The following is an 871,716-nucleotide window of genomic DNA, read 5'->3' on the forward strand; positions in this document are numbered from 1 at the left end:
GTTCGGTTGTTTAAAACCTTATGAATTAGTGACACTATGGACAATGAATCACAACTGCTTTTTACCGAAGACAATACCGATATATGTACAAATCCGGATATGGGTTCAAATTCGGCATATATATTAAAGCCCACAGGTAAAAAACGTAAATGTTAACACGCACACTTACGCGCACACACATGCACAGACACCCACGTATAAGGCACACACACATTTTCCGTCAAGGACCTTCTATTTGTTTCAGCTGCGAATGTAAAATGATATGAAAGATGAACTATATATATAATTACTATAGGGCATATTACGCAAAGCTCAGCGCAGATGGCGCTACTTCAATATTGTTGCAGATTTACGACCAAAAAAACCTTCGCAATCGTGGTGCTACTTTAAAGGAAAAAGGAAGGATTTAGTGGATTATTGAATAGGCTTTCAGAACACAAAGTGTTAAATACAAGACGAATTTGCTAAATGATTCAAGTCCATTGTACAACACCCATTATATTATAACAACCTTTATTATAATTATTGAACACTATTGATATTACATTGCACTATTGGGATTGGGATATGTATATTATTTTCGAGCACCACTTCTTCAACATAATCAATTAACCACTTCCACCCAAAAACTATTCAAGTCAAAAATATAAACACAAAAAACCGTCTATAGGGTTAACTTTATATACGACGACACATATTTGATTTTTAACTTCACGTTTAGATCTTTGTCGCCTTTAAGTACACTTCGAAGACTTCAGTTTTAGACCATGAGAAAACTGAAGGGCGGTTAACTGGTCCTGAAAATAATAACACTATTTTAGGTTATGTTTTGCATTATTTGGTCAACTGTGGTCATAAACTGATATAAACTTGATTTTGACTGAATAACTTACCTGTAACTTACTGTCAATATTTTAATAAGTGAAACACTCTGTACACTTCACTACACGTGTGAAGTGTTCACAGCTTTTTTCGACCGTTATCTGGCTCGAAAATTGTATAACGTGAGGCGTATCCCATAGTTTTCAAAGTTTTTTATCTTATGGAAAACGATTTTCCCAATATTTCGGCACCCGAATGCTATTGCTAATTGGTGTATATTTTCACAAATGAATGCTTACATAATGAAAGGATTAATAAGGTACTTAAAATAAACGTTTTAAACGACATAGCAAATGGCGGCAAAGTTTTGTGTACCTGACATACAATGGTGTACTCTGGCGGGATAACTGTGCTGTAATACTCCCTTCCCTATTGCCTTTATGAGCAAGCAATAAAGTATCGTAATATCTTCGATTATCGATAGGGCAAAACTATCGATACTATTGATAGTATCAATACTATCGACACGGATCATATGGATAGTATCGATACTATCGATCTTAAGCAAGTATTACTTTTTTTATCTATCGATACAATCTATAGTATCGGTACTATCGATAGTATCGTCAAAGATCGATAGTTTCGATAGGACTATCGATAGTATGACTGATTTTAGAGGATACGATAGTATCACGGTCACTATACTATCGATAGACTATCACTATCACAATCACTACTACCTGGGTAGGTACAATAGAATAAACTAATTTTACATTAGTGCTGGCTTTTTAATATTAGCTTAACTCTATCCACTACGTAAGTAGGTAGGTGCCTACCTACCTACAACAAATTGAATTTACGCAAAGCAAAATGTCACTATGCAGGAGTTTGTACAAGGCCGGCAGCTTGATAGCGATACACTTTCACCCTTCGGGGTCGTCGGTCCCGCGAGCGCGACTCGCGGCCGCGATCAATGTTATTCCACATACCGGTTTCGCCACAGTGGCCACAGCCTCGACTAGTAAGAGGAAAATGGTAATTAATAATGCTTTCGTGTTTACTTCGTAAGAACTAATGTGTAAAATTTGTTGGGATAATGTAATCTAAGTAATGATTTTATTGTTTACAGGCTGATAAACTAACCCAAGAAGAGAGAGATACCTTACTTCAACCACTCCTTCAATCAGGCTGGAAAGTCCAGGCAAATCGTGATGCTATTGAGAAAGAATTCAAGTTTAAGGACTTCAATGAAGCTTTTGGCTTCATGAGCAGAGTGGCATTGCTGGCTGAGAAAATGGATCACCATCCAGAATGGTTTAATGTTTACAATAAGCTACAGGTGGGTGAAACAATTACCTATGTGGCTAAACAAAACAATGTAAGGCATAGGTACTGAATAATATATGCCTTACATAGATACATGATGTTAGTCTGATAAGAATATATCAAGTATTATCTTTTATATTGAAATTTAAATGTATTAGGTAGTATGGTAGGCCATCAGGCATCCAATATATTTTTGGATTCAGTGGCCATAAAAATTTAGATGGTAGATCTGTTAAAATATACATTATACCATAATTTTTTTTGAGCTTTTCATATCATATTTTTTTAGTATACTACTTTACTATATTTAAAAAATAGTAGGATACTATATTATATAGCAGGGTTGGCAACTCTAGCTGGTATCAGTGCCACACAGTTGTGCCCGGGTTGACCAAACTATTCTCAACCTTGACATTGGCAAAATCATAGTTTTGGTGAATTATGGAGCCAAAACACAAGAGAAGAACAAGAGTTGGGATGACAAGAGTAATTTTTGGATTTAAGAATTATTAATAATCATGATTCACTGTGATTGTGATATTCTTGATGTTGAATATAATACTTGCATCATTCTCATTAGTTCCACTGACAAATAGTTCCATCGAACAAGGGAGATTTTTTTCTCAGTATTTCCATTGACACTTCATCTTCAGACTGTCTCAAATATATAACTTGGACTGGACTGGCTCTAATTATGGAATTAACTTTCAGGTAACACTTTCATCTCATGATGTGAATGGGCTGAGTAAGCGTGATATTAGAATGGCCAAATTTATGGACACGGCGTCTAAGTAGTTCCAGGCACAAGCTGAACAAAGCATGATGACAATATTGTTTGGAACTGGTTTTATTCAAGCGATGCTACTAAATGTATATTTTGTTGTTATGTATTAGGGTTTAATATATGTATACATATTTTGTGTCTATTTGATATTTTGTTCAGATTAATACACAATGTTAAAGCCGCAAGTATGTTTTTAAACTTAGCATCCAATGTCAAGTCTTCCTTTGCCAAATGACAATGGCCAAAAAACATTCATTGTGAACTAAAGAATATTTGGCAAATTAATTGAATGGAATAGTGGTTTAGATGACATAAACTGTTAGCTTTAGGAGTGATGAGTCAACAACACCCTGTTATTCTATAAACAGGAAAATTGCCACGAAAATCCGTGTAGTAGTTTTTTAGTTTATCGCGAAAACGGACAGATGCGGCAGAATAATATGGAATGGAAAAATAAACACAGGTGTAAGGATAAGGATAATTTACAGCCTTACGTAATGAGTACTTTTCATGTTTAAATAATACTTGATATGAGTGATTTATATGTGTTACTCTTTCACGCAAAATCTTTTGGGCGGATTGTTATGGGTAGAATATAACCTGAAATATCACATAGGCTTATATATTTTTTATCCCGAAATTCCCACGGGAGCGAAGCCCCAAGGCCTAGCTGGTAATATTACGAAGAGAAAAAAAAAAGTATTTTTACTCGAAAAACTAGATTATCTACTGGGTCGATTTTTGATGATAGACGAAACCTTCAGGTGTAACATACCTAGGCTAGGTACTTTTTTATTATGGTTTTATCCGGGCGAAGCTGTGATTGCACGCTAGTGTCAAATATTGAAAAATGTACTTTAGCATAAAGTACCTACCTATGCTTTAACGTTTTTGTGAATAATTAGATGTTGCCCGGGGCTTCGCTCCCGTGGGAATTTGGAAATAAAATATAGCCTATAGCAATCTTGGATAATGAACCTTTCTAATGGTGAAACAATTTTTTAAATCGGTTCGGTAGTTTCGGAGATTAAACGCCTAAAACATACAATCTCACAAACACTTACCTCTTTATAAAAATAGGTATATGAATAATAACAGGGTATCTAGAACCTTACAATAATGTTTCTGGAGTGCTATTTTTTTATTTTGAGATATATTTACAAAATCACATCATCTTTAATGATGGCTCAAATATACGAAATTTACAGTTACCATGTCTATTCCACTAGTCCATCCAATAGAGTTGGAAAAATCATTCGACTCATAACGCTAACTTGTAAAAGTAACTTTGCACACGGTGGCAAAGGCGGCCATTAGTCCTTTAAAAACCGCAAGTGAAGAATCTTCTGGCATTGAATAACACATTTACAAAACATAGTTAGGTACACCATGTAGGTACGTACACATCTAAAATAGGTAGGTAGGTACATATCATAAAACACATATCTTTTCGACATCGCTTTATAATTTTAAGTTTTCATTCTTTAGGGCTAGGGAGGACATTTCAATTTTTTCTTAATTCAGCCAGAATAGGTTAAAACATACATAAAACATAGGCCTGAGAGTGAAGGAAATTTTTTGAACATTTTAAATAATATTTCTTATTTTTCGAACGTAACACGGGCAAGTCCTTTTGTCGTTGAAGGGTTCTGTTTCAAAAGTAGCGGCGCCGGGATAAGCTCGTTCTATGACTCTCTTCAGTTCCAACGAGTGTTCCAGGCCTTTGGTTTCACATACGAGTTTAACCTGAAATAAATTGATGCGAGATCGGGGGTTTTAATAACTACTTATATTGGTTGGAAAATTTCGATTATTCCGAACCTGACCCGAAATCCTGACCACACCGGGTCAGGATTTCGTGGTTTAAGTTAGGAATATGAAAAAATAATTAAGTTTTTATTTCGAACGTAACCCTAGTCCTAACCTGACCCGACGTGTCGTTCCTATCATAACCCGAATTGCGAAGTAGGTAGGTTTCCCTCTCCCCTTTCTAATAAAAAGAACTTATGTGTCAAATCAGAGTTTAATATTTAAAACACCTAATTAAAATATCACAAAATAAATATATTTCATAAACAAACATGAACCTTAAAAATTGTAAAATAAAACTGTCGAATGTAAAACTACTTTAACTTTTGAAAATATTTTTTTCTTATTACCGCAACTTTATTTATTCTGTTGTCACTTGTGTGTGATGCGCTGTTGTCATATAAAAACTGTGCAATTTAAATTTATATAAACGGTTGGTTAACCAATTGACATCCTTTAATGTGCATTGTTGGTTACATATTTCCGTCTATGATGCGCGATGATAAATAACTAGTACTTGGTTTTATTTTGCAGACTATGTCTAATGTAACAGGATGTTCGTATAATATTTGTGATTTAAATTTTATAAATCGAAATGGTGGTACTTTATTGTTACGAGCTGGTTACCAGTACACAAAGAAAAGAATAAACAAAGAAACAGTTGTATGGAGATGCGTTAACTATCACAAAAATATTAAATGCAGTTAACTGTATCCAATCTTTTTTTTGACAGACCCGATAGTATCAGAGTTAATGATAAAATAATAATGTCAAATTTATTTTACAGCAAAACAACGATAATCAAAGAGACAATACATAAATGCTATGAAAATATGCAAGCAGCTATGAATGCTATGCAATTAATTTTTCCTGAAGTCCAGATTAAGGGCTGTCAGATCCATATGGCAAAGGCTGTGAAGAAACGAGCTAAAGAATTAAAATTAGATAAAAGTAAGCTACAATACCGAACAGTAGCTTTGTGCACTGCTTTACCTCTTTTGCCCCGAAATTTAATTATTGAAGGTTGGAATTACATTTTGGATATTATGAACTCTGATGAAAAATTAAACTCATTCTCTGCTTATATGTTTAAGCAGTGGTTAAAAGATGAGAAGTTTATTGACGTCTGGTGTGTTAGCGAGGAAAGACACAGGACCACAAATTATCTTGAAGGGTGGCATAATCGGATTAATAAAAAAATCCGAGGAAACTGCAATTTAATGACAGTTTTAATTGCTCTCAAATGTGATTCTGATTTAAACATTGTGAAAAAAAAATAAATGAAAAAAGGAGCGAAAATTCAATTAACCGAGATTTATGGATTTTGTACGTTGTTGGTCAAGTCAAAAATGGAACGATTACTGTAGGTCACTCCTTAGAAATGTAATTTTATATTCGACAAAAAAATCTTTACTCGTGAAATAATTTTATTATTATTGTTTATTAATAATGTTGATTCTGTAATATTTTAATTACTAAATTATTAATGAGGGAAAAGAAATACCGCAGAAATGGTAAGGTGAGGGACAGTTTAGAAATATAAAATTTACATTCGACACTATTTTTTTTATATTTTGTAAATGTATCATTAATGATGTGACAAAAATTTTTATAAGTATAAGATTATTCAATAATTATGTTGATTCTGTGATATTTTAATTAGTTGTTTCATATATTAAACTCTGATTTGACATATAAGTTCTTTTTATTAGAAAGGGGAGAGGGAAACCTACCTACTTCGCAATTCGGGTTATGATAGGAACGACACGTCGGGTCAGGTTAGGACTAGGGTTACGTTCGAAATAAAAACTAATTATTTTTTCATATTCCAAACCTAACCCACGACCGGGTCAGGATTTCGGGTCAGGTTCAGAATAATCGGAAAATGTGGGACCAAGAAAGTGGTGGGTAAATAAGATTCTATAACATTCGTTGTTTACTTGAAAACTTACTTCAATAGTGTATGTTTCGTCGTCAACCCACGAGTTGTCTCGGAATTGGCGCACCACGCTGTAGCCGCCCGCGGCAATGAGCTTCAGAAGTTGAGCGTTGGAAAATGGCGTGTTCTTAATGCTCACCTGATGAAAATATACCATTCACAGTGTGTGTATCACAATGTATGTATGTATGTACACTTTGAGCACACTCTCGGTTGTATTGATAACTGTGTCGCCCGGGGTTTGAAACGAAACATTTTGTTGATACGACAGCAATTTTGAGAACACTAGACGCTCGGACATCGATTCCCTTTGGAGTCTTATATTGTCTAATAATAGTCCCTTGACAGTTAATATGCAGGTGAAAACAACCTTCTACGAAACGTAACTAATATTAGAGTGATCATGCTAGAGTGGAAACGGCACACTGCAAGCAAACATATAATTAAACCAGCTTAGAGTTTTAGGTTTCCACTGCTACAGTAACACTCCGTGGTTCAGAAGCAATATTCAGAAGTTATAACATGATCTGATCATACTGCCTGAATGTTCTCGGGAAGCTTAAGCAGTAAATACGTATCTACTTATTTAGTTATTATTGTATTATACTAGTCCACTAACAGTGAACTTCACCAGTCTGTAATCAGCCGCCAGTCCGCGGTCGATGCAGCGGTTCAAAGTAAGAGAATCCACATTCCCACCGCTGAGAATGCTCACCACACTGAAAAAATTACAAAGAATTTACGCATTTAGAACGTGGGTAATTAGCCAGCAAAACGCTAATATTGATTGTCTATCGCTTATATAGTAAGTGTATCGCATTCTCACATTCAGAGTGTGAAGTTATTTTTCTTGAGGTAGGTATGTCGTAACTGAAACTCAATTTACGCATAAATGTTATCTCCATTTAGAGTCACTTTCATCCGATGTCAAATTAGAACTAGAACCAATTCGTGATAACATTTGTTATAGTTGTATGGATTTGAAGATTACCGCAGATCCGAGCCCGGGTTCCTCAAAGTTAATAAAATTTTACATTGTGTTCTTAAGAAGCACCTACCTAAAGCCTACCAAAGTAAGTTCGACTTGTGCTATGGGATACTAACTCAACGATACTATATTGTTAATACACATATAGATAAACATCAAGACCCGGGCTAATCAGACCAGGGATCGAACCCGGGACCTCGTAGTTTCCACGTACTGTTTAGTCTTTAGTTCGGGAACAATATTTCCTAGGATCGCAGCCAGAGGACATGCCCCCGCCCCTTCTACTATGAGCTTCTCCTTTTCGATCAAGTGCAGCATCGCCCGAGCTATCCAATCTTCTTTAACGAGCAACTAGAACATCATTTAAAAAAAATGTAAGCTGTCAATAGTGGTCACAGTGTTTTAAGTCTCTACAATCCCTTATCACCCAGGTTAATACATTTTTTGTATAAAGACAATCAACTTGTCTTACTGTTTTGAGTTGAAGTTAATTAATGTTGAAGAGTTTTCATGTCTTTATTGTTTGAATCATCTGAGCACTAAATTATGAATTAGACCCTGGTAAACATCAATATTCACTTAGTTGTTTCAATAGATAAAACAGTTATTGTTTGCAATGAAGTTGCGATGTTAACTAAAGATGCTTTTTATAATGGTGGACCAACCGCATACCATTTTATCCACCAATGGAATTGCATTGTGTAGGGAGTTGGCACCGGTGGAATGAACAGCTATGGCGTCAGCCATTGTTTGCTGCGTGTTCACAACCACAGACGATTGGACCTTCAGCGATTCGAACAATGGGGCCATTGCTTCCGTTTGGACTCCCTGAAACAGTTGACTCGTCTCTCTATCTTGTCTGACTGGGAGCACTTTTAGTTACTTAAAAAATATACCTTAATATTTTTTAAGATTTGGCTGTGCCTGGTACCAGTGCTGTCCTTCAATCATCGATAAATATTAAACTAGGCTTTTATTTTAGGCTTTATTATTGATAAGCTGCGCCCCGTGGCTTCGCTCCCGTGGGATTTTCGGGATAAAAAGTATGTCTCAGTAGGTAAGTATGTGTTACTCCATGTTATTTTCTACCCGTGTACCAAATTTCATTACATAATTCGGCCCAGTAGGTAATGCGTAAGAGGTAACAAACTTACTTTCGCATTTATAATATTAGTTGGGATTGGGATAAATGTCAAATGTTTTCTTTAAAAGTCAGTGGTCTAACAAATAGGTACACCTATCTTAAGTCTATAAATTGTTATTAGAAAAAGTTACATAAATCAGACAATGTGGCTTCAAAAACTTGATGACGGTCGCGACAGCCGCCACTAGGCCTCCTTGTCCGACTGGTATAATCACCGCGTCCACGTAAGGCACCTGCTCCAAAATTTCCAATCCGATGGTGCCATAGCCCGCCAAGATGTGAGGATGGTCTCGACTGAAATGCAGAGACTTGCTACTAAAATATACGACTCTAATGTTTTTATCAATTCTTCTGGTCTTATCCCATTGTTTGGAGATAACTATTACTGCTATCGAGAATCATCAGTCTAATTTTCGTAAAAATATTAGGTTTCAGACTTACTTCTTCTCTTCTCCCTAAGATATTCATATATTTATTGAAGAATGATATAATATATGATAGATATAATGTTCTATTCGAAGAAATGAAAATTAAAGTCTACCTGTTAATATAAGTCAGTCCTTTATCTCTTGCTATGGCCCGGGCATATCTCTGCGAGTCCATGAGAGTGGCTCCTTGCAGGATCACTTTGGCTCCTAGAGCGTGGCATCGCTGTTGCTTCATGATGGCAACGTACGGCGGCATTACCACGTACAGAGGCACGTTCATCTTAGACGCATAATAAGAAAAGCTGATCGCTTCATTCCCCAAAGACGCTATGACCACCCCAATCTTTTTTTTGTCCGCTGGAAGGAGCAGTAAGGCATTCAACATTCCTCTTTCTTTAAAGCTGAAAAAATTTAAAATGAAAGTACAACAACATTATTTCAGTATGCAATACTGTACGCATGTTATACTGATACTATTATTACCTGCCAGTCTTTTGCAATAATTCTTCTTTGTAATACAAATGTATGACAAATTGTTCTTGCCAATGTGATGCCTGAAAAATAAAGGATTTTGATGAAATTCGCATGGGTCTCCCATTTATTCAAATTAATTACTTCTATGAATACTACTAGTACTTTTATTTATTTAATCCAACTTAACTTACCTACTATTACAGAAAGCATTATCTAATATGACATGCATTTTACTTATGTATAGGTATAAGGTTAAATGGTCTGTGTGTATATCATAGATTATTTAAGGACTTTATTTGCATGAGAACATATCCATACCCCTGATAAATGGGATATGGCACCGACAGTTGGTATTTAATGAAGATGTTTTTTATTACTGACCACACACGGGGTGTAGTTTACGTGTTCCCTTATCCTATCAGCGGCGCTCGTTACATCCTCCATTTTGATGAGCCTAGGACGATCAGGATCGCAGAACTCGTCGTAATCTTCCTGTATCGTAACGGGAATAAAAAATATGTTATCCTAATCAAAATAAATATAAATAAATCTTACAAGATAAATAAATAGGCAAGTAATAAATTTAAATAGATACCTAGGTGTTTTTTATATCTAAATGATATTACTTACGTTTTTTCGAGACATTTTGGAATTTGTAGGCTTGAAAGCACTTTAATGATTAGTTTCACACAACTGACTTCATCGTTTGGATATGGCTCTATAGTTAGGTTATATTTATACAATGTCGAATTTAATTGTTGAAAATTTATTGGATGGCGTTATTTATTGTTACAATGTCTGTATGAATGATGTTTGTCAGGCAAAGTTTCCACGGTTACTTCTTTGTTTAGATTTACTTGTTTTTAAATGAACCATGAACAAAGTTTTACTGTCATAAAACCTTATTTCTTCTAGTTATTTTTCTTCGTTTTCTGAACTTTAGAATAGTACTTTTGTATAGCAAGGACATGCTGGGTATGCGTTGTAGAGAAACTGCTCATCCAGGAATTCACACATGTTGGGAAATAATTTTTCCATAATTCGTCTAAGCGAAGCAGCTTGTGTGGCGTCACGAGCCTCGCAAACTAATGTGAGCTAAAAATAGAATAAATAGGGTTTTAGTTATACCACGTTAATACATTATATCTCGACGGACCACTTGTTTTATTCTTTTTCGATATTTTGTCCTCAAGACTTCTTTAATTCTTTTTCTTGTGTTTAGGCTCCATTGTTCACCAAAACGATGAGTTCGCCAATGTCTAGGTTATCAATAGCACGGTATAGTATGAAGGAATTAAAAATAATATATATATATATATATATAGATAGAGGCACAATAGGAAGATGATTGTGATTGTCAAAGAAACTATGTGAAAGAACTTCAGCTGAGTGCCAAGGTATTTTTAATAGTAGAAGTTAGTTGTGGGTAACCGCCATGAAACACAGGTGTGTGAAGTTTATTAATTTCATTGCTCGGAGAGATAGAAATTGTACATACGATATCATAGAAATCACAGTCATCCGACCAAGAGTGTTCAAGGCTGGATTCACGAATATGGCAACCGACACTTGCTATCACGTTAAAGATTTTCGATTTCTCTCGTATTCGGGGAGCCTTTAAAGTTACCTGAAAGATATGTATTCTTTGTTACTAAACATTATTAGCTTCATGATTCTAGGTTGAAAGACCTGTACTAGATCTCCATTCCTTTTTCAAATAACAAAATAGCTAAAGTCGGCAACATCTTTTCGTCGGAACAGCGCTGCGGTTGATTTATAGCTTATAGTTAAAGTTTGATTTTTCATAGCTAAACCGTAAATCCAAACATTTTGAACTTGGTACTCGAAACGTTAGCCTAACCTAACAAACAAACGGCTTGGTAGAGGTACAACTGTTATAACATATAGGTTCATATAGTGCCCATGAGCATTGGACTAAATGCCTAATTCCCGAATTCCATCTCTTACTTCACCAAGTAGGCAGTTTTTAATATTTTAGCGGAATTATAAAATAACGACATAGCTTGATGCTTACAACGATTTTTATCAAGCGTCCATCTACTGCCTTTGCCCGGTCTACCACGCGCGGTAGGACACCGAGATCCAGATTGCCTCCAGTGATAACGCATACCACACTGCAATCAATAATGTTATTACCAGTTTAATTATTTTTGTAAGAAACTAGGTAATATCATAAAGGCGCTGTCTAATAATTCAGTCTAACATAAGCAGAAATATTATCTAAAAATTTACTACTTTACTCTTTCTCAAGAATTAATGTTGTAAAGGATACAATACTTCTTTTCCGCCAATTCGGGCGTAGTTTTCGGCAGCGTCATCAAACCGCTCAGGCCCGTAACGCCGGCGCCCTCGACCACCATCATCTCGTGCTCCAACAGATGTGTGACGGCCTTCGCGATACAGTCGTCATCTACCAAGATCTAATAAACCACATGTTTTTTACTATTTGTACTTTTAGTATTGATATTCATAGTATTTTCATTTTCTTCAATGATATAATACAAAGTAGCTTTTCGCTGTGTGTCTGTCACTATGTAGGTTACTATGCTTAGATCTTTAAAACGCAACGGATTTTGATGCGGGTTTTTTAAAATAGATGTGAGTGTGATTCCAGAACAAAGTTTAGGTCTATAATTTATTATAGGTTTTCTAAAGATGGGTAAATGGGAATCGTTAGATTTAGAAAATATGGCAGTACATATGCGTCATGGTAAAGAGTAAATTACAAAATTGATTCCGATGTAATTTAGATAATGTTAATTCCATTAATGTTTTACCACTTTATCCACTAACGACTGTGCAGTATAAAAAGCATTATATCCAGCGATAGGGACTTCTAAGGATTTTGCTAATCCGCGTGTTACAGCAGTTGCGTAAGGGATTTCATTTTCCAATGCCTTAAAAAAGCAGCAGCTTTTATCTGGTTCCACGCCCTGAAAGATATAGAGACATCAATTTTGTTGAATATTATTGCATACATAATATAAATGAGGTATGAGAAAACAGTTATACAGAGTAACTTACATATACTAGGATTTGAGGCTTTTTCTTCTTGACAGCTGTGGCTATTCCTGCAAGTAGACCTCCACCTCCCACGGGGACTATGATGGCGTCAGTTTCTGGTTGTTGTTTCAATATTTCTAGACCGATTGTGCCTGCGCCAGCAATACTGTTTGGGTGATCGTAGCTGGGGGGGAAAGAAAAAATATATTCTGTCATTTAATTAGTGAAAGTTTCAATCCTGTATAGTCAGCCGCGTCTAAGTTAGCCTGCGCGGACCTCTATGCCGTGGTAATATTTGAATTTTTTATTGGTTGATGTGATGTCGATTGTACACATACACGAGCAAACAGAATAGTACATATCCAACGCAGAGAACAAATTTTCTTTGATCCAACAGGATTGCGGTAGCGTAGAATGTGACTCAAGGCTTTTGGGGCTTGTAATAAATATGAAGATAAATTAGGTAGTGTTTTAATTAAATATAACTTACCTATTCAAGTAAACGGATCCACTTTCAGAAATTATATAAAATGCGTGTCGTTTAGCTTCCGCTAAATTTCTCCCGTACAAAATGACGACTGCCTCATATTCGTGACATTTATCCACCACACTGAAACTTGTTTCGACTGGCATTACCACTGTCACTGGGATTTTAAGTCTGTTTCCATGATATGCTAATGCCTGTGTCAGATAAAATAATCGAATAACATAAAAACCATAATGACCTGTCGATATATCGACTTGTTGCTTGATGCTGACTGTCTTTCGTAATATTACAAATTAACATTACAACACCTGGTAATTTCGGGATTTGGGTTAGACCATGTGATATTCAAAACGAACCTAGATGATGCAATTAAGTTTTCGGAGCAAAAAAAGGCTTTTTCAAGTGTGGCTGTATAAAATCAGAATTGGGTCCCGGTTAAAAACAAAAATGCAAAGAATACAAAAATTACCATAGCCCAGTTTCCCATGGACGCAGTAATGACTCCATATTGTTTTTGCTCTTCAGTCAAATTCAACAAACAATAAAGAGCCCCACGTTCTAGGAAACTGAAAGATGAAAAATATTGGTGTTTTATTAGGTATATTTCACATGATATTATATCGATCAGATTTACATATCAAGAGGAGAAAAAATACCTGCCGGTCTTATGGGTGGTCTCGAGTTTGTAACTCAGTTCCATGTGGAATTCAGCACAGCGCCGCGACTTCTGTAACGATCATTATTAAAGCTAAATAAAATAGCTTGATGTGACCAAAAATGATATAATTGAAAAAAAGCTTTGGTCGGCACGAAAACAAGTGTGCTGCCGCTTAACCACTGTGTAAGCTATGTACGTACAACGTACATTCGGGGCTAGAGAGTAAAACTGACTTATCACATGTGGTAGTAAGTTAGTTAGGTTAGGTTTAATTGACCCCGACTGTACACGTGTCTGATGGACCATATATTGGCGTTATACATATACGTTCCATCAAAACATTTTATAAGTCTCTAAACCAAGTTTAGCCATCAATATAAGTAATTAATTGTGTACGATAACTGCGATCACGAACCAGGAGCTGTGTAGTAGGTATATCATTCTTGATGGCTGCGGCCGCTGCGACTACGTCTTCGTAATAAATATTTTTTGGATTTTTTTCATCTGAATAGCTATCGTATTCTGGATTGTAAACTTCTGGTTTCTGTAATAAAATGTGTAACGCTTCATATTACAAGAACACAAGTAACTTTATGATTTAAAAACAAACATTCAGATGTGCTGGAAAATATTGTTTCTAATTAGTAAAGACAATTGTAAAGTACCTAATTTAGTTATGTAGTAATACCTAAGTGCTAATAAAAAAAATTTTTTTTTTATTATAGTGGATGCCACGACCTGAGCTAGATATAGTGCTATGTATATTGTGCATCAAAAGTAATAGCATAAATATATACATGTATTTTTAAAGATAGGTAGGCCTTACATACTAACACTAAGGTAATGCTATCCAAATTCTATCATGAATAATAAATAAGAGACTATTATGATAGTGATCGTACCGGGCACCAAGAATTAACTTTAGCAACATAACGCTTCGTGAGCACAGCTGGGGATTCCCCTAAAGGCGTCTTGTTGACTGGATCTTCGGTAGGAACGGCGACTTCCTTTGGCTTCATCATGATTAATGCTTATCTTGTCTTCTATTGCACGTTGTGGCAGGATATTGGACGGGTTTGATTTCGTTATGCCATATTTATGTGTATGTCATTTTTAGGCAGATAGTTAACTGGTTTGTTGTTTTGTCCTGTTGATTTAGGTTTGTATTTGTAGAAGTTGGAGACTTTTGAAACTTATGACTATTTCAGTTGATCCATGTCAGTGTCACTCAAGCAGAAAATTGAAAGCAGTAGACAAGAATTTTTGTTACAAGTTAGTGCAAAAATATTTTCTTTTATCTTTAATATAACGTTATATCTTCTACGAATATAGTATATGTATACTTAAATTTAATAATTTTGTAGTAAAAAGAAAATAGTTATTACCCGAATAAGGCAAGTAGCGGATTTACCCTACTCAAATTAAATGATTGACAAATTCAGTCTCATTCAAAACAACAAACTTAATTTTTACGAGTTCGTTGATGTCTTTTCTATAGTTACTATTGAAATAAAGGATTCCAACATTTCTTACGAGTAGGTATATCTAAAAGCCACTATCACAAAATCCAATATTTTTTTGTTATTAGAACGTAAAATAAAAATAATATTATGACAGTAAATTAACAATTTATTAAGAGACATGAGCACTTCGAGATGTTACAGTTGGCAACCGTTTTATTTTTGCATGCAGACAGGATTGGGGGCGAGGCACGGGCCGCGGCGCGCGCTCGCGTTCTTGTCCGCGTTGTCGCGCATGTCTTGGAAGAAATACTCTTTGTAATGCTTCTTTATCAGTTCTATCAACTCTTTGGCGTGGTCCCATCCTCTGGTCTCGACTATCACTTTCATCTGTGAAAGAACTCATCATGAAAAAAGTAAACGCTGCATGGTGGCAGACAGAGTAAATTTTACTGGCAGTTGTCAGATTTTCGATCTCACATGACCTTTTTCTCTCAGCTCTCTCGTCTCCACGTATTTTGCATTTGCCAGTTGCAAAGCCCATCGTAAGCGTAATAATAATTGAAGATTCGGCTGACTTTCAACCGGGCGCCTGCCTGTCATCAACCTTCCTTGGGTATTCTATTGTTGTGTCTAAGGCTATGTGTCTCTTAAATGATTCGTACGACATCCATGGGAGTATATGGTATGTCTTGGGCGGAACCAACCACGAGCTACGATGTCAACATTTCCTCGTATCACTATATTTTAATGACTGCAGTCGCTTAATTGTGTAGTAATTTATCGCAAGCGAGTAATTTTTGTCGACTTTGAAGACTGTGTTTGGTGATAATGACAGACTGAACCAACTTGAAGCTTCTATCACAGACAACGTCAATTACCTCGACACTGAAGACGTCTCCCTTGACCCAGGCGCGCTCGGGCACGCAGTCGCGCATCATGACGCCGATGCCGGCGAGGTGCGTGCACAGATCCGCCATGCCGCCCGGCTTGTCGCTCACAGTCACCTTGAACTTCACCAGCCGGCCCTCTGCCGCCATGCCGCGCTCCAGCGCTCGCGCCAATATTGTCGTTTCTATGTTACCCCCAGAAAGGATACACACCACTCTGGAATTTAAAAAAACAATATCCATTGCATAGAAACAAGACACATTGTCAACATCGCTCTTATCGGTGGATGTCTTTTAATTTGTTTCACTACCTGATATGACAAGAAGATGACCTTTCTCTGTCTTATGAGACAGAGCCGCCAGAGGTCAAACATAAATTACATTCTCAGCTGCAATTAGAGTTGAAAGTTTCTATGAAAAAAATTACAAGAAACTGTGCCACGCGTGGTGGCAAATAGCAAATTTTCTGTTCAAACTAGCTGTTGGTTTTCCTGGGTCCCTTCTTTCTGTTTGTAAGGGAAGGTCCCTTCAATATATGATGCTCTATCCCTATGTACGATATTTTATTCTTATTCAAAATCGAAATGTCATCAGAACTCATCATGCATGTTCACTATATCTGAGTGCAAATATATCTTACTTTTTGCCTTTAAGATTGGGAAACAGCCCAGCCATAATAGCTGCTATAGTAACTGCCCCCGCGCCTTCCACCACCAACCTCTCTTCTTCAACAATGTGCATTATAGCCCGCGCTACCCAGTCCTCTTTCACCACGACCTAGAAATAAAAAAAAATCGCTTTATTCTGAAATAATCTGATTTTGAGAGAAACTGAATATGTACGTATTTAGACAAAAATGACGGAGTCAGACGTTTATCATATAGCATCTATAGATAGATAGCGCGCGAGTTGAATACAGTCAGGGTCTAAGGTATCTGTATATCTAATTCCATTTGCCAAGATCAATAAAAATAAAAAAAATACCCGGGGGATTGGGAATTGAAATTCCATTATATTCAAATGTTTCAAACATTTTTTTGCGTGGGCAAGAGTTATACACACGTGCACTATGGCGTGCACACATAAAAACAATTCTACTAGCTAATTAAAAGGAAAATAAAAAAATACCATTTTATCTACTAAGCCTTTGACGCTGTGGAAAGTGTTGACGCCGACCATATTAATAGCCAAACTGTCAGCAATAGTAGAGTCGATGTTTATTCGAACTCGTTCGTTCTTTCTGAGCGATTCCACCATGCTGCACGTTCTATCTGTCTCGACGCCCTAAAAATTAAACAATTTAAAATAAAATATTGCGTATTTTACCCGACCGAATCTACTGTTTACGTTTTATTGAATAAGTGAGTACTGAGAGTTAGTATCGTATCAAAAAATAAGCTATCCCGATGTCCTATATGAAATTAAAAATTCGACTTCTTTTTCAATTTCCTTATATTCCTAAGGTTTTAAGTTACAGCTTTATCCATCAGTTTTGTCAGGTGACACGTCCATCAGATGTCACTAGATCGCTCAGTAGTTTTCCTTCCCCTCACCGTGTGTATATTCAATGAGTCGGTATCGCGTTTTTTTTACCGCTATTGTGGTATTACGATAAATCCATACGTATATTTCGGTGTCAGGCTTGAGATGCTTGGCGGAGATGGCGACGCCGCAGAGCAGACTGCCGCCGCCGCACGGCACGATGATGGCGTCCACATTAGGCACCTGCTCGATGATCTCGATGCCGGCAGTGCCCTGCCCTTCTATCACGTTCGGGTGGTCGTAGCTGTGGGATATAGTTGTAGACACGTAAGCATTAAACTATAAATACAGGTGAAAGATGTGTCAGACTATAATCAATTCGCAGGTCGTTCATGGATGTGAGAGATTAGCGAAGAAAATGGCTGATCTGATGATTGTAAAGTGTTTGACGTTTAATTTTAGTGGTTAAATGGAATCACATACTCAAATTGCCCTTGGTTTATACCAAGGATTAGCATTGGTTTAGAACAAGGGGTAGCATTGGTAAACCAAGGGCAATTTGAGTAAGTGATTCCATTTAACCCAACAAACCTTCACACAGAAATTTCTTAAATAAAAAAGGTTTGTTAGGGTTCATTCATGAAATCACAAGTTAATAAAATTAAATAAAAAATTACCCATTAATAAACGTCATCCGTTTATCCTTCTTGATAGTCATGGCGTGTAGATTAGCATCAGCGTAATTGCTACCATGGAGGATGACCTTGGCGCCGAGCTTCTCGCAGCGCGTCATCTTGCTGAGCGGCGTGTGGGTGGGTGCGACCACACAGCATGGGATGCTGAGCTGTGAAGCATGGTAGCTCATGGCGATGCCGTGATTGCCCGTCGTGGCTGTCACCACGCCGTATCGCTTCTGGTCATCAGACAGCATGGACAGGGCGTTGCGCACGCCGCGCTCTTTGAAGCTGTAAAATTCCATCGATTCCATGTGTTTTTCTGTTCATTATTAGTTCAAAAATACATTTTTCCTGAATCGCTTGAGTTACTACTTTATCCTTGTACTAACTTGTAATTATCTAGATAATTACCGCAACAGACAGTGGGTCTAATAATTGACTCTTGGGGTACGCCAAAATATGTATCTAGATGCTTTCATTTAATCTATTCAAATGTTTGTTTTTTAATTATTATGTAATATTTAATGATTGAATCATAAAAGTGTTCACTAGCTTTGTAATTAATTAAAAACTATGGATGTTTGTGTCTTTCTAACTCAAAACATATGATATCAATATCATTTATTTGCATTCGTACTGGTAGATTGATGTCTGCACTATGAGATACCTTTTAACCCGAATTTTCACATAAAGCTTTCTAGGGAAAACAATTGTAGGATCATTTGCTCTGTACCTACATTCGTTTGACTTGGTCGTGGAAACAAGAATACATTTTGTTTATAGTACGATTATTGACTCCTGTACATATATCATTGGATTTGCTTATCGTTGTATCAATACTATTGAATCAAGCTTACCATCCCGTAAAATGCATGAATTCTTGTTTAAGATACACCTCCATTCCCAGCGACTCCGACATGTTTGCTTTCTGAAATAAAATAAAATATTATATTTTTCATTTGTTAACTGGTTTAATAAATACGACATAATAATAAGGGCAAAGGGGAGCCGTGCATGAGTAATAATATGATTGTCACATACCGTACAAGGTGTGCGGACGACCGCCCCCACAATGCGACGTGACGCCGACAAGATGTCATCGTACTTTATTTTCTTCGGGTTGGTTGGATCGCAATATTCGTCAAAATCTATTTCCTGTATATTTAAAAAATATATAACAAAATGACGATAGTATGTATCTACGATATCTTTCTTCATTTAGGTACAATACTTCGACCATTGGTAACTCAAGTTTTATTTCAAATTCAAAAATGTCATTTTTTATACAAACTTTTATTATTGTCAGAAATATATTTTTACATCCTAAACATATTTACAAATAATAAACAAATACATTAGGACAAATCACAAAATTTCAGTTCGATCGATTGAAAACAACATAAAAGCTAAAAAGTGTTTATCTAATATATACAGTTCGACGCAACTTTTTCGTCTTTCAAAACAACCAAGATTACCTACTTCCCATATGCGTAAAGGTATCACTCGTAATTGGATGAGTATTTCTCTCTCATCCTCATGTGTCCGGGCCTGGTTAAAATCATACAAAACAATCTTACAATTTTGACATTTCGGCTGTGATTTTACGACCAGCCGCCTGAAGCCATCCCTTTTTGGGAATGTTATTGTTCCCTATCAGCTACCATTGCAACGGGAATCAACTCATGATTCGTGACTAAATTCTCCTTGAGTTGAGTGTGTTACTTACCTCCATTATTGTCTTTTTATATTTTTTTTATTAAACTGAGAATTTCATGATGTGCTCATTTCTTGCTTACACCAGTTTTGGCTGTTTTTATATATCACTCATTTTCAATAGGTACCTAGTACATTTTATTCAGGAAATTTTGAAGGCGAAACAAAGAATGTGCAACAAGAAGTACGAAATATTGACACTAATTGACATATTGTTTACTTTATTTCTGTTTCTAAAGAGTATTAATTATCATATCAAGCAAGTTAAGAACTATTTTCTAGGCATATAATTTAGATTAATAATTGAAGTTTCTAGTTATACCAAGGATTTTGAAGGACCCGCGCAGGTATACATAATGCTAAACCAACGGTAGCATTCTCGATTATGTTCTGTATCAGCTGATCTCCTTATCTTTACAGAAGTACCTACATATTATGCACAGATATAAGAACATTATATACAAATGTTCTTATATCTGTGTATGAAACGAAGTCTTCTGCCGCGACTATGGAATTAGTAGGTACTCCGTACAACGCGACTGTCTGCCTGTGCCAAAAAGCTCTCTAAAGCTCGATTATTCTCATTAATATTTTTCTCGTTGTTGAGATTCGTAACCATCTATGGTGATCGATTAGTCATCCTTTTTTCTTGAACGACACTTTGTGGTTGAGAAAGTTTCAGATACCAGAGAAAGTCATGGAATTAGTAGGTACTCCGACTTATATCCATGGAGAAAGTAAACAAAAATTTAATGTCAAAAGATTTATTTGCATAGTAAAATTTTTAGGGTATTAGAAATTAAAATTAACGACTTTTTTGATCATTATAAGCTTAAGCTTATCGAAGGTTTTAAGTAATTAATATTAATTTTCTGGTTGTCACGACGATGAAAGAACTTTCACTGCGAGAGTGCGTTGGTTAAATCCGTAAATATTCACCAAGTCGCGATCTGATGACGCTCATAATTGCGACTTCCAGTCATTAATGATTCGATTCAGAAAAAGTGATAATAACTCATAGGTATAAACTATTCAATAAGGTTAGAAATGTCTTTGTGGCTGACATGCTGTACTGCCCCCACATAAAATGGGATAAGGGTAGGCGGAAGATGAAGAATGTCTTTAATGAGATTAATAGGTCAAAAACACTCGCGAATCTTGCTCATTTGTAATGTTAAATAGGATTGTTACAACAGTTCGTAATAGACATAACCATTTATTTTCAACTTTTAGAGGATACTGGGTCATCAAAGCCTCCATTCAAATTGAAACAGTCTGAAGTGTCGGTGCGGCACATTTTGTAATCGTACCGAGCGAAATAATAATTCTTGTAATTTTTGCGAATTAAGGCTCGTAGCTCTTCAAGATGCTCGGGCCCTCGCGTCTCGCATACTACTTTTACCTGTAACAGATACTATTTTATAATATCAACTGCAGCTGTTTTTCATCTAATTTGATGAATTAAAATTGAATTGTATTGTTAATCTCTCGTATTAGGTTATCTGTAATGATATATTTAAGTTATTGATTAAATAAACAATTACATTTGCCAATCTCCTTCATTTATATTCTTCCTCTATTGTCCTATTCCTAAAACCCTTTACTTCTATATAAGTATTTGATCCCTTTGTGATGTGGTTGTCTTTCATCGTCAAGCTATTCATACCATAATGTTGCCAATTTCTTACTTCTTGTAACATACTCATTCCATATTTTTTAAATATTGGCGAGTAAAATTATAATAACAAATTTCAGGAAACTGGAAATGGTGGTCAAAGCATCCATCAACAAACGTATCTTCTAAAATGAGATATCTTACTTCAACACTAAAAATGTCTCCAAAGACCCAGGCGCGCTCCTGCATGATGTCCTTGATGGAGACGCCTATGGAGGCAATGTTGCGGCACAGCTCGGCGATGCCGCCGGGCCGGTCGCTCACGGTCACCTTGAACTTGACCAGCCGCTGCTCGGCCGCAAGGCCGCGCTCCAAGCACCGGCCCAGGATGGTCGTGTCAATATTGCCGCCGGACAGAATACACACCACTCTGGAAAGGAAACAAAAGCTGTTTGGAGAGTTCAATAGTGAAGACTGCATTCAAGATGAGATTAAAAGAACGAGTAATATTTTAGACATGATAAAAGCTGAATCGAAAGTTAAAACGTTTTCAAATTAAATTCAATAATATTATTATCTTGCCAGTTGGCTTGAATCACAACTCTTTATGGCAATTTGTCGTAAGTGAAATTTTGTTGTTATGCTAACTTCTTTTTTTTGAGTTCAGGCACAAGCCCCGCTATGATGGCTGCAAGACCGACCGCGCCACCCCCCTCCACCACGTATTTCTCTTGTTCTACCAGCCGCAAGATGGCGCGTGCTAGCCATTCCTCGTTCACTGTAATCTGCAAATAAATAATTTGATATTCAAAAAGCCGCCGCTGTTTGAATATGAGCCTCCATCACCGGTATATTCTTATAGAAAAAGTTGTCATCACTCGATCTACATAGAGAAAATATTTGTGATGTTAAGACGTAAACGCGGTAGAAGTTTCGTGTAAGAGATAATTAAGTATAACGATGACTTACTTACGTAATCATAATATGTTTTTTAGCTGGCTATTATTATGTATTACTGATAGTAAAGTTGATATAGTTATTTGGCTATGACAATCTGCGGGGTACAAAGGTTATAGAATATTAAAGAATAAGTAAGTATATATACTTACTTACCAGTTTATCAGTGATGGGTTTCGCGGTGAGGAAGGCGTTATACCCCACAGTGGGGACCGCCAGACCGTCAGCCAGGGTAGACCGGATTTCAACGCTCACTGGTTCGTTGTGTTTCATTGCTTGCTCCATACTTGGAAACTTTTCAGTCTCCACGCCCTGATGAAAAAGTAAGTTTTGAATTGATTTGTTTTCATTATTGCTAATACTTAGGTGACTTGAATAAAATCTTACGTCAGTGTTAGCAATGACACAACACACTTGAAAAGAAAGAAAAAGAGGTTATGATCACAACGTGTGATCACATAAAATTTTTACCTTACCAAACATAACAAATAATGGATTGTTAAACTATTTTACTTTAACCGATTAAGCTGAGCATTCTGTGTGTAAGTCGTTCACAGTGTCATTAGACAAACAACACATTGTCAAAGTTAAATAATGACTTCAACAATGTATGTAGCAATTAGCTAACAGACTGTAGGCGTGCAGACTGCATGATAAATACTGATAATTTCCGCATAATTCTCACATTTATCTCGTGACTTTTGACTTCGATTAACGATATATTTATTAGTTATTACATGTTCGAGTGAAACTAAATCATGTTTGTTTATCAGTTGAGCTTTTTGTCTGCACGCTAAAAGTCACTATGAGTAAATATAAACAAGTACCTAATTTGGGCTATGCGGTTACTAGATTTTAAAAGTTATAATTTCACATGATGATATTTACCTAAGTTTGCTCTTGAATATAAATATCTATATCTATCTATCGAACAAGGTCGGCGTCGTCGAGGAACTAAGTGATAAAAAGCTTTAACAAGTGAGAATAACAACAGCATTCCCAAGGAAGAGACATCGCACGGTATTGAATCCACAGCAGAATCTTCACAATTTCTATAAGGTTTATTTTTAGGCGGTCTCTAAGCTTTCACCGAAAATGTAACAGATGAGCGTTAGGTACTAACATAGATGAGGACGTTGGGCTTGAGATGCTTGATGGCTGTGGCGACTCCAGCGAGCAGGCCGCCGCCCCCCACTGGAACCAGGACAGCATCTACATCAGGCACTTGTTCTATGATCTCTAGACCCACAGTGCCTTGCCCCGCCATTATGTGCGGGTGGTCGTAGCTGTATGTAAATAAAGCATTGTGCAAATGTTTCTTAAAAGGATTTGATACTACTATCGATTTATATAACCAGTTCCGACTTAGTAACTGCAATTTTAGGCTGTTTTTCTATAAGGCATATCAGTCTCATCAAAACAAACCTTCAGTACAATGGAGGCACATAAACCTGACCTACATTAGTAGTAGTTAGGTTTATCTATTTCCGATTTTAGATATTTTTAACTACCTAGGCACTCTCCTTGCAGTCGCTTTATGATTGAATTTTCAGAATCTTAAACGTTGTTTGCAATGTTGTACCCGTTAATGTAGGTAAGTCCCCTCTCCTTGGCCAGTGTCATGGCGTGGTACTTGGCTTCCTTCATGTCATTCCCGTGCACGATGACGTTGGCGCCGTAAGACTGGCATTTCTGAATCTTCATAATAGGCGCTACGTTTGGCATCACCTGTAATATCAATAAATTCTGTATCATCAAGATTTTTTGCAGTTCGGAATCTTAAACTAACATTGACTTTGGTTTGGTACAAAAGGTTTCTTGGCAGAGATTGCCAAGAAACCTTTTGTACTAAACAAATCATTCCAAAGGTAAAAGGTACTTACTGAATAGGTATTCAGTAAGTAGACCTTAGGCATTGTTTCACGTCATATGCAAAATTACATATTATTTTTCAAAGGTACAAACTGCTTACTAACATTTCGGAACGACCACTGCAGATAAAAAATGCAGGGCTGACGAAAATTAAGAAACTGGTAACTACCTACCACAGTGGCGGGTATCTTCAGCAGGTTGGCGTGGTAGCTGAGGCCTTGCGAGTGGTTGCCCAGCGACGCGGAGATCACGCCAGTCTGTTTGGCTTCGGAAGACAGCAGCAGCAGCGCGTTGCGGGCGCCGCGTTCTTTGAAACTTAAAGTAATCAGTTTAAACGAGTACGTATTCATGTAGGTTCGTTAAATATACATACATTCTTTTTCTTAAAAGCTCTTACCATACTCTTGTATGGTATTTTGGGTAGCTATGTAAGTCATGGATTTACTAGCAGAAGCTAAAGAATGTAGCATTATCTTATTTTTGATGACAAGAAATGACCCGGTTTTACGTAGTCAACTTTATTCTTCTACGTACTTTTACGTGTTGTCTTTGCTAAATACTGGCAAAACATAGCTTCTGGTAATAACAGTTACATTCATCAAAGCTAAAGTACATAAGTTACTAGTCAGGTAACTACTCATTGTATTTTTATAGAATGTAGCTCACCTTCCAGTGTGTTGAAGGAAGTCATTTTTGAGGTAAATATCCATGTCGTAAATTGCAGACATGTGTGATTTCTGAAACCCAATTAATAAAATACCCAAATAATTCAGCTCTATCAATTCAGGAAATATAACAATCATAATTATCCTCTAGTAGGTCATCATTTCCTAAATAATAACACGAACGAACAGATTCGGTGAAATATCCTATTATAGGATTTAGGTGACCAGCATGATCGAAAGGTGCCGCCAAGAAATAAAGCTAGAAAAATTTGTCCAAAAAAACTTTCTATAAATAAGAAATGGGGTCATTTTTTATGGTAATAGGGTGGAATAGGTACTTACCCACTGCGTACTTATTTACCCGCTAACACTTAGTATTTTTTAATGAAGTACCAGTATTTTTACTTACTTAGGTACTTATTACATTACAATTTTACGTGTAGCGTGTTTAAAGAAATTTAAAACTTTTATATACCTATTATAAAAGTTTTAAATTTCTTTGCTACTTAAATTAAATCATTTGGATCATACGTATTTTACTAGTTTTCTTATAAAAAAATAAAAACAAAATATACTATGGATGGATAAGAAGAAAAATATGTATTTCCAGCATCCCGTCTCGACTTCGCTCGGTTAAAAAAAATATACATCTAAACCTCGCTAAGGAATCACACTATGTATTGATGAAAATCCGTGCAGTACCTAGTTTTTGAGTTTATCGCAAACAGACAGCCATACGCAGCAGAGGACTTTATTTTATAATATGTAAGGCTACGCTTACCACGCAAGGAGTTTTCACGATCCCATTTTGGATCCTATAAGCAGCCGCCGACACGTCCTCGAATGAAATTTTTTGCGGGTTCTCCTTGTCACACATTGGATCAAATTCGATAGTCTGAATCACCATTGTTGACTAGTTTAATTACAAAACTGACAAAAGCTACGTCGTCGATCTCCCGTGAAGTCCAGTATTAGAATGTCGGCTAGTATGCTTATTATCTTAATTTAATAAAGAACAAAGGTTGAAGTTGAATAGGAATACTTATGCTATAATATGATAACACTTGATAAATGATTAACCCTCACGGCTCGCGTGCCATTTAATGAAAACACTCGTATCTAGCTCAAGGAACAGACAGTGTTGGTCTCAAAAGTCTCCAAAACATTGATTCGGGGCTTAAAATGGGTCAGCCGCGAGTGCAAGAAAAGCAACATTTACGTAGATTTCATCATCATCATCCTGCCTAGCATTCAATTAGTAAGTTTTATTTGTATTCAAAATACCATAATATCTTGGTTCTTTCAAACAAAACATGTTATTTCATGTTTTAAACATGTGAAAAATTCTATTTGATTTTTAAGGAAGGTGGCCTAGCAAATTCTGCGTAGATATGTATACCTATTTTTTCAAGATCTCTTTCTTGGTAGAACTAAAAACTTAAAAAATTCTCGCTTTAGTTGACTTGAAAATATTTATGGCGAGCATTTTGCACATATAGCTAACTGCAATCAATTAGTTATATTAAATGTGTCTCGTGGAGATTTATTAAACTGTAAAAATATTCCGGCAGAAATTGAAAAATCGGGTGTTGGCCAAATAATTCTAGTTCTCTTCCCATATATTAAAAATTATTCTAACAACAAGTATATCCATACATTGAATACATGTTTATATAACCTCACTTGGGACTTAAAAAAGATTTATATTTTAGATTTTAATAAATATATTAATAATTGCTTTTACAACAATGGTACTGTGTACCTGCCCCCTAGACATAAGTCGACTATTGCTAAACTTTTAGCATACAATATTTATAGACCCGTTATATCAAATATAACGAAGTCACCAGATATTAATACTAGTACTAATAATTTAGTTTTAAACTAGGTAATAAGACAGAGGTGAAACCTTCTTTTATAAACTTTGTTCATCAAAATATACAGGGTTTCATCAGCAAATATAATGAAATTTGTTTATTTTTGGAACATAGAGAGGTTGATATACATTTTTTTAAGGTGAAATTAAATTAGCTTTTCCAAATAAATATATAGTAGGAAGTACATTCCTAAGACAAAGTTCTGAACACGGAGGGTCCTTAATTTAGATTAATAGAAATTATAAGCATAAAGAAAGGAAAGACATAGTACGGTTGTCAGTTGAATGCAAAATAGAACTTTCCTGTGTAGAGTTGGATAAATATATTATTATTTGTGCTTACAAACCTCCCACAGCCTGTTATGAAACTCTTCTAGATGTTTTAGAGGAAGCCCACAGGCGAGTTACTTCCAGCAATAAGCACATAGTTTTATGTGGTGATTTTAATATAGACATTTTGATTTCATGTTCTGAAAGTAATGGCTTTAAAAATTTGCTCGATTCATTTAATTTAAAGCACACATTCTTTGAACCCACTAGGATAACCTCGACCTCAGCCAAATGTATAGATAATATTTTCTGTGATTGTACTGTTTCTGAAGAAAAGCTGTTCGCCTGTTTGGGGTCTGACCACCTGGGCCAACAAGTGTCACTTATTCGTAACGAAGAGTCTATCCTTATCCCCGCTCCTGTAATCCGTAGGCCGTTAACTAAGTACCGCAAAATACGTTTTCGCGAAACCATAAATAAGAAATTGCCTGAATTAGATTTAACTAAAAATATTTTAAAAAGATTTTTAATACAGTGGAAACAGAATTCAAAAAAACTTTTCCTCTTAAGACCTTTAATAATAAAGTAAAATTTAATTTTGCGATTGAGCTACAAATGGTATTTATATTAGCAGAAACAAGTTGTATGAACTTTATGGTCAAACAGTATAAATTTAATGCGGAATTTATATCATATGTTAAACGTTACTCTAAAACTTTTAAAAAGGTATGTTCAACAGCAAAATCTTTATATTTAACTTATAAAATAAAATTTCTAATGACAAAATCAAAACAGCTTGGTCAGTCATTAATAAAGAAACCGGCAAGATTAACCCACGCGACAACAATATTTCTTTAAAAATTGGTGATAAAACCATTACTTCAAATGACGAAGTGGCCAACGAGGTAGAATTCAATAACTTCTTTGCCCAGGAAAGGGAGCCCGTAATATTTTTAGAAATATTCTAAAAATATTACGGGCTCCCTTTCCTCTTGTCCCAGTGCTACGGATGATTTATTAAAAAGAAATGCCTCAGATCCTAAATCTACCTTCCGATTTAGACATATTTCTCCTGAAGAATTATTATCTGCTTACAAAGTACTCAACATGAAAAATACCGAGTATCTGTGGGGTATATCTGTCTCAGTGCTATCACTATTATTGATCTGATTGCTCCCCACTTAACTATTATATTCAATAATTGCATCTCAGATGGAGTTTTCCTTGACCTCATGAAAATCAGCAAAATTATACCTATTTTCAAACAGGGCGCTAAAAACGATCCCACTAATTACAGACCCATTTCTATACTACCTGCATAAAGTAAAATTTTTGAAAAGCTAATTTTAACTCAATTAGTTTCTTATTTTAACATAAACAAAATATTACACAATAGTCAATTCGGTTTCACTAAAGGTCGTTCCACTACTGATGCAGCAGCCACTCTAGTTGGAATTATCAATGATGCTTGGGAAGCCGGACAGGATGTTATAGGTGTATTTTGTGACCTTTCAAAAGCTTTTGACTGTGTCGACCACAACATACTGAAAAATAAGCTTAAATTCTATGGTGTCACTAGAGCGGCCCTTGATGTACTATCTTCTTACTTAGACAATAGAACTCAGAAAGTAGAAATTAATAGAGCAGCCAGTAACAGCGCTCCTGTGCACATGGGCGTGCCTCAAGGCTCCATTATTGGTTTATATAAATGATCTTCCTTGTCTTGCCCAACAATTGTGTGATGTAATTTTATTTGCTGACGACACGTCAGTACTGTTTAAAGTTGATAGAAAAAGTCGAAATTATAACAATGTAAGCAACATTATGTCACTTGTGCTTGAATGGTTTACAACTATTATTAGTCCTGGCTTTAAACACAGACAAGACCAAGTGTATTAAGTTCTCTCTTTCAAACGCACCCCAACTTGATATTCCTTTAATAGTTAATGGTAAAGTATTAGAATGGGTACACAGTGCCAAGTTCTTGGGCCAAGTGCCATTACTGTGGATAGTAATTTTAAGTGGGATAAATTATTGAAATCACGGCCAAAAAACTTAGTTCGGCAGCTTTTGCAGTGAGAAGGATCAGACAGTGTACAAACATCGAAACAGCTAAGAAACAGAAAAAGTGCCTGTGAAGGAAGGTGATTTGATTTTTGATTTTTTTTGATTAACAAAAAATGTATATATGGCGTGAGGAGATTGTCGTCACGTGGTGTACCTTAGTAGGTACTCTGATGGATGTATTATCTAAGAATGCAAAATGGATGCTCTGGCTGTCAAAATCATGTCATATCATCAATTTTAAAAATCGAACGGTGAAGTTCAATTTCGTTCTTTAAAAAAAATTAAAGTTCTTTACTTGGTTCTTTTTAATGACAAATGGCGGGAATAGAAAACTTTTACTTTAAAATGTTTTATTCTTGTAATGCCGTTTTTTTTCTACTTACCTCACAATCGAGATGTAAAGCAGAGTAGTAAGCTCGGCTGTAAGCATCAATCGCACCTCGAACTATAGAACGAACGAACCTCGAACCTAAATATCTCGGGCTGTAGTTTATGCCTAACAGCCCTTTGCGCTTTGATCAAGAACTGCCCCAACATAGGAATACCTACTATATGTGTTAGAACATGCAACTTAATCCAATATCACACAGTACTCTTTGATTATTAATAAAGAAAAAATAACTTCAAAACTACCTTAAGGTTCGAGCCTCTGAGATTTAAAAGTGAAAGTAAGGCTCCGTCTATTTTAGTTTTATTAACATGACTATCAAATACATATCACAGATTCAAATATCACAACAATAAATACTCGATCGACGACATAATCGCGAGAAATAATTTACCATACATATTCTAGCCATAACGGAATGATATTTCAACTTTTGGAGGTGTTTTGTACATCAGGTATTGGGAAGGTGCACTGGTGGCGGCCCAATTTCTTGTCTTCGTCGTACTCTGCGAAAACATACTCCTTGAAGTGCTGGCATATCAGGTCTCTTAGTTCTTGAATATGCTCCGCGCCTCTTGTTTCGCACACCACTTTCGCCTGGAACAAGCAAAATTTTTATATCATTGTTCCCATTGTTCCCATAATTTTTAGCAGCTTTAACAAATCGAATTGTTATCTGTTAAAAATTATCGGAACAATGGGAACTCTTAAAATATCAAAAAATAAGCAGATCGTTAGATAAAGTTGTTATGGCGTAGGGTCGATTTAATTTCATTCTTTTTGGAAACTTCTTGAACGATTTGATATGCAACATAGAAATGTAGGAAACATACTTCAACACTAAAGATATCTCCAAAGATCCAAGCGCGTTCCTGCAAGATGTCTTTGATGGATACGCCAATGGAGGCGATGATCCTGCACAGCTCGGCGAGGCCGCCGGGCCGGTCGCTGATGGTCACCTTGAACTTCACGAAGCGGTGCTCGGCCGCCAGCCCGCGGTCCAGCACTCGCCCCAGCAGTGAGGTGTCGATGTTGCCTCCTGTCAGGATGCAAACCACTCTGAAAACAATAGGAATTTTAAAACTAATTAATTTCACAAACTAGCAGGATTCCCGCTAAAGACAAAGACAAAGACTTTGCAAAATAGTCAAAATAAAATATTATTTCTTACTATTTTTAAAATTAGAAAAAAGAATATGTAATAATAATAGTTCGAATGCGAGATTCTCCTAACAGGTTTTTACTAAGTATTTATGAATGCTGCAGCAAATTAATATAAAAATTCGACCAAAGATCTTAGACTCATAATTCGGCACACTGTTCTGGCAAATGAATGAAATTGTGCAGTACTGTACTGACTTCTTGTCGGCGAGTTCGGGCACGAGCCCCGCCATGATGGCCGCCACGCCGACCGCACCGCCCCCCTCCACCACGAACTTCTGCTGCTCCACCAGCCGCAAAATGGCGCGAGCCAGCCAATCCTCCTTCACTGTAATCTGAAAATCTTAAAATTAAACACATCGTCTACAAAATAATCGGGAGCATAACGGAAATTCAATATCGCGAGTGAAATGGTGTCGGAACTGTACGTCACAACAAGTTACGACTACTAATCGACGTCCCACCGTGCTTACTAACAAATCTACTATCTACTAAACTAGACAATGTGCCTATCCTTAACAGCTTAATAGCCAGGGTTCAGCCCGGGCTAGCCATTGGATGGACAGCCTAATTGGAGATATAATGAGCCTTCGCTCGCTTATGGTAAATGCTAAATTAATAATTAATTTAAATTTGTTCAATTGTTCAGGCCTAGATTTCATTTGTGCAGCACACGGCACCATCAAACGCGTGACTATGACATTTATTATCACGGTTAAACAAATTCTTACTACTTTGTCGGTGACAGGCCTCGCAGTGAAGTAGGCGTTGTAGCCGACCGTCGCGACGGCCAGGCCGTCCGCCAGCGTCGACGTGATGGTGATGGGCGTCGGCTCGTTGTACTTGACGGCTTCTTGCATGCTTGCACATTTATTGGTTTCTACGCCCTGATCAAATCAATGGTATTTTGTTATTTATACTTGACGGGCCCTGCCTGGTAGTGGGGCGGATGTGCGAGAGGGATACACGATACGAGGTAAAAATAGGGGGAGAAATCAATGGAAAACAGGAAGTGCCTATCTCAACCTATTAAGCTTCAAATAACGGTAAGGATTTAATAATAAATTGCCATGATCTGAAGGGTGTTGCAAAATAATTATGCAATGAATGATCCACTCTCAAAAAAAATAATTTTACTGTTATTTTAATGTTTTATGTAAGTATACTTATTGTTTAATATGTTGATCGGTCGTTTCACATTTTAAATTTATGGATTGGATTGTTTGTTCCCCAGTCAATAGATCAACGGTTTCGCATCATAGGTTTACAATCACAAAGGCACTTACATACACGAGGACATGAGGCTTGACATGTTTGATAGCAACCGCGACGCCTGCCAGGAGCCCTGCACCCCCCACCGGCACCAGCACTGCGTCCAAGTCCGGCACCTGTTCTATGATCTCGAGGCCCACAGTGCCCTGCCCTGCTATTATGTGAGGGTGGTCGTAGCTGCAACGCCATTTATAAAGGTCGTCAAATATTTCGTAGTTGATTTATGACTATAGAAGATAAGATAATAATTATATTGTGTACCTTTGCCCGTATGCTCTTAATTTCTGTCTACAGGGCAGAGAAAATTTTAATGTAAGGCATCCATTAATATTTAGTCCGCCTTTTGTTGTGTAAAAGTTAATAGATAATATACCTGAATGTGTACTATTGCTTGATATTAAGTGCTTCATACTGACCCGTTCACATAAGTAATTCCCTTTTCCTTAGCTATCTCCATCGCACGATACTTCGCTTCCCTCATATTAAGTCCATGCACGATTACTTCTGCGCCGTATCCTTGACACTTTTGGATTTTCATAATCGGCGCTACAGTAGGCATAACCTAAATGTTAAGGAGAAGTTAAGTAACATTAGGAAGTGGCGAGGGCAAAAAATATGTGCTTGATGCTTAGTTCTGCTTCTTTCAAAATCATCAATAAATATATGTATTATGTCTAGCTGCGCCTCAAAGCGTCGGAATTTCGGGATAAAAATGCCCTATGTATGTACCCTACGCGTATCTTTCTTCGATATCATTCAATGGATTTAGCGCGATTGAATCTGTGTGGCAGCTTCCTAAATCAGTCTAATCGCATCAGTCTAATGGGTAGAGAATTTAGTTTAACTATATATATATATATATATATATAATATACTTAATAATATACTTAATGCCACACGACTAAATAAATAAAGCGTGATTGAGTTACAAACATACAAACACACAAACTCACTTCCAAACTTTCTTTCTTAGTTCAAACTAATATTAGTGGGATTAGAGCCATACCACAGTGACAGGCACGTTCAGCAAGTTGCCGTGGAAACTGATGCCCTGGGAGTGGTTGCCAAGCGATGCTGATATAACACCAGCTTTCTTGGCCTCGGGCGTAAGTTGCAGTAGTGTGTTACGAGCCCCACGTTCTTTGAAACTTGAATAACGACATTATTAGTTTCGTAATCTACTTACTTAATTTTTTTGTGTCCAAATTTTGCATTAAGTACCTACCCAACCTCAATCAAATTAATGTTTGTAGTTATAAATTATTTATTTTATTAGGTAGGTACTTAGGTACCTAATCGATCATATTCGTATTTATCGACAAAATTTACGTATACTAAGTATGAAACATTTTTATGCTTAGTACAATAGATTAAATGTTCCTATACATATGTCAATGGCGATACGAAATGAAAATGAAATATTTTTAAATGTGTACATTATTGTTTCAGTCCCGAAAATCCCGGTAATGGCAAATAATAAACTGGGGATTTTAGGGATTGAAAAAATATTATTACTTATCTGTGAATAAAGACCCTAAATCATTCATCATTGTTACAAACATTACATAGGTACCTGCTTTATATATTAGGTGGAGGCCGTGGAATAGACATTATCAACAAATCTCACCTTCCCGTTAGTTGCAAGAATTCGCATTTGAAATAGATATCCATACCAAAGCAGTCAGACATAAGATGCGACTTCTGAAATATAATATTTAAATATATTAACTGAACTATATACAGGTAGGTACCTCTGCATTATTTCTATTATATCTATATTATCGGATAAGGCGTTCTATTACCCTCAATAAGCAGACAGACCGACAAAAATCAAAAACAAACTTTTTTAGTTATGAGGTTATGCACGGGGGTCATGCAATGCAATTTAAATTTGTGTATAGTTTAAAAAAAGGCAGTTATGTCAAACTATACACAAAAGACACTTTAATTTTATTCATGTGCATAAATACGAGTAGGAATTCAATTAGAACATAACTAAAACATACTTCACAAGGAGTTTTTATAATTCCATCTTGGATCCTGAACGCTGCACCCGAAATATCTTCAAAACTAACTTTTACAGGTTTTAACTTGTCGCACGCTGGGTCATATTCAATCGCCTGTAAACAAAGGAGTTAAAGGTCTTTTATTTGTATATTTTATATAGTAAATTTTAATTATGCAGCATGATTGATGTCTCTAGCGTAGATATTGTAATTTTTTAGAAGACAGAAGTAAATTGTAGGTATAATCTGGTAATAAAATAACTCGATAAAGTATCGTTCGTATCGTACGTAGGCACTTAGGAGCTGTGTTAAGAACATATAAACATACGAATGCAAACAATGGATAGGTAGCTGAAATAAAATGTAATGAACGGAAATAAAATTTTATACCTACCTATTCTTACATTATAATTTTTTTTTTGTTGAAAAAAATATGACAAAATCTAGTTCATGATTTGTACGAACTTTTCAAATACGAGAAGAAACATGAGAGAGTGCTAATATATTTGGTCCCAGGTAGCGTTATTTGTGCCTATGGAAATAAAATAAGAAAATTTGATCTCTCATGAGAAATCGTGGATCTCTCGTGGATCGGGTCGGGAGGTTCCCTCTATTGTGGTTGAGCTTCGCGATGGCTGACTCACGCGTCAACTCGTGAACGGGTGCTGCCGGGGGAACTGGTCAGCTCGATCTTTTATTAAAAGTTTTTTTTTTTGTTTGGTTAATTATACGTATATGTATAAGTATATATATATATATATATTTTCCTTTCATCAGCACTTGATCACAATCATAATATGTTTCAGTATACCTTTTGACCATGTACTTTATTATGTACTTAATGTTATATTGCTGATAAAAAATTATACATGAATTTATATACAAAAAATGGCAAGCCCTTCTGGCATAATAGGGACCAACACTGTTTGAATGAGTTTCTTTCGGCATTTCTTCTCAGCAGTGGTCGTTCCGAAATGCTAGTAGTTTGTAGCTTTGGTAAACATCATTTAATTTAGATTATGACGTGAAAAAGTGCCTGTGAAGGCCTAATTTCTGAATAAATGATTTGATTTTGATTTTGATTTTGAAAATTTTATCTCATTTGACCAAGTTAGCTCAATGTAAGTATTTATACTATGTTTGTACAATGACTAGTACTGGTCACAGGTGGATGGTTAAATTTTCCCTTTCAGGATATTCTTTAGCATTGTTTCAGGATGGGATGGTATAGTCTGTCAAGAGGAGAAAAATAAGGGCGCTGGCTCTCGCTGTCCTGTTGGCTGGCTCTGGCATCAAGATTGGGTGTTTATCAACCAATCTTGAGTATTTGGTATTGCAGTTTGCAAATGGCAAAAAAATGTAGCTCGTTTAAAATCAGTTCTCATGCAACGTTGGCAACATTGGTAAATTCAACGCTAATGACGTTGACGGCCGGTTGACATAACGGAGTTGATTGAAGCTTTTTTTTTTCTTTTCTTCTTGAATGACGTTTTTCTTTGCTTGCGTTGCGCCTTCTTATTTGTTTGTTGTGATGAGATGATGATGATTTTGTGGTTATCTCAATAGGCTTCGTTAATATTTGATAATATCAGCCACATACAAATTGTAGTTCTTGGCGTACTTGTGTGCTTTTTTGAACTAACAGCTAATAAAGATCTGAAGCTTGTAGTGACTTTTCGAAGACACTGTTCAAGAAAATAAGGAACTAAAATGCCTTACGCCAACCAACCATCAGTGCATATTACCGAATTAACTGATGATAACGTGAAATTCGTAGTTGAAGATACAGAATTAAGTGTCGCCAATAGTATGCGCCGTGTGTTTATCGCTGAGACACCAACTATGGCTATTGACTGGGTGCAACTTGAAGCAAATTCCACCGTGCTGAGTGATGAATTTTTAGCACATCGAATAGGTCTCATACCGCTCATATCGGATGATGTTGTCGACAAAATAAGGTATTCGAGAGATTGTATGTGTGCAGATTTTTGCTCAGACTGTAGTGTTGAATTTACATTGGACGTGAAATGTACTGGTGAACAAACCAGGCATGTTACTACAGCAGATTTAAAATCTAGTGACCCAAGAGTAGTCCCTGTCACTTCGAGACACAGAGATGAAGATCAGGCTGATTACGGGGAAGCGGACGAAATTCTTATTATCAAATTACGTAAAGGACAAGAGTTAAAATTACGAGCATATGCTAAGAAAGGGTTTGGCAAAGAGCATGCAAAGTGGAATCCGACAGCTGGTGTATCGTTTGAGTATGATCCTGATAATTCTATGAGACACACCTTGTATCCTAAACCTGATGAGTGGCCTAAGAGTGAGCATACAGAACTTGATGACGACCAGTATGAAGCCACATTTAACTGGGAAGCAAAACCTAATAAATTTTTCTACAATGTGGAGTCAGCCGGAGCCTTGAAACCAGAGAACATAGTGCTTATGGGGATAGTGGTCTTGAAAAACAAACTCTTGAATCTGCAAGTGCAGTTAGCACAAGAAGCGCAGAATGATGCATTAGCAATAAATTGATTTTGTACCTTGTAAACAAATAAATTCTAAATACAAATAATAATTATTCTTTGTAATAATTTACCTCATCAAAGTGTTTAGGAGGAGCATCTTTATTGTCCATTATTTACATACATACTCTGTAAAATAAAATATAAAAATAAATTTATCTAAATTAAACGATATACATAATCACTTCATTTCTAAAAGTGACATGAATGTCATACAACATTATAGTTTCTTTTATATTTAAAAATTTTTCAGACAATGTGTGAAATCCATTGAAATAAACTCTTTTTTTTTTCTATGCACACTAATTTTTTGTTGGTACTAGAATCATGCTAAAATACATACAATGCATAAATACAACAAAAATCTTGCAAAAGCAACAAACTCAACTCTGTACAACTATCCTTTGTTCTTTTTTGTTGATCTATGATTATTCTACTATCACTGACTGAACATCAGACTTGTTATGTCATCAATAAATTAAAATAATATTTCTACAACAAAAACAACTGTTTTCTAAATTAAAAGTAAATGTAGTTAACAAATATGGTAAAATTTTACAGCTACTTAAATTTTGACTAGTTCTAGTTTTAAATATATTAAACTATTTATTTTTATGTTCTAGGATAGCTTCAATAATTTTTCTGATGATACCCTGCATCTTTTAACTTTTAATGAAATTAAACACGCAGCTGAAAGGATAGAAGGGGGCATAATACACACGCCATTATGTGTATGTACTTATATTACTAACTAGCGTCCCATCTTGGCTTTGTTTAAAACCACAATAAAAAGTAGCCTATGTTACTCCTGAACGTTTCGTCTATCTCTTTACTAAATGTCATCAAAATCGGTCTAGTAGTTTTTGAGTTTGTTCATTACTAGAAGCCAGTCCCGAATTCACTCTTGTAAAAACATGATAAATTATACACCTAAACCTTCATCCGGAATCACATTATATATTGGTGAAAACCGCATGAAAATCCGTGCAGTGGTTTTTGAGTTTATCGCGAACATACAGAGTGTTTTATAATATATGTATAAGGACGAACGAAAAACAAATATAAGTATATATTTTTTCTTTATAATATTAGTATGGACTAGCCCCGCCATTTCGTTCGCGTTGATACAGACTCCAGCGTATTATAAAATAGGATCCACATCACTACAATAGTATGTTATAATAGTGCAATAAGTGTCCCACATCATAGAGGTATTTCATCTTCGATTTTTATATTATATATCTATTATAACCAGATTATACATATTCTTTACAATTCTCTGACCTTGTATACGAAGATTTAAAGTTCGTTGGAAAGAGCCATTATTAAGGCCTTGGAATATTCATAAAAACAAAAAATATTTTAGTATTAACTCATTTCCAGGAAGCTAAACTTAGTAAACATATGGATTACAATATCTATTTGAAATGTGAAAACCTTCAATATACAGGAAGGTGAGTTTATTCTCAAACTATTGATTCAATATGACACGTAGCTGGGTGAATTTACGACTGTTTGAACGTGGTGTGCAGCGTTTCATTAGTGTCGCATTTTTTTAAATAAAGAATATTTTTTTAAAATTTAACATTTATAAAATTATCATTGTATCAGTACTTTACTTATTTATAAGATAGGATAATTAAATTGATTACTGTGTATGGTACAATTTTATAAGCACTAATGATAGCCCACGGCGGCGCGGCATTCAAAACGCTCGTGAAATTCACCCAGCTACGCTACGCTTAGGTACGAGACCTGACATCACACCGACTCAGAATGATTTTGAAATAGCTGAGTTCAACACTTCAGCCACCAAAATAGTGTGTTTCAAATAAATTCCTAGTTGTTGTCAGTTGACTAAGACGGGTTTCTTTACCTTTTGTAAAATATAAACAGTTAAATTTTTGTATGCAGTTGCGCTGAGCGTGGTATCCGCAACGCCTTTATAGCGAACGCCGACATAGCAAAGATGGGGGTAGTCGTACCTTCCAACGGGAATCTCGCCTACGCTGCCGCTTATCATGGCGGTATCCTGGGAATTCCGGTAATTCTCATCTTTTTTACAAGGTGTAGATCCCATCTAACAACCCCATACAAATGCATCGTATGTAGAGCGACTCCGCACGGATGTGCGTTATTTGGACCTTTCCTAGGGAAATCTCCTTTCATATAACATTGTGGAAGGTTTCTTCCTTCTCACGCTCCGGCTCTCTATCAGGATGGTTTAGATAATTTTTCTATGAAGTACCTATCCCTTAGCACATTACCATTGAAATCGACGCAGGTGACGGTTGTGCTGCCGGATCGGACGCCGCCTGCGCAGGCGCAACGCTACTCTGAGCTGGGCGCAGACGTCATGTTGTGCGGGGACCACATCGACGATGCCATCGGCTTTGCCAAGAAGATTTCGCAGGATACCAAACAACTATTAATACTGTATGTCTTTTTGGTTTAGTAGGTATTATAAACGTAGGTAAATAGATATGCAAGCTATTCATTGCAAAGTCGCCTTTATTTATTACCACCACCTAATAAAGACCCGGCAGGCAACTTTACATGCGTGGTCGACTGTAGGTACTAACTGCTTCTTCCTTATTTAAGACCCAAGCTATTATCATTGTTTTTATTAAGTGGAATATATGAATGTCCAACGACATTATCACTTCACGAACACCGTTTCATTGGTAAATACCTGAAATAATCGATAGAGATACCAGCCCTGTATAGTGTCACCATCACAATGGATTCTTTGAATTCATATGAATCCCCGCTGCTGGGGTCTGGCCTTCTTAATGGATACTTCGAGTGTGGGCCATGACCCAGGCGGGCCCAATTATCTCAATCACTTAATAAATCTCTATTTACAGTCCTGATGATCCGCTACTGATGGCTGGACTGGGCACGGTGGGTTTAGAGATCATCACACAGCTCCCAGAGACTGACGCCGTCATAGTCCCGGCGGCGTCGGGCGCTTTGCTTGCAGCCATCTTAGTGGCTTGTAAAAAACTCAAATGCTCTTGCTTGGTCTATGTGAGTATCTATAGATCCGGATGTCTCTGTTAAACTCAATATTATATTATCTCTACTGCTTAAAAATCAGGACCAAACTACTATGGACACGTATTGTGTAATATTGCGCAGAATTTAATTTTTCAATTACTTATCAGTGGTGGAGAACCTTAACCAGGAACTGATTAAGTAAAAAATTGGGTCATGCATCCCTTTCAATCTCGGCATCTTTAGCGTTAGTCAAGTTTTAGGCGCATACTAGTGGTCCTTTTTGTAAAAAGACTAATTAATTTTCATCAGCATTCTCTAGACTTGTGAAAGCTCACAATCAATCAACTTACAGGGTGCAGAATGCGCTAAGGTGCCGAAGATGATGAAGGCTTTGCAAGCCGGGCGCCCCGTGACCGTGCCCGTGCAGCCGAACCTAGCAGACGGCCTCAACTTCTCCACGGTGGGCTCCAACGCCTTCGCCACCATCAGGGGCCGTCTAGACAGAATGGTATGTTTCTCATCTTGCAGTTTCGTGATGTGCCGAGTTAATTTATTATCCTTGCTGCTAAATTGTACCTAAGTAGGTACTTCGGTACACTCAACAGCAAGTCAAGTTACCCATTGAGAAGTTGAAGATATATTCAGGAACTCTCCGATTTTTATAACACAAAAGGTATTACTTATATTTATAGGTAGATAAACATCTGACTATGCTCATGGAACACAGAATGCTGAATTGTCATCGTGATGTTAAAAATTATTATTTTAAATTTTGGTATTTCTTTCCCTAGTTGGTGGTAGATGAATCGTACATAGCTCGTGCGATAATCAACGTGCTGGAGCGAGAGCGACTGGTGGCGGACGGCGCTGGTGTGTGCTCCATCGCGGCCGTCATGCAAGGGCTGGTGCCAGAGTTGAGAGGAAAACGGTACCTAATTAAGTATCAATCATCAAATGATAATAGCTTCAAATTTAATCCAATAGATACGCATGAACACATTATTCGTAGGTACTTATAGTTTGTGTTCATGTGAATCTATTCGATACAAATTACAAAACTTGGTCCTCGAACGTGTTGAGCTGGCATTATATGACCGGGCAGTAAAATGAATACCGTGACGCTTTAAACTTCTTGTAGTGTCGTGTGCGTAATCAGCGGCGGCAACATAGACTGCGGTCGCCTGTCGAGGACCATCCAGCGTGGGCTGGGCGCCAGCGGGCGGCTGCTGCGCTTCGCGGTCGCGGTGCCCGACCACCGGCACGGCTTGGAGAACATCGCCAAAGTCATCTCCGACCAGAACGCGGTGCTCAAGAGCTTGGTCACCGAGCAGATGTGGGTGCACACCGATGTTGGAACTACTTGGGTTTGTAATGTTATTCATAGAATTGAATTCCTTCCATGGAAACAGTAGGTTCAACAATCTCTTTTTATCATCCCAGACGACCAACAGGCATTTTTATCCCAGGCTGACAGGCACCCTGTCCTCTTCTCCAATTACAAAAATATAATAAAATCCCAGTTAAATAGATGATAGAAATCGAGAACTTACTTTTCACATCTTTATATTAAGCCATTGTATTTATATGCACAATATAATTTTTTTTTAGGCTAATGCTGTAGTAGAAATGTCCAGTGAAGAACATATTTCAGCCTTCAAAGACCATCTGCGAAGTGTGTACCCCAATGTGAGATTCACAGTTAATGATCTTGAAGATAGGCATAAAATCAATGGACGATAGTTATAATTCTCTATCTCTATATGTTATTGTTTCTATAAGATCTTAATATAAAATTATTTTCATGTGATGTGTGAAAAAAAATAATAAAAAACAGATTTAAGACTTTTTTTTATTTTTTAAACTTATCCATTAATTTACGCAACGGGGTCGTCACCCTTTGTCGCCCTCGTGTAGATCACTTGTCCATGATGTTGAACTACCTGTTTGATTAAACCTGCAAACAATTCAACACTTACTATATTTTAAATAAGATACACAAGATAGAAAAAAGGAATATTATAAAAAGTCAGACTCAATATATCAGTTTTGAACTGTCACTGTTCATCCAGTCTAAAAAATCATCATATTATAAGTAGAATTTATAAAAATAAAATGCTGATACCTCTCAAAAGGATATAAAGAATCGATTAATTGATTGAACTGATTAAAATTCTGATATGGTTTAAATAAAGAGTACCAAATCTGCATTCCAAAGAATAAAAATATCCCATACTAGATGTTGCCTGGGGCTTCGCTCCTATGGGAATTTTGAGATAAAATGTAGCCTATAGCAATTTTGGATAATTTACCTTTCTAATGGTGAAATAATTTTTGAAATTTGTTAGGTCGTTTCAGAGATTACTCGCCTCAAACATACAAACTCACTTATCTCTTTATAATAATATCCCATATACCTAAAAAGGCAAAGACTAAAAGCAAACTCCTTAACTAATGATGGAAGCTGGTCCAAGTACTATTTATGAAAATAGGACAAATTATTAGTTAACATACCTAAATGGAGGCAGCTCCACCAACAAGAACTTCAAAAATGTGTGTCGATGAAAATATTATAGATAGGTAACTGCTAACAATAAGTATAAAATAATGAACTGATAATATTACCTTTTTCTCTGAGCTCGATGAGTGCTCGCCTCGCTAGGGATCCTCTGACCTTCAATCTCTCAGATACTACGGCAGGAGTGATCAGCTTGTACTGGGGTACTTCCTTGTACAGTTTCTCATATGTGGGCTTATCAAACAACACTTGGTTGTTCAACTTGTCCCTGACTTTTCCTTTGGACCACTTCTGCAAACACAAATATTCGTATAAGAGAAATATGAAATTATAATGACCGAAAATATAACTGAAATTATACTGACATCAGCCTCAATATATCAGATTTTGCTCTCACAAATTGAATCAAGCGATAAAAGTTTCTAATCATATGTCAAAGCGTATAATTATTTTTGTTATGATTATAAATCTTTATATTGCTATTCTTAATCAGCATGATCTCGTCAATAACACGAGATGTTCATATAACCTAACTTTTTACAATCACAACAAAGTTACCTTCTTCTTGGCTTTGCCACCACCTGATCCTTCCTTCTTCTTCTGGGTTTTTTGTGGCTGCTTGGCCGAAGCCTTCGCGTCCTTCTTGGGCGGCTAAAATCACAAAAGAAGCACATTTAATACGCACTAAGACTCCACGAGGCACATTACACTGATCACTTGTTTGGACTATACACATGTGTATTATTAAACAAAATTGATATTTGAATTATTCATAAAATTGACTTTTGATATAAATTAATTTGTTTTTAAGCTAAAACACAATATTTTTTAAATAAAAATTATCAAACTATTGCACTACTCACCATGTTGAAACCGGAAAGAAATTTAGCTGTTTCTCTATGGTTTGATTTGTCTTTTTTCATTCATTTCATTCGTTCACATCATTTCGGTCTATTGGTAGGCTTGGCGGAGCTACATTTACACGTGTGTCTGTGAAACGTAGCAAAAGTGTAAATGCTCTATTATTTTGTCAGCATGGATACCTACTCCGTACAACTGTATGTACAGTCAACAGCACATAAACCAACCCAAATACATTGCAAATTCGCCGTTATTATCACGTCATAGAGGTTCATGAAGGGTAACATAAAGTACTGTTGACTGTACATGATATGTACGTACATATATTTCATAGATATGAAAACGTTTTGAAATCTGTGATATAGTTCGATAGTTATCGAAACACTATCGTTATATAGTTAACTATCCGAGAGCGCGTTGGTTGGTTTATGAATATTTTTGAGTAAATTTTATGCGCTGTATGAGTTTGAGCATCGCGCGCCCATCTAAATCTTTGGTTTAGAGCATGGAATTAGTAGGAAGTACTTACTAAATTCATGATTTAGAGCTGCTACTATGTAGTAGGAAGTACTTACTAAATTCATGATTTATAGATCCTGCTACTATGAAGAAGGCGAGCGCATAGATTTAGTAAGTACTTCGCGGAGTACCTGCTAATTCCATGGGCGAGCGTAAAGTCGTTCGATCCCAACACTGTCTTAACTCTCCGTTTCATTGTGCGGGACGATAATGTATTTTCATTACTTTTTAGCGTAAGATTACTATAATCAAAAATTTGTGATTTGATTTTTGAATAAATGTATTTTTTAAATCTACAGGAATTTTTTTTGGCTCATAGCTGGCTACATTTTAACACACACATGACACACAAAGAGAACGCGTGTAATAAGAAGCTATTTCAAGAGCACTTGGCTGCATTCAGACAGAAAAGAAAACCTTTGTGTAAATAACACAAATATAACACAAATAACACAATGTATGTCTGAATTTCTTAAAAATAAAAATAAAAAACATATGTACACATTTAAAATAAATAATAACGACTTCAATAGATTATATTGTATTTGTAGAAACTCCTAAAATTAACATTTAGACTAGATACATTGACAAGTCATTTAAAAACATTTGTTCATATAGTTTTGATTTATTAATTTTACTGTTTGCACAAAGAACGAGTTTACATTTGTGATTGTAATGATTCATAATAAGCCAACTCTTCGTCGGTAACGGAAGGCTTGAACGAGTCGATGCCTGCGCACAAATCAGATACTCCAATAATCACCGAGTCGGCGCTTAGATCACTTTCTTTTAAATGCCCTGTAAATTAAATACGATGTTATTTATTACAATGCTGTCGTGTATGTAATTACGGTTCAGCCGTGAGGCTCTCGTTCCGCGATGCTCATGGCCGCGGCGCTTTTGAATTTTAAACTTTGTCCGTTACGGTCTGGCCCGCGTGAATTTTCTCGATTTTCCGGGTTGAAAAGTACCCATGTACCACTTCTCCGTACTTCAAACTACATAATATAATTAAATAAAAAAAATCAAGGTCGGTTGAGTAGATAAAGTGAGAAGAGATAACAAACAAACTTACCTTCCGCATTTAACATTATGATTAGGATAATGGAGGTAAACGCAGAAATGAGTGTTACCAGCGTGCAATTTGTGTACGAGAGAGCGCACGGCGGCGGCGCGCGCGGCGCCCACCACCTGCAGCAGGTCGGCGCCCGAGCAGCGCTCCGGCAGCGCGCGCGCCGTCGCGCGCAGCTCCACTTCCGGCTGCAACTTGTAGCTGCCAGGGAGATTTCAAAATAAAAAAATGCCACTTGAGCGAATCCTTACTTTTAAATTTCCATTGATGAGATGAAAAAAGCACGGCCTGTTCAGCCATTTAGCTGAACAGAAATCACGTCACACACTAAAGTCAGTCAGTCGATGTATTAATAGGTGCTTTTGTTTTTTAAATTGTACAAAAAAGAAACGCATACACCAAGGAAAATGACAATATATACAATAATAATAAGATTTACGATCTCATAATTTTGGTCGATATTAGGTGATTAGTGTTGGTGACTAAACAAATGTGCTTACTTTCGACAGAGCGCCTTCAAGACGGAAGTTTTCTCTTCCAATCCGGTGTACGGCCCCACGTAAATGAGTTTGTCCAGCCGACCCGGCCGCAGCAGTGACTGCTCCAGTAAGTCAGGTCGGTTGGTCGCGCCCATTATAAATACGAACGACGTGTCCTCTTCTGAAATAACATTACAATACAATTCAAACAGATGAGTTATACTTATTATGTTTTTGACGACATGTACTTACCAGCTGAGGTGTTGACAGCATCAAGCTCGGCCAGCAGCTGGCTGACGACGCGGTCGCTGGCGCCGCCCGAGTCCCCGGCGGAGCCCCGGCCCGGCGCCAGCGCGTCCAGCTCGTCCAGGAACACTATGCACGGCGACGACGACCGCGCTGACTCGAACACTGGAATGTCACGTGACGGTGCTACTTTACCTTTTTTGTGACTTTGTAATTCACTTTCTTACAGGTATCGGACTCCAAACACTCTCGTGTGTGTGTCGTCGATTGCTAACACCAAGTCCAAAGTTTATTTTACAAGTTTATTCAAAGTCGTCTAAAGGCATCTGGTGTCATGACTGTTATGACTAACAACCGCGTAATCGCATAAACACTAGTGAACTTTAACTGTCAACCAGTCTGCAGGTTTGCTCACGATCGAAAACAAGTCTATGAACATATGTGAGTCAAATTGATATAAAAAAATATGTATGAAGGGACTTACGATTGCAAACGCGAACCGAGTGACCTAACATACCCTACCCTACCATTGATAAAAGTTTATGTCAAAAGAGAGAATAATAATAGAGTATATTTAGGTAATCTAAATATGCGTATGTAAAACTAGGTATTTAAATAAAAAAATCTGTTAACATACAAAAAACGTTCATAATAATTAAGGGACTACATACAATACATACCCTTTCTAACATTTTCTTCCGACTGCCCAATATACATGTTGAGTAACTCCGGGCCCTTCACACTGAGGAAACTGACATTTAACTCGGTACTGACAGCTTTGGCTACCAATGTTTTGCCGCATCCTGGAGGTCCGTATAGTAATATGCCTGCAAATTAAAAACTTAAAGTTTATTTACAATTCTTTCCATTAATTTTGGCGCATATACATTTCAGGTGAGCCATGTGACTAGCGTTCTCGAAATTCTCGAACGGTAACAGTCAGTAAATATTCTCGGATATTTCAGATCGAATACGTTGATGAAAATTTCTCTTGGAAATCTGCGGGTATTCTAAATTAAGCCGAGAACATAGAATTTCTCAGTAGTAGTGACACATTGCTACTTGTGACTATTTTATTTGAACATTTACCTGATCTTTTGAGACTGGAGTTTTTGAACAGATGTGGATATTTGATAGGGAATTCTATAGTTTTCAAAAGTTCTCTCTTCAGTTTTTCAAGACCTCCAATATCTTCCCAGTATACTTTTGGGATTTTAGGCGCGTCCAGATGTTGACTTTGCAGCCTGCGAATAGAATCTAAAGAAAACAATACATTAATCAAAAATGTTTATATAAAAACATAAGTAATTTTTTTATGCTACATTTTCTTGCAATTTAGGGTAGTTACTTTCTAAAGACTTTTAATAGTACATTAATTATATTCATACATCTCTTTCATCACAGTTATAATTTTTGAATTTTAGCGTTCTTAAAAAACTGCGTCCCTGGTATTTTAAACATCCATAAGTCCCGATAATCATTTGTCATCATGTGGGCCGTTTGACAGTAGTATAAAAAAAATACCTAAGGCGGAGTTAAAATCCTCTTCTTGAACAACATGGAGCTCCGTATCGGGCGGCAATTGGTTATAAACATTGTGTTGCTTTAGATACGACTCTCTCATAGCGAAATGCATGAGAGTGTCCAGGTCTCCATACAAAAAAGTTTCAGTCTTCGCTGCTATCCTTTGTAGAACATCTTTTGAATGTTTACTTAATATCTCTTCAGAATCTAAGTTAATTGTCGCATTTTTCTCCCCATTTATATTTAATTGCATTACAGATGCAAACCACTGCAATGATTCATATCTCTGTTGGAAGTTAGGCCGTGGAATATGGAATTTATCAAGGAATATCCTAAGAATATTTGGTTTGAGATCGACCCGTTCAGTGATTGCTATGAATATTATGGGGTGTTTAGTGTAGTTTTGGTAAAGGTCTGTCAAAGTGTTCACGAAGTATTCCATCACTCTGCAATCTTCATTGTTTTCGGGATCAACTGCAAATACCTATAAAAGTCAATAAAACTATTTTGTATAAGGCAAATGAAAATCGATATATTCTAATTTTTGGCCGTACATTAACGGAAAACTCATGAAAAATCTTTGTGCCCTGCAAGTTTAAATATAGTTAATAAGCCCTTAAGATTTTAAATGAATCAGACTCCATAAACAAATTATTTCCAAATTGGTAGCTCAGCAGATTAGCATAATTGAACGAAAAATAATTTTCTCAATTATTATCACAAAAGAAAACATCCGCTTCTAACGACGCCAGAGATAGACTGAGTTATTACAAAGCTAGCACATTCCTTTTATAGCCCCAATCAACACATAGCCTGGGTGACAACAGGTGACTTTTATGAGTTTGTAATACGAGCTGTTTTACCAACAATATGGTAATATTATAGTTTTGTAATCTGAAAATTATTTTTTTTAAATTTTACCTCAAAATTATCCAGCACCACAATGACTGGCGCGGCGGCTTTGGCTTTCTGTATTGTAGAACTGATTTTACTTTCTGTCTGTTTGGCCGTTGAGCTCTGTAGCGCATTACAGTCTATTTGTAAACAGTTCATTCCTAAAATGATAAATAAAGCGAATTTTTTTTCGGCAAAAATCAAAAGCCATTTATATGGTTCTATATTAGAAGTAACATAGAAGATGGAAGATGTTATATAGTCTTAAAATCAAACATTGATGCTTGTGGTTTGTACAAGACATTATTTTTTTTTCTTCTTTTCTAGTCAAATAGCAGACAAATTACATAAATTTAGACTTAGATGGTTCCTTATTTTAATACGACGACCTCGACGGCGCAGTGGTAAAGTGCTTGCCTCTGAAACGAGAGGTGTTCCCTGGGTTCGATCCCCAGTCGGATCATGATGGAAAAATGATCCTTTTCTGATTGGCCTGGGTCTTGGATATTTATCTATAGATATAATATGTATTTGTTATAAAATATAGTATCATTGAGTTAGTATCCCATAACACAAGTTTCGAACTTACTTTGGGTCTAGATCGATCTGTGTGATTTGTCCTAATATATTTATTTTAATACTAATAGTCATTTCTAGGTGTTCAATAAAAAAATTACCATTATACTTGGCCAAGGTTTTCACAAGCAAATGTCTGCCAGATCCAGTTGACCCAGTCAGGAGCAGCATTGGTATGATGGGGTTTGATAAAACTGATGATAGTTCCTCTGTAATATAAGCAATTTTGTATTTAAGACATTGTAGTTGCCATGGGTTCATTGTATGATGCTGAGGGAAAGCACCAGTAAATGCATGTGTACTGTTATAAATGTGAAAATGCGTATTTCTGTCTATTACACTTTCATGGCTAAATTAATGGCCAATTTTGATGAATTGAATTTTTGACAAGGTTTCAGTGCACTTTGTGTGACTATGTCAGCCTCATGGGGGATCTCTAATATAAACTTATCTAGCTTTCACAATGCTTGTCCACAAGATATAGGCAATAACCTTAGGTTAAACATATCCTTTTGCAGGTGGAGCTGCTAATATTATGCTATAAGTTTATAGTTAACTAGCTGCGCTCCAGGTCTATGGGCTAAAACCTATTAGTTATCCTAATCATAAAAAACTTACCAATATCACCAGTAAGAAATGGTCTGATAGTATCTTGAATCTGCTGAAACTTATCTCTCAGTCCATGTGGACAGGCTTTAAGGCTGAACAAACAATGACTTTGTGGTTGCAGTTTCACATACTCATCTTTAGGTTTCAAGGAATGTAGGTTTTCTCCTAAAGTCAACTGTGTAATACCTTTCACAATAAAATATGCTTGAAAAATGTCTATATTCTTATCAGAATCATCATCAAGCTTTTTACACTTAAAGAATAATTTTCCTGTGGACTCCACTAAGTCTAAATATTTATGGTGGTATTTCGCTGTGATTTTGGGTGAAAGATCTATGCTAAAGATATCATGCACTGTTACTAGTTTTGGTACTTCAAAATAGTTGTTTAAAACTTCTTTGATAAAGTCATTTTCTAAGTCAAAATCATTCACAATGAGGTTTACTTCTGCTGTGGCAGCAATTTTTGGTGCTTTTTCAAGTGATGGGACAGTGTGAAATGTAACTGTGATATTTTCACACTTGTTTAATTCAAATGTAGAAAGTATGTTATGGTATTCACTCTCAATGGTGATAGCTACATTTTCAGTGACTAATTTTGAACCAAACACAGGTACTATTCTAATACTATCAAGGCTGCTGGCTGCACTGTCTGACCATAATTTTTTATGAATTTCAGATGTCACAAAATGAAGGCTGGGCTTGAGTATGTTTTCTTTTGTAGGTGTCTTATTTTTATGTTTCTTCTTACAAACAGAGCTTAATTTTATAGCCAGCCAAACTACTCCATTGTCCATGTAAAACAAGTTTTGGCTGCACAACTGAATGTATTGTTCTTTAGATATTACAATGACTTTATGCATAATAACATCGAGGTTATTTTCTACATTGTCTTCCAATAGTGTCCTTTGAATATGTACAGGTACAGTCTTCAATTCGAAGGTATCCATGACGTTGGTAGCTAATAACCTCTTTCGTCTATTAATTCTATACTTTATTGCAAGGAAAACTAGAAATAAATAAGAGTTGAACTTTGGATAGACGAGTTTCAAACAAAATTTTAACACCCATAGTTTTAGACGAATATTGTCATTCATAGTAAACTACAATACGGAAAATGTTATTGATACGAATAATTAGTTTATTTAACATATATCTGAACTCAAATGGAATTATTTTAATACAATCTATGTTTTGAATTGAATTTCTTGTATTGATAATTATATACGAGCAAAGTTTATCGTAATAAATGTCATTCTGACGTTTGACAGAAGTGTTTCTTTTTCAAGGGAGAAAGAGCCCCGCGCGTGGGGTGCATTGTCAATGTTTTCTTTTTTTATGATCTATGGGATGGTTTATCGTAGCCTGGATCTAGAAAACCCTTCATGCTAGCTTATCTGATAGATGAAAACGTCAGCTCGCCAACTTTTTTACCAACTAATAAAATGATTTTAAGTTGGGCTTCCTTCAATAACTTGCGGATGCTTTTAATGGCTTGCATGCCAGTAGTGATTTTCTACCTGATATGGTTAGTGAATACTTCTGAAGAAATCAGAAGCGAGGAAGGGGCTCTACTGGACCTCGTCTGTTGGCCCGACGGCAATGCAATCCCAGTTATCATCGCGTGCGGGTCTGTCATTGCTGTGGTTATTGAGGCATGTTGATTTCTTAAAAAATACATGTACATACGCTGCAATAATGGGTCTAGTTTTTTACGACATAAGATGGCAAACGAGCAAGCAGCTCATATGATTCAATGAATTAGTGTTAGTGATGACCTGAGGAAGTGATCACCGTTGTTCAAGGTCATGTGTAACACCAGAAACGTGGTCAACATGATCTCGGCTTTTCAATAAGTCCTATATTAGATTATCGAATTTTAATTCAATTTAATTTGATTGATTTATTAATGTTCTCCAATGTCGTAGCGGAATACCGCCACAGGAAGTTTTTTCACATTTTTGTCCCACGTGACAGGAAATTTATATTACTCAATTTTAATTTATCCATTTACATATGTACCTACGTAAAAAGTTGTAGATAATTTACATTTCAATAAAATATAACTTTTATATATCTGATTTTCTTTGCAGCTGTATGGTTTGTACCAGTTGTTTAGAGCTGGTTTACCGAAAATGGAATACGATGTCACCAACGGTCTTTACTATTACATGTGGGCGCTGATTATCATGATAATAGTGTTTTTCGCCATCATGTTTTATTCAGGGCTACAGTCAACCATTATACGAGGTATATACTAATATAAAGACGTCTTTATCGGTAGATACCTTGTAGATACCGTCGTACAATAAGTTATTTATGTCTGAGATTACTATCACTAAAATGTTTTTCCTCTTGCTATTGTGTACCCAAGTGGTAGTTAGGTTCCCGTAACGCGCGCACAACTAGAAAAAAAATTTCGCCTCTACCTCGTCTTAGCCTCCGCTCTCTCAGCGCACCATCTTCTCCCACGGCGGCGCAGTACTTCCTTCCTTTCTGATTCAAGTTGCCTAAAGGCATCAGATATGACTTACGACTAATTACCGCGTCACCACTAGTGAATGCATGATAGGTAGCCGCTTACCCCTTGTTTGTACAACTACATGCTGTTGCTAAAATGTTACAAGTATTCTTGTAGAAACTTTTTTCTGTAACCGAATTTTCCTTTCCACCACGTCCGATTGGCGCCTGGGACTCCTCGACAATCATTACGTTTCTTCTGTCTCCTCTTTGCAGTTAGTAATTTTTGTATCCTGTCGGAACATTTCAGAAGAAAATAATATTAAGTAGAACTCAATCAGATTTGTTCATAAAGTGAGTCATGGTCACGGACCATGTTGCAGATGTGAACATAAAATCAACAAAAAGAAAAAAAATATTTTCGTCTTCTTATTTCGTACCCTTTAACAGCTAAAATAAAAGGCGGTATCACCAAAGCCATGCTCCGCTACTCCACCCACCTGCCCTCGAAGGTGGCCATAGACCGTCTGCAGACCAGGTTCCACTGCTGCGGCCGCGTCAACTTCCTCGAGTGGTTTTATATACCATGGTACACCACTGGCGAAACTATCAAACCGGAGTCGATGTTAGTTCCTCGCTTTTCATGACAAAGTCCGTTTTTTCTTATGAGTCTTAACATGTAAATTTTTCACAGGAAGAACTTAGATGAATTTTGTTAAAAATAAATAATATTTTAGTTCACCTAAACATTGCAAACAGATACTAAAAATTAATCATGAAAGTAATTTCCTGAAAAGTCGATTTGAGACCTACCTACTTAATTTTCGAATTTATAACAAAGTCCATAATATCTACTTACCCTACTTAAAGTTAGTTTTTTGCCTGACTTTTAGCAAATAGGTAGAATAACGAACAGTTGTGATCGGAAATCTTTTTCTTGCATATAGTTTTTCTTTTATGAACGTATATCTCTTCTTACAGAAAGAATCGCAAATTCGTAGCTGACAGTGTCCCTTACAGTTGTTGCTCCAAAGACGTCATGTGGCCGTGTATCCATCATCGAGTGACCAGAATTGGCACCATTTACAAATACAATCCAACCGTATGTACGCACTTAATGCCATTGTCATTTAAATTTGAAAATGGATATACATATACCGGTAGATAAAAAATCTCATATTATATACTTTGGGGCGCATGGTGAATTTGAATTTAAACATTTACAGAAACAATTGACGATCTGGCAAGATGGATGTGAAGAGAAACTTATCAGCGAAATGATGACAGTGTCCTGGCGATTCAACGCTGTGATGGCTTTGATAATTATAGCTATGGTAAAATGTCGTTCTTTATGTATTAGTTAAACGATGACACATAAAGAACGATTGATGATTATATTTTTTCAGAGAAAATTTAAGGATAATTTATAAATAAAATTAATATACAAAAAATTAAAAAGAATTTTCGTAGGTACGTGAAACGTTTTATAAATTTTTGATTCAGATTGATAACGTTAAAAAAATAGTCTGAAAACCCTGCCATTCACGCCGCCTACACTTAAAAAAATTAAAAGTCGCGACGAATTTACAAAAGTCCTTTTTTCCTTCCTAGATATTGCAAGTAATAGCCGTGCGGTACCTTCACACAGCTTATCGCAGCGGCCTCCACGTCGGCAACCGGATCATCTGCAACGCGTACCTGTTCCGCTCGGAGACCAACACAGTGTCCCCCGCCGCCCCGCGCCGCAAAATATTCCGCAAGCGGCGGCTGCGGGAGGCCCGCACACTACACTGGGTCACAGCTACCTACCGCCCGCGGAGAGGAGGGACTTCTTCCCCCTCGGATATGAACAGTTCAGACGATTTACTCAAGCCTATATACGAATAAAGTTACTAATTTCTACGGAATCTGGTATCAAATCCCACTAACGACCCTGCCGCAAGGTGTTCTGCAAGCGGCAGCTGCGCGGGACCCGCACGCTCTGGGTCACCGCAATCTACCGGCCACCGACGGTAGGGACTTCTTCCCCCTTGGACATGAACAGTTCAAACGATTTAATCATGTATGAATTGTTGTTTTCCATGGAATCTGATGTTCAATGTAATTCCCACTGATCTCCCCCCCGCAAGGTGATCCGCAAACAGCGGCTGCGTGTACGCTACCTACCGCCTGCGGAGGGAATCGGGACAGAGTGCTTATTAGCTAGATAAAAATTAATTATCATTTCTTAGGTCTTGAGCACTCCTCATGAATCTTTCCCATAACATGTGATGTCATCGGGCCATCTATGCGTGCCACGGTCTGACAACTAGGAATGGCGATATGGATATTTTTCGGGATAAAAAATACCCTATGTGTCATTCCAGGTTATATGATGTACCCGTGTACCAAATTTCATAATGTGTCCAGAAGATTTTGCGTGAAAGTGTAACGCATATACACATAGATCCTCACAATCTTTCGCATATATATTATTAGTAGGATAGGAATATCTTACAATGGTTTTGTGAAGAACCAATGTTTCTATCATTTCAATATCATTTAATTATGTTGTCATTGAAAACACATTAACTACATAATAATAATCTATTTACTTTTCATAAGGATACCGATAACAAAATAAAAACATGTTTTGAATTGTGATAAATTTATATTTGAAGCACCCATCAGTCTATTATAAACAGATTCACTTTCCTTTATTTTTTTTTTGTTATAATTTATATAACATCATTCATGGTAGAAGAATAGACTAAGCTAACTATACATTCTTGGACATGTCTATATTGAAATAACACAAATAAGAAAACAATAGGAGTAATAATGAAACTTAAATGACACATACATACTTAATACTCATTACCAATCTAATCTATCTAATACTCATAATATATTTGTCTTATTGTTTGAAATCATATACCTGGTCGTTATTATTACTTCTTCTCATCCATGAGCTTATGGATCTTTGTATCACTGAGCTCTTTCAAGCGGTGGAGATTGTCCCACCACAGCTTGAGCCTGTGGCGACGGATCAGGTTGAACCAGGGCGTTGTAGGGCCTTCTAATGTGGGCAAGAAGCTGTTGGCAAAAATATTTCCTATTTCAGTATTTGATGATTTATGGAATCTCTCTCGTTTTAGCGTGATCCCAGTCGCATTAACGGCAGTAATTTATATATATATTAATAGTATTATAGTATTTATATATATATTAGTAGTATTAGTATATATTAATTTTATTAATATTATTATTATTTGTATTTTTATATTTCACTCAAAATTAATTTTGAGGAGTTTTATTGGATACGCGAGCTCGTAGCCAAACGTAACCAATTGAAAAGAAGAAAGAAATTAAGAGTCTGAAGAAAGAAATTTGCGAACTATACGACAAGTGTTTAGTATAACTGCTTTTTGTAGTAGGGTGAAAGTTAATGGATGTATATCTAATATATTGAGACTAGTGTGTAAGGATGTGGGTATGACACCAGTGGACGAAATTATTATAGGGATAGTTTTAACGATTCCTGCACGCCATTGTGTTTTAATTTCTATTGCTAAATCAGTATATTTGGTCAACTTATCTGTATACGTGGAGCTGAGGTTGTGGGTGTTAGGAACGGCTATATCAATCAGATAAACTGTTTTATTTCGTTTGTCGTGTAATGTTATGTCTGGTCTATTATGATGAATAGTTTTATCTGTTATTATAGTTCTATCCCAATACAATTTATAGTTAGGGGAATCCAAAACAGTTTGAGGTGAATATTTGTAATACGCAGTTTTATCCTTTATTAAATCGTATTTACTTGCGAGATACTGGTGAATAATGGCCGCAACCTGGTCGTGTCGGTGTTTATAATCCGTTTGTGTTATTGATCTACATGCTCCTGTTATGTGTTGGATGGTTTCCGGACTACTGTGGCAATGACGGCAGTTATCATTTTGGGTGTCTTTAATTATGTGCTTCCTATAGTTTTTAGTATCTATGATTTGGTCTTGTATAGCCAACATAAAACCCTCCGTCTCTGGGAACAACTCTCCTCGCTTGAGCCAGGCGTTTGACGCAGCCTTGTCAACATTAGGGTTCATCAAATCGAGGCGATGTCGGCCATGCAGAGATTTTTGGGTCCAAGTATCTATTTTCTGTTGTGTTGTGGTGATTATTTCCTTCTTTTGTGGAGACGAGTCTTTCAAATTAAGGGGTGTCAGTCTGTTGTCAGCTTGTATAATTGACGTTATTAAAGGTGATGTTTGTGTATTGTGATAAAAGAACGACCGTAGAGCTGTTATTTGTTTATTATGAAGGTTTTGTATGTCAATAATCCCTCTCCCACCTTCATATTTGGGTAGTGTTAATCTTTGGATACAAGATCTTGGGTGATGTTTCCGGTATTTAGTTAAAAGGGTGTTAATATTCCGTTGTAGGTTCTTCAAATCACTTTGAGACCAGTTAATGATACCAAAGGAGTACGTTAGTATGGGGATAGCAAATGTGTTTATAGCTTTTATTGTATTACGGGCATTTAAATGGGTATTGAAAATTTTATGGAGTCTAGACTGAAAATCACTCGTTAACTTAAATTTGGTTTCTTTTTGGTGAATTTGTTGTGTTTGTTGGTAGCCAAGATATTTGTATCCTACGGTTTGGTCAACTGGGTCTATTTGTTCTTTATTTTGTAGTATGTAAGTATTGTGTTCTATTTTTCCTTTGTATACTGATTGAATTTTGCATTTATCAATTCCAAATTCCATTCGGATATCTGATGAGAATGTTTCTGTTATATGTGCTAAAGTATGTATATCGTCTAATGAACTGGCAAATAGCTTAATGTCGTCCATGTACATTAAATGAGACAAGGTATGATTGACGTTACTGGATTTTATCTCAAAACCTTTATTACTATCCTTAAGGAGGTTGGAGAGTGGGTTTAAGGCCAGGCAGAACCAAAGTGGACTTAGTGCGTCACCTTGAAATATTCCTCTACGTATATTGATAGGTTCAGTCTCAATGGTTATGTTATTATTAGTAAGTACTAGTTTCGTATTCCAGTGTTGCATTATGGATTTCAAAAAGTTGATAACGATAGGATGTATTTTGTAATGTTTAAGAATATAAACTAGCCATGTGTGAGGTACCGTGTCATATGCCTTTTTATAGTCAATAAACATAGAGTAAATACTTCGTTTTCTGGTTAATGCTTGTTTAGTTGCAACGGCATCTATAATTAACTGTTCTTTGCAGCCTCGGCTACCTCTACAACATCCCTTCTGCTCTTCTGAAAGAATATTATTATTTCGGATGTGTGTATAAATGATTTCATTAATACATGATGTAATTATTTTATAAAGGGTCTGTAAACAAGTTATTGGACGATATTTTGCTGGGTTTGTTGGGTCTGTTGCATCTTTAGGTAGCATGTAGGTAATACCTTGGGTCAAATATAATGGTATAGAATCTGGTGATTGTATAAATTGGTTAATATGTGTTAGTAAGAATGGATGTATGAAAGTAAGTTTTTTATACCAGTAGTTATGTATTTTATCGGTTCCAGTAGCTTTCCAATTGTGTGTTTTAGAAATAACCAATTTCAAGGTCTCAATAGGGATATTTTCAAATTCCATGTCTTGTGAAGTTATAGTGTGTTCCTTGTCTTTTTCTATCCAACTATTGTCCTTATGTTCGACCGGATTTGCCCAGATTTTTGACCAAAATGAGTGAAGTGCTTCTGGTTGGGGGGTCTCCTTGGTCACACTGGTTTGTGGTTGTGAAAGTAACCTGTAGAAGCTCTTTTCGTTTGTTGTGAATTGTTTATTCTGTTGTTTTCTTATTGTTGTCTGCCTGTACCTTCGTAGTCGACTAGCTGCTGTATTAATTTTTTGCTTAATGGTATCTAAGAAGTGGGATAATTCTGTGTTCTGATTTTCGTGTTGTGAATGTATAAGATGATCTCGTTTTATTTTTTCTATGTGTTTTTGAAGTTCCCAGCCACGGTTTCCGTTAATATATTCTGTCAATCTTCCTGCTTTAACCCTGAGATCTTTAATTTTTCCTTCTAATCGTTTTTCCCATTTCGGTTTATTATGCTCTAATTTTCGTTTAAATGATGTGTCACTTATTTTTGAACCATTAAGTTTTGCTGAAGTATATGCTGCTGAATAAATAGCAGTCTGCAGTGTTAGAAAATCCGATTCAGTAGTTATATATTTGGGAAGTATATTATTGTTTAGTATTGATACTATAGCTGCAAATTTTTTTGAGGGTCTCTGTTTAGGAATTTGTGGTCGATCTAAGGGATCAGTTTCTATATACTTGTCAAATACAGTTTTAAAAGTTTCATCTAGCAGAGCTTCGGATTCTGATGGCATGTAATAGTTTATTTCTAATGTGTTATGTAACTGGTTTTCTTGTGTAGAGTTTATTAAATGTTCTCTTTGCTCATCATGGGTTGAGATAGAAGTGTTATGAAATAAAGATGGTAGTGTATTAGTCAAGACATTATCATTTGTGTGGAAAGTTGTATGTGAGTTGTGTAGTACAACATCGCGAGCTACTTTATCTCTAATTTCTTGTAATTTCTCATCACTTAAAAGTTTGTTCTTCACTATTACTCTTCGTTGGTCAGCTATTCTTTGTTCCGACACGTGACTAATTTCTGGGTGCTTTGCTATAACTGTTCGGTGTAAACATTGCCTATAACCCGTGATATTTGTTTCGAGCTCAGTTATTGTATAATACGTAGTCATGATGGTTTCATTTACTTCATCTGGCCATCTCATTCGTTGGCTTTCAGTTTGTGATGTAGTTGGTGGCGGGTGTGAGGTGCTGGGTTGTGTATTTGTTAAGTATTGTTCGACTTCGTGGCGTATTTCATTAATTCTCTCATCCGATAATAGCTTTGTACGCGTTATTGCTCTACGTTGATCTCCAACACGCTGTCTACTAACTTGAAACTCTGGAAATTGTTGGCTAAATTTTTCGTATAATGCTGGTAAGTAGTTGCGTTTATTGGTAGTTTCCAAAGAAGTAATAGTTAGATAAGTACGCATTATGAATTCATTCATATCATTGGTCCATTTTTTGCGTATTCGAGGACCAGCTGTGGCGGGTGCAGGTGAATTGGCCAGAGTAGCCTCCCGCACAACATCCCAGCTGGGTTGAAGAGATGACATAGAATTAAGTGAAGTTGGCGAAGGAAGTTCTCTACTCAAATAAGTTGGTGGCGAAGAAGGAAGAGATGGAAAAAGAGATGAAGGTGATGAAGGAGACGATTGTGGATGAGTATCGGCTGTAGTCAATTGTTCGAGGGGAGCCCGCCTGCTCAGCCCCCCGTCGCCAATGGTTCGCATACTGTGGCACTCAGCATCGGCTCCAAGTGCGCCCCGGCGACCCCCGGGCAGCGGCCGCAAATTATACTTCTTCTTATTACTGTTCTCCATATTTATAAATGGGTAAAGGTGGATAGTAGGAGAGGAAAGTTGGGTTCGTTGGTTAGGAAATGGCATTGGCTTTGATGACATAAGCTTAAAAGTTCTTCCATAACATGTACGGGTGTACTGTGCACCTATTGGGTTCTGATGATAAAGCCCCCTAGTCCTTATCATTTCCTGTAAGCCCCCCCACCACGACAAGGTGAACCCTCGGGGGGGATATTATTATTATTATTGACTTATCAAAAAATGTATGACTGATAATAGATTATGCCTAAAGATGAAACATGAAGTAATTTATACTTATCAAAAATGATTAAATTTAATAGATAAAATTTATTCATGTTAATAATGTCACTTTACACTGACAAAGGTTCTCTAACATCGACAAATGTGGCCCTTCTCCCATTGCAGCGCCCGTCAGGGTCCTTAATTGCTACTAATTTTATAATGAAGACCTGTATTTGACATTAAGGAAGCAATAAACAATTTGAATTTGAATTTGAATTTGAATAATAACATGCTTCGGTTTCGGTATTGTAATTTTGTAGAAATTCCGATTTAACGATCGGCTGCCTGATGTTCACCTCTAGTTTATTATATGTGGTCCTATTCTAGGGCGCGAACCACACGCTGATAGATTATTTACGGATTGCAGTGAAATCTCGAATTGACTCGAGGGAAAAAAAAAAATTCGCATTTGCGACCTTGCTTTGCTTTATTACCATAATTAGTGAAATTATGTCAGCGTTTAACGGAAATAATACCATATAAAAAAGTTGAAACTCACGCATTGAATTCATTCTTAGGCACGAAGCAGTATTCTGATATCTCTTCTGAGTTGGGTTTGATTTTGACTTCACCCTGGAAGAATAAGATGTGGTCGATCTCGTGCTCCCCCCACACGCCGTCGCCGGGGTCGTGGTAGTGGACGCGGGTCAGAAATGTGAACTGCTCAGGGTCCATCTGAAAACAGACAGGCACCTTTAAAATTGTCGAAATATAATGTGCATACTATGTGTACTACCGCTAGCTGGCGGTCAAGTCATGTCTGATGTCTGGCAACTTGAATAAAATCCTATAACCAGTGTTTGTGTCGACTCAGTGAATCAGATTTGTAAAGACTCTTTTTTCTCAATTTTGAATTGATGTCTTGGTGAGATTTAATTTATAGGGTTCAAATAACTTACATCATTCACTGGTATTCCTAATTCAATGTTGAGTCGACGTCGAGCTGCCGTGATGACATCCTCTTGTTTGTCATCAATGTACAGGGGGTGACTGCAGACCGCATTTGAATAGTAGTCTGGATATGTTACCTGGGAAAAAGAAGTCATCTATGTGTGTGTAGTCCTGCTCTATAGGGCTATACCATATCCTCTTGTGTATCTCGTAGGAAGCGATTAAGGGACACATAGCCTTGGCGGCTAATAGGCAACAATAGCATTCCCAAGACGTCAGGCAGGAGTCTGGTTGTAAAATCATAGCAAAATTTTCAGAATTTAAGGTTTGTTCTTAACGCTGACCCCGGGGTTAGCAACTTCATTCAAGATGGTTAAATATCCAAATGCTTTTACCCCCCCAAACCCAAACTTATAAAATATATCTAATGTCAATCTATATACCTTTGTACTGGATCGTCTCTGTAAAAGCATATCTCCTCGTTTGTTAAACAGAAAAACACTGAAGGCACGATGTAGCAATACATTGCCATCGGGGTCTACTCTGTGACAATCCCTCTTGGTGGCAGTCCCAAGAAAGTTGTCCTTCTCATCCACCAGGAGACATATGTCTTTGTCAAATGCTTCGGCCTGTACAAAAAAATGCACGCATGATAATCTATAGACTAAGTTAGCCTATACCTGGATAAAATTTAATTATTATGAGATCTAATCTTATCTATTATTAATCTGACACAATATGATAGATCTATAACACCTAGCTACTAAAATACATTCTGCTTTCTTTTCATATGCATAGGTATACTGGAATATTAGACATTTTATATTACATTATTTTAAAATAATAGCCAAATTAAATGCAGGGTAGAAGTCAGGCTTTTCTTAGTTCTTAAGTTATAGGAAAATAAATAATAAGTTAAAGAATTGTATACATATCATAAATAAATTGAAATAAAATTAAAGAATTTTTAAGTAATAAAAAGTTATACACATACCTGTGCAGGATCTAACCCATCTCGGTCTTTCACTGGAGCAGTCACAGGTTTAGCAGGCTCACTTGCAAAACATCTTGCTTCCAGCCTCACTGTGCCCCATAAAGATCTTAGTCTCCGCACCAACATCTTTACACAACAAGAACAGATAACAGAATGAACAATAGTGTTACATTGAAACTAAAATTAGGAATGTGTTAGTGAATTATCACAACAGATAATTTAGCCACCAGTTCATAGTTCAGTTATTCTGTTGTTGTGTTACAAGAAAATCATAGTATTATTTTTTAATAAGCTTATAGTGTCCCACTACTGGGAAGAAGCCAAAAATATTAAATTACAATTTTATCAATAATATCAATAATTTCCTTTTCTAATTAGCAGGTTTAATTTCCTTTAAACCTTTAGTTTTTTGGGAAAATGAAAGGTTCTTCTGAAAGGAAAACTTCTGTTTTACATTGATGGTACACATATACATGGGGACAAAAAGTAGCAGAGATGAAAGTATTATTGCATATTAGCCCACTGGCAGTATAGTAGTACAAGTAGTAAAAACAGTACACTACTGATTCAACAATAATGTGAAAAGATAGGTGCATGATGGTGGTGCATCTACTGCAAGTGAGTTTACGATTATAACTTGATTAGTTTTGATACATCGTTAAGAACAAGTACAACATTGGTCAGTGTCGGAAAGGGTGCGCAATGTAAGGTGTAAAGCTAGGTGGTTACTTTTGAAAAATGTAATACACGCGGATACAAAATAACTACAACACTGAAATTATTTTTTATTAATGTAGATTAAAAAAATTGTTATTGCAATTTTACTTACGTTATTTTCTTGCTCGGTTGTAAAATATTTTCTATGTGTTTGTTTTTATAGCTTTATTCTATAGGTATAATAAAAATTAATCGCAATTGCAACGCAGCGCAGACAGATTACTACCTATTTTGTTCCCTTTTTTTCAGGTTGCTTCATGTCAGTGTCACTGTCAGTTTTACTTTGATGTTTTGATCTCGAGGCGCGAGGACACCAAGCCAAGACAATTAGACGCCACAGCCATCTATCTACACAGCATAAAACAAAGTCGTATCCACGTCGTATTCCGCTGTCTGTTCCCATGGTTAAATCTTTAAAATTACGCAACGGATTTTGATGCGGGTTATTAAATAGATTTAACAGAGTGATTCAAGAGATATGATTATTTATTTAGAATGGTTATTTGAACGGAAACCAGTATCAAGTGCTGGAAAAGTTAAAAAAATAAAAAGCCATTGAAAAAAAATGTCGATTCTTTTATCAGTGGTCGATAAAAAGTATATATACCTATTTATTTTTCTTATGAAAGTCCTCTACCGGGTTTGTCTGTTTTTTCGCAATAAACTCAAAAACTACTATACGGATTTTCATGCGGTTTTGACCAATATATAGTGTGGTTTCTGAAGGTTTAGGTGTATAATTTATAAATCAGTCACTTACTATAACGGAAATGGAAACTACGGACAGAAATATTGAAAGTGTTATTTAGCTCTACCTATGTACCTACCTAAGTAATACTTAAAAATAATTAGGCTTCAGCCTGCTGGTAAATCCGATACAGGTTCAAATAGAAATGTTGCCAAGGGCTAAACTTCTGAATATAGTTATAGGTATTATATTCCTAAGTTAGTTAAGGACACAGATCATTTACTAAATGGTTTGTGGTTGCGGACCTATCAATTGTTTTATGAAATGGTTTAGTAGAAATTAAAACCTTAACATTTTCCGCTTACTTTTTTCTTAGCAAGTAACTACCTACTGTAGATTAGGTAGTAGGCTCGTAGTAGGTAACTAATATTCTTGAAATGTTGCATACATGTAGTTTGAAGCGTGGAGAAGGACATACCTATACCTTTACATACCTATACCTTTACCGGTACCTTTTCCTCCTTACCTAGGTATACTTTTCATCCTGGAAAAAAGCTGGTTTTCAATTAAATATCTATAACATTATACGTTTTTGGAAGACATGTGTATTCTTGTCTTAGACGGTTAACCCCGTCGTTAATCTATTTTTATTTGTCTTAGAAATTACCTTACGCAGGAAGCGTGCTTCTTAAAATAACTTCAGACTTCTAATACTGCTTTGCGTTGCATTTATAAACCAATGTCGACTGAAACTAACGCTTTCTGTTTCTACAATGAAACTAAAGACTGAATATGTATACCTCTATATAAAATGATGTCAAAAGTGTGTTGATTGAGTGTAAAAAGTGTTGTAGTTAAATTTACAACATGTCCAAAAACGTTAAATTGGGTATAAGAGTGAGACCGTTTAGTGAGAGGTAAGGCCTTGTAGCAAAACTATATTTCAAACTTTTAAAACCTACTTGAAAATAAGGGAGGATCCCTTATTTTCAAGTAGGTATACCTGTAATAAATAGGACTATAATAAATTGTTGAATGAGCTGCTATTCACACCATCATAGAGAGACAATTAGTAACATGACATGCAGCTGACTCACACCTGACTGCATCATTTAAACTACGTATAATAAAATTTTATCTTGCAGAGAGCTAAAGTCTGAGAAGGACCGAATACCCGTCGTATGTGTTCTAGACGATACTACCGTGACTATAACTAATATTAAAGTAAGTATAAATACATGTTCAAATAAGCATAAATATATTGTTCGGAAAGGTTTTCGAAATTATAATAATTTCATGTAGAAACTTATAATTTAGCATATAGAGCTATCAAAATTGTTTTGCTGTTAGTTTCAGCATGTTTGATCGCTAATTTGTCCTTGTTACGATGAAGTGATGAAATAAAATAAAATTTATTTGCTAAAGGTTAATGTATCTGGTGCGGGCGACAGTCGCGAGCGGGTGCGGCGGTACTATGCAGACTACACTTTTGACAGTGCGTGCTCCCCTGCGCATCCGGCCTTCGCATCGCAAGAGAAGGTTGTTGCTCAAGGAAATATAGTCCTGTTCAAGTCTTTTACTACTAGGTACTAATAATTTATTAGGAATGCTCTCTCATGGTACATAGCCTTTGCAGCGGATATGAGGGTTGACGTCAGGCAGGCGGCCGGTTGTATGATAAACAAATGAAGGTTTATTTTTGCACGGCCTCGCAGCCCCTAATGAAACCGGCAACACGAAAGAGAAAGAGAGGAGTCAAATTTCGAGTTAAGGATTTTCGCTGTCTCGTTCTCAGGTATTCGAAGCGATTGGCCGGGAGGTGACGCTCAGCATGAGATCAGGTTGTTCTGCTTGCGTGCTGGCGTACGGGCAGAGCGCGACCGGCAAGACCCACACCATGATGGGCTCAGACGGCGACCCGGGGCTTATCCCCCGGCTGTGCGCAGCCCTAGCTGTCTGGCAACCGCTAGACCTTACTGTGAGGTAGGCACGTATACGGTTGCCCCTAATTACACTAATAATTTATTAATTTTCGCCAGATCGTAGAGGTAATTGAACCACGACAGTTCCGCTATTTTTTACCTCCAGTATCGCGAAAGAAGTTACCTAAATAGATTCTTGCATCAAAACCGAACCATAAGCTAATGTTATTGTTGTCAATACAAGTATCGAAGAGAAAGTTGTAATCGGAACTGAAACAAAGTTATTAGCGCGATTGGGGGCTGGTCGTTGTTTTCATACCTTGACTACAAACTTTTTAATCCTTGATCGACAGTTTTGGATTTTCGGAAGGCGTGTTGTTGTTTGATTCCGTGCCCTTTAAACATTGACCCATTTTAAATACGAGTAACTAACTAGATATTGTATTTCTACAGCCTTGAGCTGATTCGCTTTGTATTTTATAAGTACGTCCTTCCTTGCTTCGGAACGGTAATACTAAACATAGAAAAAACCAATAGGCGACGGAAAAAGCAGATCTACTCGTAACTTCGTTCACAAATTGATTCCTGAAAATCATAGATTATCTTGAGTCTTGACACAAAATTGAATACTACTTAGTTGGAATAAAACGACATTTAGTTCCGTGTGAAGGAGCTATAGCTTCGCAGAATGCACGCGATGCCGGAACCTTAAGGTGCTGACTGTTTTGTTTTTCATAATGTAGTTCAAACCAGAAGCATGCAGTTTACAAAAACAACTGCTGAGGTTGAATTCGGGGTGAATGTACCGGAACCGTATGTTATAATTGACCATTCACAAATACTAGGTACAATTTACAGTAGTGAACTTCATACTTCGAGGAAGTGAGAAAAAAATATATAATAAAAAATATAAACAAATGACTGAATCCAACACATGGCATTCGATGTTGTTTTAGATTACATTGGCATATAAATAAGGACCACCGCTATGAGCCCAAGGCCACAACGACACGCAACCCCGACACCCTTCCGCCATCATGAGTTATCTGGAACTAATATCTCCGAGGTGTGTGCAATATTCCCAGTTGGAAATATCGCGTGTCTAATGACGTCGATTACAAAATAGAATAGATTCACGGAAGCTAAGTAGGTTTATAAAATGTGACACGTTGCTGTTTATGCGTTGAATTTTGTCAAATAATATAAGTGATACCTAGAAATCGGTCAAGTGCGAGTTGGACTCGCGCGCGTAAGTACCTATAAAGCGAGAGATTGACGATTTTAGGTACCTACGCTTTCACTTCGATAAATTGTCAAATTTAAAACAAACCTTTTGTGTTGAATCGAACCGAATCTATGAACAATTAAAGTTTATACGAGTACCTGCATTTATGGCATCAATACGTACCTATAGTACCTACTTTTACTTATGTAGAACAAATGGCTTATCGCATCCTGCCTGTGCCTATTACTTAGCTATTTTTAATGTGAACGCTGTTATAATGTCATATCCTACTCCCGCTAGTCACTATCACTTCTAGACACTTCTATCTGGAGGCCATGGCCGCATATGTGTTTGGTAGTATAACAAAACACATTCTAAACTTAGTTTGAACCAATCTTCATGAAAATTTTCACAGAGAAATGCACGCGAGCGAAGCCGCGTGTAAGTCTAGACGGTAAAGTCGTGGACAGGAATTAATTGCTTAGGTACTTTCCGTATGTTGCACCTTTTCCTTGTCGTATACCTAATATGATTTTTTGGCATTGAGTAAATTCCATTTAAGTATGTTTTATTTTGTTATTTTCGCGGAAGAATCTCTGCGCAATCTTACTTAACTGTATGACCGGATTTAAACAGTGGACCATATCAGCTCAAAATAACCAGTTTACAATTTCACTTGACCTTCGCAGACCGGGTTTTGTAGAAACAGTTATCAATTTTGCAATTTATTTGACCTGCTGTCTGTTTTGTGCAAGCCGATTTTTCTAACATTAGTTTATTACTATTCTTACATTCACGTTATGGTCAGTGGGTGTGTCAAAACGTCTATAAAATAATGTATAAGTAATGTTTATTTAGATGCAAAATTATAATTTGTACGTTACTACATTGTGTCCGCGGACGCAATGTCAAATCATGTCACTATGTATGTGCGATTCAAAACCTTTACGTATCGAAATTTCATGCGGACTGAAGAAAGTTTAGACATAATAAAAAATACGCGTGTGTTACAGACTAGAGTTCTGTTTCGTTTGAAGTGAACTTCGCATGTAAACTATCCATGCCATGCCGTGAGATAAGTCTACTGTTGCAAATCACGATATATATTTTGTAAAGTTATATGAAACAAACAAAACAAAATTATCCAGAAACACTATGAGCGTGTATGTATATCGTTGTGTCTATGAGACGTAGGGGTGGTAGGTGCCTCCAAGGGTGTCGGGGGCTAGTTAGCGGTTAGTACGGCTTCATCGCTCCACATTCCCCGTCGTGAGTTCGCCCCCGACACCCTCGACCACTTCGGTTGGCACCCTCGTCGCGTTCGACCAGAAAATATAACAAGTAAGTTTAATTGTCTCCATTTTCCCGATCCAATACCAGAGCCTTTGCTCAGCAGTGGGTCCAAAGTAGATATGTATTTCAAATATAATTATACAGTATCACAAAAATCCGGAGGAATAAACAAATTTGTGTGATATGTGAATTGAACGTAGAAGTTGTAAATGTTTTTAAGCGAGAGATAACTAAGCCATAAAGCACAACTAATGACTGCATGTTGCAAACTTAAAGAGCATAAGTAATTCATTTTAATTCATAACTACAATAAGTACAAATCTATAAGACAAAATAATTCGTAAGTTCTCCCTCTTATCTTCGCATGTTCCCGATTGCATTTGGGGCTGTTATGCCGTTTTAGGATTTATTTTTGAACCGAGGCCGAGTTTGAGGCATCATGTCTAATTATAATAATGAGACATTCGTCATTAATATAAAAGTAACAGCCAAAAAGAAAAAAATAAGATATAATTTTGGACAACAATAGCATTCCCAAGGAGAGCTCACGTCAGGCAGGCGGCTGATCGTAAAATCACACCCAAATATTCAAAATATTAAGGATTTTTTACCCTGGCCCGGGCTTCGCGGCTTCTCAACCCCGAAAGAAACTGGGAACATGCAGAGATGAGAGAGTCTACGAAAAACACAGCCACAGTGAAGATGTCTAATTGCCTATTTATTTCAGTTACATTAGTTACGGTTTTCCTTTAACTATTTTGTAAAATTAAATTTCATGTATTTAGTCAATAACTTTTTAAACCCTAAAAATCGACTAAGGTGTTATTTTTATAAACAAAACATAGAGCATTCACCCTGTTCATTTTTATTTGCACCTGTATGCGGGTGTCTACAATCCATGTTGAAATGATTTTCGCCACGCTATCTGTAATAGCTTTTGTTATTCGCTGAATTTACCAAAATTGCCAACTAAACTTTCATCGTAACTTCAAATTGAATATTTATCTAATGAAAGAAAGCGAATAGAAAACTATAAAATAAACTATTTTTGTCTGACACTATTACGTGTCTTAAATTTACTAAATACACAACTAAGTAAATACTTAGTTGTGTATGCGACTACTTGCCGTTAAATGGCGGTATTAATGAGTCATGTTAGGTGTCTTTGCGAGACGCATTGGAATTTACATAGGTACTTATAAACATGAGCAGGAACGATCTGAAAGATTGAATGTTTCCATTATATAGGGTAAGTGTACCAGTGAATTAACACACCCCAGTGAATGAACAAAACACAATTTTTTATCCAAAATAAGAAAACAATCAATTTCTATCGTAAACAAGAATTTTAATTTCGTTGGGAACATTACTTCGAACATGACATGGTGTCGAGGTAAAGTTAAGGTGTGCTACTAAAAATATTTTGTATGGGCAAGAATTTAGGCGTCAGGTAAGACACTGCCTTTCTTATCGTAGTTTTGCCATCATATTTTAAGAGTATACATATTTTTTTTCAGATAAAGGTAATATATGACTTAATGCTTATATTTCCAGACAATTTTTATCATTTTTCTGAGAATTATTTGAATAAAACACGTGTTCATGCACTAGTTCAATAAATTGCCAAAACCCTAGTGAATGAACATGCGGTTCATTCACCGGAACGTTGACTATTCAAAGATTTATTGATAACCCAACTTACGCTTATGGTACAAAAGTTCAATTTTATAAATTACGTTCCAAAAACGATTTCTAATCTTTTGGCTAGTGTTGGAACATAGGTGATCTTTCATTAGTTTTTAAAATCCAGAGATTGGATTAAGGAAAACTGAGGTGTTCAATTACTGGTGTTTCAACTTTTATTGAACCAATAAATGAACGGTATCAAATTTTACTTTCAAATCCAAGTAATTAAGTACCTAGATATTAACTATCAATAATGGACTGATGGCCCGTTATGCTGAGTCAACATAGTTACATACTGTTTTTATAAAAAAGTTTTCTATCTTTTTAGACACACACAATGGATCCCATCAAAAGTCTTATACTAGATTTCGGTACACCCAAGAGACACTGGACAAAGCACTTAATGCTATACTCAGAGGTGAATTTAGTATAAATAAGGCGAACAAAATGTATAACATATCAAAGTCAACTCTACACAACAAAATCAACAATAAAGTACCATGGCAACGAAAAATGAGCCCAATGTCGGAACTAACATTCGAAGAAGACCGAGAACACTTTAATTATGTTGTCATGTGAGTTAAAAGTTTAAGACTCAAATATATTTTTGGTCTATTTTTAATATTAAAACTAATTAGCTTAAGCTTAAGTTTGTTGTATTAATTACTGTCAAATGTTTTTAAAACATTTATGTTTTTGATTATTTTATAAATACAATATTTGTGTTCATTTACTGAGTTTTATTGCTTTCAGTTAATTGAAAATGGCGTTCTTTCACTGGTGATTCAGGGTATTTTCAGCTATTTTATCAAATATTTTGATAATTGTTCTAAATACAATTTTGAAGACTCGTTTTCATAAATCTTAAATAGTTAGAGGTCACCATTGTAGACGTCAGGATGTAAGAATATTGAAATAGTATTATTTATCAAATTACAAAGTTGAGAATTTCATTAAGGTTTCATTCACTGGTACGCTTACCCTATTCAATTATTGCAACACTATTGTGATCAATTGCTTAATTGATATAAGTAGGTACCTATTTTGAACTATTGACTTGTGTATCTCATTAACAAACGTTATGTGTTTATAATTATATATTATCTCCGTTAAAACACGAATGATAAACCAGTTTTAATAAAAAATAAAGAATGTAGGTCATAAGCCAATATTTAGTAGGTTTATAAATAGGTAAGTAATTTTAAATTCTTCATTTGTAACTAACGGTAGGTAGATACTCGTACATAAACTAATAAGCAATGTCGTACAATACTTAATATATCTTTGAAGAGTTACTTGCGAATATAATATAATCAAATATGAATTAGCGTATACAAATACTTTTGTGATACAAGAAAATATATTTATTAAAAATTTATGCATTCAAGAACTTATAAAACTTGTATACTTTTATATTTTAAGACGACAATTCTCGCCTTATATTTTACATATCCTCCTATACTTAGATAGGTACATACTTAGTTCACAAGGGAATCAAAACCATTTCGTTGATCTAGAATTATGAAATTTGGGTAAGGGCTCAAAAAAATCAGAAACACAAGGGAAAATTTCCGAAAGCCGTAAATATATAAAGGAACGTAACAAAAATGTTTTACGGAACCTTTATGGACAAGTCTGACGCGTACTTGACCGGGTTTTATATAGTCAATTAACATGTGATTAATTTTTTATACTGCTTATTAATTTTCTGAACTCATAATTGTTTTGAGAGGGTAATGTCACGGGAATGACGTCAGTCAGTTCTAGTAATCATATGGCAAAATATGAACAAGTTCATTCTAGTTATAAGAGGTGAAAGATTAATACAATAAAGTAATTTAAAATATAGAGGTAATTGTAGGTACATGTGGTTGGCTTGCGTAACCGAATAATAAAATATATAAAAAATATTACGATACTATTACTATTAATGTCGAAACTAAGTAAATTAAGTATTTTGGATAGAATATGGATGATATCAGAAAAGAAAGAGGTATTAAAAATTTGGCTTTGGCTCGCTATTGTCATTATCTTTACATATTATGGGTAACAACTACATGGACTCAGATTCCTAGCTAGATCAAGTCGACTGTGCGAATGAATAAATAGCAGCCGTCATGCCACGTTCTTCAGTTTGCTGCCATAAATGTTGCGAACATTTAATACACATTTCACATATTTTATTAAAAATCCATTGTTTACAATTTTTTCGCCAGCTTGCTTTAGTTATAAACAAGAATCTGTTGGATAAATCCAAGATTCGTCAAACAGGAATGTTTCATTATGAAAACGTGTAACCCTTCCCCTCGCAAAAATTGCTTGAAAGATTTGAATAGAAAAGAATGTCAACGCCCAGTACCCTGGGTATTTTTTTTCTTTTTTTGATCTATGGTCTGTCTGTTCGCGATAAACTCTAAAACTACTGCACGGATTTTCATGCGGTTTTCATCAATAGATATAGTGTCATGTCCTGATTTTTTAGATGTATACTTTAATATGGTTTTACTCGAGCGAAGCCGGGACGGGCCGCTAGTAATTTATATATACCTACTTACTTCGTAACTTCTTTGCGAATAGATACAGCCTAAAAATATGTAAATGTTGTAATTAAAATTTAGTACCTTGGCGCTATGGCACAGCATAATAAAGAGTACCTAGGTACCTACTTAGTATAGGACAAACAAAACATCGTATTGAATATTATGTAGGTACAATATAATATCATGGGCACAGATTGTAGATAAAGTAAACGATTATGGAGAAAGATAGGTACTATTCACATTTTACTTTTTTCACTTCACATTTAACCCCGGAAATTGCAAGGAAGCCAGTTCTATTCCACTTTCATAGTGTCAGCTGTTTGCTCGTTTGTTACTGCTCACGGAAGGCGGTTCATTAAAATCTTATTAGCATAGAGATCGTGACAAAGGGTTATTAAATAAACTACTTTATTTAGTTTTCAAGTTGAAGGTTGCCAGCGCAGACATTTGGGATAAATAATGTAAAGCTACAAGTTTCCGAATAAATAAATCTAAATATCTTTAAAATTGAAATAGTTATCCGCGGGTTTGTCCGGGAAAAAAGTAGCATCTATTTTCACCATGGTAATGTAATAATTCAAACATATATTTAGAAATTTGAATTTGAATACGAATTTAGATGATTTTCAAGGTTCAAGAACCTTTGATAATTTTTCTACCGAAAAGAGTGTTGTCCATTCATTAAAAGTTTCTTCATGTTATTCAGCGATATTCATGCAAGCCAGTCAAAGCTACTTAAGTATTATTAAAATTGAAGTAACTATAGATTGTGCAATTACACGTATGCTATTTAAAGAGTAATCAAGTAAATTCCACGTTTCGAATGCGTAAACGCAGCTTGCAAAATCGAAAGAAGCTTGGTTGCGTCACTAGTCCACTAGGCTATGCATATTGGGCCCATCGTTCGATGCCAAGGACAAAATGTGCTCTACGTAATACATACTTTAATTGTGAACGATTGTAGAGGTCAAGTCGAATTGGAGGATTAAAAATCAGTAGTATAAAGTGTAGGTCAGCGTAGTTCATCACATTTGCGACAGGTACATTGTACCTATCAATGGCTTCTGATTTATAGAATTCTTAGAATTAAATCAATAATAATGTCTATCATTGTTTTATGGTACGAATTGATTATTTATATGTCTATTTCTAAAACAAAAGAGATGTATGTAAAAGTAAGTAAAATATATTCATATGACGTTCTTAGATGATTTCCTTAGGTGCTCGGGCGTGGCCAGCATATTATAGACTTTTTTGCATAATTATTATCTACCATTAATTTATTGAGTGTAAACTCAAATAGGTGAAATAATCTGAACAACACGCATAAGCCTACGCATTCCCACGGAGTGAAAAACAGATATAAAAATCAAAATAAAGATTTTAAGCTTCACGGCCAGTTTAATTGCAGTTTCCTAGAGATCTACAACGAGCGCGTGCACGACCTGCTGGGCGAGGTGGTGCAGACCTGTCATTCGTTGCCGCGGCGCCGGGGCAACGCGCGGAAGGACCTGCGCGTGCGCGAGCACCCGGACAGGGGGCCCTACGTGCAGAGTGAGTGTTCTGTAACCTATCCTGCTTCCTACAAATAGGAAGAAAGATGGAACGGAGAAACATTCAGTACCTATGTACGTACATACATGACAACGAAGCTCTGGCCGTTGCGAACAAAGCATATTCCTTATATCCTCTCATATCACCGCTGGTAGATTACGTGAGAGGATAGTGTTCGTCTAAAGGGAAATTAAATTTCCAGATCTTCGTCGAGTGTCAGTCAATGACGTCACTGCGTTATTAACCTTGGTCAACGAGGGTACTCGTCGCCGGCGCACGGCAGCGACCAGGAGGAACTCTACTTCCTCCAGGTCTCACGCGTTGCTGGAACTTAGCACCCCCACCGCTACTTTACATCTCGCTGATCTTGCTGGGAGGTAAGGAACATATTATTATTACGCCAAAGGTTAGTTTCCCAAAGGGATACTAGGGATATCCATTTGTCACGATCCTGAAAAATATCACTCGCTTCCTCTAGTACTCATCACCGTTCAATTTATGTAGCGTGCCTTGGATGTATTGAGTTATTTCACGGGAAAATTTGATATTAGCCAATTGGTTATCGGAACTTGATCCAGCGTGCCACTGGCAACTAAGTAGATCCAGTGCAATGCCCCAGTCCCCCAGTGGACCTAGTAGCTGAATCACATCAGCCTTGGGTGCCAAGTAGACTTTTAGACACTGCCTATAAAATGAGTCTTGTCCTAAAACGCGTGGTTAGTATGAAACAATTACTATTTTAAAAGTTCAATATATATATATTTTTTAAATTTATTATTCAATAAATAATCGCACTACTAATGTAGGTTGGTACATTGATTTTATGGAAGGTCACAGGTTTGTAATGCGTGAGCACATACGATACATAGTTACTTCTTCTATTCTTAGAAGCCATTGTAATGCCCACAACATTCCATTGCCTGTCCTTCTACACCGTTCAACTATGTACTGTACAATGCATGTGAACAATATAAAAGTCAATAGTAACTTTGATCTCGGTCAAGACAAATTTTTGCAATAAATTTTCGTTATACCTAATCGATGTTTTTAAAAACATATCAAGGAAATAGGAAAATGCCTGCATATAGGTGCACCTACAAGGTGAAAATTGCATTTTACAATATTACTAGCGGCCCGTCCCGGCTTCGCTTGGGTAAAAACATATTATATTATACCCCTAAACCTTCCTCAGGAATCACACTATATATATAATTGTGAAAACCTGAAAAATGGTGAATAGATTTTGAGTTTATCGCGAACAGAAATAAAGACGCGGCACAGGACTTTGTTTTATAATATGTAAGGATTAGTAAGTAGTTTACTTGTCCGACAAAAATATTTTTTTCGATTTATATATTTTTTCGAATAATACAATATGGGTATCAAATTAAAGGGTTCAACGCAAGGATTATTAAGCAGGTGATTTAATTTTTATTTTTGCTCGTTTACAGTGAGAAAGCCAGTTGGGAGGGCTGCGGCGGAGGGCGGCAGAAGGAGGGCGCCAACATCAACAAGTCGCTGGTGGCGTTAAGTAATGTCATATCTGCTTTGGGTAAGTTTTACCTGGTTACAAAATAACATTATAGCCCTGTTATTCATAGAAAGATGATTAAGCAAAGTATATGTTTTATCACAATTGCACTTTACAAAATTTGGCATTGCCAAACGAGACAAAATATACTTTAGCCTAAAGTATGCTTTAACTTTTATGAATAACGGGGTCAATATTATATTTTTTCTTTTTCGTTGATATTTTGAATTAAATATTGAATATCTAAACTAAATATCTGTGAATTATTTTTTTTACATTTCGTTATTTTATTATTTAGTCGTAAAGTTAGAAATTTGTTAGAAAAAAGTTACAGATTTGACTTGTATGCATTCAAATCTCTATTACATTGGTTTGACATCATGTAACGCAGCTATAAACTATGAGAAGTTAAAATTTATTTTGCATCTTTTTATAATGTAAAGTGGAATTGATTATCTAATTTACTCACTTAGATTAAAGCTATCAAAATTAGCAAATATATAAAAATATATATAATATATTTTAAGTATGATAAATAATCTACAAGATATCTTACTCATGGAAAATTATGAGATTAAATGGTGTGTACAATTTAAGAAATCCCGTAGCAATATGTGGAACTATCATTAAAAGATCAGAATAGTTGTTGTTGTTGTTAGCGACAGTAGCGCTTTTCGTGGCGCGGACTCAGAACATTCACAAATAGATATTTTCAATTAGCGTTTCAATGTCGGTCAGACATTCGTAGAAGGGTCAGGTATAGCAAGTAATAAGTAGTAAGGTCAGGTCATTAACAAGTCTTTTGGATAAAAAAATAAAATTTTTGCCGGGACTAGACGTGGGTAACTCGAGTCGTTTCATCAAAGTGATGCACTGATCCGAATCTCAATCGTTCACTCCGAGTGGATCATTGGATCAATGAGCTCACCACAAATTACTGAAGCTATGTTCTGTGATGCGCTCACTGATACGAATCAATGAATGAAACAATTCGTAATGTTTGTAACAGTTCGTAATGATTCGGGCAACATCGAGTCGTGTCGCGGTACATAGAAAAAATAATAAAAAATAAATGAACAATGTACATAAATAATCCGAAAATCACTGTAAATAAAACAGATTTTTAAATATGCCAGTTAGTAAAACTACAATAACTGTCAGTCCTAAGCCTTAACAAAGTATGAAGGAAATCTCCTTCATACTTTGTTAAGGCTTAGGAATTACGAATTGATTTTAGGTGATTTTTTTCTAACTTCTAGCAAATATAAAAATCTATTTATTCGATTTTTTAAAACAATATTGTAGACAACTTAAACTTAAAACAATATTGTATTAAAGCGTTAAGTAATTTTCGTTTCATTTGTAACGCGACTAAATCTTGCTCTCTGCTCTTGAATCTGTCTGAGATCCGATGATCCAATTGATCCAAATGATGCATTAATTGATTCGAATCTTTGCACTGATACACATTCGAATTATCCAATCTTTAAAATGATACGTTTTTCTCAGCGCTAGCCGGGACGCGGCGTAAACATCTCTGGTAAAAGGTTTCTGTTACACAGCTTTCTCAAATAAAAGAAATACGAAAAGAGAGAGAGAGAAGTCTCTCTCTCTCTTTTCGTATTTCTATTTTTATAATGTGATTTGGTCAACTTGGAAAACATTTGTCAAGTGGAGATTAGAAACTGCGAAATTGTGGGGCATCTTTCCTCGACAATGGATAACCCATAACTAGACGAAAATGATTAAGTTTGTGTTTTTGTAAAGAAACTAATCGAACGAAATAAGAACATAAGTTTCTACATTCTTCCTACTTTCACGTGTTTATATTTCGTTTATATTTCTAGTTATGTGGATGGAATATAGAAAATTAAATGAAATATATTTATTGATATAACAGTGAGCGCAGGCAGTGGGCGAGGAAGGTTCATTCCGTACCGCGACTCTGCTCTCACTTGGCTGCTGAAGGACTGCTTCACCGGAGGCGGAAATACTTTTATTATTGCCAGTAAGAGCATTGTATTTAAGTGTACTTATAAATAATCGGTTGCTTTTAAAAAAAAAAGTTCTTACTCTTATTTGCAGTTCATACGAAGTTACGTAGATACATACATATTCACCTTGCGTCTTCACATAATTGAAAAATCACTACAATGAAAGAGAAATTACTGTCTTAATATTTTATGTTCAATGTTGAATGTGTTCAGTGTTACCAACTTTTATTCATCAGCTGTATCCCCGAGTGTTGCCTGCTACGGGGAGTCAGCGTCGACCCTCCGTTGGGCCGAGCGCGCGCGCCAGCTGCCCCCGCCCAGGGTCACCCACCCCAGCGCTGCTAGCACGAGCAAGGCTGTCCTGCAAGCTCAGTTCAATCAACTACTCGCTGAGCTTACCAGGAACTTCATTCGATACGTATGTTTAATAAATAACTTACCTATCATAGGTATTCATTAAAATAATTTAAACTTTACTTCATTTTTTACAGATACCAGAAACTGGTAAAATTTTGTACGACGACGATCACTGGAAACTATTTAAAATAAAAGAAAACTATCAAACAAATGTTGAAAAAGAAACTGCAAAGATAGGTAACATTATGGAACTATTGCATCCGAAAACTGACGTTCAGTCGGAATCTACCGCTTCGTCAGTCGCAAGTGGAAGTTCGGATGTCATAAATACAATGGATAAAAACACTGAAATAGCAAATGAAATAAGAAAAGAAGTCGACAAATTATTTGTACCAGAACTAGAAAGAGCCAATAGTGGGAGTGATCTTAAAGTGATTGCGCCATTGAGACACAAAAGACGACAGTATAAATCACAAGAAGTACTCCCGATCAATGAAAGGCAACCAGCAAATAGAAGTCGAAGTTTCACTAGCGCACTTCCAAGTCAAAGTGAGGAACAGCTAAATTTGAAAAGTGCAAACACTTTGAAAACGCCACGTATTCCTGTTCTTTATGATAGTCAAAGGGCAGAAATAGTAGCATCAGTCACAGAGAGATTATATTCTAAACTGAAGAAAAAAGAAGAAGCTGCAGTAGCAAAAATGGAATCCGTAGTTGATAAAAAAATTATGGAACCTCTCAGTGAATTAAGAATATGCACTAATGCTCGGCAACGCCTTATTGAACTAAGTCATAGAGCAGTAAGAAATAAACGAAGAATAGGAATACCAGCTCATACACAGACAAGAAAATTTGTTACTCGAGTAAGAGATCAAGGAATAGATGCACAAACAGATTTGGATGCTTATGTATATCGCAATAGGCATTTTTATGCTTTACAACGAGATGCTGCTACTGAAACAGTATTGATGACTCCACGATGTAAGGAAATAGCAGTCGGGTCTAACATAGGTTGTTTAAATTTTAGTGATAAATCTACAATTACAGATACTCCGAAAATACTTAAAAATTCATTTGTCATGACAGATTTGACATCTAAATGTGATCGTGCAACTCAAACATTTGTTGTTCCACCGCCCAGACGGAAAAAACGTATTTCTAGTATTTCAAAATACTTGAAAACTATGGAAAAGAAAAGTTGTTTTGAAGAAAATAATACCGTTCCAGTTATTAACATTAACATTTCTCAACCTTGTTCTACCGATCGTGAGTCGCACAGCTCTGATGAAAACATAGAATTACCCACTGCAAGTACTATAGATATACCTAAAGCAACGATGACACCAGATCTGCTGACCAATCATAGTGGTATTGATTCAAGTGATGTGATGGCAGACGAATGTGTGTGTGCGGGTTTGCCCAGCCAAACAGTTGATGAATTCACGGAAAATATAAAAATTCGATATAACACCGACACACCGTCAACAACAAAAACGAATGAAGATTTTCCAGATTCTGAAGATTATAGTTTGCCAAGAGTTACTGTAAACGTACCAAGAAAATTTGATCGCGATGAAATAAAAGACATGATTTTAGGTAGAAACGACAGCACATATCCCTACAATATAGTACTTTCGCCTCCAAGAGAAAGAGAATCGTATAAGAGAACAGTTAAATTTAAGGATGATGAAACTCTCAATACGGCGTCAGTAGCATCTCAAACGAATTGGTGGGATAATAAGAATGGTTGTAAGTGTAGCTTAAGCTCTGACAATATCTCCAACTCTGATAAAGAATATAAAGATGTAGAAATAGAATCCACGAATGATTCTTCTGAATCCTGTAAAACGGAATCGGACTCATTTATATGGAAAAATGTTAAAAGCGTAAGTGAAGAAAGTAAGAGTTTCAATTCATCACAAACATACACACCAGTATATAAACGTAATTGTAATTCTAAATATAAGGCCGCAAAAATTAAATTTTATAAAGAGTTCCTAGGTCTGGATACCAACGAGGAAGATAAATTACAATCAGATAAAAGTATGTTCAGTTCTAGTGACAGTATAGAATCAGATGTTTATCGTTATAAGTTTCTCCAAAGAAGAAAATACTTCGAAAATACGTTGAAATTTGATAAGCCAGATAATGATTTTGATAAACTCGAAAGGGAAATTTTAGACACCTGTGATGATTTGGAAATATCTGCAAATCAATATGATAATTACTTATCAAATCTAAAGAAGAATTTTAGGAGAACCAGGGAAGAAACACAGACAAGGACACCTACGGAATACTTGCAACATTTGGTTCAACTACGCCGGGAAGTTGTTAAAGCAGATTACGATAAATAAATAATAACTAAAAATATATATTGAACTAAGTAGTTTTTTTTTTAATATGTAAAAATTTATAACGTTTTATGTAATAATAAATAATTTATAACATTAAAAATATTTTTTATCTATTCGATTACGACCTATGAAAAACTAATTGTTTAGAGATAAATTAAAACAAACATTTAGGTATCATTATTATTTAGGACACTTAGGCTCAGTAGGAAGCTATATTCTTTCGAATGACGGCGCAACCAGGAAGTCATCCTATAAGAAAATAAATTTCTTCTTTACGATATGGAATCTATATGAAATCATTATAATGTACTTCCAGAAAACTTTAAATATGTACGTACTAGATGACTGAATCATACTTATCGATTAAACATCAATGTTGCGGAAATTAATTTCGCACAACACAATAACACTATAATTAAAGTTAATACAAGGGAGGGGTCACATCAAATCGATTTAAGTGTTTTCATTCATAAGCCGGCTGACCTTAGTCAGCTTTAACATTTTGAAATGTTGGATCCAGTATGCATGCAGTGAGTAGCCTTCATGTCTCAGTTGCTGGTGTAGTCGCAACCATTGCGAGAGCGCACGCACACTTCCAAAATAATGGAATCCATATCGTAAATTAATTAAACCGAGTATAATAAAATAAAAACGAAAACAAAACGTAAGTGTCAGTGAAGTGAATAATTACCAAAATGGCGGTGTTTCTAATATTATTTACTGTTGCACTTATATGCATTTACATATGGTTTCAATACAAATTCACGTATTGGACAAGGAAGGGCCTGAGCGGTCCCAAACCCGCATTCCCATGGGGCAATATAGGCGACGTAATCAAAGGAAAGATTCAGTTTTTCCAGCCGTACTGCGACATATACTTTAAGTTCAAACATTTGCCATACGTCGGGATGTACTCTTTCCATCGGCCAATATTGTGTGTTAACGACTTGGAAATAGCTAAACATATTCTGATTAAAGATTTTGAACACTTCCAAGGCCGGGGAACGTACTCGGGAGGGGTGGGCGATCCTCTAGCAGAGAATCTGTTCAACATATTTGGAAAACCGTGGAAAAGATTGCGTCTGAAAATGTCGCCTACATTTTCTTCACGGAAGCTGAAGACTATGTTCCCTTTCGTGGAAAGTATCGCGAATGAGGCGAGGAACTACGCGGACATGTTGCACTCGAACGGTGAAGCGATAAATTTCACGGAGTTCTACGGCAGATACGCTATGGAAATAATCGCTAACATCGGTTTCGGGGTGGAATGCAACGGGATAAACAATCCAGAATCAGAGTTTTTCAATCGAGGCCGTGAGTACTTTGAAACCCGGTCCTGGTATTGGTGAGTATTATTTCTAATAGTCTTTTTTTTGTCCTATTTTCTCGTTACTCGTATTCGACACGGCTTAGTCATCATAAATTGAATAAAACACACAACACGTTCTTCGCAATATCAATACAGTGTTTGCCATTATCTACTCCATTTTATAGTTAGCTGACAAGCCATTAGATACCATGAGTGACCTAGATGTTTCCTCACGATATTTACCTTCACTAGCTAGTTACATGCCATGAAAACAACCACGCATAACTAAGTTCCCTAAAATCCATCTTGGAGGGACCATTGATGGATCTTTTTGCAACGTACTGTACAGGTGCATCGTAAGATTGAACCTGGGGCCATTCCAACCCTGGGCTTCGGGGAGTCCTAGCCTCGAATCTGACGATCTAATCGGTGACAGATACGTGTTCAATTGATACTGGGTGTTCAACAGGACTTTAATCCGTTCGTTCGCGTTCATCGCTCCGGACGCGTTCGATAAGTTGCGTATAAAGCGGATCAGCCCACGGGTAGCCAATTTCTTCTACGGGCTGGTGAAACAGACGGTCGCCTACCGTGAGGAACATGGTTATAAGAGAAACGATTTCTTGCAGACTCTCATTGAATTGAGGAATGGACAGTTTGTTGATGAAAAGGGTAAGACCATTGAACTATACAACAACACACCAACAAGCAAGTAAACAACTCACCAACCTAAACAAATTCATAGAAAAAAATCGGAGTTATTTCCTCCACATAAAGTTCCATGTATGGTAGCTTGATACGATTACCGTTGACTATACATTATATCTTGATGTGTAAGACAAATAATTTATTTGATAAAAATGCTTTTATTTTAACAAATAAATAAAATAATTTATATTAAATTAAACTACTTTCCTTATGTTATTCTTTAATCTATAAATTTAAAATTGAAGGAATACTTATAATTTCTATTTCCATAAACTATATCAGTCAAGTCGTTTCAGGTAACATAAAGCATATCGAGGACTTTCCGTTCTCAATGCAAGACGTGGCCGCTAACACTATGGTGTACATGATAGCTGGCTACGAAACCTCCGCCACCACAGGCCAGTTCGCTGCGTACCAACTTGCCCAGAACCCACACATCCAGGGCAGAGTGAGAGAGGAAATCAACAATGTCTTGGACAAATACAACGGAGAGTGCACGTATGAGGCCCAAAATGAAATGCACTACTTTAACATGGTGCTAGATGGTAGGTTGTAATGTTTAGTTTATATATTACCTAGTATAAAAATATAGATAAGGTCAAAAAATTTCCTATTCTACTATGAAAACTGCAAAAACAGCTTTAGTTTTTTAACGAAGTATTTGAGTAATGTATGCTAGCTGTAATGTAATGTATATTTTATAAGAGAAAAGATTGTATTTTTGTTTGTGACGAATAGATAAACCCAAAAACTACTAGACCGATTCTGATCAAATTTTTACACAAAGATAGAGCGTGATTGTTTTGTACGGCAGACCGTTTATTTTTTAGTCGCAGGCGTAACGCTAGTACGAGTAAGTACATATTTTGCGCTCCTTCAGATACTCTTTGGAATTACATTAATAATTGACTTCATTTAGTAATATTTCAAATTATGATACATATTCATATAATACTATTATGCCGTAGGTCACGGTCAAAGTTGTAAAACAAATCTGAGAGCCTGGTCAGAAATTCTAACAATATGAAATGTCAGGTGTTTGACCTTGCAACCCACTCGACGAAAGATAAACATAAAAAAAGATAATATTTTAGGTTTTGATAAATGAAATGAATAAATAAATAATTTAAATAGCTACTAGTTTCTCTTACTTATTTATTACTATTTAGGAAGACTTACAGCTAAGTACACATACCTACGTATAGAAATGGCAGTAAAAAGGCAGAGCCAATTAAAACTCTCCACAGGTAAAAACGTCAGGTAAAAGTCGACATAGTGACACAACGGTTAAGTTACTACTTACGGTTAAGTATATTCTCAGGCTCACATAAATGATAGAATCAAACACAAAAACTGTTATTTTTCTCCAGAAACGATGAGAATGTACCCGTCAATGCGCGCCTTATTCCGGCGATGCAACAAGGAGTACACTATTCCCAATACGAATATAGTCATAGAGAAGGGCACATTGGTGTTCGTGCCGGTACAGGCGATCCACATGGACCCGGACTTGTTTCCGGAACCGGAGAAGTTCGACCCGGAACGGTTTACTCCAGAGAAGAAGGCGAAACTGCACCCTTGTCAGTGGATGCCTTTTGGTGAAGGACCTCGGAAGTGTTTAGGTGTGTTATCTCGTAAATAACATAAAATATTAATAATATAATAGCTATTAACATTTAACTAAGTCAATTACGATCGATTATCATTAGAACTTTAATTTCTTTGTCAAGAGTTCAGTTGGCTGCATTACAGTGAGAAAGGGTCATTGCAGAAAAATGATAATAGAAATATTTTTCTTCGCGTTACAATTTTTAAAGATTTAATTACAAAAAATGTACTCTTTCAGGTGTGAAACAAGGTTACATCCAGTCGAAGATGGCATTAGTGAAAATTCTGCAAAAATATGAGCTATATCTAGACAAACGGACATCTGTGCCTGTGAAAGTAAAGCCTTCTTGCCTGGTCTGCTCGGCGGAAGGCGGGGTATGGTTGCGGCTGAGGGAGATCAACAACAACACGCAGAGCAAGCCTCCGCAGTGACTGTCACAAGTGATGGTAGCATGGCTGCTCTGCCGGTTCAAAGTCGGGAATTTTCTAAATTGATATATTCAAGCGGAATGCATAAAAAGGAAAGTCTTACTTTAATTACACCTTTTTTCTGACTACAAAACTAAAATGGGCAGAAAAGTAGATGTTGACTTAAAAAAAACATTGTTCCCGGTTTTGAAGTCCTTTTTTAACCATATCACGATGGGGTGTCTACGAATTAGACTTGATGTCCGATAGGAATCAAGATGACGACGGTGGTGTGGCCTTGTGATGCTAGGGATATTGGTGTGAATGACGAAATACGATTATTTTGTAACAAATACATATGTACTGTAATTTTTTAATTTATGCAAATAGACTAAATAATAATTTTAACCAAGGTTATTTTATTGCAATTTATAACTGTATTTCCTAAGTAAACCTACCTACGTTAATTTAAATAATATGTCAGAGGAGGCGATAATAAAGTCTCTGTGAATAATTAATATTATTTTTAGATTAAATTTTGATTATGCTATGCTTCCAATTATGGAGATATAAGGTAAATCCTCCTTCAAACAAATAAGGAAATAAAAGACTCATTATTTTTAGCTCTAAATGTACAACGTAGATTTATGTGCATTCAAAATATCAAAAGACTACAGTCATTCCCGTAGGATATACAAAAAATAAGGATATACCTACAAATTTCTATGAATAATTAGTTCGTTCCTAATCTTGTTTTTCTTTTTTACGTGTTTGAGATTTCTTATTTGCTTTTTCGTCGGAATTATCTGAAGACGAATCAGCGTCGCTTGCGCCATCTTTCGGCTCTGTGATCTGAACTTTTTGGGTAGTAGACTTCTTTTCCACAAGTTTTTTACGCCTCTGTTCAGTCTGGATAGATACGTGTTTCAAATTAGATTTTTTTCGATACTGGCTTGTCCCGGCCCCTAAATTTTGGTTTTTATATTTCCTAGATAATTTTCCCCTCATTGATTCTGTTATATTTACATTTGACGTGGAACATTTTGTACCTTCATATTGAGGAATATTTCCACTTTCACTTGTATTTTCATTAGAACTTTCTATTTTATCCTCGCTATATTCTGACATTTTCTTTACGAAATTGTGATTACTCAATGACTCGATTTTTGAGTGTCCGTACTGACGTACTACTTCCAGGATAAGGCTCGGTGGAGATTCCGTAGCGGAGCTCGGCGTAGATGATCTCGGCAGACTGATATTTTCAACAAGATCAAAAACCATTTTGACAATAAAATAGTGCTCTTTCTTAACTGACAGAAGTACCCGCTGTTTTTCCAATCGGAATTTCTCTTCTGGTACCAACGACACGTCAGAAGTTGCTTGATTAACTGATCCTTTTTCATCATAATACAACATAAACATCAAATTGGTAGCATCAGCATCTCTTTTGTCAGTAGCCATATCCGTATCCTTAAACTGGACTTTATTGGTAGCTGTTGATACCAGTGAGGTTAGTGATATGTCAGAAGTGTAGATCCAACGATCTGGAGAAACTGTACGGACATGTGTTTCTTTTTGTTCCTTAAAGGGTTGACAAAATTTATGTATTGAATGGGTAAAGATAAACTTCGTTAAATTTTTTATTATATGTGTACCTATTAATGAAAGATACTCTCAAGATGCAAGTTGAAGTGAGCGACGATTACAGCATGCTGAGGACTGATGCCGAAACTGATGATTAGTATTTTCATTTCTATGAAACTGTCGACGCTGACAACGACTTGTCGCTAGCTACATGGAAATAAATTTGGTGGTGTGGTGGTTACGTGTCGCGAACTCATGTAGCCCCTACACGCCAATGTAATTAGTGTATTTTAATTACCAAATACTGGGACCAACGGTTTAACGTGTCTTTCAAAGCAAAAAAATGTCTTTATGGTTATCCATGCTATGACCGATTATTGCGATAGTTGCTTAACAGCCACATGGCTTAACAGCAAAATATAAATAAGATAAATACCAGCATTTTGTCAGCGTCTCCAATGAGGTCGACGTTGACTCTGACGAGCTGGAAGTCGACGACCATGATGACTCTGACCAAGGCCAGTATAGCGGACAGAAGCCAGCAGCTGGTATGCAACCAAGCGGACAGTATGGTGAGCCGCGTAGCTTGGTATACGCCTCTGATGCGGCGCTCATATACCAAGGTAGCAACGTTCACAGTGTAAGAACAACTATCAAAAAACAACAACTGTTAAACCTCGTTCGCGCACTCGGGCGGTTGAAAATCAGCTGTTACGCCTAGTTAGTAACGTTTAGTTGAGCTGTAATTTATCTATCATCAACAGCCATTTAAATATTCCCACTGCTGGGTCACAGGCCTTCAATACATGTTTGGTCATCCATTCAATGGCCGACCATTTTGGGAGTGTCTTAACCACCACTATCACAGGCCGAGCGCGCTAACGCTCATCAATCTACTTATACATTCTAATGCTTGTTTTAGTTTGTTCATTTGTTTGCTTCGTACGTGGCTGCAAATTTAGGTAACGAAGAGTTTCAGGTAAAACCACTGACTGACATCTGGAAAGTAATATTCCTTGGAGAATGTATATTTGTAGTAGCGCTGAAAGAGGATTTACGAAAATTGCTACGGTAACAACGACAAATCGAAATACGGAATATTTATGCGCTGAACCACAAGTTGGAGGTAAAATTAACGTTATATTAATAGAGGATAAATACGTAGGGCTGCCGGTGATCTCACTGAGCTTCAGACAGAGTTCCTCCAGACCGTTGTGAGTGAGTGACGACGAGTAGATGCAGACCCCGCCCATCGCCAGAGAGAATACGAACACTGGAGGCAAAATGCGCCAGGGCCGCTGCAAACTGAAAATATAAAAATGGGTGCTTATTTTTAAAAAGAACATTTATATTTATATACATAATAAAACTGTGAGCTATGTTTATCTTGGAGATAATTTTAATTTGAGTCTAAGATATTGAAATCTTAAAGTTTAAAATAATAAAATTCAAAGTAAGATACGAATTTAAATAAAATACATTTAATTTTAATTCACTTTCTGCTTTCGTAATAATTGCTTGCTATGGATTTCGTAATTTCCCTTGACTATATTTAGATCGCTCTTGTATGTGTGTATATCCATCAAACTTATATATTATGCATGCAATTGCAAAATATTTGGCATTGTGAGTTTATTCACATTTAACTTGCGTTTTAATAACGCTGTTACTAGTTGGAAGTATCAAGGATCCTTTGTATTAATTAGTCACTACCAACACTACTGTGTTTTATTTTTAAGATACCCTTAAAATCTAACAGATTTATGCGCTTTGTTTCTTCTAGCTCATATTTGATAAGTAATATTTTAAGATTTTTTCAATATTTAAATTGGATTTCACAAAAAATAAGTTTCACATAAAGGTATTTAATCATTAGCTGCTTTATTCTATTGCACTGTTGAGTTAATTTTTAGTTGTCATTATGCAAAGGCATTTCGAGAAGTTGGCGTTTCAGGAAGTAGGCATTCTGAGCAATAGTTATTTCGAGCAGTTGGTATTTCGAGAAGTTGGCAATATGATAAGTTGTCGATTCGCGAGCGGTTGGCATTTTAGGAAGTTGCCATTATGAGCGGCTACGTTCATTTCATATGCCTCATTTAAAATCAATTCATTAGCTTAAAGTTTCATAGAAACTTTCTCAAGTTCGTATAAAACTTAATTTTTTTAATTACCCCCTTAGGGGTAGATTTCCAACATAAAAATTATCCTTGTTCGTGTTCCGTAACGGTCTTCATTTTCCAGTGAATTTCATAATCGGAGAATCTGTTTCGAAGATTACATTGAACAAACAGATAAAGCGAAACAACAATTTGGTGAGCTTATGGAAGCGTGTTAATAATACTATGATATGAAAAATGCAGTTATTTTGAAATTATTATCGAAATACATTTAAAATTTATTTATTGGTATATGTGGATGGGAATCCATCCATGGTTTAATTAGTTAATTTGTTATTTTCTCATCTGCAGACCATCTTTCTTTTGCTTCATTTTTGATGTTTAGAATACATCAAAATCTATATTATGATCTCGAATCAATATCCGAGATCATACATAGGTTAAATCATAATATAAGCGAAGCTGCAGGTAGCAATTAGTGTAAAAAAGTGATACCCTGATAAAGTACGGCTGCCAGTGGAGCACATGAGGAACATGGTGGTCCACACGAGGCCGAAGATGCCCGACACAAGAGGAACGTAGGTTGGCAAGTAACACGCACTTTTTTCTACCCATTGCGTACTAAGGAAGTCCACGGGCACTGCGAAAAGGTGTAAATGTAGTTAGATGCACTCGACCAGAATATAATTCTGTAGTCATAAGCCCTCTATTGGGCTACAGAATTAGAATTCTGATGGATTCAGTAATTCCTTCAGTTAGTCCCTACTACTTTGTATTGGCAATCAAAAGATTTGAGTCTTATGAGAACCTTGTTGCGCTCTAAAAAGTTGTGTGACGGTACGCGAGGCAGAGGCAAATGGAGCTGGGAAGCTGTAAAAAAATGGCTGCGCTCCATTCAGAATGGCGCATTACATTATTGCTGTGCACTTCTTCTGCTGGGTCCTTCTCTATATTTGGTCTGTGGTTAAGTAATTACTAATCCCTCATCTGAGTATTGTACCCGATTGCCTCATGCATCGCTAAGCATCGGAGCCCAGGTTGGGTAGAAAAGTATGTTGCTCAGTATTGTCTGTATGTATACCCTGAACATCACAAAATCCCTATAGGAGCATGATAACAGAAAAAGAAGGCATACTATCACTAGCATTAGCTCCCACAGGGACGAATTCATAGATGACGTTATGCCGTAGAGAGGTAAGGCTCTGGAGCTTCGGGAATAAAACGCATTTCTCGTCGAACATGTACATCAGCATGTGGAAACAAAACGTGCAGAAGCAACCGAATATAAAGGCCAGGAAGAATAGGAGAATGTGTGCGCCTGAAACATTTACATATCAAAACTTCACATGCACAGCATATCATATGCACAATCCTACTCTCTTATTCATAAAAAATTAAAGTAGGTATATACGTATTATCACTATCGCACTTGACATTGGCAGAACGTGACAAACGTAATTTAACTTAAAGTAGGTAGGTATTCTTTAATTTTTTTACGAATAAGAGAAACAAAAAATTGCAAATGCATGCAAAGTTGCTTTATGGCTTACTGTCAGGTTAATAAAAAATATCCGCTTATTAGAGCCATGGCCCATTGCTCAGTAGTGCTCCGTTATTATTTTCTATAGGTATTGATACTGACGTGCGTTGACGTACGTCAAAACTTCATACAATTTCTGTGTAAGTGTGTTGTCCGTCGTCGGACGTCAAAATGACGGAGCGCGACTGAGCGCCATGGCGCTTAGGCCCGGAACAGTTCTGTTATTTTTTGTATCTCGTTCTTTCAATGTCAGATACTGAAAAGACTACGAATACATAGCTATTTCAGTCTCGATTAGAACATTTATTCATATGGCGAATAGAGTTGAGGGTCTGTCATGCAGTTAAATAAATACACACAGTATGAATTATTTAAAGTTAAGTACAAAAAAAGGATTATTTTACTTTCATCACTTATTTTAACAGCATAAGCTTATACACCAATTTAACAAGTACTTCATGAACAGCGAGACTCGAAACGATAATGTCATGGTTTAATAAATAAAAAATATTTATTAAGTGACGATTCCCGTTAAAAGTAGAAATAAGATTTGCCTAGACTGTGGATGTTGTGGCCCACTGCTGGGCAAAAGCCTTCCCCTTCTTCTTCCCGTCAATAGGAATTTGCCGATATCGCCTCGCCATCACTTTTTTAGAAACAAGATAAATTAGATAAATAAAATTATATGGTTCAATGGGTTGACACGCTAATTACACGTGTTCTTACATATGCGATGCCATCATACAAAATCATGACACCAAATATGACTAGGTCAATAATTGCATCTCCGTGACTTTCATTTTGTGACGGTTCAAGGTTTGTGTGACGAGCCAGGGAGACGGTCAGTGTCAATAGCTACTTCACTCGAGATCGATAGTAAAGATAACAAAGATTTAAACTAATTTGGACCAGTAAAATTTACGTTAGCTTAAAGTATTGTAACTTTACTTTTTAAATTTTGGTTTGTGACATTATTATTTTGTGGTGGTACAGCGGATAAGCAATGATCGGTCACACGATGGGACAAAAAAATTATTAATATAAAAAAATATTAATATAGGTAATACATTTTTTATCTTGAGCTCTTTCGTGCGTCCGATAGTCGTTGGTCTCGGCTGTATATTTACAGTCGTTAAAGCCTCCAATTCATATTAATGATTTATGTCGTATTCATGTGGGCCTAACATGAATACGACATAAATCATTAACGAAATCCAGAAGTTGATGATAATCAATCCATCGACACCTTTACATGTTAGTATTTATCCTTATGGTTATTTTAGCAAATGTGAAAAATATGTTATTTCTATTAGCAAAACATTCTTTCCATTGTCATTATGGCGTCCGATCCCAATCATTTGTTAGTGAGGTATCGTTTCATATAAACGCGAACGAGGATAGACATAGGTACTAAGCAGGGCGAAAAATATTTTAGCAAAATCGTTCTGGCTGTAATGGTCTAATGATTCAATTGTCACAAACTCTATACTCCTATAAGGCCCAATCCAATCACTCAAAAAACGTGTCTATCGCAATGTATACCGGAGACTAAATAGCAAAATACCAGTTGTAAAATCTCAGCCGAATCTTCAGAATTTTACGGTTGGTTTTTACATCTTGTTTTTTTTGTAGAAACCCAAGCTTCGCATCATAGCCCCGATCGGATCCAGGCACACGCGAAGACATTCATATCCTATAGGTGTGCATAAGTCTAGTTCCCATAGTTTTCCTACCTTTCCAGGCGCCATTTATCTCATGTTCTCTCCTTTCGATTAATCTGTATTCTTCTAACAGAGGGATCCTGTTATTAGTCATTCTTAATTATAAATTAAACAGAACGCAACATTTTGGTTATTCATTGGTGCTGTTATTTGTCAACACATACGATATTGTCAAGATTCGACATATGTTCGACAATGAAGAAAACCAAGAGCGATATCCGTAAGGATTTTCTATTTCGATGAAAAATGTGAAAAAAGAGGTTTTCTTTCAATTGAAAAAGTGCTAAGGCCATGGAACTAGTAGGTACGTCTAAGAGACATTTCATCCGATGTCAGCTCACCCTGAGGTTCATCCTGATTTCTTCATTCATTTGTGGACCCGCGCGCCCTTTCTATGGGAACCATTATATAAGAATTTAAAAATAAATTATTGATATTGGATGAGCAAGTTACAGAGCAAGTTACAATAGGTAGAGTAAAAAATATTGAATTGGACATATAGTCGTATATGTATCATATATCTGTGGCAACATCTACCACGCCACATGCACAACGGCGCAAAATATTACAATAACATTCTGGCTATAAAAATATTTATTTAAGGAAACACAACTGCTAACAAACTGTAATAATATAACTACAAAAGTTATTACACAGAGTAAAACATTCACTATTGATCTGCAATATTTTCTATCAAAATATGTACTGTAACTCGAGATAATAGCAGGCATCGTTTAACTGGACGCCTCCAATGAAGATAATCTTTAGGGTTGGGATATCGAGAGGCAAGTATCAATATCGATAAAGGTTAATAACGCAGCTTATCTCTGATAATAAATTCCTAAAGCATAACATCAAGTTATGCTTATAGTATGGTCCTTCTAAATCTATGGTTTGCCATATGCCATGCGAAAAAATGGAACTGACAAGGTCTAATTTGGCAAGAATTCTTCTTCTTCTTGTCATATGGCTCCATTGTACGAATCCAAACTAATAACAATGTCTGACATAAGATTCTTGAGAATTACAAACATAGGAGTAATGCACTGTTGTGTTGGCCACAGCTTCGTCCGCGTAAATTTTCCATGGTATCAGTTATTTTTTCCGGTATAAAAGGTACCCTATGTCCTTCTCCATACTTCAAACTCCATATATCAAGACGATTGATTGAGCAGATAAAGCGTGAAGAGGTAACAAACAAACTTACTTTCGTATCCTTACATATCATAAAACAAATCCTCTGCCGCGTCTGTTTCTCTATTATTGCAGTAGTTTTTGAGTTTGGAATAAACTCAAAAACGAGTTTATCACAAACGCATAAACTACTACACGGATTTTCATGCGGTTTTCACCAGTGGAAAGTGTGATTTCCGAGGAAGGTTTAGATGTATAATTTATTATAATTGTACCCGAGCGAAGTCGGGACTGAACGCTAGTTTATAATATTAGTTAGGATTAGGATTAGTTACCCCAATTTGAAGATTGGGGTAACTAATTAAAGATTGGGGTTTTATGAATAAAAGTTAAACATAGCGATTATATTGGCAAGTTTTAGATTATGTTTTTGCCGAAACTGAAACATTGGCTCCAATAATATTTGAATATATGAAATAGCTGAATATTCGGTCGACAATACTTTCATTCTCTACTTTTCATCAAAATCCATTTCCGGGAGTTTAAGAACTTTTCCCCACGTTTAAGACACTATTTTACATTCTATATGTTAGTCGGTAGCATAATAGCTCCCAAGCGGAAGAACTGATTTACTTTTTCTTTAGCAAACGTTTGTGGCAAACCACTAGATTATAGCGAATTTGAAAGAAAACATCTTATTTTAGACGTCAACTAAGTATTGTATCGATAAAATTACAGGTATGGTTGGACATCCTTATCCTATTTGGCGCGGGGTGATACAGTACATATACAGGCGCATCAAATTGACCGGCATACTTCGAATAATGTTTGGGAAAGGTGTAGTGTTTGTTGTTGTGATATTCACAATAAAAGATGCATTTTGTCATATTGATTACTTTGATTTGAATTCGATAAATGCCGTTTGGACTGTGGAGAACAAAAATGGGAGTAAGTTTGTCCTTTATTATAATTTTGTAAAGTTATTTATTTATAATAGTTTATTTGATCAAACACAGTTCTCAGATAAATAAGAATAGAGTACGTTCCACTACGATCCCCAACACCCGGAACTGATGAGTGCAGCACTCACTGTTCCAAAACAGTGAGTCCTGAACTGATCTATGACTTATTCAGGGGACTATTTTGTAAGCACAGCCGGGTTGTATTTCTACTTACTTATAACTTTTTATTATAGGCATTATACAGATTTGTACGTTAAAAATATTATAATACCAGAATATAGCTGAGCGTGTCACCTTTTCGGAATCAACGTTGGCGGACGTATTAAGGTCTCATAAAATAATATTTTAAATGCAAACTAAGTTCAAAAGTGTAAAAAATTAAGTGTTCAGATATGGCCGAATAAAGTTTTTCTTTCTTTCTATCAGGTGAGAAAATCAAGGCCACAGTGCCGGGAGGAATTTACTCGGATCTACAAAACGCGGGGGTGATTGGGGATATCTTGAGCGGTTTCAACGACGTTCTCACGCGGTGGGTTGCCCACGAAACTTGGACTTACACAGGCAAATTTAATGGTAAGTAAAGAAACATTCACCTATTCGCAGCAGTATCATGTCCGTGACACTGCAGGGAAAATCCTGGAGAAACTCCTTCGCTGGCACAATGATTTACGTACGACGACGTGCCTGTACTACCGGCACGTCGTCGTACGTAAATCAAATTACTTAAGGAAATCTCTGCCTATGCCGCTCCCATCTAGTCCTGGCAGAAGCAAATCAAAGAAGTTCGGGCTTGATGTCGTCAAGTATGCGTACAATGGTCTTACAACTAAGAACGCCGGAAACTGTGAAAGAGAAAAAGTAGGATAACGGACCGGACGGAAGGGACTCTTTTTGGCAGTATAAGGAACCGGGAAAATGCTCATATTACAAAGAAATAACCTTACATTCATTCATTCATGTTCGTTCATTAAAATAAATATATTTTTATTAGCTAGTGTTCCACTGCTAGGCAAAGGCCTCCCTTCCTCCCTTCGAGTGATTTATAAAGGAAAGGAAGGAACTTTAATATACATTCTGGTCTTTATTTATAATATTCACATCTTCAAATTACATAAAAATACGGATCTAATACGGTCTAGGGAAGTTTCACTGTGAAAAATCCATATATAAATACATACATACATACATACATATGTTATATATAATAATATAAATATTGACTTTTCAACTGATAACGAGAAATTCAAGTTAATTAAAATAATTTACTTAGTGAGCGAAGAGTACATGAGAGCAACAACGGCGCATCTGGTATTCCACGGGCTGGACACAATCGCGTCGGTGGAGCTCAATGACGTCACGGTCGGAACCACCAACAACATGTTTGTAAGGTACCTGTTCGACGTGAAACAGCATCTGAAGGTGAGAATATTTCCAATGCGGATATCCTTACGGGGAATTGGGTGCAATGGTCTTAATATGAGAGGAATGATCATCCGTCTGGTGTCTACCTACATTGTTTGTTTGTGGCAAATTCACTTTCAAAATTCAAGTTGCAATACGTGAAAAATTGTCGTTGCCAAAGTCATTATAAACCATTTTTTGCGGCGCGTGGATTCGATGTGCATCATATGTTTATAAATTCCATACATAGTAAGTTAATTTTTCACACCTACATCATATAACGGCAAACCCATTTTGGTTACAACATAAATATTTATAAAAGCATAACGAAGTAAATACATTTTGTAAGTGTATTTTTTAGAAATATATTTTTTTAACTTGCTCAGCCTCTATATTTTCTAGAAGAAAATATTCGATACAAACGGTTTTAATAAATAGGTACCTATTAGTGTCTAGACAGGCAATTTGTTTCTATTTAAAAACGCGGTTTCTCCTATTATTATTACTATATGTATATTTTATGAAGGGCTGATGTTGCATTAAGTACCTATCATGAAATAAATATATTTGAATGTCCTACCAGACAGGGGAGAATGTGCTGAAAGTGTCCTTCACATCGCCCATAGAAGCAGCTCAAGATTTGTCCGAGAACCATTTCACAGCTCCGAGTTGTGTCCCGGAGAATTACAATGGAGAATGTCATGCTAACCAGCTGAGGAAGATGCAGGCTTCCTTCTCATGGGACTGGGGACCGGCGTTTCCCTCTGTTGGTATCTGGTGAGTGAAATATTAATATTAGCTTGTTGTTCACGACGGAAAGTTCAAAACATGCAATACCAAACGCGAGACAATTTGTACGAATAATTTCAATATTTTTAGGAAACCAGTAGTGCTTGAGTTTTACAATAGTGCCATAATAAGATCCGTTACAACACGGACAGAGAATAGGGATCAGAAGTGGCATCTTAACGTAAAGGTTTACTTAGAATCTAGTAGGAGTTCCAAACAGATTGAAGGGCGCCTCTTTGCGTCGATGCTAGTGGAAGGTAAACAAATGATATCAGTTGGAAAAGACGTAGCCGTCCAGAGTAAGGAAGATGGAACTGCTGAAGTAGACATGGAAATGAGTATAAGCGAGGTAAATGTTTATATAGGTTGGTACTTAACTTTTTATGTAATGTTGTCTTCTGCTTCACTCGCCCGGCATAAAGTAAACTAATCTGCTTTTCACAAAAACTTTCACCTCCCCATTGGAACTTTTTGCGAATCGTAATAAAAACAACTTAGTCTATTTTTGATCTCCGATTTTAACTAATCAACATTTCAAACTTATTAATGTATATATAGATTTCAATATTGGCAGACTGTTGTTTCTTAGTTTTTAGTTATGGAATATTTTAATTTTTTTTAGAACTCTATCCGGCGATGGTGGCCTAATGGTTATGGCGACCAGCGATTGTATAGATTGTCCGTTATTTTCACTAGCACTAAGGATCGATTCGAGTTATCAAAAAAACAATTAAAGGTTGGATTCCGAACTATTGAAGTGATTCAAGAGGATGCTTCTAGGATTCTTGGTGAGAAATACAAGTGAAAGTGAGAGCTTTCTAGTTAGCTTATAGGTTACATTTGAGGTATAGTTAAATCGTATCGTATGGTTTAATTTTATTTATTTTTTACGAAGCTGAATTTATTGAAAAAGTCCATAAAGATCGTTTACTAAACTGGTTTAAGTACATATGATTTACGAACTACTTACCTACCTATATGTGTTTTGTTTACTTACCCTTAAGGATATGTAAAATAGGTAACACGACGTCTGGCAAAGGCTTGACCTTCTACTTCAAGATTAATGGGTACCCTCTGTTTATGAAGGGGTCTAACTGGATTCCCGCTCACATCCTGCCGGAACGTGGAGATGACAAGTCAACAGGTAAGTTTATATAACAAGTACAGTCAATATTACATCAAACTTCCCAAATTGATAGAAATCCACAAAGAGTGACATACTCGTACGCTGAAACTTCCAAAAATAAAAGCTTATTTTCATATTACATCGGATTACCGGAAGACTTCCTTATACTTTTTCTTCTCATCTTGTATCATCGTTTTGTTCTAATTTTCTTTTGTTTTTGTAGAGATTCATAAATAAGTATTTGGATTCCGATAAATGTTTGATTTTGTAAGTTATTTAAATTTATAACGGATGTATTTAATAATCTAATACAGCACTGTTTGTCGTAACTTTCCAGTGGACGGGCTACTAACAGCGGCACGGGACGCACACATGAACATGCTCCGAGTGTGGGGAGGTGGAGTCTACGAATCGGACTACTTTTATAATAAATGCGATGAGCTGGGTATTCTAATTTGGCAGGATTTCCTCTTCGCATGCTCTATGTATCCTGCTTATCCGGAGTTTTTAGAGTAAGCAAATTGTTTTAAATAAAAAAATATACACTGCGGTAGAATGTGATAGTATGACTTCAGAACAACTTTTTTTTCCAGTAATGTAAAAACAGAGATCGAACAAAACGTACTTCGCCTTCAGAGTCACCCTTCCATTGCAATATGGGCCGGGAACAACGAGAATGAAGTGGCGCTGAGAGGAAACTGGTATGAAACTCAACCCCAGTTCGAGAAATACAAAAATGAGTACATCAAACTATATGTCGATACTATAAAACCAATTGTGGCTGCGTTGGACGACAGGGAGTACTTAGTCTCAAGTCCATCGAACGGCGTGGAATCAGAACAGGAGGGATACATCGCGGAGAATCCTTACGACCCTTATTTCGGAGACACGCACTACTATAACTACGTGGCCAACAACTGGGACATGAACATCTATCCCCGAACGAGATTCGCATCAGAATATGGATTTCAGTCGCTGCCATCTATAGCCACGATGAGAACCGCGACCACAAATCCTGAGGATTTCAAACTAGATAGTAGATATTTGAACCATCGGCAGCACAGTCCGGACGGGTACATCTTCATTCATGACCAAATGCATAAAAATTTGAAACTCAAAGAGGCCAACGATACGAAGTATTTTGAGAAATTTGTTTTTTACAGTCAGGTATGCACGCACAGAGTTATAAACCGATTCAGATGTTTTTTTTTGTATTTAAAACATATTACACCTTTCGAAAACATTAGGAACATCTTTACAAGATTTAAGTGATGATGAAGTTCTGATAAAAATGTGATCATAGTATTCTATAATTATGATAGGGTTATATTATTATTAACGATAGATACGAAATAGTAAAGTTTCGTTTCAGATCACACAAGCTATAGCTATGAAAGCGGAGACAGAGTTCTACAGGCAGGAGCAGGCGCACTGGTACACCATGGGAGCGTTGTATTGGCAGCTGAATGATGTTTGGCAAGCGCCCTCCTGGTCTGGAATTGGTATGAGTATATACTAAAATATCACCATTACTACTTTTGTTATTTTCTGTTTGGTCTGAAGGTTTGACTGCCAGAGCCGTATCAAGTCCACCTCTTGTTGACTTTTTGAAATTGCGCAATAAAGCTTGTTTGTTTGTATTAACTTTATTGCAGAAGACAGAAGATAAATAAAAATTAATACAATAAAGATACATACGTACAGCAGCGGGATTACTTATCCCATGCCATGGGATCTCTTACGCATTTATTATTAATAATACGCGTAATAATTTTCAGCCACGTGTCTATTGATAATTTGAGGCGTTAATAGGGCCAAAGCCAAATGCTATTGTGAAAGAGTATTCAAAAATACATAATGTTTTCAGAATATGGTGGAAAATGGAAGATGCTGCACTATTATGCTAAATGGTTTTTCGCTCCCGTCTTGGTGTCTCCGCGGCTCTTGTTGAGCGGGGACGTGGATGTCTACCTCATCAACGACAGATTCGTGCCCATAGTCGAAGCGCAGATCATTGTGGACTATTTCAACTATAGTAGCCTGGTGCCTGTTTTCACACAGACGTTCCCAGCAAACGTAGGAGCGTTGTCGTCTAAAAAGCAAGATTTTGGACTATCGACATGGGTAGCGGGCGATGAAACCTTCTTGAGGTTTAGTCTGAGAGCTGAGGGTGTGCCGTCGTCACCGTACAACTATTTGTTCCCGAAACCACTGAAATCTGTTGTAGGACTGAAGAAACCATACATACTGGTATGTACAACTTTTTACTCATCATTAAAACAGATCTTAGCCATGCAGTAATCAAAGGTCACTTATGTTACGATCCAAGTTTGAGCGCCAACTACAGACATGGTTTTCCCCAGTGAGTAGAGTGGGCTGATCACTCCCTACTACTAGTGTTAAGGCGGCCTAAGAGCTCAAACAGATTCAAAATATATGTATTAGATAAAATAACAAATTCCTTCCTTTTTCACAGATCAGCGTACAGATGCGAAAACATGAAAATAAGAAATACCCAGGCAAGACTATCTACCCCGTGGACATAAAGGTCAATACAGTGGTACTGTTCCTTTGGTTGGAAACAAACGCAAGGTTTAGTGCACACCACAGAGGTTATTTTGAAGAAAATGGCCTCATAGTGACGAAACCCTACTATAGGGTAAACTATATTAGCGATGACATATTGAAACCTAAACAAATTGAGGACGCCATTACCTACCAATATTATTTACACTAGTTTCTAAGTTTTCTTGTAAGCAAAATATGCTCTATTATGATAAGTTACCTATACGAAATAAGAATCACTTTTCTTTTATTCATAAGTTTGCATACGTGTCGTACGAGAGCAACAATGTTTTGTTCAGGTACCGCGTCGGTGTAGTGTGTGTATGTGTAGTGTGTAACACATGGTACATGACCGCCCATTGTGCTCTTGTACTACGGCGTACAGTCTGCCTAAAACGAGTAGAAAATGAGGATGCTGTATCTTCTTGGCTGTCGAAACTGAGTGTTTATCAAGCTATGTTGACCATTCTATTTGGTAAAGCAATGACAAAAATTTAGTTCGGTAAAATTACGTTTTCTTTTTTTATAGTCAGACTCACGGAATAATAAAGTCAGACTGTACTTTACGGGATGCTTAGGATCCATGTGCGAACGACCTTACGTTTTTACTTTCGAGGATATCGATTTTTGTTTACAAAACATTTTGCCATATGTACTTTTCTTACTAACGCTTGTTATCATTATTTTGGCATCTTCGAGTGTTTTTACTTTTATATAAGTCGTGATAAAGTCACGATAAGTTACTATATAGATATTAACACGGATCCTTCTTAACGTGCATCTAAAAATAGGTGAACACGTATTGTTGATTAAAAGCATGTGCATCTTTAGGGTTCGGTATCTTAATAACAACAGAACCCTAGTATTAGCAACGTTAAGGGGCGTGTTCTGAAATAAAATACATTGATAGCAAACGAATACATTTATTTTCAGTTTATAATGCGAAAATGCGTGCGGTATTACCAACTAATAAAATAACATGCAGCAATGTATATAAAAATAATCTTTGGACGATTCTCTCGAACTGGTAAGGACTTTGTTGAATTTAAATAATAATACAATATTCTTATGTTCCTATTTGTGAGAGTCACTTCACTGTTTGAAAAATTAAAAGTTTTTTGAACAGTTTTTACAGCTCCATAGAATTAGTATAAAAAATTGCGCCACGTTCAAATAATCTTCAATTAAAACCTGACAAAGTTTAAAGTAATAATAGCAGCAAGTACATATTCAAACACACGTAATGCTTACATATATATTTCGTCAATATTTTATCATCATTTTATACTATATTAATGACTGAGGATTTTATAATTTTAATTTCACATATGCACACAGACGTGTTTATTATTATAATAAATTTAAAAGAGAGCAATTTCTGTTTTTAGGAATATTCGTTTAATCGACTTATTTACTAATTAGATACAAATGTAATGTTGATTTTACAAATCTTATAAAAATCGTAAAAATTCTTATCAGTTTTAAAACCACGGAACACAGAAAACATGGAAATATGAAGTAGGCGTGTCACGCGTGTCAATGTTTGCGATTAATCGCCGGCAAGGACTTCGGAACGCCGCCGAAGTCGTATCCACCCTTAAACTTAGTCAAACGATTGCCTCGAGCTGTCCTTTGTTTTTATTAGTTTCACTGCAAATATGACCTTGTGTGCTATGGCAGAGTAAACTCTGTGTACAGTGAAGGTGTTTTTTAGCTTAGTAGTCTGTTTGATTTGGGCTATTTTGGATTGAAGATATGCGACATGTTTGATGTGTGCATTTGGCGACACCTGTACTGTGAATAAGTTGGTCTTTAACACTTCCATGGATTTCTGCATTCCGTGATTAAATCAATATGCATTTAAGTGTTTAGTCCCATCGAATATTATTCTTTGAATATATTAATTATGATAAATAATAATACAAAAAGGCGCACTCTATTTTTATTATTAATGAGATTGTTTTAGATAATGTATTAAGTAGTTAAATTTGTTAAAAATAGTCAACTTAATAACTTATTATTGAATATTACTAATAAATACATACATTTACTCAAGTATTGTGAAGCGTAGTTATTTATGACCTGAACTCCCCTCGCACCCTATACAGCAGCCATTCATATAACAAACAGATAGTAAACCTTTTTCACGTTTTCTTGATTATCAATTTAGTTTTAAGTTGTATGATACATTTTGTATGCATATCTATAATAATGTGCAATAAATTATTTTTATATTAATAAATAAAGCACCATCAAATTATATCACTACGACTCGACCTTAATCGCTTTTATTTGGCAACCAGTCGTTTCCTCTAACAAGTTCTAAATTAAATAACAATACATTCGTGTCTATAAAGAATAAATACATAGATATAAGCTCACACGTCCGAGCCAAGAAAGCAACAATGCGTATAATGGAAAATCGAAAGTGGACACATTCATCAGATTCCTTTATAGTTGATAAATTATAGGCAGTTTTATTTAAGTAATAATAACCTTATTAGGTTCCAAGGCATGGGATATATCCTATATGCCTAATATGCAGTGCATCAGTGACATTTGAGAAGTATGCTGCCGTCAGATGGATAAAAGACGCAACTATTAAAAAAAGATTTTTCACTTTTCGCAGTATAGAAGTTCAAGCATTATATGCAATGCCCATACATCGCAGGGCGGCTATTTCCCCCTTCAATTCAATACTGCAATCACTTAACTTCGTCAAATATTTAGCCAGTAGTATAAGTATTTGTTGCACTCTGTATACATTAAATTGATCACAGATCTTATTATACGATGTATGATGTCTATTAACAATTTAATTGTCAAAAGATTCCTACTGATATATTTATATTCTATTTAGATTTAAACATATAAAATGGGTATGTTTCAGGTACAAGTTAATAATAAGATATTTAATCAATTCGATGTAACGTTAAAACATGGTGAAATGATGATCTTTGTATGTAAGAATTCGATAAATTATTCTTTATTGTAATATAAATGACAATGTATTCCATTTATGTTACTTAATTCGCCCGCTGCGTGACTTGGAGCACCGATGAATTCACTATAGTCTCATTCAAAGTATAAAAATGTTAGGTCTGGAGACCCCTAATAATTTCATTTATTTTCATACAAGTATACTTAAGTATCATATACATGCGGGTAAAGCTAAAAGCGGGTCACATTTTGAGAAAGTGATTCCAAATTGTAATTATATTTAGACATTTTTCCCGAGTAAATATACATACATAAATGACTACACTTTCACCGCGAACGACATTAATCAGATAAACATTTTCGTGCCTATATCAACCAAAAACCACTATTTGTAAACTATTTTCATTTAAGTGTTGCACATTTCTAAGCTTCGCGCTAAAGGAAAAGGAAGCAAAAGGAAAAGCCAAGAAGGGCATTCATAAACGTAATAAAATACAAGGCGAAGGTCGTGTCGTATAGGGAGGTAAAATATGTGGCAAGGGACAGAGTAAATTTAAAATACTACATCGACAAGAACCTTGTTCTTATTGATTGATTAATTGATGTTTCAACAACAATATACATTCATTAATTGACAACTGATATAAAGTGTCGCGGTGAAAGGGTATACACTCAGCACAACATACATTGCTTTGTTACATTTAGGCAGTCGATGAGTGTTGCTAGTTAATACCATTAATGAATGATGAATCAATCAGTTCCTTACATAATAGTATAATTGACTAAGATGAGTGTTGTATGTTAGCATTAGTCGTCCATGCAAACCCGTCAGAAATAAACACCCAGCCTGTAAACAAATATTTAAAATGTATTAATCTATGTATGTACGTGGATAAATAAATCAATTATGCGCATTATTTATAAATATATAAAGAATAAATAGTAGATATAAAAGTATAGAATCTATTTAGAACAATATAAAAGAAGCCTATAAGGATTTTACCCGAATATTTTTGGACATGCATTGGATATAATCGTGGCAAGCGACTATCATCTGGACCGATTGTAACAGATGTTTTTTCTATTATTTAGTATGCGGAGGGACTGTTCAGAAGAAGCGACTCTGGTTGCCTTGCGAAGGGTTTCTATCAAAAAAGTTTACCCCAAATTTGAGGACATGCAAATAAACATCAGGAAAGGTCAACTAAAGTTAATAGATAAGTATGTCTAATATAATAATAGAACTTCAAAAATATAAATTTGTTGTTTTAACTTTGAAGCCATGTTGTTTGTTGTTTTTACTTTAGGGGATTAACGCATAAAATATAATGCCTCACTCAATTCCATGGAATCATGTGTGGAATGCGTAACGAGCGAGAAAGTGTTACGTGTCACTTGCTACTTAATACAAGATCTTTTCGATATTGAAACTTTAGCTAACCTTCACTGCGAGAGTGCGAATTATTAAAAAAATATGTTAGTAAAAAAAGAAATAACTAGTTGACTAGCGTAGTAGGGTTAAATGCAATAAAAATCTATCTAGTAATCTCACGCAATCAGCCAGGGGTGCACAACGTGGTACAAAAATATAAACAAAGCAAAATAGTAAAAACATCTAATTTACATAATATACCAGAATTGACCAAAGATGTAAATAAATTATGAAATATAACACAGATGAATAATTACTTTCCTATATTGGCTTGTAATGAATATATTTACTAAAAATTAAGGTAAATATTTATTTTCAATTTATGTGCGCATACATAAATATGTAATTCACCCACACGATGTAGTTATTATTTCTTAAAAAGCCTTAAACTTTCTTATTTGATATAACAGACCATTTTTGCGTCTTAGCTATAATCAGACATTAAAACATTTTGTATATTATTATTTGTGGAAAATGCTGTTTCAGATTGCTTGATTTGTTTACATCTTTCGCCTTGATAAAGAAACGAAAAGAATACTACAGAATATCTAGTTATAATATACACACCTTTTTATATAAAGCATCCCAATAATGACCTAAATCAACAAAATCCAAATTATCAGTGTTGAAATTATTTTGACAAACGAAATCCACTCTTAGGTATTATTTACAAACGTTGATATTCAAATGAGGCATTGGACGTATTTTAAATAATTTAAAGCATAAACAATTATTTATTTGTTGCTTGCTTGCCAATTGCAAAAGTTACTGTTTTCGACGTCTTGGAGGCAACATTCTTACCTATTACAACGTTATACAAGCTACGTTTATATTTTGTCATTGGATAATAACAATAAAAATTGACCAAAAAAAAAACAGAATAAAAGTCTTTACAAAGTCCAATACTTCATACGCTTATGTAAAACAGATTTGTAGCATCGTTGATTTACCTGGCCCTTGAGTGGAGGGCGGCGCGTTCTTCGGAGGGCGTGTCCCTGAGGAAGGTGGAGGAGAGGTTGAGCACCACCATGAGGCAGCACAGCAGCAGCGGCCCCAGGATCGCGCCCTCGGGCCCCAGGTAGAAGATGCCGCCCGCTATGGCCAGTCCTGTCACATACGGGTGCCCGCCGCTGGAAAATTGTACAGAATTATTTCACAATTGCTACAATGTCATATACAGACATACAGATACACAGTCTAATTTATAACACCCCTCTTTCCGTTTGGTTAAAAATGAGTAGATGCTGAACAGACAACAACAAACGAGATTTTCCAAATTGTGAGAATGAGAGAATGAGAATAAATACAATATGTACACTGGACTTTTTGAATATCGAATGTTTCAAAAAACGTTTAAAAAGAGAACTTACTCTTTGATCTCCGCGTAGACGGCGGCGTCGAGGAACGCGATTGGCGCGGCCTGAGCGATGGGCAGGAGTAGCGCCATCATTGGCCGGCCTTGCAGCCACACGTCAAGCGCGGCCGGCAGACCCGCCAGATACGGGCCGAGGAAGGGCGCCGCGCCCAACACTGCTGCCAGGACTGGAATTTCGAAACATTGGCTGTGCTAAGACGAAACCATTGAACGCAATGAAGAGAATGTGATAGTTTGATAATAGTAAATATCATTCATATATCACCAACCTCGTATTATATACAAATTAAGCCTCGATTTTATATGGCAATAATATACTTAGAATGTCTGTTGGGTCAGTTTTCTTGTGTATGCACTGCTGGTTTTTCATTGCGGTAAATAAAAGCACTCATACTAACTACGCAATGTTCACGCATTCGCTTCTGCAGGGGCCGAGTTTGGCGACAGTTGTGGAGCTAGCATAACACAGTTTCAATAAAGGACAGAATGTAGATTCTGTAAAGCGGGTAGCCGCTTGTAATTATTGTGAAAGTGTAAGAATATATAGTTCAATATACGTTTGCAATCGTTATTGAACGTTACGAGTAAATGTTACAGACACACTACCACGTCTTTTTATCTTACGGGGTAGTCAGTAGCAAAACTATAGGTTCACGTTCAACTAGATAAATAATGAAGTCTTTTACAACAAAAAGTATAGTTTTAAAGTTAACTTATGTGTAAAGTTATGCTCATGGCTGATTTCAGAGCTGATAGCCTTTCGACAAGCAGATTAAATAAGTATATTAAAGCAAATAAAGTCCGAATAAGGAATGTTCTCAAAATGTTTTATCAACAACTTCTTTCAGTAAGTCTCGACTGTAAGATTGTGATTGGGAATGTGTATGTGTGATTAAATACTGGATTTTAGTAAAAATATTTATTTATTTAATTATTAATAGTAAACATCTCATCAGGTCTTCGTCTTATCAGTACTGTGCAATGGTGACCGCAATTGTGCGTAAACATATTTATAGAAGTCTAAAGCTTTTTGTCTGTCATTGATAAATATACTTTTGCACTGTTCACCGACGCATTTATTCCTGTGTTCTGAATCTTCCTTTGGTTTAATCTCATTTTCTTTATTACTGCCGGTACTACGTAAAGTTTCAACAAAGTCCCTAGAAGAATCGAATACGATTTTAACTGTTGTTCGATTGGTCATGTTTAAGTTACTTTCTTTTAGTATATCATCCTTATCTATCGCGGTCATAGCTGCACTTGCATCACCATTTTGCGAATTGGCAGCTCTTATGAGGTAGAAAGTGGGGGTTGGTAATGTTACGTCCTCATCTGTGGTAACTTCATTGTTAGATAGCCTATCATTATATAGTAAGCACATAACTTGAGAGTCTAAATTCAGATCACACATTCGACTTTCGAGTAGTAATCTCACCACGTCCACTGGAAGTGAACAGGGTACATTGAGACATGTGTTGTTCGATGTCGCATCTAGAATTAAATTATTCAATTCTTTGTTGGTACTGGCAGTCTGCAAAAATGCGATGTTACGACATTTGCAATCTATTCTGTTTTCTTTTATAACCACCGAGCCTCCGAAAGATTTGCAACTGCTGTATTCAAATATGATAGAATATGGATCGAACGCATTAATTATATTTCCAGTAAACACAAATTGCCTTTTCGTTGTTCTTTTTCTTATACATTTAACATTTGTCAGTGCGTTACTTTTGAATGTATTTATTGTATTGTAGCTCATATCTATACTGACTGACTTTAAAGTTAGACCGTTCACAGCTTTGAATATATTTCCTACTATACGTATATCATCAGCTGTTATATTTAGCACATTATTCATAACATCATCAAAATCGTTGTTTATTATGGAAACGGATTTGCTGCGTACTGTAATCGCTCTAGAACCAATGTTTTCAATTTTGCTATTACGTATGGAAAACAACGATTCATCATTATCCATAAAAGTTTCTATTGCGTTATTCTCTATGGCAGATACGGTTACATTTTCAAATTCAATGACTTTTATTCCGGTTACGTTGTGAATGGCTTTGGTCTTGATCGTATTTATTTTGCTATTGAAGATTCGTAATTTTTTCAGGGTTGTCGATCCCAGACATTTCAGTTCAGTGTTCGTCACAGGAGATTTGAACGAGTTCCTCGGGAGGGACACTATTTCTCGAACATTTTCTATAGTAACCTCAGGCGGCGTTTGTAGCAACGAACTTGTTGATAAAGAAATAAATTCTAATCTGTCACAGTCCTTTATTTTAAACCTTTCTAATTGAGAAGCTCTTTGCAACAAGGGGCAGTCCAACACCACCCGAAGGTCTCTGCAATTTTGCACGATAACGCTTTTTATGTGGTCCGTGTAGTAATCCTTGATGTGTATTATAAAATCCTAAAACAATTGAAATATGTAAAGTAACAGTCAAATATGGACGGAATACGACAATCAAAACAAAAACAAAATACTCACATTAGTGGTTGCGCGATGACAATTATAAATTATCTCATTAGGAACACTGTTTATACAAGTCCACTCTGGCGTTTGGCAGTTTGTGAAATTGATTCTTATACTAAGAACTGATCCCAACATCACAACAAGACACGGTACTAATCGGTGCATTGTGCAGTCACTGAATATTTTTTCTATAATCAACACAATAACGCGAGCGTAAAAACCTGATGTCAGACGCGAATGGCCATCATCCGGAGATAATTCCAGCTAAGCATATGACGTAAAATATCAGCTATTATCTGCTCGTCTGAAATTAATAGTTCAATAACCCGGCTCGGCTTTATCCAATGTCAAGTTATGGGACATTAATAAGTAATTACTTTTAATAATATACATTAATTTGAGAACATGTTTTTGGAGCGATCAAGACTATTTACATCAACCTATATAGAATAACAAAAGCATAGATTCTACTTGCAGTACCCTCGTCACGTCAGGTGTCTCAAAAAAGAAATCAGTATTCCGATGACATTATGTATATAAATCACACGGAACCCTAAAAATGTGATAGAAAATATGATATATTATGAACTCCTGTTTGAAATCGAATGTTTACTTATCAGCAAACGGTAAAAGAGCAAACGGTATAAGATTTATTGTTATTACGTAAAGGATTGCAAAGGCCGGAAAACAAAGCTCTCGTGTATTTTTTTTCTACCATTTTAATGGAGTACAAGTGACAAGTTTAAAAAAGCCTGAAAAACATATGTGCATCCATAGTAACATTATAAATGCGAAACTCTGTCTAGTGTCCTGGCTGTCACGCAATAAGAAAAGAAAATAGTTTATAAAAATCATACTTACCTATCATAAGATTCTTTACATTGTAGCAAAGTTTAAATGTAATAAAACCTTATCATTCAGTGTGATAAAATGTATTTGCGAGAGAAATGACAATATTCAGATTTTATTGTTTACTATGAAGTTGATAATTCAATTTCAATAATCTACGTTTCTGTAGAAAAACACGTCATTCATAACAGTTGTATGTTGTTATGTTGTGCGTAAAAATATCTTGTGACAGATATCTGGTAGTGCAGTGTAAACAAAATGCAATTTTTAAGGACAAAAAATTATAAATATTCCAATGTATGTACTTCTGTCTCGTTCAATAACTCGCGCTTAACCAAGATAACAGTATTTTTCACTTTATCTGCTCTCCGGTGCATTTATAAATTTGGTAAACAATAACGTCATTAAGTATATTCAATAATATAAATGTGTATTTAGATTTAATCGATTTTTGTGTGATTTATTTTTTTATTTGTAAGTTCAAATAAATATTAAAAAATAAGTGTAAAACTTATTTTGTTATGTTGAAATTTTGTTGGGAGTTACTAGAAAATATTTTAACAAACTAGCTTTTGCCCGTGGTTTCACCCGCATGAATTTCTCACGCTAAAATTTATTTTTCCGAGATTAACTCTGTCATTATCCGCATTTCAAACTACATATATGGTAAATTTCAAGAAGATTGGTTGAGTAGATAAAACGTGAAGAGATAACACACAAACCTACTTTCGCATTTATAATACTATTAGTAGGGATTAGGAAAAATGTAGAATATTATAAAACTGAACATGTTTACGCAAAATGTTACGAAGTGTTACTTTTTTTTAAAAGTAACACTTCCTAACATTTTGCGTAAAATAAAAAAAAAAACAAATATTATTGCATATGCAAACAATTAAGTAGTGGAGAAAACAAAACAAAACTTTGACATACCAGAGGGCAGGTAGACAACTTTCGCGCCAAACAGATTGTGAACCAGCCACGTCCATAGTCCGTAGAACAACGCCATCTTGAATGAGGCTCTGAAAACCTGAAAACATTATATTTTAATTGAAAACTATAATTCTTTCTAATAAAATCCCTTATTTAGTGTAGCATAATTAGTCCAGATAATTATTTTTTATCCTAAAGAATTTGGAATATATAAAAAATATGGCGCTTGTTGCACGTATATCACTGTCCACTGTCTGTCCCTATGTATGCAACGGATTGATACGAGTTTTAATAGATAGAGTGATTCAAGAGGAAGGTTTACTTTAGGTTTAAGGTTTAGTTTAGTGTACAATATAATATGGTTTTAACCGAGCGAAGTTGGGACGGGCAGGGAGTGTGCACTAAAAGTCTACAATAAAATAAATTGCACGACTGAATAACGCTAACTTTAAGACAAAATGGCGTACTTTGCGTTTTACTGCACACGTCAAAGTTGACGATGCAACTCACCCTTACGTATTATACTTAAAAAAAAAACTAAAATATTATTAGAAACTTGAAATATTCTTATGAGTGTTTCCGTACTTTTGCGCAATACAGAATCTTATATTGTATTGTACCTGGTTAATGGCGACAGAGAGAGCTATACCGAGCCTCGGACCGAAGTTGGGCTGCACCTGAGTGATCACTTCCACCGGCTTGTACAGCGCGTTGCTGGACGCCAGGAGGTAGAACAACGTCGTGAAGAACACCACCTACGATATTAATTACGTTGTAAGTGCCTGTATGACCAACAAATATAAAAGATTGGTTATGAAAATTAATAACTAAGAAAAAAAAAAGTTTATGTAGTACTTTTATAGTTAAAAAAAAAGACCCGGTGAGGGAGTTGTGGTTTTCGAATAAATTGAACTAGGAAATTACATGAATTTTGATCGTCAGGTCAGGTATCATTCTGTGTTTAGAATGGTTTCGTGAAGCATCATATTTTTTGATAAAATACAAAGGTCACAAGCTCTTGAAATCATAATGGTGATTCCAATAATCAATTTTGAAAACTACATTAATAACACTCGTTGACTATTGAGGTGTTGCATTAGTTATATAAAACTATAGATCACTAGTTCAAAGCGAATGTTAGTCCCTATCATGCCAGAAGTAAGTTCATATTGTATAACAAAGTACATGGTCAAAAATATAACCTCCTCTTTTTTTGTAAGTCGGTTAAAAATAAAACTAACCAAGTTGATGAACATGTTGATGATGGCGCCACCTCCGCACAGCAACAAAGACGTGAACGCGCCCACGGAGCCAGCCAATAGGGACACGTTGCTGGCCAGCGGCGCCCACATGCTGGTCGCGATGGCGCTCAGTGTGCCCAGGTTTGCCTTCACCCACGCCACCAATCCGGAGTAATCGAACAAACCTAGCAAAAAATGTCTTAAATTTGATGTAACGGAAGTAACATTATAGGAAACGAATGCTCAAACAATACACATCATTTTTGTGGATTCACCAACAAAATGTAAATTTGGCAATATTCTGGGGTATTTTGAGTAGATGGATTTGCATAATATATCTGTATATATTAATACTAATATATATTAATGCTAATAGCATTAATTAATACAATATATATATTATATCGAAATGAAAAATAATTGAGTCATATATAAACAACTGAGTTGGTATAATTTTAGTCTACTTTAATAGTATACGTTACACTAGATGGCTTTGAATAAATCGGGAATGATTACCCGTACATCCAAACATTAGATCCATTGAAATTAGTTGCCAAATCTCGGGGAGTAATGTGTGATAATAGATAAAACAATATTCATTTTTGTTTATTTTATTCGTTTGGAAGTTAGCGAAAATATAATGACTTAAAGCCCACCTGGAGTATTGGAGACATCATTGACGAAACTCTCCCAGGAGTCTTGTATGGCGGCGCCGTCGACCTGAGGACCCACGGGCGACGCGAAATGCCCAGAAACCCAGCTCTGGTACACGCGGTCCCATATCTCCAGAATCTGTTGTTCTACGCGCGCGATTTTCTCTGGATCGCCTTCTTTTAGTATACTTCTAACCTGTATATAGAAATATATCATACTTAACACATAAAATTTAAAAATATATACTTATTTATAAAAATTGGTTTATGAAATACCCCTCCTATAACTTTGACCGCGTCTGTTTTTGATTAAAGGTCCTGTAGTTTTTATGTTATAAATCAAAAATATTTTTAAAAGAGTAAATCTTTAATTTATTGAGTAACAGAATATTAAACTATAATGAAAAGTATTTTTGTTTTCATGAAATAACTACTCGTAAAACGTGTTTACGTACTTTGGTAAAAATTAAACAAAAATTAAGCTAAACGGGGAAAATTTAGCAAGCAATAATAAAATAATATGAAGCATTTAGGAAATAAGCATCAAGCAAGCCTAAACTGTTGTACGGGAAAGTAACTAATTATAGACACAATCTTTGAACAATACTATTTTAATAAGACTTTAGGACGTAACAGCCTGGAATGACACCGAATTATTTCATATAATGAGAAACATTTATTCCAATATTTTTTCAATAGCAATGTCAAGGACAATTTTGACAAGAGTTTTTTTTATGTTTAAATAATAGGATACAGTGCAAGTGTATATTGAAACATATAAATATTTTATTTATTACGCAAACGTATTATAACAAAATAAATGTATATAGTAACCTTGGAAGTGAGAACAATGACATCTTTTTATCTCTACTCTGTGTTGTTTTATGTTAATTTGCCACTAAATCACTTACATATTTATGTATCTGTCATGTAGCAGCAGTTAAGGAAAAAATGAACACAATAACACTTACGTAATAATAACAATAATTATCTTATTGCAACTTGTACATTGACTACGATATCCAACACAACATTACAATTATACAATAGCGAAGTGAAAAAGTTCTTGTAAATGTCTAATTTCTGATAAAATGCTTTGACTTTGGCGATTAGAACTCCTTATATCAAAGAGGTGTTTTTATTGTTAATTTTAATCATATTGGCCAAAAGTTTCACGTGTATCCAATATAAACTAAGTTGTACATTTAAGTGAACGTGAAGCCGAAATCGTTAACCACAGAATAAAAAATAAGATATTGAGAGAAAAAATATACCACCTGACCATTTTTCACAATATCAGGTATTGTTGATATTTGGCTAATAGTAAATAGAAGATTGACTTCTTTATGTATTATATAAGAAAGAGTGTTTCATAATTTCGCCCTTTTCGGAATATCTTTTATGCGCTAAAATATTGTCCCAGATATTAAGGTTAGCTCCAGACAAAGTTAAACATTTGTTGAATACATTATTTTCCCATTTTAAAATGGATACTGGGTTCGTACACGGGCTTCTTCTTGCCGAGTGTGTTTGCTGAGTAGAATTTGCAATAATAAACAAAACTCACTGCTGTAGAGATTCCCTCCCTCCCGTAGGTGTAGGCGTTGTCGATGAGCGAGTCGAGTTTCTCCTCCCAGCCCTCGGGCAGATACGCGTGAAGTTCACTGTTCTGCACGAACGTGCTGTTGAGAAGGCTGCCGCTTAGCTGCACCACTACTATCGCCTCTGAGTATATCTACAATCAATCATCAACCAATATATACAAAATCCTGCCGTTCAGACAACACATAGCCATGTACTGAATGTAGTATGTTAAAGGTAGGTAGGTTTCTTGGAAAGTGTAGCACTAAGAGAAGATGTCCCGAAATTCTCTATTTTTTACGATTATATTCCTACTGCAAAATAAATATCCTTAATTTTCGCAATGATTCGAAATAAGAATTCTATCATTATTTATAGGAAATAGTCCTAACCGTTTGTGATAATGAATGATATCATACGCATCTACACTCAGTGATATTTGGACATACATTACTTAGTTTTAATACTAGCTTTGTACGCCCAAGGGAAACCAAAGCAATGTGCATTGATCGATAGGCCACGATAATGGCTGATGATTAGAGGAGACAATACTTGTCTCATCTTCTGATTTCTCGTGTTTCCAATTACATTCAGAGCTGAGGCGCCGCGAAGCTCGTCTTCAGTGTAAAAAGAAACCTTAAAATTCCGACTTAAATTCGTCTGTGATTAAATAATGCTACAACCTTCAGTCGCCTCGTACGATATCCGCAACAAGACAAAGACGCATCAAATGGAGGGCCACCTATTCTAGTACTTGACATTTCTAGTACTTGACATCAACAAGCCATTACCTTACCTGTATACAGATGAATATGATGGCAACAGTCAGGAACAGAATAAGGCCAATGATGACAAAGCAGCTGGACACAGTGTCCACCGACCCGTAGCACATCTCCCGCAGGCTGTTGTTGCAGATTGACATCATTTTGCCGACGCCGCGTATATGCGCCGGGACCAATGCAGACTCTCTGTAATTGATTTAAAAAACTAAAAAAGACAAATGTCAAAGCATTTATCCGCAAAATAAAGACTTTCACAGGCACTTTTTCACGTCAAATTAATTGACGTGAATATGAAAATTAAAAACTTCTAGGTATTTTTCTTTACTCTTGGTTTTTAACTATTCATATCTGAGCCAAATTATTACTCTTGTGGCCCTAAATCATGATTAGGCCAATATCTTGGCCTTATATAATAGATTTTATAAATCATTAACGTTATAATATTTTAAATACAAAAAACTAACTTTGAAATAGTAAGAACTGTAAGTGACTTAACTAATACATTATTTATATAATTACCTGTGATTCCACCAGTTATTTATTTTCCCCATAACATTGTTATATTGATTTTCAAAAAACAGCCACACTCCAAAATACTCCAGCAGTCTCTTCAAAACATGTATGGCCAGGAAGAACAACAGAACAGGCAACAACCATATGTGTTTGAAAACCAACATACAGAAACATCCAAAGAACAGTAACTTAAAATATAAAGCAGTTTCTTCGTCGCTGTTGAAATTATTCTTCATGTAATTCTCATCTAAGGATCTCTGCTTGAATGCTGCAATTAACCTATTTTCATATGCCGATTTCATTTTGCCAATAGGCAAATCGGATAATGTTTTTGTTTTGTATAACTTTTTTACATTATGTCGTGGTGAACTTTGTATAGGTTCCACAGTCGACCAGCTTCCTCTCTGGACTGTATCCGGGGTAACTGGAGATGGAGTGTCCTTTTCTGGAGTGGATTCCTGGTCACTGGCACTTGGTTGACTAGATTCTTTGGGCTTATCCTCAATAAGTTTTGGTGTTTCTTCGTTATGTCCATTTGTAAATACTTCATGAATAGCAGTTATCATTGAGGCTTCTGGATCTAAAATCACAAAACCAAAATGACTGCAAATTTGTTGCTATTATTGTTGTAAACTTTTCATGTACTTGATATGCAGTTTTCTTTTGTAATATGTGTATTGCATTAGTAATTATTATTAGTAATCCTCAATATAGATTCTATATTATCAATGTTAATAATGTGTGTTTAAATAAATAGATACATCTATTAAATAAAAATATGTAGTTACATGTCATGACATTAAATAAGCTATTATTTTGAGTATTTTTTTAAACGAATAAATTAGATTGAGTTATTCAAAATCACTGTACCATGAATAAGTAATTTCTTATGTACATCCAAGACCTCCAAAGCAAAGCCTGTGACACACATAGCCTGCAGTATCACAAAGACATAGACCTGGCAGGAGCCACAAAGACTGGCAATGAAACTTGTGATAACCAGCCATAGTAACTGGGAAGTTGTCCTGAACATCACGGCCCGTTGTGGTGTCCATAGTGTGGACACACTTATGAGGTATGCTAGGACAATTGTTAAAGTCTGGAAGAGAATATTTTTATTGTATAGCAAAGCTCAAAGTTATACATTTATGATTAAGTGTTATTTAAACATGTATTTCTTAAATTGATAGTTGTTTGTAACAATAAAATACTTACTTTTTGTACTTTCAAATTATGAACAATGCTACTTGTATTGCTCTAAATCTGATGATTTGAAATATCTACCAGTTACTAATGTATCTTGTTACAGACACAAAATTATAACAAACAATAAACCAAGATAAGGTGAGGCACTTACAATATAAGAACTACATAATGTTATGAGCATTGTGGTGGAGAATCCAATGAAACTGGTTAGTTGCCAGAAGATGCAGGAGAAGCTCCTCGGCACAGAGTTGTAGAGCCATGGCAGTACAAAGATTGATAGCAGCAGGCCTATTACAGTCTGGAAACAATATACTTTATTATATTGGTGTATTGACAGTTTATAATATAAACTGTCAATACACCAATATTAAATGCCTTTACTGTAGTTTATACCTAGGTACTATTTAAATTTAATGTTTTTGTGAACTTTTTAATTTTATTATAATCCTAACTACTATTATAAATGCAAAAGTAAGTTTGTTTATGTGTTTGTTTGTTACCTCTTCCTGCTTTATCTACAAATACAATCTTATTGAAATTTTGCAACATAAAGTTTGAAATATAGAGAAGAACACAGGGTACATTTCGTCCTGGAAAACTAACTGTTCCCGTGGGAAATTCAAGCGGGCGAAGCCGCGGGCAATAGCTAGTATTTCATATAAATGAACCTATATTTAAAAAAATATAGAGACACTTACTTTATAATGTTCCTTGAATTGATAACCAACAGTGTCAGACGCCCGGTTAACCACATTCACAGGTATAATCATTAATCCAAATATCACAGATGTGTTTGTTTTCTCCAGATCTTCAAACCATGTCTTTAATTTTTGAGACAGTTTATACTTGAAAGGGTGTAGGATAGACCCCACCAATAAAGCCCAAAATAAAGGCTTGAAGAAAGGTTCTAGTATAAGAAAGAGTACATAAACTGCTACACAACATATTGCTAGAATAAATAAAGCAAAAGCATTATAAAATCCATGTTTCATAGGTTTCTCATTGCCTTCTGATAGGCCACCGATAATGTTAAAAATATTCTCGAACGGTGATTGTTGCATTTCTTATAACACTAATGAACTTTCACGAAGTACATGTAAAGAAATTAATGAGTCAAAATAATTATGAGATCATAGTTTCTATTTATTTGGACCGTCTTGTCTTGTCCTTGTAATTCCTTTCGTGCGTGCGTACGTTTTCACTAACTGACAGTGACACAAATTATGTGACAAATATTTTTTTTTGTTATTCCCTCGTTTTATTGAGGAGGCAAAGGGTACTAGCCTAAGCCAAGTCTTTTGTTAAATAATTAGTTAATCGGTCTATTACTGCTACTAGATCGTATATTGACAGAAAAAGCATGACACGTTCGTGATCAAATTTGGCGGTTGGTGGTGAACTTTTGTGTCAGGCGACTTAGCTGTAGTAATGTAAACTTAGTCAGTCTATAATTTATAGACTGACTAAGTTTACATTCTTAATTAAGTATTTGTTTGTATTAATTATAAATAAATATATTAGGACAAATCACACTGAGCTAGCCCCAAAGTAAGTTCGAGACTTGTGTTATGGGATATTAACTCAACGATACTATATTTTATAATAACCAAGACCCGGGCCAATCAGAAAAAGTTCATTTTCCATCATGACCCGACCGGGGTTCAAACCCGGGACCTCTCGGTTCAGAGGCAAGCACTTTACTGTACCACCGAGGCCATCAAACACAAATACATGTTATATAATAAGAATACAAGATATCCCGTTACCTATTCAAATAAAATATTTGTCACTATCGCACAGACATTTACAGAAAGAGACACATATTTAAGTTTAAAGTGTGTTGTAACTGTTTTATGAAGAGCAGGGATGGAAGATAAATAAAATAATAGAAATATGATTTTATTATTGTTCTATGTTGCCTACGAACGTTAGATTTCTCTAAAATTTTCTTCCTTAAAGAAAAAATATTTTTTTCTCTCTTTTTATCCCATTAACTTTTATTTTATAATCGTAAGATTATAATAGCTGCAAATAAAATTACTTAGGCTGGTTCATTCAACTGTGTATTACACAGATATTAGAATTATAACATGTACCTAATGTTCTAACTCGATTGAAAGTAAACTTTGATTGACTTTAATCTGATTAATGTTAAACTGAATATGATTAATATTAATTGTAATCTATTCTTTGCAATCTTCTTACTAGGTACTTCATAGGTATCTTCTACTTATGTATCTTATACTTATGTAAAATTTAAGCAGTGCGATTAGAGGTAAAAATTCAAGGCAGCACGTTCCAATGACTCGCAACTTGGGAAAACTCTTAAAGACCTTACGAGATATTTTTTCATCAACGCAGTGACGGAGCAAATCACAGCCTATCCATGGTCGTAAGTATTGCTTTTTTCGCCTACGCTTCAGAATGTTACAATGTAAACATCGACAAAAAGCCTACACTACGCCTGCCCGTTATATATATTTTTTTCTAATATTAGCATACCAACCAAAATACAGAAGCACAGATAGAAGTTTGGTATACGAATTATATAGTAGAATACATTTATTATATTTAAAAAGATGCCTTATCTTAACTAAAATTTAGTTTTGGAATATTTTTTAAATAATACACCATACTGTATTGTATATACTCTAAAACTAATGTATGGTCCATTCATCATCAAAAACATATTATTACTCGTACATGTTATACATCATTTACCGAAATGCGGAAAGCAAGCATTAGTATTTACTTAGGTACCAATTTATATGTGACATGGCATCTCAATTACTAAATATTATGTAGGACAATGATATAGTCTTATATTCTACCGGCTGCTGGGCGCGGCTTCACTCGGGTAAAATCATAATAAATATTACACCAAATTTTTTCTCAGGAGTCCAACTAACCACAGGTGAATCTACAAGAATCCGTTCGGCAGTTTTTGAGCTTATAGCGTTTATATAGACAGACCGACGCGATAGTGAGACCACTTTTTTATTATTATAAGGAATTAAAGATCCTAATTTTTCAAACTAGATACTCCCAGGTTGTGCCAAGAATTTAGTATGAGTGGAAGCGTAGTATATGGCCACGTGGGTTCGTTCGGGTCCCCTGGAGTCTCGATAAAGATGAAATACGGGACGGGTTACTCAGATTATAGTAATAAATATTGGCGAAAATATGCTTCATATCATAATGGCAACTCGGGCGGTGTCAAACCCTGGGGAACGCTTCAATTATATTTTCTCATTTGAAACTGTAAAATATTACTAGGTACATCTACATACGAAACCAACTTGAAAATATGAATCTCATAGAGGTGTGGGATCCTCCCTTGGCTGTCATAGGACGCGATAAAAAAGCCTTGACAGCTGCAAAAATCAAAATCAAAATCAAATCATTTATTCAGAAATTAGGCCTTCACAGGCACTTTTTAACGTCATATTCTAAATTAAATGATGTTTACCAAAGCTACAAACTACTAGCATTTCGGAACGACTACTGCTGAGAAGAAATGCCGAAAGAAACTCATTCAAACAGTGTTGCCAGAAGGACTTACCATTTTTTAAATATAAATTTCTGTATAATTTTTTATCAGTAATATAACAATGTAAGTACACAATAAAGTACATGGTGAAAAGGTATACTGAAACATATTATGATTGTGATCAAGTGCTGATGAAAGGAATATATGTATATATATATGTATTAACCAAACAAAAAAAAAACTTTTAATAATAAAGTAACTATTGTTTACGTTCACCCTGGGTTATGGGCCGACTACAACAGCTGCCGATACTTTCACATTGATCTATATATACTTACCTAGTAACTACATTTCTAAGTATTAGTTATGATGTAAGCACTTAAATTTCTTGGTGTCATGACTGACGTATCAATGTTAAGTTGAAAAATATAGATTTCTCGAATTTAACTAAAGTAGTTTGTAATGGCAAAGTTCATAGCAACTGTGACATCACATTGTGTCAGGAATGCGAACTAATTAGAAAAGATAAAAAAGTACAATTGAAATAATGTCTCTGGTCGAGGCAATCCCACATTCGTATGAGGACATCCCCTGGGATTTCCCCTACTAAATGAGATCTTCAATTATTTATCGTGAAGTACTTAGGGATGAAACATAAAACGTTGTCAGACTTATAGGCTCAAAAATTAATCGGAAATGTAGTGAGTGTGTTAACTTTATAATTGATCGCCATGGCTCTAGGTTAGTATCTACTTACCCGGGATGACAGACTTACTATCGTATACTCAGAAAGAGGCTTTGAGTAAAAATCTTTTGTAGGTAGGTTCCTTCGTAGATACCTTCCCAGACTCTAGCTTAATTCTAGCAGCAGGGGATTTGCATAATAATATCTAGACCAATACTAAGAGTCTGAATCGTCTGGGATATACCACATAGGTACTCAAGTCAAAAGTACATCAAATGACCAGTAGTACGTAGGCATAGTACTACGCGTAGGTACTATTGCGTCACACGGACACGCGACAAAGTCCCGTTATTATTGGTGAATCACTATGATTCAATTGACCAGGATAAAAGCGTGTGAATTTAGTTTCGAGCCACATAACGACTGTTAGCCCTCGAAGAGACAACGTGCGTTCTTTACAACATGGCTGTGTACTTCTGCCTGTTCGTTATGTGCTTGATGCACGTTATGAGCATTGAAAGTTACGTTTTGAAGCCACTGACCTTCGCGATACCTCCTGAAGGACTCACCTTTGAGATCAAGATCAAACCGGAAATAAACCACGCAAATTTAATAAAGGCAATTTCTGTGAAGGACCTGGGCCCAAAATATGGGCTGCCGCATAAAACTCTGGACCCGCATCCGAAGATTGAACCCACGATTGAAGACCGAAATGGTTTCAGAGCCGGCACGTGCCCTATCGGTTACATAAAACGAGGTGGATTTTGTTTCCCTGATACCGATTATTAGGCAATCAAATATTCTAGGATTTTTTAATTGAGCTTTAACTATTTATTTATTAATTTAGTATTTGTGTGTGAAAATTGTAGAAATTCAAACAACTACCGATTCGATGCATATCGATGCATCGATATAGAATAGAAACGATAAAAATGTAACAAAAATAAAAGAGATTTTATTCTATATCGATGTAATTATATGACAAATCTCATTGATTTGTATATACTTTTTGTAATTATTGTTTGAAAATTGTGAGATTGTATTTATGTTTACTATTAATTGATGTTACGAGTAGTACTCGTATTAATCGTTTTCTATAAATTGTTGGGTATAATTTAGGTATGTTGAAAATGGAGAATAATAGTTCATTTTCTTTTGTTTATGCCACCAAACGTGTCGAAACACGTTTGGTGGCATTTTATAATACGAATATTATAAATAAAAATATCTTTGTGATGTAACTGTTGTTATTAATTTTGAAGAGATCCTCTAGAAATAAATAGGTAAATCAATATTAATTCATATTAGAACTAAATTATCATTATCATATATATTAGAATAAATCTATCCGATCCGAAGCAAAAATGATGTACTCTCATTTTCATAAAAAACGTTTCTAAAAATGAGAGCGGTTTAAAACTGAATGTTATATTCAGATGTTTAATTTTACGCTTTGGCTGTTATTCATAAAAAAGATAGAGCATACTTTAGACTAAAGTATATATGTTTTGTTTCTATCGCACTTACAAAATTTGGCATTGACAGAACGACTTATAATTTTATCAATCAGTTCTCAATTATTTAATTTGCATTTGACGCCTAAATTTGATACATTTAATTAAATAGGATTTAAGTAAGTAGTAGGTACTTACTCAAGTATATTTGGTGCGTCGACGATCATGTGAAGTGGAGACGAAAAAGTCGGAAAGTGAACCCTGAGCTCCGACGCTCAACGGCTACGGAAGTAACCGGGAGAACGTTCAGATGGTATAGAGATTTGTATTCTATATGTTGAGGGAGATTTGGAGTAAAATAACCGGTGTATTTGAATGTGTATTTAGACTGGGCGCAGCCAGCCGTTCACTCAAGTGTTACATTAAGTACCCACATATTATTTATAAAAAATCATATGAGGTTCAATATTATACGTTTGCTAAGCTACAGAAGAATCGTTATTAGAAGAAGAACATAGACTTTGACAGCCTATGATATTAAGTTAGAGTTTTGTAGTGCTATGATGTTGCCAATCTGAGAATGATAATTCCACATTTTGCCGCGGGATTTCATTTGTGGCGTGGACTGTACAGCTGGTAATATTGGTCTATGTAGATAGCAAGTAAGAATTATAATTATCCTCTTAGGTTTTGCCGTTAGTCAGATATATTAATTTAAACCACATAAATTATTAAAATATGTAAATGTATTACGTAGTTATGAGCGGGTAATAAAAAACAGAATGAATAAAAATAAACTGACAATGTATAGCAAATTCGCGGTTGTTCCCATACCACATCATCAGGTTTTCAGTGCAGTACAACTTGAAATGAAGTAAACTGTACATTTTAAATATAAGTAATAGGTATAATATTACCTGAGCATATTGCTTTGGTAAGTCCGGAACTTTAGTCATTCATATCTCATCAATCTTGAATCTTGAGTCATCAAAAGATCATTTTGACCTTTCGGGGAACTGTACGACATGTACAATGTATTAAATTAATTCTTAATTTTATTTCATTATGATATCTGTCTAATTAGATGGAGATTCTATTGAGTATGTTTACTTTGTCATGGTACTTATTAGGTACTCGCGTGTAGCGGTAAAGATTTTAATTTATTGATACACAGAACAGAACTCCGATAGCCACCCACGTGGTAATTTAAGTTTTTCCATGTTGAGTCGTGAATCACCAAACTGCTTTATAAACGAGGTTTTTTTCAAAGACAGCTTCATTGATTCATCTCCTGTGTGTTGAAAACTTCGAAATGGCTCAATTTATTTATTTTTCCTTAGCAATGTGTGTTGTGTGTATAGTTAGCATTGAAAGTTTTTTAGTGAAGCCTTCAGCGACGGAAGGAGTGTCAATGAACGAGAAGCCATCAAGAAATTATCAAAAACGTAGTGCCGATAATAGATTTGACGAGAAGAATTATCTTCATCGTCACCACTATCATCCTCCGCCAGCCACTCAAAAACCTTCGCCGAAATCTGTCGATGTGCCCGATATCGAGGATAGATTTCTTATAAGAAGTGCTAAGTGCCCAACTGGATATGTGAAAAGTGGATCGTTTTGCTTTCCTGATTATGAATAAATTAACTGGCAATCATGGGAATTGAAGATGATCATCTAGATTTAGTGTCTCGGTTCTGGCAAGAAAGGATTTAGTAGCTGGTGCCGTAGAATTTCCGGATTTGACATCTTATCTTTGCAACCGGTGTGAAGCCGCGAAGCCCGGGGTCAGCTTGTAAAATTTTGAAGATTCGGATGTGATTATATAACGTCAACCCCCACGAATGCTAAATAGTTGCTAATCAGCTGCCCAAGTTTTGTGTCCCTTAGTCGCCTCGTACGACATCCACGGGAGGATATGAAGTGGTCCTATTCTAGGACGGGACCAAACTCCATCTAGGGCAGAACCACACGCCATTATCGGATTTGTCATCGTAACAGTATTAAGTAAATAACTAATCGTGAAGAATATCTTGATGGAACGTTAAGTCTAAGCTTGTTTTTTTTTGAATACATACATATTTTTAGGTGTTGTTGTCATTAAATGGAATTAAAAACTTGTTTGATCTTTTACTACTTCTGTACGACTTCACAGCGTATATCAGTGAGAAATATCTATGAGAAATATCAGCGTATATGTACCCTAGAAATATTCTTAATCTGTCATACCTACAGGAACTGTCTTATCAATAACAAAAACAAAATATGTTATGCTAAAACTTGCATCAGATTTTATAAGTGGCCTAGAGGCATCTCTGTCTGTGTCCAGTTTGACAAGAAGGCGAATTACAAATTTGATAACAAGTTAATCATGGGTTTCCTTCCTGTTCATAATGTGTATATGTAAATAGTTATATCCTACAGAAAACAAGCCGAAAGGCGCTTACCCACCTAAAGATGTAATTTTACTTCCACGTGGTGTTACGAAGATAACTATATAAATCTTTAGGTACATTTAATAAAACTGTAAGCGGGCTATGTCTGTACATAGCTGTACACAGAAGATTCAACATCAATATGGGTTGTTCTTTATGGGACTAACAGAAGCAAAAACATTTTCTTTTAATTTTTGTCTGTCAGTATGTTTGTTCGTCACATTGCATCGCGCAAAAACTGCTATATGGAATTTAATGCGATTATCACTTCATAATATAAAATGTAAAAGTATAATAAAGACTTAGCTGTCGGTCTGTTACATTTTCACATCTAAACTAATGAAGGGATTTTGATGAAATTTGCTGTGCATATAGTTAATGATCCAAGTACAAACAAAAGCTACTTTTTTAATTTTTTATCCCGAAAGAAACCCGATAAAATTATACCGGACATAAATATACCTATCGGGAAACAGCTAGTGGGTACTACTTATATTCCAATTGGTTCTTGTATTTATTTATACCCACAAATAATTAAAAAATATATCTCTTTCGGATGAATATAAATTACAATCAAATATGACAGCTCTTCATTATATCAGCAGGTACTGCAGGTAAGAAAAATATAGAATTTCAAAGTAATTTAATAAATATAAGTTTACACTTCATTCACACATAAAAATTGTTGAAGAAACATTTTAAAAAACATATCCTTTGGCTCAGATATGAACCGTATGAATGTAATATAATATATATTGAATACTAATAATTAATTTATGAAATCTTTTAAAAATCCCCAAACCCACGTATTTGGAGTGAGAAAGTTTTAAAAGGTATAGGACAGTACAAATATATATATGTTTGTAAAGAACAATATTTATCGTGTATTAGTCATAATTTTATTATAAATACTTTTTTAAATTAATTTAAGTATAACTTACATAACACAGTGTGTTGACTAATTTAACAGTTTAACTTTTAGATCTTTCAATGTCAGTAGGCGTCGAACGTCACTATTCAACGTCAGTAGGCATTTCATTAAATATTTTATCACTTTACGAAACTGCTATAGGTAAAAAGAACAATTCGGTATATTGCTGCCACCGAACCAAAGGAACTGAGATATCACTTTCTATCTAATTTAATACTTCAGTAATCAGGAAAGCAAAAACTCCCAGCTCTTGTATATCCGCTAGGACACTGTCCACTCCTCACAAGTAAACGATCTTCAATGTCGGGCAAGTCTGTACTCTTCTTCGACGGTGTCTGTGTCGCTGTCTGATGAAGAGCATCACCCTTCACTCTCACTTCCATTCGATATTTACTATCCATACTCCGCTTATGTACTTCCGGTTTGATATTGACCTCAAAATTGAGCTCTCCTTCCGGCGCTGAAAAATATATTGGCTTCGCTCCAAAACTCTCAATAACTAAATGCAATAAGCACAGCGTTAAAAAATACACGAACCGAGCCATTTTGATGAATGCAGACGAAATAATGAGCTTGTGTTTACGAACAACCTGTTTATAAGGTAGGTTGATGATTCATAACGTGGTATCCGTCTGTCCCACACCTACGTACGCAGCTTGTGGGAAAAACTACTTTACAATTTCAACGCTACATCGGTGTCATAAGCACATAAATGATTTGACATGATGATGAAATAGTATGTATAAATACAATATAGGTTACTTTGCTACATAGGGATAGATTATCATTTAAGATAAATACCCAGTTAATAAAAGTAAAAAAGTAAACTATTAATAGAAATTAAAAAAAAGGTTTCATCCAAAAAAAAAGCCTTTTCCACTTAACCTACGACCACGCATTGCAACGATAGAGATAATGATAATGACAACTTACACTGAAAGCTTTTAAATAAGTGCATCGTAATAATAAATTGAGACGTCTGAGTGGCACGGAAAATATCATTGAAGCATGAGCACTTTTTTATTGCGTAACTTTTCCATCTACGATTACAGCCAGTTGGCAAAATGAATTCGTAATAATATCGAAAACGAAACAATATCGATACTTAGACTTTGAGTTTAAAATACGTTTATGCAGGATGTGTCAGTATAGCTAATGCGTCACCTTATTTTTATTTTCATCACTTTTGCAACGTAAAACAACATTATAAAAGTGTTCAAGATTAAGAAACACAAAAATTTAATTTTTCAGGTTCTCTAATCGTCGCCTTTTTTTTACTCCAGTAAAGGGGAATTTCTCAAGACAATTCTCGAGCAGAAACCGTAGTTATAATCATCATTAGTTTCTTTCATGAAGATGTACATAAAAGTGATGCTTTTTCTTTTGAATTAATTTGTTGCTAACAAGAATGTTTTGTTCCGTTTATTAGATAGACGAAATTTAGTTCTCTTAATTAAATATTTGCAAATGGCTATGATTGCTAAGCTTAAGTAGTACACAAAAGTGGGTTCCATTGGTAGTAAATGATTTGTGTTCATGAACCCAATTTATCGAATCTACAAATAAAACATCATAGTCTGAAATACAATAACCGAGGATAGTATTCCTGACGTGTTTCGTGTGATCAAGTGGAGGCGAAAGGGCTCAATAGAGCCATTTGATATGGCTTTATTTATGTCCATAGTGACCTATTTCTCTGACGTTTGCGGATGCAATAAATTAAAAGCTCAACATTTAACACGGAACGAAATTTATTTGTAGAAATTATTATAAAGCAAAGTAAGCTTTAAGCGTTTTCTTTTTTATATTTAAAAATCCACAGGTACATGAAAAAATGAACTTTTAGAATTGATCTACTATATTATTTATTATTTGTCACAAAATTCGAATCTCATATTGCTCAAATTATAAGAGTTAAGTGTGTTTGTGTGTAAATAAACGTTAAACGAGATCAATAAATTTAATTTAACACTTACCTGGATCTGACTGAGAGGATAAAAAAAACTGAACGTATAATATTCACCATCCAAGAAAGACGGATTTTCGCAAAATTCCAGGGTAATTTCGTTAGTTCTAGACAATGTCACGATAGGGACAAGTGTCGGCCATGCATAATTCATCTCGCTAACTGCAAAAGCCACGGAACAGGGTCACTACATTCCATTTTCAATGTCAAAATATATAAAAAATATCTAGTATATCATTATAATGGAGAAGATTTTCTCGTAGAGTTTATACAGAGTGCTGCTCTTCAATTTATTTCATACAACTCGATGTGACTCGATTTTTTCGATATCCCATAAAACTATAGAAAACTATAGACTGTCTGAGAAATTTCTGCGCAAGCAAACAGCAGGGCAAATCTAGTCTAATATTACAATAAAATACAAATTCACGGTACAATATTTTACGGGAATGTGTTATACGAGAAAGAATTAAAAAAAAAATGATTTCATTAACATCACTTATTTGTATATCATATACATACGTGTGTATTTATATTGTATCAAAATACCTTTGTATGTACCTAAATCTATATATATATAAAACTCTTGCGTTTTTTGACTGACTGACAGACAACGCACAGCCGTAGAAAGCTGAAATTTGGTGTGTAGGTTCCTAGGACAGTGTAGGACAGAGCACTAAGAAGGGTTTTCCTGAAATTCTCACGGGAAACGGATTTTTATTCACATATGAAGTTGTGGACAAAAGCTAGTTGTCCTATAAAAAGTGACTAAGTACTAGTATAATAATATTATGTATGTAATATTTGTTTGTTATATAAATATATAAACCAATAGGTACATACTAGGAACTGTGTACTTAAAAATAATTATTAAGTTTGTAGCTCCCCCATAAAAAAAATTGAAAAATATTCCGGCGTGACAACCCTTCGTGGAATGTCTCTTGTAGTATATTTCAATTGTTTTAAATAAGACGTCACCGGAAAAGTAAAGACACTGGAAATCTGGATTGTTTCCGTGTCAGGTATATGAATAATTAATGAAGTACTTTTTCTCATTTTCATGTTTCATTGAAAGCTGTAGCAACTGACGAGACGACGACGAATACTTACTGCTCATTAAAATACGAATTTTAGACATTTTAGATTCTTCTAGATCTTTGTCCGAAATTCTAATTCATTCAATAAAAAAAGTGAACGACGATATTGATCGTTCAATTACATTCTATGAATAAGTTCTAAAGTCTAGACATGAACGATTTAATTAATTAGGTAACCTGACCTAAGTTCTGAGAGAAAATTGTGTTGTTTGTCCGTCCATATCTTTTCGTACATGTTCGAAAATTTTCAATTCTTTATTCACATATACTTTTCTCATGGACTCTTGAGTGGTGAAATATTTTTATAATCCATGGATGACCATGGATTATAAAAATATTTCTAAAACCTATGTCAACAAATTCTATGCACATAAGTATGTACGTATACTAACAAGAAAAAAAAGAATATAACTCTATCATCAAAAAATTCTACAAAGAATGGCAAGAGAATACAAAGAATAGAAATGCGTGGAGGAAGTTAGGGGAGGCTTTTGCCCAGCAGTGGGACTTAAACAGCTAATAAAAAAATACTCTATCATGTAAATTAGGTTTTAAATATTTTCATTGACCTTATTATCTTATCGCTATTTTAGCGATAAGTCCGCCTTTGTGCCTTTTTTATATCTATGTCGATTTTTCTTTTTTATGCTTTTCTCGAGGAAAGTGTGTTTTTGAAACACAATAGAACACGATTGGTATTAAGACAGTTCCGTGTCCGTTTGGTCACCACGTGTAATGATATTTTTATCCAGTTGTCACTGGCGACTCACTATTTTTCACAGTGTATGTGTTGTTCTCTGTATGCCGCGGCCCTGGCACTGTGACAAACATTCTAAACGGCATTAATCGGGACAACTAAATACCTTCTCAAATTCATGTTGTTTGTCTGTAATACGTAGGTATGCCTACTCAATGTTATTTAACTAGATTTATAAACGCATTAAAGAAAGGAGGCAAACGGACTTGTCAATTTATCTTTCTCCTTTATTTTTAAGAGCTTTTGTTTTTTATGTGATTGTTATTAAATAAATAATATTTTAAACAAATGTTAAATATATATATATATTTTCTTATAAAGATTTTGATGAAATTATAAAAAATAAAACTCCAATAACTTATTCACCACTTTGTCATCGAAAATAAACAGGCTTCGAAAGTTGTCTCATTGTTACGTCAAACGTGAGGACATTTTATTAACTTGTAGATGAAACATTCACAGAAATGTTCGGAACATTCGCCCTTCGTCGGGACGTCTTTCCATTAGGAGGCTTTTAAAAAGATAAACAAAAGCGGCCCGGCGTCCTTGGGCTCGCTGCATCGCGTGTGTTGGGGTCCCGTGGAGGTACACATTTGTCAATTGATTCCCGATATAATGAAGGGTACATTGGTACATTAGAGAGAGTTGTCAGAGGTGGTCTCCCATTTCGGTATAGATTTCGGGATGGGATGGGTATGGGGGTCGTGTGGAGGGGTGAGGGGTGTATCGAACGCTGCGTGCGCAGGCACGTTGCGTGTTGTCATCTCGCCCGCTCTCGGCCGCGGCGCGTCTCGCATCTCGACCTACACAGCCTACGAAAGATGCGTGCTATTTCATTATGCCACGCGTTTGTGTGGCCCTTGTTTATATTGCTTGATGCTACTTTAAATTGATTAATTCCTACAACGACACCTTCGCTTGGACACGATACCGATTTCACCTGCCTCCTAATCCACTTTTAGACACACTGTTAATCGATACTGAAAAGGTGATTGGCTCATTAATATTTAAGTAGTTTTTTTTATAAACAAATTAATGGATAAACAATGTAACTTCCATATTATAATAAATAATGACTATGAAGGAAAAAATATTAAGTACTAGTTTTTGAGAAACTGTAATATTAGAAATATAGTTTTATAACTAACAATGAAATAAATGTAGAGTAGCGTTTAATTAATTTTTAAGAGATTTTTATAAAGGTGACTTTGATCAGAATAGTTTATTAGGTAAATGAAAATATATTAGAATTCAATAGTCTTTATTAGAGGCCCTAACAACAAACAAAATAAGCGCGTTTGTGAAAGCGCCCTAAAGAGAGTTTTCCACAACTCACTAACACCGATTCGGCGTTCGTAGCACGCAACTTTTCACGCACACATGCGAACGTAGCAAAATAAGCGCCTGAAACTAGAAGCGACCTCCCGAAACCGAGTAGTATCCCGCTCTCTCGCAGCATCCCGTCCTATTTCAACAGGTTTCGCCTTTCAGCAGTTGCAGTGTAGAAAGCGTGGCTCTAGTAACTGGGCACAAACAGTGCGGGGAACACACGTCTCATCGGGAAACTGAAAACAGTTTCACTGACATTTCGGAATCACCTGACATTCACCGCTGTCCGTTGCATCGTTTGGACATCGCCATCTCGTAGTGAAATGGGCCGACTCGGATACATATAACTATTTATAAATTCTCAATCTGAAACGTGTGTTCAGTGGAGTGGTTGCTGAGCTCGGCCCCTCGCGTCCCGCGGTTCCGGACGTGTCAAAATTCACGTGTTAACATGAAAACCGCCAATTTTCTAACTGTGCCAAAAACATTCAAATAAACTTTAAGTTTACTTTAAGTGAGTTTTGTGATGTAACGGTGAATTGAAATGGAATTCGTAGTGTTAATTTCGAGAGACAAGAAAAGTTAACGTCATGTAAATTATCCAATGTTTACCTCTACAGTGTTGTGAATGACGATTAGTTTTAATAAATTAGATAAAAGTTGAAAGTGACAGAGCTATGTAGGTGACGTATGATTAGAAAGGGCGACCTTTCATAGACTAGTTGGTTGTGATAAATTAAAGAAATACCTGCCGGTTCACGCTTGATTCTCTCCTCTGCTGGCTACCTGTCAAAGACTTATCAATAATCTGGTTGTATAATTCTCGTGAGTTGTGATTAACTCAAATAAAAATAAGATTATTTATGTATCACTCAGTGATGTAGCTTAGGTACTTATGTGAATATTATCATCTACATGTTTTGGTGTTTGCTAAAAATGTCGATAAAAAGGTTGTTGTGTTCCTCTCGGAACTAACTTTGGCTATATTTCCCTCGAGGTTGTGAATACTACAATAAAGAACTGAAAGCAAAAACTTGGAGGCCCCATTATCATTCAGATGGGAATATGCCATATAATGGAGGTTGTTTACATATAAAGTGATACAGTGAAATATTTGGACAAATTTTGATGTGCTTGGAAGAAAAATAAGAAGAGGTTTCATTATCAAGGTAAGTTGTATTGTCTTTAATTAATTAATGTACATAATTATTATGACAAATTGCTCTTTTTGTTTCAAATCATCAAATTATTATGGTAATTTATTCAAATCCCACAGAAACCTGTGTCCCTTTGTGTTTATGTTCTGAATCAGCGATCTTTAAACAGCCCTCAAAATATTTGAAGGGGACTTCAACGTGTCAATCTTTATTTCTGTTTCTTCGTCATTGCTTTTACGATATTCTTGCAAGTTTCAATTCTGTGTGAGGAGTTTTCAGCTGTTTATTATTTCATACGACATAAATAAAGGGGGGGGGGGGTTTTGATGTTTTGTATTCGTATGGATTTAGAGACTACAGACTACGCTGCACGCAATCCATCGGAGATTTTCGCGTCGCAAACTCTTTATGCAAGATCAACAGCCAACAGCAGAAAAATAAATGCACATAGAAACTGGGTTGAAAGTGACATAAGTTTGAAAATTTGCAATGCAACGGCTTGTTATGTCAGCTCGAAGCCAGCGCGGGCGGCTGTTTGAACAGTTCCTATAAACAACGCTTATGAATATGTATGGCCGTGGTATTTGGCTGCCATACCCAGAAATCATTTATTGCCTATGTTAATCGTATTTGGATGCCGTGTCTTTGTGAACGGGGTTATTGCTTTTTAACTATCAATGGTTTCAATTGAAATTAGAATTGATTCATTTTATGTTTCTGCGGAAGCAAATGTACAAATAACAAACAAATCGTCATAAAGATTGTTTGTAATTTTGAAGTAAAGCAATAACAGAAATTAATGTTTTGTAGAAAGTATATTTTGGGGGCCTTTGCAATACTTAGCGATGTCTAATGGCCCGTGCACAGTGCACACCAAATGGGAATGCAGCACGATTGTATGGAATTTTAACGCATGTATGCACTCGAGCATCCAAGGGATAAGACGTACTGTAGGTATATGTACCGTACTGTACTCGTAACTTTACAAGTAATTCGTACTTACCTGTACCTATACCATATCTTTAGAAGATTGTTAATGGTAGGTATTCGAATTTAATAAAGTACCTATTGCACGTTATTGCGTCCACATATTCTCTTTTTTGAAACGATACATACACGACAGGGGATAAAGAGAGCATGTGGCCGTTAGAATGTGCTAAAGAATGTGCTGAGTTTGTATGTTTCGTGGTAGGTCTTCAGAATGTAACCACATTCTTCCCATATACCAAAGTTTATCGAAATCCGTTCATTAGATTTAGCGTGATTGACAAACGTCCTCACACACATCCAAATTTACGCCTTTATTATTAGTGTGATTATCATTTATATATGTTAATACAACTACTTAGTAATTTATTCCATTTTTAGTTTTAGTGCCTAGTGAAATGTTTAAATTATGATCACTGCTAATATATTATGTCTCTTAATTATACATAAATAAACTTATGGAGATTTTAATAGCCATAATATTAATAAAAAAACATAACATTTTAACTCCAGTAACAATTGTTAATGAATGATTGTCTTTTTTTTCAACCACTTTTTGTAGTACAGAGACCATGAATTTACATATCACAAAAAATATTTTGTGACACGACAAAGATAAGCTGATAAGCTGTTTTACAAATAGATATTTGCCTTGGTTTTTATTTTAATAAATTACATCTTCATATTAGTCGTACTTATATAAGTAAGGACGTGTTTTGATGTGTATAGTTAGGACGTGTGCTACTCTCTCTCTCTCATCTGATCGTGTTCCCGGTCGCATCCTCAGCTGTTGAGCGTCAGAGTCCAGTGTCCGCTTTCCTACTTTTTCATCTCCAATTTGTACGGTCGTCGTCATCCTAAGATCAATATCACGTTTGTTACCCTATAGTGCAAAGATTACGTAATGTATTGTAATAAAATTTCCTACATGGGTATAATATAACTTAGAATAGCATGTTTGTATGTATGTTAGCTGTTTGTCCCATTGCTGGGCAAAAGCCTCCACTAACTTCCTCCACGCGTTCCTATCCTTGGTCTCTTGCCATTCTTTGTCGAATTTTTTGATGTCATCCGACCATGTCGTCCTAGAATAGAATATAGTATACTTTTTGAAACAGAGTTTCCCACGAGAGTGAAGAACCGTGGTGCACTTAATTGTGTTATAGAGCGGATCATACGATTCATTCCAAAAAACATGGTACAAGATACAATATTTTTATTATTTGTCAAATAATAAATATAACACTTAACCTGTTTAGGTGCATGGAATAGGTACAAACCTACGCACTTCGTGTGACGTCCATAACACGATTAAGTAAAGAAAAATTGAAATAATAATAAAACAATAGAATTGCAGCAATCAATCGGCGAGTGTTGTGCCCCCGCCAAATCCCGCCTTCGTGTATTGTGTGGCTGCCAAGGAGAATTCTATCGCTATGACTATGATACAGCTGACCTTCTCTGTCTCCCAGACTCGGACATTTCTGCGACTCCAGCTGAAAATACGTCTATTGTATTGTTGGAACTATTTTCATACCACAAAAATTTGTAAACTGAAGTGCCGACATCAAATGTAAATGAAAACGTAGTTTTACAACATTATTGGCTCGCTCGTGATTTGTTCACGTTGTCAGTGCTTATATACTAATTACTTATTAAGGGTTTTTTTTATAAAAATGATCAGGGATATATTTGCATACTATTAAATAGAATACGTTAGACGGGTGTTTGTCAAAATCACTTTTTAGACTCGCATAGTTGAAAAAATAGGATATTTTTCCGAACTTATTTTCTGAGAATTCCATCAACTTGGACCGCTATTAACTAGGACCATAGTCCCAGTCACTGGACTCTCCCAGGTAATTGTTTTTTTATACTCTTTTCATGGTATTTTTGATTAGAAGAAATATAATTTATCTGGGTATGTACCGATGGAGTTACAGAGTACCTACCTATTTTAAATAACTCTTAATTTATTAATTCTCTCTCAAATGAGCGTTTTTTCGTTTCAACTTCGCACGGTCGTCGTTTATCCCTAGTTATCAGGCCATCGGTACGCATATCATCATTGACAAAGAATGAAAAAAAAAACAATTCCATCGGTACCTAAATGACTTGAAAAGAGTCATTGTATTAGTCGGAATAATGACAACGAATATTCGAGAGCGCAAAATTTGTCGTTACTTTTATCTTTACGGAAGTAAGTAATTAGAAAACAAATTAATGATGTTTTAATCACTTTTTAATATTTTCATCTTAAATCCCCATCGCGCTCATTCCCGTAATGCACCTCGGGAAAAATTGTAATTTTGGCGGGAAAAGGACACTTAGCGTAATTACAATGGTGATATTGACAAACTTAATTTCAAAAATTAGGTATAGTTGTTTATTGTTCATCTACATCGGTTTGTACCGTCGGGTTGTACCTAACGTATTCATTTATGAACTCAAAAACTATTTTGCTAATTTTCTACTTATTAAAAAAACATTCAATGTATTTTTTCTTTCATGATCTAACAGCATTTCTATGAACTCACTATAGGTACCGAAGTTTGCGGACACTGTACTCACTGAAAAAAGCTATCATGCCACTTTTAGGATATAAGACTGAAGTGCTGTGACATTTTGAGAAATCACTAAAAGTCACAAAAAAAATGTTATAAAACTCAAAAGTCTAGTTAAATACGTAAATGGAAAGTAATTTTTTTATTTTGCCATAACTATATCAAATTATACAACTATGGGGGACTGATACCTATCAGTCCCCCATAGTTGTTAATCCCCCATAGTTTTGTTTAAAAGTCCCTCAATTTCAATGAGTACCTACTCATTGAAATTGAGTGACTTTTAAACCAAGTTGTGCCAAGAATTTGGTAATTAAATACACAAGAAATTATTTTCACTAAAAACCTTCAACGCGCGAGTAAAGGAATACAAAGAACTTCATTTTTGTACAGTCAAGGTTGGTGTGACGGAAAAAATTCAAATTTAGAACGAAAATAGAACGGCGACTGATTCGTCATCGTGCAACTGTTGTGCAGTAGTTTTGTCGCACGCGCGCATTTTGAGTCGCGGCACATGTGTGATCTAATTAGCGAAATTGGGTTGGGAAATCTTCCCGGAAACAATAGTTCTGCAGGTGCATCATATACCTGTTTTGTTTATATAAATTAAATTGATCTAATAATTTAGTTAAACTTGTATAATTTAATACTTGGCATTGTCTACATGTTTGCTATTTATCAGAACACTCTAACTTTTTATATGTAATTTAAAAATGCAATACTTTTTATCTTTAACAAAGTTATATAAAAATGTTAAAATTATCATTACCATCAGTGGTAAAATTATTTGATAACAAACCATTGTATAATGCGTGGGGTATGGGTACAGAAAATATATTTGCTCCTGCCTTTTATAATTCAGCAATATCAAATTTTGCCTTTATCTGAAATGTGCATGGTGAATGAGAAATTATACACATAATTGGCTTTTACTTTAGTTTGAACATGAATGTTAGCCATATTTTAACCCTATTCCAACAAGCCGCATTGTCAAAGAATGGGAACTCGTTCAGAATCCGAATAAAGAGATGGAATTGTGTTTTTGTCAGAAAAGCCAGTAAATGCGTAAGTTGGTTGCAAACGACGTGTCGCGGCAGCAGACGACGGGTTGCGGTAGGAGACGACGTTTCCCGACGAAACCATTGGCTTCTATACATTTCTAAAACCGACGATCTCTATTATAGAAGAAATACATACCAATACCAATAGATATTTAGTAGAAATACATACCAATTAGATTTGGCGACGTCACATCCCACCATCACCACATATCGCTTGCTTCCAACCTGTATCTTTTCGCCCCGGTAGGCACAAGCACACATTAATTTTATAGCACGGCTTCATGTTAGGTGGTAATTGGAACGATTTACTTGCAAAATGCTTTGAGATCACTCTTTAACTCGTAGTAATGCGCAAGGAATGTAATAATACAATAACACATTATTATTTGAAGAGGCGTTTAACCATAGATAAAATAATAATATATAATTTGATCTATGCGTTTAACAATTATGGGGAAATAAATAACCTTATCTACGTATGCAAATAAAAATATGAATCCTTAAAACACTACTATCATTTTTTGGGCAGTCATGTAAAAAAAAAAATTAAAAAATATGACGCGTGACTGGACGCATTGCAGCCTGAATGAAATTTAGTGACGGCACTTTCATTACAAAACGAAAACGCTTGCGCCTAACTAGATTCACGCTCGTAAAGCTAGTTTATGTCTCACAGTCAAAAATTTAATGAGTCCGCGACTTTTATTGTCATTTTTACTATTTTCCTTCATGATTTATCACCAAACGTTCCTGTAAGATGACATTTTTAAAGACAAAAATTTTGTACGTGCATTATTACTTCTTTGTTAAATAAATACATTAACTATTATTATTATTCTTCTTTAAAAAATCTCTATACTCATTAAGTTTCCCAACTTTTTTTATACCTAACAAACAGGCAAACAGGCGTGGAACTATAACATTCCAAATAGGAGAATCACTAAAAAATCTCCTACTAAACCCTGAAACGAATAAAACCAAAACTGTAAAATATGGCCTGAGTGTAACCTAGCGTGTCAGAGGTAACCGAACATGACACAGCTTGTTTTGCCAGGGCCTGACTCCGTTTTTCCCCATTGTAAAATGAAACAGGCCCGGCTAAGGCAGTAATTTATATCTGACCGAGTTCGACTCAGTTTGACATGTCCTGATTTATGACTACCGGCGAAGTCCTGCGCTGCGTAGACAGGAAGATATTTCTGCGGATTGCGTATTATTCCGCAAGTTTTGTGACGAATAAGGAATACGTAATAAGTCTAAAGTGTTGTTTCGGCAGTATTAAAAGGTAACAACAATATTAGTTATCAGAATTTCACGCCTATTGGATAGGCTTCCTCTAAAATTTAAAACCTGAAAGCGAATCTTCCTTGTTAAGTATAGTTATAGATTGTACATTGGGCTACAACTTTGCAATAGTTTCAAACTAAAAATATATAACACTTTAAAAGTTTACGCGACCCGTAATTTTGTAAATCAATCTGAAAAATCTTTCCACCTAAACTGAGCTTTAGGTAAGTACAAAAATACAACAATGAACTGAAGAGATTTTAAGGGAGATCCCTGTTGGCCCACTTTCCCTCCTTTTTCCTCGTCGCTTAATGATACCATGCTTGGAAAGTTGGAAATATTAAAATGAGCGAGCACTTGTTTCGTTCGTAAAGCGGCCATTGCTCAGGGCTTCACGCCTCCACTCTGTCTTTTTGAGATTCCATATTTAAATCGGGAAAGCGGAATGGTGCTTCGTGCTTCTGTCCCGGATGAAAAACAGCACCTAATTTATTGACGATTGTTACTTTCCATAAAGCTTAATTTTCACGAAAGTAGTGGACATCGAAATAGTTTCGTTCATCAAATATTTTACAGGAAAACGTTACAGTTTTTTATTCCGCCATAGAGCGTTGGAGCCCAAGGTCGGCTTGCCTACTTTTTCTCCTTCTTTCAAGGGCTTAGACATCTTGAGTTGTCAGATCATATCTCCTTGATGATCTCAAGCCATTACGAAAATAAACAATGGTACATAATAAAATATAAAATTTCTCTAAAATTCCTATTCTTTCAAAGTTCGCTTCCTATTCGACTAAACATGAAGAAGAAAATTTTACCTATCCCAATTAGTGAAGTCATCAATTAACAAGTCTGACAATTGTAATTTACATGATTCAGCATTCCGTTCCGTGTTTTTTACAAGTGACGTCGTTGAGGAAAAAATCCGTTTTCCTCTGAAGACAGAAAATGAGTAATGTCCTGGCTGCAGATCGATGTGACGTCAATGATTTATTCTCCAACCGCAGATTGGAAAAGAGAGGATTTTAACTCGGAAATCCGAATGCACCTGGTGAAATTCGATTCCTTTTGTATGGATAAGTTCTTTTTAAAATTTCATTAGTCACTTGTAACAAACAGAACCTACTGCGACTCGGAGCTGTCTTCTCGTTGGAATTTTGGATAAAAAGTACCCTGAGTTTAATTTTAAATAGGCCATTTTAGATTATATTTTGTCCGTGTATTCAATTTCATCACAATCCGGGTAGTAGTATTTTGTGATAGAGTATCAAACATCCTCACATCCCCGCTCACTTAGGTTAAGCATTTATAATGTTAGTAGGACAAAGTATTTTATGTGGTCTTAGGACGTGTTATGTGTACGTTGCTTATGATAATGAATGCAAGTTTAGTTCTCATCATTACGCTCATGAATTATTTAATGTGGTGGATTTATTTGCCATTATTATGCTATATAGGTTCAAGCTTCAAGCCCATTTAAGAATTAACAGAAAAGTTTTATTCGGAAGTTCTAAGGCCGGTATGTACATATTTCTTTTGGATAAAATTAATTTCAAGGAGGGAACTCTAATAGACTGTTGAGACTTAGTCTAAAGTTAATTAATAAACCTGTCGTCGTATATTAATGAATTGCTTCAGAATTAAATGAATTTATGTATGGAATAATAAATAAATAGTACTAACTACGCCTTGAGGCTTATCTTGCGTGGGAATTTCGGGATAAAAGTACCTTTTGTTTTATTCAAAGTTATATTCTACCCTTGTACCAAATTTCATAACAATCCGTGCAGTAGATTTCTCATGAAAGAGTAATCAACCTACATCCTCACAAACGTTCGTATTTATTGGTAGGATTTCGTAACTTACTAAGGGATATATTTTTTCAAATTAAACAAATTTATCTATTTTCTTCAACTTGTTCAATTTATTCAGAAATTTAAATGACTGGAAAAATACATTCTAAATCTTTTAACTGATCGAATGTAAAGGTGGACTCTTCAACGAAGACAGGACTTTAGCGTGCTACTTTATAGTTTACTCTACTTGTTCACCCCAAATGTAACAGTGTAAATCATCATTGTTTTTTTGTAAGTGTTCATATTCTCAACATATGCGACTTCTCGGCACCAGAAGGTCTATCACGAAATATCAAACACGTAGGAAGATATTAACGTCCATATGCTGTATTTTTTCCCATATCCTGTACGCATTGTGTAAAAAAGGAGAGACAGCGTGAACGCAATGACGTTCTATGTGTTTTATGTTTCATGGTAGCCTCCAGTAATTAATAGAAGTTTATTTAATTAAAGCACACCAATTTGTTCAATTTTATGTTTTTTTATTATAAGACTAGTCAGTTATTTTTTGGTGTTTGTGGTAAACCAAATAAACGAATTATATATCTATCTAATCTTTTTGTGCTATTAATTAAAAAAAAATAATAATGCGATTACGGTTTTTTTTCTTTTCATCTTGTCAAGATTCTTATAGCTAGCCAGTGACTAGAAGTATTTAAAAATCGAATAAAACAGTTAAATTTTCAATAGACAGTTGACATGAATGAGATAAATATGCAAGCCGGGCCCGACCCGACCTACATCTCGCGGGGCTGGCACCCTCATCACTACGCTGGAATATGCAGATCGCCATTATCGAAATTAAATCGGTGGTAATCCTAACCATAGATAAAAATGTGCTTGGTGTATGTTATGTTGCTTATTATAAAAATTAAATTTATTAAATTTTACTAATACATGTTCGTGTAGGGTACCTCTCCAAACCACCTCATTTATGAATTGATCACTTCGCTAGCTCTAAACTAAGTGACCCAGCATGGCTTCACACGAGGACTATGAACACTAGGAAATATATGTCTATATAACCAGTGAAAACTACATCAAACTCTGCTGCATGGTTTAAAAGGAGGCTTAGAAACAGACAGACGCAGAAGACGACTTGTTGACTCAATGAACCAAAACTGATTTATGTAACATTATGTTGAGTTTTCATAGCGACTCTTTTCTGACTCAGTAGGGTTTTAAACTAATTTAGGACCCAGTCACATTACAATAATAAAGCTAATTATTTAAGCTTCAGAACTTGTTTGTCGTAGTTTAATGTTAATGATAAAAAAAATCTTGAAAAGCTAACCCACAATCGAACTGTGGGTATATAACACAGTCAAACGTTATCACGTCACATGTAAAGTAAATAATTTAAAACCTAGAATTACACAAACGATTTTTGTTCATAACTTTGTATTTATGTGAAGAGTTGGTTATTGGTCTAATGATTAATGTCTTGGCTTTGTAGACACAGACGCTCCCACCTCGATGATAAATGCAGTGTTACACACTACTAGTCGCACGCTGCTAAATTGTAGTTAAATTTGTTTTCATTTCTGAGCAGACACTTATGTTTATATCATTATGTAGGTACGTTTGTAAGCCCTAAGTCTGTGGGAATGCCCATGCTCATGTTTATGTGTCTAAATACACCAGGAAATTACTTTAAGTTACCCTTGTAAGTAAGTCATTGTACGTTGATGATGCAAGTTGCTCCGTTGGTTTTACCTGCGTCACATTATGCATTACAAATGAAAGAGGTTAAGGAAATCTTTTATTAATGTCATGAGGCGTCGACAATGGAGTAAAATGTGATAAAATGATTTAGGCGAAAATGTTTACTACAAAACATATTATATTGCGAATTGGTTGCTCAATTCCACACCTCTATAAAGTTACAAATATATATATACAAAAAAAAAAGTAAATGTTCATACATTTATAGCACATACACAACCCAGACATTTGTTGTTGAAAGTTGGAGCTTAAACACAACTTCGGACGAGTGTACAAAGTACAAATAAATAACGCCGCTCCAGATCTCGGAGACATATCAAATAAACAAAAAGTTCTACAATTTCCCGTCCTGTCTGAGTAACATTACATAACGTGATAAAAATCTATTTGTTCGCGAGATGATGGCAGTAAAAACGGCCATTTGAACACCATCGAAACACCAAAGTATCAAAATGCGGTTTTAGCATTGAACTCGTTAACAATTTTGTATCATAAAAACGTAAAAGCGCAATATTTATGGCGCTTACAAAAATATGATTATTACAACAATGCGCACTTTCGGTGCCGGCTCCGCGCAGTTTTATAACAGAGCGGCCTTATTATGGCATTTCCATTTACTGTATAATTATTATTTTTATCAATGTACTTAGTAATCAGATTTAAATGTGATATGATTACCTAAGCTTAAAAATATGAGCATAAAAGGTTAGAAACCGATTCTACCTAAGTAACATCTTGAAAATCGACAAACCACATATAGTAAAAAAAATAATTTACGTTAACAAAGTAATAAAACTTGGAAGGATCTACCACAATATCTGCATGGTAAACAAAGTAAACGCTGAATCATTGCACGTTTCTCTTTGCTTTCCATTGTAGTTGCCCTAGACTTGTGCCCAGGGCGATAACGCGATCCGCTCTCGGTAGACCCGGGGCATTACATTCCCCGTTTTGCCAATCATCGATGGGGATGATTTATAAACGGGATAGCACGCCGCATTAGCTAAACCACAACACGTACGCACACTGGATTTAGTAAAAAGAGATTGGCGCCATTATTGTGGAGAAGATTTATTAGTTGGCGTGCGGACATGGACAGCAGCGCTCATATTGGACCATTTTTTTGCACGAGACTGTCAATATACACTTGTAGTATTTCTTTTTTAATGTCGCTAAATAACTGGATGGTAATTGTTGTAGATGTATACAAACATGCTAACCTAACGTTCATAAAAAAAACGAGATTGAATTTTATATGTTGAAACGTGTATCCTCCCATTTATGTCGTACGAGAGCACTAAGGGACACAGACTAGTTGATAGGCAACAATAGCATTCCCAAGGAAGGCAGGCGTTAGGCAAGCGGCTGGTTCCAAAATCACAGCCAAATCTCAAAGATGAGTCAAAAATTTATTTTAGACTGTAGATCGAATATCTCTGTTGCAACCCTACTCTAGAGCTCTAGCTCTTCTGTCGTCGGGTCACTCGTGCGTGCATCTTCGATGTAATGCCGGTTACCTTTTATTACTCATATTATGTAAATATAATAAGCTTGTTGGGTCTTGGGTGAGGAAAATGTTATTCCAAAGTCATAGAGAAAAGTTCCGCCCTCAGGCAGCCCTTTGTCCCTTGTGCTCTTTTTGTATTTTCAAGGGTTTGGAAAATGGCATCGGTATTTTATTTGGTTTTAATTTGTTCATAGAAACAATTTTAAATAATGGATTGCAATTTTAAAATCAAATGTTTTTCGGTCACTGGGCCCCAAATAATGTGCAAGCGTGCGAATCCTATAGCTAGACCTCCCTTCGTAAAATTATTGCACGGCCGCCGCCGAAAATGGGTCAATTGGGCCCTACGTGTGAGCGAGAAGGCGATGAGCGATAAAGATGGAAGTTTTAATTCGTTCAGGTGACGTCACGGGGGTTAGCTTCGTTCTTTTTGTTATGTTAGGATTTGAAAAGGTGCTGATCGTTCGTCTAGTCGGCATGACGCGTGTAATATAGAAAAACGTGAAAATAGTATTTTCTTTAGAAACGATATTATTTGATTTAAAAAGAAGGTTTTGAAGATTAAAATGTAATAGTTACTTATAATTGTTAGACAGAATACATATAAGGAATATGTGTGATTTCATATCTCTCCCTTTTTCTCTCGTATTTGCGTGTTCTTGCATTTGAGAACGCGATGTAGCGAAACATTGAACACAACACACGCAATGCCGCATATTATTCGCTTCATATTTAGAAGTATTTCAGCCATTGCGTAAATTTTATCACATAAGTATTACCTAATAAAAAATTTCATACTAAGAACAATGCGTGGGCACAATTCAGTGTAAGTGTCATATTTGACGTTTCATATCTGGTATTTTTTCAAACGTCTAGCACGAGTTTTTGAAGGAAATGAGCGAGATGAAACGGAAGTCGTCTCACTTTGATCATGGTTTGTTTATTTTGTTATAATCAACAGAAGGCGAAGCGTTGATGAAGTCTTTGTTACTCTTGATAGTAATTCATTGCTAGTATCTATAGTATACTATGTAACGTTATTTTTTGGGATGATTGTAAGTTTGATAAATATGAAGGTAAATAGCATTTTTATGTATTAGCTGCATGTCACATAATGATCATGAAACATGACCGTTAGTCATTGGGAATGCGACTATAAAAAAGAACCGTTTGTATTGTTTTTGGAAACAATTTAGTATAGTACTCAGTGATATAGAACTTCGGGTTTGTTTTTCATTCATTATTTCTGTTGAAATAATTGTTATCTGAATCCGTTTCATGTGTTTGTACAACCGAGGGCAGATAAACTTGACCCCTCTGTCATAGTAAGTTGGATAGGTTGGGGATTGGATGGAATATACATCCGTCAACTTAGTTATAGTATACTTAAAAGACCCATATTTGTGACTTTTTTAGAGAAAAGGCAGCGGTGAAGTTTATTGCACCGCTTCTTCATCACCTGCACTTTGGAACTCGGCATTAGCCTAAGTTCTAAGTAAATTTATGACGTCATTATGTTATGTATTTCGTCCTAAGCTGAATAAAGAATTTTCCACATTCTCCGAAGACATTTCATTTATCCAACTTAGAGCCCTCCCGACTGACAAATTTTTGAATACGTTTCTAAAACTTTTATCTTTCCAATAGTTTGTAATATTGAACAAAAGTTTGGAACAAATTAGTAATGAGTTCGATTCTGTTTACTATTGTTGGCGTTCTGACTCTATATTCAAATAATATTGAGCAGATTAATGGTAATAATAATCCTAACTAATATAATAAATGCGAAAGTAAGTTTGTTTGTTACCTCTTCACGCACTATCTACTTGACCAATCCTCTTCTTGAAATTTTGCATACATGTAGTTTGAAGTATGGAAAAGGACATAGGGGACCTTTCATTCCGGAAAATTAACGTGGGCGAAGCCGCGGGCAATAATGGTTGAATATATTTGTAAGATATTGATAAACTTGTCATGTTGATTTAAGTATCAAATATTAAATATGTATTTCCCTTAACCAAGTAGCACGGCTACGACTTAGCTACAAATGCTACGACGTAGCACTCGGAGCTACGAGTTTCTCTTGAAAATTATTGTCAACATCAATAATTTCATAATTATATATAATATATGGAGAATTTTATACAAATTTTATACTGATATTATAAAGAGGAAATATTTGTATTTAGGTTTGTAATGCATAAATTAAAAAAAATTGACCCATTTTGATGAAATTGGGCTCAAAGTAGAATATAGGTATCTGCAGTAGTAATAGACGGTACCTACCGCCTACTGGTCTCGACGTTGACTGATAAAAGGTATTTTATATAATATTATTTATCGTATAAAATGTAGTCGAAGTCGCGGGCGCCGCTAGCAGATTTAGAAGGTTTGATGTCGACTAAAAACACACTGATTAAGGTTTTTAAAAATGTATCAATGAATGTAACCTTTATTTCAAAAAAAAAGTTTTTTTTTCTTTTTAAAACAAAATGTTTCTAAAAAAAAATCTACTATTTTTATCAATGAAAAAATCAATCTGAATGCTATTATCAAGAATTTTAAAAATAGAAATAACAATAAACGATTCCCTTTTATTGTATCTAAATCATCAATCAATTTAACCAATTATATAAACTGTAACTACAGCCTATACAGAGATCCATATCAATTAAATGATACTAGAAAGGTAGAAATTAAAACTCATCAAATATAACCAAGCTGGAATTAGTTTTGCCAACCTAAATAGAAAGAATTTGCCGAAATTAATTAAAGTTAATAAAACTCGCCTGTTTAAGTTAGTGGTAATAGGAGTTAAAGAGCCCTGGGATAATTCTCTAGCCAACCTGAACATAAAATATAGAGATTACGTAAGAATATCTGACTGACCACGAAATTTGTTTCCTATTAAAAAAAGTTAACATTTCTACTACGTTATTATGTATTTGTTTGTTTTCTTCGTCAAAGCGGGGGTCAATTTTCAAGACTACCTACCTGCATAAATAGAGTGACTCCTCCAGTTGCTTAGTTTTATCGACTCCCAACGAGGAAACGCTTGAACGATTTGCACTCTGACATGTTTTTTTTTATCAATCGTTCAATGAAACAATATCTATAAAGACGATAAAAGCTTGCATAAACATGTTAATTTTATAAAGAAAACTTAGTAATGGTTTACTATTCTTTCTTTTATTCCATACTCTTTTTTATCTAATTTTCTCTTGATGTTTATTTTCAACGGAAACAAGGTGGTCTACGAAAACTACTATACATAAAACATGTATATACATAAAACATGCATCGTTTGTTCTGTATTTCTATAATTTTGTGCTACTGCTATTTAGTTAATACACAAGATTACACTAGAGGGCGTGCGGTCGAGTTGACCGTTTGACTCGACTTCTAACCTTTATAACGAAAGTGCATTTTCACTTGTCTAACGTTGTTTGTCTCACCGGACCCGCTAGAGACCTCTACTTGTGGATGACAAGATCTAAGGGTAGCTAAGCTTTGATAGCTTTTCTTTACCCGTGGTCTGTCACAAATACTCTGCATATAATATTCATAAAATCAATAGTTATTTCCTCGATTATATGTTGATAAAACATATTGCCACAAAGTTCCTAGATGAATATTATCCTATATACTCGAAGGTGAGTAGTAAAATTTGATCTAGTACGCGAGATTAATTGCTGGTACGTAGACGTGTTATGGGCGATTTTATGAGATCATAGCAATAACAGTTTTATGACTTTATTGCTGGAATTAATGGCAATAAACGGCTGATCGATTGAGCGGCGGATGCTGACAATCATATTTAATAATTAACTTCGATCGGACTTTGAAAAAATATATTAATAAAAACTTACTTTTGAATTTTACACCTTTCTTTTCAATTTATAAATATGTACATAGGTAGTCACTAATAATCTAAAAACCTAAAAATCTAAAATTTATAATATATTATATTAAGTATTCAATTCTTAGGTACTAACATTGACTTTATAAAATGAAACGTGAAATTTGGAGAGCAATAACCATAACTACATCTCACAGCGACCACAGTGATTGCAAGGTCGCTGAAACGTCAGCTTCAATAAATAAAAAATAGTTAGTTATTTGATCAAGGCGCGAAAGTTTAAAAGCCCTATTAGCAACAACCATACCAGAATCAGAACATGGCTACGCTCCGATGCAACAAACTTATAAGAAATAAATAAATCCGAAAGATGGTAAGAACGTGTTTGCTTGCTAAGTAATATAGAAAAATATAAAAATCCGTAAGTTGTTCGCAGTATATATAGAAATTGTCATGAGATCGGGGGACAGACTGGTAACTCACCGAAGAATATATTAAAACTTTGCCTGAGCTGAACTTCAATTTCCTTCAACGAAATGATGGAAAAAAGAATGATGGAATACACTTTCGAGAATTCAATATCTTTAAAAATAAAACGGATATCTAAAAAGTCACTTATCTATAAATCAAGATTTTTACTTCTAAATTAATACAAATATGGTAGAAAATCTATAACCATAGTGGTAAAAAATACGAGTAGATTAACTATCTAGTAAAAAAGAATAATATAAATTTTTATTCATATTGTTTGAACAAAATAAGTTGCTTTTTGCAACTCAAAAATGTGTTTGTTAAAATATTTGACGGATATGTGCTCGCTCATTCAAAACTTTCAATCATAGAAAGTGACTGAGGTCTCCACGGTTCGTCGCGGGAAGCCGCAGGGAAAGATTGAGGTTATTTCAGAAGTAATAAACGAAAGAAACTGAAAATTAATTAAGTTGTAACGTTTTGTTTGAAAATACAAATATGCTTTACTGCGACATTTTTGTGCAGAGATTTTAAAAACATTAGCCGAGGCGAGAATTCTATTTAAGAAAATAATTAACCTTTATTCCCGCTGTCAAACGCAAGCAGTGTTTGCTATTTCTTCTTTTTTTATTATTTTGACCTCACTCACTGACCTTACTTTGGAGATGGCGTTTTGTTATTGCACCGGTTTTTCAGATGAATTTTATTACCGAAGGCGGGAAAATGTTTTTAAACATTTCATTTGAAAAATAAATTTTTTTAATTAACTCCATCAAATCGTGCTTTTAAGTAAATTAATATGGCGATATTATTTTTAGAACTTAGGTACTTTAAAAAATAGTGTAATGTCTAAGGCCATGTCGTGGTTTGGGTACTATGGTAGCAGTGATTTGTTTATGTGCATCCCCAGATTATAATTAAATAGCATCAAAATAGTAAATCCTTAAGGATATATAATAATGTTCTTGCTAAGTAAGTAGGTAGTCAGTGTAAATGATTACATGATAATATGTGGAGGTAATCCCCGGCGTATAATATAAATGTAGATGAGACTATACATATTAATAAATAATGACTAATTAAGCCGCTTATAAGTCATTATATCGAATATAATTGTAAGCTAAAGGAAAGGTAGTGTGTTTCCCCGAGTCTACAGGAAGATTCTTGGAAAATCTTTAATGTTCCGATTATATCCCGGAAAAATGTTGAAAACTTTCTATATTTATGATCGCAAATGAAAAAAAATTGAAATATTCTTTTATTTCTACATAATTATATGAGTTTTGGTTTTTGAGTATAAAACGTAAGTTGGTCAAATCTTGTTTTATAACAATATGTTGCCTAGCATTTTGTGCCCATTGATTCTTATGAGTGGTACCTATAGTACCTATTTAAATTCGAGATTTTTTCACAATAAATACATGTTGAGTTCTAAGTAAGATTTAAGAGAAACAGTTAAAAAAATATTTACCGATTACCGCCTGCATAAAACAAATCTGGTGTGTCTAATACTGAAAGTAATTATTACGGGACAACAATGCTTTGATAGCTCCAAAACGAGGCCAATCCACGTATCTGTCTCTTTCTCGCAAACCGGCAGTACAGGTTGTCTCTTTCGCACGAGCCGCAATCACTCTCCGACTGCTGCCCCAATGATATTTGTGTTCGATTATAATTAAACGCATGTCCTCGTTGTTCGAAATGTCGAGCTGTATTTAATTAAAGACCGTCGCATAATAATAGATTGGTCCCTTTTTGTCTTGGAACTGTAAAAGACGAAATGAAAACTCGAGACGGCAGTTTAGTGTCCCGTGTACCCCATTGTCTCATCTTTTTCAATATTCTTTTCACAGCTCTTTTTAAACAAGGGAATATTGCTAGTTCATAAAATTTTATTCCATTCGTTTTGTTTAATTATTGTTATCAAAGCTTGGATATTTTTGTTGGTAAACTAAGTATAGTGCCATGTTATGACATTTTCATAAATAAATAAATGATTTTTAAAGAAGTGCCAAAAAATAAATCCAAAAATAATTTCGACTTTATAGTCTAATAAAATTTTTGTTTTTAATCGAAATTGTTATTTAAAATATATAATTACTACCACTAGGTACTGCGTAGGTAAAGTGAGCAAAAATAATTCATTACAAAAAAAAACTCCAAAAAAGTTTTCTATAAAGTTTTCTTAAACATAAATCATTCGAAGGAAATTCTGATTGTCCTACGTTTATGTTTTGCTAACTTTTTCCTTTGTCGTGAATTTAATTGCCGTAATTAAAACCTTACGTTTGTAAAGAGAACTGAAAAATAATACAGTGTTCTTTATTTGAATTTAAAACAAGGAAAATATTTTCGATAATTAATCAATGTGAGTGAGAAATAATGATCGATTATATTATACTAGTTAACTGTTGCCCGTGGGTACGCCCACGGCAAAAAAAATATACTTTAACCAACTAACTAACGAAAACAAAATTGGGCAAATAAACTGCATTAGACACAGGCATTAGGTATCAATTATACCAAAATCGGGAGATTTAGCCACTAAATTTTTTTTTATATTTGTCTCAAATTGGACACAAACTTTGTTTCATAAGATTATTAAAATATTACACCTATATACATATAATAACAATGTAAATATCATACAAAAATGGTCACTAATGAACGCCTTCAAACGAGGGTTAGGTTTTGGGGTCTCCTTAAATAACAATGATATCAATATAAGAGCCGACACTTTAAATTTTAGTATATATTATAATAACCACAGACTTATCTTGTAATAACGGCTCAGACTTATGTAACAACCCAACGAAACCTACTTTGTAAAGTGGTTTATTAAAATTACTTGTTAACCTTGCCGTATACTGGACTCTTCAATAAAACATAATTTCTGTAACGGCCAGGTACGGTCGACTTCCCTGTGAAGTTATGTCGAGAATTTCCCGAGTTTTCGGGTAATTTTCAGCCAGCGAAGCAGGGCAACCCGCAGATTAATTGAAACAATGTTCGTGTTCGTGTATAGGCGCGTGTGAAAGGTTATTTATGAAATTCATTAGAGCCCCGTAACACGCCTTGTGGAACAGCCGCGCGTAAGGACTGCCTCATTATTCTTCCTTATGCGAAATTAATTTTCTTTTCATCGCTATCATTGAATAGTTATTGAGTCATGATGGCGACGTCTAGTCTTTATACGGCTTTGGTTACGGAACATTTTAATGTACAAAACTTATTTGTACTAAGTACATATATAGAACTATTCAAATCGTTATTTTGTATAAATTTAATGTATGACTTTTTTGTAGGTAGATTTTTAGCAATTTTTATTTATTATATTTTATAAAGTTTTTCTACATAATAATTTATAGACAACATTTTGATGTTCAAGCTTAATTATGAGAAATATTTTTAAACTAAGTTTACTTAGTTCATCAAAAACATTCTGTAAAAAACACCAAGTCTCGCAGCTCAGTTCAGATCGCAGAGATCCATGTCGTACCAAGTCGGTTAATTTATTTAGTCCCTACTTAAGAGACCTTCTGTCTTAACTTGTTACCTTAGTTATTATCATATCAATATTAAAAATCTTTTACGTTTTAAATAAATAGAACGACTTGGCCATCGCATGATTAGATTATTATGTAAAATCTATGATTTTGAGGTCCAATAAGGAATGTTCTAATGTCAGTCAGTCCATCACCTTCCGAGAATAGCTTTTGTAGTCATATTCGAGGAAATCCCTTGAACTGATTTCATTATGCTGATAATTTATATTCTTATAGATTTTAACAAATATAAATGGCACAGGATCTCTCTCAAGTGAGCGTGTTCTCGATTATATTACAGCAACGTCGGTGTCCAGGGTTTACTTTTCTAATGTTTCTTCTCCACTACACAAAAATGATATTCAGATTAGTCTTACTTAGATCCATGAAAAATATTCTTCGTAAATATTCTAGTTTTCCTAAAATATAGGAACAAATACGGCAGTAAAATGTACGGTAGCCACATACAGTACCTACTCGACCTAATTTTATCCCCACAGTGAGCACTAAATATTGTGCCCCAAGAGACGTTTCGGAAATTACATTTCCAACGAAGCGTTCAAATTTCAAATATATTCACATTGTCCTAGATATATAGGCGTTCAATATATGTATATATAAATGGTAGTAAAATGTATTATTGAATTTTCTCAAACGGAATTATTATATTTGTGTGATAAAACAGAAATAAATAAAAATAATTATTTTTATTTATTTCTGTTCAAATGCTTTCTCCTGTTTATACTTTTCAGAAGTAACAATTTTAAAACCTGATATTAAATATACCAATCTCAACAGCCTATATAAAGTACTAAGTATACATGTATCGTAGCTCTAGACAAAAAAAACGAGCATAACATATATAAAATTATTCAAATCATTATTTTGTATAATAACATTGTAATTTGTTTATATTAATAAAAATAATATCGATACTTCTTTATCCATCAATTTTGGTTCTGTGTCGTAATCCAGACATTCCTACAGCGGCGGCTCTTCGCAAAAATGTAATAATTAGAAAAAGCTGCAATAAAACACTGCCACTTGACTTTTAAAATAATGTAATATGATCTCAGTGATTATGTTTAAACTTAAATTCCTCAAAGCAAGCATTTTTAATAAACCTCTACTTTATTCCTGTAAGTTCATTCCAGCGGAATGTAAAACTAAAAGCATTCTTGTGTACTTATAGGTAAGTGCTTACCTTGAAAATATTTTCATTGAAGTTGGAGGACTTCTTTGTCAGACTTGGTATTCTGTCGCAAAGTCATATTTTTCTTCTTTTTCCCTTAGCTTTTTCCGCATTCGTAGCTTGTTAAATTTTATCAAAGTCCAATCATTTATTCAGAAATGAGATCTTTACTATATATACTTCACGTCAAATATTTCCATTATCTTCTATTTTCGTTTTGAAATTATTTTATATATTCGTCAAATTATTAATATTTCTCCGGAAACTAGGCACTATCATTTTGAAATGACCACTTCTGTGAAGAAATGCCGCACTGTGCAGAGTTGGGCAGGAATGATGATTATGAAAAGACATAAAATGCTTATGCCTGCTATAAGTCTGGCATAGTATTTTATTAGCTAAGTAATATCTCAACGTGAAAATGAATCTATTTGACCTCTTCTCTAATCATCAATTTGAGTTGAATATTCGCACATAGATATTTAGATGGATTTGTATGTGCAGGTGCGTATGAACTGGAAAATAAAACTATAAAAAATTATATATATATATGCACTCTAGTTATTTTTATACGAATTTACTGGAAATGGACTGGGATTTTGTAAACATTTCAAGTAAATTCATAAAAGCAATATGAAACCGACAAGAGTGCACCTTAGTAGTATTTGTCTAAGTTATCCATATAAATATAAATACAGTAATGAAATTCTATTTAACGTTCACGACCTTGTTATAGATTTATACATTAGGTTATAAAACTAAGAACGAAAACAGAGGCAGGCGCCTGCGGTGTTTTCGTCTTAACCATTCGCTATTTCTAATGGTACATTCGATGGTGACATTGAATTCTATTCGCATAGAAGAGACATATATACATATAAAAAAAAATTAAATATATGAAGCACCAATTGCTAATATCTTCCTATGCTTTATTATAAAGAAAGATACGTTTTTAAACTATATGTAATGTATTGAAAATATGATAAACCCATGAACGCCTGGCTCATGCAAACCAAGAATTGATTTCTATCAACAACTTCAGGATAGGTATTTTTATTCTATATAATAAAGGGTCTTTTTGATGTTTGTATAATATTTGATTCTTATTATGATCGTTTAATTTTAGGTAAATCTACACTAATATGGAAAAGGAAAAATCTTTGCAATGCAATTACGTCACGGATTTCCCAAATATTTTCACCAATAGAAAACTACAATGTCCCCGAGACTATCGAAAATTGCATGCAATATCGAAAATTTTAAGAACAAAATGTACAGTCCTACGCAAGTTCGCTCCATGTGTTTGAGTTCCATAAAAAGATTATCCATTTTCATCATGTCCAATTTGTCTTTTCTAGTAGAATACATCTTTGCAATAGAAACTAACCACTGTAGTTGGAACAAACAACATGGGTCTTGGCGAAAACAACACTATTTGTCAAGAGGCATAGATATCGGCAACTCTTCCATTCGGGAAACTCCCGCAATAAAAGCCACAAGGGCGTAGAGATTTTATATACTAACATAGTCTCTAAGTATAGTAATTATGTATGGCCACCGCTATTTGTCATCAAAACAAATTAGTACATTTGTATTGACGATAAAATAGTGGTCTTCTTCATAGTCGTATTGCTCATGGCTGAGGTTCGTGGTAATTACGTGGAATGAAACACACACAACAACTTTCTTGGCATTATTAATGGAGTGGTTTGCCATTGCCTTCTCCTTTTCACACACAAATTAATAAGAATCAACCAGTGTGCCGGTTTCCTCACGATGTTTTACTTCACCGGAGGTGGTAGATTTTTTCTTTCAGAATAATTTTAAAAATATTTTACACAGCTATGCCATTGAATTCGTGATATTTAAATTATAACTTTAGATTCGATGGAATTCAGAACGATATGAACTTTAGTAGAACGATATATTAGCTCTTCAGATTGTAAGCCCTCATTTGATTTTGGATACCTAAATTTTATTTAATCTATACTAATATTATATAAATTTTATTGTTTAATTATAGAACTATTTATTTAGCTTATAGTACTATTTATTCTTCATTAAATGTATTGTTACAACACATAGTCGTAACAAATGTTAGAAGGCGAAACCCATCATATCATAACTAGTAGAGTTAAGGTGACAAAGTAGCAAAAATTCATCACCTTGTACTCATCGCTTTCTGTGACAATGTCTAGACCTCGTCTAGACTTAGATATAAATTGTCATTAATTTATCTTCCTATATAAATAGGTATCAATGTAATACGAGTCTGATGCGATGCCAAAATAGAAGCTATAGATAAAATTATCTATCTCCACTTATATAGAAAAAATTGAGTTACACTGGCCGGGGATCGAACCTAAGACTCCCCGGTTAAGACTCAAAGATAGGACTGAAGTAAAAAAGTTCCCCCATTGAACTTGGAGCAAACAGTCAAACATTAAAGCTGGCCATTCCACGTCGCGCAAACTTGCACGTTTCAAAGGTTCCATTATCATAATCCTAACAAGAGGAAAGAACAAAAACCCAGCGATGCTTATAATAAAAACAATGGCGGCTCCTCCCACGCGTGGTGAATGTTTTAGTGGCTAGAACCCTTGCTTTCGCACGCGCCAAACATTTTTACTTCACTTTTTTGCCGAGGTTATTCCTCTTTAAAAATGACCAAGCAAACTTCAAACACGTAGGGCCGGGTCCCACAAGTGCCCGCGCCGACCGAATAAACAATGTTTTTTCTATATAAAAGCTACAATACAATCCTCAATGTGAATTAGTTACTTTTGTACGATTGTTTACAATATTATTTTTGGAATCTTTTCTGTGTAATATGTTTATGGAATGTATGTATATGTGGATGGAAAAATCCAGTCTAATTACCTAGGAATTTAACTATGTTTTTACCGTTTGTCCTATCACTTTTAAAATAATCATTCACAAATATTTTTATCAGCATATAACATTTGAAGTAATTCCGTAGTAGTAGTATGCCGGTAGTATCAACACGCACATAAAACTGAAACACAAGAAAATTTTATTGCACATGATTCTATGAATATCTATTACCATCAAATGCATGATTCACAGAAATTGGCATTGGCACTAAACCTAATATTATAACGCGTTTTCGGCTCGTTTAATTAATAAATTATTAGCACTATGGTGCACAGCATTAACTGATGCATCTAAATCAAGGCTAACAAATTGAAGGCAATTAACGCATGCGGCATTTTCTAGTCAATGTGCCGCGGCTAAAATACACACGACCGTAGGGTTGACAAAACATGATGTAGAAAAAGTTATACTTAAATAAATATAAAGCATAGATATAAATTAGATATATACAAATTAAATAATCAGTAAAATGTTGGTTATGTTTACTCGAAAATCTGAACATAGCATGTGCAACCGTACACACGCTATGTGTCATTTAATTTGTATATATCAGAAAATCGAATTTACTTCTATATACTTAGTATATGTATATTTTATTAAATCTTAGTTGAAAAGTGCTCTAAATAAATGTACCTAAAGTTGATATGCGTGATCTATCGGTTTAAATATTGTTTCAAGTGTCATTTTATATAAACACATTAATTTCCTTATCTTCGGAATAAAATTGGGGAATTAATTTGCCATAATAGGTGGGTCGTAAGTTATGAAACAAGTCTCCGTGGCGGACACAGATTTATCTGTATCTCTTCGATTTGCTTATTTGTGGTACAGACCTACTCGCGGAATTTGATACATTAATTTCGGAAAGTTTGTCGTGCCCCAGTTGTAAATGAGCGGTGCGATTCTGGCGGCGGTGTTTTGACTGCTATCGCAATTTTACACGGAGTTATTTATTGCTAGCTTTATGTGACGTCATTTTGCCGAATACCACTTCATATCTTCCCGCGGATGTTATACGAGGCAACTAAGAGACACACAGGGGTGGCAACAATAGCAATCCTAAAGAAAGTTGAGGTTATGCAAGCCGTCGGTTGTAAAATCATAGCCGAAATGTCGTCGTCGTCATCGGCGTCTTACGCATTATTAGTATATAAGTATGGATTTTAAGAAGATTTATTGAGTAAGCTTATATATCCATTGCATAATGTGGTCACAGTGTAGACTAATAGAAATAATTTAGTGGCCACTGTTTTTTTTATTTATTCAACTGTAATCTAAAAGTAATCGCCTTAAAATAATAATACTTTTAGTGGTATTTGGGCCTTGAAACTTAAGAAATTAAACATACCATTCACAAACTGTCGACTTACGATATCAAACTTTCCTAGTTAAAACTGTTGTTGTAGAAATGAAAACTAAAGGTAAGTATATATGTATAAGGTAAGTATATAAGGTTGTGATCACAATTATAGAAGACCACATTCTGTGATTGTGAGCTCAACCTTTGGATGAAATTTGGATGTGTGTCACGCGCTGAACGTGACGTTACTTCGATTAGGGCTGCCAGCAGCAGATATCGGAACCGCGCCTTGAGGCCGCGGCCTGTGATAAACAGTTTAGTTTAATAATAGTTATATATTTAAATGTATACACAAGCGTCGAATGTAAAGTATCTATAACATAATTAAAATATTTGAGACGAAAATTTTGTGCGAAAACAAAACGTCTGACCACAATATCTACTAAATTAATAACGAGTACTTAAATGAATATTGATTGATATTAACTTGAGAAGATATACATATGGCCATCACTAAAAAAGAAATGGCTCTTAGCTTTTAAATGGGAAGAAGGAAGTGATATGCTGATAATGTTTTGTTTTTAATTTATCTCGTTTGAGCGTGTTGTCTCGGTTTTGCAGGCATGGAAAATCGGGTCTCTGCGGTCCCGAACTTAAAAAAGGAACCTTTATATAAATCTTAATTTTTTTTATGACCGGCCGCCAGCGGGACACGAGAAAACCTTTTTGAGATCTTTTCATGAATTATTATTAATTTATTAGGATCTTTTCTAGTTTTTTTAATCTTTAAAACTACTACTAGCCCGAGACAAAAAACAGAATATAAAAGGCTCTATATACTATTTACAAAGTAGATTGGCCATACGCCGTGTGTTAAGGCTACGTTATACCAAACTTAACATACTCGGCACGGTTCAATCTCGCTCTTAAGGGGATTGCTCATAGCTCCCGATTCGTTCTGGCATCTGTCCAGAATTGGAGACACTATCTGAAACTGTACACAATAGCCGCCCACCGGCGTGGTGCAAACACAGAAAGTAACAGAAAAAAAGACATGTACACGTACATTGTTGATACTCTTTAGTATTTATACTAATTACGACGTTTAACGGCTAAAAAGAAGAAAACGCTCAGATGAGTAAGTATGAAATATTTGTTTACATTTTTACATAAACCTATAAAACATTTTCATAAACGAATTGAAATCTTTGTTTTAATTTGGTTAAAGCTAACGTGAAAAAATACAATACCTATTATTATTAGTGATGTAGCGGCGCGGGCCGAGTCGGACTAAGTGTTGAAAAAAGTCTTTTAGGTACTAGACTAAAACTGTATTCTACTTTTCCGCCGATAAGTGATTCGTATTAACTTTACTATGTTTATAGCTTTAAAGAAAACAATGTTGTGAATGTACTTTATAAAAAGAGGGTTTATTTCTGTACAGTCGCTGTGTCGTCACGGTAAATATATGAGTCCGAGTGTCAGTAGTCGCGTAACGGTCAGTGTTATGCCAACATGTAATTACAACTTAATAATTCACTTTTAAATTATAAGTCCACCTACAATCGATTTATACGGTTATATCGGAGGTACTATAAGCGTTTTGTGGTGTTTATATGTATTTTTACATTTATTGTCGATGGAATCTGTAGCCTTTATTTATATCAATACCGGCTTTAAAATAAGTTTACATTATTTGTATGTTAAAATTTAATCTATTAATGAAATATAGCAACGAACTTTTAATCTTTACTAATAAATACCTAAGAGTGCCTAAGGTAATTGTGGTGGGTGGGCACCAGTCAACTTTGACTTTAAATTTTACCTGTGCAGAAAAACGCAAAGTACGCCATTTTGTTTATGCAGTTACAGATTGCCAATGTGTTTCATATCATGGCATAGAATCAGGTAAGTATTTCTTGTTTCCATTTAGATGGGAATATATTTTTGATGTGTGACAACGACCATGTATTTAACTGAAACTATGGCACGCCGTACAAAGTTTTATAAATATATTATTTTCATCAGTTTCAATTTGCCTGTGTTATTTAATTTCGAAATTACCACTTTATTTTTTTTACGGTTATAAAACCATTGCGTTATCGTAAGGGAACGTGTCGTGCACATACAAGCTGAGCCTACAAATTTAAGTTCGCAAAGCCGACTTCCAATTAAACTTGGATCCAGAACAAACTTAAGTAATACTAAAGTCAGGAAATAATTACCAATACGGGTAAACCGTATTGGTTGGGTGGAGCCTTCCCCATTATCACTATCACCGCCATTGACGGAGGTTATGAGATGAGATAGACGACATGAGATTCTTGGTCCAGAATAAATTCTTACTACACAATAATTACTTTTACCGTTGTTGTGTAAATATATCCTCTCAAACTAACGGTGGTGGACTGGAACGTGCAATATAAATAAATAATATAATCATTATTAAAAGAGGACACGTTCACGTAAAACAATTTGATTTTAAATTTTTTTATACTTTCTTTCATAACTTTTTCAATGCTTTTGTGATCAATGATTGTAAAATAAATTAACGTACTTTGTTAACTTGATTATGAACAATATAGCTAGAAAAAAAATTGTAATCAGTTCATACACGTAACTCCAATTGCAATGCAAGCAGCACTGCACCCCATCTATATTTTCCCTAGTCTATGACCAGCACTTTGGTTCCGTGATGCTGGCAGCGCGTCTGAATAGAAATGGCCCGAAAGGGGTTGCTCCAGGCTGCAGCGTAGCTAGACTACTGTAGGACCTGGTGCAAAACAAATTTAGGGTCCCACTTCAACTAAATTATTTTAGTTTTAACAGGAAGATGGAGGTATGTAATTAGTAAACCAGAACTAATGTTCTGGTACAAAAAAAAAGATCGTAGCTGCAAAAATATCTTGTGTTTTTTTAATACAAACTTTCACTAGGTAGGTTCCATTGCAGTTCCTAAGTAAACCCAAATTTGAAAGAAAACCAGCCTATGTTTGACCTCAAATCTTTAGCTATGGGAGTCCGTATGTGCATCTTATCTGAGCGTTTTCTCGGTATCCGTAAAGCATCGGAACTTCTGCACTTTTCTACTATTTCTTCTGTAGAAAAGAGAAAAAAAGTTTTTTTTACACTACTGGCAAACACGTAATCATTTTAAGATTACAAGTGGTCACAGCAGCTTACACGCCTACAACACCAGGGGTCACACCGCACACTAAACATGTGTATATGATTTTATTTACATATATGATTCATCAATATATATCTATTTGATACTTTTAGTAATTAATGATGAGTGACAAAAATATGACACAAAGATGAGAGAGCCCCTTAAGCTGGGGTCCCGGTGCACTGCACAGACTGTAAGCAAACTGTAGCTCGGGGTAGGTCCGGGCATGCTTGTCACGCTCCAGCCCTACCAAAATAAACGGGATTGGCCTACATTTGTGTAAGTAATCGTTTGTTTTATTATTTCTCTCCAACGAGCCCTTATCTTTCTGCGTGCGTTCGTGTATTGGTTTCGTTTGTATATAAATAAGTTACTTAATCACATTATTTGTAAGTCTAATTTATAAAAGTATTGATAAAATATTAGTCTTTTAAAAGTTAAGTGAGGTAACTTTAGCAGAGTAACAAGAAGGAAATTTATCTTGTTTAAGAATGCAGATTTCTGCAGGTATTCATTTGATGCATAACGTTTTATGAAATATTCCGTTGCTTTATGTGTATATCTGGCACTATTGGCAAAGAGTTTGCCTAATTGACTCGAACTTGACGAACATTGCTGATGTTTCCATGCAGTCAGAAATGTACGCTGATTCGCGCCTAAGTTTTCTGAAGTTCACCGAAAGTGTGTTGTCATTTCGCAAATGTTTCGCAAAATTTTGCCTGAAATAAAGCGTACCTATCATAAAATCCCGACTGTTTTAGGATTAACCTCAGACTTCCTTCGCAAATATCTATTTGAAGAAATGAAAAATCAGTCGCGTCTCAGATGATAAACAAAAATATGTTTTGTGTTATTACACATGTTATTTATAAACAATTGTTTATGAAAAACAAGGTTATTGTAGGTGATTGTTATTTAGACATAGGTATAACTTAACGTGCCGATGAATATAATAAAAAATGGTTTTATATGTATTGAGTTGATTCACACACAGAAAAAATCGTGTAAAAATTGAACATGTACACATCCGCTGATAACATTTGAGAGTATTTATACTAAACTAACGAATGCTCGATATGCTCATATGGATCTGAACAATGGATTCATTGAGAATTATCCTCATTCTATGCCGGTAGGCCAGTGCCTGGCTATGACCATAATATGGAGATAAAATGATCATTCGTTTGTTTGGTGTAAATGCAGTTTTAAAGATCGGCTGGGCTTTTTTAGTATTATATTATTCAGCATAGATGTAGCAGTAATAGGCATTAGCAGCGAATAAGTATGCTGTGGATTTGAGTAGGTTTATATACTGTGTTGACTGTACTATAGAGTAAAACTACCTTCAATCATAAACTTAATTTAGCATTTAACGGCTATTGGATTAGGTATTTAGCCGCAGTAAATTTCCTGGACGTTGGGATTTAACAGCTCGAAGCGTAAAACTGAAGTGGCATTTATGTGACGTAGCGAGGTTATAGTGCCTGAATGGCACTAATTAGCAGTTATGCGGTTTGCACCAACATCACAAAATAATACGATTATAGAAAAGGGATTTCACACAAATCCAAAACGGTGCTCGAAATAGGCACATTTAAAATTAAACAAATTATTTAAATAAGATTATCCCGTACGTAGTTCTGTCTTACCCCGACTGTTCTAACAGTCGGGGTAAGACAGAACTAACGCCCCGCCTAACTAACTATCATTCAGACAATACTTCTAGAAATAAAATGCGTTCAAAGATTTTTTGTGCTTTTTGTGTTTTATTATACATTACAAAAAACGAAGAGGAATGGAACCGAAAACATTGTAATGAAACGTGTTTGACCAAATACGTAAATTACCTTTATTTATTCTTATTATTTTGACTGCTTGTTCCCAATGCGGTTGCATTTGGGCGTGACCTAAGCTTATTAGAGAATTAACATGACATACATATAACATCATATGTCAATCAATCAATCCCTATTAGCTGTTTGAAGTGATGGCACTACTGCTTTGTTGACAATATGCGATATTTGTTTTATAAAACAACAAAAGCTTTTAACTACATGTATTTTATTCTAATGCAAATTCTGTTTTCAATGTGCTAAGTTAGAGAATTGTGCAATTCTCAGTAATTTTTATTTCAACTATTTATTTTTTAATCCTTCTTATAAATTTTGCATTTGCTTTTCCAGCCTTTCTCTCCTGGAAAATACTAATGAAAATCTTTTACTTTCCAGTTGATTGTAGGTAAGTAAACAATCAACTGGAAAGGAATAAGGATTTTCATCAGACCAATATTTTTTAGTTTAAACAAAACTCGATTCAATTTCGGAAGTTTATTTCTGTTACTAAAATATTACTGGTGACGTACAAGTTCTAGTAAAGACAGAACCTGGAGCACATGTCACGGTTAACCCGTTAATTTAAGTTGGACAGTCGGTCGGTCTGCTGGCCACTGCGCACACGCCACATAATCAGTGACACATCCGCTATTTTCGTCTTGCGTTTCGAATGCGATCGCATAAAATTTTATTTTCAGTGCGTACTCGGGACGGAGAGTAAAGTAATGCCGTATCGCACAGAATGTTCTCTTCTCTTACGGGCTGGCTCAGTGACCCCAAAAAGAGAGCGAGCGTCAAAGTTGTCTAATTGGGTGCAATGGATCGCAAATTGACAGTTAGCAATTGTTGTAGATAAATCAATAAAAGAAATATGTTTGAATTAGAAGTATTTATTGAATGACATGAACATTTCATTGTCACTATATTTAACGTATTTCGGCCTACAATTGATGTAAGTTTATATTTATGAAATAAATTTAAACCGATTGAATGGTGCGTATAGTTTGTGGCGCCAAGTTTATTTATCATAGAATTGTCATACACAAAATAGAAATAAATATTGTGTCATGAATAGTCATTCAAATTTAATTTAAAATTGAATTGTACTCAAATGACCCCTTGTGGGGCCAACGGTTATACCTAACTTCAATTCAAAGTACCGCTTTCTACTCGGGTTTATTCGGAGATGACGCGGCCAAGATTTGGAATCCTAGATACGCTTCCATTTGTTCCATCTATCCAGATGACGTACGATCTATCCGACATTTCCTTGAAATTATGTTTAGACAATGCCGACTACTTTGTTTTGTTATGATACGTGGAAGACAAGCGTCTGGCCTCTTGGTTGGCAATAAATTTGATGGTACCATTTCGTCTTGTTGTAATATCTGTTTTATTTCCTCACTACAACTTAGTGGAGGGCGTAAATATCTTTTGCAGATAGCCGTCATTTCTAATGTTTGGCCTAACAAATACCAAAAATATCTGAAATGGTAAATATATTGTTCGTACATTGAATCAAATTTCCACACGACTGATACATTAGTATCAGTATATGGCTTATAGTAGTGAATGAGAGCGATGCCATCATCAATCTCTTTGATTAAAGTATGAAGTAAAACCACTCTCAAATAAATGTCCGATTTTATTAATGCAAATTTTCTTAATTTTCAGGTAAAACATAATTGAGAGAGCAGATTTTCCTCGTCAGTGAGCTCGGGTTTGTATACGAAAGTAAAAAATATTAAGAAGTAAATTTTCCGGAGGCATCGGCCGACAGATATAATAAGACCTCGAGCACACGAAATCTTTTTTATGTGCGTTAAAATAGCATTGTGAAAGTTAAAACTTTTATTCAGACCTTCACTGGAAGATTTTAATTAGACCTTCACTGGAAGATTTTCTTGTCTAATTTTAAATTATGTAATAATTCTCCTTGGTGCCAACATAGTAGTAGTATTAGTACATTTCGGAATGATAATTGCTAAAGAAATGTCATTTGAATAGAACGTATCTGTTCGCCCTTTATGATGTGACGTTTTAGAATTTTGATTATTGATTTGATATGTGGAGACTTTTAATTGGGTCTCTGTTTCCTACTCTTATTTATATGTTTTTGTTACTTAGCTGTAAGCCTTCCTAAATAGTAATAAATAAACAAATTGGTATGGTTTGGACTGTAGGTTAAATGTCGAAAGCGTTATAAAAGTGCCAATGTCAAGCGTTTACAAAACGTTCGTGCGAATGAGCCATGGTAATTTTTCACTAATTTTTTAATGTAATGTTGTAATTTATATACTGCGAACGGTAGGGTCATTATTTGAACATCGTAGATTTTACTAATAAGATAATATACAGCAGATAAGAGAATATACAGCAATTATATAGTGCAATATTATAAGACTTGGAAATAAAGTATTTCATTTCAGTGTTTATGTGACAAAATTCTAAATCTGTACGAATAAAATCCACATTGGGGTGCAGACTAAGCTATGGAGAAAACAGGAAAATACCCACAAAATGGGGCAATCGGAGTGTAGGAATTGCGAATCGACTCACGCTCAGCTGAGTGGAAAGACAAGGATGTATTTAAATTAATTTTGGCGAATACTGACACGAGCAAGAGTGAGACGGCGATAGCCCGTTCGGGGTGCTGTCAAACGAACATTACAGTTCATTGTACGAACATTACAGTGTATTGTATTTGCCAACAAATGTTGCCATTGATAATTATTAATTAGAAAAAGTCTTATTGATAAATAAATTATACATAAAAAGAGTTTCAGAAAGAGTTAGCTCCTGTAAAACTTTTTGGTAGCTTCTATTAAGTAAATGAATAGAAGTGCTTCTTAATTAATATTAGTTGAAGTACCAATATAAAGATTAGAATTTGCAATTAAATTATAAAATTGAAACTTTTCTTGTTACAAAATTTTGCGAGCACTGACTTAGAGTAAATAATTTGAAAAAATGAATTGCGTTCATAAGGAATACATAAAGTAATTTTTTCGGGAAATTAATATATAATTTAATATAAATGTAATTAGGTACTTGCTATTTAACAACAACCGACGCTAATTTCATATATGCTACTTCCATCTTCAGGCGTCCAACCTTATCTCACGTTATGTGTGGTCGGTACCGCATGTCGTCTCCTCCACCTCTCCTTATATGCTGTTAATCGATCAGTTACTTCCTTTTTAGTCAAATCCTGCCTAACGAACTCCATCCGTAATTTTAAAAAAATAAAAAAAATAAAAAATAAGGGATTCATAAAAGAAAGAAACAATAGAAAAATATTTAATTTGATATTTTCTCCGTAGTCGGTTTTAATTCCTCGTTAAAACGAGGAAAATCCTGTTACCACGGGAATAATATCTAGCAAAACCTTTCCCTTGTGATCTAAATGCATCATTTGTTAAACTAGTTTACTTATTATTTTTTTAGTTTGTTATTACGAGTATGTGCAACATAGTTATTTCAAACAAACAAGTTTGAATAAGATTACCAACAAAGAACAATAAGGATAAGGCATAATTTTCTCCCTCATCTCTCTCTTATCTTAGCATGTTTCCATGCGTTTGCGGCTATGATGCCTGAAGCTCGTGTTTCCAATGAAAATTTGGAGATTTGTAATTTTCCTATCGGCTGCCTGCCTAACGTCAAATCTCTTTCGGGAAATTGTTGTTACGTATCAGCTATTAAAAGCCTAAAGTACTCACGACATCTACGTTACGGATATGGAGTGGTCCTATTCTAGGGCGGAACCACAAGCCGTTAAGTTTAATTTAGAAAGATGATCAAAGATTTTTCTATAGTACAAAACACGTAATAATGTAAGCGAAACAATATAAAAATATTTGCAAATTTGCCCAATTAATGAACGTCTTCATTCTATTTCATCGGTAAATAATAATAACAATTATGCTAATCAAGTCGAGTGGATAAATAAACTCGTTGCGAGCGAAAAACGATGTATGTCGTTCAGTACATCGATTTGAATAGATCCTACCGCTGCGTCTAGAGCACCCATCATTTTTTTAGGGAATCAGATCGAGGAATTATTATATGTTCCTCTTACTGCATTTCGACGTAAAAAGTATTTATTAATGAAATAGGATCCATTATTTGTTAATACTTAGCACAAGGTGTTCTAGGAATAACGTTTTTAATTATCCAAACATTTGGAAAATATTAACCGTTACGCGGTGCTCTAAACGGAATCGTGGAAACCGCTATTCTGATTGGTGTGCAGAACGAATTCCCTGCTAAATACGCGTGTTTCAGAAATGCTATCGTAAATTATCTAATAATATTCTCAGATTTTAAAATAGATGTTATTTATGAAGCGCCATCTGTCCTTAATTTTAGAACAACATTTTTTTAATATAGTCTCCGGATGTGATGAATTGGGTATTTTATTTTTTGTGAATGATGCTGTAGTGAAAAACTGAACAGGTGTGACGTAGTAAAATATGTGTTCACTAATATTTTAGTGATTATGTATAATCGGTACATTCGTTTATTGAGTACATAAAAAAACTATAATTCAGTGAAAGTAAATTTTTTCAGTCAAATGATTTAACTTACTTTGAAATTTAACTTCGATTCTTTTTTGGAAGACAAATTAACGTAAGCAATGCGACGGGCAAAAGCTAGTAAAAAATAAAACTGAATTATATGCTTTTTCTCAGAATATAATTATGTTCCAAAAATATTTTCATATATATTCAAGATCACGCCAACACTGAGTGAATTAGTTTGTTCATCTATAAAGTCAATCTTTATAGAATGGCATAAAACCAGAGGATTTATTATTAACTGATGATACTGAAAACTGTTTCTTTATACCAACAAGTAAGATATAAACATTTATTCATAGACAAATGCGATGAACGGAACGCGCTGTCGCGTCAGTATATTTACTAAACATTGGGATGTTCCAAGCCACATCTGCTAAGGCTAGGGTTAACATCATTTCGTATGTGAACGGGACAATCCTTTGCCGAATTACGACGTAAGGACCTCATCCCGTTTTAGGCACATGGGACTGATCCCATAGACCAACTGAAGAACGGCAGATTGTGATGTGAATCTAGAAAGAAAACGCACGTTCGAGGTTGTACCTGCAGGCGTAGTCGTCTCGTTAGCATATTGTAATAAGTACATATGCGTGTACTACGAGAGCACAACAAGTATGTACACAATGTACAGTCGATCGCATGTCAACTTATCTGCATGAATACCTATTTATTCCGCGTTAATAGAAGCGTATTGAAATTGAATTTGGGTAGGTTGATGTGTTGTTTCCTCTACATGGAATCACATGTGATAAACAGGGTGTTAGCGGTTACTCACGACAAAAATGTTGAGCCCAATTTAAAGTTTAAAAAGATTTTAAACTCAAATTATGGTAACCCTAGCTATAGCACAATGTTCGGACTTTCATAATCCTGTATATTTGGCTGTGATTTCTATATATAATATTGTTACGAGTGCACCGTCTCTGTGGACAATTTGCATGTAAATGCAGAATTGTCCATAAAATTCTAGGTTCTTCGGTTGCATAATATATACAAAACTAGATGTGTATGGGTGTGTGTGACTTACTTCGTTATACGGAAACCTAGAAAGAGCTTCTTCTTTTCTAGTCGATATAGCAATTTATATAATGTGTAACAGTATGTGGCCCCTTTTACTCTTTTATATATATTTAACTTGTAATCAATTAAAAAAGTTAAATAATGACGTAATGTTTTTATATCTGTTATAGTGACTGATCTTCTTTATTAAAAATTAGGTCATTGCACGAATATAAGAAGTTATGTTCTTATATCTGTGGGACAATGACATGTGTCATAGACTTCTGACTCATTGGACTAAGAAATTTAATTCCAGGAATATTATGTTAACGATAGGTATATTGTTTTACATAGAATTATAGGCAACGTGAATCATTTGGTAATAAAAATATAGTTATATTTTGTATGTACATGAATACATTGCTATTATTGTTGTATTGCAGTATGTGTATTGCTAAATAAATAAATATACAAGGACAAATCACACAGATTGAGCTAGCCCCAAAGTAAGTTCGAGACTTGTGTTATGGGATACTAACTTAACGATACTATATTTTACATCAAATATCAAATATCAAATACATATATAGATAAACATCCGACACCCGGGCTAATCAGAAAAAGATAGAAGATTTTTCATCATGACCCGACCGGGGATCGGACCCGGGACCTCTCGGTTCAGAGGCAAGCACTTACCACTTCGCCACCAAGGTCGATGCGAAATAAGTATATAGCTTAAAAATTTCGCATCCAACGGCATGCGAAACATCTGTAACGACAGATGAGAATGAGAAATGAAAAGGTGCGGCGCATTTGAGGAGGTTTTTTATTTGTAATTTTTATTTTATTTTAATTTTGATTTATTGTATTGTATAATTGTTTCCAAATATGGAATGGATGTCTTTTATGGAAAAACTTGAATACCTACTCATATTTTAATTTTTAATAACAAATTCTCAGTTCACAAAACCATAAATAAAAGGGGGCGATAAAATGGCGCTTTCAGATTTACTCCTTACCTCCTCAACTATATCATTCGGCCTCATCTGTATTGTATCTCGCAATCCATCGATGCTATCGCGGCGTTTTACCACCGTTCGTCTGCTTAGATCCTTAGAAGTCTCAGATTTTATCAAATGCTTAGCTTCGATTTAGGATGAATAGCCGACCTATTCTACTGCTGAAGAAAGATAAAAGATAAACAAGTCGACGCTCGAATAAAAATACTTCTGTTACTTTACTTTCATATTACAGAACTGCCTGCCTAAAAAGGATTATTATGTAGGTCTCATGATTTTATGTATGTTTTTGTTTTTTGTAAAAATAGGAATACCTATATGTACTTATAGATGTATGTAGCCAAATCTCACTATCATAGACTAGAAGTCAGTACCAAAAGGACAAAAAGTAAACTAAGTGTAGATAGTTATAAAGTACTTTAAAGTTTCGTTATGTAGTTGAGTGAATTCTCACATCTCGTGAGCTTCGTAAGTGTCCACACACTAATCAAGTAGGTCTACTTGAAGAACATATTTTGTAATAAATAACACCCATTGTTCTCATTTTTATCAAACAATAATACATATTGTATTGTATATACATATGTATATATAAATATAGAAATAAATAAAACTACGCAATGTTTACTAACATTGCGTAGTTTTACTACTTAATATGAGTTAAACAAGTCTAGGTACTTTGACTTTAACCTACGCGCCGCTGAAGTTTAGACAAAATGGCGTATTTTGCGTTTTTCTGCGCATGTAAAAGTTACCGTCAGAATTGACTGGTGCAACGGATATTTATGACTTGTATATGACACAGATCTTGATGTTTAGATTTGACGATGTTAACACAATGTGCTCGGGACGACCACGTTTTGACAACGTTCATCAAACGTTAACGAGCTCGTTACGATGATCAATAAAGTTATTTAGAGTGGAGTGTGAGCGTTTACGAGCCCATACGAATGGGTTGGATGGAACAAACAACCTATTTGGGAGGGCAGGATAGTCAACATTGTGATTAAAATTACATTATTGATATTTAACGTCTCTTCTCTCACTCTCTTGTTTGTGAGAATGACAGAAGGGCGACAAGAAGCAGGGAAAGTGTACGTTAGGATCTTGAAGTGTTGTAAAAGGGAGAACAGTTAGATCATTATTATTATCATTATACTAATAAGCTACTGTAAATAATCCATAACAATAAGCAAAATAAACGACCTTAGAATTGGTAAAGAATTTCTAAGTACCTAATTTTCAAAACTGAAGCTAAATTACATTGAAGATTGTTTTCTTTTCAACATCGATCGATTATATTGACAGCTGTGTCGGTTGGTTTGAAGTCTGTTTCACAGTGGACGTGGCATTGCAAGATGATGTTTCAATTCTCGTTTGTTCATTTTCTTTTTTTAAAACAGAACATATTCCTAATCCACACCATCTTGTTGGTTTCTTTGTTAACTTAAAGGAGATTTATTTGTTATTCTGAGTTGATATTTTAGATGTCACTTGGTTTATTGTCTGAGACTATGAATACAAATGTTGAATCTTGCTCATGCTTCTTTAATTATGATTAATTTTGAGTGGTTGAAATGTCAAATTCTGAAAAATATGACTCACTAGCTGCGCCCCTAGGCTTCGCACCGCGGAAATTTCAGGAATTACCATAAGGTAATTCCTAATAATAGGAATATCACATATAGGGAATAACACACAAGTGTTATTCCCCTAATTCCCCTATAGGTTATATATTCGACCCGTGTACCAAATTTCAAAACAATCCATCCAGTATATTTTGCATGAAAGAGTAACAACTTTCGCATTTATAATAGTAGGATAGGCTGATAGTCTAAATATTATCAGAATAAAGAAGAAGAATGACGAGTTATCTTTTTAAATTAGAAATGGAGTAGAGATTTCGATAATAATTGCTAAATTTAATGCTGCCTACACAAGTATTATGTGTTTTTAGATCCACATAATGACAAAAATGGTCGACAAAAATGGATAGAGTAATAATAGAAGTGTTTTTAAAGTAATTAAAAAAAACAGTTATGCAGTTAATAAGCGAAATTATATTTACAATATGAAACTTAAAAACTGTAGTCTTCGCTGAACGTAGGCGGTGTTGTTTTGAAAGTCTTACATTGTTGCAAGTTGAATGTCCTACACAATAGCTTTGTTTTTCGGCCTCCAATCTCAAATAAAAATTCGGCTGAATCCGCGACGAAAAACTAGTTTCAACGCGATGAGTTAGTGCGAGACAGATGCGTGTTTGTCGCATACCAATGACGAATCAGCAAGAATAGACTGCCCAGTTTTAATGATACGTGCATGTAGTTTTATGTGAAAAATTTGTAACGCTCGTTTTGACGTCCATCGGCAGACAGCGCAGAAATTGTATGAAATTTCGACCTACATAAACGCATGTCAGTCTCAAATCCTATACAAATAATGGACCTATGACGTTATGCGTCGTCACAACTAAGCACGACTGAGCAAGCGGGAATGGTTCTTATTATGTCAGAAAACAAAATTTTAGCAACAAAATCTGCTAGTAACTTCTCTTGGTACATCGAACACAATATCGATAAACTTGAAAATTTTGTGTTATAAACGTAAATCTTTTACAGCAGAAATTTATCTGAAAATACGCTCAGGCTAAAGTAATAGAGAGTCGTAAATAATTCCCAGACATAAAGACCGACAGGCCCTGCACTCCAATCCTCAACAGATTCCACTATAGAACCCTTTATCCAATCAGAAACGTTACGGATCACTGGGCTTGCGTCCCTGACGGCGAGTAAAAATCAAATTGAGCCTCCTGCAACGTGCCTCAATTTATAAACCAACTGTACTGTTCAACATTTTTATTAAGAGACTCTTTATAAATACGCCGTTTTCACATTTTGAACTGCGTTAAATTGTCCAAGTCTTGTCGTCGTTGAAAGCAATTATAGTAAGATTTATTTGACCCACAGCCCTTCATTGACAAAGTATGTAGCACTTGATTATTTTGATGCAAGACTGTTTTTTTTTCTTTCGTCATGTAAATAGTAAATATTTTGAATGCAAACTTTATAGTATTAAAGAAACATCTACCAATTGCACTGCACTTTTAAATTACTTAACATCATATTGACACGAGAATTTTTTTTGAAGAAACGACTTTCCATTCTTCCTTTTGTACAAAGATGTACAGGAACAAGCTATGAGTTTCGACAGTTCAGCGGTTCTTCCAAGGGGCCTCTATAATGAATCCTGCTTTCTAGAAAACTTCGTTGACGTTTCTCTCAGACCCAAAGTTGCCTTGGTTTCTAACTAGCATTGCCTCAGGGCACTTTCCTGTTTGTTCTTCTTCATTTTGCTTAACTTAGATCATTGTGTGGAGAAAGTTTCACGACGTTGTTTCGTATAGGTAAATATACTCGTCTTTTCAATCGGTATTTTTTGTCTAATATATTTTTATACTTAGTTGTATATGAAACCATCGTTAAAGATAAGCTTATAATAAATTATTAAAATATTAATTAGTTAAAAATTAGAATCACAGACTTATATATTATTAGAATATGTATTGGAGGGAAGTTTTACCTATGTGGTGTAATATTTATACTCTTTGTTTGCCATTAATTTGATCTGTATTGAATAGGAAGCCTTTTAACCGTATTCATTTATAGTTGGCGGGATAAAAGCAGGGTTTATCTGCCCCGGGCAAAGTTCAACATTTATTTCGGATTAGCTTTGACCCCGGGAGCCGCCCGACAATTTCGTTATAGGCTCAGTAGATTTGTTTGCAGTTTAAATATTTATAAAATATGACTATGCGCAGTTCTATATTTTTATATGTGATTTGGGATTGGATTTATAAACATCTGCCATTTCGATACTTCTTACCTTTTAGACCAGTAGATAATAATTAGGTTATTGATAGATAGTTTAGTTATTTAGGACGTAACTTTGGCATTATTTATTTCAAATTGACTTAAGGAATTATTATTATGTGTAGGTTCTATATTATTATTGTAACTATGTCCACTGATATATACTATGTACACAGTAAGGGTGGATTGCTCCGTCAACTTTGACATTAACTGACACACAGAAAAACGCAAAGTACGCCATTTTATCTAAACGTCAGCGGCGCGCCAACGTCTGATTTGACGGTGCAACTCAACCTAAGTATTTGTTTTCATAACATATTTTGTTTTAATGGCTATGTCGCTAAAGAGGCAGGTACAAAGCAAATTATTCCTACGTCACTATGACAAATTAAATGATGCGTAAACCCGGGCCCGTGTAGGCGGGTCGTTTGGAAATCTGAACTTTTCCGGATCATCCTGGACTCTGCCCAATCCAGGTGGCCTATGTGCTTATCCATCGCAGATCTACCTAGTAGTTATAACTCGCAAAATATTCAGAAAATATATCTCCGCGTTTTCCACGTCAGACACAACCACACCACGTCAGACCACGCAACAGCTTTTCATCTAAGCATATTTCCATTATTTCCTCCGCCGTTAAGCATCGGAGCCCAGGGTGAAAACATATTCCCTCTGTTTCATCTCCACTTCGCTTCCTTGGTTATCTGATCATGAGCACGCATATCATCCTCGAAGATATCAAGCCAACACTACTTAGGTTGCCCCCTATCTTGAAAATATCTTTTTTTACAGCTAAACTAACTAACATACCATATGTTGATAATAACAATAAATCATTTTATAATAATGGATGGATGCTAACTTTAAGGTTTGCACACGGACCAAAGTTCGTGAAAAACCTTCATAATGAGAACGAAGTGGTTTTAATTCAATTCAATATGTGGTATCCGGACTTACAAATGGAGTTAATTAATTCAAATTAAACATTACAGTGAAAATAATTTGTGCAAATCTAAAAGTAATTAATCTATGGTATAACCAACGTTTTTGTTTTCACTCATTTTTGCGTACTTTGGTGATAAAAAATCAATTTTAAAAACAATTAACCCTTCATTAGTACTTAAATGCTGGGTAACTTCACACATAATAAAGAAAAATCAAATCAATTGTTTTTTAATCATTCAGCTACAAAAATCTCTTATCTACGAGCAGTTTGAAAATGACTATCTTTTATTATGCTTGAATTAACTATTTATTGTTGACGTAATAAAATGTTGAGTATTAAGGACAATCTATTTCTTCCCTCCTACCTTTTGTGATTTAGCTACATAGCTTTTGTTAACTTCAAAATAAAATTTTGTTTAGGTATAATGGAGCAATAATTTCTGTAGTTTTAAACTTTCACGTTTCCGTATTAAGAAAAAAAGGCACGTGCGCGTTTAGAACTTCAAGAACTTCAACCATTTCTCTTCGGTGCATCCCGAAATAAACTTCAGTTGAAAAATTGTTTTTTTTTAAGTTAACCTTTTGTATAGTTTAAAGGAATGAGATTACAAAGGGTGTCGGGATTCAAAGGGGTGTTTAATGTTCAGGTGGACATCATAAAAACAAAGTTAAATTTTGCAACAATGTACTCTTTAAAACTGTACTGTACATTGTTACGTAATAAAGATTCATCACTTTATCGTAAATACTAAAATACTAGAAAACTTCCTAATGTAAAAAAGTTATTAGGATTCTAAATAAGTTACGAAATGTTAGTTTTAAGTTGTAATATTATGATAATTACAACCAATTGTGTACATTACAAGAAGTTAAAATATCCCTGTAAGCTCTGAACAAGCTTTTACGTTTATTTGATAGTGGGAAGATTTTAATGTGCGGAAAATAAGATAAGTAAACTCAAATAGTACCGACAGTCAAAGCTTATTCAGGGTAAAGCTTAGACTATGCAAAGCTCAACAGTTGTCAAAGCAAGCACGAAACAGTGAATATCGAGTCAGCTTTTCTCAAAGTTCGCTACATCATGCTCATATTTAGGACATTTGAATAGGTTGGAGTACCTACCCATGCTTGTATTTTTATGCCTAATGAACTTACTTTGATTTTAGTCGTATAAAATAAGTGACAAATATTTCTTTTAGTATTTTAAAAATAAGTTTAGTCAAAGTTGGACTCGCGCACCGAGTGTTTCATAAAATTGTCTTTCAGTTTTTCTAAACAAAAAGAAAAACTGAAAGACAATTTTATGAATTCAGTTTTAAGATTCTTCTTGTCAAATTTCTTAATAGACTAGGTCGAATGGGAAGTACCCTATATGTAAGCCCCTGTGAAATAAGTGACATTATATTTCTTCAATAATAAAGAATAAAGTTAACGAAAAACTATTAGCATATATACAAACTTTAGCAATAGTATGAATTTTGTTAATTATATTATGATCATCACAGTTCATAATTACAAATAAAGATAAAATCTTATTGTTATCAGATCAACAATTAAACAAATATATATATATATATATATATAATTCATGTAATATCATCATCAATAATGTCATCATCAACGGATCTCAAGATTAGTCACGTCAAAAGAATTGTTATTATTTTTTTAAATTTAGTATTACCGAGAAACAACATTTGTCTACACGAAAACTTAATTTATGTGATTTTGTTTCCTTAAATTCAAATACTTAGCAAACAAGTTTAGTAAAGTATGCGTGCTTCCTTGAGAATTTGCCTTCGACTGTCCCATCTCGACTCCGACGGACCGTCATCGGGACAGGGAATGCTTTAACGGTTGAGAGTCGACTCCATCCGAAGTCGAGGACCATTTGATAAACATTACTTCCTCAGTAATCCATGGATTATTCCGTAATACCGTTTATTTAGACAACTGGGTTAGATTTGGACTTGGTTCAGCTTGTTTCAAGTCGCGTTGATTACACGTCAGTTTATATTGTTTACTTTCGGCGTCCGCGGTAAGAATTTTGAGAAAAAATAATATGTGTATGTGCAGTGTGGTTTTTTAAGTCATATTCTATATGAGCACAATAAATATTGTATAGTTGATTTAAGAATTAATTTCCATTCCAATTTGGAGCGTCATAATGTTAGGGTCCCCAATTACTCAGGCCGTCAGTTACACAAAACAACAGCAGTGCTGTCGTTAATCATTATTAGTTGCTCAGTTCCCGATGTGTTGTTGGGTTATTCTGTAGTTGGACCGCAAACATTCCCTTCTCTGTTCCGCGCCATTGTACTGATTTTCTGTAACTGTGTAAATTATAGATATTCTATATTCTTAGTTGCATTCATGTCTGTAAATGCTTAAAGTACGCGGGGTCCATGTCAAGGTTTTTCTACCCTTAGTAGTCTACCCATTATAGGGCTAGAACCAAATGTGTTATCGGAAGTAAACTATAGGATAAGGAATATAATTTTTACTCATGACCATGTAATTTAAGAATGAAGGACTTAAATAATAATAATAATAAAAAAAACTTATTATTGTTATTACTTTTTAATAAATTATTTTTTATTTTATTAAAAGTATTTGTACAACTCGGTTTACTTTAGGGAAAATTGCGATTCAGTACAGCTTGAAGCTTTCTTCTTCTCATCAAAGTAACTCTCATTTTTATTCACTAAAAAATATATTAAAAAATATTATAGTATATAGATTACCAATTTTTGAAATTTCTTCGGTTGGCTGTACAGGATAACGTTTTACATTAAATCTCCAGTTATTCCATGCCAAATTCTATAACTTTTTTGTTAAAGCTTTTGCTATGGTGATCCATAATATTATACCGCACAAAATCAGGCAAGAGATTCCCTAAAAATATTGTCGGTAAATTAAAAAATTAATTACACAGGTGACTTAATTACTCATTCAAGCGATAAAATTGCTTATCGAGTATAAAATTAATGATCATTAAAATGTTTAATTAGAGCCCGCCGTCACACCAGAAAGTTGTAATTAATAAATTGATTCGTTCAAAAAGGCTATTTGTTTTTGATTGGTCAGTCGGCAACAAGCACTATTTATTTTATAATAATAAATCAAATCACATATAAGATTTTAAAAAATAAAATTATTACTATGATACTACAACTATTATTATATTATACATAAAATTATTGATGTATATATTTATAAGCAGACCGCGTGTGAGACATAATTTTTACACTTCTAATATTATAAAATTCCGAATGAAAATGCTACTCATGAATATGGCATAATATAATAGGCATTTTCTTTATTACAATACATTCGACGCCTATGAGATATGATATGAGTACATTTTACGGCCCGCCCCGGCGTCGCTTGGTTAAATTATAATATACACCTAAACCCTCCTCTAGAATCACACTATCTATTGGTGAAACCCCCATGCAAATCCGTGCAGCAGTTTTTGAGTTTATTGCGAACATACAGACGCACAGACGCGGCATAGGACTTTGTTTTACAATGTATATATATAGATAAGGATATGCGATTACTTTGTCTCATTTATAAAATACTAGCTTTTAGCAATAGCTCCGGTTATTATAACTTATTTTTGATCTCGATTAACTGTTTATTCCACATTTCATCAAAATTGTCCCAGTGGTTTAGCAATGAAAACGAGATAGACAGGCGTTTGCATTTATAATATTATTGTATGGATATTTACATAATGCATATGTCTCTGTTGATTTTCACATGAATTTTTTTACGCGGGTTAAGTCACTGCCAGCATTGGAATATGATTTAATTGTAGGTAAATCATAAGTAACAAAATAAGTCTTAAGATATTGTGTAGACCGTATCGTAGACATTTGTAAACATTCGTAGAACCTCGTAGACATTAGTAAGTCCTCGTAGACATGTAACAATAAGAACATAAGTAAAGCGATAGCAAAAAATGAATTGAAGAAATTTCTTTATTTTTAACTAAGTTAGAAATGACCTTTTAACTTTTTTACTTTTTTTGCTATTTGGATAGTGGGTTAATTGGTGTTAAGATCAATATAAATAAAATTTCGAAATGAAATATATAAATGTTGATAACTATTAGTCAGTATGTCGATACATCGCTTACGAATCCATTAAACAGATTATATTCTTGGCTCGGCGAGTTGCGACGTCGTGTCGCACAAAAACACGTAATTTTGGGAATGCGCGACTGGTGACGTAGGCGCTCATGTGTGCCAAAAAAGCTATGTCATTATTACCCCACCTATTTCAGAATGTAGCCAAATGCTTTTAGATGAATTTAGAGTAAAATCTATTTTATTTAGACTAAAAAATATATAACGCTAATTGATTCATAAATGCTACTAAATGATACTATAAATAAAGAGATATTAGATTTGTTTTTCAATTCCTATAACTATTAGTCTTTTCTTCCTGATAAAGACTTTATTTTTGAGGGAACGAATCAACTCAAAAGTCATTGAACCGATTGTTAAGATCTATATCTTTCACCAAAAACGGTCAAGATATTTTTTAGTTTATTCATTATAAACAAACCACCTCTGAAAGCGAGCAAAGAAATTTAGTACGATATGATGTCAGTTGCTTGTATTATAAAAATGTTTTCGCATATATTTATAAGTTGGCATGTGTATATGTTGACAAAAAACTGTTATTATTAGCAATATTCGTCAGCTTTTCTTTAAATAACGTCAACTATGTCACTAACGATCGGATTCATTTCGAAATAAGGTACTGTGAAATATGTTATTCAACAATATTACAGTTCAAATAAAGTTTTTAACAATACTAGAGAATTTCGCAAAAACCCAGTGAGCCCTTCACCTCCAGACATCACGTTCGGCAGGGGTGAGGGGTGGAAAGGAGGGAGGGGCGTTGCAGCCCCCCTCCCTGCTGTACATAACGTCTCACAATAGAATTCTCTTGACAAGAAGACAGCTAAATATAACAATTCGTAATTATTAATAAAGTTATTGTGACTTGTAGCTCGAATTAAATATTTTCTGTATAATTTGAAAACATGACGCACTTTTTACTGGTAGATGAATGAAAGTGACGTGTGGTTGCACCCTAGAATAGGACCATAAGGATATATAAACCTTGGAAGCTTCTCGCCAGCACTGGCATTATTTTTATATAAAATATTGTTTATTTAGGTATATAAGAACTTGTTTGAACTTTCTAGATTTGGAGTGTCTTTGTTTTGGTATTTCTTGTTAATAAAAACTGTATGAGAAAATATAGAGCCAGTTTGACCACTAACAAACAAGCAAGACAAAACGCTCTTAATACAAAGAAAACACGCTTTACAATTTATAAAAAAGCATTTTCCATGATTGTTCTTATTGCAATTTTGCAGGGCACGCTATTCTTTTAAGGACGAAGAGAGAATTACTCGTCGCGTAGTACAGAAGCGGCATTGTCGTAAAACAGAGTTTTATTGTGAAATAAACAGGCCTCCAACAGACGCCCATTGACGCCGGCTCTCGACCTTACGCCTCGTAATGAGAACTTTTATGTTGGTACCTATATGAATAGGGCTGCAAATTGCTTCCAACGCACTTGTTTCAGCCGTAAAACGGCGAATTTATTCATATATTTTTTCTATCAATCAATTTGATCGGATTTTACAAATCGCTTTATTTTTCGATTCTCTATCTGTATAGCTTTGACTAAATGGAAATTGTTATAACAGTAGGCAGTACGCGGTCGTACATTTCCGTTTCGATTGTACTGATGAAAAATTTAAAGTCCCGTTGTAAAAAACATTAAATACATCTTGCTGCATCTTGCTGCTATCTATGCTTCTATGTTAGGGAAATTTAAAATTTGATGATTTTAATTGTAGTTTGTGAATTAATTTTTTTTCATTAACTACACCTTTGAATGTGTAAAATTATTGCGCAGCCCTATACGCCCGTGTTTCCACACATTATACTGAACAATGCTGCGGTGCGCCAGAAAATTGGGAAACAATATTGACGTAAAGAACACACATAACTGAAGGTAGCTGGTCATCTCGTTTCTCATATATTTTCATGTAAGTTAATTGTGTTTCACATCGATATATATATATATATATATTATAATCAGCACTCGGATCACAATCATAACCTGTTTTGATATACCTTTTGACTATGTACATTATGTACTTTTATATATTATTAGAAAGAAAAGAAAAAAAAAAATTTTTGTAAGAAACAATAATGGTAAGCCGATCTGGCATGATAGGGGCCAACACTGTTCAAATGAGTTTCTTTCGGCATTTCTTCTCAGCAGTGGTCGTTCCGAAATGCCAGTAGTTTCTAGCTTGTGAGAAATAACTATAAATTTAAAGATTGACGAGAAAAAGTGCCTGTGAAGGTCTAATTTCTGAATAAATGATTTGAATTTGAATTTGGTAACTTGTTACCGTGCTGATTACGAGTTTGCTATTTTACATATAATAAAATATTATATAGTTATACATGTTTAGTTGGAAATTGCTATGAAAGGAAATAGAGTCGATGTCTGACTTTGTTTTTTGTACTTACTTTTATATTTGCACGAAAAGTTGCTAAGTACTATTTTTAAAAAAGGTATGATAGGTATTATTTAAGTGATATATACTTAAATAATACCTATCATCTATTTATCTAATCAAATATTTAAGTATATCATAATTATGACAATCAATTAGCAGATGCCAATTTCTGCAGTAAGAGCATATTCATAGATGAATACACACGCAAACTTTTACCAGTATATTCTAAAACCTTAATATCTTTTTTGTCTACATGGCCAGTACTTACTGACAAAACGTTTCGATAGAAGCTAACGCTCTCAAGCCTAGGATGAAATGAACGAGGGTGTAGAATGGGGTCCTTTTTACAAATTACGAAGCTTTGTGCTAGAGAGTGCCATTGTCAGCCAATATGTCCTGTAATTCAATTTTATTAATGGTTTTGTTATGCTCCGAACCAATGTCACTTGAAGGTGTTTACTGTTAAAAAGGGAAAACAGATACAATATCCATGCGATTAAAAAAGAACATAACAAATAGGTAGGACAGTGAGAAGCAGAGTGAAAAGACGTTCCAAAGTAGTAGTAGTTGTTAATTTTGATAAATAAAATAATTGTACAGGTACAACACAATGTGGCAAGAAAATTATAAAAACATTAATTAATACACATGTTTTTGTGACTTGATATATGTGAAAATGTAATGTGAATCAATAGAATAGTTAATTGTCATAAGCATGGTATATTGATGCATATTTTTCAAGATGTTGGGTATATTCTAAACTCTCATTTGGGAACAGATCCATTGGACAACAGGAAACGGCGAGCCCTCTGAGAACATACTGTATTGATATTAATTATTTTGCATTTCCAGTTTTCGTCACATATTTCTATAGTGAAATATTTAATAATTGCTTATGTCTTTATCGATTATTTGTCTGTCTATATTCAATGTTTGTCTCTGATTCTCTTTCAGTATTATTGTCCGATATGACAAGTGCTTCAATACATTGTTTTACTGAACTCCGACGACTGAAGGAGTTATAAGTTTAATGTGTCTATCTGTGTGTCTTTCCGTGGTACCGCAGCAACCAACCTAGTTTTTTTTTTTTTTCATTTGGAAGAGAATTTCATCGAGAGTATAGGTATTTGCAAAATATATGTTCAGCCGTTTAGAAACCGTCATTCTTTTTTATCAGATGAGAGGATGCAAACAACTTCAGAGTCGCGGGTTTCTTAAATTTTTAGTTAATTGTATTATATATTAGTTATTCCATTACTTTTTATAAATTGACTGTGCTTAATGATACGAGCATTAGGACAATTAAATTACAGTAGACACGTGCGAAATATTAGCGAACTTACGAACACTGAACAAGATCAATGTTCATGTTTCAGGCAGTTTATTACTTTTTTATTTCATCCCAACATATTCGTTTTGATATCACGGAACGATTAGGTTTTTAGAGTTTTAAATGTAATTTTTATTAAAATAAACAACAGTAAAAAGCAAAACACCGTGTCAAAGTGTCAAAATACCTCAGAAAAATGTACTTCATAAGTCGGGCTGTTATATTTTAAAAATGATAACGACGTAAAGACTGTTCTCTGAGAACGCGCCATCATTTTTATCACTTTGCTTGGAACTTTAATAAACCGAGGACACAGCTGCTCACAGATATTTTGGAAGGAAGATGTGTCCCTTCATTGTCACTAGTACTAGTAAAGGTTTTACCTATTTTCATTACATATAATGGAATTTTGTAATAATTTGTGACCATTAGTTACATTTTAATACAATGAAAAAGTCACAGTCAAAAGTTATTCATATAATTTTAAATGTTCTTAGAAACGGTTCCTAAAAATAGAAGAATGTACCAACATACCTACTTAATAATTCATTTAAAATTATTTAATACAATTAACATTGTATATTTATAATGACAGATTTTTAAATTCAGAACAACCAATTGTGTCTCATATAAACAATAATCAGCTGATGAAGGGATCTATTTTATAACATATAAATATCTACCTAACTTAAGAATTAGAGATTATATTTAAAATTTAAGGGCTGTTTGCGTGTGATAAATTATGTTGTTTAAAATAACAATATTCAGTTTTTAACTATTCAAATATTTTATATAAAAAAAGTCGCGTTTGTCTCTCTGATTTTTGTACTACAGTTTTCACCAATAGAAAGTTGTGATTCCTGACGAAGGTTTAAGTTAATTTATTATGATTTTACTCGAGCGAAGCCGGAACGGAAGCTAGTCTTCGATTAAAAGTCTCTAGAGCTTTACAAATCCAATATAACATACATCTTTATGCCTTACTTGTAGATTTGGCCAAAAGGAGCAAAAAGTGCTGCATCTTCCCTTTTTCATCTACGCGCAGGTGAGGTATTACGTTTTATATTGAAGGCGGTTTTTTAATTTAGTGACGCATCATAAGACGCCTGCATTTTGTACCATGATAAATGCTTGGTATTACAATGTGAGTAGACTTATAATTACATGTTTTGAGAAGCAACCTTATTGTGTTTCTTTTGGCTTTACTTCTCACCAGTGGTCGTTCCGAAATGCTAGTAGTTATATTTTGTAACTATTTATTTATTTAATCAATTATAATAAAATCGTTCATCGATTTTGAAAAACATATACAAGCATTATATATATATATATATATATATATATATATATATATTTAAGCACGAAACAACGATTTTTAGGCAAAAAAAAATGTAATGAAAAATTAAAAATAATAGAGTGATAAAAACTCAAAATTCATGTCAAAATCCACTTTCAGGAATTGTGGTTACTACATTACTAAAGTGACTTAATTCTGCACTTACGTCCTAGCCCGCGCCGGAAAAATAATTATTCTACCCGTTAAGATAATATAATCCTCATTTTACCCAAGGTAAAGCGCCGGCCACAATAGTTATTACCATAGCTAACAGTTGGCAACAGTAAATGGCGCTTAAATTAGATTATGGAGTTTCGTGCTAACACTGCTCTCGTATGGAACAATTCTGGTACTAATTGATAGAGACACTTTTCTGCTCGTTTACGAGTTTATTTAGCGGAAATTCTGCACGGCCATTGTGGTCCCCCAGCTCCGATCCCTCAGCTATAACCTAGAATTTGCCACTTAGGTATTCTCTTCTCCTGTTTTACCGCTTTTATTTATTCTCACACGTGCACATATTGTGCTTCGGAATGTCCGTCTGATTCAATTTTATTAATGGACTTGGACGTTTGCCCCAGTGACTGTGAACGCGACTATTCTATTTGTCGCGAGACGTATCTTATTGCTCCGCACGTTTACTGATTCTGTACTTTATCTCCTCGAGTTAAGGCGTGTTTTTGTACATCCGCAAAAGTAATTTCTAATATGTTCTGTAAGGCGAAACTGTGCTCCGTACCAGAGACTGCATTGAGTCAGAGCATATACAAGATGTCAACAAGGCCGACCCGCTTTCAGAGCATTTACGATATTACTTTCAGACTAATTTACTTTACGATTGACGTTAATGACCGCCTTCGACGTATTGTGACGTTGAATGGACGAGCGTTTTTCTGGGATGTGAACATTATAGTTTTATATGTTGTGGTAATTAATTAAGTGATTTACGTAGTCGTTTGTTCCAGGATGAGGTGGTAACGGCTCCGGAGCGGCAACGCCCATGTTGTGATGGCTGCAGTTAATTCGGTAAGCTTACTGACGTGTTTATCGTAAAACGAATACAAACCATTCACGAAATTATTTTATGCGAAACGAAACAGGTACTCCATAAATTTGGCGGGAACATTAATAGGGTATGATTCAATGTTATTACTGGAAGCTACAGTCTCATTAGCAGGATTCAATCTTTCGTGAAAATCGTGCTCATTATGTAGTCCGCTAATTGGCGTCGTTGTGCTTAGTCTTGGGCCGAGGATGGCTGTGTGTCACGCCAGTCTCTAGTCTCGCTAATCCGCTAATGTTTGCGATGGCGGGAGGAATGTTGCTAATTGACGATTAGGAACGTAAAATAATTTGAATTCAACTTCTGTAAACCATTTTATTACTCAGTAGTTTCTATGTAAAGAAGTAATTAGAAGTATAAACATTTTGTCTACATCAACTACTATATTATACAATTTGTTGCAATCAAGTTTTATATGCCTATATGTTTAAAGTACCTATTCATGTAAAATATCCACATAAGTAAGAAAGTGGTAAAAAGCTAAAACCATTTGTGTTCTATTTTTATGTGAAAGGTAGCATACAAACATCAAAGTACAAAAAACATTGACCCCGACAAGTGGTCACGCCGCCTACCTTATCGTCGTCGTTTATAAAAACAAACTATTTGAGAATTCAAAATCTATACGAGATAGAATTCAATCTAAAAACGAAATAGCGGGACAAAGTTACGTGAAACTGAAACATTTAGGGTAGAGAACGCTGCCAAAACAGCAATAAAATAAACTCAACAGATCAACGCCGGTGCTCTTATCGAATCAGCTTTTTTTATAACTCCGATTTCCGAACTACAGGCTCTGTTTTATCTACTGCACGATATTTTTTTTGCTCTGCCATAAGGCCCGTTTAGAGCTTAACAGCCTCCCATTGAGGTACGTAACAGCCAGTTGGCTCATCACTGCTCACTCGCAGGTATAACGCGGCTAGGGTAAGAAGACCCCTGCAGGATTTTCCATCGCTCAGTTTTTTGCTAGTAATTGAAGAGCTTGGGGTGTCATGGAAAGCTGGCAGGTATATAATGGCGCGACGTAGCGTTGGCCGCCCCGCTATGGACGGCATCCAAATCACATCGTATTTGAATAGCTACTGCATTCAGGCAATAGTCGGTTAATGACTTTTATCGAGCAATTCATGAAAGTGATTTAACAGATCATCTTGAATTCCTATTCAAGATGACTCCGTCTTCAGGCCCTTTATGGATAATGCCTTTGACCTTTAAGTTGCACGATCGGGTTTAAGCATTTTGTGGGATTTTTGAGTGACTAGAAATCCTATTCATTATTTTTATTGCCTTGTTCCTTTATCTATTTCACTAGTTTGCGTACCAATCTGATATTTTTCTAAGATAGTTTTTATTGTTTACTACTTCCTTCTGGTAAAGAGAAACCTTCTACCTGAATAGAAAAATTCCTTACCGATGCCATAGTAACGTAAAAACCGGTACAAATAATATTATGTTATTTATTTATAGCAACCGTTAGTAAAATCAGCTTTGAATAGCCAAGCTTGCAATGTAATGTACACACAGACTGATTTATAGATGAAGATACACTGACGATGGATGTCCAGAGTAAACGGGTCGCATCGGCTTGACTGACGTTAATGATCATATCGTCCCAAATTAAAACGTAAGCAAATCGAGACACTTGTGACGTGACGTTTAACCTATTTAAATTTGATGAACTATGAAGTATTACTTTTTATAGAATACTCGATAAAATACGAGAAAGTAAATGAGCGTAATCTACACTAACAAAAAAAACTTTCAAGATTTGATTTTTGAAGGACATAAAGAACGACAATAATGGTGGGAGAGGCGAAATTAAATAAAAGCTTCCAAAATATAGCCATAATCGGGATAAATTACCTATTGATCTAACAAAAACCAAGCCCAAATTGAGTAATTACAATGTCCTAATATAATGTTGTATGGTCAGACGCTGCGCCGTGCCGACGCCATATGTAAAATCTTTCTGCAGTGGTCTCTTCTGCCCCTATGGGCCATCTTTGGTTCATTATTAGCACAAAATGTTCGATGTTCGTTCGAAGATTCATGAATATAGAATATCTAATGAAATGTTTATAAAATAAATGAGTAAAATCAAATCACGTTTAGAAGTTTTGTTTAACAATATGAATGATGGAATGTTTGGAAACAAAAAAAAAACACATTTTGCTTGTAATATTTCAACTTTAAATTAACGTTTACTAACAATCTCACACCGAGATTTTGTTTTAAAGGTGGGTTGCACCGTCACCTGTGACGTCAACTTTAAAGTACGCAGAAAAGCGCAACGTACTTACGACACTTTGTATAAACGTCAGCGGCACGCTGATTAAAATCAACATAACATTTGTCGGTGCAACTCAGCCTAGGTGATATATAAGACAACTAATGTTATAACGAAAATGAATTAAATTAGCGGTTCAATACATACAATGCGTAGGTACATAGTAAACCGTGTGCTCTTCCATCTCACATCCTCTCACTCAGTGACCTCAAAATCACGAACGTGCTAGTTGGATTTCTTAAAATTCATCAACTTCTTACACATTTGTTTTATGTATTTTATGAAAATAAACTTATATTTAAAAATTTGTAGTAAAAGAAAATACTAAACATACCCAAATTGGTTCTCAGATTTCATGTGTGTTGAATAGGGAAAAAACTATGTCCGGTGATAATTATTTTACCTCAGATGTTAAACTATTGAGGAGAGGGCAAGGGCATTATTATAAGAATATTTTTTATTCGAAAATTCCTCGGGCAAATTATTAGTGAACGCCATTTCTCGCCATTAGTTGGTCATAGTCACGAAGACGATGAAACGTCCGGACAGACGCGACCGTTCGCTACAACAATATCCCGGAACGAGGGCGTTATACGCGATGACGTCATTCCGCGCCTTAACGCGCCGAAAATTGCCAGTAAACGCTTTATTAAGTTGCTGCGACACGATAACTTTTCATTTAAAATATACATGTCTGGTATTGAATGCGATATTGTGTCTGTTTGTACATTTTTGTCTAAACGTCAGCTGCGCGCCGGTTAATCAACGTCAAATTTGGCGGTACAACTCACTCATTAGAGTGAATACAAATAAATGTACTCAAAGCACTTAAAATACAATCATAAAAACATAAATTTACTGATAATAATAACATACTTAAAAGTACCTATTTATGGTTATATGTTTATGTATATTATAAGTTATAATTAACTTTTACTTTTAGGTTAATTTAGTTGATATATAATTGTTTTTTTCATGATAAATAAAGTGATTTAGTAAAAGGTGAATATCAGAATGGATCACGACATTCCCGATATTTATGAACCTTTAAAAGGTTCATAAATATCATACAAACCATAAGTGCCATAAACTAAATAAATATATCCCACTAATATTATAAAGGCGAAAGTTTATGATTATTTTTGTTACTTCTTCACGCTCAAACGGCTGGGCCAATTTTTATGATATTTGGCATTGATGCTGTGGTAGTTAGCTAATACCTTGGAATAACATACATTTTATCCTGAAAGTACACGATTCCGGTGGGGTTAAAAGTCTGATAGTCAATGTTGCTTTATAAAGTAGATGGCATAATATAAATGTAAGATTTTTTTAATAATCGCAGGTAACACCGCAAGGTGTAGTAATATAAATAATAATGTAGGTAATATATTAAAAACAAATACCAATAAGTATCACATTGAATAAGTAAACAGAACTACCGATGAGCTAAATATAACCTATTCCTCATTCGAGTTCAGAATCACGCGATCCCAGCCCGTATATGAACGGCTCGGGTTCCGCCAAGTGGACAAAAGTAAACCGACGAGGAAATGAATGAGAGGGATTCTAATATTCTAGTGCTGTTACAGAGAAGCCTTTTGTAACGGGGTAATAAAGGCCATTTTAGGGCTCGAGTGGACCCGCCGGAAATTTAATCTGACTGAGGACCCTTTGTTACTGGGAATTTTGTCCTAAGATAAATGCCCATAAGTATACGTAAGAATATTTCAATTTAATTAAAAAACGCAGGGCCGATGTTTGTTCGGTTGTTCCACAAAGGACCTCCAAGTCGTAATAAATCATTATGGGCTTTTAAATGGAATTCAGGTGTTGGAATTTAATTTATTTGCACTGTAGGTTTCTTTTTTATAACAAGATGTCATAGTGATTTTTATTAATTTTGAAATAAGGTGTGTTGCACCTGTTAACTTTGATGTTGAGTTTAAACTACCTGCCGCCAAAGTTTAGACAGAATGGTAGTTTTTCCATGTAGATTTAAGTTAACGTCAAAGTTGAGTGACTGGTTCAACAACTCTTACTTTGATGGTGCATGCAAGCAAACTTTACTGAAAATAGTTTTATTGATAAATAAAACTAGTTAATCTCTCTTCTTACATTGGTAATTCATGTAGATAATGCATGTTAAACCAGGCCTTTAAATTGTAATAATTCAAAAATATAGTCTAATTAATACGAGTATTAGTAATAATTATTTTGTGACAGTTTACAAAAGTAACAAATATGTAACACCTAAACACCATTTTAATAAATCTCGTATCGTGTCCATAATAAAAACAATAAAATCTTTGAAAATTTCATAAAATAAAGTTACTTTAATATCATTTAGACTTTGCCACATACTTCCAAGATATAAACGTACAAAATGTGTCTTTTACCCGACTATTCTGTCGATCAAATTGATCACGCAACGCTCGGAATTCTGCACTTAGGGTTCTTTATGGCAATCATGAGCATTTAACGATAAAGTGCGCTTCTTTTATCCCGAAGCATGTCGTGACGAAGGCCCCACAACATGATAATGAACCCAACTATCCTCTGGAGAGAAATAGGCCCGCCATTTTACGTAACTATCGATTTCGGCGGGCGAATGGACGCGGTCTTTTGTTTTGGCTGAATTATAGATAACGTATTGAAAGATATTTACTTAAAAATAATGATTTGTTTTTTGTCTCATAGTTTCTATTTTGATGGCGTGATTAGTTAGCAAGAACATTCATTAATGCAAGTATTGTAAAAATGCATTACTTGGAAAAATATAAAAACCATAAAGACAAGAATATTAATTTCGCCATGCTCATTGGCACTAGATAAAAATAATACAAATTATGCAAGTAACAATAATTTTTTTTTCATATTAGTATCACGTTCAGAAACGTTAGCGTCCGTTAAGCATTGGCACTATTGTACTATCGTGTAGTTAGTTAGATCAATGTCCAAAGCGAAGTAGCTTCCATCCCTTTGGTCACAGTATTATACCTTACTTCATATGATTTGGCAACCCTATCTGCGGCCCTTTCCACCCTTTTAGCAGCGGGCGCTGCCGACGACCCTACGACCCGGCCCGAGACGTGTTGCCAAACTTTAATCGAGATTATCCCATTTCAAAACCATTTCAAATTCATACCCATACGTCAATCGAGACAAACTAAAATGTATAGATGATCGCTAGTTATAGGTCCAGGATATTTCATTAGAGGCCGACGCACATACATTACATATTTTTTGATTGATCAATCCGATTAAGTAGTATGTTATTACCTTACTTAACTTTTTCTGATATTGTTTTAAATATTATAGAAATATCATTTTTAAGTTCCATTTATTCATTCATACAAATTGTTTTATGAAAGGTTTTATAATTATATTATAGGTAATTATATATAGGTTTTATAGATAGAAATGTAGTATATATTATTTCTTTTGTGTTATTAATAAAACTAGGGTCGGATTTTATATAAAATATACGTAGTACCTATAGGCGAACTTAGCTAAAGGAAGGCAAACGTAATAAATGTATTTTATTCGTTCTTAAAATAACCAAATTTTAGCGCCAAAGTGGGAATCTTATACCGCAATTATTTTTATTTCGGTCACTCAACTCATCCAATTTAGCGGAATGACCACAAAAGCGGCGTTAACTCGTAAAGCTAACAAAACGCAGCACTATTTGAAGTAAAGAGACCGGAATAAAGCTGAAACAAAACGCATTTGGAAGCAAGAAAACCGGTATAAACTGGCTCCGGGCGGTTTATAGCAAATTGGAGTCATATCGAGTTGACACAGAGCCTGCGAGTCGTTCCCAGGATGACTGGCATAGCCTGGACACCTTGGAACTATGCCAAAAATGTCGCCCGCCACTTCGGTAGCCGGATACGAGTATTGGAAACCTAGAATATGGCATATAAATCAAGTTCGTGAAAATTGGGTTCTTGTAATGGAATCAATCTCTTTATTGTATTCACAAAAGTATTGAGTATTGATTTGCAACTTTCTGCTCTATACGATAAATTTGTTTATAAATTGCATCCATGTATATCATCTACAATATGTTATTATTTTGGCGAAAACTTTCATTTTAAATACTTTTAATTAAAATGAATTTGAATGATAACTTTATATTGAAGTCTTTTGAAAATCACATCAGTTTGAAACAGACTTTATTTCTATTCTCTTGTTGTACACAAGTTTATACACACCTTATTATTCAGACTACGGGGCCCGCTTAAATTTATCCACTATCGAGTTAGACCTATCGAGTTTAGTATCAATAGTTTGAATATATTTAATTTCCGACAATTTAATAATCAGCTCCACGCTATATAGTCTGTAACCTTGCTTGGTTCTTTATAGCGCGATATTAGCAGCGAATTAGCAATAAATTTGGGTTGCTTCTGTTGACTATTTATACCTAATGAACAATACGGACATAAACAGTAATTGATTGATGATGTGATTTTTTTTCCAATTTATTTTTGGTCATACTCCGTCGGTACATCCTTAATAACACCGCTAAACCGCGGAGTCGATTTTAATGTAATGTGGAATAGATTAGTTGATGACTCGAAGTCAAATATAGGCTAACGCGAGCGAAGCTACATTCAACAACTAGTTATTCATATATAGATATTTATAGGCACATAATATCTATATATAATGATTGCATACTAATGGGATCCCTCAGAATCCAAGCCTTCTAGTAGGAACACGAAATAATTTCATACACAGCCGCCATACATCAGTACTTATGCAAATGAGTTCCGCATATTTTTTTAACGTTAGTCCGCTCCGTTCCACCGTAATGAGTGAGATTAAACTTTTTAGTCTGTCATTGGATTTTACCGTAGAATGAAACGATAAAAAAATCCTGACTGAAACCATTTCGCTAATGGGAGCCTGTGCTTGGATCCTGTCATTACGACTTGGCTGGTATTCCACTTTTTATCAACCTAATGAGCCGTCTCAAAAGCCTGAAGTATCAATGACATAATATATTTCTAATAACCTAAAAATGTTGATATTGTTACTGTGTGTTACATAAATAAATCCTACTAATATTATTTGTGAGAATGTACATATGTGTGTGTATATGTGTGTTACTCTTTCACGCAAAATCTACTGGTATAAGCTGGACACATAGGATACTGTTTATCACGAAATTCCCACGGGAGCGAAGCCCCGGGGCGAAGTTAGTAATAAATAAATGGACAACACTTAAGGGCCAATAACAAAATTAACTTAATTCTATGTTTAATTTTTTTTGAGTAATTGACATCACCAATTACTAAAATTTACTTGTGTGCAATATTGACGATGAAAGACTAAACTCTTAAACAAAGAGCAGTTATTTTTCGAAATTGTAATTTTTTTTTATATTAATTCTTTTTAGAAATGAATCAATTCGGAACACCTTTATTCGGAGTGTCTTTTGTCCTGAGCTTCTTTTCTTTAAGCCACACTCTTCGCTAACTTCAGACACATCTTGTTAGTTCAAGATTTGTTGCTAACACTCTGTTGCAGCGTGTATCACTTAGTTCACGACTGTATCGACACTTCTTAGACGCGGTGTGAAACGGCAAAAGTAAATAAACATATTTATCAACACGCTCTCGGGGTGTTGGGAGTAGGGTTGCCATAATGACAACAAAAATATAAAATGAACGCTGTTTGTGTTGCTAACTCTCTATATTTTTTATAAACTGAAAACCAAACTGAAATTAAATCTTTAAAATAATTTTAAATATTTTACAAAAAGTATGTAATTTTTAAAAAAGAAAGAATAACAAGAAAGATAATACCACAGAAAAACGCAAAGTGCGGCATTTTATCTAAACAACAACGGCACGCAGGTTAAAGTTGAAGCCAATGTTGACTGGTGCAACCCACTCTCAATTGTACTGAACATAGAAAATTTTTCACAAACATTCCTGAAACATGGCAACCCTAGCGTGTTGTACGAGTAGTTTACACAACTGAGCATTGGTTATTTTGAGTTACGTCTTGCACAAGATCTTGAGAAAATCCGAAACTTATGGATGTATTGAATGAGCGATGGAGACGAGTTTGACGTTGTGGTTCGTCTGTAACTTTCTTAGCCGAGAACTGAAGGATCGTTGATGGTATCTTCAGGCAGTTTCGCCGACGATAGAGTTTCTGGCTAAAGGAAATGCAATATTGAATTCTGATATGTAAAGTAAGAATTGTAAGTTACCCAAGTAAACAATTTTGCTTTAGAATTTTGGCTCTTTATAATAGTGATAATCACGAACGATCACGATTGTTAATGTCGAGAACAGTAAAACAATTTAAGATATAGGTACCTAAGTTCATAAAATAATACGGCTACGAGATTACATACACTCGTAGCTTTTCGTAGCACATCGTAGCATTTCGTAGCTTCTACGATAAGTTGATGTAATTACATATCCATTATAAAAAAGCGTCAGTATTGTGCGATGATTTAATAATTAGACCATATTATGACATTTCATAAGCGTCTATTTAAAAAGAAAATTAAAATTGAGAAAGTTATTTGAGGACAATTAAAAGGCTTTCATTTTCAATTTGTGTTTCCTTAGTAACCTTTCTGAAGGAATTAAGGAATTTAAACGTTTATTGCCTTTAATTTATTACAAATTTATAATTGGCATTAATTAGAAAACAAAATCTTAGTGAATGTACTGAAAATAAGGCTGTTCGCGCTTGTTGCGCTTCTTATAATATACAAAGTATTTATGTATATACGTTACAAACACTTGAAGATACAGCGCTCATACGTTTTAGTCCGGTTTTTTTTCTTGGTTTTAATATTCCAATTTGATTTAACTTTCTGATTCTGCCGAGTAACTGCTCTTTTGCGATAGCTTCACTTCAAACAGTCGCTTTGCATGTGATCGAAAATCTGGTATACTTTCACTCAAACTTTATTTTTTTTTGATTACATAAAATCATATACCACATAATATGTTTTTTTTGCAAATGTCGTTATTCAGATCACTATTTTTTAAGGACAACTTTTTATTTTTAGACGTTTACCCTGTTGAACTAATCAGTGTGATTACACAAATTTAATTCACAGTATTTAATCAAATTCAAAGCTTCGGTTTAGTTAAAAAACGCCACATATGCCACGATTGATTATTATTGTACTTGGGTAAAAAAGATAACTGAAACTTTAGCACCCTCTTTCTACTCTGATCGTGTTCCTGTTTACATTTAACGTTAAAATTTTGAACATTCAGCTGTGATTTTACGACCGGCCGGCTCAGGCAGCGACCGTCATTTTGGGAATATTTCTATAAATCTCTCAGCTGTCTAAGCATTTTATTTCAGCTGCCTAACACGACAACCACGAAGGATACGAATTAGTCCAATACTAATTAGTCCAATACTAATGCAGAAATCATACGCCACAAATGAGACAGTAACCGAATTAATTACCATACAATACAATACAACATTCAAGTCAAGAAGCACACAAAGCATGCAGCAGGATGCCTTGTGTTTGTGCACAAAAGGATCTGAAGCATGACGCGTTGATCACAAGACAGATTCATTAGCGACTGAGCGGTCAGATTACCTCTAATTACTGCTTTGGACGTTGTGGTCTATGTACTTACCTATCTATACCTTGATTGTCACGGATAACGATGACAGAGATGTTAACTCATATATAATGATGTATATCAATTTCTATGCTTATCGACGGGACATCTTGTTACTCTTTTCCGACCAATAAAGTATCATTCTACTAGTAGAATACAAAAACTTTTTGTGTAAGTAGTAATTTAGTATGCTTGATACAGCTATAGTTTTACTAAATCCTTTCGAGTAATGCCAATTTTAAAATATGCACAGTAAATATAAAGTCGTGTCGACATACCTTTATTTAGAAATTACATATGTCAAAGAAAACCAAATTTGTTTTTTCTATGTAATTTTGTTGATCCGTTTAGATCAAACAATCTCTAATATTATAAATGCGAAAGTAAATTTATTTGTTTGTTTGTTACCTCTTCACGCTCTTTACTCAACCAATCATCTTGAAGTTTTGCACACATATAGTTTGGAGTATGGAGAAGGACATAGATCTCATCTTTCATCCCGGAAAAATAAATGTTCCCGTAGGAACAGTTCATTTCAAAGTTGAGGTAAGCAGTTATTTGTAAGATAATCACTTTAAAGAAAAATAATAGTTAAGGTATCGGAAAACGCAAAAGCTGTGTTTTATAGGATACGGTAAAATATATCAATGCAGAAACTACTTGATTAAAAATATTGTAACATCAAGCCGTTCCACTAACGGAAACGAAGTTTCTAAACATTAAGTCATTATCTCTATGCATTTTATGATGATGTTTTTCAGTAATTGAACCCTTATGCCTCGAAATGTGCCGAGATTTCCCGTGGGATAGTGACGATTCACATCCCGCAGTGCGCGTGTCACCTCTGTGTCGACATTATCAGTTATTTCTATTTATAATTAAATTGTGTTTTATATCTTGTGTTTATGCCGCTTTAATTTTGTTAAGTTATGTTTTAAAATCAGACCCCTACTGCATCATGAAGGATCTGGTCTTACATATAAGAAGAAAAATATTTTGAAATCAAACAGAATTAAAAGTAATACTACTAATAACATACACGTTCGTATATTAGGTAATAATTATGTTTGATTACATATATTAGATATAGTGTGCTATTTTTATTATATAAATTTGAACTTTACGTAAGACATTCTCTTAGTCAAACATTCTATTAATTAAGAAACAGTATCTACATATACCTAAACCGTCACTGCCATATCACAAGTAGATAATAAACCCCCATTAAAGTTCAACTTCCACCTACACTAGACCATGATTGAAAATAATAATTTAGCTTCATAAAGAATTTAATTAGCTTTCATCCCGGAATCATGTGAAATGAGATACCTACTTATCAACAAACTCCGTAATTAAATTGAGAGCAGGTGGATGCTACACAGAATGAGTCAAAATTAATCTACAGCTATTTGACGGCGCCGTGTCCTCGGATACGCTGAATTTCAAGTTTAATTAAATGAGTCTAAATACTAAAGACGTTCATTATTTTTTATAGAACTTTGATATAAAATGTTGAAGTTATAGATTTATACTGTCTACGCACGAATACGAACTGTATTTTTACGTACAAAGGTACGTTAAGTTACGTATAAACGTAAAAAGACATCGATTCCAGAAATTAATTAACACAACACAAATAAATGTCACATAAATAAAAATAACAATATTTATAGAGAAAGTATCTAATAATAAGAGATATTGTGTATCCAATTAAGTTATTTACAAGCGAGCTTTTTGACTAAATTTATATTAGTAACGTTGTACGAATCTGCTAATTTACAAGATTACGCATTATTTATTTCATAGTTTTCCGAATCTTGTATTTGTAAGCGCTGCTGCCTGAAAATAAATGCAATTATATATTTTTGTAATGCTGCAAATCCATATGGAAATCAGATTTATGTGTTAGATATCTAGGTACTATTCTTTGGAATAAAATTTAAAATGTGCGCAAAGAGGCGAGTGCGCTACTTCTGGCCTCCAAGCGAGCATTTCCCCAACTTTTTCGGAGCATTGCCAACTTGCTAAGTTAATATTTATGTACCGTCACTTTGGCTGAAACTGTAATAACGCTGCCATGTACACGACTTCTCGGAAAGTGATTTGTTTGTGCATAATATCAACACCGAAATCAGCGGTTTTATAGTTCACTCCTTGATCCCGGTTAATATGACATACAGAGTCATAGGCTGACATTTGAGATAAATTAAAATCATATCTACAATAATGGCTATGATTTATATTTTGAGACATTTATTTAATAAATAGGTTTTTTAAACAAAAACCAGTGATAACCATTTGAACAATTTTAATGCCGGCTCTCATAATCATCACGATCAAGTCTGCTATGATGACATAATAATAATGAGAATTATTTTGCCAAGTTAGTTTTAGGTCCATAACCCTTCTTATGCCTGAATATATACTAGAAAGAAAAAGAGTTCTTTAAACGCACATGGCGCAAGGCGCAAGGTAAGGAGGTTCGAAGGTTGGCACACACCCAAGACGGGCCGAACCACTACCTAACTCCCAATATGTTATTCTCCCAATATCTCCCAGTTTTACGGCCCATACTGGTTCTAACACGAAAAGCGGCCTGGGCAAAATTTCTACGGCACCCTCAATATTATAAGCGGCCTAACGCGATCGCATTTTGTTCGACCTAAGAAAGCTCATTCGCATAGAATAACACTAACCGGCTACGGCTACTCTTGTGGTATTCAGTCATCTGTTATTTTAGGTAAACAGCGTATTGTGCGACGTAAAATTATATAATATAATTTCATTCGCAAAGCTGTGACGCCCCTTTGTATCTATGACTCTGGACGACCACCCAACCACGACATACCTCAACTCCGGCATCGTTTATGGCCAAGGGCAAAACTTTGCTTGTTATCGAGAAATATCACAACACATAGTCCTTTATCGATAAAGTTTGGAGGACTGCACTCGCTGGTGTTGAATCATTGACCCATTCTTAGATTCAAAACTTTGTGAGTGCGGTGAACGAGGGACGTTATTGATTCATACGATATGATATTGCTTTCTTATTCTTTCATGTTCATATTTTTCGCGTATACATATTGTACAGTCATATTGCTAGAATTGTAATAATTAGTTTAAAATAGCTATTGCCCGCGGCTGCTTCTCATTATCATCTAATTTAAAAACGAGGTTCTTATCGGTGGAGTTCCTCCCGTTGCTCTTTTGGTCATTCTGGACCCCTTCTTCCTAAGATCTATTTATCCTTTCAATATATCTGAATAAGGCATCGTGTCAAAATATCGATTATATATATTTGACGACCTCAATGGCGCACTGGTAAAGTGCTTGCTTCTGAACCGAAAGGTCCCGGGATTCCTGATTGGCCCGGGTCTTGGATGTTTATCTATATATGTATTTGTTAAAATATAGTATCGTTGAGCTAGTATCCCATAACACAAATCTCGAACTTACTTTGGGGCTAGCTCAATCTGTGGTATTTATCCTAATATATTTAATTATTTATATGTCCTGACACTTCAAACAGTAGTATGGTTTTAGATTTTCATTATTATCATTTACTGTACATACACTAATATTCTTTGTCTTCTGTCCTCTGTCTTATTTTATGAAATAGTTAATTTATTATGTGGCATATAAATTACATGCGATGATTTAGCCTTGAAGTCTCAAATAAATAGTTAAAAGGGTAGCAACATTGATAATGTAATAATTTTTCCCATTAGTAGAAACAGCGTGAAATGCAACGAAGTTGGATTAATTAAAACTGCCATTAATATCCGAGCGAAGTTAGCAGCAGGGCACTGTACAACATGAAGTTTCTTCAGAATCCTGGCAGTCACTTAAAAAGGGATCCTGTTTAATTACAAGATTTGTCAAATAATAAATAAAGGAGTTTATTCTGTCCGCCGCCGTTGGAAATTCGACGAGATTTAAAACGTACAGTCGGTTTTATAAAGGGGTTTGAGTAAAGTTCGCGTCCTTCATTATATACCTACTTATAGAAATTACAATGAACTATTATTTAATTTGATTGAATTATTAAAATTAAAACTATGCCATGATTGTAGGATAAATAGTAAAACTAAAACTAAGTCGAGATATAATAAGTATTTATTTTACGATTGAAACGAAAGTAAATAATTTAAAAAAACATATATTTGAAAGTTTATCTGTAACTCGTTCACAGCTAAACCGCTCCACCGAATTTGATAAAACTCGCATCTTTATCTATATGGATAAAGATGCGAGTTCAAAGTTTTTTTCAATTTCTATCTCCAGAGATCATAAATGGGGGGTGAAAGTATCACAAACTCACCTTAAACATTTTACCGCAAACAGCTTATAATTAAACTGTATTTACATAACTCATACGAGGTATTTGTTCATATTTCCAAGTCCTATTTCAAACAGAACACTAAAATGAAATAAGGAAAAGGTTGAATTAAAATTGTCACCGAATGTACACAGATACGAACAGATTTCTACTCTCCCTTTCCACTTTTATTCGACTTTCCCTTTAAAGTGTGGACTTTCGAAAAACAAAGGGTGATTTGTTTTCCATCCCTTTTTATTTTTTTTCAATCGTCGGAAAGAATCGGAAAGAGACGGTAGCTTTGTTTAAATTAAATTATTATACAGATTGAATATTATATTTTTTATCTACATACATACATACGTTAATCTAACATGTAACAGATGGACCGGTATTTATTATATATATTTTAATTAGAAAACTCACCTATTACCTTTGCTAATAGCAATACAACTACTATTGTATCTGGCCGTAATACGTCTATAACTGCGTGAATAGTTTAATAATGTTTTATTAAACTCATAAACTAACTAACCTTCTGAAATATTACTCCAACGGATTACAATTACAACTTTGGCACGACATTAACTCATATAGCTTCCGGTTTATGGGAAATGTGGAAACAAGGGGATACGTTTTCACATTACGCCGGTAACATGACCCAGCATACGGAATGAAGTAAAACCGACAAACCGAATAGGCGCGGAGTGAGCGCGTTAAGTGAAATTTTACGCCAACTCGTAAAAATTTCGCCGCTCCACGCCTTCGAACCGTTCAGAATGCGTGTCAGCTTTGGCCGTTGGCTCCACGAGGGCTGCTTCTGATATAATTATGGATTTTACGGGCAAATAAATAACCAACTGCAGCAAATCAATTCCACAATTTGATGTATTTTTTTGTTTGAGAAATAATTAATTCTCATGTTAGTTGGTTATCAAATTGTGAACTTTAATAATTCAATTATTTTTGTGCCCTAAATCCAAGCAGAAAGTCACCAAATTCAGATTAATGAGAAAAGGCGCCACAATTAGAGCGTGCATAGTATCCACGTCAAAAATAGAGAGTACAGAAGAAAACTTTAATGATATTTATAATTTATAACAATGTTAACATTTCCCACAAGAGCCACAATTCGAAAGGAAATTAATATTCAAATCTTGAAGAAATACCATGTAAATCTTTCCTCTGCTCAAGTAGTAGCAAAAGCGGCGTTGCGCCGCAAATACCCACGTCGTTGATTATGGTCGTATTCTTTATGACGGTCGTGTTCATTATTTCTAATGAATGAAACATACAAGATCTTTCTTTACAATATTAATGGAATGATTTGCCATTGCCTTCTCAACTGGAGTGCAGGTTTCCCCATAATATATTCCTTCATGAATCGATCGGTCATCACGGTCGATGAAAAAACTACTGTGCTTGAGCATTCGATTCGAATTTAATGGGTTTTGTGTCACGTGAGTGAATACCCGTTGGATTCGAACCTGAGACCTTTTGGTTCTCAGCCAGCCGCAATCGCAAACCTAAAAGTGAAAATTCTGCGTTCTCCACAGTCTACGTCGTCGTGCTGATTGCGAACGCCTCGTCAGCTCTTCATTACAGACATCAATCAGACGGCTCCACCACGGTGTCACGCTGAATGCCTAATGAATCTGCGGCCACGTTTTACTTAGTGTATTATTAGTGAATCCAATTTGCCATGTGTTAAACTTACAAGCATGCAAGCAGCGTTAAAATAGACTGGGGTATTTCAACTTAAACATGCTTTAGACATAAATATTACTAAGAATTATTTTTTGTTGAATTCAGCATTTATTAATCAAGCATTTATTGAATAGGGAATTAAATAATATTTCTATTCATTTGCAATTATTGCAGAATAACCAAACCAATAATATCGATAAACATTGCGCGTTGTGAAAAACGAATTATTCAAATTCATTAATCAACTTTTTTTTCTCGTTACAAAATTCATTGAAGTGAGCTACTTCAGTGAATTTTGTTGATAATAAAAACCTCTTCACGGGCTACTTTAAATAATAATATTCAACTAAAAATAATAAGAAAAGAAACCATACAGTACAAAGCAATTTTTCGTGCGCACCAGACCCACCTTCTGACTAAACTGAGCCTTGACATTGTTTCAATATTAATGTAACTAGTGCAGATATTGGAAATTGCCTCACGCTCAAACCGAATTCAAAAGGCAGCATATTAAAAACGAAAATATGCAGGTTAAAATATTCAAATTGAAACACAGGGAATTTCCTTGCACGAGATGCGAAACGACGTACGTTTTGCGCAAGCCGCGAAAAGAAGAGCTGAACTCGACTAGTGCTCTGCTATGCTGTGCTAACTGACTCGAACTACCAATAGAATTTGGTTTGTAAACTCTTTATTGCATGAAGAAAACACATACAGAGAAAGCAGTAAAATAAAAAAGAGACGCGTACAAAGGCGGTTATCCCAGAAAGGGATTTCTTCCAAGTCAACCAAGTATTTGAAAGGAAAAAAAATTACGCACAAAATAAGGTAGCACAAGGTGTACATATGTCAAAAATTAAGAAATTCTGTAAGTTTCTTTCGACCCAGCTTCAGCTTCAGGTTGCTCGAAACCTAGCTACAGTTAGCACAGTATAGCGTAGCTTCTGTCGAGTCCAGCACGAACAATGGTAAGGAATCGTGAAGCGGATAGATCAAATACCGCACATGCAATATTTTCTCAGAGGGAAATGGATGGATGTGGAAACGCCGGCGTATGGAGGGCCAACACACGGTTCTTGGATGGTCATGAGCAAATAAACTGCTATGAAGCTTCGGCTTAAAGAAATCTTATTCTTTAAAGAACACAACTTACATGAGAAATTTATTTATAAAGCTATATATTTTATGTAGTAATTTAACTTGAACTATCCAATCTAAAATATTTCAAAATTCAAACTTGTGTATTTTTCAATAATGATGTAGAATGTATTTTTTAGTTCAAGTACCCAAGATAAATTACATTGGCATTTAAACCACATAATATTATTATATCTGTGATTTAAACTGTACAGATTTCGATACAAATTAAAAAAAAACTTTATTTTTAAAGTTATATGTATAGTTATGTATTAAGAGGCGGTTTTATCACAAAAAATTAAAAATATAAATTAATATACACATACTTGTAGATCGTTAGCATGACTTTAGCATTAATTGGGTAGTCTAATGAAACACAAGTCAGGTAGTCATACCGAACACGACTATCGTAACAGTATCGCACCTTTATTTTACCTTGATTTATTTAATAAAACATAATAGGTATTCATTAAAAGTAATATCTTTGTCTTTACTCTTGTCCCGTGTGGTACAAAGCCACAGTTCCGTAGAAACCGGACAATGATGGATTAATGGCCGTAGGGGCGCCCCTACTGGCTACAATTTAAACTCTCGAAGAAGCAAAACTTTGAAACGAACTGCTGTCTACCTGAGCGTAATGTTCTGAGTGCAGGTTTACGGCGAATGGAATGGTACCATAAAAATTGTCTAGTTTTATGACCTAATCATTGCAACTTCTTATACTAGTTGCTATTTATTTTGTGGTTATAACACAATTTCGCAAAGTAAAGACATTTTATTGCACCAATGGCTTAAAGCAATGAGACAATTGGATAGATGTTAGTAGGTACAATAGGTGGCCTTATCTCTAGTGCTATCTCTTCCTTTTATCAATTTATGTGGTAAGGAAGTTGATAAAAATAATATGTAATGAGAATTATGTACTATTTCTTAGAGTTTACATGTACAACCTCAGACCTTTGCTATTCATCAGGCTAGATTGAGGTCAACTCAAATCATTAATAAAAAAGGAAGAAGAATAAAAAACACATGGCTCTCAACCTATCGTCGATTGACTGTAAGAGATCTCTACATATGATAAGTCTGCCGTTGTACATATATCTTGTATTAATTTTAATTTATGTTTTATTTTCGTGCAAGAAAGTTATAAAACGAACAAAAATAACAGTCAATTGCAAATCAAGCTACCATCTGATACGTTTCAGTAATGCGCGGCCAATTTTGCAATATTGGGCAGGTAGATGACGGTACGGACTATACATAGCTATTCGTATTTCTTTGTGTCCAAGTCAGGAATTAATTTACGAAAATGTAAACAATTGCTTTTAAAATAAAGCTTTACATAAAAACAACATTTAACCTCCAAATTCCAGTCATTGGGCGCGAAAAATATTATAATTTTTTTTTGCAAATGACGCGAAAATTTCCAGACTTTTCCTTGAATAATTAATGTCCTGTATTTATTGGAAATTCCCTTTGAAAAGTTTGATACAAAATTTTCCTTGGCGTAAAATCGCACGAGAATATTACATTTAAGGTCAAAATTACGTTATTTACTTTGGTCTTTTTGACTTCTATTTTATTTCGAAGCTTTCCGAAGTACTGTCCTAATAAAATTTGTTTTCTTCTTCTTATAGATAAGCCAATTTCCGGATCATCATTAGAAATAACGGTAAAGTAATTGAGTTATATATATTTTTTAAATTGAACAGTCGTTGATCTGCTGCAAGTAACCGATAAAAATATTTACTTTCCTTTTTTTCGGCAAATTATTAAATGTTCTCTCATTATGAACTCTAGTAGTGGTATTTTGGAATAAATTATTTATATTGTATTAGTTTTCCTATAAATATATATATCTAACAATTCCCGCCACAAAGAGCAGCACATAATATGTTACATAGAAAAGTTTCAAAAATTTTACCGATGCAAAAGCGTGACTGCGAATAACCATATTCCGTCACAAAATAAGCAGTCCAATCTAAGCCGAACTTAACAGAAAATAAAAAGAAACTGCCAAAATAAAAATACATAACAACCTACAGAGTAGTTCATTACATACCTTCAGTTAGAACATTCACAGTTCTATGGTACCAATATTCTAGTATGCATAAAAAATACAAAACTAAAGCAACAGAAAGACAAAAGGTCAACTATAAATCAAATATAACCAACACGTTCTCGCGTTAACGTTGTCGCTACAATTAATGTGCACCCGACTGTACCTATGTTACCTTATTAATCAACGCAAGGATTACAAAAGCCACAGAGCTAACAAAGGGAATTAAAAATGGGGTTGTAAAAACTGTACACATAAAACATCTCGACCTATTTCCGTCCGCAGCAGAAATTCGCTTTGAGAAATAATTTCCAATAGCGACCGCCCGATAGTACGGGATTTTTAAAGTACAGAAGTAACGTTTAGAGGTATTTGACATTGTAATGTAATTAATTATCTACATTTTTATTTGTTTTTCCTTCTAAGAATATTGTTTTATGTTTTTTAAGTTCTCAGTATGTTTTTATTCTATTAAATATCTAAGTAAAAAATTTAATACATTTATTTTTGTTTGTTTATAACAAAATATTGTTGGTTTGTTATTGAATTTATGAGTCTTTTATGGCATCTCATCTGAGCGTATTCCACGGCTGTGATATTTCAAAACTTGGGGTCAGATTAAAATTATTATAATTTTTAAAATTCAAATTTATTATGTACCTAACTAGCTATTGCCCGCGGCTTTGGTCCCGCGTGAATTTGAAATAAACATTATTTTCATACAAACTTTCACCCCCCACTATAGTCATTAAGGCTTAATTTTTAAGAAAAAAAGCCTATGAGGGTCTTTAACTAAATGCATACCAATTTTAATTAAAATTTTTCTGTCTGTATCACGGCTAAATAGCTATTTAGCCGTGATACAGACAGAAAAATTTTTGTATTTATAATATTATTTATTATTTAGTGTCTCCTACACTAACTACTTCTACTATACACTATATTATTTAAGCCTGGAGTGTACAAACGGGAGAATACTTACGTATTAATTATTTGCAAGTTATTCTTGTGTGTCCTCATATATTGAATGTCTCAAATGCACGGCCAACCCTCCGCTTAAATGGTAGTTACATATTTTGACGTCTTTGTTGTGGATTAAAAACCAGTGGCTTTCTTTCCATTGACTCTATTACTAGCTGTACAATGGTGTTGTGTCATGTTGATCAAGGATCCTAAATATACCTATATATTTTATTGTAGTAAATATGTATAATCTAGGACACTACATATTTTTTTACATTTCTTTGACCTTGTCAACTACTCTATTCAAATGTTGTATTAATAATAGCAATTAGCGGGGCCTCGGATAAATCCTCCAATTAACTGCTATACGAGTATCAGATTCAAACTGAAAGCAGCATAATTTCTCGAGCTGTCGAAAACAGGAATAATAAGTACCTAATTCCTTATAGGTGGGTATGTACGGGGATATTCCATCATGGTCTGAATGGGGCAGCTTGTCAGCGGAGCGTGAAGGGTCGCTTTCAATCCCGCAGGACCTTAAAACCAGCGATCACTCTCATTTACCTATCTTCGGCTTCGAAATTGAAAAGCATTGAAGCCACTTACTCGAGTGGAAATAGATAGCGTTGTGATATTCGATTCATACAGAACTGTTGGCGTTAAACACTTGAAATTAAATAATTTCACAGTGGTTAATGAAGCAGGAGGTCCAGTGGTTAAGATGCCATGTGAAAGTTCCCGGGTTTACATATTAAAATATGCAAAATAGATGGAGTCCTATTTTGCATATTTTAATATGTGATGAAATTAAGTTAATTAAGGAAACAGATGGAATTAGATATAGGAAGGTGTTAGATTTGAAGAATGTATGGCCAAAATAAATTTTATATAAAAGATTTGATGTATATCATTCTGGTGTAAAAATACATCCGGTATTTTCCATAGAAGTATAGCTAATCTTTTTTTTGTCTTGCTACACATAATGTTCGTACACTTTAAGCAGCTTAGGTATATCTTGCCTTGCGCGTTAGAGGTTTCCTTCACATCCCCAGTTTTCTCCACAAAATATATTCCTAATTGCTTTCAATTGCATTATATCTCTCTCCGTGTTTCTTAGAAAGCTTAGGGAGACTTGGCGAGACACATTCATGCAAGCTTAGAGCACGTAGTACCTACATGTACGTACATGGTACCTAGTCTAAATAGAATTCCCTAGAGCACGGATGCAATAATAGCTCTAATTTCACCTGCACACAAAGCTATTAATTCCACTTAATATCATTAAATTGATACCTTATTACCAGTCTGTTTGAGTGAACATTGAAAATTGGAAATGCCGTAATTAAATTGTATAATGTAATATAAGAACTGAGAGCTTTGTGATACTTATTATATCAATCGCAAAAGTAACAAATAAAAAGTAATAAAAACACGTAATTCTGTTCTGAAAACATGTATGCAATCATAGTTCTTGACAGTCGCTATATAATGTTATATATTGTAATTATAGTGACTGTCAAGAACTATGATGTGTATGTGGAAGTAACCTCTCGCATTTGTATGTGGAGGTACCTTTTATAATGCGATTCAGTTTAGTTTACCATTACATATCTACATTTTATTTGCATTAAAAGCGCGTTGCTCAGTTGCGCTGCAACATCCTCAACCATGTTGACATCCGTGGACGGGTCAACGTAGAATAACGTAGGTAGAAATTGTACGAAGTTTCAACGTACGTCAACTTATGTTAGTGTCAAACCCTAGAAAACAACGGAGAGCGACGGAGCTACAACGTGGTGCGTCGTCGCAACGGAGCGCGACTGAGCAATGGGAACGCGACCTTAATATTGATTAATAGCGTACGCCGAAAGTACGTCCGGTGTTTACCGAAGTGAAACATTTCTTGATGTGAAATTTTAATGTGAACCGCTTTTAATTGAAAAATAAAATATATTTTCTTCCAACTTACCCTATATTACTTGCACGTTGGGCAACATTCCAAAACGCCATACCATCAAATAGAATATATACGTGTAGAAAACCGATTTCTCAAGTTACTTGTAAGTATCCTTCCCTTTTAAATGTAGCGGAACAAGTATGTCGGACCAGCAAACAAATATAATAGGTCACAGAAACGATACTTCTTTAATATTACGAATATTTTTATATTATTAAATTGAAATAAATAGTTTTAATTGAATACTTTCAAAATATAACTAACAGTTACAACAATTTGACTAATTAGTTATTTAAATTTAAATTTTATAATGAATCCATGTTTAACGGCCGAAATATTTTAATACTTGCGTTAATGTGTGTTGTCTGTAAGATAAAAATGTATGCGTATTTTAAAACGAAGTTTTAGTACTTGAAAAATACTATAAGTACCATTTAAAATTTGATGTGAAAAATTGTGCTTGGTAAGTAATTTCTGAATAAATGTGTGGACTTAAAACTTTAAAAATTATGTTTTTTCTGTACATTCGCTACTTTACAACTCAGTGAACACTTGAAGTGTAACTGTAGCGGCAGTAAATGCTACTTCAAACATTTTTCAAATACTTTATTTTTATAGTATAAGCTTCTTTGCAAGGCTTGCTTACATTTCTTACTTTAAAACTATAAATTGTTTTCTTAATAATACACTTATGCTGCAAAAACATCAAATGGGTCATAAATTTGCGGAGTATAATTATATAACTTGTTATTTAAGATTTAATTTCAAATTGCCACAAAAAAATATAAAAAATGTAAAATTCTTGAAAATTACTACTAATATGACTTCCAATAAAAACTTTTACATTATCCGACTCGTGTGTTCCTGGTTACATTCAGAGCTGTGATGTCCCAAAGCCCTTGCGATATTTTACTACAACTATCCCAATTCTATTTTAATAGAAAGAAAAAATTGTTCCCGAGGGTATTTAAGCGGGCGAAGCCGCGGGCAAACAGCTAGTAATCAATAAATTTTGAAGATTTTTCCTACGGCCGCCTATCTGACTAACGTCAGGGTTAACCCACTTTGTGAATAAATTGAAACCCGATTTTTTTTTAAACTGAGGCATCATTTTTTGTTTAATTGCCAATGTTTTGTCACGTCCTGGCTTCGTAAACAAACCACAAGCCAATATTTGGCCAACATTTGAACGGCGTATTTGTAAAAGTGATTTCAATGAGGCGACATCGCGACACTGTACACAACAGTTTGTAAACAGCTGAATTTGCTTCAGTTCAGCGCATACTGTTTGCACTAAGGCTTTGCAAACGCTAACTTTGCCAGTATATTGTATAAAGACGTAGGAGCCACTAATGCGGTGTAAAGTTAATTGAATGTACAACGCTACATACAGTATTGGCAGTTTGGCGCTAACATAAAATCCTATGTACTTAATATGTACAATAGTAGTGTAGTAAAATGCCTTAATGTTGTTGCCTAAGTGAGACAATTATAATCTTATCAAATTGCGTAGGTATGTGCTTCTTTACCTAAAATAATAGCTTTCAGGAAGACGCTGGACGCAAGATACTATCAATCAGTGTTTGTGAAAAATCTTTGTGACACATAAGTAGGTCTATATCTTATCAATGGACTTTGAGGCTTATATGATGATGATTAATTCTGGTAATATTATCCCACACAGCATAATGATAAAAGATACATTTAGAGTCAATCTCTAACTCTTCATATGCTTAAAATTTCCGTGCACAATAGTTTGGCATACGGAATAAACAAATCATGAAATAAAAATATAGATTACTCTGTTTCATTCATATTTGACTTGCAACATTGCAGACAACAAACATAGCCGTTTAAAATGTCCATCCGAATTTCCAAATAATAAAAAACACTGACCGTATTTGCTGACTGTAATATTTCTGCAGTTAGTCAATATTGAGCTGGATGCATATGGATGTTTGTCAGACTGCTTTGGAAACAGTTTCATTACATTATTTGGAAAACTGGTTCATTCCAGTTATTTCCAGCGAACCCTTTGAAGTGTTTTAATCTATCAATTCATTCATCTAGCAATTTATGTATAATGATCGATGCCAAAAGTGTATTAGGAAAAACATAATTATGCAAAACAAAGGGATACCGTCTTACTGCTGATTAAAAGACTTTTGATATTTAATAATAAATAGATCAATAATTGTTCATTTGAACTAGTTCATCCACTCTGAATCATACAAGCTAAGGTAATTTAATGACTTATATAGAAAATAAAATGAAAATACAATTTGAAAAAGGAACATTATAATAAAAATTACAATACATTAAAAACGATCATACAACAAATATCAAGCCATCCTTTCAAAACATAAACAAAACATGCTTTCTAAAAAAACAGTGGATCGAGACGGCTCGTAATCGATCTTGCAAAGAGGACTGTAATCGCCAAGCAACGCCACCCCAAGCCCCAACGAGATTAAATGCTACAAAAACATACAATTTTCTCTCGCTAGGTGTTTAGACTTCTTTGAAAAAGTGAAAAGAATTGAAACAACAGTGCTAGTAATGCTATTTATCTTGCGCGTGGTTTGTGTAACTCTATTGTGTTCTACAATTCATGGCAATTATTGTCTTGCAAAACTAAAAACAGTTTTGTTCTCAACATTGTTATAGATTAGTTCTATTCACGTATCAACTTAAGCAATAATACTTATTACAAATGGACAATACTCGACGGCCCACATTTCGCACTAAGCTTGAATCATGAATCCAGAAACAGGTACAACACATCCAGGACAGAAAACAAATATTGTGATCGCAAGTAAAAATACGTATTTTCCCGCGCTTGAAATTTGTCCGAGGACTTCCTGGTAGCGGTTGAGGACTATATTTTATTTTAAGCCTCATCAAAAATCTGTACCGAAATATCTCTACTAAACCGACAGCCATCATAATCTTATTAACATCTTTAAAACAAAGTTCAAACCGTTGCTTTGTTAAGGCCCGCCGATGATTTTGAACGCTTACCTTTTGTTCATTACACGAGAACACCCTGTTTACCGCGATAACTTGCAACATTATCAAGGTATGCCCGTGACGCGTTTATCTGACCCGTCTATTGTTTTGCCTCACTGTTATTGTACGAGGTTTTGTTTATACAGCTATTGTGAAACTGGCCTGATAAAAATACTGCAAGTCTTAAAATATACATATTAATCACCAACGGAAATATATAAATAAATGCCGAATGACTACAAACAATGTTACCCTTTGACGATTTCGGGGTATTAACCGAAAAGCTGGGATATAAGCATTGCATATTGTAGCTGATGTTTCACTTTATATGTTGGCACTGTTGTGTCATATTTCGCTTTGAATGCGTGAAATGCCGATGTATCTCTCAGTCAATAGCTAGTGCAACACGTCCATTTTCCAAAGGGTTCAGAGCATAGATAAAAGAAAAATATATGGTTCAGAGTTTCAATTGACAAATACTTAATTTATAAAATGTGGATTCAAATATGAATTTTATTTCAAACAGTAACAAAGTTCTTTTTAGTTTAACATATTTTACCATATTGAGAGAATTTAATTATTTAACAGAATAATAGGTACACTATTATTTCAACCAGCCTATCTAAAGGAATTATTTATACAATTCAATTAGATTATAAATTTTCTCCAAATGGAACGTCGTGGGTACTTTTCAGGTAAATTGTAGAAAGCCACTTAACAATAAAGCCAGTCAAGTTAAATAGAATTTCAAGCATTGATCGCTAGGTATTACTAAAATGTAATAAAATGACAGTAAAAGAAAAGCACACTATATTATTTCTGATAAATTACTGTCGGAATGAGACTTGCTAAATCTTATTTTCCATTACTGGGTCCCGTAAGCCTCCTTTTCGTCGCATCAATATAAAAAAATAATGAGAGAACAGAAGATAATCTTACTTATATGGAATAGCAAACCAACCGTTATTAAAGTTACTAATAAAAAAGTTAAATCGTACTTTAAGCTATAATATGTTTTATTACTATCACACTTTATAATATTAGACATTGACCGAAAGATACAATACATACTTTAACTTGAAGTATGCTTTAACTTTTTTGTGGATAACAATGTAATAAAATAACTAACTTGTATAGAAATATGTAAAGGTACGTTATATTAGGAAAAACATGACTTTGGGATATTAGTATTTCTATTTATTATAATTTTACTTAGTAAACAAGTCTTTATCACAATGATACAATAAACTGTCAAACTGTGACACATAAATCACACTTATTTTCTTGTTATTTACGTCGAATGATCACACAATATTTGGAAACGGTAAAGATACTTTAATTAGACCCTTCAGAACGACGAAATTGTTTTAATTTAATAAAAATATATATACATTTTGTATTTAAGCATAGATAAAAAGACCGAGAAATAAATTAAAACTTGTGCAAGTTGTATATATTTAACCAAACACGTTATAAATATCTAGAAAATTGAATTTGAAGTGGTAATTCTACACTGACATTGTTTTAACATAAAAATGACAGGAGGATATTAAAGTTCCTGTTGCTATAACGGCCAATACCCAACGCTGGTGATTTATTTGCCAGTCAATATCGGGTCATAAATAATGCAGGTGAATCAAAAATCTAACTAAAAAGCATTCGGAGAAAATTAAAGCTTAAAACGGTGAGTAGAATGATGGATTTCGCGTAATTTTGTGATTCGTGAGAATATTCTGATCGTGCAAAAATATTAAAGTGGTTGATGGTTCACAGACGTCGTAAGAAAAATATATTTTGTATTTCACTCCAATATTGTCGTCATCATTTATATTTTTAACAGTTGTTTTACAATACACAAATATTCTCAAGAAATGTGAATTGCTTTGGCCAAAATTCTACTTTTCATAAAACTTCTTAAAAATTATCTGTGATTCTGTGATTCTATCTTCCTCAACAATCACACAATCTATGAAAACACCCCGAACCAAATTGTTGCCGAGTTTTAAAGATCTTAATATAGCTTATAGATACATTCAATAATAATGATAAATATTTTTTGTTAACAGAAAACTCGTTGAACTTTATAAACAGTATCATAGCAGCAAAAATAAACATACACTTAAATACGACCAATATAACATTAAAATTAACCGCTTAAGTTACACGATTTATATTTCGTAGCAGAAGCTTATTTAGAATAGTATTTGTTAGATCATAAGTATTATCAACTAGACATTCGTTTAACTGCTCATTATAGATTCGTGATAGGGGAATCAATAATAATATCATATCATAATATTATAATAATATCATGAACATGAAAAGGTTTTATTCTCATATTTATTGTATGAAAACAATACACATTTCGTTCCACTCAGATGGCTTATAGATTATCGTACGTCTGCTTCATCAGCTGACAAAACATAGCGCCGCTTGATTAGACTCCATTCACTCCGGATCTCATTCAATCATTCAATCAAGTCGTTCGTTCGTTATTCGTATGTGGAGGTATTTCATGTTCTACGTACTATTTTAACGTATCAAAGCTGAAGTATTTCTAAAGCGGCTTACTCTATTGCGAGTATGTTCGGTGTAATTATTCAATTGGCATAGTCATGTCAGATGCTCGTAAGCGATTTGCATAAAATCTGATACCAGTATTAGCAATAACACTTCGAAAAAAGAAGATTAGTATAATAAATAACACATTGACATTGATTAGGACATATCTAAAAGTATTCCGAATAAAGTACAGTTCTGTACTGAACTGTCATGAGATACCTACTGACTGGCCTTTTAATGCCTACATGTTAGAGTAAAGGCGTCAAAAGCTAGGTAGTTTTTGACCAATATAAATCGACTAGTGTGTTAAAATGTATAAACATAAAAATTGTTATGGTTAAATGAATCTATATTGCATAGATTGACAATTAAAGTCGTGTTCCTAAATTTTAAAAATGTTTTATTGCATATTCATTTATTTTACATGTATAATCGCGTTATTCATACTCACCAGTTGTTTCGAACACAATTTCGGAGTTTTCTTCAGGACGACCTCCGTGGCGCAGTGGTAAGGTTCTAGCCACTGAACCGAGAGATCCCGGGTTCGATCCCCGGTCGGGTCATGATGGAAAATGATCTTTTTCTGATTAGCCCGGGTCTTGGATGTTTATCTATATATGTATTTGTTATAAAATATAGTATCATTTAGTTAGTATCCCATAACACGAGTCTCGAACTTACTTTGGGGCTAGCTCAATCTGTGTGATTTGTCCTAATATATTTATTTATTTATTATTAATTACTTCTAAGGTACATATATATATCTAGGTAACTTGAAGTTGTAGTCTAGTCTTCACTTTGATACAGAAAAGTTTAAGGCACAAATAAACAATTAAATTAGAGAATATGCTATTGATTTCATCGACATTTATATCTATAAATACGTTGCGATAAATAAGAGAACCTCGGCAAGAGACATATTTCATTGTTAGTGAATTGAAAAGGAAATATTGCTAAGAAGTGCTTACGTGCGCGTCTTATTGCCGCGTCGTCGCATGGAAGAAAACAAACGACAAATATTAAATCTGCTGATATTCTTTTTTTCAGTACCTATTTATTTACAGTCTTTGAAGAAAGCGAAGAAAAAGAATTTTGAAGTAAGTACTACATTTTTACCATTGTAATATAAATTGAATGGTGAAGATTGGTTGATAAACACCTAACACCCTCATTTAATTTCTTCAGTTTCTTAACCAATTGTTCAAATCTTTTCAATTTAAATTAGTTTTATTTATTTTGATCTGGATAATTTAAAAAACAACAATATAATTTGATTATTTTAGGAAGATTCACATATATAACAACAAAATAGCAACAACAAATAAGTATTTAAAAATAGAATGCATTGGTATATCACCCATTGTAGATCACATCAACATGTAAAAAAAAGTATCCGTTTCAAGCGCGCTGAAAACGCCCAAAGCGTATTGAATTTTTTTCCATTACTTACGTGTGATGAAAATGTATCGAATGTACGTTATTTTAACGGGGCTGACGAAAATAGACAATGAATAAAATATATTGTATCCATAGAAGATTACATGACATTTTCCAAGTTACAATCCGACATGATTCCGCGAAGTTGTTTGGGTACTCGAAATGTTTTCAAAATATACAGATATATTATATATCCACTTCCCGCTCAACAACCCACAATTATTTAATAACCACTTATTCGCAATATATTCCCCTTCCATTTATATTTCTGTAGTTTTCCTTAGCAACGTATCTACAACATTTTTGTCGAGCACAACATTTTTAAAAGCTTTTTTTCCTTTTTCATTGATCTATAAGTCCAACCTACACAGAAGTATATCGGTTGTACCTAATATTAGTAATTCGAGTTACTGCTGAGTCACAGACTATTAGTATACTAGGTTTCTATAATATACTTGCTATATCCACACTGTCGCCGAACTCAGACACATGCCGCCGCAAATGAGTGAACAATGCGTATTTAGTATGAATACCTTTATTTACCGCAATGAAAAATCAGCAATGTATACCGAATCCTGCCAAAGTTTGGCAAACTGTTCGACGACAGTGTGACGCCGGCATTAAACTATAATACTTATCTATAAGTTTGCGAGTGTTATATTCTTCATTAATATGTGTCATTATCTATTGCAGTTGTCTCCATAATACCGTAATAATATTTATGATTTTAAAAGTTTACACATATAAATAAATAGTTATCTGTTATATGTATAATAGCTAAATGGACAATTATATAACGTGGCTCTTCGAATATTTGCAGGAAATTGCCGACATACTCCAGTTTCTAATTCGTTAATTTATTTCAAAGCCATGTCTAAATTTGACCATTTCTATATCTCAATTCTCAAATAAGCTCAATTTATATTAAGTTATTTTAGTATTATCGATTGCATATCTAAAATTGTTAAACTCAAGATGGAAAATACGGATATTTCTTTACAATCGTATTGAAAACGTCAATACAAATATTTAGTTCTTCGTATTTTGTATCGAGAGCCGAATCCAAAAAGAACTAGCTAAATCTTAAATTCTATTCCAAAACGAAAAGAGTTTTCATAAAGTGATTGAACGATCCATTTATAGATTGCTAATACCCACAACATATAGAAAATACTTCAAAGTAAACGCTGGAGAACTAAGTTCACCTGTTTATAAACGTCAAACGAAAGCTTTCAATGTAAAATGCACGAGGGCCTCCATCAAAGGTTACTTTGCTTAAAGAGATTTAGCTCCAGTTTGTTTAAATCGGCGATTTGTTGCAATAAGCAGCGGTGGAGGGGCGACCACAAAATAATGAACGTACAGAAAAATGAACATTACGCCAATATAAAACTATCGTATTTAATTAAACAGTTTAGTAAATAATTAGTAAATAATTTAAGTACTTAAATAATACAAATAAATCATGTATTGTTGGATCTTAAGATACATGCAACATGATTAAATTAAACATATTAAATAAATTTTGAATTACGAGTACAGCCACCTAGCCGTCTAGAATATAATTGGGGTTCTCTACAAACTCTTCACAGAATAAAACTTTTATTTATTATAATTTTTAGTTCATAATATTTTTTACCAATATTTGCGCATATTTGAAGTGTTGTCAGTTAAATTCCTTAATTTACGAAGTGGGTTGGTGCAAAATGATGTAATATTTATGAGGAAGTCGTTCAGCCTTCAGGAGTAGGGCTGGGGTAGGCGCTATGCAGAATCACGCTCTACAAAATTATGTCATTTATTTTTTTAACTCCACCTTAAACCCGTCACGGTGTGATAATAGAAAAGTGGGAATTACTATTTGATTGAGGATTGAACGCGCTCAAACATTTTCAGAATCGATTATCATTATTAATCAAGTTTACCGCCACTGATGAGGCGATAAAAATGGCAAAATTTACCGTTGGAATGGCATCGACGCGCTAAAAAGAAGAAAAATCTGTATTGTTGAAAAGTTTGTATGTGTTATTTTTTCGGGTTGTTTTTGTGACGTGACCATGGAAGGTATGGAACAATACAAATTTTTAATTAAATAAAGAATTAAATGTATATTTAGGTACCTGTATGTTTACTACGTTATAATCAATTGTACAGAAAAATCTTTTAAACACAATCCCTCTCCAACTCTGTCATTCCTCTGTCCATTATAATTCTTCTCCTCAAAAACAGTTTTCCTTCAGTTTTCACTGTTGGATAAGAAAATACTTGAGGCTAGGTCATATTACGTAGCAAAATTTTTATATATTTTTAGAAAATCCCAAAAATAAATGCTTTTAAATGTCGGCTTCATTAGATAACAAGTAATTTTCGAACAATTCCGAGCACGTAGCGTGGGGTTGTTGAAGTCGTAACAGGCATTAGTCACGCAGAAGTTAGACAATGAGTCGCATGTGTGTTTATCTGCGAGATTTTGCGACGTACCTCCACAACTACGTGCCTCGTGCCAGATGCCGCTGCAAGACAATGCATCACTGTGTTACTTGGAACATAAAGTATGCTTATTTCATATTTACATTCCCACTAACAAATTTCAGCGGAACCACGACATTACTCTCTCTCTCTTTCTCTTTTCTCGCTTGTTTCGGATCGAATCCTTGTCTGTGACTCCCCGAAACTCGGGTCACAAGTAATAATTTACGACTGATCTTTAGGAAGCAATAACTGCAGTTGATATAGACAATATCAGCTGTCGCCTCGCAAGACATCCGCGGGAGGATATAAAAATAGGGCGGGATCGAACCACACCTACAAGCCTTTTAAAAGGCAGCACATTCTTATAAAGGGCAGAATTAAGTTTAAAAATTACGCTCTGATAGACACTAAATAATGTTTGATAAACTTTTCCGAGTACGCTGAAACACTGCTACTACATAAATACACAAGTACGACTAACTTTTCCAATACTGAAAGCCGTGTGAAACTTCTATCACAAAGTATGGTAGTAAGAAATAGCCCTTTGGCTAATAAAATATAACTAAGTTGGTTTCCGTTTATGATTTTGTGGCATTCCTAAGTCTTCCTCTATTTTCTTTAGTAACATTCTCATTTATTAAGTTATAATATTATTAAATTTATAAACAGGTCTTCAGTAAACGGAAACTATAATTGACTTTTCCGCCCTAGCAAACAGAGTTAACGTGTGATCACAAATTCAAATTCAAATCATTTATTCAGAAATTAGACCTGCACTGAAATTAAATAGTTATTTCTGAATATTAAAATGTTATTTCTCACAAGCTACGAACTACTGGCATTTCGGAACGACCACTGCTGAGAAGAAATGCCGAAAGAAATTCATTTGAACAGTGTTGGTCCCTATCATGCCAGATGGGCTTACCATTATTGTTTTTTACACACACGTGTTTCACTGTAACAAAATTATACAATAAATTAATTAAAATCAAACGAATGGTCGTTTGATTTTAATTAATTTATGAATAATCAAAAAGGTGTTTCAAGTTGAAATAATTTAAAAAATACATCACACGCCACAAAATTTTTATACCTATCAAATAGTTCTATAAGCTACTGCATCTTCGTAACACATAAAACGTTTTGGAATTATATTTGGTAAACATTGTTGGTTCACATTAAAATAAAACATGTGTGTGAAGTTTGTAGCTATCGTAAAAGAGCCGGGTTCGATTGGGCAAACTTTGTAGCATGTAACGAGGGTCGTAAAACTAACATGTTACTGACGATTGTCACAAAATAATTATTAAATGAATTCGGTCGAATCACTATTACTTTTTTATAGTGCCAAGCATGCAAACAGCATGCGGATTTTTTGTCTATCTGTCTGTCTGCATGTTTGTTCGGGCGTTAGGCAAAAAGTACTAGATGGAATTTGATGCTGTTTTTACAATAGCAGAAGGTCTAACTCAAAATCTGTTATAGATTTTGTCGCGATATGTTGCTTAGATCCCGAGATATCGATAATAATAAGTTATAAGCGGAGGCACGAAATAAACGCGGACGAAGCTGCGGACAAAAGCTAGTTAAAAACAAAGACAAAATAATGTTAAAAGCGTGTGTTTGAGTACATTATTGTCCTTGATAAAATGACACACGTACACGTAGCAGCCGAAAAATTGTATTATTATGTAAAACAAAAATATTATAACAGTTCTGTAGTTTATTTATTTTGTGAAATAGAGCGAAACTGTATCCACCTAAAACGCGTTTCGGAATCTAACACCTGCAACTGGTTTCATACAAAGTATTTCTTGGCACAATGAACGAATTACTGGTGTCCCCAAAAAGTGAGTTGATTGGCGCTAAACTTAGGCAAGCATTATATGATTTTGATATATTTGCTAGTTACATTCATATAATACATAAAATGTAATAAAATAAATATCCAAATCCATCCAGTGCCAGGATTTAATGTAATAAAATTTGCTAAATTGAATATTGCAATATGTGAATACGTGTTTTCTTTCAATGATTCATATTGTAGACATTATATGACATTTGGGACAAAATTAAACGCACCTAAGACCTTAATTGTGAGGGAAGACTTAACATCCCCGTTAATAATTACAGACTCCACAACTTGTGTTATATGTTGGCAATTTATATGTTGCTCTAAGTACTATGTAGCAGACTTAATTGTATGCCTCCTCGCATGTTCAATTAAATATGATGAATACGGTCTATCTATATCTATACATATAATAAAACAGTAGAAAAAAATCCCGTACATTGAATAAATTTACATAAAAATAAAATTAGGCGATAGATTAACAGCAAGAGAGTAAGAATTTGAAAAAAAATCTGTCTGTTTGTATTTTGTTGCATACATGCTTTTTATTGTGTAAATTCTATGGGTACAATTGTTCTGCATCCAACGTTTATTACAAACGAAGCATAAAAATCAGTTAAATAGCTAAATATTTAGCTTTTGTTTATTACGGAGCCTCTGACATGACAACACTGTCATTACCAACTCAGTTGTGTATTCAGTCTTGAATTCATGACGCAGAACGTCAAATTCGCAAAAGGTCGTGGTGAAAAATTTGTTTGCTTTCGCATAATGTCATTTTTTACAAGGGAAATCTACCAAATATACTAATATAATACTGAAACTATAGTATAGTTAACTTTATAGTAATAATAACGTTATTACTTCTGTACGCGATTCTGTAAATCAAGTAGGAGTTAGGCCCAACTCGAAACATTACTTGTTTAGTGTTACATTTCTTTCGGAATTTTCATAATTATCATAGTGCGAAAGTGATGATTTAGTATAATGATATTATGCGAAAGCTTTTTTATGATGACATTTTGCGAATGCTACGTTCTGCGTCAAGACCAAGCATTATGTTATTCTTTCATTCTTCATACATATGTGCGGATATCCTTAGCCATTTTCCCTTCCGCTGTAATATGCGTGCATGTTTGTAGCGCATATTTTCCTCTCGGTATATTTTATGTCTCCCTACAATAATATACTTTTTGTTGAATAAGATGTACATAAAGCGCATTTTAGTCCGATCAAATTTCAAACAAAAGTTTATAAATGTTCATGATTAGCCATTTCATATTTAACTTTGGTGTTCTAAATATAATGTGTGACTGAATTATGTAAATAAATTATTTTGGTATTTTTCAGTATTCTATGTAAAACACATGACTTCTTAAAAAATACATATCCATATAATACATATCACATACTGTAAAAACTGTCAAACATAATTTCAATCGCAAATAGTGTTTGAAATAAGAAATATCACCTCGAATAAACGTGCAATAACTCAAAAAATAACGTTCCATAGATAAAATCAAGTGAGCAATATCGCCGTCGGATGTTGCCACACTGGCATAACTCAAGGTGCCCCAGTTTCAGATTTATTTACTCAAAGAGTCACGCGCACATGGCCATAAAGTGCAGAATTCAATTCCCCCCAAAATTGCCACCGTATCTTGGATACGGGATATGAAAACTCCGGGCTATAAGACCACGTGAACCTGATTATGCGTGCGGTCAAATGGCTAATATCTAAAGTAATGTTTTTAGCATCCATCAGAAATAAAATGAAAGTTTCCAAAAAAGCAATTTTTAACCTACATTACAGAAATATTATGTTTATTTACGTTTACCTTACGTTTTACGTTTACGTTACGTTATAATTACTTGGCGTATGCAAAAACATTTGTTTTTTCAGTCTAAATTGACCACACGGTCTAAATTGACCACACGGTCTAAATTGACCACACGGTCTAAATTGACCACACGGTCTAAATTGAATAAACCGAAACTCCTAGCGTTTTTGCTCTCCTTCGATCGAGTTTCGAAACTTGGTCAAGTTGCTTCGGTCATGATTAAATTTCCTGAATTATGGTCAGTGAAGTTGAGCGCTTTCGACCAACTCTCGCCCGTCTTTATTATTTATCGAGCCGATATGAAACATGCATTAATCATGTTCAAGCAAACAAGTTTAAAAGAAAAATAATAAACCGTATGTTTTTAAGGATGCCGTTTTTGAAGTTTTCGGATGAATATGAAAGTTGTTTCTGAAGCACGCCTGCCCTTTCCTGAAGGATAATATGCACATATCCATAATAAAAATAAAGGAATGTATTGACAGGAAATACTTTGAAATAACATCTCTCGTTTTCAAAATATATGTATATAATCTATAGGATTATTTATTATTACAGCTCTGATATTTTCTGTTTCTTCTTTTAATAAAATAAACTTTGCAATAAAACACTAGATGGCGCTGTGTATATAAATGCGCTATGGATATTTTATTTCAACTATCCCAATCCTATTAAATACGAAAAAAGAACTATTCCCGAGGGTATTTATGCAGGCGAAGCCGCGGTTAAACAGCTAGTACTTAGTTAATACATGATCTCTAAATTCGACCCTGCACATAGCTAAGATAATTCCCTTTTCTTCCGAAATCGGTAACGAATCACTCCATCGGGAGGCCTGATTGACAGATGGCCTGTCTCAGTAATTGAGACAAATGCGAGTCAGCATGTCTGCCCCAATAAATCTCCTTTAGATTTTTCCTTTAGATTGACGACCTCGGTGGCGCAGTGGTAAAGTTCTTGCCACTGAACCGAGGGGTCCCGGGTTCGATCCCCGGTCGGGTCGTGATGGAAAGTGATCTTTTTCTGATTGGCCCGGGTCTTGGATGTTTATCTGTATATGTATATGTTATAAAATATAGTATCGTTGGGTTAGTGTCCCATAACACAAGTCTCGAACTTACTTTGGGGCTAGCTCAATCTGTGTGATTTGTCCCAATATATTTATTTTATTTATTTTATTTTTAGATTTTTTAATACATATTTGGCGCCTTATAATACGTAAATTTCCATAGTTAACCAACTGGGGTATAAGTTTGTATTATGTATATAAATATATTTTCGTTTCCTGAAAACAAGCTTAAAGAAAAAGTACATGAAAATAACAAAGTTTTTGCAAAGATATTCCATGAGAGAGACAGAATTCACAAAAGGATATAAAGAGATCCTCAGTCAAATAAAGTCTCGATTCAGACTGAATATCAGGAAATCGAAATACAGCAAACGTTGTCACTTATTTTGAGGGAAAGCCTTTTCTAAAAAGACTATGTTCGAATAGTTTGTAGATCTTCGTGATCATTTGGTGTACTTTGCGTATTAATACACAAGAGTCGTCGACTTAGCTGTTAATCATAAAAAAGTTAAAGCATACCTGCTAATATATTTTGTCACTGTCGCACTTTATAATATTTGCCATTGAAAGAAAGAGACAAACCATACTTATGCAGTATGTTTTAAATTTTGTAATGAATAACAGGCCTAATAGGACCGGTAAATAGATTGCTATTACTGACTGCATCCCGAAACTTTGCACCAGTGGGAACTATAAAAATAAAAGTATTTTACGAGATATACACAGTCGAGGTGTTACAGCTGCGAATGCAACAGTAAGAGAGAAAGAGAGAGAGAGCAACATAAGTCACTACATCCTCACAAACTTTTTTATTATAATTAAGATTAATTGAATGGTACTTTTATTAACATGAATTCAGCGCTATAAACTGAAATTAGTTTTGTTGAAAATTTCCTTTATAACCAAAACCAATACTCCGAAACAGCGTAGGCTTGGGGCGCTAATCAACAACTAAAGTGCAAACTCATTGAAACTACTCGCATTACTCAGTCATACAACTTCGTATCTCGACTCTCGGCAGTAATTGTTCCTAGTTATTAGGCTGTATACACAGTCATTGCTTAAAGCATTTTGACTATGACACTAATAAACTGAAACTGTGTCCACCATTAAAATGACACCGCTTTACCTTAACGACAGCAACTATATGTTGACCCCTCTAGTTTGATGTTTATCATGTCGGACTGTAGACATCAGAGGTCCCGGGTTCACTCTTCTGACCGGGGGGTCAGGTCATGATGGAAAATCATATTTTACATATTGAACTTTGCCTTATATGTTGTTTATACCTACATGTCTATACCTATGTATATGTTAAGAGATAGTGAACCATATCTTGTGTTATGGATCACTATTAAAACGACAATGTCTCCAACCCGGGTATATGAATTATTTTTATCTTATTTATATTAATTGTATTAAATTTATTCGTCGTTTCGTCGGAACGCCAGCCTTAAAAAAATTTTACTCAAGTAAAATTGATATTTTATTTTATTTCAGGTATGTATACTGTGCTGAACTCTGAATCAAGATGGTCCAAGTAAGACTTTGATTAAATTGACGGAGTACCAGTTGAATATTATGATAGAGTATTATGAGAACGTATTATGAGTGTAAATTACGTCTTATATAATTCTTGACTTGATAATATATATATAATATATATATAATGTAATAGTCTCGACAAATGACTTACGAGGTCATATATTCCGTAATTAATTGAATACTAAAATGACGTTTTGAAAAGTGGCAATATGCGAAAGAGACTAAAATTTTCTGTGACGACATTTTGCGATAATGACTTTCTGCGACAAGACCAATTCGACATCTAAGATGACGTCGGGAGATGTATGGGTAGCGATTGGCACGACCCGGAACCGGATGTGCCGCATGCACCCACCAAGACATAACGTAAAAAATATTGGTCTCTCATAGTCAATGCTAGTAGTCAGCTATGAACGTTGTGTTTACACTTGAAAGTAGACAATAAACTTATATAAAATAAGCACAAAGCATATATATGTCAATTGTATTTTATAGTACTTACTTAGGCTGGACGTCGCGACTAGTCGAATAGAATGTGCATTGTTTTAAATATAACAGCAATTACTTAATAAGACATTTGAAATGTCTTAAAGTATTGAAGTAGCTAGTGGAAATCTTAGAAACAATAAATCCCATCTTATTTGCTGATGGTACTTCACGAAGTTAGTGCAACTCTCAAATGAAACTGCGCTGCAACTTGGTGCATTTAGCGCATTATAGCTCGGCCAATTATTGCCAAGTTTGTAGTTCTCGACAGATATTCTCTGTATTTTAATTCTATCTCGAATTATATGAATCTTTAAGCATTAATCGGTCTATCTTTTAAAGTCAACCCCACATCAGCTAATGTACCTAGTATCTTCCATCAAACACAGACAAACTTCATGTCATCATTTTTTTTTTACTTTATGCGCAAACCATATCTTGCAATATAAATAGCGATTATAGACTGATTATTTCAGACCATTTGAGCAATTAAAAAAACAAACACAGGTTTAATTCGCATTCAACAGCAATACATAAATCTATCACGTCTGCCACACTCCGAAGTTTGAATAAAAATGAACCGTTATAATTTTGAGATACCGCTATTTTACAATCGGCTGCCTACCTGACGTTAACCCTATTTGGAAAAGCTATTATTGCCTATATCACTTTTTTTATCCCTACATACGCTTTACCCGCCATAGACTGACGTCTGACCAATAAAGCACGGAATTTAGCTTTAATAAAAAAATTATGTTGAAACGAAGCTGTTACGAAGTTGCAAATTAATTTAGGCCGGTTTTGGCAACTCAATTTTCGGTATATTTTATCCGCCAAAATTTACTGAATATCAATTATCTGGTACTCGACATGTTGCGAGCTGGCTAGGATGTCGTTCGCATCAATCTAACGACATTTTCGTGTGTGTTATTTAATATTCATAACACACGCACATATTCGCGTTTTTCAGTCGCGGATTTCATTCTCGCTTTTGTCCACGATTGTGAATGTGACATAATTACAAAAAACACCCAGTGTTGCGTTTTTATTGTTTTGTGTATTTAAAAAAAACATTTATGTTTGGTTTTATTTTGGAATTCGGAATCGCGCGTGGAGGCATTCGGTGCTTTTTGTTGACATCCAGATGTATACAAAAAATAATTGTAATTAAAAAATAACATTTTAATAACAAAACACACAGATTTCAATAACATGTTCGTGATTTAACAGCAATACAAAAATAATGTTTTTTTTTTATAATAAGCATAAGTATTTGTCCTATTTCAATTCAATAATCATTTTATAATTTCGCAATTCATGGTATACTTAACTGTAATATTATTATTTTCCGTGCCAGCAAAAAGACAACAAAACTTAAGTGCTTGACTAATCCGTAGATTAGTGTCAGCGTTGACACAAGTTTAAACTCAGGCGCAGTTAGGCTGAGATTCCTTTTATCCAGACTAAACGCTCCGACGTGAGTACTGAGTAATTTAGTGTCTGCTCCAACTTGCCCCACTTCCCAACTCGCGTAAACCGGCGTCCTAGATGAACGATGGAATCTACACAACGCGATGCTCTGCGATACTCATCTTTTTCTTCGCTTGTCAACTGGGATGGATTAATTAGTATCTAAAACGACGACACCACACTTATTTATCTATGGTATCATACGGATCTTTTAGTGTACAGGATAAGGCGCAAAACACGACAATAAATGTGTCGTGGTCACATTATATTTATATAATTAGCAGGCCATGGTTTAGGGAGAGAGGCTTGATTGGCATGCGGTGTTAGAGCTGTAGTTTAGTGGATGTAGATAACGGTGGCAACTGGCTACAAATAAATTAAAAAATACATAAAACAAAAAATTAACAACACGACGCGTCGCATCGCGCTGCCTTACCGTGTTTGTCGCCCATTTAAGACAGAGTTAGCCCACTTGCTAACTCCCGCACTTAGAGCAAACGGCCTCCCAGCGATGCCTACACTTGGTCGGAGTTTAGCACTTTGGACATAGCCTAACAGAGTTAAACTGAGCCGCTAGGAAAACTCAATTTACTTAGTTTTGTTCTAGGACACAAGCTTATAGTGATTGCGTAGCGCTGTTGTGACAATTGTGGCATATAATCTGGGACTTTTTATTTTAATATCTTTCAAGACTACTACTTCTTTTTATTTATACGGATACTTCCTAGTCTAGCCATAAATATTGTAAAAAAGAAAAAAAAATCTATTGCAAATAAATTTATTGCTTTAACAATGTATTAGTTTAATACATAAATATAAGACAATTTAAAATATAAAAAGGTTATTCGAAGTGGTTTCCATTGGCTGCAATATAGTCTTAAACGTTGAGGCCAGTTATCAATAGAAGCACGCACTCTTTCCATGGGAAAATTCTTCACTAGCAATCGTATGGATCGTTTTAGGGACTTAGGGAAATTATCATGGTGTTTAGAGCAAGCCATACTCTCTAAAACTGACCATAAATCATAATCCAGTTAAGATCGAGACTAGACGACGGCCACTCTTCAGCTCTGATGAAGATGGAAACGTTCGATTCCAACCAAGACTGCGTGAACCGAGCTTTGTGACCCGGTGCCGAGTCTTGCTGGAAGTCGCCAATTTATAAGTACTCATTTTAAAAAATGAGAAATTCATTAAAGGTGGTCATAATTAAACGAAGCCACAAAACCCGCCGAATTTGCTATAGGCTACAACATGGAATTCTTCATAAAGAGAGTAAATAAAGATGTTTTCAATATGTTAATTACTTTCCACGCCTGGTATATATGTAATGTTAATTTGTTCAGCGGCTTACGTGTCTCAGTGTCACGGGGTGGTGTGTCTCGGAAATAATACGGCGGAGAAGCGGGGCCGTGCTCCGCCCGGATATGAGACGCGAGAGCTATTGAGATTTTGATGAACTGCTCCCACAGGTAATTTATTTTACGACACTATAAAGTGGTGAGGATGGAGAAAACTAGCTGATTATTCCACGTGTACTTTTTAAAAAATACGATGAAAATACTATGAAAGCGTGACGGATAGATAATCAGACATAAAGATATTTACCTATTTAATCAGATATTAAGTTATAATATTCCCATAATTCGTATTTTTTTTACCATTGAGCCAAGCATGTTTTCTCTCTTTCTGTCAATGTCAAATATGATAAATTGCGATAATTACGAAAATACGTACTTTATATATGAATAACAAGGATTGTACGAAAATAAAGGAAATATAGATATGTAAAAAAAAATTTAATTCTGAATATATTCAGAATCGAAATATTTTTTAATATTCGTTTTATTATATTTTTACAACTGGCGTAACGAATCCGACAATCTCCTCACGAGCACCATCTACAGAAGTGTTTATATCAACTCGAAACTTCGCATATTGGATCTTGATATATCTACCCAAGGTACCGTATCTTACTATTCTTACCACTTGGATTGTATGTAACACTATATATATGTACTTCTATATTCTGATAACTTTGTGTTTAGATTGAAGTGACACGGCGTTGCTATACAATGATCACTTACTTTGTAATACATGCAACATAATATTGTATATCAAGTCAAGTATTTTATCTTACTACTTATTTCAAGTACCTATAAAACTGGAGTTTAAGTTTATAGGAGTACGGGGTTGGGGGGTATTAGGTTTTTTATCTAGCTCCTTATAAATAAGATTACTATTTAAAAGGCCATGCCTAGGTATTGTCGTACAAAAATAAAATATATTTTATTCGATTTTATTTTAATCATGATTACAAATATCAAGAAAGAAAAATAGGTCAAAAACGTTACATAAATTTGGAACACACAGACACATCAAACATAATTCTTGTGTTTGTACGCGTCTCTTTTTTATGCCTTTCTTTGTACGTGTTTGTATATGTTCATAGAATTACAAGAAATGAACCCTAAGACGACACGCACATGTTTTCTTTATGCAATAAAGAATTTAAAATTATACAGTTTTTCATCAAAAACAACTATATTTGCGTTGGGAATTAAACAATTTTAGTCATTTCCACTTCAAATTTAATTTTAAAATATTTCAGTAAGCAGGTAGACATTCTTCGCCCACAGAAACCATAGCTATTCTAATTTTGACATATTTTCTATATTAAAATCCTTTTACAGAGTACAAGGGAAAATAACTGGCAAGCTTTTATTGGCTGCTCGAGCGATAGATAGCTGCATGGCTTCGTTTTAATCTCGTTGTGTATAAAGGAATTCATTATTTGAGGAAAATGTATATTTAAAAATCTAATAAAATGTTGACATACCTATAGGATGAATTGCACGAGCCAACATTGAAGGTGACTAGCTAGACTTTACAACGAATTTTAAAAACAACAAAACAGATCTATATAATCAAATAGTTTTGCACAAGTTCAATATGTTGTATGTTGGTGACTGGGCCTACGTCCACAATTAAAATTTCGTACAGAAACCAATACAAAATACAAAAGGAACGATCTTATGGATCCATAATAATTAATCAATCATGAATTAAAACAAATAATTAAAACATGTATCCAACATGTAGAAATAAGTTAAAAAAAATATATTTTCCACATGCTTTATCATAGATATAAGTATACTTAATCAGGCTAGGTATAGTTATACATTTCCTTCAAACGTTAAATGATTAAAAATTATCTATCATGAATCGGGCCTGCGTAGTACACGCAATCAGGATGACTATACTTACGGCCGCGTTTGGAAGTAATCTTTTGAAAATAGGATATTTTGCTCGCCGGTGAATCAACAATGATCCGACCCAACTTTCGATATTACCGAAATACCGACCCCAAACAAAGTTGTACGGCAATGAGTTACCAAACAATACACATCCGTTAGAAATTATTAATTACTGACTATTAATTGTTAACTAAAACCATTTTCACTGTTTCTTTACAGGCTTCCATTTTGTTAGGGAATTTTGTTAGGGAATTCATTTTGATTTTAAATACAGAAGTATATCATAGAAATACGATCTGATGTTATTAATAAATTAAATTTAAATTTACATTTTTATTGGTCAATTGAGTTTATTTTGGCATATCCTCATTTTATTAAATAATTGACATAAAAAATTGTTATAATAATGAGTTTCAAAATGAAAAGCAAGCACGCGTTTATCTTGAAATGAGGTTTTGTGGTTATTTCTTATTCAAGTTATTACTTTAACTTTTATATCGTTAGTTAATCATAATCTTATGCTATATTCTCTAAAAAACTTGTTAGATGAACTTCACTTTAAGATATTCAATAATGTTGAGTTCAATAGTGAACACTATTGAACTCAAAATTATTATAAGATATTTTGTTGGTACTTCAAGTTACAACTTATTAATGCCAAACGAATCCTTTATCTCAAAATTCCCACAGGAGTGTGGCTAGGAGTCTTAGTAATTAATGACCTTGTTTACTACGGAATCCTAAAAAATAAGTGAATTTCCGTGTTCCTTCGGTCTGTCACTTAAAAAATGACCTGTGCTCGCGCAATAGGTGAATAGGCACGGAATTCCAAAGTTGCGTCCCGATGCACTTAATTATTCATAAGGTTTTCCTGTAATCCCTCTCTTTCGGAAGTTTTCACGCGGCCTGTCACGGCTCTAAGTGACAAATTATAGCCGAAAATCGAACTAATTTTTCACGAAAACGGGATTATGACAGCTATGCTTTCGTTGAACTTTACAACTTTCCTGTAAGTGCGTAGGCGAAAAAAGCTCTTATTTATGAAGTGAAATTAATATTATAAAGAATTCCACTAGGATTAGACTGAACTCGATTTGATCGCATTGAAATCTTGTTGATAACTTTGGAACTTCCAGAAAATTCAAATAACAATCTCATTAAAACACATCAAAGATAAAAATTTAATACGTCACATCGAGATTCATATAACTTACTAACATTCTTTTTGGCACGAGACGACATCGTAATACTCGTAATACTAACTGACGAATTTGCCAAATATAGTCGAGAGCCAAATATAACGACTTTAAATCATCTTATGAGACCAACACTAGTATTTTTGACAAAGGCGTAACAAAAACCGTGACATATAAAACGTTACAAATAAAGTATCAACATATTGTAAATAAAAAACAGATCGCAAAATAAAATGGGGCTTTGTGTTTTGGGAGGGGGATTTCGTTTGACATGGCTCTGAGACGGGCGGGCTTATCGTCATATTGGCGCAGGTAGATACCACATGTACAATGACATGGCGATCCATCCTCTCGCTTTGTGTATTTACATATTTTTTTAATGTTAAAGATATTTTTCATACGCGACGTCACAAAAGGGTTAATCGATAGAAATTGAAAAGAAACCGCCCAGATTTTGGTTACATTCGACAATATGGGTCACTGAATCTTTTGGGTTAGGCTTTATTATATCATTTGGTTATTTTATTGCTAAAGATATTTTTGTTGATATTCATTCAATTATACAATGGCATATGCCAATCAACTTTCAGAGGCCCCGCGTAACGTATAACATTATTACACTCCTTGCCGATAATAACTCGATATGGTTTAAGGGATAAATACATAGTAAGATGGAATGCGAATTGAAATGCGATATTTGTTCAACTACATTATAACTGGGTTCCCTACTTGGTTTGTAGTCTGATAATTTGTAGTAGTCCGATTCATCGAACTAACACAATAAGATCGCGTTGGCAAAGCATTGTTAGAACAAAGCATTCTACCCGTATAACCTACTTTATTATGTATAATTGCCACACATTCGCGGAATGAACGAACGGTTTTAAGCGAATAGACAAGATCTCGAAACGATACCATCGTTTAATGACAAAGTCGTAAAATGTCAAGATTAGAAAACGTCAAGTTCAGTTGTGAAATTCATCAGGCGCATTAGAATCGACTCGGGACAATATCCGCGCAGTTATCGATACAAATAAGTTGTTTGAGGCACCAATCTCCGGCGGAAGTCTGTCTGCAAGCGCCTATAGCTCTATGCCTTAGAATTTGCAATAACCATGCTGATAGAATTGTCGTTTGTTGTCTTTTTAAATATAAAAAAAATATCTGATATTGCCAGAAATTTATTGATCTTACGCTCAATAATAATGGTGGGTTGCACTGTAAACTTAGACGTGCGTAGAAAAACGCAACGTACGCCATTTTGTCTAAACATCAGCGGCCCGGCGCTCTGGTTAAAATTACCGTCAAATTACAATTATTGTTGCACAGATGTGTCAAATTGAAAATTCTAATTTGATATCTATCAAACAGCATACGTATGGTAATCACTTAATTCATTTGCGAATTCGATTCAGTAGAATGTGTCTGAACGAGCTCTGAGAGCTTCAAAGATCAATGTGACAATTATAACGTTTTTTACACTTCTAATATATTTAAGATTCCAAATTTCGTGGTTTATGATAGGTATAACCATACACTCCGATCCGTTTGCCCTACTGTATGAAGAATAATAAACAGAGTTTGTGGATATATATCGCGTTCACTGAAGGTTGACGTGGGTAATAATAACGCGCTTGTGTGTTTATTTACTGTTTATGTTTGCGATATCAATAAACATGCAAAGAGGATTGAGATCAACTACTGGAAGTCATTAGTTGTAGTCTAACATCAGAAATGTAATGATGACAATCTTGAAGTCTGTACCTACTTCAGTATCCTTTGAAAATATATTGCATATGAGTAAAACGAATAGCGTATGAAACTTGTTGCAAGTTCACTAAATAAATCATAATCCTAACTAATATTATAAATTTAAAAGTAAGTTTGTTTGTTTGTTACCTCTTCACGCTCTATCTGCACAACCGATCTTCTTGCAATTTTGCATATATTTAATTTGAAGTATGAAGAAGGACCTTTCATCACGGAAAAATGTCTGTTGCTGTGAGAAATTTACGCGAAGCCGCGAGCAAAAGCTAGTACTATATAAACAGATAAGTACTATAATAATGTACAAAGAGATACTGGCTAAATTTCTATAACACGTAAAACTTTAAATAATCCGAACACCGTATTCTTTTAATGTTTTTCAGGTTAGAAATGCCGTGTCAGCGATTCTTTGTTGTGAGATTTACCGTTCTATAGTAAAGGACGTTGTCATGTTTACGCCCAAGTTGGTTGGACCCCTTCCAGCCCGTCACACGGTCGCCTGGATAAAAATCATTTGGAATCCAGCCACTGGTTGTAAAATATTAAAAATATAACGGGCAAAGGAATTTTGATCGTCGTGATATTATCCAATTAATTCTACTTTGATGTCTGTTGATTTCAGTAATAGCGTCTCTTTCGTAAAAATAGTTGCGTTCATAAGTTTCGATAAGTTTTAACGGTCAAATGAAATTGTAAAAATTTATCTATATTACTAATGAATCAAAGGGGTTGAATATAGAATTATATTTACAAGAACATTGTGTTCCATTAGTATGTATCCACCGGGTGAAAATAAAGTATGAGAACTCAAAATAATGAGAGTTCAGAATAGATTTTATATACAAAATATGTAAAAAGTACACTGTAATATTTTACATAAAACTGAAATAGTACCTAATAGAGAGAGACAAGTAGAAGAGGAAGAAGAAGACCTTCGCCCAGCAGTGGAAATCTACAGGCTAGAAAAAATGTATTTTAATAAAAACAATAGATGCGCCCAGAAAATTTAGGATACAATAATAGCCATATACACTTTAGCACTTCTCAATCCCAATAGTGAAGCTACATCCCATAAAAAAAAACAATATATCTTTAGGCAAAAAGTGACGGATGAAATATACTGTTAGATATATTTTTAAATAATTAAATATAAAAATTGTAGAATTTTAATTCAAATTTATTGTTCCCTTAAAATTTGTAACGGTTTTCTTTTTTTAAATGTTTAAACAATAAGCAATAAGGTAAGGTTAATTGATTTTTACTTCGAAGTTTTTAGCGTTCGACGCAAACTCCGTACGCTTATTGGTGTTTTAATTGAACATTTTAATATAATGAAAGCAGTCTATTACGTCGTAGCAGCCGTCAGCAGTTCCTAACTGGTTCTTTGCCTCCTTTTAGCAGAACCATAACTCCAGAAAAACTTCATCTGCATCTTATAAAAAGTTTTTATCTTAGGGTGCGAGCAATATTTTTCTTCTTGACGACCTCGGTGGCGCAGTGGTAAAGTGCTTGCCTCTAAACCTAGAGGGTTCGATCCCCGATCGGGTCATGATGGAAAATGATTTTTTCTGATTGGCCCGGGTCTTGGATGTTTATCTATGTATTGTATTTGTTATAAAATATAGTATCGTTGAGTTAGTATCCCATAACACAAGTCTCGAACTTACTTTGGGGCTAGCTCAATCTGTGTGATTTGTCCTAATATATTTATTATTATTATTTTGAAGTTTGGCTTGTTTATAGGTATATCGTCTAATAAATTACGTTTTCATTGAAGACATAAGTATATTTACTTTTAAATATCGAACACAGAGTATTAAACTCATAAGGCCCGCTGTCGGCGTCAAATAAATTTGCAAAAAATATACTTTTCATTTTTTTTCAATTACTATGTATTGTTGAAGCAAATCAGCTACTCTTCTGTAAGTACAGTTTTTAATTTATTTTCAAAGCTTCCAAGGTTTTAATTTGCGTCTCTTATAAAAGTATGATTCAGTCAGATTCCAGTCAGAGGTAACAGTTTACAGTAATAAAAATTCAATTATTTAAATAAACATGGCATGCAATTTAGCAATTTATATATAAGTAAATTACCATTAAAATATGTTTTCTAGTATTAACCATATTCTACTTGTTAGTCACAAAAACAAAAGCTCATCTGCAATTTAAAAGAAAGTAAGTACCGCATTTCTAATGGGCAGAATTTGGAGTGTCTTCGGGCACTTTTTTGCATTTAAACCTAAGAGCACATAAACCAGACAGTTTAAATCTGCGCCGGCCGTAGCTCGCTTTAATCGTGCAATTTATAATGAGTAATATGGTCCGTTATTTCCCTCCCTCTAGTCTACAGCGCTATCATGAAAGATCGGGTCTGACTGACAGATGTCATTGTATAGTCCAACAGCTCAGAGCCTGGTTTCATCGTCCTACATTCCGTATCTCCTCCTACATTGCGTTGACGGCGAATGCGGAAATTGTATGGATTTTCTTATGTGTCGAGGCACATTAATGTTAAAATAAAAAAAGAGCCGCCAAATGCCCGTAAAGGACCACGACGAAATAGACAAAAAGAATTATTCGTAACTAAATACAAAAAATGGCAGCTTTTTTGGTATATCTTGATTAGTAACCAATTGTTAACAGAATTCGATAACCCATTTTCTAAACTAGTTACGATTTGCCATTTAGAAACAACAGTTTTATTATAAAATATCTTAATCTTTTATAATAAAACTGTCTTTTCTAGATCTACATCTAAATTTTCAAAAATAATGTTAATTTCATAAATGAAGATTTAGAGAAAAAAATACATTGCTATAGTTTATTAAAATAAATAATGCAATACATATTACATTCTATTTAGTGCCACAACCCGAGACCAATGTCAAAATATAACTTTAAACTTTTTCACGAGATATTAGATTTTTTTACAATCGCCAGCAGAGGGACTGCAGCTTAATCACATTTTGGCTGAAAGTTAATCATTTCAAATTATAATGGTGCCGTCCTGCTCTCGCCGTGATGGATATTTAGCCCCAGAACACTGATGAATGATTACGTTGTCATAATCGAACAGTTTACTCGTACTTCATACAATGAAGTGTATCCCTATCTATACCTATCATATCATATTTTATGCTATATGAATATGTTATATAATGAATGTATTATGGTAGATAATATAGTGTACTACAATATAAAAGACACGCAATTTTCTTTAATTTTATCCATACGTTTATTTTTCAACCTCTACGAATATCATATAAGCACATGTAGCTAAGAAATAGCAAAATCCAAATTCAAACTATCTTAACTAATATTATGAATGTTAAAGTAAGTTTGCTTGTTATCTCTTCACGCGTTTTTATTCAACCAATCTTCTTCAAGTTTCTCATATATAAGTGTACCTATATAGTTAAGAGTACGGAGAAGAAGCTAGTTATAAATCCGGGAAAAAGTACATTTCCCTCGGGAAATTCATGCGGACGAAGCTGAAGCTAATATAAAATAAATGACGAAAATTATATAATATTTGTTTATTACACGCGTAATAACACATGTAGCTTGTTATCACTGATAACTATTGTCTTATTAAAAAAGACCATTTAATTAATATACCTTTAGTTAGTTTTAGCTTAAATAAATTCAACCACACTATGCTTAATTTATTCGCATATTTTTGCTTCGAAATCACTCGCAATTTTATACGATGAAGCGTAGATATTAAATAACGTAGTTTTAATAAAAAATATAAAGGCTATTTGCTTTGTATGCGAATGATTTAATTGAATTCTTCGTAGGTATAATTACATTACATTGTTGGAAGATAGAGGAGGTTTTTGCCCAGCAGTGGGACCTCAGAGACACAAGAAAGACATAAGTACAATAGTTCAGTTCAGATTTCTTGCATATTGCATAATCACAACTCATAACAATCACATATAAACCGATTAACAAATACCTATTTATAATGTTCCTCACTTATTTTCTTAAGAAATAGACATGTAAAAACTGATTTAACGACGAGAAATCTGAATAACTTTGCAAAAACGAAAAATTAAAAACCTAAAAGGCTTTACCTGTAAGTACGAGAGTACAAAAGAGTTTCGAGCAAAAACTTTTCTTCTTATCTTTTCAGTTTGAGAAATAAACAAGTTCTTTTTATTTCTTTCTCATAGATCCGCGTTCAGACTTTAGAAAATATGGACTTGTTCGCGTTGGTGATTTTATTTTGCGCTCACTGAAATTTATTGCGCTTTAAATTCAGACCGTATTTAGAAAACCCAGTGTATTTAAAATTATTGGATTGCATTGACCAATAAACCCTATTTCTTTTAAATTCAGTTAAGATTGTTTTTTAGAGCGCTTTGATTTTTCTTATAAGTACTATCATGAAAAATATTTCGATTATTGATAAGATTTTTCACTGAACCCTTCAATTGAGTTCCATAGGGCACATTTTAGTTTGCCGCGTCTATTGTGCAGATTGAATAATTAATTGTGCAGATTGAATAAGTAATACCTTAGTTATGAGTAGCAACTAAACTTCGAGTTGAAGAATTTATAGCAAATATTTTTACAATGTGTAAAAACAATGTACTTAAAACATGTTTGTCCATATAACAAAAGTCCACTTTCATTGCACATTTGTAGCTGCGTTAATACAGTTAAATTAAAATTTCACATTGTGGTTCTCTGGGCACGCGGTCGGAGAAAGACACAATGCGAGAATAAATCGGACATTATCGTACGTATTCCGTCAGGAGAGCCGTTAGATTCAATTCTGGCCAGATTTATGCCGACTGCTCCTACTCGGAACTACGCATACCTCTTATCTTTAATGCGACACCTTTTTTATGACCCGGAAGCAGGTCACTGGGCAAATGGAGTTATTTTAAATAAGTATATTTTATTACTTACACACGAAATAGTTAAATAATGTAGGGTGTTTACAGCCCATAGGACCACTTCATATCCTCTCATGGATTTCAAACGAGGCGATTAAGGGAGAAATAGACTTGGCAGCTGATAAGCAAAAATAGCATTCCCAAGGAGGATTGACGTCAGGCGGAATATTAAAAAATTTTAGGTTTATATTTTCTACTGACCCAAGTATGTGAGGCAGCAAGTTTCGGATGCGATCGCTGAAATCAGTATTCACTGATATACTCGAAGTGAAGTGTAGTCACTTCAGCTATTTTTCCATCTGTCATGTTCGTCTGCCTCACGACCTTTACAAGCACCTAATCATTATGAAATCATATAGTCTATATAACTTTCATCGTATCGTAATTCAATTTAGACATTAATCTTTCCTATTGAAATAATAGGAAAAGGAGTTCGTTGTGCGTGATAAATACTAAAATTTAAAACTAATATGACATCAAAACTACCTACAATACTACAACAATGACGCCTAAGTAATAATTATAATCTGTGACAATGACAAAATACCTACATGTAGGTATAGAATATAACCTGTGGCGTGATTCACCCAGACATTGTTTGCGACAGTTATGGCGTCGCGACCGAGAGTTATTGTGTTCCAGACTCAAATTTACTGTCATTTAACGTCCCCCATTTTTATATTTCCGACAATTTTCCTCATCTTTCTTAAAAATTTATAGGAAAACACGTTCCGTTTTTAATTTTGAAAATGCTTCAATGCCTTTATCTTTCGTCACTGTTATTGAAGAACTATTTGTTTGTTGACTTTACGAAAACTATTATTTTTTCGAACTTTCCTTATTTACCTTTTTAGTATTTATCATTATCTGGTCATCTTTAACCTGGTAATTGTCTTTTTATGCTTGCTTATATAATTGTGGATATGGACATCGGTTTGTTTTTAATTCTAGCCATAATCATAATATTTTTTTTCATTCATATCCAATTTGAAAAAAAATATATAGCAATTTTACACAATTCAAATTTAGAACATTTATTTTATTGTAAAATTGGAGAGATCTTATTTCAAATAATACTAACATTATTTGTATGCCTCCAATTGTCTACTTTATGAAGTTCAAAGACTACATAGCGGTTGCGTGTTAGAATATATAATTTAAGGTACACTGAAAATAATACTAAAGCTAGTTTTTTCTTAACAAAATCAACGTCAAATTTGATGACACAACTCACCCTTAACATGCAAACATAAATCAAATACTTTTGTTACAATCCTCCACCAATCGCTCCACCATTTTACAACCATTCGCTTGCAAATTTCACGATTGATTTCTCAAACAAAACGTTATATTAAAATCCTGTGAAACGTGACTGGACATTAGGTAGTGAAATGAAGCATCAAATCCACAAAAATTAGACAAGCGAACAATTTAACTCGAATTCCGTTCGTACGGGTCATTAAACCCAATAAATTTAAACCATTACCCGTGTCCGAACTGTGGCGCAATAAAGAGTTGTCCTAGCTAAGGTACAAATGCGACAATATCAAACGTATGTCTGTATTTAGATATGTCAGCTGAGATGGGTTTACGCTCAGTATTTTACCAGTTTCTTTTCAAATAGTCTGACCCATCTACTATTTAGGTTTGCGCCTGACTGTTTAGGAATAAATGGGAAAAATACTTGAAATAAACGTCGTCGAAAATATTACGGCGACGTCTGCGTGTCGTCGCCATAATATTTACCAGCCCGCTTTATTGTATTGTATCTTCTAATTAACAAGTAACGAATGAATTCAAGTGATTTAACGTGGCACATAGTAATACAGACTAACCTTTTGTCGTGAAAAAGCCACACATGTATAGTGTCGCATAGCGTTGTGCAGCGCTATGTTACTCAGTGAGGACGTTAGGAATAGGAAGTTAGGACGACCGTGTCGTTTTGGAAATTCGTTACGTTTTTTAGCGAAGACATGAATGAAATTAATTTTGTATAATTGGGGTACTATAAAGCCCGGAAGGACAGGCATTCATTAAGTAAATGCTCACGTTAATCGTGTGGACAAAAATGGTGTCGCAGAATAACCAGGTATTAGGGCTATGTATTCATATTTATTCGTTTTACATGCTTAATTTAACCGCCCGTTTAAAGAACGGACAGAAGAAGAAGAACTTATTCTTGGGTAAAACTTTTGCAATAACTTACCAGTCAGTAAGCCTAGGGCCGGACTCGACAGGAGCTGTGTTAAGCTGTGCTAACTAAAACTAAGTTTGGAATAACCACTATAATTTCGATTGACTAAAGTTACGAAATTCTATTGGTTTAAGTCGCGCAGTGCCAGTATTTTTTTACAAACAGTAAAGTATTTTTTTGTATTTTTTTTGAAACTGTAGTGCAGTAGCTTAAGTAGATATAAGATTAGGTTTTAGTTAGCACAGCATATAAGAGCACTGGTTGGGTTCGGCCCTAAAAAATAAAAATACTACCTACTGTATACTTACCCAGAGTCGAGCCAGCTCAATAATAAATATCTGCGACTGTCTAGCCTAGTCTAATTTTGGTAAGTTCTCTGGCTTAATATAATACAAAATCAATACTGTAACTCCCAATTAATACGCAGCAAAGCCGAAAATGTTTAGAGTACAGAAGATTATATAGACAGTTCTGTATTTCGTAAATCGACTATTAGTTCGTTGGTACTTGTTAATTTAGTAGTCAATTATATTTCTAAAGAGTTATCATTTGCTAAAACCAAATTATTCAAACAGTTTAAGTATATCGTTATATAAAAGAGAGATTTCTTTAAAATTGAGAACTAGATAAACACACGTGGATTACTCACTAGATAGATTGGAAAATTTTAAAACCAAAGAATAAACATTACTTGATTAATTAAAAAATAATTGAGAATTATTGTTGTGTATATTTTGAACTGCAACATGTCGCAGGCAAATTTTGAACATTTGTTTTATTATAGTCTGCAGTGTACATTACTGGATGTAATATCTTCTATAGACTCTTTATTTTTGTAGAAAAGCTGCTTCGGTCTGAGTTGATAATACAGGGGCGCCTTTCTTATATATTGGAAAATTCGCTTTCACATAATGGACGTAACTTATTCATAAATATTGACGTGGAAGGGTAGCTTTGCTGTAGCCTTTATTTTTACAGCGAGCAAAAAGTATGAACATTTTAAAAATCATTTATTGCTTAATGTAGCTATCATCTATATATGAAATCGAGAGTAAGGAGTTTAAATTAATACTACACAAAGTTAAGACACAGTCCCAGTGACCCGCCACAGTCTAAATTGCTTAGCATGAATATCTATAACACCAATATCACAATGTTGGTATGCTTAATTTTTTTTTAATGCAGCTATGTTCTGGACTTAATCTAGTGACTATGTTACTCAAAAACAAGAGTGCATAAAATTTTCTCGTTACAAAAAAAAGTTAAAATTAGCTAACAAAAAAGTTCCGGCTATATGGGACTAGCGACTCTAACGTTGTGCGTCACTCGAAAATGATGCGTAATCGAAACGTTAGGGTCGCAAATTACGCATGTATAAATTCATTAAATGTAGATTAGAAACATTATTAAGAGCTATTTATCTAAATAGCCTTAATATTTTTTCTCATCTACACCAATGTTATATGTATTCAAACTTACTGCTACTAATATGCTGTATTTACATTATAAGATTCGCAAGGGATCAAACTTTTTAAATATTCCTTTCAGAATCGTTAATTAACGTATGGTTTTATAATATTTCAACGTATTCCGACGAAGACCGTAATATTTCCATCATAAATATGAAAAACAAGCCTCATAATTACACATGCATACGTTTTATTTTCACCGTATTTCTGCATGATATCAAAATACGAAATAATTAAATGCGTTTTGTGGAAAATATAACATTTTCAGCCATTTGTACGAATGCGAGTTTCACTATTAAAATATACGAATATTTTAGTGAGGAATTCAATACGCACGGATATTGAAAATCGTCATAATAATTCAATTATCAATGCAGAGTATTAACAGTTACATATACTCGCAAATAAATACAAAATCGATGCTGTAAGCTCCAATTACTTCAATGTTGGGTTTCCTGAAACTGTACGAGGATTTTATCGGAATTCGGTTCAAATGCACATAATGGAATATTAATATTCCACGAAAATATTTTTAATTTTAAAATGTGCCCATAATACAAACGGCATTTCCATACTATGAAATTCTCTGGGTCCAAGTCTGAACCAGATACGAAAAGGAACGTTTTTCCTTTACTCACTCAGATATTCTAGGACCTAGCTACCTGACAAGAATTAAACATACATAGGCATAAATAGCATATAAACTATAACTATACATATTACTATTAATAACAGCATAATTGGTTCCTGGTAATCGTTACGAAATTACGTAAAAAATTTGTTGGAATGATTGAATTTTTTTTGAAATCAAACTCTTCAAAAATCAATCACGAAAGAATTCTTTTTATTTTGTTTAGAATTCTTTTAATTTGTTTATTTACAATCTGAATCAATTTTGGTCTTTTTACCTTGATGAGCTTAATTGTTATTTATTTTTGTACTATTAAAATTTTTGCATGAATTTTGTCCCGAAAAGTTGTTATTAAAAAGCTTTTTGTATCTCGGTAATAACTTTATAGAGAGGAGATTTTCGGTATTTTAAACTGGGATTTTAAAATATATTTATAAATTGTTTGAACGAAACTGAGAAGTCTGCCTTCTCAATTTTGTTCCAACAATTTATAAATCTTCTTATCACGATTTATATATATTATTGTCTTTTTCATATTATACTGGACATAGCCATATTTTACTGGACGTACTCTGTTCAATGGAAATGAGGACAATAGGTTAATGTAATGTAATGCGTGTAACTACGTCATCCATAGTAGAAAATTGTAAATGATCGGTATTTATTTTAATTTTTGAAATCTTATTTGAGTAAATAGTACTTTTTTTATTCTTTAGAAAAAATGAATTATCAATATGTATTTAAAAATATTGTCACATTAGTATGTTCAAAAAAAATTAAAAATCACGTGCCACGTCCTTGGAGAGGTCAGGAAAACTCACAATAAAAATTGTGGGGAAAAGATATATTTTATCGATACCTATTTGACTTGGGGAATTGAAGCGTCAAAAATGGGGTGAGACGTGACCACAAGCCACTGAGGTACAGATGTAACACCTTTTAGAACTTATATAGCACGTTATAAAGTGCGATTTGTCACTTCATAACATGGTATTTACGTTCCAATACTGGCTGGAAAAAGTCTCCTCTAAGCACCGGACTCGACAGAAGCTGTGCTATGCCGAGCTAACTGAAGCTAAGTTTCTATCAAAAATTACGAAATTAGTTTAGTTTAGGTCAAGAAGTGCATCCACCCACTTCTTCCATGCCTCCCTGTATTTGATTATTTATTATTTGATTTAACTGTGTATGTACACAGTGAAACAAGAAAGAAACAAATAGTAAATAGGAATGTAGTGGTCTTTCCGAAATGTAGTTTGTAGCTTTGGTAAACATCATTTAATTTAGAATATGACGTGAAAAAGTGCCTGTGAAGGTGCCTAATTTCTGAATAAATGATTTGATTTTGATTTAAGCATAAAAGTGTTGCTTATTTCAAATCAAATTTCTTACCAGCAGAATCTTGAGGAAAGAGTTAGAAAGAAAGGTAGACAAGCGTGTTACAGACTATATACTATTTAAAAATATATATTTAGTTTTACATACATAAATTATAATAATGGGAGAAGATGCCATATCCTCCAGGGGATGCCTTATGAGACGACTAAGGGACACATAGGCTGCTGGCCACATGACAGGTAACAATGACATTCGCAAGGAGGGTTGACGTCAGGCAGGCGACCGGTCATAAAATCACGCATTGTTCCAGGTTATTCGTGGCTGAGAGTGATAGAGAGAGAGCATTATTTCTACGCAGTCTATATTTTGCGACGGAACCCTGTCACGCACAGCAAAACTAACAGGCCGCATTCAATTTTTACTGCCCATAAAAAATATCTGCGTATATTTTATGTCCTGCTTGGAATACCAAGAGATCTATTTTTTCTCACCTTTTTATAAAAGATTTCGCTTGTATTCAATCTAACATAAATAACCTGAAATTCTATCTAGCAATCAATTTTGCTAACGAAAATTGCATAAAAATAGATAAATTCTAAAATCAATAGTAATACTGAGATAAATATTGTACAAAAGTACTAGACTGTTACGATATTCGTTTATTAAATTTGTTATTTGATAGGCTTCTATATTACAATATATTTTTTAAATTGGATTCGTAAAACGACAAAATATTGGTTGGATTATATTCCTTATCAGATATTGTTTTCTGGAACTCACAGGTTCCAGAACATACAGACTTCTATAATAACAGGCTTCATTGGATAAAGATAAATCTAATAATATTTCATTGTTTATAAAGAAGTCTTCGGCGTAGTTGTAATACAATAAAACATAGTTCTGGACGCGAAACTCCAATCAAAAAACAATCATAACTAACCAAACATAACTAAATCGCTACCACAAACGTATGAAGAATCTGATAGAGCGTACAGTCAGCTCCAAATGAAAGTATACTAAAAATAATCTGGACGGACCGCTATGCTTTAGCATTAGCGGATAATTTTCAACAAAAAGTAGGTGATGCTGTTGACGGTACAAGGACGGAAAAACTAATACAAAACATTTCAGGTGAAACAGCAACAATGCGGAAGTAATCACTCACGCGATCCTTTAATATGATGCCCCAACACGTAATATGAACAAATGGGGGCTGCTGTAATTATTGCCGCAACATAGAGGAAGGAAATATCTCAGCGGAATTCGTGACATTCTCTGACACGTCACAAATATTATGGTAAGATAATATAGCTTCAAAAATCTACAAAATGTTGTTGACTACAAATTTTCATTTCAATCGATTGAAAGTTAAACTACAAGGATGAAACTATCACACTAGCCACTAAACCACTCATTAATCGAAGACGTAAATTTAGTACCAGTGTCTTTAATGTGGTAGATAATTTTTAAATCGAAATCCACCGACGAAATATAATGATAAAACTTAAGTATAATTAAATATTGGCTGCGATTCTATCCTATTCTTATTTGACGTGGACCTTTGAGCTTTCCAGTTAATTTCTTTTCGCATCGACAAAATGCCATCAATAAATACACAGCCGAATATGAGCAAACGAGTTCGGCAATCATCGCCACGTGACACGGGTGAGATTAGCAACCGCTCTTGACCTGATTCCCCGAGATAATTACTTTCTTTGACGAACGACTTCCCCTTACCCTTTTGTTGACTTGTTCCTATGATTTCTGTATTATGTTACCTTTTCCATATAATCTATTTAGAGGTTTTAGGAAAAATATAAATTTTATCTTACAAATTAAAGTGCTAAAGTTTAAATGTGTGATTACTAGCACAAATATTCGTTTGGATGCTTGATAATTATTGACCTATGCTAAATATTTGGAAGATTATATTAGACAGATTATATAGATAGATATCTATAGTATTAGGATGTAGTAGTAGGATAATTTTTTATATAAAGATTTGTATAAAGATGAACCATTGGTTGAATACCAATTTTACACCTTCATAGGAATAAATCTCAAGTAAATTTTCTTCGGCAATCTACAATGTAAAATATACAGATGGAAATGATTTGTTCTTCGTTTTCATGCCAGCAACACACTGTCGCTGACCTCAGACAGATTCCGACATGAATGGATGAACATTGCGTAGTTTGTATTAAAGGTTTTATTTACTGCAATGAAAACCACCTATGTATGCCGAATCTACCATGTTCGGCAAACTGTTTCATAATAATGTATAACCAGCTTTAAATTATGTCGATACTATTTGGTTTAAGCTTCAATTTATGCAGTAAATGTGGCGATAATATTTTAAAAGGTGGTTTGGTTCAAATAACTTTCAACTATTTATTTACTAAATACGTTTTATAAGTTAAATTTTAATATTCTATTTTAACAATTCTATTTTATTTATTTTCTTTACAACGATTGCCTTCTCTTCGATGTACAGAACACTACCATTTCTTGAAGATAATTTGTGTAGTGAATATTCTAATTTACACCGTTACACTGAGGACTTAGGATTGATCGCTTAGTCGTCGATCGATGCTCTACATCTCCACGCAGAGTAACGAAGCCGCAACACCATGTCAAACAAGCCTGGTATCTATCGGCAAACATAGTACAAGCCTATCTGCATACTGCCGAGTTTGTTCAACAATTGTACAAGCTTCGATCATAGTCTGTGCCTCAAAAGGCCCCAACATACTCGAGTACTGTTTAATATTGAGACACGAATACCTAAGTATATTGTCTTCTCTCTCATCCTAGCATTTTCCCAGATTCCTCCACCATTGGGTATCGGAGCTCGGGGTCCGCCTTTTTACTTTTTTCTCCATTGCGCACGGTCTTCAGCATCAGTTGTCAGATGATTGGTAGTCACGGATTTTGTCATATCTTTTTGTAATAATGCATAAAATAGTTGTTTTATAATGACTAGGTATATTCTTCTTATTAAGCGCAAAAATCTGAGCTTAAACTTGATTGAACCCATTCCAACAACTTTTTCCTTTTTTGATTTATTTCTTATATAATTTTGTTTAAGTATCTAGTTAAGTGCAGGTAGTAAACTTTACTTTGCAACGTTCACCATTCAGTCACAATCTCACCAGAGCAAATGCTCGTGCTTATAATTACATCGTCCTCGATTGTTATATGCGCAATTTATAAAAAATGTCCCCATTTATATGCAGTCTATGCCTACATCACATCTTATATTAATGGTTTATACGTTTTAACCCAAGTTAACCATAACAAAGGATCACATGGCACGTTACCCCCCAGTTAGGGCAGTCACTATAACCTAGCAATTACACGCTTGTCTCCTTGCCTTGTGAAGCTAGCTCAAACCCTTTCTCTAAATTGCGTGCAGTCTGAAATCAAATTGATATGTTATTTATGGTCAGTTATATTAATACTTACCATATATATATCGTAATTATTAAACTAACACATGGCACAAAGTGAAGTCACTCTTCAATACGCAAACATTAATTCCTACAAAAATATTGATCAGTTCTGAAGCATGACGTGAAGAATGAACAACCACACTATGTAATTGTGTATTGTTATTTCATACAATATTTACGGAAAAACCACAAGTTAGCATTTAAGATTATGGTACCTTTAAAATGATTAGGTATTCAATCCTAGATTGTGCTGACAAAGAATAGACAAGATTTCAATAAATCTAAACAAAAACCCCCTAGATAGCTAGATAACCAACAAAGAAACACATTGACTTGCAAGACATCAATCAATAGATATTTCTTCCTATGCAACACCGATAAATCCCAAAAATCTACTACCAAGCGGAAACGGGAAATAACAAGGCAATGTAAAATATCTACTCGGGCGCTATTACGTGATTATTTGGCGGCGTATGGGGGATAATTGTGGAACGGACCAGGTCGCCCCGGGACGCAGTAATAGCACGACCATTGGCTTTATCACCATTAATTCACGCCTATTATGCCAATGTACACGGAGATTTGCGGCGGCCATTTATCAGGAAATATATCGATTCATACGTTACATATATCATTTACAAATATCTCCCTCTCGCTCGTCTTGGTTAAGTGATGTTAGGTTACATTTAGAGTGGTGACACCCCAAATCCATTGGGTTCGCGTAAAAATTTACCTGTGTTTTCTACAGGCTCTATTTCGGCGAGTGTGCTCAGTCTATATATAATGTCTGAACATTGCATGATCTGATTGGCACTGCACCTTTTGGCTATCAATCTAGATTGGAGTCAAAAGTATTATAAAACAAAGTCTTCTGCCGCGTCTGTAATAAACTCAAGGCAATAAACTCAAAATCTACTGCACAGATTTTCATGCGTTTTTCACCAATATATGGTGTCATTCCTGAGGAAAGTTTAGGTGAGTAGAGGAAAGTATAGTTTATTCTGATTTTAACCGAGACGGGCAGTTAGATATTAATAAGATATTTTTTATAAACTATTGCCCGAGTATAGGTCTTTAATATAAGTAGGTAAATAAGTTTCAATCTCCCGAACAATCCGCTTAAAATATCTAATAAAGGAATTTAATTTACGTCGTTAAGACAAAGGATTAAAAATCATCTATTTTATAAATATTCTCTAAAAATATCTTTTGGAAGATAAAAAAAGCAGTGTTCATTAATCAACCGGCGACGCTCGACATTTTGAAGCTTTTAATAATTCACCTTGTGCTTATAATCGGTAGTCATTAGTCGAATTAAGCTCTATTGATTGGGACTTATCGTCTAATCATATTACAATATTAATCGAATAGATGTTGCTTGAGATTCTGTTATATGATATATAGGTAGTAAAGTACTTACAATAGAAATCGAAATTATAATGATATCATATAACAACGTTTTTATTTTCCTGAGATATTAATGGATTCAGCGCGTAACAAAAAAATCATGTCCAGCATGGACATAAGACATTAACCGTTATAGATCCCTCGTCAGGAAAGGATCCTTAATGCATCATCTCGTCATACATATCATAATAATGCATTGATATCCAAACTTGTATACAAAATTTCAGCACAATCTGTTAAACATATCTGCTCATCTGGTCATACATATCAAAATTGAGTTGCAAGATTTCACCCGAATTAACATAGTTACGTACTCATACAATGCAAGTTTAATAAATGCTAGTGAAATTGCCAGTTGAGGTTGTCCTGATTGAGAAAAAAAATATTTATTCATATTTATGAAGAATTAACAAAACTTTGTGGAAAATAAGTCTAAGAAAAAAGACGAAACAAACGAAACGGAACGAATAAAACGAAAATCTATAAGAAGTTCGTTTATAAGCAAGTATGCCAATTAAGTATACAAAAAAGGGTAGGTTGCAACAGTCAACTTTGACTTTAACTTGTTGTTGTTACTACAAATTATATGAACGACTTTCCTGTAGTGTTTATTCCTTATTTCCATGCAATAATATTCATATTGCTTCCTAGCATTATAAACAGCATTATATACCCGAATATATACCTAGTAACGTAATATACTGACGTTGAATAATCGAGTGCTGTCAATCTTCGGTGAATTGTTGTATTCGCTTCGACATTCCACGAATATTATTTAGATCGCATTATACGTTTATTGCGAGATATATCTGTGTCAGCAGCTTTTCTTAAACAGTTTATTAGTAAATAATTAATTAAAAGGACATACGAATTGAATACGAGTAATTGACAATCAATGTTGTGTATTGTTTGTTGGCCATTTTAACATACATAATATATGATAATTAAATAGTATAAATTTGTTTGCAGTGATGAATAATATAAAACTATTCCAATGCTAGATTTAAATGGAAATGCAGAAGTTATCGTGAAGTTAGTTCCTCCGCGCTGGTGCACGGGAATTAGGAATGTTAGGATAGCTTTGATAAACTTTAATTGCTGGACGCCGTGCTTTATGGATTCGCTTGATTTATGTTTCAATTATGTTGCCGACTCGCCAGAGCTTGGTTTAACTGCTTTGAGACTTTAGTTCGTGTTCCCTAAGTTCGTTCTGCTGGCTTTTTTGGATTCCGTGCGTCAAAAGGAATAAGCGGAACCCCTATTTATTACAACATCTACACGAATATATCTTGTCTTTATTGCATAATTCATAGAAGAAACAAGGTGTAACATACAATAGTATAAAAATCAGCGCAAAAAAACTTATCGCTAAAGCAATTTCCAGTCAACTTATACTATGATATTTTGATCGATATTTTGACGCTTTCACAGCTAAACACACCGATTTTGATGATTTCATGAACTTGGAAAATATATAGATATAGACAAGGGCAACAGCGGACAGAGCTGCGGGCAGCATCAACAAGTCGAGGTCTTTCACTAAAATATCATCAATTTTTACGTCTTAGTGATCATATAACACATTTCAATGAACATATATTAGAACTTGCAATGTCAAAACTGTTCCTTCTATGTAATTTTAAATATCCGATTCCCGTGTCACTATATCCACGATCGAACGTAGTATTACACAAGGATTACCTACACCATTTTATTACCGCATAGTGCTTTGTAGATTATTCCATTAGCGCCATAGTGCTCGCTGCAGTATTAATTCATACTATCATCAGCTCAGGCCGCAGGTATAAATGGGAGAAGATATTCGATATTAGTATCATTAAGAGGTAGGGAATATGCATGAAATATGATAATATGTTTGTTCAAATTGCATATTCACATGTAAAACAAAATGGTTTTGATTCCTAGACACAAATGAAAATTAATAATTGTTTTTTTCTTTTTTTAAATAATTTGTTTTTATTAGTTTAATGAAATCATTTACACTATACATTTATACTATACAATAGACGTAATTTATTTTCGTTTAGTTGTAGTATAATTAAAAAAATATGATATAAAGATTAATGAAATCATTATTTTGCTTTATTACAAATAATAATAATAAGAAATCAATAAAACTTTTCTTTCTTTTTGTCTATAAATTGATTCTATTGCCATTTTATCAACTTTTCATATTGTAAGCTGATTTTTTATGATCTGGTATTTAGTTAAGAATGATACAAATGCTCACTTTTGCGTTTATAATAATCAAATCAAATAAATCATTTATTCAGAAATTAGACCTTCACAGGCACTTTTTCTCGTCAATTTTTTTATTTATAGTTATTTCTCACAAGCTACAAATCAATTAATAATCAATTAAGTATAGTTATTTCTCACAAGCTACAAATCAATTAATAATCAATTAATCAATTAAGTATGTATAAGAGCTATCATTTGTTTAATAAATTGACCCTTCACCGGCCACGATCACAAACGAGCTAAAATCACAAGCGATTATAGTTAACTACCAATCAATCAAACAATGTATGTTATTATAACTACAATAAGTCGTTATCAGACTATAGGTTGTGGTGTTACCGGTGTTTCAGGGCTGGACCGGCTTTAGGAAATCTGTCACTATTTCACAAGTAAATTATAAACGTTTTTTAAACACAGGACCTTGACAAGGCAATTGCACTAACTATATAATTTGTCTGGTATTTTGACTACATATAAAAAGAAGGATACCATGGGATACGTTAATAAAAAATTGGAGCGCTAATTTAGCCATTATCTAGCTCTTTCAATATCACAATTCAACATCCCGTATGTTGTTAGAGGTTATTTATATTTATTTACAACTAGTTTTTACCCGCTGCTTCGCCCGCTTGCAATAGCTGAGCAGACATGATTTTCATGCAGACTTTCACACCTTATTATAGTAATTTGAAAGTTGATATTTGAAAAAGAAAGTTGCCTACGTTTGAATTGGGCTTTTTAACTACATGCAAGAAGTTTCATCAAAATCGGTCCAGCTGTTTGGCCGTGAAAGCCGAACAGACAGACGAATAGACAGACTTTCGCATTTATAATATTAGTATAGATTTCGCATTTATACAATTTATGAATGATTTATTTATTTATCGGTCCCATGACCCCAATATGATTAATACGGCCCTGTTCACACAAACTATTGGTGCGCCAACTTTCTCATATTCCATTAACGTGGTACAGTTTAATCGTATTATAATCTACGCGCTCGTTACACGCCGCGAACAATGCCGACCGATAATTACTCACCAGCAACAATTTATTTGCGCTCGACGGTACTGTAGGGCCAGAAGAGTTACTGTACAAGATTGAACAGGTTGACCGACGACGCTGAGATACGCCTATTTTCATTCAACCTTCATTCATTCCTGTTCTTATGTACTCCTTGTTACATACCGCAATTATCTCATTATTCGCAAAGAATATTTTTATTTGAAAGCCCAGCAAGCTTATAAAAACCTTTAACCTACATTTACCGACTTGATGGCAGCTTCTGATGAAGCCATCGAAGTGGCTCCGTTCTGGGAAAAAATATTTAGTATCCATTATAGCGGTTGTAGATTTGCCATCGACAGACAAGAAGAAGACCACTTCTCTCTCTCTCTCTCTCATCTGATTGCAAAACAGTGAGAACGCTTTTTGTGTTACTTTTTCAGCCATGGAGTCATGTGTGGACGTCTTGTGTCATAGAAGTCAGAACTTAGGGTCCACTTTGTTTTTCATCCAATTAGCAAGGCCTTCAGGAGCATTTGCACAAACGCATTTTTTTGGCACATTTTGGAACAGAAGACCTCACTTCTTAATAACCTGTAAAAGAAAAGTAAAAAAGTTCACCAAGGTCTGTGGAACATGGCTATATGGGCTTAAATCTCTTTGCATATGTATAAACAAAACCAAAAAAAAGAAAGGTCCGTGGGAAACTTTGTTTGGAGTTTATGACGAAAAAATAATACAGGCATTTTTAAAATAAATAAATAGAAACTAGATATAAATCCTAATTTTGCACTCACTTTATTTTGTTTCAACCCATGTGACGTAATGGCGCCCGAGCACAAGTGTTTTACATTATGAATGATAGTTTGTGTTGATTAATGTTTCAAGTTACAGATAAGATTTTCGGGATAAACAGCCATTAGTATATGAATAAGCGACGTTCGTCGTTCTATTCTAAATATAAATAATATAATTTTAAGTGCAATCATTATATTTTGTAAATACTACTATTATAAATGTGAAAGTGTATGTGTGTATATTTGTTACGTGATAGAGTCACGCAACATCGACTGGACAGACATTTGATAGGTGCGTAATTTTTTGACTGTGGTCGTGGCCGTACCAGGCATTTAACCTGATCACATTCACCACCATACATCCAGCGCCGTCATCACCATGACACATAAGTCACACAACTCTTTCTTATATCGCTCAAACACTGGCAACAATACATTGTTATACAAAAGGTTAAGTCTTATGATGGATTTATAGACCTAACAACTACTTCGTCATCGTCTACCTTGTAAGGAATAAAAACGTTATAATGTATCTGTATAAACAAAAAGTATTATCTTTCAGCGAACCATTAGGAGAAGATCTAGAGCGGGAACCTTACACGACAATATCTATCTATATATATAAAACTCTTCAAATTCAAATTCAAATTCAAATCATTTATTCAGAAATTAGACCTTCACAGGCACTTTTTCTCGTCAATCTTTAAATTTATAGTTATTTCTCACAAGCTAGAAACTACTGTTTAGTGAGTGACTACCTATAATGTAATTTATAGTTATTTCTCACAAGCTAGAAACTTCCGTTAGTGAGTGACTACCTGACTGACTGACAGACAACGTACAGCCCAAACTACTGGGCGTAGGAAGCTGAAATTTGGCATGTAGGTTCCCTGGGGAGTGGAGGTGAGCTCTAAGAGAAATGGAACTTAATAGTAAACATACTCTTCATCATTTTTCTTCAAGAATGACCGAGATTTTACTATGAAATTCACGCGGGCGATGCCGTGGGCAAAAGCTAGTCTCATTATATAACAAAACTTGTCCTTTTCCAGGTGCAGACGTCGCGGCTGCCGCTGCCGACGTTCTCACCGCGTGCCGTGCTGATGTACAGCGCGGCGGTGGGGGGCGAGGGCGCGGTTGCTCTGCAGCTCCGCGAGGCAGCTCCGGGCGAGGTCGATGACCGCCTCGCCATCGCCTGCCACGAGCCCGAACTGTTGGCCGACCTGCTGCACGCCGCCGCCGACATTGGTCAGTACCACCGTCTCTCACACACATAATCATCGCTTTTGTTCTCATTGATTAGACGTCCACACATAAATAATTATATACATCAACTAAGTACTGTGGTACTACCTACCTCGCCCATAATAACTACTAAACCTCAAATGGGCAGATTGATGAAATGAAGTGAATTAAACACAAATTTAATACCACGGTGCTTTTGTGTACTTACCTACCTAGTTGACAAACATATGTTAATACGTATATAAAATAATCCTTATTTTCAGACGTGAATATAACCAATATAACGTGTAGTTTACGAGTTTTGTCTTTATATTCTTGCAAAATATGCAATGAACAATGTAGATGCAATAATATTTTGCGGCATAGATATCTTTTTTATTCGCACTAGAGGAGGAAGAATCATGAGTTCGAGTATCTGGCAAGCTAGCGCGTATTTTGAATTTCAAATATCGAATTTTGCATTGGAAACTAGCTTCGACATTGGTTGACTGGACATGGTGTTGCCATTTACTGCAGGTACTGCTCTTTTATGCAATTGCTTGTCTCCGGAAAAATAGGTGATAACTGTTTTCGTATAAAAAAAATCTGTCACTTGTACATTTCTCATAGTAAGTACATTCGTACGTTATTTAGATATAAGTCGTACATGATTTCATTTTCACGATTAAAATAGATTCATCAAGAGGCTTTTATCTCATTTTTTCTCGAGCCCAGCAGCAGAGCTCCTCTTCTATAAAAGAACAGAGAATTTTCTCTAATGACGACTAAATTTATCGCAGTTTACAAAAGTTTTGTACACGTTTCAAACACACACAGCAGGTACAAAATTGTGGGAACTTCTCGAGAACGTAATAAGTCCCGACATTAACTTTATTAGACACACAATTAAACAAAATGCCGAGTCCCGGGATAACGGAACTTCTTTTGTTCCTCGGAAAAGTCAACGTTTCTCCAGAGATTATGAATATTAAAAATAAATTCACAAAGGCATTGCTATGAACAAAAAATACTCATTTTAATTTTAACACAATACTTTAATACGCTTTCTAATAATGAACTTCCATCATACAATGTTATTTTACCTCGAATGAAAAGAGGAGTATTCAGAATTAACTTGAGTAATTTTCTATGTTATATTACATGATAAAGTATTTCTAACTTGGTACCTAATTTATTTCAATCAACTTATCAGCCGTTGCCAGCCTTTGATCAAATAGTTTTAGACACCATTTGGACCTTTTAGACAACTGGAACAAAGCTGTGAACAAAAATATATTTATTAATAAAATAAGGTAGCGATAACTATACGTGGCATCATCATCAATATCTATCTAATAACATTGAAGAATCGAAACAAACGTGACAGTCTTATGTCGCAACATCAACGATATTCGACGACGACGAAAAATATTTATATTCGTTCATAATTTACGCGATAAACATGAAAACGTCGTATCTTTCACAAAAGTAATTTCGAATTCAAATTACACATTTTCACAAGTTCAAAGAGTCTTCAGTTAACCTGTAGGACTGTTCATTTGCCCCTAAGGGAGCGGACGCTGCACGACGTCAACTTGTCAAAATTCGCTTGGAAATTCCCCAATTATGTTTAAAAATGCAAACTCATGCAAACGAGCCGTGAGCCCCCTAATTGAATTAGATCTCCTTAAGCGAGCGATGAAAATTCCACTTCTATTATTGGCCGCGTAATTGAAAAGATCCATCTGTTGTGCATTTCAATAACCAAGTTCTGATTCGATTTGTGAATGAGGAAATAATTTATTGACAAGTTATTAATGGGTGATGATTTGAATTGCACTTCGTAATCGAAAAATGATCTACTATTTTATAAAAAAAAACTATTTATATAAAAGTACTTAAACTATTCTTAAATAAATATGATCACTTATCAAAGTACATTGCTTACTTAACATTTCTTATTTATTAACATGTTTGCTATAGATTGATTTTGCAAAAGTATATAAAAAATGCTTGTATATATTTACAAATAATATTCTTTTATATATCATGATACCTATAATATTATTTCATAAGCATAAGTACAAAATTACGAACATTAAACGAAATAATGAAATAAAAAGAAAACTGTTAAAAATACAAGATAGTGAATACTCCAGCCGTAGATACCATTATGTAATATGGAAAGCCTATCATATACGGTATGAAGAGAAAAAACTCCGCAAGGCTCACAATATGCCGTAAAGACATCTAAAATATACCTAAACCGGCGTCGTAGATGAGCGACAGATCGCTGCACGATGCTAGACGACGCTGTACTTATGCGAGATCACGGTGACAATTCGTGACAACTTAGTTTTATTTTCTAACTAGCTTGTAAGATATAATAATACAATTTCATATCAAGCATTCCATATGACGTGTCGTACTGCGTTTATCACTCAGATAGGACGCTGGCCAAACGTTGACATTTCGACTGCTCGCCTCGAGACATCTATAAATAAATGTTGTTTCGACCCCCGCCGCAACTCATGTTGGTAAATATTCCAAAATTCCATTAGACAACCCTTCGAGAGTATTTAATTAACATATGCTAAACAAGTTCATTATCCCTTTTTGTTTGTGCAAACTTTTCTGCTGTATAGTAACCTCGCATATATGGGCATTTTTTGCGCACATCAATGTACAATATAATCAATTGAATAGTAATAGAGTAATAGATTGTTATTTCTCGACTATACTCCAATAGCACGGTAACAATAATTCTGCAACAGAACACTAAAGCTATATACTAAATAAATGGTCTGTGAATTAAAAATTTTTAGGAAGTCTATGACGGGCGGAACTTTTAATCAGTCGCTGTCTAAGCCAATAGCTTCTATTGTTCATTTGAAGTCGATCCAACATCAAAGAGGCGTCAAAAGAATTGATTGATCTTACCCATCAGTGGGATCTATCTTAAACGTTTGGAATAAAAATTAAAAAACAATAAAATTCTGATGAATCATTTTAGACATCATCGCGCTTAATTACTTGTTATAATAATAATATAAAAAATAAACATACAAAAAATATTTTCTCTCAATTGACGAAAACCCTCTGACAGCCACAAATCTTTGCACGTCACATTAGCGCGGAAAACACCGTAATTTGTAACGAACAATGCACCAAAGCCATTATGATAAATCACGAGAATTCTCCCACGGAACGAGATTACGATGTAAACAAATATTTTTTCTACGAGGCAACAATAAAATGGCAGAGACAGCAATACAAACAAGTGCTAGTTTTGCATATTTTATTCAGAGCATATCAGAGAAACAGGCACTTAGAGAGATGAATTGTCACTCCGGCGGATTGTTTCCGTGGCGGCAACTCTGTGCGCGCAGTGGGGTGCCAGCGGTGTAATGTGCAATAAAATTTTAACTTTGAGATTTAAACAGTGTTTCGTGACCCACAATTGTTGCAAAATCACTAGTGTGTTTAGTTTAGTACTAATGGCGTCAATACTTAATTTTTTTTAAAGTAAATAGTAAACCTAATTATTATTATTACGTGCAAAAATTATAATTTATACCTAAAGTTGATGAAGACTATTCTTTAAATATTTAAATACACTGATAAAATAATTTTGAAAAAAATGATTAAAGTTGTTGGTTACGTTGTTCAAAACTAAACCAAATGAGTGTAATCGTAAAATAGATCTCCCCAGACGCATAAACTCTAACAAGAAGCCATGTGCTATTCAAGATTATTAAATTCCAAACTAAATCAAACAAAACATCAAATTATTGAAATGTGAAAAACGGATATTGGCAGCGGCATTGTGAGGAAAACAATCAAAGAATCTTTTAAGTAAATTAACTTTGTACGGATTCCTGGACGGACTCCAAGTTGGCAACTCCTGGCTGGAGCACAGCCTCCGTATTATCACGTGGCGGTTTCGCTGAGAAAATGCCAACTTTTATTTCAGGCCGCGCTACTATTCAACTTTATTGTCTGATATATTTATGACTTTATGAGAGCGAAATGGGGCCGAGCATTCAGACTTTTGAATAGTTTTCTTATTCTTCTGCACCATGTAACGTATAAATACTACACACCAAATATTACTTATTTGTATACTAATGTTACTCATATTTTTTTACATTTAAGTACTTATACAATTTATCTCCAAATAACAATCCAAAAACAACGCCTAAAAAATTCTTCTTTGTACTTCTTCCGTTGTCAAATCTAATGCTTTTCAATCTCGTTATTTAATTAGAGAAATGCCAATCCATAGATACTAATTTCAGTTACCTAATAGCACTTAGATCAGATTGAGTATTGCCTGTTATCTATACATGTGACATCTCTTTGATAGCGTCTCTCACTCAATAGCACAGAACATTATTGACGTCATCGTCAATCCGAATCTCGATAAATCACGGACTAATGCATTCGAGGACATTAATCTCTTGCCTTATTTATAGTATTTGTAGCTCCGGCTCCCGTGCTAACATGTATTGGTAATTTATTGTGTAATATGTTACGACGTTACTTCAAGATACGAGCCTTTTCAATACTTTTGTGAGCAGTTCCATAAAAAATCTATTATTGTATTGAGTGAAAAGCTTGACCAAAAATTTTTTGCATATTTCATAAATATTAAAATGTATTATTAATAAAGTTATTATTAAATTCTGATTTAACTTATCTCCGAACACTTTTCCTGTAAATAAATAAAACGCTATATAACTTCCTTACACATTCAAACTATTCCATTTATGATTTATATACACAACATATCACCTACTTCATCATCATCAATAGTTATTTTATGTCTCGACTGCTTGGGCACAAAAAAAACAAAATTTACTACTTAGTAAAATATGTCTCAAGTTAACCGAGTAAAATTTGTACGTAATAATGTGACGTCCCACGAGAAAAGATATCCCATGCAGGGCTAATGTTTGCGACGTTTTATACGCATAACTACATAGTATAAAACCAAGTCGCTTCACACTGTCTGTCTGTCTGTCTATATATTATGCTTAGATCTCTTAAACTACGCAATGGATTTTGATGCCAGATTTTTTAAATACATAGACTGATTCGAGGGTTGAGGTGTTTAATTCATTATGGATTTATGCGAGCGAAGCCGGTTGGGAATACTAGTCTGTAATAGAAATTAGTAAATGAAACGTTAAGCGACTTCCCTCCAAAAAGTACTCTTTCTCGTGGAACGTCACAAATACGTACCGGCTCTAACATAATGTGATTAAAACATCAGTATTAAATTGAGTTGCGCTGCAAATACCCGTCGTTCGCAGAACCCAGTATTAATACCAATTAAACTACGCGTAACTGGATTTAGTAACTGGCTGGGTTAGCTCCCAATAACATTTACATGAAAATTTATTTAAGATACGTGTTACAAAGTTATTTACAAATCCATATCTTGTATCTGGATTTATAAGGAGGGTTTGTGAGAAACATTACCTATGTTTCATTCCACTTTATTTCCAGAATTAACTGTAGTCAAAAAGCCGACTAGTGGTAGTGTTTTATTCCAGTAAATTTAAAACTATTTAGCTATCATCACAAGTATATATTTTTTACCTAAAGGTAACAATAGCGTAGTTGCTATCGAGTCAAATCAAATACTTTGTTACATATAAATCAAATACTTATGTACATATGTCAAAAACAAAAAAAATATGAGACTATATATATAAGCCTCATATTTTTTAACGGTAGGCACAAGTGACGTCGACGTTGGAGTGAAAAAGCGTTTTAATTATTCTTTTATAGTAACAAAAAATAATAACTGTTACGACAAATAAAATTGATCAATTAAAATGACATTTGATTATCGTGTTTCATTATATGAATGTATTTAAGGTATATATTTTATTTTATAGACAGGTAACCGCACCCTTTGTAAGAAAAGAGACAAAAATGTTATGTGCTATGTGGTCCCATAGAGCACAGTTCCCAATTGACATTCTCGGAAGCATTTTGACCATCAAACATTTCTTAGATGAAGGAATGATTTTTAAATTTTTATATTTATTGTAAAATCAATATAGTAATATCGTGTTTCTTATTTCTTTTCGACTGTATTGCTAACTGGCGTCAGATTTTATTCAAATTTCCCAAATTACACAACTACCGCGTCTAGAGACAAGTAATAGCATACACAATGGTGAAAGAAAACATCGTGAGGAAACTTGCACACCGGTTGACTTGCGTATTGCTATACGATTATTAAATATGATATAATTAATTAATGTTAAAGGGCTCGCCCACACACGCCATTGAGGGCTTCCACCCGGCAACCCCGGTTTACCCCAAACTTTTCAATGTAATTCAAAGAACTGATTGTGTCTGCTCCATTTACGTTTACCAATAGTCATTTAATTTCTCCTACGCATTGTTATGAAAAAAGTAAAACATATTGTCTATCTTTGTCATAGTAAAACCTTTATCTATATAAATTTAATACGTGATAGATTTGTTTATTTGGAAAAACATCTGCATTTCTTTCCTTTTCATTTATTCATTTATTCAGTTGAAAAAGAAATTATATATAATTATTTTTTGATATATATATATATATATATATATATATGATTATGTTAAATGAAAATATTTATTATTGTACAACAATAAAACCGACATAAAAGTATATTTTAGTTATGATAACTATATTGTTACACCTATCTTCTATGTTGGTGTGGGAGCGAGAGAAAAACATAGAATGTGGAAGCTACTTCCCTTCCCGTATAGATTGTAAAAGTTGGGCTATAGGGTGATGGGAGAAACCTTCATTACAAAAAATCTCACACCATGGTGAGTTGCCCATGATTTAATCTCAATTCATACAGCTAAGGTTCGCGAGTAATCGAGTTTCGCAACTTAGGGCTCTGTCTACCCCGTATATATGTTATATATATACGTAAATGCGTTAACTGTAACAAAAATAAATTACAAACATCAAAAAATATTTGGCGGAACCATAATTAAAAACACGTTTACTTTTATTCGAAAGGAAATTTTAAATAAGCTATAGGATTAACAAATGTGAATTCACAATTGGACCCACATAAATTCCCTGAGGGTTGTTTCTATTAAATTTTACGACAAACACGCTCCCTCATATAACTTTGTTAATAAAGGTTTACAATACATAAGCTACGAGCTGAAGGCTACTCAAATGAAACTTTGCAGACAAACAATATAATAATACTCTCGATAGACCTATCGAGAGTATTAGTTATTTTTAATTACTATAACCTTTAGATTTACATTTCTTTTATAGATTTCATATGAGTAAAAATTAAATTTACTGAAATTATGAGGAAAAGCAGGTATAAGCCCTACGTCTGTGTCCGGACTTCAAACTACATGTATCTAAAAATTCAAGAAGATTGGATAAGTAGATAAAGCGAGGTAACACGTATTATGTAACGAAATACCGTCAGTGCTATTGGCGTAGCAGCTACGGCGTAGCACAGTCGTAGCCCGTTCGTAGACGTCCAGCAACATTGTCGTTCACGGTTCCTTTCATTTAAATCGAGAACTTAAATTTTACATTCGAAGCCAACTATTTTAGTACTTATACCGAGTTCTAAAAATTACTGGAATTCCAATTATAAATAACACGTTTATTTTTTTTTAATCTTAAACAATAATTGTTTAAAAATTTTAAAGTTTAAATATTCATGTAAACATAAAAGTACTATCGTGCTTCGTTTGACGTCCCTACTACCTCGTTGTACCAGTGTGTTTGTTCGAGATAGCAGATGTCGCGTGTCAGCCCGCGGCACACCCGGGGAAGGGGGGAGCAAGCGTCAGTTTGCGGGAGAATACACTTCTTGGAAAATAACTAATTTCAGAGAACAGATCATAAAATACTAGTTTTTATTGAAAATAAAATACGTGATTAAATTGTATTTTAAAATTATGCCCTTACCACAAAGATATATATTGCTACATTTCTGAGCGATTAATTTGAAATAAATAGTATCCTTGTACTCATTCTGTAATCTTTATTATATGTTTTATTTTATATAAATAAATTAATAAACCGTGAATGATGCTTGACTTTCCTGACTATAAATATAAATAGATGAATTCAACAAATATAAACTTAAGATATTGCTACGTTATTTATATTTTTTTAAATTCAATAAGTTCTAACATTTCGTCGTAAACATCTGTTATTTTATTCAAAATAGGAGTATGCATATTACTTATAAATGAAAATCGGAATGAAATTCTGGCAGTACAAATAGGCAATAGGCAGAATCAAACAACATATCAAATGGCACGAGTCGTCGACGCCGGCGCCCGAGGCCTCTTCAAAGCCATGTCAAGCATAGACATAGAGCATGTATATGACACAAATAATGTATGTATAGACTACTATAGACTGACAAGGATATCTGAGTCGGTGATCAGAATCTAAACTTTCAAAAGTCATTCTGAAATGTGAGAATAACAAACTCATTTGAAAAAAAAATAGACGGCACCGATAAAATTTATCTTTTTAAAATAACACCAGCTTACAATTTATTTTGGATAAGAATAATTTAAGAGTCGTACGTAACCGTGACCAATCAATGAGGCAAGACTAGCATAACTTATTTTGTGTATATATTTTTCATTTTGAAATAGTGGCCAGAATGAGTGAGAATGAAGTGTAATTGCTTCTGGCAGTATAAAAGTTTATTACAATGTTCTTTATTTAAGTTTTATTCATAAAAATTTAGCACTCAATAGTATCAGTCATAGTATTTTTTGTCAAACTACCAACCCTTCGACGTAAATTCTGACAGTATTTTCAATATGTACCTACTTTTTATTTTTATTTTTTAACACAGTGTTTTGTTTTCCGATGCGTTCTGATCAATTCCACGAACGGGCTGTTAAACACTGATATTTGATATTTATTAATTTAACAATAATTCCGTACCACGTTAATAATATAATTACAAATGCAACATTTTTTTTTACTTTATATACAAACTGATAATAGACACAAATCTCTCTCCTTACCGCTAAGCAGATTCAACCGACGCAAGATTAGTTATCATGACAACACAAACGTCGCATCGGTACCTACTGGCCCTGTTAGCAATAACTTTCAATATCCTAATCTCATCTCAACTCTTTGAACGCTTGATCTCATTGAGAGAAGTGCTCAACTCGGTTCAAAAGAGCAGCTTGTTTCTTTATTGAAGGGGGAAATTTCCTGCAATTTTCTCACCGTTACTGTACTGCCAGCATCTAACTTTACATAGACTTTTATGCCACGGTAATATGGGTCGATTTACAATCTGATGTGTAGTTGACTGTACGGAAATAAAATGAAACCTGGTCTTCATATAAAATGGCTCGTGTGGCGGTTAAATAGAGTGCTTGGGAAAAGTTTAGCGAAGGCTGCACTTAGAAAGCGCGTTGCAACTGACGGACTCGCTTCGTGTTTACTTTCCAGTATATTTTCTAGTACACGCTGCATCAAATTTTTAAGAACTTTCTTAGCCTTTTGATTAATCTATAGTCAAAATTTAGATTGTAGACATTCATTTTCTGTCCGGGTAGCTTCAGTTAAAATACCCGCCTTTGATCTAATAGTCTTAGGTTCGAATTTTACACGTGCAATTAAATTTGTGTATCAATTCACCACCACTTATTTCCGGTGAAGGAAAACATCGTGATTTAAACTGGCACAGTGGTTGATTATTTATTCATTCAACACTTGATATTTCCAAAGTGGACATACATTATTCATAAAATAAATATTCAAAATAAAATCACGTTTGTTTCAGATAATTGAAATTTTCATTACATTGCTTCAAACAAACTTTGTATTTTCACTATTTATTGTAAAAGAACAACAAGTATCCCGTCATACATTCTAAGAATTTTTAATGAAGAAAATTATATTTACGAGGGCCCCAATCAAATCAATTGTACTCGTATATTCATATTTAAACATGAGGCTACAATAGTTTAGTTACATTTTTGAACTTAATTTCTTAGGAACAAAGGTTCGAAAATATGTCTAGACTTTTGTACGGTCACAATTCGAAAAAATATCATAAACACAAAAATCCACTCACGAAAAAGACCATCCGAGACGTTCAGAACGCAGAAAAAGTATCGCTAATTAAATATACAGACATTTTATTTGACGAAAACATAACAGAGAGCACTCGTTCGTGAACGACCTACTTTCCTACTATATTTGGAACAAAGAACTTGGGCGGCTTCTCGGGATAATAATTTTAAGAAAACTGCGAGAGAGTTTTTCATAAAATAACGAAGCGCGTGTTCGGACGGCGGGAAACGCGGCCATAAAGTTGCAAATGAAGTAATATCGCACAAGGCTTGACTTACGACACTAGACGATTGTTGACGAGACAGCCGGCAGACTTCACTTGACAGCCAGTTATATTTTTTTTCGTTTTTGTTGATCTATGAGTCAGTAGAGCAGTTGGTTTAGCATGAGTTATGTGAGGATCGTATCAACAAAGTCAAAATTTTTATGGAAAATTAAACGCAATTATGCAGAAGTAAATTTGAGCCCAGTTTTTTAGTACTTACGGCCTCAACATGGAACAATATGTACGTACGAAGTACATATATTTTCATGAGCGTCGATCATCCGCAATTTTTGACAATGATAATGATTTCTTTATTTCAAATCAATAATCCCTGATTATTATATTCCACAGAATTCTTACATTTCACAAATTATGCCAACATTGAAACAGCCGAACTGAGAATGAAAAAGAAAACATTTGAGTGAAATAAAATAATTACCTATAATTAATTTAACGTTTCAATTAGAAAAACAAATTTACAAGCTTATGTCAAAATAAAACCGGCCGTTTCCGTTTTATTTTCACGTGTCATCACATCTTACACTAGTTTTACGCCGAGACCTCGCGAACACAATACATTTTTGATGAGTTTTTACAAAATTATGAATATTTCAAAAACGACTGAACCGAATTTATTGCCCCACAAATTTAAAAATTCTATTGACACATCCTACATACCTTTTAAAATTCATTGAAATCAGACTGAAGGTTCGAAAGTTATCGCGTTACAAACATGTATACATACATATAAATAAAAATATTTTTATACAAGTTGATTTGTAAACCTCGCTCGTTCGGTCCTTGAAAATGAAGCAATGTACGTGAATTATCCGCACCATATCACATTGCCGATATTACTATCAGTGAATCTCGGTCGACAGTGCGCCTAGCGTACACAAACCCCGAAACTTGCCGAGGACTGCCGCGCCACCACAATAGCAGGTCTTCAATTTGCACTCACTATTTACTTAACTCCATTTAATTAAGTTGTACAAACTGCTGGCGTCTGCGACTGCAGTAATTAATATTGACCATTCCAAAGTATCGCGGCCAGATTTCAACTATCGAGTTTCGTTGTTTGAGATTGAACTATTTAATTGACAAAGGAATGTCAATTTGTTTTAATAATTACGAGATATTGTGTTAGGTGTTCGATTTATTTAAAGTATTTTATTACACTCTTGAATAAAATTCACAATTGAATCTATCAACACTCTCACAATTGAATCTGTCTCTAGAATCTTGAATTTCGCTATCTCTCTAAAATAAATCTTTTCAGTGTTTTGCAGCTGATGCACTTTATATTTTTAGTGTGTAATATTTAGTTGGTGTTCTCTTGCCATTTCTTGTCGAATCTTTTTAAGTCATTCAACCAATTCGTTACGGGCCTTCCTATTTTCCTTCCGTCGATTGGGATCCATGTAGTCAATCTGTATGTCCATCACTTCGTGGAAGAAGTTGGAAAAAGTTAACTATATACGAAAGGGCACTCTAAAAATTTGTTTAAATAGGTTCTAACTTATGTTTCATCATATAAGCTCAAACATGTCATTGACTAATCATAAAATGGTCGAGAAGAAAACATCGTTACTATGTTATACAGATAGAAATTTTATTTTCCACAATCATAAACCATACGCGTACTAATCAGTGTTCTAAATATTCACACCAGTTTCCGTCACAAACACATATAAGACCAAAATCCAAAATCGCAAATGGAATCCAGTGTGTTCAATTAACCAAATCCCGTTGATCGGCGACGAAGATCACGGAAGAGCTACTCAAATCTTACATAATTAGAGTGGGGGAGGGAAATTGCTCAAATGCCATAAATAATTTATAGGGATCCGAAGCTGCACAAGTTTTGAGAGCTCTTTGCTATTTCTACGGAGACTTTCGTGGGCCGCTTCGAAGCAATTACAGCACTTTATTTTGAATTGCACGCTCGTCTTCTGAGCCCTTTGTTGGAACTATGTATTAGTTTGCTATTGGCATTTAGAAATGAAGCAAAATTTATTTAACATTTGAAATTGTATGAGAATTGTGCGACTATTATATTTAATATTTCTTAATTTTTAAAGCGTTAGTTAACAGATAGTGTAACTTTTCCATGTGACGTTAAGATGTGAAATAGTTGAATGGATCCGTAAGAATTAGGTTGTTTTTTTGTTTTTATTTTAAAAATAGTTACAAACCAATGATCCGCCATCCGGCTGGAGTGATAAAGTGCTTAATAGACATATTCAGTTTTATTCGTAATCATAGGTTTTGTAACTAGATAAAACACATATAATCTATTCAGGTACATAATCTATGATCCTCCAATCAGAAATCCTGATTTCTGCCTATTTTCATCGAAAAATATATATTTAAAGAAATCCTTTTTCAAATCATACCATTTTTGTTATTTTTTGTTTTTTATTTTCATTTCGTTTTAGACGGTGAACATGGCGGGTTTACAGCATTGCTAGGGGCAGCTTCCCCCGACTTAGCCCTGGCTTCTGATGCCTCTGACAGCCTCCCCATGCCAGACACTGATACCGGTAAGCTGTGTGATTTTCACCGCCCCCAGATTACCGACAAATTAACAAAAGCCATGCGCTCAATAATAAGCTACTGTAGCGCCTCATGTTATATTATTTGATTGAAAGCAAAAACAATAATCATTTATTGTTATTTTTTATTTTAAATATAGCACGTTGTGTTAAAAATGAACATTAGACACCAATGAGAGAGAATAAATCAAGATTTTTCTTCTTTTTAGTGTGTTGACTCTTTGGGTTTTTTTTTTGTTCCTTAACATTATAGTAACCAAGTACTAACAATAACTATACTAAAATTGCGTATTTAATTCGAACTTTGTTGATAATTTGGAGGACTTACTACCTGATTTTACTATTATTAACAGGCATTTTGGCAACATATTATTTTGGCTACTCGTAACAATGACTCGATGTCAATATCACATTAAAATTTCCAGGTCATGAATAAAGAGCGCTCACGAACAACTATTTCATTTAGTTAATAAGCAGCAATACTTGCACATACCTAAATAGTTGTCGTCAAAGCAAGACATTCACGAAACTTTATGCGAACTCGTGAACATACATACGAGTCTGTTCCGTCTCCGAGGACCGAACTCTAAAGTGCACAGTCAACTGCAGATCAAATCCTATATAGACCTATAGTCCACGGTAATAAAGGCATAGGTACTGTTTACTGTGCCACATTCATCTGTACCTTTGACTTGTTTGGTTAGGAACCATATGAAATTAACCAAAGGATCACTTATATAAATGAACGTCGCTTTTATAAAATATATGTGTATCAAAACGTAGCTCTTCGTTTTGCATTCCTATTTATTTACGAATGGTGTGTTTGTATATGAAATGTGAACTTCAAAGGATAATTTTATGTTACAAGGTAAAATAAAATAATTCTTATCCTGTAAATAAAGAAGTGCACTGTATTAGTGTATATATATTTTTAAGGAGGTTTAAAAGTCTCTTTTGACCTAATGCGTTCCAATATTGTACTATAGATGTTTTGGATTGAAGTGAAGGCGGTTTTAAATTATCTCACTTTTTGAATTGAGCATTTATTTAATCATAAGGTACAATACTAATAAACTTTAATGACAATTAAAAATACTAAATGATGTTATAAATAACATTGATCCGTTATTGAAATACCAACATTTTATTTTTGTTCAAATACTGAAATGAAACGTATATGTTCTTGGAAAGTTTTGACATACCTAAATGTGTTTCGCGAAATTGCCTACAGGGATGGCCTGATGTCGCAGGTGAACGACAAACACATCACAAGATGCGATTCTGTGTGTGTATTCATGATAAAGGAGAAACCAAGCCAATATGGATGAATTTGAAATTGACGCTACACGCTGCAATAATTATAATTTCAGATTGCTAGTCAATCATCTAGAAGACTCTACAGTTTATAGCCATTGGCATATTCTAATTTTTTTTTCACTCCCAGACTAGCATGGAGAGACGATATCGATAAAATGCCCTAACAATGTCAGTAGCCTTTTATTCGGCCATTCGGAGGAGACTTGCTCAACTGATGCCAAATATATAGGGAACGTGTCAAAATCCCCCGACCCACATTAAGATTCATAACAATGTTGCGACGGAAAGATACCAAACTTTCTCGTAACTTAAAATCTCGGGTACTTTGTAGTTTCGTGCCAATATTCAAGTTTTTGTGAGGAAGCCTCTCAACTGTTACGTATATTATTAATATTTATGTCTAGACAACCTTTGTGCGATATTGTCTGAATTTAATTTCGTCGAAGAGAAGTTTCGTAATTTTGATATAATATGTATTACGAAAGTTGAGTTATGTGGGAACTAATAAACAATCAAGAACTGTGTCGTTACAATTGTGATACATAGTTTCTCGTAACAAACATTAACATAAAACATGAGCTTAGTTTACTATACCTAAGTAAATACATATTTTTGAAATCAATATATGGTAATAATGGTGTAATAATGGTAATTAATTGTAATATATAATACAAAACCTTATCATGACTACATTCCTTTTTTATATTCGCTTAGAACCATCTTGCTATCTGTTTGGTATAATTGTTAATGCCATATGTATACTTTGTACATAATTTTTGTAATTTCGTGCAATAACATAAATAAAACCTTTGAAATTTCGTAGGTATATGGTATAAATTATTCTAATTTCTGCACGGCTAAAAGTTTGTATATGTGTATCCTAAAAGTCATATCAACATCATAGATATTATTACTTCATGATGTTTCCAATTTCATTTTTGTAAAAGAAAACATACAGTCACTCCCAGGAACATTACTATTTCTATTATTGAATTTGAGAATCTTTTTACCATAAACAAAACTAGAAATAAAAGGCTGTGAAGTTGTTATTGAAGCGCCGGCGAAGCCTTCCAGCGCTATTCTTCTCGTTGCTATGTAGGTATCTGTGTATAAAGAATTTATGTTTTAAATAAAATTTCCCCGGCACTACAAACACTCCTGACTTATTTACAATTGACTTTTAAGTTATTTATATAGATATTTTCGTTAGTTTCGTATCTGGGAACTTGACAATAAATGCTTTATTAACTTTGACAAAGATTACGCCTGTGCTTGACGTCAGGCAGACGTCGCCGGAATTCTAGGCAACACAGATAATAAATACCCAATTCAAAATAACTTATAACCGACCAGACTTCATATGTAAATACAAAATTTTCGCTTCTCGTCACGAGTGACTTTTCTATATTTTGTTTTAAAAATAAAACAATATGTGAGCACAAGACCGCGGGCGCGGTTAGTAATAGCAGACGTGAATAACATAATGGCTGCCCTGAATTCAGCGGACGAACAATGCTGCACGTCATTAAGGTAAACTGATCTACGATCTAAAGTTACTGGCTCTGTTGTTGATAGTTCGCATGTGTATGCTAATACTAGCTGTTGTCTGCAGCTACATATATCAAGGAAATAATATTGATCTCAAAATATCTTAAAAAATTAATGAACTAATTTATTTCTAGTTTTCTTTGTTTTTGTGGCAGAGTAATATACATTTTCAAACATGCATCCTCTATTTTTAGCCTTCTAGGTACTCAGGTATTGAGTTTTATTTCAAATTCGTAAATATATCACCAACAAATTCCAGTCCTCGAATTACTTTAACCAAAAATTGCATCAATCTGATTTTATTTTATTAGCACACAAAACAGTTTTACAAAATAATGTGACATATATATATATATATATATATAAACATGTTATTAGATAAATTGTGTATACAAAATAAATAAAATATTGCATGAAACAAATTATAATATTTGGCAACTCAGCGGAACACAAAATCAAAACATAATTACATCAGCTAAACGAGTTACAGACAGAGGAGAACGTACATTCAGTGTTTTCCTCTTTCAGAAAGCTAATTTGCATCTGAATGGAGCTCGTTTTATTTCTATTTACATATGGTATAAACGGAGACATGAAGCTGGATGCACAAACAAAATGTACGTCAAACTGCATTAGCGAATGAGAAAACAGGCAACCTCGTTATGTCGACGACGTCATTTTACATGTAATTGTACATTTACGAATCTACAAGTATACGGAGTTTTCTTCCCGGCTTAAGTTAACTTTTCGTCGTAGTGGAATAAGTTTGTACAGAAAATGGTGTCATTACAAGTCAAGTCTCAAATATAAAGGATGGGATTGTATAACAAATAGTTTCCAATAGAAGACAACAGTTGCCAACACATGCAATTTAATGATTCTGGATATTGATATTAAAAACTGTACATCTACTCAGGTAGAAAAACAATAATTGCTATCTATCTTCACTATTCACTTAAAATATTGTAGAAAATAGAGTTCCATACAAGCTAAATGGCTGTTTATGTAATTTGTTGATAATAATGTTTGGCTGTCAAACTCACTCTATTATTTTTCTACTCCAAATAATTTCGAACAAGAATTAAGTTTTCAACAAGAATTAGATCTTTCATTTCTTTTCTTTTGAAAAGAACCTCAACCTCCATCAATCAGCTTCACCATGACAGATTAAGCTCCAACCATTAAATTATGGACCCGTGTCTTGAGAGACGTACATTCATTTAATATTATATAACGATGGGTTCGATGGCGAGGATATATTTAGTTTTATTTATTTCCCAACACCAAAATGGCAATATCCAATATTTGTGAAATGATAATACAAACACAAATTACAACTATCCGATATTCACTTGTCTAAACTAATTATACCTAGTTATATCGAGAAGAAATTCAAAAGTAAAACAAAAAGTGTTAGAACAAATACGGAACAGGTTGCAAATTAGTAATTTTTCAATAATCTGACAAGAAAGACTTGCTATCAGGCTAGACAGATATAAATATACATTTAGAAAATGCCAAGTAAATACATTTATAAGTAGGTACATAGTTTTATCGAATCATTCTTGCTTTGTTCTGTTATGACTATATCAAATATCGTGTCATTCTTTACGACGACGTTATAAAAAATTTCGTAAAATAAATTCTAAAGCGCAAAGAAGACCTATAAACCTGCGAGAAACACTTAAAGGCTATATATCAAGTAAAACTTTCATTCACTCGATAAAATTCGAGAACGTTCTCGCGTTAAAAGAGTGTATATACGTATTCTCTATTTAAGTTTTTTGTCTTTAAGGGTATTTTCGGAGTTTGGATGTGTAATAAGGGACAGCTTTAGGAAACGCCCCGAGAGCTTCTGAGGTTTTATTGAAGACTCCGTCGGAAGTTCAGTAGGTAGCGTCGTGAAGATTGTGCTAAAATCTACACCAATGGGCGTATTATTTCCATAAATTTCCATAGTAAAACATGATCTGTGCATTTACAGAATATGCCCATAAAATTTCAGTTCAGAAAGTGGCAAACATGACATGTGAGATTTGGATAAGTACAGACAGAGACAGGTTATAGAACATTTATCAGAAAACAAATTACTGTATTTAATTGAACATTCTTAATACACCTCTTATTTTGATTATTTAAAAGTCAACTTACTTATTATTACATTTACTTAACTACATAATAATATTATATCTTTATTATATTGAAAACATTAGAAATGTGCGCAGTAACATACGTGACCCTTTTATAGAACATAAGCCCACTACGCATCCGAGTTCCTTGTTTACATTCCACGTGTAGAACTGAACTAAGTATTTGTTTAACTTTCCTAATACTTATTACAAGATATTATGCGTGGCTTCTCATTACATAAGTATCATGGAAAACGTCATTTTTATAGACAAATCGTCGTTGAAAAATTAGCAATAATATATATTGCCTGTCCTACTGCATTTGATCAACATCTATTCAAAATACTTTTAGTGTGTTATATAAGATTGATTTGTGGTCTATTCGTTGGCTAAACAAATGATTAATCTACCATATTAGAATAGGTTGCACCAGTCAACTTTGATGTTGACTTTAATCTGTGCAGAAGTACACAAGGTACGCCATCTTGTCAAAACGTCAGCGGCGCGCAGCTCAAAGTGGACGTCGAAGTGGACTTGTGCAATTCACCCATATTGTTTACTTCAATCATATCGTTTATTATCCACCGCATTTTCCGTCGTTACCATAAGAAAGGGATGTATTTCAGTCCAGGTAGGTCGGTGATTTGGCGAGAGATCGCCTGGTTCATTTGTATTCATGCCGACACGCTGCCAAGCTTGTAGGTCCGCTGGCACGCAATCGCCGAGGTCCCTGGTGGAAACCTTGATTTTCTAGGTTGGACGATTTATTTTTTATATAAAATAAAGTTAAATTATATTCTTCTTATTCTTGTCGAGTCGGAATAAATGTTCAGTTATGATAAATTAATATATGTATATATATACATATTAAAAGATATTTTATTTCCCACACGTGATATGGTTACATTTTTATAGCCTTGACGGCAACTAGCATGGGGGATGTGTATGTAAGTATACATATAAGTGGTAGAAACCTTGATTTTCTTGATTTGTTTATTTTTACTTAAATAAAAGTTATTTTATGTAGGTATATTTTTTGAAAATTGAAGACAACAAACATGAGGGTTGTCTGATGATGAATAAACCTACTAGCAACCTCATAATTTTTGATACCTACGTTGCAAACTCGTATTCAAAACCGTTATCCGGTACCGTGCTAGGCAGTTTGCAGCTCTTTTTTGTAAATAACTTATTTAACTATACATATCTATATCAACGTGTCTTCAACTTTAGTTTCAAGTATATTTTAGTGACTTATTAATTATACCTGCCTGTAGCATTAAGAGGCCGGTCATCACGCTTCGTCTCCCGGTAGTTCAACATATAACGCATGCGACGTTATCAAAGAGCTGGCTCCGACCAATCAGCTCAGCGTTCCATTCTCTCAATGTGTTACATAGTGCTACATTGACATTTGTTACCCTAGACACCGTGTCTCCGCTCATCTGATATTTTAGTGCAGTTATTTCGACGATGAAAGGATGTAGCTATCGGTTAGAAGTTTGGTGTGAAATTTCGCTTTTGAAATAAGTTGTCTGTTGAAATAACATTGATACATTTTATGCTTAACTTAATCATCACGTACGGTACCTACTTTTGCATATAATAGTCTACCATCTAGCGAATTAATCATAGTATCAAACTCTTGTTTTATTCTTATCTAACAAATTCAAATAATTAAAACTCATTAAAAATCATACAATTTGCCATGCCTCATTGCTCAGTTGAGCTCACTCATTTTAAAGTTGGTCAGTTGACAGACAGCGCAGAACAACGCACAAATTGTATGAAATTTTGACGTACATCAGTGTTAAAACCTATAGTGAACAACGCATCTACAACGTACGACTGAGCAATGGAGCATGGCGCTTATAGGTACTTTTTTCAACACAAGTATCCGACCAAACATCGAATGAAACTGGCACACATTAATTCGAGCCCAATTAATTTGTCAGTGTGTTATTAGTTAGTGCATTCAGCTAGATAGCGCAGTGGCGTTATCTAGCTGAATGCATATCAGTGGTGCCTTGTGTACGTTGCACCATTAAATCAGCTCCAGGAAGCTCAGGTCTTGTCTTGTACCGTTCGCAAGTTAACTCCCAAACAACGCTATAAATTCGCTTGACGCGCGTGACTTATGTGTTCGTGCCTCACACGTGCTCTAAATTAACTTGCTCCTCAATCTGGATAAAATATTTCCAAGGAATGATAACTAAAACATACCAATAATAGTGTCCGACCGCAATTAGAATCGACTTCTTATGAAGATTGTATCGATAGTCGATTGATCGATATCGATTTCAGGTTTTTCTTCCGGACACTTACCTTTATACGACTACGAAAAATTTGCTGTATATAGTGATGAGAAAAAGTACAAGTATAAAAATGAAAACTAAACTAGTCACAGAAGGGTGCAAAAAGGCAACGGATTTCAAATGATCAATCTGGTAGTGGCGTCGTGGGCCGGGTCGTGAGGTTCCCTCTATTATGGTTGAGCTACGCGATGGCTAACCCATGCGTCAACTCGTGAACGGGTGCTGCCAAAGGGAACTGGTCATCTCGTTTCTCATATATTTTTATGTAAGTTAATTGTGTTTCACATCGATATATATATATATATTATAATCAGCACTCGGATCACAATCATAACCTGTTTTGATATACCTTTTGAAAAAAACATTGTAAGAAACAATAATGGTAAGCTGATAAGATCTGGCATGATAGGGACCAACACTGTTCAAATGAGTTTCTTTCGGCATTTCTTCTCAGCAGTGGTCGTTCCGAAATGCCAATAGTTTGTAGCGTATTGTGAGAAATAACTATAAATATAAAAAAATACGAGAAAAAGTGCCTGTGAAGGTCTAATTTCTGAATAAATGATTTGAATTTGATTTGATATATGCAAACATAGAATGGGTACATTAATAAATTAAACAAAACAACGATTGAAAAGGAGTTCAATTAACCTACCAAAATAATAGGTACATAAACAAGAGTGCGCTAGTGACATTTCCTATTTTTATTATTCTGGATAAAAACATAATTACACATACTTTCTGCACTATGTGTCCCACTCACTTTATTATTCCTTAAACTCTAAACTGCGTTTCCTTTATTGCTACAACTGCTACACAAATTTCGCTACGCCGTAGACAGTGCTACGGCGACGTAGCTTCACTGAAAGTAAAATATGCACAGGTGTGTGCAGATTTTATCATCACACGTGAAAGTATATACTATTAGTAAACATAGTTATTTCTTTAATTTATTTCCTTTTTTTAATATTACCACCAAATAGCATTAAAAAATTACAGTTACTTATTGTATTATTGAGTTTACGTTGGGACATGTTTAAAACTCAATCAAATATTATTTATTCCGTAGGCAGGTCTATTTTGATATCACTTAACCTTTACGAATTATAGTCTAAGGTAGAACACCCACGTAACCTAAATCCATTTAACCCAAAAGCAGGGACGTAGTACGACCAACTTATTTAACTCGTATTCTATCAAAATATTCATGATATTTTGTCGGTATAAAATCGACATAATTGTTGATGCAATTACAATAAAATAACTAGGGATTGATGAATTCAATTTAAAATATTTTTATTCCATTTGAGTAAAAAATTTGGGAAATTGACTCTAGTGGATTTAAATAGATACTTACTTTGTTATGAAAATATTTAAACTGAATTTGGAAACTTCGTTTTGTTGTTTATTAATAAATATATTTACATGTAAGTGTTATCCAAATCTGCATTTAGAATGTTAAATAAAAAATATTTTCGACGACGATCGACGAGAAATCATTATTTTATTTAATCATTATCAACATTTTATCTTGAAGATATTAATGGAGTATTAACTAAAAAACCATTATTTATACATACACACACGCTTTTCCCCAATAATACTTAAAAACATCAGACCGTAATGAAAAAAAAGAAAATATAACAAACAAATGGTCAACTTTGTCGTTTGCAAATCTAATAGACTACGCTACCTTAAAATTCTTTATTTTCAAGAGAAATATGCTTGTAGGATCAGTTAAACGTCTAGATTTCTAGACACAAATCCTCAGTTTTATCATGTCATATATTGTCATCTGGTTACCGTAGCTACACGCGTCTCATGTCGCGCATTATTAATTAATATTGTCTACATGCTTACAAATTTAATCGTGCCTACTATTGTAATTACACTGAAACTTCTTCTGTAACAAATGAGCCTTTTTAAGTGTCGCCTGAGGAGCGTTTAATACATTCAAAATCTGAGCAAGTATTTCAAGCAAGATGTTAAACAATTTCAAGAGATATTTTACTCAAAAATTCTATCTACATGCGTATTGTGTCGACAAATGACAGGCTTTTTCTGGTGGTACTGTTTGCCTCCGGCAGTTTTAACGTTCGATGTGAACATTTTAACAATGACGATTGCAATCAATGATGATTGGAATTATGTAAGATTGGCGTGATAAACGTATTTCAATTACATGGAACGCTATTGAGGAAAATATTACACTGAAATTTTGACGTACTTATAAAACAAAGTCACCATCGACGTCGGATCTATTTGTTTCTGTTCTTTCTTTTTTTTAACTATATAAGAGATTTCTTTGATGCACTGTTATTTGTCCAATTTATTACCGAAGGTTTATAAATATATTTAAAAAACTGCGCGAAGCCGGGTTTAAGTAAAGTATAAACTAACATAACTATGCCACGGCTAACCTCCTTCCCTAATAGCCATGGAAATATGGCTCAACAAAAAACACATAAGATTATTAATGTAAATAATTAATTATTAATATAAAATTATTAACAAATATTCAATACACAATATTAAATATACAAAATAAAATCGTTCTGAAAAAATATATATTTGCGGCAACAAAGATCGTTCTGAAATGCGTCTTTCGCACTCGGCGCCCGCGGCTCGCCGGGTCACGAATATGAATAATTTTCCAATCTCAGCGTTTATTCACTTCTTTGTCTGCCATTCCGTTGCGAGACAATTTTATGACGAATCGTAAACGCCTTATTTGATGCTGCGTTTTTTTTCCTAACCCGTCATATCGTCATTCCGGATTGGCAAGTGCTGTCTCGTGAATACGTATTCTTTATTCCTCTCCCAGACAGTGTTGATCTGTTATTGTACTCACAAAGAAAGCTATAAAAGAAATGTTGTATATTAAAATATGAATAATTGCATGCTCTAAACAATAAACATTATATTATACTTGCACGGATGGCTTGCACAGTCAACTTTAACGCAAAATACACCATTTTGTCAAAACGTCAGCGTCGCGTCTGTTAAAATGAACATAACAATGGACGCTTATATTAGAGAATTTTTTTGTACCTTAACTTTATATTGCCAAAACATTACTTGTCACATGATTGTATGACAAATTATTTAGTAGGTACCTACGTAGTATAATAATGTTATTCTATCACGGTCAACCATAACTGCAAAAATGCGTAATATTCAGAAAAATATATTTTTATGACTGTAAGTTTTACTTTACGACATAAAGGGTTATGTGCAATAATACCTACTTAGATATAAATCATAATGGCTGCCGAGTTTGTCATAGATTGCCCGCTGATGCTCTCGGGGCTCTCATTAACTCATCCAAGTTTAACAACCTCATAAAATAACTCAAAAGGAAACTCTGAGGGTAAACTGTCGGAATAATGTAGGATGCGGGTCAACAAAGTTTCCTTTTATTAAACATCATTTTGATTGGGTTACATGTAACATTACTTGGCAAGTTTTTCAGTGGGCGACATCGTCATGTTTTTGTGACAAATCACTTTAAATTGATAAAGATTAATTAATCTTTATTCATTTAAAGTGATTTGGATTATAGATATACTTTTCAAATATCTTGAACGAGACAAAAGTCACCCTAAAAAAGTATGGTTATTGAGTAACATTTCAATAATATACTGCCAGTGAAATACATTCTATTTCATTTCATTTGTTTAGAGATTATCGGCTGAACAGATAACGTAGCAAAAAAATTTTACAGAAACCCATTAACAATCTACTTTTTAAAGATAATGCCGTCATTACCAAATTATTTTCTGCAAAATACAAAAATATATTTTAACAAAACAAACAATCGTCACAAACACTGTCCGAGCCACATGAACAACCATCTAATTAAACCGAGTAGTCTCGAGCACTCAAACATCATTCTTACAATGTTACCTTATATATCAAGATCCACTGAAAAGCGTCCACTTTGTTGCCTTCCTCCTCAAAAAGATCGGCCATCATTTTTCTCCGCCGCCATTAACACAGAATAAGTACTTACATTCAGAAGGTCTCTCGGCGAAAGGGTGTCCGAAAGCGGAAACTTTCACATCGGTTGCTGATTTAAACCCGCTTTATATGTCTAAGGACTGGCAGCGATACAGAGTTGAAACTCGCTACTGTAATGCGTATTTTTGAGAATAAATCAACACGATAGACATTATCTACGACGATTTATGCAAAAACGGTTCAGTTGTCGGCATTTTATATACATTCTTATTATACTGACTCTAGATTGATTATACCAAATCTAGTCATAATTCTATACCCGACTATTGAATAATTTTAGTGTGGAACACCACATATTCGTGTCTATCAGTAGTCGAGTCGGCAACCCCACTAAGAAATACCCCTCAAGGAGTAGACCGCTCGTACCTAAACTTTGAGCAGCTCACTGCCATTAGTAGCAATCGCTCAAGCCGCTCAGCGAGATGGATATGCGGTCCGCACAAACATAAACATACTAATGGCGTCCATCGAGTGACAAAGAACATCACATAACGGGCCAAAGCCTCGGAATCAATACAGATCACAGATTTGAGTATTAAACCAACCGGAGATGCCAAAAGCACGCGTAAGATGTAAGACGACAAAAATACAAGACTAAATGTCATACTGGTAACGATTGTGTAATAAATAATGTTTTCGAACAACGCATTATGCGGTTAAGATTGCGTCCATGAACATTACATCGCCACGCATTGAATATGACATACTAAAAGTCCGAAATTTTATTTTGTGGCTTACGAATTTGCGCTCGCAGCCTCTCCGGTTGGTTTAATACCCAAAGATTCGGAGCTGTCCCTTGTTTGATTTGCCCGCTGCGGATTCGGATCCGGCCCCCGTCATTGTCCGATAGCTATCGTCTTCCAGTGAGGTGGACGTCCATGATTAAAGCCCTTGGGTCCCTTTGAGCGGCAGACGTGTCTCCAATACAAATTAACATCAACTCTTTATAAATGTACAGTAGATTATTATATTTTTTACATCATTAAAAGGAAGATCATTAAAGACTTGACTTGTAAATTATTTAGGTATGTCTAGAAATTGATAAGCACTTTATTAATATTTACTTGTTACATTACATTTTAGTCTCACCGTTAGGAATACGTATAGACTGTTAAATATTATCCGAATGTTACATGTCGGCATAACTTCTTAATAATATTTTCTACGCAAAATCTTAATCCCGAATCGACAACTACGCAAATTAATATATAGGCAAAAGAAGGCGCATCCGTTTGAGCTTAAAGATGTAACAAACGAGATGTACAAACTTGCCCCTTTATAATATTAGTGGGATTATTAGGTACTGTCTAAAGTTAAAACATTTATTCAGAAGTTAGACCTTCACAGGCACCTTTTCAAGTAATATTTTCAATCATATAGACCATTTCGGAACGCCCACTGCTGAGATCAAATACTGAAAACAACTCAATGGAATAGTGTTAATCCCTATTATGCCAGAAGGGCTTACCATAAGTTTTTTTATACATAAAAACATTAGAACCGTGTCGTAATAAGAGCATAAAACGAAATAAACTCAACTGCGGAATAACTGAGATTCCGAATTCTCACAAAATTGATCCTTTACCCAAACAATCTTTACTTTCGCTTAATTCAACAGTTTTTCCCTTCACAAAAAGGAGGTATAAATTGTGAACTTCGCCTCTCGTACATTTCGAGCTTGTTTGTGCTTCGTCCGCGTTAAATTAATATCGAACGGACGAAAATAAGGGTTGTGCTTCATTCGTCCTACAAAGACTCGACCCATTTCTTTCTTCATCTCAAACTAGTATTGCTTATACAAATTACTAATATTTAATTAATTAAATCCAATTTTAGAATTAAATTTATCTATTGATCTCCAAGGAAATATAAATAATTTCTCAAAAGTACCTATAGATAGCAAAACTACTGTTTTCGATAATATAGAATGAAAATGGAATTCAAAACGAAAATTGTTCTCTATGTTTAAATAAGTAATATAAATAAGTTGAGTATGAAATAGTTTGTGAGTTGGATGAAAAGTCGTAGGATGAATACGGAACAACCCGAAATTGATTGAAATTATGGCCAATATCAGCGATATCGGCAACTGTCAGAATAATTATTATTTTGCAAGGATTGCCTTTGAGGCTATTTGCATAAAGTTGAACGTGTATTGTTATGTCCCGCGTCACATTTCATAGTGATACACAATTTAACATGATAAGAATTAACATTTGAGTAAGTATTAGCTAATAACGTGACACTTATTAAATTATTATTATTATTATTACTTACATAATATTTTATTAACAAACCTAAATAAGAATTAGAGGAAATTATTTATTAACGGTATAGAATGATATATATGTTCTTGAGAGACATGAATAGGCTATTTTTATCCCGATGTCTCCTTATATCTGTAATGTTCATTATTAATATAAGATTTATTATATTTTTATACAAATATTTTCTTTTTGAAAACTTAGTCAAAAAGTCCGCCCCGTGACACAACTGGTGCAAATGTGCCCATAACGCTGGCGGCATTCCCTCGCTGTATTGCGAGAGAAATTCGTTGCAACAAGTACGACTTGGCGCGGGGGTCAGCACCATTATTACTTATTACCCCCGCACCCCATATTATTTCCGAAACATATCTAACCATGAATCAATTTAGGGTTCACGGTGTTATTGCCTTTATTTATTTAAACATTGTTTCACAAAAAATTGAAAAAGTATGATAAGCTAAAAGCATTATCTAACAGTCAACCATTGGGTAATTAATTTATTGATAGTATTAAATTTTAACAAATTAATGATGTCGGTTGTTGCAGAGTGCACATCGTCGTCACCTAGCGGCGTGCTGAGCGGCATCACGACGGTGTCGGTGGCGGTCACGGGCATTGATCCGCGGCCGCCGCTCGCAGCCAAGAAGGTGCGACCCAAACCTGCCTCACCGAACCGACAGGGCCCGCAACAGTGTCAAGTGAGTCCTTTACAATACAATACAATAATTAAAATGGACATCATTACAGGTGTGTATACAAAATGTATCATAGATCAATATCATGTAGGCATATTAAAACTAAATCGATAAACAAGAAAATGTGCAAAAGGCGGCCTATTCACTGTAATCAATTTCTTCCAGGCAAACTTCTGACATGAACAAAAAATCTTGGAGAGAAAAAATGGTATAGTGCGGCTAAAAATAGTAATGTAAAACAACACGGTCATTGTCCATGACCGATGCACGGTCATAGCAGGCGTTTTGAGTAGTAAAATTGCGACAGAGTCTATTATACAAATTTTCCGGCGATTTTGATCTTCGTAAATCTGATATTAAGATTTGACGGTACGGTACAGTAACCTGATATCATATTATTTATTGAGGGTGCATAACTATGCACAACTTTTAGCAGTGCGATGGCTGCTAATAAGTAATGAATTATCATTATCGTCACAGTTTTGTCCTTCTTTATGGACACGGGCCATGTAGCGGGCCCAATGCGGATTGGCGGGTAACGAGGCTAAACTAAGACACGTCACAGCGTTCACAGTTCCGGTTAGTTTCCGGTTCATAACAACCAATGGACCGTGACGATTGCCTCTATTTGTCTTCAGTGTTACAAAGGGAGCCGTCTTATAGTGCCTACATATATAGATGCGTGGCACCCACACATAGATAATTTTACCCTTTACCGAAATTGGTTTGTGAAAATGATAAAGCATTTTAGGTAGAATACATTTTGAAGACCTATTTTTGGGACTTAATCTGATATTCGTCCATGTCTGTGTTTTGATCCCATCAAATATTAAATTTAAAGCAATTTCTGTTCTGTGCCTATGTCCGTGACAATTATACCTACTAACCTTTTTAGTTATCTCATAGCATTCTCTTAGTTACATTATAAAAATTTTAAATTTACAATTAAATCTTTCCAATACGAATCAGATTTTCAGCGCATATCTACCTTGATTGTTGATCTTCTAATAAAAATATTTTTTCACAGTATATTTTTTTACAGTATAAATATTCATTTATTCCAACACACTACGGTTTCTTTTTAACTATGTATGTTATAAACCAAATTCTACAGTAGTTCAATTTATAACATGTTTATAGCATTGAGAACATATAGGTGCTAGTTACATTCATTTACATAAAAACCAATAACAAACAATCATTACGAACTGAAATTCCACGAGTGCTAGAATCATCATGTTACTGTGATCAAATTAACTAAACGTTTACGAGGCATGTTAAACAGGCTCTAATTTACAGATTAATGCAATATAATATTCCAATATGAATGTGGTGTTTGAAATGAATGTTATTCTGAATGAATATTAGATTCTATCGTTGAAAATTTAGTCATAACTTTGTATCAATTTCTTCCTATTGTATAAACTAAATTAACGATTTTGTAAACTTTTATTCTTTGGAGAACATACTTGTAAATATAATACACTTCGATACTATGACACGATGTTGCAGTAAAAAATGTGACCGACATACAATTTGCCATCACAACTTCATACCTACGGAATATTTAAACGCACACGTACTTTATTATTGAAGAAGGAGAAGTGTTAGTTCTCAGAGGAACATTTGCAGTTAATTCTGTAAATATTCACCGTCGAGCGCTTCCCTAAACGCCCTAATTGCCATTTACTTACCCCTCGTTGACTAATTACTAAACTACTTCTCCATTTACACAAATAAATTAGTAGAAGAAAATTATACGTGTGCGGTGTTGACGGAATATATCACTTTCGCAAAATGTTATCACCTGCTCATAGTTTTCTAACCATATGATTTATTCCCTTAAATAAGTATTTTACAAAAATTTCATTTTTCAAACAAGCTTTTACTGTCGTGCATGTGCTTCCATACTTTTAGCTTGGATGCTAATGGATATGTATATTCTATCCGCTGAAGATATGCTGCTTCAAAAGCTTCGATATTCAGCCCTAATAAACGTAGTTACATTGGCAGCTAAATATACCTAAAGCTTGATATAAAAAAAAATACGATGAATACGAAAGTCTGTCTGTCTGTTCCGCTTTCACGGCTGTTTTGATGAAATTTTATATGCATATAGTTAAAAAACACAACTACTTTTTTTTCAAAAATTAACCCCTAATAACTAATATAATGGGCTATGAAAATCATGTCTGTTCCGCTTTCGCTCAGAAATACAAAAGATAGTTATTGTATAGAAATTTTAATTAATTATCTACATATACATATATACATACACAAAAAAAATGTAATTTTACAAAAGAGGCGTTCTCAAGACAGTATAACAATAATGCGTTGTACACACAAGGGCAATAAAACTACATCGAATAGGAATACGGGGAGTCGTAAAACCGAGGAGAAAAGTTAATACAAATACTAAAAGGCTTGGAGTGTTTCATTTCCGATCTTTTTGGTGTTGAGTCACGCGACCACGCGACGGCCGATCGCTAATAAATTGCCTATCCGATGTTGCCTACTCGCTTTTTTGTTTTTTTGGCAAAGGCCCAATTCACAGTGGCGCTTTGAATTTTTTTACCACGAGATTATTGTTTCCGCAATCAAGGTTATATTTTTTTATGCACTGATGATATTGTGTTGCTTTCAATAGTAGTCATTACGGTTGCAGATTGTTTCTCACAGATCATACGTATTTTGTATTTTTTAACATTTATTTAACTTTTCTGTCGCAAGTTTGACTATTCATTGCCGAACTAGCAAGTTCAAAAGATAATCTTATTCTTAGCCTATTCATCTTAATACATACGTAATATATGCATCATTTTAGGTTTAAATAAGTTTTATTTACAGATACCGGATACCAGGAACCACAATCATGTAGTATTTTGCAATCAAGTTACACAAACAAAACTGAATCACTGATCGCAGCCGAGCAAATACGCGAAACCGAACTACTCTGTAAATAAAATTTTAAAATCAATAATCCTCTGCGTTCATACCACTAATATTTATCTACAATTTCATGGCGAGGGCTCTTTGTGAAATATTTGTTGCATGTAAAAGCGAAAATATATTGTGGCGTAACTACCAGAGGACTGCACCCCGGTTCCTAAACCCAGTTAGCCCTCAAGAAACTGATCGGCGGCAGCATTTTTAAATACAATAATTGCCTCGAATTGAGTATTTCGAGGCAATTATTTTTATATACTTCAAACAATAATTATGACTAGTTCTTTTTTGCAACAAAATATATAAATAGCTACTGAATAATAAGTGCTTGCTGTTTCGGTCTTAAATCTTATCAAAATCAGTCCAGCAATTTTCTTTTCAATGCGAAGTTAACAGACGTTCCGCGTTTTTGTTGGAAATATGGATGAATGAAATAGAAAAAAATACTGGAAAGTTTTAATCGGAGTCGGAATCAATTTCACAGTAGTCCAACGCAGGTTTTAGCAATCAAAACTTTGTATACTTATCTAGTTATTCTTTACGGATTGTTTGGTGAATATGCCACAAATTTTTAGAGTATTTTTTCAGAATAAAATTGTTTGTTAGTCGTAATACTTTATTTATGTTACTATGTTTTGGTTCAGGGAAATTACTTTGTGAATACAAATGCATCTAACTACGAAGTGCTAAAGATTATGTACAGTCGACCGTTATGAAAGGCCTCCTTGCTTTTGAGGCAAAGCTTCTACTGCCACGTTACCTTTTTTGCTGGTGGACTTTTGCACCAACAACTTTATATATATATATATATATATAATTCTTCTCATCAGTGATAGTCCCAAAATGTTAGTTATTTGTGGCTTTGAGAATAATGTGAAAAAATACTTTATGATTATGGTTCAAATTTCAAACAATCACAATATTTCAAAAGAGAGAAAATAAAACAATAGATATCTATTATTAACAGAATGGTTAAATACCTACTCTGTTACGGTAAGGGATGAGATCGGAACTGTGTTTGTAGGTCAGCCTAATATCAACAAAGGGGAGAAGGGACGGAAGGGGTAACACCCCACACTATACCAAATACATTCGCCTTTCTTTGTGCCCTCATAAATGTGCTAAATGTGGATTTTATGACACGTTACAGGACGCTTGTTTGTTATAAGGTGTCCTCCGGTGGTTTGTGAAAAGATAATTTTATTTTTAGGTTATTGCGTATGAACGACATGCTATATATTATTAATTTTACCTTCAAATTTTTAACGAAAATATTGAAATTATGCCAAATTGTAATTGTGGGTGTTTCATTTAACCCTTGTAAATAATTATACCGTTTTAGGTAAGTACTTAATCACTCATCAGAGTTTTTTCAAATGTATAACATTATATTACGTAATTTTAAAAAATCTAAGAATGAAAATATAATTTAGGATTTCGTGCCGTGTAATTTTTTTTTTTGCGTTTCGTCTCATAAAATTCTTAGGTACTGTTGTGAAGTTTTAGCCAATATGATTAAAAGTGGCTTTAAATGAGAGTTGGTTGCTCTCGGCCCCTAAACTATTATCTTATTAAACCAAAATACAATATAAAAATTATTCTATTTTTATTAAGTTTATCTGTATTTAGTCACCCACGCAGTGTCCGAAACCTATTCCTAGGATTCGGCATCGAGATCGGAGATATCGCTAATTGGGAACAGCCAATAGCTAATGACGGATTTAGATACATTTTCCACCCTTGGGGTATTACATTTTCGCCGCCCCTATATTACTCACGTCTAACATTCGAAACGCAAGCCTAATTTACAATCATTATAATAATATAACACGAGATAATATTACTTAAGCAAATAACATTTGTTTTTTAAAGATAATTAAACATTATGATTTGCAACCTTTATTATAAGACCTTTCGCGTGCTAATAAATTATTTAAATTAACCACTAGGTTCCTTGTATAATCTTGGGCTTGGACGCAAATGAATGAATGGGGTCGTTGTATAAATACCTAAATTAATTCTTTGACAAATATTATTCATATTTTTGAAAAAAAAACTTTTTTTTTCCTCCCCCTAAGATCTGCCGCCATGTGTTCCTGCCTCAGCTATCAAATCCACCACAGATAATAGCCCCGATGGTCCTTCCCAATTAAAGCTTATTGATGTCGTCGTGGATCTTCGACCCTCGTCTCGTTTTAACCCCATCTCTTGCCTGCTAATAATTAATCAAGCAATTACTAAGATCCAACCCACCATCTACTAAATTTTCGATAATATTCCTTAGGATACTGGTCATATTTGACATGATTACAACTTGAATTTTATGTTATGTTAATATTTTAACGATTCGATTAAGAATCGCAGTGTCTATCGTGGCTTTGGGAGGTTAGGAGGGCCAACGCTTGTTCAAGGCTGTTTTTTTTTAAATTACCGCGTTGATTGCACTTTCACTGCAAATCACGGAGGTAGTGGGTATTCCATGGATGCTGCAAATCGACGTACAACTGTCATTAATATGTCTTCCGTCAACTGTTTACGTAAGATCCTGATAATTCAGAATGAATGAATAAATTATTGGAAATCCAAAAGCAAATATAAAGGGGAACAATAATATGTAAGGTACCTAAGTAAAATTAAGTAGAAAATCAATAATAAACTTGATTGACCTAAAAAAATATTTTCGTCCAAATTTAAATTCTCCACGTTCTATTTTTAAACCTTTAAAATGGCCTTTTTGATTAGTTGACAATATAGCAGTCGTGACATTGAGCACGTCATTCGCGTCTGTCCAAAGCGTGTCTAAATTAATTACATCTGAAATAATATCCATTACGACGCCAATCTCTTAAAATTTCACTCTCAGTGATATCCCCAGCTTCATTGGAACAAATTATGACAGATTCTTATTTCATTTAACGATCCGTGACTGGAAAACTGAAAGGCCGAAACGCGCTGCGAATGTCTGATGTTATTTAGCTTCTTACGACTTTATTGTTTACGATGTGCTCTTGTCTGAGTCCGCTGTCACAAAATGGCTACAAAGTAGAAGAGGAAACTTTCGTATATGTCAATGGTCTACATTTTATTTATATTTTTGTGATGCCTATGAAGGCTGATATCTGAATAAATACAGAAGTAGTTGTTTAATGTTACCTTAATTATTTGTACCTGTCAAGAAATTAGCTATTTTGAGTTTCGAGTTTCGTTAATATGTCACGCGTTCCGTATGGGAATTTCGTAATAACTTCTAAATTATATGCGACTGACCCGGCTGCGATTATGCGATATTTCGGGTGAGTGAACACGAACTCTTTGTTTACAGAGACATAAGTACTTACCTATCTGTATATTTGTTTCATTTATACTCTGTGCCAGGGGACATAGGAATAAAAAATAATATCAAAAGAGTTTCATTCCTCTCTCGCACTTAGAACTTTGCAAACATTTTGCATAAATTAAACACGCAAATATTTCGAATACAACAATTGATAAACATATAAATACACACAAAGGTAACAGAGCCGTCATTTAAAGTGCGTAAACCGGAATAGATGTAAATGATTTAGTACTAATGAGATTATGATTTTCGCAATTAAATAGCTGAAATTCGAAATTCGAACGAATTCGCAATTTCGATTCAACTTCGTTTCAATGAACATTCATTGAATGGATATAGGCACAATTCAAGTTTAATTATATACGATTTGTTTACGCAACACGCGTCATTGGGTTTGTTAATATAACTTCGTGTCAAATAATGCATACATCAAAGTTTATTACATCAAAAAGCAAGTTTATCATTCTTACTGCTTCTCTTCGTTCTCCTTTTGTCCCTGATTTACTTTAAGCAAATAAATAATTTGAATTTAAGTTCATTCGTGATCATAATCGTACTTTCGTACTTAATTTGCAGCAGACATATTTACTACCGATTGTCAGAACTAGGTAAATATCATTATTTCATATTGTGTTATAGAAAAATATACCTCTACATAGTTTTTTTTTCTCAAGAAAAAAGCACCTGACTTTTTTTTTTCAAAATGACTTGTCACAACCTTATTTATATGCTTATGCTACTATACTTATGCTACTATACATCCGAAAAAAATATCATATCGCATAGAGACTACTTTGCATAGAACGACAATTTTGCTGTTTTGTGAGTTAATTTCTTGCGAGAATAAAGATTTTTTTTAACCCAAAATGAGTCTTTTTCAGAATAGATTTTCTTTAGTAGAGTGAACAGATTTATTACAGTGACACGAACTTTAGCCTTATCTAACCAATAGCCGTGCTCTCCAGTTAACCCGTTCACCAATCGTCTACGAGACAACTCGAAGTCAGATGGACTTGCGGTCGGAGCCGGCTTGGGTGCCTGCCAGGCCCCGATAAGCTGCATGACTTATAATACATACGTGAAACTGTAGATTATACTGGAGCCAGTACTTCCAAGAACTTTTTGATGATAAGTACATACATTGCTATCTCTTTCATTGGCAGCTCGACCTCTCTGTTTTATGTATTGCGATACACAAGTATAACTTGTAGTCACTTCGTCAGTTATATTATTTAGAGCGCAAGAAGAAAAGTTTCGGCTACAGCAGAAAAGGATAGCAATACATAAACTTTGGATCAAAAGTTTTTGAAAGTACTGGCTCCAGTATAATCTACCTAGGATATTTTGATTCATTATATTTGTCATGTAATGTCATCTATCTGTACTTTCAATGCGAACATATTCCGCTTCGTTATTTGTCTCAATTTGCTTTCTTCATTGAGATGGAGTCGCTTGGGTGGTTGACGAGTGAGTCCATTATGTTGAATTTTCACCTACAAGCACTTATGTAGGTATCAGTGGCGTAACTACACCCTTGGGAGCCGTTGAAAACTCCTGTCGGGGAAAAATGCTAGGGGCCCCCAATTTTACAACCTATCTAATTTTCCTGCCATTTACAGTGTCAGATAGAGTAACATGACTGTATTTCTTAGGGAGTAGACAGAGTTAACAAGCTTATAATAATGATACTGAAAAAAAAACTTTATGAGAAGGAAAAGCGACCTTTATGGTTTTCTTTAGCTGTAGGTACCTGCAGTGTCTATGACTGACAAATAAGTTTGGCACAGGGACATATAGCGGGGTATCCGATTTGCCAAGCTTTAGTTACGCCACTGGTATATATGTGCCTAATTTATAATTAAGTTTATTTATGAACATTTTGCTCGTATAATATTGATGTTATATTTCTTAAACTGTTTTATATACTTTTCACTTGACCAACTGTCAACAAGAATATAATTACCTATTTTTGTACCTAAATTATTCAAGAAAAATTTTCGAAGGCACGTTCTAGAATAAAAATAGATCAAATCGCTTTGAAAAATATGCTAATAAATTTATCCCAAACTGTTTTCGAAGATAGCGACGGTTACCTAACAAGAAAGATAAAAGTCGTAACATTTAAAGCGGGGAGCTAAGGTTCGAAAGTTAAGTGGTTGCCATGGTTGGAGAAGTGCCAAACCGCCAGGTAATCCCAGTGGGCTGCGGTAGCCAGCAGCTAATGCAGCTCTTAATAACATCTGAGATATATTGGTCTATATCTTCCGAAGATTTTCGAAGTAACTGTACCTATCTAATCTAGTCGTATTCCTCAAGGCTGAGAGTCGTGGTCGTCACGTGGAATGTAACACACACAACGACTTGCACACAAAATGCCTATGCTTCAATCTTAATGATAACTTCTGTAACAACTCTACTAATATATTATGTCATAACCATGTCATAACAATACCCAAGATTTCCCATTATACGAGTATATCATATTTAATACAGAGTTAACAATGTTGTGCAAAACAACAACATATTTTCCTATAAACCGAATGTTGTTTTTCCATCTGCAAATGGGGCAAACAGAAGGGCTAAAAATAATAATAAGGCTGTTCACACACTGCGCTGCGCGGCTTCGTGGCACCGTCTATACCTACTGCCGCCGCCACAAACTGCGGATGTGTTAGTAAACAAAACAGATGTATTAGTGATGTTGTACGATCGATTTACGCACTTAAATAATCATAATTGGAGGAGAATAAATGGAAGTTTATTTTTAAGAGAGCCTGATAAATGAATCGTTTACAAACCTTGTTAGCTTATTTCATAACCTAATGACTACACTACAGCATCCAGCTTCCTAGAAACATTTCATTTTCATTCAGTAATCTAAAAATATTAATATTACATACTAAAATTCCTTTATGTTTGCTACATGGAAGAAAATTTTAGGGAAAAGTAAAGTAGTAGTGGTACTGGAAGTATTATATGATCTGTGGCGAAAGTCGGGCGGTTTACATAGAGGCCCGTGCGATACGTGAAGTCCGCGACGCACGGCCGTGCGCCGTCGTGTAAGAATCGCCTAAAGCTGTATTGAAAGCAAATAGACCGTCGTCACTAGTCGAGCGGGAATTTGGTTGTGGCTTGACACGGGGGAGATCACGTGGCATATCAATTCCGATGAATGATGATGATATGAGAAATATTCGACCAATACTTAATCTACGTAGACGTCTATCAAGAATGTAACAAAAATATTCAGACAAATCATGCGGAATTGTTTTTTAGGATTTACCAAAATAAATAACAAAATTGTTCCGTTGTAATTACTGTTTTCTTGAACAAACTATACAGTTTTCCATATAGTAATCAGTATATACTTACCTGTACATATCAATAACGATAACAAGAGCAGGTACTGAGTGTCTATAGATATTATAAAAATAGCAAAAACATATTTTACAAGCACATGTATTATCTCATACTTATCAAAACATTTCAAGTACACAAAGCTTGTAAGCCGGTAAAGCGGGAATCGTGATTTTGCCTATAAATAATAGTACCTAATAGTAACCTTATAATTGATTATTCTTTCAGTCGTGTAAAGTCATATGAAATTACTTTGCACGAAGTCTTCTACGCCGCCGCTACGTAGTCAGAGTTGTGTAGCAGAATGGCAATCAAATTTTTTACCAAAACCATCCATCCTATTTGTCGCTATTTTCAATATACGAATAAGTTTTGCACACCACTACTTTGATAATGTTTAAAAATATAAATCCAATGTTATTGACAAGCGGACAGGTAAACAGCCGGAACTTTATCTACGGAACCCTAAAATCGACACGGATCGAGAAGGACACTCAAAGTAAACTGTGAGAGTGGAGTTTTATTGTAAAGCTTAACACGGATCTCGCTTATCCCGCAAGAGGAGTCGAACACACGGACGTGGGCAGACTATAGGCCTAACTGTAATCCCACCCTCCCCCGGGACACAGTTGTTTTCTTAAAAAGGTAAACTTGATCCAATCCTCGAGGTGTTGGATTTTCTTGACAAATTCACATTATATTTCCCCGATTGTCCGTGAAGCCGTAAAAGAAAAAGGTCAGTTTTATTACGCGGGGAAAGAAACGCGCGTCGGTTAGTTAAACATAGAGAATTGACGGGTCGCTATAAAAATTATGCCTTCCTTCCAAAGTACGTTCGTAAAAAACGAATTTGTCGGTGCAACAAATACGTGAAATTAGCTTTTATGAGAAGCCCTTTTTCTAACAATTTTATACATATAAATCCACATATAGACGATTTACCAGTCAATTAATTAAAAAGTTAACTTTTGTGAAACATTGTTTATACGAAATAACTCACGATAGAATTAACTAACGATGAATTGGATACAATATACAGATCGAGATTGTTTTAATTTACGCTGATCATAAATGTCGCAAAGTCTGGGCGTCGCTCGAAGAATTCAGCAGTCGCGAACCACTCGGGTGTCCCAACAATAACGGTGCTAAATAATGAACTCCTTTCAGTTCCACCGAAGATAAATATCTGGGAAACGAAAAGACAAAAGCTATAGCAGCAATGACAAATGGCAGGGCACCCGTTTTGAAAAGCATGCGGAACAAAAAGCGCCGCCTCCCCCGCTGAGGCAAAAAATGAACTGCGAAAATAATGTTGTTGAACATAATGTCTGTGATGTAAACACGTGGGCTTATTTAAGTTGGGTATTAATTTTCCATTTGATTACCTCGATTTTCTAGAATTATTTTTTCATATTTGTGAACTCAATCACTTACGACTCTGTCAAATCTGTCGAAAATCAAATAATAATTTATTTTTTTACGTACTATTGCCTATTTGATAGCCAATATAATTTCTTCGCTGGATTTTTTTTATTCCATAATATTATTCACAGCTGTCTTCTATGAGTAAACATCTTCATTACATAATTTGAAACAAAGAGGAAGGTTTATATTTATATAACATGCATAATATTGCACCCGTGGGAAGCCGGGGCTTGTCGCTAGTATTTAAATATGCAATTATCTTGTTATTTCCATTTAATAATAGAAGTTAAATATACTGAGTATCTACATCGATAAAAAATAACACTTTTCATCGTTACATTTTCGAACTGTTTCACAGAATTCTAAGCCACTTTCCCGAAGCAACATTTATCGATAGCACTCGCATTGATAACCCGGCGACAAAACGACAAAAACAGGACACAAATCTACGGGAAACAACAATGGACCGCCTCGTCAGAGGTTTTTCAAATAGAAACATAAAAGGAAATTCCTACGTACGAATTCCCCGGATTATTTGGCGACGACTGACCGGTAACTATTCTTTTTGTTAGTCGTACAACCAGAGATGTTGTTATGTTAGATGACCGCTTGCGTTTTTCGCAAACTTTACCGTTCTATTTTAGCTGTCGATCTCAAATACACTCTGTATTATTTTGTAAGAAATAAAACGGTACTTTTTCTAAAATAAATTCATAATAACATAGAAAAAGACAACATGATGATAAACCTAGCTATGGCTAACTAGTAGCAACTAGATATTATAACACCTGGTTGCAGACGGGAGTAATTAAAGTTTTTTGCCTAGCAGTGGGACGCTACAAAAAATGTCAGAGACTTATACGTTATCAACTCTGTTCTTCTTATATAAGAGCTAAAGGTCTTAATATTATGATGTAGAAGCGACTCTTGAGTCGTATTTAAATGTGAATAATTTAATTCGTAACACAGCGAATCTAAAGCCACCCATGTTCGACACAGTACCAAGATACGTGACCACCTTACCTGCCCCAGTACAAAGCCTGCGCTCGTTGAATGAATTACTCTTAATCATCACGATTGAGCGATCTCATTCGCATTCCGCTGGCAACACCCAGTGTTACCAGCCTCGGCATCATAAATTGTAACATTTTGCCGCTCACTCCATTGAGTCATCGTTGTATCTTTCTATTGTTGGTGAAGATCGCGTGATGATTCAATGTAATTTTTACTTCTTTCAATTGTTGAAAAAGCAATAAATTTTTCTATACTTCTTTTATTCACTCAACCATCAATTAGGTTAGTAAATCATAAGAAACGGTGTTATTATATCAATTACAACTACATGCAAAAGCAAACCAACCATTTAGTATGCATTCGCCACCCTCCAAAATACAACCAAATAAAAATACACGGCCTATTTTCATGTCCGTCCTAAAATAGACAAATTAGATTTGTTTTGCATCCGCTTTCCGATTGAAAACAAAGTTGTAACAAAAATGGGAGGGCGATATCAATACCCCTTAATTGGTGAGGAGGGCGAATAGAGAGATAGGAGCCGGGACGTCATCCAATTAGTGCCGGATAACTTGGAACTATGGAAACGTGAGCCGCACGGTGATGCCGAAGATCGATAGAGATATAGAAGAGCCTATCGCGGGTTACAAGGCATCCTGATTTAGCGACAACGCGGAATGGCAGCGTGACGCCATGCATCAATAGCAAACGTGTCTGTCTGTATTTTGTGTATGTCTCATGTTGTCGCCGTGACGGTAGGACTACGGGTAAAATCTCACTCGCGTCGTGCAACGTTCCTCCACTCAAGTAAGACGTCGAATACAACAAAGAACAGACGAGCATGTGTCGAGCCGAGACGATATGTTATTGATACCATAGACAAACAGGCTTGGGTAAACAGACTCCGGTGTGGCTTGCGTCGCCCATATGTCGCGCATCGATATATTATTTCGATATAACTTTATGTTTTTATATCTTATCAATATTTATAAATTGGAAAGTTCCGATGGATGTTACTATTCGTAATTCGTATGGTTTAATTATGATGTAATTACATTTGCTGGTAAATCATAAACACAATTAACAAATGAGTTTAGTAGTAGTTAGAGTAACCTTTTATATTACTTTAATATATTAAAGTAAAATTATGGTTAATGGTTGACACAGGTACGTGTATTTATGTACCTACATAGCGTATTTAAAATAAAAAAATATTGATTTTAAAAAAGTCACTTCAATTATCACATCGAACAAAATTAGTTAAAAGTTATTATGTCACGTATAGTAAAACCATAGAAAAATTAATAATGTATGAATTCAACATAATATAATTGAAGATAATCTGTATGTAGATATTAAATATAAAAGAAATAAATTTCTTTTTTTCTATAAATACATGATCAATCTGAAATCTGAAAATAGATTTCAATTACCAAATTTAGTCCGCATTGAAATATTCCAGAAACACTTGATGGTGTCAATATTTTTTGAGCTGTATTCTCTAAAAATATTTTGGGGTGGTAACGAAACCGAAATTTATGAAGAAAGGCTCATCTCACTTTCGATTCGATTCACGAAAGCAAAGCCGGCTGATCGGGGGAGAGACAAAATCAAAACCAAACACTGAGAGATTACGCGAAGAGCGCCGTGGCCTATTTTCCTTTAACACAAAGTAAAAAGTTGGTTTTCTAAGTATTCATATGACAACTAGCGAGTTGTAGGGTAGCTGCCCGTCCCGGCTTCGTTCAGGGCAAAAACACAATAAAATTATACACCTCAGGAATCAGACCACTTTTGAAATATTTATTTTTAGTACAGACAGACAGACAGACAGAAGTAGCAGAGTACTTTGTTTTATAGTTATGATTATTTTATAAGGCGAGACAGATTAAATTAGACAGATTTTATTTATAACTTTTCAGATTTGAGCAATATACTTACAATTATGGACTGAGCAGTAATTTGATTTACCGCATATATATTTGCTGAGGAGTAGGGTTTCGCAGCTTCACGACCCCCAACGCCACCGGGAACATGCAAAAATGTGAGAGAGATTTTGATGATTAGTAATTTTAAAAAACTTGTTTTAATTTAAAATATCGCTACGAGCTTCTTAATTTTCTGTTTATTTTGTATGATTTCACCTAAATTTCATTTTATAATTTCCAAGGGTAATGACGGGGTCCTACTATTTAACTTTACTCTTTATTTCACCGTTATTTTTCGTCCCAACTCACGTCAAGCTTAATATTTCCAAGAGATGTCATCGAACAATTTTGATACGTGCGCGTTGCTAACTCCCGCGGCTTACCTCTAGGTGTTGCCGCCACAACCTGATCCTTCGATCACAAACTAAATAGAAAACATAAATGGATATAATAAACTTCAATATGATATATAGATACACTACGTTTTGCAGGTAATATTATATATCATCCAGAACAAAAAATAACGAACAAATAATAAACTGACAATGAACTAACACTCGAACTCAACACTCCATTAGACATTTTATAAATATTCTTAACCAGTTTTTCCTAGAATAAATAGGGTTTTAAATTGTTTTATGTTTTAGCCACACTAAAATAGTATCTAACTAGTTAAACCCTGCTATAAAATAGTGTTAATTATTTCAAGTGTTCTTGATAAAAGTCTTATTTTTAGTTATGTACTATCACAGCTATATTCTATCACATCACAGGTAATTTTTAATAGGAACAAATTCAAACAGATTGATGTCGTAATTTATACCTGCTGGTGTAGTACTTTAAAGTGTTACTGTTACCGTTTACGGAGGTCGACATAATATATTGAAGTATGTTTCTGCTCTCATATTATTTTGCTCGCCAATCCTTCTGTCGATGACGGCCCGTATTTTCCATTGATGGAGCCGCGCTGAAAAAATGGGTTTATCGGCTTAGGACGAGTTCTACAGTGACAGCATTGTATTTACGATATCGATAAGCTCGAATAAAATGTCGAAAAAACATCGTTTTTCGTGTATAAATATTTGTAGAATAGAAAATTTGCTAAAACTCTTTCTTATTTTATGTGTTCCTAATTTCATTCGGAGCGGAGAAAAAGATTGAAGATTTTGCTGTGATTTTACCATGGACTTTACAACTTACCGCCTGACTGATATCAGCCCTCTTTGGGTATATGCTATTGTTGTCTATTAGCTGCCAAAACTATATGTCTCTTAGTCGCAACATCCACGTAGTACAACACCACGGGAAGATATGCCACCATGCCCTGGAATACCAAGGCAGAACCTCGCGATTTAAATAAGGTAGAATTGGTACTGACAAACTGAAATTACGATACAGATCGTATTGTTTTGTCAGTAAAAGAACTAAAATATCACAAATTTCACAAACGGATGAATCAGCAGTGCCGTATAATTTAAATCTCCAATAACCATTTGCAACAGCAGCGACATTACCAAAAGTACTTTAACAAATTAAAATGAAATAAAAATTATGGCAGGTCATAATATAAAAATGGCGGAATGAATGGAGGGCCGTAATGAAGGGTCGTACTCAGAGCGGGCCGGATTTTTACATGTACGCGATTTGGGTCACGGCCTCAGAAACAGGCCGCGCCGACCCTGTCTCGCGGCGGATTAAAATATGGAAAATGGAAACAATTGTGACATTTCAATTGAAGAAGAATTGTTTGCAAGGAAAAGTGAAATTTCTTCTGAATTATGTTAATTCTTTTTGTGAGATAAAATTTGTTTTTACGTGCAATGAAGCAATATAACCGGTGAGCGTGGATACTCCAAAACCCTATACATTTTTATTGGAAGTTTTGAAAGTTTACATTTGGCCCAATATGAAAGCTAGGTTAACTAACGAGTTATACTTGTGTGATTTGTTTTGGTTTTAATATTGATTCTCGTCATTATACCTATAGCTAACGTGAGTGGTGACACTATTTTTTTAACCTTTTTTTTGTAATACGAAACAGAACTGATTTTCACCCTCATTTATTTGAGGGTTGATATTTAACCTTTGTGGGCTCTATTTATACGCATACTAAATTTCTTCAAAATCGGTCCAGGGGTCAGCCGTGACTGTTCCCAATTCATATGCTTTTATTCACATTAAATATTAATTTCTCAAAAAGCTACAAACTACAGGTATTTCGGAACAAACACTGCTGAGAAGAATCAGCATCAAAACTTATTACTGTTTCAATGTCAGCGAATATTGTTGGATTAGCTGGAGAGTCTCAATGTTTACGATTCTGCGCTGATTATCTATACATATCTTAAATATAATGTAAGTTTAATAAATTAAATATACCTATTATCAGATGCCTATAGGTGACTTTTAAATAAAATCTGAAATAAAGTGATAGCAATAACACACTCGATATAAAAGAGTTTAAAATTTGAACCATTTGTATTTGGTCTATGTAAATACGAAAAAGTATAACTATTTTGGCATTTATTTAAAACGTAATATTCCTTCCAAACTTCATATCAATTAAAGATATAAAATGAACAACGAATTGTCATATTTTCAATATTATTTAAATATGACCTGTAAAAATCGTTACTTATTATTTTTAAGGTAAAATTCTATGATTTTACTTACCTCAACATGTACAGTATGCGAGATTCTGTTATCGATTTCCCTAAAATAAAACCCTTTTTTAAAATCAATTATAACTATTTGACGACGCAACAAATATCGACCAATTACATACATGATATAAATTAACAACGTCTTGGCAAAGATATGAAAGCATGCCACCATTTATCACTGAAATAAAAACCCAGCGATACATTTAAACTCTCAACACTCGTTAAAGTACAATTTAGAGACTTCAATAAGTCGTAAAAACACCATTAATTCTCCTCAATTTATGGCAATCCCGATTCGTATTGGAAGTTGCGATAGTTACAAGGCCCTATCACTGTTATTTCTCAGTTTATTTCCCAATAAAACCATATTCGTTGTCATAAACATAGATCCGCCCCGGAGATATCCGAACGCCCCCGAAGAGGAACACATTACATTATTTTTTACCCGGCGTCCTAAATGATCGACAAAGAAGTAGACAGCGCGTCGCAACGTCTATATGACATTGAGTACATGTCTAACATTGGCCTATGTTAACCCCGTAATCACTCGTACAGCGTAGCATTGCAACGGGCGGTATTCCGTCGCTCACCTAAGACGCCATGTTTGATGTCTTTTGTGAGTATCAGAGTTCCGAATCCATTCAACAGCGAGTGCTTGTAAGTATCCTTCTTCTATTGGGAATATCCAAATGTACTTATCCTCGGAGTTATATTCACAATTTGTAAATATTGCAAGCCTTTTGGGCATTTCACAATTTTCCAATTTGAAATACCTACTTTAATTTACTTAATTTTAGATTCCACTCCAAATCTGAATTTAGGATGTGTTCTTTTTCAATATTTGCTGTTCTGGTTTCTGTAATGTAGACCGAGGTTGATGTTATCATTTTAATATCTCCACTGGGGTTTATTATGGATGGATGGAAGTATGGGTACATACATACACCAGACGGGCCTAAAGCGCATTGGATTTTAACGTATGTATCTTCCGACGGAGTTTTATAAACGATGCATATTTTAAATATCAATTATGAAAACTATATTCTATCTACGTATGTATGTCAGCATTTTATGATGTATAAAATGTTTTATGCTCCATTGTTGACCAAATCAAAACCCGCTAAAATATTTTGATAAATCGCCTCGTTTGTAGCCATTTAATCTAGATTGTTCACAAATTTACAATATCCTGAAGATGACGGCGTAATAATAACCGTTGCTAACAGACAACACAATATTGTATTGCCTCGAAGGAACCCCCGGCCTGAGTTAACATGGCTTAGTGCGGGTCTGCATTTCACTTCCCACCATCGAATCGATTCGAAGTTGCGTCTCAATGGTGCAATTTGATTGGTTCGCTGCGTCTCACTTAGAATCGACTCGATAGTGACATGTAATAGCAAACCCGCACTAAGCCCTATAGCACAATGTTGTAGTTACACGATTGTGCATGGTTTATATATCATCGCACTGGGAATATGTTACAGTTGTACATCGTACACTCTTCACAATAATATAATACTTATAAAAAGGTATGTCTACAAGTATCACTACTATCTGATTATTTAATATAGTAGTAAATGATAATTAGTAAAATCATTACATGAGGTATGTATAATGAAACGACCAATTGCCTATAGTTTCCTATTTCTGTGTCTGTTACAAAAAACGTGGGTTTGATTTTTTTAGAATTTGATTTATTTGGAATCTTATGTGATGAAAGTATATTTAAACTAATCTTTCTATGTAAAAATATGATTTTTTTAAAATAATTTAAATAGAAACATAATTGTCGTAATACCTATTTTCATTTATTCATAGGACATTAGATGCATTAATACATAAAACTATATTTCGACATTGAATATTTAAAAAAAAAAATAAATTAAGAAGACATTATTCAAACGAAGTTTCTTCTTGTATGTACTTAGTCTTAAAACGTGCAGCTACATCCACTTTGCTCATAAAGACTATATTTATGCACAAGGGAGTAGTTCACTAAAGAGTTTCATTACATTCGAAGTCAGAATATAGCAAAAACTCGGGTTGTTAGGCGATTGGGACCGCAACCAGTCGCCCAAGCACTAATTCGGTATAGAGATCCCAATCAATAAAAAACTTTTTAGAATCAGTTTTAGGGATCACAAAAAACCGTAGTCAATTTATTTATTATCTTATCCTCACGTTCCCAATCCAAACAACGTATTCGTTCATTCGGACGTCTCGAACCATTGCGTTCCCAATCTTATTCAGATACATAGTGTCGCTTGGGCGACTGGGACCGCGGTCCGAATGTCTAACGGTCTCAATCGCCTAACGACCCAAAAACTCACGGGACTAACATTAAATATTCAAACAGAATTAGATTACAACAAAGCGAGGGTCGACAGACTCGCAGTGTTGTTCTTTCATGTCAACTGTAGTTGATCTAACAGGACTACTTTGAACTCATCTGGATGCCGGTTGAGAAGATCTATTGTAAGACATTGAATAAGTAATCCATAAAAATAAGTTTTCCGTTTAACGCCATTACTTCATCTTATAGTGTGTCAGTTCTATTTAACAATTTATCTAACTTAATTTGAAACGAATAACTTTTTTTTTTAAGTTTTTAAGAGATTATATTATTTTTTTACAATTTTTTTTTGTGTTGGTTTTCATTAGCATTTAGCATGTTAAAATATTGTAGGTTCTATTAATAACAGGTCACATTGGAGCATTATTATAATATGAAACCTTTGTATAATATACTAGCGAACCGTTCCGGCTTCGCTCATGTAAAAACACAAATTATACGCCTGAACCTTCCTCAGGAATCACACTATAAAATGGTGAAAACAACGTATAATCCGAGTAGTAATTTTTGAGTTTATTGCGAACAGACAGACGCGTCCACAGCTACTTTGTTGTATTATATGTATGTAAAAATAAATATATATTCCAGTGTCTTACGAAATCCTGTCTTTGGTCCAGGTATGCAACAAGATCTTCGGCAACGCGTCGGCCCTGGCGAAGCACAAGCTAACACACAGTGACGAACGCAAATATGTCTGCATCACGTGCGCCAAAGCCTTCAAGAGACAGGACCACCTGTGAGTATACACACTAAACATTATATGTTTAAGTAGATTCCACCGACCGTGTACAATCAACAGCACACACATGGTACAAAATACCTATATACATACGAAGTGGTAAGATACGGTGTTTTGTATAGATGCTTTATGAATTTTTTTTAGTTTTATTAACACTTCGAAAAAAGCTGCTTGTAAACCAGGTATTCGTTTTAATATGGGATGATGACCTACTTTTTAGTAGTACCACTTCGTATGTATTTACACCCAATTCATAGTCGCACCAATAACTGCCATTAATGCCGGTGTCAGGATAAAGTAATCGTAGATATAGATAGGTATTTTATAAAATTGTTGCAATATTACCTATGATAATAATAATAAGCGCAAACAAGCTAAAGAAGCAAGAGCCCAATTCTAGATTACTGTTAACAAGTGTTAGATAATACTGACATTTTTTTTCTCTACGCACTAACTCTGTGACACTGATTTGTAAAGCCTGTGTACAATTAACAGTAAATCCAGTCAGACCAGAGTGACCTCCGTGTCCATAAGATAGTGCCTAAATTTCCATAAATTTCGGACGCTTAATACTCTGTTGTGTCTGACTCTATTGAAAACATCGAGAATTTTGTTTGCATGAATGATTTTGTTTGGACTTTTCATGTTTCATACGCCGCAATTTTTGTTTCATTTTATGCAGTTCGGATTTATTGGACTCTAGTGCACTCTATTACACGTCTGTTTGTTTCTTTTTTTTCTGTTTTTTGAGTGTTTGAGTTGAGCTAACGTGCAAATCTAAGTACGTTTATAAGCTCATTGTAGGCCGGGCTGCCTAAGTAGTTACGAATTCAATAATTTATTATTTGAAAACATAGGAATCTACGGGTCTATATGTTTAATTTAATCATAAAATTCGTCCCAAAATTTTTTACAACTTTCATTTTTCGTTAACGAATTTCTTAGTTCTATTAATGAATAAGCACTAATTAGGTTTAAATTAACATTTTAGAATATTCCAAAATTATCAAGCTCCTTTACTAAATGGTAAAAATAATTTGATAAATGGTGACAAAAGCCTATTTTATTATTTTGGTAAAAATGTAAACACGACATCTAAGATGTTTTCTTTTCTGTTTAAGAAAGAATAGCAATGGACATTTTTAAACGAACCTGAGCGGACAAATTAAAATTTATAATTTTACACCGTTTTACCCGGAATATTATTAATGTTTGCCACCCGACACATGTCCGGCATGTGTCCGGCCGGCAAGGTGTACTTTGATCGCCAACTAACACCACATGCATATTAATGGAACAAGCCGCTTTAATGCCTGCATTGACTTACACTGGTCACGTTAATCTACTGACCCAATTCAATCCCTAATGTCCGGTCAGGGTTGTGAATTATTAGGACTTTAATAATATAATCACTCAAGAAATATTTTGACTGCATAAAGAAAATCGCTTGGTGCGATTTTCTTTATGCAGTCAAAATAAAATAAAAAAGAACTTGAACGCAGCAAAATAACAAAGAAATATAATTTTATTGTGTCTAGCCCATAGACAATAATGAATGACGTTCTTAATTCAAAAGATTTCTTTCATTCCCCGAAAAATAACGATTTGCTATTTGGAGTTTTTTTTTTATTTTTGAGTAAAACATCTGTTAAAAAAACTCCCGCCATATTTCTATTTTTAATTTTCTCTGTTAGTTTTTAGGTATTTTTATTATATATTGGCTATTCTTGGCGCGTTTATTAGGTACCGAATAATAATTGAAACAAGACGATCAATTAGCTAGTATAATGATTGGGGTTTCACAGAAAAGAGTATCTCTTTCTCAAAAAGTCGACAACGCATCGGTGATCCCTGACTCGTAACGCGTTGCTGATTTCAATGGGCTGTGGTGTTTACTTACCATTAGACATTCAGCGTGCTCGTTTGCCCACGACGCTATAAAAATATAAATAATATCACTAAACAATTTCCTTATTCCTATTTTGTCAGCAACGGCCACATGCTAACCCATCGGAACAAAAAGCCGTACGAGTGCAAAGCGGACGGGTGCGGCAAGTCCTACTGCGACGCCAGGTCGCTGCGGCGACACACCGAAAACCATCACCAACCGCCCGCTGAGCCAAGTTCGTATTTTATATATTTATTATTTGAAACAAATATTTATTAATCCGGTTAGAACTAGAAATATTTTTATTCGTAGCATAAACGTAGGTAGATTTACATAGGGATGAAAATGTTCAATACAATTTCAATGGTTACTTCTCCCGTCGAACATTCTTGACGACGAGATGAACTCCTAATTGCATCAAACAAATGTTTTTAACTATTAAAACCAAAATTTATATAAGATAACATGAGGTCAATGAAAGACAAAAGACGATCAAATTAACGATAAATAATGGGCGTGATTATGATAAAATGAAGTTATTAAGTAAGTACTATGAAAAAAATCAAACAATTAACAAACATTTTTATTTCAATACTTAGATATATATTTATATGCCTATAATACATTTTCCATTGCTAATCAGTACATATAATATCACAAATAAAATGTAATTGCACATTCAGGTACAAGCAGCACATCGACCACCACTTCGACGGGCACAGCTGACCGGGATTCGAACCCGCACCGGGTGTCGTCGCCCACCTCACCCGCTAACCACCGCGCCAACCCACCGCACTCCGAGGTAACTTACTTTGACCTACTTTGCCGGAGAGCAGGGGCAGAGCTGCTGCTGTATCAGTAGTATCAATTATATGGGGCCCCCGAGCTCCTAATTTATTTTTTTAAGATGTTGACGGAAAATCAGTGTTTGTTCCTTAAACAATTCTACCACTGAACTCATCTCCAATTTGTATCACGGCACATAATTCCAATTCACGGAAATAAATTCTTTTTTATTATTCTTTGTTACAAGAGTTATACTCTTTCTTGCATGTTCCAACCTACATTTTTGTATCTTTTTTGAAATCCAACAACGATCCTTACATATTATAAAACTAAGTCCTCTGCTCTCAAAACGGATTTTCATGCGGTTTTCTAGTATTGCAGTGGATAATGGAAGAAAATAGTGAGACTCACCCATTTGGTCGGTAATACGCCACCGTCAGAGAGAAATCTAAATATATTGTTTTGAACTTACTCGCGTGCCGGCTTGCCGTGGTCTGGGTTCTAAACTAAACTTGTAAGTCCAGGCTTTGGTAATTATATATTTGGGTGTGACTCGACTAATGGTTTTATGTAATCACTGGTTGCTGCGGCTAGCTAGCTTTATTAGTAACTAGCTTTTACCCGCGGCATCGCTCGCGTGAGTTTCCCCCCGGAAACATTTATTAGTCGAGGACGAAAAGAAAATATCAAACAAATAAGGGCGTTGTATGTTGTTTCTATACTGAAGTTTAAAAATAGCATAAGTGACTTTCCGCCCTCGCCCTTCTTCAAACGTGAAATCAAATAAATAATTCGCGTCGTTAAAGTAACTTGACTGACAATGCCGACCATAGGTTTATATTTGTCTAGATACCATATGCTGTGGGACCGTGCATACCAGAATTCACAAGCCTCGCTCAATTTCGACAGGCAGGCAGTTACATGCCGTAGGCGTGCTAAATAGAAGACAGTAACGCCAAATTGTTCCCAACATGCAGTGATCAATTGTCAAAATTCTACAAGATTTGTGAGGGGCTTATTATAAACTATACTAGTCGTTAGTTTAGTTAGTTTACAACGTCTGTAAATCGTCATTTTACTGAGAGACATATGTCAGCTAAATACAATAAAAAGGAATATTAATATATTTCCATATCATCAGAATCTGGAGTATAAAAGTAAGCGACACATTTTGTATAAATGAATTCAGTTATGATGCGGTATCTAGACAGATATTAATCAGTGACTCCGAACAAACATCAGCAAAGTGCCTAATTATAATCGTGCGTGGGACCAAATTATGTTTATGTACATTACAAGGCACTGCTAATCTTCGGAAAGTTTTATTAATTTCTCTGAACTCGTAACAGTGGGGATTATGCTACTTATGCGAATGTTTTCCTTGTTATAAAAACTGTCGTTTAGATGGCGGCTTCGCTTGCATTCTTATTTTTCCGGTTGCTTGTTTGTTTGAGGCAACAGTATAATTAACATAAAAGAAACAAGAAACCAATATGATTAATAGAACAAAATCTTCCACACTAGAACTTGATTTCTCATTTATAAATCTTCATTCAAAAGTAGGTCGTTATAGATTTGCTATATTAGTATAGATGATAGATACGAATCAGATTATGAAAAAAAAAACAAGTCTTAATTCAAATTATTTTTATTATTATTTAAAACAAACTTTTTTAAGTTGATTTTTGTGTGGAGTTATAGTAGAACCGCCTAAATGAGTCCTCGCCCGCGGAGTACAAGGGGCGCGGGGGTACGACGACAAAGGGGACCGAGAGAGGTGCGGGCGGCGGGCGCATTCTTGTAAAAACTCAGTTCGCTCGCTACGCGGTTAGCGATCACACGTGTTGACAGTTGCGGACGCCTTGTGAAAGTTATACATGAGATTACATTCTCAAGATGAGTCGAAATGTTTTCGGACATAGAATTAATAGTCAGTGCAAACAAATGGCGTTTAACGTATATGAATATTTTAGAAAAAAGAAACTCGACCCAAATTCTGATGAATATAAACAAGATATACCTTTAAATAAAACTGTAGCAGAAGTTACTGGATTATCAGAAAAGACTGTATCTAGAATTGTACAACAAGGGAAAGCATTAAATGACAACGAGAGATTTAAATCACCAAGAAAACCAAAACAGGTTCGTAGAAAAAGAGTGGAAATAGACGATTTCACAAAAGGAGTGGTAAGAAGAAAAGTCACTCAGTTTTACACAATTTTCAAAAAAATACCTACTCTGAAAACTTTGAACGCTGTACTTAGAGAAGAGAATATATTACACTGCGGCAGGGAATATTTAAGGCTATTATTACATGATCTAGGTTTTAAATTTAAGAAATGCGGATCTAAAAGGAAACTCCTTATCGAACAGCCAAATATCACATCGTGGAGGTGGAAATACCTAAATACTATTAAAAAATATCGTAGAGAAAGAAGACATATTTTATACCTTGACGAAACTTATGTAAACGCGTCTCATAACGTTTCAAAATGTTGGCAATCAAAGGATGAACTTGGCGTTCTATCTCATATTGGTAAAGGGGACCGTTTGATCATCGTACATTGTGGAGGTCAAATTGGATTTGTAGACGGAGCCCTTGTGATATTCAAATCCAAATGTAAAACAGGTGATTATCACGATTCTATGAATTTCGCAAATTTCAGTAAATGGATAAATGAAAAGCTCATGCCTAATATACCGCAAAATTCTGTCATAGTAATGGACAACGCAGCTTATCATTCGGTTCGAGAAGAGAAAAAGCCAACTATGGCTTCTACCAAGCCAACTATGCAAGAATGGCTACGACGACATAACGTGCCTTTTGATGAAAAACTTAGAAAAGATGACTTATATAAATTAATTAAAAGCCATTTCACAGAAGATATTTACAAAATTGACGAGGTATTGAAAAGAAACGGACACGAAGTATTGCGTTTGCCTCCATATCACCCAGACCTGAACCCCATTGAGTTGGTCTGGGGTGATATCAAAGGACAATTAGCACAAAAAAGTATCGACTCTAATTTGGACCAGAAAAAAGAAATATTAGAGAGATTATTTGCTGAATATCCCAAAGAGAAATGGGAGAATTGTGTTAAACACGTGATTAAAATCGAAGACGAATATTGCAAACATGATGGAGCACTAGATGAAGTTGTTGATTTTATTATTAATGTGCAAGACGATTCTGATGATTCTGATGATGGCTGTTTCGAAAGTGAAGAATCAAGTTCCAGTGATACTGATATTATGGACATAAGTGATTGATTTATAATTTTGATAAATTTTGCATAAATAAATATTACATACATAACTTTATTACCTTTTTTTTACCTACATATCATACCTATATATCATAAAATCACATTTTTATCGAATTGTTTTGTATGAAAAATAAAAATTTGAAAATAACAATAATCGAAAAATGCTTATGCTATTTAATTCATGTACGTGGTCTCGTTGATACCATGGAGATATGGGATAACAAAAGGAACACGTTGTATAGTTTACAGTTGTTTCATTCAAATTTTGTATAGCCATTATTAATTTTTTAATAAAAATCTTCACCTGTTTGCCGCTAACCACTATGACTTCACATATCTCAAGAAATGTCCAGTAACATTTCGCCTCTTGTATTACACGCTACGCTCGACCGCCGCCCGCACCTCTTTCGTTCCCCTTCGTCGTCGTACCCCCGCGCCCCTTGTACTCCGCGGGCGAGGACTCATTTAGGCGGTTCTACTATAGTTGGAGAGCTGGAGAGTGACTGGGCTACATTTACAGGTGCAGAAATATAAATAATTGTACGTATATTGTACACTCCTTCATGGTGTTTATATTCTAAGGGCGCGCATTCATAAATAAATAGCTCTAAGCCCTTCCCCGCACATGACAACAATTAGTTCAGCGGCTACAATAAGCGCCGGCCCGAGCTTTTAAGCTCGACAATTATTATTAAAACTTATCTCCGTGAATATGTAAATTTCAAGCGACTATATGTACAGTTTTTTTTTATAAAAAGTTATAATTGGTGACACAACTTGGATAAGGAAGGACATTTTTATAAGCGACTAGCAGCCCGTCCCAGTTTTGCTTGGGTAAAACCATAATAAAAAAAAGTAACCTTTCGTAACAAAATTTAATTAAAATCGGCAGTACATTTTGAATTTGTTTATTACAAACAAACATAATACAAATATTTTCTCTTTATAATATAAGTATGAATGAAACTTGAGTATATACCTGAATATTTAATTTTAATTTACAATTGTATATTGTACATTAAAATTTAATATTAATTTGTGTGTAAAATTCAGTTCTCATATTTGTATAAAACAGGCAACATAACACAAAAATTTAAACAATACTGCATAGAGTTCTTTTATTAAAAATATAACAACATACAAAATAAAAAGCACAGTCGACAGCACATCAAACTATCCAAATTCATTGCAAACTAGCCGCTATTACCGCACCGTACAGGTTCATGCAGGGTAACTTGATGTGCTGTTGACTGCTCCTTCATATTGAGTCTAGGCTGACAATTTAACTGAGAGTAATATTTCACTGGTCCACCGACTAGTCACTAATTAATCCCTCTTTTTATCACTCTTAAGTACATCTGGTTCGGCTCCAGCCGAGTATGTGATATTTAGCTGCGACCACCCTTATTAATTAACCAATTACCCGAAATCCTCTTTTCATTTCGCGCCGCCATTAAAAGCTCCGCAAAAAAGTTCGGTACGGTACAAAACAATGTACAGAAAGAGACAGATAAAGTAATAAATACAGTGGAATTTAAGTTTTGTAGTAATAATTAAAGATCCACTTTAGTAAAAGTTATTGTAGTAAAATTAACTCTCTGTTGATGGTTTCAAATATGAATACAAAAAGTAACTGATTTTAAAGTTAATTTTAAATCATTATATAGTATACGCGGTGCTCCTTACTTTAGTTTAATGAAACGTATGGGATTTTTTTTTCTGCAGCACACTCAGGCTTATTGGTTAATTATAAAATTTATTTAATTTTAATATAGTGTTACCATGTATATTTATGAGTATTTATGTGTTTAAGTTACTCAAATAAAGCATTATTCTATTCTATTTAGAAATTCCCACAATATTTTGTTAAAACACGCGGTATGACAAAACGCTGACTTTTATTGACGAAGCTTTATTTCTGCAATGTCGATGCTCTGTGAAAAGCGGCGTGTTTATCTCAATTCGTTTTACTCAATCCCCGCAAACGCTGCTCAGACAAATCAACAGCGGCTGTTTTTGGGAGTTTTAATACGGAATTCGTTTTAAGTTTTATTTTGTTTCGACTTGCCATTAACGAATTTAAGTATTTCTGTTGTTTCACGTTTTACGGCGCTGAATGGACTTTTCGGACTCGCACCCTCGTAAATTGGATCTTTTTTAAATATAGCGAAGTCCAGCTGATAGAGCCTGGTTAATTATTTGATTACTTGTCGCCTGTAAATTCTATTAGTTAAACATTTTATTTTATTCTCTAACAAGAATGACCGTCAATGAATGTCAATGACCATTAGTATCACTTCAAAGTGTAAATGATAGTCGCTCACGGCCTTATTTATTCTTTGTAGCACATTTAAATCAGGCTAAAGGATTTTGATGCAATTTTTATCTTTGGATGGGTCTTCATTGGGTAAGGTTTATGTAAATATATAAACATCGCCCTTCCCGTGATTTTGACTCACCTCCATATTTGTTAATTAATAACTTATTGAATTAATTCATTTTGTCCACACAGTCAAGCAACTCTGGTTCCGAAAAGTCGCATGGCACAAGCACGAGCGCCAGCGGGAGCGAGAGCAGCCCGCCGAGCACGCCGCCCGCGCCCCCCACGCCTCTCACCCCCCCAACGAGGGCCAAGCCCAAATCCAGCCACAGCAGACCAAAGTCCTCTACGGTAAGATTATTATGTACCCTGTGTCCTTCTCGGTGCTTTAAACTACATGTATGCAAAATTTCAAGAAGACTGGTTTAGTAGATAGAGCGTGAAAAGGTAACAAACAAACTTACATTTATATATTAGTAATATAAAAACTTTAAACTAAATTTAAGCATACGTGACTGTAACAATAGATTTTGTTTCTACAACTTGAATAAATATTAATTTAAAATACGTGTTCATGTTAATTAAAGTTCTGCCTATTTAAATAAAAATCTATGCATTTTGAATACACTTAAACATGACGTAAAATGAGTAAGGGTTAAGGCTATACACCTTCGCATATACTACCCTTATATATAACTCTCAACATACTGCTAACTAATCAAAGCATAGCTCAAATTTAATTTAATTGTACCCGCGACATATCTCACATGTCATGTTCTTGCTACATTTGTACACGTCTCGTGTCGTAGCGTGTCGTAGCGGTTACAACTGCGCTACGTAATATCGTAGCTCGTAGCACCTCGTAGTACTCGGAAGCGAGCGGTACTTCAATTGTTCACTGAACTAATATGAAACTATGTGGGTGCAATAATTACGACCTTATGTATTTAATTAGTTTTGTCGTACGTAGTTCAGTGACAGTCCGCTTATTTCTCTGCGAAATGGCCAGTGATCGAATAATAATGAAATTTATTAAAACCTATGTACACCTAATGAAAGCAATAAAGAACTATGAACTATCGATATCTAACTTTGTTTCAAAAATATATATTTTGCGTAATATTAAATTATTAACAAAGTGACAAGAGAATTTGGTAAGAGAAAAAATCTTAGTAATCTTGGAACCACTACTTCCATGCCCTATTGAAAGACCATTTGGTCTTTAAATAGGGCACGGAAGTACACACAGATGACATAACAGTTCTTAAGATGAAACAATGGTGTATAAGATACAATGTGTTCCAATCTATCAAGAAATATATATACATAACCTTATAAAAAATACTATTTTTTTAATAATAATATCAAAATTGCAATTATACTTTCAACTTTACATTTTCCATTACCGCAGCAGAACGGACTGGCGTTTTATAATGCGTTAATTGCAAAGCAATGCATAATGAACATAGTGTAGATTGCACTTGCAATAGGCTTGGTTTACACTGCTATACAACCGCTGTTGTTTCTCAAACTCAATTTGAGTATAAATTTCATATAGAAAAGAGTATTGAACATTGAATGAACCTCATTCGTTAAAGTAATAAAATAAAACAATACTTAGTTTAAGTATATAAAAATACATAGATACAGTATAAATCCCCACTAAAAATTAGTCCGTCGCATCGCCATTCGCCATCATTGAATATCCCTTTGATAGATTAATCCTAAAAATTCAATTTTGTTCCGAACCCACACACAGCAAATAAAGAAACTAATCCACAGCTGTTCCATTATAAATCCGGCTTTATGTGAAACTGTTTTAATTTTAGATCAGCTCTTTACAGTTAAATGAACCCGACATTAATTTGGTTTACGCGGCGTCCTCACTAACGGTTGTTCTCATTGAAACGAAGCGACGCGATGCGACGCGACACGAACATATCAAATGATGGGCATATTATTACAGTGTCCTATATACGAGTAGTATTTACGGGATAACGGGATACAGTCATGTATATGACTGTATCCCGTTATCTCTCGCTTCGCGTCTCTTTATCACAATGAGAACGTGGCGTAATTAACGCAGCACTGTATGATGCGATGCGAATGCAACGTCAAGCGTATGAAAGATTACGTCAAAACTACTAGTTTTCTCTGTCTGCGGACTCCGGCAACCATAAATAAAAACGTAAACACATACTGCGTTTGATATTGTTCCTAAGTGGTTCCCCACCTAGAATATATAGCTACTCCCGTGTATGCCGTAAGCAGCATTTAAAGGATAAACAGAGAGGCAACCATAGGATTCCAAAAAAGATTAAAGTCACACAGTCGATGATGATAGAATCAGAGCCGAATCTGCAGCATTTTAAGGAAAGTTTTTCAGGCGATCCCTGTGTTTAGAAGCGTCATAGCCGAGAAAATAAATAAAAACGCTGGGATGAGAGGAACAGTTTAATACTATCGCACCGCACTGTCTTGTCGCATTTGTAGCTCAGTTAGGACGCAGAGCAACGCAACGCGAGAGTTCACTCCGTAAATACAGAAATGCAATTTTCTACACAAACAAAATTATTCTTTATTTGCAGTGCCGTTCTCTTAATGGAACTTGGCAGACGTATGTATTAATTGAGTTAATGTATAATGAATATCAAAGGAGTCGACTGTATATGGGACTAGTCTCGTATGCTTGTTAGAAAGGATCTTTGTGTTATATAATACATTGGGGTAAATAATTGTATGTACTTAATATATATACTTATACTTAGTATACTTATAAATTACATTGTTAAAAGGGAAAGTAAAAATAAAATCTAGTTACTGACACAATTCAAAAGATTAAGCTGTAATTTTTTAAAATTTATAATTGTTACTTGTGTAGAAATTTCATAGATAAATTAGTTTAGTGATATGATAAAACAAAGCTATCTAGCTAAGGACCTCATAATGTTTCTAATTCAAATTGCAGAATAATGTTCTACGCAAAAGCCTTGCAAAGAAACGGTTAATAGTTTAATTAATGTTAGAGTAACGACAAAGCAAATAGTACAAATTAATCTACAAACCAAATAGTAAATAAATGTAACTTTACATAAACAATGAAATGACAACCTAATTAATATGTCTGAATCAACCGGGATTGAACAGCGAACTTTCATAAATCCTAACTCGCGCAATCATTTGCGGAATTCGTCGATTCAGATCCAATAATGAAGAGGTACAAAGCGGGTTTCAGATCAAAGGCATGCCGCTGTCAATATGTTGGGGACGCAACAAAACTCGTAATTATATCGTGTTTGGTCCCTGTATTATACTGCAGGTGACGGCGAGAGATGGGGCGGCCACGGGTGGAATATGAAAGAATACCGAGATTGCAATGTCGTTATGGATCGCGCGCTAATAAGTCACTAATATGTCGTATCTTAGGGCCCCCACGACCTGTAGTATATTTAGGTAGACGTATCGGTGAAGGCCGAAAACGTGATGACAAAAAATTGTCGTATCAACAATAACTTAAAAAAATTGGAAAAATCTGAACTTTTACAAAATATAAGACATAACCTAAAATTAAATCTTTGTAAAACTATTTAATCATTATAGTTATAGATCAGAGCATAAATAAAATTGTATCTGAACTAATTCAGTACCAAACACAACATGCCCTGAGCCACAATTAATAGTAGTGAATTTATTATTAACACTTACACCAACACATTTTTATCAACATTTTTGTGGAACAGCTTTTGTTTAAATTCCATGGTTTTAATTATTAACGGCTTAACCGCGGCTCTACGGTCTGTCTGCATTCTATTTAATCTATGCCATAACGCTTTTAATAAAGCATACCAAATATTTTTGTCTATTTTACATGGACCTCTACCGGTTTATTAGTTCTATACATTGTTTTTGAACATTCCGGGGTCTCGTTGAGTGGTCGGACGTGAATGGACTCGATGGCCTTTATGTTATATCAATACCATCCGTGGTTCGCACATTTTTGAACTGTGTCTGTGATTCCGTGTTTTGGTTTCTGATTAATTAGTACTCGCAGGTTTATTTGGGCGTAAAATTTATTTTTTTGCTCGCAATGTTTTTCTTGTATTTGTTCAATGCATTATCACCTTACTAATATACCAACTTCTCTTCACCTACGACATTGAAACATACCTCTTCATTCTTGATATGTTTATTAATAAACGCTTTCAGTTTTTATTACATTGCTCAATAGAAAATCAGCTTAAATGTATACAAAATGAGTCCAAAGCTACACCGTTCGCAATCAATTGTTAAAATTTCAATTTACATAACTACACACTATAGAAGTCGTTACAGAATATGCCCTACTTTCGAACTCTCATAAAATTGAACTACTAATAGCTACTTAGTATTCCCCGTTTGCTATTGAATTGTAAGGCACAATGGGATCGGATCAGGCCTGGACTAGAGCCCTCGATTCGCGATCTACGGCGAGACAGGTGGACCGTCGGCTCCCACGATGCTGACCACGCTAGCCAGTTTCGCAACAAACCACGTATTATAATATGCTAACGACAACTTGCTGTCGTTTTAACTTCTCACTGACAAAATTTAAAACGGTTATTTAAAGGCTTCATTTTTGATGTGCATTGTAATGATGTGCAGTGTAAGGATATAACTATAATGTTGTATTTAACTTTTTGTTTGAAGTCTATTTTATGAAGGAGTCATAATAAACATTATACGTTTTATTACATATAAAATCGCAATCGTTAGATCATAAGATTTCCTTAAAAACGGAATATCTAAAAGCTCCGTCCATGTTACTGCGCATAAAAAAGGTTTGGGCCTCTCATAAAAGTGAGTGATCGTTCAAGCGACACTCCGCTGAAGTAGCTCGTGGTACCGGCCGCGTCTGAATTATTAATCTGTACAAAGGTAGATGAATGGCCGATTTAATTCACCGGGCGATTCGCACTGGACACAATCCGCGATGTATCGGCATTAACATGAGAATCGAGAATCGCCACCCCAGTTCTCACGCTCGCGTCACATTGTTTCGCGCTATCTCGCACTAGAATTAATAATTCTGCCAGTTTAAAATAATAATAGTCGATTCTCTAGCCAGTGGAATATTTTATATGTTCTCAAATTAATATTTTCGCGTCATATTGCGCTGCAACCGTTAAATTCGGTATGCTTTTGTTTCATTTCGGGATTCAGTGTAATAGCTCAGTGTTTCAATAATAAAATACATTTTTACATTTCAATGATTTTAATTACATATAAATATTGCATGGATTTGATGCAATGCAAAATGATATTTTTGAAACAAATTTAGTTAATTTTGGGACTTGAGTTAGTGTAAAAAGACAAGTGATATCTGTACGTTCACTATAGGTACTTCTATAGCTTTACGTTGACTAAATTAATCACTTGCAATAATATTTGTTTATGAATTATTTTATATTAAAAGTAGAACTTAATTTCCACTCTATTCCAGTATTGGCGGCTACATGACTCGTTAGGTAAAATAAAATGCATATAGGTGTTTTATATAACCAAAGACAGTAATTAAATGTCACTTTAAGTGATCAGTTTTATGAATTACGAGATTCAGTATTTTTTCGGTCTCATTAAATTATATCAGAAATGCTTTTTGGCTCCAAATCCGTGGCGTAACAAAATTTTATATGGAGCTTGTTTGATAGGAAAGTATCCTATTAAACAAGCTCCATATAAAATTTTGTTTTTGGCATTAGATAAAAGAAACTCATTTCACTAATTGGAAAGTAACTAAGTAGTTTTTCATCTCATTATTATTTTCAGAACTTACATAGCTATTAAGTAGAATTTTGTTAGCAAAATACAACATTCTGAACTAGACTTTACTCATGTACGTTGAAATCACGAGCTACAGCAATAAAATAAGTGTTCCAAAGCAATTTCTCCTACAATTCTCGATACATATTTAATTTTAGTACAGCCACGTAGAGATTGGCGTAGACCAATCTCGTAACTCGGCGTCCTCACTGAGCAACGCAACGCTGTACGATGTAATGCTAATCGTAAAATATTAACAGTTAATTTCATCAACTTTTTTCTGCATTCGGAGAAAATCACATTCAAAAAAGGTCAAAGAAACGCATCGATTGATCAAACTTTTTTTAATCTTCGAAAGAAAGGAAAAATATTTAGATATACATTTAAAAATAACACATTACAAATTGTAATATATAACAGGTAATTTGCACCAAAATGGACTTCGCTCAGTATTTTGTCAACCTTCTAATTTTCCGCAAATGTCAAAATAAAGAATAAAATAAGAGCCACATACACCTACTCACCTTTTTTGTCTAATGTTAAAATTAGACAAAAAAGGTGAGTAGGTGTATGTGGCTCTTCCTATCTAACGTACATACGCAACGCAATATGGCATACATTACAAGTTAATCAGATTTTGTCGCGTCGCGCCGCGTCCCCTTGCCATGTCGCATTTGCGGTTTAGTTAGGACGCCGGGTGAGGGCAAGGTCTGCAGTCCGCTGCGACCGCAAATTGCATTTGGCGCTCCGCGTCTCTCCCGGCGACTTCACACTTCATTCTGTTAGGTTGGCAACACAATTGGGTATCCAGCAATTTTATAGGTCAAAGTACCTATATACATTTACCAGTTTTATTGAGACACAAATACAAGAAAATTTTATGTCTAGATATTACGATATCTAGACATAAAATTTAAAGTAAAGTAAATTGGTACTTAAATATTATTTTGTATGTTGTTATTTCTTCACCCAGTAGACAGTAAATGTAACACCAAATATAAAATGTTATGTCTGCAACAGGTCAGTAGGGTTTGCTGATCTTTAGTGATCCCTCTATCATGTATACATATTTAAACGGTTGTTTTTCATTAATTTCAGACCAAGAAATCGGCTGCTCGAGATCAATTGGCGGTGAGTTATTAAACGATACCAAACTACACTATATTTTTTATTAATTACAAGAGCCATAACTACCATACGACATATATTTTATATTTACAATTACAATACAAATTTGCAAACAAAACACAGTATATATTTTAATCCCGTCCGTAAACCACGAATGGTTTTTCAGGAATTCCTGCGCGCTCCGTTGTATTTATTTTACTACTTTTTACTGGCGATGTTTGTATTATCTTTGTTTAGGTCAATTGTTGCGAGCTGAATTAGAACGACTTCCTCTTACTCTACGGAGTTGAGATTTTCTTGTTCAATTGCGATCACAATAGAGTTTTATTGTGAGCATGGTCTAATTCTATGTCCAGGTTTCAGTCTACAGGCATTTTTTTGCGGTCAAAGCTTGGATACTTGAATGAAGTGTTCTTTAGCATATTGCTAATTCAAACAAGAAACAGCTTTGCGATTTCGTAAAACTCAAATGTCACATCAAAGTGTAGCGCTAGTGTTCGAGTGAGTTTTACAGAATGCAAATTAGCCATATCCGCGCGGATTCCGACGTGAGGTTTTTGACGTCTCTTACAGAGTCGAAACACAGTTTATTTGTTATAAATAATGTGTATTATTTAAAATAAAAATATAAAGGTTATTCTGAAAGAGTAGTCCAAGATAGAGTAGTTAAAGAGGGCGTGAAAAGATTTATAATGGGCCGGCAACGCAGTCTACCTATTTATTGCAGGCTTCTATGGAAGCCATAGGCTGAGATGACAACTTCCTATAAGGTGGGCCGTATGCTTGTTTACTTGCTTATAACGTATAAATAAAAACGGTTTAGCCTTCTTACTTAATATTTAATTTTTACGAATAATCTCCCAGTGCCTCTCTTACCCTAACCCTAGGACCGTGTATCGAATTGTATTACTTTCTGACTCTACTAGCCAAATTCAATTCTTTTCAGCTGTCACTGAACCAGTGAATATTTCATACCATACTTCACCCTCGGGGAAAGAAATAAGTCAAACTTCCTGATGTAATCTTCGATGCTGAAAACGGAAAATATGGAGACAACATTATCAGGAAAACTTAGGGAGTTTGAATTCAATATAAACGCATCATAAGATCTCCAAGTAACTTCCTGACAAGCCCCCCGCCGCGACTAATATACTTCGACTTATAAACCTGCGAGAGGGAACCCGTAAAACGGCTGTTATGTTAAACTCGCCTTTAATTTTACCTCCGGTTTTATCATAAATATCGAAATTCAGTATCGATCAAATAACCGCACGGTTTGTTTTTATTTTTACTCTTTTTTTTGTTTTATACGAGTCTATAAAGTCCGAACGGCCGCTGGTATACGACCAACAAAAATATAAAAGTAATGCGCGTCCAATTTGAGTATCGGACGTCGGGTAATGGTATCTATGATGCGCTTTTTATGGGTGTACTGTGGAGAATATCAATATCTTCAATGAACGAGTTATCTTACATAACTCGGCTACTACTTTATTATATGAAATAATAGTTTCTCATCATTTGTGGAGGTATGATATGATTGTTGTAATTGTAACCCGTCGGCCGCGGCACGTTCCGGCGTCTCCGTCGTACGCAACTCTGTCCATTAATAATGTAGGGTGACAACGACACAGGTGCGCTCGCTCGCTCGCGATAAACGCCCCGCTGCATAATTGAAGACGTGTGCCTACATAGCGCTTACGTGACTCCTTCTATCTTCTAAGTGCGTGAAATCAACTTGAATCGGTTTAGTACGATGGATCATTTTCTGATCATGTGAATATTTTAGATACTTTTCTTTAAATAATCATAAGTCCTAAGGACAGGTACGCTATTTGAGACAAAACTAGTCTATACTGTTCATTCTTCCCAAATTTCATTAAAATTTGCTAGGTAAAATACATAGCAAATTTTAATGAAACTTGGCTTTCAAACCAACAAAAGTAAGACGAATTTAAATAGTTGAATGTATTATTGTTACTATAGATACGTATTTGTTTACTATAAATGCTAATGACGACCGTGCGAAGTGGAAACGAATAACTAGGAAAGCGGTCCTTGGGCTTTGTTGCTCATTGACTGAAAAAGAAACCGGAATAACGCTCAAATACAAGCAGTACAAATTGAGCCGAGATACAATAAAGATACGAAATTACTTTCTTTCGACATTGTTTTATAAACAAATACATTTTCAATTAAAAGCAAATTGGCTAAAACGGGAGACGCGAAAAGAAGAAGGCAACTGGAAAAAGAACAATTAAAATCTTAATTAAAACGTGCACCGTTAGAGGCGGTCACCCTATTTTCGAGGACTTGACCTTTGTGTTGCGTCACCTGTGACCTCGAGCTGCCACGTGGCGACTCTCCCCGCACTTTGGCAGGGGTTATTAGTTGTCACTTGTGAGAATTGTACTTAGAAACTTTCTAGTTTACATCACTGTGTGAAATCCTAAATTAATAACGTGCTGTGGCTACAAGGTGTCGCAATGTACGATATGTCACGTATATAGTGCGCCTTGATTATTTTATTTTTATTTTTTCATGTAATTTCATATATTCCTCGCTTACATGTACAGTTGGTATAAAATTATACACATTAGTCGGTATAAAATGTTTCTATAAATAGTGTAAGTACATGTACCCGGATTGGGTATCGCTAGTTTTGTCAGAAAAATCAAATCAAAAGAATATGCATGCATGTATAACATTTTGTCACTGGTTGAAAAAGAAATGAAAATAAAAAAATATAGAAATAAATATTGTGAAAATGATTCTAAATTCAGTTCAATTTAGAATCATTTTCATGAGCAATTGCTTAAAATATATGACAAAGATATGATTATAATTCAAAATTATGTCAACGTATAGAATCATATACTTCGGTCTAAAAATATTGTTAAATCTATGTCAATGGAGAACTTTTAAAAAGTTGGATTTTTATGTAACTAGCTATTATAATTTATCGCACAAAAATTTCTTTATATAAAAAAGTTTTTTATAGTTTCTGGCGTGAATACAATTTTAAGAAACAAAATAGTGATGTTAATTTGAAAAATACGTTTACGAGTTGACAAAAGTTCATTTTCATTAAGAATTACTTGAAATGTACTGAACATATTTAAACTATACCTATAACTGTTAGAATAAATAAATTTACATTACAAACATACATAACTATGACGCCTGAAAACATCAACATCTTTTTTTGAGCAGTCGTGCAAAAACAATTCCGTTTTATGATATTTGATAATAAAAAATAAAGTTTACCTCTATACTTTCCATCCATTTCATGGGGTAAGCTATGTAGGTATATTAACGAATTCGTACATTCATGGGGCTTTTATGAAAACTGACACCTGACGTACTGTTTCGATGTTTGACGGTACATTTTACATTAATATTTCTTTTTTAAGAGTGGCTTTGGCTTTCGAAATTTATCATACTAGGAGCATAGAAAAGAGTAAGTTTTACTATTAAATAATGTTATTTTATTCTTATTTCTTTCTCACTTATGAAATAAAGAGATCTACTGCAAGGACCATTGTTAACATGAATCGTAAATAACAATAGTTTCTTGAGATGATTTTTAAGACTTTAAATAAAACTCCACTACTAAAATAGATGGGAACGGTCAACAATCAAATTTATAGAAGCATTTGCATATACCATAAAACTGTGGCTATAAGAAATTTAAATTCACATAAGAGCGATCAGAATAGAGTATGCAAATTAGAATGGTCCTTTATTATTGGGGTTATCTCACGATTCGCAAGGATTGGAGGGGTCATCTTCTACACTGCATCATTTTCATTTTGATAGCCAGGACATAAACATTGCACCTTGAATACATATTAAAAACTTTAATGCAATAAAAATATATTATTTTTGTAGTTTTTACTGTTAAAAGTGCTTTTGATTATTAGTCTGTACTGTAAAAGGAAAAGACGTGATGTTTGATGTGTCAATTCATTAATTAATATAAAATATCTTGTTGAACCTGTAACAAAATGGACAATTGGATTACACAACTGTTTCATACTCCCACGTTTACTAAACCTAAGGTAAGTTCACTTATTTTCTTAAAGAAAATATTTTATTTATTATTACTTATTTTCATGCTTTTTCGTGAATTAATTTTGTATTTTTGTGAAAGTGTTAATTTTAAACTGTAGTAAACGCGTAATTTTAGTTTGAAGTGCCATAAAAGTAATTCTCTAAAAAAATACAGCACTAGCATTTATATGAAAACGGTTCTTTCCAAACTTTTATTAAGTATTGTTAAAAATAGGCAGGAAGTGTTGAGATTCTTTGCCAAGTACAAAGTTTTTAAGTAAAAGCGTGTCTCATCTTTATTCATTGTGCAACGTATTTTAATTTTTTTTGGGACCGTAAGTTGTATCAGATTATTATCTAATTAGAATCTATTACGAAAAATGAAATGAAGTAGGTACTACAAATTATTGCTTCATTTTGCCAATACTCAAATACATTTATGTTTCACCACGCTCCCATACCGTTGAAGTTAATAACCATAAAATTTAATACCAAAATCCGTTACGTTCAAAACAATTGGAACACGTGATAAAACCGAATCAGACAAAACCCTGTTTGACCAGTTTCATTTGGCTTCAATCGGCAATAATGAACAACGGCCATTAAGCCGTGTGCAACCATTTATTATGAGCATTGGCTTCCACAGAGCAAAAAAGCAGTACACTCGAGCTAACTGCTTGCTACATACATGACGTATGGCAAAAACACTGCCACCCAGGCCGCGAACATCTGCGCGCACCGCGCATTAAACTAACGAGCAGCCCTAATGGCGCCGTTAGGGCTGCCACCGACGAAAAAACCTCCAAATCAAATAAATTACATCCCGACCCAGTTTTAACATGTGTCGTATTAGTCAACTGACGGGCTTATCTGTGACTATTAATGAAGACAATATTCTCCATTGTTTTTGGAGCGCTTTTCTCGTGACTGCATCACACGCAGCTGAATTTTCAGTTACAATATTTATTTCTTTATTATCAAGTCTTTCAATAGGGAGTATTACTGTACATTTATCCCGCCAGAGTACAGCACTGTATTTTAGGAACACAAAAGCTTTGCCGCCTTTTGCTAATGTCGATTAAAACGTTTATTAGAGTACTTTATTAATCCTTTCATTATGTAAGCATTCGTTTGTGAAAATATACAACAATCAAAATATACAAAATCGTTTTTCATAAGATAAATAACTTCGAAATCTATGGGATACGCCTCACGCTGTAAAATTTTCGAGGCAGTAAGCGGTCGAAAAAAGCTCGAAACACTTTACACGTATAGACTTATTACATAATGTACTTCATACAGGTAATATCTTCAGTCAAAATCAAGTTTATATCAATTTATGACCACAGTTGACCAAATAATGCAGAATATAACCTAAAATTGTGTTATTATTTTCAGGATAATCCACTTAATTCTTTCCTTTTTCCTTTTAACTCGCACCACGATTGCGTAGAAGGTATTTTTCGTTAATCTGCAACAATATTGATAATTGGCGCTTTTTTCTTCCATTGGCAATGTTTGTGTACCTTAGTTGTACCAGTAGCGCCATCTGCGCTGAGTTTTTCGTAATATAGGGCACATTAAATCTGTAATTTTATCTGTGATTTAGAAGTTCGTAAATACCGTGTTCATAATTGTTATGAACCTAAAAAGTAATTTGGCTTAGGTACTCGTTCAAACATATTTATTCCTTATGAAATAATATATAACTCTGATAATAGCTACAGAGTTAATCGAATGACATATTGTACGTTATTTACTTGCTAACAAGACCAAGCCACAGCAGCAAATCAATACGAACAATCAACATAGATAAACTTATAAAGCAATTGATATCCAATCGCAACTATTTATAGATACTTATATTCTATCAAAAAGCAATGAATGTTCATAAGTAGGTACTTAGAAGTTAAACCCCTACAACCTGCCCCCTAGCCACCCCATTGGTCCGCAAAAATTTTGTTTATCGTGTGTCCCCTAGGAGCTCTCATAAATCCGAGATGAAAATAGACTATGTTTTACTCTTGGGTAAATAAAATACCTTCTTTTGAAACTTTTTCTACTTACTGAAATTGACAAGTAAACTTAATACCTATTGGTAAATTATGTTTGCATTTCTTATTATCGGAAAGTAGTGTATTTTTGGTGTGGGAAATGCGAAATCCCTTCCACGACCACTTCCTTCTGATCAAGGGTGAAAAGGAAATTTTTATTTAAAGATCTGCTATATGGTTATTATAATAAAAACACGAAACACGAAAGAAATTATAATAATTGTTGTGATTTTCCAAACAGCCAGTGTGAATTTAAAAAGTCTTAGCAAAACTGCCTGTACTGATGACTCGCTTGTTCAATATTTATTGCTAGCTGAACCGAAGCCCGAGACTTCGTTCCCGTGGCCGAACAATTTTTGATACGACGTCAAAATTATTAGAGCGGTTAAAACATTTTTTATATACTATATTAGGGGTCTTTCCTTCGGGCGCCAATTTCTCTATGATCTTCGATGTTTTAAATATTTAAAAACACAATGTTATAGAAATAAACTATAAAGAAGATGCTCATCAGACTGAAAAATGTTTGTTAAGGCATAATTTCTAAATTTCCTTTAATTTAGCTGGACCATCATGGGTCTACATCAGGTGTTCCAGTTTTCAAATTAATTTATACCCTAGGTATATGTGGCCCAGGCTTAATAGCTATATAACAAAAAGTTTCATTCAAATCCGTCCAGTAGTTCCGAAGATTAGCGGTACAAACAGACAGATTTTTTACAGACTAGAGTCTGCATATATTTGTTTTTATGTAAATACATATATTCAATGTACAGATTTTCATCTGTTTTATTATATGTATTGATTGGTGATTAGTAAGATAATCTGTACCGAAATTAAAAATCGCGGTCTTTATACATAAACTACTATTTTTTATTTTCCTTATATTCGAAATGAAAAGTAGTTTTTGACACGGGATAAAGTGCCTAATGTTTTCCAACGCGTATAGTTGGTCGTGCCCAGTTCGTATGAGAATTGATTCTTTCAAGCCCCGTCTCATCTATTACTTTTCAGTCAATTTCTTGTTCTTCTATATTTTTATTAATCAAATTATTTTTAGTAGACTATAAAGTGAATATGCAACTCCGGTAGCAAGTCATTACTTTGCCCAAACATGAGTCGTAAAACGACGAATGTCGACGACACGGGTGACATTAAAAACCTCCGCGCTGCGACATAAACAGGGTTTAGGAATAAATTCATACATTAAACATGGCTTTTACCGAGAATTTTAATAATTTACACGCCAAATTTATGTCACTTTTAAGAAAATTATATGAGTTTTTAATATCTCCGCTACCGTCTAGCCTGGATAAGATTACTATATATATTATAGAGGTAGACTCGACCGAACCGTGCAGTTAATAAAATTATCCTATTATTTGTACAAAAAGTAAACATTTTGAGTTTGTCTAGCTCGGCACAATTTACGGCAGCGTGGTCGCCGCGGTGCGACGGAAATCCGCAACTAATTAAAATTCTACGTGAATGAATAACTGCACTGCGCCGCAGTTGCGCCCGTGGGAATATTTCACAAATAAAATTTACACCGCTTAGAGTTTTTACTTCAGAAACTTTGCAACGAAGCGCGACAACTTTTCAGATAGATAGCGAAATGTTGCTAACTGCGTTCCCAAAACTCCATATTGACCTACTAAAATTATTTCCCTTTAAAGCAGCCCAGATTAGCAGAAGTCCATCAGAAACCATTAATTAACTTGAATATTAACGAGCGGCTGAAATCGAATATTGGCTTAAATTGCAAAGTCTGAAGTTGTGAAAACTTTGTTGATTTCACGTTTCCTATAAAGTTAAACCCCAAACAGCAAACAACTACAACAACAACAGCGACGACCGCCGTGGCCTAACGGTCATCATGTCGGACTGCTACACTGGAAGTCCCGGGTTCGAATCCCGGTCAGGTCAACATAAAAAATGATATTTTTCAGATTGACCTGGGACTTGAATGTTTATCTATATGTATATGTTATAGAATATTGTATCGTTGAGTTAGTATCATATAACACAAGTTTCGAACTTACTTTGGGGCTAACTCAATCTGTGTCATTTGTATATACCTTACACAAAACTACCTAAAGATTAATAACCAGCACCCTTGTTTATTCTAATGTGTGTCCAAAGTCAAAAATTTTATTAGTGATGTGGGACAACGTATGCAGGCGCGTGGTTTTGACTACGTGTTGGTTATTGGTTCAAAGGATGTAGATTACCGTTCAGTGAAAGAACGCAGCAAGCGTAATGGGCTTGTTCGGGATGGTTTTAATCTTTTTATTTTCCAATTAAAGTAATTCCTTCTTTCCAGGCCCATCAAGCAACTCAAAAGTCAGCCAGTGGGAGCGGCGGAAGCTCAGCGGCGAGCGGCGCGGCTACCTTAGCGGCAAGGCTCAACGAGGCCAAGCCAGTGGAGTGCAACCTTTGCCATCGCAAGTTCAAGAACATCCCGGCACTTAACGGACACATGCGGTTACATGGCGGTTATTTTAAAAAGGTAACGGTTACATTTGACCACTATTTGATTTTTATTTTATATGTTTACCAAAACTGTAACATAAATAAATGTCCATATCGCAGATATCTCATAATATAATAAATAACATTTAAATATAACATAAATAAGTAGATTTTTTGAATTAGTACTTATTAATTGAATCTTTATACATTGAACTAAACTTTATAAAAGGAAAATGATTGAATATTTATTTTGATATTAGTCTAGGAACGAAATAGAAATTTCCTTTATGTGAACTTGTTCTCAGAAACGGCACGTGCAAAAGTTAACAACTGGAGCAAAGAAGCGCGAAGTTTTGTTTCCCTTTTAAATCTGAAACATTCGCGAAAGGCATTAATTAAATTGCCCGTATTTCAGGACTCGGATAACAAGAAACTGGATAAGAAGGAGTCGACTGGCCCGCCATTGCAGACTGCCTCCGTGTCAGTCAGAGCTCTTATCGAAGAGAAGATCATCAGCCGACGAGGAGCCACGGCCACAGCGTCTACTAGTTGTAAATAGATAACTACATACCTATCATAAATATGTTTGCTACAAATTTATTTTGTGGTTCGCACGCATATATGTGCTGCAAATTTATTTATTTCCATATTAAGCAAAAATAAATTTCGAAAATTCCGTGTGATTATAAATTCCATTTTCGCAGACATCCTATCCAATCAATCAGAGTAAAACTGCCAAACAATAACTCCCACACGATACTTTATTTTTTAATTATTACATCGTTTTATTGGATTGCTACTTACAATATAACAGTCCGATTTTTTTATTTAGAGGTCTATCCTTTTAAGTCGACATTGAGCTTAGAAGCGTCACAGCTCAGATAAAAGTATTAAAAAAATCTTATGGAAACACTAAGTGTTGCCACGTCAGACGAAGGACTATTGCAGACGATTTCACTATTTTATCTCTAAGTTCACTATTTTATCTCTAAAAAGTAACTATTCTAGTCGTGATGATCTTCAGACACGATAATAACTTTACTTTGCAAAAGACAATCTACTTTGTTATATAGGTTTAAATAAATCCTATATTATAAAATTCTACGTATTCAGGTACAATCACGGAAGCAGCCAGTTCCCGAAGCGGTTTCGTCGCGCCAGCTCCGCCGCCATTGTCCAGCTTGCGCACTTCATCATCACCGGTGTCATCCTCAGCCACGTCACAGTTCGTGTCGCCCCGTGCACCACCAGTTGTCACCATCGCCACTAACGTCACTTCCAATATGACTGTAGCTCATAGGGACTCTACGCTTATTGAGTTGTTGAAGAAGGGGAACACGAAGGTTAGTTTATTTTGAAATCTTGAAAATGTATGGGTTTCCGATGAAGTATAATAAAAATATTACAATATGTTTTTTAGATAACACAAAATCGTTTATAAACAAACAATTATATTTCAAACGCCCTTTCTCGTTATCACAGGTTGTCAAACGCTCAGCATCAGATCCTGGACAATCATCACCGCAACAAGATTTTACTTTTCGCCCCGAACTGTTTGGAGTCTCATTCAACTCCGACGACGGTTACTTCTCGCCAGCTCTGAATGATGACACCTTCCAGTTCACGACAACGCCAGAACATCTAGAAGACCTGGCTTCTTTGGAAGACTATGCTACAGTAGCGGCATCTATACGAGAGCGATCACCAGTGACATTTCCATCTAGTCGACGACTTGCGGCTGTCCTTAACTCTCCTTTGCCGGAATCCTTAGCAGACTTTGGGGCTTGTCATGGAGGATCTCCAGTTCCGTCGCCAGGGATGGGCTACACCGCAAGTTCACCAGGGCTGTCGTACACGACGGGAGATTCACCAGGATTGGCATACGCTGCTTCGCCTGGTGGAAGCTATTCAACGCAACCTGAGCCTTCCCCGGGCCTGGGCTATCCCACTCCACCAGCCTCTCACGACGCTCACTCACCAGCGCACACAGTACCGAGAGCGTCGTCTCCGTTGTCTGCAGCGTTCTTTACTGCCACTATGTCTAGTCAAGAAGAGGTAATTGCTGATACAAATATTTGCACTCTTTTATACAACTAACAGGTAACCATATTCCTCAAAAAATACAACGACTTTATAATAAATCGCAGGTGGAAGAAGCTTTAGAAGAAGTTCTGCCTGAAGAATGCCGGTCACTAGATGCCTATACCTTAGAGCCTTCGCCGACGCCCAGACGGATAATGCTGAACTCAGAAGACCCATTGCTGTCGAGTAGTCCACGAGACTTCTCACACCAAAGGCCTGCTCGTCGACATCGCATGATGAGCTCTATGAATCAGTGGCAACACGATGCAGGTTCCCTTCAGGTATACTACCACTATATTTGAAATTGTATTTTATTTAATATAGCGTTGAATATCCGACGTTAACGCGTAACACGTCACCAATTGTATTCAATAGAATTAGTATGATAATATCACAATTTAATTTAATAAGATTAGTAGTTCGACAACCTTGCTAACAAGGGTAAACAGCCGCCAACGTTGACAATGCAGTCAGGGTTGTCGCAAAATTTGAAAGACGTGACGTATGTATATTTTCAATAAGTTCTGGCCCTTTATTTATCTCCCAATGCTTCATAAGGAGCATTGAAAATGGCCGTCCCTCCCCGCACCTCTCACACCCCCACGATTATCCTACGTTAAGGCATTAGAAATTCGAATAAATAGGTTGTTTGGCTATGATAATATTAATGAACGACATTGTAGGTGTGCGTAGAGGGTCGAGACACCGTGCCCGCGGTGTTCCTGAGCCCGAGCAGCGTGCCCGCGTCGCCGCGCCGCAAGCGCCGCGCGTCCCCCGCGGGCCCCTACCGCTCGCGCATGCGCCGACACAACACCCACTACACGCCGCAGCCTATCCTGCCTCCGGACAGAGAGGGGTCCGGGCTGCTAGCTGAACTCATTGCTGGTAAGGAAACTAACTTCTGTGATAGTAAGATCTTTATTTATGTTTTTCTATGAATTTTACTGACTTGAAGGAGTCTAATGTCGATAAAAGTAGACATACAAAAGTAAGAAGTTTTGTTTCACACCGCAGCAGATCTTATTTCAGACCACCGCTTTGCTATATATATGTTTGGTCTAATGGTTGACTGGTAGAGAATGCTTTATGGCATTTCACAAATTTTTTATAATGTTGTACAATAAAATGTCTAAAAAAAGACAAAAAACATTTGCACAATGTTAACTCTTGCAAATTATCTGATCATTATCATCATCATCAACAGTCATTTAGTCGTCCCCACTGTTGGGGCACAGCATGGGCATAGACTAAAAAAATCCTAGCATCTTCTCACCAATGCATATCTACAATATTTTTAAACAAAAGTCCTAATTCCAGGCCTACCATCATCAGAAACAGACGTGCTATCTCAAGAGCCGCGACACCCGCAGATCAACATTGGCCGCGACCACCAAGCAGAGATACCAGAGCTGTATAATGATCGCATCGACCTCCATCGAGCGCCCGAACAGTTGCTCTGGGATCCTGGCATCAACGACTGCTTAGATGATAACGAAGGTCAGTCAAATGTCCAATACGTAGTCCTCGGCAATGTTCTTGGTCAGTTGTCTTCAAGATAGATCTGAGATACCACTAGCAACATAATGGAAATGTTCAATTCAATCCGAATTCAATACAAAATGATGTGAATTATTTCACATATGTACAACTAATATTTTAAAAGTTGTGTATTCTAGATTTAACCAAACGATTGTAAAAGTGAGTGACTTTGTTTTGTTCGTGTTACATTGTCATTATCACAGTATTTTTTCATTGGTGTTTCAAACAATAGAAGGGCCTTCGAATAGTCACCAAAATCAAAATTAAGTCTTCTACCCTTATGAAAAGAGTGTTCCCACGCAGTGCGCATGTTCATGGAGCTGGCGATGTGCGCGGCGATGCCGGTGGGCGGGCACACGCGCGAGTTCGCGCTGCAGACGCTGGGCGAGTGCGGCGGCGACGTGCGCGCGGCCACGCTGCGGCTCATGGCGCGCGCCGCCGCGCCCGCGCTGCGCGAGCCGCGCTGGACGCCCGACGAGCTCGAGGCCTTCCTCGCCGGCCTCGCGCACTACGACAAGGACTTTTACAGGATCGCGCAGCTGGTGAGACACATTACCTACGCCTTGATCAAGTCAGACTTAGACATATAAAACACCAGCCGAATTTTAGCCGCTTTGAATACTCGTAATTTTTCAAAAAATTACGAGTATTTGTTGTCTCTACTAATTGCCGCAACAGGTGAGTATGTAAACTTAAAAATTTATTTGTCATTCCATTAGGTATATTTTTTATGGAATTTGATTTGTTCCATGTTTGTACATATACACACACGGTAAGCTCTGTATATGGATAGGATACATAGGATCTTATATGGATCGGATGTACGTTGTATACACGCAGCTGTTGGATAAACTATGTTGAGACTTAGAAGTACTTTTTAAAATCTACATATGTATTTTTCTGTTATCGCAGGTACGGACAAAGGACTCGAAGCAGTGCGTGCAATTTTACTACTTCTGGAAGAAGGTGACCAAAGACTACAAGACACTGTACCTCCGGAGCTGGATATCGGAGCAATCATCACAAGTAAGCAACGCAAATATCGGCCTACAGCACTTTGTCTTCAAACTCACTGAAGCGTGAAAACTTAGGGTATAAATAAACCACGTCACTTGTATCCAGGGTTCAGTCCAGGCGCTAAACTCCGCAACTTCGTCGACGATCAATACTTCGTGCTCGCCGTCGTCTTTCGACAGCGAGGAGTTTCCATGCAAGATTTGCGGGAAGTAAGTCCGACACTTGCCGAAGTTTACCGAATGGAGCCGAGTAATGTGCCTGCTTGAATTATGTCGACGCGCAAACGCAATATAAAGGGAAACACACTCCTTCGATAAATAGCTTCTGTGTTCTCTCGCCTCACACTTACGGTTTAGCAATTTTTTTTCTAGGTACTAGGTCTTTACGTTTTTTTAGCATTCATTTATGATTTACAGATGTAATCAATACTTCTCTTCTACACGAAATTGTATTTTGAACTTATTCACAGGTGTTATAAAAAATATATATTGAGTTAAGTAATACTTTCATATAAAATTTACTTGGTAAACCGTAAATGTGTAAAATTGGGTTAAAAGGGTTGTTCGCGTTAAGAATATAGTGACTTCTCGGTGAAGCAATATTTTTTCCATTTCATAATAACAAAATATTTTGAAAAATAATTACTTAGTACTTTCAAAACATTTTATAATAAGGTCTTAGAATAATTATAAAAGAATAAATAGAATACGGTAATAAATAGTTCTTTATTTTCATTTTACGATGTCTCTGATTTTTAACGCGAACCTAAAATCGGTTAATCGCCTAAATTGCCTTTCGTGCATGCTACGAAATAAAATGTAAATTAAGGTTATACATATTCTATATTTCACAACCGCTCAAAAACTAATGTTTATCGATGAGAATATGTTTAGTATTCATTATATAACAACGGTGGCCCAACAAATCTTTAGTTATAAACTAACATTTAAAAAGTGTTCAATGTATACTGAGGGTTACTCCCAAAATTAAGATAACAGTGCTACGATGCTATAATTGCTACGAAGCTACGAAAGTGTTGTTTTCTATGAAAGATCTACGAACTGCTACGAAATAGCTTACTCTTTGGAAATAGCGTTCTACTATATTTGAACCAAAACAATACTAAAATTTTGAGAGTACCCTTCTTGATTGTTGGGTCGACGCAGATTTTCGATGACGATTGCATGTCAACTTAATGTTTGCGTAATTTCATGTTTTAATAACTGTTTAATACATAAAATGTAATGTTATTTGACATGATACCGTCGATGCAAATATAAAAATTATATATTTAGCGAACACAAGGTCTACAAGTAAAGAATAAAATGAGCCTAATTTTCATCGAATAGATTTAAAGTAAATATTTATCGAAAGAAATAAGTCCGTGCGTCTAGTATCATGTTGAATAAATTCTAATTATTTAACATCGATCAGTGTAAATAGCAATATAACGTATTTTTATTATATAACGTTTAAGACCGTGAATTTATGTCCATTGAATAGGGAAATTAATGGTATATCTATATTTTATTTATAGTACTTATTAGGATATAATCAAGAAAGGTTTTGTGTATTAATGCTGTATGTATATAAGTTTTGTAGTACTAACGCTTGACGCTTTGCTTCGCAGCGATTCTGCTTATCTTTTCGCTTTACTTTTCTTCTGTTGCAGTTTTTAATAGTGCCCCTGTTATGTTTCAGAGTATTTAACAAAGTAAAAAGTCGTAGCGCGCACATGAAGTCGCACCGGCCACTCGACGCCGAGACCAAACGGCCTAAACTCGAAAAGCCTTATGAAAAGGTCGAGAGACCGGATGAGAGGCCCCACGCGACGGCCGAATACCAAACTAGACCCACGTAACTGTACCGACTCCTTGCGCACTCATGCGACCCTCTCTTGACACTCTCATACCTCCCGCATTCCCCCTCCCCTCCCTTTGTCTAATTTTGTCGCCACTTTAAGCAGCTTTGTCACAGCGATTTAAAAAAAAATTATGCATACATTAAGCGCAAATTGTTGACTGTTGAAGTTGAAGTACTACTACTGTACTACTGCACTGGATCTTAGATGCTCTTTCGTGATTGTCTTGTTTCTTATAGCCGAATAACTTTGTCCGGATGATCCTATCCGATTTATACCAAACGAAACTTTAATGGTTTTTCTCTTTAATCTTTTCCTATAATTCCATCAAGTTTATTACCTAGATTAGTACAGAAACCTATACACAAATAATCAGAAAAGTGGTTTCTTTTGTGATCAAATGCAAAAATGCGAATCAAAGCAAACGAGATAATTTAACCCTTCCCTGCGCCCACGCACCCCTCACCTCAGACATGAGTGTCTCGCTCGGACTCGGAGAAATGCTGAATCACGCCAAGCATTTACTATGATTACAAAATAGATTATAGATACAAAGTGATCTGAGAAGAGAGCAACGTAGTGACTAGTAGCTAGAGAAAGAATAGCTTTGGGTATATTAAACGGATTGCCTAATAAATAATACTATTTCGAAATTCTCGTAATGCTAAGCTTGAAGAGAGCGCATAAAGATATTTTGTATAACGATTGATATAGATAGGTAGTTCTTCGTAAAGTTTTTATATGACAGACTTCTTAATGTGACTTGCAAGTGTGATGTTGTAAATAATAAACAGTAGATCATTGTTAACGCTACGGTTCATGATGGGCGAGCACTTTCGTTCTATGTAATACGAGTATATAGTTACGTATGATAAGTCGTGTAGTAACTACACTACCTCGTTTATATATATGTTGAGTTTTGCGAGCCCAGCTCACTTTATAGCGTCAGATCTTCGCGGTGCGAGTCTATCTGGCGCTTTACATTTGCTTGTTTGCTCATTGTCATGTTATTTATTTTGTATTACTTTTACCTTTTGTTCTTTTTTTTCTAATCTTATTAGAAAAATCAATGCGCAAATTCTTTCAGGCGTATTTATTGTAGTTATATTAGTTAATATGAATTCAATTCAGGATCCGAATCTACTAGTCACATATCGACGTTATTTCTGCACAAATTTAAATAAATTTTCTAAATATTATTCGTTGTGTTTGAACTTCTATGAAATTAGGGTCAAGTCATCAAGAAATAATATATACATCAAAAACGGTATACAAAAGACAAGCATTAATTTTCCGTCCAAAAATACCGTTCAAATAGAAAGCGAGACCTACTACTCAATTTTAGTAAATCTTAACCACAAAGTGCTCACAATTTGACCTTATACTTTCAAAGAAGTCGACTAACAAATACAATGAAGGGGATATTTTTTTACACAAATATTAAAATGCTCAAATATTCTATATTTTATGTTGGTTATATTATTACGTAGTTTCTTGTTGATTGTTCTGAATACGCTATAATTTGAAACTTAAATGTAGTTAATTTTTTATGATGTAAGTACATTTTTTCTATATATTTAAATGTGAACTAAATGTGTACCTTCGTGTTGTGATATATGTACTGTTTATTGATTCAGCAAGCTGTCTATGATTTGATGTTAAAGTTGTAGGGCAATATATTTACATAGTTGCTCAAAATCTACAAAATGTACACTGCCTGATACGGCCGATAAGATTCACCGTGAACGTTGTTCAAAGTATTGCTCTCCCTTTCTATCACGTTCGACTGTCGAATAGATTAAAAAGGGGGATGAAATGACATCTTTCAACAGCGTTAACCTGATGAAGCACTGTGTATTCCACTGCACCCAAAATTTATCTCTTGTGACAAAATTTCGTGGTTGTGATGTTTATTGAACGACTCATTTATTGTCTTCCGAAGTACTTAATTACTTCAATTTCTTTTGGGGCAGTATTCCTTAAAAAAGACATGTTAATACAATTTATCATTTAGTGTTATTAACTATCCCTTTAGACTAACATATAGTAAAGCGTGTGACGCTTTTAATATTATAATTGTGACTCGATCAAATTGTGTTACCAAAGAATGAACTGTTAAAAATGCCCTAATATATTAAGAATTATTTGGAGTTTGTAGAGCCGACCGAATGTCCTTGATATGTCACGGCATTAAATATGTTGAATTATATAGCCTTCTAAACTCATTTTATTCTACGTTATACTAAACTTAGTTCATTTTCCTTCCACGAGTACCTGAAGACTTCCCGAACGACACACAGCCTTCTGTGTCCTAACGAGTGACTAGATTTACCTAAAATATAGGGATAAAATAAAAATTACGCCATTTAACTATATGACTAACTTGTGTGATTATTTGGTTGTGTTCTATCTTAACACTAGACAATTTCTAACGGTAAATTGATTAATTTAACTTCGAAATCGCCAAAACGAATGCCAAAATGTAATTAAGAAATCGAAATTTAGGTAGACAAGTATAGCACCGTTAGAAATACTTCGTTTCTTTAGATTAACTATGTGGAGACTTACAAAAGCAGTAAAAAGTAAGAAAATATTTTAATTTTATCTGGAAACTGGCCCTAAAATACCACGTTTGAAGTCTACCACAAGACTAGATGCATCGAATTAAAAAAAAGCTTAATTCATTTGTTAGTCAGAACATTAAAACTTATTTTCGTAAAATAGTTATACTTAACGACTTACTATTTGTAAATATTGAATATTTTTCAAATTAACTTTATTCGCCGGAGATAGTTCTATTCTATGCCATAACAATTACAATTTATTAAAGACAAAATCCCTCCAGAGATAATTTATAACAATACTCTTAGCTATTAAGACTGAAAGGTACTCACTAAAATCTTTAACTAATATTATTTCACAAATGTTAGATCCTATACTTCGTTATTTATTTATGGTTTATTATTGTTAGTAGATAATCATGGTGTCACTAACCCATTCCATGTGCCAAAACGTCATACTAGTCAGGGTATAACTTTACAAATTATGCCCTAATTAATTTATGTACCAAATATAAGCGAGGTCGGTGCGAGACCGTGGCCCTCGAGCCCTTAGATTTCATTAGGAAATACCGCTGTATCTTATAGAAATTATCCACACAAATATTAAGTATTAAATTATAAGATCGAAGTTAAACAACCTAATTTCAACTTAAATATAGAAGTGCCTTACAATTTAATTTTTATACATTTATATTCATTTGTTTTCGTCATAATCACATCTTATCAGTAAGCACTGGAAATTGCATTTATTTGTGATTCACTGTATGCCAGTACGGAGTCGACGTCATTCGTGGATCAGTTTATTTCTTTATTCTCTAAAACTCGTTTCATAGACGTGAGTTTGAAGAACATCACCAGACTACTGGAAACGACAGTTATTTATAAGGTAATAACGTAAAAATATGAAAGTCTACCGAATCTAATTATTTATCAATCATATATAAAATAAACAGCTTTTACAATCTGATACAACAATAACTACAAGTCAATTGAACGGAGTCTCTAATAAGAAGTATTACTCAGGATACAGCGACATCTACAGTTATACCACTTTATGTTAGCTTAGTCATCCGATGTTCTTGGTTCCCTGGTCCCATTGCGGCACATAGTGTAAGTACTTCTGTATTTGTGTCAACATTTAAAAAAATATGAAATGTAACTATAGTATATTTTGTAAGTCTAAATGGATATTATATTCTTCTAATTTTGTATCGAGTAAAGAGTGTCAGGCGCCGCAGCCGCCCACTTCGATGTATTATTACGTACCTAATACGTATTGAATCTGTATTATATCTATTATAGACGGTAAATAACGAGTGCCAACGCACCAAATTGATATTACACTCTGTGTTGTGATTTTGAACGTCTGTACATTACAAAAATCTTTGAAATACTATGGAATTTGTAGACACATTTTTAGATTAGCACAATTCTTCGCGTAGACACGTTAGGTCAAAGTTAAGCATGTAGATTAAACATTGATTAGATTAAATTGGAAGTGTAAGTGTATGTATGGATATATTCATTGTTATATTCGATCAATGTGATTGGTAATGAACAACGACTAACTTCGGAGTCCTGTCCCTCCCTCTCTGGACGACTATTCACAACTTCGCATATCCTTGAAACAATAAGTAATAAAATAAAACTCTATTATATATATTGATAAATTTATTAGGGTAACTAATTTTTTAAGACAATGACTATTACGTGATCTTTTAGATTGTCTTTATTAATAAATATATGGTGAAGGTTTTGTCAATTCGTTTTTATTTTTTACCCATTCCTTTTCCCCAGTCATCACTGAAATAATCTTGAAAAAGTTATGGTAATTGGAATAAGTTTCTTTTAACAACAACAAAACATTGGCTAGTTGCATTAGAAATTCGAATCTACTACAGGTGCTTCATTAACACTTAAATGAAACAAAGTATGTTTTCTCCATCTGTTTATTAAGAACATTGTGATCACAATGAACAACTTATCTACAGATCGATAAAACTCTGTTACTAATACGAAAACAAAGTGTGCTGGAAACCACAACATAAAATACGAAATAGTTCAAACATTCACCAAATAATACACGTTCAATAAATTAAAATTTAAAACTTCAATTTCATTGGGTTGGTTAACTACCTAGTTACAATTCATTCGTTTATAAAACAGTTTTATTGGCAAATTACAAGAACATTTATTTCGGATTAAGAGCAAATAGATCAAATTTTTCTTTTGGTCTAGTTTTTACACTTTACAGACTTTAAACTTATTAAATATTACGTTGGCTTATTTCAAGAACTCATTAATGAATTTCTAGAACTCAAAATGAGAACTTGCAATAAGCTGCGATTTTTCTACTATGAACTATGAAGGCAATCTTATACATACAGTAGATATGATATCAGTTAACCAACCTTTTAAAAACACCAAATAATAAGACATTCTTTGATGAAATTTACGCTCCGCTGCGCTGCTCTGTGACTATGTTCCACTTTTAATGAAAGAGTAGCAATAATAATAACAATATGTTAAATTACAACATTATGTTTTCAATCTACTGATGGATTCAGATCCAAATATTTAATTATAATTGTTTCTTTGCTCCATGTTGTTACGCGAACAGCGGACCTATCATATCAATGACGACATCTGTCAAGTATCAAACTTTGGTACTCTATCAATACATATAACAAAGACTCACAAAAATATGATTGCATTTATTTGACAACGACTATGTATACACCCTATTAATGGCATCAATATTGAATTGGCTAAAATAAGTGAAACTAAACTTTGTAAGTACTTACTAAAATGAAGCGAGGTATTATTATATCATTCTTAACAAAATGTCTCCGTTTTCAAATCTAATATGACTATTTTTATGTTTACAATGAAGAAAAAATTACAGCACCGTGAGATATTATTATTTGTGACACTCATCAACCCGCCGACACTGCAAACTAAAAATAAAAGGCTATATTGTCCAGCATATACTATTTGTCAAACGGAGACACGGCAAATATTTATAATTAAAAACACAGTGACATAATAGGGTGATAACGAGACAAATAATGCTAAATATTTAATTATATTTTATAACATACAAATGGACGTAGCAATTACTTTTTTTTTCGATATTTACTATGAAATCATGAACTGTGCGACGTGATGTGTTGTAGGTTACAGGAATAATGTTTTTAAAAATTAAATTATTAAATGATTTGTATGTTTAAAATAAACACAGACTGCACCTATTATTGAAAGTATTGATCTTAAAATAATGAGTAATTAACGAAATGAGATATGAATATTTCCAAAATTCATGCCAAAATAAAATCAAAACATACGACACATTTCTGTGAGAAAAAATAAAACTTAAAAAAATTACGTCTTATCGATAATAATTATTGAAAACGTGCATTTGCATTTTATTAAAACAAAAGTGAAAATCTTAAAGGATATTAAAATGGGTACTGAACAAAAAACTGTATTAATCAACTGTAAAAAAAGACGCTTGTCCTTCTTCATCAACTAGTTAGGTAGTCAAATATATCTGAAAATCTCAGTAAGGTGAGAGTCGACTGCCCACAAAATAACGTTCAATAAAAGTGAGCTTCAAAGCGCTCACTGTGCACATACTTTATATTGACACTACGGGAATTGTAAGCAAGCAACCCGCCACTTTGTCAATCTAATGTATATCTACAGTCAACGCAATAAATCTTAAATTTCAATGAACATAATTTTGCCTGGTTTCGGCATTCGGCTACAACCTAACAGTTGGATTACAATTTAACAAACGTTTAGTAGTTACGGCCGACTAATAATTACAAATTAGTCCTACAATACAACACTCGCCCATCCACAGATGTAACACCTCGACCAAATTCAACTAAACCGCCTACAAACTTTAAGAAACTTCTACCTAATGGACTAAATACGGATTGGTGTCAGTCATTTGTATTATAAATCAGTGGTAAGGATGCAACGATTGCTAGACACACATTCACACATTAACTTTCCATATAAAGATCTCTGTATAATTTGTTGAAGATTAAAACCAGGGGTAGCATAGCAAGAGTTGTTTCGAGAACGAAATCATGTCAAATTATTTTACATATCAATATTTATTTTAATGAAAAATGAACAGCGCCTCTATCTTACGTGTTTTCATATGTATACATTTCAACGATTACGTTCTCGCAAATATTCGTGCTGGGATAATAGTTATAAGTTAATATCTGCAAAATATTTCAAATATCGGTCTAATTAACAATAGAATGAACTGTATTTAAATTTTGGCTACACAACCTTTTTTAATACAGAGAAACCTATGCATCTCAATACACGGCTGTGTTATGCTATAATGAGTCGTTTTTTTTATTTATGAAATAACAAAATTACAACTTGCATTTTTTTACTTTTTTTTTTACATTTATGTGATCATACACAAATAATTGCAATGTTACAAACGTAGGCAGACTTTATAATTTCGAAACGGAAAATTAATTTAACCCTTTAAAAGCTAGTTTAATGATAACAATGACTGATTTTTGATTTTTTCATTTTTATTTTCAGCAAATTACGTTTTTTGACCCAAACGTACACAGAAACACAGGGTACCTTCTCGCCGTTGAATTAATTTAAAACTCTGATTAAATTACTCATTATTACATAACACAGCCTATCCAACAAAAATTTAAATAATATCCACGCTACGCAAAAGAGTCACGGCAATATGTGGAACTATCAATAACCAATCCGTAAGTTGTTATTGTCAGCGACAGTGACTGGAGTATTTTTTTGTGGCGCGACGCAATATTACTTAGATTTCCGTGGCCTACCGAGACATTCTGTATCTCAATCAATGTACGTATATATTGGTGCAACTCGCATATTTACCACTGATATGGAACGTCGAATGTCGCGGGTCACTCCAGCCGACCCACTTTCTTTCCCTTCACGATCGTTGGCTTGTTTTTAAGTAGGCCTTTTCTTCTTTTTGATGTCTAAAAATAAATAAATGACAGGTAAACGTTTTATTTCATTCAAATTGTAAAGGTTGATTTGAACCAAGCGAGCGAATCCTCATTTTGTTTAGACAACAACAGTGGGGATAGAATGAGCATCGCTCGCTTGTGTAAATGCACCTTCATGTATATATGTTGTTGGTAATAAAGTTTCTACAACAAAAAGTACTAACAAAAAAAATATTATTGAAATGCAGTTAATAGGTTGTTACGATTCCATCCTAAAAAAAAGATTCACTGCACTGCAATGTAAAATTACATTCTAAATTATATATGTATATAAAATTGTATTACTAAGATGATATTAGAACATTATGATATATAAAGTGAGTAATTATATGCAACTAAATGAACACACTGTTAAGAGCACTGTGAAATCTATACATAGCCGATATGGAGTGAGGCCTGTACACAACGCCAACCTAGCCAGCTAATAGACAACAATAGCATTCCCAAGGAGGGTTGAAGTCAGGCAGGCGACCAATTATAAAATCACATCACCATCATCTCTAGAGTCCTTTAAGGAGCCCAGAGTCTGTCCTTCTTTTTCTGCTTGGGACCAATGCCGTGTAGATTCATTTGGTACAGTATAATAAGTCCGATTTGACTGAGAGAGAATAAGACTTGAATTTGAATCCAATTTCCCGCGCGTTTACAGACCCCACAATGACTCATGCACTATGTATCTACAAACAAATACACACATAATAATAACACTACCTAGATAATTAGCGTCACAATGTTACTATACCATTGGTCCCGCTCCTAACGCAGGCTGCAATAGATTCGAACATTAAACTTCACAAATAAAATCTTGTCATTGCCGTAATAATATATTTATATGAACACTAAATTAGAATACCAACTGCTTATTACAAAATTATTGTACCTTCACGTTTTAATTAGTTAGTAATTAATACGTAGAACGAGAAAACTGAAAGAGAAACAATGATTAGAAACACGAGGAGATATGGGACAGAGCGCTAACATATGTTAACATTTATGGACATGTTGTTTTTTTGGTTTTATGTTTATAAGTTTAAAATGTTTAAAATTTATAAAATGTTTTAGGTTATTTACTTTAGATAGACTGTAAATTATGACGATATAAATTAGTAGATTAAACATCAAGATAGTAAAGCTAAGCATTTTAGAAGAAGCGTAACGTACATCACTTCTTTATTCGTGACGGGGTAGACCGAGCCAACAGTAGCGAAACTCGAAGGCTTTTCGCTGTTTGGCGGGTTTATTAGCGTAATAGGGATTAAATAAAGACAGGTTGCTAGCCAAACGCCTTAAAGATAAATCTCATTTTTTTTGCCCTTTCCCTTGATTTATTTTTACAATCTGCGCGAGAGGATAAGCAGCTGGTGCATTTTATGTGTTTCTACTTCGCTCCCAGACCAGTATGAAGACAAGAGACGAAACGTTAGTGTATTAGTTAGATCGGCGGTGTAATGTCGCTTTACTGGCGAGGTATGTACGTGCTTTTCATTTGATTGATTGTGAGGAAATTGACAACAATATTATAAATAAGCATTCTAATATTCGTTGATGTAGATACGATCTGTTTATATTACTGATTACTTATACACTGTTCAATGAAGATTTTACTTTTATGCTCTATAGCATTTTGTACGAGATTTTAATTTAAGCTCGTTAGCAAAAGAGAAAGTCCTAGACGACAATTTCACTTTATGCTCTAGACTTCTTCTTCAAAACTTGATCCTCATCATTTAGTGACTTTTAAAAGGGATTTTTTTATTCATTTGAAACAAATTTAATGCTCTATAAAACGACAATAATCTATAGAAGCGATTAACTTTTGCACGCAATCACGCAAAATCAACTGGACTAATTTCGATAAAATTTGGTACACAGAAGGAACGTATACTTGTACCATAGACAAATTATTTTGAATTCAGAAATTTCTACAAGAGCGAAGCCACCGGACGTAGCTATTAATATTTTATTTATAAATTGATAATTCATACCTTCTTGGATAGGGCATTAGAAGTTTGAATCGTTCTCTTTGCTAACGGCAATCGAGGACGATTGAACTCGTCTGGTTTCTTAACTCTGAAAAAAATAACAATCTATGTATATAAAGTTATATATCCAAAACGTCATTATAGTCTGCTTCCATTTACACATATGTATGTTATTTTTTTCTGACTCGTGAAGGCGTTTTTTCCTGTTATTTCTGAACCTAGAGGAACACTTTCCTACTTTCATTCAAAACGTTTTATCTCCAATTCGCATTCATTCATTCTCGATTTTTAGATCATTGGCATGCATTTCATCATGCCTTGACGACATCAAGCCAGCATTTCTTGGGTTTGCCCCTTCGGTCAAGCCCAGACGGAAGTGGCAGAGCCAGATGAAGAATTCGCGAATGCGCGAGTTCCTCGCAGCTCGACCGCCACACATTTCACGGAGCATTATCATCTCAGTGATACGCAACTCCTATAAGTGATTTGATGACTCGTGTACTGTGACATCATCAATTAATTTAAGAACTTTGTTCTTGTTGTTGGAGCACTTTCAATCTCAATCTGTCCTCAGCCATCGATTTCACCTCCCTATATGACACGACCTCCGCCTTCTCTTTTATTTCATCTAGGAACGCCCTTGGCTTTCCTTTTCCTCTTCTTGCTTCGATGTTTAAAGTCGTCGTGTCGTATAAGGCGTGCCTATACCGTGTGTACCTGTATATCCTGACGAGCCAGTGCTCGGAGGTGTAGGCCTCCTCGAGGTACGTGAGCTGGAAGCCTCGCAGGCCGGGCAGCGCGGCGCGCGTGCGGTCGTAGCCGGCCGGGCTGCCGCCGCTGTCGTACCTGCGCGACATCACCGCCGCTACATTACGTCTTGCCGGTCACAAAGCCGGGCTGTTGTGCCTCGTTGTTTTTACATAGGATAATGTCGATGTGCGAAAATGATTCCAAAGATTAAATAATGAATGTTGTACCAAACTTATGTTCGTCGACGTTTAATCTCGTTCTGTTGGCTATTTGTGAAATATTCACATAATTGATTAAATGTAAATCACCAATAATAATTTAATATCTATGTTACTTACCTATAATATGATAACTTGTACATAAGACAATTTAACATAGTCTTCGAGGCTTCATTGTCCACTCTGTATTCTCCGCGCTCAGTGAAATAATCAGCTTCCTACAATGAAACAATAAAACTATAAGATTTCTAAATTTAAAAAAAATATCTACATTCCCACTAAATATATGTAGTTTTTTATATTTTCATAACAATAAAAAACAAGAATAACACGCAACGGCCCACACTAAGCTTGTATCGTGACTTTTTATTATTTTGTTTGTATACATATTTAGAATGGTCTTTGTTGGACCTATACTCACATGGATATCCTTAGGGTGTTCTCCCTCAGCAATGCGGACCATCCAGATAAACTTGTTGATGTCATCTCCAGAGTAGCCTATAGCGCCCCCGAATATAACCAGCACGTAGTCCACGTCTAAAGCCGTCATGATCTCGTACGCGGCGCTCTCGTTGCTCGCCATCGCTTTGCCCACTAGCGCTATGTGAGAGTTGTTCCATGTGTTGTTGTCCACTAGTGTGGTCCGGTTGCCCATGCCTGCTATCTGTTCAATTAACATTGTTTAGTTTAATATTTTCAGACTGGCTCATTCGTGCCTCTTTAAAGAAAAAATATAAAATCATTAGCTTTTGCCAGCGGTTACTCCTGTGTGAATTTCTCAAAGGAAGGGTTTCAAAAAGATTGGTTGAATAGATAAAACTTTGAGACATAACAAATAAACATACTTCCTTACATATTAATAATATTAGTTAGAATGGGATAGTTGGCCATGGTTAAAACGTTAAACAACTATTAACAAATAAAATTTGATTGAGAATAAAAATGGCCCTCACCAAATGATAATATTTTACATAAGACAAAATACAAGTGTATACAAGTAAACTAAATTTTGTATTATTATTTTAAATTAATACCGTAAACGTAGTCGTACCTGGTAACCGTAGTCCCACCAGGACATGACGCGCGCGTCCTCTGCGGTGTTCTGCGACAGCCAGCCGTACGCTTCTCTGAAGTCGTCCAATATACGACGCGAACTGCAAACAAATACTCATTTATCTAGCTACGCCCTGGGCCTTCGCTCAAGTGGGAAATCCCGGATAAAAAAAATAAATAAATAAATGTCAGATATTGATATAAAAGTACTTTATATCAAAAATATTTTAATAGTGCTGGCTCCAGTATTCACTATGCTTTTGGTTTCTGCTATCTGATTTTATGTTAAGTTAAAAAATTACAAAAATTATAACCACCAAATTTACACGGTTCATGCCTAGTTTTCAACACAATAAAGTGGCACTCACCCATCGTTGCCATAGCTAGCGAGGACGATACTAGGACTGGAGTACGCATTAGACGTGGCCCACGTGCAGTGAACTGAGAACAGCATCAGCAGGATCATGAATGCGATCAGCATGCCAGAACGCACGTTCATGCCTAGTCCTGTGTCTGCGGCCGCCGGCGTCTCGTGAGTGCGCTTCTTTAACTTGCCGGCCTGGGAAATGAGAAGAAAATCTTAGATATTTAAGATTAAGAGGAAAACAACATCACCCCAATAATCGTATGTTTATTTATATTGTTACGTTCAAATAATGGAAATTTAAAAAAATAAACATTCCTACTATATTCATGGAATCCTCTGATAACATAACATAAAATATTTCAGATATAAAATTGAAGGTATAAGACGTTAATATGGAAAAGTTGGAACATGAATTAACGCGGAAATAATAATATTTTCTAAACAAGCATACCAGGTACTTTTTCTGACTGACACTAGGTTAGGTGAAAATAAATTCTTTCTAAAATAAATAAAGCTATATCTTCCCAGCAGTGGCAGTTTTGAAATGCTATTAGTTTATAATGTTGAGGAACATTATATAATTTAAAATTTTAAGTGAACAACTTCGACTTTGGGATAAGAGACAAGATAAGAATAGGACTCATTCCATACACACACTGAACACACGTCATACTAACACATTACAAGATAGCACGTATATCACAATAGAACAAAAAGATAGACAAGCAATACTTGCCTTGTCATACAAGTTCTTGGACTCATCATTCTCAACCTGCTGAGTGGGCAGCTCATCCTCTCGCAGCACCAGGTCCAGCATGATGGAGAAGGCGACGCCGGCCAACACGCACACTACCGGCGTCAGCGTCAGCATCAGCCGGACCATCACTCCGGCGAAATATACCGCGCTGAGTGCGTATAGCGCCACTGGTGGAATGGATTTGATTTTAAAATCAATGTTAATCATCCAAGCTGTGATTGCGACATAGTATCCCTTGGTCGTCGTGGATGGCGTAGGAGACGACCAAGGGAAACCTTGGTCGAATATGTAGTAACCATTTAGTAATATTACTAAATAGTACTACATATTCTCTCGTGGATGGCGTAGGAGATAACCAAGGGACACATTGCCTTGGCAAGATGGGTAATAATAGCATTCCCAAGGAAGGCAAATGTCAGACATAAGCGACCAGTTGTACAATCACAGCAGAATCTTTAAGATTTTAAGATTCATTAGACTTGCTGTTGATTGAATGCTCGCAATTTAATGATTTGTATATTAATTTTAATACAGATTTTTTAAATAAATTATTTTTATTACAGCCATTTCACTACCTACCGAATTGTTTATGTGTGTATTCACGTGTAAAGACTTGAATTTGACACGTAGAAAACTCGATAAGAAAGAACGAAGACTGAGGGCAAATTGTGGGCTTAAAATTCACATCTCACGATTTAACTCAATTCCCAATGAGACGCAACTAACCATAGCGGTGTGGTTGTTGCCTCGTCACAATACCGTACTGTGATTAACTGCGTGTCACTGCGAATACCACACTTCGCCCTCTGAAATGAAAACTAGTAAATCCTACCAAAAACACGTTCATCGTTGATATTCTTGATGCAGTACCACAACCCCACCGGGAAGGTGCACACCAACACGTGCAGGTCGAAGAAGAAAGACGACCACGTGGTCGGCTGGTGCTCCGACACCGACGCTATGATGGGAATGTGGATCTTAGCGTATGCCGTGTCCCACAGCGAGTAGAAACTGGAAACATATATTAATAAATAAATAATAATTATGATGAAATTCGTATATAATTGAGATTTTGGAGTTCAAACTGCAGTATATAGATAACGTGTGGAACACCAACCGTCCGCTCCACGGAGCAATGACTCCCATATAGGTGAGCAGCACCACAGCTAGGAAGACCAGAGCCGCCGCGGCCAGTCCGCCGAAGATGAGGAGTTGCTTCCACTGGCCCTTGGGGTTCAGACTGTGCAGGTATTTGAGCGCGCCAATCGCCATCAACAGTGCAAATACACCTGAAAAATCACAAGTTATTTCAAAAATGTTATTGTTTTTCAATGAATTTACACTTGTTTTCTCGTTGATTAAATCACAGGTAACGACTTCAAGTGTGTTGAAAATCGTCTAAAACAAACATGTACATTCATCATTGAGTGGTTGTTCATACAACATAATGTACTATTATTTACTAATAATTTACTAACAAGAAATAATATTATATGATACAATTTCGCGCCAGGTATATTATTAACAGTTACATGAAGTGTTTGTCACACTAATCATTGAGTTGATGTTGGAATGTCAACTTTCCTAAAAGATTAGATTGAAAGATAAGATTGAAATGGTAATTCCATTTTACATGGATAATAAGTATTTTATAAACCAATACCTGCATACTGTGCCTGCATACTTTGCGTACACATATCACAGTTTTAAATGTGCAAGAAATTACATTATGGTTATTAAATCATGTTTATAAAATTTTTATCTGTTGTTTTGTTATCAGTATTCCAAAAATAAAACATCTATTCATTTTTATGCCAATTTAATGCAACTTAACATTGGTATATGTACCAATATATGTATATTTTTGAACTGCAGCTTACTGCAATGAAAGTTGTGAGAATATTTTAATATAAACCCTATCTTCCTCTAACTATTATCTAATACAGGAATTAGAAAGAAATAAATTTCATATAATTTTGTACAACTGACAGCTCATCAACTAACTTCATATACAAATTTATTGCAAAATGGACATAGAGCAACAACTATTCTCACACACATTCAAACTTTCATATTTATAATTTAGTACGATAAAAAACAACACACGTCATTCTGGGTCCATTATGCAAAAATGTAGGTGATAGAATCCGCATGATTACAAACTTTGTTACATAACAAGCCAGTTCTGAGATTTGTTTACAATCAAAGAGAAACATGATAGCGAGGTAAATAGCTATTTCGATTGAGACTGGTTGATAAGCTAGAAACTAATTGCATTCAAAATTTCAATGGATTTCACTCACAAACTTTATCAGAGACCTTGGTTTTATACACTTCATTATTGTTGGTACACTTTATTACAATTTTTATGGTTCCATCTAAGACAAGATTACTTGTCATGGAGCTTCAACAACTAATTTGATAGGTAATATGATTAAAATTAAATTGGGAAATAGACATAAAGATTTTCTTATACAAATTTTGATTAATGTCAATTATTATATAAACAATAATATGATTTGGTTCAGACAAGAGTTGTTCCTAACTCGCGCTGAAGAGAAGATGAAGTCAAGTAGAAGTATAGTCGGTTATAATAAAAAACCTGTGATCGTACCTGATGCGGCCATATGCTCGCTGGTCCTGATTGGCTGGAAGCCAACAAACGGGATCTGCATGGACAGCAGCAGTCCCACAATGTAGAAGACGCTGTAGCTCACAAAGAGCCTCTGGGAAAAGCGTCCCATTACCAGCAGGGCGAAGACATGAAGGGGTATCAGGTTGATGATGAAAACGTAGCCGCCCCATGCTGACACCTACAAAGAATTATAAAAAGTACTTATCATTTAACATAGTGTTATTTAAAAAAAAAAAAAAGTTTGTCTCTAAAATTCTTGATAGTGACTAGAATTTTAGTATTTTGAATTTAATTTAAAAAATTTAAATGGACATGAACCTGTGAATGTCCTGTCTATGAGATTCAGTTTCAAATATTTTTCCATTTATTCAATTAGGGATGGCTAACATTATTATTAGCCTGCCGTTACAATAATATATGCACATAGCTGTTGCTGTTGGGTCAACTATCCGATAATGTATCGGATGATTATAAGAAATAAATATGCTTCCTAGAATAATATTCAGCTATGTATTGAAAGTGCAGACAAGATCAATGCCTTAGTATACCTAGATTGTATTGTATAGAGGCCAGTTTAAATTAACTATCACAAATGACCACCAATTGAAACTAGGAAAGACTAACTAGTTTAAATTGGTTTCTGGTTAAGAAATACATTTTATGGAAACATTGACTGTCAACTGTTCTGTTCTGTATACAATAACAAAAATTGTTTTGTATTGTTACATTCCATGCATAGAGCAAATTGGATTCATATAAGGATGTTTATCTATAAAATATATATGTATATGTACACATATGAGCAGTTCTTTTTATACATGAGATATTCACATAGGAGCAGTTCTTTTTATTGGGTTGATATTATTTAATTAATAACTTCTGTCTGAACAGAAGTCTCAAATGTACTTTGGGGCTAACTCAATCTTATTTATATCGAAAAACTTACTCAAATATTGCTAAGACAAAAACTATAATCATAGTCCTTAGCAACAAGTAATTTCAGATCATGAAATGAAAAGCTATAATAATCTCAGTCTGAATACTTAATTTCATAAAAACTGTCACAACTCTATTTAAAATTGTGTGGAAATGGTACTTAGGTATATATTTTACATCTGTACAAATACATACATATGAAGGAAATTAGCATATTCAAACCATAATTTTAATATTTATTCACTGTAAAAGCCAATCATTTTGATCAATGAAACATTTTCAAATAGCAAAAGAGACCATAATCTTATCTCAAATAATAATATAAAAGTACCTGAAGGTACTGAAGTAGAATATTACACAAAATAGGTATAAAAATCACACAAAATAGGTATATTTGATAAGCCACATGTAGCAATAAAATTTGTTACCAAGGCAAGTTGAACTTAGTTTAAAATGAGTTTTTAGGAATACAACATTACCTATCCTTTTTGTTGATTTTGCAATTTTTAACACAGATTTGTGATATTTGACATTGAATGTCTACCCAGTAAAACATAAAAAGGCAATAAAAATATGTTGTAACCTTGAATTAATAGATACAGGTATACTCCAGAACCTTGTACTATTATAATTAGAAGAATAACTCACCATGTAAAAGTATGACAGGGCAGTGCATATTGACCAAAACACCGACCCAGTCTTAACACTCTTTAACCACAGGTAATAAGTGAATTGCAGGGCAAAGATGGCTATACCCTCATTGTCATAACTGCCTGCAACTGATCTACTGCTGTAGCCGGGGATTATTGCTATGAAGCAAGCGGCAAAAAGACCAGCACCCCTAGACCAGAGCTCAGATGTCAATAGGTATGTTGCTATGGCTGTAAGACCACTGAAAAGAAATAATAATTTTATACTTCAAATGATTCCATCCATTTACAAATGACTACACTGTACAACTTAGGCATATTATGATAATATTTTTAACGTTATTTACCTGAACACAGGAGCAAGGAATACACAAACATCTCTTATATGAACAGGTATATTCAAAGTGTGCAGTATCCAATGAATTGTTCCTGAAGTGATCATAAGGCCAGGGTACACAGTACCACCGACGATACGACCCAGCGGATACCACGCTCGCTCGTCGAACCAATTCAAGAAATTGTAAAACCCATGCTCTACCATGTAAGCCGTAGAACGATAGTTGAACCTGAAACACGTATACATTTAACACATACAACCTCTTTTCCAGTTTGAAGGTTATACTGTTCAGAACACTGCACAGCCACTTACCATGGATCAAATTCGTGAATTATACTTTCAAATCGAATTACTGCAAAGAGCCGGGACGCGAAACCGGCCAACCAAGCCAACGACAATACAGTAACTGTAATAAGAGTACTGAAGCCGGCCGTATTATTAAATATTCCTTTATTAGAGCCATTTGTCGGCTTCGCTACAGCAGTAGCCGGCATTGTGTTTTTCACAAACACTTACAGTAAATCTAATAAATCACAGCAATTTTATTTTCATACATTAGTTTCAGCAAGCAATTCGATTTCAGAAAAATTGACTTTACGACGACTGACGGACACGTCTCTCTTTAAAAAATATTGCCAGTATAAAATATAAATAGTGTATACCCTACAACTCTAATCTAAATGGATCGATTGTAATTCTCTTTATTAATATGTTATTTACTACTATGAGAGACCTGAAGCAAAATTGACTACCTATTATGTACTATCTTTTTCGTAATGGGAATTGATGATCAGGATTTGTACTATCCTAAAATCTAAAAAAATTCTAAAGTATCTAAAATGGAGGAAGCCCTCGACCGAAGAAAATATGACTAATGGAAAGCCTTTATTTTTATATTGTCACTTTGGCATTGACGGACGTTTGTTGACGTAGTCTGACATTTTGTTTATGGAGTTCTCTTTGAGTTCCAGTTTCTTGTAAAGCTTTTGTGCCCCGAAAGAACTGGATATATTTTTTTAGAAATGAAATAAACCAAATATAACATTAAGATAAAATTGTCCTTTTTCAGTATAAGTAGTGGTATAAATAATTAAAATGTCTAATTACCAAGAAATCGTCAATTTAAATGTAGGGGGTACAAGGTAAGTTTTCCCATTTACCATTACTATCGTATAAAGTATCACGAAATTCTATTATTTTTCCTACATTTTCAAATGCAATGAATCACGATATTACTATGATGTTTACAAGTTTTTTACACTTGCCGATTCGTTTGTTTTGTATAGTGTCAATGAAAAACCAAAACAAATACATGTTTACATTATGTGTATGAGTATATCTTAGTAATAGTTTCTATTTATGTAGTAGCCGTATCAATATTTTCAGGTTCGCAACTTCATGGCACACTTTGACATGGGTACCAGATACATTTTTCACAGCATTGCTGAGTGGTCGGATACCAACAGTTAGGGATGAGACTGGTGCCATATTTATAGACCGAGATCCAAATCTGTTTGGCCTCATCCTGAACTTTTTACGGATGCATGACATAGACTTAAATAATGTGAACATTAGAGCTTTAAGACATGAGTGTGACTATTTTGGCATCACACCACTGAGCAGGAGACTGGCACTATGTGATGAAATGAACCATTCCTCTTGTGGTGATGTGCTCTTCTATGGATATTTACCACCACCACAATGTAAGATTTTTAAATATGTACTTTTTTATATTTTTTTAGATTAGATCAGAGTGCTGTCTTGCCTGTAATGATTTTATTTTACAAATCACCCATTTTTCTATTTCTCAGGGCCCACCTTTAAGTTGCATATTTATCTCTTATGTTATATATTGGTGAATAATATGATGATACTAAAGTCTAATTTGTTTGTTGTTTGCACTTGTTTATATTGTATTTGCATACTAATTTATTTACTTTATATTTCAGTAAATTTGCCTATCCAAAGTACTAGTAACAGTAGAAATGCCAACAGCTGTTCAAGAAAAAACTCCACAGCCTCCAACTCGGATGGCTCCACAAACAGGACACACTCAAGGAACTCGTCACTTGATCTCAGAACTATTGGGAGGATCCCATCTCAGGATCAGTTAAGGTAAACACTTTAAAAAACCATAAATTAAATTGAAATGAAATATACCAGAAATTAAATATAAATGAAAATTAAAGAATTTAAATTTAAGACTGAAGAAACTAAAAATATGTCAGATTTATTATGAGCAAGCTTTTGCCTGCGGCTCTGTCCATGTATATTTTCCACTAGAAAAGTTATTTATTTGAGATGAATGGTACCGCCTATATCCTTCTCTGTACTCAACCACATGTATTTGAAATTATAAGAAGATTGGCTGAGTACATAAAGCCTGATGAGAATACAAAAAAAATTGTAATATTAGTTATAATTACAATAGTAATAAAATATGGAACAAATAATTAGGATGGCAAAATCAATTTTCAGTAAAAAATCTTTATGTTTTGCATAGTTTTCATAAATGTAATATGGTCTAATAATGATAATGTATTGTTGTAGTCGATGTGGAAGAGGTCATTCCAGGGCAGCTTCCCTAGGCAACAACACAGACTGTTACAAGGGAATACGACCCCCGGAAGGTAAGCATCATATCAGCAACATTTCCTTACAAGTCGTATGCGGCGTGTTGTGCCGCCCTAATAGCCTCAAATACTGATAGGCAACAATAGTATTCTCCTAGAGGATTGACTTCCTGCAGACAGCTGAATAATCTAAATTCTGAAATTTCACTGCAACATCTCAGCCCCGATTATGACTAGCAACATGCGAGCATGAAGGGCTACAGAGTAAGCTGAAACTATAATATGTGGCTAAAGATAATAATTGCTTGTTTTCAGTAAATGCCTGGACGGACAGTATGAAGGTTCAAATAATAAAAGCGCATCACAACTGGATAGCAGTTGCTTACACATATTTTGTCGTTGGATATAGGTGAGTAAACTCTACACTTTGTACGCACTTTCACACAGAATGGAAATGCCAAGTCTAAATGAGAACCTTGTACTGAGACTTTAAAATACATGAATCAGTGTCACGAAGTACATACAATCTTTGATTTCGCCCTAATCATCACCAAGCCTAGCGGACTCCCAGCCCATACTCCAATCCACTCAATCAGGGTAACAAAAACATCTCGCACAACTAATGACAAAATATTCACAGATTAACCGACTCGTGCGGCTGGTACCAAATGTTCCAATCTCCGGTGCAAGACTCGGCCATAGAGCGAATAGCGTTGAACGCAAAGACCGGAAGCAGCGCCAACTCCAGCGGGAACACTTCAACCGGAACTGACGTCATGCTGGGCATCGCCAGCGGGCCGCTGTTGCGGCTGTGGGCGTTCTCTACCCACATTGAGCCAGTACGGATGAACCTGATTGGTAAGGAAAATCATAACACCTCTCATCGAATTTTAAACGTCTTTATTACCATGCAATAGATATTTAAAAAATGTCATTCTCTTTTTCTACAATCATTTGCTTGAATAGTATGTTTGATGCTATTTATGTTTACAATGATTTAATTATTTAGTGTAAAAGACAAAACATACCTTATCAGAATATAACAAATACAGCAAAGGTTTAATTAATTAAACTGATAGGAATATTTGCTCACGATGCTATCATTCTACTTATCAATACTTGTAAATATGAAAGTGGTTTTGTCTTGGTGATAAATATAATATCTATGTATAGTTGTAAGACATCATCACAAAAAATCTAACCTACTTTTTCACGAAACCTCTAATATGTTTTGGTACTTGTGTCTGATGCTTGATGAGGAGTCTTGTTCCCGCCCTACACTATTGTAGGGCGGGAACAACACTCAACGGATGGTCCTATGACCATAGTATAACCTCTAGTGGATATCGACGGATGCGATACGACTAAGCATTATAAAGCAGACAGATGATATGAAAGGCAACCACAACAATTTTGAACACCTTTAGAATTGCTGTGACGTCAAGCAGTTGGGCGATAATAAAATCGGAGACGAATCGTTTTTTTTTTTCATCTTGCGAAAGTTTTTATACGTGGACCTCGGATTTCTGCCACAACCACAACCCCTCTAGCAATTCTTAATATTCACAACCAGTTGCCTAATAAGAACTAACACGACCCAAATGTAACAGGGGACATAGGAGGGAGAGGGACACTGTATATTAATTTTAATCAGTAAGAAATCTTCTTCCTAGCATGTCTATGGCAAATCTACAATACTCTATTGGGTGCTAAATATATTCTTGCCAGAACCGAGCCACTTTGATGGCTTCATCAGAAGCTGCCATCATGTCAGCCCAAGTACAAATGTTTGGGCACTTGGGACAGGTGAGAAGATTGATAAATGGTGTATCAATAACTTTATATTCCAGGCACATTCAACCTTGGCATGCGAGTGGAACACCTTCTGTTCGTGGGCCCGCAGCTGGTCGCGCTGAGCGGCGCCGGCAGCCGCAGCAAGGCGGGCGTCTGGCACACCAGCACTCAACATTGGCAGACCCAGGATGTGGCCCACTTGACTACCTATGACACTGCGGGATCGTTCTTGTTGTTGGGAACGGCTACGGGCACTATTAATTACATTGGTGAGTGAACTTTATGGACAAGCCCTGTGTTATAAGTACATATCTTAAGCCAACACACAACATCGGCAGGCCCAGGATCTGGCCCACTTGACTACCTATGATATGATAAGAGTTGAGAATGACTACAGGCATATTAATTACATTGGTGAGTGAATGTGCACTTTATGTAATTTGGAACAAGGTCCAATGTTGAGCTATACCAAGTTATCTTATATTTGTTGACAGACATGCAGAAGTTTCCTCTCCGCATGAAGGACAATGACCTTTTGGTAACGCAGCTGTACAAGGATCCCAACCAAGAGCCCATCACTGCTATATCTGTGTATCTTACACCTAAAACTAGTGAGTATTATTTTACATAAGCTTCCCGTGTCAACATATCAAAATACTTTGCAAATTCGCCCTTTTTACCGTTGCATAGAGTTCCATGCACAGCAACTTGACTAGCGTCAGACTGTACATAATAAGTATTAATTTAAAAAAAAACAATAACACACTTGCGTTTCTATATGTTACATAGCCAATTACAGAAGAAGAGAGGGACCAAGAAACAGACAGGGAATGAAGGAGTGCTGGATATGTCTCATGTAGATTATAATTAGATGGTGAGAAGTGAAATGCGGTTTGCATTTCATTTCTCACCATCGTAGCTATTTTAGTGAGATGCAGCGAACACACACAGCGGTGTGGTTGATTCGCTGCATCTCAAATTCTAATCGAATGGATAGTGAAAAGTGACATGCAGTTTGCATTTCCAATGTCACCATCGACTCGATTCGCACTCCGCCCTCAGATCTGTGCGGCAACTGGATCGAGATCGCGTACGGCACGCGCTACGGCTCCGTGCGCGTCATCGTGCAGCACCCGGAGACCGTGGGCCACGGCCCGCAGCTCTTCCAGACTTTTACCGTGCATCAAAACCCTATCACAAAGGTAATGCTCTTTTTTATTCTCTATCTCTCTCTCTCCATCAAGGATTACGCGATCTCGCTCTATCTTGTCCGGATAATTTTGTCCGTCAATTAATTTGTCAGTCTGTGTAATTTGTTAATAAATGTTTACCCTTTTATTCATAAAAAACTTATAGAATACTTTCAGCTAATATATATTTTGAAACTGTCGCAGTTTACAGTATTGGACATTGCCAGAACGAGACAAAACATGCTTAGGCTTAAAGGAGAGTAATTTATTAATTTCTCGGCAGGTGTCTCTATCGGAGAACTACCTGGTGTCTGTGTGCAGCGAGTACAACCACGTGCGCTCGTGGCAGGTGACGCGCTTCCGCGGCATGATCTCCACGCAGCCCGGCACCACGCCGCACGCCGCCTTCAAGGTGCTCGCGCTCGAGGCGCCCACTGCGCAGGCGCACAACGACTGCGGTACACAGCACCCTCTTTCTCTCTCTCTCTCTCACTAGCTAGTGTCGCCAGAGACGACTGCGGTACACTTCGGCATTCCTAGTTGTCAGTACCTTTGGCACGCATATCGTCCTTGACGACGTTGCGGTACTATACTGCACTAATTAGCGTGTTGTGTTTGTTGCACTAACTAGCGACCTGCCCCGGCTTTGCACAGGATCATTTATGTATAATTTAAATAAACCTTCGGGCATAAATTGTCTAAATAACAATGAAAAGTTAAAATCCGTTGCGTGATTTGAAATAAGAAAGCTTAAATACAAAGAGACTCGAAGGGCAACTTTGTTTATGGTGTTTGCCTGTTTCGGACGTACAACAATACAAAAATAATGCACATGTTTCTCGTATTTAATAGTAAATAGGAACACTAGAATCAAAATTATTGTCGAAAATTGCTAGTGCCAGTCTTATCTCTTTCCATAAAAAAGAAAACAATAAAATTATCTCCATTAAAAAAAATGTTATTTTTAAAATTCCAGGTCCATATGGAGAGCAAGATGAGGAGCAGATATTCATACAAAAAATCGTTCCCGATACTGACACGCTGTATGTGAGATTAGCGTCGAACGGCAAAAGGTAAGTTTTTTTATTTAAAGCAGCCTATAGACGCCTACAATTCGAGGCGTGTCACACATCGACGTGCAACCACCGCTTTTTGGAGGCAAATATAGGTAAAAATTAGTTACCCAGAACAACTTTGTACCATCTATCTAGTTGCAAGTAGCCGCATACTAATGAACATTTGTAAAACAACAAATAAATGGTACACCATATGCAGGTTGTCTCACCTTTTCTATGTTTATGAAAACTATAAGTACCTTAGTACATTAGTCAGTTTGGTACATAATCTAATGTGGCACGAGTTGAAATAGATTTTTAAAATATTTGATTTGTTGCCGTTTTTATTTGAAGTTACCGCTTTTCCACAGAGTATGCACGATCAGATCTGTCGACGGCTCAGCGGTGTCATGTTTCGTGGTGGCAGAGTGCGAAGGGGCGTTGCGACCTAGAAGATTGTTGCTCTGTGGTCACCGCTCGGGCGCCACGCAGATGTGGGACCTCACCGCGCCCATTGACAAGGCAGCCAAGCCGGGACACATCTCTGCTGCCGGTTAGTTTATCTCTGTCTCTCTCTCATCCTTATATGTTTTTGGTATATTTTCTGTCTGTTTAGGGTTCCCTTTGATAATGGAAGATTCGGCTGTGATTCGGACCGACTAAACCGAAATGTGAAAAATATAAGAAATTACCTATTCTTGTTTATATCTTGTAATAAATATAGCGTGAAAATGGTATTTTGTCATTTACTTAAATATTTAATTTCACTTATAACTTTGTAAACAAATAAAAGCTTTGGCCTTTCATTAAGCAAGAAAATTATGATATAATAATAAAGTAACAACGTTCTTGAATACTTTGGAAAATTATTTGAATCCTATTTCAGTTTTTATTCTCAAAACAATTCAGCTGATAAGTTTTTTTTTTCAACAGAAAGCGAAGAAGACGAAACAGACGGCGGGCCAAGCCCAGACGAACTCGTGCGCCTCCTCTCCGCTTGTGACCTGGACGCGGCCCCCGCCCCTGCGCCCTACGACCCGCCGCGCCCCCTACAGGCCCCATGAACACTGTGCGGCGCGCTGCACGCGATTTACACCTTTATGTTCAACGGGTAGAGCTCTCATTACCTTACGTCATTTGTTCTCCATCGCTCCCCGCTACACGCGACTCGCGCCTTGATGTTGAAATGGTAAGGCTCAAATTACCTATGACTGTTGTCCAGCGCGCCCCGCACCACATTGCACGCGTTTTACACGAATAGGTAATTTGAGTAGTTGTCTAGTGTGCCCCGCGGCACGCTGCATGCGAATCTCACCTTTATGTTTTAACGAGTAGGGCTCTATATACCACTTTATAAAGCAGCGTGTTTCACTGTACACATCGCGATATTTATACGATGCGTGAACGATTTCCAACTTTGTACCCTTGGGGCAGCGTTTAAATTTGCTATGACAAAAAAGGGTATGAAACATTGCGCTACAAGACAAAGGCCCTAGAAAGACACTATTTTCTAACACTTCTAGTAAATATGGAATGGTGAATATTGCCGCGTTATCTGATCTCTTGCCCTTACTCATATATACTAATAACTTTGTCGCACAAAATCCCATTACACGATCGATGTAGCTTTTCATCACAGCATTTCGGCAGGCTGAAGAAAGGTAATAAAAATAAATGGAAAAATTACATATCAGATGTTGACCTAATTACTTACCACATAATAAAATAGACAGCACGCATATATATAACTATAAATTTTGCTTAATTTTAAATCGGTGATCTAATTCCCTAACCGGACCCAAAGAAGCAAGAGCGATAAATTAACGTTTAGATGTTTGTAGGTAGACAAAATTATTGTTGGAAATTAATTTATTCTTGTCATTTTTGCAGTGGACTATTTATAATGTATTTATGACGTTGTAAAAGAAAATGTTTATGGAGGGCAGTCGCTTACGACGTAATCTCAGCACCTATAATAAAAATCTACCCCCGTAAGGACCTTTTCTCATTGAACGTCACAAATGGTGACAGAATCAATTTAGATAGACTTCCCAAAATATTATTCTTTTCAGTATGTACTCGTAACTAAAATTTAGTTTTTCTTTAGTTCCTATCAAATGTCAATCGTTATGGTTATAAGTTCAGTGTATATTTTGATAAATTTGCGGTTGGCAGTATAATTTAAGACGTCGTGTGTACAACGTATATGATGTGTATGTCATAATTTTAAATAATTAATTTAAAAGATCTTGAATGTTGAACAGTTTTTAAACTGTAGCTCTTTTTGTTATATTATTTTTATAAGTTTAAGGTAAGATTCGTCATTACTACTACGCACTCGATGCATTTTCTGTGCAAACAACAGAAATAATGTGTATCTGTGGGGCTAGTACGAGTTTTTGTAATAACGTAATCGTATCGAAATAGACACAATTTATATGGAAAATTAATAGCATTTTCAAGTTGTTGAACAACTTGACAATGTGTATGGGGAATTTAATAGCTCATTTTGTGTACGATAGAGATGCTATTAATTTTCCAAAAGTTCACGCAAATATTTGTGCTAGCACCAAAGAGCCCTTCGCTTGCTTTAGAATCCGATTACTACGTTTGCTGTCGCGAGTGCTTCGCCAGATATTTTTGTAACTATGGCGCATAAAGACTGATTTCATTAATAGGCTCAATGATTTTTAATGAAATTCTCATGAAATCATTTATTTTTGAAAATATTTATTACTATGTATGTTGGAAGGTATTGTAAATACGACTGAGAGTGCAGTGACGTAGATGTTAAACTATTTGAAATTATGTAACTCGTTGTTGTTGTTGTTGTAGTAGTAAAATGCGGTGTGTTATTTTTATTGAATACACTTTCAAATAAAAATTTAATTTTCAACATAAATGTGCTTTAATATAAAGAAATGTGTAAAATAGAGTTTTACTTACCACAATTTTAAAAATCAAGTTATAATTTTCATTTTAGATTTTATTAGTAGGTACATAGAATATCGTTGACTGCAAATCACGCTTCGGCGTGACCGCGAACAAATATCTCATACAAAAATAATCTTAAATATCGATATTTCGTTTAGGCGAGCCGCAGTCAATTTTTTTAATAGATTATATACATATATTATAACCTATTACACTTGGTACTCATAGCCAGAATTAAGGATAAATAATTTAAATTACTTATCAAGCAGCACTAAGTTTTTTTTAATGAAATCAACACACTTTCCGTCTTATGTTCTGATTTCTAGGTGGTTGTATGTTTCTCAATTGTTTCGGTAGAAAGTAATTATAGTGGTTATATTTTCCAATAAATTATAAAACTGAATATTGAATAAATTATTTACATAATTCAGTGTTGTTTAATTTAAGCCAGGTTTCCCGAATATTAATTTTATACATTTTTTTTCACTAAAATTCAATAATTTTAGTGAAAAAAAATGTATAAAAAATAAAAGTAGAAGAAAAACGAACTGAAAACTATTAGAAAAGGGAAAATGATAGCTCACTTTACATAAGTGTCGTGTCATATAAAGTACTGAAAAAGCAATAGAAAGAAGAACTCCGGCGACAAGAGCTAATCCTGATAATGGTCAGTAAGGGCAAAACCATAAACAAGATCATTTGCGTTTTAAAAGTTTATTTTTGAAGTCTTATGTGTATTGGCCATAAAACATACCAGTTTTTAAAGATTAGATCTTAACATAACTGCTGTCGGACTGATCATGCATAAAATAATTTAGTAATACAAACTTATTTCAAAGTTAACTAGGAAATTTCACATAATAATATATGAGCAAAATACCCAACATATGTAGTGTTACCGCTACATTGTCGATACCATAATAATAATCGATGTCAATATCGATATTACAGACGACTATGTGGTAACACTAATATGGGGTCTGATTGGTAAAAAATATTTCACCGATTAACAAATAATCCAAACCCAATAAAAATTTCAGCATATACAAATTTATACAAACATAGCAGTATTACAAATTTATACAAACATATCGATTTAAAAAGCGCTTATACTATTCAACATCATGGTTCGCAAAATTATATCTAACAAAAATAAATCATTTAATAACAAAACAACACATCAACTGACTAGGCAATCTTTAAAATGTATCCTACTGTACCCTGACGTTTCTTACACACTGGATGGCACGTGAGAACTTGAAATTATATTTAATTCTCACTGGGTCTAGAATATTCTCTCTGATCTGATATCATTACTGTGAAATAGTTCACTAGTGTGAATGCGATGACTACTTGCCACTAGAGTCGCTAGGTAGTCGTAAAAGCCATGTGAGATGCCTTTTGGCGACTTGAGTAAAATCTGACACTAGTGTTAGCACAACACACTCAAAAAGAAACAAGACTGTGAAAAACTTAATTTATTCCCATGCTCTTTAATAATAGAAAGTAATTTGATCATGATGAAGTAATTTAATTTGTCCGAAGTTATTTAAGTAAATAAAACAGAGTAATCAGATTAGTAAATGTTGTAACTACATTAGTTTTAGTATAAAATTTATCATAATATGAACATACCAAGATTACAAATAAATGTAATTTAATTATTTTGTAATCTAATTACATTGTAATTAGTTTAGTGTCCATATCTGGAATTGTCCGCCGATTATTTTTAGTTTTTCATAATATACATATACTACTACCAGGCAAAAATATAAATCGATTTAAGTTTTTGTTTGATGTTCTACTATTCCTTTGTTCTTCTTAGTTTTAGGTCTAATAATTCTTAAATTTTAATCAGATAAGAAAAAAATATTGTATCGTTGAATCTTACTTTACTAACATATCTGACTAGATACTGGTTATGTGATGCCGGCTACACACTATCGTCAAACTCAGACACATGCCGACACGAATGTATACACATTGTGTAACTTGTATGAGAGCTTTTATTGACCACATGGAAAATCCTATGTCCGTTGAAAATATGGCAAACTGTTTCGATAGTGTATAGCCAGCATGAAATGTCGCATATTGTGCACATGCTGATCCTGACCATCGTTACATTCTCAAATTACTTCCCATGAGACACTTCGATTATTCTACCTAAAACATAATTATGGCACAAATGAAACAAGAAAATTCCTTAGTAATTAACAATACAAAATTTAATAAAAACCATGATAAAAAATTTCCCGTTTGTCCCTTAAAGTACGCGCCACAAAAAAGTGTCGCATCAGCATGTGAAATCAATAACAGACCGGCCACGTCATGGAGTAAACTTAGTATATAGTATATACTAGGCATTAGTACTACTAGATAATATTAAGTCAGTCTGAGAGCTAAGTTGTTGTTGTCAACGTGACTTATTTTGTGGCGCAGATTTACTAATTAAAAAAAGATCAATAATAAATAAGGGAGAACTAAAATACTAATGCAAATAAATATTATGGATTTGTTCAGAATAAAAATTGTTCGGTAGCAAATGTACAGAAATGGACCTGTTCTAAAGGAAAACATAGTTCTTTTCGTTTCTTGCCAAGATAACTACATATTTTCCATTTAGACATTACAATTATGACGTTTGATAAATATAATCGTATTAAACACATATACGTTATATAATTGTAATGTTTACAATTTTTTAACAGTCTATCACTACGATTTTCGATGTAGTATAACGCTATTTTCACAATTTGTTGTGCAAATTAGTAGATTCAGGATCAGTCAATATCCATATTACAAACATAATAATATGATTACAAGAATACTGTAGCAGAAGTTACATATAATCTATATATCATTACATTTTATTTCCTATTGCATAAAATACTGTTGGGTGCATTTTTATATTTAAAAAAAAATACACAACTAATATATTTGAGCATTCGATTATTATACTGATAAAGTTTTACTAGTCAATAAAATCACAAATCGAATTTAGGAAATAGTTTTGAGAGGAAGACTTTTTCCAAATTTCATGTGTATCATTTACCACCAGCTTCTTTATATAATTTAATTTTAAAACACTTGTACATTTAAGTAGTAGGATTTAGAGATGTCTATTAACGAAATATTTTGTACTCAAATTCTTAGACCCTGTAGAAATATCCGGGAAACAAAAACCTAACGCTAGCAACACAGTTTATAGCATGTTACAACATTTATTTAGTTTATATATGCACAAAGAGAAATAGATAACTGTGATATATGTGATAATACAATTACATATAGTCCATTAAAATATACCTACGCATTAAAAGGTTCGAATAGGGCTAACAATGCGCCGTCCTAAGATATTTCCGAAAAAAAAAAAAAAATAACAAAAACGGTCGGAAATTTTCGAGAACTTATCGAATAAAAGTTAGTTTTCACTGCAAAATGTAAAGATTAAAAAATCTGACGATGAAAAACAAATATTTTCCAAGTTGCCGAGTACAGAGAATTTCACGGTGACACGTCACAAGTTAGGGCTAACATCGATACTCGCACATAATATCGATACCTACAAAATCTAGCCTCTCTTACACGAACATAACTTCACTCCAAGTACTTACTATAAATTTAATTTACGAAACTAAATAATACATTAACATTAATGGTAACACAAGTCTTGAATTAATACCACCATACTACCAAATATAACTGTGAGCGTACTAAAACCATTCCATGGTTCAATGTAGCGCAAAAATTCATTAATATTTTGACTTCAATTTAAAAAAAATAAAGTAGGAAGTTGCCGACAACCTTTACCAAATAACAAAATCAATAGCATAAAAACAAAAGTGAGAAGAGGTGAAAACTTTATAATAGCATTTTTTTTTTATTTAGGCATAAATTTTGTTTTTATCCGGCAACTACCCTGAAACATGTGTTAATTTAAATGACGCGATATATTCTGTTGTCGTAAATATCAGGGTTTGTTATGGGTACGAGCATAATGCTCCACAACCCAAGTCCTAGCAAGAAACAGAACACGATAAGCACGCGTTGGAGAGGCGGGAAGTATATCACGGCGCTAAAGTTAGGGAAACCCATGTGATTGCAAAAGATGTGGGCCACCAGTGATGCAGCAAAGTGTCCTGCAACAGTTAATTTTAATAGAAAAAATCATAGTAAAAGTTTTATATACGGAATATAAAAATGCAATATGCTTTTTTTTTGCTAATATTTTTCCCGTGCATGAAAAATAGGGAAAGTGTAGGGTAACAAAATATTTCTTAAATTAGAAAATATTTAACAAAATAACTCACCAGTCCTCAAGAATATATAAGCAGAGTAAGCACCAAAGAGACTAGTATATGTGAACTGGAATACTGAAAATAATATCAACAAGGGAAATAAGGCACTATTCTAATTTCAGAGTTAATGATAAGAAATATATAAAAAATAAACCTTACATGAGACCATAAGTGCAGTCCTGATAGCAAGACCACCTCTTATTTGTTCAAGCATATGATGAAAGTGAGCTGTAACAAGAATTTATTTATTTTATAGGGCATATAATTAACCTAACATAAAGCAAGAATGGGCAGACGATATAATGAAAGTCACAGGTTGTACTGAGGCACAGGACAGAGTAGGTTGGCATACACGAAGAGCGGCCTATGCTCAGCAGTGGGCACAAAGAGGCTGAAATTATGATAATGATGATGATGAAAGCAAGGACAAAACACAGTATAAACTATAGGTTCATTAGTTATCCAATAACAGGGCCATACTTCTTTGATCCAACTTTATGTTAACTCTTGGAATACAGAATATCATGAACTGTTTGACGACCTCGGTGGCGCAGTGGTAAGATTCTTGCCACTGAACCGAGAGGTCCCGGGTTCGATCCCCGGTCGGGTCATGATGGAAAATAATCTTTTTCTGATTGCCCCGGGTCTTGGATGTTTATCTATATATGTATTTATTATAAAATATAGTATCGTTGAGTTAGTATCCCATAACACAAGTCTCGAACTTACTTTGTGTACTCAATCTGTGTAATTTGTCCTAATATATTTATTTTATTTATTTATTCGTTTTTTTTTTCTAGTGATTGTCCTGGCTTCACACCAAATTTTTTTTATTTATAAATAAAGTTTCAGGAATAAATAACAGTGACAACTGCATCAAAATCCATTGTGTGGTTTAGAAGAAGCTTAGAAACAGATATGGAGGGCAATTTTGTTTTATACTGTGTAGTGAATATTACAGATTTTGTTGTCATACCTATACCAAACAGTAGAGGTCCAGAGAAGACAGCCGTCAAAGGGTCTAAGCATTGCAGCAGCAGTGGCATCATGCAAGCTCGGAACACCCATTCTTCACTAAGGGGAGCCATAATGTGGTTCCTAACCCATACCAGGTCTTGCCAGTTGGATATCCAGTAAACAGGCTCTGGAAAAAAATTGGAATTAATTTCATTATGTCAAACATTTAAATGGAATTATTTCTAGAGTTTCTCTATATATTCTTCTTCTTGGGGTGTTGATGCTATTGAAATTAGAACACCAAACATGATAACGAAATAATTGAATTTAATTGTAAATAAAAATCTAATGCTGGTATGACTACCATCCCAAGCACTAGGTAGAAATCCAACTACCCAACTTGTAACTAATATAAATGTGAAAGTGTATTTCTCCTTCTTTCATGTCAAAACGAAGCATTGGAATGAGCCGATTATCACATGGACATAGCTGGAGAGTGACAAAGGCTATCTTGGAAGCAGCGGGCATCAGCTAATATTTAAATAAAATAATAATATTAATCATACAATGACTTACCAGCATATAATTTCAATAGCCCAGATAAGTACTGCATGGATAGAGGACCCATAAATAATACTACAGTTAAAAATAAGGGAAAAATTGTGGCCATTATTAAACCAGATAATCGAAGGCCCATCTGTTCAAAAAATGTGCCTTTGTTCAAATTTTCCTCTGTTAGGAATAATCGAGTTATAAATGGAGCAAATAGCATCATGCATGAGACACTAAAAAATCTTCTTTTAATAGTCGTGGGATGGTCTCTGTAATAAACAAGAATATTTTATAAGATAAAGTCATAATAGTAAATATGATCAAATAGACTAAATTATAATAAAAATTACCATGTACCTATTTTTTGGAGATTTCCAAACATACAGACTTGCAACATATGAACATGTTAAAAAGACACAAGCGAAGACAGAAACCATACATGAATTTTCATCAATAAAATCTTCGGACAACATGCTGACACATAAATAGGTAATTTTAAATTTTCACTTTACGAAAGATTCACTTTTTAAAAGAAAACAAAATAGCCGAAATTGCACTTGAAAAACCTAGAAATGACAGGACGGACAACATGACAGATGACAGTCATTTACATACCTACATCATGAATGTAGACCAATGACCACAGAATACATTTTTATCCAATGACCAAAGAAAAACATGGACTGAACTAAATACCTACCAACAAGAAAAACGTGCATGTACCTAAACTGCAATCGCCGACTAGAATGGCTGCCACTGGGATAGGGATGCGACTACAAAGTTCCTCTTGGGTAAAGGTCCTTCTAAATTAGAAGGACAGGTAAAGTTTACAGACCTAGTTTTTAAATCATTTTACCCTATCTTATACTACTAAACTAAAATTTTATATATTTGTGATCGCGTTTTCGATAACGGTGCTAAGGATTTCGTTGAAATTTGAAATATAGGTAAATACGAAGATAAAATGTCAATTTGGCTAGGTCCCATGTCTGGCATAACTAGTTTTTGCTAAGTACTATTTACCAAATTACACTGTATAATATTGCTCATGCCTGTACACCCGAAGTCTGTGGACTGATTATTGGAATTGGATCGATCAGTGCCCTTCAGGTTCAATATAATAACGCGTTTAGGGTACTGTTGAGGCTGCCACGATTCGACATTGCAGTACATCTGTGTGTTTCACGCTATGCTTTCAAACAGACATTACATGACATATTACTTTGCTGTTTTTGTCTGTTCATAGTAATCTTACAGCAGATCCGATTTTCCTGAAATCAGAACCGGTTTGTTTCCTGAAATTAAAAAAAAACTTATTTTAAAATTAAAGGCCTGTTCTGCTTGTTCCATTTATTACTTTCTTTGTCTAAAATGAAGCTTACCCTGGGCACTGAAGACTAGTAGCTCAAGATGCAAACGGAACATTACGCTCGGATTATTGCGATGAGGGTATTTAGGATGAAAATAAAATAACAGTTTATTTTATATATTTTTATTTATTATAATAACAGATGGGTATTTTTTTTCAGAATGTAAACAAATGACGGCATGAAATTTATGAAAATATCGTATGTACCACAAAAATATGATCAAATATTAACACTTAGAAATAAATTTATGTTTTTGTTTAGTTTTACTTTTGAATTGGAATAATTTCAATCGCTTTTCAAAGAAACAACTAACTATGAAGCGTCGAGGTCGATTTTTGTTTTCACGTCACTATAGAACACTTAGGCATATTGCTCTAGGTTTTTCTCACACTACCATGTAATTTCAAGTGGATTTTCGCGTAGATAATTATGTCGCAAATCTCAATTGACTCTAAAAAAACAACCTGTTGACAGCTAAAGTACCACAAAACTCGTCCCACACAGGGCGGCACATACTAATCTTTGTACGATGGACTTAGACGATTCATCATACATTGCTGATCTTTCATTGCGGTAAATAAAAGTACTCATACCAACTATGTCACGTTCAGCGTCCGTCTGAGTTATTATGAGTGCTTTTATTTACCAAATGAAAAACCAGAATTGAATACCGAACCCGCCAGTTTGGAAAACTCACGCAAAATGAATGAACTTTTCAATACTTTCATTCGATCCATAAAATTGGAAAAAAAATAAAAAAGTTTTCCTAGGTGGCGTCATGATCGCGGCGGCCATGTTGGAATCAGCCATATTTTTCTGAAGAGTCGCCCATTGCTCTTGGTTCTGTGAATATTTTGTTGTAATTTAATCCAATTATGATTTTTATGAGTTAACAGTTACAATTTTAGAGTCAGTGAATAGTGGTATAATTGTAGAACGTAAAAATTAAGTTCCTGCAAATACTAATGTGGTATAATCTCTGCTTCCCGTTTCGTTTTCCCAATCTAATCTAAACAGAAAATGGCCGACGGTGTTGGTGCGGGTGTCTCCTTTGTTTAGGGCTGAATTCTAGTGAAAATAAGTGTATAAAGAAATAATGCCTAGTGCCTCGTTTTCCTCTTCGCGTTCTTACGTGCGTAGATCGCGAAGAAAAGGCGGACATCGGATACCACTACCTTCTAGGACACAATCGAGTAAGTAATCCGGGTCGCCGAATGTCGTTCCAATATTTTACCAATGGCTCGATAACGACATTTCCATAAAAGTACAACGTTTGGTTTGCATGTGGATTAGTCGAATCTTTATTGTTCAGTTCATATATTTGTAAAACATGAAAGCTGCGCGAGTACAAAGTATTTTTATTACGAACGAGAAATTCATCGACCAGTTTGTGCAATTTGTCATTATAATGATCATTGTTTCTTGTACGCATGTTATTGGCATGAAAATCTTCACGTTTCCTCATATCCTACAGTAAATGATGTTATCGAGTAGCGCATTTCAGTGACATTTTGCGCATTATGGGTATTGATTTGCTAGATGAAAAGTTATTTTACATACCTAGCATGACGAAACAGCTGTTCTAAAACATGCTTCGATCCTATTGTGTTCTCCGAAATTTCGAAATGTTGTTCAGTTAATTGAAAGTTATTATATAGTTAATTTGAACAAAAACATTTATGTTTAGTAAATATAATCATAAAATGGCTAAGGAAATACTGAATGCTTAGGTTGCAATAACAAAATTTATTGAGCAGGTAATTTGACACAAAAAAGATGAGCTTTTGTTAACTTACATGTAGGGTCATATTTATTAACAATTAAATCAAACAATTTTAATAAGAAATCAGTGTATCACCATAATACTACTTATTATACTACTACACTACAACTACTACACAACAAAACAAAATTTTCAGAATTCATGACTTGACTAATGTTGCTTTGGAATAATTTGCCACAAATGTGTCCAATTGCCCAGAGCTAAAAAAAATCAAACTTTGTAAGTCAACTTGATCAAACGATACTATAATATGATGAGGATACAAACATATACAACAAAAATATGATTATATGGAACTTTTGATGTGCTAGTCCTCACACATGTTCAGTTTTTATATTTTTATCCCATATTTTTGCAATCAGAATGTGTAATTTTTTATGTTCACTTATTTATTTGCTTGAAACTTTATTTACCAAATACAGTAATGGTACAAAAGGCAGACTTCATGCTAATTTAATAACATAGCTCTCATCTGTCTGGTTTTAGGGTAAAGAGATAATAACATTTAGAACTTTTCATAAACTTCATTAATAACAAACATTGTGTTGCATATCTCATTTGTTTTGTTTGTTAATAAAAGTATACCAATAACTGACAGATTTTTATCTGTTAACTTTAATATATCTTTGTTTTTTGTTGATTTAGTGAAATTGTGTCAACTGTAAAGATCTACTGACCGCACATGATGTTCAAACAGGTCATGTCTTTTGGCATCTAATCAAAATTATAATTATCTATGTCCTATTTTATGTAGAATTAGTTAAATTTATTATTATTACCTATTTCTTATTTGAAGCCATTAATTGTCCAATATCTGGGCAAAGGGTTTGAAGCCAAACTTTTTCTAAAAGATCCATGTTGTGGTAAAAATTTCCAATTCTTAGATTAATAAAGTTATTCTTAATTACTTTTCTTTAAGCAATTTTCAATGGGTAGGTACAAATAAACAAAAAAATTGCTATTGATGTATAAGACCTTGGGGAAGGTCATTACTTGTTGTTGTCATGAATTTATTTTTTTGAATCATGTTTACAGAGTTCAGATTTGTTTTTATTTTTTACTTATTTAATAAAACATCAAAGATAGATAGATTTAGATAGAAAGTTCTCAAATGTATGAAATACCTACTCATGATCATAGATAGAAAGTAAAGTAGATTTTCTGTTATAGTTTAGTAATATAAAATCACTTCTATTTAAATTTGCCATTTTCCTGTTCTTATTGTTTGTCATAATTATACAACATGAATAAGGACATATCATTAATTGTCTGTAGTAGTAGATGTAATGTATTTATTTACATAAAGTTATAAAATATCAGAAATCATGAATAAATTTCAGGTGAACCATGTGAATCAGTTCCTTGCCCGAACAACGTGACAGGGAGCGTCACAGTGGCAGCCCCGTTTGTGTGCGCCGGGCCCAGCGGCAGTGGGGGTGGGGGGTCGCCACCCGTGCCCGCCGCCGCAGCCGCCACCACGGCCGGCCACCACAGCCCCTACGATTTGCGCAGGAAGTCACCGCCGGCTTACCACGAGCCCGGGCCTTCTGGCGCTTGCTCCCTGCCTGCCAGAAAGAGGCCCAGAACGTGAGTATCTACTTATAATACTACTACTGTCATTTCTAATTAAGTTACATAATAATCTCTAATAAAGTAATTTTAAGCAAATGTGTAATTAACTAATACTAGTCGCCGATGACTTCGCCTTTGTTTTTTCTTGATTTTACTGATTACCTTTAACAATAAAGCTTTGGTTTTAAAAACATTTTGCTTGTTTTAAAAACTGGTAATTTGACAACAAATGTTGGGCATATAATTTGTTGCAACTCAAGTAGACTTAGAAGTATAATAGCAAATTGATGTGAATTTGTATGGTGTGGGAAAAATCTAATGAATTATGAGACACTACAACTTCAAACTTCCATTTTCTGCAATGTGCCAACAAATAGGAATAATTATTTGACTTTTGTATGTTTTATTAGTTAACATTGATATGTACCTGTATACAGAGTTGATGCTGTAGAATGTGTAAAACTTTCACTTTCTATCTAAATTGGTACTTACTCCTTTAATTAGGTACCTACATAACAAAAATCTTAAGCAATTTTATATGGCGCCCAAATATCATTAAATATTTTTACAACCAAATAGGCTTTCTATTTAAAAAAATAAAGTAAATGCTGTTGGCATATGGCAAAGATGATATTTCATTTATGAAATCCTTTGTTCAAAGTGCTGCAGAGGAATTCAGTGTGCACAGGCCTTTATTGGAAAGAAAGATAAATTATTTGTACCATTTAAATCTTCGGTAAAAACATTAGTTATAATTAGGCATTAAAATATAAGCGCAAAGGCGGAGTTATAGCTAAATCAATTTCTTCCAGCCGACCTTTGGAGAAAAGAGAGAAGTGAACCAAAAGGGAAGAACTGAGTCATAGAGTAACTAATGTTCTCTTTATCTTTTGAACAGATCACTGGCCCAGGGCGTGGACGTTTGCAATGTGTCGCAGTACCTCCAGTATGAACTTCCGGACGAGGTGTTGCTCTGCATCTTGTCACATCTCACCGAGCGGGACCTGTGCCGCGTCGCGCAGGTCTGCAAGAGGTTCAACACGATCGCCAATGACACAGAACTATGGTGAGGATGAACCAAAATCCTTCTATAACTGTGTAATAATACTACTACTAACACAGCTTAGATGGATAATGATAACAAATCTGCGTCATCGAATGGGGGCGTGTAATAGCACTACCGGCATCTACGATGTTAGGACTAGTGTTGAAAGTCAACTAAGTCACCTAAAGGCATAACTAATTTAAGACTCCCACCATCTAGGGCAGCATTTTTATCACCTACTTATTTACTAACAGTTTCATCAAAGTCCTATATTCACATTATGGTGCTTCATTCTTTCAAAGGTATGAGCCCTTATTGCTGCGTGACATGCACGGCTCAACAGCAACAAAATCAGCATTGCGCCATGATTCGTCATTATTTGGCTCGATGCGGTCTAGTAATCATAGGCAATTTTATCAATGAAATATTGAATCAATATTCAATTAAAATCTATCGTGAATCAAGGACTAACTAAGAAGGACAGAAATGATAAGATTCTCAAAAATATTTTGCTATTGGTAAACAGGTATTTCTTAAATGACGTTGAAAATATTATATAAGTAATTATATTTATTCAATGTCATTAATTTTTTTTCTAGATATAAATGTTGCGAAGCTGATTCATATTCAAATATTGAATTTTAATGAACTCAGTATTGAATAAATTATATTATTATGAATACATACAACAAGTAGTATTTTCCACTAGTAATTACTAGTGTTTTTAACAGAAGAATGATGAATAATTACCCCGCCTAATCTAATTAGGACTAATAGGCTGATATTGCATTTTTAATTGCATTATCAAACTGGTGATCATAAAGCTGTTTATAGATTACATCAACAGTCAGACATCACTGTTATTTCTGAATTGGTTTTTCATATTATTTATCGTGTTGCCCGCAGCTCCGCCCGCAGTTGCCTATGTTGTCAGACCTTGGTAAAGACCTCAGGTCAAAATTTTCTTAAGTCGCCTAAAGTCATCTGACCTGACTTTTACGACTACCTATCACCGTCTAGTGACAAGCAGCCCCATGCACAATAGTAAACTAAATAGTCAACCGGTGTGCAGGTTTCTTCACGGGAAACTAGTGGTGGCGATGTGGCACAACTAGTTTAAATAGATATAGTTAATTCTACCAATGTTCTTGATATTTTGCACACGTAGTTTGGAGTACGGAAAATGATATAGGGTACCTTTGATCCGAAATTCACGCGGGTGAAGCCGCGGGCAATAGCTATTAAACTATCTATTCAATATTACATCAAAATCAGCCCAGCCGTGAAAGTGGGATTATCGTCAAAAAATTATCTCAACGAAAACTTGCTTCACAGCTTACTTTTAAAACCAACATATTGTCCAAAATAACAGGAAAAGCCTTTACCAATCGGTGTTCGAGTACGACACGCCGCTGATGCACCCGGCGCCGTGCCAGTTCGAGTTCGTGCCGGCCGACGAGTGCGACGCCGACAACCCGTGGAAGGAGAGCTTCCGGCAGCTCTACTACGGCATCCACGTGCGCCCCAACCACCGCCCCAAGAAGGATTCGCGCATCAAGCATTTCAATACCATTCGGGTAATTTATCTTGTTTTAAAATTGTTTGGAGATGCGTGTCTCGCTGTTTGCCGCAGATGTCATGTTAAAAGTTTGTTTGTAATTACTTTATTTTACGAAAATAAGTACATAGATTAAAATCAATACAAGAGACAAGCTCTAACTTAAAATTAGCTTTAAATTAACTTATTATATTTTACTGAAATAAATGTGTGAAATTTGGCCTTTGGAATTACGAAATCAAATCGATTATTTTAATGAAGGTGAAGGGAAATCTATATCTTGCCTCTACAAAATAAGGATCAGGTATCTGACATATCCGATAATCGTTTTTATTTCTGTTATAAATAAAAATTGACAAATTTCAAACTAGTCAGTCAGTTTTAATTAAACAAGTTGAATAACACATACAATTCCAACACCGAAATTATCTATTTTTCCTATCCATGAATGTATATCCGGATAATAATTGTTCAGACAATGTTTCGAATCATCGCGATCGCGGGATTAAACCGAGAATATCTCGTCAGGCGGCATTGGAGTACGTAGAGGAGCGCGGCGGCGCCAGCAGCTCCCCGACGCGCAGCAGCAGCAGCAGCAGCAGCAGCAGCGCAGCGGGCGCGTGCGGCGCGCACTCGGGCGGAGCGTGCAGCGGCGCGTGCACGTGTCGCCGCACGCCCGCGCCGCAGCCCGCGCTCGTGTTCGTGCATCAGGGGCTCTACCAGGAGGAGTGTCTCGCGGTCGACACTGACGTCCAGCTCATTGGTTTGTGCTACATTCTATACTTGAACTAAGTCAACTTCAAAAGCGCAGGTGAAGAAGAAGCAGCGCGACCAACTTCATAATCAGCCTTTTCTCCAAAGACGTCAATTAACAAATGTCTCAGTGCTGTCTCTAAATTGATTCATATCATTGAAGACCATTTTTTGCTATGAGTCTTAACATGTAAATAATCTATACAGTACTTATTGTTTAATTGAAGTGAAAACATTATTATGCACGAAAGTAATGTTCTAAAATTTCAATTTTAATTTATATTGCTGTAAAGTCATAAAAAGTTGTGGGGTAAGATTGTTTAAATGTTAGACTTGTAAGAAACATGAATTTTACATACATACAGATTTAAAATGAAAAATGTTACACAATAAATAATCAGGTATTTCTTGCTAGGGAAATAAAAAGGAATATGGAATAACTGCTAAAGACGAGCTCTGTCTCAGACTAATAGTTATCGTATTTTTACTGTACAAGGAAACTAAGATTCATTTCATTTCACAAAAACACTATGCACGATCTAGTCATTAGTTGAAATCTATTCTTCTATTCATATTTCATCACAATCATGCTATATTTAAATAAGATTTTTACAAAAATATCGTTTTTGGTCACGAGAGATTGTATTCAATGTGTGACACGAACAAACATACTCCCTTTATTGCAAGTAAAATAAAAGCTAAAATACTTGACAGGTTGTGCCCCAGGCAACGTGGCGGAATGCGTGATCCTAGAACGCGAAGCAGAATCCACGCTAACGTTCGCGGAGGGGGCGAACAGAGCGTACGCGGGCCACATGACGCTCAAGTTCTCTCCCGACGCGACCAGCACCATGCAGCACCACAAGCATTACTGTCTGGAGGTCTCCGACAACTGTTCTCCCACCGTCGATCATTGTATCATCCGGAGCGCCAGTGTCGGTCAGTGATAGTTTAGTTGTCTTTCTCACACAACGTCATTGAAGATCTCCGTGGCGTAGTAGTGGTAAGGTCACTACCCCTTGCATCTGGTGGTCCTGAGTTTAAATCCTAGCGCCTGATATTCATCTTCGGTTCTGGATGAGTTTTGCCCGTTATGTGTTTGTGTCCATCAGACTGATCGCACCAGAATTTTTCATTTAATTATTCGTTTCAAGTAAAATACGTTACTTGCCGACGACACTCAACACGAAAAGTGGGCGGAAATGGTTTTCACCCTTTGGCTTCGTTCACGCCATGTGTCAGTTTAGGTTTTGAAACAAATATGAAATGCACATAATAAATGTAGTATTGTGTACATAGTGGGTGCGGCGGTGTGCGTGAGCGGCGCAGGCGCCAACCCAGTGATCAAGCACTGCGACATCAGCGACTGCGAGAACGTCGGCCTCTACGTCACGGACTACGCGCAGGGCGCTTACCAGGTCACTACATTATATTTACAACTAGCTGTTGCATTCGGCTTTGCCTGCGGATTTTTTCGGGATATAAAAGTAATCTCCTTTTCCGTATCGATTGGTTGAGTAGATAAAGCGTGAAAAGATTTTACACATAAGAAGGCAATGCCGCATATGGTCAAACATATCTGTAATGTTAATTAATCACTAGGACAACGAGATCTCACGCAACGCATTGGCGGGCATTTGGGTGAAGAACTTCGCCAACCCGATCATGCGCCGCAACCACATACACCACGGCAGGGATGTTGGCATATTCACATTTGAAAATGGATTGGTGAGTACCTAACACTGGTAACATTTAAAGTCAGGTGACTGACATCTGACATGATTTTTACGACTACCTGAATGAGTGTGTATCTAATGTTAAATAACTATATATTTAAATTACTTTACATACCCTTGACCTTTACTCTGCAGTGCGAGACGTTATCTTTGAGTTAACAAAAAAAAAGTACTAAAAAAATTATTTTGTTTGTAATGAAATTTAACGAACTGGTCAAGTGCGTGTCAAGCCACGCGCATGTTTAAGATATAGGGATGTAAGAGTTCTTCGGAACCTTAATGAGGGAAATAACTTTTAAAGAGACTTTATTGACAACTTACATTGTACATATGTAGGTACATAGCATCATCCTCATCAATAGTAAAATCTAGTACGCCAAAACATTTTTCAAAACCACATTATTTAAAAAATTTAAAATTGTTTCAGGGTTATTTTGAAGCGAACGACATACACAACAACAGAATCGCCGGTTTCGAAGTGAAAGCCGGCGCGAACCCCACCGTCGTCCACTGCGAGATTCACCACGGCCAGACCGGCGGCATTTACGTGCACGAATCTGGCCTGGGACAATTCATAGACAATAAGATACATTCGAACAACTTCGCCGGCGTGTGGATCACGTCCAACAGCAACCCAACCATTCGCAGGAACGAGATCTACAATGGGCATCAAGGAGGGGTTTATATTTTTGGCGAAGGCCGCGGTCTCATAGAGCACAATAATATTTATGGAAATGCTTTAGCCGGTATACAGGTAAGTTTATTTTTTAATCCCCGTATAACTGGAAAATGAAGTGGATTTCAAGTTTGGTTTTATGGTGACAATTTTATCCATTCACTTATGATACAGACAGCACTGGTGAACGAATGATCCATGCCATGATGTTTGCAGGATAGTGTTTTTGATTAAAGCTTATTTATATACTTCAGGGGAATACTATGAAACTACCTACTAATAATGGACTTGACAGCTGATGCACAAATAAAATTCCCAAAGTGTCCAGAATCATTAAAAATTCATTTCTTACGCTAACCCCGGGTTTCGCTTCCTCGTAGTTCCGAAAGTAACTAGAAACGTGCGAGCTTGGCGGAGAGATGTATAATAAATGAATTCTTTCGTTTCAGATACGTACAAACAGCGACCCGATAGTGCGGCACAACAAGATCCACCACGGGCAGCACGGCGGCATCTACGTGCACGAGAAGGGCCAGGGACTCATCGAGGAGAACGAGGTGTACGCCAACACCCTCGCCGGCGTCTGGATCACCACCGGCTCCACGCCCGTGCTGCGCCGCAACAGGATCCACTCGGGGAAGCAGGTCTGTTGGATTTACATTTCAATAAAAAAGAGGGAAAGTTCTTTTTGTTGTATGCTTATAGATTTTGTCTTGTAGCAGTGGTGGTGTTATGGTTGAAACGCCCGCCTGTGGATCCAAATGTCCCAGATTCGAATGCTACTTGTGCCACATAAGTTTGTATACCAATCTGATCCAACACCAACAACGTGCGAAATGGAGAAGGCAATGGGAAACCACTCCAGTAATAGTGCCAAAAAGTTGTCTGTGTTTCATTGCACGTAATGACGACGACCCTCAGCCATGAGGAATACGACTAAGAAGTACAAAGATAACAGTGCGAATATAAAACTTCAAAATTGGAAACTGAATAAAAAAATTACGTTCGCAGGTCGGCGTGTATTTCTACGATAACGGCCACGGCAAGCTAGAAGACAACGACATCTTCAACCACCTGTACTCTGGCGTCCAGATCAGGACCGGCAGCAACCCCGTGATCCGCGGCAACAAGATCTGGGGAGGGCAGAACGGAGGCGTGCTGGTCTACAACGGAGGGCTAGGCCTTCTAGAGCAAAACGAGATCTTTGATAACGCCATGGCCGGTGTATGGATTAAGACTGATTCTAACCCAACGCTCAAAAGAAATAAAATTTTTGATGGGCGCGATGGGGGCATTTGTATTTTCAATGGAGGAAAGGTAAGGGATTGTGGATGCGGTTTGATGTTTCCAGAATTATTGAATAGAAGTTGTTTTATTAAGTTATCATTAGAAACTGCAGAGTTAGACACAGAGTACATATTTGAGCAGTCAAATGCCTATGTATCTTTTCTGTCGGAAAATGCTGCGCATTTGTAGATGATGTTGCTAGTAAAAATCTAAATTTGTTTTAAAATATTTTAAAACGTATTGTGGGGCGTACATTATAAATACACAAATATATAGGGACAAATCGAGTTAGTCTCAAAGTAAGTTCGAACGTTGAGTTGTGGGATACTAACTCTGTTGAGTTTAGTATACATAGTGTTGTCTATTTGAGAGTTGAAGAATGTCGTTGTTGTCCAGGGGGTGCTGGAGGAGAACGACATATTCCGCAACGCGCAGGCGGGCGTGCTGATCTCGACGCAGAGCCACCCGCTGCTGCGCCGCAACCGCATCTTCGACGGGCTGGCGGCCGGCGTCGAGATCACCAACAACGCCACCGCCACGCTCGAGCACAACCAGATATTCAACAACAGATTCGGAGGTCAGTTTACATGTTCCGGGGACAACGAGCTGGCCGCAAACCCCAGTCAACCGTTTGGGAAGAAACTGCGCAAATACTAGGCGTAAATCTATCTATGGGGACAACAGAGGGGTGCAGGTGGTTTTGCTAGGCGTTGAAGGTAAACAGCCTCTCAAGAAGGATTGACCTCAGGCAGCCGAAATATCACAGCGAATCCAAAATTATTATATGGTTTATATATTTTCACAGCATTAATTAGCTCTGATTTCAACCGAACACACGAAAATGATATAGAAAGAAAGAGAAGCAAAACGGCCTTATTTTTCTATTAAATTCGTTCCCCTTCGTTAGACTCAATTATCTCTGCGACAAGTAGAACAAGTAGACCTCGTCTTCGTCTTTCACTATGAATGGAACTCAAACAAAAATATATTATGAAACAAACAATACAATTTGCAGGTCTGTGCCTGGCGTCGGGCGTGTCGCCGCTGGTGCGCGGCAACAAGATCTTCAGCAACCAGGACGCCGTGGAGAAGGCGGTCGGCGGCGGACAGTGCTTGTACAAGATCTCATCCTACACCTCCTTCCCCATGCACGACTTCTATAGGTCAGACATTGTTTATAGCCATAGCCACAGCCACAGCGCGTGATCATCAACGCCCATTTAAACGTCCCCACTTCTGGATTTATTTATTTATTAATAGACAGGCAGCTTCAGCAGCTGATGTGTCTATATCAAGCAGCGTTAAAAGTTTCTAGATATTTCACTATAAAAATGTATATATTTATATATTTATTGATATGATATGATGAATAAGGAGTATGGACGATGACCCACCGCGCAGGCCCATTGCGGATTGGCGGATTTTAAGCTACAAATACACTAGGCAACATTTGACGCGCAACTTATCACTCTATCTCACGCATTACCATTGACTCGAGTGAAATAGCACATAGTTGATTTCACTCATGCAAACTGTAATGAAAAGTAAAGAACGGTATGTTGCGCGTCATGTTCCATAGTGTATCCGTGACTTTAACGACTGCAAATACAGCCTGCCTTCCAAAGCCAAGTGGAACTCAAGATAATACATTTTAATCACCCATTGGTTGGTTCTTTCTTACAAATCTTGCTATATACACAATCGACTGCTAAGCTACATAATTGTGGAGTAGAGGAGTGCTTAGCACTCACTCTTAACTCCCTTAGAACATGGTTAATAAATGATTTTACTATTCCTTGTTTCAGGTGCCAGACTTGTAATACTACAGACCGGAATGCCATCTGCGTCAACTGCATCAAAACGTGCCATTCAGGACATGATGTAGAATTCATTCGCCATGATAGGTATGCTACTTATTTTTTGAGTACTGGCATTTTTCTTTTGATATATTCAAACGAAATCTGAAAGTTTTATTAGGTAAACAATCTTACTGTGTCTTTATGATTTTATAAGAAAATAAATTTAGAACTTAGCAGGATTGCATCAAAGAATGTATAAACAATGTACATTGCCTTGTAAAGATAAATGGAAGGATAACTCTTTCCGTTTAGCTCTCTCGTAAGATAAACCGGGCTTTACAGTTTATCAAGAAAGTGAAGAAAATAAATGAGGGCGCTGTCTCACAGTTGATGCATTATATCGGCTGATCTACCACTTGCAACAGAGCTAATCTCTCACCTGAGCATTTCCTCGGTTGCTTCCTCAGCCGTGATGCGTCGTGGCACCAGCTAATGAGCGCCATGTTTGCAGATTCTTCTGCGACTGCGGCGCGGGCACGCTGTCGAACCAGTGCCAGCTGCAGGGCGAGCCCACGCAGGACACCGACACTCTATACGACTCCGCCGCGCCCATGGAGTCACACACCCTCATGGTCAACTGAGCTGTTGGGGCCCCGCCCTAACCTACACGAGATACGGTCGCTTCTTACCATTACTAATGTGTCAGGATTCCCGCCCGGCTCTCTTTCAGCCATATAGCCTGCCTTTAATGAGTAGAAAATGGATTTTTGACGAACTAAAAATTTTCGTTATTCCAATATCATATTGGACAGTCCTCTTTTTTTTCTATTCTTTTTAGCCAGACTATAGCTTACGCTCGCTCGCTCAATTCATTCCCAAAATATATAACCACTAACGTTTAAACTTCGAGAATGAATTGGGAAAATATTTTGCGTAAGTCATCTCTGGTGTTAGGCTAAAAACTACGTAATGTGACCGTCCCCAGACGTGTTTTGTCCGTCTCAAGCACTATTTTTCCTTTATCTCTTTCGCACCTAAGATTTGTGTCTGAGAAGAACAGAATCCATCCGGGAACTAACACGTAATACAAATACAAGGCTTAGATGTAAACCCGCTAAGATAAATCGTAACAACGGACTGGAAATGACTTTGGATAGTATACTAAAAATTGCTTTTTGTACGGAAATTGCAATGGGCGTCATTTCAAGCTATAGTCGAGTTGTCATGATGCATCCATAAATGTCGTAGCATACATTATTGTAAGCCGCGCGTGCTAACAATATTGTGTGGTTGCATCGTACGAGTAAACCGCAAAATGAGCGGCGCCATATTTTTTAGAAAGTTACACTAAATAGGAAAATTATTTATGTTACAAGTTCAAACTTAACACGTCTATTGGATGTCCTTTTGAGTATAATCCTGCAAAAGCTAAATTATAATTTAATATTTTAATAGATAAGAAAATATTGGTTTCGTAATTTTCGCTCACAGTTGCTGTCTATTGTGTGACAAAAAGAAAATATAGAAGCAGTATATCATCAAGACTAGATCATTGTAAAAAATCGGTTTATAGTCTAATGAAGAAGCCTAACATCTACTTCCAGAATAAAATTACATGGGTATTTTGTATTTATTATGTATATTTAGTTATCTTCGTTTATTTTACTTTCTATATTTGTATTCAGAAATTCTGTTATATAATGACAAATCCTCTATATATAATTTACTTTCCCACCTATAGTTTTTCTTTTGCATATCATCTATTTTTTTTATAATTCGCGAAATTGTGAAGTGATTTAATCATATTATAAATTAAAATGGTATCAGTTGATGTAACAAACGCGTTGATGTCGTTTTGATCTGTAAATATTTTTAGAAGTAACAGTATTACTGCCAGCTTACTCAATTTGTTGGCAATATTCGATCGAGGACTCGAAAATGTAGGTACTGTAAGAAGTAACCGTATTCTCGGTCGATAGAATCGCCCAAACGTTTCCTCGAATCTCCTCGGTGACAGTCTGCGGCGCCACAATCGTTAGTTCGTCCGCGGCCGAATTTCCGCTCCGATATTTTTATTACCTAAAACTTCGCTCGTCCGAAGTCACTACACTTCTCCGGTCAGAATAATCGTACGATCGTCTCCTGATATGTATTTTTCATCTTTGTAACTTTATACAGCTGAAGATCTATTTCGGACACTTCACTAATCTGTAAATGTAGATCTTTTTTTATCATCGGTACTTAATAATTATATATTTCGTCGAGTAGTATCATGCATTCCCAAAATTATAATCGTACTATTATATCGAGAGATCACATTGATATTTAGAATAATGTTATTCGTTTTGTAAGGTGTAGGAGCGTATATATAGAGTAGTTTCATAATCGTGGAGAAAGAATTTGTTTTGATTCCTTTAAACGAATTATACATTTTTTAGTTATAACTAGTTGGAGATCCTGCGGCCGACGCGGTCAGGATGGCTTGTAAAATAATCGCTTATCATTATTTTAACATTTTGACGACAAGATACATTTTATTTGGGGCATTTATTCCTTTAGCTCTCCTGACAATATAGTTGATTGTTCAGTTTTAGTTAATAAAGATATAGTCGTGCTGGCGCACGGAGCGGCCTCGCCTAACTCAAGGCGCTCCTTCGCTTTGTAAATATTTAATGTCACACAATAATCGAAATGTAGCAATTAATGTATTTGTATCATTATATTTTTATTATTGATCACAACATGTATGTTTAATTATGAAATTACGTACGATATGCTCAGGAACGGGCCGCGTTGTGAGCGAGCCAGTAGGTAGATAGTCCGATGTCGGAAGCCGAATGCGCCCGACACTGTATATTAAGATGCAAAAAGAACGAATGTGCGTATTTAATTGGAAAAGATCTTAGGTACAATTGATATTTTATTATATTGTTAATTTAAATTTGGTATCGATATCGATTGAGAAGCAATGTTAGGAACTGGAAGCGGCCCGCGTGCTGATAGTGATAAGGTTAGACCTAAGCTATAATGAAAATCTAAATTACTCAGTAATCACTATTGCAAGTTTCGAATTGTTAAATTGTCTCTCCATAGCACGGTATGTTCTGAATCTGCTTTTTATAATCCTCAATCTGTGATCATCGCTAAATGTGTAAGTGAAAGTATTTAAGTTGAACCCAACGTACAGAATTATTATACTTTATTGTACCAACAAAATTAATGTGGCCGACGCTTTATATATTGATTGAGAAAATTGTTATTTATTGAATTGTCAGTATGTTTAATTTATGGAATTTAAATCTGGATATTTTGTTTATCATGAAATACCACTGTAAAAGCCGTGATATACATCATATAATATTATACATTTGATTTTTATTTATGCACCTAAATATACCTTTGCGGGAAACATATTGAATTTTATTTTTAATAACGACAAACACAGGAATACATGGGATACACTAACAGATATTATAAAAAGATTATATTGAAGGATACACTAAACCACCGCCACGCGCTTTACGGAAATCCTTGTATGGTCTACCCAGACATCTAGAGGTACATATTGAATGTCTGTGGGTCTACCCCTACTCTAAGCTAAAATATGGTTTTATCAATTTCAAATATAAAGTGCGATAGTGACAAGACATATTTTAACTTTTAGCTTAGAGTATGTTTTAACTTTTTATGTAAAATTTAATAATCTCAAAAAGAGTTTTAAACGGTGCCAAGAGTGGTAAAACCATGTTTAGGCTGAGTGAGGTGAGGCCATGGAGTTAGTAGTAATTACCTACTAATTCCAAGGGTGAGGCCAAACCACAGATATAAGAACATTGCATTTCTTATATTTGTGGGGCCAAACCTATCCCCACCAGAGGGGCCATTCTAAATCTATGATCCCCTTATTCTATTGTAACTTGAACACCCTTTCGTACGTCTTGACAGTTGATAAACAGCGAGTTGACGCGAGGTGGAGTCCGTTTGAAGCAGAAACGAAAAAACTAAGAAAGCGGACTCTGGGCTCCGACGCTAAACTGCTGATCCGGGAAAACGCTCAGATAAAAGAGCGGAGATTTGCGGCGATCTTAAAATTACAGAAATGTTTACTTTACAGCAGAGCTACCCATACCTACCTATCTCAATATTCTAAGCACGATAGCTCAGGGTCTTTTGCAAACAAACTTTTTAGGTCATAGCATTAGAAATATACAAGGGTGCTTATTAAGTAATTAAGATATATTTATTGATGCAATCAGTGCGTTATAAAAATTAAATATTATGTACAAATGGCCACTGGATTTCGATAATCACATTGTAATAAAATAAAATTGAGCAACATTATATTAATCAGCATTTTGTTACTCCTAAACACTAATTAACTTGATTAGTGCGTAATTTTTGTCGCGGTGACCGCCTTCTTGGAGATATGTGAATCGCTTTCATTGGTGCGTTGGCCTTTCTATTATCTCCGTTTACAAGTGGAGTCCGTAAACTTCTCGGTGTGCCAAAATGTTTCTTCATGGCGGGTGTTTGTGATGTTCTGACCGCAGTTGCCTGAGGAGATACAACTTTTCTAGACGGTGGAGTTCCTTTCCTAAACATATGCCACGTATCAATTACATCTTTCCCTTGCGTGGCATTAGGCCGATATCCTCTTGAAGGAACGATCGGTGCGACATCTAAGTTTCTACTTACTCTATCGGGAATATTCGGTGCGATGTTTTCTGTATTCCCATTCATCTGGATTTTAGGTCTTACGTGGGCTACAAGCTTCTGCGGCTTTTGCTGTTGACCGTTAACTCTCGGCCGCCTCGCAAACCCGCTGTGTAGCACGCGGTCGTTTCCTTCAGATGATTTATCTGAACTGGATTCGAAGAGCTTCGCTTTCGCTAGCACTGCGCCTGCGTTCTGCCGTCGTAATTTATTAACGGATGGCCTCCCACTTTGACTACTATTTTCCAGTTCGCCCGTTTTATCCATAAAGAAAGCGGCGGCGCTGCGCCATTTTTGTTGGGACTGTGGACTTTGTTTACAAAGCTTATTTGAGTCATTACCGAAACTGCTAAGAGACCTTTTAAGACTAGAGTTAGTTGACTTTGAACTTGAATTCAATGTGTTATTCATTGAATTATCCGATATCGTGTTGCCCAAACCACTGCTAATGTTCACATTCAAAGATCTCCTGGGTTGGAGTTTTCCAATAGTTTTATCCAAGTTGAAGTCAGATGCAAGAGATACTCTTTTGCGCAGACTATATTTTTGACTGCCGGTTTCGGAGACATTCAAGGAATTTTCTGAGCCTTCCCATTCATTAACGACCGGTGGTTTAACTTTTGCTGAATCAGATTTTGTCGTGGTTGTTCGGTCTCTTCTCCTTAATCCTACGTATGGGTAAAATCTGTCTGAAGTTTGACTAGTATGTGATTGTGAGGACGCATTCCACGATTTATGTCTTACGATTTTGGTGATGTTTTCTTTGGATCGTCGCCTTATTGAGCCTATTTTTCTCGCACTAGGTGATCTAATAATTTTAGCTTCTTCATTTGGCCTAATTTTCAATTCTTTGCTGAGACGCCGCGCTAGATGGTCGGAGTTAGGGCAATTTAACATGGCTACTTCCTCCAAAGTTTGTTCATAGACATCTTGGACTTGCTGCAGGGGTTGAACTCTAGGAATAACATCAGTGAATTCTCTGGATAGCCTGTTTTCGATCGCCGACACTCTGCTTTTGATTTCTTCGTATTCTTGTTTAGAGATCCTGACATAATCTTTATCCACTTGCTTCATATCCGGAGACAAGTCGATTGTGTCGTGGGCGCTAAACAGATGTTCTGAAGACGTCAGCATGTCTTCGCTGCTGACGCTAGTTTCAGAGTTCTTCTGTGAACCAAATTCTGAGTTGACGACCGGCGTGCTTCTCGCATCCATCATGCTTAGTCTTAACCTCTTTCGTTCAGTGACACCCCTGAAAAGAAAAATAGTATTTTTGATATCAAAATAATAAACCTTCCTCATAAAGTTAAAACATTTTACAAAATTGATATTAAACTTACATTTTCATAGGTGTGAAAGAGAGCTCCTTCTGAGGCAAATTCTGTTTTATTTCTTTCCTGTAATAAACAAACTCAATTTTTGAAATGATACTAAATCAACAATAAGCAAAAAAATATGCCGTATTGACGCGAGAAGTGTTGATCGTGCGATATTGCGCCATAAAAAGTACAAAGTATGCCATTGTGTGTGGTAAAGTGGTATAGGAGCCTTCTGACATGAAAGGCACATGAGAACTGCATTTTATACGTAGGTATTACCTACTAACAAATCTATTTGACATTTTAAATTTAGTTTTTATTTGCACTAGCCGCCCAGCCCAGCTTCGCTCGGGTAAAACCACAATAAATACACGAATCACACACACACGTCTATGACAAGTTTATTTGTTGTACAAATAAACCCCCCCCCCCTCCCGACTTTCAATATTCATTTCGCTACAACTTTTGAAAGGCTGGACCGATTTTGATCAAACATATCTAAGAACTTACCTCATTTTAGCAGAAAATCCCTCATATGTGTCAAACTTGCGTTTTGCCGCCGACTTGCTCAGGATCGGAGTTTTTGTGCTTTCTCGAACTGTGGCGGGCGTATTCACACTACCAGACACCATTTTGCGGAGGCCACTTAACACACCTGAAAAATCAAATGGAAGGCATGTAGCCCACAAGAAACCATCTGAGAGAAACAAATCTTTCTCTCATCCGAGTGTTTCATCGCAACTCAAGGTGCACTGGGAGAGAAATAAATATCCCTAAGCTTTATTTTACTTTTATTTTTTTCAATGTGAATATACATTGATGGTCAATTTTTGTTGTTAAGTAATCTCTCAAAATGATAATTCTATGTTTCAGGTGATCTGAACAAGTGGAAGGAAAGGCATCTGCATAAACACTGGACCTAGATGGAAGCTATTGTCACAGACGCAGAGTCTATAGGGTTATTGAGCGGTGTGTCGCGGCGCCACTGACACTATAGACGCTCGCTTCGCTGTTATGCGAATACTTACGATTGAGAGAGCCACTTCGCCGTTTCTTCCGTCTCGCCCGATATACATCGGAATCATCGTCCAGCTGGGTCATAAGGTCTTCTGTCAACAATCCTATATGATGCGAGTTTTCGATGAATATCTGTAATAAACAGTACATCAATTATCTGATTGGAGGAGTGAATTGTATCTTGGTAACAAACTTAATTATAATTTTACCCAAGCAAAGCCAGGGCGAGATATTAGTGTATTTATTTAAAAAAAAAACATGTCCTAGCTAAAAAAAGACTTCTGGTAGCTACCCTTGCCAAATTTTATTAACTACACAACTAAAGTCATGCTGTACCTTGACAAGTGCAACATGGTGCTCCAGTCGTTGTGCAGACGCAGCCGCTGGCAGCGGCATGATGCTCGGAGCCATCACAATCGCCAGGTTGGAGGAGTCCATCAGATTATCTTTGTGACGGGAAGCAATGTAGTTTAGGAGCTAAAATATAAGTCACATTTTATTAAGCAATGATAGAATGATAGTAGTAAACATTTCTTTTCCGCAAATCTTCCATAATACTAAAAAAGACTGGAGAGTAAATAGATATGGGATTGGTGGAGCTGACATCATGCGCCATTTATATGCCATTTATGTAGTAATTCTCGATTTCTGTCTTAAATAATGTTTGAAGCTCTAATTAACTATGCAACACATAAAATATATTGGTTATTTATTAAGTGGCAAAGCTACCTAGTAGCTATTATATTATGTATAATACCTATAATATTATGTAGGGGACTTTTGTTTTGGTAACACACTGCAAGTGGACTCACTCTCTGGTGGACATTCATAAATGTTCATGAAGACACATATTTATGTCTAATTGGTATTCAGTGGTTCTCACCTCCATGATATAATGTAGCAGATGAACATGTAATACTGGTAGAAGAAGTAAAGTGTCCAGGACAGGTTTCAGGGCATCCTCTCCAGCTGTGAGCCGACATCTTAATAGCAGATCCTGGACCTCTGCACTGATGAGGGGCTCGGGCAAGCCCCGTAAGTACAATTTCAAGACACTCGCTACATCTATAGGATGATGGCCTTCTGAGACACAGCCTCCTGCATCTAGTAATCTCTAAAACATAATAATTTAACAAAATAGTATCTTGAAAAGTATCTACTTGGATAAAGATGTTTCAAAAACATAATGGGAGACAATGATATTTAATCATATTTACCTTGATATCCTTCTGACGATTCTGTGAACCAGCCTTTCGAAATAAACCCTCGACATGAGCATTAGCCCTTAGTACTGAAGACATCTCGGTTACAACTATTGGAATGCTCAGTGTACTTCCACAACAAATAACACTACATGATGGGACTTTGATGAGAGGTGCACCAAACAGGGTTTTGTGATCCTACAAATAATATTTAGTTGCTATTTAGAACAAAGACACAAATTATACAAAATAATAAAAGGTCCAAAGAGAATGAATCACCATCACATACTTTCACATTTTTAGATATAATCTTCTTTAAACGATGCTTTAATCCAGCTTTTTTCAATTCGCCAACTATTATAGACTGCAATTTACCATGATTGATACCATCTGATATCAACATTTTACTTATTTATGTAATTTTGTAAATAAAATAAATTCAACTCAATTCTCAACTTTTTGACATTCATTACTTGCCTTGCTCGGTTTTCAAATAATTTCGGACGTTATTACGCCACGTTCCATTTAGAAAATATTCTTTCTATGAACCAAAGATCCACGACAAAATACATTCCGTTTCTGTGAACTTTGCACCAGAAACTATTCAAAACTATCAAAATCTCTGTTTCTGAACGTTAGATAAACCAATTACTTTGACGTTTTGTTGACGTTGACATATTTGGATTTGTTTGGTTGATTGATATGGACCCAAGAGAATTTATTGTGTGGACCTCCTTGACTTAAAGTTTTAAATTTATTTAGGTTTTTAACTAGGAAAAAAATATTTAATATACCTGCGTACCTACTTATGTTCACTATCAATTAATTTCGAAACATTTAGTTAAATTTGTACAGGTGTACGATCATAAAGATGATCGAACTCTCAGCTAAACTGACTACGGGTACAGTGTACCTGGCAGGGGAAGCTCTTGAATGTTGTATTACTTTCTGCCACACCACGCAGCCAGAACATAGAAATTCACAAAGTCACAGGTAACTTACTAGTCCAGATTATATTAGAAATAGAAGTGAATTTATTCATAGCATCCAAGGAGAATACAACCAGGTTGTATTCTGTTTGTTACAGATTAGTCACATTTATACAGATATCAGTTTCAATATTATAATGATAGTATTTCTTTAATAAATTTGCAATTTTCAGTGATATTCTTGAGAGTTTAGCATGGGTTTCCGCACAGATCCATTGCTTTTACTCCACATCAGGTAGCTCAGGGGATAAAACTCCAACCATTGGGAAAACAACTGCTTTAGAAGTGACATCTTGTGATATTGGAGATGTTGTGTTTCACACAAAGCCTAAGATCCTTTTCTGTGACTTGACAATCCCTCTCGGAGAAACCAAAACCTGTAAGTTAAAATGGATAATTTTGCAAATCAATATAAATATCACTATATTGTAATATGAGTTCCATTAGTATCTCACACACTAGAAGAAAAATTGAGTATATGTTAAATGATATACATGGGAAATATACAGTATACTAATCAGAAGTAACAGTAGATTAGACTAATAATTTATAGTATAGTCTTTTTTTTCAGTTTGGTACAGAGAATCCCTACCTATTGAAGCCCCACCATCCTACAGAGGGACAACAGTAAAATATTCATACAAAATAACCATTGCCACACAGAAAGTGGGATCTCACATCAAAATGGTGAGAATACCATTCAGAGTCCTGCCCATCAGCCCTATAATAAATATGCAGGATCTTGCTGCGCTGTGTGGTAATGAAACTACTGAGGAGTTGCAACCAACTAATCCATTTTCAGAAGAAAGGAAAGTCGAAACTGCTTTGACTATGGCTTTGCAAGTTTTACAGGTAAGTTACTGAAATATTATTTTTTTCATATTTATCATTTAAAATTCTAAAGTTAAAACATTTTTAGAATCTCACAGCAAGGAGAAGCCCAAACTCTTACATGATCACCAACACTAGAGGAAAAGTTGGACGCTTTTGCTTGTTCAAATCTGCTTACAAATTGGGAGAAGATATTGTGGGTACCTTTGATTTTTCTGTTGGGACTGTCACATGTATGCAGGTATGTTATGATACTTTTATATAATGAATAGAACATCATAATGACATACTAGATTTCACTAAAATAACAATAATTAGTTATGTTTTATTTCTTTCTTCTGTATTTCTTACTCTATGCCCAAAAAGATTTACATGCTGTTTTATTTTTTTACCTAATTTCTTTTGTTATAGGTGTCAGTATCTTTACAACCAGAAGAGGTGGTAAAATCAAAGAGCCCATCTAGAAATGTCAACAAAGAAACTAGTAGTAGAACTATGACTGTGGCCAGGTATCATGAGGTCACCCTTGGCCTGACTCACTCCCAGCTAATATTGCCAATACCACTACACATTACTCCAGCCTTTGAAGTGGATGATGGTGAGTAAATTATTGTTTGAAAACATACTTAGTGATAAACAGTTACAGATATATGTGATGTTCCAATGCTTAATGAGTTTTAGTTGCAATGGTTTGTGGTTGCATATCACTTATTGCTTGGTTGATATGGAGACTATCTATGAGTGTAATATAAACTTTTACTTTGCAGTGTCTCTAAGGTGGAGACTCCACTTTGAATTTGTTACAACCAATGAAAAGCTGCTGCCAAACCCTGAAGACAATGATTGGAAAGCACCACTGAGTGTGCCCATTGAGACAATGGTCTGGAATCTCCCTGTCAAAATCTACTCAACACTACCAAAGCAAATTCAACCTCATTCTGTTGGGAATGATGCATACACCATGTATATTAAGTAATCACTAAATCAGTTATAACAGTTTTTTCTGTGCCTAGATGGAACTATTGTTTTCATCCCACCCAATGTACAAAGGTACTATAAACTAAGTATATGACCATGTTAATGTTCATTGAACATTAAAATATTTCAACATTTTAAATTTATTATTATCCATCATCATAGTGTATGGTAAGCCTTGGTTCAACCAGTCATATGTGTCAGATGTCCACCAGGAAAGTGTCTTATGAGGCACTTGTTTGGAGTGTGAATGATATTCCATGATAGGTTAAAAGTGATTTCATGTGCAAGTATATTTTGTATCATTCCATGTAAATAATATAGAAGATTTTATATGTACAATATTTATTAAAATTACTAAAATAAATTCCATCTTTCAATCATCTTCCAACTCTTTGTCCCAGTCCTTCATCTTGGCACCCATCATGAAGTCATCCCTGCAAAAATTGTATTTGTTTTTGAAATCCTCAAAATGAAATAAAGTGAATAATAATGAACACACAGCTGTAACCCCTTTAGTAATGATACAATGGCAGTGCTAATTGTCACACTACATATGAACAATGAAAAACTTTTAGCAATCAACATTGACATTTTGAAGAAAATCTATTTTTTAATTTTGCACAGACAAGTTTAAATCATAAAAGCTGAAATGAGCCAATCTCTGGAACTACCAATTGGAAGTTGAAAAAACCTTATACCTCAAAGCACTCCACTTAGGTGCATCATGTTCATCTTTCACCTCATCCTTCAATGACTTGGTGTGTTCATCCACTACTATGGACTTTGTCTGACCCATCAATGTATCCAAAAAGGCACGCTTATCAAACTTTTTCAATATCTTCTCTTTCTTTGCCTCAGACAAATCTGTCCTGTTCATATCTTTCTCCAGAGATTTCTGTTGATTCCTTACAGCATTAAATAACTGCACCACACCTTTTGTTGCTATTTTTGTTAAAAGTCTTTCTCTGTCCTTCTCTAATATGTTTGGCTTTACTCTTATGGATGGTTTTTCAATTTTCTGGAATAATGTTATTTTATGAAACATGAGAAATCAAGTTTAATTCCTCTGCATAATAATAGTTAAATTTGAGTAGGAGATACTTACAGGTTTCTTGACAGGGGGCTCTGAAGTGGATTCTTCTTTCTTAATTTCGCTTTGTGATTTCTCCTCCTTTTCCTCACCAATCACCTCAAAAGCCGGTTTCTCGTCCTTCTTTTTGATAACTTCTGAATGTTTTTTGGCCCTTGATAAAACTAAAGTTTTCTTGTTTTTTGGTTTAGTTGAACCCAAAATCTTCGCTACGGAGTCCGCCCAACCTTCGTTAGTTACTAACATACTGTCTTCCTCTGGTGGCTCGTCGATGGATTCATTGTCCTCATTGTCCGCCTCAGCTTCATCCAAGATCGGTTCTTGTACAATTTCTTCGTCACTTTGAGACTCAGATTCCTCCTCACTTGTTGAATCCGAAGATACTGGTAAAAATAGGAAAATAATTTAAAAACTTGCTGAGTTTCACTATGACTCACTTTACTCGAAATAGTATTTTGAAGTCACTTACCAGACACTTTTAAAGTAGGTTTGCTCATTGTTTCTACTACAACCATATTACTGATGGAAATAGTTTGTTTAATTGAAATACCTACGACAAGCTTCTGCGCCAGCCAACCCCACGTGCGTGTTTACTGTTTACAATTTCAGTCCAATTTTGACAATATATATTGACAGTGACAAGTGCTAATATTATTGTATTGCCAGTACAAATAATGCAAATTCTACCTATATTGATACTGAAAAATAATGTAGTAAAATGGAACGTTTCTTTTTATTACAAATAAAAATACAGCTGATCGACGACGGAGGAAGAAGTTTTGTTTCATTCGTGTCAGAAAATGGTGGTTTTGATCTAAATATGGCGAATGCTGCAAACCCTTTACCATATCTTAACAAAAGAGAATATGGGTTAATTTCTGATTTCAAGTCTCATTTATTTAACAAGCGACTTAATGCCGCTAAAAACTTATATCGCCGTGATTTAGTATGCCATTATGGGTGTGTAAATGCTATTGAATTTTCCAGCAATGGCGAATTGCTCGTATCAGGTAACTTTAATTAAAATTTCTTGCATTCAAATTTATTATAGATATTTCGATAGGTACACGATTAAATCCTGGCATTATCTTACAATAAGGCAATAGCGCTTTAAAAATCATTCTAGCAGTATTTCATGAACTATTCTTTGTTAAAATCAACCCTACATACAGTACAAACTTGGATGTTGTTGAGTTGATAACAACAGCGGCAATCAATATTTATTTACATTAAATATTGTATATCTGTTATAATTAAATGGAACCAGTCATGCATTCATCTTATATTTTGAATTAAATATTTATATTCTATAATTTGTATTTAAACAAAGAACAGCAACAACTAGTATTATATTTTCTTCTGAGGATTTCATTTTAGGATAATAAATTTCATGTTTCAACTAATTTGACCTTTTTTATGAAATTATTTTTTTGTTATATAATGTATAACACATAAAAGTTATACATTATATAACAAAAAATATTTTTTATTTATTCTACTTTATTAGGTATATTTCATGGTTTAGGTGGAGATGACCGGAGGGTTATGCTGTGGCAGTTTGGGCAAGCAATGCTCAACTGCAACAAGCCGGAGCCCATGAAGGCAGTGCACCAGTCCAACATCTTCTGTCTTGGCATCACAAGTGACAGCCAGAGGATATACTCTGGAGGAAATGATGATATTGTAAATAGTGAAATCTCACACTTAAAATGCATGCCTGAGGTTTAGTCAACAAACATATCAACCTACCTGAAATCATTGCAAATCAACCCTACCATCATTGCATAAAGTTATTTCACAGCAATTGACTGTATGTTGGGAAAAATACATTAAATCTTATGTGAATTTATATTTATATAATTAGTAGCAGCCCGTCTCTGCTTCGCTTGGTAAAATCTTAATAAATTTTACATCTAAACTTGTCTCAGGAATGACACTACCTATTAAAAAAACTTAAATCAAAATAAGCTTGTAGTTTTTAAGAATATTATTAATAATTGAGAATCAGACTTGTTGATTTGTAACCAGGTTATTGTGCACGACTTGGAGAGCAAATGTCCACTGGAGGTGCTACAGCACCAGCGGGCCGTGTGCAGCCTCAGCATCGACCCCATGAACGAGCGGGTGGTTGCCACGGCCGGCAATGATGGCAGACTGCTGCTGTTCGACACCAGGCAGTCTGTACATGGTGAGTAGAGTTTATATTATACACACCCTATTAATTTTAAAAGGAGATAGCACAATAAAACCCAACCCATGCTAAGTGGAGGAGAAAAATTAGGAAAGAATATACAAGGAAAAATGTCAGATGAGAAAGAACGACTAATCTCAAGCTTAAACAAAATTCTGAGTTAGGTCATGGCAGACAAATAACAATGTGGCTTGGCTGTGGATTTGATTAAAGTTGCATTTCCTGTGAAAAGAATCCCTGGTAATATCGCGCAGCCGGAAGGCATTCCACGGCGTGATGTTCCACCCGCAGCAAGTCGGCATCCTGGTGTCCGCCAACGCCCGCGATGGCGTCGCGTTGTGGGACCTCCGCTCGCCCAAGCAGTAAGTTTTAAAGCTTTTATTTAATTTACCCTGTTAGTATGTTAGTCAAATTTTACATGTTTAATTTGGCCTGTTTCCCAGTGACTTCAAATCAAATCCTATCAAAATCCTATTTCTAAATCCTATGCATAAGTATTGTCTAAAATTTAAACCCTTTCAAAGTAAAATATGGTCAAATTAAAGTTTCAGTATGTATAATACACTATGGACAAACTGTAGTACAATCACAAGTTAGTCTAGATATACATTTGAAAAATACTCAAGACTTTACATAAAAATAAATATGGAATTAGTTGAAACTTTATGAATGTATATTGCATTCTCTTAGCAACAGTCAGTACATAAATATTCCATTAATAGCTGGTCACAGAATTGTTATTGATACACATTAACATATCGATAATCCACACCACATGTCGCCACATTTGTTATACAATCCATGATTCATGACGATCAAAATAGACTGCATGTGGATTTTTTTAAATCCGTAAATAGATAAAACTTGTTTTATTTCCTATACCATAAGGTTGATTTTAAGTTACTCATGTTTCTGTAATTAAAAAACTATTAAGATCATAAATAAAAACACATACAAAAATACCGTGCATACCTGTTGAACATCACATCTATAAATAACAAACATCTATAATGTATATGAAGTGTTCACTTGAGCGTTTCTGAAGGCCTACCACGAAATGGCTCCCATACAAACTCTCAACTTGCCACTTCACTTGAATTGCTAACACTGGTGTCAGATTTTATTTAAGTTGCCTAAAGGCATCTGACACAACTTACTTGCCACTTACAGCCTGATCCTTAAAACAAGTAAAAATTGTACAATTTATTTACCAGCCCGGTACTTCGTTACGTGGGTAACAACGGGTCCGTACAGAATAGTATGAGCGTGCGCTTCAATGCGGCCGGGACGCACATCCTAGCGCTGCGCAGGCGCCTGGCTCCCGTACTATACGCTATACAGTCCCCGGAGCCCGTAGCGGAGTTCTACCATCAGGTATGAGTCTAGTTGATTGTATAATTATTTTACGACTTTGTTTGGAATGATATGAGCGCTTTCAACTCAGCCGGTATGCATGTACTAGCGCTGCGCAGGCGCCTGGCTCCCATACTATACGATATACACCACCCGGAACGTGTAGCGGAGTTACCTATACCCAAATAAATAGATTTTAATAGACTACACTACTTGTATATAATCTTTAACAGGACTATTACAACTCCTGCACGATGAAAAGCTGCTGCTTCGCTGGGGAAGGAGACCAGTACGTGTTGTCCGGCTCGGACGACTTTAACCTCTACATGTGGAAGATTCCAGCTGGCGGGGCCACTGGCTATGGTAATATTCATAACTATCACTACATTATAGCGGTGATGGTCCAGTAGTTAAGACCTTCCGCCTGTGATCTACAAGTCCCAGGTTCAAATACTACTCGTGCCACTACATGAGTTTGTACACCAATCTGACTCATGTATAGTTGTTTTCATCGACCACTTGCATCTGGTGAAGGGAAACATTGTGAAGAAACCTGCACACTGGTGGATAGTTTAGATCGCTAGTGTGTAAGCGACTAACTACCTGCCGCTAGATGGCGGTGGTTAGTCGTTAAAATCATGTCAGATGCCGGCGACTTGAATAAAATCTGACACCAGTGTTAGCAATAACACACTCGATGTAATATGTACATAATATAAAATTGTATGCTATGATCATTAAAACTACGCAACGGATTTTTATGCGGGTTTTTTTAATAGATGTGTAATTCATGTGGAAGGTTAAAGGTGTGTAATTTCTGATGGTTTTGCCCGTGCGTTACCCGGGAAGGGCCGTTAGTTAAAAAAAAAGTGTATTAACTTGCGTAGAATTCAAACATTCGTGGAATGAATCTTTGGAATTATGGTCGGGAAGGATTCATTGGTTCTATATTCATTATTTTTCTTCTTTAATGTGTTGTTTAGGCACTTAAACTGTGAACATAATCATAATACGTCATTTTATTGAAATATACGAGTACACTCTAAAAATCCATATATTATCACTTTACAAGTTATGTACTTTATATATTTTTTTGTGTTTTTTTACTTAAGTAATTTTCACACTACAACATTTAAAAAAAAATAATGTTTTAATGCAATTTTTGATGTTTTAGTATGGCATTTGAAGTGGCATTATTTTTGTTATAGATATAGAGCCTCACATCGTATTGTATGGCCACCGGTCGATCGTGAACCAAGTCCGCTACAACCCCCACTACTGCCTCATCGCGTCGTCCGGAGTCGAGAAAATTATCAAGGTATATTTTAAAAAATATATTCTTCCTCTAATTTGGGTCAATACAGGCGGGTTCACACTAATGCTACATTAAAACTTACGTAATCATTTTAGTGTATAAAAAGAAATGGAAATTAATACATTCGAAATGTTTACTATAACAAAAGTTAAAAGAAATATTTTAGCAACAAATGATTCTGGGGCAGATCAATGGATTAATTATACTCTTAAATGGTCCACCTGCTGTTTTTTTTTGGCAATGCGAATGCAAAATAATTAATCTGATATTGGATTAAGACATTTAATGATGAATAAATTCGGTTTATCCTCTGTAGGTGTGGTCAGCGATAGAATTCCCAGAGATGCGAGGAGCTTTACTAGAGGAGGCGCACTGCGACAACCCGCGGGAGATCTACAGCCACGAGGAGTATGTCTCTCTGGTGCACCACAGCGGGCAGGTGAGTTGACACGCTCGCTGGGAAATATCGCGCCTGGCGTGTTGTGCGACACGCATGGTTTATTCTCTATACTATTATTATATAGAGGTAAGCGTTATGTTTGAGGCGGGTAATCTCCGAAACAACCGAACCGATTTCAAAAATTCTTTCACCATTTGAAATGTACAATACCCAAGATTGCTATTCTTATTTATGTTTTGTTCAAAACATCGTGAACAAAATGTAACCGGCCAGCATTATATCCGCAGTACATATCGCACAACTACGCGGAACAGTCCACGAGCGAAGATCCTCGCATGATGGCGTTCTTCGACTCCCTCGTCCAGCGCGAGTTGGAATGCTTGGCAGAAGAAACTGACTCGTTGGACGGGTCTAGTTCTGTGGCCACCGTACACGACAACGACACGGAATCTTCAGACAGCGACCAGATTGTAGCAGATTTCCTGCAGTTACCGCCAAAACGAGGTAATAAATAGACTATTAAATTTTTACGTCTGCCGCCATATAACGAATACAATCACGTCAAAAATTAACGAGTACAATAAGGTAGTTACTACAGATATCAGTGAGAAAAAGTGTTTTTAAATACCTATACCAAACACAATCACACAATAAATAATATTGAGAAATCAGTGACATTTAATTATCGTGATTTATTATGTGAAAGCATTAAAATTATATTTAAACTTAATTATGTCATAACTTTATTTAAAACTGTGCGAACAAAAATTTTTTGTCATAAATGTATCTTTTTAACACACTTGAAATTTTACGGCTCTGGTATATTCGATGTCGTATGATACATACACGTGCATTGAACATTTGACTTTATGATCGCGCTCCGCTGACGCGTCGCTAGAAAGTCCTCGTATGTAATTTTCATTTCATATTCGCACACTTGTATCATAATGGTTCTATTATAATTTGTAATCCACTGTTACTTGGTTTTCATTTTTAGTTTTAAAATCTTTATTTTCAACAATTTTTAACAATTTTTATTTTCAGCAAATCCAAATGGCAGTCGCAATCAAAGGTGTTCAAATAGGCTCGCAAGACTTGTGGCGTCACGGTTTTCGAAAAACTTACGTTCACAGAAGCGTGGCTCTCTAAGGTAAGTGCTAAAAAAGTATTTATTACATTATCAAACATCGTGTTTACAAACATGTTTGTGAGGACTGTTTATATATATTTATTTACGTAAATACGTAGATTATTCTATGGTACCCCCCTCCCCTCACTTCACTATACGTCCCTGTTCGTTGTGTTACTCCAAAAATGTTGATCGGTTATCTCAGGATGGTAGTTTTTTTAATCAGCCAGCAGGCCAGCCAGCAGGGGCCCATTCTCTAGTGAATTGACTTTTTTTGTCTATAAATCAGACTCTACTCTACATAATACACTACTCTACATTCTTCTCTCTTTCATTTGGACGTTTTCCCGTTTGCTTCCATAGCTGTCGAGCAACATCTATTGAGTTAATCTATTTCAGGCGAAGCAAACAGTCTCGTAGCGCTCTAAGCAAATCGAGCGGGAAGTCTGCGGGCACGTCCAGCGCCAAGGGCAAGCTGGCGGGCGCGCGGCGCAGCCGGGGGCGCGGCCGGCCGCCCGCGCGCGCCCCCGCCCGCGCCCCCGCCCGCGCCCCCGTCCGCGCCCCCGCCAGCGCCCGCGCCCCCGCCCGCGCCCGCGCGCTCCCCGCCCGCTCCGCGCCCTCCAGCGAGCGCACAGACTCGGATGAACCTGAGCATTGCTTGTATCGGAACGCTGGCAGGGTGAGTGTGTGTTGAGTGTTGTCTTTAGGAATACCACATACGGGCGAAAAGTTGGGCAAAATTAGAAAAACAAAAACAGTATGTCGATGACCGATTTCAAAAATTCTTTCACAAATATGTAGTGTGGAATGTCTGGCCGTGGGCTGTTATCACGGTTTTTCTTTCCGTGGTAACTAAATTTGCAAAGTGAGTTAGGGAGCGTTCAAGTATTACGTGACGCAATTTTTTAAGATTTTTGACGCCCCTCCTCCCCTTGTAACGCACCATAACTTTTAACTGTAACCCTTTCTAATCCCCCTCCCACTCACTAAACGTTACGTAACACTCAAGTGACCATTTTTAGTCAGCATGAGAGCCTTTATAGGCCAAGAACAGGCCATGATACAAACCTGAGGGAGATTTTGAGGACATTACAGTATGAACATTATAAACTCACTTTAATAACACGACTACAGCAATGTGCTTCTGCATAAACAAATGAATACTGATAACGAAAACAACATTAAATGTTGTACAATACAATATAGGGATGCCCACTCTCTCTTACTTACTTTTTCAAATTCTATTACTTCTTAGATTCTATGATTTACAATTGTAGTATATCAATTTATGTTTCTATTTCAGATATCATTACGCAGACGTATGAATTTGTCAAGATCAGCAAAGAGGAAAAGCAAAGTCACTAGTTATAGGAAAATTATGAATATGAATTTACGAAGCAATGGTAAGCGAATTTGTATTAGATCATTCCATTAAATTGTAAATTGTTTTTATAATATAAATGAGGTTTCGTTTCATATTATTTTCAGGGGCAGCGGCACAAGACAGTGATAACAACAACTTTTCAAACTTTGATAATTTCGATGAAAATCTAGCTCTTCCTAGCACAAGCACTGGTCGGTACAATTTGTTTATTTTTAATGTTTCAAATATATTATTGAATGCCTTAGTAAAGTGTGAATGAACTCTTATTGTGCATTAGCAAGCACAATGAATGCATTTTGACTCCAAAAATCGACTATAACTACGATCTACGACGACTATGACTAACGATCGATTGACTAGTTGGAAAGTAGCCAATTGACGGCCTTCTTATTGTCAAATTAAACTTATTTTAAGATGTTTAAAGTTAATTTTATGTGTGTTTTTATTTCAATTTGCTTGTGTGTGGTTTTAGGTTATAGGGGTCAAAGTTCCGCAGCTCTATTCCGGATAGCAGAGGTGGATTCAGACGACGACCAGTCAGTGGGCAGCCGGCCCATCTCCCCTCGCAACCAGAACGGGAACCACAGCATCCCTTCCAACCTCATCAGCATAATCCCCACCCCCATCAACGGGTCTAGAGACTCCCTGGGCGATTCCCTTCGCGTTGAACCCCCACAGTCTGGAAGCAACAACTCTTCGCCTCCACCTGAAAATCGTCTGAGGATGAACCTAAGGAGAGTGCGACGGAATGGACGATTAAGTTTTCACAGATCCGATGATTCGAGTGAATCCCCCCCTCCCAAAGACACTGCAGAACGAGTCAGCACGTCACTTACTGAAAGGTTGTCCCTAAAAGTTGGTTACAACAGGACTGTCGCTCGACTCATGAATGAGACAAATGAAAGCGAATTAGAAAGCAGTTGTAGCACAGAGAGTAGTGTTTGGGCAGCTTCTGGGAGCATCGGGCTTGGCACTCCGGACAGCGGAGTGGGGACCGTAGTAGGAAGCAGCACGAGGCATTCGCAGCCTCCCGCGGACGAAGTCTCCGACGACCCCGATTATCAGGCGCTCAAGTTCCGACAACGAGTGAAGAAAGCACGCCGGAACTACAGAAACCATATGGACTCAGACTCGAATTGAATATAGACTTAAAATGTGTTCCGTATTATCCTAGTTGATCTACTGTAAGTGGTGACTATCCAACGACTGCATCTTCTATTGTTATAATTATAAAGTTGTTAAGGATTTTTCTAGTGTAGACACATGTGATTATGGGCCTCTGAATATATTACAAATTTTGCCCCTAATAACAGTTAATAGCAGGTTTACATGTCTATCTAAATCATAAAGATTTTGAATCTCATCTCTGCTAGAACTTTGATTGCTATAGTCTGTATATAAGTACGAAACCTAAAATAAATACTTATATTCAGAAGTGTAGTATATATAGAATTCACATCAAGGCACCAAGGAAAAGGATATTTGTCTGATATTTATCATAGAATTTATATGGAAGCCTATCATGGCCGGCTATATCTGTCATCTGATAGACAACTAGCTAAGACAGTCAGTCATACAAGTCCGATTGGTGAAAATTCTACAAAGTTTTTTATTTTCTATAGTTTATTATTATGAAAACATTATGTGATCTATTGATTATATATTATCAAGTAACTTTATTAGTTTTAAGATACATCATAAATGCTGATGTCCTCTGTAAAGGTTGTATAAATAAATGCTGCTGTAATAAATACACTGACAAAATATATTTTAACAGCTTTTATTTACCGGTGCCGTGTAACCGAAAGGTGAAACAAAACCTTTCGGTTAGACGGCACCGGTTATATGGTTCTACTTTTTTGAGTGAAAATTGATTGATCAAATCATAACATTGTCGCTTCAAATCTTTGATTCTATTATGATTATAAGTATATAATCATAATAGAATCAAATACCTAGTAAGGTATTGTCCTATCAATACGTATGTGCCTACATTAGCAGAATTCAATAAACGTGATATTTTTAAAGGATAAATGTTAGAATACTTTTTATTGAAATGAACTGAATGTTAGATTAATACAAATATGCCACCATATGCAGGTAGTCTTAATACCATATACAGTAGTATACTTAATACAATTTTAAAAATAGGTGTAATATGACTACAATGCAGCCCTATAGCAACGTAGTCTCTCTGTCCTACAGACAGCACAGCACTCAAGGAATGTAACTTTGGATATATAAATCAAGCTGAAAAAAAACTAATGTCAAGATGTAATGTCATTGTCAAACGAACTTTATATGTATGAACTTTTTATAGGTTACCTTAAAATAGATTAGATTTAGTAGATTTTAGATTCTGATTAGAGTGAAAGATATAATGGATGGAATAACAGTTTATAATAATTTTTTGAGTGTCCACTTGCCCCAGTTGTTATTATCAAACGTTCCTGAACATTTCTGGCATACACTGTGTAAGAAAGTTGAACATAATATATTTGATTCCGGTTCAACGTTCCAACTATTGGAAATAGATTATGAAGACTCTGAAATTATGCCTTACGATCCTTTATGGAGTGTGGTGCCTACAAGAGATATCGAACGTTCAGATCCCAACCATATATACTTAGTAGATCATGCTTGGACATTCCAAGCAAATAGTGTCAAAACCAATCTAAGAAATATACCCAGTCTTCTGGAAAGGATGTGTGCTATGATGAAAGTGACTGGAGAAACAACAGAGGAAAAGATTGAAAGAGTATCACATAGTGTATGGAGGTATGCACACACATATGCTCTTGGTGGCAGTGATTTTTCTGCAGAAGACAGAGTACCAGTATGGTATGTGTTAGATGAGTTGGGCTCAGGTATTTTGCATTCAGATAATCCAAATTTCAGAGCTGTGCCTTTTATGCATATTCCATCACAAATGACATATACTATATTGTTCCCCATACAGGATGTTGAGGAAGGTGAATCTATAACAAGAAATTATGTTGAAGGAAATTACTCAGACCCTCTACAAAGAGAAGCTATGCTAATTCCTTGGAAGTGCTATGAGAATTTTGATGATGACTACACTCAAGAGGAGCCCAATTCAGGTTATTTTCTTGAGGGTCATGTTGTTGAAGATTTACCCGATTTAGAAATATTATGTACAAATGAAACTTCTACACCTGATAAGTTGAAAGTGTTTTCACATTATGAGTTTATCAATGAGCATCTTACAGCACCCGAGTTTGAGATAGTACAGAATGAAAATGATGCTGATATAGTCTGGTTTACAGATCATTTCAAATCATTCAAAGAATTCAGTACTAGTAGCCCAAATAAATTTGTAAATCAATTCCCATTTGAATATGTTATTACTATTAAAGATTTGCTAGCAATCGTTTCTAGAAGGTGTGCTAAGAAATGTGATAAACTTGGTGTATTGGAAACTAGTCCTGCGTGGTTACCCACTACATTCAATATGAAGACCGAACTCTCAAAATTTGTGGCTTATTACATGCAGAGAAAAAATGCTGGCTTGGACAACTATTGGATCTGTAAACCATACAATCTTGCAAGAGGTTTAGATACATATATCACTGATGACTTGTATTTTATGTGTCGTCTACCCCAGAGTGGACCTAAAATTGCACAGAAGTATATTGAGAAACCAGTATTGTTTGAGCGACCCGACATTGGGCTGGTGAAGTTTGATATTCGATATGTGATTTTATTGACATCAGTAAATCCTACTGAAGTTTACATTTACAATAATTTCTTTTTGAGATTTTCAAATAAACCATTTGCATTAAATAATTTTGAAGATTATGAGCAGCATTTTACGGTTATGAATTACACAGAGAGTGCGTTGTACAGAATGTTATGTGCTGAATTTAAGGAGTCATGGGCTCAACAAAACACAAATTATAGTTGGGATGATGTAGAAAAGTCTATATTTCAAATGATTTCAGAGGTATTTACAGCTGCCACTAGTGTAGAACCCCCATGTGGTATTGGAAAAAGTCCTCAATCCAGAGCTTTATATGCTGCAGATATAATGTTGAAGTGGCAGAAAGTAGATGATGACATGCAAATTCAACCTCAGTTGTTGGAAATAAATTGGATGCCAGACTGTCGCCGAGCATGTGAATATTACCCCAACTTTTATAATGATATTTTTTCTGTCATGTTCCTAAATAAAGATGTGGACACCTGTACAAAGATTTTGTAAGAGCAGAGACTAATCTTAACTAGTCATATAAATGCGAAAGTTTGTTACCTCTTCACACATTATCTATTTGGACAGATTGTTATGAAATTCGGTAAATGGGTAGAAAATAACCTGGAATAACAATTAGGGTACTTTTTATCCCGAAATTCCCATGCGAGCGAAGCCCCGGGGCGCAGCTACTCTGCTTTATATTTAAGTATTCCAGATTGTACTGGCCAGTATTATCCAGATTGTAGTCACAAATTATTTTAGTGCTAGTGTTTTACATTTAAGTATTCAAGTCTGCATTCACAAGTATTTACTCAAACTTTTTTACTTTTACATTATTGTTGATGAATATATGGAAATGTGTTCTTAAGACTGGTATTTTATTTTAATTATATATAAATCACATTGTACATAATTCAAAGAATAATTATTGTAATATTTAGTTATATTTACCTATCAGGTTTATATCACTTAACAGATTGCTTGATTTTATAAATATGCAAGAAACAAAACATTCACTAATTCTTCTGTACTATCATATGATCATCATCTCGGATGTAACCAAATGGGTTCTCTTTGGACACATCTCTGCTACTAAGTAACAGCAGGATCAGCACGACAGCAATCACAACAAACAGTAGGATCCAGTAACGCCTGTAGATGCCGCCTGCTCGCCTCACTCGTGAAGATGGCAGTGTGTTCCTGAAAAAAATATTGTAAATACATATAACTAAAATTCACAGATTTGCACTTGAAATTGAGTAAGACAAGAAGATTTTTTAGATGTAAGAATGAGAACTACTCTTTCTGACCTCAGTTCCCTAATTTATTACCATAATTTTAATGAGTATTCAAGAACAACACTTCAACTTACTTCCACCATCTACTAATCCAGGCAAATGTTGACTTCTGTTTATATTTATTCTCATCGTGATCAAAGTTGCTTGATGCCTTGAATTGATCCAGAGGCTTAAATGATTTTCTTGGGGCTTGACCTCCTACAAATTTATAAGAAAATTATGTACATCATTATTGGGATCTTCATAAAAACATTATGGTAAACAGCTTTTAAAATAAGCTTTATAGACTAGGAAGTTAATTTATCTTAAACTAGTATCTAGTTCTCACTCTCTAATAAGACACAGGTTTTATTATGGTCTTACTTTACTTTCTACTACTTTCCTCAAGAATTAGGCCATGTATCAGATGATGAGATTTTTAAAGATATCTAATTAGAGCTCTTAGAGAGTTTTAAATGCATAGTTAATTTGCATAATATCTTAGGATAGTCATTTGCATGTAGAACAAGTTCAAGCCCAAAGCTGTTTTATCAACTTTATGGAAGAGGTTCTTTTAAATATACCTTGTAAACTGTCACTCCTCTTAACAGATGTACTGTCGTACACATCTGGCATCTGGACAATGGAATGTGGTGTGCCATTAGCTGCTCTACTACTGGACTCATCATCGCTGGCCCCAACCGGGGTGCCACGCTGGCTATCTACAGAACTTGAGTAGTATTGTTTATCTGTGGGTGATGTGCTTCGTCTCCCTGCTGCTCCCTTTAAGTCTTGGTCTTCTGACAACTAAAATTATACCATATTGTTTTAGAATTATTATAAATGGAATGTTTCATGCATATGTGTTTTGGACATTTTAGAGGTTACAATGATTTGTTCAGGATAGACATGATAAACGGCAAGATCCCAGCATTGTTCTATTTGATGTTGTTGTTTATATTAACATTATGTGCTAACAAAAAATATAAATAAAAGCTGACCAATGGTAGGCCAAGTCCAGCTCGGGCCCAATTCACTCCAGCAAGTTTCTCTCGGAGCACATCAGCCACGGGAGAGACTAGGTTTGGCGGAGGAAACACCGGTGTCGTACAGGATGGGCACTGGTAGCCGGCGGGAGCAGTGGTTTGCGGCAGGGCGCGGTACCGGGACTCCGCACATGACCAATGGAACACATCTGACAAAATTATATTTGAATTATAAACTACCCGATTAACGAGCGATAAAAGAGAATTTTATATTACTTACGATAACAAGTTAAACGTATGCATTCGCCTTCACTTAAATTTTTTGTGCATATTTCACATATGGGATTGTAATCACTATCTCGCAGCCACTGCAAGTACGATTGAACGATACACTGGAAAAATAAATAATTTGTTTGTAATAAGCGATTTGTTCGAGTAAATAGTTTTTTATTCATTATTTGTCAAGAAATGAAATTACTTTTGGGTGGTTCGTCACCATACAATATTCGCAAACATTCACACCATGTTCAAAACAAAACTGATTTGTCACTCTTCTTTTTGGGCACTTGCATAGACCCATCTTGCCTTTGTTGCAGCAGGTTATTATCAATAGTAGATATTGCAGAAAAATCCATAAATTAATATAAACGCAGAAAAATATTAAAACACGGAACGGAAAAGCAAACAAGAACAGAATTAAACGTCAGCCACGTTTATTGACGTTGTCAAAATTAGTTTTTTTTTTGTTATTGTATAGCGTTCCGTTCTATTATTCATTTCGTCAACGTGCAAAGAAACCTAACTGGTTTCTTCTTCTCTGTGTATGAAATTTGGTATATATTCATAACTGCTACCTACTATTTATCTAGTAAAAACAGTCAGATTTCTGATTTCGGGAGAAGAAAAAAATTTTTTACTTATCTATATTATTTTGCTTCTATCATTAAAGTTACAATACAACCTACCTATCACTGTCATTATCATGTCCTTTCTTGTCAATGAAACGTGAAATCGTCGTAACATTCACTTTACAAACACAAAATAGAATAAAAGCTAGAGGCAGAAAGACATTCTGCCTCAGCTTCTAATAATGGCCTTAAAATTATTATATCTGAAAAATCTTGTTGCTAAACCAGTCAATGTTTTGCTAAAGCAATCTTCTTTACAGACAAACACTTCTAACCTAAAAGTCTTCAGTACAACACCTATAGCCTATGTAAATTTCTTCAACAAATGTAAGTTCACGAATATAAAATTTTATATAAATAGGTAGATCTGCATTATTTATTATACTTTGTCTTCTTAAGAGTGCCAACTATTTGTACTTAATTTTATTCAGTGCCTGCGGAAAAGTTATGGAAGTCCGTAACTTCTGTCAGTAATGCTGGTGCAAAGAAAGGTCGTGGTAAGGGTGCCGGGCGAATCCGGATTCGTGACTTGAATCGCGGCCAAATGATCGGAGTCGGCAGAGTCAATATGCTCTGGCCTGGTCTCTCTGCGCCCGTTATACGAGGCAGAGAATTACTTAAGCAACAGAGGTTGCCCGATGACCCCGAGAGGTATGAAATTAATATTCTTGTAGTTGTATAGGCGAGTGTCGTGGCCATTATGTGGAATGTAACACACACAACTTACTTTGCTATATTAGTTGATTGATGGGACTCTCCAATGAAACATGCTGGATTTAATTGCATTCAGTGATGTAAGCTTATGCCATTGTCTCTGCATACAGTAAGTTTGTCAATTTTGAATCTACTACATTTAATTTTTCTCATTTTAGAATGGAAAAACTAACAAAATTGAGAGACTCAATGACAAAATTCCGTCGTTTAAAGTTAAGCCCTATCGAAAGAGGTTGGTCTGGAAGTCGAATGCCAGGGCGCAGTATTGGACCTCCTGACCCCATTGGGGAAGGTACATTTTTATTTTATAATAATAATATAATTTCTTTATTCAGACCATTAGTCCATTTTTGTTAGTAACAATGAAACTTTAACCTATTATTAGTAAATACAAACACAGAAAAAATTAAAATACACAAAACACCCATCATTTATGTAATCATTTAATATATAATATGAAAAAGGAAAACGAGGTAGGTACTTACTACAATGACTATATTATACTTTCATTTATTGCAGATGAATTTGTTGGTTTTGACACCAAAGTGTTGCAACTAAGGTCACTGTTGCTTATGAAAGGAAGTCTTGGAAGAACTAGGAATTTCCAGGCTATGGTAAATATTTTATACTATTACTGTTCTAATTAAAAAAGAACATCTAGATTACACTCAGCTCTATTGGGCAGGGAAGTGAGCTTCCCAGTGGGCAGCATGAGTTATGTAAATAGGTTACTCGCGCTGTCACTGCTCATGTCACTGCCACTGCCTGGCACACACAGGAGTGGAGTAGTGAAAATATTTTTAGAACTGAAGAATATGAAGGCTGAGTGTAAATACTCGCGTCATTATTGCCGCAGAAGTATTTAGGAAAATATTTCCTGCAGCAGCAGGAGAAGTGACAGTGGGCTGAGGGTAAATGTAATGATTCTTTATATTGAAAACAAAAACTATAATTGAAATCCTTATGAGATTAATAATAACTTTATACTTGTAAAAATACATTTTTGTAAGTTAAATTTCTTATAAATTTCAGGTTGTCACTGGCAATGGCCAAGGACTAGCTGGCTTTGGTCTAGGGACTGCCAAGGAAGCACCAGCTGCCTTGAGGAAAGCCAAGAATAGGGCTGGACAGAAGTTGATGAATTTTGAAATTTACAATGGGCATTCTAGTAAGATTATTTATTAATCATTAGTTGAAGCAGAGAGAACTGTAGTAGTATAACTATTACTGTAGGAAATAGCCTATTGGCATTTACTAAAATTATTTGATTAGATATGGTTGTAGACTTTTTTCGAGAATTTATTCATCAGATAAAAACTTTATGAGATTTCATAATTTTCATTAAATTTCCAGTTTTCCATGACTTCTACACAGCATTTGGAAAAACAAAAATATTTGTTAAGAAGAAGAATGAAGGATATGGTTTGGTTTGCCACAGAGCTATTAGGGAGATCTGCAAGGCCATTGGTATCAAAGACATTTGGGCCAAAGTAGAGGGCTCCAAGAATTTGCAGCATATTGTCAAGGCTTTCTTTATTGGCTTACTGCAACAGGTATGTTTTAATATAATATCTTTAGTTACACTCAATCACTTGCTGCATTTATAGATTTATTTAGGTATTTATAGGTTTCGCAAGCAAAACTTTATGTAATGTTATCAATTTCCTGGGGGAAATTGACTATATCCATACAATGTGATGAGGTAATAAACTCACTTCCACATTTATAAATTAAGTTGGGAGACTCTGTAGTGTGGTATGTACCTTTATTGGCAATGTTGATGAAATGGTTATGCCACTTCTTTCCCCTAATTTACAAACTAGGTGCAGGTTTCCTCATCTTTCCTTCTTGGGAAGCAAGTGCTATATGTTAGTGGCAAGTGATATATGAGAAATAAAAATCGGTTTTATTACAGAGAAACCATCAACAATTAGCTGAAGAGAAGAAATTGCACCTAGTGGAGTACAGAGCTGAAAATTCGTATTACCCCAAAGTGGTGGCCAGCCCTAGCGTGGTCCGCACTAAAGAGGAGATCCCGAAAGACGAAACATTAGATTTCACACACTATGTCATGAACGATAGAGTTATATTGAAGAGGAAAAAGTTCCCAAGGTTCTATGAGACTATGCCTCATTACAAGATTTATTTAAAGAAGTATGAGAAATACAGAAATCATGAGAGGATTCGTCTAAACCTGAAAGTGGAATATGGAGAGGTGAAGAGCTTCTTGACGGACCGGTACCCGAAGGAAGAAAATAAGGAGACATAGATGTGTAACCAATATTTGTATAGACTAGTTTTAATGTTAATAAACACGTTAAATTATTTAATTTGTTTAATTTAGACTTCATAGAGAAGTAAACCTGAAAGAAAAGAAACAAATTTTGGTTTTATAATGATTTATTTATTGATTTCAAAATATCAAAAGAGTAATTTATTTTCTTAGCATCTTCAGCTAAAACCAAAGTAATTGAAATAAATTCTACCTAGTCTAATAAAAACGGATTTAAGATAATACAGAATAAAAATTAAAATACAATTGTGTAATTGGAAATAAAAAATAAGACATCATATTGAAATTACTGCCGTTTCATCGATATTTTTGTATAGTAAAATAGGCGATTTTAAAAAAAATAATTTTACATTCGTGTCATGGCACCCAATAGTCATTCCAACGTTAATAAAATATTTACAACAATATTACAGCCTAACAAGCCACTAAATGCTCTAAAATGCTAGGACTGCTATTTAAAACAAGCACCAGTCTCTTTAATAGACGAATATCTTCCATCCTACTCCTGTTACGTCACTGTCGCTGTATTCATTTACTAATTGTTAAAAAATCTAATATCATGAACCGATTTTTCGATATTCATTTGGCTTAGTTGTCGCAATGTCAACAATTTTCTATGTTTAACTAGTTATGTGATATTGACAATACGAAAATTTAAAAATACTTTATTTATCTGTAAATAATAGCGACAGCAACGTAGCCAAAAATATATTCACTATAGTAAAAATATTCTATAGCAAAAAGAATTATATTTAAAGTTATTATTACGTCCAATACAGCGTTACAAACGATAATTTTCAAGATTAGAAATGTCGACCATTATCGACCTACAAAAGAATTACGAATCAACAGAGACTTTGTGTAAAGTATCTATTAAACAATCTGATCTAACGTGCTATATATGACTACAACAACTATCAAGTTGAACCAATAATGGTACATAATGCCAATGTCGTGGCGAAATAGCGATATGATTTAGCTGCCCTCTAAGAGTGCTTTAAACCATACGAATAAGATGAATAAAATAAAAAAAGCAAACTATATTTGAAATAGTTGAATATGAGGCAGAATCTTGATGCTGTATTTATTGATCTAAAATGAATATAGATTGGGATCCAAGGCCTTGAGGATTAAGTATCAAATGAGATTCCGCGCCACGAAGAAGACGCGGCGCTGCAGTCGCTTACAACAAAACTGTTGCCGACACGTTATGATAGTTCACATATCTTCTTTTATGGCGTTAAATAGTACTCTCGGCCACTCGAAAATAAAATAAAATCGACCCCGGCCATATTCAGTCACACACTGTAGAACTGATATGACCTAACAATTGTCGTAATGGAATGACAGTTATTACCAATTCATAGTTCTTTAGGGCCTGTTTCACCACTTTCTGATTTCATAATATTGTAATCTGACAGATAAAACTAAACAGCTATATAAATTTGCATGATAAATTGGCCAATTAGCCCTATCCAACACTTCTGAAACACATTTTAACGTTATTTGATATGTTACATATAGTGAAATAACTATGAAACCTTAAACTATGAAATGGTAAAAATTGTTATTCAACAATCTTGAACCACTAACTACCCATCAAAAAACAAATCATTGGTAATATCTATTTACCGAATCTATAATATAATTCACACTATTCTTTTGTACGTTAAAATAAAAATAATAAATATAACCGTAGACCAAAGAGCATTATCATGGCGTATAAACAAAAAAATGACATCAAGCCTGTCGTAAATTAGAGCCTTGTGACATTTCCATCAGCTTAACATCTTTGTTCAGCAAACCTAAACCAATGACAAGGCCTACCTGAACTATGGTACTGAGCAATACAGAAGACTTAGTGGACATTTTCAGTTCGTACTCTGATCATATTTACTTACATCTGGCAACAGGACGCAGACAACTAATCCAGAGATGGGTTTACGCCCTGTACTTTCCAGTTTATATCCAATAAGTTCGGCGCAAGCCCATCTAGATAGTAAAAAACCAGTTCATTGCTCGTGAGCAAAGATTTATTCACTCAGCTTAATACCTTTTTGAGTTGCTGCAGCACACTCCTGCTTATTTGTTAGTTAAGTTTATTTTAACTTTAATAGTGTTTTCATATTTATATGTACTAGATGAGTTTGCGCCGAACTTTTTGGGAAGAAACTGGGAGTAAAACCATTTATGAACCCCAATCACATTCCAACGTTATCACATCACGTAAAATTGTATTGGTACTTGCAAACACGATCGCCGTCGAATTGAAAGGTCGCGCTATGAACACAGAACTAAAATTAACAACCATCACCGCGGAAACAGATGAGCGATAGAGATCACGATATAAATTCGTTCATAGTAGTGCTTTTATGAATTTTAAAAGTGAATTATATTTTAAAAGCACTATTATGTTAAACAAATGGAGTGGCACAGCCTACTATTTGCGAATTTCTCGCTTATAACTACGGAGCCGGTTAACGTGTTAATCCGTAGTAGATTCTGGAACAAAAATGATATTATATTTATTGATTTATAGATGTACAAATGTCAAATAAATTTTATATTTGGCATTGAAATTGATAAATTCGACATTTTTGATTGTGAAATTCTTACGAGTTTACGCTTAGATACTATTTCGATTTTATGGTTTCTCAATTGAAATTTGTATCTATTCGCTTTCTCTCTCATATCTCTTTCTATTAAAATAATAAAACTATAGCTAATAGTATAAAATGCGAATGTGGTCGCGCACACCGCCAGATGATCAGTTACCTGTGTGATGCGAGTGCTGGCGCCACTTGTCCCGATGCAGCTGGCGCGCGGCGGGCGCGAGGTGCGCGCGCACGCCGCCCAGCAGGTCGGCGGCGCCGGCGGCGGCCAGCGCTAGCGGCGCCACCGCGCAGCCGGGCAGGTGCCGCAGCACGCCCACGCCGCTATCGTTGCGCGCCGCTAGCGCCATCGTCGCGGCAGTCTCCGCGAAGCCCTGCATGCGGAGACAGAGGACGCTATAGACTAAGCCTTATACCTCATTTCGGTTGTATAAGAAAGAGATGTGAGTTTTAGAAATACGTGAGTCACGAGACAGATAGTACGAGATTAGCCAGATTGGACTGAGATGTATGGGAATCTTCATATTCATTTCGTTATAATCGGTCACCTATTATGTTTTATTGGCCTTTGCTTGCAAGATTCAGTCTTTGATTTTTAAATTTCAAATAGTAGATTATGCGACTAAGCATTGCGGTGTTGTCAATTTAAAAAAGTCTTAAATCATATACCCATAACGACAATGACTTATAATCGCAAAGGAACACGACCGCACCGCACGATGCCAGAACTAAGACTGAGTCTTTACAACGCTCGCACTTTCGTTTTATAGCCAACCCATAGGTGGGGTGACAACAGGAGCCATTTTGGCAACGAGTGCTATTTTGTAATACTAGCTATTTTACCGACAATACGGTAGCTGAATTGACAATAAAGTATAAGTATATAGTTATTTTTATTATATTTTTTTTTCTACTGTTTTATTATATGTATTGATGTATTCATATTATTTATTGCCAACCAAGTGTTTTTAATTACTAATGTATATAGGGAAAAATCACACAAATACATTCAAATAGCGAGTTGACTAACCTCGCTAACAGTTCGGTACGCAGTAGCCACGCCTTCTCGTATGTCAGAGGGGTGTCGCGCGGGGGAGTGGAGTCTCCTGCGGCGACGCTCGCGACGTCCGTACGCCGCTTGCAGTTGTAACGTGGGACTAGGAGTCAGCATGTCGAATGCTGTTTCTGCAGTCGTCTGTAAAAGTTGTTATAGTCAGTCATATATTGAATAGCGCAGACAGAACACTTGAAAAAAAAATTGACATATCTTTCGTTTCGCTCATACAAGAATTATGTAGTAGAAAAACAAGAGAAGACAGGACAGAGTGCTAATCGTGTGTCTGGTTTTAGAACGCTCAATCGACGCTTAAGTTGAGTGGCTACGCTAGTTCGTCGTCTTTAGTTTTATTTTATGCTAAATTGTTTTATCTATTTTAATTGTTTATACGATGAAACTCCTTAACTGCACCTCACGGCATGATTTTTTTGTCACATAGTATTATGTATCACTCTTCTGCAGGCCTGGGAGCGTCAATTTATTTATTTATTTATAAAAACTTTATTGTTCCAAGTAAAAACATACTTATAAACAAATGGCGAACTTAATGCTATAAGCATTCTCTCCCAGCTAACCATTAGGAGAAACAGAGAAAAGTTGTGCGGCGCAAAAATATCTTAAACACAAATAAGTACTACCACATACTAAAATACAATAATAACTACATATATAAAATATAAATAGCAAAGCATATATACATAAGACTACATATATATCAATATATGAATACATACAAACCAAAATTATTAAAAAAGCGTCTAGAATCTATGGCAGCCACATCTTTTTTGTGAAGACAGATGCACCCACCTGTATCAGTTGCAGCAGCCGCGTGGTGATGTCGAGCGCCGCCACCGCGGTCCGCGCGGTGAAGGACGCAGCTCCTCGCCGCAAGCCGTGCACCAAGCGGCCGTCGCGACGCCACTGTTCCACCGGCAGCCACACCAGATCGCGGATGCCGGTCACTGGAAGTTATTACGCTACGTCAGTAAAGTCTTAGATAAAAATAAACTCTTTATTGAAACTATCCTTCCTCCGGTTCCATAGAGGACCTGAATCAGGCCTGTCACTTTGGGCAATTACTGTGGTTGCTACGTACTAGTCTAAATTAATATAATTAATAATAAATAAATTTGTCTGCCGTTTAGACTCTAAAAGAAGAAATCTATTGCACCATTTGATTTATAACTTTGTATACACATCGACCGTCATTCGTATTCACAAAGGAGCACGACACCAGAAATAGGACTAAGTCATAACAAAACTCCTACGTCCATTTCATAACCAACACACAAATGGGACAGCTCACATTATTTATGATTCACTTTACTGACGAGTACTATTTTGTACAACGAGCTGTTTTACCGACAATCCGGTGGCTAAAATGGCAATAAAGTTAATACATCTGAAAATTTCTGTAATCCTTATTGGACCAAAGAAAAATACAGAAAAGAAATATCAAACACGATACTATCAATGTACATAAGCCATTTTTTTAGGGCTGGAATCATGGCGATGTGGATTATGATGAGTCTGTCAACAAGTACGTGTAAGGTTTGGAAACAAACGGGTTTGTGCCCGACTTTTTGGGAAGAAACTCTGCAAATACTGGGCGTAAACACATGTTTGCTTGGAAATGTCAAAATATGCTCTTTACAGTTTACACTAACGCTAGAGCTAGGCACAGTGACAAAACTATTAAATACCTAATAACATATTTTTAACACGAACACTTACAACAAAAAAATGTAAATATGTAGTAAATAATATAATAAAATTGTAAATAAATAATATAATAAAATTGTAAATAAATAATATAATAAAATTGTAAATAAATAATATAATAAAATTGTAAATAAATAATATAATAAAATTGTAAATAAATAATATAATAAAATTGTAAATAAATAATATAATAAAATTGTAAATAAATAATATAATAAAATTGTAAATAAATAATATAATAAAATTGTAAATAAATAATATAATAAAATTGTAAATAAATAATATAATAAAATTGTAAATAAATAATATAATAAACTTACAGAGTTGCAGCAGAGAATGCATGGGGCCAATTCCGCTGAGCAAGCCGGGCAGTTGGTGCGCTTTGATGTCGGTCAGCCACTCCTGCAAGGCCCATTGGACCAGCTTCTCCAGGCCCAATAGACCCAGTCTGTAATAAAATACATTACAAAATATCTTTATTGCCCATAAAAACCACGACTTTATGGCTATGGAAGTCACGTTGTAGGCTGAGTCTTATGTGAATTCACCTTAACACTGAGCCTTCACGACACTGTGAGGAAAATCCCAACCTTCACACCATTATTTTTTAATTTCGAGTGTGATAGGGAGTCATGTCACATTATAACTAGCAAGTTACAATAGTATTAAAACAACAGTGCAAAATATATAGTTCACTCTGTCTACAGCGGTAGAATATTTCTGCGCCATTTTGCTATTACGCAGACAAACCATAGACAAGCCAGATTCCAACTATCGACGTGGGGCGCGTTGTACCTGTAGTCCAGCCGCTTGAGCGTGAGCTCCGAGCAGTTGAGCTGGCCCAGGCCCATGAGCAGGCCGGCCACGGGCCCCGCGGAGAGGTCCACGCGCTTGCCCACGTAGTCCAGCCGGACTGGCACCTCGGGGGAGAACACCACTCGCCTGAAAATAACATTGACACTAAAAAACGTTGTTTTTTACAAACAACAGTTAGGAACACGCAACGAATTTTGTTTATCTTGTATACCTCTTCATGGTCTATCTACTCAATCTGTCTTCCTGAAATTTTACATAAATCTATATCTGTACATGTACATTATACATAGGGTATAGAAAAAAATGTAGGGCAAAATCTAGTAAATAAATCTATAAATGTGTGAGAGAGAAAAAGTGAGTGAAATCACCTGAAATAAATGGGGGAGTCGTCAATGGGTTCCTCGACGGGCAGCTTGGCGACCGGTTTCTCCTGACTCAGCCCCAGCCTCTGGAAGTCCTCCTCCAGCTGGATCAGATTCTCTGACACCAGTCTCTCGGCCTCGTAAGTCTCCATTAATGGCTCTTCGTTGCGGATCACTAGGAAGAAAAAAAAAACAACTTGTGTTACAACAATGGACTAAAGTCTGACATAAAAATGCAACTCATTTTAAATTCTCATTTAACACATTCGAAGTTAAACTTGGGTCGAATATTGTTGAACATTATTAAATTGTATAAAAAGTGATATACTGTGGTGATACATGATTTAAGCCTTTTAACTCACGTCTACTATATCTTTTTATATTATTAATACCCCCCTTCCCTCTTTTATAAATTCTATCTGCAAATTACTGAAACAACATTGAAGAATTTATAGAGCTGTCATTACCTTTATCATTTTTTTAAATGAAAAAGACGTAGATGATGCTATCATTTACCTTCATCATTGCTTTGATACTATTCTTTGATATTTCGAGTAATGGAATTCTTGTTTCATCACAAAATCAGGCTGGTGTTGAATTTGTATATCATTCGCCTATCTATAAACATTTCTTACCAGTTTCATTGAGAGACAGACAATCAGCGTCCCCCAGGGAAGTGGGGGTTGGCGGGGGGTCCTTCAGATGGCTGGCGATGCTCATCACAGGTGGGCGGTGGGTGGGGGTCGTCTGGCGGGAATTGCTAGACTCCGTTGACAACCCGCCGATGCTTTTTGTGTCCTCGTCTGAAACACATAACGCTTTATTCATTTTGAGGCCATGGAACTATTGCTCCGAAGTCTTTCGCTGTTTTGACGTCCGTCGATAGACAATGCAGATATTGTTGCGTATAGCAATGGAACCGGGTCCTTAGGCAGGCTATTTACACACCTGCCACAGGATTCTGTCTAGAATCTAAAGAAAGAGTTGCACGTATTTGTAAAAGCAAGGCCGTCCTGCTTCTCTTTATTTTGTATACCTGTATCTCTTTCTATTGTCCATTAAATCGGAGATTATGTTCTTTGTCTCAGTTGCTTAAAAAAAAACCTTACCTACAATCGAAGCATTTGTATCTCGGATATAAAATAAATGAATATATACGGATAATTAATTTAAACTGAGTTAACCAATCTTAACAATTTTAGAGTGTCGTATTAGAATTCTAATTCCACAAACTTGTCAAGAAAACCAAGGTAAAGGAAAACGCAATGTTTTCGTAAATAACAATGACAGCCTGAATAGAAAAAGAATTAAAAGATGAACTTACCGCCACCCTCATCACTGCTGAGCTTGGAGAAGTAGCCGACGAGGAAAGCCAAGGTGTCCTGGTCCAGGTTAAACCACAGCGGAAGTAGGGACACCTTCAGACAGCACTCCTGCGCAGATAACGCTGGAGAGGGCCGCAGATGTACCGCTTTCACTATCAGCTATAAATAAAACTTTAACTTAGTTGCGTTGGTTTAAAGCTTTTGTAGGCGACGAAGTCAATTCCTCGAACAAAATATCTCATGTCTCACGTTTTACCTTTTCTCATTTCTGAAAATTATGTCCGTGCAGTATATCACTGGTTCCCTTGTCGGGAGCCTACCCTGTGCATTATCAGGTCACGCTTATCAAAATAATGCATTGTCATGGAAACTGTAGGGACATGGAAATTTCTCCTAGGTTGTCCTAGTGAATTTTGTATGCCCCTTAATCAGTTTAGCGCAAGTATGTGTGATTATAGACAAACATAGCTATAGGTGAAAAAACAATAGCTTGTGTGGAGGGTAACCCAGTCGGTAAAAAAATACATTTATTTTATCTTACGTTTAATTATAACTATCATACACCGTAGAAATATTGTATGTATGTTAAATTTTTATCACTCGACAAAGAGTGTTGTCAACGCCATAAACAATAAGGGTGAACTTACACTAGTCAAATATAATAAGTTGTCTACAACTTATAAAAATAAATGAACAATGTTTACCATATGAGCGTTGGTTCTCTCAGGTTCGTCCTTCAGTTTGTACTGGCTGAGCAGCTTGTTGATGTCGCTGCACTTGAGCCGGTCCAGCACCTCGATCTTGCTGACGGCCAGCGTCTGCCGCGACGCGTGGACGCCGCCCGGCGGGTAGATCTCGTATTGGAACTTCACCTGATTCATTATATTTTATTGTTATATGTACGTACTCGTATTGTATGCAAAAGTGTGTCTTTTGTTTCATATATACAACATACAAGTCAATACATAAACTATAAATAAAAATAATCTTCCAACGCGACATATTAGAGACTTACACGCTGAGCAAAAAATTTCATATCTCTTGTTGCCGCCATAAGGTGCGTTATAATGTCTCTTATTTCTTAGAAGTTTTATTTTCCAACAAGTCAAAAACCACAACAATTTGTAAGAGAAAATCGTCCAACTTTAAATCCTTCATGATAGATAATTCTCTTTTCAAAACTTTCCGCATCTGATATTAATGATTGGCGGCTGATCTGGTCCCGGACCAGGTTATACCTTGGACAGTAGTCTATACTGCGATTATGTCTAACAGCTACATATATATTACCTTAGTGAGACACAGTTTGACGCAAGTGTAGTGGTCCCTCTGCGGCCCGCCGCGGGATTTGGTCGGTGTTTTTGTCGCAGCGCGCTGCTGCGGCCGGACGCGGTCCGATGCTGCGGACCAGCTTACACCTTCGTATGGAGAGTAGTCTTTACTGCGGCTGCGTTAAGAAAATAAACAGTTTATTTTGATAAGTGTTTGAGAAAACGGAAATGATCATTTTGACACGTTTCGCCCGCGGTAGCCTATGTTTGAACTCGTCTATGAAATGTGGATATACTAGCTGTTGCCCGCGGATAATCCCTCGACAAAAAGTAGCCTATCTATCCTATATATATGTAAAAGAATCCTTCGTTTCGACGTGAAAGAAGACATACAAACTTTCACATATACAATATTAGTATGGATGTGAACAAAGAATACGCATCACGAAAGGAGTCCTACTGATATGGCGCAGCAGTTCCTGACAACAAAGTGGCCAATCTGTTATGGAATAATTCCATATAGGGACTATCGTGGCGTAAAAACTAGAGTGTGACAGAACACTCAGAAATGCTAATGGTCTGACAACTAGGGTTGCTGGCGACCGCAAAGTGGAGACGGAAAAGTAGGAAAGCGGATTCTAGGCTCCGACGCTCAACAAGAAGAGAGCGAGAGAAAGAGAGAGAGAGACTCACACTAATTTGACAGCTTCGTGCTTCCTACCGTCCGACTCAATGGTGACAGTCTTCTTAGGGGCGGTTTCGTTCGCGGGACGGAAGTCGTTACCGCCGTACATGTTCCATGTTACACTCATCTCGCATAATGTGTACCTGTTGAAAATATCGAACAATTTATTCATTTCGTCAGAAATAGGTATTCGTAGAACATAGTATAGTAAAACGGCGTTTTATGCTGCGCCATTTAATTTACAAGATTTACCAGGATATTAGAAAAATGAAACCTTTAGTTTTTTTGTGATCCATTATTTTTTTCTGGTATTAAAATTGTATGCTGTTGATTCTCGTTTAAAATATAAATAAGAGTATAAAAAAAAACTTGAGCGCGTCAGTTCTCGCATTGGTTACAGTGAAGTGATTGTTGAAGATGCAAACGGGGTATTGACCCAGTCAGTAGATAGTAGTGTCATTGACCTCCTGTCATGTATACCTGAACAAAGGTGCTGGGAAGCTCTTGGGGGCCTTGAGTACGTCAGTCCTCGCAGTGGGCACCGTGAAGTGGTTGTCGAACATGTATACGGGGCCCTGGCCCAGCCAGTGGACAGTGGGCTCATCGAGGTCATTGTCCTGGCCCGCGAGGCTAGTTTCTACGATGCAATAGTCGTCGTCTATATTGCCGCTGTCGCTGCTTGAACTTGATTGCTGTAGAGGGATGACAATAGTATCAAAATGTCTAATCATCGTTAACAATCCCTATAACTACGGTATATATTTACAGGACATGGGACGAACCTTTTTTTCTTTGATGTTGGTGATATTTCAATGACCTTGCAAATCCTTGCAAAAGCTCGTGACAAAGGGGGGGGGGGGGAGGGGGGGCGAACGTAATTAAATCTGTTATCGGTTCGGTCGCTTTGGTTTTATTTCGGAACGAACACTGCCGACAAGTATTGCCGAAAGAAAGAGTAGGTAGATTACATTCCCTACCTTTAGGCAGGGTCGCGGCTTTCACCCATAGTCAAGACAAGTTAATAAAATATATTTTTTCTTACCTTTTTCCGTCTAGGCTTCTTCGGCGTGACTTTAGGCGTAGACGTGAGATCACCCAAATCCTTCATCACTTGCACACTAGCAGGGGTTTCCTCAGCCGCTATACTGAACTCTTCGTACTCTAGCGATTTCGTATCTATGGCCTCGTCGTCTAGGATGTCTATGACCGGCTTCTGCTTCATGTTCGACTCGTCAGGGAAGAAGAATATTTCTACGCCTTCCTTTTCGCTTGAGCTGTTCAGGTCTTCTTCCTCGACTAAAATAATATTCGGTCAAAAAAAATATATGCAGAAATAATGTGTTAAAAATTATAAAACTTTGGGTCACTGATCATTTAAAAATCTTTACAGTTGCTAATTTTATGTTTAAATCCAACAAGTACATAAGTTAAGTGTAAAGAAAAGTAGGATAACGTGATGTTTTAATTCATATTTGATGTGTAGTACTTACGTGTGGTGTTGGGGCTTTCCTTCATAGCTTCAGCCATGAGGTCGTTGACTTGCTGAATTTCATTAGGCGACAGTTCTCTTATTTCTTCTACAAGTCTGTCGTCAAGTCCTGCAATTCATACAAAATAATAGAAGCTTGTATGGAGTCTCAACACCAGTATGTAGATAGCCACAATCGTATTATCCTAGAGATTAGCTTTTGCCCGCGGCCTCGCCCGCATAAATTTCGTAAACAGTCATTTTTCACGGATGAAAGGTAGCCTATGTCCTTCTCCACACATCAAACTACATGTATACAAAATTTCAAGAAGTTGAGTAGATAGAGCGCGAAGAGGTAACAAACAAACATAGTATAATATTAGTTAGGATTAGGATATATCACCACAACTCACCGACGAGAGGCTCAGTGTGTTCGGAACAAATGCTGGTGTGTCTGCCGCACGCCTCGTACGGCGGCTGCGTGTCGCCGTCCATAGCGCAATACGTCAGCAGTCTGCACAGGGCGTGGGCGGAGTCCCAGCACGTGTATATGGTGACCATGTTGTTTGAGGCGCTCAGGTCTACTTGCGGTTGCTCGCTAGACTGTAGCGAAAATAATAAACTTCTTAAGAATCTGTCGTTAACATCTTTTTATATCTTATAGTGGGTAAACGAGCATGCGGATTGTCTGATGACGAGGGTTGCCTGATGGTAAGCAAACACAACAGCCCGTGAAACTGATAAGAGTCACCTAACACCGCAGCTCATGGACAACGGCAATCCGATAAGGGTCACCGATGCGTTGCAGACTTTTTGAGGACCAACAGCAATACATGCATTATTGATACAAAAATATAAAATATTCGACCATTTATAGGTACTCATAGATTAGAATATAAGCAATATTATAACAATAACAAAAGTAAGCACTAATCATTGCGGAGCAAGTTAGTGTTCCGCCAGTCTCAGGTCACAAAACGCGCGAAAGAAATGAACAAATCCGTGGTGGGTTATTTATCTCTTTCGCGCATAAGATGTGAGAGTTTATTCAATACAAACTAAAATCGAAATGGATAGATTATAATAAAAACAAAATCTTGTAACACTCACTGGATTAGTCTTATCGTCCATTCGAATAGACAGCTCGAACAACCCAACATCGATTACGCATACGTAATCCTTATTCAAATCGGGGATTTTATCATCATCTAATGGCACTGGACTATTAGGTTTAGTGCCAGTTATGTGTCTTAAGTACAAAGTGCATTCTTGAGCCAGGAATCGGAGGCAGGATGTGTTGGTTTCTGCTATCAAGTTGCTTGACATTGTGAAGTTGCCGAGAGTTAGCACGGTTCGGATTGGCAAGTAGAGTGGTCTGGAAACAAAAATTTAAAATGTTTACGAAGACACAGCATATTTTTTAACTAGCTAGTGTATTATGATAGTGGTATGACGGCCCATCCTATCATACACCATATTTCCCCCGGGGTATATTCCCTATCCAAATTCATTGCAAACTCGCCGCAAATACCACGCCATAGAAGTCCATGCAGGCTAACTTGTTGTGCTGTTGACTGTACACAGATTAGCAAACAATAGCATGCCCATAGAAGGTTGACGTAAGGTTATTTTTTTATGCAGACCACGGTCTTCGCGGCTTCACATCCCCAAGTGTACAGTAAACGTGATTTTTTTAAATCAAACCTCTAGTGGATGAAATGGTAGGTGTAATTTTATATGAAAAACAATTAACATATTTTTTGCTGTGGACGGTAATAGCTAGTAATGATAGTATGTTAGTAATATGTATGTAAGTGTAGTATGATAATAATAGTGACCTGTAGTCCAGCGCGCAGTCCCACACGTGGACATGAAGCTGGGACAGCACGGTGGAGGGGCAGTAGCCGGGCACGGGGTAGTCCAGCACGTCTATCACGTCCATTATTTGAGTGAGCCACGCGATTCCCTTCTCTCCTCTATGGCGTAGCGTCGCTTGCTCTATGCCCAGAGCTATGCATATTGTCTGTGAAGTGATTTGTTTGTTTGAAATAACTTTATTGCATAAAAACGCAAAGACACAAGATATGGAAAAGGCACTATCTACGGCGGACTTATCCCATGGAGGGACGTCTTACAGTCTACCATTATGTATTAGCGGAGGATGGGAAAATATCTTCAATTTCAACTGAAATAGGAAAGAAAGGTAAATTACACTTCTCTTTCCATAACAGAATTATCAAATCATTAGATTTCCTATACTTTTTCACCTCATGTCCCTTTGATTTCAAGGTGGCTTTTATGTGCAGTGAACACGTAATATTCTCAAACTTAGAGTCTGTCTAAAAAGAGTAGAGAACGGTTTAACAAACAAAATTTCTTCGCCAACGCCTATTGAAATTTACAAATAGTAGATAAAGACCCAATGTTGCCAGCTAAGAAGATACAATGCTCCCATTTATTCTGCTCTTTACAGACAGACATTCAAATAACACCTTATTAAAACAGGATATTACCTTTAAATTGGGCGTTTCAGAATCAGGTTCGACTCTAAGCGCCATGGAAAACATATCCTTTCTCTTCGGGTTCTCTTTTATGAGAACACCCTTTCCTGACGGATATATAGTGGCTTTCAGATGTGAAGGGAGTTCGCTGCCGTAAAGTCTTAGATCTGGCTTCTCTGATGGTATCGTCAGTAGAGCTGAAATTGAGTAATTAATTATTCTGAAGTCTGTTTGATCGAGCTAAACTATCGGATCGATATTACAAATATTAATGTACAGAGTATAAGTATGTGAAAAATATCAATCAAAATGTGGTCCGGTAGTCTATTAGTCCCAAAGGACTTTTAGGAGTTAAACGATTTACATGATAGTCTTAATTGTATTAATTTCTTTATGTGTTATGTTATGACAGTAACCTGTTTTGCGCACACCTTAATAAATAAATAAATAGGTTACAGTTTAAATAAATCAGTTCGTACCAAAATGCCAATAATTCAAAATTTGAGATAAAAAAAGTGCCTGACCTACAGTCTAATTTCTGAACAAATGCTTTGACTTTGTAAATGATAATGTTTACTCACGTTCATGATAGAGAGTGACAGCGTGAGATCTGAGACACATTTGCGCAGCCTTCGGTCTGCCGTTCAGGCCGCTCACTTGGCACAAGTGCAGCTTCTGTGCCTCGAGCACCATCTCGCCCATCTGGCCGGGCACCACGCGTTTGTTGCTATCCTGCAGTTTACAACCGAGCTTAAAACGTTACGTTATTGGCACAAGTGATTTTGTTGGAAAATTTATAGATTTATTTTGACATCTTTTTGATGTTACACGATGTTGCGAGATGGTAAGGTTTTTTTAAAACTTGTTTGCAAAATATTGTTAGTTCGTTCGCATAATCCAATTGTCATTTGATATTTAGGGTAGTCAAAAATAACTTGTTTATCAATGCGAACTTCGGGCGCAAAATAGATAAAGCAAGAGGTTGAGAGTTTAAAAAGAGAAATAGTGCAAATGAAATACGCGAAACCATTTTTACTCGAGATTCTGCAATCTGTAGCCCGCTTAGCAATTATTTATTTTTTATTTTCTTTTTGGAAAGCTTACAGCTTATAGCTTATTATGTAGAAAACAAAAGATGCCGCCATTTAAATTGTCGATTATCGGTTTTTTAAAAATCAAACACTCACCCGAACAGGCGCGTAAATCGACAGCAACCCCTTAGCGACCTTGAGTGTGAAACAGAAGTTGTGAGTATCAGACTTCTCGTGCACGATCTTAGGGCCAAACCCTCGCCTCTTGTTGTCGTACGTAGAGTAGTACAGGTTCTCCTCTTCAGAGGTAGAACTTTCGGTTTCTGAATCTGAAAAAAAGTTTTAAAAAATTTACAAGACTGCGCAATAAAGGATTATATTATTTATTATTATTGTGTTATTGCTAACACTGGTATTACATTTTATTCAAGTCACCTCAAAGCATCTGACAACTTATACGATAACCTACCCCTATTTTAAAAGAGAAAATTATCTGGTTTCGCAGATATTTGTGAAAGAAAAGGTAACACGTTGCGTTGACAGCGGCGTCACACGTATTGCGCGTTTTACGTATTTCTTTAGTGACAGCGGTATATCCGCGAATAAATATCCCCTACAAAATTTAAACTATTAGTGGCATACCAAAGTATCAACCTAAAAATGCAACAATATTCAGATAGGACTTGTCAAGCATACAATTGTTATATAACGTTGTATACGCACCGTATCCGCTAGTTTTACACTCTCCAAACGAAGGGTAAATGGACGCGCACATGATGGGACTAATTTCAAACGGGTCCAGTATTTGCGGCTCCCACAGCAACAGGTCAGAGTTGATGCGGTTGTACAGGATCTCGTAGATTTGTTTTGACCTGGTAAATATTTATCAGTGTAATGGAATCATTAAAAAGTTAAAAGTAAGGGGTATTTGTAATATATTTTCACAGAAATAATATGGCGAACAGCCACGATTTAATAATAATAAGATTACTAATAAAATTCTCTAATTTAATAATTTTTTGACTACACATCGCAATACATAAATGGTATTCTAAAAAAGTAGAAAATCTAGTGTACTTTTGGGTGGTTCTCATTTTGACAAAGACAATAATTCATTTTACTATCAGACTTTAAAATTACTAATCTGTACTGTGCTAATGTAAATTTTATGAATGATTGATTTTAGAAATAATTCCTTCCTCAAGAAAATTGACTGGTCATAAAGACAGCGCGACCGCAGCGGTCGTAACGCTCAGAGAACCGCCCTGTAAAAATTGTATTTTTCTTCAATAAAGTAAACATGGAAATAAAACTTACTCGAGCTGCAGACTTAGAACTGGCAAATTCAATTCTAGATGTATGGCGGAGTTTTCTATGGCACTGTTTGTGAATTCAGCCATCTCTTCTTCCGTACCGGGAACTATTAATTCTTCTTCACGTCCTGAAATAAAGCACAAATAAAGAGTCAGATCACATGTCTGACGAAATATTGCTAAGATCACAATATTGGTTGTTACTTAAAATAAGATCTATCTAACCACGGCAAGGTTTCGTGCTTTGGTCCGTAATGAACTTTAATCACAAACTTGTTAAGTCTACCAACAACTATCTAACAAATTGCAATTATTTCTCAATAACTGTCTAATAACACAGATAACTACTACACGAAGAACAACAACGAAGTGTCTCGGTGACCGCATAAGCATTTAGTGAAAGAAGAACGAAGTAACACAACCATAATCACAAAATAACATGACCGTACCGCACGGAGCCAGAGCTAAGACTGAGTCATTTACACCCTTGCCCGTTCGCTTTATAGCCAACATGCAGGTGGGGTAACAACAGGTGACACTTATGAATCACTGCCGTCGAGCACCATTGTGTACTATGAAACTACCAACCTACTAAACAAATGACACGGTTCAGTTAAAAATGACCAGTTAACGCTCTGATATATATATTATTTAAACTTATGTTAAGACAGCTTACGTAAGTTTCTATCGTCGTTTCTTTTTAGCACTACTCGTGGTCTTAGCCCTCCGCTAGGAGGCGCTAGTATAATTAAAGATCGTGTTTGTTTAAGTTTCATTTAGGTATATAGTGCATAGTAGTTGAAGACACAAATTATAATCTATATCAGAGTCTTCTTTGTTGAATTTTTCAGATTACGGCCAATTGCATGTTAAATATTTAAATTATTATTACCTTGTGTATTATTATCACTCTCGTGTTTAGTGATGCTCTGATGTGCCATCTTCTTTCCACTGAACGGACTGGGCGTCGAACTGTGTAGGTTGTTCATTATGTACATAGAGGTCGTCATAGGATTCACGGTCGCAGGTTCGAAGCTTGACTCGTCTTCGAAGATCGATTTGTTAGTCTTCTTAGGTTGGAATGTTAGGGAGATCCTGGGGATAGAACGGGTCAGATTTGATGTCAGGCAGGCGGCCGGTCGTAAAATCACAGCAATTTTAAGTTTATTTTAAGTGTAAGTACTATAAAGAGTCGATCTATCTACAAAGCTGTAGAAAATATACCATATTCTTTATTGATCCAAAAATTAAAGTACAGAAAAAAAATGCACAGAGGCAAACATTAAAGAAGAACTTACGTAGGTATGGGCGAACAATTTGTGCCAGCCAGAACGTTGCTCTCTGCGGGATCGATCATCCCTGTGTGAGCAATGTGTGTAGGCGGAATGATGTCATTTTCCTGTCAAAAAAGAAGAAATAATAGGCTAGAATCTCATCTCAGGGATTCACATACACGCCTACAACATGGCACAATCGTGTGGCACAACCGCCCTAGATTCCCATAGATATCGTACGACTAAAGGATCAGGCAGTTAATAGGCAACAAGATGCTGTTCCCAAAAGGGTTCAAATCAGTTAGGCGGCCGATCGAATCTTTAAAATGTTATAGTTCATTTTTACGTTAATCTCGGGCTTCGCGGCGTCAAAACTCGGAATGCAATTGGAATTGTGCGAGAAGTGTGAATGCAAAATTGTGTGAGAGAGAGGTTAGTTATGAGAGGGCCAACATTGTTTAAATGAGTATCTTTCCATATTTCTTCTCAGTAGTGATCGTTCCGAAATGGCAGAAGTTTAAGGCTTTTTGAGAAATACTACACAATTTAGAAATTTACGTGAAAAAATGCTTAATAGTTGAAGTTTAATTTCTGAAAATCTCTTTAACTTACAGTCCAATAAGTTCTCAATTATGTCAGATACGATACTCACATGATAGTAGGCGTGTATAGCGGTGGCGTTGAGCGTGGCGGTGCGCGGGGCGGGGCGCGAAGTGGCCGCCTGAACAGACCCTATGTTCAGGTTGTGAAATCTGAACAACAAGTAGTCAGGCCTCACTCGCCTCTGAGAGTGGTTTACGCTTGGACGTAAGTCCGCTATTGGGAATCTGAAAATGTACGTTATTTTCAAAATGGCTGATTTCTTTTTCTTCAACAACTTTCTCATGTTAAAAATGAATCGTATTTGTCCCTGAAGTGGTGGTCCCTGACATGGCGACCCTGCCTGTTTATTCAGATCATTTGTTCATGTCAAGTATATAATTGTATTAATTCTATTTACTACATATAATAATCGGTAGTTTCACTCAATTATTCACCTATTTACATGGCGACCCTGCCTGTGCCTTGTGGCCAGAAGCCCGAAGGACATTGTTTATGAAAGCAATGTAAAAACGTACAAACGATGGCAGACCCTTACCTAAGAATTGCGTCGAGGTTGCTACATTGCACTTTGAGACTGAAGTGACTGAGCGGGGGCGTGGGCGCCGCGGCGGGGGCCGCGGGGGACCCGCCAAACAACGTGCTGGACATGCGTTCTATTAGCGTTAGATCTATGTCCACCACGCAGGGGGTGCATTTCACACTGTTGACAGAAAGAGACAGAAAGAGACTGATATCAGATTTTATTTAAATCGCCTAAAGGCATCTAACATGGCTTTTCTACTGCTTACCGAGATATGGTAGCAAGTAGTCGCAAATGCACGTGGAACACTTAGGGCCTATTTCATATCGAATTTCCCACCAAAGCGTAGCCCCGTAGCGCAGCTAGTTTTTTATAATTTTGTGGTTACTTCTTACAATGTATAGAATAAATAAAAGAGCTACTTACACTACTTCTGTTGTCGGACAGTCCAGTTTTTTCTCACCGGATATCCGTCTATATTTAGAAGTTTGCTTGAAGGTAACTTTCACATTTGGATGATTAACAGCAGCCGACCTATCTGACTTCGTGTCGTCGTCATTATCTGTCAACAACAGTTTAAGTGAGTCCTCACAAGTCATTTACTGTTGTATCAATGGCCATACGCAATGACCCAAAAAGTGTGCCTAATACGTGTAACCATAGACATAATATAGAAAAGGATCCGGTGTATCGACTTGTGCGCCGCTATAATGAAACTTCAGACGTCAGTGCACAGACATGTGTGCACCATTCATTGTAGCTGATTACCCCACCCGTCTGCCTTAGCACCACGCATCGTCATATAACTTTTGTTTGGACCAGCAACATTTCACGCAAGATCTGAATATATATTTTTCATCCACACAGTGGCCAACCGTTCCGAAAATTCTTAATCACCACTATCGTGGGCGAACCACATAGCTTCAGTGCCATGACATACATTGTCATGACAAGCATGACCTGCTGGTGTACACATGGTCGGCTCCTAACGACGGAACTCCTCAACAGTTTACTGAGTATACTGCGCGGATTGTCACGCGTTGAATACAACAATACCTGAATAAGTTTGTGAGAAAAATGGTTTTTTTGGAAACTTGTGTTATATAGCTACTATCGTACTTACCGGTGTCAAACCGTATGATATCAAATGACTGTGGCCCTTCGTCGTCTATCGGCGGGGTGTACAGAGTCTCTCGTACTAGAAATTTTCTTATTGAAGCCTCGCATAATGTTTGGTTGCCGTGGGCGGTGGTTTTATCACTGCCATCTAGTGTCACTTCTGATGATAATAGCCTGCAAATAAACTTGTCTTTTGCAGTGCGTCAAATAAAAGTGGAAAATAAAAAGCTGTTCTCGCTTGGCTTCATTGACTTTACACTTGAGTTGGTTAATCAAGATTGGTTGACACAAATCTTGATTATTTGATTTCATTTCATCATTCCATTGCAATGATGAATGAATACTACAAATAATAAATATTGTTCATCAAAAGTCCGTTTTCAATAGTTTTCGGACATACCTCAAGCACGTTTTTAAATAATTTGTATACAATATCATAAGAAACAACTGGAAAATCTGTGACTTCATATTCATAATTTCTTAGCTAGTCTGCGAAAGAAATTATTCGTTTTCGCCCCACCAGATTGCGCTAGTAGAGCCAGACAACTGTCATTCGTACATAGTACAACACTGTTATTTGAATTATTTACGTCCTACGCCTAAGTAAGCGCCCAATCTAGTATCTAGTGCCCAAATCATAGATCGAGAAAACTATAGACTAGGGCTGAGCGTGGCCACATGAGATAGAACTATCTTATGCAAATATTAAGCCTATCGGTATCAATTACATAGTGTCAACCATGTAATTAGTACCGGTAGGCTTAATATTCCCGCTTCTACTCATGTATTTCTAGCCCGTTCTTGTATGAGCGAAATGGAAGACATTTGACGATGTCTATGGTTTACTATGTACTCACCTCAAATGGTCCAAGTTGACAGTTCTGTCTAACAACCTGTTGGGCGCAGCAAAGTCCTTGCTGTCGTCCACTACGAACGAAGGTTGAATGTTATCAAAGAATTCTTTTGAAACTTCGTGCAGGTTATTGGCCGACGACGGCGATATGCAGTCGGAGCCCATTGGTGTAGTCGTTAAGATGTCCTGGTCAGATATATAAAATATTTAAAGCCATTAATACACATTTGACGTGCAACATATCGCTCTTTCTCAATCATTTCCATTGACACGTGTGAAATAGTACAACGTCGATCTCAGTCATGTCAATTGATATGAAATGTTCCCTATTGTTCCTTTCTCATCTCTGCATCTCCTAGGTTGCGTTCAGAGTGTAAAGCCGCAAAGCCCGGGGTCAGCGCAAAAAAATTGCGCACACCTTAACATTTTGAAGATTTGGCTGTGATTTTACAACCGGCCGCGTGCCTGACGTCAACTCTCCTAGGGATTGCTATTGTTGCCTATCAGCCTAGGCTGTGCTTGTGCCTCGTACGACATCCAAAGGAGCATATTGCGAATATTCTAGGGCCATACGCCACCGAAATTTTTATCTAACAAATGTCGCTATTGTAGTTGTGGCTTAAAATATTTCTGACAACAACTGTGGTGGCACTGAATTAACTTATTAACACAGTACTATGTAGATTACAATAAAATATTAAATAGCATTAGTTGGTACTGTTCTACGGCATGTGCCCAAAGTTTCCGAATATCAAAAAGAAACTGTAAACAGTCTTTGTTTACAGTTTCTTTTTATTAAAGATAATAACTAACCTTGTGTAGAAGGACACAAGATACTGACGAAACCCTCAGGCTGATGTGGGATACTTCTGCAGTTGGGTCGCCATCTATATGCGGCACTGGAAATACATATAAAGGTATAAATATAAAGGTCAACAACCGCGCCGACTTTCATAACATTCATTCACATTACGCCTTCGTTACATATCTGAACGAACCTTGACAGTAAGAAAGAGAAAGACATTGCGTTGTATTTGCCTTGCGCTTGTTTCATTTTACTAATTTATGAAATAATTGCTTGCAAAAATAGTTCCGCTCGGAGAAGAACAATTAGGAATAACTTGGTTTCAGATAACCAGGTTATAATACCGGTTTCGAACCCATTGACGGTCATAATGTAATACAGATCGCTAATATAAATTTCCTACAACATCTAAATTAGCACTGATATTATTTTTTATTTCATTTCTCCCCTCATTATAGGTCAAAGATTTACTTATATTTTATCTATTTTTTTATAGGATTTAGAACTTCAAAGAAACTTTTTCACGTCAACTTTTAAAATATATAGTACCTATTTCTCAATAAGCTACAAACTGCTGCCATAAAATAAAAAAGTACGTTAATTAGGTTACTTACCTTTCTTATTTCTTTTGATCCTAGGCTGAGCTGTAGGCGTATTCATACTGGAGGTCATACTAGCGCTCATAGAGCTGACAGATGAAGAGAAACTCTCTGCCATGTCTCCGTGTGATGTCATCGGGAGAAAACGAACGCTTTCCGAGTCGCTTTCCTCTGTGGGAAAATGTTGATTTTTAGAATCAACTTCGTGGTATTTTTTATTAAAAAAAGTTTTGTGCACAAGACACTTTTTTAAATAAAATGATATAATTACATTAATGAAACTGCCAAAATATAATTAAATAGGCACATTGCAAATAATAAATATATCATAATTTCTCTCTCTCTCTCTCTCTTTCTTTCTTTAATAATTTCTATAGGTCATTAATTTATCAAGTAAATAATTAAAAATCTTCATAATGAAAGATGCAGTTTTCATATTTGTTTAGTAGTAAATTCTACGCGCCGGCAAAATTTAGATTTGTAATTCAAATCTTTCATTAGAAAAGTTTTCAGTTATTTCAGTCTCTGAAGATAAATCCTTACCAAGGCTAGGCCCTGACCAGCCCGTCAGGCCGCTAGGACGTGTGCTTTGTTTCTCCAGGTTGCCCAAAAGTTGGGCCTCGATCAGCTGAAAGTCTGCTCGCTTCATTGGCTTGCATTGGACGTTTACTGAGCTTGGACGGAGCGGTATGTTGCTGTGAAAAAAAAAAACAGAATTCGAAAATGTTGCCATATAAAAAGTTTTAAATAACTATACTATAACTGAAATATAATAAATACTAATACTTATTCGCAAACTCGTGCGGGCGTAAAAATTTAGATTAATTTTCCCCATAGTACATAATCCTAAAATAATGAATTGTTTGGAAGTTTACTTTGCAAAAAGACTCATAAATTACCTATTTCTTAGTTAATTACAAAAACATGTTATCGTTGAAGATAAACAATGCAACTTGTGAGGAAATTACTGTCTCTTGGGACAAAAATAATGTCTCAAGACTGTTATTCTCGTACACAACACAAGTTAATGACCTCTCACTGGGGCATTTTTGGAATGAAGATCAGTTTGTTTTGAATGGCAGACACAGTTGTATTGGAAGTGTGTATGAATTCTCTCTTCGTACGATTATAGATTACCTTTCATAAACAATTTTATTTCAGACTTTAAGTGATATAAAAGAAACCAAAATTATCCAAGTTTCAGTTGTGAATAAATAGTGCGAGTAATGTACTTTTTCGTAGCTAGTTATAAAAAACAGTTATGTAAAATAGTCCTATTTGATAACTAGTTATGAAACAGTGAAAGAAATTTCGTTTTTTGTAGCTAGTTATAAAAATAGTTATGAAAATAGACCAAAGGAAATTATCTCACCTTCTATCCTCCAAGTCTGGTTGATTGACCGCATCAACCAACTCAACCAGGGTGTGCAATTGCCGCGGTGTGATGAACACAATTAGCGAACCCATCAGCATTCTGACCTCCACCTTCGGACCTTCCACCTCTTCTGTCCTTTTCACTCTTAACGCCAGTTCTTGCATCCCTGTCAGTTTCGCAAACAGTATTGGCTCAGGCTGACTCGCCTTTTCTTCAGGGCTAGTCTCACGTATTTCCGTATGAACCTTCGTCTCCGCTATCACTTCTTTGATAGAATCTGACTCGATGGTCGATATAACACTTCTTGTTTCGTAAAAAACATCCGATAGTGTGCTTTGGTAGTTAATATCTGTTGTGTCTATTTGGGACCCTTCGGATTTATCTGCTTGGGATGACATGGATTTTTCCATGATAAGACTTCGGGCCATAGTGCGAAGTTTTGAAGGGAACTCGTCTGTGTATAGGGTGACGCCTTCGAATTTGATTTTTTTATTAGTATATGTCGCTACGATGTACGTTTTTGTTTTTTCAGGATCTGTGACGTCAGGGGTCGGTTCTTCGCCCGCTTCGTCGAAGTAGTCGATACTAGAGAAATTAAATAATATATTTATTTATCTTGCATCTCCTTCACGATCCACAAGGAAAGCCAGTGCCCCAACATTAAATGGTTGGCGTTGAGATATTTCATACAATTATTAATATGAAAAAGCCCTAGACTTTAAGGCCGTTTTTTACATTTGCTTATGTTTAAATATGTCTATTCATAATTAACATTAGCATTTTAATGTCTAAATAATGAATAAAATAATGAAATCGTGTCAAGAGATACGGCGAAGGTCAGATCAGACTACAAATCGGGCGGGCAAAGGTTAATGTTTCGCCATTGGCAAGGAAGTGCTCAGAACGTAGTATCTAATTATATCTAATCCACTTGTTAACTTTGACTGTCAGTCACGTACTTTCTTCAGTTCAAATGCTGAACAAGTAAAAATAATTGTGACTATAAAATAATATTATAGTTTTTTAATGAATAATCTATATTTACATTAATTGTCATAGAGAGGAAAGTTTTATATTTTAGTATGTTTCTAATTAGAAATGCTAATTGTATCCTAGTGTGTTTCTAATTTAAAAGAAGGTTCACGACAGGAATTTTTATGCAAAATTTGATCAAAACAGGTGCAGCTTTTTTGAGTTTGTTAATTAATAATAAAAGATGGCTGTCGTAAACCTTATTTTTCTCCTGAGTCGAATTAGAAAATTTGCAAGTTTGTTGTTTGAACCATGTTTCTTGCAATAGAGAGAAATAATAGGAATGTAATGTACTAATAATAGGGTACTTACTTGTCTATATGAATGTCTAAAGCGATGCCTTTATCGCCATTCTTAGGAACATGTTCTATTCTTATTCTTGTATTGACGAATTTTACTTTCACTCTACTGAGTACTGAAATACAAAATTATATCATTTTATTCTACATTTATCACAACATGACTCTCTTTTTTTACACTAAAGAAATGGTAACATATTAAAAATAAATCATTTATGGCAAAAGTAATCTACCAAAATATCACATGGAGGCAACATTCCCTGAATGCTGGATGATGATATAAATATATAGTTTTTTATAGACAAGTGGCCAAACGAGCATGAAGATTGCTTGATTTTAAGTAAACAATGTTTCTATTTTATAGCTTTTAAAAATCAGGTGGCCGCAAATCTAGCCCAAAAAATGATTCAAACGCAAGGAATGTCTTAAAACGAAACTCCTTAAACGTTACATCGTCAGTTGCTCACATAAATATATGAAATGTTATTGCTAATCACTATGCAGGAAATGAGACAGAGTAATTAATTATTTATGAGCATAAAATACAATGAGCAATAATATACCCAGTCCTATTTAATATTTCTACATTAACAATATTGACACATGGAATAAGTAATAATAAATAAATGATATTTTATTATTATTTATTTTTAAGTAACTTTAATATTTATCCAAATACATAAATAAGTTCAAATTTCTCTGATGCCCACAACACCAGCCAACTTTTTTTAAAAACGATTATAATGATTGGCATTTTTTTCTGAACATTTAGAAACAGTATTTTGTGGCTGTGATTAATTATTTTAGTTGACTTGACATGAAAAAGAGTGCCTGTGATGATCTAATTTATTTAAAAAAAGCTTTGATTTTCACTTTTACTATCAGTTTAGTTACTTACTTGAGTCAATGGCATGGGCAAACATCTCAATCCCCTCAACTGGGTTTGTGTCTTGGGGTCCGTCCTCCTCCCTCAGACATTCTGCAGCTAGCTGCATAGACGAGGACATTGATGACCACATTGACTCCAGCATTGAGGAGGCTACACACAAATAAGTTTATAAGTTAGTCCAACTCTGTTAATATATAGTCTACTATATACCATAGATAATATAGTCTTATCCAGCTCTTGCAGATTTCAAAAAGAATACCAGGATTACCCAAGATTTCACTAAGACAAAATTACATGTCATGAGAAAGATTACAATGAAATAATGTACAAAAGATTAATGGATTAGGAAAATCATCCTCATCTGAGCTTTATAACATATATGATACAGTATTAGGTCTCTTTCCCATATGGGGTGACAGAGAACCAAGAGTAGCGAAAGGCAAAGGCCACATTTAGCGGCTTATTGGTAGAATTTATATCCTAAAATAATGACCTATTTGTAGCCCACTAAAACAAAAGATCATAAAAATTGTCTCTCAAAATGCAGTAGTGAAGGAGTGTGGCATATATAATTATATTCATAATGAACTGCCATAACTGTTTAGTCTTCGAGTATATTCTCATTCATTTGCATAGAATGTTTGCTTGTTTCATTAATTAATCCCTTACAGAATTACTATATTCTGTACTGTACTGTATACTACAATATTTGTGTTATGCTTGTAACTGAGACTGTGATATTAAAATAATGTAGACAACATTTATAACAAAATACATGTACATATTTGAAAAGTGTTTTGAAAGTGATTCCACACATACATAAGCATTTTTGAATAGTTTGTTGACTCAATATATCAAAGATAGCTCCTTAACTATCAATGAGTGTGAAATGAAAGGCAATAAATATATCACTTCAGTAATGTTAAGTAATTAGATAATGACCATGACACAGAGATTAAAATTGTGCTTCTATTGTGCAGTTGTTACTAAAAATATAATTTACTAGATGTTGCCCAGGACTTCGCTTCTGTGGGAATTTTGAGATAAAATATAGCCTATAGCAATCTTGGATAATGTACCTTTCTAATGATGAAATAATTTTTGAAATCGGTTCGGTAGTTTCGGAGATTAACCGCCTCAAACATATTATCTCACAAAGACACAAACTTACAAACGCTTACCTCTTTATAATAATAATATAGATTATTTTACATTGGTAAATCTTTTAAATAACAAGATGAACAAATTTAGGGCAGGAGTGGGATTATTTCAATTACATAGGTAGGTACATAATTACCTGGTTCTGCCCTGACTTTGGGCTGGACAGTCAACGAGAGTCCCCGCACTTCCACTATTGAGTCGTCTTTGAGTAGGGTGCTCCATGGTATGGTAACTGTTATCTCTCGCATATGACCATCCACTATTTCTAGAGGCCAGTTTTGAGAATCACCCAATTCATTGAGAGCCTGGTTATAATAAAAAAACAATAAGTACTTAATGTAAATAATTATTCATAACTAGCTAAAAAATAAACAGCAAATATCCATCTCTGATATTTCACTAATAAGTAAATACACAATAAAAATTAAAATACACTTATCGTTCATAATAGTGTAGACTATTTTGGAATTCACGAAACGATTTTCTTTGTCTAAGTTCGCACGTGTTATTATTTTTATATTGCGCATATCGTTTTGGCAAAGAAGTGCGAAATACACAGCAGACAAAAATTAGTTTATTACGCAGAAGGGATTATAATTAATTTTAATCTGGATAAACTAAAGGAAAGACGATTTTAAAGGAAGTAAACTCACCTCGCAGTCAAGGCTAACATCGCAGACGGTGCCAGTTCCATTGTATAAATCGACACTCAGCTGATCCAAAGTCAGCTTTTGCTCCAGAAAATTACCAAGGTAGCGCTGTAGAAGATATCTGCAAGCCCTCTTCTTGATGCTCTCAGACCATGGCAGATACCACAACATTTTCATAACTTTATCAAGATCATTACACTGAGAATTTTTACTTTTGTGCGTAATGACTATTGTGATTGTGATTGCGTGCGATTGACTTGTGAACGTAAATAAACATGACGTTTCGTTTCGTTCTACGTAACTTGTAAACAATTGACACCTAACTTCATAATGTATTGTCATGGCAAGAAAGCAAATTGCCAGAATATACAAAAACATATGAACGGTTTGTAGATACAGTAAGGTAAATATAATATTAATAATAAATAATACATACATCACCTGATATCTGCATTTCTAGCACGGAATAATAAACTCAATCTATATTTATTTTTCCGTGATTTATAAAGTAGTTTTTAATAAGTACCGATAATATCGATGACCGAGGCAACATTAATCAGTAGTGGCGCCCTCATTTTTACGCTTGCTTTGCTTTGCTGATATTAAAATTTAATCATAATCTCTACCCGAGACACCTAGCCTATGTTTGACTATCTTTTCCAAATTTCATCAAAATCGGCCCAGCAGTTAAAACGTGAAAGCGTGACAGGCAGATTTTAGCATTTGTAATATTAAGTAATATGTTGTGTAAAATATAACAAGATCCCAGGGCAGTAGGGTGAAGTGTGAGCGAATGTGTAGCAAACAGTATGAAAATAATACTATTTTGTTTCGCAGAGTGGCAGAGTGGTACTTACAATAGTGATTTTACCATGGAATTAGTAGGTACTACGCACAACGGAGTAACTAACTACTAATTCCATGGGTTTATAAACTATTGTAAGTATGAATATATTTATGTTTATTGTATAGATTATATTTCAATAATATTTGAAAATAGGTGTAACTATGCCAATTACTTTCACCGCTGACATTGCTACGAATTTTTTTTTGTCTGGGAAATGATAATGACTGATAAACTAGGTACCTAAATAAAAGGGGTGGCTAATTAATATTAAAATACAACAATACTTTACTGCACAAATTTAATAATTTAAATACCTAGGTATTATATTATTAGTATAAATTACATTTCCTATAAATAAATAACCTAAGTAGCTTCTTTCACCAACATGTAGTAGTAAAGTCGCAGCCATCAGATAAAATCAGCCATTTATTTGGAAGACATGATTTAACCAAATAGTTGCGACATCATTATATACTTCAATCACGGTTTATGAAACTTATGGAATTTGTAGATACTCCGTAGTACTACCAATTCCATAATGTAGCGTTCCTAATTTTATTTCTACTGAAGTGAACAAAGTCAAGAATAGCCGCGACATATTGTAGCAAAGATTTTGGCTTAACCAAAATCTTTGTATTGTAGTATTCTCATCAAATGATTGTCAGCGACTGTAACGCAGCATTTGTCAGCACTTCTTACGATGCCACCAAATTTAACTGTCGAGAAAGTTTAATGAGGGTGCTATCTGATGTTGGTCTTGCTCTGGCAACACTGGGTGTTAATCAACCAATCTTGACCATTCTATTTTATTTAGCACTATTTCTACATTTTATAGCAATGGCAATAAAATGTAGAAGTAGTTCGTTAAAAATCAGTTTTCTAATTTCTTCACTTTCTTGAGAAACTGTATCTTACCTTACCTAATGTAACATTCTATGAAACTATGTATTATCAATTTCATCTTTTTCGTTTTCTTCTTCATCGTCTTCAGCTTCTTCACTGTCACTGTTACCCATTTTATCAACAAAAGGCGGTGATTCTACTATGTTCTCCAAGTTTTCCTGATTGTTCAATGGCTTCATGGTGTTACACATGTAAATATTGACTGTGTAAATAACAAATCCAGCTCTGATAGGCAGTATGATAAATGCAGAAAAATCTTGAAAACCGACGCCTCTCTCGGATCGTCCACTAACGTCTGTATTATTTATAATAAGAATAACTTCTACTTTAGACACTAGAATAAGGGCTGAAAAAAACAACGTTGAACAAAATTGGGGAAGGTTCTGAGTAAGTATAGCGGCACGTTTAAACGTCTATCTAGTATCAAATGCCGGCTATACGTTACGTTATTACGAAACAATTCAGCGAACTTTGGCGTATTCGGCATACATTGTTGGTTTTTCATTGCGGTGAATAAAAGCTCTCACACTAATTACGTAATGTTCATTCATTCACTACGGCATATGTGAGATATGCCGATGTGAATGAATGAACTCGGACATGTCTGAGTTCGGCGATAGTGTGAGCCGGCATTAATTTGGTTTAAACCTTATGATTTCAATATAATAGAATAGGGACTTGTGTAAGTAGATGTAAACTTGTATAATATGTAATGGGCACCTACTTATATACTTACTGCCTTTCGTAATATAAAGTAATTAAAAATCCTATAGGTACTCACGGTTTTCGCTTTTGTAGTAAATGTCGAAAATACGATTCATTCTAACATTTGCCCATATTTTGCTTTCTGTAAATATTTTTGAATCTGAAAGAAGAAATATTGAGAAATTACGGCTTCGGGAAATTTCGGGAGTCCTTGCGCATCGTTTTATAAGTATTCTTAAAATCATCTCAGACAAAGCTAAAAAAAAATATGTACTTATGCCAATTTCTGAGTATGGTTTGAAAACATCACAGACCATTCGCGGTACCTATCTGAAAAATAGACTACGTACCTACCTAAGAATTACAATTGCTATTCAAAGTTTTGTGGATACAATAATGTACATACCAACACAATTTCCAAGAGTCAATCTGAGTTTATAAAACATGCTCCCTGTCTCCAACACAGATCTTGAAAATTTATACAATTCCGCGTCTCCTAATACAGCTAGTGCTGTGATTGCAACGACCAGGCAAACCACCTGCATCTGCATTATGTTGTGGGCCTTCTGATGTCAGCCACAAAATATAGGAAACAGAAATACTACGTGGTTCAGTTGAGACACAAGATTTTATAAATAATTTAACAACGATTATCATCAATAGATTGGGTGTAATTTTGATTTCAAAAGCACGTTTTTATCAACAATCCGGAACGTCTACGTCCAGCTTAGTATGGTTGAAATAACAATGACATATTTGATATCATAATAAAACGACCAAAAGGAAGCTGCCCTATTCAATGAACTGACGATGGTGCGCTTGACATTAGAGATCTCCCTTCAATGCCCCAGGGTAGAAACCACAGTCAGAACGACACCATGTTGTTGAATAATCACAGGCAGAGCATGGATCCGAATGACAAAAACTAGTACGCGACTTACTTATTCGCGTTCGGAGATGAAGAGTGAGGAATACGACGCATGGAGGAAGGTTTATGTACCCATTGCGGCGTACGTCTTTATAATTTGTAGTAATGAATGTACCAATAGGTAGGAATTTGTAAACATAAGGCAGGTGAATAGCTGTTCAAGTAATTTCTGGTAGTACCGTCTATTGTGTGACAATAGTTTCTCCTTCAATATTTGTACATTCATGGAACACATATGAAAGGGATTATTGATCAATGAGTACCTAAAATAACGCACGCCATTGTCCATACCTACGTCAGTGATTACTGACGTATGGAAAATGGCGTGCATTATTTACACCACAGATATAAGAACACTTCAATGTAATGTTCTTGTATATGTGGTACATATCTACATTAAATGTTCACTTATCCTTTAAACAAATTTTATATCTTTTTTTTATTTTATTTGAAAAGGGATTTATCCATAAATAAAGATTAAGCACTTTTGTAACAAAATTTATTGGTGACTTGGTACATGCAGATCAGTCTTAACAATAGCTTTTCTACACCGGCTTTCAAAGTGCTTTGTGTTCAGTAGGGCTCCATCAACTTTACTTTCAGGTTCTCTTTCTCTATTCCGACGAACGGTCGCTGGATCATCATGTCCATTGCTGACTTAAGCTTTGTCAGGCAACCTTCAGCGGCGACTAAATACAAAAGGATCGACAGTATCATATTATCATCATCAATCAATTTAAGAACCAGGTTCTTGTCGATGGAGTATTTTCCATTCGTTACCCATTTTTTTTTCTTTATGGGTACATGTTTACTTTATTCTCACTCGTCTTACGTTGACTGATTACTAGGGAAATTTAAGAATTTTTGAACCTCTACTTCAAGGGATATTTTAGTCAACTTGAACTTCTGTTTTTGTCAGTGCTAATACGGAATATGTTACGCTTTAAGCAACATTTATTGTAACACGATTTGACGTAGTTTTTAAATCCATGATGCCACCAGGCGTAAATAAATGGATTCAGCAAACTGTTCAAAAGAGCCAAAGCCCACAGTGGCTTTATCACGTATTGGCAATTTATTATACAATATTGTTTTGTGTAGTATATGTCACATATATATCCAAAGTAGACTATGCTTACCATGAAAGGGACCCATGTAATAATAAAACTGCCTGTAGTTAAAATCACAACAGTAACTGCTCTGCACTTTTTGTTTTCTTTACATTTGCTATGGATTTTTTTCACGTGTATAAAACTGGAAACTGATTTGTTCAAAGTCATAATACTCGATACATCTGAAAGCCTTGGTTCAATTGAATATTGATCATTGGACTCACCATTTTGTGGTTGATCGGGTGTACCAGGATTAGGTTCCGGATCTACTTCATTCTTATTGGAATCAACATGTATTATATGGCCCGATTCCAATGTTTGTACATCAAGTACAGTGAAACGAATTCCATTAACAGATTTTTCGTTTTGTGAATAAACGCTATTACCATCATTCTGAGTTGAATCGTTTGAACAGTTTTTGTCTTTAATAGACACATTCTGAGCAATTTTTTTCGCTTTTTGTATTTTATTATTGGCATTTACCGCTTTCACTAATATAATCATGTAGAGTGTTGTCACAAATGCAATGTTTATGAAACATATTATAGTCAAACATAGCATTACTTCGCTGGGGAAAATGTCGATGAAATAGCATCTTGAGACGTTGTTTATGTTCATCCATCCAGGTATAGTAAATAGTATACCTGAAAAAGATAAAATTAAATTTGTAAAATTCTTCCGATTGGTCAAAATTTGAAAGAGACATGAATATTGGTAGTTACTCCATTAAATTATTTTTCCAAATTCTAATGTTATGTATTTATATACCTGAAAAAAAGACAGGATTTCTTTCAATCGGAAAAAGAACGATTCTCTTCTGTTCACATAAATATTTTGAGTCAAGGCTCGGACAAATTTTACTTTGAAAATTCGTCTTTGAAAAAGGCCCTCACCAGTAATCCAAATGCAAGCCATGGAGATCCTGACCCTCTTGGTGCTGACCCAGGTCTTGTAGTAGAGGCCGTGCAGCAGGTACACGTAGCGGTCGGCGGCGATGAACGTGATGCTGAGGATGGAGACCACCGCTGGACACATGCGCATGCCTGGAAATTAAATGCGAAACTGCTTCTTATTCGTAAAAAGTTAAAGCTTACTTTTAACGCTAAAGTAGGTATGCTTTGTCTCGTTCTGTCAATGTCAAATTTGTCAATGTTTGAACTTTTGAATAAGAGCATATCTTATTACTATTATTATATTACTAAAAGAGCACCTTGTATGATCATGCACAGTGTGTGTATGCTGATGTAGTCGGAATTTTCCACGAGCCTGGCTCCTGTGGTTATGGACCTGTCGACCAGCGAGGAGAATAACATGGCCACGCCCAGGATGGTGTCAGCCAGGGAGATGTTGCCAAGCAGCATGTATGTGCTTTTGGGCTGCACAGCTGGAAAAAATATTTATTTATTTTATTTTCGGGGTCTTACAGCGATTTTTAGGATGAAGTAAACATATATTTTAATATATAAAACTAAATATGACTCCGCCTGTTGTTAATGTCAAACGATTGAAGAAAAACATGACATAAATGCTAAAGTTTGAGAGGATGTATGCGTGTATATTGGTTACTCTTTCACGCAAAATCTACTGGACGGATTGTTATGAAATTTGGTACACGGGAAGGACCTGGAACCTGGCGCCCCTGGACCTTTGGTATCTGGAATAACACATAGGGATTTTTTTATCCCGAAATTCCACTGGGAAGTAAGCCCCGGGGCGCAGCTAGTAGGTAATAAAATCACTTGAGCTATTATTTACTTATAGGTATCTCTGATTATTAATAATATCTACTTATTTATTCATGAAACGTAAAATTGGAGGCGTGGATGTGATAGTTGTTAAGCGAGTCCGTGACGTATTTTATTCGGAAGCTGGAGGGCTTGTTTTGTTTAATATTATTTCGTCGTTGTATTTATGACGTCCATATACTTATTTACATTGAACGTCTTTGAGGAAAATATTGAGATTTTTTTTATTCTTCTTCGCCGATTATATGCTCTCCCAATATTCTTGTATTTGGAGCAAGAAAAGCCCAGGCTCAAAAATATATTCTAACTAATATTATGTAGATGTATGTAAGTATGTTCGTTACTCTTTCACGTAAAATCTAAACGGGAGCGAAGCCTCGGGGCGCAGCTAGGTAATCACAAGTCTGTGAAAGTAAAGCTTAAAATTTTGAAGACTGCGCTGTTTTTACAAACAGCCGCCAGACTGACGTCGACCTTCCTTGAGAATGCCATTGCTCAATCTGCTAAGGCTCCTCATCCACAAGGATTTTATACTCATCTACGCTGCGCCTTCCCGTATCATGGTGTTGTCTATATCGTGTGAAGCAAATTTCCAGTTAGGTATAGATATGAACTCTTTATTGTGTCGTTAACAGAAGAATCATAAGTTAATTAGAACTAGATATTGAAACATTACGCCGCCGGGAAAAATTTGCACGTTTTACGCCGAGAAGTAAATTTTACTTATTAATTTTAGTTGTGTATAAATTGGAACGTTATATTCAATTATGTAACAACTAAATTAAATTAAAAATTAAAACTAGATTATAAATTACAAATCCTGTTAATTCAAATTAATTGTTTTATCTAAGTATTACGACGTAACTAGGTAATATGTTAAAAACAATTCTACTTGATACAAAAGACATCAACGCGTTAGTCTTATTGCTAATTAAAAAAATAATGAGAATAAACTGTGCGTAGACGTTTGTATTTTCATTAAAATAGTGTTTGAGAACGAAATCTGCAAGTGTGTGCGATTGCTAACACTGGTGTCATTTTGATCGCAGTGTGCAGGTTTCAAACAAGTGGTGGTCGATGAAAAGATTTGTATACAAACTCATGTGGCACGAGTAAGATTCGAGACCACCACCGTGTCTTACCTAAAAATTTATCTCACTTCTGAAACTTACTAAATGTACCTTACATTTAGTAAATTTCAGAAGTGTCAGTATCATACCTTTTTATGTCACTAGCAATCGGAAAAAACCAGCGCTGTCAAGTTTTAGTAATACATAGTAGGTTGATCTTATTTACATTTGATTGTCAATTATTCCAAAACGTTTTTGTACGACGAATAAAAAAGATATATCGAGGCAAAAAGTCACCAGTGATAGATCTATTACAGGCTATCTATTCTGCTAACGATGTCAATGGTGTGTCAGTGGTTTTTCATTAATAACCTTTACCGCGTTTATTTAAGAACTATAATTGAAAAATACCGCACTCAGTATAGTAATGGATCAAACATATTTCTTTTTATAGTCTGCATTGAGTCAATGTATTGATAATAATTAATATTCATTAGAAAACGGTGTTGATTTTTGATATTTTCTTATTTTATTTTTGGTAGATTATGACTAAACAAAGAGTACCTACATTGTGTATAGTAGAGTATGTTTATAGTTGTGCGTAGATATTTTTACATGCACTATAGTTTTAATATACATACATAAACAAATAAAGATCACATATCTTGAATGTTATATGTTTTGTTTTTTTTTTTTATTTTATATGATAAATCTAAATATACTTATTGCAATTAAAATAGAGTAAAATTTCACTTGTCCACATTGCTTGGAATGTCATTTTATGTATAAGATTAGCCAAGAAAACCTTGTCAAAAGTATTTGTTAAAAATAAAACTATGTTCTGATATTTTCTGCAAGTCATGTTTGTTATGGTTATTGTAACCGCAAATCTGTTAAACCGTAACCGTTATTATACTTCCTGAATGATGAATTTGATGTTTTATATCTATAAATTGTTTAAACATTACGAAATAATGTGAGAATGGTGTCGTATGAATAATTTATGTGGATAATACTAATTGATTTAGGTAAAGAATAGAAAAAAATGTAAGACTGTTTGTTAACACAACATATAATATTTTATTATTTAGCATATATTCTTTAATATTTAAAAAAAAATCACTATGTACTTAGTTAGAATTAGACTTAGAAAGAAAAAGATTACAAACAAAACAATATGCTGAAAGTAATTTTATTTATTATTATAAGTCTTAAACTTTAGTTAGGTACGACGTCCGTGACAACAAGACAACAATACGTTCAGAGTTGTAGGAGTAGGTACTTGGTGATATTGTAATATAAATAGATAACAGGAAAGTGGTCTACGAACCTGACGCCATTATTTTCCTATGAAATGATCCCATCATCTTGGCAAATTTACATAAGGTGCCCACCTGTGCGAAATGCTAATTTTCCGCGCTCTCAATAAACACGCTTGAAGTATTTTGGTCTACGCTAGATAGATTAATGTGATCAATTTTTTATTAGATCTTGGAGTAAATTATATTTATAGCTCTTACTGTATTAAGTATTTATACACAGGTTTTATTATTAGATATTATTATATTGCGTTGTTTATATGATTTATACAACAAGCTTTATCACTGCAGTGTTATCTAATTGCTGAAATACGAATTATGAAATATTCTACCTTACATAAATAAAACCCATATCCTATCTTAAATGAAAAAAAAATACGATTAAAAAAAATAATAACATTTTTTATTTATAAATTGCACAACATACCTTTTTTCAAAATCAATCCACTGGTCACAACAACACTCAAATTGCTCACAATAATCAACAGTCCAACAATTTGACTAAAATATTTGTAAAGTTCCACCATGTTTTCGTTTTCTTCTATAATCACGTCCACTGATACATGCTCGTCTAAATTGAGGACCGTCATTTTGTTATACTATGTGGTAACGTTTTCTTTCATAACAAACGCGTGGACCCGTGCCATGTAGATATGGTCCATCAAGTAACTACAGAGATGTCAGGCGGGCTTGCCGAACTATACGACCGGTTTGCTTTTTGTCAGACGAATTATAAATATTTGCGGCCTAGATCTGCTTGGAGCAACCGAGTGATATTATTTGTCTATTGTTGGATAATTAATGTAGTTATAACCGCCGGAATTACAGGTTTGCAGTGCAGACGCACATTAAATGTAAACTACTTAAATATAGAATAACATTATCTTTTTTTATGTTTAAGAATAATTTAGGTTGTTGTGATATCACATCTTGGCTTTGCAGATATATTTATAGTACATCCTTCGGATTGAGTTCTTGAAACCAGAATGCCTCCAAGCGTAAATTAAGGGATCGAATAAGCTGTTGCTGACTCCGAGCAAGTACAGAGGTCCTAAAGTCAGCATTTCCAGAGGAACACAATCATAGCCATGTACCATTATATCACACTTGACATAGATTATGATAGCCACGTAATACGGCGCCCAGGTGCCGACGAAACAAAAGGTTACAAGCAAAACCGTCTTCACAGCTTTCAACTTGCTTGGAGAATTTATCACCTTCGACTGAGCGTAGTATCGCGAGATGTTTGAGAAGTTCTGCTTCAATTTATTCTGACTTCTCCTCTCCTTTATATTCGTCTTACTCAGTTCGTGCATTTCTATCTGTTCTCCTTCAGTCACCGTTTCTGTTGAGACGGTTATCGTAACCGTGGTCCTAGATACCTTGTTACAGTCAACTTCAAACGCCCGGTTGACATAAGCAACATTACTTTCTTTAAATTCTCGTATCTTGTCAACCGTTTTCACAGCTCTGTGTAAAATGCAAATGTACAGTATGCATACTATGATTATGATAGATAGTACTACGATGGAGACGATGATGAGCAAGGATGGAGGAAAGACGGCGATGTACCAACATCGATAATCTGTGAACGATTCTCCAGTCCATCCCATGGCTGGCAATAATGCTATGAATATGCCTGAAAGTAAGAACAAAAATACATATTTAATAATAATTAAGTTCAACTTAACGTCTATTTCAATTTCGGTGAGTAGGCTTTCGTTTCACAAGTCGTTATAAACATTATCGACTATATGTGAAACCTTATTTATCTGCATGTAAATTGGAGTGTTCTTTTTTGCAGCAGCAAATACAAAATACGGACAAGAGATAGGAATTTAACATAATGTTAATAATACACAGCTTATTTACTTACTACATCTTTAATAATAACAAGTAGAACAAATATAATATTAGCACAAACAAAACCACTTGGGTAAGTACTCAATTAACTACATAAAACATAAATAAGTAGAACATTTATAAATTCACACAGATTGTCATGTTAAGGTTAATTTGTCTACAGAAAATACTTCGGCCGATGACATGCCATATCAACTTCTTTAAAAACATCGTTGGAAATACTTCTTACACTGAATTCTTATTGAGTTTTTAAAGCCCTTATGCCACCAAGCGTATATCATCGGATTTAATAAACTGTTTATAAATGCAAGTATTACCAACGGACCGTTTAACAATGAGTACAGATCTAGGCAGTTCGGTTGAGTAAGTTTTTCTTCGCACAACACGAACAAAATCACAACAACAAAGAACGGAGTCCATGTAAATATGAAACTACCTGAAGTAAGTGTCACTATTGTTATAGCTCTCAATTTGTTAGGCTCAGTTCTGTTGCGTTTATTATTCTTACGTTGTTTACCGACATTACTGATAGTAACGCTACTTCTAAAGGTATAATCTAAATTTTGATCAGAACCACTTGAAACTACAGATGTAATACTGAATTCTGATTTATTAAGATGGTCCCGTGATTGGTCAGCCATCGTTTTGTCTGTAAAGTGATATTGAAATCTGTTTGTATTAGCCGTGGTGAGATCATCAGTGCTCTTGGCTTTAGCGGTATTTTCTTGTTTTGTGTAAGAAATTCCGTGACCATAATTTACATTATAGGAAGCGCTTCTTTGCAGTTTATTGGCTTGGCTATTTGTCTTATATTTTACGGAGGCAGCATTGGCTATGACGTTGCTTCTGCCACGATATATTCTTAATCTAGGTTTTTCCAAACTATTTATGCCTTTAGATGGGATTTTTTCGGATGATTTTAGATGTGCGAAGTTTTTTAAAGCTCGTGTGAGGATAATTGTGTATAATACAGCTACAACTATGATAGGTATGACACTTAATAATGAGTTTAAAAGTATTAGTGTGCCAGGGAAGACAGCTATATAGATGCAACGTGCGGAGGTGGGCTCTTTATTCACCCATCCTGTGGACGGCATAAACCCGAGGATAATACCTGAAATAGAACAATTAATGCAAAGAACACAAAACACACAACACATATTGTTAATACAATGCTACTTATTCTAGCACTGCGTTATTCACAAAGGGATAATTATTACAATTGCTGATTACTACAATTTAATGGTATTTAATGAAAATATAACAAAAATATAGTAAAGTAACATAGGAAGAAACAAAAAGAAAAGGGCCTTAATTAGTAACGTTATAATAACTTAGATACGTGAATGTAAACTTACCGATCATCCAAATGCAGAGAATGCCGATCCTGACCCTCGTGGTGTTGAACCAGCGCTGGTAGTACAAGCCGTGCAGGATGTAGATGTAGCGGTCGATCGCGATCAGACCTACGCTGAAGATGGACACCATCGCTGGACACACCAGCATGGCTGGAATGTGAAAAGAGGAATACTTCTTATTCTCGCGTGTTCCCAAATGTATTCGAGGCTGTGACGCCGCGTGGCCTTAGGTCAGCATAAAAATTACCATTCGTAATCGTTTGCGATCGAAGATTTTACAATTCTTTTTGGTAAACAATTCTGATGAAGGACTTGTTCGTACTTATTTTCAAGATTATGGGCTAAGATTAGGTGCCCCAGCAGTGGGGGCTGGGGTCGTTTAAATGGCTGTTGATATTTCATATCACACTATTGTGTCTGGCCGCTATATTACTAGACAACAAGTTTATTTGTTAGACAAATTAAATAACCCCCCGACTTTGAAATATTCATTTCGCTACAACTTTTGAACGGCTGATCTTCATATCTAAGAACCACGGCATAAAAATTAGCTATCAAATAAAAAAAAAACCGCATCTAAATCGGTTCACCCGTTGATGAGCTACGGTGCCACGTTTACAGACAGATAGACAGACACACTTAGCGGTCAAACTTATAACACCCCTCTTTTTGCATCGGGGGTTAAAAATAATTAAAAAAAAACCCAGCAATTTTGTAAACAAATCACAGAGCCGCCGCTGCCGCCGGCGACGACCGAGATAACAGCGCAGATTGTCTAACAAGATTGCTAAATTCTGTGAACAAGGTTGAGCAATGAAGGTATAATCCACCTAAAAAAGTTTTTCCTTATAAATTGAATAATTGTATGTTTGAGAAGGAAAGTGGTCCATGAAAATATTTGTAGGAAAAACGCTGTTCTTGATGAGGTCGGCTAGAGAGGTGGTGTTTTTCAATAAAGTTTTTATTTCTCAAATCAGGGCTCCGTAAAGAACCACTCATGTATTAGTTGAATGGATAATACATTTTATTTCATTAATACCACGTAAATACGTCATTCCTAGAGTTTTAATCTGCTGTCATTTATCATACTTCAATTTTAACAAAGACAAGAACAATTCTTTTACCATCCCTACATATAGCATATGCATATAGAATAAAGGGACCTATCCCGTCCATCTGCCTTCTGTTTCATACAAATTATCATATCATGCATGTTTCCCATGAGGGTAAGCAAAGAGGAAGAAGTTAAATAAATAAAATAACAATAGATTGTATGGAAACTGGTCAACATTTACCAAGCTGGAATATGCACAGTGGATCCGAGCTCATGGAGTTGTCCACTGAAGCCCCGAAAATAACGGAGATGCCGATGATGGTGTCTGCCAGGGAGACATTACCCAGGAGCAGGTATGTACTTTTTGGCTGTTGACCTGCAGCAAAAAATATAACTTTAGCCAGTGATAAAAACTTTCCAGAATAATCATTGCTAAGATAGTTAAGAAGAGAAATGCTAGTGGTTTGTATTTCTTAGAATTTTTATTTAATTTAAAATTTAATGTGAAATACTGCCTGTGATGTTCTAATTTCTGAATAAATATTTTACTTTATATTTGTATTTCGAACAACAAAGCTAGATCTAAACCGGTGCACCAGTTTGGGACGTATGATGTCACCGATAGACAAACAGACACAGACACGTGAAACTGACAATGGATAATTGTTTTTGTGCATAGTTAATGAATAAAACAATATAATCAAACTCATGCTTTCAATCATCATATCTCTATACAATAACGTAGCGTGAATATTTTAAGTACTTTTTAATGAACAAAAATAAAGAAACAATCAAAATAAATGAGTAGAATGATATGTGGTGGACAGGAAGACCTGAGAGAAAGGTGTTTGCCTTCAATAGCGGATTTTCCGTCCGCGAGGGAATTCACCCAGCTTTATTTATAACATTACTGTTTTATTCTGGTGCTACTGACCCATTCTGCATTTGTAGCGTTTAAAATTCTAAGTTTTTTTTCACAAAAATGAAATTTTTACATAAGCTTTTAATATTCTTTCACATTCCATTTCCATTCGTTATGTGATAACAAAATCATGCCCATACAGTAAACTCTTGAGGAGTTCTCTCGTCCGAAGCCGTTCCTGAGTCATTGTCCTACCTTTATTGAATGAGCCTGAGTCATTGTTTATGTTGAAATTTAATCGCGATCAATGCTGTCGAGACAAGAAACTCAACTTAAATCCACACCATTAGGTCAATGCATTATCATTCCAAACTAAAAGCGTGTACAAAATTTCAGCTCAATCGGTTGAAGATATCTGAACATAAACATACATACATATTTACTTACATTGCAAGCTATCTATAATATAATAATAATCTCTATATTACGGGAAATGAACAGGGTTGGCCTCTCAAAAATCAGAAAAGTTTCAAAATATGCAACTTCTTCTTTTCTTTACTACTGAGTAAAGTCTATTTGAACTTTTTTATGCAAGTCATGCTTACGTGTTTTCAGCTCAATTGAGATACGAACTTGTGTTTGCACGAGTTTATACTATTACTATATACTACTAAGTGACGATCTAGAAATAACATAAATAAAAAAGTCTCTGGCGTATTGACTTAGTTTTTTCTAAATACGTGTTTTCTGTTACGTACAATCTTCCAATAGCACTACCAAATAATTTAGGTATTTCCTATTGCTGATCTAAATTAGCCTTATATAAAAAGTGTTCATAGTCTACCAAATAATTCCATGATATTATGTTAATTAAATATTTGCTGTTATCAACAGCTTTTTATATATAGTTTTTGTTTGCATAATCTTGTTCTGGTCAATAGAGTACCTATCTTCAACTTGGGTATATGTATATATAAAAAAAATGGTTGGACAATTTCTATAATTTGAACTCCAGAACATTTGGGATTCGTTTTATAGCTAATTTGCACGTTATTCTTTTTTTTATTGAATGTGCCTGAGTTATTGTTTATATTCAAATGTAATCGCGATCAATGCTGTCGGAATCTATAGTACTTTACTAGCAGTTGGTTTTAGTCAGGGACAAGTGGAAGTAAAAAATAACACCTATCCCCAGCTGTAGGGCAGCTTAATATAATAAGAAAAGTTGGACTTAAGTATATAAAAATATTTATCTTCTTATTGTACCTAAATATTGGCGTATGAGATTTATTACTATAGGTACCTATTAGCGTCAGTTTATCAGTCAATAAATATCAATTAATAAATCAAATTAAATAATTTAGAGTGAATTTTATTAAATTTGAAGTAATGGTTTTGCTAAATGCGAGCGAAGGTCCGTGTTTAGTGAGCAGAGAACCACATAAAAACCGGACATGGCTGGCCTTGGCGCGTTTTTTAACATCAAAGAGCATACGTAAAATGTAGATTGGTACATACCTTTTTTTAAAATAAGTCCACTGGATACCACCACGATTAAATTGCTTAAAACTATAAGTGAGCCTAGAACGTATGCGACAAATTTATAAGTCATCAATTGTTCCTTTTCCTTTGTTTTATAAGCTTCGAACAAGTCAAATAAATGTATTTGAGACACTTCACTTTCATTTGTAATATTTAGTTTTGCCATACTTAAATTGAAATATTCCATCACTTCGCTTACTGTGACGTTTGATTTGAAAATTGATGTGCTGCCCGTGCTGTTATCCATTTCGATAAAGTTAGTGCAAACGTTAAAGAAAATTTAATAAATATTTAGAAGCACATGTTAATACTGATGGTTTTTAAAGAATGAGATGGCGGCCCGCTATTTCGGCATCGTAAGGATAATGATAACAACTATAGCGGGTATTGTTCATTTTAATGAGGAGATTTACATTTTTGTGGTTCCTCAGTCCGAAAAACTAAACTTTCCAATATCACTTCGAAAACACGTCTTGTTTTTTTTCACATTTCGAATAAAACTTGATTGTTGATTACACAATTGTTATTATTGTTTTATTATATTGTCAATTTACACAAGCACACACAATATTTTGGTATCCGTAGTTGAATGATTAATGATTCTATGTACATCCTCATACAGTCATTTGATAGCGAGGCGACATCGGAACTTGATAATTGCTTCACCAAATATTATGAAGTAGGTAGAAATTCTTCGTCCGGCCGACTCCAAGGTAACTGAGTAATTGATGAAGATTTATGCTTTAATAACACAAAAAACAGTATGAATGGGAATTACATAATAATATTTTTTTCATAGTATCAAATAGTACCTACGTCAAATAGGTAGTATGGGATTGTACTCACTTAGGTACCTACATTTTTTGTTTTTACAACATTTATAAATTAATTATTTATCTATCCATAAACTCTATTTATATTCTATATCATTTGAACGTGTTCCTGGTTTTATTCCCAGCTGTAACGCCTAAATGCCCAAGCTTTAAAATTTTGTATCTTCGGCTTGATTTTTCGACCGACCACCTGTCTGATGACAATCCTCTTTGAGAATGCTGTTGTTGTCTTTGTTGTGTTTATATTCCACGGAAGGATATGGTATGGATCTAGAATAGAGCGGGATCGATGAACCATATGACGCACACTTATTGATAAACATTAAAAATGAGTCCACCTATTTTATGAAAGATTTCAGATTCTTCTATACAAGTATGCGTTTAAAATTAAACTTCCGCATGGAACTTCGCTGAACTTCATTTAAATGTCAGCCGCAAATAACTAAAAAACCGGTTAGTGTACCTACATAAATCTATACATAATCTACCTATAATTAATAAAACTTTAAGTGGGCTATGAGATTTTAAAGAAAAATATTTATATAGGTCTTTATGGGACTCATAGAAGCCAAAATTTTTTTTAGTATCTTTGTCTATGTCTTAGGTATATATGTAAGTATAGTATGTTTGTTCGCTCATTACGCACAAACTACCTGGATGGAATTAGATGCGGTTTCCACATTTGTATAGCGAAAATCTGGTACAGGTTTCATTGCAATACGTTGCTTAGTATCCGAGAGGACAACAATAAATTGTAAGCCGACGCACGAAATATACACGAGCGAAGACGAGGGCAAAAGCTAGTTATGTTTAAATCTTAGAAATCGGTGTAATTTCGAAAATTACCTCCTATACACAAAGTTACAAAATATAAGTACTTCCTCTATAAAATATTTGTGTTAGAGTACCTAAATGAGGCCAGTTCCAACTGGTTCAAGTAACAATTCAAAAATATTTTGTGAAGTAGGTACCTATAATTAATAATCTACCTATAATTAATAATATAAAGCTGAAGCTGAATTTAGATTAGTACGTGGATAAGTGCCTTTGAAGGTCCAATTCCAGAATACAATCTTTTGTAATTAGTAGGCAGTTTACATACATACGGAACCAAACGAAAGACTAACACACCAAAATTCAATTGTTTGTCAACTAGATGCCCAACATGGACACGGACAAGACTGTTATTGCCAATTACGTTGATGACTCTCGCTTACTGCGCTGAATACAAATTTATTTCTCCGGTTATGAGGATATGCCAAATAGAGGCAATATCATGACGTCGCCGCGGAATGTTTTCGGAAAAAGACTGACCAAAGCGCGGTTATTAGCGAGACCTACGCTTTATTTATCTAATTATGACACAAACAAATGTTCATGTTCCATTGCTAGCAAAAGCTTGCGGCTCTTTTTCCATATGAATCCCTGTCTTTGGTCTTTTCCATCCACGGCTGGGGTAATGACCTTCCTTATAGATGGAGACGGGGTATGTACCATGACCCACCACGTGGCCCTTAGCGATTTGGCGGGTTTTAACGACTGCAAATACATCCGGGACCAACCAGCTTACGTGCCTTCCGAATCACGGAGGAACTAAATACCTATTCTATTACATTTTGGCCATCTTATGACCATTGCGAGAGCGATTTAACCGCCATTATCATGGGCCGAGCGCTAACCATTGTGCCCTACGAATAATGCGCCATTGAGCTCTTCAATCCGATGCCCTATGGAGGCCCTTTGCTCATTTGATCAAAGTTGGCGAGGAAATATAAATAGATAGCGATCGAGTGAACAAATCCAATCCTATCCTACTAATCTTATAAATGCGAAAGTTTGTTAGATATATAAGTATGTATGTTTGTTACTCTTTCTTTGAACTTTGGTTGGTCATTGAGCTTGCCCCATGGAATTAGTACATAGTTGTACGAAGTGCGTACTAAATCCATGGCTTGCCCTGTTAAAAATCTTTTTATTGTCACAATGACAGTGACAGTGATTATATTTTGATTTGACACTTTTGACAGACGTCTTTACAAAAATAACCTAAGTCTTATATCTAGTTTTGTTTGGCTAAGAATATTTAATTTTCATCGAGTTTCAATAATTATTAATAATACTGGAAGGTTAAACTAAACTAGAGCCATGTTTGGTTCAATACTAAAACAATTTTCCAGGTGCATGAAATATAAAAAAGATTACTACAATTTGTAACCTCTATAGGTATTAGAAAAAGAAATTACCTATACAATTTCAGTTTCTGATTTGCCTATTTTTTACAGATTATCTCTAAACCAAGCGCACCTACAAGCTAATGGTCGAAATATATGCACCGCTACTGTATTACAATTTAAAATCACTGATTATCTATGGTAAGCTTCTGTTACAAATTAGAATCCTTCATATTAGTATGTTCCTTTCTTATCTTCAAAAACTTGTTTTATGTTTCAGTGCGGAGCCAATGAAGAAGAAAAAGAAGATAGATCCACAGATAGTAAGGGCTCGCGAGGAACGTCGGAGGAAAAAGATAGAGAAGCAGATTAGACGCCTGCAAAAGAATGCTCGGCAGCTGAAGCCCATTGATGAAGTGGAGGTGCCCCTGGAAATTCTGGACAATATTGAGTAAATATTTTTTTACTTTAATCACTTGATTAAAGCTAAGGATTTAGTCCTGTCATTCTGATAAATAGAATACCAAACATATCTAACAATAAAAAAAAGATAATATTTAAAATATGTAATAAGTAATCTAAAACTGTAAGATTGGTAGAGACTATGTTCTCCAAACAAATCTTAATGGTTTTTGGGTGCATAAAAATAGTAACCACTTTTGTTTTAGTAAATATTAATAAATTAAAACTTTAGTTAACTAGTTTAAAAAATATTTAAAAATACCTCTAATATATAAGTGCCACTTTGTTAAGTCATTCTGAAACAAATTAAAATACTAGTGACATGTTATTCCAGAAAACGCAGTCGAGGTCCTCCCAAGCTATCCCAGGAGGTGCTGGAAGCCCGAGCACTATTACAGAAGGATTGGACTCGTTACAAACATGGGGAGTACATTGCTCATGTTGCGCAAATTGATAGGATTATGAGCGCTCAAAGAAGGGCTTTGGATAAGCTCTATGAGGAGTCTGAGGACTTGTATAATGAAGCTATTATGGTAAATCAATTAAGTTATATTTTTGAATAATAGAGTTTTTTGCCAGTGATGTGTCTATATCAGGCAATGTTGAAAGATCTATGGCTAGTTCACTTTATAAAGTAAATTCACTGATATTATTTGATAATTTTACTATGACACTTTCAATTTTTTAAAGTTTTTGTTGCAGAAATTGCTTTTTCAGGTCATCCATTTAGTAAAAGTTATTAACAATATTGTTGTAAAGCATAGATTTGGTCTTCTTGAATAGTAAGCATTTTATTTAACTATAGACATCTAATATGACATTGCGACTAACTACCGCCATCTAGCGGCAAGTTTGCTTATATGAATACAAAGGATGCTGGAAAGATAACATTTTCTTGCTGATTTTCCCATTTCCTGTTAAAGATCATACATATTCTTCTTAATTATCTCTAGAAAATCAAATATCTTTCATGCTTTGTTTTTTTGCAAATAACATGTATTAATTATTTTGCCTTTATTAGTGAGGAACTTTAATTTGCTCATTATCGATTTCTATACAGGTGTCATAAGCTGTTGGACTTGATTTTTAAAATGAAATATACACAGTATCACATCATTACCCCTTATGGAGTAGACAGACCAAGAGTAGCGACACTCAAAGGCCAATTGAGATTGGTGAACTACCTTCATCTCAGCCTAAATGTCCAGTTTTTGCAAATAACATGTATTAATTATTTTATTTTTATTCGTGAGGATCTTTAATTTACTCATATTCATTTCGTTGGTCTTGTTTTTTTGAATGAAATATACACAGTATCACATCTTTACCCCTTATGGAGTAGACAGACCAAGAGTTGCGGAACTCAAAGGCTTTGTTTGAGATTGGTGGACTGGACATTCATCTCAGCCTAAATGTTCAGTGTGGCCAAATAAATTAATTTATTTTCTTCCCAGCCGGATTTACAACTGATCCCGTACACGGTGACGGGCCCGGTCGCGACGCCCCCCATCAAGGGCTACGAGTCTCCTGACGGAGAGTACCTGGACGTCTCCAAGAAGTGGGACAATTAGAAGCATATAGTCAACTTGTTTAGTGTAAATAAATGTATAGTTATTGATCTTGTCTTCTCTTTCATGAATGCATGTTACGTCCGGGACCTTAAAATTTGCAAATTTATTTAACCGATTTCAGAAGGGAGGATTCCCTTTTTGAAATAGGTTAAAAATTCATTATCACGCTGGAATGTTCAAATAGCTTGAAAAATATTCTCTTATAAAATATTCAAATGGAAACGAGAGGGCGCTTTGTTAGTTTTAGCATGCAATTATGGTACGTCCATTCAGAGTGATGACGGCTGCAGTTTTACATTTTAAAATTGATGTAGGGCTCAGGCTGTTGGAAAGCAGATAGATGTTTGAAATAAGTTTTTCATACTCGGAAAGTAGTGTATGTCTGATCCGAATATCGGGTGGGATATACAAAACAAAATTCCACCCGCCGGCGGGAAAAATATAGTAGTAATGACTTATATTACTATTCCAGTTTTTCATTGCCCAAATTTGTTTATTATACGTTTTTTATTATACCTATTTATTACTAGCGGCCCGTCCCGACTTCACTCGGGTAAAACCATAATAAACTATACACAACCAAACAAATTATATAAACCTTCAGGAAACTATTAACTATCTAATGAAATTTTTTTTCCCGGTCCGGTTAGTTGAAAACCGGACAAAAATTCGACAAGTAAGTACCTAATTATTGAGTTTATCGCCCTCATACAGACAGAGGGGGACTTCTTTTATAATATGTAAGAAGGATGTAGACATTTTTATTTTATTACATATGTATATTTTCTTGAATGTTGAGTAGATATAAATGACTACAACACATAGTGCTCTTCAAAATATGTGATGTGTTTCCAGATAACTCTCTGCCTTTCACAAAGTGCGTGGATTCCCAATTCCGAAGCTTTTGTTCGGGCCTCGGTTGTGGGGTTTAACCTGGATGATAACGTAGCCCTATTTACTGATACCGGCTATTTGACGGAGATTTGCCAGTCGAATTTATAGCGGCCGTGCTGTCATGACAATTAGTTTTGCTCGTAATATTATATATCAGTCAGTATAAAAAAGAATGAGAAACTAATGGACAGTTAACTAATCTACTTCTAGACTACTAATCCAATTCACATTTTAGATATTCTTAACTAACTACTCCTTCTAGAATAATTATTCTAATAATTATTATACCTACTTTTAGAATAATTGGTGGGATGGACAAGTAAGGTATGTAAGTACAAAACCCATAAAAAACTTAACGCAGTTAAAATCTCTATCAATTAAAACATTAATTATAGCCAAAAATGACTCTTCAGTATAAATATGAAGTTAACAGTGAGAACAAAACGATTCAATCCGCCACCTGTTCGCAAACGTTAAAAACATTTTTTTAAACGAAATGAAATTACGCGGCCTCGGCTCTCCATCCGCAATTATGTGCTGGAAATGATTACGTCACGATTCACGGTCCTCGCGGAAAGACCAGTCCGCTTTTCATTCCCACGATACATCATAATGACACGACTACGACTCCCCAAATTAACTGTTCTTCAAATTTCAACTCAATGATTTCGTACTTAAAGTTTACTTTCCTTTGTAAAAAAACACGATTTATATCTTATTGGACTCAAACCAAAGAGTGACAACTTTGCGGCGATTTTAAAAAGATGTACGCTCCACCTACAGACAGTTCATGAAATTTTTATGCTGAAAACCTTTGAAGCGTTTCTCGGGTATAAACGAGAAATGATGTGAATCCGTGGCTTAGTGGGTCAAGTGAGGGTCTATTGATGCCGAGGACGACATGATACGAGTTCTAGTTTCGGCGACATGTCCTAAGGAACGGGGAGCGTCTTGTGACCCATTTGAGACATTGAAAACAGACCTCTTTCACCGCTCCTATCTTAGCCGGATAATTCTGAATAGCATCTAAGAAATTCGTCTCTTTGGCTGTTTGTAGTCAAATATTTGTCTATATAAGTATGTTTACTAATTGTATATGATTCGGTCTATTGAGAACCGGTGTCTTTATAGTTTCAAAGTTCAAGATTACAGAGTAAACGAACTCATTATAAACTTGAATTATGTTTATTTTAATTTTTAACGGAAATTTAAGTGTTAAAATGATGAAACTCTGTTGAACTGGATCTCTATGCTTGTTGCGAACTCTAATTAATTAACGAAATGCCCTAAAATAACGGAGTCCTGCAATCTGTTAGTTCAAAATAATCTTCTAAACCACTCAAAGGCTTTAGATGTGGTTTCCACTATCACTTAACCCGAGCAAATCCGAAAGGGTTTATTTATGTCAAAGAAACCAAATATTTCAGGCGACTTGAAAGCAGTCATTTGCCGATACCCGAAAAATTCGTTCAAGATTTCTACGTTATTATTCGCTTTAGGATTTTTCCGGGAAGTTTTCCCGATGAGTCCATTTCGGCGCAAAATCGGAGACGTGTAGGGAATGATATCGCCTTGGCCTTCATGACGTCGGCTCCCTCAGTTTTCACCCACATTCTATGCGGACGGCTAAATTACATTTTCTAAAATTCGTCCCTTTGCAATCAGTAAACGACGTTTTACGCGGTTACCTAAAATTAGTGTAACATTCTAACAAAGTTTGTTAGTAGGACAATTTCTGAACGTCAAATTAAATAAAAATGCGAGTCAAAGGTCAAGAAATTTAAATAAAAGTAAAAGCTTCGTTCTTATAAAAAAACAGATTTTCAGGAACAGTTTCATTTCAATGTGACAATGTTTAAAATTATAAAATGAAGGAAAAACCTTTGTAACAAATAAAATATCAGAAATGGTTTCATTATAAAGGCACTACCTGACAATATTTTGTAACTAAAGTAATTCTTTGCATAATTTAAAATTGCAACATTTACAAGTTAATTACAAAGAATCCATGTTTTCTGTTTGCAAAATAGTTTTATTCATTTCACTTTGTACACTTTGTTTCATTTATTTTTCAACCCAAAGCTACCTGACGCTGACATCAGAGGTCGCAAGAAAACAGGATGTTTTTTCAAATACTAGCCGAACTTTCACATTAAGTATTACGTAATTACTATGAAGAAGCGATGGTGGTGTGGTTAAGACGTGGTTAAGAAGTGGTTAAGACGCCCTTCTGTGGATCGGAATGTCCCAGGTTCGAATCCTTACTCGTGCAACAGGAGTTTTTATACCAATCTGACTCATGTATATTAGTTTTCATAGACCACCACCTGCTTCCGGTGAAGGAAAACATCGTGAGGAAACCTGCCCGGTAGAGTTTTTCATTATACAATGTAGCCTCTTAAATAAGTTTTCTTAATGATCAAAGCTTGTTATGAGACATTCCTCGATTAAAAACTTCAACAGTCTCGATTAGAATTGTAGAGAAATATTTATTAGTATTCCCAGTAATTGTGAGTCGCCGTCGACTTTCAATACAGTATCGAACGAAACGTTCCTCCAAATACTTGTAGTAAATTGAGGTAAAATTATTTTTATTCTGCCAGACTTTGGTTCCCTATATTATTGGTATTTGGTTCTATTTTATATTGTCTTTTTGATGAAAGTGTATAATCAAATAAAAACTTCTGGTTCTCGGCTTCTGGTAAAACCACAATCCATAATATTTTGTTTCTTTGTTTTTGTGTTTGTAATGAATAAACTCAAAACTTGAAACTGATTTGGCACGCAAATATTCATTAAGAAATATTTAAGAGGGCTCCCATTCAACTAAGGTGATCTCGACTAGCACTTGTTATATTTTATTTTTAATTTTGAAGTTCAAAGATACATGTTATTAATTTAGCACTACGAGTTACCATGGAATTAGTAGGTACCTACTTACGTAGTACCTACTAATTCCATGCTACGAGCATATTATGGGTTACAACCATAGATTTAGAAAGCGTCTGGTTATAACCATGTTACATCTCCATAGATTCTAAAGAGGTTGAATTTAGAACTAAAAAAGAACAATTATAAAATTTGTATTGTAAAGAAAAAACGTGCAAGTCACCGGCGGCGGAGGGTGTAAATAATTTAAACCAATTTTTACCGCGTAGTTACCCCTCCTAATTTCTTTAGCGCCTAAAGAAAAACATCCGAACAATTGCCTCCCTTTTATTTATATTACTTCGCATTCTTGCATGATGCATTCTTTAATAAATCTTTTATTCAGGTTTGTAAAGATGTTTGTATCCTGTCAAATGCGATTAATATAACAAGATGATCTGAGCTATACGACCTTATATAATAGGAATGATTTTAGATTTTTCCCCCTTGGAAAATTTTATAATTTGTATCTGTTGTCGATGAGTAGGTACTTTCGAGTGTGGAATTATAACTACTTATATAACATAACAATATATAACCTTTTTAAATAAAATTATGGATTTGGAATTTATTTTATTTAGGTAGTTACAATGATTTCGGTACCTAGTTAGTTGTTGTTTTATATTTTGTCGATTATTTCCTTTTTATCTTAAAAGTGGCCTGATAGAAAAGTATAATTCCTATTAGAATTAACTCGGCTTCTGAACTTTATTGATTTTGGTAAATATAATTTTAAATAAATAAATTACGTTACAGAATACCTGAAAATCTTTGAAGTCAGTCTGAAAATCTCGTAGCCAGAAGAAAAAGCATTAAAGAATGGTTCACACAATATAATTTTCTCGGAGCGTTTGTCAACAGCGACTTTTATTCTTTTATGAAATGATCCTACCTGTGCTGGCGCCCCATTAGTGTTTCAAAAGGATTGGCGCGTAGGCCAGATCGATGCTCCTTGTGACTATCAGAGACAACATAGATCTTAATATTTTTGTTACATACTTTATTATATTATACTACCCGCCCTGGCTTCGCTCGGTAAATCCATGGGTAATCAATTATACACCTAAATCTGAGGAAGATTTAGGTGTATAATTAATTATGATATATAGATATTATATATTATCACATTATCTATTATAATACCTGCATGAAATTCGGTTGCGTAGTTTTAAAGATCTATCTAAGCATACATATAGACAGATAGACAGCGAGACGACGACGACAGCGAATTTGTTTTATACTGATAATTTTGTTTTATAAGTGATAATATTTATTGAAAAATGGTTCAAATGCCTAAAAGGTACTACCTACTGGAAGAATTTTTATGGAAATAAATTTTATGTACTTTCGTACTTAGATTTTTTGTACTTAAATTTTACGTACTTTCCCATTTGTAAGTTGTATATTTACACTGTTGTGTTGTGGTACATAAATTAAAGAATAAGTACCTAATTTCTATCTAGTGTACTAGTTTCATTTTTGGCTGTGACTTCCCGTAGCCCAACGTTCTCATAAAATACATCTTTGAATGTTATAGATTCGGCTGTGATTTGATGATCGCCTGTCTGACTTCAATCCTCTTTGGGGATACTGTTGTTACCTACCAGTTGTCATGCTTCGTATCCGTAACTCACCTCGTAAGATAACAAAGAGGATTTGCAGTGGTCCTTCAGGGAAGTGACATACTGAGACTTCACATACGACACACCATCTCTCTCTCTCGTTTTCCGGTTCCTCCCTCAGCCGTTGAGCGTTGGAGCTCAGGATCCACTTTCACACATTTTTGTCTCCAATTCGTACGGTCGTCGGCATCCTTAGTTGTCAGGTCATTGGCCCGTACATTCTTTGACGATATCGAGCCAGTATAAGACAGTGAATCGTTAGCTACAAAAGGAGCATACCACAACCGCGAGTAAAATTTTATCTCAAGCTATTAAAGGGCTTAGGTAAGTTCAGACAGACATTGCTTCACGTCGCCGCCCTCGGAGACGTGACTGGATTGCTAACTGTGGCCCGGACTTAATGATAGAATATATCTATATGTTGTAATGAAAATTACATTTAAAACAGTAATCGGTTATGTATCCTACCACGCTCGGTCGCAGCTTGGTCGTGACAGCTCCAAGTCGGGACCGGATAAAAAATACTTTTCTTATGAAACTGTTTTACATGACTTGAATACATACTTATATTGAATTTGGAATAGGGTTGACGCAAGGCAGGTGGCTGGTTGTAAAATCGTAGTTAAATCTTCAAAATTTTATGGTTATTTTTTCATGCGAACTTTGGGCTTTGAGCCGTAACCGGAAATACGAGAATATGAGACAGAGAGAGAGTGAGACAATATATAAACAGAATACTATAGAAAGCATGGCACTCCGTAACCGACGATAGCTATTAGCTAAGCCGCTGTCAGCATTGACCAACTATACTAATTAGTTAGTGCCTACAACCGCATCACATTGCACTTAGCTGGCGCGCCTAGCTGAGCGATGGAAAGCTGCACGACGCGGTGCGACGTTTTGAAATCGTAGAGCATTACCTATAGTATAGCACATACCTTGGCACCGCATAACATTTTGAACCTGTGAGAACGGTGTCAGAGGTATTTTTTTAATATTTCAAAGATTACCTAGAACATTGACGTTGTATGTATCACTGCGACAGTATCGACAACAAGATACAAGTGTAAAAACATATTGTCTGAGTACATTTTACTTTTGGCTGACTTTACCATATTTGTTAAATACCTATGGTTAGCCACCATTAAATTAGACTACCCCTACGCATTGGAAAATGTCGAGGCGAATGTATATCACATTAGCTGCGCCCCGGGGCTTCGCTCCCGTGGGAATTTCGGGATAAAAAGTACCCTATGTGTTATTATTCTACCCGTGTACCAAATTTCATAACAATCCATCCAGTAAATTTTGCGTGAAAAAGTAACAAACATACATACTTACATCCTCACAAACATTCGCGTTTATAATATCAGTAGGAAGGATGTATTAGGTATATATAGATATATATTGTTATTGTTAGATAACAACACTAAAGAAAAACATTGTCAAAGAGCCGAAATAAATCTTATCTAAAATTCGAATTCAAAGGACAATAGTCAGGTTTTGGCGTAACCTTAGATATACACCCTTGGGGACTGCGGTGAATTCTTGACGAATTGAGATTATGATATAGATACACATGGCGATTGTTACGACAGCCTCTAGCCTATAAGAATTTTTCCGTCGTTGGTCGCCCTTACTTCACTTTTACAATACGCAGAGGACGAAGCAGCCTGCTCTTTTTATGTTTTTTTCTAGTACCAGATCAGTAGATCTTAATGATCAACAAGAAACGTTTGAACGCTCATACATGAGAGTTGCGCAGATGCTCAACAGCTGGAAAGAAACCTGGAAAATGCTCAGACGAGAGAGAGACTACGCAGTCTTCAAGAGGGGTCCCCTTGGGGCTGAAGTCCCGTGGCAATTAGCCTGAGTGCCGCCCTTTATTTACGCCACTCCGGACAAGATATCCGCACAATATGGCTGAGGGTCCAAGCTCACCGCACCTGTCAAAATGTTGATATCGGATTTTGCTCGGGTCAGATAAGTTTATCAAAGCCAAGGGTTGATCTGGCAGAGTTTGTTAGATGTCGCGGTTTGTACTTGGAAATTAGAACGATGCTACCCTTTGGACAACCTAAATACATGTATTGGGATCTTTGAGGGTAACGCCGATACCTACAAGTTTATTTTAGTTATATTGACACACACTCATATACCTAAATGAATAGCAAAATAAAGGATATTAAATATATTTTTTTTAAATGTAATGTTACAGTTGTAGTTGAATGAATAATGAAAGCGTACATTTTGTTATGAGATATTAATACTTAAATACATCTCGGTCTACAGGTAACTAGGCCTTATTCATATTTGTTATATATCATATATATATATATATATATATATCGTATTCTTAAAAATATGTAATATAGGCAAAAACTTACATTGGCTGATGACAACGGAATAGATAGAATTCCGTCAGTTCTATTTATTATGTCTCAATATTTCAATTTAAAAAACGTCCTCTTCTATCCTCGTCATCATTACGGTGACAGCGGTCATTAAGGCAGACCGCGGGCTGGAATTCAGAGATTGCTTTGGATATCATTTCGGATCCGGATACCGATATGGCCTTCTTGGTAGTAATAAAAAAAAGAAAATATTTTTTTTTGCTAACGTTTGACAAAACTAAAAGAAGTTTATAATTATTATAACTGATATAGCAGTTGTAGTGGCGTTCAACCTTTTTATAGACTTGACTGACTCTGACTCTATGACCTTTTATAATAAAATCCTGACAATTACAGACCAAAAAAAAAAAGGACTATTTACTGGCACTGCGTCTGCTGGACGAAACGCGGACCAAGCCGGACGACGACGACACGACTACGGGATAACAAAAATAAAGTGTTTTGTCCGCGAAAGTGTTAATATTTTGTGACCTGTCTTTGTAATAGGAAGGAATGCAGTTGTGTACGAAATAGAAAAGAAAGTCCTTACTGCTTGGCTTTTTTTCGTATATCTTCATTGCCTTTCGGTTGTTTAGGAGTGTTCTCTATACTGGATAGTATTGTTAGAAAATTAGTTTATAATACTTATTTGGAATCAATAAAGAAATACAATACAATAAATAAATTATATCAGTCTTTTGAACTCCCGATGGCAGAGTTAAAAAAGCGGATAGCGGATAGTTTCGGTTTCGGATCTCCACAAGAATTCAGAAATCAAAATTCATCCCACGCGGGTGCCCGAGATTATCTTGTGTAATTACAATCCCCGATAAAATACTCTGTCTCCCTACCCCAATCGACAGGGATTGTGCTTCTTACTTTATGTAACATTGGACCCTATTTACTACCATTAGTGCATTATATCTCTATGGAAAAGAGTAATTAAATGTGATTATTTATATAGTGTGATTTCTGAGGAAGTTTTATTATGCTTTCATCCGAGCGAAGCCGGTACGGGCTACTAGTAAGTAATATAGCCTATGAACAGTTGTTGTGGAAAATATCATTTTTTATTCAAGACGAAATATTTTTTTAAGGGTTTGAGAAACTGGTGAGACGAATGGGTCTACAATTTCTTACTCACTATAATCACTATCGCTCACTATATTATACCACTGTCGAGCGTGATCCTATTCATGGCGTCGGAGCCCAGGTGCCGCTTTCCTACTTTTTCGTCTCCACTTTTCGCATCCCTGGTTGTCAGACTATTGGCACTTTATACAACTCAAAACAAACAGAAGAGACGCTGTTAAGTGTCTTGAAAATAAATTTAAGAAAGGATAAATAGGACAATAAAAAGAAATTATAGAAAGAAAGTGGTTAGATAGAGAAATTTTCACTTTGTGTTAATATTTTGTATTTCCTCAGATGGACGCTCGCCCGTAAAGTAAAATGATCGGCACTGGACGAACTTTAGATGAAACTGGAAGAGTTTGCAGAAGAGAAAATTAATTATAACTACATTTTGCACTATAACAGTTTCACTTAAGTATCTACGTGTTGAATTTCACTAAGAGCCGTGCATGTGCATAGAGCGAAACCGCTCTAGGAATACGAACAGGCCATATCTTTACACCACCACATCAACCGATGTGGTACGAGGCGACTAAGAGACACATAGTCTCGGCAGTGAGAACTGCTGCATACTCAAAGACGGTGAAGTTGGGCAGGCGGCCGGTCATAAAATCCGGGAAAAATCTTAAAAGTTAGTTTGTTTTTTTTCGCCATCCCGGGAAACTGGAAACAGACGAGGGATGCTCCATGCTGGTTTGGGAATGAAAGAAAACAATTGAATGTGCTACCTGCTTCTACACCCGTGCGTCAATCAATATTTTAAATTATATTAGTTTAAAAAACGTCTTTGAATATGTATTTGTGATGTTCATTTTTTATAGCCGTGTTAGTGAGAATCTGGATGTATGCTCAACCCTCGTGAGGATTTTTGCACATTTATATGTATGAATATTCGTTGTAAGTGAATAAATAAATAAAATAAATAATCAAAGATAATAACCATAAACTGAAGGCTCTCTAAGGCGATGGGCTAGCAAACAGGCAACTAATACAACATCTTATCCGCCACAATGGGATTAAATAAACTTATAAAAAATAACCAAACTAGTTAAAATAATGTAACTCGTATAGGCGTTCTTCCACCATAGATAACAAAGAACATTAACAAAACACTTCCAACTTCAATTGTTGGAATTGTCTATAGATGAATTAATTTACTTAAAACTGAATTTGAGTGGGGTATGAACTTATACATAACACGGTTTATTATTGTAACATCGTAACGATTGCAATGATATTAAAATCCTACTCATTTCACGTCCATTCTTATCCCAATCTATATACTTTGTAGTTTTCATAGACCACTACTTGCTTCCGGTGAAGGAAACCATTATGAGGAAACCTGACAGTTTAAGTTCGCTAGTGTGTATGCGACTAATTGCCACTAGATCGTAGTAGGTAGTTGTAGAAGTCATGTCAGATGCCTTTATGCGAAATGAACTAAATCTGACACCATATTTATAACAATAACACTATAAGAAAGATTAAAATGCAGTATTGGTTTAATTACTAAGCAAAATATTAGGTACCTACTAATCACGCTTCTAAATAAATAGTATAAAGTCGCTTCCCGCTATCTGTCCCTATGTATGCTAAGATCTTTAAATTTACGCAACGAATTTTGGTACGGTTTTTTAAACAGATAAAGTGATTAAGAGGAAGGTTGAGGTGTATATTCTATCCGAGTGAAGTCGGGACGGGCCGCTAGTAATTATAAAAAGCTCATTGTTACTTGCGACATAATTATATGTACCGAATCAGATAAAAACGTAGTAAATAAATAACTAAATAACTATATTAGAAACAAATCACACAGATTGAGCTAGTCCCAAAGTAAGTTCGAGACTTGTGTTATGGGATATTAACTCGACGATACTATATTTTATAACAAATACATATGTAGATAAACATCCAAGACCCGGGCCAATCAGAAAAAGATCATTTTCCATCATGACCCGACTGGGGAACGAACCCGGGACCTCTCGGTTCAGTGGCAAGAACTTTACCACTGCGCCACTGAGGTTGTCAAATCGTCGTAGTAATAAAAGTAACTTCTAAAGTAACATCACAACTAAAAGAATATTTCAATTATCACATACATACCTACCTAATAAAGATATACGCATCTCCTTAGGTCCCTTTCGGTAAGTTTTTCGGGTAGCGAACGTTAGAAGTAAACCGATAAATAAATAGGGGAGAAATATTTGCTAAACAGCAAACTTTCTTTTTGGAAGTCAAAGACGGATCTAGGACAGAGTTTTAAATATACGTATACTAGAAATAATTTGATATAATATTCTGTGTAGGTATTTTTAAAGACTGCCAGTACAGAAGAAAACCAGAAAACCAGTTACATGTGAGTTACGATTAGAGATGAGTAAAAAATAGCCACGAATTAATTCTAAAATTATTTCTGAATGCTGATGTTAGAAGAGAGTTATTTAAGAACCAAAGATGTTGAAGTTCGCACGTAGATATTAGGAGTAATTTATCTGTATTTTATGTTTTTAACAAAAAAACAAAACTGGACAAATACTGAGTAAACCCATCCTTGGTCGCACGATTTGAAGTGTGAAGTGTGTAGGTACTTAAAATAATTATAATTTTGAGAATGTGTTTGTCCTTGTTTCACGTCAAACGGAGCATTAGATTAAGGTGATTTCTAGGGTGGACATAGTTTAAAAGCTGGAGAGTGACAGGTGATGTTTTTGCCGCGAATGAAGCCGCAGGCATTAGTTAGTATATTTCCATCCTTATTCCGTCTCTGAGCATGGCAACCCACGTACGGCAACTTTTGCTCCGCGGTTACAGAATCCCAAACTATTCTGTATCAGGCTAAAATATAATCCGTTTTGATTGCGTAATATTAGTAAAGATACATTATATTATACATTGTCTTAGCTTCACACAAAGTTGAAGGCAAACTACTTAGCGGAATCAACAAATTGGACACACTAATTCTATTTCTACTTAAACTTAGTTTCGAGTAAACAGTTTTATATGTATATGTAAAGCATTAATTTCAAGTGAACATTATTATTATAATGGCTACTGTTCGGCCCACAGATTTATTTCGACTACATGAGGACTGGCGATCTACTTAAAAAAAATATTTCAAAACGTAGCATTTATTATTTTAAAACATAAATGCAGAATGAAAGTGCGAAGTTATAATCATTAAAAAAACATCAAATAACATAACGCCGACTAAATAAAATGGCGTCCTTTGCGTTGTAATGAGCAGGTTAAAGTTTACGTCAAAGTTGACTGGTGCAACCCACAGTAATTGTTAAAACTGCTAGCAGTCGTTCTTGAGCGAATATATTAAGCCAGTTAGCCTCGTAGCTAAGCCATTCGCAAACAGATCTAGTTCCAGAAGTCAGAATAATCGTGAAGCTCGTGCTTTCAGGTCGCCAAATTGAAGCTCAGACAGTAATCTAGTTATCTGCGATGCGTACGCATTTCCCTGCGGACAGACGGACAAACAACACAGATTTCGATATAGACGTTAATGACATTGCGATTGCGAGCTAGGAACTAATAGCTTGTCACATTTCGTACCACTTATCTTAGTTTAAAAATAAATAAAAAAAAAACGTAATGGAGAATCAAAACTAAATTAAAAATTTAACAAACCCCCGACCTCTAAAGTTTTTCCCATCATTTCATCTGCTAGAAAAGAGCTGCTTGTTTCCAAATATCTGAACGCATATTTTCCAAACATATGCTATGATCTAGATTGAATTCTGTGTTATGAACACTCTCGATTAAATTCTCTTTCAAATAAAAAGATTTGGCTGCTACGATGCCACGGACAGATATACAAACAGGTTAAACTCCCCTCCTTTTGTCGTCGGGGGTTAAGAATGAATATGAGATTGATGATTTTTTAAGTAATTAGTGTTAGAACCAGTTTAATATCATTTATGGTTAAGTCGTAAACTTACTATTGACCGCGGCTCCGCCCGTGGCAAAAACAATCTTGTGTATTTTGCAGACAAACTTTCATCCTCCATTGAAAGGATTTCTGAAATTCTTTCTTAGCGCTCAATTACGCAACCTTCCATGTCTGCATTGATTTACGAATCAGATAGCGTGTAATTTTATCTATATAATAATATAACATTTGTTTTTCCTGTTTTTGTCCTGTCATTCAGAAATATTCCTAAAAAAATAAAATAAAATGTCTCATTCAACGACAGGCTTTTCTTTTTAAATATAATATTTGTTTTCTATTCTTATTTCGTAAAATGAAACGCGGCGAGGGAAAGGTTAAGAATGGGAAAAATATATATTAGTAAGGTAAGATTGACGTGGAATCCCGTATGTGTCGGAGAAACCCTTAATTAAAGTTGAAGCCATTCCAGTGTTCCCTGTTTATCTGATGATATGTGTAGGTATTATTCTGTACGTATATATTCATACACAAAATGTTATTCGACCCTATAAAAAATATATTTTATAAAACATTGTTTTAGTTTACTTTGCGTATGAATATTTGCGGTCGGGCGAGTTGACGATAAAAGGTTGATAATTCTTACCGCAATATTGAGATACCTTATTTAATAGTACTGGATGAAACTTGATGCGGTTTTTACAATTTCATAGCGGATGGTCTAACTTAAAATCTGGTATATATTGCTTAGAACCCAAGATATTGCCAAGTTATGAGTACGTACGAAATAAGCGCGGGCGAAGACGCGGGCAAAAGCGAATGATAAAATATTTTTTATCATTATAGCGTTGTAGCAGCAAGTAATAACTTGCTAAAGTAACACAACGCCACGACATGTCAACTGAGAAATTATCCAATTGAATATTACAAAACATCGAATTTCCTCCTTTTAGACAGTTTAAGCTTGAGTTCTCAACTAGTTCAAGAAAGATTAAGAGGTGATGGATGAACAAAACATTAATTATTCAGTATCAGCGGAGCGGATCGAGGATGCCAGTAGGATAAAAATCGACAGGCGTATTTTTAAGCGAATCGAACAACACGGAAAGCTAATAGTGACGGTCCTAGCACGGAATGCGATAAAAGCGCGACAGCGGCGGGGCAGCGTAGTATTGTATTAATATATAAACTAGCTTTTGCTCGCGGCATCACCCGCGTGAACCTCTCTGCGAAAGCGGAACATACATGCTTTTCATACAAAGTTTCACCCCCCCTTGATAAACATTTAGGGGTTCATTTTTTTAAAAAAGTAGCCTATATTTGAATTGGAGTATTTAAGGATATGCATACCAAATTTCATCAAAATCAGTTTAGCGGTTTAGCCGTGAAAGCGGAACAGACAGACTTTCGCATTGATAATATTGGTATGGATTGTTCTAATATTATAATGACGACAACTAAACTATTTTACGCTATGGATATTATATATATTATATATCATTATATGACAAGGACACGCGTAATGTTAAATATGAAATAAGTGTAAAAACATTGTTTAGTACGAAGATACACGATAAAAATAACTCTAAAAGATGAGCAAAGCAGAATAAATGGAACATGAAGTTACTCCTTAGTATTTTCTCGGCAAAGTTTTACAGGTTTAGTTTGTTAGTTCGTTTTTATGACACTATTATTCAGATCAATTTCATTTTCTATGCACGTAGCTTATTTTGTTAATTGAGTTCAAAATTCGTATACTTATACAAATGTAATTTATATATTACGTTAGATTTTTAAGTAAGTTCTTGCATTCATTACAATGAGATGTAAACGTAAAAACTTGTATAAATCTGTGGAGATACCAAACAATGCCCATTGATGAGAAATAAATTGGTGTAAAAGATTAAGAAGAAGAAATTGGAAAACAGTTCCCGACATTAAGTTTAAAGCCTTTTCTTTGTGCATAACGAGCCCTATGAACCTACGAATATTCTCTGTATGTATATGTACTGTGGAAAAAGACAATAATTTTCGCCTCAAGTGTCAGTGCGTCGAATACGGAAAGTGGCGGAAATCTTGCGTGCGGGGGGAAAACTCGCCCTTCGTAGCGCCCATGTCGTAGCGAATCTCGTAGCCTATCTCGTAACGCTGCTACGAAGCTCCATCCTGTTTCCAGTGCCCCGGCATCTGCCGTAGTAGTCACACGTGGATTCTGTGACGCTCCTCCGCGCGCGAGTGATGATTATTACGATGTTAAGTGACAAAAATAATGCAAAGTGTTTTTAGTGGGTGCTATAGTCTTGTGTTCATTCTGTCTGGTCCCTAATTGATTTACACCGCTAAAATGTAAGTATTTAATTTGTTTTTGCGGTACCTTCAATTAATTGAATTATACTCGAAGGAAATTATCATACTTTGCGGTTTAGATAAGAAGAGAATTTAATTTAAAAGTTCCGAATCGTGTTAATAACTTGTTATTTTTACGAGCAAAGATAGTCTTTTAGAGTTTGTAATTTGGAATTTTAAGTTGAGTAACGAATTTACGCTGAGTTTTAAGTGATATCTGCCGGGTCGTCGGGTATGCTTCACAAATTTAGTTTTACTTAGAAGCTTTCATGTTCGAAAATTTTAAACATCTTGTTCATTTAATTTTGTATTTTCGTGGATGTCAATATTCATATATATCGTATTACATAATAGGATATTTTTGAAAAATATTAAAATAAATTTCCGTTAGAAGTACATTGGATGGAAATATTTGACTTAAATTTTCAGCTGTAGTAAAAATATATATATATAAATACATAAAGAAAGTCCTCCGTACCCTCAATTTTTGGACCCACAGACCGCGCAAATTACGCGTCGCGCAAATCGGCCATACTAAAATTATATATGAGCGAAACAGTACGAGTGTAGTATCTAGTTGGCACGTGTACAATGCGCATTTTGTTCGACTGTGATAATAGCTTTTCAGACTGAGCGGTCAAGGCAAACTAATTTATGGCATTTTGCACCGCTCGTTTTGGCTAAACAATTCGTGGTGTCAGGATTTTGGATGCGTGGTGTTACAGAGGTCGCTTTATACAAGACTAAAGTTCAATGACGACATAGAGAGGTTTAGGTCGATTCTAAACAAGGTCTTTGAACTACGACATGGCGATCCAATGCCGCATAAAAATATATACAAAGAGTTTTGACGGTATGCAATATTTTTTAATAAATTTGTAGTGTAGTGTAGTGTAGTGTAAGACGTAGTAATAAGTATGTTAAATATATGTGTTGGGATCCCAATAAACCAGTACACTACACTACACTACAGTAGGTATTTCAATACATTTATTAACTTGATCAACATTGAAATATTTCATTAAGATTTTTGATTAAAATAAAACGATGTTGAAGCAAATTTTGCTAAGGATATATTTGAGGCAAATAAAAAATGATTCATCATTTGACGATGTAACCTTAGCTCCTTAAGTTGATTCAGACAAATAAGAAAATAGTCCTAAAAATGCCATAAAAGATGAAGAATAAAATAATAATACATAAAATCAACAACTCAGTTCAGTAGTTAATTTTATCAGGCACTCCTCCAATCACAGTAGTTTTCATAGCGAATTGATAAAAACTTTCGCCCGATCGATGAAGGGATACCAAAGTTTTAGCTAACTAAATCGAGCGTTGAATATGAAGGAGGCTCTTGTCGCAGTAGTCGATGAACAAGAAGTTACAATTTCTGAATAATTGGGAAAAGTTTTTGGGCGTTAACGCATTGTTAATTTACGTAAATTAAATCATTGTTTATATAAAGGGACATGAGTGCATTCAGCCGCCTTTTAAATGCTTAAATTTATATCTGTGTAGCGTTATGTAAAGAAGTTTTGAAGGAAGAAAAAAAAAAGATACATAAATCAGAAGAGTATGCGTTTTTGAATGTATTTTCAAAAAATATCGCTATGTGCTAATGGCTATATTTTTAATAAATAGATAGATAAACTCTTTATTGCACCATTCACAAGGGAGTTATAAGTTACAACAAGATATTCAAACATAATGAGTGCAAAGGCGGACTTATCGCTAATGCAATTTCTTCCAACCAACCTTTGGATGGAAAGAGACACAAGTAAACTAAGAGGGTGCAGTAAACTTAACAGTATTGGACATAAATAGACAAAAAAAAGAATATTAAAATTATTTTTTGAATGTAAAATTACAGATTAGGATAATTTTATGTAAAAGGATTTTTAAGATTAGATACCTATACATATATTGAAAGATTTGTACCAATTATGCCACACATATCATGTACAGGTCACAAGCCAAGGCGACCACAATTACCTAATAGATGTGATATAATATAGAATAACCACGAGCGATGGACAAATCCATGTAAATACAAAAAAACACCAACACAGAAAATTCCCCGTATTTTGAATTCTTCCGGGAGTATCGAGCGAATCACCATCTATAAGTCCAGCACATCCCCTGTAATTTATCAACGTTTTTCCTTTCCGGAAAACCATCGATAAATATAGACTTTGCAAAAACAGATGCTACCGTGACTCGGTGACTTCCCAAGTTTTTTAATCATCCGCAACAGCCTCCGGACCTTCAATTTTGATATATAGGTATAGTGTGATACTCCAAGTTTAATTTATCATTAATGGCATTGACTAAGTTGGTATTATTCGTTCGTCGCGTGTTTTGTCACATTCGTGATATGTTAAATAACTGACAACAAATTCTATTTACTATTGCTTATCTAATTATCAAAAAGGACTATTTTATCATTATAACTATTTTTAATGAAGTGGTGGTGGTGTAATAGTTAAGGCGCCCGTCTATGCCAAGTATTCGAATCCTACTCGTTCTACATGACTATACAAATCTGACTCATGCGTAATAGTTTTCGTCGACCATCATTTTCTTCCAGCAAAGGAAAACATCGTGAGGAAACCTACGCTTTGGTTGATTGTCAACTTGTGTGTGATATGGAGAGGGCTTGCAAACCACTCCATTTTAATAGCCCCAAGAAAGACGTTGTGTAATTATTTCTATTACCAGATACGAAAATGAACTTTTCGTTTACTGTTTCATAACTAGTTATTAAAAATGACGAAAGTAGTTTCTGAAAAGTCTATTTTATTTTATATTGCAATAAAATAAGAAATTTAAGAAAAAACTGAGAGTACATTCGTGTGCAGTATGTCCGAACCTAATTCTGTAATTACTAAGACGTATTGACAAATGTAACAAGTTTGACTAAATTACTCACAATCACAAACCACTATGTTGTTATCTGTGTCAATGCAACCGTTACCTGCTATCAATGCAAGCAGGTTGATATGCACCCACAACAAATGCATATTGGCACAATGTTTGCGGCCAATCAACATAGGTATTATACATAGCCCAGTTTTATTGCGAGTTAAGTGTTAACAGACAATACTAAGAAATGTACGTAAATAAACAAAATATTTTTGTAGGCTGCGGTTCTGTCCTAGAATTGGATCAATCCATATCGTATACGATGTCGTACGAGGCGACTAAGGAACACTTAGCCCAGGTGCTGCTTAGGCTATATATGTTCCTTAGTCGTTTATGTACGAGTATATAATTAATAGGTATATATATAATTCCCATTAAGGTTTGAAGTCAGGAAAAATCACAAATCGAATCATAATTTTTAAGAAGACTTTCCGGGATTCGTTGCGTCACAGCTTCGAACGCAACTGGGACCATGTGGAGATGAGAGAGAGAGAGAGAGAGATTTTTTTTTTAATTTCACTTAATGACCATGCGTGTGGTCAGCTTCTGTGATCTTAAATAAGCGGCTATAATATTGTTGTGTAAATATTTCAATAGTGGCATTGTTAGTGTTGTAATGATTACGAAGGGTGGTTCCCACGGGGGCTGTAAAGGGTCGTACTTGTTCGCCAGTGGGCCTCGTGGGAGCGCTCCATTAGGCAGTTGTAAAATTTTCAGTAACATATTAGTTTACATATAGATATCTGTAGATTTGTTTAATGGTAAATAAATAAATATATTAGGACAAATCACACACATTGAGCTAGCCCCAAAGTCAGTTCGAGACTTGTGTTATGGGATACTAACTCAACGATACTATATTTTACAACAAATACATATATATATATACATACATATATATATATATATATATATATATAGATGTTTATCCAAAACCTGGGCCAATCAGAAAAATATAATTTTCCATCATGACCCGACCGGGGTCGAACCCGGGACCTCTCGGTTCAGAGGCAAGCACTTTACCACTGCGCCACCGAAGTCGTCATTGGTCAATGGTAAATAATATGTTATACATTTCACTAAAAGGTTTATTCGAAAATAAAAAATAACTATCACAAAAATCTATTCATACTTCCATACTAATATTATAAATGCGAAAGTCTGTCTGTGTATCTGTCTGTCTGATTCGCTTTCATGGCTAAACCGCTGGATCGATTTGGTACATGTAGTTAAAGATCCTCATTTATACATAGGCTACCTTTTTTTTTTCAAAAAATATAACCCCTAAGTGACTATATTGGAGGGTGAAACGATTCACCCCCCAATATAAATTTTCAAAATCAATTATAGTCGGTTTTTTCTAACGAGTCCAGCTATCTTTAGGAGCCTAATCAACAAAACAATTTAAAATGAATGGAAAATTTTCTAACATTTGGCTATTTCTATTTATGTTATAAATTATTATATTTCAAATAGAGATTAGCAGTAAGTACTGTTTCGTAGAAAATATAATTGGTTCGGATATAGCAAGTTATCTCGTTACTAACTTATCCACTAAGTGAAGTATATTTTCTTTGAAAGTATGATACACAACGTGACAAGAATAAAGGTTACACTCGCTGTACAATAGTAAATCTGCTGTGAGTACACAGTATGTTACCGGTTCTTTAAAAGTTTGATACATAACAAGAATAAATTTGAGCGTTAGCGGACCATACGAGGAATATTTGGTAGTTTCATCTCGCTTTAAAAGTTTTGGTGTAAACGTGACAGAAATACTAAACTGCCAGTCGTTTTCACGACTTTATCCTTTACGGGGTAGACAGGGCCGAGAGTTGCAAACCTCGAAGACTACGTTTAGCTTTACGGGATTATTGGTGGAAGACTTCCGGCTATGATCAAAATCACTCAGGTTCGAAATCTATTCATGCTGCTTGAGTTTGTATACCAATCAGAATAATGTTTAATATAAAGTTTTTTTTACGAAAACGTTAATTTATATGGCTATGTACTTAACTGAAAGGCAGATAAAAGATTATTCAACTTATTGTTTAATTTGTCCTCAACATCGAGAAGGTATCACTTTATCTTCAATATCCATATGTGGAATGACACTATGTTTGCCGTAATGAAGTACTTATTTTGATTACTTTTAAACATATTACGTAATTCAGTTTAATTCATATGTTAATAACTATGAGTGTTTACTATATCGTTAATTTATAGTTAAATTAAAATAATTGTTATACGTTTAATGAAGTCGTAAAATAAATACTTACCAAGTATGTGCTTGGTAAGTATTTATTTTTATTATTTTTTTACTTCTTTGGCATGTGCCAAACATGTGAAAAAATAGATATAAAAGAAATAGCATCTGCAGTAACAGAAAATATCTTAGTTTTAAGATGACTAAATACGAAATTCTATACAAAACTAAAAAAAATGCGGATTATGGGGGCAACGCCGAAAACCCATTTTTTTTTTTGTTTCAATAAATACTCCAAATAGTTTTATAAATCCTATGGATATTATAATGTGCATGTTTAGATTTATCGGCTAAGAAACTTTTAAGATTTAAATTGGTTTAGATTGGTATCCCATAAAAACCGAGTCTCAGTCGTTGTATCATCTAGCACACTTGTAAGCTAAAATATGTTTGGTCACTATCACATTTTGCACAATTTGGTAATGATAGAACGAGACTAAACATACTGTAGTTTAAAGTATGCTTTTTCTTTTATACGAGTATTAATTTAAGGTTTAATATTCAATGCGTAACCTTTAAGTAATTGTTGAATTTTCTGAGCCATGTACAGTTTGCAAGCCCTATTATTGAATTTAGAGTATATGTTTAATATATATGTTGATATTCGCGTTTACATCTGATACATTCTGGTTAATTCATGGTTGATTGGAGCTGATATAGCAGCACTTAGGCATAAAGTATCGCCAGTACAGATATAGTATGAGGAAAATTATCTCAATGTACGGGGATAGTACTAGAATCATATTTAGGCATTGTCGGTATAAAAAAAACAGTATAAAATGTCATAGTACTTCTTTAGTGTTTTTTAAACTTTCGCGCTTTGAACACATAACTAAAATCAAAATCAAATCATATATTCAGAAATTAGGCCTTCACGGGCACTTTTCACGTCATATTCTAAATTAAATGATATTTACCAAAGATATAAACTACTATTACTACTGTATATAAACGGGACTTAGCACGAACCTTTTTATTTTATCTTGCTTCTTCTATTGTACTACAGCTATTTTCCTCACGAAATGCGACCATCGTTATTATCTTTCTAAAGTTATGTTTTGATTATAATATATATTAGCCCCAACATCCGTCATCGGATTCGCTCAAAGACTGTTGGGGCTAATAAAGGAAGTCTGTCCGTCCAGGCGGACGGACAGACTTCCTTTATACTTCTTTGTTTACTTCGAAACCCTAAAAAGAAAAGAAATAAAGACTATATAATGTTATGACTTGCTAGGAAGCACACATATGCAAATTCGGTATTTTGTGACAATTTTGCACGTGCTTCAGACTCTGTACCGTTATTGATAGGTAAATAAATTGTCCCACATGTCTACGCAATTGGAAAATATAATATTCCTGCGTGTTTTTCGATTAATTTCCATTTTTCATGTCGACGATTTTAATTGTATCTGTTTTTATTGTGTGATTTGTTCTGTTTTTGTGTTGTTGTGGCATTTCGGTATGAAGATATAAATAGCATCAATTTTCACTGATCCAAAATCCATACTACTATAATTATAAATGTGAGAGTCTCTGTCATAATTTCACGGCTAAATGGATGGGCCCATTTTGATGAAATTTGGAATAGATATAGCTAAAGACAAGGTCAAATAAAAACTTACGCGAGTGAAGCTGCGGGCAACAGCTACTCTTATATATATATATTAGATTAGACTGTAAGATAGTAAAAAGAGACGATACTGCTTCTGAAATCTCAAGGTTTCCTACTTTTTCGCCTCCACTTCGCTCGGTCATCGGCTTTTTAGTTGTCACTTTGTTAGATCATAGCACGCATATTTACTTTGATGGCAACATCAAGCCAGCTTTATGCCTTGAACGTGAAGGCTTTTTCCAAAATTATTTGTAGAATCTGTAAAAATCTTAAGATCTGGAATTGTCAAAATAAGAAAATCATATCGCTTTAATAGAATCAGTATATATTTCTACTCTTGACTACGGATCCCTTCGAGTTCAATAACTGAATTAGTGTGAAATGTTCGCTCGCCAAATATTTACTCTGTGACACAATATGCTATTGCCAACTTTACACTTACACTCTCACTGAGACTAGATAAAGTAGGACAACTTTACAATAACAAAGACGATTCACTTAACGTTTTATATTCATTTCATTCAGGTCGATGATACGTAATGGTAGCTAATTAAAAATAAAGGTCTATGATTTAGGGAGCCAACTAAAAAAAATATTATTCTAGCCTAGCTTATCTTACGAACTCAGCAAAAGAAGCAGCATTTCCTTCGATGTCATCCTATAATATTTTATGCCATTTTTCGTCGTCCTACAATAGTGGTTTGTGGTAGCTTGCACTATATTAAAATTAATTCGGTACGATGTTGCCAACTTTTGGATGTACGCTATACCCGGGAAAAAAGGTAACGATTTTTTTGACTCTTCTGAATTAAAAACTGGGTACTAGGCACGTATGACAGTTTTTTTTATATTTTCCGGGAAGCCCGAGATTAATTGATATTTTTATTAATTTTTGCATACACACTTTGGGGGCCCCTATAGATCTCGTATCATTGATACGGCACTGGCTACGTCCCTGTCGATCAACAAAAGCCGATCAATGTATTCCTTGCAGAGCCTCCTCCCCATAAATTAAGCAAATTAACTTGCTATGTAAACGCGTGGGAAGTAATAAGAGACAAAGGGAATGTTTTTATACATCTTCGAGCTTGTGATGGTAATGTTGAAGTCGCGAATGTACAAGAGACGACTTCTAAAATTAAACTTATATAAGATTTTATTTTATATTTGTGATTGTAATTTATATAGGCGAACAAAAGTAATTTGAGTAGGAAAGAAATAATGTTTTCATCAACAACATAACATTTATCTGTTTGTTTAATTTCTTTCATTTGCACCGTTTGGCACGGTTTTATTGCGCCTGTTCTATGCAAAATAACTCTCAACTTTTTCGGTTCCTGTCTCTTTCATGTTGATCGAAGTTTATCGGATGGTCTACTGGAGATACTCAATATGTATTTGTTTCCCATTTTCGCCTCTAATGAGCCGAGTTAAGAAGTTCTACATAACTTTACCTTACCCGAAATAAGGTTCGGTAGTTTTCGAATGTATACTTACGTTATTTCAGTTAATGTCAAAGGTAAAGGGTATAAAACGTGCAATTACTTTGGTATCAATTAGGTATCACTAATGTATGTAAAGGCATACTCTCTGTCTCTTATCTGAGCGTTTTTAATATTCATTTGGTTTGCACTGACCTTTACAATATTTTTGGCAGTTCGGTAACATAACATTATGATACCAGCATGTAAATATTATTAATACATTGTGTATTTTATTTTATATATATATATATATTACATATAATATGCTTGTCTCATACGACGTTTTTAAACACGATTGAAGTCGATAGGTAAGTAAAATACATTAGAATCAAGTGTTTAATTTTAGGCATATTGCTAACAAAAATATGTTTTATGTTACGTAACATTTCATAATTTTTCTATCACTAAAGGTGCTGAAATAATTTGGTTGGAGCCTTGCCAAATATTAGTGTTTCATCAGAGCTCCTCGCGTTGATAAGGCTGTATTTGTTTAGGTATCAACTTGATCAAATTATGCTTCTTAAACATATTGTATAGTATTTCGTTACACTAAGGCCACTTATTTCGTCTTATGAGTCCCTAGCCAGAATATTTATCATGCCAGAGTGCAGCATTAGATTAAGCAAAATATTTTAAGATATTCTTTGTGTTTTTCATTTTATTTCTTTTTTTTTTTTCAATTTCTCGAAGGATTAAACACAGTTTCTGCTTTTGATAAAAATCACAATTGAATAATCAATTGAACCCATCGATCGATAAAACTTTCTCGATCTGCTCAAAACATTTGAAAAAATTGATGAAATTAACTTAAATTGCATGAGAATTGGCCGACAGGTCAATGACATAGCGATTCTCTTACCGAAAACACTCGAGATGATCTAACACTAGATTACATTTTGGAATCAACAAGATTACCCATTATAACCATGCTATATTAAATTTTAATGTTAATTTTAATCCATAAGGCTTCATGGTCTTGGCAAAGACTGTCCATAAAATAAATTTTAGTGGTTATGTCACTACATGCGTATGTCCTATTCAGTTCTGCTTCAGACGTGAGGAATATTTTTTTAACGACAGCGTACGTTTCACTTCATTTTTAGGGTTCAGTACCTCAAATGGGTAAAACGAAACCCTTATAGAATCACTCTGTTGTCTGTCTATTGAAGTGTCCTGTCTATCCACCCGTTAATATCTTTTTTCTGGCAATGAACATATACAAACTGAAAAACAATGCGATCAGAAGATATGACTCGCCTTGCCTATGATGACAATGCATTATCACAAGCATGACCTGATGGTGCAGGCAGTGCTCCTGAGGAGGGAACTCCTCAAGGGTTTATTGCACAGGTATGATGTTTTTTTTCACGCATTGATCGCAATAAGATCTCTCAAAGATGTAATTTTGTAAAACAACTTATTTTAAAATAATGCCTAGGGATTCCGTCATCCTAACTCGATATTTAGATTTGAAACGATCATCGCCTCGAGAGGGCTCAAGTAAGTTTATTAAGGCTCCCAATAAATCCTGCCCTTCCAGAAATAATTTCGGGAAGCCATTGTTAATCGAGTTCCATTCTGTCGATCGTCATTACGCGAAACGTAACGCCGGTTTTAGACAGGACAAAATTTCCCGTAAATTTTCCGTGTGAAACGTCATTTATTGAGGTGTCATACTTTCTTCTCTGTCTATAAACAACAAAGCGCGGATTGCATTTCACATGTGTTGAAAAATGGTCAAGAAGAAGAACACATATGCGGCAATAAGCCAGCCAAAATTTTAAATTCTATTGTGTTATAACTGACAAGCCTAAAGGCATTTTACACGACAACCGCCATGTAGTCAAATAAATAGTCAACTAATGTGAAGATTTCCTCGCCTTATTTTCCTTTATGAAAAGTTAAAAAAAAAGTTCACCTGTATCTTCACTGTGCACTAGACCTTATGTGGGTTGTGTCAATTTCGAGTTATAATCCTCTGAGATTAGACTGTTTCAACCATTACCTGTGTTTATTCATTCAGCGATAACTCAAAAACTTTTCAGTGGGAGGATAAACGTTTGCGGATATTTGAACTAAACCGATTATTATTAACCGATATTTTACCGAGTATAATTTTTTCTATATAACTGTTCGTTACCCAAATAAAAAAAATATATATTTCTCTGATTTATTTGAAGCGGTGGTGGACCAATGGTTAAGACCGTCCGCCTGTGATCGAAATGTGTAATTCATACTCGTGACAGATGAGTTTGTATTCCAATCTGTAGTATTTACCACCACTAGTTTTAGGTGAAGAAATACATCGCGAGAAAACCTGCAGGCTGGTTGACAGTTGAATTTCACTAGTGTGAATGCAACTACTCGCCACTAGATGTCAGTAGGTATTCGTAGAAGTCATATCAGATGACTTTAGGCAACTTAAATAAAATCTGACACCAGTGTTAGCAATAACAATAGACAAGAAATAAAGATTCTTAAATCAGTAATTTTAGGAGGTTTCTTCGAATCACCTTTACTATTCCTCGAAGCGCACCTTTAGTTGCTCGAAGGGCAGGCACCTTTTAGTTGTGAGAAGGTGCGCTTCAAGAAGGGTGCGCTTTAAGGAAAACCACCATTTTTGAGAATCTACCGCCTTGATAAAGTATTCAACGCAAATATCACGTCTCCATTCCTTCGCAATCCTCACAGTTAGCAGTTTCCGCCGCAGACTCTGTCGTTTAATTAGAATCTTAAGCCGGAGTGGGTACTTTGGTGACATTGCGTCACTGCTCTGTGGCGGCGTGTCACTATTCTGTAATTATTCAAAATAGGGACGCGTTTCAATTTCACTTTTTTTTGCAAATAATATGTGGTCGACACGATTACCTACACGTTTGCGAAAAACCCATGCTAACCCGAATATATCAAATGTCCATATCACGTTTACAAGTATCGAAAGCTAATTCAAATCGCGAAATAGCCAAACAGTCCCTTAATTTTCGGGTTTGCACGTATTGACGATATTGACTGTTAAAGGCCTACCATCTACTAACGTCCATATGCTGTCTCTTTTCCCCTTATCGTGTCCGCATTGTGTAAAACAAAAAGGGTACGTGTGGACGCAATGACGTGCTACGTGTTTTATGTTTAATTGTAGCTCCCCTGATGTAGCCCAGAATCTGTTGTTCCTGGCCATTATCGAATAGAATACAAATTAACCTGTAAACATACAATTTAGCCAACAATTCGCATTCTCCTTTGAATGATAAGTACATTTTCCTATACAGGACATAACAAAGAGAACTAAAACATGAATCGCGTAATTTCTCGGTTATGTGAATGCTTTACTTTTAAATAACCTTGAAAATGAAATTTTAATGATAGAGCTTATGGGAATATCTGATAAATTTTAATTTCGATTTTCAGAATTTTATTTCATTAGTAATGTGTTGAAAAATCATAGAATTTCATTAGACACTTAACGCCTTTTATCACAACTCGCTTATTTGGCTTTCACAAATTCTAATTCCAACTTTCACAATTGTTTGTTAATTAAATTCCAAGCATATGTTTATAGAATTTCAAGAAGTCCTCAGACCACACGCAAATCTTTTACAGGTGACTTTTGGTAATTTCAATACACGGTACTGTAAATTAAATTTACGAATTAAATTTCAGAAGACGAAATATCTTTTTCTACATTTTATTAACAATTTCGTTTTATTGCTCCATTGAAATAAGGAATCTGCTTGCTGGATTGTAGATATCCTTATTAATTATCTGGCTCTCTCATACTCGTGAGTCGTGTCTGTAACACCAAAAGTTAAAAAAATAACATTTCAATTTTGGAGATTCAGCTCTGGTTTTTCATCTTTTCTCAGTTTGCCATCTTTTGGGAATTCTGTCGTCACAATAATTCTATTTATACATGGTTCTATTAATTTGTTCTTACAGCATAACAGCTAGGTCAAGGTCAAGGCTTTATATTTTTCGTTGCTTCGTATGTTACCTACGGGAGTCGACGGAGTAGTCCTATTCTAGGGCGGGAACCATACACCAAACAGATATCTAAGCCTATACATATTTATAACCTCCAAATATTCAAAATAGCTCTGAATATGAGTGATTACAGCTCGTAGGCGCACTGGGCTAATCTGTTTACGCATTTTGTTTCGCATAATGTGCCGATTACGCCAGGTATGTTAGTGGTAAACAGGCTTTAGCCCAAATATCCTATTCATTATTCAGGGAATACATTACGTTTGATAATGAAGGTGTTGCGAGCGAATATTTCTCTTCGCACTCGAATATTTCGTTCTATATTTAACTTATAAATGTGTTTGTGTAAAAAAATTCAAACATGATATAAAATAAAAGAGCTGGCATTCGAATTTAATGGAAAATATTAGTAAAAATTATATATATTATAAAATAAACTCCTCTACCGCGTCTCGACTTCTATCTGTTCTTGATAAACTCAAAAACTACTATACGAATTTGCATGCGGCTTTCACCAATATAGTGTTATTCCTGAGGAATGTTTAGGTGTATAATTTATTATGTTTTTACACGATCGAAGCCGGAACGGGATGCTAGTGATTTCTAATATACTCAATCAAAGAAAGATAGAAAAATAATAAAAAACATGTATTTCAGATTCGATTCCATTAACGAAATACAATATTTGCAAAAAACATGGGTACTTATGTTAAAATGTTTGTAACACGATCGACATTCCATTGTTTTTTTCAACGTAAAAAATCCTATATCGTCGAAAACACGCCGATTTCGTGAATTGTATGGAAATCACCTAATTTCATTGTCATTTACAGGTTTACACGCTATCTGTGAATATATATAGTATTTATTAGCCCCGGCATTTCGAACCCGTGGGAATTTGTCCCGAATGCTATATAGGATATCCTATCTAGCACGTAGAGTGGGGTTCCGCCCTAGAATAGGACTACTCTATATCTTCCCGTACATGACAAGGCGACTAAGGGACACATAGCTTAGGCAGCTGATAGGCAAAAACAATATACCCATGGAGGGTTGACGTCAGGCAGGCGGTCGGTTGGAAAAACACCGCCGGATCCTCAAAATTAAGGTTATTTCGAAATTCAAACTATACAAAGCGAATTTTAAATCAGTTCCCTAACATGTTTCGGTAGTCAATTTATGAATAGAGTAGATTTATCACAGACTAGATATTGCCCGGGGGTTCGCTCCCGTGGGAATTTTGAGATAAAATAAAGTCTATAGCTTAATGTAGGTCCTTTCTAAAGGTGAAAGAATGTTTTGAAATCGATTCGGTAGTCTCGGAGATGACCCGCTTCAAACATACAAACGCTTATTTCTTTATAATAATCGTATAGAATACTGCCACAGCTTAGTCATGTATTTGGTGAGAACAGTGAAGCTATATGTGATGTGAAGAACACAATGAGATAGAAGTACGGACACATAAGTAAGATATTTATTATATCTATCAAAAATATTGTCATTATTACTTATAGTAACGCAAACTGATATAATTATTAAAGTTCTCCATCTGTGTTTTCAATTTTTGAGAAAAAGCCAACGAGGATTTCAGTATTTCATTCAATATTTATTCGCATACCGACATGCAAGCCTTTGTCATAGATCAATTAAATTAATGATAGAGGGTGCTTCTGCAAAAAAGAGAAAATCTGGCTCCAAATTGAAGTGGTATATAATTGCAATTTGACGGGCGATTTCCATCTGAAAAAGAAATTTTAACATTTTCATGTTTGATGACAATTTTTTTGTAGACCTTTCTATATCTATTTTGAGAGCGTTCACCAATAAGATTGTTTACATGAGAGCACACCAGCGAGTTCAAAATCGTTGAAGTTGTCGGCATGACTGAAATCGATCGTAAATAAATAAATATATTAGGACAATTCACACAGATTGAGCTAGCCCCAAATTTTGAGACTTGTGTTATGGGATACTAACTTAACGATACTATATTTTATAACAAATACATATATAGATAAACATCCAACACCCGGGCCAATCAGAAAAACATCATTTTCCACCGACCGGGGATCGAACCCGGGACCTCTCGGTTTAGAGGCAAGCACTTTGCACACCGCATAAAAATCCGTGCATTCGTTTTTTGGTTTATTGTTTGACATTGTTACAATATGTAAGGAAAAGTATTTCTTATTTACTCTCAATGGTATATACAATTTAACGCCAATAAAAATATTATGATATATAATGAATTATGTGAAGCGAATGAATGGAGGCTTTCAAATCATCTGTAGTGTTCAGTGCCTAATATAATAGCATAAATCGTGTTAAAATTATCTACTTATTCAAGCAATCAATTCAAAATTACGATGCTATTAAACCGGCGTTAACTTGAGTGAAATCTCACGTCTTGCATTTTTATGAGTTGACAGAAGACCCTAATTTACTTTATGTGCTACCCTGAACGTAAACCGGTGCACGGCAATGACCATGTGGGTAAGAAAAGGTTCTTAACATGAAACGACTGGAGATGTGCAACTATACAGCCTAATTTTCATTACGACACTAGTGGCGTGAAAATGGTTACGCGACAATAATTTCGTCAATTTTCAAATTTTGTAGTATAGTCAATCTTTTAACAAAACTGCCTGTTGTGATGTAACTAGTTTCATCCAAAAATAAAAAAATACATGCAAATTGTATAGCAATTCGATACCTCGGAGGACTGGGGTACTGGGGCCCGATTCTCATGCAATCGAAGTTCATTTCATCAGTTTTCTCCATTTTTTTCTGAAGGTATTGTGCGAGTACTTTATTATTTAAGTAAATTTCCAGCGAACATATCGATAGAACTTTTTCGTTTAAATAAATTTGCTACCATCTTTACCATCGAGAAAGATAGGAGAAAATTTATGAAGTGAACTTCGATTGTGTGAGTATTGGGCCCGTGTGAAAATTGCGAGGCTCGGTTTTAGTCCAAACAGACTGTTATATAAAACCCCTTTTTTCTATATTTTCGATCCCGTTTTAAACCTATGTTTTAATAGAAAATGTAGGGCGTATTGAACCTACAAAAGCACATAAAAATATATAAATAGAAATATGCGTATATGTATAACAGTATTAGGGTAGGACACACGTGCTGTCCCGTCTTAACGACTAACGTTAATAGTGTGACAATGTTACTGCAAATTAATGTAGTTTGTTATCGTTAACTGTTTCTATGGTGTGATAATGAGATAAGTTTCGCGTTAAGTTTAATTTGACACAACCGTTTTTGGTTTTGATTTATAAACAAATATCTCTGAATTATATTATTGTAAAGTAAATTTTATTTTTATATAATATATGATTTTTTTATATGTATAAAACTAAAAATGTTATTGCGTGTACATTGTACACATGTACGGAATATGAGAATAGTAGGAACTATTAAATTAGGCAAATGATGGAAAAATTAAAATAAACACCACGCTGGCCCATTGCGGATACGTGGGTTTTAACGACTGCAAATACAGCCGGGAGTACCGGGACCAACGGCTGCAGAAGCATGCTGGAGATAGCATTCAAGATAGATCACCCATCCAACGGCTGACCAATGCGAGAGTGGCTTAACCGCCACTATCACAGGCCGCTATCCACTGCGCCATTGAACTCCTCAACCAGTCCTATATATACATGGGGTTAAATATAAACATTTTTTCCATGGATCACGTATGTAACCTAGTTCCAAACTTAAATAAAAGTATAAACTATCCATTAAAAGTTGGTTAGCCGATTTTAAGGCCGGCAAACAGGAAACCATGCAGCTCGGGCTATTCAGACCCCAGGGCCCGAAATATAAACTATGTAGTGACTGGAAGTATCACTTCTGTCATTATTATTTCAACATTTATAGCATAGTGAGCAAACGTGCATGCGGCTTGTCTGAGCACTATGTTAAAAAAATTTGATGTGTACTGACCTACATTAGTAACTGAGAGTTATTAGACCTTCAATAATGTTCATTTTTATAGTTTTAAATAATGACTTTGCAAATATATAAACATGAATTTGTTATACATGTCATACAAGCTATTTAATTTATTTTTGAAAATAATAATGAGATGAAAAAATTCTGGAATCGAGCGGGAATTGAACCCGCGCCCCTGCCTATCCGGGACAGTGGTCTAAATATAAACATATTCAAAATCTTTTCTCCAAAGCGTTTTTCATGTTACATGCAAAGACAGATATCTTTTAAATACAAATGTGTATGTGTAAACAGATATCTTGTTCTGTATTTCCCTTGTTCTGTGCCAAGTGTTCCTCCCAAGACGTACTATGTACATAAGTACGAACATGATGTAAATTTCAGCACCGAGGTTGCCAAACCAAGGTTCAGGGTGTACATAAATTATGCAGTGAGACTATGGTCCCTCTATATATTTATGAAAGATTTTGCTATGTATATTACTAGATATTGCCCAAGGCTTCGCTCCCGTGGGAATTTTGGAATAAAATATAGCCTATAGCAATCTTGGATAATGTACCTTTCTAATGGTGAAATAATTTTTGAAATCGGTTCGGAAGTTTCGGAGATTACCCGCCTCAAACATACAAACTCACAAACGCTTAACTTTTTATTATAATAATAGTACAGATGACATATTCATATTCAGTAGATAGAATAGGCCCTAGAATTTGGATCAACCTTTTTCTTATGCAGGAAACCCTATTCTTTCTTGTCGTACAAAGTCACTAACTAAGGGATAAAAAGCCTTGCTAAAAGCTGATAGACGATATGCTGCTGTTGTAACCACAGTTTCCAATGACGTCAAGCAGGCGGAACAGAGATCGGCGGCTGGTCGTAAAATCACAGCTGAATCTTAGTGAAGTGAAGTGCCATGTGAGAGAGGGGGGGGGGGGGGGAGAGAGAATAAATATTTGGTAGACCAGATACATTTTCTAATTTGTTGGAAAACATAAGAATTTATCATTTATCTGAGTGAAACAGTATTTTAAATGTATGTGTCAGGTGAATATCGGATTTCCTGTAAAAATGTGTAACATCAAAATGTTTTTACACGAAAATATGTTTTCCCGATTGATTGTCGAACCTGCATGTAACGAAATAATACAAATTGACTGTGATGGACGACTGCTTTCTCTCAATCTCAAATATTTTTTGCACGGGTTCATAAATTTGTCTTAATAAACTAAGGTAAGTTTTTGTAAGCGAATTTCTACTTTCGATGCCACTCTTAATTAAAACTTGAGGTTTCGTATTTATCAATTAGTCGGAAATTCAATAATTTTCTCATAGTACTTAATACAAAAACATTTACATTTTACGTTTATAACGAAATATTAATGTTTTTTTTTCATATCGGAATGCCTATAGAGTGAGTATTACTCGACAGTCGAGTAAACACAAAAAGGCAGTGAAAGAAACTAATTTAGTCGAGATAAAAGGTCATACAGTCCATTATCAGCTCCCAGTCAGCTCCCGCCATGTACCCAGGAGATTTATGTGTGATGTTATCATACAAAGCTACCCTAAATTCTGTTTGTGAAGCGGAGACTGAATTGATACGTGTTTTAACGTGCTTAAGGATAACGATAATTGTACTTATCATTAATTTTGTTTGGTTTATTATCAGCACTCGATGACAATCATAACATGTTTTTTTTCTACTTTTTGACTATGTATTTTGTGTTTATTATCAATAATACGCAAATAATTCGTTATTTCACTATCACTGTTAAATCCGTGGTGAATGTTAAAAAATGAATAGGTATATAGCATAGAATGGTAAATTACTTTTACAAATTTCCCTAATCACTAATATTAGTTAATAAGTTAATTGCGTTCGCATAAAATTAGTCTGTATTAAATTTAGTAGACAGTTTACGATTTCACTATAACAAAGTAATAAATAATAAAACGCACAGAAAAAATATATTAGGAGTTTTCCTGAAGCGACAGATTTTTATTAAAATATTGAATACAATATTCTTATTATAATTCGTACTTTCTTCTAATGTTCTTACTTTCATATTTTTTTACTGGGAAACATCAAAAGCTTTATAATTATGTATTTGTTAGAAAGTACCAAATGTATCTACGCTACATAAAACAATTATTTCCGTGAAATCTGAAGAAGTAAAATTTTGGCTATTTATTTGAAGAATATATGGTTTTTCATGATACGTTTATTGATCTTATACATTTCCCAAAAAACTCTACGTAACAGTTATGAAAAAGAAGTCACTACTAATTATTTAGGTACGTACAGTCGCCTGTCATACCCTGCATATATTGGATCTTTATTACGCGGTAATAGGTTACCAATATCGTCAACTTGACTCCAAACTATACCTAAAATAATAACTGTAATTTGAAAATATGATTTGAATATATATGCATGCACACATTATATGGTAATCAGTAGTCAAGATGTCCTCGAAGGTATTTACTCCACATCCTTTGTCATTACCATATCTTGCCCTGTATTCTGTTCGCTCAGAGATATCTTGAAATAGGTATGTGTTTCCGGATATATTCATTGACGACCAGATTTCCAAGTCGAATTGTACTTTCTTGCTCTAGACTTAGGGTTGATGTTTGATTGTGTGCGGTATTGTTAAGGATATCACACATTGCAATTTCTTATTTATTTTTATTAAATCGTTTTGATTTGTCATTCAGAGTATATTTTATTAACACTGCACAAAATCGATGTGAAAAAATATCAATAAATGTTTAGCGCCCCATACGAATTGGCTGATCAGCTAACTTAGCATGGAAAGTGGAAGTTTCTCGTTTGTATTTATCTGATTATTTCTTTTGGAAGTTGTCGTATTCAATGTAGGTACTGGGTATATTGTAAAAAATGGGCTGTGAAAAAAATAATAAATATAAATAAAACATTCTTTTTATGAGGATATAAATAATGGTATATATTTAGTAATTTCTCCAAAAGCTACAAATTACTGGCATTATAACTTGTATTTGTTAGAATAATAGGTCCTTCTAAATATATTTTATCCCCAAAAAATACCAGAGAATACATTAATGATACGCAAATCAAATGAATGTTGTAAAAGTTTACTGTCAACTCCCAGATAACTATAAAACAAAAGCAGAATATCCCTTTTTATTGTTTCACACGTTTTTATATCGAGGATACGTGTTTTAATGTTGCCCGTTTATTGGTCACATTTTACATAATAGCTGTACTTTAGATATACCTGTCTGGCTTCACAATGAATGTAAAATCGGAAAATTTTCACATGTACCTATATTTTACTAGCTTTTGCCCGCGGCCTTCTGTTTTCTCTGCGAAAGCGGAACAGACAATTTTCATACAAACTTTCATACCCATTACAGTCATTTGGGGGTTTTATGAAAAATAAGTACTAAGCCTTTGTTAGAACTTTTGTCTTTGATTACATGCATACCTAATGTCAAACAGACAAACGGACTTTCGCATTTATAATATTAGTATGGATGATTGATGGTCATACTTAACACTACATAGTATAAATAAATAAAGTCTCATTCCGCTGTCTGCCTATGTATGCTAATATCTTTAAAACTATGCAACGGATTTTGATGCAGTTTTTTTAATAGGTCAAGAGAAAGGTTTATATGTATTTATAGGTAACGTGCATAATATTGCACACATGCGAAGCCAGGCGGGTCGCTAGTAATTTATTTTAGAAAATTTTATAATATCTTGATCAAAACGCTAACTGCTTTTGTAGAAAATCTCAAAAACTATGATTAAGTTCAAGAATTATCCAAAATATATTCTCGGCGAATCAAAACTCAAAATATTTGGCAAATCGACACTACGAATAGGCTTGACAAGCTAGAACTTTTCGTAGACTTACCCGATCAGAAATTTTACATGTTTTGGTGAAACATAACTTTTTTATTAATTGACGGAATTGAAAAAATTTGACGACGCTTGATGGAATCAAAACAAATTTAAGACTTGACCAATCATACCCTAAATCAAAAATTTATTTAATTGCTTCTAGCCGCGCTGTGTTAAATGTGCGCAGGGCCTTAACTCGCATTTTCGGGACGAGATCAGACTGTGGGTTAATTAACAATGATGAAAATGTAATGGCGAGAGGCTGCCGTTTTTGGGCTCGTTAGCTTGTTTTTCTTATAAATATTTTGCGGGATTTGAGGCGCGTGTCTGCTATCCTTTGTTTTCTGAAGATATAACTGAAGTATAAATGAATATATTAGGACAAATCACATACTAACTTACTTTGGGGCTACCCAAAGTAAGTTTGAAACTTGTGTTATAGGATACTAACTCAACGATACTATATTCTATAATATATACATATTATACAGATAAACATCCAAAACCCGGGCCAATCAGAAAAAGATCATTTTCCATAATGACCCCACCGGGATCGAACCCGGTACCTCTCGGTTCAGAGGCAAGCACTTTATCACTGCGCCACCGAGGTCGTCAAAATATTATATAGTTTTGTTGCATGATGTCAAAAGATTTGGACAGAAAATAGATGACTATACAAATCAATACGATAATACTTTATAAAATGTATTATCATACATAATGATTAACATTCATTGTGCAAAAGGCGGCCAACACTGTAAGCAATTTTTTCCAGATAATCTTGTGGGAAATTGCTAGACGAGTAAATATTAAAGTGAACATTGTAAAAATTGACTAAAGATAGAATATATAGAAATAGAACTTACTAGTTGCGCCCCGGGGATTCTTTCAGTCGGAATTTCGGAATAAATAGTACCCTATGTGTTGTTCAGGTTATCACATTCATAATATTAGTTTGTATCCTACTAGCCAAACACTTTTCGCGAGGCGATATACTTCGATATAATAATTGAAATTTGGCCGAGGTTTATCCGTAGATAAAAATTCTAACCAAATGTTACCGGCTTAATTTAGGTCTAGCTAGGTGTGGCTTGTGACTTGTGACTTGCAGATTTAGTCGTAACATTGCATTTGAATTAAATTATATTTAGCTCATACCGTTTTAAATACATTTTTCGTTATTTAACTTCTGTTGGTGAAGTTTCGTTTTCTTTAGGGCTCAATTAGTCGAGGCTGACGTCATAACCGTCTGCTATCTACAACTTTCTTCTATTTTAGCACAACGATCAAATTATATCGGTTCCATAGATTATTTACGTACGATCTATTTATGTTTACTGATTTACTTCAATTTAATTGACATTACTTCAATGTAATGTTCTTACATACAGATATATGTTTATAAAGAAAAAAATACCGGATTGCACGCCGGGAGTGCCGGCAGAAGTGATAACTTGAATATTAACGTTGTGCATTTTTGACATCTAACGCATTTTCGATCAGCGTCACGTGTCCTGACGCGAGTTTAACACATTTTACCCATCACCAAAAGTGCACAATGACGCTAACTAAGTGACGAAGTTATATATACACCAAACTGACTTTGATCAGATATTTCGATTTAATAACTTTTTGCTTTTTGGAAATTAATATTTTATAAAGTCAGCAAAAATAACATTCACCGATAAAAATATGTTAAATATTCATTCAGTATATAAAATATATATTTTATATACACTGAATAGATTCGCGGTGACGCTTGTTTGAAAATTTCATTACAAAATACATTTTCAATAAATATAATAAAAATCATTTAGCCTTTCTTAGTTATAAACTTCTGTTTGGTTTGCTGCCAGCTTCGACAAGTTCTCAAGTACTCGTATATCAAAATAAAGGAGTTGATATGGGTACGCTAATAACAAATTCAACTCTGTCATAAGCGTCTATGATTTTTTTACATCCAATTTTCTTGTTCGACCCCAATATAGTACAAGTTGCAATTTGTAGTTTATGATCCTAATATAACAAGTTCACGACTCCCTAGAAAAGGACGAGAACAGATTAAAATTTATAAGATTACACCTATAAATACAAAGTGGTCCCGCAAAGAGTATATATTACGGAACTATATGAATATTTTATAGTTAATACGGATCCCTGGTTGTGCTGTGGGATTTCCCAGTTTTTTAGGGTTCGGTTCTACTTTTAAAGATTATAAATCAGTTTGATGTCTCCGACATCAAACTTTTTTTTCTCAGTAGTGGTATTACGTTGAAATATTATATATTTCTTGATTGTATTGGCCAATTAATTTGTATAGTTGACAGAATAAAACTAATGGAGCACTTAATGTCTTGCTGACTCCTGCACATGGAAAGATTAGCCACCGACAAATCAGTGGCCGTGACGCAATACTTGTCTGGGAAAATCTAGTTTATAAAATCGTTGGAGAGCGTCGACATGCAAATAAAAAGAAGCTGACAGACCAATGGCATAAGAGTAGTAATTAAGCTATTTTAATGACGATACAGACCGTGTTTCTAAAATATTAATGACAGTTGGACAACCCTTGAGTTGGTTCAACTAAAATACCTTCAAGTTTTATAAGGAACCCTGTGTACGCGAGTCGACTCTCTCGGCCGTCATTTTTTTGTTTGGAAGTTTATTTTTGGTGTCGAGGTGGCGATTTATTGGAAATTCAGAACATCGAGAGTACCCAGAAACTGCCGGGTACGAAGTTGGAGTTTTAATTATTGAATTGTGAACAAAAGAGTTTATGCAGTTTCTTGTTAGAGCTTCTGAGAGCGAGCCGTCGCTGAAATGATGGGAAAAGTTTCCATTCAGCACAATTTCTTTAAGTACGTTTCGATATTTACATATATTAACATTTTTATGAACAATCTATTAGTTCTTGCCGATCTTCATCTCTTGCCGAGTGTGATTTAGATCGTATCGTCACTGTCTACACATTTTTTAATTACCTAGGTACTTAAGATTGGAATGCGTTTGACCTCAATCTTTTTCTCCTCAATTTACTTGCATTGCAACGATAGGAATCTAAGGTGGTTTGGTACACGTTATTAATACACGTTATTAATAATAATATTCATAAATTAATGTTTCCAAGACCCATTTTGTTAGTAATAACTTATATCTAACAGTTAGCACAGATTATATAATACTTTCAGTAGAGTTTGTAACTGCAAATACCCATGGTTGTCTATGTCCTCCAACAAAAGTCCACAATGAAAGTTTGACGCGTTTGAATGTCTTCGTTATTTACAATATCTATATATATATAATATTAATAAATACTAGGTACACGTAGAAAGCTGAAATTTGGTGTCTAGGTTTCTAGGACAGTGTAGGCGAGCATTAAGAAGGGATTTCCTGAAATCTCCACGAGAAACGTATTTTTACTCACATACGAAGTCGTGGGAAAAAGCTAGGGGTTTAATAAATATACTTACTGAGCTACAAAGCAGATAGTTGACTTTTAACTGGAACAATCACTTCATCTGTGAAACGGAAATAATTTTATATGCTTCAGAAAGCGCATATTCTTTTGAAAGAATTGCATAGTCTGCATAAACAGATCAAATTCCATTCAGAAGATTTTGCGTGTTGCGCGAACAAACATACAGAGTGATTTTTTTTGTCTTCTATTAGTCCCATAAATACCCCCAAAATTATAACAGACGTAGCTTACAGTTTTATTATTATGTGCAGAAATTGAAAGTTTATATTGGACAGTCTGCAAACATACAACATACGAATCACGTAAAAGTTTTATCTCTGTTTTCCTGTTTTTAATCCAAAATCGGTGTGAAAATAGAAAAAAAAAATTGACGCTCGTAACCGCTTAATTGCGGAAACCAGCTTCGATTGCCACTTACTGGTCTGATTGATCGACCACGCTATTGCAGTGTCTTGATTAATACCATTAGTGTTGGTGCAAACCACAGAATAAGTACTAAAGTACAGAAGGTTTACTCACGAGTAACCTCATGCGAATTTAAACATATCGTGTGCCATGACTGTTCATTTATTTATTTTTATTTATTTACCAATTTATGTACACGAACATATTGTATAAGAAAAAAAAGTGAAAAAGGTACATAGATACCGCTTATTTCTAAAGAAATCTCTTCCAGCAGACCCAAGAGAGGAAATAGAAAGAAAGGGCAAAGTGCGCGTGTACTAAACAAAACAAAATAAATCTACTTAAAATTACATACATATATATACTATACTTAAATATATACATACCCATCTATAAAAACTTACATATACATACTTACGAGTATATCTACTATTCATAATGACAGAGAGAGGACTCTTTAATTCTTTTCTTAAAAACTGATATAGATTTACAGTCACGTATATCAGATGACAGCGAATTCCACGACCTAACAGCTTTAACAAAAAAACAGTGGGAATATGCAACAGATTCATGAGAAGGAAATTTAAGAAAGGAACTTAGATGGGAACGACAAGGAGCATTAGCGGGGCGCAGAAAGGAAAAGTGTTCTCGAAGATATGAAGGATAGGTGGGATTAAACAAGATATTAAAAAGGAGACAAAGGATTCTTGAATTTCTGCGAAATCAGATTCCTTTGTCGCCGAACCTCTGCTGTTGACTTATCTTGTGAACGTGATATTTTGTCCTAAAATTGTCTTTAATAATGGACGATTCTAATGCCAGCTCCTCACTACATATAGGTACAACAGTTCGCTAAGCCTACTATGAATGATACTGTAGTTATGTGTACTGAAATAATAGCTACAACCACAGAACTAGAACAAAACATTGGTTTGACCATAACTTACTAATTTACCACATGAAAACAGGCTGTATAACCGCAAACGAGATTCATAATATTCAAAATTCGAATTGAAAATACCAAAATCGATACCCAGGACAAATAAACCACTAATCGACAAACGTTGAGCGTTCTGCATCGAAAATTGAATAAATGCAAACAAATTTATGCAAAGCTCCATGCACTATTGTAATCGATGCGTACATATTTAATTTTAATTGTTGATTAATACCGATGTTTTGTTGAAATATATTATACGATTGAATTTAAATGTGCGTATTTGATTTCTAAAATACGAGGTTGATTTTTGCCATATATCATTTTAGTGTGGGAATATTTACATTGAAATTTTTATTGATTTAAGGCAGACACAGTTTCACGTATTTTGTACCTGACGGGGTAAATAGAGCCAAGAACTTCAATATATATTTGTCTTTAGGTGTAGAATATAATTCTTTAAGGTATACCAACAATTACATGTACAAACTAATTTAGATATTCTAAACAAGTATCGCTATACAAACCGAAGTTTATGTAACCTGTTATATCATTTCAATTACAAAAAAGAAGTTCCTAAATTATAGCTAACACAAGAAATAATCACTTCATATACAAAACAGTTTGTATACTAATCTGACTCATTAATTAGTGTACCGTATACCACTTGCTTTCGATGGCGATGGAAAATATCTTACTTTACAGGATAATCCTAATAATATCCTAATAATCTCCGATAAATGCAACAAGCTATCTTCCACAATTTCATATGAGTTATGTCATCGGCCCATATGTCAGCGGTTTTCTTTTCTCATTCTTCCACAGCCCTGTCTCGGTCTGCGTTCCTCAACTTTTCATCCATTTCTCTCCATCTCCCATCTATCTAGAGAAAATGAAGATAGGTGAGCCATGCCAATATGGCTCGTCGCTCATCGCTCGGCTAAGCTAAGTCTCTAGCTATGCCTGGAAGTTTCTTGCTTTTTTCTGAATCCATTCAGTAGTGTAACTCTAAGCATAGCTCCATCTTCCACTTGGCTTTAGATCGTTAACAGTGGAAAAAAGGAAGAAAACTAAGTAATTTAGTTAATTACTAACTTGCAGTGGTGCTTAACCATATCTTAAATGCAGTTTATACTATGCAGTTGCCCTTACCACGTGTGATAGAATCTTGATTAAACATGAGCGTCGAATAATGCATGTTAATAATAGCTTTTGGACTGTTTGTAAAGTGATGAGAGCGCGGATGTGACTCTGGTGTATGGTGTCAGATTTTTCGTAGCTGTTGAAATGATTCGATAAACCTTGGTACAAAGGTCGTCAAATTTGTCTAGTCTATGCGAGGATGTAAACACATCCTCGCATAGACTAGACAAATTTGTATGTAGGACATACATACATACACAAACGTGTATGTAGGACAGTGAGAGAGAGAGAGAGTGGGAAATAAATATATCGACTTAAGTATCGGGCTGCACCACCATAACACCACCGCTAGAAAACCTCTAAATTGACCTTTATATTTTAATGTTTGGTTATATCGCATATACTTGGCCCTGACAGAAAGGGTATATCCATAAGTGCTGGGTAGATGATGTAATGGACGTTATGAGTGCCTGTCTGAAAACTAAGAAGGTCGAAAACCATGCAATGTCTTAAAAAACCTTAGAGAAAGAAAAAAGCATTTATTGACAGTTTCTTGGCACAATAGAAAAAAAAGGAAAAAAAACTAAGGAAACGCTTGCATGACTGAGAGAGAGAGCACAACAAACTTGATGCTATGGCCGTGATGAGTCAGCCATAGCGTCAAGTTTGTTTGACATAGGTAGTTTCCATATTTTGTGCATATATTGAGGTTGCAGTGCGGTAGGGATTAAATAATAATTTGTGGACAATCGACGCACCGCCGGCCGCTGATTGGCTGTGAGCCACTGACAAACTATCACTAGATGCCTCATTGTGGAACAGCGATATTAACTTATATATATCTCTCTCGTCTGAGCATGTTTCCGGTTGTTTGCACGGCAGTGAATCGAAAACCCGGGACCCGTTGAAAACAAATTGAAAATTCGGCTATGGTTTTATCACCCTCTCAGCTGTCAAGGTTTTTTATCCCTTTGATCATACGATACGATACTTTATACGATATCTGCTTTCTTAAACTAACAGGACTTTCCTATATAAGGCCATATAGAAAGAAAATAAAGAAAGCTATAAAAATCCAATTTACCTTCTCTGTGATGGTTTTATCGGATACCCATCGGTGAAAATTAGCATCCACATTTTTGCCGATTTTTCCAACATTTGACAATACTTTCGGCACCAGTTCACTGGGATATATATTATTTAAGCCATTTCAGGCGATATAAATTATTATAAAGTATAAACTACCTTTTTTTCACATTACGAATATCGTCGTGTATTAAATATTTAAAATATTTTTATTTCATTTAATACTTTTTTGAATACATCTAGTATTTACCTATTATATCTGTGATTTGGATCGCATTAAAATTCGAGGTGAGAACGCGTATCAGCGTTAATCGCGATACATACTATCGCGATAAACCCTGTCACGCATTGTATCGTTATTGGTACTCGTATAACAGTTGAATAACGCGTTTCGCTATCGCAGCGCGACACTATTTGCAAACAATGCGAATTTTTATACAAGCTTTTATTTAGTTTCGTCTGACCCCATATTTGCCTGTAATCAAATCACAAAATTAAATAATAAAAATATAAAACAAGTCGCCAACCGCGTATTTTGATGCAGTTTTCACTCTTATTTACACAATTTATTCCCAGAAGCTATAATGTCGTGCCGGGCCGCCAGTTAAATTTGTCGCTAGTTAAATTTATCTTATAAAATGATTAGAAGCTAGATCAGGATAGATTAATTCCAACGCCTTCAAATCTATTATGATAAAAAAAGTTTCCTAAAAAAACACGCAAGAGTCTTATACCTATGTCGTGTAAGTAGATAATTTCAGCCGACCGTAACCGCGGAAACATCTATTACTCGTGTATGGATGTACCATAGATAAAAGAAAGGTACGTATCTTAGATAAAATAAATATACTATTTTATCTATGGTACGTATGAAGGCTATGATTTTGGTCATGTTAACAACATCTATAAAAACATCGGAGGCTTGTCCGGTACAGCCCACCAGTGATTTATATATTTATTCCTGAAGGAGGCGTGGTCTTTTTCACTATCCTAATAATCTAAAGGTACTATACCTATTTTTTTTTGTTTTATTGCTAGCACGGATTCTGAGGTGACATTTACGACTTCCTATGATTTAACTGCAAATTAAACCATATTGACCCTTATTTGGATGACAATGTATTATTATGATAAGCATGACCTGGTGGAGCACCCAGGAACGGCTCCCAGCGTGGGAACTACTAAACGGTTTACTGCACGTATATGTATTTTCTTGTCTCGCATCGAATGCAATGAACAAAAAAAAAAAGATCGCTCTGACAACAATGAAAGTGTCAAAAATTTAATTTTCATCAAAAAACTTATTCTAAATCACTTCGCACAGTCCAGTCCATTGTCCACCATACACCACATGTATATGTTTTAGTAAAAATATATATATCCACGTGATTTCAATGTAAATCATGTAGGTAATGTGTATGTGGCTAGTCCTAACTAATATAAGTAAAATATTCAAGACGTGATGCGATTATTATGATTTATGAATGGCAAGTAACCTTGGCTTCGGTATCTCAGTAATAACCTTATAAGTTACTTGATCGTTGTACGACTATGGCTAGTATGAGTCATATTTTTATTCATTTACGTATATTTTCAGAACATAACATATCGAAAGCATATACCATTGTATTGTATATAATGTTACTAGCGTATACTATATAGCCTCTACAAAAAGTATATAGCCTTCGCTCTCGTTGCGATTCAGGAAACGTCAATTGCGTTCTTATTAATTTATTTAAGTATTACTACCGATATACATATATAAACAAATAAACAGGAAATATCTGTAATAGTTCTTTAACGTCGCCGGTTGAATGCAAGAGATCTCATGCATGGCATACGTCCGCCGTTAAACACGAGTCATTCTTGTGTCAGTTCGAATGTCTTTATTTTCATCTCCGCACGTTCCCGGCGCGTTCGGGGCTGTGGCGTACGCGAACTGAGTCTGGCAGCTACCTTCCTTGGGAATGCTATTGCTGCCTAGGTAGTGTCCCTTAGTCGCCCCGTACGACATTCACAGGAGGATATGGAGTGGTCCTATTCTGAGGCGGGCACATGTGTAATTTAGCATGTATGTGACTCTTATTCGTAGAATAAATTACAAACTAACAAGAATTCATTTCGATTTTATTTATTGTATTGTCTGGAATAGTTGTCGCTGTGTTTACATGCTAGACGCCGAGTGTGACCCTGAATTACAGTTATAAATGATTGTGCGCAGGCGACGGAGGAAAACAATCAATTTAGATGTCAAATAGATTGAGGCTTATTCACATGGTATTGTAACTAAAGACACTAAAATATTGTCTTGTGCTGTTAATACGTCAATGCTTTTAGGAAAGTCCGCTCCCAAGATGGTATAACCTTTGTACCATGTTGGCATATAAAGTTAAAAAAATTCATCAAATGTGCTGTGGTTTGTGAATCCATCAATGAATGAATGTTTCTGTATTTTATATACTTCTCTTTTTATTTATTTGTATTATTATTTAATATTGGGAGAATAAGTTTTATTTATTTATTATTTTGTAAATATATACACATATATGTAATAAATACAAATATATTCTCATCAAAATATTAGTCTAGTGTAAACACTATTTTTAAATAATAATTAATAAGGAACGAACAGTATTATGTTATCTGTGCAATAAAATATCTATATAGTTCAATTGAAATCAAATATGGACATCAGATTGATGTTAAATGGAATGGACTGGTTGTAACGTTGTTGTTACGTAACTCTTGCAATACTTACTCGCGGCTCGTCCCGTCGCTCGGGTAAAACCCGATAAAATAATAAATCATAGTCAGAAACCTTCCTCACTAATCACACTATTTATTTAAAAATTGCATCAAAGTCCTTTACGTAGTTTTAAAGATCTATACATACATTGGGACAGACAGATGGCGGGAAACGACTTTGTGTCCTAGCATGTAGTGTCAAGGATTGAAATGGAAACGCTAATACCAGGCGTATTAATATCATTATAATAGGGCATTGTAGGATAATGGACACTTTTGATAGCCTAAAGGAATGTTACATACATCGCTATATGATCTTAAGTGTACTTTACATGCGCAAATCAGCATAATCCCTTGGGATAATGGCAGCCATCGCGATTGCGTTTATATGTTTAATACGCATGGTGTGTGCTGAAATGGGTTCGTCAAGATGCAGTTGATTACCCAAATTTCCATAGGGTACATCTATATAATTTTGTCTCATTTATAATCCAAATATCAGCCTGTCGCGGCTTCGCATGGGTAGAAAAAAATAATACCTAAATTATTTTATTTATTTTATTTTCGGGGGTCTTACAGCGAAATATAGAGTAAACTTATATATGTTTCAATATATAAAAACTATGCTAATTACAAGTGCGTATTACATACATATACACCCAAACCTATTGGTAAAGACCCTACAAAAATGACGCGACCCCCTGTCGCGTCATTTTATAATATGTAAGGATTTTTCTTTCGATGATATGAAAGATTCAAAGGCATTTGACAAGGAATGGCGGGAAAAGACCAAAGAATGTGTGGAATAATGGAAGGTTTTTGCGGGCCAGTATACATATATACTATTAAGTAGTGAAAAAAATGGGGCTTAAGAGCTAGCAGTAAACTGTTGAGGACTTCCCACGTCTGGAGCATAATAACGCATTGTTATCCTAACTAAACGCGTCTATAAAACTTAATAAGTTGAAGATCTGCTTCAAAATTGAGATGCAAGATTCCACCCGAAGGAACATTGACATAGTTACATTGCAAGTTAAATAAAAACTTGTAAAATGGTCCTGATCATATGTAAACGAGTATATAGAATATTATTAATTTGGTACACTTACGCACCATTGACCGATATATAATACACGTGATTGAAAACCGCATCGGTAAGCACTAAGCATTGTTATTGGTAGATTATTCTCAAAGGCAGGACGTTTTCCCGCTCAATTAACCTCCTTTGTATGTGAGTGATCGGGCACAATGACGATGGTTAGACCATTCTACCTGGAGACAATATAATGCTCTAAATTTACTATAATAGAACTTCTATATGTCATATTTATCAGCTTCAGCTTGTGACTTCATACGTAAAAGTATGTTTTTCGCGTAGTAATTTCGAGAATTCTTCTTTTAGTATAATAGTATCTAAACGATCATTCGGTATTTTTTTTTAACCCTGTAAGTAGGTACTTACCTATATTTCCTTTCCTTTTCGAAACGATACATATAAATAATTATATAAATTTATTCGTCTAATAATAGGATTTGTGCAAACATTAAAATTCTCACGGAAGTGTTCCGTGTACGACTATAATCGCTTGTTTACTATCGTGTCGTCGAGTCCGAGGTTGTGCAACTATGCAGCTACACGTGGTAGAACTATAATAACTTCACATAACACAATCACGTGCCTAGTAATACCATTGGTAATAAATTATAAATGCGTAATAACAATCGCGCTACATTCTCTTATTGTGATTATCGAAGTTTTGAAATAAGTCATAAAATATTTTGTTAGGGGCCGGGTTTACTATTGAAAGTTTATTTGTTAGACAAATTAAAATATCCCCGACTTTCAATATTGATTTTACTACAACTTTTGAACGGCTGAACCAATTTTCATGGAACATGGTTAAGAACACTCGGGATAAAATTATCTATGACACAAAAAAACCTAAACGACAATCGTTTCATGCGTTTAGGAGCTACGATGACACAGATACACAGACAGCGTTAAACTTATAACACCCCTCTTTTTGCGTCGGGGGTTAAAAAATAATAATGTATCAAACAACCCAACCTACACATAAAGGCAGAGATGAAATATCCGTGTCGCTTCAGTTGCCACGACGATGCATTGTTACGATAAACATGATATGACCTGATGGTCTTACATGCTGATCTCGGAGCGAAATAAAAACATACAGTTACCAGCTGATACTCCTCTAAAGCAGATTGTAAAAGTCAATGAAGGGAAAGGGCTATAAATTAAATCAGGGCTGAAAATCAACGCCTTGATTCGATACGATGGCACCATGCTGAGCTGGTCGCCATTTCGGCTGACATAGGTATTATATTCGATGCTTTTGTATTGTAACTTTAAGTGTTAATGTTTGGATTTTATGTGTTTTCCGAATAAATCCTTTCTTTCTTTTCTTTGTAGACTGGAGATTCTTCCTACAGGCGCCGATTTAGCAATCTGTCTCTATTTCATCTCAATTCAACTAAACGTCGCCTTCAAGATTCGCAACTCTTGACTTTGTTAACGGTGTAAGAAATAAATCGTGATCTGTATGACCCGACTGACCCAGAATCGACTCCCAACGATGGAATTCCTCATTAACTTCCTGCACGGTCCTGATTATTTTGTCATGCCAATGCAATATGATGAGCTCCGTAGACAAGAAAAACCTAGCCTTCTTTAGTCGAAGTCGTAGTGTGTGAGTTGCCTAGCTAAATGTCCATTTGGCACTGTGCCGACTGTACTCATATAAATAGCTACCCAGTAGGCCACTATTCCGTACATCCCAATCTAGGGCATTGTTTTTCGCTTTTACTCTGATGAGGTGTTATATTGATTGACTTGGATTGTCTTGAGTGCCCTTGTAATATTATGACAGTATGATTGTATGATTTGATATTTTTTTTCACATCTACGCAATTTCTTGTTTGTTTAGTTTCTCTTAAATTATTTGTTTCTTTGATTATATCTCAAAAGTACATAACAAATAAGTTATTTTTTTTACAAAAATAACAACGCAAGTTTTTGTTGTTGTCACACCTTATTGCATTCAATGCGTGACAAAAATCATGCTCGTGCAGTAAACCGTTGAGGAGTTACCTCGTCGGAAGCCATTTCTGGATGCACCATCAAGTCATGCTGATCGTAATATTAGGGTTCCTCTTTAAATATTATAGGGTTTCTCTTTAAATTTATAGAATTCTTAGAAGGTGTAGGTAATATATAATCTGTAATAGCGCCATCCTTTGGTGTCAATTCGTCACTTAACTATGTAAAACAATTAAGGGTGGTTTGCAGAGCGTTTCGACATTTACCGCAGCTGGAATAAATTAATAAAACAATCAATTTTGCTCACATTCATACAAAATGCTCAATGCAAAAAACAATACAATTACAGCTTCGATGTATTGTAATGAGTTGTGTGAAACCTAAACAGTTGCATCTGATAAAACAGAGGAACAGAAAATGTACATCCATCATTGCCGGCTTCAAATTTACATAATGGTAATGTACACGCGTCAGCACCAACAGCGACTCAGTCTAGTGAGAGAACAGAGGTGGCTCCATCATCTTTACATGTCTAAACATGTGATACCTACAGACAAAAATGTACAGTCAACAGCACATCAGGTTATCCTGCATGAACCTCTAAGGCGCGGTATTAGCGGCGATTTTGCAATGAATGTGGGTAGGTTAATGCGCTGTTGACTGTACCTATTACATTTTATATGTAATGGACGTTTAACGCAATAAAAATAATACATATATTTTTTAACTTTTATTTAAGATGAACAAAGACATATTATTATTATGGATAATAATGGACATCACACTGCTTAAGACCTTTTTGATGCAAGGTATATTGCTATCTTTTTCATTTGATACCTAAAAAAGATATTTAAAAAATTACACAGTTTATAGGAGAGTTTACGGATTCTCTCATATTAACTGTATAATTTTTTTTTATCAGAGATAGTGATATACTTATTGCTTTGTTTATTTAACAGTTATTAATGCGTTGCCGGTTTTTTTAAGTAAGCGATAGCAGGAATAGTTCTAGTTGGTCCGTTCGTATCGTAACGTACTATATTACAAAAATCTGTGTTAATAAATATTTTTTCATTATTTCCAAAATATTATAATTACGTTTTCGTATGATCTTCTAAAAATGTGTCTGCTTGATAATGGTCGTACAAGATTGAACTATATTTTTCCGTGAGATACAACACGGTGCCAGGTTGTGTGATATGTATAGCCTCGCATCTCGATGTAAGTTATTATGCTGTAATTTCTATAGTCTGTTGTAGTAACCAACACACGACAAATTAAATTGGAGAGAACGCGGGCGAGACCGCGTCCGCGTAATGTTACGTGTGTCACAGTTTGTTGAATTTTCAACTTTGGAACGTTTTAAATTACGACCGTTTTTTTTTTCGTTCATTCCATTCATGAATGAATGGAATTAAAGAAAGAAAAGAAAATTAAATTAATTCAATCAATTTAAACACTTTTTGTAAATCTATGCTTTTCCCATTTCCGTTTTTGTTGAGAATAAGTTTTTTTTTACTAAAATGTCATTTTGGATACCAGCTTTTATTATTGTCAGAGAGATCTTCATTCAATATGTGACAAAAGATTATGTCCGCGCAACAAACCATTGAGGAGTTCCTACGTCTGGAGTCGTTCCTGGATGCACCATCCGGTCATGACAATTATGCATTTTTGACATCCAAACTTAATACAAAATGGCAGCTTAATCGGTTGAAGATATCTGCATAAAACTTTATTTGCAATATTTCACCCTTAGGGACATAGAATGCAAGTTCAATAAGAGCTTATAAAAATGTAATTTGTTCAGTGGTCACTCTATTTGTTTGGAGTAGAAAACCTGAATTGTTTCTAAAAGACAGTTATTATAGATTATTATTATAAATAGTCGATGGAAACTACTATACACGAGTCAGATTGGTATACAAAATAATGTGGCATGTTTCCATTCACATTTTTCTTGTAGACGTATATGTAAATAAATGTACGCATTTTAAAAACAGGGTAACATATTCAATCTCATACAAATAGGTACATACATATTCACGAATAAGTAGGAGTTCATAGTACAAAATGTCTACATACGTAATCCGAATTACGTACCTGTATGGTAATTTCAAACGATTTTACCAAGTAAAAACACTTTTATTTATGTAGTTAAATCGTTTTTCAGTGTTCCGTATCCAGACGGGTGAAACGGGACTTTAATACTAAGACTCCGCTGTCCGTTCCTTTCTGTCTGTTCATTCGCTAGGCTGTATCTTATGAACTGTGATACACTCTATTTCTTTTGCCGACTTACAAGGAATACTAAAAATTAGAATAAAATATTTAAGAGGGCTCCCATATAATAGACGTGATTTTTTTGGCTTGTTTTTATAAATAAATAGCGACCCCTAGGTTCATAGATTCCTCTTGAATCACTTAAAAAATCTGCATCAAAATTCATACCTAGTTTTAAAGATCTAAGCGTACCTACATAGGGACAGATAGAGGGGTAGTACGGAACCCTTAGGGTGTGAGTCCGACTCGCACTTAGCCGGTATTTTATTTTTATTGATTACGTCACATTATTTTTCATACAGGGCCTGGACTTTGGACTACTATAGAGTTTCTGTATTTAAAAAAAAAACGCTTAACATCGCGTTCCATTTACGAACATCGTTTGGCAATAAACCATCAACACGGACACACTTCATGTACATACACCTACATTTGCAAATTATTCTCTATCACCGCCGCATAGCGGTGATGCGGGGTCACTCGACATGCAGGTGGCTGTACATTTATAGTATGAGCTGGCTTTCGTTCAGCAATGGCTGTGGCAGATTAATTTACATATTGTTAAAAATGCACACTAGAAAATACTTAACTATCAAAATCATCGCTTTTATACAAATTTTCACCGTCAAACGCATGGGGTTGATTTTAAAAAAATGAAAACAGCGTTGTTTATTATGTATTAGCTTTTGCTCGCGGCTTCGCCTGCGTTAATTTTCCGGGATGAAAGGCACCCTATGTCCTTTTCCATACTTCAAACTACATTTATGCAAAATTTCAAGAAGATTGGTTGAGCAGATAGGGCGTAATCCTACTAATATTATAAGTAAATGCGAAAGTTTGTATTTGTGTGTATAGGTATGTTTATTGAACGCAAAATGTACTAGACCGATATAAATGTGTACATGTTATTGAGATTGAGCTGTTGTCTATAACATCAATATCAACTGTGAACAAGGTATTGTTGGTAAACCGAATATGCCTGTGGAATATGCACTAAATATACTAGAAATGCTGGCAAGATCTTCGATCTTTGCACGTGTTATAGAACAAAGCTATTCGGAAAATTTTGTAATATACGACGACGAAGTGTTTGTATTTCACTTCGAACTATCGAATCAATTCGAAGTGAGACGCAGCGAACCAATCACATTGCGGTGTGGTTGACGTTGCGTTACAGCGGCGCACTATGATTGGTTAGCTTTCGCATTTACAATATTGGTAAGATTGTATAATTGTTTGGCTGGGCTCTCACGATGCTCTAGATCTTTAGTTTCAAGTATGTGAAAATATATTAGACTTTATTTTCTTAATGAAAGAAGAAAGAATCACCAGATAGATATTTTCACCAGGATCACCGCATATACTCAGATTTTCGATGTTCGTAGATTTGACAGTTTTTCCTTTATCCTTGTACCAAATTTCAGCTCTCTAGGTCTATGGGAAGTACTAGTTCTACTAGTATTTTGATGATCAGTACTCACTGATCATCAAAATATTATTATTCACTCACTCGAGTGAATTTGGCTTCGAAATCGTGAAACTTTGTTTTCGCATAACTTTGGAACTAGACCTAAATGATTGAAATTTTGAGGTCCTGGCATATGCTTATAGCTTACTAAAACACGACAATTTCAATCTAAAATCCATCCAGAGGTTTTCTGAGAGGATGGTACGGAATTGTTTACTTCGCGCTCGATTTGGCGGGTTGAGTTGGGAAAGGCGAAGATTTTAGATCTTTTTTTGAAAGCAACCGAAATATTATTATTTAATCTAAAAAGTCTGTGCAAATAGTATAAATCAAATTATTTTTAAGTAAAGAACATACTCGTATGGTGTGTTCTTTTAGTCAATATAAATTTGCCTTGAAGTGTTTGATTTGAAGACACGAGGGATCGCTTTTGCCTAATTAGTTTCGATGTTGAAATCTCTAAACCTTATCCTCAAACAAATTTCCTCCCTTGCTTTGAAAAAGTTAATGAAATTGAAGCTAATCTGTTGAATTAATTTGGATGTAATAAAACTCTCGCAAAATCAAATACCTCTTACAAATAGCCATAACCTATTTAATTGGCATTACCGTCTACGGCTCTGTCCGGAATATTCAAGGTAAACCTGTTCTCTCAGAGGTATGTTCTCATAGGCAACGCGAGCATTCTGCGCAAGCTATCATGTAAGGAACGACAAGCTAATCTGGCTGAGACTTGCGTATTTGCAACTCAAATTCGGGTAGTTGTAGACACTAGACATTTGCATACTATCTCTTGGTAGCCAATTGTTTGATAACGTCTTTAAGGAGTTTGTGTATATTTGGTACGGTAATGGTTTTTACTGTGTTATGCTGCAGTAGAATTATTAGGACGTCTTCTCATTATGATATGCAAAAGTTATTTACTTTCTTATGGTATCGTTAAGGCTTATAATTTAAATGACGTGAGATCAATATGTGGCCATGGCATATCGCTTTGTCGTTTGCTTCGTTGAGGTTTTCAATGGATAGAAGCGCAATAGTGGGGTATGAAAGTAGGCGAGCCAATGACTGGAGTACATTTAGAGCACAGTGGAGGTTGAAACCAGTGTCTCATAAACGATCACAAACATTTTCAATTTGCAACGCATTTATTTATATAGCAGCATGTAGTTTTAGAGTGTCTCAGTTTGTTGAAATATGTATGGTAATGATGCTAGGTCAACTTACGGAGGTATAATTTTAGCGCACCCTGATCATGGCGCTCTGTGTTGCAGCCTAATTAGCCTAGACTTAAATTAAAACTGATATATGTTTGCAGACAATAGTTGCAAAATTCAGAACAGCATTTTTTTAAAATTGAAATTAATAAATAATTTCTATTTAAATATATGTCTTTAGAATACCACAGCTTTTATAACATTGTATTATACTTACCAATTATTTTCGCCCATGTCACCGATTTGCGTTACATTACAAAAATATCAAGCTATTTCTATTTTTATTAAGTAAATAGAAAAATATGAAATATATTAATATACACAAACGAATCGCATAAAAACGCGTGGCACGTGTATAAATATGTCGCAGTCGCTAAGGGAATTTAGTCCAGATTTTGAGCTGGTGCACACGGAATGCGTGTAAGGATTGTATTTATATTATATCTACTCTCTAAGTTGTAGAAGTAAAAATAAATTCATACTAATATTATAAATGTGAAAGTCTGTCTGCCTGTTCATCTGTCTGTCTGTTCGCTTTCACGACTAAAGCGCTGGACCGATTTTGATGAAATTTGGTATGCATATAGTTAAAGGCTCCCGTTCAAACATAGGGTAGATTTATTTTCAAAATTCAAAATGGGGGGTGAAAGTTTGTGTTCCACTTTCGCAGAATAACTCAAGCGGGTGAAGCCGTGGGCAACAGCTAATACTATAATAATAACTACACTATAAACAACAGGTCAATCTGAAATTATTTTCTCACCTGACCGTGGATGGGACCCGGTGCGGGTGGTGGTTAAGTGGTTAAGACCGTCCGCCTGAGATCGAATGGTCCCAGGTTCCAATCCTACTCGTGTCACATGATCTGACTCATATATTAGTAGTTTTCTTTGACCACAACTTGCCTCCGGTGTGTAAAACATCGTGAGGAAATCTGCACACTGTTTGACAGTTTGAGTTCACTGTTGTGTATGCGACTACTTGTCACTAGATGTGGGTAGATAGTCGTGAGAGTCATGTCAGATGCCTTTAAGCGACTTGGATAAAATCTGACACAGTGTTAGCAATAACATACTTGAAAAGAAGAAGATGGTGTTTTACTCGTTACTATTGAATTTTGTGAATGTTTTTTGGAGGTATAATAAACTATTTATAAAATAGGTATAAAATAATTTTATATAAATATATGTTAGATTTTATATAAATATATAAATAGTTTATTATATAGAATATCCGGGAAAAATAATGATCCTACTAATATTATAAATGCGAAAGTTTGAAAGGATGTACGTGTGTTTGTTACCCTTTACGCAAAATTTACTGGACGGATTATTATGAAATTTGGTACACGACTAGAATATAATCTGGAATTACACATAGGGTACTTTTTATCCCAACATTTCCAAGGGAGCTAAGCCCCGGGTCGCAGTCACTTTTACAAAGGTGATACGAATGACGCTGAGTTAGCTACAACCACACGTTTAAAACATTCAGAATCAATTTAGGCAAGGGAAACGTAAAAGTATTACGTACGTCACCTTATTTTTTACGGGAATATTTCATTTTTATGGCGTCAACTTCGCGTTAACGATGTTTTTCGGTGAAATCTGCAGACAGCGTACCGTCACGTGACGACGTGGAAATGCTGGGAAATATCTTTGAGATCTGGCATTTACATCAAAAAAATGTTTTCGCTAAAATGGAAAATACGTAATTTGTACAGTAGGTGCATATAATAGCGGGACTTAGTATTTTTTTTTTTTGTTTTATGTAGGTGATATTTCAAAGACCTCGCAGTCGCCTGGTCGCAGGTCGCATTCTCAACAAAATCACTATCCGCGCTATTTTTCATAAAGTCGTATGTTCAAAGTGTCACCATCTAGTCTATCCATTTGACATTCCGGGTTTTCTAATACAATTGCTAAACAAAAAATCATAAACAATATATTCCAAATACGCTACAAGTAGGTTATTATGAATCACGTACGGAACTAGCAGTTTAGCTGACAAAGTGTGGAATACTGGACACTTACCAAAATTGACATTTCCACTCTTCAACGCATCCAATATTATTTTAAACACTACATGTTTAGCCATTACTGAGTTATAAATAAACAGTATAAACATTAAATATATCTCGTCTGAACTAGCACGATAATTTCAATGCGTGTCCGTTTCAATGCAGCTGCAAATTTTGACTGCAATTGCAACTTAATTGTTGACTCAATAAAGTTCAAAGTGTAAAATGACACGAGCAAATGGATAATAGAAATTGAGCCAAGTATCTATAAATAGTGACATCTCATTGAAATAATATGTAGTTGCGCAATACGCGTTTTGTAGATTGGAACAATTAAACACGATTAATTACAATACACTAGAGGTCCGGGTTCGAACCCTAGTTATTTGTTGAGTTAGTATCCCCCCTAACACAATATTTTAACAGGTTAATTATGTTAGGTCATCATTATCATCATCATCAGCCTGTCCACTGCTGGACATAGGCCTTTCCCAAGGTGCGCCATTGCTGTCGGTACCCTGCAACCTTTCGCAGGTCATCACGCCATCTAGCTAGTGGATGGCCCACACTTCGCTTACCCAGGCGTGGTCTCCACTCGAGAACACGTCTACTAAGGCGGTTATCCGTTCTTCTACAGACGTGGCCAGCCAGACTTTTTCGGCTATATATAAGACTTTCGTTCTCTATCGGATGACCTCATTTCGGACGCGATCCCGCAGTGAGATCCCGAGCATAGCTCTCTCCATAGCACGCTGGGCAACTTTCAACTTATGGACCAGTTTCATAGTTAGCGTCCACGTCTCTGAAGCATGTTAGGTATAAGTAGCTAATAATATTGTTGTATTAGATATTGTGATGTAGCTTTTGCATTAGTACGTAACAAACCTCTGTGGTTTAGCCAATAGCCAAGCAACAAAAAATATTATGCATTACATAATATTTTTTGTATTGTTTTTATAACGATATTAATAAAAAAAACAAGTTTCCATTTTGTAATCTGAATTAAATCTGTGTGGTTTATGAATTTAAAAAATATTACAATAAATATGAAATTTTATCATAGGTAGATAAATAAGTTGGGCGTAAAATAAGAGAAGCTAATATGCTCAGCATTGAGCAGAAAAGGGCTGAGCTGAGATGATGATGAAATTTAACATAACCCGGCTCTAAACAGGAGAATATACCTAACTGTAGATACTCAGAAAATGACAAGACGGGTATTTTGTAGATCATTGACCTTGAAAGCAATAGGTATAAAGTATAATTTATATGATAATTTAGAAGCGTGCTCGCTAATTATTCGGTCAGTGAATGATGTTAAATATTGTTTGCTAGTTGTGATTGTCATTAGATATTTCCGACACGCTCGATCAAATTCATATTTAAAGATAAATAGGTAATAGGTATTATTGTAATATATTCCGTCAAGAGCAAATTGGACTCGTACATACCGAGGGTTCCGTAAAATTAGCTTTTTTTGTGATGCGCTTATTATTTTTTACTTTATGCTGTAAGCCCTTACTTAACGCCAAATTACACGATTCAAGGTCAACGGAAAAGTACCCTATAGGTTTTAATTTCTTTGTGAAATCGCAATATATGCGACATAATGATTATATCATTTGATAGCGTTAACATCACGTTATTCGTGTTGGTATATATATTATAATAAATGCACACAGACAAACAGACACGACAAGGGAAGTCCTTTTGTCGTGTCTGTTTGTCTGTATAAACGCGATGAACACAAAGCTACCGGACGAATTTTTGTATGGTTTTACCAATAGATTGTGTAATTCCTGAGAAGGATTTATAGGTTAGGTTGAAGTTATAATTTATTACGGTTTTACCTGAGCGAAGCCAGGACGGGCCGTTAGTAAAATATAAATTAAAGGTAGACTCCTATACGCGAAAAAAGGGTCTTGACAGACAGGTGGACAAGAAAGGGATCCTATAAGGCATCCGTTTTTATCTTCAGAGATACGGAACTATAAAAACAGTCAAAAATATATGTTTTGAAAAGTGCTTCGAAGGCGTACATACTTAATAACAATAGAAAATGTTTTAAAACAAAGGAATAAATCATACAAAAACAAACAAAACATATTAGAATGTGATAGATACATTAAATATTGTGTTCTTTCATCAAGAGTTGTGGGTTTTTTCAGTCCCTGGCTCGTAATACATCACTACTTTTTTATATTATTTCACATTACATGGATTCGTGCAGCCATTGACACACATTGAATGCAACTGGAAAAAAAAGACAGCAATTAACAGTTTTGAAAAGAGAACATTCGCGTATTGAGGGTGCGGTGAAAATTAATGCAGGCGGTTGTCGCGTCAGTTCCAATTTTGAACCATTGCTTTTAATTTCCGCGCTCCTCGAGGCCTGTGAATCCTGAACCGCTAACGAGTTGCTTTTTATTTGCATTTCTTTTTTTAATTTACGGCCAATACAGTTTCACGGTTTAGAAACAGCTTGTTGGTTCCTTTGAAAATGGAATACGCATTTAGTACTTAATTTGAAAAAATACTGTCGCTGAAGCCGATCCTGGGTGCACCGTTAGGTCATGCTTATCACAATAAAGCATTGTCATTCAAACTAAACGTCTGTACGAGTATAAAATTTTAGCCTAATCGGTTGAAGATATTTGCTTCAAAAATGAGTAACAAGATTCCAGCCGAATATTACTTACATGCATTGTAAGTTAAATTATAAGTAGCAATGTAGAAATGCTTTAAAAATGTCGTATTTCTTTTAGAGCTATAACTCTGTATACTAGAAGTATTCCATGCCTGTGACAACTCGCAAGATAAACCCTGCGAGTTATCTGAGCCGCGGAAAATTTTAATTAATGCACTGCTAGATTTCATTAAATGCGCTCGCGGTTTGGAGCTGAAGTCTTATTATTAGTGTGTTTAATTACGTGGACTTACTTTCATACTATACAAATTGTTGGACGCAGTTCTTTCCACCTGCGATAGCCTATATTTTACATCATTGACTTTCTAGATCTATTCCAAATTTCATCAAAGTCGGGGAAAAAAGGTTGAATGACCTCCCACATAGGGGTCACGATAACGAAATGGTGCAGGTGTATTTAGTCTACAAATACCTCTATGTAGTGTTATCGAATCGAATCGAATGTCTCACTCTCAACTCGTTGCGTTCGGGGCCGCGAAGCCGCAAAGCCCGGGGTCAGCATAAAAATAAAACCTTAGAATTTAAAAGATTGGTATTATTATTGGATTTGGTATGATTGGAATTTAAGGAATGGTATTGTTTCCTGTCAGCTGCCCAGGCTGTGTATCCCCCAGTCGCCTTGTACGACATCCACAGGAAGAAATGGAGTGGCTAATTAATATTCTTGGGAACCACACACCACTATATTGAATAATATTGGTACATATACTTGTGAATGTCTGTACTTGTGAATGTATAGATAGATATAGTAGACGACCTCGGTGGCGCAGTGGTAAAGTGCTTGCCTCTGAACCGAGAGGTCCCGGGTTCGATCCCCGGTCGGGTCATGATGGAAAATGATCTTTTTCTGATTGGCCCGGGTCTTGGATGTTTATCTATATATGTATATGTTATAAAATATAGTATCGTTGAGTTAGTATCCCATGACACACACAAGTTTCGAACTTACTTTTGGGCTAGCTCAATCTGTGTGATTTGTCCTAATATATTTATTTATTTATTATTATTTATTTATTTATAGTTAATATCCCAAGGATGTAATATAGCGGTATTAGTGGGTCAAGCTGCGGCAAAAGCTAGTTCACAAAACATTTGGGGTGGTTGCTGTTTACTATCCTATGTCGAAAGCCAAAGGGCAAGTTCTTACATTACAAGTGAAGGAAAAGTTGTTAATTTGATACTATGCGACATAAAAATGCTATATTTCTGTTTACTGCTGATAGATATCTCTTGGGAACAGTTTTTCTACTGAACGATAGTATTATGTTTATATATTTGTTGACTGTATTCTTGACAATGTATGCAAGATAATGTATCGATCGTCGAGAAGAGTATATGCTAGTTTTGAGAGATTTACAAATAAGCGATTTCAAACAATAAGAAAAACTCTTAAGTTTATGGACATATTTGCCACAAGCTTTTATTGTCGTCAGAGGTCTTATTGAATTCAATGCGTGACAAAGAAATCATGTCCGTGAAGTTGAACCGTTCTCTCGTTGGTAGCTGGTCCTGGGTGCACCATCTGGCCATGCCTATCATAGAATCTAAAGAGACGTGGAAAATTTCAACTCTATAGGATAAGCGGAAGTAGGTGAAAAATTGTTTCTTTTTAAGCGTGACCTGATGGTGCACCTAGGAACGGTCCCGATGAGGGAACTCTTCATCGAATCCAATAAGATCAATATGACAGCAATAAAAGTTTTTGTTAAAAATGTCATTTATGTAAAAAAAATATTTTGTAATATGTATTCGTATAACAGATACATACAGAGCGAGTAAAGTACAAAAGTTTGACCGGAATGGGCGTCCAGAATATTAATGGTGACGGCGTTCGCGATGACACTGCATTATCTACTCTGTGGAACTTGTGATTTATGTTTTATTAACTAGATTTTCGCGTAATTTGAAACCGTGCCCGCTTCTCTACTGTCATTGCACTTTATTACACTGGTACTGTATCGCTTACTTGTTTTTATGTTTTATTATACTAGCTGCGCCCCGGGAAGCTCCCATGGGAATTTTGGGATAAAAATACTAATTGTATTCTACCCGTGTACCAAATTTTATAACAATCCGTCCAGTAGATTTTACGTGAAAGAGTGCCAAACATATATACATCCTCACAAAATTTCAAATGTATAATATTAGTAGGGTTTTGGTATTCGCGGAAGACCAGCGTCCCGGTTCACGCCAGGACACAATACGAAATCCATTTCGGTGCAACTTGTATTTTTCTTAAAGTGTTATTTTATATGTATAGTATGCAACAAATAAATATTTTTTTCTTTCTTTCTTACTTATCATACTTTATAGTACAGTTATTTTAAAACACGATTGGAAATTGAGTAGCCATAACAATCGTGGTCAGAATAGTGGTTCCAATTTAGATTGACAAGTCAAATGATGAGCTGTGACAACTCGTATGACAAGAGATTCATATTTCACATTCACATTTTGCTTTGAATGGCCAACATACGATATCGTGTGCACCTTTAATTGATAACTATAACAATAGACGTAAGATGATTTTAAAGACTGATTACTGAAGATTGTAACGCCACGCATTATGACCTCTTTAGTCATATCGCATATATAGCGCGCTGGCACGATTTTTATTTCTTTCAGTCTAAATTCAAAATTTTAAATTATTGTTCCACTTGATATTTTGAAATCACATTTTGACTCATTCATAACCATAACGATATCGGCACGTACCACAGTACGGTGTAATAATAAAATATATATATAATAAAATATCTTAAATTATTTATAGACCCTTGAAGGGTCTGTATTTTACTTATTAATTATATTATTATACAACTGTCTGCCTTTGCCTATCAACCCTACCTGAGATTACCCTACCACCTAACAAGATGAAGCGAGTGCGCTCCTCTTTTGCGATTCTTCAAAATCCCATTCTAAATTTACTGTAGCACCAGGCAATATATTGCCTGTATCATGTATCTGTATATGTATCTGTATGAGATACAGGAACAGGTATCATCATACCTGTTCCTGTATCTCATAACATTAGGTATACCTAATGTTATGAGATACATAACATTAGGTATACGTATATGTTATGATAAGTAAATATATATTGTTGGACTCATAAATCTATTAATTTATCGAAAGTGAAATATAGGATACAGCTCTTATATATATTTGACCGAGCGAGTGAAACGAGCGAGGTCTACAAGTCAACTTTGGACAAAAACACATTTTTTGTATGTATGTTTGTAACGCAATAACTTTCGAACCGTTGGTCTGATTTAGATAAAATTTAAAAGGTATGTACGATCTGTCAATAGAATTTTTAACTTCGTGGGCCCCCAAAATCGGTTAAGTCGTTTTTGAAATATTCACAATTTTGTAAAAAGTCATCAAAATTTGTTGTGTTCGCGAGGTCTTCGTGACGAACAACTAGTATAAATAAATGCGAAAGTCTATCGACGTCTCTTCTGCTTTCATGGCTAAATCGCTGGATCGATAGTTAAAGACAAGTTCAAACATTTAACGACCTCGGTGGCGCAGTGGTAAAGTTCTTGCCACTGAACCGAGAGGTCCTGGGTTCGATCCCCGGTCGGGTCATGATGGAAAATGATCTTTTCCTGATTGATCCGGGTCTTGGATGTTTATCTAAATATGTATTTGTTATAAAATATAGTATCGTTGAGTTAGTATCCCATAACACAAGTCTCGAACTTACTTTGGGGCTAGCTCAATCTGTGTGATTTGTCCTAATATATTTTATTTGTTATTTATAAACATAGGCAACTTTTTTTCAAAAATCAAATGACTATAATGGGGTATGAAAATAATTTCTTCCGCTTTCGCAGAAAAATTCACGCGAATGAAGCTGGGGGCAAAAGCTGTGTAACGTAATTAAAATTACCTGTTTCACGTGCGATAAATTAGTAGATATCATATACCAGTCACACATTTTATATATTTCGTGTTATTACTAATTGCTCCTATATACATCAACGAGTAGACGAATAGAAAAGCCTACTCCATATAAGCTAGCGCGGCCGCAGCATTCTTTCCGTTCCCGCCTCAAGTATTTTAATTAGTGAAGCATTCGCGTCCTATAGTAAGCCCACTCCGCCGTCTCGCATAACTTTATGAGATTTTTAAGATCTACAGCAAGGTTGGAATTTCGGAATCTATTTTTTTATAATTCACAAATAGCTAGTGAATTATTTAAAAAACCGTCTACTTCCGTTGAAAATTTGTATTTCATACAAACAGTTTTTCATACAAATTTAAACCCCAGTCTTGGTAGATTAAAAAAAAAACATGTTTGTTGTAACATACATTGTTATACCATAAAAACACATTTAAATTTCTAACTTTTGTCAAATTAAATCTAAGAAAAAAATTAAATGCATTGAAAAGAATTCCTAAATTCCAAACAGTTTTTCGCTATTTGAAAAAAAAAATTATATCTATCTAAAAGTCTATAGAATATTATAATAGACGGTCAAACTTCAAAATGATTTTTTGAAGTCACAAAGAAAATAGGCACGTTTTAGTTATAATAGGTATTGATTTTAAACATTTGAAACGTGAAACTATTGAAAGGATGAAAAGAAAGTATGTTATATGGATGGATATACGAGTAACATTTGACTATGTATCCTATACTAATAAAGAGGAAATAAGTGATACAAACGTGAATGGGATACATTCACGTTTGTATCACTTATTTCCTCAAAGAGATACTGTGAAAGCATTTATTCTCGGAATAAATTTCTATGTCAAAATATGGAATCTACAGCGATAACACAGAATTTTGGGTAATAATAAAAATAGAAGCCATCGGCTATTTTAACACGAAAATATTTGCCGTTCTAAAAAGACTGAAAATGTAAATGAATGAAAGTTCTATTCGACTGATTGTATTGTAACAGTTCACATAATCCATGCCATTTCTATTTGCTTAAATAATATTCAAAGTTCTATGAAAACATCAAGTCATATTATAATATTCAAAGTTCTATGAAAACATTTTAATGTCCATATTTCAAAAAACGTTACGTGTAATATCGTTTCGTATAAAATTAAGAAATTAGCCAAATATCAATTTTCTCAAGAGACACCAAATTTTGGAGCAGAGGGGTTCCTGGGTTAGATGGGCGGGTTGGGTGGCGTACCCTTATCTGGTCTCGAGGTTTGCGATACGACACATCTGCGATTTTACATAACTGCTTTTTTTGCCGACAGTACCAGCATTAGGCTCTGTCTCATTTGTTATGTCTACAAAAAGAGATGAAATATGTGTGACTCGTCCTTATTTAAGTGAATATGCCGCCGGTTTCATATCCCTAGATCTAACAGTTTGTATGTCATGTAGTTTACAAGTTAAATTAAGGGATTAGTCGACTTTGGGCCCAAATTAGCAACTTTTTGGCATTGGCCCTTTCGGGGACGCTTCCCTTTATGTGGGAGGTAAATATTTGCGTCGATACAAAGTAATTTGGACTCTTTTTGCTAGTATTAGGAATTGTATGGTTCAATATAATAAGTTAGAAGATTTATTTTGTGTTCAATTTAGGACTAATGATTTACGTTAGTAATGTAAAATTATAATATATAGTAAATACATAGGTTACCTATGTATTTACTATATATTATAATTTTACATTTAAGGTATTTATTTTTATTTCTAAGTAAATGAAAGTAATCGATAAATTCGAGTATTCGCTCAGCCTACCCCGTAAGGAATAAACGTAATTGTATCTTTAAAAACACAATACATTCAAAAGGCAGCGCAGCGCCATTGATATAAATTATTACAGCAGTTTAAGAGGAATGAAGTGACAAAATGGTGATCGTAAATTTTTCATTGAAAATAATGAGGTGTCTTAATACCGGCGGGACATTTTCTTTGAGAGTAACAAAACATCTACAGAAGACAAGAGGTTTCACGTAATTTCCTTACAGAAAACGAATCACATCGAAGCAAATATATTCATATATTCAATCAGAAAATCAGGATCAGGATCTCCATACCAATAGGACAGACGATAAGGTCAGAAAATAATAAATATTACGGACAAATCACACAGATTGATATTCCCCAAAGTAAGTTTGAAACCTAAATACTATATTTTGTAGTTCCGAAATTATCTCCTACGTACAAATTTAAACATCTCCTTTGTAAAGAGTGTAGATTCTGTGTTGCCAATACTATGTTGCGTTGATAAATCAATCAAAATTTACAAGTTTTTTAGTTCATCTTCCGTCCTTCCGTAATTCGTTATTGGGGAAAACCCGCAACGGCGGGTTTCCCCTAATAACGAATCCGAACGATGATGAACACGAACAAATGACAAATGGGTCTATTTATAAATGCCAAAAATGAACTATTGCTGGGCCATTGAGGATTGTCATTTGCAGACGGGATCTATCTACCAAATGAAAGGTTTAAAGAATGACAATCGTAATAATACGTCTCAATTTTGTTATTGTACAGGTGTTGCTATTATCGTTGTAATATTTATCTTCGCTCTCGGTAACATTACTATGGTATTACAGTATTATTGTGGTACTAGATATTGCCCCGGGCTTCGCTCCCGTGGGAATTTTGAGATAAAATAGCAATCTTGGATAATGTACCTTTCTAATGATGAAAGAATTTTTGAAATCGGTTGGGTAATTGGTTGGTGAGATTCCCCGCCTCAAACATATAAATACATGTGTTTGAATATCCCCAAGTTTAGAGATGATTAAATGTTATATCAATTCTGTATGATTTCATATTATTTTCAAATATGGTTGAATTTATGCATTATTATGAACTGAGTTTCGCCATACATTTATCCATACAATGACACATATTTTTTGCATCACTGCCGGCAATAGACATAGGTTAAGTATATTATTAGCGTAGTATTCATATTTATTGCATATAATTTATTAGATATGCGCATCCATAATTATTTGAAACTAGTGGCCCGTTCCGGCTTTGCTCGCATAACACCATAATAAATTATACACCTAAGCCTTCCTCAGGAACACACTATTTAATGGTGAAAGCCGTACAAAAAGTCGTCGTAGTAAAAAGTAGTATTTGAGTTTATCGCGTTCAGATAGACGACAAGAAGACTTCGTTTTATAATATGTAAGGATTAAAAACATTATTTTTTTTAACGTTACCGGAATTAAGTAAGAGCCTAAATTCCTTTTTTTTCTCGTGTATAAAGTCTAGTAGAGATAGAAAAAAATAGTTTTCATCAGCTGCTTCTCCCCTCGTGGAGATTGTAAAAGTTGCTTAAGGGTAAGGAGTATTGATACTAGAGATTCATCTTAAAGTCGACTAGCAAATTGTCCCTTTTTTACAATCTCCATTTCACCAATAAGCAAAAGCAATAATTTTAACCAATAAGTTTCGCGGCTCTTGGCCCCGTCTGCCCCGTAAGACGTTAAGACGTGACAATGTATGTAGTATTAAAGCGGCTAGAAAGCAATTGGCGTTGTTAATTCAATGAAAGCTCAATTCAAAAAGAGTTTGAATTTAATTAACACGCTCTTAAGCTCACGCAATAAGTACAGAACCAATTATTTTTAACGAGATAGAATGTAAAAAATAATAATAAAATAATGTTTTTCTTTTGTTTCGTGTGACGTTAACGATGACGTGTGTAGCTTTAAGCGTATGATATTATTAATTAAAAGCTCACTTCTGTTTTAATAACATAATGTTGGAGCCGCGTGTTGTTTGAAATTATTTAAATTGTGGTGTTCGAAAGTTTATTTAAATTCAACGTTAAAAGCGATAAAGTTATTCCATATATTTCGTGGACCTCGATTGTGGATGGTTGGAAAAATATACCTGACCACGCTTCTTGGGAAGGCTATTGTTGTTAATCAGATATGTAACAAGGCGTAGTGTCCCTTAGTCGCCGTATACTGTATCCACAGGGGGTCAAGTAGTGCTATTTTAGGGCGGAACCATACGCCACAAACAGTCTGTGATACAATTATTTACTTATATTAACTTTTATGTCTTTACCTAGTTTAATGCTAAATTCTTCTAATAATGAAATTTATTATCATCTAAAACCGTAGTTCTTGTATATCTCCATATACAAGAACTACGGTTTTACGGGTTACGGCCTAAATAAAAGACTCCATATTAACATTCATCAGACATATTTGATATCCATACTTTAATTAAAATATGTATGAGACATAGACAATGTGAGCGTAGGCATCATTACATTCATGAATGAACCACAGACAAAAGAGCAACAGTCTCTAGACGTTTACATGCACGAGTTGGTTACATGCCGTGGTATAGTCGTAGTGATAAGATGAAGCGGGAGCGACTTTTCCCTCTAAGTAGCATCAGTAGGTTAACCGATCTAGCCCAATTTTTGTGTGATAGTTGATAACATTATGTTGAATTCGAAGAACGTGTCAAACTACATAGAAATCAAGTCCGTTTCGGACTCGCTTTCTATGGATTTCTCTTAGTAGATCCCGAATAAAAGCAGAGGAACATGATCATGGACATCAGGAAAGGGAAATCCAGATAGTCTCTAAGGGCCAAATCTTATTCTCAACACTATATAATCAGACACCTAGTTCATTTTTCTAGTTTATTACCGTCTATAAGTGGTAAATTAGAGTGAAAGAAATAAATAAGCAAAAAATAAACATTATAACTTAGGTATTATTCTTATATATGTATAATTGTATATTTAAAAACCGCTCAAAAATTACTGGGTCAATTTTAAAGCGATACCAATTTGCTAATATAGTTTTGATACTTGTCATTTTTTTTCTGCATTTTGTATTAAACAAGAATGTTTAGTAAACGCGAAAGTCTATGAGTTGCGTCCTCATTATGGTTCATAATATAGAGGCATTGTTCCTGGAAACATACTCTTTTTTCGAGATATCTGCCATGCCACTGGGTTTTCGCTCTTGTTATTCCGCGCTGCATCTTAACAGCCTTTAGGAAATTATTTTTATTCATACAGATAGCAAAAAAAAACTTATTTTCTAATGTGTCATTAAGATCTAGGGATTGCAGCGGATGTGACAATAGATTACTTTAAAGTGTGATTATTCCTATTTTGTAGATCAATATTGTAACATTGATCTACGACCTTAACCTTTATCTTCATGTTATGTTATGTCCATAGTTACATTTCTTCAACGCCAATGTTTTTGTAGACCTCCACTTGCTTCTGATGAATGCATGCTTGAAATCTCCAGTATAATAATAACAACTACTGGAGCTAATTTATCTACCATTATAGTTTTATAAAAAAAACGCTTTTCTCAAAAATAAAATCTATATCCAGTGAAATTCATCGAAAAATGTGTCAAAAAAGTTTTTTTACCTCAACTTATCAGCAGTAGGTTATTCAAGCAAGTTATAAAGTAGGCCGCGTTCACAATAATGTCCCCTCTGTCACAAATTATGTTGGTTCAGAAGGTTCATTCCGTAAAACAAATTCAAGGCAACAGCGAAGGATGGACGCTATACATTGGGATTGGTTGCATCAGTCAACTTTGACGTTAACCCGCACGAACTGTAACTTTTAGATAAAATGGCGTACTTTGTGTATTTTTGAGCAGGTTTAAGTTAAGTTAACTGGTGGTATGCAGGCTACCGTGGGAGTTTAAGGGCAAAATGATGATAGAACAGAGATTATTACCAGTAGACTATTTGTGTTTGAGTAACAAATGACCTCTCATTTGTCATGTCATTACTTATTATTAATTTTAGTAGGAATTACATTCGATGTATCATATATTTGATATCTGTTTAAGGCATGTAGGTATATAACAAGAAAAGTATTACTATTATTACTACAAATTTTAAACTTTCGCGCTATGTTATTTAATATAAATAATGTATTACGAAGAACGTCATGCCCATACAAAAAGAAGGAAATACGTTTGGCTACTACTTTAACCTAATTTACTTTGTATAAAAATAAATAAATAAAAAAAAAAACGCCTAGCATATACCTAGTACGTTATAACAATTGACACCAAAATTAAAGAATTTTTGAAGTGAAAACTTCTTTAGCGGCGTTGTGCACTTTTTGCGATAGGGTCAGGACACGTGACCTAATCGAAAATTCGTAAGACGTCAAAAATGCACAAGTTTTCACTTCTGCCAGCACATCCGCGGAGTGCAACCGTATATTTTTTATGATTTAATCGGTGAAAAATGTTTTCTCCCAATACATTAATTTGGTCAAAAATATATCTATTAACCAAGGTCGAACCGTCGCGTACCTTATATCCCGGACGTTTCGGATCACATTACAATGAGCAAGGGTAACCGAGTGACGAGTCACAGTGGGTGTCTGTTCTGTTGGTCTTCTGTTGTACCTTATGCTGTGTCCCTGAGTCGGTCGCACTTCATTAGTCACTGTTAGCCTGCCCTTTGTTCTCCCTCGGCCAATATAAACTGTTTTTTGCGGATTAGGGCCGCCTCTGAGCTTTCTGTACGTGGCTTACATGTTTACACTTCAGACTTCCATTTCAAATTCAATTTTATTATGTTCATAATCCATTTCGAATTGCTAGACTGGAAGGTCCTGGGTTCGATCCCGGTTAGGTAAAGATGGAAAATGATATTTCTTAGATTGACATAGGTCTTGGATGTTTATCTATATATGTACATCTTATAGAAAATATTTCGTTGAATTAGTACCCCATAACACAAGTCTCGATTTTTTAATTTGGGGCTAACAATATGTGTAATTTGTAACTATAATATATTTATATGTTGACATATAAAATGGTGTGAAATAATTATAATGTAGGATGAATTTTTGAGATTGTGAGAGACTGGTGTCTGAACTGACGCATATTTGAAATGTTTGGTATATGTTGATTGATTTAATGAATGTTAATATTAATGTTTTTGTTTCAGGTAAGTCTATGGCATATTTATTAGTGGTGAGAAATAAATACGTGTTCTTTTTACGAGACAATTATTTCAAATTTTTGAGATGTATTATACTGCTTAGATTCCCATAATATACTTGGTCGTATATGCAGCTCTTTCCTTTTATTATTAGAGGTCCGTCCCGGCTTGGCTCTGATAAAACCATAATAAAATAAGTCTATGTCACTCGAGAAGGTATCGTCTATCTCAGTGCTAAATTTCATTGAAATCAGCCCAGTAGTTTTTGAGTTTATCCATTACAAACAAAAGTATTGATTTGAAGGTTCTATAAATACCGGACTACTGAAGCACCGCTGTAAGGTTTGTAGTACTTAAGATTCATCGAACTAATATAACATCGCGTTGGCAAAGCATCGTTAGAAAAAAACATTGTACAAAAAACAAATCGTAGTATAAAGTTTCACACGTAACGCGTAGGGAACCAGATTTTTCTAGGGTGAAAACCGAAATAAATGAAATACAATGTACTTAATAGAATATTACGAAAATATAGACAACTAGGAAATTTTGTTGAAGCACGTAACATTTTAACATGGGAGGGTAATGTCAAACTAAAAACATTGTTTTATTAACCCTTGAAGCAAAAAGATGTTATCTATGTGTTATATATGGTGGTGTTTGATTGGTAAGTGTGTATGTATTGTCTGTGTACGTGGCACCGTAACTCATCAACGGGTGAATCGATTTGGATGCGTTTTTTTTATTTATTTGATAGCTAATTTTTATGGGATGGTTCTTAGATTTGTTTAATCAAAATCAGTTCAGCCGTTCAATAGCTGTAGCGGAATGAATATTTAAAGACGAGGGATTTTTTTAATTTGTCTAATAAATAAAATAGTATTATAGAAGAAATACTGTTATTAGACAATAATAAGTCACAATAATAAGTCAAGAAAAAAAAACTTGTTTTTCTTAAGTCTCGTCTCCTTCTAGACAGTGACCCGGCGAGACAGTGATGGCACAGAATGTTTTTCTACAGCTGTCAGAAGTATAATTGTTAATTACGATTTCTCATTACCATCTGGTTTTCCAATCATGTAAGAAAGCTATTTATAACTCACCATCGAATCGATTCGAAGTGAGACACAGCTAACTAATCACAGTGCGCCACACAACGACCACCGCACCGCAATGTGATGTGGTTCACTGAGTCTCATTTCGAATAGATTCGATAGTGAGAAGTGAAATGCAAACCCACACTTCGCCCTGTCTCTCTCCCAGGAGGCCAGGATTATAGGTAGGTAGGTTTGGCTACGATTTTACAACTGTCCGTCTGATCGAGGTCAACCCACTTTGGGAATGCTATTGTTGCCTGTGAGCTGTTAAGGTCATGTGACCCTTAATCGCTGATATCCACGGGAGTATATGGACTGATCCTATTCTAGGCGAGAGGATTTAACGCTAGTAAAATCGATATCCTATTTCTTGTACTTAATATTTTGCATGATGTAAAAATAATCTGAAACTTAGTTACTTCTGGAAAATATTGTGATGAGTTTGAGCTATTTACATACAATAGAGATTTTTTTAAAATAAGTACATATTATTTATGACATGGCGAGACGACTTGGATAGGTTCCGCAAAAACTAAATAATACCTATGGAAAAAATAGAGAAAAATAAATAAGAGTATAGGTACGTTATATTAGAGTAGATGAATATATCTCATGTAGATTCAAGTTAAGCTAACGCCAAGTCGTCGTAATAGCCACGGGTTGACTTGACGATGTCTGTCTTAAGCCTTGACGTATACAGGAGCCTTTTATAATTGTACTTCTAAAAATGTATACATTTGGTTCAGCTGTCTACATTTTATTTACATCTAATTGGCCCTAAATAAGTTTATATATAAAAAGAAAAAAGAAAATAAAAAGAAATTCCCTATCGCGTCTGTCTATTTGTAAGAAGGCGATCAACTCAAAAACTACCTGACTGATTTTTGAACGGTTTTCACTAATATATAGTGTGATTCCTTATGACGGTCCGCATACACCTAACACACCTAAGTGTTACACCTCAGTACACACCTAAGTGTTAGGTGTGTACTGATGTGGTGGAAGGAGTATAATATGGAAATGAATAAAGTATAATTGTATGAGGATAACAAGTCTTAGTAACAAATTATTATATTGATCCTTGAATTTGTGTTCAATTATAATTTATGTTATGATGGTTGAGTTTGTTTTTATAATTTTTGAAAATGTACTTTCCAACCAACCAGCTTCATCGTTCCTAATATCTATTTTATCTAGATTATACATATTCTTTGACCTTGTCCACCCTATTGTGGAAATACTGAAGTATATTATATATTTATTGTTATCTTTTTATGAAAGGCCATTGTATGCTTCCCAAATAAAATAAATAAAAATAAGAAACCAACCTTGGGCTCTGATCGGTTCCATTAGGAAAAGCGCACAAAGAGAGGAGAGTTTAGTCTACGTTAACCTTTATTTAGTTTATGGCTAGCGGGGTAGTTCGCGGCGTCGCTTGGCAACCGCCTCTGGACCCACTCCAAAGCTCATAAATATATCCTTGCCTAGCTTCTTTTTGACCCATAAAAGTATGTCCGATAGAAAATTGTAACACGACGCCTCATAAACTTTTAGGCCGATAATAGAAATTGAAAAATGCTCGTGGATTAAAATATATATATTTTTTATTAATTCCATTTATAACTTTTATTATACAAAATTATAGAGGAAATCAGTTTATATAAAATAGTAATTGATAAAATAATGGTGTTTCTATTTATTTGAAGTTAAAAAATATTACTGTAATTAAATATACTAGTTTTGTTTCTGTCGTGTCATAAAAATACATTACTTGTCTGTATCTTGCACATTTCTGATGTGAAATCATTTACTAAATATTTCACTCTCTCACTCATCTGAGCGTTCCCGGTATCTTCCTCAGCCGGAAAGCGTCGGAGCTCAGGATTCGTTAAATTTTAATTACATACAGTATTTTTCTCATTTCAATTATCTCACTGGGTATTTACCATTGAATCATAAAACCGTTTCAAAACTACGCACTTTTTCCACAATCTTATTCTATCCAATCCTCTCTCGCCGATTGGTTTAATAAGAAGCATAGTAAAACTCAAACAATGCACTTAAGTCTGGTTTTGGTGTTTGGAAAACCGCCAAGACGCTTCAGGATCACTTGGATTTGTGTATGGATTTGTCAAATTAAATTTGGTCAAACTGGAATAAAGTAGTCCTAGAAACGTAATCTTTGGAATTTTAAAGAAATGTGGTTTTGGAAATTGATTTTAGTTTATTTTCACTGATTACGATCTCACTGAGCGTTTTTTAAGCAGCCGTTGAGCGTCGGAGCCCAGTGTCCGTTTTCCTATAGTGTTCGACATTCCAAGCGGTCCGAAGTAGGTAGTTTTAAAAGGAAATCAGATGCCTTTAGGCGACTTAAATAAAATCTGACATCAGTGCGATAACACACTAAAAGAAGAAGAAGAAATTACCAAAATTACAAAACTTGTACCTACGTTCCGCTCCGCTTCGCGCCTCCCACAAGGCGCCTATGTGTGGAGACCTAAAAGGGGCTCCGTATGATATATCGACTGAGAATCCACTTAGTAGATTTTCACGAATCACTTACCTTGGAAAGTGGGACGTTGTTACTAAAGATTTGAAACCGTTTGAGCGTGAACAACCAGCGAAGTTATTTTGTAGATTCGAGAATAACTCCCTTGGAAACGAAAATGGTCAGTGCTCATTCTTATCTCTATATGATGAATGTTATATTCGCGGCTTAAGAGAAATGCACTTTTTCCCGGAAAAACACTTTTCATGAATATATTCCACCGAAATACGATCACAAAATTACATTTCAACAAAAAAATTAGAATTCTCAAAAAGACTCAAAGGTTATCAGGTTAAATTTGAACAAAATAATATTATGAAAAGAATAAATAAAAATAAAATTTCTTTATTCAATCCTTACAGGATAATAAATTACCAGAAATAAGCATATAAATAAAAGGATCACAAATTAATAAGGTGCCTGAACTAGAATGTAAATAAATCACCCTGTGTTTCAGGCGTTAAAAGCTACAATAATCACAAATTAACAATTAATTACATATATGTTATATTGTATGTTTCTTCATATGACATATTAAGGGCGTTTTGAATGATTTTCTTAGAAAATATGATAATGAAAGTAAAATAAGTGACACGTTATTTTGTTTGGAGCGTGATAAGTGAGAGTCACACGGCGTCTCGGGCCGTGTATCACGGATGCTTTACGTCTTCATAAAAATAATATATGTGACCAACCCGTTTATGTGAGGAATATTTCTTTACAACTGTGTTTTCTCACATGACAGCGTAGGAGAAATGGTTTATTTATGTACAAGAGTTATGTAAGATGCGGTGATGAGCCGTCCACCTGTGATCGAACATTCCAGATTAGAATCATGTATCGTTGTCTTCATAAACCAACATTTTCTTCCAGTGAAGGAAAACATCGTGAAACGACTAAAACTGTCAACCAATGTGAAAGTTTACGCTGGTTGACAGTTTTAGTTCTCTAGTGTGTATGCAACTACTAGCTATTAAATGAGTTCAACGAGTTGAATGAAATCTAATACCAGTGTTAGCAATAACACACTCGATAAGAAAGACAAAGAGAGTCAAAAGGCAGACTATAGCTTTCATTAGTGTTATGCGGCCTCTATCAGAAGATCCGCTGTAGGCATTCAGTTTTTAACCCCCGACGCAAAAAGAGGGGTGTTATAAGTTTAGCGTGTCTGTCTTTATATCTGTCTGTGTCATCGTAGCTCCCAAACGGATGAACCGATTTTAATTTAGTTTTTTTGTGTCATATATAGATAATTTTATCAAGAGTGTTCTCAGCCATGTTTCATGAAAACCTGTTCAGTCGTTCAAAAGATGTAGCGAAATGAATATTAAAAGTTGGGGGTTTTATAAACTGGTAAGTAATATAATTTATTATTATTTATTAGGTTTTTTTAATGTCCCAATGTCGGGTTGTAATAATTACTTGGGTTCCACCTTCTCTATCAGGAAATCGGATTGTTTATGTATTCATTCTAATTGTCCCTCATAACAAGACGCCCAAATCCTTCCGAGAACCCATCACTTCATCGCAATTATCTTCAATGAGTGTCACAAGTTTTGATGAATTAAAAATTGATGTTTCAAATACTGACCTGGAAATATAATTATGGGTAACAAAACTTTGATGTTACGATTTCGATAAAATATAAAAAGAAATAACAACAGACTGACTGTGTTTGTCAGCAATAAATAATCGAGCAAATTAAATTTCAATGTAAACAGATTTTAGGATTTGTTAAATATAGTATTAAAGAATCTACGAATAATTTTCTGGGAAATGAAGATTTAAAAAAAAATATATTCTAATAAACGCCTTCCATATAATATAAAAATAAGTCCTCATTTCGCGTTTTACCCGTCTATCTATCTGTACGAACAAGATATAAACACAAAAACTATCGGACGGATATTTGTACGGTTTTCACCAACATATAGTGTAATTCCTGACGGTGGTTTAGATGTTTGATCCATAATGGTTTAACCCGAGCGAAGCCGGGACGCACCGCTAGTATATAATAATTCTAAACATTTATTTATTCAAAATATCATTTGAATCTATGTATGACTGTAGTAGGTGTCCTGGACGAGAGGGTGCAAGAATGAGCGCCTAATCGCTGGGATATTAGCCGCACCTGCCCCACCCCTCCTACACCCCCTTACCCTTTATCAACCTTTATTTAATTCTAAAGAATTTACAACAAGCAATCAGCTAAATTAAGTCAGTGACAGAAGCCAGGCGCAAAAATGGAAACCAGATTACGTTTATATTAAGAAAGAAGACCCTTTTTGAGGCTCTATTTCAAAATGAAATGAACGCACGTTTCGCCGATATTTAAATTCTTCCATTTATAAAAATAAGGCAGTCATTAAACAGGTTGGTATAATTTATATTTATAATATCGGTATTTAAAACAAATCGTATATAGTTAAAATTGAACTTGTTATTTTAACTTCATAGACTTTTTTAATTTTGTATATTACTAAGTATTACATAACTATGAAGAGGTTTTATAACTGTAACTATGTAATCTCTTAGTATCTTTATATAAAAGGTTGCCATAGAAATCTTTGTGAAATTAAATCAACTAGCAATAACTTCTCGTCGACATAGAATCGAAAATGTAAAGCGGTTCTTATACGCTTAATTGGCGACATTTAAGGACCATTTTACAGTATGCCGTATTTCAAGACGACATTAAAATGTCGTAACTGTCTGGCGGTACAATCGAATATGTCAAGTTACCTAATTTGACCATTATACCGCGGTAATAGTGGCGAAATTGCAACGAAAATGCGTCGTGTCATGTACCTATACTGTTGACTGATGTTTCATGTACTTATATAGAGCTAGAAAATCTTCTGCAAGTAATCTTATTATTAATAACAGATTTTATATAATACTTGGCAATTGTTATATATGTAAGTATATATTACAGATATGATATTTTGTAAGCCTGTAGAAACAATGGCAAGTTTGTAGAAACAATAGAATCTGAGATATTTAATGGTTATTTACAAGAAGGATTTACAAAATCAATCATTCATAAAATTGGCATTATCACACCACATATTAATTATATTAAAGTAAAATAGTGAAACTAATTCTTGTCTGCTTTAAAATTTGAAGAATTGTAATGACAGCGCGGCTGCTGTTGTCGAAACGCTCTGAGAACCACCCGGCCTTCTTTTCCGCGCATAAGTCCTAAATATTTTTTCATTATTTAAACTTTGAAAGGGTTGTTGTTGTCTATGTGACTTAGATGGCAAAAAAAACCGTGAGTCTGATTACCATCGGGCAACCCATATTATCGTTGTCTACTATGTTATACGGACATGGAATTTCAGAATAATCTAATTTAATTTTCCGTTTTAAAAATGTAAATCGGGGGCAAACAAGACGGCCCGGAGCTTTTATTAGCTTTGATCAAATCTCCATAAAGCTGTAATTAGCCGGGCCGCTGCCTCGGATCGCGGGAAATGACTTAATCCAGTGATCAGTTAATTGGCGAAAAGAATTTGCGCGGTAATGATTACATCTTGGTATAAACATTAGACTTTCTTTAGTCCTAACTTGTCTGGTTTTATTAAAGTTGCTTATCTGGCATCTGTAACTGTAGCTCTTTAGCTTCACCGAAAACGAGTGGTGATTTATGGAAACTACGTGAGAAACTCACATTCATACAACTCAATATTATACTCATAGGGCATGGCAGGAGCTGTAAAATAAAAATAATAATGACATACATACTTTAAAATTAAAACATTAAAACCTGGGACCTTTCAGTCGCAGGGCGTCCTAACTTTTGGACCACGTCGATTCTATACTAAAAGTCGAGATCTATACTAAACATATAAGCATATAAAATAAAAACATTATACCTACATTCGATCACGCTTAATGCCCAGATAAAACATTCCATGTAGTGCTCAAAATAAAATCATATCTTTGTATAAAATAAAACCAGATGATGTGGAAATTCAGTGCGCAATTCCGAGGAAACCTCACTTCGCGTGATACGCAAAATGGCGTGTCCCGGAGTGCCATTGATAAGATGGAAAAAGGTCTCCTCAGTTCACTTGTGTCGAAAGAATGAACACGTGAACGTGTTAAGAGAATCGACAGTGCCAGATTTGGCAGGACGATTGCCCTAGACGAAATTAATGTGGGGCGCACCTTATCTGTAAATATTCATGTGACGCATCTGTGAACAAATTTCTATACAAAACTTCAACAAAACGTCTCGGGGAACATCCCCGAGACCTGCTCACAAGACGCTAAGCGGTTTATTAATTTTAATTCATTTTAAAAATCTTACAGACTTTATAAACGGCATGTTTTAATTAAGAATGGCTAAGAAAATTGTTTATAAATAACATGCAAATCTCAAATTTAGAAGAGGTTACTTTGAAAAATATTTTTGTATTACAAGAGGTAAAGAATCTGTGTTTCTGCACGGACAAAATTTATCTAGTTTTGAAGTAAAGAATATTACTTTGATCTTTTGTATTCTCAGACTTATGATTTGTAATTGTTAAAAAACTACAAATCCTCTCAAATTTCCAATAGCGTCGTTTGACGACGCCGCGAGTTGTGCGAAAAAAAATTTTAAAAAGTTCATTCAGTGCCTCTTTGTATTCAACCTATCTGCAATTCTAGGACCGTAAATTGTGTGAGGTAAAAAAAGTTAATTCGCAAACCAGCGACACTTATTTGTACACAGTGCCCTAAGCGTTTCCCTAACCACACCTTACCCTAATACGCCGCACCGGTACTGAGAATCGAACAAGAATGTGAAGCTCAAGCACGAATTTGATCGAAAATTATATTCGATGCTACTCCTGTGAGAATTTGAAGTAATTTTGGAATGTTAGATTTCAGATATGAAATATCCCAAGTAGTGTTTGCCATTGTTAAAATATTATATAACTATATTCCAACAATGGCAAATACCACTAACTTTAAATTTACTCTGTTGCTATGTATGCTATGTTTAATAGCACAAATGAACATACATAAACCTGTCCAATTCATTATATTAATAGCAAAAGCATAAAAGCCTATTTAAGGTAAGTATGAGGTAGTTACGCTCAATATAAATCTATGCGGCGATACGGGCAAATTTAATATGATTTTGGGTAGGTTGATATGCTGCTGATTATACTTATAGCACATTTAAAGACTTATCCTGTTATTCATAAAAAAGATAACGAATAGTTCAGCTAAAGTCTATTTCGTCACTATCGCACTACACATCGAAAGAGACACAACATAATTTAACTTAAAGTATGTTTTAACTTTTTTTATGAATAACAGGGTAACTCGCACTATAAGTATCTAATTATAGGTAGGTTTTAGATCCATCTTGAATAATCTCAATATTAGCTTCCAACAGGCAATACGTAGGCGTTGGTTGATATTATCTGTTGAACATTTGATTTCGGTATTAATCTATAACATCTGATAATTAATGAGCAATCTAGTAAATGATGATAATCTAGCAAATGATTATGTCGTGTGAATGCTAATTACAGTGTTTATATATCTTTATTAAAATCAATAGTTTCCCATAACCATCGTTTTTGCTTTATATTTTATCGTTCGTTTATATTTACTGTATGTTAAACTATTAGTTATTTATGAATTTGTGTTTTCACTAGAAAAAAATTTACTTGGCCGTTTGTTTCATATGGAAAATACAAAAATTTTAAAGTTTTGCAATGAATATAATATTTTATACGAAAGTGGTTTGATGTGATAAAGGATTGGACTGGACTTAGATACAACCAACTGAAATAGCGGCCCAAAGCCGCGAGGATTACCTCCAAACTTCAACTCGAAGATGGCACCCTGTGATGATGATATACGAGTATTTCTATGAATCATACTTTCGACTAGGGATGTAGTATAGACAAAAAATACTTTTTAGTAACCCACCAATTAAAACAATTTAAATGTCGTCGAGGCCCGAAAAATCGTCCTTTATTTATATACGTCATAGTCTAGAATCCCGGTAAATTCTGAAAGTGTGGCAACCCTAGTTTAGGCAATGTGTATCTGAAGCCACGACTCCTCGGGGCCACATAACGCAGAAAGAAGAACGCAAAAACATCTTCGCTGATTAAATTTTGTCATTTTATCAACACACTGCTGCGGTTTAGGTACCTTTACAGTTTTACAAATTATCCATGCATACTAAATAATAATAATAAATGACAAACTTTGTCTATTTTCTACGCGTTGACGGGTATACTGCTGAACTGATTTTGATGAAATTTGCTTTGTATCGATACAGTACGGTGTAAAACATAGGGCACTTCTTATGGTCGCGCTAGTATCTATTATTAGTTTAAAATTTTCCTGATTTATTTTTGTACAGTATTTATACAGCTTTTGTTTTGGTCTTAAAGAGCTGTAATACTGGGGTTGAGAAGTAGGCAGCAAGGGTCTGTAACCAATCTGCTGAGTACAACTTTAGCTCATTAGTAATTGAGATTTATTACCATACTGTTGTGGTTTCATAAACTCTTTTTTTATCATGATCATCATATCGAGTGTGTTTATTGCTAACACTGGTGTCTAATTTTATTAAAGGCATCTGACATGATTTTTACGACTACCTAGCGCGATCTAGTAGCAGGTATTCGCATACACATTAATGATCTATACTTCACCAATGCACGGTTTCCTTACGATGTTTTCTATCACCGGCAGCAAATGGTAGTCTATGAAAACTACTACTGAGTTAGATTGGTAGACAAACTTATGTGGCACGAGTAGGATTCGAGCCTGGGATCTTTCGATCACAAACGGAAGTTCTTAACCACTGGGCCACCATCGCTTCACTCGTTTTTATGAATAGCAGGATTAAGTTACAGCATCGTGGTCTTTATTTGCACATACATTTCAAAACATGACAGCATTTTACATATAACCCAAGCTATTACTTACTCTCAGCTATTCTAGTTCCAATATAATCCACTCTGAGGCAATCTGGAACAAGGGTCGCATCTGTGTTGGCTGTATTTCCTGTCGTTACTCTGAATATGTTATGAGACACCCACCGACGACACACTTAAATCGAATTTGTACGTCGATTTTGGTGATTACTTCGGAACAGGTTGGATGTTTATATGAAATATACATTTTTTATATTCAATCTTTATTTGTCATAAAAAATATACATACAATTATATAATAATTAAATTAACCTAAAATGAAAAATTATGTTTTACTTTTTTATTGTTTTTACTAGCGACCCCGCGCGCCTTCGTACGAGGTCTACAATAGTGAAAAGTGAAAACTTCCGTTGCGTGATTTAAAAGTGGAAAGCTTAGAAACTGACAGACGCGATTTCGTTTTATTCTTCGTATAAAACGAAATCGCTTTTTATACGAAGAAGAAGAAAGAATCACTACAAATTATTATTATTAATTAATAATAATTTGTAGTGATGATATTTTCTCTTATTTTCCTTACCTGTTTGTTGGGTTTGTCTGTAATCAAATCTGTCATTAATCCATTTCTAGAGAATTGATAATTTTCACATTACTTCTTCATAAAGGAACAATACATTTATTTTAAGAGAATTCTATTCAGTATTATAATTATACATCAGATAGTTATCGACATATCTCATTTATTTATATTGTTTACCTTTATTACAAAAACATGTAAAGGGCGGAGGATTTTTCAACCAGTCAACCAATAGGTGATGCATAGTGAAAATAATATTCCTCATCTTGACCATTGTTGGTAATTTTTTTTACTATGTGGCTCTTTAATGTTTTTATGTAGGTAACCCTTTGATCGCCTATAGAGGCAATTAAAGGTCAAATCGAAAGGCCAGCGAAACAGTTCCACCCTAAGCAATAAATAAGCAAAGTCGTTCAGTAACATTAGGATTTTGTGGATTTATGTCAAGGATTGTCCTCCTCTTAAATTTAATGGTGTCTTTTAAGAATCATTTCAAAATACGATGCCCTTTTGTCCAGACAGATCTAAAATTATTTTTTCTCTATAAGATCAAGGGTGAGTTGCAGCAGTCAACTTTGACGTTGATTTTAACCTGTGCGCCGCCGCCATTTAGACAAATGACGTACTTTGCGTTTTTCTGTGCAGGTTAAAATTAACGTAGTAAATTAAAGTTGATTGATGGAACTTACACAAAAAATTTCTTTTTCCGAAACCATATTTCGACTAACCACGGCTTGTTATCAAACCATAACATAGGCTTGATTATAAAAGCGCCCAAGCGGCGTCAAAAACATTGCAGTCTTTGCAGAGTTGCGTAAAAAATGCTTTGACATTTTTTGGAGAAATGGGTTGCGTGGCGAGGGCAGATAAATTCTGTTTTTAAACGACTTTTTGTGCAGACTGTAATTTTTTTTAGCGTATATACGAATATATCTCCCTGTCTACATATTTGTACAACCTAGATACAAATGAACAATTAATGGACAACACTCAACGGCAGGAAGCTTGTATCGCGAAACCAATGGTCAGAAATACAGCCAGAACCGCAAGCAAATATTTGTGATCACAGGTACTATTTGCTCGGGCAGGGAATCGAACTCAGGACCCAGATAGCGGATCGGCGTGGTGGATATAGACCATAAGGTTTTTTTTAAAGAAACTAAACATAATTAAGACTTTAAATGCTTTACTTTCGTCCTTCTATTGTAGTACTTCTCAAGGCTAAGGTCGTGGTCAAAACTACTTTCTTGCTTGCTTTCTTTGCTTTACTTAAAAGGGCTGAGGGTTATTTTTTTTTTTGCTTCTATAATTTCCATTCCTATGAAGTCACATATTTTGACTACGTATTTATTTCTTTAATTATACGAGTATTTTAAAATTTTCTTCTTCTTCTTCCTTGCTTGTTCCTGTTGTTCCTGTTACTTGGAGACGGCCCTTCTCGTGCTGAGGCGCCATTCTGTCCTGGGTTGTCTGTGTAGCTTCATTTATTAAAATTTTATTGCACAAAATTATAACTTGTAAATAGGCGGACTTAATGCTAAAAGTATGTATCTAACAGTCAACCTTTATGTACGACTGACTACTCTTTATTATACTGTGCTTTGGATTATAAGACTCGTTCATACATATCCTTACATAATTATAAAACAAAGTTCTCTACCGCGTCTGTCTGTTTGTCTGTCTGTCTGTTCGCTGCTCAAAAACTACTGCACGGATTTTCAGGCATCCATAAGGAAGACCAGCGCCCCAACAGTGGGGATGATGTATGATCCTTAGGGTTGGCGTATATACACTGTGTTTTACTGCAAGGTTAAAGTTAATGTCAAAATTAAGTGATGCAACCGTACCTGAGTTGAATAAAGAATATTGAATTTGAATATTACTTGACATGGTAAAAAGAATAGATACGTATAAGAAGACATTTTTCCAAGTTTATGACAAAATAAATCAATACTTACATTGTCTCCTCGATTTTAGTTGAATACTTTTAGCGATAAAGCCTGCGTAAGTAATGTCGTAAAATATGGAAACCATTTTTTCCTGAGATCAGGAATTACTCAGGAAAATTACCTATTCCTTGCCATTGCCAGTCAAAATGTGGGGCGTGTTTACATTGTCAGGCTTGAGCGGGGCGGAATTGATTAAAAATCAATCTTGAATAAAATAAAAATTTAACATTTTATTAGGATTAACTATTCAAATCAATTTGGGTTTGCGATGATGGTTTACATAGCAATATTGCATTTTTATCTAATTTGCTAAAAACGAATTATCGCTTTAATTATTATTTGTTTTTATCAATAAACGGCGAACATTCTCTGCCAGATAACAATTAGGAAAAACAGACAAATTAGGTGATGCGTGTAATTAATCGTAACATAACTAATATTTTTGCTAAAACTAGTATTTTGTTAGACGCATTACATATATAAAATTATTATCTTATGGTTGTGCTTTCAAAACCCACAGATTTACCTAGTTGTGTATTTACGAAAAGTATTTCTTATTTTTCGCATGTAGTTTGCTTTGATAAACCTAAGCTTGTGATTAATTGGACCAAACATTTAACTGCTACTTTTAAACGCGTAAGTGTATTATCTTAAGTCTGTTTTATGGCGCCATAAACGGGCGTAAGTCTAGGTTGACACGCCGAGATATCTGGGATTATTTGATTGGCGCGTTCGAGACATTTTTTTACGAGAAAATATATTTTTAGTCAATCCCCGTGGGAATTCGGAGTTACGGACAAGGCAGGAAAATTACGTCCAAGATTTTAAAAATAAAAATTGTACAAAAATCCTTCTTCTTCTTAGCATGTTGACTTTTGTAGGAATCAATACAAAGCGGTGGTGGTGTAATGGTTAAGGCGCCTGACTGTAAACCGATAGGTCCCAGGTCCGAATCCTACGCGTACCACATGATTTCTTATACTAATACCTAGTAGTTTTCATGGACCACTTGCTTCCAGTGGAAGGGAAACATCGTGACGAAACCTGTACTCTGATTACAACTTGTGTGTGAAATGGAGAAGGCAATGGCAAACCACCCCGTGCCAGTACCAAGAAAGACGTTGTGTGTGTTTTATTTCATGACCCTTAGTCATGAGGAATACGATTATGAAGTAGAACCTGTTTGATGTCCCACGTACCCCAAGATAAGTGTAGCATTGAGAGACCTGGAAGTCCTCGAAAGAACTTAATGTGTTTACCATTCGTGATGTGTTATATAATTCTGTATGATAACAAGCAATAAACTTTTGAATGTACATATGTAAAGCCGTTAAGATAATACAAACTTGTGCAAATTCAAACCTTGTCGTGATCAGGCGTTGCAACTTGACTTGCTACAAGTGGGTGTAAGTTTAACACAGAATAAGAAATACTACTGATATACAGAAGGATCACTTAAATATACAATATTAGTTATACGACATCGAAACCTATTGCGTGGTACGAGAGACCACTTTAAATAGCGTCTTAACGTTGTACTTACGTACCCTTACAACTGTTATACCAATCCGAATCATATGTAGGGCACGAGAGTTATTATTGCGTTGGCACTGCTGCGGTCAGCTGATGAATTGAACCCCAGATTAGTTGCTCCCGACAAAATGACTCCAAAGCTGGTGCCATAATAGCAGTGCTTTCGGAAACATATGTAAGGACTTGCGCAGTGCATAGCGTGGCGCACTCTCGACCCTAATCAACAGTTTATAATATAAAACCTAGGCAGATTTCAGCGGGAAGTAAGAAGTGCACTGTACACTTATTATACTGTGATTATACTGAAAAGCCCGGTGGAGTCCGGTGGCTATCGTACCTTCACTCCACATTAAAGTACAGGTCATAGCACTAGTTCTACCGCACCGCTCCCTCCCGGCACCATAACGTTTATTGAAAGTGAACTTTAAAACGTCCTCAGTAGACATACTTTACATTGGCAAGAAATTAGCGGACAGCGCGGTGCGGGACTAGGGTTCTATAACCTTATCTCCTTTCTCGCAACGTTTGTATCCGAATTTGTTTCATGCTAAATTAGTAAGTCGTGCTGCCGTCTTCGCGAGGCGCCTTTGAGACTTGCAGCTAAATTACGTAATTTTGCCTCTTGATTTAATTTCGTCTTGTCAGTAAAACTAGGTGCTTTGACATTCTAAATTGTATGAGAAACCCAGTTTATTGGCGTTTCTATATTGAAATAGCAAAATATTATTTATTTCTTCAGACAAGTAAGATCGTAGGAGTGTGATTTATTTCATTTTATAGTACAGCAGGTAGGTACAAGTTAATACAAAGATAAATATTATAGGTATATTTGTCATCTTTTTTAGACAAATTATGTGCAAAGGGATCTCGACTTTTCACTGAGTCAAAAACGGATATACGCGGACTTCGGGCTTCGTAGCTTAACAGGCGGGAATGAAACCACCCCCGAACGTATGTAACCGGGAACATGCAGAAATAAGAGAGAGACTCAACCCTCTTAGAGACTCTAGTCCTCAATTACTTTAAATGAAGAAACTCTCTGTAAAACAAGACTTTGTGACAATTAAATACCAATCGGTTTATAAGTCTGAATGTTTGTCTTTCGTCTAAATCGAATAGTTCTTTCTCACGGTCGATGAAATGCGCTACGCTTCTAAATTATTATTATCTACGTAGAAAAGCATTGGTACCTAGTTAATCCATAAAACCATTTTGAAATTCCACGAGCGTCGAAGTTAAATGCACGCTATCCGCCAATCAGACAGCCGGAGTTTAAGACTAACTTTCCGAACCGGCTCCGCTCAAACAAATAGAAAGGAGGTTAACGCGGCCACGGAATACGTGTTTGCAGCCTTTGAGGTTATTTGACTTACATATAGCTTAACTACATTAGTTTGTTATCAATATTGTTCTGTGGTTTACATTGCAAGTGTAAGCTGAGTGAGAATCATTATTCGAGAATTCCAGAAATACGTAGATTTTTTCATTAGGAGCCTTTCAAATGATATCTCATTATATCAGCGATTATAAGCATTGTAATCATTTTAAGCTTACTTTGGACTCCAAAGTACGGACAAAAGTTGTATGTAAAATATAGGTCATTATTATTTAACCGTAGCTGGCTTTTTTCACTTGTTCTACTAAGTATTAGTAGTCTAACGTAAGGATGTAGAAAGTAGTACCTACTACAAAATAGCAGAGCATTTCTAAGATAAAATTTAAATGAATCGTTTAAACGGCATACTATACGCTAAAAAGACGATGACGTCACATAAAAAAGAACAATAGACAAAATATGAATAATAGCGCCCGCCCCTGCTTCGCCCGGGTGCAACATTATGCACGTTAAATATAAGTAGGTATAAACCTTCCTCTGGAATCAATTTTTTAAAGAAAACCGCGGTTTTTTTCGTTGCATAGTTTCAAAGACCTAAGCTTTTTAATAGGGACAGACAGCGGGAAGCGACTTTGTTTTATACTATGTAGTGATATTTGTATATTGTGGCAATATAAGCTTCACCCCTTGAAATTTCATCGCCACTCGGAGTGACGTTTATTGACGTCGCGGTCGACGCTCAATTATCTGCGGAGGAAAATGCAATAAAATTTAAATTGCATGTCAACTGGTAGTCGACAAGCTTAAGATGCAACAAGTTTAGATGTGCATCCATTGTTGCGATAAAGTAAATTATATTTGCGAATTAAAATATATATTATCTAAATTATACTAAAGTAAATTATAATTATAGGTGCGTTGCATCTGTCAACTTTGACGTTCAAGAAAAAAAAAACATTTTTCTAGCGACGACTGCGGCGCGGCACGCAGGTTTAACTTAATATTAAATCAATTAATTTTGACGTTAACATTAACCATGCGCATCCAAAGTTAACTCTTAAAAAATCACACAGGTTACGACTATTTTCCTTCCTTAGAATTGATTACCTACTTAATAAACTAATTTTAATTTTATTGTCATATATGTATATGTTAATAATGTGATACGGCTATTGTCGTGGAATTACTAGGAAATTGTATTATTAGTTAATTTCCAGGCTTAGATGGGTATGAAATTTCGGATACGGTTATATATCCAATCCGTATAATACCGAAATCGGACATGAAATTATTACGAATTATCTGTTAGTATCGATTATGGATATTGTAATTTTAAATGCTAAAAACTAATAGTAGAAATATATAATAACAGAGTTTTCATTTGTAGATAACAATATATTATCAGTGTATGAGTGATAGCTAGCTAATAAATGATAATATAGAAAGATAGATGTAATAGTTAATACTAATTAAGAAAATTATTAAATTTTCTAGTGTTATCTTAGCCAGAATGAATCTTTTTAAATATTTGTTACTTTTACATTTTGGCAACGGTGCAAAACTAATTACGAGTCTCGTTTAGACACCGACTATATCCGATAGGGTTATGGTTAAGGATAGATTTTTATATCGGATATCCAATAGTTTCAATTACGGTAACGAAACTCCTTAACATCACTGTTAATTTCATTTGACATGTAAATCAGTAACATTAGAATTTTGCAGGATTACACGAGTACCTAACTTGAGTGAAGTTTGGTGTTTGGTAGTATAACAATTGAATGTATGTGTCAATGAATAGTTGATATTGCAGGATAATTTACACAAATGTAATTTACACAAATTAACACACGTGTCGCCTGTACATGTTGCGTTTTGAAACTTGGACTACTTACATGATAAATTCATTTAAGTGACTATTAAATCTGTTTATACAATACCCTATGTCTATACCTTTATTTATTTTTGTTTTTCATCTTAGTTACTATTTTATAGTTGCAAGAATTTTCTTTTATTGTGATTTAGTTAAAGTTTACAGAAAACAGTTTTGTGTTTTTTCTCAATTTCTAATAAATTACCGTGGTTAATATGATGTATTATGCAAGTCACACACGTTTTTGATGTGTGACTTGCATAACCACACATATACTAGATATTGCCCGGGGCTTCGCTCCCGTGGGAATTCTGAGATAAAATATAGCCTATAGCAATCTTGGATAATGTACCTTTCTATTGGTGAAAGAAATTTTAAAATCGGTTCGGTTATCGTAGATTACCCGCCTCAAACATACACAAACCTCTTTATAAAAATGGTATAGAGAGGTCTGTGTGCATAATACACCATATAAACCACCCCAACCAAGTGAAATTCATTAGGACAGTACACATGCAAATCATTCTCTGAGATGGAATTAATCAAATTCTCTGACATAGAATTTCAAGCCTTCCTGTTTGATGAGGTCGAAACCATTTGTGAATAAATAGAGCGATTTTATTCGACAAAATATTCGCATTGCAAAAAGTTAACCTTTCACCAAAGGTAGGGTCGGGCGTTCTTTTATCCCAAAAGCCACAGACCACGAGCTCGGATTATTTCTCGAACAGTTTTGAATAAAAAAAAAAAACACAAATTTATATGCTTTTCATTACGTACATATATTTGAGAATAATTGTTTGTATTTATCTTTTATAAATTAGGCCAGGCGCGGAATCGTACTTATTTACTTATAGGATGTCTGTATTCTTTTCCCTTTTCATTTAAATTAATAGCAATATTAACAAAACTCAAAGTAAAACACGGTCAAGTGCATGACAGAACTGTTGGACCATGCTTAATGTTACATGGTTCCAAATGTATGTACAATAACGTAAACAATTTTGTTTACTTCCAGATAACGATCACAACTAAAGTGCAATACAAAGTACAATAGTTACAATCATACGTATTAATATTATATATTTTTTTATTTTAAACTCATGGCAAAAATGATAAATCTGAAAAATTTTTGAAAAACGAGTAAGTAGTAAGTACGAGTACATACATTTTTACCTACAAATTATTTTATAAATGATAAATAGTTATACTTTGTGTACATTGTTGTACAATACACGCCGAGCAAAATATGAAAAATATGAGCAAAGAATGTCTCTCATATTCTCTTAATGTGCGCAGTTGTTTGAGAAATGACAATAAAACCGTTTAAAGTTTAATTTGTAGCTGAAGTCGGTAAACGCTGCAATAGATGACGGTCATAAAATCAGACAAAATTGTGGAAATACGTTAAAATCGCCACACATGTATAAAATGAAAAGTCAACAGAAAAAAAATATTAAATTCGAACTTCATCGTGCTTTTTCCCTTAAACTCAACATAAATTTAAAATTTCTAGTCTCAAAGCTACAAACTACCAGCATTTCGCAGACTTTAAAGAAATTCCCTAAGAAACTCTTCCAACAGTCTTCCCAACAGGACTTACCTTATAAAAATATAGCATAGTAAATTATGTTTGTGGTTTAGTACCTAGTAAAAATACCTACAAAATAGTAGTAGTAAATCGAACTGATTCCCTTTCCTTTCTCCCATATGAGCTTGGCAACATAGGTACTTCCCTTTGTGACGCCTCGAAACCCCTAATAAAAGTGATTTTTGTACATGCCACATGTATTGAACATTTTCTCTCCCGTTCTTCATTTGTCGTTCACCTTGGACGTCTTATTCTATGTTGTCTGTATTTTGATCACGAATTGGTAAGCATTATCGAAAAGCTATAAAAGAGCTATAAAATGAAACATAGTCCGTCGGTTTATTGTTTACACGTTGACACCGAAGCGACTGTACCGAATTTGCAGTATTGAGACAGGACAGTATGGTAGTAAACAATGTAAGAGAAGGTGAGGGATGAAAATTCAAAGATCAAAGCTGGGTATTTTGTTCAGCGTAGGAATCATAGGAGTAAGGAATCGGAACAAAGGAAAAGCTTAGGTACTAAGGAGAGTTCGTAATTGTTACCTATTTACCTTTCTATTGGTGGTTTTGTTAATGTGGAGTGAATATAATGGAAAAATATAAGACAACCCATCAGTGGGTCATAATATTAGTAGGACAAGGGTTAAAAGACAGTTTCAAAATACTTCTGAAATAATTAGAGATAAATACAGAATTTTGCTTTACAAGACATGCTCGATCTCCCAGAGCACTTTCGTTATCTTGCGTTACGCAATCGGGGGTTCCCACGTTATCTCGTGTAGCAAACGGCAATAAAAGTCTGTAGCAAAATTATAGCTATGTACATTTGCTAGTCGTAAAGTGGCAGGCGGTCGATAAAATTGTTTACCTCTGTTTGTCTTCTATTTTTATTTTTTTATTTATTGTAACTTGTTACTAACTTTGCGGCAGATGACAAATTTAGCTTGGCAAATATAGGTACCAAACAAAAATCTATTCGTTAAGTTCAATAGCAACAAAAAATCTTATTAATGAAAAACACGGGTCACTCACGACTATAGTTTCGGTAAACCTTTAAGAGGCCCGCATCGTGAGTTAATTCACGTTAATTTTAACCAAATGTAGCTCTTGTTCTTACACCAGCTAAGTAAGATGTAGTAAGATGGAGTGCAGAATAAGCAAGAGAGATTTGGTGTTATACAGGGGAGTATTTATCTAATATATATCTAAATAATATGTAGGTAACATATTATTTGTGTACCTATGTAGGTACTTATTATTAATCCAGACACGAAACACCGCCTACCGGATCTTCCCATATTGTCAACTTACCACATTAACATTTATGTCGTCAAGGACTATAAAAGTGGCAAACAAGTTGACCAGCAGCGAATTACGTCCTTAATTGCTCGTATAGGCCACAGGGATCGCCTGAAATGGCCGCCATCACAGTCCCGGATCTAGGGTTATTTAAACCAGGGCAAAAAATAGTGGCGCTTCCTCGACGTAGTGTTTGAGATATAGGTATTTTTAGAGTTCCAAATAACTTTTTACTATATTTTGATTTTACAAAGCACACTTTGATTTTACAAATTTTCATCATATACTTCAAATTACGAATTTCTTGTTGTTGTGGCGTGTTTTTGGGCCCACTAAAACCGTCGCCCAGGGTGGATTCCGAATTATCCCACGCTACATCCAGGGCCTCCATGCCCACACTAAGTGTTATTCAGTTATTTATGAGTATCCCCACCCTTCCCATTAGCGGCGACTCGTTAGTGGACGCGTGAACGAAATCCACTAATTATTAAAGAAGGTACGTCTCTTGGGGTATGTCGGGAAATATTAATTACAAGTAAAGTTAGCTTGTTGATTTTTAGTTCACATTAAGAACATTATATATTTCGGTCGTATTTGTTTTCATAGCATTACAGTTAGGACATAATATTTTTAGTATTGCAGAAATACTAATAGGTTCATGTCAGTAAAACCGAGTGCAATGATTTAGACCATCTTTCTCATCTCTCAGTATTTTCACGGTTCATCAGCCATTTAGCGTTGGAGCCAAGGGTCAGTTTTCATACTTTTTCATCTAAACATCGCACACTCGTTGGCTGTAGTATAGTAAACATTTTTTTGCTTACATGGCGACCCTGCCTATTTGTCAGAGTATTTGACGACATAGCCTGTACTATCTGTATTTGCCCCCTTATCCAGGTGGAAACAGCATGTCGAGACAATTATCCCCTAATTTATTTGTCTCTTTATGAAAGACATGACCGTCCAGGACAAGATGCACGGAATGCATGGAATGTACCTACCATAATTATGGCTGATATGAAGACTGCCACGAATACTTGAGGTTTTTGCCTTAATTAAATCACATTTTGTGAAAGATCATATATAACTTTAAACTGAAATTTAAACTAACATTAAAAGCAAGAAATAATCCACACATTTAGTAACTCCCACACTGCAAGCATTTTGTATGCACCGCGCATGATTATCCGATAAATAAAAAAGGTCCAGCAAATACAGAGGATATTGAGAGTCCCATCTGGCATCGCATGCTATTTGTTTACCAGGAAGTGAGCGAAGAATAGTAAGAAATATTCAGATGTTGTCTGCATATGCGGACACTGTAATGTGTTTTGAAATATCAACTCAATAGGGAAAATAAATTCACTAGGTGTGTGAAAAATTATGGTGGAGTGGAAAAATATATATTTTGCTATTACTATTGATTCATAATACCAAACTATATTTATAACTAATACTATGCATGTATGTACGTTCGGGTGAAATCTTGTAACTCGATTTTGGAGCAGATATCTTTAACCTATTGAAATGAAATTTGTACACACGTTTAGTTTGGATGACAATGCATAATCATGATAATCATAACCTGATGGTACACCCAGGACCAGCTCCCGACGAGGGAACTCCTGAATGGTTTACTGCACAGACATTTTTTGTCACGCATTCTATAAAAACGATAAAAGCTTATGTCAAAAATGACATTTTTGTAAAAAATCTTATTAACGTGATCGCTCATGCGAATGAGGCCTAAAATCTATCTTATTTATAGAACGCTGTGTCAACGTTCTCAAACCTAACGTCGGTATCGAATTTTTGCTTTCTATTTTATATTCTGACAAGTACAAACAAACACACATTCAATTTACGTGAGGTTGAAAACCAATCACTCCCAGAGTATTTATTAAGCAAATGTCCCAACGGAAAGAGGAAACCAATTTGGCTTTGCATACGAAGCAGATGGTGCTGAATAACTGTGGCTTTTAAAAACTTATGGGTTGGACAAAAAAACACATAAAATAAAGATTTTAGGTTAGAAATGTTATAAATATAGCTATTTACCGTGGCTCCGCCCACTGCTAAAAGTAGTCAATATTATTCACCACAAATCAACCCAATCCAATGCACGGAGCATCGGATCGATGTGAAGGAAGGACAAACCAACAAATATACGTAAACAATGTCATTAGACAGTATTTTATTTTTGGCGATAGATTAGACTATTAGCCAATCTATACTTCTATACTATTATTATAAAGAGGCAAGCGTTTGTGAGTCGAGGCGGGTACCTAATCTCGGAAACTACCGAACCGATTTCAAAAATTCTTTCGCCATTAGAAAGGTACATTATCCAAGATTGCTGTAGGCTAGGTATATTTTATCTCAAAATTCCCACGGGAGCGAAGCCGCGGGCAATATCTTGTTAACTAATATTTAAATATAGTATATCATGACATGATTTCTAAAAAAAGCAACTATCTAGTATAGCATAATCTCAATTGGTTTTTTTTTTAATATAATAGTGGCGGTATTGCGTCGAGTCGACTTAGGCTATAATATAAAGTTATATTATATAGCTAAATTTGTGAATGGCATGAAACAAATCAATAATAGGTATTCTACAATTGAACTTATATATATACTTATTTCATTTCCAGTTGAGTTCGCGTATTAACTTGGACAAACTATTATTATGTAAATGTACTAGGATACAGATACGGTATCATAGCTAAGTTACGCTCTGGTCTCTTACCCGGTGTCCTAGGTGAACGACACGACGCGCCTGCGACGACGCAACACTGTGCTGTATGAGTGATTCCTAAGATAATATAGGGCACAAGTTACTATCAATTCTTTATGATTAAATTTGGACAATGAAATGGAGTTGATTTTAATAGAAATCTATGTAAAAAATGCAGTAATATTTCGTTCTACCACACAAATTGGCTGATCATCACTTAGGACTAAAAATTGAATTTATATGTATACAAATTTCATACCGTATTTGTAGTGTTCCAAAAAAAAATGTGCTGTGCACAAAAAATACCTTGATTTTGTTATAAATGAAACGCACTATGTCACGCTGCCTTGTCGCGTTTGTCGTTCGCCTAGGACGTCAGGCACAAACTTCGTACTATTACCAGCTCTCAAGATGAATCAACCTAATTCCAGTTTTGATATTCCAAGTGAGAAATTTGGCACAAACGAAGGTTAATTCAATAAGCAGTAGGTATCTCCTGAACTCTCCCTGTATGCAAAGGATTATATAACTAACTAATCTGTTAACTTGCTTACTCACAAATTAAACTAGACTTTTTAGTCAAAATAGAGCCGAATGGTCCTCGTAATTCAATTCAAATTAAAAATTCTGGTCTGGATTCGGTCAAAAAGTCAGAGGCGCTACTGTGCAGAAAAATGTCAAATATTTTTTAAAATAATTATTACGCGGGCAACACCGCAGTGTGCAGCTAGTGTATTTAATAAATCTATCCAGTGGAATACATGTTTGATCGAGGTAGTCGTGTCGAGAAGTTGTGACCGCGGACAATACGGGTCAGTCGATCGAGGCTGTGCACTTCGCAGAACAAACGTACGAGTACATCCTCTCCGCAACTTCGTTCACAATTATATCCTATAAATTTATACTTTTTTATTTTACTAGTCCTACTCGCTAGTAGGACAAAATCGGGCAAAAATATAATAAATTTTACACATATGTAAACCTTCTTCAGGAATTAATAAACCATATTAAAAAAACATTAAACATTTATTTTACCAACATACCTACACTAATCGAATCACACTTTCTATTGGTGAAAACTGAAAAAACTATAAGTATGCACATCACATTCTCATATGCCGTCAATGTGGAACAGACAGAAAGACTTTCACATTTATGATTTTCACATTTTACGGATTTGACACCGGCCATAAGCTACGAAATCGAGCTATATTGGAAATAATTAATATGCATTTACAATATTGCTCGATCTTTATACTTCTTGTAGTTTGAATACGCGAACGACCTATTGTCACACGAAGATTATGAATTCCATCTCCAAACACGACTATAATTGGTTTGTGGCATAGATATAAGGCACGTTAGAGACCGCATCTTCACTTAACACTTGTTACTATGACTTATATCTACTATTTATACTTTGTAAAATATAACTTGAGTCCTTATGACAGATGTCAAATAGTATCAAAATAAATACATTTTTCTCCGTCGCTCTTATTTCGAATGAATCAATTCATCCTGCTGTCATAGGACTGAATTTAAACTTTACAAAGTATAATTATCCACATTGACGCGGTTCACATGTCATGATATAGAACGTGCAAAAATAACACACTTGCAAAGGGCATGTTTGATCACACAAGGCATGTGGTATCTACCCATATATAACTCTGTTTTGTGCCCTTTGCGTCGTTAATCCTACAAAATTAATGCCTACATAATTAATATTAGACCAGATTTACCTTTGATGTGGATGAATTAAATTGTTTGCCATCATAATCGAATTTACTGAACGAAGCCTGCCGTCAGGAGTATTCAGAAACTGACAACCTTATCTGTATTTATCAATTTGAAACTACATTTAAAAATATTATGAACTTTACACAACTAACAAATTAAATGTGGAGCCTAGAAGACTAGCAACTTGATTGATTTTGTATGCCTTGTTCAACCGTTCAGAAAACCAGACTTAATAAATAAAATATTAGTTTCCGATGTAGAAACTATTCCTCTCATCTGAGTGCTTTTCCTTTTTATCGAAGCATACTTGCAAATGGTTACTAACTACGTCGTACTTTACTGCCTGAAGAGGTGACAGGTTCAAGGACCGTACAACCGAAAGTAACAGTACGAAGAGCTCCGAACGAGACGGTATTCGGCTTACTCACAAAAATGCCGAACGGTATATTTGTTTAAGATACCAGATGGTACTGAGTTGTATGCTGAAGAAATCCGTTACTAACACGGATCATACTTTTCTATAAATATAATTATAATGAAATCACACACGTAATACAATGAAAATGAATGAAATGACGGTGCTTCTTCAGAGACCAGAGTCCGCTAACTACATAAATATATTCCACTGGCTACGATACATATTTCTAAATCTATCTCGTTTTTTCCACATTAATATCTCTCTTCATAAACGCTCGATTCAATATTGTAAGTTTATCTACTTTCCCATTTTACTATAACAGCACGTTTATATCAAAGGTAAACGTGTCAAACCAGATTTTCTTATACAAACAAGAGAAAACTCACTTTGATGGCCCATGCATACGTTTAAGATACACTTACAAATCGTTTTCATAACACCAATATACGGCTTTTTGTATATAATATTGGTTCATCTTGAAATGCTTTTAAGTACTTATTTCTATCAGGATATGATGATGATACTTATAGTATCAGGTCAAATAATAGAATTTTTGATTTTGATTTGTCAACGTTACTTTTATTATATTTTATTTATTTTATATAAAAATTAAGAAATCTGACATCTTTGATAGTTAGGTATCTAAGACGAAGTGGCAGCCGATACAGAATATAACCAGTCACTTTATTCTACCAATATCAAGACTGTGTAATCATGATGTGATGTGGAATAAAGATTTAACTGGTGTTTCTGATCTTGTGAAGAACCTTCTTCTTCTTGCCGGTTCTTGGCTGATGGTCTATATTATGTAGGAAGTGGCGCGAAATTATAGATGCCTTCTATGCCCAAATATGCTAATGTGAACTGAAATTGATCTACATAATAAATGGTTTTTATATACAGCATAAAATATTTGAGGAATATTAATAACATGTAATTCCTACGTCACAGCTGGCCGGTACTTAATTTAATAATAAATCCAGACTTTCATCTTGAGTTAATGAAAATCTCAGAAGTTGTATTATATTCTAGCGACATTTGTCACTTCTCTTATCTTATTGCGCATTGTTTAAGATGTATTAAATAATACATTCTAATTAATGCTCTTGGCTGGAGAAAGGGATTGAAAGGACAAGACAAACAATGGACGAGCGCCACGACAAAAAATACAGACCAGTATTTGTAAAACGACATGTTTTTTGTTCTGTTGACCAATATATCCCCAGATAATCCACTGTTCTTACTAAGACCTCTAGCCTAAAGGGTCAAGATCCCTAGGCTAAAGGGTTCTGATGGATAAAGTAGATAAATGTACCTAGAATGTTAAGGTTAATTTTAATACTGATTTACATGAAGTTACAAAAAAATGTTGGAATCCAACTATTTGGTTGTCACCTGGCTCATTATCATTATAAGATGCTCCCAAAAACTATAACTAAGCAAGAAAATTGTACGACTACTTTATGCTGTAATTACAAATAATAATTATACATTTTCGTTTTTATAGTTATTATTGAAGCAACTTTTTAATCTTTTATTTTTTCGAGTTTTCGCTAACACTAATGTATTCAAGTCGCCTAACAATATGTTATATGACTTTTTAGGAAACATTCACAGAATCAGAATTATGTGTAATTACAAAGCAAATAAACAGTAAAGCACGTCGAGGAGTTCATTATCGACTTAACGTTCATTGTTGAAAGCTTGAAGCAAATAAATGCACTTTCTGACATCCCCATTAAGCCAACACTTCTCCAGAAAAAATATTACAACGCTCGACCTCACTTAGTTTTGTTTACTCCAAATGAACCAAACGAGCGCGCTTTTTCTTTGGGCAAAACCGAATCAGGAATTATTTATCTATCTTAAGAATACGGAATTAGTAACTCACTGTGTTCTAAGCGTATTTCTGGTTTTATTTTCGGTTATGACGGTTCGGCGTCCACATTTTAGTGCGAGTATTTTAGGCGAGTGGTTGTATTCTAAGGCGGAACCACACGCCATGATGTTATTGTTAACGCAAAAAAGTGTGCGACTATCCTCTTCATTTATAACTTAAAATAAACTTTGATTTTCATTACACTGGTTGTTACAGTTGGCTCTCAAGTATACAAAGCCTTTGAGTTATTACAATGGCGAAGTTCTTCGATACTATTTAATTCCGAGAAGTCATTTCCCGTTGAAGGAAATAAATAGGAATAACTGTCCCGAGGGTTGAAAAGACCTAATTAAAGACTTCTGATTTGAAGGACCATTCGTTGTGCTTCTGATTTTCCTGGAATATACATTGTTATCGTTGCATAAAATAATTTAATTGTGTTTTGGTTTCCTATTTATTTTTTTGCGTAAATACTTAATTGGTAGTATAGTTTTCTGTGAAGATTATTTTTGCGAGGTAAGTTAAATAAATTTCAAGTGAGTTTCACCAGTCAACTTTGACGTTAATTTTGACATATGCGTAATTTGCATTTTTTTTCTCAGATTAAAGTTAACGTCAAAGTCGACTATTACCTAGAGCAACCCAATCTTAGATTGACAATGTTTACTATGCTTTTGTGCGCATTGGAGAGTGATATGCCGGACACACAAATACTTGGCCCTCTTAAAAATAAAATTAACATTACCAATTAACCAACCTATTAAAAATTCAACCATTTCGGACAATATAACTAATTTATTCTGGTTAATGAAAACGACTCTTTTCCTTTTTTGTTTTAATGAGGAGAGCGAGTATCACAGGTGCGAACGAATTTAGGAATATGGAGGATTAGAGAAAGAGAGGGAGATTGTAGGAAAGACCTAAAAATCATATTAATTAAGTATGTACTATTATTGTAAAGAGGTAAGCGTTTGTGAGTTGGTGACTTTGCGAGTTTGTATGTTTGAGGCGGATAATATCCGAAACTACCAAATCGATTTCAAAAATTCTTTCACCATTAGAAAGATACATTATCCAAGATGCTATAGGCTACATTTTATCTAAAAATTCCCACGGGAGTGAAGCCCCGGGCAACATCTAGTTATCTATAACAACATTAGGATCACAGTCAGAACGGGCCGCGCGGGAATTGATAGGTTAATACATAGTGTAATTATGTGTTCAAAGCGCGAAAGTTAAATACTGGTGAAAAAACAAGTCCTTAAGTGAAAACAATATCAATCGGATTTTATCAAAGCTTAAGTGAATTTAGCGCAGATTCGGAACTGAACATCCCGAAGTGATTTAAATTTCTAACGAGCCCGCTCTCGATTCCTAATTGGACCTCTTTGTTGTTCAAACAATTGCACAGATTATATCCGAATTTGGAGTTCATCGTATTTCTATTTTAGTTTGCACAGACCGATTGCTGCGAAGATTATCCTTGTCTTTATTAAGGGTGATCATCTGGAAAAAGGGTAGGGTCTGTGAAATATAACTAGCTGCGCCCCTAGGCTTCGCTCTCGCGGGAATTCCGGGATAAAAAGCATCCTATGTGTTATTCCAAGTTATATTCTACCTATGTTCCAAAATTTCATAACAATCCGTCCAGTAGATTTTGCGTGAAAGAGTAACAAACCTACATATACACATACATCCTCACAAACTTTCACATATAATATTAGTAGGATACATTTATAATATCTTGGGATAGTTATTTCTTTAAATTTAGTAAAAAATCATGTTATATAGGAACAATAAAACATACATAGATAGGTTAGGGTCTCTCAATGTTCAGCCGTTCAACAGTTTCATTGAACATAACTTGAAACGTATTTGTGTTGAACATGCAACAACATAAAACTCAACGTTTTATGAACTTATTTCATTATTTCTCTATAATTTTTATCTAATATCAAATAAGGTACTACCTTATTATATATATATAATAAAAATTATACGTAAAAATATTATGTACCAATACAATATGAATTATGTCATATAATATATGGTCACACAATCTATTTTTAATTAATATCACAGTTACAATAAAATTTTCATTTGCCGACCAACTGCAGTTACGAGTATATTCAGTCCCTATTACGTTATAAGTAATATTTAATATGTACTCTTCTGATACGCGTGCAGCCGCCGGTCTGGTTCAGAAATAGTGGTTCCTAAACGTTTTCTTTAATGGAACACCAAACATATACGTTTTTTAATGGAAAACTGTAAATGATTACACACAGAAGGTAATTTATTGGAATATTTAAATTAATTTACAACTGAATTTTATTACATTTATAAATGCTGTCTGCCATCGTGTACTTTTATAAAGTATAGAAAAACTTGTAATGGCTAGCGCACCTGGCATTTGGAAAAGGAGAACCTGGGGACGATTCGGGACGAATATTCTATTTCAGGACGAATATATAAGAAAGTACCTGTTTAAAATTTTCAGAAAGCAACTGTAGTTTCACTATTTTATCGGTATAGCCACATCATGAGATATTTGTTTAATATAATTTTTTAATCAATGTACTTTTAAGGGTTAGCGCCTTTAGTGTTTGTAGACCACACTTTGGGAATCGCTGTACTAGAATATAGTTCTATATTCCCACTCGCGCCAAACATAATGCTTTATTTAACGAACATGATTCATACTTCGCCACGGGAATGATAAAACTTTGTGAGAAATGAAACGGTTTTTGGGGGAAATGTAATTTTTCTTAAGATTAAAGTGCTGTAGGCGTCTCGGAACTTTTGTAGCGATGTCATTAGAGGGACGCGAGTACATGACGAAGACTGTCAGATGTACGTGTACAACATGTTGGGAAATTCACGACATTACCGCCATCTTTTAGACATAAAAACATTTAACCTTAAAGCCAATTTTGTGCTTCTTGGTAGTGAATTTTAGGAATATAGTGGTAAAGCAATCGCTTTTAAAGGACGGCGAAAGACTACCTGAGTCGCCTGATGGTAATTGATCTCATTGCTGCGCACAGATGGACTAGTTTCTCAAAGGTTCCAATATCGTATCATATCATTAATACTGCGTAGGAAGTTTTACCACAGTTTAGTCGTACGTCTTACGCGACAAGAACTTTTTTTAGTACGCACAATGGTGCAAGTAGATAGTATTTATATTATATTACAACTAGTGAAAACAAAGTCGCTTCCCGCTGTCGGTCCCTATGTATGCTTAGATCTTAAAAACTACGCAACGGATGTTGGTTGATGCTGTTTTTTTAAATAGATAGTGTGATTTATGATAGTGAGGTTTAGCTGTATAATTTATTATGGTTTTAACCGAACAAAGCCGAGCGAATCGCTAGTTATGTATATGATTCAGATTCATAAAAATAGCAATATATATAGCTTCTTCTAGCTCCGCTCTCTTGTTAAGTTCTAGTTGAATAAGTATTCTAAATGTTAATTCAGGTTTTAAATATTACTGGCAAAGATAAATAATATCAATATAAACCATAGGGATTCGTTTGAATAACCAAATGTTTATACATTCAAACGAATCCCTAGACATTATTCAACTTAAGATTCGAAGTAGTAATTAATTTCTATAATAACTGAAATTCAGAGATAAATAATGTCTAGTCCTTAATTAATAAACTAAAGGTTTGTTTATTCAGTTTCTTGTATAAAAGCAGCTGTTGTAGACAAATTTAAATGTACAAAATTGAAATTGAAATAAAAAGAAACACTTAGAGATAAAACAGAAGTATGCAACAAGAACAACAAGGGTTTAAAAAAACAGTGCGGTCTACACCGAAATGGCGTTCAACTATTTGGTGAAATTCTTTCGCAATTTTTTTCTTTATCCTTGTACCTAATTTATGTTCTGCGGTTTGCGAATTTCCTCCCAATTTTTTACCCATTTATTATAGCCGAGACAAAGAAGAGGAAGTTATGTGGCAACGGTGTTTTTTGAACACGAACGTTGGTAAGCTAATTGTCTATTTCACTATGTCGATCTCGTGCGCTTTGTAAAGATATTAGGAGCAACCATAACCGAAGCTGAATGGATTGATATGAAATTTGCTACACGGGTAGAACACAACCATGAAAGAACACATTTTATTTAACAGTATTTTAAATCCCGAAATTCCTACTGGTGGCGAAGCCCCGGGACGCAGCTAGTAAAATATATATTTTTGGGTTGTTCTGTGATATTAAGATCAAGGCCTAGACAGTCCATAAACATTTAAAGAGTCTTCATTTACAAATATATTTTTTCTGTTCCTTGTGTTATAAAAGACTCCATTCCTTACACAACACAAAACAAAATCAATTGTGCTGATAATTCCAATATTAAATCCAACAACAGCTTAGTAAATTCGAATTTAACAAAGGGAAGAGCAAGATTCTTTCGCCCCAATGCAAACGGCGGGACCTTTTCCAAATTTTCTTTCCAAAAACACGCTTTAATAGTAGCTTTAATTTTACTCACGAATTCCCTTTTGCTGTTAACTGTTCTGGTCCCTGGATTAGAACGGGATTAAAACAGTATAATTTCTTTTCTCTCTTGTAAAACTAGGCGATATAAAGTGACTCAGACAACATTTTTTGTGGAACTCGTTCTTTCTTCATTTTGACCCATCGTACAAAAAAGATGTAAGGTGAAGCCCGCGTCTATTTTAGTAACATTTTTGTTACAAAACTAATTTTGACTAAAAAGTCAACATACAATTCAGATACCTATCATATTTAAATAGTAATCGTACTACTATGATATTCCAGGATCTGTTTAGTCATTTCGATGTCTCATATTTAAACACCAAATAATACTTTATAACCCGTAGTCCCATCTTATTTAGGTGTACTGGTATTTTTTCTTGTCGAAGTTAAAAAAAATCTATAATATGATTATAAGAGGTAAGCGTTTGTGTGTTTGTATGGTTGAGACGGGTAATCTACGAAAGAACCGAACCTATTTCAAAAATTTTGTCACCATTAGAAAGGTTCTTTATCCAAGATTGTTATAGGCTATATTTTATCTCAAAATTCCCACTGGAGCGAAGCTCCGGGCAACAATTAGTTCAAAATAAAAAAAGTAATTTTTATTTCTCTCCACAATCTTTCTATAACAATAACATTTTAATAACGTTTAGTATAATTACTTATATACTTCAAAATTTCTGAGTGTATCAGGGGATCTACTTATGCTTTCCGATATGATTAATAATCAAGCACTCTTGGTTTGTCCAAGTAACTAACAAGAAAAATAACAACAACAACAAACAACGAACAAGGATTTAATTGTTATGACACGATGTTTTGATATAGATACTGAAACCTGCCTTGTCTGGCAGTCGAATTGACAGGGAAGTTACAAAGGCGGGTTTTAGTTAAGGTAACCCTATTTGTGCTAGTTATTACGTTGATGATAATTAAATAATAAATGAACAATACTCAATGGTCCACACTAAGCATTGGTGTTTACAAATCTGTCCGCGGAATCGAACCTATTTTATTGATGCTTTGATTTTGTTTAGTGAAGTAATTGTGTACTCTAATGATTAGTTTGTTTCTTTGTTTGTTTTATTGCACGAAAATAAAAACATAAATTAAAATTAATAAAAGAAAGAAAGATAACAAAGATAGCTGAGTACCGAAAGATTAATTAAACTACAACCACAATTAAAATTAAATCTGAAGTTAAACTTTGTCGGGTAATTAATTCTGTTCAGCTGAACTCAAACATTGAGTTAATTTCAATGGACAACATCTGACACAATGTCAAAAAATGTAGTAAAACTTAAATAGTGTTAGTTAAGACCACTAAGACATATTAGTCAAGATTGTAATTCAGAATATGTGCGTGTGGAATTATTATTTTGACATAACATTCGTAATGCTTTCCCGAAATCTCGCTCATAAATTCACAAACATGTAATTTTTGACAAAAGTGACAAAAAATAACATGTTTGTACAGAGTACCGCTGAGGAATTCCATCGTAAATAATGAATTGTCATCCAAAGTGTATAGAAATGTAAACGTGTATACGAAAATTTCAGCTCAATCGTTTGAAGATATCTGCTTCAAAATTGAGTTGAGAGATTCCACAAGAACAAACATAGTTAATATTGTATCAACAGAAAACTGAAATTGGATTCATAACAATTCCACTCCTGTATATAATTATCCTCATTTCAATGTATATTTGAAAATTAATGTTGATAATATAATTTTTTTTTCAGGTACGTATAATGATGACGTGGTTGGTGTAATACACAGATAAGTAATTATTCACAAAAATATTAAACTTTACATCATAATCTATACTATTATCATAAAGAGGTAAGCGTTTATGTTTGAGGCGGGTAATCTCCGAAACTACCGAATCGATTTCAAAAATTCTTTCACCATTAGAAAGTTCCTTATCTAAGATTGCCATAGGCTATATTTTATCTCAAAATTCCCACGGGAGCGAAGTTCCGGGCAACATCTAGTTCTTAATAAACACATACAATCACAGTTGTTTAAAGAGGCATTTGTGGTGTATGGCTCCCGCCCTAGAAAAGGATCACTCAACAACTTACGTGAATATCATGCAAGGCAACTAAGGGACCAAAAGCCTTCACAGCTGATAGGTATCAATAGCATTCTTAAATAGTGTTGACGTCAGGCAGGTGGCCGGTCATAGAATCAGAGCCGTTAATTCAAAATTAATTGTTTTTTACGTGGATCTCGGACTTCAGAGAGTCACATCTGTGAAAACTTTTGGTATACGATTATATCACGAAAAGTCATAGAATAAAAGTGGTTTGTTTTGATGTACCCAATTAGTCTTTAGGAGGTTTTGCGTTAGATACCAGTAACCCTGTAAACTTGTCTTAATTATCATCATCACCATCAGCTATTTTAACGTCCCCACTGCTGGGACACTAGTCTTCCTTATGGAAGGATAATGAGTAGGTAGGCCATGACCCACCACGCGAACCCATTGCGGACGAGTTTTAACGGCTATAAATATAACCGGGATCAATTGCTTAACGTGCCTTCCGAAGCACGGAGGAGCTCAAGATAATAAATTTTTGGCCACCCATCCAATGACTGACCATTGTGACAATGACTTAAACGCCAGTATCACAGGCCGAGCGCGCTAACCATTGCTCCAATGAGCTCTTCAGTAGTCTTATATTGTCATTAATTTGATTTGTGACAGTAGGTACAATGTTGTACTCGTATAGATAGATGCTTATATATAAATGTAAAGTATCAGTTATGTAAATGCAATTTTACGCTCGCGTAACGTTAATATACAAGAGTAAGGAATCGGAACAGAGGCTAAGCTTCTATATATATAGAAGCATCCTAAATTGTTACCTATTTTAGTAGGATTGGCAAAGGAAATTAAAATAAACAAAACATTTATCAGATTTATACCTCCGAATCTATCTACACTTTTTTAACTGCTATTATTATTACTACTTATTATTATTTACACTTTATTCCATTAAAACAATTTAAAATTCGTCAATTCTTAGTGAGCAGGAGCGCGAAACATTTTGACAGCCGTTGCGCGGTCCTCAGCTTGTCCACTGGCCGAGCGCGCGTAAACCGGTTTTATCCAGTTTGCAGCACGTAAGTGACAAGCGGCTAGTAGACACGCAAACATGCGTTGCATGCTTGTAGCAGTGTACACCTACGAACGTATGAAATTTAGCCTCTGTTCCGATTCTTTACTCCTGTGGTTAATGGTTCTTTAATTAACGAAATACCAACCCACGTATCTTATCCCCATTATCATAATTTAACCATTTTCCGACACCAATAAACAAATTAACATTGAGTTTGCCTATGGTTTATCATAAATTAAGTACTTATGAATATATGCTACATAAATACGATCTATGTATGAAATATCCAAATTGTTTTCTCTTTTGTTTTGGTCTACATCAACATTACATTGTTTTGTATAATTTCTCGTAAGGTAACCCAAATGTGGCGTATATAATCAAGGTACGGAACCAACGATGACCTGGCACTTAACCGATTCTTCAATAATTGAGTTGGTTATTTCTATAGCAGTGTCAGATTCTAATGTCGATGTCGTCAGAAAGTATCTGACATGACTTTTACGATTTGCCGCAATTTAGTGGCCAGTTGTCGAATAGACATACGACTTTTTTCTTCACTGATCGGTAGCTATGTATATGAAAATACTTAATACATTGATTAAATTATTACACAAACTCATGTGAAAGAAGCAGGATTATATACAAGAGGGTATCTTAACCACTAGACCACCGCTTCAGAACTTTTGGACTAAAATACTGAGTTACATATTTTAGAAGACGAGTTTTATCAAGGACCAGGTCACGTCTCCTGCACGTTTGACTACAAACTGAGGCTTGTATTATACATTTTTCAACGAAGTAATACACTCCATACATAGGTATATGTGTTGCTTTATTTAGTTGGAAGTGGATACAAGTCATACTATTCCGACTATAAAATTGTTTTCGAATATTTCTTAAATCCCAAACATATGTTCATAGAAATTCAAGAAGGTGGCCACCTTCTTGAAATTCTATGAACATACCGCTCAGACCGCAAGTTCCTGCAATTTTTATATGTTAAACTATGTTACATCTCCTCTTATGACAGGAGATAGTAAACCAAAATGTATTTTCATTCTCGTGAGGAATCATGCTAAGCATAGGTGTATTTTCTGTGGCTTGATGGTGCACTCAGGATCAACTCCCGACGAGGAACTCCATAACGGTTTATCGACTTGCTTTATTTGTCACCTATTGAATGCAATAAGATCTGTCTGATGACAATAAAAGCTCGTGTCAAAAATATTATTTTTGTAAAAAAAATATTTTTTTAAACTACTGAACAAACAAACAGACACGAGGCCCACCTAATGGAAACTCCATATTTTAGTCTCTGTGGGAAACAATAGCAGGAATTCCACAACATCAGAGTACAAAGACAAAATATACCTAGATCATTTCTAAGGGACTGAGAATAAGCTCAATACTGCGTTAGTGATTACGGGTTTGAGTCGCACAAGGGGTTAATTTAGTACCTAACACAAATATTTCAAATTGTTACGATCATTTCTAAAATTGCGTGTAGTCCCGACGGGCAGCAATAGTCTGCACCCGCTCACAAACTGTGCAGGTTTCCCGCTTACCAGCCATTCGTATGCGGCCCGCGCAAATGCTCCTTTTATTGTTTTGTTACAACAATCATCTCTTCTCAGAGTTTTAATTTGTTTCAGCCATTTCAGAACAAGATCCCATTACAACTTGTAATTCATGGTGACGCTTTGTTTCAATCGATTCAAAGATGATCGCCTGATCGGTGATTTGACGACCTCGGTGGCGCAGTGGTAAAGTGCTTGCCTCTCAAGTCCCGGGTTCGATCCCCGATCGGGTCATGATGGAAAATGACCTTTTTCTGATTGGCCCGGGTCTTAGATGTTTATCTATATATGTATTTGTTATAAAATATAGTATCGTTGAGTTAGTATCCCATAACACAAGTCTCGAGCTTACTTTGGGGCTAGCTCAATCTGTGTGATTTTCCTAATATATTTATTTCTTTATTTATCGGTTCGAAACTAGTTTTACTTTAATTTAAAATCAATTTATCAAGTCCAAGTCAAGTCAAATCTCCTTTTAGGATGTTTCTAAATGCAGATTTCTCGCGAATATAAGTAATTTGAATACCGTATTCTTCTCCTTCTTTACTGTTTAGGGATATTTTTAAAGTTTTGTGTCAACAGCTTCAATTCTCTTTACATATCTTTAACCAAAGTCGAAATCCAATACCTACCGATAAACAATAAGAAAGAATTTCTAAGTTTTGGGATTATAGTTTCCCAAAATTGTTTCTATAGGTATTTTTTTTTTAATTTATAATTTTATTTAAATTTTGTAATTAATTAAATGCATCATAAACAGGTCGAGACGTATAATAGCTTACAATCATAGCAACTCATATAAACGAGAGTAGAGTTAAAATATAAGAACCAAATAATTCTTTTTTTTATTTTTCGGTTGATAAATGAAACACAATAAACCAGCCAGTTAAAAGTCACAATAATCGCAAATGCCATCAGCGAAGTCTTTCACAAACCACTTTTACTTACAGCGGCGGAATAGTGCCGGGATTTAGATTACCATTGCAAAGCCATTGCCTAGAAGACAAAGAGAAAGAAATAAAAGGAAAAACGGCTGTGACGTCAAACGAAGGCAGCCTTTGAGGCTAGCCTAGTTGCAGACAGCGGAGCGCCTTAATCTGAATCACTTAAGACAATTATGACGGGAACGGCTGTGGAAGTTCTGCGTTTATATTTTTTGGACTTGCTTCTGACGGCCGGTTCTCGTGAATGTCGTTTTTCACCCCTTTCTCTCTTTAAAAAAATCATATAAACCCTCTGCAATATTTCAAGTTTCCACGTTCCCACGTTCAGCTTTTTTGTCTAAACCAACAAAATCGATTGAATATTAATTCCGACAGTTATTTATTTTATACAAGGGTAGCGTAATAAAACGTAATGAATTGTACATCTAAGCCATCCTCAGGAAACACAATATCTATTGATGAGAACGGCATGAAAATCCGTGCAGTAGTTTTTAGTTTATCGCGAACAGACAGACAGACAGGTATGGTATAGGACTTTAATTTTAAATATAACTAGCAGCCCGTCCCGGCTTCGCTCGGATAAAAACATAATAAATTATACACCTAAACCTTCTTCAGGAACCACACTATTAGTGAAAACTGAATGAAAATCCGTGCAGTAGTTTTGGAGTTTATCGCGAACGGACAGACAGACGCGGCAGAGGACTTTGTTTTATACTATGTAAGGATAAGGATAAATTGGTATAAAACAGATAGGTAACTGTGTATTTCTGAAAATGTGAATAGAATAATATATATCTTGCCTATTTTTCTTTTTATTGGCTTAGGTAAATACCTAAATATTACAGGATATTCAAAGTGCTTGGGCAATAATAGGTATCCCAATCAATCACTTCGAAACGACTTTGTTGAAAAATTCTGTTGAAAAAAAAGAAACTCAAAGCAACAGTTTTAAAATCGCGTTTTCCGCTTACATGTACAAACCCCACATCAACGTGTCTAAACTCATTGCAAATAAACTGCTAACCGCCGCCGCATAAAGGTCTATGCAGCGTTACCTGACACGCGTGCGACTGTACAACATACCCTTTACGCGGCCGAGTTGAGAAACCTACAATTTAATATGGGTAACCCTTAATTTCACCGCTCTTGACATTTCCAAAGAGTTACGCGACCATTCATGAGTTAAAAGGGTCCTATCCCTTGTAACAACTAAGACAAATTTCTTAAGTGTTGTTCTTTGGAAATCGTTTATATAAATCTATCCTTAAATATATTATTATATTAACGACCTCGGTGGCACAGTGGTTTAGTGCTTGCTTCTGAACCGAGAGGTCCCGGGTTCGATCCCCGGTCGAGTCATGATGGAAAATGATGTTTATCTGATTGGCCCGGGTCTTGGATGTTTATCTATATATGTATTTGTTATAAAATATAGTATCGTTGAGTTAATATCTCATAACACAAGTCTCGAACATACTTTGGGGCTAGCTCAATCTGTGTGATTTGTCCTAATATATTTATTTAATATTTATATCTTATTATTATACTCCAAGAAAGATGCTAAAAGCTTCTTGGTTATTTAGCTTGGTCGTATATTTTGAGTAGGTTGATATGCTGTTGACCGTACTTAGAGGTAGTAAAAAAATGATGCCTGTGAAACAGATTTAACAAAAAACAACAAAGTCAATGATTGGATTTCGAATGGTGAAAACTCCGTTCAAAGTTTGCGGATGAGAGATTAGTTCCCATATTGACAATAAAGATTTATCCATACAGCTCTTACTATGGTCACTTTGTTCACAAATATTGTCACTTTCATTATTTTAGAGTTCCTTTAGAAAACGGATAAATAAGAATGTACTTATGTCGACAATACTATTATGATTAAATAAAAGTCTTGAATATTTTACACCAAGTTTAATGTGAAATTATTAAAAAAAAAACAATTTGTTTTTGTTTGTTTGTTTGTAATAACTTTATTGCACGAAAATAAGCACATTAATCAAAATTAATACAAGAAAGATACATTATACAACGGCGGACTTATCCCATGCAGGGATCTCTTACAGTCAACGTAAACAGACGTGTAAACAGTAGCAGGCCAGTCAGAAGTAATTACGTACAACATGAACAGAAAAGACTATAAATTGTAAGAAAATAAACAAATATACTTAGGAAAAGTAAAATCTAAATAAATAAATACAAAAATATATATAACAATAACAAAAAATACATAAAATATATATAAATACATATTAGAAACAACATAAAATTATAAATACATATTAATACTTACATACAAATATAAATACATAATATAATAGCCTAAATGTTAGACGTGACAAGAGAGGACTTAAGAAGTCTCCTTAAACGAGTTTAAGGAAGGAGCACTCTTAATATCCTTAGAAAGCGAGATGAAAAACACAAACTATTTTTTTGTTTAATGAAAAACACAAACTATTTTCCGCGAGCGTTAGAAAAAATCAATCATTATGTGTACTTGTTTAGTAATGAAGATCTATCTAGTATGATATAATGAAAGAGTCGGCAAAGTAATATTATGAATGCGAAAGTTTATGGGAATGTATGTGTGTATATATCTGTTATGAAATTTGGTACACGGGTAGAATATAATTTAGAATAGCGTACTATTTATCCCTAAATTCCCACGAGAGTGAAGCCGCGAGGCGAATTTAGTAGTAAATATATGTGAAATTCCCTATTCCCTTCGAATGTCCATAGTAGCGGCCATAATAAGAGCATGTGACATGTGCCACACGAGTTGCAATTCGCGACCAATAATTGCATCGCCGGGTCCCTCGATTCCCGATTGTGTTGTTATCGATGTCATCGAAACGCCGACATATTACGGGGTTAGGATTCTGGTAAATTAAGATTTTAGCTGATTATTTTAGTGGAGCTAGCACAAATAAGTTTATTCTTAGATATTTATCTAAGAATAAACTTAATCGTATTTAACGAATAAGTTTATGCTAGAACGTAACGTTTAGATAACTTCACTATTTTGTTTGTAAAATTCATACACATAGCCTTTTAAATATGCGATAGAGGTGCTGTCCATATTTTTGTTCATTGCCATACATTGCCGAATTTGAGTAAAACTAAATATTGTTAATTATCTTCTCATTCGATAATTTTGTATGTTGCAATGGAGCATCGTGTTTTATTAACAGTTCAACTGGTGTTGAACTGGCGTTGAACTGTTCATACAGTTTCTAGATTTTCTCAATAAGTTTCATAAAAACAGACAACTGAAACTACCAATTCGATTGGTAATTTCTTTGTATGATATTAATAAGTCCTTCATGTCACAACTCATTGACCTTAATTTGTTTACGTTTGTATAGGTACTTTCATAAATATAGATGTCAATCTTTCTTTTAGATCCTATGATCCAATAAATGTATTTTTTACATATTCGTTTCATTCAATTTAGTGTAATTGAGGTAAAGAAATAAGTACTGTCATCGAAAAAAATGCTCATTTTTTATTTTTTTATCTGTTTGTTTACTGCTCCTTTGAGAGGATTCCATTCAACCGGTAGTCAATATAAACATCGAAGTTAGCTCAGAAAGTACCTAGTCAAAGTGCAAAACTTGTGTCTGCTTAACTTTAATAACCCGGGATTAATTAAGAAGCTAACCAGATGCTTCTGGATTTAGACATTTGTCGGTTTAATATATATTAGAGAGGATAACAAAAAAGAGATACTGATATCCTGATCCTAGTTAACTTTTTAAGTGAAACACATATAATATTCTGTGGTGTATTGCATGTATATTTGCATATAATATTATTTCTTTACCACTTATTCGGTAGTAGTTTAGCTCTTATGTATTGATTATTAAAAAATAAATTTAAAAAGACTATGGCTTTGGTGCTTAGCAACCAATAATAAAAAAACGATCTTTTGAGAATTCTTACAACATATCTTTAATTTTATTCCCTTAACCACTGCCCAATTGAAGTAATTTAAGTGGTTATGGGCCCAGAAAAGCCGATCAAGGGAATAGATATTGAGTAAAGAGCAGAAGAAAGGAAATATTTTCCGGGAAAAATTTTTCCAAAGAAAGTGAAGATCGCAATTCAAAATGGAAGTGTCAAATTCAATGAAAATTGAGAAGTTTGATGGTAGAAATTTCAAGCAATGGAAGTTCCAGGTCAAGTGCGCCTTGAGAGCAAAAGGCTTGAATATTGAAACTCCAAAACCAACTGCAACTGCAGCGCAAGTGCAATGGAACAAAGATGACGGTATGGCTATGTTTATTTTGACCTCGTCAATGGACCTGAATCAGATATCTCTGATAGAAAACTGCGAAACTGCGAAGGAAGTTATGAGTAAATTAGAAATTTTATATGAGCATAAGTCGGAATTCAATAAAATGATGGTGCATGAGAAATTCTACCAATATTCCTATTGTTCGGGTGATACAATGGCACAGCATGTTTCAAAAGTAGAAGGGTTAGCCAAACAGCTTAGAGAATGTGGTGAGAAATTAAGTGATACGGCAGTGATAACTAAAATTTTGAGCACATTACCATCTACATATCGTTCTCTGCGCCAAGCATGGTTATCACTTGATCCAGATAATCAGACGATCCAAAACCTAACGTCACGTTTGATTGACGAAGAAGCAAGTCTACTGAAAGATATGAAAGATGATACTGCTTTGCTAACCTCGAAGAAAAATTTGAAACAAGTAAAAGAGAATGATAAACCTAGTTCCGTGAGAAATGCAAGTACTTCAGGTCATAGATTTATCTGTTACAATTGTAATAAACGTGGTCATTTTGCTAGAGAATGCAGAGCGCCTAAGAAATCTATTCGTAAGAATCAAGAGCAACAGAATATGTTAGTATACAATGCAGAGAGTGATTGGTCATCTGCAAATGGAGACAACATATGGATATTAGATAGTGGAGCATCCATGCACATGACATACAAGCGTGAATTCTTCTGTCAATATATGGAATTTAATCAGAATGATAGTAACAGGACTGTCAAATTAGGAAACAAACAGAATATTGAAGTACTTGGTGAGGGAACGGTTTTGGTAAAAAGTAAGTTGAAAGGAAATTGGCAAGAAAGCAGATTAGAAAATGTACTGTATGTGCCTGATTTACGAAGAAATTTATTTTCTGAAGGAGCTGTAACCAGAAAGGGTTATATAATAATTAAAAATAAAGAAAGTGCTCAAATAATAAAAAATAATGAAGTTGTAATGTCAGCACATCTGAGAGAAAACAATTTATATGAGCTAGATATAAAAGCAATCATACAAGAAAGCTGTAATATTGTGCAATCAGATATTAAAGTGTGGCATGAACGATTAGGGCACTTAAATGTAAAAGAGATTAAAAATATGAGCAAAACTGGAGCAATTCCCGTAGTATTGACTGGAAATGGCAATTTTGTTTGTGAAGCATGCCAATATGGTAAGCAAGCCAGAAATCCATTTAAGAAATCCATGAGAGGTGCAACACAAGCAGGAGATATAGTCTACAGTGATGTTTGCGGACCTATGTCGGAGTCATCAGTATCAGGTAGTCACTATTTTGTTTTATTTAAAGATGGTGCTACGAGTTATCGCCATGTATATTTTCTAAAGCACAAGGATGAAGTGCTTGAATGTTTCAAGAAATATAATGCGATAGTCAACAATAGATTCCAGCATGATGTACGTATCCTGCACACAGATAATGGTCGTGAGTATGTGAATAAAGAATTTAAGAACTTCCTGGAAATTAAAGGAATAACTCATGAATGTACAGCCCCTTATACCCCGCAGCAGAATGGAAGGTCTGAAAGAGAACTGCGAACAATAATGGAGAGCGCAAGGTCTATGCTTTATGCAAAAGATATCCCCATGAACTTGTGGGCTGAGGCAGTTGACTGTGCTGTTTATTTGTTGAATAGAAGCTCGTCTAGTCAAACTATAGATGTTTCACCTTATGAGCTATGGTTCAATCAAAGACCGAATTTGAATCACATTAGAATATTTGGTTCAGTAGGGTATGTACATATTCCTAATGAAAAACGAAAGAAGTTAGACAAGAAAAGTACCAAAATGATGTTGGTGGGATATGAGCAAGAAAATTATAGAATGTATGATCAAAATACGAAAAAGATAACTGTGTCAAGGGATGTCAGGTTTGATGAGCTCAGTAGTGTAACAGAGCCAAGGAGAAACTATGCGGAAATAAACATTGATGGACAGGCTGAGGAAGATCAGCAGACAAGAACTCCACAACAAAGTACCTTAGATGAATCTGATACCCTAGAAGCATCTTCGTCAGATGAAAGTATGAAAAGCTCTGAAGATCAAGATGTTTGTTATCAACCAGCTAGCAATACAGGCATGACATTAAGACCTCGGAAAAATAAGAATATGGAGGTGAATTTAACAGAAATCAACGTCCCAGAGACGTATGAAGAAGCTGTGACTGGGCTGGAGAAGAAAAATTGGAAGAAAGCTATTGAGGATGAGCTTAAATCTCATGAGAAAAATAATACTTGGAATATTGTGGATAGAACACCAAAGAAACCTATCACATGTAAATGGGTTTTTAGTATTAAGAAAAATAAGGAAGGAGAAATAGAGAGGTATAAAGCTCGCCTATGTGCTCGGGGGTTTTCCCAAATTAAAGGTATGGATTACAAGGAAACTTTTTCACCGACCTCCAGGTATGATTCAATTAGATTAATATTGAGTATAGCGGCAAAAGAAAATTTAGAGATTGAACAATTTGATGTAAAGACTGCATTCTTGTACGGTGATCTTTTGGAGGAAATCTATATGGAGGTACCAGAGGGTGTCGAAGCAGACTCGTCGAAAGTATGTAAGTTGAACAAATCGTTATATGGTCTTAAACAGTCTCCCCGCTGTTGGAACAAAAAGTTTACATTGTTTCTTACTACTTATGGGTTTAAACCGTGTCATGCAGATAATTGCATCTTTGTTGGATATTTTAATAATATTCAAGTTTTGTTAATAATCTATGTAGATGACGGATTATTGTTATCAGAAAACAAAGACATTTTATCAGTAATATTAAATGACTTAGGAAATAATTTTGAAATTAGAACATTAAAGTTGAATTCTTTTGTTGGTATGGAAATAAATAAGACACCAGGTCGTATATCTATAAGTCAAAGATATTACATTGAGGGTGTAATAAAAAAGTTTAATTTAACAGAAGCTAAAGGCTGTAGCACACCCGTGGATGTAAATGTAAAACTATCTAAAAATGAAGATGAGAATGATACTGTTAATAGTTTTCCATATAGAGAAGCAGTGGGAGCGCTAATATTTTTGTCTTCGGTGTCTAGACCTGATATTACTTACGCTGTTAATTTAGTGAGTAGATATGTAAGTAATCCAGGTGCTATACATGTCAATGCTGTAAAACGTATTATACGTTATTTGATTACTACAAAAGATGTGTCAATTGTATATGAAAATGGTACAGAGTTAATTGGATATTCGGATTCTGACTTTGCAGGTGACATAGATTCTAGAAAATCCAATACTGGATATTTATTTTTAATGAATGGTGGACCTGTTACTTGGGCAAGTCGAAAACAGAATACAGTAGCATTGTCTACAACAGAATCCGAATATATGGCTGCTAGTGATGCTGCTAGAGAGATTTTGTGGTTAAGACAATTTTTATTGGATATAGGCAAACCACAAAATACTGTAACATTAAAAATTGATAGCCAAAGTGCAATTAAATTAATACATAACCCTGTATTTCATAAAAGAAGCAAGCATATCGATGTTCGTTATAATTTTATTAGAGAAAAGGTGGAACTGAAAATAATTAACATAGAGTATGTAGAAAGTTCGTATCAACTTGCTGATTTTCTGACCAAGGCGTTACCCCTTAGCCGGTTTAACTTTATTAGAGATAGTATTATGAATAGTGTTTGAGTTATTTTCAGTTAACAAAGGGTTATGGAATATTTAATTAATGTCAATGTAGGTCTTTTTAATTTAAGTGGGAGTATTGATTATTAAAAAATAAATTTAAAAAGACTATGGCTTTGGTGCTTAGCAACCAATAATAAAAAAACGATCTTTTGAGAATTCTTACAACATATCTTTAATTTTATTCCCTTAACCACTGCCCAATTGAAGTAATTTAAGTTTATGAAACTCTACATAGAAACATAGTGCCTTAAATCTGTTCGATAAGTGCTTCAAACATTATTCAATGGTGTATTCTATACTATCGCATACAGTAGTTATACTAACAGACATAATTCGATTCGATTATCTGAGTCGGTAATAAAAAATAAAAAGTTTTGGAAATTACAGAAGATTGCACTTTCCTACTTAACAGCATGAACCCCAGAATGTCATAAAAACTAAGGGCATTTACTGGGAATTTCTTAATTTCCCTCTAAAAAGAAACCTTTTCAGTTTTATCGCTAATAATTCTAACGTCTGCTAAATGTAAACCACAAAGTAAAACTTTGTACTCTTTTGTTCTACGCGATTGGTCCCCTAACTCGTCCATGTTAAATCAATGTATTTAAAACTGTAAATACTGCTATAACTAATTTAATACGGAGATATATAAAAATATTTATATATTTAAAAAATGCGACGAAACTAAAAGTTTTTAAAACCTAGATGTTAAAAAACTGTATGTCAAGAACTATAGTTGATAAAGAAAGCTAGCATACAGTGCTGCCACAATATGATCTCCTCATTAAACGGTCAGTTGTCTTAGTGGTCCTTCACACGGGCGTAATTCCTACGCTATGTTCGAATTCCGTGTCGGATTTCAGGTTTGTATTCATCCTTGAGTAAAAATAAATTTAGTCCACGAACATCACCTGGTAATTAGATGCTCTTCGTGTACTTGCTTGTTGACGTTCTGAGTGGAATACGTCAAATAAGACTTATACATTTCGTGACTCGTAACAAAAATAACATTGCTTGACTTCATGAGATCTCTATGAATGAGGGCTCTAAAATATCACAATGATAATGGGGTTGAAATAGGAACCTTCCAAGATGAAGCTATGAAGTTACAATAAGCGTTTTGCTGAGTTCACAAACAGAGATTTATTAATTAATTATTTGGTGAAATATTAATTAAACGTCTGTCAGATTTGGCCAAAGATTTGTAGCACTTGGTTAGAGAGTTGAAATTGTAACATTTCGGCGGTTAAATTAGAATTGTAGTTAATATTATATTAAATAAGTAGATCGTACAATGTTTTTGACAAATACGTTTCGGGATTTTGTGTGGAGATGCCGGTGTAAAATGAACCCTATGTCACTCAGGAATAATTTAGTTTCTGGCGAAAGAATATTGGATAAACTTTGAGTATTTCTGAAGATTCCCTACACAATAACAAATATAGTGTAGGCGTAGATAAAAAATATACATCGTATGTTATTTTTTACGATGTTACAATTTTATAACCCTTCGATCCTGGAGATAATAAAAACAATTGTACACAGTAGCATTTCGCCAGATCATATAAATAGAGGAAGCATCCATTATTATTGTATAATTTCTCTACATTTGGGCTTCGACATTAAAACGATACAAAAATGTCGTTGAAGAAAAAAGGCTTCGTCAATATACTTTGACATTAAAACAATGTGAAAACCACCATTTGTGACGACGAATGTATATAGGAGGCATTGCATTAAAGTAAGCAAGCATTAAAGTTGCGCCTTGTATATATTCCATTCTGAGGTAGCCTGTTTCGACTGCTATCATGAATTTTAATTATAGTGCATCTTTTAGTTGCTAAGAGGCGCGCTTTGAGGTGTATAAAATTTTTACATACACTGTAAAAATTGTCATGTCAAAGTAACCGTTTTATCACAGATATATAATTACACTAAATATAGTATGTTAATAAAGTTGTGTTAACCTTCTCCTTTCTATCTATATCCTTTTGTGGGTGAATCCTGAAACTGGCAACACAGCGACAAAGGTCTGCAAAGAATGACGCTGAGATTGCCCTCTTAATGGAGCGGTACAATGGAGGATAATATAACCAGAGTGCAATCTCGAGAGCAGTTGGGAACACTTGTCTCAATTGGCTGTTTCGAATGTCGTCTTATGATTAGAAGTCTTTTACCTGAAGTCGTTATTTGGATTAGTAACTCAAAACGTATTTGAATAGAGGTATTTAATTATCATTGCTGGGTATGGTCCATACCATTCTCGCCCTACTAATACGAGCGCTTCATGGAGCTTCCGTGGATAATGTAACGAATAACAATTAAAGCCAGAGTAATGGAAGCAATTAGTTTAATCATTGCGAGACATATGCCATCACTACCGGCTGCATAAAAGCGTGATAACCAAAATTTTTAACAACGTCCAGAAGTTTGACGTCAGACAGATAAACCGCGCGAAACAACACGCAATGAAAAAAAAATTTTTTTAAATTATTATACCTACTAGTTTATAAATAAAACAATATATTTCCCTAAATCTCCGACGAGAACAACGCTCCAGGAAAAATAATGACGTCACGATATAAATATAGACAAGCAAAGATCGCAGAATATTTTGGGCATAAAAAGCAAAGTAATTCATTTCTTATTCATTGTCTGTTCCGTTTTACAGGCTGCCAGTGCCAACGGCCATAAACGGGCGCGACTATTCTTCAGGATTCCGCAACTATGATGGCACAGGATAACCCTGGTTGACTATGAAACGCTCTACGGTGCAATGCGACGCTGGGCGACCTCATGACCTTACTGCCCAATGAGTAATTGCTGCGATGGTACTTCGGCTAAAAAATTGTCAATCACAAAAAATTGATGGATCAATTAATTATAGAGTTTCATTTATTATAGAGTACAGATTTGATACATTGAGATCATTGCAAACGATTTGTCTCAGAGTTTAGTTTACTGCTGCACTGACAGTTTTAATTGATACAGCTACTACGCCTATAATATCAGAAAAACTAGGACAATACGTAGGCATTGTGAGAAGGAGTGATAAGTACTTTTCCTGACAGAACAATAAAAAGAAAAGTCAGTGAGCTGAATGGCAGGGTTTGTGGATATTGGTTTATTTTGATCAATGCAAAATTAAATATTATTTGTACACTTCAAATAACACCCTATTGTTATAGTAATTAGACTTCTTGTATTTATATTATAATATTGTTTATTGCTGTAACAATTTACTAGAGATTGATTGTTACTAAAGATGGATCACTAGTTTCAAATAAAGTAAAGTAAATAATTTGTTATCATTTTTGTTTTACGCTACTTCTATACTTCTAACTGTATTTTATCAATAATTATGCGAATTAATACATGATATTATGAGGATTAATGATATTATAGCGAACCCGTTACAAAAGTACAATCTGACCACAAAATTGGCATCTAGTAATGTCAATTCGCGTCATTTTCAACAATTTCGATCCGATCGGGTAATTTGACTCCATTGACCGAATACGATTTTAGGTTGCAATAATCGTAACCGCAAAATGGGCTGGTTGCTATTATATTTATTTTGACCCCATTATTTCAGCAATATGTGGTGAAATTGATTAATACGATTTTGAAAAGGTAGATATTTGGACCACACTCATAACTGGCGAGCATCTATGAAGAGGGTAATGAGTAATAGAGGAAGCAAGTGAGATTTGTTTGGGTCGTGGCACGTGGAAATCGCCAGAGGACTTAGTGCGGGTTTGCATTTCATTTCTCACTATCAAATCGATTCGTAGTGAGACGCAGCAGAACAATCACATTGCGGCGTGGTTGACGTTGCATTACAATAGCGCACTGTGATTGGTTAGCTGCGTCTCACTGCGAATCTACTCGATCGTGAGATGTAAATAGCAAAGCCGCATTACGCACACAGTTCCCTATTAGTTATCCACTAAAAACTATACCTTATGTAAATAATGTCGATATAGTACCGTTGTATATATTTATATATGGGATGCATACTCTCTATTCTGTCTCCATGTAAATTTGCATTATAACCGGTGATACATGGAGGGTTAAGTTTTCTTTTAAGACAACATTATAAATACAATGTTTTTGCAATTAAATATTTATTGTCTTTATCTAAAAGGAAGATCAGTGCCTAATACAAGGAATATTAAAATGGCTGATGATAATCACCTCAGTTAAAATAGACGAATGTATTGAAGACTGATTACATCTATTAGCTCATCCATCACTTCAAATGCATCACATTAGTGCACCATGAGGGCCATTACAAGCGTATCCAACTAACGATTTGTCTCTAGGTATCGGTGATAGATAGGGTTGCCACAAATGCTAGTAAGATGGGACATTTTGATAAAAAGGACAGATATTTTTCATATCACCAAGTTCATACTATCCACATTATTCACGCATAAAAATTACAGAATCAAGCTGGGTCGTTAAATTATGCCAATGAGATTTTTATTTACGTAGCAATCGTATTGTCGTAATACGATTAAGGACGCGTCTTAATAAAGAACGGAATGGACTAAATACAGTCTCGTATATATGCGGAACGTGTGGCAGCCCTAGGTATCGGTGATAGATCGCCATTGTCCCCGTCCATTGCGGCCTTGCAACGTCGCGTCGACAAAGCTACGGCTTGTGACGACACAATGGTTGTTATTTACGAGCGATCTAAACGTACTGAGTAATGAATGTGCAAGATTTCAAAGACGCATCTTTGAAAGACTACATAGTGCAAAAGAAAGTAGATTCCTGTTGTCAGTCTGTCCCTATGTTTGGTTTGATCTGGATGCGGTTTTCTAAATAGATAAAGTGTTTCAAGAGGAATGTTTAGGTGCAAAATTTATTATGGTTTTACCCGAGCGAAGCCGGGACGGGCCGCTAGTATTTGATATAAATATGTAGATGAAAGTGTCGCTTCTGTTGATTACATTTGAAAAGACTTGATTTCGGTCGTCGGGTCAAGTACTCTTCTATAGACTCTAATATAACTTCCGTCTATAATATAATTTCCGTATTTGAGCTAAGTATTAAGTATTATAATAATAAAATGTCTTCATTGCATATTTTTTTGCCTTTCTCACTCTGTAATTTTTAATATCTTCACTAGGAAGACTCTCTTGTGTATAATATCATCTGGAATACATAATAGTATGGAAATTACAACATTTCGTTCCTCTTATTTAAGAATTTGAAAAATAGATTTCGTAGAACCAAGTGTTATTGATAGATGATTTGTTGATGCCTAGACGTAAAATTTGTGATAAAATTAACAACCACGATACTATTTTCATGTCTTTGTGTATCGCAATGAAAATTAGGCTAATATAAACTATTATTGATTTTGAAATTCTCCCGTCTAGTATGTCTTATTCTTCGTCGAATCAACAGAAGCAGTCATCAAACAGGAGGAGTTACTTAAACAAACTTATTATCGAGTAATTATTTTCTATGGCCAACGCACTATTTGTGATCTTATTTAATTTTTCCAAATATATTTTATAGAATAATTAGCTTATTTTGAGCGAACTTTGCTTGACACTATAAAATATTTCATATAGAAATTCTCAGATTTTCAGCTAACAAAAAAACGTCAAAAACGCTTTTCATGTTCATGTCAATATTTCTAGAGAAATCTCCACTTCGAGATACTTCGCCATTTTAAACATCAGCTAACATTATATGATTTTTTATAATCTAATCTAAATAAGGTTTAAATGCTTGTTAATTGTGCTATTTTGTAAATTCCGTATATTAAGTGAAAAGAACCGCGGCTACCATGGATTATTTACGAAAGCCTAATACATATAATAAAATTGAAGAAAGGTGAAATTTGCACATTGGAGAATAAATAATTGAAAAAAAATAATATTTTTTAAAAATTCTTCATGGAATGTACTTAGTTATGAATAAAACATAATCGGAGCAAACCAGAATAAAAATTGTAGTATGTATTTTAAACTGAAAAATGAGCAGCGTAAAATGAAACCCAGTATTTATGTTAGCCAACCAACTATTTTTGTGATTTTCTGAACCTGCATGCTTTTTTACTCCACACATAGCACACTCTTTCCTAGAAACACAGATTTTTATTAGGAATTTTTATTTAATTTATATTTTTATTCATTTTTTACTTTTCATAAGATAAAGTTGTTATTAAAGTTTTTAAAATAAACACAGAGTTATGTGCCTTACCTATAATATAATATAAATAGATATTTAAATTTAGACTAGCTTTTGTGGCCGCGGCTTCGCATGCTTTTATTTCGTGCATTCGCTCATAACTTATTATTGCCAATCGAGTACTAAGCGACGCAACGCGATGAAACTAATACCAGATTTTAAGTTAGATCACCCGCTATACGACTGTGAATTCCGCATCAAATTCCATAAAGTAGTATTTGCGTGACCTGCGAACAAACATACAGACAAAAACTCAAAAAAAATTGATCCAATTAAGGTCCCCAAAGGTTCCATGTACAGACATAGCCTACTTAAAGTTAATACTATATTTTATTATGTCTATACATATACATATACTAGACATTTAATTTAGTATATAATATATAACTTTTTAATCTATAGCAAAACATAATAAAAAAACATAACAAATTTAATGATATAATTAGAAATTTAATTATTAGTTCTTCAGGGAACAATAGAAACCAGAAAACAATATACTACATAAGTACAATAAAATTTTCCCCTCGGCAAATCTACTGAAAAAAACCTTCTAATTTATAAGTGTAACAACACCTTTACAATAGGGAATGTTAACATTGTTAACATAATATACCTTGCGCCGTGGTCGGCGTGCTGAGCCATAATGAACTTGCTACCTCGAGGATGGAACCCACACCTTAGACCCACATAACTCATGGACCTTGTTATCCTAGCATACACGTAAGGAGCTCATAAGGTGACTAACAAATTGTGTTTGCGTCATGAAAATCGCCTTATGCTGTGTATATTTATTTTTACCTTCATTTGCAATAAATAATTTGAATTATTTTACTGTCAGCTCGAAGAAGATTTTTAAGTAATATTTTCATCGTAGAGAGGAGTTAAAAAGACAGGGAGAGTATTCCAATTTTCTAGGTGTAATGTTACTTTTGTCATCTATTTATTATATTTATATATAATAAAACTGTAAGTGATATATGTCTCTGTACATAAGAGATATTAAAGTAAAATAATAATGGGTAGTCTTTATATGAAGCCAAAAGCTGTGGGTTTCCTCACAGTGTTTCCCGTCACCGAAAACAGGTGGTGGTCTATGATAACTATACTATGTATATACTAACTATATTATGTAATACATGCGTCAGATTGGTGTACAAACTCAGGTGGTACGAGTACGATTCAAACTTGGGACATTTCGGTTCACAGGGCGTCTTAACCATTACACCACTGACGCTTCAATAAAGAATTAAAAAAAAAAAAAAATTGAGAATATTTTTTCTAAACTTTATGCATTCTTAAATAAAAACATGCACCTAACATTTTCCTATAGTATAGCTCTTATTTTTTCCAAGCCAGTAAAACATATACACATTTTATTAGAAGTTTCGCCTGACGACGCGTATCCTAAAACAGTGTGGCAAAAACCACAATAGTACTTTTTGCTCATTCCGCTGGAGTTTTGCCCTTCGCTGGTAAATTGTAAAAAGTACCCCTACGTCCGGTTTGCCCGGGTCCGTCCTAGTTTGACCCGGGCCGGATGAGGCCCAATCCCCGGCCATGAATATTTTGGGTGATATTTTTAAGCTTTTTTATCTCAAAAGGGAAATTACGAAATAGGTATTTTATTCGTTTCAATTTATTCGTTTTTTAACTACAGGATTTTATAACTAGCTTCCATATTTTGATATTAATTATGAGATGAAAAAATTCTGGAATCTAGCGAGCCCCTGTGGGGCGTGGGTTCAATTCTCGCTCGATTCTATCCGGGCAGTGTCCCGGATGTTTACTTCGCTTACATATCTCAATTTTCTTTCTTGCATCTCAATTTCGCCATTAAGCTCTAAGCCGTGGCCGTTGAGTTTAGCAATTGTTGGCTATAGATATAGCACTATTCCTGTGTAGATACTCCGTAATGGTTCGTAACACGTGACGTAACTTTCATTTTTAAATTATTCTCAAAAAAAAAAATAATAAAACACAGAATAGTAAAAAAATAGCAATGATACGCATTCAGAAATGAACAGTCGTCACAGTCGATAAGTTGGTACCTAAAAATCTGTAGTTATATTAAAACTGTAACTGGACCATGTCTTTGCATTGGAGATATTTATTAATTAACATTGATGTACATTAATAATAAAGATTTGGCAGGTAAAAATGATTACAATATACAATATATATAAGATTAATTAAATTTCATTGCAGTGTATTTTATTCCTAACAGGACGGCTGCGGGTAGAGGCAATAACGGCTGATGCATTGCAGCGCAATCTTTGCAAATACGTTCGGCTAAATGTAACTTATCGAGATTTATTTTTATTAAGAATGATATTTGTTACAGAATTATCTGTTATTTGTCACAAAAAAATTTTGCATATCCAGGTTTGAATTGAGTTTCTGATAACTAAATGAAATTAGCTAAAAGAGAGGTAGCTATTCAATACATCAATTAAAAAAATCTCTTAGTGGCTCCATTAATAACTTTCAAGTTAAAATAGTAACACCATTAGGCTTCTTTTTAATTTGTAATGTATGCAAAATGTCTCTATGTTCGGGTGGAATCTTGTAACTCAATTTTGAAGCAGATATCTTCAACCGATTAAAATTTTGTATACACGTTTAGTTCGGATGACAATGCATTGTTATGTTATGCATGACTTGATGGTGCACTCAGGATCGGCCCTCAACACCTCGATGATTTACTACACTGGCATTATTTTTTGTCACGTTCGATGAAACATTTTCTCTGACGACAATATTGTTTATAAAGAAAATAATATAAGAATATCACAGCATACACACAAATAGCAATGAACGTTATTGAATTTGAATGCACATATTTCTCGGGCGCGGTAGCTTCGGGGGCTATAAACCTGACACATTGCACGGGTGGATATGCACCTTCGGCTCCGATACATGTGCCAATACCACATTTGTTTACGGACGACCTAAAGTTACTAGAATTTTTTACTGTTAACTGGATATTCGAGAATAGACAAAACCGCCTGTAGATGTCGTACGATTATAACTAAAATAAAATTTTAGTCTATTTGTATATGCCGCCCAAGGTTTGTATTTGTATGTAATTTTAAAATTTACAGCAAAGAGAAACTTCGATATTGAAGTTGACATTCAATTAAGTTCCAAGGCCGCGCGCGGGGCCTTCGCGTACACGACGCTAACGATCAAAAGTCTTACCGTCGTACGATAAAAAGTCTTGACAGCTGTGACGACAGCATTCACAAAGATGATTGACGAACACTATACCGTGGCATTCTCAAATTTGACGTTGGCAAAATCATCGTTTCTTTGGCGAACGATGGAGTCATAACACAAGAAAAGAAGACAAGGATCCAGCCTAACATCAATGAAGCACTCGATTAGTAAATTTAATTACAACTAAGGTCTGAATCACATCCATTTAGTAAATGGTCTGTGGTCTGAATAAGCCTTACACACATTCATAAGTACCTAGGTAAAATATTTCTTTTGTAAAATATCGTACAAATATCCGTCAGATATTATCTTAATTGCGTCTCGACAGTCGAGTCACGGCGGCAATACGACACATCTGTCGAGACAGACACTTATTTAATCTTCCAGTGATTAATGGAATAATTATTCATTTTATGGCAAAGCATTTGCAGCTTTGTCGCCGGGGAATAAGAGCGGTTGTACAATAATAGAATATGTTGGATTATGAGTAGTGGCTTTGTTAAGTGATATGGAAAGTGTCCAGCTATATTGGGGATTACTGAAATTTATTAGGTGAAGCGTCAGGTCCAAGGTCAAGGTTGAAATATATTGCGACCTAATTTTGCCCGGATTGAATGTACACTGTATGTAAAGATATAGTCGAACAATGGTGCTTATATCGATAACAAAACACTTTTTTAATCTGACCCTGAGTTTCGGGGCGAATTGGGACCAAGTGAAGATGAGAGAAAGATATTTATGCTGTAATTTTTTTAACCATATTAGCCGGACGAGGAAAATTACGACATTAAAAACAAAACATACCTACACCTAATTTTTTTTGAGGGATGGATTTGTAGATGATGAAGTCCCACGAGATTTCCGTATAGATCAAAAGTGAAATGTCAAACAAAATCGTAAAAACTTTTAGACAAGTCTTTATTCCACAGTTCGTAAAAATAAATGATCCCAAGACACATAAATTACAAAATATAAAGCACGGGGAGTTGTTTGATTGACATTCGGAATTTCCAACGTTTATTTATCACCGAAAAGTGTCAAAAAGAAATGTGAAAATATATTTTCCAATCTATCTTTCTACATTAGCACCACCAATATTATAAAATTAGTTAAAGAATGTCAATATCGCAATTTTTAATAAATGGCATTGAATATTTTTACAAAAGCAATATCTTTTTTTTTTGTAAATTATTTTTCTAGTTGATTTGTACAAGGAAATCATAAAAAACAATCTCATTTTATCACAATGGATAAAAAAGTTAATGATTTTAACATATAATAATAATGATAAGTTAACTTTATATATATAAATATATATATATATATATATATATATATATATATATATATATATATATATATATTTATTTATTTAGATTTTACTTTTCCTAAGTATATTTGTTTATTTTGTTACAATTTATAGTCTTCTATGTTCATGTTGTACGTAATTACTTCTGACTGCTACTGTATACATGTCCTCTCAATCTATCGCCGGTTGACTGTAAGAGATCCCTACATGGGACAAGTCCGCCGTTGTATAATGTGTCTTTCTTGTATTAATTTTGATTAATGTACTTATTTTCGTGCAACAAGGTTATTACCCATTACATTTTTTGACTATGTACATTATGTACTTTTATATATTATTAGAAAAAAAAACATTGTAAGAAACAATAATGGTAAGCCGATCTGGCACGATAGGGACCAACACTGTTCAAATGAGTTTTTAGTAGTTTGTAGCTTGTGAGAAATAACTATAAATATAAAAATTGACGAGAAAAAGTGCTTGTGAAGGTCTAATTTCTGAATAAATGATTTGGATTTGAATTTGAACAATCTTTTTTGTACTTACAAAAATGTGGAAATCGAATAAATGATTTGAATTTGAATTTGAACAATTTTTTGTACTTACAAAAATGTGGAAATCGAAAAAATGAAGGCGCAGCATTTCTCAATCGTTAAATATTAACGTCGCCATTTAATATGGAGCAAGTTTCAACATTGTGCGCTAAAATATCCGCCGGGGTAGGATAAAAAGTGCCCTGTGTGTGCCAGGAGCTTTGTGCATAGCAAAACAGGATTGGAATCTGTCTGTTTGATTGATCAATTCCTGGATTTTTATTATTGAACGATTCAGTCACTGTCTGTCAATCCGATCGGCCGATTCAAACTGTAAAATATTGGTTTGAAAGTTTCATAGATATAACCCTTTATACATGAAAATATTGTTATCTTTCTGTCAACGTCAAATAATAAAAGGGTTTAAATTAAGAACAATAAGCTATGTACTTTGTAATCTGTGACTGTATCTAATAAATAAAATAAATAGTAGGTGTCATTCAATTAAGCTTCCTTTTTTGGCTCAATTATAACTCTCTCTATCTTTCTCTCTCAACTCTGCGTGTTCCCGTGTTATTGTATTCGGGGTTGTAAAGCCGCGAAGCTCGGGCTAAGCGTAAAAAAAATGTTGAAGATTCAGCTGTGAAGTTTGGGTCAAAAATTGCATTTTTGCAAAAAAAAAAAAGTTATTCCCTCCTCACGCTTAATGCACTCAAGAGCATCGTCTGCATCGTTTGTTCCAAATGAAATACCAAGGAGTGTCGATAGACGTCCGGCAATCGAAATGGCAACATTAATTATTCACCTGGCTTTGCAGAGTTGGGGTTATATTTCTCATTGCTGACACACGCTGCTGGCGGCAGCACAACGCCAAACTGAACAAGAAATTGCTTTACGGACATTTTATGCGTAATTAGTAGATTCTCCATATTGTCTGGTTATTATTTTAAGGCTGTGATCGCATTATCGCACTTGGTTTTGTATAAATATTTCCTTCCACCGTCACGGCCGCGGTGTAATTAGCATCGATAAAATTTCTTGAGAAAGAAATCGCTTTCAGAATATTAATATAATTTTTTACATTACCGCAGTATAGATTAATTCCGCAGTATAAATTGATCGTCTTTGTTATACAATTGAAAAAATGTAATGTGGTCCCGCGGTGGCTCAAGTGTTGTATCCAAACGTTCACTGAAATCATCCTAACATAAACGTCTAGTCGTACGTACATCGTAGATTGAAGTTCAACATCGCGAATAGCTATTCGCATCTGTAACAGATAATCACGATGCGATCATGGGGTTATGTATATTTATTTATATAAACTTTATTTACCAATTTGGTACAAAGGGCGGACTTAATGCTAAAAGCATTCTCTACCAGAAAAACTGAAAGATATATGAGATATATTGTACGTCCTCAACAGCTGTGAGTCGCATCAGAGCTAGCTAATCAAATTGTCGGCTCTGGAGCGCGCGTAATCAGCAGGGCCATAAAGATAACTCGAGTGAGCCAAACATTACTGTGTATTACTGCTCATTACGCTTTGAGTAAGTCAGCAAATGGTTAAAGTTAAAGTAAGCCAAATATAAATAAACTATAATACATAGGCGCAGCCCAAAACATAATTGGTACCTAATCGCACAGGAAAAATCTTGATTTGCATAAACTGTGTCACTGAATAATTTAAACAAGAATTAGTAATGAATACGACGAGAATTAGTCTAATCTAGTAAAAACTAGAATCTGACGTTTAAATAATATGTACTGGGATAATGTAAATTTTATGAATGATTGATTTATTTAACGAGTCATTACGAATCTCAAAAAAATTGACGGATCGTAATGACAGCGCGGCCGCAGCGGTCGAAACGCTCAAGGAACTACGTCTTACGGCGAATGGCACAATAAATCCTATTTGTCATCCAAAGGTAGTGAGAGGGAAAGTAAATATTTCATATGGGAATAAGAATTGGAGGTCGGCTGGAGAATTTCGCAGAAAGGTATGTAAGTGAATCCAGATCGGGAAAAATGGGCGTAAAAAATACCCGCTTTTTATATGTTTATAAGGGCATGAATTTTCCGAGTAAACTTTTTGGCTCTCTATACGTTTTATTACGTGTTGTATGATAACTATTATATCAAATAAATAGATCAAAACATAAAGAAAAGACTAGTGAAAGTGTAAATAATTGTTACAGCTATTTGTCAAAAAAATTGACGTTAACTTTAAAGTACGCAGAAAAACGCCATTTTGTCTAAAAGTCCACGATGCGCCGGTTAATATCAACGTCAAATTTGATGCCGCAACTAGGTAAACTATTTCCTCGACGGCTATGAAAGCGCTAACGATGGTTTCAGAGGTGCATATCCATAGGCAATTAAATAGCATTTTAATCCTTTTAAACAAAATAACTGAAACCAAAGGCATTCAATGAACAAAGACTTGATAAACAACCTTTTAGGGAAAGGGCCCTATTGTTTAAAGAGAATAACAGATTCGTTTTCAATATCAAAGGGAACAAACGAATCAAAGGACTTACATGAAAGTTGGAGAAAAAGCGGAAGAATATTAAGTGTCATAGCAGTGCTATTTGGTTTACATTATCGTTTTGGAATTTCCTTTTGAATCATTTCTCGTGTGCGATGTAGACGTTAGCATAATAAATGTTCGTACGAAACGTCTAAATTCAGGTAGGCTTTGTAAATCACAGCCGAATCAATTTTTTACGTTAACCCAGTCTTTCGCGGCGTTATAGTCTCGAATACATCCGAGAACATGCAAAAGTGTGAGAGAGAGAATAGCATTATAGAAACGAGTAAACCATTCACGATCTCTTTCATTGTTTCGGTTTCTTACTTAGCCATTGAGCGTCGGAGTTCAGGGTCCGCTTTCCTACTCTTTCTTCTCCACTTCGCAAGATCGTTGGCATACCTAGTTGTCGTACCATTGGCATGCTCTTTGCTATTCACGATGTCTATGGTAGTTATTACCCTCCAAATTGACTAATTTAAATGAGTTTCGTGTGAATTCGTCTGAAGCGCGTTCCGAAAATCATTCCTGCTTAAAATATGACAGTTTCATTTCCTGAATGCCGAGGTCTCTGAAGATTACAATCGAAATGATCTGTCATTTCAGAGGTCAGAATCCAGCAATAAGTTTTTGTAAAACCGCAAACTCACAGTGAGGAAGCCGAAGTACTTCCACTGTCATTTGTATGCCTCCCGCCGCTCCTATTGCCGGATCCTGACTTTCATATATTTCCGTTGCGTAACGTTGCGTTGCGTAACGCGCAGTCATTAAAACTGTCTTTTATAGTTCATCACGGCGTTAAATAAAATAAGTTTTATTTTATTTTAATGAGGGTGCAGAACGCTCTTTATAACCTGGGGCATTCACAGCGTTATATTCTTAGAAGTAAGTATATTTCTGTACAGTCAACAGCACATAAAAACTATACATATTCATCGCAATATCGCCTTTATTACCACCACATAGAATCGAAGCTGTTGACTGTTTCCATTCACGTTTTACGTTAATCTCGTATTGCACCACGGAATTGTATATTGCGGGAAGGTGTTTTATAGCTAAAGCTATAAAACATATTCATACCAAGAAATGAATTCATAGAATTCGATTTCAGTTTATTTAAACGTCATTTGTAACTTTCCACGGGTTAAGGTATCTTGAAATCGTTTTTTACTCAAAAACTATTAATATCAATGATATAATCCAATAGTACCACGAATAAATTTTCTTATAGAGGCACTAGTATAAAATCTACGTACAATTGTGAGCTGTATTAATCGGACTGTTCTCGCCAGTGGCGCCAACTGGTGAGCAAAGACACGGCACCGCCACTTAATTTCAGTTGAAAAGTTAATCACATAGTACGTAGTCTAAATTCCTCCATAGTTACAAATTACCAAAGCAAAACGAAAGTAAGGATAGATCAAAGAACACAGAAGCAATTTTCAATGAAACTGAGTGACCCAAATTCTGTTTCCGATATTTAAAATGCTAATGTATATTAAACTTTATAACGATAGGCCTAAGCTTTAATTTCAAAGAAACATTTTTAGCCTATTTACTGCATAAAACAGTTAACAAATTCTATAGTAGGTGATTACTTAATTAAGTATTTATACGGTCTTTATCGCCAATAACCCAGAACGAGACTTCAGATTGGTGGGTTTTAATGACTGCAAATGCAGGTGAGACAAAGGACTTAAGGACTTAACGTACCATTAGAAGTACAGAGAATCTCAATACATTATTGATCACCTCTCCAATGACCGAACATTGCGAATGTGACCAATAAACCCAAACTAAAATACCAGAACTATCCTATTCCTATTAAATCATGTTCTTTAGACTTTAATATATACAGAGACTCCTTTGTAAGTCTTGCCGAATACATAATAGGAATTCTGTGGGTTCGGACATGTTCAGGTGGCCGGGACAAAAGACTTCTTTGAACGAGGGTCAAATCAGCCAAGAAAATTTTCAAGCTTGCGTTTCGCTACTTTATACGCGGTTAAATTTCGCAAAAGGATTGAATTTCGTGTTTTCATTTTACTCATGGAAACTTTTATTCTATACTAGATGTTGCCCAGGGCTTCGCTCCCGTGGGAATTTTTAGATAAAATAAAGCCTATAACAATCTTGGATAATGTACCTTTCTAACGGTGAAAGAATTTTTAGAAATCGGTTTACTAGTTTCGGAGATTACCCGCCTAAAGCATACAAACACACAAACTTATTATAACTTAGTTTACATCCCCTCAAGTCCTGAATTTTTTAATCCCAATATTTGAATTTAAAAAACATCAGTATTATGCATATCGTAAGTACCAACTTTAAATTAATTGGCAACTATTTCGTGGAAAACTGACATATGTCATCAATTGACAAGTCAACATCCAAACAAATAAAAATGCAAAAGGAAAGCAGAATGATTGCGGCAAAAAATAACTGTTCCTGGAGCGTCGAACTTTCTACACGTAAACATAGGTAGGTATGCAGAATTCTTAATTGTGTAACTTTATGTTACCAGCGGCATTTATACGAGGTATTCCGATCTTCTGATCCACAAAACCGATCCACTGCCAATTGCAAGAATGCCTGCCTGATCCACTGTAATAAACGAAAGTGTGAAAATAAAAAATTTTGAAGGCGAGATCCTAGTTTAACTGCTACATCCAACCAGTTGGACCACGGTACAACCGGTTGGAAAACGGGCCTTCGATAGGTACAGAGATCCAATTATAAGTTAGTACGATAATAAGTTGACCCGTAGTCCAATTGAAAAAAAATGGTAAATTTATTTAATGTGAAATATTATTGGCAGTAAACCCCTTGTATCTCTCGTCAATTTCATTAAGAAATAATATATGTAATTAACTTAAGAGGAATGTAAATAAAACAAGGGACAAGGTTTAATTACAGAAAAAAAATTGTGTACACAAAAATTTTGAAACTTGTTACGAAAATAGTTACCGAGTTCTATTACAAAGATTTCCAATTAAAAAATAGTTTGTAAAAATATGTAAATGTATTAAAATTTTAATCATTTAGTTGTCGAACCTGGGTGCAACATCAGGTCAAGCATATGATAATAATGCAATGTTATAGGTATACATGATTGTCAAAGTTTAGATATACAGAATTTCAGCTCAACTGTTTCAAGATACATGCTTCAAAATTGTTCCAAGATTCCACCCGAATATCCTTATAATGATACTGGTAAGACTATGTGGACTATGAGGAAACGGTGAAACAAACAAAGTTACTTTATATACTTCCATACGTACATACATACCTCATTCTTACATTTACATGCGCATCTGTCTGTCTATCTGTTCGCGATAAACTCAAAAACTACTGCGTGGATTTTCATGTGGTGTGATTCCTTATAGGGACGGCGGCTAGTATTAAATAAAAGCTTATAAATAATATACATCGCATTTGAAAAACAATGTATTACATTATAAAAAGTAACTTATCAGTGAACCTTACAAAACGAAACCATTAATTTCAGCAAAAGAAAATCTTTGTTGCAAAAGCGGAAAGGTATGAGGCGAAAATTTGATCCTGTAGTTGTCTCTAGAGACAGAAGTAGGTATTCCATGATTTCCTAAGGACCCCGGACAATATAGAACTCGAACAATGTTGAATGAACTAAATCGATAACTACGAATCGCAATTAGTGAACTTTCATCTCTCGGTCGCAGTTGAATACCGTCACTAGAAGGTATTCACTGCTTTTATTAATTCTGGGTTTTATGTAACAATGATAGTTGATTTAAATATTTTAATCTAACAGCGCTTACAATTTTTATTTTTTCTGACTTCCTATAAGCTCTTTATCACCGTAATTTATAAAATTACCTATACTTTCATACCAGTGTGAAGGCCTAATTTTTGGTATGAGAGCCTAAGACATACAAAATAGAAAATAAAAAGTGTGGCAAAGGGCAATGGATAACTTCCTCCAAAAAAGTACTTTGTATTCCCGTGATAAAATTCACGCGGGTGAAGTCCATAGCTAGTTTTTTTTTTTACTGTTATTGTAATTTTTGTCTTTATGTAAGTAGTTAATGAAATTTTGACTGTATACCAATTGCAAAAGTAGAAGAAAACTACGTTTCTCTATTTATGGTTACCGCAGTCCCGTATTGCGTGAGCGGGATGGATCACTCCAGTGTCCCGCGGGGCAGCCGTGACAGGAACGTGGCGTTAAAGTGATCAAGTTTCCCATATCTCACATACATTTTTCAACAATAATATTAATAAGGTTATGTTGTGAAAAGTCTTGTTTGTACTAATGTCTTTATTGATCACAATATTAAACAAAATAAATAGGGAAATTAAAAAGGAAAAAATTCAAATGCGAACTTATCACGTGACAAAACTCTTTATTCAATTTAGGATGTTAATTGAGTTGCACCGTAAACGTTAACTGTAACGTAATTTTGTATAAACCTCAGCTGCGCACCGGTTAAAATCAACGTTAAATTTGAAAACTTGTGCAACTCACCCTAAGTATGATAAATACTTGAATTTAACAAGTGAATTCCCCTAAAGTTTTCTTGCACCACAATTCGGTCACGTAGCCCACTGATTTACATTGAAATTTTGTTTTAAGCCATAGAGATTTTGATGGATTTCTTAACTTACAATGTTATTCTTATTTGAAAGGAGATCAGAAAATAAATAAATATGTACTTAGATATAATAATAATTCTTCCTTATGACTTTTAATTATATTGGTATTCCTTATGGCTGAGGGTCGTGACAGACGCCGCGCCTCTTGTCGTGTCATATCATTACAAAACCTCAGTAACAATAACAACCAAAATACTATATTTTAACAGACTTTCAGTCAAATTTGAATCATGTTAAGATGATCCAGCAGCATTGTTTCAGTCTGTATTAATGTAATTAGTATTCTCAAAATAATTCTAAATATTTCCTACATGGCAGTATTACAATACAGTAGATACAAATATATATATATAAGAAATCAATCATTTTTATCTTGTTAGCCAAAACCAATTAGATTAGATTATTTCTTTGTAATTGTCACGTCCAAACTTTAGCCGGAGGGGACATTATAAGCGTTTTCAAATCCATTTTTGTCAGTGAACATTCCGTCAATAAACGAATTAGAGTGAAGTTAGCAGAGTGATTGCACATCTAGGTCAATGGAGGACGTAAAAAATCTGTTTTTTATCACGAATTACGTGTTCCGAAGTTCGGTACACATGTAAGCAAATTCGGTCTCTTTCTCATATTTGCGTTTTCATTCGGTTCTGTGACGCCGCGAAGGTACCTACGACTTGGAATAAACCCTCCTTGGGAATGCTATTGTTGCCTATTAGCTCAAGTCAAGACTATGTATTTTTTAAACCACAGCCAAAAATATTTTGATATAGTGAGTATTGTGATCTAGAATTCGTTTAAATGTTCACTATCATTTGCATGTCAAACTACAGCGTATGAACTAAAAATAAGTTTTTTTAAGAACCTAAAAGTAAGTTTTTTTTTCGATTTTCACCTTTTATTGGAATCGCAATATTTAAAGTATCCATAGCACAATATTTAAAAAATACGTTGCAGCAGAGAAACATATCTGGCTAGTTTTTCAAGATAAACACGAATTGTGATACTGAATTTTTTTTTATGAAAATTGAGCTGAAATTTCAATACATATCGATGGATACGCGCATCAATTTAAGGCGCTATGCATTCCGGATTTCTACGCTCACCTACTGAGGAAGAAAACGGGCTCGAATGAGAGAGAGAGTCATTGCCCACTAGTGCCAGCATCGATAAAAGAAATATGTTTAAAGAGTCACATTTTTTACAATATCTTTCATTTATTTAAATAGTTTTGTTATACATGTCACAAATGCTTTTCAAATAATTGTACGGATTTTTTTTTTCTTTCAAGGGAAATGAAATGAAGCGCGATAATCTCGATTTAACAGAGATGTTAAATCGAGATTATCGCGCTTCATTTCATCCTGTAGTAGGTAATTATGTCGGTTTCTTCATAATACAAATTTACAAGGCACAACATACTCATATCCAAGGAAATCACACAAAGAGTTCCTAGTTTATTAAAAAATAATGAGCGTTCTTATTTCCCACGGTGGCGGTACTTCCCGGGATGAAAAGTACCCTTATACACCTAACTCTCACTTATAGTTGAATTAGCTGAAAAGATAATTAGTAATTAAGGTTATATTAGCGAAAACTAAAAAATCCCCTTTCCACATTATTCTGCACTAAATACTTAAAGGAATTTATTGCAAAGTATTATAGTTTTCCATTACACAATGTAGTCGGAGTACCTGCAATATAGCGGGCCGACTACATAGCCAAAGCGTACGTGAATGAGAAAAGCAGACGACACCAAAGGATGGTGTACAAAAAGAGAAGTTTACCCTCATCACTGTGCGGAAAGAAGTTCAAATGATGATAGAAAAGGACAAAAGAATTCATGCAAAAATGTGTTTGCTTATTTACCCCTATGCTATGTTACGTATGTGTCGCATGTCAGTAGGAAAATGAAATATTTTCAGCGCTTCGAAAGGTATGACGACGCGCGACGCGCCAATCTGTATTTACTTTTTAAGGTATACACAACAGGTTACAATCAATTTAACGAGATATAATAACAAAAGTTATGAGCCTCATAATGTATTTGTAAATGCCTGCGTATAAGACTCCGAATGAAAATGTACTCACGATGTGATTTTCGGGAGAAAACTGAAAATAATTACATGATATAATTGACTCTCCGTGCTTCGGAATTGGTCCCAGCTATATTTGCAGTCGTTAAAATTCGCCAATCCGCTATCGGCCGCGTTGTGGGTCTTATCCATCCATAAGGAAGGCCCCAGCAGTGGGGTAGTAAAGTGGGTGATGATAATGATGAATTGATTTATGCAAAATGCAACATGCCTTAAATAAATCCCCAAAATTTAGAATAGTAAAATACCAAAAACTAATTAGGGGAAGATTAGAGACAATATTTTTGAGGGAATACATCTCTATTGCCAAATGAGCCGAGAAGTTATAAATTCAGTAAGGGGAGTTTGAAGTTTAACCTGCGTGCTGCTTCAGTTTATACAAAATTGCGTAGTTTGCGTTTTTCTTCTCAGGTTAATGCTAACGACGAAGGTTACTAGTGCAACTCACCCTATGTAATTATACCTATATTTACTTAATATTCATATTTTTAAGTGAAATGTAAATTTCTTATGAGATTTAAAGTACTGTGATGCACTATATAATTAACCTCAATGAAATAAACATAATTTTATCCGTCCAATAAGCAGGTTTCATTTTTTGCCGACACATCGTTTATATTAATTCAAAAGTATCGTTTAATATCATTGGTTCCTTATTTTACGGTTCATTTAAAATTCAATTCAGGATTATTGGCTACAATGAATAACAAAGTTAAATTCTTATATTTTACCTTTGCTATTCATTATAAAAAATATGAAAATAAATTGTTATTTAAAAAATGTTTCTCGAAAATTTTGTAATAATTTCCACAAAGGAATTTAATTCAATAAATTTCACCTTCGCCTGAAATGCTGACATGCAATGAATTTATACAAGTGGATGCGCTGCTGTATGGTTATCATCATTATCACGGGGAATATTCATCCATTGACGGCGACTATTTCTCACCAAATATTAACATTTTAAAATATCATTAAAAGAAATTAAATGAGCTGTAAGAGGAAGAATTAAAATTAAAAATCAATTTAAATATAAAAAAAAAATTAATTACCTCACCACCAAAACCAAAATCTTGAAATCTTTATTTGCAATAATATTATGATTTACCATATTGAGAATGGGTTGCACCAGTCAACTGTGACGTTAAGTTTAACCTGTGCGCAAACCGCCGTCGTTTAGTCAAACAAAATGGCGTATATACGTTGTGTTTTCTGCGCAGGTTAAAGTTAACTTTGACGTTAACTTTAACCTGGACGTTAACTTTAACCTGGGCAGAAAACACAACGTATATACGCCATTTTGTTTGACTAAACGACGGCGGTTAACACGGAAGTTAACTTTAACCTGCGCAGAAAAACGCAAAGTATGTACGCCATTGTGCAAGGACAACAGAATTGCATGCCGACTCTTTGTCACGCTAGTGTAGATTCCTTATCCCATATTTTTTCCCGACCACGATACGGATATTACTTGATATTTGTGCATACAATGAAATATCGATAAATTTGTTTGTAATGTTTCCCGGAAACTCAGTTAGATATTTGATTTTGTTGATTGACATGATTGAATTGGTATTTGATAAAACCCGGTTTATTTTAGTATAAAATATGTTCGCATAAATTTTATTTGTTAGTAATAAATTACTATATAATAGTATTAATTATGAAATACTGAATAATGCAAGCGAAATGAATGTAAATACAACAATTTTTAACATCATTAGGGGTTAATTTAAAACTTTCATTTTGTCAATTTTCATATTACACACCTATTGGAGGATATGGAGGTTGCCACATGCTGGTTTTATATTCGTTAGTCGATGCCGCAGTGGTTTGCGCTGTCGGCCTGCGATAGGGACACTTTTGAAATAGTCGGTCATTGGAAGGATGATAAAAAACGTATAATCTTGAGCTTTGGAAATTCAGAAGATACGTTAAGCAGTTGATTTCGTTTATATGAAAAGTCGTTATAACCCGCCGTTCAACCCGTGTGGTGCGACTTGGCCCATACTCCTTATTTATAAATAAAGCCAATGTTGCAGCATAAAAGATAACTAACAAATATTACGCAATACTGGATTAAATTAATTGATTTATTCTGTTGTTCCAGGTTAACCATGCAGCGGCTGCTTAGCATCACACTCATCACCACAATGGCGGCTGACCACATCTACTCCCAAGAAGAGCGTGAACACCAGGGACCCAGGACCTGCGGCGGCAACCTCAAAGGCTCCGTGGGGGTCATCCAAACCCCCAATTTCCCCAACCCCTTCCCCGTCCCCATCAAGTGCCGTTGGATTATAGAACACGACATGCCAAACGGGACCATATCAATATATTTCACTCAACAGTATACTACTAGTGGTCTGACGTTTACTGAGTACATGTATTACGATGACTCGTACAAATTGGGGGAGAGGAGGGCGTTGACTGTGACCGAGGAAAACATCACGAGGGTGAAATGGCTTCAGGTGAGTTTGCTCAATCTATCTTATTGTATCAATGTGTAACATCGTTGTCGAAATATCTGTGATCAATCACTTGTTTTCAGATCAAAGTTATTATTTACTTATGTAAAACATAAAATAAAATAAATAGAATTCATTAAAATCAAAAACTAAATAGGTACAACATGTTGTTTAAATTAAATTTTAAATTTATTTTTAATATTGCCCTCGTATAAATTAAACGGTATTTATATTAGAAGTGTTTCGGTTTTTATTTTTAAAATCGACTCAAACAATACTTATGTAATTTCTATATCAAATATTTAATTTATTTTTGATATGATAACAATATCGTAGATTTTTTGAGCCGTTTAACTCGAATTGTTTTCGGAATCCACCCAGATTATATAACTAAAATGACGACGAAAAATAAAACAAGAAATAAGTCACGAGTAAACCTTTAAAAAATGAAAAGCAAAAGTTATAAATCGTATAAAATGGCAGCGTTTGGATCGCGGCTTACTGTTCACCAATCAAAGGGCACTCTACAGAATTGGGACGCAGGGCATGCCAGCCGTGAGTAGAGATTTCTATAAAATGTCCAGTTTCCGTCCTATAGAAGTCTACGGGCTGGACTATTTTGAAATTCAGACATAACCAGTGGCGGAACCCGTTGAGAGGTATAGAATAAATTTTGTTTTTCATCCTTTCCTTACAATGCAATCTGTCTCATTACAATCGGCAGCAATGTTTTTCTTGGTGATGTTTGCGAGACTTGCCATTTCAAACAAAGATGTCAAGCATTCTATCGACGAAAAACAGATTCGACGTCAATAGATGAAATTTCAGCTGAAATCCAGTCCAGTTTGGTATCGAAAGAGTTTGAGTGATTTTTTGGATTTGTCCACGTGGCGCCCATATTATCTCGTTGATTCGTCAACCGATAAAATTCCGGACCGAAGTAGCGAGCTATATATTTATTTTTTCACGCAAAGTCCATGGCGTCAGGGAGCCCAAATTTGCATTCAATTAGATCGTACGCACAGAGGCACTGGAGAAACTGGTCGTTTACAACTTCCCGGTTATTGCCAGGCAGTTTCCCATCACTCGGGCATGAGGCAGGTCATCCGTGAGGCTTTAGAACAGCACCGGGTGCGAAATTCCGTTAGGCTCCTCTGAATATCAACCGGTTCGAAATGAACTCTGGCTTTGCAGGCTTTTTGGTGTTATATTTATTTTTGTTTTTCAAAATTTACGGTATTGATTAGTCAATAATTTGTGGTGTGGTCCCGCCCTAACATAGGTGGTCCTATACTAGTGCTCTATGTCTACCTGTGGATGTCAATCGGGCCGACCTGCCTGGTTTACCACAGTGATATTACTACTGCATCATTTGAAACTACGTATGTACACAACAACCCTTTTGAAAAGGGAAAGAAAATGTTTAGTGATCATTCGGTACTGTAAATGCAAAATGGGGCTTTTTTTTTTCAAAACAAACAAAAAGGTTTTTTCAACGTAAAATTTATAGCAAAACATTGATACAAATACGTTGAGAACATTTCAATATTGTTTTACTAAATAATAAGTTTTTTTTACAAAAATATCATTTTTGATTTGTCCGTGCAGTATAACGTTGAGGTGTACCCACGTCTGAAGCCGTTTCATGGGTGCACCATCAATCAGATCATGCATATCATGATATTATAATTGCCTTATAAGTACAATATTTGTTCTGATTTTGTAATCACAGCAACTAACAAACAAAACTACAGAATCGGTACCCATATAACTGTATATCATAATCATTTGTATCGTAACGATGTTATTTCCGTTGTGTCCGCCAGAATGCGCACTATGGCGGCAATAGCTATTCCGTGCCTTGCTCAATTATTTATTTCTGTTAGTATTATAACACATTGAGGGTAGAGAAATTATAATAAAGGCAGTGTAATAGATGTAAATACTTTTATTCTTTTAGTATATATATCATTAATAAAAAATAATAATAATTATATTCACGCTACCAATCTATCAAGTTAAGCAATTACGCTGCTTTGTGAAAAAGATGGGTTACCGAAAAATTGTACAATAAAATCAAGGTTTTGAAAACTGAACTAAAAATTTAAGGAAAATGGTAAAATGTATGTTAGGGAAGTAAACTAAGAATTATGAAAAATAAATAGATGTAACAGATAAATGAATATTTATGTGAAAGTTTGTTGTTACAAAATCTACAGGCGCAGTACGCTACATGGTAGGTACTTTAGGTTCTACCAACTTGTTTGAAACGCGTTCGCAACTCCACCGTTTTCACCTCTTCAGTATTGGCATGTCAGTTCGGCAGTCACCGGAGTGTTTTAGTCCCACGTGCGGTATGTGAAGGCCAGGAAAATAACCAATCATGAAAATTGGTTCTATCTAAAAAAAACTATTTCAGTGGTTCCATCAAATAAGATCTATCACAAAAACTTTGCTATCGATTTTTTAAGAGAGCTAAATTAGGTGTTAAATTATTCTATTACTATTGAACTTCATTTAATCTTTTTAGTCTGGTAAATATATCTAACTATCCAGTAAATAACTAGATTCTGACGGCGACTTCACCAGCAGGAGTCTTCCTTCACATGATTTCCTTCCTTTATTTCTGTATTCTCCATGTAGCCTATTTTCCCGGGACACAATATTGGCAGTGATTCGAGTGACCCGTATGTCGAAACGTTATCCAATTTTGGCAGTATAGGGGACGCCACCGTTCTGCGTTTAGGAACAATTTCCGTTGATGTCATTTGGGCAATTGAACTTCATGACAACTGCTGTTTAGATTTGTCGATTTTAGGGTCTGTCTGTCTGTAATTTACCACGCAAAAGTTTGGTTTGTTTATAAAGATTAAAAATAAACAAAGACAATGCCAACAACAATTTGCCAACTGGGTGTTTATCAACCAATCTTGACTATTCGATTTGGTATTGCAATGGCAAAAAAAAATCATCTCGTCATAAATTCGTCTTTTAGAAGGGTTGAGCCTTCTACCATCGAAAGACTGTCATTTGGCGCATTCATATAAATAAGTAATGTCTCTCTAATATGCCGCTAAATCTACCACATATTTCCTCATAGCGGGTACAATCGCCGACAGAGTCGTTACATTGAATAATTTCTTTAATGTTGTACATTATGGGCCATATTCTCTTGCTTCAGCGTTGATATTTTTCATAGTATATTTAAATATATGATATTTTCGTAACATTTTTGCTTTTACATGGAGTTAAGGAAAGCAAAACTAATTTAACGTAAGCTTGACCGGAAAAGTAGAAAAACATAGTGGGACACTTTGGCATATCGATAATATTTTCTTGACCTTTTTTCCAACAATCTTTATTATCTGTGTAGTGTAATAATAATCTTTATATGCCAACGACATGCGAAAAAGCCACTTAAAAACTACGTGTTAACATTTTATTATTTAGTTCAAAAACAATCTATATATTTTACCTTTTTTGCATCGTCCCAGTACCAACAAGAAATCCACTACCGAACTATAGGTATATACCTGAGATATCTCAGACGACGAAGTGTAAGGATATACTATTTTACAGCTATACTGAGGACAAGGCCAATGCTTTGAACATTTGATATCCTATTCCCAAGGGGCATTTGTATGCACACAGAACCGTCGACGGAGATAGTTTCCAGCATATGAATTTACAAGAATTGATCACATGGTAATTCACACTACTTAGTCATTGACAGTTATATATATGTATAGTTTAATGATCATGCGGGACTGCTACACTGGAGGTCGCGGGGTCGATCCTCAGTCAGACGCCTAATTCTCACGCAAAGTCCATTACTTCACTTTTCTCCAAATTTTTCGATGGTTTTAAGTAACATTATAAACGAAAATATTTCATACAAATGTTTACTGCCCAATATTTTTTACAGATAAGTTACGTACTTTTACTAGTATAAAGGTAGCTTACTAAGTAGAATTATATGATTCTGCGATAATCGGACATCATGAGAAAAATATTCTTATTTCATATTTATTATGCCTGTTTCCTATGAGGGTGGGCAGATACTAGTAATTAGTACTAATCACGATCCTGACAAATCTCACGAACTGGTGAGAGCCATTTTATATCACCTTTTTAAATTTTGTATCACGTCATTCATAATTGAGAACTTAAGTGGAACTGGGCGGGTCACGTTTGCTGTATGCAGCCTGAGAGATGTGCCCACATTCTTACAACCTGGATTTCAACTGACGGGTACAGAACGCGAGGTAGGTAGGCCTAGAACTAGAAGCGTATGAGCTTAGAGCATTCGACAGACATTGGATTGGAGAAGACCAAAGAAAGGGACCTGTAGAAAGTGAGTGAGAAGGCTTTTGCCCAGTAGTGGGACATGTTACAATATTGTGGTGGAGTCACAGTTAAAAATGTATATAAAAAGCCACTCTGTAAATGAAGTCCTCTCTAAGACGCCAGATTCTGACAGACGTTTGTACTGACTTCTCTATTTGCTGTTCTATAACAGCAAATAATACATATATATATATAGGATTATTTGCTGTTATGCAGCATATATCAGCTGTAAAATGTTACGTGACTATTCACGTAACATTTTACAGCGAAGACATTTGCAGAATTCACGATGCTCCTGGAGCATAGACGCCTTCGTGCTATCTGTCTTTTTGAATGAATTATGATATAAAATTACATTTCACCAGAACATGTGAAGTCAGTTGTGAATGAGTTAATTTTAAAAAATATGTAATTAAACTCACAGATATACTTATGAACATTACATTAAAATGTTCTTATAAATGTTGTTAAACAAAACAAAATTTATGGAAACGGACATTGCGTTACCTATATATATTAACATTTCAGTGCAACATGTAACCATGCGTTATTAGGGGTAGTTTGTGAGTGCAACTCGGCAAAACAAGAAAAGTTACAATTGGCGCTCCAAACGGCGCGGGCCGCAACGAGCCGCTGAATGTTTCATAGCTGTTTTCATTTGTTTATCTTTGTGGTGAGAAATAAAAATCTCTTATATTGATATTACATATGAATTAAGTTTTTTTTTGCTATTATCTATATATATGCTATTATCATATTCATCGAACTGCCGTAACTAGTCGCACACTAGCGCCACCTTTTTCATCCATTTATTTCATTTACTAGCGAAAAAGAATCTTATGCTACTCTAAATAGAGGACTTTATTAGAAAGTAATTACAGTTTCCCATTTTAAAACGTAGTCTTACTAAACCAAAAACGGTGCCACTAAAGTCCGCGTAGGTATACCTATGTAGAAAATTTCAAAGATGTACCTAGAATGTACAGTCCAGTCTTCGTCGTTCAAATTCAAAGTGTCCCCTTAACAGGATAGTAACATTTTTGTTACAAGTTCTGACAATGATAAATAATCTGGTGATGATGATCAACCAATCACCGCTCGGCCAGAAGTCAGGTGTATAGTTTGGTATGTTTTTTTTTTAAACAATTTTTTTGACACTACCTGAGTTCCGGGGCTTTGCTCTCGTAAGATGATCCCTATGTCAAACCCTAACTTGTGAATTTTGAATATCGGGATTGAAGATTACCTACTCCCTACACAAAAACTTACAAACACTCCTTTTTTTATAATATTATTTGTAAAAGTTTAGATTGTTTAATCAAATTCCGTGTCTATGTTATACCTACAAATAAACAAAGTTTATTTCAAGGTATTGACGGAATTGGTTTTCTAAAAATAATAAAAATACACTAAAGCTCAAAGTGAGTTTGCCAATACCATAATATTTGCGTTATTTTGTTTCGTTTAGCACCTGATCTTGCGCAGTATATTACCGAATTTTACGATTGCTGAGTTTGCTCAATAAAAATAAATATCCTGGATCTGTACTCAGCTGACTTTGTTTCAGGAACGTTTGTGAAAATTTCGACCTATGCATGGCTAGTGAATACTTTTTATTTCATTCGTATAAATTTCATAGTAAGTAAGTATGTTGTCTATGTTTGAATGCATGAGTAAAATGGAACAGAATCAAATCACTAAAAGTCGGTTGTCTTAAAAGTCATGTCAGATGTCTTTTGAGTTGAGTAAAATCAGATACCAGTACCTATTAGCAATAACACACTCGATAAAAAATATGATGGAGAGAAAAAATATTGTCAAACTGGTAAAATTAATGTTGCATAAATGTCGAGTTTATCTTATTATTCATACATATTATACAATATTAACAAAAACATAACACGTAACGGTTAGTTTTACAGGCATTTTTGTAATAAATGGTAATTCTACAATTACATTACTAAGGTACATAATTATTAAATTATAAACATGCTTGGAAAGCCCCGATTTTCTGCCGTTAAATTTTGACAAGGAAACATAAAGGCCAAGAAGTAATAATGTAGAAGAAAAATTATCCTGAAAACTCGTGACGTTGTCTCTCAGACCGAATGTAGATTTTTTGCCAAAGTTTGAATTTTAGTCATTCGTACATTTTGCGCAGTCATTTGTCATAAAACAAAAGCCATCTTCCATAAATTATGCCCAAATTTGCAGCAGTACAGTTGAATGTCAGCTATTGTGCGTACCCCATGGGGATTGTGACTGACATATTAAGCTGAGGTTCCACTGGAGATGTGGGATAAGCTATGAAGCTAGATCCTTATCGTAACTAATATTATAAATGCGAATGTAAGTTTGTTTGTTACCTCTTCATGCTTTATCGGTTCATCTCAACCAACCTTCTTGAAATTATGCATACATATAGTTTGAAGTACGGAGAATCCTAAAAAAAAAGGTTCCCGTTGGATATTCCCGCGAACAAAATCTAGTAATTACAAAAATTATTTAAAAAAAAATAGGACTGACTTTTTTTTTTAATGATTTTTATTTTACGATAAGGGTTTAATTTTACGGTTAAACATTGTAACAATTGCATATATTTTAAAAATTATCTTTTTTTACCAATACACCTTGTGTGTTTGTGTTTGCCAAAATTTCATTTTTCAGCTTGAAAATTTATTGAGTATATAATCGCTATATAGAGAGTATATAATAGCGATCTTGAAAATGACGGCACATAATCTGTATCATCCGAGGTAATGCAAGAAAACTGATAATATGACGATCACACATCATTATCTCAGGAATAGTGGAAATAATGATAAAAAAATTGTTAATAAATGAATAGTCTTTTTTATATCATTACAGGGTGTAGGAAAAATCGTCGAATTTTCGGACCACTGAAGAATGCTAATGTCTTAATACCATCCACATATTGTTATTCTTGGAACCACTATATATGAGCCGAAAAACTGTACATAAATCTGCACACATAAAAAGTCAATTAAGTAACTTTTTTTTTCGTAGTGTGCTACTTTTCTTGGTCGTATATCTTTAAGATAGACATCAGTAATAATAGACAGGGCCACGAAGCGCCAACTTTAAATTCAAAATTTGTTAATCAATCATCAAGAAGGATTATAATCTGTCGTTTGACTGATAGAAAAAGGCCTACACTACACATTCATAAAAAGTTAAACCATACATTAAGCTAAAGTATGTTTTGTCACTGTCGCACTTTACAATATTTGATATTGACAGAACGAGACAAAACATACTTTAGCTTAAAATATGTCTTAACTTTTTTATGAACAACAGGGCTAGGCTCAAGTACGTTACATCGCCGTTTACATCTTTTTTTTTGTTTTTTAACAAAACAAAAATAATATATTTTCTTTGTTTTATGAAGTCTACGTTTTCTCTGTTAGGTAATTAAGCCTAACTTCGCGTATAGAAAAACATCTTCATTAGAACTGTAGCCATTTATTATACTTTTCTCTTTCAGGGTTTTAATAATAAAAGAAAAATTGTTACTAAAAAGAAATAGTGCAAACAAAAATAAAGTCTGCTCCACGGAAGAGAATAATTAAGAAATTTTAAATGTTATTACAATAGCAGTAAATGATGTTTATTCAAGTACGCAACACGATCAAATGATCAGGATTTTAAAATAATATCTACCAGTGGTCCGTCCCGGCTTCGCTCGGGTAAAATCGTAGTGAGCTTACATATGCCTAAACTTTCTTAGGAATCAGAGAATACATTAGATTTTCACTATTGGTGAAAATCTAATGTATTCTCATATAAATTTTACATTTGCCAGGATTTATCTAGATAAATATTTCTAAACTTTATGCTTTGAAATGCTAAATTGCACTTTGGATTCTAACTATCGCCAACTATGCCACAAACTATTAAAAACTTACCAATAGCACGACAATAGCTGGCCGGTCAGAATGTTCGTTTAAAAAGAAATCTTCTATATAATGCCGCAAACGGTTCCCTGTTCGAAACTAGAATATTCTAGTAAAAGTGTCGACGAGTGAGGTTGTAAAATTTTACGCTGGCACAAATTGCCGATTTCTGCCCTAACGCTGGTGAGCTAAAAGGAGCGATTGAATAAAATGTCCCATTGATTTATGGTATTCAATGCGCGTTCAAATGCCCAATCGAAGTTAGTCTCTATTTTATAGAGACTTGGAACTTGTACAAGGGGTTTTGTCGTAACTTTAGATATCTGTGGTCGAAACTACTGTTGGGGTGCCAAAATGACTTTACATTGACGCAAAGTATAAAATTGAGTTCGTAATATTTTATGCCGCAAGAAATCTTTTGAATTAGATTTTTCTATGATTAAAGTTATTATATTAAAGATATTATACTTTGTGTAACTCTCTCACCTTCGTGCTACCGGTTGCGTTCAGAGCAGAGAAGCTTTAAAATTAAATTAGAAATTCTGAAGAGTCATCAGTAATTTTACAACCGGCTGCCTACTTGACGTCAATTTTCTTGAGAATTCTATTGTGGCCTATCAATTCCCTAGGCTATGTGTCCTTTAGTTGCCTTATACGATATCCACATGATCGTATAGATATATATTTCAGAGTATTTGTATGTAACAAGTAGTAAGTAAGTATAAAAAAATGTACGTATATTTATATAGTCTATACCTATTACATAACAGCTCTTATAAAAAGTATTTTTTTTCATCCAATATTGAAATTAAATTTATCGTAGTCAAATTCTGATGACACGACCTTAATGAAATTTTCTTGACGTTTCGTCGCTCAAAGATGTTATAAGAATGAAGAATTGGTTTCAAAAGAATATATATTTTTATATTTTTAAATATTTATCAAAATGTTTAGTTTTAAAGCAAATAGCAAAGAATTACAGATTCTAATAACTACAATGAAGTTATAAAATTAATAATAAATAATTTTTTTTTGCATAATAAATATTACTTGAAACAACACTATAGAAGTTGTCTCAAATCCAACTAACCAATAAGATTTCAGAATTCAAACGTTATTTTGGAAAAACACTTACTCGTATACTGTGTGATCCAACTTATATTATAAATGCAATTTGTGAAGATAATGTGCGTGTATGTTTGTTAGCCTTTCACGCAAAATCGGACGGATTATTATGAAATTTGGTACACGGTTAGAATATAACTTGGAATAACACATAGGGTACTTTTTATCCCCAAATTACCACGTCAGCGAAGACCCGGAGATGCAGCTACTAACATTATAAATTGGTGGTTTACGTAACTTTCATGCTCGATAAGGACAATTTTAAGGCAAAACAATAAAGTATCGGCTAAATTGAAATATTAGGTATTTAAAAGAAACACGAATATAAAAAAATGTATAGGATAGTACGTTATTTTAAAAACTGGGTTTTCTTTTTCATCAATACGTAGTAGGTAAGTACGAGTACGTCTTGAAGTATATCTGTTTAGTTCTTTGGCTGTATTACTTTAGTATCACTGGCTAACTTTTTAATTTTCCCAAATGTCAAAGCTGTCAACAATTCATTTCTTTTTACTTAGTCTTCTAAAATTTGGCGCGTCTACGTACTACGTACTTTTACGTTACTTACTACTTTTTTTAATGTATCTAAAAATTTCAGCATGAATACAAATAATTTAAAAGTTATTATTGAGTTTTCATTGGCTCCGGTGTCGGCGAAGACAATATCCAAAAACGCTAAGTATCTTTACTGTTAAAAGGCGTCTTTAAATTCATTATTGCCTACGAAGCGCAGGAAGTAGTTACTTTTCAGTTAAACGGAACATCTTAACCAAACTTTAATTGAAAACGTTCGATACCCACCGCTCCGTTTCACGGAAAATCGCTAAAGAAAACTTACTTGTTTATTGTTTCCGTTTTTTAACAATTATACGAGAATCACTATATATTTTCCATCTTTGTTTATTACTAGCTATTATCTTATGGATCCGCCCTAGAATAAGCATTAATAATTGGACAATGAATTAATGCTTATCCAACAATCAACCTCTCGTGCAGAGAAGAAGAAAGAAAATAATTATATTGATGCACCTAAAAATATATACACGGTCATTAGTTTACTATAGGAACACTTAATTAATTATAGCTATTAATATAATTAATAAATGTACCTATAAAATAATATCAAATAAAGTTATGGAATTCGTTCACATTTATAAGACTTGTTAAGTATCTTTTAAATAATGAAAAAAAAAAAACTTTTGTTAAAATATGTAATCAAGTGTAATAATGATTGTTAGCGAACTTTTTAATTTACAGAAAAATACACAGAATTGTATCGAAAAAAAAAACTTTACAAATAACTTTGATCAACTTTCGGTAGATAGTTTCATTTCGTAAGGTGATTTGAGAAAATTGCCTCTAGATCTGTTCAGTGAACCCTAAGCTGATTGCTATTTATTTCTAAGAAGTTTTAATATCTTCTTGAACAGTACTCTCTAATTAACTGCAGTTGTTTTGAAAACTTTTGTTAATCCTGCAAATGCTTAGTTGTTCTTCAGTGACTTTAGGTAAACTGGTGTCTGACATTGAAGTCGCCTGAAGGTATCTCACATGAGTTTTGTTTATGCCTCCATCCAGAGAAACTTATATCGTTTTGTGTTTACAGTTTTATCTTCTCAGCAGTGATTGTTCAGAAATGGTAGTAGTTGAAAGACGCTTCCCTCTGTCTGTCCTTTACTTAGATATTTAAAATTACGCAACCGATTTTGATGCGGTTTTTTTAATACTGTGATTTCTGAGAATGGTGTATTTATTATTGTTTTGCTTGAGCGAAACCTGAGCTAATTGCTAGTACCTACTCTATAATTTTATGACGTAAACAAGTGCCTGAATCTTATTTCTGAATATATGCTTAACGTTGACTTTTACATAAATTTCTTTGGATACCACATGACAGTTTATTTTTAATCTGATTACTACTACTGACTGATTTCTCTTCGAAAATCAGCGCAAACAAAAACCAGTCTTAAATTTGCCAGAAAAAAAATCACTTCAGTGATATAATTCTGCTAGGAAATGGAGATATAAAACCTGGGGCCAGATCTCTCCATAAATAGCTCCTCTTCTAACAGAGAGTGAGAAAAGAGAAATGGACAGTCCAGTAAACCGTCAACATATGTAACGTTCCTGTTCATAACCAAATACGGTTACCATTACGATAACAAAAATTTTTAGTGCTTCCGTTACAGTGGTCCTCACGCGTACTACCCGTGTGGTTCTCCAGCCAACCAGCCTAATAATAGTCGAGGCGATAAAACCTCTCATATACAACAATTTGCGACACAAAATATTATCCTGACAACGGTCCGCGACCCCTGTCACCGGCATACGAGACTAGAAAAATGAAATGGATAACTAGAGAGTCATCTACAATTGGCGTTTTATTTTAGACCTATTTATATTTTCATGTGCATAAACTTGATTTACAAACATTGGAGATCATTGATATTTGAGCTATTCTCCGAAGGACACCCATTTTGAAGACCGCGTGTTGAAGCGCGTCTTTTCTATTCCTCGAAAAGCACATTTTAATTGTTAAAAGGTGCTTTTCGTGGAACAGCTAAGAAATAATTCATTTGACTGTCTGATATTTCATTATTGTTTGTTTAATCGTGTTTTATCTACTTTTATCATGGTATGATTGAATAGAGTAATCACAGCACACATACAAAATATAGATTTGATTTTATTTTAAACTTGGTTATGAGGGAACTCTTGACAAATTGCTATACTCCTAGGGACACGGTGTTTATTGCTTTTCAAAATTAATCACTTTATGATATAAGTTATAGGTTAGGCGTGTTGATTCAATGATATAGAGGGATATTTTTCCCCTTTGAAAATTGAATAGTTTAATAAGGCTGACATAAATATTTCTACATTTTGCAATGAAATATGCTATCTGATTACAAAAAAGTGTAACACGAGCCTTAGAATATCATCCTCTATGTATATAGAGAATACTCTTGTTTATTAGACTATAAACAAGATTATTGTTTATATACATATAGAATAAAAATGTTTTTCTAAGTTTAGGGTAAGGTAGCCCAATTAAATTCACTTCAGAGTAAAAACTTAACTCGGAAAAAGAATAATAAAATTTAAAAAATCAAAATCATTGTACAGCGAACATTGCGGCATCGTGTCCATGACCGCGGCTTGCGCCCGAATCAGTTGTGAGCCGTGAGTTCGTGTCCGTGTATCGCTGTAGTGAAGCACTATATTCATTGCATGTTTTAAACTTTAGCGTTAGTTTAGATAGGAAGTTCTTTAAAATTTTAATAAGGTTTCTTTGGATGAAATTACATTTACAATTTATAATATAAATGAGATTACGTTGGTTTCGGCTATGTCGGAGGTAATTTTACACCCTGCATAAATGGGGCCCTTTTTTACTTATAATTCGTTACTTTATTTTCATATTATTTTAAATACGTAATAATTCTGGGACAAAATGTGATAAAATAAAACATAGTTTCCCAAAATCAACAAATTGTACTTGAGAAAACACAATGTCTTATACTTACTTAATATAATTTTTCGATATTCTCTATTTTAACAATAATCTAAAAACAAAAGGGTTAAATCGAGTTTGTAATGACGACAAATTTTATGTTTCCAACTGAAATATAATAAGTTGTTACGAGCTTTAAAATGAAACCTCAGTTGAAACTATTCAACAGCATTAAAAGCTAGCAATGGTAACTTTATTACGACGGAATCTTGAACCTAAATGAATTTATCCGGAACAACATAACATGGTATAATCCCATACAACACGTAAATATTAAATTAACACAAGTAAAGGTTATAATTCTCATCGCCGCGCCGCCGGCCAGGGCCATATTTAGTGAAGATTATATAGTCAGAGAGCCAGAAAGTCTGTGAAATGACGATTTACTCTCTCTCTCTCTCTCTCTCTCTCTCTCTCATCCTCCCGTGTTCTCGGTTACATTCACAGCTGTGACGCGTCGAAGCCTAAAAATCAACCGCTAAATTTAATTTGGCAATACTTTTTCAACCGACTGCATGACTGACGTCAAGTTTTATGGGATGCTCTTGTATCTATTATCATCTGTTAAGGCATGTCACTTAGACGCTCCGTACGACATCCACGAGAGGATTTGTATTCTAAGCGGGACCACACACATGTCACATGAAATGACGATTTACGTTCCTATATTTTTGTTTTAAATTTTTATTTTGAGTATACAATAAAAATTGTAAATTGAATAATTTACATAATTATAATAATTTACATGTTTATGAGATAAATTTGAAAACATTTTCGGAAAATTTTACCACACAAATTTAGATTAGATGTCTCGCTCTAAATGTTTTTAGCTAACGAAATTAAAAAGAATATATGTATTTTATTTTTATCAAAAACCAACCGTTTATTTGAAACTTTTATTTATTATTAAAGGTATGATCATCGTAATCACACGGATAAGGAAGTATAATTAATTTATTCAATTAGGAACGTGTAATATTAAGAAACTAAACTTATCCTTTGTGTAATGTGTGTAAAAACATTAAAATATTTTTCTAAATAAAGTACACTGGATCTTGGACTAAAGTGCAGCATCACTACTATTTAGGGTCAAATACTTATTAAATGCTTAATTTTTGCAGGAGAGGAGGGCATTTCAATCGCTTTTTGGATCGAAAAAAAATAATACAAAAATGAAAAAGTACTTAATACTTTTTCGTTTTTGTATTATTATTTTTCAATTATTATAGTTTTAATACAGGCTATTTATTCTAATTCAACAATTTCCTATCGATAAGTAACAGTCTTCTATTCAATCCAAATTAATGCAACACCAACGTAAATGCTGAAGGAAAATTTCAATTGACAAGAATGTCATTTTATAAATTCCATTGCAGTTAATTAGGAAGAAAAATAACAGTCCCTTATAAAAAAGTTACAAAATGAAATTCAGTTTATCGAATGCATTTTATCAGACCAGCTTGTTATCTCAATTTGGTCTTATGATTGACCGGTAGAGAATGCCATTTCGTACAGTCCAGGGCGGATAAAACTGACTCTCCACATAAGTAACTTTACTACAAGATGGTATTTCTTCAGGTTTATTTGCCCTCGACTACATAATTTTTGTAATTTTGTACGTAAACGTGCCATGTAATAAAGTTTTAAATAAGTAAAAGGTAAAACAAAGTCTCAAAATAGCCCCAAATTCGCGGTCTAAATTTGCAGGCCGTTTCCCTACAGTCAATAAATTATACAAGTCGAATGTTCGGAAATACCACCCACATTATGGGGCAACTTGGCAAACGTAATTAATAAAGTTCGCATAATATTTAACCGGCTCCTCATCAAGTTAAGATAGCATTCCGCGCATTACGTAAGGGATCCGTATACTTAATACAAATAATATAGCATGTAAGGCCGACACACACGAATGCGTAATGCAACACCGCCGGCCTGTATTAATTTAGTTACCTATGCTGACGATGTTGTGATTATTATCTCATCTGTCGGCTGTGACGCCGCGAAGTCCGGTCAGCGTAAAAGAAAAACTATACCGTGACTTTACAACCGGCCGCCTGTCTGACGTCAACCCTCCTTGTAAATGCAATTGATGCCTATGAGCTGCGTACCTTAGTCGCCTCGTACTGAGAGAATATGGAGTGATCCTATTCTAAGGCGGAACCACACTCCACAACTTCATGTAAACGTAAACATACTTTATTGAACAACTATATCCACATCTACGATACCACAACAACATGACAAAACACGGCAAACAGTACTTATTTCCTAGAAATTAAGAACAAACATTGCTGACATGTATTGCGAGAATCTTGGATTAAGGATGTTATCTGTAACATTGACATTTACTACTCGTTAGTGGACAAACATTGTAGCATAACAATCACGTTTTCATATATTATATTTCTAGTTTGTGGGGTTAGAAATAGTAGACTGAGTTCGTTTGAATAAATTATGAGGAAAGAAGAGGAACATTGATGATTATATGTGGAGAAGAAGGCCTAAAAATAGATACATTGTATCATGATATGAGGATGTTGGGAGTGTATGTAAGTACAACTACACGTAGAGAAACGTAAAAAGAACGCACATTTTGCGACGACCCCAGTTCTTTGCTGCTTCTGCAAGCATCTGCTTTACGATTTAATTATAATATTAAGAACTCAAAATCGATATTTCGGTCTTATTAGTACAAAACGTATTAATACAAAATACAATTTTTCCATGCTGAGAAACACCAGTCTATTGTCAGCTGCTTGTCCCATCGCGCATATTTTATAAGTCAATCATGGTAAAGGGAATGCAAATTGAAGATTCTTCCTCACCTCTCTGGTCACCAGTTCACCAGTGGAAATCTTCAACGAATTACGTCATCCACGGCATAATATGAGTGGTCCTGTTCTAAGGCAGGAACCACATTGCTCTCATAAAAGAAATTATTATTATTTGTCTCATCTTTTCTGCGATCAGCTAGCAGATGTGCTTTAAGCATAACACATAAACAAATTCTTAATCACCTATTGTATAGAATTCCTTTAAAATATTGTTACGGAAAATGCACCAAGTTTAAGTAAGTATTTTTGAATGATGTTGTGGTAGATAATGCACAAGAAATCTCTAAGAACGGAAGTCTATTTATACCGAGCGGAGCGATTACGGCAGGTTCCTTAAAAGCTTTTATTTACTTTTGGGCTTCCATAATCAACGTTTATTTAGTAGCAAGGAGATTTCATTTAAATATGAAAGGCGTTTTCGTTCCGCTGAATGCAAACTGAGGTATATTGCATGGAGACAACGTTGTGACTGAAAAAAATGTATTTTACTTTTCATGCTCGTAAATATTTAGATTATGTATGATTATGTACGCCTTGTATGTACGCCTAAAATTAGATTTTATGTTAATGTGTAGCATAAAGTAAAATCTTTTTACTCAAGAGCATAAAACAAAAATCTTCGTCCGAATCAATTTCCTCGAATCCTCAAAGTGAAAAGCAGAGTATGTAACTCGTGAGTAAAGTGACATTTCACCTTCAATATAACTATCTTTTTATAACTTTTCGTATGGGTGTAACCCCAAAATCGCCAAAAAGAAATCAGCTAATACATACAAAACCAAATACCTAACTTGACGAAAATGTGTGTATATTTTATAAAAACAAAATGCTATGAAATCTTTTCCAATTGTTAAAACTCAATGGTACATGAGAAATAAAAAAATCATAAATTCGTTTCGTGGTCATATCCTTAGGGAAATGTGTTCACCGCATCTTACCTCTGAAGTAACGGACTCCAAAAGGGATTGTGAATATAATCACGGATCGTTGATCGCCCTTTATCTATATCTCTATAACTATAGAGATTAAATTCTCCGAATTTGGAGCTTAAAGGATAATATTTCGTCAATATATAATAATATATATCAGTCAATAACCAGACAATTATTCAAAAGGACAAAATTACTGTACAATTTCTGGACAATTTACTTTACGGCGAGAGAAGACGAAGGACAGGAATGTGTGGAAGAAGTTGGGGGACGCTTTTGCCCAGCAGTGGGACTTAAATAGCTAAAAAAAAAAGGATGATAATCTTTCCTCGAGACACCACTAACGTTGAACATTCATAAAAAAATAATTCTTACATGATGTTTTATTTAGTTAAAATAAATATCTTAGAAAAAATGTATAGAACAACAAATAAGAAAAAGATTATTAAAACAAAAACAAAGTCTTATTGTCATACTGAGAATAATGTAATTTGGAATGGTGTTGGATCGCAATTATATTACGAAAACCTAGACATTTATTTTCAAAGAACAATTTCGCTAACAATAGTACCATTCTTAAAACTAGGCCCTTTGGATAGGACGCGTAGATTGTAGCCCCATAGCTCCCAATGGAAACGGAATTCGGAATTCCACAAACAATATGGTTACATCTTCTTACGAGGTATTTTTCTAGTACCGATTTTAATCACACAACCATAACATTCTCGTGAGGATCGTGGTCGTTACGTAGAATGATGATACACAGACATATTCTAGGCACTTTATTTATTAATGGAGTGGTTTGTCATTGCCTTTATCATTTCACACACGTGTTAATAATCAACCAATGTGCAAAAAATACTATTTTGTTTGTATAACCATCTGACTCTTACTGCACAATAGTTACATTGGTATACAAACTCGTGTGGCACGAGTTCGAACCTGGAAACCCTCGATCCACAGACGGGGGTCTTAACCAACACTACCTCCGCTTCAGTAACCAGTGGTCTTGTGGTACACTTTGAAGAAAAACTGTAACTGTTTTATGTACGTATTTCCTAGTTTTAGATTCCTGGTTTACCAAATTTATTGTATTTACATTTGACGATGATATTACAAAAATTACAGCAAGAATAAAAATAAAACAAATGTATGATCAAACTTTTTATTAGCTTCCCTAACCTACAGACGGTACTAGAATATGTGATAGGCGCTCTACGTGGCAAGAAACTTTAACAAAGACTGTCGTTATAATGAGGTTACCCGGCGTCCTAGAAGGGCGACAAAGGTGCTTAGGCAGCAACGCGGAGCGCGGTGGTCAAATTGCTACAACTGCGGCTTGCCCACGGCAAAATGTATCTTCAGTACATATCGTAGTTCTTTCTTTCTTTTTTGATAATTGTGTTATTGCTAACACTGGTTATTGATTGCGGTCTCTTCAAAGATCTCAAGAATATTTTACTGTGTATAAAACATTTTATACATACTTTCATTCCCCTGTTACAGAACATTGGGGATTTTTTTTAAGCCTGAGTCTTTTTCTATGTCTAATCCAAACATTAAATGTAATTAACTAAGTAATGTAAATAAGACAGACCAATAAACATAATTTCGCGTTTATTAAATTATGTGTAGAAGTACGTATTGCGTTATCTTTAAAACACGACTAGCGTCGCACCGCACCGTGCAGTGTTACGCAGCGTAGCTAGGGCGCGAGGTTATGTTGAAGTTCAGAATTGAAAGTTAATTAAGGTGTTGTCGCACGAGATCAAAAGTTTACTTGTCTCTCTTTAGTCATTTACATCGAAGAAATTGCTGTGAAATTTGATTTTGTCCTTCATTTAATACATTTGCTGAAATTTGTAAAGTGTAATTTTGTTTTTGACATCGAATTTTTTACAATACTAATTATTAGTGTTTTTTGTTACGTTACATTTATTAGCTGCGCCCAAGGCTGCTTCTTTAGGTATTTTGTAATAAAAATTAAACCTTGTTAAATTATACAGTAATTGTGTACCAAATTTTATCTAGTAGTATTTGCGTAATTGAATGACAAACATCGTCATATCTCATACACTCTCACACGCATTGTAATAAGACAATTACAGAGCATGACCAAACATTGTAACCTAATTTTTGAGTAAGTACATGAAAAGACAAAATTCCCCACAATTGTGGTGTCGTGTGGTCGCAATCTGCCATATTTCTTGTCCGGAGACAATCATAAATTACTGGTGCTGGTAATAATGAAATTCCTTAGGAAGCCTGAGGAAATTAGTCATGGCGATTCTCGGCATAGGTACGTCTTGTCGTTCGATTGTCTCTGAAAAATGACAGTTCTACTATAAAGCGATGTCTATAGTTAAACACATTTATCCTTCTTCTTTCATTTATGTTAAAATATAGTATCGTTATATTTATTAACAAATACATATATAGATAAACATCCAAGGCCCGGGCCAACCAGAAAAAGATCATTTTCCATCATGACATGACCCGATCGGGGATCGAAAGGCACTTTACCACTGCGCCACCGAGGTCGTCGAATGTTGCTTGTTAAGTGACATTTTATAGTTGTCAGTATCTTTTCATTTTGGTTGGGTAATGTATTTAGATATCGTTTTATAGTAAGACTTTTAGATATCTCGTATAATACTTTACAAATTGTGTTTTTTTTTATGTTTAACATCTTCCTTCTCGCTTTCTTGCTGTCCGAGGGGCGATTTGTTGACATTCACACGTCCATCACTTTTCACACATTCTTAACATTTATCAAGAAATAACTCTCACAAGTGAAAGGAAAATAATGCAGTTGAAACACTGGAAGTCGGTTTAAAATCTATAAGTACAACATTCTAGAAAAACAGGTACTAGACAAAAAAAACTTTTCTGATCCCAGTTGAATCATTTGTCAGTACTGTCAAGCGGACCATGACAAGGGTCTGAAATATTATCGATAAATATGTTATCAAAATCATCTTTTTACAAATATTTCAATTCAATACGAACCCCTTTATTCTCGCTATAAGTTTTGTACCATTTATGCTTTATTATATAGTAAATTACTTGTGCAAATGACTCTTTATTCGCACTTTATGTATGTTCATTATTTAGACTATAGTCGCCTAAGTCGTTCTTTCTACCCAAATATCAAATTTTGATTATAGCCATTTAGTGGATTTCGCGTGTTTACATACAAGAGGTACTTACTAAAAATACGTATTTTTAGTAAGTACCTCTTGTCCACTCCAGGTTGTATTACGCTGACAACTGAGGCTGGCAATTATTAATTTTCTTATATATTACTGGAAAGTGACTGGACTTAGCACTTTTTTTATTAAATTTAGCGGACGTTGTGTCCAAAGCCGTCTATTATCGGTGTTTTTAAAAAAGGTTTGGTCTTACTTTCTAATTCTAGTAATCAGTAGGCTTATTTTAATAAAATATAAGCCTGAGGTTGTAATCGTCTAAACTATTTAACACATTAAAACTCGGATTCCAAAAGCCCTTCGTATTCGTATTTCAAAGGTCACACAATCCCGCATTCGGACCTCCATTATTTGGGACCCTAAACTATAAAGTCAAAAGTTTCCATATGTCGTTAACGGGCTAATGGACATTCTGCAGAACTTTGTGGTGTGAAAACTAAACTAAATTATTATAAAAAATAATCATCATAAAAAATTACAATAATTATCACAATAATACTGGTTGAATGTTTTCTTATAAAAAATCAATTATTTAAGCTAATTCATCTTTGATCTTACTCAAAAATAAACATAACCATGTCTTGAATATCTTACAAAATATACCGACTCTGATGTTTTTTATAAATAATAATTATTATTTTTCTCTCTCTCTCATCTGAGGTAACCTGGTTGCTACCCTTGACGTTAAGCGTCGGGGACCGAAATATGGTTTCCTACTGTTCCTTCTCCACTTTGTCGGTCCCGGCATCCTTAGTCATCTTTCTAGTCTTATCCTTTGTCAGACCATTGGCACGCAAATTGACATCTTGATGTGATATATTGTTTGTTGGCTGATATGAACAGATCTGCTGCATTTGAGCTTTTGTCGGTGTTATTACATGTAATATAAACACGCTACGACTTGTTTGCCTTCTCCACTAGACACATTGATAAATCCTTGATAAATCATACAATTAGTTATGATTTATTGGAACACATTTTTAATAGAAATCAGTCATACATATTACAACCCAACTAAATTTCACTGTATGTGTGAACTTAATATTTAAAGTCGGTCATAGTACCTCTCAAAATCGTGTCAATAACATTGTAGCCCAGTGTCCGGCGGGCACAACAAACAAGCAAACACGACCCCAAACGCGAGTCGCATGCGGTCAGATATTTACTAAATGCCTATTGGCGCCTGAATACAGATTCTGTGTGGAATACAAATCCATCATTTTACGTAGGTACGATGTCAGAGGTTTACTGAAGTACAGATAAGAATCATTATTGCCGTTGGAGTTGAGATGAAAAAATACGAAACCGGACCCTGGGCTCCGACGCTCAACGGCTGTGGAAACAATCGGTAAAACGCTTAGGTAATAAATATTAAATAAATATATTAGACCAATCACACAGATTGAGCTAGCCCCAAAGTAAATTTGAGACTTGTGTTATGGTATACTAACTCAACGATACTATACTTTATACAAATACATATATAGATAAACATCCAAGACCCGGGTCAATCCAAAAAATATCATTTTCCATCATGACAAGACCGGGGATCGAAGACGGGACCTCTCGGTTCAGAGGCAAGCACTTTACCACTGCGCCACCGAGGTCGTCAAAGGTGAGAGAGATGACAAGGACGAAATATTCAAATGATTTTGTTATGATATTGTTACTCAATAAATAATAACTAATTAAAATAAAATAAATAGAATTAAAACAAATTATACACATAATTTATTTTATTATATTTTTATTATATTTAACAAAATAAATAATACATATCTTAATTAAAATTTCTTGAGCAGAAATTTTCAACAATTAAAGAAGGAATACTGAAACAATAGACGCATGTTGATGCAAAACAATGAAATAAGCTGTACAATCTTATTTAAAACTCGCTATGAGCAATTTAACACGGCAATTTATCAGCTATAAGTATCCGTGACGTGAAGATGGATTTCGTATCGTAACCATCCATCAGCCAGGAATTATGCGTGAAATAATATCGTCGGATGAAAGATTTTATGAGCTGGATTAGCTTTCCATTGTAAATACCAACGAGTGGATACGATAATCGATATAGGTATTGTATCGTAAAGGTGTGCTTGTTTAAGGAAGTTTCGTGAAACTGGTTTGGTAATCTAATATATTATCCTATTTTCTTGCATCAATGTGAATAGTGTCACAAAAAGTTCTGATCAAAATTTACTATAACCACTCGTTTGTCGCTCTATTTCATAATAAAAACACTTTTATTATTTGATAAAAATAATATATTTGTCCTGCTATTCTAATAGCAGCCCAGCTTTTAAATTGTGATTAATACAAGTACCCAAAACTCAATCAGAATCGTTGTTCTTGTTTGTGGAGCTGCCTCCATTTATACTCGTATCTACCCTCTGCTATCGATTTCACCTCTTTATACAAAATCAAGGAAGTAAATGCAGCGCTTATTCAATACTTCAGCCACACTTCAGTCACACCAGCTCATACTTACCCAAACATATCGTTTTAAAACAAAAATAAATAAATATTAGGTTAGGACAAATCATACAGATTGAGATAGCACCAATGTGGATGAAACTCTAATTAGATCTGTTACTATCTTTGCTCAACGGGCATCGCTCCCACCGGTATCAGTTATTTTTTAGCGAACAAAATATTGACTGACGCCAAGGCTTATCCGATGCATATCCCTGCGATCGTATGCTACGGATGACAAAATAATGGAAAAACAATATGGGAAATGTATTCAGGGAAAAATTGGTGATTAACGCAGGATCCATATGGCTCTCGGGTTTTTTAAATTCAGTATCCACTGTCCTTTTATTCGATGAACTTTATCTCGTTACAGCGTGTGGATTGGACAACGTGCGTGGGGGTAGCGGTTTGTTTTTATCAAATCTAAAATATACTTTGTAGATTACGAATTTACTCTCTTTTGACCGCGGCCTTGCCATCGTGATTTGAACGACAGTGGAACAGAAATGATTTTTATACAAATTTTCACGCTCCATTTTAGTCATTTAGGAGTTGATTTATGTTTGTAAGATTAATAACTATTTTGATGTAAATTTTCCATTCTTACGGGTTTTAGAACAAACAATGCACTCTTTGAATCCAATCTACTCAATGAGGTTTCGGCTAATTTCATAATACAAATAAAATTACCTACTTCAATAGTTTTCGCTACGCAAAATAAGGACGAATTAAATAATCAAACAAAAAATCTGCCAAAGAATCGTTTCGATGAATCGGTTAATTTGCCTTCATATCTCGGCTTATCCGAATCGACAAACTTCGACCGAATGTACGTGTAAAATATAACCTATAAAAACAAAACACTGCGGCTTTGAAACAAATAATTGTATCCCTTCGGAGCACATAACTCTTGAACACTAATTGAAAACGGGAAAATAACGGAGCCTCTGAAAAATGATGATCCTGAATGTAGGCCGGGAATGTAGGACGGCCTCTGGTGGCTATTTATTTCTACATATTGTTACTTTTAAGCCTAAAATACCGCCTATTGCATAAAAAACACCGAGGGATTCTCTTCTTGGAATAATATTTGCCTTTATGGAACTGACACGATTCAATTCAATTGCAAACAGGATTTTGCGCGTTACAAAAATGTTTTACTGCTGTCCTTTTTCATAAGCTCTCAAATCCCAATTTATTTACTTTTAGTTAGATACCCTTACGTCGTGTACCTTATTGTATAAGTCAGTTACGCATTACATTTACAGCTTTGTTTGTACATACGAGGTTTTAAGGAAAAATAATTATGTAATATTATCTTTATGACTAATAAAAAAAAGACTAATGCCAAAACATTTTTTTTAGAATTTTTGTCTGTCTGTATGTTGGTTCGCGCATCAAACAAAAACTCACTTTTTACATTTGTGTAACGGAGGGTCCAATTTAAAATCTGGTATAGGTTTCATCGCGATACGTTGCTCCGAGATATCGACAATAATAAGTTATGAGCGGACGCACGAAATAAACGCGAGCGAAACTACGGGAAAAAGCTAGTTTTGTATAAATTTGTCACTAGATTTTGTGTGATAGAGTTATAAACATATGCTTAAAGACAAACATCCAAACTTTCACATTTATATCATTACAACTACGATAACGAAGGACGATGGTACATATCGAATGGTAAGATAATTTGAAATGCCTATAACATGAACATTCAATCCAACTTCCTACCTCTAGGCACTGTTTTTAAGGGGCGTCATTTTTTTAGTATTAAATCAACCGGGGAGACTGGATTTTCCCTCTGCCAAAGATTCGAGACCGACGACGGTCTACTCCGTCTATATATATATCCTTTTAAATATCAGTTTTTCTTGAATAAAAAACAAATGTTCGTATTTAATGAAGTCGTTGAACAACATACTACATTACACGTTGTGAGCTGAGATGGATTTACTCCCATAATTTTACCAACTTTTTCATAAAAATACTTCTCATAAATGTGAGAACGGACTCTTAGATAACAACCTAAGCTTCACTACACCAATCTACACTCCGCACTCAATGTAACATACAATGTTGCGTAAAATATGTGCGGCCTCTCCGGTTGGTTTAACACTCAAAGGCGTTATGGCAATCGTTCATAAAATAGCGTACGTCATATTTTTTTGCGCCTCGCCAGCGTACTGTTAAAATATTCGCGTAATACGATTGCCAAATTCTCGCGCAGTAAATCTTCGTGACGTCACAGCTCTTATCGTTCAAAGCACTGCTTGTGGAGAACAGGGTTTTTCTGCGGAATAAGAGAATTTTCACATTTCTTTTGTTTTATCAATCTAGATTTCGCCCGTGTGAATGTTGCTTGAAATACAATTTTATCACAAACAAGGGTGTACCGTTAAATTTGTTTTGTCGCGCAGGGGCGCGCCATTTAAACATGTTTGGACAAAATGGCGTACCTTGCGTTTTTCTGCGCACGTTAAAGTCAAAATTGATGGTGCAACCCACCCAAAGTAAAATTCAACAATAAGCACATAGAACTTCTTCTCCACTTTTTTTTCAAAACCTATTTTTTGGTACATGCAGATACTATACAACATATTGTATCCTTACATATTAAAAATATAGTCCTCTGCCGCATCTGTCTATTCGCGATGAACTCAAAAACTACTGAACGGATTTTCATGCGATTTTCATCAATAGATAGAGTGATTCCTGAGGAAGATTTAGGGGTATAATTTGTTATGTGTTTACCCGAGCGAAGCCGGAACGGGCCGCTAGTTAAGTTATAAAGCTCGCGTCTATATAGTATAAAGAAACAGATAAATATTGTATTAATATTGTGCAAAGTTAGTACTCCGAAAGCTGTTTCAAAAGCTTTTTATTTTATGACAGGCCAATAAAGTAAATCGTGTTTAGTGCTTCAACTGCAATCAAAGTGCAATAATTATCGTTAAAATAGTCGTAAAATCAGGGGGAAATAACTACAGTTTATTAACAAAAGTTCGATTTTATCAAGCGAAGTAGAAATATTTTGTTATAATTTTATAAGTGTAGGAGCGCTACGAAGCTATCAGGAATGCTACGAGTCTCGTAGCCGAGCTACAATTGTCGTAGCACATATATATTCTTGGAACGTAGAACTATGAAACGTTAAAACTTGTAGCAAAACATAATTATTATGTTTCACATAGATACGTACCTACGCGGTGTATGGTTCCGCCCTAGAATAGGACCACTCCAGATTCTCCTGTAGATGTCGTACGAAGCGACTAAGGGACACAAAGCCCTAGCATTCCCAATAGCATTCCCAAAGAGGGTTGACGTCAGGTGGGCGGCCGGTTGTAAAATCATAGCCAAATCTTACAAATTTAATGGCAATTTACCACACTGGTACCACAGAGGGTGGAGCTGGCACTTACATATATGGCTCCCTTCCCATTGTGAAATACCTACCAAAACGAAAACTTTATAAATTTTTGGTAAACAAGACACAGAAATACACATACAAATGTGCATATATTACGGAAGGGCTTGTTCAGAATAAGAATGGGCGATTTACACCGCTCCGGGAGAAAATAGAAACAAATGGGAGAGGTAACGTCACAGAAAACGATGTGCAGAATGGAATTGTTTTTCATTCTACCAAACAGGCAAACAGACATGCAGCCTACTACCAGCCTATGAACGTCTGCAACTCCAGGAATGTACACGCGCGTTGTCTTCTTTAAATTACTTCAGAAACAAGCTCGATTTCAATGACCTTGATTTCTAATTACAATAATGATGGTAAAAAATTACAAAATTGCTCTTCGAAAATTATTACAACACTATTTCTCCTACTTTTATCAAGATTCTGTTCCAGAACCGAGATAAAAAAATTTGTTATTTTTACGTATAACAAATTCCTCCATCGTTCCCCGGGACTTCGCTCCCGTGGGAATTTTGAGATTTTGCAATCTGTCATGCAAAATCTCAAAATTCCCACGGGAGCGATGGAGACAAACATACGTACATCCTCACAAACTTTCGCATTTATAATATTAGTAGGAAAAAAAAATTTTTTCGTATTATATTTGATGATCTTCAAACATTTTTTTCTTTTTGTTGATCTATGTCACTATAATAACCTGAAAAATCTGTTACAACTTATTACAAACTCGAAATTAAGAAGAAGAAAAAGTTCCTCATCTGTACTATCACAATTCCACTCGTAAAGCGAGCCGTGGCCCGAACTTGATGGACGAGCCAACATTTTTAATATATCTGGGGCGCGATCTCCCTAAATTTCAGCTCAAGAATTACGCAAATCGTCTTCAGAGCTCAATTGCTATAGAATATTTACAATTACCATATTTTTTTTTATTTCACTTCCAGAAAACAATTTAAGCATGAGCAGTGAACCATATTCTTGCTTTTCAAGTGTGTTATATTGTAACATAGGTGCTATATTTTATAGTGCTATGTATATTAAGTTTGCATTAAATTTATCTCAGGTAAAAACAGTGGCCACATAAAAATTACAAGCCGTGCGCTCCAACCAAACAATTAAATCAATCTTTTATTGTATTTTTATTTTATTTTATTTAACCACAGATTTTCCTCTTTTCTTTTCACACTTTTCACAGATATTTGTAATGCGATAAAAGTCGATAGACTCGAAATCGCCGTCAATAAATTACAAAATCTCTAAGCTGGAATGACCACAGAAATTAATCATTGGTCAATATTGCTTCCTGTCATGCCAGATTTTTATATAGAGCAACTTGTAACTTATATCTAATCCATAACATCAGTTCAAGGAGTTGATTAAGTTCTTTTTAAAGAAAAACAGACCATTGCTTTTTTATCGTTCAATTTTTTAATAAATAAATGTTGCCAATAAAATATTTGAATGGGCTGACATTTTAGTATAACAAAAGAGCTTTGCTCTTCAAAATTCTTAATTAAAATCAAGTGACTAAGGCTTCGCCCTTTTAATTAACATTTCTTGTAAAGGTAAGTAAGGTATATTTATTATATGAATAAAAAATCTTTGCTAAAACCTGGAAAATATGATAGTGACATTCGTGTGTTAGCTGGTAAGTAGTCTTTATTAGAATTATACGAGTATATGTATAATGTATCCTAAATTATAGGTAATACTATTATGAAAGTATATTTCGATGAACACAAATGATGATGACGAAGAATTAGTTATTAAATAATACACGAAGTTATAAATAAACATAGAAAATAGCATATTTAAAAAATAGTATTTTCGTATTACCAGCAAGCACCTACATACTTTGTAGTTATAGTGCATCTCGACCTAATATTTTCTGACTTGGGAGAACTGTTCCAATTCTTAAATCTAGACCATAAATCGACTATCGAGCTCAATCCTGCTCACTGCTCAGTGGTTTGAACCACGAAACTTAATTTAATGGAGCTCACAAACTCACCGTTTTGGAACGATAGGGCTCCAATTGTAGTGTAATATAATATATTCTTACCCTGCTAAAAACGTTAAAGTATACTTTAAGCTAAAGTAAGTTTTGTTAATATCGCACCATTGAATTATTGTACGGAGTACCTACTAATACCATGTATCGCACTTTTAAAAAATTGGCATTGACAGAACGAGGCAAAACTTTGACATTGACTTTAACCTGCGCACCGCTAACGACATTTTGACAAAACGGCATTTTTCTGCCCAGGTTAACGTTAACGTCAAAGTTGACTGGTGCAACTCTCTCTTAAATAATTACGATACTTAAAATAGTCATGCCTGTGGCGTTTGGTTTTCGCCCTAAGAAAAATACCGCCCATATCCTCCCGTGGATATCATACGATGTAACCAAGGGATATAAGACCTTAAAAGTTAAGCGGCCACAACGGCATTCCCAGAAACGGAAAGAATTCGCCTGAATTATCAATCATAAAGCCTAAACAAATTTAAGGAATATTTTTTAATTATTTCGAGGCGTCTCAGCCGTGAATGTAACTGGGAACACGCTCAGATGAAAGAAAGAGACAATTATTTCATGCGCTAGTTCAAACGCTGGTAATTTATTAGTGTCTGCGATGTCAACTACAAGCTAAAGTTAACAGATTTCAAATTTATGTTAGCTCCATTTAGACAGTGTTTGCATTGTATATCGAGTGGGGTACATATAATGGAAAATTTAATAGCAATTTCAAGTCACGTAATATTGTACTTTGGGGCTTTTAGTGAAATATATAATATCGTATCACTATCTTCGTCTTGAGACTACGATTGCCAAATCAAATTTCAATCGTACAGTCAACAGTTAAACGACATTTAGCTCTTATTGCCACAGGTTAATAAGGGCTAAATTGCAATGAATTTGGGTACGCTTAGCCGCAATCATGATCTGAAGACGTCTTAAAGAGTCGTGGTCCCAGGACGATGCTAGTCCCAATACTCTCCTTTGAAACTGGAATTTATTTTTCATATCAACGTTTTCACGGTTACTTCTTCAGCCATAAAGCATTGGAGCCCAGAATCCTATTCGCTGCTTTTCTTCTCCACGATTCGCAAACTTTCAACATCAATTGTCAGACCATATCATCCTTGATGGCATAAAATACTTAATAGGTATTCATACTAATATCATAGATGCGAAATGTGTCTTTCTTAGACTTTGATTAGACTTTCCGGGTTAAGCAGCTGGGCCGATTTTGGTGAAATTTGTACTAGATCTAGTCAACAACCCGGGGTCAAACATAGGCTACCGCGGGCAGAGATGCGAGTAACAACTAGATTCATATAACTAGAATACCCGGACATAATGTTATTTCCCTTCCATTTGAAACCATATTCGGCGGATATCGCCCGGCAGTTTGTGCAATTCAGCAAACAATTAAACTGCAATAAAGGCACAAATGCACAAGTGCATTCTACGCGAAAACCGCCTGATTATGAGTGTGCTTACGCTAATGATTGTGAAACCGTGCATAAGTGTGTGATAGTTGAGATATTATAACCAGATTAAGGTATTATATTTTTAATAAGTTTTGCTTTCTGTATCGGCCGGTAACGTAGACAAAAAAACTATACATGGTCACATCTTTCGCTCACCTCATTTGGATACGCTAGCATTAAATTACTCGTAGTCTTTATATCCTTTATCTATGGCCGGTAACTTAATTAGAATAAAAATAAGGCGACATCATAATAACAACTGCAACTGCATTTGTCATGTCTAAGATTCTCCATTTTTTTTTTAAGATTTGATTTGGCACTCATATGAACCTCGATGTCCTTAAGTCAGCACTGCAACGATTGAGCTTACAGGGTCAAGCGTAAATGACATAGGCAAGCATTGGTTCCTTATATAATGTGATGGTTTACTCAAGACGTGGCCGTAGCAGCAAAGGCACTCTTGCTGTTTATCGTCAGGGAAAAGAAGGCATAAAAACCTATTTTTCACGACCTCGGTGGCGCATTGGTATTGTGATTGCTTTTAAACCGAGAAACCCCGGGTTCGATCCTCGGTCGGGTCGTGATGGAAAATGATATTTTTCTGATTGTCCCGGATCTTGGATGTTTATCTATATATATATGTATTTGTTATAAAATATAGTATCGTTGATTTATTATCCCATCACCAGTCTCGAACTTGCTTTGGGGCTAGCTCAATCTGTGTGATTTGTCCTAATATATATAATTATTATTTTTTTTATTTAATATCTCATAAAATAATTAATTTCCAGGCTAAGATGATTTGAATTAATATCTAATTATGACACCAACAACATCGAATATCCACACACACAACGATAAACATAACAAATTGCAATTGTTGTAAAGCTTTGATATCAGCAACTAGCACAAGCAATGTATTAAGTAAATGTAGCGTGTATGTATCTATTGGCGGACTCAGCTGTTGCATCTAATAATTACTATTTGCATATCTGTGTGCATTGTCTGCAATGTGTTTTTCTAATTTTGATTGTGTGTGTGTGTGAAATTTTAATTTATAACACATTTTTCTTCATTAGCTTTCATTGTGTCAATGGAAGCTAGTTATGAAAAAATTAGATAGTTAAAACTTATTTTTGTGAAATTATATTTTTGGTCAAATACATCTGAGGTCAATAAATACAATATCGTTTGTGAAGTCGCGGACACATCTACTTAGTTCTAGTCCAAAATCTAATTAATATATCATTCTACTCATGTTATAAATGCGAAAGTTTGTAATGATGTATCATACTCGTATATACAGGATTCAGTGTAGGATTATAGATGTATGATGATATGTGTGTATGCATATTTATTCTTTCACGCAAAATCTACTAGACTGTTGTGAAATTTAGTACATAAGTAGAATATAAACACTTACTTACTTTCTTAGAATATAAACACGGAGCGCAGCTAGTAACATTACAAATATAAAAGTCAGTTTGACACGTTCCTTCGTTTTCTACTCACCTGTTTAATTTTATATCGGAATGTATGTTATCGGCCATCCACCCGTCCCTCAACACCTCACGATTACGTAGTCAGTGTTTGACAAGTAACTATTCAAACTTTGCAGATAGACTATGCCCATGGCAAGACAATCATAGTTTTTATCCTCGGTTTATATAGATAACACAGATGTTGCTGCATGTCTGTGCATGACACTTCACTGCACTAGGTGACATCTTAAGCAGAGCTCTACTGTCGCAAATTTAACGACCTCTCAAGAGTCAGACGAAGTGAACTCATGTATCGAGATCGTGGTACTCTAGGTACGGATATGTCGTGAAATGACATAGGGTAAAATAAATCGTTATGTGCTCTCTATTGCCGTTGAGCTCCGTTATAGCTGACCCACACGTCAACTTGTGAACGATACAGAAAACTATATATTTCAATTATATTTCGGTCAATTGTATTCTATACTAGCGACCTGGCCCGGCTTTTCACGGGGTCATTTATGTATGTATAAACATGAACCTTCGGAAATAAATTGTCAAACAGTAGCAGTAGTAATAGATTATGTTCTATCTCAGATAATAACTAACTACTTACTTAACTAAAAATGAAAATTAAAATTAGAATGACTATAAAAAAAATACGAATACTTGTAAAATAGCAGAATAAAAAGAAAACTCACTTTGGATTCATGTTCGTACCTTCATTAACCTATCAATTCCCGCGCGGCCCGATCAGCCGCGATCCTATTGTTGTTCAATCGTTTTTATTATCGCTAGGATCAAAGGGTTCGTTCGTACGATTTTACTTGAACTAAGTAATTATTATAAAATATTAATATACATTTCATATCATCTGCGAGTCCGGCCTTATGTCATTTGGACATAAATGCGCCTATTACGTCCGCAATGTGGTCAAACAGCGACTTGTCAAACAACCTGAATTAAAATGGATTTAATACGACCCGCGTTTGCAGATGTGACATTATTACCTAATGTGACGTCACAACCCTTTGACTTGCAAATTGCAGAATCCTGATTAATTATTTGGCTTTGTATTTGATTCGATTCTAATAAAAAATAATTGATATTTTTTTGTAATATATTTGAATGTTTTTATTATTTAATTGAATTTTGCTTTGTTTTAATTTTTTATTGCAAATTGAATTTAATGTATTTAAGTTTTTAAACGGTCCGTATAGGTAGCTGGCTACCAAACTACAAAAACGAAGTGCGCGTTTGCAATTCATATCTCACATGTGCCTTTGTCTCGATGCAGCACTGTGAGATGTCACGCACAGTTAGCTGATTTGAAAAACTATGCAACTATTTTGGAATTTTAATCAATCGAGGCACAATACACAAATACATTATTTCTCGATTCTCCACAATCAAGGAATGAAATATCACTATTGATATAATAAAACATAAATTACTTTTTATCCATCGATTATTTTTAGCGTCACATTGAGAGCGAAGCCTCGGGAATAAGTGTTTTCATATCTAATCGAAAATACTTCCCACGGTACGTCATTACGTAGAATGATGTTTTATATGAGTACTATGTATTGTTTCAGGTAAGCCGGTTTGTGGTTGCAGTCATTAGTTGTTGCGATGCTGCAATTAGCTTAGTGGTAAGATTGATTAGCATCTGTCCAGTAGATGTGCCGTTGTCAAGCTTGATGAACCGCATTCTACTCATCTGTGTCAAATAGCCATTGATTACATTCATCAGTCACGACTAGGTAGCTGGCGAACTAGACCAAAGCGAGGGGAGTGGACGCATATAATAATTTCTAAATGTGACGTTCCACGAGGAAATACTGTTAGGTGGTAGGGTAATCTCAGGTAGGGTTGGAGTAGGAATAGGCAAAGGCAGACGGTTATATAATAATATAATTAATAAATAAAATACAGATCTGTAAATAAAAAAATATAAACTATAGTACTACTACTAAATCACTGTAAAATTTAGAACACTTTTCCGAAACATTAAAACACTTACCCTTCAAGGGTCTATAAATAATTTAAGATATTTTATTTTATTATATATATTCTATTTTATATTTTATTTTATTATATATATATATATATATATATATATATATATATATATAATTATTATACCGTACTGTGGTAAGTGCCGATATCGTTATGGTAATGAATGAGTCAAAATGTGATTTCAAAATATCAAGTGGAACAATAATTTAAAATTTTGAATTTACACTGAAAGAAATAAAAATCATGCCAGCGCGCACGCGATATCACTAAAGAGGTCATAATGCGTGGCGTTACAATACCTTATGGACGCAGTTGCTTTCGACTAATATTATAAATGCGAAAGTGAGTTTGTTTGTTTGTCTGTTACCTCTACACGCTTTATCTGCTTAACTAATCTTCTACTATTTACATGTAATATTACAATTGAATGTAAATAGTTTGAAGTACGGAAAACGACATAGAGTAGCTTTTATCCCGGACATTAAACTGTTTCCGTGGAGGAGTATACAGTAATATATAGGCAAAAACTAGTCTATAATTAAAAATGAGTGAATGTAACGTCATAAGCGACTTCTCTCCATAAGCCACCTTTTCGCGTGGCGCGTCACAAATATTTATATTTACATCGAAAATAGACGAGCGAGCGATGCCAGCCATTGACAAAAGTGAATCATCTATTTCATCGAGACTAGCTCGCTAGCATCGGTCGTCAGCTCAATCATCTGTGTACAAATTAATTATTGTATAATATTAAACTAAACTAGGTAAAGAAGTAAAACAATGACCGCCCGCATCGCTAGCTCACTATTTTGCGATGTAGCCAGCGCTTTACGATTGCGTGTTCGAATTATTCATAACATTTCGTATCGAGTGTGTTATTAAATAATATTGATTTCATAGCAACTATTAATTTGCAATATAACCTTAAATAAGTTTTATTTACGAAAATTAATAAATATTTTTTAAGTTACATTTTTGTTACAAGCATTTATAGTCGACAGAGACGTCTTATTGCATGAAATGCTTGACGAAAAAATTATTTCCGTGCTGTAACCTGTTGAGGAGTTCCCTCGTCAGGAGCTGTTCCTGGGTGCACTATCAGGTCATGATCCAAACTAAACGTGCGTAGAAAATTTCAACTCAATCATTTGGAGATATCTGCTACAAAATTGAGTTACAAGATTCCACGTACATACATACATACATTGCAAGTTAAATAAAAGATTGTAAAAAGCGGTACCTACTTTTAAAAAAGTGATGATAGGTATGGATCTACCTAAAATAAAATCTACATAAAGATTTTCAAAATTAGATTTGAACAATTTTATGACGTCATTTTTTGACGTATGTTTCAGAAAAAGACATCTTCTTTTATCGTATTAGATTTCATATTTTTCACCGAAGCCACTCGTTGTTTTTAAGAGTGTTTTCTCTTGAAACAAATTTGACACGAAATTTTGTGTAAGATAAATGTATTGCTCGAATTTTTATTGCATTTTTTGCCAAATACTTCACCCTCGTTTACAGTTTATTTTTCAAATAAAAATGTCGGGCATTTTTCGTAACATCGTTATTAAAGATACAAAGTATTGCATTTCATTTCCCTTAATTTTATTCCCTTTGAAATTGTACCTTTATTAAATAAGGAATCAAATTTACTTTTTGAGCTTTGCAAAAAGTGAATCGCATTCAAGGTAACAAAGTTATAGGCTATAAAAATACTTGATTCATTTTCAAAACTCATTTTGATTGATGATTAAAGTTAGTTGAAAATGATCAAGAGATCTAATCACTTCACTAGATTCAGGTTCTACCTCACTTCTGCACCTATGCAGTTCAGATTCAACAGTAAATATACTTCGTAGAATAGCCATCTAATAGCCTCGCGGTTCGAAAGACCTTAGGCACAGTACTTTCGTCAACCAAAAAAGGTATCACTTATCCACAACGAAGTTATTGTGGTTCGAAATTGGCCTGAATTGCTTCGAGAAAAGGATGGTACGGCCATGCCGTTTTTTTGCTCGACTTTCGGGGGAAAATGCCTTGCGCCAATAAAGGGCCTCATGAAATGTATCGGTGCTAGGGCCATAGGGCAACCAAAAAAAAAATTATTTGAAAAATCTCTTGGTACCATCGGAGGGAGGAGAAGATCGCTTAATTCTGGTCTCGCGCAACCTCTGTAGTTATTACTTCCATGATAAGAATAAAAATATCTATTTAAAAGTAAATTTCTAAGTAAAAATAAAAAAGAAAAATAAAGCAATATTAGCCTTCGCAGATAACGAATGAATGAAACAATACACCGCGATCTAGTTCGTCAATCATAATAATGAGTATTAATTACTTCGGGCACTGGCAACCCCAAAATACTCCGTTTTCAATCATTAGTTCCGAAGTTCCGTATCTCTTGCTAATATTATCAGAAAGGGTCAGAGGCTTAGTGTGCTTTGTTGTAGAGCGCGCGCTGACTAATCAACCGAAAATTATTTTCGAAAATAGTCTTAATTTACATTTTTAAAGGCTAAGCTGCGTTTTAGCTTAGTCGTAGTAAAATTATATTAAGAAGACGGCATATCGTTTAAAAAATACTATATAAATATATATAATATAAATATAAATGTAAAATACTATAATAATATATAATATAAATAAAGAATACATTGTTATTTAAAATGTTCTTAAAAATAGAACTAAGATTGCGTGGTATGTAAACAGGCCGTATCTTCAGATCTTGTTTTATTAAATATGTAATAACAAATATATATTTTTTTAAGTTTTCGAAGAGCATATAAATGTACTCTAAATTAATTCCAAATATAGTGGTCACCATGTGATTTTTAATTAATTACCTTAATAAAGTGTCAAACAGAATTTGTATTATTTTCAATACAAAAGTTGGTTGATCGTCTCTGCTATTCAATGTCAACAAATACATTTATATAATTTTAAACGGGACATAGTTCTGAAAGATCATAAAAATAACGGCGCCAAGATGAGAGTTTCACTTTCATTGCTTGGAAACTGTCAGGGGTCGGGACGCGATGCGAATAAATGTGAAATTTATTCAAAAGGGCCAGTGTGCAACAAAGTTCAGCAATTTATCGCCCTTTGCGTGAACAGGGACGTGTATAAAGACGTTGTGAACTTGGATTTAATTCCCGTTTGTTTTATTTATTTAAGGAAAAGGGATGATATCATACCGAGCCGTGAAACAAATGGTCGGGACTTGATAAAATTTTGTGTATAGGTCGATTATAAAACACGTGAGGCATGCGTACTTTTTATCTCTTTTATGGAAAAGAAGCCCGGAACGACGAACTTACACCATACAAAATTTAATATGGATTATAAGTAAAGTTCTCATTCATTACGATCCGTCAATTTTCTTGAGGAAGGAATCCTTTTCAAAATCAATAATTCATAAAATTGACATTACCACAGTCAGACAGTTATATAACAAGATTATAAAAATTGTAATGACAGCGCGGCCGCAACGTTCGTAACGTTCTGAGAACCCACCCACGAATGTACGCGAACAAATAATGTAATAATTTTAATAATATTTGTTTAAGAAATAGTACATTTGAATTATTCTTCAGTTATTATTTATAGAGATCAACAAAAAATATATTGCATAGTAACACGTACATTTCCAATCTTCTTTTTCAAGTCGGACAGAAATAAGAAAGGTATAAAACAGCGAAAACTCTTTGTCTTAAGTCAAAAGTTAATTCTGTTTGCGGGGAACGCACGAATTTCAGCAGAAATTTAGCCGAGACGTAAAACAGGAGTATTGTTTGCATTTCATGTTTGTGGCAGACGAAAATATTTTATCTAATTTATTGAAGCTCGGTTGGAAGTATTTTGAGATATCGTTGTCTAAACGCTCAATTTTCATTCTAGAATTGCGGTAGAAGAACTGCGAAGTTACTGGAAACATAGTTTTGGTTTCAGAAATATTATTCTTAGAGGGGATCGTAGTATTTTTGGTTACTTTTAGTGACATGCTCTCCGTATCAGGAACTGTAAATCTCTCTCTCTCTCTCTCTCTCTCTCTCTCATTTAAACGTTTTCCCGGTTCCGGCCTCAGACATTGACCGTTGGAATCCAGAGTCTGGTGTACTTCTTTTTTTTCTCCTTCAGCTCGTACGGTCTTTGGATCCTTCGCTTTCAGACCGACAGGTTTATCATTTTTGATGATGTCAAGTCACTTCTAGTGTTTGCCACTTCTGCCATTACCAAGTATGTAAATATATTTTGTTGCCGATCGTAGATATACAACCCTGTCGAAACTACGATATTTTCGAGGTACGCTTTAGGTATGTTTCAAGAAAATGTCGACGAAATTGATACATTGTAACCTAAAATTGAGTCGACGAAATAAGAAAAGTTGAGGATCGAAACTGCTTTCGTAAGAGTTTCATTAAGAGAGGCCTTTGGCCAGCAGTGGGAAAGAGGAGATCCAATGATGATTATTACTTAGAAACTAATTTGGTCTTAAGTAAAGTAATTTTACTTCCAGAAAAGCGAGAGCCAGGTATAATTCTACTAATATTATAAATGCGACAGTTTATGAGGATGTACTTAATATAAATAAATAAAAATATATTCAGCGTAAATATAATTCCCGCCGTGTCGAGATTCACAAAGCCTTATTTATACATCGTCTGTTTTCTCCCGCACTTCTGCGACAATGTTATTGTGCAAGAAAAATAAAGGTTAATGTATGCCCTCTTTTATTTAACTCGAAAAATTATACCTGGTTATTTATTTTCACATCTGATGCTGACGCATTGTATTGAAAAAAAAACTGAAGCTCATAAAATAGTAGCGTGGAATACGTATCGTAAAATACTAAATTATGCTACTGACTATATACTAAACACGATTGTCGTGGTATCCATTCATATTGCATAGTTTAAATTATATTTTTTACAAAAATGTCATTTTTAACACAAACTTTTATTGTTTTCAAAGATTGCACCTTATGACAAAAACAATCAAGTACGTGCAGTAAACTTGAGGAGTTCACTCATCGGGAGCCGTTCCTGTATGCACCATGTCGTCGTGTTTATCATAATGCATTTTCATCTAAACTAAACCTGTGTAAAAAATTTTAGCTCAATCGATTGAAGATATTTATCTGCTTCTAAATTAAGCCGTAAGATTCCACCCGAAAATACATACAAAACAGTACAAGTTAAATAAAAGCTTGTAAAATATAATCCAAGTCTAGTCATAGTCCATTCCAAACAAAAATAAACAGTACACAAAGGACATTGTTGATGTAATTTTATGATAGGTACTTATCTTTTTTTCGTACAATGAAAAGTTATATTCAACCGAATACACCCAATTTTAGCCAGTGGACATTTTCCGTTTTTATCAGTTAGCGCGTGCGTAAAACTAAGCGTAGAAATGGCTGTCATCAATTTAGGATATCGCGTTTTCACAAACACCCTACATACCTGTAGTTATTCAAAAAAATGCTCAACGTAAGCCTAAAAGCATTTTATTAGCTGGAATGTTTGCCTCTCTACAGTACGATACAGCTATTTTGAAGTCATTTACCATCATTTATGTCAAAAAAAATGTTGATAACTACCTACGTATATTAGTATTATTATTTTACATTAGGACATAGTGTTCTGTAATGCCTCATCTCAATTGGAGGTCGGCCAATCCTTGCACGGCCCCAATACTGTCTGTCTGGGTTGTCTGGTCATTGTCTGTGTTCCTTCCAGACATTTGGGAATAGTTCACCACGTGACGAGCGGTTGCCTCTCTTATTGTCAAGGCTTTCCTCGCAGTATTCTGTTTGTTTCACATGTTTATTGGTCCATACCACCATTACATACAGCTTTCGGTCGTTTTGTCTACCATGAGTGCCACTTCAAAGAAGTTAAAGTAACATTGTAGACTGACCGAAAAACGTATCGTACATCGGAGAATTGTTTAATACATTTGATTCTAGTCACTTGGCAGCAAAGTGAACGGTTATTCACTAAAATTTAGTAAATAGAGCATATGACAAAGTAAATAAATAGATAAAAAGGAAAAACAAAAAATAAGATTTATGGAAGCAGAAAGAAGCGGCCTTTGCCTAGCAGTGCGTTACAAGATTAACAAAATAGACATGATTGTTTTTCACACATTTTTAGCCTTTAAATGAAATACTCTTAAAAACTAACACATTTTCCGTATTTAGTTTGATAACAAGCTGCCATGCTTGCTAGGGCCTAAGTTATTTTTTATTTATCATTCACGGGCCGTCTATATTTTAGTTACTGAACGAAGAACGTGGGCAAAATAAATGGGGGATTTGTTTCTGGTAAAAGAGGGCGGACTAAGTTTTGTAATTTATTTCGTGGTGTAGTGGGTCCACGTGGTCGGGCTTGTTTGGAAGTTGGATTACTTGTGACCACACGTCGGAAATTGGCTGGAAAACCTGGGGCCTGATTCTCTTAATCGAAAAAAGTTCACGTTCGAAGCATCCGTGAACTCCCATTTCGAAGATTTTAAGTAAATTCGCGATGGGTGAATTTCACGAGCCTTTTGAACGCCGCCGCGGTCTATCATTAGTGTTTATTAAATTGAACCACACACAGTAATCAATTTAATTATCCTATTTTATAAATAAGTAAAGTACTGGTACAATGTTTCATATAAAAAAATTATTCTTTATTTTAAAGCATATGCGACACTAATGAAACGCTACACGCCGCATTCAAATAGTCGTGAAATTCACCCCAATCATTGTTTAGTCAAACGATCAAATTTTTTCGTTTGTATATATTTTTTAAATAACTAGATCCCACATCTGGATAAAAGTCTTCCTATCATCTTTCAATGAATCCCTGTCCTTGGCATTTTCCATCCACGACATATCAGATGCCTTAATCATTTAACCATCTTGTCCATGACAGGTGACGTCCAGGTACCCTTTTTTCTCACTTGTGTAAGGAATTAGCTTCGATTAAATTCGTGTTTCAAAACAGAATTTTTGCGATTGCTTGAGAATCGGACCCTGCTCAGCACTGGTTCGGAGTTATTTTGAGGTAGATTGGAGCTGATGTGTTCATGGAAGCGTTAATTATGTAGGTCGAGTAAAATAGCGTGAAATTTATATTTTTACAGCGAAACCTCAGGTTGCTAAGTTCTTCGCTCTCATGCATGTAAATATGAAGTAGAGAGCTAAGCAAAATTTTTTCACATTTTACAACAGAATAAAAATGCGCGGCTTCGCTCTCGCATAATTATCAGTTTTAAAAAGTAATATTTCAAATATTTGATTTTGAAAATAATAATGAAATGAAAATATTCTGGAATCGAGCGGAAACTATAGACTGATTGTTCCTGAGGGCAAAACTCGGTATTGTGAATAAACTATAGCCTTCCGCATGAAAGTCGCTGACATACACTGAAACGTGTTTGTGTGTAGCTATAATATTAAATATTTATCACATCTATTTAAACGGTAAAGGTAGATCTATAGATGTTCAAATTCAAACAAATATATACAAACAAATATTATAAGAACAAAATAAACTTTTATATTTAGCGCCATATCTGTAGTCTCTTTTCGCTCCGACCTCGTATCAATATTGGGGACCATTGTGCAGCTAAAATACTACACGTATTGTTCGCGATGCAGTACCATTTTCTCCATGTGAAAACTTTCGGTAAATAAGGCCGTATCTCCATATTTATAGTTCGGGCTCGCCGCGACTTGCACTGCGCCGTGCATACTGATTTAACGTGTCATATCTCAACATGCATTATTTGGTAAAAATATTGTGTTGTGAAAATAAATACAGCGCTGGGTTTTGAAATTTTTTTTTGAGAAGATTATCTGCAAAATTTTTTATTTACTGCTGAAATTTTAATGTGATATGTTATCTATTTATCTATGAAGCATATATTAGCTTCATTCGACGCTCTGTTTTTTACTATAAGACAAAAATTTTTGCAAGGTCCATACCAAAAGTACTTGACTGAACTTTTTTCTAAAATTGAATTAAAATATAATAATAATATTCTTCATATCTTCCGTACCGAATATTTATAATTTAATAATAATTATTTCCGAAGAACAAAGTGATTTGATTATCTGAAATTTAATTTATCTGTAAAACACAATTTAATGGAATTTACAAGTCAAACAACCATTAGTCCTGTCGACACCATAAGTTGATTAAGATGTGATATTATTATTTTTTTAACATCTCAACATTCATTTTTCCCTTTTTGGCGATTAAAATTTTCCACTATCTCTTTAAGTTAAATTCTTCGATATATTTAGTAAAAAAATAAATATACAAACTTTTTAGATCTAGTTACGTCGTTAAATAAATGAACACGCATCGAAACAACTATGAAAAAATTACAGTTGGTAATGCACCATTATTCCATGAGGAATGTTTGACCTCATCGTTCCCATTAACACTGGTATGACGTAACGCTGATATACAAATAATTGGATGCTCTTGTGTTTCCGAAGCTACAGGCAGGTCTTCCACAAATTGAGGTAGTAAGCAACAAGTGCAATGGTTTGTCACGAGATCGACTTTTCGGTCACCAAAATGTCGATCTGGAGCTATCCCATCTTTGGAAGGATAAACGTAGGCTATAGTCAAATCTGGAATTGTATTTTCAATGTCAATAACAAAAATAACTGATGAATTAAAGTGACATTTAACTACCGATTTATTCCCAACAGTGAAAGCATGACAAACAGCATTTATATTATTAAGTTTGAACACTGTCTCATATAAAGAGAATCAAGAAAAAATTCTAATAAATAATTCTCGTCAATCAAATAAATAAATTACTATATCATCATCAACATTATGGAGTCTGGTTCCGCCGAAGAATACTCCATTCCATATCCTCCCGTGGATGTCGTAAGAGGCGACTAAGGAATATACAACCAAGGCAGCTGATAGGCAACAATAGAATTCCCAAAGAGGGTTGACATTACGTCGGCAATTTTAAAGTTTTTATACGCTGACCGAACGCAACCGGGAACTTGCAGATATGAGAGAGAAATAAACTACCACATCCAAAATTAGTGGTGCAGCATCAAGGAACTATTCGGCAGCAGCTTGCAACTAGGAGGAATAGCATCAAATCTCTCATGCAGTCAAGTCTAGTGGTATGCAGACTATTACAACGTATTCTATTGACAGAATTCATATTAGTGTGAGCAGATACGTATGATGAGACTGAGCCCGTATCAAAAACAAATGATATATAAGTACATCTGTTTTACTGTTCAAGTTCATATGATGATCATTATTTTTTTAATATTCTTAATTAAGTTTTAATTATGTATTAGTAATTAAGTTTTTATCCCAAAATAAACAGTCAAATAAGAAATGGTTTGATATTCAAAGACACAAAGGACCCAAAGTTCCAAATTACATTTGGACGTTCTGCTCCCTAGAGCGTAAAAATTAAAATGTCTAAACTTTTCTGCCAAAACCAGTTAAGCATTTTCACACGGGTCATGAGATCCAAACTTAGAGAAAGTGTTGTGTTTGGTTATATAAATGTTGATATATAAAACCGTCTTTATTTGCCAGGGTTTAGTGATACTAAAATGTTTTCGACTTCATTTTTACTTAATCAAAACCGGTGTTATTTTAACAGTCAGCAAAGTATTTGTATTTTGGTAAACAAAAAAAAACTTTTGGTTAGCTCAAACAGCTAATTGGCAGCAAACTAATCAACAAATATTTCTAAATTTGCAATATTTATATTAGTCTGAAAAGGAGAATATTTTTTTATAATAACGATATCTGGATTGGTCAGCATTTTACGTTACATTACGCTTGCAACATTTTGTAAGCAAGATTTAGTCAGCAGAGTCCAAAATACCTGCATATAATGGAATAAAAGCTTTGTATAACAAAAACATACCAAGTCTAGTAGTGATTAATAACAATTTTCCGACAGAATAGTTAAACTTTGTCAATACTAAATTTATAACTCTGTTGGTTTATCACTTTTCTACTACAGCATAAACTCGATTTTACTGCGGAGTCTCGCTAAATGGCTGTCAAAAGCTAATAAATATAGAATAATAAATAAAAGCCACACAAATACCGTTGGTAGTTCGATTCGTCGTAAAAATATCGTCAATTTGGCTGTAATTTTTGCGGTTTGTCCCCCGTAAATGCTTCGCAACTCTGGTCACAGATTGTTTTGATAGTATCGTGACTTCGGAAAATTACGAGAGAGTTTTATATTAGCGTTGTTCTTTTACGCCTTTATAAAATTAGCTACATGACTGGATGGATAAAAAAATAAAATCATAAATATATAATTAAACAATATCAATTACAATGAAACTTAATGCATTTTAACTCAAAACATTTGTTTTTGCCATTAGATAAAAGTATCTGATCCGACTAGTTGGAAAGTAGCAATTATTTATCCCCCCCGTGTATATCATACGAGTATGATATAAGTCAGGGTACGAAACCTTGGTAGCTGATAGGCAGGGATGGCATTCTCGAGAAGAATTCGGGCAGGCAGCTGTTTGTAAAGTCACAGCCAAATCTCTTTAAGCGACTCCGTCTTAAATGCGTGTATGAGCACGTAAAGAAGAAAAAAATTAGGGTTTGTTTTTTTTGTAAAGTAACTTCAACGAGAAAAAGTATACCAACCTTACTCATATATGATGGTTAGTACTAAGGTGTGGAAAGGAAAACATCACGAGGAAACCTACACTTTAATTGGTGATTTATTATCACCTACTTTATTGATTACTTCATAATGATGTTTGTTGTAAATTCGCAACACAATTACAATACGTATTATTAACATCATATATAATAAAATAATGTATCAATCAATCGAAGTTTATTTGCATATCGTTTCCATAGTGGTGATGTCAATTATTACAAAACCATACTCAAAATACCTAATGATATGTAACACATTTTTTACATGCATACTAGATTGCTACACCAAGAGTTTCATACTATTTTAAGGTGCTATAAATAAACACACAACGCTGGCCGTCGACCGGCAGAATCCCATGTATCTCGCATCTGTATTGATCTGGCGTTATGGGTCATAAATCTGCCGGTGGAGGTTACCCTTAGGTCACTATATCATTTTGTTTAGATCCCCTGTCATTTTATATTGAAATGTCTCGGAATTTCTGTCGACACCATGTTTCATCATTATGGTCATCATTTTGAAAGGACCACACTATATGCTTCTGTAGATGTCGTACAAGGGTATATAGCCCTGGCAGCTGAAAGGCAACCATAGCATTCTCTAAGAAGGTTGACGGCCGAAATATAATCACAGCTGAATTTTCCAAATCTTCAAAAACAGAACTTCGCGGCGTCTGAAATGAAAAGCGCTGAATGCAACAGAAAACATGGAAAGATGAGAGATAGAAGCAAACAAAAAAAAACATACTCACCAATGTATGTAAACACATTAATAAGAGCCCACGTTATGAAATGAGTTTTCTCCGTTAATTAATTCGCTTCATCTCACGTGTAGACGTTTACTCAGGCTCAGAATAACCCATATTATTTTGATATGTTAGTAGTCCGAGCGTTCGTTTAATACTCAGATCAAAATGATGTTTTTAATATTAAAAGCTAGCATACATCATAAAACCTACGCGACGTTCTCCAATTACAGTGGGTAGTGACCTCACGAAGTGCTCGTATTTCGCTCTTAAAGCCCTTAAAAGGTTCTTAATTGTTAGACTCATGTGAAAGGAATACTAGTTAACTTGCAAGAAACCTCGTATACAACGTGTGGTACATGCCTTTTAGCTTGTGGTAACGTTTTATGCGACGAACGAAGTGTAATTACTGCATGTTCATTTCGAGGTTCATGCATCGATTGCTTGGTGGTTACACATGCTGCATTATTTGAGTTTGTTGGAATTATTCACCGAACGAGCGAAGTGTACAAATCAATCTGGGGCAAACATTTGTTTTTTGTATGTATGTTAGTTTGCAACGCGATAACTTTCGAACCGGATGAAATTTAAAAGGTAGGTATGTAGGTGTAGGATCAGTCAATAGACTTTTATATTCGTGGGGCAACAAAATCGGTTAATTCGTTTTTGAAGTATTTACAATTTTGTAAAAAAATATTGAGTTCGCGCGAACAACTAGATAAATTCAAATAATAACAATCGATCTTTGTGTTAACTAAATCATAGTCTAGGCTATCGTACATATCACACACGTAAATTACTTAAAGAATTAGAATTTGTCTACCATCAATTTATTTATTTCTTGTGCGTGAATCACATCACAGGATTCGCATCACCAAACCACGAACAATAGTTCGTGGTTTGGAAGCACGTACTGGTCGATTGACTTCACACATGCATCGGGAGTTTAGAGACAATTGGAAGGCAACATTTTCTCACAGCAAAAGCTTTTAATTAACCCGATATTTCGAATGCGATCGACTGGGATTGCAACAAAAGCTTCCCCAATTTTCCGCTTGACACAACATGGTTTTGTTTCTTTGCCCCGTCACTGCACTCCCGCTGGCTCTCGTTAGTATGCTCCTCTCATTTAGACATGTTAATTTTAGTTTCATTTACTTGTGCAATACTCTGTTGTACAGTTGTCTTTGCTGTTTTATTTCTGGCGATGTAATATGCGATTCTGTTAAAATTTTTTTGTCCATGGTCGTTTTAAATTATAGTTGTAGATGTTTGAAAACAAAAATAAAATATATATGCATAATATTATTTTGTTCATAGGTCGGTGAATTTTTGAACATTTTGCATTTTGTATGATATTCATAAAATCTTACACTAACCCCAGCACATTATTCATATATTAGGGTACTAAAAAGAGTCTTGAAGGAGAAATTTGAAGCTCAATGACAGTGATCACATGCTCAAAAATTCACCCCAGGCAACCACAATCACAAAAGTAATTCATTTAGTCATTCGGAAGTCGGGAAAAATACCCAATAGGAAAATATTCAAGCTAAAGGGTTAAAGCATGGAAACAGCAAACTATAAGGACAAAAAAGGCGACATACGCCACGCGGGTTGAAGTTTAATGTGTTTTTTGCCGGCGTGGGATTTACCTAACCGAAACTGTTAACTGTGCTTGACAGGTAACTTTTTGTTTCGCGTGTAATTTTAAATGTTGCCTGAAACATTTTCAATGCTAGTTTTAATTGAGCACAAATAGTTTTTATGTGTATAAATATAAAGAAAATAATAGGTACATTACATATGTAAAAATATTTCAGTGTATCTAAAATCTATTATTTTGCATCTGTAAATTGAGATCTGCGAATACGCGCGCATTCGTAGATTTTGGAGGAAACGCATAGATATGCGTTTATCATCAGAACTCTATATATTGCAGAATTTACGTAATTCCTTGCTTTTACATCTTACTTAGTTATACTACAAATAAGTCTACATTAAATTCTGTAATTCTATGTTTCGTCTTTGTCTTTGTTTTGTCTTTCAGTCAGCCAGTAAATTTAAGAATAAAAACACCCCATAAATTCACAACGGTAATGTATTATATTATTATTGCATAAAAATATCAAAATACATAATAATAATAATTAGTCTTTCAAATAATTATATCAAATATCTCTCTTACTCTCTCTCGTCTGAGGGTTTCTCCCATTTCTTCGTCAACCCTAAGCATCAGGTTCCCGGCTCCCTTTTCCTATTTTTATTCTCCACTTCGCACGTCATACTTATATTTATTTATCATCATTATGTACAAATCAACTGTGAATAGTGACCCGGTATACCAAACTACAAGCAGCTATAGTTAAACCGAGTAAGTAATAAGTGAAACCAAGAGAGCACGTATCATGACTTAGGAAATTAGATCCATTCAGCCTACGTGTAGTGTGGACTAGGTACGGAACCACTGATATGGTGAGTAATCAAAGTTTACTCTTGTTTCAATACGGGATACAAAGTTAGGATCGTAATTAACTATTTCAATGTATGTATATAGTTGTTTAATAGAAAACATAGTCCATATATCTATTAAACTGAAAGTATGTCTGTACATAGGAGATTTAATCTTTATGGGACTGACAGAAGCCAAAATATTTTTTGTCTATTTGTATGTTTGTTCGAGTATCACGCAAAAACTAATAGGTGGAATTGGATGCTGTTTTTACAGTTATATAGGGGATAGTGTAACTTAAAATCTGGTATAAGTTTCATCGCGATACGTTGCTCAGAACCCGAGATATTGACAATAATAAGTCATGAGCGGACGCACGAATCAAACACGGGCGAAGCCGCAGGCAAAAGCTAATAGAAAATAATAGCGAATCAATCAATTGTCAATATCAGTATTGACAACTCAAACCTGCAACTTAAACGTAGTTTGTACGTTACGTTCTCCTAAAAATATTTCCAGATCAGAGTTTATAAAATAGTTACATAAAACATTTGCTTTTATTTTGTTTATTAAACTTTATTGCACAACTTAAAAAACAATAGTTTTCTGTCAATTAAACCTTGTCTTTTCGGACCGAAAAGGAAAATTGCAAATAAGGGGGTAGTATTCTCAAAAATATCACCTCTTTCGCATCTTAAACTATTGTTTTATTTCATAAGTTTTGGTATACTAGTCATAAACACGAAACTCTGTTCCCAGACGTTTTAAATATGTGCCTTCTTTAGCCAAATGGCAGTGACAATTATGTAATCAGTGACTGGAAATGAAAAAGGAAACGAGTCTATTACTTTGAAGACAGCCCTTATTGTTGATCTCAGAATAATATTGCTTACATCATACAATTTAGTGTATGTATGACGGTGGATAACCTATCCACCGGAAGAGAATAAGACGTGATAGTGTATGAACGGGTCGTCTTATTGTCTTACGTGTTAACCTTATTGAGACAAAGCGACGCGATGCGACGCAACCCGAAAATAAATATGATTTCACCCCAACTATACAATACAATACAATACAAATACTCTTTATTGCACCAAAAAGAAAAAATACACAGAAAACAATTTGTAATAAATATAAGAAGGTACAAAGGCGGACTTATCACTAAAGCGATCTCTTCCAGTCAACCTTTAGGTGGAAGGAGACATATATATATAAAAACATTTAGGCGCAGTAAAACAAACTACCAAATATATAATTACATACACTATATATAAATAAATACATTACATACAATATACATACATATATAAGCATACCAAATACACATATACATATACATATAAATACATATATATACATACATAAATATCATTATATAGAAGGAAATACATGTACAATAAAATTAGGATACGTTAGATAGATAGTGAGACTTAACGAGTTGCTTAAATTTGGTCAGAGTCTGGGCATTCCGAATATCTAAAGGAAGAGCATTCCAAAGACGAACAGCCTGAACAGAGAAAGATTTGGAGAAAAATTTAGAATTAGCTACGGGAAATCTGAGTCTCAAGGATACCGTGCTGCGCAAACTACGAGAGGAGCTGCGATCATCACCGACAAATTTGAAACGGTCCTTGAGATAAGGTGGGAAATAGGGATTGAATAAAATTGAAAAAAGCATGGATACAATATGCAAATTACGACGAAGTCTAATGGGAAGCCAGTTTAACTGGGAACGGAACGTGGAAACGTGGTCATATTTACGAAGTCCATAAATGAAACGAATAGCGAGATTCTGCAGGCGTTCGAGTTTGTTCAGCTGTTCTTCTGTAAGGTCAAGAAAGCAGCAATCAGCGTAATCAAGGATAGGGAGAAGAAGAGATTGTGCAAGCGCAATTTTGGTGTTAATGGGCAAGAAATTACGAAGCCGTCTGAGCGAACCAAGTGTAACAAATGTCTTCCGACTAATTTCTTTCATGTGGACTGACCAAGATAAAGTTGTATCAAACACCAAACCCAAATTTCTAACGGACTCGCAAAAGGAAATGGTTTCATTGTTAAAACTTAGGGATGGCAAAGAATTCCAGTCTACGCGTGAAGTAAAATAAGGACTACCGATAATTATAGCTTTAGTTTTTGAAGGATTTACCAAAACACCAAAAGATTTACTCCAGCTAGATAATCGCTCCAAATCGTCGTTCACAATGGCAATTGAAGAAGGTAAGTCAGCTAACGACGAGTGATAATAAATTTGCAAGTCGTCAGCATACAGGTGGTAGGAAGACTGAAGATTATCAGTGATATTATTAATAAAAAGCGCAAATAACAACGGAGAAAGCACGCCACCTTGAGGTACCCCGGCCGAAATCCGGCACCACGAAGACTTTTTGTCCTCAATGCGTACGCATTGTTGACGGCCGCCCAGGTATGAACCGAACCAGTTAATAGCTGATGGAGATATGTTCAGAGTGCGCATCAGACTTAGCAGAACGTCATGATCGACAGTATTAAATGCATTCGTGAAATCTAATAAAGTAAGGATAGTCAACTGCGAATTGTCCATGGCGAGACGAAGGTCGTCAGTTATTGTTAGAAGGGCCGAGGTTGTGCTGTGTCCAGCACGAAACCCCGACTGATACACATTAAGTAGGCTATTTTTATGAAGGAAAGAGTTTAATTGTAACTGAACTAAACGTTCCAGAATTTTAGATAGGAAAGGAAGAATAGAAATAGGACGGAAGTCGGAAAATGAGGAAGGATTAGGTTTTTTAGGAAGTGGAGTAATGAAGGCAGTTTTCCACGTTGAAGGAAAGCAACCAGAGGAGAGGGAGTTGTTAAAGATTTGTGTAATAACAGGCAGGATAATATCAAGAATCGGAAGTATCATTTTGCGACTAATATCGTCGGAACCTACTGCATTAGAAGTCACTGCAGAAACACACTCTTGAACATCACATTCAGCCACTGGAGTAAAAGAAAAGGAAGAAAAGTCGGGAGGTGAAAGTGACTCGAGGTGGTTTAATATGGAAACTTTATCATTGCCACCGAAATTACTGGAAGAGGAAAAGTGCCTGTTAAGGCCGTTTATGTCAAGGTTATTTGAGATGTTGTGGTTTTTCTTTCCTACTCCCAGAGACTTTAGAAATTTCCAGACTTTGCCTGGGTCACCGTTTTCTACGGATTTATGAATGTGACGGCGTTGGGCTTCCCTGCACATCCTGTTGCAGACATTGCGAGCCTCGACGTATTTGGAACGATATCTATCAGGATCAGCTTTAAATTTTGACTTTGCACTATGCTTTTTAGCAATGCAAGCTTTTATTTCATCAGTCAGCCAGGGTGCAGGTAAATGCTTGACTTTAACTGGACGAATTGGGGCATGTTTGTCGTACAATGCTAACAACAGAGCGTTAAAAGTCGCAATTTGATCGTCAATTGAAGCAGAGTCGAAAACAGATGCCCAGTTACATTCAGCGGCATCCTCGCGCAAGGACTCAAGGTTTATGGCACCAAAATTACGCTGCAGAAGAATTTTGGACTTAAATTTTGGAGGGCGAATTTTATAGGAAAGATATAACAGATCATGGTAAGAAAATATGTCAGCATTGAATTGGCCATGAATAGAAACAAGATCGGAAGAGGACACTAGAATAAGATCAAGGAGGGAGGGAATACAATTAGGAAAGTGATGGGTGGTATCTAGAGGTAAAATGGCCAAATTACAAGCATCGACAATTGATTTTAAAGTTTTAGCACGACTGTCATCTTTTGCTAAGCATGTATTAAAGTCACCCATAATAATAGTATGTTTATAGGCAGGCACAATGTCTTCCAAGAGAGTCTCTAAAGATGAGAAATAACTAATATTAGACGAAGAACTATAGAAGACACCAAGAAGAACGGGATCATGAGAAAAGGTGACTTCAATAAAGAGATATTCAGCCTCCTTGGAAGAATCGGCCACCTGAGAAGTGTGAATGATTTTAAAAGGGATGTGGGATCTAAGATAAATCGCAACGCCACCTCCACCTTTGTCAGTGCGGTCATTGCGAATTAGCTGGAAGCCAGGTAAAGAGTAAGAAGTAGAGGGGTGGCAGGAATTGAACCAGGACTCTGACACAAATATAGCATGTATGTTTTTGCTATCAAAAGTCGCAAGCAAATCTGGATAATGTGCCGGAATACTTTGTGCGTTGATGTGAACAGCATTAAAGTTTTTGTGCACGTTTGAAAAAACATCATCAAGAATCTCGTTCAAAGGAGGAGTAATAGAATAAAAACTGTCATCACTACTAGTGGAAGATGCAGAGAAAAAGTTATCTTGTACACTACACATAATATATAAAAAATAAAAAAATATACTCAAATATAAAAGATAATAAATAACAAATAATACTAAAGACTACAAATATAATACTATACTAAAGACTACAAATATAATACACCTTACCACCCGCCAGCAAAACCGACAGAAACTATGCCATTGGTAGGATACATATATTTTAAGTCTATGGTAGGATACGATTAAAATAAAATGATCAAAAAAGAGCAAAAAAAAAAAAAAAACACAAAGCTGATAATGTGTATGCCAAATTAAGAAAAAAAAAACGATTTTAAACAAATGGCATTGACATAACAACATTCAGCTGTCAAAGTCAGGAAGTGACAGTGACAATGTCAAAGGAAAATGTGAAGTGTGGTGTGGTGAAAAGTTTTACGATAAGTTTCGCAAACATAAAAAACAAATTTACAAACACTAAATGGAGGTAGAGGAACCAACCTATTGAAATTTGAGTCACGGACGACTTGTGAACAAAATGGCCAACAAGGACGAGTGGTTACAATATGATTAGGATGTGGAGCACAATCGGATACTATTTTTTGTTGACTCTTCGGACTCGAGACGTCGCTGTCGCAACCGCAGCTTTCGCGGGCGCCGCTGCAGGCTGGGGAGCCGGCGTCGACGCCGATGCCACGCCTGGTTTCGCCGCCTGCGAACTTTCGCCAACGGTTGGGACCTCACGCAATCTGTCTATATCCTCCAAGGCGTAGACCCGATGTTTCTGCCCGTTGTGCCCGATGACGAAGATGCAGCCATCTCGCGTCCAGCATTTAGTAATACCAAAGTGTTGACGAGCGGCCATAAACACTAGATGTCTTGTTTTGGTCAGATACTCCGACAGTGTCAAACCCGTCCCTTTAAGACCGGTCTTAGCATGCCAGAATTTGTCCTTATAACATATGTTTACAAATTCAATAAGAATCGGCCTTGGCTTCTTACCACCCCTGTTTTGTCCTATGCGATAGCAGCGAGCAACATCTGCAATGGAGAAACTATCTAAATTCAGACTGTCTGAAGCCATCACAGCAATTCTTTGCACCAGCTCCTCATTAGGACTCTCAGGCAACCCGTGAAGTAGTAGCATATTACGCCGAGTGGACATCTCGAGGTGATCCTGGTGTTTCATAAGTAGTTCTACTTGACTTTGTAGAGTGCCCATGGCTGTAGATATGAACTGCTGAAATGTGGAGAAGTCAGTGGACAGTGATGTGAGTGTTGGGGAAGGATTGGCCTGTCTTAGGTTTTCTTCAAAATCCGCCATCTTGTTATTGAACAATGTCATTAGATCAGTGATCGATTTTTGAATAGATTCCATAGTGAAGTGGTGAAATGTATGAAGGAAACTAAACTGCTGGCAGGTAGTATGCTTTATATGCAACTGATAAACATATACTTTTACACACAGAACACAATAGAAATAATTATATTTTAAATAAAACTGGAGAGACAAAAAATCACAACTGATAGTTTTAATGCTACCCCCTATAATCCCTATTTTTCTAATACCGTCACTTAACCTACTTTCACTTTTCCTAGTTCTATTTTATTCGTCGTACGTTCTTGTGCGCGTTGTGAAAATAAAAAATAATTACTATTTTCTTAATAAATATGATTATTTAATTGGCGTGTTGTATTTGTGTTTATTTGTGTTTATTTGTGTATTTGTGTTTCGTTAACAGTCATTCATTTGTTTTTTTTTCTTCTGATTTTTCTCTTTGCGTCACTCAGTTTTCAAAATGGAAAACATGAAATATCGCGTTATTTACGAGTACGAGTTCCACCGTGGCACCAGTGCTGCGGAAACGACTCGAAGGGTTAATGATGTGTATGGCGGTCGTGTCGAAGAGAAAACACAGTGCGTTTTTTATTCCAACGTTTTCGTTCTGGCAAATTCGACCTGCAGATCAAGACCTGTGGACCGCCGGAGACCCTAGTTGATAATAAAGAATTGAAGGCTATTGCGGACATACTATTGCTACATTACTTAACCGGCACAATAATGAAGGGTTTTTAAATCATTACCTGTGATGAAAAGTGGATTCTCTACGATAATCGAAAACGCTCATCGCAATGGCTGGACCCTGGCCAGCCAGCCAAATCCTGCCCAAGCGAAAATTGTCCCAAAAAAAAGTTACTAGTAAGCGTTTGGTGGACTAGTGCCGATGTCGTTCATTATAGTTTTCTCAAATCTGGCCAGACGATTACGGCAGACGTCTATTATCAGCAATTGAAAACTATGATGGAAAAGCTAGCTGCTAAACAACCGATGCTGGTCAATCACTCCGCGCCACTGCTGCTTCACGACAACGCTAGACCACACACTGCACAACAGACGGCTACCAAATAAGAAGAGCTTCAATTGGAATGTCTAAGACATCCACCGTACTCCCCGGACCTTGCTCCAACAGATTACCATATTTTTTCGATTTTTGGATAACTTCTTCCAAGGGAAAAAAATCAAATCCGATAGGACAGTCCAAACCGCCTTCAAAGATTTTATTGATTCCCGTCCGTGGCAAAAGTGCATAGATAATAATGGTTCTTACTTTGATTAAATAAACATATTATATTGAAGCATATTCGACTTTTTGTTCCTCCTATACCAAACGCTAATTTCATATGTAAGGACCTAATATATATGGTGAAAACCGAAAATCCGTGCAGTAGTTTTTGAGTTAATCGCAAACAAAGTTTGTTTTATAATATGTAAGGATTATTTAAAAAATATAATAAATGTAATTATTATAAACAACATTAATTTTATAAATCTTTAAGATCAGTTTATTTGTACTTTGTTAGTAGGTAGTAAAGGTAGTGCATAATAAAATTGCTAGTGCGCTCTTTTCTTAAAATCAGAAAAAATGGCAGAAGGCCTTCCGTAACTAATTTAAGGGTTGCGTGGGCATGATCCAGATGTAAATAAAAAAAAAATAGGCACATGTTCTCGCACACCGTGATTGTGGTGACAGCCGTCAGGAGCTTGCGGTTTTATTTGGAAGCCGTGATTTTGGGTTGCCACGATGACATGCTGGAACTCACAGAGCCACTTCACATAAATCAATGTGGATTGGGAAAGCTCCAACGGTTTATCTCTATTTTTTCGGTTTTTGGAGTAATATTATTAAGTTGATTGAGTATTGATTGAATCGTTTTTATTTGCCTTTTTTCCACCGTGTGTCGTGTACATATACGAATCAATACAGTGAAAGATGTTACTAAAGTTAAATAAAACAGGGCTTGCAAAAAGTTGCATCGTAATAGTAAAACCTTACGGATGTTTGTATGTAATATTCTACCAGACAATTAGCATTAATAATATTCTACCAGAAACAGTCGGTCGATTATAGCGTTTATCAGGCAGACCCCGGACGCGGCATCACAGCTCCGAATAAAACCGAGAACACGCAAGATGACATAGAGAAAGCTGAAAGTAAGTTAGGTTGCTCCTTTTAAATTTTTGTCACTTTAGAACGTAGCTATAGGAATAGTCCGTTACGTCCCAAATGGCACTTATGTTAGTGGTTCAGTGCCGTCACGTCCGGCGGCACTAAATAGGGCTGCCGCCTTTGAGAAATTCTGTAATATCATTATGGCAATATTGACCAGCGCGTCCGCTGCATACTTAATGTGATATATGGACATGTCCTTAACTTAGTTTAGTTATGTACATGATGTAACGAAAGCTTAGGGATTATGAAATGAAAATAATTGCAGGAATCTTACATGTAATGCTTTAAATCACTTAAATACGCGAGGTATTCTTAAAATCCTAGTCCTGAAAATTCCTTGGAATACTATTTAAAATATTTAATACTGTAATGGACTGTAAATCTAAAATTGATAAACCGAATATTAATTAGTCAAAAGGCTATAAATAATACTGTTATTGTGAGAACAATTACGTATATTATTTCGCTGCGATGGCAGCATGGTCCTCTATAAAATTAAAGTGAGGCAGCCCTACGCCAAACTGTTATTGCTAATAGCATACAAAAAGTAAGGACGTTTTTTAGTGTTATTGTCGTGGCTCTAAGGCCTGGGCCTTTGTGAGACTTCAAGTATTTGAATAGAAAGTTGGTTATTTATTGGCTCTGAATACATTGTAAGTACAGGATAAATGCGGTCGGATATTGAAAGAATTTACAACGAAATAGATTCTTGGAAATAACATGCCTCGAACTCGTATCAATTTTAGTAGGTAGGTAATTTGTGAGATTTCTGATAATATTTTTAAGAAAAAAAATCATTCGTTTAATTTACTTTAAACAATGTTTTTTTTTTACAAAAATATCATTATTGCCGCATACTTATTCTAGTTAGAGAGATCTTACTACATTCCACACGTAACTATGTTCGTGCAGCAGAACGATTCTTCGCTGGCAGCCGAACTATTAGGTCAAGCTTATATGCATTGTGATGGAAACTGAAGCGATATGGAAACTTCAAATGTACCTAAGAGGGCAAAAAATTAATTACATAAAAACAAGTAAAACTAAATACGTGGGCGAATGGTGAATATGAAACAAGACAAACAAGTTTATTACTATTGAAAGCGCAAGAAAAAGCCACGTATTTTTTTATCTTTGACTCTCTGAAGTTTTAAAGCCGATGCATTTTCTAACAGAGGATTTAAAACTAACAGAGACTAAATCCAAAATTTAACGGGCAGAAAACTGGGCTAAATCTTTTAGAATTCAATTCTTAAAGCCGTTAAAAGTGTCGACTTTGTCCGGTGAGCGGTAAGGCTACTTAGTCCAGTCAGAGACATAGAATAAGTTAATACTAATACGTATATAAGGTTCACTCTAAAAACCATATTCATACTAATAAATAACTTACCACATACCACGTGCGTTGTGTTAAATTGACACAATATCGATGTATCGAAATAAAAATACATGCTAACTTTCATTTCAATCATACTATATACCGGGTGAACAAGTGAACCCTACAAGACAGATCGACGATTTGCCTAATCTAGTAAATGTAAGTAAATGTAATATAAGCGTGTCGAGCCTTGCAGCGTTTTGTGTTCATCTAGAATTCAGCTGTGGACGCAGCCAAAATATTTTGGACACCCCACATGGGTTGCTACGACCAACGTGCCTAAAAATTGGTCGTCGAGGACAGGGCAAATTGCCAATTCCTGACCCGTTCTACTGATTGAATTGCGAATGTCGAGGTGGCCTTATCATTTTTATTGCCATTGGAAGTGTAAACTGCCTTGTTTACTTAAAGATGACTAAAATAAGATAATAAGACTAGAATAAGAAGACCTCCCAAAAGCGTTGATGCACGAATGCGTCTTATTTGCTGACGACACGATATTATTAATTAAGACTAAAAATAAACAAGATTTAGAAACGGTTGAAAACTCAGAGTTACATAATATTGACAATTGGCTAACGCAAAATAAATTAAATATAAATATAGACAAGACAAACATAATTCATTTCCAACCACACAATAATTTACCTCTAAAAATAAAAGCACAATATGCAAATGATAAATTAAACCAAGTTGACCAAAGTATATTTTTGGGGATAATTGTTGATAAAAATCTTAATTGGAAGTAGCATGTAATTGACATCTGTCATAAACTTGATAGATTCGTATTTGCGCTATGAAGACTGCAAAAAATTGCCTCCAAAGAAATTGCATTGTTGGCATATCATGGATACGTTGCTACTATACTTCGATATGGCCTGATAATCTGGGGTAACTCAGTAGAGATGTAAAGAGCATTCATACTGCAAAAAAAGTGTGTTAGAGCAATACACGGGGCAATCTATCTTGATCATGGCAAGCAATTATTTCAAAGATCAAAGATTCTCCCTTTACCTCTTCTTTACATATTTGAGATACATATCTCAAATATGTAAAGAAGAGGTAAAGAGGTAAAGGGACAAATAGACATCTATTTGTCAGAAAATATCCAGACCTATTCCCTCTACATGACATGGTATCAAAAAAAGTCATAGCAGAAATCCCAAAAAATTATATACGCCAAAGCAAAGATTAAAACTGTACAGCGACAATGTTTCTGCATGGCGATTAAATTGTATAATGCGCTTCCAGTAGAGATAAGAGAGACACAAAAATTTATTAAATTCAAAAGTAAATTATTTGACTGGCTCTTAAATAAATGTTTTTATGAAATTAAGGAATTGTTCCAGAGTCATTTATAATTGAAATATTTACACGGGACTTTCGTTTATGATTATTAAATGGTTGACCAAATATGTATAACATTTAAAAGTTTCTATATGTATAATGTAATGTAATTTTAATACTTGACATTCCTACGCAAATTGTGGCAGAATATGTTGTACTTTTGATTGTTGTCATCACCATATTCTTTGGAATAAATGATTTCTATTCTATCCTATTCTATAAAAACTAGATTTCTTCTTAATTGCTAAACTTTGCGATTTTTACTAACAGCGCTAACGAAATTGCCAGGAAAATCCTATGCGTTGTGAAATTGCGATTACATTTGAGTATTTCTATCTCTTTTACTATTATCTATTATCGTCTGTTGAATGTTTGTTATGTTTTATAATCTGAAAGTGTCTGAGAGAAATCATAATACTGACTGTGTTCTGTATAACGCTTGATGCGTTTATTTCACACGTGAATCAGATCAGTAACTAAAAAAATACTTGTCAACCAAGCTGGAATTATCACGTTCTCTGTTGCACTATCGGTGTTAGCCATGGCCGGACATGTGGTGATATGTGTTCTTCTAAATAGCTATTTCGTAAAAAAATAATCAATAGACTCTAGTATTCATCATTCTAGTCACGAAATAAATTTGCTTCATCCATTTTTTTTAGTTTTAAACAAATTAACAATCGAAAACGTTCGATCGATGCAATTTAACTGTAACGTTTGTAATTCCCTGTCAGTTAAATGTGTAAATCCTCAAAGTACCTACTAATTCCATGGTGAAACCTTTTGAAAAAAATGGAGAAAACAGTCAAAACGAATCGATCGTATCGCTTCCAAGTAAATACGGCTGAACCGCAAATGGCGGCCGCTATTTTGTTGAGCCCGTAACTGGAAACAGATTAATCAAACGCATGTGGATGTGTTCCGCAGAGTTAAATTAGAATTGGTTAACTTTGTCACTAGTTGATGTAGAATTCTGTGGGGGCTGGCCAGCACGAGATTTCACGAGTGCGTACCAGATCGTATCTAAAATAGTTATATGAAAATCTAGCCGTTGCCCGCAACTCGGTACCTTATATCTGAATATGAATGAAACAATTTATTGCATAAAAGTTAGTGATAAAATATGATTGGGGGAAATAATTAAAGATTGATTCGCACATTATCTCTTATATGCAATAAAACTTACAAAAAAGCAGATTTATAGATATAAATAAATAAAAAATATGATAAAAATTTAACGTGTTCGGTTCATTGCCTACCCAATCAGATATTTCATAAAAATCAGCCCAGCTGTTTAGATTTCTGTATAATAGTACATACACATTTTTACATAGCTCCAATGAATTCGTCGAATTGAACCTCTGTCGTACGTAAACGGAACTCATTTTCGTTATTTACAACCCAGTCGAGTTAACTGCGTACCTGGCGGCCGTGACGTCGCCAGCACGTTCCAGTGAGGTGCGCAGTTAGCTCGACCGAGTTGTATTTCAAAAAGTCTACATACATTTGCGTTCTCGCAAACATCTGTGCTAGCCTCACTAGAATTCTAAGAGCTTTAAGTGGATATGATAACTTTCATAAGGTCATTCAAATATATTGGTATTCCTGGTACCTATGTCGAAGTTTAATACATTATATATCTTCTAGGAACTCGATATATGTTAATTAAACTCGATTTCTCAGTAAGCAAATAAAATTATTAATACAACTTCGGATCAAGTACAGTTTTGATAATATAATATTTTCATAAATGATTAGGTTAACCAAAATTTGTAGTAATATGGATGTTTTAGGCAGTTGAGACAAAGAAAGCCTTACGGTTTTTTATCTGTGCAATATAATTTATATTTATATATATAAAGTGTTTGTTGTATTTCACCAATAGAAAGTGTGAATCCTCAATAACACATACCAATAAAACATAATAAATTATATACCTAAACCTTCCTGAGGATTCACACTTTCTATTGGTGAAAACTACATGAAAATCGGTCGAGTAGTTTTTGAGTTTATCAGTTTGACAGACAGACAGCTGCTGAGGACTTTGTTTTATAATATGTAAGTAACTAGTTGCGCCCCGGGGCTACACTCTCATGGGAATTTCGGGATAAAAGTACCCTGTGTTATATTCCAGGTTATATTCTACCCGTGTACTAAAATTCATAATAATCTGTCCAGTAGATTTTGCGTGAAAGAGTAACAAACATACATACAAACATACACATACACACATCCTCGCAGTTGGAACCTATCCCACGAAACAAAAAAATTGCATACATTTAATTTAGTTAATTCCCTTAAAGGGTGGTTCGCAGAGCGCTGCGGTCGCGCTGTCATTACAATTTTTCAAATTTTAACAAAGACAAGAATGAGTTTTTTTTTTAATTACTCTGTACAGTAGTAATGTAAATTTTATGAATGATCGATTTTGGAAATGATTCCTTCCTCAAGAAAATTGACGGATTGTAATGACCGCGCAGCCGCAGCGGTCGAAATGCTCTGAGAACCACCCTAAATAACTTAAACAAAAAAACAAAGTCTTATATTGTTTCAAACATTCCCCAACAAATAACCAATGTATGTTATTCCGGGTAAAATTCTGGATCAAATCCAGTTTTATCAACGGGAATCAATGGAACCTTCGCAATGCTACAGTAATAGGTTCATACATATATGGAATTGCAATGCGGATTGTTTCATACCGAGAACAACAAATAATTAGATAAGACTTTTATTTTTGCCCGACTGTCCAAAAAATGAGTTTCATGTTTTTGTGTATGAACGAATGTGTGTTTCTTTTTCACAAAATTGTAGGTACACGACAGCTGAATGAATTCCAATATTACATTTGTATGAAGATTTGTTAAATGAACCGATGCTAATGAATAATTATTATTTACTTTTCAAAATTGGTTAATTTTGTCCGTCTGGTCAAGTAAGAGCTATGTATCTAATTACGCCCAATGATCAATTAATTTCGATTATGTTTATTAAACTAACAGGAAACATCCAGTTACCATAATTTCTCAAGATAACATTGTTATAGCGTTGTGTTATAACGTTAACGTTATAACGATACTACAAAATCAAAGTGGTATAATAGGATATGTTGACCCAACAATCAATATTTATTTGTACGATCTTTTTACGACTATGTTTGTTCATATTATTACTCTTGCTTGACCAAATAATGAAGAAGCCATACGATACGATTATATAAGGAATACGATTATATAAGGAATACTTTACTACGATTATATAAGGAAAAAATACTGAATCATTATGATACAATATTGTACCAATTATGCTAAGAATAAAATTGTTCAGATGAGAGAGAAATTGCCAATTAAAAATACCACACAATAGTCATAGGGCTTTATTAAAAAATATATTTGTTATTGTAAGTGTCATGATCGAAAATGATCTTTTTCTAATTGGCCCGGGTCTTGGATGTTTATCTATTATATTCGGTGTTGTTTATCTATTGTATTTGTTATAAAATATGGTATCGTTCAGTTAGTATCCCATAACTTACATAAAATAACACAAGTCTCGAACTTACTTTGGAGCTAACACAATCTGTGTGATTTGTCCTAATATTTAAGTATTTATTTATTTTTTGAATGGCAAAATATATAAACATGAGTAGCTTAAAATCGACTATGGTACCTTTATGAATTATTTTTCTATTCAAAATGAACCTTACATCTATACAAATCAAGCTAAAAGTGCTGCTTTGAACTTCATTCAAACATCACTATACATCGTCGAAATAAATTATATTGCAAAATAAATATAACTTAATGTCTATTATCCTTAAAACAAAGCCCTCTACCGCGTCTGTCTGTCCGTTCGCGATAAACTCAAAAACTATTGCACGGATTTTCATGCTGTTTTCACCAGTAGATAGAGTGATTCCTAAGGAAGGTTTAGGGATACAATTTATTATGTTTTTACCCGAGTAAAGCCGGGACGGCCGATAGTGTCTTATAATTGGTGCGTCACATTTGTCAACTTTGATGTTAACTTTATAACCTGCGCAGAAAAACGCAAAGTACGCCATTTTGTCTTAGGTATCGACGGCGGCACGCAGACTAATATTAAAATTGATTGGCGCAACCAAACCATATTATAAAACATTTTCAACCACTACAATTTCTACAAGTATTTGATCCAATATTGGTCCAAGATCTTGGCACCTTTGAAAGCCGTCGGATCTCATATCACCGAGGATTCCGGTCAATCCTTTATCGGCTTCCTATTGCATTCCACCTCCGCGTCTTCAAAAAGACCAAATCCTTTACTATTTGGCTCGTTTCGTAGAAAATCCATTGTACCTACCGTAACCGTAACGGTTCTGACAAGAGAATATTCTATATCGCTAGAGAGCGTATCGAATACAAGTATCGGCCATGTTTGCATGGTTCTGATGAAAATTGAATATTGGATGCGTATGTTCGATAGATACGTTAATTTTTTTTTCTAAATCACAAAAACATCCAGTTACCATAATTTCTCAAGATAACATTGTTATAACGTTGTGTTATAACGTTAACGTTATAACGATACTACAAAATCAAAGTGGTATAATAGGATATGTTGACCCAACAATCAATATTTATTTGTACGATCTTTTTACGACTATGTTTGTTCATATTATTACTCTTGCTTGACCAAATAATGAAGAAGCCATACGATACGATTATATAAGGAATACGATTATATAAGGAATACTTTACTACGATTATATAAGGAAAAAATACTGAATCATTATGATACAATATTGTACCAATTATGCTAAGAATAAAATTGTTCAGATGAGAGAGAAATTGCCAATTAAAAATACCACACAATAGTCATAGGGCTTTATTAAAAAATATATTTGTTATTGTAAGTGTCATGATCGAAAATGATCTTTTTCTAATTGGCCCGGGTCTTGGATGTTTATCTATTATATTCGGTGTTGTTTATCTATTGTATTTGTTATAAAATATGGTATCGTTCAGTTAGTATCCCATAACTTACATAAAATAACACAAGTCTCGAACTTACTTTGGAGCTAACACAATCTGTGTGATTTGTCCTAATATTTAAGTATTTATTTATTTTTTGAATGGCAAAATATATAAATATGAGTAGCTTAAAATCGACTATGGTACCTTTATGAATTATTTTTCTATTCAAAATGAACCTTACATCTATACAAATCAAGCTAAAAGTGCTGCTTTGAACTTCATTCAAACATCACTATACATCGTCGAAATAAATTAAATTGCAAAATAAATATAACTTAATGTCTATTATCCTTAAAACAAAGCCCTCTACCGCGTCTGTCTGTCCGTTCGCGATAAACTCAAAAACTACTGCACGGATTTTCATGCTGTTTTCACCAGTAGATAGAGTGATTCCTAAGGAAGGTTTAGGGATACAATTTATTATGTTTTTACCCGAGTAAAGCCGGGACGGCCGATAGTGTCTTATAATTGGTGCGTCACATTTGTCAACTTTGATGTTAACTTTATAACCTGCGCAGAAAAACGCAAAGTACGCCATTTTGTCTTAGGTATCGACGGCGGCACGCAGACTAATATTAAAATTGATTGGCGCAACCAAACCATATTATAAAACATTTTCAACCACTACAATTTCTACAAGTATTTGATCCAATATTGGTCCAAGATCTTGGCACCTTTGAAAGCCGTCGGATCTCATATCACCGAGGATTCCGGTCAATCCTTTATCGGCTTCCTATTGCATTCCACCTCCGCGTCTTCAAAAAGACCAAATCCTTTACTATTTGGCTCGTTTCGTAGAAAATCCATTGTACCTACCGTAACCGTAACGGTTCTGACAAGAGAATATTCTATATCGCTAGAGAGCGTATCGAATACAAGTATCGGCCATGTTTGCATGGTTCTGATGAAAATTGAATATTGGATGCGTATGTTCGATAGATACGTTAATTTTTTTTTCTAAATCCCAAAAACAAAATTTTCTCATTGTCAGAAAAAAGTATAGTAATGAAAAATATATTTAATAATTCATTTCATTTAAGTTACTGAATTGAAAATTATAAAAAAAGTATGCCTAATCTTAGAACTGGCAAAAGTCTAAAGCTGAAAATTATACTTTAAGGGGGGTCCCTTAGCATATAATTTCGTAAAATTTATAAAAATTTTCGTTGTACAAATGCTTCCATTTCACACAACAACAATGCTACTGGTTTTCTGGATACGTTTCCGCGCGACAACGTCTTGAGTCAGATTTCTCTTATTTGGTTTTATTATGTTTTCGTTGTTGTTAATTTTATTTTAAATTGTTTAAAGCATCTTTCAAAAGAATCACATATAGAATATGTTATTGTAACAGACCAGATCACAGATAAGTTATGCGTGAAGCACACACAGTTTGGAATCAAAATGAGAGATAATATTTGCCTACGGCATATCCAAGTAGAACGTCCTTTTGACAACGTACGAGTTTTCCTCAAACCGTTTCGATCCCAGAATTAACATAATCTCTCTTGGTAGACTGTGGTTCTGCATCTGCGTCCATTTTTATTTGTTTAAACAAATGTTATAAAATGGGTATAATTTGAAATAATATGGATGGGTTAGAATATTATGGTTATATGATCTTGGTGTATCAGATACAAATAGAAGGAGTTAATCAGAGGCTACTCGTTCGCGTCCGTTTTTTTATCGTGGACTCACAGATCGAATGTAGGACCGACAAACCACGACAATATTTTAATGGTCCCCGCGCTCAGTTGGACGCGGACTATTAGCCATCTGACCATCACTCAGATAGAAACAGATGGGGGAGAGTTATTTTTCTAAATCCCAAAAAATATTATGAATCCCAAAGAAATTAATCCCAAAGAAAAATTATTCAGCAATCACTACAGACAAAAAAGATGCTTCATAGTTGCGTAAACTGTGACAAGGGATAGCCCGTATTAAATCTAAGCAATTGACGTTGATTGGCCTAAATTTCTTTCTATAATCTAAAAAAAATTACTTTATTGATTTATAATAATTTTATGTGGATCTTAGAATATAATCCCAGTATATGATTTTTCTTTATTGATAGAAAGGATAATGAGGTAAATAATGTAAATTTTGTCGCATACGTTCACAACAACAAAAACGTACCTTAAGTCCATAATGTTAGGGATAAGTACCTCTCTATATATGCGAAAAAACAAAGTATATTTTGCATGTTTTATTACTGATCAAATAACGATTTCGACAGTATACTTCTTAGGGCCGAAACTAAATCGTTTTCACACATATTTTATGAGTTTATACTACTTTTCATATTTACTATCTGCGTTTACGTTTACTTTCTCAGAATCTTAGAGTTATTTTACTGTAGCTTAGTTCTTTATTGAGAGTTTACTCTGGCTTAGACCGTTTTTATTAAGGACACTTAATATTTCATCAATAAAAATATATTTTTTAATTTACCTTTTTCTTATTTTGTACCTAAAACTAGATTTCTAACCAAACTTGGACATCATACACGTTATTGTAAGTTAGATCCCACGCAATAACGCTACGAACCATCAGATCATACATTTCATAATGATGCATTGTCATCATACAACAATATGTTAAAAATTTAATATAAAACTCCATGCGAAAAAACGTAACTTTCTTTCATACGTTGCAAGTAAAATAAAAGCTTGTAAAAATAACTTGTACACGTAACAATAATATTAACTCGCAAGACACATTCGTCTCAAGCATCCAGCTAACTTAACAACGAGATATGAGTTGCATCTCCAGCGAGCGAGCTAACACGCTAACCACTGTGCTACGACACTTGACGTTAGGGCTGCCACAAGCGATATAACATTTTAGAAAGTTTTCATTCTTATCCAATCAGTTTGGCATTTAGATAGTTCTTCTTCACTTGCGCTTTATGTAACTTAAGCTAATTTAACATCAATAAGTGATGTACGATCGGCTGCAAAAGTCCAGTCATACTTATTAGTTTAAAATACTTTTGTAGCTGACCGTACATAATAATAAATTTAATAAATAAAACTGTTTATTTATGTAAAAAAATTAAACATACAAATTATATTAAATTAAACTTAAAAAATCTGAATATGAGACTGTCGACTGTATAAAAATATATTAAAAGTCCATAATCTATGCTCTCATAAAATTAATAACAAATGTTGCAATTCTTAACTGTTAAGATGATACAAAAGACAAAAAAATACGCTTTTACGTGGTTTAAAATAATTTCCTTTGAAATCCAATGATCAGTGATATAAAATTTGTTATTAAAAGAGAGGATTTCTTATTCTTATTCACCTAATAGCTATTAAATTACCAATTTTCTTATTTTTTTCTGTTCATGTATATTACCTATTCAGTTCTAAAGGATATAAATATCTTCGAAAAACATTTTTCCAATATGGTAGATTATTAGAATTTATTTTTTGTTGCCTATTCCAAGACCCGTGAGAAAAAATAACTATGACAACGACAATGCTTTCAAAGATAAGAGAAAAATAATTTTTGGACTCATCCAAACGCTTTATACTAAATGACTCTAACGTGACGTCACAATTTAGTTACCTCTTAGCGAAAAAAGGTTATACGTGATAATAAAAGTTGTTTCAAAATTTTAGTTTTCTACGATGGTTGTGTTTATTTTTATATTTTCCATAATCAAGTTTAAATCTTCGTATGATCCCGCAGCATTGTTACTTGTTACAGTCTATAAATTATCGCAATGATCTTAAATATATCTATTTTCATCTACCCTACGAGATAAATATTTTTTAATTATGTACGCTGGTGGTTTCTAGGATACTTTTTACCTCTTAAATCCAACGGTGGATCATTGGATACAATTTCCTCATAAGTCGTGGTGCGGTACAACCGTGTTACCGACTGTAAATCTTTTGTTGTATAACTGCACGTAAAACAGTGGACTTCCTAAATTTATTATCATTACAAAATCCATAAAATCATGAAATCCATAATGGCAACCCTGGCATAACAAACATAACCTCTGAATATGTGCCCTGGATATACTTTCAGCGAATCAAAATTGAAATTTCAAATGTCAGGAAAGCATTTATCGTGAACTAACTTTGATTATTAATTTCCAAATGTAAACAAGTTTCACCGCGACATTCGGCCATATTCGGTGCTCATTGCGGCTGGGGTAATGAGCTCCAAGTTTTTTAATCATTTTCAACAAAAGTATCACTGTGTGATAGATATTTCATACATGGTTCAAAATAATTTCCTTTATGGTTTTAGTACAGGATATTAATTATATGCGGATGTTGCCCGAAGTTTCGGGTAATTTTGATATAAAATATACTCTTAGCCTATTCCAATCTTGGTTAATGTACATTTTTAATGGTGAAATAATTTTTGAAATCGGTTCTTCAGTTTCGGAGATTACCCGCCTCAAACATATAAACATACAAACTCACAAACGCCTACCTCTTTATTACAATAGTATAGCTAACTAAGTATGCCGTGTTCGCTTGGCTCTGGCAGGTGGAGCAAACCTCAAAAGTTCAACTGGTGGGGAAGTAACTGGTAAAATGCTCAGAGAAAGAAAAACTAAACATGGCCTTACTGATTAATTTCTTTCTTACTTCCTATTCGAAATAATGAGTAAGTCATCGCTGCACAGCATCACAGTAGACATAGATTATACTCATAACTGCTCGACTAGCGCGAAGCAATTAATTTATTATTACACCACAGTGGATTCGTTTCTGGCCAACCAATTATAAGATACAGTCAGCAAAAAACACGGAAAATATATAAAATATTGAAGTTAAGAAGTATAATAGCGAGAAATTCTCCGCGCTCTGCTTTTAATTGGATTGAGGTTAAAATATAAAGATAAAAATTATGTTTGAGATTTTAAAATGAGTATATCGTATATTCCATGATGGTCTGGATTGAAATAAAATCATAAAATGTGCCAGCTTAGCTGCTTCTTCAGATTGTAAAAGTCAAAATCAAGGGACGGGACTAAAAACAAGAGATTTTAATAATGGACAATGAGCTGGCAACCTTCTCAATTTCAACAACATAAGCCTAACATATAGTTTCGCAACGCCTTGACTTTGTCTACCCCGCAATGAATAAATAAGTGATTTGTATGTCATAGATAGGGCTGAACTGAAAAAGTCTGGTGAAACAATCATGTCTTAACAGCTGAACGGGTTTCGTTTGATATCTTTGACAAAATTGGAAACACAACTAGAGTACCTAAGTACTTGTTTGTATATAAGTTTTTTCTGACCGTACATTTAAAGTTAACAGCGTTAACACCTCATAAAGTCCTCGTTTACAACTGATTTACCGAACGCTATCTCGTAAACTCTTATGTCCATAAAACTACAATGTACTGGAAGTGACTTTAAAATTCTCCCTGAGAATCTCATAAATCGGTCTTTATGTGTGCAATTCATTTTCAAGCTTCGGACGATTTTAAAACGCACTTATAAAATTGGTTTGTATTTGAAAATTTCGCTTTTACGTCAATGGGACAAGTCTAAAATATTAATTTATTTCTCTCTAATAGTTTTAATATTATGGAATTGGACCGGTAGTGGAGGGTGTGACTGTGACGTGCCTAATATCCCTATGGAAATTTGGCTATGATACTATCCAATATAAGTTATCCCATTCACAGTAGAAAAAAATCATGTCTGCAAAAATCCAATATTTTTGTTTATATATATAACTCTGTATTTGAATACAAGCCGTCGTTATTGTCATCGTCATGATTATTTAAATACAAGATATTTATCTACCCGTCTCTATCTAACAGTCAAAGTGAAATAGAGACAAACAGAATGCTGACCTAAAATATGGGTTGTACAGAACCACAAAACATTTGAAGTCCAGAAATTATGCCATATAATATAAAGGATAACAAATAACAGCAGCATAACTTACGTGCTACACCGCTTTCTCTCTGAATTAATATGATTTATTAGCACCAATATAGTGTCTTTATTTACTTTTGGTATTATTACCGACACTAATGATTGTGAATAGTACCATTACTACTGATACTACGGACAATTGATTGCTCCAATCTACTGCTACTGCTAACTGCTACATTGCACCACTCGTCTACTAATTTGTATATTTCTCATAATAATGCCGACCTGTATACTTTTTTTCTGAAATAGTGTATTATGTTATTTATATATATCCACGGTAAATCTTGCCAGCAGAACCTTATCAGAATGAGATCGTGGAAGCCCTCTTTCAATCAGTCATTACTTCTATACTTTAAGTGTTCTATGCACGTGGCTTTGTGACAATCTGCGTAATAGAAATTGGGTTAATCGCGATGTTTTGTGGCTGTCCGTTGGCGGCATATTGAGAGGAAATCGATACGATTTCAGCGGACATATGTCCATCATCATCTCTGTTTACATTTCAGGAGGTAATCCAGATTACTCGCTTTTTTTTAAACGGATTTTCACATGTACCAAGAACTTTGAACCTTGCTTGACCGATATTTCGCATCAAAAATCACATCGCATAGTTAGTCACATCCCATGGTTAGTCTGATTTTTAGTTTGCACGTTTTCTTGTTCGCTTCGTGTACCATTTAAAAAGATACCTTAAAAATGGACAATATTTGAACAAAAATACACAACATTATTATTTTTTCTAATATTATTTCCATATTTTTCTTTAATTTTTCGCGCTTTCACAGAGCCGGATTGAATCACAGCTTGCTTGTGTAACCGATTAATAAAATAAGGTCCACGTCTATAACACAACAGGGTAGACAGAGTCAAGATTCGTGAGACTCCTATGATAACAATATTTTATTATAGTATTACTCATTTATTGTTTTTCTTTTCAGGTACGTTTTATCTCACACATGTCGTATACATACAGGTCAGCTATATACTGATATAAATCACTTATATACAAACTACGAGCAAAACTGGATATTATTATCGCAATAAAACTACATAATTATATGTTGGTACTAGCTTTTTCCCGCAGCGTCGCCCGCGTTCACGTTAAGGATGGAATTTCCAAAAATTATCATCTCATAGTTATAATCTATCTTCCTGCCAAATTTCATCATTATGGGCTAGTAGGTTTTCCAGATTGATTTTTTTTGCTTTTATACATGCGATTTTAGTTCAATATACTTTTTTCGTCTACACTGAAAGAGCGCATCAACAATTATAGACTGAATACAAAACTTAGTTCGTAAAAATTCGCCATAGACGGACTCAAGAGAACCGTTAGTATTTTCAATTCGTCCCAAACAAAATACGTGATAACTAAAACATGGTCTCAATTTTCAGTCAATAACAACGTTGAACAGCCTTCAGTTATAGAGCTAGTAAATAATTAGTTTTTTGACACACGCTTTTATTGTTGTCAGAGAGATATTTTTGCGTGGGCTTAGAATAGATGAACGAATATTTAAACTATTTTATGAAACCTAAAAAACTAATTTACTTAGTCTAAGTTGCATCGTCTAATTTGATATTGATTTAATGGCGTAGGTACTTTGCGTTTTTTCTGCACACATTATAGTTATAAAGTGTATAATGTATAGTGAAAAGGATTTTTGAGTAGATATTGAGCACTTTGTTGAAGTGAAAACTACTTTAGCGGCGTTGTGTACACGTCAATATTCAAGTTTTCACTACAGCCGGCACTCCCGGAGTACAAGCCGTTTTTTGAAAAGGAAGGTATTAAGATAAGATACAAAACAACATAACAATGAAATATTCAAGACTATCACTACATCACTTAGAACATGTGCCAACAAGCCGACAGCCCATAAACAAGAGTTGGTGGTTTAATGGTGCCTGCAACTTTGGGCGACTGCGCACATAAATCTCGCATATTCGACTGCGTCCCGGCTTGTCTCAACATTCATAGGTTACTTATAATTTACTTTCGGCAAGTGGCTGATCGTGAAATCTCAACAGAACGTACACTCCCCTGTATATTTCAGAAACCCTGCTAATTAGGAGTACAGTCAGTAAATAAGATAAATCAGAAGCCGTCAACCTCAGATCCCCTAACTTAGAGAATCTCAGAAACTTCTTGTCTACTTGCACTGCAATTTAGGACCAAGTTACTTGTTGTATGCATCTTAACTATTCACTAAAGTGATTTATATATGCTCAAAGCTGTTAAGCTTCAAACTAGTGTTAGGTCAAAACCTTTTTCTTTTTAAATGATTTCTAACACAAAATTATAACTATTTAGCTAACCTTAAAAATATTAATATAATATTAAGACCATGATCATAGATAATATTTTTCAGTATGACTTACACACACTCTTTTCGATGTCAATAGACGATTTATGGACTTAATGATATCACACGCAATCGTCGCATCGTCTCAATATATATAATAAATTTATTTATATATGTATAATATATGGACAGATCACCCAGAATGAATCAATCTTAAAAAGATCATCTTGACTTGACCGAGGATCGAACCTAGGACCTTCAGTGTAACAGTCCAACATGATGACCTACAGACCCCAGTTTCGACATTGTCAAGGGAGTTCCACCTCGCCCCGCAGTCACTTGGCTAGTACTAGTGGATCTTTCAAAAAACTTCTTTCAAAAAACGTCCGCGCGGAATCCGACGTGAGTTTTTTGACGTTTTTCTTACAGAATGCAAATTTGCACGTCATCTCATACATATTTGTCAAAATTCCGGAGTGAGTTTAGTTCAACTCGCCGACGCACCCGCAAGTGTAGCGCTAGTGTATTTAATGCAAATTAGCCATATCCGCGCGGAATCCGACGTGAGTTTTTTGACGTCTCTTACAGAATCGAAACACTGGCTACAGAGGTCGTCATAACTAACAGTAAATATACCCAAATTAGGTGACAAATCCTCGTAAAAATATTCAACGTAAGTCACGCAGCCTGTGTGAATAAAGCCTCGGCTGAATGAATTATGACATTATATTTGCCACCTCATTTCTCTTGTCTGTTGATTTTCATCTCCCTTTTCTATTCGCGGCGCGCTCTGCAAATTTCCTTTGCGAAAGTTCTGTTTGTTTTTTGTTAACTGGACGGTACGGTACTTAGTTAACTACCTCTAGATACTTACATAGTTGTAGTGATTTCATAAAGTTTATTTACATTTGCACTATATACGTTAGTGCAAAAGCCAATTCCTTGATAAGTTCGAAGTGTTAAGAGTATTAAAGAATCCTAGATTTGTCTAATCGAGTTGGTGTGTATTTAACACATTATTACAAAAACATGTAAAAGGCCGAGCGAGGTCTTTCTTCCAGTGAAACAACGGGTGATGAAGAAAGATACGTTGTAATTTTCAACTATCTTCTGTTGAGTGAAAGAGAAGAAACCAAAAATATAAACGTGTATTATTAATACTGCGTCCAAAGCTCGTAGAATAAATTCCCTTTCACGAACGACAGTTTACTTACCTAACCAACTGTTACAAAAGTAAAATAGTAAATTAAAACAATGCAAATATTGAAGAAAATAAATAAATAGAACCAACAGCGATATACCCCATACACTGATATGTTTATATTGTCAAATTCTACTGAACTGAAGTGGAGAGCCAGTATTCTAGCTACAAGTTTTGTATAATGTAGGAATGTTGCCTCTCTTTGGCTTTTCACCCCAACAGTATTAAGTCGGAGTTCACATTGTTCTAATACAGCCGACCGACCTATTTAAGAAACTAATTAAGACCGTCAAACTAATTTAAGACTATATTTTCTACTAATGACTTGATTGACGACTTGGTCATTAACTATATACATTTTAGTTATTTAGCATATTTATCTCGTATACCGTTCAAAGCAAAAAATATTTAGCACAGTGTCTCTCTCTCTCTCACCTGAGCGTTTTCACGTTTTGTCAGTGTGTCAGAGCTCTTTGTCCGCTTTCCTTCTACATCTCCTCTTGAAACCGTCTCCAGGGTACAAACCCTGGAAACAACTACAAAGTTATCAGACCATCCTTGATGACATCAACGACGATATGTAGTATATCTAGGAAGACCCAAGTTATATAAGATACACAGACCAAAGGGATAAAATTTCATTTATTTATTGATACAAATGCACGCAGGAGGACCTAATGGCTGCCACCGACAGAGCGATTAGGGTGGCTAATTTCTGGGCCGCAATAATTTAGTGTTTACCATCGAAACGCTAAGAAGAAGAAGATTTATTGATATTATATTTAATAAATAAATGAAAAAATAAGTATCTCAAATATTTTTAAAAACAAATATATTTTCTATATGTGTGAAAGTTATCTCGTCATTCCAGAATTACATCCAACTAAACATAACTTAAGTTGCCCGAAGGATTGCAAAGTAATGTCGCGTAAATCAACCACTGCTCGAATTAGACCACTACTGGTAAGTTAGTTCCCGAACTCGCTCATACACTCGCCCAGTCTGAATCATTTCGCGCTGAATTTTAAACGGAAAACTTAAATACGGGTTTCGGAACTCTTAAACAATAAGTAATGGTTAGTATTTTACTTTAGCACAGTTGGCATGCGTTCTGCAGCTCAGAAATTCAGATGTTTCTATTTTCTAGCGTAATGTCATACGAAGAAATGCATGTGTCCGTTCAGTAATGAAAATGTTTGTTGTCAACTTTAGTTAGAACAACTGATGTTACAAGCTTAGCGACCTCCTTGAAAACGATGTTTGCTAAACTTAAAAATAGTTTTAAAGTCCTTCATTTTTATTTAAATAGCTATCCCTGCCCACTCTCTTTCTCTAGTATTTTCTATCCATCTCTTATAGAAAATAAGTCTATCCGTCATATGTCATATCTATACCACTCAGTGAACATCCATGGGAAGAGTGTATGCCCATCCTTTCGGAATACATACGGCAAACGTGACCCCCAGTTCCATTTTAGCTTAGCCACAAATTATTGTGTTCTATAAAAAAAACAAGATATTTTGTGAGAGGTATATTTTAGCGTTCTTTTATTTGATTACTTTGTCATCCATCTGTCGTCGATCTGTCAAGATCCTTAAGAATACGTAAAGGTATCAAGTTCTAAATTATATTAGATACCTACACGAAGTCTACCGTATGCATAGCGTATTTGAAGTTACCCATGAATCTTTATACGATGATAATAAGGGTGAATACTACAATAATTTTCCGATGTTGATGTATTGGTGACAGTACATCAAGGGAGATAATATGATTCTTAAAGAGCAAAAACAACATTAACTTTATTTTCTGAATATTGTTCCAAGTAAAATTTCTTTGACATTTACATACAGGAAGTTTCGATAGAAACTAATTATACAATATATTTTGATTATGAGAGGGAGCGAAAGACTTGTTCTTTATTTTGATACTGCGGAGAAATTTTCAAGAACAAAAAAACAAAAAAGCTTGAACAAAATCACAAACTTAATAATTTAAATCACAAATGGAAGCTGGGTTTCATATACAGTTATATAGGCGTACTGCTCCTTATGAATTATTTTTTGCAGTATTCGCGTCTAACTTTAATTAGTGGGCTTCAACTGAAGGATAATCATACAGAAAAAATAACTATAATACTTAATATTTTGACACACCTAGCAGCTGTGAGAATTGGCATTATATTCCCTTCACAAAAACTCTTTCGGACTTTGAGGACTTTTGGATTTACATACGCTTATTAGCTGTCTAATCTATGCGCGTATCTATCCCATTTGCATTCGCGGCAATGACGACTAGAAGCCGGCAATATTTCAAATTTGGCTAAGTATAGTTTTCCGACCGCCCGCCGGCTTGACGCATCATTGTTACCTTTCAGTTGTCAAGACTTTTTATCTCTTGGTCGCCACGTACAGCATTATAGGACGGGAACCACACGTAATAAATAAAAATCACTTGGTTTTTTTTATTACAAATTTGTTTGTGTTTGACCTCAGTCTAGCCTGATGGGAAACAGAGGTGAGGTCCAAGGTTACCTGGAAGCTCAACGCCTATTCACTCTTGTCTTGAAGATCCCTAAATTCAGTTTCGGTAAATATCGATGCCGGGAGAGAATTCCCGAAAAAAACGTAAGCAATAGCAACCTCTCACCTGTAATCTGGGACTATTCCAACTATGGAACCCCTCGAGACACAATCAATCAATTCCCTCATACATACAAATCACTTACAGCGAAAGAAATACATACAAATACACGCATGTCATAAAAGCAAGACCAATTGCCGTCGGCACTTTGACTATCTTCGCCGTTAAATAAAACGTTTACTATTTTTTTGGGTTCCTTCTATATAATAAAATGGAATGGTTTATTCGTAGATAACCCTCTTCAATTGGTCGCTATTCATTAGTGCCGTCCTCATTCATAACATGCCGGCCACATATATAATTAAACATATGTATATCTATATAACAAATATGAAATAAAAGCAAATACACACAACAAAAGCAAAATATGGACGTGACGGGACATGACAATAAAAACTTGAAAATAATTACCTAATTTCTATTGAGATTTATCGTTTTATGGTAAGTAGTTTTAAAGTACTTACCAGTTTTTTTTTAAGTAACCATAAATAGAAATAACCAGAATATATGTCTTGCTATGCCGCACCCGCCTGACCGTGGCATAAGAGGCAAACTAAAGAAGTGCTGGCTTTCTGTAGTCAAGCAGACATGCGTGTCAATAGTCTGACAATTAGGGATGCCGATGATCATCCGAAGTGGAGTAGAAAAGCGAACCCCAGGCTCCGACGCCTAACAGCTAGGGAATACCGCTCAGATGAGAGAGATATACGGAACCAAGCCTATACTATATTTTTCCTCGCTTACCCCAAATAACCTTTCTATTCGCATTTTCACGAAAACTCAATGAGTTTCGGGGAAGGAACTGAAGCTAAGACGTCGCGCGTCGTCGCGCGGCCTGACATCAAATAGAATATCTGCAGAAATGCAAAGAAATTCTACTTGTTCTGAGTACACAGTATTATTTTGTTGTTGGCTAACTTGCACTCTCAAATAATGACAGCGCTTTAATTCTCCATTGTTTTTACCGAGTAAACGGTACGTAAAGTTTCATTCGCGTAAACCGTGAACTATATATTTTGGAATGCATTTATTTATTGTGATCAATCGTAGCATTGCGTCATAGATCAACAAAAAAAATACCAGGTTTGTCTATTTGAATCGTAAGAAGTATGTACCCAGAGAGAAGTTTACATCCGGGTATAAACTATATGTATTATATTTATTTTTTGCTTTCATAAAATCTCTGTCTCAGTTTTCTGGGTTGTGACGCCACGAAGCCCTGGGATAGATTAAAAATAATCTTGAATTTTTTAAAGATTTAGATTTTTTTGTTGTTGCATTGTTGATTGTTGTTGTTGCATGTCATCTGCCTAGCCCATTCTTACTCGCTTCATACAAATTCCATGGATGAATATGGAGTGATACTATTCTAGGGCGGAATCATACGCGACCATTTTAGTATTAAATAAACAAATTTAATAAGACGTTAAAAACGTAAAAAATGCACGACATCCACCCACCCAATAATTTGTACGTAATTGATACTTACAGCAGTGGGACACAACACCTAAAGGCTAGACAAAAAAATTTGATACTTAACTAAAAATCCCTTTGAACATGAGAAATATAAGTCAATTGCAGTCGTGCAATATATGATTTATTCCATTTCCATCGCAATTGACGTGGGGTTGTGACGATATACATTTATCGATAATTTTGTGATCATGGCTAAGAAAAATATTTAGTTATCTAAAACAAAAATTAAAATTATTGTAGCCTCCCTAAATAAATTAAATAGTACAATAATAAATAGTATAATAAATTAAATGGTATAATAAATTAAATATACAATATAAAAATATACTATTTTCTGTACACTTCATCCCTTCTTCTCCTGACTATCTAAAAGAGCGCTTCACTTTCCTTCATTAGGTTCAGCTTCACCAGCACCAATGCCTGTCCACTCATCAGAGTAGTGTATACTCTAAATCTTTTATCTATAATAGCAACAGTCTCCTGAGTGTGGTAGCAGGCTTGGTTCATAGTTAGTATTTTGAGCAATGGACCAAGCTGCATATTCTTCCAAAACGGAGTTCATACTTATAGAGTAATAAATAAATATAATTACTACCATTATTTTTAAGGTTTGTATTACTAACAATTATAGATGAGAATCTGAAAAATAAATATATTGAATTTACTATACGTCTCTGGAATGCTTTGCCTTTTGAAATTCAATCCGCTCAGACGATCTGCTGCTTCAGAAGGAACTTAAAATAATATTATCTCTCTCTCTTTAGTTGAGATGTCGTTTAGATGGTTATCTTCTTCTTACAAGTCTTTATACTCTTTCGTTTCTGAGGGAAGAGAAAACTCTTCCCTCATGTTAATGTTTTTAGTATTTATTCATTAAATTTTATAAATAATTTTTTATATTATATTAATATTATAATTTATATTACATTAATAATATAGTGTATATTTATATTAATATAATTTATAGTATATGAAGGTTTATAAACATGCTGTGCCCACCCTCTTCTGTTATCCTCTCTCACTACCCAAAAGTTGTCTGGAAGTGATTGCTTAGCAATAAGCCCGCCATTGGTCCATATGTAAATGTGCTGTTGTATTATTTTTATTGATACTGTTTTTATGGGCAATAAAGATATTTTGTATAATATTGTAAATAGCATAATAACAATAACATATTATTTATTTATGCATTATCAACATACATAGTATAGGTGTTTGATATAAAATGTGTAAAGTTACTTAAGTAAATGACCAAACATGATTTAATATCAATTTTATTTAATTTTTCTTTTTATTCGTTTTCATTTTCATGTGTAATTTTTGTAATTTTAAGTATGTTATTCACTATTTTTAGTTCTAATAAAAATATTTTACTGCTAATAATTATGTCACTAAACTGTCATACAAGTTTAATGGAAAAAGATTACAGGGCTTCTCCTTCAATCTTGCGAATCTTGATTGGGATAAAATAAAATAATCGACTATCGAAAACATCGCCATATCCACTCGTATCGTATCGATATTGAAGCCTTGCATCCCTGAATTGAAGCCGCCGTCAAACTACCGCGTGCCAGCGCAATGCGTCCCGTTGCAAACTCAATTTTCTTACGAGCAATTCTGCACCTGCTGCTTTATTTAGCGGAATAATGTTGCGAGATGGGAAATAGACAATATACGACACGTCAGTCTATCTATTGGCGAGAGCCTTTAAATCATAGCTTTCTTCAAATCTCTCCAAAATTTTAGGGTGTGTCGCACTAGTAAATTTTGACGTTAACTTTTATCTGCGCAGAAAAACGCAAAGTAAACAATTTTACTTAAACGACCAATGGTGGCGCACAGGTTAAATTTAACATTAAAGCTGACCAGTGCAACATATTTTTAAACTATATCTGGCGAGCATGTATGTATGTATGATTAGAGTGATGGTAAGTATATAGAGGAAGCAAGTGAGATTTGTTAAGATTTCTTAAAATTCTACGAAACACATGTGGTCTAGATGAAGAACTGTGTGTTGATTTATTACACACAAATTATTTTTCAGTTTTTGTGGACATTATATTTATTTCCACTTTCAATCCTACTAAGTAGTTGCGCAAAAAGTTAATTAAGCCAAAAGCAAAGCCTTGGTTTTGCGCTGTGAATAAGGTGAGAAAATATGGGGCATACTCGTAAATCCGCCACTAATTTAGCTTGATTGAGTAAACAAACCCTATACCAATGTTGGCTTTTATCAAATTAGTACACTATGGCTCTTGTACAAGAACTTTATACAATACAAAATGGTTACTAACAAAGTGGACAATGTCTGAATAAATAAATTTATTACCTTTATATACCTATTACCTATGGATTCTTATAACTTGTTCATAATTAAGAGCTCGTTTACGAGCTGTCAATTCATGGCCTAACTTCAAAGTAAAGTCTCAACGCAACTGGCAGCTGAACTTCCAAACAAGAACAAGTCATAAAATTGAATCGCAAAACACCTTAATTCAAACTTCCAGGCCTCACTCGGTTGGCCTTAGCAGCAACATGATAACTCCATCTACTTTCGGTCATAAATTGTTTTTAGGAAGGCATAAATTAAGGAACCCGTTTTGAGGTTCCTTGCTTGTAAAATTCACTTCCGCGTTAACTTTGTTTGCAGTTTATTTATTTTAACGTTTAAAAAGGGCTATTCTAGATTAACGTGGGTATGGTCAATTTTTTTTATTTTACAGACATGCCACTTTTTATGCAGATAGACACACATATTGACCGTCCAACCTTTAAAGGCCAAGGAAGATGCTCAGGTGAAAAAGGAAAGGAAGACTAAAGAAAGATATGTCAAAGAAATTAGGGAAGTCTTTTACCCAACGCAGCGGACATAAATAGCTACTTTAAAATATTAAAATAAAGCTAATATATTTTTTAATTACTTATTCGTCCCATTCAGCCTCAGATGGTTAATTAATAGTTGGTTAGTCGCGTAATTTCTATGACTTATTTTTTTCTGCAAGAGATTTCAATCTTTTTTTTTAACCATTTGACCACAAGTATTATCAGAAACGTGTGGTCTCGAAATGAATAACCCTTTAAAATGTAGAGTTAATTTAAAGAATGTACTGTTAAAAATTAAAGAAATTTCTTGGAAAACGAGACGATGCGGCAAAGTTTGTGGCATTTGGACGATTTTAAAGAATTACTTAATTAGTTGCAGAAAGTAGATTTATGTCGGAAGTTTTAACTGTTGTCTGTTATGAACTTGCAATGTGGAAACAAATAAAAATATAGGTATTTATTGTATTGTATTAGTGTATTTAACGTAGTATTTTAGCTGATGACGGGTAAAGAAACCGAGGTAGGTCTAGGACTTAATGTTTAGTTTTGGGCATTCGACACAAGATAATTATGACGATAGTAAATAAATAAAATATAATATATGGACATAATATTATGTTTATTGTAATAATTTACATTATGAAATGACAGTTTCATAAATAAATGTTTTTTTATTATTTTAATAAAGTTTCTAATTGAATATATAAGTGCATGAATATAATATGGTTGAAATATGGTAGTATATGATAGTATATGTTTTTCTTGAGTTTATTGATTGAAAATAAATTGAAATTCCAAGAAATACATCGACACATTTTTATAAGAACACGTAAAGTCAGGATAAAAAAATACCTGTAAGAAAACTTTCCGAAGTTCGGACCTTGTCAATTTAACAGACAATTTGACGAAAAAGTTGAGAATATAATATCAAGTGGAAGGTACAAGGCTTAAGAAATTGTTCATTCTTTCCACTAGGGCCCTACTGCGAGCTTAACTTTTGCAAATTTGTTCAAAAAGTAAGCCAAAAGGCCTCTTTTAAATATCGCCCTGAGATCTCGCAACTTTTTCTTTTCGGTATTCACATTTAATTTTATCCTGTATCCATTGGAAATTCGCCATTATTACACATACATAAAGATTATAATGCATCATGATTTTGTAGACTCATTTTCAAGATCATTCCTTACGTCGTACAAGGTAGCTTTGGACACCAAAAGATCCACAAATATTACACAGATTATCCAGTATCAGCTATGATAATCCGAATTCAGTACTTTAATATATTTAGTAAAACTTTATCGTCGTTATAAAATTTTTATTAAGGAAAGCCTAAAAAGACAGACAGACTTTTGCAATTATAATATTCAATTAAGCTTTATAGCGCAAAAATAGAATGTAACAGTGTGTCGAAAAAGAAAAATACAGGAAAACATGAAATAAATTTATTCACATAAGAAATAGTACACCAAGAGGCTTAATGATTCAGGGACCGCAGTATTAGTATGTAAAGCGTCGTATTAATACATAACAACTAAATTAAAAATTTTAAAAATCTCGTAAAAATTTACTGGCATGAACGGCTGAACTCACATTTCCAAATATAGCTAAGAATTATTCATTCTCGATTAAATTCACTTTCAAATAAAAATTGACACGGTCAGACATACACAGTCACGTTAAACTTATAACTCTGCTCCTTCTGTCATCTGTAAGTATATAAGTAGGTATATTTAACAAGATCTTTACCTTCTTCCAAAACAATCCGACAATTATTATAATGAAGACGGATGAGCCAAAGCGTCCACAACCAACGTAGTGTATAATATTCCTGCGGCGTCGCCAGCTCCAGTTAATGCTGTTCATAGCTATAATTTAGCCAAACGTGCCCGAATAAAGCTGCCTCTAGAAACAAATAGCCTCAATTTAAAGCGGGACACTCTGTATAACTTTCCCGCGAAAACTGAGAACATTATAAGACTTTTTAGCTGTTAAACCGCTGATTCGCGCGTGTCAAACGCTCTTATGGTGACATCAACATATTGTAACTGTATTGAATAAATCAAAATATGATAATATTACAGGGATTAGTCTGTCTACTCGTTGTCACAGAAATCAGAATAGGTGACAGCAATAGATGGATTTACGTTCAGTATTTGCCCAGTTTCTTCCCCAAAAGTCCGGCGCAAACCCAACTAACAGATGAACAATCTCAAGTGACATAAGTCAAATCAAATTTTATTTACTTCAATGAAGGTGAGTAATACAATATCCACATAATAGTTAAGTACATCAGTCAGCATGCAAATGAATTAGTTTCATATTTGAATTTTGGTTAGTTACGATTAGCATAGTTTGAATTTCGATAAGTATTTAACAACAATCTTATCAAAATTTGATTTGATTTCATAATTGCTCTGCTCCTTGTAACTTCACAGTTGAAAGAGCACAGTTTTCTTCATATAATATTTTAATTCAAATTGTACTACTCAACTAGCTTAGTTGAATGGCGAGTGAAAATCAAAATCCCAATCGATGGATGAAAATATAGGACAGGCATGATCAATTTGAGGGTCCCAAGTTGACTTCGGAACCCTAAAATGACAATTTACTATTATAAATGTATTTATATCAGAAATCGTATTGTAGCGATCCAACTACTGATGTCATAGTTTGTCCAAAATGTTTTAAGCATTTGGATAATTTTGTCAACCCTTAGTAATGCTGATATGAGCTGCCAAATCGCTTGGTACAACATCAATGGGAAAATATGGAGTGGTCGGTAATGCTAACATTGGCTATGAGCTGCCGAGTCGCTTCGTACAACATGCGTCCTATTCTAGGGCACAACCACACTTTTTATTGCTAATCTCGACCAATGTAAGCCTCAAGCAAGGCTGTATGATCTTTTCGTCGAGCGCACAACAAAGCAATAGCGATGGGAATTCTCGCGTCACTGGAGACGCGAGATGGAGCTCCCTCAAAGAGCCTGTTGCCTTCAAACAACTACCATTTCCTTTCTGTATGAGATTAAATTAAACATGTATAAGTAGAAGAGGGGATATATAAGGTCACTTAATACGTCGCCTTAAGAAATGCTGTTCCGCTTTCACGGCTAAACCGCTGGATCGATTTTGATGAAATTTGGCATGTATGTAGTCAAAGACTCCTGATCTAACATAGGCCCCAAAACTCTATAATGGGGGTGAAAGTTTGTATGAAAACCATGTTAAAGAAAACGGCCAAAGTCGACTTAATAGGCTATCATACAAAAATATTGATTCTTTAGTAATCAGTAAAAGTTATAATTATACAGTCAGAAGTAACTATTTTACGCTGTCGAAAACGCACGTAAACAACTAGTATCTGCATATGTTCAAAGCATATTTTTTACTTTAGCTTATTAAGTTGAAGTCTGAAATGAAAACATATATGCATATTTTTTTCTTATCATGAACACATTCAACCAAGATTGTTTTAAAAATAAAATGCAATTTAAAACTACCCTCATTAGACTAGCGTGAATCCTGCAAAACGTTTTACAAACAAGGGCTTTAAGCTCACTCGTGAAAGCTTTCAAAAGCTTTCAGTGAAGGAAGACACAAGTAAGGTATTAACGAATAAACGCGATAAAACCTGCTCGCTGCATAATGCATGTCCGGGTGCTTCGACTTTTATTCAGATTCCAACGGACACTGCTCCTAAGAAATAACATTGTGACACACAGACGGAAAGAACAATTAAATTGTATGGTTTATTATTAGTAGTACCTCGGTGGCGCAGTGGTAAAGTACATGCCTCTGTACCGAGAGGTCCCGGGTTCGATCCCCGGTCGGGTCATGATGGAAAATGATCTTTTTCTGATTGGCCCGGGTCTTGGATGTTTATCTATACGTATTTGTTATAAAATATAGTATCATTGAGTTAGTATCCCATAACACAAGTCTCGAACTTACTTTGGGGCTAGCTCAATCTGTGTGATTTGTCCTAATATATTTATTTATTTTATTTATTTAACATAAACTAACTAATATAGACAATGGCTTTTCAAATTGCTATGTGCATAATCAATCATAGTATTTCGTCAATAGACTGTTAAAATAAATTCATTGCTGTCAAAATATTACATCAATATATTATTTATTCTTATTAAAAGTTAGTGTACATCTGAATATCTCTATCTCTCTCGTATCTGAGCGTTTTTCAATTTTTTTCTAAGCCGCAAAAAATCCGAACCCAGGGTCAAAAAGTTATTATAATTAATGAGCTTCTCTCATCCGTGTGTATCACCGCGGATGTCACAAGAGAAGAAAATCAGATGCATTTTCATTTCGGCGGCGTTTCTCTTTGATGTTTACACAAGTTAGCGCATAATAAGACAACAAAGCTTGAATTTACTGCTTGTGACAATGAGAAAATTATTTTGTTTCGCCTCGCTTCCAACATAGCTTTTAATCTAGATTATATTTCACGACCTATCTCCTATTTAAATCACTATTTTACCACTCCTCTCTGTCTCTGGGGTTCCCAGTTGTATTCTTGAGAGTGACCCCTCAAAATCCGGAAACCGCGTAAAAAAAAAAAACCTTATCTTTTTATGATTCGGCTGTGATTTCACAATCGGCCGCTTGCCCGTCAACCCTCCTTAGAAATGCAATTGTTGCCCATCAACTGCCAAGGCTACGTAGCCCTTGGTCACCTCGTACTACATACACGGATAGGAAGTGGCACTAGCCACTTCCTATCCGTGTATGTGTATCCGTGTATGTGTGGCTAGTGCCACTTCCTATCCGTACCGTGAAGACTAGTGTCTTCACAAAAACATTCCTTCATTCATCTTTCCCCCGTTTTATCTCAATAAATTTATTTATTACCAAAATCAATAGCATGTATCCCAGCCTCCGACTGACTTACAATTCTAGACATGCTTGAAACCGAACAAAACGCTGCAGCTTGTTGCTCTAAAACAGCTAGTTAGAGACTATATAGTGCTTTAGACGAGCTATTACGTCCCTTTGATGTGGCGCCGCCTCCGGGCGCTTCCTGCAATCTCGGCTCCCTCAGACGTCATACTTTCGCCAGACACTACAGACAGATATGGAAAGTATAAAAGGTACGTGTTTGTTGTGTATGAGCATTTAGCCTCAACTAAAGATCGAATTTGAAAATATATTTATTTTTATGATCTCTCCCTCTCCTGAGGTCACCGTTGAGCGTCGGAGCTAAAGGTCCGATTTCGTCTCCACTTCTCACGATCGTCGGCATCCCTGTTTGTAAGAGCATTGGTACGCATGATATTCTTGGAGTTATTTTGTACATGATATCTAAAGCCACATATGTGAAATGGTATAGGTGCGTTAACCACTAGCATTAGTGTAGAGAGTCTACATTATTAGACAATGCCTCACTTACTTGAGTGATCGTTTTCCCTAAAAGGCACAATGTACTGACTGATAATAGCTGTGATAAAATTCTATTCAAAAATAATCTAGTTATGTCAGCAGTTACATTTAGAAGGGACGAAGAAGTAGCACTAGTGTGTATAATTTAATATCTTCTTCGTCCACCCGTTCTCTCACTTTATTTCCTTTACCAGTACATATATATATTATCTAAAAAATCTGCAGTAATATATAAACTTCAACAATTTTGTACTCGTATTTTAGTCCACAAAGTACAACAAAGGTGACATTATTATGTCAAGTCAATATTTTTATAGATGCTAATTATGTCATCCAACTGAACGGTTACTCGCTCAGCCATCATGGGGTGGACAAAAACTTGCATTTAGTTTGTAATTAAATTGTTCAGTATTGAACTTTGTGAAAGACAAAATCCTTTCCTATATCCCTTGAAGAAGGACGAAAATCGATACTAATTGTTTTTTTATTTAAAAGTCGTGATGTTGCAGATACTTACAAGGCATCTTTAAAATATCAAAGTCGAACCATTTATTCATAAATTATTCTCTCGAAGGCACTTTCTTCTACATATTATAAATTAAATCATATTTATCAAGCCTACAAACTACTTTTCAGAACGACCACTTTTAAGAAAAAATGCTGAAAGAAACTCATTTAAAAGTAGGTCCCTATCATGCCCGAAGGGCTTACCATTTTTTTTATATAAAAATAATTCCCGATGTTATTAAGTACAAATAAAGAGGCTCTATATACTGACCTGAAGTAACCTGCCCATAGACACGTGCAAAGTGTTATTTTTAGTACATTTTTCATCTCATTCTAACTACAGCTTAAGCGGGCAGGTTTCCTTACGATGTTTTCCTCCACCGAAAGCAAATGGTGGTCTACAAGTATGAAAAATACTAGCTATTTGAGTGTTAATTGAGCAAGCTCACAACCCCGTAACTTAGTGAAAAAATTAAAGTTTACTGAATGTAAACTTTAATTTTTTTTATCCTCCGTTTGAGGAAAGGATCAGTTGAACCCTATTTTGTCTCTGCCGGGTGAGAATTTACGATCCAATATCCTAAAAGGTTAAACTAATATTATAAATTTCTCCTAAATTCATTGACTCAAAAATGCAAGAAGCTGGAATATAACCAAAGAATATAAGGTAGAATATAACCAGGAATAACACGTTACTTTTTATTTTGAAATTTCCACGGGAGCGAGGCCCCGGGGCGCAGCTAGTACATACATAAACAAGCAATATTCCGGTCACAGTAACATATTTGTGTACCGAATTGTAATAAACCTAACTCGTGGTACTGCACTACACTGAACAGCTCTCAAAATATTTTGGAAGCGCTCTTGAAGAATTTTCGCGTTTGAAGATGGAGATTTTAGTATCCCTAACGTCGAACACGAATCTTTTACTCGAGAATCTAATACCTACAAGTGTACTATTGGTCGAAATAAAATATACGCGTATTTTGCTTTTTGTTCCATTTATAAAATTCTAATATATTATAAAATTCTAATTGTACTCGTAATAGGCGAAAAAACACGTTCGTAATTAAACGTGCGTTTGCTAATTTTATTTATTTTTGATTAAAAAATTATGACAATTGATAGTTTTATATTTGTCTGCTCTGTGGTCCCACCTCCGAATCGTTTAATATGCTCCCGTGAATGTCGTACGAGGCGACTGAGGGATACATTGGTAGCTATCAGGCTATAATTACATTCTCAAAGAAGATTGATGTCAGGCAGGCGATAGGTTTCCGACGCGACTATTTGATCCAACCACTGGAAATCATCATTATCTCAGCTCTTCTTTCTTCTTATCCCACAGTTTGCTACCAAATGTCGGTATGTTGTCGTAAAAGTCATGTCAGATGCCTTTAGGCGACTTGAATAAAACCTGTCACCAGTAGGAGTAACACACTCTAAAAGAAAGAGCATCTAGGCCTCTTTTTTTAGTTAAGAGTGGAATAAAAAAGATAAATAAATACAAATCTTTTTTGTCCCATCCCTTGTCCCGCAGTGTACGAGGCTGATCCAGAGTCCGAGCTCCAAATAGTGCATGTATTATTCACATGCCCCCATCTGTACCTGGCCTCCCAGCGCGACACTCCATTTCTTATTCGCCTTGTAACATTCTTATGCATTTCTTTGAATCGTAAGTGGACAGTTTGTTTATGATGCTTTTCATGCTATGGTGAACGAATGAAGGATGTATTTATTAATATTTTTTTATGGTACACCAACAAATGTCCCATGTGAACATGTATGTTCACGTTAAGTTAAACATTCTTAAGGTGAGTTGCACCGATTTCGACGTTAAGTCAACGTCGGTCCGGTTAAGTATCCGGCGGCGCTCTGCTGACGTTTAGACAAAATGGCGTACTTTGAGTTTTTCTGCGCACATTAAATTTAACGTCACTCACTCTTAGTAGTGTATGTCTATGTGTCAGACTGAGTGGCCAAAGATGATTCCATTCAAACCTATATGTATGTAAATAGTTCAGTTGGAGTGAAGCCAAGTGACGCACTTAACTGGTGCAAGATTTATTCCCTGGGACTTTCGCAGTTTACCCATGTCCAACTTGGGTAACTTAAATATATACTTGTTAAAGTCCGAAGAGTTAAGAAACGAATCTGTAATTGTAATTTATTGAATACTAGCGACCCGCCCGGCTTCGCTCGGGTAAAACCATAATGTAACTATACATCTAAATCGGAATGAAAGTCCGGTTCTATTTTCCGGTAGTCTATCACATTCCCTCTACTCATATTTATAATAATAATAATGTTGGGATTGGGATTATATTATTTGTAAAGAATCAAATATTTCAAATATCACACAAGCTTGGATACTTCTCTTTTACTGTAATAGAGATATGTGGATATGCAAAATTAATATTTGGATCCGGTAATATTAATATCCACTACCCACCGTCTGTGATCGCTTTATCTCCGGCAAACATTTGTACAGTCTACTGCAAGTGAAGGTGTCCTGGATATGTTGGTTAGAGTGTTGAAGTATTTAACTTTGTTGATTGTACGATTATTATTTACTATCTGCGCCCATTCTATGCTCCCATAAGAATCTTGCGAGAAAAAAGTGCTATTTTAATATTATATTCTATCCATTGGTCCATATTTAGATAAATTTTATATATTTATAGATTTGTAGATGTCTTATTAGCAAAACGCACATAACGTATAAACCTAAAAATGAAAATTTTTATTAATATTCCAAAACCCCTTTTATATGTGGGTATATAATAATAATAATGTCAAAGGACAACCTGACTGTCAACTGGAGGCTGATGAAAATATGTGGGTATATACTGAGCATTATATATAGGCCTATAAAAGTATTTGTACGCAAACCTAGGAAATACCTGTGTCCGGTGGCTTGTGCTGATCTTAACATACCACCTGCGTCTTTCAAGATATCGTTGTTTATTCCTGGTTAACCTGGTTTTAAGTTACCATTCGGTAATGCCGAAAGGGGACTAAAGTTTACTTACATCATCCCGATGAAAAATTGTATAAAAAATTACAACATACTAGTAACAATTTTTAATTTCCATTGGTTTCACGTGAATATGAAATAAACATTAAAATGACGATTGTAAGTTCAAATATTGCTGCGCTTGTTCCGTATTGGGAAAAAATGCTTTGAAATTGAAGGACCATTATAAGCCGTCCGGTCAAGTTGACGGCTTTCAAGCAAAAAGTGCGACAAAATGTTTTTTTTATTTAATACTTTTGCTTTTGAGGCGGGAAACCTTTTCCGTTAACCTTTCTATTTCCATTGACTACACAATTTTTATAAAAACACCAAGAGAAAATTTGCATTTCGTATAATAAAAATAATTTTAGTAATATACTCATACAAAAACATAAATGTTTTATTCTCTATAATAATCATTTATTTTCAGACCAGAGACTAAAATTATAATACAATAAAATAAAGTTATTTCGTTATATTAGTATAATTGTGATGTTACTTTTACAGGTAATTTTTCAACGAAACTATGTCGAAAATATCTTTAATAATTTTTAGTTCTTTAGTGTTGATTTATCTGCCGAGTTTCTCAACACAATGCCCCTAAGAAATCAGCGTTTATTTGCTTCCACAATCAAGCCCTCATTGTGGACCGAGTAGCAATGTTATCCAAACGTATAGTGTACTTTTAGATATTGTATATTGCTTCCTTTGGTTTTTTGAATACTACGTATTCATATAGGTTTAGAATATTGGGTCGGATTTTGGGCACAACGTGTCACTTTCGTATATAGCGATCTCTTTTCAACATTTTACTACTTTTTCTATCCTATGATCCTTGTTATTTATTTACGTTTATTGCACATCGTTACAGCATATTTAGTATTCAGTTTAACCTAATGTAGGATACATTAATAAATGATAAATATTGTCTACCAGTTCATCTATATAATGTGAGCTTGTTATTTAGGTATGCAAAAGATGTCTTCAGTGTACTTTTTCAATATAATTTCATTATAGATGTAAAAAGTTATTCCGACTAGACAACATTTTCTTTACGTCAGAACTTCGCGACTGGCAGATAAACAACTTTCGCAATGGTCGGTCACAAGATCGTTGACCAAAAAATGTGTATCTCAATCTCCTCGATGCTATGGAAAACAGATTAACTCATTGAACCCGGCTGCGTAATGCGGATTCCCCAACAGTGGGAATACTCTGTGAACCCAGCCACGGAATATGGCTAGGTTTAAAATATTTTTCTGTTTACACCAATACCTTGCACACGGCGTACAGCATCAAATCACAAAAGTCCCCGGATATCGATGACACACGTTTCATTTTGCAGTAGGATAATAAATATTTTGTATGTAATCCAATTAATTGCCGATTCGCAGAATGGAAGGTAAATATCACAATGACAATGACATATATTTCAACGTGTAGTAAAAAACACGGTTTTGGTAAACCCACTTGGTGCGTTGACCAAAATTGCAAGAAAGTGACTTCTAGTCTGAAATAGATAATTGTTATTAAGTTATGGCCCATGTATGGCGAGAGGTTGATCTTTAACTTTATGTGTAAAAGTGGTAAAGCGATTCACAAGAAACATCTAAAAACATTTCATCTGTGTTGTCCTACTTGCTTCGGAATAAAGTGGCTGCGTCATGCTGACGGACAGACAAACATCCTGAATATGACGGTTCCATTTTTGCCACTCAGCTGCGGAACCCTAAAGCGAACTTATAAGGTAAATATTACATTGGCGCAATGTGGAATTTATTCGCTGAAATAATATTTATTTTCCCATTATAAGATTTCATATTTCGCAAGAAAATTATTTCAATAAAAATATAGGTAAGTACAGTCACACGCAAATCAAGTTACCCTGCAAGGATTTCTATGCGGCATTACTCGTAATAGAAGCAAATTCGCAATGAAATTGAACCCGATGCCGTTGACCGTGCAAACAAACCTATATCAATATCGTTCTGTGAGCTCACTAATTTTTGTTCCCAACAAATTGGGTCCCCTTAAAAGACCTCTACAGTAAATATTTGAGGCAAACTACCGGCTGTAAGAGTTAAAGCACCCCTTTGCAAAGTGTTGTTTGTGCCTTGACCCCGGGGGGTAGTTTGACAATAATTGACCACTCCGCGTGTAAAAAATTCAGGGGTTGAAATCTCTTTTAGTGTAACTTTCTTGTACTCGTACTGAGCATTCGAGCAGGTTGCAAGCTAAATTTAAACAAATACAACACCATATCTTTAAAAACAATTATATAATACTAACGGCCAGTCCCGGCTTCGCTCGGGTAAAAACATAATAAATTATACACCTAAACTTTTCTCTGGAACCTCACTATCTATTGGTGAAAACCGCATTAAAATCCGTGCAGTAGTTTTTCAATTTATCGCGAACAGACAGACAGAGGCGGCAGAGGACTTTGTTTTATAATATGTACGGATACTTTAATGAAATTAAATTATTTAAACCTACTCTTAATAACCATAAATGTATACTCGGATGAAAGCCTTTTTCTGAGAATTAAATAATTTATTTTTAACAAATGCCCATTTCTTCGTTAAATATGGTGGAATTTATATTCATATTATATGTATCGTTGGGATGTTACAGTCCTATTACTAAAACTCCGCTGTCCGTCCGTCTGCCTGTCCATCTGTCACCAGACTATATCTCCTGAACCGTGATAGTTACATACAGATGATTTTTTTTATAGAATACTGGGTCACGCTCTGGGTCTAATTTCGGGATAAATTAGTAGGATATATTTCAGTTGCTGCTAAAACAACAAACTAAAAAAACTGAATAAAATATGAGATCTGGGGGCTCCTATACGGCAGACGTGAATTTTTTGCCGTTCATATTCTTATATACCCTTATAGTCTTAAGTCGTTTTCAAAAACTATTTCTCATAACTCTGACAATAACGGAAGATTTTTTTCTAGATACGGAACTTTTCGTGGGCGAGTTCGTTTCTTCCTTGGCCGGTTTTATTAATTCTATCCAGCGGGACCTTGGATTTAAAAACATCAGCAAATGTTACGTAATACAATACCTGTAGCTAATTTCACGACATGAGTTACGAGTGTCAAAATAAATTACAACAACATGTCGTCCCGCGTCTGCGAAAGTGCGTAATTACCAAACTTCCATTCGAGTCGGGCCAAAATGACTTATAGCCTTTATGTGCCACTAAATAAGTTATTCACATAAAAGCCACTCTATGGAGTAATAAATAAAGTGGATATATTTTCTTGTTAAATGTTAATAGAGGCCATATGTTTTTTTATATATCTATCTACGCTGATATTAAAAAGAAAAAGATATATTTTTGGACATTTGTAACGAATAAACTGCTAGACTGATTTAGACAAAATTTGAAATAGAAATAGATTAGACAAGACAAAGACTAACATAAGCGGTTTAGTTACCGCGGACGGCCTTTATCAAAAAGCATTTAGATATAAGCTACATAAATATAACTAGCTGATACCCGCAACTTCGTTCGCGTGGCCATACAATTTCAAAATTATTAGAGAAATTTAATTGTGCAGATAAATCGTAACGATACCTATACATACAGAAGATGCTGAAAAACTATATTTCCTATAGTTTAGATGTTCCATCATTGTTCTCCATCTGGTGTTGCAATTTTCAAAATCATTTATACCCTATATATTGCCCAGGCTTAATAGCTATATAATAAAAAAGTTTCATTCAAATCCGTCCGTTCCGAAGATTAGCGTGTACAAACATACAGATTTTTTTTAAGTCTTGTTCTGTTACTATGACTTTATCGCCTAATTTGGTTTTTATGTAAATTTATTCGATGTAGAGATTTTTTTTCTACTGTTTTATTATATGTATTGATTATACTAATACTAGTTCTAGATAAATGTTAAAAGACCGAAAAGTAAATTTAGAATATTCTAAATCATACTTGGAAACCAAATGGAATTAAATTAAATTCCGAATCTCAATGGGGATATATCCTAGATTAATCCTCGTGGAAAGTCATTTTCCTCTTTGGGTTTAAGAAAAATTTACTTTTCGTAAATTTCACCTCAACTCCGGGATAGCAATAGTAGCTAGTTTCTTGAATTTTATTTCCCGCTGTTCAAAGTTAATATTAAAAGTCATTAGCACACGCGATGCTCTTAGCATTTAGCTATATAGTACGTACATTGCGAACATATATTAAGCCAGTTTTTAATAAGATTTATGTACTTCCAAATTCAGTTGCGAGATTCTATACTTTGATATCATTATGCTTCTTTAAATTATGTCTTTTAGGGCTTAAAATTTTGTGCAAATAGATACCTTGATTGGAAATGACTTCAAAATAAAATTTGTTGCAAAATTTCCGTTTAGTATGTCACCTGCATATTGTATCTAAGTATGTTTTACGTTTTTATTTATTTAAAATCTTTATTTTAAAAATCGTCTCCCAACACATGTATCATGTAATAATCTAGCACTATAAATTCTCTTAAATGGGTACATTTTTTTAAATACTTTGATCTTGGCAAATAACCTATTGCAAGGCTTTTCCAGCTGAGAGCACTCATTTCACTTTATTTTGTTACAGCGTAACCCGTGTACATATTTGATACCAGTGGCAAGCTTTATAGTGTACTACAAGTCATTCCCGACCTTGACTTCTATGCCACGGAAAGAGTGGTGATTTTCCAATGAATTTTGGTACTTATATTTGCTGTCAGGTGTACTCTGTACGTCCATTAATATAACAATAGAGGCGCGGTGTATTTACTTCGTAATTAAACCTGCAAATTATTCTCCGCTCAGGATTGCTTGCCGGATTTAAATATTTGATTTTAAATAGGGCTTGCTCGATAATTAACTCGAAAACATTTAACTATTGCATGTTTCATTGTTGATTTGTAGGTGTTAAACTCGGCGAATCATATTTGTGAACACCAATGATCGTCACCATGATCAATTACCAGTCATTCATTCACTCATTTCACATAACATTCATTCACTGCAAAAATATTTAAAATACTCGGCAAGTACATGAAATAAAACAACTGACAAAAGAAAATTAAATTCGACTTATACAATAAAGAGAATATTTTTTTTAATCTAACTCAAGTTTCATTTCATCACCGAATTCTATTTATAAAATTTGTACTGTGTTTCAAACAATGCTATATACGACTCAAATTTTATTTTATTTTTATGTTCCTATATTAATTCGAATTACTGGCTGGACACAAAAATAATAACATACTGAGAACAATTCCGCACAGATAAGAGCGTGGATACCCATTTCCATGACCATAACTATAGAGAAATAGAAGCGGCATAATAAAAATTAATATTTAAATATATATTGCCTAATTAATTTTAATTAAAATTAAGAGACGCTGTGAGACATGGTCACAATTATTTTTGTATTATGAATGTATACTTTTTTAATATAATTCATCGTACACCTGCCAGCATTTTTTGGATTCACCCCTAGGAGAAGCGGTAAACCCAATAAGAGCTGGCTTGATGTCGTCAAGAATGACATGTGAGCAAATTGTTGACATTTAGGGATGCCGACGACCGTGCGAAGTGGAGCCGGATAAATAAGATAGCGGATCTTGTGCTCCGACTCTCAACGGCTGAGGAAGAAAGCGGGAAAATGCTCAGATAAAAGAGAGGTACTCGTAATCTATCTAGATATAATTTTCATCTGGCCGTGTGAATACGAATAATTTTTGAGTTTTCCGCAACGAACGAGCCGAGAAAACCAAGAATGGCCAAGTTACGTGTAAAGCGGACCGCATAAAGCGATTTTAACACCTCATAAATCCGCTATTATTTGTATGCACCTCGCGCGGCCAAATCTAGCGATTCGCAAATTCTATTTCCTTGCAACCTTACATTTTATTTTCCATTCGCGATCTTTCATTTTCGGTGCTATAAATGCAAAGAGGTGCCGCAATTTCGCGTCAGACCGCTTTTGGCCATTATCATAGCGGTTCATTTGGGCTTGGATATAATCGTTTTGCGTTATTCCAATCGTTTTCTGAAATCTTTGTTGTTTTTAGATGTCAGTGATAAAATTCGAAATACAAATAATTGAATTAGCGTTGTTAATAGGTTGGTTGATTTTGTCGTTCTTCATTTGAAATCGATTTTATTTGGTCCCTAATTTTAATTTCTTTTTTTTATTATTTGTGTTTTGATTTAAAATATTCTTCTTTGCTTTTAAATTTAAACAAAAGAATAGTTTTCGGGATTTACATTTTAAACTGATAAGATATTAATAAGTAGCTATCTAGTAAGTCTTCTCTTATCGAACGAAGACTTGGTTGGCACCTCTTATTTTTATCTATGGTTGGTACCTGAAAAGTTTCTGATGTTGTAATTTGATACTTTAGTCATCGTGTGATGTGTCATATATTATTTGACAGCTCACGCCCGAACTTTTCGCCTTTTCATTTCGTATTTTAATATTTGTGGCCTCAATCACATATATTACTAGCGCTTTTTTCAAGCGCTTAAAATTAGCAATAAAAGAAAACATTATATTTTGTCGATTCTTTTTATATTTCCCAAGAGCATATCTAACATATTTCATGTTTCGTATTCTTTTTTTTGTAAGTGTAGAAATTTTCTTATTAATAATAAATTTGATAAATTGAGTCTGACCGATCAGTCATCCTTACCTTGCATAGCGAATCTTATATTTTGATGTAGTTAACAGTATATGAAATATTTATTGAAATTTCTCATACAGAAATCAAAAGAGATCCAGGGATATTAAAACATTTGGATGGGTATATTAAAAAATCCTAATCTTCCTGCTCTGGCGCCGATCCAAAGTAAAATTTTATACAATCAGCTGACTGCAGTGGCTCGTGACACAACTCATACAGCGATCTAGATGAACGACGGAAAGCTACACAACGCGATGTGACGCTGCGTGTATAAGAGTGATTACGGAGACAACAAGTGAATTACTTCATAATAACCGACAGGGTTGTTATAGCCCCATTTGCAAACAATGTATTCATGAAGCTTGCTAATACAACACGTAGGGTACAATAAGAATAGTAATTACATCTTAATTTATACAAAAAGTTAATAATAACGTCTTAGAATTAACGACACTTGATATTAACGCAACGCGCCTTGTCACGCTACCTTGTCGCGTTGGTCGCGTACCTAGGACACTGGGTTCGAACATGCTTGATCATAACCTCTTCACGTACGAGGTTCGAGTCCTCGTTGAGGTTTTTATCGACGATAAAGTAGAACGACATTTATTTCATGACAAATGGCAGACTAGAATACCGAGTACTTGAAATCGTTTCTAGCTTTCAAGTACTCGGTAAACTTTCCCATTTCCGATTGCTCCTAGTATTCTAAGCCCATTTTTTAGCAATTCTTAAAAATGTCTTGTTCGTACTCGCTTACTATTAATTATTTTATTTGATTTTTTAAAATATCGATAGTACATAGATGATAAAATTAAAAAAGATATGTAGGCTTTATCATAGGTATCTTAAGTAAAACTACAAATCGAGATCCATTTGAAAATCGAATGTAATTTAGTTATATTTATTTTTTAATGTTTTTTATGAGCCATGAGATTCTTTATGATTTCTACCTTTGACGTAAGTACGGATTACTGTAGGGTTGCGAAAAGTCATGACACATATGACCATTCTACGTACTTTCATATAATTTTACGTTAAAATACGGACGCAGGTTATGGCGCCAAATGAGTGACAGGCCAGCTTTTGGCCTGTCAGCCGCATAACCTCTTCATTAGAGTGTCATTATTTTGTGGGCAACGCAGCATATTGAGGAAACCTTGATCATTAAATTGAATTCATATGAAATGAAACATATTCGCCATTTTTAGTAAAATGAAATAATTTTTAATGATAGATCATTAAGTAATGCTATTTAATGTTTTGTTCGATTATAGTTTTAGCTTACTTTTTTAAGTTCGCAAGACATTGAGGTCCTGAAAGTCGTTCATGGGTCGTTCACGGCCGCAGCGCAGTCATTACAATCCGTCTTTGTAATTGATGAAAAGTCATATAGTAAAACATATTCTTGTCTTTGTTAAAATTTGAAAAATCGTAATGACAGCGCGACCGCAGCAGTCGTAACGCTCTGCGAACCACCCTCATATGAATTAACCTACCACCATTCGTGTAGAACATTTAGATCAATTCTTAATATTATATATTACAATAAAAGTATTGGAGAAAGGATTTAACAAAATAACAATGCATTCATACATACTCATGTTTGTTGTGCACGTAAAATATGTCACTTAATTTTTTCACATACATAGCAGGTTCGATAAAATTTGGTATGTTCGTTACACGTGAGCTCGAAATAACGAAATTTGGCCCTCTAGTGAAACTAGTTATTCTAGACTAGCAAATAATGGACAGTTCTTCGAAGGGAAAATTCCTTAAAATTTTACGTTTTCATATTTTCCTTTCCGTCGTCTATGGAAGAAGATCACTATATTATAAATTGTTCTCTCTCCCTATCCTATAACTAAAAGTTTAAAAACTCCGACAATGAGTCATGCTTAAAATCCTGTATGTAAAAATTACCACACAATTTGAGAGAAAAATAGACTGATATGATAACATGTGATGAAAAATGTTACAACGAACATTTTTCATTATATTGGTAAGTGTACTCTGATTTAAATCTTCAAAGTTTCTCAATTACCCTTTGTGGTACGGAATCCTAAAAAAATACTTAAATCAAAATCGAGTCATCTGTTTTGGACAGATAAAAAGACACGTGAAATTTATCCATCTACAAAATAACATCTCTCCGGGTGGGGTTAAAAACATACAAAATATAATCCCTTAACACAAGAGCTGCAAACCAGTAATGCAAGTGGAATAATGAATGGGCAAAACGGCTGAAGTATTGGATTAAGCAATCAATTCTTTCATTTCTCGGTGAATAACAATACAAAAGAAAGAAAAACAAAGGGGAGCCACCAGTACTGATTGGGAACGATGAAAGATGTTATTGCCTTCTATTTTTACTCAGCTTCGTAAGTGTCCCTTCGTTTTGGATAGTATTGGAGAGTTTCATTATGTAAGTGTGCCAAATCTATGTGATGGGAATGTAACAAACTGATAATCAGATGTCTAGGGCGACAACGCCGATAAATTTGTCCAATAGATTTTGCTAGATCGATTAACAAGGACCACTTATGTTCGTTTGCGTATATAATAAGTTATCGAAAAGACTCGTGCTTTTAAAATTTATAAAATTATTAGCGAGTATGAAGAAAATGAACATGCCAAGTGTGGACACCATAAATATTAAAAATAAGGTGTTAAAAAAAATTTCCAAGTTGCTTCGTCTATTTATTTCACCTCCCATCAAACTCGGCCACCTCTATCATTCTTCATGTTCTTCACAGAACAATTTTTCTTTGAAGTTCCGGGCATTACCCCAACTCGAGCCGGAGTTAAATCGGAAAGTTGTTCGAAGCTGTTCAATATTTAGCTCTGCACTCTATAGACTGTGAGAAATTCTCTTTGGGAAATGATCGTACTTGCGTACTATAGAGTAATGCACACAGAATAGAAAATGTAAATTCAGACTTAAGTCTATAGGTATTTGGACGTATGTTTGTTGTAGCCTACCTCGTTACCTATATGTCAATGATCATACTTACATAACGAAAACATATCGAAATCATCAAATATATCCCAACCTTAGATCATCCCACCATTTTCTATATTCGTCAAAATATTTTTCTCGTTTAAATATTTTCGCAGTTTCTTTCGCAGCCATAGAACTTCAGAGCCCAGGGTCCACTTGTTTTGTATTTTTCAGAATAGAACTAAGTCACCTAATAATTAGCGTAATTTTTTACAAATATTAATAACACAAAACCTTTGAGACTAGCTTCTTCTATATATAAACGATTTATTATGACAATGCTTGTACAAATCCGAAATAGATATAACACAGAAAAAGTGCATAAACTGCATTAGCCAATTGATATATCCAGTCGCTTTACTGCACCACAGGCAATGACAGTATCTAGTAATAAAAGTCCACATATTTCACCGCTGCCACCATTCACTCAATAAATCATACGTACATACTTTATTCAAATTTCGAATACGGCAGCCATTTCGCGAATGAACGACAAATTTGCGACAGCGAATGGGATTCAGCTTTAATCAGAGCGATTTGTTTTTAAACCTCGTATTTTCATTCATTCACTCCCATCCGGTTAAATAATTTCATCTCAATTTATTGAATTTTGTTGCGGGATGGTACAATCAAATCTCTTCGCAGTAATGAAATCTCGCCTGTTCCATTTTTCTGCCAGTCCCCAATCGGCCCTTCGGTCGTATTGCGTCATCCACTCCTATTATGCCAGTCTCTTTTTGATTTGTTTTCACATCTGGTGTTAAATGGATGTCATTTGTCATTTTTAACTTTCATTTTCTACCCCAAAAAAGAGGGGTATTATAAATGTTGTTCTTTAGGCAGTTTGATTCGTAACTTAAGTCATCATAGAAAATTAATTAATCTAAGTTATCATTTGAAATATATTTAATTTAAACACGCCAGTAATTAATAAAATGGAGACGTTAATAATTTTAAATAAAAATATAAACTACATTTTACTAGCGGCCCGTCCCGGTTTCGCTCGGGTAAGATCACAATAAAAGAAAATAAATCGTACAAAAATCCGTCCTGAAGTTTTTGAGTTTCTCGCGTTCAGACAGACATACGCGACACAGGTACTTATATTTATAATCTGAAAATATACTTTACAGTAATAAATTCCCTTGAAGAAATATTCGAATTGCAGTAATCTTATTTGGCACTGTTAAAATAACTTGGAACACTACATTTAACCGAAATTCAATTTTCCAAAGCACGCTCGCAGTTAAACAGCCAAACTTGTACACGTGGAATGAAAGTCCTCGGGTAAGTATGGCGGTTTGAGTTGTTTGGGTTTTATTACATTACTAATAACAGTTACGGAATAGTTTGTAGGCTTTAGGTTGTAATAGCATATATCTGGTATACATACTTACTTATAATTATGTTACGTGTTAGTGCCGTGGTTATTTGAGATGAAAAGTACCTACCATAAGTGTTATTCTACTTCCATTGGTTGAGCGGCATAAAGCATAAAGAGGTAACAAACTACAAGCAAACTTACTTTCGCATTTATGAAATTAGTTAGGATATAATATTATTTTATTTGGGATTAGGATAATATAAACTTCTTAAAATATTGCATTGTTCTTAAAGGTACCTTGGATTAAAAAAAAATATTTTCGTTGTCTGTCTGTCCCTACGTATACTTATATATCTTTCGAACTACGCAACGGATTTTGATGAGGGTTTTTAAAATAAATAGTGTGATGTGAGTTAGGAAGGTTGAGGTATATCATTTTATTAGAGCGAAGCCGAAACGGGCCGCTAGTAAAACACTTAATCCCAAAAGCATTCTTTTTAAAATATTCTACGGCAAAAATGCTGCACTCGAAATTTAAAAATTCAAATGAGTCATTATCTGTGGCGTTTTTAAAAACAAAAGAATTCCAAACTCTTCCTATCTGCCATATGGGACTGGCCGCTTTAAACTTTTAATCCCCACTAATGTCTGAAACTAACGCAAGTTCGGCACAGGTGGAGCTAGTATAAAACTTTTAGTGTAAAATTGTACGAAGTTAAAATAACTCATGGTATTAAACTCGAAGTGTTGTGTGAAACTATCCACAGTTCGCCCTCGCGGGAAATCGAGTCTTTTAGATAAAATGAAATATTGCAAATATGCTTGGCTACTTTGAAGCACCTTGATTATAAAGTTTTGCAAGATATCGGCACGGTTGTGCTTTCTTTTTCCGTGCAGAGTTATTGTACATTTTGCTTTGTTGTTACTTAAGCATTGATTTTTAACCCTTGCTAATGTATAGTTTTAATATGATATATATATATATATATAGTTCATATGCGTGCCAATGTTCTGACAATTACCGATGACGAATACTGAATTGCACACCAACACTCAATGGCGGTGGAAGTATCCGAGTCAACACTCCGATGCGAGAGAGGCCATAAGAACAAACTTATTTGACAGACTGAAGTAACCGACTTTCTCTTCGTTTCTGCGAAATGGCCGGATGGACAAACAAACCCTCTAATTTGCCGTGTCCCACAGTGCAAGCAGCTAATCCAGCATCCAGCTCGGCCGGACGGTGCCTGCGGGCACGCAATCTATAATACCGATTTAAGTCCAGTTCACATTGCGAGAGAAACTGTTTTTATACTGTAAGATCCCGCCTTACAATAGAACTACAACTACTTACAATTGGAACCCATCACTTTATCACAATTCACTTCATCGATTTTCATTAGCCATAAAACTACTCGCAGATTCTTTAATACAATATTTAACAAACCCTAATACCTGTTTACATTTACATTTCATTTACTCGATTAGCTATTAATTACTGACAAACACAGTCCATCGTTATTTGTTTTCATATTTTATGTAAATACATAAAATATGAAAAGTAACGTAACATCAATGTTTTGATACCCATAATTATATTTCCACGTCAGTTTCAGTTTGTACAATATTTGAAAAATCAATTTTTATATTATACGAACTGTGTTACAACAACTTTAAATTACTCACAACTCGACCACTGTGAACTGGAAGGGGGCCGGCCTCTGTCTCCTGTTCAAATCTCTTTATACCAATAGATTGACATTTGCAGCGGTATTCCGAATCAAAAACAGTTTAGAATGTAACAAATTGGTTCAAGTTTCCGTTATAAAAATATAGGGTAAACAACATTTCAGTAGGCTACAGAAATTTCAAATAAAATATCGGTGAAGTAAGAAAACAACATAAATTTCCCCTCAGACCACACACACACATATCTTTGCACGTTCAGGAAAACTTTAAAAAATATAACGTTTTGGCACTAAACATAATTACAGAAGTACATAACTATGTATACCTTTATATAAATTATACACACTCAATAATCTCTTAGTTCTTTGACTTCTTCTTAGTGATGGATTTCGGAACTGTCTACCATCAGATCAACAAAAAAATTACCTGTGTTACAACACGTCACGTTCAACAGACATTTTATCAGTTTCCTTACAATTTTCCTTATTTGGTTTTAGCGCAAAATGTCTTTACATACCATAAATACTTTCCTACTACACTCGCGTCTATGATATCCATATCAAGTAAATCAATTACCTACTCCATACTAATTAATTTACAGGCTACGATGACTTTCCTATCCCGCTCACCTTCGAAATGACCACTCCAAAATAAATGTGGCATACTAACTACTAGCAAAACAATTAAATACACAGAATAAGCAACGTAATGTTCATCTTTGAGCTACCCAGCGAGTTTTCATTGCCTGCATAACTAAACAGCTTAGGGGGAGAGCTACTTTCGGGAACCTTTCGTTTTGGTAAATTGTTTCTGAGCTTAAATACATGTAGCGTGACGTGACGCCTCATTAAATGAGCTGAAGTGGTTGGAATTTCATGAATTTATACATTTTATTCATCAACATTGTTAATAGCAGCTCCGTTTAATTTTACAATTTTCGTAACAATATACAATTTCTATGGTAAAATTGATAAACATATATTATTAATCTGTATTATTTAAAATGTACTAGTCTGTTTTAATTTAATATCGATCCAAGTAACACAATGATTTTGTACATAATTTACAATGGATATAATTTATTTAACCAAAGTCGTTAAAATTGTATATTTTTTTACAAAATAATATTTTTATTCGACCATTATTATTTACCTTGACGCATACAACATCTCCGTCATATGTCTAACTTTCCGACAGCAAAGTTGTGATCGATGAGATGTCCCTCAGGGGAACCAGCATTTTTCCATAAAGATGTAATATTTCGCCTGGTTTGCTGTGTTTGATCAAAGAACTTGACGATCGAAACGTTCGACTATTGTATCGAAATGTGAACGAGGATGTGATGTGAAGGATCTGTCTCATAAAAAGCTATAAAAGCGAACGATGAGCCAGAATAGGAAATATGGCTGGAAAGTATAAAATATGTCATTGACTGTCAATGATAGATGGGTCCTAAAAAATCCGGCTCATACATCATTAAGTCGAGTTTTCGCCGGACTATTTGTAAAAACATTACGAAAATACTATGTCTAAATCCATCTATCTCTTCACACCATCATTGATATGACCGGTGATTGACGTAATTCATAGACGAACGGGTTTTATAGCGCCATTTTTTCCTTCACAGTGATATAAACAAACATTACATCTCATGTGAGATGAGACTTATCTGTGCACAATCCCAGTTTCTTTCTCAGCCTTGAAACTTCGGAACCCAGGGCCGCATTTTCTTTCCCACTTCTCACCGACGTATTTTACTGGTTTACGCAAAGATAACATAACTAACTTTTGTGTTGAAGGCATTTCGATTGTAAATGTGTTCTTTGAAACAATATTCGTAAAAAAACTAATTATACCGGTCTTTTAGATTAAAATATTTTACGATACTTTAATGTAATTTACTTTATCAACTTTCCATTACTTCACAAATTGACCCTCTGCCCAAACCAGCACAATATTTACGCTACACAGACAGAAAAATATTGTGAAAAATAACGGTAATAAAGAGCGGCCATAGTTATTTCCTAACTAGAAGCAGCCTAACAGTTGCTGAAAGAATACATTAATTCATTTCTTTGGGAAAATGCCAAATTTAGCTTCCTTGGCCGAAAGTCGACGACAAACGTTACAATTCCGTATCTTCATAAATTATTCGTCAGCGTCTCTTTAATCTTAACGTCATAGCTGATATATTTTAAATGTCAGTGGCTTGTTTTATTACATGACTCTTTCCTTGAAGAAGTCAATAAATCAAGGTTTTCGTGCAACTATTTGAAAAATTTCTAATTCTGTAATGCAATGCAAGTCATTCCGTTAAAATTCAAAAAATAGCTACCTATTTTAATCGAATTACCTTCGAACAAAAATACCATACATTGCTTAAAATACAAGTAGTAACCATAAATTCTAGGTACATTCAAAGCGGGTAAGCTTCATCTCAAGATCATGGATTATAATCGAGATATAACAACAGTCTAAGTCAATCAGCCGTTAATAACTTCGATTTAACTGTCAATTGTTAGAATTCATATTCACGTTCGTGGTAGTGGTTTAGTACGAAAAATACGTTCAAAAATTCACATAGTCCAGAATTGGCTGTTTTTATTTTCTCAAAAAAAAAGCATTTTAGTTGTACCTACAGCTGTCTTTGACCTAACATTTTTCATTCACATATTATGCACACTCGCGGCGAAATTTAATAATATTTTGAGATTTCCTTTGTAATAGCAGAAACAGGGAAAATTTCTCATGGAATATTCAAAGAAGTGTTTGTTTTATTCCAGCTGACATGCAGCGCCTTATTCGAGGCAACATTCATAGCTGCGCATGCAAATATAGCTACATCAAATTTAAAAAAAAATTGTTATGTACGGAAATATTTTTACCTTTAACTGTATTAAATATAAGAAGAATCTTGATCGATTCTAGGTCAATGAGAAGCATGACCATAAACTTGAGTATTCTATATAAATTCCAACTTTATATCTCAACCCGTTCCTGCGACGATGAAAACGGTCTTGGCAGACGGACAACGAAATTATCTTATAAGGGATTGGTTTTTACCTTCTGATATATTATATTATAAACATTTAAAGCCTATTTACGGCCAATCATTTTCTTTACTATGCCATCAGTATTAAAAACTTACTTCTTACTTCCAATTCGGAGTCCAAAGCATGTAAAAAGCATCCTAAAATGAGCATCGTTCAATGGAATGCTTCGTTACTGCCTAAGATGAAGATGAGCGCCTGCTTCTGCGTTTTATGAAACTTTTCAGTCTTTCTCGCTATCTTCTATCTTCAACCATTAAAAATCTGTCCAAGCAATCAGATTTACATACAACAACTGACATCCTTAGTATAGCGGGCATATTTTGCTTAGCAGTGGAGAACCGCCTCACTTTTGTTACATTGTCTAATTCGGAATTCTGTGCCAGAAGTGCCGGAAAACTTGGACTTTGTCATTAGATGGTATCTCACGCTCCTTTGATCTTAGAACGTATTTGACATGTCGAAACAGTACGCATAAAGGAAATTAAACATTTTGGGGCTTTCAATATAAATTTAGCACCTACTGGGACATGCATTCGGAAAATCCGGATTTTCGTTCTTAATTAAGATTGGTTGGTGAAATCCAATTGTCTGAGTGATCTCCTCCAATATCCATTTATTCATGACCTCTAGTTAAGTACTGAATTAATTCAATTGCACAATGTACATGAATGAATTGATAATAACTACTATTTCATTCTTCTACGTGATTGGAAAATAAATGTTCATTCGTGTGTTTGTCAGAAAAATGAACGTCTGTTAAATAAAAGATGGCCCTGAAAATAGATATATTTACATCACACAAAATATTATACTTAAATATGTAATTAAATTTTAATAATATTACCCTCGCGCTAAAAAGTGCTTTACGAGTTATTTCAGATTCAAAATTCACATGCTGATATTGTTAATATCAATGCATTTATTAAGATTCAGTTACGTCTACATATCCCATCTATAAGAAACGGCTAGTGCCCCAACAGTGGGAACATAATTGTATAATGATGACGATAATGATGAAGAAGCAGATGACGGCTAAAGAAGCAATCGGGAAAATAAATCAGAGAGAGATGATGATAATGATTTGGTGAGTAATACTTAATAGTATAATTTTCTTTCAGGTACAAAGCCCAGTGCTGGTAGTGGAGCTGACGCTGAACAGACTGGAGGGCACACAACTGAGGGCGCTAGGGCTGCTCTCAGTATTCGGCTTCAACATGACCTACGCTGTGAGGGCCCCTACGGACGATCCGGGCCCCAATTCCTGCAGCGCTATCGAATGCCGATTATTGGGACACTGCTACGCTAGACACGATTATAAGTAAGTTAATTTTTATTGATGTTTTGGAATGAGAGTAATACCTCAAGGTATGTTTCTGTCCATTAATTTGTAAGGATCGTATTTATAATTGACTGTATTTTGTATGGCAACTTTTATTACTTATGCTCATTTTGGAAATTGACGTATACAGTCTGTCCACATAACCGTCTGTGAGTCAACAACAGAACAGAACGGGTTAGTGCGGGTTAGCATTTCACTTCTCGCTATCGAATCAATTCGAAGTGAGACGCAGCGAACCAATGACATTGCAGTGTGTTTGTCGTTGCGTCACAATGGCGCAATGTGATTGGTTCGCTGTGTCTTATTTCGAATCGATTGAGAAGTGAAATGCTAACCCTCACTTCGCCCACAGGACAAGCATCTTGCATGGACCGATGTGACTGTCATAGTGACAGTAATTGCAAAAAAATACAATCAATTTGAGTTCAGTGGACTATTAACTTTACGGACAACGAGTGGTGAATATATGAAATGCATGTTTAAATTTCATTGAGATCGAGCAAAGCTCGGCTCCAGTATGTGGTTGTTTTTGTTCTCTAAAACTTCCTATACAAAATAGCACCAGCTTCCAATATAAAATATCAAATGTTATAAAACTTCAATTCAATTTTTGATGTGCACGTTGATGAACTCTGAACTTTTCATTTTTTTAATTTAAAATAAAAATCATAAATTGGGGTATTATTGTCTGTTGTAATCTATTTATGCAAAACCGCTAGAGGCCAGGATTTCAGAATGCACAATAAGCTGAGAGTGATTTATGAATACCGCCGTTTTTCTATTCACAATCGGATTTCCGTTTAAATGTGAAGCGGCAAAATGTTGAAAAGCGGTTCATACTCCAACTGCCCAACTTTTTATTAATACAACCTGAAAACTCCCGGTTATCCCGGCTTAATTGATGAATCTTCAGAGCCGAAATTTAAATTCCCTTCGGGCACAATCAAATTTTAATACGGAGGTAATCCCGCCAAAATTACGATAATAATGCATAATAGGCAAAGTGATTGCAAATTTGGCTGTTGAAAAATCGTTTAACATTCGAATTTCGGACGTCAAAGGATTTATCAACGAAAAATCTGTGCCGCAGAGCAGAGTCATTACCGCGGTCAATAGAGCGGGAAAATTTAGTGCAACACGGAATAAAATGACGATGAAAATGACGAGCCTCGAGTGCCATCGCTCACTGTACAATTTACGAAAACTCGTCGAGCATAGTGCCATAGTCACTGTATCAGATTTTTATTCCCGTTGGGAATGTGATTTGTGCACACGGGCAGATAAAATGAAACTGCTTGTTTATACAAAATTTAAGCGGTGCCTCGAAATTTCGCTTTTTAAATGATATTATTTACAAATTGCAAACAATTCTTACTCTTTTGATATACAAATTATAAATCCTAGGTATAGTAATAAGACAAAGAGTTCTCTGTATAGAGTGTTAGATTGTTTGTACGTAAATGTATAACAGAACCCTCCATATTTTCCGCAGGCAGTTCGAATGCGCGTGTTTCGAGGGATATTCCGGACCGGATTGTGGAGTCGGCCCCCTGTGTCCCCGAACCTCCAATATGTGCAAAAATGGCGGCACTTGCAGGTAAGCAATGCAGTGGTAGTACTAAATAAACTATAGCAGTCGTTAATTTTCTCGTCAGAAATCAAGAAGAGTTATTTCCCACACACAGGTACCACCGTGACCGCTTACAGTTACAAAAATATATATTTGATCTACCTTTTATGTAATTTAAACTTGTGACTTGCAATAAATAAATCTGAATATGAGTAACAGTTGAAAGGAAAAGCAAAGTTTGCCGAAACAAATAGAGAAAGTATTTTCTTTTTCATAGTAGTGGCCCGATTTTATTCAAGTCAGTTGCTTTTGGGCGCACCTGATATGATATCAGTTTCCTATTTTGTCTCTCTCTCTCTGAGTGTACTCCCGGTTTCTTCCTCAGCCGTTGAGCGTCGGACCTAGTTTCAGTTTTGCTATTTTTTCGTCTCCACATCACACGGTCATCTGCGTCCCTAGTTGTCAAAACATTGTCACGCATGTCATCAGTGACGACATCTTTTAGTTTTTCGTTTTGTGTTTGCCCTTAATGTTACCAACACAACAGCACGACTCGGCATATACATTTACAACGCGTGCATTTATTTAAAGGCGCTCTTGGAAAGCCGTGCAATTTCCTCAGAGCTTCAAAACCGTGGTCCGCTGAATTCCTCCCGATATTTGTTGAGCGAACTTTCGCTCGTTACAAGTTAAATGCACATTACTCAGAGGCGGTTCGTCCTATTTAACTTTTGTGTGGAAATGCCTGAGACAGCGTTATCTTCATGGAGTTCATAATAGACAATAGAAATGACTGACAGAGTTTTATGTTGTCCTTAGGGAATTCAAATTCCCTATTTACAATCTCCATCAACAGAAAATAGTATAAACTGAAGATACTTCTCTTAGAAGATCAGCTAGTAGCAAAACAACAGTGGTAACTGTGATTCACGATTGGCCACCTGCCTGACAACAACCTTCTTTGGACAACCATTTTCATTGATGCCTATCAGCTGTCAAGGCTATGTGTCACATAATCGCATCACACGACTACCACGGGAAGATATGCTATGATCCATTCCAAGGCACACAGCGCTGCATATCGTCGGTAAATTTAATTCTTATCCTCGTGGCAGATATTCTCAGTCAATTGACACTTCTGTTCCCTTGTCACTCCAAATTCCTTGGTTATCTTTGTTTTCCGAGTCTTTCTCACTGCATGTATTTAAGTTCACAGTTAAGTTCACTGTTCAACAGTTTAATTGTTTGCTGGGAAACCTCGGTTGTTCGTTATCAGGCTGGCAACATTTCTCGGAAACTTGCTACCTTGTAAATAGGAATAAGCCTACGCATTCACGTTATATAACATTATCATTGATAACGCCCTGTGGCAAACGGACTTGTGTTTTCTTAGCTGATTAGATTTGTCTCTTTGGGAGATGACGTAAAGTTGTCTGTAAATACAGTCCTATTTCTACATAGTCATAGTCTTAAATATGTGAAATATTATCACCTAAACTCAGGAATCAGACTACACATCGGTGAAAACCGTACAAAAATCCGGGTAGTTTTTGAATTTATCTCGTTCATACAGACCGATCGATCGACCGATGCGAAACCTGATTTATTTTTATTGTAGTTAGAAATACTGTTGCTTTAATTTGAGTCGCCAAATGTCGAAGTCGCAAAATATCAAGATCTGAAAAGTCTTATATTTATGTCTTTACTAGCTTTTGCCCGCGGCTTCACCCGTGTGAATTTCCCACGGGAGCATTAAATTTTCCGGGATGAAAGATGACATGTCATTATGTCTTTCTCCGTACTTCAACCCACATGTATTCAACATTTCAAGAAGGTTGGTTGAGCAGATAAAGCGTGAAGAGGTAACAAACAAACTTGTTGTCGCATTTATAATATTAGTTAAGATTAGCATTTCTATTTCCGCCATTTTGTGTAAGACCAGCGAAGTTTCAATCAAACTTGTCATTCCCTCGTGTTATCTCCAAGACAGACATCTCATGCGACGCCAAGTTTACGTTGTCTGGGACAAGAAACACAGACACATCTCATGCCACTCGGATATGCCAGCTAGCCCCTTTATGAGATTACGAACTCGCACAATCTGACTAACTTCGTGACTGATTGTTTGTCTGCTAGTATACTAACGCCGAAATACAACTCGAAATCCCGATAAAATTGTTTACATTGCAAGAAAATTCCATCCAAGTATAAATTAAGAATTACTTATAACCCTTTCATGCATGGTCTAGAAAGAGAAACATAGAATATGCAAGCCACTTCTCCTTTCGTGGAGATTGTAAAAGTCAATTAAAGGACATGGCTAAAACTAGAGATACTATTAGGCGATACACTTAATACAAAACGATTTAGGTATGTGGTCTTATCTGACACGTGTTTTGGTTGTATAGATAACTAAAATAAAAAAGTATACAATGAAAAAATATATTTGCATATTAGCATTTAAAATGATTAAAGATTAAAGCTAATATTTTGCAATATCCAGCCTTCAGCAAGTTTTGATCGCTCCGATAAAAGTTGGCTCTCCACAATCTCCCGACTACGTTAACTTTGCAACTCCCTTATTTGTCTTAATTTGTTATTGCTAACCTTTTATGTTAATTTTATATTTTAATCCGCGATAGATTCACGGATTAAAATATGTATAGTAGTAAAATAGTATGAACCTATAAACCAAGTAAATAAACAAGCCGGGAATCAAACCCGAATCAACCTACCGAAGGTGCATTATTGTATCTTACTATAAATAAACATATTTAATTTTTTTTTTGAGGGACTTAATAACAAAATTTATGAGTAGACAAATTTTCTGCATTCTGAGGTAATACTTACTACTATTTTATTTGCAAATGCTATACACACATTCTCATTAATTACATTTCCCTTCATAAAATCCGTTTCTAGGAAATATCCAAAGCGTGTGCTTTGGATAGCAATGGTATCTAATGCCAAGCTAATGCAAACTAACTGATATGCAGTCTCCATAATACCAGATCACTTTATGACTAACGACAAAACTTCCCTTTGAGCCGCAGGACACAAACACGAGCCTGACAGCTTCAGAGCCACGTCCGGAGCCCCAGCTCCAAGTCTCGGAGAGATTACCAAGTTCCTGACTGCACGCAAACTGGACAACTTTGTAGCGCTGCTTGTTTGTCTACTACCATTGTTACATAACACTGAGGGTAGATAAATAAAGCTGTAATTGCCTTAATAGTTGTTTATGTCTTTGTAATATACTAGCGGTGTGAAACCATAATAAAAAGTAATAACATGGGATAAATCCGCCATTGTATATTTAGTTTCATGTTATGTACGTACTTTGAACATGTGTTTTTTGTACAATAAAGATATTACAAAACAAACAAAATTGCCTAAGCTAAACTAGCCAGTGTTACTTCTGAAGGTTTTGTCTATCTCCGTGCCAAATTTCATTAAAATCGGCCCATTAGTTTTGAGTTTATTCAATACAAATAAAAAAGCATATATTTTCTCTTTATAATATTAGTATGGATAGAGCGACAAAACCCAGGGTCCGCTAAAACGAAGCGAACTATCAGTCTATATTACTCTTTGGTCCATTTTGAAAATTTGATCTGTTATCTCAAACTGAACATTATTTTTCCCATTTTCGCATTATTTTTCAACAAGTAATACACTATAACAAATTCTTACCGATATCTTCATGGAGCATATTTCAGTCACCTTTTACCGCGTGAACTAACAAGAAAATAAATGATTATAACAAAGTAGCAAAATGCTTTCAAGATAATTTTGTACACTCTATATTTACCGTAAAAATAGTAAGCTTGTAAGATTCTTGGTGTTTCCTGTCATAATGCAGTGTAATTAGCCAGTGATAAAAACTTATTTATTTCCCTAAGTTTTCACAGAACTCGATCCATACTTCATGTTTGCGTTCTTTTGACCCGATGAACTTTCATTTTACATAGCGTAGTCCACTACGCTATGTAAAATGAAAGTTCATCGGGTAGAATACTCCAGTATTCTCTGTACTTTAGCTGTTTTCTTTCACAATGCAGTCTCGCTGGCCGGTGATAAAAACTGATTTATTTCGCTAAGTTTTCACGAACACTCATAATGTCATTTGTCTCGACGAAATTGCTCCGTCCAACGCCGCCGCGTATTTTTATAGTGTGAACATTGTTGACACTAAACAAATTCACGTGCCACTAAAGACATTATTTAGTCTAGAGAGTTGCGCAATTTTCTGTTTCTTTTTCATTTTATTATCTGAATCTTTTTTAGAAGGGTATTTTTTCACGGTGTATTTTTTCAAACCATTTCGATTACGTGGACATCTTTCAAAACTTTATATACGACGTTAAAATTTGTTGATAATTTTGATACCTGCAATGCAGATACACAAAAAAACATTTACCTTACATGTGTGGTAATTAAAAAATCCGATTGTTCTGACGTATATAAAAATTAAAACATCCAACATCGTGGGACAAAAACGCAATCGCCGCCGCCCGTATTTTATTGAACTTTTCATTGATTTCCTGTAATCCTACACACATATACGACATTTAAAGTCCTGAAATGGAAACTCGGATAATTATGTATAATTCCTATTCAGTTATAATAAGCTATTATAACATTTCGCAACTCGTTCAAAAGGACTTTATTAAACGACCCCTCCGTGCCATCGGAAGAATTTAGAATTTCCAACTCGTTTCAATTTAAACGGTTTTATTTGTAAAATCCCCGGTCATGTTTTTGGGCCGGGCGAAATAGAATTTAGACCTTTGTAAGGGGTCCCATCCAATTGGGCTCAACCTCAATTTACTGGATGGTGTATTTTCCAAATGTTCAGCCCTTCCGTTGTGTTATGACAAATCTGTCGCCGACATGACATTTCAGACTCTTGCCCCAATATTTTTGTACTTGATCGCCTCGGGCGCAATTTGGAGCAGATTACGGAATTTTAGAAGCGGTATTATTATACAGTCATTTTATGGACACCAGTCATAATATAGATTTATATCATTTTGATTTCTTTGACTCCCATTGAAAATATAATAATATAAACTGAAAACAACACGTATATTAATATATATATTATTTATTTACTATATACTCCCACGTTATTACTTTACACGATACAAACTAATCAAAATATATTAACAAAAATGCGAACAACCTTTTACCGATAATCTAATTCGAACCTTTAATCAAATCACACAACGTACTTAAAATAAAATAGATAATTATTCGTTAATTTAAATTAAATGATTTAACAATTTTTGATAATTGGGAGTCAAGAGCAAGTCGTCCGTTGCACGGTTAGACCAAAAGTGAGCCCGCGCCGTTTGTTTCGCCACGCCTCACCACCGAGTAGGGGCAACCGCTTACGTCAGCACGATAGATGGCGCTGGATGAACGATGTTGCCAACACGGCCATTCTGCCAGGCGACTGTCCCGGGCGCCCCACGAGTCTAGGCAAAGCACTGAAAAGGAAAAACATCAGACAACATTAAGATTTGTATATGACATTAGAATGTAAGGTGCAATAGACACAGTTCTTCTAGTCAACAGCATATGCAACATCTTGTATCACCAGGGTCACCTGCACCTAAAGGGACTATGCCACACTTAGGAGACCAGGATGTTCCAAGGATTACTACTGAGGATCACTTGCATTTAAAGAGCATTTCGCTACACTTAAATATACCAAGATGTCTCCTGAATTCACATATTGCACATACTGTTGCGTTCACGAAACTATGTTTACAATTCATAGTAGACATGACAAAATATTAGGGCTTTGCCTAGTCTCGCAGAAAAGTTGTTAGTAAAATGCTTCGTTTGACAAAATAATGCTGCGTGTGACAAAATTATCAGGATTTTAACCGAACATAATGAAAAAGTAATATTATCACATACCTTCAACCTTTGACTTGCCAACACGGACTTTTCTAATTTATTCCAAATTCCAATCATCAATTTGAATCCATCGTTTCATGTTTTCGGCAGCTGCGACGCCATTATATGGTTTAAAACTTCTTTCTGAACCCCTTAAATCCATCACCTCGTATCTATCGTTTCCCAGGACCCTCTTGACCTTGAATGGACCCTTAAAAACTGGCAAAAGTTTTCTACTTTGACCATCGTTGGTCAAACTCTGTATTTTGACTAAAACCAGATCTCCTTCCTCATATACTTTTGCCTTTGTCCGAGTTTTATCAAACCTTTGTTTTTGGGACACTGCACTGGCCTTAATATTACTATCGACACATGCGCGTAACTTAGTAACGTCCACCAAAGACCCGTTATCAAGCTCAGGCTCTAAACTATCGCTGTCTGTACGTAGACGGTAGCCTAATAGAACCTCACTAGGAATTGCGTTTATTGTCTTATGGATTGTACTATTTAGGCCCTGCTGTACGATTTTGACGTATTGATCCCATCTATTATCTGTTGTATTTGCTCCAATAGTTTTTAATGATTCTAATACTGTCTTGTTAAATCTCTCGACCTGTCCATTTGAACGAGGCATACCCGTTGCCACAATATGCGCTCGAATATTCTTATTTGCACAATATTGCCTATATTCGTTGGAAGTAAAACACGTACCCGAATCCGAAATAATTCTTTTCGGATTACCGAACGTTTTAGTAATATTATCAAGCTGCTCTAAAAGGTCAGATGTTCTGGTAGACTTTACTGCCTCGATAAATACAAATTTTGTGAACGCATCTACTACAACCAACAAATATTTATTTCCGTTTACTGTCTCAACAAATGGGCCTAGATGGTCCGCATGAAGGGTATGAAAAGGTTGAGCGTATTTTGGCAACGGGTACAATTCTCCTTCTTTAGGACCACCCTTGTTTTTATAGTAAATACAGTTCAAACAGTTTTTAATGTATTTTTTTACTATGTGACGCATACGGGAAAACCAATACTTTGATCCTATCCTTTCTAGAGTTTTATCGACAGAGAAGTGGCCAATATCATCGTGGTTGCACTTTATTATTTGCCATATGCACTTCTTTGGTACAACCCAGCGACGACCCTGTTCTGTTCTTTTGTACACTTTACCGCCCAAAAGTTCATACGAGTCAAAAATGTTTTTATTATCATCTATTTCACCTGTCTCTAAAATTGTTTTTATATTTACTATATCAAGGTCTTGTACTTGTACCGAAAGTAACCAATCTCCTTCCGTAATCGATAGTATTATTTCTTTTTCCGATCTCTCACCAGAAGGAACCGGGTTCCGACTTAAGGCATCAACATGCTGCATACGTGTACCTTCTCTATGTTTGATTTCGTACACAAACTCTTGGGTCGAGAGGACCCACCGTGCAACACGGGGAATAATATCCTTTTTAGTCAACGCGTATCTGACTGCGTGAGAGGAGCGAAAAGGTCTGCATTGAACCGGACGAGAATCTGTTACGGTAATAACCATTTCATGGTTGTTAACTTTTCCTAACTCTTTGATATCTGACGCAACACACTTACTGTATAATTTAAATAAACAAATTAATTCTCTTAAGTTAGTGTCAGTATCAATTTTAGTTTCATCGATAGTGTTACAAAACTCAGTAAAAGTGTTTGCATAGTCAAATGTAAAAGATGTGCCGACCCTGGAATATATTAAATCATTACGCTCTGTTATGTTGCGGCCAATAAGGATATCACAATTTAAGAGTTCGTCAATAACATAAAGATCGACATCTGACAATATTACATTGTCTACCTTCAAACTGACAGTAACCTTTTGGCTAACAGATTTCGAATTATCTTTAGAAAATCCTTGTAACAAAACCGGCGAAGGGAGGGTGTTCGTTTTTAAGGAATATTTTTCCACCACAGATTCGGAAACTAGAGAACAGCTGCTTCCAGTATCAATAAATGCCTCATGAGCGAAATTATCAATATGGATTACTTTAACAAATTTATTCCGCGAATTATCAGACGAAATAACTTTGATTTCTTTTATGATTTCCGCCACATGAGTAACATTTAATAATTTTCCGAGTCTGTGCCGGGCCGTTTTGGCTAGTTTCAGATGTACTGTTTGAGTTTACATCCTTATTTGTACTATTTGAGGGTATACTCGTCGAAGGTTGAGAAGAATTGTTCAATAGGTCAGTAGATTTTTGTTGAGTGTCGCGAGTAGTATTAAAATTAGTTTTCGTATTTTTTGATTTGAAAGTGCGGCCATGAAGATAACTAGCTAAATCATGGCAAGATTTAAAATTACTAGCTTCAATAGACGCTCCTATATTGTTATCTCCAATACTCCCGACAATAATAGAAATTTTATCCTGCTCCGTAAAGTTTAATGACAGTCTGTCTATTTTACATTTAATATCGAAATAGAACTCGTACAAAGACTGATTTTCTAAAGGTTTTTTATTAACAATTTCTTTTAATAGCTCGAACATATTGCGTCGAATTTTGAAACTATCAGCTAAGCGGCGATGCCATTCGCTCCATTTCCAAGTGGGCCACTGACTATCCGTACGTAACAACGAGTCGTACCAGACTTTACCCGAGCCTTTTAACTTATTCAGTGCTTGATAACGTATCGTCTCATCGGACCAACCGAAAGTCATAGCGTACGTCTGTATAATACTAAGCCATGCATTAATGTCGTCGTTTAAAGGGTCAAACTCGGGAATAATATTATTCAAGGTACTCACAGTTTTAGCTTCTTTTCGACGTGATACCTTAGATTTCTTTCTAGGCGGAGGCGACGGGGTTCGAGAGCTCGAGCACACCGTGCTGTTGCTACTCGACGATGATCGGGCACGTTTACGACGACGTCCGTGACGTCCCATGACGTGGAGAAAAATTCACACTTCTGATGAAAACAACACGTATATTAATATATATATTATTTATTTACTATATACTCCCACGTTATTACTTTACACGATACAAACTAATCAAAATATATTAACAAAAATGCGAACAACCTTTTACCGATAATCTAATTCGAACCTTTAATCAAATCACACAACGTACTTAAAATAAAATAGATAATTATTCGTTAATTTAAATTAAATGATTTAACAATTTTTGATAATTGGGAGTCAAGAGCAAGTCGTCCGTTGCACGGTTAGACCAAAAGTGAGCCCGCGCCGTTTGTTTCGCCACGCCTCACCACCGAGTAGGGGCAACCGCTTACGTCAGCACGATAGATGGCGCTGGATGAACGATGTTGCCAACAAAACCTATATTGGTGAAAGCGGTGGTGGGACGCCGCCTGTGAACCGATAGGTTCGAATCGCAATCGTGCCGCATGAGTTTGTATACAAATCTGATTCAGGTATAGTATTTTCGTCGACCACCTCTTGCTTCCTGTGAAGGAAAACATCGTGGGAAAACTCTCGTTGATTATGTAATAGAGAATGTACCTATGTGTAATAAAGAAGGAAATGGCAAACTACTCTATTAATAGTGCCAAGAAAATAAAAACTGTGAAAAGAGATTATGTAAATACTGTTTGCTTTCAGGCAGATGGGCCCAGCCGCGGTGAGCTGCGTGTGCGCACCTGGGTACACCGGGGACCTATGTGAAGCGCAGATTGCAGAACCTGGTAAGGGCATGGCTCCATTGCTCCTTAGTCATCCGTTGCGTTGACGTCCGTCGAGGAATCGACACAGAAACTGTATTGAATTTTAACTTACGCCAACGCACGTCGATAAAACCTATATAAAACATCGGTTGCCGGAGAGAATGACTGAGCAATAGGCAGCGGCGTAAACAATTATTTTTTACAAGCTTTTCTTTAGTTGTCTGTAATCAAATCTTGCCAGTTAGATTTCCTGTTGTCCTACAGAGTTGACATTTCCCACGACGCTTCAGGTTCCATGGCAATTTATTATTATGATAGGAATAACCTGATGCTGAACCCAGGATCGACTACTAACCCTCGTTGGTAGTCGACCCTCCTCAATAGTTTACAGTACGGACATGGATTTTGTCAGACGTGAAATGCAATACAAGATCTCCCCGACGACAATAAAATCTTGTGGCAAAAATGACATTTTTGTAAAAAAAACTTGGTTTACATATTTTATCATTTTATTAACTTGAAACTTTACATAATGGCAATACCCAAGGAACCGTACTTACCACTTCGTAGGTACTTATATATAGAAAGGTTTTTGTAACACGCTGTATATGTACGTTATATATCAAACGGAATAAAAGTAAGTAAAGTAGATAAGATTATCCGCTTTGCAACATAAGAGCATGAAGTAACAACACATCGACATGCAAATATCGCACAAATCCCTTTATAGCTAAGCTCAGGATAATCTAAAAAGTAAATATTGTGGATGCATAGCTACTCGTAGCACACCACCCTTATTCCTCTTTATTCACATTCTATGTTTATTTATATTTAGCACTTTTGAAAATATTGGAGTGCAAACAAAATAAGGCTTTCCTAAACAGATTTTGACACAAGCTTTTATCCAATTGAGCTGTCAGTCAACGAAAGTAAACGCGTTATATACAAAATTTTGGACCAAATCTTTCATTCGCGAATATAGTTAAATAGAGATACTTATAGTCTAACAGATATACTGGCTTTGTCTACCCAGTCTTATTGTGATGTAATCGTAAAGCTTCTAACCCAGATCAATCGACTAAAGATATCTATATGCTTCTTTTGAACATTAACTTTAAAAAAATATTATATAAAAATGGTATTCTGGTATGATACAATGCAACACTGTTTAAATGAGTTTTACGGTATGTCTATTTAACAGTGGAGATTCCGAAATGCCAGTGTTTATAAATACGATATAATTCAAAATTTGACGTGAAAATGTACCTATAAAGGTCGAAATTTCTAAATAAATGCACTTTACTATAAAATTGAGTTTATATTCGAATATTATCCAAATTTCTTCCCCAAAAGTCAGACACAACCTTCATTGACGATCTCGGTGACGCATTGGTAAGGTTCTTGCCACTGAACTGAGAGGTCCCGGGTTCGATCCCCGGTCGGATCATGATGGAAAATGATCTTTTTCTGATTGGCCCGGGTCTTGGATGTTTATCTATATATGTATTTGTTATAAAATATAATATCGTTGAGTTAGTATCCCATAACACAAGTTTCGAACTAACTTTGGGGCTAGCTCAAACTGTGTGATTTGTCCTAATATATTTATTTATTTATTTATGACTTTGATTTTTTACGGACTTTTAGGTATAAACTGAGAAAAACGTACTTACTGGCCGTAAATAAGACCCCATTCTGTAAATGCAAGATTCCATCCATACAAAAATAGTTGCAAGCAAAAAACGAAACGTTACGAACTTTGTACAGACGTGTTGTCTCAGCTTAAGATTAATCGGTACAAGCTCGAAACCAGCTTATAATACACTAAGCAGTTACAGTTTGTGAGCTAAGTTGGAGTAATGGTCAGAGAGCGGTATTTCTATACAACCATCGCTATGTTACGGCCAGATGTTACTTTGGAGAATGCTTTGAACATCCTGTAAGGCATGCTAGAGATTTCAAAATTTGAAGATCCCGAATAGGTTAAATACCTGTTTTTATTCACTATGTGACCACACATATAACGAAATGGTTAAACTCAAAAGGTTTATTTTTCGATTATGTCTGGATCTTACTACTTTTTTTGGCCGAGTGTCTCTGGATTTATCTACTTTCATCTCTCACGTTGCTTGATAATAGATATCAATTATTCATTTTGAAAATGATAACTACAAAGTATGAATATTCAATCATTATGCTAAACAAAATGTATACAAGAAAACTTATCTACTCGTGTAACTCCCTTAGCTTTGCATACTTTAGATCTAGCTCAGAACTTGTATCTAGATCTAGATAGTCTGTAGTTAGCACAACAGGTGTCAGGCACCGTTTGCTTTGGTCACAAATACGATATATGCCTTTGGTGCCGATTAGTTTCACAAATAACACTGAAATATAAAGAGAATTTATAACTTTGTACGTCCGGGATAATCTTCGGAATTACTCAATTGATTCTGTATTATGTTAGTACATTTTATTTTTTATCCAGGCAAATACCCTGTTATATATTATATTATACAAGGTATATGTTATATTATATATGTTATTTAAGTTACACGTATTAGTAGTCCATCTTGAACAAGAAACTCACGAGTAACATCCATTTCCGTCTTCAAAGACTCATCGGTAGTTCCTGCTAATCTTTTAATGATGCTTGATTAGAGTCGTCCCTCTATACAATCCCCATGTGTCTTCACATACTTAAATGAATGTGACTGAATATCAAAGACATTAAATGTTTTTGTTTTCATCATGAACTGTTTAAAACCATGGTTGTAGAAATACAGGCCGCTATGTATAAAGAAATATTTTAAAAATAGAATAGTAAAATAAGCGATTGTCTTTTCTTAAATTTTCGCGTCGATGTATTATATTAATTTAATTGGCGAAAATTAAGTTGTTTTAATCGGATCTTATAACATTTATATTCGTATTTTTTCGACTTTCATTTTAATATTTGTATTTACTTATTATTTTCTAGAAATAACAATATGTTTGTTGCAGAATGCGGCATTGAGGAGTGCTCTGACGGCTGTACGAGTGCCGTGTGTGATTGTACTCCGAGGGACACTGATTTTAGTAAGTTTTTATTATCTATAATATTATATAAAGAGGTAGGTAAGCGTAGGTAGGTAATCTCCGAAACTACCGAACCGATTTCAAAATTTATTTCACCATTAGAAAGGTATATTATCTAAGATTGCTATAGACTATATTTTATCTCAAAATTCCCACGGGAGCGAAGCTCCGGGCAACATCTGGTTTAATATACATCTGCTAATACACTCTTTCCATGTTACTTAATGACATCAAATTTTAAACGTTGATATTTACAAGCCTAATACAAATTTATATGGACAAATGCTTTAAAATTAAAATTTTAAGAACACATTCCATTCTGTCATAATCAGACTGTGTGTTGTAAATCAATTGCATACTAAAAATAAAACCCGAGTAAACGATTTTTCTTCTATTTCCATGTCCAATACAAACCATTGTCTTATTCCTAAAATCATCCACAAAACTAGCAAACTTAGATCCTGAGTGATGATAGCTTCAAGCCGGCATTACGGGCCGGGTCGGCGCGTCCGCACGGACGTCCGGTGTCCGGCCCGGACGGCTACAAATGCTACAATCATTAATCATTGTGTTTGCAGCGTCAGCGCGCTTCGAAACTAGACTGCAGATTGGGGACCAACCGAATGCGAACATATCACAGGAAATCATTAAACAGGTAAACTTTTGTTTTTGTTCAACGCTCAACTGTACGCATAGGTATATTAACATAAATGTAGTAGGTAGAACCGATGAATATAATATAATGTCAAGGTAAGTGATAAATAAGTAGGTACTCATATTCTTTGCAAATAAATATTAATAATTTTGAAACTATTTTCTTTCTTTTATATTGATTTGTTTCGCCGAAATAGCTTGTCTATAATCAAAGTGCGCAGGCTTTGTTCATAATATCTTAATTTATCACCTGGTCTGTAATATATTATATGTGCATATGGCAAAATTAAATATCATATTGACAGTCGTCTCAGACTGTCAATATACAAACGCGATGGCTGACGTTTGCAACCAGTGTATCAGACGTCCAAAAGCTACGATAACCCCTTTCCATCAGATACCCCACATGTCTGTTTAGTTGTATTTAAAAAAAACTAATTTCACATCAATACTCCCTGTTATTTAAGTGCCAAAAATAAGATTTAAGAATTCACACTGAGTCAATTTCTCAACGAACAAATCACGATCGAAAAAAGCACCAAATATAATTAAACCATTTCATCAATTTACACTTAACATAATACAGTCAGTTTTATAAAATGCACAAAGGAAGGCACAGCATTAGAGTTTATGCGGCGGTAACAAATGCAGCGCTTTACATGAAAACTTACTGCGCTCGCTGCATCAGCTTTACGGTTCACTCTATATCTAGATTTCTCACTTTATGCTCTGTTGATTAATTTATCAACTTGTACTTCGTTGCGACGTAGTTGTTTTTTTAAATAATTAGCATAAAGTGTATGTAATGTAAAAATGGTGCACGATATATACGTATTTTAAGCGATAAGGTCGTCTTTTGCGCACGATTTATGCTTTCACCGGAAGTAAGCGGTAATATATTAAAATTACATTTCAGTTCACAGACGCTATCCACTGGTCCACCACCGCTTCAAGAATCCTTTAGTACAGTTTAATATCATACTTAATAGATATTTACATAACACAATTTCAATTTCTCATCTTCGTTTCGACATAATAATTTCATCAAGATCAGACTGTGGAGCTAGGTGTTTGGATATTAAGTTTGATTGATCACAAGCGCGTGGGAGATGTTGAAGAAATATTTTTGGAGCTCTATATTAATCTCAGGAAGCGGTGGTGGTGTAATGATTAAGACGCCCGCCTGTGGATGATCAAAAGGTCCCAGGTTCGAATCTTACTCGTTCCACATGAGTTTGTATACCAATCTGACTCATGTATAGTAGTTTTCATCGACCACCACTTGCTACCGGTGAAGGAAAACATCGTGAGGAAACCTGCGCACTGGTTGATTCTTATTAACTTGTGTGTGAAATGGAGAATGCAATGGCAAACCACTTCATTAAAAATGCCAAGAAAGTTGTTGTGTGTTTTTCATTCCACGTAATAACCATGACCCTCAGCCATGAGGAATACGACTATTAAGAGATATTAATTTCGGGTAGTCCAGTGACTAAATCGTTTCAATTGTGGCAATGCCTAAAGTTCAAATCCTAACGCTCATGAATTTTCATATCTGACTCACGGCTATTGGTTAATTGTATACTAGCTTAACTATATCCTGAATGTATGTGTACGATGAGATCCACCACGGTGAAAAAAAATATCATTTATCTCGTAGTATAAGAAATGGAGAAGGCATAATGACTTCCTGGACATATTCGTTGCGTATTGACATCCATGGATCACTAGATTTTGCCCGTGGCTACGCCAAGGTAAATTTCTCTGCGAAAGCGGAACAGACATGATTTTCATACTAAATTTCTCCACTTGATGGGTTTTGTCATGTTATTGAAATATATGAATACCAAATGTCATCAAAATCGGTCCAGCGGTTAAGCCGTGAAAATTAGACAGACAGACAAACTTTCACATTTATAATATTAGTTAGTACCTATGGATTTTCGTCACGTCAGTCATCTTATTGAAATGGTTTGAGTCGTTTCCTTTGAAGCGTTTCCTTTCCTTTCCTATTCAACTCAAGCATTAATTGAAATGTTAACAGAAGAGTATAGACGTGAGCTTGTGAAGGCAGTCCATTCACGTTTACTGTTATTAAATGTACTAATGACGTCGACTCTGGAGGCGAATGGCAACCCATCCAATGTTGTTTTCCTATACTATGCCACAAATACAATTCTCCTTGAAACCATTTTATAATTTTGAGAATCCCAGAAGTAATACTAACCATTTCGTTTCCGTATACAATGCACGTACACTTTTAGGACCCGCCTTTATAATATGTGGACCCTATTAAATTTTATTACGGTTCTTTCAGATAACAAGCTATTTAAGGGCATCCAATATAAGTTTGGAAGATGATGTTGAAGTACTTAATATAAGGTAAGTTTGATAGTATATGCTATAAATATAAATATAAATTTCAATAAATATTATATAAACGTAATATAATATTTATTGAAATTTATAGATTCCTCAGCGTTATCCTCGTTTATTACTATCGATACTATCGATAACTCGTTATATAAATTATATCCTACAACTGATCTCTCATCATCAGTGTGATATCAAGAATATCTTAATTTTAATAAAACCTTAATGAGATAAACATTAAGTTAACAGTCCCATTTCTATTGATTATATTAGATTAAATTATAGACATTAACTTGATATGTCATCAAAGTTTTGCATGCCAACTGTCTGACAACTAAGTATAAGGAAATCCGGACGAAGTGAAGAAAAAAAGTAGATAATCGCATCCTTGACTTCAATGCAGAGGAAGAAACTGGAAAACGCTCACATGAGAGAGAGAGACATGTAGAAAACTAATATACAGGTAGAGAAAGGTTACAAGCATTATTTTCCTAAAATTCTCACGAGAGTGAAACCAGGAGTGCAACTTTTAGAAGAACAAAGTGATTATGTATTGCGGGGGTATGTTAATGAAATTATTGCAAAGTTCTGTAATAAACTTCGTGTTACACGAACAAACAACTAAGTTTTAATATGAACTTAAATTGCACGCGATAAACCATTTTAACGTACTTTTATGAGTCCTTTTTTATGTGGCTATAATCTTTTGTTTTTAATTTGCGAAGTATTAAGATCTATATTTGGATGTATATGGATCATGGTATATAACTAGGGCTACCATAATTTCCTAGTGCATTTGGGATATAGGTAAAATAGTCGGATATTTTCGAATAAACCTGGAACATTCCAACTTTATGACAACAGAACGTAGCGTAGTCTTCCTTCACTAGTTCATACTACGTGCTTGTGAAAACATCATTTTACACAGCATACCACTGGGAACCTGATCTCTAGAATTCTAGAATTATCTTACGTTGCTGCTGTCCTCGAAGGTACTTTTATTATAATGCTAATATAAAATTATCCCGGACTTGAATTTTATTCAATTATTCTAAAAGTAGCTTATTTTAACCATTATTTAAAATAGTTTTATAGTACTCGTACGTCCGTTACGGCTGACATATATTCATGTAAGGTCGAGCCACAAATGTGGCAATCCACGAGAAAATGTACCTTATGAAGAACAGTCCCTTGCAACGTATTACTTGTAAGTCATCTTTTTTTAAAATAACAATGAGATGAAAAAATTCTTCCATTTCAATTCTTCCAGAATCCAGATTTTTTTATTGTATTCCATATAAGTGCATCTAAAATAAAAATGGAAACGACATCCCTCCATAAGGTCTCGTGAGTTGTCACAAGTTTGCGACCTTATTAACTTGTGAGTCAGCCTTTTAAGCCATAAACCGCAAATAACGTCATGATAGAAAATCAAACAAAATTGTGTGTGTGCTTTTTAAATATGTATAAATACAATTTCATATTTTTATATCATTGTACACTATTCAGCTCTCCCGACCTGAACAATGCCCGGTCAGTGTGGCTGCGGCTGTGGGGCGCCCGCCGGGACGCGGGCACGCTGCGAGCTGCGCTTGCGCGTCTGGCCGCCACTCGCGCGCGCGCAGACCGCTTGCGAATACTGCCGGCGACGCAACACTTTTATATGCAGCCAGCACTAAGTTTACAGGTAAGACTAGCTTCATAAATTAAGGGTTATACGTAATCATGGCACATAGAGTCACTTTTCGGATTCTGGTATGCGCTTGCGTCTAGCGATTGCGGCCTGCACACACCTACATCCTCACAAACTTTCGCATTTATAATATTAGTAGGACAAACAATTTCCCCGCTCTTGAACCTTAGAGTTCCATTTAGGGTAACTTGAATTGTGCTTGACTGCACACTAAATTGTAATAGCAGTCTGTCTGGACTAATGTGTCAGTCGATATTCATTCAGTGGTTAACCGAAATCAAACTTTATTTTTGACATTATCTAATAAATCCGTTGCCAATATTCCATACAGAATGAAGACTAACAATACTGACGAGTGCAATTTCCCTGCCTGTCTCATGCAGTAAACCCGTAGTCTACTTTGTGTAGCACGTGCTACGAATTTCGCTCTCAGCGTAATGCGCTACGAACGCCCTAGTTTGCTACGCGGCTACGACCGTCGTAGCAGATTGCTACGGCGGTATCGGCGAGCTACAACACATTTACTAAATTCTATAACGACTATTTTACAATCTTTTATTTAACTTAAAATATAACTATATATGTATGTCCCTATGTCTCGAGTGGAATCTTGCAATTCAAGTTTGAAGCAGATATCTTCAACCGATTGGGCTGAAATTGTGTAAACACGTTTAGTTTGGATAACAATGCATTATTATGGTAAGCATGACCAGATGGTGCACCCAGAAATAGCCCCGAACGTGGAAACTCCTCAACGGTATGCTGCACGGACATGATTTTCTTGTCACACATTCAATGCAATGAGATCTCTCTCACAACAACAAAAACTTGTGTCAAAAATGTCGTTTTTGTAAAAAAAAAATATTTTCATTAATTTTTTTTTTTCTTTTTATCGAGTGTGTTATATATGGTTAACACTGGTGTCAGATTTTATTCATGTCGCCTAAAGACTTCCAAAATGACTTTGACGACTACCTACCATTTTCTTTTTTTTTGTTTATTCTCTCGTTTCATTGAGGAGGCAAAGGGTTCTAGCTCATAAAGCTTTTGTTAAATATTTTTAGCATAGCTTTTCTCATGATGTTCTTTACCGGAAGCAATTGAAGTGTCTATAAAAACATACACGAGTCAAATTGGTATACAACCTCATGAGATTCGAACTTGGGATCTTTCGGTTCACGGGAGTGTGTCTTAAACTCTGGACCACCAACATTCCAACGCATTATGCAGTGGTGTTATGGTAACGATGATTATGATGTGGTATTGAAAAAAAAATATTTCCTAGAAATTACCTATTCAATAAATAATAGTTCAACGCGAACAGGCACAGTTCCCGTGAACAATAAACAATTACTTACTTATTTAACCACTAAAAATAGGTTAAATAATCTCAAAATCGTTATACCAAACGTATCTCTCTATTTTCTTTTAAAAAATGTGTTCGCCCGCCCGGCGGTTTATAAGACATCTGTCACTCGGACGCGGCCATTATCTGGATCTATCTCCAGAGCCCACAAAAGTTAAAAGAGATAACTATCTCTATCAATAAAAGCAAGTTTATCCGGCGGTAGAGAAATTGCCTCATTTTTCTCCAGTCCAACAACTCGGTTCCTTTTCCACGCCGTTTAATTGTTTGCTGTGTGCTTTATGGTCGCTGATAGAATAATTTAAAATGTTTGTAATAAAATTGCTTAATTCTGTTTAGTGGTTAGTTTTTTTTTCTTTTGAGTTAAAACATCAGACCTAATAGTAAGACGATAAAGCCAACTTTTATAGTGTAACTAGCACCCCGTCCCGGCTTCGCTCTTGTAAAATCATAATAAATTACATACCTAAATCTTTTCCAGGAATTACACTATCTATTGGTGAAAACCCAATGAAAATACACGCAATAGTTTGTGAGTTTATCAGACGCGGCAGAGGACTTTGTTTTATAATATGTATAAGAATTATAATTTAAGTTTTACTAAAGATAAATCCAAAATTTTTTACAAATATGGAGTACAATTTGATGTAAACAAACGTTATGTAAACATTTTCTCCTAAAAATATCCCTAAATAACAAGACGTTTTTTCTAACTTATCTCTATGAAGGAAATTAAGATGATGACTGGCGTTATAACCTAATTTGCAGGTTCTAATTAGCCGTCTTCTTCAGCGTGATCATAGATAATAATTTATGGGCTATTATGTACTGTATTCAGAGCAAATATCTCGTTTCAATTCAATAACTATTTTGGTCCTTTTTTAACGCAAATCCCTCCATTATACTCTAGCATATGATCATGAACGTTATGATTATCTAGCAAAAAAGAAACGAATTGAAAAACACATACTTTTGCTTTCGAGAAACTTCTCCGATTACTCTGACCTACGATTTTAACCTGGAACCATTCGACTACAAAGGAATGGGGTCCATAATTTGTCACATTGTTTTTACGCCCAATTTAACACCAAAAAATCCTGTCTCTGGATCCACCTGGTAACCTATTTAACTCTCCAAAGTATATTATTTAATATTTTCTTTTATATACAGGATAATTTTTAATCGTCATTATTTCATGACGTCACGTAGTAATAAACTTCAACTCCAAAGCGCAAATGTCGCTGTGACTTGTACGGAATTTTTTTTTTATCATTCTAAATTACCATGGTTCCTAGAAATATATATTACAGTTGCTTACTTTTAGAAGAAAATGATCATATCCCATTTTTACAAGAATGTGATACATACCAAAATCTCTAGACATGATTTCCTGTGGGTAATAAATAACTAATAGCTATAGTCCATTTCGTGCTTACCTAACTATAACATAAAACTGTGAACTAAATATTTCACATTTCAGCATAATTGGATAGAATACTTTAATAGAAAAATCTTGTAAAACATATCTATTCTATTAATTTACTTATAAAACATTTTATGAATCGGATCAACTATTTATTATTAAAAATCAATATATTTTAGCCATTGTTTTTGTGATGGAATCGAAGAGATCGCAACAGAAAACGTTTACAGTTGAGCAGTGGAGACAAAGTGAAGTCTATCTGTCACGCTTTTTATAGACATAGTTAATGACCCGGTATCAAATATACTCTACCGCAGGCAGACCTGCGGGCAACAGTTGATTGAATTCAGTCATACTTTTGATAATATTTTGACTAAAACTTCTGAACTGAAACTCGTTATAATGGTAGATGAAATCCAATCCTGTACACGATTCACTTTCGTATGTAATTATGTTCTAACAATAGCTTCGGACATTACCAGTCCTGCAGAGACGGGGTGAAATGGGAAAGAGGCGTAATGGGAAAGGCCGAAATGACTGATGCGGCTCATGTGGCGTATGATTTAGAGCCGGGGCGCGAGGGCCCATTTCTACCCCTTGTGTTTAGGAAACATTTGCGAGTTGAAGGGATAAATGGTTATTATATTTGACAATAAACTCTTCCTTAATAGGTACACCGACATATTTTAAACTTAGTCGTCTGAACAAATTTAAAGGTAGACTTGAAAAACACCTATTAGATAAGTCTAATTTGGAATATTTTCAAATGTCAATGTCAATCAAATGTCAATCAAAAATAGAAGTAGGTACTTTCTATTGAGACACAATGGATTAAAATAAGAACAAATGGGCATAGTTGTCACTAAATATATATAAATTTATTATCAATAACAAGATTATTGTTGGTTCCGGGACAATTCATAGTTTTTAAACTAAATTATAATGTTTCCATGTTATTCTTTTGTACATTGTTGGCAAATAAAGTTTGAAGATATTGTCACCTATATATTGTCATAGTTTCCGTACAGCGAGACCAAAAATGCTTATTTTTAATACAAACTAAAATTTGGATTAAAATTATAGTAAAATCAAATATAGTACAGGAAAGTATTGTATAGATGTAGGTAGTATATACATAATAGACACGTGGTTCAGTCTTAGAATATGACCATTCCATGCAGGTCCACGTCAGACAGGACGCTGGTTATAAAATCATAGCCGAATCTTCAACCTTATATGTAAGTTACAGCAATAATAGCTTGCACAATCATCGAGCTTGAACAATCCTAATAAAACGCGGGGCATAATGGGCCGAGGGCAAAATGACTGACGCGGCCGGATGATGATTTAAGACGCAAGTGGGCCTCTCGAGCGGTTACATTAAATTACATTCTGCGGTAAAAATGAAGCCAACCTGAACATTTTTTTTTCTATATTTTGTGTAGGTACTCAATTTTTAGCACTTTTGAGACGTCAGTTAACTCGTCAGTTAACTCTTGTTATATATGTGTTTTAATTTAAATAAGTATATTTTTTAGAGGCAGGGAGAGAAATCTGATTTCTGTTTTCGTAATTTTGTGCATTGTAAACATGAACCACGGGAAAAATAATTAACCATAGTCCACCTAGCGAAACGTGACAGATGGACCACGGGAATTTGTTCTCCATAGTCCGTTCGCCAAGTTGGTAGGTTCAAAGTACTCACTTCTACAGATCGTCGGGGTAAGTTTAATTATTTGAAATAAGCATCCTCGTGCTAGACTCTTGACTTGGCCGCTCGCCAGCCACGCGTCTCGTTAACCTGAGTTAGCACCTGCTTTATTATAATAGTTTGAACTTAATATGCGAGGTGTTTAAATAGCGCCTGGTTTCATTCGCTAGTTTCCAAATGTTGTTGCTCTCACTAATTCAAGTGTATTATGCGCATTTTTTTAAAAAACACTTTTCTGTCGACTGTAACTTATTTTGAGGCTAGAGACCGTACCACGAAAAAACTTTGCGACTACTTACTCTTTGGGAATACCGTTGTTTCCCACCTGTTGTTTCGAACTTTTTCCGCTTATTCGTCTCGTACACGTGAGGGTATGGAGTGATCCACATGCTGTAAAAGTAATATCGATGTTTGATTAAGTTTTTTTCTTTTCAGGCCGTAGTGGTAAACCAACGTCCAGAAGTATGGGAAGGGTCAGAGTTCATCCTGAGTTGTATGGCATACGGATCCCCCGACATCGTCTTCACGTGGTACAAGGACGGGGTCAAGGTCAACTTCAACGGGACCACCAGGTAAATTGTATTCTGGGAGTCCGTCACAGTCACTTTTTCTAAGTTCTATACACAGAAAATTACAACACAGTGCTACATTTATTATGACAGATTGACTATATATGAGTATATTATGGCAAATCGATAAAGAAATATCACAAAAGTAAAGAGCTGAAAGAGCTGAACCAGAAAAGGTCTGAGGGTAAAAGGTTAACCCCGACTTAAGTTTATCAATAGAAAAGATATCGATCTTTTCTATTGATAAACTTAAGTCGGGAAATTATAATAACACTCAATGATGAGTGAGCCAAGACAGACCGCGCTACATACATTACTTAATTGTGTTCATACTTACGTATAGAATTCCATTTCAACTGACGAAGTCTTTTGTAATTCAATGTGTGAAAAATCTCACAATAAGAACTTTCCTTTCGAGATTCGCCGCGACATGTCGAATGTTGTCAACTCGTCCCGTAACATTATTTAGCGAACTCATCTCAGAGTTCGCCAATAAAAGTTTATTCTTTGCCCAAGGTGCCTTTCCCAGTCTGTCTCGCTAATACACGGAGTTTTTCATTTTCGTTTTATTACTTGTATTGTAATGTAATATTCGTTAACATATATTTAATATTTGATATCACATGTAATGATATTTTTTAAATGCTACTACTCATATTCCAGCACAAGGCATGTGACACATATTTTTTAATAAGATGTGTTATTTATTAAGATAATGGTTATTTATTTATTATCCAACCGCACTGTCATTACTTTTTTTTTTTATAAATACAAGAACAAAATTATTACCAAACTTTATTAAATAATTAACCAGTAATGTTAATTTTGTTCATATTTGATTTTTGAAACGAAAATTGACGGATTGTTTAAGAATGCGGCTGCGGCGGTCAAAACGCTCGTAATGAACGACCCTACCACAGTTTGGTGTGGTACCTATCTACTTATAATTATATAAAATGACCTGCCTACCTATTACATAAAATTACTACCTACCTACTATTATGTATAAAATCCTACTTATTATATAAAATTTTCTTCAGGGACATCTGGACCCGCACTGTCGCAGAAGACGCCTTAGGCCGTCGGATGTCAGTCCTGGGGATATCCGAAGCTAAAAGACCAGACAGTGGAAAGTGGTCATGCGCAGCTGAAGATGCGGGGAGAAGACGGTGTAGAGCACTGAGGCTAGCTATATTGAGGCCGCCTGATATTCGTCTAGTGCCGTCGACTTTGACTGTCAGTAAGGTGAGCTCACATATTTGCTGAACGTAATTTTTCATTCCTCTAGTGTCCCAAGCACTAACGTAGTACTGAGCAATAGGGGGCTGGGACGCGTAAATTTAGATTTAAAAAGATTTCCGTTATTCGCTTGTGTTTCGAATTCACTATAATCCATTACACACCGTTCTTATTATATATCTAGGTAGAATGTAACATAAGAATCACATATGGTCGTTTACAGTGAGTTAAAATCTGAATTTTGATTAATAAACCAGAAATATCATTCAAAATTTTGTGTGGCGGAAGAAGCAAGGACGACACGGTATAAGGAAGACGTCATCAAAACGAATTATTTTGTGTTCATATTCTAAAAATACAATACTATACCCTTGCGATACCATGTGGTGGAAAGTCCTAACATTATAACATTCAAACTTTGTTATTTTTCAATTTTCTTCAGTCTCTTTGACACAATGCTCTCTTTATAAAGGTTTCCTTAACATGTGTTGTTTCTCTTTGTAACTCATGGGTTTTAAAAACTCAGTATTTATTGATTGATTATAGTGTAAAGAATAGTTTCATCTCATTCTTTGTTTTTCATAAATGTATGCTTTTGATCGATTACGTTATACATTATACTTACATTTAATTTCAAATAAAATTGGATGTTATTATTTAACAATCTGAGTTTCCATATTAGGATCTTACGACCTGTCTGACGTCCACCCTCTTCACTAATGAATTTCTATTACATGCTTCAGTATTTCTCGTATGAATTTATCCATAAATCTGTCAATGTGTCTGAATTTGAAACGTGAAGGGCGAAACATGTTTACAATAGGGTATGATTGATTTATACTACCTAACTTATTTTAACTCATATAATTTTCATTTCCGTAAGGCCGGTACTCTTGAGCTTGTGAGAGTTAATCAACTTTATATTTATAGTTTCTTTATATTTAGTGTATTTCGTGATCGTATGCATACGTATTGTATATTGATATAATGTTACAAAAATAAATTACCTAAACCACTGTAGAAGCCAGAGATTGATTTAATACTTATTGTTGGCATCAAGCAAGTGTATTTCATTCCACCCATATCAATTCACTTGCGTATAATTTTTAACAAGGTCATATTTTTTCCGGATTTGGTAGACTGTTAAGTTCACTAGTGTATATGCTACTATGACCATATACGTCATGATCAAAAGTCATGTTAAATGTCTTCAGACGACTTGAATAAAATCTGACACTAATGTAACCATGGAATTAGTAGGTAACTACTACGTTGTACGAAGTACCTACTTACTAAATCCATGAGTGTAACATAACACACTAAATAAGAAAGTTTTATTTTTCAGGGAGACAACGTGAGCATCACTTGCTTGGCTGGTGCTGGTCGTGTTCATGGAGCATTGGGGTTTAGTTGGGCTCGGGAGAGAACCCTCTTACCTCTCGCCCCGGGCCGGGAGGTTTGGGAGGACTTGTATCCGGCTGGCAGTGTGCTCAAACTTTATAATGTACAGGTAATTATAGCAAATGTATACCTATCATGCTATTTTATCTGCGCATTTTCTCGGTTTCTTTCCCAAACTCAACTAGACCTAACCTTTTCTTTAACGTGTGGAAAGACGCTCGTCCCGTCCATCCGGCCACGGGAAGCCGGACAGCAGGTGTGTGGGACTTTAAACCGCTAAAACCACACGGTGTCTACGCCTACCGCATTTGTGCCTGGAGCGTATGCTAATCTCGCTCCACAGCCCTGGCGAACTAGACCTAACCTGACCTAACCTCGGAGTCCAAGGACTGCATCATCATCATCTCATCGATTTTTGCTTGTAAAATTCGAAAACATCTTTAAAAATTAGGTCTAACTAAATACGTGGATCATTTCTGTTATACGAGGGCTGCTATTTATGTATCCGGAACTGGCCAATAATTCTAGAATATTTAAAAAGTAATTACAACATTTGAAAATAGAACTCTTCGGCTAGAGAATAAATATTTTTCATGTCCCTGTCATTTGTTTTTTTCAATTGGCGCCAATTTTGAAAATAGCTTGTCTTCATTGCCATGGATTTAACTCATGAACATTTTCGCGCGATGATTTATTATGATTTTCGGCGTGGATTAACTCAAAAACAGTGCATCGAACAACTGATTTTAACTTTTGGAGATGAAGCACCATCGAAAACCACTGTGTATTATTGGTTTAAGGAATTTCAACGTGGACGGTCTATGCTCACGGATGAAATTAAGGAGGGTCGTCCTAAATCGGTAGTGGTACAACAAAATATTGATGCTGTGCGACAATTAGTAATGCAAGATCGTCATGTTACATACCGCGAGATAGAGGCGTCTCTGGGCATTAGTATGACGAGTATACACGCGATATTACACGAACATTTAATTGTTAAAAAAATTTGTTCGCGTTGGATTCCGCACAACTTGAGCGTAGATCAAAAACAGGCTCGTGTCGACTGGTGTAAGAAAATGATAAAAAAATACAACCGTGGCACGTCAAAAGCTGTTTATAATATCTACACAGGTGACGAAACCTGGATCTATGCTTATGACCCTGAAACTAAACAGCAGTCAACGGTGTGGGTCTTTCAAGATGAACCGAATCCAACAAAAGTTGTTCGTGCGAGAAGCACTTTAAAGCAAATGGTCGCTTGTTTTTTTGGTATCAACGGACATGTAGCTACAGTGCCACTAGAGAATAGTAGGACGGTTAATTCTGAATGGTACACCACCATTTGTTTGCCAGAAGTCTTTGAAAAAATACGAAAGAACAACCCACAACGCAGAATCATACTTCATCACGACAATGCTAGCTGCCACAAGTCGGCTGAAACAAATAATTTTTTGGAGGGTCAAAAGATTGAATTGACGGGTCATCCGCCGTACAGCCCCGACCTGGCACCCAATGATTTTTATTTATTTCCAAACATTAAAAATAAATTACGTGGTCAACGTTTTTCGAGCCGCGAAGAGGCCGTTGATGCGTTCAAAACACACGTTTTGGACATACCTCAATCAGAATGGAAAAAGTGCTTTGAAAATTGGTTTCATCGTATGCAGAAGTGCATAGATCATCGCGGAGAATACTTCGAGAAACAATAAAACCATATGTAATAATATATGTTTGTTTAATTTTGTTATTCCGGATACATAAATAGCAGCCCTCGTATATTTTCTAATCTACCAACGTTTAGTTTCTGTGTAAAATGTTCAACAATAATATAAATGTTTCGCTATTCCATATTTCGTATTGTCTTGTACCTACGTAAAACCAACACGCAATAAATAACAAGCTTATTTATTTAAATATACCTACTTATTGCTATTAAAATATGAAAATGTTCAGTGCACACTTAAAATCCAGACTTAATTTAAATTGCTAATTGCGAGAGGAAACAGGAATATTAGCAACGCTGTTTTCAAACTACAAAAAGTTGTGATACTTTCTGAATGCGGAAAAAGTAGAAACAGTTTTATAATGCCACTTGTGATAAAACTTCTGTACGTAAATATTTAACTATGTGACTATACTTAATTGCGCTCATTAAAACTACCTAAAATGGAAATTATTTAGAACTCCTTTTTTTCTTACAAGTCTTAATGCACGCAGTTTTATCATTTCTTATATATTCTTATCGTACCATAGACGTATAAAAAAATATTTTCGTTTTTTATACGTATACTTATATCTTCGTTTTATTATTTCATCTTTTTATGATTTTACAACAATATAAGTCATGTTAGATGCCTTAAGGCGACTTGAATAAAATCTAACTTCAGTGTTATACATCAAGACTCTCGAAAAGAGATTTATAAATATTTTATGAAAAAAGAGATTTATTTTAACGGCAATTTATTTTATGTGAAACTGGGATGTGAAATGATGTGTATATCACGGTTTCCGTCACTATTTCTCAAATATACGAAGCGGTATATTTTGTCAAAAAAATCTTCTATCCTAGAAATCCGGCGAATTCCGCTGTCAAGTTTCATCCGTGGCCGGCACCAACGCCAAAGGGGTCACCATGTGGGCCCTGGGGGCCACAGATGAGGCTTGTCAGGCTGATTCTTCCCATGGACTGCGCTGGCCAAAAACTGCTCCAGGCGCCCATGCCTCCGCGGCTTGTCCCCCTGGTCATACTGGGGAAACCACCAGGTAAGTTCTATTATAAAACCTTCAAAAACGACAAACTTACAAAAAAAAAATTAATTATGCTTTATGGTAATAGAATTATTTGGTGTGTGGACCTAGAATGAGAATACTCTATATCCTTATGTGGATATCGTAAGAGGCGACTCAGGTACACATTAGCCTTGGCAGCTAAAGGTAACAATATTTCCAATGCGGGTAGATGATAGGCACGCATCCGATTATAAAATCCCAGCCGAATATTTAAAATTTTTAGGTTTTTTTTTTATGCTAACCCCGATTTTCGCTGCGTCGTATAAAATTTGTTTGATTGATGCCAGGCTAGTATGTATGTATTTATTTTACCAGTTCTATTTTTTACATACACATTAATGAATGAAGCAATACATTGATTAATATTTCAAAGCTCTAATACAATAATGGCCAGTATTCAAAGTGATATATTTTCAACATTGTTTTTCTCAACTTTTTAACTTTTATACTAAAATTTTGTAGACATATTGATGTGAATAATTACAATAGGTTAAATAAAAGAATATGACAACAAGCAGTTTTAACATCTAAGTACTAAAAACCCTTTTAAAATTAATGATAATCGCCAGAACACTAGTACTGTTCAATTCACTTAATTGTACAACTACAAAATGGAATAAAGGGAATGATGGAATAAGGAACAGGGCACAAAAGTAATAGTTAATGCAGGTAACACCAATTAAAAAACAATATGGGAACCTTTTAAGACGCTAAAAGTTAAAAATATGCGAATGAAACTAGAAGGTGAAGAAAAAACAACAAACGTATTCAATCTCCTAATCGTTTTGCTTTCGCCAACCAGAACTGTGAAAATGGTTTAATTTCAGATTCTGCGAACCAAAGACCGGACAGCATGGAGTTAAGTGGATGATACCGGATTTTTCCGGTTGCATTGCTGATTCTCTTAGGGATATTTATGAACAGGTAAATTAGAATTTGTAAAAACGACTCGTTAAAATACAAATCTCTATAAGCTCTAGAAAAGATATCTAGAAAAGCTTGGATTATCAAATACTTAAATTTTCTTTCTTAACACATTTATTTCGACAAGAAGATCATTTTGCATACAACACGTGACAAAAAATAATATAATAATAATTCATAGTTGCTAATTCATTCATTCATAGTCGATTCGCAACTACGAGGAAAATTTCAATAATGTAGAAGAAGACAAAGTCGAAACTTGCAAGATCGAATTACAAACAAAACGATACACTGTATAGGTGAAACTAAATTAAATCTTGTAAATATATAGGTTTAACCTACTCGCACAAAGACTGTAACAACTCTAAAATTGAATCTCGTTAATTTAATGAAATAATGAAATAATATCACGAATGAATGTTACAAGATGGGTACAATTTCATTATACTTCAACTCAAATGACAGAAAAAAAAAGTATCCTCTAAACGCAATCTACCACTTTCAGTTCAGCCGCATCTGGTACGGGTATTCCTGGGGCAACGTGTCCCACGTGGCCCGGCAGTACGGGGGGGTGCTGCACTCCCTCCCCCCTCACCCCGGAGAGGGCAGCCTGCCTCTCCAGCACTCCCGGCAGATGATGCACTACCTCCTATCTCCCGCGGGAAAGCCCAAAGACCGGGAGGAGTCGACGGAATATCTTCTAAGTATATACGATACGTTACTGAAGCATCCTGATACGTTTTTGGATGAAGAGGTGATTTTTTTCGGTTAAATTAAGTTATGAGTCTCTGTTATTTATATAAATAATTTTATTTATTATTTTTGTTGTAGGATTCTTTTCTACTCTTTTAGGTTATAGATAGCTGAGAACTTTCTGAACACAGAGGTATACCTACTATATATGTAGGTATACGTGTTCCGAAAGTTCTACATACATGTATAGTATAAACTACTCGTACAAAAATGTGTCAGTAAAAAACTGAAAGTTGCAGCAAAACTCACTTTTACTACCTTGATTCATCTTAGCATAGTACCAACGTAAGTAGTACTAACTAATTTAGTACTATAACACTGGTGGCTACAGGTGCCAAAACTATTACCGATTTTTGGTATGTTGGATACCACAGGTACCTACCCAGATTATAATATGCACATGTGCATACTTATTTTTTAATGCTGCGTGTAGTTTTCGAAATACGATAAATCTCTAAATAAAACAAGCAAAATTTAAATATTTATTAACAAAATTTTACCTACAGGAACCTTTGTCACAAATCATTTTGTCTATTAGTAAAAACCCTTTAAAAATCCATTCTGTAAAAGAATTATTGAATTAATTGCGAATTAATACAATTCCGTTTGTGCGAACCGCGTCTGCCGCTCGCGAGAATTGACCGAAATAAACAATGTCAACGGAAATAAATCTGCAGCTCGGTCATTTATCCATAGATTTCATTTTTTCAGCCATTATTTTGGTATAATCTGTATTTTGATTTCTTTATGTTCAATATAGATATTTCGATATCAAAAAACTTCCCCGTATATGGAAAACAAACACAGTAAATATGAGTTTTCTTTCTTTCGATGCGGGAAGTGTAAAAACTACACGTAATTTTAACGTTTTAAAGCGTCTGTACTGCTTAATATTCATCAAATCAGCATCTCTTTTTTTTTTTCATTTTGTAGACCTTTGTTATATAACAACATTGCATTTTCATTTCATTCTAGTCTTTGTTTCGGAATGTTTGATAACGAGATTGCACACATGATATATTGTCTCTAGATTAATGTTATAACAACAAAGGCTAACTAATGTTGAAACTCGACTCAACAAAATATCTAAACTTTAGCGTAGTTCCAATTCAGAATTTGGCGCGCTGCCATTTTAAACTAAAACTGGCCTGACCTGAATTAACCTTAAATCTTTTTGAAAATCTACGATAGAAATGCCGATGGCGCTAACATCTGGCTGCAACACCTGGAATTTTAACTCTGAAACTTGGTTTCATGGTCACGCAAGGCACTAACGAGATAGAAAATATCTAACTGATATAATTTACACTTCGTTTTTTCTTACTAGTTTCTTACTTATGTAAATGTATGTCTTTTTATGATTTCACAGCAATCTAAATTAAAATAGACTTTTTGGGAAATTTGTTTAGTGATTATTTCATTTTAAAATGGTTAAATTAATATTTGACTTACGATTTAAACAAAATTCAAGTACTGTGAAGATTATTTACATATTAAGGACTCGCAATTAAAAACGATGTTTACTCATACTGCTCATAAAATACCGTTTCTACTACTGCCCATTTAAATCGTGTTTAACTCTCGTGGGAAATTTTGGGACAATAATGTTAAATATTCCAGAAAAGAACTTACGATTGAAAATTCTGATTCCAGTATGATTGATTAAAATGAATTCTTCCGAGAATATAAAATTATTGCTACTTACACATCTGCCTGACTTGATTTTCCAACTTAATTTTTTAACTTATTCATGAAAACAAATGCCTCGTTTTGGTTTTCTGCCCTGGATAGTGTTAGATAAAAGTATGTTGTAGCCTGGAAGCTTTAATACTTAGTGTACCATCAGAACAACTTCGGTACTTCAAAAAATTTTTCTCAACGACACAAGAAACTTTACATCTGTATACTATTTACCAGTAAAAACTAGTTAAAATATTCGTAAATAAACACTACCTTATCTATATAATTGTTTAATCCTACATTTGGAGCATTGCCAGCCAACTTTCAGCGAAACAATTTCCGGTAGTGTGGCCTTTTAATTCGCCCATAACACTATCTTCTTCTTCCAGAAAATCTACGACCTCCAAAATGCAGCAGCTGACACAGCTACTATGAAAAATAATTTGGATCTTCGACTGCATCAGTTTGCGGTGAAGACGAAACCAGTGAGGGACGATAATGCAGCTCATTTTGATTTGTTGGGGGGTGGAGCAGGGTCAGAAGAGTGGCAGCTCACGTCAGTGGGGGTGGAACTGCTGGGGAGAACGGGAAATGCATCGGTGGTGGTGGTGCAGTACCACAACTTGGCTGCGAGGCTTCCGTCATTGAGGAGGTCCATAGAATTCAAGTAAGTAATATATTTTTTTAAATATAGACTGTATTTTTTGTTATAAACTTTTATACAGAGAGACATTATTATTATATGGTACTTCAGGATGCTTATCAAAATAATAGCTTTTATGAGTTAATCACAAAAGAATGTTGTGTTGTTGTGATCACAGAATGAATGATTTTTTACTGTACTTCAACACATTTCTTTTTATGGAAAGAAATAAATAAAATGTATTAATTATTATTTGCTAATTTATGAATGATTTTACAGCTTTTTACTTACTTTCTTATTCTTACTTCAAGTTTATTCTTTTCCAATTTCTTTCTGCATGCGTTATTTTAATTAGTCCTGTCTCCCTCGGGTCTCAGCGCGCCATCTTCCAGGACCGGCCGGGAGATGGAATACGTCATAGCTTCACAGCAACTCCAGGTGGCAGCGAGAGGCCCGGGAGTTGAGGCAGCCATGCATACGGTCACCATACTCTTCACGCATATCAAGAATTATAGTGCTGTTGGTGAGTATGGAACGTTCTTCTATTTACCACTAGAGTGCCAGAACTAGGTGGGAGATGGAGTGCCTACGTCACAGCAACTACAACAGCACTCAAGGTGGCAATTAGGGGTCCGGGGTAGACGCACCGCACCATTGCATACCGATATCATAATCTTCACGCAAATTACGAATTTGCGTGACGATTGCCCCGGGGCTTTGCTCTCGTGGAAATTTCAGGGTAAAAAGTACATGTGTACCAAATTTCATAACAATCCGTCGAATAGATTTCGCGTGAAAGAGTAACAAACATTCACACACACATGCATCCTCACAAACTTTCGCATTTATGATATTAATAGGATGTTTGCTGTTTAGCCAAGAATTACTGTTCCAGTTTGTTAATAACCCAGAAACATAGCAATAGTTTGTGCATGTCGTAGGATTGATCGAAAACGTCTATAATAAAACATAAAAATTGGCGTAAATAAAGTGAACTAATTTGAATGACGAAACTATATTGGCACGAAATTAACAGTCGTAAATCTACTTTGTGCCACTAATGAAAATGAGGCTTTTCTCTCCAGTGAAACTGATGAATAAAATCTTTTTCCTGTCAGCATCAAAGCTAGCCTGCGGGCTGCGCACATCATCGGAACCCCGCTCGTGGTCCACCAAGGCGTGCGAAGTCCGCGTGCCGGAGCCCACGCACGTGGCCTGCCGCTGTCGAGGACTCGGCACTTACGCGCTCTTCACCATCGAAAGATCCACCCTGGTGAGTGAATACTCCTCTCTTTCTACCTCATCTGAATCTGAGCATTTTACCGGTTTCTTAATAAAATCTGACACCAGTGAAAGAAAGAAACGCTTTTCATCTGTTTCATCTCCACTTCGTAAAGATGTGAGATCTGTGATGACGTTTGGTGATCATTAATGGATCACAGTCCTCTTCCATCAGAGATAAATAAATAATAAAATCTTCCAACGAAATATAGTTTTGGTGCATATTCTTTTTTGTTCGATTCCCTGCAATTTAACGAAACGGAATCAGAAATCATTCCAAAATTTTACATTTCAGACAGATGTAGAGAAAGACCTTCGGGGCGTAGTCAAAATAACAGCGAGCGTTGGTGGTGCCATGTGCTTAGCAGCCGCCGTTCTGCAACTCCTGGGCTTGGTGCCCGGGAGGAAACCAAGGTTGCCAATTCTGCTGAAGGCCGCGACTGCTGGGGCGCATTCGGCGGCTATTCTGGCTTTACTGGAATGTGATACGAGACAGGTAGGTTAGGTTTCCATTTACAGTCTAGCACCATGTGGTGACATATCTATTATAGTAACATCAAATCTGACATCGTCTCCTACAGGAGGAAGCATGTCCAGGAGCTTTAGGTTGGATTTGCGCGGCGTGCTGGTGCGCAGGCTGCGCCGCGCTGTGTGCGCAGCCGCTGCTGCTGCAAGCAGAGCTGGCTGGGCGAACGCAGGGAGCCCCTTCTGTAGGCCTTTTAGCAGGTAATACCCTTTCCTTATAGACGTTACAATATAGTATACATGTTTATCCCTAATAGAGTGTATAAATTGCGAAACTCAATGGCCAAGTATTAGAGCTATTTGTGCATTTTTTAACTCCCAGACTAGCATGTAAAATTTGGAAGACAACAGAATATAGTCTTCTAGTATCTTTTATAGCATGACGCAAAGTGTTGCTAACGGACACAAAAAAACATCGAACACTATATTGTTCAGATTTGCACAGGCATGCTCTTGCTAAATCAACCGATTTTTTTTTAATGCTACACTTAAAAATAAATAAAAATGTATTCAGAAATTAGACCTTCACAGGCGCTTCTAAATTAAATAATATTTAACCAAAGCTACAAACTACTAGCTTTAGACTTACCTTACCATTGTATCTCCAGGAGTGTGTACTCTCGCCTGGCTGTCCGCCCGGCTGTGGGGCGGGGCTCCCCTGCAGCTGGGCGCGGCGGCGGCGGCCGTGTGTGCGGCGGGCTGCGCGCTGCTGGCGTCGCTGTGTCTGGCGCTCGCGCTGTGCGCCGCCGCGCGGCTCAGGACCATCACGCACAAAGTGCCGCCCGAGAGGAGGAACTACCTTAAAGACAGGTAGCTTGTTTTGGTTATCCTGCGATGCAAGAGAGGTATTCCAATTAAGTTTCTTTGTCTAAGAATAAACTTAATTGGAACTCACTGATTGGCGTCATATATTTATTTAAAACAAAGTCAACCGCCGACTTCGAATTCCCAAAAACGCGACACGACAAAGAAAAGCAGTAGGTAAGTATTATATTTTATTTATCCTAATCCTAACTAATATTATAAATGCGAAAGTAAGTTTGCTTTTTTTTTATCTTCACGCTCTATTAACTTAACCATTCTTCTTGAAATTGATATTTTGCATAGGTACATATAATTTGAAATACGGAGAAGAACATAGGGTTTCATCTTCTCTCCTTTCATCCCGGAAAAATAACTGCTCCCGTGGGAAATCACGCGGGCAAAGCCGCGGGCAAAGCCGCGGGCAAAAGCCAGTTTATTATGAAAGCTACACAAAGCTCTTACAGTTTCCCAACCAACACAGTCATGCTTTGAGCCAAGGACATAGACTATGTAATATGTGCTACATGACACATATTAATAAAAGTATTGAAGCTATTATAAAAAATGTGAACATTGTCAGGAGGCGCGTGGTGCGGCACACGCTGGTGCTGCTGGCGACGACGAGCGCGGCGCAGGCGGCGGGGCTCGCGTACGCGCAGCCCGGCCCGCGCCGCGTGCCGCTCGTCGCCGCGCTCTCCGCCGCCGCGCTCGCCAACGTACGTTTGTGTCCCTCCCCCTCGCTCCGCTTGAACCATCGTAAATTATACATCAATTTTAACCTGCATACAAAAATTAAAAATACAACGTCGGCGGACGTTAAAGTTGACTGTGTGCCCAGTGTTAGGGTTTATAAAATTTTGTTAATTTTAAGGACATGTTTAAATATATGTTATGTATGTGTACATAAATGATATGTTTATGTCTAGATTTCCTTCGAATTATTTTATTCAAAGCAAGCAAGTGTAATAGTAGTGGTAAAAGCGACTTATCCGATATATACTTTACTTTTCCGAGATATGTAAAAAATGTACAGTAAACAGCACATTATGGTACTCTGCATAAACCTCTATGGCGCGGTAATAGCGGCGAATTATAAATTGCGAGCAAATTTGTTGTATTGGTCCACTATCGAAAGTAAATCGATAGTCTATCAATAGATGTCACATGTCAATACTATCGATAGTGTGGCGATACTGTCGATATTCTGAATGATTTTCGAAGTTAACTATCGATAGTAAAAATATCGATGGTTCTGGTTCTAACTGGTCCTGCGACACTAGTAGGTTGATGTGCTGGTGGTGTGGTGTTGCAGGGTGTGGCGATGCTGGTGTGCTACGTGCTGCGCGACGAGGAGTGCCTGCGCTCGGCGAGGAGGGTGCTGTCGCTGCCGCACAGGGACTGGCACGAGTCGCGCGCTGGAGACACCTCGCTTAGTTGTTAGTCTTATGTTGCTTGATAATACTATAGTATTACTGATTAGGTATACCTAATCAGTAATTCTTTCTTTCTTTATAGCAAAAAAGAGATGTCTTTTATTTATACCTAAGCTTAATATATTTGTAATAATTAATAATAATTACATTCAATATTAGACTTCCCTCTCTTTCTCATCATGATTTTTGAAGTGATGTAAAAAAAATATTTCTTTTTCGGACTGATTTTTAAAGTTACATTTAAAAATGGTCACTATTATTGACTGCCAGTATACCTACAAGTGGACATAGGTAGCATCCTTGCGTAACACCAAAAAAAAAGGTGTCATCATTGTCACTTACGTTATTGTTTTTGATAATTAAATAATACCATGCAAGTTAATTTGATTAATATTTATCTCATAGTCATATTTAAGTTCAGCAGTACTACAAAGTAAGTTAAATATAAATCCCTAATATAAAACCATACCTATCATAAAAGAGCAAATTATATTCTTCAATAGACTTACACCATGTGTTTTTCCTTCCTCTTGTAGTATACATAAAGCAAGGGGGAGAGGTAGAAAGCCGAGGGGGTGTGGGGATAGAGTCGTCATCATCCCCCGTGTCTCCCGTCACGTCCTACTGGAGGGCGCCGGGGCTAGAGAGCCCGGCCAGGATTCATCGGTAGGTTGTAGGTACAATAGATTTGTTTTATTTCTGTTTTTTTTTACTAACCAGTGTCGCACACTAACCATTCGCTAATAATGATTAACAATCATCATCTTCAACAATGTCATCATTTTTAAATAGCTACTAAACATTGTCGTTTTACATTCCGTTTTATGCTTATTTTGGTTTCAATATCAGGAAGTTTTTAACTTAAGCTTTGAATATAAATAAAAATTTAAAAAATATAAATAAATATATTAAAAAATATATAAATTTAAATTCCGTCGATTTGGGCCTGCTCTCTTTTGATACTAGCCCTCTTTTCAGAAGACAATCAACCCCCGACAGCAGAGCAGACATCGTGCGCTGCGTGGAATACAAAGACTCCATGATGAGTCCGCACCGCTACGACCACCACCTGACGACACACGCGGTCTGTGACCTCATTCCCCGACCCCCCTCCCAGCCCGAATACATGGCGCGGGTCTGCCTAGAACTAGGAGTCCTCAACACCCCGCCCCGAGAAACACCCGCACCCCTCCTCACCTGCTCCGTAGACTTCGAACCTTACACAGAGAAACACACGCAACCCAAAGAACCCTGCACTCTATGCGTCCAATCCAACCCAGACGTCTCCAAAATCCCCTCCCCGCCCATCAAAAGCTGCCTCAAAAAAAGCAAAAACCCAGACTTCTCATCCAGCACCTCCTTACCGTCCGTCGAAATCAAAGAGGAACCAAAAAAATCCGACATCGACCAAGTGAACCGCGAATGGAACAAAGCGTACGATTCTCCAGACACTGATAAAATGCTTAATAAAATATCCAGCGATCTGGATTTTCTTCTTAACCGGACTCAAGACAGTAAAAGCGCTATACTCGACCAAATCGAAGAAGCGCCCACTTAGGAGTGATTATTAGTGAAGTGATAGTATTTTGTAAGCAAACGAATAACATGGAAACAGGGGTGCCACAAGCCAAACCTTAGTTAGTGAAATTGTAAATATTTAATGTTTTTGTAAGAATGTATAAAGTTGTATTATATTTTATTTTTGAAAACGAAGAAAACAAAATACGACTGTAAATACTGAAATGTAGGAACGTTACCTTACATAAGAATTAAATTAAATCGTCATAATCTAAGTTTAAGTGATTATGGATTGGATATTTATCAAAAACTACTTACACCAAAGATACTTGAAAGATTTATCATTTAAGTATACATAATAATTACTTTTAAATCTTAGGACTACTCGAAATAATATTGAGTATGTGCAATATTTACATCACGTTTAGGAATAAGAATAATTTCTTAACATTCTCCTTTATATAGTTTTATTTGAAGAACTAAAGATTTATTACTCCTATTATACGACCAAAAGCCGCTAGGGTCTCCGTTATTAATGTTTTTTAAATGATATTTTAGATTACTTTTTTGTTACCGATACATATTTCTATATACTAGATACATCGTTTTATTGTTTTAAACACCCATCGAATCACAATAGGCAATAGGTACGTGTGAAAATGTGATATTATTTCTACATATTATTTAAATCCATTTCAAATGTAATATTCCTAAATAGTTATATCCTATTAAATCATTTTACGTACCTGTACTGTAAAACTTTAAAACTAAAGATCTACAAAATATTTTATTTGAAATGACAATTCATAGTGATATTAATTTAGTCCTTAAGTACAAAATAGTAATATTTAATTTAGTTTTGTATTCTATCTGTTGACACGTTTTCCCACGAAATTATTATATTTTCAGCGGGCTGCGCGTGGGGCCCTTCTAAATCTATGGTTTTCAGTGTCCATGTCGACGGATGTGTTATTTTATAAAATTATTTACTAAAATTTTTATAAATCAACAGACCTCAAAAGCCATAAAAACTGTTTACATAGCAACCTCTGTAGGCCAATTAAATATATTTTATTTGTACTTCAGAACAATTTTAGGTAAATTAAAATAATGTTACGGCCGATAGTAAATAAATTGTAAATACTAAGTTTAAGATATTTAAAACTAATTATATTTTACGTTAAATCGGGTACAATATATTTTTATTTAAATTAAATTTTTTACTATTGATTTCTGTGTATTATTTTTGTTTGTGCCCTCAGATATAAATAACATTAATGTTCTAATAAATAGCTAATTTAACTAGATACTCATCAATTAAAATATTAATATTAATTAAATAACAGAAATAAAGAAATACTTTATTCGGCAAAAAAAGTTAGTTTTTATATTGTTTACAAACTAAGGGTATATGCCGAAAAGGATCCCAGCTCAGCTTTGTATGGTGACTGGAAGCCACAGCGCTGATTTCAGCTGGTACCTACCAACTTAAAAACAAATTGAAAAAAGATTGTGGTTGGTAGGTAGGAATACAATATTAGTATCTACACAATTATAGTTTTTTTAATTCTGTGGCAATAAGTGAGCATTACTTTTGCATTTTTGGTTATGTGATTATTTAAATTTTCAAATAAGTTACATGACAAAATGTTACATAACATAGGGCATCCAATTCAGTAATTATTAAGAATCAATTCATTTCATAAATTTTAAGAATTGAACATTGAAGGAATTTACAAATTTGTAACAGTGCCATCTATCTGCTGCGATAAAACAATTTTTTTTTAATGACTTCCGAAAACCATTTACAGAGAGAAAGTTTACGTAGATTTGGAGGGTAGTTTGTGACTAAGAAGACCAAAACGAGATCTAAAAGAACAGGTTAGCTTTTCTTATAAATATGCAGGTTTTTCAAAATGTATTATGCCAAAAAATAGTGTAGAAAGATCAACATATCGACGCGAGGCCATGTTAAGGATGTTAGCAGAATTTAAGTACGGAGAAACGTGGGTTCTAGGAGGATTATTAGAACAGAAGCGCGCACAAGCATTTCGGACTTCCTGGATCGGATATTTAGTTTTAACCAAGAGCCGAAACTTTTTTACCTTTGATATGAACCTTATACACTAGGGCCCGGTGAATTCGAAGATGCCTTAAATAAAACTAAATTGTAACATGTAATAAAATATTATTTATTTAAGCTCAACTAGCATAAATTAAAGGGGAGCGGAGCATACAAAAATACATAGTTTACTCGGCAAATTAAACAAATGTTAATGCTACGCCATACATACATGTTGCTAAATAATTTATAAACTACAAAATTTGCATAATTTTAATATGTACAAATATTTAAAACATCGTCGTTTTACATAACTAGTTTTTGGATACTTTAGTTTATTTTGCTCATTTTTGAGTCTCAGTTTTGTGTTGATAGGTTAGAATATTATACAGTTATGCTATGCATACTTATATGTATGTATAGACATTATATGTATGTAAATTTAGAAATAGACGATACCTTGCGGAGTCTTGATAACCATATGATATATCAATAAACATGCTAAAAACATGTCCCCGTAACATAATTTAAGTGGTTCAAATCTTTTATGTTAATAGCAAACTAATTGTGCGCACGCAACTCTGACAAACGTGCATACAAACACACATATACGTACATTTGATATAGATATTTACTATATTGTCAAAATTAACTGCCAACTCAACTAAAACAGTAGCACCAGAAATAATTAAAAATATTTTTGCTAAAATCTTTTCGTTCATGTATTGTCATAGCATTTTATTACTAATAACTAACTTTTACCCGCAGATTCACCCGCGTGAAATGCCCTTCCTAACGAGAAACAATATGAAATCTCCCACTAATAGCATTAGATAAAATCGAATGCTTTGATTAACTAGAAGCTGTGCTCAAAAGTAAGTACTGTTATGTGGATTTTATTTAACTCTATAATGTGATATCCAAAAGCATTTTCGAGAAATTTGACATTTCAATTTATTTTTTCAAGAAACTTTACATTTGGGTACAATTTTATTTTACTTTAGGTACAATTTCTTTTTTTTAAGTATTCATCAGAATTTGATTGTTTTACCTATTTAGCATTTAACCTGAGAGCATTACATCTACCAATAACCATGTATATAGGTATATTCACATAGTTATCTTGTGACCAAATACATCCCGGATTTGTATCATCATATGGCAAAATTGTACAACATTTTTGTCATAGTGTATCTTTATGTCATTTAGAAGTTTAGTTTTATTATCTGTAGATCTTTCTCATTAACAATTAAGCCTTCCCATAAACAATTAAATAAGTGAAAAGTTCTCGAATAAGTTAATCCATAAACATTGATTTACAAATCATTATTTTTACACATTTTGAAACTTAAAACTAAAATTTTATTATTATTGCACGTTATAAAATAAATTTATTGTATTACGATAGTAGCTTCTTTGATCTACACTATTCATACAAGCTGCAGAATATAAGCTCATTTATTTAAAAATACATTCATTCAACAATTTAAAAAAATAGACTCCAATCGTCTCCTTTATTGTTTATATTTAAACTAGCTTTTGCCCGCGGCTCCTCTTAATTTCACGCGGGAACAGTTATTCTTCCGCGATGAAAGATATGTATGTCCTTCTCTATGCTACATGTATGCAAAATTTCAAGAAGATTGGTTGATTAATATAGAGCGTGTAGAGGTAACAACCAAACTTACTTTCGCATTTATGAAATTAGTTAGGACAAATCTTTCTATTGTTCGATGTAGTAGTTCCTGGCTGTAGTTGGAGAGTATATTGGAATTTTAAAAAATGTCTAACGGCAGGACACAATCATTTGTTATAGCATTTAGTTTATGATGGAGTTCACTTAAAATAAGACAGAAGGCGCTGTGTTATAAATGTAACAAATATGGAACATCAAACTCGCTTTACCACAGAATGATCTAACATTAAGAAAGTAACTATCAAGGCACTGATCTCATGGTCTAAACCTTGAATAACGGCTTCCATACAAAAGGCATTAAAGTGTTACTCCCCTTACAACAACGGTGCATTTTCAATCATCATTTTCAAAAACAGTTACGTGTAAAAATAACATATAGAAATTAAATTGCTCAATCCTAACATTACAATTGTTGTCCTTAAAATATGAAAACAGACTACAGTTTATTTATAAAAAGTAGTAAATAAATGTGATAAGTGGACTTGTCTAGCAAAACTGGGTGTTTATCACCAATCTCGATCATTCTATTTCGCGTTGCAAAGCAAAACAAAAATGTGGTTTGTCAAAAATACAAAATCTGATTTATCAATCCAACATTTATTTGCAAGAATACATATAAACAAATCAATAAAATAAATAAATATATTAGGACAAATCACACAGATTGAGCTAGCCCTAAAGTAAGTTCGAGACTTGTGTTATGGGATACTGACTCAACGGTAGTATATTTTATAACAAATACATATATAGATAAAAATCCAAGACCCGGGCCAATCAGAAAAAGATCATTTTCCATCATGACCCGACCGGGGATCGAACCCGGGACCTCTCGGTTCAGAGGCAAGCACTTTACCTCTGCGCCACCGAGGTCGTCAAATGGTATACTCTTTATAAACAGACTGGTTTCATGCCACTTTGTATGGAATCTAGTATTTTACGAAGTCCCCTTAATATTTATTTTATTGTAGCGCAACGGTCTATGTGTATATATTATATCCTATCTAACTATTTACAAGGTAAAAACATATCTGACTATATATAACTGATTTATAAATTATTTTTTATTGTTATTACGCTTCTGTGACCAACTCGTATAATTTGGTCTGTAGCTATATTTTTTTAACTATTTACGTAATCTATGTATGTTTGTTATTTGATTAATTATTATTTATTCTTATACTCTTAGGATATTTTTATAAACTTTTACGGATAATAAATTTTTGATAATATTTAATTAACAACAAAGTATATTTTACTGAATCGCTTAGGAAAATCTGGAAGATTCTCCTTGAATAATAATAGAACAAACATGCATACGGTAATAAACGATTTAACATTCCTTCAGAAATTTTAACTCAATTCCTAGTCAAGTTATTTTTGTTTACACTGTTATTTGTCTATTGCAACATATTTGTTGAAATGGGAAGTAAAAAAATATCCTTGAAAACGATAGATAACTAATTTTTATTTTGGTGACTATTCGAAGGCCTTTATATAATTAGAAAGACCAGTAAAAACAATACTGTGACAATGACAATGCTTTCAAAGATATGATAAAAATAAAATTACATATTTTCGGATTTGTCCAAACGCTCCAAATTAAAAAATACAGTAACGTGACGTCGCGATGACGTAATAGCTTAGCGAAATAAGTTATGTTTGCTCGACAGCTACATTTGTTATTGCGTTTATGGTGTTTTTTATCTAAGTTTTTATTATGGTTGAGTTAATTTTTTTTAATGGACTTTCCAACCAATTTTAAATCTTCGTATAATGACCCAGCGGCATTATTATAGTCTATGAATTATCACAATGATCTTAAATATATCTATTTTATCTAGAGCATACATACTTTTTGAAATTTCCTGTCCTTGTCATCTACCCTATTCAAGAATAACATGAGAATCGAGATGATGGATCCAAGTGTAAGGAAGCGAAACTGAACGCCGAATACTCGCCTGAGATCCACATTATGAATGAACTGTTGTAAGGCCAATTGAATATTCAAATAAAATTAACCAAAACACTAAATAATAACAGATTAATATTTATTAATAACATATTATGTATCGATACATAGCGAGACATGTGAGGTTACACACTAAAGGAACTTACTATATCTAATAAAGCGACACTCACAATTCAATATGTGAATAGGTATAGATTTACCCGCTTATTCATAAAATACTTAATTATATATTTCAATGTTCAATATTTTACATTGATAGAGCGAAAAATATTATATTTTTTTCTGTTCCGTGAAGGAAAAATAGACGGAAGTTTTAATTTTTTCTTGAATATTTTTATAGCTCCTGAGCTTCACAAAAGATTTTTGAATGAAAATTTTATCATGAACGAAAATTAATTTGCTTTTTAGTCGGGTTTGAGACAATTCAGTAACTAAAAACGCTACTTTCTTATTGGTTATCTAAAGAATATGTCGGTAAATATTTTATCAATGAAGCTATCATAACATCAATATAATACATCATTTTCAATCTTATACATATTTATTACATATGTTTATCATAACTGTATATAACAGGAAAAACATCAATATACACAAATCATTGTACACATATGCAAATGGACAGACAATATACGTCACAGATTAGTAGATATCAAAAAAGGGGTCACATAAAACATATAATAAATTGTGTTATGAAAACGACCAATCTCTGTGCAAATTTATTACAGAAAGATAAGAAATGTGTGCTAATCCTTTTTTATTACACCGAGTAACAATCGCGATATATATTTGGAAGATATTAAAAAGATTTTTCCGTTTTAGACAACATAGCTTGGTTACTACTATGTATGTATATACTTTTTAATAAGGCATTGTGCGAAGTTAAGGGCAAGATAAGGAAGGCTATTAATACTAGCGCTGTCTCGCAAATCTATAGTGATACGAGCGAGACACACTAGTGTATATGCCATAATCATTCAGAACAGTCGACTCTTTATCATCTATCCGTTTGGATATTCGATAAAACAGAATGAATTTTTTTTTATACATACCAAAGCCTAGTCTTTCGTTATTTCATTTATTTACGAGATAAAACTAATCATGATGTTTTGATATTGAACCAATATTCATAGCCGATTTGACGATAAAATTACATGGTTAAAATTATATGATCTTCTTATTTTCGTATTTTGTTTCTATTACTGGAATGTCCAAATAATTTCAATATTCATAGCATAGTTTTACTTAATAATATATATTGGACTTAGTAATATATTTAGGAATATATGGGGTACAAATACCAATATAAATACGCGTTACAAGCTAATATCACGATCCGTGACCTCACATGTGTAACTCACCGAGTGTACTTCGATATAGTTCGATAGCCCGAGGGTCTAGGCCGCTGGGGTCCGGGACCATGGGTCACATGGCCCACGGCTGGGCCGTATAGGGCCCGGAGAGACGACTCCGCGCGCTGTGTCAGCACAGCGCGGGACCGTCGCGTTCAATGGAACCGCGCATATCTGTAAACAATAAATGAAAAAAACTAAAATATGTAATTTTGTATGCTCATTGCTATTACATATGGAAGAAAAAAGATTAGTTCAATATTAAGTCGTCAACTCAAAATAAAAAATTAAATAGGTGAAGGTGAAGATGAAGATGATAGAAAACAACAATTATTTACAGCAGTGGCCGTTCCGGAATGCTAGTAGCTTTAAAAAATACCATATAATTTAAAACTTCACGTTAAAAAGTGCCTGTGTAGGTCAAATATGAACTCGCGCACTCCGACATTTATGCAACCAAGATGAAAATACTCTTGACCTTTTAGACTACTATAATAGATGTCCTTTCTAATTATACTATCGATTAAACTACAACAAAATAAGCATTATTTTATCTTCCCTCTCCCTTTATCGTGTTCTTTATCGTAATCATGTTAAGCTGCAGTGGATCAGTCTAGTTGTTTACCTTGTAATTGATCGATGATCATCTGTCCGATAAATTTAATAATAGCTAACAGCAAAATATTCTGTCGATAAATTTATTTTTACAATGTGTTGATGGAACGCAACGATCTATTTTAAACTAATGCAAATTGTACCAGGCTGATTCATTGCTCTATTACCTCGTTAAACATCGCCAGGCTCAAGTCGTCTTTAGGGCCCCAACCAAACCGGACAGAGAGCCAATAAAATTTAGAATTGATTCCAAATTCATTATCATAATTCTTTTGGTTGTTAAGATACCTCTCCTTTCCTCCCTAGTCTTTCGCGGAGACTGGCTCTTAGCCCTCTTAGGAATGTCACTAACATATAGCCACACGACGGTCTAGGTGAGATTTGAAGGTCACAATGTACATATCTTCATCAATGCGAATACAGAATCAATTATTTTATAACATCACGAGGAAATCTGCGCAGTGGATGACTATTTAATTAATTAGTGTGTATGAGACTACTTCCCTCAAAATGACTTGTGACTTGAATAAAATCGAACACCAGTCCTACCATTATAGAAGAGGAAATCGATCGCTATTGACTGATCAAATGTAAAACGAGTATGAATAATACAATGTTTACCTGCGCTGTCTCGGCCGCTACAACTGAAATAGGTCGTCATGCGTCCTCTCCAGCCGCTTGAGGGAGGTGTCCACCTTCCGGCCCTGGGTGAGGACGGCGGTCTGCGGGGGCGGGAGGGGCGGCGGGATCACCTCGTTGTAGGACGTAGAGGCGCCGAGCGACGCTGACTGCCGCAGCCGCGCCGTCGGTCGGTGCCTCACGAAATCGTTCTCGAAGTCTTTGACGAATCTGGAACGATCGAGTGACCATAGTAATAAAAACATAATTCAGATTAGAATAGATATTCATTTTAATTCTTAAACTTAATAGGCAGCAACTAGTATCAGATGAATATGTAATTTAACCAATAAGCTTCTGTACTTGGCTACAGTATAAATAATTAGAGAACAGTCAACGGCCCGGACAAAGCTACTCATATTGCAGGTCAGATGGACACTAACACAGAAACGTGCAGATACACCAGATACCGCAGACAAATATTTGTGGAAACAAATATAAATATTTGATCGAAGTTCTAGTATAAGTTATATAGTATAGGTTTGATAGAACTTAATAATAAGTCATAAGTGGCTGTGTCATAAGTTAACATTACCACACAACAGTCTATTCTCAATCCTGTCTACACACAATAGTGTGATTACAAATCAAAAAGAAAGCACGTCTAAAAATAGAGGGTGTTATGAAAACATGACCGTTAATTCTGTCTACATTATGAACTAGGTTACTTCACCAAACTGACGCGAATGAGTCACTAGAGGAAGTGACGCCAAATTTAACGCGAACTAAAATTATGATACTTATTATGGATACAATGTTAAAATGCTTCTAGAACTCAGATCACATCATCTTTCTTTGATATATTCACAGACTTCTTAAATTAATTTATTTTAAAAATGCATCTTAAGATTTTTGGAGGTTAACTAGACGGAAATCCATGCTAATACTCGTATATGAAAGTGTGTTTGTTTGTCCTTCTTTCACGTCAAAACGAAGTACTTATTGGGTTGAGGTATTTTTGGTGTGGAGATTGTTGGAGGAGCAACAGCTATAGTGACTTAAAATCGTTTCTCCTGCATGTCATGGAAGAGAGCCGAAATTCAGAGCACAAAATGGCTTGATACCGTCAAAGATGATATGCGTGTCAACCAACTCAGAATGCCGAGGACCGTACGAAAAAGTAAAGTAAAGCGAACCAGGCTCCGACGGTCTATAGCTGTGAAGTAACCGAGAACACTGTCAAATGAGAATGATAATAGACGTCAAAAAACAAAACAAAGGAAAAAGATAATATTAACAGTAATTTACATTGACCATTCTATCGAGTGAATGGCGAATAAAAACCGTCCTTGCAGACTTTCACCGTAAAGTGGCGGCTGTCACATGACGGTGACGTAGTCTGTACGCGAGATTGCGTATACTCTATAGCCAAAACTAATAAACATTTAGCAAACAAGCGGTTGTAGTCGAGTGGTTAAAACGCCTGCCTGTAATCGAAGACCTATTCCCACTTGTTCTACTTTTTTACGTTCAGTTGCTACTGCTCACTAGAACTAGTGAGAACACCGTTTTACCGAAAGTCAAGGGTTCGTCGTTAATCATGCCACATGAGTATTTTATCAGTCATTATTATTACATGGAATGGAGCTTTCTTGGAAACGTGGAGTGGTTCTGGAGGTCTAGAATTAATTGTATTTATGGTGTATCAGAAGGCTTTCTTCTAAAACGAATTAGCTTGATATTATTTTGTATATACTTCAGTACTTTTTTATGATCTAACGTTATATGAATAACTGATAAGAAGTGATAATAACGCGGCAAAATAAAAGTGCGATGGATGCACTGTCGTGCATAGATTTGTCTTGCTTTTATCACAAAGTTATTAATGATGTCACTTGATTTTGGCGCCACGTAAAAATTTATTACATGTTCGCGGAACTACATTAAAGCTCTTCCATGTTCACTGAGATGGACTTGGGAATGAATTTCAAGAAGTAGGTATATTCTTGTATCTTTCAAGCAAATAGGACATTAACGGCAAAGTAGTAGGTACGCCAGTATAGTTAGGTATAACACGCAGTACCTAACCTACCTACAACTAAACAAACAAAATACAAGTCGTACTCAGAAGCACGTTGACATTGATAACACGAGATATTAGAGGTCAATGACCACGACATTTACTATCATATTAACAGGGACGCCGAGGTCTTCTTTATTAAAACTTGTGAAAGTGACCGTCTGCGCAATCGATGGAAATGTGGAGACTAACTTTTAATATAATTTCATTTAAGACAGGTGGAGTTGTTTTATATTAGGTACCTAGGTATGTAGGGATAAAGATTTTAGCATTTAAAAATGGTTATCAAGTGAACAGTCTCATGATTCGTGACTAGGTAGGTAGTCTATTAATTTTATTATGGTTGTGTTAACATGACGTCACTGACTTTGCCCAGGCTTGCTAATGCTAATTATGAGTAGGCAATTTAAACACCTGTAACATACATACGTATTTAGTTAGAAAAATCTATACAATTTATAATATGAATTAGGTACAATTTTTATTTTATGATTATAAATAGACCTAGATAAATATACCTACCTAAAAAGAATTTTGTGAAAATGTTACATAGGTAGGTACTTCTAGCATTTATTTATTGAAAGAACCAGAGCATAGCTCTTGAATAATAAGTTCTTAACAGTTTTCAAAACCTCCACAAACTCATCCATGGAAGTTACGTGTCACAAAAGACCTACCTATAGATATTTCTAAGACCAATACTGCGATCGAAAGGCCATAGGATAAAAAGTGAACCAGTACCACGTAGTACTCGCACGGCCTTGGGCAAAGCTGTTAGACGTGCAAAAGCGTAATTGTACCATTCTCATGAATCATAAGAAAATATACAGATTACTAGATAAAATCGGCGGAAGGCCTACTTAATGTAAAACAAAGCACACTTCATGTCTCACTTTCTTCCTTTCAACAGATAATACGCGGCAAAAAGCAAAGGAAACAAAAATAACATTTAACATCCAACAGACTAAAAACATTCTCACTCTGACATACCAAACAACAAACTTATTAATTTCACAATTTAAAACAAATCCATATTTCCAGGTATATTTGTATTTTTGTTTGGAAACCTTCAGGCTACCTTTTTCAATATGGTTTAACTGACCGAAACCGGGGCGAAAATATTATTATTCATCCTTTAGGAAAGAAAATATTATTATTCATCCTTCCTTAGTAGGAAAGTGGACCCTGGGCTTATATGCTTACGCTGAGGAAATAACTAGGAATGAGATAAAAGAAACTGTATTTAGTTTTTAGAAGATTTTTATGACTGGCTTACCAAGTCATAATCTTGTAAAATAAACTGTAGCAATGTAGTCTAATGAATCAAGGTGTTAACACCTTACCCATAATTCATCATAAGCTGTTTATCACACATGTCACCAAACTAAATTGATGGTTCTGCTTTGCCTAATTTTTTTTTATATGCAGTCTTGTCTGCCAACTAACAAAACCAAAGACAGTGCAAGGTGAAACAGATCAAGTAAGAAAGCAGACACTGGACTTTGACACTCTATGACTGGAAAGAAACTGATGAAAATGATGAAAAAGAGAGTATATCATTAGATTCCTTACTTAATAGTTATTACTATATTAGCATATAATAAAAATACTTCCACTATAGTTAACATACATAGGAAGTTGTGTATATTTCTACATACTTATTTGTGAGAATAAAATGTCATTTCAAGTTCTGAACAATCACTGAGCTGCACAAGTCACCACACATCACATATTGACCCTTACATCAAATATTGTTATCTCTATACAAACATCATTATCAGCGCGGTAATATGACTTCTGTATGTATAAGCCTGATAATGGTATGGTATATAAATTAATATTGTGATATTATAAAATTTTGTACATTTCCATAATAGGGACTATGTTTGGTCTAAGTATATTTTGAGTATAAAATATTCTGCTAATAAGTTCAAAATAAATTTGTATCCAGAAGGTTTATGCTGGGCCTATGACAAAAAAACTCCAATTTAGGCAACCCTATGTATCATTATTATCAATTAATTATATCTAGTAAATGCCTTTCTTGGTGTTCTACTAAAATCATAACAAACATTGATTTTGACGATCCATTAATAAAATTGTAATGAGATATGTGTATTTTAAAAATAGTAACAAAATGTGGGAGTTATTGCAAATTTAAGTATAAGATCAATGTACCAAATAAAATGAAAAAACTTGCAAATTATACAAATGCCACACAGTCACATACCTACTAGATTCCAGATTAATGATAATATCTCAGCTAAAGGGCACATAGATAATTTAAAATCCAAAAACAAATTTGTTTTGGTACAAAGGTCTATAAAAATTCTACCTTCAACCTATATTCATAAAATATACAGTAAAATGATTATGAAATATCCAAAACATGCTTGACATCCACCCACAAATCTTATGGGCAGTGACTAGATATAAATTATGAATTTAGAATAAATACATCATGTAAAAAAAAAATAAAAACAATACGTACTCGCTATTCTCCTTCGTCTTTTCGACATGCTTTTTGATATCAGCAAGAGACGAATCAAGTCGATTTAGAAAGTCGTCGAAACTCTTCTTCTCATCAGGACTTCCTGGCGAGAAGTCTCTAGTGGGCATCCCAGCAATCGACGCGCGATGGTTAGGCGGTGCCATCTCCGTCACGCGCTCCCCGTTCGCATAAAACGGAGAATCTTTCGTCACAGGGATCAATAAATATTCCCTCAAAAACAAACTATCTGTAGCAAACAATCGGTTTGCTCTTCTTATATTTTCCATCTGCAAGTAAACAGAATGATCACGTCACAATATCCGTTGGTAATCACGAGGAATAAACAAGATAATAACACTTTTGTTGCAATCTTCCTACACTTACAGTAACACCATATTTGAGGGCAATTCCTTGCAATGTATCGCCTTTTGCCATTACATGTTTGATGTATTCGTCGTTCCTCTTCATATGATTGCATGTGCTCCCATATTTTTTCAAGGGTCGTGCAGATTCTCTGATAGAAACTCTTTCGTCGAAGAGACGTTCATCCTCCATTTTTGACGTATCCGAATAAAATACAAGAGAATGAGGAGATGAGATTTCTAAACCAATTGAATGACATTAATCAATCACGACGTAACATCTATATGACATTGATAGTTGTTGGAATAATGTTGCCAGCTGTACTATATAACCCTCGTTGCCCAACAAACATTTTAGCTGCCGAAATACTATTGTCCGATCCTGTAACAGTAACGCACAGCTCTACACTTTTGCCAAACTTAGCCAAACATAATGCCAACGCGAATGCGTGTACATTGCGTACTTAGTATGAATGCTTTATTTACCGCAATGAAAAACCAACAATGTATACCGAATCCGCCAAAGTTTGGCAAACTGTTCGACGATAGTGGAGCAATTTTTCATTCCGGTAAAAAAAAGCACTCAATTCAAGTCGTCGCGTCATGTGTTTGAGTTCGGCGATAGTGTGGAGCGCCAGCAAACGCAGAAAAAGCACTCGATATATGGACAGACAGTTCGTTTAAAGTTACAATAGATGGCGCAAGTATATACTATGCTTATTTAGTTGCGAGATTTTCATTGGGCTCGAAATTTACCAATCAGAAATAAGCTTTTTCATATCAAATCATTCGTTCACTACGTCTCATTCATAATCTATTCCCTGTTCATTCATTTTATTCCATTCAGGCATTCAGTATCGCAGTACATCTTCAATGGTGTACTTGTGTTGATGTTCGATTGTTCGCGTTATTTTTTTATAATTATTTAATGGATAAGTTTGTGCGTATAATTACGATTTGTGAAACAAAATTACTATATAGTAAAATATATATGATATTATAAAACTATATTTGTCAGTTAGTGTTAAATTTTAATATTTGTTGGATTTTTCTTAACGATTTGTGTACACACATGTGATCAATACAATCCTATAGAAAAAGAGATTTCTTCGTTTTTTGTGGGTATGTATGAATCAAATTATAAGTTTAATTTAGTGATTGAATGTAAATATGTATATTTTTGTCAGAGTAGCGTACTATGGTTGTTTCCCCTGCCAAGTGAACGCACCCGCCCCATAGCGAAATACGAGGGTTCCCGGTTCCCGGTCGCAGCCCGGCCGAGACATTTTTATTACTAGTGGGGCAGTATTTTTGCACGATCAATTGCATTAATTTTGAAAACTAAACAGTCTTTCGTTTTATCGTGGTCATGGATACAGATTTATTTACGGATCAAAATGTCACAATATTTATCTAAGAAAATAAGCAATATAGTTACGAATAGTTATTGTAAAATATTATTAATAAGTAATCTGTTTTTATACTCGTATCCTAACAAATTTACAGAATATTTAGGGTTGAAAACACCTGGAAGGCTAAAATCGGAACACTTACTACACGGTCACTTCCAGTAGTTGTCTGTTTGTCTGTCCGTTTATTTCGCTTGTTAATCATTTTTATCAGGAACGCTTGAAGGTAGGTGTCTAGTCGAAAACTTTACATCTGTAAACTTTATTTTGTAAATTTGAAGGCTGGTCTAAGATCTCGTTTCAGCTGTGAAAAAATCGAAACTTTGAAGCTAAGGTGATCATGGCTATTATGATCACCTTAGCTTCAAAGTTTCGATATGTCGTATATTTTGCTATTTCACAAGGGAATCTAAACCTATAGGGTACCTACCGTGGGTACAGCTGTAGGTACAATTTGATATAAATTTGATATAGGGAATTTGATATCAAATTGTAACCTATTTAATGCAAATAATTTTGATTTGATAATAAATCGTGATTCATCACTTCACTGTTATCTCGCTAGTTAAATTCACCTGTCAAAATGGGCGTATCAAATCCCTGAACTATTATGTGGGTAACAGGTCGTTAAGATTGAGTAAGAATGAAAAAAATGCGCGTGAGTCAGTGGAGAACGCGGTTGGGACGAGCGGAACTAAAGACATTGAGATCGGATCGTAGTCATTGTCGTATGATTCATCGACGGGTGACCTCCGTGGAATCCCTCTTATCTACTGCTGACTATCATTATCTCATATTGTTTAGTAGATTAACGAGGTTAATCAGAACTTTAACTACGAGCTTCGAAATCTGTGTTCGAAGTCGTTCATATACGAGTAGGTAGGTAGGTATCACGCCTAGGCAGTGGGTAGGCAGAGACTAAAGATTTCCCCTTGCCAGTATTTAGACAAATCTCACTTGCTTCCTCTTCGAAATCTTGGGGTTGGTTAAGTTTGGTTGATAGGCATACGAGACTTATTCACTTCAGACGATTAGGTAGGATGATGTAGAAAAGCAGAAACCTCTAGTTTCCTATATTAAAACATACCTAGGTATATTAGAATAAGTTTCACTTCAATCCAGACTCTACCGAAATAAAACTAGGAATCAGAAATAAATAAGCTCTCTTGTTAAGAATTCTTCGATATGGTCATGACAAGGCCTTTTATTTGTATTAGGATTTTTTCACGAAATATCTACCTATTTTGATATTTTGGCACTCGACCCTTCAAAATTTACAGATTAATTATCGAGTGTTTTGTTATTTATGTGTATACCTACCTACCAATAGCTGCAATGAACTAACCAATGTTAAGAAAATTCTGTCTAATTTGGAAGTGTTTGTCTCTATGGGACGCCTTAATTATCTATCCAGACAGATTACAATAATTTGTTTACGTCTCTAATCTCATTAGGGTTGGCACGAGTGTTGACTTTGTTACAGCTCCGATACGTTCTAATTACCAAACTAGGTATTGAATATACGAGTAAGTAATATTTGTCAACTGAATTCTATTTAATACATCTATGCTGAATTATTATAGTGATCTCTTCATGCAGAAGGTGAACTTGAATAAATATTTTCTGTATACGCAGCTACACGCCCCTGAATGATTCCCGTTATTAATATACCTACCACCCTTTAATCGAATCCCTGTGCGGGTGAGGCAGTTACTGAAAATATATTTAATTAACTCTTACAACTAGGGCACATAATAATGCTTGTGAGTTAGGTACTTACCTAGTACGTAGCTAGATTTTATCAGCTTTTTAGCTCTTGTATTTGGTGTAAGAAAATTTAATAGGAAATCTACGTTTGATGAAACAAATCCAAAATTGTACTTCGCAAACAAAGTTAAGTAACCTCATAACGGAACTCCATATCGTCACAGATTACTCAGAGTTTCTCAGAAAGTACGCAACAGATCTCAATGGCACGGACATCAGTCATCGCTCCACATTTGTACTCCTTATACTCCGGCTTATGACGTCATTATAGAGTAATAAAAAGCTTTCGCCTCTCGTGTTACATCCGAATCATCCGATCTATACAGATATAGTTATAATGACATATCGTAACATGTGACAACTACAACAAAATTTTCTTTTTAAAAATACAGAGCGCCTATGCCATACATCTACATGAAACCAAACCAGTCATGTCCAAGATGATCGGTATTTGTATATTTAATGTGAAAACCGACATTATAAAGGATAATCCTTTTACAGAGGTCAGACAGGCCCGTTATAAAATAACAATAGGGCACACATTTATCTAGGACGTTGCTTGGAGGCATACCCGTGCCCACTATACCGTATAAAACAAAGTACCTTCGATTGTCATAATGGGTACTGTAGCTACAGAAATATCTAGTATCCTAAACTCCCACTATAATAAACGTTTTCTGTCTCTTAGTTTTTAAATTTATGTAATGGTCGAGACGACTGAACAATATGTAGGCATATTTTTAATATTTCATTTCCGCTAACTTAATGGGAATTTTGTGAGCTGTTTCCGATTTGATAACGGACAAATGTAGTTACTGTAAGTACTAAAATAACAACAATAACTTATTTATATTATGCGCCATTTTTGCTATATATAATTTGTTTTTTTGCAACAAATCCCACGGCAAAGACACGTTTTTTGGCATAAAAGGCCCCCCTTTTCCTTCTCCATATTCTATGGCATTTGGATTTATATATTGCATATGGCATTAGTTCGGATACTAACCACACTTCAAATATGACGATGGTTCATACAAACTTGTAGCCCCTATTTCACCCCCCTAAGGAAAGAATTTACAAAATTCCTTTCTTAGCTGACGTCTCCTAGCCACACATAATATTCCTGCTAAATTTTATCTTCATTGAATTTAATTGAATTCACTCAGCTCATTTACGCCACCACGCCACTTTAAGAAAATTCAGATGTTTCGTAAATCCCACGGGAACAATATTTTTTTCCAAGATGAAAGATGAAAAATTACCTATATCCTTCTCGATACTCAAAATCATATTATGTGCGAAATGTCAAGAAGATTGGTTGAGAAGATATCGCGCACGGAGATAACAAACTTTGGCATTTATAATATTAGTTGGGATTGTATATTTTGCGGTTAACTATAGCATTTTCTTTCACACTCAAGTGGCAGGGCAGAGCCCGTTAGAGAAAACTAGAATATAATAATGTGAATTCTCAAGCGATATGAGAATTCCTCAGTTGCATGTACCGGCCTGGCATTTACTTCAATATGTTTCCTTTTCCTTGTTTTTTTCTAGTTGGAGTCTGATACGATATGAGCATTATTCACCACCGTATTAGTTAGTTACGTGGTGAATTTGTGTTATCTACGCTCTACTATATATTTGATTTAGTAAGCGTATCCTCCTAATAGTATTATACATGCAGTTTATGAGGATGTATGTTTGCTATCCTTACAACGCAAAATCTTCTGGACGGTTAATTATGAAATTAAGTACTCTGGTAGAATATAACCTGAAATAAAACATAGACCGCCGCTAGTACCACTATAAAATATACATGGTTAGCATAACCGTACGCTTTCTTGAGCAAAAGACTCCAAGAGACAAGTCACATTTTCTCCTACGTATCAGTCAAATTAATATCCTTCGGGCAGATCAATGAAATCAAATTATAGTTTACATTTATAAATTATATTAAAAATATATATATTGAAATATCAAAGCAACAAGTTGGAAAAATAAACAGATAGTAAAAATAACTGACAGAAAAATGTAAGTCGTTGGTTATTGTCAAATCGTGTCTCTCTGAGCTGGAGATAAAATCACCGTTTTGTAGTCTAATGCGCCGGAATGGACACGAGCCTGACCCGAGGCAGATGCCCTTGCTATCACGACGCCGCGGTTATAGCTCGTATTTTTAAACAGGAGAAAGGAGTAAACTATACGAACACGTGGGCTGTTGGGATTCCATTACAATACTTCCATCCAACCGCCCAATCCAGCTTTGCTAGGGTAAACCGTAATAAATTATACTATACATACATATACATCTAAACCGTCTTCAAGACTAGAATCAAACTATGAAGTTTGGTTCTAGTCTTGAAGACGGTTTAGATGTATATGTCTATTAGTGAAAACCGTAAAAAATCCGTCCGATAGTTTTTGAGTTTATCACGTTCGTACATACATTTTGAAGTTCAGAACCGTTAGAGTATAGATAACAGTCTAATTAAATTCATACCTTAGACGCTCAATTATCCGGCTCATCTGTCCATAAAGCGGTTTACTCGCTAACTGATAGCATCCTATCTCAGTTGGTACGCGTTTTAATTAAGCGTAATGAGACAAAATCTACGTGAATCTAAATGCTAATGGCTCATTGCTGGTGTAAAATAGCTCGACGACCTCGGTGGCGGAGTGGTAAAGTGCTTGCCTCTGAACCGAGAGGTTCGATCCCCAGTCGGGTCATTATGGAAAATGATCTTTTTTAATTGGCCCCTGGTCTTAGATGTTTATCTATATATGTATTTGTTAAAAAATATAGTATCGTTGAGTTAGTATTCAATAACACGTATCGTTGAGTTAGTAGTCTCGAACTTACTTTGGGACTAGCTCAATCTGTGTGATTTGTCCTAATTATTTATAAATAGCTGTATTAGACCTTGGGACGTTGTAACTTATACAAAATTTTGGATATAAAGTTTATCTATGACCCTATGATACACGTAAAAATTAATTGGGGTTTTTAAGTGTTTACATAATATCCATAGATATCTAGAAAATATATGTATTTTTGTTTATAATGAACAATCTTAAAAACTACTGGACGGATTTTGATGAAATTTGGCACAAAAGGAGACGAAACCATACGGACTAACATAGGCTACTTTTTTATTATGGTTCTACTCGAACGAAGCCGGACGGGAAACTGAACTTTTATTATGTTATGTGTAAGTTTGTGTGTAGGGGCTGATCACGGAATGCCGACACTGTCACACTCACACAATTCTGTTACACTAGTGCGACCACTGCCTAAGGATCAATCCTCCGTATGGGGCTAATCATCGAAATTACCTATTCAACGAATTTACAAAATTTTTTCACCAGCTTTATATTTTTTATTATTGCAAGTCACAGCAATGCCATGTTCAGACATTTCATAAACAACATTTTGATGTTGTGAATGAAATAATATATTTAGCGATTTGACCCGGCTTCGCACAGGCTTCTTCAATTTTGTTTGTATAAAGCTTTATCTAAATAACAGTGATAACTGCATCAAATCCGTTGCGTAGTTTAAAAGAAAAATGCGAAGGGCGACTTTGTTTTACTATGTAGTGATAATGATGTATTGGTGGTATAGTACATAGTAATAACTACATTACAATTATTTCCCTGACTAATGAGTTACTGCATAATTCGAATAGACCTGAATCGATTACACCTAGAGCAGTAATTACGGATCACATATTATACATCGATTTAACCGTGCACCTACTAATTTTTGATCTTTTTGTGTAACTTTTTGTTTGTTAACCCTTCAAGCGTTGCCAATCGCGCACGGTCTGATGGCTTTTTCTGCCCTTCAACCATGCAGAACGATATTATAGGTGCTTATTATACATTCAAAAATGTATTAGACATTCCTATCATATTTCATGTCATACAATACTAGTTGTAAATATAGTTGCTACTAGAGTTATCGTCGTCTAAATTACTTTAATTAAATAAACTTTAAAGACTTTAAGTACTACATTTCTTGTAGCGTGTCTGTGTGGAAAAAGATGTCTGCAAGTAGAAACTAAAAAGTAACAATTATAGAACACCTCAGTTCTCGCGCGGCCCGATCGGAACGCGATCCTTTTGTTGTTCAATTGTTTTTATTATCTCCAGGTTCGGTGGGTTAATCATTATTTTTCATCATTTATGTATTTCGAACCTGTCCGATTATATCCCTTCAAAGAGCCAAGGACCCTCTTTCCAAGTAATATTTAGCCATACACAAATACAACGACCTTTCTAAATTTCGCTTTCAAAATAGTTACTGCATTGCGGTATGTTATATCAAAGAAAAGCAGCTGGGATTGGGTTGGACCCGCCAACAGGTGTACACGAGCTCCTAAGTTTTATTTTAGTATCACAAGTAAAAAAAGTACTCCTTCTCGCTCACTCATGAGATAACGAGGATCGTGCCTCTCTAATTTAGGGTAGTGACTTGTCAATGTTTTTTTTCGATAACGATATCATAAATCATAGTTATTTTTCGACACGCACCAATGTATTAATTTGAATTGTTAGCTACCGTTAACAGTACTATCAATACTCGTTTATATATTGTATTATTATTGGGATGTAACAAGGAAAAAAATATGTTCTTATAGCTATTTTTAAATCGTATTGATTCTGTAACGTAGTAACGATCGGAATGAAATATTTGATTTGTCAAACGGATCAGTCATCTCATGACCGTGTATCATGAGATGACTGATCCGCCGATACCGATATATGAATATTTTATCGATATCGGTAAATTGTATCGGTGCGCCCTTCATTTGCCGATCGGCAGCTGGTGCAGATTCGGTATTTTTTGCATGAACGGCCTCTCGATTTGCAATTTTCGATCAAGTGCGGACCTTTAATTTTTTACCTGCATTGAAATGGGCATTTTAAATGGCATTGACGTTTATGATATTTTGACATTAAAAGTAATTAGATTATGTTTTGAACTAAACATAATGTAATTACTATTATACTAATTATGTTTCAATTTGCCTTTGTTCTTCCACGGCCACGGCATCCACGGCATAACCATTCTACGTTATGTTCGCAACATGGAAGTCGATTTGTTCGACAAGTTGACAACAGTTATAATATAAGTTGGTAACGAATAATGCGTTTAATGCTGTTTAAACGCGTGAAAATGCGTTTGAAGGTATTATTCTTGAATAAATAATGCTACCAAGCTAAAAAAAAGTTTCTAAAAGTGTCATAAAAAACTCACCCAATAGATACCAAGTAAAACGTTTGCCGAAATTAAAAAATTGTCCAAGTTGTCAGTTTTTTAGAACAGTGCTTCCCAACACCATCCCATCGAAGAGATCTCACAAAACGATCTCATTTAGGACATCAAAGGGCCACTGCAAAACGACGTACAGAAAACTACATGTAACGTTACCCTGCATGGACTTTATGTCGCGGTAATAGCGTCTAGTTTACAGTTATTTGAGGTAGGTTGATGTGCTATTGATTGTACAAATGTAATGGCTTTTTGGTTGCAGACGCGTAACCTAACTTGTCGTAAAATTTAAGACAGAATAATCGTTATTCCTTCATTCGAATGCATTTGTTCGGTGTTTAAATCGAAGGAAGACTTGCAATGATATCAGTAACCATCGAAAAAGAAACGGTAGATTTACTACTATAATCACACTTTGTATAATATATCTAAAAATATAATTGGTATAATTATATCTACAAAATGTCTAGTACTATAACGACCTGCCATACTACACTACCTTCCTCCCCGCTGAAATCGGCCATCTTATAAACAGTTACCTTATAGTTATTAATGGCTGAATAAGGACAAGTATCCTCCGCGATGGTCGCGAAACAATATGGGCAATTGAAGTGCTTGTGAAACGGCTCAATAATCCGATATAATAGTGTTTAATTCCCCAATGGATAGGTTATATAAATTACTGTGTTCTTGAATGTAGCTGAGTTAGAGTTTGTAATGTCACCAAACGATTTGAGTTATGCGGAATAATTTTAGTTTTCATGTTTGTCGACTTCTAGTGAAGCCGATAAATGCAGCCTAAGTCAAACATCCTACAATTCTCCATATTATGATGATAATTTATCTGTCAATAAACCCACAAAATTGTTCAAATGAAAGTCTTAATTCATTGTCACGGACTGCTAAATCTTTAGAAACTCCAGATGCTGAAGAAATGGATACAGAATAAGTTACTTCAAAATTATTAATTAAGATTTTAAAAGGAAGGTAAGATCTTTACCCAGCACACACTCACAACATAGCGGAACACAACTACAGGCTAGAAGAAAAAAAAATGTATAAGTAATACGGTCACCCTGGAGTTAATGTGATGGACAGGGTCCGTGAACGCTGGAGCATGGCATCAATCAAGAGTTTCGCGACGGAATCGTTGGACCTCACAGCTTATCGATTTGTACAGACGACAGTACATCAACCCAAACAATTCATGCCGGAGCTATAAATATCGTGAATCTGAATCGATGTGAATACGAATTTGTGACTTTCCGAAATTCTGCAATATGTAAATTGGGGGTCAAGCTACGGGTGAGAATATACATAAAAAGTTACCATATATCTATCTTATGTAAATTAGGATTTTAAGAATAAGCTTTTCACTTCAAAAGGAATACGGTATGACAGCAGCCTCGAGAGATCAAAGGAACGGCGATCAGTGATTGTTTAAAGGTATTTCGTATACATTTCGTAGTTTGTTCGGACAGTTCTAAACTCGTGAAGAACAGTAATAGTGTTACAGAAAGTTCGCACCCAAATATTTTCTACCCAGTAACAATATAAAATATAATATACTTCCAGAATTTTCCTTATCGCAAAATCAAAGTTAACGTAATTATCTTGTTCGTGAAATACAGGTATAGATAGAAAATCAATGAATGATAAAAAAATTAGAACATCCTTCCAGAATTTTCCTCATTGCGCAATCAAAGTTATCCTAATTATCCTGTGATGATATTCTGCCAAGCCGGACCGGACGTGACCTCAGTTATCACCACAAATGGCACCGAAATGCCCTTATCTCAGCCCAGTGGTTTGGACAAGGATAATATGAAATTCCTTTGTGCCGCATATTTAGTCTGACCTGTTGGATTACCCGCGCGCGTAAGAAAGGTTTAGTGATATGAATTTCTCGCTCGACAGAGTATAATATGAAAAAAAATGAACAGAGTAGAATATGCATTTCTCTGTTATTCTGAATAAGTTACTGGCCTCTATTATGTTAAATCGAAAGCTAAAATACTAAATTATATAAATACACCTTCAATTTAAAATAAAATACTTCACAACGCGATATTGACGTTCCTTTCTTTATCCTATGTTTGATTTTCCGTTGTATTTTCTATTTTTACCATAAAATATTCAAGCAATGAAACTTATTACTGAAAATCTGAATACCGTGTATTGATGTGTGATTACATAACTTTCATTTCATAAAATTTTTAGAGAGGTTTTGATATAAAAAACCAGCAAATTATGTAACTACAGCACAGCTGACAGAAATGAAAATTATGAAACAAGACTTGTTTGTTATAAATAAATTTTCGTTATGAAATCATAAAAAAAATCTATAATCATGTTAATTTTATATGTAGTAAATATTTTCATTGGTTATAGCTTACCCAAAAAATATTATTCATTACTTCGACGATTTTTAATTGGTTTCTTTTAAAACTCTGGATACGCTTTGGGAATACCTTTCACACCCAGCTGTTCTTCAGGGAAATCAAAATCTAACTCACTTTTGTATGTCACTCACTCCCCTCAGTAACGTATTCATGCTACATTTGCTAACACAGGGTCCATTTATATTTGTTTATTGGTGGCGTAAGTATATTAAGGATTGTCAGTTTTTGGCTTAGTTATATCGAAGTTTAGAAGTAGTCATTTTCTGGAATCATCAAATGCGAGGCTCTTCTTGGAGAAGTATTTTTACTGCCCATGAAATCCCTCATCATTAATATCATAACCAAAACTCCCCCTATCTATTTACGTATACGTTTATGGAATAGATAAATAATTCCAGCATATCGATTGTTACGGCTTCAGCTGCTACACACGCAGCCCATTTTTCCATCCCTTCAGGAACTGACCTAATTCCATATAAAAAATGTGCTGATTAATCATGCTATCATAACTTGTTTGTCCTTTTTATGTTCTTACTATCTTTTGGCTTGTTTAAACTTGGTATTTTAATCGTAAATTTCGTTTACAATGTCCAAGCATTTATTACTAATGTTAGTACTCCAGTACGTACGTAGTTGCGATACTCGAAGGCCACATTTGTCTAATATGGTTGGCTCACCGTGTGAGACCCTGAAGTTTATGTTCCAAAGTGTAATGCGATGAGCCACAAAGAGCTTTTTTTAAATTTTCACTTCAATAAATTACAATTCAACATGTGTGGAGTTGGATACATAGTAAGCCTCTCACAACGTAATAAACATTTTACGATAAAACTACATATAACAATGAGTAAAATTAAATGTTCAACTTTAAACATAGTGACATTACCAAAGAAACATGTGAATTTGTATCTTTTTGAATGAATTTACAAGGTTTGGACTATTTGTAATTCATCACTGACGTTAGGAGCATTAGAATTATCATATCGGTTTATAACCTGTAATGGTAATCTAAAAATAAATAAATGTGTACCAAGAAAAATATTCGATTGCAAAAGTTTAAAAACATTCCGATTATATTTTTACGTGTATTTAGTACGCGTACTATCTTAAGTTATACATATTGTGGGAATATTAGTAATACATAATTTGTCACAAAGTTGTATAGGTAGTATAACTGCAATAAACATGATTACATTGGCTTCGCGAAGCATGAAACAAAGCATGCTAAAAGGAATCATAACCGTTTCTTTTTATACAGGAGGAGCAATAAAAAATAACAATGAAAACCAAATGTGGAATGAGAGAAGATCAACTGTTATACCTTCAGTGGACTGAACCCGTCAGTAATGGAATCCTGTGGAAAATATTGCTTGCTTTTATATTGTATTTATGAGCTTGGAAATAATATACCTAACCTCATTTGAGAGTTTTTGGACATTTTCTTCTGGAGGAATGAAAGTGTTTTGACAATAACCGTACCAAATAAAATGTGAAAATATCTGTATAATATTTGTATGTCTGTGACTGTTTCTATGAAAGACACAAAATACTGTCATATAAAATGTATATCTTTATAACATATATGATATCTTTATAACACAAACATTTTACTTAATGTACACTAAGATATTTTCCTTCATCCTCTATAGTCTTTAGACGGCATTTCCCACGCATCAAAGACGTTCCCGCGATTAATTTTGTATATAGCCTAATAATAATTAAACTCGAGTACCGAAATCCTTTCAAGCAGAATATGGCAATTGAAGCCACGTGGAGAGGCTGTTGACCCTATCCGAATTAGTACCCCCCCAGTGCTTGACACGTGCGTTTGCTTAGACAATATTAGCAGAAAAATAGTTCACAGTTTAGCTGTTAGAATTGGGCCATGATAAAAAAAAATGCATTGAGCAATTATCTTCTACCTTTTACCAAATATCAAAGATATCTAAATATTACGGGAGCAATGTACTAATATTGTGATGAATACTAGCTTGTGAATAAAATATCTATGTTGTCCTTACATGTGAAGTCGTTGACACGTTCTCAGAAAGGTTAACTCGACCCCAATTACTTTTCGTTTAAAATTTCGTCCTTCAGCTGTGTCCAACGTATTCCAAATGGGCATCTTTGATGTGCAATCGTCCACTCCATTCGATGTCACCCTTGCCCGATTTGAGTGCCATCCACCTATTACGAGGGCCCATATGTCTGACCGAATGTGCTTTTATACATGCATAGGATCTATTCGGTCCAGGTTCTATTTATATCGAATGAATGATAAATTCCTTTTATTGTAGATCAGTAGATAAGGCTGCGGTGAAGTTTGTTGCGCCGCCCGCTTATTCTTCAACTGCCCTTTGGAACTCCGTAGTAGACCTTATAATATTTTTATGTCAATGTGAAATATATTGTATTCAATAAAAAACATAGGAGTTGTGTTTGTTAGTTCTAGTTTAACTATGCGGCGGATATTCTTATTCTTCTTGTTTCCTTACATTCAATTCTTTGAATTTACATTCACTTCACCATTAATCCCAGAACTGTAAACATTAAAAGCTGAAAGTATCATAATATTTAATAAACGTTATTCTTCCCGCTAATTGTGATTTAATTGCCTCCTTTAGAGCGAAACAGATAATGAAGCTCTTTTTGTACCTTTTCTTCGATCGGAATGCCTTTTTATAATTTGCCCGCTAGAATTGATACGATTCAAAACGGCACATTTTTTGTTGTATGTTTTTAGTAGTAGTAGTCACAACAATCGTCGATTTTATAGCGATTTAATTAATAGATAAGCATCCGAATTAGTACAATAAAAATGTTTCGCCGTCTGAGAATGGCCTGCTCTGCGTGAGCGTGGCTGTATGGTTGTAATCACAATGGACACGCTAGCTTACTACGATACGATAGTAGTGGCTAGCGATATGCCGCTGAGAAATTTTCTGTTCTCGGTTATTTCCTCCCTTGAGAATTCAGCAGATAACAGGAACGAAAGACGAAAATACTTTAATTACCGCTTGCGAAAATTTCTCGTACAACATATCGCAAGTACCTAGTGCCACAGCTTAATGGCATCTCACACCCGACAAAATGTATGAAATTAACGCATTGTTATACCTACAGACCATTGGCATAGATTTATTCAAATCTATGAAACTTACAGGTAACAAACCATCCTAAATGATAACTCTCTCCCATCTGAGCGTTATCCCGGTTGCTTCGCCTACCATAGAGCGTCAGTGTCCAGTGTCTAAAGGACCACTATTTTTACTATTTTTTTTTCTTTTATTATTAAAAGTCTTGTGATATGTTCTAATACTACGGTGTCATACGTTATTATGGCTCAGTTTATTATGATTGGCACACACGAACGCGATCATAACGCGATGATGAGGTTGGGTGCGCCTCTAAAATAGCTAAGGGTGTCGTTATATACATTTCTAAGGCTTGGTCGACACCGTACTTTGTGTATCTTCTTAATATAAACGATTGTTAAAATTACCTATTATCCTTTCTGCGCCTAGCCTTGTTCTTTAAAAATATCCAATCTATGCTGATATCTATGTAATCGTTTTTGTATAATCGTTGATGTTATATAATAATGTGTCGCCATTTGTGTATAGAATATGGAAATCGTGTATTGAAATAATATATTTTACAATCTGTGTTAGAAATGTGGTGTTCAATTTATACGATATCATTTTCTGCGAAAATGGAATACGCTTCTTCAAATAAACACAAATGTATGTATATACATAGTGCACAGAACAGTATTCTATTACGATATATAGAATACAATGCAGAAGAGAAATAAAAACATAACACGTTGAATGTTGTCGATATTTCGACAAAGTATTTTGTTTTTATGAACACCCAGGCTAACAAGGAAGAGGCGTCACATGATGCCTCGACATATACGGCTTGCTCCAACCTAATATGCATTGTGCATACGAACGTTAATGTATCATACTATATTACTTTCCACACATAACACAACAAATATAGAATTATCAGTGGTCGCCCGCGACTTCATCCACGTTATTTCGCAATAAAAGCCCTTTGTTACCCCTGAAGTATGAATCTATCCAGGAATCATTTTTTAAAGTCCAATATTTATCTCGATTGTATAAACTTACTAAAATATTTCCTTCTATCGCAGATAGCTTTTGAAATAACTGAAGGAAAATAAGTATTTGGGAAAATTGAACAGTTAAGTGAGATGTTTAGATAAAACTCTTTAATAGTGCAAAGGATCACTTCCAAACTTTCGATATTTATGGCATGGTATCGATATAGTACACATATTGTGAACATAGCGGTACATTTCGTAGAAAAGGCGTTACTTTTGTTACAATGGCATGAAGTATTGAAAACGTTACGAAATTACGTCATCATTTTCATTGCATGCGTGTAAAAGCTATTATTTTCTTATGAATAAATTTTTGGATAGTAGTTGTAGTATAGTTGTAAGGCTCATTATTCTTTATTGCTCATTTCCAATGAAAGTAGGAAATTTTTGGACAGGGAAAACATATAAAAACAATGAACATTATTGTTTTTTATATATTTTCCCTAGGGACCTTGTGAAAGGACCAAATTTAAAATGAAATTCTGAAATAGTATTAGTTTTTAGCTTCGAGAAATCGATACTATCCATATTCATCCTTATTTATAAATGAAAGTGCGTTGTTTGTCTTTCTTTTATGTCAAAACGGAGCTTTGGATTGAGATGATTTGATTGGTGTTGACATAGTTAGGGAACTGTAGAGTAAAATTGTCTACTTTTTGCCACAGATCCACTGGCAACAGCTAATATTATGTAATTTAAAATAAGATCTAAAAAGTGCCTTTGATCTATCAGAGTAATTACATAGTTACATAGACCTGAATAGGCTTGGTTGAATTAGATCGCTGAACAGTTTAGATTAGGCACAGTATAATAAAGTGTAAGATTTCGAGACACTGATGTGTGGTGAACTGCAGGCCTACCATCAACTTTTACAGAACGATTCAAATGTGTGCAGTTCAATTTAGGAACCTAAAATGAATCGCATTAATATTAAAAATCAAGTTGATGGTACGAATTTGCGATGCAGATCAGTTTAGGTCCTGCACTGGACCGCGTTAAGAGATGATAGTAAACCTCCTTAGCAGAGCTTGTATCTCGTTATAACACCCCACTACAATTCAAGGGTACCTTTTGGTAATAAATTAGCTTGCAGGCAATCTGGGAAGCCTTCTGGCGGTCGTATGAAATGCAAATGAACGTAATTTCTGTGTCGGGTAAGTTTGTAAATATTTTAATAATATGACCTGATTCAGTTCATGGCTTTTGGTGTTGCCAGATTTATTCTTCCGTAAACTCGCGTCGAAATTGTTGATTTATTTTTGAATTTATAATACAAAGTTCGACAGCAAGCCTACCAGCATACCACTTTAAAGACTGAGGCCGCCCAAGACTTCATGACTTCACTTCACTATTCACAAGACAAGACTTCACTATTTTAAAATAACAATTGCATCACTAGTTTTTCTCTCATCTGAGCTTTCCCGGTTACTTCCTCAGTCGTTGAGCTTTGAATCTCAGGGTCTGCTTTCTTACTTTTTCGTCTTTTTCTTCTTCTAGTGAAGCTTCTAAAGGTTCATCAAATTCAATTTCATTGCAAATTTGATTCTCCTAGCGAAAATAATTTTGTAAACAAAAATAATAATGAAATATGAATGTGAAAATGAGAATGTAATTAACACGCAAAAACTTTGTAACTCTGTGCACTATTTCCTTATAAATTAAAGCTCTGTTCATTGTTGGCTTGCGTGTCCAAACAAACGTTTACGTTTGGAAATGTTCGTAAATCTTTTGGCCGATGACCCGTAACGGTGTTGCCATAGTGTAGAAATGATCCAGTTTTTAAGCATTTTTGTCAGAATTTCACGCGTATCTGACGATATATGGGACGTTATGACGAATGATTTACTTGTTTAACATTTTGTATTGGTGCTTACACTTTAAAAACATAAATTACTTAATTAAAAAGTAATAAAATTGACACCCGCCTCACGGTCTCTGTCAATGAATATAGAATACACACATCGGAAATATTTATTTGGTCGTAAAGTTCCATATTTATACTGTGAAAAGCAATGTAACTGTGCGTAAAAACCAGTAATTAAAATAATATTTTGTTGACTCTAATAAAATTGTATCCAGAACAATTTGTTTTCTGATCCAACTGAAGTTATTTAGGGTCTGACAGTGCAAAAAACAATTCACAAATCAATTGATATCTATGTTGATTGCAGGATAGGTTTTATTATGTCGATTCCAATCTCAGTACAATTCATTCTTTTGCTACAAAGTAAAAACTTCGCCATAGCTAGTAAACTAAAATCGTTTCGTGCGCTCCACCCAAGTTTCGATCTAGAAACAACCGTTCCAGCTATAAATCGCTGCTAAACTTTTTACCCGTGCTGTATGCAGTTGGATTTGTGTGTAGGAGTTGTATCGATGCAGGGAGTAAAACGGAAATTGCTCGTTGCTCCACACTTTTAATGACTACTTCCCTAATGAAAGCTTAATGAGTGTGTGCTGAGATAGTGCGCCTTTTTATTTGCTTTCTATTTAAAATTGAAGGTGGAGTACTACGCAAATCTATTTTTGAGCTACGACTATGCATGCAGTTGCAATATAATATTTATGAATATCCTAGTGTATTGACTAAAATTTTCCTCGTGTCGATTGTCTCCTATAATTTTAAAGTTGTCGACTTAATAAATTTACGTGTTATATTAATTCTTATTCTCCTCGTGGCATCGTATCTTCATTGCTAAGGTCTGTCATGATCCTTATGTGAAATCTTCCTGTGCACTATATTCCGTCATTCGGATCTATGCTCAGCGATACATTGTCATAAATAATAAATTAAAAAAATTATAATAAATTTTATTTGAAAGATATATTTTTACTGATTATCTGATATCGTCTTATTAACTATTTATAGTCTACTGAATTTGAAGTAACGTCAACTTTCTACAGTAACCGTTTTTCTACGGCACCAAATGACATTAGCCGTAAATCGTAATTTTCCACACGCCACCGATAAATTATTGGGTTTATCCCTCACTTATGGGATTTTCATTTGCTCATTTATATCAATAATGCTTTAATACCTACTAGCGGCCCGTCCCGTCTTCGTTCGGGTAAAATCATAATATATTATACATCTACACCTTCCTCAGCAATCACACCATCGATTAACAAAATCTATCGCTTAGTTTCTACATACATAGCATGCATAGGAACAGACAGCGGAAAGCGACTTTGTTTTATACTACGTCTTCTTCTTCATAGTCGTATTCCTCATGACTGAGGGTCGTGGTTATTATGTGGAATAAAACACACACAACAACTTGGCATTATTAATGGAGTGGTTTGCCATTGCCTTCTCCATTTCACACACAAGTTAATAAGAATCAACCAGTGTGCAGGTTTCCTCACGATGTTTTCCTTCACCGGAAGCAAATGGTGGTTGATGAAAACTACTATACATGAGTCAGATTGGTATACAAACTCATGTGGCACGAGTAAGATTCTAACCTGGGACCTTTCGATCCACAGTCTTAACCATTACACCACCACCGCTTCCTATGTAGTGCGTTATACTATGTAATGATTACATAAATAGTTGAAAACTCCTATTCATTTACAAAATTATTGTTTTAAAGTACAAACTCTAGGATATTAGCCATATGAGCCAAGTGGACTAAGCGGACATAGAAATACGCCAAAAGTACACGCTTAGTAGTAGGTATTTATTTTTTTCATTCCTTTTCTTGCAACACGTCCAAATTTTTTACTTGATGTTTGTTTGGTATTGAGGAATTTATTTGACCTTGTATTCTAGCGACCTTACCTCAAGCTGAAAACCAGGCCAATACGGCTAGCATATATGCTAACCTGGTCGCCCTTTTGGCAATACTGTACTTACTTCTCTTTCTGATGATTGCTTTTCAACACTTGTTCGAAAAAAAGCTTTTTCTACTAAAATGAAAATAAAATTGTAGTCATTATATATCATTCTTCACGCTCGATTTGCATAAAATTATAGATTGATATCAAAACTTCCGTGCTTGAATTCAAATTCATGTCTCGTAGTAAAGTTCGGGAACCTAGCTTTAGTAAAAATAAACACGAATGTCGATGGTCCGATATGATCGGTCCCGCTACCTTCCGATGCTCGCGCATGACTACATCATAATGTTTTGGCTAATATCTGTTACGTTTGCTGATTAACTTGCTAATGAGATCTTAATCTGGTCGCTTGACTAAAATGTGACGGAAGTTTAAATATGTAGTTGATTGTGCAACTGTTAAGTGATAGTTTGCACTATAACATCTAGATTTGCTAACTGTGTTACCTACTATCACCGCAATAGTAATCTGATAAAATATATTCTTTGTCTGATATTTTCAATATAACTGTTAAAATACCAGCGTCTTTCCGAATTTGATAAAATACGAAATCAAAAATTTGTATTTGAACTTAGGATGATGATAATACATCACTTATTGACATCAACAATTTGCTTAACACTGCTGACTTACTAACGAAGAAGAAGCGTGCGGCACAACAAACTTCATTACAGCCTTTTCTTTAAAGACATCTAACGACGAAAGGTATGATCTTAATTTCAGGAGATCCCATCCTATATGTATAATAATTATCTATTTAAAACCCAATGTGCCACCAACTCACCAACCTCAATAAAGGTAGTGTTACATGTCATACGTCATATCCTTTGACGGACAGCGCGCCATGGCGCATACGCAAGTACATTTTGTCGGCACTTTGAGCTTGCACTGTATGCTACTTGATATCGTTATACTATCGCATTCTTTCTATTGTATACTTGATATGATTCGATCGCTCTTTCCCCTGTTGGCCCCGATTGAGGTATTGTTTTGAAGTATACCAATAACCTCAAGCCAATAGATTGATAATGATGTATAAGATTTAGCTTTCGATTTAGTTTTTTTTTAATCTTCATTCATAAAGCTGCGTTCTTAAAAATGGATTATTTACTTAACAAAAACTGTCCACATTATGTAAATACTTTTAATTTGTAATATACAACAATATAGTGTTCTCAAATTGAATGGACGAATATTATTCTCGGCTTTACTTTTTCATTTTCTTAACTATATCTGTTTACTTAACTAAATACATAGTAATTTGAGGTACTCACAGCAATATAGATTATTTATAGTGACTTCAGGAAACTAGAAGGGACGAATCTATTTTCAAATTTTCTAAACCAGCTTTAAATGATACGGAAAACTAGAGTTACATATGTCTAGACAGTTTGACACCTGAGTTTAGGATGCTTTTAAAAATAGACTGTGTTATAACTGTAAAATGAATAGATTTAACGCTTGATATGTATTTAATCATATAGATTTACAACCTCACTTGATTACAGAATATTAAGTTACAGCGGAATGGCTTTTGCTTAGAAACCGGTCCTTTTAGCTCATGATAGGTTTTTTATATTGGCTTTACAATACCACGCAAAAATCACATTAAATCTTTGCTTCATTTTGACGTGAAAGAAGGAAAAACACACTTTCACATTTTTAATATTTTTTCCAAACTATTTGAACTGCTACTGGAGAAAGTTCTTTCCTATAAACTTTTATTTTACCTATTTATGTTGTCAATGGACTCGTCCATTGTATGTTTTATGTACGAAAATATGAATTTTATGTAGATATATTTAAAAATATATAATAATGTACTTATTTGTTGCAGATTAACCGACAATGCGGCCGTGAGAGTAAAACAAGACACGTCCAAGACAGCAGGTGCGTTGATACATGAAGTATTGTTCTGATAATGTATTGACAGGTCCGCTCTGCACCTGTCCCACATGCGAGATATTAACATGCTCGGTATGCATGCCTCGCCGTGTTGTTAAAACGTTTTGATAATACTAACTGATAAAAGAAAAACTTTGCTCGACAACGGAACAGTGAAAGATAAGTAATAAAATTATAGTTTTATTGACATTTTATTAAATATTTATGTAGGAGCTTCACAACATAGTTTATCATAAAGACGCTTCCCGCTGTCTGTCCCTATGTATGCTTAAATTTTTCAAACTGTGCAACGGATTTCGATGCGGATATTTTTAATAGATAGTGTTATTCCTGGGGAAGCTTTAGGTTCAGGTGTATAATGTATTATGGATTTATCCGAGCAAAACAGGACGGGCCATTAGTACTAGTACTCCATATAGTCTAAAATGATCAAGTTTTATGATGATCTGTCAATCGATACACTCTAGATATTTTTGCAAATTATGAAGAAAGGTAAAAGCCTACATCGACATTGTTACGTTCTTGACAATTTGCTTTTTACAGAATCAAGTTTTTTTATAATTCTTCGTTTATTAGACTTAAGTTTTTTTTATAAGAGTTTAAAAAACGCGCACAACGAAAAAGCAGACTGTCCTCTACAGGACTTTGAAAAAAAAATTGAACTTGATAAAACTTGAAAGGCGTCTGTAACATAACGTGAATGTAAAATAATCCACCTGTCTGTCATATTGTTGCCTATATAGATGATATTGACGAAGGTACACCTGTCGCAAGGACGCGAGTTATTTGAACATGCTCCACGTATTTGCTCCAACTTGAATAAGGGAATTTAGGACGCCCTTTGTACTGTCTCTACACAAATGCTTGAAATTGAAGTACTAATGTTTGACAGGAGCAATATAGTTTAGGAGTCTATGTTAACATGTTGGTTAAGTACATCTCATATTTCGTATAGAATCTATAAAGAATATGACAAATCGGATTAGGTTTGAACTTTGTGACTCAAGTTAAGATTCATTTTTTATTTCCATCTAAGCTGGGTAAAGGCATCCCACAATTATTCCCAAACCGTCCGTTCTCTTGTTAAATATGTCCATGTCTACAAAAAAAGATTAATTTTCCATCATTAATCAATAAGCTTAATTTGTTGTTTAGTTCATTCATATTCTTTATTCTCAAAGTTAACGAAGACACTTGACCTAAATCAGAGCATAGTTATTGCTAACATATTTCTTCCGCTCAAAAACTATAAAAGTATTATTAGTAAGTACTTAAAATTCACTTAACTTAAAATAACTAATGACTCATTACTCCAAACAGCTGAGGAAGTCTCACACAGTGGACAATTTGAACAATAGCGAACGCACACGCACTGTATTGAATAGAAGCGTGCTTGCGCGTGAGCGTCAATCTTCGCATTAGGCTAAAGATGCACCGTGACAATAGACAATAGCAGGCTACTTGTCATGCAGGCTGTTGGGCTGCGAGGAAGTGTAAACGAGGCTCCGCCGGGATATACTGAATACTGTTAAGGTTTGATTCGGCTGTACGTAGTATGTTATACAATTTGGTTTGATTACGATTTTCGAAGCACCTTTAAATACCCACGTGAAATTAGTGACACGTTGGATGGATCCGCAGGGTCTCCTCTAATAAGTTGTTTCGTTGCTGGCTAAATATCTTCAAGGAGAACATGCGTCATACGTGCGAAATAAGGCAATGATCTTGATGGACAACTTTCCATGAGCAACGCAGAGAAAAAACAGTAAAAATAGCGATTTCTGGACTCATGCTTTATAACTAGGAAACTAGGAAAACACTCAGATAAGATAGAGAATCTCGGATTTCGTCCGATTGGTGATGTATTCTACATTTAATTTCGTACTGATCTAAACGATCTAACTGACAGAACCATAACATTTTTTGTGAATCATTGGCCTGTGGACTGATCTCAGTAGTCATTAAGGGACTGCTTTAATGGCTTTAACGAAGCGCCACCGTACACGGTTCGTTGGAGGCTATTACGATGGCCGGTTCCACTCCAAAACTCCTTTGTTGACAACTACAAAAAGATTTATGCTTTGGTAGGATCAAAAAGTTGTAACCTCCGGTTTTTTAAACAGGAGTAATATTTCCTCATTAATTCATATTTAACTACTATTCGATGCTGTATATTCTTAACAGACTCTTCTTTTGGCAAGAGCCTTATTTGTAAAGGCGATGAAATCATTCATCTGAATATCGATGGATTTTATTGATCTTAATTTTTATCTGAAAACCGAATTATCAATACCAATAGCAAAGAAACATTTGTTTTTTTCAACACTGTAATCTTGTCTAGCGAGGTCAGTAACCCTGAAACTGCTGACTAGGGATATAATGAACCCAGCACTCCTATTCCGAAGCCACTTGAGACCGGCCCAGTTATTTCTTGGTTACAGGCGTATCCTAACGCCATTCACTCAGCGGTTTAATAGTTTACTTGTGCTTACATTGTCGCTAAATAGGTTCAGTGTTCTTACGATGAGACTGTATTTCCTCTGGTCATTTCTGTCATTTGAATATGTCGAAATGGTGTCGTAATTGAAGATTAGTTAGCTATAATTATTTCATCAACAATTCACATTCCTCATCTTCGTTCTACTTTTGCAGTCGTCGTATTTCCATACTTTCCTTCCTTCAAAAATTTATGAATTTTATTTGGCTGTGTATGTGTATTACCGAATGTAATTAAATTTTGTTTAAATTTTATTACATTTGGTTACAATCTCATTACTCTTTACTCACTACGCCCAGACACAATCTAGCTTGACATTTTTGTATATTAACAAAACATGCTTCGTTGATTTAATCCATTTGTCAATTTTCAAACGTGAGGATTAGGGCCTGATATTTTCCAAATCTATTTAATATTTATTTCTGTTAAAATCTTGTTAAAATGACTTCTAAGAATCCTTTGCGAATATTGAACGAAAGTATATTGTTTTTAGAAAACGTAACAAGACCGTTTGTCTCGAAATCACAATATGTAAACAATCTAACTCAATTTCATGCCAATCAAATGAATTCGGTCCTGTTTACATGGTATTTGTTTAACTTTCTTATTAACAGCTTGACGCTTTCGAAACAATTAATTTTCATTCAACGACCGTTGCTAATTTAGAGCAAAATCAAGTCTTCATATTCATTAGGTACGTGTTTAGTAAATAATGAAGTCACGCCTTGTAAACATGTTTCTGACTTAACCCTTTGTTGGGGTCGCGCAGACCACTCCATACAGCGCTCCCGACCTATTTCTTCCGCTGAGGCCGCGACTCGGCCGATTAGTTGAACAGCACTCGTTGTGTCGTGAAACTTAATTTCCTCGTCTTTACATCGATTCGATTTTAACCCAGCTCTTGGCTAAAAGTGGTATAAATGGACTTGATGTAGACTGTTTCCGTAATTAAATTATGGTTTCTGTTGCGTTTAAAAGGACATTGTTACGTAATGCAATTGTTGGTTGGTGGTATTAGTGTGCTGGCTCGAAAATACTCGACATAATTGATCTAAAAAAACTTATTGTCATATAAAGCTCTACATTTCTCCCTCTCGCAATCTTATCTCTTTATTTATTTTATTATTTAACAATGAATATTTAATACATTATTTGTACGACATGATATCATGTTTGATTTGTAAAAAATACAGTTAATAATTTTTTTTTTATTGTTTACCCGTTTGTTTTAACATCCGATGGCTTTAATTGATGAAACCATAATGTTAATTCCCATGTTGAAAACTAGTTGCCCGCGGCTCTATCCGCGGAATAAAATCCCTCTCCATCTCTCGAACGCTGCACACCGAACCTCACTTGAATTTGCTCGGTTTTGACGTAAAATAACTTATTCATAGTAAAAGAAGGACAAACAAAACACTTTCACATGTATAATACTATTATGAATAATTATCCTTCTTGTTACTAAGTATCTAATAGCAACGAGTCCTAAAAGTTTCGTTGACATATTTTCTATCTACTACGTCTACTTGCTTTCTGTCTACTGTGTACTACGTCGCTAAACGAGGACACGCTTTGTAAGCGTAATGAATGTAGCTTTGATGTTATTTACGTAGGCTTTTTGAAAAATCTAAAGCTTTTGCTGTTTTCTGTAACGAGAAAAATTCTGTTCTAAATTCCCATTTGTGAATAAGAAGTTTTGGACATTTATAATATATCTCTATTTGAGATCGTCTTATAGAATCTTTATGCGCTACAAACTATATGTATAAATGTTAAGTCAACACTGCAGTATTTACGCTGTATTGAGTACATGTATCATGTTTCCATTTGTTTACATTTACTGATCGAAATCATTTCATTGGTGGTATGCATTAAATTGTGTGAAATTGTTTACAAAAGCTGGCTATCGGCCAAGAATTGGCCACTTTGTTTACGAGTACCCTCGGGAAATAAGCTCTTCTCGACTTAGTCACGATTCAGATTTCGAGTAAAAATTATGGCAATGTCAGGAATTCAGGATTAACGTCGGGAAAATTTATATTTTAATAACATTGAAGGATATTTGATTAATCGCCTTCAACTTTCCCTCGTCCATCTGTAAGTATATGATGACGTGGTAAGTTGTTTATATTTACTAACGACTTACCATTTTCATGTTATTGTCAAAGACGTTCGCCTTATCCGGAATTTTAAATTAGGATTATTGTGACCACCTTATTGAAAGATGGGATAAGAAGGACGTTGCATACAGGCAATGAGATTCGGCATTTTTACCTCGAAAAAAAAAAAAGACATACAAGTAATGCATACGAACACTTTTTAATTGAGTGTTTTTCTTTTAAGTCTCCCTTACGTTGTGTTTGACTACACGTATCTTCTGATCAAAAAGAGAAAACCTGAAAGTCGGGTGTAGAAAAAATATATTCCCATCTACATAGCATAAATATCAACATATGTGGTACGACCTTTCCCTACATTCGTAGAATGCAAGGGTGCGGTTTTATTAATTTAGTTTGGACCTGCCTACTGTTTTGCTGTCCTAGTTTTTCGCGAAAGGATTACATCATAATATTCAACGAAATTAACCTAATAGGATTAGGGTTGTCGCGATTGTTCTAAAAATTCCTAAGTAAAAATTGTAAAGGGCGAAGAATTGTTGTGACAGCGACGGCGGACCCATCAACGAAATTGAGCATTGAAATACGAAATCTTTGTCATTCATTTCAGATTTTTCTTTTATTTATTGTAATTATGGCTACTTAAATGCTGACTATATTTGAGCAAATAGGAATTTGTCATGTAAGGATGTTGTTGTTTTCGGAAATTTCCATATTAGGAAGTTGCAATTTTAAGAAACTGCTGTTTTCAGAGGATTGGACCGATTATTATATAAACCCTTGATTAATTCTACATCAACGCAATCAAGATTGCACTGCGATCACGTAATACATAGACATGCAAATTGGGCAGGTCATAGTCCTGGGGTCACCGGGTTTCTGGGGCGGCGGGTGCACTGCTATTTCGACGTGGCCCCTGTACTATAACTGGAGACTATCCTGCGCATGTTTCCGCAGAAGTGGGTCGCCTCGCATCACTGATGTAGTTAGCGATGCAGTTTCGTACTAGATTCACTCATAATTTAACACTTTGGCTACGGGTTTTTATAATTGCAAAAGGGTCTGTTTGTCATGCTTTCACCGGTAACCTCTGGACCGATATTGACTAAATAGTCAATGATCCGAGGACAAACCAAACACACAGGCTACCGTGGGCGAAATTGCGGGCAATAGCCAGTTCTCTATATTTTTACGGTTTCAGTCTAATCAGAAAACTGTCTTCTTAATTGATTATTACGCTAAAATTCATTTTGATGATGGACATCCAAGTTTGAGTGATCGGCCAGGTTTACACATACAAGATTGTCGGTTTGTTTTTCGGGAATATATTTAATTTAACATAGCTATAGTAAAGATGTCTCGCTTTGCCACCTTTAACAGTGGCAAATGGTATAATAGTGGTTACTCTTAAAAGTCGAAAAACACTTAAAACTCAGAATGTTTTATTGAGGTCTTGATAATAAAGTCACGACGAAGTAAATGACATATTATATGCTAAACTACCTCTCTCGTGCACTTTACAAGATACTTAAATGTTGACAGGTAATAACTACTTTACTAGTATCTAATAATATGCTATTAAATAGTGGTCAAGGGAGTTGAATTTTGTTTAGAATGTAGTTTTATGTTGTGTGCTTTTAATTCTAGACTAGTTATTATAAAATTATATAGTAATCCTTACATATTATAAAACAAGTCCTCTGTCGCTTTTCGCGCATCAAAAACTACTGCACGAATTTTCATGCGGTTTTCACCAATAGTTTTTTTTTCTCGTTCGTCGCCTGAATCTCGACAATGAACCTAGAACCAAGCACGCAGCCTTGCGTACTGTTTCAGCCTAACTAGGGTTGGGATGTCTATAGTAGGAATACGTACATCGATAATTTTTAAACGTAATAAGCAATCACATTGTGAACATTTCTAAAGTTATGGACGGGATTATTGCGCTCTAAATACTTTTTTTTATGTCAAGAAGAAAAATTGTTTAACAAATATACTATTTGACACATTAAACCGTTATTTCGGTAGATTCTTTAAAAATATATGTCTTTTAGCTAATTTGAATGTCCCTGAAAACGAGGCCAGTTTCCTTCGTTAGACCTGTTACGGTGTGACCAAGTTTGACTAATGGACTCCCCTCCCCACACATATAGCATATTCATATTCAATATCACAGGTGACGTCCATAGTTTCATTCAAATATATTATCCTTATCTCACGTCACTATTGTGACACTGTCGGCAAACCTCCCCCTCCTCCCCAACGGCATCCCTCTATCAGGAGCAAACTTCGCTGCTTTTACGCTAGTTTTAAGAATATAAACGAGTTCTATTGTGTTTTTCTTATAATTTTTTTAACAATCAACAAATTGTGATAGTGTACGAGTACGATGTAAGTAAACGGTAGATTTATTCGTTTTTATTTTGTCTTTATATTTGACGGAAATAATTTACCTTGAAACTCCTTAAAATATGGAGGACCATGTTTTTGTATGTGAGAGTTTTTAAGGCCCTAACTAGCCACACAATAAAGCCACCATCACATTTTTATCAATTTCATTTATCCCTAAGAAACCAAAGAAATTGAGCCTTAAATTTTATTCTTCATTTTATTCCTTACTCGCAACTATTAAAGCCTGTATATTCTGCAAAAACGTCGCAATAAGTAATATTCCGTATAGACGGAACCAGCTTTTTGTGTCGCAATCACGAACCCATTCATGCCATTTTTTTTCCTTTTCATCCCTGTCATTACGGCATACGTTTCTTCACTATACTATGCTTTGTTGTGGCTGTTTTCCGATGTTGTGTTCGTATACAAGTCATTTGTCAAAACGATGCCTTGTTTAGACGAGCTTAATTAAAATACAAACATGTTTTTTTTATGTTCCTTTTTATATTGTTATATTTTTTTGTGATATTGTTATAAGATTTTTTTCTTCCTTTTATAAATACTGTAATAGCATACACATGTACCGTTGTTGTATTTAAATAACAAATAAATAAAAATAAAATAACGTGTTTTCCTCACTCACAAATTGCTAATTTTCAATTATCTAAACGATATTTGCTTTATTCGGATAATCCCAATTTCCCGAAGCTAATTGATTCTCTTGGATTTCTTTTTTATATAAAATATGGGGATTTATCATCTATAAAATCCATCGGATGGTTAGCAGTTATTGTTGTTTTGTTCGTCAATTCAGCCGAATACGGAACACTTAAAAATGTATCTCTTTAATATACAAATATCTTCTCGAATTCTATATCTTCTTGAATTAATAAATAAACTGCATCGCTAAGTTGAAGTAAACTGTGCATAAGACACGACGTAGACCTAATTTATGGTTGAAAACAGCGGGTGTCGAGTGTAATTTGTCATCGTGAGGGTGATCCGAACGTGAACCCGGTGTGGAGCTCACTGGAGCCGAGTAAATTGAATTTTCACCGTGGGACACTGCAGTATTTACTAGGTTTTGTCCACAGATATGACCACATTAATTTCCTACGGAAAGATTTTTTTTCAGAAGAAAGAATTTCTTTATGTCCTTCTCCTTAGGTCAAGGCCTCCCCCACTTTCTTCAACTCCTCTCTGTCTCTAACTCTTAAGCTCGCTACACACAGACAGCGGAGGCGTGGTGAAGGCAGAGGCGGTTTTTACTCGTAGAAATTCCATGCTCCATAAGCTCCTGATTCCATCCGGCTTATTAAATGACTTCCTAACAAACTAGAATATTTTATATTCGCTCTATGTTAACTACTTCTATTCTAGCAGGAAATTGTTTTGAGTACGTCTGGATAATTCGATAATTTACGGTATATTTTATTTGTGAACACCATGAATAAGAAGAAAAGCAGAAGCAAACCCTGATAAGATGTTCGCAAATGTTCACAAGCTAAATTGCTTGAACGTAATTCTAGTGGTAAATTGTCCACCGCAAAACTCAGTCTCACCATCCCAGAAGTCAACGGTTAAACGCTTTATTCAATCTGTGGACGCCGACGCAATTGTTTCTATTCGATTATTGCACTCGCAAATTATATTTTACTATCACCCATTTTAGACCTTATTTTGTTAGTGTTAAGACGAAATTGCCGTGTTTAGATTGTAGCTTGATATAGGATTATGTGATGATAGGCTAATGTTACATTCTTTATATGTCCTCTCTCGGCTCTAGTATGCAGGTCAAGTTAATTTTGTGAATTAAGTTTGGTTGTTCAAAATGAGTTCTATCAATTTTTAAAACGGAATTTAACCTATCCACTGAAGCTTCGCTTTTACATTTACTGGGATTCAATGCAATAAGGGCACCTATCTTTATTTTTTAATAAAAATTTCACACGGTATATTACCACATTGGGAGAGATGTAAGTAATATCTATTCCTTTTAACTTTCGTTTCCGTGTTCGCTAATGTTATTAGAACTGAGATATTTTTTGGAGATTAAAAAGTAATGCGAAGATGAGTACACCCAACTTAAGTCAATCCATTAATATGATTAAAATCTTAGAACTTGAAATTATATTATTTTCCTTGCAAAATGCTTATGTTCTAACCTAACCTAACCGTACTTTTAAAGTTATCATCAGATTCGAAAACTTGACAGCACAGGAAGCATTTAGTACAGTTTACTCCTAAAAACCTCAACCATTTTTTAACTGATCAACCGCAAGCAATTAAACTATACACTCAAACGGCCGTAACATAGATTGGACATGTACGGCTTCTGTTTTGGACACCGAGACGGCAATGCACGCCACGCGCCTTTTTTTATGGCAATTAGATAACCGGGGATTTGGTGCGGCGGCGGCGCGTGCGCAACTGGCACTACTCGCAGCCACGGAGCCAGGATATTATAAAAAAGCTAAGTATGAATGTGTTCGTAGTAAAATTACCGCACCAAACGTGAGTTCTGATGCAATAGTTTTATGGGTATTCAATTAGTGTTTGATGGTTTTTGTTTCTGTTCTTACTGGCTGTGATGTGATTTGGCTATCACAGCACAAACAAAGTATAAAGTTTTATCACAAAAAGTGATATGATTTCAATGCAAATACAATAAAATTTTCAAATATTCCGACCCGTTGTAAGTTTTGATTGCGGTCTTGTGTTTCTGTTAGCTAGGTTGATTTAGTTTGTTAGTATCCTGTGAATTCATTCGTTCAAAAGAGAGATTGGAAATGAAAAGCCATTGTGTCGAGTATTGGAAAAACGAGCAGGAGCCGAGCATCCTATTATAGCATTTTTTTACCATTCAAACACCTTCAACGTGTGGTATCCGTCCAAATCAAAATGAAACTTATGGCGGTTGGCACTTACGCCTTTATTCCCGTTGTTAGAATACAAAACAACGACCACATATTATCTTTTTTAGTTGCTATGGCATGTCCCACTGCTGGGTAAAAACCTCCCCACTTTTACGTGAGCGAAAACACGATAGCATGGCATCTTGGCAATGTTTATTCGGTATGACATTAACTTCTCCATGTCATATGCAAAAAACATGTTTCTAGTAAAAACATGTTATGATCTACCTAAGTACCTATGAACTTATCTACCTAAGTCAGATTGATTTACATCAATCAAGATGGATGTAAATCCATATTTTTATGATTATTTACATACACAAATTTTGTTCAATAATTTAAAAAGATTTGATTACAATATGGCACATAGTATTCTGTCGCTGCCGTTCTTATATTCAATCAGTCAATTATTTACTTCGTAAGACATAGTATGGTATATAGTTATAAAAAATAAAGTGTGGTAAAAAATCTGTGTTTTTTGTTAAACAGAATTTATCATGTTAAAAAATACAAATACATGAAAATAAAATATAGCTGTAATGGGGTTATTGTTTTGCCGCCATCTCCAAGCATAGTCAACGCTTTCAGTATGGCGGCAGACGGGGCCAATAAACGACAATATATTGCTTTAGCTGTCCACAATGCAATTAGCCGCAAAGCCACCGCTGAAATTAGCTTAGCTGAAGCGTTGTCTTATTTATTTTGTTCTACAATGTTGTCTTAAGTTGTAACTTTATTTATTCGGCCTAAAAAGTGCCTGTCCTATATCTAATTTCAGAATAACATGAGATTTTGAATCGATTGCCTAATCCCAAGCACTAAGCTGATATGCAACAATAACATTCCCAAAGAGGATTGATGTAAGGCAGGAAACGGGAATCTTCAAAATTGTTTGCGGCGGCGCCTCAGCCGAGAATAAAAGAATGAGAGACTCATGAGAGAATAAATAAAAATTGTTCTCCCATTCTGAAATTACAAGAACTAGAGTTACTTCCTCCAACCCACGCGCTGGTTGAAAGAAACACGAGAATTCTTCGGAAATGGACACAGCATTACTCAATGGGAATAAAATCAAAATATTGCCTTTCTATATTATTACTTCGCCCACCACTTCACCTACTCCTACGACAATAAAATGTTTCTTAGATAACGCAGGTAATGCAATGGACATCAATAAAGCAATAAAGTTTCTTTTTCTTCTTATTATGTTACTCGATTATGATGATGGAACTTGCTTAAATTGCGATATGCGTCTATGGACAGATTTCTAGAATCCCAGCTTAAAATTAACATAAAATAGAGGAATTGAAACAATCAACTAAGAATAAGGCAATAATAAGAAATCATAGATATTGACGTGAGGAGCAACCGACCATAAAGTTTAGAATTTGTCTTTTATTTAGCATACCATATGCCACAGCAATAAAATTAGTTCCTGGAGAGTGCAAGTTTTATGTCACAGTGTTCCGCCAGATATGGCAATAACATGTGCACTGAAAGGTGCAAGTTGCGCTTGCAAGTAGCAAGTTACTGGAGCGTAGTGCATCGGTGATGAAAGACCTGCGTCCTGGAAGTAATAACTGTCAGCTTCCGATGAGCTTCCAGCAATGTTGGTCGGTGGGACATTGCTTTATTATTAGCTTTTTGTCACTGCTTTAATATTTTATCACTTCCATCACTAGCTAGGAATCTGGTCAATAAGGTTAATGTTTTATCAAAGTTCTATTTTATCATCTTGAAAACTGTCTGTCGTGTAAATATAAATAAATAAATTAGGACAAATCACACAGATTGAGCTAGCCCCAAAGTAAGTCGAGACTTGTGTTATTGTTATGGGATATATATATATCCATGACCCGGGCCAATCAGCAAAATATCATTTTCCATCATGACGGGACCTCTCGGTTCAGTGGCAAGAACTTTACCACTGCGCCACCGAAGCCGTCATATTCTGTACGGCTTATACCCTCGCCTTAGACATTGTGAAACTACATAATAAAATATAAATTCTCACGTACAAACGAGCGACACATTCACTGAAATTATTATTCCAGCTAACGTTTTCATTGAAATTTGAAACAGTCAAGTCGACTCGGGCGTTAAATGAACACGATAATGCCGCTAATTATGCCAGGATGTCGGCAGGCGTTGCCGTCCAAATATTAAAGCCTGGCTCCAAATAGACGCGCGTGACTAAAATGTTAGTGCCCTTAAATTCGCAACTCCTTTGGGATTACTAGCGGTAGCGTGTTACGATTGTAGAATGGCCAAGCTAATTTTGATGCTTTTATTATAATTTATATTTATAAATGTTTACTTTCAAGTTATTGTTCGATTAATTTTTTTAATTCTATCCCAAGCTGTATTTAATCGTTTAGGCGGTCAGTGACAACTTCTACTGACGTCCTCTTATTATGAAATTGTATTAATTTGTATAAATAATTGTTAAGTTACTTTTTTATTTAAATTCATTAGTCACTGCTTGAAATTCCACGCTAAAATACAATGAGCTTCTCACACTCCACCAAAATTCCAAACCTTTTCTTAATAATCAATCAACTATTCTTAAAAAAAACACATAAATGATGGAAGCGTTATGGGATTTATTAATCCAACAACGGAAATGATATTTATGTTGTGATGTTGTACAAAGCGAGCGTGACACCAACCCGGCATTATAACCAATTCCGGTCTGCTTAAAAAATAATGTCACTTTTTATGGACGTCGTAAATGAGTTCTAACGACGACGCTGCATGAATCCAGTTAAACACGGTTTTTACTCATTAATAAAAATGCTTTTACTTAAATATGTATTTTCAGTCTGTCCTTTAATAACAAGATTAAAAGTGATACCTATCTCAACATATTACGAACTTATTCAAACGCAATTTCACGCTACCCATTTAATACCTTCGATTAAGCTCAATAAGCTGCTTTTAACTGAGTAAATTGCTGCTATGTAGTTATGAACCTGTATCGAACTATGTCATAGTCACTAGGTACCTACATGCTAATACTACTATGTAATATTATAAACCAAACTTTGGTTATATGTATGTCTGTTATAATAATCACACCAAATTGGATTAGTTTGGATGAAATAACGAATACTTTTAATCCCGACATTCTCACGTAATTAAACCTATTACATTATTTAAAATATATCCTCACATTTCCTTAATCATTCTGGTTTAATATTTAATTTTTTTTACTTGGAATTCTTATTAAATCTTTCTAAAGAGATAATCAGGCTGTAATCTACAAAGGCTCGTGTCTGGGAATACGTTCCCGTGGTCCTTGAGCCCGCATTGTCTTCCACATTTGGTAAGGTATGCCCCTCCCCTCTCTAGCCCCCACTCTCTTGCTCTCCCTTGAAGCTTGCATAGCATCTTGCAACATCACGCGTCTTTACTTTGTAAACGTGGACGAATACTTTCTGATTTTTTTAAAGCCACTTGAACTTTATTGTCGCTACATTGCAAATAAAAAATTAGTCATTAAAAAGGTCTTAGAAATAAGTTTAAAGGGGTTCTAGTATTCGAAGATAACCGAAAAATTAGTGGATAGAGCGTATCAAGTATGATATGAATAGAAATGAAATATCGAACGCAATGAAAATGAGAAATAACAAATGATATAAACATTTATTATCTTTTTGTACATAAATCTAGCTGTCAACTAAAAAACTCTGTGATGTAGAAAGTAAAACAGATTGCCGGTGACAGTACAGCTAATTGCTTGAAACTTTCTCTAAAAACATTAAAAAGCCAGATTTATCAACTTAATACGCTTCACCACACCCGCTAACCGTATCAGGCCTGATCTTTCCACGTGAATAAATAAAAATTTCTCTTTATTTTCCTGAAACAGGTCAATAAACAAGACAACCAAATAAATTACTTAAAAGCAGTATATTAAAATATTGAAATTTCGAAATTTTAGATTTGAAATAAGTAATTAAATATTGCACTATACAGAAAAATTACACATCCTTACATCCTTATCCTCACTTATTATAAAACAAAGTCCAACAAACAAGTCGCGTCTCTCCCATCTCTTCGCGATCGCGAGAACTCAAAAACTAATGAACGGATTTTCATGCAGTTTTCACCAATAGATAGTGTGATGCCTAATGGTTTAGGTGTATAATTTATTATGTTTTTCCCGAGTGAAGCCGGTACAACCCCTAGTGAAAAAATAAAGTTGTCCTCTACACCGAAAAATTCTTAATTCCCCTTCGCAGGCAATCCATCGTTTTTGGTCACCCTTTGTGTCGACATCAATCAATTTCACATTTAATAGCACTCTTATTGTAAACTACATAGTCGCTCCATTTTACTGCTTCGCTAATTTCATGTAAACAAAGCATCTTAATTCTTCAGAATTAACCCCGATTTCTATCGAGAAACAGAAACATCCATGTGAATGATAAAATCATACAATGTATATTTATTAATCTAAGATGAGGACAATGTTAGTGAAAAGGTCATTTTCCCAAACATCGAAGACACTCATTATGTCTTTCCCCCATGGAAACTCGACTGTGTGTTTAGCTGATCGAAAGTTATGATTTACATACCCCGGTGGTTCCCAAGGGCCGATACGGTCTACGGCGTGTGAACGAGTCTCGAGTGTGTGTGAAGAAAGAATTGATGAATTACTAGTCTAGGCGACGGCCTAGACTAGTAATTCATCAATTCTTTCTTCATACATACGTACGACATCAGTAATATGGGCGGTATTATATCATATAGTGTTTATAACGTGTTGAATAGGTATTGGTCATAGTTGTAATTTTAAATAAAATTTAACACATGATCATTTATTCCTAGACCATATCGGTTTCCATTACAGTTTACTTTATTTTACAACAGGAAACAGAAATAAGGATCCTGTATTAATTTTGATTATTTGTTATTATTATCTTGAAATAATTTCTGAAGTAAATCTATGTGTCAGACCGTCACGGACTGAGATCATAAGTTTCACGCTTACTTGGCAGCGTGTCCGATGTTTAATTTCGGTAAACGAAAACAAATCTCAATTTACGCGTCATACTTAATACCCCATTTGTAATTACTCTGACACTTCAGTTATTACAGAAATAATTGAGTCATTAGTAGTAAAAATATTAGATTAGAGATTACGTCTGTTTATTAATCACTCTTGTGATTACGTTGTATTTTTTTTGTTTTAGTTTTAAGTGTGATTCCTTAAATTACGTTTTATTATTTGTATACATATACCTATATAGTATGATTTTTATGTAAATACTTGGTTCACGAAATTTGCATAGTGAGCTGCAATTTTCTGTATTACGTTCGATCGTATCTTACGGTAAATGTATAGTTAACATATATTTAAAACTGCCACCTCCTTCGGAGGTCCTATTAATCACAAGTAAAAAGGTAACCTCAAAGTAATGCTGGCAACACAGAGTGGGCAAATTTCTCATCGCCACAGGAGCTTCAATTTATAAATGCGCGTGGGCAGGCCTGTCTCAGGATCTTTTTACTCGCAATCCTAGAAAATGTCGCGACACTTGTCCGCCCACACGCAGTTTTATTTCTTGAGAGATTGAACCTCGTTAAAGTCTGGTCAAATTAACTTTAAATACGTGTCAAATGTCTCGCCTTTGAGCGGTGGAAACAAAAGCCGGTTGAACTGTCAATAATACTTGCTACAAGCAATAAAAAATTTTTTTTACCCTCCCTAGAACCTATTCCTGGACCAACTTCTAGGAACCCAACCCGGACTATTTTAAATATTCCCTGTTAATAACATCGATGGTTAGTAACTACAAAAACCAATGTGTCTTGTAAAACAATTTTCATTCGATATTCACCGTAAACGCTTACAAAGAATTTGAATGTTTCGAGTATTTTACCTAAATCAACAATCAATTAATTTACTTTGGAATTAGCTTTATAATGATACGAATAATAGTAGTCCATTCAAATCAAACTCAGGGAATCTTGTTTGTTCCAAGTTGTTGGCAAGATCGTGGGCGACTACAATAACCAAACAACAACAGATGGTTCAAATGAAGAGCGAGTGGCGTTTAATTTAAAATATTGAAATATGTGAATCTCAGTCCAAGTTTATTTAAGCCCTCATCCAACTAGTATTATAAATGCGAAAGTTTGAATGTGTGTGACGATAATAGTAAGTTACCCATGCAAATTCTTCTTGGCAGATTTTGATGAAATTTAGTGCAAGAGTAGAATATTAAGCGAAGCCCAGGGCGGGGTGGGTGGTGAAGCTAATATGGCTATTAATGTCGCTTCATGGTGAAACTTTGCATTCAATTTTCAGCTTGTACTACAAAAGAATATACCGATACTAAGCTACTTTGAGCTCACTATTATCTACGAAGTACCAAAAAATGAGTCCAAATTTTGAAGAAGCAAAAAGGTGTGACTTAAACCACTTGGCATCCATGGCAGTTCCTTGGGAACGCTTTCGAACCTCTTTTACAACGCTACGCACTGTCTGCCGAGTTAAACGTACAATCGTTATGCGCACTGGCAACACTGGACTCCATTGGGTCATTAACATTCGGATTTTATTGTCTTCGAAGAATTTCTCCACATTCGGTGCGGAGGTAATTTTACTGATGTACTGTGTCTTTGAGAGAAATTGTGTTGTATAGCTAGAAGTTATATGAGTGGTACTAAACCGCTAAACACATACGAAATAAATATCTTTATGTGTGATACATTTAATAGTCATGTATTCTACGTAACTAATTTATGCAATATATTAATATAATGTTTTGTCTTTGCAAAAACGAACCGTAAACACATAATTTTAATTTGAGCGTTTATATGATCATGAATATTGGGATTATGGGTTTATACATTGAGTTGTCAGATCATGCGACTGTATGTGTTTATTATTATCATCCCCCCCATATCTTAATTGATATCTCAATACTAACAGCCGCTTTGTAAACCATGAAAGCAATCAATGGAAGTCATAACTTTACAATTTAATACCACGCCGTGTGTCGTGGCTTAGTTGACGCGTGACAATACGATAAACACCCTCATTCACAATTTGTATACCGCCTGACTATAATCACATACCGTAATCGATAAGCTGGCGCCGCACTACTCAATACAAACACCAGTCATCGAATTTCATTTCTCGATTTATGAATCGAATGAAATTCTACACGTACAATGTTTGTTTCAACCAGATCCCTTTGTATGACTACAAATATTTTAATGATCGCCCAAGTCAAATATGGCTTTGACTCGACGTCTGGTTCTTGTTTACTCCATAAATAAAAGTTCCAGGGCCAGTTTGTTTGAGCGATTATTAATTTTGACCTAAATTACATCCCGTCTTCTCGGGAGATGAATAAATTGGGATAAATTCGGCGGTTTTTAATTAAACACTGGATATCTGGTTCTCGAATGTTTATTTTCACAAGAGTACCTCGGTTTAAGTGTTAAATGCCACTTGATAGATTTAGAGGCACTAATTCCGGATATTTTGTCAACGAACTCGTAAATTTACATTTTAAAACACGCATATTTCACATAATAATGGTCACATAATTTACGTCAAGTAAGTGTTACAAGGAACGAATTCAACGAATGCGATTTTGCCTAATCAATAAAAATTCGAATCGTAACATAAAATATGACTCAAAGTTATCTCTTAGGCAACAGGATAACAATCTATCTCAATTCCACAATATGCTCCTCTAAGCTACAGCTAAAAGTGGCCTTTAGAGTTTCGCAAGTCTTGGCTCTATCTACCCCGTAAGGAACGAAGACCTAATTTTGCTTAAGTTTTATCTTGAATAGGTATATTTTTTTAACAACCAACAATGATGCAATAAAAATAAATAAAATTTTAATGGGTTGATGATGCAATGGGCTTATGGGAGTTAAATCGATGTTGAGCTGCATTGCATAGCGTAGGTCGTCGCATATCGAAGATCGTCCATGTTATTATACACTTACATACTCAATTTTTTTAACGTGTCCTAATATATGTATATATATATAACCAATCTTCACAGTAATTAATGTTGAATTTTGTTGTCCTTATACATTCTAAAGTGAAACATTAACCAAGAAAGAAATTTCCTTAAAGATTCTAAAATGTATATTTCTGCAAAAGCACAAAAAATTAGTAACATCTTAGTCAATTCAATCAATAAATCATGAAAGATTAGTAAGAAACGGGAGTTTACAGCAGTGCAGATTTCCCTAGCTGCGAAATATCGCGCGTTCGAGCGCAACTTTGATATGGTGTGACAAGTCACAAGTGCTGGAGCCAGGAAGTGATGTCACTGCAGTGATTACTGTCTCCAACTGTTTCGGTTTTACGAATTTGGAACAATCCCACTTAGAACCGATTATGATAAAGGATGCAACTAAGTCCCGTGAAACGATCAGGATAAATCCGGTCTAGTATATATTTTCAGGGAATAGACCGGATACCGCCTGGATTTCCAATGCCTATGAATAAAAGGTTCCACACGCACGTTACTATGCATAGCGCATACCAGTGTGTATAACCGGCATCATGTGAAAAAATTTACAACTAAAATTAGTTTTAGAAAACTGTTGCCAGTAAATGTAAGTACTAAGTGCAAATAATATTAAAATTAATAAATGATAATAAAACTAAGCTATATTCTAGTGCGATTTCTTTTCGGCTATAATATCGGATATTTTAAAGAAATCAGGCTTTTTAGCAGTTGCAACCGGTTTATCGATTTAATTTTAGTATCGTTCTTGCCACTTGTTTAGGCCTGGCACTTGGCTAGACCTGGTAACCCTAGGAACGATACTAAAATGGTGGTATATATTTTCCATAAGTAGTTGCTTTTAAATTTATATAGCCTGACCATGTAGTTCCTTCATACTTTATCATGCTAAATACAGAAAAATATGCTGATATGTAAGGATAAGGAAATATCGAAGGTATATAGTGCAGATAAGATATCTTCCGTCCGCGTACCGTCCGCGTACGAAGCGTAATTGTGCATCCTTTTAAATACTAAATAAGAAGTAATATGTAATTATAAATCCGCAGTTTACTAGTTTGGTAAATAAAGTTAGTTTGGCAAAAATAAGCGACGGCATTTCTTAAGTTACGAAAAAAACCACCGTTATAACGTGTCGACTGGATAATTAAAACTCGTCTGTCTAAATTCCAATCAAATTCGTTAACCGGGGACCACGAATTTATACTTCGAAGGCTACTTTTTATCCTGAAAGTACGCAAATCCCGTAGGATTTGGTCAAAAAGTCTGATAGTCAATGGCGTTTTATAAAGTAAATTGCGCTATTGTGCATTAAAACATATTGTATTAAAAAAAATATATCGCAACACCGCCGCTGAGACTGTCTCTATAAAGCGGGACAACAAAGTTTGCCAGTCATATAACAAATTAATGGATAAGGGGCGAAGCAAACTCTTCTCATCACAGTGCTCTTCGCAGATAAGTGATGTTTCCGCTAGATAGCTGAACACCACCGAGTGTCCTATTTTCAAAGACTAGGGTTGTGTTGTGATTGTGAAGTGAGATTTTCTTAAGAATTGATGTTATTTTTGGTTTCACTTCATCTTTACTAATAAATTTATGTATATTTATATCGAATATGACAACTTGTTTTTGTGTCCATAAACTCGAAATAAAATACAGCCAAGTGTTCTAATATTGCGCACTTAATTTTTTTCTGAACCTGTAGCCTGGTAGTAACGTGATTTAACTATTTCCCATTTTGATGTACCCTATTTTTATGGTGTAGAAAGAGCAGCAATAAATATACACGAATTACAAAAGCTCTGTCAAAACAACATTAATATTGACATTCCGCTAAAGGACATTCGGAAAAATGTCCTTTTGAAATGGCATGCGGAATTATTTTGAATAAACAAATAATTTAACTCAGAAGATCTTAGCGAATTTTCATAATAAGTCCAAGACTAAACAATCAATAGTTTTGTTGTGTTTTTTACTATATTAAACAATTCTATTCTATATTGTAATCGAATCTGGAAGGTCACTTTTTCACTTTCCATTTCGACAAGCACTTGATTAACAGTATAGCTGTCATTGCTGAGAAGAAACCTCAGTTCATTTAAAAATAGAGAAAGAACTTCATTCAATAAAGTTTCAAATGCTTCCTGTGGCTAGGGTGCGAAATCATAAACCAATCACATTAAATCATAGTCCTCAAGTGACACATCCGCCAGATCTTGCCAAGCGTCCTGTCCAGGGCTCAACTTGCACTTATATTTAGTTCATTCGATTTTACATGAGTTCAGCTAATGTATTATTAGAATAGTCTCATGAAATTGGAGACAGTTACGAAGGAAGTATATTATTAGATTAACTGCCGCTTATGGATTTAGAAGTGATTCTTGCATGGATTTTTTTCTGTCACACTAATTTTGTTCTTAGTAATCTTTCTAATAAAACTTTTGATTAATGCACATAGTGAGCAAGTTTGCTATAAACCAATTCGGAGTTCCTTCTTGAAGTATAATAAAAGGTACCTTTAGGCGTTTCACTTGCTCATTTTTATTATATGAAATGCACATAATATTTATGTCGACAAAAAATGCCTTTTTCTCGTGAAACGGTCACATATTTTTCCATCTAATTTAGTTATCAACGAAGAAAAGTCAATAAAAGTGGTATGAATCTTAAGAATACCACTGTTATTACCGATGTTGATATGACGAGAAACATGCTAAAGAGCTATTAAGAGAGTTAACAATCGATCAACGAGATAAAATCGCATTTGGGGAGCCACCCCAACCAGGAGTCAACGTTGATGTAAATTGATACTACATTTCGTCTTGGGGACTATTCTCTCATTCGTGTTTGCCAGGAAATCCACATCTGTGGTGTACAAAATTCATTCGAACTCTACTAGCAAAATACTCATTGTTCATTTTTGACAATTCCAAATGCTATAAAAAATGTACATATTTGCGTTTGTTCGGTATAGGACTATTTATACCCAACGTAGTCTCTGCATTTCTGCATAGGATAATGAGAATATACTGTTTACTACTACGATGTATCTACTTATGAGTATCTATGATTGCACGTATTTCATGATCGATTGGAAATGCGTATGCATCACTCACAATAACTAAAATGATTTGCGGATCAATTAATGGAAATGATTAGTTATCCAACTTCATCAGTCCAATTCAATGAGCAAAGTTACTCCCATCAAGATCAATCATTCTTTAATAAATCCATTTATTGTCATCAATTTACATTTATGCGATGAAGGCCATGGAATTCCTACATAAACAAAGTCGGCCAGTTATCGAGTGTTTTCAGAATAATCCCTCTGAAGCCTACACATTTATACTCACTGTTATGGGCTATTAATATCGTGTTCTAAATGATATTATTGTCTTGTGCGTATCATAATATTTTCTTATGCTTCTGACGGTAAACATGAGTCAACTATGGTTTTACTAAAAGTTTAAGTGTTACATATTGAATTAATCAAAATAGATTTATTTTGTCATTGTTATAAGTCCTGTTGTCTTTGATGGTGGATGTTTTACTAAGGAATATTAATGTATTTGTTATATTAATGTATTATAAATGTATTTGTTATAAACAAGATAAAGCAAGTTCTACGTATACTGTGACTTGACATTTTTTAGTGGTTCTTTGATAAAATCACTCCACACTTCTTTCTCTTTTCTTGATTTATGCTCAAATACTAATCGGAGTATTCAATCTTTTATTTTTTGTGACATCGAGCATGTACTTTGTGGTTTAAGTACCCCTAAGTAAATAAAACTAATGTAATGTTCTCGTTTCAGACAAGATGGAAGAACGAGAGCCGGACGACAGTCCGGGCGTGCCGGACATGACACTGATGCCGGAGATCACTGAGGAGGCCATTAATGACAATCTCAAACGAAGATACCAACACGACCTCGTATACGTATCCTTTTCTCAGGCTCATAAATTTTAATATGAATATTAAGGACGTTTTATGAATTCATAAAACGTCCTGTCAGATGCCTGTATATGCGCCTTAATTAAAATTACCCATCACAACACTTCACCGCACATTATAAGAAAGAAATTTTGCACATAATTAATTTGTACCTATACACTTGCTGACTGTTTAGTACACTAATATGGATATGACTTTTGCCACGAGATGGTGGTTCTATGAAAATTTTATTCTGGACCTATGAAACCTGAGCTTACTTATGGGTCGTCGAGTGTGGCCTTAGGAATTGAAAATTTTAAAATACTAATGTAGACTCTAATTTAAACTATCTAAATTTATTGTTTAATTTGTAAAGAATATGTGCATTTATATAGTGAAATGATGCACCTATATATTTTGAACAGAATATCAGAATGTAATAAATATTTATTAGTAAATCAGGAAAATAACTGCATATTTATCAGTTAGCTCACATGTAATGTAGGTCGGTATGAGTGGAATGTTTGCGATGTATTTCCTTGACAAACAAACAGACATACACTGGCTCTATTCTAGTTGCGGTGAACCCATACAAGGAACTGGGATGTTACACAACGGTGAGTTATAACCATAGGCTTTTTTCCTGCATGTATTTATAAATAGCACAAGGTATTTATAGATATCTTTGTTACCGTAAAGTACTTACTCCTCTGTCTCAGCGACCCCATTGTGGGACCTTTCGGTTCACAGGTGGGCCATCTTAACTATTAGACCACCACCGCTTCAATTCTCAATGTTTGTATACTATTTCTTAATTTCTAAAATGCTCCAAATGTGCACAAAGACTGAAGACCAATCTCACCAGAACGAGGTTTGTTCACACAATAGATACACAGAGAAATAGGTTAAAACACGTAATAAAAGCTTGTTTGTTTACTTTACGATCAAGACACGGTATCATATCAATGCTCACAGATTTACAATGTCTAGACGTCAACCCATGGAGGATAGGTCAACGCATATCGCCGCTCGCACCGATGTATATTTTATGCACATTGTATGCAACAATAATTGCTTCCCTGTCGCTTCTGATTGCCACAGATTTACATTTCCTTTGTTCTCGGAAAAATGGCGGCAGTCGTTGACGGAGAAAGCACATTGTATGATAATATTTGTTGTAAAAAATTATTACTTCACGGTTATGTTTATTAAACTAGCAACTGTTTAGCCCGTACATACGATGTCAGTTCATTCATCACTTCTTTGTAGGAAATGATTCGCTAAATAACACCTTCTGTCAATTAATAACAGGGGTAAGATAGCTCGACATAAAAACAACGCGTGGAAAACAAAAAATAGGTAGCCTATTCAATATTCCAAACTTGTTCAGGTTCATTCTACCTTTGGCAAAGACTAGAATGGTGCGAGGTAAATCGAATCTTCCTTTAATCTTAATAAAAGTTAAGTTGCGTTCACATTTCCCGGGGAAGTTTGCCTAGACGCTTGCCAAATTCGTTTTCAATTTATTGTTTGGAATGGCAATGAAAAATAATTTGTTCTAATTTTACTCGTGTTAGTTTTAACAATATTTTCGAATACATAACCAGATATACAACATCTGTGTCGGGCTTTACTAAACATACAAAATTGATGACAATAAAATCGACTTACCCTAACCATGTAAATATTACAGGAACACATGCAAAAGTACAGGGGGAAGACCTTTGGCAGTCTACCTCCACACGTCTTCGCGCTCGCAGAGTCCGCTTACAGCTCTCTACGGGTAAGTAATGAATTTATTCTTTTTTACCGTGTGTAATTGGCCAGTATTGGAGTCAGATACCATCCAATTTCCATACTCATCTGGCCCAGTGAGGGCGTCGCTGTTTAATACATTTGTATTTTACAAGTACGACCAGTAGCTAAATACGAGTAAATCATTACTACGTAGTGTTTTACAGTTGAGTCATTTATTCACGATTACGGAAAGCAGAAAATGTTTGCGCGTTTAGAGTTGCTTACCTTACCTTTATTTAATGTTTCTTATATTACAATCATATTTTTGTAATTAAATTTGGGTAGTCCACCAGCACCTTTAATTAGTAGACAAATCAATTGTAAATCAGTAAAATCAAGATATAGAAACAATTTCAAACTCCATGTGCATGTAAACGTAGGTTGTGGCACTTTACAATGCAATTACAATATATTAATGAGAATAACATTATCATTGACATTATACAGAATGGCGAGAAGAACCAATCGGTGGTGATATCCGGGGAGAGCGGGGCCGGCAAGACAGAGACCACGAAGCTGATACTGCAGTACCTGTGTGCGGCGGGCGGACAGGCCTCCTGGGCCGAGCAGCAGATCCTGGAGGCTAATACAGTTCTGGAAGCATTTGGTAATTTCTCATCTAACAGACGATTGGCTTCTTTTTTTTACTACCGTTTTATTTGCATTTGCACGCATGTAGGACAGTAATTGGGATGTGCAACGTTTCTGATATCGGTACGTCTTCCGATACAGTGAGACGTGCCGATAGCTTGTATGCAATCGTTCTAGCTACTGGCATGTGTATATTTGTGATCGACTTTTGTTTTTTTTAAGGATGAAAAAAAACTGGCCAGCCAGTTTTCTGTTTCCTGTTTCCTGTTACCTGGCATCCTCGAGTATCCAATTTATCAGCTTTAGCTATTAACAAATCCTTGCCTTCCTTACAGTATAATTATCTGAAATACTAAATTTTCATGAATATACTCGAGAGCTGTTTTGTCAAGTATGTTTTAATTGTAATATTTTTCAAATTGTTTTACGTATCACAGGCAATGCAAAAACAGTGCGAAACGACAACTCGTCCCGTTTCGGGAAATTTGTGGAGGTGCGACTGGACCACAGGGGAGGAATCAAAGGAGCCGTTCTCAGGTGAATATATTTTATTTTTGCAATATATCATGCTAGTTTTTTTCACCGAACAAAGTAATAACATTTTATTGTATTTAAAAGTTATTGATAAAAATATCTTTCAAGTTTTATGTAAAAGTATATCACGCCGCTTATGTTATGATTCGCATACAATTTTTAGCTCCGATATAATATTTTGACTTCAGACGATGCAACGCACAAAGTTCATCAGATCAATTCAAATTAAACATTTTTATTTTTAGGGACTTCTTACTGGAACGGGCCAGAATAACTGGGCCTTCCCCCAGGGAGACCAACTATCACGTGTTTTATCAGCTGGTTGAAGGAGCTAAGGTACATCATATTATATTTCACACTTGCCTTATGGCAAGTAAGACAGTAGATCCTAGACTCTTAGGCTCTATGTCTCAGGAAGAAACTAGAAAACTGCTCAGATGAGAGAGAGAGAGAGAGAGAGAGAGAGAGAGAGAGAGAGAGTGAGTCTTTTGTATGTGTCTGCAGTTTTCTCTTTATATTGCAAGTAAAAGAAAATTACTAAAACACATGACTAAACTTTTCTTTACAAATAATACGTCTCAAAGGCTCGGTGTCAGCTTAAAAATAAACCTTGAAATTTAGAAGATCCGTGATTTTACAACCGCCGCCGCCTCTTTGGTAATGCTATTGTAACCCGTCAGCTGCTGTGTTTCTTAGTCGTCTCTTCCGATATCCATAGATGAATATAGAATCAATTGTAGTCTTCTAAAGGTATTATCATAAAACTTCTTTTGAATATTATCATAAAACGTAAAAACTTTGCTTTCACAGCACAATGCGGAACTCCGCAACACGCTGCGACTCCGAGACGACGTGCAGTACAAATACCTGCGGCCGGAAGACGAAGAGGCGCGTAAAGGCCGAGCTGGGGAGCAGGGCAAGCTGGAGGCGTTGCAACTCGCGCTAACTGTACTACAAGTGCCGCCGCATATGTGCGAGGGACTCTTTAAAGTTCTCGCTGCTGTACTTTGGTTGGGCAATATAGAATTTCAGGTACCTGTATGATGTATCGCTTTGTTCATGTAATTTTACCTTGTCCCACTTCTGATCAAAATAATAAGTCTACATACTCGTATGTTAACAATAACAAGAAACATTTTATTGGTTTTTATTGTATACTGTTTTATGTGTGCGTGTAAACAATGTACACGGCAGAGCTTTTATAAAGCGACTAAATTTATCATGTGTGCTTGCTGCGTTGAATAACCGCTCCTGCGAATGAGACCTTCTGTAAATGTGACCGCTATAAACAACCTCTCCTCTCACGGGTAGAAGACCCGGAAGAGATTCTTTTGAAATATTATTGTTAATTCCGGGAAAATTAGAAAGAAAAAACATTTCCTTTGGGAAATACACGCATACGAATCTGCGAGTAAAATAAAAGCTTGTAAACAAATAAAATAAATGACCGTACGTTTTCCAGGATGTAGACGGCGAACGCACAACGCTAGCCCCCTCGGACGCAGAAGCAGTGGACGCAGTGGCCAGTCTCCTCGGGCTGCAGCCGCCCACCGCGCAGCGGGTGTTGCTGGAGAGGCAGATCAATGTGCGGGGGAACGTTACTGATATACCGCTCAGGTTGCCCGAGGTATTGTTATAATGCTACATTACAATATAAAATCTTAATCTTATATAGTCTTATACTAAAGAAAATAAAGGCACAAATACTAGTCCACCGACTAGCCTTCCAATCAACCTTAGGGTGGAAGGAAACAAAAATGGAGAGGCATCACAAATATTACGTAAATGCGAAAGTCTGAGTGTATCAGGATGCCTGTGAAATGATTTCATGTAATGATGGCAATGTTTTAAAAATGAGAGAAATAACATAACATATATTTTGGACTTATCCGAAGTTGCAACTAAGTAATATGTTTACAAATAGAAAACTCTGTCTTGTACTATCTTAAATATTATATTCATGAAATGTTGTTACAAAATTGTAGATTTATCATACATCTATTTACATATGAGTTATATACCACGGTGTCGCAACAGGCGCGAGAGAACCGTCACGCGATGGCGCGCGCGCTGTACTCGCGCACGTTCGCGTGGCTCGTGCGCCACGTCAACAGCTGCTCAGCGCCCGGCCACGGCGCGCCGCGGGCACTCGGCGTGCTGGACATCTTCGGCTTCGAGAACTTCGCCTCCAACTCTCTCGAACAACTGTGCATCAACTACGCGAACGAGAAGTTGCATATGTTCTTCAATAATTACGTCTTCGCGTTGGAGCAAGAGATTGTGAGTTTAATTTTAGTTTTTTTTTCGAATATCAATAATGATTTTTGTGAGAAGAAAGGGGAAACCTTTGCGCGGCAAAGATATCTTGTAGAGGCAAACTGTATCTAATATATTTCACAACAGAAACATATCAGAAAGTCACCTTCGATGACACTATATTGTAAATATTATACATTATTATGTATTATTTACACGAGTGTCCTCTACATGTCCTTTGTGTTATTTTAATATTTTTCTTTCAATGCTATAACAATTTTATCTACATCGTTTATTTCAGTATCGCCAAGAAGGAATAGTGTACAACCAAATCCAATTCACTGATAACGCCGCCTGTCTGGAACTGTTGGAGAAACCGCCGAGGAGTCTGCTGAAGCTCCTGAGTGAACAGTGCCATATGCCAAAGGTAAATAATGAAATGTAAATGTTAGCCGAGTGCTATAATATAGCACTAATATAATATATAGACGCTTTACGACTTAAGAATTAATCGTGAAAACGCTCAGATAAGGGAAAGAGGATTCGTATACTCAGTAGTGGGTTACGCAGAGTTGAAAATGAGATGATGATAATAGAGTATGTAATGATCCGTGCACGCGCGTGACATTCAATAGAAGTTGATAACTATGACGTAAAATGAGAAATAAATAGCATTATTGCTGGAATTTTCCGAGTAAATTGGAATTGTAATTTAAATGATTATGAGACAATTTATTGACTACTTTTCGTCTGTATTATTTCTCGACTTATTCTTATCTAATAGTATTTTTATCCTCATGGATGAGGGTGCTAGCCATTAAAAATGTGACACGTCGTCTCGAGCAATATTGATTCCACGCGTGTCACAAGCCCTAACGCATAGAGCGAAGGCCTGGGACGCGTCACGGGTCTCCCTCATGATGTAATGCGCCGCCAGGGTTCGGACAGCGCGTACCTGACGAACATCCAGAGCGAGTTCGGGTCGCACGCGAGCTTCGAGAAGGGCGCGCGGCGCAAGTGGGAGGAGGAGTTCGGCGTGCGGCACTACGCGGGCGGCGTGGCGTACTGCGTGCGCGGCTTCGTCGACAAGAACCGCGACACGCAGCAGGACGCCTTCATCGACCATCTCAGCCGCGCGCGCAACCCCTTCGTGCGCGACCTCGCCGACTACGCGCACGACCTGCCGCCGCCGGCACACGTGAGTGACACACCAGCTTTATGACTCGACGATTTCTCGATATCAATTCAGTATGTTGTACACCGATAGTATAGATGCAAAGAATGGACTTCACATACAAAACTAATACCAAAATAATATTGGAAGCGTATATATTTCAACACACATATATTCCAGTTTCTTGTTTGGATTAAAACTTGTTTCTGTGCGAGAATCAAAATATATACGATTTACATTTTGTACGTACGAACATAACTTTTTAAGTCTGTGAAATATTTAAGATTTGATTACATGGAATATTTTCTGTAACACATACTTGCTTTTCTAAGAACCACCTGCACCACCCAATAATTTGGTCTTGGTCCGGATTCGATAAAAGTGGCATGTGTTAACTTAATTCGTAACACATACTTGTTTTCTAAAACCAACTACACCAATGCAGTGGTTTAAACGCTAGATCTGTGATATTTAGTAATAAATTTACTAAGCATAAGCATTCCAATGATATTGGACACTTTTAATAGGACTTGTCGCTGTCAAGTCCCAACTCCACGAATACCACGCAGCGCGGGACATCGAAAGGCAGACCGACCGTCGTGGACACCTTCAGGGCTCAGCTGCAATCTCTCGTGGACATGCTACAAGTCACTGACGTTTGGTAACTAACACTTGTGGTTTTTTATGGAAATATGTTCGGACTTTTCGAAGTAAAATTTTGCGAAAATTGCGAATAATGATAGTTGCATTATTATTCTGTTTTTTTATCAGACAAAATTTTGGCATAAGACAAATTAAAAATTTATCCCATTTCCAAAAACCAAGTGATTTTTTTAAATATTTACAATAATGATATTACATATAATTAAACATACCGTTATATTTATCCTGACGATTATTAATTTACAAACTTTTAATTAACTTGCAATGTAGTAGTATATGATGGTAACTATGTTCGGAAGAAATTTTGCTATTTAATTTTGAAGCAGATTTCTTGAAATTTTCTAGGTAATTTAGATTATGATAATGCATTATTATAATATACATGAATTGAGTGCATCTATTGGCAAAAAACTAAACTCATAAAAATGTAAATTTCATTCTGTCCGTTCGGACTGGACTGGCTCTCTCTCATCTGAGTCTTTTACCGGTAGCCTATTCAACCATATTATTTATATGGATTTTCCCGACAGCTTCTTCAACCACATCGCTCTCTCCCCAGGTACGTCCGCTGCATAAAGCCGAACGAGAACAAAGAAGCGGGTAAATACGACGAGCAGCTCGTGCGCGAGCAGCTGAAGTACCTGGGCATGAACGAGATCGTGCGCATCCGCCGCGACGGCTACCCCGTGCACGCGCCCGCCGACCACTTCCGCGCGCGCTACGGCTGTCTGCTGCCGCATCCGCGCGTGCGCAACCCCGACATACAGTCAGTTTTACTTAGATTAAAATTCACCCTGTGTCGCCAGACGTCCCGTTTTTGCGAGACGTCGCTATTTTTATCCCCAGAATCTGAACCGCGCGCAATGCTCGATCCCGCTTTTGTTCGGTTTGCGGTCAGAGGCAAAGATAACTCATATCGCATTCACGTATGACCTTAATAAAGGGTAAAGCAGACTTAGTTATTGTATTTGTGAAAATAGATAAAAAGAGTTATAAAATTTAATAATGAAGGTTTTTCTATTGTACCCCTCTTGACGAAAGAATCCCGATTTCTTATTCATATGATTACGCCTATTTCTACTTCTTGTCCTACAGATTTATTCCCACGTCGCTATTTCCATTACAATGCAATACGCTTGAGTCGGTCGTTTAATTTTTCTTATCATAAAGTTAAATATGAAATAAATCAATCATGTTCCTTTTTCACAGAGCAATAATAGCGTTAGTGAACGCACCGAAAGACGACTGGCAGATCGGACACACGAAGATCTTCATGAGGACGTCGGTGCATTCGCCGCTGGAAGCCAAGAGGACTGCTTTGCTGCAGAACTCTGCACTTTGCATACAGAAGGTAATATAACATTCCATAGTATTATGACATTACACCTTCGTTAGACTCGATAATAATTTGGATAATTATATACTTTTTCAATCCTAAAACAACTAATGAAGTATTTTGAACGCCGCACCTGAAGATGTATATGGATTCGCGCGGTGTCATTCTTTCTTTCTAGCCTTAAGTTAAGCCTTAAGCCTCCTATCTCTTAGCTGGCTGCCGGAACCCGTGCATATCTGAACCCACGACCCTACTTTAAACCCTTAATCTGTAGCGTTCTAAATTTATATTTCTCGGCTATTAATAATTGTCAACTTAGTAGCGAGATCTCCTCATACGTTCCCTGTGAAGAACAGAACAAATACATAAAACGCCTTATAATTCCCAGTGGTACAAAGGCACAGTGAAACGGCGGCAATACTTGCAATGGCGAAACGCCGCCATCGTGCTGCAAGCGGCGTGGCGCGGCTGGAAGGAGAGGGCCGCCTTCCTCCGGCTGCGGAGGGCCGCCCTCACGCTGCAGAGGCATCTGCGCGGAGCCTTCGCCCGGGAGGTGGCGGCTGCGCTCAGGGAGATGAAGAAGGTCAACCAGGAGATCAAGCTCCGCGAGGAGCAGAAACAGAGGAGCAGGTATGATGCTTTGGCTGTTAGATATAGACGGTAAACACGAAACGCAAATATAGTTTAAACTGGCGCCATTATTATTGTTTTATATCGATAATATTATAGAATCTGTTTAATTATGAATCCGTTTTTGTTTTCTTCTTCTGCCTTTTGTCTATCTCTATTTAAGGTATTTTCTCCTAAGTCGTGTCTCCACAGCGATTGTTGCTGATAAAATTTATGTTTTATGAGATGCTGGGCTCAGCACATGCCCGCTGTTCAAATTTGTTTGTTAGTAAGTATAATAAATAAAATTTGTTCGTTTCCAGCTTAGCAGAGAAGGCGAACCAAGAACGGGCGGAGCTCGAGACAATGGCGGACCAGCTCCGCGGGCTCACCGTTCCCGGGGCTTCGGACTCCGTCAACCTGGACAATCTGTTCGACTTCCTGGCGGACGTGCCCGCGCAGAGGGGCGCCCCCGACGGGGAGCCCGACAAGCATCAGCCCACTATAGCAGAGATCGGCGACTGCATGGAGAGACTAGCTGATGATCTGCACCAAGAGGTATGCAATAGAATTTATTAAATACACACATTTTGTTTTTATTTTTCACGCTTTGTTTCTATGATTTACACGGTTTTATCTATATATCTATGTTAATGTTGGGGTAACATTCTAAGTAGCGGTAATTTTATCAATGCACTTTTTTTCTAGTTGGAACATGTCCTAGCAGCAGAGATGAACGAACTGAGCAAATCGAAAACCGAATCCCAACGCATACCTGATGGCGCTCCGTCCGAATCCATCCCCCCTCCACCGCCATCATCTCTCCCCCTCCAAAACATAACACAGCCATCGTTACCTTTACCTCCAGTCATAACATCCATGAATGTAATGACGTCTTCAATGAATGGAATGACATCTATGAATGGGATATCGAGTTCGGTAATATCGAATGGCATATCGCCGATGTCGAGCGGAGACTCGATGACGTCATCGCTGATATTACCCCCTCCCCCTCCGCCGGCGCCGCTGGAGCAGGAGGTGGAGCAGTCGCCGGTGTTCCCCCCGCCGCCCTGCCCGCTGCCGGAACCGGCGCACCCGCCGCCACCGCCGCCTGGTGGGAAAGGTGAGACATTCAAAAGTGGCGACACCCAAACGCTCGCACAATGCCGTTACTTAGTCCATACGTTAGGGTTAATATGTTCTGTCGTGCTCGTATATATGTTGGTTTCGGTATTTATTAATCATTAAAAAACGGCTTGGCATATATCGTTTGGATATACTTACAACCTACTTATATAAAATTAATATTTAAGACTAAAGTGTCAGTTATCAATATTTAGGATATTTACAGGTACCTTTTTTTACATACATTGGAAGTTAAAGAATTGCATTTTTTTCCCACTGGGCGCTAAGGGTTCAGCTTAAAACAGTTACATAGTTCACATAGTTAGAAATTGCCCCAAACTGCCAAATCTTATTATATCTGGCCAATTTACAATGCTTTCTTACACAATAACGTGAATCTGCTTAAACCTTAATGTATGTTTTAATCATAATTAAATTCATATAGCATATCTGCATCATAAGATCCTTGTAAATACGTTAATGTATGGAAAACTTTACAGACCTCTGTGAGGTATCGCTCGAGCTTAGACGCGAGGTACATGCAACAGATGTTGAATACGAGACGCAAAAAAGAATATATATAATTATTAAACATAGGTGCATGCAATAGATGTTGAAGCGAGTTGGCAAATGCGCATGAGTCAGTGCGAATCTGTTGTGACTACTCCCCGACCGTGTCGCTCGAAATGTAGATTTTTCAGCTAAAATATAATTTGCAAATTTGCTATTCCATCTGCTGTCATAACTTTAAGATTGTCGCTTGTACTGTGCAACTTCTCTTTCCTTTGTGTGTGAAAAGTGAGTATTGTATTTAACTTGGAACTATCATCTGCTGCTTTCACTGCTTGCGCACCCTGCTTTTCCTACATCGAGCGCATCGATTCAAAAGCCATATCCAGCTAAGTATTAGATATAACCCACAAGCTATTACACGTAAATACCGGGGCTGGTGGTTGGTTGTCAGTAGTTAACACGCCCAATAAGACCACGCCCACTGTTGATATAGCCCTAGATTGCTAAGACTTTTGCTCAAGGATCGATTTTATTATTCAAGATATGGGAACCGCCATGGTTAGGATTTTGGTGACAAATACGAGGCTTTATCCCAGCAATGTGATACAATAAGTTGTTTTTAAATATTCTAGATTATAACTATCCGAATATGTATATTTTATTGATCCTGTAAAATGCAGCAAGATATATATGAATCTTGCTGCATTTTACAGGATCGATCTGTAGTCTGTTTTACGTTTATATTTTTTCCTATATTTTGATTACAGATTCCACCCCGCCCGAGCTTACCAACGGCGTGATACCCAACGGCAAACTGTCAGTCATCAACGGCAAGGAGCCCATATACGAGGCGGTCATACCCAGGGTCGAGTTTGTGCCCGAACCTCCCCCTCTAGCTCCGCCACAACTGCCTGAGAATAATAAGTAAGTTTTAACTCAGTTTAAATGAGATTTGTCAGGGTCGTAGCTTACGAAACGGGCGTGATAATATGTATGTATAACACAGTTTTAATAAGAATCATACAGGTGTTCAATGGACTTGCTATTGACGAAACAGCCGCTACCGTTGACAAAGTAGTCAGGGTTGTCAGAGAGAGGAACAAAACAAATTTCCTCCAGTAGACCTTGACAGGAGAGGTGGATAAGTACCACCTCGGAGACTGGCGTGCGCATAAAATACTAACAAAAAATTCTCATCCATCATGTGCGCAAATTTCAATGATAAGTACTCTCAACTTTTACCCGGAATAGATCCTTTAATGGGACAAGTCCGCCATTTTATATTTATACCTTTTTGTCGCATGCACTTTTAAAATGTGTTCTTTGTAAAATAAAGACACTTTGCGCAGATCCACCGCCACGAAAGATCTATCACCCGAGCCAGTAGAAGCTCCACTTCCGCCGCTGCCCGCAGCACACGAACACAAGGATGACGTGCAGAAGAAGGTCACCCCCACCCCGCCCCCCATACCGATGGACACGTGCATGAGTCCCCCGCCCATGACGAACGGAGATTCTAACGTGAGTTTAGTTTGTCAAGAAAGTGGAGAAAATAAATGAGCGCTGTCTCATGTTGGCTGGCTACACTGGGTGTTTATCACCTTATCTTGAACATTCTATTTGAATGAATGAATGAATGAATGAATGAATGAAATTTATTTGCTTAAATGTGGTACATGAGGTGAAATACATAAATTTTAGTTCGCACACTTAGCCGTTTCTGGCATGCAAAAAGTAAAATTATTTATATGCATTACATGAGTCAAAGTTATTACTTACAATTACAAAGTCAATTTAAATATGATTTTAATTTTTCAGGATGTAGAACTGATGTCTAAGCGTAACATATGTCAAACAAAAAAAAATATATAAATGTCAATAATCAATACAAACAGCAAAATTAAATTATATTATTTGAATAAATTGAATGACTAATTGTAATTTGGTTCTAGGAATTCATTAATGTTATAAAAACTTTTTTCTATTAGCCAATCCTGGAATTTTCTTTTAAACAATCTTAGAGGTAGTTCTTTAAGTTCATCAGGAACGTTATTGTATATTTAAGCACACATAGCATAACAACCTCTAGAACATATCATAGATCTACTAGCGGGCAACAATAAGCGGTTCGGATATCTGCAGTTATTATTACAATGATCGCCTCGTTTCCTGAATTTTGGTATTGCTATGGCAACAAAAATGTAGTTCGTTCCCACTAGAAGAAATGATTAGTTCAATTATTGACCTACACCTGATTACCGATTAACCGTACAAATTCATAATGATATACCGCCAAAGCTCAACGAACTTATTGCCGATAGTATATAACATTGTAGTTTTTACAGAACCTTGAATTTTGTCTCAACTCTAATTCATCTTCTAATCGATTTCTGTGTCAATAAGTTTCATATTCTCCACAGAATACGGATCGCTCGGCCCGTCGCAAAGAGCGCGTGGAGCGTCGCTTACACCAATTGGAAGCAACTTCGCCACCAAACAACGCAGCGCCACTAACCACTCCGCCGGCCGACGCCACCAACGATCTGGCTGAGTTCGCCAAGTTGTACTTCAATGATCATCCGAGGTCTCCTGAAGGTGAGTCTACTATTAACACTTTTTAAGATTGTAGATGATGTATTGCTGGAAATTGAACCATATGTGTGCTTATAAAATTGCTATTTGCTAACCCAATTTATATCATCATTATTTTACGTTAGCACAGTTCTACTAATAAATAAAATACCTCCTGTTTTTATCTTCTTATTTTGATTCGAAAGGCAAGTCTGTCTGTCACCCTTCAGGGCTAAAACGATTTTGGTGAAATTTGGAATAGATATTATCTATTCAAATCTATCTATTTGTTTTATAACAAGATAAATTCTCATGCCAGGCACAATAATGGCAACGTTGACGCGCAAGAGCAAGTCCATGGAAGTCTTAACCAAAGAAGAAATGATAACGTACCACAAGGGGAACAACATACCTACGTCACACATACAACTGCACGACCCGGACAGCGTCACTGCTGCCGTCAATATATTCCGAGTGAGTTTACTTTCATAATGAACATGCTGCATAATGATCTTAAGGTTAATTATAATGTCACTATTATTCTTGCGTATTCCCAGTAGCATTCGGGTTATGACTCCATGAACGCAGGGTGTTAGTTTAAAAAATAAACCAAGGAATTTTCTAAATTGCCGCCCTTCTAATGTCAACCGTCTTTTCTTCCACTGCCAAAGGCTACATTCACGAGAGTATATGGATGGAGTGGACCTAGTGTAGCTCACACGTCACTAAAGGTTAATTATACTAATATCTTAAAATAACATATTGCTTTTTATCCTGACAGGATTTGTGTCGATATATGAGGGGTGAACTGACCGTGGATAAAGAAACCCAAGTGATCCAGTCCTTAATAGGAAAAGGATTGGAAAGAGAGGAGTTGAGAGACGAGATTCTGGTGCAATGTGTCAGACAGGTCAGTTTCAATTCCTTTTGGTTATTCAGTCATTCAAATCTATAGAATAGAATATCGTTTATTGCCAATAAATAACACTCATACATAACGCAAGACAGTGTAAACTACATAACGTTAGGAAGATAAATGGATTTATTTTTATTTACAGAATAGTGACATGCGGGACATAGCGCGAAAGGGCCTAAACCGTCCTCACTCACTTAAAATACAAATCGGAAAGCCAATTATAGGTTCCCACTATGTATGCATTAACATTCGTCGAGTTAGTCACGACTGCATATTTAGATAAAATTATAATTGTTGAGGACATCATAATTTCTGCCCTATTCTCTCTTCGCGTACGCCACCCTCCTCTGTCTTGTGCCTCTCTCATGTAGAGAAGATTTCATAGCAATAATTTTGTTGTTAAGATCACCGAGTGCCCTGTAGAGGAGTGGGCCGAGCGCGTCTGGCTGATCCTCTGCCTGTGCGCCGTGGCGTGGCAGCCCAGCCGCGGGCTGGCGCGCTACTACTGCGCCTGGCTCCGCGCCCAGGCCCGCGGACCAGCTGCTGCTGCCTCGAGGTCTGCGCACTGCGCCCAGTGGTGCTTGGACAACTGCAGGGGCGCCGCGCCGAGGACTTTGCCGCCTAGCACTGTGGAGATCGCTGTGAGTATGCTGTTGAAGACCGCACGATAGTATACTGTTTTTGTAAAAAATATGTAGATGGCGCTTATGACAACATTTCGACTAGTAAGTTTAACAGTATGCAGGTTTCCTCATCATGTCTTCCTACACCAAGTATCCATAGATTTGGTTGGTCGTCCATCCGTATATGTACCATTATTTTGTCTGATATCTTCACTACAAAATACACACTATATACAAATATTACATTTCTACCACAGGCCATGCGTCGCCTCGGCACCATAGTCTGCCGCTTCTTCTTCCTAGATGGTCGCACGAAAGCGATAGACGTCCACCCCGCTGACACCGCCGCCGCGGCCGCAGCTAGACTCGCTGACAAGCTCGGCCTAGCTCCTCAGTCCAGGGCCGGATGGGCGGTGTACCAGCAGAGAGGAGGCAAAGAGGAGCATGTGCGGGCTACGCAGTACTTGTATGACGTCATCGCTGCCTGGGAGATGTGAGTATTTCTAAAATACGAATAACGAAGTTTGATACAAATATAGCCAAAGAATCGAAGTAAAAAAATGAAGCTTAAAGTTTACAATTCAGAGTTGGACGGTGGTCAATGTTTTGTTAATCAATCACTAAGAATTTGTACATCAATGTACACGTCTGATGCCAGAAAAAAGCTGGTTAAAATCCAATACTGCGCAGTACCTATTCCTCTGCCAGATAACGATCACTACTCCACTCAATCCTACTAATATTATAAATGCGAAAGTGTGTGAGGATGTATCTATGTTACACTTTCGCGTGGTTCGTTTCGATCGCTGCGGTCGCGCTTTCATTACAATTTGTCAAATTTTAATATAGACAAAAATTAATTTTACTATTTGATTTTAGAAATGATTCCTCCTTCTTGGAGTACTTTTCCTCTCTTGGTTGGAGGTCCTATGTCATACTAGTTCGTTGGTCATAGAATACTCTTAATGACCCTCGTAGTCGTGCACACCTTTTCCTTTATACACGAGCATTTGTTAATTGAGCCATTGTTTTTTTCTCCAGGCAACAAGGCCCAGGCGGTGGTTCCGCAGACAACCGCTTCGTATTCAAGCGGAGGTTGTTCCGAGGCGGGCGAGAGTTGCCGCACGACCCGGTAGAGGTCGCCTTATTGTACGCCCAAGCTGTTCACAGCGTTGTAAAGGTACGTAATATTGACTTTATAATAAAACTGACATCATTCACATGGTGTTATTTTGGAAGACTGCTTATTGTATTAGGAGTATCCTGGAAATTTCTTGGTACTTTCGCATTATTATTTTAGTGTGTAATCTACTGTATTGCAAATCCTGTAAAAATACGAGTACATGAAAGTATGATAAATAAATAAATGACTTATTTTCTTTTTTATGCCTTTATAGTACTTGTCGTTGTAGGATTTTCGGCACAACTCAATCTGTATTATGCGTGGTTTAAAAGAGGAAAGCTTATAAACAGACAGATGTGACGGGTGACTTGTTTTATACTACAATCTGTCAAGAAAGTCAGTTGTCGCTTGTCTCCTATCGGCTGGCAACACTGGATGTTTATCAACCAATCTTGACCATATTATTGCCATGGATGGCAAAAAATAAAAATGTATTTCGTTAAAAATCCGTTATCTTCACTTTCTTGGCGGACTGTATGTAGTGATTATAAATATTGTCAGATGGACGAGTTCCCGGTGTCGGAGAAGGTGGCGCTGCAGCTGGCGGGGCTGCAGGCGCAGGTGTCGCTGGGGGAGCCCCCGCCGAGTCCCCCGCCCCCGCACACCCGCGCGTACTACGCCCACCCTGACCAGTTCCTGCCCGCGCGCATAGCCCGCGCCAGGACGCAGCAACAGTGGGTCAGTAATGTCTTCCTTATCCTGTCGGTGTTAAGACAGCTCCATAGTTTTACCTTACACAGTCAACAAAAACTTGTCAACATTATTGTCTATACAACAACATTGTTTCGTTTCACGTTTTTGCTTGCATCAATAATGTATTTGTTTTCCGTGCCTGGTGAAACCATGTTCACAAAATATCCACGCGCAGATCAAGGAGCAAGGTACTGGCAACTAATGCATGTGTGTTTTTGAATGTTTCTAAATTTTATTTTATTTTTAGACTCTAAACAAAAGTTAGTAGGTAAAGAAAAAAAAGTGAAATATTCGTCTCATCAGCTTGTAAGTGGCCAGGTAAATTAAGTGGCCAAGATAAACATTTCACAAAGGGAAATTTCTTGGTACTTTCGCTTTATTATTTTAATGTGTAATCTACTGTATCGCAGGCCACGATTCTCGCGCATGCGCACAGACAGTACGGCGCTGGACGGGCGGAGTTGACGGCGAAGGCGCTGTATCTGTCGTGTGTGATGCAATACCCGCTCTATGGTGTCACTCTCTTCCCGGTCACATACAAGGGATATTGGGCTCACGGTACGATACTTTTTGTTTTTTTATGTATTAAAAATTAATAGATCTAGACATTTCCCGTTTACTTTTTACGAAATCTATCATAATTATATTTTTTCTTATACAGTGTAAAATAATATATTCTGTATTGTCTTAACGTTCTAATATTCGTTTTAGGCCCCAACGTGTTGCTGGGCGTGGGTTCTGAAGGCGTGGTTCTGGTCCGGCCAGCCGACAAGGTGGTCCTAGCCGAGTACCCTTACAGCAACATTGCAGCACTTCTTATGGACCCAGTGGACAATGGCCTCACCATCAGTCTCACCCATCATGGGCAACACGATGGATTACGGTAAGCTGTTTTTTCGCCTTACAAAATATCCTTCTATAGTAGTTGACGCGAAAAAGTGCCTGAACGTTTTATCCATTCTTCCATACTAATACATACTAATATAAAAAAAAAAAGATTTGTATTTTTGTTTGTAATGACAAAAATTAAAAACTCTGGACCGATTTTGATGCAATTTGGCACAGAAATAGACGAAACGTACAGAAGTAATATAAGCCACTTTTTTATAGTTTTATCCGAGCGAATCCGGGACCGAACGTTAACAGTTTCTAACTAAACGCTATGACTTTTCTCCCTCCACAGATGCATAGTTCTGGAGTCTCCACAAAAGAACGAGGCAGCGTGGCTGATGGCAGCATACAGTCCAGCTCTGGGCAACGGCCTGGCCGAGGAGCCGCCAAGACGAGCCGCGCCGGCGTCTGAGCGATCACGCTTGGCCGCCGCCCTGAGGGCCGCCAGGAGAGCCTTGGTCGATTCTGGTCTGCTGAGGCGACCGGCAGATTTGAACACCACTGGAAACTTCCTCAGGAACACTCTTCGAAGGTCTTTTCATTTTTCTAATTTTATATATCCACTCTCTCTCTCTCTCTCATCAGCGTTTTCCCGGATACCTCCTAAGCCGTAGAGCGTCGGAGCTCAGACTCCGCTTTCCTACTTGGTTGTCTCCACTTAGCATAGTCGTCGGAATACCTAGTTGTCAGACCATTGGCACTCATATCTTCCATAGACAGACTGTACCTATCTCATTATTCGGTTTTGTCATTGGTCGCCTAACTCAACAAAATACACTCGAACTCAACAGTCTACCAGAAAAACTTATTTTTATGTATTTTCTGCAGACTAAGCAAACATCGTCTGGAGAGAGTAAGACTGGATATAGCAGCAGAAACCCAGGCGGAAGCGTACAAGGGATTTCCCAGCGCCTACTGGAGCTGGTCGAGGTCATTGCCCCACAGCCTCACCAAGCTCAACGAGGCTGAAGAAGTGGCTGCTATGCAGATATTCAAGGTACATTATGTGGGTACTATGGGTGGTGAAGAGGCCAGTAGTACTTAGTTCTCAGTTCGAAATAAACAAAAGAAAAACGTATGTAAGTTGTCGACAAAATTACCTTGTCACAAATATTCCCTCTAGCGTCACTGGTTTGTATTATTACAACCAAAGCATATTGTATGTCTTTCGTCCTTTTCATCTTCTTCACTTCTGAAAACGCAACTTACATGAAACCTAACGACATTTTTTTTCTCAGGACATAATGAGCCACGCCGGGCTGAACGTGAACGAGGGCAGCACAACGAACCTGGCCAACAACAACAGCATCAGCAGCCACAGCAGCCAGGAGAGCGACAGCGACGACAGAGTGGCGCTAGCGCAGGCCTTGTTGCAGCGGTGTCTGCAGAGGGACACGCTTTTGTGCGAGTTATATGTGCAACTTATCAAACAGGTAAGTAATATAGTAACTATTTCAAGAGCTTTAGGCATAACCTTTATACAAATTTGTATCAAAATATAATGTTGCTTCTTTTGGTTTATTTTTTTATTTCGATTTCAGCACAGTGTATATAATAGTTCCTTTAGTTAAACAACATACTCGTAGTTCGAGCGAACATTTGAAATAAAGTCATAGGTATCAATCATATGTGGCGTGTGTCATAGAGTCCGCTCCGTATACTCTCGTAGCTGTCGTACGAGGCAGCTAATAAACACAATTGGCAGCTAATAGACAACAATAGCTTTATATAGATCATAGTCAGGCAATAGGATGGTTGTAAATTGAATTTTTTTAGATCTATTTTATTCGCTGACCCCGTGCTTCGCGTCATCACAAATGAATAAAGAGAGAATCACTTTCACTTATATCAAATCCTTGACATATCCAAATGATCACAGATTTCTGACACAACCTAGAGATATACTCCGCTTTCAGTTGCCGAACTGATCGCTCAACTAATCCTTCCAGACCACCGATCACCCGGACCCGTCGTCGCTCGTGTCCGCCCGCCACTGGGCGCTGCTGTGCGCGGCCGTGGGCGCGGCGCTGCCGCCGGCCAAGCCGGTGCGGCGGCTGCTGCTGGCCCATCTCAGGTACCGCGGCACTGCGCTGCACGCGGGGGAGGAGGGCAAGTTCGCCAGGAGGGCTGAACAGGTCAGTAAACATTTCAATAAATAGATAAAACTTTATTTCCGACAAATATTATAATTAAATTCATCAGAGCAAAGCCGAAACGGACCGCTAGTAAATAATAAATGTGATCTACAGATTGCGCTAAGCATCGCTCAAGTGCCGCGCCGCCTGGCCGCGCCGTCCAAAGAGGAGCTGCTATGCGCAGGCGCACGACGGCCGCTGCACGTGCGCGTGCTGCTGCTGGACGGCAAGCAGCACGGGCTCGTGTTCGGGCCCGCCGCCACCGCAGACCATCTCGTCACCATGCTCAGGGAGAAGATTGGCCTTAGTGATGCTGCCACGGGTAACTTTATAATACCTTCAAATACTCTTAGATTTTTTTTTTTGCTTATGAACTTTGATTCTACAAAATTTTCATTACCTGCGAAGTCATTTGTAATGTGTAGATATGTAGAAGTTGTCGACGTTATATATAACCCACTTTCATGTTGAAGGACACCATCTGGATAAATAAAACCATAGGTTTGTCAATATCAAAAATATTAATTTTGTCTGGCCGAGGAATTAATTTATCAGATATAAAAAGTGTATATATGTTTATCCACATACATATATATTTATCCACATACATATATATATATTTATCCACATACATTTACAATTAGTGGGCAAAATATTGTCCCGTATTTATATCATCCAATGTACAGGCTACGCCCTGTACGAGGTGTGCGCGAACTCGACGCCGGCGGGAGCGGGCGAGCGAGCGTTGAGCGGAGCGGAGCGCGTGGGCGATGTGCTGGCGAGGTGGGAGAAGGCGGGCGCCACAGCCGCCGCTTGCAGGTAATATTCTCATTAACAAAATTATTAAATGAACATTTTCTAATACCTATAACATGTTCCACTCCCCCTAATTATTTTTCCTTAAACCACGTCCTTGGTCTTTTCCATCCATCTCTTATCGAATGCCCTAATCTCGTCCGACGAACTAGTCATAGGCCTGCCTCGTTTTATATACATTGTTTATCTCATAGTGAGATCTAAACATCTGTCTACGCCGAGGAAAATTCACTTCCACAACCAGTCTTGTCATTAGCATAAAATTTAGTATAGTAGAGAATAATATATATTAAATTTACCTCTAAATATCGCTGTAAGGCGGCCCCTAGACGATCAATTATATTACGCAATAAGAACGAATGACAAGAATACTTGACCAAATTGAAAAATACCCTTTTCTTGACAACCTTATACAGATACACCGACTCTCTCACCGAACCAGATATCCTTTTCATATTATACAATAAATTGATAGTTTAGGGGCTGCCTAAGACTCTATAATAAAATAAATAAATTCCCTATTGTTGCAGGCTAGTGTTCAAGAAGCGTCTGTTCCTGGGCGAGCGACCGTTGCACACGCAGTGCGCGGCCGAGATGGAGCTGCTGTACTACCAGGTGCTGCACGCTGTGAGGCACGACCGGCTGCCCATTGAGACCGACGAAGCGGTGAGATTGTTTTTATTTAGTTTATATATTATATAGATGGTTGTCTATGTCTGATATTAAATCTTGCAAGTTTAATTTAACATATTTCCGCTTGTCCTATTGAGTTGTAATTTTTCACGTCGCCTCAATTTCCATAATAATGTATTACGAGTGAGTAGTATGATAAGCATGACCAGATGGTGCACTTTGGATCGGTTCCCGACTAGGGAACTCCCAACTAAAAAACGAGTTACAGATTGTATTTAGTATAGTTGAATAAAATAATCAAACATATCTCAATTCCCTTCAAAGGTGATGTTAGCAGCCCTCCACGCTCAAGTAGTGAACGGCGAATGCGTCGGCGGCGGCGAGGAGTGTCTGGCGGCCGCCGGCGCCGTGCTGCCGCCGAGACTGGCGCAGCCGGCGCTGCCGGCGCCGGCCGTGCGCCGCCACCACTTGGCTCTGAGAGGCACTGACCCCCACTCGGCGATGCAGAGGGCCTTGACCCTTGCGAGCTCGTGGCCGCTCACTAGAGCCACCATCTTCGATGTCATGGTAAGCAATTATGTGAAAACACCTTGTATTTCTACTAGCTATTGTCGACGTTGAAATCGTTATCACTTCTATAGTATACTGGTCATAATGTCGGACTGCTATACTGGTGTTGGTCGGTTATCTGTTCGATTCCCGGCCAGGTCAAGATGGAAAATGATCTTTTTTTCGTATTTATCGCCATACATATATAAAGATATTCGACGATATTAATGTATCCCATAACTTACATTGGGAAATTATATAAAATTGTGTTTCCAGCAATCGTTCACGTCGAACTGGCCCCGCGCGCTGTGGCTGGCAGTGGACGCGCGCGGACTGACATTGCTGCGACGCGGGTCGCGCGCGGCGCTGGTGTCGCACGACCACTCGCAGCTGCTGGCCGTGTCCCCCGCCCCCCGCGCGCTGCTGCTCGTCACCCGCGCGGACCGCAAGCACGCCAAGCTGGTGCTCTCCACTGACCAGGTTAATACTGTCATATATAAGCCGGCCTACTTTATTTTTTTTAAAGTCGAATTCCGAAATGTTTGTTCAGGTTTTCATGTTTCAATTGTGGGTGAGTCTGAGAGGTCCGGTAAATGCGGGACGCTCTTAACTTCCAGCAGCAGCAGCAAGGAGATAACCCAATGGCTGTAGATTTTGCAAACTACATGTCATCATGTAACAACCCCGATTGCATCCTCTGTGTCAACGCTGGTTCAACAACTATAAATCTTTGGTACTCGTTAATTGGATCAATTGGGTCGATCAATATGGGTGCCACTAAGAATGATTGGTTGGTTTCCCCAGGCGTACCAGATCGCGACACTGATCAAGGACTACATCGAGGCGGTCCGCGGGCCGGTGTCGCCGGCCGTGGCGCCGCCAGCGGACCCGTGCGGCGCCGCCGTGGCGCGGCCTGCAGACACGTGACACCCGCACGCCTAGTGCCAGTGCTTCCACGTCCGACAGTAAGCGGGACACGGGGGAATAGAGCGCACACACAGTATTTTCTCGCCCCCTGCCATTCATTAAAAGTAAGCTAAAATATGATTTGTCGTCGTCAAATATTGTTAGTTGCTTCCTGTGAAGGTAACATCGCGAGGAATCCTGCGCACAGGTAACTGGTTGAGTATTTCGTTTACTAGTGTGTAAGCGACTACTTGCCTTAAAATAATTCTGACACGAGTGTTAGCAACGTAAAGTGCGATAGTGACAATATATTAGCTAAACGTATGCTTTTACTTTTTATGAATGGCTTTTAGGGCTTGATTTTTTTCAAAAAGTCCCCTACTTTTTGGAAAGACATTGAGAAAATACTGGGCGTAAACTCTGATGGGAAATGACCGGTGTAAACGTTTGAAAACAAAATTACAAAACGAGTTTACTTAAGTTGTTAACTAAATTTGTAGTAATTTTTCAATCTGATCAAGCACACGTGTTGATACGGTCGTCAATGTGCAAGTGGTCCCTGGTGTTGCGGTGACATCTTCTCGTGAATGTGTAAACAGTAAATTAAAAGTTAGCTACTAAATTGACTGTTTACACTTGCAGATTACCCTAAATATCTAGTTAATCACTTAAGAACTCAATACGTGTAAACTACATATATACGCCTGAGCGAACAAGTGACAAACACGCCTGGCGTGTATAATGTGTTACTTGCCTAGTGTGTATCTAAAGCCGCGTATCCACTATGCAACAAAATTAAGACGTCTCACCCATTTCCATTGACTCAATAGCACTTCGTTAATCTTTATGGATACGCGGCTTATAAATTTGAAATGTGGCGTGTGTAATATGTAAACTATACACGCCAGGACGATTAGCCTGAGCCTCATATACACATCTAATTTAATACTAAAAACCCGTGCTCGGTGATATTTGTAATTTTTATATACTGTGTGCCAGTCAGGTCCGAAACTGGAAATGAATGAACAAAATTATTCATAATATGGGGACGATCATAGGATCTATCATCACATACTTCTCGACAACCGACAAAGGATAGGAAACTTTTCCTTGGTGGAAGTACAAATGGAACTGCGTCGTTGAATTCCCAATGTGCTAGGTAAATGATTACGGATGTGTATACGCCGCTCTAGTGAAAGTTTTCAAACGTTTATAATGAATCTATTCCGGTAAATCAGTGCTACGACGGGTGTAGCCTGAGTGATTCTAGTGACTAGTTAAATTTATGCACAGATTATAAATATTTTTATTTTCTTCTTTATGATTTTTATGTAATGTTAATCATAAAATTATAGATATAATAAAGATCTATTTACTACTGAAAATAAAGTTTAATAAGTGTGCAAAAATGTAAATTTAAATGATGACTAGAATTCCAAAGGTTACATGCATGGTGTAATAACTCCATAAGGATAGTTTCTAGTATAATCTAGAGTAAAGCAAAGGAGTTACCGACAAACCCGCCGTCGCACCGAGTCGTGTCGGAAATCTATTGATAGAAGTAAATGTCGAATTGTGAAATACAAGTACTTCCACAAGTACTAATGGATAAACCTACCAGATTGTTATAAAGCTGTATCTGGTTGAATGATGCAACAAGGACCTTGTTAATTTTAATGGATCATATTACTACAACTACACTTCAGCGTTTCTTCCAGTTGTGGACATAAAATGTGTGACATTAAATTTGACAGTACATCTTCTAGTTGCATTGATTTTTTTTAAATTGCTGTGTAAAATTGTTATAAGTTCAAAAATATTAAATAAATCCGCATTTACTTCATACACGGGTCTGGTTCATGTGGTGTTTGGTTTTGAGTGACGAGAACGGACGATTTTCAGTTGCCAGAAGACGGGGAAGCAAAAATCCAATATATAATAATAATTTACCATAAGCTCAACTTTATACCATTATACCATTGTGAACAGAATATATTCCGCTCTTCCTTAATGTTACGTCAGTATTGTCGTTGTTAAATGCATGTTATACATAATCATGTTGCAAGTTAGATAATGAGCGTTAAATATTAAGATGTTTCTCAAGTTAATAGTTTTAAATCTATTTTAATCCCCTATTAGGTTAACTATAAGACTTGGCTGTATATATATTTTAATGGTCAGTAAAAATATGAATTGAGAAACAAATGATCTGATTCATCAATTGACAATCTTTGCCATTATAAATCTTGTAGTAATAACGTTAGATGCTAGTTTGATTCAATTATAATAATCCTAGTTAATTATAGACAAGGTTTATGGCAAATATTTCAAACAAATTGAAAATCTATCGGAAGTGTTATGTTGGTTAAACTGTAACCATTAAAATATTAATACAAACCAGGAAATCATTTACACTAAACCAATCCCACTGTAATCCCTACTCTATAAAATACGCATCATATCTTATTAAAATTGCTTTTAGTAAGTTATGCTGCGTGTGATCTAAGTCTAAGTCATAATCACTTTCCTATCGTTTCAAGAAGCATAGCATTTGCTCAACATATTCTTCCTATTCGTATAGATATTTTAATTTGCGTCAACTAGCTAGACTCTTGTTTTGTGCCTTGAACTGCTGGATTAGGGAGTCCCTACTTTTATTGACGAGGAATCTGCTTTAACAGGTGTGGAATAACTCCGAGCCATCCGAATGGTATTAAAGACCTAATAGTATTAGAGACGGGGTGTCTCTAATACTATTAGGATGGCTCGGCGCGGTCAACGCCGATGCGGAAGATATTAGAAACACCCTTATGCCATAGACATAAAGATTATTTCTCACTGGCAAAAACAGGTTCTGCGTCGATAAGTGTGGAAACACCCTAGAAGTGCAGAGGACGGTTTCCATCGCATCGACTCGGAAGCCCCTCTGCAGACTATCTGGCAATGATATTCAGTGAGCAATTCGTGCAAATTTATTATGACTGCAAAATAATTACAGATTGTTTCAAATGTATTTGATATATCTTCTATCATGCATACTACATTATATTGCACAATGTTATGTCTCAATATTTTATGAAAATATATTTGATATTGTAAAATTAGAGATGATATGGTAAGCATTTTACCTTTAGTAATGCTAGGTGTAGTTATGACGATATCTCGACTCACGGGTTTTAGACATATGTTTCTCATACTACCAACGATGTAAAATTGTATTACATGAACAATATAATACTTTAACATTTAATTTAAAGTCTCTCAGTGTACTTCCTTGTATATGGGTCTTGTGAATTTCGCATATATAAGAGCCAATGTTTATTGTACATACATGGCTATACTGATAAAATCTCAAATCGTGTGATAAATGTAACGATTATGTAGTCTTGGACGCGTAGTGTCGCTCATCATATCTTCTATATACAGAAATAGTGAAATATATAAAGGCTTGAGCCTCGTACGAACATCATGTTCTTTAGATAATTTTTCAGAGTGTATACATTTAATTTTATAAGTCTGTTTGGTGCTTAGATTCCATTGTTTGCTTAGCTTGTATTTCTGATCTCATATTGAGTATTATTTATTTAGATGCCATATTTTGATATAATTATTTGAGCAATATACGCATAGGTTTTATTTATTCTGATTATACTAAGACAATTTTTGTATATAATTCATAAACCAAAGAAATTGTCAGTTTGGGTATTGTTACCCTTTTAAGTTTGATTTTTTTACTTGTATGTACATAATGACTAGAATAAAAGATTATAACTAGCATACTCGGAGTGAATTTCTCGTATAATTAGAGCTGAAATTATATGTTAAATTATTGCAATGTTTGGCATTCAGCGATACATTTACTCTCTGACTTTGTGCTCTTCACAATACTACACAAATCTTATGACAATTCAGATGAATTCATTGACACGTCTATGTATAAGAGATTGCACTATAAGCATTAGACAATATATTATCTTCTTGTGGAATAATTTCCTGTAGTTTTAAGGCGTAATGACATAAGATTAACAATCGCAAACCGAAAGGTTTCGACAAGCACCCCAATATGCCCTAATAGACTGAAAGTGTCCAAATATTTTATTCTTTTTGATGGATTGTTTTTGTTACATTGTGTATGGAATTTTACCCTATTATTTGAATGCCAAATAAATAACCAGTAATAAAAATATTGTTTTAATATTTCATATTTATTTTACCCTTATACTATGACACTTAAATAATAATACAGAATCATTGAGTTACTAATCCTAAATAGTCGTCCATCAGAGTTCCAATCGCAAACTGAAACAAAGGAGAATGTTAACTGCACTTTGTGTGAACGAATACAAATAGGTTTTTAAATCAGAGTTTCTACTTTGCGCACCCACGCAGTGTGAATCCCGCACTAGAATAGTACCACACCATATCCTGCCACGAATGTCGTACGAAGCGACTAAAGGAATAAATAGCCATGACACATGATTGCCATGAATTGACTTCCTTTATTTACAATCAAAATTATAAAGTTAATTATTATTATGTGCGTACCCCCGGCTTTAGAATATCGAAAAAAATCGAAAAAAATCCACTGGAGGGTGGACCGGTCGTGGATCAATAAAACCGGAAACACGCGAGTATGAAAGAAAGCCATAGGCACTGGTACACACGACTAGTGGTACCATACCAAATGGCCTGAATAGCAAATAGAAAGTTAGACTTTTTTTTTGCATCTTATATGAGATTAAAAAAAACAATTAGACACTCACAATGCCTGTGGCATCGACCCTGGTGCCCACAATCTTCAGTCTGATGACATCCTCTTCTTGGATGACATTGTCTTCCTGCTTGCTCTTGTAGCAAGGAGGATTCACATTTGGACAGAACTCCATGTCTGCTGGTATGGACTGAAAATATGAGTTTTTTTAACAATACAAAATCAATTTATGGCACATTATTCTTAAACTTAAATGGGTATAAAGTATAACTGTTAGTTGATTCAAGGTTTTATCACTGCAATTATCATCAACCAGCCATCAACAAAAGGAAAAAATCTACAGCAAAGATATTCTTTTAACCAAGTGATTGTGCTGAATTATAGAAGTGCTGAAACTCAATTGATGAACATCTGATGATTTTATACTAAACATCTTGAAGAAATGAAAATATTTTTACCAGATTTATCACTTTATTAAATATTGCAAGCTTGCTTTATTAAATGTTGCTTGTAGCTGGCTGACTCATGTTTTTTGAATCAAGCCCAGTGGGAATGAAAATCTCCTACAATTGTATAGGTCAAAGGTCAGATATTACTACTGGGAGTGGCTGATACACAGACCATTTAGCTAAATGGTCTGCGGGCAGATATTATGAGTGGTATGAATGTAATATGTATGATAGGTACTAGTACTTACATGGTGTGAAATAAAACAGCTAAGTGGCCCAATTTGTGCGAACATGCCTACCTGCAATACAAATTAGTACAGTACAGTATCACACTTTTAACACTTACCTCTATCGGAGACAGGTAAGAATTTGACCAACAAATCAATACTTGTCTTATTCATCAAATATTTAATTTTTTCTATTCTTCTTTTTGATTTTTTTTAATGTGTGAAACTATTTGTTTCATTTTTATATTTTGCAATTCTGATATTTCAACGCCGACTTAATTTTTCTGAACCTTACCTTGTTCACTTGTGTGACAATGGCATCCAGGACCTCTCCCTTGAATGGCCGGAACACTATAGCTTTATATTTGACAGGATACACCACAAACCCCTGACCTGGTTGAATAAGACCTGCACCGATGCTATCTATTGTTGTTACGGCTATAACAAAGCCATACCTAGAAAAGGGTTAAGTTTTAGGAGTTGCTCCCTGTCTAGTCTATCTCTGTGCCAAATTTTCAAGTTTATTTGTTACAAAAATAAAAATCTCTTCATATAACATTAGTATAGAAAGTGGCTGAGCAGATGACAAGAACATGTCTCAAATCAGATAAAACTATGTGATTCTTGACATCCCGGAAAGAACATAAACATGTTGAAGTAAATTATAATAACATACTTTCCTGTACATGTTCCCTCGACTTCTGTGTATAACTTTTGCTTGACAGTATCCAGTAATTGTGGTCCAAAATATCTAGGATGCAGGAGGATTTCGTGTTCTAAAGATATCTGAAAGTTTATCTTCTTATAATGCATAGCTATACAAGTGGTTATTAAATAAAGGCAATTAAAATAATGTGTGTTAAGACTTACGTGATAAAACATTTTAAACTTGGTTTGGCCTTTACAACATAATTTATTGACACTTATTATGTAGTTTCGCTTAAAAAATAAAATAAATACCTAGAAATCTTCCCACTACCAAACAACGAACGAACGACGCTTTGATTGAATAATTTGACTGAATGACAGTGACAGTTGGACACAACAGGTGCTATACTATCATGATGAAAGGTAACATCTGACTGTTCGTTCCTAGTGACGGATTTAATCGAATAAATTTTGCAATATATATTCGATTAACTACCTTCAGAAACGGTCTTATAAAATTATCATGAATAGTATATCGTTATCTATCGTATATCGTTAAAAATGCTAACATAATATTTAAAAATATTATATAACATAAGTATATAAAGTATTATAGTTAAAAACTATTACAAGAAAAGTAAATTGATCCAAAAAAAAAGGAAATAGGCTGAGCCTGACCGGATGACCTGCCCACATGAAATCTCATCAGAAGCTGCACTGCACAGCACTACTCGACAGTGATTACTCAAAAATGCCAAATGAATGGCCTATGTGTATCTTGTAATCAGATTGTTGTAAAAAATGGCAAAAACCTACGATTATTTATTTAAATTATTACTGATAGGTGATTCAGGAGTGGGTAAAACATCTATACTATTTAGATTTTCGGAAGGTGCATTTAATATTTCATTTATATCAACAATTGGTAAGTGCTCTAGACTTTGATTCAAAGGTTATTGTCAGATAACTAATTTTTTACGTACGATTTGTCATGGAACTTGATTTTTTGTTGCATTGTTCTCTGTGCTGTATTTTTTTGAATCACGGACCTTCGCAAGGCGGAAGGGCGGGGTTCCGAGATCAATGAAGCCCTTACGGAACTACATGAATGTAGAGTTCATGACATCATAGTCACTAATTTTAATTAAATTCGTAACTTCTTTGTTAAACAAGTTGCTTTTATTTACAGGCATTGATTTCAAAATTCGTACAATAGACCTCGACGGGAAAAAAGTAAAGTTACAGATATGGTGAGTAACTGATTCCATAAATCATAGCTGAACTTGTTTACATATCTATATATTTTGTGTTTATGAGTTTTTGTTTTTATGATATTTTTCTTCTAGGGACACTGCAGGCCAAGAAAGGTTCCGTACAATAACTACAGCTTACTACCGTGGGTCCATGGGCATTATGCTTGTGTATGATGTTACAAATGAGAAAAGTTTTGAAAATATAAAGAATTGGATTAGAAATATTGAAGAAAATGCCAGTGCGGATGTGGAGAAGATGATCCTTGGAAATAAATGTGATTTAGATGCTAAGAGACAGGTCAGTGAATTGTATCTAGAATCAAATGTTTTTTAACAATTTCACCAGTAGGAGTCATAAAATTTATGTCAATTTTGAACAAATATTTTTTACTAGGGTTTGGATTGCTCTTACATTTTCTCTTTAAATATAGGTATTTTCTTTTACAATTTACATGATAAATTATGAATTTTTGATTTCAGGTATCAAAAGAGCGAGGTGAACAATTAGCTGTAGAATATCAGATAAAATTTGTAGAAACATCGGCAAAGGATTCTTTAAATGTAGAGTATGCATTTTATACTCTAGCAAGAGACATTAAGGCCAAGATGGAAAAGAAACAGGTAACAGTGTCATCACTAATTTATTGTTTATTACTGCTCCACTTTTCTACTTTATCTGAAGACCAATGGATATTGATCGACATTGAATTGCAAAAAGTAATAAATTTAATTCTTTAATTTAAGTACTTACATCAAATATAATTATTTATTTAGAAATTAATTGATATATGTGGTCTACCACAAAGATGTATGTACCCCTATAATACATGTGTCTATCAAAAAGTAGCATTTTTATAACAAGTGGACATCTAATGAGATAAAAAAGGGATTTATTTAAATACCTTTTTCTTTGTAAGAGTATAAGTAAGTAGGTAACATGCTTTCACCAAATTGAAATGAGCAATTTTGCTGAGTGATGACTGCAATTGATTCAAGGTTGTATCAATACAGTGAGCTGTGACACGCCCACATCAATGTTAACAGGAAGGAATAAACTCACAGATAATAATAATTTCTGTTGTTGGTTAAAAGCCCCTGTACATTTACTTATCTAATTTTATGACTAACTCCTTTTTTATGAAGGGTTGGAAAATTCATTTTGCTATGATTCATACAAGTATTGTTGTTGTGTGATAAAAGTTAGGTTGATAAGGACTTTTTATGGGGCAATATTCAAAAAAGATCTTACGAAAATAAGTAAAGTGTAATTTATTTGAGAAATTAATATAACATTTATGAAACAATATTTTTTGAGATTACATGCATACCAATCATATAATAAATAAATAAATAAAAATAAAAAAAGCCTCTTTATTCCAAAATGGTAATACAAATACATGCTATCGTAACTAGGAATTACATGTTTAATTTTTATTTGATTAAATAAGAATTCATTTTATAAAAAATAATTTAAAATATTTAATTTTACAAGAAAATTTTTAATTTATAAAAATATTATATCAAGTTCAAATTATTAACATGCATTAATCATCTAAAAGTTTATTTGATTGAAAATTGTTATTTGATTCAGATTATAATAAATATATGATTCAATTTATTAAATTCATTCAGATTGTCATTTTGATTCAGGTTTTAATAAAGGTTTCATTAAATTCCTATCCATCAGGTTTGATTAAGTTCCTATAAAATTCATTCACATTGTTAATTGATTTGGATTATGTTATAAAAGTAATCACTTTATTAAATAGGAATAAATTATTATTATTTACTATTGAAGACTTATTTATGTACTACGTTTTTGAGTTTTCCACTTGGACCCCTCTTCGGGTGAAGGCCTCCAATCATATACATCTAATATTATTATATGTATGTATTATCTGCTATAAATAATTACATTTCTCTTGTTCCATGGCTGTCCTATATACAGAAGGTAAATAATCTCATATGAGAATTTATTTTAACTCCAATTAATAAAAAATATTTTGTTAGAGTATGTGAGTGTATTTTTTGCATGTATTGTTTTTTGTTTATTAGTTTAGTGTATTTTAAATGCTATTAAGTTTTCTTTTAAACAATTTTACAATCCTCATGCTTGAAAGTTACATTACAACCAAAGTACATATAATTTAAGCTCATTTTATTTAATGTTTATCAGAAAATGATCTGTTATCATAAACTTCATGATCCAATACCAGATTATAATAGTACTTACACTCAGAAGTAGTATTATTAACACTTAGTAATCGCGGTTTATACCAGATATAAATAGTTGGGGCTCACCCAAGACTTCAATGTTTAATGCCAAAGATAATATGCTTATTAGAAATTAACGTCATTATATGTGACATGTCGTGCGTGTGTATTCGATTGTTCATTTATGCATGCATAAGCGAGCATTCTTTGTTATTTTACATCATATTTTCATTGTATAGTTGTGGAGAGTATTTGTTTACTTCAAATTATGATATAGTTATACTTCACTTTACTACTTCAAATTATATATATGATATAACAGGTAAATTTAATCACAATGACTGTGTTATGTTTATTAATCAATGTAAATTAGTAAGTTTATAGAACGCACTTTATATAATTTTCTTTTTTTTACATATTGGCACCTATGTATACCTACTCTACCTACTATATCCTCTTTGTTATCGAGCCGTGATGCGGCTTACGTGCGTGATCTTACGTAAGATCAAGATAGACATTGGTGATTTTGGTTCAGTTTCGCCGCGCGAGTGCGAATGATGTCAAGATCTTTCAAGGATATTTATGATAACAATCAAAATTAGATTGTTGATTAGCTTTATTTGTTTAAGTCGTATTGTGTAGTATTAGATATGTTGAATATTATAGATATGCTTAAGAAAAGTAAAAACAAGATATGATAGGACTAATTAAATAAATATAGTCAACATTTTCATTATCATTAGCCATGGGAAGAATGACTCAGCTAATGTTAAATCATGATGGTGTTACAATGGTTTTACTGGTTGTATTGAAAAACTATCGTGACAATTTAGCAGAATCGCAACCCAGTGTCTTAAATCTAATGTCTACGGCTAATGGTAATGTTGACTTATATTGCATTCCAATCTATCATATTTTGGTTTTTTCTTCACCTTAAACTGAAAGAAAACAGAACAAGACCATTTTGGTCTGCATCACCTATCGACTGGTAGAAAAAGCTTCAAGGTCAAGTCGCCCTTTAAATATTTTTATAATAAAGTTAAATAACTAATGGATATTTTGATAACACCAGGAGGCAAGCAACCCGCCCGCCCGCAGCGGCGGCCACAAGCTGAACGCGGCGGACCAGCAACGCAAGCCGGCGTCCTGGCTCTCGCGCTGCACTCTGCTCTGACGCCCGCGACCTCGCTCCGGGCGGCTGCGCGTGCGCGCGCTCTGCTGCGGTAAAGCGCACTTTGGATGCATGCTTGTTTAGTTTACGACACCCTGACACCCTGATTGACTATGATAATTAATGATATCTAAAGAGTTGACTAAATAATCAAGTGTAAGCAAAGTTTGGTTGGCATACACATGCTAGGTGCACACTTGCATGTCTGCTACTGGTACGTGTATACACATGCACGTAGCTGGCATATCAATGTCAAAGTTCCAGCTACTTTTGCGTTCTACTTGCATGTGTATTTCCACCATTCAATTTTTTATTTGCAAAAATGTTGTTTTCGCATTGGTTGTTTATTAACACTACTTAAGCATAGTTCAGTCCAACAGATTAGCCTAACCTAGGCATGAAAAATCTATAAACAACTATGTCTAATTTAATATGGGAGTTATGGTAGTTGATTTTGAATATTTCATCAAAAGTTCTACTAAAGATTTATAAAATTACTAGTGTGTTGGCCATTTCATGATAAAATATTTTGCTGAATCAGATACTGTTTATTTTCTGTATTGGATTGTGCTAATTGTCTAGTTGTTAGAAGTAAACATAATAAGAATGTATCCTTAGTAAAGAGAAAAATTTTATTAACTTTCTACACATAAATAATTTAAAAAATACAGTTAATTTAAAAAATTTAAAGTGTAAACTAAGCATGAAAACATCAAACACAAAAATGACCCCAAATTCTTGATTGTGAAAACAAGATGTAAATTTCAAATGAATCAGGCTTAGCAAAACAATGTTTTTGGTGGTACAACTACAGCATTGTATTTGAGGGGTTTATTGTGAAAATGTATCCAAAGTGCGTCTTGTCATTGTGGCCAGGCCATAACCCACCTCACTATATTTTTCGACCTACACTTTTACCGGTGCGCGAAACCGCGCAGGGGCAGACTTGCTTTTTGTATTTTTATATCTGCGTCTCTTAGTTACAATTAAAACAGTATTTTCGTCTAAAATTGCCTGTAAATGATTTATTTCGAAAGTGACAACTTATTTTTAGGGCGATATTGTTTCTTTGTCTTTATTATTAATGGTTTCAATGGATATTATTTCAATAGATTATTATTTAGCTGTACTTTTTCTTTTGCTATTTTAAGATTATATATATTTTAATGTAATATATACTATTTAATTTGAATAAACAATGCTTTTTTACATAATTCTGTGTTATATTTTTTCCTTTATGTTAGACTAAATCAAATAAAACATGTATGTAAACATTTTATTTTATTAACCAACAGTATATACAAACAGGTGAAAATTTTGGACTCATAAAACAACTGGAAGTCTAGCTTTAAGGAACAAGTGACCAAATTATTACATTCCATGTAATATGTGGTACCAGTACAACTAGAATTTAATAACTCCACAATAAATGCACTCATGTAGCCTGTATTTGCTTTGGAGCCTGTATCTGCTTTGAACTTCTTGCAGATTTGAATGGTCGCATCGCCAGGTTTTTAGCTCCTAATAAGGCCATTTTGGTTGAAAAAAGTAAAAATTGTACAAACTTTTTTGCTGAAAGAACAGCAAGTTCTGCCGTAAGTTGTGAGCCTTTTCTCCAATATACAACATAGACTGGGAGAGGAGGAAGCTTGTCAGACCAGACGCCATTACGGAAACTCTTGGCCCTGGCTTCCGCAGACAATATAGCTGGTACCAATGTTGATTCAAAAGTATTCTTCTTAACATCCTGAGGTACAGATGCTTTGGCAAACCCAAGTTCTACTAACTTTTGGCCCACATCTAATGTTTCCACTGGTTTGCCCTGAAATCATAGTAACAGTCAATATGGCGGAAATGCCTTTTTGAAGATGTCACAAATAAAAACTGATACAATAGTACCTTTGATTGTGGTAAATGCAGCAATACTGTGGAAACAAGATCATCATTTTCCCTGGTAATAGGTTTCAAAGTAACTCGGTTCCCGCGGGCAACACACTCCAGCCAGTTGACAGCATTCCCACTCACAACATCAATACCCCAAAGCTGAAGAAATAAAGCATTGCCGATAAAATCTTGGCACATGTACAAGTAGGCCATAAACAGTTTTATGGTGACATTGATAAACTAACCTTGACTGGCAGTGGAGGTTTACTGGAATGCCAAAACGGTAAATATATTGGTGCTTGATGATCCACTAAAAGACGCATGGGCGAATGCTGAATGCCGGTGTAAACTCCTTTGAGGGGCTCATGTTTCCTTATGAAATGGTCCGGTACTTTTGTCGCTTTCGAAAACTTGCTAACCTAGTTCATTTCAAATCATTAGTTATTATGTAATAAAAAGGTATATCAGGAAGATGTGAAGATATTTACCGGGCGGATTTTATGTATAGAAGCTGCTAGACCTGCGGTGGCAAAAGCATATATGGCTATCTGTAAAAAAAAAACAAGTTATCTAAACATTTACTTATCTACTTCTCTACACTTTACATGAATAACATAATTAACGTATACTTACGTTGACACCACGATAATCTTGGTCCAATAAACTTGTTATATTATAGAAGATACCTCCTTCTTTTTGAGACATCTTTTTATATGTTTATGTAGCAATCCAACATAATTTTTGATTTATTAGCTCATCAATATTTCCAGATATGCGTGTACGAAATTCCTTTCAGATTTAGAACTTTTGACATTTGATTAGTTTGACGGATTATGACGTTTCTGTCATTTTGATTAGAAATAGGAAATTATTTTATTTTTCATAGAAGGCCGTACGTAGGTACCTAGCCGCCCACTAGCGCTATCATCTTGCTATTATATTACTACCATTATAAACTAATAAACAAAGCAACTATGTATATTATGTACCTACCTAATAAGAAATTAGAGTTTTGATTAGGCTGTTTTGATATTTCGTTATGTATTTCTATGACACCAAAGCCTGAAGACACTGGGTCAATATTTCTAGTCGACCGACAACGACGACTTTTAATCCTTACATATCTTTATCCTTACATTCGCGATAAACTCAAAAACTACTGCACGGATTCTCATGCGGTATTCAACAATAGATAGTGTGATTTTTAAGGAAGTTTTATAATTTATTATATTTTTATCCGAGCAAAGCGATAGTATTTGATAAAAGAATACGACTGACGAAAAAATATCACTGGTGTCAGTGTTCAAAATTTAAGTTATTTTGAAATACAATCATTTTTTTATCGAAATTTGTTACAGCAGTGACTTGACCATCACCATATCTGATTCAATGGCGAGGGGAAGCGAACCTATGTTTTGTGTCCACAGACCCACAGGCTCGCCTCGCCTCGCCATTCAATCGTGAGAGTTTATGTGAGGAATTATATAATGTATGCTTTTGCGTACAGAAGGCATGGCAATCATAGATTTAGTACGTACTTCACGCACGGAGTACCCAGGTACTAATTCCATGATGGCAACTTTGTCTTCCACGTCAACTCGGCTTACTTCTTGACAGTTGTCAATCACATTGCGTTGCTTGCATTGCGTTGCGGATAAAGTTTTGTTTGTGGTTGCTAAATATTGTTAAACTTACAAAATGATTACTGTTCTAAATACAATCGACACAGGTCACGAAGATATGATACATGACGCAGAAATGGATTACTATGGCTTGAGGTTAGCTACATGCTCTTCTGACAACTCTGTAAAGATTTACGATATCAAGAGTGGAACACAAACCCTCGCAGCTGACTTGAAGGGTCACTTTGGGCCGGTGTGGCAAGTGTCTTGGGCACATCCGAAGTTTGGTAACTTGCTGGCATCGTGCTCTTATGATAGAAAAGTTATCATATGGAAAGAATCAGGGGAATGGACAAAATTATATGAATATACTGGGCATGAAAGTTCTGTGAACTCGGTTGCGTGGGCGCCCGCCGATTACGGGTTGATACTAGCCTGTTGCAGTTCTGATGGATCAATATCAGTCATAACATATGCACAAGATAGCGGTAACTGGGATGTAAAGAAGATTCCTGGGGCCCATGCTATTGGGGTGAATTCCTTGAGTTGGTGTCCTGCTATCTCAGCCGACTTGAACCTCGATCCTCTTAGCAATAAAGAGGCATCTAAGAGAATAGTTTCCGGTGGATGTGACAATCTTATCAAGGTAGTGTGTCAACAAATGTAATAATATGAAATTACTTAGCTTATAACATAAGTCATTGTTACTCATGGTGTATTCTGGTTTCAGATATGGAGAGAACAAGGAGACCAATGGGTAGAAGAAAACCGCCTAGAAATGCACATGGATTGGGTCAGAGATGTTGCCTGGGCTCCATCTCTTGGGCTGCAGCGGTCCATGATTGCCAGCTGCTCTCAGGACAAAAGAGTGGTTATTTGGACCAGCGATGACAATCTATCTTGGACACCCACCATCCTCAATACCTTTGATGATGTTGTGTGGAGTCTGAGCTGGTCTCTTACTGGTAACATCCTAGCTGTGTCTGGTGGGGACAACAAGGTCAGTCTGTGGAAGGAGAACAGTGATGGCCAGTGGTTATGTATCAGTGAAGTCGCCAAAGGATTAGGCCAAACTGCTAATGATGAGAGAAGTACACTCTGAACTGAATGATTTTGATTTACTTATTATGTATGTATAATTCTTAATAGTATGTGTAATATAATGTTGAATTAAATTGTGATTAACCAAGTTATCTTTTATTTTAGAGGATATATGATTACCAAATACTTAAAATGTATAGACAACTTTTCAAATAAATTGTTATTTGATGATTTGATTGATTGTTATTTTGAAAAGTTCTTTAGTAGTAACTAAAGAGTAACTTTGTCACAGGACTTATAAACAAAGTCATTGTTAATGAAAGAAAATATGGTACAAAAATAAATTTAATATTATACTTATATAATTAACAAATTGACATAATTTATCACATGTTGCTCAGATTGAATTCAATAAGTTCTTGTAGCAGCGGCATCTTGTAATACTCTGCAATGGTTTTGAATATAGTGAGTTGTGAGTGAATCTCTTTGACAGGCACCATCAAGGCGAAGTCTCCCGCGCAGTCACATACTACAGACAAGTTCTCGCGTTTTACCTGATTCAAATAGAAAAACAATGTAAAAGATGAGTAAAAAAGCGTACAAGCAAACATTACAATATATTGCTGCTAAAGAAAGGAGGCACATACACAAAAGGAGGAGATTTCTATTTTTCAATGATTGTAGCAATAGATTTTAAAATGAGTGGGCTTCAATAAAATTCTCGAGATTCAATTACATTGTCACAGCTAAACTGTTAGGCCGATTTCGATGAAATTTCGACTAGATATAGTTAATGACACAAGAATAAACATAGGCTACTGCATTCAAAGCGGTGGGAATTAGCTAGTTCAAATTATAAATAAGTACTGTGGTACTGTTCAAATTATAAATAAGGCAATTTCACAATATTTTCTGTTCAATAAAAAAAAAAGTAAATAGTATGTGAAACCGTGTACCTGATGACACCTGCTGCACACGAGATCTTGCAGCGTGTAAGCCATGGCTCGCCTGTTCATGATTTCTATGAGCCTCCACTCCAGCTCCTGGTTGTCGTATGCTGTGTTGCATGTCGGACACACACACACTGGCCTGTGGGAATATAAACTATGAATTTGTCACATCATTTCCATTTAATTAGGCAGCACCTTTGTAGTTATTTTCCTATTTAATGTCAATCTCTTGTATCTCTCATATCAGCCGCAGAGCATCGGAGCAGTTTCCGCTATCACCTGCTATGGCTGTATCTTTTAGTCACCTCGCAGGTCATCTACACATCAGGATGTTGAGTCGGCCGCGAATTAAGTTACCTTGTCTACCTCCATGCCGCGGTAATAAGGGGAGTTTGCAATGAATTTGTGTGCATGTGCTTTTGAATATACTAACACGTCATTTATGTGAGCGCGATGGGTGTCCCGGCAGAGGTCGAGGTCGCGGCAGTGGTTGCAGACCTTGCAGATGACCTCGCTGAGCACGCAGCTGCCGCAGCGCGAGCGCCACTCAGCTTTGCTGCTGAACTCCCCGACGCCGATTAAGCGGAGCAAATTGCGGCGAAGGAGAGTCACCTAGATGGAAAAAAAAAACTATTGAAAACTAAATATTAAGAGGCCTGTTTCGATAATGTATAATCAGCAAAAAAAAGATCTATATGTTGTTTCGTAATAATGTGGATAGATGGCGCCTATGGTACATTGGACAAGATTGGATCGTGGTATTGATTTATCGATAAGATTATGTAGTTGGAACTTATTCCATATTAATGGCCAAAAATTTTGATTTTTAAAATTTATATTTCAATTAAAAAACATGTCTTGAATGTTTACTATTTTTACGATAGGTCGGCCTTTGCGTTTATTTACCCTATTTAAAGCAATGTAAGGATCTTCTGGCATGATAAGGACCCACACTGATTATTTGAAATGAGATTTTTTCGGCAGTGCTATAATTTAAAAACTGCATGTGAAGGTAAAATTTCTGAATAAATAGTGTTTGAGTTGACTGACCTCGTCCTCAATGTCCTTGTGCAGCGAGAACACCTTGCAGACGGCGGTGACCAGCAGCAGCGCCGGCGAGCTGTCCTCGTCGAGCGCGGCCGGCGTCAGCGCGGGGGAGGGGGGGATGGCCGACTGCTGCAGCGTCGGGTAGCGGCTGTTTATCTTCTCCGTTATACTGGAAAGGGTTAGTATAGCGACCTGTTAAGTCTCTCTCACAATGTCGGTCTTTCGATGGGTGACTATAGGTCGTCTGTGCTTCGGAAGGCACATTTAACCTTTGGTCCCGGTCGTATTTGCAGTAATTAATATCGCGTTGGGCCTGCTCGGTGGCTCATGGTGACTAACTTATCCATCCATAAAGAAGGTCTGTACCCCAGCAGTGGAAACGTTTAAATGGCTGATGACGATAGGGACCCGATTGTCGAGCAACCTGAATTGACTTCATCAATTTTCGAAGGTTTCATGAAAATTCACAAAGGAATAAGTTAGTTCGGGCGATACGGGCGATCAAATAAAGGTAAATATGACTAATAGCAGTCACCGGAAGAGTTTCTGCGAGATCTCGCCGGCCACGAGCGCGCGCAGCTGGCCCGGCCGCGTGTGAGCGGCGCTCAGCAGCCCGCACACGCACGTCACCAGCTGTTCGCGCACGTACACTGGCAGGTACTCCGCGAGATTCCACTGCATGCTAATTGTGCCTTCCTGCCATTTGGACACAACATGTGACATTTTAAATGGTTATTTAATGCTTGTTTTGTTTATCTGTATTTTTATATTATATATTTTTATTTTATATATATCTGTATTTTATTTTTTGTTTATATGTAATTATCTGTATAGATTATACCGAAGATCTATATAGAATAGACCTATAAATATTGACATTCACCATTTGTACTTTTAAAAAAGGTTGTTTTGTGCAAATGTTTAAATATTTAATGTTGAACTAATTGCTAACGCTAAAGCTACGAAATTTAAAATAAAAATACATAGATACAAACTTTCCTAGATATACAAATAAATAATAAAAAATATTATATTGGAATTACCGTGATTTAGAGAATCCTTCAGAATATATTATAAAATTATCATTTATTAATTTAAACTAGAACTCACCTCCTCTTCACCTTCTTCAGGAGCTGGTAACTGAGACGACCCGACTTCTACCAAACCCGAAGGTAATTTACCCTATAAATTAATAATACAAAATAATAATTTGTTGAGATATACCATAGTCATAATTTAAATGTAATAACATTAACTTGTTCATTACGTCTATAAATACTGAGTTTATTTACAAAATTTTAATTCTTCAACTAGTTTTATTCAAGCGTGACAAAAAAAAATTGTCCATGTCTGAACATATTCAGCCACTTACCCTTCCATGGAAAACCCCCCCATCGAACATACAGTCTGTCAATGAAGTGAAGGAAACGGATTTTATCCAAACTACATTTTTTGCCATTGCAACACCAAATAGACTGGTATGATTGGTTGATAAACACCCAGTGTTGCCAGCCAACAGGAGACAGCGCCTTCATTTTTTTTCATTACTTTCTTGACAGATCGTAGTTACTCTAATGTATACTTATAACTATGTAATAATTTTAAAACCATTATTGGTATATAAACCGAAGCGGTGGTGGTGTGTGGGTTAAGACCGCCTGTGGATCGAATGGTCTTCAGGTTCGTATCCTACTTGTGCCGTATAAGTTTGTATACCAATTTGACTCATATGTAGTAGTTTTCATCGACCACCACTTGCTTCCGGTGGAGGAAAAACATCGTGAGGAAACCTGCACCCTGGTGGACAGTTTAGTTCACTAGTGTGTATGCGACTACCTGCCACTAGATGGCGGTAAATATTGCAAATCTGACACCAGTGTTAGCAATAACACACTCGATATGATGATGATGATGACCTGTATTCCGGCGAAGTTAGCTTCGTCCAGCCACAGCAGGTAGGACCAGCAGCGCTCGTAGCGGATGTCGATGCCGTGGAACAGCTCCTTGTTGCGGATGCTCTGCACCACGAACTCCACGTAACCTGCACCGTCATATATTTTTTTATTCTATTTTATTTAAATAACTATTGTACGTGTATGTCCTCTCTCTCTCACGGTAACAGCACTGGAGATCTACTTATTGCAGTATAGCAGCAAATTTTTATACACTTTATTAGGGCGTCACTTGTCACAGAAAGTCCCTGTTGGTCACCATGGGACAAAAAGGGAGGCCGTTTTCGTCCCATGGGGACCAACTGGAACCTTTCTTTGACGCCCATGGAGAACAACAGGGATATTATGAATAGAATTAAATCAATTAGATTATTTCATTTATAGGTCCCGCAAAATAACACTTCTTCAAAATTCCGCAAAGATTCAAATCTTCTAAATTTTTCGGTTTATTTTTTGCGCTGACCCCGGGATATCAGCTTCACAGCCCCGAATGCGGGAACACGTAATTACAGTTATAACGGCAGAAACTTACCAATACCATCCATGACAGAATTCTTCTTAGTATATAATAATATTTTATTGAAGTCGGCATATACAATGACGGAGCCCAGTCTTCGGAACTCGGCCACTAACATGAGGAACAGTTTCTTCATCAGGTTGTAGAGGGTGCGGTGTAGCGCTGGGTCGTAGAGGAGAGATGTGGGGGTTTTCAGCCATCTGGGAACAATGGAATAGTTTCTTAGGCAATAATTTATGTCGGACTAGCTGCGCCCCGGGGCTTCGCTCCCATGGAAATTTCGAGATAAAAATAATAAAACCTGGAATTACACATAACTCTATGTGTAATTCCAGGGTTGTTATATGTGTTTTATTCTTTTTTCTGCCCATGTACCAAATTTCATAACAATTCGTCCAGTATATTTGCGTGAAGAAGTAACAAACCCATTCTAACAAACTCCAGGCTGCGTCCTTACAGCCCCGAATATAAAGGAAACATGCGAGGATGAAAGAGAGCGATTAATAATTTACCTGTACAAGTGCGAGATCTGGAAGTCAGCGAACACGTTCTTGAACTGCGTGACGTCGCGCAGCCAGGACGCGATCATGGTCCGTAATATTTTGAACGCCGCGCTGCATTGTGCTGTCTCGTCATAGTTCATTGTTGCGTTTGCTCCTATAATAATAAATAAAATACTACCTTTTTTTAAAAGCTTTTATTTAGTTTCACATGTCTCGATGTTTGTGTATCTGTCATATCTTGCAAGTTAAATTCCACTAACTTCTGCTTGTTCTACGGAGTTGAAATTTCCCAGGGGAGTTGTTCCTTGATGCACCATTATGTCACGCTTATATAAATAAAGCATTGTTATCCAAACTAAACGTATGTACAAAATTTCAAAGTATTTGCTTCAAAATTGAGTTGCAAAATTTAAATAAAAACTCGAAAACTTAGTACATTGTTTTGACCGAGAAATGAAAGTCACGGAACTGTGTTGAGTTTTTGTAATTATTTCGATTCACAACTCAATCGATCGACATAAGGGTGTATATCGATCGATTGAGTTGTGAATCGAAATAATTACAAAAACGTCCATCGATTCAACATTTTTAAAAAATAGAATCGTATTTTTTGCCAGTCTGATAAATGATATTTCACTAGTTCATATTTATTTAAAAATAGAATTATATTTTTCGCCAGTCAGCATTATAAATGTTATTTTTCGACGAAAGAAAACCTTCAGCGAATGTGTGTGTAACTCACCAGTGTTGGCCATGACGTCCTGTATGGCGAGGCCGAATGCGAGATCGCCGCTGGTGCCCTCCAGCAGCAGCACGCGGCCGGCCTGCAGCGCCGCGCTGACCGCCAGCGCGTCGCAGCGCAGCTCCACGCACACGCCGGGGTACGCGCCGCTGCTGTTCCGACCGCACGGCGACACTACTTCCGCTTCCGTCTCGCTCATCAGTCTGCGGTCAGGTGAGAGAGGGTAGTGCCAGTGTTCAATTACAACTCTTCATTGTCCAAAACAAAAGTAAATAGAACCGTTTTTCCCCCAAAGGGTAGAAAACGGATATTTAGGTTTCAGCCGTAGCTTGAACCATTTTAGATGACGCTTACGTTAAATACATAATACACACTTGTTACCCACGTCTTATCTGTACGAGTACAAGAGACGACGCATATCGCTATCTCGTTCCCCCGGTGTGAGCAGCGCGCGGCTGGCGGAGAGGGGACCGATTTGGTGTCAGTACCTCTCGAATGAGCCGGCAAGGTAAATGAAGGCATGGTTCAAGCTACGGCTGAAACCTAAATATCCGTTTTCTACCCTTTGGGGGAAAAACGGTTCTATTTAGGTGTTCGAGCCTATGCTTGAACCATTTGAGATGTGTTTATATTCTGCCGGCGCTGCTATAAGCGTACTGTGAATAAATGTAATGCTAATAGTTATTATGGGATGAAATAGTACCTAGTAAGGGGTTTGAATTGAAAGAGACTGAATAAAATATTTGTATGTATGTAACCAAATTATATATTATAAGTATAAACTTCTTCACTATTTTGATTATGAAAAATTAACAGAGATTATTAAACAGTAGAAAAATTTTTGCTTAAATTATCATTATTCATTTGAGATTCCGGAGGTAATTCTCGAAAATAATGTTTAAATATTGTATTTTTTGATTTCCAATTACCTTTCTTCATAATTTCGTCAATATCAAATCTATTATTTACCCAATTGTCAGATGCCACCACTGCTCTAAAGCTTCCGGCCGGACAGCCTGACATACCCGCTTGACGGAAGAGGGTTCGAATCCATCCAGCAATTACAGCTCATGATGCATTCTTTATAGTGCCTCTTGTAGTGATAAAAAGGCTCTGCGTTGCTGATCCCCGGCGGCGCTCTTTTGAAGCATCAATGGATTTCCTAATCCACAATGGTACGTTGAGACGAGGGTCATCAAGGTCATTATTCTTTAAAACCCAACCAGACTGTCTATGTGTGGCAGAATCAGTTTTGGACCCGAACTGTGGTGTAAGAATAATTTCACTTCCGTTATCTACGAATGATTTTTGGTTGATACTTAACAACGTAAGGTCGTGAACTCTTCGTCCCGAGGCCAATAGGAGAAGGACACTGGTATGCCGAAAAACTTGAAAGAGACTACTTTCATCTAATTTGTAAGACTTCAGGAAATCTAAGAGATCGCCCATTTTCCATGGTAGTGGTTTTTTGGTTGGCGGGTTTTTGGAAAATATCGCCTTAAGTGTATGCCTCACCAGATTGTGTGAGCTAAGTTCCTCAGAACGTTCGGGATTAGCGAAGGTAGCTACTACTGATTTATGAAGAGCTATAGTGCGGGGAGCAAGTTTAACACGATAATATAAATGACAGAGATATTTCGGATGGACTTGGGTCGTTGGTTGAAATGTTTTTCGATGTGGACCATTTTTTCCACCGTTCCCATACATGTGTATATGTTTTTATGGTTGATTTTCGCCAGGCTGTTTCTAATAAATTCACGTCATCGTGAGACCAGTGGCTTACTTGTTTCGACCAGCCTGTACCTTCCAGACCAATAAATTTAAGTTCTCTACATTCTGCGGTGGGCGATTTGTCCGTAAGTCTATGAGATTGGATTTCAGGTCTACTAGTTGAAGTGGTTGGTCCAGGGCTCGTCCTCTCAACTCTGGTTCCCAAAATGCTTTCTCCCATTTGGGAGCTACGATCAGATAGGTCCCTTCCGAGCCCTTCAGATGACGCAGTACTCTTGGAATCATTGATGGAGGGGGAAATACCCAACCTAACTTGAAGCGCCATGGGCGACTGAATGCGTCCGTGAAGTGACTTTGGGTGTCCTTTGCATCTTCGCTGACATACATTGGAAGTACTGCAGAAGTCGCTGATGCGAATAAGTCTATTTCTGGTGTCCCAAATTTTTGAAAGACTTTTGAAGTTATTTCTTTGCTCAGATGCCATTCTGGGAGACATTTTTCGCGCGATAGACCGTCTGCCAGTCCATTGTAGATTCCGGGAATATAGCGGGCTATTAAATAACATTCCGATTGTTGGCAGAATTCTAGTATTGTTGTGGCCGTGCTCAACAGTTTTTGGGATTTGGTTCCGCCTTGTTTCATTATGTACGCCACCGTCGTTTTGTTGTCGCATTGAAACATTATTGTTTTGTGCTTCAAATACGTGGAGCTCATTCTGATTAGTGTTTCGTACAAGGCGTGCAGTTCTTTCTGGTTGCTGTGCCAACTTCTTTGTGCTGTGGTCCATTGACCCGCGAGATGCCGTCCATTTATTACTGCACCCCAACCATTGCCTGCTGCATCTGTCGTTATGAATATGGACGGGTCTGGGATGTGTATTGGTGCTACATTGTGGATGTTTTTTCTCCACCACTTTATTTCTTCCAGCGCTTTGTGAGAAATCATCATTTTTGAATGTGGTTTGTCTAGTGGGAGATGCCTTGACTCCCTCTGGATAATTCGACAATGTAGGCGACCCAGTGGAACGACAAATGAGGCAAAGTTGAGTTTTCCTAGAATGCTTTTTGTACCACGCCAAGTCCAGCGGCCTTCCTTCAGCAGTTTGTCCAAGTGACGTACAATGCCCAACTTTTTTTCCTCTGACAGGGATTTGACATTTTCTTTGGTGTCCCAAATGATACCGAGGTATTCCAACCTCATTGATGCTGTTGTCGACGACTTGCTCCGATTTACGTTCCATCCAAGTTCTGTCAAGAAATTGGTGACGTAAGCAGCTTGATCTTGTAAAGTTTTTGAATCCTTGTGTATTAGCAGAAAATCGTCCAGGTAAACGACTACACGGATGCCTTTCATCCTGATCACATGGGCGATCCAATTTGTTATCTTGGCGAAAGCTGCTGGAGCGCTCGCCAGACCAAAGGGCAGGCATGTCATTTGGTAAAACAAACCTTGGTAACTGAGAGATAAAAAGCGGCGATGACTGGGGTCACTGGTAAGTGGAAATAAGCCTGAGAAATATCCAATTTCATCATGAAGACTTCTTTGTCTAGCAATGACGGGAGTTTTAAATGGTTTAGAAGACGGAATTTGGGTGATATTACGTGACGATTTAAACCTTTTAAATTGAATATAGGACGGAAAGACCCATCGTTCTTCTTTCTCAGGAACATTTCTGACAAAATTCCTCTTTTGTATGGGCTTTCTTCTAAGGCTCTCGATTTTAATAGGTCTTGAATTTGTCTTGACATTTCTGGATTTATTTACCTTTGTCCGAAATCTCCTGATGTTTCGGAAAGTGAACTTTCTTAATGGAGGTATTGTTGAAAAAGGAATTCTGTAGCCTGCGATAAAGTTTTTTATGAGTCTTGGTGCAGATTTCCACTTTCGGACATAATATTGGAGGCATCCCGCCTTGAAATAGTCATTTCCTTTTGTTATCCCCCCCATTTTTTCTTATACTGATGTTGTTGTTGCTGCTGTTGCTTAGGGTGGGGGTTATATTGCTTCGATGATGGTCCTCATCCGGCTTCATTTCTTCCTGTTTTGTTGTATTTCTTGTAACCGTACGATTTCGACACGTGTAACGGTTGCGGACGCTCCCCATATTTATCTGTTCGACGTGTTTTTGTTGTCGCGTGTTTCTTGGTGAACGGAAAAATATTCTTAATGTCTCCAGTCGAGCAATCTTTTATGGTTTGCGATAGAAGGTTATCGCAAAATAAGTGCGTTTCTGAAGGTGGGATGTTATGTAAGGCTTCATTAAGAGCTTTGTTCGGTACCTTATATACTGCCCTTCTTTGCTCAATTACTTCCGCCCTTCGACCACAGACGTACTGCAGGAGAGAGTCGGCATTAGCTTTATACTTTGATGTCCCAAAGTCTCGCGCCACTGTATTTTGGGCGTCGGGGGATAAACCGTTAACGAGATCGTGAAAATCTTTTCTCTGTTGTAGAAGGCCATGCGTAATTGCTCCCAATACCGTGTCGAACTTCTCAAGTGTCATTGTCGATTTCCAGGTAGGTGAAACGCTCGCCAGTATATTATTAACTTTAAGGGCATGGAAAGCTGGTGTGGCTTGATATTGTTTTTGTTTTTCACTATATCTTATGTTCTTCCAACCCTCCTGGCCAAACCGCTGGCACTGAATACACTGAGCAACAAAATATGGGTCGGCCTTGGTTATTTTTGGGTCGCCTTCTACGGTGTTTGGTTCGAAATTAAACGTTTCCACCTTTTCGTTTTGCAATTTAATCAATTCCCTCTGCGCTTCGCATATTCTTTGCCTTAAATCCGTTTCGCGTTTTGAAACAGACCCTGCTCCTAGGCTTGGGCTATCGATTAAATTAGTTGAGTAAATTTCTTCCACAGTTTCCTCGTCTGCCTGGGTGCTGTCTGGTACGGAATCGAACGAAGAATTGAGCATCTCCTGATCTGTGGGCTCGGGTCCTGTTCTTGGTGTTAAGTCGGTAGGATTTTTTCTTAATGCTAAAGCACAAACGTCATCGAGTTTTTTATTGTGGTCTTGTTGAGATCTAATCAACTGGTTGAACATTTCAACCAGTTGATTAGATCTCAACAAGACCACAATAACCAACAGATGTTGGTTATGGACAGAGGCAAGAAGGTGTTCGCTATTGTTTAAATCTCGCGAAGTGGTCTTTTGTTTCGAAGGTGGAGAGTCCTCGTTAATTACAGACTTTCTTTTTCGCGAAGAATGTTCCCTATCCCCACGACCCTCGTTATGTGAGGAATATGGCGATGTTAAAGATTCCACACTGGAGTCTCTTAACTCAGCGGATGCGTTTCGTCTGGTGGTTAATTTAGTTTTGATTTTATTAACAGCTTCTCTAAATCGTTTATAATTATCCCCTGATCCGTAGAGTCTTTCAGAGTAATGTTGAGGGGTGTATATTAAGGCGCGGCCTAACGACCAGTTTAGTAGTTTACATCGAATACTTCTGTACTTTCTTTCGGATAAGGATTTGCAGTCGGGATTAAATGCCTTTGCTAAGTCTGTAGTCGGGATAGCAAACCTTATTTTGCTATCTAAACTTGTGAGGGAGTCTTCACCGAAGAGATCTTTAAAAGAGATATCAGCAATCTCCCATATGCGCCAATCCTCTGGGAAATTCTCATCAAGACATTTTATCACATCAGTAAATGCATCTTCATTACCGTTCGGGAAGGGCCTGTCAGCTAACTCACCCAATGTCGTTTTGGCCATTTTCTGTAACCAACGGGAGTGATAAAGTTAATATGTTGCCTTGGTGAATCGACCTTATCATCTTGATGAGATGACTGTGTCGTCTCGATGGAGCGACATCGTGTCGCCTAAATGAGTGAGATGACGGTGTCGTCTCGATGGAATGAGTGAGATGACGGTGTCGTCTCGATGGAGCGACATCGTGCCGACGTCAGTGAACGACGTCGTGTCGTCTGAGTGAGATAACAATGTCCTCAAGGTGAGGCGACATGGTAGGTCAGGCGGTATAACGACGGCTTGGTGAGGCGACGTGAATCGAGTAAGCATGTCGAAGCGTGAGTCGACATGTCGTCTCAGCCGTATTTACCTAGATGTAGGGTAATAGGCGTCGCTGGGCCAAGGGCGCCGAGCGGAATAAGATGTAAAATATAATTACAAATAGTATAAAGACTACTTACGATTTACATGAATAATTTTCGTAAATATATATATATATATATATATATATATATATATATATATATATATATATATATATATATATTACTTGTATACGTGTGCACTGTTCTAACGTTCAAAGCGTACTGACACCAAATCGGTCCCCTCTCCGCCAGCCGCGCGCTGCTCACACCGGGGGAACGAGATAGCGATATGCGTCGTCTCTTGTACTCGTACAGATAAGACGTGGGTAACAAGTGTGTATTATGTATTTAACGTAAGCGTCATCTCAAATGGTTCAAGCATAGGCTCGAACACCTAAATAAAAAAAATATATTTATTTTTAATACTTTTTCGTCATTTTATGTAGTACCTCGTTCATATGTATAGTAATTTTAGAAAATTACGTGTAATTATCGACAAAAAAGTCTACTATAAAATTAGTCTAATAGAGCTATTTCCAGACGAATGCGAATTGAACCGCGCCCTATGACCTAAAACTAAAACTTCTTCTTACGTTGCTTGCCCAAATTTCAATTGAATATTCTCAAATTACCTGTTGTCGTCTATCTCCCTTCCTCCCAAGTCTGGTCGCTCCAAGTTGGAACACCACAACACGAAGTTGTGTTTAATGAGGTGGCGGGCGAAGAACAGATCCGCGCCGAACAACGTCGGGTCCGCTGGCATATTGCCTAAAGGCACGTGGAAGTATCTGCAGAAAGCATAGTGCATATATATACATCGTTTTTCATGGACAACACTCAACGACTTACACTAAACACTAAGCTTGTATCGTGGGTCCAATAGACACGCAACATAGAACCGCAGACAAATATGTGATCACAAGTACAAAAATGTGACCACTACTTCCCGTAACTCGTCAAAAGTTCCCAGCCTACATTTAGTCGCCGGCTGACAAGTGTCAAGCATCATATTCAAACACACTGCTATTATGGCGCCGATCCTGGCGTGTTGCCTCATTTACACAAGCTCTGTACACAACAGGCTGTTGAGCAATTAAGTGTTGAATTATACCGTATAATTCCACACTTAATTGCTCAATTCCGACAAAATGTATAAAACTAACGCTTCGTTATATACTTTGTAATAAATTATACCAAAGTACATAAAGAAGCGTTTTATACATTTTGTCGGAATTGAGCAATTAAGTGTCATTACGTAACTTCACACAATATACAAAGGAATCCCAATCCTAATATTACAAAAGGGAAGGTAAGTTTGTTTGTTGCCTCTTCACGCTTTATCTGCTTAACCAATCTTGTACACATGTAGTTTGAAGATAGAGAAGGACATAGGGTAACTTGCTTTCCGGAATAAAAACTATTCCCGTGGATAATTCGCACAGGCGAAGTCACGGGCCAAAGCCAAACCATTAGAAATAGCTGCAGATTAAGAATTGAAATAAATTAAAATCACCTGCACTGTTCTATGGTGAGATGCAACACGCAGTCCAGGTTGAGGTAATGGCGCACCAACGCCCGCGCGCCTGTCCTCTGCCACTCCAGCGTGTTGTACAGAGACTCCACGTCGCGCACGTGCAGGGTTACAAGCGGGAACTCCGATAGACCTGCAAATGTGACGTTGTTTTGTTTCTTGTGATGATTTTACTTTGTTACACGCTACAGTATGTTTTGTCTCTGACTAATGTTATAAATGCGAGAGTAAGCTTGTTTGTGACCTCTTCACGCTCTATCTACTCGACCAATCTTCTTGAAATTTTTGCATACAAGTAGTTTGAAGTATGGAGAAGGACATAGAGTACCTAATTTCATCCCGGCAAAAGTTAGTTTCAAATGTTATAAAGTGCCATAGTGATGAAATATACTTTTACTTAAAGTATGCTTTAACTTTATGATTATGAAATAAATTATGATTCAAAATTAAGTTCATCGATCGAAATGGTTTATATTATGTGTTACTAGCTTTTAGCCCGCGGTTTTGCCCGCGGAAATTTTCCCACGCGTACAGTTATTTTTCCGGGGTGAAAGTCACTTAATAAAGAAAATATGTCCTTCTACATACTTCAAACTACATTCACGCAAAATTTCAAAAAGATTGGTGGAGTAGAAAGAGCGTGAAGAGGTAACAAACAAACTTTCGCATTTTTAGATTCATATTATAAAACAAACAGTGCTATAAAATAATGATTTTGTCATCACCGAAAAACTGCTTGCATTTCTTGGCAAAATGATGTCAATTATTGCGTGTTTTCGACATCAAATACGACATGAAGTCTAATATCTCTACAATCGCGAAATCAATATCTACCAGGCATGAACGCGAGCAGCGCAGACGCAGTGAGCGGGGCCTGCAGCGCCAGCAGCGTGGGCCCGCAGCGCTCGTCGCGATATCTCTGCAGGGCGCGTTGTATACCGCGGTATACTGCCTTTGCTTCTGTCTCTATGGACACTTCCCATGTTAGCTCTGCGTTGGGTAGAGTGCTTTCTTCTGTGCCGAGGTTTATTCTGGAAGACGAAGATAATTCATGCGAGAGACTTTATATACTCGTCCCGTTTTTACAAGCTTAATTTAACTTGTCACTATGTCTCGGGTTGCATATTGCAAATCAATTTTGAAAAAGATATCTTCAACCGATTGATATGAAATTTTTTAAACACGTTTAGTTTGGTGTCAATGTATTATTGTAATAAGCATGACCCGATGGTGCACCCAGGAATGGCTCCAGACGTGGGAACTCCTCAACGGATTACTGCATGGACTTTTTTTTTGTCACACATTGAATTCAATAAGATCTCTCTGTCAAGAATAAAATATTGTGTCTAAAATCAAATTTTTGTGAAAAACTTATTTACGTTTCAATACATTGTTCAAATAGTTGGTCTATAATAAATAAAAACTAGCGTGTAGTGGTAATGAAAATAATTACATTGAATTTTTGAAATACAAATCATAATTTTCCAACCTTAGCTGTCCATATGAAAAAATATTTGAACCTAGAACACATTTTGATTTATTCTTTTATTAGTGGCCAGTGTACTGAACATAAAACCTGGACATATACAAAAAAGTTACTCACTTGGCAGTCCTCTCAGTAGCATACAGGGTGTTCATGTTGGGCATCTGGTTGGTCTTCACCGTGTCCAGCACAAAGACGTAGGCTCTCTTCACTGGCCCCAGTACTAGCGCCCACATACTGCGCGACGAGTTCGGCGCCGAGTGGTGGTATAAGTATATGTGTTTTATTGGGGAGATGCCGTCCTATTAATTCAAATAATTGATTCAGAAATTAGACCATCACAGGCACTTTTTCGAGTCAAATTTTATATCATACTAGCTGTGCCCCGGGGCTTCGCTCCCATGGGAATTTCGAGATAAAATGTACCTTATGTATTATTCCAGGTTATATTCTACCCTTGTACTAAATTTCATAACAATACGTCCAGTAGATTTGCGAGAAAGATTAACAAAAATACATACACACATACATCCTCACAAACTTTCATATAATATTAGTTGGATAGTAATTTCTCTAAGTATTCCGGCACATAGGCAAGTCGGGCGTAAGACAAGTATTTGCTACAAGTAGTTTATTTAGTTAGTTTAGCTACTAAGTCTTATGAGACTAATATTTAGTCCACACTAATATTTAGACCTGTATGGATGGGCTAAATATTAACCTCGTAAGAAATGTTACCTCCATCTTATAAACAAATTTTAGTAGGGTTAATTTTAGTAAGGTTGTGGTGCCACCGATGCTTTTGCGAAAATGAAAACAAAAATTAGATGCCATAAATGCTTATCAACAAAATTTACGCATCAAACATGAGAATATTTTTTTACAATATCCCACTTCTGGGAAGAAGTTTTTAAACTTTGCCCAGAAGTGGAATATTGTACATATAATGTATAAAAAACTTTTTGGGGCCAAAATAATTGTTATTACCTGTTTCTGCAAATACGGCTGATGTGCAACACTTTTGAACTGAAGTTGGTTGAGCGTAAACTGTTCCATGTTATTGGAGCCCAATTGGATCAACCTGAGAAAGGATGAGGCCTATATCATGGTTTTACAACGTATGCAATCTAAAATGAGCTTTATTAAAAGGATATTAGGACAAAATTGTATGTGTAGTTCAAAATTCTCATACTACAATATTAGGTCTACTAATGTCCAACGATACAATCTGAAATGAGTTTTATTACAAAGCTGTAAGATCTTACCGCCTCGCTTCTGTCTGGTCGACAGCACAGATGCAGCCTAACTGTACGAGCACTCTGAACTCCAAACTCATTTGAGTTTCGTAGATACCCTCGATCTCTGGCGTCGACAACTCGCCCATTAGTTCCCTGTACAGTGAAAAGTCAGATATAAAAAATCAAAATGTAAGTATTAGGAATTATATCGAACTTTTTATTTTACAATAATAACAAAATTATATTTGAGATACCTCATAACGAGCTCTTTTATTTGATTTATAATACAATCAGGTTTACAAAATTTTTTATTTATTTCCTAATGTATTCCTAAATTATATTCAATTTTAATATAGAGTAATCCAGAAAAATTCGACTCAACAACCACACCTGCCACAAAATCACAGCCGTATCACTATCAAATTTAAAATTATTTATTCAATATAGGACTAAGTCTACTGCCGACTTCCAAAGCAGGTGAAGAAGAAGCGACGCAACAAACTTCACCGCGGCCTCTCCTATCAGGCAATCTCCATATACTGACTCCTGGTGGTCCCGGTACAGCTGCTCGGGCACGGAGTACTGGTACAGATGCAGCACGAGGCGCGCGCGCGGCAGCGTGCGGCTGCACTTGCGCCAGTAGCGGCCGCGCTCCGCCGCGCGGCTCACGCGCTGGTTCACGTAGAAGATGCGCGGGACCGACAGCTTGATCTGGTGGAGCTCCGACCCGACCAGTGCCCACAGGCGGAAGAGGCCCGGCTCCGCTGTTTCTGCTACCTAATAATAAAAGGCATTTGAGATTGTCTACCATCTACGCGTATTACCTCAGGGGCTGTGTGTTAAGCTTTATATGGTAACCCCATTTAGTATATGGTATCCCTTAAACATTTAAAACGTATGACAACATTTGTATTTTGGCGTATCCGGTTCACTCTTCCTTTGAATCTGTCATGGCCGGACGTGCTATCCGACCTTTTATATTAATTAGTGTTTATTATAATTCCTTCGGATTTGTGTAGCTTTATTTTAGCAAATAAATGCTTATACAAACTACTCCGTGTTTGCCTCTCGCCACCCACACTACACTCTGCTTCAATTTAACACTGTGGAGCCCGTAGTCAGTATAAAAAATAAACTTAATCTTTTTAAAGATTATTCTGTGTTTTTACAACCGCTCTTACGTCATGCCTTCTCGGAAATGCTATTGTTGCAAAGGCAATTTTTTCAATATGCCCACACTATAGGCAAACACTTTGCCAAACTACGGCGATTCCAACGTACATTGCTACTTTTTCTTTGTGGTAAAAAGCTCACGTACAAATTTTGCAATGTAATTATTCACTTCGACATCTGTTTGAGTTCGACTTTTACAATAATTGACAGAACGGGACAAACTAACTTTAGATTAAAGTATGTTTAAATTTTTTTATAAATAAGTGGGGAATCAAAAGCAAGTATTTAATAATTATTGTCATACCTGTATAATCTGCCAGGGTGTGTTTAGCAGAGTCCGCTGTGCTCTGCGGATGAATCCCCCGAGCGTATTCGACGGACCAACGCCCCGTGGAGGGGGCATCGCTTCAGAGTCCGCGATTTTACCTAAAAATATCGAATCGAAACATCTGTACTGTATACACTGATACAATAATAATATAGTAATAATCTTTATTTCAGAATATCAAGTTCCATATCAATATTACAAATAAAGCTATTTAAAGAAAAATAAATAAATTAAATATTAAAATAAATGCAAATCAAAATTTAAAAAAATAAAAATAATAAAACATACATTGAGATGACCCCCCCCCCCCAAACCACTTCAGCGCATAAAGGTTAGTCGACTGTCGCGCATGCGTCATATGACGGAGAATTTGAGACGCAACCTGATCCAATAAAACTGAAGTGTTTTTACTATTAGACTAATAGATAAATAACCAATAATTGAATAAATTGGGAAAAACATTAAAAAATATGTGATAGAAACATTCGCGTGAAAGACTATGGAATTCTAACGGAAGCGACGCCGCGGTATAATAATTTCCATTGGTTTTACCTACCTTTCTTATTGCGACTCCTGTATCCTCTCTGCTCCATTTGCCACAGCCATTTTCTTTTTTGAAATAGAATCCATTGTTTCCGCTCCTCCTGAACATGTAAAGCTATCGTGATTATACAGGTTCAAAAAGAATTTAGTGATTGAAAAGGCACTGCATAGTTAGTTTCTTAATTATTCGTTTAAACTTATATATTCTATCTTCAGATTTTTTGCCTATCTCATTTCGATTCTAAATAGATCAATCCAATCCATACGTAAATCCAATTATCTCCTTTGAGTGTTTATGAAAATGTACGTGGAGGGATATAGGGGTAGTGAGAAATGGATGGATTGAATTAAAGGGATCTCCCATTGAAGTCGTACAAGGAGAATAAAGGGCACGTAATCTTGGCAATAAGCAACAACAATATTCCCAAAAAGGGGCTACGTCAGGCGGCCGGTCTTAAAACCACTGCCAAATCTTAAATCTTTGACCCCGGACTGCGCAGCCTCATAGACCCGGATGTAATCAGAAACATCCGAGGATGCAAGAGATGTACAGGTTAATCGCAAACCTACCTTAGTGTTCCCAAAGGGCGGTGGTGGTCCTAAAGCCTCCCGCCATGATTGTGCGGGCGCGGGCGAGGGCTCGCGCTTCCTCTTCACCGTGTGCACCACGGGCCGTATGCTGGAGGACTCAGTGGGCCCTTTGCCTATGTCCTCCATGTCCATTTCCGTTTCCTGTTCAAAGATTGCGATATGACATTAGATTTGACTTTAACTTATCGTCCAACAGATTCTTGTTTTTAATTCTTTAATACCTATTTTTAGTTCTCGCTAATAAATAAAATAAATTGAAAAACTATGATGGTGGCGCTAGTGTGCGGGCTTATAGCCAATTAAATACAGTACATCTTTAAAGAGTTGAAATTAAATGTGGGCGCTATGTCCACTTGACTGGCAACAATGGGTCTTTATCAACCAATCACAAAGACAAAAAATGTTTCAAACTCCATATAGACATGTACCAAGTTTTTTTTTTAATGTCATTTCCTCACCACACTCACTGCAGACTCGTCATGGCTGCCGGAAGCTTCCTCATCGGGGTCATTCTGCCTCAGCTCCTTGGGTTTGGCGGAGAACATGTCCGTGATCTTCCTCGTCTTGAACTTGTCAGTCTTGGCCAGCATCTTCTTGTGCAGCCAGTCGGGGTACTGCACCCGGGGCACTGGGTTGTCCAACTGGGAATAATAAAACAACTGTAAAACAACTACAGGGGAAATGACACCACAGATAATGTCGTATCAGTGGCGTCGTATTGGTCCACACAAATTTAGCCGAATCGACAGGCTAAGAAGAAGACAACAGCTAAACGACAATTTTGACCTTGTGAATAATTTAAGATAACCCCATATCCATACTAATAATATTATAAAGAGAAAAGTTTTCTATTTTAGTTTGTATAATAAACTCAAAAACTACTAGACAGTGTTAGAAGAAAAGTTATTATGGTTTTACGAGCCGAGACGGGCCACTAGTTTTGTTTTGTATATATAATGGTTGTTATGTGCTAAAATAAATTAAAAAAAAAAACTATAGAACTCGACCCATAGTTTCATACAAAATATTGTTCTCACTTCAATATGTAACCATATGTAAATGGGTATCACTTCTACTATTTCGACATAAGTTCTGAAGAGTCGATACATCTAATTTATTTCTATGTATTTTTTGACCGAAAAAGAAAGTGGCCGTAGCCGAAGGTCAACCTAGGTTGTAGGATATATTTTATCCCGAAAATTAATAAGGTCCTAATGGAAGTTCACGTTAGTAAAATCGTGGGACAAACTTAGTTCTAAGAACATATGCTATCTATCTCATCTCAGCCATTGAACCAAAATCTCTCTCTCGCTCGTTCTAAGAACATACTCACGCCTTGCATCGCCGCCGGGATAGTAATAATCTTCTGTATAGCTCCACTAAGCCTCTCGATATAGTACGGCCAATCCAGCACATCTCTGATATCGATGTGTTCAGTGATACTGCTGTCCTTCAGCCACCTCCGGAGATGATGTCGTTTGACAGCGGCCGGCGATTGGAAGATGGCAAGGGGAATTGCGCGTTCCGTTACTGGCGCGCCTTCCGGTTTACGAGATATTATGAACCTGGAAGAGTTATCGTGTTGGCAGAAAATGTATAGTTAAACACTTTTAATTTCGGCCGGATAATGTGTTTATGATTATCCGACCAAAACGAAAAGATAATGTAAATGTTTATTATATATAATATAAAACACTTATATACATACGAAGTTGAGGTTACTGCACCTTGGATAATTTTTAGAGCTTCGCATTCATCACTTATTTTACCGACAATACAATAGATAAAATAAAAATAAAGTTATACCACTCCATCATACATTATTTATTAGCTGTAACATGGATCTTTTTCCAATCTACCTATCTCCTGGGTTATAACTATATCTATCTTTGTCTACCACCGACCTGCAAGCCAGCCCGGCGTCCTTCACCATCTGCTCCCCCAGGAACTCCGCCAGCCGCTTGGCGGTGGAGATGGAGGTAGACTTCTGACCGCCGTAGTCTTCTAGTTTCTTCGACATCGACCTATTCTCTGATATCAACTCGAATAGCTCCGAATCTGGCATGTTGGAGCCTACAATTAAAAAAACTTTATATGAATACCAGTTGTCGCTTAGCATTTTAAATATTTGATATAAATGTAATACAATATTTTAAAGATTTTGTGATTTTACAACGTGCCGCCTGCCTAGCATCAACTATCTTTGTGAATTCTAATTGTAGCCTAACTGCTACCTAGGCTAGTGTCTAGTCGCCTCGTACGACATCTACGGGAAGACATATATGACCCTATTCTAGGGCGGAAAGCACACACTACCTTTGCTATACAACACGTCGAGCCAGTAGTCAGCCACTTTAGCGACGGCGGCATAGCAGGATTTGAGGTCGTTCCCTTTGAGGAATGCTTCGAAAACTGATGATTGGAAAATCTTGATCAGCTGCAGTTCTCCGCGGCGTTTCACTTCGAAGCCTGAAAGAGTAATAGACGTGAGTAAACATCATGATCATATAATTTAATATAGAGGCTCTTTTCAGTGGACTTCCTTCTTTTGTCCTCTCTTCTCCCAGGAAGACCAAGGGAGAGTTACAAGAGGCAAATAAAAGAAAAAGTAGGCCACATAGTATGAAGAAGTGAAGCAATTAGCTATGGAGAGAGTGCATAGATGTAATAAATGTGTGACGTACAGTTCCGTGCCGGGTGGGGACGGAATCGTGCCGTGGTTGGGTAGGGTTGAACTCACTTCACTTTATAACGTTATGGTTTCATCGAAAGACCAAAAAATTATAATGCCATCACGTATTATCATCAGATTACAATAATTGTTATCTATTGTCCAATATTGCTGTCGTAAAAACACTAGTGGTGGATACTGATCCAAGAGTAAAAAAAAAAGCAAAACAACGTTCTATGTGAAAAGTTAGACTGTTTACAAATGTTCATACACTCTCGAAGCGCCTTCACTACCCTCTGATAAAACATTATATTGTAATCTGACAGACAAAGTAACTGCTAGAGAAATATATGAAATTATTTGCCAGTTAGCTCTATCTATCCAGTTAGCTCGTGAAACACAATCTTTAAATCTGAAACTTACTTTGGAGCTAACTCATCTGTGTCATTTGTCCATACATATTATTATGTTTAAAACGCTATTTCGCAAGCAATGTTACGTCACATGTAATAGTTTAATTCATTCACCTTTCAATTCAGCTAACGAGCCGTCGAAATTAAACACGGCATATCTCTTCTTAAGCCTCTTGCCTTCTTCCTTGGACGCTGGCAACACCATTGCAAGGTAGGGCCCGTCCACTTCGAAGAATATGGAGTTTTCTGAACGCTGTTCATACTTCTTGGTTTCAGGGTCTGTCAGCTCGAAGTATTGGTCGTTTGTGAAGTGGTCCTATAGGAGGAATAGATTATATTTAATAGAAAACTGTGTTATTTTTTTATTATATTTATTGTTAAGATTTATGGATAATCTTGTAACATAAAATTATTTTGTTTATGTTATATTTATGTTAAAAGTTTATTATTAAAAAAATAATATATTTAATATAGAATTTTATGTCGTTAAATATACAAATTTTTACTAAGCTTACTTTGACCATAGCGTTGAGCACAGCATTGGGGAAGGACACGTTGATTTTCTTCTTCTTGGCATGAGTGGTGTGGACCGTCACGTTCTCCGGGAAAGACGACGGCAGCACGCACCAGATACCTGACATATTTATGTTTTTAGGAAAATGGAAGAAGCATTCGATAAAACGCATAAATATTATTTTTTTATATTAGGAACAGGGCTTTTCACAACAACCGATTACCTAATTTTAAGTCGTAGAAAACACTGAAAACAATTGGGGTCCCGACTCTTAAAATCCCATTTTATCTTCGTCTTGGATTAAAATTTTGTCCATGTAGTGGGACAATAAAAAAAAAATATATCGTTTCACGGTTTTGGGTAAAATATAATAAAAATATTGGACGTGATTTTAGCAGTCATACAAAGTCAGCCGCTTCAAATTATGTTTGTAGTCCTGTTGACAAAATGATTAACCTTCGTACCGTCAGTGTCCAACTCGAGAGGTCGGCCAACTTGTTCGATGATTTCCCGTGCCTTCATGATGATGTTGGCGCCCGTGTAGCAAACGATGCCCGCCATCTCCATACTGTGCCATCGGGCACTGGAGACATAATGTCATGTTATTAAAATGTTTAATTTATGCATTTAATTTGGTACATTATAGTTATCTCTTTTTAAGGTTATTATGAGAATAAAGATCTTTAACCGAACCAACTAAGAATGCCGAAGCGAAGTGAAGAAAAAAAAGGAACGGAACGGAAGTAACTGGGAAGACTCAGATGAGTGTGATAGTGAGAAAATATTCACACAGATTTAAATTGATAATGCTCTATCTCATCTAATAGCGTTCTCGGACCAATTTACGACAATGATGGTCACATATAATAGAAAAATAAAAATTTTGAAAATTCAAACGTGATTTCACGACAACCTGTGTATCAACATCGACATCAACCCTCTTTATCTCTTAATCCCCTTTACGACATCCATGTTGGGGTATGAAGTGGTCCAGCTAGAATTGAGAATACACTTGTGGGCAAACTGAAGGGAACCATAAAGCACCTCTCTGATCTTATCTACTTAATTTCAGCCGCGTCGCCGCTCGCTACTGCTTAGGATACTTTGGATTATGAGCTTTATGTCGCTAAAGATAAGGGTCAGCTTAAAAACGATGATCTAATTTACAAACTCACCCTCTCCTCATGACGTAGCCGTAGAAAGAGTTGAGAATACACTTGTGGGCCAACTGAAGGGAATCATAAAGCACCTCTCTGCTTTTAGCTATTTTGATTTCTGCCGCATCGCCGCTTGCTACAGCTTCGGATACTTTGGCTTTCGCTTGCTTGTTCAGCGCTTTGTATTCGTAGCGACGGTCCCTGTGAAGGAAATAACAAAATAACTTCAATTTTACGAAATGCTGGCAGTTAGAAAAGTATCTTTTGCGTGTATTTTTTTTTTATTATAAAATTAAGTTTGATGAAAATACTTAAGACTGGCTGCTTGGAAAAGTAAATCATTAGTAAATAAAAAAGTGAAAGAAAATCAATGAACAAGAAAAAAATTAAGTCTTTTTTGTACTTTTCATAAAATGAAAGTGAAACAGAAACATGTTCAATTCTTAAATATTCTCACTCTAATTTTTGGTTGTTTCCAGATCCATTCAGGGCTGTGACGCAGCACGCGAGATATATTTTTTACATTGAGCAGAGTAAAAAAATAATCATTAAAATGTTGAATATTCAGCTATGATTTCGGAGTCTGACGTCACTGTTTGGGAATGGGATGGAGCTGCAGCCAACAGGTAGTCTCAAACAAATAACCTGAAAGCTCTGACGGTGTCGACGTAGAAGGAGTTCTCCTTCTGACAGATGGTGGTGGTGCGCACTTCAGACCTGGTCACTTTGGTCTTCTTGTACGCCACCTTGCAGTAGTCCGCCAGCCGCTTCTTCTCGTACGCGGCCTGGGACGGTTATTATATTATTTACTAACTAGCTTTGACTTTTAACAATTTCTTTTTAGAATTTTTGTCTGTCTGTCTGTATGTATGATCACGCATCGCGCAATAACTATTGGATGGATTTAGATGTGGTTTTCATGGTCGTATAGCAGATGGTCAAACTTAATATTTGATATAGGTTTCATCATGATACGTTGCTATAGAACCCGATATATTGACAATAATAATTTATGAGCGGACACACGAGATAAACGCGAGCGAATCCGCGGGCACAAGCTAGTTATGTTTAAATAAATAAATAGACATAGAGAGACAGATAGAACAGTCCGAAGAACACAAACAGGCAGAATGTATCGCGACCTGGTCCTCCTTGGGCAAGGCGTGGAAGGGCCGCGGCGCGCCGCCGGGCTGCAGCGCCGGGAAGCGCTCCGTCTCCAGCTGCTGCTGGATGCGCTGGTACTCGCTGCGGCTCGCCGGCACTGATCATCAACATTTCAAATTCATTTATTTGCTGCAATAAATATTAAATTAACAAAAAAAGCTTATAGATACATGTATGTACATTGCAGAAATATTCTTATTATATCTATGACTTCCACAATAATATATAGAGATTCCGAGCCGACAGATTGCCATTCGGCAAAAAACAAACGATCCCAGCTCAGCTTTGTGACATGACTCACAGCACTGATTTTCAGACGATTCACTTATTAGTGAAGAAAGTATATAATGTACTAGCTTTTACCCGCGGTTTCGCCCGCGTCAAATTTGGTAATATCGCGCCTTTTAATGAACGCGACAGCGCTCTTCTAACTTATTGTACAACTACCATTTTTTTAATTTACTACTAAGAGTATGTTTAAAGAGTTTCGGCTTTTTATCTTGAAAATTGTATTAAGTCTCATACAATATTTCACCCCCTTTTGAAGGAGTTGAGGTTAACCCTCCAATCCTTCAAAAGGGGGGTGAACAAACTGAAACACGTATTCATTAATTTGTAGTAGTTTCGGCTCTACGTTGTCTGTCAGTCGGTTAGTCAGTCACTCAATAACGCAAGTTTTAAATTGATGATTGATAATAATAGTGTATAATTTATTATATTTTCACCCGAGCGAAGCCGGGACGAGTAGCTAGTGATACTCACAGTAATCTCCGCGCCACATCCACTCCATGTGCCTCTGGCACGTGGCCCCCGGCTTGTTGTAGTCGCACACCGCACATATACTAGTGTTCACAATCGCAGAAGGCTGCAATCTGCAAATACAAAATATATTAAAACATTACTTATGTGTACACAAACTTTTTAAAATAATCTAACGTTCTACTTATATTATACTAGCCGCCCGTCCCGACTTCGCTCCGGTAAAACATAATAAATTACACACCTAAACCTTCTTCAGGAATCACACTAACTATTGATGAAAACCGCATGAGAATCCGTGCATTCGTTTTTGAGTTTATCGCGCACAGACGCAGCAGAGGTTGTTTTATAATACATATGTAAGAAAGCGAAAGTTTGGACGTGTGTATCAGTTATCGATAGGTTTAGTTTTGTTTGTTTTTGGTGTAACCAATCCGCATGTGTATGGTTGGAGCCGGAAGAACAGGAACCACCTCAGAGCCTTCTTACCTGTTAGTCAAAATTATATTCGGGTACATAGCGCCGACATCCAAATGGTAAATTAGCGGATTCTCATCTCTTCTCGGATGGTCTTTCATATGCTGCAATTTGGCTTTGATTTCGGAGCAAACCTCATCGAAATTGGTCACCATGTCCAACGGGACCCCTTCCTCTACTTCTATAGCGTGTTTCATTGTCTTCTCTGTGTTGTCCATCAACATTTGGACAGCTGACGGGACGATTTTGAACTTGCATTTTATGTCCGCCCGGAATACACCTTTGAAAAAAAAAAAACATGTTTATTTGTTTGGGTTGGGAGGTAGAATATGTTCGTATCATTGTAATGTAAATTTTATAAATTGAAGAATAGGGTGTTTTATTTAGTATTGTAATGAAGTAAGAAATAAATTGATAATAGTTTGTACAGTTCAAAATTTCTCGTGGAGATAGATTATAAACTAGCAGAATTAAGTATTTTTTCTCGCTCTCACCTGAGCGCATTTCGCGAAACCCGGGGTCCGCATATAAATATTCGACTATGATTTTACGACCTGTCGACCCTCTTTCAGGATGCAGCTGCCAGTCGTACGTTTCCGGCCTTTGCAGAGCACCTGGTGTAAATAAATATCTTATATGTATATCTATCTATCTACTCCAACTGACCAGACTCCAGCGCCTCCACGTGTCCGCCGACGTAGGTCTCAGTGTCCAGCACGTGGCCGTCCGCCGTCAGCTTGTTGAGCTGCTCCAGCTGCTTGTTGGGGAAGATGATGTTGGCGTGGAACGCCTCCACCATCAGCAGAGACTCGCATAGTGTGCCCGAGCCTTTGCGGAGCACCTGGCACCATAAACGTTGAGGGTAAAATACACGAAAAGCGACGAGACGAAATAACCTCTCTAATCAGAACTATTCCCGGTTTCTTCCTCAGTCTTTGAGCGTCGGAGCCTAGGGTCCGCTTTCCTATTTTTTCGCCTCCATTTCCCTAGTTGTCAGACCATTAGCACGCTTATCATCCTTGACGACATCAAGCCAGCACTTCTTGGGTTTGCCGTCTGCCAGGACTATGCATAATAAAACGTATCAACAATATATATATAGTGTGATGCAACAATTTAAAAAAAATATGTTTTTTTTTTTGCTTTTAAGGAGAATGTCGAAGCTCTGAAACAATGTATGAGGAAGATAATAAAGTAAATATATAGTTACCTCATCAGGCACCAAAGGGATGATGGTGCACAGGGCAAATATGAACGGATGGACATATTTCATGTACAAGTAGTATGTGGCCACAGCATCGGACACGGAGTAATTGGACAAGACCTGGCAAAGTAAATATTATTTTATAATTTTGATTAAATGTGAGCTTTAGTGTGCTATGAGATAAATTATTCAACTAAGCTACGAAGATGTGTTACGAAACTGATTTTCTTATAATAAAAAGTTGTAAATGATTTTTTTGTATATATGTAGTTTCATAATAGTTGTAATATGTTGTGTATGATATAATTAAAAATTGGGCTTTAGGCTCACCTGTGGCTGCTCGGCCGCCATCCGACACATGTCCTCCGGGTCCAGCTCCACAGGGTCGTACCGCAGCTTGGCCTTCGCCACCGCCTTCAGGCCTTGCGACCCCACAGGCAGGTACGAATCTCTCTTCACCCAGCTAAAATTAATAATATTTTATTATAACATATAGAAACTATGCAAGGATATATTCGTGTCTAGTGTATCGGTTTTTCGAATTAGTAGTGAGGATATATGGCGTAATTCGTAACGCTAGCAGATTGGATTGATGTCATACAGAAGCTAAGTTTTGTTGGAAATGAAAATAAATATTTTGCAAGTAATTGTTTTATTGCTATTATGTTTAAATCTTCGGATTAGTAGACGACAATATAACATATTCCAAATAATTGGCAATTGTTGAGCGCCATTAAGTTTCTATTGGCGCCCAACATTATAAATGAAAGACAATACTAGCCACAAACAGTCCATATGCATGGCGGGGCGGCAGGCGTAGGTGTTGTCTCGAGCGGCCACTCTGCTGAACCCGATCTCCTGCTTCATGTCCAGCCCCAGGATCGCCGCTCGCGCTTCCACGAACGGCCAGTCGAAGAAATCACCTAAATAAAAAATTAAAACAACAAGTCGAGAAAAATAATAGATTATACCAAAATAAAAATTTACCTGAAGTAGACCTTGGTCAAAAGTTGCCAAAATTGAGCCATTACAATGTTCTCTCACAATTCTTAAGTTGATTGGATTAAGTTAACAAGCCAAATTAATATCTTACCGTTATAAGTAACAAAAATGTGGGGTTTAACATCCATAATGTGGTCAAAGAACTTCTGTATCAACTCTAGCTCATTGGCTTCATTGAATATAATGAATTGACTGGAAATAAAAACATATATAATTATTAAAAAGAAAATTTACAAACCATCATCTCAATAGAAGATACCATTTAAATTCTATAGGTAAGCCATTAGTGGAAAGAAGACAGCCTCTCATGATGTCAATTCCAGATCCAAACACAATACCGTAATTCTCAAGTCGTAAGTCTCTCAAGTTCGAGGTTTCATTTGGGGCTAAAACGAACGCCACATGGCGCCCACACAAATAACCTTAAGATTTTGAAGATTTGGCTATGATTTTACTACTGGCTGACTTCCTGACATAAACCCTACTTGGGAATGGTACTGTTGCCTATCAATTGCCAAGGCTATGTGTCTCTTAATCACCTCTTAAGACATGAACTGGAGGTTACAGTCACAGGTTACAGTTAATGTAAGTAGCAAAATTACCCTTCAAACTCTGGCTTAGGGGTATACTCAAAATCCTCAACATCAACAGCTATAATTTCTCTATTAGTGATCAGATACCCCTGCCCATCAATCATATAAGAAATCATCATAATCTGGTCCGTCTGTGAGTCAGGGAACTTGAGCGGCAACTTTGTAGTCTCAATGTCGAAAGCCAGGACTATGGGATCGGGCCTTTCTATAATGTCATCCCGTTTGGTGAATATAGGTGTCTCTGTGCCTCTGCTCTTCACTGTGTACCAAGTACCACAGAATATCTTTAAGTCTATTGATACTCTGACGTGGTATGGGACATCATGCTCCCTGAAATAAAATAAAATTATATATAATTTTCTGTTCTGTTGGTGGTTGGCAACAAATGGCCTAAGACAGAAATCGATGGAAGAAATAATGCTTTTTCCCAGCAGTGTTATAAAAAAAATGTGTGACTATAAAACAGTTGTTGTGCAAAAAAAGTCTTAATTTCCAATAAACATGATTTTTATATTATAATAATTTGTTGGTTATGCCTGCTTTCTATTCTATGGGGAAAGACTTTCATTGTGAATATAGAATAGATCAAAGATCAATCAAATAAAATTAATTATATTCCTAGAACTTGCAACATTATGACAATGACAAAATACCTTATGTCCAGTATATTTTCCATGTGATCTGTGGTTTTCTTTGCATGCTCTAAAGCTGCAGAGCTGGCCAGCGCATTGGTCAACATTTCTGCATAGATGGCATCTTTCTTCTCTCTCTCCTTATTTTTATTCACAGCAGTAAGAATTTCTCTTCGGACTTTCATCATTTCATTTTGGGACATAAATGAGAGCTTTATGTATCTCTGTTTTAAACCGGACAGATGATTCAGCTGGAAAATGGCATACTCTCTTATAATAAAAATTGATAATGAATACAGCAATTTTCTAGCTTTATATAGAAGTAAAAGACTAAAGAAGCATAGAAGAAGATAGGAGAGATTTTTGCCCAGTGGTGGCATAAATAGCTAGTAAATAAAAATAGTAACAGATCATTTATAGGTATTGTTTAAAGTATTCTTACCAAATCCAAGTCCTCTTTTTCAACAACATCTATTTTATATATGGTACCCGCAAACTTCTTAGATAAATACTGTATGACCTCTTGCTCACACTCCTTGCGAGCCATTATCAAGAAGTAGGGTCGGAACATAAGGGATATTTTAAACCGTGTGCCATCCATTTCTATGAAGTAGTAATCCATTGCCGCTACTAGTCTTTTGTCTTCGTCCAATATTTCGGCCTAAAATTGCCCGCTGGATCATTAGACCAGTACCATACTTATCAATACAAAAAGTTATAAATTCTAACTAAAAAATAACAATAATAATATGTATTATTCGTTTATTATTCTATTATAATAATATATATTATTATGACTATTACTATGATTTAAATCAAAAATAAATGAAGGACTGTCGGCGAAAGTATTAAATAGTACCTATATTGTATAGTTATAAAAAATGTTATGTAAAAATAAAAATCATACTTACAGTATGCATATTGATAAGATAACCTGTTCTCTCTTTTGAATCTCGCACTCTCTCAAACCCATACTTTGAGTCAATTCTATCATTTTCCAATGCTACACGGAGACGACTTTCAGATGATTCTTCCCTAAACAAAGTGTAGTTTAAATAATACTAGAATTTCATCAAGTTTTACTCATAACATTCTGGCAACGTAGAAATTACAAACCTTTGGCCTGAAGAAGATCCAGCTTCCTTTTTACTACCGTCGTCTCTATCTTTATCGGCTCTATATTTTCCCGTATTCTGTAGAACCATTTTGAATTTATTTTTTGTTATTTATTTTGGCAAATTCATGAAAACTCATAAGTAACAAAAACAAATCGCAACATTCGCAACCCAACACTAAAAATGTTTTGTAATTTTGTTTGTCAATACTTCGCGCCAATTTTTGACGTACTACAGATTGAACTTGACATTACATTTTTTTTATTCACACGTACATAATAAGTAGGTAGGTACCATGGATTTAGTACGTACTAAATTGTACGGAGTACCTACTAATATATATTACGCAAGGCAGATGGCGCTACTGGTACAACTAAGGTACACAAACATTGACAATGGAGGCAAAAAACGCCAAAAAGCGCCAATTTTCAATATTGTTGCAGATTTACGACCAAAAATACCTTCTACGCAATCGTGGTGCGAGTTTAAAAGAAAAAGGAAGGATTTAGTGGATTGAATAGGCTTTCAGAACACAAAGTGTTAAATACAAGATGAATTTGCTAAATAATTCAAGTCCATTGTAAAACACAATACCTTTTTTATAATTTTTGAACACTATTGATTTCACATTGCGCTATTTGTGGGATTGGGATATGTATATTATTTTCACCACCGCTTCTTCAAGATCTATTAACCAATTCAATCAAATAACCACTTCGACTCAAAAACTATTCAAATCAAAAATATAATATACGACGACACATTTATTTGATTTTTAGCTTCACGTTTAGCAACTCTTTGTCGCCTTTGAGTACACTTTTAAGAGTTTTTAGACCATGAGAAAACTGAAGGGCGGTTAACTGGTCCTGAAAATAATAACACTATTTTAATAGGTTATGTTCTGCATTATTTAGTCCACTGTGGTCATAAACTAATTTTGACTTGATCTTACCTATATGAAGTTCATATTTTAATAAGTCTTCACGTGTTTAGTGTTCAGAACTTTTGTATACCTAACTAGTGATGTACTCTGGCGGGATAAATGTGCAGTAATACTCCCTATTCCATGGTAGGTACCTTACTAGACTGTCTAATTCCATGGTGGTGGTTAAAGTATTACTCACAGATATAAAAACATTATATTGTATTATTAAATGATCTAAGACTACCATAATACTATAATGGTTCCCTATTTTTATGCATACAATTTTGTCATCATTCAACATTGCGTACTTTTTCTTATCATAATAGTTACGATATAAATAAATTAATAGTTACGCACCATATTAATTGGCTTAATGTTTTAAGCACAATTTTTTTACGCTTACCTACCATAAGCATAACAATTTTTAAGCATACAATAATCTAAAACATATTGGCGGCTTAGGGGTGGCCCTTGGGCTACCCCTAAGCCGCACCCTAACCTACTGCTACACTATAGCTTCATGCAAATTAAAATTAAGGTAAAATACATTAGCCTAAACTATAATTATGCTAATTGAAAAGGTATGCCAAAAAACAAGTATGTCAAAATTGTATTATGTCAAAAAATATATGCCTAACTCGTTATGCTAAATTAAATTAGGATAAAAAATGTATGCGAAAAAAGGGATCCCTACTTGTACATGATTGGGTAGGTACCTATAGTAGCCGCTGTTGCAGACCAGACGTCAATGTCCTTCATGTCATACTTGTCATTGTCAATACGCGAAATCGACATCTTGCCCCTTGCACCCAGGCAGGCGCAGAGTACTTTCTATTTGCAGGCACGCAAGCACGCAGGGAACGGACGGACTCGTTGTGTTTGTTTACTATTAATACTGTGCCCACTAAGTAATTCTATTATTTATAATTAATTTACCTAAGTTCAACTAATTTAAGAACACACGTAGCTGACTAAAAAAATGGATGACATATATTCTTCGTTTGACGACTCTAAAAGCAGTGGCTACAATAACAAGAAAACCGATGTAAGTCTATCTGACCAACTAGCAGAATTCGGAAAGCTACGAATATCTGCTCTAACAAACGCAGCAGAAATAAGTCCTTTTGTCAAAGAAGTAACTATAGGACCAAACAGCCCTCCTATAAAGGATCCAGTACAAAATATGGATCGGCTGACAGAAACACCACCCAAAATCAAAGAGGAAGAGAATTTGATGGAGGACAGGATTCGCGAAGACCTCCGATATACGCTGATCATGAGAGAATTTGAGACTAAACTGCAGCAAACTTCAGAAGAATCATTTAGAGAACTTATTGAGCAGATGATAGCCAAAAGAGCAGAAATATCTTTGAAATATTGGAAAGCGCAAAGTGAAGAATGTGAACGCCGGGCGCTCGAACGCAAGAAACGAAAGTTGCTTCTGCTGCAGCAACTGGCAGATAATGACAATCAATCTCTATTGGAGCGGGCCAAGTTAGATGAGCAGAACACCCAATTAATCAACAGACAAACCATGGACAACTTGAACAGAATGTTGGAAGAGCAAAACAAAGCAACAGCAAGGCTTGCAGCGATCACTGACAGCCACACAAAAATATGTTTATGTTACAGTGAAATAAACAATCTCATACAAACTGAACCTTTAGTCAAAGAAATCTATGAGAAGTACCGAACAGCTATAAACACAGTAATTGGAAATATCAATGTTATTATGGAGTCCTGTAAGAATACTGCTCTAACAGACAGGGAAGTAAAACAGGCTGAGATTTTGGTGTTAAATATTGACAATATATGTAAAAAGATAATAAATGACTTGCAAGAGTTTAAGAAAAAGAAACAGAGAGAAGAGGAAGATGAAGTTACAAGGAAAAAAGAGCTGGAAGAAAAAGAATTGCTAGAAGCCAAGGCTAAAGAAGAAGCAGAAAAAGCTCAGCAAGCTGAGTTGGCTGCGCTGTTACTTGACCAATCAAAGAAAACAAAGCCTATTTTCCACTCTGCTAAAAATTTCAGTAATTATGAAGATCTTAAGAATTTTCTGGTACAATATGAATTGCAATACAAGGAGTTATTAGAAAATGTTAATATGAAAAAATTCAGATTTGACTGCCAAAAGGCTGTGAACACACCAGTGAATGCAATTTCTTCTGTCAGTGGAATACATATGAAAGATAAATATGAGAAACTGTCAAAATTGTTGAAAGGTGAACGGGTCCAAGTGCTGGACACTTATGTGCAGGCAACACAGCATCCTCAGGGACTTGCTTATTGTACAGCTCTACTGGCAAAAAAGATTGTCCGTCAAGGAGACCTGCTCGTCTCTAGCAAGCCAGAGGCAGCATTCCCTTTGGCGGCAGTGACTGTGGCACTCAGTTCACAATTCCCAACATTTTCAAAATTATTAGAAGCAAACTTTCATAGACAATGCCCATATTTAGTACCCATGTTCTTACCACAGAAGGAAGGTCAGACTGACAAGGAATTCTATTTATCAAGAGGTTACACTTATAATGATGAAGGAGTTGTGGAGAAGCAAGACAAATTTTTGAAGAGAATGTCTGGCATATTCCGCCTCTGTTGTGCCATTTGGATAGCAAAAACTCCTAGGTTTGTTAATGCCCCAAATCCTCATGGTTTGTTCTATGGCTGGAGATGGCTGGCTTCTTTCATAAACTTGAGACCAGAACCCGACATCAGTGCCACTTTACTTCATGACTTTTTCTCGGTCTGTGGCCATGAGTTTTTCAAGCATTATGGAAAACAATTTACAAAAATTATCAAATTAATAGCTACAGATTATCTAGCCATCTTACAGAATATTGATGAAGGTGGGCCCAAAAGTAGGTTGGAGGTTTTTCTTCAAAATGTTCTAAGAACTGGTCACATAGAACCAGCCAGTGGATTGCTACAACCAAACACATGGTGATTTTTCCTGATTTTAATTATAAGTATTTTATTTCTCAAATCTTAATGAACTTTTGTAATTGTATTCCCTAAATGTGATTTTGCATCATGTACTTTTAATTTATAGCTATGAGTTATTATAAATTGTAAACACAGACATACTATGGTAATAAATTAAAATTTATACAAATATGTTTACTTCATATTATTGTCATTGCTACCTCTCACTTAACAGCACCTTAAGATGTTATACTGAAAACGAGAAAAGTAAACGTGATGAATAATAAAATCTGATGCACTTGTTAGTTTGAATGAACTGTAATTGATAACATTTAATTTATTGAAGAGACATTTTTGAGACTACTTTCCTGAAGGAATGAAAACCTACACTTGCGCAAGTGAATCTGCAGCAATACCTAGTTATTTGAATGTTGATGTTCGCAGTCATTGGAATCCGCCTACCTACCCTTATCTCACTTTATGAGCTGTCGGTACAATTACTGTATTACAAGATTTTTTCGTGATTACAAGCATGTTCTCCATTTCTCCCTGTCTGTATGTCTCAAAACTGTTTGGAGGACTTGTTTTTGAGCGAAATAATATAAGTACTTGATATGACGACCTCAGTGGCGCAGTGGTAAAGTGCTTGCCTCTGAACCGACAGGTTCCGGCCCGGGTCGGATCATGATGGAAAAAGATCTTTTTCTGATTGGCCCGGGTCTTGGATGGTTATAAAATATAGTATCGTTGAGTTAGTATCGTAGGTACCGGTCCCATTATCACGTAAATTTTGCATAACTATTGTAATACCTGTAGTATTTAGAAAGTGGTTCCATGGTCTAAAGAGAAAGTAAAATTAACAAAAAAAGCAAAATAATGGTAGCAGATATGCAACCAACATTATGTTCGTTGCGCAGTCCGGCTCAATAGGTCAAGGTCAGGCGACTTCCTTGAATTTTTTTAATGTTGTTTCTTAGAAATTGTAGGTAGGTTTGAAAATACGTACAAAATGTAAGAGTTTTGTAGGAGAGTATACTGCAGAAATGAAACTCGAACTGCAGTAGAAAATCAGACTATATTGTGACAGATTTACACGGCTTTTTATTACCAAAATTAACATTTGAATCGTATAAGAAATGATGATAACCAATCACAAATTGCGATTTATTTTACGCCGATTGCCGCCAGGGGTTCACTGCATAAATATGTTCGATCTGTCTCAACGCTCGCAGAAATGCAGTGACGGCAGTGTGGCGTAGGCGTGAAAATCTTGTTCATAGCGCCGTGCAGGCGTCATCTCATGCTTGTAGAAGTCGCTACAGTTTTAATGTTTTTGTAGGATACCTATATTTGTCTTAATGTTTATGGATAGAAAATATATTCACAATATAGAACTTGTAATGACATTACTAGAAAATGACTAATATTTAGTAACTACAGTACACGTTATTACTCCCCATAATATGACCTAGAGTTGTTTGGGGAACGTATGGGAGTGTTTTTAAAAAGTTATAAAAATTAATGACAATTAAACTTATTTATTTAAATTAATTACAAAAATTAGATTGTAATAATTACACGGGACGTCTGTCGGAGGTGTACGACCAGAACAGTCTGTATAATGCAGCAATGCATTTGGGCTCTATGCAAGTCCCTAAAAGTGCGGACATGAATTTATTTAGTTATACATACTTAGTATTTAGGGATTTACATAAGCAACCCTAGTAGAGGGTGATTGCATGACTACCATGATTTTCAAGTGTAATAAACATTTGGACATTTTACCTAAATTAAATATTTATTCTTTATGAACCGTTGTATATAATATGCTAACGACATGATAGTTTATTATAAACTGAAACCCAACTCGTGTGTCTAATGAAACTTCAAAGATACCACTCAAAATTTACCCTCTTTTTGTTGTGCGCTCCGCGCGCCCGCTATTCGGCTAAATGTTGTCTTGCTCGTCATACGAAATTATTGTATAGTAACTTTTTACATTGAACTATTGTAAAATGATGTTTTATTGTGTTAGATAAAAGCCTATTTACTTCATACATTGTTTTATTTTTCAGAATTATAGGTTTACATGATAAAATCTGAGAAACAAAAAAAAACTTTGACTTTGGCCATACATTGACAAAGTCATGTAGTCCTATTTGTTTATATTATTCAACAACGAGCTAGCTTATCTAAACACGAACACAGCGGTGTAAGAAACATGAATACACGCCTTATCGTTTCAGCAAAACGTTCGTTTTTGTAACTCAAGTACTAAAGCGTCCGGCGGCGTCGATGCCATTATGAATTATAGTCGCTGCGCAGTTTACGGGATATTTATGATTTATTTATATGTGTGTACTATAATAATAAATATTGTAGTTCGCACTGGCACAACTTCCAAATGCTCCAATGCGGGTGTCGTCACGTCACGGGCATCAATTAATTAAAAATAAATCGAGTCTAATCGACTAACATGCTGATCCACTTCACAATAGTAAATCGATTTAATCCAATCTATCATTATCAATCACGCAGTTGTCAAAATCAAAAGCGTTAAACTGTCAACAAACTAACTTTTGTCAAATAAACGTCAATCAAGAGGATTTGGAAATAGTTGTACGATAAAATAAAATCTAAAATCAAATCAATTATTCCATGATATATGTAAAATGTAGTCGTAAATTCTGCAGATCTTTCGCATTTATTATTACTGATATGCTGCGTACTTAAATATAATTTTGCTCAAGTGATTTGACTGACCCCGTACCCAGAATGTGTTCCACAATGGCTAACTCTGCTAATTCAAGATATATGTCGAGATACTCTGCGTTTAGCCCGTACTGGTTGAGAGACAGGGAGATGGGCTACGGTACGCCCGTTGGGGCTGGAGACGCGATGGCTCGCAGTCTGTATTGCGGTATGAAGCCCATGGCATCTTGGGACTGCGATCAAGCAAATGTGCTGCCCACTGGTGGAGTGTTCAATCTTGAATTTTCCCCTGAAGGGTGAGTGCTTTGCTTTTACACTAATTGGCCTTCGTTTTGTTATTTACTTGGTTCTATAATTAGTATTTTACTTCTTAAAATGTACTTGAACTGTTGCAATAATTCTATTAGACCATTTGTTATAACAATATTGATTACATATTCAGAATTAAATATCCTAAAAGTATCACAAACTTGATTGTGATCAGGTGCTGATAAAAATATTACTAGCCTAATATTATAGGTCAATATAAAATATGAATAACCAAGATGAGAATTGAGCTGACCAGTATTCATTCATTCAACATGAAGAAAGTTCTTATTGGTGGGGGTTTTCTATCTTTATCTGTCTACTTAGCCATTGTTTTGACCTCTTGCTCTCTCCATTATCTGGCCCATATAAGCCATTCTTGGCTTTTCTTTTCCTCTTTTGAAATTAACCTTCTCACTAAACAAAAGATATAAAAATTGAGCTGACCAGTAGCTTAACCATAACAATCATCAATTTGTTATGTAGTAGTGTTTACAGTAATCAACTGTTGTTTATGATTTTTGTGTTCTTTAGTAATTTTACCTCACCTTTTTTATAAAGGCGATATTACTTTTTTTAATCAATGAGTTTAGTAGTCTTTTATGGTGGTACCATTTTATTTTGACTATTACTTACCTACATACATGCTATAGTACCTGTATTCATAAAGTTAATATTGTTATTTAGGTACAACTTTGTCATTTTCATTACATGTAGTAACAGTGTGAAACATAATTTACCTAGTCTTGTATTTGTATATAAATTAATATTATTTTAGTACCATTGTTATCTTTTATGGGCAATACAGATTATGATGTATCTTATTGTAATATTTTTACAGTACACTGTTGGTAGCCGCATGTGAAAAGAAGTCCATACAAATATTTGACCCACTCACACATAAGAGGATCCACACAGTCAATGGAGCTCACACGGATTGTGTAAACTGTGTAAAGTAAGTTATATTTGAAAGTTATAACCAATTTCCTTTCTCAAAACAGCAAAGACTACTTCTCAACACATGTATTCAGAAACTAGACTTTTTTTCTAGACAAAAATCTATAGAATAATGTTGTCAGAATTTATTCAAGTCCTACATTATAAACATTGCTCAACAGATTCTTAGATGGACGAATGTTTGCTACATGCTCGGATGACACTACAATAGCTTTATGGGATGTCCGGAACATGAACAAGAAGATTCGGTCTCTTCTCGGCCATTCGTCTTGGGTTAAAAACATTGAGTTCTCATTCAAGGACAAGTTACTTGTTACTTCAGAACTAAATGGCAGTATTTACACATGGGACATAAATTCATACACAGAATGTAATTTGGTATACCAAAGAGTTTTTCATGCCTCCGGCCTGATGAGGTGCCGGCTGTCTCCGGATGCAAAGCAGATGGTGATGTGCACGACAGGAGGACTCCTGGTCATTATACATAATCTCAATTTGTCAACATTAGCAAAGGATTTACATGGATTTAAGGTAACAGAAATATTTTAATGGCTTCTCTCTCTTTGTTATTGAGTATATTACTCCCCTTTATTTTTATCTTCATTTTATATATTATTATATAAATTTATATTATATAATTTTTCTAGCTTATGGCTCCAGCTAGCTAGCAGCAGAAATGTGGCTAGCTTATGGCTCCAGCAAAGCCTGCTTTTTTAATGATTACTTCCTTTCTCCATCCCAGCCAAACCTATACCGGCTGATGCAGAGTAGCCACCAGCTGATCCCGATCGCAGCGACCTATGACCACCTGTTCGACGAGAGCCGGAAGGAAAACAGAGTAGAGTTCGTCTCGGATTTCCCTGACGGCAACGACGCGAAGGTCGTCAGCTCGTTGCAGGTAAATCAGGCATGCTAAAAGGAAGATAAGTACATATTTCCTGTGGCCTGTGTTCTTGGCACGTTTAAAAGTATATCCCCTCAACAAATAAGGCCAGAGACATGTTTCCTCATAAGTCTTAAGAAAATCGATGCATATATATTTATTATTCAGCTAATAAAGATATTTAAAAAATAAGTGATTGTGGAAAACTGTATTTAAGAAACGTTCCATTCTCCAAAACTTCATGACCTTGATATCGTCAGATTGGAAGCCATATATACCAACAAGCAGTCCGTCCCGGCTTCGCTCTGTTAAAACCATAATAAATTATACATCTAAACCTTCACCAGGAATTACACTATTTATTGGTGAACACCGTAAAAAAATCCGTCCGGTAGTTTTTGAGTTTATCGCGTACATACAGAAAGACGCGATGTGAGGACTTTATTTTATAATATGTAAGGAAAGGATAAGACCTATATTTGTTAATTGACGTCCTTGGAGAAAAGGCTGCGGTGAAGTTTGTTGCGCCGCTTCTTTTTCACCTGCGCTTTGGCCGGCAGTAGACTTTAGTACTTTTTTTATTACTTTAGTTTAAGTAATTTTTTGAAGTCAATAAGTGATGTATATCATCCTAAATTGAATAAAGAATTTTGAATTTGAATTTTGAATAAAAGTTAATTTAACTTATTACTACACTTTATTTCAGATACATCCATTAGGCTGGAGTGCTTTGAGTAGAAATATTAGTCACGACGACAGATCAGAGGTGAGTTTGTAGTGTCCGTTGACGACGCTTATCCTATTTTCATGGCTGCCATACACTAACGGCGAACTCAACACGCGATGCGAATAAATGTATATTCCTTAGTTTTAATTAAATGTCCAATCGAACATTCGGCTTCGGTTTGCCAGCCGAAACCTTGGAACTAATCTTTTAGCTTATCTATCTTAATTAGCTTCTTTACATCAAAGGGTGAACACAAAAATTACTTTTATCGTTGTTAAAAATATTATTATTAGCCAAAAGTTTCGGTGTCGGCCAAAAATCGTTCGATCGGACACTAGTTTTAATGTGAACTTGAAACAAGACAACAACAAGCAAAACAAGAACAATGTATAGCGATAGCACGTAGGTAGAATTAGGCAGATAGTGATAAATTTGAATAATTTATTCCGAAATTAGACCATAACAGGCACTTAATTACACATCAATCTTTAAATTAAATAATATTTATTAAATATTTAAATCATCCACATCAAGCTTCGTTAAAAAGGTCAATTAACATGAATAAATAAAATCAATAACTAGTAACAAATAATATTTGTTACCAGTTGAGAAGAAATACTGAAAGAAAGTCATAGGTCTTATCGTGACAGAAGGGCTTACAATTATCGTCAATTGTATTTTTTTTTTTCAGTAATATAACGGGTCTCACCTTCATCTTTTTATTGCTAACACCGTTGTCAGATCTCAAGATTCAAGTCGCCGAAAGGCATCGGACTATTTACGATTACCTACCGACATCTGTGTGCGAAGTGCGACTTTGCTATTTACATCTCGCCATCGAGTCGACTCGCAGTGAGACGCAGCTAACCAATCACAGTGCGCCATCGTGACGCAACGACAACCACACCGCAATGTGATTGGTTCGCTGCGTGTTACTTCGAATCGATTGGATAGTGAGAAGTGAAATGCAAACCCGCACTTCGCCCTTTGGTGGCAAGTTCCTCACGATGTTTTTCTTCACCGGAAGCAAGTAGTGGTCTGTGAAAACATGAGACATATTGGTATACAAACTCATGTGGCACGCGTAGAATTTGAACCTGGAAACCTTTCGATCACAGTCGGACGGTCTTTACCACTGGACCAATACCACTTCAAACAATAAATATAAATAAATATATTAGGACAATCACACAGATTGAGCTAGCCCCAAAGTAAGTTCGAGACTTGTGTTATGGGATACTAACTCAACGATACTATATTTTATAACAAATACATATATAGATAAACATCAATCAGAAAAAGATCATTTTCCATCATGACCCGACGGATCAAACCCAGGACCTCTCGGTTCAGTGGCAAGAACTTTACCACTGCGCCACCGAGGTCGTCAGATAGTCCAGGGTCAAAAAGTATTTATAGGTACATAACCTTCCCAGTGGTCGTGCATCCACGACATCCAGCCGTGCGCGCCCAGCAACAAGTCGACGCGCGACCCGGCGCCCCCGCGCGCGCAGTGGGGCGCCCGCCGCCCGGCGCCCCGCCGCTCGCTGCGCCGCGTGCGCCCGCGCCCCGCGCACCGCCCCACGCCCGCCCCCGTCGCCTCCACCTCCGCCGCTGACGGACCGTGAGTTACATTTATTGGGTCTATTTGCCGAAATGAACTCATCATTTGTGACGATTTTCACTTGTAAATGATTTCTATCTACGATCTATCAAGAAAGTAAAGAAATTTAGTAAAGGCGCTGTTTCCTGTTGGCTGGCAACACTGGATTGTAATGGCATTTTTGCCAACAGGAGTAGTTCAGCCAAATGTAGTTCGTAAAAAATCCGCTTTTTCACTTTCTTGACAGACTGTACTTTTTGTGATTGTTTTGTGTTGTGGTGTTTTAATTTTTTATTACGAAATGTTGAAAAAACAACAACACAATGACAATGTATTTTTACGGAGGAAACAAATATCTGGCCATGTCGCTTCCGCCTGACTGTTTCCGCTCCCGCCTTCCGCCTCAATGTTGACGAAATCTCTTTATACATTTTAAACACTCAAATATGATTTTTCAAAACATTTACTTACACAGTTTTATTTATTGCATAAATACCTCTTGTGTAGATCGACAACAGAAGGATCGGAGCGAGACAGAAGCAGTCCCCGGTCGGCGGAGCCCGAGGCGGGGCCGAGCTCCCGCGCGGAGCCCGCCGCCTCCGAGCGCCTGCAAGGGGTATACTATACATACTCTTCTTCATTTTTAGGGCTTCGGTAGACGGTTACAACAGAACCGCTACCCCTGATAGTTGAAAAGATGCATCTATTTTTTTCCATACTAATATTATAAAGAGAAATCATTTGTATTTTTATATGTAATGGGTAAACTCATAAACTACAAGGCCGACAACAACAAGGCCGGAGAAATATTCAGGAGTTACACAGGCTACTTTCTATCATAACAAAAATCGGATAAATCTATGGATTTATCCGATTTTTGTTGAAAAGCCGAACGAAGCCGGGGCGAGCCGCTAGTTATATATATTTGGAATCGTCTTTGCTGTTTCCAAATAATATGTGTTCTATACATACATAATTAGTTTCGTAAAAAATGTCAGATACGATTTTTCAACTATCTGGGGCAATAGGACACTTCGTTACCTGTCTGTCCCTCAAGACGCTTCTTGTTAGTATCGCGTAGAGAAACTGAAAGCGAGAAAATTACCCACCACCACCAATTTAAAATTACAAACACATTAAATCTAAATGTAATTCAGAATAAATATGATAAATATCATAAATGTGATAAACATACTATTATGACATAAAATCGATATAAATTTCTAAGAAATATTTTTTTTATATGTCTCTCTTTTCCCTTCACAGGGTTTGTCAAGTATACAGAATGACGTGTGGGAGGCATCTATTACAATCAAACAACACAGAGTACTTCAAGAATTATATAGAAGGTAAATATATTTAATTTGTATCTGTATTTATTGCATCCCAACGAATACCTGAAAATTAATATTATGAATACGAAAGTTTGTACCCTTCATATATTCGATTTTCTTAGAATCTGGCATACCTACATATCATATAGTTCTTCATAGCTTTCTTGGAACTATAATGGAGTGATTTGCCCTTGCCTTCTTCATTTCACACACGTGTTAACAATCAACTAGTCTGCAGGTTCCCTCACGATGTTTTCCTTTACCGGAAGCAGGTAGTTGTCTATGAAAACTACTATACATGAATCAGATTGGTATACAAACTCATGTGGCACGAATAGGATTCGATCCTGCGACCTTTCGATCCACATGCGGGCGTCTCAACCGTTATACCATCACCGCATCCATCACCAACATCCAGTTACAAATGTAAAGTACATGAGAAGTGCGAAAAAGGAAATAGAGTACCTTTCAGAATGAGTACTTTTGCCATGGGAAATACGAGCGACAAGCAATTAATATATTTCAAACTCATTTCGAAGGTGATCTAATTCAGAATTTTAATATCATATTGATGGGTTCTGGTGGCAATCTTTTAATGTCATTAAAATTAATTTATGTTCCTTTAGCTATGTCTCTTAAGACTTCTTCACTGATAACAAAGCTGGCTCGCTTATTTATTTCTCATTTGAGTGTTTCCCCGTAGGTCTGATATTTTCCGCCGGCCATCAATTCTAATTAATCTATACTGTCGGTCTATAAAGAGTACAAAAACTACATCTTTTTGTCATAACAATACCAAATAGAATGGTCAAAATTGATTGATAAACACCCAGTGTTTCCAGCCAAGAAGACACGAGACATTGAACAAGATAATAGAACATATTTTCCAAAACCTTTATGACTGAAAGTAGATTCAAATTAGCAAATGGTGCCGGCCATAGACCAAGAAAACGATGTAACCACCACAACGTAACTATGTGTATGTACCACAGACGAGTGTAACAAAATTACATAGATTTCCATACAACTTCCCAACCCAATCCAACTACTCTCATACAAAGCGGTAGATTGGGCTGGGCTCGTCATGAGAGACAAAATATGTCAGCGCTCTGTCTCATTCCTTCTTATGTTCTAATACGCACATCTCTCGATGCCAAATGGAAGATATGACGTGGTCTACAGTTTTCTCTGTCTACGGTGCCGACTACGTAGTGATGTGACGTCACGACCATACAGATTGTGGTGTACTACTGCAGTGATTCTTTTTACCGTCTAACAGTTACCACATTTCCAGAGGAGTGGGTCGCAATTTCAACATGCAGCGTATAATGGGAATCAACACGGGCATCGCCCCGCCCGCGGCGCTGCGTCCGCGCGCGTTGCGCTCCGCCGCCGTGCGGCTGCTGCCCTCCGCCACGCTGCATCGACCGCATTCCGAAGACAGGTTGGTGCTGTCTCAGGTCTGATACACCTTTTGTGAATTGGCTACTTGACTGGATATAAAATGAAATGCATATAGATATTTAACTTACCAAATACAACTGATTTGACTAGTTGGAAAGTGGCCAATTCCATGAATAGGTACAGTTAACAGCACGCCAACCTACACAAATTGCAACCACATACTAGATTGCATTACCGTGACGCATAGATAGATAGAATGATTGTGGCCCCTTATGCTTTATAAAACTTAAAATTCGAATGAAAAATCCCAACTAATATTATAAATGCGAAAGTAAGTTTGTTTATTTGTTACCTCTTCACGCCATGATTTTCATTATTTTATCCCCAAATTCCCACGGGAGCGCAGCAAATCGCCTAGAAAGGTCTAATTTCTGACTAAATATAACATCTCCAGTACATCGTCAGCGTCGACGTCGAGCCCGTCCCGCGGCAGAGCGAGCGCGAGCGTGAGTGACGAGGACAGAGACACCAAGCACTACATCCGACAGAACCGGGACCGGCTGCTCTACTACATCGAGGAGACCAACGAGGGCAAAGGGTTTATCAAGGTATAGGCAATTATTCAACCAATCTTCTTGAAATTTCGCATATATTTAATTAAGTACCTTTCATCCTGGAAAAAAGTATTGTTCCCGTAGGATTTGCGAAAAACCTATATTCTAAGTGGCGCCAAATATAAACCTACTAGATGGCGCTGTGTGTGTTTCAAGGTGGCGCTAAATGTTAATAAAAAAAAACTTTGCAATAAAAACATTAGATGGCGCTGTATTTTAAATGCGATATGGAACCGTATTTTAATACGAAGAAAAAGCTGTTTCCGAGGGAATTGAAGCGGGAGAAGCCGCGGGTGAACAGCTAGTAAATAAATAAGGAACCGAGTGCAAGTGTCCGTGGTCCCCGCCAGGAGCTGTGTTACTCCGCGGACGGGCGGCTGGTGTGCTCACCGTTCGGGCGCGGCATGCGGCTGCTGGCGCTGAGCGAGGACTGCGGCGAGCTCAGCCACTGCGTGCAGGACTTCCAGGGCCCCGTGCCCATGGTCGACGTGGGCCAGAGCCTCGGCATACACCAGGTAACTTGCGGGATACTGCATACGGTCGACTGTTATGGAAGCGGAAAGAGCAGACTATGACTTTGACCAGCATTCCTCAGCTTCGAGAGCAGACCTCTAAGCCACAAAGCGGGAAACCCTGGTATTGCAGCTGTCCATAGACTCCGGTGACCACTTACCACCAAATGAGCTACAAGCCTGGTAGTTAAAACATGCGAAAATCATGTTTTGTCAAAATGACACAGTGACGCGAAATGACGTCAAGACTTGAAAATGTAACTTTTGAATGTCTTTCGTCAGGACCTGGTGGTGAGCTCGAAGTTCAACCCGCGGTACCACATGCTGGTGACGGGCTGTCTCGAGGGCAAGATCGTGTGGTACGAGCCTTACAGCGGCGAAGCTATGTACTAGATACTTAAATAAAGTAGTTTTATCACATCTTTTTTATGTTTTATTTTGACATTATTTACTTTTTAAACATAGATAATTAATCTCGTTTTCATATGAGTTTTCACTGCTTTATATTTTTTATATGAGTTTGTATACTTATCATCTATAGTAATTTTCATTTCTTCTGGTGAAGAAAAGCATGGTGAGGAATGAGGAAACCTGCAAACTGGTTGGCTATTTAATGTGTATGAGAAACCGCCATCTAGTGGCAAGTACCATTAGAAGGCGGTAATTAGTCATGACAAATGCCTTTCGACGGCTTAATTATAATCTAACACCAGTGTTCGCAATAACACAATAAGATTTATGAAACTTATTTTCTTCTGGATCAGGGACAATGATTAGAAGATTACAAAAACATGTATAAGTATATATTCAACAACGTATCTACATGATCGCTTATCATTTACATCAAAATCTCTCATACAAAATGGTAAAAATCATATACAAGGGTTCTAAACTTCATTTTTTCATACAAGCCTTACACTGTAAACACTACTACCATGTATTTTTATAATTTGACTACTTTCGGGGTTAATAGATGTTTTACATTAGAATGTATAGGTTTGAACAAATATTTGGTTTAGTGCTGTAATATTGTTTTCAGCAAACTGGAAGAAATTGCTTACAGTGATATAGCTGCCTTTTGCACATTGTTAAGTTGTGTGATCAATTTTATTTTTAATTATTAAGATTTTTTATGTTGTATTCTGCGGCAGAGCCACCATTTTAAAAACATATCTATGCAACATCTATATAACTCGTAAGAAAAAATGGAGTGTACATTCGAATTAGAAAAATCAAACATGACCGCCTTCCTTTAGTTTGGCGACGAGAGTGTCGACATCGGGGACGACGCTGCCGGCCTGGCGCTGCGGGGGGTCCTCCACAGACACCACCTTGATGCGGGGGGCCAGGTCTACGCCGAGGTCTTTGGCTGTTACTTTCTTTAGGGGCTTCTTTTTGGCTTTCTGTGTGAGAATGATACAACAGCTTTACTAAAAAACCATGTAAAGCATGGAATTAGTAGGTACTCCGACCTACTAATTCCATGGTCTAAAGTTTAACACGGATTATTCGCCCAAAATGAAAAGTTACTGACAGCTAGAAAACGTAATTTATGCACGTGATATAAAAATGGAAGGATAAAATGTTCGAAGCATAATATACAAATAATGAGACAACATAAATAAAAATAATGAGAATTTTTTTTGGCATCGAGCGGGGAGTGAACCCACGCCCCTAATGTCCATCCGGAACAATGCTCACAACTACTACTCACCATGATGTTGGGCAGAGTGGCGTACCGGGGCTCGTTGAGCCGCAGGTCCGCGCTGACGACGGCCGGCAGCTTGGTCTTGATGGTCTCCAGCCCGCCGTCAATCTCGCGCGTCACAGTCAATCCAGCGTCAGTTTTTTCTATCTGTAGGAGATAACCACATAACCACACAACAAGTTAAAAAATTGAGTAAATCCTAAATAGCTTTACCTATATCAAGATATTTTACTGTATCTTTCTGAGATAATCCAGTTAAACTCTTACTATAGCATTAATATTATAACTGTAAAAGTTGAAATGTGTGTGACGATGTCTATTATTTGTTATTAACACGCAAATTCTATTGGGTGGAATTTTACGAAGTTTGGTATGCGGGCAGTTTATAACATAGGTTATCTATCACATGTACCTCAACTCGCGTATTCCACCTATACGCGAGTTGAGGTAGAATACAGGTGTGCCTATTGTTTGCCTGCGCAGTAGACGATTCATAAACTATTACCAAAAATTGCGCAACATTACCACGACAGCTTAGTCCCGGGTGCAGAATTCAAATTACCGTGGTAATTTGAATGACTTTTAAATTTTGTGGTAATAGTGTCAAACAATCATGGAAATAAATCACAGTATAGGAGTAATTTACGTTCTGATTAAGAAATTTACAATTTTAACTGATTCATTGTTTGGACTACATTCAGATAAGATATAGTTCTCAAAGGCCAAGGTTTTATCTGATGACATTTTTCTCTATATTATCAATCTCCATAACTCCACAGTCACATATTGGACAAGATAGAAAACCCAACAAGAATCTGCTTAAAAAAATGTAAAATGATAAAAACTAATGCCAACATTGTCTGATCGAATCTTACCTTAGATGCGAAAGTGCCTTGTGGCCAGTCAAGCAAAGCAGCTGTCATTTGTGCGGTCTGATTTGAGTCATCATCGATGGCCTGAAAACACATTTCATAACAATGTGTGGAAAAGAAAAAAAAAAGACAAACAGGTTATTTATTTTTAAGTGGAAAAGTTGCTAAAACAATTGCTAGTGAACGATCATCCTCATTTTTGCAGTATCATTCTAGGCTGTTAAGCCCCAAAGAAGTGTGAAGATGTTTTAAGAAAAGACAACTGAAATGATGCACATTAAAAATGGAGATAAAAAACAGTTTTTTATAAATAATTGTGCTTTTAACTTTACTTCAAAGTTTCAAAATTCAAATTATCAAAAGTCTTCTAAATTAATAACTAATAAGTGAATTCTTAACTAATTAATTACTAATAAATGAATTCTTACTTGTTTTCCTACTATGACTAGGTCAGCTTTCTCATCCTGTGTTAGTTTGGACAGAATCTTAGCAACATGGAGCGGCTGCAAGGTCTCATATTCTGGCCCACTGATTTCCACGTGGATGGCTCTGTCAGCACCCATTGCCAGGGCTGTTCTGAGGGTTTCCTTAAAAATAAATAATTTCTAGGTTATTTTACTTGTTTTTTATAGTTTGGCTAAAAATGATATAATGTCTTATAACATTTTTAGCCAAACTACAAAAAACAACAACTACATATGAAATAAACGATTTAATGACTATGGAAATAAATAGTCTTTACATACCTGAGCCTGCGCCGGGCCACAGGACACAGCAATGACTTCGCTGGCCAGTTTCTTCTCCTTCATCCTCACAGCCTCTTCCACGGCGATCTCATCAAATGGGTTCATAGAGTGCTTCACCCCATCGGTCACCACACCACTCTTGTCGGGCTTAACGCGAACCTGCAGTTATCATAAGGTCAATCATTCTGATACGTGCCGACAGTTACCAGATAGTGCTACGTTGTTATTTTGCTAGGTTACAAGATATAGTATTAAAATTACGTGACGTTTTTTTAGATTAAAATGTTAATTGCTCTCAAATTAATACAATATGTAATATTCAGAGTATTTATTGACTTATTATAGCTACAAATAACAAACTAAACTGTAACCTTTGCACTTTGGAATTTTTACTTACTTTCACGGCATAGTCGATAACTCTCTTTACACCAACTAACACACGGGACATTTTATTTAATTAATATTAAATTGACTAATTAAAACTTATGAAACTAACGTTTCTAATTAGTAAAAACAAAATAAAATCTAACTTTGAGCGAGAGAGGTTCGAAGTCCAAATTTGACAGAAAACAAAAGGGTTGCCAGATGTTATTATGGAGATTACCTTTGTTCGACTACAATACTGAAAAGAGTACCTACATATTACGCAAAGCTTTACGCAGATGGCGCTACTGGTACAACTAGGGTTAAAAAACATTGCCAATGGAGGCAAAAAGCGCCAATTTTTAATATTGTTGCAGATTTACGACCAAAAATACCTTCTACGCAATCGTGGTGCGAGTTTAAAGGAAAAAGGAAGGATTTCGTGGATTATCCTGAAAATAATAACACTATTTTAGGTTATGTTCTGCACGATTTGGTCAACTGTGGTGATAAACTGATATAAACTTGATGTTGACTAAAGATCTTACCTGTATGAAGTCCATATTTTAATAAGTCTTCACGTGTGAAGTGTGTCTTGAGATAAAATCAAAGTA

At 35.3% G+C, this 871,716-nt stretch overlaps 45 protein-coding genes, 1 long non-coding RNA gene and 1 pseudogene across 74 annotated transcripts; 21 read left to right on the forward strand and 26 right to left on the reverse strand.

Annotated features, from left to right (window-relative positions):
* Positions 1 to 1,572: 1,572 nt before the first annotated feature.
* On the forward strand, positions 1,573 to 3,117 carry Pcd (pterin-4a-carbinolamine dehydratase). The gene is made up of 3 exons (XM_053757803.1): positions 1,573 to 1,857; positions 1,952 to 2,161; positions 2,860 to 3,117. Exons 1-3 carry the CDS (start codon positions 1,693 to 1,695, stop codon positions 2,941 to 2,943), a joined length of 459 nt encoding a protein of 152 aa, XP_053613778.1. The 5' UTR covers positions 1,573 to 1,692; the 3' UTR covers positions 2,944 to 3,117.
* Positions 3,118 to 4,377: 1,260 nt separating this feature from the next.
* On the reverse strand, positions 4,378 to 15,089 carry LOC128677320 (uncharacterized). Its single transcript, XM_053758069.2, has 21 exons — positions 14,786 to 15,089; positions 14,299 to 14,427; positions 13,882 to 13,952; positions 13,695 to 13,791; positions 13,229 to 13,419; positions 12,760 to 12,922; positions 12,513 to 12,668; positions 12,013 to 12,155; positions 11,750 to 11,849; positions 11,213 to 11,341; positions 10,661 to 10,809; positions 10,345 to 10,384; positions 10,096 to 10,206; positions 9,724 to 9,794; positions 9,354 to 9,641; positions 8,944 to 9,106; positions 8,341 to 8,496; positions 7,883 to 8,019; positions 7,300 to 7,399; positions 6,694 to 6,819; positions 4,378 to 4,678 (listed from the first exon to the last, which is right to left on the reverse strand). The coding sequence occupies exons 1-21, from the start codon at positions 14,903 to 14,905 to the stop codon at positions 4,520 to 4,522; spliced, it is 2,799 nt and encodes a 932-aa protein (XP_053614044.1). The 5' UTR covers positions 14,906 to 15,089; the 3' UTR covers positions 4,378 to 4,519.
* A 411-nt stretch (positions 15,090 to 15,500) lies between these two features.
* LOC128677148 (L-threonine ammonia-lyase-like) lies at positions 15,501 to 20,735 on the reverse strand. Its single transcript, XM_053757791.1, has 9 exons — positions 20,119 to 20,735; positions 19,434 to 19,547; positions 19,250 to 19,320; positions 18,393 to 18,680; positions 17,857 to 18,019; positions 17,362 to 17,517; positions 16,874 to 17,010; positions 16,225 to 16,450; positions 15,501 to 15,733 (listed from the first exon to the last, which is right to left on the reverse strand). The coding sequence occupies exons 1-9, from the start codon at positions 20,122 to 20,124 to the stop codon at positions 15,560 to 15,562; spliced, it is 1,335 nt and encodes a 444-aa protein (XP_053613766.1). The 5' UTR covers positions 20,125 to 20,735; the 3' UTR covers positions 15,501 to 15,559.
* Positions 20,736 to 20,853: 118 nt separating this feature from the next.
* Positions 20,854 to 26,202, reverse strand: LOC128677146 (L-threonine ammonia-lyase-like). 2 transcript variants are annotated; one of them, XM_053757789.2, is made up of 9 exons: positions 25,996 to 26,202; positions 25,216 to 25,286; positions 24,723 to 24,864; positions 24,260 to 24,405; positions 23,801 to 23,963; positions 22,834 to 22,989; positions 22,369 to 22,505; positions 21,925 to 22,150; positions 20,854 to 21,507 (listed from the first exon to the last, which is right to left on the reverse strand). In XM_053757789.2, exons 1-9 carry the CDS (start codon positions 26,119 to 26,121, stop codon positions 21,328 to 21,330), a joined length of 1,347 nt encoding a protein of 448 aa, XP_053613764.1. In that variant the 5' UTR covers positions 26,122 to 26,202; the 3' UTR covers positions 20,854 to 21,327. The 2 variants fall into 2 exon arrangements, with proteins under 2 accessions (XP_053613764.1, XP_053613765.1); XM_053757790.1 differs by having other exon boundaries at positions 24,723 to 24,856; positions 25,996 to 26,134.
* On the forward strand, positions 24,785 to 41,624 carry LOC128677150 (L-threonine ammonia-lyase-like). 3 transcript variants are annotated; one of them, XM_053757793.1, is made up of 10 exons: positions 37,019 to 37,329; positions 37,406 to 37,513; positions 38,166 to 38,236; positions 38,697 to 38,826; positions 39,067 to 39,218; positions 39,650 to 39,812; positions 40,135 to 40,290; positions 40,574 to 40,710; positions 40,921 to 41,146; positions 41,391 to 41,624. In XM_053757793.1, the coding sequence occupies exons 1-10, from the start codon at positions 37,327 to 37,329 to the stop codon at positions 41,520 to 41,522; spliced, it is 1,278 nt and encodes a 425-aa protein (XP_053613768.1). In that variant the 5' UTR covers positions 37,019 to 37,326; the 3' UTR covers positions 41,523 to 41,624. The 3 variants fall into 3 exon arrangements, with proteins under 3 accessions (XP_053613770.1, XP_053613769.1, XP_053613768.1); XM_053757795.1 differs by lacking the exons at positions 37,019 to 37,329; positions 37,406 to 37,513; positions 38,166 to 38,236 and adding an exon at positions 24,785 to 24,887; XM_053757794.2 differs by lacking the exons at positions 37,019 to 37,329; positions 37,406 to 37,513; positions 38,166 to 38,236 and adding an exon at positions 26,326 to 26,472.
* LOC128677145 (L-threonine ammonia-lyase-like) lies at positions 30,103 to 37,010 on the reverse strand. 3 transcript variants are annotated; one of them, XM_053757786.1, is made up of 10 exons: positions 36,857 to 37,010; positions 34,255 to 34,368; positions 33,876 to 33,949; positions 33,255 to 33,396; positions 32,665 to 32,810; positions 32,263 to 32,425; positions 31,708 to 31,863; positions 31,175 to 31,311; positions 30,649 to 30,874; positions 30,103 to 30,412 (listed from the first exon to the last, which is right to left on the reverse strand). In XM_053757786.1, exons 1-10 carry the CDS (start codon positions 36,893 to 36,895, stop codon positions 30,242 to 30,244), a joined length of 1,368 nt encoding a protein of 455 aa, XP_053613761.1. In that variant the 5' UTR covers positions 36,896 to 37,010; the 3' UTR covers positions 30,103 to 30,241. The 3 variants fall into 3 exon arrangements, with proteins under 3 accessions (XP_053613761.1, XP_053613762.1, XP_053613763.1); XM_053757787.1 differs by lacking the exon at positions 36,857 to 37,010 and adding an exon at positions 34,649 to 34,666; XM_053757788.1 differs by lacking the exons at positions 34,255 to 34,368; positions 36,857 to 37,010 and having other exon boundaries at positions 33,822 to 33,946.
* Positions 35,712 to 36,835, forward strand: Polr2C (RNA polymerase II subunit C). Its single transcript, XM_053757802.2, has one exon. It carries the CDS (start codon positions 35,965 to 35,967, stop codon positions 36,790 to 36,792), a length of 828 nt encoding a protein of 275 aa, XP_053613777.1. The 5' UTR covers positions 35,712 to 35,964; the 3' UTR covers positions 36,793 to 36,835.
* Positions 41,614 to 43,235, reverse strand: RpS25 (Ribosomal protein S25). The gene is made up of 4 exons (XM_053757804.1): positions 43,161 to 43,235; positions 42,856 to 42,948; positions 42,405 to 42,588; positions 41,614 to 41,736 (listed from the first exon to the last, which is right to left on the reverse strand). Exons 1-4 carry the CDS (start codon positions 43,218 to 43,220, stop codon positions 41,657 to 41,659), a joined length of 417 nt encoding a protein of 138 aa, XP_053613779.1. The 5' UTR covers positions 43,221 to 43,235; the 3' UTR covers positions 41,614 to 41,656.
* Positions 43,236 to 44,202: 967 nt separating this feature from the next.
* On the reverse strand, positions 44,203 to 50,330 carry Pex6 (Peroxin 6). Its single transcript, XM_053757556.2, has 10 exons — positions 49,087 to 50,330; positions 48,570 to 48,677; positions 47,920 to 48,053; positions 46,999 to 47,482; positions 46,564 to 46,731; positions 46,155 to 46,301; positions 45,481 to 45,639; positions 45,250 to 45,409; positions 44,811 to 44,950; positions 44,203 to 44,475 (listed from the first exon to the last, which is right to left on the reverse strand). The coding sequence occupies exons 1-10, from the start codon at positions 50,171 to 50,173 to the stop codon at positions 44,336 to 44,338; spliced, it is 2,727 nt and encodes a 908-aa protein (XP_053613531.1). The 5' UTR covers positions 50,174 to 50,330; the 3' UTR covers positions 44,203 to 44,335.
* A 59-nt stretch (positions 50,331 to 50,389) lies between these two features.
* On the forward strand, positions 50,390 to 54,057 carry LOC128677023 (peripherin-2-like). The gene is made up of 6 exons (XM_053757557.2): positions 50,390 to 50,731; positions 51,170 to 51,326; positions 51,987 to 52,161; positions 52,518 to 52,638; positions 52,763 to 52,870; positions 53,148 to 54,057. Exons 1-6 carry the CDS (start codon positions 50,462 to 50,464, stop codon positions 53,421 to 53,423), a joined length of 1,107 nt encoding a protein of 368 aa, XP_053613532.1. The 5' UTR covers positions 50,390 to 50,461; the 3' UTR covers positions 53,424 to 54,057.
* Positions 54,058 to 54,166: 109 nt separating this feature from the next.
* Positions 54,167 to 62,120, reverse strand: Idi (Isopentenyl-diphosphate delta isomerase). Its single transcript, XM_053757558.1, has 6 exons — positions 61,966 to 62,120; positions 61,137 to 61,262; positions 60,586 to 60,771; positions 60,151 to 60,279; positions 59,751 to 59,926; positions 54,167 to 54,611 (listed from the first exon to the last, which is right to left on the reverse strand). The coding sequence occupies exons 2-6, from the start codon at positions 61,260 to 61,262 to the stop codon at positions 54,467 to 54,469; spliced, it is 762 nt and encodes a 253-aa protein (XP_053613533.1). The 5' UTR covers positions 61,966 to 62,120; the 3' UTR covers positions 54,167 to 54,466.
* A 962-nt stretch (positions 62,121 to 63,082) lies between these two features.
* LOC128677108 (kinesin-like protein KIF14) lies at positions 63,083 to 79,119 on the forward strand. 3 transcript variants are annotated; one of them, XM_053757717.2, is made up of 10 exons: positions 63,083 to 63,458; positions 63,687 to 63,765; positions 63,967 to 64,080; positions 64,337 to 64,524; positions 72,619 to 72,761; positions 72,964 to 73,138; positions 74,213 to 74,313; positions 76,193 to 76,300; positions 76,523 to 76,704; positions 76,778 to 79,119. In XM_053757717.2, the coding sequence occupies exons 1-10, from the start codon at positions 63,409 to 63,411 to the stop codon at positions 78,995 to 78,997; spliced, it is 3,360 nt and encodes a 1,119-aa protein (XP_053613692.1). In that variant the 5' UTR covers positions 63,083 to 63,408; the 3' UTR covers positions 78,998 to 79,119. The 3 variants fall into 3 exon arrangements, with proteins under 3 accessions (XP_053613692.1, XP_053613694.1, XP_053613695.1); XM_053757719.1 differs by lacking the exons at positions 63,083 to 63,458; positions 63,687 to 63,765 and having other exon boundaries at positions 63,993 to 64,127; XM_053757720.2 differs by lacking the exons at positions 63,083 to 63,458; positions 63,687 to 63,765; positions 63,967 to 64,080; positions 64,337 to 64,524 and adding exons at positions 66,701 to 67,029; positions 68,996 to 69,242.
* Positions 79,120 to 79,520: 401 nt separating this feature from the next.
* Positions 79,521 to 83,442, forward strand: LOC128677110 (cytochrome P450 6a2-like). Its single transcript, XM_053757725.2, has 5 exons — positions 79,521 to 80,342; positions 80,776 to 80,978; positions 81,311 to 81,559; positions 82,385 to 82,636; positions 82,861 to 83,442. The coding sequence occupies exons 1-5, from the start codon at positions 79,693 to 79,695 to the stop codon at positions 83,052 to 83,054; spliced, it is 1,548 nt and encodes a 515-aa protein (XP_053613700.1). The 5' UTR covers positions 79,521 to 79,692; the 3' UTR covers positions 83,055 to 83,442.
* Positions 83,432 to 90,183, reverse strand: LOC128677109 (uncharacterized protein). 4 transcript variants are annotated; one of them, XM_053757722.2, is made up of 6 exons: positions 90,005 to 90,182; positions 87,867 to 88,049; positions 87,227 to 87,371; positions 85,776 to 85,919; positions 85,051 to 85,159; positions 83,432 to 84,611 (listed from the first exon to the last, which is right to left on the reverse strand). In XM_053757722.2, exons 1-6 carry the CDS (start codon positions 90,084 to 90,086, stop codon positions 83,775 to 83,777), a joined length of 1,500 nt encoding a protein of 499 aa, XP_053613697.1. In that variant the 5' UTR covers positions 90,087 to 90,182; the 3' UTR covers positions 83,432 to 83,774. The 4 variants fall into 4 exon arrangements, with proteins under 4 accessions (XP_053613697.1, XP_053613696.1, XP_053613698.1 ...); XM_053757721.2 differs by having other exon boundaries at positions 85,051 to 85,264; XM_053757723.1 differs by lacking the exon at positions 90,005 to 90,182 and adding an exon at positions 88,282 to 88,354 and having other exon boundaries at positions 85,051 to 85,264.
* Positions 90,184 to 91,916: 1,733 nt separating this feature from the next.
* beta-Man (beta-Mannosidase) lies at positions 91,917 to 100,024 on the forward strand. Its single transcript, XM_053758150.1, has 12 exons — positions 91,917 to 92,074; positions 92,515 to 92,661; positions 93,359 to 93,507; positions 94,073 to 94,266; positions 94,369 to 94,627; positions 94,901 to 95,066; positions 95,297 to 95,422; positions 95,742 to 95,916; positions 95,998 to 96,571; positions 96,777 to 96,906; positions 97,272 to 97,654; positions 97,881 to 100,024. The coding sequence occupies exons 1-12, from the start codon at positions 91,951 to 91,953 to the stop codon at positions 98,139 to 98,141; spliced, it is 2,688 nt and encodes an 895-aa protein (XP_053614125.1). The 5' UTR covers positions 91,917 to 91,950; the 3' UTR covers positions 98,142 to 100,024.
* On the reverse strand, positions 98,877 to 119,981 carry LOC128677375 (uncharacterized protein). Of its 5 annotated transcripts, none has more exons than XM_053758154.1 (14): positions 119,781 to 119,981; positions 114,652 to 114,846; positions 114,105 to 114,251; positions 113,618 to 113,846; positions 112,754 to 113,327; positions 112,249 to 112,420; positions 111,439 to 111,606; positions 109,875 to 110,067; positions 109,219 to 109,403; positions 108,598 to 108,732; positions 107,978 to 108,074; positions 103,712 to 103,883; positions 103,292 to 103,471; positions 98,877 to 102,937 (listed from the first exon to the last, which is right to left on the reverse strand). In XM_053758154.1, exons 2-14 carry the CDS (start codon positions 114,721 to 114,723, stop codon positions 102,913 to 102,915), a joined length of 2,349 nt encoding a protein of 782 aa, XP_053614129.1. In that variant the 5' UTR covers positions 114,724 to 114,846; positions 119,781 to 119,981; the 3' UTR covers positions 98,877 to 102,912. The 5 variants fall into 5 exon arrangements, with proteins under 5 accessions (XP_053614129.1, XP_053614127.1, XP_053614130.1 ...); XM_053758152.2 differs by lacking the exon at positions 119,781 to 119,981 and having other exon boundaries at positions 98,877 to 101,756; positions 102,909 to 102,937; positions 114,652 to 115,163; XM_053758155.1 differs by lacking the exon at positions 114,652 to 114,846.
* On the reverse strand, positions 104,621 to 106,755 carry LOC128677377 (uncharacterized). Its single transcript, XM_053758156.2, has 2 exons — positions 106,211 to 106,755; positions 104,621 to 106,132 (listed from the first exon to the last, which is right to left on the reverse strand). The coding sequence occupies exons 1-2, from the start codon at positions 106,358 to 106,360 to the stop codon at positions 104,669 to 104,671; spliced, it is 1,614 nt and encodes a 537-aa protein (XP_053614131.1). The 5' UTR covers positions 106,361 to 106,755; the 3' UTR covers positions 104,621 to 104,668.
* An 8,297-nt stretch (positions 119,982 to 128,278) lies between the features above and the next one.
* On the forward strand, positions 128,279 to 325,496 carry LOC128677283 (uncharacterized protein). Of its 3 annotated transcripts, none has more exons than XM_053758004.1 (21): positions 128,280 to 129,263; positions 180,104 to 180,164; positions 246,735 to 246,930; positions 259,721 to 259,825; positions 273,980 to 274,131; positions 293,772 to 293,890; positions 295,883 to 296,016; positions 296,465 to 296,583; positions 302,346 to 302,504; positions 309,051 to 309,083; positions 317,511 to 317,696; positions 318,075 to 318,210; positions 318,773 to 319,002; positions 319,142 to 319,714; positions 319,807 to 320,022; positions 320,425 to 320,626; positions 321,059 to 321,238; positions 321,584 to 321,822; positions 322,193 to 322,306; positions 322,403 to 322,506; positions 323,999 to 325,496. In XM_053758004.1, the coding sequence occupies exons 2-21, from the start codon at positions 180,147 to 180,149 to the stop codon at positions 324,156 to 324,158; spliced, it is 3,375 nt and encodes a 1,124-aa protein (XP_053613979.1). In that variant the 5' UTR covers positions 128,280 to 129,263; positions 180,104 to 180,146; the 3' UTR covers positions 324,159 to 325,496. The 3 variants fall into 3 exon arrangements, with proteins under 3 accessions (XP_053613981.1, XP_053613979.1, XP_053613980.1); XM_053758005.1 differs by lacking the exon at positions 128,280 to 129,263 and adding an exon at positions 155,002 to 155,405; XM_053758006.2 differs by lacking the exon at positions 259,721 to 259,825 and having other exon boundaries at positions 128,279 to 129,263.
* Positions 325,497 to 328,654: 3,158 nt separating this feature from the next.
* Stt3B (Catalytic subunit 3B of the oligosaccharyltransferase complex) lies at positions 328,655 to 342,061 on the reverse strand. 3 transcript variants are annotated; one of them, XM_053758008.2, is made up of 15 exons: positions 341,753 to 342,061; positions 341,451 to 341,669; positions 341,102 to 341,345; positions 339,497 to 339,695; positions 338,000 to 338,171; positions 337,715 to 337,893; positions 336,862 to 337,049; positions 336,127 to 336,317; positions 335,757 to 335,859; positions 335,127 to 335,369; positions 334,826 to 334,923; positions 334,455 to 334,583; positions 333,741 to 333,825; positions 332,498 to 332,521; positions 328,655 to 331,725 (listed from the first exon to the last, which is right to left on the reverse strand). In XM_053758008.2, the coding sequence occupies exons 1-15, from the start codon at positions 341,932 to 341,934 to the stop codon at positions 331,648 to 331,650; spliced, it is 2,334 nt and encodes a 777-aa protein (XP_053613983.1). In that variant the 5' UTR covers positions 341,935 to 342,061; the 3' UTR covers positions 328,655 to 331,647. The 3 variants fall into 3 exon arrangements, with proteins under 3 accessions (XP_053613983.1, XP_053613985.1, XP_053613984.1); XM_053758010.2 differs by having other exon boundaries at positions 332,467 to 332,521; XM_053758009.2 differs by lacking the exon at positions 332,498 to 332,521.
* A 315-nt stretch (positions 342,062 to 342,376) lies between these two features.
* Positions 342,377 to 351,416, forward strand: LOC128677005 (uncharacterized protein). Its single transcript, XM_053757518.1, has 13 exons — positions 342,377 to 342,582; positions 342,827 to 343,143; positions 343,390 to 343,555; positions 343,991 to 344,070; positions 344,329 to 344,422; positions 344,654 to 344,871; positions 345,864 to 346,076; positions 346,302 to 346,418; positions 346,870 to 347,009; positions 347,281 to 347,455; positions 347,974 to 348,070; positions 348,424 to 348,605; positions 348,986 to 351,416. The coding sequence occupies exons 1-13, from the start codon at positions 342,536 to 342,538 to the stop codon at positions 349,114 to 349,116; spliced, it is 1,977 nt and encodes a 658-aa protein (XP_053613493.1). The 5' UTR covers positions 342,377 to 342,535; the 3' UTR covers positions 349,117 to 351,416.
* Positions 351,417 to 351,684: 268 nt separating this feature from the next.
* Sras (severas) lies at positions 351,685 to 357,399 on the reverse strand. Of its 2 annotated transcripts, none has more exons than XM_053757519.2 (6): positions 357,151 to 357,399; positions 356,818 to 357,062; positions 356,261 to 356,428; positions 355,444 to 355,512; positions 355,297 to 355,359; positions 351,685 to 355,125 (listed from the first exon to the last, which is right to left on the reverse strand). In XM_053757519.2, exons 1-6 carry the CDS (start codon positions 357,264 to 357,266, stop codon positions 354,923 to 354,925), a joined length of 864 nt encoding a protein of 287 aa, XP_053613494.1. In that variant the 5' UTR covers positions 357,267 to 357,399; the 3' UTR covers positions 351,685 to 354,922. The 2 variants fall into 2 exon arrangements, with proteins under 2 accessions (XP_053613494.1, XP_053613495.1); XM_053757520.1 differs by having other exon boundaries at positions 357,144 to 357,253.
* A 1,558-nt stretch (positions 357,400 to 358,957) lies between these two features.
* Positions 358,958 to 373,737, forward strand: FBXO11 (F-box protein 11). Its single transcript, XM_053757385.1, has 15 exons — positions 358,958 to 359,356; positions 361,287 to 361,533; positions 362,417 to 362,584; positions 363,936 to 364,140; positions 364,650 to 364,884; positions 365,589 to 365,813; positions 366,174 to 366,292; positions 366,477 to 366,602; positions 367,038 to 367,364; positions 367,736 to 367,930; positions 368,298 to 368,603; positions 368,970 to 369,150; positions 369,589 to 369,736; positions 370,379 to 370,477; positions 370,884 to 373,737. The coding sequence occupies exons 1-15, from the start codon at positions 359,260 to 359,262 to the stop codon at positions 371,011 to 371,013; spliced, it is 2,808 nt and encodes a 935-aa protein (XP_053613360.1). The 5' UTR covers positions 358,958 to 359,259; the 3' UTR covers positions 371,014 to 373,737.
* Positions 373,738 to 374,590: 853 nt separating this feature from the next.
* On the reverse strand, positions 374,591 to 379,119 carry LOC128676928 (uncharacterized). The gene is made up of 8 exons (XM_053757387.2): positions 378,913 to 379,119; positions 378,639 to 378,821; positions 378,305 to 378,535; positions 377,758 to 377,898; positions 377,433 to 377,553; positions 376,915 to 377,059; positions 376,426 to 376,482; positions 374,591 to 376,337 (listed from the first exon to the last, which is right to left on the reverse strand). Exons 1-8 carry the CDS (start codon positions 379,024 to 379,026, stop codon positions 374,744 to 374,746), a joined length of 2,586 nt encoding a protein of 861 aa, XP_053613362.1. The 5' UTR covers positions 379,027 to 379,119; the 3' UTR covers positions 374,591 to 374,743.
* A 190-nt stretch (positions 379,120 to 379,309) lies between these two features.
* On the forward strand, positions 379,310 to 381,785 carry LOC128677198 (uncharacterized protein). Its single transcript, XM_053757877.2, has 6 exons — positions 379,310 to 379,616; positions 379,786 to 379,991; positions 380,184 to 380,464; positions 380,532 to 380,684; positions 380,855 to 381,041; positions 381,211 to 381,785. The coding sequence occupies exons 1-6, from the start codon at positions 379,495 to 379,497 to the stop codon at positions 381,417 to 381,419; spliced, it is 1,158 nt and encodes a 385-aa protein (XP_053613852.1). The 5' UTR covers positions 379,310 to 379,494; the 3' UTR covers positions 381,420 to 381,785.
* Positions 381,683 to 383,139, reverse strand: LOC128677202 (uncharacterized protein). Its single transcript, XM_053757880.1, has 4 exons — positions 382,981 to 383,139; positions 382,527 to 382,894; positions 382,120 to 382,439; positions 381,683 to 381,855 (listed from the first exon to the last, which is right to left on the reverse strand). Exons 1-4 carry the CDS (start codon positions 383,024 to 383,026, stop codon positions 381,795 to 381,797), a joined length of 795 nt encoding a protein of 264 aa, XP_053613855.1. The 5' UTR covers positions 383,027 to 383,139; the 3' UTR covers positions 381,683 to 381,794.
* A 120-nt stretch (positions 383,140 to 383,259) lies between these two features.
* LOC128677195 (uncharacterized protein) lies at positions 383,260 to 392,051 on the forward strand. Its single transcript, XM_053757874.2, has 14 exons — positions 383,260 to 383,521; positions 384,037 to 384,194; positions 384,540 to 384,699; positions 384,935 to 385,064; positions 385,917 to 386,076; positions 386,289 to 386,418; positions 387,264 to 387,373; positions 387,687 to 387,809; positions 388,058 to 388,274; positions 388,815 to 388,920; positions 389,299 to 389,578; positions 390,203 to 390,302; positions 390,388 to 390,474; positions 390,756 to 392,051. Exons 1-14 carry the CDS (start codon positions 383,332 to 383,334, stop codon positions 391,421 to 391,423), a joined length of 2,619 nt encoding a protein of 872 aa, XP_053613849.1. The 5' UTR covers positions 383,260 to 383,331; the 3' UTR covers positions 391,424 to 392,051.
* A 959-nt stretch (positions 392,052 to 393,010) lies between these two features.
* Positions 393,011 to 394,863, forward strand: TTLL12 (Tubulin tyrosine ligase-like 12). Its single transcript, XM_053757875.2, has 2 exons — positions 393,011 to 393,150; positions 393,243 to 394,863. The coding sequence occupies exons 1-2, from the start codon at positions 393,136 to 393,138 to the stop codon at positions 394,503 to 394,505; spliced, it is 1,278 nt and encodes a 425-aa protein (XP_053613850.1). The 5' UTR covers positions 393,011 to 393,135; the 3' UTR covers positions 394,506 to 394,863.
* Positions 394,857 to 396,987, reverse strand: LOC128677199 (uncharacterized protein). The gene is made up of 6 exons (XM_053757879.1): positions 396,737 to 396,987; positions 396,539 to 396,650; positions 396,274 to 396,467; positions 395,857 to 396,079; positions 395,368 to 395,491; positions 394,857 to 395,195 (listed from the first exon to the last, which is right to left on the reverse strand). Exons 1-6 carry the CDS (start codon positions 396,836 to 396,838, stop codon positions 395,012 to 395,014), a joined length of 939 nt encoding a protein of 312 aa, XP_053613854.1. The 5' UTR covers positions 396,839 to 396,987; the 3' UTR covers positions 394,857 to 395,011.
* Positions 396,988 to 397,233: 246 nt separating this feature from the next.
* Positions 397,234 to 400,206, forward strand: LOC128677197 (small ribosomal subunit protein uS5m). Its single transcript, XM_053757876.2, has 7 exons — positions 397,234 to 397,493; positions 397,598 to 397,817; positions 398,039 to 398,172; positions 398,400 to 398,494; positions 398,913 to 399,048; positions 399,234 to 399,433; positions 399,796 to 400,206. The coding sequence occupies exons 1-7, from the start codon at positions 397,349 to 397,351 to the stop codon at positions 400,147 to 400,149; spliced, it is 1,284 nt and encodes a 427-aa protein (XP_053613851.1). The 5' UTR covers positions 397,234 to 397,348; the 3' UTR covers positions 400,150 to 400,206.
* A 56-nt stretch (positions 400,207 to 400,262) lies between these two features.
* Positions 400,263 to 427,793, reverse strand: Atg2 (Autophagy-related 2). The gene is made up of 38 exons (XM_053757873.2): positions 427,519 to 427,793; positions 427,002 to 427,170; positions 425,714 to 425,854; positions 424,829 to 424,931; positions 423,482 to 424,069; positions 422,653 to 422,804; positions 422,125 to 422,280; positions 421,519 to 421,604; positions 420,710 to 420,891; positions 419,857 to 420,026; positions 419,160 to 419,295; positions 418,749 to 418,913; positions 418,263 to 418,437; positions 417,635 to 417,735; positions 417,229 to 417,431; positions 416,341 to 416,464; positions 415,747 to 415,895; positions 415,180 to 415,352; positions 414,574 to 414,724; positions 414,005 to 414,189; positions 413,330 to 413,514; positions 412,602 to 412,866; positions 411,905 to 412,094; positions 411,514 to 411,621; positions 411,066 to 411,319; positions 410,504 to 410,715; positions 410,032 to 410,166; positions 409,358 to 409,514; positions 408,772 to 408,939; positions 408,067 to 408,226; positions 407,378 to 407,545; positions 406,749 to 406,917; positions 406,360 to 406,506; positions 405,885 to 406,012; positions 404,650 to 404,804; positions 403,816 to 403,980; positions 402,949 to 403,159; positions 400,263 to 402,675 (listed from the first exon to the last, which is right to left on the reverse strand). The coding sequence occupies exons 1-38, from the start codon at positions 427,690 to 427,692 to the stop codon at positions 402,659 to 402,661; spliced, it is 6,477 nt and encodes a 2,158-aa protein (XP_053613848.1). The 5' UTR covers positions 427,693 to 427,793; the 3' UTR covers positions 400,263 to 402,658.
* Positions 427,794 to 429,323: 1,530 nt separating this feature from the next.
* On the reverse strand, positions 429,324 to 431,062 carry LOC128677275 (uncharacterized). 2 transcript variants are annotated; one of them, XR_010370138.1, is made up of 3 exons: positions 430,912 to 431,062; positions 430,047 to 430,130; positions 429,324 to 429,438 (listed from the first exon to the last, which is right to left on the reverse strand). It is a non-coding gene; the product is annotated as an uncharacterized LOC128677275 (long non-coding RNA). The 2 variants fall into 2 exon arrangements; XR_010370139.1 differs by lacking the exon at positions 430,912 to 431,062 and adding an exon at positions 430,377 to 430,410.
* A 318-nt stretch (positions 431,063 to 431,380) lies between these two features.
* Positions 431,381 to 443,566, reverse strand: LOC128677271 (glucose-dependent insulinotropic receptor-like). Of its 2 annotated transcripts, XM_053757988.1 has the most exons (6): positions 442,800 to 443,546; positions 440,661 to 440,795; positions 439,366 to 439,515; positions 433,221 to 433,394; positions 432,904 to 433,053; positions 431,381 to 432,654 (listed from the first exon to the last, which is right to left on the reverse strand). In XM_053757988.1, exons 1-6 carry the CDS (start codon positions 443,068 to 443,070, stop codon positions 431,792 to 431,794), a joined length of 1,743 nt encoding a protein of 580 aa, XP_053613963.1. In that variant the 5' UTR covers positions 443,071 to 443,546; the 3' UTR covers positions 431,381 to 431,791. The 2 variants fall into 2 exon arrangements, with proteins under 2 accessions (XP_053613963.1, XP_053613964.1); XM_053757989.2 differs by lacking the exons at positions 431,381 to 432,654; positions 432,904 to 433,053; positions 433,221 to 433,394 and adding an exon at positions 437,798 to 439,121 and having other exon boundaries at positions 442,800 to 443,566.
* A 2,113-nt stretch (positions 443,567 to 445,679) lies between these two features.
* mRpL40 (mitochondrial ribosomal protein L40) lies at positions 445,680 to 447,907 on the forward strand. Its single transcript, XM_053757992.1, has 5 exons — positions 445,680 to 445,833; positions 445,939 to 446,028; positions 446,108 to 446,278; positions 446,624 to 446,822; positions 447,744 to 447,907. The coding sequence occupies exons 1-5, from the start codon at positions 445,802 to 445,804 to the stop codon at positions 447,858 to 447,860; spliced, it is 609 nt and encodes a 202-aa protein (XP_053613967.1). The 5' UTR covers positions 445,680 to 445,801; the 3' UTR covers positions 447,861 to 447,907.
* A 14,983-nt stretch (positions 447,908 to 462,890) lies between these two features.
* Positions 462,891 to 730,073, forward strand: LOC128677270 (uncharacterized protein). Of its 5 annotated transcripts, none has more exons than XM_053757985.2 (25): positions 462,891 to 463,072; positions 584,887 to 585,247; positions 689,618 to 689,817; positions 691,331 to 691,435; positions 700,924 to 701,006; positions 703,989 to 704,063; positions 704,642 to 704,718; positions 707,035 to 707,099; positions 708,600 to 708,777; positions 713,719 to 713,855; positions 714,893 to 715,097; positions 716,437 to 716,601; positions 719,062 to 719,255; positions 720,110 to 720,206; positions 720,712 to 720,960; positions 723,029 to 723,306; positions 723,675 to 723,805; positions 724,401 to 724,555; positions 724,859 to 725,059; positions 725,145 to 725,289; positions 725,697 to 725,898; positions 726,473 to 726,608; positions 727,205 to 727,328; positions 727,862 to 727,991; positions 728,304 to 730,073. In XM_053757985.2, coding segments are annotated over exons 1-25 (4,275 nt in total). In that variant the 5' UTR covers positions 462,891 to 463,070; the 3' UTR covers positions 728,884 to 730,073. The 5 variants fall into 5 exon arrangements, with proteins under 5 accessions (XP_053613960.1, XP_053613958.1, XP_053613959.1 ...); XM_053757983.2 differs by having other exon boundaries at positions 462,892 to 463,072; positions 723,660 to 723,805; XM_053757984.2 differs by having other exon boundaries at positions 462,892 to 463,072; positions 723,660 to 723,805; positions 728,307 to 730,073.
* Positions 635,451 to 637,735, reverse strand: LOC128677273 (uncharacterized). The gene has a single exon (XM_053757991.2). It carries the CDS (start codon positions 637,566 to 637,568, stop codon positions 636,786 to 636,788), a length of 783 nt encoding a protein of 260 aa, XP_053613966.1. The 5' UTR covers positions 637,569 to 637,735; the 3' UTR covers positions 635,451 to 636,785.
* LOC135309882 (uncharacterized) lies at positions 698,201 to 700,630 on the reverse strand (annotated as a pseudogene).
* A 4,559-nt stretch (positions 730,074 to 734,632) lies between the features above and the next one.
* Positions 734,633 to 742,330, reverse strand: red (red Malpighian tubules). The gene is made up of 4 exons (XM_053757559.2): positions 742,111 to 742,330; positions 741,727 to 742,013; positions 737,159 to 737,386; positions 734,633 to 736,096 (listed from the first exon to the last, which is right to left on the reverse strand). Exons 1-3 carry the CDS (start codon positions 742,279 to 742,281, stop codon positions 737,176 to 737,178), a joined length of 669 nt encoding a protein of 222 aa, XP_053613534.1. The 5' UTR covers positions 742,282 to 742,330; the 3' UTR covers positions 734,633 to 736,096; positions 737,159 to 737,175.
* A 610-nt stretch (positions 742,331 to 742,940) lies between these two features.
* Positions 742,941 to 811,395, forward strand: Myo81F (Myosin 81F). The gene is made up of 40 exons (XM_053757995.1): positions 742,941 to 743,210; positions 762,748 to 762,800; positions 784,566 to 784,690; positions 785,239 to 785,301; positions 786,378 to 786,467; positions 786,929 to 787,088; positions 787,510 to 787,609; positions 787,852 to 787,942; positions 788,417 to 788,638; positions 789,069 to 789,233; positions 789,644 to 789,886; positions 790,164 to 790,289; positions 790,800 to 791,060; positions 791,564 to 791,697; positions 792,259 to 792,465; positions 792,909 to 793,050; positions 793,424 to 793,665; positions 793,968 to 794,202; positions 794,353 to 794,767; positions 796,050 to 796,206; positions 796,632 to 796,803; positions 797,703 to 797,877; positions 798,173 to 798,327; positions 798,635 to 798,763; positions 799,174 to 799,410; positions 799,650 to 799,885; positions 800,434 to 800,572; positions 801,077 to 801,253; positions 801,679 to 801,826; positions 801,980 to 802,151; positions 802,452 to 802,691; positions 802,988 to 803,156; positions 803,398 to 803,592; positions 804,109 to 804,294; positions 804,409 to 804,616; positions 804,981 to 805,113; positions 805,641 to 805,776; positions 806,068 to 806,310; positions 806,569 to 806,772; positions 807,097 to 811,395. Exons 3-40 carry the CDS (start codon positions 784,571 to 784,573, stop codon positions 807,217 to 807,219), a joined length of 6,750 nt encoding a protein of 2,249 aa, XP_053613970.1. The 5' UTR covers positions 742,941 to 743,210; positions 762,748 to 762,800; positions 784,566 to 784,570; the 3' UTR covers positions 807,220 to 811,395.
* Polr2G (RNA polymerase II subunit G) lies at positions 811,377 to 813,615 on the reverse strand. 3 transcript variants are annotated; one of them, XM_053758000.1, is made up of 6 exons: positions 813,456 to 813,615; positions 813,262 to 813,371; positions 812,881 to 813,040; positions 812,607 to 812,657; positions 811,962 to 812,099; positions 811,377 to 811,497 (listed from the first exon to the last, which is right to left on the reverse strand). In XM_053758000.1, exons 1-6 carry the CDS (start codon positions 813,465 to 813,467, stop codon positions 811,447 to 811,449), a joined length of 522 nt encoding a protein of 173 aa, XP_053613975.1. In that variant the 5' UTR covers positions 813,468 to 813,615; the 3' UTR covers positions 811,377 to 811,446. The 3 variants fall into 3 exon arrangements, with proteins under 3 accessions (XP_053613975.1, XP_053613974.1, XP_053613976.1); XM_053757999.2 differs by having other exon boundaries at positions 813,262 to 813,383; positions 813,456 to 813,610; XM_053758001.2 differs by lacking the exon at positions 812,607 to 812,657 and having other exon boundaries at positions 813,262 to 813,383; positions 813,456 to 813,614.
* Positions 813,616 to 813,930: 315 nt separating this feature from the next.
* Rab8 lies at positions 813,931 to 819,085 on the forward strand. The gene is made up of 5 exons (XM_053757998.2): positions 813,931 to 814,158; positions 814,423 to 814,483; positions 814,580 to 814,784; positions 814,967 to 815,107; positions 817,773 to 819,085. Exons 1-5 carry the CDS (start codon positions 814,035 to 814,037, stop codon positions 817,872 to 817,874), a joined length of 633 nt encoding a protein of 210 aa, XP_053613973.1. The 5' UTR covers positions 813,931 to 814,034; the 3' UTR covers positions 817,875 to 819,085.
* Positions 819,086 to 819,133: 48 nt separating this feature from the next.
* Positions 819,134 to 820,577, reverse strand: LOC128677278 (uncharacterized). Its single transcript, XM_053757997.1, has 5 exons — positions 820,389 to 820,577; positions 820,244 to 820,303; positions 820,001 to 820,174; positions 819,771 to 819,914; positions 819,134 to 819,693 (listed from the first exon to the last, which is right to left on the reverse strand). The coding sequence occupies exons 1-5, from the start codon at positions 820,458 to 820,460 to the stop codon at positions 819,307 to 819,309; spliced, it is 837 nt and encodes a 278-aa protein (XP_053613972.1). The 5' UTR covers positions 820,461 to 820,577; the 3' UTR covers positions 819,134 to 819,306.
* A 766-nt stretch (positions 820,578 to 821,343) lies between these two features.
* Sec13 (Secretory 13) lies at positions 821,344 to 822,566 on the forward strand. The gene is made up of 2 exons (XM_053757996.1): positions 821,344 to 822,023; positions 822,108 to 822,566. Exons 1-2 carry the CDS (start codon positions 821,454 to 821,456, stop codon positions 822,477 to 822,479), a joined length of 942 nt encoding a protein of 313 aa, XP_053613971.1. The 5' UTR covers positions 821,344 to 821,453; the 3' UTR covers positions 822,480 to 822,566.
* Positions 822,567 to 822,747: 181 nt separating this feature from the next.
* Positions 822,748 to 852,734, reverse strand: PolE1 (DNA polymerase epsilon subunit 1). Its single transcript, XM_053757657.1, has 42 exons — positions 852,516 to 852,734; positions 852,311 to 852,434; positions 851,842 to 852,060; positions 851,421 to 851,650; positions 850,777 to 851,097; positions 850,266 to 850,366; positions 849,954 to 850,095; positions 849,503 to 849,635; positions 849,179 to 849,292; positions 848,635 to 848,809; positions 847,981 to 848,248; positions 847,495 to 847,604; positions 846,711 to 846,829; positions 846,214 to 846,353; positions 845,587 to 845,769; positions 844,876 to 844,994; positions 844,413 to 844,531; positions 844,012 to 844,213; positions 843,130 to 843,282; positions 842,718 to 842,886; positions 842,147 to 842,378; positions 841,272 to 841,454; positions 840,793 to 840,954; positions 840,236 to 840,323; positions 839,656 to 839,777; positions 838,723 to 838,955; positions 838,206 to 838,331; positions 837,928 to 838,021; positions 837,061 to 837,242; positions 836,292 to 836,488; positions 835,440 to 835,590; positions 834,559 to 834,714; positions 828,130 to 828,332; positions 827,397 to 827,541; positions 826,900 to 827,084; positions 826,332 to 826,456; positions 825,526 to 825,597; positions 824,951 to 825,111; positions 824,419 to 824,584; positions 823,802 to 823,980; positions 823,375 to 823,507; positions 822,748 to 822,972 (listed from the first exon to the last, which is right to left on the reverse strand). The coding sequence occupies exons 1-42, from the start codon at positions 852,602 to 852,604 to the stop codon at positions 822,805 to 822,807; spliced, it is 6,693 nt and encodes a 2,230-aa protein (XP_053613632.1). The 5' UTR covers positions 852,605 to 852,734; the 3' UTR covers positions 822,748 to 822,804.
* Positions 831,092 to 833,632, reverse strand: LOC128677073 (uncharacterized). Its single transcript, XM_053757658.1, has one exon. It carries the CDS (start codon positions 833,583 to 833,585, stop codon positions 831,879 to 831,881), a length of 1,707 nt encoding a protein of 568 aa, XP_053613633.1. The 5' UTR covers positions 833,586 to 833,632; the 3' UTR covers positions 831,092 to 831,878.
* A 1,500-nt stretch (positions 852,735 to 854,234) lies between the features above and the next one.
* On the forward strand, positions 854,235 to 856,555 carry Gle1 (Gle1 RNA export mediator). Its single transcript, XM_053757885.2, has one exon. It carries the CDS (start codon positions 854,419 to 854,421, stop codon positions 856,381 to 856,383), a length of 1,965 nt encoding a protein of 654 aa, XP_053613860.1. The 5' UTR covers positions 854,235 to 854,418; the 3' UTR covers positions 856,384 to 856,555.
* Positions 856,556 to 858,924: 2,369 nt separating this feature from the next.
* Positions 858,925 to 867,835, forward strand: LOC128676868 (uncharacterized protein). Of its 2 annotated transcripts, none has more exons than XM_053757279.2 (12): positions 858,925 to 859,369; positions 860,221 to 860,334; positions 860,498 to 860,867; positions 861,079 to 861,234; positions 861,926 to 861,985; positions 863,383 to 863,570; positions 864,057 to 864,165; positions 864,816 to 864,898; positions 866,163 to 866,327; positions 866,742 to 866,895; positions 867,252 to 867,416; positions 867,696 to 867,835. In XM_053757279.2, the coding sequence occupies exons 1-12, from the start codon at positions 859,137 to 859,139 to the stop codon at positions 867,804 to 867,806; spliced, it is 1,908 nt and encodes a 635-aa protein (XP_053613254.1). In that variant the 5' UTR covers positions 858,925 to 859,136; the 3' UTR covers positions 867,807 to 867,835. The 2 variants fall into 2 exon arrangements, with proteins under 2 accessions (XP_053613254.1, XP_053613255.1); XM_053757280.1 differs by having other exon boundaries at positions 858,926 to 859,369; positions 866,178 to 866,327.
* Positions 867,836 to 868,201: 366 nt separating this feature from the next.
* Etfb (Electron transfer flavoprotein beta subunit) lies at positions 868,202 to 871,350 on the reverse strand. The gene is made up of 6 exons (XM_053757281.1): positions 871,137 to 871,350; positions 870,740 to 870,898; positions 870,422 to 870,580; positions 869,997 to 870,077; positions 869,128 to 869,268; positions 868,202 to 868,816 (listed from the first exon to the last, which is right to left on the reverse strand). Exons 1-6 carry the CDS (start codon positions 871,185 to 871,187, stop codon positions 868,646 to 868,648), a joined length of 762 nt encoding a protein of 253 aa, XP_053613256.1. The 5' UTR covers positions 871,188 to 871,350; the 3' UTR covers positions 868,202 to 868,645.
* Between the last annotated feature and the right edge of the window lie 366 nt (positions 871,351 to 871,716).

The sequence above is a fragment of the Plodia interpunctella genome, chromosome 17, assembly GCF_027563975.2.
Source record: "Plodia interpunctella isolate USDA-ARS_2022_Savannah chromosome 17, ilPloInte3.2, whole genome shotgun sequence".
Classification (NCBI taxonomy): domain Eukaryota; kingdom Metazoa; phylum Arthropoda; class Insecta; order Lepidoptera; family Pyralidae; genus Plodia; species Plodia interpunctella.

Coding starts and splice junctions, on each gene's coding strand:
- LOC128677375 (XM_053758152.2), bottom strand. CDS start 115,014: ATGCAACAATCACCGTTCGAGAATATTTTTAACATTATCGGTGGCCTA. Junction 113,847..114,104: donor CATTATGTAGTTCTTATATT/GTAAGTGCCTCA, acceptor ATTCTCTTCCAG/ACTTTAACAATTGTCCTAGC. Junction 103,472..103,711: donor GTCTACGCGGAGATCAAAGA/GTAAGTTCTCTT, acceptor ACAATTTTCCAG/CGGCGGGCACCCGTATGTGA.
- LOC128677146 (XM_053757789.2), bottom strand. CDS start 26,121: ATGGTGATTCAGACTATCGAATTTGATCCAATGTGTGACAAGGAGAAC. Junction 25,287..25,995: donor TCGTGAAAACTCCTTGCGTG/GTAAGCGTAGCC, acceptor ATTGGGTTTCAG/AAATCACACATGTCTGCAAT. Junction 23,964..24,259: donor GGACTTACCTACATTAACGG/GTACAACATTGC, acceptor ATTTACATACAG/CTACGACCACCCGCACATAA.
- Myo81F (XM_053757995.1), top strand. CDS start 784,571: ATGGAAGAACGAGAGCCGGACGACAGTCCGGGCGTGCCGGACATGACA. Junction 793,051..793,423: donor CTGCACTTTGCATACAGAAG/GTAATATAACAT, acceptor TATAATTCCCAG/TGGTACAAAGGCACAGTGAA. Junction 793,666..793,967: donor GAGCAGAAACAGAGGAGCAG/GTATGATGCTTT, acceptor GTTCGTTTCCAG/CTTAGCAGAGAAGGCGAACC.
- LOC128677199 (XM_053757879.1), bottom strand. CDS start 396,838: ATGGGTCTATGCAAGTGCCCAAAAAGAAGAGTGACAAATCAGTTTTGT. Junction 396,651..396,736: donor TGGTGACGAACCACCCAAAA/GTAATTTCATTT, acceptor TTATTTTTCCAG/TGTATCGTTCAATCGTACTT. Junction 396,468..396,538: donor CATACGTTTAACTTGTTATC/GTAAGTAATATA, acceptor TAATTTTGTCAG/ATGTGTTCCATTGGTCATGT.
- LOC128677273 (XM_053757991.2), bottom strand. CDS start 637,568: ATGGAATCTATTCAAAAATCGATCACTGATCTAATGACATTGTTCAAT.
- Sec13 (XM_053757996.1), top strand. CDS start 821,454: ATGATTACTGTTCTAAATACAATCGACACAGGTCACGAAGATATGATA. Junction 822,024..822,107: donor GATGTGACAATCTTATCAAG/GTAGTGTGTCAA, acceptor TTCTGGTTTCAG/ATATGGAGAGAACAAGGAGA.
- LOC128677197 (XM_053757876.2), top strand. CDS start 397,349: ATGGCCTTAAAATTATTATATCTGAAAAATCTTGTTGCTAAACCAGTC. Junction 398,173..398,399: donor TCCTGACCCCATTGGGGAAG/GTACATTTTTAT, acceptor CATTTATTGCAG/ATGAATTTGTTGGTTTTGAC. Junction 399,434..399,795: donor TTATTGGCTTACTGCAACAG/GTATGTTTTAAT, acceptor GTTTTATTACAG/AGAAACCATCAACAATTAGC.
- Sras (XM_053757519.2), bottom strand. CDS start 357,266: ATGTTGTCCGAAGATTTTATTGATGAAAATTCATGTATGGTTTCTGTC. Junction 355,360..355,443: donor GACTGCACTTATGGTCTCAT/GTAAGGTTTATT, acceptor TATTATTTTCAG/TATTCCAGTTCACATATACT. Junction 355,126..355,296: donor TTATATATTCTTGAGGACTG/GTGAGTTATTTT, acceptor TAACTGTTGCAG/GACACTTTGCTGCATCACTG.
- red (XM_053757559.2), bottom strand. CDS start 742,281: ATGGAGGATGAACGTCTCTTCGACGAAAGAGTTTCTATCAGAGAATCT. Junction 742,014..742,110: donor CCCTCAAATATGGTGTTACT/GTAAGTGTAGGA, acceptor GTTTACTTGCAG/ATGGAAAATATAAGAAGAGC. Junction 737,387..741,726: donor AAGACGAAGGAGAATAGCGA/GTACGTATTGTT, acceptor CGATCGTTCCAG/ATTCGTCAAAGACTTCGAGA.
- LOC128677109 (XM_053757721.2), bottom strand. CDS start 90,086: ATGACTAATAACAGGATCCCTCTGTTAGAAGAATACAGATTAATCGAA. Junction 85,265..85,775: donor GAGATCACCGGCAGCCCTAC/GTATTTATCCTC, acceptor GTTTTTTGATAG/TTGTTCTTACACTGTGAACG. Junction 84,612..85,050: donor GAGACGCTGACAAAATGCTG/GTATTTATCTTA, acceptor CAACCCTTTAAG/GAACAAAAAGAAACACATGT.
- LOC128677271 (XM_053757988.1), bottom strand. CDS start 443,070: ATGGATAACAGCACGGGCAGCACATCAATTTTCAAATCAAACGTCACA. Junction 439,516..440,660: donor ACTGTGCATATTCCAGCTTG/GTAAATGTTGAC, acceptor TTCACATTCCAG/CCATGCTGGTGTGTCCAGCG. Junction 433,395..439,365: donor TCTCTGCATTTGGATGATCG/GTAAGTTTACAT, acceptor TATTTTTTCCAG/CTGTGCAGCCCAAAAGCACA.
- Rab8 (XM_053757998.2), top strand. CDS start 814,035: ATGGCAAAAACCTACGATTATTTATTTAAATTATTACTGATAGGTGAT. Junction 814,785..814,966: donor ATTTAGATGCTAAGAGACAG/GTCAGTGAATTG, acceptor TTTTGATTTCAG/GTATCAAAAGAGCGAGGTGA. Junction 815,108..817,772: donor CCAAGATGGAAAAGAAACAG/GTAACAGTGTCA, acceptor TGATAACACCAG/GAGGCAAGCAACCCGCCCGC.
- LOC128677148 (XM_053757791.1), bottom strand. Junction 19,321..19,433: donor TCGTCCGCACACCTTGTACG/GTATGTGACAAT, acceptor ATTTTATTTCAG/AAAGCAAACATGTCGGAGTC. Junction 18,020..18,392: donor CGGATGACGTTTATTAATGG/GTAATTTTTTAT, acceptor TATATCCCACAG/CTACGACCACCCGAACGTGA.
- Gle1 (XM_053757885.2), top strand. CDS start 854,419: ATGGATGACATATATTCTTCGTTTGACGACTCTAAAAGCAGTGGCTAC.
- LOC128677202 (XM_053757880.1), bottom strand. CDS start 383,026: ATGGTTGTAGTAGAAACAATGAGCAAACCTACTTTAAAAGTGTCTG. Junction 382,440..382,526: donor AGCCCCCTGTCAAGAAACCT/GTAAGTATCTCC, acceptor ACATTATTCCAG/AAAATTGAAAAACCATCCAT. Junction 381,856..382,119: donor CCTAAGTGGAGTGCTTTGAG/GTATAAGGTTTT, acceptor CAATTTTTGCAG/GGATGACTTCATGATGGGTG.
- Etfb (XM_053757281.1), bottom strand. CDS start 871,187: ATGTCCCGTGTGTTAGTTGGTGTAAAGAGAGTTATCGACTATGCCGTG. Junction 870,899..871,136: donor TTATCGACTATGCCGTGAAA/GTAAGTAAAAAT, acceptor TGATAACTGCAG/GTTCGCGTTAAGCCCGACAA. Junction 868,817..869,127: donor CCACTCTGCCCAACATCATG/GTGAGTAGTAGT, acceptor ATTCTCACACAG/AAAGCCAAAAAGAAGCCCCT.
- Pcd (XM_053757803.1), top strand. CDS start 1,693: ATGTCACTATGCAGGAGTTTGTACAAGGCCGGCAGCTTGATAGCGATA. Junction 1,858..1,951: donor CGACTAGTAAGAGGAAAATG/GTAATTAATAAT, acceptor TATTGTTTACAG/GCTGATAAACTAACCCAAGA. Junction 2,162..2,859: donor ATGTTTACAATAAGCTACAG/GTGGGTGAAACA, acceptor ATTAACTTTCAG/GTAACACTTTCATCTCATGA.
- Pex6 (XM_053757556.2), bottom strand. CDS start 50,173: ATGAATGACAATATTCGTCTAAAACTATGGGTGTTAAAATTTTGTTTG. Junction 48,054..48,569: donor AACCTTGGCCAAGTATAATG/GTAATTTTTTTA, acceptor TTATCATTTTAG/GAATGAACTGTTTACAAATA. Junction 45,410..45,480: donor TGCTGTCAACACCTCAGCTG/GTAAGTACATGT, acceptor ATGTTATTTCAG/AAGAGGACACGTCGTTCGTA.
- LOC128676928 (XM_053757387.2), bottom strand. CDS start 379,026: ATGTTGATATCAGATGGTATCAATCATGGTAAATTGCAGTCTATAATA. Junction 378,822..378,912: donor TTATATCTAAAAATGTGAAA/GTATGTGATGGT, acceptor TATTATTTGTAG/GATCACAAAACCCTGTTTGG. Junction 376,483..376,914: donor GGATTTTCTGCTAAAATGAG/GTAAGTTCTTAG, acceptor TGTTTATTACAG/GAAAGAAATAAAACAGAATT.
- LOC128677150 (XM_053757793.1), top strand. Junction 38,237..38,696: donor AACCTTCAATATACAGGAAG/GTGAGTTTATTC, acceptor TTTTGTATGCAG/TTGCGCTGAGCGTGGTATCC. Junction 39,813..40,134: donor AATGCTCTTGCTTGGTCTAT/GTGAGTATCTAT, acceptor ATCAACTTACAG/GGTGCAGAATGCGCTAAGGT.
- RpS25 (XM_053757804.1), bottom strand. CDS start 43,220: ATGAAAAAAGACAAATCAAACCATAGAGAAACAGCTAAATTTCTTTCC. Junction 42,589..42,855: donor GTGGCAAAGCCAAGAAGAAG/GTAACTTTGTTG, acceptor TTGTGTTTGCAG/AAGTGGTCCAAAGGAAAAGT. Junction 41,737..42,404: donor CATCGAGCTCAGAGAAAAAG/GTAATATTATCA, acceptor AATTGTTTGCAG/GTTTAATCAAACAGGTAGTT.
- mRpL40 (XM_053757992.1), top strand. CDS start 445,802: ATGTTTGGTTCAATACTAAAACAATTTTCCAG. Junction 445,834..445,938: donor ATACTAAAACAATTTTCCAG/GTGCATGAAATA, acceptor TATTTTTTACAG/ATTATCTCTAAACCAAGCGC. Junction 446,823..447,743: donor TGTATAATGAAGCTATTATG/GTAAATCAATTA, acceptor TTTTCTTCCCAG/CCGGATTTACAACTGATCCC.
- LOC128677283 (XM_053758004.1), top strand. Junction 320,023..320,424: donor ACGATGCAGGTTCCCTTCAG/GTATACTACCAC, acceptor ACGACATTGTAG/GTGTGCGTAGAGGGTCGAGA. Junction 322,307..322,402: donor TATCGGAGCAATCATCACAA/GTAAGCAACGCA, acceptor ACTTGTATCCAG/GGTTCAGTCCAGGCGCTAAA.
- LOC128677005 (XM_053757518.1), top strand. CDS start 342,536: ATGTCTAATTACCAAGAAATCGTCAATTTAAATGTAGGGGGTACAAG. Junction 346,077..346,301: donor GGGCACTATTAATTACATTG/GTGAGTGAACTT, acceptor ATTTGTTGACAG/ACATGCAGAAGTTTCCTCTC. Junction 348,606..348,985: donor GGGACACATCTCTGCTGCCG/GTTAGTTTATCT, acceptor TTTTTTCAACAG/AAAGCGAAGAAGACGAAACA.
- LOC128676868 (XM_053757279.2), top strand. CDS start 859,137: ATGTGTTCCACAATGGCTAACTCTGCTAATTCAAGATATATGTCGAGA. Junction 861,986..863,382: donor GTCACGACGACAGATCAGAG/GTGAGTTTGTAG, acceptor TAACCTTCCCAG/TGGTCGTGCATCCACGACAT. Junction 866,328..866,741: donor CGACCGCATTCCGAAGACAG/GTTGGTGCTGTC, acceptor TAACATCTCCAG/TACATCGTCAGCGTCGACGT.
- FBXO11 (XM_053757385.1), top strand. CDS start 359,260: ATGCCTAGTGCCTCGTTTTCCTCTTCGCGTTCTTACGTGCGTAGATCG. Junction 367,365..367,735: donor ATGCTTTAGCCGGTATACAG/GTAAGTTTATTT, acceptor CTTTCGTTTCAG/ATACGTACAAACAGCGACCC. Junction 370,478..370,883: donor GAATTCATTCGCCATGATAG/GTATGCTACTTA, acceptor CCATGTTTGCAG/ATTCTTCTGCGACTGCGGCG.
- LOC128677108 (XM_053757717.2), top strand. CDS start 63,409: ATGTCCAAAAACGTTAAATTGGGTATAAGAGTGAGACCGTTTAGTGAG. Junction 63,459..63,686: donor GTGAGACCGTTTAGTGAGAG/GTAAGGCCTTGT, acceptor TTTATCTTGCAG/AGAGCTAAAGTCTGAGAAGG. Junction 76,301..76,522: donor AAATACTTTTATTATTGCCA/GTAAGAGCATTG, acceptor TTTATTCATCAG/CTGTATCCCCGAGTGTTGCC.
- LOC128677377 (XM_053758156.2), bottom strand. CDS start 106,360: ATGCACCGATTAGTACCGTGTCTTGTTGTGATGTTGGGATCAGTTCTT. Junction 106,133..106,210: donor GTCATCGCGCAACCACTAAT/GTGAGTATTTTG, acceptor CAATTGTTTTAG/GATTTTATAATACACATCAA.
- LOC128677145 (XM_053757786.1), bottom strand. CDS start 36,895: ATGGACAATAAAGATGCTCCTCCTAAACACTTTGATGAG. Junction 34,369..36,856: donor CTCCTAAACACTTTGATGAG/GTAAATTATTAC, acceptor CTTTGTTTACAG/GCGATTGAATATGACCCAGC. Junction 32,426..32,664: donor GGAATTACTTATGTGAACGG/GTCAGTATGAAG, acceptor ATGGCGTTGCAG/CTACGACCACCCTCACATAA.
- Atg2 (XM_053757873.2), bottom strand. CDS start 427,692: ATGAAAATGTTGTGGTATCTGCCATGGTCTGAGAGCATCAAGAAGAGG. Junction 420,892..421,518: donor CTTGTGTCCTTCTACACAAG/GTTAGTTATTAT, acceptor ATATCTGACCAG/GACATCTTAACGACTACACC. Junction 406,507..406,748: donor GACTCCCCCATTTATTTCAG/GTGATTTCACTC, acceptor TGTTATTTTCAG/GCGAGTGGTGTTCTCCCCCG.
- Polr2G (XM_053757999.2), bottom strand. Junction 813,041..813,261: donor GAGGGAACATGTACAGGAAA/GTATGTTATTAT, acceptor ACCCTTTTCTAG/GTATGGCTTTGTTATAGCCG. Junction 811,498..811,961: donor GGGTCGATGCCACAGGCATT/GTGAGTGTCTAA, acceptor CCTTTGTTTCAG/TTTGCGATTGGAACTCTGAT.
- LOC128677195 (XM_053757874.2), top strand. CDS start 383,332: ATGGCGAATGCTGCAAACCCTTTACCATATCTTAACAAAAGAGAATAT. Junction 383,522..384,036: donor TGGCGAATTGCTCGTATCAG/GTAACTTTAATT, acceptor TTCATGGTTTAG/GTGGAGATGACCGGAGGGTT. Junction 387,374..387,686: donor GAGTCGAGAAAATTATCAAG/GTATATTTTAAA, acceptor TATCCTCTGTAG/GTGTGGTCAGCGATAGAATT.
- Stt3B (XM_053758008.2), bottom strand. CDS start 341,934: ATGCCGGCTACTGCTGTAGCGAAGCCGACAAATGGCTCTAATAAAGGA. Junction 341,346..341,450: donor TTCCTTGCTCCTGTGTTCAG/GTAAATAACGTT, acceptor ATTTCTTTTCAG/TGGTCTTACAGCCATAGCAA. Junction 332,522..333,740: donor CTAATGCCCTATCCAAGAAG/GTATGAATTATC, acceptor AATCTATTGCAG/CCTGCGTTAGGAGCGGGACC.
- beta-Man (XM_053758150.1), top strand. CDS start 91,951: ATGTTTGGGAAAGGTGTAGTGTTTGTTGTTGTGATATTCACAATAAAA. Junction 93,508..94,072: donor ACGTGAAACAGCATCTGAAG/GTGAGAATATTT, acceptor ATGTCCTACCAG/ACAGGGGAGAATGTGCTGAA. Junction 94,628..94,900: donor TGGAAATGAGTATAAGCGAG/GTAAATGTTTAT, acceptor AATTTTTTTTAG/AACTCTATCCGGCGATGGTG.
- LOC128677073 (XM_053757658.1), bottom strand. CDS start 833,585: ATGGCCAAAACGACATTGGGTGAGTTAGCTGACAGGCCCTTCCCGAAC.
- LOC128677023 (XM_053757557.2), top strand. CDS start 50,462: ATGCTAGCTTATCTGATAGATGAAAACGTCAGCTCGCCAACTTTTTTA. Junction 50,732..51,169: donor TCATTGCTGTGGTTATTGAG/GCATGTTGATTT, acceptor TTTTCTTTGCAG/CTGTATGGTTTGTACCAGTT. Junction 52,871..53,147: donor CTTTGATAATTATAGCTATG/GTAAAATGTCGT, acceptor TTTCCTTCCTAG/ATATTGCAAGTAATAGCCGT.
- LOC128677198 (XM_053757877.2), top strand. CDS start 379,495: ATGATCGAACTCTCAGCTAAACTGACTACGGGTACAGTGTACCTGGCA. Junction 379,617..379,785: donor AGAAATTCACAAAGTCACAG/GTAACTTACTAG, acceptor TGCAATTTTCAG/TGATATTCTTGAGAGTTTAG. Junction 381,042..381,210: donor AGCCTTTGAAGTGGATGATG/GTGAGTAAATTA, acceptor TTTACTTTGCAG/TGTCTCTAAGGTGGAGACTC.
- LOC128677320 (XM_053758069.2), bottom strand. CDS start 14,905: ATGATGAAGCCAAAGGAAGTCGCCGTTCCTACCGAAGATCCAGTCAAC. Junction 8,497..8,943: donor AGCCACATTGTCTGATTTAT/GTAACTTTTTCT, acceptor CAACTGTTTCAG/GGAGTCCAAACGGAAGCAAT. Junction 6,820..7,299: donor ACAGACTGGTGAAGTTCACT/GTTAGTGGACTA, acceptor TATTTTCATCAG/GTGAGCATTAAGAACACGCC.
- Idi (XM_053757558.1), bottom strand. CDS start 61,262: ATGTTGGTGCGGAGACTAAGATCTTTATGGGGCACAGTGAGGCTGGAA. Junction 60,280..60,585: donor AGAGACGATCCAGTACAAAG/GTATATAGATTG, acceptor TCTTTTTCCCAG/GTAACATATCCAGACTACTA. Junction 59,927..60,150: donor TAGGAATACCAGTGAATGAT/GTAAGTTATTTG, acceptor GTCTGTTTTCAG/ATGGACCCTGAGCAGTTCAC.
- LOC128677110 (XM_053757725.2), top strand. CDS start 79,693: ATGGCGGTGTTTCTAATATTATTTACTGTTGCACTTATATGCATTTAC. Junction 80,343..80,775: donor GAAACCCGGTCCTGGTATTG/GTGAGTATTATT, acceptor GGTGTTCAACAG/GACTTTAATCCGTTCGTTCG. Junction 82,637..82,860: donor AGGACCTCGGAAGTGTTTAG/GTGTGTTATCTC, acceptor GTACTCTTTCAG/GTGTGAAACAAGGTTACATC.
- Polr2C (XM_053757802.2), top strand. CDS start 35,965: ATGCCTTACGCCAACCAACCATCAGTGCATATTACCGAATTAACTGAT.
- LOC128677278 (XM_053757997.1), bottom strand. CDS start 820,460: ATGTCTCAAAAAGAAGGAGGTATCTTCTATAATATAACAAGTTTATTG. Junction 820,175..820,243: donor CTATACATAAAATCCGCCCG/GTAAATATCTTC, acceptor GAAATGAACTAG/GTTAGCAAGTTTTCGAAAGC. Junction 819,915..820,000: donor AACCTCCACTGCCAGTCAAG/GTTAGTTTATCA, acceptor TTATTTCTTCAG/CTTTGGGGTATTGATGTTGT.
- LOC128677270 (XM_053757983.2), top strand. Junction 704,064..704,641: donor TCCGAGGGACACTGATTTTA/GTAAGTTTTTAT, acceptor TTGTGTTTGCAG/CGTCAGCGCGCTTCGAAACT. Junction 707,100..708,599: donor GTTGAAGTACTTAATATAAG/GTAAGTTTGATA, acceptor TACACTATTCAG/CTCTCCCGACCTGAACAATG.
- PolE1 (XM_053757657.1), bottom strand. CDS start 852,604: ATGGTTCTACAGAATACGGGAAAATATAGAGCCGATAAAGATAGAGAC. Junction 840,324..840,792: donor CGCCCTTTGGGAACACTAAG/GTAGGTTTGCGA, acceptor TTACATGTTCAG/GAGGAGCGGAAACAATGGAT. Junction 823,981..824,418: donor ACAAGGACATTGAGGACGAG/GTCAGTCAACTC, acceptor TTTTCCATCTAG/GTGACTCTCCTTCGCCGCAA.